This window comes from Balaenoptera borealis (assembly GCF_965194805.1).
Source record: "Balaenoptera borealis genome assembly, chromosome: 8".
Lineage (NCBI taxonomy): Eukaryota > Metazoa > Chordata > Mammalia > Artiodactyla > Balaenopteridae > Balaenoptera > Balaenoptera borealis.
Window position 1 is genome coordinate 53,148,552 of NC_138865.1, and position 1,066,528 is coordinate 54,215,079.

The 1,066,528-nt window shown below is 40.3% G+C and overlaps 3 protein-coding genes, 2 long non-coding RNA genes and 3 pseudogenes across 18 annotated transcripts; 4 read left to right on the plus strand and 4 right to left on the minus strand.

Annotated features, from left to right (window-relative positions):
* Nucleotides 1-20,940: 20,940 nt before the first annotated feature.
* MLLT3 (MLLT3 super elongation complex subunit) lies at nt 20,941-270,322 on the plus strand. Of its 3 annotated transcripts, none has more exons than XM_082401004.1 (12): nt 20,941-21,193; nt 22,565-22,745; nt 161,963-162,045; nt 172,364-172,507; nt 205,936-206,637; nt 251,593-251,662; nt 253,447-253,576; nt 256,220-256,319; nt 257,530-257,604; nt 261,881-261,952; nt 263,116-263,187; nt 270,050-270,322. In XM_082401004.1, the coding sequence occupies exons 1-12, from the start codon at nt 21,182-21,184 to the stop codon at nt 270,179-270,181; spliced, it is 1,773 nt and encodes a 590-aa protein (XP_082257130.1). In that variant the 5' UTR covers nt 20,941-21,181; the 3' UTR covers nt 270,182-270,322. The 3 variants fall into 3 exon arrangements, with proteins under 3 accessions (XP_082257130.1, XP_082257132.1, XP_082257131.1); XM_082401005.1 differs by lacking the exon at nt 20,941-21,193 and adding an exon at nt 21,487-21,640; XM_082401006.1 differs by lacking the exon at nt 257,530-257,604 and having other exon boundaries at nt 20,944-21,193.
* Nucleotides 211,741-219,633, minus strand: LOC309632938. The gene is made up of 2 exons (XR_014247159.1): nt 215,801-219,633; nt 211,741-215,764 (listed from the first exon to the last, which is right to left on the minus strand). It is a non-coding gene; the product is annotated as an uncharacterized lncRNA (long non-coding RNA).
* A 144-nt stretch (nt 270,323-270,466) lies between the features above and the next one.
* On the minus strand, nt 270,467-631,775 carry LOC309632939. The gene is made up of 3 exons (XR_014247160.1): nt 622,646-631,775; nt 621,746-621,787; nt 270,467-275,871 (listed from the first exon to the last, which is right to left on the minus strand). It is a non-coding gene; the product is annotated as an uncharacterized lncRNA (long non-coding RNA).
* LOC309633343 (small ribosomal subunit protein eS7 pseudogene) lies at nt 365,099-365,755 on the minus strand (annotated as a pseudogene). The gene has a single exon. The product of its transcript is annotated as a small ribosomal subunit protein eS7 pseudogene (transcript).
* LOC309632932 (putative monooxygenase p33MONOX pseudogene) lies at nt 579,701-597,294 on the plus strand (annotated as a pseudogene). Its single transcript has one exon. The product of its transcript is annotated as a putative monooxygenase p33MONOX pseudogene (transcript).
* A 68,146-nt stretch (nt 631,776-699,921) lies between the features above and the next one.
* Nucleotides 699,922-944,366, plus strand: SLC24A2 (solute carrier family 24 member 2). Of its 4 annotated transcripts, XM_082401000.1 has the most exons (11): nt 699,922-700,074; nt 701,944-703,030; nt 848,158-848,196; nt 850,377-850,485; nt 875,389-875,439; nt 895,097-895,195; nt 898,054-898,172; nt 918,738-918,878; nt 927,363-927,452; nt 934,423-934,589; nt 938,175-944,366. In XM_082401000.1, exons 2-11 carry the CDS (start codon nt 702,098-702,100, stop codon nt 938,422-938,424), a joined length of 1,998 nt encoding a protein of 665 aa, XP_082257126.1. In that variant the 5' UTR covers nt 699,922-700,074; nt 701,944-702,097; the 3' UTR covers nt 938,425-944,366. The 4 variants fall into 4 exon arrangements, with proteins under 4 accessions (XP_082257126.1, XP_082257128.1, XP_082257127.1 ...); XM_082401002.1 differs by lacking the exons at nt 699,922-700,074; nt 875,389-875,439 and having other exon boundaries at nt 700,425-703,030; XM_082401001.1 differs by lacking the exons at nt 699,922-700,074; nt 848,158-848,196 and having other exon boundaries at nt 700,425-703,030.
* A 3,166-nt stretch (nt 944,367-947,532) lies between these two features.
* On the plus strand, nt 947,533-953,405 carry LOC309632936 (small ribosomal subunit protein eS12 pseudogene; annotated as a pseudogene). The gene has a single exon. The product of its transcript is annotated as a small ribosomal subunit protein eS12 pseudogene (transcript).
* A 31,196-nt stretch (nt 953,406-984,601) lies between these two features.
* ACER2 (alkaline ceramidase 2) lies at nt 984,602-1,041,005 on the minus strand. Of its 6 annotated transcripts, none has more exons than XM_082401010.1 (7): nt 1,040,744-1,041,005; nt 1,033,112-1,033,226; nt 1,032,249-1,032,390; nt 1,025,236-1,025,373; nt 1,016,284-1,016,421; nt 1,001,414-1,001,466; nt 984,602-993,456 (listed from the first exon to the last, which is right to left on the minus strand). In XM_082401010.1, the coding sequence occupies exons 1-7, from the start codon at nt 1,040,849-1,040,851 to the stop codon at nt 993,443-993,445; spliced, it is 708 nt and encodes a 235-aa protein (XP_082257136.1). In that variant the 5' UTR covers nt 1,040,852-1,041,005; the 3' UTR covers nt 984,602-993,442. The 6 variants fall into 6 exon arrangements, with proteins under 6 accessions (XP_082257136.1, XP_082257138.1, XP_082257135.1 ...); XM_082401009.1 differs by lacking the exon at nt 984,602-993,456 and adding an exon at nt 996,172-1,001,256; XM_082401012.1 differs by lacking the exon at nt 1,001,414-1,001,466.
* Nucleotides 1,041,006-1,066,528: the final 25,523 nt, after the last annotated feature.

Sequence of the window (1,066,528 nt, forward strand, 5' to 3'; positions counted from 1 at the left end):
AGAACCTCAAGAGGCTGTCAACATCAAAGTCTTCAGAGAGAAAAGTAATTATAAAGATTGGAAAGTATCCATTGGAATTAGCAACAAGACCATCACAGGCAAATTTGGCAGGACTGATGTCACTGGATGTAGTGTCTGTTGTGTGCCCAGCAAGCCCTCATCTGGCAACAGGTGTGCTTGCCTATCCCCAGGGACAGACACATGGCCTGGACTGTGCCAATCAGAGCATCTCCCCTCCCTGACTGTAAGAGGTAGGCATAGGTTCAATAGTAAGCATCTGACCTACTGTGCCAATCTGAACCTTTGCCTGGGATCTTACTATCTGGAACTAGTGAGGAAAACACCCTTTTTTTCTTTTGGATAATAAAAATATTAGAATGCAGTCAAAATACAGAGATATGTAGAGCCGAGAGATGAGCAACGTGAAAGACTCTGTGAAAGACTCATCTGTGTTTCAGCCAATGGATCCAGTCATCCCTGATGTCAACCCTGTCTCCTTCTCCTGAAACTTAATTCTCTTGTCTTAATTCTATGAGCTTCCTCAATGTCCTTCCAATAATTTCCACCACTTCCCTCTTTTTTTTTTAGTAACAAAAGAATTAAGATTAATAGGTAGAAGTCAGATTGTAATTGGTTTAAAAATGAAAGATATAAAATACCTCAGAATAACCATAATAAGAAATGGACAGGAACGATATAAATAAAACTGCAAAATTTTACTGAAGAACATAAAAGAAGACTTGAATAAATGGGAAGTCCTACCACGTTCCTGGATAACAATGACTATTATAAAGATGTCAGTACTTCTCAAATTAATTTATAGGTTTAATGCAACTCCAATCAAAATCCAAATAGGATATCTTTTGGAGCTTGAAACGGTGATTTTAAAGTTGATTAGCTAGAAAAAATAGAGAAGAGCCAAGAAATTTTGAAAAAAGACAATTGATGAAGGGAACAGTGAACACCTACTGGGTGCCCTCCCTGACTTAAAGAATTCAATAGGGATGCCTCTGTAATTGTCTCTTCTGTTCAAAGTGATCTTTGCCTCTGGGCACAGTTGATTGGTCCGTGGATATTCTCTCTTTTGCTTAAAGCAACTTTAATAAATTTTTGTTACTTGTAGCTAAAAAAAATCTTATTATACGGATTTTCCCCACAATGTATTAAAGTATATTAAAACAGTACATAAAACAGGGTACTACTAGCATAAATGTGCATAGCATACCTTTTGAACAGAATAAATAGCCATAAATAGATACCATTACTTATAAAAATGATGTGAATAACAAAGTTGTTATCACATTGTAATGTGCAAAAGAAAAATTATTCAACAAATTGACAAGCTGTGGTAAGTTAAATACGTCAATTTATTTACAACATATGTTAAAATAAATTCCAGGTGTTACATGTGAAAAGTGTTCAATGTAAGGTAAACAGAGAAATAGTAAAACATGTACCTGAAACATAATCAATGTTTGCCAAAGTCTGATTTAAAAGCTAAAAGAATATTTAGGGAAATATTTAAACTATTTACTTGTTCTTGAGCTGAACAAAGAATTGTCTAAGCATAAAATCAATGGGCTAAATCACAAAGGAATCAAAATTAAAGATTTGACTACATGAAAAATTTAAAAGAAACCATCAAAAATTGAGAAGTAGATTACAAAGTAAAAAATATCTGACAAACAGTGATTAGCAGTTTAAATCAGGAAAACACTGAAACTTCAATGGAAAAAGGTGCAAGAACAATGTATAGACAAATCTCAGATGCAGAAATATAAATGATCGATATATATGTGAAATGATTCACTGTTAGTAGTTACAAAATAAAACATCAATGACATATCACTTTATTCTACCAAAAAAACAAAGACTCTAAAATATATTAAATTTAAGGCTGATGAGGTTGTTTCAGAATAAGCACAATCATACCCTCCTATTGAGAGTCGAAATTGGTTTGGGGTTTGTTTTTTTTTGGGGGGGGAATAATTGGCAACATATATCAAGAACTTTATAAAAGGTCCATAGTCCTTTTCCCAAATTCTCCTTCTAGGAACCTAACCTACTATAATTATTAAAAGCACAAATCGTAGCTCCTGCCCTCAAAAGCATAAATATGTGTGAAAACATAAAGCTGACAGCCAGAGGGAAAGGGGAGGGAGGAAGGTGTGGGTGGCATTAAGCCCCTGGTTCTAGTCCTTGAGGTTCCTATAACACCCCTGGTTCATCAGGACCAGCCTGTGTCCTGATGGAGTGTATTGCAGTAAACTCACTGATCGTTTTTCGGTTTCTCTCTTTGTCTCTGTCTCTGTCTGTCTCTGTTTCTCTCTCTCTCTCTCTCTCTCTCTCTCTCTATATATATATATATACATATATATTTCCCCCCCCCCCTTTGCCTGCTTTTTGCCTAATCCTGCTGCGATTCAGATCTCTGTTTAGACATCACTTTTTAATCAAGAAGCCCTGTTAGTTGCTGGTATGGGGCTTTGGCTAAAAAATTTTGTTATGGTTATCTTAGCTTGGGAAAAAGGAGAAAGAAAATCCATGTTGAACATGTTTTGATTTGGAATATACTGTTTTGGGTAAGTGAATTAGAGATAATATTTTACTGGTCAGCAAGACCTGGTCACAAAATATTTTCATTCCTAACATTAAATATTGTTACCGTAAGTTAGCTATAACAGCAAATCAGTAATATTTAAGCTCTAGCTCCTCTAAGTGGTTCTCAGGATTAAATATAAATAAGCTCATATTTATTTTTAGTTAACTAATTTTTAAATAAATTACATGCAGTAAAGTACACACATCTTAGTGTAGTGTACAGTTTATGAGTTTGACAATTGTATATACCTGGGAAACTAACACCCCAGTTGGGATGTAGAATTTTTCCATTACCCCAGATAGTTCCTTTGTGCCTTTTTAGTCAATCCCTCCATGAGGCAGCTGCTGTTCTGATTTCTATCACAATCCATTAGTTTTACGTGTTCTTGAATGTCAAAGAAGTAGAATCATATAGCACACACTCTTATATGTTTGACTTCTTTTGCTCAACCTGTTTTTGAGATTCATCCATGTTGTTGTATATGTGAGTAGTTCATCCTTTTTTCTTACCAGTTTTCCAGTGTAGCATATATACAACTTGTTTATCCATTTTATCAACTCTTATGTTGGTAGATTTATAGATCTCCTGTTTATGGCCATTATAAACATTCCCTGAGATTTCTTTTTGTAAACGTATGTTTCCATGTTTCAAATTTAATTAAAAACCTAGAAGTTGAATAGCTGGATCATAGAATAGGTGTATTTTTGTCTTTGTTGGAAGCTGCTAAACAGTTTTCCAAAGTATTGGTAAGATTTTACACTCTAACTAGAAATGTATGCAAGTTCTAGTTACTCCACATCCACACCAAAATCTGATGTTCTCGGTCCTTTTAATGTTTGCCATTTTGGAAGTATGAAATGGTATCTCATTGTAGTTTTAATTTGTGTCGTCCTGAAGACTAAGGATGTTGAGCACCTTTTCTAGGTTTCTATTCTGGAGTCCTTAGGGTGTGGTCTTCATTCTCATTCTTACAAAATGGCTGCAGGGGCTCTAACTGTCACTCTGAATTGTAGGCTGAAGAAAGAACAAAGGATCCAGGTCCTGAAGTCATGCATCTGTTGAGTCTTTCCCAGAAGCCCCGTTTACTGGCTTCTGCTTACATCTCATTGGTCAGAATTATGTCACATGGTCACTCCAATCTGCAAGGAAGGCTGGGAAAGCCTTCCGTTTTAAAAGTTATTGTTCTGGGTAGCTACTGCTGTGCAACGAACCAACTCAAAACTTAGTGGCTTAAAACAAAAACATGTGTTTTTCTCCCAAATATGACAATTGGGCAAAGCTCAGCAGAAATGGCCTGTTTCTACTCTCCCTGACATCCGTACAACAGCAGTTGTTGCTGGCTTTCGGCCAAGAAGACTCACACAGTTGGAACTGTGGTTAGAACACCTACACATGACCTTTTCATGTGGCTGCTTGGCTTCCCACACCATAATGGCTGAGCCCCAAGGGTGAGGGTCCCAAGAGAGGCTTAGGTGGAAACCATATTGCCTTTTATGACTTAGGCCTGGAAGTCACACAGCATCACTTGTGCTGTTCTCTATTCATTGTGGCAAACACAAAAGACTGCTCAGGTTAAAGGGGAGGGGAAATAGAGTTTACATCTTAATGTAAGGGTGGCAGGTTCTGGAAGAGAATGTAGGATCAAAATATTGGTGTGGCCATTTGGGGGAAATATAATCTGTTACAGCTGGGTATGTTACTTGGCCCCATCCGAAGTGGGGTTCTCTTAACAGAAAAGATGTGGTAAATAGATATTGGGTAAGCAAAGTGAGTTTCTGTCATGTTCTTTACATATATCACATTATAATTGTTTGCTTTGCCACTAGACTATAATCTTCATGAGGGAGCAGCCGAGTTTGTCTGTCTTGCCAATTATTGGTTCCTTGTGGCCTAAAGGAAAAAAGAGGTATTCAGGAAATATTTGTCAATGAGTGATTATTAAATCAAATAAAAATATAGAGAGATTATCTGTTTTAGAAAATAAACTGTGATGTAAGCACTGGGAAAGAATGAAAAGATTGACATCTTAAAAGTCAATAACCTACAAAAAGTCTAATAAACATATATGCTAAGGATTAAAATAAATTTGCTCATTCCACCTTTTAAAATAGATCACAAAACAAAATATTGCCTTCTCAATTAGAAATCTGTGTGTGAATAAATGGCTGTCTGATTACTATGTGGAAAGAAGTATCTCTTAAAAAAGGATAAAGCATGCTTTGGGGAGAGGATCAAGGACTTCTCGCCAGTCCGCATGATTTTTGTTTATATTTTTTCAAATTGATTTAGAATACCCAACCATTGGCCATGATTTGCTACCGCTGGGGACAGCTTGGGGACTGCAACCTCCCTAACCCTTCCTGGATCGGTACTGAGGTCAAGAACTTGCTGGTTGGGTAAGCTTTCTCTTCTTCATCCTTAAATACATTGTTGGTTCAAGTGGCTTAAAATCTTCTCTGACTTATTTTCTTTGATATGTTTAAATCTTTTTATTGTTTTTATAGTTTTATAATCCCTTTCCAGGAGATCTTCAAAGTTCTTTTTTTATTTTGCTAGTCCATTTAAAAACTAGTTTACCATTAACCATGATTTTGCATGGCACATTCCTTAGGACTCTGTGTGACAAACATCCTCCTGCTGCGATCTTTTTTAACATGCAAATCTAATCATGTTAGTCCTCTGCTTAGATTATTCCAGTGGCTTCCCATCAGCACAGAGAAATGTATACTTCTTAGCATGACATACAAGGCCCTTCAGGAGCTGGCTCCTCATCTCCCACCCCTGTGCTCCCCTCAGACTGCTGGGCACAGCGTGCCCCCTCCTGTCTGTGCCTCCCCACCGCCTCCCTGCCTAGTGTCTTTCCCGGCTGAGGGAAGAATATCTGTTCAGTGTTTCCTCCGGTTTCCCTGCCCCTTGTCCACGGGGAAAAACTCCTACCTTTCAGTCTCATCTGAAGCGTTAACTCCTTGTGGACCCCGTTCCTGAGCTCCCCTCACAGATTGGGTGCATTTTCTTTGTCTTGGTCTCCATATCTAATCTGAATTAAACTGAAAACCAAAAAAAAAAAAAAAATCTTTTCTTCATAGCAAGCAGTTTTACACATAATCTCGGTGGAATAAACCAAGCACCATAGTTTCTTTAAATGGCATTTATTATTCTTTCCTCTTCCCATATCTTTTTTGTAGGAGTAGGGAGGTACCAGGGGGAGAAAGGCATCCTCCTCCTTTGTCGGCTCTTTTTGTACTTAGTATTGGCCAAAGAAGGAGCAGACAGGTGGAGAATGGGGGTGCTCCTCACGGAAAGCCAAAGTGGAAGAGGTCACTCCTTCTTGGAGTGGCTTCTGAAAGATTTATCCACCCAGCTGGGTGCAGGTGTGATTTAGGAGGTGATAGAAGAAGCTTGGACTCAGGCCCGGCTGATACACTTCCTATCTTCTTCCTGGCTTCCCATCTTCTATCTGCCTCCTTCACCAGCTTTTAGGGTATCCTTCCCCACCTGCCCAGGGGACAACCCACCCATCTTCTCTGTCCTCTGGGCCCCCTGCCTTGATAGAGGTTCCTTTTTAGTGTGGTGCTGTCACAACAAAGCTGTTATGATGATTGAAGGGAAAAGGCCAACAGACAGACAACAGAAGGTTTGTTTAACATCCATGGATACAGAAACTTACAGAAACAGTCAGACAAAGCAGGAAACAACATAGGGCGCTTGTAGTTGGATTTACAGACTTTTCAGGTTCCCTTTTGTGCCCATTGTGAAGAGTGAGACATCTCTTCTTCCATTCTCACAGGGAATTTCCAATCTTCCCTCTGCCTGATTTTCTGGAGACGGCAATTGTCATGTCTGCTCTCCAGCTGCAAGCAATTGATGCAAATTAACCTCAGCACATTCTGGAGTGTTTATTGGGAGACCAAGTGAGCTGATTTTCCCAGTAGACAATCTTATAACAGCCCAGATTTCAGGTTTGCTTTTGTTCGGTCCATTTCTATGCGTGGTGTTTCCACACTTACTAGGGTTATCGCTGCATTATTGTGAGGGACATAGCATGTTAGTAGCAAGGAGTCTGGAGTCAGATCGCCAGGGCTTGAATTTTAGGGTGACCATTCATCCTGGTTTTCCCAGGACTGAAGAGTTCCATGGAGATGCAGGACTTGTCAGTGGACACTTCTGGGCAAACCAGACAGTGGGTCATCCTAGGCCTTTGCTACTTACTAGCTGTGTGAACTAACTTCCACAAAGTATTTAACCTCTCAGGGCCTCAGATTGCTCAGGCCTAGAATGGAGGTAATAATAATATCCTAACATCATGGAAGTATTATTCGGGTTAAAAAGTTAATATTTGTAAAGTGCTTATAACAGTTTCTGGCATACATAAGTGTTTGTTAAATTAAAAAATTAAGAAAGACATGATTTTCCCCTGGGCAAAATCTCAGTGTCCATGCATTGCTTGTATTTTCTGCCATTATTTTAGGGACTCACAACAGTGAGTTTCTCATTTCTCTATGCATTTGCATATACACGTAGAAACATTCTGACTAATCAACTTTTTACCGTCAGATTTTCACATGTAACAATACATACTCAAAAACAACATTTTCATAGTAATGTTGAATGACAAAATGGTATTATGTAAAGTGATGTGAATAATAAAGAAGGACCGCTGATTGTGAAGAATGTCCTCCAAACCCCTGACCCTCTTTCCTTTCTACTCTCTTGCTATTTTGAACAAAGCTCCATTATAGTAATTACTGTACTGTATTAGAATTGTATGTCTATTACCACAGGAGAGAGGATGTGTAAGTGGTAGTGCGAGCACAAAGGGAGTGCCTGCACTGCAGCTGACAGAAGGGAAGGAAAAGACAGCGTGGTCAGGGGGCTGTTAACACCGGAAGTGAGAGACCCAGTGATCAGCAGACCCCCACCCGTCAGTATAGCCACACCTCCTCCAATGGAGGGGAGTGGCTAATCTAATCTAGATTCTAGAGAAGGCAATAGGAAGTGTTCTCTCCCAGAGTCCACCAAACTGAAAAAGATGGATGGATTAGGGATTTTCTCCCTGCTCACAGCCTTTTGACTAAGAGACCCTGCCTTTAAAATATTTGTTAACGGACTTCCCTGGTGGCGCAGTGGTTAAGAATCCACCTGCCAGTGTAGGGGACACGGGTTCGAGTACCGGTCCAGGAAAATCCCACATGTCACGGGGCAACTAAGCCCGTGCACCACAACTACTGAGCTTGCGCTCTAGAGCCCACGAGCCACAACTACTAAGCCCGTGTGTTGGAGCCTGTGCTCCGCAACAAGGGAAGCCACCGCAATGAGAAGCCCACGCACCACAAAGAGTAGCCCCTGCTCGCCGCAACTAGAGAAAGCCCGCATGCAGCAACAGACCCGACGCAGACATAAATAAATAAATAAATAAATAAATTTTTAAAATTAAATAAATAAAAAGAAGAGTTTTCATATTTAAAAAAATTTTTTTAAATAAAATAACAAGATCTTTAGGTTTTACTTGAACCCCTTGAAAAGGACCCATAGATACCCAATACTTCTTACAATCTTCCCTTTCTTCTCTGACTATTCTACTCAGCGAGGCAGCCCAGCCCTGATCTCCCTAAACCCTGTACCCAGTTCTTCATTCCACTACTTTCACTCTCAAATCTAGGGGCATTTGTTCCTACTCCACTTTTCCTTATTATACAAACCGACTTAGTTGCTTGGCTAAAGTGTTGCCACCTCCTAAAAATATTCTTATGTTCTATATCCGTGCTGTCCTTCCAATTTGCTAGCACCATTGTGGTTACTGAGCGCTTGAGATGTGGCTAATCCAATTCGAAATATACTGCAAGTACATATACATCGAACTTCAAAGACATAGTATGAAAAAAGGATGTAAAATATCTATTAATAATATTTCTATTGACTGCATATTAAAGTGACAATATTTTGAATATTTTGGGTTAAATAAAATACATTATTACAATTAATTTCATGTTTCTTTTTCCTTTTGAAAATGTATCCACTAAAACATTAAAAATTACATATGTGGCTCACATTACATTTCTATTGGACAGTACAGTTTCAGATCAGGGGTCAGCAAACTTTTTCTGTAAAGGGCTAGGTGGAAAATATTTAAGGCTTTGTGGGCCATATGGTCTCTGTCACAACTACTCCATTCTTCCCTTGTAGCATAAAAGCAGCCATAGATAATACATAAACTAAAGAGCTCCACTGTGTTTCAATAAAACTTTATTTATAGACACTGAAATTTGAATTTCAAACAATTTCACGTCATGAAATATTCTTTAACATTTTTATTTATTTAAATATATAAAAGCTTTTTTTTTTTAAGCTCAAAAGGCTTGAAACCTGATTGGTCTCCTGTTGGCCATAGCTTGCCCACCATAGATTAACTACATCTGTTCTATATCAACAATGGGATCCTAGGGATAAGATCATCTTCGCTACCCCAGAAAAGGCCTCAAGGACTAGGCTGGTTGAATAAATGGGTGAAATTCAGAGGGCAGAACTGTAGGTAACCAGAGGAGGATAACCTAGTCTAATGGGGCAGCCTGGACTCAGTGTCAACTGAGTTGACATTCAGATATGTGAGCCTTGGGTGGCCAGATCTTCTGACTTTTTTTTTCCCAGGAGAAACAGGGGATTCAAATTTTATGTAAAATTTTCCAATTACTAGTTTTTTCCCCCCACTTCTTATATAATTCCCCCATCACGGTTTTATTCTTTGTGAAAACATATTCTTTCCTGAAAAATGGATTTTAAATGACTAGTAGATGAGAAGTGTCATGGCTCAAACAAGGCCCAATTTTTGTTTTAGTTTTACCGTGATTGTTTCACACACGAAGAATGAGTACTTAGAAAATTGTGTGTGTTCGCTGAAAGAAAAAAAAAAATCCCAACATGAAAACTGACTTGGGGGCTTAAAAAATACTGCTTTCACCTTTGGTTTAACAGTTATTTGGGGGCCATCTTTATTTCTAGTTTAAATAAATTTTATACTATTAGCTTAATGAAAAGTTATTCTGAAAAAAATGTTTTTTCTATTCCCACAATAGAATAAGATGTCTCAAATTTGTTATTTTGGGAAAGTCTGCCACTTGGAGACAACTTCTTGATGTCAAAGAACTTCCTTTTTGAGAAATGTGCTTGGCTCAGAATTACTTATGCTCCCCAGTTTTGCCTAGTGGGCTTGCTTATACCCAAGAGTTAAATCATTTTATCTTTTTTTTTTTTAATAAATTTATTTATTTATTTTTGGCTGCGTTGGGTCTTCGTTGCTGCGCACGGGCTTTCTCTAGTTGCGGCGGGGGGCTACTCTTCGTTGCGGTGCACAGGCTTCTCACTGCGGTGACTTCTCTTGTTGCAGAGCATGGGCTCTAGGCACGCGGGCTTCAGTGTTGTGGCTCGCAGGCTCTAGAGAGCAGGCTCAGTAGATGTGGTGCATGGGCTTAGTTGCTCCACAGCACGTGGGATCTTCCTGGACCAGGGCTCGAACCCGTGTCCCCTGCATTGGCAGGCGGATTCTCAAATGCGCCCTCAGGGAAGCCCAAAAATCATTTTATCTTTGACATTAAGGAGTAGTTTAGCCAACTTATATTTAGGTTAAAACTTTTAAAAGGAAAAAAATCTGCTAAGATTGATTTAATTCTGTTTGGAAGCATTTTTCATGCATATTCATATGAGTTCAGTGAACTCTTGACTCCAGACATGTAAAATTAAATAATGAGGCCTCTGCAATTACCTTCAGACCTAATTTTTCAAGGTTTCTACCCATGACACACAAAGTAGCTTTTGAAAATGACCAATTTTATTAAATTTGTGGGTGGGGTGGGGAGAGTGAAGTTAAAAACTGCTGCTATAATAAAACCAGACCAAGACTGTTTTAATTTATCCCAACTGGAAAAATGACGTTGGGTGCACCTCAACCTTGATGGCATTTTTTCATAAAGACAGAATCCTGTGTAGGGATAAATAGCTTGCTTCTCCATTCCCAAGTTGTTTTGAATTCCAACTGTGCCCATAATATCTTATTCATACTGTTTCTTGTTTTTTAACAAGTAGATTTAGTCCAGGAAATATATCATCTTGAAGAACTCAAAAACTAAATACTTGTACATTTTTCAACATTGCCTTTTAGCAGATTTTCTTATTTCTCTACATAGTTCCAAGTATTTCTTTCCTGTGCCTTCTCTTTTTTCTTCTATCTTTCTCTCTCTCTCCTTTAACCAACATTACTCCACCCCAATTACCTTCCCAACATTACTCCACCCAAATTGCCTTCATTACTCCACCCAAATTACCTTCCCAATTGAATTCTATCTAAAACTGCAAAGTTTAATTCTGTGTGTGCTTTACATATAATAGGTGTACAATAAATATCTGTTAAAAAATAAAGCTGTTAGGGAAACTGGTTATTCTTTTCTGTGCCACACTTTTCTAATATATTCCATCAACAGTTTTACAGATTGGTGGATCTAGGAGCAGAAGCAATGTCATCCACTTATATGGTAACTGCCAGTTTTACTTCTAATAAGGATTAGAGGGATCATAATTTCTTCCCATTCTTCCCAAAATAAAACAACAAAAATCAAAGCCTTAAGTGTCTGACAGTGAAAACATTTGTACCAAGTTGGTGAGTCAAGGAAAACAAAGTGATTTGAGATATTTTGTGTTGTGGCCTGGAAACTCTCTTTACATCGTTTACCTGCCAAGTGCAAATGACCTCTGCCTTCATGCTCAACTGAAGTTTTGGCTTGTAGATCAGTGTGTTAGCTCTCTAATCAAAACATCAGGGGTATGGCAGGATCAGTACACAGTTTTAAGTATGGGTTTGTATAAGAGAATTAAAAGTCTTAACTGAAGGAAAATTTAAGAGGTATGACATCTCTGAAGGACACCCTGGTACCTTTTGTTTACAGAGTAAACAGTTTGGGTAAGAACCACAGTATAACAATTAATTAACTGAGAAACTATACGGACTGTGTTATATGCAGTTATAGCTACCACATTGGGGTTACTGAATAAAAATCAAAATCTGTCTTTAAAATCTTTACCCTTAGAATAAAAAGAATTTTTCCACAATAAAGTTATTATATTTATAATTCCCATACATTTTGTTTTGTGGTCTAGTGTGGATTGTTTTTTTCTTAAAATGATTTGGATTTATCTTGTTTATGTGTTCTTTATTTTGGAGGGGTTTTTTTTTTCTCCACTTATTTCTCTCAATGACCTTCTCAGCCCCTGACTGACATTTTAGGGAATGAGTGGTGACTTTGTGCACTCTCTCTCAAGTTTGGAACGGAAACACACAGCTCTCCACCTTGTTCCTATTTTGTCTACTCTTACCCCATTCCTCTCTCTGGTACGTGGTTGGCAAAAAAAATCCCCATAAGGATCCTGGCCCTAAAAATGAGAGCCTGAAGAGTAATTTATTAATCTGTTATTTGTTCAGAACTGCTGGCCAGTCTTTAGACATTGCATTGCCTGTTCTGGATCAAGAAAAGGTCCTATTCCTGATTCTGAGAAGTGCTAACCTGACAGGTGTCAGAGGTAGGTGACCTTTAAAGAAAATATTAACTGGGAACAAAAGCATTAGATGGTTTCTAAATGAGCCAAGGCTACTCATCCAGCTGCCCTTGAGCAATAAAAAAGGAAAGTCAGTGCATTAAACACCGGGTCAGTGATAAAAGCCATGAAAAAAAAAAAATCTTTCTAAGTTAGGCAATGCTGATATTGGCAGTCCTTGAATGCTATTAAACGCACACACACACACACTTCTTTTTGAGAAATGCTTAATGGAGCACAATTAAGCGGTCTGTAGAATTGAATGACCTTTAAATTGCTGTAATCTCATGAGGGAAACCTTTCACATACAGCATCTACTTTTGAAAGAACATTCACATGAAAATATTGTCACTAATTCAGCAGGGCATGCCAGACCCATGTCCTGTGTCTTGCTCCCTTTTGGAGCCCTTCATTGCCGGAAAAGCTGAGATCACTAAAGATGCTGACCTCAAACATATCAGTCAACCAAAAGCCATCACCCTTTTATAATTCAAAAACAAATTTGGTGACGAGCAGACAGGGGAGATTATAAAGCTTCAAAGGGCCAAAAAAAAAATTCTGACCTATCTTTTCTTTCAAACAAAATCCTTTACGTTATAATATTTTCTCTCCTCATTTTCCCTACTTTTGTTCTTGTTAAGCATTTTTTTTTTTTTTTTTTTAGGAAACAAAAAGACATGCTATTGAAAAACCACACACTGAACTGTGAATTCAGAAATTAGTTTTGAATCTTGAGGATCATTTTCCCCCTAAAACTTACATTTTGAAAAAAAAAAAAATCTACAGGAAATGTAGTACAATGATCACCTCAATTCATTTGCATTCTCTCTTGCTCTCAGTTTATAACTATGTATAACTTTATGGACTTATTTATTATTTTGATTGATCTACTTGAGAGTAAGTTATAAGTTACAGACATCACAACACTTTCCTAAACACTTCAGCATGTATTTCCTAAGAACTAGGAGAGTCTTCTATATAACCACAAAGCCATTAGCACATCCACTTAATTTAACCTTGATACCATATATATAGTACATATTCAAATTTCCTCAATTGTTCCAGGAATTTCCTGTCTGTTTTATTGTTTGTGTTAGTTTTTGGATCTAGAATCTAGTTAACTATTAAGTATTATATTTAGTTGTCACGTTTCTTTAGTTGCCTTTAGTCTGGAGTATTTCCTCACTTTTTTTTTTAAGGTGAGAAGTCAGCTATGATACTGATTTTTGAAGAATCCAGGCTAGTTACCTTGTAAAGTGTCTCACATGACCTGAATTTGTCTGATTTCTTCCTCACAGTTAGATGCAAACACTTTTGGCAGGAATACGACACGGGTGATGCTACATGCTTTTCACTGCATCATATCAAGAGGTGTATGATGTCAGCTCATCTCATTATTGGTGATGTTAAGTCTGATCACTTGGTTAAGTGATGTCCACCAGATTTCTCCATTGTAAAGACTCTTTTCTCCCTTTGTAATTAATATGTAATATGTGGAATGATGCAATGAGCCATTGTATCATTGTGAATAATATTGTCTCCAAAAATCTTTCATTCTATACGTTCAATACATATTGGTGAGCCTTGACTAAATCTATTACTGCGTTGGTTGCCGCAAAATAATGATTTTTCAAACTCTATCATTCCTTTTACGTATATTAATTAGCTAGTATTTTTCTATAAGGAGACACTTTTCTTTTTACCTGCTCGCTAATTTTTTTAAAGTACCATTGCAGACGCATAGATTCTTTTTGAAACTCAGACTGTCCGAAGTTGACCAACTGGAGCCCTTAGAAATGAAATTTTGATTTGGAAGTACTCTCAGTACTTGTTTGCAACCTTAGTAAATAATTCCAACCTCTTTCTTTCTTTTTCTTTCTTTCTTTCTTTCTTTCTTTCTTTCTTTCTTTCTTTCTTTCTTTCTTTCTTCCTTCCTTCCTTCCTTCCTTCTTTCCTTCCTTTCTTTCTTTCTTAAGGATTACTGCCAATGTCATGGCTAAATCTTTTTTCTTTCTTAAATAGAGATGTAAGTGAATAACAAGGGTTTATTGTTAAGTGCTTAATAACATCTTTTATTTTTTGTAACAACCTGTCAGCTCTAAGGCAATAATTATGAAATGACTTGAAATAAATAATAGTGTTAAAGGCATCCTATGCTTGTATACTGAGTTTTCAAAGGACCAAGAACAGTGGCTGACCTTCAATGGACAGCCAATAAAAGTTAATTGAATGCACTGAATTAATAATAAAACCAAAATGTCAAAGTCATGAAGCAGAAGCCAAAAGATTGAAATAATATATATTAAGGGTCTAATTGTATAGAAATAAGTAAAGTTCTTTTCTATTCATAAGTGACTTTTATCTCCTTGTTAAAACTTGAAATTTCCCCCAAATTGCTACCAGTACAGTTCAGAAGATAGTCCTTCCCAGAGAAAGACAAATACTGTATGTTATCACTTACATGTGGAATCTAAAGAATAGAACAAATGAATGAATATAACAAAACAGAAACAGACTCACATACAGAAAACAAACTAGGGGTTACCAGTAAGGGGAGGAATGGGGAGGGGCAAGATAGGGGTAGGGGATTAAAATGTACAGACTACTATATAAAAACAAGAATATATTGCATAGTACAGGAAATATAGCCAATATTTTATAATAACTTTAATTGTAGTATAACCTATGTTTCACTATGTCGTACACCTGAAACCAATATAATATTGTAAATCAACTATACTTTAATTAAAAAAATAATCATCCTTCCCTAACTTTCCCTTATTTGATTTCGTGAAGCATACATAATAAAACTATGTAATTAGTAATAGCCTCTAGGAGTTCTTTTAATTCAGCACACTGGTAAATGAATATTCCTTCTTTCTTATCAATTTGTGTTGCTTCCTAGATCAATAGTTTTTTGCCAGATCACTCCATCTCTGGGATAACAAAGTGCTTATAAAAATTAGAAAGTGGGGTCCAAAAGAGGCATGTGGACTAATACACAAGCTTTTCTGTGAGAAAAGCTATGAATGGAAATTGACAAATTAGATGCAGTCATGCACATTTTGTATAGTTAAAAAAAAAACCTGACTCTAACATAAATTTACATTAAAAAAAACCCCACACATAAATTGTGTCATTGTAGATTATCTACAAAGTGGATAATATGCTCATGGATCATTCAGAGCTGACTGTAAATAGTTTAACTCAACCAGGATACTTGATCCTACCAGAAAATAGTAAATCACTCACTTCTTAGAGGCTTAGTATTATTTTCAAACCATTCTCAAACCATTTAATACACGGAAGGGAGTAATTTCTTCTTCCTAAATTTCTCTGGCAGTTTTAATTGAAGTTTGACCTGTCAACATTAGTTCATAGGCCCAATATGTTATTTTTTCATTTTTACCAAATAAGGCAAAATATAATTTATGATTCTAGGATAAAGTGATTATTTTAACTCTCCATTCTTAATATGTGAATGGGAGAGGTGAAATCATATATAAAAACAGAATTTACACTGAAAATCAAGTAGGTCCAATCATTATCTAAAGAAAGACAGGAAATTGTACAATAACCTTTGAAGAGATGCCAGAGATACATAAAGATAGAGCAAAATGGTCTACTTTTTAGATAGATTGTTTTATAGCAAGCAGTTTCAATTTACCATGTATTTTACCTATAAATATTTCACTGGGATTCTTGTATATATTAGGAAGACATTTTCAATCATACTATATCAACTGACCTCCAATATTTATCTTGTTTCATATTGTTGGTCTTATATAACATCCTTGATTAATTTTCAGGCCTTGAGGTGCTATTTATTAAATTAGGGATGCAGCCCACTAAATTAATAAATTATTACTGTGGAGGCATTCTTGTCTTCTTAATGTATAAGTACATTGCTTAAATTACTCTTAGGGAATAATTTACACATGAAGAGGCTCTGGTGGTTAAAAAAGCTTTGTGTATTTCTTATCTCTGGAAATAGTCTTGGAAGAGGTGCTTAAGAGGGTATCAAAGCAATTGTTTTTTCAAAGTGGTAGTGATTTGTACTATTCGGGGGTTCCCAATACACTATCCTAGAACTGTGAATTAAATATAATGTTAAAAAATAACATTTTGAACCAAAAATTTCCATAAGAAACAGAGATTCTGTCTCAAATGAGAAAATATGCTCATGATCTTGAAAAGGCTTAGTAAGCTTTCTTTCATTGTGAGATTTTTTTTTTTTCTTAGAAGAGCTGCAATAAAGTGAACATGGAAAACACTTCAGATCAAGGAAAAAGAAATTAGAACTTGGCTGCTGTTGCAAAAAAGATATTACTCCCCTCCCACCTTATTTTAAGTATTAAAAGGTGGAATTGAGGGCAATGCCCCTGGGCTTCTAATCTTGTGCCACTCTTTTTCTTGTCCTTGGGCTGTTCGTGTCAAATTTGTATGCTGCTTGCTTATGTGTGACACACATCTCTATCCCAAATGTAGGCATTATAAAATTTTTAAAAAGATATGGTTTTGGTAAAACATTTCCCTTGGGTCCTAAACTCTGTGACAGCAGGAACCCTGTCATTCTTATATTCTTAGAGATTAACTCTGTGCCTGGCACATGGAATAGGAGAAATATCATTTTGGTGAATGAATGTATGGGTGAAATACACAGAAAAAGTGCACTATTATGGAAAAAAATCCTTAATTATTCTGAGTCTAATATTTGCAAGATGTTTGGTTATGTCTGTCCCATTATCTGTTTTTTTTCCATGCATATTCTTCCTTTTCCCCCAAAATCCAGACAGCAAAGAATGAGCAATGGTTAATTTTAATTGATTTGATTATTTGAGTTTGTACATCAGTAATCTATCACAAGTAAGTAAAATTCTATTGAGAAACAACCACTGCTCCTTGACACCATAATTACTCTTTAAAGGAGTTATATTGTGCTAGAAACATCCAAACTGGCCTCAACTTCTAACTAAACAAACCAATTGCAAATAAAAGGACTGGAGCCAAAATGATGGTGTAGAGCAGTGGCAATGGTGGTGGCAGTGATTAGGAGTTAATATCCATCCCAGACACCGTCTTCTTTTATTCTTCATCAAGCATTTTATTTGATATGATGGTGTCAATTGCTTTTCTTTTCTGCTCCTCAAAACTAACCCTATGGTGCTTCACACTGTGCTAAGTACTACAGTATGAATTTTGGTAAGATAATTGCTTTTTGTATAAATAAATGGTTTTATCCTCATCACTTCCATTTAATTTTTTTTTTTTTTGGTATTTAGAACTGAAAAAATTTGTCTCAAAATTTATTTGCAAAATCCTTTTTATAACTAAAAAAAATACTTTCTATAATTACATTGTCAAGTACCCAAAAAGTTGTTTCACATTTGTACCTCACTTAAAGTGCAAGGATCTTCAGATGTGCTGGGTACAAAATTAATCTGCTGTTATTTCTGTTTTGAATCCTTTTAATTAATAGACAGCTTGTTAGAATAGGCTATAAATAATACATCGAAAGACTGGCATAAATTCCTTTGCCCAAAAGTTGAATCTACATTATTCTTGGTTGTGTTATCTTTCCTTTTTTCCCCCTCCTTGTCCTTTTGTTGCAAAGAGGTCACGTAAGGACGTCCGTGGAAGGGCTCCGTGCGCCATCTACTGACGAAATCTATATTTCCAGTGTCTGGAGAAGGAGAATTACACCTCCGGTTTTTAAAGCAGTCTCTGAGAAAGGAGGAATAATGGGAAAAGACCTTCTCTGACTCTCTGGCTTATTGGTGACTCCTGTAATAAATCCGAATTCAGCAAATACATAATTCAGAAAGGAGACATCAGTCCCTCAGCGGGTGTACGAGTTAGAGAGAGAATCCCAAGACATCCCAGTTGGCATTGGAAGAAGTTAGCCAAACCCTGAAGTCAACTCAAACGAAAAATGGATTGTTTTTTTTTCACCTGTGTGCTAAGCTAGACTCGCTGCCTAATGGTTGCCACTTTATAAGAAATGGCTTTTTTTTTTTAATTTTTATTGGAGTAGAGTTGATTTACAGTGTTGTGTTAGTTTCCTGTACAGCAAAGTGAATCAGTTATACATATACATATATCTGCTCTTTTTTAGATTCTTTTCCCTTATAGGTCATTACAGAGTACTGAGTAGAGTTCCCTGTGCTATACAGTAGGTCCTTATTAGTTATCTACTTTATATATAGTAGTGTGTATATGTCAATCCCAGTCTCCCAATTTATCCCTCCCCCCTGCTTTCCCTCCTGGTAGTAAGTCAGAGAAAGACAAATATCATATGGTATTGCTTATATGTGGAACCTCATTTGCTTTTCAGCAGTCACTTTCAATGTCTTGCCTGAAAGGAGGGTGTCCCGTAGGAATGGTAAGCCATGTGGCAGGTCTCTTCAGGGAGGGGGCTTTATCTGGCACCCCTAAATCATGGCATATAGGAAGCTCCTACTGTATTCTCCCCTGCAAAAGGCCATGTAAGATGGTAAGAATGCAGTGGAAAAGGGGGAATTTTCCAGGTTTAGTTCAGAAGGAGCAAAGCACAGGTGGCCCCAAAGCAGGGACTCTTCCAGCCCCACCCCATCATGATACACTTCACCAGCTTGGGCAGAAACAGGAAGTAGGTGAGGGCAACACAGAGCCCTGTGAATGTGACCAGGGCACCAAAGAAATGGCTTTATTAATGGCACATCCAGATAACCATCAGTTTCCTATCTTATTATTCCAAAGAACTTCTCTCCAGTTTGATTATGTTATTTAAAAATTAAATAATGCATAGCAAGTAGGTCCACCCTTCATGTAGATCCTAACACATAGCTTGTCAATGTGTATGTAAACTTAGTCCTTATACACACAGACACAACTACACGTACACCTGCAAGATGACACGCATCAATGTACATGTGGGTCAGTTGCGAAATCTAAGCTCTTGGACTTGGATTAAAATGTTTCTATCTTCAACTGTTCTCTCCATTATATACTAAATCCAGTAAAAGGGTGGGAGGAATCGGGGTCCACAGGTAAAAGAAGCTTTCTTGGTTGTAAGTGGGAGAGAGCAGAGTATCAGTTTTAGGGGTTAAAACCACTTGAATCGGAGGCTTGCACTGGAAATTAAAATTGGCCCGAAGCGGTCCGATGTGATGTGGATTATCTTCGCATGAGCAGCTGGGAGAACTGACAAATTAACGTCGAGGATCCCGGATGCCCCAGCTAACCTCCTTCCCCCTACATCGCTCTCTTTAATCCAAGGGCCCAGACAACTTGCTTTCGTGGTTTGAAGAAAGACAAAACGAAAAGAAGAAAGCAAGAAAGTTGAGCCAAAAAATAAAAGAGAGGCAAGTAAAGAGGGAAGGCAGGGAGAAGAGAATGAAGCCAAGAGAAAGATTCAGAAAGAAGTTGGGAGGTAGGAAAAAGGGGAGAAAAGGAAAAAGATAAAGAGAGCAAAAAAGGAATGAGGGCAAAGAAGATGCAAGGATCCTTCTTTAACGAACCGAAGTTACACACATCTTTCACTTTCAAATCAGTTGTCTAGATCTTATCCGTTTCCTTTGTAAAGGTTGTCTGTGTTGCTAAAGGAAGCTAGTCAGTACTCCTACCCCGCCCCACGCGTGGCTGCGCTGTTCTGTCCCCGGCCACCGAGACCAAGTACAACCCGAGTGGAAACCTTTGCAGGAGCGCGACTCTGGGAACACTCCTGCGACTGGTTATCACCCGGGAGCCTAACAGGATTAATACCCAGAGATGGATTACGTTGGCTGTCACCAATACGCCTAAAGATTATAATCCAATTTATGCACATTACAGCCAGTGTTAACTTTATCTGCTATTTTAAGACTCCCAGTTGCCCCGCGCGTCCTTAGAGGACAATTTGCCACGTTCTTATGCAACCCAGCAGGCTGTCTGGAGTGGGAGCCTCCCCCAAAAAACTCCCAGCCTGGTCCCCGAGGGTCTGCACCCAGCACTCCCAGGTATCTCGCCTTCACCTGGGCACCGCTTTGTGGTGCATCCCAGCCGGGATTACCAACGCGGGAGGCGTTCCCTGGGAAGGAACTACCCTTCTAGCTTCTCTCTCTTGTTCATTTCATTTTAAAATTTTCGGTGTTGGTGGCAGTGGCAGAAGGGCGGGGGTGAGTGGATGGGGAAGGGGGCCAGGGAATTGTTGCCGGTTATAACCGTCTCAGCGACTTCTTTTAGATGCTTGTTTGTAAGGGTGGCATTTCTCTCGCTCTGTCTTTAAATAAGTTTGTTTGGGTGTGAGTTCTTGCCTTTTCAGCACAAAACCATAAAAAGACGTGGTGGAAAGTGAAAGAAAGCCCCCTCCCTCCCCCGAGCGTGCTAACTAACGCCAAAGACTTGATTTAACACCCCTTCTCCGGCGGCTGGGGGCTCTAGGCAGTGGCTACATTCCAGCAGTTTTAATCCGTTTTTTATTGTAGGGCGAGAGGAGTTTACACAGGGGCTGGGATGGCTCCCCAGCTGGCCGCTCTCCCTACTCCAGCGCCCCTTCCCCGCCCTTCTCCCTACTTCCCCCCACCCCCCAGCAGGAACCTGTTACTTTAAGCGAGGCGTTCCAGTGTGGCGGTGCGGGCTGCCGGGGTTTCGGGTGGGTGGCCGGTGATTGGCTCTTTCGAGCTCCCCCTGGCTCGCTCGCTCGGCCTCCCCGCCCGCTCCGCCCCGCCCGCGCGCCCTCCCTCCGCCCCGTGAGGCTCGGAGCCCCGGTGTCAGGCGCCACGGCGCATGCTCCGGAATCTCATCCTCTGGCCCTGGAGCTGCTGCTGCTGCTGCTGCTTTTGCTTTTGGGGCTGAGTTTAATAAGCGAGCGAGCGAGCGAGCAAGCGAACGCGGGGGGAAAAAGACAGAGAATGTCCGCCATCTACCCTCCGCTCCTGGGCGCGCTCTCATTCATAGCAGCCTCTTCATGAATTACAGCTGAGGGGGGCGGGGGAGGGGGGGTACCACACAACACCCCAGCAAACCTCCGGGCCCCCAGGCATGGCTAGCTCGGTAAGTACATGCAAAAATAATAATAAAAGACCCCCACCCCCCGCCTTTCCTCCCTCGCCCTGCGCCGCCGCCGCCGCAGCCCAGACAGCGCCAGCGCTCCGCGGTTCCAATTAGAGAAAGGTTGGTACGGCTTGCAGGGAGCTGCTGCCTCTCCCTCAGCCTCCGCTCCCCTCCCTCCCTCCCCCCCCCCCGGCGCGCGCACACACACACACACACACACTCACACACTAACACACACTCGCCCCTCCACCCCCCGCGCCTCCCTCCTCGCCTCTCTTTGCAATCGCAAGAAGCGCACTCTCGCTCACACGCGCGCACTCACACACACACTCACACACGGTGGAAGGAGGCGAATAATAACTCAGCCATATTTCAGCTGCCGCCGCCGCCGGGAGCCGCGGGCACAGTCCGGGGACGCGGCGAGCAGCCTCGCCGGCCGCTACGATGGTGCGTTCTCCGCGGCGCGCGAGTGTGAGCCGGAGTGTGCGGGCTGACAGCGGCGGGGCCGCACGCAACTTTGCCCCCGCGCCGGGTTGTGCGCAGTCGGGGCTCGGCGGCTGTCCGCCCGCCGCCCTGCCTTTCTGAATTTCATTTTTGGGGGGAGGTGGGAGGTACTTTGGGGCCACTTTGGCTCTTGGAAGTGTGTTGCGGGGGCTCTCTTAGGCTGGCCTCGCCGGTCGCGTGGGGCTTTTCGCTGGGGGGGGTGCTGGGTACCTTAAGTTATGGACGCCTCGGCGTGTTTTCCTGCGGGCGTGTGTGTGTGCGTGTGTGTGTGTGTGACGACGTCTCACTTTTGTTGTGCACGAACCCCGTGGTAAGAGCACGGGAGTTTGTGCCCATCGGCGGAGGCTGCCTGTAGTTTCCATTCCGCCTGGCACAGCGCTCCACACGCACGCACACACACACGTACACAAAGACTTCCTCGGCGTGTGCCTGTCGCCGCGGCACTTTCGGGGTGGGGGCTCGCCAGAACCCCCCTCGGGGGTCCCAGTTACTTGCCCTCCCACGCCGGGCAGCCGCCCGGGCATCGCCTTCTAATTGTCTCTAATTTGTTTCCGATGCATTCGTTGTCGTGCTTGTAGTGGATGAGCGTGCTCGCCCCTCTTTACCCCCCAACAACCGGACCCCCCTTCCCGATCGGGGGTAACATTCCGTTACAATCCCGGCGGGTGTGGATGCGGGCCCGGGGGCGTGTATTTGGGGGTGTGGGGTGTGCGCGCCCACGCGCGTGAAACGTGGATGCAGAGGGCACCGCCGTTTCCTTTTATGTGCGTTTCAAGAAGGAGGAAAAAAAATGTCAGGCGTAATGTTCAGTGTCGAACGGTCGCCTTCCTGTTGTTCACGGCTGTCTCTCCTCCCCCCTGCCCGCAGTGTGCCGTGCAGGTGAAGCTGGAGCTGGGGCACCGCGCCCAGGTGAGGAAAAAACCCACCGTGGAAGGCTTCACCCACGACTGGATGGTGTTCGTGCGCGGCCCGGAGCACAGTAACATACAGCACTTTGTGGAGAAAGTCGTCTTCCACTTGCACGAAAGCTTTCCTAGGCCAAAAAGAGGTAGGGCTCGAATACAAAAGGAGCTTGATAAAAAATGTCTTTGCTGGAGGAGGAAACAATCGCTTGGCCCGGGCGGTCCCCCTGCCCCTCTCCCCGCCCCCCGCGTCGCGCTCGCTGGCGTAGCTCGGGACCGGGGTGCGCGGCGCCGCGCTGGCCAGGTCCCCGCTCCCGCCCGCGCGCGCGCCACTTCGGCTCCGTGAAAGTCACCGCAGAGAAAGGACTGTCAGGTGTCGAGTGTTTATTCATCCCAAGCCAGCCCTCACCGGTCCTCTGGGGTTAGCCGCGGGTTCTGCGGGGAAGGTGCAATTAGTTGTTGGGTTTGGAGGCGTGGGGAGCGGGGCTGGAGGGAATAAACAGCTTGCGCCTTTTTTTGTTTTTAAACCTGGAGAAATTGAGATTTACCTGTGTTGTTAGCAGAGGATGCATGGGATGTACTTATTGTTCCGTCTTGAGAAGTCGCCTGTCTTTAAGGTCTTTTCTGCCTTCCTCCCTGTGTATGAGGCTTTAGGTACCAGTTGTCATAGACTTTTCTTTTTGTGGGTTAGCCACCCCGACCTCCCACCGTCAGGATTTATGTTCGGTTTGGGGCGGGGGCACTTACTGGTCCCTAGCTCCCCGATGGCACTTGGTTGCTCATTCGATTTTGAGCAGCGTTCAGAAGTGTCTGCCCCATGTGATCTGCAGGGAAGAGAGTCCCTGCAAAGGTCGAAGCTAAGTTTCAGAGCAACGGTGTTGTCTTGCCTTCTGCTTCATTCCTTCCTCACCTTGGTTTTTAGCCTTGGTGTCTGGTTTGCATAATTCTGCTCAGCCTCTGCGGTCCCAAACATTTTCCATAAAGGACAGTTTTGAAAAAAGAGGAACAGAGTGTTATTTTGCAAGAAATTTAAAGAGGGTTTGAGAAATCCCCATTTCTGTTCCCTTCAGCCTCTGGAAAGCTACTGTCTGGTTGTTTTAGTTGGATTAGTGGAGGTAACAGTACAAATACAATAAGGTGCTTTGTTTGTGAGCAGGTTTATTTATCTAAGTCGACACAATGGTTAGTAGTTATCTTCCATTTGATCCGTAATCTTTATTGGCATCTAGAACTCCTGCAGTTTCTTAGCTTAACATCATAATAAATCCATTCTGCTTAGAGCTACGTGGAAATTATTGAACATTCAGGGGCTTGAATAAAGGAGAAATGCTCTGTGCCTTAGAGGTGGGAGAGGTTTATGTTAATGCTTATTTTTGTTTCCAGAGCTCTTGTAATGGGACTTAGGATTGTATGTTTTGCCTATAGTGGTTTGTTTTATAGCTGCTCTTGAAAACTCAAACAGTTGAATTTGATGTGCTTTGCTGGATGGTTAATAAATGAATCCAGCGTCTAAGAGAGGGGTAGGGATATGCATGGTCTATCGGAAATAACATTTAGATTTTGTTAGCATTTTATATCAGAATATAGCCAGAGATATTATACTTAAATTTTCCTCCAAACTGTAATGAAGATGAGTATTGTCAAGTTTCTGTCATTATGTGAGGTTGGGTCTGATGCTTTTTGCAATCTCGCTTTCCCTTTTCCATGTGTCCATAGAGCCACAGCAGAGGAGTTTAAACAAAAGAAACCACCTTCTAAGATCCTTTGTACACACTGTTACAACTACTTGCTGTTATACATTTCAAGATGAAATACCCTTAACAACAACAACAACAACAAAAGCAATATTTATTATATTAGGAAAACTAAGCCAGCTGGCCGAAGATGTAGCTCTTAAGATAACTTTGTTTAGGCACCTTAATAATCAACAAATTGGCATTATGAAATTAAAGATGATCAACCTCTCCATATTTCACCACTGTTTCTCTGCTTCAGTGGGTGTGTGTGGTTTCCTTTTATTTCCCATACTTAATGATTTTCTGTCCAGCCTGAGGGTATGTGAGAGTGGTGTCTGTACAGCCCACACCTGGGAGTTTTGTTGCTAGGTGTGGTAAGTGGCTTGATAACACTGATGTCTTCTCAGACGCCTCTAGTGAGAGATGTCTGCTTGTTGGTTGGGCTCTTCAATTTTTATTCTCAACTGTGGAGTTTCTTTATGTAGTCTATAAGCCATTGTTTCAAAATGTTTATTTTTGGATTTTTATTTGTATGTGTGCTTCCCATGATGTGACAAGTCCTGGGAAAAATGCCAGCTTACATAGCCCAGGAGAGACCTTGTCATACTGTAATTACACATGATTCAGATTGCAAGAGAAGGTTTCTCTGTTCATTGGGAATAGTTAGTTGTAAATTAAGGTAACACCAAACATGCCACTTAATCCTGGGACTTATTTTTTGTCTTATAAGGTCTTTCAAAATGATAAGAATAAATACAGAATAAGAATGCCAGGCATTTCTGAGTCTACTTCCATACTTTTTTAAGGTGTTATATTTTTGATATTATGGACTATAAATAGGAGGATTGCAAATGGGAGAAACTGCAAAAATGGTTTTGTGAAAAATCTGAGTTACAAGAAATGCACATACTGTAAACTGTAAATGGCTATTAATAATGACAATTTAAATCACTTTCAATATATACGGTAGTTGATAAACAGAAGTGGGCTTAGATCTGAGGATGAACTGCTCAAGCCACAAAAATGGATGAGTTCTTAGTTTCATAAATCTTTGGTTTGGAAAAGCTAATTGATTTTCAGGTTGATTTCCTTTATTTCACAGTAATATTATGAGAACTTGTAGAGGAGGAAATTACAGTAAGTTCAACTTGTTGCCCAGTGAGAATTACGTATACAGTTTCAGAATTGAGCTAATTGGACTTGAATTAATAAGGTTTTACTCTGTCCTAAAGACAGTTTCAATTTAAAACTACTAGCACAAAGTCCTAAAAGAAGATTTTGATGAAATAGTGAAGCCTGGAATAGCCATTAGCCATTACAGAATCGGTAGGTCAAACTATAGTGCATTTTAAAACTATCTACTTGCAAAAAAAGACTATATTTTATTTATTAGTATCAAAGATTTATAATAGTCTGATATGACTGAAATGAATAGTCATATTCAAAACATTTCATTTAAAATATTAATGTTTTCATTTTCAGCATGATGTGAATTTGAGTGAACTTTCTTTCCAATTACTGCCATCCTTACTACTGCAGTCTGTTCCATTGACATTTATGATATGAAATCTGTTGCTTATTATTTTCTGTAAGCTAATTTGGCCACTGGTATGATTTGATAGCTTTTTATTTGTAGCCTTAGTTCTTTGAGTGGGCAGATAAAGCATGATAAATTTACACTTATAACTTTCCTTTGATTTAAGTGTTTGAGCCCAGCTTTACTGTGTAGTTCTGATTTGTGTTAAATAGTTTTCCGAAATAATTTGAATAACTTTTTATCAGGGTATCTAAAATTTGAGGGGTTACTAGTTGAAAATACGATGTGCACCTGAAGTGTTTTCTCTCCTGAGGTATTTAAAAGGTTTATGGAAAAAACAAAGATGGGTACTGACACATTCAGTGAGTGTTAATGAGATTTGTGTAGAGTTCTGTATGGAATTAAGATGACCAATGAGAACAGTTTTACAACTTGACATTTTGAAGCAACATAAAGTATAATTCACCAATTAAAAAGCTGAATTGCTGGAGGAAATCTCATGTGCAGTTAGTGAGAATGTAAATTGGGCACGGACATTTTGGAGGGCATTTGGCAAAATCTATTAAGATTTTAAATGTTTATACACATCGACCCAGCAATTTTACTTCTAGGTATTTTCTAACAGATACGGTGTCACAAATCCACAAAGTTACAGCATATTTTTTGTGACTCTATTTTGATAGCAAACATTTGGAAGCAAGCCATAGAAGGGACCTCAACTGGGTACAATTAGATCATGGTAATCTATTAAAAAAGAGGGTAAATCTATTTGTAGATAAAGAAAGATCTTCAAGAGATGGTAGGTAAAATAAGGCAAGTAGCTAAATCACTGTGATCCCATTTTAAAAATGTGTTTATACAAATAAAAAGTGTATGTGTGTATGTGTGTAAATAAATAAATTCTGCATGAATGGGCACCAAACTCTAATAGTTTTTTCTTAAGTGGGTGCTATGGTATTGGTGGTGATGAGGTTTTTTTTTTTGTAGTGTTTGATTTTTTAAAATAAATGTTAATTCTTTACATTTAAAGCATTCCAATGAGCACTTATTACTTTTTAAGATGAAAAAACAAGAGTAAAGGCCCAATATACACTACTGCCTTTCAGAGAGGGATTACCATGTAGCTCTCTAAAAGTGACCTTGAACTATCTTGGGTAGATATCATTGCACAGTGATAATTAGGGTTAGGAATTTCTATGTAAATTGTATCTATTAATATTGACTATATTCAAAATTAACCAGAAATAGTTTGAACAAATTACTTATTAATTTGTTTAAAGATAACAACCATCAACCTATTAGGTTAGCACATAAATACTATTTTAATGAAAAATTATTTTCTAAAACAAAAAGAAGAGTGAGAAGAGTGGCATCATTTATTTTTGTGTGTGTGAAAATCTCTTTAACATTTTGCTTAATAGAAGACAACTGGGTCTGCTTATGTCTTTTGTATTCAGTCTGTTGTGTTATCACACATCATGTAGCCTCTGGAAAACTCCACTGTACACTCAGGAGAGAATGAGAGTAAAAATGGCAAATAATGTCTTAGAGTTGTTATGAAAATAGCTTTAATTTTTCCAGTTCCTGGAAAAGATTTTGGGCATCCTGGGGTCCCCAGACTTGTACTCGGAGAACCTCTAATATAAAATATTCAACTTACAACCTGGCACAGATAAGCTGCCCTGTTATGTGGAAGCTAATTTTCTTTGTAGCCGTTATTATTGTTGCTAGTAAAAATACCCATTTCCTGGAAAGAGAAAAGATAAATCTTCCAAGGTATTTGCATGGTTAAATTCCAGTGTAACAATTAGCTAGTGATTTTTTTTCCTAAAAGGAAAATCCAAACTTGGTTTTACTGGCCATATTTTACAGTTAACATTACTGTCCATTTTATGGTGCAGAAGCCTTTTACATCTATTATTTTAGGTAACCCTCTGTAGAAGTACCTTTGGGAGGTAGATAGGGCAGGGGGATCCGTTGGTTTCATAATTTTTCTTTAAAGATTTTTTGTTCCTTCTCTTTGTTCTTTGAAGTTTCCTTCTAATGGTCTTCCATGGACCAACCTTAGCCCTTTAGCTCTTTTCCTGGTCATCTCTTACAGATGATCCCCACTACTTAACACAGCTTTTACAGTTCTAAGATGTGGAGCTTTTTTTGTTTTTTATCTCTTAGTGACTTAAGTCTTCAAAAGAGAACTTGGAAAGTTTAGATATTTGGGAATGGGGGGGAATTGTTAAACACAATTATAGCAATTATGTAATTAAGCAAGGACTCGATATGTTACTGAACTTACTGGACTTTAATCTTTATTGTCCAGACTTGAGGATACTTTTGATCTCTAAAACAATGTTTCACACTGTCCTAATGGAAATAATACAGAATTCTGTGGGTTTTTTCCCCTTGGTTTTTATACTTTCTTTTTGTTTTTATGTTTTCACTACTCAGTGAAGCAGCTAACATGTAGAAGGAGAGGTTCTCTTGTCTCAGTGATACAAATTAATATTCTTTTAAAACATTTTATTTTGTGTGTGTGTGGCCAGAGTGTCTTTACTTCTTTCTTTTCCTCATAATGTATACTTTAATGCTTTAATATTCTATTCTCTTGTATTTTGTGGTTCTCCTTATTCTTGTTTGTAGTGCTATATTCACTTTTGGGAATATGATTTGTCTGAAAAGAGTCTTTGCATAAATAATTTCCCACTGATGATATTACAGGTAATTGACAAGTTTTTGTTATGTTATAGATCATAGAAATTGAGAAATTACATTGCACAATTGTACAATTCAGCTTTTATGAAGAATGCAAACATTAATTTTTTTACATGCAAATGAAAATTGTATTTTCTAATTTATACATATGTGTTCACTGTAGAAAAACCAAACCATAGTAATATAAAGAAGGAGTTACCTGAAAATTCTTCATAGATAACCATAATTAATATTTTGGTAGGCATCTTTTTATATTTATGTATACACACAAATATAAATTAACTTTAACATTAATTCATTCAACAAGTGTTTTTTGGAGCTCCTATTATGTGTCTAGAATACTTCTAGGAGTTGGGGATGAAACACAGATGAGCATTCCTACCCTCATGGTATGTGGTGGGATATCTTTTTAAAGCTGAATTTGATGGTATCACATTAAATATAGATTTATTTATTTGAACATTTATATTGTTCTTAGTTTTAATTTGTTATGAATAATGCTATGATGAACATCCTTGATATTCATTTTTATGGTTTTTGCAATAATTTCTTTATGTATATAGATTTTACATTTTGATATTCATTACCAAACTTCCCTTCAAAAAGATTGTACCAGTTTATACTTCCCTAGGAGTTGGGAGACTGCCCATTTCCCCACGTGGTTGCCAATTCTGGGGATTAAAAGATTTTTTTTTTTTTATCTTTGCCAATCTGCTGCATGAAATGATACCTCATTTTTATTTGCATTTATTTGATTAGTAATGCCACATATCTTTATATGTTTATATATTTACCATTTGCTGTTTGTGATATGCTTGTTTTGTGCCCTTTTTGTATTTCTCAAAAAAAAGGGGGGGGTATAGGAAAATACAAAGGGAAGAATGATAGAACAAACATTCAAATCCCCACTGCCAAGAATGAACAGATGTTTGCATTTTATCATGTTTGATTCCTTGTTGATTTTTAGGGAATCAAGTATTATAGATGTGGCTCAAGTGTTTAAATATTTCCCAACCTTTTCTTCCAACTCTTCAGCCTTTTTCCTATCTATTTATGTACATTTGCACATTTATGTTGCTACAGGTAGTAGTATATTGTGTCTTAAAATCTTCATGAAGAGTATCATACTGGGTGAATCATTTTTTTCAACTGAGATATAATTCATATACCATAAAATTCACCCCTTTAAAGTGTAAAATTCAGTGTTTTTTTAGTATGTTCATAAGATTGTGCAGAAATTACTATTTAATTCTAGAACATTTCCTTGAGTCAATAATTTTGCATCTTGCTTTTCCCCCCTACTCAATATGTTTTTGAACCTTTTGCCATTTCATCTTTAGAGAGCCAACTCATTCCCTTTAATTTTTTCTGTTTAGTATTTTGTTGTAGGAATATGTTCTATGCTTACTTTTCTGTTCTTCTGTTAAGGACTATATAGGTCATTTTCTGTTCTGTGCAGTGACTGTCTTTGTACTTGTTACCTTGTACAAATTAAAAAGATTTTGGATATAGGCCTAGAATCCCAGTTGTGTGTGTGTTTCCATTTGCATTAGACATTGTCAGATTGCTCCACAAAGTAGTTGTGACAGTTCATACTCTGTCAGGGAATGAGTATCATTTTCTCTACATCTTTGCCAATGTAGGATATTTTAAGATTTGTTATTTTTGATATTAGTTGAAATACGGTGTCTTTTTGTTTTCATTTGCATTTCTCTGCTTCTTCACGGGGTTAAACATTTTCTATATGTTTACTGACCATTTAGATTTCCTCTTTATTGACTTCTTTTTATATCCTTTGTCTTAAAAAAAAAAAAAAAAGAAGAAGATTGGGATGTTTGTTTTTTCTTGTCTGTGGGATGTTAATCCTTTGTTACTTGTGTGGAAAACGTCCCATTTTTGTTTCTGTTTCTTGTAGCCTAATGTATGGTATCTTTTTGTCATACATAAGTTTTTAATTTTGTCAAATTGATCTGTTTTATTTTGTTTTCCTGTCTGGTTTTGGGGTTTTGTTGAAGAATATAATTTGTGGGCATGGTAATGTGCTTAACCAATAGGCTTCATATGTGTAGGATACAGTGAAAGGACCGGGGGAGGTGTAAATAGCAGAAAGAGGAGGTGTCTGCCTTCAGTGTGCTTGTGTCTTTCAGAGCTGGAAAGGACACTTGAGATTCTTCATCTTTGTTTACCCTCTCATTTTACTTTTAATCGGAAGCCTAGTAATGTGAAGTGATCTTGCATGTAGACACAATGAGTCAGAAGTATGCTGGTGCAAAGATAACTAGTAATAAATGGTGGTAAATGTTTACTTTTGAAACACTGAGTAATTATTCACTTATATTAGCAGACACATGTTCGGCCATAGCTGCTTTTGTAGACATGATCTAGGACTTAATTAAGTGGTGGTAACCATGGTAGGTACTGTTTAAAAGGAAGAGCTTCTCAAGCTACTTTCAGGCAAAATCGAATTCATTTTATGGATTAATTGAAGGTTTTCCTTTGAGATTAAATCATTAGGAAAAATTGTGACGGAATGGTAGGTATTCCCTGATATGTTGTACCCCCTCCATCATAAGATTGCAGTTCCTTGAAGGATCCAGAACATTGTGTTAAGAAATAATGTTGCATGACCTAATCCTTTGAACTTAAGTGTGTTAAGTTTGTAGTGACTGAGGCCTGAAGAAGGCCTCAATTCCGTTTATCATGGAATTTCTAAAAAGATAAGACTAGCATCTGGGTGTGATTTAGTTGGTATGTAGTAGTTAACGATTAACTTTTTGGATAAAATCAAGGCACCATCATTTTTTTATGAAAGAAAATTATGGGTTATCTTGAACTTAATTCTGAGGGCCATTTATTTAAAATAATGTTCATAAGTGATTATAAAGATCAGTTGAATTTAATTAGTTATTACCCATGTTAGAAGATTGATATTCTCAGAGCCAAATAAATTTTAATACATTTAATTTTGCCAAACATGAATTTTTTTCTTTGTTCCTTTCCAGCAGAAATCATTAGTTGGTTATTTTCCCATCAATACCAGGCCAAATGTTATGTGCATGTATTGATTTTTAAAAGCAAAATATACATTAACAATTTCCTAAAATATTAATATAATAACAGTGGCCTAGACAGTAGAGAGATTTACTTTCCTCTTAATGTTTCTGGATATAAATTTAGTCTGCATGATGCCTTTAATTTTTACAGATAGGTTTTATGCTCTCCTTCCCCTTTCCTCTCAGGGTGGTGTTGGGGAAGATTAACGTCACATTATTCCAGGTGTCTATTTATTTTGGTAAGCATTTATAGCATTTTGAGTGTTTAAAAACAAGGTTCATTGTAGACTTCATGTCATCCATACCTTTTACCCGAAATACTCCATTCATACGAGTTGCTGCATAATGAAAGCTTTCTTTGTGTTGAAGAAGTATTCTTCTATTTTACAAAATGTTTTTTTTCGTTTGAGTTCTCTCCTTGTTCCTATAATATAAGCAGCTGTTTTGTACTGACTGTTATTGAAAAACAGAGAGTCAGGCTATTGGGATTTGGTTGCTTTTAGTGGGATAGGTTATGCAAAATGTTGACATAGCGCCAGATTGTCTTGTCAGAGATGCTTGTTTTATGACTTTTCCTACCTGTGTCCACAAGTAGCACAGAGCAGTGGGCAGCTACTTTCCTCATCGTATGGAGCACCAGGCACGCATTACATGTTTCAGCCAATCCAGCGCTCACCTCTCCTTGTGTATGTATCTATTGTTCCTGCTGTGTTGCATTAGAGTTACACATCCAAGGAGATGGGGCATATATTATCACTGTGGATAGTACTCATACCTTTCATCAATGTAGTCTATAGACATTAGACTTTTTGGGCAAAAATATAACATCAAAGAGGATATCACAAGTCAGAAAGAGTTTGAGAATCTTGATTTAAGCATCCCCTTTTCTAAATGATAACTTATTACTCTGTCTTCTGAAACTTATTTCTTCTGTACCTCTAATAACTGGCTTTGTGTAAACAGAACCACCACTTGAATTCAGCAGGAAACATTGTGTCCGCTGAGAATCACATTTTCTAGAACGGGTTTTAGCTTATTAGTTATAGGCAAAAATGAATTTTTCTCCTCTTCTATCTTTTCTCCCTTATACTTTCTTACCTACTCCAAGTGCTTGTTTAAAAGCTGGACACAAATTTGAGCAACTTGGCCAGGTCTATCATTTTTTTACTACTTAATCCATGAAATACAACTAGCCTTTTACCTTTAAAAATAGGAGTCAGATGTATTCCAGTAACGGGTAGGAGCAGTATTTAGCAGGGCAGCAGGAAAGGCCCTGGCCTGGGAGGTAAAAGGGATGTGTTTGGACTGAGTAAGCTCTGTGTTTGGGCTTTTCCAGCTCTGAAATATTATTTTTCCTTAGTTTTTAAAAAAGGATAAATTCTGAGTGTGTCATTGATCTAGTGTTTTTATAACGATGAAATAACTACCACTTATTACATATCAACTGTATATTGGTTATCATGTTAGGCAATAGGCATGTGCTCATGTGTTTAATTGCTCACTTTTCATAAACGTAGTAATTTGGAGAATGATTTTTTGAAAAAAACAAAATGTTGATATGAATTTCAGTATATTGGAATTTTACCATTTAAATGGTGTGTGAACAGTGGAATGGGTAAAAGACTTGTTGAATATCAGAGAAATAGAAGATAGCATGGGTAATTCACCAAGTAGGTGGTTAAGTTTTGGTTATGAAAAGTTACTTTCTGACTATATTTGTGCCGTTTATATCAACTATCAACTACTTCTTGTAGGTTGGGGCAGTCCAAGAACTCATGAGACTCTGTGTTTATTTGAAACTTCTCCTTCAAATGTGGCTCTTGACCAGGTCATTAGATCACTGGGTTTTTTTCTTGAAAGTTAACTGACTTTTTTTTTTTTAATTTCATATAACATAGGCCAGACCTTGAAATTTTGTCACTTGTTTTGCTTTTTTGAAGTATCATGTTTCAGATAACTGTTAGTGTTTCTATTATCAATAGAATAATAACTGGGGACTTGGGCTTACATTATCATGTGAACAGGTTAGAAGAAAGTATGTCAAATCTTTGATCACTCAACATACTTGCAGGGTTTTCTGTTTAATAATTCAGATGCTTAATTGAAGTTGCCTTGAAAAGCAAGTACTCTTTCAGTCTTTACTTGCAGCATGCTGCATAACTTTTAGGTTAAAGAAAAATAATTCTTGTTATCATTACAACTTGTTAAAGGGAATTGTCAAGTGACTGACTAGAGCCAACGATTTAACTTATACAAAAATACACAAATGCAAACATTTTAAAGAGAGCAGCAAATAAATGAGAATATACTTATGTTGTAAAAGCTACACAGTAGTTTGTAGTTAATGCTACTTAATATCTTTCTGTGGAGTCTCTTTTTTTGATTTATCATGATCATTGATTTTAGCAGGATTTAGTCCATTTTCTTTATACCAGAATGTTCAAAGTTGTTCATCTTTACCCACATTTGGAGAATTGTATGACAGATAAAAATACATCAGTGAAAAGATGGGAAGAAAATACTTTGCGCAGTGTTACAGAAGTTATCTCTGGGAGGTGGGATGTCAGGAAATTCTTGTCATCAGTAAAATTTGTTGGATTTTTCAAGCTTTCTTGAATGCTACATATTACTTATGTGAAAGTTAAACTAGATACTTAAATGTACATAAGGATGTGTTTATAATAAGCTTTTTAGTTTTTTAAAAATGTAATCTCATTTGGAACATAAACAGGAATGTCTTCCCCAAGGAACATTTTCACATTTTGTTATTAGAAATTTAACCACCATGTCATTCTTAGTGTTTTCTTTCAATATTACTATGAATATATGCATAAATATTTCATAAGTTGATTGTAAGTAACCTTTAAAGAGAAGGATGTAAATCATGTTACCTTTCTTAACAATTAATGTTGTGTTAAGGTGTAAAATTAATCAGATTAACCTGATTGACACATACATGCCACACAAAAATTTTTCTTTGTAACAGAAAGACAACCGTGTTTAATATTTCAGTACAGCATACATTTTTGGAGTACTTAGGAATGTTTTGAGAAGTTTTGACCTTTCTTACCTGTGGAGTTTTGATAAGTATGACTTTGTTGATTAATATGTTTATCTTGATGTGTAGTGGTAGAAAAATTTCCAGAGCCTACATCTGACTTTAAAAATTGTCTACAAATGAAAGGACTCTCATTATGTTTAGATATATGGTGATAGTGTTAGGAATAAATGGGGTCTATAGTTGGAAATAAAGATCCACTTCTAGCTTGTGAGTCTTTGTATATAATTTGGAAGTTAAACATTAAATTTTGAGAAAAAGTTCAAAAATAACTACCAAAACCAAGGCAAAAATAATGTTTGGGGCAGGGAAATAAGTAGTCCTTTTTGGATGGAGAATTGATGCATAATTGCATAAACACAAATACTATTTAGTATTAAAGAGGTTTCAATACTGTTTTATATATAGGCTACAAAAATAACTGAAAGTTAAAACATGAAATTACATTTTAATTTTCATTTTTTTATATACAATGCAGATAGATTGATATGAATATTCCTTAAACACAATTAAAAGAAATAATTTCTGCAAAATGAGGGAGTTAATTTTAGTTGTCTTAAAAGGTCTCTTTGCAATCTAAAGTTTATCTGATTAAGTCCATTATATTATGATTAATGGGAAAACATCTGTCTTTATTTTAACATTAAGAAATAAGCATTACAAGTGTACTATGCTCAGATGCATAGCAAAACTATATGTCAAATAAAAACAAATCTGTTTTCCCTTTAGCATTAGATGCTTTTACAAAATTCATAAATTATAGTTAGCCAGATTAATTCTGCCTTAGAATATAAAATATAAAAATTGATGTTTGTAATCTGAGCATTTCTTTATTTGCTACTTGAATAAGGTTGCCACTTTAGTTCTTTTGGGTAGCATTTGAAATAACATTATATTTCATGGGCTTTAATTTAGTTCTGCTGATAAATTTTTACTTAACTATTTCTATTCCTTTTGAGAATGGTAAATGGGATTCATAGTCGCCTGGATTTCTTTCTTCAGGATTAAGGTGTATATGAGAATGAGGAAAATATACTCTTCGGCACCTTGATTACAACTCACCATATTTGCTTGCTGTTGTTCTTATTAAATTAACTTATGTAGATGTCTTAACTGCAGATATAGAAAATAAAGTAATTGTTTTAAAACCTGTTTTAAACGAATACTCAGGGGACCAAGCTGAAGACTTGAGAGTTTGAACAATATGAAGACTTGGTTAGAATATTGCAGATTGTTAGAGCTTCCCAATTTGGCACTAAATTAAATAAATATACTCATAGAATTTTATTATAGGACAGACAAAGCTGTGGTCGACCAAGATAATGTGTAACTGGCTCTTATTTGGAGCATATAGAGTGGGAGCATATTTTGCAGTGAAAGGGGAACTAAAGGACAAGGTGTTCTCTACTTGTAAAGACCTCAGAGTTTTCTTTATGTTATTGTAGAAAGACATTATTTTTGCTTTGGCGTGCTTAAAACTAAAGGGCAAATGATCCAAAAGAATAATCTTGAAATTCAATAGCAAGAAAACTACTTGACATTGTGGGCTGGAGGCCAGCAAACGTGTTGCTTTCATTGAATGCGTGGGAAATGGGGCAGGCCTGGAATTTAAAGAGACAGGGTGCAGTACCCTAGAAAAGAAAAGCCCTCCTGTATGATTTGCTTACATGGAGGAAAAAAATAGACTTAAAGTTTTCTCTGAGGGATCTTTATTGGATCAACTATTGAAGGCATTGAAAGACACTGAGTGAATTTTTCCCGACTCCACCTCCCATCTCCTTAGCCATCTTCTCTTGTCTGAAATTGGTGCCGAGTAAAACTGTTTATAGCAGAGGAGAAGCAGCTTTTCAAATAAAAGTACTTTCTAGCCTGTTCAAATGGAGGATAATGTAATTCTCTCTGAGACTGAGCACTTATTACTTTGTTTATGTAGCTCTTTAAAAAGGGGGTGCCTGGCATGAGGAAGGGGGGGTACCGTAGGAACCTCTGCTTTAGAAATTACTGTTTTTTCTGTGTCTGAGTTTTCCTCCCCATCCACTCATGAATCCCCCTTCTCCCCCTCCCCCCACCTCCCACAATCCCTCAATAAAATAGTATTTAAAAGACTTGAATCACCAGTCCTATGTAGCAGCTTCTTGCTGGAGGCAGTAATGTTGTACTGTTTTCAATGGGTGGTCTGGAATCTCCATGGGAGATTTTTACAGGCAGTGGGCTCCAAGACCCACTAAGTGTGTTATATTGAACGTAACCCGTTAAGTTCCCGAGCCATCGAAAATATACAGAGATAGTTTTACATTATTGAAGTCCCATCGTTAATTACTTGCAAACCAATTTATTTGATTTTATTTGAAGAATTTATGGCTTAAATCCCTGAAAGTGACTCATATTAACCCAGTATTTGAGGTTTACTTTTTAAAACAAGTAAGACATTCATATATATGTCAATTCAGGAGTACTCATTTGTGAGTATATTTTATTTTTATTTTATTATTTTTTTTTAAAAGGTGGTATCAGTTTTTAAAAACAATTTATTTAATTTATTTTTGGCTGCATTTGGTCTTCGTTGCTGCGCGCGGGCTTTCTCTAGTTGCGGCGAGCAGGGGCTACTCTTTGCTGCGGTGCACGGGCTTCTCATTGCAGTGGCTTCTCTTGTCGTGGAGCACAGGCTGTAAGTGCGCGGGCTTCAGTAGTTGTGGCACGTGGGCTCAGTAGTTGTGGCTCGCGGGCTGTGGAGCGCAGGTTCAGTAGTTGTGGCGCACGAGCTTAGTTGCTCTGCGGCATGTGGGATCTTCCCGGACCAGGGCTCGAATCCGTGTCCCCTGCATTGGCAGGTGGATTCTTAACCACTGTGCCACCAGGGAAGCCCTGTGTGTATATTTTAGTTCATAGATGTTTTTTGTTTGTTTTAATTCTCCTCCTTTAGGGAACCAACACCTAGTAGTCATTTTCAAATGTTAAATAATTGAAGCCATATTTCTCCTAATTGAGATAGTGTACAATGATAGGATCTGTTATAATCAGAAAGTATATCAGGTATTTTTATAATCATTATCTCTTAGCTGTGGCATGTAGCATAAATATATATAAGCCTAAAATTTAACTAAAATTGCTTTGGGTCAAACCTTTGTAGAAGCACACAGGATTGGAATTATATCTTAAATACTGGATTAAGATTGCTTTTTAGAAAAAAATTGTTTTTTATGCAGACTTAAATAAAACAATACATTTACTTATACACTGTAAATATTGAAATGGGGAAGGCTGCAGTCATGCCTGTTCCTACATAATTTAGTTTAAAATTATTTTGGAGTTTCTCGTGTGACCCTGTGGTTATTAACCAGAGTGATAACATAACTTTGTTGGGTCACTGATTTGATTACTTTGTTTCCCTTATTCACATTCTTCACAAAATTGGTTTATGGAAAATGTTGAATTTCTATTTAAAATAAATATCTGTAAGTCCTGATTAGTTAGAAGTCTGAAATACCTGTTTTCCATAGGCTAAATAGAGAAGAATTTAGGAGTAGGCATCTCGGATATATTGATAATAAATGAATGATGATATATGATGAGAGAGCATTTTTGTTTGTTTTAAACAACGTCAGTAGTTTTAGGTGGAAAATTGTAATCCTTAAGGAATTGAGTTTGTTTCTTTTATAAAAATTAATATAAACTTGTTTTAGGTCATATAAAAATGGTATGAATTCTGCAGTCTTCACTGATAGAATCAAAGCTTTGTGGCTCAACAGTTTATAGCAATGACTAAATGTTTGCCTTTTCTTTTTTAGTTCAGTACTGGTCCTTGAATAGCTAAAAAGTTTTCCAGTAGTTTTTACAAGTGGCTTTAAAGAAGTGATAGCCATCTGAAGTTTATCTTGTGTAGCCAGTATTTAAAAGTTATTAAGGTTGTCTACACACAAAAAAGGAACAGCTCTTACGGCTATACATGTGAATAAAAGTTAAAAGTTGGTAAAATTAGCTTGTCAAGTAAACTTGACTGAGGAATAATTTTGTTTTCATTATCCATTCCTCTGGCTGAAAATGAAATAGAAACGATCTGGTTACTAAAGACCAGCGCTGTATTGGATCACTTCCTTGAGCTTTTGCTATGATCGTTAAAGGCAAAGTTAGACAGCTGCTGTAGATTTTGCCTGTGGCCTCACAAAAGAAATTGTTTAACCCTGTTAGTTTCAGACACTATCATTTCTACTTTGCAGATACACTTACTATGTTAGATATAAGTGATATACTTGCTGTGTTAGATATGGATCTCTATGATTATGATTTGAACTTCTGAATTATAGGAAGGTGGTGTAGCAGAAAATGAGTAATTTTAGCACTCTACTACAAAAACAGTTTCATGTCTTGGAATGTGACATATCTCAACATTTTTGCTTATATTCAGACAGATTTAAAAACTTCAACTTCTACTTTTCAAAGTTAGACTTTGCATTTGTATCTGAAGACCTCTAGGGAATTCTGAAAATTGTGAAAGTTGACTTTGACTTATACTCCATTATAATTGGATATTTAGATGTCCTTTTTGGGGCTTGAAGTTCAGAGGAACTACTAAGTCATTGACTTTAAAATCTCATTTTGGGTAAGTGTAAAATTAGAACAAGGCCATGTACTCCCGAAATTGATGTCATAATGTTAAAAATCCCAACGATGTTGGGTTCCTTTTGTATAATGCATTTGCATTATTACTATAGGTTTAAAGGGCAGGGAAATACTTTATTGTTCAAGCTGAAGAGGGCAAGATTTTGAAACCTACTGCTATGTGATTAAATCAGTGTGTTTGCCCTGAGGCTTCAGCCATTCAATCTGAATTCATAGTCTAAAATTTTGGATTCCTTCTCTGTTTGAAAAATAATACTTCTTGAAAATTTTAGGACTGCCTTTTCCCACTCACATGAAAACTATTGAGGGCAAATTATCAGGGTTAAGATTTTCATGCAATCAAGACTGCAGGTACATTTCAGAATTTTAAAGAGAAAGTTCACAGCCATTTTACATAAAATTTTACTGAGCTTTTCATTAATGTAGAATAACTGGTCTATAAGTACTTTATCAGTGAAAACTGCTCAGCATGTAAAACGAGGAGCAGAAGAGCACAAAGGCTTCCTGCAAATTAAGGGCACAATGAGTACTAACGGACTTTCCAGCCATCTCCAGCTGTGAGATTATTATAGTTTTTGCAAACCCTTTTCTCTCAAAACTAAATCAAGAATGGTAGAGTCCTGATAAAAAGAAGTGTAGAAAAGCCTAACTAATCCTTAGATGAGTTACTTCAAACGTGCCAAAATAGAATAAAATCAGTTAATAGCATGGATTAAAGGTTACTTTTAATGCATTTTTATCACTCACATTGAGAATTTTGTTGTATGTTGATGCATTTGGCCTGGGTTAAAAAAAAATTCAGAGGGAAAAATATAATTAAATGTGAGAGATTACACCATCACGTTGTTATGAGGAAATTTAGTACCAATGTTAGGTGCCAGATTTGACCTACGAGATAAAAGCTGTGTACTTGAGATCAGAGATGTAAGCAGGTGGCTCTAATTTTGAGTGGTAAGTTTTCCGGTTATAGTGAGAAGGCTCATCTATGTACTATTAAGAGTTGATTTATTATGTAGATTTAAAAAAACAACATGGCTCTCTGTCTTTGGAGAAATATGTACAAGTGGTTCCCTGGATATAAGAACGTGGAAGGCTGCTAAAATCAGATCTGGATTAATATTTTAAAAGTGCTTGATTCTTACAAGTGGTAAAGAGAAAAAGAAATAAGAGGCAGGTTTTGGGTACAGAGGTAGTCTTTACTATTTATGCAACATATGAAATGATCTCCTTTCATATACACAGGGAGACTATCATCTATACTTTTAATTCAGAATCACATGTTTGCCAACTGCTTATTCTGTGAAATACTTTTCCCACTTAACTGGCATATTATGATAGAGCTGCTAAAAATATTGGGTTAAGGAAAAACTGATTTGGTATGCTGCCACTGGTAGGAAGAATTTTAAAAAAAGTAATGTCTTCTCTTTTTGGTGCAGATATATAGGTATAGGTATGAGTGTGTGAGTATGTATGTGTGTTTGTATCAATCTTAATACAATTTTATTATATGAACCTGAGTAGTGGGAGATTTTATAATCATGTCACATTTGCCACTCCTCTAAGATGCCCAATTGTAAGTTTCTCTAATGGAACTTAGCATTTATTTCCTTGTAATAGACGTGTGTACTGTTTTTGCTGTGGCTTAATAGGAAATAGGCTGACTGGTCCTCCAAGCACATGTGTGTGCTATGTGTATTAGGTATTTGTATCTGCCATCCCACTTATAATTGTAGTGACTTTTCATAAGCCATGTGATAATAAAGTCCTTTTAATTTGTAGTCAAAACATACAATCTCCCATAAAGTTCCTCTACTTGATATTCTGACCAGATTTAACCTTATACAAAGAGCTTCCAGCTTGACTGCATTTTGCAACATTGAATAAATACTGCGCTGTATAGTTATTTATGTGCTCAAGAAGTTGAACTTTTCGTTCCATCCCAGTGTGTTCCCATGGGATATGTTATTCTAGTAAATCAGAAAATTTCTCTGAAAGCAAAGTAATTCTTAATTTTTGGAGGCTTGAAAGTGGGGAAATGCCCTATGCATGAGGGGGAAGAAATTCTAGTTGACTCTCATCGCTAAAAAATAATTCAGAGGACTTGGCCATCTTACATTCCCTTGGGGGAAAGAAACCCCACCACAGTGCTGCCGAATTGTTTTACTTCTATAGTTATGTCTTTGTGTGTTTATAGGAGTGGGAACATTTTATCTTCTGTGTTTCTGTTGAGGTTGTTTTTCTGCAGTGCCCCAAGAAAAGTCCTGGAAGCTAGCTTTGAAGCCCTGTGGACAAGCTTGATTTCAAAGAGCCAGAGGAATTCGGCAGTAATTGTTTTATGGCTGGCCAGAAATCAGACCTATTTGTATAGGTAGCACACAAAATAGCTGTGATTTGACAATTTGGTGCTATTTATACCTACCATAAAAAGAGAAAAGAAAAAGTTAAAGGGGTATTTTGGAAACAGGAACTAAGCTGTAAATGCAAATTGCTTCACCATTTTCTCAAAGGAACAAAAAAGGAAAGGGTTTAGGAAGTTTTTATTGAAGCTACGTTATTGAGGAACTGTCTGCTTTTAGGACATTTAATATTGTACTCACACTGAAACTACACTTCTTTCTGTTGGCAGTTTTTTTTCCTATTTCCATCTGATTAAAATTATTTTTGTGGAGCAAGAGAAACTCTCTGGAGGAGGGACAGTGAAAATCTCAAAAGTTTTCAACTCTCTCTTAACAGACCTTTAATATTTCATCTTACTGTTGTTATTTCGTTTGGGATAAGAACCATTTGTTGTTGCTAGAGTGAATTTTTTTCTTTCCAAATAAAAGTTATATTTTTGTCAAGCAGTCACAGGTTGTTTACTGTGGTAGTGGGTGAGGATTTGCCAGGTACATTTTCCTGGCTTTTAGGAAACATGCAGGAGAACTTTTTAATGACTATTCTTGATCTGTTAGCTTAGAGAAGTCTTTTTGAATACAAAGTGCCTAATTTGTGACTCTCACCTAGAGTATATTCCAAGCTCAAGGTGGGCGGTGTATCATGATTTGTCTGTACTTCAGTGAGCAGCCCAAAGTGAAGTTTGTTTCCAGAATGTCATTCAGACCTTCTGAGGTTGTCAGATGCTTCATTGTTTTGCCTTGAAACCCCCAGTCCTGAGAGCAGTCTGAGTCTGGGGGCAACGGTGCAGAGAAAAAGCAAGCACTTCTGTGATTGACTACACTTTTTTTTTTTTTTTTTTAAAGAAACCCTAGAAATGCCTTAGGGACTCCTGGGGCTTCGTCACATTTTAAAACCATCTTACCACTGAAGGCATTTCAGTGCTGTCGAATTGGGACTGTATTTATTTGCTTTGGTTTTAATTTTTTTTTTTTCCGTTGGATTCTGATCCTCCAATAATAAGGAGAGTGGTCTTTGTCAAGTGTACCTTAATTTCTCGGGGGAGGCCCTGTAGTTTTGATTGGATGAAAAGAGTTCACTGAGGGTAGGGAAAACGAAGAAGAAACGGGTGGAGATAAATCTGGTATTGGGACAGTCAGTTTTGTCTTTACTTGAATGAAGAGTTAGTTTAGTAATATGTGTGAAGGATCAGGAGCATCTGAATGAAGATTTAAAATGGGAATTTTCTAAAAACCTAAAACCTTAATTGGATTTCAAGATGGATTCCCTCTAGGGAAGTAGGTGTTTCTTCTCTATAGAGAAGAAACATTGTGGATTGCTGGTACTCCTCAGGAGTATGAAAACTCAGATAGGAAAAGGTAAGGACATAGGTAGTTATAGACCGTCTTTGTGGGTTGAGGATGAACTGTGGGTTTAGGGCTGGCTAATGAATCTAAAGTAGTGATCATTTATTCAGCCAACATAGAGTACATACTGTGTGACAGGAACTGCTCCCAACATTGACGATAACAGGAACTGAAGCAGTTCTTGTCTTCTTGGGGCACTTAGTCCGGCATCAGGCCTGACCAGAAAAAAAAAAAAAAAAATCGCAATACAGTGAGATGAGTGCTTTTATGAAGCGATGAAAAGCAAAGCTGTGGAAACAAAGTGCTGAGAGATTAGTTCTGCTCAAGTATCAGAATTTGAATTAAGTTAAAAAAAATTACAAGTGAAAAGTCTAATTAAAAAAAAGAATTATGTGGATTAAAAAATTATCCTGCCTCTCTCACATGGTTGGCATTTCATCTCTTTGATGTTTCCCTTCATAAGGCTGTGTGATGTTTTTAGACTTCCTGAACTCTCGGGGTTAGCACCATAGAATACAGGGTTATACAGCTGAAAGGAGGTAGGAAAGCAATTTATAGTTACTGAAGGTTTAATTCTGTACCCTGTTCTTCACATTTTACAGATGTAGATCCAAGACTCAATATTAAGTAACCTGTCCAAGGTCCATATCGCTTGAGTATAGTGACCGTATGTCCTGTTGGCTGGGGATAGCCCCAGTTTTTGTCTGTTGTTCTGTGTCACTCTCAAAACTGGTGCTTTTTGGATGATAGGCTGTATGATCACTTTGTTTTTGAGTGGCATAACTAAGATTTAAACTCGGGCCTTTTTGACTCCAGGTCTTAAGTTCACCACTGTTTTACCCTGTTTATTCTATGGTTCTGGGTCATGTCTCTATTTCCAGTTTGGTCTGGTAAGAAGGATTCTGAGACGTAGGTCTGGCTCAGTACGGTACTCAGTTCTTGGTTGGTGATGCTTCTCATGGGTGATGGAGAGAAACATGGAACTTTCATGCTACTTTTTTTTTTTTTAACATCCTGTCACTAAAACGTTTTAGAACGTAATTTTTCTTCAGAAATTTCAAAGGCATTTGAGCAACTTAATGTCTTAGGAGCATATTTGTAAATATCAGTCATCATTGCATGGTCCTAATCAAGAAAATTCTGGTGATTTGAGTCCTTCTGGATAAATGGAAATTTGGTGCATCTCTTGATCACTGAACAAGTTGCTTTTCCCTTTATTTTTGTTCCCTTTCCCCACCTAATCAGAAGCCTAGAGCAGCAGAACAAGGTTAGAGGAAAGTAGCTCTAATTTGGAAAAGAAAATTGGAAACTTATGTTCTGATTTGCTCAGATGGGTTAGCTTTTCCACCAGGTTTGCTGGATGAATACTGAGAACATCACTTATATCTGGTCCCGTTTTAAAAGGCTCAACACTTCAGAAGGGTGAAGTTTTAGAGGTATACTGTCTATCAGGTAGGTTAGCTAAAACTTAAATAAAATAGATTTAATTTACTAATGATCAGTTCTGGTAATTAAAGAATTTTATTTTGTTTTGTGTCATTTCTCTTACATGCTGTGCCACTTCTCATCAGAAGATGGGGTGATCTGAGCAGTGCTTCACTGAGGCTGTAGTCTTCTTCACTTAAAGAAGAACTAATGTCAACTCTCTGTTAGCCTTTGAATTACACAGAGGGGTAGAAGCAAAATAAAGCCATTTTCAAGAACTTCTGGGATAGGTTGTGTTTGGGTGGGATGGAAATGCCCCATGTTGCTCACATCCTACTTCTGGCCCAAATTTATAATTCTGTTCAGTTATATGACTTCTCTGCCCTTGAAAAGCTCAGAGACTTACATGGTAGGGGGAAGGGGAGATGGACTTGTAAGCAGATACATTTCAGTATCAGTTAATTATGAATTATAGTTGATGTAAGAATGGAGTTTTGTGGGAGCATAAATGGGCAAGTTGAGACTGAAGATGAACACAGTTGTGTTTCCACTTATGTAGCACATGTTTAAACGTGACTCTCTTTTCATCTTTTGTCCCATTTTTGGTTTATAAAGCATTTTATGTTGTTTTGCCTTTTTTTCCCCAGTGACTGTTTATGACCCAACTTGAACAATACAATGAAATTCTTCTTTGCCTCTAGCTGTTGTGAAGCCAAAAATAGATCTGGGCTGAGATTGGACTTTGTGGCGCAAATTGTGGTTTGCAGGTTATGGCTGTTATTGTTCCAACAAATAACTGTATCTTAAAAAGTTATTTAGAAGTAAAGCAAATGTTGCTGAGACAAAAGGGGACCTGGCTGATTTTTAAATGGTGCTTTAAAACAATAAGCAGATGTCTCAGCTTAAAGGGCCATTTGGAATGAAATTGTTTTAGTTAAAAAATACTAGTAAATTTCTGTGGGATAGTAGGATCGGAGACTGAAGTCCTGCAGGAATCTTACCTGTTATAATCCCCACTGCCCCACCCCTGCCTGCTTCCCTGCCTCCCCATTTCTGTTTCCCTTCTTTGGAAATTCAAAGGCATGAAGTAGACTTCAGAGAAAGAAAAAAAACAATGATAGTAATTACAAGACAATAAAACTCCCCCGTCACAAAACTCTCCCTTGACCACAAGGGCAGTGCGGGAGCATTGCTCTGCAACAATACTGTGTTCAGAAGAAGTATGGAAGAGTCCAGTCATAAGCATTGAAAAGGTAAGAAGGGCTAAACCTCATTTGCATGGTTCAAAGGTAAATGGCTTCCTGAGGTTCTTAATTAAAGAGTGTGTGAAGACCAGTTTGTTGCAAAAGATAGCTTATTTGAACTTTTAATTTGATATCTGTACAAATCACTTGAGGGATGTGTAGGATCTGTTTCTATTCTAAGGCTGCTACTTTGTTATGGATAGGATTTTTTTTTTTTTTCCTCACTGTATTACTCACACTTTTGCCCATCAGAAGTGTTGAATAAACATTTTATAGTAAGATTCTTTTGTAAAGCACTTGATATATAAAATTACTTTAGTAGTAATAGCTGGTATTTAACACCTACTGTGTGCCAGCCTGAGTACTTGAGTACTCTGCAAGAATTACCTAGTTAGTCTAATGGTCACCTTATGAATTAGAGTACTACCAGTACTACCCCCATAATAAATGAGTTCATTAAGGTTATAGGATACAAGATCAGTATACAAAAATCAATAGTATTTCTATATACTTGCAATGAACATTCCAAAAATGAAATGAAGAAAACAATTCCATTTATAATAGCATCAAAAGAATAAAATACTTAGGAATACATTTAACAAAAGAAGTATAAAACTTATGCTCTGAAATTACAAAATATTGTTGAAAGAAATTAAAGAATATATAAATGAAAAATACCCCGTGTTCATCAATTGAGAAACTTTATATTGTTAAGATGGCAATACTTCCCAAATTGATCTACAGGTTCAACACAATCCCTATCGGAATCCTAACTGGTGTCTTTGTAGAAATTGACAAGTTGATTTAAAATTTATGTGGAATTGCCAGGGACCTAGAATAGCCAAAACAGTCTTGAAAAAGAACAAAAAAGTTGCAGGACTCACACTTCCTGATTTCACAACTTACTAGGAAGAAACATTAATCAAGACAGGGTGGGTAGACATACAGATGAATGGAATAGAATTGAGAGTCCAGAACTAAACCCGTGTGCCTCAGGTTAACAAGGGCGCCAAGATCATTCAATAGGGAAAGAATAGTCTTTTCTATAAATGGTGCTGGGCAAACTCGATATCCATATGCAAAATAATGAAGTTGGACCCTTACGTCACACCATACACAAAACTTAGCTCAAAATGGATAAAATAATGTGAGCTATAACTGTAAAACTCTTAGAAGAAAGCATAGGAATTAATCTTCATGGCCTTGAGTTTGGCAGGGAATGGATTCTTAAATATGACACCAAAAGTATTAGCAACAAATGAAAAATAGATAAATTGGATTTTATAAAAATTAAAAACTTCTGTACTTCAAATGACACTCTCAAGAAAGTGAAAAGACAGCCCACAGAATGGGAGAACATATTTTCAAATCGTGTATCTGAAAATGGCTTGTATCTAGAATACACACACAATATGACAACCCAATTAAAAATGGGCAAAGAATCTGAATAGATATTTCTTCAAAGAAGAGAAACAAACGGCCAATAAGCATGTGAAAAGATTCTCAGTATGATTAGTTAACAGGGATATACAAATCAAAAGCACAGTGAGATACCATATTATATTTACTGGGATGGGCATAATAAATCAGCAACAACCATTGGTGAGGGTGTGAAGAGACCAGAACCCTTCACACACTGCTGGAGGGAGGGTGAAATGGTGCATCCACTTTAGAAAACAGTCTGGCAATTCTTCACACAGTTAAACATAGAGTTACTATATGGCCCAGTAGTTCTACTCCTTGGTATCTACTTAAGAGAAATGAAAACATATGTTCACACAAAAACTTGCGCATGAATTTTTATAGCAGCATTACTCATAGCCAAAAGCTAGAAACAACCCACATGTCCATCAAATCATGAATGGATAAACAAAATGTGGTGAATTCATACAATGGAATATTATTTGGCCATATAAAAGAATGAAATATTGATACATGCTACAACATGGATAAACCATGAAAACATTGTGCTAAGTGAAAAAAACCAGTCACAGATCACATATTATATGATTCTGTTTATATTAAAGTCTCAGAATTGGGAAATCTATAAAGACAGAAAATTGGTTAGTGGTTGCTTAGGGCTGGGGAGTTTGGGGTAAAAGAGAAGGTGATAGCTAAAGGGTACAGGGTTGCTTCTTTTTGAGATGAGGAAAATGTGAAATTGTGATGGTTACGCATATCTGAATATACTAAAACCATTGAATTGCGTGTTTTAATACGTGAATATATAGTATGTGAATTATAACCCAATAAAACTGTTATTTTTAAAAAGTATCCCTTTCATTAATAACAATGTTGACACAAACAGTGTCTTCATGTTTATACATTAGGGAAATAAATTAAACCTGGATGGTATGTCTTTTCTCTTATATAAGGCACATGTCAACCAACATTCCAGGGTTATTGGCTGCTGCAATACGATTTATTAAAAGAGCATTATTGGGGCTTCCCTGGTGGCGCAGTGGTTAAGAATCCGCCTGCCAATGCAGGGGACACGGGTTCGAGCCCTGGTCCGGGAATATCCCACATGCCGCAGAGCAACTAAGCCCATGCGCCACAACTACTGAGCCTGCGCTCTAGAGCCCGCGAGCCACAACTCCTGAGCCTGCGTGCCACAACTACTGAAGTCCGTGCGCCTAGAGCCCGTGCTTCACAACAAGAGAAGCCACCGCAGTGAGAAGCCCACGCACCACAGCAAAGAGTAACTCCCGCTCCATGCAACTAGGGAAAGCCCGCGTGCAGCAGTGAGGACCCAGTGCAGCCAAAAAATAAATAAATAAAAATTTTAAAAAAGAACATTGTTTCCTGGATTGAACTAGACCCAGTGCAGCCAAAAAATAAATAAATAAAAATTTTAAAAAAGAACATTGTTTCCTGGATTGAACTAGACCTAATTAAAAATGTATATCTAGCTGCTTTGGTAATTTTACTCTATGTTACTTTGTATGTGTGTTTGCTTTGTTTCCATCCATCAAAAATATAACCTCTTAGTTGGTAGGAAATAGTAACAACTGTTCATTGAATGCTTACCATGTGTAGATACTTTTCTATGATTTTAATGTGTTATTCAGTACATCTCACAATAATTCTATAAAGTAAATATAGTAATCCTGAGTTTAATGATGGGGAAACTGAGGCACAGGGTTCAGGTAACTTGCTCAAAGTCAAATAGTAGGTAAGTGGCAGAACGTGGTACTAGGTAGCAGCAATGTTTTGTATTATTCTGGGCCAGGCATATCTTACCTCATACAATAGATGTTTCTAGCTGTGTGTGTTTAAAATAACTTTTTGTAAGTGAAACCATATTTTTAGTGTGTTAAAGGAGCCTATTATTTTAAATGAAACCTGCAAATAAATCAGTTCCTTTTTATCAGTCTTGACAATTGTGACATCTTAAATCAGGGCACTCCTATACATTTGATTGAATGCAGTAATTTCTGTGGTAATTCTGTTGATTTAGGCTAGGTTTAAAGCTTTATTAGTTTCATTCTGCAAACTTTTAGAGAGGTCCTATTTTTTTGTAGTAAAGAAAAAGTGCTGTAAGAAAGTCCAAAGGAGGCAATTCCTGATCTAGAATTAGCTGGTGATAAAAGCTTATAAAATAGTTTTCCCTGAAACCTGTCCTTAATTTCAGGTTTTTGTATATAATCTACAGCTGCACGGTCTAAAACAATAGCCACGTGTGACTATTTAAATTTAAATGTAAATTAATTAGAATTAAATAAAATTTAAAAAATCTGTTCCTTAGTCATTAGCCACATTTCAAGTGTTTAATAGTTGCCTGTAACTAGTGACTGCCATTTTGGACAGAACTGGACTAGAGAAATGGTAACATCCACAGGACTTCTTTTTACAGGAATTAAGATGGTATATGTGCTTTTGTGGGGAATGAAAAGTAGAGGAAAAGGATCTGATGGGACTTTTTATTTAAAAGTATATGTTACTTTTTTTTTCAATAGGATGAAAGCATACATAAGTTTTATGTGACATGGGAGCCTTCATAAGAAATGAAGAACCAAAGAAACAGAGCTGTGTATTTTTTGCTACTCTTGATAAAGAGTAGGCGGTCATGAAGAAATAGGATAGGTTGGGGCGTATGAGGTAACTGTAGTAAACTGGGAGAAATTTAGCGAGGCCTGTTTGTTGGGATTCTTCTTGGCTGTCCCTTTGTCTTCAGAGATAAGGATGCTCCTTTCCTCTGGGTATGGGGAGGGCACTTTTATGACCTTTCTAAGTTTTTAGCCTCTTATTAGCTACCTTTTTGCCAGTTCAATTTTTTATAGTTTTTCCCCCTTTTTTATTGTCTGTTTTCACAGAGTTGTCAGTCAGTCTATCTAGTCTGCCATGTAGATTACCAGTTTATTGTAAAAGGATATAACTCAGGAACAGTCAGATGGAAGAGATGCATAGGACAAGGTATGGGGAAAAGGCATGGAGATTCCTTCCCCACTCCCTCCAAGCTCTCCACTCTCCCCAAATCTCCATGTGTTCACCAACCCAGAAGCAATATGTGTTACATTTTTTAAAAAACCTTGGAGGATCTTCACAATGTCCCTTCCAAACTAAAAAAATAATGGGTAACTGAAGCGTTGGTAAAGAATACTTTAAAGTATTAATTATGTTCCTTGTTAAATGGAATTACGTGTTATTAGAAAGTCCCCCTGATATGCTCATAGGAATTTAGTAAGCTAATAAATTCATTAAATGTAAAGGGAAGTGTGAAGGCCTTGGTAATATACACTTTCTTAACATTTAATTATGACAAAAAATATATGTTAAGAGAATAATGCAGCAGACATTCATATGCCACCATTCATTAACATGTAACCATATTTGGCTTGTGTGTATCATTTAAAAGTGAGTTGCAGTCACCATACTTGAGCCTTTAATACTTAGGGCATGTGTCCCCTAAGACTCAGGATGTTGTTCTGTGTAACAGTGTTATCATTATCACTCAAGAAAGAAATAATCAATTTGTTCGTAATAATGCCAGGCCTATTTAAACATCCAGCTGTCTCCTAAATATCTCTTTTCCCAAATCAGCATCCCATCAAGTTTTATGCAAGTCTTTAGTCTTGAGCATCCCCAAACCTTTTATTTTTTATTTTCATGAAATGACAGCCTCCTCAACTTTATTTTGAAGAATTTGAAACCTACAGTAAAGTTGAAAAAATAGTACAGGGAATGCCCACGTTCATCAATTGTTAATGCTTTTCTCCATGTACTTTATCTCTGTTTATATTTATACCTCTCAATCGTTTGAAAGTAAGTCGCAGATATCATGGCCTCTTACCAAAGCCCTAAGTACTTAACAGTGTATCTCCTAAGAACAATAATTTTCTCCTGTAAACCACAAAACCATTGATCACATCTAAGATTTAATGTTAGCCTTAAGATGTCATGTCTCCTTGGTATCCTTTAACCTAGGACATTTCCCGTGCCTCAACCTTTTTCCCCCTTCTGATCTTGACATTGATATCTTTTAGGAAGCTAGGCCAGTTGTGTTATAGAACCTCTTACAATCTGGATTTGTCTAATCATTTCCTCATAGTCATTTAACTTGAATTCTATGGAGTTAGATCTATAAGCTTTGTTGCATTTAGGTTAAGTATATTTAGCAAGACACTTCCATAGGTATTTCTTGTTGCACTTCACATCAGGAGGCACTTAGTGTTGATTATCCCAAAATTAATGATATGGAGCTTATCACTTGGTGGAAGTGGCAAAAGCTATTGAAAAGATACACTTTTCCCCTTGCAATTACAAAGTGACTGTGTGACGATACTTTGTATCTTTCACATGTCATGTTCCGCAATGGTCTTTCGTATAATGGTTTTAGCATCTACAGATGATCGATTGTGGATGAACCAGAATTAGCTATTACACTGGAATTGCACACTGGTTATTTTCCTAGTTTTGTAGTACTGTGTTTAAAAGGATAGGTATAGGATTTATTCCATTCCCCATTTTTATCGATTACTGTATGGTTTTTGAAACAGTTTATATCATGGCAAATGCTTTCTGTGTTTGATTTTATGGTTAATTTAGTGAAATCTGTGATAATATAAAATTCTCTATGTAATCTAATTTCTCCAATAATTTTTAAATGTTGAGGTCTGTTGGAGGTGGGTCTAGGGGGAGGGAACTGATTCTAGTCAAATGTTTATGGTCATTTTAATTTACAGTATTGAAACCCTTGTTTCTTGCTTTTGGATATGCTGTGGCTTCTGAAGAGCCATGCTGTTTCAGAAGAAATTTCTGCCTCTGTAGATTTAGCTACAGTTCAGGAAAATTTTGAGACCTTTTATTAAGTTCTGGGCATGGACATGAAGAATGCCATCATACACTTAACAGCTTTGGAAGCAAGTGTTGGAATGTAACTATATAAACTTTTTTTTTTTTTTTTTTTTTTTTTGCTTTTTGCCTTTTGCCTTCTCTTTCATTGCTTCTTTGGTTTTATCACCAGGGATGGGTGTGAAAGCAACTTGTCTGAAATTTTGTTGCCCTTAGGGAGTGACTTAAAATTCCCAGGATAGTTTTAGAGCTGATTCTTGATCTTGGAATGATGGAACAGACCTCCTGGTAATCTTCTCCCTGAAGTGAACGTGGATTCTAGGAGGGGTCTGACGAGTCCTGAGTGTAATGGTGGGGTTTTCTTTTTGTTTGTTTGTTTGTTTGTTTTTGTTATCATTTTCTTTTGCTGATGTACTTTATTAAGGAAATTCTCAAACTTTTAGAGGTAATGTTTACTTCAAATTTAAAAAAATGTGTAGCTAGCTGTAATGTTATCGGCTGAATTGTGTCCCCCCAGCCGTCATATTTTTATGTTGAAGGTACAACCCCCCAGCTAAGAATGTAACTGTACTTGAAGATGGAGTCTGTAAAGGGGCAGTTACGATTAAACGAGGTTATTAGGATGGGCTCTAATCCAGTATGACTGATGTCCTTATAGAAGAGGAGATTCAGAAACAGGCATAAAGAGAAAAGACCCTGTGAAGGCACAGGGAAAAGATGGCCATCCACAAGCCAAGGAGAAGGAGGCCTCAGGAGAAATCATTGTGGCTGATACCTTGATCTTGGACTTTTGGCCTCCTGAAATGTGGGAAAATAAGTCTCTGTTGTTTAAGCCACCTAGTCTATGGTATTTTGGTATGGTGGCCTGAGCAGACTAATACACCATATGATCCAGCCATAGTGCTACATATTTATCCATATATATTACATTTTAGTAAATTTAATATATAACTTAAATTACATTTTAATAAATTTAATATATAATTATTCTGGCTTGTATCTTAAGCTACATATAAGGCAGGGAAGGGGCAATATGGGTTAGAAATAACCAAATGCTAGGGTTAAGTAAGGATGGCTTATGAGCTTAAAAGTCCAATTTCTCTTGAGTCGTTTGTTGAGACGTGGATGGATCTAGAGACTGTCATACAGAGTGAAGTAAGTCAGAAAGAGAAAAACAAATATCGTATGTTAACTCATGTATGTGGAACCTAGAAAAATGGTACAGATGAACCAGGTTGCAGGGCAGAAGTTGAGACACAGATGTAGAGAACAAATGTATGGACACCAAGGGGGGAAAACTGCGGTGGGGTGGGGATGGTGGTGTGCTGAATTGGGCAATTGGGATTGACATGTATACAGTGATGTGTATAAAATTGATGACTGATTTAAAAAATAAATAAATAAATAAATAAAATTAAATAAAACACACACACAAAATCCAATTTCTCATCTTCCATTTTATGTTATTGAGATATGTGATTGGAATAGGTAAACTGTCCACCCGTGAACTTGCCCTGTTTTCTCTCTGATACAGGTCTTCACTTGGGAGTGAAAATATGTTAATAGGATTGGTAGCTCACCAGTTCCTATTCATTCTGTTTCTTTAGCATCTCTTAAAAAGCACTCTTCTTTTCTTTAACATTGGAGAACTCATTTTCCTGCTTTTAGTTTAAAACTGTCCTTCACATTTTTAAAAAAATTTTATTTATTTATTTATTTATTTATTTATTTATTTATTTATTTATTTATGGCTGTGTTGGGTCTTCGTTTCTGTGCGAGGGCTTTCTCCAGTTGCGGCAAGTGGGGGCCACTCTTCATCGCGGTGCGCGGACCTCTCACTATCGCGGCCTCTTTTGTTGCGGCCTCTCTTGTTGCGGAGCACAGGCTCCAGACGCGCAGGCTCAGCAATTGTGGCTCACGGGCCTAGTTGCTCTGCGGCATGTGGGATCTTTCCAGACCAGGGCTCGAACCCATGTGCCCTGCATTGGCAGGCAGATTCTCAACCACTGCGCCACCAGGGAAGCCCCTGTCCTTCACATTTAATACACATCCAGTCATTCACTTCCCTGCTTAAACACCTTTGTCTTAAAAGCCTTTTTCTGTGAAAAATTTTACAAGCAAGATATTCCTCAAAGGCTGAGTCCACTGTTTGGCCATAGTTTAATTTTCAGATGATCCTTTGTTCCCCAGACATTTCATTATTTCCTTCCTTTGTGTAAGTTGTCCCCTTGAGTCTGGAGTGCCCTTGGTGCCACACCTGGAGTCAGTTCCCTTTTTATGGCCTTCAGCACTCGCAGGTTGTTTTAAAATGTCTGTTTATAAGTTTGTCCTGTGGGCCAGGGTGAGTCCTTTTGTGGCAGCATTTGCTGGACACACTTGTCAGATCACTACCTACAATGGAACTATCTTAAAAATGCTGCTTCCTGGACCCTCTCCCAGTTGTATGGACTTAGAACCTTTTAGAGTGCAATCTGGGAAGCTGCATTTTAAGCAAGCTCCCTGGTGATTCTGAATTGGAGCACCTTTGCTCTGGAGTAGGGGGAACAACTTCACTCATCTCTAGAGTCCCTGCCCTTAGTAAGTTAGAAAAAACATCCCGGATAAATTAGGAAGAACAATAAACTAGATTTGAAAAAGCAGTCCAACAAGTTGAAAATGCCACTTAATTTACTAAAGTGCCAACATTATTTGAAAGTAATATGGATTTAAAAACCCTCTGAAACTCAAGTCTTCAAAATGTTGATATTATTTAGTATTACTTTGGAATAGATATATTGGGGGGTGGGTAATGTGATTAAATATCCCTTGTGTTCTTTTTTTTTTTTTAATGTCAGGATAGCAAAAAAGTGTAGAGACTCTCTACTTAGCACTAACGTGAAGGGGATTTGGAATTCCTAGGAGGGCACAACTGCCATTTTCATCTCTCCTGGCTTCTTGGATGTTTAGAAGCTTGAAGGGAGTTGTTTGTTGCCCATTGAAATGGATGTAACAGCTGTGGAGGTTAGAGTGCTTGGTGCAGAGAAAGGTAGACAAAGGTTTTCCAGCTTCTAACGACTGGCATAGATGACTTTGTAAACAGGCTGCTCATTACCTGCAGAATGTCTTGTCCTGGCAGATAACTTGCCATGTAGAGGGCTGTCTAGAAATCTCCAGTTAGCACCATGGTCTGGAATACTAGTGCTATTATAGGGGGAACTCAAGAGATGCAAAGCTATGAACAGAATCTCACATTCTCTTTTTAAAAAAAAAATTTTTTTTTTAAGATTTCCCAGTGTACTCTAAAACTACATTATGGATTTTTTTGTGTCTTATAATTTACGTGTTATTGTGTTATTACAAAGTGGAAAGATTAGGGGACTCCTTTGTCTTGGAGATGGAGTCCTGGATTTGAATTCTGGCTTTGCTGTGTGCTAAAGGCCATGTAGTGAGAAAGTTTCCCTAATCTCCAAGAGACTCTGCTTTCTTTTACGTAAAATGAGGATAGACAGATTAGCTTCTTCCACTTCACTCAGAATAGTGATAATGGGATTGAGTAAAAAAGAGATTATGTATGAGAATGTGTTGTAAATGATAAAATGCTAATAAATCAGTGATGTTAAGAAATTTATTACTATCTGCCATTACCAAAAGAATGTTTTGAGTAAATAGTCTGATTTACAGTTGATTATAGCTTAAAGTTTTAGCCATGAAAGAAAATCATTTTTATCTATTTTGTGTCTTACTGGTTTTCAGAAAAGTTTTCTTTACAGATGTGAACGTATTGGGAAATAATTTTCTCCACTTGCTTATCTCTTGGAAATATGCAGTAATTAAAATATCAACTTTTGTTTAAAATACTTAAGAGAAATTAGCATGTTAACATTATTTTAAACTGCAGAATCATGCCCTTTTTTTTTTAATGCCTTTTATTTTGTACTTGACGCCTTAAAAAAGAATTGGCTGGCTACTACCTAGAAAGTTTGAAGAAAATTAATTAATCAGATTTACTACTCAGGAAAGAATCATGCTTTTGGTTTAAAAACAGATTGGAGGTTTCATTGCAAACTTTAAAAAAATCTAAATAAAGGATGTAGAATATAGATAAGATAAAAGAGTATTATACTAGGAATAGTTCTTTCCTAGTCTCTTATATTTTTGCTTTTTTTTCTTTTTTTTTCTGCTCCCACCCCCACCTGTTAGAGAATGGGCAGCTATTTCTTTTCCTGTCCTCACCAGCAAGGCCCACTGCTTCACTACTTTTTCTCCCTTCCTTCCTCTCCTTCTTAGAAGGAAAGAAGTAAAAAAAATTTCTTTGAGGCTTATTAGGGGCTTTAAAAATGAGTTTGATTTGTGACCTGTCATAGTTTGAATAATTTGCTTCCATGGTATTTTGCTTATCTCAGCTTCCCAGCTGCATGCCCAACTTCTGCCTCTTCTCTTCTTGGCAGGTTAGTTTAGCTTATTTTTAAGGAGTAGAACCAGTTGTCCCCCTTCCTCCCCCCCCCCACCTTACCCCACCCACCCCTCACCCTGCTTCCAGTGATTTTCCAGGGGGATTGGGGTCAAACAACTCAATTCCCATTCCCACCACCCCCCCCCTTTTTTTTTTCATCACTGAGTAGCCTTGACTTCCTGATCATGGCAGAGTACCCATCCATATTATATTTATTCTTTTTGAAAGACTTCGTGATTTAAAAGTCAGCTGCCAGTGAGGAAAAGATAATGGATGCAGGCCTCTAACCAGTCAATCCAGTAAGAGTGAGGCTGACCATTGGTGATAGTCAGCGTCCCCTCTCTTCTCCCCCTGTGTATCTGTCAATTTAATGTTTCTTGGTCCTGAGTGCATTAGAAAAGTCTAATACATTAGTATTGGATGGGGCCCAAGCGTCTACATCTCTAGCAGGCAGCGCAGGTGATCCCACTCTAAGGTGGCCATAGGACCACACTTTGGAAAACATACTTTTAGAATAGCGAAAAGAGGATGTTGCAGACACCTCACCAAAGAAAATATACAGATGGCAAATAAGCGTATGAAAAGATGTTCAACATCATATGTCATTATAGAATTGCAAATTAAAACAACGTGAAATACTACTACCCACCTATTAGAATGGCTAAGATCTAGAACACTGACAACACCAAATGCTAGCAAGGATGTGGAGAAATAGGAATTCTCATTCATTGCTGGTGCAAAATGTTACGGACACTTGGGAAGACAGTTTGGAAATTTCTTACACAGCTAAATGTACTCTTAACATGTGTTATGCACTGAATGTTTGTATCCCCCTCAAATTCGTATATTGAAGTCCCAAACCTCAATGTGACTGTATTTGGAGATGGAGCCCTTATGGAGGTAAGTAAGGTTAAATGAGGTAAAAAGGGTGAGGCCCTGATCTGATAGTATTAATGGCCTTATTAGGAGAGACTTGGAGCAGTAGAGAGACTGCTCTCTCCCCCTCCTTTCCCCCGCTCAGCCATGTGAGGACCTAGTAGCCATCTACCAGCCAGGAGGAGAGCTCTCACTAGAAATTTAATGAGCTGGCACCTTGATCTTGGACTTTTTAGCCTCCAGAACTATGAGAAATAAATCTCTGTTGCTTAAGCCACCCAGTCTATAGTATTTTGTTATGGCAGCCCAAGCAGATTAATACACAGTAGCATTCAACAATCGTGCTCCTAAGTATTTACTCACATGAGTTGAAAACTTATGTCCACACAAAAAAACAATATATGAATGTTTAAAGCAGCCTTTATTCATAATTCCCGAAATTAGAAGTAACCAAGATGTTCTTCAGTAGGTGATGGGTAAACAAACTGTGGTACATACATACAATGGAATATTTTTCAGCAATAAAAGAAATGAACTATCAAACCACAAAAAGATATGGAAGAACCTTGAATGCATATTAGTAAGTGAAAGAAGCCAGTCTGAAAAGCATACATTTTGTATCATCCCAACTCTGTGACATTCTGGAAAAGGCAGAACTTCGGAGGAAGTGAAAAGATCAGTGGTTGCCAGGGGTTTTGTGGGGGGAGGGAAGGAAGGATGAATAGGTGGAGCACGGGGAACTGTTAGGGCAGTGAAACTGTTCTGTATGATACCGTAATGGTGGATACAAGACGTTATGCGTTTGTCAAAACCGGTTGAATTACAGCACAAAGAGTGACCGCTAATGTAAACTATGGACTTTAGTATTGGTGCATCTGTAGTAACAAACGTCTCACACCAATTCAAGATGTTAATAATAGGAATGTAGTGGGGTGAGGTGAGATGGAGTAAGGGAAAATATGGGAACTCTGTATTCTCTGCTCACTTTTCTGTAAACCTAAAACTGCTCTAAAATGTACAGTTTATTAATTTTTAAGGGCATTTTGGGTTCAGTCTTGCTTCATAAGGGAGAGGACTGAAATCAAGATACTTTAAAAATTCAAAAATTTTTTTTCATGGATTGAGCATCAGATACAGACTTTGTTCTGTTGTTTTGAAAATGAGAGAAAAACAAAAGAGAAAAACGGAGACATCTTCAAACTGCAAGGGGTTTACTGTCCTTAAGCAGTGATAGACACCTTCAAATGCCTTTCTGTGGTTGTTTATCATTTATCATAGAGAAAGAACCAAAGGTAATGGTATTTCTCTTACCAAATTAAAGGGTTAGTTCTGTGAAGAAATGTTAGATGTGAAATATTTTCCTGGTACCCGATAAAATTGTGTAGCGTTTCCCGGTCATTGAGTGGGTAGCAGATCAAGTTAAGGCGCTTCAGCGACTGAGGATGGATGGAGTCCTCTTCAGTATCTCCTGTTGACTGCCAGGGGCCTAACAGCTTGAGCCTATTAATTAGCTATCCTTGTTCCTGAACTCTGGTTTGAGACCTGCCTGTTAGAATAGGAGCCAGCCACCCCAAGAGTTAGTGATTTGCTTAGCCTCTTCTCGTTGCAAAAAAAAATTTCTTTTTTTCTCCAAGCAAATTTTTAGTGTGAGTTAGAGAAGACTTCTTCAGGGTGCCCTTTTAATCATTAAAGTGGCCTCTTAGAACTCCCGATTTAATGAAATGATAAAAATATTTTGTAATTAGCAGATCAAAGCACTACTGTGGCTGCTGTTTACATTGTCAGTATGTAAATGGAACTTCTAAAGGGAGTGAAAAGAATTTGTTTAACACCTCTTTAATTTTGTTTATGTAATTCTTTTGCTTAAAAATCTCCCCCACTACCACTTCACATTGATAATGCTAAGGTAAACATTAACTTCCCCCCCTCTCACTTTAGTATCAAAGAACTTGAGAAACAGCAGTGTCTGAATTGTCGAAGTTTACTATATTTAAGTCAGAATTTACTATATTTGAGTTCAGCCATCCTCTAAAATGAAACATGATCTTGAAAGGTTCATCCATCAGCCCTAAGTCATAAATGAATCTATTGATAACTTGAATTTAAAGAAGCACCAAGGACTTCCCTGGTGGCACAGTGGTTAAGAATCCGCCTGCCAGTGCAGGGGACATGGGTTCGAGCCACATGCCATGGAGCAACTAAGCCTGTGAGCCACAACTGCTGAGCCCACGTGCCACAACTGCTGAAGCCCACGCACCACTACTGAAGCCCGCACGCCTCGAGCCCTGCTCCGCAACAAGAGAAGCCACCACAATGAGAAGCCCGCGCACCGCGTTGAAGAGTAGCCCGGCTTGCCACAACTAGAGAAAGCCCGTGCGCAGCCACGAAGACCCAAAGCAGCAAAAAATAAATAAATAAATAAATTTATTTTTTAAAAAAATAAAGAAAGAAGCACCAAAAAGTATTGGGTGTATCCGTGGTAAATCTTGAATTGGAATTTGGCACTGTCCTTCCGTGTGAATAAACAAACTCAACTTAACTTGCATGGCTTGTTCGGAATATACTGTATATTTAAAAATAAAATCTGTTGGCAGAAGCTTTTCTGTTTAGGTGGTTAGGCAGGTTGGCCCTTGTTAATTGCTGTAGATTCAGTGTAATCCCTCACACTGGAGGGTGGGGCACTGTCTCCTTTGGCACTCTAATCTGATATGATTAGAATGTGTCTGATATGGCAACTATTTTAAATAAAAATGAACATTGACCGCTTTACTTCAAGGTGCTACCTGGGCATGTTTGGGGAGAGGGGGCAAAAGGGAAACATTGGTAAGTCTTGCCTGTCTGGAAGGAAAACTGCCGTTGATCTATGAACAATTTTTTTTTTAAGTATTTGTTTATTTATTTATTTATGGCTGTGTTGGGTCTTCGTTTCTGTGCGAGGGCTTTCTCTAGTTGCGGCGAGCGGGGGCCACTCTTCATCGCGGTGCGCGGGCCTCTCACTATCGCGGCCTCCCTTGTTAAGGAGCACAGGCTCCAGACGCGCAGGCTTAGTAATTGTGGCTCTCGGGCCCAGCTACTCCGCGGCATGTGGGATCTTCCCAGACCAGGGCTCGAACCCGTGTCCCCCTGCATTGGCAGGCGGATTCTCAACCACTGCGCCACCAGGGAAGCCCAATCCACGTATATTTTATAGTCCGTTCCTCTGCATGCTCAGATTCAACCAACCACAGATTGAGATACTGAAAAATATCTGGTGTAAATGGACCCTCACAGTTCAAACCACATCATTCAGGGGTCAACTGGTACATTGTATTTCAAGTCATTCCATCCCTGATTGCTTTTTTTTTTTTTTTAATTTTTATTTTTGGCTGCGTCGGGTCTTTGTTGCAGCGCGCGGGCTTTCTCTAGTTGTGGAGAGCGGGGGCTACTCTTGGTTGCGGTGCGCAGGCTTCTCATTGCGGTGGCTTCTCTTGTTGCAGAGCCCAGGTTCTAGGTGCGCGGGCTTCAGTAGTTGCGGCACGCAGGCTCAGTAGTTGTGGCTCACGGGCTCTAGAGCGCAGGCTCAGTAGTTGTGGTGCACGGGCTTAGTTGCTCTGCGGCATGTGGGATCTTCCCAGACCAGGGCTCGAACCCGTGTCCCCTGCATTGGCAGGCGGATTCTTAACCACTGTGCCACCAGGGAAGCCCCCTGATTGCTTTTTGGTTGCAGCCGTGGTCATCTGTAGGACTAGTCATTATATACTGAGTGTTCTGGATAAAACTGCTCCAAGCAAATGGATTAAAGAGCTGTCCTAAGAGAACCCAAGAACTTGTCTTATGAAGGTTCGTAGCTTTACAGTGGTGGGTCCCAATTTGAATTTATTCAGGACTGACAAGAGTGGTAGTATGTCTATGGAAGGGTCTTTGTCAAGAGATTGGTTTTGAGTTCTAAACTGAGCTGGAAAAAAAAAAGTCGTGTTAACTAAAGGCAAGGTGTTAGATGTAACTCTTGTCACTGTCTAGCTAACAGCGATGGATTTGCTTTGGTTAATAACTTCCATAAATGGAGAGAAGAGATTTGACCTTTTTGTTTTAAGGACTTTTTAAATGCTCACAGGGAGGAAAGAGAGCAAAGAAGGAAGTGGGTGGCACTGTCTTTAGGACCATTAGCAAGGCTGGAGTTGTGTGCACGTTAATGACTGAGATGGGTAGTCTCTTTATGTTGTGAGACTGTGGTAGCTAAGCCAGAGCACTTGGGTCTCGCTAAGGTGACAACGAGCAAGGGCTTGCTTTTTTGGGGCCTCATTTGTATAACTGGGATAGGACCGCATTGCTCCCTATTTACCTCACACAAGTCTGGTGAGATTTAATTAGTTGTACTTAGAAAAAGCTACCTGGGGCCTGCATGTAAGGTGGATTTACCCCATACCTGCACCTCCCCTGAAGAAAACAAAACCCCCGGCTCTTCCTTTTCCCTCCCTAGGTGTTCCACTCTGACCTCTGAGGGTCAGCAGGCTGGAGGCCTGCTTCACACCTACGTTGTTACCGTGTCCTGTCTAGTTTCCCTTCCGTGTCCCTAACTTGACTTCAGACTTAGTCGTGGGGAAAAAGAGTAGGGTTAGAAGAAAGCTCTTTCGCTCTAACCACAAGACTACATTTCCTCATACCTTTTCATATTTTGCTATTTCATAGAATATTAACTTTGTGTACCCCCATAATGGCTCTCATCAGCTTCCTGCTAAACGTTTCTTTTAAAAAGATTTATTTATATGTGTTCTTTCACAGGTCAGGATTCTTGCACATAAATTACTAGGGTACTTAAAAGTCTGATTTGGAGAGATGCTTAAGTATCCTCATGGCTCTTTATAGAAGCCTGTTTCCCCTTGTTTCTCCATGATGCTAATCTGATTTATCCTTATTCTTAACCCTGTTTTCAAAAACTGTTAAACGTTTTACATCCCTTAAGGTAGCACTGCCCAATAGAAATAGAAGGCAAGCCATGGTTGTAATTTTAAGTTCTCTAGTAGCTACATTAAAAAAAAAAAAAGTAGAAACAGGTAACGTTAATTTGTTAAAATATAATTTGTTTAACCTAGTATATCCAAAAGATGATCATTCAATTTGTAGTCAATGTAAACAATCACTAAGGTATTTTACATTTTTTCATACTGAGTCTTCGAAATCTGGCGTGTGTTTAGATTTCACAAAATAGCAGTTAAAAAAAGTAGATTAGTATACTCGAATTGTTCCAAATATATTCAAGTTTCTCGGTAATTGATCAGTTACATTTTAAAAATTTAAATTAATTAAAGTAAAATAAAAAATGCAGTTCCTCAGTTGCACTAGTCACATTGCAAGTGCATCATGGCCACATGTGGCTGGTAGCTGCTGTGCTGGACAGCACAGTGTTCTTTATCTGTCATTCTTCCTTTGATAGGTTTCCCATTTTCAGATAGTGAATCTGAGCCCCGGATTATTAATCAATCATTTTTTTTCATTATGCTCTTGTAATATTTAGAACAAACCTTAATTCAGAGTGATTCAGAAATTTTGAGCACACATTTTATGCCTGATATGACCAGGGAAGGGATGATTTACCTAGATTTATTTTTAATTCATCTAGCAGTTCTTAAATTCCTATTTAGTGAAGGTCAGTGGAAGAGTCTAGAGTAGAATCCAGGTCTTTCAGATTGTTGTCTGTCTCTTCTATTGTGCTCGATTCTACTAATTCCCCTTGCCATGGAGTATTTCCTTTCACAAGTGATAAGAATTTAAAAGGAATCCTTTTCTGTTTAGTGGCATTGACCTGTTAAAACCTGTTGAAACCATACCACTCCAGCCAGTTTTAGCAGGGAGGGATTTGGTATAGGAAATTAGGTCCTTCATGCATCTTGGAGGAGCTGGAAGAGCAGGCTCTGGGTTGAATTTCTAAGAATGACTCCCAGAATAACATTGTAGAACTGGCTAGCCAGGGAAACTGCTACCTGTGCTGAATCAAAAAGCTGAGCAGTCAAGCAGCCTCCCATATTATAGTAGCAGAGGTCAGGACCTCATAGCCTAGCTGGCAAAATGGTGTGGGTGTTGGCTGTTGGGTTTGAAGCTGGGGACCGAATACCAGGACTTCAGCCTCAGAAGCACAGCCCTGCCTGGTAGTGCTACCTCTTCCTTTCAGATCTGTCATGGTTGCGTCTGGCAGAAGCTCTGGTAATGTGGTCTTTCTTCTCTTGCTGTCCTTTCTTGTGCAGTAAAGGGGCTAGAATATATGTGAATGAACAAGCGTGCAATAGTTGCCCAAGTGGTTATTAACTTATTATTGGTATAGAAGTCAAAGATGGGCCAGTGGGAATCTTCACTGAACCTGGGGCTGTTTGTCTTGATGAGATAATTTCACTGCGTGAAATTGAAGTGTAGTTAATTTACAATGTTGTGTTAGTTTCAAGTGTACAGCAAAGTGATTCAGTTATACACACACATATATATTCTTTTTCAGATTCTTTTCCATTATAGGTTATTACAAGATATTGAGTATATGTTGTTTTATTTTATTTTATTTTCTCGAGGTCATTTCTCCAGGTCAGTAACTTCTGGAAAGATATGGACAAATTGTAATACTCCTGGACCAAACTTGATTATTCCGTAATTTGAAAACCTGAGAGTTCAATTCTACATGAATATATCAGTGTTGTTTAAATATTTATGTTACTGTGCTATCCTACTTTGTGATGTTTTTGTGTGTCTGAACATTCAAGGTCTTAAAAATGTGGAAGAAGGGAGAAAGTTTGAAATTTTTGCCCTACTATTGTTCTAACCGGGTTATTAAATACATCAAACATGGGGATAAGTCACTATTAGGAGCAGAATGTAATTTTGGAAGAGACAAGTAGAAAGAGTTAACGTTTCTTGGGATTGTTGTGGGTCAAAATAATAGACATTGGGCAATGTTACAGAATTCATCCTGGTATAAAATACAATACTTTACCATAGCGACTTCTCACAGAACTCTTGTTCTTCAAAATGTGTATAAATCAAATAATTTGAAAATTCAGACACTGGACTTAGGTTCAGTTGTACGTAATTTATCATTCTTTTATTGCATCTCTAAATGTTTAGTGCATCTCATTGTGATTAGTAGAAGCAGTGGGTCTCTAAATGGGGTCCCCAGCTGCAGCATCACCTGGGAACTTGTTAGAAATGCAAATTCCTGGGCTTCATCTCAAACCTATTGAATCAGAGACCCTGGGGGTGGTGCTCAGCAACGGGTCATCTGCATTTTAACAAACCCCTCCAGGTGGTTTTGATTTTCAGCTTAAGAGCACTGACATTAAATGAATCAATATTCTTCTTTAAAGGGATTACCAGTCACTAATTCTTCCTATCCCACTCAGTTCTGTCAAAAAAAAAAAAAAAAAAAAAAGGCAAAAATATTTTGTCCTTGGGCAAGTAACTTAACTTCTCTGTATCTCAGTTTCTCTTCTGTGAAATGGGAAAATTTATAGTTTTGGGTTTTGACGAGGATTAAATGAGATAGATGATTGGTGTCATATGCATAGAATAGTTCGATAATTAATTACTATTAACATTATTGTTATTATAGCCCTGTTTTTCAAAAATACTTTTGGATGTAGCAACTTCATTCCAGTTTACCAAGGCGAGACTTAAGATGGACAAACACCTAACCTGTTTGGTTTAGTCCTCTTAAATTATGTCACATCTATAATTTATATTCAGATCGCATTTAGCTAATTATAGCTTTGTTTTTAGCCAGTTTAAAAAATGAAATTTATTTGAATTTCTTCTAACTTCTTTTCTAGGTCCTTTTCTATTTATCTTCATTTTAGTGCTGTTATTTGTATCATGTTTCAGTAGTTTTTAAAAAATCCTTTTTTACTCTGACCTAGTTTTCAAACTTGGTGGGCAACAAGAAAAGATCAACAGGAGAACAAACCAGATGGTTTCTTTAGGTAGTAGCCTGGAGGTACTTCTTTTTGTATGCAAGAGTATGCTTTTTAAAGGAGAGATTGTATCTATTCATGGAGAAAACGCTTTGAGCAAGAAGAGGTTTTCTTATTTTAATTTTCTTTCAGATAATACAAAGGTAGGTCAGATATTTTCTTTGTTCCTGAAGCTAACAAGTGGAATGAGAAATCTCAGAGTTGTAAGCTCACCTGAGTTCATAAGACTTAAATAAAATACTCCTTTACGAAGTTAAATAGCACTATATGAAAATACATCTTTGTTTGCTAAGGGATGATGTGTATGTGTGTATGAGTGGTGGTCCTGGTTTTGTTTGTGTGACTGAGCATGTTTCTGTACTACAAAGGCATGTAGTTCTATTTTCAGTGAGTAGTTTTACTCGTAGCTTCTTTGTATGTCATACAGTCTAGCAATTGTGTAGTTAGTTTACAAAGTCTCTGTATGACTCATCTTCAGGCTATGGCTTTTGCAAGTTACACTTAAAGGTCAGAGTCTATTTAGTCTTTAACCCTGCCTTTTCTAAGTGGGAAGTGAGAGTCAAAAAGAGTAAAAAGTATGGAATTCGTTGGCTCTGGATTGAGACCAGTATGTTTTTTGGGGAGGGGGCTGCTTTTTAATACTGAGAACAATCAGTATTGCTTGGAATTCCTAGAATTGCCAATTAATTTGAGATGTAAACTTTTTTTTTTAAGTGTTGTTCATTAAAGCAGGCCTTGGTATTTAAATTTTTGCTTAAATGTTTAATTTCTGTATCACACTGACAAAAACAACAAACTAAGAAATTCTTAAGGATTCAGAATTCCTTTTTGCCCTCATGTCATAAATATGCATACATCTAAATCTGTTTTGTTGTCATAGACATTCCAAAAATCTTATTTAAACAAAAACAGTTTGAAGTAATTAGCTTGAAATATTGTTAAAACAGTGATGGATGTAGGAGAAATAATTTTTATCTGTTCGTTTGAAAATGTGTTTAGCCTTATTTTACTCTTATTTATGTTAAGCATTTATAGTAAGCATTAGAATAACAAAATACAAAATTGAAAAAGCAAAATATTTTGAGTACTCAGTTGCTTTTTATTACTACCAAGCTAGTAAGGCAGAAAAAGCTAGTAAGGGAGAAAATTAAGATTCTATGACTTGATTCTTTGGAATTCTGACTGTTGTCACTGTATAAACAAATAAAGCAATCTCTGGCTGCTCACAGAGTTTTTGTCCCTTGGACAGATATAATGTCCTGGCATTTTTCATATTCTATTATCAAAGCCAAGGTCTAGAATTTTAAGTGGGAAGTTGGCTCTGAAATAATGAAATGCCAAACAAAGCCCATCTGAAAGTCCAATAAAGTAAAATTATAGTATTGCAAAATAAGAGTTACTGAACTAAATCCCCACAATTTGAGAATCTTTGCTATAAAGATGTTATTGTGTTATGAGAGGGGAGGGGCGGTAGTTTGGGCCAGCTGGGGGCATTACTTTGATCCACAAATGGGGAGCTGAGGATTCATTTTTCCCTTGGGGTTACTGAGGAGGAAGAATGCTGGCTGGTACCGACCACAGCGCATTATGTGGGGATGAAGCCTTTACTGAGCTTCTGCTTCGTGTTGAGAGCCAAGCACTGAGTTAGGCGCTTTACATATAAATAGGTATTGTTAGCGCCACTAATAGGGACCAAAAGTGAGATTGGAAGTGGCTAAATGATGACATGCCTAGGGTCATGGAGCTTGTAAACCGAGAAGCTGGGATTTGAAATTGTCTCTTTACTCCAAATCTCTTTCTGAAACTGGGTGTTCTGAATACTGAGGACGCTGCTGAGTTTCCCATAGCGCTGGTTTGCCGAAGTTTCATTACAGGTTGTTTTCATCAGCTTGTGCATTTTTCATAACATCCAAGTACAGTTTTAAATATGTTGTAGGAAATCCGCTCTGTAATCTTCCTGACATCTCTAGACTTTGAAAAGTCTTAAGATTTCTTGGTAACTGTTTTGTTTGGGTGTTAATTTGGGAGCATAGATGCTTGCTATTCAGGGTGGACTTACGACTTGCATTGAGGGAGTGAGCCCGTTTTACAAGGATCGACACTGTGTCCTGATGCCTGCAGTAGCCAGCCCACGGGAGCTTTTGGGATCTAAAAGACAGTTTTTGCTTATTAGCAGTTACTTTGAGCAAGTTACCTGTCTTCTCTAAGGTTCACTTTTAGTAAAATGGGAATGACAGTGGTTTCTTTAGGGGGGTTGTGAATAACACAGTGCTAGGCACATAAGCACTCTGCTGTGGTTGATGTTTACATATAAATACCATATAAATAGGTATTGTTAGCACCACTAATAGGGACCAAAGTGAGATTAGGAGTGGCTAAATGATGACATGCCTAGGGTCATGGAACTTGTAAACTGAGAAGCTGGGATTTGAAATTCTCTTTACTTCAAAATCTCTTTCTGAAACTGAGTGTTCTGAACACTGAGGGCGCCACTGAGTTTCCCATACCGCTGGTTTACTGAAGTTTTATTATAGGTTGTAATCATGGGCTTGTGTATCGATTTATGGAACTTTTAATTCTTCTTGATGCATTCCTTTTACAATCATTTTTCCCCCCTTGGTCTTGAGGATGGACAGAAGGAATGTAAATGCTACTCTTACATAGGGTCTAGGCTCTGGATCGTTTTACTTTGGGAATTTTTTGAAGTAGATTAATTTCTCTCTTTCCACCTGGGAGTTTCCTCTCCTGTTTTTCTCTCAGACATCCTGAAGACAAAGATGTGATCACATTCTTGGTTGAAATCACTACTCCAACTCCACTCTGTTTAAACTCTCTAAATCTCAGTTTCATTTCTGAAATGGGCTTAATACTTATACTTCCTCTTAGGGTTATTAACGAGGATTAGGTGAGAGTACAGTCAAATTATTTGTACATAGCAAGGGCTCAATCAACTTTAGCTAAAAGGGAAAAATAAACCTTTTTAAACAGATGATATTGCCCTTCAGGAAAAGGAATTAATTTGTTTTACTTTCTGTTGGGCTATTTTTGTCAGATTCTTTTCATTCTGTACTTATTACATCCTTGCTTGAAACTTTGTTTATGTGGATTTCTGGGTGTGTGTGCCTCAGGGCACAATGGTTTTCTCTTAAATTTGGGTCTTGCTACAGCTTGGTTTACTGTGACAGGAGCCGCTTCTAAAGGCATCCAGATAAGAGCATCATTCTTCACCAGAAATGTTTTAGCAATCATCATCAGGCTAATAGAAAATATTTACTTTCTGAACACAAAAGTGATATTATTTTTGTTGAAAAGCTCACCGAAGAAAATAAAATAATCCAGAATCCCTCCAGGAGGGGTCGTTAGTATTAGCATTTTACTGTATATACATACTTTTGTGCCCCTCCCTCGCTTTTTATTATGGAAATTTAAAGATATTCAGAAAAGCAGAGAGAATAGTATAATAATAGTATTCACTACTTAACCTCACCTTCTTGTCATCAGTACTATCACCCAGCTTCCTTTTCCCCCTTTCTCTGAATGGATTTATTTTGAATTCAGTCCTAGCCATCTCATCATTTAACCCATAAATATCTCAGTGGCAGATCTTTTTTTTTTTTAACATCTTTATTGGAGTATAATTGCTTTACAGTGGTGTGTTAGTTTCTGCTGTATAACAAAGTGAATCAGCTATATGCATACATATATCCCCATATCCCCTCCCTCTTGCGCCTCCCTCCCACCCTCCCTATCCCACCCATCTAGGTGGTCACAAAGCCCCGAGCTGATCTCCCTGTGCTATGCTGCTTCCCACTAGCTATCTATTTTACATTTGGTAGTGTATATATGTCCATGCCACTCTCTCACCTCATCCCAGCTTCCCCTTCTCCCTCCCCGTGTCCTCAAGTCCATCCTCTACGTCTGCGTCTTTATTCCTGTCCTGCCCCTAGGTTCTTCAGAACCTTTTTTTTTTTTTTTTTTTTTAGATTCCATACATATGTGTTAGCATGCGGTGTTTGTTTTTCTCTTTCTGACTTGCTTCGCTCTGTATGACAGACTGTAGGTATGCTTTTAAAATGTGATCGATCACAGTTCTACTCCCTACCGCCACCTCCACGTGACCCCACGTGCCTCTGATACTTTAGGGCATATTCAAGTATCTATTTCTGGCCACTGTATTTAATTCTTCTTAGCTTAGGGATTCTGTTAGTTGATTTTTCATTAATTTGGAATTGTTGAGTAGCTATAGAACCAGGATTCCAAGTCAACATCTTATTTGTCCCCAAAGGCAGCTCTAGGTAGGGGATGGAGGTGGGAGATTTTCCTGGATGGAGTTGAGGGGTGTGGGGTTGGGAAGAGTTCTTGAAACGTGGGCCTTTCTTTCTTTCTTTTTTTTTTTTTTTGCTGAACACTGGAGCTTTTAGAGTTAGAAACCAAGTGTTAGTCGATATAGCCGTTCTCGACTGAACTGAAGGCGTGCTTGGTTAGTGTATGAGCCAGTTTGCTCATTTCAAAATATATGTTACTATTGGACATGTACCCAATGTCTTGGTCACTGGGCCCATTTTATAAATCTGGGTAATGATGATAATGTGGTCAGGGCTATTTTATTGACCAAGTTGTGTAATGTTTCTTGTGTCCAGTGAATTCTTAAAGTTATGCTCTCTGGAAACCTGGCAAGGAAAAGGTGAACTGGTAATGATGAATTAATTAATTCTAATTTCAGTGCTCAAATATGAAGATTTGCTAAAACAGAGTTTGACATAGAGTAGTTAACTATGCCATTTTATGTTATTTATTTATTTATTTATTTATTTATTTATGGCTGTGTTGGGTCTTCGTTTCTGTGCGAGGGCTTTCTCTAGTTGTGGCAAGTGGGGGCCACTCTTCATTGCGGTGCACGGGCTTTTCACTGTCGCGGCCTCTCTTGCTGCGGGGCACAGGCTCCAGACATGCAGGCTCAGTAGTTGTGGCTCACGGGCCTAGTTGCTCCGCGGCATGTGGGATCTTCCCAGACCAGGGCTCAAACCCGTGTCCCCTGCATTGGCAGGCAGATTCTCAACCACTGCGCCACCAGGGAAGCCCCCATTTTATGTTTAAGCTCATTATTATTTGGGGTGGCTATCAGTTGGCGACTTTGATAATTTGAGATTGCAGTTAGCAAGGCTATTAACCTTTTTTAAAAAGTTTAGCAAAGTTAAACAATTCCTACTATTAAATTGAATCATATATTAATTGGTTAAATAACTTACGTTAAACAATTTTACTGAGTATAGTACTACTTCCAGCTCTTTTGGTTATGGAAGCCCGTAAGTTTAGATGCTTGGAGAAAAGAGACCCACCCTAATTTTAATGCTTTAACCCTATGTTTTAACATCTTAAATAGCTTTTTCTTGGCCTTTGAATGGTAACATTTTCTTTTGTTCTTGTGGGTGCTTCTGGAACTCCTTTTTTTCCCTAAGAAGTTTACACATTTTCAAACACAGTTCAGACAGTTTGTAACCCAAGAATGTCCTATTCCTAGGAGAGGCTGATGCCTTGGGAACCCTATTGGGACTGGGTGGTGCCTTTAAGGCAGTAGGAGAGCCCTTCAGATCAGGGACAGAGCAGCCTTCCAGAATCCCAAGTTGCTCTGGATACGTTCACAAAAGACATCTGGATGTGCTGCTGTGCCTCAGTGTCCCTGTGTTGGCTAACCATTGCTCATCTGGTGTACCACCTGGAGGCACAGGTCCAGATGCTATCTGTTCCTTTCCCCCTTTCCAAATTGCACGTGGGCACGGACATAGGCACATGTAAGGATGCTGACATCTGTTTCCTCTTGCCTCTGGAGCCCCCATCAGGACTCTTGTAGATTCCTGCTCCTCTATTGCTTTAACTTTAATCATTGGTTGATTAAATATTTAGTGAGCACCTATTTGTACCAGCAGTGTGCCAGGCACTGGATACAGAGGTGAGTAAGGCAGTTCTTGCTCTCATGGAGTGCATAGTTTGTTAGATGTGACAGATCTATAAACTGATAAGCATGTACATGTTTAAGTATAGAACTGGGCTGGAAGGATACATAGCAAATGGTTAGCAGGGGTTGGAGGGAGGAGAGAGTGGACCTGTTTTTAATTGTAGATGTCTAGGTAATATTTGAACCTGTTAGAAGCATATACTATTCAGGCAATTAAAGAGAAGATACGCTGTGTTAGGTACAAGAAACATATAAAAATAACAGTGGGAAAGTGATTAGTTCCATGGAGTGCAGGGGCCAAGGAACATTTTTTGAAACATTTTTTCCCCCTTGAGTAGGAGGAGGAAAGTGCAGGCTTAGGGAGAAGGCTTTTCATGTAGAGTTTCAACAGTGACTAGCTTACACCAGATCTCTGGGCACTACAGCTTTTCCCTCCTGGGGAGTGGAGAGGTAGCATGCAATCGTATTTTCTTTGGGGACTTGGAACGTATGTGCTTGAATATATTTTAAATATATTCAGTACTTTTGGAAAGGTGCCATAATTGGTGATTAGGTTTATTAAAACCCATGATTAGAGGCGAGCAATTAAACTGGACTGTGGTTAACTTTGTTTCAATAGGAATATAACATTAAGTTGAAGCTTACCCTGCAGTGTATATTAGATTGGGAGGGTGGCAGGGGTGGTCTTTATGGCAGTTGTCCTAGAAAGAAAGTGAACAATTAGGTTCTCAGGTCAATTGGGGCACTCTGGAAGCTTTCCCTTTTGGGCAATGAATTGGTAAGTTAATTCTCAGGTCTTGTGCCCCACGGAGGGCACAGTTACAACTCACAGTGATGGTGTTTTTTTAAACTCATCTCTCCCAGCTCCTGAGCCCCACTTTTTCTAAGTGTAGCTGATAACCCAGTGGAACGTAAACTTGATCATTGTGCAGTTTGATCAGCAGCACACTTGCAGAAGATAATCTTGTCAATTGGAAACACATGCTCAAGGGGGGTATCCTTTTATTTTTCCAGTTGATGGGAGAAAACTACATAACCAGAAAAAAATACATGGTCAGTCAATACCCCAGAGACTTTTACCTAATTTATGTGGAATAAAGCACTTAATTCTTTGATTCTCTGTTCATGTCAATACTGTAGTGATATCATTTCTGGAAGTTTGCAGGGTGTTTTCATTCTTTAACCATAGATAAATGGTAGGCATGTGAGCTGAGTTTAGTGTAGAAAGCAGTCATATTAAGTGCCTGCACATACTGTGTGGTATTTCTTCCCCTTCCTACAAAACATTTGCCTTTTGGAAGAATGGATGGCTCAAGGGATTAGTGATGGGGAAGTGGAGGCTTTCACATTGGTTCAGATTTGACCTTGGTCAGTGATGCTTGAAAATCAGCACTATTTAATAGGCATTAAGAGAGCCCACTTTTTGATCCACTTCCAGTGGATAAATATCCATAGTTCTTTAACGCCATAGTTGCGGAACTAATTGGCAGAATTAAATGATTTAAGAACTTTACTCCCCTTTTGCCCTCAGAAAATGGTTGTTGTTTAAATCAGAGTCTTGGAGACGGCATGAGTCATTTCGGAGTCCTGGAGGCTGTAGCTAGCTTTGTAGCTCTTACTGTATTGGGAAGCTTATGTGCTCTGCATTGCTCTTAGTAGGGGGGACTGGGGAGGAGGGCTGTTCTTCCTTGCAGTTTGCAGTTTTCTCAAATTTGGGGCTGCTTATCCCTAGACATGCTTAAAAAAATATTGGAGTCATTCATTGTCTAAGATCCATTTTTCTTTTCTCCATGATCAAATAAAGGGGGTGTCTTCTTATTTTCCCTCCCTTGGAAAATTTCAGCGCATAAAACTTTTCCTAACGCCCTCCTTCTGATTGATACTCTGGACTTTTTGCATTGTGGCTCCAGTGAAGTTAGTAGTATTTTAAGTTTTAAGCTCACTAACTGCCAGTCCTGATTACTCTGTATTTGTAGAGCTTCCAGGGAAGGGTGAGCATTCAGTGATGATAATTACCTGCTAATTTGTTTGCTGAAAGATGGGCCCATATATTTAGAATGACGACAGATCAGAATATTTGGCTAAGTGTATCAGTCGGTGTCTCATTTTTCAAAACAAGAAAACGCCAACGTGAGACTGTAAAAAAAAAAAAAAAAAAAATGTAGTGCTGTGGATGGAGTTTCCTTGCTCAGTGAATTTCTGTCCTGCCTAGATTCTTTCACTTATTTATTTATTTATTTTGAAAAGTCATCTTTTTTTGTTACATCCTAAGTTGGGTAACAAAGAACTTCTGGCTGGTTCTTTTTCTTCTTTTGTAGGTTCTATTTGTCATTCCTGCAACTCACATTCCTTTTTCTTATTCAGTTTTGGACACCAGCATCTTTACCACATAAAGAAGGTCAAGTACAGAAATCTATAGGTCTGACTGCCCTTTGTTCTCTCTGTCTGTAGCCAAGAGGTGTAGACAAGGCCTTCACTAAAGGGGAAAAGGAAATAAAACAATGGGCTTTCTAATCCAGCTGAGAAGCTTTAGGTTGTGGGATGAATTAGAAGTGCCATCAGGAAGGCAGAAAAGCCGTGGTTATTCTTAGTAGGTAGCGATGTTGCATATTCTGGACGTCCCTGTGGACTTTTATTGGGCTGTTTCTCTCCCCGACACTGAAAGAATCCAGAAATGTATTTAGAATGGCTTATCTGAATAAACTGTCAACCAAAAGAAAAAGAAAAGACTGTCTTCAACTATTAGCCGCCAAATATGGGATGCCATCCCCACCTCAGTAGGGATCCGGCTTGGGCACAGCAAGGTTAGATAGTGAATGAATAAAAGGTATTCTCCGTTGTAGTTCACCTCCACATAGAAAGTGATTCTTTTTTAAAAAAATATAAGGGTGTTTAGAAATAAGCAGATTGAATTCCAGGGAAACCCATTAATGTTGTTACCTGGTGACATGTTACTGATTTTCCCAGGACTGTACTTGCAGTCTGTATGTTTTAAAGGTATTCAAATTTGGAGGTGATCAGAGCATAAGAGATAAAGTTTCTCCCTTGAACCCTGCCTAGTCTGGTTCTTGGGAATATTCCCCCGCCTGCCTGATAGCTCTGACAGGCTGTTGTGCCCCTCCACCCCAGGCTGTTGTGTCCTTGGGATCCCAGCTCTCATGCCAGCCGGGCTCTGCTGTGATTTGGTGGCAGTGGGATGGGGTGTTGCTGAAAGGTGTTGGCTTGGGTGCAGTATGAGTAAAATAAAGACAAAATGCCAGGAGTGCTTCGGTGACCCAGGGTTTTGGAGATCCCACAACTCTCATTAGCTATGACCCAAAACCCTTCTGAGGAGAACCTACTGCGTCACCTGTTCCACCACATCAAGTGTTAGGGAAATGCTTTCACAATTCCAATCCCTCCAAGTGGAAAGATAGGCAGGGCTGCGAGGCTGTTATTCTTAAGAATAGTGTCAAAAAAAAAAAAAAAAAGAATAGTGTCTTCTCTTAGGGAATCCTAATTATACCCAATCATTCCCTAAATACACTTCCTATATGAAATCGCATGTGTATCCACGAGAGGTGATCCTGCTGTCTTTAAAAATATTTAGTCCTTTTTTGTTGTTGTCACTTTTCACTTGCATTTTCTTTTACTTCATTTCTGGATCTGTTTAACCAAGTTGTCTCTGAAACTGTCTTTGCTGGTTCTAAGAGTCCCGTTGGTTGGCTGTTTATGTTTATGAAGTAGCTTCTTAAATCCTGTTAGTGTCAGATCAGATTTTAAATCCCCTTGCTCACTATTTTAGAGATGCCTTTTGCTTTTGGAAGTGTGAATTATTTTTAAGCTTTTATTTTGTAAATGGTAGTTGCGGTGGTGGGAGCTAGTGGCAGGAATGGAAGCAGGGATGGCAAATTTTAACCACATTTTAAATTGCTTAATTTCATTTGCCAGGCCATATTTTTTGCTGTTGTTTCTATGTAGTCGCTGAGTGGGGAATTACACTGATTATGAAACTGGTTTTATTCTGGAAATGATAGAATCATTTAGTATAAAGACATAGGCCTTTTTTACCAGCACAGCTCTCAGTACTACATCGTAAATGTTGACATGCGTGGCTTTGTATGTTTCCTCAATAATAAATGTGATTAAATAAAGCACAAAAATATTACCTATAAAATATTCATAGAAAGAGAATATTGAAATTCTTGTGTCTGAGGTTACTCTTAGTATTCTCCCCATCTCCCAGTGGCGATGCATTGTCCTTCTTGACTCTAATCACCCTCCTCCCACAACAGACAAACATGAAACAAAACTCTCAATTCTTCAAAAGGATCAGAGAGAGTTAATTATAGTGATATGCAGCAAGTAGGACGATTGTAGCTGTTGGTCTGTCCCAAAGCCTACAGAAGGTTCTTATTTCATAAGCAGAGATAATTTGTTTTTCTCTGTGTGCCATATGGTTTTGCAACTGCAGAGATCAAACAGATTTGTGGATGTAAACTTCAGTTCTGTACTTAAAAATTTTTTGAGTGGTGTGGAGATTTTCATAATGTGCTTGAATCATTGATGCCAACCAGGTCTGTTGGAGTAAAGGAGTCCTTGTCAGTTCTGTAAGCAACTATGTATCGTGGTTTTTATTTGCCTTGGACTTTAAAGATGGCTTTGGAAAGGAAACTTGGAACACGAATTGTCAACTGGAATGCAGTGATTATTTGTTTTTCATAAAGACGATGATTAAAACCAGGAATCATTAACACAGAAGAATACTAGTTCTGAGGCTGCCCAGGTGGTCTCTGGAAAGGACTGGAGTTTTCTCTTAATCAGAAAACTTTTAATTATACTAATTTATTTTGAGATTAATTGTTTTGGGGATAGTCTTCAGAATTAAGAGTTTGAGTTTCCTGATTGTTATTTTTCAGAGAGCGAAAAGAATATATGCGTGCCAATGATTTCCCCCCTTTTTTTTAGTGACTCTTTATATGTGCTCTGTCCTGGTCACAATGAGTATAATTTTTTTTTTTTTTTAAACACAGACTGGAGGACTTTTATTTATTTATTTATTTATTAAATATTTATTTATTTATTTTTGGCTGTGTTGGGTCTTTGTTGCTGTGCGCGGTCTTTCTCTAGTTGCGGCCAGCGGGGGGCTACTCTCTTCGTTGTGGTGTGCAGGCTTCTCATTGCGGTGGCTTCTCTTGTTGTGGAGCACGGGCTCTAGGTGCGCAGGCTTCAGTAGTTGTGGCACTAGGGCTCAGTAGTTGTGGCTTGTGGGCTCTAGAGCGCAGGCTCAGTAGTTGTGGTGCACGGGCTTAGTTGCTCTGCAGCACGTGAGATCTTCCCGGACCAGGGCTCGAACCTGTGTCCCTTGCATTGGCAGGCGGATTCTTAACCACTGTGCCACCAGGGAAGTCCCACAATGAGTATAATTTTTAAGGTAGTGTTTGGTTTATCTAAAGTAGATGCATATTCCCTGCTCCCTTTGTTTTCCAATTTTTAAGTTCAACAGTGTATCCAAATTGTCTGAACAGCCTCCATTTATAGAACTAATTTTTTTTTTTTTTTTTTAAGTAAAGTAGCTCTCATCGGTAGGGTTAAATCTGGAGGGCAGAGCCGGGATTGGAACTTGGCCTTGTAGAAGTAAAATTTGATTGATTCTAAGGTTATTCTCTGTGTTTGGAATGTTCTTTCCTGTTAGCATGTAGTATCTCCACAATCCCTCACATCTTAGATAAATTATTATTCCCTGGGGAAAGTCTTCAGGACTCTAGACCCAGCTTCTTACACTATTAGATTTTCTGGGCACACCCTTTACATTCTTCTCTGGTGCAGTAGCCAACACATTTGTAATAATTAATTCTTTAATTTTTGTTAACCTGGCTCTCCTGCTGTTATCTGGCTCCAAAAAACAGGAACTGTTTCTGTCTTGTTTTCCACTCTGTTCCCAGCTCTTGGCTCGTAAAGTGTGCTCAGTAAATATTTGTTGAATAAGTGATAGTATAGTTGGTGTAAACATGCTTACTTAGTATGTTTAAATATATCACTTTTTCTCTTTTGCTAATTTTCATATAGAGCATCTTGCAAAAAGCAGTTGTGGCTTTTTATTTTTTTAAATGGCTGCATACCTTCTGCTTGCACATATTCAAAAAGATCTGGTGCCTGGGTATCCAGATGTTATTCTTGTTGTTTTTTTTTTCCCCCCAACTTGTGCATGGCAGCTATTATTTTGCTCTTTCCCAGCCTTATAATTCCAGAACCCACAGCGGGAGCAGGCAGACAGTAATGAATTTGTACCTAAATCTTACAATATGCTTCATCTTTGTTGGTATGGAGAGCAAGACCTGAGACTTCTTGAAAAGTACAGCGTCATAAAGTGAGAGCTCTCAGAAATCATGTCTTCTGACTCGTTGTGTATTTGATGAAACCAAGGGCACAGGGAGTTTACCTGGCTTCACCCAAAGTAAAATGACTAGTTAGCTTGGTTAGTATATGAGTAGGGTTAAGAACCCAGTCACCTGAGTCCAAGTTGGTACTCTTGCTGCTACAAAACCTTTGTATTTGGCAGAAAGTCAGTTTTTCTCTTTTCCACAACTTCTTGAGGAAGTTAGTGTAGTGTCAAACATTCATGAATGACTGCCCCATAAATATGTGTTTTATACTCCTTCAGGCAGTGGTCATAACAGATATCCAAAATTTGATAGCACGAAATACTTTATCCTACATAAATCAGGTGGAGGAGACACTCAAATTGAAGGACGAAATGTGACTCATTTCAAAGGTGCAAAGTGATTTGGCAAAAGGTTCCGTAATAGTCAGGTTTCTTCTGGCCAGGCCTCACCATGCCTCTGTGCCGCCCCTCTAAGAGACTTTGAAACAAATATCCCCCATCAAATAAACCCAGCAATTTATTTGGAGGGGTAAGTCAGATAACTTCAGATGGATTGCCAAAATGAAGAGGGTTTTCACCCTATCAGAGTACGTCTTCCTTCCCCCTGCTCTGATGTAGAAACCCGCCCTGAGGCATTTTTCGATAAAAGCAGCTTGGAAACTGGAATGTTAACTTGAACACCACACACTTGAACCAGTTAACCAGAGCTTGGTTTATTTTATGTTGCTTTTTAGTAACAGAAGTTAAAAGGGTCTCACCTTTTAAAAGTACTCGAACATCCGTCTTTAAGGAGTAGGAGCCAGCATCCTTTACTGCTTGCTTCAGGAACACAGATATTCCAGAATACTTGTATTTATGTCAATATTTTAAAATGGAGTCATATTATAAATAAAGTATAATAACTTTATATTTTTATATAAACTTATTTATAATAGACACAAATTAGGGAAACTGCCTAATCAGGAATGATTCCCTAGGGGCCACATCTGCATGGAGCCCCCTTTTTTCTGCTGCAGGGATCTTGGCCATGCCGTGGACTCAGGACAGCATAAACCAAACTCAGTGCCTCCACCCACTCTCACCCTTCAGCCTTTTAGCAGGAAGACAAGCAGTGTGGTCCCATCATCCAAGCCAGGCCAATTGGGACTCTTCACCAGGATTGTGAAGCTGTGAGAAAGATGCTCTCCCCTTCCTCTCTGTTTGCAAGCTCGGAAAGTTTCCAACCCAAAGCAGTTTGCAGTCCTGGTTCTAGCCTTGGGGAGCCAGAGCTCGCTGATGAAAATGACACCAGCATGTCTGAGTTTCTCAAAGTGGGCAAAGTGAATATGAAGTGCATTTACTGAGTGATATTCCAGGGTTGTCCTTCAGGCAGTGGTTGTTAAACTGTAGTGTATGTACTCAGGAATTCTCTGGAAGTTTGTTTAAAAATGCAGATTCTTGAGCTTCACCACCGACTGAGCCATACTGGCTGGGGGCTCCAGGAATCTGTATTTCAGACAAACAGCCTAGATGATTCTAATACTCCTGGTTGCTGTTGAATTGATAAGAGCCTGTTCTTTCACCTGGCAGCCGACGATGTTGGTTTGCATTAGGTGCAAGTTACGTTTAAGTTTATTGCAATTAATAAGGTAGGTTTATGGCAGTTCGGTTCAGAAAGGTGCTTCCTCAAGGCCAAATACAGGGTCACATTTATTATGGCAAATTATTTGTTTAAAAACGCCTTGGTTTCCTAAAGATGTGATTTGGGGGGGGGGTGTCAGTGGAGGGGGTGTTGCAGTCAGTGAAATCAGCTGTCTGTTGCCATACACCTGCCAGCCCATGTTCTCCAGGGCTGCTCTTGTGGCCCTCTTTTTGGCTTCCTTCCTGCAGTTTCCTTTTCTTTTTACAGCCAGCTCTAGGCCAGAATGATTGGAGGGGAGCAGGCAGTGGTGTTCTGTATCAGTTTGAAGGGTGAGTCCATCCAGTTCTATTTTGGTTTTCCTTGGTCACTGATAGAGATTATCCCTCTACCTCAATTATTTTCCACTTATTGTCTCCTGATGCAAGATAAGGAATGGAAAGAAGCCCTGATCATAGAAAGCGTGACTTTTCCCAGGTGTTTGTTCTCAGGGCTCTTTCTATTTCTTGCTACTCGATTTTTCTGTCCTTGAAATGCAAAGGCTTGAGGCCCTGAGGAAAGGCCAGGGTAGACTTTTTTGTTAACTATGATACCCTTGCTAATAATGTTCCTCTCTCTTAACACGAGTTGATTTGTGCAGAGTTTTTATGGACCCGATTGTGTTTTCACCATCCATCTTTCTTCAGGAAGGATCAAATGTGGTAGATAGATTGTTCTTGTCTGTTCCTTCCAGCTAAAGGGTAGCCTGACATAGGTAATGAATGGGAAGCAGCTATTTATAAAGATGTTGGGCTTGAGCCTGTACAATAAAAATCTGGGCCAGGGTGTGATTATAGTAGTTGTAGTAATAGTTATGGTGGTGCTAATACAGATGATGATGTAGCAAAAACTATGCGTCAAGCAGTGTTTTAAGGGTTTTAAATGCATTAGCTCATTCAGTTTTTACAAAACCCTGAACAGGTAATGTTGATGATAATCCTCATTTGATAGTTGAGGATACTGGACCATAGAGAGGATAAGTAACTGGCTTAAGTTAGTAAGTGGCAGAGCCAGCATTTGAGATGAGGTCACTTGTCACCTGATCCATGCTGTCAATCCCACCACTGTGTTATTCTACCCTCTTACCAAATTAGCAGTTCATAGCACCTGAGCAGATGCTGGTCTTTCAAGGGAGAATGGGAGAATTTGGAGGAGGCCTGGGTCTGTCTTCCTGGTAGTCTGGACAGGGACTAGGAGGTGGGAAAGTGCAGAAGCCAGTGGAGGAAATGATGTCTTCTTAGACACGAAGTGCAGGTACAAGCTAACTGTTAGCTGTTGTTAGTTAAAGGCCAGAAAGGTAGCTGGAGCATTCCTCTGAATGAGAGTCCTTGGATGCCAATAGGTTGCTACCTGTGTAGCTCTGTGGTCTTCAGATTTGTGCTGACGTATAAACTTTCACCATAAGTTTAGCTTGTATCAGAAGATATAATTTCAGGCATATTGTAAAAATTCACATGTAAAAGTGAACCTTTTCCATGATATCCTTAAATATAGCTGATGAAAATCTGAAGATTTTGTACCAGCCACCATTCATTTAAAAAAAAAAAGCAAACAAGCTCTTTAATTGGAAACTTATCTGTCCCCGTTAACCTTGAATTCTTTTTTATCCTACTTCTCCCCCAGTTTTTATTCTAATATAATACATGTTCAGGTTTCAGAGTCTTTTGTTGATTTTCATGTCATACTTATAAAAAATGTATAAAAACTTTAAAATGTCTTGGGCCTGCAACGATTACTCAATCCAGAAGTAGCAGTTTAAACATTTCAATTGTTAGTAGAACAGAGGTGATCAAAATGACATGATTATATTACAAATTATGATAAATGATAAAACTAAAAAGTAAACATGTGTTTCGTCTAAAAATTCTCTCTCACAAGTCTGTGGGTGCTTTTTTTCCCCATGTTCATTTTTTAGTAGCTGATAAAAGATTAGATGTCACTTCTTTTCTTTTCTTTCTTTCTTTTTTTTTTTAACATATGCAGGCACTAAAAAAACTTGTTCCCCAAAATGAAAAAGGGAGTATTATGACAAAGACAGCCAATTCCTTGGACACTTTCTGAAGTTACATGGCAAAACTCACACAATGATCTGTCATCAAAAATTATCTTTAGGGCTTCCCGGGTGGCGCAGTGGTTAAGAGTCTGCCTGCCAATGCAGGGGACACGGGTTTGAGCCCTGGTCTGGGAAGATCCCACATGCCGCGGAGCAGCTAGGCCCGTGAGCCACAATTACTGAGCCTGCGCGTCTGGAGCCTGTGTTCCGCAACAGCAGAGGCCGCGATGGTGAGAGGCCCGCGCGTCGCGATGAGGAGCGGCCCCCACTTGCCGCAGCTGGAGAAAGCCCTCGCACAGAAGCGAAGACCCAACACAGCCAAAACTAAGTAAATAAATAACTCCCAAAAGAACTGAATGTTTAAAAAAAAATTATTGAAAAAAATTTAAAAAAAAATTATCTTTAATGATTGGCTGGTGACTCAAGGATTGGATCCTCTAGTTTTGTTTGAAGCAGTCTGACTTGCAAAAGTATGTGCTTCCCTGCCTGTAGATGCCTCTATTTCTTACACGTTTCTTTGCACTCAGACCAGCTTATATCTAGTGGCTCTCCTCTTTGGTGTCCTGGAAGTTTTATGTCCCTGGTGAGATGTCTGAGAAGAAAGGGCAGTTAGGAAAGAACTGTTGACGTTTCCAGGCATATAATTTTGGGGACAGAGGACACAAGGAAGTTGAAGATGGAGAAATCGGTTTCTTGCCTTTAGAACAGTTTTCATGTACCCTAAAGGGTATACATAGCCCAGTTTGAAGACCATTGTTGTAGGATGTAGTATACCAGAGAGGTTTAAAATTTTTTTATTTCCTCAGCTCTGTGTGTTCAAGAATTCAGTTTTAGCTTCTAAAAGTGTCACTTGGGTGCTTATATACATCTAGATTTACACAGGAGACTGATTTTTAAACCAAAATGCTATTTCCAGTATGAAAGTCACCCTGAGAATCTGGTTCAAGTTTAGATTCAGAGGATGATTTGTGGGGTCACTTGGGTGACCTCCAGGAGGAGCGCTGGCAGAAGAGTGGACTAGCCGCGGGGCGGTGTGGGGGGGGAGTTAATGGGGCTGGCCACCACCATATGCTTTATCATCTTCAGTTCTGTGAAGCCCTGAGTTTGATGTGGCCTAGTTCTAATTAGTTTGTTAATTAGTTAGAAAGAAATAATTAATATATATACATTTATCTTAGGTATTTTAACTGAATACATAAATACACTCCATTCTCCATTCTCCTGAGGAAAGGTCACTTAAAAAAAAAAAATATATATATACATATATATATATATATATATATATATATATATTGGTCCACTGATTGGGGTTCCGAGTGGTTTTTCTTGTATTAACCACATGCTGATACATTATCTATTCTAAAAATGGAGCAAGAATTTGAAGCTCTGTAATCTGAGGTTAGAATCTTTCCAGATTAAAATTATTTTTTCCTTCCAGTCTTAAATTCTCTTTCCTAAGTTGTTGGGGCAGATATTAATTTAGATGCTCCCTTCATGAAGCATTTGCTTTAGTTTCTTAAAAGTAATACTTTTTCACCCTCATTTCATTTTTTAAAAGTAGTACTTTTTCATCCTCAATTCATTAAAAATGTAAATAGTCAAAACTCTTCCCCCCTCCCAAAAAAAAACCCCAACAAAACCAAACCAGATTTGGGAATAAACAAAATGCCTGTACTAAGTACATTATTATGCAAGAGGTATTTAGTAGCTGTGAGCATCTACTGTTTGGAGAGCATCACCTGTGTATTTTACAAAGGGAAAGTAGGTACCCTTATCAGAGGGAGGCAACCAAAGTCAGTTAAGAGTTTAAAATACAAATAATTAGCTTTGTTTTGCTGAAGTGTGTTTTATCAAGAGTTTTGTCCGATAAATAAGAATCTTTCTCTCATTGGTTTTCTTTCCTATTGCATGTAATGTTGCCTATTATAATGTTCCATGAACATATTTTATTCCTGTCACCCATTTTTGGTGTTCAGTAATTTATAAAATGAGTTTTAAGGACAGACAGTTGCTTGAATGTGGAACTGTTTTTATGATTATACTAGAAGCTTTCCTCTGTCAGAAAGTAGTAACAGAACTTGTAACAACTTGTATTGGTTTATATTCAGCCAGGCTATGAATTTTCTTAAATAATAGAGAACAGAGGTCTTTAAAAAATTGTGAACTGAGATTTTTTTCCAAAGGTGAAATGAAAGCAGTACTGTACAGGAAATTAAATTTTGGGGTAAGGAAGTGAAATTGGTCTGATTGAAATCATTAATGTCTCCTTAATGAGGAGTTGTATGAAAAATGTTAGGCAGAGACTGGGATGCCAGTTAAAAATTTATTTAGTTTGAACAAACAGTGTTTGGAATTGAACGGAGAAGAAAAGGAAAATTTTTATATGGAAGGAATTAGTTGTCATTCTCAAGGGTATGGAAAGCTGCTGGACCATTACAATTGATTTGCTTTTTTTTTTTAATAATTAATTTTTTTTTTTTTTGGCCACGTTGGGTCTTCTTTGCTGCGCACGGGCTTTCTCTAGTGGGGGCTACTCTTTGTTGCGGTGCGTGGGCTTCTCACCGCGGTGGCTTCTCGTTGCAGAGCACAGGCTCTAGAGCGCAGCCTCAGTAGTTGTGGCGCACGGGCTTAGTTGCTCCAGGGCATGTGGGATCTTCCTGGACCAGGGCTGGAACCAGTGTCCCCTGCATTGGTAGGCAGATTCTAAACCACTGTGCCACCAGGGAAGTCCCACAGTTGATTTGCTTTTGTCTACAGTGAAATACTTGATTCAGAGATTTGTGATATCAGTTTTTAAAAATTCGCACAAACTAGTATTTAATATTCTAGGGACATTTTCCTTTGCTGGCAGTGTTGTGAATGTCTATATTTGCATATTGTAAATTAAAAAAAAAATACACTGTTTCCTGTCTTCTAGAAGTTAGGAAAGCATCTAATGTAGTTCTAAAAACTTCGTGACACGTTCAAACTCCTGTTTGTTTCCTGTGTTCCAGATCTGTAAGATAAGAGTATTTAAATTTGAAGTAATTTGACCAGCTTCATTGAGAAAGCCCCAGTGAATGCTGGCGTTAATATTTAGAGTTGGATATTCAATCATAGTTGAGGGATAAATCCTACTCTAATAGGGAGGCAAGAAAATGAGCAGGATTCTATACTTATAGGCCAAACGTTCATGTGAAACACAGTGGCTGCCCTAATAGGTGCTCAGTATATGTTGTTGAGTGTTATGGATGAGTTGAGAGCAGCTGGGATTGGTGGGCTTCAGGAGTACAGGGATTCTCTCTGACTCAGTGTGTTCAGGGCACCTGACACCATGCACATGGGGCATATGGGGATCAGCGGTCCTTTGTTGTGAATGAGGTATATTCGGGCACATGGATGGCCACCTCCTTCTGGATATGAGTGTTAGCTCCTCTAAGTATTTTGGAAGAAGAAATAACCAAAATGACAGCTTTCTCTCTCCTTTTCCTCGATGAATCTGTTTTCTTCAGAGTTATACTTAGTGTTGATAATTGAGGACTTTTTTTGTTTTAAGTGACATTTAAAACTTCTCTGAGATTCATGGAGTTAAAGTACAAAAGTGTGACCATAAAACAGGGACTTACTTCTGGATTCTGACCTCTGGTGGTGAAGAATAAACACCCATTACTCATAATAAAGGTCAGATTCTCAGATGTTCTCTGGTACTTTCTGGATGTCCAATACAAAGAAAGTCTTTATTAGAAAAAATGTTTTAGTGTGTGTTTTCAATTTTCTTTTTTAAAAAACTTTATTTTCCAGCATAGGCTTTTTAATAAACCTATATAATAACATTTAGGATATACTTTTATAAGGCTCGTTACTAAAACTGGTTTTGTCTTTGGGACCTTGCCAGGTGAGAAAACAAGATTCTATGTGATTTTTTTACCATGTAATGCAATTTTGAATTTGACTTCTTAAACTTTCTATTAAAATTATTTTTCAAGTAAATCTAAGGTTTATTTGGAAAACAAATTTCATTGTCACCCAATATATACATGGATATATTACTTGTGAAGAGTGCCAAGGTAGACTGTTTTGGGGTCTTAAAAACAACTGTTTATCAGAAACTCAAAGCTTATCCTTAATGTTGTACCAGTTGTTGGCCTCGTAGGTTCTGTTCTCATCCCCTTCATCTCAAAACCTCTATTTTTCCCCTTTTAACCCCCATAAAAACTGGAGTGGGAGATGTCTTAGCAGCTAGAGTCTAGCTGCTAGTGGTGCCAGATTTAATGAAGTGGTTGTAATGATAAAGGTTACTCTGCTTCATGTGAGTGATGTCAGACGTAATTAAATTTTTAAAAAAAAATTTTGGTAGCTTAGGAAATTAAAAGGATAATTTTTTAAAAGGCAGCACTTGCTGCCTGGCATCTGAACACTACCTTGGATCTACTGGGTGGTCTTCTGCAACTTGCTTAACCTTATTTTTTTCTGCGTTAAATAGGATTAAGAATGCTTCCTCTTCTAGAGTGTTATAAGAAGGCTCTGATACGACTGTAAAGTTCTTCTCAAGCAAGACTCCAAGTAATAAAAGAAAAATCTTAAAACGTCTTTGCGTCTGTTGCTTACTAAACTCCCCCTGATAAACTTCTGAGAATTGATCAGAGTGCTGTAAAAGGAAAGTGGTTACAGTGTGTCAGGAAAAAAACATGAGAAATAAGTAATCCATAAACTGTACAGTCATAAGGGGGTTCGGGTGGGTGGATCTGATGACTCGGCAATTGAGAAAGAGAAGCAAGTGTAATCGTTGATTTTATCAGAGCAGCTTTTGTGTGTTTGTATATGCACACAGGGGGATGGGGATCGAATATAGACTTAACGATTAACATTAATTTCAGGAGGTTACAAAAGTCTACTCTACATAAATCCTAGGCAATATTACTGTGTCTATAGGGTGTGATATTAATGCTCAATAAAAAATGATATCAAATTCTGTCAAAATAGAGCTTGTAATAAGTATGTGGTTTGCTTCCTTTCCTAGAATTTGTGTTTTGGGGCCTCCAGGTAAATAGTTTGTATTATCACTGGGAGTTTATGAAAGTTGATTTTAGTATAATTAACTCTGTGTTGAATACTGAAATCAGAAACTGTCATCTTGGTCACTAAGCAAGTTATTTTCTGATTCTGGAATTTCAGCACTTTTAGCTTTGAAGGTTGCTTTGGGTTTGTTTTTGAATTAAAAAATGTCACGGGAAAGGATGGTTGTTAAATTCATGACCAATCAGGAGAATTTATAGGGCTCAGAATGTTTGGTAAATTCCTTTAATTAGAAGATATTTGCTCTGGACTTTTTCCCAAGGAATGCAGTTCCATGTAGTAATTTACCGAAAGGGAATTGAAAAAAGGAAATATCACCTTTGGGGCAGGAGGCTGAGGGGGGTGGTTGATTAGAGTGCTTTAAAAGCAGTCTTTGCTTTGTAGAATACTTTGAAGAGTTGCATGGGTCACAAAAAGAAGCTCATTCAGTTATCAATATGGGAGTACCTTAGAAATTAGACCAGATATGTTATTATTCTTGGGGGGGGGCCTGAAAATAAATTCAGGAATTGGAGGTGTTCCTCTTTATCCTCATGTCTGCTGGCTGCTAAGGCCATTTGGAAATTTTAGCTAAGATGTTGGTTTATGTTTCTTTACTTATTAAATTTTCATAATGAGGATTTTTTTTCCTCAACAGAATGAGTCATTTAGAGAAGGCTAAAATATATTAAACAAGCTTTAACATATTAAAGAAATTACACACACACACAAAGTTAAACCAGAGGCACCAAGGAAGAAATCTAAATGGAGAAAAAGAGACAGTTATGTAATAAGAAGAAGAAGCAGGGTAGAAAGCCGTGGTTAAATATGTATCTCTGATTTACGAAGGGCTGCATATCTAGGTTCTTTTTTTCTCTTTCTTCCACTTGGGTGTCTCATTATTTATAGCCACTTCCCTCATAAAGTGCTTTGAGCTTTTGAGATAAATAAGAGGAATGAAACTTGAAATAGTTGGCAATTCATTCTCAGCCCTATATATATTACAGTATGGGATTGGAACTATTGTCTAAAGTGGAATTGTGAGTTTTCAAATTGTAGGTGAGATTTCAGTGCATGCTTCATGCTCCCATTACTCAAAGTGGTTTGGGGTTTGTGATACTGGGAGCAAAGACCTGGTTAACAGGTCCTGTAGATCACTGGTAAGCCACAGGATTTCTGTTGGGATCAACATTCAGTTTTATGAAAGCACTGGGGGTGGAGAGGGCAGTGGGATAGGAATTCCCTAATTTGGTTGTATTGACAGTGTTCTGGAACCAGATTTCCTACATGTGTATGCTAGGAAAAGGGACAAAGGTCCCAGTGGAAAGATCGTTGGGCATCTTTGGTGGGGAAGGTTGGGAAGAAGTATCATCTATTTATATTTCTGTCAGGCTGGGATTTGAAGGTCTGGGTAGTTAGTGGTCTTAACAGTTCTTCTCAGACCAGCCAAGGTGAATTCTATAGACTTGGTTGTACATTGTAGTGGTTAAAAGCATGTCCTATGGAGTCAGACTCTTTGGGTTCAAATCTCAGGTGGTATTTTGCCAATCACCTGTGTGACCTTTGTTCATTTAACTGTTCTTTCCTTACTTTCCTCATCTTCAAAGTGGGGATCATAAAGTATTTATAGAGTTAGAGTGCAGATTAAACAATATATGTAAAATATGTAATATCTACTTAAACAATTCCTGGCACAGAGTAAGTGACACACGTGTTAGCTATTATTATTATTACTACTAGGGACTATTTAAGAGTTAGTTGTTGCTGTCATAAACCATGTTGAGTTGGTAACAGAGATGGTGTTTCTTTGTAGAGAAAGCAAAGCCTGTGGTCAATTTTATCTTTCAGTCCAGTGTTTGGGTCCACGCATATTATAGTAGTTGCCTTTTCTCTTTTGAGAAGTTTCCAAGGAAACTCCCATAATTTACCGGCGATTTGAGTGGTTTATGCCTTGCCAAATGAAGGCTATATTTGTAACACCGTGTTTAATTTTACTATTTTTGTTAATGTCTTTGAGTAAAATGAGTGTGTTGGTCAGTTTGAGCAGATTGAAGTTCCCAACAATGAATACTGTCCATGAGTAACTTTCAAAGACATTCAGGTGGATAGTTTTCTCCCTTTGCAGCTCTTTGCTGCCCTTTGATCAGCCTGCTGACCAGAGCTCTCAGGAAAGATTACACCTGAGACCAGGCGATGACTTCTCTTTTTAACTGAAGTGTAGTTGATTTACAATGGTGTGTTAGTTTTAAGTGTACGGCACAGTGATTCAGTTATATAAATAAATGTATAAATATATATATATTCTTTTTCAGATTCTTTTCCATTATAGGTTATTACAAGATATTGAATATAGTTCCCTGTGCTATATACAGTAGGTCCTTGTTGTTTATTTTATATATATAGTAATGTGTATCTGTTAATCCTAAACTTCTAATTTATCCCTCCCCCACCTTTCCCCTTTGGTAGCCATAAGTTTGTTTTCTATGTCTGTGACTCTATTTCTGTTTTGTAAATAAATTTATTTGTATCATTTTTTAAAGATTCCACATGTAAGTGATATGATATTTGTCTTTCTCTGTCTGACTTACGTCACTTAGTATGATAATCTCCAGGTTCATCCAGGTTGCTGCAAATGGCATCGTTTCATTCTTTTTTTATGGCTAATATTCCATTGTGTGTATGTGTGTGTGTGTATACATCTTCTTTATCCATTCATCTGTTGATGGACATTTAGGTTGTTTCCATGTCTTGGCTACTGTAAATAGTGCTGCTGTGAACATTGAGGTGCATGTATCTTTTCAAATTAGAATTTCTGTCTTTTCCGGTTGTATGTCCAGGAGTGGGATTGCAGGATCATATGGTAACTCTACTTTTAGTTTTCTAAGGAACCTCCATACTGTTTTCCATAGTGGATGCACCAATTTACATTCCCACCAACAGTGTAGGAGGGTTCCCTTTTCAGGGGATGACTTCTTTTGAATCTTACTCTTGATAGGACCATTCTAAATGGATGTTAGGGCAATATCACATAACTAGGGCAAGCATATTTTACCTCTGGTGTTTCCAGTAATTAATTATTACAATGAAAATCCATTTACTGTAAGCACACCAATGGGATATCATATCTAATCTGCATTTAGCACCCCTCCTGGATGACTTACACTTTTTTCATTTCTTTTTGTATTTTTCAAACTTCAAATGCTGAGTGCTTTCCTGAAAACAGCTTCCTTGGGGAGGAGGAACTGCTTGGCTAATCTGGGACTGTACCAATTAGATGCCATGGGAGCAATCATAAATTAATGTTGTAGGACTAAAGGAAAGTGAAGACTGATGAAATTGATGCCTTTTCATGTTCCTATTAGAAACGCTTGCTGTGTAGTATGGTAGTCACTAATTGAGCACTTGAAATGTAGCTCAGACTGAGGAAATGAATTTTAAATTTTATTTAATTTTAATTAAAATTTAAATCAGATTTGATTCAATTATTGGAAAATTATAAGTATGTTTAGAACAACTTGGGTATGTGAATCTACTTTTTCAGCTATAAGTTTTTTGAAATCTAGATACTTGTCAAGTAGTGCCAGTGAAAATTTAGCATCTAAATTGAGATGTGCTGTAAGTGTAAAATATACACTAGATTCTTTTTTTTTAATAAATTTATTTATTTATTTAAGTTATTATTTTTGTTTATTTATTTATTAGTTTTGGCTGTGTTGGGTCTTTGTTGCTGTGCGCGGGCTTTCTCTAGTTGCTTTCTCTAGTTGCCACGAGCAGGGGCTACTCTTTGTTGCGGTGCGCGGGCATCTCACTGCGGTGGCTTCTCTTGTTGTAGAGCACGGGCTCTAGAGTGCGCAGGCTTCAGTAGATGTGGCGTGTGGGTTCAGTAGTTGTGATGTACGGGCTTAGTTGCTCCGCGGCATGTGGGATCTTCCCGGACCAGGGCTTGAACCTGTGTCCCCTGCATTGGCAGGCGGATTCTTAACCACTGCGCCACCAGGGAAGCCCTACACTAGATTCTAAAGACTTACTGTGAATGAAAGGATGTAAAATGGCTCAATAATTTTTTATATTAATTACATTGGAAACAATATTTTAGATATATTAGACTAAATAAAATATTAATTTCACCAGTGTCTTTACTTTTTAAAAAAATGTGGCTACTAGAAAACTTTAAATTACATGTGTTGTTCATGTTCTTTTTCTATTAAGCAGCACTGTGTTAGGCTGCTTCCCCCTGATCTGTGTATTTGGAAGCTTTTTAATATACTCTTATGTCCCTGTGTTTTGGGAGATCATATTTTGGAAGAGTTCATGAGAAATAAAAATCACCTGGAAATAAAATGATGAGGTTAATGTTTATTGAGTATGAAAACCAGTCTCAACCCTGTCCCTTTTATGATTTCAAATGAGTGTTTTACAAGTAGATTTTCTGCTGCGGTTGATTTAAATCTAATAGGGTTAAAGAGGCATGACTAAAATATGAGGTTGTTAAATAAGACTTTAGGTATAGGTAGTATATTCCTGTTGTATATTCCTGGTTTGGGCCACAAAAATACATATAACAAAATACACCCTGTCAACAATTTCCAAGTGCACAATGAAATATTGTCAACCGCATGTACACTGTGCAGCAGATTTCCAGAACCCCCCAGTCCTGCATGATTGAAGCTCTACACTCAACCTAACAACTCCCTCCATTCCCCCTCCCTCCAGCCCTTGGCAACCACCATTCTACTTTCTGTTTCCATGAGTTTGCCTACTCATATAAATACCTCATATAAGTGTAATCATGGAGTATTTGTCTTCCTATGACTAGCTTATTTCACTTAGCGTAGTATGAGGGACCTTCATCCATGTTGTAGCATATGACAGGGTTTCTTTCTTTTTTTAAGGATGAATAATATTCTAATGTATGAATATACCGTATTTTCTTTATCCATTCATCCATCCATGTACATTCAGATTGCTCCACCACTTGGTTTTTGTGAGTAATGCTGGAGTGTACACAGGTGTGCAAATAAATAGCTCTTCAAGATCTTCTTTTCAGTTCTTTTAGATATATACCCAAAGTAGGATTGCTACCATATGGTAGTTCTATTTTAATTTTTTGAGGAACCTCTATACTGTTTTCCATAGTGGCTGAACCAATTAATATTTCCATCAATAGTGTATACGGGGGTTCCAGTTTCTTCTCATCTTTGTCAACATTTATTATTTTCTTTTTTTCTGATAGTGGCCATTCTGACAGGTATAAAATGACGTCTCATTGTGGTTTTGATTTGTATTTCTCTGATGGTTAGTGATGTTGAGCATCTTTTCATATGCTTCTTGGCCATTTATATATCTTCTCTGAAAAATATCTATTCAAATCCTTTGCCCATTTTTAAATTGGGATTTTTGTTTGTTATTGAGTTGGAGTTCTTTATATATTCTGGATACTAACTCCTTATCAGATGCATAGTTTGCAAATATTTTTTTCCCATTCCATAGGTTGCCTTTTCACTCTCTTTATTGTTTCCTTTGCTGTGCAGAAGTTTTAAATTTGATGTAGTCCCATTTGTCTCTTTTTCTCTTTTGTTGTCTGTGCTTTTGGTATCATATCTAAAAAATCCTTGCCAAATTCACCATTATGAAGCTTTCCCCCTATGTTTTCTTCTAGGAGTTTTATAGTTTCAGGTCTTACGTTTAGGTCTTCAATGCGTTTTGAGTTAATTTTTGTGTAGGATGTAAGATAAGGGTCCAGCTTCTTTCTTTTGCATGTGGATATCTATTTTTCCCAGCACCATTTGTTGAAGAGACTATCCTTTTCTCATTGAGTAGTCTTTGCACCTCATCAAAGCTTATTTGACCATATACCCGCGGGGTTTATTTTTGGGCTCTTTATGCTGTCCCATTGGCCTATATGTCATTATGCCAGTACCTTACTGTTTTGATTACCCTATTAAAGTAATTTAAAAAAAATCATTGGTTTTTTTTTTTTTTCCCCCATGTTTTTAAGGGTCTGATTAGGATTGTTTAGAAATCTCTATTGATAATGCCTTCTCTAATTCTTTATAATTTTTAACTTTTTGCATTTTTGTATCCAGTATCTCTTTCCCAGAAGTATAAGGCAGTTTGTTTTTTCTCTTTTTCCCTTTCACCTCAAGTATGTTTGGAACAACTTCAGTATGTAAATCTACTTATTCAAAAGGGATGGCAGATGGTGTGAATTTAGTTAGGAATGTTTGCCTCCTCAGGTATTCCTGGTCTTCAGATGGAGGTGGGAAGGCAGGGAGGAAGTTTGGGATTGTTTAATATGCTGTACTCTAGAAATGTGGGAAAAAGGTTAAGACTCTGCAGCTAGATTGCCGGGGTTTGAATCTTAGCTGTAAATTTGGGGCAGATAATTATTTTTTGCCTCTTGTTTTAGTTTCCTCATCTATAAAATGAAGTTAATGTTAGAAGCTACCTCACAGGAACATTCAGAGGGCAAAGTGAATTAAATACAGTGCCTGGCACATATTAAATGCTGTGTAAGCGTGTATTTTATTACTTTGAATATTAAAAATAAAAGCTAAAACACTTGCTAAATTCTTGGGTTCTGAGGCGGCCAACCTTTCTAGTTCCACCAGAAATAATGAACAAATGGGGCACACATTACTTCTGTCCTTGAGAACTCTTTTAACACCCAGATGGTGTAATAGGAGATTATACATTCTTAGGTCAGTGGAGGTTTCAAAATCTTTTAATGATTATATGAATGTTACATTTATATTAAGGGATATTATAAATGTTGCCCTGTAGTTTATCATTTGTCTTCTGGTTTGTAATTAGTTTTTTTAATGTATGTATAAAACCTAGGGTATGATGAAGATTAATGTATTTGAACAGCATAAACCATGATGACACTTTGATATTGGAGTGCTTATAATATGCCATGTCTGTCAAATAAATTTTGCAGTTTAGACTTTACTTTCACATGGCAATAAATCATCTGAAGGATCTGAAGTTTTAAATTTAATGGTAGTGCTTTTAAAAATTTCATTTTCTTGGTGTTTTAACTAAGTTTAACTTTTATAGCTTGTGTTGCTTTATATTTGAATTATTCCAATATTTGAAAAATAAACACATGAAAGTCCACATTGGAACCAAGGATTTGTTTGAGATGTATATATATCAAGGGGCAGGACTCTTTTTTTTTTTAAGCTGTAAATGAATAAACAGCCTCAGGTGTTCTTTTATTAGGAAAATCGTGGATGAGAGATTATGATTATGATTATGATTTACTTCCCTCATCTCTAGGGAAGTAAAAGTCCTTTGGATAAGAAAGTGTATCTAAAATGCCTTGTACAAAAGGAATTTTACCCATATTTTCCTCTACATTTTACATTTCTCTAGTGTATTAAAAATCACCCCACCCCCTCCCCCAGACAAATGGAATATTTTCACTTTTGTAGCATACATCTCTGGCATCAAGGGAGACACACCTGTGTATAGCACCAATCCTCTATGGGAGTATACCTTTGTTGAGTCTTAGCAGTTTCTGGCCCAGCTGTAATAACATTGAGTGCTTGTCTGTTTTTTCCAAGCCATTTTGGAATGTGTAATATTTTTAATATCTGCAATTAACTGAAAAGTAACTGTCCATGAATGCGTGTGTTGAACACCTCGTATGTGACCTTAAATAATTGGCTACTGAGTGGCTTCCCATCGATAGCTTGACATGGGCAGTGCAGGCACCTAAGTTTCATGGTCCTAGATGTCTGTGTGGCTGAAACTCTAGTTATAAGTGAAGAACCAGATGGTTGTTCTTCATTTGGGCTGCCGATCTTAGATGTTCTACAAACCTGCTCCTGTCTATAAATGCAGCACTTATATTTTCTGCACAGCATGTGCCTGTTGGCAGTGTTTTTGTTTTTCTAGTTAAACAGCCACTACCTGCAGGAAGAGTCACATACGGGGGGAGCTGAGAAGAAATAGCCTTGGCTGGATAGTTTGCAATAATTTTGTAATTAAAAAAATGCACACAGTAGATTTTATTAAAACAAAACCATTCTGTCTACAAAAGGTTACCCTTCAGGAATACCCATCAGCATTCAAGAGCGAATTTAAATTGGAGGCACTCTGATTAAAATGTTGTGCAACCAGGAAATAGGGTCTCTTTGTCTCGCCTATGGTATTACCTTCTCCTTTACTCAACTTTTTCTTCTAAGCTAATTATGGCTTATTAGACTGGTAACAAAAGAACCATAGGGATATAGCATATTAAATTTACCACCTAGCACAGTGGTTTTTATGAAATTCTCACCGTTAAGGGGGTTGAGGGGACCGGTTGGATAAACGCAGTGTATTCTTTCTGCCTAAATGATAGCCATCAAAATCTAGAGTCAGAAATGACTTTTTCGTGATGACATACTTCTTTTGTCATTGCACGTACTGCTATAACTTGGGACACTTGCTGTTGCCCAAGGGTATGGCATGAACCAGAAGTATGAGCTCTGTCCCAGTTGTAAGATAAATATTACAAAGGCATTTTCCACTTCCTGTCCTGCTGTCCATTTATCCACTGCTGTCCAGTGAAAAAAAAAGAAAAAAGCAAGATGCCAGTAGTATTGCTTTTTGCATGGCTGAATTAATGAGAAAGCATAGATTTCTGTCTCTTTGATTTTTTAATGGATTGATTGGCTTTTTGCCTGCTTGACTACATTAAGAAAAAAAAAAATCCCCTTTTAAAAATTACAGTCAGAAATATACCTGTGATGGACTTTTAAAAGCTGTTTTATATTTAATAAGTGCAGGAGGTCCTTATAAGTTTGAGGCATTCTCCCCTCACTACCACAACCCCCTGTTTAGTAATAGAATCACATAGCCCTGTCTGCCTCTTGACGGATTAAAAGGCAACCTCACTGGGCCTAATTTATGCCTTGCTCGGATATTTCTAGGCTGAGATATGGATGGGTATCCTCCCACTTGTCTGTTTTTCACATTTGCCAGCATCAAACAGTTTTGAGCACGTGGTGGTGTCTTTGGGATGTGGAGCAGGTGGGAGTTGAGATGATCAGCTAATCAGGTCTCTTGGAGTGTACTGAATTGTGGGGAACATCTCCTCCAAGACCCTGCTGCTTCAGCGCCCGTCACATTGTACCTGTTGTAATCCTAAATGTGTTCCTTGCAGTGTCTGTTTCTGCTGAGCAAATGCAGTTTTCTTTCAGTCACTCTTTTGTCTCTCATTATTCAAATATTTTCTGATTGATTTTTTTGGATGTGCATTTCCTTCCTTCCTCTTGGTTTCTATTAAAAGTCCGTTGTGTCTAAAAAAGCGTTGCACGCTCTGGCCTCTTTGGCACCAGAGCTTGCTGGGGTAGACCTGATTGTGCTGCTGTTTACGTGCCTGTGGAAGACTTAGCATTTGTATTTCGGAATGCTCATTCTTGTTTGTGTAGACCTTGGTTAGTGTCAGCTTTAAACAATTTTTTTCTAGTTTTGTGAGTGCTGGTGGGTTTCGTTTGCTTATTGAGAGGGGCTGTGCAGAAAACAGCATATTTTTAATTCAGACTCATTTTCCATTCATCCAGGTAGGACAAGGTTGGGTAAAAATGAAGGGCAGTGCTACCGAAGCTCAGAACTTTTCACATGATTCTGTCAATTCATAACTAATTTTAAACTTTGAATTATTTGAAATTGTTTGGTTGCCTATATATAGGACTGAAGTAGAAACATAGGATCACTATTTCAATTGGACCTTTCCCCAACTTTTTCAGACATGGGAACCTCTAAACATGGATCCGTAATGAAGATTTGTGTCCCCATCATTGCCATTGCTGTTTGCCTTATTTGCTTTTTAAAAGTTGGAACAATTCCTCTACAAAAGCAGCTTTCCAGAAACATGTCTTACAAAAATCTCACAAATACATTTGCTAAATATTCCTCCTTTGAAAATCTGCATTTTGTATAGTAACTGTTAAATTTTCTGGTGGTAGATGTCAGCCACTAAGATGACATTTTCTTAGATACTCTAATGACGGAGGACAGAGTTTATGATATAAGTTGAAAAAGTAGACCCAAATTATATACCATATGACTGCAACTGTGTTAATTTTTCACATTTATGAACACATAACATTTTGATGTCTTCTTCTAGTCTATAAATGTTAACAGTGGTTTGTCCTGGTTGGTAGGTTTATGAGTGATTTTAACTTTTATATATATTTCTACATTTTCTAGTTTTTCCATACTGTATATCTAACAACAATAACAACAACAGAAAACTCTTTAAAGTGTTGCTGGTGAATCTTTTTAAATGGTCAAGCAATATTTTCTCGATTATTGCAAAGACTTTATCATATACTTGAATATCTTAATTTTACAGATTAAACGAAGGCTGTAAGGTTTAATCTTTTGCTTAAAATCATGACATTTAGGGGCCAGTACCAAATCTTTAATTGAATGCAGCTATGAAAGCAACTTTGAGATTAATTTAATTTGGTCATTTTTGTGGGATTTGGAATAATGCTGCCTATCACTGTATTAACAAATAGTGGATGTTTTGTAAATATTTAAGTTATTTAGTATAAACTAAGATTGAGTTTTTTAGCCTTCCTGTAAATCAGTAGTTTACACAGATTGTTAAACAGATATGATTGAGAGATCTTACTGGGACTACGAGAGGAGACATCAAGCCATCCTTCTCCTCAGAGATTTTTAAAATTTGTTTTTAACGACTGTTTTGTATATTTTATATTTTGAAAATGACAGGGAACCAACAGTTTTTTAGTCTAATGTAAAATGCAATTACACATTTAGTGTCATACTTCCTGTCTTAGAAATTGATTGAAATTAATATTGCTAGTGAAAGTGAGAAAAAAGAGAAAAGTTTAGGGGAAGATAAATGAGAAGTGAAACTTGTTTCTCAATGAGGAGTCTATAGAAATTAGAGTGGCCGCCACCAAGGTGAAATCCTAATTAAGTACTTGATAAAGACAAGCAATGCTTTAAAAAAGATAAAAAGAAAACAAATGAATACAGACTTGAAAAGAAAATGTATTTGAAAAAGCAACTGTGCAGTGGATAGAGGGGGGAAAACAAGGAGTACTCTGTCATGATAAAAGCTAAAAGCAAAACTAGGCTATTCTTGGATTTTGCTTTTTGAGGGAGAAAACAAGAGGTATCAAAGAATATAAGTAGATGTATTAAAATAAATTTGGGTAAAAAGAAGTATGTTGTAAATAAAAGATATAATCCATAATTCATCTAAAATGTGTAAGCAATTTACAAAAGACTTTCAGATTGTGGCTGACTGAATCACAATCAGTAATTGTTTCTGTGAAGTTATTTACCAGAGAACAGGACACGTAAAATAGGTGTGAATTTCTGAAGAATATTTTTCAGATTTTGCAAGAAAGTTGTTGGATAAATTCCCCTTTATGTCATCTAGGAACTGACAGCTTAACCTCTATTTCTTGGCCGATTTAAGCTCTGAAAAATTGGATAGGTGAGTTGGGTGGAATATTTCCTAAGGGGCTTTGAAGTGCTTTTTCCCCTGGGCATACATTTTGCCTTTCATTGTATAAAAATGAAATACATATCTCAAATCAAAAGTTTAGTGACTCTTTCTTACAGTTTTCATATTAAAACATGTATGTTCTGGTCTTGGTAATTTTTTATTCGTGTAATGGCAAGTAGGGGTAATAATGGAGAGCCAACCTTTTTACTACTTCCTGATCTGATCCTCCTTTATTTGTGAAATCAGTATATTGAGGTACTGTTTTTTGCTGGCTTTTGTTGATCAGTACTTATCATACTGATCAACAAAATAAAAATATTTCTAAGCAGAGTTAACAAACAGTAATGTTATATGTCCAACCGTTGACATATATAGGTTTCCCTTTTTCTAATAAGAAGCATTTCAAAAAAAAAAAAACATTTAGAAACAGAATGGACTGACTTTTGAGTTTCCCTTGTTTCTCTGTAGTGGAGATGGTGAAAAACCCTTAGGTAGCTGGATAAAAGGAGGAAGCTCCAGAAAGGAGGAAGAGGAACCAGAGATGTGAACACAAAATCTCTGTTTGGATAATTAGCCTGGGTGATAGAAAACTGGATTTATCATCTTTAAGTCTTGACTGTCATTTCCCATGCCTTAATAATGGTCTACTAATAATGGTCATCCATATAAAAATAAAATCGTGAAACAGTAGACATACTTCTAAAATGATCACAATATAACATGAATATTTTCATGAGCTGCTTGTTCTAGGCTAGCACTGCTTGATATAGTTAAAGCAGTGTCAACTAAATAAACAAATTTGATTATAATTAGATTATAATAAAATTTCCTTGTAATAAAACTTTGTACTATTTCTTGGTTGGCCATCCTGTTCACATATCCTGATTTGGCTAAAAGAGTTATAGATGTAAGTTTTTAGAACTTCTGCTGATCTCAACATATTTTCAAATTAAATTAAGAACATGATTATTAAAGATACTCTTTCTCCCTAAGGAGAAAAAGTGGTTCCATTAAATTGGTTATAAAACAAAACAAGTCTTTCCCTGTATAATTAAGTATTCCATCTTATTTTGTTTTTTTTTCTGCTAGAGATGGCGGTTTTTCAACCTTGGTGGCACATTTGAATCACCTGAGTTTAAAAAAACTAGCAAACAAAAATCCCCAAACCTGGGCTGTACACCCAGAGTCTAATTTTAGTGGCCTCAGGTGGGGCCCTAGCATCAGTAGTTGTAAAATGTTCCCAGGTGATTTAATGTTTAGCCAGAGTTGATAACCCTGTGCTAGACACTTATTTCTAATGGACATTTATAGTATGACACTGGCAGTCTGATTTTTCTGGACATTACACTTCGGTGCACCCTGAACTTTCATACAGTACAGGTTGAAGTTCCCTACATTACCTTTCCTACACTTGGGGCTTTGATATACGAACTGATGAGTACTTTGAACAACCCTACAGTAGGCTGCTGTAGTGGACGGAAAGGTGGTCCAGAGATTTGTCCATGTCCTAGTCCCTAGAATCTGTAAATCTTACCTTATTTGGAAAATAAGTATTTTGCAAATTTGATTAAGTAAAGATCTTAAGATGAGGAAAGAAGAGGGAGATTTGATAGACACACAGAGGAGACAATGTGAAGATGGAGGCAAGGATGGGAGTGATGGGGCCACAAGTCAAGGAATGCCTGCAGCCATCAGAAGCTGAAAGAGGCAAGGAACAGATTCTCCTGTAGAGTCTCTGGAGGGAGTGAAGCCCTGCTGACATCTTAATTTCTTCTCAGAGAAACTGATTTCAGAATTCTGGCCTCTAGAACGGTGAGAGAATAAATTTGTGTTGTTTTAAGCCACCAAGTTTGTGATTAGTTGTTACAGCAGTCAGAGGAAACAAACATAGCTGCCTTTCAGCTATCAGTAGGGTTTTGGTGGCCTGCCATCCCTGTCTACACAGAAATATGTATTTGTGTAATCCATTAAATATTTAATTCCATTACCCCATTTTATAAAAATAAGTTGAAATCACAGAAAGGTTTTGTGTATGTATGAGAACACACACGTGTGTGTATTTATATATATACACACACAGTAGTGTAGCCTATAATCTTAATGTGATTGAGATAAAGATGGAAATCATTAGGATGGGTCTTTAACCTCAATTAGATGCTCATTAGATCTAAGCTGTGCTTAATGATGAAGCAAAAGAATACAATTAATGAACATGTACTGAATGCTGGAACTGTTTTGTTGAAGATTGTTTCTAAAAACATGAGAGATAATTAGGGATTTTAATAAACTTCTGTTGCACTGGGAATAGATCATCTCTTAAAACATTTACTCTGCTTCTTTGATTCTAAGCTGTACCACTTTTCTCATTTATGATCTTCAGATATCTTACAATAAATGTGTTCATTTAATGTCTTTTTCCTTCATCCAGAGATGTTGCAAAATTAATGATGTTGTTCTGAAATAAAGATGTTTTAGAATTGTGGCACTTCATTAAGTCTGTTTGACTTTTCAGATTTGACTCTTGGATATTCAGTTTGAGCACATTTTCTACAATGCATTATGTTAGAAGGCAAGCAGTACCTATATGATGTTCTGAATGAAGCTTCTAATGTTCTAATTTAATTACTGTTTTTGGCTTCAATTCCCAAGAGCTACCATAGTAGAAACTATATCTTACAATAACTTTGCTTGTTAAGATGTAGGATCTTTAGTGAAAAAATCATAGGCTTTAGAAGTAATAGGTAGACCTTTTTCATATGTGATACCATGTTTGTACCAAATAGATTAAAAGCTTCTGCCCAAGCACTTGTATCCAGAATATATAAAGGACTCGGCCAAATCAATACAGAAAAGGCAGCCAACCCAAGAGAAAAAGTGGATAGAAGACATTAACAGACACTTCATGAGAGTGTCCAATATGTACAGCAAACATATGAAAGTTGCCTAACCTCATTAGTCTTTAGGGAAATGCAAATTAAACCACAATGTAATTCCTCTACACGCCCACCAGAATGGCTAAAATTAAGAAAGACAATAAAGTGTTGACAGGAATGTAGAACTGCTGGTAGGAATGTAAATTGGTGCAAGCACTTTGGAAAACTGCCAGTGAAGTTAAACATAGACATATTCAATGATCCAGACATTCTACTCCTAGGAATGTGTGTGTGTATGTGTGGGTACATGTATAAGACATGTGCAAGAATATTCATAGCAGAACTACTCATAATAACTTAAAACTGTCCATCAACTCTAGAATGGATAAATACGTTGTAGAATATTCCTACAGTGGAAAAATATAATTCTGTACATTAGTGAGGATGAACCAACTACTGCTATACTCAACAATATGAATGAATCTCACAAACATAACAGTTTAAGACGCCCAACAGAAAAGAATGTGTATTCTATGGTTCTTTTATTCTAAAGCTCAGAAAAAGAATCATGCTACCTTTGGATATGTTGAATTTGGAGGAGCAGGCTTCTGAGAAACTTATAATGTATTTCTTGAACTGGGTGTTGGTGACTCTGGTTTGTTGATTTAGTGAGAAGTTTATCAAGCTGTATACTTATGATTTGTTTCACTTTTCTCTATGCATGTACACTAAACTTTGATAAGTTTACTTTATAAAAAGTTCATCACTGTCAGCAGTGTGCTTGGCAGCTCATGGGCGCCTGATTGCCTAATAAACATTTGTTGGTTTTACTTGATTTTTACATTCCTAGTGCCTTATGAAATTTTTCACATGAACTATTATAGTGCTTTCTAGTCTTAAACATACATATCTTCTCCACAGCAACCCAACCCCCTCCGCCCTGCCCACATTATGGACCTCCAAACCTTTCTTAGCCATGGCCAAAATTACAAAAGATACTGCTTATTAGGTCTCAGTACAAATATCCTTGTCACGATTTTTAATAAATGCCTTCAAAGAATGTCACAACATGTAAATTTAGAGGGTCAGGCTTCAAGCTAAACTACTATGGGTCTTGTGAGACCAGTTATGAGTAATAGTTTGATGAAAGGTATTAAAAGCCTGGACTGACACATTAAAAGAGCTAAAAAAATCTTACAGCAACGAGGTTGTATCCCAAACCTATTAAATGGAGAAGCATGTGTGCCCAGTGACCTTGAGATTGACTAGACCTGCATTTGAGAGTTGACAGGAATGGTTTACAGATGAATGGAATAAGAAGCATGTGTAGTGGGGATACTGTTACATTTGATAGGAGGAATGAAAACAAGAGCTTTAAATTTCATTTAAAACCTTGGTCCTGAAAAAAAAAAAAAAAGAAAAAAACCCCAAGAACTGAATTTGTCTTTCTATTAGTAGAACTTATTTTTCACTGCTCCTTTTTGTCTAGTCTTGCTTCTTTAGTTCTTCAGTTTCTTGTTCATGCCGGCTCCCCTGTCCTCTCTTTCCTCTTCCTCTGCTTCCCTCTCCCCCCTCCCCTTCCTAGTGGGTAGGTTGCTTTCCAGACTGCTGAGGATCCCTTGGCTCCCTCTGCAGCCTGAGGGGGTCTTTTTCCCCTTCTGACTAAAGCAGCTCGCAAGGGTCTATCATTTGTTTTGTTCCTTCTGGAAGGAAGAGTTTTAACTTCTTGTCTCCCTTTGGGATACATCTAAAAAATTAAGCAGGGGTAAAGGGGCTGTGGAGTTGGGGGAACCATCAGTGCCCAGCAGAAGCCTTGTTCAGAGATTGGCTGGATTCCTCTGAATGGAAGGGGAAGCATGAATATGAGTGGTAATCACACCTGAGACCATTGATAAAACTTGTGGTGGGCCATTCATGATAGTTACCTACCCTGCACCCCAGTCATTTTCTTTAATATTTTTATTTAGAAATGTTATTTCTAGTTAGTCACAGTAAATCTGTTCCTCTGCTTTAAAAATTTAGGAAGAGAATTTTTATTTTACATAGTAAATTTCATCTGGCAGAAATACTTCATTATTCTATCGTACTGTGGAACAGTTTTATAGACATTTTCATGGAGATTGTCATATAAGAACCAGGATAAGGATAACATTAATTCTGTGTCGTGATACAAATAGTATTTTAAGAGACAGAACACATGTTTTTATTTATTTTTGTTTTCTTCCTTATTCGTATGCTACACATGCTGGACAGGAGGTTCCCTGGATGTTTGAAACAAGAGGGAATAAATGTTACATGGGACCTCAAAATTGGATATCAGACAAACAGAGCCACCTTTAAGTATTAAAAAAAAAAAAACAAACAAAAACCATTAGTAGCCAGTAATTGTATCTTCTAAGGAGTAATGATGTAGTACTATTGTCCAGAATGGTTCTATCAGTATTTCGGAGAAGAAAAGCTAATTTATAAAATGTGCCATTGCTTTCTTCCAAATAATGTTTAAGCTTTAATATCCAATTTATCTATTCCTAAGTACAATACAGGGTTATTTTAATTTTTTAAATTAATGCTTTCTTTGGTGGCTTTCAAAGCTGAAAGAGTTGACTTTGGTGGTCTTATTTGAAGTGTGAATTATCAAAGAGATTTCTATATAAAACTCGTTCATCTACTTCAGTGATAATTTAAAAAACATGAATAGTTTGGTGGTGATAATAAGGGGGTCTTTATTTCTAACTAAAAAAATTTTTTTTGTTATCAAAATTTGATTCTGGGTTCTGGGAATAAATGTCCTTTACATTTTTACATTTGGTTTAATGAGGAAACTCCTCACAGCATGAGTTCAAGAGTATTAAAAAACTTGGGACAGAATTAAATGATAATTTTCCCTTTTAATATCAAATGGCATCTTTGTTCCTATGCATTTATTCATTCTTTTTTTACATCCCCCCTTTTTTACATTGCTGTTGATCTTGAATACCAAGCTGCATTGGATAAACAGAATGAGAATATTATGCTATTTTTTCAGCAATTAATGAGTTCTCGCTGGTCTTAATTGCTTATGGCATCATGGACAGTAAGGGATTTCTCTTCATTAAATCCAGGATTCAATTCTGATTTAAAGAACAGAAAGCACTGAGTTGTCTTTTTCATACATTACTTGAGGACACATTATCCTCCCATTTTCTTCCTGTCTAGACCATGTGCATTTAAAATTCTTTGCAGTTTAAATCTTCCTTTTATGGTAGGGTTACTGTAATATGGTGTTGAACCAAGAGTCTCTTTAGAGACTTGGATTGGAGTTACAATTAAATATTCCTCTTCTGTCAACTTGGGAGTTTTGAACTTAATTTCATCCATTGTCTCCCATTTACACATATACACGCACACACACATACACACACACACCACTGCTTCTCTAGCTTTTTGTGTAGCTGTTGTGCTGTGGCCACGGGCTAGCATTCTCTCCTAACATCTTGCCGCTTTCCAATGTGTCTTGGATTCTCCTGTCCCTGTGCCTTTGAGACATCATCTCCCCTTCCCCAAATATCCTGTCTTCATTATGGTTGGTGAGTTCCCGGTCTTCATTCCAGACTCAGTTCAACTACCAGCTTCTCTGGGAAACAGTCTGTTCTGTCTACCAAGTAATCAATCATCCCTTCTTTTTGTGTGCCTAACTCTTGTGTGTTTTTACTGTGGTATTCTTCACCTTGATCTCTATTTTCTTGTGTTAGTCTTTACATGGTCCTCTCATTATTTACATGCCTTTCTATTTTACTAGACTAATGTTACATGAAAGAAATTGGAATTCACAGCACTTGGGATGGGACTTGGTTGGTACAAAGTAAACTCAAAATAAGTACTTTTTAATTGATAATTGATAAGATTTGTGAGCCAAATATGTGACTATAGGTCAGCTTATTCCATTTGAGGCTTAATGATATTCTGTGAGTTTAACCATGTGTGTCATGAGATATGTATATATGTACATGTGTGAAAAAAATATATGCCATGTAATCAAGTAAAACAATGTGGCTTAATATAACGACATGCTCCTATGCAGGAATAGGAATAGGAATAGTTTATATAACTGAAAGTGATAAGACATAAATTTAATAAACTTTTTCTTTTGGAATAAATGAAGATTTCCAGAAAAGTTGCAAAGATACTACAGAGAGTTCCTGTACCTATCACCCACTTTCCCCTGTTGTTAAAGTCTTACATTACCATGATATTTTTGTAAAAACTAAGAAACTAATGTTGGCACATCACTATTAGATAAACTCCAGACTTTATTCAGGTTTCTTTAGTTTTTCCACTAATACCCTTTTTGTGTTTCAGATGCAGTCTAGATACCACATTATGTTTAGAGAACTTTTAGAAGTCTGTAATTTAAACGCTAACCTAAATTTCTTCTGTTTAATAAGTATTTCTATGTTTTCCCCTATTTAATTTTTTTTTGTTTTTTGGGGGGGGCTGTTTAACTTTTATTTTATTTCACTTTTTTCATCTTTAATTTTGATTCTTTGTTGCACTTATATATTTCAATTCCCCTATTTAATTTTTTAAAAAGCATTGTTTTTCCTTTTCTCTTTGTCATGAAGGAAGATTGAACTCACTGTTAATTAACTGGACCATTAATTAATTTAAAAAGTATTACAGGGTCAACAAAATCAAAATAGTCCCTCCCCACTTTTAAATTCAAAATAGTAATCCAACTTAATCTTTATTGAGAATTGTTAGCTTTTTTTATCCTGTGAATTTAGTGTATTTTCCCTACTCCTGCCTTCTTTTTTATGTCCTATGAAATTTTATAATGTTCTCTATAATTATTTTGTGGTTTTTGTCAGGTTTATATCTAGTAATTTTTTGCTGCTGGTGCAGTTGGGATCATTTTTTTCTGTTGTGTTTTCACAACTTTTATTTTGAGATAATTTTAGACTTAATGAAGATTTACAAAAATAGGAAAAAGTTTCTGTCCATGCTTCACCCAGCTTCTTTTTATGTTAACATTTAAAATAAACATAGAACAGTTATGGTACAATATAGAAATTACTTGAATTTCATCGGTTCTTCTAGCATCCTTTTTTTCTGTTCCAGAATCCAATCTAGCATCCCACGTTGCACTTAGTCATCACGTTTCTTTAGTCTCCGGTCTGTGACAGTTCTGCAGTCTTTCCTTGTCTCTCATGACCTTGATAATTTTAAAGAGTCCTGGCCAGGTATTTTGTAGAATGTCGCTGAATTTCGAGTTCGTCTGATGTTTTCTCATGATTAGACCGTGGTTATGTGTCATTAGGAAGGATAGCACAGCCTTGATGAGCCCTTCTCAGTGCATTGTCCTTATTTGTTACCTTGTTCACTTGGTTAAGGTGGTGTCTGCTAGGATTCTCCACTGTAAAGTTACTGTTTTTCTCTTCCTGATTATTAAGTATTTGGGGAGAGAAGGAACTTTTCCAGAAGGAAAAGTTGTCCCTTCTCCCTGTTTGTTTGTTTGTTTGTTTGTTTATACCAGTATACCACATGAATATTTATTTCGGTTTTACTATTGTTGTGTATTTTGTTATTTAAGTTGCCCCAACTTTGGCCAGTGGGAATTCAGGTTGCCTCCTGTGCCTTTAGACAAGTTTCTATCTCCACCTCCCCACCACCCTGCACTGTCTCATTTTTAAATTTTCTGACCCCATGAGACTATCCAAGTGCATCTTATATTTTCACTGCCCTAGCCCTGGGTTCAACCAGTTTTCCAAAGAGCCTTGGTTCTTTTTACTGGGGCTAGTATTTAGAAACCAAGATCTGGGCACTCTTTGTGATCTGAAGCAGGGCTAATGTTCATAGCTGTAAAGACCTGGAGCTGGGTCTGGGGTTTATGGCTAACATTTTCTGGATATCTTTCTTAGTGACTTTGCTTCCATTTTGTATTTCTTTGTCATTTTGTATTATGTTCCCATAGTACATAATATAACATAGCCACTGACATTTGCTTGTCCATCATTTTTGTGTGTGAAAACCTTCACAAAATCCATGTTGTTCTGATGCAGAATGTACATCATTTTTCTTCAGATGTAAGCTCTACCACAAAACCTTTATATCAGCGGGTCTGTACATGAACTTAGGGTAAGGGGCACAAGCCTCTTGAAATGGTACAGAAATTTTTATGGATGAGAACATTTTTTTGCACATATATTTTTGGGTGGATGGTCTGAAGTTTCATCAGGGTTTCAGAAATGGTTCAGAACCACTGCGGTCTCAGTGCTCACTGAGACACAACTGTAAGTAGGGCCATCAAACTGAAATCCCTGTGAATGGCATTATGACTCACAGCACCAGATGCAGCAACTTGTTCCCCAGTAAATGAATGCCACACCCTCTCTCAAGTCTTCCTAGTACTTTGCTTGGGGTTTGGGGTTGGGGGGATGACAGTCTTTTCCACTCCTGTGCTCCTACAACTTCTGTTCTCTCTCTGGTGCCCCCTATAGAGGGGAGCACCTCTCTGTAGCTCCTTATGTATTGTACCACTTAGTATGTAAGGATTTATATAGTCTATGAGTCAGACTATGCTAGGCTGCTATAACAAAGAGACCTAAGAATACAGTGGCTTAAATAACAAAGTTGTTTTTCTCATTTATGTAAGTCCTTGTAGTTGTGATCCAGGTTGGGGGACCTGTGTTTATTCAGAGATCCAGACTCAAGTCTGTTTGCCCCCATCCCCTGACACATTGTTGTCATTTGCATGATTGAAGCCCTGTGGCCACCACGTCCAGGTTTCTGGGGGCAGGAGGACAGAAGGAGAAACATATTCGATTGTTTAAAGTCTAAGATGTCTAAAGTCATATATCACTTCTCACATTCTATTAGTAAGAGCTATTCATACAAGCAGTGTACTGCAAAGGAATCTGGGAAATATTGTGTAGCAGGGAAGGGGGAAGAACAGATTTTGGTGGAAATCTGGGAGTCTCTGCCACATGCTGCATGGTATTCTCCAAATAGTTTGTAAATTTGTTGAAGTCGGGGCCTTACATGCTGTTCTTCATATGGTGTCTTATGTATAGTAGATGTTAGATCATCTGTGTTTGTTGAATTGTCCTATACAGTGGAGTATGGATTTATATATTTATTTAAGTAAAGTTATTTTACAGCTGGTGATGCAAAAAAAGGCAAGTACCATAAATAGCAGGAGTTCTAGCCAAAAGGCAGGCTCTTCAAACTACATCATTAGTGTGGGGAGGTATTGGTCGTGTATTTTGCTTTGTCTGTGGCAGTGAGGTTAGAAGCAATTCTGGTGACGGCCATTGCTATTTTAGTAACTTCAGTTACTGACTTCTAGGAACAGAGTTTCTTGAGAAAAAAAATAAATTAGCTACGTTAAAAAAACAACAACAACAAACAACAAATGTACTTTACTTAATGATGTCGTTACATGTTATGCTATTGAAATAACGTTATTATTGTTAAACTTTGCAGGCATGCAGGATAAAAACACCTGCACACATAGATGCTGTTTTCACATGGGTAGTTTGAGGCAGTGGTTCTGAAACTTTAGTGGTTATCAGAATCAGAACAAGCTGGAAAGCTTGTTGAAAAATGCACTGGTTTCCTACCCCAAAGTTTCTGATTCATTCATTTTGGGGTGAGGCCTGATAATTTGCATTTCCAGTAAGTTCCAAGGTGATGTCGATGCTGCTAGTCTTGAGGTCACAATTTGACAACTGCTGGTTTAAGGTAAGGAGGACACAAAACCTCTCAAAATGGGCAAGTGTCTGATATTACCAGTTCATGCTGGTATGCTGTAACCATATAAAATTAAGAAAAATCTATTATGGAATGAAAACATGTATGTTAGTGGAATTTCACATCAGCCGCCAGGTAGGGAGGCATCTATTGTTCCACATCCCTAAAACTACACCATTGCAGCCTTTCTTGGAGGCGGATCAAGAATGAGCATTTTAGTAGCATGTATTGAAGGAATACTTTTGAAAACCTGCTCTTGAACTGCTTAGGCAAGAAAGAGTAGGCAGAGGAGTGCATCTCATCAGTGGTTCAGACTTGGAAACCTTTTTCCTCCAGCAAGGTCAGCTAGGCTCGCTGCCTTCCTGAGCCAGAGAAGGCAGATAGGTTTCTCCTGTTTTATGACTCTGAGTTGGTAGTGGAATTCTGAGGCTGCTCCCACCTCCAAAGAGACAAGCACATGATTGGTTATTAATGTCTGCTGTGGCTACTCTTGCCATCCCATGCCCTCAACCTCAGCAACAGGTGCCTCTCTTCTAACCTTTGCTTTTCTTTCCCCTTCAGTGATAGAGTAGGCTGTGTGTGTGTGTGTGTGTGTGTGTGTGTGTGTGTGTGTGTGTGTGTGTGTAAGCACTTGTGATATCTATGCATCTGTAAGTGATATGTTTAATTATGTTTCATAGCTTAACTTTTTCTACTTTTACTTCTGTTATTTTTACTTCTGGTAGCAGTTTGGGACAAGGAATTGTGAGATAGAATATTGTAAAGCATCCAGCATAGAACTCATTATATTATACTTTAACTTTCTTGGTAGATTTATTTTTTCCTATTTGAAAAAAGATATGACAGGACTGCCTTATTTATTTTTAATTATGTATTTGCATATATTCTTTCTAATATTGGGAATGATCAGTTTCTTTTGGTCTTAATTACTTATTTTTTCTTGAAAAAATTTAAATTATAAAAAGTAATACATTTAATTTTCACAGGTCAGTAACCCCAGAAATTAATAAACATCCCCGCATACACATGTGCAAGTAAACACACACAGTCCTGCTAGTATCATCCTTTCGTGATGCCCAGTTTAACATTATGGTATGTTTCTCCCACATGTTTCTCATATGGCTAATAAAATAGACATGAAAAACTTAAAATTATATATATGTGTATATATATATATATATCTCAAAACTAGATAATACCATTTATATGATTCTCCAACTTGAATTTTTCAAACATACACATATCTTGTACATATTTCAAGATCAATAGATGATGAGACATAGAATTCATTATTTTTAATGGATAAATATTCTATAGACAGAATCAACTGTGATTTATTCAGCTTTTCTGCTATTGATGGGAGCTGCATTTCCAGTTTTTGTTCTTCTAAACAATAATGAAAATATCCCTGAATATATATCTAAATACTGGTGCTTTTAGTTCAATTAAATAAATATGAAAAGTGGGATTCCCTGATTGAGGGATATATGACTTTTAAAATTTAAATAATAACATTTTACCATGTATCTTTCCAGAAGACTGTAGACTTTCATACTACCCATCCTCCTCTCCAAAAAACAGCAGTGTATGAGAATGCCCATTTTTGGCAAAATTGATCTTTTATTTGCATTTCTCTGCCTACCAGTGAGGTTGAGCATCTTTCCACATATTTTTCATTTATTTGCATTTCTTCTATTTCTTGATCTTTTTTTTTCTCTTGGGTTCTTTTGCTTATCAAATTTTTAGAATTCTTTAGAGGTGTTAATCCTTTGTCAGATGTGTTGCAGGTATTTTCTTCTAGTTTATCATTTGTCTTTTGTCTTTTGCCATACAGAAATATTAAATGTTTATGTAACTCAGTCTATCAATTCTTTCCTTTATGGTTTTGTGTAGGGTTTTAGGGTGTATAAAACATTTTCACATTCGATCCTCATAATTTATCTGAGATAAATGGGATGTAATGTTGATATCCTCATCTTTAGATGAGGACTCTGATTTTCAGAGAAGCCAAGTGGCTTGCCCAGGTTTTTAAGTGGTGCATACCAGATTCAAATTAATTTGTTTTTAAAATATTGTACCCTTGGGGCTTCCCTGGTGGCGCAGTGGTTAAGAATCCGCCTGCCAATGCAGGGGACACGGGTTCGAGCCCTGGTCCGGGAAGATCCCACATGCCGTGGAGCAGCTAAGCCCGTGCGCCACAACTACTGAAGCCCGCACGCCTAGAGCCCGTGCTCCGCAACAAGAGAAACCACCGCAATGAGAAGCCCGCGCACTGCAACGAAGAGTAGCCTCCGCTCGACGCAACTAGAGAAAGCCTGCGCGCAGCAATGACGACCCAGCGCAGCCAAAAATAAAATAAATAAAATAAATAAATTTATAATAAATAAATAAACGAAATACTGTACCCTGGCCATTGCCCTGTGCTCTGATTTATAGTTCTTCTTACAATAAAAGTCACTTAAGTCACTTAACAGAATATAAAACAAAAATCTGTGATATTAGTGAAATAATTGTAATCTGTTTTCACAGATATATATGATAGAAGGTACAAGTTATTTTGTTAGTGAAAGATGCATTGATATGTACATAACAGAAATGATTTGAGCTGCGGTATATTACAGTTTTGCAGTGGTGAACTGTTTTAAACTTGGTATCACTCAGTATTTCAATTATTTGTGCTTAAAAACAACCCAAAACCTCAAGTCAGATAGTTAATGCATACTTAGGAGAAAAAGCAAGGTAGGAAAGAAACAACCCTCCAACAAGGATGTTTTAATGACTCAGACCAGGCACTACTAGAGAGTAATAACCACTTTTATCTGGAGATAAAAAAGAATTACAAAGAATGTAGTAAACTCTTCTTCCCACTATGTTCATCTGAAATTTGAACTGAATAAATATACCTTTCAGCACACATTTTAATGAGCATACTGACCATAGTGAACACACTCAAAAAGTAGATCACCAGCTTAGGTAGGCTTCAGTTACTGTGCTACCAGGATGTGAAGGGGGCCCAGTCTGGCCTCTGAATGGAGAGAGTTTGAAGAGCCCAAGCAGATCTGGTGTTCATTTAGATCTTCACAAAATGTTAACTGTGGGTACCGTGCATACTTGGAAAAACACGGCGCCTAATACAATAGGTATCTTTTTTGCATGAAAAGAGCAGAGCCCTAGTTCTTCTAATTCCCACTGGCTTATTTTGGCTTGTAATTCCTTGTCATGCCTTCACCACCCTTCTCCAGACACAAAATCACCTGACTTTTAAAATGGAACGATTTAAAATGAAATCATGTACCATGTTCTTTTGGTTCCTAGTTCCTTGAGGCTATAGAGATGACAGCTGTATGAATTAGTGATACCATAAAATAGAAATGGTTTGAGTATGGTAATATTGGGATTCTTAGCCATACTTTTTTTTCCGCTGGGTTGATGGAGTCTGTATACTTATTTTAGTGAACATGCCAAATACAGTTTGCATCTGGGTTTAAAGCATTTTTTTAAAAAAATGTACTACTTTTTGTTTAGTTCTTTTTAATTCAAGAGGCTAGCCTCTATAAACTTGAATTGTTTGGAGTCTGACTTTGTAAAGCAGTTTGTGCTTATCTGTCTCATCCTTTATTATAGCCTGAATCTTTAACCGTGTTTTGTTTTGTCTTCATTCTTTACCTCCAAGATTTACTTTCAGTTCCTCACTGAAGCTATGACTGGGGTTTTGTGGACTAGAATTTCTTCTCTTTAGGTCTCTAGATCCTGGGAAGATAGTGTTGGCTCAGGGGCGGAGTCCTCCCCTATCTCTTTCTACCATCTGTAAACACTTTCATTCTGCCTTTAGTGGATGGGCCTCCCGAGGATACATGAAGCAGAGTGTTTGTGAAAGGAAACTGATAAGACTGAAGACATTTTCCTTTATAAAAGAGCAAGGGTGGAATGTGGAGGAAAGGAATAGATCTGTTGTCCTTATTATGCATTTCAAGCATTCTGTGGGTTTTTCATTTACCTTGGATTTTCTGGGACCAATACAAATGGATTTTATGACAGGAAAGTTGCAATATATTAAGTTTAGAGCAGTCTCAGAAGCAATGGTACTGTGTGTGATTCTGGTCAATAGTGGACCCTAAAATATTTTATTGTGATGACATTGAAATAGAACCTCCCTTTTTGTATTAAGCAGCAGGCAATGTACCTTTGAATATCTTAATATTTCTAATTAATTTTCAGATTTAGTATGCCTACTTCAACCCCCATGTAAGCCACTTTCTTCTATTATTTTTTATGTGTTATATTCTGACACTTAGCCTAGAGGGAACACTTCATTTGGAGTGATGATATATTCTTATTGTAAGATCACTTTTTCTTTACATTTTATTTTATTATGATTTTAATGTTGAACCTGCTGATTTATCTATTGTCCTGACTTGAGTTGCTGTTGTTTTTTCTATTTTGGGAATAGGCTACATGGTATTATGTGATTGGTTAACTTTCTTCTAATACTACAGCTCTGCCTTTGAAGAAGACAGTGAACCTTGCTATAGTTAGTAAGCAAAATCTTGCATGCATGGGCAGGAGGAAATTGGGTAATCCTGAGAAATCATATGCTAGCTTTGAACATGGGATTAATTTTGGTTTTGATTACTGTGTTATCCCAGAGGTTTGGGAGGGAAGGGGGAAACTAATAATGGTCTGGTTTTTAAGACAAGCTTTAGAAAGGTTATGTAAAATTTGATCTTACTGTAAATATCTTTTGTGGTGATACCATTGTCATCATTAAAAAATGATAGAAGTTTTGAGCATAGGCCCCAGTCACTTGGAGCAGGCAATTTTAGACTTAAGAAATATTCCCTCAGCTTTTCATCAGATGCTGATACTCTTTTGGTAGGAAGCGGATTGCTGTAGATGCTCAGCTAACAGATTATGTGAATTTGTAGGTTGTATATAAGCATGAAAATTTGGAGTTAGATATGGGTGGAAAACTTGATCTGGGTTCAGCTTGTCCTCTTCCCTCTTAAAAGATCAATTAGCTCTTAAAGTGATGTTTTTAAGGAATGGGGTTCTTTGCCAAAAGTAGATATTGTCTTTAAAATTTACTGCTCACTTTAGCATTAAGCCAGGGCCGACCTAATTGAAGATTTTAGTGGTGCCTTAACACTCTTGCTATTGCCAATTGAATAGTAAGTATTGATTTGGAACAAAGAGAATTAATTTTGTGTGTTTGAGGAGGATTCATTTTTAAGTGATATCCCCCCCTTCTCAAATAGCAAGTGATTAACTACTACTTTAATTTTCAATTAATCAAATTAGATTTCTACTGGTAGATTTTGATTACATGCAGTTCTAACAGCTTCCAGATACACTTCTCTTTCCCATATGCTTACCATATGCTGAGTAAAACCAATGTAGAATAAATTAGTGTAAAAGTAAGAACACTTAGTTCTTTTGTAGAGTTCATCTTGAATGACAGAAGACAGCTCAGAATCATTTTAGCTACGAGGCACCTTTTGAAAAGTGATATGGAAAAATAACCCATTTATGTGTGCCAAGGTCTGTTTTCATAAATGTAAATTTGAAAGTTCATTAAAATTTTGGCATGTGATTTGGAATGCATAAAAACTGGATGTGATTCAAAGCCAGAAATCTGTATCCTTATACCAACAACATGTTTCACTGAAGACTGGCTTTGTATGGGTGTTTAATATTTAAAAGGTAAAAAAAAAAAAAAAAAAAAAAGAAATAGTATTTAGTCGATGGATCTGGAAACTGTGTTCAGGATGGGGAGGCTGCCGTAGCAAGGAAGAGCCAGCAGTTTTACCAGTGGCCCCAGAATGCTCACCAGCCTCTCCTCCTGGATAAGCAGGGTAGGTGACTTTGGAACACTGACCCTTGTCAGTGACCACTGTCCCTTATTTTTCAGAGATGACAAAACAGAAATGCATATTTTCCTTGCTGTCGTTGGGAATGTGAAGATGGACCATGAAGGACATTTTGGCTCACATAAAAACAGTTGAAAAATGGCTGAGCTGGGTCAGGCAGAGGTGGTGTCTAATGCTAGTAGCTAATATGAACAGTTAGTGCTTGGAGATATTCTAATGTTACGTGCCAGGCCTACTGCTAACCTGTAATATAAGCCTCCCACGGTGAGGATAGAGAAGCAAAGGGGAAGAGAAAATACCCACTGGCTGATGGTGCAACAACAAGCCCATTTCTTGTCTGTAATAAGAGAAGCGCTTGCTACCATGGTCCTTTCAGACATCGTCAAGTGAGGCATGGGAAGCAGTGCTACAGCCGAGGTAAGAACAAATGAGGAATTACTGCGAGAGGAGCTTTTTTATTTGAGAGCTTACAGGCTGACCTCTTCCAATTCTTATCCTCTGCCAGTTGTTATTTTTACTGTTATATATGTGTACTTTGTACGGATTCCATTTTGATTCTGTTATTCCTCTTTATGACTTTGTTTTTAAAGTTTCTTGTTCCCTGACATCTCAGGCCCTCTGGTTTCTACAGTACCTTCCAATTTTGTCATAGGAGAGAAACATGGTTTATAAGGCGAGTAAGATGATCACCAGGATGAAAAGTTACTCTCCTTGAGTTTGTGATTATGTACTTAGCTCATAGTCTGTCACTTAGGGTGCCGGTTAGTGATGTTGTTCTATAATTAACCAAGCTTCCTGCAGAAAGTAAGTTTAAAATCACTGTCGTCTTGGTTTATTTTCTCTCTTAGCCTTTGATCTATTTGACTTTGACACATGCTTCTCACCAACTTCTGTAGATTCTTATTTTGACAGGATGCTTTTATTCCCCCCTCCCCCATCCCCTCCAGCCCTGGTTCAAGGTATCTGTCACCAGATTGGATGTTCTTGTATTTGTTTTGTTCATTCCATTTCTGGGCCCTTTTTTCCTTTCACCCCGACTTAGTAGTTTTTCCTACTTCCGGACTCTCTTCCCACAAACCGTTTTCCACATTGTGACCAATTATCATTCTGAAAACATGGGTCTCCTTAAGTTTTTCTACCTCTTCAAAGCATTTGGTGGCTGTCTATTGCCTGTAGAATTCAACTCCTTACGATACTGTGTAAGGAACATTACAGACAGGCGCTTGTCTGCCTTTCTAGCCTCATGGTTGGTCACAAACAGCCGGGTACCTGGAGTATATCTATATAAGGAACCTTCAAGTTCACTTGTACTTCCTTATCAAGCCATGCATTCTCTATACTCTGGGCTTCTTGCTTATGTTTTCTCTTTGCCTACCATGAGCACCCTTCATTTTCTTCTTGTCAGATACTTAACTACTTTTGTTTAAGGGAATCTCTTTTTGTGTATGGTTTTAACTGAGTCTCTTAAGCCTTAGTGAAGGCTTGCCTGTGGTGAAGTTGTATGGTGGTTGCTGGTAAATTTGTCTCCCTTGTTGGATGCTTACCTATGTAAGGGGAAAGAGACTGTGCCTTACTTCTCTCTGTGACCCAGAATATGGCAGAAGCTCTGGCATGCAGTCAGTGTTCCATAAGTATTTATTGTATGGAATTTAGCTTATTTTCCATTACGTTTTATAGAGAAGAAGGGAATATTAAAGTAAATGAGGTACCTAAAAATGGTGTATTTGAATGAAGATTTGTGATTTATCATGATTTATGGAAGTAGAAAGGATAATAGGACAATTCCTTGGCACTCAGACTAGTGAATAGATATCATGAACCATAATTGATGAATTATCCAAAACACATTCACATTTGGTTAAGGAAAGTGTTGGTGTGTGTGTCTCACAGTGAGAGATTAACTTCAAACCAATGAAAGAATGATGTGAAACTGTGAATTATAAATGGTTCTTAATAATTTTTGGTAGGGCTAGAGTGGAACCTACGTTTCTGGGCCTTCATCATGAGGAGAAGGTGGGAGTGGAGGGAGTTGCTAATCACAGAGAGTTAAGTGGTTGCCATTAGTTTCTCTGTATGACTTTGAGTAAAGAATTCTTCTGGATCCACTTTTTATAACACAGGACACCTGAGGGACCTAAGTCACTAGTGTATGCTAGACTGTAGGAGTCAAGATGGAAAACAGTACCGGCAGAAACAAGAATGGGGAAAATATTGAGCCTTAGGGATTTGAGTATATACCTTGACCTTGGCCTTTCATTTGAATGGAGCAGTTCACTGTTCTGGTAGCCCCAGGGAGATGTAGGATATGTTCTGGGGCAAATTTTATTTTCCAAAGATTTCCACAACATTATCTCCCATCTGACATGTTCTTCTTACAGTTTGATTTTTGACACTTTTATCAAGAGGTGGGGTTGATGTTTTCCCCTTTGAAGCTAAGTGGGCTTTTCTGACTGTTTCAGCTGACAGAGTATTACAAAAATGACACTATGTGTTTTCTGAAGTTAGATCATAAAAGGCAGTGCAGCTTCGTCTTTTTTTGTTGGAAAGCAAGGCTTGATTGTGAAACTTGCAGCCACTGTGTGAGCAGTCCAGCTGTCCTGAGGCCATCATGTTGTGAGGCGAGACCACAGGGAAGGGCCCTCAGCCTCCCTGACCCCTGCTGCTCCAGCTCCAGCTCCAGCTCCAGCCACCGTCTGACTGCAGCCAAGTGAGAAACTCTGAACCAGGACTGCCCAGCCAAATCTTCCTGAAGTCCTGACTGAAAGATAGTAAAATGGCCATTGTTGTTTAAAACTAAGTTTAGGGTGATTTATTATGGCAACAATTGATAATTAGAACGTGTGTCTTTGGAGAAGCATTTTCTATTTTCTTCTAGGTGGTATTGAAGGAAGACAGGGCTGGAATTGGATTAGTGCAGATTTAGAGCTGTCACTGTACTAACCCTGTTCCCCCCAAATTTCATACCTTAGTTGGGGGAAGATCAAGGGGAAGAGATCATAAAAGAGACAATTATGCAACTTTTTTTCCCCTCTTCATATACCTTTACTTAATAGTTGGTAAAGGGAGACTAGCCAAGGGCAGATGCTTAAACTAAACTGACTCTATTGCAACGAACCCATCTGTTTTGGGGAAATAAGACCATGGGCAAGAAATTCTGCAAATGAGCTTGGGGATATCTCTATGGGAACAGTGAATGAGGCAAAAACAGACCGTTGTCAAGGAGGCTAGCACTTACGTTGAATAATTTATCATTGTGTGCTTTTTTTTAATATTAAAATCTGCGTGCCTGCTGTGCATTGAATTATGTACCCCCTCAAAACATATGATGAAAGTCTAACCCCCCGTACCTGTGAATGTGACCTTATTTGGAAATAGGGTCTTTTGCAGATGTAGTCAAGTTAAGATGAAATCATAATGCATTAGTATGAGCCCTAAATCCAATGACTGGTGTCTTTATAAGGAGGCAGTATGAAGATACTGACACCCAGAGACACACAGCAAAGAATGCTATGAGAAGACAGGCACAGAGATGGAGTTATGCTGCCATAACTAAGGAATTCCAAAGATTGCCAGCAACCACCAGAAGCTAGAAGAGTCAGGAAGGATTCTTCCCTAGAGCTTTCAGAGGGAACATCACCCTGCTGACACCTTGGTCACCTTGATTTCAGACTTCTAGCATAAAAGATTTCGTGGTACTTTTATGACAGCCCTCGTGCCTAAAATAGGGAAAATGAAAAAAAGTTTGCTTTTCAAAAGTTATGAAAATGAAAAGGTAAGCCACAGGCTGGGAGAAAATATTTGCTAAACATATGTCTGACAAAGGACTTGAATCTAGAATATTTAAAGGATTTACGATTCAGTAATAAGGCAACCCAACTAAAAAATTGGCAAAATATTTGAACAGACACTTCAGCAGAGGAGATATACAGATGTCAAGTAAACACATAAAATGATGCTCAGTATCATGTGTCATTAGGAAATATGCAAATTAAACTACCATGAGATATCATTACACCACCACTAGAATGGCTAAAATTAAAAAGACTTGACAATACCAACTGTTGATAAGGATGTGGAGCAACCGGAACTCCCATACATTTCTGATGGATACTTAAAATGGTTTAATCACTTTGGAAAATAGTTTTTCAGTATCTTAAAACATTAATCATACACCTTCCTGGTTCTGATCATAGGTACTTACCCAAGAGACTTGAAAGCATATGTCCATGCAAAGACTTTTACACAGATGTGCATGAGAACTTTATTTGTAATAGCCCCAAAGTGGAAACAACTCAAATGTCCACTGATAAGAGTATGGATAAATAAATTGTGGTAGATCCACATAATGAAACACTACTCAAGAATAAAAAGGAGCTATTTATATAGACAACAACATGAATGAATCTGAAAGAAGCCAGAAACCCCCCCCCAAAAAGGAGTATATATTGTATGGTTCCACGTATATATAATTCTGGAAAATGCAAAGTAATTATAGTGACAGAATATACATCAGTGGTGCCTAGAGATGGGACTTGGGGCAGGGCAGGGAGGGGAAAGGATTTTAAAGAGAGATGAGAAGGCTTTTAGGGTTGATGGATATGTTCATTATCTTGACTGTGGTGATAGTTTCCTAAGTGTATATTCATGTCAAAACATATCAAATTATGCACTTTAAATATGAGATTTCTTATATGTCAATTATGTCTCAATGAAGCCAGAACAAAAAGAAAAAAGTTATATGGGAAAAAGGTAGGGTTTAGTGGTGGGCTTAAATCTCAGGCCCTATCTTAACACTTACCAGCTGAGCATTAGCAGGTGAAGTTTTGTTTTGCCATTTACTGTTGAATATGCCATGTCTTTAATGGCAAGAGACCATTAAATCCAGAGCAAACAAGTAAACCAAGCCTTTAGAATCAGTTGGGATTTAATCATGGAAGAAGACTACAATTGATTATGGAGTAAGAGATTTATTATAGAAATTAAACCTTAAACCTTTATGGTAGGAGCTTGGAAAGTGAAAGTCCAGGAGGCAAGTTGCAGGGTCAGTGGAGTTCCCAGTTAGTCAGGCTGAGAAGCCAAGCGTGAGACAAGGCTCATGGGAGAGGATCTGTGGAAGGCTGTGCCTCCGTGTAGTTACCACTGCTATGGGTCTGTTGGTGGGCCTGGAGTCACTGTTGACCTGCAGGGCCAGCTTGGGAAATTGGACAGGGATCTGAGAAGAGCAAAGATAAGCTTGAACCCACCCACATAGCTATGTCTGGTCACTGTACTAACCATGACAACCTTCAGAGAGTAATGGCTTCCAAATCCATGTAGATCCTTCCTTCCAAGTCTATGCAAATTCTACTTTTGGTCAACTTTAACCTGGAACTATACAGAGAAGAAGATACAAGGAAATGCAATTTCTGCTTAATGAAGTTGACATAGTACAAACCACCACAGCTTGCTCATTAATGAGGTTGGTAATTGTAGTACTGATTATGAACCTAAGCTCCCTTGTTCACATGTGATGAGTCGATTATGCTAAACAAATACAGAATATCTTTGAGAGTGATCTAATTGGGACAGAATGGCGGGAGAGTTAGTCCAGGCGTGAGGAATAAGGGTAGGTCTTTTCAGAATCAGGGCTGATTACAGTGTAAACAATGGGGAGACTCTGTCTGCATCCCCCGCTTACAAGGAAGGTGTTTATAGCAACATAAACACCTTTTCAACACAGTAACATAAACAGTTTCTCAAGGAAACATTCTCTGGCATTCAGGAAATGTTTCTTTCTTTACAAACAAAAAAGTGTGTTTTTCTAAAGGTTTAATTTACTTAGGGGCTCTGTTTAGAACAAGACTGATTGTAGAGGGATAAAGTTATTCCCAGAGCACTTTTGTGGTAGGCTGTAGTTGAAGTTCTTATAGAAGCGTCTTGTTTAAAAATCTGTAGACTAGCAGAGCTCGGGTCAGTACAGGTGTACTATGTTACATATTGGATCCACCTCTGGAAAGTTGTATAAATTACACTTTTTTGAGTCAAATTGTATTATGAATTCCCAGAAGCCTGCTATTTTCTTATGAAAGTTATTCTTGAAAGTGTGAGGACCCTTTGTTACAGGTACCTACTGTGAGACTTACCGTTAGACCAGGGGCTGTGATAGGGGCTACATATTTGTCTCAAACAGGCATAATTAATACATTTGTAGGGTGAATTAAACTGGTTCCTAAAATTGATCAATTAGGATTTTTATATTAAGGTTCCTTAAAACATTTTTAACTTGCAACAATTAAAAATAGATTTCATCCACAAGATCCATTTTAGGTTTGAAAAGGAGAGGAAAATTTTTTTAGCCAGAATGCTTTCTCAATAGAGAATGGAGAACAGATGTACCTATTTTCAGCATGTTATTAAAAAATCTCTAGTTCTGGTAGTGCAGTGAAAATCCTGTTAATAGGCACAAAGCATCAGCCACTTGCATGTTTTTTATCTTTGTGGAAAGACTTGATTTAATTAAAAGATTTATCAACAGTCTCTAGGAATGATTTATTCATTGCTGACTGTAGATTTTCTGCAGCTTTTCACAACAACTTAGAATGCGTAAGCAGGGGATAGTTTTTCACGCTGCCTTCTACCTTAACCTCTGGACTAGTGCTTCTCAAACTTTAAAGTGCAGACAAATGACCTGGCATTTTGGCAAATGCACATTATGATTCAGTAGGTCTGGGGTGGAGTTTGAGATTTTTAGTTCTGACAAGTTCCCAGGTGATGTTGATGTCACTGATTTGTGGACCACACTCTGAGAAGCAAGGGAGTAGGCGTTTCTGAGTGTAATTTTTGGTGTGGTTGAGCATAGTATTCAACATTTTACAGGAAGTGTGGTGGAAACAGAGAGAACTGACTGTTTTCACATATACCCAGCTTTTCCTTGAGGACAAAAAGATAGTGGTGAACTCCCTTTAATTAAGTAGCTTGATTATGGTTTGGCAGGAATGAAATACAAGCATTTCCCATTCAGCTAGCTATAAATTTATTACCTTTTTAAATTTACGAAAGTGGGCCAGTTTGAAAGGCAACCTCTCATGGCGATGCAAATTTCCCTGGGAGGGAAAAAAATAATTTTGTATATATGTGGCATACAACTGTGGGCTTACTTCTTTCCCCTGGAAATATCCCTTTGGTATCTATAAAACTAATAAAATAATTATATCTTTGAAGGTCAATGTATGTAAAATTAAATGAGTTTTTGGTGGGTATTAAACTCAGGGCCAACTTGACTGTTTATGAAGAACAGTTCAATATTGAGGAAATGTTCATGGTGGGGAAACTTGTCTGTTTGAACAATGAAAATGGGAAACTAATTTGAAAATACTTTTTAATTGTCTTTTGTGTTTTACCCTTTAAGATGGGCAGCCAGAAAATGTTGGTAAAATTGCCCCAAGAGCTATTAAAATATATTGGTTTTGAATATTTTCAAAGAGAACTTCAGGCAGCTGGATTCATCTGGGAAATATCATTGAAATGTGAATTTGGGGTTAAGAAAAAAATGTTCAGAGAGAGATAAGATCAACTACTTCAAGTAATTATTTGCTTATTTCTTAAAATAACCTAGTTTTTCTTAAATTTAGGTCAAACGCTTATAGTGTAATAGAAGATTAAAAACAAAGGAGAGTAAATGAACATCTTTAAAACTTTCTGGATTAGTGCATAAATCTGATCATCCCTGAAGAATGGGAAAAGATGTGTCTCTATAGATGATGTGATGGATCATAGAAATCATTCAGCAACAGTGAAAGTTCCTTAGGATCCCAACACGTGTGGGAAAAAGAATTCCCAGGGATCCTGGAAGTCAAATTGTGTTTATCTGCTGTAATGATCATTGACAGCCCAATTATTTTTAACTATGATACTTTAATAGTCATCAGATAATAAATAAACACTTTCCTAAGTATGTCTTCCAAAAGATAGAGGCTGTTAGTTTCTATCTGAAAATTTTTCATCTGTGTTTCAGATTGCTGAATGTGTTGGAAGTATTCATTCTGGAAAAGTAAGCAAGGAGGTATTTCTCCATGGGGGCTAAGTGTTACATGAGAGCTGCATGCTTTAAAATATGAGCAGAAGGAATATAACTGTGGTGTTACAAGTAAAAAAAAATATATATGTACATTGTATACCATTTGGGAAAAAACAATTAAGAAATACCCAGTGTACGTTCTAATACTTTTTCTGTGTAGTTTTCAAAAATTGTAATTGTCTTTTCTTCACACTTCCTGTAACATAAGCTGTTTCCCATGTAATTGCACGTTTTTGGGGATGAACATGAGTTTTTTTTTAATTTTTTAAAAATCTTTATTGGAGTATAATTGCTTTACAATGGTGTGTTAGTTTCTGCTTTATAACAAAGTGAATCAGTTATACATATACATATGTTCCCATATCTCTTCCCTCTTGCATCTCCCTCCCTCCCACCCTCCTTATCCCACCCCTCTAGGTGGTCACAAAGCACCAAGCTGATCTCCCTGTGCTATGTGGTTGCTTCCCACTAGCTATCTGTTTTACATTTGGTAGTGTATATATTGAACATGAGTTTTTATGGCTGCATAATATTCCATTTATAAAAGGAATAACACTTCGGTAGCCGTTCCTTCTTATCAGACATTTAAGTGGATTTTTATGTTTTTCTAAGATGAATAATACTATAATGAACATCTGTGTATGTGTATGATGCTCTTCTTTGATCAGAATTTTCTGCTTAGGTCAGATTGCCAGAACTGAAATTCATATTCTTAATTCTTATAGAAAACCTTTCCTTAAAAGCTGGTCTGTGAAGTTGAGGGACTGTTTACAAAGAAATACTAAGCCTTCCTGGGTGTTAAAAGATAAGGATGTTATGACAAGGTGTTAAAAGCTAAGCTGGATTTGGACAGTTCAGATTAACCTGGTTCTATCTTTGACGCCTATTTTTAACACTTGAAATGGGGAAAAAAATAAGGCTACAAACTTGTCCTTTGATAAGTTTTGATAGGTAGGATGTTTTCTAAAGAAATGAGTTGTTTCTGTGGCAGATGCCTTAAACAATATTCTGCTAATAAATAAGAATAAGGGAACACTTGAAGATAAAGTTTCTGATAATAAGAACAAGTTTGTAATGTTTAACTCCTGACCCTGTGAACTTTAATTTAGGGCAAAAGTATTGAAATAGTGATTCACTAAGCAAATTTTAAAAAAAGAAAAGAAAAGAGACAAGAATAATACCTGTAGTAGAAAAAAACAGAAACCAGCTCACAATTCAGACTGTAGACTGATTTGTAGTACTCATTCTTAGCCAGTTTTTTAGAGGTAAGATAATCAGTTGGTTAGGAAGGTCATGAATCTGTCCTAGTTACTCCATGAAGTTAAAAACAACCCCAAACTTCTGATTAGTTAGCAGTATTTTAGTTGCTCTACAGTCTTCTATAATGGATTTATAGCCAGAACAAAAGGTTTTCAAGACCAGATCTATAAGTTATATTTTCTATATATATTTTACCAAACTTCTCAATTTAGTCTAGAAATTTTAGTTTTCAAGTGGATTTACATTTTTCTGGATTGCAACTATTTTGTGCTCTCCTGTATAGTTAAAATTTTGTAAAAGAATGTTTCTTCTGTTAATTCCAAGGCATTAGTGTCTATATGCATATAGGAAGTAATGAAGTACCATGTTCATAATTTTATTTTTATGTTTGTGACTATATTTTGAAGAAATTGTATCACCTGTTCAGTTAATTTTAAACTAGGTAACACTTAGTACATATAGGAGAATATATGTAATGTGTCAGCTACAAAGCAAGATTATACAGTGAACATCCATGAAGCTACCATCCAACTTAAGAACTAGAACATGACTAAGTTATTTCCAAGTTCCTTTTCTAGCCTGTTCAGCTTTGCAGAGTGTACAGGTTAAAAAGATCTTGCCGCCTACTTTTCTAAATTATAATTAGTATGCTACTAGCCTTAAATAAAAATCTAAACAGATAAGTGCAATTTATGTTAGGAACACCTGCAAATTAATGATGGATGTCAATGCATATATATAATTCATAATAACAAAGACATTTAAAAATAGGACATTAGCATTGAAAATGTTAACTATGGCTAGCTATAAAATTTTTCTTATATATTTCTTAAACTGGACATTTTTCTCTTTTTTCTAAATAGGCTATTTTTAAAATCTTCTATTACTGAACCTAAAAACAACATGAGTACATTATTCATACATAAAAGACCAAATAGGTGTTCATTTAACAACTTAAATTCACGTTACATGTTGGAAATCCAAGGTTGATTTATTTGAGAGGAAATTTTGTATTTTATCAGCCAAGGACCTTCTGTGTTCCAAGAGCTTTGCCCCAACAATCTGGGAATCAAGATTTCAAGGTTAAAAGTCCAACAAGAAAACATCATCACTAGAGGAAAGTGCTATTGATCAATAAAATTCAAGGTCTATATGTGGTTATTTAAAGGTTTTCTCCATGTTTCCCCTCAAAATATTTGTACTTTTGTTAATTATTCTTTTGGAATATAAGAGTTGTTGATAGCTGCATTGATTTTTGACTGAACCTCAAAGAACAGAAACCCAAATTCTTTAAAATTCTTTGTTGTCTTTAGCAGTTAACACTTTGAGAATTAGGAAACAAATTTTATTTCTCTCATATAGACATTGCAGTGACTGATTATCTGTGTCTTTCAATCTTTCTCACAAACTACATAATAGATTTCATTTTTGGCTTGTATTATCCCTCTGATTTTCTTTCTGTATTGTCACTGTCTTTATCTGGAATTTTCTACTTTCTGGAGAAGGAGTGTGAGCATCTGACTAGTATGGTACAAATGAGGTGCTCCTCCTTCTTTTTCTGTTAAAAAAATCTCTCATATGGCTCTTCTAATACTTCAACTTTTTTCTCCTTATATTATCATATTTAAAATAGATGTATGGGGACTTTCCTGGTGGCGCAGTGGTTAGGAATCCGCCTGCCAATGCAGGGGACACAGGTTCGAGCCCTGGTCTGGGAAGATTCCACATGCCGTGGAGTAACTAAGCCCGTGTGCCACAACTACTGAGCCTGCGCTCTAGAGCCCGCACACCACAACTACTGAAGCCCACGTGCCACAACTACTGAAGCCAGCGCCCCAGAGCCCGTGCTCCGCAACAAGAGAAGCCACTGCAATGAGAAGCCCACGCACCACAATGAAGAGTAGCCCCCGCTCACCACAACTAGAGAAAGCTCATGCGCAGCAATGAAGACCCAACGCAGCCAAAAATAATAAATAAATAAATAAATAAATAAATAAATAAATAAAATAGATTTATGGAGTAAGGATAAAAAGAAAATTGAATTTATATTAAAATTTAACCTTTTACTGACTAAATATCTATCTTGATTTTTGAATGTATAAGAGGTAGTATGTAGTTATGTAGGTTTGCATTTCTTTTTAGCAATGTAGTTCTTTCTCTCATGTTGACTGTATACATTCTGGCTTAAGGACATTAAAAAAGTACCCCTTCAATTTAGAGAACTTTTTTATTTTGAACTATTTTATTTAAAGTTTCTTCTTACTTTCTGACCTTTAAAAAAAGTCACTTCCTTGTTGAGTGAAATTTAGTAATCTTTAAGCTGAATTTTTAACTTCATGTTGTTAAGTGTTGCAAGCCAATTAGCTTTCTTAAATACTGTATATGTAAGTCATTTTGGTCATTAGTAATTCCTGTTTGTAAGTTGGTTATTTAACTTTTCCATTCTCAGTTTCATCATCTGTAAAATGGAAGGTGATAACTTTTAAGGGTTGTTGTGAGAATAAAATGAGTTACTGTGTCCAAGCACTTTCATGTAAGTGCTTGCATTGATTTTCTATTGCTGCCAGAACAAATTAACACAAATTTAGCTGCTTAAAACAACAAAAATTAATTATTTCAGGGTTCTATAGGTCAGAAGCTGGGATTGACTCACCTGGTTTCTCTGTTCCGGGTTTCATGAGGCTGAAATCCAGGTGTTGGTCAGCTGGCCTGTTACTGGAAGGTTCAGGGAGGAATCTGCTCCCAACCTCATTCAGGTTGTGGGCAGAATCCCGTTCCTTGTGGTTGTAGGGCTGAGGTCTCTGTTTCTTTGTGAACTGTCAGCTGGGCCAGCCCTTAGCTCCTAGAGGCTTCTCTCCAGTTCTTGCTCGTGGGCCCCTGCATTTCAGAGCCAGCAAGGGCACGGCACAGCCTTCTCACGCTGAGAAATCTCTCTGACTTCTCCTGCTGCATCTCTCTTCTTCCTCTTGAACCACATCCCTCTGATTACAGCTGGAGAAAGTTCCCTGCTTTACGGTCTCATGTGATTAGTTAGGTACCATCCTGATAATACAGGATAATCTCCATAGCCTGTGGTCAGTTGATTAATAACCTTAATTACATCTACAAAATCTCTTCACAGCAGTACATAGATTAGTGTTTGATTGAATAACCGGAGGACAGGAATCTTGAGGGACAGCTTTGGGATTTTGCCTATCACGGTGCTCAAAAATGGTGGTGAGGAGTAGTCTTGGAGGTGACTGACAGTGATGAAAGAAATCATATCTTCACCAGAGGAGCAGCACAGAGTAAATTATAAACTCCTTGTAAGTAGGCACTATATCTTACCTTCTTTTTTTTTTCCCCCCCCAAATTAATTATTTATTTATTTTTGGCTGTGTTGGGTCTTCGTTTCTGTGCTAGGGCTTTCTCTAGTTGCGGCGAGCGGGGGCCACTCTTCATCGCGGTGCGTGGGCCTCTCACTATCGCGGCCTCTCTTGTTGCGGAGCACAGGCTCCAGACGCGCAGGCTCAGTAGTTGTGGCTCTTGGGCCTAGTTGCTCCGCGGCATGTGGAATCTTCCCAGACCAGGGCTCGAACCCGTGTCCCCTGCATTGGCAGGCAGATTCTCAACCACTGCGCCACCAGGGAAGCCCATCTTACCTTCTTATATCCATAGGACCTTAGAGTTTGTCATATAGTTATTTAAATACCTACCTTGGCTGATAGCTTGAATGTAATTTTTCTTTTGATTCTATTCATTTTCTTTCTCTGAATCTGTAAAAGTAGTGTGAAAGTTTTGTTTAATATCTCTGGTGCCTCCTTGGAAAGATTAATCATAACATTTAGTTTCCCCTTACCTTTTTTCCTACTTTTGATTTTCATCAAATCACAGAGATAAAATAGCTAGTCCTTGTACAGGAAGCTGCCACGACTGACCTTTTGTCACTGGAGCACACATTTTGAATTTCTTTGCCTTGTGCTTTTTTAGCATTTGTTGGCTTTTATGTACTCTTAGCTATGCCTTCTGTAACTTGTATTTGCAGATAGGTTGTGAGTACAGCACATTGTTGATAGCTGAGTGTAAAGTTGACCACCTGCCCCAGCAGAAGGGGGCACCCTATTGCCCTCTTCAAGGTGGCATCCTTAACTACCGAATCTATGGCTACGCACATCAGCAAGGTGATAATCAGCCACAATTCCTCTTACCATTTTTGGATGTTTTCTTGATCAACAAATTTAAGTCTTCCTTTAATGATTTTATTAGACGTATTGGAGACCTGCCAAGAAAGAACGGTATAAATCCTTACCGTTAAGATGCCAAGATCTTTGAAAAGGGGTTAAGCCTTCTAATGACATTGTTTATAGGATATTTACATAGGCCTTTCTCTGTAGATATGAAAACCTATTTGTCTCTAGGACACTACTCATTAAAATTTTTAAAAATTATTTTCTTATACTCTTTTCATTAAATTGGCTTGCTCAGCCCTCCACTTCTTACAACCTCTACCCCCATAATCCTGTGTTAGGCCTGGAGAAATGAGGAGTTTGTTTAATATACTTTTGTGGAATAGTATTTACTTCGTTACTTTCGCTTATAAATGACGTCTTCTAATCTTTCTTGCTTTTTCTGACACTTAGCTGTTGTCTATCCTCCCCACTTAAAAAGATGCATAATATGAAATAACTCTTTTGTGCCAGAAAATTTAAGCATCTTTTGCCAAAGTACCTTGTTTACCTTGCTGCCTTTGAATTTCATGACAAGGGCTGGGTGGGCCCTTCATTTGGTTAGTCCTTTCAAGAATGCCTTTCTCTCTAGGATCTAGGATCAACAGTGTCCATTCACTGTTCCTTTGATCTTTCTATGTGTTTTGCAGATTCATCTGGCAGTCGAATTTCTGTCATGGAAAACTGAGCATTTACTTTTTTACTTCAACTACTTTAAACTGAATTTGAGCCTTTTTTTTTTTGTTTTTAAACCGAATTTCCTTTCAGGAGAATAAATCTTTTAGAAGCTGTTTCAAAGAATCACATTCTCTGTATTCTCTGTATTGCTTATTCTTGACGATTTTTGAAAAGCTATCATGTTATCAGAATAGGTTAAAAGTGTATTTGTTTAATTTGTTGAGGAAGTTGTCATTCTTTCTGAGGTCAGTAGTTTATAATCAGGGAATTGATTAGCACTCTGTTTAAAATTTTCTGAAGTATTGACAATTTTTCAGTCTTTTTCTAGTGGTGTACCTCGTTCAACTTGTCTTATGGATCAACTTGTCTGATTATTACTTTTTTAAAATTGTGGCAAAATAGACATAACATAAAATTTACCATTTTCAAGTGTACAGTTCAGTGGCATTAAGCACATTCACATTGTTCAGCTGTTACCCCTCTCCATCTCCAGAACTTTTTCATCATCCCAAACTGAACGTCTGTACCCATTAAACAATAATTCCTCATCCCTCGCTTTCCCCCTTCTCTTGGCAACCACCATTCTACTTTCTGTCTCTATGAATTTGACTTAATTGGTTTGTTTTTGTAATGTTCACCTTAAGATGCATTTATCCTTCAAGGCCTGAGTAGGGGGTTGGGCCTGAGTACAGGGAGGAAGACTTGATTTACAGGTATCTGATTTAATTTACTGCCTAAGGAATTAATAAGTAACTTTTACCTGCCTTGTATATCTTGATTACTTTTCATCTGCAGGATTTGAACGCTAAGAATATATGACTATGACTTGTCTTTAAAATAGAGAGTCTGTGAAGGAGAAAAATAAAGCTTTGAACTTGGAGTTATGGGTTTTACTGATATTCATATCTTTCAAATATATATATTTTTTCAGTTTGGCTTTTCTTCAGGTTATTTGACTTTCCATCTTGAATGTTTAGTCTGTGGCAGCTAGCATTTAATGGGAATAATTCCTTGTTTCTAAGACACATAATGCCTTGAGTTTTGACATAGACGTGTCTCGTATGCCACAGGTTGTTTTGAAATTAGCTTGATAAGAGTGAAATGTTGATAAATTATACCATTTGGATTGTGGATACTTTGCCTGATAGCTAAATTATTGGTAGAGACTCATTGTTCTCCTAGAATGGGGACAAATTGTTGTCTTTCTCATTGTAGGGAAGTAGGAGTTTTCCTGAATAGTACTGATTAGGGAATATAAACCAATTTTCTGTTTTTTGGCATGGGAAAGCAAGGCTTGAATTGAAAATGGGTTAGGCTGTCTTCTGGGGAGTGGCTGTAAGCTTCTCCAAGTGCAGGATTATGGCTGCATTCGTTCATTTTGTAAACAGCTTAGTGATATGTTGAACATAAATAGAATTGCATTCTAGTAGTTAAGGTCCTATGATTTTGCCAGAGAGCAGCAAGATTTTGGCCTTGAATAGTCAGAATTACAGGTAAACAGAGACCATGGTTTCACAAAGAGCCCTTTTACCCTTTTCTCCTTCTTACACCTAATAGACCAGAACACATGAAGATGAGATGAGAAACCTTTTAGTATTAACTAGTTCTGTCTTGCAACTTTTCTGTACCAGCTTCAGAACCTTTTTAGCTGATGTGCTTTGTGTTATAATTTTAGGTGATAAACATAGATGATTATATACATAAATAATTTGTTTTTCAGTCGAAGTAACTCTGTTTTAGAATCTTGACACACAACAATTGATAATCATGAATGCGTTTCTATAACATTCTAAAGTGGTTTTGTTTCTGTTGTTACAAAATGTCATGTGTAGTTAAGTGGGTTTTATTTCCTCTGGGATTCCTCTCTATTGCAATTTTCCATTAGTCAACAAGTGCTGATACACAGATCGTGAAACTTGCCTTTGGGGAATAAACCAGCTGATGGGAGCTTATAGACATTCACTGAAGAGTGAGTGTACAGGGCCACGGGAGCGCTGTTGGGAACACCTTCGCCCAACAGTTTAAACTTTCATAAAGGCGAACCATGAGCTGGCCCTTGAAGAATAAGTAGAAAGATTTATTGCTATGTGTCTGATAACAATTTGCATTGTATAAGTGTGACCTTATCTTATTTTAAGCTCTTTGCCAATCTTTTAGAAAAATTGTCTTTTGCATTTTTTGATCCCAGCGCAGTGGAATATCCTTTCATATATTTTCTAGCTGCTCTTTTCTTTGGAGTGTTGCCAGGGAGTGTGCTTTCCCTATTTCTCTCATTAATCATCAAGACCACTTTGTGTTAATGTTGGCCTATAGGGGACAGGATGTTTGTTGGAATTGTGTTAAAGGTATGGATTGATTTATGGGAAATTAATCTTTTTGTGATATTCCATCTTGCCCATCTAAGAGTATGCTATGTCTTTGCATTTATTCAGGTCTTATTTTATATATGTCTCACTAAAGTTATATAGCTTTATTTATAGGTAATCTGTATTTCTTGAGTTCGCTAAGTTTTTCTTGCTTTTATAAATGGAGTCCTTTGTTCCATTATATTTCGGAAGTAGTTATCCCAGAAAGTAATTATTGCTGCCGTGGAGGAAAGCGATATATTATTGTATATTACTATTTCTGGAAATCCTTTTGATGCTAATACTTTTTCAATGGACTTTCTTTGTTTTTCTGAATAGACAGTAATCTTCTACAAGTAAATATGTATGGCTCTTGGTTGTTTGTTTTTTTAATCTTTATTATATTCACTAGGATTTTCAAAATAATTTTGAATTATGGTAGTATTAGTGGTCATTCTTGTTGAAGACATACAAGAGTTCAGTGATAACATTTTGGCAAACACAAAAAAGCAGAGCTCAGCACTTGGATATAACTGATGACAGACAAAAATACATTTCAGGAAATGTATGACTTGACCATAACTTGGCATGTGAGGGAAGTGTTACTTTATGGCCGAAAATAATATATGTGCATCTGTGAGCAGACATCCATTCTTATAATTTTATCATCATTTTGACAACTGATCAATTAATTATAGTAAAAATTTTAGGCCAAGTGAAATCTGTTTGCTCAGCTTTATTGCAATTAATGTCACTGATTTATTTATCATTTTAAGACTGTGGAGAGCTCCCCTTATTCCCCAATCCCACTCCCAGGGGCATATCACTGTTAAGTTTGTTTTGTAGACTTGGAGTGTTTTCTGTGTGTATTAAATCACTCTACACACACAAATAAATATATGTACATACATATATATATGTGTGTGTTTGTGTTAATATATTCTTTCACAAATATGAGATAATTTAAAGCAGAAAGTACAGTAGTTTTTTAAAAACTTAGCAATTAAATATATCCTATGTCTCTTTCTATGTGATTAGTGTCATTTTAAATCTCTTGGCTTAGTGTTCTGTACTTTATTATTATGGTGGTGACATTTCATAGTTTTCTTGTGTTTAGAGCATATGAGAAATAAACAAGGTATATCACAGTAAATGTCTTATTTGAAAATAAGATAAATTATTTAGGTTTTCATACATATAGAAATCAATTATTCTAGGAGCCAGTTAGCTGAAAACTGCCTTAAAATCATGTGTGGGATTTATACTTCCCTAAGAGAATTTCACCAATTGAAATAAATTTAAATACAACAGGTATTTTATATGTAAAAACAGACCATTAACTGAGGCTTGAATACGCTGTTGCTTTAAAAATCTGATTAAGAAAAATAACTGTAGGACTTCCCTGGTGGCACAGTGGTTAACAATCCGCCTGCCAATGCAGGGGACATGGGTTCGAGCCCTGGTCTGGGAAGATCCTACATGCTGCGGAGCAACTAAGCCCGTGCGCCACAACTACTGAGCCCACGTGCCAGAGCTACTGAAGCCCGTGGACCTAGAGCCTGTGTTCCGCAACAAGAGAAGCCACCGCAATGAGAAGCCGGCGCACTGCAAGGAAGAGCAGCCCTCGCTCGCCGCAACTAGAGAAAGCCCGCGCGCAGCAACAAAGACCCAACACAGCCAAAAATAAACAAAACTAACATGTTATGCGTCAATTATAAAAAAAAAACTGTAGATTTTGCAGCAGGGAATTTGTATAAGTTTGATTCATATTTTCAAAGACGTTTGCCACACTCCTTAACTTCTGAAAATATTTAACTGCGTTCAAGATGTGGGTGCGATTATATAATTATTGTTCTCTGGGTCATAGTGTTCTTATGTTCACAATGTGTTTTTAGTATTTTATCAAATGTTTTGAATACTTTGGGTTAAGTACCACACTAGGCCCTAGTAATGCCAAGCAAAATAACAGGAAAAAAAAAGAATGGTTCTTTTGACAGATTTTATAGGTTACAGAGTAGTAGCAGGCACAGAGAAGCAGATTTCAAGTTGAGTAAAATGAGGATAATTTGGGGGTTGAGTTTTGAAAGATGAATAGGCTTTTTCCAGGTGGGTGGGTAGTAGGGAGAGTCATAGTACTGAGGGCACAAAAGCCAAAAGTTTAGGAACCGTTGTGGTTCTAGAAACTGCAGGCAGTTGAATGTGCTGATTGAGGAAATATTAAGCAATGGAGAAATTTCTCCAGCCCAGCAGCGTAGAGTAATGATAGTGGAATGTGACTATTCTGTGTTAGAAAAGAAGAGCAAAGAGTTAAAGGAATGACCTGGAGAGCATTTATTAGAGTTCTCCTATAATACCATTTTCATCAAAATTTCGAATAGGCCTAAATGGAAAATATAGTGATACCAGAAGAAAAATGAAGTTTATTTGATGATATTTCACCCCCTGATCAACTTTGCTGGATTACCCCTTTGAGCACATTTTCTTTAGCCAAATCTCTTATAATGTGTTCATGTACCCACAAATAGTCAAGTGTAATTATATCACTACTGTATTTCATAGACTTTAAGATCTACATTTTAACATCACTGAAAGTCAGGTATGTCTACTAATCAGTACTAAGTTAGAGTTTTTCTGGCTATATTTTCTTCTTACTGTAGCATAAAGTAATGTTGAATCAGTTTACAGTCAGTGGCCTCTTACACTTGAAATATGGTGTTAATGTTTTGCTCGTTTGCCATTTAAAAAAATGTCCATATATATTTTCTACTTTTAAAAATTGTAATTATTTTCAGTGATGTGTTGAGTATCCACGATGCTATGTCATGGAGCATTTCTGATCAGCTGCCTTGATGAGGGTTATTGGGTATGGCGTTGCCATTTCGCTTAAGGATTTTGAAATGATTCACAGTTGTTGCCTTCCAGTTGTCCTTTTCTTTTTCACAACTTTTTTGCACCTGAAGATGCCAGGGTCACTTGTCATTTGTCAGTTCCAGTTCTTAGCATCTAAATAGTCAGTTACACTTCTAAGATCAGCAAAGACAATTGGAGATAGGGTGAGTCAAGAGGCAGAAGATCTGTTTTTAGGATATAAACAGTCACCTGACAGGCTATGGGATAATGCGTTAAACTCATGATTTGTATAAGAAAAACAACAAGGAGTAAGTAAATGGCAAGGACAGATGTGTGGGTGTCCCCTGTCATGAAAGAGGTTCATTACCTGAGAAATAAATGTACTCATTTGAACTCTTTTTGGATGAAAAATAATAATAAAATGAAACCAGTCCTTTAATGCCTCTTACATAATTATCTTAGTCACTGCATTCTCTTCTTTGGCACTTATTAGAACTTACATTTTTATGATAATCTATTGTTCAACCTCCTGACTGGTAATAGGTAGGGATTCCTAATAGTGTATGTTATCATATATTTATGAAATAACACCATTTAAATATTTAAATTCAGGAGTGACTAAGATAGAAAAATAGATGATGTGATGATGAAGAGTCTGGTTGTTAACAGGCTTTCTTGGATTGAGAGATAATGTCTAAACAAGACTGAGTTTGGAGCACATTTCCTCAACATGTGTAGGTTAAAGGTTTCACTTGTCAGGTAGAGTGTGTATTGAGACTGGGTATTGAGACTTGTGTATGAACAAGAAGGTAGGCACAAAGCCCTCTGGTTATCAGAGGATTTAGCTTCAGGAGAAATGGGGGGTTATCTCCTCTAGATGGCAAAGAGTTGGGAGAGGCTCATGGGCTTGGCATGCTAATAAGGTAGAATTAGAAGATGAACTTTCAAAAGGCATTGTTTACAAAAATCTTTCTCACTGAACTATGCCTTCTCTGGATGTATTAAAAAAGTTGGTTTCTCATTTGCGTAATAAAGTGGAGAGCTAGTAGTGGGAACTTATCTAATTCAAAGTCAGTACTTAAATTTCTAAGAAAAAAATATCTGAAACAGTAACAAGTGGTATATTGCCAAAACTACAGGAAAAAATGAAATATAATGCCTTGATTTGGAGATGAAAAGAGCTTGAAATACATAAAGTACTTTAAAATTGTAGAAAATATAGTTCGAAATGATGAAAATAAGAATATGCTACAGCAGGAGAGACTTAGGTGAGAAGTCAATAAATATTTCCTGAAATACTGAACACAATAAATGGATGCCAGTTAAGTTAGGCATTTAAAATGCCTTCTCTGCATAATTTTAAGAAGCTATTAAGTTTTTATTTATTTGGGGGTGGCTTTAAGGTTTAGTCATCTTGAATTGCAGGTGTTTTGAATGACCTCTCTGTTCCTTCTGGCCCTAGAATTTAATATTCTTTTGAAAGACAATTTGCCAGTTTGGTTCTAGTGGTGAAATCACAGGAAAGTTAACCAGATGAGGCTGTGGTTGAGAAAACATGTACTGAGGATTTGGCCCAGCACAGTTATTTTAACAGACAGCCAACTCTTTCCCCATTCCATTTGCTCTGTAGTATCCATAATCTCTTTTTTTAAATCGTGTCCTCCTGTGGGTAATAGACCCTTTAAATCATTGACTTTTGTGTTTATATGCTCTGACTGAATAGGAAACCACCCACCACCCTTGCAGTGACAGGAAGAAGTTAAGATTTGTTTCTCTGAAGTTGTCATTGCTCAGGTAACCATTAGTGTGATTTTGGCCCAAATCAATGGCAATGCTTATTATTGAGTGCTAAGGAAGGAACTTTTGTTTGACTTTTAGAAAAATACTGTTTTAACTTTTCAGACACAGTCTTGACTTTAATAAGTAGCTTGTAACCACTTCCAAGTATATGTGAAGTAATTGCAGTTTTTTCCAGTGCTCCCTGCCTAAGAAGTAGAAGGGATTTTTAACTGGTGATATATTATTGAAAGAAGGCTCTACATGGCGGAGGTGGGTGGGTATGGAGCAGTTTGATTCCTAACTCTCAGTAGGTACCTCACAGTGACATCAGGGATGACAAAATCAGATAATTGTAGAATTTGAGGCTATCCATTTAGGTGTCTCTTAAATTGTTCTGGGTCTGAGATCCTTCAGATTCCTGAGGAAGATAGGACCTGTGACACCAACTGGGGAATTAAATCAAGAATTGGCCAAATGGGACTTCCCTGGTGGTGCAGTGGTTAAGAATCCGCCTGCCAATGCAGGGGACACAGGTTCGAGCCCTGGTCTGGGAAGATCCCACATGCCGCAGAGCAACTAAGCCCGTGCGCCACAACTACTGAGCCAGTGCTCTAGGGTCTGTAAGCCACAACTGTTGAGCCTGCGTGCCACAACTACTGAAGCCTGCACGCCTAGAGCCTGTGCTCTGCAACAGGAGAAGCCACTGCAATGAGAAGCCCACTCGCCGCAACTAGAGAAAGCCTGCACGCAGCAACGAAGACCCAACACAGCCAAAAATAAATAAATAAATAAATAAACTTATGACTAAAGAAGAGAATTGGCCAAGAATCTTTTTTTAATCTAGTTTTTATTGACGTATATTTGAATTACAATGTTGTGTTAATTACTGCTGTACAGCAAAGTGACTCAGTTATACATATATACATTCTTTTTCATATTCTTTTCCATTATGGTTTATCACAGGGTATTAAATATAGTTCCCTGTGCTATACAGTAGGGTCTTGTTGTTTATCCATTCTATATATAGCAGTTTGTGTCTGCTAATCCCAAACTCCCACTCCTACCCTCTTCCACCCCCCACCCCCTTGGCAACCACCAGTCTATTCTCTATGTCCCTGATTTTGTTTCTGTTTCATAGGTAGGTTCATTTGTGTCGTATTTTAGATTCCACATAGAAGTGATATCATATGGTATTTGTCTTTGTCTTTCTGACTTACTTCACTTAGTATGGTAATCTCTGGTTGCATCCATGTTGCTGCAAATGGCATTGTTTTGTTCCTTTTTATGGCTGAGTAGTATTCCATTGTATATATGTACCACATCTTCTTTATCCATTCCTCTGTCGATGGACATTTAGGTTGTTTCCATGTCTTGGCCATTGTGAATAGTGCTGCTATGAACATAGGGGTGCTTGTATCTTTTTGAATTATAGTTTTGTCTGGATATATGCCCAGGAGTGGGATTGCTGGATCATATGGTAATTCTATTTTTAGTTTTCTGAGGAAGCTCCATACTATTTACCACGGTGGCCGCACCATCTTACATTCCCACCAACGGTGTAGGAGGGTTCCCTTTTCTCCATACCCTTTCTAGCATTTGTTATTTGTAGGTTTTTGAATGATGGCCATTCTGACTGGCATGAGGTGGTGCCTCATTGTAGTTTTGATTTAAGAATTGGCCAAGAACCTTAATGCGAGATTTAATAACTCTTAGCTGTCTGGCTGAAATGTGTAGGTTCATCATTAGGAAAAGTATATTTCTATTCCAGCTCCCCCATACTTAGAGAATTCATCAAGGAAAGCTTGACTTTGGTAGGATGACTGGCAACAGTTTGCTCATTCTCATTTTCTCTACTTACTTTGGGTTCTTGAATCATAAGTAAGTTTTTATTGATAATACTTATTTTTCAAGGCTTAGCTTTAGGAATATCTCTTAAATACCTCCTATGAAACCCATCCTGATCCTTACCTTACCATTACTTCTAATATTGCAGTTCTGACATTATAATAATTTATATTTACAGGTTTGCCTTTTGTTCTCCTTCAAACAGGGTCCTTCTGCTCCAGCGATCTTTGTATTTGTAGCACCTAGTACTTAACAGGTGGTCAGTTGAGAACTAATTGAGTACCTACTGTGTACCCATCTTTACATGAGGCACTCTGAAATTTTAAAATAAATGGGTTCTTAGTGGATGGCCTTTTCTTGTTTCCAAAAGGGTAGGAAGGCTTGTTCAGGAAGTTAGTGCATGAGTGTTTTGTGAATTAACTGGGCTATGGTTTGATTCCACTGGGCTGTTCAGAAGCACACTTGTGTCTTAAAGAGCAAAGTTGCTCTGAAGTGCCCAGCCAGAAGAGCAAGACTGTCTCTCCAACATATGGAGGAAACGGAATCCTGACCTTCTCTGCAGAGAGAGGTGGCTTTGAAATAGGCCAGCAGCGGGCCGGCTCCATCTGAAGCTGTCAGTCTGCCATTGTGGAGTTTCCATGTGGAAATTGGTCATTGCTCAGCTCGGACTAGGGATTATTCAAGGATATCTTTTTGCATGAAGGGAAACTTCCAGAACTAGAAGCCTCCATATGAAAGGCAAGGAGTCGGGTGTGAAAGCAGTGGAAGCCTTGTCCCAGGAGCCAGGGGAGGAACTATTTCACGTGCTTACTGATTTCTAGGCCCTCTTGCTTTGGGGAGGCCATAGGAAGGATTGAAATGCCCCAGGTCTGCCCCAACAGGTTTGTGGCCTGTGGTTTGGCTCTCAAGGAGACGGCATCAGTTCTTTCTGCTAATTTTCTATGTCTTTTAAGTTCCTGTGTTTTACCTCTACATTTTGCTTCCTTTGTTGCCTTAAACCTGCTTTCCAAAGACCAAGTCAGTGGGAGAAAGGATATGGGGTTTGGCAAAGGAAGGGAGCAGATAACATACCTCCTGTATTTGTAGAAAGGACTTGTACCTTGTTATGGGCTGTGATAGTTTCACATTTTACATTGTTGCAGTGGTTCAGAGCATGGGCTTTAGGTAATTTCAACTCATTCTTGCACATAAGTCAGCCTGTTGTGTTATATATACTGCAGCATTGTTATAAGTTATGGAAATTAAAACATTGTGGTGCATGATTTCCCTGAAAAATATTTCACAGTCTTTATTCAAATTTGGCTCTATCCACAAATAAATATTGTTATCTCTGTGACATTTCAAATGTTGATTTTCATACCCTTTCTTTCTAGAATACTTTTATTTTTTAATGAATGTTTTTCACAGCATACCAAGAAAGAAAGCAATGACAGATACTACCACCTGTATCTGATTAAGGAAATTGAGTCACGGGGAAATTTTGACTTATCTAAACTCTCATAGTTGCCTAGTTAGTGGCTACCCAGATCTTTAAACCATAGTACCTGATTTCTCTAGGCCTCATCCTTTTCTCCTGTCTGAATTGCTTGCTGTGAGTCTAATAAGTTAGCTCTTCCCAGGGGAAGGTCTTAGCTTAGAACTGGGCACTAATTTGAAAAAATCCAGGTTTCTTTTTTTAGAATTTTTTTTTGGGTGGAGACAGGGAATCACCTGTGTTCTGTCTTGTAAAAAAAAAAAAATGCTATAAGAAAGAAGACAGATAGTTTGCTCGAGATGTAAAGAGAGGCCAACAGCAGTAACAACATAATAAGCAAATGACTTTGATGAGAAACCTAAGAGCATAAAAAGAGCCAGAAATATCCGCCACCCCCTGCCCCCCCCACCAAAAAAGCATAAATATAAAACCAAACCGGCCGGCAGGATTATGTCATACTAGGACATTAAACTTATAAAGGAAACCATTTTAAGCAGTTCATTCCAAATTATCCCTCCCCCTCAGTAACAAAAGAGATCTGTCATGTTAGGAATAACACGAGGGAACGAGTTCAGGCCCTGCCAGAGGAGGGCAGGCCAGGATCTCTTTAATTGAGAGCCTTCACATTCAAACTGTCATCAGGTCCTGTCACTCTCTTTCTTCATAGTCTCTCAAGTGCATTCCCACAGCTGCTATTCTACTCTGGGCGCTCTGTGGAAAATTCTGTTCTGAGTTCCTAGAGATGGAACTTCCCCTCTGCTGAAGCCAGCCCCCCTCCCTCTCTTCTCTTTTCTCTCTACCCCTCCCTCCAGGTGCTTTCACAGACGTGGCCTCCTTTCCAAGTACAACTACACTGTGAAGTAAGTACTATTGCCTTGTTACATGGGAGGGGAGCTGAGAGGTTAAAATGACTTGCCCCAGGTCATAGCTATTAAGTGGAGGCTTTAGAATTTGAAACAAGGTCATCTTATTCCCAGTCCTGTGCTCTTCTCACCTTGCCATAGCTGTCTCTTCCATCTTAAGTGCAGTGATCGTTTGCAGAGGAAGAGATGTTTGAGGGCATCTTGGAACCTTTATAAGACCATGATCAGTAGTTTTGAGTTGTCCTGTCCAGGGTACAGTATCCCCTTCTGCTGTTCGCCAGCTGTAATTCTGGGTTACATTTCTGGTGAACTTTCAAGAGGCCTGTCAGTCAACTGCTGTAGGGTTATTGAGCACCTGTTCCGTGCGAGGTATTGTGCTAGTCACTGGGGGACAGAACAAGGCGAACAACTCTGTTTTCACAGATCTAACACCCCTTCTCCTCTGGTCACCTCTTCATGGAGAGCCAGCAATGTTTATAGAGCCCTATAAATGTCAGGAAGTATGTCGTGTTAACCTCAGTGCACATATCAGAGAGGCGAGTACAGAGATAGAGGGACAGGACGCTGCGCCCTGGTGCAGCTACTGCCAGTGTAATAGGAATCCGAGATCACAGATGGGTTGCAAAGGACCTCCTCCTCCCTCATCAGGCTGGAACCACTACACTCAGCTCTAGGGCAGGGTTTAGGGGATCTTGTATCTGAAGGAGGCTGTGTTTTTCTTGATCCAGCCCAGATGATGATTGTGCTTCCTACTTTTGCACTTGTAAATAGGGGATGGAGTTGGCAAAGGCTGGAATAGCACTTCCTCTGCAACCCAATTTTTTTTTTTTAATTTATTTATTTAATTTGACTTACCTATTTTTGGCTGCGTTGGGTCTTCGTTGCTGCGTGTGGGCTGTCTCTAGTTGCGGCGAGCGGGGGCTACTCTTCGTTGCAGTGCCCGTGCTTCTCACTGCGGTGGCTTCTCTCGTTGTGGAGCACGGGCTCTAGGCACGTGGGCTTCAGTAGTTGTGTTGCGTGGGCTCAGGAGTTGTGGCGCACGGGCTTAGCCGCTCCGCGGCATGTGAGATCTTCCCGGACCAGGGCTTGAACCCGTGTCCCCTGCATTGGCAAGCAGATTCTCAGCCACTGCGCCACCAGGGAAGTCCCCTGCAACCCAATTTTTTAAAAAGCCCTAAATACTTAAATGTTTTACTGGTTAGTAATCTGAAACATACAGTCATAGGAACTATTTTTTTCTCTTTTGGATATTCTCTGTTGCTTTTATATCCCAGTGATTGGTCATCCCATTTTCAGGTAGAAGTGAGCTTGCAAACACAACTCATACCATTAGGATTAGTTCTTTTCAGTGTCTCCTTGGAATAGAAGGACTATAGAGCCTGAAAGGACACTATCTCCACCATCGCTTTGTAGAAGAAACTGAGCCTCAGGGAGAAGTTGTGTGACTCTTTCTGGGCCTAGACCTAGGGCCTCCTGGACCCCAGAGCAGATAAGAGAGGAGGCAATTACTGAGCTTTTTTTCTGTCCAGTTTTATCATCCTCCTGGTCATATGCTCACATAAAGGTGATAGATTGACCGTCAGCTTCAGTTTTGGGTGGCAGAGTTTGTTTTCATTTTTGGAAGTCTACTTTCAAAGATTTTAAATTAGGGATACGAGTGTGACTGCAACAGGGTTTGCTAGCCAAATGCTGTTATAAACCGGAGCCTCTAACTGTTTCACTCTTCTAAAATACTGCTTCAAAAAAAAGCAAAGGTCATAAGCAACTTGACGAGTTTATTGCCTTAAAAAGAAAAGGAAAAAAAAAAAATTAAAAGCCTTGAAATTTCCTATCATGACTGATGGAACAAACCTTGAAGTCAACGCATTAGACTTTTTCATTTTTGTTCCAGTTTTCTCCTGGCAAGTAGAAGAATTTAATAAGAAAGGAACCCATGGTTCCAAAACAAATAGGGTGTAAGTCCAAGACATCTAAAGCTTGTGTGGAATCCCTCTGGCATTTATCCCACTGGGCCCCAGGGAAGGGAGGAGACAGAAGTCCATATCCCTGTTCTAGTCAGAGTTGGTTCAATTGAAGGTGAAACTGTCTGTCAAACTATTTATAGCATGTTTATAGCATGATGGAAAAAACAAAAGACCATAGGTTTTAAAGCCTGGCTTTTATTCACAGATGATAAAGACTGTTTTGTTTTGCTTTAAAGGAGAGATTCCTTAACATACTCTATGGTAATTGACATGAATTTAAACCACAGCATTTTGGCCAATTGATGATTTTTACCATATTCATTGTTAACAATTAGTGTTTGATGTTGACAAATCAATAAAATATCAGTCTTTAGGATGAAGATGCCACTTATTTTTAGATGGGCGTAGAGGGGCTTCAAGATACTGTCTTAGAATGTAAAATGTTCTTCGTTTCAAATGCTTAGAAGATTGGGTTTCATTGGCGTTTCCAAGGAATTTCAACCAGGTATGATATGATTAATGGAGCTTCCAGTATAACTCTGTAAACTTTTGTTTAATTTATGGTTTATATGTTACCATTTACCCTAACATTATTCCTCCATGACTCTTGAATTAAGGTGCCATTCCTTTTTGTCTTAAGGATATAAATTCTTTGACTTTTTTTTTTGGTACTATTTCACAAGTGACTGCTGCAACTTATATTCGCATAATACCATAAAGAAGGAACGTGTGGTTCAGGCATGCTGAAGTGTATGTGGAACCTTTGCTAGATGACATGTATGACTCTGGGATATATGCATCAAAGTAAAGTTGCTGTCTCAGGGACTCTGTTTCAAAGTGTTTCTCTGATTTGGGTCTTCTCTAGCTTGTTCAGAAAACCAGCCCACAGACTTGCATCTTCAGTACTTGTAGAGAAGACGGCACAAAATCAAGACGGCTTGTACATTGGTTAAACACTAGTTTTCCCCTGCGTTTTGTTAGCTTTATTTATCATAAGACATTTTATCCAAAAATGTCTTCACCAAATGGAAGCATTAATGTTTGGACAGTCATTTCCTAACTGTTTTTGGATCAAATGAATTTGGAACAATTGGGAAAATTTTTAGGTAGCGTTCTCATATTTGATGTTTAGAAAATATGCCTTAGTGAAATGTGTAGTTTGCTCCAGTGTGACAGTTTTGTTGCTAAGTGAAATAACACCCTGACTGATATGCTACCTTCAACACTCAAAATATCTATATTTTGGAGGAGGACTCAACTTTGGTGAGTTAATAGCCCTCATATTTAGAGTATGCCAATTTCCTGGAAAAGGTAGGTAATGTAAATAAAAGCAGTGGAAGTCAAATGCGATTTTTCCTTGAAACCAATGTGAAATTGGGGGCTTCCATTCCTGACCCAGGGACTTTGGGCCAGTCCCAATGAGCCAAGCACCATTTCCAGTCAGCTGTAAATGAGATATTTCTGATGCTGTTGGATTGTCTTTAATATATGCATGATTTATTTCAACACTGTATCAATAATAGCAAATTGTATGAAACTGTTTAATATATGTTAACACATTTTTACATATTTCTTACCTGAAGGTGATTTGTGCCTTATTTTTAATGCAACAGATCAGAATTTGAAAATTATATCATCAAGTGAATAAAGTGCAGGATGGCTTCTAGGAGGGGGAGATTTGATGGTTATCTTTGAGAAGATTTGTTAAGACTTAGGGGTATGTAATGTGCCTTTCTTAGATAAGTTATTGAGGGATATCTGTATAGCCGCCCTCTTTCACATTATAAAAATTTACTGTAGAAAGCATAGCCATTAACAATCAAGTGGTTGGCATTTCTGCTGTGTTTGAATTTCTGCTTTCTAGACTGCCTTTTCATCAGCACAAGTAACTTCACCTTGAGGCTTAAGGTTGTATAAATCATATCGACCTTTAAAATGCAGGAATCAAATCTTAAGGCAAAGGATTTTTCATTCTTTCTTTTTTTCTCTTGCCGTTGCTTCCTAATGTCAAGTGGCCTCCAAACTTTGCCTTGATGAGTGGCTCATAGCCAGTTCATAGAATCAAGCTATTCTCGTTCATCCATGAGCTTTGGATATTGACTTATGACAATAAAGTCCTCCGTCGGTTAGAACACTATTTCTTGCACCTATCAACCATTTAAAGATATTTGACAAGTACTGATGGGATTTGGAATCACAATATTTAGAGCATATTCCTGCAAATGAGTATGTTTATTTAAAGTCCTTTCCATGGATGTTATCTTCAGAGTTACTTTAAAAACTGTGGGAGAAAACTGCTCTCATTAAATTACAGTCATAGGATACTTCTTTGGTCTGCTTTTTTATCCTCTTTCCTCAAACTGCCCTTAGGGCACTGTGTTCTTGAACTAACAGCTAGATCAGAGAGGGAGCTGTATATAGGATGAAATCAAATCAGGATGGGATAGAAGCTAAGATGTGTAAGATGCTCAGGGTCTCTGCTGATTGAGACAGAGGCTTTTGTGTGCAGATTGAGGCTTGCAGTATATGAGTGAGTGGATTCATGTACAGGAGCAGACTGGCAAGGTAGGGTTAGTTCATTTATCAGCAATAACTTGAAAGTAATTGACTGAGTGTAGGGAATATTAATTGTGGGCCAGCTAGTCATTGAATATGAAAGTACTCTCAGCTGCATTTGAACATTTATATATCCGCCCAAACCTAATTTTCAGGGTGTTCTAGTTTTCTAAATTTAGCTTGCGTTTAGATTATAACAGATGCAAACTCTTTACCACTACTCCAAACCTTCTCTTCCAGTTTACACAACTCATTTACTTAAGTAGGTTATTATAAAAGTTTCTGTGTGGTCTTAAGCTGAAGTTACCGAAGAATCTTTGGTTTCAAATCAGTCCAATAATTAGAGTTATGGAAATGATGTCAGGATCCTCAGAATGATATATTGCAAGTTTAGGAGCCAAGAGACAGAAAAAGATACTCCCAGCCGACACTCACAAATCAGAAGCAGCTGCAGCAAGGTCAGGGTCCCTGTGTGTTAAGGGACTGGTTATTTTATCAGTTAAGGGAGTCGACTTTATTCCATGTCTCTAGGCATTTAACACTTCTATTGGGTATCATCTCTAGCCTTCTAGGAACAGACATCAAGCAAGAGTGTGGTACAATAAATTCTATTGGTGCAATGACTAGAAAGTACAGTAATAATTTGCAAGTTGCACAATAATTATTTATGTATTGTGCCTCATTGTTGTACATGGGCCAGGCTTTGAGTCCATTACTGTTAAACAGCCTGCAGCTACTTTGCTCTTTGAGTTTATTAGCACAGTTGGGTTTTTTTCTTGTCTTTTGCTTTTTTTTTTTTTTTTTAATAGGATTATGGTTTTCATAGCAGTGACATTATGGGATTACTTTGTTCTTGACATTTCTTATGGGAAAAGTTTGCTTATTATCTGGTGGATTCAGCTTGAATATTGGACCTAGTCCTATTCCTACCCAACAAATGAAAAGCAACTGTTGTTTAGCCTCTGATGTTTAGAAAGTTCCTTCTATGACCATGTCTGTGTCTTCCTGGCAGGGACTGCTTGAGCCAGTAAACAGACATACCTTTTGTGTTTTTATCACATTAAGAATCATTAAAAAAAAAAAAAAAGAATCATAAGCGTACTCTTGAGCATTTCATTTTGTTGTTGTTCATTCTTTTTCCTTCTCTTTTTTTAAAACAAATTACAATGGAAGAAATTGACTGTTATAACAGTTTTTCTGTTATTAAATAGCGTTAGGAAAGGACATTTAGGGGATGATTGTACACAATCCTTTGGTCCTTTCCAAAAGAGTCATGTGTTAGAAAGTGATGTAGTTTATGAGGAAGGAAGTAACTTCACCCAGTTGGCTGAGGAAAAAACAGCCACGTAACTAAAGCAATGAGAAAAAGTGATTCACAGACAGAGACTTTCTGCTCTGACATGGTTGAGTGTGTGAGAGAATGTCAAGGGGAGTGTTTCTCACACTTGCACAGGCATCAGAATCACCTGAAAGGCTTGGGCAGCAGATTGCCAGAGACATCCCCAGAGTTTCTGGTGCAAGAGGTCTGGGGTAGGGACTGAGAATTGGCATGTTGCATGATTTCCTCGGTGATGCTGATACCGCTGATCTAGAGACCACTGCTGTAGTGTAATTAAGCTAATGGAGTTTTAGCTAAGAAATTTTTTAAAGTATAGTGCTGGTAACACCACAGAAAATAGAAAGAATGGCAGTTGAAGTTTGTTCGGGAGGGTGGCTAACTGACCTTGGTTGACTAGGAGAGGATTGAATTGTAATTAAGCGGCTGAACTAATATGATTAAGGAAATCATATGGTTTGGAACTTAATATATTTCTAAATTTGGTTTACTTGGTATTGTACTTTAGCTTATAACTTATGTACTTAAGAAAAGCTGTTTTTTTGTTTTTTGTTTTTTTGGTTAAGAGCTGTTGCATTAAAACATGCATATGCTTACATATATGGTTAGTTTCAAACCATCCTGAAGTTTGTTCTATCCGGAATGTTCAACTATTGCTACTAGACACTTGGCACTTTCATTCATTTAATACTGCAACCTGGGGATGGGGAGGGGGGAGTTAATTGAAATTCGTAATTTGGATCAAAAGTGCCTGGATAGAAAATGCCTAGCTTATGATTTCTTTAAGGATAAATTATCATTTTTCCATGCTTGCATTTTTAGTCATGGTATGTAATGTGTGCAGTGTTTATGAAAGGAATGAATGAATGGCCTGCAGCACACTTGTCGGAAACAATTAGACCATGGTGGTAATGGGGACCATCCCAGATTAACTCACCCCAGGAAATCTACTGATGATTTGAAAAATTTGCATATTAGCTTATTAATATAGTTTATCTTATCTCAACAAATTTAAGGCAAACTGAAAATCCTAATAGAGTTAAATGATATCTGAGTTTTTAATATCAAAACAAATCTCAAGAAACATTTATTTTGACAACCATACACACTATCTAAATGAAAGTAGGGTTAAAGCCATGGAGAGATAACAAAAGCATTTCATAAGATATGAAGCCCAAGTGAGCTATATTGGTAAAAGAATTCAAAAACTTCCAAATTTATACCCTTCATATCATTAATCATTAATTAAACATAAAATTAATTAAGAAACTTCCAAATTTATATCATTCATTTTAATAGTCTAGCAGAATCATGTTATCCTAATCTGTTTAAAAAAATTTTGTTTTAAGGTCTTTATCTTCCCTCCTACATTGTTGGCAGGGGCATAATATCCACATCCTACTAGAGTCCTACACCCATCCATGAAATGGTGGGAGATATTCGTAAGGGCAGAGGCTGTGTTTTATTATCTCTAACACCGAACTCTTGGTTTGTCAGAAATTTTGTCTAAATTGCACCTTTCCTTTGTCCCTACTTAGTGAAAATATGCTTAAACTGTTGGCAAAATAGTCATGTGTTAAGACTAACGTTCCGTAGGAATTTAGCATTTATAAAATGACTTTCTCATAACTGCTTATATATTACATTGGGTCTACACAGTGATGCCTTTTAAAATTTTATGGACAGAAGAATCTGAGGTAGAAAGAAGTTAAGTAACTTGCCTAAAGTTAATTACTCCAGCTAGGAAATGTCAGAGCCAGGCAGAGAACACAGATTTGCTAGTCTAAATTAGGTTTCTTTATAAAATTCAACTACTAATGTATCATGTTTTTTTCATAGGAAAAGGTGTATGGTGGAAGTACACACAGGTGGGAGACCTTAATCTCACTTTTTCTTACTTTCCTAATGTTTTGAATTCCAGAAACCTTGTTCTTCTCCAAATTCATTCAGCATCACATTGTTTTAAACATTTTTCTTTTATTATACAAGTAAGAATTTTTGTTTCTTTGTAGAAAAATGAGAAGCTACAAATAAGCAAAAAGAAGAAAATACTTTTCATCCAAGCATCCAGCACAGAGTGCTGGGCATAGAAGCCATTAATAAATATCTATTGATTGAATGCCAGGAATTAGCTCCCTGACCTCTGGGTAAATTGCTTAAGTTGTCATATTCCATCTGTAAAAAGGGGTGGCTGGCAGGGCTCTTGCACTACTTATTTCCTTATGTTATGGATTTATTTGACATCAGTGATCTTTCAGGGACTTGGTGAAAGGTGTTAAATAAATCATACCTTTATTATTATCTCTGAGGAGGAAATTATTTGAAATTTGCTGTTTTTAAATATCTTACTGCTCTTTGTCATAAGTAGGAAAGAAAATGACTTATTTACAGTGTATGATATGTTTATTTGGGTGGGAGTATGTAGGAGAACCAATGCATTTATTTATAAATAAATCATCATTATAAAATATTAAAAACTTCTTCCTGTGATATTTCAAGTTCTATTGTTTAGTTTCTACCCTCCCTGAGCCCAAACTGCAGTCAGATGGATTTAGAGTTTATCTACCAGCATTTCTTCATGAAAATAGAATAACAAGGAAAAGAAATTGAGAGAGTAAGGAAAGCTTATTTGATTTCTTGCTATTCTTTCTGGTTGACTGTATTTAGTCCATGGGTATCATAAGGGTATGTGTATATTAATTCATATGAATTAGTTTATTAGGTGATGTCAGTGACATTGTCCAAAAATGTGGCTATTTGGAAGAGAAACTAAGTTAGATAGTGGGTTTTCAAAATAGGATATGACAGTACATGAAGAGAAGGATTTTTGAAAAACACAGATGTACCTGTTGTCCCATGATAAATTTCAATAAGCTAGGCTTTTCTCCAGGTGGGATTACAATGGCTCCAAAATATTCACTAGCATGATAAGCAGATTTTCTTATTCCTATTGCTTTAGCACTGTTTTATACTTCCCAAATTTTCTTATAGCTGAGCTTGTATTTCCATTCTATAGGTGGTGTGTGTACATAGAGAGAAATATGTTCATCCATTTAGTTAAATCTCCTGTTAAAATTGGTTGGGACTAGTGGTGGGACAATAAAGTCAACAAACAAAAAAATACCCTGGAAACATAAATTCCCGGCTTATTCTTTATAAATTTTCTTTTCTTTTTATATAAATGAATTGGGTTATAATAGAGTTCTACAAAAAATTAATTGAAAGACTCTTAGCAAAATTCATATTTCTATTAATATTTGATACTTAATAAATCTAGAATAAATTTTTTAAGTATGATATGACAGTAGGATCTTAAAGTGAATTTTTCACTTAAGGTCCAATAGTTTCATAATAGAAGTGGTTCCCTCTAAAGGTTATTTTGGGACTTAGTTCACCTTCATTCAGTTTCATAACGTATCTTTTGGAATCGACTCAGTGAAAATTATTACGGTCACACTTTAAGAGGAGTAATTTTTCTTCTGATTTACACTGAATGAGCGAACATTAGCTAGCTCTTCAAGTTAGGGTCTTAATTATTCTCTTGTTTGACCTTTGCCTGTAACATTTGGTTTGAGTTGTGTTCTTCTCTTTGACTTTAAGATTCAGCCACTGGCAGGAGCCTTATTTAATCTTTCTATTGAGCTGTTTCATCTCCTTGAAGAGGACATAAACCTATTCATCAACCTATCTTTCATATGGGCATGCTGTTCTGGAATACTGTTAAGATTGAGTGCATTGTGGCAGGGTGCATTCTATTTAAAAAGCAATGTAATATGTTTCAGTGTGATTAAGAACAAGGGTTTTACAAGTGCAGTATATAGTAAAATCATAACACTCAAGGGTTTTTTACATAATGTGCTATGCCTAATGTGCAAGCAGTTGGTTTAACTTTTTACTTTAGCTTTTTAAAAGCATGGTGTTTCTCATAAATGCTGCCAGTATGTTCTGATGTTTCATTCCTTAATACTTGAGCTGATATGGTACTATCACTAAATTATATCAAGTTCCCGAGGAATCAAATTTCTAGTTTGATTTATACAGGTAAAACAGGGTCTCACTCAGTAGATTTAATCTGACTTCATAATCAGAATGGAAACAAGAAAATGAAAATCTAATTTATAGAATTTTGTGTGTGTGTGTGGGCAGCCTCTATTAAAGAAATTCAGTTTTTATTTATTTACTGGTCTAATAAAAATTAAATTCTCTTCTAAAAAGCACTTACCGTGAAACATTTTTAAAAATTCAAGTGTGATTCTGAATCTTTGTTTTGTTTCTGTTCTTTTGTTTTGTCCCAATTTCCTGACTGTGTTATAGCAGATGTGGTATTTTAGCTGATAGTTGTTTTATGCTTAAATGAAGATCCTAAAAAACAAAATGCATTTGCCTTCAAGTTAGAAGTGGCACGTATGACTTGTCTTTGGAATAACAGAATTGTAATCTAGAAGCTGGCTCCTCATACCACAGAGGAGGTCTGGGGTGAGTGGTGAAAGGGACTCTCCAAAGGTCAGATGGCAAATTTGTGGTAGAAATGGAGCCAGGACCACGTCTCTTGATTCCTTGCTAATTTATCTGTTACTACCCCACAGGACTCAAATTCAGATTGCATTTCTATTTTCTGTTGGTTTGTTTTATTGCAGTACTTCAGTTACTGCTTTATAATACATAACCTTGGAAACTTTATTTATAAAAAAACTTTTTCATAATATGCACTAGTTTGGGCTTCATGAGTTTGAAGGTGGTCTGACTTTGTGAACTGCCGGCTAGTACTTTTAGTGGTGGGTTGAGCCAAAAGAATTCCAAAGTGAAGAATATTTTCCTTTTTCAAATCTCCCTGTCAAGAATCCCTAAGGCCAAAAATAAAACAGATAGAAGAATGCTTAATTAAACTGAGGGTAAGTATGTAAATTTAAATCTGTTCTTTGGACAGATTTTGGGGAAAGTTCAAAAGAAGTTCTCTAATGTTTGTGGTTTGTGTTTGACTACTGTTAGATTAGTAGATGATTTCTGGTTTCCAGAAAGTGTTCTCAAGCTTTATAGGGATTATCTCATTTATGCCTTTAGCATGGTGGATGATCTCTTAAAGCTTAATGAATGGTATGATATAGGTAATAGCATTAGCTCCATTTTATAACTGAGAGAATAGAATGTATTATGCCAGTGTCCAAGGTGGGATTTGAACCAAGGGGTTCTCAAAACCCCTGGCTCTCGACCTCTAAGCTCTTCTGCCTCCACATTACACATAATTTCCTGTCAGAAAATGACGCCTACCGCTAAACTGAAGTTTTCAAGGGGCTTTGCTTTAAGTTAGCAAACATTTTTACACTTCCTACAGTAAACCTGAGAATTCCATGTACTTGAGAATTCTCACACTTATATTTGGGATACAGTAGTAATTTCTGGGATCATCTTAACTTGCAGCCTCTTTTTCCTCCTCTTTCTTCATATTCAGTCTTAATTTCTGCACTTCCCCTTTTCCTTGGCTTATTTGGAGCAATAGTCAGTGTGCCTTGGGCATTATTTGGATACCTTCATTTCTATTCTTAAAAGAGTAAGTGATTCTCTGTTATTCCCAAATAAGAGTAAAGCTGCTAGCTAGCCCTTGGCTCCTAAATCCTTTACCAATGTCCTGTTTCTTTACCTTCCTCTTAGAAAACTTATTTCCCTGGTATTGTATCTCGAGATTGAAAAGAACCACGAAGAAATACCTAATTCAGTACCCATCCAGTGGAATGTTTCTCCGATACTCCTGCTTGGACTATAATCTTTTCCTAGAATCATTACTACTCATTAAACATTTCTTCCTCCTTTTGACAATATCATACCTGCTTTCTTTTTTTTTCTATTTTCTTTTGGCTGCACCTCACAGCTCGCAGGATCTTAGTTACCTGACCAGGGATTGAACCTGGGCCACGGCAGTGAAAGAGCTGAGTCCTAACCACTGGACCGCCAGGGAGCTCCCCAGACCTGCTTTCTTTAACCACACAACAATGAAACCCAATGACTGACTCCCTCTTTGCTTCTCCCTGGTTTGTTCCCTAAGCTTTTCAGTTTGTGAGTTCCCACCTGTAATATTGACTATTAATGGTTTTTGTGTTTGTTCTGATTTCTCTTTCTTTTATATTTGTACTATTTCCCCCTCTTAAATAATTCCTGGAATTCAGAGGCCATGAGAGGTACAATGCGATTAGCACTGCATTTGGTAATCAGAAGATATTTTGTAAAATTTGACCCCATAAGAAGAGTAGAAGCTGGTTTTCTCCTCTTGCTACCTGTCTCTGTTTAGCTCAAAGACATACCAGAACTGCAAATCACAGTGAGAAATCAGTGTAGCTCACTTTTATAGTCAGGACAGACAGAAAACAGTAGAGCATTTCTGTGTTCAGTAGGAGCAAGCAGAAAATCATACTCTGTGAAAGTAGATTTACTTTAATGATATAGTTAAATTTTTATAATGTACTTTTGAGCAGTGGTGTCAGACTCTATTTTAGCAGTGGCTTACTTTTTTTTTCACATAATCTGAAGGGACCTTAATCCTGTATCTAAAACTCAGGATTGGTCCTTAGGCTATTTACATTTTCATTGTTTGGGGCAAGCACCCTATTGCTTTTGTAAAAGCAATACACACTGCTGGGGTGTAGGGTTTTCTGGAACACAGTCTGAAAACCCTTGCTTTAGGAAAGTGGAGGGACAGAATTTTCCTTGGTTTATTTGGGAAGATTGAAAGATTGTCAGACTGAACAGGAACCACATTCTTGTACGCACTATGTCTAAACAGTTGCCATCATATCAGTATCACCCTCATTCTGTCTTCATTTGTAATATCTAATGGAGCTTAAATCAATTAGGATACTTAGGATAGGCTATCTCTGTGCCAAAATGCCAAACAGAAAAAACAAAGTAGAGTCCACAAGATGTTGAAAAGGAATCTTGTTTTCAGCTCTTTCTCTAAAGTTAGAACAGTTTTGATCCCTTCCCTGGAAGCATTTGTTGTTTTTTTTTTTTCCCCTACTGAAAAGGGAATAAAGCAAAAATTGAGAAGAGAAAAATTGGATCATTGACCTTTTTTGCATGATTATCTTTTGGTGTTTCTGTGAAGTTAGTTTGAGGTGATCTTTTAGGCTGTTGTATTTTGTGTTTTTTTCCAAATTCAATAGAAAATGAGTCTTTAATTGATTATATTTATTTATTTTATAACACATTGCCACTTCTGTCACCCTAATGCAGTTGATAGCTGTCTTGTGTGTAACACCAATTCGTAATCCTCTGCATTGAATACTTAAAGGGCGAGTATTAAAAATTGCATGCTATGCAAGAAGAGATGGGTGTACCACATTTAAAAGTGGCTCTTACACATTGTGCACTTATTAAAAGAAAAAAATTAAGCTGAAAAATATCCCTTTAATATGAATGTGTTTGAGGAAATAGTAACCTCTGTATTCTAATATTTTGAGTGTCATCACTTTTGTATTCTTCCTTTCTTTCTTGATCCATGTAGTTTTTTCCCTTGCAACACTGTTTCCCTCCCCTTGAGTAGGTAGCTTTACAATTGTGATCTTTCTTTTTCTCAAATTGCACTTAAAATCCACTTCTTTATTGTGGTTGACGTTCCTTAGTCCAGATGCTTCCTTCTACACTGTGTTTAGGAACTCTATTTCAAGGGACGTACTTAAAAAAAAAAATCTCTCACTTAAGATTAGGTTATACAATTCCCAAGAATTATATCTACCTAAAAAACCTTCATGATGAAGAATCATAATGAAGATTTTGTAAGTAGATGCAAAGTGTTTTCTTGGGAGTTCGTAGCATTGGGAGAATTTAAGATTTGAGAAATGAGATTGCGAGGTCATAAGAGCCAAACCTATGTGAGTGTTAAATGGTGAATTCAGGATGGGAGAAAATGTTCAGGAAGGAGGAAGTAGCCTTCACCTCAGTTAGAGAGGAAAATCCGGGTAAGGGGCTAAGCAGCCCTGGAGGCAGGTATAAAGGCAGGCTTTCTTTAGGTTGTTTACACATATGTCTCTGTAAGCAACATAAATAGCGCTTTTTTCCTGCCTGACCAGCACATACCCTGCTCCTTTTTTATTTTGAGGTCTCAGCTTAAATGTCACCTTCTCAGGGAGGGTGTATTAATATAAAATAAAGAGGAACTCTCCCATTTCCCTCATGTCAGCCTGCTGTATTTTCATTGTAGCACTTAATACTTTCTCGATATTTTCTTGTACGTGTATTCTTTCTTCTCTCCTCCTCACCCTCCCTGCCTCCTAACAGTGGACATAAGGTTAATAAGTGCAGGGGCCATGTCAGCTGTGTTTATCGCTCTATCTCATGTCCCTAGAATAGAACCTGCACTTAGAGGACAGTATCTTTGGCTAGACTGTCATCTACTTGAGAGCAAGATTCCACCTTATCTTTGTAGCCCTATGATTATATAGTGCCTGTTGAATTGAATTAATTAGGGTAATATTATTGAGAAGATAGGATAATTTTATAAATGAAGACATTATATTCCCTTTTTTCCTCTAAATAAAAAGCAGTATCAGTCTTAGTGATAGCAGGGCCTAGTGTAAAACCTGGGATAAAACTGGGTAAAAAAAAAAAAAACTGGGTAAAACTTCGATGCCAGAGGACTCTCCCGAGGGTTGTTGACTTCTGCTATTCCGGAAATCATGAGGGGATTATTTTAGGAAGTGAGATTCTTCAATGGCTCTTTATATATTTGATTAAATAATGAAAAGCAGTATTAGTTTCAGATGTACAACATAGTGATTCAGAACTTTTATAGATTATACTCCATTTAAAGTTATTATAAAATATTGGCTGTAATAGCTTCTATGCATACATTTACTTTATACATAGTAGTTTGTACCTCTTAATCCCATACACTTATCAAGCCCCTTCCCCCTTTCCTCTCCCCACTGGTAACCACAAGTTTGTTCTCTGTATCTGTGAGTCTGTTTCTGTTTTGTTATATTCATTCATTTGTTTTCTTTTTTAGATTCCACATATAGGTGATAACATACAGTATTTGTCTTTCTCTGTCTGACTTATTTCAACAAGCATAATACCCTCCAGGTCCATCCATGTTGCTACAAATGGCAAAGTTTCATTCTTTTTTATGGCTGAGTAGTATTCCAGTATATATATATGCCACATATTCTTTATGCATTCATCTGTTGATGGACACTTAGGCTGCTTCCATATCTTGGCTATTGTAAATAATGCTGCTGTGAACATTGGTGTGCATGTATCTTTTCCAATTAGTGGTTTTGTTTTCTTTGGATATATACCTAGGGTTGGAATTGCTGCATCATATGGTAGTTCTATTTTTAGTTTTTTGAGGAACCTCCATACTGTTTTCCACAGTGGCTGCACCAGTTTACATTCCCACCAACAGTTCTGATGACCAATTTTTTTGATGTAGTAGTACACACTGAAATGAAGATGCTCCTGCCAAATATTGGGAGGGTCTTAGTTATTTCCCTAGAAGACCATTTTCATGTAGCTAATGTTGCTTTTCCAGATGGACCTTATGAAATATGGTATTCTGAAAAATATTTTGCCCAAGGTTTAACTTTAAAAGTGATGGTCTCCTTAAGATAGAAATATTAAGATTTTTCAATTTAATAATTCTCAATAAAAGAATTAGGTCTGTCTCTAGGTTGAATTTTCTCTGAAGATACAATTTTACTCTTTCTTATCAGATTAGCCTGGATATGTATTTCCACTAGGCCAATCATTTGAAGCAATGCTATATACTGAGTTATATTGAGGGAACTTGGGACAGGTTGGTGGTAGTGCTATGAATTTTAGTGAAAGATGTAAGCTTGAAGAGTTACATTTAATATTTCCTAACAATTTGTAATGTTATGTAGTTTTGGGCACTCCCTGTATTTTGTTGACTTATTTGTTATGTGTTCCTTGAAGAAATGATTATGAAGGTGGTCTTATTTTAATATCATGGTTATATTTTCTCCAGATGAAATGTATTGACTTAACCTCAGCTGGATGGGCAAGTGACGCAACTCCTCCGAAAGCTGAAAACGTGCATACATGTAAAAAAAAAAAAAAATCCTCTCTTTTTCCCCACTACCTGGAGAGAGAGCCATGGATATTCTGAGTCTATACGTAAAGATTCCAAGTTACTAACCAATGAAGTCATTTTTATGTATCATCATTAAGATTTTTCAACGTAGCCAATTTGGACTCTTGAGCTCTTATTCCAAATCTAGGAGTTTTGTGCAACATTCAAAATTAATGATTCCTCTTTTATATGTTATGCATTTTTACCCTCCCTGAGTTTGGATGTGAATTTCTGAGTGTGTATGGTACGAGTTCTCTATAGAAGTATCAACTTTATCCATATTATCTGTTTTTTTATTCATCATTTTCAGTGTTTCTTCTTATACTGACTGTTCCATTATGCTGTTACTTTCCTAATGCCTTTGCTCATACTTTCTGTTTGCCACCCAGGCGTTTCTTGTCAGCTGCCAGGCTTGCTCCATCTCTTCCTTTGAGGTCATACTAAAGTTATGTTTCATTGATTCTACTCAATTTCATAAAGGGTGGGCTGGGTTCAGAGATGAAAAGAGTCCTGAGATACAACCTTAGCCCTTGGAAAGCACAGAATTAATCTAGGGTGAGGATGGGGCTTGATAGTAGCATATATATTAGGATTTGCTAATAGGATCAGTGAGAAAAAAGGTTGAACCCAGAAGAGGGACGGTGCCATTTTTGTTTTGGAGTATTGGCAGAAGGCTCTCCAGAAGAGGTCTATTTGAGTTGGTCCTTAAATGGTGAATCCTGAGGAGGTTGACATGCGTTTCACATCTGCCTAGTTAGCTAACTACATCTAGTTTGTTTCTCTGTAACTTTATGAAAGCTACTTAGACAGTTATCTTGTGTGGCCACAGTTCTTTATTGCGTAGGAAACAATTAGATTTTCACAATTGCATTTGAAGTTTTTAAAAAGTCAACAAGGTGAAAACAACTCAACAATACAATTCAAAAATTTCCCAATGTTATCTTTAATCCTTTTTCAGGGAAATGAGGAAGTGACACAAAGGGGGAAAGCATTTTTTTGTTATTTGGAAATACCTGTTTTGAAATGGGCTGAATAGAAGCAATGGCAGAATCTGTGTGTGTGCGTGCATGCGTGAGCTTATAAAAACAAAAATAAAATCCAACCGTTGATTTTTGTTCTTTTCAAAATGTCAGGAGTGTAAAGGCTGGGCCATGTTCAGTGGCAGGGTGATGCCCAGACTGCTAGATGTTAGTCTTTGGACTTCCAGACGCACAGAACAGGGGCAGCAAGATGGCCACGTAGTACCCTGCTTCACTTTTCTTAGGGGCTCTGATGTGGTGGAACTGAAGCAGGAAGAGAAGAAGTCCAAAATGCTGAAGCTGGAAGGGACATTGAGCACAAAGCCATGGTAATAACCAGTCTGTATATATAGAGAGTTTGGTGTAGGAGGGCTCTGCACTGTAAATAAAGTAAAAGCAATAATTATGAATGGGCAACTGGGCCATGTCCTTATCAAAAGTATTCAGAGGTGTGTAAAGTCTAGTGTCTAAGCAAATAGACTGGAGAGAGGCTCTGGAGAGGAATCTGCCAGCTATTTTCCTAAGGATTTGGGAAAAAACTGTTGCCTAATGATATTTTCTAAAGCTTATTACATGATGGTCTTGTGGATCTGGAGGGGTTTGTTCTTTTCTTTCTTTTTCTTGTTTTTTGTTTTTGGTGCTAAAAATGAGATATTTTAATAAATTAAGTTTACTTATTGTATATATAGCATTATATAAGCACAAATTCATTTATTCATCTAAGGAGCATTTATTTCTTTGTATCAAGCATAGCTATTTTTCAAGCCTTTTTCTCCTAAAGGATTAATATTAAAAATCTCAGGTAATAAGTAAGGATTTGACTTACTCCAGGCTAACCAAATCATGACTTTTTTTCCTTTTCATGTGTTTTTCTTCTTTTTGTACATTTTCCACTCAACTTAAAAATTAAATAGATTAATGGTCAATGTATATAGTTAACATCATTCTAAATACTATGTATATGGGTCTATATTGTGCCTATTATTTTGAAAAGCTATTTTAGGGGGGAAAAAAAGCCCAATTACTCATTATTTATGAAAACTTTGGTCTGTTCCTCTCAGGCCTAAATTTTGGGTGTTGTGTGTGGGTAGATCTGCATGGAGTTTTGAAAATGTCTTCTAGTTAGAGCCTTGGGGTACATGAGTAGTAATGTGCAGAAGGAGAGGAAAAGGAAAATGTTATTTATGGCTCTGTAGTGTTAGTTTCAAAATGATGTTGGAGATCTGGCCCAATTTGTTAACTCAATTTCTTAAAATTTGGTACTATAGAAGTAGAACCAGTCCCACATTAGATACTCAGCTTTCAAGAGAATACTTCTCTGTGGCAACACTTTCTATCACCTCTACCAATTTTTAAAAGATTATGTTGATTGTAGGGAGTTTGGAGAAGAATTTGGCTAATATCAAATCATTGCTGCTTGTAGAAAGCAACTTCTTTAGCAATGGTAGATCAGTGAAGAGTGGCATGAATCTTTTTTTTTTTTAATTGAAGTATAGTTGATTCACAATGTTGTGTTAATTTCTGTTGTACAGCAAAGTGATTCAGTTACACATATACATATATTGTTTTTTATATTCTTTTCCATTACGGTTTATCACAGGATACTGAATATAGTTCCCTGTGCTATACAGTAGGACCTTGTTGTTTATCCATCCTATATATACTAGTTTGCATCTGCTAACCGCAAACTCAAGAGTGGCATGAATCTTTAAGAAATTCAATTCAACAAATATTTATTGAGCACCTATCATTCGGTGCTCAAATAATAATGGTGGGGTTGCTGACCTCAAGTCACTCAGTCTAGTGAGGAGTCTGAGAGGTGAATGAACGTTATCAGGCTGCCTGATAAGTGCAACAAGAGAAGCTTGGAAGAGGAACAGAGAGATGTTCTGAGAGAGCCAACATCTCAGAATTTTGGCTGGATTTTGACAGGAATAAGAGTTCCCAGTGATTTCTACTGAATTAATGTGCATAGTTTAAAGAATGAATATGAATCCTCCCATTTTATTGTCACCTAAAAAAATGTGATGGCTTTCTAGAGATGGGTATCCCTTCAGTAACTTATGACATTTGGCCTTTTATTACATAGATCTTAATAGATCCTTAAGGTTAGAAACTCATGTTAATGATTCTGATTATAAAACAGTCGAATAAATAAACTACTTCCCCTAATTTGACCTTTTTTCAGATTAGAACTGTAAGTTGTATTTGCATTGCTACTGATTTTCTGTCGTGTTTATTGTGAATAAAAAGTTTCTATTGTTTGCTTCTAATTAAGAACTCAGGGTGCTCAACAGACATTGTTCATTGTTATTTATGAAAATACTGCATTTAAAAATAATTGAGGTGTGAGTTGGTAAACAGTTTCTTATAAAACTGGACTTCTTTGGAATAGTAATACATAACAGATCATTTCCTTTAAAGGGTGGGGAAAAAAATTTAAGACCTTCAACTATAAGATGTGCTCACTAACAGCTGTTTTCTATAATAGGAGCATTTTGCATGCAGAATAGAGAAAATGAAAATGAACTGTACAAAAGGCTGTGTAGAGGAACAGCTATAACTTCTCTGGCATGTACAGCAGCCCACAGAATAAACTTCCTTCGAATGGCATTGGCATGATTAATCCCAAGCAACCTGGACACTGAAACTACTGTTCTGAAAAGGGGCTCTGCAGCCTGGAAATGTCATGGATGTAATGCTGTCTTTCTAGCTGGGGTGGGGTGTTCATGCATTTAGTGGCACCCCGCTCAGTGTTCAGGGTATTTGAATATTCATGATAGGTTGACAGGTGGTCAGTGGATGCCGGGCTGAAGCCACTCTGAGTCCTTTTGCTTTTTCATTTTTTATTAGAGAAGCTTGTAAGGTCAGGTGAGATGCCTCATTCATCATCATTTACTTCTTCTGATGTCAGTTTGGGGACATTTTCCTAAGGTGGGTTACAGGAGACTGCCACGTGTTAAAATCCTGTCTTCAGTATACCTCTTTGTAATCATATTTGTATTCATGGAGTGTCTAACCAATTTTTAAGTACATCATCATCATCCTCTGCATTAAAAATGCCTCAGACTTGTATTTCCCCACATATATAATCTTCTTGAGTCTTGATAGCCATGCTTACATGTGTAGATGGTGTTCTCTCTTTTAAAGGGAATGGGGGCTTCCCTGGTGGCACAGTGGTTAAGAATCCACCTGCCAGTGCAGGGTGCCCTGGTCCGGGAAGATCCCACATGCCGCGGAGCAACTAAGCCCGTGCGCCACAACTACTGAGCCTGTGCTCTGGAGCCTGTGAGTCACAACTGTTGAGCCCGTATGCCACGACTACTGAGGCCCACACACCTAGAGCCCATGCTCCACAACAAGAGAAGCCACCGCAATGAGAAGCCCGCGCACCGCAACGAAGAGTAGCACCCGCTCGCCGCAACTGGAGAAAGCCCGCGTGCAGCAACGAAGACCCAACGCAGCCAAAAATAAAAAGAAATAAAAAAGTAAAGGGAATAGAACTAGAGCTGTCTAGAGAATCCTTAGTCCAGGGCCGTGGAACTGAGTCTTCTAATCCAAATCCAGGGCTCTGTACTTGTTTTCTCCTTTCTGTTTTCATCCGAAAGGTTTACATGACAATTGGGTATATTTACAGGTTAGATTTCCTGCCTTACTTCTGTCACTTCTTGCTGTGTTCCAGGACCTGTCCTGTGTCTTTTACATATATCATCTTGTTTAGTTCTCACACTGTCCAGGCAAGGCACCTGAGGTTCAGAAAATTGGAGTAACTTTCCAGAGGTAGCCTGGCTAGTTCAAGGTGGATCCCAGATTGACACCCAGGCGTGCCCGAGCCCTTGACCCTCCTTATGTTCCTGATTAAATGTTTCTGTCCTTATGAATTGGGAGATTGGGATTGACATATATACACTATTGATACTATGTATAAAATAGATAACTAATGAGAACCTACTCTATATCTATAGCCCAGGGAACTCTGCTCAATGCTCTGTGGTGACCTAAATGGGAAGGAAATCCAAAAAAGAGGGGATATATGTATACGTATAGCTGATTCACTTTGCTGTACAGTAGAAACTAACACAACATTGTAAAGCAATTATACTCCAATAAAAATTAATTAAAAAAAGTTTCTGTCCTTGGGGAGTGAAAGGGAATTAGAGAAGAGGTTCCTGAATATATGCTAATAAGGAAGTCTCTTAAGTGTCAAATCAGTGATTCAGACAGTTCTTTGGGAGGGTAAAAGGAGAAGAGAGGATAGTACTCTGGTCTGGAAAGGCTTTGTGAAGAAATTGGGATTTGAACTAGCAGAGGATACTAAGAGTAGCATCAAAGTGCGATGGAAGGAAAGAGGACAGAGCATAAGTGGGAAATACTGGGCATGTTTTGGGGGAATTGATGCAATTGAATGAAGCATAGGAGGATTGGTGGGTGACAAAAGGAGGAAGGGTTTAAAAGGCAGACTGGAGCCCTGCTGAAGTGGACTTGGGCTACCAGGTTATGTGCTATGTGGTATATGGCCTTGATGTTCAACATGTACATTTTTAATTCTTTGTGATACTTACTACTAGAATGCAGTCTTAACTAGAATAGCTCAGCTGGCTTGCAACTGATTTTGATTTAATGGAAATTTTAGTGGGGTGAAATCATATTTAGCTTCTTAGGGCATCTGTCATTTCCCAAGAGCTTGCCTAAGTAGTCTTGTCTAAATAAGTCTTTCTTCATAAGAATACAAAAGCCTTATTGTTTCTTATGTATTCTTATGATGTGAATAGATTTGAAGTGTTTGTATGTATTGCAGTATTTCAGTAAGTATTCCTTTGGGGGGTAATGGGGGATAATGAGTCTTAATGAACACCAATAACATTGGGAGACACTGGGTTTGGGATTTTTCTAAGGATGGAGTGTGGTCCTGCCACCTTTTGGTACGGAAATTAGGATATCTCAGAGACCTGAGGGGTTTGGGGTAGAGTGATGTCCATCAAAGACTAGACATAGATAATATGTTTGTTAGGTAACTTATAGTTGTTTTCAAGCTTTCAGTCACAAGGTGCTGTCCTCAGTTTCCCTAAAGTGTTAGGGCAGGGAGATAACAACTAAAGTCCAGTCATTCATGACCATGGTTGACTGTGATGCACTATCCCCCATCAAGAGTTGAATAAATAACTTACATATTTGATTTACATAGGAATATTATTATTGTAGATTCTGAACAAGAAGTAAAGATCAAATCAGAGAGTTAGCTGGGGCTTGGCAAAGGGCTGTGAAAATTGAGAATGATGTAGGTGGTAGGATGGGATTTTTTTTTTTTTCTTGTTTTTAAAGGAAAGAAGAATGTCTTTTTGCCTATTAATCTCATCTCACTTTTTTTCTTTTTTTAACGTTGCAGTGTGCAAAGATCCACCTTACAAAGTAGAAGAATCTGGGTATGCTGGTTTCATTTTGCCAATTGAGGTTTATTTTAAAAACAAGGTATGTAATCTTTACTCATTAATCTTTCAATAGAAGATCCTTCATTAACCAAATGATGTTTAAAATAGTTTTGATTCATAAGCACTTCTATCACTAGATGGTTTTAAAATAAAAGTTAAAATTTGTCTTCTAGGAATTTTGGCTATTGTTGTCCTTAATTAAAGAGGAAGTGGCTAGAGAAAGATAATTTCAGTTCTGTTAAGTCAGATTATATGAAATTCATTAAACGTTTCTTTAAAGAGAAGAGTAATTACCTTTTGAAAAAGAAGATTAACATATGTTTGTACAATAGAAAAGAAAGTACGGCTTTTCAGTGAAATGATCCTTTTCTCATTTTCATACTTCTAGAATTTGAGACTTACAAAGAATAATCTCTCCTTTATCTTTATCTGATACATACATGTGACACATATATATATATATACAGTTATATCAGCAAGTAGGTATTATGGATTCTATTGGATTTAAAAAATTTCAGCAGTGCATATATGGCAAAACACACAGACTATATAATATTGGACAAATTGCTCAACCTCTGTGGGGCTCACTATCCTCATTTATAAAATGGGGATAGGATAAGTGTATCTACCTCATAAGGTGGCTAGGAGGATTAGATTAAATAAAGCTATGCAAGATTTTTAGAATAATGCTTCATATGTAAGTAAGCACTTAGTAAATGCTAGCTGTTATTTTTAATCACCCTGTTTCTTCCTTTTATTCCAAGGTAATCATAGTTCCTGAAACCTGCCCCAAAGTGAGATAATTCACATTTTTCTTTTTAAAGGAACTGAGCAATTAGAATGTTGTGTTATCCGAGCCAGTGCTCCGTAAAGTCTGGTCCTTGGACCAGAAGCAATCAGCATCACCCAAGAGCTGGTTGGAAATGAGATTCTCAGGCTCTATCCCAGATCTATTGAATCAGAATCTCTGGGATGGGGCCTAGGAATCTGCATATTTACTGGCCTTCCAGGTGAAGAAACACCACAAAGTATGAGAACCCCTGATAAGCCACTCTTTAGTGATCAGTATCTTCCACTGGAACAGTGTCCCACTGACTTTTTCTTTTTCTTTTTTTCTTTTTAATTGAAGTATAGTTGATTTACAGTATTGTGTTCCACTGGCTTTTTCAATGTATAGAAGACCCAGCCTTCAATTCAGTAAAAATCTCTTTGTGATTAAGAGATAATTAACTTTTAAATAAGCTATAATGAAACTATCCTCAAAAGTTGGAATGTGTAGAAAATAGGGATAAATTTTATTTTTCATATTTCTTGTTTTTTTCAAGCTGGTTTCCTCATGTGCCATGTTCCTGCTCCATGGCCTTCCTACACACATGATAGCCCTGTTAATTCTTTTTTCTTTTTTTTTTTTAACATAGATGTGTTTGCTCTCAAGTAGTATTTATTTATTTATTTATTTATTTATTTTATTTATGGCTGTGTTGGGTCTTTGTTTCTGTGTGAGGGCTTTCTCTAATTGCGGCAAGTGGGCGCCACTCTTCATCGCGGTGCGCGGGCCTCTCACTGTCGCGGCCTCTCTTGTTTCGGAGCACAGGCTCCAGACGCGCAGACTCAGCAGCTGTGGCTCACGGGCCTAGTTGCTCTGCGGCATGTGGGATCTTCCCAGACCAGGGCTCGAACCTGTGTCCCCTGCATTGGCAGGCAGATTCTCAACCACTGCGCCACCAGGGAAGCCCTATTTTTTCTTTATATTTATATTTTGGGTGTGTATTTGGTGGTAACCTATTTCTGTGTAGTTAAATAGCTGAGGGCTTACTTTGTCCGTGGCAGTTTGCTGAGCCCTTTACATATGTTGCTTTGTTTAGTAGGTTTATAAGAACTTTTGAGAGGTTATTATTCCTATTCTACAGGAAAGGAAACTGAGTCATGGAAAGATTACATGGCTTGTCCAAGGCCACACGCAGTTGGAAAGTGTTAAAACCAGATTCTTGATCTAGATCTTTCTCTCCATTGACAATTCTCTTAACTTCTGTGTCTTCGAAGCAGTAACTCTTTGCCAGAATAATGATTACCTTCCTCAGTAGTAATACCACTGAAATGTTCACATGATTTTCATCAAATCAGAATTTGTTGAGATGCGTTTATATCTGTTCATATGATATGCTTTCACATTTGACGTATGGATTTGTTTTTTCTCATTTCAAGATTTCCCTTAAGAAATTAGTTTTTAGCTTTCTTTTTTTTTCATTAAAAAAATTGAGATATAACTTACACACCATAAAATTCATCCTTTAAAAATGTACAGCTCTGTGGGTTTTAGTGTATTGTGCAACCATCACCACTATTTAGTTCTAGGACATTTTCATCACCCCATAAAGAAACCTTGTACCTATCAGCAATCACTCCTCATTCCTTATTCTCCCAGCCCCTGGGGTTAATCTATTCCCTTTCTCTATGTAATATCCTATTCTGGCCAATTCTTATCAATGAAATCATACAATATGTGGCCTTTTATGTCTGACTTCTTTCATTTAGTAGGTTTTCAAGGTTTATCCATGTTATAGGATGTACCAAATACTTATTCCTTTTTATCACTGAATGCTATTCCATTGTATAAATAACGCCACATTTTTGCTTATATTTGTATTCATAATTTGATGGACATTTGACTTGTTTCCATCTTTGCCCTATGAATAATGCTGCTACGAACATTCATATACAAGTTTTTGTGTGGAAATATGTTTTCAAGTCTCCTGGTTATATACCTAGGTGGAGTTGTTGGGTCGTGTGGTAACTCTGTGTTTAATTTAACTTTTTAAAGAACTGCCAAACTGTTTTCCAAAATGACTGTACTATTTTACTTTCCTACCAGCAATGTATGAAGGTACACTGAAGGCCTCAGTTTGGAAATAATGCTGCAATTAAGTATCTTCTCTCCTACTTTGTTTTTAACTTTTCTGGTCACTTTTACAAGCTCTCATTTCTTCAGAGAAATATATTTTCTGAACTACCCAATTCCCTCCTTTACAGAAGTAACTGGAATCTCCTCATCCACCAGATTTTTAAAAAGAAAGTAAATGAAGGATGAAGAGGCTGCAAGTAATGTGTGCACACGTGCGCACACACAAATGCAGTCGTCTTGGTACTTTGGGTAGCAATTCTTATGACTGAAAGACATTATTTATTCACTTTGTGAGGAATTTTTAGTTTCTTAAAATATGAAAGAAGAAAGATGCACTTGAGACGGAAAACAGTTATTTCCTTGGGGCCATTGTAAAATAGACATTCAGCTGACCACTGTGTAGTAGATATTCTGTTTAGTGTCCAGATTAGCTGATTTTTATTTTCTAGTTTTAGATTTTCTTTAAGATTTTATACATAATAATTATTGCTTTTTTCACAGGTGCACAATGAAACATATTTCAGTGTTTGTAATATGAAAAAGTAGTATACACCTAATTGTAGAGATGTGGATCAATTACTGGTGGGTTAATAATACACAAAATGCTATATAGCAAGCAATTAATGTAGCAAGATGGATAAGTCTCAAAAACAAAAATGATGATGTACATATATATATATATATATGGTTATGATATCACTTATGTATGGTTTTATAAACCACTGAAGCCAAGAATAAATGAGGTGATGGAGACACACATATGTAGTACAAGAGCATGAGTTGAAAGGACCGCACAGGAACTAAAGGGCATGGCTTACTGGGGAAAGAGGGATGGAGAAGCTCATATTTACAAAATTTTTATTTCTTTAAAGAAAAACATAAACTAGCATGGTGAAAGTGTTAACATCTCTTTAAACTCAGTGGAAAATATATGGGTGTAGTATTTTAAGTACTTTTCTTTATGTTCTTAATTTTTTAATTAAAATTATTGCTCTGTCATCTCTTTTTAATTTATCTTCTTAGAGTGTCTTAGAAACCAAATTTTTGCTATCTTCCATTCTGGATCTCCATCCTACTGAAATGATCCATGTGTGAAAATTTAATAGGTCTAGGCTGTTGCTCCAGAATGTGCATTTCATTTCTTCTGAGTGTATATCATTTTATTTATCGCTGGAGTTTACTCAACTCTGTCTTGAAGAAAGAACATCCATTATAATAATGGTTTATGAAAAAGTATTATTTCAAGTTGGCATAGGAGATGAGAGAAAGCAGCAAAAAGACCTCCACCTGATGTTGGAAGGGGCCTACCACTGCATATTTAGTGTATAATATCACCCTGCCCTTGGTCCCATCTCCATCCTTGTACTTTTCCTGCTTACAATAAGCTTGTCTTCAGTTTTGCTCACTTATTGGAGAGGTCAGAGTCAAGAGGGGTGGTGGAGTGTCAGTGCTTCTTATGAGTTCGTGTTTGTTTATTCTCTTATTTTGTGTTTGTATTCAACAAAACAAGCCTATCCATGAGAACCATGTGTGTTTCAGAAACTAAACCAACAGGCCCACTGAAACATAATTGACTGTAGCACTTCAGGTTTGAAAGGATCCCATGCTTCTCTCTTTCTTTCTGTCCTCAGAAAAGTACACGAGTGAATGTCAAGGACTGAAGCGGACTGAGAGGGATAATTTGATATTGCCAAAACCAGGTTTCCACCCTCTAGGAAATGTATCAGCTTTATATGGAGAATAAATACATGTTTCCTTGTTTGAACTTTGAAGAAGAATCTTTTCTATGGAGCATAAATTGACATTATATTGATGTCAGCCCTCTAAGAAAGATATTCAGTTGGTCAGACCACAAATTTATGGGTACTTTTTACTTTCTATAAAAAAAAAAAACTTTAAAAGAAAATCACACTCAAGATTCATACAAAGATTGTCACTTTCTGTGGTCCTTAGCCTTAGTTTTACTGAAAAGTAATTTGTTTTTGATTTTAAACTGGTGTGAACTATAAAGTGTTGTTACTACCTCACTCTTTTTCTGCTGGTAATTATTATATTCATCAGTGTATTTTTCTCTTTAAAAAGGTATGCTGCAGTATACTCCTAGTAAAAGTGAATGGAATAAAACTTAGGAGTTACTCCTTTCACTTCATTTAATCATAGTTAACTATTTGGTATAGCCTTTCCAGATTTTCCCCCATGCATTTGCATGGATAAAAAGTATGTCTATATAGAGATTGGCAAGGGCATAATATATCATATTTTAATATTTTTTCTGTGACTTGCCTTTAATTCACTTAGCGATATGCCTTTCCAAGTCAGTTTTTAAAAATATCTGCATAATATTCCATGGTAATGATATACTTACATGCAGATCATCCCTGTTTTTTTGCCATTATAAACAATGCTGCCATGAACATTTTATTTTACATCTATACCTGTCTATATATCTTTACACACATATTTGAATATTTCTGTGGAAGAGATTCTTAGTAGTAGAATTACTGGGTTAAACATTGCATGCATTTAGTGTGTTGGTAGATATTGCCAGTGTGTTTTCCCAAAGGCTTTACCAATTTACACTCCCAATTGTAAGGTAGAAAATGGCCCTTCTTATTTTTTAAATTAATTCTAAGGTTGTATTGACTATTTTACAATTTGGAGGAAAGGCAGGTAAGTAATAAAAATGGTTGTGATCATTACATTAATAAAGGAATGCTGTAACAGGGATGTCTAATTCAGACGGGGTTGGGAGGGTTAGGAAGACTTTTCAGAGGAGTTCATGCTTCAGTTAGGTCTTGAATGATGAGTTTGCACTAACCAGGTAAAGGATGGAAGTATGCAGGGGGGGAAGGCATTTTAGACAATGGGGAATACGATATGTGAAAGGCAAAATGAATGAGATAATATGAAGCACTGGGGAACAGCAAGTGCTTCAACATTGTGGAAGGACAAGGTAGAGTAAGAGAACAAAAGCAATGCAGGAAAGGTATTAAAAGACTATAATGGTTATTACCAGGAGGTGGGATTTCATCCTGTAGAAAATGATGACCGTTAAAGGCTTTTATATCAATGGAAGATGTAACCTGATCTTTCTGTTAGAAAGATCACTCTCTTGTCATTGTGGTAGGTAGAAAGGGGGAGTTCAAAAACAGGGAGGCGACCAGATGAAGAGTGATGAAGGTCTAAGCTAAGGCAGTAGTTATCGTGACTAGAGCAAAGGGCATAGATTTGAGAGTTCCTAAGGGGGAATACTAAACAAAACTCAGAGACCATTTGACTGTGATGAGTAAGGGAGAAGGAAGCGTTAGTGATGACTTTTGTGTATTTTACCCTTGGGAAGCAATTAGGATTTCTGTTTGTCATGATATAGAGTATAGGAGAAAGGACACATGAAGATAACTTCAGTTTAAGATAATGCATGAATTTGCTGTTGCTGCCGGTCACCCCAGTGGAGATGTGGTTAGACTGGAACACAAGCATATGGCAGTCAAGTGGGAGCTGGGCTGGAGGTAGAGAGGGGAGTCACTGTCATGAAGGAGGAACTAACTCCCTGTGAATGGGCGTTGTCTTCCTGGGGAATTTTGCAAAAAGGTAAATGCATTTAAGAGTCAATGAAGAAAGAAGGGAAGCCTGTGAAGAAAACTAAGGAGGAATGCCAGTAAGTGTGAGGAAAACAAGGAGAAAATGGCACCCTGATCAAGGAGAGAAGGAGCAAGTTTCATGCCAGATTAGTAATAGAAGTGAGAGGTAGTGAGTACATGAGTGGAGACTATGATCTGGGGAAGTTTGGATGAAGAGGTGAAAACCATGAATTTGTAGTAGGTAATGCCTGCATTCTGACAGTTTCAGGTGCTAAGACTTTTTTTTTTTTTAACATCTTTATTGGAGTATAATTGCTTTACAATTGTGTGTTAGTTTCTGCTTTATAACAAAGTGAATCAGCTATACGTACACATATATCCCCATATCCCCTCCCTCTTGCGTCTCCCTCCCACTCTCCCTATCCCAACCCTCTAGGTGGTCACAAAGCACCAAGCTGATCTCCCTGTGCTATGTGGTTGCTTCCCACTAGCTATCTATTTTACATTTGGTAATGTATATATGTCCATGCCACTCTCTCACTTCATCCCAGCTTCCCCTTCCCCCTCCCCGTGTCCTCAAGTTCATTCTCTAGTAGGTCTGCGTCTTTATTCCCGTCCTGCCCCTAGGTTCTTCATGACCTTTTCTTTTTTTTTTTTCAGATTCCATATATATGTGTTAGCATACGGTATTTGTTTTTCTCTTTCTGACTTAACTTCACTCTGTGTGACAGACTCTAGGTCCATCCACCTCACTACAGATAACTCAATTTCGTTTCTTCTTATGGCTGAGTAATATTCCATTGTATATGTGTGGCACATCTTCTTTATCCATTCATCTGTCGATGGACACTTAGGTTGCTTCCATGACCTGGCTATTGTAAATAGAGCTGCAGTGAACATTTTGGTACATGACTCTTTTTGAATTATGGTTTTCTCAGGGTATATGCCCAGTAGTGGGATTGCTGGGTCGTATGGTAGTTCTATTTTTAGTTTTTTAAGGAACCTCCATACTGTTCTCCGTAGTGGCTGTATCAATATACATTCCCACCAACAGTGCAAGAGGGTTCCCTTTTCTCCACACGCTCGGTGCTAAGACTTTTTAGTCAAAAGAACTGGGTTCAGATCACTTTGTTTCATCACGTGTTAGTAATATAACAAATTCTTTTTTAAAAAAGGAAAAACATTGTTTTATTTGACTATGTAATTTTAGAAAATATTGTGTTTTAAAAAACCATAAACACCTCATACATTGCAGGTGGGATTTTAAAATGGTGCAGCCACTCTGGAAAACAGTAAGGCATTTCCTAAAAATGTTCAACACAGAGTTACCTTATGACCCAGAAATTCCACTCCTAGGTGTATAGCCAAGAGAAATGGAAATGTAGGTCCATACAAAAACTTGTACACAAATGTTCATAGCAGCATTATGCACAATAGCCCAAAATGGAAATAACCCACATTTCTATTTATTGACAAATGTATAACCAAAACCTGGTATACCCATATAATAGATTATTATTTGTCCATAAAAAAGAACTGACACATGCTACAACATGGATGAACTTCAAAAACATCATGCTGAGTATAAGAAGCCAGTCACAAAAGAGCACATATTGTGTATGTATTTTATGTATGTTCATGTATTTATACGAAATGTCGAGAATAGGCAACTCCATAGAAGCAGAAGTAGATTAGTGATGCCAGGGGGTGTGGGATCTGTTGGACCACTAATGAGTTTGAGATATCTTTCTGGAGTAATGAAAATGTCCTGAAATTAGAATGTGGTGATGGTTTTATAACTCTGTGAATGTACTAAAAACCACTAAATATTATACTCTAAATGGTGAATTTTATGGTATGTAAATTACTTCTCAGTAAAGCTATTATTAAAAAAACATAAATAGCTGTTATCAAAAACACGTAAAATGGCAAAGGTAATGACAAATGAAAAAAGTAACATTTCACAGAGATGGTTAATATCTATAATACACAGGGAGTTTTTATATAAAGTAATAAATTCTGAGTGCTTTAATTTCCTCATCTGCCAAACAGAGCTGACAGCTGACCCAAAGGAGAGCTATGAGAATTAAATGAGATAAATGTTAAATACATAATATTGTTATTATTATCCTCAGTATTCATTTCCCCTTGGATGCCTGAGAATCTGTCTGTAGAGAGGTTTAGGTGTTTAGCCAGCTAAAGTAATGGCTGGAGAGTAGAACTCGAGTATCATGGAATTATAATTACTGCGTTCTCTTGGATATGGTGCTGTTTTGTCCTCCAGGAAAATGCCATATTTTCATTCATTTCACAGACATTTATTGCATTGCTACTATGCATGGGGTACTAAACTAGTTGTTGAGGGTACAGTAAGGACTCAACCATTATTCCTACTTTCAAAGATCTTATGATTTAGCAGGGTAAAGGGAGATAATAAGACAGTTATTCTAAGATGTTTCAAGGATAAGAGAGAGAGGCACACAGAACAGAGGAGAGGCAGTTGGGAGTGGAGTTCAAGGAAGGCTTCCCCCAAATAAAACCTGAATAGAGAGGGATGAGTAGAAGTTATCCAGGTAAAGCAGAAGGTGGAGGAATGGAGGTTGGCAGTGGAGGTAGTAATGTAAAGCAAGGGTGAAACCCAGAGTTAATCTAGAATGAGTAAATTCTGGGAGCAACCAACCACAATGTGTGGCTGGATCACCAGATGGGTAGAAGGGGTGTGGTGAGACATGGAACCAAGAGCTAGATCGTGAAAATCCTATGTGGCATTTAGGTGAGCTCAGATTTTTATTCTTTTTTTTTTTTTTAATTAATTTATTTATTTTTGGCTGTGTTGGGTCTTCGTTTCTGTGCGAGGGCTTTCTCTAGTTGCGGCAAGCAGGGGCCACTCTTCATCGCGGTGCGCGGGCCTCTCACTATCGGGGCCTCTTTTGTTGCAGAGCACAGGGTCCAGACACGCAGGCTCAGTAGTTGTGGCTCACGGGCTTAGTTGCTCCGTGGCATGTGGGATCTTCCCAGACCAGGGCTCGAACCCGTGTCCCCTGCATTAGCAGGCAGATTCTCAACCACTGTGCCACCAGGGAAGCCCAGATTTTTATTCTAATGGCATTGGGAACTTGTGAAATTTTAACCAAGGAGTGAAAATGGCTAGATTTTTGTTTCATATGGACAGTTTTGAGGCCTGAATGAAGAAGAAAGTGATCATCTATCCTGAAGTAGGAAGAACTACTAGAGGAAGGAGTTTATAGTAGTTTGAGCAATGAGTAAGAGCATGGCAGTATGGGTTAGACGGCTTGTTCAAGAAGTATTTAAAAGAGAAAATGTCAGCCGTTGATGATGGGTGTAGGGCCGTAGAGTGGGAAGGGGAAGGAGTGGCTTCAGGGGTGTCTTAGGTTTCCAGTTGGGTGGCGGTGTTGGTGGTGTCATACCACTTGAGAAACTGCAAGAAAGATGATGACTTTATTCTTTTTGGTTTTCCTCTAAGACAAGAAACTAATTTTTCAGATGTTTCCATTTTGCTTTGTAGATAGTTCCATGATGACTTTTTTCCCAGTACTTTGACACTGTAGCTGTTAGATGTCTGGGTCTCTTTTCTTTCTTTTTCTTTTTTTTGAATGAATTTTTCTTGGCGTATAGTTGCTTTACACTGTTGTGTTAGTTTCTACTAACTAGAAAGGGAATCAGCTATATGTATACATATCTCCCCTCTTTTTTTTGGATTTCCTTCCCATTTAGGTCACCACAGAGCGTCGAGTAGAGTTCCCCGTGCTGTAGTCTGAGTCTTTTCTGATCCTTATCAGGAGTAAATCTTTGCTTTCTAAATTTCTATTTATGCCTAAGTCTCTGTTTTCCTTCTTATTTTTTTTAACCTCTAGGAAGAACCTAAGAAGGTTCGTTTTGATTATGACTTATTCCTGCATCTTGAAGGCCATCCACCAGTGAATCACCTCCGCTGTGAAAAGCTTACCTTCAACAACCCCACAGAGGAGTTCAGAAGAAAGTTGCTGAAGGCAGGAGGGGTACGTGACGCTGGGCTTGTGAAAAGCCTTCCCATAGAAAACTAGTTGCTAGTGTGTCAAGAAGTACAATAATGTTTTGAGAGAGGTAAAAGAAGTGAAGCAACTTAATGACCATGCTGTGGACTCATGGTTTGAGAAGAAGAGGTAATTAAACAATATTTTAAGTAGGTATGAGTCTGAGATTACATTGTTGGTTAGAACAGCCTTATAGTCTATGCAGTTCAACTTTATTTCAACATCAATCTGAAACCAAACTATCCTCAATTAAGAAAAGAACAATGCCTTAACTGTGTTATATCAGTGTACAGAAAAATTTTAAAGTTGAAAGTTACATCAAAAATATATGAAAACGAGTGATTATCCAAATTTCCTTGGTCAAAATGAATAGAAAAGGTGTACTCATTCAAATTACTTGTTTGGGTCATTTAAAAACACATTTTTGTTTGTTTGAATTGTGTGTGGGTAATAGATGGATTTTTCTTTTTAAGATAATGATAATATAGTGCCCGGGTGAATTGGCTAGGATGGGGAAAGATTTTTAAGTGGAATTTCTCACAAACATATGGAATGTTTGCTTGCAGTTTGTGCAGACAAACACTGTTGATGGGTCAGAATCTACTTTACATTGGATACTACTAGGATCATCGGCTTCTATTGAATACTTCAGATGAACTTCCTGTGTCATCTTATATGGGCAGTTCAGACCCCATAAAATGTTGCAGTGCATTCTTTTCTGTTTTTTTAGTTATACATTTTTTTTCCTTTTTTTTTTTTTTTTCTTTGCAGTGCATTCTTTACTCTAGGATTTCCTTCATTTAGTTTTACTGGAAGGTTTTTGATAGTTTTTCATCCACGAGCTTATCATTATATGTAAGCATGTGTAGACCATAACTTCTCAAGATGCCTCATTTCACTGATAAACTCTACCTGAGGGCTTTGTAGGGAAGAACTGAATTTTATATAGCACAGAAGCCCTTTCCCTTTATGGGGATATGAATAACCACTTTGAGAACCTCAGGAAAGCTGTGGACCCTCTCATAAGAAAACCACCCATATATATATAATTGTGTAAACATTTTGGGTTATGTGTAACCCCTTGAGTCCATTTTTTTGAGATCTGTTTTCCAAGCTCCTATCCTCTCAGCTGAACTATTGATACTAATATGCATTTGAAGTGTTACAGGTACTTTTACCACATTTCATTCCACATTATACTGTATGTCGGTAGATTATGGGTTAAATAGGTATTGATGAGCCAGCTTTGGAAATGAATGACCATTTGTAGGATTTTGTGGGGAAATGCATCTTCGTGAAGAACTGGGCTTTTGTAATACAACTCATTTTAAAGGTAGGGATTTATTATATGTTTATTAAGGAATTTTTTTAAACAAACCCTATTTGATTCTTCTATAGTTATCTAGAGCACAGTGTGGGTGCTACTTATCTATGGCTATGCCCTTAAAAATGAGCCTGTCCATTTAAAATCCTAATCATTCCCATTACGTTTCTTTTTATGAGGGTGGCATTTTACGCCTCTGATTATTCCTCTTGGGTATGAAGTTAGGTAGGTAATTGGAGCATGTGAATTATGGAGCTTGAGTACATCAGGCTTCTGATAAGGGTCGTCATAAAAAGAAAATATGACACAAGAACTTTTTAAAACATCCACTTAGTCTCAGAGTACTCAAAAGTTGTTTGTGAGCCAGAGAAGAGGTTACAGGTCAGTGATAATGCAGTGCATCACTGCATCCTGATAAGGTCTCTAGTAGATTTCTGTCTTTTTCTCCACTCAGCCTTTATCTCAGAATTATCCTCCTTGACTTCTAACTTTCCTTCTTTGTGTTTCTTTCAGTGCTGTTTGAAGCCTGCATGTTTTTTCCCTGTTAGATTTAGATTGTGTCTTGACAACTCTAAAATAATAAGTTGAAATGTGAAATATTCGAGCACACCAGTTATTTGACATAAGTTCCTTAAGTGACTGATTCTAGTAAATTTTGTAGTAAAATTAAAAAATTCATTCGAAATACTAGTAATTCCATAGATTCTGTCCATTTCACATGGGAGGATTAAAATAGTCTTTTATGGAGATGGGAGAATCTGAACTAATAAACATTTTTTGTCTTACCAAGATTTTTGGATATAGTACCTTGTTTAACATTTTAACATTTATCATTGTTAATGGAACCTACATGGTGTTACTAACTTAGCCATTTTGATTTTATTAGAAATCTTTTTTTTTTCCAGCTTTTATGGAGATACCATTGACATATAACTTAAGGTTACAACATGTTGATTTGATACACTTGTATGTTGCAAAATCATTATCACCATAGCGTTAGCTAACACCTGCATCACATCACGTAATTACCATTTCTCTTTTGTGATGAGAACATTTAAGACTTACTCTTTTAGCCAAATTTCAAGTATATAATTCACTATTATTAACTGTAATCACCATGCTATACATCGGATCCCCAGAACCTATTCATCTTATAACTGGAAGTTTGTGCTCTTTGACCCACACCTCCCCTTCTCTCCCACCCCCCAGCCCTTGGTAACTACCAGCCTAGCCTCTGTTTTTATGAGTTTAACTTTTTCAGATTGCACGTATAAGTGATATCATACAGTTTGTCTGACTCATTTCACTTAGCCTAATGTCCTCAAGTTTCATCCATGTTGTTGTAAATGGCAGGATGTCCTTCCTTCTCATGGCTGAATAATGTTGCATCATACACACACAAACACACACACACACACACACACACACACACACATATCTCCACATCTTCTTTATCCATTCATCTGTTGATGGACACTTATGTTGTTTCCATAGCTTGGCTATTGTGAATAATGCTGCAGTGAACATGAGAGTGCAGATATATCTTCAGTATCCTGTTTTAATGTCCTTTGGGTATATACCCAGAAGTGTGATTGCTGGATCATATGTAGCTCTATTTTTAATTTTTTGAGGAACGTCCATATTGTTTTCCATAGTGGCTGCACTGTAGAATTTACAATCCTGCCAGCAGTGCACAAGGGTTCCCTTTTCTCCACATTCTTGCCAATACTTACCATCTGTTGTCTTCTTGAGGATAGCCATTGTAACAGGTGTGAGGTAATAGCTTAGTTTGATTTTCATTTTTTGATCATTAGTGATGTCAAGTACCTTTTCATATACCTGTTGGCCCTCTGTATATCTTCTTTGGAAAAATACCTATTCAGATTCTCTGCCCATTTTAAAATCATATTGTTTGGGGTTTTTTGGTATGAGTTCTTTATATATTTTGGATATTAATCTCTTACCACATATATGATTTGCAAATATATTCTCCTATTCTGTAGGTTGCCTTTTCATTTTGTTGATTGTTTCCTTTGCTGTGTAGAAGCTTTTTAGTTTGATGTAGTTCCACTTGTTTATTTTTGCTTTTGTCACTTTTGCTTCTGATGTCTATTAGAGATCTTCTGTTCATGACTATGTCTCTCTATATAAACTTTTTTTTTGACTGGGTTTTGGAGTGAAAGGGGGGTGCTTTTGCTCCTTATACTTAAACATCACATATGTGACATAGAGGTATATGTTCTATTTTTAAAGCAAAAATTTGATCCCTTCTTCATAAGTACTGTGTGAAATCATTATGTACAGCTTGAGGCATGAGTAGGGTAAACTTACCATTTTGGCTGTGGTTCCTTCTCTTTCACTTTTTTCTTTGAAACCAAAAGTACATAGCACTATTAAAAGTAGAACTTGGCTTTTCAAGAGATCAGAAAGGTTGTTTTTAGAGCTGGCAGCATCTTAGAAAAATGCTTTTCAGCTCTCAGAAGAAAATGATTCCAAAGAATGTTTTGCCAGAAGAATCCTGAAAAATTGCAGATTTTTTTTCTATTTCATAGCCTATAAGTCTATAGCTATATGACAACTTTTTTTTGGTCAATAACATTCTCTTCTTTTCACTCTTTTTTTTTTTAACGTTGTAACTCTATTCTAAATACTATCAGAGAAATCTTGGTGTGCTTCTGCCTTGGAAGAAATGTACCCTGTGTTCTTCTCTTGATTAGCTCCCTAAAATTAAGGTTATCTTTGCTTGCAAAGAAAAGAGTAAAACTTTCGTGGGAAGGGCATTTTTGGATTTAAGCATATTATTTTCTGAGAATATTGAAATACGGAATGAGTTCGTTTACAAGACCCTGAAGGTAGTTCTCTCTAACTGAGGGATGTCATTGGAACTTGCTAGGGAAACTGTAGATTTGGTTTACAAGCTAGCTCCTCTCAGGCCTATGTAAGACAAAGAAGATAGAGGTCAGAAAATGGGAAATAATAACCTGAGAACTGGGAGGCGATGCCTTCGTTTTGAGGTCTCATTTTCTTCTTTGGTTGGTAGGAGAGGTAGAGGACAGGGAGCAGTAAACTTCTGAGGGCAAGACTTGATGTCATCTATTTATACTTGAGTTTTAAGCAAAAGGACCAAAGGTATCCCATTGAGAAGCACCTCTCACTTTCACTGAGATATTTCTATTTTTTTTTAAGTGAACTGTTGAATCCCTGTAGAAGGATTTTCAAATATGCTCTTTATGATGTCAGGATTTTTTTAAAGGGTTATGATCACAATAGATGATTTTCTGTTTACTTGATCACCTTCTTAATAGCTGGAATTCAGTCATACAGACAAAATGCAGACGGATTTGACATCCATTACTTTTGATTGAAAGAGGATGAGTTTTTCTTTTGGGTGTTGGCAAAGCAACGATACAGTGTTTGTCATATAACTGAAACCTGTCATTTTACTAACTCGTCTCTCCAAATTTTCTTTTGGGAGGGAGTATGATACAATTAGAAATATTTTGAAATCAGGCAGATTTAAATTAAAACCTCATCTCTGTCATCTTCTAGCTGAATTACCCTGGGAAAATTTTTACATTCTTTTGAATCTCAGTTTATCATCCATGAAATGGACAAGACATTGTTTTCTTCATTGGGAATGTGTAGCCACGGTGTGTGGCTCATAGTAGATACCCGGTCCCTTGATTCCTTTTCCTTTGATTGCTGGTTTAGAAAATCAGAGTTCTATCCATTTTTATATCAAGCACTTAAAAGTACAGTGGAAACAGTTTGTTATTTAGTGTAAGCTACTCTAGCTTTATTCACAGGAGTATGTGTTTAGCACCGGTTAGTGTGACCAGCACATTGATGGACACATGTTGGGTTTAAAGGGAATTGGCCCATTGTATCTTTTTTTTTTTTGAATTTTATTTTATTTATTTTTTATACAGCAGGTTTTATTAGTTATCTATTTTATACATATTAGTGTATATAGCCCATTGTATCTTTCTTCAAGGAATTTACATTCTGGCTGTTAGTATTTTGCTTGTATAAACTGAAACACAGGTCTGTTTGGAATATCATTTTTTTAAGATGTCCGTTTTCATTAGAAAAATTAGGTGTTCTTACCGTTGTTCTTACTTCTAAATTTCTAGCAGATTAAAAGCTTCTCAAAGCCCTAAGAAGAATTCCTAAGTAGTATGTTCAGCAAGTATATATGTGCATCCTTGTGCTTCTATGAAGAAAGCACAAAAGGGGCAATCATCTTTGGAGAATTGAGTTTGTTTTACAGCTGCTCCCTTTTTTTAGCCTGGAAATCAAGTGGTCTGCTTTGGTTCTGTTGTTCTTTATAGGATGGTGGTAGGGTGTTGGTGGGCTTTTTTTTTTTTCTTTTTCTTTTTTTCTTTCCTCAATTAAACAGGGCAAAGTCTAAACGTGTTGTTCAGTCTATTTCTGAATCACTGGCCAGCAGTTAATTTTGAGGACTGAAAATTAAAACTAACCACAGCAGTTGTTAGAACTAGGGTTTCTATAGGCAGAAATCCAATTCTGTTCAGACACCACCTGTTTCAATAGGACATTTCAGACGCCCATTTGGCAAGATTTGCTGGAGAAGACATGGGGAACATGCTTTCAGTCTGTGTTAAGTCTGCAGCATAATGCAGTCCTGTTTCTCAAAGTGACAGTTGCATTTATATCTGATATGTTTTTGCAAGGAATAAATTGGAATCTTTCTGAAGCACTACTTATTGTGAAGTAGAAATCAGATCCACCATGGACCCCCCAACAAAGGGTTTTGGTTACTAAAGGGCCAAAGGGATCTTATGATAAGGAGCTTTCACTAATGCAGCCATGTCAAGCCATCTGAACGTAGCATTTTATCGCAGGATTTTGGAATGAATCTTGTGTAGGATGGTTTAGTATTTCCTTTTGTAGGGGAGTTCACAACACTTTGAATTTCTAAACAGTACAGATCACATTCTCTTCCTCTCAAATTTTAATTTTTTTGAATAGGTAAATACACATCCAATACAAAATGACATATAGTGAGCCTTTCTTCAGGCCACTAATGATGCTATAGTGAATAACCTTTTATATAGTTATTTGTGCACATGGATGAGTGTATCTATAGGATAAATTCCTGGGAGTAAAATCGTGGCTCCAAGGCAAAGTGGAATTTAAATTTTGATAGACATTTACAGATTGCCTGCCAAGGATGTTATGCTACTCTATGCTTGCATCAACAATGTGTAAGAGTGCCTATTTCTCCACCACAGTGATTCATTAAACATCTTTCCCCCAATCTGATGAGTGAAAAAATATCTCATTTTTAATTCACATTTCTCTTATGAGTGATGATATCTTTTCATATGTTTAAAGCCATTTTCATTTCCTTTCAAAGACCGCATTTTAATGTATTTTAAATTGGAAATATTCTAAATGTTTCGGCTCAACTTAAATTTATGAATACTCATCCCACATACTTACATTTGGAAAGGTTACAAAAAGATACGGAAGCCTCTTTAACCAAGGTCTGTATTTTCAGGCATTCTCCAGCGTGTAAGAAATTATGTTCTTAGGAACTGATTTATCAAGACTTTGGCTTCTAAAAATATGTGGCTTTTGTGGCAAACTCATCTTTACAGTGCCCAGAGATGGATAGCTGGCTGCTTATTTTAAAAATAACTCAAAATAATACATAGAAAATTATTTTAGTGGCTGTTACTGGACAGCTTCACTGGATTTTTGGATATTTGTTTGGGGACAAGTGTGCCTTTCTGTTATTTTTCGATATATATCATCCTGTAAACGTCTGCCTCAAAAGATAAAAGCATGCTGCTGTTTTCACCAGCACTGATAAAAGGTGATTTATTTAAATAAATGTAAGATCAAGCAGGCAGCCTCATCTGTTCGGTTGTTTCTCAGAGTTGAGGTCAGTTTTATGTCATATTTGGTATTTTCTTCTTTCTATTTCTTTGGCTCCTGCCCCCCTGCCCCCCACCAGAAGTCTGTAAAATTAAATCATGAAAGTAGAACATACATATAAATGATAACTAGAATGTCCAAGTTATGAGATCAATTATAAAGTATGATCATGATAGTATAAGTTATGTCACTCAGCATACTTAGTGGTTAATTTACGGTTTAACATCTTCTGAAAGTCGCATAATTTGTTTGAAGGACAGTTAAAGACTTTTGAAAATATGCACCAAAAAGCATCTCTGGTATAAATCTTCCTGCCTTCATTTGTTCCTTTCTTCCCGATTACCTGTTTACCTTTTCAGTAAGGAGGGGAAAAATAGGAGCACACTTTTCACTCAGTCCAAAGCTCAGATATTTTTACTGCATAAGTTGAGCAAAGGCTAAAATGAAAAAGAAACGAAACAGGTAGCTTATTCCTAGAGTGTGGAATAGGAAAAGCTCTGTCAAGTGTTTAAGCTGTCAGTGTTGGATGGTATGCCATGCTGCTTTCTGCCGACGTCTCAGGAGTAGCAGTTTAGCTGCCCATGCGTAGGAACCTTAGTTTAGTCTTGAAAGGAAATGCTGTAACATCTGAAAGAAAACCATCACATAATCCCGCCCCTAGCTCCTGTTTCTAATGCACAAAAAAGCCAAGAAAATAAGAAATGAACAGAAAGGGGGAAAAAATTGGAGAATTTCAAATTAAAATATGAACAATTCTTTCTCTTTTTAAATACAAAAATACTGTAATTGAAAACTGTTGGTTCACTTTCTCTCTGCCTTCTTGGCTCAGGTAGTTCTTTATGCCCTTGTTTCAAAGCTGCATTGAAAGTTTATCTAATATATCCTAGTCTGTTCCCAGACTTCTAAAATGGTAAAGGAGTTGCTGTGTTGATTGTCCCCACTGGATATTTTTTGGGTTCATATTCTATAATATTAAAGGAAAACAGTTTGGGGCTAGGGAGTAGAAAAGGGGAAGGGAAACTACGATTAACACTTTATTTTCTAAATTTTTTTTGTTCTGTAAGTTATAAGAAAACTTGACAGTGGTCAGGATCTGTAGGTAGCAGTTTAGAAAATAAATGTCTGAAACTCTTAAAATAGATGTTTGTTTCATTTTAGAGGAGTGAGGACAAATGGTAGGTGATTTCATACAATACCCTTTATTCCACAAGGGACACGGCCATGGTGCGATACAAAGAATGTTTGATTTGAAATCTGAAGGCACAAATTCAATTCTTGGATCTGCTGCTAATTTACCTAGGACTTTAGGTTGGTATAAATCTGAATTATCCCCTTCCTTCCACCTGAGATTATTAAATAAAATGTGGTACATAGTTAAGCAGTCAGCAAATAATTGCTTTATTCACTGACACGACCTCTTTTTTCTATAGGTTTTTATTATGCTTTGTTTGTTACCTAGAAAGGTGAAAGTGAAAGATTTCCATTTCAAGACTTTGACATAATAATGGTGTTCTGCTAGAAACAACGTTTTTGCCTCAAGAAGGAATCTGGTTTTTTTTTTTAACAGATTTTAAAATAAATATGTGCTAACTTTAGAACAATGTAGACTTTCTAGAAAAGCAAGAAGAAGAAACTGTTTATAATCCCTCTAGTGATTGTAACTACTATATTTTATATTGTATTTTTCATGTAGATAAGATCCCACAAAATGTTTGTATTTTACACTTAATATGTTAAACATGAATTGCATAAGTTTTAAACTACATGACTTACTTTATTTTTGTTCTTTAAAAACATGTCCTCACACTTCAAAGGATTGATGTAAAAATTATGGTTGGTTGTTGAGAAGTTACCAGTAATGTGTTCTATGTTTTTTGTTTGTTTGTTATTTTTTTCTCCTTAGGCTCTCAGCTTCTCACAAAGTTACTGGCTTAAGGCCTAAATGCTATAAATGAAATTAGGAACAAAAGAAATGTTTTTCACAAATTTGAGGTTGTTTCTTTTTTTTTTTTTTTTTAATATTTATTTATTTATTTTATTTTTGGCTGTGTCGGGTCTTAGTTGCGGTGCGCGGGCTTCTCTCTAGTTGTGGTGTGCGGGCTCAATAGTTGCGGTGCGTGGGCTTAGCTTCCCCACAGCATGTGTGGGATCTTAGTTCCCCAACCAGGGATTGAACCCGTGTCCCCTTAACCACTGGACCACCAGGGAAGTCCCTGAGGTTGTTTCTTAACGGTTCTGACAATACAGAAGTATGATGGTCTAGTTTGTTTTTGTTTGTTTTTTTTTTTTTACAATGGAACGGGCCATATTAGATCTGTTATCTGGAAAAATTTATATTTTAATATAGATTATCATAGGTGTAGATTTGGTAACTTGTCTTTGTAAATGTCATTTTTGCCTTTCTTACCCTTGTAGGGTAGATTGGGGACCTGTGATTAATATGAAATGGTTAAATATAAAAAGGCTTCATTAATGGAAACATTGAGTAAAATAAGGATGCCTTATCCATAAAACAAACTGGTTCATTCAACTACAGTTTGAGTAAAAATAGAATATAATAAAAATCTGGTTAACTTTGCAAATTTGAGTCTTAACATGAACTCTTGGTGACTCAAGAGATGAATTTGAGTGGGTTATAGAGACAGAAGTCTGCCCATACAGTGTCCATGGTCTTTGGGCAAACTAGAAATAAGTGCCTCCACCTCTGTGTGCCCCTTGAAGCCCTAGCCTGGGGAACATGGCATGGCTAGTGTGAGCATAGCTGGATCTCATCTAGTTCTTATCCCCTTGGCCAAGCATCCTTGTGCAGTGCACCATCTGGACAACCATTTACAGTTATGGCACTATTTATAGGTCCAGACAAAAAAGTGATTTTGATGTTAAAACAAAACTATCTTGCCTAAGATATTCTGGACAGGAATGAATTATTATTTCTAGGGAAATAATAAATAAAACTTTCTTGAAAATTTGTTCTCCAGTTTTGAGTAGCCATGTCCTTTCAAGGTTTAGCCTGGCCTCTTGTTCTGTTTTAAACACAGGGAATAAGAGGACTTTGGGATCAGACCACTGTGCTAAACCAGGGGTTTCAAATGTCAGTGACTAAGAGACCAGGCTAACCCTTTGAAAGGGCATGGCTACAAAAACTGGAAGACCAGCTGAATAATGTAGCCCTTGCTATTGTGAATTTCACACAATGGGTGGTGATTTATTATTTTTTTAGAGTAATGATGAAGTAAAGTAGACTTTTCCTTTTTGATAATTTTGAGCTCTGAGTGCTTTGGTAAAGAGAGCATCAATGTGCTCCAGATTAGGATTCCTCTAGATCTTAACAGTGACTGTTAATAAGAATGCCTTCCACTTTGTTCCAGTTTTAAGATACCCTTTTTATCTGATTTGACTCTTGACATAGGGCCCTGGGCTAGGGCTGGAACTAGTTCTTGAGCCTTCTTTCCCTTATGTCCCTTCTGTATTTTTTTCTTCCTAGATTTCTGTTCCTCCTCTTGATGAAGAAGGGCTTCATATGTCCATCATAACCTCTGCCAGGGTCGTTTCTTGGGGCTTCTCTTCTTCTCTATGTATACTGTCCCCTGGGATGATCTTATCTGAATCCTGTTCTTGCGTCTTTTCTATTCTTCTCCTGAAGGGATTTTTGTGGTTTATATACATACTCCCAATTTTGGCTTCAGTTCTTTTCTCTTTTTTAATTGAAAAAACATGTTACAGTTAAATCTTTATTCTGATTTACCTTTCTTAAATGAAAATGCATTGAAGTTAAAGATGTATGTGTCTCTGGGAATTCCCTGGCGGTCCAGTGGTTAGGACTCCATGCTTCCACTGCAGGGGCCATGATCCCTGGTTGGGGAACTAAGATCCAGCAAGCAGCGCGGCACAGTCAAAAAGTGCCTCTGAATTACAGAGCAACACAGGAGGTGAATGTCTCACAGGCACAAAGATAAATGCCGCCCTTGATTAATCAGCCCTGAAGGCAATAATAAAACTGTATGGATTGTTGTGATAGGTGGTAGCTTTCTCACTGGTTTTCTTTTTTTTACTTTTTTCCCACATCTTTATTGGAGTATAAATGCTTTACAATGTTGTGTTAGTTTCTGCTCTACAACAAAGTGAATCAGCTATACGTATACATATATCCCCATATCCCCTCCGTCTTGAGCCTCCCTCCCACCCTCCCTATCCCACCCCTCTAGGTGGTCAGAAAGCGTCAAGTTGATCTCCTTGTGCTATGCAGCTGCTTCCCACTAGACATCCATTTTACATTTGGTAGTGTATATATGTCAGTGCTACTCTGTCACTTCATCCCAGCTTCCCCTTCCCCCTGGTGCCCTGAAGTCCGTTCTCTATGTCTGCGTCTTTATTCCTGCCCTTCCACTAGGTTCATCAGTACCACTTTTTAAAATTCCATATATATGCGTTAGCATACGGTATTTTTCTCTTTCTGACTTACTTCACTCTGTATGACAGATTGTAGGTCCATCCACCTCACTACAAATAACTCAATTTCGTTCCTTTTTATGGCTGAGTAATAGTCCATTGAATATATGTGCTACATCTTCTTTAGCCATTCATCTGTTGATGGACATTTAGGTTGCTTCCATGTCCTGGCTATTGTAAATGGTGCTGCAATGAACATTGTGGTACATGTATCTTTTTGAATTACGGTTTTCTCAGGGTATATGCCCAGTAGTGGGATTGCTGGGTCATATGGTAGCTCTATTTTTAGTTTTGTAAGGAACCTCCATACTGTTCTCCATAGTGGCTGTATCAGTTTACATTCCCACCAACAGTGCAGGAGGGTTCCCTTTTCTCCACACCCTCTCCAGCATTTATTGTTTGTAGATTTTTTGATAATGGCCATTCTGACTGGTGTGAGATGATTTCCTCATTGTGGTTTTGATTTGCATTTCTCTAATGATTAGTGATGTTGAGCATCTTTTCATGTATTTGTTGGCCATCTGTATGTCTTCTTTGGAGAAATGTCTATTTAGGTCTTCTGCCCATTTTTGGAACTGCTTGCTTTTCTGAACACCTTATTCTGATTTATTTTGGTGAAGAGAACATAGCACAGCAGTTGAAAGGGCAGACTTTGTTAGGAAAGAGACTTTTTTTTTTCCAGATGCTGGCACTGGCACTTTGTAACTGTGTAACTTTGGACAAATTACTAATCTCTGTTCTCCTGTTTCCTTATTTGTAAAATGAGGAAAACATGCATATTCTTACAGTTTTATAATTGAAGAGATTCTTTGATATAATAGGTCAAGCTCCCTGTTTTACAGATGAATAAACTAAGGAATCAAGTACTGAAATGATTGGCCAACCAAGGGATAGCAGAGTCAGGGCTGTTTGTCGTGCACTGTTCTTCTATAGTCTTTCTACACAACATAGAGTAATGTTAGTTTTCTTTTGAAAATAGGACTAAAAGAGACAAGGAATTAAAAATAATCAAACCTCCAGGGTGACTTCTCTTAGTTGCCTTCGGGCCACTAAGATAATCTTGCATGAGTCCCCTTCCTGAAGACGAGCTAGATAAGTTGTCAGAGTAGAGCTGTGTGTTTGCTGCTTGTAGCCAACTTTATCCTTTTGTTTCCTGCTTCGTAGACTGAAGTTCTCTGTATTTTTCCTGTTTCTGAAAATCCAGTTTGTGTGAAGAAAATGATAATTAGGAATTTGCTCCTTTTACCACCCAAACTTTCTTAAGCCAGCATAAATTTATCTGTGGGGATTGGTTACATTTTCATTTTCCATAAATTAGAGACAAGCATAATTTTTGGAGTCTTTTTTTTTTTTTTTTTCAGCTGAATAGCAAGGGTATGCATGACTTTAGAAGTGGTTTTTCTTGGCATTAACCAGCATGTGAAAATGGCTCTAATAAAGTCAACAAATAACTTTGTAATCTCCCAGGTTTTTGAAAGTAGAGATGCAAATAAGTCATGGGGTAGGAGTGATTCTTTGAGTGCTTAGATATTAAAAGATTTTCTCCTCAGGGTTGGAAAGTTGGCTGGTAATACATTTTATTAGAATCAGCTTACTGAGGCTGGCTTGCCACTTGTTTGGGGAAGCTGCTTTTGACTTCTTGAGATTCTCTCCCTCCCTCCCTCTCTCTCTCTCTCTCTCTCTCTCTCTCTCTCTCTCTCTCTCTCTCTCTCTCTCTCTCACACACACACACACACACACACACACACACACACACAACACACACACACACACACACACCACAATCAGGATACATAGGATACATGACCTGAAGATGGTTCAGAGTATTTGAATCTAGGACAGGTAGGATAGGCTTAGGAAATCCAAGATGCCTTTCAAGTCCTAGAAGACTTCTGGCAGAAGATTTTTATCCTTTAGTTTCTTGTTTTATAGATTGAAATTCCCTGAACAAAACTGATTTTCCTTTCTTCTGAAAATCGAGTTTGAGAGGACCTTCTTAAGTCTTGCTAAGTCTTGTCCTGTCCTTTGTCTTCAGGTACCAACCTGTATGTGTGTGTGTGTATTTTTTTTAAGCTTAGCACTTGCCTTATCCTGAGAAAGTACAAGTACTTTTTAAAATATTAATGGGCCACACTTAATGCCAGATGCTGGGTATACAGTGAATGAACACTGGATTTTTTTTCTTTCTTTCTTTCTACCAAACTCCACTCTTGGTCAGTTCTCAGGGGATAATACAGTCTCATCTTCTCCGAGGACTAAAATAACCCAGCTCAGTTTCTTAAAAAAAAAGAAAGAAAGAAAAAAAAAACAAAGAGAAATTTCTAGCTGTTAGTCCAGGCTGCCCTGCTGTGCTTTTAGGAGAAAAAGCTGCAGTACTTTGAGGCATTCACTTCTTTTACTGGGGTGCCAGAAACTTTTTTTACTGGACCCCATCCCCATCTTACTCCAAGCAAGCTCTGTGGGCTTCTGAAGACCAACGATGGCAAAAACAACGTTTTCTCATTTGGCCTTTTGTGTACATCTGTTAGATGGTCAAAGTAAATGTATATAAAATTGTTTTGTTTCTACAACAGATTCTACCAGGTGAGCAGATTTTCCCAAATAAGCCATAGATAAGTTGTTTCCAAATACATCTTTGAATTTATATTGCAAATTTATAGTCTTTTTCTTCAACAGAAACAATTGGTTTTAATTGAGAGGAGATGAACCAGGACTTCAGATCACGTGTGTGTTTTGTTTGTTTTCTTTGTTTTTGTGTGTGGTATAAAAATGCAACCTCATTTGGCATTTTTGAAAGCAAACTGCTGCCTCTTCTGATATTAGGAAAGCCTTGATTTAGCTGACAAATCTAACTTGTTATTAGAAAGCCTTAGTTCTTTTTGGAATGGTATTTAGATTCCACTTAGAAGAATATGGTGCAATTTAGCTCTTCTTAGCATGATATGGGTCCTTAGAGAGAGAACCAAGTGGAGCAAATTGAACAGACTGAGGTTACTTCTTGGACACCCTCGGATTTTGATGTCCTTCCCAGGGTCCCTTAGTCTACTGGGCACAGATTGAGACCTGGGGCTCTTCTGAATACTTGTATGTACTTTACAATTTTTTTGTTATTTTGAAATAATCTCAAACGTATAGAAAAGTTACTAGTACAAAGAGATTTTCTTTCCTGAACCACTTGAGAGTAAGTTGCTAACATGATGTTCCATCCTCCCTGAATACTTTAGTGTTTCTTTTCTGCAAACAAAGACATTCTCTTATTTAAGCGTGGTAATACTATCAGGAATTAGCATTGATGCATTACCAACCTCTACTCCTCAGATCCCATTCAAGTTCTGCAGATTGTTGCACTAGTGTCCTTTACTTTTGTACCCAAAGGGTCCTGTCTAAAATCATCTGGAGCATTTGGTTGTCATGTCTCTTAGGTCTCTTTCAACTGAGAATAGTTCCTTGATCTTTTCTTGACTTTCATGAACTTGAAATTCTTCAGGCCAATTATTTAGTAGATGGCCCTCAATTTGGGTTTGTATGACATTTCCTCATGACCAGATTCAGGTTATGCATCTCTGGCAGGAATATTCCAGAAGTGATACTGGGCTCTTCTCATTGCAGCCAGTCACACAATCATGATTTCCACTGTACCCTTCCATTACTACTGCGATATTACTCTGATCACTTGATTCAGATGGTGTCCGCCAGGCTTCTCCACTGCAAATTACTTTTTTTTTCCTCTTTGTAATTAATAAGTGTTTTATTGGGAGATAGAGAAAATGTACATATCCCATTCTTCCTCAAATTTAAGTTTATTCTTATATTTATTATATATCATCATGGACACATGCATATATATGTTTTTTTTTAGTGAGTTATAATCTGTTACATTTGTTTCCATGCTTAAATTGTCCTGATTTGGTCAGTGGAAGGCCCTTAAATCTGGTTTCTGTGTCTTTTTGACCTGCTGTGATCGGTCTTTACATACTTCCTGACTTTTTCGCTACCAGATGTTCCAGGCTCATTTTGTACTTTCCTTGTCCCAGCCCTGGATTTAGCCATTTCTTGAAGGAGTAAGCTCTTTTTTAGTGTCTCCGAGCCACCACATGGATACCCCTCCTCACGTCACTGCCCTCTCCTCCCCTGCTGTTGCCTACTTTGCTTGGTCACCTGTAGCTCTTGGACTGAATTATTCAGAAAGAGGAAGGGCACATTTTGTTTAAATTTAATCATTCATGTTAGCTCTGTGTGGATGGGGACTCTTAACATATTTGATCTCGCATCCCCCAAATGCCTGTTATATAGTAAATGCTCAATAAGTGTATAAATTCATTCCAAGACAAATACTTAACTCTGCATCTATTAGGAGTTGGTCATTATTCCAGGTGCTGGGGGTGGGGGAACACACAGTGAACTAAATTTGAAAAACAAAACGCATACACTTGTGGGAGTCCTGTGAAGGGAAATAGTTCTTTGTGAAGGATGGAAATAATTTGGCGAGGCAGCCGTTTCCCCGATTGTGTTCATCTATATTAATATGTATTCAATGGAAAAAAAGGATTTGACTTTGCACTTTTTAAACTGTAGTTCTTATTAAAATGCATAGACTAAATGTGTCACAGATTTTTTTTTAACCTCGGTAATTTCTTTTCTTGTAATACCGTAGCTCTGCTTTTCCCCACCCTGAAGAGAGCTGGTGCCTTGCATATAGCTAACTCAGCTTTTAAATGCAAAATAGAAATACTAGTAATGTGTTGATAGAAATGTTATATTAGTTAGCTCTACCCTGTAGGTTGTTAGTTTTTTTTTAACCTTTAGCCAGAGATACTTCCAGCGAGGAAAGTGATTTTTCTCATTATATTTTTGGTAATAAGTAATAGAATGTGGAAACAATAAGAATAGATCATAAGCTCCTTTCTATTAATAGAGTTAATCATCTATGTTATTTTGTTTAACTCCTATGGGTAGGACCATAATACATAGCATATAATCAAACTCTTTCTCTTTCTGAATTATAAAATTATTCAAGCATTTATTCACTCAAAAGATATTTGATTGCCTATTCTTTGCCAAGTGCCAACCTCACAGGACTCTTAAAGGATTCAGTGAGACAATGTGTATGCTTTGCTCAAAGCGGCTAATAGATAAGTGTCCATTGAATCTGAATGTGAATTTCCCTTACTAAAATCTAGAGGGTTCTGACATCAGGTATTATGAGTTTTTCTTAAAAATGTTATGCTATAATTGATACATACGAGGATTATATGTATTTTATATGTAAATGATAAAACAAACACCATGAATCCACCATTCAACTTAAGAATGAGAAATAGAACATTAGTGCCATTCAAATTACCTGTGTCCATTGCTTTGTGTTCCCCAGATGTAACTATGCTCCTGAATTTTCCTGAGCTTTTAAGTATAGTTTTACCACAAATGTATGTATTCTTATATTTGTCCAGCTTTGCTTATTTTTGGTCTTTATGAAAATGGTTTAATACTCTATGTAATTTTCTGTGACTTGCTTTATTTACTCAGTACTGTGTAAGATTTGTCCTTGTTATTGCATGTTATTGATTTCACTGTGGTATTAGTCCATATGGTATGATTGGTATATCCATTCTCTTATTATCCAGATATCTAGATTACTACTTTTGATTTTGTTTTATTTTTGCTGCTGTGAATAATGCAGTTATAAACCTTTTTGGGCATGTCTGCAGTACACATATATTAAGAGTTTCTCTAGGGTGGTAGATTTCAAACTTTTATGACTGTGACCCATAGTAAGAAATATGTTTTCCATAATAAGCAAGTACCCACTTACATAAGTATACGTACACTAATGAGACAAAAGTTTTGCAAATCAATGCTTAAGTTTACTACATGGGGTTCAATCTACTTTATTTTATACTGGTTGACTTATAAATAGCAATGCGATCCACTCTTGCTTTCCAGTCTCACTAACAGGTTCTGTTTGAATAACATTGCTCTAAGTGCGTGGTTGAAACTCTAGGGCCCATGAGAATCACCTGGAGAGTTGGTATATGTGAGGATTCCTGAGCCTTGCTGCATAGATTCCTATTCCGTAGGTCTGGGATGGAGCTTAAAAATCTGAATTTCTAATATGCATCCAGGTAATACTAATGTTGCCGGCCCGCTGACCGAATTTGAGAAATACTGCTATAGAGTATATACTCATGAATGAAATTGCTGAGTCATAGTGTTGCAGAAAAAAAGCGGGAGGCAGGAGGATGGTCACGTCCCAGGTCTCAGGCGAGTCCCTGGGATGGGCCGCCAAGTGTGGGTTATTGGCTTCGTGCAGGAAAGAATTCAAGAGCGAGCCGTAGTAAAGGGAAAGAAGGTTTATTCAGGGGGATACATACTCCAGAGTGTGGGCCATCTCAGGAGGCAAGAGGCCACGGAAGAAACACACTCCAAGTATGGGCCATGTTAGAAGGCGAGAGGCTCCAGGGTACGGGGTTGTCAGTGTTTATAGGGGTGGGTAATTTTATAGGCTAATGAGTGGGAGAATTATTCCAACTATTTTGGGGAAGGGGCAGGGATTTCCAAGAATTGGGCCACCACCCACTTTTTAGCCTTTTATGGTTGGCCTTGGAACTGTCATGGCACCTCTGGGTGTGTCATTTAGCTAATGTATTAACAGTGAGTGTATAATGAGGCTCAAGGTCCACTGGAAGTTGACTTGTCCACCATCTTGGACCTAGTTGGTTCTAACCAGTTTATTTTGTGCTCTCAACGACTATGTCGTTCTTTTAAAGGTTGTGCCCTGCCCCCTTCCTGTCTCAATAGGGCATTCACATATTTAGCTTTTTATTATTTTATATAGTTTATTATTTTATATAGCTTTTTATTATTTAGAGTCCTATGTCTGCAACGTATAAAGAGGTACCATTGCTCTCTTTTCTAGTTAGACTTGTTCATTAATGCTCATTTAGTAGGCGTTAAAATGATATCTTACTGTTTTGTTATTTTGTATTTCAGTGATTAGTAATAAGGCTGAGCATACATTTCAGTGGCCATTCATGTTTCTTTCTCCCCGAAATGTTTGTTCATGTCACCTGCTTATTTTTCTATTTATTTGTTGAAGGTCTGTGTATATTCTGGAAATATGAATGCATTGTTGGTTATACTTACTGTAGATATCTTTTCCTAGTTTGCCCATTTAGTGGCTTTTTAACTTTCATTGTGGTATCCTTTGATAGAAATTCTTAATTTTAATGTGGTCAGATTTTTTATGGCTAGTTCTTTTTGTGTCCTGTTAATATGTTCTCTACCCCATGGTCATATAGATGATCTCCTGTATTTTTTTTCCCCAACACGTTTGAAAAGTTTTGCCTAACATTTAAATATTTTCAAACATCTGGAGTTGATTTTATGTATGGTATGAGGTAAGAGTCTAATTTAAATTTTTTCCTGTATAGAAAATCAGTCCCAGCACATTTTATTGAGTTGTCTATGCCTTACTCAGTGATCTACAGTGCCTACCCTGTCAAACTTCAGATTTTCATATATTTGTGAATCTGTTGGAGGGATGTGGTTCAATTCTGTTCCCTCGGTCACTTCATTGATCTCTGCAGCAATACCACAATGTTGTAGTTGCTGTAGTTTTGTAATTGCTGTATGGCATGACAAGTTCTATTACATCTTTCTCTTTTAGGATCAGTTTAAGTTCTTTGAAAAACTGTTAGGATTTGTACTGAAATTACATTGAATCTGTAGGTAATGAGTATTTTTATCCATGAAACTAATCTCTCTATGAGTTTATTTAGGCATTCTTTAGTGTTGTTGAAGTGTTAAGATATTTCTGATAGAAGTGTAGATAGTTCTATGGTTTGTTTATTCCTAGGTACTTTATTTTTTTAAATTGCTATTATAAATAGCATATTAAATGTTCCCTGTTTGTTGCTGATGTATAAATATGCAGTTTACCTTTGCATACTTCTAAACTTATTAATTCCAGTAATTTTTCTGTATAGCTCCTTTTGTTTTTCTATGTGGACAGTCATATCATGCGAATAATGACATATGTGTCTCTTATTTTCTTTTTCTTTTTTTTTTTAAAGAATGTTTTTTTAAAAAAAGTTCTTCATTGAATTTTTAAATAATTAATTAATTAGCTTGCTCTGGGTCTTAGTTGCGGCAGGCTGGCTCCTTAGTTGTGGCATGCTAGCTCTTCATTGCGGCATGCATGTGGGATCTAGTTCCCCGGCCAGGGATTGAACCTGGGCCCCCTGCATTGGGAGCTCGGAGTCTTAACTACTGCGCCACCAGGGAAGTCCCCTCTCTTATTTTCTTTTTTCATAAATTTTATTTATTTATTTTTGGCTGCGTTGGGTCTTCGTTGCTGCACGCGGGCTTTCTCTAGTTGCAGCGAGCGGGGACTTCTTTTCATTATGGTGCGCAGGCTTCTCATTGCGGTGGCTTCTCTTGTTGCGGAGCACGGGCTCTAGGCGCCGCGGGCTCATCAGTTGTGGCTCACGGGCTCTAGAGCGCAGGCTCAGTAGTTGTGGCACGCGGGCTTAGTTACTCCGTGGCATGTGGGATCTTCCCAGACCAGGGCTCGAACCCGTGTCCCCTGCATTGGCAGGTGGATTCTTAACCACTGCGCCACCAGGGAAGCCCCCCCCCCCTCTTATTTTCAATTTTCTTTTTTCCCCTGACTTTTGTGGTCCTGTGTCAGTAGGATTACCAGTAAAATATTAGGTATAAATGTTACTGATTTTAAAGGGAATAATTCTAACAAGTGACCATTTAGAATGTTGTTTGCATGGGAATTCAGTAGCTACCTTTTGTCAAGTTAAGGAATTTATCTTCTAGTACTGGTTGGTTAAGAGTGTTGTTTCCTTGTTAAAAAAAAAATCGTACATGGATGTTGATTTTTATCAGACTTTTTACCATCTCTTGAGATGAACAGATGGTTTTGTTCTCCTTTAATCCGTTAATGTGGTACTTGACAAGCTTTTTTATCATGCTAAACTCCTCTTGAATTCTTGAGATAAAACCAATTTGGTCTTGCCTTGTTAGGGTCGTCACCCCCACCCCTCCACCGCATTGGATTAATTATGCTAATAGTTTATTTAAAATTTTTGCGTTCATATTCTTGAGGTTAAAATTGTATGTTTCTTTCCCTTACTCTTCTTGGCAAGTTTTGTACTCAATAACATTCACTACATAAAGTGAGAAATGTTTTCTCTTTTTCAGCTTTTGGAAGAGTTTCTGTAAGTTTGAAATGATCTCTTCCTAGAACTTGCTTGTAAAACCTTGTGGGCCTGATATCTTCTTTGTAGGAAGATTTTAAACTACTCATTTGACTTTAATGAAGCCTTATTCTTGATTTTTATTTCTTTTTGGGTCAGTTTTAGTAAGTGGACTGGATTTTTATTAGTTCTTCTCAAAGTTCTTTTCATATCTTGTTGAATTTCTTTTTAGGGTTTTTTTTTTTTAATCTTTGTAGTCTTGCTTTTGCTTGAGTTAATTATGCAAAAGTCTCTGTCAGTCGTTTTTTCAAATATAAGCATTCAAGCTAAAATTTTTCCTCTAAGTACTGCTTTAACTACATTCCACACATATTAATGTGTAGTATCTTCTTTGTTTCATATGATGAATTTGAAATTTTCCATTTTAATTTCTTCTTTTACCTGTGAATTATTTAGAAATATGTTTTTACAATTCCAAATATGGGGAAGTTTTTTTAAATTAAAAAAAAATGTTTGATTTTTAGCTTAATTGCATTACCATAATTTCTTCTTGAATTCACTTTCCTTCTTCCTGAAGTAGATCCTGTTGAAGTTGTTTTAGTGAAGGTTTTTTTTTTTTTTTTTTTTTTTTTTTAGTGAACTCTCAATTTTTGTTAATCTATAAAGTTTTGACTATTGCCCCTATTATGAAAAGTGGTTTTGCTGGTTATTCAATTCTATGTTGATGTTTACTTTCAATGCTTTGAAAATACTTCTTTTGTTTTTTTGAGGTCTGATGTCAGTTTAATTCAGGGTTATGCTGCTAGAGGTATAGCAGCTACCTCTCTGGAGGAAAAATTCCTGATTTTTAGTGTTTGCTTATTTCCGTGGTATAAATACTGTCTTACCATGTATGTCAGTTATTATAGAGTTGAGAAGAGATATGCAGTAGCACACAATTGTGAAGTATTTCCACCCTGCTGATACAATAGACATCAATAATAACCTCAAGAGCACAGATAATAATATGTAGTAAAATAATTAGAGAGTGATGAATTTTGATTATCTATCTCTGCTTTTAATATTTTTCATCTTATATTTTTATATAATTTAACACAGTAGTAGCCTTGTTTAAAAACTGCTCACAAAATTCCTGAAAATTTAACAACAGGTTCATGTGAGCCTACATTAGCCAGTTGTAGCATACCACTCTTGTACTTATTCTTTTTTTAATGGGTGCTCTCTGTGAGCCTTGGGTGACTGCTTTTACAGTCTTTTTGTCTTTAGTGTTTTTAACTTTTAGTACAGTGTGTCTAGGAGCAAATTCCTTTTAATTTATGGATATATCATTATTTTTATATTGTACTTTCTTTTTCTATGTGTTCATGAATTTTATTATTTTGGAAAATTATCAGCCATTGTATCACCTGTATTCTTTATTTTTTCTGAGTCTCTAGTGAGATAGTTGTTACTTTTCTTCTGTTCTCCATGCCTCTTAATAGTTTTTGTATTTTTCATTTTCTTGTGTCTTTGTGTGTGTTCTGGCAGTTTGTTTAGATCTATCTTCCAGTTTGTTAATTCTTTTCAGCCATGCTTAATCTGCTTTTCAGTCCATTGAGATATTAATTCCAAGAGTGCTTTTTTTCCCCCTCCATTTCTTAAAGTCTTGTTTCTTTTCAGTCACATGGTCATTTTTACTCATCTCTTATTGCTTGGTCACTTTTGGATTCCAACTGTCTTCATTTCCATACCTTGTATGTCATTATTTTATATTCTGCATCTGATGATTCCAATATCTGAGATCCTAAAGACCCTTTTACACACTCTCAGATCATGGTGGCTTCTTTCTTTGTGTTTAGGGATATTTTAAAATTGTGAGTTCATATTTGATTTAGTTGAACTTTGGGAATCCTGAGGTCTTAATTCAGAGTACTTTTCCCCCAACAGATTTATAAAAGCTTCTCCCGAATTTCTGAGAGACTCTGAAGTTCAGGTCTCCAAATATGCTGTAGGCCCCAGATTTGGTCTTAAAAGAGACCCAGGAGAATGTGGACCTATCAGTGCCCTTTAAGCAGCTGCACCTCTCATGAGACTAACTGAAGCTTACAGTTCACGTTTCAACTCCTCCCTTCTCTTTTCTCTTTCTGTCTGTATCTCTTTTATCTACTCACCACTCTTGGAATTTTCTTTCATTTTTTTAATAAGCTCCACAATGAAGAGTTTTGTATTATCCAATATCTAATTGTATTTGCAAAGAGTCCACTATATTCCCAAATTAAAAGGCTTTTCCCCCCACTGAAACCATGGTATGTCTAGCAGTTTCAGCATTGTTGTTTGCATTGTTGGAGACTCAATGAATATGAATTGAATAACTATTGAGAGAAGGTGACAAGACAGCATAACCCTGATTATATTTTCCCCTTGTATGATTGTGTCTGTCTTTGGGTTTTTTATTTATGCAGTAGATTGAATTTTTATGTGTCAGGCACCGTTTTTCATCTTATACTTCCAGCTACGCTATTGTGATTAGTATTATACATTAAACATTGAAGGTTGACTATTCTTTGTGAGTAACGATTACTTATCAAGGCTCATTGTCAGAATTCCAGCTAGTACTGAAAGAGAAGACCAAAATGATTTGGCCAATATGTTTTAAAGCTTGTTTAAGAAAACGGAAATTATACAAAGCTAAGCATACATAAACCTAGAAAGAGAAGTGATATAATTATTACTTTGAGTTTCTAGTTTCAAGCCACAAAAGTAAACAGAAGTTTGCTTGAAACTGCGAAGTCTTCTAAATATAACTTACTGTTAACAGTACTTAATTATAATTTAGACTTAAAGCCATAGCAAGTCAGGGAATAGTATATACCTACGACCATTTTATTATTTATTTATTCATTTTGAAAGGAGTCCCAGTTTTTTTTTTAATTTATTTTTCTTAATTAATTTATTAATTTATTTATTTTTGGCTGTGTTGGGTCTTTGTTGCTGCACGTGGGCTTTCTCTAGTTGCAGTGAGTGGGGGCTACTCTTCGTTGTGGAGTGTGGGCTTCTCATATTGGTGGCTTCTCTTGTTGCGGAGCATGGGCTCTAGAGCACAGGCTCAGTAGTTGTGGCACATGGGCTTAGTTGCTCCGTGGCACGTGGGATCTTCCCGGACCAGGAATCGAACCCTTATCCCCTGCATTGGCAGGCGGATTCTCAACCACTGCACCACCAGGGAAGTCCTAAATAGGACCATTTTAAATGAGATTGGATTCTGAAGTAAAAGTATTTTTTAGTACATAGAGCATAGCTATAACTAGTCATTTGAGAAAGGAAGACTTTTAAAATTTATCTACTTGGAATATTATTTTGTAAAATATTGAATATTCTTGCCAAATGATACTTTACAGTTAAATTTCATATTTACATGCAGATACAGTACTTGAAGATATTTTTAATATTGAGGAAGACTTTTATTAATTTCACTCAATGCTTTTGAACAGAAGGGTAGGGAAATGAAAATTTAACTGCTTTTAATTCTGTTCACTTTAGAACTGAAAGAAATTTTTTCACTTGTTTCCATTTCTCAATTGTGAATATGATTTATAAATTTTATCTTCTTCATCTTTTAATGATCTTAGTACAATGAATAAAATTCAAAATGCAACCTAAGTATCCTAAGCTAAATTTGTAGCTTAGAGCTTGATTGTAGTTTGCTTAAAAAAAAAAAGAAAGAAGGAAAAGATAACATTGAAACCACATCAGAAGGAAAATGGAATTTTTAAAAAAAATACAGCAAGATAGCAGTCACATAGTTGAATAGCTTCTCTTTTTACTTTTCTAACACAAAATTTATTTCACAAAATCTCTGAAGTGCAAATGGGTACATGAAAGAGGAGAGATGTAAAAGTACTTTTGGGAGGTTGAAGAAATTTATCTTCTGTCAAAATAGTGCATTTACATGGTTTAAAGAATTAACTAGCAAAGGATGGTATTAGAAAAAACCAAAAATCCTATATTGTATTCTTTGCCAATCCTCTTTCCACTTCCTATAAGGAAGCACTTTAACTTTCTCTCTTTCTTTTTTCTTTTTAAGTTCTAGGGTTACTGCCCAAAGCTTCCAAACTATATGCTTATGCTTCTATTTCTGCATGAGAATTTTAACCTATTTGCTCCATCTCCTTTTCCTCCCAATATAATACCATTGTTAATTCTTACCTTGGATAAGACTTTCTAGATGTTGAGCTTAGAACTTTATCTCTTGTTTGACTGACCATGGACAGTGTTTCTTGATTCTAAACTTTGTAGGCTCAGGTTATACTAGAGTTTCTTTCCCTTCTCTGTTCATGTTTCTACCTTCCATGTTTGTCATCCATACATTTACTTTTGCATTGTCACAGTTGATAACATTGTGTTATGTAATACAAGTCTTAAGTTTTCTGTGCTTGTCTGTAGTAGTAGTAATAATAGTGGTAGTAATTGAAAGCACTTACATAGTTCAGGCTTTGTGCCAAGCACATTGCATGTTTTATATATATTATTTTATAATACATACATATATATACACACAGGTACTTTACATATATTAAACTTACTTAATCATCAAGTCGACCTTGATGGTATAGGTAATATTATGGTCTCCAGTTTACTGACAAGGAAATTTAAGTCTCTTAGTAAGTGGTAGAGCTGAGTAGGTTAAAATGTAAAAATTGAAAATCAGTAAATGTTGTTTACAGCTATGACTGTAAAAGTTACCACTGTTAAGATGTATACTGTTATCATATCTTCTTTCTTATATAGCCATTTATTTTGTGGTTTTAAAAATTATTGTTTTTCTTTATCGCTTCCTTGTTTTTGTGCTAAAATTCCAAAATTTCCTCTCTTTCCAAATAACTCCTATGGAGGCCCTTATAGGATCCCTCCAGTTTTCTTATTCAGTGACCTCCCCCAACCCACCCTTTTTGGAGGTGAGCATTTATTTTATGCGAACACTATAAATTTTTGTCATTTCAAATTATATAATGGGGGAGATTTTTACATTGATTTTGAAAACATTGAATTATGAGAGAAATGTGTCTTATAGTTTTGTAATACTCTTTAAGATAATTAAAGATAACGTGTTCTGCAGGAATATTATAGGAAAGGTTGATTTTCTAATATCAAATAAGCCTCTGGACACAACTGTTTTAATGTCTGTCAAGTTTGAAATATTTATTTGGTAACAAAAGAATCAAAGTTTAAGCCACTAGAAAAGTATACAGGAAGAGCCTCTGATTTCAAAATTAGTTATTTGCTACCTGCCCAAAAGTAATATGTTGTACCCCCTCTACTGGAACTAAATAGAACTTCCTTATATAGTTATGCTTAGATGGCAGGCAGGTTCAGTGTTGTTCTTTTAAGGCCACTGAGTTCCTCTCCCTTTCTTCCCATCCTTCTTTCATTTACAGCTCAGGCTGTATTGGCAAGATTAACAGTTGGTTTTGAAACCAACTGCCCTTCTGAGAGTCAATAGAAGCGTAGTGGTTGAGAGTATGGGCATTGAAACCAGACTACTGCAACTTGAATCTCAGCGGGGGTATATTGTAGCGTTCTCTCAACTTCCTGGTGGAGTATCACCTTCAAGAATAGTACAACATTATTAAAAAATCAAAACAAATAAAACATTCCAGAGCATTGAGTCCTATAATGGCAGACTTTTCTTTTTCCTTCTTGTATGTGTAAATATTTCATGTTCTTTTTATGTACAGGCTATTTAGATTGTTATTGAATGAAAGACCCTTGTTACTATTCTCAAATGCCATTTCATTTCCATTTGTGCAGTGTTCTTTCAATCCCCTATCCATTGACTGATAAACGTTAAATTTGGGGCCTTGTTGCCTCTATTTAGCTTTGATGTTTAAGTTTTGATTCTTTTTTAAAATTAGTTCTATTATTTGTTATTGAAATGTTTTCTGCTTCACCATCTTACTGTGTTATAAATTCATTTTTAATAAAACATTTATTGTATGAGTCATATTGTGCTAAAAGCCTATAAAAATCATCAGCAGTCCACTTTGCTCCGCCCCTTCCCTGAACTCTCTCTCTCAACCATTTTGAACTGTTTGGTGGTATCTTCTGGTATTTGCCTACCTATTTTGAAATATTTATAAATTGCTATCCCCTTCTTAATTTTATTCCTTTTATGGTAGATCATGATTTTACGTGTAAGAAATCTTAAATTCAAGAAACTTGACCTCTCTTAGTTGGTTTTAAAAAGTAGATTATAGATCTCCTTTAAACCAGAATTAACTTGTTAAATTTCTCTTTAGAGTTTGATTCCTAAGTATACATTTAAGGCCATTATTTTAGAGCAGAAATGTTGGTGAAATTTGTTTCATTTACTTTCTTCATTATATTTGGTATTATATTTGTGGATCTTTTTCTAGTTTCTCAGAGTGGGTGCAAAGTGTATTTTTATGCCTGGTATTTTTATGCCTCTCCTTTCCTCGTCTCCTTTTAAGAATAATAAATGCAATAAAGACAATATATTTTATTTTGAGCATATGTTTTCTTATGCCCCTAGATTTTTTTATATGAAATGGTCTTATCATTATTTTCTTTTGACTGATTTCTTTTGTCTTTATTTTTCTAATTTTATTAGAGTGTGATCAACCAATACAATCTATTCAGATATTTTTAAAAGATTATTTTAAGTTCATTTTATGATACCTCATGATTGATTTTTGTCAGTGTTCCATGGGTACATATAAAATTGTAAGCTTTATTCAAGAGATTGAAAGTTTTCTATATAATTATTAAATCAAGTGTGTGGATTGTATTAATCAGTTTCACTATATATTCGTTTAACTTTATTAGATCTGTCTATTTCTGACAAAGCTGTACTAATTTCTTATTTCATTGAAATATTTTTCAAGTTTTTCTTGCATATTCAATACTCTTTGCTTTATGTAACTTAGCTTTTACATTGTTTATGCTGTTTGGTCATCTTAACCTTGAATTTCACATTGTGTGATATTAGTATAACACTCATGCTTTCCTTTGGGGGCATTTAGCTGATATTTCTTGGCTCTTCCCTTTATTTTAAACTTTTCTCAGTCATTCAGTTTTAAGCATTTTTTATAAACAGTCTGTATATGACCTTTGTCTTTTTAACTCATCTGGCAGCCTGTCTTTCAGTGGGAGAATTCAGCTTTCTTTTAAATTCTAATGAGTGATGCCTGATTTTGTTACTTTTTATCTTGTTCCTTATTTTTATTTGTGACTTTTTACATTTTTTTAAAAATTTGGCGTGTATTTTCAAGTTGATATTCGTTTTCCAGTTTCCCCTTCTTTATGTTCTGTACTTTTCCATTTCATTATTGGCCACGTTCCTTTTCAATTGCTCATAGATCCAATTTTCCCCCCCTGTTTTAACATGAATAATGATACCAACATTTTCCTTCACCTTCAAACACTAATCCTCTCCTTTAATGTTCCTAAATTTCTTTGGAGATAATTTAATTTTTAGGTCCAGATTTTTGTTAGACGTTTGCATCAAAAATTCATATTGAGCACTTACGTTACATATTCCATACAGTTTATTATCCATTTAGATTTAGTTCTGTGTAGAAGGCAAAGTAATTGCACTCCTGTTTCTTCTTACATGAAAGGTTTCATTTCTGATTCAGTTATTGTTCCATTAGAATCCCTTCTTAAGTCCTTTCCTTAGATGGAGCGGTAGCTAATGTGATCTTTGAATCCTTAAATTTTGGAAAACACTACTTTCCCACTGAAGGATGTTTGGCTTGTACTGCTTTTTGCCTAGCAATCTAGATGTTACTGTTCTTTCTTTTTAATTCCAATGTTACAAATGAGAAGTCCAATGTTAATTTGATTCTTTCTTTGTATTAAGTAATTATTCTTTCTGGTAGCTTGTAAGGTTTTCTTTTTATCCTTAAAGTTTAGGAATTTTAGTGTGATGTTCTTGAACATGTGCCTTTCCCTTCATTAGTCCTGCCTGGATCTTGGAGAGCCCTGTAAGTTTGCAATTCAATCTCTTCTTTAGTTCATGGAAATTTTCTTTCATATTACTTTAATATATTTTCCTTTTCCCCCTTCTGGAGACTCCTTGGGAACTTTTCCTATAGTTGGTATGTTAGTTAGGTTGCCTTAATCTGTTCTTCAAGTCCTTTCTCTTTTTCCTTTATGATTTTCATCTCTTTGTATTTTGTTTATGCTTTGAGATTTCTTCCAGTTGGTCCTTCATTCACTCTAATTCATCAGTTAGACCCCATCTTCTCTTTTAATTTATCTACTGAATTATTCACCTTAAAGAGTTTACTTCTTTAAATTTTCATCTAGTTAATTTTCTGAAATTATGTAGAAATTATTTTTTGCTCTCTACTTGACTCTCCTTATGTAGTCATACTATTTTTGGCCTCAGTATTTTGTCTCTATCCTTCAGGAGATCTGTTAGGTCTGCTCTCTCCCACTGTCTCCTGTCATTAGGTATGTTGTTTATATGTGCATTGGGGTTCAGGTTGAGCTGTTAGGGGACCTTAGTTTGTTTTAATCCTATAAGGGATGGAAGGTCCAGGCATCTCAGCCTGCACTATAGCAGCAGGCATGTTGTATATTTCATGTGTACTTGGCGGACCTTGTCCCTTCCTTCTGGTCTTCTTGCATTCCTAGCTTCAGGTGTAGAGGGGACTCTCTCTCCTCTTGAGTGCCCCCTGAGCACTTTTGGGGCCAGGAAGACTGGCCACACTTGTGCAGTTATGTATGTGTAGAACTCTTCTGGGTCTTGCTTGATATCCAGAGCAGAGCAAGCCCTACACCTGTTTTCTCTCAAGATGCTTATAATCTCAAGGTCACATTCTTCAGGCCCCACTCACTACCTGTTGGCCCCTGGAGCTGACTGGTTCAAGAGAAGTAAATGGGTTAGATTTGGGATTGGAGTGGGAGAAGGTAAGTCAAATTCAAGGTTCTTTTTCTCCCCAGAATCCTGAATTTTTATACTTTAGTCATAGCCCCAGTTGGGATTTCATCCCTCTGTGCCATTTATCATGTGTTTAATGGCATTACAGAAGAAATTTCTATTTGGAAAGCCATATTTGACTGTCATGGTTTTCCCCACCCCTTCCTATGTATAACGTCTTGGACTATACTACAGTTTCTAGGAAGTGTCCTTTAAAGATGTGTTTTGGACAAATAAACTCTTTTTGGAGAGTTTATTGGTTTTAGATACATAAAACTCTTCTGGGAGAGTTTATTTGTCCATTTCAAATTTTATTAAACAACATATGAATGATCTGAATATCTTACACAACACAGAAGTCAGTTAGGGTAGGACAGAGACCAAAAATAAGAGGATAGGAAGATGAAGAAATAGGAGCTGGAGAAAGAATCACCTTTGAGTTATCAGTGGTGCTAAGAAGAAGACATGGTGATAACATGGAAATTGAAAGTCATATATAATCAGAAAACCTTATTCTGGCCAATAGTTGCAACCTGTTCTTTTCTTAAGCCACTTACTGGACTTGCTGACAAGTAGTATTAGAAGAGATTATAAATTAAAGGGACCCATTCTGTTCCAGAAAATTAAAACAAGGAAGCATTCAGTAGAATCTCAATGGATGAAAGAAAATACTGTACCCTATATTCACAGGTTGTAAAGTTAGTACAAATATATGTATATTTATGTTTAAACAGTCATTGGCCTTAAATATTTGAGATTTGAATTATGTACACATGCTCTCCCTATATCGATATTCAGTTTGTCCTAATCAGCCTTAGGCAAAGAGAATTTGAATTATACAACATGTGTAAACTTTATGTTGAATGGTAGTTAGTCTGTGCTGCTTAGTGGCACTTAATATTGAGGTTAATAGTTCAGTAAAAAATTTTAAAAGCCAGTGACTTGATCCTCAGTTTGTATGGGATAGATAGGCTGAGAATCAGTGAAAGCTTTTATTCTGTGTCAGTAACAATTTAATTCCTGACATATCTAAGCCTCTGTTTTACATTTATTACATGTATGACTATGGAGGCAGGTGATGTACATTTGAACTTTGTCATTTATCACAGGCCCAGGCCAAAAAAAATGTAGCCCTCTAGAATAGAAACTGTTCTCTCAGTTTTTGTTATTTTCTAAATTGTTGTCTTGGGTGTTTTTATGGAATATGTTTCCCTTGTTAACTCTGAGTTGCTTTAGCTTAAAGAATGCTTTTTGGTAAAGTGGAAGGGACAAGAATAATTGGGTCACTTGCTTATACCAAGATTTGTTGGGTGGGTGAAAAGGTGACAGTAGGCATTTAATACCTAGACCAACATGGGGAGTAAAGTTATAAAATTTCTTGCATTTTGTACTTAACATCATATGTATGTAATTAAGATGAGAACTTGAACTTTCTATATGACACAAGAATCTGTGTCATATACCACTATGTACTTTGCCTTAAGAATTCAGTTTGTCCTACAGAAGGATTTTAAAAATAAATTATGGAAGGACCCGTATAGAAGTCCTTTTTGGTGTGTGTGCTGAAATGTTATATTTTTAAATGCTTAATGCTAGAAAATATGTTGGTAGCTTAAATTTGTGTATTTATAAAAATGTGTATAATACTCCATGAAGGTTGAATATTAAACAGCAGTATTTGGGTGTTCTAGAGCCATAATTAGAATACCGTTTGCAAATTGGCAAAATTCAGTGGGTCAACAAACCAATTAAAAAAAAACTCAAGTATATTAGATTTTAAACTGTTCTCCCTTAATTTAGTTTGTCCATAATACTTTATTTTAATTATTCGTAGTATTGCTTAACATGCCAGGAAACGTCTTGTAATAGAATTTATAAAATAATGTCCTTTCAGTAATATGAATATGTACTATCTTTAGCATTCTGCTTTAAAATCTCAGATTAAGGTGTTTTGTAAGGAATTATCTAGTTTAATGGACAAAAACATGTCTTAGTAACTTTATCCATTTTAGAATTTTGAAACCAAATGCTCTCTTGGGAAAAATAAATGGAATAATTGGTATATGTCATTTTGTTGTTGAACAAATAAGACAAAAATTTTTGTAATAAGAAAAAATACATATTCCCACTAACATAGAACAATAATTTTTCATTTTGGGTATGGCTTTATGATGTTAATCTATATATATTTGTGTTTGTTTTTTTGCATAGACCCAGTTAGTAGATTGTTCATTTTCATGAAAAGCATGGCCTTTGCCTACTGTCTTTCCTGTGTCCTGCTAGATATTTAAGGAATACAGTATTGGTTTACATATCATTGGACTTAAGTGGGTAAGTTAGAGGTGAAACATAACAGGCCTGAAGATATAAATTCTAGTTGAAAATCTGGACATTTAATTGTCTTTGGTTCCATTAGGAGGTGGAAGTAAACAAGAAAGAGCTCTTCTTTTAGTATTGGTGTGGATTTTTGCATGTCCAGGATCTACTTCCGTTTCTTATTCTTACTATGTGAATGATAGAGGTTCAGAAACATGGTAAGTATGGACTTAGATTGTGTTCCTAGATAGAAAGCTTATTTATAGGCTATATATTCTGAGGCATTTATATGAGTGAAAAAAATCGGAACACATTTAAAATGGAATAGGCAGCGATTAACTCTTTGGTCATGATTACACAACCTGATTGCCAAAGACTTTTCAGTCCATTTGATGACCATTAGGTGAAATCTTTGTTCTTTTAGACTTTTCCTTTCTTTTTTCTTTCCTTTTGTTGTTGTCATTGTTGTTGTTGCTAGTGGATGGGAGATGTATTCCCTAACTGAAGTTTGGTCAGAAAAAAAAAAACTGCTTTTTATCTAAAATTGAGAATTATTTTATTTCTTTTATCGGTCTTGTGATTCTTTATATTAAAAAGTCATTTAAAATTTAATATTATCTGGCCTCACTATGTGACCCTGGCCTGTTTTTCTACCTCCTTCTCAATCTTTGCTGTCGTTGGATGCTGCTCCCTAAATATAAGCTGTGCTTAGATCCCTCATTGTTTTAGTTCATTCTAGTTCCTGGTCTCCATGGGACTAGAATGAGCTAGTACCTTTTCATTCTTGCCTTTCTAGTAATTACCTGCTTCTCCTGAGGACCTCGTTGAGGTGTTAATTCTCCATAAATCTCTGAATTATTCTTCTCTGCCTCCCCCAACAGAATTAATTTCCTCTCTTCCTCTTATTGTGATAGGTGGCTCCTACAATAACCATGAATCATAGATGTGTCATAGTTACTAAGAGTAGGAGCCATGTGTTATCCCGCTTTGTCTCTCCTAGGACAAGTGTGTAGTGAACATTTGTTGACTTGAAAGGGTTAGAACTCCATGCTTGTCCTGATTAAGAAAACAGCTTGCCTCGTTCAGCTCCTCCATCACGGTAGCCCACACTCACTGTTGCTTGCACACCCTGCTCCCACCCGTTCTCTTGAGGTTGTCGGGTTCTGTTCCAATGCATTTGGGAGCGATCAACGAAGGATCCTTTTGAGGAGCTGTAGTGCGAGGAGACTGGCTTTTAGTCTTCATGGACGTCCCGTTTTGAGAGTCTGCTTTTCTCCCCGCCTTTCCGCAGGACCCCAACAGGAGTACCCACCCCAGCAGCAGCAGCAGCAGCAGCAGTTGTAGCAGCAGCAGCAGCAGCAGTAGCAGCAGCAGCAGCAGCAGCAGCAGTAGCAGCAGCAGCAGCAGCAGCAGCAGTAGCAGCAGTAGCAGCAGCAGCAGTTTTTCCAAGCCTCACAAGTTAACGAAGGAGCACAAGGAAAAACCTTCTAAAGACTCCAGAGAACATAAAAGTGCCTTCAAAGAACCTTCCAGGGATCACAACAAATCTTCCAAAGAATCCTCTAAGAAACCCAAAGAAAATAAACCACTGAAAGAAGAAAAAATCGTTCCTAAGATGGCCTTCAAGGAACCGAAACCCATGTCGAAAGAGCCAAAACCAGATAGTAACTTACTCACGATCACCAGTGGACAGCAAGAGAAGAAGCCTCCTAGTAAAAGACCCCCCGTTTCAGATTCCGAAGAACTCTCAGCCAAAAAAAGGAAAAAGAGTAGCTCGGAGGCTTTATTTAAAAGTTTTTCTAACGCGCCACCGCTGATACTCACTTGTTCTGCTGATAAAAAACAGATAAAAGATAAATCTCATGGCAAGATGGGAAAGGTCAAAATTGAAAGTGAGACGTCAGAGAAGAAGAAATCAACTTTACCGCCATTTGATGATATCGTGGATCCCAATGATTCCGACGTGGAGGAGAATATGTCCTCTAAATCTGATGTGAGTAGTCTGACTGGTTTTCCTCCTTTCCTTTATTAGTTTTCCAATTTTATTTCTGATAGCTTCAGCATAAAGACAGAGGAAGGAGAATGACAGTTGCGCCAGAAAATGGTAGCATGGAAGGAGACATGGCCTAGAAATGAATTTCCTTAACTAATGGAAAGAAGGAAATGAAATCATTAAGGAATCTGCAGACTTGTAGGCTATGATTTAAGTTGTTAAAGGAAAGATATGTCCCGGAGTATAATAATGGGTCATTTGAATAGCAGCAGAAAAATCTAGATGCTCATCAGAGCTTAGTTACTATGCTTTCCAGTGACTGCTGGTTTAGGAAAGTGAGAAGAATGCAATGAAAGTAGAATACACCAGAAAATAAATTTTAAAAAGAAACAGAAAATATTAGGGTAGAGCTACAATGTTGATCTTTTTTTTTTTAAAACAATTTTCATGCACTTTATTTTCTATTTTTATTTTTTTAAATTTTATTTATTATTTATTTTGTTTATTTTTGGCTGTGTTGGGTCTTCGTTTCTGTGCGAGGGCTTTCTCTAGTTGCGGCAAGCGGGGGCCACTCTTCATCACGGTGCGCGGACCTCTCACTATCGCGGCCTCTCTTGTCGCGGAGCACAGGCTCCAGACGCGCAGGCTCAGCAATTGTGGCTCACGGGCCCAGTTGCTCCGCGGCATCGGCAAGCAGATTCTCAACCACTGCGCCACCAGGGAAGCCCCAGTGTTGATCTTTTTGATCAGTGTAATGAAGTAATTTGTTTACATAGATTGAAAACTGGTGGTAGTATTTTTTAATACTTTTGTCAAGGCAAAATTGATATAACAATATACTGTGTATTTAAAATGTGTGATTTGATACAGTTTGATGTTTATATGTGTCATGAAACCAGGTAGTGGTATTTTGAAAATGAAATATTTAATTTTTTCCCCTATTGTATAACCACTGATTTGGAAGGGACAGGGTATATATCTTCATTACAAGGTTTGCTAATGGGTAGGATTATCTTTTGTGGGTTCCTAAAAGAACATTTGGCCATCTGATAATCCCTCAAAATATTATTCGATGTTGAGATTTAAACTTTTTTTTGGCCTGCGTTGGGTCTTCGTTGCCGTGCGTGGGCTTTCTATAGTTGCAACGAGCGGGGGCTACTCTTCATTGCAGTGTGCGGGCTTCTCATTGTGGTGGCTTCTCTTGGTGCAGAGCACGGGCTCTAGGCGCATGGGCTTCAGTAGTTGTGGCACACGGGCTCTAGAGCTCAGGCTCGGTAGTTGTGGCGCACGGGTTTAGTTGCTCCGCGACATGTGGGATCTTCCCGGACCGGGGCTCAAACCCATGTCCCCTGCATTGGCAGGTGGATTCTTAACCACTATGCCACTAGGGAAATCCCGAGATTTAAACTTATAATTACTATTTCTCAGAGTTGGAAGGGAATTTCAGGTTACCTATTCTAACCTCCTACCAAAGTAAGAAATCCTACACTTCCAGTGACAGAACTGTTAGTAATTCAAGTATTCCATTCTATTTCTGGAGAATGAACATTATTTACAATGACGTTATCTCCTCCTCACTTCCCTTTTTTCTCTAGCTTTGGCCTTCTACTCTTACTTATCAGTCATGATCGGTCCCAGTAATCTCTTTAATTTCAGTTGTCAGTATTTCTAGACAACAGTCAAGGAAGATGTCTGGCTAAAAATTGCTGGCCATTTTAGAATACTTCTCTTTCTTTCCCATAGGGAGGCTCCACAGAAGTTCCTAATTCAAATGCTGGCAAAGGCTAGGAGGCCTTAACAGATTCTCTCTTCTCCATTTGCCCCATTCTGGGTAGAAAGGCAGCCAGGATTAGGACATGGCATCAGTACCGATCCCTAGTCATCCAGAGACCACCTCCTTTCCCCCCCTCTACTCTCTATAGCTAATCTCAAAATTTTAAATCAGATTAGAGGCAGAGTAGCATATAAAATACTGGAGATGGAGTAATTTGTTCCAGTGTTTGGTATAGGCCTTAGAGTGATAGTTTGTGAAATGGAGACGAAAGCCTAATGGGTTTGTCCTAATATCTCAAGCATTTATTTTTTCTTCTTTGCTTTGTACCCCTCCTCTTAATTCACAACTTGCTCTTAATCTAGATGTTCCTTGGAACTTTTTTCGTATGTTTGACTTTTTATTTCAGATCACTCTGAAATGTTCATTGATGCTATTGGGGTGTGACTAGTCTATCAAGATTGTCAAGTTTAGCAACTTTGTTTCTCCATATTCTGCCGTGTTGCAGTTCTTCTAGAACAGAGGTTTTCAAATTGTGGTTTGTGATTTACTAGTGAGCCATGAAATCAATTTAGCATGTCATCACCAGTGTTAAAAAAGAAAATCAGAATACATTGCAACTAGTATGGGTAAGTAATGGTTTGTGAAAATTTTATTTCAGAAGCTATGTGTATTTCTTACAGTAGGTCATCATCAAAATTTTGAAAGACACCTTTCTTGAATGTTTGCTGATTTGTGAGAAGACCAAATAGCATTCATAAAGCACTATTGAATGCACTTTCTACAGGAAATTATCACAGGTGATCTTCCTCTTTAGCTAATTCTGTGTATTCTTATTTTTGTTTGCCTCTTGCTCCCTCCCTTTTATATATGATTTATAAGGTATGACTTTTCCTAAACATCATGTTCAACTTGATAGGTTTATCCAAAGCAATACCTTGCAAAATCTTCTGGAATGAAGAGTGAGAATTGTAATTCCATACAGTAGGTAGCAAATTTTCAAGATGATTGATGACGTGTCAGAGCCACCTATCCAGTGACCATAACAGGAGTTTTTGTAATGTGGTTTGCATATCATTACTGAGAAAGCCTCTAAAGACTTTTGGGTATTATTTGGGTATAAAACCCAACAACTGTACTTTCCTTATTAGTTTTCTGGGAGTAATGCTTTTATTGTTGCTGCTTTGGTTTAATCTTCTAAATATAGGTGGTAGAATAGAAGAGAATTGACAGAAGTGGTTCCAAGTAATCCAGCGCCCAAAAGACTTTCTGTGAACGAAGGAAGATAGAGGAGGGCTGAAATTCCCTTTCTCCAGTGGTAAAGGTAGCCTGTGTTTGGCCTTTCTCCTACTTGGTGTCCCTACTGTGGTTAAGACCAAAGGAGCAGGAAGCAATTGTAATGGAGAGAACTAAGCACCCCATAGTCTCCCTTGGCAAGGAACTGATTGGATAGCTTGGGACAGGCCCATCTTCAGGGGGCACCATTCACATTGTCCTGGTGGTGAGTGTGTCTGCATCTGAGTAAGTAGGATCAGATGACCTGATCTGTCGAAGGACCTTTACAGCTTCATTATTTGAATATGAGCCAGATTTATGTTCATTCGTGGAGGGCGGGGTAGAGGGTAATTTTAGACCTAGCAGGCAGAGATCATGGACTTTGGAAACAGAAGAAGGACACAAAAAGAAATTGGACGAGTGTGAAGAATTGGGAAGGACCAGGGAAAAAAGGTTATTCACTTGGTATGTCTGTAAAGAAAATATCTTGCCTTGGTACAGGTTAGTTACGATTAAAAGGAAGAACTTTTTAAAGAAACTTTTCCATAATTAAGTTAGATTCAGGTTTTATATAAAAATAAAATTCAGTGCTATTAAGATGGATTGGGAAGCTTAGATTGTTGATTCGTATGGTTCTTCTCAGTTACGATGTTTGTATACTTTGTATGTGAGTAGAGAAAATAGAAGTGGGGTATCCATGGTTTATATACCTGCATGATTTTTGAGGAATCACTTATTTGTTGATGAGTATGTAGGTAGGTAGGTAGTAAAGTAATCAAATAATTAGGAGTATGCACTCTGGTGTCAGACAAGCTGTGTTTTGAATCGCAGCTCCACCATTGATCTTAGTTAAACAATTTGACCTTCTATATTTCTTAGTTTATTTTTTTGTGAAATAGAGATCATAATAGCCTTTACTTTGTAGGATTATTGTGAAAATAGTCAATCCGGGTAAATCACTTAACATACTAATCAAAAAATGTTATGAGGGACTTCCCTGGTGGCGCAGTGGTTAAGAGTCTGCCTGCCAATGCAGGAGACACAGGTTCGAGCCCTGGTCCGGGAAGATCCCACATGCCTCAGAGCAACTAAACCTGTGCACCACAACTACTGAGCCTGTGCTCTAGAGCCCACGAGCCACAACTGCTGAGCCTGTGCGCCACAACTACTGAAGCCCGTGGGGTCTAGGGCCCATGCTCCGCAACAAGAGAAGCCACCGCAATGAGAAGCCCGTGCACCGCAAAGAAGAGTAGCCCCTGCTCACCACACTAGAGAAAGCACGCGGGCAGCAACAAAGACCCAACGCAGACAAAAATAAATTAAAACAAAAAATGTTATGAGCCATTTGTTACATGATTTGGCTTCTGGCGGTCTTTATAACCTATAGCTTTGAAAGAGTTTTTTTTTTAGAGATTTATTATTTTATTTATTTATTTTTATTTTTGGCTGCATCAGCTCTTAGTTGCAGCACACAGGATCTTCGTTGAGGCGTGCAGGATCTTTCCTTATGGCGCTCAGTCTCTTTGTTGCAGCACTCGGGCTTCTCTCTAGTTGTGGTGTGCAGGTTTTCTCTCTCTATTTGTGGCACACAGGCTCCAGGGTGCATGGGCTCTGTAGTTGTGGTGCACAGGGTCCAGAGCGCATGGGCTGTGTAGCTTGCAGCACACACAGGCTCTAGTTGAGGCGTGTGGGCTCAATAGGTGTGGTGCTTGGGCTTAGTTGCCCAGTGGCATGTGGGATCTTAGTTCCCTGACCAGGGATCGAACCCGTGTCCCCTGCATTGTAAGGTGGATTCTTTACCACTGGACCACCAGGGAAGTCCCTGAAAGAAATTTTTTGATATTCAAAAATACAGCAGAATTCTAGTGTCCTTTTTCAAGAGTGGGTTAAATGTTTTAAAAGAGAAAAAGTACTTGGAATATATGTCACATTCCTCTGAATTTTGTCTTGAGGAGGTATATGACCTTGATATTGATGTGCATGTGTAACATGGAAAAATACAGGACAGAGCATCTCAGTTTTATTTATTTATTTATCTATCTATCTATCTATCTATTTTTAACTTTTTAAAAAATAATTTATTTATTTATTTATGGCTGTGTTGGGTCTTCATTGCTATGTGTGGGCTTTTCTCTAGTTGCGGCGAGCGGGGGCTACTCTTCATTGCAGTGCACGGGCTTCTCATTGCGGTGGCTTCTCTTGTTGCGGAGCATGGGCTCTAGGCGCGTGGGCTTCAGTAGTTGTGGCACCCAGGCTCAGTAGTTGTGGCTTACGGGCTCTAGAGCGCAGGCTCAGTAGTTGTGGCGCATGGGCTTAGTTGCTCCGCACCATGTGGGATCTTCCCAGACCAGGGCTCAAACCCGTGTCCCCTGCATTGGCCGGTGGATTCTTAACCATTGCGCCACCAGGGAAGTCCCAGCATCTCAGTTTAAATCAATAGTTAAGCCAAAGTTTCCCAGGATCTTTCAGCTTTTTAATTAAATGAGATAAAGGGCAAGGACTTACCTAGTACTGCATTGGTAGGCACTTGGTAGATTTTTTTTTTATTGCTGTTACTATTAAATCATTTTTTAGGATGTCTTCTTTTATCTTTGGATTAATATTAATATGACTGAAAGAGTAATTTTTAAATAGGATTTGAAATTCCTGAGATGTTTCTCATTTTATAAAGAACTCTAATATTGTCACATGAAAGTCCATCAGTAATTTTCCTTTACAGAAGAATTTGGGAGGAGGCAGCGGGGAGGGCGGCGAGGGAGGCGGAAGGACTGTTTTATGGTGGGTGAGCGTTTAGCAAAGACTGAAAACATGATAAGGGCCCGTTTTTGTTATGTATGTAAATGTTAGCATTAAGAATATTTTGCATTCAAGAACTTAGGTAATTCCATCAGAGTAAAGCTGTTCTTGGTTGAGGAATTCATCTTTTTGTGGCCACAATGGTCACTTACGGCAAGTGACTGTTCTTACTCGTCACTGGCGCTAACTAGCAGCTAGAAAGGGTGAGGCTCTGAGTGTATCTGGGTGAACTAAAAGTTTGTAATTGTGTTTTGCATTAACCTGTTTAAACTTTAATCGAGAATTTAAAAAAACAAACATCCTTTACCCTTCCTGTAATTTCCTAGTTTTTGTTTTTCATGTAACTCTGCTTCTAAAGAGAAGTTTATTGAGTTTATCTGGTTTTGTGATATGAGGAAGTTTAGTATTCATAGCAGAGAAGGGGGAAAAACAGTAAAAGAAAATTGAAATAACCATTTATGATCAGATTTGGTTATGGTAGTAATTTCCTTATCGTTGCCTTCACTTTTTTTTCACCTTGCTTTGTAGAGATTTAATTATAATTTAAAAGTGCAGAAGTTGAAAGTTTTAATTGTCTTTCCTTGTAAATGGTCAGACTACATTTGGTAAAATGTTACCCTCTTCAACCTGAAGTGTGAGAAATGAAATTGTAATCGTGTCTTGATAGTTTGGCTTACCAAAGTGTTTTCCTGGATAAAATCTTGAGAGAGAAAGATGAAATCTCATCAAATGGAGTGGGTTTTCCCAAGGGTGGGTGGTGGTTCAGATACAGGGTAAAGACTGCAAACCACCTTAGCAGAAGTTTCTTTGGAAAAGAAAAAAAGGAAGGAGAAGGAAAAAGGAACTTCCCTCCTTTTGTGGTGCCTCATTTCCTCCAGCCGCACCCTGTGCCTTGCCGTGCTTACCCTGTCTGGAGCTGGCAGTAGATGTCCTGCTGTTGAAGCACTGTCCTCAGGTTTTTATGTGATGGAAGGTTGTCACAGTCAGAGAAGAAGGTCCTTATTGTGCTTTCAAAGTGGTTTTTTAATGACTTGTAATGCCAGCACATGCAAGAGCTGTAAAGTCTGTAAGTATGGTGAGTGAGCAGCTAGAGAGGCCCTTCATTAAAGGGCTGCCCTGACCCTCTGGCGGGGGCGGGGGGTTGGTGGCTCTCGTTATGGACTCCTGTTCTCTGCATTTTATAACTGGAAGTAAACATACCTGAAGGGGTGCAATTCTCCTCTGGTAGATGCAGCCCATTGTGGAACATTCATTAGCATAATTGGCAGAAAGTTACCTTTGTTGGATACATGGAGATATTTCACCTGACCTGTTCCTAATGCTTGGTTGTTTGTTGTCTGTGCTAGATGTGATCAGATGGAGGAGGGTGCAGCCCTAGTCAATCAACTGATCATTTATTCAGCCACATTCCTCACTTGTCCCAAAAAAGATTTGAAGCAATTAAAAGGGAGATTTTTTTTAAAAAACTACATTCGAGGCTCTTTCTTTTCCTTGTTTGGGTGCCATACTAAGCGCAAATGGTTTTTCAGTTTTTAAGTTAAATAATTCCTTAGAAGCCCTTAGGTAGCTGAGGGTCATGAACAGACAGGGGGCCCTATCATTGAAGAGTTGGTTGTCATCAATAATTGCCAACACCTGGCATTTTCACTTGCTTGTATTGAATTTTCTCTCTCTCCCAGTAAATTCCACGAGCCTCCTTCAAGGAAGCTGCATTGCCTATTCAGTGCATTCTTGTTTCTTACTCTAAGGCCCATGATCTTTATGTAATTGTCCTATCTGTCATCTTTAGACACAAAGTCAAAGATGTGACTCAACATGGTCTTTGCATGACTCGCTTTACCATGTCGTTGGGATGCCTGATATTTGTAGCTAAACTTTCCTTTGGTGCTTTCTATGTGCTAGTCACCCTTCTAAATACTTCACTTGTTTTAACTCATTTAACTCTTAAAACAATCTGTGAGATAGACTCTTATTAGCCCCATTTTATAGATGAGGAAACTGAGGCTCAAAGGTTAAGAAACTTGGGGGTGAAGCAAATCTTATTTTCCCAGGAATTCCCAATATTATAATTGCAGAGATGTGCTTCATGAAATTGGCATCACTGCTATGAAAGTCTTATTTGTTTGTTTTTTGGCCACACTGAGCAGCATGTGGGATCTTAGTTCCATGACCAGGGATCGAACCCGTGCCCCCTGCAGTGGAAGCGTGGAGTCTTATTAACCACTGGACTGCCAGGGAAGTCCCTTTTTTGTTTTGTTTTGATGAAAGCTTTTGATATCGTATTTCTTGTTCCATTTTTGAATTCTGTTTCTTTGACATGTCTATTGGTTTGGGCTGTACCAACAGCCTTCAGGAGGTGACAGGTTGTCCTCATAGGTGGATTTGGCATACATATTCAGAACTGAGGGACGTGCTATGAAACATCCAGGAACCTCTCACTTCTTATATATATTTGCTTAAAATAAGACAGACCCTCATAGTTCTGAATTTTAACATTATTATAAGGTATCATCAGCACTATCTCCCTGCTCTCAGAATTTTCCCCACTTGCTTTTGTGTGAGAATTTATGTTTAACAGAGCTGAGCTGTAATATCAAGCTTTCCCAGAAGGTGCCACCAAATAACAAATGCTGTCCTCCAGTTTGAAGATTCCTTCTTATTGAATCTTCTAGTTCCATTTTGTAATTTCATTTTATAATGTCTCTAAGGTATTCAAAATAACGGGTGTGCTTTCTTTGAATTAGGAGATAAGATAATGCAATGGATTAGTAGAGGGTGGTTTTCTTTTGGTGTCTATGTAATTATTTAACCAAGTTTGAGAAATTGTTCTCAGTGGGTAACAATTTATGACTGTAAACTTTCAAGGCAGTGTCAAGGTCCACAAAGAAAAATTACCCCTAAGAGGCTTCTTTAGGTCACGAGAGGTGACTGCACAGTGAGATGTTCCCAGATAAAGTCAAAGATCCTTCCACTAGGCGAAAGAAAATGGAAAAGCATTTACTAAAGTGTGTGGAGATAAGCAGACTTTTGCCTTTGAATTCTGAAGACATAGGGGATGGGGATGTGTGAGGACTGGGATAGGGAGAAATTTTCAGAGTCGGTGACACAGAGAAAAGAAAATTTCCTTGCCTTACTTGGTCATGGGAAGAAAATGTATTTATGGGGTCCTCAGATGTTACTTAAGTAAATAAGGTAATTACTAGAGTGCCCTGGTTTGGGACCTCGGTGTTTAGAATCACAGTACTGTTTTTTTGAAAACTAAATTGTTGACCCTTGCTTTATTTTCTGACCCTTCTATTTTTGCTTTAAATGTGATAAAACTGTCATGTCACTTTGAGTAAGTACAAACATTTCCTTCTAAACATGTTTAATTGTTTTTAATATTTTTTAATTACTTCAGTCTTGTTTAATAACATTTGAAAATGTTTATGTACTCCTATATGTAAACACTGTATTAGGTAGTACAGATGGTACAAAATTAGAATTTAGGCTCAGCTTTGAAGGAAGGGAAGCATGAATTAGTGGAGATGAGAGGTAGGTGGGTAGGAGAAGTCATTCCTGATTGGAGGAAACAACTTGAGAAAAAAAAAATCACAGCTGATGACAAATGTAGACAAGTCTGTGTTGTCCTTACTGAAAATGAAGAGAACTCTTATACACGAATCCCTGCAAGTTAATTTATCAAACTGGATAAATTCCAGTTTGGAATTCCTTGTCAGGAATGAAGGAAACCTTATTGAACTGTACTTCATGTGAGGTGTGTCCTGGACACTTTCACTCTGTAACCTCTTATTTCATCCATACATTGTGTGAGATAGCTTTTTTCCTCATCTTACAGATGTGAAAGCAGCAGAGCTAGAATTTGAATCCAGGTCTGACCCATGCCAAAGCCCATGCTTTTTCGTACAGTACCATGGATTAAACCTTGTTGAGAGAGAAATCGCATCAAATTAAAACCACTGTGGGACTGATTAAACCTCTTCAAGAAAAAAATCGAATTAGCAGCATTAACTCTCCGACCTTCTGCCTACCTCTGATCCTCTGATAACGTTACCATAGTTCAGTGAAAGGGGGAGAATAAGAAATAAGATGTAGTAGCCACAGTACTTGGGTTCTTGGCTATGAATAATGGGTGCAGGGAGACCTGGCTTTGATTTCCACAGTCCTGATCAACTCATGCTTTATATAATTTTCTAAGCAGCAGAATTGCAGAAAGTTTTGAGAGGTGGTGGTACCTTAGAGCCTATCCAGGGGGCACTTATTTACCAGTTTATTGACTTACTACGTTTTTTCATACGCCTTATACCAGAGACTAGGACACGGCCAGTGTGACTGTGAGAGCTCCCATCTACTATATTGCATTATCTTAAGGTTGTACTCATGGAGGATATAAAGAAGGAACATAGGGCTCCCTTGTCCTGGAACATAGCCATCCCTGGCTAATAAATTATCTTCTTTTCCTGGGCCCAGGAGAGGTGGTCCAGGAGGCATGGCCCTAGAGCATACACTTGGAATCAAAAGACAAGACAGAATCAGCTTACTAGTAGTTAACTGTAAAATGTGGATTTTAACGATAATGATGAGATTATTGATGCAAACTGCCACTCAGGTATTAATTCACGCAGAAGTATTAATTATGTCATAGACAAAGACTTAACCTTTTTACTTGGTAATTTATGAATTGTATTCTATGAAGATCCGGTGTTGGCAGGTGTTCTTGTAAAGATTAAGAGGCAAGGCTACAGTCTAGGAATTTAGTGATTTATAATCCACGGCCACAGTGTAGTTTTTACTCCAGCACATGTTTTTAAAATGTCATTTTCCACTCAGCCTAACCTTAGATTGTATTAGGAATCAAAGCAAAGTCTTGCTGGAAGTACACCCTGGTTTAAAATGTTTAGTATCTGACAAATTCTACTCGAGGTGACCTGACACATTTTCAGGATTATAAAGTGTTCACTCTACTTTCAAGTTTCCTCCTCTTTCTCGTTATTTTCCAGGATTGTTTTAATTAAAGGTGAACATCAGACTTGTTGTTGATCTTGTGATGGGTTATTTTAAAGTACTAGGTTATCCAGTAATCTTAGGTGAGAGTCATGCCTTACTCTTGCTTACCAAGCCTGCCTTCATGGTCCAGCCACTTTCAGAGACATGCAACAAGTCCCCTCCCTGCTTTTAAAGATAAGCCATGCACAGTCCTCCTTGGGTTGTGTAATAAAACCAGTGAGTCTCATAGATCCCTCCCCCAAAACTAAGGTTTGAAGGAAAGAGGTGGTGTGTCCCATGTTGCCCATCTTTATTTCCTCATCATATTAATAGGTCTGTTGTCTCTCTTTTCTCTTTAGAAAACCTTCCACAGCTTAATATGTACTCTTCTAAAGATTTAAGACCCAATTTGGAAACCATGAACATCTATTTTTAATACAGCATTTACTTCACAATTTAGAAAATTATAGGATTTTTAAAAGCAGGAAGACTTCAGAAATTTCCTTTAACAACTTGTATTTTGCAGAGCAGAACCTGAGGCCAAGTTTCATAACCTGCCCAAGATCATTGCCCCCAAAAAACCTGCCCCTGCTCTCATTGTTCCCCAAAAAGGCCCTAGGAGGCAGGTCCCTAGTTGATGTGCCATTGTCATTTCCAGTTGGAACAGTTTATAATCCTTCTTACGTCCTGTCCTCCCTTCCCCAAACTCTCCTCCACTTGAACAATGTTGAACTGCTTCCTGATGAGTGGTTTATGCCCATTAGGCATAAGACCTCTTGGCCCTGCATCTCACTCTGTGTCCCCTTGTTGAATGAATGGACCTTACATTTCACATCCTCAGCAGAATCCCCCTGAAAAGCCTCATGCCATGTCTCAGTGAGGGTAGGGTGTTAATCTCAGGGGATATTACAGAGATTAATTGGTGAAAAATTTGATAGACTTGTTCCCTGGTCATCCTTGATTGTCTTTGGGAAAATACCGACCAGAATAATCATGGCTTGGTATATTTCAGGAGAAAAATAAATCACTAGACAAAATAGAAAATGACACATTTACATATCTAGCAAATCAAAGATCTTAATATTGTTTAATAATAAAAACATGGAAAGAGCTTTAAAAACCTCCAGTATGAATGAAGTCTTTACTTGGACAAGCGGATGTTCTTAACAGATGAAACTTGACTCCTGCTCTCTCCTGCGCTCCAGTGTCTTCAGGATCTGCCTCTGTGTGCTGTGTTCCCCTTAGTCTCTCTACGAGGGAGAGGCACCCCTCTGAGGCAAACTGAGGCATCCCGCATACCAAACAGCCAGCCTCTCACCCTGCCTCCAACTCTCCAATTAGCCCTGATGCTCTTTGGGCTATAATCCCTTCACTTCCTTTCCTTCACTGACAGACATCTCAAAAGCTTACTTCTCAACCCATTGTGGTCTGGCTTTTCCTCTTGGAAACTATCCTTAAAACTACCACTGGGAAAAGGTCACCAGTGCTTTCCGGATTCTTATGTAGAAAACATCTTCTAAGCATTGGATTTTTACCTTTCCAGCATCTTTGACTTGCTTTTCTGTTCTATTCCTTGGCCCTGTTATACCTACCCTGATCCCTCTAACCATTCTCTGTGAGTCTCCTTTGTCAGCTGATCTTCCTCTACCAACCTTAAGTTGCCATTGCCAGTTTCTTTCTTTTCTATTATATAATCTTTCCCTGGATAATCGCTGCTTACCTGTCTCCTGTCTCTTGCCTTTCTCAGACCCTTCTCTATTTAACTATCTATAACACAGACAAATTCTGGAAGGAAATATGCAAAAGGATGTAAAACAACTGGTTAAAATGGTATTATGGGTCATTTTCAAAATATCTTTCTTTTTTTAAAAAAGTTTTTAATTAATTAATTATTTATTTTTGGCTGTGTTGGGTCTTCGTTGCTGTACGAGGGCTTCCTCTAGCTGCAGCAAGCAGAGGCCACTCTTCATCGCGGTGCACGGGCCTCTCACTGTCACAGCCTCTCTTGTTGCGGAGCACAGGCTCCAGACGCGCAGGCTCAGTAGTTGTGGCTCACGGGCCTAGTTGCTCTGCGGCATGTGGGATCTTCCCAGACCAGGGCTCGAACCCGTGTCCCCTGCATTGGCAGGCAGATTCTCAACCACTGCGCCACCAAGGAAGCCCCCCCAAAATATCTTTAATACTGCTGTTTTTAAACAACATCTCCTTGTTTCAAAATCTCAGATCCTATGTGGGCTAAACACTAAATTCTCTTTTCTTTTTGTAATCTTTTACTATGGAGAATTTCAAATATACACAAAATATGCAGAATAGTATCATGAGCCTCCCATTCATTCATCACTCAGCTTCAACAATTATTAGCTGATGACCATTCTTGTTTCAACTGTGCCATCTACCCTTCCCCCAGTATAATTTTTAATAAAATCCTAGATGTCATATTAATCCATTCACAGATATTTCAATGTGAATCTCTAAAAAATAAGAACTTTTTAAAAACAGAACTAAAATATCACTATCACATCTGAACAAATTAATAATTCTTTTTTTTTAATTAATCAATTAATTTATTTATTTTTGGCTGCGTTGGGTCTTCGTTGCTGTGCGCGGGGTTTTCTCTAGTTGCGGCGAGCAAGGGCTACTCTTTGTTGTGGTGCGTGGGCTTCTCATTGCGGTGGCTTCTCTTGTTGTGGAGCGCAGCCTCTAGGTGCACGGGCTTCAGTAGCTGTGGCATGCGGGCTCAGTAGTTGTGGCTTGTGGGCTGTAGAGCGCAGGCTCAGTAGTTGTGGCGCACGGGCTTAATTGCTCTGCAGCATGTGGGATCTTCCCGGACCAGGGCTCGAACTCATGTCCCCTGCATTGGCAGGCGGATTCTTAACCACTGCGCCACCAGGGAAGTCCAAATTAATAATTCTTAATATCATCAAATATCTAGTCACTGAGCAAATTTCCAGTAGAAGCAAAACGTCATAAATTTTCTTTTTGTTCTTACGGTTTGTTTGAATGAGGATCCAAAAAAGGTCCACGTCTTGCAATTTGTAAAAATGTCTTTTAAGTCCTTTTTAATCTGTAGGTCCTCTCTTATCTCTTTTTTCATGTAAAAGTTCAAGAAAAAAAAAAAAAACTTGGTTGTTTGCCTTATAGAATTTCTCAGTTTGGACTTTGCTGATAGTATCTTTGTGGTGTATTTTCTGTAAATTAGGGGTGTAGCCAGATTTAGGTTAGGTTTTGTTTTGGGGGCAAGACTATTTCATGGATGGAGTTGTTAGCTTTCATCGGGAGGCCTGTAACGTGAGGTTATCTCTTGTTTTGTGACGTTAGCGCCCATTGATGCTCAGGGCCTAGATGCATTAATTCATTAGGGGTTGTCAGCTGGTGGTATTTTTATTCTACCATTCTTTCTTCATTTATCAGCCAGAACTCACCTATCTAGAGAAACTCTCCCTTTTCTACCCTTTGTTTAACCAACAGTTAGTTTGTCTAGGAAAAGTAAAACCTTTCCCTTTTTTTAAAAAACCAGTTTTCAAAAGAATGGGTTTGGTTCCCTGGCATCCTTTAACAATAGCTAGTTTTTTTCAAGCATTGCTTTTAAGACTTCTTCAATCTGTCCTTTCCGCCCTCATCTTTCTTTGCCCTCCCTTATACTTTAGTGATCCTAAAATATTAGCAATCTTCGGTTCCCTGATCATTCCATGCTATTTTACGTCCTAGTGAAATACCCTTGGTCCTTTATGACCTGGTTAACATTCACCTTTTCTTTGAAGCTTTTCTAAATAATCTGCCGCACTTAAATGAATCCCTCCCTCCTTTGTGCTCCCTCCATTAACAGTTTATATTTTGATTATAGTTGTTATTCTCTCATATTAACGTGTTTTTCTCCTGATCAGTAGGGTATTTTGAGGGCAGATACAGACTCTTAACTATCTGATTTCTCAGCTCTTTGCACTGTGCCTGGTACTTAATTGGTGCTCAACAAATATTGAGTTAAATAGTGTAAAGATTTATTTATACTTATGTATTTATAATTGAGTTCTCTTAACTGACTTATATATTTATAGATATCTTAACTATAAATACATCCAAATGATCTGGAAATGTGATAGTTGGCCCCTCCCCTTCAAGAGGGTAGAGTAGACAGGCCACAAAGAATGGGAGAGCTCCCTGTATAAAGAAGACAAATATTGGCCCTCTTAGAGCACACAGTTCAGGGGATAACCCACCATTATATGAATAAGTTCATACAGTAGAATCCTGGGATAACCTGGAGGCCAAGGTAAGCAAGTTGTATAAATAGGATTGCACTTTACCGGTCTTTGTAGCCCTTGCTTTTGTGTTGGAGGACATAAACTAGCCAAGGAGGGTGGAGCTCTTGAAAACTCCCACGAAACGACCCGAGATTTTTGTGTTAACTGATTCTACCATGAAGAGTATTAAACCACAAAAATAACAAAGGGGAGGCAAGGACCACAGATTAATCTTTTATTGAGACAGCAGAGGGATGTCATAGTCTAAAGTCCTAAAACGTTTGCTTCTGTATTTTAAAAAAGCAAATAGTTTTCAGAGAAATTTCAATAACAGGATGTCTAAGTGAAAGAAATTTCTGCCTCCCTACTTCCTATAGCGACTGTGTGGAGTCATGATAACGTGAGAGCTATACGACCACCTTGTTTTTGCTGTCTTTGTGATCATGAAATATGATTACATTCTCTCTAATGTTTATATGTACTCTTGAAATTATTGGAACTGGTAAAATAACACTTGCATAGTGTATAAAAGGAACTATTTTTCCCCCCTTCTGTTTCCTCAGGTTGCATAATTACCATGACAGATTAGCTTTAAATTAATAATGTTAATTTGGTTGTTAAATAATTATTAAACCATCACATTTGAGTATCAGCAACTGTGCAATTAAATGCTTATTGTATATGTGGAAGAATGAATAAAAAAATACAAAAGATTTAAGTTCCTAACCGCAAGGGGCAAGAATTGTAAAAAAAAAAAAAAAAAAAAAAAAGTTCTACTGAACAGTAACACTTAATGCTGAGAGAAATCAGATGTAGGGGATGCAGTTAGTTTCCCCAAAGAATTAGCATCTTAGTCAGTTTTCAAATATATATTTAATTGCACTCATCAGAGACTTAGCATTTCTAAGGGTGGTTTTAAGAGAGTCATGATTACACTATAAAACTAAAATTATAACCAAGTATAATTTATCACTGTGGGTGGTTGAATCTATTAGAATAAAACATGGACTGAAGACAGCAGCCATCATTTTGAAAAGGAAAATGTTACCACATCCATCTTCTCTTAAGGAAAGACATCTCCCCAGCACATGTACTTTGAAACCTTATTAAGGTATCCTAAAACTTACACAGGCATATCTATTTTTATTGTGCTTTGTTTTATTGTACTTCACAGATATTGTGTGTGTTTTACAAATTGAAGGTTTGTGGAAAGCCTCCTTTGAGCAAGTCTCTCAGCACCATTTTTCTACCAGCATTTGCTCACTTCATGTCTCTGTGTCACATTTAGTAATTCTTGGGATATTTCAAGCCCTTCACCAACCAAAAGATTATGGGTCAGATGATGGTTAACAATTTTGAGCAATAAATTTTTTAAAAATTAAGATATATACATTGTTTTTTTAGGCATATTCCTATTGCACACTTAATAGATATGTGTTGGGAAACCAAAAAGTTTGTGGCACTCGCTTTATTGCAATATTCACTTTGTTACAGTGGTCTGGAACAGAACCTGTAATATCTCCAAGATGTGTTCTCTCCTGTCTTCAGTTCTGGGGATCTCCTAAGTTGGAACTTGCATGCTAATGCATCCTGAACAGCAGCCCCTCTACCAAGCTGTTAAGCGACCCTACAGGGTCTGCAACCAAAAGCTCCACTAATGGGCCTGCGCTGGTAACAGTGCTCACCATTCCTCTATGAAACATCTCACTGTTGCCCATCACTGGTGGGTGCTCTTTTATACTCTGCACTCCGCAGGTTGAGTGGTATACTCACCGAGAAACCAAGTAGTTGTTCCCAAACTTGTATGAGTGTTCCACTTGTAATTACATTAGTTAGTTAAATGTTATATAAACCAATAATATACACAAAAGGTAATTGTTTCTACAAAAACTAAGTTGAAACATCAAGTGAAGTTTTTTACACCAAGGGAAAAAAAAATCTTAAGAATCTAGAAGGACTCTGCATTTCCAATAGCTATGCAAGTCTCTGAATTATTGCTTATAGAGGGTGATCACTGATAATGTATTGAGTGTGGTTATGTAAGACTTTTCAGACTCCACTCAAAGAAAACTCCTTGATCGTACATCAAAAGATTGGTTGGGGACTTCCCTGGTGGCACAGTGGTTAGGAATCTGCCTGCCAGTGCAGGGGACACGGATTTGAGCCCTTGTCCGGGAAGATCCCACGTGCCGCGGAGCAACTAAGTCCGTGCGCCACAACTACTAAGCCTGCGCTCTAGAGCCCGTGAGCCACAACTACTGAAGCTCGCGCTCAGAGCCTGTGCTCCACAACAAGAGAAGCCACCGCAATGAGAAGCCCACGCACCGCAACCAAGAGTAGCCCCCGCTCGCCGCAACTAGAGAAAGCCTGCGCACAGCAACAAAGACCCAAACAACGCAGCCAAACATAAATAAATAAATTTTACAAAAAAAAAAATTTGGTTGATTAATGTGTCTTTATAAACTTTTAGTTAAAATAAAATAAGGGATGTGGGTTATTTTTTAAAACTAGTTCTAGAATCTTCCACCCGACAGATGTTCACTAGCCAAAAATCTTGACTGCTCTTCACCTGTGATCCTGGTACTTTCTTTCTTGATCCTTGAGTTAGGGTGAGAGTCCATCAACAGCAATCTCTTGCCTCTCCTTTTCTGCATTATTCCATTTTATGAATGGTGATCTTATTCGTATCTGACCTCTTACATGGAGTTTATAGGATCAGTCAGTTTGTAGGATCAGTCTCCAGGTGAGTATAATTAAATATATATTTGAAAACTGACTAAGATGCTAATTCTTTAGGGAAACGAAATGCATCCCCTACATCTGATTTCTCTCGGCATAGGTGTTACTGTTCAGATGCGTTTATAGGATCGGTCAGTTGGGCAGCGTCCCTGCCCACCGACGTGTCCTTCAGCATTAGAGTGCTTATGTAATGCACTCTGGACACAGGAATCTGCTGGTAACCATCGTGTGTTAGGCCCCGGAAAGCAGGTTGTCCATGTTTTGGTGAGGAACACAGACCATGTGTTTTTATAAAGCAAGTGAAAAAGGTATCCCAGAAAGAGTCTTGAGAGCTGGGAAAAGGCTCCAGGTCTGACACTTGAACTAGCTTTGTGATCTGGGGCAAAATAACCTCTTTGAGTCTTAATTTCATAATCCCTGAAATGTGAATAATAGCTCCCAAAATTGTTGTGTGAACCAAATGACACATAGTTGCTAGTTTGTAAATGTAGTAGAAACTGAGTGTTTCTAAACTAGTTTCCCCCTTCCTCCTTATTTTTAATAAAATGGGGATTCTTGGATTGTTAGGATTATTTGTGTAAAGGACTTCCCCAATTTTAAAATGCTGCTCAAAAGATTTTAAAGAGATGACTTTATCTAAATACATAACTGCAAACACAGTCTGCACTAAGCATTTTATTCTTCTAGTTGACAGATTTTGTTCTGCTTTGATGTAAAATTGCTGTTACGGATGCTTTGTTCGTATGTGTTAGCTAACTTTTGCCCAGTGTGCTTCCTCTTGTCTCCTGATTAAGCTTGTGAATTATTAAGGTGGGGACTCTGTTTGCTCAGAAAACAAGCCCAGGTCTGTCCTGACTACAGGGTCAGAAGATCCCGAAGTATACTTACCAGTGGTTTTCCTCACCTTGTTTACCTGCTGCTCAGCTGTCACTAATTCTGATGGCTTTTTAGCAGCCTAAAGCCTATAAAAATGCAGACTTGGATAGCATGTCTTAATCCATCTAAGGGCATGTAATGTACCGCGTAGGAAAGATTTATTTTGCTTTCATTGTGTGTGGTTGTGAACCGTGTCAGTAAGTCAAAGGAAAAGCTTTTAATTGTTACAGAAAGGATTGTTAAAAGGTGTTTAACCTAAATTTCTTTCCTGAATGCCAAATATCTTTCCAGGGGAGAAGGATGCCAAGTCTTTTCTGATTAGTTCATTATAGAATAGTGAACACATAGCCAAGATCAAAAGGCGATCAGGTTATGCATTAGATTCATAGCTGCATGTTCTAAAGTAGCTTTGAAAGTTATCCCATCAGTACCTTTTAAAGCTACCCATAAGATGCCACTTTACATCTGGCATCAGATCTATTAATTTGACTATTATGAATATGTAGGAATATTTTGAAAACTCCCATGGTCTTATAAAGCCTCCAGGCCCTTATTAGCAGAAAAATCTTGCCTTCTGCCAGGGCATGGAGCCAAGGTAAGATCCTTAAGTAGATAACATTTAGCATTTGAAATAATAATAAAGGGAAGTCCACATGGAGCTTTCAAGTTGTTACCCGTTTGAAATACCCAGTATGGAGTTGGAGTCCGAGGGAGAAGATTAAGCAGATGTCAGGCTTGTGTTGGCAGGATGCACTGCTGAACCACCTTCCCTCCAGAGTACTCTATGCCCGACACCCTGGGAAGGGCTTGGACTAATTCATTTGAGCCACCTGTTGCCTTGGAGGACACTACGGGTTGGTCCCTCCAACTACAGTATTAGCTTCATAGGTGGTGACTGATGAACTTGGAGAGATTATGGCCTTTCATTACTCCTGTGGGGCCTTTCTTTTACCTGCCCTTCTCTCACATGGGTCACCTTGGACTGAAATTCCTCCCCACCCCCAACAAAATATTAGGACACAGCTTCTTTGATAGATCCATTTAAAAAAAAAAAAAAAAAAGATAAAATAGCCCAGGACTTTCTCTTTTTCTCTGGAAGCTTTCTTTCTCCAAACTCTTGTTTTCTATTACTCTATTCCTTATTTTCCTCTCTTATCTGGGGAAAAAATTAAGAATACTTTCTGTGTTTTTTACAGGTATATCTTACAGCCAAGGTCGAATACTTTGTGAATAAAGATAACCCCTGGCCAAGGTGATCTCTCTTAGTGGTGGAGGAAGGTTGTGACTAGTTCTGTCATCTGAGTAGGGCAGTTCTCTCCTCCAGGTGGTAGAGTTATACACCAAGACATGGAGCTGGCGTCTTCTTTGTGGACCCCAAATTTTCCTATTAGGGGTATTGAGTTAAATTATCACCATTTAATTCTCCTCCTTACACAACTCTTCCCCGCCCCACCCCCAGCACCCCACCCCCGATTAAGGCTTTCTGGTAGACTTGAACTGTTAATTCTCTAATCAGGGCCAGGCTACCAATTGGCTCCTTGTCTAGGTAGAAGGAACCACAGCCGGTTTTCTTAAATCTGCTCACCACCCTCTTGTTTGGCACAGAGGGCGTCTTTTCTGTGTTCAGTTTGGGAAGAACTTCTCTGTCCCCCTGCTTCTACCTGAAAACTTGGTTCTGATTCTGGAAGAGGTTCCCCCCACCCAACCCTCCCCTCTCTTTTCTGGGGAGGCAAATCCCCTTTATTTGGTCTCTCAGTCTGCAGCCAGAAGCCTATGTGGGAATCCAGTCAGCCCCTTGAGGAAGAGTTGGTGAAAATTCTACAAACTGTGTAAGAGTCATTTTCCTCACCTGACTAGGAGCAGGGATGATGGCACTGAAAGATTTGGTTGGATGTTGTAAAGGATCATTAAAATGGCTATAAATCTTTTATAGATGTGAAGCTTTGCAGGAATGATAACTCTTATTAATCAGAGATGAAATGCTTTCAAGTAAAGCATCAAATAATCAGAACCAATGTATTATATACGTTTAAAAATTGATAATGTCAGTTACAAGTATATCTCAAGTTAGAATTATCACTTTTTCTTGTTACTCCAATTTTCTGTGGTCTTAAAGTTAGCTGTTCCTTTTAAGTGATTGGTACTTTAAAAAAAAGCATGAGTAATTATTACATAGGGCCAATAATGACTTTTTTCTCTCTCTCAATTAGTACTACTTTTGTCAGGCAATTAAATGTAGTTATGTCAGGCATAGCTGTTGGGACAAAGAATGGAGCCATTGCACGTATTTATAGCCTTCAGTCATTGGCCTTTTCTTATCAAATAACCTAAAACATTCAGACCTCTATTTAATTACGTCACTGAATAATTTTGAAATTGATGGGAAATCTTATGGACTTGCTTCAAAATTACTTGAAGATAATATAATGTACTTCTGTTAAAGACAGCGTTACAATGAGTAATATGAGTATTTGGCCTTGGAAGTGCGACAGTAAACATACAATGATAAAGTAAGCATGATCTCCTATGAGTAGACCTCACAATTCCTTAGTCCTACATTGTTTCCTAATAAAATTCTAGAATTGAATTTGAACTGTGTAGTCAAGGAGCATTTAAGAAAGTTTGTGACTGTCACTAGGTTCTAATGGCTTGTTATACCCTGGGAATCTAATATTCTTATTATAAGGTTGACTAGAGAATACAGTGACTCATCCATCAGTCTTTTAATGATACATTAGGATAAGGTAGAGGAGATATGAAAGCTGGGTGATTCTTGAGATAGGTGGATTTGTACTGCCTGAACAGACGCATTTAGAGTCTATGTCAGCCTGTCAAGAGACCCCTGTGGAGATCTCTTACAGAGCTTTGCATTTTTGCTGTCCTGTTTGTTATTTTTATGGTGAGTTTCATAAAGATATGGAAGGCATGCTCACCAGTGACCTAAAAATAGGAAGGATCATATATTTCATATTATCCCAGAATTATGATTAAAAAGTCTTATCAAATAGAAATGCTAGGCTAAACCCAAGAAAGGGAAATTTAACCGAGATAATTTTAAGTTCCCTCATTTAAAATCAAGTAGTTGTTTTGATTAGTAAAGGATAGGGAGATGGACCTTAGAGACAGTTTTTACTGGGGGCAGGGGTGGTGGGGAATGATGGTCTTGGTTACAGTGGCTCACCAGTGCTCTGTGAGCTAGTTTAATCTGAGACTGTGTTAATAGAAACATTGTATGTCAATCATGGAAAATTACAGCTCCATTACCTTCTGCCCCCATCAGACTACATCTGGGTCTCGTGTTTGGTGCCACATTTTAAAGATGCTGGCAAAGTAGAAATAGAGCTCTTAAAGCAGTCAGTGGACCCTGATGGGTCTGGGAACCACCAGGCATGGTTTAAGAAAAAAAGATTGAGACAAGACATAATAATTATCTTTATTTTTTGAAACAGTGTTCTTGGAAGTATCTCAGTGCTCTGATCAACAGGATTTGGCTTCTTGACAACTCAGGGAGTTGAGGCAGGATAAAGCAACTTGGGAGAGGCCTAAGGTGAGCAGGTTGCAGGGCATTTATCCTGGGAGGGTCCCTCTTACCTACCAGGTGTGCTGATGTTTGTGGCAAGCCGCCATTGATAGGCCCCTCCTTAGCCCCCCTCCCCCACTGAATTCCATGAAGTTTTGTCTTTTCCTTTAGTTGTTTTCTATCTTTAAGCTTTTGTAGCACCTGGGCTGTAGTGTGTCAAAGTAGTACAATAAAATGGGAGAAATATAAGAGTAGGTATATACTAAAATATTAACTTTCCCAAAGTTGCGTAATTTCTAGCTGTTCATTGGACATCTGTCACCTCCTTGTCTTCCTTCAATTAACTTCAACATTAGAGAATGATGTTTGATAGTGACAAAGAATTTTATATTTTTTTGCCCTACCTTGTTGTAGAAAAAATAGTGTAGCTCATAGAAATAATGCTTAGATGCAACAGCATGTGATTAGATTTAAAAGAGGTAGGTGTGGAAAGTGGGTCAGGAGGCAGATAAATCCAGGGTCTTTTTCACAGGCTGGAATATTTTCTCATGAAAATGTTAGATAAATACATAGATGGATGGGTAGATGGGATGGAACAATTATTCCGTGTGTTTCAGGCTGCTGTTTGTTTCTCCTAGGCTCACTTGATGCTGCCCCTCAAATCTAGCTTTGATGTCTTTGGTTCCATGTCTTATAGTAACAATTCCCTACTACTACCTACCTTCCCTGCAGAATAAATGTCAGGAGAATCAACAGAATTCCTCCCACGTGAAGTCTCTCTTATTTACCACTTACATTTGTCCATTCTGCAGGAGCCTGTTCTGCTTCCTTTTCTTCTTTTTCCCACTATTTTCCCTTTCCTAGAAATGAGCTAGTATTTTCTATGCAGAGACAACCAGTTATCCAGATGTGATTTTATTTCCACAAAATGATTGACTAATATCAGTTGGTTTGCCTTTTACAAAATCTTCTACCCAATGCCCTAGGAGAGTTGCTAGGAACAAGCAAACAATCCAGTATCAACACTTAGCAAACCATTGTCCAGAGTCATCATCCCGGGAACTATTCTGTGTCTTGAACTGGTGGTATTTACGTGGGTGTATACATATGTAAGAATTAATTGAGCTGTACACCTAGATTTGTACATTTTACTGCATGTAAGTTACACTTCAGTTTAACCTATGAAATATATAATTTGTCCTACCATGATAGGAAGGAAATGATTTATCTGACTGCTAATTCATACTTCTAGCTTTGATTTTAAATGTTTGAATAAAAGCAGCCAACTTGTTAGAGTTCTTTATAAATGTGAAATATTGGAGCAAAAGGCAGTTAAATGTTAAATCATAAGCTAGACTGGAAAGCCTCTGGGTCAGGGATCATATCTGGATTGTCCAGCACTGTTTCCCCAGGGTGCTAACACATTTCCAGACACATAGTAGGCATGTAAGAACAAGTCAATAAAAGACAGCTTTTGTTGTACAGAATTTGCGGATACACTTTACACAAAGGAATTAATGTATGATTATTTTGTGATCAATACTTTTATCTGATTTTTGTATACTTAAATCACTATTTTCATTTTACCTTAATGCTACTTTTTCTTTGTCAGTAAGTAGATCTCAGTCTGTGTAACAAGGTTTAAGTTTTATTTTCAAAGCCCTGTCTGTATTTACAACCTTGGAGAAAAATTAATATCCTTTTTAGTTTTCTATTTAAACTTACCACCTTTTACCTCTAAATATCTCAACATGTTTTTCTAATTTATATCCTTCTTAATGTAACACTATCAAATCTACTACTATTTTCTTTGGCTAATATTTTACATTTTATCTGTAGTTCATTGGAAACGTTACTGCCAAATTCGCCATTAAATTCTCTTGGTTGATTCTCATAACATTTCTGTTTTAAAAACTGCCATAATAATCTGATGGGTTAAATATCCCCAAAGTATACATAACTTAATTATGTTTTAGTCTTTAAAAACATAGGGATTGAATCAAATTGCCTTACTGGACAGAATTGAATGAGCAATTGTCAGTATATTTTCAATACAGTTTTCTCAAAACAACTTTATTGAGATACAGTTCATATACCTACAATTCACCCATTTAAAGTGTACAATTCAGTGGTTTTTAGTATATTCAGAGTTGTGCAAACATTACCACAGTTAATTTTAAAACATTTTCATTGCCCCCCAAATAAACCCTGTGCCCTTTAGTTATCACTTCCCAATTCCCTCATCTCCCGCAGCCCTAGCCATCCGCTCATCTACTTCCTATCTTTATAGATTTGCCTATTCTGGACACTTCATGCCAATGGGATCATGTAATACATGGTCTTTTGTGATTGGCTTCTTTCACTTAGCATATTTTCAAGGCTCATCTGTTTTGTAGCATGTAGCAGAACTTCATTCCTTTTTATGGCTGAATAATATTCCATTATATGACTATTCCACATTTTGTTTATCTGTTTATCAGTTGATAGAGATTTCGATTGTTTTCACCTTTTGGCTATTGTGAATAATGCTACTAGTTTTACATAATGAGTAACTGATGAAATATTACCTTCTGATCTGACAGCAGCATTCAGAATCCCTGACATTCTTATTGGTGTAACTTTTCTATTTCTTCTTAACTCTGAGCATCTTGAGAAAGTTTGGAGAATTTTGATAATTGTTGAGGGAGGTGGGTTGTTTTTCTCCCCATGGAATATCCCTCTGGGTCAGTCATTTAGGTATCCTCAGTACAAAAAAACAAGGTAAACTATATGCCCCCATCCACAGCTTTATTACTGGTAGGGATAACTTAGGTAGTTATGTAACTATTTGGAAAAACATGAACATTTTAGAAATGGGCAGTTTGTTTTTGAAAGTTACCTTATTATCATTGCTCTTTAATGGGAAATCCTTTTGGGGGGGAATTTTTTTTTTTTTTTTAAGACAAATTCTACCACCTTCTTCATCAACCTTTGGTTTTTCTTTTTAGTTCATCAGTTTTATTGCTTTTGAGAATAAAATAAGTATTCAAAAGAAGCAATCAAGTACAAGTTTTCTAACTCATCCAGTACTTGATCTGCCTTTTTTTGTTTTGAGGTTTACACAAGAATTAGTTTGGTTAGAGATTCTAGTGTGGGAAGTTTCTTCCAGGTGAGAATCAAAACATTGATCTTCATAAATGTTAATTTGAACTTAAAGCACAAATGTTTATTTTATTTGGTTAGATATTATTTTGGGTGATTGTGACATTACAGACTCCCCCCACCTCCACCATGAGCCTCTCCTATATTTCTGTTTACAGAACTTGAACTTCCAGATATCTAAAACTTACCCACTTTAAATACTTGAACTTTTGAAACAATTAATGAATTGCACTTGGAAAATGAGTGATCTTTGGATAGCTTTCCTGTAGGGGTTTGTAGTGGCTTTTGAATTCTAAGTTTGTACTTTTTTCCAGCTGCTTTTTTCAAGGTGTTACTGTGTCAGAGGAGCTGCTGTTTATCTGGTAAAGAGTAATTTATTTTATTGATGAGACTTTCATTTGTACACATTCAACAGTATAATTGGTTTGAAAAGTCACTTTTCAACATAATGTAAAACAGTTATGTCTCCTACAATAACTCTGAGAAACTTGGACAACACAGTCAGAACATTGCTCTTTTATGGGTTAAAATTTAGTTGCCAAAGGACAGAGTGTCTTAAAGGAGCTAAAAGCCACATAGGCAGTGATTGAGATCATTAAGCTTCTTTTTTCTGCAAAACAAAAACAACGTATGTTGTTATGTATAAACAGAAATGGAGCAGGAGAAATAATATGGTAAATTAAATCAGAGAAATTTGGTTTAACCTACTATAAGTATGAAGTTATGCCAAGTACTTATAGGTTAGGGATCAGCAAACTATATTTCTTGGACTAAATCTGGTGTGCTCCTTGTTTTTGTAAATAAAGTTTTATTGGAACACAGCCATGTTCATTTATTTATATATAGTCTGTGGCTGCTCTCACACTACAAGGTCAAAGTTGAGTAGTCCTGACAAAGAATGTACAGAAGTGAAGTCTAAAATATTTACTACTGGGCTCTTTACAGAAAAAGGTTGTCAGCCCCTTCTATGAAGGGTGCAAAGTAAGTAAGATGTACTTTATATCCTCACCGTCATCCTTATGTAGCAGATTGTGGGGGGAAAGTGGTTAATATAAGTATTCAGATAACTCATACACAAAGCAAAATACAGAATAGTAGAATTATCAGTGATGAGAAGGATGTAAAAGGCATCTTCCCCAGGAAGCAGAATCTGGTTGGCCTGTAATTCATTATCTAGGTTGTATATATATATGTATCTCCAGAAAGTAGCGTGGCTGTCACCATAGGAGCAGATTGGCTAATACTAATAGCCCTAAAAGGCAGTTGGCATTTCTTACTGGGAATCATCTGGGGTCTGGAATATTCAGTGCAGTCGTGTATTCCCTGGGTTGTATCATTCCAGCACATCTTTAGGATAGAAGCTTGGGGCATCCACGGAATGGGGTCTGTCACCTCCAGTGATGTCTGTGGCAGCTGAAAGCTTCTATTAATAGGCTTTGTCCACTCTTGCAAGGTTCATTACTCCAGCGATTGTGCCTCCAAACAAATCTTCATGACAGGAACCAGGCCAATTCTTTCTTGGTGTTTCTTTAGCAAAGCTATAGCCAAGAAGAAGAACACCCCAGATTTCAGAGGCTAACTTGTAGACTTTGGGTTTATTGGCTTCTAAAGGGAGTAGGCTTGGGACTCCTGACCACAGTGGTATTGGAATGATCCTTCTTCCCACTCTTGTGACATACTGTGACTTGGAAACTCTTCTCTAAACATTGTTTTGTGTCACTTCAGGCATGGAACAGGCTTTCTCTAAATGTAAACTGACTCATAATACCACTCTTGTATTCACCAATTTTAACTGTAAGCTCTTTCTCACTTCATATAACATTATGTAGCTCACAAGGTGCTTTCTGGACCCTGTTTACCAAATGGCACACATCTGTACTCGTCCCGCAGTGGCAGTGCCAGCTGGAAACGGGAATTTGGTTTCAATCTAAGGGACTGCAGTGGATCCAACCCAGAACTAAAATGGAGTGATAGGCCAGAATCCTAAAGGGAGAGACTGAATGCAAATATTTCAGAAGGAAGAGATTTTAGTTTTTTCCAAAATGCATCTTTACATAAATACCAGAGAGAGACCATGGGAAAGGATCTTGTCAGATCAAAAGTGTAATTTCATGGAGATCTCAGAATTAGAACGTGATTAAAATGGAATGCTGTGCCAATTAATGGTGCACGATTATATGAAACTCCTATAGTTGACGTGTAAAGAAAATATTAGTCTGGAGTAGTGGTTCTCGACCTGGGGTGACTTTCCCCACCCTGTGATATTTGGCGATGTTTGGAGATTTTTTAAAAAATATATTCACTATAAATTTAAAAAAATTTTTTATTGAAGTATAGTTGATTTACAGTGTTTCAGGTGTACAGGTAAGTGATTCAGTTATACATATACATAGCTATTCTTTTTCAAATTCTTTTCCATTACAGGTTATTACGGGGTATTGAATATAGTTCCCTGTGCTGTACAACAGGTCCTTGTTGTTTGGAGACATTTTTAAGTATCATGACCTGGACGGGGCTTGTGGGGGTAGAAGCCAGAGATGCTTCTGAACCTTCTATAAGGCACAGGGGAGCCCTCGCAACAAAGATTTTCCAGTTCAAAATAATAACGCCAATGCTGAGAAACTCTGGATAGTGGGCAAAAATTCTTAGCTGAGATTTCAGCTTATTAGGGCAAATTATTACACCTTTCCGAAATCCTTTTGGACATGAAAAGGGAGTATTTCTTACTGCTTTAGGGTGGTTTCAGTTGAGCCAAAGAAACACATTTTGGTATTTCTGTTTACCTATTTTAAACATAATTATGTAAAAAATTTTGAAAGGAACAAACTAGTTTTATCAAGAAAAAACAAAACACAACCTGATCCCATCACTCATTTGTGTATTTCCTTCAAGATTGGAAATATTATGGAACAGAATGGTTTATCTATCAGAATATCCTCTTTAGAGAAACCAACCGAAAGACAGTGGCATTTTTCCTGGGCTTTCATCCTTCTTATATCTTTTCCTGGCCCCTTCCCTTTCAAGTAACACCGCCATCACACAAAGTTTAGGGTCAGTTTATGACAAAGTGATTACTTAGACTATAAATACCTTTGTAGAATTCCCAACATTAGGAATTCTTACTGGTATTTGAGTGAGAAAAAAGTTTTGTGAGATATTTTAGTATTTTTGGGGTGTATATGTTCATCATAACTTAGAAATTTTATTTAGTACCTTTATTTATGTTTGGTTTTGTTAATAAGTCAAAGTCAAATCTAGAGGTAACTTTTTACTTGCCGGATGAGTTTTTAGTTGATTGTGAGATGTAAAAAACAAGGGAGAGGAAAAGACCAGATATTCTGGATCACCACACAATAGTATCCCTGAACTTCAAAAGCCCCACCCAGGAGGGTGCAGCTGGGGAGTGGTATATTTTCTGTACTCTTGGTAAGCTAAATTTGGTTTGGCAGAGAATTTTTAGCAGTAGATAAGGCTCTGTGAGTAAAACTTTGCAGTTTTAGCCAAAGAAAACAGGCTGTAGATTTGATGACTCTATTTGATTTATTAGTGCCATATGCAGGGCCTTTTGATCTTCAGGATTCAGTAAACCAAGGAATTGATATTTATCAGAACTCCATCACAGGGGAAGAAATCTTAATTTGCCTGTAGTGTTGATACTAATATAATTATCCAACACCTGCATCCTATTGATGATAATTGTGTTAGGTTACATTTTAATGATAGGTACAGATGAACATTAAAAACAAGTCTTTGGAGAGCATTAACATTGGAAATAATCTTATTTCTCAAATACCTCAAATTTGCTTACTTGAGTATATAACAAAACCTCTTATGAGGAGTGCAGGAAGTTCATGTAGTGATTGTGGTTTTAAAGAAAAAAGGGAAATAACTTGACATTGATGATACCACATGAGCAGATGTCCTATAATAAAGGATACTTGCAATCTTAATTTGTCAGACAACATAAAGGAGATTCAATTAACTTTGAGGTTTCACCCCACTTCTGAATTCCTTTCTAATACTTTTATAAAGTAGCAAAAACCACAGGACAAATATTTCTGCCATTAAACCATCAGAATCCATCTGTTTTTGTCTTTTTACTACTAAGACAAGTTAACATATGACAGAAGTGTATATGTCTAGGAAATTGAGATGAAATATCAAGAACATATCATGGTATTTGTATTTTCTTTAAATGGATCTTTTTATTGAGACTCTTGGAGCCCCACATTTTTGTATAGGAGGAAAAGCTTCTGGGTCTCAATGAGTGGGATGCCCTAAATGAGTTTCACTTTATTTTTTCTGTGAATTCTTAATTATTACTTGACCAGTGAGCTACTTGACCAGTAGTTATTACTTTCCTGTAGATGATTTATGTTTAGATTAACTATCATGTTTTAATTCTCATCTTTCTTAGGCTGTTTGTATAGACGTCCTTTCTAGGATGTCTTATACACCAGGCATTGAATGAGGCATTTTATCAGCTCCCTGCTCCAAGAGAAGTTTGAGGGAAAATAGATTTTGGATCAGTTGAAGGAGGTTGCCTTATTTCTTGAAGTGTCAAATATATTTCAGGGAAGACTATCATAGGGGGAGAAGGTGGGCAAACCAAATGGACTCAGACATGACTTTTCTCATATCAGACTTTCATGGTTCTTCTTGATGATAGTAGTAGCTAAATAATAGTCACCATTTATTCCATGCTCTGTCCTAAACACTTTGCTTGCATTATCTACATTCTCATACTAACTATATGAACTAGTACTGTTATTAATTCCATTTCCCCACTTTAGAGATGGAGAAGCTGAGACCTGGAGAGAGAATATGACTTGGCTTAGGTCACACAGCAAAAAAAGTGGTAGAATCAGAATTCAAACCAGGTCTGACGTTTCCAGAACCGGAGCCCCAAGTCATTTTATTATTCCACTCTTTCACCTACACCCTCATATTAATCTTGAGTTTTCAAAGTATTTGACGTTAGAGCTAAGTGCAAAATCGTTTACCATTTTTTGTAACCTGTCCTTCTATCACAGAGCATTTGGCTATTTGCATCTCATTTGCTAACACATCTTAATATGTATGAATCTCAATATATGTGCATATATACAACACGTATGATATAAACATATATATATATACACAACACTACAGTGTTATAGGTGTAGTTCATAGCTGTCTCCAAATAGTGCCGTGTGTGTGTGTGTGTTATTTACTGGAAAATGTTACTAGTGCCCCAGTAATGAATAGGAGCTTAAAGTTCATGTTTGGTATCTCTACCTTTTAACTCTACCACTCTTTATTTGCACAAGCAAATGTGATCCTCTGTAGTGACTTTGCCCTGTTTACAGACTAGGAGTGTGTGCTATTACTGATAGGATAGTCAGGCCTTACAGTTAAAATACTCCTAAGACAAATAGATCCTGGAACCTTCACATGGCCATTTCTTTATAAAAGAAATATGTACTTCATAAAACTCTGCAGGTTACATAGAGCAGGGAGTTTACTCAACTGACTTAAGTTGATAAGTCAGACTTAACTTTAGAGAAATGTCCTGGAAAACTAAAGCAATGTGATTCAAGATCCGGGTATACTAGGAGAGACAGTTAAGTGTTTGACATCTGATCTCTCTAGCAGAATGTATGCTTACCACACATACGGTCATATCAGATGGAAGAAGCTAGTTTCTAAAACAGTTCGGGGTGGATGTTTGCTTCTGATTAGCCTGTGTGTATGTGTTGGACGAGTGAGCAATTGGGAAGTCATGACCATGTGTTTGCTGTCATTTAAACTGCCAATCTAATCTAAATATACATGTGGGTGCCTAAGGAGACTTCTTTCTTTTCAAGAGGATCATTCTTAACAGCTCTCAACTCCTTGCTGACACACGTGAACTTTGGGGCACTTCTGTTTTCCTGAGGGCTACTCTGTTTCCTTTTAAAAGAGGTGAGGATGATTTCTTTGCGTGCTGTATTTCTGATTTTTAAAGGCCAGCTGTATGTAAAGTTTATTTATTGTGAGCAGTAACTTCATAGGAAAGATAGCTTCTAGGATGTTCTACAAGGTAATGAAAGGGAGGGTGAGGGGATGAGGGTGGTGAGATGAGTAAAAGAACTACAGGGTTTCGATTTATAGAAGAATTCAGTTTTAGATCACAAATTTGCAGGTAGCCTGCTATAATCTAATTAAGAAGAATTAGAGAAAATGTTTATAAAATAGGAGGTATGATTTTATAATACCTCACTTTATAATGGAGCCCTGATGTGATTTAAGGTAGGAAGAAAAAAAAGATACCCTTCTCCTCTGACTTTGAAGCATTTACACATATTTTATCTACCCAGGAATTATTAAAACACATATTAAAGGAATTGAAGTTTTTTCTATTCATGATTATTATATTGTAGACTTTTATTTTCTTAGAGACGCTAAGGATTAGACATAAATATCTTACTAATCTGAAATGAATCTTTTCATTTAGAAAAGAATAATACTATTCTTCCATTTTTTTCATAATTATATAGCTTATCGTATTTTACAAAGCCATACACCCAAAATGTTTTTCTTTCCCCATTCACATATTTTTAGATGTAAAAGCAAACAGTGTACTGTTTTTAACTTATGAAAAAATAACAGGACACCCCTTGTCATCTAACTGCTAGAGTATTTGATACAAATTAGCTATCATTTAATTGCACGTTAAAATGTTGTTTCCTTAATATTGTTTTGATAATCCTAGAGAAACTGACTTTTCTTAAAATTTATGAGTGTATAAATTCTTACACAAGTACATGTATTTAATTTTTAATTTCTTTAACAGTCATACTGTATGACTGTTTGAATGGAATTAGGCTTACAGATTAATATATGTGACAAATATAAACTAAGAGAAGTAGTAACAAAATTTAAAGAACATAGCATTTGTTCAGAGTTAGGCAAATTTTCCTAGAGAAATATGAGAGTTACATACTTTTATATTTGGAATGTCAGAAAGCATGCACATTTATTGGCAGAAATAAATTTTCCTGGAACCATATTCAAGGAGAATTTACCATATGGGTATCTATAAATTAAATGCAGTTACTTGATGTCCAAATAGTTAATGTTATATATAAATGGGCAAAGTAATTTCATGTAAATACTAAATTCAATAAGTTAACATTGTTTTTCTGATGTGGTAGAACACATTGTTTTTATTCAGACATGGAGATACCTAAAGGCTTAAGAAACTTTTTTTTAAAACAACATTTCCTTTTTTAAATGTTTTCATTCCAGCATAATTTCACAGAAAACAGAAGCTGATCATAATAATCCCTTTCATTTCAGGAAGAGTCGTATTTAGTAAATTCTATTGTAGAACAGTAAGTGGAGCTTTAGTGCTCCTGCAAAGCTAGTTTCTCCCCTCTCCCTTCTCCGCTCCCCACCCCACCTCATTGCTTAGCACACACTCAAGGAATTGTGCAATTTGCTCAGTTCATCCAGAAGTTTATGAGAGTAATAATATCAATATTTCTAGTTTTATTTCAGAGTTTTAGTTTATAAGAAAACACTATTTTCCAGAGTAATTTGACTTCCAAGCTTCCAGCAGCCAGCTGGTAAAAAGGACGTGATCTATTACACATTTCACATTGTTCATAAGATAAAAACCCATCTCTTAGGAGATGTTTTAAGTCAAATGCAATTAAGTGGAAAGAAGAGTCTGTGTTTTCTACTTGCTTTTCAGCACTTGGTTCTTTTAAGTAGAGCAGACAAAAAGGTAGTAAGTAGCCTTTACTAGATAGGAAGAAATTTGAATGCCATATTGTGAACTAAATGTGCCGAAGTTTTAAAATATAATATATATCTTTGAAACATTCATGCATGCTTGTGTACACTAAGGTTTGTGGGATTTGTAGCTGTATAAATACTGTATGTATATAAGGTTTGTAGCTTTTCCTGAATAATGATTCTATGAGTAGGAAATGCTCTTGTTTCATGAAGATTAAAAACAAGTTTAGGTCTTTAAATCATCCTTGAGGTATTGAAATTGAATGAGCTTCTGAGGATCAATTCACAAACGGTTCTAAACCATGCTCTAAGAATGCTGTAAATCACTTGTGCTGTTGATCTAATTGAACAGTGTGGATCTGAACCCTCATTAACTTGTCTGTAAGGAAGAGAAAATTGAGGAGAGCAAGGAAGAGGCCGGGAGAAGACCTTTAGCCGGTACTGTCCTGAGCTGCCATTGTCGAAGGACATCCTTTGAGCTAATTTCAGTCCCATAAAAAAAAAAAAATCTATTTAGTGATTAGTAATCAGTGGATGAGAGCAGAAAGCCCAAGTGAATAAAGGCCATAAATACTGAAGTCCTTGGGATAACAGCCTGTAAAACTGTCAGAAAGCATTGCTTAAGTGACAAAAGATAGCCCAAAGTAACAACAAGTGTTAGCTCACTAGGCAATACTCCATATTCATGGACAGAAGACATAATTTAGTTTTCTTCAAAAATGGAGGTTCTCCCTTGAATCCAATACCTGCCTCACTTTATTTACTTGTTTTGGATGGTGTCTATTTGCTTTTAATTTATGGTCGACTGCATTTGCTAGTAGGAATCACGATGCCTGTTTAAAGATAGCTGTGTTTCCAAAAGTAGAACTATGATTGCTGAAACTTCTGTTTAGATCCATCAAGATCTACTTACTTGCTAAGAATGTTTAGCCTAACTAGAGTGAGTGGGTGAGTACATGTGTGTGTATTTTTAAAAGGCAGATGGTTAGGAATTAGATGCTGACAAGTGCCTTTCTCTTGCTTTTAAATTGAAGTCTAAAGTTTACAATTCTTCAATATTTCTCCCTGAGGGAAGAATAAATTAAGTAAATAAAAACAGAAGAATGTAAGGCTATATTATAAACTCTTTTGTTATTACCACACAATATTGAGATGACAAATGGTTAAAGTCTTACTTGCCAGTACTTTAGGTTTGTTTTCAGAGTTAGAGAAAATTCAAGATGATGGAATCAAAGGTCTTTCTTTGAAACTCCTATTGTTCTAACTATGATGATGATTTCATGGCATTTGCATTACAGTGTTAGCAATCAAAATGATATGTTTTACCGTTTTTACAGTATAACCCTCAAATCCCAAATGTGTGTTTAGAGATGTGTATGTCTTCAGTGTATTTCAAGTGTTGTGGTTTTTCAAGTTAGAGAATTTTTATCAATGTACCGGCGTTTGCTTTTCAGCATTCCGGCTGTGAGAACTAGAGGTGTCATTCACTTGAAGGGAGCAGATGTTAAAGGTTCTTGCCCCTGCCTCCCTAATGGCAAACACCCTTGAAGAAGAGAAATGTTCTATTACCCAAATAGGCATCTTTCTGATGGTGAGAAAAGGCGGTAAAAGGCAGTAAATCTGCCTTCTCATTATGAAGTGCAACAATAGATTGATTTATGAAGAAAAGCAACTGTTAGGCTTATATAAGATGTGTGCATGGAAATGTAGGTTCCCTTAGAGCCTTATAAGCAGTAACATTCCTCCTATTCTTGACAAGAATCTAATATTACTAATAGGGAATGTGTTGATTCTAAATACCACGTTTTTTAAGGGGGTACATTGAGAACAAAAAAATCACCTCCTAATGTTTTCACATGAGAACAGTCTCTTAAATGTGCTGTGTTTTTACTATTTTAGTTTATTTTCATTAAGATAGAAGGGAATTTTTAAAAATAGTTTTATTTTTATAAACGTTTTGTTAGTACTTAACATTTTAATAGAAGTGAATGCAAGTATAACATATTTAGATGTTAGACTGTTTATAAACTTTGCAGTTTCACTTAATAAATTGTGTAACTTAAATTGTGTAATTTTCAGCACACACTGTAAAATGAGAGTTTCAAGTAGAGCCGCAGTGAAGATGATTTCAAATTTCAGGGGAGAAGGAGGTTATGTAAAGTATTTTTTGTTGGGCTATTATTTTAAGAAAATGTATGTGCACTTTATCTTTTAAATAAGTTTGTGTTACCTCTTATTTGTTAAGGAACTCAAAGTATTTTCGTTTAACTTAAAAATTAAAATTTTAAGCTCTAAAGTCAATTTTGAGCATAAAGTACAAAAATCTGGACAGTCCCTGAGTAAATTGTAATGATGCTGCCTTAAATGTTTAGTGCACGTCACTCCGGGATTTGAAATCTATGTCATATAATTAAGATTTGAGCAGGTAAATTACAGAATTAAAACTGATAATTATCTATAGACTTTTAACTCATTTGTTTTAGCAAACATGTATCTCCAATATATGTATATTTCCAAATTATACATACAGTAATAGCCATATTAACATGTTATGTACAAGAAAGCATATACAAAAATTTGAAAATTTAAAAGGAAAAGACAGAAAATAAACATGAGTAAAGGTTCTATTTTCTTTTACCACTATGGATTACCTTACACACATCTTTGTGAACATATATGTGCATATCCACACCCAAGGAACTTTGAGGCCTTCTCACCCAGAAGAAAGGGCTCCAGTATGTTACCTGAAAAATGCAGTTATTCTAATTAGGAAGATACAAGGCTTGTAAAGAAACAGTCCTTGCAACTATTAACAATCTTTGTTGTCTAGACTGATCATGAGAAGTGTTGCATTTTTAACCTGATGATGATTGGTTAGTTTTACATTTATTTTTATTTATTTATTTATTTATTTTTGGCTGTGTTGGGCCTTCGTTTCTGTGCGCAGGCTTTCTCTAGTTGTGGCGAGTGGGGGCCACTCTTCATCGCGGTGCGCGGGCTTCTCATTGTCGTGGCTTCTCTTGTTGTGGAGCACAGGCTCTACACGCGCAGGCTCAGTAGTTGTGGCTCACAGGCTCAGTTGCTCCGCGGCATGTGGGATCTTCCCAGACCAGGGCTCGAACCCGTGTCCTCTGCATTGGCAGGCAGATTCTTAACCACTGCGCCACCAGGGAAGCCCAGATTGGTTAGTTTTAAATCAATACTTTTTTCCCAGTGGGTTTTGGTTATTTCGGAAGTCCAAGTACCATGGAAATAAGGGTTTAGCGAATAAAATGAACTCTTGATGCTGCTGCTGTGGTAGTAAATCTAAGCTTCACATTTAATGGGGAAAATTCTCTAAGAGAGTCGAAAGATTAAAATTAATAAAACTTCTTGACATTTGTGTAAGTCTATAAAGATTCTATTGGTGTCAGTCAAATACTCTATGACCATTTTTAAGTAAGCCATTTTTAAAAAGGTCTAAAATTAATAAGGAAATGCAGTTAAATATCTTGTTAAGATCTCTTTACATGTATCTGTGTTTTATTTCATTTCAATTAATTGCCATGTTTATGATACTCTGAATTTATTCTGTTTAATTTACTTTAATATTTAAAATTTTATAATCCCAAACTGAGAGTTATAACCACATATAACGTACTTTTAGGACTTTGTTCAATTCAACACTGCCCTTATATAGAGAGAGAATCCACTAATACTTTTTCATTATTTCAAGTGTCTTGTGAGCTACACAGGTGGGTTATTTCACAAGTAACTGAATAGTAGTTCTGACAACAGTTAAGGGATCTTATTGTTAACTGATGAGCAGTGGTGTTTTGATGTTCATTGGTCAGCTTCAGTAGCAGTTAATTATGGGGCAGTTCTATCAGGAAACTCTTTTTCTTCCTATTTCTCTTTTGTGAGGCATTACAGCTCTAAACCCTCTCACTTGTAACTTTTTTCTTCCTCTGCCCTCAAAACACACAAAAGAGAAAAAGAGACCAGTTAAAAGATAAGTCTCTAACATTACAACCAAGTGGTATATTTAATGGCCAGTTGTGAAACTCAACTTCTGTGTGCACAGTCTTTGCTCAAGAAATAGTAACATGCTTATAGGTGGTACAACTGTAAATGGTCTGTTTCCAGATGATTTCTCATTCCTAAAGCTCTTAACAAGTGAGCGATTTTCAGAACACATCTGGCACATGCACCATCTTGCAGCAACTGGATTTTTTTTGAAAGATCACATGTTCTGGCCACAATAGTCAGTAGCAGCCTTCAAAGTACAACTGGTGATGAGAGATAAAAGACTTGAGGCTCCTCTGTTTAAAAGAGAGGAAGCTAAAAGAAAATTATAGCCATCCCTAAGTGTGGAAAAGGGTCTTATGGAAAGATTTATAGACCCTTGTTCCCCAAGGCCATTTCGTTTCCTAATGGGATTTTGTGTTCTCAGACAGGGAGTACAAAATGATGACAGCATTTAATAATAATAGTGAAGATGACGATAATAACGAAGAAAGCAAATGCAATTGTAAAAACAGAGGCACCTCACTAGAAAGCCAATTATCTTGGCACCCAGGATAATTTTGTCCGTAAATTGAAAATATAACAGAAATAAAGATCTTTCCTCTTTTGCTAACCAGTGGAGAGGGTAAGTCTTAGGATCTTGCTCTGTTACAGGCAAATGATGGGTATAACAATAGCTTTTGATAATACAAGGGCCCAAGAGACTAAATACAATTATAATGTAACATCAGGTTCACTCAAGTTGTCACAATACTTACAAATGGAGAGGATTTGCCAAAGAGAGATGTGGTTTCTTCCCGTGTAGTCATAGACCTGAGTAATTAGCAATAATGGTTCCAGCTTCCTATTCCAGTGTCCTTTCTCCAATTAAACCTTGTTTTCAAAGAAAGAGTTGTTGACAGGTTACTTAAAGCATTAATTCTGTTTTGTTTTTCTGTTTTTTTTGTTTTTACCCCTGGAGTTTATGGGAATTGTATAGAAGGGTTGGGAAAAGAGAGTAGATCACCCTTGAAGGCAAATAAAATAAATGATTGTAGTGTGTTGCCTGATGTGCTTGCTGGTCCTCTTGATCACTGCCAGTGTCCAGAGGATCAGGAAAATTCAGAGGAGAAACTTACTTGCTTTTTTTTAAAAAAACAAAACTTACTGTACTAGAGAGGCGAGTAGCCAAAATACATTGTAGTATTGATTCGACGAATGTTAGAAGCAGTTGATACAGACACATTCAGACCCAGGGATGAAGCGTTTTGTCTTACCACTGGTTTGCTTTGGGTGCTGATCACAAGATGTCCCTTAGACAGAAGAATATTCAGTTTCACAGTGACATAGAAAACTTTGTTCCCTGACACTAATGTTATAAAAGGGTGTTAGTGTGTTCAGGACCCTGCTTTAAATTGATAGCACTTTTTCAAGGTCAATAGGTGTAGTAGAACGAGCACTGGATTAGAAGTCACAAAACTTGGTTGTAATCCACCTATTGGGCTGGCCAAAATGTTCGTTCGGGTTTTTCTGTACCATCTCACTGGTCACTTAATAAATATTACCCACTGGCCACTTAATTTTATTTTGCTTCAGTTTCATCATCAGTAAAATGGAGATTAAAAAATGTGTTGTATTTTAGTCAGCTCTGGCTGCCATAACAAGGTACCATAGACTGGGTAGTTTAAGTAACAGGAATTTATTTATATATGGACGCTGGGAAATCCAAAATCAAGGTGCTGGCTGATTTGGTTTCCCTGTGAGGGTTCTTTTTTTTGGCTTGCAGCTGGCCACCTTCTCACTGTGTCTTCACATGGGAGGGGTGAAGGAGAAAGCAAGTTCTCTGGTGTCTTGTCTAAATAAGCGCTCTAATCCCTTCATGAGAACCCCACCCTCATGACCTCATCTAAACCTGATTACTCCCAAAGACTGCATCTCTAAATACCATCACATGGGGGTTAGGACTTCAATATACGATTTCTTGGGGTGGGGGCACGTGTAGTCCATAGTACTTACTTGCCTTTCTCATGGCAGAACATACGAAATAAAGACTATGATAGAGCTACACAAAGATACATTAAGAGGTTAGAGTTATTGACTGATTTTTCCAATCTTATTCTCATATACCTTTCTATATAATAAGGTTTTGTTCTTTTAGCATGTTTATTTTGAGTTATTAATGTAAAACCAAATGAAAATAAAAGTTCTCTTGTTTCTAGCCTTTTGACAATTCACTCTTGCGTTGACCTTGTTAAATTTAAGTGTTATTTTATAACTTTTAATACTTATTTCCTTGCTTAACTTCGACCTTACCTTTAATTGACATAGCTATCACAATATATTACCTATTAACAGAAATTGGTAAGAGTGTGTTCATAGGATGAAGAACATTTTACACAATTGTATGGACGGATGTTACAGGTCATTTTTCTTTAAAATCAAATGTATATTTGAAAGTTGAGTTGGATTATCTTCAGTTTCTTAGAGTAGAGAAACTAAATGATGTAGTCTCTCTTTTTTTTTTCTTATAAATTCATTTATTTATTTATCCATTCCTGGCTGTGATGGGTCTTCGCTGCTGCACATGGGCCCTCCCCAGCCACGGCGAGCGGGGGCCACTCCTCGCTGCAGCGTGCGGGCCTCCCATTGCGGTGGCCTCTCCCGCTGCAGAGCACGGGCTCCAGGCGTGCGGGCTTCAGGCATGCAGGCAGTTGTGGCACACCGGCTCAGCAGTTGTGGCTCGTGGGCTTAGTTGCTCGAGCAGCATGTGGGATCCTCCCGGACCAGGGATTGAACCCGTGTGCCCTGCATTGGCAGGCAGACTCCCATCCACTGTGCCACCAGGGAAGTCCAAGGTAGTCTCTTTCTTTCAGTTTTGTTGAGATATAATTGACATATAACATTGTATTAATTTAAGGTATATAACATAATGATTGGATACATGTATGTATTGTGAAATGATTGCTACATTAATTTAGTTAATATCCATCATGAATGAGTTAGTCTTTTAAAAGTGTATGACATTTGTATTTTCTTCTATGATTAGTACTCATCCTTGACACAGTCTTTCTGAATATTTGTGCAAAGAAAAGATGATCTTTATCACAGGGTATGTGTTTTCATTTTCTAAACAAAATAGAAATTTGTGAAAAAAGGTAGCAATGTGTCTAAAATAATTTAACTAGTTACACCATATTCTCTTCCTTTCTCCTGAAGAAAGGTATATATAATTCTCCCCCCTTTTCTTTATATTTATTGTTTTAAAGATCAAGTTGAAGTTTTGTTCATAAATATAGTTGCCCATTAGAAAAGATGGAAATTCTGCCTTCTGATTACCTGAGGAAGTCTGCTCCCAGTTTAAGGAACAATGGCAGATTTTATAAGTCCTGTCATGTGACCTGCCTTGACAGGTGTTCTTGTTTGAAGCACTTAACTTCTAGGAGTTGTAAACATGCAGTTTTTCTTATTTGTCTTGGACAAAAATAATCCTCTGTAGAAAATCCATTACAAAATGATTTTGCATAGCCATTTAATGTTGAAGATTGCATTGCAAATCTTGGTAGGCCCATTGTTTTGGTAGTAAAGATATATCTTATTTTAGGCAGTAGAGGAGTTTGTGATCTATTGTAAATAATAGGAGCAACTAAGAATTGATTAGCTGCCATTCTAACAGCAGTGGGCTAGGAGTTTTTACTTTATTATATCAACTTAGCATTATCGCTTCTACGTGAGGTTCAGTGCCCTCACTCTGAGGAAACTAATGCTTAAGCGTTCTTCCCAAAAACATATATTAGTGAGCAATAGATTTGAGGTTCTTAAGCCTATAGTTTTGTCACTGTGGAGCACACCATTTAAAGAAACTTCATGTCTAGTGTGTGATTACTCAGTAAATCAGCTAAACATGTGCTTAGGGCATCAGCAAAAAGAAGCTAAAAATTTTTTTTAGTGAGGAGAATTTTGATATTCAAAAACAAGTCTTAAATTAAGGGAAAATTCAGAACCTCATTGGAATTCCCTGCACTTAGTTTTTGGCATACCTAGGGAGGGAAAAGGAAGATACCATAATCTCTTCAATCCTTAGGGCCTATGCAAATCTTAATCTAGCCCTGTTTATGGTGAATATTTTTTGTAAAGCACACAACCTTACCTAGTTTATATAGTCATCCTTGACTTGTATATTTGGGGGGTAAATCTGATTTTTTTTTTTTTTTTTTTTTTTTTAAATACGAACTTAAAGCGAGCTGCAGCTCTGTTTTGTTGGACTTGATAAAATCTAGGGCTGTGTCAGCCTCATCTAGTAGCAGAGTGGCTTTTTGAGCAGTTAACATCTAGTTGAATTTTGTCCTGGTCAGCTTAGGTTAGTTTAAGGTCCATCCACCAAAACACAATTGTACATGCTTCATCAATGTTTTTATTTACTGGTAACCATGTTCTGTCAGGGTGCTTTCTTGCCAAATACTTGGAAGAGTACGCAGGGATACTACCTCTGGATAGAGCAGTAAGTTTCTATTTTTTCTCATGATGCAAACTCTTACGCTTTCTTAAAATTAAGATTCTTTCAAAAACATGTTTTTTGCCTGTATAAAAAAGAGAAGTGATCAACTTAATATCAGTGGTTTTCATTAATATCATTTGTTGAGCTTTTAAAATATAAACATGCCTGGCATCCCTACCCCACCCCACCAAACATTGAATCAGAATCTCCTCATGTGTCGAATCCACCCAGCTGGTTCTGATGAATATTCACAGCTCTGAATCTCTGAGCCTTTGGTCGGCGGTTCTCAAAAGTCTGGTTGACTCTCAGAACAGCATCAGCATCACCTAGGAACTTGTAAGAAATCCAGATTCTCATCACTATCCCAGGCTTAGAGAATCAGAAACCCTGGGAGGGTCTGCATTTTAACAAGTCTTCCAGTTGATTCTCTAATGCTCAAGAAAGTATGGGAATCACTCCTTTCAGTCATCTCAGAGGTCTCCTCAGCTCTCAAATTCTACAAGTCCTTGTCCTGATTGCAAAAAGCTTCCTGGACATTGGAATGTTCTGCCCATCATTCAACAGTTTATCCTCCTCCATCCACTTCTGTTGCTTTCAACTTTCCATTTTAATATTCTCATTGAATGAATGTGTCTTCTACTGTAAGCCTGCTCGAATGTTTGGTGGAAGAGTCAGGGTGTTAATGATAAACATTGCATAGAAAGCCTTTTTCTCCTGTTGTATTGCATTTTTTTTACTGTTTGCCAGTTTCCTGATGGTTAGCAACTGCGGCATTATTAACCTTGTTTATGGTTAAGAAACTAAAATAAGGCTGCCTCCAGATTTGGTTCGGGCATTGGCATGATGCTTGAGACAGATGGGTCACATTTAGCATGGGGTAGTTGGAGAGATGGCCACCGTCCTCTTGATCCTAATTAATGTCACTCTCAGCAAATAGCTCTGGCAGAACAGCTCCTTTAAGTCCAGTGCAACGCATACTGACCAGGCAGGATGGGGGTTAGAGCTCTCTCCGCTCGCTATAAGGAAACCTCTTTTTTTGGCTCCCAAATGGTTTCCAGAGCTATCAAAATAATACCATTTGCAGACACTTTTCGTGGCTGAAAAGAGCAACTTCGAGAGGAAAAGGGAGTGCTCTGTGGACCACGGGAGAAATGTTTTGCAGCTGGGCATTGTACGTCGCTGCTGACTGCGTGCCCTTTCAGTTGTGTGACTCACCATAGTGACTGGACAGTGGAAAAGCCACTTGACAGAAATGAAGGGTACCTCCCACAGGCCTCTGTCCTTGTCCACCAGCTCTCCTTTGTGGGCCGCAAACAGCAGTGTGTAGGACATTGTACTGCAAATCTCAAGGCAATCTCACAGTGGTGATGGGTTGGGGGGCCGCCTGCTGCTCATTAGAGATCCCGTCTGGCTCTTTTCCTGCAGGGTGAGTGGTAGATTACTGACACCTGTTTTCCCATCCAGCCTGGGGATGTGAAGTGTGCATTAGGAATGCCTGAAAGTGCTTCCTTGTGTCTGAGTCTGTGGAGCTTGGTGTTGCTTGGAGAGGGGGGAGTAGTGGGTTCAGTGCTGAGAGGGGAGATGAAAAAACCAGGGGTGAGAAACTGTAATACGAGCTGAACTGAGATTCTCATCCTCATGGAGTGGCTTCTGATTGTGCTGTTTGTTTGTCCTCCACGTGGCCGTGATAAACGTAGTCACCCACTGAGCAAAGTAGAAAGATGTTTCCTGTCCATGAGAAGACCTCAGATGTTTCTCAGATAACGTGAGTATGGGGACTTTCCTGGTGGCGCAGTGGTTAAGAATCCGCCTGCCAATGCAGGGGACATGGGTTCGAGCCCTGGTCCAGGAAGATCCCACATTCCACGGAGCAACTAAGCCCGTGCATCACAACTACTGAGCCTGCGCTCTAGAGCCCATGAGCCACAACTACTGAGCCCATGTGCCACAACTACTGACCCTGCACTCTAGCCTGCAGGCCACAACTGTTGAGCCCACGTGCCACAGCTACTGAAGCCCATGCACCTAGAGCCCATGCTTCACAACAAGAGAAGCCACCGCAATGAGAAGCCCGCGCACTGCAACAAAGAGTAGCCCCCACTGGCTGCAACTAGAGAAAGCCCGGGCTCAGCAACGAAGACCCAATGCAGCCAGAAATAAATAAATTAATTAATTAAGAAAAACAAAACATGAGTATGTAGTTGAAACTATGAGCACATTAGAAATGGAATAGAAATGGTCCACTCTTTCAACCAAATTTATCAACATTAAGTTATTTTAAACTAAACTGGGCCTTAAATATGTAAGATTCAGGTGTGTGGATGGCATGATCAACTTCTCTGCACAGTTCTGTCCATGTGTTTTCTCTTCCCATCTTTACCTACTATAAAGTCTCATAAAAACTGGCAGATGGTGGACCAGAGGGCCTAATGTGCCTCCAGTCACAGATAAGAGAGCGCCTGCTGTATGCAATGCATGTTGCTGAGTACGAGGGAATAACAAGCAGCACAAGACAAATGCCCCAATCCTTGCTTTTTCAAGTGCTCGCAGGCTACTAGAAAGAAAAGACATACACATCGGAGGTAGAATGATACTGCTGCATATCTTCAAAGCAAACAGATTATCCATATTTTCAGTGGGTTTGGGGAAGGACGAGAACTCTGAGTTGATAGGTCAAGAAGGATGTGGAAGTTTATTCTGGGTACTGAAGGATGAAGGGAATGCATTGAGAGTAAGAGAGTGGGGTGTGTATATGATGCTCTTTCCCTGCATCAGTGTGCTGTGGAATTAAAGGGTTTTTTTTTTTATTTTTGTTTTTTGTTTTTTTAAGTAGTGGGAACATTTTCCCCTGACTCATTTGTGGGACTTGGCCAGGTCTCCTATTTGTGAACTGGATGAATGGGGTTAGAGTTGGGTCATGGCCTTGGACCAGAGTGAAATTAACTGGCTCATAATGTGATTGAACTAATGACCTTGGCCTCATTACCACTATGTTTTAACCAGTTGAGTCAATCAAACATTGCAGAAAGGGTAATCAAGGTATCTTTCAGAAAGAGATCCAGATAGCAGTAAACATAGGCGTGGAATCAAAGCCAGGTTCTTGCCTCCTATAACACCCAGGTGTTTCCCTCTTTATCCCTGAGTTTTTATACTTGTTTCTGCATCTAATAAAAATATGATGGGCAAAATGAAAAGGACACTGACTCTCCTGTGTTAGTGTTTTTGACATAAGGCAATTTATAGCCATTTTTCTTACACAGTGTCAGACTGTTTCTGTGGGGTAAAATATGTTTGAGCAACAATAGTGGTTTTAATTTTAGACGTGTAGTGTCCTGTACATTTATTGATGATAACTTTTTCTTCTTTCAAGTCTGAACAACCCAGTCCTGCCAGCTCCAGCTCCAGCTCCAGCTCCACACCGTCCCAGACCAGGCAACAAGGTATCCACATCTCCTGGGCCAACTAGGAGACATTTTTCTCATATAACATCTTAATGAGTTGATTTATGGCCTATTTTCTACTGTTTTATTATTTGAATGATAACTTGGCTTTTATGCAGTTGTATTTATTTCCCCTAGGAATGCACTTGAGTATTGTTCTGTTGTATGAGGCTGACCTTTAGAAATCGCCCTTTTTCCAGTCCCTGCCATCAGAGTCCCATTTTACAAAGGGATTATAGACACAGCCCATTCCAGGGAGTTCCCAAAGGAAATACAATAGCAAAAGCTGGACTTGAGAGACTTTGACAGAGAGAAATAGGTTTTTAGTCTCCCTCCTGGACATCTTTCATTTTATTATTTTTCTACAGATTAGTAGACCTTTTTCTGTGGTGAGTGTTAATTTGCTGTCTTTAAAATATATTTTCTTCTACTCAACTCAAAATAAAGAAATTTAATAAAAAAATTTAAACTGGAACATTAAATATATGTTCCACTTTTTCATGTGTGGAAACTCTTCAAATGTGGGCCCCTTTTTTCTGTTTGTTTGGTTGGTTTTTTTTAACATGAAAAGTGAGATAGTGTCAAGAAGTAATTTGTTTCTGAGCATCATGTCACACATTGCCTTTTTCATTGACCACGTTGCATTCCTGATGGCCTTGTATGTTTTGAAAAGGATTAAATTGTTGTGTGTGTTCAGGCTAAGGCTAAGCTTCCAGGAAAAAATAAGACACTGTTCATTTTGGGTGTTCAGAGTTTGTGTTCCACTGACTTCCAAAGATAAAGGCCCATTATAAAAGCAGAGAAATTTGGGTTTTGCAGAATGTGAGATTACAGAGAGTCAATACTTATTTTAGAAGTGAGTTAATGATAGCTCAGATAGTCCTATCACAGATTAGACTTTAGGAATTGGCTAATCCAGAATGAAAGTGCCTCTCTCACTTTCTTGATTGCCTTTACAATCTCTTCTGTTAAGATTAGAAATATCTATTTTGTTTTCATCACATTTAGAGTAGTATGGTGAAAATAAGCCACGCTATGCATTTTTTTCTGTTTTTTTTTTTTTTTCAATTCTAGAATAATCTGAATTGATTTTTCTCTCCCATCTAATACTGGACACTCTTTTGAATATTCTGGGCACCTGATTTATTACATGGTCTTATTTATGTAAATACATGCCAGTATTTTGCCAGGAATTTCTTAAAAAGTAAAATAAAATTGGCTACACAAAATTGTTGCAACAAGACCTTGTGTCCAAGATCAATATAAAATCAGAGATAGGACATTACACCATGGAATTGAAATACTTTATAATCTGAACTTGACTGAAATGCTTGCTTGACCTGAAATTGACCTTGAAATAAAAGGAACAGCTAAACCTTAATAGATCAAAAACTACCACACAAAGGCTGCATTGCTAAGAACAAGTTACAACCATGGTGATTTATTAGTCTCAACTTTTCAATACACGGATTAACCTAACAAAACATTCAATTTACTAACAGATCTTTCTTTTTAGGTGTGATTTTTCTTAGGGAAGAAAAATGCATAGAAAAAAATCCCTAGGAAATAGAGATTTTCTAAAGAACATTTTCGGGCATCTGTTATGAAAGCAATAGTGTTTTGGCAGAGGTTGCATTCCAGAAACTACCAAATTTGTCATGTAAATTGTATAAATATATATGATAGTGGTAATTTTTAACCAGTGCTCTGTGCTGGTGAGCATTCCTCTGTGTCTGATGTGGCTAAGTGTGTTTGATTGCCTGTGGTTCGTGGTCATTACTCAGGTCCTTTAAGGTCTATAATGAAAGATCTGCATTCCGATGACAATGAGGAGGAATCAGATGAGGCAGAGGATAATGACAATGACTCCGAAATGGAGAGACCTGTAAATAGAGGAGGCAGCCGAAGTCGCAGGTGAGTGTCTTGGAAGGAATGAGGTTCCCTGTAATGGAATCACACCTTTTCACTCCGCCTAATAGTATAACCACAGCCAAAGTGTGAAACACCAAAAACAATGGCAGTAATGGTCACATGCAAAAGTGTGAAACGCCAAAAACAATAGCAGTAAGTGGTCACATTCGTTTTTTAAGTTGCAGCACCTTGGCATGCTTACGCAACTTCTCCAGGGAACTATTTATTCTTTTTTCTCAGAAAGGAAAGGCTTTTCCTCCATAAATTTTATAGGAAAGAAGTCCTAGTAGAAGTCTTTGCTCTTCAAAGTAAATGCCAAGGTGGCAGGACTGGCTGCTGAAATTAACTCTGCTTTCATTTGAAGAATTTGTGTAGATCCATTGCTGTAGGTAGCTCAGAATCTGAGGAAATGTGTTTGCTGTTTGTAGTTAGAAATGCATAATTGGCTTCAATGAATTATGTGTGTGACCTAATTAAAACCAGGATCACCTGTGTGTTTTCCAGAAAATAAATTCCTTTTAAGTGTGCTGACAGTTAGGTTCCTTAAGTAGCTTTAATGCGGTGAGGCATAATTCTACATTATAAGATGGTAATTCATGTCACTTATAATTAATAGTCAACTTGAAATTGCCTTGATGATTTTATTTCTTTATCATGAGGAAAACAAATGGTCATGCTTACTTTAATGCGTTTTGAGTAGAAAAAGTATGAATCTATTTGAACTTAAAAATTACATTTATAATATATTGCGTTAAATCTTTTCCCATTATCTATTACCCTAAAATTCCTATAAAGAATGCGATCTTAACCCATACTGGACAGACCATATGTTTGCTAATTGGTAATTCCTTCGTGTCCTTTGAGAAGAGGCTCCTTAGAGTATATGCCCTATCCAATCTCTCAGCGATTCTTCCTTATGGCCGTACTCAATATCTCTTTCTCCGCCTTGTCTCCCAAACTCACCCATCTGTATTCCTTTTAAATAGGAGAAAATGAGGAACCTTACGGCTTTGGCCTTATAATGTTTCCCTTTAGAAGTCTTTAATCTGACAAGAAGGAAACTGATAGGGCAAAAAAAACCTAAAAATGGACTGAAACTTGTAGGTGAGGAGCATCTTTATAACAACCAACATCCTGACCACTGGCTGCTCTTACATGTAGCTGGTGAAAAATGCATGATGCTTAGACATTTATTTAGACACTTTCCCAAGTTATTGTTACATAGAAGATCTCGATATTCTGTGATGAGCTGTGGCCTGCCCCCTTCCTGCCCCGTCCCCTGAATCAATATGGGTCAGATGGTACACGTTTGTGAGTTGGCCGATGTGATGCACAGTTGTTGGAAAGGCTTTTCTCCCCTCCTGACATGTGCTGTAGCACAGTCCCCGCCAGCATAACATTTGATCTTCATTGCACTTGTGAAGTCTCAACTGTTTAATCAGTTTAAATACTCAGCCACTTCAGTCAAGAAGCATTTTAAAGCAGTGCTTCAACTGAACACTTCATTAATGCAATTTAGTTAAGAAAAACAAGTTCCATCAGTTTTTGCTAAAAGGATGTCCCAGTGTATCCTTTTCATTTCCTGTCTTGTATCTTGTCTCTCTGAATATATTATGGAGCTGGAATGTGATTGCCTATTTAGGGCAAAAGAAAAACTATCCTGATTTCTAAAGCATCTTCTGTTTCTGAGAAGAATATTATATTAGGTTACTGTATAACCAAGGAGAGGGAGCAATCACTGAAGGACATTTCTAAAAGAGGGCATACGTTCAACAGAGTAGAATAAAGAAATATCTCCTATTCTGGCTAAAAGAAAATTCCATTTTGTTCTGAAAGGGAAAAAATTGGGGAGGAGGTGATATTTTTATTATCTTTCATTGTTGAAAGATATTGTATTTTTCTAAAGCAGTTATCCCAAACACACTGTCTCTTCATGTTGCTGTGGTGTATTTCCAGTGAATTGTTGTATCAGAACTAGGGTCAGCTTTGCATCATTACACTATGGAAATGATTGGTGATGGGTCTATCGTATTGGGCTTCACACATCCCATCTTCAGATGTCACCCTGAGCTGTCAGTCCTGCAGGGCTGTGGTCCGCATTCTTCTTAGCAGTTATTTCCACTCCTGCAGCCTGTATTTTAGCCATATTTGTAAAAATTTCACCTGTAGCAAATAGGCTGGGGGAAAGGAGAAAAAGGTAGTAACCTGTGAACTGTCTAATTTTGCTAACCTGCAAGCTTAGGTGACCTGCTTATGATAGTAGGTGGATGGAGCTGGAACAGGGAGATGAATGAATAAATGAAGCCAGTAAGATATACTGGCTGGGCACCAGCTTCAGGTCCCATTGCTTGGGTTTGAATCCTAGAACCTCCACTCTTACCTCTGTGACGCTAGGTAAGTGACCTAGTGTTTCGAGGTCTCAGTTTCCTCATCTGTGAAATGGGGATTAGTAAATGAGAAGTAGTGGGTAAAACACTTAACCCTATTCCAGATACAAAGTAAAACGCCAATACATGGTAGCGGTTATATGAGTTAAGACAAGTTCACAGTGACTAGTGTTTGGATTCCTTACTCTCTGCCCTTAATTCTTTGGATATTTCAGGAACTGTCTGTAATGACGCATATGACTTCTCTGTTTCTTTTCAGAGTTAGCTTAAGTGATGGCAGTGATAGTGAAAGCAGTTCTGCTTCCTCACCCCTACATCACGAACCGCCACCACCCTTATTAAAAACCAACAACAACCAGGTAAGTTGCTGGGTTTGCACTTCTCAAGATTCTGCAGAACTAGAGGTTGATCATTTTTACTAAGCATGCAAAACTTTTCACCCCTTGAGTTTTAAACAAAGTCTCCCTTGATAGCAAATAAGTGGGAATCTACAGCCTTAGGAATAAACACATAGTTAGGGTAAAAGAACTTCTGTTGTCATGAAAAGTATGTTCCGTTGGATGGGTTAATTAATTAGATGCAGGACTGGATGGTGACAAAAAGTGTTGCCCATTTACTCCTGATTTCTGTATATTTTCCCCCTCAGTTGTAAGTAGGCTGTTAAGTGAATAAGAAAGAATATGACTTTTGGAGCTAATATAAAGCCTGGTTCTTTGTTTTACTAATTTACAGTAATTTATTGGTGGGAAAATAACTTTTAACTTATCCTCAGTTTCCTCATTTGTAAATGGGGATATTAATATCTACCTTGCTGGTTACTGGGAGGATGACAAAAAATATATGTAAAGGGCATGAGGCATTGTTCATACCTTGTTGGCAAACAGTTAATGATAGATGGTTATTATTATAGGTGCCCTGCCTCTGTGTGCTCATCCAGGAAAAAGAATTATCACTTGGGATTGTAAGGAATAGTTTATAAAATACACAGTAAACAGTGGTCATTATCATTGCTGTTATAAATCAAGGTAAAGGAAAGCTGATGAATTTGATGATCAACTCAGAATATAGTTATTTGGATAAGGTCTAGGCAGAACTTCGAAAGCTGTGATAAAGAGCTTTTGTTAAACAAATGATTATTTTAAATACTTGCTAAAATAAACTATTTTCAAGTATTGTAAAACCGTCATTATGCATTGAATTGATATTCTATTACCATGTTATTCTTATTTCTTTGTTTAGACAGATTCCACATGACCTCTACAATAATTGCTTAATTCAAGTTACTGTATGAATGTTAACTTGAAAATAAAGGAAATGTGGTTTTGTAAAATTATTCTGTTTCACAGGTGTCCTACCTGTGATTTTAAATAGACTTGCCCTTGAATTTGTGATCTCTGTTTTATGGGGAAACTGTGATTTTATAGCTGAAGCCTTTTTCATTTTAAATTTTGTGTAAAGCATAAGCAAAAATCTCTCAAAATTTAAAATTCCTCATTTATAAAGTTTTATCTACAACTTAAAGCCTCCATTATTAAGTAGAAATAATATCAGTGTTCTTTACCTCACCAGTTACAGTTCAACTGCAATTTCTCTGTGACTGCAGGCCCAACCTCATCATCCATTACAGACTGGCCATTCAAGGAGGTGTGCATTCTTCTTCCTTATCCTAACTCCCCGAAGCCCATGTGTTTCCCCACCTCCAGTGCCAGCCATGCCCATGGCCCAGCCAGCTTTCACCTCCAGTGTGGCTCCAAGTCAGGCGTTTCGGGGGAAAGTAAGGACAATGGGCATAACCGTTACTACCACTCAGTTGAGAAGAGCCCTGGGCTGGCTAACTAGATTACTTGGGTTTCTTATTTATAAGTGTGTGCTTCAGTACGAGCCGGCAAAAGAATAGCATTCAGACCTCGAATATTATTTTTATATCCAGTTTAAACCTATATAGGCCTAATTTCTGCTTCCAGTGGGTGGTATGTTAAAATTAGGATACTTCCTGGGCAGTGGCAGTGCCAGGAGTGAAGAGCGTTAGGGTGTGCTTTTGTACCCCACAGTAGTCTCCTTCAGCATATTTTCCAGTCAGGGTTAAGACTGTGCTTGCTAAATAAATGCAGCTCCAACAAGCCCCCACCTTGCCCTGAAGACGGAACTGCCCCTAATCCCTTCCTGAAGGGCAGTCTTGAGCTGGCCCTGGTTTCAGGGAAAGGTTTAGAGTCTTTGTCAGACTTTTTTTATTAACCTGTCTAGCAGAATGAAAACAAAAACAAAGGGTATCATCTATCTAGAAAGGGTAAAAATTACTTTATCCAATTAAATAGCATACCACTAGTTCCTTGACATATGTTTATTTGACAGATGTAGCTTCACACATGTGAATCATCAATCTGTCAGGAGTACTCAGTTATATGTCACTTTCTCCATACACCTATAAGCATAATAAGGAGGTCCATATGCTTTCACTTTTAACTAGTTTAGGGTAGGAAATAAATGTACCACAGGGTGCTTTCCTCTTTGGACCTATGTCTTAGGACTGGAGTGTGCTTTTTAGTCGTGTGTGTGTGTGTGTGTGTGTGTGTGTGTGTGTGTGTGTGTGTGAGATAGTGATGATGATGATGATCTGAAATTTCACATAAAATAGATGAAAACATACTGGGAAGGTCAAACTCTGACATGAGAAGACTCTTGAGTTTTCTTCTTCCATATCCCTTGGCTGTTCTCTGTCTGTAGGTTGATAATGGTCTCTCAAGTTTCTGTAAATTATCAGACAAAGCTGTGTTTTCCTTACCTTTTCTCAATCTTCTAGGGACTAGGGAAGAGAGAAAGTGCTAATTGAGTCAAACATTTTCTAACTCTTGGAAAAAAGTGAGCAGAGAGTGAGCCACATGTCAACAAAGCAAGTAATTAACCTGAGTATTGTTAGGAGCTACTAGTGATCATTAACATGAAAGACCCATCAGTAGAGAACCCATCTGCTGAATAATTGAGTTGTCAGTCCTCACAAAGGAATACAGAAAAATAATAATCTTGAAATTTTGATTCTCAAGCCATATCCTCAGATTAAGGAGAGAAGTGCAACTCATCACAGTTCTATTTTCAGAGACTACCACGTGCATAAATGGTGCATCTCAGCAGTCTGGGTGGCTTTTTCTTCCCATACAGCTTAATAGGGAATAATAACGCTGTGCCATTTTAACCAAAGATTTTTTTTTTTTTTTTTTTACTTCAAACCTTGTTATGTGAATTTCAAACAAAATCAAAATTCCAGATCCTTTTTGGCTGAAAGTGTAGAAGGGAGGGAGGTGAGGGGGCCTTAAAGGAAGGAAGCGATCCATGGGACCTGAGTTACTATTCAGAATATCATAAATCACCTATCAGCCTGCAAGGCATGTTGAATGAAATAAAAGAGTCTATCCAGTTAAACTGGTTTGAAATCAGCCCGTGGAAGACAAGGTGCCGTACTTTTCTATTCTGGAGTCGTTTCCTTAAAGATAAGAAATGATCATAAATAAAACAATTGTCTTCAGCATGGCTCGGCTCTCAGAATGAGGTTTTGACAAAGCTGTTTATTTTGGAGCAGGGAGAGATCAAAGCAGGAAGATTAACTGAGCCCTCTCTGGGCAGCCACTCAGTAACTCGAGGCGGATCACTGACACCCGGGGCTTTTGTTCCTGCCACTGCAGCTTCAGAAGAAAGAAACTAGGATTTCAATGTATTTGGGCCTTCTGTGCTGTAGCACTCACGGAATGTGTAGGGTGGGACTTCAGCGCCCTGAATGTTCTGTCTATTTTCTGCTTTGAAGAGAAGGTGGTGGAACTCTCTCAACCTAGTTAACAGCTCTATATGGCAAATAGAGAGTTCTCAGTCACTTGGCCCCCAGAGGGCAATGACTTGGGGCCTGGAATGGAGGGGGGCATTCTGGGGTGGGATATGATGGGAACAAAATTCCGTTTTCTAATGCACAAGGCAGGCAGCCACTGTTTTTCCCTCTTGCCTGAAATCGCAGCAGATCTGCTCTGCTTGGGCCCAGCCCCAGATCTGAGTTGGTGAGGAGTGCCATCTACTGACCTACTTACTCCTAGGTCTCAGCGCCGGTGTTCCCTTGAGGTCTCATTTTCAACAATAGAGAAGGAAATTCTGAATGTAGTGGGGTGTTTGGTTTCCTTTACAGTGAAGCATGTTAAAAACTATTGCTTTGCCTCTGCGATTAAGTAATTTCCTTGTGTTGCCAGAAGTATTGTATTTGAAGTTAGCCTGGTCACATTGGTCTTCTGGTTATCTTAATGTTAAAAATGAGGAAATAAAGGCTATTCTCAGGCAAGATTCTGTTAGGAGCTCACTTCTTACTTACACATTTTCCTAAATTCAAAGGAATATGTACCTTTAGAGAAGTATTTGGTCTTTTCTAGAATGTCATCCTCAATGGGTAAAATGTTTATTAGTAGTAGAAAATTTTATAGCTGAATGGGAACCTGGATGTTATCTTGTTCATCTCTCTCATTTTATCTCATTTTTTGAGGTTCAAAAATGATGGGACTGGTACCTGAACTTGGGTTTCTGAGCCCAATCAATGCTCTTTCTACAAATTAAATTACAAAATAAATGTGGACTCATTTTAAAAATCTTCTTTGTGTTTGGAAGATGGTAGACCTTTGAACAGAACTGGAGAGTGGTGTGTGTGTGTGTGTGTGTGTGTGTGTGTGTGTTGTTAAAGCAGAAATGGATGAAAAGAAGAGCAGTAGGAATGTGAGACTTCTTAAATATCTCCTTTATTTTGCATTTTCTTCCTTAATATTAGCTTCAGGTTATAATAACTCACTTGGTAATGAGGATATAATGAAAAAGACAAATTACTTTGCTTTTTATGTTTATATACATTTGTAAACATTCATCAATAATTTCAGTGGTTCTCAACCATTTTAAGAAAGGGCCATTTAAAAATATTTCCCTCATAATTCTCAATTTTGAAAATTCTAATAAATCAACTGTATTTATTAAGTAATAATTTGTTTCTCCTTTTTATTAATTAGAAACGTAGCTCCCAACAGTCTGAACAGTATGCAAAACTGCTCTTCGTAACCTAAGCTACCATTGGGTCAGATAAAAGGAAAGGCACTTGATATTTATCATGGGTAAACACATCATTTCTTGAAATACAGAAAATAGTCCTAGCTCTTTATTTCTTGAGTGGGAGGATCCCAAGTTGGGAGCAACCAGTGTAACCGATGGCTACCTTCATTTCCAAAGCTGCCTCAGTTTAGTGGATACGAGTGAGTACTTTTTAGAATCTGAAAGTCAGATGCTAAAAAGGGTATTTGAGTGTTTGTCTTATCATCCTTAGTGTACCGAGCGCTGGTAGTCATGCTGAAACAACAGAATGAATAAGGAAAATATTCTTGCCAGAGGGGACTGTAGTCCGCTACAACTCAGCTGCTGTACATATGTTTGAGAGTGTTGTCACAAAAGAGAAGCAGCCTTGGAAGCTTAGATCAATTTCCTTATCTTCACCTTTTTTTTTTTAAGTTCTGTTGCCCTGACTCAGCATTTCAGATATACGTAATTTATTTTCCCAGAGAAAGTTAAGATTAGAGGAGAAGAAAGAAAATGTATGGAGGAGAAATGCTCTTTGGAAAGTGATGTTATTATATGACATTTCATTCTTTTTTTTTTTTAACATCTTTATTGGAGTATAATTGCTTTACAATGGTGTGTTAGTTTCTGCTTTAGAACAAAGTGAATCAGCTATACATATACATATATCCCCATATCCCCTCCCTCTTACGTCTCGCTCCCACCCTCCCTATCCCACCCCTCTAGGTGGTCACAAAGCACTGTGACATTTCATTCTTAAGTCCCTTCATTTAGGTGGCTGGTTAGCTAAGAAGTGCTAGAAATCAAATTTAACTATGTTCTCTTTGATCCCTAGATTCTTGAAGTGAAAAGTCCAATAAAGCAAAGCAAATCAGATAAGCAAATAAAGAATGGTGAATGTGACAAGGTAGGTGTCCAGTCCATTACTGTGAGTGCTCCAGCACTGACCCTCTTCTGTTTCTTTGTGTTTCCCTTGATCATCCTTGCTGGTTCTCCTTTCGTTTTCTTCATCAGAAATGCCTGAAACCTCCAAGTGACAAGCATTTCTTCCCAATGCTTTGTAGTTTATTTTCCAAGTCTTGTTTATATCTCCAGTGTTAAGCTTGGCCTTATGCTATCCATGATTGCCAAGGGATTTCAGGCACATTGAATTGGGAGGTGAGAGAATTGTGGTGCAGGTGGAGGGTTAAGGAATCTCAGACTTAAGTGAGTAGGACATCCGATCCCAGTGCAGTGTGTTTTCCCCAAGTGTGCAGTCACGCATCCAAAATCTGACTTCAAGGGCTCTTGGGGGTTTGTGTCTCGTTGTGGGCAGGGTCCTCATGTGCTTTGCAGGGGCGGGCCTGGCTAATGCTTCACAGACCTTTCTTCTGCCTTCATTGCAAATGGCACTCGGAACATCCAGACATTTATGCTAACAAAGACCATGAGTCTGAGCATGTGGAGGTGCACCTCTGCCTTTTCAGGGGAGCTCTTGACAAAGCAGATGCTAATTTGGATAGTGACCTCTGTTTTTCATAAGACATTCTTCTGTCCTGTTTCTTGCCGTTCACTAGCAATGTTAGATATGACCAGGAGGGACCAGGAGGGCTTTTTTCTTTTCAGTTTGCCCTGACATAATTGGTAATGTGCATCAGTACTTCCATAGTCAAACTTGGGCTTTTTTCTCTTAGTTAAAATGCTTCTAAGATGGAAGAATAGTTAAAAAAAAAAAAAAAGGAGTGTAGACTGTGGTAATACACTTAAACTCACAATTTTTCATTGAGTTCCCCTTCTCTCTGTAGAGACATTGTTGGGAGAGGGTGAACCTGCTCACTTGAACCTTGTTGAGAGCAAATAAGTGCAAGAATTGCCCTTTTTATCAATAAAAAGCTGGCTTGAAAAGTTAATAGTTGGCCAAGAGAGATTTGGTCTGCAAAGGCCTTGGGCAGTGCACCCACACAGCCTGGGGTAGAGGGTAGAATGTGGAACCTCTGACCACTGCTTGTATGTTCTTATTTGTTTATTCTTTTATTTTTGAACTACTTCCTTAAAGTGCTTGTTCTTTGGGGGGATGCCGTTCTCTTTCAGGCATACCTAGATGAACTGGTAGAGCTTCACAGAAGGTTGATGACACTGAGGGAAAGACACATTCTGCAGCAGGTGAGAAATGCTTTTTTTAACACAACCCTTTCCAGAAACGTCAAGGCCTAGTTTGTCCTGGGCTAGTGTGATAGCACCTGGAGGCCACGCCAGGTGGCCTTCTGAAAGCCCCACACTCTCAGAACTGGCCCAGTGCCACCTGCAAAGTAGGTGGGGGGGGGGTTCATTTCCGAGGCTGCCCAGAAGTCTGCTTTGGGGCTTCCACGGTACAACGAAAACTGGGCACATGGGGAGGTGATGATGCTGGAATATACTGATCCCTCAGCCGTCTGATGCTGTCATGTGGGCTGAGGGAGGGGAAGGTAGGAATGCAGAAACCTTTGGGGCCAGGCTTCTGGTTTCATGGGAAAACAGTGATAAGAATTGCAGTCAAGTGCTGTAAACATTTGTGATTCAATTTAGTAACCTTTGCCAATGCTATTCTAAGGAAAATAAATATTTTCCTCATTTGTCTTATCTTGTATAACATACATTCTATTATTATGAACTCAACTGTAGAAGACTTGTAGAGTGGGGAAACTTCTATTAGTACAATTTGATGTTTTGAGAAGATAAGAAGGATGGTTTTTAGTTTTCATACAGTTACAGCACATGCGTCCATTGCATTAACAGTGGCTATTGATAAAATAATTTTTCTTTAACACCCAAAGAGAAGGTTGGGTTCTAAATTCCAGGGTGGGTTTGTAGCTTTTTTTGCTGCTTGAATTTTTTTTTTTTTTTTTTTTTTACTACTTTCAAATGACTTGAAGTTAGTACTTAATCTACCCCAGCTGTGTATGGGTTACTTTTTTTTTTTAATGTTTAATGGCTGATGGTCACATTTATATTTTGTGTACATTTTTGCATATATCTATAAATACACTCTCAAACTTTCCAAGTTCCCTGATTGGTCTGATAAGCTTTTTAACCCTTCTAGAGTTTCAGATTTGAAAAAAAGACTGTAGACCTATAATTCTTAATTGCGGATAAGTTGCATTTGTTGCATTTCTATCTAAGTGTGTAATGGGTCGGGGAGCAGGATTTGAGTGGCTTACCCTAAGACATATTCTAGTATTTTGATAGCATTTTTCTTCAGCTTTCTTCTGTGCAACTGAAAACTGTTCAGCCTGCCACTTACCAATTATTTGGGGCTAATTGCCTGAATGGTGATGGTAAATCTATTAGCTGACTTTCCCATCCTTTCCCGAACACCAGCTCTGAACCACTGTGGAGCAGTTGTCTAATAAAGCTATTAAAGCACAAGTTGGGCCCAAATAGTGCGTCTTGCAGGAGAGCGAGACAGATGTTTGGTCAGGGTTGGGACCCCTTCACCAGGAAAGCCAACCAGTGAGTCGAGGATACTAGGCTTTTGGGCAGGGTCTTACCTTGGGGTGTCATTGGCATTCCTAATTTCACACTGTCCTTTATTTTGACCTTTGAAAGACTTGTGAGGGAAGGTGGCTTACTGGAGAATTCCATCGAAGTGGATAATTTTAGTGTTCTAGAGGGAGAGAGTGATATCTATGAATTTTTAACCTGGCATAAAGGCACTCCAGGGCCCACAGCGTTTCACCCTAATTGCATTCCCAGGCCAGTTGAAAGCTCTCAATCTTTGGCCTTTTGCCTTGTAATGCAGCTGAGGCTTGTGATTATGATACCATGATGCATGTCCTGTCACGGTTTACTGCTTAATTAATTCCTATTGTAAAACATAGAACTATTGAGGACTAATGTTATTCTCCACCTTGAGCACCGCTCATCTTGTGGACTGCATTCCACAGAGCCTGCGTATTATCAGCCACACAGACCCCAGCACCTGAGACAGGATTTCTGGTGAGCTCAGGATCCCATCCCAGGTCTTTTCCTTATTAAATGCATCCTGTCAAAAAATCTGGCCTGACACTTTTCTTTGGCTCACAAAAGGTGGTTAATATCTTTGTTTTATTCTGGGGACATGCAGTGCTGGCACCCAGCATCTAGATTAATGAACAGAAAGCGCTGGATCAAGAGAGGCTGTGTTCTGAAGGCCCTTTTCCATAAGGTAAATGTATAGTACAGTAGGCACAGTCAAAACCAGAGATGTCAGTACCTCGGACTGACTAATAATTTGATTCTTCTTTAAACCACATGTTCCACATTCATTTGGAAAGGGAGATTGAACACTTCTAGACACTTCTAAACTCCCTTGGAGTTCCAGCTCTGAGTCTGGATTTGCATCCTCCTTAGGAGAAAAACAAAAAACCTCTGAGGGAAAACCAGGGCTTCCTTAGAGGATAGTTCAGCAATTTAGGTAACAGATATTGTACATTTAGAATTTTCTTCAGGGAGTTGGGGAATAAATGGTATATCAGAGTGTTCTAACAACCTGGAAAACACTCCCTGAGAAGTGTTTTGCTGAAAGTGATTTTCTCCAGGACGCCTCTTAACCCAGGGTAGGGCACACGTCGTCACACGGTAGACAGGGCTTCCCCATCCATAGCTGGGGCCATTCTCCAGGAAGTCCTAACTTACCCCAGACCCGACTCCCCACCAGACAGAAGCAGTTAAAGCAAAGCTTGTTCATTACTTCCCACTCAGCAAAGAGGCTGCTTCGGGTGGAAAGAATCCTGTTTTGTTTTGTTTTTTTAACATAAAAAATATAAAAAAGCATAATCACACTACAATGCATCTGCCTTTTAATAATTTTTATGACTTTTATAACCAGGATTGGGGGAAGAAGCTACAGACTTAACAAGTGGATCTTACCCTGTTTTAAAAAAAAAAAAAAACAGGCCTGCGTGGTACCCCCTCCAAAGCTGACGTGGCAGGAAATAATCCATCACAGATGTTTTCACAACAACCATCATCTGAAGAATGAGTTAAGCAGTATACATACTCCGCCTTTTCCACTACCTATAATATACCATGTGCCCTTGCCTGCTTTCCTTATCTGCACTCAATCTGTCTTTTATTATTACTATTATTTTGGAGTTGGATTCGTCATTGCAGTACGATGCAGGGTAACGACACCAAGGTAGAGCCACGGTGCATCAGCAGAGCGGGGATTCCTATAGACAGGCAGCGTGGCGTCCTTCAGGGACCAGCAGGGTGGTGCTTTCAGGCTTTGGGGCTGTGTCATTGCAATAAAGCATGTTAACGCAGTGTTTCTGATGTTCTGACTCTTTTCAGGATTCATGGAAAGGCACCCACATTTATTTTTCTTTATGAAGTCTTTACTTAATTTAGGGTGTAGGTTCGTGCTCTAATAATTCAAATCATTAATGCCGTTCCCATTGGCAAATAGTCCTGAACGCCCCATCTGTTGCCACCGCTACTACTTTAAGGCTGTCTCTGCCTCCGCCGTGATGCATTCTTATAAGCTCCCATAAAAATGCAGGGCTCATTTAGTGAGATTGATAAGATCCCCTTCATTTCTTTGCCTGTTGTGGCTGCAGGCGGGGCGTGCTGGTTGTGGAGGAGACGGGAGGGCTGTGATTGAAGCCCCGGAACCTACAAGGTAGTACAGTGCACGTGAGATGACGGGGCCGAATATCCTAGTGGGCAAATGTGTTTATTTGCTTTAAAACCAAGTGGCCTTTTCTAGAGGGTATTTTTATTACTCTGTCTTCTGCCTATTGCTAAGTAATTAGCGAGCAACTATATTGAGTCCACAGAAATTTATTTTCTTAAAGGGGTGAGTTACCTGTCATTTTCAAGGGAAAATGGAGGGCTGTACTTCTTTATCCCCACATTGTGGTTTTAGTTTGTCGTTTCAACTACTTTACTTCAGCTACTATTCTCCCTGCTTTCTTCCCTTCCTCCTGCAGACTTTTATTATAATTTTTTTTTTAATTTCAAGGAGGTCTTTTCTGAGCTTTAGCTTCTGGCATTTTCCCTGCTTCATTTGTTTTAGTGCTAATGAAATGGCTAACAGTCAATGAGGGGCAGAGGGAAAAGCACTGGGTCTGAAAATTCATGTGCTATATAGTTACCTCCCAGATAATTAAGGATAAATTTATGTTTACACGGTAATCATAATCATGTTGCCCTCATCTGTGTAGCAATTTGCAGTTTATAAAGAAGCTTCATGTTCCGTATATTATTTGATCCTCTGAACAACATTGTATGATAGGTAGAACAGGTGGCATTGTCCCCATTTTACAGATGAGGAGACTAAGGCCCAGGGGTTATTGTGTTCTGTCCAATGCCATTCAAATAGTGAGCAGAGTCAGAATATGATATGCCAAATTCAGGATTCTCTGTTCTGAGTGCTTGGTCATTTACCTACTGGCCAGCTAGTTGAGGAGAGGATTCACACTCTGGAATAATTGTCATTTGCTTCCATTGTATAAATTGAAAGGCTATTTGTTTTCATCCCGAAAGAGCTCTCTGAAGAGGCTGTTTGTTTCTATACTGAAGTTTACACATTTTCACTTGGTCTATAGTGTTTCTACACAATGTAGCAAAAAAGATAATTTACTCTGGAAAGTACTTTTAATTCAATCGATGTTAAATATGTATTATAGTATTTGATTGCCTTGAAAGGCTTGTGTTTGTGGACAGAGCTGTGTATGCGTGTTTCTCTATGTATATAGATGTGTGTGGCTGACTTATCTAAAGCTCTGTTTTAACTATTAACTAATAAAGCAAATGAGGGTTCATTTTAGATCTTTTAGTGTTAATAATAAGATCTAGCTTGATAAATTCTTATGTGAATGTCACACTTTAACCATTACTGGGAACACCCCTTCTGATATTCTCTTGATGCGTGTAATAGAACGCTGAGTCCGGTGGTTTAAGCAAGTAAGGCTCCCTCTCCACCCCTGCACCCCCCCCCTTCCCCACCACCCCATATAATAATAGGCCTGGAGGTAAGTGATTCATGGTCAGTGTGGTGGAAAAGGTGCTACTGAGGACATAGACTCCTTGCCTTCCTGCTCTGCCATCTTTCACATCTTGCGTTCATCCACTTGAGGGGAAGACAGCTGCTGCACTTCCAGGATGGCATCTTCATTCCAGACAGGAAGAGCAGAGGGCAAAGCCTCATGCCCATTGTCCATACCCTTTTGAAAATTTTCCTAAAAGGCCAGTGACTTCTGACAAATAAGCCGTAAATAGCAGTGTCTGCCCAGTGCTGCAAGTGGGTCTGGGAGGCAAGTATTTTAGCTGGGCGTATTGCCACTCCCAGAAAATCAAGCTTCTGCTAGTAAAGAAGAAAGGATAAATGGATATTAGGTAGGCAGTTCGCTGTGTCTGTCATGATTTTGCAATGGGAGTAACTGATTTTGTTATTAAACCCATAGTTATATCTGTAAAAAAAAATAGTTCCAGAGGTTGAATAAGGCAATAACAGCTCAGTCTGGAGTTGTGCAGTTAATTGGATTGAGGTTCACTATGTTTTATGTTTCTGTGGCAGATATGTCAGGAATAGGGAGCACATTTTCTATTGAGAGCCACTGACCCATAGGGAATAGTTCACAAATTTACTGTTTTTTTTTAAAGAAAACTAATTGTAAGAAGAAAAGGTCAAAAGTTTCCATTCTGCTGTTTTCAACCGGAAATTAGGTAATCTAAGACTTCATTGAATAAATAATAGGCTGAATAATTAAAATTATTCCTTTCAAGATGATTGTACTAAAGAGAACAGAAGCATGTGATAGAAAAGGAGTAACAGACAACTAAAAATAAGCGAAATGGTTTGCCAGTCGGTTTCTCTGCACAAATACTTTTTCTTTCATCTTGATGCGGATTTTCTTCTCCCCCCGACAAAGCTTACTAAAATCAACCCCCCTCCATCCCAATTTACTCACAACAAACATACCTAGAACCCATACTACCCAGGCATAGCATCTATTTCTGTTAAAATTATTAGTAAAATAGGAATAGAAAGACACGTAACATGATAAAAGATTCTTTCAAACCCATAACCAACATCACTGTTAATGTTGAAACCTTAGAGGCGTCCTTCCGAAAGCCAGGCAAGACCAATAGTGCCTCTGTCACCACTTTTGTTTATCATATTTCTGGAAGTTGGAGCCAATTCAAGAAATGAGGTATAACTATTCCCAAATGGGGAGACAAAGGCATCCTTTCTTTCTGCGGATGATACTTATCACCCCAGATACTCAAGTGCATCAACTGAACATGACTAATGGAATGAATATAGATTTTTATTTTTTGTCAAAGCATAACAAAATGTACAGCTGGATGAATTTTAACAAAGTGAATGCATCTTTTGTAACGAGCACCCAAATCAAGCAACAAAACAGTTCCAGCACCTCAGAAGGCTTCCTTGAGCCCCTTTCTAGTAACTAGCCATGATCTTCAGAAGGTGGAAATGTAGACGGTTTTAATTTTTTCTTTGTGGATTCTTGAGTTTTTTAGACTTTCAACAGTAATGTAATCAGAAAGAAAAATGATCATTACATACAGAAAGAAAAATGACACATTACATGTGTCTGCGTGTATATACTTTTTCTATAAGGAGTTCTGTTATTTCTAGGCTGGAATTTCCTTTCATCTATTAAGTACAGCCACTGTCCATTGAGTCAGTAACTAATTTTTAAAAGGGGTCTTGAAATTGTATCTCCCACTAGTTACCCATTCTCACTCCCGCCCCTATAGTAAAATGGTCTGTTGATGACTTGGAAGTAGGAATCAGTTTAAAGACTATGAATGAGAACAGGTAGTCTGCTCTCATTGAGAAATTCAAAGGGTTAATATTCCTTTGACCTACCAGATTGGCTAAGAAGTAGTTTGGTGCCATTTCCAGTATAGGACCTTCCTGCTATAAATGAGACTATTAATCACTTGGTTCCATATTTGACTCCCTCCATCTCTCTCTCTTTTTGCCTTTTGTGGTCTATTGCTTATTGCCTAAACTTTCTCTTCTTTACTCCTCTAGATTGTGAACCTTATAGAAGAAACTGGACACTTTCATATCACAAACACAACATTTGATTTTGACCTTTGCTCGCTGGACAAAACCACAGTCCGTAAACTACAGAGTTACCTGGAAACATCTGGAACATCCTGAGGCTACAACAACTGGATGCATCAAAAACTCTGGTTTTTTTGGTTTTTTTTTTTGGTTGTGATTTTTTTTCTCGTTTGTTTATATGGAAACACTCAGAATGATGCAACCAAAAGGGAAAAAATAAAAAGCAAACAACCTTCAGCTTTATTTTTCTTTAAAGCCAGTCATCATCTCTTGATAAAGGAGAGGTTAAGCAAACCAGCCTCAGCGGACCACTCTTCTCTCCAAGGAAATCCCCGGGAAGAGTTAGCCTGGATAGCCTTGAAAACAAACAGATCAAATACAACACGAGAAAACTTAAAGAATGTGTATGGTATCATGTATCTCTCTCTGTGGTGGTTCATTCCACAGGACGAATGCATATTCAACACACTGCCTTATTACATAACTGATCTATTTATTATTGCATACAGATATTCTAGAGTCGTTGAGGGAATGACACCACAAGACATTCTAAGTACTCGGTCCCGTGGATGCTCTTTCAATGCAGCGCCCTTGCCATCCCAAGCCCAGTGACCTTACTCGTATACCGTGCCACTCTCCACCAACTTTTTCCAAGTCCCTTAACTCGTTGCAGTCTGTATTTTCCACCTTGTTTTTCCAGTCCCAGGACACAAATGATCAACTGGGGGGACCAAATAGCCACCCTGATTTTCTTCTTTGTGGTCTTTTTCCTGAAAGTTGGGGCCCAGTCCTTGGCTGTATCCATATAATGATCTTGGACCATGGTTAGAAAACGCACCAAATAGGATCATACGAATTGCTGTCTAGCCTTAGTCAATAAACCTGTAGGACTTTTAAACAAACGTGTACCTGTAAACGTCCTGCATCCAGCATTGTTGAGATGTCATCAACATCCTTGTGTCTGTTTTACTGTTACGGTATTAGGTAAATATGGAAGTGAATGCATTCCACAGGATCATAATTTTTAAAAGAGGAATTCTGGTTCTGTTTTCTAAAGAAATGTTGTAGAAATTCTTAATTTGGTTCTATTTATTAGTAAGAGTTTCAGCTTTCTTCGGCTGCCAGTGTGTTACCCATCTTTACCATAAAACCTGGAATAAGAGATTTTTGTTTGTTCACATATGATCCTCTTAGACTCTTTTATATTTGAAAAATTAAAATCTTTCTTTGGGGGAAAATTCTTGGTTATTCTGCCATAACAGATTATGTATTAACTTGTAGATTCAGTGGTTCGATACCTGTTTAGTCACTTGCTTATGTTTCCAGAAGGATTTCTTGTATTGGTGAATATAAAGATGGTTGGGGAGGGGGGATATTTTTGTTCTTGATGTACCCTGTTTTGAAACTAGAAATCTGTCCTGTGGCATGCAAAAGAAAGCAAATTATTTTTAAAAGAAAAAAAAAAAAAAAAAAAAAACAAAACCAAAGTACTTTTGGTGTCATTATTCCATTCTCTCCATAAGTGGAGAATGCAAAATGAGAACAGTTCATCTTCCAAGTTTTTGCTAGGAATTCAACCGAAAAGAAAAGAAACGAAGAAATACTTCTGGATCCAAAGGTTCGTTCACTGGATCAGCCTTAAGAAAGTCTCTATGCGTGCTCGTAGACCAGTATCTCCCTTGTTTAGTCCCGTGCCAGATGCTGTCTTTTCATACAGAGATTAACTGGTGTCTGTACAGAAAATGGTCTTTCCAGACCCATTCTTTTGGGCAGGAATGTAAATGCAGATTGATAATGGAGTTATTTCTGCATTTTAACAAGGGGATTTTTTTTTTTTTTACATTGTTTCTTTCTATCCAGAGACACTATTTTTTCCTTTTAAAAAATTATAATACAGCCATGCTCCTTGTAAATTACTTTTCAGAAGCATCCCATTGAGGACAAGTGTACTTTTTCAATAATGTTATGACTCTTGATGATTGGCATGACCGACCTTGAAGCATTTGTTTTGTAGTCCACTCCTCAATGTTTAATTACAGAGAAACTTTCTGAGTCATTTTGGACATTAGGTGACTGATGAATTGAGTGGTTTTAGTTGTGTTTTGTTTCTTTTTTTAACTTTACAGGTGAAAGGGGTGGGCAATGCTTATATGGAATTTTTTGCAACATTTAAAAATCTTTAAAAATTTCTAAATGCTAATCCACATATTCTAATTAAGCCAGAAATGTATGTGGTTTAACAAAAATATCTATGTAGTTTAACTAGAAATGTATATATGTAGTTTGGGCCATTTTTATTTTTGTATCTAAATTGTGTGGCCAAAACCATGATTTGGCAATGTAAAGATTTTTTTGTTCCCTAGGTTACTAACCAAGAAACTGGTTAACATAAGTAACCAGACAAAAAGGATAGCAAGAAGGGAAGCTATTACAGTGATAAACTTTAGACCTAAAATTTAGGTAATAAAGTAAATGTCTTCAGAATATCATCTGTAAATTAATAAAATTCAGGAAAACTTGCCCTTCTGTTATTCATAGAGACAGCAAAATGAATTTTCCATGAAATTCCAGTAGAATAAGAGTCATGCTGTTGAGTTTTTAGAAGTTGAACTCTTGCTCTCATCTGATTTTTAAATGCAGAAATAATAAATCCCCTTTCAATTAAATTCAAATAGTTAAAGTAACCCACTCAGTTCTGCCACGTTTATGTACACTCACCTTTGAAACCTGTTAAAATATTTTTGGCATGTGTGTATTCTAACAGTGGCTTTGGTTTTTTTAAGCACAGGGTTTAATTTTTTGGTCTAAATAAAATTAATTGGGTGAGTGTGACTATGGTTTAAGCCAGCCAGAGTATGATAAACTTTCTTTAAATTTTTCCCCAGTAATTTGAGGGGAAGGAAACATGTACAGAACTTTTTTCCCCCTTATCAATTACCTTTTGCCCCTGGTTTCGCAGCAGGATATGTATGAGAGGGGGTGCTTCTATCTTAGCATATAGCAGACGTGTTAGCAACAAAAATGCTTGCAGCTATTTTGCTTCTTCACCATAATCCACCTCTCTCTCTATGCAGACAAATAGAGATGTCTATATATGCTTGCATATTGTGTCAAAGTTGGGGAGAACATAAAAACTTAAGATCAGGAAACAAAAACTCTAGAAGAAAAAAGTCCTAGGAGAGTGTCCTAAACATTTTTAAATTGCGAAGCAAATCTCTCTAATCTGAATAATTAGCCACATTTTGTGGAAAGAGCCAATAAAATTGGTTCTCTTCTTCCACCAAAAATGTTTCTCCTGATAACTTTTACAGACCCAACTACTCTTTAAAATGGACAGTTTAGGCCTGCATAACATCCCACATACTGTTTCAAGCCCCACACATGTTAACAAGTTGACATACTGTTTAAGAGAGACTTTATTCTTAAATGTTTTCGCTCTCCCCAGGTGACGGAGTTGGATGTTCAGTGTTGGAAATGGTCAGTGCTGGTGCCGGGCGGTGCGTGTTCATTTTTCTCACTGTGGAGGTGACCAGCTCTGGACTAGTTTGCCGTATGCTCGTTAACTGGCCACCCTTAGCATTTTTGTGTACTGATGCTTTGTACTCCCTATGTACACACATCTTCTCATCTTGCTTTGGACTGTTGCTCTAAAGCTATGAGTATAATGCACAGACTACTACAGCTGCCACGAATGCTGAGGTGTCGATTCCCATGGTTTAGTCTAGTCTTGGGCCGGAAGTCTACATCTTTTGACCTCTTTTGTTTTATATGATGCCTTTGTATCATGTAGGCACTGCCATCCCTGAATATCCCTTGTAAAGAGGCACTGAAGAAGGCAAAGGAAGACAAAGCCACCTCCGTCTGTAAACTGTAAATACGTATTTTGGCACTTGTACTCCAGTATTCTGAAAATAGAGTTATGATGGAAATGCTGACAGATCCTTAACGGTGGCCAGAGCTACCATGCAGTGCAAAAATAAATTAAGTAAATTGTATTCTTGAGATCAACAGTGCAAGGCCGGTACGTTTTATAAATCTGTCAGTATCTTTTTTTTTTTAATGGAGTGTGTATGTGTAGTTATGTTGAAAGATACACTGTGTACGTGTGTGTAGATGCTATTATGTGAACTACAAGGCATTCGTCAGATGTATTTCCCATCCCTAAAACCCATGTTGAAATGTAAGTACAGATGGACAGAAATAGGTGTTTCACTTAAATTCATATCGAATCTGTTGTGGCTCCGTTTTCTTAACAATTCAGTAAGACTGTACGTTGTAAAGAGTCATTCGACCAAAGTTTGGTTTCCCTTTGCATACAGGAAAAATGAGCCCCCAGCCTTTCTCAAGAAGTGATGCTGGTCTTAAGGAAGAAAGAATGGCGAGATCAGAACCAGCTGAGGGCACAGTTCGTGCCCCATTCATCTTTGAGTCCCTAGGGTCTAGCACCACTTTCTGTGTCCTAAAACCAGAACATTTTTTAAGCTCTGCAGAGACTGGACAAGAAATGGTAGGGTACATTCTTGGAATAAACCAGGTTACTTGTGCATGGTGTTTTTTTCTTTTTCCCCCTATTTCTCCCAGAGGTTTTGTTCATAAACTAAACAAAGGCCTTGCATTTACTCTAGTGGCAAGAAATGCTACCTTGATTGGACAGGAAGGAGAAAAACGACTTCAACAAAGAGAATAGAATACTTTCAGTTTGGCAAGGAACCAAGGAATTGGATGTAATGCTCTATGTAACATGCTCTTTAAGAGTAAAGAGACATTAGATTTGAGAAACTCACCTTATCTTCAGGCAACAAGCCATGAGGGGATGATACTGGACTGCCTCGTATCTTATCAACTAGCAACTGATTTTAGGTGTGGAAGCATCAGTCCCAGATGGGCTCGGCTGACAGTTAAGCTTTCGAATGACCAGGCTCGAATTGGACTAATCTCTTCCCTTGTTTCAGCATAGATATTCATTTGTTTGTTTTAAAATAATGGCCTGGCATTTTCTGCCGAATGGAGAAAGTCAGGGTGGGCATCCTGGGCCTGCTGAAGACAACTCAGGATGTCATCTCCAAGTGCCCTCACACGGGAAGAGCACTGAGCCCCAGTTCCCCCCAGTACATTTGTTTCACCGTCTCTCAGAACTATGGTCCCTCTTGGATACTCAAGGGGTCCTGGAGAGAGATGGCAGCTCAACCGAGGCCTGACGCCAAGACCTCTCTGCTTGGGAATTTGGGGATATAGTGTCCAAAACTAATGCGCTGACTAGTGGAGTAGCTACGGGTATTTTATGGGTCTCCTTGCCTGGAATACCACCCAAATAGAGAAGCCTGAGCACATTTCAAGGCTTCTGCTTCCTCTGCCTGCTAATAGTATCCACACCTTCCTGTTTATGTGGCCCCTTCCCTTTAGGGGCATTTCCAGTCTTTTCCAGAGGTTGTTAACTTGCCCTGGGCTGTCGGCTTGGCCTCTTGGTCTTAATTTCCCCTTAATTAGAGAAGGGTGACCAATGTGGTTCCCACGTGCTAGGGAGAGACGTACGTGGCACAAACGGAAAAACACTCCAGTAATTATAACTGGACCCTATAGCTGTCAAATAACAACAAAAATAATCTACCACCTGAATGGGAAGGCTCCTTGAGTCCACGTTGATAATAACGCAGGGCGCTGGGCCGTCTGCACGGAATAGGTGGCCACAGGGGCTGGGGAGATAGTGGCGAGTAAAGGCAAAGCAATTTGCTCCTTTTCCCTCGTAATCATGTCTTCCAGCACATGCGGGCCTCCACTGCAGGGCTCTGAAGTTTCAAAAGGGTAGAAAAGGATAAATCCAGGCCATTAAAAGAAAATAATCAAAGCTATTGAAAAGATAAAACAAGTGAGTCGCACTAAAAGGGCCGTCTGTGCAAGTAATAAGGTTGAAATACTGATACTGATTTCCTAGCCGAACAGCATTCCTCACACATGTGGTTTGTGTATCCGCGTCTGGGTGGGTGGTCTGGTGAGAAGTGCTAAATGCAGCAAGATGGCTTAGTTTTTGAGCAGTGGAGGGAAGCTTTGGGACAGGCTCAGTCTGTGGCATCTATAGCCCCTGCAACATAAAGAGGCTTTCCTTTTGCTTTGTTCCAGGAGGGAAAGTTTTAACTTGGCTTATTCATTTCAGTATGAGTCTCTGTTCTGCACAGAATCAAAGGGTAGGAGGTTTTTGTGTGTGTGCATGTTTTGTTTTGTTTTTGTTTTTGTTTTTAAGCACCTCCTTGTCCCTCGTCCCACCCCTAGGGGGTGGGATTTATGGCATAGAATGTGATAACTTTCCGTGTGTTCTAATTTATTCCCTGGGTGCTAGGTAACTATACACGTCTTTGGAAAGAAAGTGATGCTATTTTAAATAGCACCTCAGTCTAGGTAGGACAGGAAAGAGTATTAAAGGCACATATTATGAATCCAGTCCACAAACAGAAGCCAAAGGCAGATGGACTCCCCCAGAGGCACATATATATTAATGACAAATGAAGTACACTCAGTTCAAAGGGGGAGACTTGTTAAGGGAAACTTCTACTCAGAAAACAAGGTGCCCATCGATTCATGGCTTTTGACAGACATGGATCATGGCCAACTCATGTCTGAAGACAGATTGCTTCATGAATATTCCTCAGAATTGGTGACTGTTGTGGTCTTTATTTTGAATATCCATCACTTGGGGGGATAGATCATTGTTTTCCACATTATAATATGTATTTGTTTACAGGTTTATTGCCTTTCTCCCCCACTAGAATGTAAGCCTGATGAGGACAAGGGCTTTGTCCTGTTATACTGCTGACTCCAGGACCTAGAACAATTCCAGGACAAACTAGGCACCCATATTTGTTGAGTGAAAACGTGGGAGTATTCTGTAAAACATTGACCTCTTTTGACATTTTATGAAAAAAGGTTTTGTGTTTAAGTAAGTTTGGAAAAACTGCCCAGGATTTGACCCTCTTGGAAATTCATGACATGCTACTCTGTTAAATTTCTGGGAAGCCATATATTCTGCCAACAACCACCAAACTTGTTTAACTTGAACACAGTATTTCTCAAATTGTATGTAACACAACAGTAGTTAACACAAGACAATAATAGATGTTTTGCTTTGAAGTTCCTTCATCAACATAATTTTTATATGATATTTCATTCTTCAAGGTTTACAACATAAGTTGGCATGCTACAGGTTCACAGAAGGACAGCACAGCTGTTAATATCCCCAGAAATGGTTTTCTGGGTTAGGTGACCATGGTTCAAACTGGAACATTTTTGAGAAGGAAATTGGACACTGCTAGTAATTATTCCAGGACAACGTGAGTAACTGGGGCTGTCTTTGACAAACTAGGGTATGTGGTAGGTCATCCTATTTCCAAGGAACGCACTCTGGGACATGCAGAACTGGAGATTTACCCTCAGATCTCTGTTTCTATCACTTAGGCATGTACATGATAAAGGGTGGTTGGGCTCTTAATGGTAACAGAAGAGCATCCCCATGGTGGTAGGGGCAGGCCCTTAGGATACAGGGTGTAAAGGGCATTTCCAATGTTGCTGAAGAGCCATGGTGGTTGAAGCCATCCCTCACTCCCCCACCACTTCCCCGGTGTTAGCCTATCATTTGAATAGATGAATAGGCCAGTACACGATCAGTCCTTTCTACAATATGTGCAACATACAACATATTGGGTCCCTGGCCCTGTTCTCAGAGCCTGTTGCATGTTGAGGTTGTGGTGTTTTTCCAAACAGGATATCTGACGCCTTTGCTCAAGATGCTACGTCTTCATTGCCACCTGCTGAGTCACTCTGCCTGCTGCTGCTGCTTCCTGGGAGTCGACAACCTCTCCCCACTCATTGCTGGAGCTGCTCAGTTGGCAGGTTCTCTCACTGTTGGACCACGTTCTGGAATTTTGGTGCTCTCTACTCTGCCTCTAGGTCCTGCTACCCGATATCCTTTGATGTTTTAGTGGTTCCAAGTTGCACGGGTATAATTGCTAGTATAGATAGAACAAATACTCCAAAAGTGTTGAATGAATGAATGGCTGCAACCTCTTGGCTTGCGAGGGGGGTGCTACATTGTCATTCTCTGCTGCCTCTTTCTCCAAACTTCTCTTATTCTGCTACTGTTTTAAAGGTAGTGTATTATGATGACAAAAATCATAGACATTGGAGTCAGAAAGGCTTGGTTTTGAATCCCAGAGCTGCCACTCCTAGCCCTAAAGCCCTAACCTTTCCTGCCCCTTGGTTTTCTCATCTGTGAGATGGGAATAACAATTCATCCTCAAGTGTCTTTACCCTAGTTGTCCACTTGTTGTGATGTGCCCACTACTCAAACAGCCATGGCCATTGGCCATCCTCACATACAGGTTCTTGCAGGATAATTTTCAGCTACATAGCTGTCTGCTGCCTTTGTAGCTGTTTTCAGCCTACGGAAAGGAAAAGGAGGCAGAGGTAATACATCAGGTTTACATCAGGTAATACATCAGGTACAAATTTTCAGGTTTCTTTCTGGCCTCAGAGCTAGGTCACATAAAACTGGATTGAACACATTTCCCTTTGATGAGCTTGGTTGCTATAGAGATAATGTTGTGAAGCTGAGGTCAGAGGTTCAACCCCTTTAGGAGCCCATTGGCTTTGCCCCCTTGTGTGGCTACAAACTTCCCAGTCTTATACAGCCATGCCATGAATGAGTCTCGGGTTTTAGAAGGACAGGGAGACAGCGTGCCCTTTCAAACAGGACTTTATAACATCTTCTGAAGGGGTTTATTGTACAGTTTTATCATCGTTGCCATCTTTAGGCAACTGTGGCTTACCATTTTGGTGAAGGGTGTTTGGGTGGGAGACCATCCTATCAATAATATTGGCTATTTCACCCGGAGTAAGCCCAGGTTGTGAACTTGGTTACACAGACATTCTGCTCAGTTACCATATACACCTTAGAATGATATCACTCCTTTTGTTTTTAAAAGCAGACATGTATACCAGGTAGAAATGGCCACTGGTATCTTATAGTCCTGTGATTTGATTTATAGTGAGCGTCTCCGTAACTCTTATTTCAGCATTGTACTCTTAAAAGCCATACCACAGTTTGTTTTTTTTGTTGTTTTTTTTTAAAGTTTGGGTTTATTTATTTATTTTTATTTATGGCTGTGTTGGGTCTTCGTTTCTGTGCGAGGGCTTTCTCTAGTTGCGGCAAGTGGGGGCCACTCTTCATCGCGGTGCGCGGGCCTCTCATTATCGCGGCCTCTCTTGTTGCGGAGCACAGGCTCCAGACGCGCAGGCTCAGTAATTGTGGCTCACGGGCCCAGTTGCTCCGCGGCATGTGGGATCTTCCCAGACCAGGGCTCGAACCCGTGTCCCCTGCATTGGCAGGCAGATTCTCAACCACTGCGCCACCAGGGAAGCCCCATACCACAGTTTTGATGGGATGTCAGCCACATCTCTTTGTAGAGGACCCCAATATAGCCCTTTGCTATGTTGAAACGCAAAGAAATGCCACCTTAGTCACCATTTTTCCCTGTATTCTTTTTTCCCTTAAACATTATGTGATGTGTGAATTTTCCATTGCTGCTATAACATATTACCACAAATTTAGTGGCTTAAAACAACACAAACTTATTATCTTACAGTTCTGAAGGTCAGAAGTCTGAAATGTGTTTCACTAGGCTAAAATCAGAGTGTCCGCAGGGCTGCATTCCTTCCAGAGGCTCCAGGGGAGAATCAATGTCCTTGCCTTTTCCAGCTTCTAGAGGCTGCCTGCATTTCTTGGCTCAGGGTCCCTTTTTCCATCTTCAACATCAACAGTGTAGCTTTTTAAAATATTTCCCTGACTTCGACCTTCTGCCTCCTTCTTCCATCTTTTATGAACTCTTGTAATTACCTTTGGACCACCCAGAGAATCCAGGATAAATTCCCCATGGCAAGTTTCTTTACTAATCATAATCATACCTGCCTCCTTTACCATTTGAAGTAATATATTCACAGGTTTTAGGAATTAGGATCTTTGGGGGGCCATTACTGCACCCACCACAGTGGGGAGATGCCAGTGTTGAAATCCTGATCCTTCTGGAAGTTTAAGCAGATAAGCTTCTACTTAGATATCTAAGTAGAATTTGTCCACCCCACATTAAAAATTAAAGCAATTTTGCTGCTAGTTCCAGTTGCTCGTGATATCACACTTTGTGACGATGACTGTAGTAGTGATTGTTTTCAGAAATTGGAGAAAAATCTACAGTGAACCATATTGAAAGGTTATTTAAGGTTTTAGCTGTGGTGATGGAAATTCAGTCAGTCATTCAACAGATATTTATTGAGTACTTACCATGTGCCAACCACTCTCCTGAGGAGCTTGTGAAAATGTAGCTGCCGTGGCCACAGAATTTCCTTTCCACTTTGCTGGGACAGAGACTCTTTACTCCTGAGCAATAATGTCATCATGTGGTTAGGACTTGTTGGAAGCAATATGGAAATCCCTAACTGGCAGACAGACTGAACAGCCTTTCTGGGCTCCCAGCCTTCTTATTCCCATTGCTGATGGCAAACTTCTTAATCTGCTCTGAGTTTTCACAAGCCCTGAATAAGTAGTTCAACTTAAAGCAATGCACAGAGAGCAGTCTGGGGCACTGACAGGACAAAGGAAGCAGCCTTGCAGCGTCTGCCACCAAGTCGGTGTGCAGTTGCTCCTTGTTGCTCTGGTTTGTCGAATAAAGATGAAAACCCGATGACGTCGGCATCATCCTACACCATCTACCTCTGTGGTTCCCACAGGCTGAGCTGTGGTCTGGTTTTACCAGCATCACCCAGGGAGCTTTTGCAAGCTATTCCCTTTCCAGAGGCTCTGATTCAGTTTTTTTGCACAAAGCCTTGGGTATCGGTAATTTCAAGTGGTCCCTAGATTATTCTAATGTGCAGCCAGGGTAGGAGTGTAAAAATTGAAGTCCTGGCTCCCACTGCTAGAGATTTTGATTCACGAAGCCTAGAACAGGGGCCACAAACCCTGATCGTTCAAGTTCCTAACATGCAGCCAGGTTTGGGGACTATGATCCTATAGCAACAATCCTCTGGCACCTTCAGCTATCAGGATTCTGTTTCCCAGGGGTCCCTGATGCTAGTCAGGGACTTATTAGGGATACAGATTTCTGGAGTCCATCTCCATCCCAGCCTTCCTGATCCGGACTCTGGGGGCTGTAGGTTTAACAAGTTCTCTAGGCAATTCTTACCAGGGAATTGGAGGAAACACTGTAGAGCTAATTAGGATCCTGAGACAAAGGACTTAAAGTTGTGCCTTTACTTCCAGTGACTTATAATTTAGCCCACAAATCCACTCTCAGTCCCTGCATTTGGCTGATTTGCCCGTGTGGCCAATATTCCCGGGCTGGGGTTGGCGGCGTACCAAGGATGGGACATTGCACAAGTAGCACGGGCTACTGTGCTCGAGTGATTCTCCTCAGAGTTTCTGTGTGTTGATGGCTGCCTGGAAAGTGATGTGTAAGTTCCCTGTTAGGTCATCTGATAGGTTCACAGTAAGAAAGAGGGAGGGATGTTCTAAAGCAGTGGTCCCCAACGTTTTTGGCACCAGGGACCGGTTTCGTGGAAGGCAATTCTTCCACAGACCAGGGGTGGGGTGGTGGTTTCGGGATGATTCAAGCACGTTATATTTATTGTGCACTTTATTTCTATTATTATTACATCAGCTCCACCTCAGATCATCAGGCATCAGATCCCAGAGGTTGGGGACCCCTGTTCTAAAGCACAGTGCGTAGGAAAGAGGCAAATCAGATGCAAATCCATCTGGATAAGAACAAACCAGAAGTACTTAAGAAGGCACCAATCGAATTTTCTCTGATGGAGACAACATGTTGGCACTGAAACCTTGAGTCTGTCCTGATTCCACTAACCTGCACCAAGTATAAATTTTTAGTTTCTTTGACATGATCCAATTTGTTAGCAATTCTAGCATAAGAAGATCACTGTTTATTCTTACTGTTTTAGTTTTGCCTTTCAGTAAATGAGCTATTTCCTCATGTCTTTACTCAGGAACCAAGGTTGAAAAATTGTTTCCCTGAGATTATGTGGCCTTCTCCTTTGTAGCTTTGTTAGCCTCAAGATGATCTCCAGTTTGGATGTGCAGGCCCAAGAATTTTTGTACAGAGTCATGCGAGTCCTCCTCACAGGTGGTTTTCCAGCACATGTACACAGTCGAGTCCCCAACCCACCGATGGTGTCCTCACACCTCACCGACTTATACAAACTCAAAGCCATTTGCCCTGCAGAGTCTCCACAGACTTGACTGTAGCACTGATTTATGACCTAAAGGAACAGAGAGTTCAGCTTAGGTTTTGGATGTTTTCTGTGGACCAGTGACGAGGGTGATTCCCAGTAAGTTGACTGAGTAGGAATAGTATTTATTTTTTCCAAGTCATCCTACTTTCATAGGATTCAAAGCCTTTTCTGCAAGGGTCATGATCGGTCTTGATTGAGCTTGCATTGAAATCCTTCAGGACAATAAGCTTATTTGTATGGAAGCAAATTTTTGACAAACTAAGTCATCAATTTTTCTTTCTTCAAAATGGAAGCTAAGATGCCACTGATTTAAAGGTATTTAAAAGGGTCATCAAATGTCTTTACCTGATGGCTACACCTCATAGGAAATATATTTGCTCTAAGAAAGTGTAATTGCTACCTTCTTCCCTGAACATCCCCTTATGAGGAAGGTGTTGGTTTCATTCCTTGAGTGCTTCCTGTGTTGATTCCTAACTCTGGGTCAGCCTTTCCATTTCAGTTGGTAGCAAATGGGAAGGAAGGCGGATTTCTTGAAGGGCGTTACAATTAGATATTGATTTTTTATCTCCTCCCCTTTCTCTTTGTTGATTTGGTTATTGGTGAATAGAACCGATACATAGGATGGAAACGAATAATTGTGGTAGGTCTTGCAAAAGCCATTCTCTTCTCTTAATGGAGTTCTCAACAGGCACCAAAGCTCAAGGGGTAGGCAAATTAAGAATTCTTGGAAAAGCTTGCTTGTCTCAGGGCAAACTTAGAGTGACATGTCATCCTCCATTGTGACAAATATACCATCAGCTTTGGAGGCTTTACTCTTTTATCCTCCTATGTGGCTTTGATTTTGTGTGCTCCTGACTTTCCTGAATGCAGGTCTTCTTATAAGCTGCCTATTATTTCAATAGTGTGATAGAAATTATAATTAAACCAATAAATAACTGTTCATCTTCCTAGCAGGTCCACCCCATGGTTATTCTTTCATCAGCTGCTGACTGAAGTGATTTTCCAGGCTGTGAGCTAGCTCTGAGGATACCAAGTTGAAGAAGCAGCTCAGTTACAGGTATTAGAGCTAGAGGGGGTGCTAGGCAAGAAGATCAAAGTTTGCAGGCAGGGCAATGTATGGCATGAGGGAGTCACCGCAGGGCCAGGTATAGGGGTTTGCGTGGAGTTCCACAGAGCACCCAGGAGGCACGTAACTGCCTGTACAGGAAAGCATTCTAGGAAGAGGGAAGAGTATGGACAAAGGGGAAAGTACTGGGGGCAACTACATCTAGTTTGATTTGACTCAAAGATAGGCTACAGGTAGGGGGAAAGCAGGAGATAAAACTGGAAAAGTAGGTAGAGGCCAGATGATGGCAGTCCTTGTTGCCAGACTAACAAACTTGGGCTTCATTTACTGGAGACGTGGGCAGCTGTGGTGCGTGGGAGAAGCATGGACAGGTTTGCTTTGTTAGGTGGGGTCCCATACTCCTCCCCTCCACAGGGTGTACGCTGTAAGTGTCCTGCGACCCCAAACTTCTGTGCTCTCATGGCACTTTCACCATGAACCTCTGCTACACGCATCTCACAACATTTTCATTACCCTTGTATTAGTTATCTGTTGCTGTGTAACAAATTACCCCAACATTTAGCAACTTAGAACACCACATATTTTTTATCTCACAGTTTCTGTGGAATCTAGGCCTAACCTAGCTGGGTCCTCTGGCTCAGGGCCTCTCACAGAGCTGCAGACAAGCTGCTGGCTAGGCCACAGTCATCTCAAGGCTCGAGTTTGGTATGATGTGCTTCCAAGTTCATTTAGTGGTTGTTGGCAGGATTCAACTCCTCACAGGCTGTTGGACTGAGGGCCTCAGTTCCTTGCTGGCTGTTGGCTGGAGGACACCCTCACTTTCTTGCCGTGTGAGCTGCTCCAGCTGACAGCTTGCTTTATTAAAGCCAGCAAGCAGAGAGTCTGCTGGCAAGATGGAAGTCATAGTTTTTATAACCTAATCATGGAAGTGACATCCATCACCTTTCTCTATATTCTATTCATTAGAAGCAAGTCACTAGGTCCAACTGACACTTAAGGAGAGGTTACTTCTGTTGCCATGTCAGTAAAAGGAATCTGGACCTGCCAGCTGGGTAATCCCTCATTTGGAGGACGAGCCTCCCTCTCAGCTGGAGCTTGGTAGTGGATAAGGAGCAATGTTGCTTCTTGACCTGAAAGTGCTGTGTACTTGGAGGCACTTCCTGATATCCCAGGCCCTTGGAGAGACTCAAGGAAGCAGGGAAGGAATTTTTGCTCCTTAGCTAGGCTCCATCCTCCTCCCCTGAAGGGAAATGTGGCAGAGCTCTGAAGCCTGCATGAAGAGAGCAGAGGAAGAAAAAAACAAAACAAAACTATATATATATATATATATATATATATATATATATTAGAAGGTGTCAGCTTGGATTTCCATAGACAGCCTGTTTATGCTTCACCAACTCAACTTTCTGGTTTGTAAATCACGGCCATTTGTCTTTCCTTCTGGGATGTTTTTAGTGGTTGGAAAGCAGTCCACCTCCCAGCTTGGCTTTTGGAGCTCCCATCCCATCCCTGTGTATCCCTGTGCAGGACTAATGTGACAGATTCTGCTCCGGGTTTCTCTCTTGTCATTGAGGAGATTCCATTCTACTAGTTATATATTTTGTTTTTCAAACTTTCCATTGGGATTATGACTTTCCTCAAATGTGATTAACTCCTCGGCCCCTAATCAAATTTCTCAGATGGTTACCACCCTTTTCACAGAGGTGGATAGAATTGGCTGGCCCGGACAAGATGACCAGTATCCAATCTGTTCCTAGGAAAAACTGAAATTTCTTCTCCAGTGGCATTCATTTGTTTACTAAACTTCTATTGAATGCCTGTGATGGGTCAATCTCAGTGAGATAATCAGGGAGTAGAAAGCGTAGTATCAGCTCTATAGGAGCTTATAGACTCTAGCATATTGTGAAGTTGCCTCTTTTTTTTTTAAAATTTTATTTATTTATTTATTTTTGGCTCTGTTGGGTCTTCATTGCTGCCTGCGGGCTTTCTCCAGTTGCTGCGAGCGTGCGGGCTTCTCATTGCGGTGGCTTCTCTTGTTGCGGAGCACAGGCTCTAGGTGCACGGGCTTCAGTAGTTGTGGCACACGGTCTCAGTAGTTGTGGCTCGTGGGCTCTAGATTACAGGCTCAGTAGTGGCGCATGGGCTTAATTGCTCCGTGGCATGTGGGATCTTCCCGGACCAGGGCTCGAACCCGTGTCCCCTGCATTGGCAGGCAGACTCTTAACCACTGCGCCACCAGGGAAGTCCCAAGTTGCCTCATTTTATATAAGCTTTCCCTCTCTACAGAAGTGTCACCTGGTAAATAGCTTCAAAATATTTACAAGGAACAACAACAACAAATTGTTCCTCAAATTGTTGAAAAATTTGTGTGATCTCCACTTTAATGCTCTATGGTATATATTTAAGGAAGGATTGAATTTGGTCCATGTCAAGAGTGAGGAGAGGAGAACCCATGAGTTAAGTGAGTTTGGAGGAAATGTGAGGCTGCGTGGCAGGTTCTAGACCTGGCTTCCCACTGATTTATTGGTCGTCATCTTCCATATCTGCTTCCTCTTTTGGTCAAAATCACCCGCAGTTGAATGAGCCTGGCAAAAATATTTCTCACAGAGGCATTTTGTGCTTGGGGAGGGAGATTGATAAGCCCTTAGTACTATTTGTTCAGCTCTGTCATATATCGGCTTTATGACCTTAGACAGGTTAACCCATTACCCTACACCTCTTTCTCAACTGTAAAATGGAGGGTAGAAGAATACCTTCCTTCATTTATTGATTCAGGAATGTTTCATTAAGAACACTTCTAGACTGTGGGGTTCAGAAGGGAACAAAACAAAATCCTCCCCTCCTGCAGCTTCATTCTAGTTGCAGGAGACGGTAAACAAATGTGTAACAGGTTGGGGTAGGGTTGGAATGGAGAAAAGGTCAGCAGAGTGTAGAAGATAGGGCGGAGGTGAGGCTCTGTGTGTACTGGGAGGACAAGGGAAGCTCCCACAGAGAAGGTGACGTTTGTGTAGGGACAAGGGAGAGTTAAAAGGACAAGTGATGTGACTCCCAGGAAGGGGAGCGAGCCTCCCACATGGGAGGAGCTGCAGGAAGAGCAGCGCAGCTGGAGTGGAGAAGCGGAAAGGTAGCTACGTAGGAAACGCGACTGGCCGGAGAGATCACAGGGGTCTCCCCATGGCTTGTAGCAAGGACTTGGCTTTTCTTCTGACTGAGACAGGAGGCCTTTGGAGGGTTCTGTGCAGAGGAGCACCATGGTCCGACTGCTATTTTAAGGATGATTCTGAAGTTTGGGGGTGGATTAAAAGAGATAATGAAAGAAGATCGACACAATGCCTAGAACACAGTAAAAACAGAATAAATGCTAGTTTCAGGGAAGAGGGGTCCTGATCACAAAGATTAAGCCATTGGAAGCATATTTGCAGAGTTCTGTGTCTTCCAGATGTATAGCCATGGATCCTAAAAAGCTAAGTTCACTCCATATCCGTAGGGTTTACCCTCTTACGGAGGTAGGAAGGAACATAAATGGTAAAGGAGGCTTGGCTGTTCAGAGTTTAGTGGCTCATAATGATAGCTATGTTTAAGGATGCCTTTGGAGCACGCTCAGAGAAGGTGGAGGTTGACCTGTGTGCATTTTTGCTAGTGGCTTTGTATGGACTGGATTTATTAACTGCCACCCCATCTGCTAAGCCCCACAGATGCTCGGAAAAGCTAAGGCTGGTTCCGATGGCATAGAAGCGGGAGAAAGCCAAGCTGAGCCTGATGCAGGGAGAGGCAGAAAGGGCAGTGCTGAAGGTTGGGAGCTGCTCTGCCTAATTTCGTGTCAGTAACTGAGCCAGAATGTAAAAATGAGTTTGTACTGAGAAGTGGCAAATTAGAGCTTGCTCAAGAGGCTTGCTGAGAATAAGTGCTTCTTAATGGATTAGGCTGTAACTGGAAATGCAAAATGAATACACGGAAAGAACAGAGCCCAGAGAAGGGCAAGCTGCCTGCTCACCTCTGGCCCGAGGGGCATCCCCGGGGAGCTGGGGAAGAGAGGATTCCGGTTTGCCAGGTGAGTGAATTTTATAAGCAGGGGCTGAAGTGAGTCTTGAAAGCTCAGTCCTGCCATAAGTGAATATCTTGAGGTGCTCGTTAAAGTGGATCTTGAAAAGTGTGGTGTTGATGGAGGAGTTTCTCTGAAATCTAGGAAGGCAGGCAACGGGACTCTTTTTCTCTGTGTGTAAAGTAAAAACGGTCCACGAGGCATCAGAGAGCCGAGTTCTTTCCAGGCCATTTTGCCTTTTATAACGGCATTGACATCAGAGGTGGTTGGGTAGACTTGAGTGTTTCAGCACAAGTGCGGTGCCTTAAGGTCAAATAAAGCAAGTCCGGGCTCTGCCTGTTGCCCTCTGTTCATTTCTGCCTTCCTGTCCTCATTTCTGTACTCCTCTGATTTCTCTCACGTCTCTTCTTGCTGCTCCCTTTTCCCTCTCACTCACTGTTCTCTTTCATGTGCTTTCTTCCCCTGCCATTCTTTTATGCTAGATTTCTCTTCTTTAATCACCTCTCTTACGCGCTGGAAGCAGCGAGGGATGTGTGTATTCCCAGCCATCGTTCCGCACGTTGGTCGTTGCCATAGTGCTACTTCAGCCCGAGGGCAGAGAAGTGCAGGAGGCCTTCGCGTTTCTGTCCTGGGGGAGGAGGGCAGCCTCCTGCAGGGGTCTGAGTGTGGAGCAAGAGGTTGATAGTAATATAGGAAGCAGGAATTTGCCTTCAAAGCTTTGGGAAGGTTCAGAGCAGGCTATTTATAATCCATCAGGGGATTAAAAAGAAAATGGGCAGGTTCTGGGATATTGCTATAGATCACCTAGACCAGATGAAAAGATAGAGCAGCTCAGGAAATGTGTTTACAGATAAGAGGCCAATTTAAAAAGCCGGGCCATGATCATGGGGACTTTGACTGATTGCATCTACTAAATAATGTATAAATGAATGTTATTCAACAACTACTGATATTGACTGGCAAAATAACAGTGGACAAAGTGGAGGCAAAAGCAGAAGGCTTAGCAATAAATCTTGGCAGTCCGGCCTCTGCTAGGGCACTGGCGGCCCTGACCTTTCTCTCTTGTCCTCCAACTAGACTACTTTCAGCCAGCTTTGTGGGGAATTGATTCTTCATTCATTGGGTCATTCTTCATAGCCACACATTTGAGTACTTCCTGTGGCCAACTGGATACATTTAGAAGAAAAGATGCAGCCTCAGCTCTGAAGGACCTCCTGGGAGGGAGACAGGAAACAAACCCAGCTACGATCACGAAATTTGTAGAGATGCAGAAAATATGTAGTGAAAATCCAGGAGGCCCAGCTCAGCCTGGGAAGTATGTCAGAACTAGGACCTGGTGTTTTGACTCTGGGTTGAAAGAGTCTTGAGATATTCCTGCATGGTGGAGAACACATTTTCTGCCTTTCGTAATCAGGATTAAATATAAGTATCAAGAGATGGCGTATATTTGAAGTTCACTGAGAAACTAGAAGGGAGCCTGAAGTGAATCCAAGTCCTCACCATTTCTTCCCCTGACCCACAACATAAACATTTTTTTAAAAACTCCCTGAGATAAAAAGATTCAAGCAGGTCAGACAATTGACAGTTTGTTTCTTCTTTGTTAGATGGAGAGGGTGAGAATGTAGCAAAATTTGGGAGTGGATTTTTCTGCAGTTACAGAAGGCATTGTTGATGAGGAAGAATTTTGGATTAAAGTTGGATTGGACAATTCGTGTTGCTTCGATGTCAGTACTTTTAAGGCCATTAAATACAAAGAGAGTAGGAAGATGGCAGTGAGAACTCTATCCCACAAACACGCCCTCCCGTTTGGGGTCAATAAACTCTAAGCTACCAACCTTCAATGTTGTGGGAAATTCTTAGAAACCTCTCAGAATAATTTCACCAAGAACAGTTAGTATATTTTAGTTTCATTAAAAATGTCAGGCTTCCCTTGGGCAAAGAAGGTCCTGCTAATCTTCAGATTTCCACTTAAGAGAGCTGGAGATGGCTAATTGCTAAACTGTGTCGAGGAGGAAATGTAGGGGCTGCATTTAATCAGGCAGGGAGGTTAGTTATAAGCGCTCGCTCACTAAAAACGATGAGCAGTAATTGGCTGAAATATTAAGAAGCCTAGTAAAGGTTAAAAAAAACCCCAACAAACCCCACCATCACCAGTGCCCCAGCTCAGCACAATTAAATCAGAATCTTGAGTGGCGGAGCACCAGGCACCAGCCCTTTTTCAAGCTTCTCGGGTGATTCTAATATGCAACTAGGACTCAGCATGGCAGCTCTTGGGGGCTGCTGAACTTGGAGAGAGAATAGGGGACCCAGTAACAGAGATGCAACATGATTTATTAAGGGATAGTTTTAAGTGTTGCTCAGTGTAGAAAACGTGGGATTGGTTACTCTAAAATTGTGAGAGCAGTGGATCATCCTTGGGCCAGGAGTGTGGTTGGGTTAAAGCAAACAGGTTGTCATGGCGAGAGTCCCAAGGGAGTGTCAATGATCACAGGACGTGATCACTGGGACACTAGGCCTCTCTTAGTTTCTGCTTTGAAAATCCAAAGTTGTTCTTCTCCCAGAAAGGCCTTTGAAGGGAGTGGTCAGGAGACTTGCATAGGAAGCCCGAGTGAGACGAATACCCAGTCCCACGCATGTGAGAACTTAATACAAGTCAATCTTCAACACATGGCGGAACCAGATCTGGCGGAAGGTTGTGCGTAGCATAAGCACGCCCAGAGCTTCAAGCCCAGAGCTTTGGTTATGCGAGCTACCTCTCTGCAGCATTTTAAGTACAGTGACTGTCATGATTAATTTTATGTGTCAGCTAGACTGGGCTAAGGGACACCCAGATAGCTGCTAAAGCATTATGTCTGAGCATGTTTGTGAGGGGGTTTCCAGAAGAGATTAACGTTTGAATCAGGAGACTGAGTAAAGATATAATTCCTTACCCATGTGCATGGGCATCACCTAATCCACTGAGGGCCCAAATAGAACAGAAAGTTGTAAGAAGGCCAAGTTCTCTCTCTCTCTCTCTCTCTCCCTCTCTCTCTCTCCTTGAACTGAGACATTCCTCTTCTCCTGCTCTGAAACACTGGAGCTCCCGGGTCTCAGGCCTTTAGACCCAGTCTGAATTAGACCACTGGCTTTCCTGCTTCTCCAGCTTGCAGACAGTATATGGTGGCGTATCTCAGCCTGCAATGTCACATTAGCCAGTGCCCGTGATAAATCTCCTCTTATGTCTGTGTATATCCTATTGGTTCTGTTTCTCTGGAGAACCCTATTTCAGTGACTAATTCATGCAGGTTTTCCAGAGCGGCTTAGATTTTGGCTCTGCTGTCACTGTATTACATCAAAGTCCCGTGTTTTGAAATCCCAAGACCTGATGCCCAGCAAGTATACACTCATTTTGTTGACCTGAACTGAAGCCCACCTCCCCTTCCAAGTTACCTCTCATACACAGAACCAAACTATAGCCACAGAAGACCTTAAGCACCCAATGAGCTGAGGGCAGGAACTCCCCAGGGATGAAGGTCTGTCCCTGGGGCCATCCTACTGGGTGGGCAATGTGGAAACTGGCTTCCTTCTGGCTACAAACCATTGCTGCCCTTCCCTGCTGACAGCCCTGCTCATGTCCCCCTTTTCCACTACCTGGGCTTCCTTTTTGGGCTCCTCACCTGTATCTGACGGTAAAGATCTAGCTTTAGCTCTCCCCTTCCGATCAATCTGGGGCACTGACATCTGCTTTGGGATTCACACATCTAGCTCCTGGCAGCACTACCTCCCTACCCCACGGCCATCCTTCTCCAGCTGTCTTGCCACCATCCCTGGGCGTGACAAAAAGCAGCTTGTCAGAGCACTTATTTGCATTATTTGTCTGGGAGACAGGGCGCATTATTGGCCCATATATTTTGGTCAAGAAAGGCAGCTGTTTTCATCTAAATCAGTGGTTCTCAGCCCTGGAGAGAACCTGTGCCTGGGCCCTACACCTAGAGATTTAGCTGGGCTTTAACAAAACCCTTTGTGGTTACCTCAGCTTAAGCTTTTGTCTCTGCCTTGAAATCACATAAGGAGTGTTTGCACATTTCAGGTGGGATCATTAGCTCATACAAAGGTCATGAGGGAGGGAGTCACCCAACTCCTGGAAGGCAAGGGCGGGGAGCTGCTCCCCACGGGGCTGTGGCTGGTGACCCGGTGGACCCCTCGTAGGGAGCCTCAGACACTCAGACCCACAGGGGCCTGGGGTAGGGAGCCCGGGTTCAAAGGTTCTGCTCTGTTTTCACACGAATGTATCCTGGATGCAAGGTTGCTCTGCTGGTAGTTTAGATTCTCTGTTAAGGCAAAGGAATCGGTCCAACCAAGGAGAGCCAATTGCTGGGAGAAGAAGTGATTGTCAACAAGGGGGAACCTGCTGTTGCTCTTTGTGTTTCTAACTGTTGAAAGTGTCGCATAGACAGTTAAAGCCTCCCACCATTTAATTCACTTCTATCCCATTTCATTTCACAAAGGGTTCAAGGTGGCTAAGCTCCCAAGTATATAATTTTATACCTAAATGACCATATTCAAAGTATGACATCACACAGTATTAAAAAAAAAAAAAAGAGTAGCCTCTTTTTTTGTTTTTTTCTCCTAATTGAGATGCAAGCCTGATTCTTTTAGTCTGGGTTACAGCTCTCTGGTATTTTGGCAACTCTTCGCATGGCTCAGACAGTTTGGTTTTCTTCCGTATAGAACATCTTGGCTGGTGAAAGTCTGAGCTGAAAATGCACCAGTATCTGTTAAGACAATCCTGTTAACCTGTCGTTACCTGCCAATTACATCGTTCCTTGTTTTAGAAATTCAGTTGAAAGAGACATGCTAAGAACTCCATTAGGAGTTGGGTTGTTTCAAGTATGGGTATAGGGGATCTGCCTGCAGCAGGTAACACGAGTGCCACATGCCCAGAAAATTCCAACTGGAGTTAGGAGTAAGTGGCACTTGGCAAAGGTGTTCTCTTGTCCTCATTGCCTAGTCTTGATTTAAAAGTATATTGTGTGTATGTCTATTACTCTGGGAGACATTACGGTAAGCCTTTCAAAGATAGTTTCCACTGAGAGATCTCTTCTTCAGTTGGATTTTCTCAGGGCTTGAGGCTACCATTAGATGGTACATCTAGAGGCGGGGCTGCTGGGAGAAGACTTTACCTCTCCAGAGCCGAAAAGTCTTCAAGATGGGGCCACCTGCTGGCCTTTCAGACTCAAATCTCCTGAAGTTTAGCCACAGTGCAGCCAGTGCTCTTTGCCTTTTGGGCTGACCTAGTGTGAGATGAGAAATAGGAAGTGTAAAGCACGTGCAAACTTTTCCCCACTGTGCAGGAAGATAGGAATTTTGTCAGATCAGAAAACTCCGCTCCTATTCCTTTTACTACGCAGTTGGGGTAAAAAAAATAAAAGGAATATTTTTATGACAAATTTCTAATCTTCCAATTGAGAGAAGGAGCGAGCAAGCTATTCTGTAGACTCTAAGCTGGGTGAGGGCAGCTAGCAGGCAAGCCTTGTGTGCACTTGAATCCAAAGCCCTGGTAGTGCCGGGGTACTTTGCTTGTAGTCAGTAGTAGGGGCTCAAAAATATTTGTTGAATTAATAATTGATCTCAGTATGAAATTTCCCCTTTGTGCACAGTTGTCAATGTCATAGGTGTCTTCAGACGTTACAGAGCCCTGCATGAATATCAGTTGCCCTAAAGCAAACAAACAAAAATGGCATTGCTTTGAAAGATCTGTTTAGCACCTTAGTTACCTCAAGTGCTCATTAGGGTGTTCTTTTTTCTTGAAGGTGTGCATCTGGCTGAGAGTGTGTAAGTGGGCTATGAGCCTAGCCAAATGCCTTCTCTCTTCTGTACTTGAAACCCTATTCTCCCAAGCCGAAGAGTGGATGACTACAGGGAAAATGTGACTCACAGCAAGTGCTGTTATTAAATCACCTTGAAGTGTCTCTTGTAAAAGATAACTCCCTGCATTGTAGAAATGTCTCTGACAAGAGAGGATTAGGGTGAAATTGCAATTACCTTGACATAAAGGAATGAATTAACTTTCCAACTTGCATTTTTACAAGGCACAGATTCAAGCATCTTGGAATATAAACAGAGAATGCACTCACAATAGCTTGGGGCACTTGAAAATTCAAAAGATGGGCACGGAGCCCCGAGATGCAAGGCAGCTTCGGAGGTATTGCTCTCCAGGAAGGGATGCCTGCCGGGACAGAAGCTCCTCCGAGCAGTCTTGCAGCGTCTGCTCCCGCAGCAGCAGGGTTTAGAGGACAGTCAGCCCCAAGGCCTCCTGGAGCCGATGCACGCGGGGCATGGCTGCAAGAAATAGAGAAACGCTCTCGCAAGATTTGCCTTCCAAGACTGCCCATTTGCTCCATTCAGCAAATATTGACGGAGCACTTACTCTGCGCTGGGCCGTGAGTTAAGGCAGACTGTCTTGGCTATCAGGGGACTTGGGGAAGTCAGACATGAAACAAATCGAGTGGCCGTGAACCTCAGTCCACGATGCATGTGTGAGAATACACACTTTTGTTTATTTTCTTGAAATCAAAGCTGACTCTAAGCTCTCATCCTGCCAGAGGAGCAGGAAATTCCAGCTCCTAGGTTTGTGCCAGAAACCCAGGGCTTTCGTGAGGATTCTGAAAACACAGATAGGGCCTCTGGGCCCTGCTCCAGGGTAGCTGCTGGTGGCATCTTTATTTTGCCCAAGGCGCTAGATGGGTGAGGAGGCCCGAGATGGCAGGCTGCTCAGAGGTATTCCTCTGCCTCCAGCCACCTGTGGGCACGTGAGTCTTTGCTGGAGCTGGGAAGGCCATGACCAGGCGCTGGCTTCCCTGGGTGCACCGCTCAGCCATCCCTCTGACATCTATTCATCGTGTGGGCACTGCCACATGACAGGCTTCAGCTGAGACACAGACAGATTCTCCCCTGCATGGGGAGGGGGCGGTCTGCAGGATAGAGCCTGGGCCACCCTTGGGTGGTGGGGGGAGTGGGGATCACTGTCCAATTTCTGAGGTGTTTCACGCTCTCCCCTAATACCTTTTTGTCCTATTCTTAACAGCAGCCATATCAATATATGATTTAAAAGCATTAAAAAGGCCTAATTCTTTAGAAAATGTTCTTGGAGGCGAACCATCCTACTACACTTGGCTACACTTGAGTCTGCTTTCCACTGAGCTCAGGATCTGCCGACACCCCTCCACCTTCTCATCCTCCCGGAGGGCGGCTCCTTCCCCGCCGCCTGTCCTGGGAGGCCCAGCGCCCTCCTCTGCCCCCCGCACAGAGCTCGGTGTTTTACACGAAGAGCAGCATGTTCACTCAGCTTCTACTTTCCCCCTGGAAAAATCCCCACAGCAAAGGAATACAAAGCCTGGAACCTGGTAGAAATGGAAAAATAGAGGAACAACAGCCCCAAATGAACAGTTCAGTAGGCCACCGCACCAGGCCCCAAATTAGAAACTCCACGAGGATCATGAAAGAGAAATTATCCCAGCCCAGGCGGCATATGACAGGCTGGTCTGAGGGGTGGGAGAAGGCCTCCTTAAGAAGTCGTGACAGTGCTGAGACCTCAAGCGTGAAAAAGGAGTCAGCTGGGGGAAACAGGGTTCAGGCGTCTAAAGGTCTGGTGCAGAGTGAGTGACAGCGAGTGAGCAGGCCCAGCCAGAGACCCGAGGAAAAGTCCAAAGGGCAGGAGGAGAGAAAGCAAATAGATGTGGTGACCCAGTGGTGGGTGAGTTTGCCCTTTTCCTGACTGACGGGCTTCTCCTCAAGTGGTTGGTTTGCAAAGGGGGTTGTCTACTTGGGGGCAGTACAGATTGAGAAGAGAAGCAATCAATTCGGAACCTGCCATAGTTGAGGGAAGTAACTACAGCCCCTGTAACAACCCCACGTGCAAACCCAGGAGAGAAAGGGTCTTGGTGCCGGTGACCTGGAGCGAGCTACTTAGGTTCTTGGAGTCTCAGCCTCCCCATCAATGAAGTTAGGACGGTAAACCCTACCTCACAGGCTGCTGTGAGGCTTAGGTGAACCGGCTGGTGCACAGTAAGTGGGCCAGTCCTGGGTCAGCTTGCCCTCAGCTCCACTCCTTTCCCTTCCCTGCTCTCTCTGAGTGGCCAGGGGCCATCCCTGCAGGCTCCGGTGTCAGCTGGATCCCCAACCAACGGAGGCCTCGGGAGGAGATGAGAGGATCGGGAGGAGGAGGAAGCCCAGACATTTCTCCCCTCCCCCCTTCTCCCTGGCTCTGGCTTCCTCAGGACAGAACTGTAGTGATTCTCGCGTGCACTTGCTGGGTGATCAGGGCACCCAGACTCCGCTAACACACACCCTCACTTTGTCCCTTCACTTTAGAGGTGGTGATAGCTTTCTGCTTTTGCTAATTTGGGGGTTATTCACTGTCTCCTGTTTAGCATTTCAGCCTCTTTTACCACCTGCGTTACCACGGACTCCCCTCTGTTTTAAACACTCAGAGCGGGTTTTGTGTTCCTGGATGGATACTAACCAATGCAGTGAGGGGCAGCAGTTCTCCTCCCCAGCAGCTGTTACGAATTCAGCTGTGCTCCCAAAAGATATGTTGAAGCCCTAACCCCTCGTACCTGCGATTGTGACCTTGTTTGGAAATAGGATCTTTGCAGGTATAATCAAGTTCAGGTAAGATCATGAAGGTGGGCCCTGATCCAAAGACTGGTTCCTTGTAAGAAGAAGGAAATTTGGACGCAGACACCCATAGGAGAATGCCTCGTGAAGACAGAGACACACAGGGAGGTCACCATGTGATGGCAGAGGCGAAGACTGAAGTCAGGCCGCCGCTCGCTGCAAGCCATGGCTGCTGAGAACTGACGGCCACCACTAGAAGCCAGGAAGAGGCAGGGAAGAATTCTTCCTTACAGGTTTCAAAGAGTATGGCTCTGCTGACACCGATTTCAGACTTCTAGCCTCCATAATTGTCATACATACACGTCTATTGCTCTAAATCACCCAGTTCGTTACGGCAGCCCTAGGAAGCAAATACAACAGCCTCAGCAGACTCTCTGGGGAAGCCCCTATGTCTAGCTCTCCTTCCCCTGCTCTCACAACCACGCTTCTTAGCAGCCCCGACTATCTGCTCATGCCAATAGACACCCTTTCGCCTGCATGTGGCTCATCTTTGGGGAGAGGTGTCAAAGCTGGTGCTCTCCACTGGAGAGCTGTTGTTTTTGTCTCCTCCCTTGATCCTCTGTTACTGTCAACGAGAGGTTGAGATTTACTCTCTTTTCACTGCCTGTATTGGTTCGGATGTTTTAGCTGAAAAAAAAAAAAAAAAAAAAAAAACCCAGAAATCAAGTTAACCTAGCCTAAGGGGAAAAAAAAGGCACAAATTCTAAGAACCCAGAGACACCTGAGAAAAAACAAAGTCACTAATGTAACTGTGCCTCTGGAAGGAATTGGAACCAGAAACTGGAAACCCTCTGTTGTGAAAAGTAAAAGGCCTCCTTTTTTCTTAGGGAGGACAGAATTCTTCTGTTCCTCTAATCCACAGCTCCCACGTGTACAGATCATACGTCTAGCCTCACAGGGAAACTGACATGATTCTCCTTTGGTTCAAGTTCCTGTATTCCCAAGGAAGAAAATCTGATTGGCTCAGCTTGGGTCAGGTGTCCATGACTTATCCAATCGCTGTGTTCAAGGGGTGGGCACACTCAGCTTTAGGTCAGGGGGAGTTTCAAGTGCTGAAGGGATGGACAGGTGTTTACTGCAAGGTCCATTTGCCTAAGAAGAAAGATGTGTTCTGGGTCGATGCTGGGGTATGAAATGTGGCTCCAGGCCAAGCCCCGGCTCTCACCTCACAGTCGGGGCTCTCCGGACTCACAGCTGGCTCTTACCAGACTCCACCATCTGGATGTGCAACACAAAAAGAGTAACTGGAGAATTCGCTCTACCCGAGTTAAACCTGCAAAATCAAACCTCCCACCTCACTAAATGATGTGTGATTCTGTGTAATCTGTGGGTAATAATTGCTAACATTTATTGGACACCTAAAACGGGCCAGGCACTCTAAGTGTTAAGAACATTCTCTCTAATGTTCCTAATTCCACAAGATCGATTTCATTATTCAGTTTCATCTCTGTTCCTCCCAACGCACACTGTAATCTCAAATCGCAAGGTAAAACAACTACTGTCTTCATCTTTCTGCTACTTAATTGGTTTTTAAGAGGTAATGCATGTACATGATTCAAGACTCAGAGCTCCAAGTGTGAAAAGTAAGTCTCCTTCCCATCTCCGTATCCCAGCCATCCTGTTCCTTTCCCTAAAGGCAACCACTGTTACTGGTCTCATATACACACACATAAATGCATGTATCCTTTTTTTGTTTTGTTTTTGCAGAAATGGTAGAGTATTATTCTAAATTTCTAAATTCTAAAATTTTCACATTATTCTAAAACTTGTAAACACTATATCTTGGTAGTAATTCCTTATTTATACAGATAGAGCATATCATCTCTGAATGGCTTCTGTTGAAACATTGTAAGGAAATGCCATAATCTATTAAACCAGTCCTTTATTGATTATCACCTAAGTTATTTCCTTTGCTAATATAAACAATGCTGCAAGAACATCTCTGAGGCTGTATCTTTGTGCACATGTGCCAGTATATCTGTAGGATAAATTCTCAGAAGTGGAATAGCAGGGTTGAAGGATATACATGTTATACTTTTTTATGTAAGTGTTCAACCTACCCTCCCCTGAGGTTGCATCAATATACAGTCCCAGCAATAACACAAGTGATGGCTGTTGTTTCCTCACACTCTCTCCAAGATGGTTGCATTCGGGGGTTTGATAGTTGCCAATCTGAAATGTGAGAAATCTGGTGTATTTGCTTTCTTGTTTATTTGCTTTCTCTTAAATATCTTTTTAAGTGTTCTAGATCTATTTGTTACAGGTGTATGTATGCATGTGTGTGTGTTGTGCGAGCTGTCTGATCAGGTCATTTGTCCATTTTTCGATTGTGTTTGGCCTTTTTCTAAAATTGGTTTACAGTGTTTGTATATATTGATATTTAGAGAATTGGTCCTTTGTTACGTGTGATACAAATGCTTTCCTCAGACTGTTGCCATTGTCTTTCGATTTTTCTTGTGTGTGCCTGTGTTTGCGACACAATTTTAAGATTTTATGCATTTGAGTTTATCAATTTTATTCTTTTTTGTTTCTAGGACTTTCCCCCCATACTCAGGTTTTTCTTTTTCTAAGATTATAAAATAATTCTTCCACTATTTTTTTTTTAGTGATTTCCACCTAACTAGAATTCACTTTGATCTGATGAGTAAATTTAGTAATCCAGCTTAATTTTTTTCTAAATGGCTTCCTAGTTGTCTCAACATCATTTGCTGAATTGTGTGTTTTTCAACCACTGATATGAAATGCCACCTTTGTCATATTATACATTCTCATATGTTTTGGAGTTTATTTCTGGATTTTATTTTCTTAATCAGTCCCATGATGTTTTAATTACTCTAGCTTTATGTAACACCAGCTGGTAGGACCAGTCTGCCTTTTTTACTCTTCTTTTTCAGAATTTTCTAGATATTCTTGTTACTATGTATTTTTCATATACAGTTTAACATTAGTTTGTTTAGTGAGAAAAAGTTCTGTTGGTATTTTCTTTGAAATCAAATTTTGGTTTATTTCTAGTTATTCTAGTTGCTGTAAATAGGATCTTTTCTTCTACTATATTTTCAAGCTGATCATTGTTCCCATATTTAAGTCTACTGATTTGTTAGTACTAATTTTGATTATAGCCACCTCTTTGAATTTTCGTATTCATTTTAATTTTCCTATTAGTTGTTATTTTTTCCCCTTAGGTATACGATCATATCATCTACACATACTGAGAATCTAACCTCCTGGCAAGTTTTGAACTCATTAGCTCCTTGTCTTCTCTAATTGTGTTGGCAGATCAGTGTTACAAGGTAGTAGTGAATATGGAAAACTTTGCCTTGTTGCAGATTTTAATGGGAATGTTTCTCATGTCTTTCCATTAAGCATGGCTCCAGCTTTTGGAATAGGAAATATAGATATATATTTTGTTTGTTTCATGGAACTTCACCAATATGGCCTGCCTCGTGCCTTTGCACATGTTGTTTCCTCTCCTTTACTTGGGAAATCCATACTCAGATTAGCTTTTTTCAAATACCTTCTTCAGCATGGAGTCTTCCTTATGACGTAGGCTACTAGTCATCTTCTTCTCTGCTTTCCCACAATACCCAGCTCATCTTTTCACATCATATAACACATAATACACTGTTTTGTAACCACCTGCCTGCCTTTCCTCACACGCTGAGCTTCCTTAGAGAGCAGGCACTCTGTTCAGAGCTTGGTAATTAGTGAACAAGCCAAATAGCTTCCAGGAGCCCTATGTGAGAAAGGACACTAATGCATCACTGGACTTAACCTCTATCTACACTTTCTTCTTGGCCCCATGGCTTTAAATACTCTCTGCAGCGAATGATCCCAAATTGATATCCCTTGCCCTGACCTGTCCACGAAGCAAGTACAACAACTGCCAACTTGATGTATAGAAATTCAGGCCATACCACTGTATGTATCATGTCTAAAATGGAACTCTTGATTTTTTGTGCAACCCTACCCCCCCAGTTGTCCCCATCTCAGCCAGTGATACTGGAGTTGCCCTTGACTCCTTTCTTTCCCACATCTTAAACACTGTAGCATCAGTAAATCCAGAAGGCTCTACCTCCAAAACATCTCCTGATTTCAACTACTTCTCGCCACATCCACTGGACAACCATAATCATAGTCCAAGCTGCCCTTATTTTTGGCCTAGACTCTTGCAATGTGCCTAAGCGTTCATCCCATTTCTACTCCTTTTCCCACCATAATCCATTCTCCACTCGCTAACCGGCATGATCTCTTAAAAGAGTAAATCAGATCATGTCACTCCCTTTATTAAACCCCTTAATTGTTTCTATCATATTTAGAATAAAATCTAATCTCCTTATCATAGCCTATAAAATTTGGGTCTCTTCCCCCCTTTTATTTCCCTAGCACTTACCCCTGGCCTACTCTGCTGCTGTCCTACTAACCTTTTGTCTGCTTCTCCATGCCAGAAGCTCACGTGGGCCTTTCCATTTGCTGTTGTCTGTGCCTGGACTGCTTTCCTTCAGGGCTTTGCTTGGGCAGCTCCTTCTCACCAATCAGATCTCAGCTCAATTACAAATAAAAATCTAAATCTGCTCCCCATTCCACAGTCACAAGATAGAGTATCTGTTGAGGTCTTAAATACCTGGCACTTTTACTCTTTATCACATCTCCCTATTTTATGTCCCTCATTGAACCTATCGCTACCTGAAATTAATTTGTAGATTTATTTGTTTAATTATTTATTATTTTGCCCAATGCCATTACTGAAATACAAACTCCATATGAACGGCGTCATTGTCTGAGCTGTTCTTTGGAGTAGACTCAGTACTTGGGACAGTCCTGGCACATAATAAATACCTGTTGAATAAATGAAATAAAAGATATGTGTGTAGTGCCAATTAACTCAGGTATATGATATGATTCCTCACATAAATGACAAAATAGAAGTTAATTCCTCTCCTGCTGTAGTAGACAGCATCCTGGAATGGAAACACAGTGTCTCTTTCCAGAGTCCACTGAAGCTTGGCAGTGAATGAGTTATTTTCTTGCCTGAATTCAAAACTCTTCAATATGTCCCTCTGCCTAAGAAGTAGTCGGTTTGAAAACAAATTACAATTTAAAACTGGAGAAAAAACCCCCAAACTCTAGAAAATGGCAAATTTTTAAAAAAACATTTTTTTTAGCCAGTGGAGGTAAAGTAAGTGAATTTACTTCTTCATACAGCGATTATTAAAGCATTTTCTCCCCATCCCCACTAAATAAATGTCTAACAAATACTTAAAGAATATTCATTTAAAGTGGCACCAAATAATTAGGTTGCTTGGGATCCCCCATATACTGGCCTGCCCTGAGTTATCTATCCATCTTTGTTTTTCCCATATCATCACCCAGAGCTCTTGATAAAGGCTGATGCTCAGTAAAGGTTTGTGAAATGAAAGAGACAGGTGAGAGTCTTGAATTTTTCCTTGGCATCCAAAGAGCTGAGATATTTGTGCTTTCAGCACAGAATTCTCTAAAGGGAGCCATCCAATGAAGAAGGCACACTCTGTTCCTTACGGCCCCTTCAAGAGTTTACAGCAGGAAGAATCAGATACACAGAGCCCTGCCTTGTGTTTATATTACCCCAGACCAACAGAACAATGTGGCCAGACTCCATTACAGCCTTTTTTCCAAAGCTTGAAATCTTCAAAACCTCTCTCTGGGTGTATTGGAAATCTTCGTGTAGATGCATTTACCGTAATTAGATTCAGCCAGCCACGGTAACTCTGGAATGTGTGATGTAATTAGCAAAGCAACTAGTTGAATGCATTTGTGCAGCTTCGAAGGCATTCTTCAAAGCAAATGGCCCCATTTGGGAGGAGGCAAGACGCTGCACACTGTAGAGAGACTGTACAGCTATAAACATTGTCTAGGTTGATTGTAAAAGGAAAGCGTGTTCTAATTAAGACTGTGAAATGGCTCCCCTTCCTCCAGCAGAGATGTTCTCAGTGCATTTTCCCCCTGAAACTGAATCTTTCAGGTTTGGGCTTCACTCAAAGTGGAATTTAACTTTCTCTAAGTCTCAACATTTTGGAGGGATGGGGGTGGGACTCTTCTTCCTTCCAATGTAGGAAGGTTTTTTAAAAAAGAATTGAGCCAATTGAGTTTACAAAATTAAAGATTCTTAAGGATTAAGTCACCCCAAACTAGAAACACCTGGCTGAGTGTTTGAAGACGTGAAGGTGATGATGACAGTGGTGACTTATCAAGCGTGGCAGTAAATCTTCCATAGTGTAAAGTCATTGCCAAGACATGTCAGCTCAGGGGGGATACTGCATGTGGTCGGCTGAATAATCACGTCCCCCACCCCCAAAATGCCCTTATTCCCGGAGACTGAGAGTGTATCAGGTTACATGGCAAAGGGAAGTTAAGGTGCTGATTTTAAACTAGGGAGATTACCCTGGATTATGCTTTGGGCAAAATGAAGATAGCAAGGAGAGGATAAACCAAAGTTAGCAATGGCAGTGGTGGGAGGGGCAAGCAGGAGGCTGGAATGACGGAAAAAAAGATGTTCTTGAAGGAAAGTTCGTGAAGGAAACTGGTATGCCGCCAATGGCAATGCCTCATCCACTGAACAGGCCGCTGGTCAGGGGCCAGAAGATCTGCTTTCAAGTCCTGGTTACTACTCCAGACTGTTTCTGAGCATTAGAACTATCGTTTTGGATGTGACTTCCCCTGCCTCCCGGGGTTGTTAGGATCAAGTTAGAAGCGGCACCAGTTATTGGTAAACTGTGATCTTGGATCCATAACACGGTGTCGTAAGTGAGACTTAAGCCTCTGAAGCAAGCTACTTGTATTCCCTTTTGCCCAAAACTTCCTTGAATTCTGGCTGACACAGTTGACCTTGGACTACCAGGTCTGGCTCAGAGCTAACACCCTAGATCTGGTGAAAACTCCAAATCTGATCTTGCTGGCTGCTTTCAGAAGGCTTTTCATGCTACTTGACATCTTTGGCTTATCTGTGAAATCAGCAGAAAATCATCCCACCCTGGGGATGTCGACTCCCTGTAGCCAGAGCTCATGGAGCTCTCTACCTGGGAGGGCTTCACTTTCCCTCCAAAGCACTCGGGGTTGGGTCTGCAGTGCCTCTTTCCTGAGTTAGGAACTCAGGCAGGTACATCCCTGTGAAGCTGGACACTGGGACAAGGAGCCTTCTTGGTCTCCAAGCCACTTGTGGGTGGATATGAATGGCTTTCTGAATAGAGCTGCTGCACAGATGTGGATGATCGCAGAGCTGAAGGATGAGGTCTCAGAGATGGTCATGGTGGTAGAAATGAGGCCACTTATCTCTGCAGCCTCATCTCCTAACACCTACACTCCAGCCAGCCCGACCTTTCTCTTCCTCTTCGGTACCAAGCTTGTCCCAGCTCAGGGCTTTTGCCCCTCTGCCCGGGGTACCCTCTGTTCAGAAGGCTCTGTCTCCACATCACCACGTGGCTGCCCCTTTCCTCCATTTGCATCTTGGCTGGAATGTCATTTCCTCAGACACACCCTGCCTGACCATCCTGCTAACGGTGCCTTGTACCACTCCTGCTACTCTCTCATGGGATTTGTTTTGTTCTGGGTCCTTATCACTACTGAAAATCTTAAGTCTTTGTTTCTTCTGTCTAGCCCCTTGAATGGAAGCCCCAGGAGAGCAGGATCCTGTCTGTCCTGTTCAGTGCTGTAGCCCCAGAGGCTGGAGCAGAGGCTGGACATGCTGAGTGCTCCGTGCCTATTTGCTGAACGAGCACCTTGCCTCGCCATGTGCGGGACCACTTCTCTGGGATGTAGACTTTGTTTTCCTTGTTTTACAGGTGAGCCAACAGAGGCCCAGAAAGGCTGAGTGACTTGTCCAAGATCCCCTCGCCGGTGAGAAGGGGACCCTGGGTGAGAACTGTGCTTGTAAAGGTTGCAACGTTCAGAGCAGTGGCTCCTAGCTCTGGGCTTGAGGGCCCCACAGCTGAAGGATCCGCGGCCTGAATCCAGGGTGACCTCTTGACCACCGTCTTTTAAGTAGTGCTTTGCAAAATGTAATGTGCTTTCGAATCACCCAGCGACTTGGTGAAGCTGGAGACTCTGAGTCCATTGCGCTGTGCAGTGGGGAGGGGTGTGGGGAGGGTGGAGTGACGACTGAGATTCTGCGTTTCTAACAAGCTCCCAGGTGATGCCAGTGGCCACCCTTTAAGAGCCAGGGTTTAGCGGGTCCGCTGATTTGAGAACTGGGGTGGCTATTTGCAAAACAAAGGCAGGAAAGGAAGGACCCGGTAAATCTTGTGGTCAAATTAACTGCCGCAGCTGAGCAAAGAGAGCAGAGACGGGTCCCTGCTTCCCTGGGAGAAGCGGATGCTGTCCTTGTACCCTCCACAGCCTGGTCAGACGCGGTCCCGGAAACTCGGGTCTAGCATGTATGTCTGACCCTAGGTTTGGTTTCCAGTTGTGTAGCACTTGGCTCGAGACCAATGAAGGGGCTGAGCCAACTATAGGAAGTCATCTCTTCAGCAATAAGTGTTTCCTGCCGTCCCCTCCTCCCCCGGTTTGTATTGCATTCCTGGACCCCGAGTGCAGTTGTTCAACTCTCAACTCCAATTAAGAGGCTTGCCTGGGGTTTAGGAGTTTCTAAGAGTGCCTACAATTTGCTGGAATGTTCTCCACTTAGAAAACAAGTGTAAAATATCTGCTCTGCTTATATGAGAGGGTTGTCGTGAGAGTGCTTTGAGAAGTAGAAAGCAGCATTTCCCAGATGTGAGTGGAATTGATTTTAGATAGGACAGAGACCCAGAGAACATTGATCATCGGGTGAGAGAGCTATTCCCATTTTAAGTTTGTTTCAACCTTCCAATTAATTTGGAAGAAAATCTCACTTCAGTATTAGTATGTCTCAAACACTTCTTTTACGTTTCCTCATCTCCTTTCCCCCTGCACCCACCCTTTTTTTTTTCATCTTTATTGGCGCATAATTGCGTTACAATGGTGTGTTAGTTGCTGCTGTATAACAAAGTGAATCAGCTATATGTATACATATATCCCCATATCTCCTCCCTCTCACCCTTTTTTTAAAAAATAGAGGCAGCGAGCAACTCTTTCTAGTTAGAAATTAATAACATTATGCTGTTTTCTTACTTTTTTTTGTGGTTACCTTCTATCTGTGGCAAAACATATAGGTTTTCCACTTAAGACAATTACATAAACCTTCCATTTGAAGAGAAATTTAAATAAAGCATGTAAGATGATTTCAAAAAAAGTAAATAATATTATAGGTTGAATGTAGATATGGTAAAAATTATACAGGTAATAGTCAATTGAGTCCATCTCAGATGGTAACATAAAGGAATGTAAAGGGGCGTGGCTGTATTATTCACGGAGGGAGACAAAGGCACCTGACCCAGCCATCTGGCTGTGCCCTGCTCTACCTGTGGGCGCTCCACATGGCTGGCTCTGGGCTGGTAATTCTGCCTGAGGGTCCTTAGGCCGAATGTGGAGATAAGTCTTGATCCCAGTCAAGAATGTGCAGCTAAATCCCAACCATAGATTAGTAGATGTCTTCAGGTCTTTCTCTTATCTGTGGAGACTTTGGGGGGAAAATGAGCAATCTGGCTATATAAAGGCTCATCGTCTTGCATTTGCCTGCAGTAGAGACAAATCAATTGCTGTGCTTTGGGCCTTGAGTTTTTTTTGTTTGATATGGTTAAAAGAGCTCTAGTGATTATAATTAGATATTGTCAATTTTGTGCTTCCCTAAATCAGTTTGAAACAGGCCAAAGGAGTTAAAAAATCTTGCAGAATTCCAAGGCAACATAGGGCAGCAGAAACGATACCTGCTTCCAGCATGGTACATTTGGATCAGGATCTTGGCTCAGCTACTTGTTATTAGCTGAATTGTGTCCCCTGCACCCCCCAGATTCATGTGTTGAAGTCCTAATGCCTAGTACCTGAGAATGTGACTATATTTGGAGATAGGGTCCTTAAAGGGGTAATTAATTTAAAAGGAGGTCATTAGGGTGGGCTCTAATCCACTATGATTGGTGAGTTTATAAGAATGTGAGTTTATGATTGGTGAGTTTATAAGAAGAGAGATTCGACCACACGGAGGGACAGCCGTGTGAAGACCCAGGGAGAAGATAGCCTTCTACAAGCCAAGGAAAGAGGCCTCAGAAAAAACCAGCCCTGCCAGCACCTTGATCTCAGACTTCCAGCCTCCAGGACTATGAGAAAATAAATGTTCATTGTTTGAGACACCCAGTCCGTGATACTTTGTTAATGGCAGCCCTAGAAAACTAGTCCCAGCACCCATTTACCACTGGGTGGCCTCGGATAGATTGCGCAACCTCCCTGAGTCTCAGTGTCCTCATCTGTATATTGGGATAGTAGTTTCTACTTCACAGAGTTATGTGTTTAAATATGAGGATGCATGTAAAACACTTAGCAAAATGCCTGCTACAGTGTAGATACTGGAAATAATTGAAAACTATTTTATTTTGATTTATCTACTCAGATCAATGTCCCTTTCCCTCCCATTTCAAAAGGGGTTTAAGGCAAAAGATAATAACTATTATTGCCACCTCTTGACCTAAATCTTATTAAGATGTTAGTTGCTATTATCATATAGCCCTTCACAGAGATAGGTAGCCACCTACACAAGCTCTTTTGTAACTATGAAAATGGTATCACCCTGCTTGGTAGAGCCCATTCTCTTTAAAAAGTATGTCTCAATGTGGCATTTTTCGGGAGACACAAGAGGGAGGAGACATGGGGATGTGTGTATGTGTATAGCTGATTCACTTTGTTATAAAGCAGAAATTAACACACCATTGTGAAGCGATTATACTCCAATAAAGATGTTAAAAAATATATGACATTTTCCATATCCAATCAGTTCCCCAGTGAGGGCATATGAAGTGGAGAGACATTAAGGGATTTGAGTAGGGGCGTGGCACGGTGGTAAGACTGTTGTGGGATCTGGCAGCAGGGATGCTGGTCAGTTCCCAAATGACCCAGGTGAGCTGTAAGGAGCTGGGATGTGTGGTCCAGCGACTCTGGGATCACACCTGGACATACATTCTGGCTCTGCTGCTTAGTATCTCTGAGACTTTAGCAAGTTACTTATTTTTTCTCTCTTAGTTTCCTCCTCTATAAAATAGAAGGATGAAAATACTGCAAGGCTGTCTCATTTTATATAAGGATTGTGCTCCTGAAAGCCTAGTATTATTCAAAAGGTATATAATTAAATAAGAATAAATCTATTGTGAGCTTTATATTTATTCTGATGGGTAAAGTGGGCTTTGCATTATTTTCACACTTTTAACTTGTACCTTTCTGAATGATCTAAACTTTCTAAACTTACATATGTATTTTACATAAAATAACCATGAGGATTATTTGGCTGATGAGAGTTTTTTTGGTTTTTTTTTTTTTAGTTCTTCTATCTATTTCTTAAAAACTTAAGTTTTAAATGTGTTCAGTACAATGGACTCGTTCTCAATATCTTCTTTTCCTTTAAAAAAAGGAGAACTCAGGCCAGCTGGTCAGTTTTCCTCTGTGTTTTATAAACCTTTGCAGAATGGACTCCTAGGGCTGTGAGCTGGGGGTCGGGGGATAGGGAATGGAGCTGGTATCCAGCAGTGAAGTAGTTAACCTGCTTGTCACTTAAGTGGAGAGACCCAGCTTGAGGCAATCTGTGTAAGGCAGCAACAAATCCAAGCCAGGCCTTCAGAGTGCAAACTGATGCTAGCCTCTCTAATCAGATACTTCAGTCACTCAGCATAAAACCTGAAACTAACAAGCGCCCACCTCCGTGTCTCTGAGTTAGCTTCAGGTAGGATGCAGAGACCTGGAACACTGTGAGGTTATGCCAGGAGGCTCCCCCTACCCGAGAAAAGCATCACTTGCGTCTCTAAGAAGAAAATGGAATCTTCTGATAGCAAAGCTCAGTTAAATGTCAAGATATGGCTAAAGTCAGGTGGAGGAAACGCTGGTAGGAAGGAATAATTGGGCAGCTAAGTGCTGGAAGATCTCCAAGGCTCTGGTGCGAACGTCCTTTTGCTTGATTGTTTTAACAAACCTCCAGTTATTTGAACCACCCCTGGCTCTATAGAGGCTGGGGGCTATCATCTTTTGTGGCCCCCAAACCATGCTGTCAGAACGTGGGAACTAGATTACTTCATTCTGCTCCTGGGAAAGGGAACAGACTTGTGGGATTTTAAATGAATGCGTTAAATTTGTTGAGTTTCAAAGGGAGAAGTAGAGAAAAATAAACAAACTCTTAAAAGATCTTGGCTGCAGTACAGGGGCCAAAGTTTAAATCCCTGCTCTCAACCATGTTAGAGTTTGCAAAAGACCCTCAGTGGTCCCTCCCAATTCACTCAGGTGCAAGGAGGGGTGCACCCTTCTTTTAGGGGACCCAGAACTCTTTTCTCATGTAAATGGAAGGGCCAGCAGAGAGGGGGGTAACTGTGCTCCTACAATGCATGAAAAGGGGCAGCGGCCTCCTGATGGTTTTCTGCTTTAAAAAATGTAGCTATCTGTATGTCTTAAAAAAAAAAAAAAAAAAGATTTTTTTACTAAGTGTGGTGAGATATATATTCTCCCATGTAGGTAAGAGAATACAGTGTGTACAGTCTTTTGGGAGATCAATTTAGCAAAAGTTATCAATACTTTAAAAATATTCATAGGCTTTGATTCAGCTGTGCCCTTTTGGGGAGTCTGTCTGAAGGAGATGATCCAAAAAGTGGACCGAGACTGATGTATCAAGATGCTATCATTGCATTGATTACAACAGTGAAAAACTCAAAGAACCTCCATGTTTATCACATGGGAAACAACTGGTTATAGTCATGGTGGTCCAGCCTACAGTGGAATCCTCCTCAGTGATGAAAAAGAAATGACATACAGGGAAGCGCTCAGCATGGAGTAGTAAGAGAAAAGAGGCAGGAAATCAAGTGGAATCGTGTGGGGATCGTTGTGTGAAACTGCACACCGAGAAGGAGTGAAATGCGTCCGAGTCACCTCTAGGTGGTAGGATTATGATTAATCTTTATTTTCTGTTTCCTATTTTCCTGTTTGTTCCAAAGTTTGTGAAATCGAGCCAACTCTATTCTTATAACAACGACAACAAGAAAAGTCCTTCTCTAACACCAAAATATACAAACAAGCATTTGCCACTCTTCGGTTGGGGCGACCAAGGTGGGCAGGGGGTGTGCCTGCTTCCTACAAAGTCAGGACCGTTCACCAAGGTTCCTCTGACCTGCCCAAGGCTGAGAAGCCCAGAAGATGCTGGTGGGAGACAGAGCAGAGTGAGTGCCTCTAGGTTTGGCTCTTGTTTGCTTGGGGAGCAGAGTGTGTTTGTGGCCTCTTCAGTGGGGAGGTGAGGTAAATGAAGTGCTCATCCAAGTTTTTAATCCCCTCGGCTAATCACCAGACCTTTCTTGTGGTTTTACTGGGACTCCTTTTACTAAGTGGGTGGATTTACACTGTTTGTGTTTGTATGTTGTACTTGGATTATGCCTTAATGTGTCACTCTGATGACAAAAGGGGTTGCAGCAATGGGCAGGCAAGCTTCCCTGCTCCTAATAGAAAGCACGCTCCAGCACTTTATCTGTAACACATAGAGCTGCTTAGAACAAAGCGTTGCCCCTAAGACATGGTCCCTAAGAGTCTTTAATAAGAACCAGACCGCTGTGAAGGTATTAATTAAATATTTTAAGCAGAATGGCTTTAGCTGGCTGGGGCATTTTTATGAGGAGAGGGAATATATTTAAAACCGGGGCTGTTTCTGTAACAGGAACCTGTTTTGAAGGAAATGTTCTTGGGTGGGACGCTACGGGTACCAGGCTGTCAAACCTCCAGGCCAACTTGATGTCAAAAACAGATGCTCTGAACGTTTTAAACAATGTTTGAGTTGGGTCCTTGCTGTGGAATTTGGACACAATTCTAGGGCAGTTTTAAGACAGAGAAGAATAGTGAGAGTCTGTGAGTGCCCCAGGCTCTGAGACCGTTTTCTCATAAGTCCCGCGAGAGAGGGTTTGACAGAGGTCATTTTTACCTAAAAAGAAACTAATTAATTGTTTTCCAAGGTCACTAAGTTTGATGGAGGAGCTAAGACCAAAGTTCAATTTAAAGTCCGTCTATCCATCCATCGTCTACCTATTATCTATCATCTACCAATCATCTTATCATCTATCAATCATCTACCTATATTTCAAAATATTCTACTCTTTCTCAGAAATTACTAGAAACAAAGATGAGCTTATACTGTGGATCTTGGTCCAGTTGATAGGCATTTTTCTGAATTCAGAGTAATCAGTTATTGAACATAAAGTTTACCATAAAAGCACTGAGTTGGCTGATTTTTCTGGAAGGCAATATGGTGTGATGAGAACTTGGAGTAAGAGGTCTATGGTTTGGATTCTGGCTCTGCCACTTAGTGATTTCTATGACTTTGGGCATGTCCCTCCCTGAGCAAGTTCCCTTGTCTTTAAAATTAGAACTGCATTTAGCATCGGGCCTAGCAGATACTTAGTGAAGGTGAGTTAAATCTAAATTTGGTGCTGGTAGTGGGGTGAGGAAGAGAGAGAGGGTTGTCCTCCAATCCCTTGTGGACCATTCTAGGTCTTCAGGCATCAGCAGTTCAGCGACTTCATAAGGAGCCTCCCCTCCCTGGCCCACGATAGCCAATGTGACCAATAAAGTGGAGAAATGCTCATGTGAGATACTGGCTACCTCTCAAGGAGTGATCGTGTTCCAGTGAGTATGAGGAGGGTGGCTGGACATAGCTGACGGTGGGGTAGCTTCTGCCGTCATTCGTTTGATTCATTTCGGAGCTCATCGATCCATAGCCTGGCATGGGAGGCCCCTCTTGGGACCAGCCCCAGTGTGTACCCACCTGCTCAACTTCCTTCCCCAGGTTCCCATGCTCCTTTCCCGTGTGTCATGCGGCCTTAAACATGAAACCTTCGAGTCTTCCCTAAATAAAATATGTGTTTGAGTCTGTGAAGGTCCTTTGTGACCCAGCATGAAGGGCTGCCCACATGGAAGGGCTAATTTTTATTGTGCCTTTGACGGGCCTGCCCTGCCCGCTCCTGCCCACTCCCATGGGTCTTCAGAAATTTCCAAGCATTCCAATGTAGACATTCTTGCCTCTTTAGCTCAAGACCTCCTCACCCAACCTTTCTTTCTCTGTTTTTCTCAGGGAGCAATTTTATGAGGCCGATATATATATATTCGCATACGTATCTCAGCCTCCAAACCACCTCTCAGACACCCCATGGCCCCACATCCCCTCAGATCCTCCCACCCCCAGCAGTGTCTGTGGAGGACCTATTAAGGACTTGAAGTTATATGGGTCTGAGTCTGCCCAGATTAGCTGAGTGGTCTCTGGCAGGGAGAAGGGCCGAGGAAATGAGGGGCGCAAGGGATGGCTCACCTGCTTCTTTCTCATGCTCTCATGCCTGCTAACCTCTCTGTGCCTGAGAGCCTCATCTCTAAGAAGATCGTGATCCTTATCTTCCTCGGGGGCTCTTTGGAAGGATTAAATGACTTAATGCATACAAAGCACTTAGCACAGTGTGTAGCCCGCAAGCTGCTGCTATTATTATGACTGCCAGTGAAAATTATTTGGAAATATAATGATTTGAGATGGAACGTTGTCTATGAGAAAGAACACATCTAGTTTTGGATCTCCGCTCTCTCACTCACGTTAGCGTTTGTTTGTACAAATCAGCCTCCCTGAGCCCTTTTCCTCATCTCGGTCATGAACGTGATACTTTCTTGCTCACAGGGCTGGGGGAATGCAAAGCCTCTAGGGCTACGCTGGCACAGACTCTGCATCTTGGGTCTCAGTCACCCGGCTTTGCGGCTGCCTTGCCTGCTGTTGCTGAATGTGGCAAAGAGTTGGGAGCTGCTGTTTCTTTGGGGAGTTGCCTCCATCAGCGCTTGGAGAGCGAGGTATGCGGGGCAAGCAGATGAAGGTTCAAGTCAGGGAATACTGTGTACTTGAACTGACAGTGATTCACAACACATCTGCACAGATTGCCAAGAGTCCAGCCATTTGCCAAAGGGAGGGAGCTGGTGGGTGGGGTAGTGGGGTGTGGAGCGTGGGGCTGTGAGCATAGGACGTTCCATCCCCGGGAGTGTAAACACAGCATCGTCTGTGACCTAAAAAGGCTTGGTCGGGAGCACCACTGAAGCCTGCTGTCCGTTGTTTGGACTGCGCTCGGCCTCCCCAAGGAAGCGCCCAGGCAGCTACCTGCGTTGTGTCTGAGAGCTGTCACAGGCCAGAGCCAGCTGTGCTGGGCTCTGCGTGGGACTCCTGGCAGCTGCCTGTGTGAGGCCTGCCACTGCGCTTCCCTGGGAAAGTGGTTCTATTTGCTGCAGAGGGAAACGTGCCAGCTACCTGTAAGGCCCAGGGAGGGAATTTGCTGAATCCCCCGGGTCTCTTCCAGACCTGCACCGTCACCTAGGTAGGCGGGCCCACCCAGTGACTAACTAGAAGAAGCCCTGACACCCTTGCCTCATTCCCAGTCCCCATGCCAAGCCCTCTCCAGGCCCAGCTTCTATCCCCCTCCCCCCAAGGTTTCAGACCCCTTGGCCTTCAAGCTGCAGCCTGGTTTCCTGTTTACAGCTTCACCCTGGCCCCTGGATACAGCTACTTTGGTCTCCACGTGTGGTTTCTCTCCCTGATCAGGATTAATGTGTAAAACTGTGGTGATGCTGATATGGTCTCTGGGAGCCCAGCCTGGACCTTGAGGCTCATTCTAGAACCTTCCCCCAAGGTTGTCTTTGGAATGCGACAGACCTGGGTTTGAATCCTTGCTCTGCCATTTATTGAGCCAACTGCTTGTTAAGCTTCAGCTTCCTCACTGGTAAAGGAGAGAAAATTATGGACCTTCTTCTCAGAGTTGAGGTAAGGATTAAATGAGATAATCCAAATACATGGATTAAATAAAAGAATGATGTGAAACATACATGAAATGCTTGGTACGTGGTGAGCACTCAAACGGTGACTAATTTTTTTCTCATCCTCATTAAAGATAAAATGCCTTTCTTTCCTCAATGTGACTTTTCTGTGCTATTGACATTCTCGGGTGACCTTGACTTAGGTTGGGTACACCACACTTGAATGAGTGTGGCTGTGATAAGGTTGGTATTATTTTCAATGCCCACTTGGCTTTTTTTTTTTTTTAATGCGCGCGCACACACACACACACACACACACACACACACACTATAGTTGTATAGCTCTATGTGTATTATACACACACTTGCACAGATGTATGTGTATTTATTGTATTACTTTCACCTGTTCTAAAATTGGTGTGCTTAATAGCTGACAACCAGAATTTTGCAGTTATCTCAGCAGAGTGGTACAAATGTGATCTGAGGTTTGGGGGAAGGAAGAGCTTGGGTTTGAAGGAACGTGACTTCCTGACATTGTCCCCCAGTGTCCTGTGGCCTTGCGTGTTGTGCTTCTGTCACCACCAAGCACTCCTTGACATCAGGATGCCTTATTTTTCTTACTAGGTTTCAGGCAGGAAGGAGGCATTTGTCCAGCAAATGTTTATTGAATTAAACTGTAGCTCTCAAGTAATGACCAGCTCTTTTTTTTTCAATTCATATTTTTTCTTTAAGAAAATCAATAAGTGATTTCTGATGTCTTTAATAGAACTCAAAAAGGGTTATGCTCACTCGGGTTTTTCTCTTAATCCAGGATTGTTGTTTTCAGCATTTAGCTTATGATAGTATTGGTTCATCAGACCTAAAAAATGGGGGTTTGAGGGAAAAGTTTGAATTGTTTTAGAGACAAGTAAGAGCCCCAGCCCAGGTTTTTCCCAGAATAATGAATAATAGCTCTGCCCAGGCTGGTCAGATGGGTGGAGCAAGCTACAGTGCTTCGCTTCATAGGGTGACGTAAAGCAACAATCAGACCTTTAGAAATAATTCCCTGGGATATGACTGGTGCCCTTTTAAGAAGACAGCCACGTGAAGACAGAGACACATGGGGAAAATGCCATGTGACGTCCAAGGCAGAGATTGACATTACACATCTACAAGTCAAGGAATGCCAGAGCTGGCCAGCAAACCACCAGCAGCTAGGAAGACGCTTCAAATTCTTTGAATCCACTTGACACTGTTTTCTAATTTCTCCTGGCTCTTCTCTTCTGCTCCCCTGTATTTTCCACATTCATATGCTAGCCTTACTCCTATTGGTTGCTTGAGAGCAGGTATTGCTCTCCCTGCTTCTGATGGTGACCTCCTTAGGCTACCTTTGAACTCTTCCTCTGTCCAGAGCTGGTGTGTATGGTTGCACAGGTGGTTCACTGCACAAGGACCCCTGGTCAAGGGGGCAAGTAGGGCTGAAATCCAGCCTATGCTGTGCTTGCCAGGCTGTGTACGCTGGTGGAAGGTCACAGTCCTATAGGGGACTGCATTTAAAATTTTTCATGAAGATGCTGGCCAGCCCAGTTCTTCTCCTGAAATTAGCTGTCCTGTGCCTTTTCTGTGCCCTTGGGCCTCAAGGTCTCCAATGGCCTCTGTGGACTCCACCCCTTGCCCAGCATAGCCCCATCTCTGTCTCTGCCTTTCCCCAGGATCCCCCGCAGTACTCTCACTGGCCTTCAAGAGCTTTCAGAATGTGTTTCTCTGGTAGCTCTTTCTGTGGCGGCTGGTGGGCATCTCAGGGGCAGCTCCCTGTAGCATCCAAAATGATTCGTCCCTGTTCTTTCCGCTCACCCCACAGCATAAGCCGGCAGGAGCCGCAGGTGGTGGCGTCACCACAGCTTAGGATCCAAGAGATTCATTCCAGCCGCTAAAGCGCTAAGCTTTCCCTGTGATCACACATTTTTGCACCAGCCAGAGCTCACACATGCCTCCACAGACCCGCGGCCAGAGGCATGTGGGTATCCGTGACTGCTTAGAGAAGCCGGCCAGGGCTGGCCGACGAGGGAGGGAGGGCCCAGAGCCCGTGCAAGATGAGATGCATTTACAACAACTGACAAGAAACTGTACGTTGTCGGCAATCAGAACAGCTGTGGGCGCCTCGACGCAGCAGATGGGTATGTGGGGAATGCTATGCAGCTTTAATCACATTTAACACGCCTGTCAGAGAATTGGGTCCATCTCAGTATTAATTCAGGTTTTATACATTGTTGGTTTGACAGAGTTCAGGCTTACCCTGCATGCTGCGCTCAGCATGGCGAGCAAGAAAATGATTTCTCTCCCTGGGTTTCAGCAGAGAGCAGCGAGTGCAGTTCTGCTGGGCTGGGAAAGTGGTGGGGTTCATGTCGGGGTTGGGTGCAGGGTGAAGGGGGCACTGTTTGCCCTCCTTCCCGGCAGAGCTCAACTGAGTGCTCAAGAAGTGGGCGTCCCAGCCCTGATTTATGATCACGGTGTGACGGCACCAGTGAGTGTGTGGGGCGGGGGGTGGGGGTGGGGGCTGCTGTGATTAAATTCTGAATTTTTGAGTGCTTCTGTGAATCTACCGTCCTAATATTTCCATTCTGGGGCCAAGCCAGCACACAGTTTCTGGCCAGGAAAGGCAACTGTGCTGGCTCCAAGCCTTAAGAGTGGCAGCATGATGTAACAGGAGGAGGCGTTGGGCGTCAGTAGACCACAGATCAGTGCCTGCTGTGGTCTTCTCCTTTGTTCAGTCATTCACCCCTAATCATCCATGGAGCGCCAACTCTGTCAAAGGCACATTCTCTGCACTTGTTGCATGTGAGGGAAACATCCCTTCATTTGGTGAAGTCATCGTGGCTTGGGTACCAACCACACCTGTTCCTAACCCACACGGAGACATGAACAGCCACCTTGGGTCAGTGTCATAAGGATAAAGGAGGGAGTGCATGAAAAGCACATAGCTCCTGCAGGGGTAAGGGGCTCCATACATGATGGCTGGCAATAATAAAACTGTTTTCTCTCCCTATCCAGGAAGAAGACATTTTTGGTTCGTTCCTTTGAGAAGAGCTTTCTACATGGCATACCATCTCGGAAAGTGGTATGTCATCTTCTGCCCATCCTACTAGCCCTGGCCTACGGTCTGGGTCTTTTGGTCTGCTGGTAATAAAAAAAACCCTTAGGTACTCCTTGTACTATAACATTTTTAAACTGCTAATGAAATTAAATTTTGCTTGTTTGAATTGCAAAGGCATAATTTTAAAAAGCTGGCTTCCAAATAATACCACTGTAGATGTAATGTCCCTAAAACTCTCTGTAAGGCATGTAAAACGGAAACCAAATGTCTGTAAACATACACATGCCATCCTCAGGAAAAACAATCCTTTTGTCTCTATTTGATGAAACCAGAGTCGGTGGAGGGCCATGAGCTCAGAGAGGCTGAGGAGGCCACCCCTCTGTACTTCCCCTCTAGCCCTTGAAGGCCAGCACTGGATAGCATGTTATTTTGCTTGGTTCTCTAGATGTAGCCTTCGTTTCACGGCTTTTACAGATTTTTTTTGAACACTTCAAAAGAAAAATCGTATCCTCTGCTTTTAAGATCTTTTCTTTTGCCATCTAGTTAGTATCCTGCTGGGCACAGAGGCTGAATTCGCAGGGGCCGCCTTCCCTGTGCCACCAAAAAATGTGTTGTAAGCTTATTCACATGGTCAGGTTTGAACAATTACATTCAACTGTTCTCTCTGCAGCTATTAATGTACCTGAAAGTGCATTTGGCATGATATAAATGAGCAAGAGTTTCCTGTGAGGATTACTGCTGGTTTTGACATGTCATGGAATCAAGTGCTGGCTATCTGTTTGCGGCTTCCAGGGGTGCAGAGGTGGGATGGAGGAGGGTGACGCCTACCGAAGTCTAGAAGCATATGAATTGCCAGCAGAGCGCTAACAAAATCAGATTCCCCTCTCAGGCCACCGCCCTGGCGTCTGATTAAGTCTGGGTTGGAACTCAGGAATCAGCCTATACAGTGTGTACCCGGGCATTCTAGTGCAGGTAATCCAGAGACCATCCTTTGAGAAACACTGGCTTCCAAAGGGGGAAATACACATGACCTATAAGTAAATGCTCAACATCACTATTATTTAAAGAAATATATATTTATATAACATGATTTTTAACCTATCCAATTGGTAAGTATTTTTCTAAGTGATAATACCCAGCACAGGCAAAGACACAGCAGTGGCAGTGTCCCAGGCAGAGGGGAGTGGGAACATTGACCCGACTCAGGGGCGTGGGGCACTGGCGGCGGGGGAGGACTTGGCCATGTGTATTAAAGAGCCTTCACAGGTCTCCTCTATCCCTTTAACCCAGGAGAATACGTTGAGGAATTTATCATAAAGGAGAAATCATAAGTGTGTGCAAAGTTGTAATGATACAGATGCCTAAGTAGTTCGTTGCAGTTATCAATTATATGGAAAACAGAAATAATCTAAGTATCCAACATGAAAGATATTCGGTTAAAAAATATGTTGGATTTAACTGATAAAAAACTGTGCAGACATTAGAATGATGTGGTAGAAGGATATGTAAAGTATTGAGGTAGTTACCATGAAGTGATATTAGCTGAAAAATAAACATATATTTATAAAAACCATTTGTCCATACTTATTCATATTTTTCAAAATTTCTATAATGAACATGCCTTTAATTTTAATAGTTGGGAAGATACTAATTTATGTTACTTTTAAAGGAGGGGGAAATTACCTTTGGCATCTGTCAGGCCTGGATTTGCATTTCTATCACTGATGGAGTGTGATTTGGGGCATTAATCTCTCTGCGTTTCAGATTCCTCAACTGTAAAACCGAGTAAATGCTAACAGCATATGGCTTTGTCATGAGAATTAAAAGAGATAATTATGTAAATGCACTTGACACATAATAGAGTATATAAATGTTGGATTTTTGTCTCCCTTTTCAAATTTTTGAAATCAGAAAAAGCACTAAACTCTGGCCAAAGATCAAAAGAATTCATTTATTTTACACAAACCATGGAATTTCAAGTTGTTTCTTTTGGATACTTTTCTGGGAAAGGGTTTCTTAGGGCTTATTAGATACTGTTGGAGGTGAAAACTGGAATTTGTCATTGACACTGTAATGGGCTATTTGCAGCCTCTGGCCGTATTTGTATTCCCTTTTGTCAGCTTTAACAATTTGGAATATTTAAATAATTTTCCTCCTTCTACAATTTTAATAAAAGGAAATCTTATATTCCTTGTCTAGAGAGGCAGTAAAGCTCAGACTATTAAAATTTTCCATCTCCTTAAAAATCCCACAGAGTCAATACCATTTACAGTAGCATCAAAAATGCAAAACACTTAGGCATAAACCTAAGGAAAGTTGTGCCAGACTTCAAAGAAAACTATTGATAGAAAACATTGTTGAGAGATATTTTAAAAACACCTAAATAAAAGGAGGGATGTACCATGTTCATGTTCTGGAAATACTGTAAGGAGGTCAGTTTTCCCAGATTAATCTATATGTATGTTTGCCAAAAGATATAACCTAGAATGTTTACAGCAGCACTATTTGTAATAGCCAAAAATTGGCAACAACCCAAATATTCAACAACTATGGTATATTCCCCAAATGGAATGTTATACAGCAATGATAATGGACAATCTACAATTGCAGGTAATAAAATGGGCGACTCATCAACATGATGTTGTATGATTCCATTTACATAAGGTTCAAAAACAGCCAAAGTTAATCAGCATCATGGTTTACCTTGTGGGGGACTAGTGATTGGGAAGGAGCACAAGGGGAGTTTCTGGGGGGCTGGTAATGTTCAGCTTCTTGATCTGGATGCTGGTTACATGATGGTGTTCAATTTGTGGAAATTCATCAAGCTCTCTACTAATAATATGTATATATTTGAATATATCTGATACTTCGATAAAAAGTGTAAAAAATGTATAGTTTCCTTAAGACAAGAAGTATAAATAAGTCAAAGGCTGTCGTTGAAGTTATGTTTTATTAAAAACTTTCTGTTTGCCATTATTGTGATCTTTGGTGGCAAAGCCCCACCATCCATCTGAGAGAGGAGAGGTGCTGTGCTTATGGTGTCAGGATTGCCACAAAGGAAAGGCAGAGTGAGAGCCTACTTCATAAAGCTTCGTTTAGGGCCACTCTAGGTGGGAGAAGAGAGATAGGCAAGTAAGGTTTATTGAACATCTGTTATGTGTCAAATCTTGACTGTCCATGTGCTTTTCTCCCCCCACCCCCCACCCCGATATCTTAACTCACACAACAAAACTATGAGATTATTTACCCTTTTTTACGTATTAGAAAGCTGAGGCTCTGAGTAGTTAATTAACTGGGAAAATGCCAGGCAGACGAGGAGAGGACTGTATTCGTTTCCTGAGGCTGTCGTAATAAACTACCATAAACTGGGTGGCTTAAGACAACCGCAATTCATTCCTTCGCAGTTCTGGAGGCCAGAAGTCTACAATCAAGGTATTGGTAGGGCTGCACTCCCTCCAAAGGCTCTAGGGAACCAGATTCCATTCCCTGCCTCTTCTAGCTTCTGGTGGCTCTATCTAGGCATTCCTTGGCTGTTGATTGCATAACTCTAATCTCTGTCTTCATCTTCACATGGCTGTCTCTTTTGTGTCTTTGTTTTTTCTTCTGTCTCTTATAAGGACACTTGTCATTGGATTTAGAGCCCGACTCATCTTGAGATCCTTAATTATATTTGCAAAGACTCCCCCCCACCACCTTTTTTTTTTCAAATAAGTTTACATTTACGGCTTCTGAGGTTTAGGACATGGATATGTCTTTTTTTGAGGAAGACCGCAATTCAGCTATAGGGTCCCAGGTTTAAAATGAAAACAAAGACAAAATCAAAACCATAAATCTAAAATCTGTTGTAGCTCTAGTACTGGAGATTTCTTCTCTTTGGTAATAGTGGTCACAGCTGATTAATAGTGGTCACAGCTGATTCTTATGTAATCATTCAGGACAACTTCTCAGGTGCCCAAAAGTGTCTTCTGTCCTGAGAAGAAACAGAATGCCTTGGGAGTTTGCTACCCATCTTTCTTGCTGCTTCTAGTGGATGCTGTGGGACCCAGACCTTCCCCACCAGGCCGACGCACCCTGTTCTCCAGCTCTGTAGTGGCTACTAGCAGCTGACAGCTGCTGCCTTCTTCAGAGAGTGGCCCTTGGTCACATGGGGGCTGTCTCCATCTGGAGGTTATGCACTTCCTGCCTCCCACCAGAGGCTGATGACTGACAAGGGGTACAAGGTGCCCCTTGCCTGAAGATAAGATCAACTCTGTGGTACAATTTATGTCCCAGAACTCACTATGGGACCACGCCGAAGCTATCTAAGCCACATCCTTGGTTAATTTTCTCTCAGCCTTATTCAGATTCTCTTGCTCTTTTTCTCCTGAGCGCACTCCCGCAATAAATCACCTTTTCAAGAATCCCCATCTCAGACTCTGCTTCTTGGAAATCCCAACTAAGACAATACCTCTGCCAGTGGCGGCAGTCTACCTTTCCTGCCAGACCCTACTGCTTCCTTTATTTGGCAGGTGCGCACAGGTGAAGATTTTAAGGATGGGACAGTTCAGTAAGCTGAATCTCAGAATTTTGACCCTGAATGGTTCTACTGGAAAATTTTTATAAATACTCAGCTTGAAAGATCAAAATCATTAATGCCATGAGAGCGAGTCCCTGGGGCCAGGACTTGTGACCAGCCCCACAAGCCATTGGAAGGAAGATTTATTTTTATGGTGGGGATGAAATGATTAGTTCATTAATCCAAGGAAAGATTTTTCTGTCTCCTAAAATGTGATCTTATCTTTCTAATTATACTTTAAACAAGACAGTAAAACTATAGAACTCCTCAGCATTTAATTCTAGTCTGGCAGGAGGGTTGTCCAGACATCTTGGTTAGAAATGGATCAATGAGTTCCTGATGGACCTACACAATCAACATTAGTTTTTTTAAAGGCAGCCTTGGAGGGGGATCAAGGTAGCGAAGTAGGAAGAGCCTGAGCTCACCTCCTCCCACAGACACACCAAAATTACAACTACTGTCCAGCTTCCAGTAAGTGGTGCTGGGAAAACTGGACAGCTACATGCAAAAGAAATCGGACTTTCCCACACCATACACAAAAATAAAACGGATTAAAGACTTTTATGGTTTCAGGTCTTACATTTAACTACTAGAAGAAAACATAGGCAGAACACTCTTTGAAATACATTTTAGCAATATATTTTTTGGTTATGTCTCCTCAGGCAAGTGAAACAAATGCAAAAACAAACAAATGGGACTACATCAAATGAAAAAACTTTTGTACAGTGAAGGAAATTATCAACAAAAAGGCCGCCTACTGAATGGGAGAAGATATCTGCAAATGATATATCTGATAAGGGGTTAATATTAAAAATATACAAAAACTGATATAACTCAACATCAAAAAAAAAAAAAACCAAACCCAATTAAAAAATGGACAGAGGATCTGAATAGACATTTTCCAAAGAAGACATACAGATGGCCAACAGACATGTGATAAGATGCTCAACATTACTAGTCATCAGGGAACTGCAAATCAAAACCACAATGAGATATCACCTCACACCTATCCAAAAGGCTATTACCAAAAAGACAAGAAATAACGAGTGTTGGCAAGGATGTGGAGAAAAGGGAACCCTGGTGCACTGTAGTGGGAATGTAAATTGGTGCAGCCACTATGGAAAACAGTATGGAGGTCCCTCAAAAAATTAAAAGCAGAACTACTATACGATATGGCAACACCACTTCTGGGTATTTTTCCGAAGAAAATGAAAATACTAGTTTGAAAAGATATATGCACCCCTATGTTCATTGTAGCATTATTTACAATAGCCAAGATGTGGAAGCAACCTAAGTGTGTGTCAACAGATAAACAAATAAAACAGACGTAGCATATACTATATACAGTGGAATATTGCTCAGCCATAAAAAAGAACAAAACCTTGCCATTTGGAACAACATGGATGAATCTAGAGGGTATTATACTAAGTGAAATAAGTCAGTCAGAGAAAGAAGAATACTGTATGATCTCACTTAAATGGAGGGGTGGTTTAAGAAGGGGAATGTGTGGTGTTATCTTAGGTGTGTTCTTCTTGCGTGGAAACTGGCTAAGCAGCGGTGGATATTTCTAAGGCCTGAACATTTAGAAGCAGATACCGCTGCACATATACCCATTTTCACACAAAGCAGAACCGCTGGTCTCAGGGCAAGGTGACTCTGGGAATTTGAGTAGAGGCAGTTTGAGATTCTCCTGGTGAGTGCTCTGGCATTAGCGTGACCCAGCCACTCCCTGTGACTCCTATGGCTACCACGATACTCATGGCCTCTGTGCTTTTCTCTGCAGGTCTGCTCCTTCATCACTTGTTTGCCATAAGCCTTAACCCAACTCTATGTCTATATTTACTTTTAACTTCAGATCCCACTGCTGAGAATCTCTTTTTATCGGTATTTCTTAGTGCATATTCTAGAAAGGGAATCTGATTGGCCATTCCTATCTTTTTTGTGCCAGGCTGCCTCATCTCAGCTGCCTGGCCAGCCTTCAGATTCCACACCTTGGATCAAGAGTCCACCCCGAACCTATCATCCAGCGTCTGGCTGGGGTGAAGGTTGAGGAAGAAAGTCACATGTTGCAATACATAGCTGCATAAAGACTGCCTCTTTCACGTGGATAGTGTCTGGGGCAGGAAAAGGTACTGATAATATCTAGTGCTGCCATTCAAGCTTCCATTCTTTTCACAGTGTGCGGGAGAGGCCCGAGAAGGGCAGAGTCTCTTCAACCCCAACATGTAAGCTATGCTCCATCATCCTTAGGCAACCAGGAGGGACCAAGTCTCCTCTATTGTCCTGTGGCTTAGTGAAAATAGCCCAGGGCCAAGTCAAGAGGCCTGGTTCCCCCTCAGCCCTGACAGTAAAATGCAGTGGGCCCTTCACATTCCTAGGCTTCATCACAGTTTAGATTAGACCCTTTCCAGGGTCCCCTTTGCTCGTAAACTCTCCACTCCACAGCCATAGTGTAGCGGTCAGGAGAGGGACCTGAGAGTAACACTGGCCTCCCTCCTTGCACCTCAAAAGTTGATTCTTAACCCAGCAGACGGAGGTATACTGTTAAAACATTAGTTGCATCAAGCCACTCTTCTGATCAAACTCTTGAAGGGCTTCTTAGCTCACTTAGGATTAAAGCCCACGTCCCCAATGCGGCCTAGAGCACCCTGCATCATCTCACCCCCTCACCTCTTCTCTAGTCTCACCATCCACTTGGCTCACCCTCCTCCATTCCAGACACAGGCCCCCTTGCTGGTCCTCAAACACACTTGCTCTCCTTTTTACACTTGCTATCCCTTTGACTGGAAATGCTCTTCCCCCAGATACTCGTGTGAACCCCCTCCATCCAGTCTATATGCACTAGCAGTCCCCAGCACTCCCAACCCCCGTTCCCCTGTTTTTGTTATATCCAGAGTCCTCAACAACTGGTATCTTTATTAATTTGTTCATTATCTACCCCACCACCCACCCATACATTAGAATATAAGCTTCAGGAAAGCAGAAACTTCGGTTTCCTCACTCTCACTGTTCTCCTCGGTGCTCAGAACAGTGTCTGGTACACATCTGTTGATTGAATGAGTGGAGACATAAATCAGTAGATGCTGGGGACAAGTGTCATGTTTCAGCTGTCCACATCCTCTATTGTGTGTGATAGTGGCTAAACACACAGCCTGCCTCCCTCTGTAGAAGTCACTGAGGGTGGATCCTCTTCCTCCTGCCCCCTGGCGGGGTGTGGGCGTGTGACCTAGGCTTGGCCAGTCAGATCCCAGCCTGGGATTTTGGATCAGGATCGAGTGACAAACACTGAGGGCTCTTCATCTTCATCCACAGTAGCTGCACCGTGCCCAGGGCATCACTGCTGGGCTCCATGGCAAGTTTCCTACCGCTGTTTCTGTTGGCTCTGGCTTCCCACGCATTCCATGAGCCTCTGATAATCTTCCAACAAACTTCTTTTCTGCTGAAGGGAGCCAGAAAATTTCTAGAGCTTGCAACCAAGCACCTGACCAGAACAATAGGTGTCATTAATTTGCGGCTTCTCAGAAGTTGCTGCCATAGTTTTTCTTCTTTTCACTGTTTTGAGTTGCCTAATCAATCTATTGATTTATTTCAAAGACTGGTTTATATGTTTATAGAAGAGGTAAATGAGACAGTTTGGGGTTTTATTTGATCAATTTCCTGACTTGCTTTCAAAGGGATTGTTAGCAGATTAGCTTCTGGAGAGAGGGATGGGGTCTTTTTTTTTCCTTTATTTTTTATACAGCAGGTTCTTATTAGTTATCTATTTTATACATATTAGTGTATATATGTCAATCCCAATCTCCCAATTCATCCTACCACTACTACCCCCCCGCCACTTTCCCCCTTTGGTGTCTATACGTTTGTTCTCTACATCTGTGTCTCTATTTCTGCCTTGAAAACTGGTTCATCCGTATCATTTTTCTAGATTCCACATATATGCGTTAATATATGATATTTGTTTTTCTCTTTCTGACTTACTTCACTCTGTATGACAGTCTCTAGATGCACCCACGTCTCTACAAATGACCCAATTTTGTTCCTTTTTATGCCTGAGTAATATTCCATTGTATATATGTACCACAACTTCTTTATCCATTTGTCTGTTGATGGGCATTTAGGTTGCTTCCATGACCTGGCTATTGTAAATAGTGTTGTAATGAACATTGGGGTGCATGTGTCTTTTTGAATTATGGTTTTCTCTGGGTATATGCCCAGTAGTGGGATTGCTGGGTCATATGGTAATTCTATTTTTAGTTTTTTAAGGAACCTCCATACTGTTCTCCATAGTGGCTGTATCAATTTACCTTCCCACCAACAGTGCAAGAGGGTTCCTTTTCTCCACACCCTCTCCAGCATTTGTTGTTTGTAGATTTTCTGATGATGCCCATTCTAACTGGTGTGAGGTGATACCTCACTGTAGTTTTGATTTACATTTCTCTGATAATTAGTGATGTTGAGCAGCTTTTCATGTGCTTCTTGGCCATCTGTATGTCTTCTTTGGAGAAATGTCTATTTAGGTCTTCTTCCCATTTTTGGATTGGGTTGTTTGTTTTTCTAATATTGAGCTTCATGAGCTGTTTATATATTTTGGAGATTAATCCTTTGTCCGTTGATTCTTTGCAAATATTTTCTCCCATTCTGAGGGTTGTCTTTTCGTCTTGTTTGTAGTTTCCTTTGCTGTGCAAAAGCTTTTAAGTCTTATTAGGTCCCATTTCTTTATTTTTGTTTTTATTTCCATTACTCTAGGAGGTGGATCTCCTTATATCTGTTAGAGGGTCTTGATGTTGTCTGCTACACCACTGAGTCCCTTTTAGAAGGTCTCAGAAGGACATTGTTTTCTGGTCTCAATGCCAGTGCTTCTCTTGAATTACTAGTTTGAGTTTTTGACTTTTGGACGTGATGAATCACACAAGTCAGCCATTCTCAAAGGTGTGCAGTTGGCATTTTGGATGGGACAGTTCTGCAGTGTAGGACTGTGTTATGCACTGTAGGATATTTAGCCTTCCTGACCCCACACACTAAAAGTACAAAGCAGCCCCAAGTCATTCTGAAAAAATAAATGTGCACTAATAGGACCTCCTTCCCCGCTCCAGATGGGTGGCATCTGAAGCTATGTTTTTGCTCTTTGCTTTGGGCCATTAGGAAGCTCAGAGCCAAATCTAGTGAGTGCCTTCAAGAATTAGAAAGGCTCTCATAACAGGCAAATTTATACTATTCTTGCAAAAGGATATTTTAATTTTTCTTTCCATATTTTTTCAACTGAATTTCCTTATTGTTTTTTGTTGGTTTTTACATATTATATGCATTCTATAAGCCTCTTCAATTTATTTTAAAAAGATGGAGTCCAAGTAAATAATAAAATAGTGTAAAATCACTTGGGTAGTTCATGTTGTTAGATGCTTTCCTTTCATATGCGACATCTGCACCAGTCTCTTGCAGGAGCTTTTCTTTCGTGGGATGCTTCAGGAATATAAGCCCTCGTAGAAACACATCTAATGTCATGTGTCTGTTGCACCTAGTAGTGCTGTGAGAGAGGCCTTCTGTGTCCAGATAATCTCAGTCAGTTGTAAAGTGACTTTTCAAAGATGATCTGTTGGGTATGGGCTGGCGAAATAAAAAAGGAAATCTCCTAAAAGAAACAGCAGTGTGTATCTGGTGAAACCCACTAGCTCAGGAGGAGAGGAAGAATAAAGATGCACAGTCTAACTCTTAAAACTGCAGGAGAGCATATTCTGGCTAGAATGTAACTCCCCAGACATCTGTTGGTGACATCTACAGTCAGACATGCATCATTGGAGGGATCTGTAAATTATCTGGGGGACAGTTTAATGACCTACAAAGCAGCACATCCCAGCAGCACAGATAACATCTTCAAAATAGGGCAAGAGAATTAATTTAGGTGGGAGAAGAGAGACTGGTGAGGTGGATGAGTGGGCAACAGGGCTCAATGGGAAGGACCCCTTGGAAATAATAATCTTGAAAGCAGGAGTGTGGGAGGCGGGTAGTGCAGTCTTGTGTATTTCAGATAGGGTTAAGCAGGAAATAGGAGGTGGCTAGCACAGCTTAGGAGAACAGAGGAGGAAACGGTCCTTTCAAAGAGGAGGAAAGTAAAAAAGGAAACTGGATTCCAAAAAACAGAAGCCAGTTCCTCCTTCCATCCCCCCCTTCCATTTAAAAGGAATAAATAGGAAGAGTAGCAACACATTATGGTCGACTCTAAATGTTTTCTTAAATATCTTAAGACAACAACTTTCAAGCTTTTACTGTGTTGAAACCTTTTTATTTCCCAAATGAAGTTTTGCAGAGTTCCCTTAGCATGTAAGCTCTGTGAGGTCAGGGGTTTTTGCCTTGTTGCTTACTCTTTTATCCCCAGACTCTGTCACCCAGTAGGCACTCAATAAATATTTGTTAAATAGACTAATGAACAAGTAGGGTGGTAGTTGGGCTGAGAAAAATCACTGCTTTTCTAGCAGATACCAGAGTTCCTTAGGGAAAGAACCTTATTTTAGGGAAATTCCTTAATAAATCACCTGGGGGAAGAAGGCAACCAAGACACAACTAAAGGCTTTGTGTAAATAATAAAACTGAATTTGTTGGTGGCAGGGGTGGGTAGCAAAGAGAGAGAGGAGGAAGAGGGACGGAGACGATGAGTGACAGGGCTGGTTATGAACAGTTGTGACTAATACTCTTCCATTACAGGCTGTGCGGTACTGTGTAGAAACTCCTTATCATCCCCAGTCCTCCAGCAAAAATATAGTCCAGACATCTTCCTTATGTGTGAGATTGGGAAGGATATCAAGAGGTAAGGGGCTGAGTTCTTTGTCTGGGTCAATACGAAGAAGAAGATAAAAAACAAAGCAAAACAATAACAATCTAAATGACCCTGATTGACAAAGTCAGTAAAAACAAAGTATGAGATACAGGTGACTAGGAAAAGGTACACCTCTAAGAAGTTGAAGAAATCTTGAGGGGAGCTTTTATTTCTCCCTGGTTGTAGAATGGGTGTTGGAGCTGATTTTTTCTAGATATTAAAGGATGGCTGATGTCAGGGAGACAAAGAAAGCAGAGGAAGCAGACAAGCAGACGAAAAGAGACACCCAGAACTCTGCTCTTTCCCCTGTCCCCCTTCTCACTGTACCCCATGTCCTTTGGAACTTTTAAGAGCTGAGAACAGATGAATGAGAAGGAAGTTTGGGAGAGTTGGGGGCTGGGGGGAGGGAAAGATGAGCTGAGGAATGGGGCACTGGGGTTTAGATCCAGGACCATGGTATAGTGGGGATATTCCTGAGATGGTTATATCCCAATTCCCCGAATCACGTATGCCTATCATTTCCTTATCTATACAACTGGGGTAACAACAGCTACCCTCCAGGGAGGGTGAAAGGTTCATACACATTTGTATTAAGAGAGCCACAAAACTGCTGAGGTTTAGATGACATCTAGACCCATCCCCGTAAGGACTCCTTCCTCTACGCCAGCCTGGATGTGTGGGCATTGAAATTCACACCTCAGGCAAAATAACCAATGGCTCTGCTCCCCAGTGGTCTATTGAGGTCACTTGCAAATTGTCAAAGCAGCAAATTTTAAATCCTTAGCTGCAAAATTGTGTGTTAAAAAAAAAAAAATCCCCAGCTGTAAGGGGTCCAGAGTGAGTGCCACTCTTGTCGGCTCCTTGTTGGAGATGGTGTCCTGGAACGGCAGGACCTGAGTGTCCCACAACGGCACCCCCCTGAGAGCCCACTTTCCTGTTCCTCTCCACACTCAATACCTGTTTCTGCTAAGAGGCTGCCTACTGTGAGCAACAGGCAGATGGGAAGAGATCTTAACTAGATGTCTTCAGGATGCAGGCATCCTTCCAGGGCCTATCTGTACACGTGAAGAGGTGGGACCAGAAGCCTGACGCGAAGGGAGAAGTGCTTGTGGCGGCTGCCAGTGACTGGGAGGGGGTTCCCTCCCCCGCCGCTCCCCAACCCCCCATCTCCCCCTTCCCCCCTCCCCCCCGACTTCCCTCTCTCCTTTCCCCCTCCCCCTCCACCCTTGCCCTCTCTTCTGCTGCCCCTGGATGTCCAGTTTTCCAGAGCGGCCTCTGGCAATGCGCTGTGAACAATCTCTCCGGTGCCCGAAAGGGAGCTCGTCCCCAAGCCCGGTGAGTCTTCTCAGGCACACGTGGCTAAAGGGGCTGCCTTCTGCCTCAAGGCAGTCCTGCCCCTCCCTTCCTCCAGCACGGGAACTGGGTAGCAGAGAACCTGGCTGAGGAGGAGAAAGTGGAGGAGGAAGAAGAGAAAATGCAGAGAGCGCTGGGTGCCCTCCACTCATTTCTTGGCACCCAGAAGGAAGGCCCAAGAAGCTTAAGGTCGTTCACTCATCACCTCATTCACTCAGTCACCCCCTTGTTGGTTAAGTTCCCGAGCGGGGCCCATTGTGGATATTGGACACACAAAACTAAGAGAAATTGTATTTCCCCTTTTGGGGTTCACAGTCCAGAGGCAAAGATTCTCCCATACACGGAACGGAATGATGTCCTGCAACGTGCGATCGACTCATTCATTCACTGATCTTCCACCACGTGGTGGATGTTGCTCTAGGCTCCGGGATTGTGCCTCCAGAGGGTGTTCGGGGAGCTCCCGGAAGGGTGGGCAGCCAACTCAATCACCTCGGAGTCTCCCCTGCCTGCCTCCCCGACACCCAGTTAAAGGTGGGAACCCTGTAGTCAGAATGCTGTTCTGCCCCTACCACCAATGAGCGACCCTGTCCCCCCGCGGGGCGGCGGCGTGTGGAGGGGGCCTGGCCCTGCAGTGGGCTAAGAGGCCACACTGACTTTGAGGGTGAGTTCCCAGTGGGATACAGACAAGCAGTGGCCATATTCTTATTCCAAAGTTAACACGAGACCTAGACAAGTTTGAGATGGGTGGGAGGGTAGATGATGGTGATGGTGAGAACTATTTGCAACATAGTGAAAATATCTTTATTTGTGGTGCAAGAGGACATTTAATCTCCATTTACAAATGTCATAGGATGGCATTTTCCAAACTGGGTCTGAAGAATACTGGTTTCTCTATAGAAATATTTTTTTAAATGTCTTATGTTTTATGTTAATTTTTCATCTGTCAGTTAAATAAAATCCAAGTAGCTTTCTTTTAATTGCAGAACTGCTCAGTGCCTTGGCTGTCATGAAGCGCAGTGTGAATCTCCAAGGATGCAGAGATTTTCAAACTTGCTTGTGTAGGACCTACTGAATTTGGGGAGTCTCTCGGTGTTCAGGAGAATATAGGTTGTGAAATGTAGCTCTGATGTTTCGGGAAGTTTTGGAATACTGTGGCTTATGATGGTGTGTGTTCCCTGAATTGCCCTAGAAAGAAACGTGTATTAGGTGCTTAACAGATGTGCAAGACAAGAAGATCTGGGCCTTTGCAGAACCTCGAAAAGCAGTTATCTGAAGGCAGAGAGGGAGTGGCTTTTCTTCAGCTCCCTTTTATCAACAGTCGGGGACACTTAATTCTCTGCCTTTGCCCAGAATCCACACAGTGGATGGCAGTGCCTGTCCAATGCTCTGCCAGCAGCCACGCCTGTCCTGTAATCCTCACGTGACTGGGGAGGCCTCAGTGGCACAGATAGTCATTTATGTGGATCCCCTGCTGTGGCCTGCTCTAAGAGCAGGGACATGCCCCAGGACGTTTGCAGCGTGCTGCTTCTCTGACTTTCCTGGAAGTATCCTTCAAAAGATAAAAGCCCCATGCTGATGCACCCAAGGCTGGGGGCTTGGTCTGAGCCCTAGACTCTGCGCTCTCTGTTGGAGTAGAGAGAGTGCACACGTCCTCATCAGGAAGATACTCTGACAATGGTGACTTCATGCGTCATCTGTAGCTCAGAGATTTACATGCGTTAGAGTGGATAGGCTCTCAGAGGCCTTTTATATCGACCTCTCTATTTTCTAAGCATGACCGTTCATAGAGATTAAGTGACGTGCCTAACCTCTCTAAACCTCAGTTTTCTGTAAAACAGAAACTTTAGGGATGAGGAACTAATTATGAACACTCACATTTTGTCACAGAATATCTTCCATGTTATCTCATTTAATCTTTGCAATGGCAATCTGATGCAGATATCATTGATTGCTCCATCTTCCAGAGGAGGAACCCAAAACTGAGATTGCCCCTTGGTCCAAATTCCAGTTAGTGAGTGATGGAACCAGGGTTTTGAATGCTTTAGCTCAAGCTCTTTTCACCCCACCATTCCACGGAGAAAAGATTTGTTTTAGAAATTCTTGACTTGGTGTTTTAAGAAAAATCTTTGAGGAAGGACAAGGTTCAGCTATAGTATGTGAACCAGGGTCAACTGTTCTGACTTTTAGCTTTTTGCTGGTCCTGCCCACAGTAGATGAGATAAACTGAGTTATGTGAGAAAGAACAGCCCACAGTTATTGATCATCAAGGGCTTACTAGGAGCCCAGCTTTGTTCAAAACACTTTAAATGAATAGGAACTCTAATTCTCTCAATGACCCTGTGGAGTAGGTATCATTATCCTAAGTTCATAGGTGTGAAAACTGAGGCTCAGAGTGGTTAATGGAATTTGCCCCAGTCAGTGGCTCAGCTTGCGTCAGAGCTATTTGATTGGGGGCCTTGTCACTTCAGTGTCCCTGCTTTTGATGGCCTTTGTTATACCTCAGCTTCTCCTGGTCTCTGGCATCATTTATTGAGCACTGACAGTTTGCCTGGTGTTGCTGGAGATGGGGGCCCTCAGGGCTGACAGTGATAGAAGTCAGATTGGCAGGAGGAACTGGTATCTGGGTCTCTCTTGTCAAAACTTAGTCATTCCAGACACCTGGCCAGCCCAGAGGTGCAGAGCAAGAATGAGACCAGTAAGAGCCTGGGGCGACAGAGAAGGAGATCTGTATCTTTCAGCTAGGTTTGAGATTTACCCAGAGCATCACTGTGTGGGGTCTGAAGCAGGACACCAGGAGGGGATAAGCGGAGAGGAGAAGCAGGTTTTCTCCCTGTAACAATGGAAGTGTTTCAGGTTGGCTTTGTCCCAGTGGCACCAAGGAGAATTGCAAAATTCTCCCTAAAGGAACATACATTATAGGGTGAAACTAGTGCTGGGCTATGACTGCTCCAGAGGGCATTATTCGTATAAAAAGAGGGCGTGGTGATGCAGGAGCTGTCATTCACTTGGAGTCCAGTGGAAAGGGTGCCCTTGGAATTCTGCAAGCTTCCTAGTTTCTTACCAGAAAGCAGGTGGTGACCTGAACTGTAATGAATCCTCCCCCAAAGACTCCCCCACCCAGGTCCTGGTTAATCTTACTGGTTAACCAAGGTTAACCTCAGAACAACTCAGTAGTGAGGAGAGGAAAAAGTACATATGAATTGCCTATGAGCTGGAGAATGGATTGGGTCTCGGGTTACAGAGAGCATCCAGCATTACCGTAGGTGCAGACACCAGTTGATTGAGGGCAACTCCTGAATCTACACATACCATTTATCCACCCTTTTATTTAACTGATTCATTTACTCACTCAGCAAACATGTATTGACATTTATTAAGTGCTGCTCTGCTAGACACTAGGGATGAAGATAAGGTGACTATGATTCCTGTTCTCAAGATAAAGAAAAAAAATTAAAACCAGCTTTGCAGATTAGAAAGAGACATCAGTAGAAAAATGTACCAACTCCAAAGTGGATGGCAAGGAGGGTGTGATGAGGGGCAGGGAGTGGGAGGAGAATGAGGGAGAACATTCCAGCAGAGGAAGTTCATTAAGGGGAACCAGAGTGAAGCATCCAGATGGCGGATTCTCTAGCTTGATGGGTTCTATTTTATTCAGGCTGATGCCCAAATATGAAATGAGAAAGTACCTGTGATAGGGTGTTGTACTGATAAATCGAAAAGAGCCACTTTTCCAGTTTTAGATATTAGATGATTATTTCTGGGCTGTGCTGAGGTAAAAAGGTCCCTTTCTGGCAGGCGGCCTAGTTACAGGTAGCTCAGGCTCCTGTGGCTGCAAAGCTGTTAGGAGTCCGGAAAGAATCCAGTTCACAAATTCATTAAAAATTACTTTTGGGCCAACATTGACCACTTTCCTTTGCTAAGCACTGTGCTAGAAGCTTTATGTATGTTATCTCCAACCCTCACAAAAGCCCAGGAGGCAGGCCTGATGATTCTCATTTACAGAGGAGGAAACTGAGGCTGCTGGAAGTAACTGATTTGCCAGGGTTGCACAGATAGGGAAAGCCAAAACCCAAGATTCAAATTGTGTATATCTGACCCCAGTGGAACCCTACTCCTTTGGGAGGGTCAGTTTTATTTCCTCAAAAGTAAAATTCTGAGTAATCTGGGAGCGAGCTTGGTCCAAGAATAATGGTACTACAGGGTTATTTCTCCTTTTTCTCTCAGTTCAGGGGAAATATAATGTGAACAATGTTGTCTTTGGTTTATGGGGTGATTTTTAAAAAATGATTTGGTGTTTTCCATATTTTCCAAAGGCCAGGCTTTACCTTACCAATGGAAAATAGCAAACTTTACATGAAAAAGAAAATACAGTTATGGTAGTATTTTAATCCTGACCTATGTCCTGTAGGTTTCTAAAAATGAAATTGGGAATTGGTATCTAATTGTATTTAGCTCCACAGAGGCCAAGATCTCTAGTGGAAAAAAAAGTTGTCTCCCCCTACTTCAAAAGTTATTAATTCCCCCTTACCTCTCTCATGAGAGAGTTTTTTTTTGGCTGACTGGGGACTCTTTTGTTACATAATTACTTGAGATGATTAAATTCTACTAAATGTCTTTGACAGCATCCCAAACAGTAGGTATATGATTCATTCATCTTTTGAGGAGCTTCCAGGGACTTTTCTTCAATACTCACCTACCTTCTGTCTTGGGAGAGGGCATTGTGAACATATTAAAACCATACTTTTAAGTTTGATTAATAAAATTTTAATCCTCCCATGATAGTGGTATTAATAAGAATGTTCTCTGGGGCTGGGGTAGTTATTTTGTCAAAGTATTTGTTGTAAGTATCCACATGTATTAGTTTTCTATGGCTGCTGTAACAAATTTAGTGGCTTAAAAACACTAATTTTACAGTTCTGGAGGTCAAAAATCAAAAATGCGTCTCACTGGGCTAAAATCAAGGTTTTGGCATGGCTGTGATTCTTTCTTGAGGCTCTAGGAGAAAATCCTTGCTTTTTCTAGTTCTTAGAGGTCACCACATTTCTTGGCTCATGGCCCCCTTCCTCCATCTTCAAAGCCAACAGTATTGTATCTCTCTGAGCATTCTTCCAAGGTCACATCTCTCTCTGATTCTCTTCTGTCTCCCTCTTCCACTTTTAAGGGCCTTAATGATTATTTTGGGACCACCCAGATAATCCAGGATAATCTTCCCATCTCAATGTCCTTAACTTAATCACACCTGCAAAGTCCCTTTTGCCATGTAAGTTAACATATTCACAGGTTCTTGGGATTAGGGCATAGGCATCTTTGGGGGGCCATTATTGTGCCTACCACTTTGTGTGAGTGTGTGTGGTGAGGGAGGATACTGGAGAGAAGGAAATAATCATCATGCAAAAGGTTTTTAAGGCAAGGAGACCATTGACTTATTCCCAGCACTCAGCTTGCTCTTCTAAGTTAGGTCTTGAGGATCTTTCTGATGGCCTCCTCCTCCTTAATTACTCACACCCAGACTCCATGAGCTGAGGGCCCATGCCAGGGTCATAGTGAACACTGGTTGTTTCTCTCTGGTGATGTAGATCCAATGGGCTCACTCATTTTTGAAAATGCAGAGGCCCAGGGGAAGGGAACCATCGTTCATTGAGGGTTTGCTATACACCAGGTTATTTCCGTGTATAATTTTATTGTCATAACAAACTGATGGATTGGGTGCTGTTGCCTTCATTTTATAGATGAGGGAAAAAGTCAGAGATGTTAAGTAAACTGGCCAAATTAAAAAAGCCAGTAAGTGGCAGAACTGGGATTCAAACTCCATTCAATCTGGTTTAAAATCGGCTTTCTTTTCACATTTATGAACGTGCTGTTTCCCAGGGGCCAAGGTCACACCACTAGTTTAAGGCCGGGGCTTAATTCCAACACTAGTGCCTTTTTGTCTCTGCTGTATTTGTGCATCTGGTATGATCAGAAGTGTTTGGACCACTGGTGTAGACTAAGTCAGCTACCGAAAAAGAAAGTGCACTGGATTCTTCAATTTGGCTAACAACTATGAAGAAGTAGATTTTAATCTTAGGAGCTTTAAATTTCTAAAGGTTAGGTGAGAGTTTCTTCTATTTTTGGAGTCTGTTTGTAAATCTCTAAGCCTTAATTTTTAAAAATTTTACAATATATTTATCACTAATTGCAATTAGGATCAAATCAGTCTGGTGGTATATATGACAGACCAAGAGACTTGGGAGAATTTCTAGGCCTTGGGGATAAGCTGAAATAATACACCCCAGAAAACCCACAACCAATTTTAAAACCAGGTTGATAGTGCCTCTAATTTACAGCACCTCAAAGTGCTGAATCCTCTGATTATGTGAAATGCTTAAGCTTTCTCTAACCAAAGGCAAATAGAAGAACCTTTTTACCTTGCAAAGAACAATAACACTGGCTGTACACATTCATTCAACTTAGGGAAGGATGTGTGTGGGTACGTTAGGGTTTTATTATTATTTTTTTCTTTTCACTTTCCTTTCTTTCTTCCCATTTTATGCTCAATGGGCATGGCAGGAGCAAATAAAAATAAAAAGAGGCACAAACTTGTTCAGAATTCATTAACTCCAAAGGGTGCTTCTACTACCTGGGTAAGGTAGAAGAATCACACCCAGAGTCATCAGGAAACCCTCCCTGAATGCACAGCTCTAGAAAGTATGAGCCCTGCCCCTCCGCTGCACCGAAGAAGTATACAGCTAGATTTGGAAAATCACAGCATTTATAATGCTTGATGACAGAGCCTGTAAGAGTGGGGAAAGTAAAGAAGAGAAGCTTTGGGACAGTCACCCCAAGAGGTGGGTGTTCGGCAGAAGACAATGTGGAAAGTGGAGGCCTCAGTTGGTAAGAGAGAGAAAACAAAATAATTATGAAGTACAGGCCCAGACACCCCACTTCCTGGAAGGACTGGCAAAGGCTTGGCACTGCTCTGCCTTCACAAAGGACTCTGCCTTTGAAGTTCTTGAGTATATACAGGAGAGCAGAGGCTTAGCAGGAAGGACACATCAGTTGACTGCAAGGATGTCTCACATGTTAAACCATTTTTCCCAAGCCGATAGTCTTGAGCTCCCCCTCCCCACTTTTATTATAAACTCAGCAAACAATTGAAGCTTAGACTCAACTTGCTTCACAAAAATATAAGAACGATTTGGTGGATTAAAGCTGGCCACAACTTCGTTGCTACTTTTTCTACTGCTTTTAACATGAGCAGGCTCTGTGACTGTTTTGACCAACAGGATATGGAAGAAGTGGTGCTGGGTCAGTATCAAGGACCAGGTCATGAGATACCAGCAGCTTCCACTTGCTGTCTCTTGGAACCCAGCCATCATGCTGTGAGGAAACCAAGCCGCCTCTTTCTCTCTCTCTTTTTTTTTAAAGGAACATTTACTTATTTATTTACTTATTTATTTATTGGCTGTGTTGGGTCTTCGTTGCTGCACATGGGCTTTCTCTAGTTGCGGCGAGCAGGGGCTACTCTTTGCTGAGGTGCACGGGCTTCTCATTGCGGTGGCTTCTCTTGTTGCGGAGCACAGGCTCTAGGCGCGCGGGCTTCAGTAGCTGTGGCACGTGGGCTCAGTAGTTGTGGCGCACGGGCTTAGTTGCTCTGAGGCATGTGGGATCTTCCTGGACCAGGGATTGAACCCGTGTCCCCTGCATTGGCAGGCAGATTCTTAACCACTGCGCCACCAGGGAAGTCCCTTTTTTTTTTTTTTTTTTTTTTCAAGCCGCCTCTTAAAGAGGCTCACGTGTAAAGGAATTGAGGCCCCTGACAGACAGCCCCAACTGAGCTCCCAGCCAATAGGCAGGACCAATTTACTAGCCATGTAAGTGATCCATCTTAGAAGTAGAGTTTCTGGCCTCAAATGGCCTGTCCCAGCTGATGCCATGCCAATCAGATATGAGCCTTCTCCTGTGAGCTTTGCCCAAATTGCAGATTCATACGGAAAATAAGCCACTAACTTGAGAGTGGTTTGTTGATCAGCAATAGATAACTAGAACAAAGGAGATTGGGCTAAACGAGGGATGAAAACTGTACTGTTTAATGCCACACCACGGCAGACATTACCTATCAGTCATCAAACTTTTTGCCCCCCTGAGCTCAGAAACCTTATCAGCAGTACTCTGGGCCGTCATTACCAACTGATCAGGGATGACATCAAACAATTTGTCCTCTTTGGGCTAAATGGTAAGTGGCTGAGGTATAGATATTAAATGTGCTGACCCTGAACTTGGGAGTTCTTTTGGTCACATTCCATTCTAGAGAGAGAGAGAATGACATTCTCCATGGAGGAACCTGCTTGGAACCTGATTGCATCATGAAATGGAAAGTTGTCACCTCTGCCTCTCTCATGGCTCACTAGGTGGTGGTAACTCTTGACACTCCTTGGTACCCCTGGAGTCAAGGATGAATGCATTTTCCATTTTCTTCCCTTTACCACCCGAAGCAGCCTAATGGATATCTGATGGGTTACACCCAAGTGACCCGACTACAAGTAATTGCCTGTATTCTTATCAGTCTTCCAGGGATATCTCAACCACCTCACAGGGTACCTGGCATGCTGTTGCTCCTGAACATATTCGTTAAATGGATGTGGCCAAGGGATGGGGTCAGCCCTTTCCATCTACTAATACCCAGCTCTTAGCACACAGCCTGGCACACGATGGGTGCTCAACAGATGCTCATTAAATGGATTTTGACAGCATTATTTCCAAAATAGTTGCTTGATGAACAAGTGGAGTCTCTCCCTCCCTAAAAAATATCAACTCCAAACAGAAGCATAATAGAGCTGGAGCTCAAAGCAAAATTATTCACAAATTCCAAGTGCCTCAATCCATGGGTTTTAATGAAAGTCATTCTGCAGTTGAGAATGTTGTAGTAATTACAGGCAAGCTAATATCTCTGCCATATGGTTTGAAAGCAGGTCTGGATTCTGAAAGCCATTATCAGCAGTTTTATTTTCTGCTGCTGCTTCTCAGCACCCCACCCCCTGCCTGTCTTTGTCTCTTTTTTTCCCACTTTTATCTCTTTCTTTCAACCTCATATTCCCTTTCTCCCACATGATTCTTCCTCCTTGCCCTCCCTCTTTAAGCCCCCATCACATTTTTAAAAGCTTTGATATGAAACCTTCAGTAGTTCTGAGAAGTAATTGCAATGACCAGAGTGGGTCATGACGTAGATTGCCCATGCTGACCCACTTGGCTCGAAAGAAAACCAAGGGTGCTCTGACCCCTTGTGAGTTGACCGTGTCACTCTGTCCCTCAAGTGTGGTTGCACGATTGAAGGAATAAGACTCCAATTAATCTCTCTGCTACTGACTCACCCTGGTGCATTGGTTCTCAACCCCGTGCACAGAGAATCACCTGAGGAGCTATGAAAAGAGTAGTGATGTCTGGGCCCTACCTCCTTAGAGATTAGGTTCTGAATTAGTTGGTTCAGGATACAGTCCAGAGAATATAGGCTATAAGCTTCCCCCAGATGATTCTAATACAGAGCCTGGGTTGAGAAACCTGCCCTAGAAACTTGGCCTTGGATAAATAGCAGTGGAGTCTGGTCTTTCTCCTTTTGTCCACCTGTTACACTCAGAAGTGAGACAGTGCAAGCAACAATTACCAAAGTCAGGCCAAATTACAAGGCATCTAGTCCCCTAAATGCAACTCTTTAATAAAATAGCTACCCATCTGTTTAGCTCAAAACTCATGCACAAATGATTTGATAAAGTCTTACAAAAACTCTGGGAAGTGGGCTGGACTGTAGTTAGTATCTTTATTTTATAAATGGGAACCGAGATACTAAGAACATATAGTAGACATGTCTTCTCTAAGGTCAGGCCTCTTCCTGGGCTGTATCATATTGTTCCCCCTCCCCTCCTCTAGGATAATTTCAGGAGTGGTGTCTACCCACCTAAGGTCTAAGGGTCAAGACTTCCCTCTAGCCTACCCTAAAATTCTCACTATAGAGATAATTGCCCTGGGATAAAACTACAAAGGTGGGTGCCCTGTTTCTAGAATTCCATTGTTATTCTTCCCTAGAAGGCCAAGAGCCTGGAGTCTCTCCTCAGCAAATTAGTTGATAAGATTAACTAAAGATCCCATTGGAAGGTCAGAGAGCCGTGAGGCAACAATGAAAGGGGAGATGGCAGGAGCTCAGAGGGAAGCACCAGCTGCTTAGTCAGGCATACAGAAGGTCGATGGAGCCTGGAGCCAGAAGGGGCTCCAGCGTGTGAAAATTTGGAATGGGTGTCTTTATATTTTTTGGAGACATTCTTGATGATTTAGGACTAGATGTTGAGAGGCAGCTAGGGGTATATAACAAGGAAATAGCTACCACTTGGTAGTAAAAAACAAAACAAAACCAGTTCAATTCACCTGAACCTGAGCTGGTTTTTTTTGTTTGTTTGTCATCAGCCTGCTTGAGCCTCATATTCCTATCTATAAAATGAAGGTAATTCCATTTTCTCTGGATGTCTCATGATAGTGTTCTGGGAATCGAGTGAGATTATGTGTGTGGTTACTTGGGAAAAATCAAGGGGCTCTGCCCAATTAGGCATTTTTATGAAGGGAGTAGTACGGTGTATTAGAAAGCACAGTGAACTAGATGTCAAAGTCCTGGCATCCTGTCCCATCTCTTGCCAGTTTTGACACCAGACACAATGATCAACTGCTTCCGTTTCTATAAAATGCAATAATAGTTGCCATGCTACCCCTAGAGATGTGAAATACCAATGGAGAAGCTTGTGGGAAAGCACAATTCAAACTATTAATTTTCTATATAAATGTAAAGTAATATTAGGATTACAACCCATATGCATTTCCAGACACACCCTTTTCATTGAATATTGCCTTATTTGTGAATTTTGAGCTCTTCAAAATGACCTTTATAATGATCTTATTGTTCACAGCAGTCTACTTTTATTTACAATGTGAACATATTATCTTGTAGCCTTGTGACTGGTTTCCCAGTATCAGTTCTATCCCAAATAATTTGTCTAAGCTATTCATGGCAATTTCATTCTCTTTGCAAGTGACTGGTCTAGAGATGGGCAGGTGATCCAAGTCACGGCCAGTGAAGCATGTGGTCATGTCTTCTCGGTGCTTCTGGGAAGGATGCCCTTGCTCTCAGGAGACAGAAGAAGGATAATCAATTTCTATCTCTGGACATTGTGGGGCATGGCTACGATGCCTGGAACAGCAGCGGCATCTTGAGTCTCTGAGGGGAGCTGCCTTATAGTACAAAGGGAACATTGTGGGTGGCAGAGCGAAGACTTAGGAAGAACCTGAGACCCTTGAGAATCATCTACTAAATCAATCATTCCTGGAGCCATCCTACCTCTAGATCTCTTTTTTCCAAAAATATATTTTTTTGTTTGAGTCAACTTGAGATTTAAAAAAATTCTGCAGACAAAAGTATCTTAACTGATAGGCCTTGTAATTTGACCATTAATGTTACATAATTCTTGATACTTACTTTTCCTAATTAATATTTTCTCTTTGTGAAAAGTATCCTCCCTATTGTAAAAGGGAGGGTTGTTAATGATAGTAGACTTGGTAAATATGGACATATTTAATGAATATAAATCATAATAGCCTCCCAACTTGGAGAAAGCCATGGATAACTTTTTGATCCATTTGTCCTTGGTGTTGGCTTTAATCTGATCTTACCTGTTCGAAAAGTTTGGGGAGAAGAGGAGGAAACTCACAATAGATTTTACTGGACTTATGTTCTCCTTCAACAAGGGATGCCAAAAAAGGGATAAGAATGAGGGCAAATCTGGGAAACTTGTTGGGAGGAAGTACCAAAGACTGTAGGATGTTTGGGAAGAGAGAGAATTGGAAAGGAAATTCTCAGACAAAATGTAACCTTGGAGATTTTCCCAAAGTTTTGTCATGCCCCTCTCTCTGGCTTCCCTTGCCAATGTTAAGGAAGATGGGCCTTTCCTTTTCCACTATCTTCTTGTTCACCGTGAGCTGCACTGGACAGAGACTAGCCCTGACCCTTCTGTCTGGAGGAGGTGAACGCTGGAGCCATCTGGTGCCTTGCATATATGAGCAGCTCGTCCAGATACATCTCAGGGATCTCATTAATCGAGGCGAGAGCTGTGCTTCCAGGAAATCAGGCCATGAAACTTACACAGATGCTCAGAATTCAGAGAAAGGCAAGGATCTCAAGACTTGGTTTATGGCAGAGGCTACAAACCGATGGCCTCTGAGCTGTGTGGGACCCATACATGTATTTTGTTTAGGCTGCATAGTGTTGAAAAATTGGGAGATTTGAGATACATGCTCAGATTTCAGATTTCTCTTTTCTCTCTTTTTGAAAAAAATATGAAGATAAGGCAATGTTGAACATGCGCTTCAACATGGGAAGACATTAGCTGGAGGCGACTTGGCTGTCCTTTCATCCAGGACGATGCCCTTGTGTTCGGCACACTCACATGAGGTGTTCGTAGGTACTGACATCCCACCCAGTTTAGTTATTTCCATGACCAGCCTGGTCTCTGTTGGAGGGATTTGAGTTTTCATTCTTTAAGGTCGAGTGCCTGGGTGACAGAGAAGTTTCACTTCACTTGCCAGATTTGATTGTGTGGTATTGACTCCTGCAGGCTGAGTTAAAAAAAGTTTCTGGGGTTCATTAGAAAAGAGTCACTATTGATTGGTGATGTCTGCCATGGGCATGAGATGGGGGGCTCATTGTCACCTACAGTCTAAAGATCAGCCACTGAGCATTTTGAGGAGAAGCCCTGTAGGACTTCTTAAGTCAGGTAGAGAGTAGCTTCCAGAAGAGCTTGGAAGAAGCAGTGGGCCAGGCTAGCCGAGTTCTAATTCTGATTCTGCCACTGTGTAGCCTGGTTGATTATTCCAGTTCCCAGCTTCCTCACCTGGGAAATGGGGTTAGTGATCCTTTCTGTATCTACATCATAGGGTTACTATGGGGAACTAAGTATGATGCTATGCATAGAAGGGCTGGGATAACCATAATAAGAATTCCTATTGTTCTCTTGTGTTGATTTGGTTTAAAATCCTTTCTGAAGTGTGCTCATTATTTAGCAAAATTTGGAAATGGACCTCTACCTAAGACAGCTGGTAGATGTAACTTTTAGTTTCTGAGTTGCTAAGGGAATTTTGTAACACACATTTTTTCTTTTATTCGAATGTGGAACTGGAAGGGGAATCTAGAGATCAGTCTATGTCTGTGTAAGGCCTATTTCCTGATTCCAAGAGGTCAGTGTTGAGAGGCAGCTCAAGTGCTGTGACCACCACCTCCTCATTTCCTATTAGATATAATAGTCATCATAGTAATAATGATAATAGCAGATATTTTCTCAGTACTTAGTAGTAGTGAAGACACTTGAGATGGATTATCTCATTTAATCCTTATGATAAACCTATAAAGTACTTACTGTCCCCTAGATTACAGAGGAGCAAACTCAAGACATTTAAGTAACCTGTCCATAGTTCATGGCTATAAAATGGCAGAGCTGTGATAAGTATAATCACAGCTAAAGTGTATTGAGCACTCACTGTGTGCCAGTCACTATCCTAAGTGTTGACATGCACTATTTCATTTGATCTTTGAGTCAACCAGGTTAGGTAGATACTTCATTATCCATGTTTTTGTCCCATGAAGAAAACCCAGGATCAGAGAAGTTAATCAACTTGCCCAAGGTCACACAGCTTTTGTAGTTCATAGGCAGGCAGGCTAACTCCAGTGTCCACTATACTTCATTGTTTTTTTCTTGAGCACAGGATTGCCAGATCTGAGCCTGTGCTCTGTCTGCTGTGCTCCCTGGTCTCTGCAGGCTGTGGCTCCATTGAGCAGCTTCCAGAAGGAGAGGGGGAGATAGACCAGGGGCAGGAAGAACAGAACCATGAGCAAATCTCCAGAGGAAACAACTGTTTAGTGGATCCTTTATTGTCCGTAAAGACCCTATAGGAGCTCTACCATGTAGGTGCCTCAGAAAAATAAGTGCCAGCGATATAGTTGTACGTAGTACTGCAGTTGGGTAGTTATTTTGTTCCTGATAAGAGGGGATATGAAGTCTCAGAATTCTACTTGTGAGGCAGAGCCAGAGAAATGCTCTTTCTTTCTGGGGATTTTTCTTTAGCAACTATTAAGTCCCTGAGGCAAGACAAACATTCCTGGGGTGTAAGATCCACATCGTGGACGGGTGGGAGCTCCCACCAGGGTCCATTGCATCCACCACTGGCCCCAGCTGCAGCCACCTCCCCCAAAGCAGCCAGCCGCTGAGAACAATCCATTCCATATCAGGAATCAGAAACTGAGTCTCAGAGATCTTGACTTTGTCAAGAACACACACCGAGTTGGTGAGAGAGCTGAGTCTACAATCCAGATCCTCTGATATCCACTTCTGGGCTCTTTGCTTCATACACACATGGACAGACAGGTGGATCTAATCAAGCACTATTTATGGAGGGCTCACCATGTGCAAGCATTCTCCAAGCACTTCGTATGTAATAACTCTCATGAGCATATTGGGAGGGACTATTATTATTCCCATTTTACAGATGAAGACACTAAGTTTCACAGATGTTGGAAAGCTTGACCAAGCTCACACAGTAAATGAGTTTGACTTCAAGCCCACGTTCTTAACCGTTATGCTCTGTTGCCTCTTGGTTTTTTTGTGAGCCACCTGAAAAGCCTCTGAGTCTGGAAAACCGTTGGAGGTAAGATGTACGGAGGTCAGTGGGAGAGGCCAGACGTACTATATTAGAATTCCTGACGAGGGTCTACTGCTGCCGAAGCGAGAATGGTACCACCATGGGATGTGCTTGAAAAGAAAATGATCTGTTGATTCTCCAGTAGAAGAACAGATCAGTACAAGTTCTCAACTAGGGTATGTCTTTTTTTTTTTTTTAACATCTTTATTAGAGTATAATTGCTTTACAACGGTGTGTCAGTTTCTGCTTTATAACAAAGTGAATCAGTTATACATATACATATGTCCCCATATCTCTTCCCTCTTGCATCTCCCTCCCTCCCACCCTCCCTATTCCACCCCTCTTCAACTAGGGTATGTATTCATGGAAATGCCTTTGCCTTTTATGCCACCACAGAAAAATCTTTCCAATATAAAAATCTGTGAAGATTTAATGAGATAATATTTGAAAGTCAGTTGAGGTACTTGGCAGAATGGGCTAAGTAAGTTCAAGATATAAATTGTCTCACATGTGTATCTGTGAAAGGAATCTCATTTTATAATAATGCAATACACTGTCATCTGGCACCAAGAAACACTACAGGAAAGCAGTGTTCTCTGGAAACAGATAGGGATCCTGGTGCCACTAGCCCCTTTAAAAAGCTGAGCCAGAGCGGGTTTCACTCAGCAGCTGTGCTTGGGGAGCTCTAGCTGGGGTTGGTGGGAATGCAAGGAGCCCTCATGGGCAATTCTGTCAGGCCACAAAGTCTAAGAAGCGTTTGTGAATGGAGTGGTCGGTGGCTGTGCAGATGGTACAGCTGAGGCCAAGAGACTGGGGCAGACCAGAAGTCAGAGGCTGCTCCCTTCCTCCCAGTGACCTTCAACTTCCTGACTGAACATCTTCCCTCTTTTCTGGAGGGAGATCTGCATTCTGCCTACCTGTGAGGAGCCCTTCACTACTGTGGGCTTCCTGTGAAGTTCTATCAACATAACTGATGGAGACATTTATTTTGTTATTTCCTGAGCCCAACACATGTGCTAAGCGGTTCATAAAATTAAAATGAACCCTTTCTTCCTGACTGAATTTTTACACATTTATAGGGTGTTCTGCTTTCATTGAAAGCCAATAGGCATCATAACCAAAATTGCAAAAACAGGTACTGAAGGGGTGAATTATTTATTTCATAGAAGGAGTTATCTTTGAGTTATTTTAAAGAGTATGTGTTCAGCTCTGTGGTGAAAATTATTAGCTTGAATAAAATTTGATATACTCGGCCAAAAAAAAAAAAAAGGCAGGGGGCGGAATTCCCTGGTGGTCTAGTGGATAGGACTCTGTGCTTTCACTGTCAAGGGGGCAGGTTCAATCCGTGCTCGGGGAACTAAGATCCTGCAAGCCACGCAATGCAGCCAAAAAATAAAACAATAAAATTTGATGTACAGGTACTTCGCATTATGGGCGCTAGGTATTTTGATGTCATAACTCCAGCTCTGACACAGAGCTGGGTACATAATAAGCACTCAAATACTTGCTGAATGAATCTTTCTCCAAGTGCCAGGACTATTTTTCCAACTATTTATTGGGCATTTGTCTTGATATGTTGCATCAACCTCAAAATTTACATATATACATGATCTCACTTCTTTCCCTTAAATACCATGTCTCCTTCTCCGTGAGTGTACATGTAGAAAGTGTCTAGGGGACTGGATGGCCTTCATTTAAATTCTGGCTGCCTCATTTAGTAATCTGCAACCTTAGGCTCTTTATTAAAGCTCTCTTTGCCTCATTTCCCTCACCTGTAAAATGGGTATAATAATAGTGCCTGCCCTATAAGGTTGTGGTGAGAATTAAATTAGCATGGATCTGGCACATAGCAACACATGGTAAATGTTGAATGTTAGCATTTCCTATTTTAGCCAACCACTTAGTTAGGAACTGTGTTAGGAACTTTATTGTTAAGCTCACCTTTCCTTTCTTCTCGCTAGATCCAGTCTGACTTCACCTCTCACTGTTTTTGGTCCACCTTAACTCTGCCACAGTACAAGTGCTTCTTATTGCAAAATCCCTTTCCCTTGCAACACAACTTCTGAAGACCAGGGTGTTCTTTCTAAACTGATTATTCCCCTCCCCACTGCTTAGGAGTCACCTTCCTTCGCACAGCAATCCAGACCCTTGATGAACTGCCTTCTGGCTCCAAATCCACGTTCCCAGCCATTTTCAGCCATTCCACACCTCTCTCCATCTCTACAGTCTAGCCACATTGGACTCCTTTCTGCTTCCGGAAGATATCAGACTTCCACTCCTCTTGGCCTTTGTTACTTTTCTCTGGGATTCCCTTACCTTTCTGGTTTCACCAATATCATCTAGGTGTAGTTTCCTTTCATACAGTCTCATCCTACAGAAAGAATCGCTCCTTCGGGTATACCCCACAGAATTTCATCACCTAACTTGGTTGTAACACCTAATCATTTTGCCCCTTTCCACCTACCTTTCTTCCCCTATTGGATACAAGCTCCTTTAGGTAGGAATCACAGTCCATGAGATCTTTAACCATTTTTGTGTTACTAGGGCCTAATACAGGATTGCTGTTCAATAAACTATCTTTTTCTATTTTTCCTATGGTAAAATTAAAATGTTCTCATCGGAAAAGAAAATCTCTATAGGAATAAATGATTTAGGATGTGAAAATTCCCTGTAATCTGCACCCACTGCTAACTCCTGCCAAGGTTCATGGGCATCATTTCTGACATTTGCCTTGCAAACAACACAATATTTTTAAGTGGAATGGGAGTATATAATTATGATGATTCCCCGACAAGAACACAGATTTTTTTTTTTTTTGTATAACTTGTACTATGGTAGACTTTCTGTTGCATTTCTGTTTTAAAGAAAATATAGAAATATTTGCTTTTATAAAGGAGCAATACTGTTATTCTGTCCTACCTTCTATTTTTATAGGATGCCTCTCATAATTTCTCCTCTTCACTTGAGAAAGGAAAACACAGATGCACAGAGAAATGGGAAGGATATTAATTTCTCTTTTGAACCTAAGGGGAAAGCACATGTTTCTACCAAATTTCCATTAGGCTTTGAAGGCAGAACGATTTTTCATTTGGAACCCAAGCAGAATTTCAAAGATGTTCAGTGCTGGTACCCTGTCTCTGCGTCACTGCTGAAGGCAGGCGTAAAGCTGGCAGGATCCGAGGGCTGCATTCATGCGCTTCACAGGAGGGTGGTGTGTGGGGCTGGGCGCTCCTCTGGCTGGCCTGGGGGTGAGGTCCATGCAGTCTCCTTCCTCCCCCACTGGTGGCTTAAGGGCTCCCTTTCTGATACCACTCCCTCCTTCTGCTGTCCCTCATGCTGAAATCATCATCTGGTTCTTCACTTGTTCCCACTTCCTTTAATTGTCTCCTTGAAAGCTTATAAAGACTCATTTTGGTGTCTGGCCCATAGCTATATAAAGGCACATATTTTAACCTGATATATATTTTTTTCCTTTCCTTCCACCCCCCCCCCCCCCGGCGACTTCATTGTTCTTCGAAACCACCTTGGCTGGACTGTTAGAGTCAGGGGTGCACCTCGGAGGTTTGGAGCCTCTCAAAGGAATCAGTTCAGCTGCCCAGACTCACCGGATTAGTTTAAGCCCTCCTGCACAGGCCGCCTGGCCAAGTGAGCACAGCTTCACGGGCTGGGGCAGCAGCAGGACACCCTGCTTGACTTGAGAAACTCCCGCTTGGTCCCCCTCCTTCCCATTCCCGGTTCCTCGCCGTCCTTCCTCCCGTCCACCAATAAAACAAAGAAACCTGAGAAATAATCTCTGAAAGAAGAGACTTCTCGGGCCTTGATTGTCACACTGGCCTCGAGCCAAGCCTGAGCCTGCCTCAAAATGAACCCAGGAGGGGGAGCTACTGGAAGGCAGTCAAAACCCCCGAAGAGTGAGGTTGTGGACAACCCCTACCAGCAACAAACTCACTTGCTCTGCCTTCCTTTTCTTTTACAGGAAAAACGAAAAGTCTAAGACGTTAAACTCCAGAATGCCTTGTTCATATATCTAACAAAATTGAGAGAGAATGTGCATGCACATGTAAATTGTGTGTGTGTGTGTGTGTGTGTGTGTAAGCATGTTTACAACCTGGCTAGAAAAATTATCCTGGGTCAAAGGTCTCCTCAATTGCTGAAGGTGATGTTTATCATTTTCAAGCATATTTGAATATTTTTACTACTCATATACATATGTATCCACAAACAGTATTGTATACTGTTTAGTATGCTATAGTTTTATAAGTAGTATCTCATATTTATGAAATATGGTACATACAATCACAGAAAATGAAGGAGCCAGGATGTCAGTATTCTGCTTATGCGCTTTTTTGATAATGATAGTTTCGTGAAAAGGGTATTTTAATGCATTCACTTGAAATGCAGCAGATGCCAACTATGAGGGAATGAAGGTGCTAATTTATAGTTTTAAAAAAATTGTGCACAGAAACTTGAAAGAATGTAAGTGCAAGCTTAGCAATAGAAGGAGAAGTGAAAAGACGCAAAATGGGGGGTGGAGGGGTGGGAATGGAGTCCTTTCGTCTGTAACCAAGGAGGTCTGTAAGAAACCATGGAAGCTTCTGCTAATTTGAAATTCCACCAGCAGAGAAACAAAACTCTGCTGGGTTATTGAAGAAAGGTCTTGGCACCTTACGCACGGGAAATGAGACTTTTCATTTTGCAGTTGGCTTGTAGATTGGTTACAACCCCTCCCTCGCCTGTTTCAAAGGCTGAGGAGCCCGCTGGAGTTAAAAGATGTGGTTTGCATACATTGCCTAGTTGACAGCAGCAGATCAACAGTGAAAGGCTAATTAACTAAATGAAGGCAGCAAAGAAGTAAGGTTTTGGCAAACGACAAAGCCATTCATTGAGCCACGTTTACTTCTACTTTAGCTAAATTCTGTTTTTAATTAGCCTCAGGATGTTTTTCTTGAAGCCATTTAGAAGGAGGTTCTTTCCCTTGTCAGGTGTTGCATCCCAGAGTCAGACGCGGTGAGGAGAGGAAAACCTCAACACATCCACCACAAAGCAGGAATTACCAGGCATCCCTCGCTGTCCCTTCCCCTCCCTGCACTCACAGCCTTAGAGGCCGGGGCCTTCCTGTGGGAGAGCTGGCTTCTCCTGCTGGACCAGCTACAGTTAGTTGTTGACTTGGAGGATAATTCTGAACACATGCAGATTCATCTTGCTGGAGCCCAAGCTCTGGATTTCCTTACTTCCAGTTGATCCATAAGAAGCATTCAACCTTGGATGTGATCAAACCAGCCCACCAACCCACAAGCGAATTGAGTCAGATGCCGTTCTTCTTTTGCTCCATACTTCTAAGTGTTTTTTTTTTCCCCACCCCATTCCTTGGGACTTTGTAGGCCTTTGTAGCTTTTGTCTAAATGGCCAGAATGCATGTGTCTATTTATAAACAGGAAGACTGAGGCCAAGTTAGTATTTTAGCCAAGCTCATGTGGGGATTGTGGAGAAGGACAAAGATTGTCAAATCTCCTGGTGCTTGGCTGAGAACTGGGCCAGAACTACTGGGTTGGGATATTAATTTAGTCCACAGAATGGGGGATGGTAGATACGATGCTCATGGCAGAAGATGTGTCTGGTGAACGAGGCTGGTAGGTCATTAGAATTTAGAGAAGACTGCAAGGAGGATGAAGGAGTAAGCTTTAGGAGCAATGGCAACTAGATTTCATTTAGAGGGAACTGGGTATTTGTAGAAATGAGACAACAATAAATACAGTGACCATGTTTTCTAGAAGTCATGATGTTATGACTTCTCTCTGCTCTTCCTGTTCTTTCAACCTGTTCAATGCAGGCTAATAAACTTTCAAGGCCTGGCTTGGCCCTCCAAACTCCTCCAACTTCCCTCCACCCACCCCTATGCTGAGTTCAGTGGCTCATGGGCTCCTGTGATGATGAATTTTATGTGTCAGCTTGACTGGGCTAAGGAATGCCTAGATAGCTGGTAAAACATAATTTCTGGGTATGTGTGTAACAGTGTTTTATTTGAATAGGTAGATGGAGTAAAGAGGATTGCCTTCACCAGTGTGGGTGGCATTGTCCAATCCACCTGATAGAATAAAAAGGCAGAGGAAGGGTGAATTTGCTCGCTACTTGAGCTGGGACATCCATTCTCTCCCGCCTTTGGACATTGGTGCTCCTGGTTCTTGAAACTTCGGACTTGGGGGAGCCAATGGTGTAAGATCCAGTCCAAGTTCTTGTGCCCTCAGACTGACCAGGACTTACACCACTGGCTGCCCTGGTTCTCAGGCCTTCAGGTTTGGACTGGAACTATACCACCAGCTTTCCTGGGCCTCCAGTTTGTAGACAGCAGATCATGGGACTTCTCAGCCTCTCTGATAGCATGAGCCTGTCCTCATAAAATATCTCCTTCTAGATGTCTATATATATCCTGTGGCTCTGATTCTTTTTCGTTTCTTTTTTTAAACATCTTTATTGGAGTATAATTGCTTTACAGTAGTGTTAGTTTCTGCTGTATAACAAAGTGAATCAGCTATATGTATACATATATCCCCATATCCCCTCCCTCTCGCATCTCTCTCCTGCCCTCCCTATCCCACCCCTCTAGGTGGTCACAAAGCACTGGGCTGATCTCCCTGTGCTATGTGGCTGCTTCCCACTAGCTATCTATTTTACATTTGGTAGTGTATATATGTCCATGCCATGCTCTCACTTCGTCCCAGCTCAGCCTTCCCCCTCCCCGTGTCCTCAAGTCCATTCTCTACGTCTGCGTCTTTATTCCTGTCCTGCCCCTAGGTTCTTCAGAACCCTTTTTCTTTTTTTTTTTAGATTCCATATATATGTGTTAGCATATGGTATTTGTTTTTCTCTTTCTGACTACCTCACTCTGTATGACAGTCTCTAGGTCCATCCACCTCACTACAAATAACTCAAGTTCGTTTCTTTTTATGGCTGAGTAATATTCCATTGTATGTATGTGCCACATCTTCTTTATCCATTCATCTGTCGATGGACATTTAGGTTGCTTCCATGTCCTGGCTATTGTAAATAGAGCTGCAATGAACATTGTGGTACATGACTCTTTTTGAATTATGGTTTTCTCAGGGTATATGCCCAGTAGTGGGATTGCTGGGTCATATGGTAGTTCTATTTTTAGTTTTTTAAGGAAACTCCATACTGTTTTCCATAGTGGCTATATCAACTTACATTCCCACCAACAGTGCAAGAGGGTTCCCTTTTCTCCACACCCTCTGCAGCATTAATTGTTTGTAGATTTTTTGATGATGGCCATTCTGACTGGTGTGAGGTGATACCTCATTGTAGTTTTGATTTGCATTTCTCTAATGATTAGTGATGTTGAGCATCCTTTCATGTGTTTGTTGGCAATCTGTATATCTTCTTTGGAGAAATGTCTATTTAGGTCTTCTACCCATTTTTGGATTGGGTTGTTTGTTTTTATGATATTGAGCTGCAATGAGCTGCGTGTATATTTTGGAGATTAATCCTTTGTCAGTTGCTTCATTTACAAATATTTTCTCCCATTCTGAGGGTTGTCTTTTCGTCTTGTTTATGGTTTCCTTTGCTTTGCAAAAGCTTTTAAATTTCATTAGCTCCCATGTGTTTATTTTTGTTTTTATTTCCATTTCTCTAGGAGGTGGGTCAAAAAGGATCTTGCTGTGATTTATGTCATAGAGTGTTCTATGTTCTCCTCTAAGAGTTTTATAGTGTCTGGCCTTACATTTAGGTCTCGAATCCATTTTGAGTTTATTTTTGTATATAGTGTTAGGGAGTGTTCTAATTTCATTGTTTTACATGTAGCTGTCCAGTTTTCCAAGCACCACTTACTGAAGAGGCTGTCTTTTCTCCACTGTATATTCTTGCCACCTTTATCAAAGATAAGGTGACCATATGTGCGTGGGTTTATCTCTGGGCTTTCTATCCTGTTCCATTGATCTATATTTCTGTTTTTGTGTGTCACTCTGTTTCTTTGAAGAACCCTTACTAGTACACCCACTGAGCACAGTGGTGTATTTCTTTCCCAGGAGAGATGGCAATTTTCTGCTTTTATTCTTACTTGACGTAGTAAGCTCCTTAAAAGGACAGAGACCATATGATCATCTTTGTATTCCTTGACCAATTCATTGAACAATAGCGCCAGGCACTGTGATGGCTGCTTGTCATATTGCTTCAATGAATCCTCACAACAACCCAGTGAAGTAGTACTCTCATAATTCACATTATAAGGGAGCTGGGCTCGAAGGGATTAAAATAATTTGCTCAAGGTCACACAACTAGTAGGTAGTGGAGTCAGGATGAGCTCTTGATCATTATGCTACTCACTTCCCTAGTGGACCCTCAAGAAACATTTGCTGAATTGAACTGGTAATTTGTATGGTGCTTATTTTATTGCATGTAGTGGGTGCTTAATTACTTGATTTCAAAACCCATTCAAGCTGAAAAGCCATGTAATCATCTAAGGCAGCCATTTCTCATAGATCCTAATATGAATAGGGGCAAAAAAAAAAACAAAAAACCCCTCATTGTTACCACCAGGTAAGCAAAACGGTTACATGCCTCTGCAGGTGGTGGTGGATTCTGAAGACATGTGGTTTTTACTGGCTAAGGTAACTACACTTTATTATTTCATTATCTTCTCTTTATTACTGAAAAAAAGTTGAAGAATCCCTTCTTCTGGGAGGAGGGTGGAACTGAAAGGAGGAGAAGTGGAAGGGAAGAGAAGCTTCTCTTTTTATGAAGTTAAGACTCATGCATCTATCTATCTATAGCAGAGAGGCCATCAGTACAATGGTCTTTCAGGGGAAAAGGCTCTAAACTTGGTTATGAGAGACCCTCAGAGGTGCAGAAGAGGCTGGTGAAAGTGTTATTACCTCAACCAACAGATCTCCATCTTCACTCTGGGTTGCCCCCCACTCCCACCCAAAGAACTCTACTTCACGGGACCCCCGTCTCATCTGCTTGCACCGAAATGCAGAACCACCCTCGTTCTAGGGACAGTCCAAGACCCCTAAACAACCCCCAGGTTGTTTCAGTCCCTAAGTCATTTTAAACCCTCTTGTAATCTGCAAAAGAAAGGAACCTGGATACCTTAACTTAGAGTTCAGAAAAATTCTACTCCCATTGAATCACCTGAGTTAAAAAGGAAGCTGCTTAGTTTGGCTCTGAGCCAGTTTGCCTTCACACCCCTGCCCCCCAACTCCTTACTCTGGACTTTTAAGCAGAAAGACACCCTGAGTCAGATTCCATGGGGTAGTGGTTAGGAATGAGACTGTGAAATTAAGAAAGAAGTCTTAGCTTTCATGACATTCCAAGTTCAATTATATCTCTCTTCAAACACTCAGCACTTTGCCTTAGGGTTAGCTTGCTTGGGCCCCCTTTGTGTGCACCCCTGCAGCCCTGAGTTACGACCATGGGCTTAAATTCTCATCGAAGGCTGGCTGGCTCCTCCCAAGATGGAAGACAAGTCAGTGAAGTGAGTGAATACCTCATAGCACCTCGGGCCAGGGAAGGTATCTGCTCTGCTCCCCGTGCCCCCTCCTTTCCCACCCCCTTGGGAAGGACAGTGCCTCACCTACTCACCAGCCCAGAGACAGGTATGAAGAATAGAGAGGGAGAGAAGAGCAGGGGGAGAGGAATGGATCAAGCCCTCACCTCTCCTGGAATACTTAGCCCCAGTCTCTGTCTTTTTCACTGGCTGCTACATTGAGCAGAGTGATTTTTCCTAACCCAGGTATAAGCAAAGAAAACAGATACCTTTTCCCAGCTCAGCTGAGGTGAATCAACTCAACAAAAAGCAGGAGGCAGAAAAACTCAAAGCATTTTCCTAGTATTGATCTCTCTTTAAGGTGATAATGAAAGCTGCCAGTATTGAGACCTACTATGTGTTGAGCAGGGACTGGGTTTCTGACAGATAGGAATCCACGTAAGCCTCCTTTTTACACAGCTCAGATAATTGAGGCTCAGAAAAATAGTGACTTTGCCCAAGGCTCATAGTGGGGCCCAGGTCTCTGTTTCGTGTGCTTCCTTTCCAAGCCTCCTGCTACCAGTACTGCTCTTAGATCTGGGCAAGAGGGATCCCTGCCCTGGGCCCCAGGCTTTAGAGGGCCCCTCCCAGGAGGTAAGGAGTCTGGGGGAACCGGGAAGCTCTGCCTACCCAGGGCCCACCTTCCCCGCTCCCAGGCCCCCTTACATTTTAGATGTAAGGATACCTCTGGATACCCAGGCCCCTGGAGCTTCCTCACCAAAGAGTCCCAGCTGGAGTTCCAGATGTAGCAAATAAATACAGGCTGACCAGTTAAATTTGAATTTTAGATATAGCAAATTTTTTAGTATAAATATGTCCCATGAAATATTTAGGACATGCTTAGTGCTAAAAAGCTCTTCATTATTTATCTGAAATTCCAATTTAACTGCATCTTGTATGCTTTCTGGCAACCCTAGCCTCAGCCCACTTCCAGGATTTGGCTGTTTGGGTGGCACGTGCACAGAGCTTGGATGTGCACACTTGGGTGTCCAAAGGCAGGCAGGCGAGGCCCCTCATCTCAGAGCTGGAAGGAGCCCAAGGAGGGAGAAAAGGGGGCCGACTGGGACCCTCCACCTGCACCCTTGTTAAGGGTGTGCCTGCTCCCCAGACCCCACGTAAAGCATAGATTGCTTTATCGTCTCTTAATTGCCATTTGCAATTTCCATAGTCATTTGAGTTCCCAGAACATGACCCCTTTTGTTTTCCTCACCTCCAGCTGGATCAGGGGTGAGGGGGTAGAACAAGCTACTCAGAATCCCAGTCTAAGGGATGTTTCCATGTTGACGCAGTTGGCTTAATGGGGCTCTCAGTCTGTGAAATGGAGAAGCTGCTGGACTGAGGGTTAACGTTTTCAGCTTTCCTAAGTAAAAGGTTCCTGACCATGAATGAGATGCTTCACCTCTCTGAGGTCGTTTTTTTTCATTCATAACATGTGAGAAATACCCCAGCCTCCTGGAGTGGGTGTGAGGGTAAAATGAATCAACATGTGGAAGTATCTAAGCATTTGAGGTGTCAAGCCTCGTAAACGCAGTTGGGTCTGAACAGTCAGGAACAGACCCTTCTCTTTTTTTTAAGGCTCAGCTGGACCACCCACACATCTGTTTCCAGCCTGGGGGCCCTTGGATCTTCCGTGAGGCCGAGATGGCTCCTTAGTCATAAGCGATGTCACCTCCATCCAAGCCTCCTGGAGCATTTTGATAAATGAACCCGGGGCAGGGCCTTCCAGAACAGTCTGACTCTAGGTTTGCAACTCAAAATTACACTACACTATGAGACCTATGAGATGACTTCTGTCTAGAGGACAAGGAGGACCCATCCCACCAAGATAGGGCTAAGTCACTCATCAGAACAGAGGTCTGAATTATTCCCCTGAACTTTATGAAGACTGCTAAGATCAAGTCTTACTAAGAATGATTAAATAAACAAACAAAAAACTGACTTCTTTCCAGTGCCAGTTGAATGCTCTTTCTTGAGCACAAGTAGCAAAAAATGAAAAGAGAAAAGCAAATCATTCCCAACACAGGGCACGGAGTTTCCCTGGTCTTCTCTAGTCCATGTTCTCACATCTTCCTAATTCCTCTCTCCCTTTTCCCTCCCTCTCCTTCCTCCCGCTTCTTCTCCTCCTCCCAACAAATTAACTTGTAATCATCAGTTAGCAATCCTCAGGAAAATCTTCAAGAGGAAGGTGGTGTATTGTGAAGCAGGAAACAAGGACTCTGGTATCAGAAAGACTTGGGTCCTAGCTCTGCCATCTCCTGGTTGTGTCATCACAGGTAAGCTACTGAACCTTTCTGAGTCTCAGTTTTCTCTTGTAACGGTGGATAATACTACTTACTTTCACTTAGCACAGTGCCTGGCACCTAGAAGGTGCTTGTTAAATGGTGACCATTGTTACTGAAGATGGTGCTTAATATATATAAGATTATACTTTATGCGCAATAAAGCATAAACACATGAATGAATGAATGAAACACTTCCTGAAAAGTTGCCTTTTCAAATTTTCCAGTGTCACAAAAGCAGAAATCAGCCAAAGGAGTAACTTGGGGGTTCCTTCCAGCCCTGAGTCCCCAGATTGGAGGGCTCCTTTGAGCCTCTGGCTTTCGTGACTCAGTCTCCAGCGTGGCCTGACAGTGTGAGACACACCTTGCTCTGCTGGCTCACTGTGCTTGTCTGTCCCCACCTCCTCCATCCTTCATTGATCTGGCTCACGTTTACCCATAACCATCCTTGATTACCTGCAGGACTAAACAAGTAGGCAGCCATCATTAAGAAATCACAGACGCATACCTTTCAGATAGCATAATCACCCCACCGGCTGGTACCAGTGCCCCAACAAGCTTCCCGCTGTGGCCCACTATGCAAACAGTTCCACCCGCCAGAGGTGAAAACAATTCTACTTTTCAGGGCTGGAGAAGACTGATTTTATGCAGCAAAATCCACTCAGTTATTCAGGATGCTGCTGTCTTTTTTTAGTTCAATTATTCAGGGGCTTCTGAGTACACGATTGTAAATTCAGCATTTGCTGGTCCTAAAGCTTAGACTTGATTGGTTGAAATTCAACTTGCTCAGTGTGTTTCTCAGACATGACAGTGAATCTGGACAAGAGAAACGGACATCGTTTTGGCAGAGAATCAAGTACAGAGAAATTTATCTTTGAAAAATTTTGACTCACAACCTCTAGCTAATACAAACAGAGTACTTACTTTCATCATGATCCTTTCCCTTTCAAACCAACGCTGGCAGAAAGATTTTTGGAAATCAATAAACAGCCATCCCTGTATAATGAGTACATTTATTTCAGATAAATTCCTCTCTTTATCTCCTACTAAAATCGTACCCCCATATCCTCTCTTGAATATTTAAATTGAGGGTAACCTGCTTGTCTACCACGGTGCCACGTTTCCTGGTTTCAGATGAGAAACCTGAGGTTGAGGTAGCAGGGATTCCATGTTACCTTTTGGAGAACAGAGAAGCATGTGGTTTACTCTCAGAAAGCACATCTTGACTGCTGGTGGTAAGTTATTTAACACTCACCACCTGTCTCCGTCCCCTGTGCTGAGTTTTAATGAGAGCTTCTGGAAAGTGATACCTAGTTACTTCTCTTGGCTCATTTATTCACTCAAACATTCATTGAGCATCTCATAGGTGATTTGGGGTTGGACAGCGGGGATACAGCAATATACAGATCCCAATCCCTGCCCTCGGAAGGCCTATAGTCAGTGCAAGAGACAGATATTAAAAAAGAAAAAAAAAAAATCACACAAAAAAATCTAAATTTACTCACTTCGATAAATGCTTTGTTGCCAAAATAACAGTAAAAAAAGCATACGATAAGGAACTTAAGATGGTAAGCTGTTCCAAGAAGATGTTGACAAAGTCATGAATTGAGTAGTGTTATTATTTTTGGTATTTCTAGACCCTTGCCCATGGCCTGGCACATTGTCAGTCTATTGTGTGAATGAAGACTCTTTTATGAGGCCCTTTTTACTCTAGAGTCTCCAATTTTAACAAGTAAAAACTTGTACATATTGTTTGAGTTCCTAACATGCACCAGGCACTGTTCTAGTTCTTTATGTCTATTAGCCTATTCACCCCTCCCTCAAGGTTCTGAGGTGGGTTTTAGCTATGCCTTCATTACATAGATAAGAAAATCAATACACAAAGAGGCTAAGGCATTTCATCGAGGTCTCGCACTTAATACAAGTTACTGCTTGCTAGAGTCTGGATTGGAACCTTGATCAGCAGACCTCAGAATCTCAACCTCTAACCAGTGTGCAGCACTACTTCTTGTAAAGTTACTGAGCTCTGCAATGACTCCAGGAATGTGACGAGCTGCAGTGAAGTAAAAGAAACAAATGTAAATAGCATGTCTTTCCCCAGGAATTAGCACTGAGGGTTACAAGAGAGCAATAGAGAAATAGCGCAGCTTATCACAACTCGCTCCCTATCACCTGTCCCCAGGTTCTTCCTTTGCTAAATCCCTTTCTTTGACCCAAAGCAGGCATCTCCTTCCGTGACTCCACAGAAGTCTGCATTCTCAGGGCCGACTAGCTCTGACTGGTGGCTTTGGGGGCTCCTGGAAGGATCCGCACGCTGCAGCCGCTACAATGCCTCACCTTGCGTGGACGGCCAGCAGATGCCCCTTCTCCAGAGTGAGCTGCCTCAGCATCACCATCACCTCTCCCTCCTCTGCAGGTGGCTCTTCTCTCTTCTACGTGCTTCTAGCTACACATGAAGTTGGGGGGGGGGGGACACAACAGTTTGGGCCCTGGGTGCCAGACTGGATTGAACCCACTTGGAGTCAACACAATCTGCTTGTCTAGACCTCAACCCCTTCCTGGATCATGGAGAATGGGCTTCCCCCTCCTTCGCTCTCAGGGCAATAACAGGGAGCATCTGAGGAAATCGTCACTGTGAGTACCCATCTTCCAGCAAAACAGCCTACCCCGCCCACTTTGAGTTACTGTAACCTCCCCATTCTCCAGACTCATTCGTTTCCCTTTGATTTTTTTTTTTTTTTAATTTGGGTGCCTATCCCCTTACTTGGGAATTCATACTCCATCATCAACTTTCCTGCTCTGGCTGTATATATGTACGTGAACTGGATTTACTCTAGGCGTAGCTGACCAGTCTGTGACCCTCCTACCAGAGCCAGTGTGCTGTACCTGAGAGCAAGAGCTGGAGAAAAGCTAATGTCTTGCAGAGGAGAAAAGGAAATCTGAGGACTTTGATTTCGAGCCCTAAGGTCTGATCATTGGAAAACACAGTTCAACATCTCTCTGAGTTGTGGAGATATTAAGTCAAAGCAGTTGCAAATTCCATTTGTTCAAGTCCTGTGATAAAAAGGCTTTGTTTATAATATCTGAAAATTAGTAAACTTAGAATATGCAAGTGAAGAATTTTGTCATGTCAAAGCTTCTAGCATTTCTTTGTGCTACAAGAGGTGGAGCTATGGGGGAAAATATAACCTTTTTTTATGGAAGCCTGACCTCCTCCTTGGGCCTTTTGATTTTGCTAAGGGAAGTGAAGGTCCTATTCTGGAAGAAAGGGTTTAGACTTAAACTCCAAACAGCTAAAATGGCACAAGTTATTTTCATGGTGGATGGGGTGCAATTTTTGCGACTCTATTTCTTTTGGGAAAAAATATATACTTCATACCGCCCAGTATTCTTCATACCGCCCAGTCCCTGAGCAGTATTGTTAGTTGTTAGGCCATGAGTGTGAGACCTGGTTGAAGCAATTATCCCAATAGAGATGTGGGGAAAAATCAGTTAGTCACGAAGAGATCAAGTCTTCGGGCCTGAGCTCAGGTGGTTATTGAGCATAATTGGCTGCCTAGATTGTTCTGCAACGTCCCAAGGCCACGCTGATAGTTGTGTATGGAAGGGCAGAGGAGACACTACTTTTGTTATAGTGCATTACAGAAACATAGCTGCTTCTGCAGCAGTCATCTTCAATTCATTCTGCTCAGGCTTTTCCTCTGGAATGTGTGAGCTTGCTTAAGATTATACTTTAGTTCTCCGTGAGACTTTCAACTCAAGTGGTTGAGCTGTCATTAAATATTCTTGTGGCTGAATGGTTATTAAAACACCAGAAAGATGATGCAAATAGGTATGGACCACTTTGCCAGGTTAGTACAGCATCACAAGCTTGAAGAAAAGTGAGGTTACACACCATCACATACCAAAGAAACCATAAACAAACCAAAGATTTTCATTGGCAAAGGGTAGTTAAAATGTTTAATTGAACCCAGCAGCAGAGTCAACATACCATATTTATATTTTAAAGCAATTGACTGTGTCATAGCATATATCAAAATCTGACCATTTGCAGAGAGGCAACACTTCAAGCCCATTCAGGACCAACTAGACTTTAGTCTAAAAGGGACTTGCTTTATCAGAATGCTAAGATGAAGTTACTGCAGATGTTGGATTTATAGAATGAACAATGTACGTCATCTATTAGAAAAGATTTGGGAATTTTGCTTTGATACAAGGACAAGGAAGACAGCTATTCAAGTAGGTCCTTACGATTAGGTCCCCCCGACCCCTTCTGTTAAATCAGAACAAATACTCTAGTCTTAAATTATTTCCCTGATGTTAGTCAGAGCCCACCTCCCTGGCTAGATATACCTATTTGTGAATGGTCAGGTTTCCCCATAGGGGCTGTAAGACACATACATGGTTGATAGAGATTATATATTTCATGGACCTATGCAATTTTGGTAAACATGTATCTGTAACGTATTTAAATAAAGACAGATGGAAGAATGTGCCCACAAGATGACGAAACAGGACTATGTATGTGTACTGGTCTGCTCCAGCTCCACGCCAGGTATATGTTATGGCCTAGAGAGTATATGCATGCATACACCCAAGGGAGCCTCAAAGAAAGGAAATTGCAGTAGGCACACAATTCATCTCTAGCTGCCCACCTGCTAAATGTTGGCAGACTACTCTGGGTCACAACCCACATGTTGTGAACCACAGTTTTACCTCCCTGGGTAGCATGTGGTTTTGAAGGCAAAGGCTGTGAGTTTACGTTTCCGGATGCCATATGTATGCAGTTAGCGGACAACTATGGTCTCTTTATATGTACATGGCCACAAATTATTCCAGATTGATGCCTGGATGATGGACTCAATCTCCTGCAAATTTCCCATATGCTTCACCTGACTCCAAAATGAGTTGGAAGAAAAAATGCAATATTGGGAGCTTTTAACAGAAAAATGGGAAGCCTGTGGAACTACGGCATGTGAAGCTACAATTGGCAATGAAGGGAAAGTCAGCTTTTCCTTAATTTCCTTACGCATTCAAAAAGCAAATCGAAGAAAAGGAAACCACCTGCAGTGAAAATATAATTGACCGCAGGGGCTTTCTCCCAAGTGGTTCTGATTCATCCTTAGTAACTGCAAGGGAAGAGCCATCCCCATGTTAAACTATGGCGTTTTCACAGATAAAACTGTGGGATCCCCAGTTTCTCTTTTTCTTCTCTCACTTTCCTTTTGTTCTTTCTTCCTTCCATTTCTCCTTCCCATGTATGTACATATTATTTTTCTCACTTTATGAGGGACTTGGGAGAGTAAACAAGAACTACAATTAAACAATAACCTCAGCACCATGGCAATTGAGAGCACAAGCTGACCGTAAAGACCAAGAGTTTATTACTATTATTACTGAGCCTCCAGATAACCTACTTCTCCTATGAGTGTCCTTAGAATAAAGAACAAGAGAAACCTAACTTACATGATTTGTTATCAAAGGGGGGAAACACATTGCTTCCTCATACATAGGTATCCATGGGGGTGTATCAGGGCAGGTGAGTGGGGTGGGTTTGAGTGAGGTTTTAGGGCCTCTTTTTCATGAAATATTTCAAATAAACGGATAAGTATAGAAAAGATGAGAAACACCCAGTGTACCCCCCCCCATTTCGTATAAAGGCTAAAATTTCCCAAGTTTCCTCAGCCTTTGTAAAGAAAATATTTCAGATGTAAGTGAAAATTCCTGCCTACCACTCTTTTCATTCCCTCCTTCTTTGCCCACGGTGAGTATGAGCGTGGGTTATTCCTATGAACGTTTTATCCGTGTAAAGCGCAGGCTCAGTAGTTGTGGCTCATGAGCTTAGGTGCTCCGCGGCATGTGGGATCTTCCCGGACCAGGGCTCGAACCCGTGTCCCCTGAATTGGCAGGCAGATTCTCAACCACTACGCCACCAGGGAAGCCCAGCCCACAAACTTTTAAAACCCTATTTTATATTATAATCTACCTCACCCTACACACACCCTTCAAAGTATTTACCCCTCCGTCTTAGGGCAGGTTCCCTAACAGCAGAGCTTGAGACAGAATTTCTAGTAGGAGAAAGTGAGGAAAGGAAGAAGCTCAGGAAAGACGTGGCTTCTGCTGAAGATTGGCTTCAGCGTGACCCCGCAAGAAACCCCGATCTGGCAGCGAACAGCACCGCACAGTTGCCTCACTGAGGCAGGGGCGGGTCTGGCCTTTATACCCCTCATTTATCAGCCATTGGCTGCGGGCCACGGTGGTGGTGGGGGGGCGGTGTCAAGGGGATGGGGGTGGGGCGGGGACCGTGCAACCGCCCAGGCATTTCCAGTTAAAGAGGCTCCTCTTCGAGAAAGAGTGCAGCTGTGAGCTGTTAGCAGCTAATAGAGCAGGTGGGGGTGAGTGCGCTCGCCCAGTAAAGGCGATCTGGGCAGGGCACCGCTAGCACTGACTGCACCTTCCAACCTGTGATACGTGCTGATGTTTTTCTCCCTCCCCTCCCCACTCCCCTTCCTTCTGTTCATTGCCCACTATATTGATTTCATTAATTTAGCGAGTTAGTGGGGATAAGATAGATTATTCAATAAATGGTGCTGGAATAATTGGCTATTTATGTAGAAAATAAAGCAAAATTATATCCCTCATCTACACACACACACACACACACACACACACACACACACACAGATTCATGGATGAGTAAAGATCTAAATGTGCTGTCCCTTCCCTCTCATCTCTTCCCCCTCCCCCTTCCTTCTGTTCACTGCGCACTAAAATTGATTTCATTATCTGTTAATGGGTCACAACCTCAAGTTTTAAAAACACTGTCCTGGGATATGCCTAGAAGGGGAATTGTGGGCGTATGAACATCTACGTTAGAAGATACTACCACCTGGCTCTACAAAGCAGTTTAATTGATTTATTTTTCTGCCAGTAGTCTGAGAGTTCTGGTTTTATCACATCTGTGTATGGTGGTACTTGTCATTGTTTTCAGACTTTAATTTTTTTACAAAATTTATGGTTGTGAAATGGATATATCATTATTGTTGTAAATTGAATTTCTCTGATTACTACTCAAATTGAGCAACTCCTTGTGTTTGTGAATCAATAAGTTTTCCCTTTTGTAACTTGACCATTCATATTCATTGCCTTTTGTTTTTGTTGGTGATTTCTAGGAGTGTAACTGAGCAGGGCCCTGTGAGGGCTTCCCGAGACAAACATACCCCCGCCCCCATGTCCTCCCCCTGCCTCTTGTTTGCAGAAAAACATTAGCTTCCTAGGTCCTCCCTGAGTTCCAAAGAACAGATTTAATCAGAGCAGTGAGAAAATACGGAAAACAAAGGAAAACAGTTAAGCAAGACAAAATAATAGTAGTTTAGCATTAAACAAAGTCAAGGACATTTAGTTCCTCCTCAAGGGTTAGAGATAATATTCTGAGCCATATCCTTGAGCTATTTTGCAGATACTGAACCCCCCACCAGGTGGAAGAAGTTAACTGCATGCTGCCCACAACCACGTAGACCCCAGACCAGGTGGAACCAGGTTGATGATGTTGACTCCACCATCCAGCAAGCAGAATAATGTGCACAAGCTGATCACGCACACTGCAACCCTCTCCCCTCACTCTGTCTCTAAAAACCTTTCCCTGAAAGCCATCCGGGAGTTCAGGCCTTTTGAGCATTAGCCATACTCCTTGCTGGCCTTGCAATAAACCTGCACTCTCCTTCACCACAACCTGGTGTCAGTAGATTGGCTTTACTGCGCAGGTGAGTGGATTCTAGTTTGGTTTGGTAATAGGAGTTCTTTATGTATTTTGGGAATATATATATATATATATATAAGTTTTTTGTGTTTTGTTTTTTGTTTGTTTTTGGTTAATGTGTTGCAAATACCTTCTCCCTGTGTTTGACTTGACTTTTTACTTTGTGTCTCTCTTGATGTGCAGAAGTTTTAAGTTTTTATAAAGTCAAATTTATCTGTATTTTCCTTCAGGGTTTATGCTTTTTTGGGGGTACAATTATTATGAAATTTTTCTCTAGCTTGGAGATATAAAGATATTCTACTTTATTTTCTTCTAAATAATTTAAACTTTTATTTTTCACACTTAGATCTTTATTCATCCATGAATTTTTTTTTAGGATGTAGATTAGGGATGTAATTTTGTTTTATTTTCTACATAGATAGCCAATTATTACAACACCATTTATTGAATAATCCATCTTATTCCCACTAATTTGTAATGTGTCCATTTTCCCCATATACATAAGTCTGTTTATAAGTCTTGCTATCTGATCCCATAGATCTATTTTTCACCTGCACCAAGATCATGATCTCTTACTTGCTATAGCATTATGATAACTCATGATACTTGATAGGGCCAAACTACGCATTTTGTTCTTCAAATTTTTCTGGGTGTTTTTTGTCCGTTTTTTCTTCCATATAAATGTTAGGATCAGCTTTTTAAGTTTCATAGAAATTTCTGTTGGATTTTTATTGGAATCGAATTGATATATTAATTTGAGAAGACTTTATGTTATTGAATCTTTCCATCAATGAACATGGTATATCACAACATTTATTCAGATCCTTCAATGCTATTTTTAAGTCTTCCCCATAAAATTCTAGAGTATCTTTTCTTAGATTTATCCCTAGATTAAAAAAACCCACAATTTATCGATATTTTGAGGGGTATATTTTTTTCTATTACATTTTCTATGTTGTTATTGCTAGCCCATAGGGACATAACTGATGTTTGTATAAACTCTTCCTGAGCTCTCTTATTGATTCTAACTTTGTATAGACTCTTATTTTCTTTAGGCAATCACATCATCTACAAATAAGAAGAGGTTTCAGGTTCCTTCCCAAGTTTTATGCTTCTCATTTCCTTTCTTTTCTTATTTGATCAGTTAGGACTTTTATCACAATATTGAAGTGAAGCAGTCATAGTAGGCGAAATGTTTTATTAAGATAGTGCTTGCTATAGGTATATGGTGTTAAGGAAGTTCCCTTATAATCCTGGTTTCCAGAGATTTTTAAAAATCTTGATGAATATTACATTTTATAAAATGACTTTTCTGCATCTATTAAGATAAGTATATACTTATCTCCTTTAATCTGTATTTAAAGTGTATGACATAGATTTTCTTATAAACTCTTCGGGTTTTATACACTGACAAATGATTTGCTGATGTTTTATTTAGGACTTTGTATCTCTTTGCAAATATATTCTTTTCTTTTACAATCCTTGTCTGGCTTTAATATTAGTGTTAGACTAACCTTACAAAATGAGTTGGAAATATTACTTCTTTTATTCTCTGAAGTAGAGATTACCAGATGTGCTATAAAAACACAATCTACTTTTAAATTGCCTGCAAAAGACTCACAAAGCCAAGCTTAATTTTTTATTAGGCAAGGTCAAATACTTACATTGATTGAGTTTTCTGACATATTTGGGTTTACTTCTACCTTTTTATTTTAGGTTTTCTTATTGCCTTTTTTTATTCTTGCTTATTTTCTTTTACTTCCTTTCATCTAGTGGACTAATAAGATAACTACATTTTTTCCTCCCTCATGCTGTTTTATAAACTAGATTGTTTTCCTACCAGTTTAGTTATTACTCTTAAATGTTTACCAAAATATTTAACCATACATTTTTCTGCCAACATTTAGCTATGTAATATTTCTATCTTTCTGGCAAACATTACTTTCCGCTTTTACTACCAAGGAACAACGCCCCCACTCCATCTTTTTTTTGTGTGTGTGTGAATAATATTTTATTTAGTCATTTTTGTTTACAGCTGAAACTCTGGGAACTCAAAATTAACATCCTTGCCCGTGAGCTTGTTATAGACACCAGAAAACGTTTCAACCTTGTGTTCCACATTGTTCTGCTGTGCTTTATCCAAACGAACCTTTATGAGTCGGCTGCCATCCAGCTTCACGCGGATTCTCTTGCCCACGATCTCACTTGGGAAAACCAAGTCTTCCAGGATGGCGTCATGCATGGCTGTCAGAGTGCGGCTCCTGGGACGTTTTGGCTTATTTTTTGTACGGCTTTTTCGAGTTGGCTCAGGCACAATTCTCTGAACGATAAAGACAACGTGCTTCTCGCTGAACTTCTCCAACTCACGCACTAGCCAGACCTGGATTTTCTGGAAGGATTTCAGATGAGGAACGGGAACAAAGATTATGATAGCTTTCGGACAACCACCAACTTCAGTTTCCTTGGAGGCCGTGATGTTCAGCTCCCGCAGCTGGGCCTTGAGGTCCGAGTTCATCTCCAGCTCCGGGAGGGCCTGGGAGATGCCAGACTCGAACTCGTCCGGCTCCTCGCCATTGGGCTTCACGATCTTCACGCTGGAACTGAACACGGCCGGGACCTTGACGACGCGGCCCCCCACTCCATCTTTTTACTGTGTTTAGAGCTTTTATTGTACTTTTAAAAATTCAAAATAGTTATTTTTATTTGTGTGTGTGTGTGCTGTTTCATTTCTTCCTTCCAGGTTCATTTTTTCTTCTTGAGATAAATCATTTAATAGTTCCCTTTGTGAGGATCAGTAGTTGGTAAATACTCCAAGTTTTTGTGTGGTGAAATGACTTTTTTGTCTCTACAGTTGAAAGGTTGTTCGGGCATAAGAGTGTAGATTGACAGTTATTTCCTGTCAGCCCTGAAGATATTATTGTTATTTTTTGGCATTGATTGCAGCTGAGGAAAAGTCTGCTATCTGAGAGCTTTAAAAGTCTTATTTTCTTTGATGTTCTGCAGGTTCATTTTAATGTTGACATTCGGATTTATTTTTGTATATTCAGTTCAAGACTTTGCACTTCCAGTCTGAGGACTTATGTCTTTTTTCAATTTTAGAAAACTACTATTTATTATGGTTTTAGATCTTTCTTTCTCCTTCATTCTGTTTCTTCCTAAATTACTATTTCATAACTTCTCCTCTTTCTTCAAACCTTTAACACCTCCACTACCCTCATCATCCAAAACGAAACCTTCACCTTCTTCCCCAAGTTAGCTTCTCTTGTGTTAACTTTCTTTTCTTTCTCTTAAATTCAATCTATTAACAATCCTATTGGCTCTAATTTAAAAATAAACCCAGAAAGTGACCAGTTCTCACCTCTCTCACTATCACTACCCTATGCTAAGCCACCATTATCTTTCTGCTTCACCCTTGTTCCCCATAGTCTATTCTTAGCACTTAAAATTTTAAATTGCATCTCCACCCCTACCGTCCTCCTTGTCTTCTCCATTTTTCATTTTTCTCCATGGAACTTACACAATTTAAAAAAAAAATATATATATATATACACACACACACACATACATGGTCCCTTCTTCTTTTTTTCTTCTTCTTCTCCTCCTCCCTTCTCATTCTTAACCTTATTCTTTTCACTGTTTCTCTTTCTCACTAATATATAAGTTCTGGTGAGATAAGAATAAGGATGCTTAGAAGGATAAGGATTTTGATTTGTTTTGTTAACCCTGTGTACTCAGCACCTAGAACAGTGTCACACAGAGTAAGATTTCATTACATATTTGTTTAATAAATACATATATTTTTAAAAAATTTATTATTATTATTTATTTTTGGCTGCGTTGGGTCTTTGTTGCTGCACACAGGCTTTCTCTAGTTGTGGCAAGCGGGGGCTACTCTTCGTTGCGGTGCATGGGCTTCTCATTGCGGTGGCTTCTCTTGTTGCAGAGCATGGGCTCTAGGAACAAGGACTTCAGTTGTTGCAGCATGCAGGCTCAGTAGTTGCAGCACGTAGGCTCAGTAGTTGTGGCACACAGGCTTAGTTGCTCCACGGCATGTGGGATCCTCCCGGACCAGGGATTGAACCCGTGTCCCCTGCATTGGCAGGCGGATTCTTAACCACTGTGCCACAAGGGAAGTCCCCAATAAATACATAGGTGTTTTCCACTTAGGTAAATGAGAGCCAAGAAATTCAAATAAATGATGAGAAATATATCTCAAATAATTAAGAACATGACATTATTTCAGAGAATCAGCAGTCTATCCTGGATCTTAGCATTCATGTACTTTTTAAAGGAAAGGCATCGTGACTGCATTCTAAGTTAGGAGATGATGCAGCAGGCAGAAGAAAAAGAAATAGGAAACTTTGTAACCAACTGCCCAAGCGAAAGCTAAATAAACAAACAAATTAACCAACTGTCTTTCTGGGCTTATGATAGAGGTGCTGGAAATCACAGGAGACTTGCCTGGGACATGTGTTGTGTAACAAATCCTGACAAATACATGGATCATCAAAGAGATTTCTATTTTATATACTGAGAAGCTTTATGATCCAGGAAGTGGTCAGGCCATCTGGGATCTCCTGCTTACCCATCTGGAGCTCTGATTGAATATGTGAGAATAAAAGGAAAGCTCAATTTTAGTGAACATGAGCTGTTTGGAGTCAGCATGGGGGTGCATCAAAGGTGGTGGTGAAACAAAGGGATTACTTTTCCACCAAGCCCTTGTAAGGGAGGGCAGAGGGTGGTCAGTGTTGGAATAAGAAGAAGGAATGACAAAGAAGGAAGCAATGACCTTCATTTCTCCCAGTGATGATGTTATAGGATGTTGTCACTGACCTAAAGAGCCAGGCATTTTCTTGGGATGGGGAATTACTGAGAAATACATGGAAGCATCATGTTGTCAGGAAAATAAATTATTTTAAACTATAGGAACCAGCAGGTTTTCTTCAGTAAATGCAATAATAAATTGTGTTTATGTAGCACGTTACACTTTTTCAAAGCATATACACCACCCCATTTAGTATTTTCAACCCTGTAAGGTAGGGAATACAGATTATTTGAAGCCAGGAAGTGAGCCATAATTCTTTAAGCATGCTTTCCTACCCTCCCGGCCCCACCAGGATCTAGTATAGTGCTGGATGTATAAATCGCTTTTAATCACTGTTATATTAACTCCCATTTTACAGTTGGGATTGAGGAAATTATGAAGTTGTTAGTTGCCAAACATCACATAGCTAGTCGTGGCATAGCTGGATCCAGGAGCAAGTCTACTAACTTTTAAATCTTGTACACTCAATATTCCATCACATGCCCTGCCAAGTGTGCCAACATCCAAAGACCACACAGATGCAGGAACAAGAAATACAAGTGTTCTTGGCAATTATCCTGTGCCAAGGGTCACTGATCTTCTTGATGAAGAGCTACTGTTGATTTACCTAATGTTTAGTAATCTACCAATGAAGGCACTATTAAGAATTGCTTAACATAAGCACTACTTGCCACTTAGGGGAAGCTTGGCACAGACAATGTGTTGGCTAGAATGCCCAAGTCCATCCAATTCAGGAAAATTTATTAAAATCTCCAAGACTGGCCTAGCTTCAAGGAAGCATGCCAAAGAGGCTCTAGGAAAACAAAACAATGTTTCTTCCAGCCCTAGGTGACTTATTCAAAAAGCCTCACTTTTTTTCTCTTAACTTCAGTGTCCTGCCCCAACACTGGCAGAGGTAATAGACCTCCTCGCTTCAGGCTCCCAGTGTGCTTCCCACATCTACATGGAAACCCACTCCACACCGGGCATCCACCTGCTCATAGGAGGCTGTCCCTCGGTTCCCTTCACCAGCAAGTATACGCAGTCTTCTCTTCCCATACAAGTGAACGATGTCTCTGTGAAATTATCCACTAATGGGAATGTCCCAGGGCCTACTCAACCCCATTGAGTAACTCAAAAATAGAGATCTCTATCTCCCTCACCCACACATATACAATAACAGAGGTAATATCTTTCACTAACACTTTTCCTTTCTCAGTTCCCTAACTTGCTCATTTTGTTAATGTGAATCAAGCCATCAACACTTCATCACTGGGATCCCCTCATACACAAAATCATTTTCTTTGAGTTCCAAATGATTCTGGGTCACCTTGGCTCCATTAAAACTGTAAATGGTTAAGGGTTGTTGTCACTCATTCACCCTACATTTGCCTAACAAGATGTAGGGTCCTCTGTATCTCTCCACCCTTTCCTTTTGCTATCCTGTTCTGGAGGGACCCATTTCTCACCATGTGCCATTTAGGGGCTACGAGCAGCTAAAGGGCTTGGTGATGACTCTATCTCCCCATGAGGAGTAAAGAAGGGACTGACTTGGGGCTAATTCTCAAAAAAGTGAGAATTCTAGATTGACAAGTTGAGTCCCTTGCTTTATTTCAATGTCTTATTAATATTGAAATATCTTTTAATTGAGAAGGCAATGATTGATAGGAGAGATATATTTAGAAATCTACAAAATATTTTTCTAGGTTTTTACCTTGCATCATACTGAAGTTCTAGAATTAAAATATTGGGTTTTATTTTTTGAAACTTTATATATTTTGCAAAAGGAATGTAAAGTTGCCTGTAACAAAAGATGTAGCAACTGCTTAATGAAGTAAATATAAAAAATAGATCCCAGGGCTTCCCCAGTGGCGCAGTGGTTAAGAATCCGCCTGCCAATGCAGGGGACATGGGTTCGATCCCTGGTCCGGAAAGATCCCACATGCCGCGGAGCAACTGGGCCTGTGTGCCACAACTACTGAGCCTGCGCTCTAGAGCCCGTGAGCCACAACTACTGAGCACGCGTGCCACAGCTACTGAAGCCCACGCGCCTAGAGCCCGTACTGCACAACAAGAGAAGCCACCACAGTGAGAAGCCCATGCACTGCAACGAAGAGTAGTCCCCGCTTGCCACAACTAGAGAAAGCCCGCGCACAGCAACGAAGACCCAATGCAGCCAAAAATAAATAAATAAATAAATAAATAAATTAAAAAAAAAAAAAAGATCCTAGCACTGCTTTTCAAACCAGGGTAAACCAGTCAGAAGACATAGCATATCCATAGTGGCAGGAAGTCAAAGTGATAGAAGCATGGCTGAGGTTTCTAGGGCATCAAGGAGGGACTGTTAACTGAACATTAACCAATAACTCAAAGATTAGATGTTGAAAAAGCCAACAGCAGACCATGGCCTGGAGGATGCCAGAGGTCTATTTTTTGATAATGCCAGTTTCTTTGTAAAGAGGTTCCCTGGAATGTGAAAGGAGATGTGTAGGTCAAACCAACACTGCTGCTGTGATTGAGCTACAGATTTGGCTCAGAGTTTCCTAGTTTTCAGGCAAAAGGGGCCATATGGTCAGTAATCTAGCTTTTCAATGCAGAATGGAGGAAGCCTAATAGGTCCTTAGGATGATACATTTTTATTTTGGCAAAGAAAATATCTCTCTTTACAGTTGTAAGATTAACAAGTTCTGGGACCTATTGTACAGTATGATGATTACAGCTAATAATACTATATTATATAGTTGAAAGTTGTTAAGAGAGTATATCTTAAGTGTTCTCACCACAAAAAAGAGATGATAATTATGTGATGAGATAGAGGTGTTAGCTAATGCGATGGTGGTAATCATCTTGCAATATAGAAGTATATTGAATCAACATGTTGTACACCTTAAATTTATACAATATTATATGCCAATATATTAATAAAATAAAATACAACTGGGGGAAAAAAGAAAAGTATCTCCATTGTTGGCTTTTAAGAAGTAAGTTACCATATTATAATAGGGCCCATAAAAGAGTCACATGACAAGGAACTCTGAGCAGCTTCTCAGAGTTGAGAACAACCCTTACCCAACAGCCAGCAAGATAGGGACCTCGGCCCTACAACTGCAAATAGATCAATTCTGCCAACAACCTGAGAGCTTAGAAGCAGCTCTTTCCCCAGTTGAGCCTCTGATTAGACCCTAGCTCTGGCTGACACCTGGATTACAGCCTGATGAGACCCTGAGGTGGAGAACACAGTTAAGCTGTGCCTGGATTTCTCACCTACAGAAACTGTGAAATAATACATGTGTGTGTTGATTTAAACTGATAAATTTATGGTAATTTGTTATAAAGCATAGAAAACGAATACAACTGAACATTAAAAGACATGGCCCCCTTTCCTTGAGCCAATCCTCTATGAACTTGACTCAGTTATTTTACCGTATCCAACATGAGAACTAGAGCTTTATAGGATGTCAGAACTCCAGGGAATAATCTAGTGACAACTACCCCTGTTAACATTGCTTTTCTACTGATCCATAAAATCTAAGTCTAAAAATCCCTGGTTTGAGGACATTCTTCTGGAGTGGTTTTCAATGCTCCCAGCACAAGCTTGAGTGTGTGTGAGTGTGCGTGTGTGTGTGTGTGTGTGTGTGTGTGTGTGTGCGCGTGTGTGTGTGTTGTGGTGGTAAAGCAACTTCTTTAATGGGGTCAGAACAGCTGGATGGGGAATTAGAAATCCAGGGGGGTGTAGAGCAGAATATCGAAGTCTAATTTTAGATCAGTGACATGGGAAGGGTTCCATTACCAGGAGTCAAGTGGGAGATACCAATGACTGAGTGGACAAATGTGAGAGGCAGAATTCATGGAGCTTTTGATGTGACAACCAACAGAAGCATCTGAGTGGACGGATTTGGAGATTTAGGTTCTAATGATGGGAGCCTGCAGTGACTTCCTTGTTTAAAATTGATTTTCCCCTGAATATCTTTTGAAAGCTCAAGGCTCACCATTATGGGAATCTCCTTCCCACAGATACTTCTCTGATAGAGAGCCAAGAAAATGGTTTCCTCAATCCATAGATCATACCCAGAGAAGGCAAATTGCTTGCTTAAAGCCACATAGCATCATCTTAGGAAATAAATCTGGGGCTTCTGATTGCAAGCTAACTGTTTTCTTTGAGATCGTTGAAAAATGGATATAATTGATTTAACAAAATGCATAAAGGATGCAAAATGGGAGGTGTTGAAAGTTCCAGTGAAGATAGAAAAGCAATACAAAAGCAGACTGAGATCAGGAATACAGGCAGGAAATAGCCAGATATGATTCAGATTGGAGAAAGAGAACCCAAAACATCTGGGGAACAATAATTTGAAACAGATACTCTCCTGGAGAAAGAAATCTGGAAAGCAGTAGCAGGGTGAGAGACCTGGGTAGCACTGTTAAGACAAATGGGGTCTCTAACGCTTGTGCAATGGTCAAACCTGGCTAATTGAATTTGGAAGCCACGGCTAGAGAGGTCAATGGGTACAAAGGGAGGATGCAATTCTTAGGGTCTACGTGTCTGACACCGCGCTCTTCCAGTCCTTCCTGGCTGTGCACTCAGATCCCTCTGGCTAGAAGGGAAAGTCATAGATTCCCTGCTAATGAAGACAAGGGAAGGTTCTGAAAAATTGATCCTCTCAGTCTCCAGGGCAGCTGGAGCCCCTGGGCCAGTTCTTCAGTTTTTAACCAATCTCTCTTTTTACTCCAATCTGCATTCAAATATTATCATGGTCTCTGTGTGCCATAAATTAAAAAAGGTTAGGACCCATAGGCCTAGAAGACACTCCCACCCTCTGCTTGTTCTTCTTTCTAAATATTATCAATTAAAAATTTTATATCAAATATTGCACACATACAGAGAGGAGCACAAATCATAGATTTACAGCTTGATGAATTATATAAACTGAACACACCTGTTTAACCAGCACCTAGATTAATTAAGCTGTTGAACATCACCAGAACTCTAGAAGTGCCTTCTCCCCACCTGCTACGATAACCTTCTTCTGATCACTACTCACCCACTAAGAGCATAGATCAGTTTTGCCTGATCTTGAACTTTATATATAGTTGGTAATTTTTACATCTGGCTTCTTTTGCTCAACATTATGTTTGTGAGTTGCAGGTATGTTGTTGCATGGTAATACATTTTCCTCTTCTCATTGTTGTATAGTATTCCATTGTATGAATATATTTATTCATTCTGTTGTTGATGAACATTGGGTTGTTTCAGTTTGGTTCTATCATGAAAATTTTTGTTCTTCTGGTAAGCATACGTACAGATTTCTTTTAGTTTTAGCCAGCTTTTAAGAGTCTTTCAAGATAACCTGCTCTGAATTCCTTCATGTGCCTGAGGCCTAATGGGCTCAAAACACATTTAATTATTTCGCCTCCCTCTCTTCCTTGAAAACAGCCAATCATGACTATTAACAATTATTCTGGGCTTCCCTGGTGGCGCAGTGGTTGAGAATCTGCCTGCCAATGCAGGGAACACGGGTTCGAGCCCTGGTCTGGGAAGATCCCACATACCGCAGAGCAACTAGGCCCGTGTGCCACAACTACTGAGCCTGCGCGTCTGGAGCCTGTGCTCCGCAACAAGAGAGGCCACGATAGTGAGAGGCCCGCGCACCGCGATGAAGAGTGGCCCCCGCTTGCCGCAACTAGAGGAAGCCCTCGCACAGAAACTAAGACCCAACACAGCCAAAAATAAAAATAAATTAAAAAAAAAAAAAGTTGTAGAACCATTAAAATACCTTATAAAAAAAAAAGAAAAACAATTATTCTCAGTTGAGGCCAAGATCTTTATATACTTGCTCAGAAGCATTATTACAAATGGAATATGTAATATTTACAAGCATCCAGTGAGAAGCCTTTGTTCAAGAATTGAGCCAGCTTTCTGTTTGATGGTGTTGCTGCAGAAGAAAGGGTACCTGTTCATTGAACCTACTACAGATGAGGCATAGATGGAATCACTGCCCCAGGGGAGACAATGAAAGAGGGTCAGAACCAAGGGTTGTTACCTGGATTGTCTTTTGGGAACCCCAAAACCAACCTCAAAGAGGGTGACCAACCTCTTTGTTTACCCCAATATGCAATTCAAATATTATCATGGTCTGTGTATGCCATAATATCAAAAAGAAATGTTTCTTTTTTAACACTTTAACAGAAACACTTGGTAATTCTCCTTTCTCTGATAAACACAGTAGAGCTTTATTACCTGTAGAGGCCAAGATTTGTATAACTCAAATGTCTTAAATATGCTTATTCCTAGACACCAGGCCCCTACCGCTTGCCTTAGAAGAAATTCGTTTTCCAAGGAAGACTAAGGCTGTTCTATTTCCTTGTTGGGAGAGGAGACAGAACGAAAACAAAATCAAGCTTAATCCTGTTCTTCTATTGCCTGTGTTTCTGTCACAGCACACACTCTCCTGAGGCAAACCGGATACAGTATGATGCATCATTTAGGAAAGACATTTTGCATTAGACTAACTGCCCAAGGCACCATTGATATCAGGTACTAACACTGCAATGGTAAATGGAAAAAAACAAAAACAAAAACTCTTGTTTTGTTTGAATGGTTTTAGGATTTATCATCAAAAAATGGGTCTATCAATTAAGGTTTTTTCTCCCTTATAAGTAAAAGAAATGGACTCAGGCTAACTTGAACTACTACCAACACAACAAAAGGATTTATTGGGAGGATATTGGGAACATCACAGACTTGAAGTAACGGCTGAACAGTAAGACTTTAGGGCCAGGAATAAGTGTGAGGAAATGGCATGCTTTCTCTCTAGGGTTAAAGGCCCACCTATTTCAGATTAGTGTTCGTTTCTTGGGTCGTTCACTGTGGCTGAGGCAGCCTCAGGGGACTAGCATGGGTCACGGACCCTCTACCTCAGGGACAGAAAATGGTCACAGACAAAAGCAGTAGCCTAGCACTGCAAGGGTGATAGCTGAAGTCATCAGCCTACTGATGGAAATAGTACAAGAAAAAAGGAAAAGTGGTTTGATAAAAGTGATAACATGGGTAAACACTATAAGAAGACCTGGGCTAATGACAGTACTGGAAGATATATGAAAAGGCTTGATTTATGCACATACCATAATCAAAGGGTAGATTTGCTCAGTGTAGGTTTGCTATAGCTACACATTTTTTTCTATTAAAAATTATTCCACTTCCTGCAGGAAAGTAACTTTGTTATTGTGTCTTCTCCTTCATCTCATTGAAAGAATTTTTTAACATAGTTCTCAATAATATGAGGTTTCTTAGGAATGTAACTATTACATTATAGTTAAACACATACACACATATGGGTAGGACTTTCATATCCATATACATAAGTGAGGCTGTACTGTAATTTTTCCATACTATACTATATACTATGCTAACTATACTATATTATGGGAGTTCCCAGTGTTCTCATTCTCTAGATAGTTTGTTGAGTTACCCTTATGTGACAGGCTTTATGTGAATGTAGGTGCTGGGAATACAGTAGGTGCTCATGGTGGACACTGAGCCTGGTGGAGTTTAGAGCTTAGTAGGGAAGACAGATGACAACAACAGAATGTAATGATTTTTTTGATAAGAGAAATACAGGGTGATATGGAAACAGAGCAATGTATATAATAATACCTACTTTATAGGGTTGTTATATCGGGGTAATGAATAAAGTACCTGATCCAAGGCAGAGCACACAGTAGGCACTCAAAAATATTATTAATAATGTTTCGCAACTTTTTCTAATTTTTTAGTTGGATTATTAGTTTATACAAGTTTTTAAGTTCCTGAGCCAGTTTTGGTAATATCTATTTCTTGCAAATATTGTCCACTTCATCATTATATTAGAATAAAATTATGTTGAGTATGATCTAATAATTTAAAAATCTTCATGTCTATGGTTACCCACACCTTTTTCTTCCTATTTTTTCTCTTCTTTAGATTTAAGGAGAGGTGGTTGGTAAATTATGTTAACTTTTAAAAGTCTTTTTAATGCTTGAATGTATTTATTGATTTTTTTGACTTTTAAGTCAATTATTTATGTTATCCTCCTCAATACCTTCTACCAATTTTTCTTACAAATTTTTTGTTTTCTATCTTAAATTTAATGCTTAGCTTATTACATTTTGTCCTTCTTAATACTTAAAACATTTAAGACTGAATTTTTATCTGATATAAACTTGGCTTCATCCTAAAGGTTATGATAGTTATTTAATTACTTTATAAATCATTTGTAACTCCAGTTTTTATTTTTTCTTTTAATAAAGAGTTACTTAAAGGAGCATCTTAAAACTTTCAAATGGCTGGCATTTATTTTGACTTTTAAAATGAAGGTTTTTTTTTTTTTTTTTTAACAGTATGGTCAATTTAATAAGAGATTCATAAAATTTCTGTTTTTCTTAAAAGCATTTATATCTTCTCTATAAATTTTTATCTTTTATATAAACATTTATTTGTAAATATTTATAATATATGTATTTATGTACATTTTATACACGTACACAACACACTTTGGTTTTTGTTAATATTTCATGGGCGCCAAAAAACGTGTTGTCTGTAGGCTGCAGTGTTTGAGATGGATATCTGTAGATACATATTTAGTAAATCACTCACATCAATTGTTATTTTTCAGCTCCTCCATGTCCCATGTATATTTGGCATTACAGAGCTATCTAAAACTGAGAGGGTTCTTTTCATTGATCAGTTCTATTTTATTGCTGTCACTTTCTCCTACTGCAAACATTTTCCTTTTGTACATTTGGATGCAATGAGTTTTGGCACATAAAATTTGTTGACTCATATCTTCATTATGAATTGAACCACTTATCAACATGATAAGTTGATATATATCACAAGTTATATTTGTGTCTCATGATTATTGTGGTGAATTTTCCTTTTTGTTGTACTAGTATTGTGACACCTATTTTTGGTGGGGAAAGGGGAAAGGGAATACATTTAATATCTTTTTATCTTTTTGACTTTATGTTTTACTAAACTTTAATAAACTTTTCACTTTTAATAAACTATCATTGAGTTTTAAAAATTTACTTTGAAATTCTTTGTATTTTAATAGGGAGTTCAACCCATTTATTGATGTAACTATTGTGATTTTACTTCTAATATCATATTTTAATCATTCTCTCTAGGCCTGTTTATTGTTTTCCCCCACGTAGACTATAATTTCCTTACTTGTATTTTCTACAGTGCTTGGAAGGTTCATTATCCAGTTTAATTCTATTTCTTTTCAAGTTAAAAAATTGTCCATTGACCAACATCTCTTTAATTTTTAAAGTCAACAATAAACATGAATCTTTAAAACCCTGTATTTTAGACAAAGAATTTAATATTCTTATATTTTTTCATGTTTTCTTCCAGCTTCTTATTTCCCAATTTTTGAAAATATAATTTGGGGGTTAGCACTAAATTATTTTTATTCAATTATTGCTATAATTATTATTTTTTACATTTTATATCTAATCTTTTAAGAGCAATCTATGGACACATTTGCTTTTGCAACCATACTTAGTACAACTGTTTAGATTGACATCCATGTGTAACTGGCTTCAATATTCACTACGAGTTTCTTAGCTGTGCAATTAGCATGTATTATTTTACAATCATAAAAATAAGAGGGCTTTTTTTAAAGATTGAAAAGTTAAGTGTCCATACCAATCAGGATAGCAAATGCTTGTTAAAACTTTGTACATTTTCCTACCTTGAGCACCAGCAGCTGTTTTTGAGGGAGGTCCTAGAATCAGATGTATGTCTAGTGGCCATAATACAAAGATTTTTTTCTTCTTCTTAAAGCCAAAGTCAAGTTTCTCGTCATAAAACCTAGAGTTTTGCCTGTTCCAGGACACATTCTAGAACTGAAGGATTTACATTGACTGTTTGGACTGAGGTAGAACAGAAGAGTCTGGCAATGGCAGCCTGACTGCAATGACAATCTTATTTCAGATTTCTCTTCCCCTCTCATTACTTATAAGCCCTATCACTTGACACTCTTCACATGCACGAGAACATTCTACATGATGATCCTGTCCATTTTTTCTTCTTTGAATGCTGTTTAGCCAAATGTTTGTCTCTTGTCACTGCTATCACCCTACAGATTTTTTTTTTAAAGAGCCATTTGTTTACTGTCATAAATTACTTTTCCAGTTGCCAGCACTTGCTTTAAACTGTGTATGTGATGTTAGTGTGGCCCTAACTATGGGAGGCCATCTGCCTCTCTGCCATCTTGCCAGGCACTGGGTCTGGGCGTGTGTGTACGGGTGTTAAACCTGTCCCTCAAAGAAAATCACATCAGGTATTTCATCCTTTTTAATGCTGTGGTGGGCTTGTTCATCCTGTGTGAATGGAAACTTGCGAGCACTTGGTTCTTGGAATTCAGGAAGAAATAACACTTGCTAGAAACTCCTGACAATGAACTGTTCACAAGACCCCTCACATTAAGCTGTCTGCAGGTTTTAAAAAGTGTTTCAAGGTTCTAAGTACTTTCTTTCATTTGAGGTCCTGAGATATTCCTCTGAAAGGCCCTATGCAAAGGTCAAAGGAGGGGTGTTATTCTAGTTATTTCATATTTCAGGCATGCTTAAGCCAAATGTACACTTTTGAAAGTCTTGCTAACTACTTACCAAGCACAATCTTGATGTGGTTTCTCTTGATCCTTGTTCCACTGTGGGTTAGGTAAGAGAGAGTCACTTTTCCCTCACAGATGCATTGGACCTTGAGGGGGCTTGTGGTTGGAAAAATATCAAAGTCTGTGATTACTTCATGCTTTGCCCAGTCTTGGGGGAGTGTGGCAGGCTCAGGGTGTCGGTGGCTGTAAAATGAGGGCTTGTGAAAGTGCTCCGCTCAGAGTGGGGATTCGGGTGCCCCCCCACCGGGGGGGTGGGTGAGTGACAGGAGAGGGGGCTGCTCTTCTCAAAGCTGCAGTGTCTGTTCAGAGCCATAAAGGAAGCAGTTGGCAAATTCTGTGAAGAGAGGGCTCTTTTAGAACCATGTTTCATATTTTAATAGAGAGGGCTTTCTTAGAATATTTTTACAGGGTATCGAGGTTACAGCAGTAAGGAAGGCGGAAAATCTTGTATGGCTGCTTGGCTAGGATTTCATGAAATGAATGTTATCTGCATGAAGACTAAAAACAGGCTGATTCATTACAATAACTGTGTCCTTCAGATGCCAAATGAGTGGTTACTCATGGGGGTAAAACAGGCAGTTAAGCTGGTCTTGAGGCCCAGCACGCTGAGACTTGACATGTAGTGAATGCTTTGCTAAGCACTGACTTACATTATCTCATTTAATGCCCGTAACACGTATTAGTTCATTTTACAGAGGAGGATATGAGTGACGGGTAGATTAAATAACCAAGGTCACAGAGCTAGTTCATGGTTAAGCTGGGGTTTGCCCTTAGTCAGGACACCTTAATTACTCAACAGGACCTAGGTTGTTGATTGGCCAGCCCCATTTTCTCACTCCCCATTTCTAGCAAACCAGCTGAAGTAATCCGTGGAGCTTTGCTAGTATTCCTCCCATTTGAGGGGCCAACCCTTAAGTAAGAGTTGGTCCCAGGCCCAGGATGGGTGTTCCCATAACATTGCCATGAATCTCTTGAGTTATGTTTCAGCTTCTGGGCAGTAGCCTGAGTAGGGGTCTATCTACTCGTTCTGGAAACAACCATAGCTGGGCTATTTTTTCCTTTATTTATGGTATGTGATCACTGCCAGCAAATTTCTCTGAGGAGTGCATTTAAGTATGCCACATTTGTATTACTGTATATGTATTCTGGGTGAAACATTTATGATAAATCAAGTTTTTAGGTGCCCTATGGGGAAAGTGCTGATGGAAACATACATCTGAAGAAAACTTTTCTCTTAGCAGTAGTCACTTGAGGAAACAGGCTCCATTTATCTTGTGAGGGCTTCTGTGAGATGAATACAGACCCCCCAGAACCACAGCTCTGCGTATCACAAGAGGAAAGTGAAGTATCCAGACTTAGCTCTGGGCCTCCTCAAGCGTCTGTGCTGTGCCGTGTTAGTCCTTCTCCCCTTCCTCCAGCCCTCACTCTACCTTTCCAGCCTGGGAAGCCTGGCAACTTTCATGGCAAGCCTTCCACCCCTGACAAATGACCCCCTCTTCCCACTGCTCGGAATGCTTTCCTCAGTATTCTGCTTCTCCGGTGGTTAACACCTACACTCCTGCATATTCATGGCACATTCTCAGAAACACCTATTCTGATCCCTTTTCCCTCCCCAGTCTAAATTAGACCCTTGATAAGAGTATCTTCTTATGATTTTTCTTTCCCGGTCCTGCTCACCGTTTGTAATTACATACCTCATTTGTATGACATTTGTTTAATGCCTGTCTCCATCACTGAGGGAAGACTTTAAGTTCACTGAGGGCGCATGCTTCCATGAGTGTCTTGCACAAGTGTCTTGCCACATGGAAGGCGTTCTAAATATCTGTTGGAGAAATATGCTTCTCCTGGGCTCTATAGAAACACATGTATATAGCATGCTTATTATATTCTGCCATTTAAAGACTCTCTCTCTTCCATTGGACTGTAAGCTCTCTGATATAAATATTTGCAATCCCCAATGCCTACCATAGTGGCTGACACATGTAAGTGCTCAATAAAAGTAAGTGAAGTTGACTGGGGCTTGCATGACTTATACCTAAGCTTTAACATCATGGAAAGGAAGTATTTCAGTTCAGTGTGATTCTTATTAAGCACCCATTAAGTGTCAGACTCTATGTATGGTATTGAGGATATAAGAATGTGTGTAAAAGCTTTTGCACAGCAAAGGAAACCACAAAGAAGATGAAAAGACAACCCTCAGAATGGGAGAAAATATTTGCAAATGAAGCAACTGACAAAGGATTAATCTCCAAAATATACAAACACCTCATGCAGCTCAATATCAAAGAAACAAACGACCCAATCAAAAAATGGGCAGAAGACCTAAATAGACATTTCTCCAAAGAAGACATACAGATGGCCAAGAGGCAAATGAAAAGATGTTTAACATCACTAATTATTAGAGAAATGCAAATCAAAACTACAATGAGATATCACCTCACACCAGCCAAAATGGCTGTCATCAAAAAAAATCCACAAATAATAAATGCTGGAGAGGGTGTGGAGAGAAGGGAACTCTCCTACACTGTTGGTGGGAATGTAAATTGGTACAGCCACTATGGAGAACAGTATGGAGGTTCCTTAAAAAACTAAAAATAGAGCTACCATGTGACCCTGCAATCCCACTCCTGGGCATATAACTGGAGAAAAACATGGTCTGAAAAGATACATGCACCCCAACGTTCATTGCAGCACTGTTCACAATAGGCAATCCTTGGAAGCAACCTAAGTGTCTATCAACAGATGAATGGATAAAGAAGATGTGGTACATATACACAATGGAATATTACTCGGCCATAAAAAAGAATGAAATAATGCCATTTGCAGCAACATGGACGGACCTAGAGATTGTCAAAGTGAGTGAAGTAAGTCAGAGAAAGAGGCATATCATATGATATCCTTTATACGCGGAATCTAAAAAGAAATGATACAAATGAATTCATTTACAAAACAGAAACAGACCACAGACTTAGCGAATGAACTTATGGTTACCAGGGGGGAAGGGATAGTTAGGGAGTTTGGGATTGACATGTACACACTGCTATATTTAAGATGGATAACCAACAAGGACCTACTGTATATAGCACAGGGAACTCTGCTCAATGTTATGTGGCAACCTGGATGGGAGGGGTGTTTGGGGGAGAATGGATACATGTATATGTATGGCTGAGTCACTTTTCTGTGCACCTGAAACTATCACAACACTGTTAATCGGCTATACCTCAATATATATATATTTAAAAAGAGAGAGAGAGAGAGAGATGAACGACAACAGCAAAAAAGAGTATGATTAGTAGCAGTTTGATTGCTGAAACATGAAGCATCAGGCAGGGAGTGGTGGAAGTGAGGTTAGAGGGGAAGTCATGGAGGATCTTAGAGGGCATATGAAAGAATGTGTGATCTTTCCTTTACGTTTTGCTCCACAACCTGGGCATTGTGACTGCTGGACTTTTACTTGGTCAGTGAGACCAAGGACAGCATTACAGAATGCAGGAAAATTTCAGACACTGAGGTTGAATAATTTATTCATTCATTCCTGTAGTGAATATTTACTTAGTATCTACTAAGTACCAGGCACTAAGGATAGTTACAGACTCAAACAGGATATAGTGTTCAGCCTTCAGGAGTTCAGTATAGTGAGGGAGACAGAGTAAAATACAATGAAATAAGTCCACAGTTTTCAAATATTTTGGCTTTAGGACTCCTTCATTCTCCTGAATATTATTGAATATCCCCCAAAACTTCTGTTCATGAAGGCTATATATATTATTATTAGAAATTAAAACAAATTTGTAAAAGATAAATTAAATGAATCTCTTAAAGAAAGTATATGTTAACATAAATATTTTCATGAAAGTAACTTTATCTTATCGCTATTTTTCTTTCACAAAAAATTTAGTGAAAAGAGTGCCATCGTTTTATACTTTTGCAAGTCTCTGTGCTGGCTTAACAGATTTTCGATTCTCTTACCTGTTTTCTGCATTCAGTTAGTTGCAATAATGTTGTTTGGTTGAAGTACATGAAGAAAACCCAGCCTCACACAGTTGTGTAGGTGGAAAAGGGGGGAGTATTTCAATAGCCTTTTCAGATAATTGTGGAAATTCTTCGACACTACACCAAAACTTGACAAGTGGTAGTTTCCTAAAAGTTAGATGAAATGTGGACTCTGAAACTAATCCATAACATTTTTTTTATTCTGTCACATAAAAGTTTATTGGCCCACTTTGGACTTTGGACGGATCTTTCAGCCAGGCATGATTTTGTAACATCGGGTGTTAGTTATTTGGAAAATGTTGGTTTACTGAGTGAACCACAGATGTGTTTCCTTGTAAAACATCAAATCATAATATAAACAAAAAATATATAATAACATAATAAAACATCACAAACCTAAGAAATTACAAAATTCATAAATATCACTGTTGACTTCATCAGAAGAATATATAAGCACCGGGAAGCTATAAAGCTCATAGTGACAAGTTTACCAAAATTCGACGTTTTGTTTGAAAGTTCAGCTTTCATCACTGGCAACGAATAATATCAGCTGTTTTCTTTAAAGTTATAGGTTTACTTAATTCATTTTCTAGAAAACATCGGCCAAATACCCAACGAGAAACAGCCATAGTTTTTATATCATTCTTTCAAGTAAAAATGGCTTTCCATGAAAAAAGTAATTCAGCTCGCAACTCAAGCACATAAGTGCTTTTCTTCAATACATTTGTAGAAGTAAATCATCATATCTCAATATGCAGCAGTGCTTTGTCTGTGCTTCCCATTTTGTCACAGAATTTTAAAATGTGTATTGAAGGGTCAAGTTTAATAGGAGTAATACTTTTTATTGCTTCATCAGGCATAGTCTTAGGTGAAACAAACATTTGTTTTCACTTTAAGTGTGTGGTGGTAAAGAATACAGCAATTACTGGTACAGTTTGGTGCCACTGCCATGATTTGTGCCAAGATGCCAGCAGTTTTATCCACCATTATTTTTGCAACATCAACATGAGGTCAACGTGGTTGTTCCAGAATTAATCAACAGATTTTTAAAAAGGTGTGGAACACTATTTCAACACCACTCATGCTTGTTATCAGACATTCAAATAAAAGACAATCTTCTTTAATAATTAGACAAATACAAGCAAAATCTCTCTGTTTGTAGATTATTCCATTTATGAGGTGAAAGTACAATTCTGCAGAAGAGAGGGCAACCCAGTCTTCATGTTTCCAGTGAAATCTTTAAATCAACAAGTTACTGTATTGTTGGGACATGATAGTGCTTGGATTCTTTTTACTGACTTTTCATACAGCAGGTATTCTGCAATTCAACTGTAGAAGGCTTTATTGTCTCAGCTACTCTATATGCTTCTACAGCCAATGCAGTTCAATGATTTACCCTGTAAGATGCCTCTGGGGCATCTTCATTTCTAGTTCAAAGAATGTAAGCAATAATTTTTGGCTTTTAAGACCTCACTACATCTGTACTTAAAATATATTTAAGTCCTTTGTCTTAAAACTCTGGATCTGCTTCCTAATATATTTCTGTTGAATTTTTTTTTTTGTACATTGAGTTTAATTCAGCCAAAGAAAGTAAATTAGTAATGTGAATCTGTTTATGAACACACTTTTTTGTTACTAGGAAAAGAGTTTCTGTCCATAAATACGTGTTGAAAAAATATTCAAATAATGTTGATTTGAAAGGGCTCCACATTAGGGGTCTGCTAATGTGTACATACTACAGGTCATCCCAAAAAACATGAACAATGAAGTGTCACTGCCCCGGAGTTTGGGTTGAGATGTATTTTTTTCCAGTTAGTGATAATGTGTTTGCCCATTTTACCCTGCTACTCACTGGGCCCCAAGGTCCAGGATTGCCAGTGTCCATTCAGAGTGTGAGGGGCCGCTTCTGGCTCCAGAACAGAGTGAAGTTGGCTGTCCCATATGCTGATGATCTCTCCCTACTTGAGTGACCCTGTCAGTGACCTACAATACGGCATACACTTAACGCCCAGTATGATGCTGTCAGCCTAAAGATGAGGTTTTAATTGTAGCAGGAGGGACGGTTCTCACTGGAGAGGATTCAGAAGCCATCTAGACCACAGATACATGGAATTGTAGAGATCTTAAGTGACTTGCCTGAGTTCACCTGCTAATCAACAGTAGGGCTGAGCCAACAAGCTAATGCTTCGATAGACAGCTGAATTAGAAGCAAATTTACATGCAACTTTAGGGACAACTCCCTGCCATGAGAAGGAACTACATTATCTAGCTTAATTGTCACAACAACAAAAGAATCACAACATGCATTAAGGTAATGGGGGCTCCACACTGAAAGGGGTAGGAATAAATCCTATCGCCAAGCCCTAGAGAGATCTCCACTCTTGCCCCCGTCACAGCTGGACTTGATGGTGCTGTGAAAGGAAAACTGACAGGCTAACCCAGTCTTTTTGTTTCTTTGTTTCTCCCTTTAGGTCAGTGGTTCTCCAGCCTTAGTGTGGATAAGAATTATTATTCAGGGATATGTGTAATTAATGGGAGACTTAAGGATATTCAAGCCAATTTTGCTAATAAGCAATATCTGCCAATCTTGAAACCTAACTCTGGGTAAATGGAAATCCACTTCACTCTAGTGCATTAGAGATTCAGTATTTAACACATTTGAGTTGTTTTCCAAATTAAAATTTTGAGGATAAATTTCAAAAAGTGAAATTGGAAGAAGTGTTTTGGGGAAACCCTGAAAACGACTGCTTTCTATGTTAGTACCTGGTCTCAATGCCAGTTACCAAGGGATTCTATTATATTACATGCATTTCTACCCTTCCCTCCCCTTTCTTTTTCTGTAATGCAGCAATACATCCCACTTGCCTTTCCCCCCTCTTTTTCTCTGCCCCAGCACACTCTTTTTTGGAACATTCAAGTCCCAGAGGAGAACTGTGAACTCTGACCCCCCCCAAATCCAAGCCAACTTTTACAGGGTCTTATTCTGCGTTTTTATACCTAGACAACTCCTCCCCATCCCTCCTCTGCCCCCAACTCACAACTGTCCCCTCTGGCCCCATTATCACTACGTTTTCCCACCTGGCAAACAGCCTCACTGAATTCTGGGTGGTAGGTATTGACCAGACTTCAATACAAATGCTCCTGTCGAAAATGGCACCAACTTAGGTGAAGAACAAAGACGCTCCGGCTTCAAAGCGGAAACTCCAGTTTCTGCACAGAAGGGGTTTCACACAACCCCGGTTAACAATAACAACCACCTCAGGGGAAGAAAAGACCCGGACTACAAAGAAATGCCAAGCAAGCAGCCATCAGCCCTCCCTTTCTTCTTCTGGCATGTTTAGCACAAAACCTGATCAGGAGAGCAGTTCTTTGATAATCGGGTGGACCATGACTGCTGCTAGTAGCACTTCTTCTGCCTCATGTATCCCAGCAATTCATGAAGAGCTGAGTGTTCCGTGCTCACCCAGGCTTAGAGACATGCAATGCGCACGCGCACACACACACACACATACACACACCCACGCACATACATACACACGCGCACACACACATACACATACACACACACACACATACACATACACACACATACACACACACCCACACACATACACATACACACACACACACCCACACCCACACACATACACACACATATACATACACACATACACACACACCCATGCACACACACACACACACCCACACACATACACACACATACACATACACATACACACCCACCCACCCACACACATACACACACACATACACACACATACACATAAACACACACATACACACACATACACCCACACATACACACCCACCCACGCATACACACACACACACACCCACCCATACACACACACACACACACACACACACACACACATATACCCGTGCACATACACACCATGGAATGGAATTGGTTTGCTAGCAAAGGATTCTGGCAACTTCCCAAAAGATGACAGGTCAAGTCATGTTTTTCCTTTCCTTTCCTTTTCTTTTTTTTTGTGATTCTCTCTTTTTCTCCTCATTCTAGTTAACCACTGAAGTGTGGTCCTACAACACTGGCAAACGCATATTTGCTGTAATTGCCCTGTTTTTGAGGAAAAGAAATTGAGAATAGTGGGAAAGTAGAGGCTGATGACATAGGGAGAGAGAAAAAATGAAGTTTTAAAATAACAAACAATTTTTAACTGTTACATTTCCCCCTCCCTATAAACCCAAAGAAGAGAATGAAAAAGACAGTTTTCAGCTTGGTCGGGTCCTAACTCAAAAGAAAAGGGGGGAATCAGTCCTTTGTGGAACATGGCAGGCAATAAATAAGTAAATAAATCAGACAAAATATTCTCAAGTTTCCATTCTTTTTCTGTTATGACACTTCTCCCAGCTTCTAACATTATCACTCTCTTTGCACCCCTCAATCCCTCACTTTCCTTTTCCCTCCTCCACCCTAAACTGTCAGGCCGTTTCTGTCCCCTCCATCCGCCCGCGTGGTCTCTGTTATCAGCGAGGTAGACATGAGCCAGGCTTAGCCGTGGTTCTTTGCCATGTCACTAGCTATAGCAGTTGTTGTTGAAAATCTGGCACTGAGAGATGAGGCCATCTGTGGTGAAGTTTAAACCTATTTACCTCTCCGGCAAGCTGGTTGAAGCCTCTCTTTCTCTGTATTCAGTGAGGCTGAAGATGACAAATGCAGTGGGATTAAAGCCATGGGATGAAGTTTGGGCAAAACAAAACCCTTCCCCAAAGACAGCTCCTGAGAGCTCTTAGCTGTAAGGATAAGCAAATCCTCTGTGTCTGGCGTGTGTGGCCAAGGGGCACCCCAGCCCTGGGTTCCATTCTCTGTGCACTTGAAGGAACAAGACAACTGGCTGAGTTACAGGCTGGACTTTGGGTCTTGGGAGATGCGAGTTCTTTGTTGAATGATCTTGGAATGATCCCGGGCTGTATTTTGTGGTTTGCAGGGCCAACACCCTGCTTCAGAGAACTGTTCTCATATAGTTAATGAGCTACACATGAAAACCTTCTGCCTTTAAAACGGGACTCCACAGCCTGACCAATTACCTGAACCCCATGACACTCGAGTCCAAAAGACTTTGGTTGTTTCCCAAAGTCCAATCAACCCATAAAGCTACCAGCGAAACAATTCAGACAATCATGAAGTAAGCTCTGAAGTCAATGCCAAAAGCTGTGGACAATGGCAGGATCCCTGGGCAGAGGCCAATTTACCATGAAGCTAATAAAGCTTAAGCTTCTGTGCCCCTTTTGAGGCCCTGAGAGGGATCCTAGCAATGTATTCACATGTTTGTTGCAAAAATAAGGTATTTTAAGCTCAATGAGTTGACTGCTGTCTCCGTTTCAACTTTTATATTTCCCCTGTTGCATGGAGTTGGAGTGATCCAAAGCAGTTGAGTTGGAGATTCATTTAGTTTGGGCTTAATGAGATAGATTTATGCAGATCAAAGTCACTTCCATGTATGGTTACTTTATTGCAGTCCATCTTGGTATAGGAATGGCTTCCAGGAACATGCCTTCAGCCCGCCTGGTAATGTGACACAAAGAGGCAGGGCCAGAAGGTAACTCTCCATATGAAAATGTCCCATGGTGCTTGGCACTGAAAATACGTGGTTAATGGAGGAGGAGAAACTAGGTTTGAAATGTGTGGAATTAGAGGCTAGTCTGTAAAATGGGGCTAAAATATATTGTCAGCTTATTATGAAGATTGAACAGAATTAGGTGTGTGGAAGTGTTAACCGGAGTCTAGTATAAATGGCAGGTAAATAAAGGTACTTTTCTTTCTTACTTGAAGCATCTCAGTATCATCCCTATGAAAACTATATATCAGAATGCTTGGGAGATTGTGATAGCCCTTGAAACATATTATTATTTTTTAAATGTTTGATGTTACTTTTCGCCCCTTTTTTTGCCCGTTTATTCTCAAAGTGAATTGGTGGAGAAAATATTGAGGATACTGGTTATTTAGATTCCAGATAATTAGAAGTGCTCTCACACTAAATGACTGAAAATTTAAAACACCCTCAAGATGCTTCATAGTGGCAATAATAATAAGAATCAAGACCTCCCAAATGCCACTGGGAAGAAGCAAAGTCCATCTGATATTACCAAGCAGCTCTCCGCTTTATTGACTGCTAGATTCTCTGAGGACAGGAGGAACATTTTGGGGCTTAATAACATGGCGGCTGTCCCATGACATAGGTGCTCCACAGTGACTATTACGTCTCTCTGTTCTTTCTATTGGTTCATGGTACATGGCCTCTATCCAGCCTGAGTTTTAAAGATGAAGTTGTAATGGACCACTTACTCTCCATTTGGTATCATTTCTAAAGTAATGGCTGAAATCATCTCTAACTGGAGAGAGAGAAAATAAAATGACACCTGAAACATTCCTGTCAGTTAATAAGCAATTGGCTGGCTAGAAATGAGCTTTTCTCTGCAGAAAAAAAGGCCATGCGTCCCTGTCCCCTGCCTAGGCTACCTTCTGTCTCACTCCTTTCTGCTTTCTTTCCCCTGCACCATCCAAAAGAAAAGAGGTGCTTCATTGAACTGCAAGCAAGTTTCCCCACATTGGAGAACCGGCTCCCCATCCCTTTTAGCCCCGGCATCACCTTGGTGAAACTTCAAGAATGTGCCCATACACAAAAGAGAATTTGCTCCTCCTTCTGGGAAACGGCTCCCTCAGGGCCCCATCAGGTTTGTCAGAGCCAGCTGAAAGTTCAGCAATCTTAACTGTGCTTCAGGAGGTCAAATCCAGCTAAGGTCTCGGCTGCTAGGTGTTAGCACCTCGGGGTGGAGTGCGAGAGAGAGAGGGAGATACAAGGGTACCCCAACGTGTTCCCCAAAGTGCCTCTCTCCCGCACCCAGCCATGAGTGTATGAAATAATTCCTCCTTTGTCCGCCAGCTGGCTTGCAAAGCTATCAGGATGAGTCTGCTGGACCTGTCTGGGAAGCTTGTTAAACTGCACAGAGTAAGTCAGCGAGAGGGAGGGGTGGGGAAAAGATTAAAGGGCGAATACAATCTGTGTGAGGCAGTGGCCCTGACTCTAAAGAAGCAGATGATCTAAGGAAAGGAAGAGCTTCCCTTTAAAACCAGAGACTGCATGCAATGCAAATGACCCCGCGTGCAGCTGCCTCTGGCAGGCAGCCCCACGTCTCCCAGAGAATAAAGTCAGAGCAACAATTCCCTCCTGAACCCTGAAGCTTAGTGACTTCAAACAAGAAAAAAGAAAAGTGACATTTTTTTTTCCCCTTTCCCCAGTGAACTCATCCATTCCCCGAATTGTGCTGATGACCTCATCATCTGCAGCTGTGTGCTCCAAGCTCTTCCCCCACCTCAGCTCCCAGGGATCACATCTGGTGCAGAGCCTTGGTACCTGGGACTGACACATCTGGAGGGAACTGTCTTTGAAAGTGGAGCATTTTGGAACCCCTTTCACTCTTGTTGATGCAGCCAAGTGGCAGGAAAGTCCTCAGCAAACTTGTGCCTTGGGAGATGCCCCTCTGGTCTTCATATAGTGAAAATTTATAGGGAAGGACAGGGAGGTCACGGTTACTGTTTCTGGTACCTTTTCATTTTTCACCTTTTACGTTCATGGGCAAGTGCAGACCTGACCTTAGAAATGACATTGAATCATCTGAATCAATTCTGCCTGTGTTCGTTCTAGAGTCTGGCAAGACCCTGATTGACAAAGTTTATTTAGGTGTTAACTGACATGGATAATGATCCCAATCAATGGAATTAAACTGACTTTAGAAGAGTTCACAGTATATATGGCCCCAAGGTATCTGTATCTTGGGGAAAACATATAAACTTAAGAAGGGGCCCTTTCCCTACTGTGAGAGTATAAATTGATCCAACTAACCCTTAGGAAAGCAATTTGGCACTCCTCTCTATATCAAGGACCTTAAAAAATGCTCATACGCTTTGATCCAGAAGTTCCACTTCTGGGAATCTCTCATACAGATATTACAAAAAAGCACTGAACCATAGTAAAAGATCTTCACTCCAGCATTATATATTACAGTAAAAACAAAAACAAAAGACCCCCCCCCCCAAACACAAAGAATCTAATTGAATGTCCAATTTTAGAAGAATGGCTATGGTACATCCATACCACGGAATAATATGCAGTTATCAAAAATGATGGAATACTGTTCATGTTGCAATGTCTGACATGCAAGGCTGGAAAATAGCAGAATACAAAACATGATTTCAACTTTATACAAGAAATATATGTATGGATGAAAGACTTAAAAGAATCTATACATAAATTCCACCAGAGTTATTTTTAGGAGGGATCATATTACTGACATTTATTTTTTAGGCATTTCTGTGCTTTTAACTTTTCTACAGCAAGTATGCCTTACTTTCATAATTAGGAAAAAGAAGTTATTTAAGAGGGGGAGAATCGAATCTTGGGCAGCTCAATGCCCTTGGCAAGATGTAATGAATTATTAGCCTAAGTGTTGTAAGCTAAAATGGCACAGGTATTAGGTAGGTAAAATACATGAGTGGACCAGGACTAGTACAAGAAAATGGCAAACTCTAGAGGAGACTGTCTTCAGTTTCAGCTAATTGTTATCATGTGGAGATACAGGTAGCTCAGAGTTGCTGAATCTGATTTTCCTAAAGAAGTTCTAAAGCAATACTTAAAGCGAAATCTATTAATTTTTAAATGAAGGCAATAAACTCACATAAAAAAAAAAAACTACATGTGTTGTGCTAACAAAACCCCAGCTACTGGACATCATTTTGAAACCTACTCATAGACAATGCAAGCGTAGTCCTGTGGAACCATCCACCAGCCTGGGGGGCTTCCAGGCATGTCACTTCTCTTCATTACTATTAATAATGCTGCAATGAAGAGTCTTCTGTGTCTGTCTTTTCATATCTAGGCAATTATCTCCTTAAGGTGAACTTTAAGAAGGTGGGTTTTAGATTCAAAGGGTATGGACATAGTTTTATCTTTTGATGCATGATGTCAAATAGTTTTCCAGCAAGTTCAAACAAATTATATTCACATTAACTGTTCATAAGAGTCTCCTTTTCTCACACTCTCACCAGCACACAGTTTGGTCAAGCTTTTTCATATCATTGATCTTAGAGATGAATGTTTATATCAAATTATATTCACTTGCATTTATTTAATTAATGGTATTAAACAGGCATCACATGTTTATTGACCTTTGGTGTTTTTTATTTTATAAATAGCCTGTTTATATTTTTTGCCCATTGAAAAATTGTCTTAACTTTTTCTTATGGTCTTATGACTTTTTTGTATACTAGGGATATTAACCATCTCTCACATGAATTACATTTTAAAAAACTGGTCATTTGCCTCTTAACCTTGTATAATAGGATAAAATTTTTATCAGTTTAACACCTGCCATGACAGTATTTTAAGGAATTAATTTTGCTTAAGAGAATACCTTAAGAAATCATTTAGATTATAAATGTGATTGTGCAGTTATATGAAAACAATGAAAAACAGAGACAGCCAAACACAGTGAAGAGCAGGCAAATGTTTAAAAACAGACAATAAAAAGAAAGAAAAGAGGGAGGTTTTTGTAACCCAATATATATATATATTCCTAGAAAATTGCATGCTTTTTTATATCTATATCTATATCTGTATCTATATCTATACACACACACAATAATGCTCATTGAAGCCTTGTTTATAATTTCCTCAAACTGGAAAGAACTCAAATAGCATTAACATAGAATAGATAAATAAATTGTGGTATGGAAAACTATACAGCTGTGAACACAGATGCATTAAAGCTACATGCTCCAGCATGGATAAATCTTACCAACATGTGTTGGGTAAGAAAAGCGAGACACAAAGAACATAGCCAGGGTTATTCCTTGTATACAAAGATCAAAAGAGATTAAATTATATGGTTTAGGAATGTATGCTCATGTAGTAAATCTATAAAGAAAAACAAGCACATGATTACTAACTATTTAAAAAATTAAGGACATGATTAATAATTAGAATACTGGTTGTTTCTAGGAGATGGAGTGGTGGTTGTGCCGTGTGTGTGTGTGTGTGTGTGTGTGTGTGTGTGTGTGTGTGTGGTTCTCTTTTGACAAGGGTCCTAGGGTGTCAATGATGATGTCTTTTTTTTTTTGAATTTTTGAATTTTATTTTATTTATTTTTTTATACAGCAGGTTATTAGTCATCCATTTTATACACATCAGTGTATACATGTCAATCCCAATCACCCAATTCATCACACCCCCACCCCCACCCCCCCACGGCTTTCCTACCTTGGTGTCAATACGTTTGTTCTCTACATCTGTGTCTCAACTTCTGCCCTGCAAACCGGTTCATCTGTACCATTTTTCTATGTTCCACATATATGCATTAATATACAATATTTGTTTATCTCTTTCTGACTTACTTCACTCTGTATGACAGTCTCTAGATCCATCCACGTCTCAACAAATGACCCAATTTCGTTCCTTTTTATGGCTGAGTAATATTCCATTATATATATATGTACCACATCTTCTTTATCCATTCATCTGTTGATGGGCATTTAGGTTGCTTCCATGACCTGGCTATTGTAAATAGTGCTGCAATGAACATTGGGGTGCATGTGTCTTTTTGAATTATGGTTTTCTCTGGGTATATGACCAGTAGTGGGATTGCTGGATCATATGGTAATTTTATTTTTAGTTTTTTAAGGAACCTCCATACTGTTCTCCATAGTGGCTGTATCAATTTACCTTCCCACCAACAGTGCAAGAGGGTTCCCTTTTCTCCACACCCTCTCCAGCATTTGTTGTTTGTAGATTTTCTGATGACGCCCATTCTAACTGGTGTGAGGTGGTACCTCACTGTAGTTTTGATTTGCATTTCTCTAATAATTAGTGATGTTGAGCAGCTTTTCATGTGCTTCTTGGCCATCTGTATGTCTTCTTTGGAGAAATGTCTATTTAGGTCTTCTGCCCATTTTTGGATTGGGTTGTTTGTTTTTTTAATATTGAGCTGCATGACCTAGGTGTTTGCTATTTAACTATTAAGCATTTTTCTAATACATTTTACATTTAACAATAAAATGGAAATTTCAGAAGTTAGAAAAAGCAGAGAAGTGAGGATACAGGAGAGGAAAAGAAATACTGTGAGAGAAGGGGCTAGATGACATAGCAGGTGGACTGAAGCCTGCAGAAAAATATTATTAATTATTTATTCCAAGCAGTGGAGTGTACGAAGGAGATTTTAGGACAAAACTATCCAATATTCAATTTGCTATTGTTAGTATATCTTTCCTCACTCTAGACATTCATTACATTTTGTTAAATATGTAAATATTTTGTCTGAAATTTCGAGGAAATCAAAGAAAAGTAACCAAGTTGGCATGAAAAAGACAGGGAGACATATGTAGATTTAGATCAAGGATTCTTCAAGAAAGGTGAGTAGTGGCCATGAGAATGGGAGCCCAGGGCATGTACAGAAGTCTTGGGGAGGAAGTGGAGGGTCTCATAGAATCAGGTGCAGGGGTTTAAGCCAAACAGATTTAAGTCTCCAGAGAGTGCTGCCTTATCTGAAGCCCATAGATATTGGTTTATAACAGGATTTTCTCTTCTTCCTCCTTCTTTATTCCACACAGAAACGTAAGACTTACAGATAATCAAGTTTATTAGTCTTTACTTTTTAAAAAAATTTATTTATTTATCTATTTTTGGCTGTGTTGGGTCTTCGTTGCTGTGCACAGGCCTTCTGTAGTCGCAGAGAGTGGGGGCCACTCTTGGCTGCAGTACATGGGCTTCCCATTGCGGTGGCCTCTCTTGCTGTGGAGTGCAGGCTCTAGTCGTGCGGGCTTCAGTAGTTGTGGCACGAGGGCTCAGTAGTTGTGGCTCGCAGGCTCAGTAGTTGTGGCGCACGGGCTTAGTTGCTCCAGGGCATGTGGGATCTTCCCGGACCAGGGCTTGAACCCATGTCCCCTGCATTGGCAGGCAGATTCTTAACCACTGTGCCACCAGAAGCCCCTATTAGTCTTTACTTTTTGACTTTTGGATTTCCTAATATGCTTGAAAGATATTTTCTCATTTTTAAACATTTAAACTCTTTGATTTGCCTAGAATTCTATGAATACTTAGGGTAAAAATGGAGGGAGAGCTCAAGTTTGTTTTCCCAGAGAGCGAGCTCCATCTTTTTCTCTGATAATTTAAAATGCCTCATTTAATCACATATTAAATTTCATATTTACATACTCTCCATTCTTTTGGTTCTCTTCCTGTGTTACTCCTATTTTTTGATTACTGTAGTTTTAGGATAAATTTTAAATCTTATAGGGAAAGTTTTCTTGTCAGTATTTTCTTGGCACTTCCTCTTTGATGATTCTGTCAAATACATCTTAAAATCATTATGCCAGGTTCTAAAGCAAAATAAAACAAAAACAAAACAAAACCCCACTGGGACTTTGATAGAGAAGTCATTGAATTCACAGATTACTTTCAGTAGCAATACAGCATATTCTTATTCAAGAACCTTCTGTTTCCAATTATTCAATTATTTTTGTATGTTTCTCCATTGTGTTTTCTATTTTTCTTTATTAACATCCTAAATATTTCTCATCTCTAAACAAACTCTCTTGTTTATCAGTTTCAGCATCCAGTATTAATTTTAGAACCTCATTTGATAGATATTTATTTTTACATTAAAGGAATAGCTCTATTTCATTAGGGATATCAGTAGGGTTTTTAAAAATACATTATATTTCCTTCTATTTAATGGGAGATCTTCCCAGATTCTGGCACTGAGTTGACAGTCTTTGTTTTGGGTAGTTTGAGTTTTCAAGTTTCCTTGTTTTTCTGTCTCCATAGATATTTTAATGGGAAACTGGGGAGGATACAGCAGGAAACTCCAGCCAGGCACAATTTTAAACCAGAAGTCTGTTCACTGACTAATAAATAATAGAATCCCAAGGCATAATTTATGTGTCTTAGTGCTGCTCAAGGTTGCAAATCTAGTCTGTTGCTTTCTTTATTTCAAACCCATTCCTGTCACCTTAATTGATATATGTGTATCATATCTGTATATGTCTGAGTTTTAAATGTATATGATTTCAAGGTCTACTTAATATACAAAGTATGTGGCGTGTTCTACCACCTGGCATTGTTGCTTTTCATCAGACCAAACCAGAGCAGGGATCTTGCTACTTTTATTTAATTCCAACTTTAGTCTTTTTATGATAATCAAATGTCAGTTGCCCAGAGCCAGGGATGGAAAAGCACTATACTGTGTGCCTGGGGGTTCTTGAAATAAAAGGTTGGGTAATTTATATTTTTAATATAAGTGATTTAGAGCCTGAGGCTTTGATCCAATTAAGAAGAGAATCAAATTAGCTGGAGATTAAATGAAGATGGAATAAGGGGAAGTCTCGCTGGCTCCTGAGTTTTCTAAAGAAGGCTTGCTGGAGTGCAGTGGTTCTAAGCCTGGGCTGCACATTAGAATTGCTTATGGAGCTTTAAAATATACTGATGCCCAGACCCCACCTGAGAGGTTTCAGTTTAATTGGTCTGATGAGCTGCCTGGGTATGAAGAATTTAAAAATCTCCCCAACTGATTCTCGTATGCTGCCATGGTTGAAAATGACATAGTTCTTAATCCCCAATAAGCTAAGAGTCACCTGGGAGCTAGTTTAAAAATATATAGCTTCCAGGGCTCTACCTAGACACCTGCTGGTACAGTGACCTGAAACAGGGTCTAGGAATCTGCATTTAAAACAAATGTCCACGTGACTGTGATATAAATGATTCCCGCTCTACCCACTGTAGTCTGTACTCTGCTCATCTACCTTTAACTTGGCTTTCAGAATATCTTTCTTAAATACATATGTCTTCCCAAATTTAAAACATTCCCTGCTTGCCCAATGTATTCAAAATGCAGTCTCTAGTGTGGCTTTGACAGCCCTCCCCTGCAGTTTTCATCCATCTCCGTGACCTTCTCAGCATCTCCACTCCAACTCCTCTCTGATGTGCACATTGGATCCTTTTCTGAATTGACTTCTTCTTTCAGAGCCTTTGCTTCTGCCTCTGCCTTCAACAGCCTTTTCCCCCTTGGCCCATGTAAATCCTGCTCTTGAACAGCTAGAATGCCATGGCTTCCATGAAGCTTTATTTCACCTTTTCAAATTAGGATAATTAATGCTTTTCTCTACGTGCCTAGTGCAATTGACCTGCAACTCTCTTGTATTTTGTTTGCTTTGGTTGGACTCGAGATGTGGAAAGCTGAGTTCATCCTGTCCCTCTGGCACAGCACATTATCTTCATCGGTCAATGCAAGGCCCCTACTGTTTGGACAGTATCCATAAGTATGTGCATACCCTCCAAAAATAAGTCATGTTGTCTTGTGAATAGATGCTTTTAATTTACCTAAATGGTTTTGTGCTAGAGACCTCACTCTCTTTTTCCACCCCAGATTTTTCTTATGATCTATTCCACATTCGAAATTAAGTCGAATTCATTACCTCTACCGGCCACATAGTAATCCTTAGGGGACATTCACCACAACATTTTAGCTGTCAATGTAACTCTTATTTTCTCAAGGAGGCCACAGTGAACATTCTCGTAGGTGGCCTTGGATGAGTCTCTGTGAGAATTTCTCTGAAATACCGACTGAAGAATGGGATTACCTAGTCACATGTGCTCTCTTGGTTTCACCAGATACTTGTAGAACACCCGCCGGCAGGCTGTGCAGTTGCTTCTCTTCTGGTCTCAGGCACTCACCTCCTCATAAGTGCATTTTTTCTTGCTGAGGATTTAGTCCCTGTCAACCACCCTGGCAAAGGAAGTCACCACTTATGAACTCAAGACCTTTCAGGAAAAAGTGAGCCAGGATCTTAAAGTTGTGATTCTACAAAAATCCTTTGAGATATTTTTATGTCAGTTAAAACAATGATTATAAAAAACTTGACAACTGCTAAGGAGATCATCAATGATACTTTACAAACTAAAAGCAATAATGGATATTTTCATGAGTGGAAGTGAGAGATCTAAGTCTGTCCCAAGAAAAAATGATCAATGAAACTTAAAAGCTTTTGCACAGCAAAGGAAACCATAAACAAGACGAAAAGACAACCCTCAGAATGGGAGAAAATATTTGCAAACGAAGCAACTGACAAAGGATTAATCTCCAAAATATACAAGCAGCTCATGCAGCTCAATATCAAAAAACCAAACAACGCAATCCAAAAATGGGCAGAAGACCTAAATAAACATTTCTCCAAGGAAGATATACAGATTGCCAACAAACACATGAATGGATGCTGAACATCACTAATAATTAGAGAAATGCAAATCAAAACTACAATGAGGTATCACCTCACACCGGTCAGAATGGCCATCATCAAAAAATCTACAAACAATAAATGTTGGAGAGGGTGTGGAGAAAAGGGAACCCTCTTGCACTGTTGGTGGGAATGTAAATTGATACAGCCACTATGGAAAACAGTATGGAGGTTCCTTAAAAAACTAAAAATAGAACTACCATATGACCCAGCAATCCCACTACTGGGCATATACCCTGAGAAAACCATAATTCAAAAAGAGTCATGTACCATAATGTTCATTGCAGCACTGTTTACAATAGCCAGGACATGGAAGCAACCTAAGTGTCCATCGACAGATGAATGGATAAAAAAGATGTGGCACATGTGTAAAATGGAATATTACTCAGCCATAAAAAGAAATGAATTGAGTTGTTTGTAGTGAAGTGGATGGGCCTAGAGTCTGTCATACAGAGTGAAGTAAGCCAGAAAGAGAAAAACAAGTACTGTATGCTAACACATATATATGGTATCTAAAAAAAAAAAAAAAAAAAGGTTCTGAAGAACCTAGGGGCAAGACAGGAATAGAGAATAGACTTGAGGACATGGGGTGGGGGAAGGGTAAGCTGGGATGAAGTGAGAGAGTGGCATGGACATATATACACTACCAAATGTAAAACAGATAGCTAGTGGGAAGCAGCCGCATAGCACAGGGAGATCAGGGTGGGAGGGAGACGCAAGAGGGAGGGGATATGGGGATATATGTATGCATATAGCTGATTCACTTTGTTATACAGCAGAAACTAACACACTATGTAAAGCAATTATACTCCAATAAAGATGTTAAAAAAAAAAAAAAGAAGTACAACTCCCAGCATATGTGTTTCAAAAAAAAAAAAAAATCCGCTTTTCTAGAGCAGGGGTTGGCAAACTTGTATAAAGGGCCAGGGAGTAAATATTTTAGATTTGCCTTGTGATCTCTGTTGTATCTACTCAGCTCAGTCATTGAAGCCAAAAAGCAGCCACAGTAAAATGTAAATAAAGGAGTATAACTGTGTTTCAATAAAACATTATTTATAGACAAGGAAAAAAAGAATTAAAGAATTAAAAATCTTCTTGCTATTAAAAAAAAAAAAGAAATGAAAAAGTGATCTAGAAAACATGGTGACTACAGCTTGATTAGGCCAATTTTATGACCTTGAGTGACTCACGATCACTCAGTCTGAGATTTTTCTTATTGGAGAGAAAATCTTCAAAAGCCAATTCACAAATATTAATTTTAGAAGAGGGGAAGTATATTGGTGAAGGAATTACCGTGAGAAGATAAGTCTCTTGAGAATAGCATTAAAAAAATAATCATGTATCATTAATACTTTTTGAGAAATTATTATGTACCAAGTACTGTACTAAACAACACATAAACATTATCTTATTTAATTCTCATTAATCCTACAAAATAGATTTTATTTTTATCATCCCTTTTTAAAGATGAAAACACTAAGGCTTAAAGAGTTTAATTGGGCCAAAGTCATATAATTATTAAATAGCAAAGCCAAGATTTGAACCTAGATTTTTTTTGTTTTGTTTTTCATTCCAGATTTGTAGCTCATAATTAGTACAGAAAAAGCCCAGGCTTGGAGTCAGGCAGAGTAGGTTCAAATTCTTGCTTTGTCCATAACTCACTAGTTATATGATGCTGGGTAAATTATTTAACTTTTCTGAGCCTCACTTTTCTCATCTAAAAATGGGGCCAGGAGTCCACTTCATGGAGTTGTGAGTATAAATAAGCACACTGTGTGGCACATAGTAGATGCTCATCAAATGTTATTTCCCTTATTCTGTTCTTTCCAGTTTCTGGCACAGAGTAGATATTTATATGTTTATTACATAAATATAACAGGCAATTAAAATTTTTCATATATTACCTGTCTCATCTGGATTAATTTGGTAGGGCATAGATCTGAGAGGGGTAGGAAGATGTCTATAAGAGGAAGGGGCCCTAAAAGGGTTACTTTAAGAAGCCAGAGACAAACCTAGTCTATTTTCCGTGAAGACAGCGCTGCCTGCTATGCCTTCTACTGAGAGCCAACGAGTTACCTGACTCACCTCAGGAGATGGAGAAACAAAGATACCAGTGAGCAACAAGCTCATTTTGCCTCTTTCACTAGGTCTCCTGCAGGGAGTGTTGTGGGTTCATACAGCTAGGAACTAATGCAAACTCTCCCAGGGAACCGCTGGAGAGGAAATTAATTAACCCCCGCCTCAGCTTCCCGGTGGGGGACTGGGAATTAAGCTGTCATTCGTGGCTCGGGCCCCTCTCTGTGGCTGTCTGAGACCCTGAAAGACAACCCATCTCCCCTCTCCGTCCTGCTGCCCTTGAACGCCGCTCTGAGCAGGTGAGATGGGCATTCCCCTTCGGAAGCAAAATCGTGCAGTCACCGCCACTTGTATGTAGGGTTGGAAACGCCGGAGACACCGCCTCTAAGGGGGCTCAGAATCAGTTACCCGTAGCTAAAGTAATGCGATTTGCAGAGATCTTGAGAAAGTAGCTTTAGCTGTGGGCACCAAGGAAACTGTTCAGCGTTTGGGATTCTCCGGCATCTAGACCATTGTTAGCTCTCCAAAGGGAGGCTCCTGCCCTGTGAAATTCAAAGCTGCTGAGAGCTCCACTCTTAATGAGATCTTTCAAATAGGAGAGCTCAAATGGTCCATAAGAATCATAATGTCAGGTGGATTTCATGGTCTAGACAGATTTGAAATTGCCCCCCCTTCTTTTTTTCTTTAAGGTTTCCCCATAAACCAACAGTAATAAAAAAATTTAAAGTTCTTCTGGGAAGGGATTGATTTATTAATAGAAACTACTGGTTTTCTGCATTGATGGTCTCAGGGATTTTCATTCCATGGTTATGATGACTGGCTTTCCCCAACAAGCCTCCAGAGTTCCTAGTGGTCGATTTATCAATGCAGGATGACAAGTTCATTGTTGTTCTCTGGAAGTTTTGGCTCTCAAGAACTACTTGGGGTTTTAGGCTAGGAAGATGCCTTTGGGAGAGCATTCTTGTATGGAGTGGTAAATCTGCTTGAAAAATGCTGGATCTTTTGAAATTGAGATAGAACCACCCCCTTGCTCCTCCTCCACCCCCACCCACCCAAGGGAGTAGATTTCTTTCTAGAGCTTTCCAAGAGCCGATCAGCTGGAAATATAACCAGTTTCTGGAAGTCCAGGACTGTAGGAGTTAACTCGAGTATCCCAGATGTTACCACACCCCAGCTTGTGTGAACAGAGAAATTGACATCAATATGAATAACTCAGCCTTCCTACTTGTACCAGTTTTCCAGGGCTACTGTAACAAATTCCCACAAATCTGGAGGCTTAAAACAATATACATTATCCTTACAGTTCCATAGGATAGAAGTCTGAAACAGGTCTCACTGGGCTAAAATCAAGGTGCCAGCAGGGCTGGTTTCTACAGGAGGCTCTACAGAAGAACCTGTTTCCTTGCGTTCCCCAGTTTCTAGAGGCTGTCCTCATCCCTTGGCTCGTGGCCTTTCTTACATCATTCCAACCTCTGCTTCTGCGGTCGTTTCTCTCACTCCAACTCTGATTCCTCTTGCATCCCTCTTATAAGGACCACTGTGATCCCGTCAAGCCCACCTGGATAATGCAGGATAATCTCCCCACCTCAAGATCTTTAACTTAAATAACACTCACCAGTCCCTTTTGCCATATAATATTCACAGATTCTGGAGATTAGGATGTGGACGTATCTGGGGGCCCATTTTCCCGCCGACCACGCTATCTTGCTCCCATTTGCTTATTCAGGACCTTCAACCCCTGCAGTTATTCCTAAAGGGTTATTTGGAGTTCCTAAGGAGTGCCTTCTTCCCGCTCCAGGTGCTCACAACAGGTTCCCCCTGTTAAACTCGGCCTCTCCTCAGAAAGCTTCACCTGAGGAAACTTCACCGTGGCACCCAAGATGAGAACTCTAAGGCCTGGACCTGGAATGTGACCTCCAAGGCTCCCAGGGGCTCCTCTCTCCAACAGTGCTGGATCCCATGGGAGAGATGTGGAGAGTGTTCTTCTCTCTGATTTGGGGCTCTACATAGTCACGTGGGCCCCATAAATCATTCTTTGTGGCAGGAGTCCTACAAAGGCCCCTCTTGTAAACAGATTTTTGCTCAAATCCTCTCTCAATAGGGATGCAAAACCAAATCAGGAGGCCAGGTGGGGTTCAGGTACAGGCATGGTGCCAAACAGCCCCTCTGATGTGCAGATAACATGGTAGGTACTGGGGATTCAGAGATGAAGGACAATTTCTCCTCCTGAGGCTCCTCACAAGTCTACCTTAAATTAGGGAAGCCTTCTCACAATGAGCCCAGGAATCACCTGGCTATCTTGTTAAAATGAAAATTCTGATTCAGTGGTTCTGAGATGGACCTAGAAATTCTGCATTTCTAACTCTTTGAGTAGCAAAGGTCTAGGGGAGACTGACCATCAGCCGATGTTTCATTATGATACAGCCTGATAAGTGCTTTGCCACCAAATCCACAAATGTTTTGAGCACAAAGGTGTACCTAGTCACGCTCGGGGAAGGGGAGGGGATGATTCCTAGAGGAAATGACAGGTTTGAATGGAAGTTTTCCAGGCAAAGAATTGAGGGAAAGGATGGAGTCAAAGGGAACAGCATATACAAACAGAGGGAAACAAGAGAGTTCTAGAACTGCAAGCATTGCACAATGATGGCAGCAAAGAGCTTAAGGATGGAGGGGTGGCATGAGATGAGGCTACTGAGGTGAGCAAGATGCATCTGATCACGTATGACCTTGTGCCCCAGGCTAAGAAGTATGAACTTCATCGAGTAAGCAATGGAGAGGAGATACTTAGACTAAGAGAAAGGAGAAAATGAAGGCAGAGAATGATCGCTGTTACTATCCATTCTTGGAAATGTCAGCCTTGTTTTGACTGGCAAATTATAGGGCAATTAAATGAATGACAGGAAACTTTGCCTTCAGAAAACAGACCTTATTTAGAACCCATGGGCCTATCAGGATAATGCCATATTTTCGGTCAGCCAAGCTCTGTTTCACAGCAGAGTGGTGGCAGGGGTCGAACTGGTTCTGAAACCATTGGAAACAAGCCTGGGTGAATGGATGGGGTGTAGATGGGGGAGAATAAGACCTGCTCTGCTGGTACATGAGGGACATTGTCTTGAAGTTTTACTTGCATACTGCTTCCCCTCATGTCTTTTCATCTTAGACTTGACAGTGATCTAGTTGCATATCACCTTTTAAAAGTTGTACAGGTGCCACTTTCGCAGACTGTACATGGGGCCAGGACTCAGAACTTGGTCCCCATCCCTGCTCAAAGATCAAAATGGAAGTTGTGGAAACAGGTATGGATATAAGTGCTAAAAGAAAATTACAGTCTGGAAGGCAAAGATGCCCAAGATGAATAAAAATGCCTCTCACTGTTTTGTTTTTTTATAAATGTATTTATTTACTTATTTATTTATTTTTGGCTGTGTTGGGTTTTCGTTGTTGTGCACGGGCTTTCTCTAGCTGCAGCGAGTGTGGGCTACTCTTCCATTGCGGTGTGCGGGCTTCTCATTGCGGTGGCTTCTCTTGTTGCAGAGCTCAGGCTCTAGGCGTGTGGGCTTCAGTAGTTGTGGCACGCGGGCTCAGTAGTTGTGGCTCGCAGGCTGTAGAGCGCAGGCTCAGTAGTTGTGGCGCACGGGCTTAGTTGCTCCGCGGCATGTGGGATCTTCCCGGACCAGGGCTTGAACCCGTGTCCCCTGCATTGGCAGGTGGATTCTTAACCACTGCGCCACCAGGGAAGTTCCCAAAATGCCTCTCATTGATTGAACACATGTTATGTGCCAGGCTTTGCACTAGGAGCTTAAAATACACCATCACATTTAATTCTTTGTGATCTGGAATGGCATTATTATTACCGTTTTAGATGAGAAAACTAAGGTTCAGAGAAATAATTCTATTTCCTAAGGTTATGTGGCTGACAATGAAGGAATTAAGATTTGAACTGAGGACTGCCTGACCCCAAAGCCAACTCTACAAAACCACCTGGATCAACAGCAAAAGTTGATTGTAGTTCAGGTAGGTAGTCGGCAAAGGAAGGGTTCAACGTGAAGGAGTAGTGAGGTGGTCCAGGCATAGCGACTGGGAATCTGCGAGTGGACACACACATGGCTCCAGGCAGGGAGATGTCGAGGAGGTAGTCTGTACCACAGAGGTCAGCTGGTCAGCTAGCAGGACCTCAGTTAGAACGCTCCAGTTAGAGTGGTAAGAATGCAGCGGCAGTGAAGAGATGATGCAGGTGGCCAGGAATGAGTGGGTAAACAGAAGAGAGGCACAAAGAGATGGACTGGGGCAGAAATTTACTTACCTGAATAGGGCAGTAGGTGGAGATGGGTCTCGGGAATAAGGCAGAAGCCAAATTTTCGAAACTGGTCAAGTGGTCAGAGGCAGATAAACAGTAAGTGTGTCATAATGGACCACTGGATGTAATCCCCATGACTGGTGTTTTCCAATCACAAGCACAAGGTATAGCCAGCACCTTGGATGGGTCTCGGCATACAGCAAGTGCTCACTCAGTACACGTCAGATGAATGAAAGCATGAGTGTGCGGGTGTCAGCTTTTTCAATTAAACTTTATTTTCCTGTCAAATCTTTTTTTTCCCTTCCCTAGCCTGGCTTCCAGTCTCTACAAACTTTAGAGTACTTGAGAATCACGTGGGCCACTATTTTAAAATGCAAACTTCCAGGACCCACCTTTGGTAGAATTGAGGTTGGGGCTGAAGACTTTACAACAAGCACCCCAGAAAATTCAGGTGTTGGTGGTCCTAGGTGCACTTTGTTTTTTTTTTAACATCTTTATTGGAGTATAATTGCTTTACAATGGTGTGTTAGTTTCTGCTGTATAACACAGTGAATCAGCTATATGCATACATATATCCCCATATCCCCTCCCTCTTGCGTCTCCCTCCCACCCTCCCTATCCCACCCCTCTAGGTGGTCACAGAGCCCTGAGCTGATCTCCCTGTGTTATGCGGCTCACATTTTGAAGACCACTGTCTGCATCCTGACCCTTACACCAGGACCACGTGACTCCCCCCTCCCTCCAGGCCCACCTCCAGCTCTCAGGATCAATCTGGATCCTAGCCATGATGTCTTGAGTCTGTGCTTTCACTCCCAGAGGATTCTTTCCATCCTCATCCGCTGCTCATCAAAAAAGTTATCCATTCTTCAATGCCCAGAATGAGTACATATCCTGCATAAATCTGTTTCTGATAACATTAGCTCTGAGGTGAGGCAACTCTGCAAGATGCTAAAGCTATTCCCTGAGAAAAGAGCTTCTATTGTCAAATACATTTGGGAAATGATAGTGATTAATAGTTATTCAAAGTTAAACAGCTCCCTTTACTGCAGACTTCTCAGAACCTTAAATATGCTAACAATATGACTGTCTTAGAGGAGGATCCTTTGTGTGTCTGTAGAGGACACTTGGAGACATTTTGCTCCCATTCATGCTCATCTTCCTATTCTCTGAACTTCTTTTTTATATTTAGGATTCATAATATGAAATAGGACACTTATTTATATTACAGTTAATCTTTTTTCAGCTGTGCCAAATGCTCCTTGAAATCAGGAATCAGGTATTATACTCAGCCTCTCCGCCCCCCAGCTATCTGAGGGCTGAGCACGTAATAACTCAATACATGCTCAAATGAAAATAACATTTCTTTTCCCAAAACCAGTTATGAGTCACTAAATTGGATCTCGATTTTAGATTCAATCCAACATTGTCTTCTCCCCAGGAGGTGTTTCTTCAAAGTAACTTTTAAAAACAGGGCAGTTTAAAAAAGACAAAAAACAAACTCCTGTCTTATCACCATCCTAGGGAGCACTGAACTATTAAACTGTTTGTATAAAACAATCTTAAAAGTAATTCTTGCCTCTTAAAGAAATCTTAGAACATTCAGACAAATAGAAAGAAGAACAGAAGATTGTGTCTCAAATATATCAATTGTTAAGATTTTTGTTATATACTTTAAATTGTTTCCCCACCTTGATACTTATGTACTGACATGAATTTGTTCCTTTTCTCCTGAGTTTCTTTATGTGTCCCCTGGGGCAAGGTGACTTGGTGATGCTGGAAGCATGTTGGGCTGTACTGGCCTTGCCAATGGGCACCAGTGGGGCTTTACGCCTGGCCTTCCAGACCGTCAGTATCCCTCATGATTCCAGGCTCTGGTTGGGTACCTGGAGTTGTCTCAAATGCCAAGAACTTTCCTGCACAGGCTCTCTCTCTGAAGACAATTTCTATTTGACATGAACACGTGCTGAAGGTGGCAGGAAGGGCTCATGACCAAAGAGCATAATTCCCAAGAAGACTGTCAGTGTGAGGAAGACTAGCGCCCAGGGTGAGCTGAGGTTACTTTGGGGCAAGGAAGAGAAATGCAAAGGAAAGAGCTCCTGTTGGCAACACATCATGCCACGTTACAAGAGAATGAAGAGAAAGCAGAGCTTCTAAGTTCTCATTTGTCTCCTCTCTATTAAGGAAGATTATTGTAGGGAAAGAAAAACAGGTTAGTTGAGGAGCAAAAAGGATGGGGATAATTATGCCCAAGTCTTTAAGGCTCTGATTATTAATGTCTCAGGAAACTTAAAAGAACCGTGAATGGGATCATTGAACTATGCCAATAATCTCCATGGAATCAAGGAGAGCCAGAGAGATGCCAAGAGTCCTTGTTTCCAAAAAGTAGACATACTCAGTCTCCTAAGTATGAGAGGACAAAGGATTTCTGAAACTATCCTTGGCAAAATGTTTGAATTTTTGGAATTTTAAAAATGGATGGCTTATAAGCACTTGCAAAGTTAGAGATCACTGGGAGCCAACATGATTTATTACAAAGATGTATCTAAATCAACCATTTCTTTTTACAATAATGAGATTTAAATAAAACTCACCCATATAACAAGAGATAATAACCAACATCTATGCGGTGATTAATATTTACTATATATGTGACTTAAATTGATCCTCAGATCTTCATAACAAGTCTTTGAGTCAGATACTATTACTGAATTTGACACTCATTTTACAGATAATAAAACTTAAAAAAATGGAATCTTAAGAGAAGTTAAGTAATTTATAGAATCTTCCTCAGCTAGTAAATTATGGAATTAAAGAGATTTTCTGACTCCAAGGCCAACACTTACTTCTTTTGTTACACTTTCTGTAAACATTGTGTATCTTGATTTCAGCCAGGCAAGGGCCAGATTTTATTGATATCCTCATGGAAATTATGAGGGATAATGGAAGGCTGCAAGTACATTGCATTGTGATCCGTTGAACCAATGTAATCAATGGATATTGATTTATAGATTGATGTCATCTTAGAAGGAATTCTTCAGTCATGCATGTGCCAAGCTCTCTCCTTTTTCCAGTTCTGTTCAGTAATTTTAAGCGATAGACAGAACATGAACAGCGTTTGTATCAGGTAATACTAGCGCACTCTGCAACTCAGGTGTACTAAAATGTAATTTCCTTCTTTTTTGTATATTTGAATTCAACTTTGCTCATGACTCCTAGAGTACACAATCTATTCTATTCCATTTTGTGATGCTGATTTTTTCTAGTCAAGTTACATGTTATTATCTTAGTCTTAATCCATTCACTTTGGCATAAAGTACAGATTTTCAGGACTTCTTTCCCCTTCCCTCTCCTTTCTTCTTTCTTCCAGAAGACATCTGTGCACAGAGGGAAGCTTTCAGAAATAACAAAATGGCCACAGGAGGAGGCCTTTCTGGTCTCTGTGTCCTTGTCCAGTCTCTGTTGGTGATGAAATGGGTCCCACCTGGCCTCTGGACCTGGACCAGCATCTGCTGATGTTTGAAAATCCTACCTTGGCTCTCAGCTGTGATGACGTCGTAGTCTGGGTCTCCTGTAGGTACCCCAGGCCCCTTCATTCCCTTTGTCCTCTCACTAGGGCACGTGGGGACTTCTCAATCTCTCGTGCACTCTGACCAAGCTATAGGGAATGGGGTGCACTACCTCAGAACCATTGTCCTGACAACATTCCAGCTTCTCTGTACCCCAGGGCAATCTGTGAGTGATTGCTTCCAGGCAAGCAAGGCATAAACCTCGTGTGCCCCAAAAGTCTTGCCCCACCTGCTCAGGATGTCTATAGCCTCCTCTTTCTTCCAGCTGCCCTCAAACTTTGAGCTTCTAAATTGTGATATTAGGAAACCTGGTAGCACATGAGGAAACGGAGGTGGTCACGATAATTCTCTTCACCTAGATGAAGGTCAGCCGCATGGAAAGGAACTTTTCAAACTGAAGGAAACTCCCCAAGTGATAGAAATATGATTTTGGACACAAGTCTATCCAACCTCAAAGCTGGTGCTTCAGCATGTCATAGGAGTGTGTTAATAGTTCAACCTCGAGGATAACTACGAAAATATACACAAAGTGCCTGACATATAACTGATCCTCAATAAACGGTCATTATTCTGAGCATCCTCCTAGGTACTTGGGTTGACTCGCTCAGGTTTCCTTAAGAAGCCATGAATCTATCAACTTGCTGAAGAACCTGAGCCACACCCAATACCCAACACATCTCCTAGCATTTCTACTACATAAGAGTCCTGCAAGCGTCAGCTGTTTCTCCCTCACGAGTCACTGGATGTGGAGTGTCAGGCGTGGGCCTGGTTGCCGGTGCTGAAAAGGTAAAGGCAGGGGTCAGTGTCAGACAGGGTGGGAAAGCTCTGCTAAGTTTACCCTCTGGACATAAGTCTATTCCTCCTTATCAGTAGTTTGTCACGGTGAGTTTGCCATTTTGCCAAAGACAGCAGCAGAAAGTGAGTTCCTGAGGGGTGAGGTAGGGGAAGAGGGAGAAAGGAAACCCACAGCCAGCATTTGTCTCATTAAAATCTGTCAAAGTCAGAAGAACAGAAGGCAGCAGAGAGCTAAAATCAGTTGTCACTAGCTTTCAGAATATGTTGACATGTGGAGGAGAAAACTGTAGTGACAATGTACCCTTCAGCTGCCGTGGCTCTCAGCCGGCAATAATAAAGCCCTTTGCAGGCTTCAATGGGGGGGCAGGCAGCAGTATGCACCCGAAAACAGTCACAGCTGATGGGCTACGGGACCCTTGCAATGACTTATGCCTTTTAAGAAACATTTCGCCTTGCCAGAATTGGCTTAGGAAAAGCAGTGTGATTTTGTTTGTGGATAGGGACTTATCATGAACAGTTCAGATCATCACCTTTTTTCCTGTATCTGTAAGGCTGAAAATATTTAAGCTTACATTAAAGGAATAAATAGAAACTTATCGATCCAAATTCTTGAATTCTTCAATATTGGATGCTATAAATGGTAATTACTTAGAATGGATGAAGTAGAATAACGGCTTACATAAAAGTAATGTGATGCAGTGGGAAAAGCAGGGACCCTGGAGGCAGACAGATAGGGGTTCACATCCTGGCTCTCCACTTACTGTTTCCCTGGACGACTTATGTAATTTCCTTGCAACTCAGCTTCCCTCATCTTCAAAAAAGGGATGCTTATTTCTTGCTTTCGGAGTTATTGTGAATATTTATTGAAATAATATATAGTATATTGTATATGGCATAATAGGCACTCGATAAATACTAGTTTTCTTGTCTTGCATATTTTATTTATATTTTAGAATATGTTTTAATTAATTTATTATTCACTTGAACCTTAAAGGATCAACTTAGGACTTGGAGCCACTGCAGGTTAGAATTTGATTCCCCAGCTTTACGCCTTACTCTGTACGTTCCAAGCACACCACACACTTCCTCTCAAGACTTGATCAGATCACATAACCAGTGTTGACACCTCTTCCTGAACTCCTGCTCCTCAGGAAAAAGGGTCATTTGTACCTCTTGAGCTGCTCTGAGTCTTTAGAGTAGGTATTGTTCTATTGCTGCAGAGAAGACAAAGTAGCTCCTTGGGGGGAAATAATTTATAGAAAGGAAATAAATATTTCCTTCTAAAGATGGTGAGCAGGGACTTCCCTGGTGGCGCAGTGGTTAAGAATCCGCCTGCCATTGCAGGGGACACAGATTCGATCCCTGGCCCAGGAAGATCCCACATGCCGCAGAGCAACTCAGCCCTTGCACCACAACTACCGAGCCTGCACTCTAGAGCCCACGACCCACAACTACTGAGCCCATGTGCCACAACTATTGAAGCCCGTGCACCTAGAGCCCGTGCTCCGCAACGAGAAGCCACCACAATGAGAAGCCCGTGCACCTCAGCGAAGAGTAGCCCCCGCTCGGCACAACTAGAGAAAGCCCACGTGCAGCAAGGAAGACCCAACGCAACCAAAAATAAATTAAAAAAAAAAAAGATGGTGAGCAGAGAAATAGGTGAAGTAAATGTAGTACTAGCATAGCTTTTGGTGACCATTTCAGAAGCCAGGATATATAGTTTGATAAGGTATTTTTTTATTGTTAAAGTTTATATAAAAAGTCTTATGAAAATATAAAACTTAAATTCACATATATATGTTTAACAAATGGTCCATATTATGAAGAATAAGAATATACAAAAAGAGTAAAGCACTTCACAGAAATGAGTAAAACTAAATACCACTTAATCTAATATTTGCTGTGGAGACATATAGTCAAAATAACCATGCTAATGGTTCAAAATATAAATTTTTGTGAATCAATGACTTTTTTTTTAGTAGTAGATTTCTTTAAGTGAATATACATTTTTCTTTGTTCTCTGAGGCTACTGCATGAAATTCTTTCAGCATCAAAAGTTGAAATTCTGGGCCCTTAAAGCAAAAATATCAAAATGGTTCTCTGTTCCCCTTGATTAATATTAATAACATTAATATTGTTGCCACATGCAATAACCAGATCAAACTAGTAGAGGTAAAAACATTTAAAACCCAGGTCAAAATTGCATAAGCAAAAAAGGGATTGTAAGAATGATGGAGGGTCTCGGGAGTGACAGAGGTGTGGAACAGGCAAGCTGTGGGAGGGCAGGCCTGCCCCTTGGCCTTGGGGACCACTGTAGCTCAGGATGCAGGCGATCTCTGTCCAAGTTCTCCCTCTCCGATGCTTCTCTCTTTACCTGCTGCCTTGTTTCTCACTTACTACGTGTCCTCCACGGGGTGGGAAACATGGCTGCTCTGACCTTCGGAGCCTCACTGCCTGTGGCTCCCACCATCTGAAGGGGGTCTCTATGCCCCTCCAGGTCTAGTTGAAGAAATCCAGGAGGACAATTCTGATTGGACAGCTTGGGTCAGGTGCCACCACTCTCCCCATACCCACTCAGCCCTACCCACTCTGCCCCTAGGCTCTGCCAATCGTGATGAGGTCAAGAAATTCAACAGCAGCTCCTATATGAATGATAATGGTTCTGGGCAGGAGGACTAAAAAATGTATGGTCCAGACAGCAATAGTTCTTTCAAGTAATTGTCTTGCTCCTTTCATAAGTTGTGATTTTGCTTCTTCTCTGAGTACCAGATTGTTGGGTGTCTGAAGGTACAGTTCAGGGAAGCCAGTCTACCTGGGTTTGAATCTTGGCTCCTTGACTTACTAGTGGTGTGACCTTGGGCAAGTTGCTAACCTTTGGTCCTCAGTTTCCCTGTTTACAAAATGGTGATAATGATAGTTCCTACTTCATGAGGCTTAGGTGAATATTACATGAGTGAATGCATCTAATGTACACTTAGAAGAGTGCCTAGTACATACCAGGTGTTAATAAATAATTGCTACTATTAAAACACATGAGGAAAAAAACACACGAGGAACAATAAATAGTAAGGAAGTTCTCTAATTCTCCCTGCTTCTCCATCCTCCCCACCCACCTCCCACTTTAAGTAACTATTAAAAGTTTAGCATATATTTCTCCAGAATTTTAAGGCTTATATTAGTAAGTGTGTATTTACAGATTTTGCAACCTGCTTTTTTTCATTTAGCGTCTTTCAGTTTCAATATATTATAGATCAAGATAGCTATTTTCGGGCTTCCCTGGTGGCGCAGTGGTTGAGAGTCTGCCTGCTAGTGCGGGGGACATGGGTTCGAGCCCTGGTCTGGGAAGATCCCACATGCCGCGGAGCAGCTGGGCCCGTGAGCCACAACTACTGAGCCTGTGCGTCTGGAGCCTGTGCTCCGCAACAAGAGAGGCCACGATAGTGAGAGGCCCGCGCACCGCGATGAAGAGGGGCCCCCACTTGCCACAACTAGAGAAAGCCCTCACACAGAAACGAAGACCCAACACAGCCAAAAAAAAAAAAAAAAAAAAAAAAGCTATTTTCTCAAACTAGTGAGAGAAGAATAGACGTGGAGGTGGATATTTATATTCAAAGTAGACCTAAGAGCCATAGTCATCAATGTCAACTAACTCCCTCATTTATATCCCTGGCTGAATTCCTGGAAATAAAATTTATGCATGTCCAACAGCGTCTATGGCTGGCATTTCTCATTTGCAAGATAGTACACTGTGTTCCCAAGACGTTGCTGTTTCCAGACCCTTCCAGAGTTTATTTCTAGTGGGGGAGATTACAGGAAGTTATTTTAATGACTACGTTCCTGAAAGAGGTTTCTTACTACTCTCCCAAACCTTTGTTGACCTCTCTTTTTATAGTTGAAATTTGAGTTAGAATGGTCTCTGATTGATCCTCAGGCTGTTCATTCTTTCTCTGTGTTTTGATTTACCATCTGATTCATCTAACTAAAATCGCAGCTACAACTTTATAAATCATAAATCACTCACCTTAACTTAAAATTAAGTAAATCAGAAGATATCATTTTACTCAGAAATATGGCTTATTTGGGGAAGAATGGAAGAAAAGGCTCATTATTCCGTTTTTAAGCTTCTTATTTGATCATGTGACAAATCTGAGCTTCATTGAGGCTTTACTCTAGAAGCAAAAGATTTTACTGAAGTGCCTCTAAGATAAGAACAGAAATGTCCTGGTGCCACGGTACGTCATGGAAGCATGCAACTGGTCAAGGCTTCTCTGCTTCTCGTGCTCAGTGGGTCCTCAATTTATCTTTCTGCCCTTCCAAATCCTCCATGGCCTCCTAGCTCAGATCAACCCCCCTTCATGATCTCTTTTCTAACTCTCTCACACTTTTGTTTCTCTCTGCTCATAATAGCTCCTTAAACCCCTAGTCCAATGAATTCATCCCTCTGTCATTCAGTTATTTATCCAATAACTGGTCTTAGAATACAAAGGTAAGTAATGATTTTCAACCTAAAGGAACTTAAAGCTTCATTAAATTACCATTAAAAAGTAATATAGTAATAGCCTATGATAAGTGCTATAATCATTTCACAACTCATAGAGTCTTCTTTCTCCCAAAATAGATTTAAAAGTTTTTGGGGTTTTGTTTGTTTCTTTTAAAGGAAATGTGTGCCAGTTTCTTTGTACAGTATTCAAAATACAGAGAGCACTTTGAGGGTTTCTAGGCATCTGGCATTGTATTTGAAGTTACATGATCATTTTCCTACATATACTCTTGTTATGATTTTTAATATTGTGGTAAAATATACATAATTTTGTCATTTTAACCATTTGTAAGTGTACAATTCCATGGCTTTAAATACATTTATAATGTTGTGTAGCCATCACTACTATCTATACCCAAAACTTTTTCATCATCTCAACATAAGCACTGTACCCATTAAACACTAACTCCCCAATCCCCTGCCCCCTAGCGACTTGTAATCTTTATTCTACTTTCTGTCTCTATGAAATTGTCTATTCTAGGTATCTTATATCAGTGCAATCATACAATAGTTGTCCTGTGTCTGGCTTATTTCATTTAGCTTAATGTTTTCAAGGGTCATCCATGTTGTAGCATGTACCAGTACTTCATTCCACTTTACAGCTGAATAATATTCCATCATATGAGTATATAAGCATTCCTCATTTTATTGCACTTCACATAATTGCACTTTGCAGATATTGCATTTTTTCAAAATGAAGGTTTGTGGCAATCTTGTGTTGAGCAAATCCATTGGCACCATTCTTCCAACAGCATTTGTTTACTTCATGTCTCTGTGCCACATTTTGGTAATTCTCACAATATTTTTAAACTTTTTCATTATTATTATATATGTTATGGCAATCTGTGATCAGTGATCTTTGAAGTTACTATTGCCAAAAGATTACGACTTGATAAAGGCTCAGATGGTGGTTAGAATTTTTTTTAGCAATGAAGACTTTTTAAATTAAGCTATTTTTTTTTACACATAATGCTATTGCACACTTAATAGACTACAGTAGAGTATAAACATAACTTGTATATGCAGTAGGAAATAAAAAAATTCATGTAAGTTGCTTTATTGCAATATTTGCTTTACTGTGGTGGTCTGGAACAAAACCCTTAATATCTCTGAGGTATGCCTGTACCATATTTTTTAATTCATTCATCTATTAATGGACACTTGTGTTGTTTCCACTTTTGGCTATCGTGAATAATGCTTCTATGAACACTGGTGTACAAATATCTAAGTCCCTGCTTTCAGTTCTCTTGGATATATACCTGGGAGTGGAATTGCTGGGTCATACAGTAGTTCAATAGCTTTTTGTGGGACCATCAAACTGTCTTCCACAGCAGCTGCATCATTTTACATTCCCACCAGTAATTCATGAGGGTTTCATTTGCCAACATGTTATTTTTCATTAAAAAAAATTATAGCCATGTGAGTTTTAATTTCCCTAATGACTAATAAAGTTGAACATCTCTTCATGTGCTTATTGGGCATTTGTATCTTTGGAAAATGTCTGTTTAAGTCCTTTGCCCATTTTTGAATTAGACTGATTGTTTTCTTGTTGTTGTTGAGCTATAGGATGTCTTTATATTATCTGGATATTAATCCCTTATTACATATAGGATTTGCAAATATTTTCTCCCATTCTGTAGGTTGTCTTTTAACCTTCTTGAGTGTGTCCTTTGATGCACAAAAGTTCTTAATTTTGATGAACCCCAATTTATCTAGTTTTTCTTTTGTTGTCTGTGCTTTTGTTGTCATATCCCATAAATTCCCTGTTAAACCTTTTATTTTGAAATAATTTTAAGCTTCTAGAAAAGCAGAAAGAATAATATAGAGAACTCCCATATACTCTTTATCAGACTGACCATTTTTTAGCATTTTGCCATATTTGCATTTTGCTCTCATATGTGTGTGTGTGTATATACACACACACACACACACACACACACACACATACATATATATGAATACATCTTTTCTGTACAATTTGAGAGTAGGTTGTATGCATAATGTCACTTTATACCTTAATATTTTATTGTGTATTTCCTGAGAACAAGGATATTCTCTTATATAACCAAAATAGAGTTCTCAAATTCAGGAGGGTTAACACTGATACAGTGCTTTAATCTATAGAACATATGCCAATTTTGTTAATTGTCCTAATACTATCCTTCATAGTGTTTTTTTATCCTTCAGTCTGGAATCTCATATGTGATTATTTTTATATATATATCGCTCTTTTATTATCTGGTTTGCCTGTATTAAATAGATGTTATCTATTGACATCCACCTTTTACCTATACAGTGGTGAATGATTTTATTTGAATTTACCCTTTCTCTTTCCTTTTTCATTTTCTCTTTTTTTGGGTGGGGGTTAATATTCTTTATACTTTATCATAACATAAGATGTTTACATCCTACTTTTCATCCATGTCCCCACCATTGCTTTAGTTCTAACTCTACAATGATGTGTATTATATGCTTCGTCAGTACTTTCCCAAAATTTTTCACTTATCTCCTGGTTAAAAAGCGTTTGTTCTCCAGTACATCCAAGAGGGTGAAAATTGGTTCTTGGGGCTGGAGTGAAAATTTCTTAGATATTATAATGGTATGTAACCTTCCAAGAAACAACGGTACGTAAACAGATATACAGTGTATGTGAGGTGTTAAAATTTCATGATGGTGGGGTATGTGTGCAGGAATAACTAAAAAGACTCCTTAGAGGGGCAATGATGAGAAAAAAAAGGTTGAGGAACATTGTTCTAGTGGATTCTTCTGAAATGGCTCATGTGTATAATATTTGCTGAGTTACTGATGTTCAGAACTATTTTTGTATAACTTTTATGCTTGAAGCAAAGCTTGGCTAGGCATAAAATTCTTGACTTACACTTCCTTTCTTGGAATTTTTTGAAAATTCAACTTTACTCTGGCCATATTTTGTACATTGCTCTTGAGAACTCTGGTGTCAGATTAATTTTTTTGGTCCTTATAGGTAATTTGATCATTTGCCTGAAGTCCTTGGTGATTTTGTTTTCTTTGTCTTTTAAAGATAATAGTTTAATAGGTTAGGTCTAGTGGTTGATCAGAATAGTTCTATCTCGATTTTTCCAGAAGTATGGTGGGCCTTTTCAACAGAGTCAAATGTTTTTTTATTTCTGGAACATTTTACTTGGTTATAGTTTAAGTATTCAATTCCGTGCTATAGCATTTTTTCCAATATTTTTTTCTTGAAGTATACTTGATGTATATTATATGTTACAGGTGTACAATACACTGATTTACAATTTTTAAAGGTTATATTCCATTTATAGTTATTATAAAATATTGGCTATATTTCCTGTGTTTTACAATATAGCTTAATCCCCTACCCCTATATTGCCCCTCCTCTCTCCCATCTCCTCTCTCCCCACTGGTAACCACTAGTTTGTTTTCCATATCTGTGAGTCTGCTTCTGTTTTTTTTATAGTCACCAGTTTTTTTTTTTATTTTTTAGATTCCACATATAGGTGATATCATACAGTATTTGTTTTTCTCTGTCTGACTTATTTCACTTGGAGGGCATAATGCCCTCCAAATCCATCCATGTTGCTGCAAATGGCAAAACTTCATTCTTTTTTATGGCTGAGTAGTATTCCATTGTGTGTGTGTGTGTGTGTGTGTGTGTGTGTGTGTGTAAAGAAAATATATCACATCTTCTTTATCCATTCATCTGTTGATTGACACTTAGGTTGCTTTCATATCTTGGCAATTGTAAATAATGCTGCTAAGAACATTGGGGTTCATGTATCTTTTCAAATTACTGTTTTTGTTTTTTTCAAATATATACACAGGAGTGGAAATTCTGGGTCATATGGTAGTTTTATTTTTAGCTTTTTGAGACGCCTCCATGGTATTTTTCCACAGTGGCTGCACCAATTTACATTCCCACCAACAGTGTATGACGGTGCCATGGTTTTGTTTTCCTGCCTCAGAGTCTCCAATTACATACATGTTGGACCTTCTTTACTCTCTTGTTCTTTCTTTTCTCATTTTCATTCTCTCACTTGTTTCCCTAACTTTTCTCAATATCTCTTATTAAATTTTCATTTTAATCTATTCTCCCTTGTGCAACTGGTAATTTATTCAGCATTTTCTAATTTTGTTTTTTTCTTCAATTCTTTCCTAAGTTCTGGCAATTCTCATTGCATTTCTCCTAGTTTTTTCCACGACTGTTTTTAGTTTTTAAATTTCTTATTCTAGGCATTAAAAAATCTCTCTAAATGATTGCTCAAGGATTTTTAATTTACTTTGAAAGTTATTGTTTTTTCTGCCTATGTTTCTTTGGGAAGAATTTTCAACTGAAACTTGTTTTTTAAATATCTAGTGCCCCTCCCTTCTGGCTTGCAGAGTTTCTGCTGAGAAATCAGCTGTTAACCTTATGGGAGTTCCCTTGTTGCTTTAAATTTTTTTTCTTTGTCTTTAATTTTTGTCAGTTTGATTACTATGTGTGTTGGTGTGTTCCTCCTTGGATTTATCCTGCCTGGGACTCTCTGCACTTCCTGGACTTGGTTGACTGTTTCCTTTCCCATGTTAGGGAATTTTTCAGCTATTATCTCTTCAAATATTTTCTTGGGCCCTTTCTCTCTCTCTTCTTCTTCTGGGACCCCTATAACGTGAATGTTGGTGCATTTAATGTTGTCCCAGAGGTCTCTTAGGCTGTCTTCATTTCTTTTAATTCTTTTTTCTTTACCCTGTTCTGTGGCAGTGATTTCCAACATTCTGTCTTCCAGGTCACTTATCCGTTCTTCTGCCTCAGTTATTCTGCTACTGATTCCTTCTAGTGTATTTTTCATTTCAGTTACTGAATTATTCATCTATGTTTGTTTGTTCTTTAGTTCTTCGTTAAACATTTCTTGCATCTTCTCAATCTTTGCCTCCATTCTTTTTCCGAGATCCTGGATCATCCTCACTATCATTATTCTGAATTCTTTTTTCTGGAAGGTTGCCTATCTCCACTTCATTTAATTGTTTTTCTGGGGTTTTATCTTGTTCCTTCATCTGGGACATAATCCTCTGCCTTTTCATTTTGTCTAAATTTCTGTGATTGTGGTTTTCGTTCTGCAGGCTGCAGGACTGTAGTTCTTCTTGCTTCTGCTGTCTGACCTCTGGTGGATGAGGCTATCTAAGAGGCTTGTTTAAGCTTCCTGATGACATGGGCTGGTGGTGGGTAGAACTGGGTCTTCCTCTGGTAGGCAGAGCTGTGCTAGGTAAAACTTTAATCCACTTGTCTGCTGATGGGTGGGGCTGTGTTCAGTCCCTGTTAGTTGTTTGGCCTGAGGTGACCCAGCACTGGAGCCTACAGGCTCTTTGGTGGGGATAATGGCAGCCTCTGGGAGGGCTCATGCTGATAAGTACTTCCCAGAACTTCTGCTACCAGTGCCCTTGTCCCTGTGGTGTGCCACAGCTGCCCCCCACCTCTGCAGGAGACCCTCCGGCACTAGGAGGTATGTATGGTTCAGTCTCCTATGGGGTAACTGCTCCTTTTCTTTGGGTCCTGGTGTGCACAAGACTTTGTGTGTGCTCTCCACGAGCTGAGTCTCTGTTTTCCTCAGTCCTGTGGAAGTCCTGCAATCAAATCCTGCTGGCCTTCAAAGTCAGCTTCTCTGGGGATTCCTACTCCTGTTGCCAGACCCCCAGGCTGGGAAACCTGACGTGGGGGTCAGAACCTTCACTCCAGTGGGAGAACTTCTGTGGTATAATTGTTCTCCAGTTTGTGGGTCACCCACCTGGCAGTTATGGGATTTGATTTTATTGTGATTGTGCCCCTCCTACTATCTCATTGCAGCTGCTCCTTTGTCTTTGGATGTAGGGTATCTTTTTTGGTGGGTTCCAGCGTCTTCCTGTCAATGGTTGTTCAGCAGTTAGTTGTGATTTCGGTACTCTCACAAGAAGAGGTGAGTGCACATCCTTCTAATTCACCATCTTGAACCAATCCTAAAACTTGGTTTTTGTTTGCTTATTTTCTTCTTGGAGGATCTTTGCATAAAGCTGGATTGTTCTTAGATCTTATTCCTAGGTATTTTGTGGTCATGTTTTCTAGTTTCAAGAGTGCCCTCCTTAGTATCATGTAGTACAATTTCTCTAATGTATGATGCTCATGGCGGTAGGGGTAGGGAGAATGGTTAGTGTATCTTATTTCTCTAATTTCTATAGGATATTAATTTTTTATTTCTCCTTTTAATTTCTTTCTCTTCACTGCTACATCTCCAAGGGTTACCTTATTTTCTGTATTTGTCTGATTCCCCCTCATAAGCAATGCTTCTCTGAAGTTGCCATTCCCAACATCTTTCACTTTCAAGTCCCTTTCCTATAGGCATAGTTGTCAAATATCAAGACTCATGTCTTTTAGCAATTAATGTTAGATTTTATCTTTTTGAGAATGATGTTTTCCTGTGTTTCATCCCAGGTACTCTACTCTCTTCACCCCTTTTCATGGAGTCTCTCAAGCTACCTCATTCTATTCTCTGCATTCATAAATATGTAGTAAACATGGAGCTCTGAGAGAATTTGAAAATTGGTATGATTTATTATGGGTAATTTGAAGTGTGTAGCATTTTCAGGTAATGATAAATGTGTAGGTAATGCATAGTTTTATTTATTCCCTCTTATTGATCTTATAGTTTTATATGGAGATTTGATTCCAGTGGTGATAATTATCCTAAATAGAAAACACTTTTTCAGTTTAACAAAGTTATTGTGTTTTCTATTTTTCCTATGTCTTACCTAGTTATTTATCAAAGTAATGAGTACTTAGTAGATGCTCAAATGAATTGATATAAGAAAATTATAATGAATTAAAAAAATCATTTTTATTGTCTTATTGCTTTGGATACAAGTGGTAGTGGCTTTAGTAGACATCCTAGTCTCAGAACCAATCGCTTATCATGACAGCCACTCTTAATTGGAAAAGCAATTGCAATTTTGATTCTGGTGAACAGAAACATTTCTTTTCCTTGTCTTGGATCTTTGTGTTATTGACTTGGGAAAGTGTTAATTGATATGTTGCAATGCTGCGGCAATAGTTACAGTTAAAAAGAAATAGCTTTCTTACACTTAGTAGTAAGAGAACAGTACAAGGGTGCAAGACTTTAATACACAGGTAAACTCTAAGCATTGGTGGAGCATTCAGTAGGTGGAAGGGCATATGCAGGATTTAATACGAAACAGGAAAGGAGAAGAAAACCGTATGATGTCACTGTCTTACAAAAGGAAGTTTCCCTTCTTCTGAATTACTGGAGATAATTCAGCAACATATGTGCCTCGGGTGGAGAACTGATGAATGAAAGATCTCATATGGTCTATGGCTTCCAAGAAGACAAGTAATAAAGACATCATAAAGAGAAGCCAGCAGGGAAGTGGAATTGGCTCTAGTGGATTAGAGAGATGAGGGCTTCACTGAAAAGGAGCTGAAGAGAATTCTCCTGGGTCATTTCATAGATTCACTGTGTGATGGAGTCTTGGGAATCTGTGGTTAAACACAGAATCAAATGCTTACCAAGGCCTTGAATGTCTTCTCTGGAGAAGGATTATGGTGTCAAGGTTTGTGAGGTAAATTTGGTTTGCCTAATTTGGTGATCTAGGAATACTTAGGGTCTCTATGCATTTTGCCCAAGTAATGTTTGACATGAATATCATACAATATTTTCTGCTAATTACATTTCACAACATAACATTGTGGTAATAGTGTTTATATTTTATGAAATCTCAGGAGTAATGAAGAGGGAGGATGTGCTATCCAGCAATATTTCATGAAGCTAATTACCTGAGGGAATTTAGGAATATTTGTGCAGATGAATGCACTATACAGGTAATAAGCTCTTATAAAAGATGAAGTGTTCTAATTACAAAGCAATTATTATAATGCATGACAATTTTAAATTGCTCTTATTTTGTGTTGCATTTAGTTTTTATTGGAAAGCAAAACAAAACATAAAAAATTTGTCACCTATTTTTAGTTTCACTGTTTAATTATTCTTAACTCATTCAGGACACGCAGCTTTTAATTTCAAATACTATTCAGAAATAAGTTTTATTTGTTTAAAAATTAAACTATTGTGAATGTATATTCACCTTTGGTTTTTGCAATTACATTGATGGCATCTGAATGAGTTAACAGAAGCTACTTTAATTATGCACTATGTTTTTGTCTAACTTCTATTTTTGCTTAATTTTCTCTCAGTGCTTAGGGACAAACAATGTTCATCATTTATTGTATGATTTCAAAAGTGTTTATGAAATGTTTCTTTCAAACTTTACAGAAAAAAGGTAAACATTCACAGAAACCACATATTCTTGGCTTCTGATTTTTTAAAATTAATTTATTTATTTATTTATTTATTTTTGGCTGTGTTGGGTCTTCGTTGCTGTGCGTGGGCTTTCTCTAGTTGTGGCGAACTGGGGCTACTGTTCGTTGTGGTGTGCGGGTTTCTCACTGCAGTGGCTTCTCTTTGTTGTGGAGCATGGCCTCTAGGCACGTGGGCTTCAGCAGTTGCGGCACGTGGGCTTCAGTAGTTGTGGCACGTGGCCTCAGTAGTTGTGGCTTGCGGGCTTTAGAGCACAGGCTCAGTAGTTGTGGAGCACGGGCTTAGTTGCTCTGCGGCATGTGGGATATTCCCAGACCAGGGCTCAAATCCGTGTCCCCTGCATTGGCAGGTGGATTCCTAACCACTGCGCCACCAGGGAAGCCCCTCTGGGTTTTGTTGTTGTTGTTGTTGTTATCACAATTCCTTTAGTTACATCTGAAACCAAAAAGGAAAGTCCACAAAAATCCAAAAAACAAGAAATAAATACTATCTTTTGTAATTGTAAGATTATCCTGTTCTGTAATTTCAGCCAAGGAACAAATATTTTGGGAAGAACAAAGAGAAAAAAAATCAGAGGCGAGTATTAGGAGTGCTTGCTCTGTGTGTATATGTGGTGGGGGGAGCGTGGTATGAGGAGTCCAAGTACTTTTATTTTAAGCAATATCTGCTAAAGTAGCCCAGTTGAATCATTTGGTGAAACAGCAAATTTTCTGTAGGAATAGAGAACTTGGGAGTAAATTAACAGAAGGAAGGTATTTTAATTTATTTTAAAAATAGTAGTTGTAATGCCTACTGTTGATTCTCTACACAACAGCTAAATGCTACCTTGTTTTTTCCATGCAGGTAGAGACCACAGCCCACATCAGACACCGAAAATGCAGACTCTTGCTTTCCTACCTTCCTTGTTGGAGGTGGCCATTTTACCCAGTGGTGACCATTGAACATAAAGGGAAGTTTATTGGGGGAGCTTCTGTGAAATACCTCTCTCTCTGATAAAGAGAGAGAGACATATGGGGAGAAATCCTTTTCCACTCTGGCTTTCCTTGCCCATCTCCACCACAACTCTTTCCTACTATCTAGAAGGTTGTAGAGGGATATGATGCTTGGAATGGTTATAGCCATCTTGCAGCTATGCAAGGAGCCATGACACACAGAGGATGGCAGAAAGAAACCTATCTGGAACAGTCTGGATCCTTGACGCTATTGAGTCACTGAACCAACCTTGAGACCACCTTACCTCTGGAATTCTATTATTCAAGTCACTTTTAGTGACATTCTATTACATAGAGCCAAACACATTTTGATTAAGTAGGGTATCCAATTTTTCACATTAAACAACACTGACTTGGTGAAAAAGCTAACATGATTATAGCTGCATCATAGGTAATTTTGTTATGTAACAGAACTGTAGAGTCACAACTCTTTTTTTGCACCCAAGGCCTGTGAATTTCTCTACAATCACTATAATTCCAGAATCCCGTTCCCAATACCCCCTCTCTACTGCGTTTCTTTCATCCCTAGTGTAAAGCTTTTAATAATTTTAAATTTGCTTTTTAACCTTCCCCAGATTCTCTCCTCCTTTGCCATCCCTTCCACCAACATGAAGTACTCCACTGGAACCAGAGTTCTCTGCCTAAAAACACACTGTGCTGTCTGTATTTAGTGTAACTTCCTCACTTACCACTTTCCAATGTGTTTGCTTTCTGCTTAGGCATCACATCGTTTGATTTTATTATTATTTTAATATGCACACAGGACTTTTTTAGGCTCTAAATTCCCAGATAGGTGGGATTGCGTATGTTTTCCCCAATGTGATATAGCCTTTGGTATATAGAGTAACCACATACACCAGAGCAAATCAAACACATGGAATGGAATATCCTCACTTAGAACTCTCCTATGAAACCTGGAGTGTATGTTTGCATGGTTTATGTCTAACAACCTGCAAAGGGCTGCTTAATAACTAGTCTAGTGATCACTCTGTATTTGTTGACCATTCATTCTTTTCTTTCTAGCCAAAAATATTTATTAAAATGTTAAAAAGTAATATGTGCTTATACAGGAAATATGGAAACTGCAGACAAAGAGAAACAAACAAAAATCATCCAAGTCTCTACACTCCAAAACAATGTTAACCTTTTGGTGTTTTGCTTTCCAATAATTTTTTTCTTTGTGTAGATTTCAGTGGGATTTTGCTTGTTGTTTGCTTGCAGCCATTGACCAGGCAAAATGGAGAAGGTAGGAGAAACTGAAGGAATATATGTTATCAGGAAAGACTCCCTGAAAGCTCCTCCTGAGCCCCTATTCATCACGGAAGAATAATTACAATTTTGATTGCTTATTATATCCATGATATCCTTTAGTTCTCAAAATAACAAAATTATGAAGCAGTGTTATAATTCATATTTTAAAGATAAGGTGCCTAGGTCAGGGAAATTAAGGCATTTGCCCGAGGTAAAACAGCTGCTAAGTTCTAGAGCTGGAAATGAAGCCCACGTCGGACTTGACTTCCAAGCAAGTGTTCTTTTTTACCCCACTACCAAACATCAGAAATAGCAGGCAGTTGTTGGTCATTTGGTTCCAGTTCTTTTATTGTATAAAGGAGGAGACTACTAAGTAGAATGCTTTGGAAACAAGTACTCTTGCTTGCTCTTTCTGGGTTCTTGTTAAGCTCTTTTGGCCAGTCCTCGTTCTCTTTGGGCCCTTTTCCTCCATATCATCTGTGTGTGTATATTGAGCCCTTATTTAAATGAGCAGGGCCAAGTACCTGGCACCATACCAATCACTCCAAATGGTGAACACCAACAATTGCTGAGATTCTAAATTCTAAGAGTTTTTGAGGCACTCCTTGGTGAAAGATAGTCTCTGATTTAAGTTTCCCTACCTCGGGTGCCATCTGGAAAAGCAAGGCCATGCTCTGTGCCCCATCCACCTTTTAAAGAGGGTGAACCTTTCAGGGCAGGGCAAAGAGGGGAGATTCTAGAGCCTAAAGCTGACAGAGGACAGCCAAGATCAGTTTCATTTGGTGGGTGTTTGTTTTCTTAAGCCCGAACCGTAGTCAAAACTGGACACAGCTGTCCTTTCTCAAGGAGATTTCACTCTCAGACTGAGTGTTTGGATTTCAGCACATTGTTTAATAGTTCTAGAATTCAAATGGTCACCTTGAGGCAGGAAGGTTAGCACTCCATTAAGATGGATGGGGAAAGTTCACACCTCTCACTTTTATTTTATTTCTTTGCTTTTCTTTCCATTTGCCTGCAAACTCAGCAAAGCTGAAGTAAAAACTACACAGGCTGTTTTTATACCCACTGGGCTGAAAAGATGATTTACTGAAGAACTTGGATTTTCCAGGAAGAGGAAAAATCTACAGAGAGTTTTAAAATCTGCAAAATACAACAGGATTATCAGAAGAATAAGACATTTTTAAAGCCCATACACTTTTTGGATGCTTCTTCTGGGCCTCTGCATAAATGTTCTTCATATAATATCTGCTAAGAGGGAGAGCTAAAACCTGCAGCATTTATGTGAAACACTAGGCCAATGCATTTTTGTTCGGTTAGCTTTCACAAATGTTGATTGAAAGGCAAAGGAAGGGAGTTAACATTTGCTGAGTGCCTACTGTGTGAAAGCACCTTGCAGGCCCCATGGCACATTGTGAAGGATGACACCTTCTCTCTGATGAAGGAAAAATATACAAGTCAGACTCTGAGAAGGGTGATAGCAGAGATTCATGCAACAGGATCATAGGGAAAGGAACAAGTTCATTCTCATTGAGGCAATTTAGAAAAGCGACTTGGAGGTCAGATTCAAAACCAATCTGGAATCTGGCAGGACAAGCCTGGCTGAATGGAGGAGTTCATTTAGTGAAGAGACAGAGGTAAACCAGAGTACGTAGTATCGAGAACTGAGAGCAGACAGGTTCTCACAGTTGCCTGCAGTGAATACGGCAGAGACAGCCTAGATGTTTCCCAACCCCATCCCCTCTTCCCGAACGTACAGAAAGACTACATTCACAGCCTCTCCTGTGGTTACATGGGGTTACATGACTGTCCTCTGACAAATGGAATGAAGGTAGAGTGACTGTGTGCCATTTCCTCCTAACTTTCTCTTTTTGCTTGTTTGGCCAGCTGAATGCAGAGGATCCAGCAAGAACCCCTGAGGAAGCCCCGGCAGATGGTGGTCCCATGAAATGGCAGAACCTGGATGCTGCCATTATCAGACAGAGGCTGCCCACGAAATACTTGATCAGACTGTAAAGTGAGCAAGAAATACTATGTTAAGCCACTGAACTTTGCTGTTGTTACAGCAGCTAGCATTAGAGTGGGGATGGTAAGGTTGAAAAGGTAGGTCTAAAAGGCCTATGAAATCCTCTTGAATCAAGTCATTTCTAAGAATTAAGAAAATAAATTAATTTAAATAGTAATAAGTTTTGAATTAATATGCCAGCATCAGAAAGAAAGATCAGCATCATAGCTCATTCTTTCCAATGTGGACCTCTACAAGTCATGATTTTTTTGGCTGGCTTGATGCTGACAACTTAATTTGGGGTCCTAAGTGAAAATTTTAGGAAGGGGAGTTTCATCAATAAAGAGAGCTTATGGAAAGAAGGAAAGGACTTGGCGTGCTCTGAGGGGGAGCCTAAAGCTGGCTGGCTTGGGACTACTTTAAAAATACATTTTATTGCTTTTTTGATTATAAGAGTAATACACATTTCTTGTAGAAAAATTGGAAAATATAAAAATGTCAATGGAATAAAATAATAACCATTTGTAATCCTACCACGTTTTGGTGTTTTTCATGCCAGTCCTCTTTTTCACTCTCTGTTTCTTTCTCTGTCTCTCTACATATATCATATGTAATCTACATAGAAGCCACTGAATTATTCGAATTGTACCAAATATAATCTGTTTCTGTCATTAAAATTCTTTACAAACTAAATTTTAAATAGTTGTGTAATTTTTTAATTATATGAATATACCATAATTTTTGGCCTTTCCTGTAAAATTGGGCACAATTATTTCCAAGGTTTTTGTTGTTGTTATTTTAAAAAGAATGGATATCATTATTCATAAACATTTGCCTGGATTCTTGATTATTTTTTTAGGATAGAGTCCTAGTAGTAGAATTCATAATCAAAAAGTTTGAAAAATTGTAAAAGATCTTGATATATAGGAAAATAGCTTTCTAGAAAGGTTCCAGAAGTTTATTTTCCTACCAGCAGAATACGAAATTACCTATCTTATAACACTTTCATCTGCATTGAATAGTATCATTTAAAAATTATCTACTACTTTTTATGGTTTTCTCTACAGTCAAAAGAGTCAAGGATAATAAATTGATGATATATTTGGTAACTGATTTTTCAGTTGGCAAAGTGACTGTCTCCTGCTGAAATGGGCTTAAATGTTTCATTTTAAGAAACCATAGGTGTCCTCTGATCGCACTATATAATAAGCTGATTGCATTTAGTACAGGCTGGGCTAAACTGTGATAACAAATCACCTCAAAATCTCAGTGGCTTAATACAACAGAACTTTACTTCTTGTACGGAAGGTCAGTAGTTGGTACTTTGCCCATTCATACTTGCTCCAACCTTGAGAAGGGAATATGGTAAATCATGTATTTGCTCTTTCATTTTTCACCTGGAAGAGACACATGTCACTTCCTCTCATATTTCCTTGGCTGGAGTAAGACGTGTGACCACACTGACTACAAGGGTGTGGGAAAGGACAATTGCTATCCTGTGCCCAGGTACAAACCAGGGAACAGTCAGTGGACAACACTAATGACTATCATACTTAGTTGACCTTAAGCTTTGAGGAAGGGGCTGTATCCTGTAATGACTCCTGGAAGTGTCCTTTGGCACTCTCTTCCCTTCTGAGGTTCTCAGACAGGGGTCAGCAAACTTTGGCCCATGGGCCAAATGTGTCCTGCTGTCTGTTTTTGTATGGTCTGCTAGTTAAAAATGGTTGTTACATTTTTACATGGTTGGAAAAAATCCAAAGAAAAATAATACTGCATAACACATGAAAATTATATGAAATTCAAATATATGTCTAAATAAAGTTTTACTGAAACACAGCCTTACTTGTTTATGTACTGTGTATGACTGCTTTTGTGTTACAGTGGCAAAATTGAGGAGTTGCAACAGAAAATTTTACTATCTGGCCTTTTATAGAAAAAGTTGCCAGTCTCTGATCTTTGACATGGCACTAAGGAAAACCATGGTCATTTCAAGATGGCTGCCTGAAAAATCACCTCTTTGGAAGTGATTATTTGCTAAATGTTTCAAATTCAGCTCATTAGATTAAAAACAAACAAACAAAAATATTAAATCTCCTCATGGTTGATATGCATAATTACTATGGTTGTGGCTGAGCCATGAGTAGAAACATGATGAAAACTGAGACCCGACAGCCAAGCTGGACTGGAATTAGAGAGGAAAGCTATTGGAATTACCAGGAGGTCATCTGAATTAGATATTGTGGTTATAAGCTAGACCAGATGAGTTTCTCATCAGGACCTTTCACCTCCTTGAGGATTTGTTATATAAATCCACTCAATGTTTTAGAATCAACCTGGATACAAACATAAGCCCTCATTGCCTCCTGTTAAAATAAATAAATAAAAAATAAAGGAGGAGAAGATTGGCTCCCTCAGTGGAGGAAAAAACCCAAGTTTTGCCGTTCACTTTCCCAGCTTGTTGCTGCTGGAAGACTGTATTTCACTTTCAATTGTGATTTTTAAAAAAATTTTTGGATTTTCCCTCAGAGGTTTCATAAGCATTTATATAGAGTTGGCTTTCTGGGTGATTTACCAGCTGCTCTGTGTGAGGTTTTCAGAGAGTGCATGTTCCATCCATTGTCAACATATTCCTTGTGTTAAAACTGGGATTTCTAAAATAACATGTTGATCCAGTGACAGAATGCCATTTCTCTTCATTTAGTGTCCAAGTAATAATGCACCACTTAGTGATGTTAGGAATGAGATGGGAGACACATCACATACATATTCCGACTGAGGTCAAGATCTATTCTTTTAAAATGTCAAAAATGACACTCCTAATACCCATGTATATAGATTCCATTTATTTGTGCACTTAAATTAACTCCTTTCTAAATCCAGCTTCCACAGCTGCCAAAGACTTCCTCTGAAAGGCATTTTCTTCTAAACTAGTCATAATTCACATTTGGCTCTCATTGGAGAAATGTCTCTCATGGCTTTGTGCCATCATCAAAGGTACAGGCAGATAGTTTTATCTAACTTCAAAGGGTAAGTTGTACCTGATTTGGAAACAGACACCTCTGATAGCTCTTTGTTCCTTTCCTCTCCTGAGATAGTTCTATATTGCCTTCTCTTTCTTTTTGCACTTGGCCAGTTTTCTTATAAAACCTTTCCAACTATTGAGCATTCTGTCTTTTAGAAAGAGATTATTATTAAAATATTGTTTGTGTGCAGACTTCTAATTATGTGTTGTATATTTATACATCTCATTAAAAATTAAGTGCCTGTGATTTCCAGTCTAAGTAAGGACAATGATTTGAGGGGTATACTCATGAGGAAAGCAGGGTAGAAATGTAGAAATCTGGGTCCTCCAGGAAAATGTAGGACATAACAATTATTCTGCCCATATAGTACTGTATAGTGACTATATATACTATATATATGACTACATAGAACATAGGAGATGATTTGGGGCTGAAATAGAAAATGATATTGTGATCACAACAATAATGTATTGTAGGTGTAAAGCATTTTCACATAGATTACCTCATTTAATCCTCTCAATCCTCCTCTGAGATAGGGAAGGCAAATGTTATTATCTACATTTTATAGTAAGAAAAATGAAACTCAAAAACACTAAGTGATGTGCCTAAGGAAGTCACCACTGGGTAGAGATAAGATCTGGTTCTCTTCGTTCCTGGTTTACTTCGCTCTTTTGTGATGCCATCTGCTCAGGATTGGTAAAATAGGTACTGAACACAGGCTGTCCTATGAAACTGGTAGGTGGGTTTTTCTATTAGAAAGAAATCCTTAGCTCTGATTAAGGGCTTGAATCTTTGAGTTGGGTTCTCTTTGATCGTTTACTGCATATCTATATTGGACACTTGCCAAACTCAGGACTAGCTCCTTTCTCTTGCTTTGGCCCAATTTTTATTTCTTCTAAAATAAGATATAAGGCAGAGATCTCTAGACATCGAGATGTAGAAACCAGTCAAGTTGTTACTATGTTGCCCACTTATTTTTGTCTCAGAACTTTATTACACAAGATACATTGCCACATAGTTTTCAATGCTCTGTGAAATTTTTACCTTTTTCTTATGTCTAGCAGATCTGCATATCCCAGCTTTGGAGGGGGGTGTTCTCAGAGAACTGGACATCTGATTCAAAGGAGAGAGGTGTCCTGGATCTTTTTATAACTTTCTTGGGGGCAGAACTGATTGGCAGCAAAGATATCCAAGCATAAGTCTGTACTTCATTTGAGATGGGTTCATGGTTGGGTCTCTCTCTGTTCTTTACAGCAAGGTAAACAGCAAGTCAGGGCAACTTTTAGACAAAGATTTATCCTTGGAACTTGGAAAGCATTACATGTTTCACATAATATAATAAAGTAAAATAAGAATCCTTCTGAGAAAGGTGCTCAGGATCTTGAATTGCCTTATACTAGAATAATTCAACAACTTGTTAAAAACCTCTATGTTTTTCTCAAGGAAAAAAAAACTTAAATTTATAATGAGTATTAACATGGAGAATTTGACCAATTTGACCAAGTTTTTTTCTACAACTTCATAAATGATTGCTTGGTGGCGGTGTCTGTTAACCAAGTTCAAAAAGAAAATAAATGTCATATTGGTCGATTTTAGAAAGTTTTTTTTCCTCCTCAGCGAATAATTCACTTATTATTCAGTTCTAAGGGACAGTATCATGTTAATCCAACAAATGCAGATGTAATTTTTGAGTTTCATAGCTTTTCTATCTTGGTCACAAGAAAAGTTGAGATAAAATGCCAATTTTACCTTTATAAAAAATAATATAGGTATACAACAATGACTATTTATGAAAATATTTTTTAAAGACCTTATACTTTTGAAAGACCTTAACCTTATGGTTAAGCACCATACTCAAAAGAAAAGCCAGGGACATGAGGGAGGGGAGATAGATCTCTGTGACTGGTTAGTCCCAAACTCTTCCCCATCCCTGCCCAAGTCTCCAGTCTTGTCAACCTTTGCTTTACTACAGAAGTTCCTGCCCTTCAGAGAAACATCTCTACCTTCTATCTTACAAATATATTTTATATTTCTCAAGGACAGGGGAGTGGGAATAGAAGGGTCTTTCAAGTGGAGAGAACAATACAAGCAGAGACCTGGAAATGGGAATAAAAAGGTATAGTGAGAAATTGGACCACTAAGTTTATGATGGACTCAGACCTTAAATGCCAGCTCTTAGGGGATTATACTTTATTTTATACATAAGAGGATGCTATTTTAGCATGCTTTTGAGGAGAATGAGACTGGAGACAGTGGAGTCAGCTGCAGGCAGTACTGCTGTCATGGATGAGATCCTGAACAAGGAGGATCTCAATGTGGAGGATGTTGAGAAATTGACTTGGCAACCAATGCTCCCTCTGCCATTGTTCTCTAGCTATAGGGCTGACAAACTCAAAACAAGGTGGCTCTTGCCTTCTAGATGCTTGGCATCTATCCAAGTATGTAATTGAAGATACATCATGGGGGCAAGTTGTTGCCATATTAATGACAGGCTGTCTTTCAAATGGCCCCACAGGATGGTAATTCTGTACATTCAAGAATTGTATGGGCATGCTGGGAGGATCCGTGTCTCCGGGGTGGATTTACCCAAACCCAAATCACAGACTTGGCGGAGAGTTTATTATCTACCTTTTTTCTATACTCAACTTTCTCTCAGGTAGTATCTTTGGAGAAATCATATTGTATTCAGAATGTTGCTTAGCATAGAATCTGAATTAGTTATAGGAATAAGTTGCTATTAAATTTATCTAATTATCAATAGAATTAAAATGATCACCTAAGAGAACTAGAGGCACTACTCCCCTAGAGAGATCCCTTCCCAATGAGACCAGATACCTGAAGTCAGAGACTCCTTTTCTCTCAATAGCGTTTGGATGGGCCCTGCTAACATTCGTCTTCCAGACCCTCTGTGCTTCTGTTGCTGATGAGCCCTTCCCCCTCGATCTCAAATTCTTTCCATTGAGACACGAATAACTAAAGGCAAGTCCCAGGTGTCAGCATCACTATTTCTAGGAATCTATCTTTCAGGAAAAAATAACTAAAATCAGTGAAAATATATATACAAGGGCTTTTTTTTTTATGGGACTATAATTGCTTTACAGTGTTGTGTTAGTTTCTGACGCACAGCGAAGTGAATCAGCCATATGCATATACACATCCCCTCCCTCTTGGACCTCCCTCCTCCCCCCCATCCCACCCAACTAGGCCATCACAGAGCACCCAGCTGAGCTCCCTATGTTATACAGCAGGTTCCCACTAGCTATCTATTTTACATATGGTAGTGTATTCATGTCAAACCTAATCTCCCAATTCATCCCGCCCCCACCCCCCCTTTCCCCACTGTGTCCACATGTCTGTTCTCTAGGTCTGCGTCTCTATTCCTGCCCTGCAAATAGGTTCATCTGTACCATTTTTCTAGATTCCACATATATGCATTAATATATGATATTTGTTTTTCTCTTTCTGACTTACTTCACTCTGTATGACAGACTCTAGGTCCATCCACATCTCTACAAATGACCCAATTTCGTTCCTTTTTATGGCTGAGTAATATTCCATTGAATATATGTACCACATCTTCTTTATCCATTCATCTGTCAATGGACATTTAGGTTGCTTCCATGACCTGGCTATTGTAAATAGAGCTGCAATGAACATTGGTGTACATGTGTCTTTTTGAATTATGTTTTTTTCAGGGTATACGCCCAGTAGTGAGATTGCTGGGTCATATGGAGGTTCTATTTTTAGTTTTTTAAGGACCCTCCATACTGTTCTCCATAGTGCCTTTACCAATTTACATTCCCACCAACAGTGCAAGAGGGTTCCCTTTTCTCCATACCCTCTCCAGCATTTATTGTTTGTAGATTTTCTGATGATGGCCACTCTGACTGGTGTGAGGTGATACTTCACTGTAGTTTTGATTTACATTTCTCTAATAATTAGTGCTGTTGAGCATCTTTTCATGTGCTTCTTGGCCATCTGTATGTCTTCTTTACTGGAATGTTTTCTTAGGTCTTCTGCCCATTTTTTGATTGGGTTGTTTGTTTTTTGATATTGAGCTTCATTAGCTGTTTGTGTATTTTGGAGATTAATCCTTTGTCTGTTGATTCATTTGCAAATATTTTCTCCCATTCTGTGGGTTATCTTTTCATCTTGTTTATGGTTTCCTTTGCTGTGCAAAAGCTTTTAAGCTTAATTAGGTCCCATTCGATTATTTTTGTTTTTATTTTCATTATGCTAGGAGGTGGGTCATAAAAGATCTTGCTGTGATTTATGTCAAAGAGTGTTTTTCCTATGTTTTCCTCTAAAAGTTTTATAGTGTCCGGTCTTACATTTAGGTCTTTAATCTATTTTGAGTTTATTTTTGTGTATGGTGTTAGGTAGTGTTCTAAAATTTCATTCTTTTACATGTAGTTGTCCAGTTTTCCCAGCACCATTTATTGAAGAGGCTGTCTTGTCTCCATTGTATATTCTTGCCTCCTTTGTCATAGGTTAGGTGATCTATGACACATATAGGCATGGGTTTATCTCTGGGCTTTTCTGTTTTTGTGCCAGTACTACACTGTCTTGATTACTGTAGCTTTGTAGTCTAGTCTGAAGCAGAAATAAATGAAATAGAAATGAAGAAAACAATAGCAAAGATCAATAAAACTAAAGGTTGGTTCTTTGAGAAGATAAACAAAATTAATAAACCTTTTGACAGACTCATCAAGAAAAAAAGGTAGAGGACTCAAATCAATAAAATTAGAAATGAAGGGGCTTCCCTGGTGGCGCAGTGATTGAGAATCTGCCTGCCAATGCAGGGGACACGGGTTCGAGCCCTAGTCTGGGAAGATCCCACATGCCGCGGAGCAACTGGGCCCGTGAGCCACAATTACTGAGCCTGCACGTCTGGAGCCTGTGCTCCGCAACAGGCCGGAGAGGCCGCGATAGTGAGAGGCCCACACACCGCGATGAAGAGTGGCCCCCGCTTGCCACAACTAGAAGAAAGCCCTCGCACAGAAACGAAGACCCAACACAGCCATAAATAAATAAATAAATAAAATTTTTTAAAAAAAATTAGAAATGAAAAAGGAGAGATTACAACTGACGCCACAGAAATACAAAGGATCATAAGAGACCACTACAAGCAACTATATGCCAATAAAATGGACAACCTGGAAGAAATGGACAAATTCTTGGAAAGGTACAACTTTCCAGGTCTGAACAAAGAAGGATTAGAAAATATGAACAGACCAATCACAGGTAATGAAATTGAAATTGTAATTAAAAATCGTCCAACAAACAAAAGTCCAGGACCAGATGGCTTCACAGGTGAATTCTATCAAACATTTAGAGAAGAGTTAACACCTATCCTCAAACTCTTCCAAAAAATTGCAGAGGGAGGAACACTCCCAAACTCGTTCTATGAGGCCACCAGACCCTGATACCAAAGCCAGACAAAGATATCACACAAAAAAATTACAGACCAGTATCACTGATGAACATAGATGCAGAGATCCTCAACAGAATACTAGCAAGCAGTATACAAGGATGTTAATTGCAGCCTTGTTTGTCATACCAAAAGTTGGCAATGAGCTTCACGTTCATCAATTGGGGGATTAGTTAAATAAAAGATGGTATAGTTATTTAAAGGTATACTATGCAATCATTAGAAAGAATGCATAGAACAATATGTACTGACTTTACCAGATATACATATAATAAAATGGTAGTATAAAAACAAGTTGTATATCAATACGTATAGTAGATTCCATCTTTGTGAAAAAAAGTATATATGTGGCTGTTTGTGTAATATATGTGTAAATGTCCACCTATAGATCAGATATAAGCACCAGAAAAAAATCTAGGAAAATAATGCCTTTAAATGCTAATAGTGGTTAGTCCTGAGGGAGGGGTGGGATTGTATGTTAGAGATGATCTGAGACTGTCACGTCTTCCTTTATATGCACATATATGCAGGCGTGCACACATACGTGTGCACACACACATGCAATGGGATTATGGGTGCAATTTACTTTTTTTTTTAAGAACCTCTTTCTTTCCTTCTCTTGCCCCCCAGCCCCTGACAACCTTACAATTTTAAAGAAGTCACTATGTTCTGGAATAAATTACTATTCACTGTAGAAGCTGATGAACACTATAAAAGAAGTATAAATTGAGTCTTTGGGCTCCTAGGAAACTGAGAGATTGCTTCCAACTACACAAGGGTGGGAGACAAGAGACAGTGCAGAGATGAAGAAATTTTATATTTCCCATAACTGCAGAGACCATAAGCCATGCTTTTGCAGAGCAAGCAGCCCAGTTTTAAATAGTCTTTAACCTTGCTCCCTGAAGTCATCAAAATGCCTGTATATTCCAGTACCTGAGGCACCCACACTTCATCTCCCCAACTGCCTCTTGAGTTGGAACCTGCCACAATTATTTCGTGTGAGACTCTGAATTCCAAGTTTTGGTTCACAAAATATGTTCACTTTACCCATAGATCAGGTCCAGCACTTTGAGGGTAACAGTTCCTTGCTAAATAGTGCTGCTTCATGGATTATCAGTCACATTGAAGAAAAATAACACTCCCTGATGGTGATCTTTGAATTCAAAAGTCTGTTATCTTTCCTCTTTAGAGGGACAAGATGATTGCTTGCAGCCTCCTGGAGCCCTCTAATCAAGAATAGGAAGCTACCAGAATGAAATGAATTGCCACTGAAGATTCTTTTTCTTACTCACATTACCAAAGAGCATGGACAGAATATTTCATGAGCGAATGCAGAATATAACACGGAATGAAGCAAAACCCTACCTGAGGATGGTCATAGAGTTAAGCCCAAGCATGCACGATGGAATGACCCCAGTTGGCAACCCCTGCACCCCGTTACAAACAAATGGGATCAGGAATGCAGTCCTCTCACACTTGCCAGGAGGTGCTTGCACCCACCATCCATCTCCTCCTTCCCTGATTTGTGTGTTTTTGTTAAACAGTGGATCTTGCTATGCTTTTCAGAAAACTGACAAGAAGCAAGCTGAAAATTAAAAATGGGTGCCGAGAGGCTTTACAGGAGTCTAAATAAACAGCCCGACAGGAAAGACGTGTGGCAGGCTAAGGTTTCAGGCTAGTGGTCGGAGTGAGTTAACAGACATCCGTATAACAGAAGGCTGTGTTTGTTTTCCCTGTCCCTGCTCTAACAAATTTATTGGGTTATCTGTCTTATTTTGACACTTGGGTGTTTAAGGTTTCTGTTCTAGGTGTCTAAAGACATAAAAAAATTATTGTACAGTTTACATTCCTGGCAGAGGCTTTGACATGTGTTAGCTGAAAAGTTCCTATCTGCCAGTAATTTCGCAGAAAAAGCCTCGTAGAACTGGGTTTTCATAGAAGGTCCAAGAATCCTCTGTGAAAAGCACCAAGAACAAAAGGTTTCTTATTTTATTTCTGACCATGTCATTCTAACATCTAGTGAAATGCTGCCACCAAGCCACTTTTTTTCACTGTACTGTTCTGACTTACCAGGTCACATATAAGGAACATTATCAGTGTCTTGTAGGCGGACAGGTTTTTCCATCAGTAGGGCTTGCACTCAATGTAGACCCACAGGATAAAGTTTGATTTGTTTCTGAGGTAGGAATGCACGGAAGTGTTGAGTGAACACTAGGTGTTGTGATAATGCACCATAGAAATATTAGTCATATGTGTAGAAATATTGACATGTTGATGACTGAGGTACTCAGGCACCCACAAGCAATGTGATATATTTCTTCTTTTCAGAATACAAATTTTGAAAGAATTTTACTTGTAAATGCCTTGTTCCTCATAGATATTGAGGCTGCTGTAACTAATTAAGGGGTTGGTAGGGAATTTAAGTAGTTCTCTTATATAAACCTATTTTCATTCATTCAAGTAGCATTCAATGAATACTCATGCATTTAATTGTTAGAAAGTGGGAAACACATGGTGGAAAAGAATAAAACACAGTCAGTGGCTCTAATGGAATCTAATAGTTTCTTCTTTCATCATCTTCTGCAACAGACAACCTGCTTGCCATAGCTGAGTCAAATTTTCGTGATACCAGGTAATCAGCATGAAGTCAAGGAGAGAAAAACAGTTTACAGTTTATTTTTTTTCCTAGAGCAAATAGCTTTGCAGGAGCTGAGGCAATTTGATCACGTTATTGATTTTTTTTTTTTTTTCTTTGTTCAATCTTCCTTCATTTTGGTTCTTCATGGCTTAAGACTGGGACTTGGCAGCTGGTACCTACAGTTCCTGCTCCTCACACTACTCTTGGCAAATACGATCACCCAGGCCACTGGACGAATGGTGTTCTTTTCTTGGGTGACCTCCCTTTTCATCAAACAGCATTTGCGTGTTACTTCTATGTGCCTCACTATTTGTAAAGGCTTCAGTTTTGTGCAAAGAGCAGAGATTTTTAGAATCAGCCTTCCTGAATTTGAATACAGACAATGCCACTTAATTGGTGGGAGACTCTGACCCTCAGTTTATCATTGGTAAATATGTGTATAAATCGTGTCTGTTCCATAGGCTAGTGAAGTGTACATAGGATCGTGTACTTGAACAGAGCCAGCCTGGCTTCTGGCTCGAACAGATGATTTTAAAAGTCTGTTCTTCCTTCCTTCAAGTCATATAGGATATGGGGAAATGAGGCATTTGGGAGAGTCAAAGAAAATATTTGTGTCATAGAGACTTTATAGTTCATTGCCTTCCTATTCGTTTCAGACAAATGTGGTGTAAATTAATTTTTTTAAAGCAAGAAAAAGTCATGCTTATACTAGTGACAGAAAGCAACCTGGAAATCCAGTTGATATTGGTCACACACTATGTCTAAGTCCTAGAACAGGCTCGGGGAGGGATGCAAACAAATATAGACCACAAAACCTTTATTTTAGTAGCTTAAAAACAACTTGAAACAAGATTTGTACAGTAAAAAAGTCAAATAGTCATAAAAATATGTTGTGGATATTATTGAGCAATAGGCGATTACTTATTAAGTTTTCTTTCCTGCAGAGCTCCTCATAGAGCCTTTAATATCACAATACACATTAAGAATCTCTAAGAAGGGAACAGTAAGCAAAGTTTTCTGTACTTTATTTGATCACGGAACTCTTTATTTTAATTTTGTCTTTATGGCAATATGAGGTAGAAAGATAAATTGGGGTCATGGAAAGCAAATGCTAAAGTGAAGACTCAGAATTTTACCCGAAAGCACTGACATTTCTAGAAAGGGAAGTGTCATGATTCAAGGATTAAGTAATGTTTTTGGAAGGGTGGGTCACTGGGGATATATCGAGACTAGGTCATTGATGAGAATCAAGAGAAAGGGCATTTTCAAGTAGAATGGTCAGGATATAACCTAGTTTACAGTTAATTAAGGAGATTGTAGGCTGTGACATAGAGTCAGCAGGTAGCTGAACACTCTTAACAATCATTTTGGAAGTGAAAGTATGAGACCAAGCCAAGACAGTTGTAGCCTGAGAAGATTTTGTTCAGGATAGGGAAGACAAGGGCAGGTTAGATGATTAAGGGGTAAACCACAACAAAGAGGACCATGAATGGTCCTGGAGGGAGGAAGGATAATTGTGGTATCAAGTCCCTAGAAAGCGTGGAAGGGAATAAAGTAGAGAGCATAGGTATGGGAAGCAGCAAAGACATGCAGCAGATAGAGGAAAGGCAGGAGTATAACTCTGATTTCATAATGCGGTCTACTGGGTGTACCAAGCCAGATTCATCAGGTGGTGTATTAATTCTTAATTATAACAATAGTTAAGTGTCATAGAAATAAGGATCCTCAATTTGTAGACATGGAAACTTGCTCAAGGTCACATAGCTACTAGATAGCAGATCAGGCATTTGCAAAGCATAAAATCACTAATAATAATCTGGTTCAGACACTGACTTCCTGAATGTGGACAATCCAGGAGACAATAAAGGCTTTGACAGGGGCCAGAGATGGGGCAGAAGGCAGCCACCAGCTGACCATGGGGATAGGAAAACTAGGTCCAAAGATCACTCCCAGCCCAGCATAGGGCCACCATGGGTGATCACTTCAGCCTACAGCTTTATATTGTCATGCTAGAGCTTGCTGGGTCCCTCAAGTAGGAATGGAGGAAATTGATTTATTTTTTTTTCCACAACTGTATATATACAGTTGACTCTTGAACAATATGGGTTTGAACTGCATCAGTCCACTCATATTAGGATTTTCTTTTCAATAAATATGTACTATAGAACTACACCATCCACGGGGCTGATTGTGAAGTTATCAGTGGATTTTCAAACAGTCAAGGGTTGGTACCTCTAACCCACGTTGTTCAAGTGTCAACTGTATATACTAATGAATATACTCATTCAGGCTCTCTCTCTACCCAATTTTCTGAGGCCACCACTTCTACACCACTCGTAGGTGACTCTATGTTGGATTCATGTCTTCTTATGAAGACTGTAGTATCTGGCATAACCATAGTAAACTAGAATTTCTGCTTCTCTACCTTCCTCTCTAATTTATCCAAGGTTTCAAATTTCTCACTGAACCCCACCCAAACGAGCTGAATCCTGGGCGAGTCGGTATCTTCCCATTTCTGATCTCCTTCCTCTTCTTCTCTTTGAAGTCTCCTTTCCTTGCTGAAGGACTGCTATTCCTCTTTCTTGTTGGGTGGGGTTTTCCTCAATTTTAGCTTCTCTCTTACTTATTCAACCTTCACGACTTAGCCATAATGGCAAAGAAATATGTAGAAATACTTGTTGCAAATATCATGTATAAAAAGCATTGGTTTATGAATGTCTAATGTGTGGAGGTTGAAAATTACCAGTATTGTCAAGTGATAATTTGGTTGCTCAGTCCAAATTAATTAAATGAAACACATGTACAATGGTAAAAGCAAAAGAGTAGGCTTGAGATGAATAAAACATAATGCCTGCATTCAGAGAGTCATAATCTTGCAGGAAAGATAAGACTATTTAGACAATGGATACACTGAAAGGTGTAAGGATGTAAAAGGCTGATGAGAAAAAGAGCTGTGGGAATTCACAGGTAGGAGAAGTCAAATCTGGCTGAGACTCTCAAGAAGGACATCTAGAAGGAAATGGCGTTGGAGGAGAGCCTGGAAGGATGACCTATATGGGCACGCTATAATTGCAATAGTTAATTCAAGACTTCTCTCCAAGTCCCGTGGAACAAACTCAGAAATGGAACATATTCTACAGATGGTTAGAGTCGTGGGGCATGGGCATTACCATTTGGGTATGAAAGCATTTGAAAGGGAAGAATGAGTAAAGGTCACCTGAATGTGGCTGACCTCAGAGCCCAAGGCAGATCAGGAGGACAAGTGCAGCCAGAAGCAGGCTCAGACTAAGCCTGGTATAGTGAGCAGCTAATATGGATGCAAGGAGGCACAGAGCAGGAAGGTGAGAAGTTCTGAGGTCAGGGTTTCAGGTGGCTAGTTAACCGAGGGCTGGAAATAAGGGGCTCATATTTTCTCTTTTTTTCGCCTGCTGTTGGAAATGCATCCAACAGCTATAAATACACTGGGCTGTATTTTTCACTGGGCCTTGGTCTTTATAAGGGCATAGAAAGGTCACCACTGGAAGAGGCCAAACCTAACCCACATCCAGCTGTGCCCAGCTGTGAATTCAGCAGTTGCTGCAGGCACCAAAATCTACCGTGTCACTTGACTGGCATGTTTCCCCCTTGACATGAGTGCTTTTCAACACGGGCAGAAGCAAGGTTTGAAAGAAATGTACTCCACTCTCTTTGCCTACAAATCTGGGGGATGGGGGTGAGGGGCGGGGGTGGGAGGAAGACAAAACCTCGGGAACACCTGAGTCAGCTTCAGTAGCTAGAAATGCAGCAGTCCAACACCAAATAAAGGCCCGTCCAATGGCTGGTGATTCAAATTAAATTCTGAACAAACAACTCTCCAGCCACATCTCAGTCAGTTTTAGAATCAATGCAGGTGATTTATGGTTCCTTAGGGTTGTATTCTCTCCTCAATGTGCTGGGATTTCCACACGTAGCTACCATTTACAGCTAATGAGTAGCGTGCATGGGTCCCTGGGCACCTGGGAGGGAACGCATCACTTAGTCTCATTCAGTGGTATGGGCTCTTTCCATGCAAAAGGGGCTTCTTAGCTGGGTCAGGAGCCTGGGTCTACCAGGTGGACGCTGTTAATGCAAAGTGCTGATATGTTCCAGCCCTTTTCTCTCAGAAGCATCCATGCTTTTTCATTTAATGAGTTTCTGGTGTAGGAGAAGCCTTTGGGAGAAATTGGGTCCTCCCAGCCTCAGCACTCTGATTCAGACAGAAGCTGGGGAAGGACAGAGGAGAGCATTTGGTTTTCTTTGTTACCATTTGATGAAAGTGAGTCTTGAGTCTGTATTTTTAGGAACAAAATAATACATCCACACTTATCACAGAGTCTGCCACATACCTAGAGCTCCACAGATATTTGTGGAATAAATGGCAGGTAGAAGCACACATGGAGTGTACGTCTCTTGAAACAAATCTTTGAGAATTCTCTGAAGGGTACTGCTAGCTAAGGGGCAAGCTAGTCAGAAGGGAGAGAGATCCTGGTAAGGCTAGTGCTTTTTGAATGCCTGACTTTATGCCTGTTTAATTTCATTCATTGCTCATAATAATCTTTTTTGGGTCGGTACTGTATCCATCTCCATTTGACATATGAGGAAACTGAGGCACAGAGGGATTAAAGTGACTTGCCTGAGGTCTCACAACTAGTAAGTGGTGGAGCTGGGATTTTAACACAGGCAGTCAGCCTCGGAGGCCCAACATTTAATCACGATGTAAGACGGAATTCTCCCAGGCCTCTTCCATTTGGGTAGTAGAGTATTTTTCCCCCCAAGGCAGTTAAAAGACTAGCTCTGCTTTAAAATGTCAAGAAAAACAAAGCCGCATTTGCAGCCTCTGAGTTCTCAGTTTCCACAGCAATTAGCAATGTAGAAGTGAATTCATTTACACAGTTGGTTTCAGACCAAAGAAAGTGGAGGGTGACCGCGAGGCAGGGAGAAATGGGGGTGAGAACAGATTTCTGTGCTGTTCTTGAAACAGATTTTATCTTTTAGAAGATAAAAGTTGGAAAAAGGAGGAAATAAGGCAGAGCTTCTGAATTGGCATCGTGAAGGAGGCCTTCGCCTGGGAGCAAAACAACTTCTCTGAGGTTAGAACTTGAGCCACATCCATTGGGGGAGGATTATTCTTGCTGAAACAGACATGTCACTTCATGTCTGCATGATGTGAGTTAACCTTCCAGGGCAGTAGCATAATGAGAACCCTGAAAAAGTAATTTTCTAAATGAAACTTTAGTTCCCTGGGAAAATACAGCCTGCACATACAGAAGGAAATTTAGGATCTTTCCATTAGCTCCTGGGATTCTTGCTCCTAAAAAAAGTTGTGATATGAGATCTGACTAATATTGCTTGCATTCTTTAGTTGTCCTTCCTCCCCTAAAAAAGATTTTAAGCTCCATACAAAGCGAGATAACTTACCCACTAAAATGGGTCTCAGAACAAGTGGTCTACAAACAAAAGGCACAACATTTGGAATCACTTTCAAACCCAACCTAAAATTTCAGGATCCAGATTTCATAAGAAAAAGAGAGCCTCCTGTTTTGAAATCTGATTTAAAATCAGTTTCTAGAAAAGTGTTAAGTAAGCCCCAGGATCTCCTGGGAAAACAAGTGGCTCAAGAAATCTTAAACTGCATTGTAGAGATTTTTATGAATGAGCAACATATGGATTAAATTACCCATATTTGAAAAACAAAATCAAATGACAAAGCACACTTGGCAGTTTTCTTGGGCCTGAATTATTTGGAAAACAGTCCAGGATACCTTAGAAATGCCAAATGGAACCCAGTTTACCAACCATCTTTGAAAAATGAAATATAGCCATTCATATAAAAAAAAAGACCATCTCTGTTACAGTGTGTAGAGGTTAAGATTAAAGTTAGCTGGTTTTCCTAAGTTCTGAGGGATCCACGTATGAGTGGACCTGAGACAGTGATGATCATACACAGAACTTCCTAGAACTCTCAGGGTGCAGCCAGGGTGGCAATGTTGATTCTCATTTCCTCCATCTGTCTCCACCTCCCTCTTTTTTTCCTCCCTCTTAGTACCAGTTTGGCAGATAGGCTAAACCTTGGTTGTTTGCTCTGTTCCCTAATTTTGGAACTCAGTCATTGTCAAGGCTGAATGAGACTCGCTTTCTGAAAAATAACTTGTGGTCAGCTTATCATATACGTTATGAGTCCTGTGGCTGTCTTTCATTCCATATACGAAGCTGTGGGGAAACCTCTTTAACTCTGTTTAAAAATTGCGTTATAGTTAAAAAATAGTCAGCTCTAAAAATAGTCTAAAAATTTATTGAGCAGTGAATAAGAGAATGAGTGAAGGTACCCAAGGGAATTTTAAAAATCCTTGATTAGTTTTTATTACTAAGCACAGAAAGGGATAGAAGTCATGGGTTCCTGGCTGAGCAGCCCAGGGCTTTTGTATACCCACGTCTGGTGCATGGTGCCAACACATCAAATGTCAAATAGAGACATGAACTTTTTCTTTCTTGAACAAACACTACAAAGGCTTTGACACCAAAGGATTTATAAACCATTAGGCCTTTGTTGGTCAATAAGTGACTGAGGCAGGACTTGATCCCAGGTCTTCTGATTCCAAGTCCAGTGCTCTCTCTGCTGGAATAAATTCCTTAGGCCTGTAAAAATCCTAGGTTCCTGGATTGACATTAAGCATTGAATAGGGATTTACAGAGACCCATCATAAGTTTAAATTTTTAAATTCAACTCTCCAAGTGCTCTTCTAAATAATTTGCATGAAAATGCCTTAAATTTTATTTTGCATATAGGCCATTTATTATAGACTTTTATTACTGTATGCATTATACATTTATACACACACAATACTGAAGAACAGTGTTGTCAACATGAAACATGCACGTTATTTTTTGTGGGTGGCTTACGAGATGTTCAAGAAAGGACTTTTGACCACACTCATTGTGTGTCTTATGTCTAAACGTTAGAACGAGACCCTGTGTGAGATGTGACTCCATTCAGTATATTATCATAAAAAATATGCCCTTTTAGCCAGGTGTTCTCAATTTGCCCCTCCCCACTTCTTACCTTTATGCAATTGAAAAGTTCATGATTGGAGGTGAAAGGCACTAAATGAAAACTGTGCAGATGCGTTTTGGGTAAAGGTTCAGGGGTCTTGGTTCCTCCAGTGGAGTCCATCTTCTGCCAGACTAACATGGCCAAGAAAACCAATGTACTAGGTGATGCTCTCCTCCCTGCTCTTCTGGGTCATTGTTATTGTTCTGTATTTCTTGGAGAGAGGCCACCATCAAGGAGCAAAGTGGTGAATATTTGGGGGTAATGTCAGAGTTAAATCTTCCTTTCTTCTCTGGTGAGAAAAATTGATGATTGAGAAAATTGGTTTAAATTCATCTGACGAACAATTCCAGAGAACATAATGTAAATGTGAAGTGCAGAATGATTGTTTTTGGCTGTCCATGATCCTTCATGCTGTTTCTTTGCCTTTGCATATACTTTTCTTTTTTCTTGGCATGACTGCTCTGCTTTTTTATCTAGCTACTCCTCATCATCCTTCAGAACTAGGTTTAAAGCATGACCTCAGGAAGCCCTCTCTAACCAACCAGTCTGGTTTAGGTGCCTCTCCTCCAGGCTCCCATAGTAGACATAATTCTGTGGTAGGATTTATTTGTTCTGTAATAATAGATTTATTTGTCTGTAAATACCAGAAATAGACCCCTTGAGGGCAAGAATCACATCATTTCATTCTGTATGTGCAGTCACTGGCCCAGTGTCTGGCCCATCATAGATCTTCAATAAATGTTTATTGAGTGGCTAATAATTGCATGGCTAATGTAGTGAGGCTGAACATCCAACCGCAAGAATGCACTGAAACCAAGAAGTGTTGCTCTTTCCTTATTATGTTTCAAAATGTGTCTTGCCTTTGGAAAAAGAAAAACAATCACACTCCCCAACACAATGAAATATATTAATATAATTCAGAATCTGGAGCTCAAAGTTTCATCTACAGAACAACACTGTAGGAAATTAAAATTAAAAAAAAAACAAAACAATCCAAAGGGCACATGTTTTTTCAGCCTTGTTCGCATGTTTATAAACTTCTATGTAGTTGTAACCCTTCTGTGGTTCAGGGGAGACCATCTTCATGATTGTTTATTAAGCATCTTCACATTCCAGGCACAGTGATAAACTCTACATGTCTCAGTTAATTACAATGACTTACAATGACTTCATGCGCTAGAATCCTTATTTTTATATTACTAATAGCACAACTCCAGGGAAGCTAAGTCATAGTCTAGTTAAAGTGGCAGGAACAGGATTTGAACTGACATCTGGCTGACTAAAGCTATTAAACATTAAATTTTTCAATTAAATTGAAATTAATTAAAAATTAAATTAAAAAAAGATTTTTAATGATTTCATTTGGTCAAATTTCTGAGAATGGATTTACTGGGTTGGGTGAAATTTGTATGCTTTTTAATAGTTGTTGCTAAATTAATTTCCAAAAAGATTGGAAGAATCAGATCACAATCTTGCCCACCAGGCTGCAAATTTCTCAAAGAAAGAGTCTGTGTCTTATCTCCCTAATCTCAGAACCTAGCACAGTGCTGAACATGTGATAGCTTCTTCACAGATGTCTGCTGAATGAATTATTAAATAAATGGACACTACCACCAGTATTATAAATTTTCTTTGAAACCTACATAATGCGGTACCTGAGAAGTATACCTACAAAAGGCAGATAGGTTTCTTGTCCCCGAGTAAAAGGAAAGAGATGACACCTTGTAAAGCAGATTGGCTTTGTTGGAAAAGCAACTGATAAATCTGTACTTTTTTCAAGCAACAGAAAGCATTCTTCTCCATTTCTGCATCTAAGAATTTAGCGAATCACTTTCCAAAATATGTGATCTGAATAAATACCAGGCTGCCTAGTGGCCCAGACTCAGACTGTTGGTGTAGTTAGACGCACAGTCCAGCCAGTGCAAGTTTCTAAAATGCAGTTCCGGGCTTTATTTGAATTTTCAAAGGAAATTAAAGGGGATCTAATAACACTTTGGAAAATTCTTTTTTCTCTTCTCCAATGTTCTTACATCTTCGGCTACTCTCATCCCTACCAGTCTCTAAATCCACATTCTCAAAACTTTATGCAAAATTCAGTTTAGATTCTTTAACCCAAGGCCTTTTTTTGTTTCCTTTCTTGTGGTCCCAGGGGCCTCACCTCCCCTGGAAGTTCTCCTGGCCTCTGAGACCCCAGACTTCTCTTCCTCAGCCTTAGAAGTTTTTTACTTCTTCTGGTGGTTTTTCTTTTCCTTTCTTCCCTTTTCCCTTCCTCTCCTTTCCTCCCTTCTCTCCCTCCCTCCCTCCCTTTTCTTCCCTCCTTCCCTTCCTCCCCTCTCTTCCCTTCTCCCTTAGAAATTTTTCTGGAGACATTTTGCTTAAAAAACAAACAAAACAAAACAAAACTTTAACTACATCCTACACAGTTTTCGTAAAGTTGATATATAGGTAGTATTTACAATCAGTTCATTGACCTGAAGCATTGTTTCTCAAATTATACTAGAATTTTCCTGTGTCCTCACCAAGTTTTGCCAATTTTTCTACAGGAAGCTTTCTTAAATGTCCCCCTTGCCCTCCATTTGCACAGCATCAGCTCTGTCTATGTCGTAGTTTTCATGAAGGTTATGACAAGTATTTGTCCTTCTTTGGTTCAGTTCCCTAAACTCTGGCCTCTCTTTTCTGTCCCTGTTTCCTTTCATTGACATCCTCTTCTCTCCACTTCAGACACCTTTAACTTTTTGGCAGTTTTTCCTCTGTCAAAACGGGAAAGGTTCAAATAGAATTTACCTTATTAGGTCAAACTGAAATTCATGTTCAGATACTTCTCATAAGTATTTTTCTTTAAAACTCTCTGACACATTTGTGAAATGAGATCTCTTGAATGTATTTTAGGCCGGCTGAGGTTACTGTTCAGTTGTTTGTACCATTTGCCTGAGTTATAAATTCTCTTACCCTGATTCAAATTCAAATTTACTTTTATGACCTTTAAAAAGTTGGGTAAGTGATGTTATAACTTTGGCAACTTACACAAATAAATACAGATATAATGAAGTAAATTAAACCTATAGTTATTATATTTTGGGTTTTTAGGAAAAAATTTTAAATTATCATAATCTATTTTTTTAACTTTTTATTTTATATTGGAGTATAGTTGATTAACAATGTTGTGAAAGTTTCATAATCTATTGTATCAGTTATTTTAGGCATCTGAAATATTAAGAAAATTCAACACTTAGAGGAACTGGCATCTTTGCTTTGTGATTTTAATTTGCAATGCTCAATTATTAGATTTGTGATTTTTTTTAATTTGAAAAAAGAACATGATTAGTTTTGTAAACAGTTTTGCAAGCTTAAGAAAACCTTTTTTTTTTTTTTTTCTTCTATTAGATTAATAGAACTTTTGCTTACAGGGATTGTAAGTCTGCCCTGTCAGGTATTTGAAGTTTTTGAGAGAATCGGCTTCACAAATTTGAAATGTGTTATCAGTCTCTGAGAAGCAGATCCAGGAGGAGGTATGATGTGTGTGTGTGGTTTATCACAGGGAAATTGGCCTGTGTGATTGTGGACGATGGCTAAGCAAGTCTGGGGTCTGTTAGGAAGGTCATTAGGGGAGAAGATCATGCGTAGGCTGGAACTCCATAAACATGGGCCAAAGCTTTGTCCACAGGAGGAGTTCCTTTTTTTTGTTTTCCTCCTGTGAAAGCCTCAGCCCTGCCTTTAAGGCCTTTAAACTAAGTCAGGCTCACCCAGAATAATCTCCCTTGCTTAAAGTGAACTGAATAAGGGTGCTAATTACATCTGCAAAATCCCTTCACAGCAGCACCTAGATTAATGTTTGGTTAATTAACTGGAAGATTGTAGCCTAGCCAAGCTGACAGATCAAAACTCCATCATAAAATGTTTAAGATGTTTTAATTAATTCGTAAATGGGTTGGACCATTTAGTGACATCTAATCTGTTAAATTTATAATTAAACATAATACAAAGTAAAAAGACAAGTTATATTTTTCTTTTGAGATAGAATTGCTAGTTTTCTAAATAAAATTACACCATTTATAAATTGAACCTAAAGAAATGAGAAAACCTAGGTTTTAGGCTTTATGATTTTAGCAGTTATAATCAACCAAATAGATGTAAATATTCTTTTCTGTGCACAAAGCTTTCCACATACAGAAAAGAAAATCCTCATTTGAGAGAGACTGGCAGAGTAGAACTGGATAGAGCACAACGGTCCTCAGCCCTGGCATATAGTGTGGGAATGACAGAAAATGGAATTCAAATGATTATGGAGTAAGATCTGAGGCCTTTAACAGATATATATCAGTATAATGTCGTGATCCATGTGGTCCAGTTTCAAAGCTGTATCACGGTAAAAAAAAAAATATCCAGCAGTCAAAAGAAGTTTCAAAATAACTTGAAGGTTTTACTTGTATTTCTTGATGCAATAGTGGATCACTCAAAGAATCGCTCTTTTGTCTATCACCCAACTCCCTTACATAGCACTTCTGCAATTTCCTCTGCAAACTTTTCACTGATTTTTCAGTATTGGTTTTTCTTTTCCTCTTTCTCCTTCTGCACAGAAAGCCCCAATAACTGTTCTAACCAAGAAAGAACCTCTTTGGGTGACAAGGGATATCTAAAGTCTTAGGAGTAGGCAGAAGAGAGAGACTGAACATTCATACATTAATTGGTTTGGGTCTTCCTTAGGATGGTGATAATTGTGTTAATATCAGGGAAAATCAGCCACACTAATAGCAGTATGGATACTGGAAAACTTAAAGTGAGAAAAGAAAAGCTAAAATGTGTTCAGTTATGTAAAAGTAAAACCAATTACACTTAATTATGTAAGCAGTTTACCATTTATGACTAATTACCCCAAAGCACAGTCATGATTATGCACTCCATTAGCTATGTATGTCACATGAACCTGCCAGTAAATTCTATGCTATTACAATACTAAACCTGCATGTTCAATCCACTTAGATTACTGCTTCTTTTACTGAGTAGCCTGCACATGCTCTCTGGTTATCTGCTTATAAATTTAAAAAATTTAGGGTGACCTTTGTTCAGGCTCTCACTGCCATATCTTCAAACTTCTGCAAGAGACTACGGGAGCTTTCAGCCTCTCTTCCTTTCCAATTTCTTATACCCACTGAAATAAGAATAATTGGAAGCCTCCTGTAGCTCTCAGCTCTCATCACACAAAAGCTCCTGAATCTTACTTTTTAGGCCTTTGACTTCTTGTTACACCAAAGTAATATTTTTCTTTAAACATGGAATCTATGCGAGGCATCTTCCTTTAAGACCTCGGGCCTTCCCTAAGGAAGTTGAAGTGTGAAGGGGTTTTGTTTTCTAAGGCATATCTTGATGGGTGTCATTTTCCCTCCATTCAAATCCTTTGTCTAATTTGGGTTCCTTGTCCACTTTATCTGCCTCTGGTTCAATTTGAGAATGAGCAGAAGGAAAAATAGAGGGGACCCAGAAGCTGGGCACCCAGTCTGGGGCTCACCATTGATAATGGGATAAATAAACTGCTTTCCAAGTAGGATGAAGTTGTGGCCTGTGGGGATCGCCTGCATGGAATCACAACAGAGCCCGAGCCTCCTTTGAAAGCAAGCCCTGCTCTGAACTGCAGGACCTCGTTTCATAAACAGGAAGCGTCTGGACCAGTGTATTTGTAACAGAGCCCACATTCTGGAAAATAGAAGAAGTCTTGGCTACTGTCCTTCCTTGTATTTCTTGTTTTTGTTGCTGTTATGGATGTGCTTAGACCTCTGCCTCTCTCCGCTCGCAAACAGACCAGGACAGGGTAGGTCCTGCTAAAGTACTGGCAGGAAAGTCATGATAGGGCAGGGTCCTGAGGCTGGGTTTGGAGAACAGGATATCATACATTATGTCCAAAAGGCAGGCGTGGCCAAAAAATGGGAAGCAGGGGACAGGGCAAGGAGTCTTGGGTGATTTTTCCACCTCTAAAACTCCCACACAGCTCTGGCCACCACTGTCTCTCATGTGGAATCTAACACAACTCTTTCTCCTACCTGGTCTCCCCACTTCCACTCTGAATCCTACAAAACCTCCACACAGCAGCCAGAGTGGTGGTCTTTTTAAAGCACCAATCGGATCATGGTTTCTCTTGCCTAAAACCCTCCAACAGCTTCCCAATAAACTTATAGCCCTTACAGGATCTGATTCCTACACTTCCCACCTACTATGCTTCAGCCACTCTAGCCTTTTCTGAACAAGCCAAAGCCTTTCCGGCCTTGGACTCTTGCACATGAGTTCCCTTTGCTTGGAAGGCTCTTCTAACCAGCTCCTTCCTGAATTTAGAATCTCAGCTCAACAAGATTCCCCCTCTCCCTATCATTCTCCATCACGTCACTGTTTTATTATCCTCATAACACTGGGCACTTATGAAATTATCTATTTCATTTATCTATTTCCTGTCTGCCTCTTTCCTATGATTTAAATTCTTTGAGAGTCGATTCCTCATTTGTCTTGTTCACTGTGCTATCTCAATGTCTTATATAGAGGGTATCACATAGCAGGAGTTTTGTAAGTAATCAAGAAATAAGTAAAATATTCCTGGCACACAATTATTAGCTATTTTTAGAATTATTCATGGGAGGATTGGGTTAAGGTGACAAAGGTGTGTGGCTGAGGACTGTTTTAGAGTCAAAGAGAATCTCTTCACAGCAGCTTCAGGTTGAAGAGACTGGGAGTGGCAGGCCAAAAAAACATTTTTAGGAAATACTAACTTTTTGTATTGTGGTAAAATACACATAACATAAAATTTGCCATTAGTAATGTTTAGTACATTCACAATGCTGTGCAATCATCACCTCTATCCAGGACATTTTCAGAACCTCCAAGGAAACCCCGTACCCATGAAGAAGTCACTCCATTCCCCTCTCTACCTCAAAACCCTAGGAATCACTAATCTACTTTCTGTCTCTGGGTTTGCCTATTCTGAATATTTCATGTAAGTTGAATCATACAACATGTGGTATTTTGTGCCTGGCTTCTTTCACTTAGCATAATGCTTTCAAAGTTCATTCATGTTGTAGTATGTGTCAATACTCCATTCATCTTTATGACTGAATAATATACAATTGTATGGATATACCACATTTTGTTTATCCACTTATCAGCTGGTAGACATTTGAATTGTTTCTGCCTTTTGGCTCTGTGAATAGCGCTGTATGAATATTCTTGTACAAGTTTTTGTTTGAGCACCTGTTTTTAATTCTTCAGGATAAGTACCAGGAGTGGAATTGTTGAGTCATATGGTAATTCTATGTTTAACTTATTGTGATGGTTAACTTTATGTGTCAACTTGACCAGATCATGGAGTAACCAGATATTTGTCTAAATATTATTTCTGAGTGCATCTGGGAGGGTATTTCTGGATTAAATTAGCATTCAAATCAGTGGACTCAGTAAAGTGGTTGCACTCCCCAATGTAGGTGGTCATCATCCAATCTGTTGAGGACCTGAAAAGAACAGAAAGGTGGAGGAAGGAAGAATTTTGCTCTTCCTGTCTAATTGCTGAGCTGGCACATTGATCTGCTCTTGCTTTCTGTGCTCCATGTTCTCAGGCCTTCAGACCTTGACAGGAATCTACATCGTCACCTCCCTTGGTTCTCAGGCCTTTGGATTCAGACTAAATTACACCAATTAAAAGTCCTTTTCCCATTTAAAAGTTGGTTTTTTGGCCTTTTTTATTGTTGAATTGTAAGAGTTCTTTATATTTCTAGATATTAGATCCTTATCAGATCAATGATTTGCAAGTATTTTCTTCATTTTGTGGAATGTCTTCACTTTCTTAATAGTATCCTTTTATGCACAAAAAGTTTTAATTTTGATGAAATCCATTTAATCTATTTTTAATTTTGTTGTTCATGCTCTTGATATCATAAGCAAGAATCTTTGCAAATCCAAGGTCATAAAGATTTATCCCTATGTTTTTTTCAGAGTTTTATGTCTTTGATACATCATAATTTCTATATATGGTGTGAGGTAAAGGTAAGGCTTCATTTTTTTGCATGTGGATATCCAGTTGTGTCAATATGATTTGTTGAAGAGATTATTCTTTTCCCATTGAGAAGTCTTAGCACCCTTGTTGAAAATCAATTGACTATAAATGTATAGATTTATTTCTGGACTCTCAATTCTACAGGAAATCTTACTTTTTAAAAATGGAGACACTACTAATACATTTTGAGATCCTGGGGAAAGGAGCCTTTGAAAATTCCAGGCTCTCTTTTGAATGTTGTTCTGATTAACCTGGTTTTAACACATTATAGGAACTTAGCTTAATAGTCCAGTAAATTATAATTACTTTAGTTTGGGATTATTATCTCTTGCTGAGATGATATTAACACTATTATTAGTAATAACAGTAATAGGAATTCTAGACAGTCCCTATTTACATGAATCTTAGCAGTCTTTTAAGGCATATGATCCAATAATAAATATTAGGTTAATGTTACTCTCAGAGCCTGAGTCTCTTATCTGGCCATATTTGAAGATGACATTTCCCCCCCCACCAGTCCCTCCACAATTCTAAGAACTGAAAAATGGATAGAGGAGAGAAGAAAAATTGTGTGGAATATAATATGTACTCATTTCTAAGTCACGTGAGTCATCTGCCTTTCCAACTCTTTCTTTCACCATGAAGACTTAAACGGCTGACCTGGACCTGATAATATGGGTCCTGCTGAAATCAATCTGTGATCACACTGTTCCATTTTACATGGTTTATACTCTTGTTCCTAGAGCAGACATTATTTATGGGTTTTCAGGCCCTGGGGTGGATTGTGGGATTGCAAGAATCTGAGAGATATTCATGTTTTTGAGGCATTTACTATTTGATGAGAGACACAGATACATAAGCATAGAGCTATGGTATAATGTGATAAAGGCCTCAATGAAAGTTAGGTACAAAGTATTTGGATAGCATAGAGAAGACAATGATTAATCCTGCCCAGGGCTTCACAGCTCTTCCATTAGACAAAGCTCCTTGAGGGTAAGAACTCTCTCTCTTCATCTTTCTACCCTATTGCTGAGAAAAATTTTTGAGCATTTATGTGCTCTACAAATGTTTGTTGAATAAACGGACAAGGTAAGACCTGAATGATGAATAGGAATTTTCCACATGGAAAAGGAGAATTCCAGGCTGAGGGAACAGCACATTATCAATACAAGGGCAGAGTAATGAGTATGATTCATTCATTGAATGACAATTGGTGGGAAGAGTCTGAGGGTGCATGGGTAGCAGGAGGTGAGAATGAAAGCAGCCAAAAGTTAATCTGTAGCGAGCCTCAAATGTAACACTAACAAATTTGGAGATTATCCTGCAGGTTTTGGGGAACCATGGATCATATATAAGTCCAGGTTGGTGGCAGAAGTGGGAGACACAAATGGTTACATGAAAATTGATTTGTGTTTTAGAAAGAATACTCAGGGAGCACTGTAGAAAGTGGATTTGGGGAGGGGGAGATAGGCAGGAAGACCATTTAAAAGACTATACAGTCCAAGGGAAAGTTGAGGAAAGTCTGAATTAGGGCAATGTCTGTGTGAATACAGAGAAAATGATGGGTCCCTAAAATATTGTGAAGGTAGAATTGGTTGTTAGAGATGGAGGCTGTTGTTGTTGAGGAGTGAGGCCAAGTTTCTAGTTTGAGCAACCATGTGGATTACGATACCAACAGTGGAAACAGAGAATAAGAAGCGAAACAGGACGGGGCCATATGCATGGGGAGAATGGGAAGGAAGATGATGGATCCATGAAGACATCGATAACCTAATTGAAAAATCCAATCCCCAGGTCACTTTTCATCCTTTTTAATGGCAGAATCAAGAAAGGGAACCATTCAGATAATCTGGCAAAAAGAAGGCTTTGTGTAATCTATAGATGTGATTTCCTTGTCCCGGGTTTTCCAATAGTAGTGAAGTCACCTGAGGCTTGAAAAAGATCATGTCCATTTGACAAATGATGTAAAATTATTATATTTGAGTTTACATTTTTATTCCCATTTCACAGTATTCTAATCTTTGCTTCCAGTTCTGTTAGTTATTAAGTATTTAATATTAATAATAGCTAGCATTAATATGTTCCTGGCACTATGTTATATACTTTTTGTGTATCATTTCACGGTCACTTTAAGTAGAAGAAAGGGTTTGTTATGATTCCTATTTGACACAATCTGAGTTTCAGAGAGGTAAAATGACTTGTTTAAGCCCACACATCTGAGTGACAGAGTCAGGTCTTGAATCTGGTTCCTCCAAGTCCATAGTCCACATTCCACTAATAGGCTGATGTTTTTCAAACTGTTTGAAACTCATCAGTGGATTGTGAAATCATTTTAGTATCAATCAGCACTAAAAAAATAGAACTTTACAATATCAACATGCATCACACATATTAAGGCTAAGTATTGTTTTGTAAGGTTTTTGTTTCATACACACACACACACACACACACGCAAATAGCTAGGATGGCAACGTGTGTGTTCAGTATTGGTGTGAGTGTGGGCTGGAGGTGCCCTGAGAGAGGAAAGCCCTTCAGTCTGGGATGGTAGAGGCAAGTTTCATGGAGGAGGTGATTTTTTATTGAACCTTAAAGGGTGTTAAGATTTGAGCGGACAGAAGAACTGGGTCATTATGGGTGGTTGACTGTGTTGTATTTCACACGAAGTAGGTATGTCTCTTGAATCTCTTCCTAGGAATTGTATTGATATTTTGGGGAATTTAAGTATAAAGTCAAGATTCAGGGAATGAAATCAGCTCCAAGAACGTATGTAGTCGGCACTGGTTGATTTTTGGCCGTCAAGCATCCTCATCCCCTTCCAAAAAGAGTCCCCATTTTCTTTGGGAAATTAGCTATATGGTTGGGGAAAAGATTTGGGTGTTGATAGGAGAACCATTTCTCCTTCAGTTAAGGAGCTGCCATGGGACTCGGATGGTCTTAGCTGATTCATTGCCATGCCTGCTGCCTGGGGTTACTGTAGTTGCTGCTGCTTCATCCTCCAGAGCAGCCTGGTTAGTGCTCCTGGTGACGCATATTTCCTAATCTTCCATCCACCTCTTAGCCCCCGTCATCCTTCTAATTTCCTTCACTTTCAGTTACAACTCTAACTAGAACAACGAGAAAGCATTTGTTTTTTATCTATCTTATTGAAAATCTCCACGACATAGCTATGCATTAAATATTTTATACAGAAGGAAACTGAGGCTCAGAGGGAGGCCCTGCCCCTGGGAAGAGAGCAAACTGGGTTTTGAACCCAGGTCTTAATAAGGATAATGTTCTTTATTTTTTCCATCATTGCAGGCTGTCTCTCCAGAGCTGGATAAGCTTTTGTGCTTAGAAGTTTTTATGATTTTAAGGAGTTCTCAGTTGTTGTTAAAATGACCCAAAAATGTAAATGATTGCCTTAATATAAAAAGGATGTTTTCTTAAAAGAAGATGTTAGACTTAAACAGAAGTTTCCTGGTCTCAAAAAAAAAAAAAAAAAAAAAAAATCAAAACCACTCAATCAACAAGCCTGAGCCCTCTCCCTCTTTCCAAACGTTTATTAGAGATTCTAGGCAGAGGCTCTTAGATAATTGAGAGGATTACAATGAAGGAATGAAGGAGAGAAGAAAACCTTCCCTTAGGCAGAATGGAAACCAGAGCAATTGGAAAATGTTTTCTTGAGAAAGCAGAAAACGTATGCAAAGCAATATTATTTTTAAAGACATTAAGAGGAGAAGGGTTTGGGGTGGGGTAGAGAGAATGGGGAGAAGGCAAGGAAAATCAATGGAAGAAAAAAAAAACAAGATTTGGAATGAAGTTTGGTCTGGTTTTAATTTATGTCAGTTGGCAAATAAATCCATGAAAGCTGTTCTAGGCATGGATATCCCCTCTGTAACGTAAGTAACTGAAACCAGTTCAGAATGCATTTTTTTCCTCCTTTTCCTAAAAATATGATACACCCTATAGACAGAGGCAACATCAATAAAGTTCCCTGCCTCTGGCTCCACATTCTCCCTGCCCTTCCCCGACACCTTCTGTTTCTGCTACAATTCAGAGCTGGTATAATTAGGGGAATTAAGGATACTCATGGACATAAAATATATGTATGTTTAATTGTGCTCTCAAACCAAAAAGATAAAGATGAGCAGTGAATGAGCAAAATTCCTCAACTAAGATTCTGTTGAAAACTTTTGACCCTTTAAAGACTCACCCATTTCCGGCACTTTCCCTAACTTTGGGATGAGGATGAAAGAAAAAGTATATTCAGTTGTATCAATTGTGTTCAAGCGTATTTTTAAAATTTTACTTGCTGAATTCTGAAAAGAATTCTGAGACAATTAGGTAGGCATGTATCATGAAAGTTTCTACAGAAAGTTAACCTTGTTGATTGGCTGCCAGGGATAAATTAGTGGAAGTGGGGAGATTAAAGGCAATTAACTGACAGAATTTCATATCTAGACAAGAACTTTTACAAGTTTATAAGATGAACAACCTAATATAAAAAAGGTTAAAGTTATGATGAGGCTTCACAGAAGCAGAAATACACGTTTTCATAAGAGATGCTAAACCTAATCAACATATTGTAATTTGAAACCACAGAAAGATATGTTTTCATACCTACATGCCTGTCAAAATTAAAAACTCGGGTAATGCTAAGAGTTGGTAAGAACGTAGAACAACAGGAACCTCATACAGTATCCAGAGAAGTATAACAGGGTTGAATCACTTTAGGGAGGAGTCCGGTATCTGCCTTGCTAGTAGTGCTGTCTACTTTATCCATTAGAGCCCTTAACAGAGTAATCATCATCGTTTCACATTCCTGGTCTGATAATCCCAATATCCCTGCCATATCTGAGTCTAGTTCTGATGTTTGCTCTATCTTTTCAAATTTTGTTTTCTCCCTTTTAGTATGCCTTGTAATTTTTTCTTCATAGCTGGACATGATGTACTGGGTAAAAGGAACTGCTGTAAATAGGCCCTTAGTAATGTGGTGATGAGGTGTGTGGGGAGGGCCAGCTTTCTATAGTTCTATGATTAGGTCTTAGTCTTTTAGTGAGTCTGTGCCTCTGGACTGTGAAATTCACAAGTGCTTCTCAGTTCTCTCTAAGGTGGGACAGGATGGCTAGAATGGGTTAGAGTTGGATATTCCCCTTCCTCCATATGAAGAGTGGCATGGACATATATACACTACCAAACGTAAAATAGATAGCTAGTGGGAAGCAGCCGCATAGCACAGGGAGATCAGCTCGGTGCTTTGTGACCACCTAGAGGGGTGGGATGGGGAGGGTGGGAGGGAGGGAGATGCAAGAGGGAAGAGAAATGGGAACATATTGTTTATGTATAACTGATTCACTTTGTTATAAAGCAGAAACTAACACACCATTATAAAGCAATTATACTCCAATAAAGGTGTTTAAAAAAAAAAAAAGAATACATAAGAATGTGGATTAAAAAAAAAAAAAGTCTAAAGCCAACTGGCCTTGGGTCTTTCCCTTCCCCCAGGTCAGTTAGGCTCTGATAAAACCCCTATAGGTAAAGCTCTGGGTAAAGTTTCTCCTGAGAGCAACCTTTTTAAGAAGAACCTCACACCGGTCAGAATGGCCATCATCAAAAAATCTACAAACAATAAATGCTGGAGAGGGTGTGGAGAAAAGGGAACCTTCTTGCACTGTTGGTGGGAATGTAAATTGATACAGTCACTATGGAGAACAGTAGTGAGGTTCCTTAAAAAACTAAAAATAGAACTACCATATGACCCAACAATCCCACTACTGGGCATATACCCTGAGAAAACCGTAAGTCAAAAAGACACATGTACCCCCATGTTCACTGCAGCACTATTTACAATAGCCAGGACATGGAAACAACCTAAATGTCCATCGACAGATGAACGGATAAAGATGTAGTACATATATACAATGGAGTATTACTCAGCCATAAAAAGGAATGAAATTGGATCATCTGTAGAGATGTGGTTGGACCTAGAGTCTGTCATACAGAGTGAAGTAAGTCAGAAAGAGAAAAACAAATACCGTATATTAACGCATATATGTGGAGTCTAGAAAAATGGTACAGATGAACCTATTCGTAGGGCAGGAATACGTTGTAGAGAACGGACATGTGGACATAGCAGTGGAAGGGGAGGGTGGGACGAATTGGGAGATTAGGTTTGACATATATACACTACCATGTGTAAAATAGATAGCTAGTGGGAACCTGCTGTATAGCACAGGGAGCTCAGCTCAGTGCTCTGTGATGACCTAGATGGGTGGGATGGTGGCAGGGAGTGGGAAGGAGGTCCAAGACGGAGGGGATATATGTATACATATAGCTGATTCACTTCGTTTTACAGCAGAAACTAACACAACATTGTAAAGCAACTATACTCTGATTAAAAAACCAAACAAACAAAACCTGAAAAAAAAAAAAAAAGAAGAAGAACACAGTGCTCTGCATATTTCAAAGTAGTTACTTTCCTTTCCTCCTGCAGGAAGCAAGAGAGTTGAGCTTCTAGAGGTAAAACTCAGGTAGCCCCACAGCAGATGGCTGGGTACCCCTACAGAGTTTTTGACTCTCAGACTTGTCCACACTTAGCCTTCAGCAATCATCAATTACAGTTCAGGTTTTTCTACCCTGGCACTTGTTCCCAAAGAGGTTCCTGCTCTGGTGAGCTGTGATTCTCCGTGTCTGCCTGTCTGTCTCTCCCATTTGGGGGGCATTGGTTTGCCCTGTGACCCAACTTCTGTTAGAATTGCTGATTTTTCAATTTGTTCAGTTTTTTCTTGTTATTAGGATAGAGTTGCAATTTTCAAGCTCCTTTCTTGCCAAACCAGAAACTGGAAGTCCCATAACCTTTTTTAAAAAAGAAAGTTTTAAGCCAATGAAACATGGACATCCTTCATGATCAAAGTGAGTCTGGTCAGAGTTTTCATGCCGTTACCAGAAAAGCTTTCTGTTGCGAATAATAATGCTGCTACCTGGTGTGTGTGACAACCTTACCTGGGTGAGACCCAGAGGGTCTATATAGAGACCTAGAGGCCCTGATGACTCAGCCTGCTGCCTGCCACATGGTAATGGTAGAAACACTGTTCTAGTGGAAATTCCCTGGTCCTAGAAGTCTTTGGCCCTCTTTCTTAGGGTGCAGTGTTATTGAGGAAGCATGTGGGCTGTATGGAAGGATTAAGGTCCCGCCTATGTGATGGTGTGATTCCCTTCCTGTTTGGGCCTTGATGAAACTCAGAGTATTGATTGAGAGAGTCACAGCCTTTTCCATTTTTGAGGCTCTCAGAATAAAAATAACAAAGTGACAGAATACAGTTACAAAAATGTATGTTTTAAATATTTAAATTGAAACAATGTTAATTTGTATAATGCAATGCAATATAATTATGATATTGATATGATGATATAATATTTATGAAAAATGCCAGCACAGACTGTGTAAGCCATCTTGCAAACCAGTAGTGGGACTAGTTTTAAATCATGTGATTGAAGCTGTCACAGTGTATCTCTGTGACTGTATGTATAGTCTCATCTGAAAAGGGGGTCAAAAATCTAAATTTGAGGCCCTAGATCTACTGCCCCAACTCCCAACCCCTTTCTGTGATGGGTCATGGTCTAACTTATAGACAAAATTTCAAAACGGGACCTACAGTTTTGTTTGAGTAAGATGATGTTTTCTGGCATCCAGGGTTAGTCTTATAAATAGCTTTAAAAGCAAGTGCCTGTGTTGTATTAGTCAGTATGCATTGGTGCAGACTAGGGTTCAAATTCTGGCTATGTAATTTCCTACTTGTGTAACCTTGGTCAAGTCATTTCTCTTCCTCTAAGCCTCCGTTTCCTCATCTATAAAATGGGTTTATGGACCTGGGTCTTAATAAGAGTTTAAAAATTCAGTATTACTGTTATTTTTATGTGTGTCTTATTTATTCTCTTAGATATTAAGCTCCATGAGGACATGAATCATGTCTGATCCATTTAAAGAAAATTCACAACACTTTTTACTAATTTAATCTTTTAAAGGAACTCTTGTAGACCAGGCATTTTACACCTGTCATTTTTAAAAGCTCCATGGCAAGCTTATGATGTTGGCCATACCACTTCACTGAGGCTCAGAGGGGTTAAGTTAGTTGCCTGTTAGTGAGCAGTTGGATTTGAACGTAGATCTGTTTGTCCACGTTCTTTTTACTATACCATGATGTTGCCTCCAGTTGTACTGAGCATACATTTGTTTAATGCATTTGATGGTCTTATCTCCACTAAATGGATCTCTCATTGGGCTACCTGAAATTCTTATCCCCTGATTTCTCTTCTGAAAATAGTGAGGCCCCTGTGGAGTACAGTTACCAACCAAAAGCAGGTGCATTACCGGGTTAGCTTGGGCAGAGGGCTGAAGAACTAGGAAAGGGAGCCCAGGGCTTGCAAACCTTTTACAGAGTGAGAGGATTATGAGAAGTCTGGTGGATGGGGCTCCTTTGGGAAGTCAGGTTTCAATGCTTGGCCGTAGCACTCTAGGAGTGTGTAGATGGGGGCAACAGTGAAAGATGGCATGAAGGCACTAGGTGTGTAACAAAGGAAGGAGGAAGGAAGGGACAGAAGGAAACAGGCAGAGACTTGGTAACAAAACCCCTGAAGGAAAAGCATCAGAATATGATTGGCTTTGAGGGTAGAAACTTGGCTGATTTTTTTTCTTTAAAATTTCTCTACTTTTCTGTATTATCCAAATTTTTTACGATAAGAAGTTTTTTTTTATAATTAAAAAAAACCCAGTAAGCTTAAATTTTTAAAATGATGTATTTGCCCTTTCTCTCCACAGGTTTTCAGTAAAAAATCACAGATATTTTTGAGCTGGGAGAACCTGGAAAATACTCTGGTCCAATTCTCCTCTCCCTTGCCCTTTCTAATCAAAAACCGTATTACAATAGGCAGTGACATAGGCCAAGTGTCCACCATTGTGTCTGGGATGGATAGAAAGTATTGGAAAAGCTGTCAACTCATTTAAGTGCATCTATAAGACAACTCTTCATACTCTTCTATGAGTTAAAGATTCTTCTGGTGTTTTAAGCCTAATAATAAGGAATAGGGAAGAATGTCAAGGCCTCGAACACTTAGGTGTGGTATTTTCAAAATGCTAGTCAGCACTGTATTTTGTGAGTATCTTCTCCAATATTTACATGTAACAGTTTCTTGTCCTGGCCTCAAGCTCACCTTTAAGGTAATTGATGCTTATTGCTTTTTCTTTAATCCAGGGATTATCTAAAACAAGAGCGTGGAAATTTACCAATGCTCTCTTCAGAGAAGCAGGAAAAATTGGAGCACTGCTACTTACTAGATGTGACTTTAATAATAAGCACCACTGTTTATTGAGTGTTTACCTTGTACTAAGCACTTTGCTTATATTATCTCAGTCCACATGACAATTCTATGAGGTTTATATTACTCTTTCCATCATATAATTACAGAAAATCTAATTCATAAGAGTTTAGTAATTTTTCCCAAGTCTCATGCACATAACTGCAAACATGAGATTTGAGTCCATGATCTTAATTACTTCTCTGTACCCTCTTGGACAAGTTATTTAACCTCTCTGAGACTTAGGTTTGTCCTTTGAAAAGTAGAGAAAATATTTCCTCCTTTATAGTTTTACTGTGAGGGGAAAAAAATCGATATAAATTAGAGGGTGCTCAGTAGATATTGCTTCTCTTTAAGAGCTGAGAGCTGCAGGAATGGCATTTAGTGACTGGCTCTCAGATAAAAATGGAGTTGAACTCAGATCTGAGTCCTCAACTCAGATTTTTAAGTTTTATGGAAATCGGTCAATAAAGAAAAGAAAACTTGCAACATTAAAAATACGTATGCTATCCAAAACAAGAACAGGAAGATAGGATAGTTCTGTCTCAAATGAGTTTTCCAGGAACCAAATGAGGGAATAAATCAAAAATTAAGAACTAAAGAGGTTTTTATTCCTTTTTTTTTTTTTTTTTTTAACACGGCCATTGGGATGGAAACGCAATCAACTGCTTTACTTTGCCTTCCTGATTACCAGCAAGTGTGCAGAACTGCTGAGTGTAAACTGAGTGCTCTGGTCCTTGGAACCAGGGCTGGCTTCCTGGACAAGTAAGTTGTGCGGTTGCACCGGGCCCAGTGCTTAGAAGAGCTCCACGCTTGGGTAAATGCTCTCCTATCACTGTCTCGAAATTCTTAATAATTTTTGAACACGGCACCTACATTGTCATTTTGCACTTGGCTGGGCAAATTACGTAGCCAGGCTTGTTTGGAACGTTTGGTGTCCCCTAGCTCACCTCACTGAAATGTCCTCAGTCCAATGAACACATTCCCAGGGGATGGCTTGGAAAGCTGCTTTAGCAGATTTCCCTTTTCCTTTTGTTTTTGTTAGCAAGCGATCACCCATCCATTCTTTGAGGTTATGTATAATGCATGCTATGTATAAAGCTCTAGGTGTGTAAGAAGGAAAGTAATACAGTAAAAAGGGGCCTGGGTGGGTTTTTTTAAGAAGGAAGAATAACAGCACTGTGGCCAAAATGAACGTATCAAGGACAATAATACTTTGGAATGACTTCTCTAGAGAGAAGTTTTGAATTTCTGCTTACAAGTAGCTTTGGGTGGGTTCTGGGTATCTGTGTTTTCTTAAAACACCCCAGGTCCTTCTAATGTGTAACCATGATTGGGAACCACTGAGTTAAAAACTCACTGGAAGAAGTCAACGGCTCTGATAAGCACTGATATAATGTCTCCAGAAAATCCCCTAGAAATTGTATGTGATCAACTTTGTATTCTTGGGGTAACTAGAGTTTTGCAAATAGTAGGTACTCGACCAACTTTTACTGACAGATGTGAGATCAAATATGACTTTAATTCATTTGTTAAAGGATATTGTAAACACAATCTGCATCTAAGCTTTTTGGCCTTAAATTTTTTTTTTTTTTTTTTTTTTTGCTTGCCCCTGGACAAACAGTTGTGAAATTACACTTAAAATCTTCCATTTATAATAGCATCAAATAAATCTAACAAAAAGTTACAAAATGTCTACACTGAAAACTATGTATTATTTCCCCCCCAAAATTAAGGTCTAAATAAATTAGAGCTATACAGTGTTTATGGATTAGAAGACTACATATTATTAACATGTCAATTACTCCAAATTGACCTATAAACTCAATGCAATTCCAGTTGAAATCCCAACAGACTTTTTTTGTGTGTGTAGAAATGATCAAGGTGATGCTAAAATGTATAAGGAAATGCAAAGCATCTGGAACATCCAAGACAATTTTGAGAAAGAACAACATAGTTGGAGGAGCCACACTACCTAATTTCGAGACTTACTATAAAACTTCAGTAATTGAGACACTGTGATATTGGTTAAAGGATAGACAAATAGATGAGGAATAGAATAGAGTCTGCAAACAGACCAACACATATACCATCAATTGATTTACAAGACAGATACCAAGGTAATTCCATGGAAAAAGGATAATTTTTTCCACAAATGATCTGGATCAATTGGATAACCAACTTGACCCCTTTCATACACTATACAAAAATTTTAATTTGAAATGAATCCAAAAATGATCTTAGACCTAAACATAAAAGCTAAAACTATAAACTTTCTAGAAGCTATGCAACTTAGGGTTAGCCAAAGATTCTTAATAGGGCATAGAAAAGAGCAAACCATAAAAGAAAAACATGTTAAATTGACCTAACCAAAATTTAAAATTTCTAGTCTTCAAAAGACACCACTAAGAAAACTGAAAGGTAAAACACCCACTGAGAAAAAATATTTGTATGTGAAGAATGGTCAGAGGATGCAATGTTACTGTCTTTGAAGATGGAGGAAGGGGATGACAAGCCAAGGAATGTGGGTGGTATCTAGAAGGTAGAGGGTCAAGGAAGCAGATTCTCCCCTAGAGCCTCCAAAAAGAAACACAGCCTTGCCAACACTCATGATTTTAGTCCTGTGAGACTCATATCAGACATCTAACCTATAGAACTGTAAGGATAATAAATTTGTGTTGTTTAAGGCCACTAAGTTTGTGGTAATTGTTACAGCAGCAATAGGAAACTAATTCCTTATAATTTTCTATGTAAGCAATCATGTTGTCTCTGCATAAAGACAATTTCACTTCTTTCTAATCTTTAGGACTTTTATTCTTTTGTTTTTCTTTATTGCATTGGACAGAAACTCCAGTACATTGCTGAACAGAAAAGGTCAGAGTAGACATCCTTGTCTTGTTCTAAATCTTTGGGGAAAGCATTCAGTTTTACACCATTTAATATGATGTTAGCTGTAGGCTTGCCCTTTATCAAACTGAAGAAGTTTTCTTTTTTTCCCTAGTTCACTTAAGAACGTTTGTTGTGGAGGAGTTTAATTTTGTCAAGTGCTCTTTGTGTACCTATTGAGATGACTATATGACTCTACCTCCTTTGCCAATGTGACAATTTTTTTTATTGATTTTCGAATGTTGAACCAACTTTGCAATTTTGAAACGCACTGATGAGTTTAATTTGCTATTTCGTTGACAATTTTTGCATGTGTATTATTTATTGCTGCATAACAAGTTACCAAAAGTTTAAAACAACACATATTATCTCACAGTTTCTGTGGGTCAGCTGGGTGCAGTTTAACTGGGTCCTCAGCCTAAGGTCTCACAGGCTGCAATCAAGGTGTTAGCCATGCTCTAGTCTCATCTGAAGGCTCAACTAGGGAAGGATCTGCTGCCAAGCTCTTTCAGGTTGTTGGCAGAATTCATTTCCTCGCAGTTGTACAGTTGAGGGCCCCAGTTGCTCGCTGGCTATTATCTGAAGGCTGCTTTCAATTTTTTGAGAGAACCCTCACTTCGCTGCCATGTGGGCCACCCAACTAGCAAGACATATTATATAAATGCCATGCAATCATGGCAGTGACATCCCATTGCTTCTGCCATAGTCTGTTGGTTAGAAGAAAGTCACAGTTCCCACCTGCACTCAAACTGGACGGGATTATAGAAGGGCATGAAAGCTAGGAGGCAGAGCTCCCCGAGATCTGTTTATCACAACATCTATGTTCATGAGAGATATTGGTCTACCATTTTCTTGTCTTATAATGCCTTTTTCAGGTTTTGTTATTAGAGTTATGCAGATCAGTTTTGAAAATGCTTTTTATTTTCATGTATTTCTTTCCCTCTTTCTCATTTTCAACTGATTTTTGAAGCAAATACCAGGTGGAATTGTTGATAGGAACACCTAAGCTTCTGTTCGTAGAATATATGATTTAAAATAAAAGCAAAAACAAAACTCTGTGTTTGAGAACAGCATCAATAGTTTTATTTTCGATATAAGGGGTAAGTCCACAATGGCCACCTAAAAAGTACTGATCACCATTCAAGCCTCAGTCAAGGGCCTATGGAGGCTTATTCATGTCTACGTTTTGTCAGCCATCCTTCATAATATCCCTAGCTTCTTCATAGGATGTTAGCAGAATTAAACTTAGTTCAAATGTGTATAATGAATTTCTTGCAACTTCCATACAATGACTCATTGATCTGGGTCTGTACATTATCAGCAAGTAAGAGGAAGGTACACACTGGCAGTGGCAGGTAGGCAAATGAGTCTTACTGCAGTTCTTTTGCATTAAATAACTCAGGAAATAATTTTTTTTTCCTTTTAATTCTCACCAGCTCTACACTGGTGTCAAACTGGCCCCATGTGAGTCACCAAATGGTGATTAGACCCTTGAATTCAGAAGGATGATTTACTCTATAGCCTAAGGCAAAGACTGGATACTGTACATTCCTTTTCTAACTAATAATTTAATCTAAACATGTGCTCATAGTCAAGTAGAGGGTGGGACCTGTAGCTCAAGTCAGTCAGATGACAGTTTAAACTGCGACACTTTAAACTGCCTCTTACTAGTTTTGTGACTTGAGGAAAGTTATTTAATTATACTCTAGGTCCCCTTTCCTCATCTGTAAAATCAGTGGTATAGTGTAGCTCCTATTTCAAAGGGTCGTTTTGAGAATTAAACGAGATAATTCACACATAATGCTCAATACAGATTTTGACATGTAATAAGCATTTAATAGATGTTACCTATTACTATTACTGTTACTATCACTATTCCTGTTATCGTAAAGTGGAAAGAGTACAGGCTTTGGAGTCAAACAGACCTGGGTACCACTAAGTACTTGCCATGTGACCTTGTGAAATTAGTTGACCTCTGTGAACTTCTGTGTCCTCATTTCTAAAAGGAGGGCTATGATAAGTATTCTCTAGGATTGTCATCCAACACCTTTTCTCCATTACCCTCTTAGAGCTGTTATCTCATAGAGGTAGGAGCTGGCTTTTTGTTGCCTAAAGAACAAGTAGTAGTTAAGATATAGGCTAGACCATGATTACAAAAACCCTGAAATCATAAAAGAACAAAATTATCTCCTTTCATGGAAGGGGCTGGTATGTAGCCTAATACCAGGGATGCAGTCTCCTTCCATACTGCTGCTCTGCCCTCCTCTATGTTACAGGCTCTGAGAAATGGATAGAAAGGAGGGGAGAACATGCTTCCTTCTTTTGTGGAAATTTTCCAGAAGCTGTACGCCTCACTTCCGCTCATACCTCATTGGCCGGAACCTGAGTTATTTGACCACACCTAGGTGGTAGGAAAGGAGGTGTTACCTTTGGCTGGGCATGATAATGGGTGTAGGTGGAGCTATCAGTCTCTGCCAAAATACATTTCTAGCCTAATCCTACCAGATGAAATGAGAGTGACAGGCTGGATTTCCCTCTAAAGTGGGGGAGGTGAGTTTCCTCGGGGATGAGAGCAGAAAAAAAGATGGTATTCAATTGTACAAAAGATGGAGACTGGTTTTGCATAACTGATCTTATATGTTTTGGATGTTAACAGGGCTTAACATGACTGTGGTTGCTTTTGTTTCTCATTTCTTTCCTTTATTACAACTCATGCTTGCTAAGGATGATCTGAGTTACCTATTATCCTCAACTTTCATTAAGCACAGAGAAAAACAATTCTTCTTCTGCTCTCTTGTACTAGAATCAATGAATTGATCAACAAGGAGTAATTGAGCTTCTAGAATTCATTCATTTATGCATCCATTTATTTATTCTCTCACTTATACTCTTTCTGTAAGTATCCATTGAGCTTTTATTTTGTACTATGTTCTGGGAATGTTAATACATCCTAGCCATGATCTCAGGCCTCAAGGAATTGTTGTTCAGTGGTTGAGAGAGACAAGCATTGAAAAGACCATAACACAGTGTAGTGGGTATGAGAAGGAAGAAGGCCCAGGGTGCTGTGAGAGCCCCCTGGGGAACGGCCACTCAGAGAGGAGGTAGCCCCTGAGCTGGATCCATGTTGTGATGGATGATGTTGGCACTCTCCATCACGACAGTCTGAAAACAATGAATGCTCTTTTGGTAACCACATCTCACTAAACACTTAATGGTCCTAAGGTCTGCAGGCATTTAGAGAGGTGGATACATGAGGGCTGGAGCAGACAGATAAAAGCTTTTGGATAAGGTAAGTTGCAACAAGTTTTGGATCAATTTAGAGGTGTGAGAATGGCATTCCGGTGTGGGAGCAGTTTGAACAAAAGCCTGGCCTGTGCTGAGTTCCTGAGGTGGGAGAATGAACTAGACATTATCACTAAGTTTCCTTCAAATGGTACAAGTATCTCATTCTTTGGTCTCGAGAAAACTGCAGAATAAATCCTAGTAACTTCAGGGCTTCCCTGGTGGTGCAGTGGTTAAGAATCCGCCTGCCAATGCAGGGGACACGGGTTCGAGCCCTGGTCCGGGAAGATCCCACATGCCGCGGAGCAACTAAGCCCATGCACCGCAACTACTGAGCCTGCGCTCTAGAGCCTACGAGCCACAACTACTGAGCCCATGCGCCACAACTACTGAGCCCACGTGCCACAACTACTGAAGCCCGCGTGCCTAGAGCCCATGCTCCACAACAAGAGAAGCCACCGCAGTGAGAAGCCAGTGCACCGCAACGAAGAGTAGCCCCCGCTCGCCGCAACTAGAGAAAGCCCATACGGAGCAACAAAGACCCAATGCAGCCAAAAATAAATAAATAAATAGATAAATAAATTTAAAAAAAAATCCTAGTAACTTCTGCCTTGTCCTGTGTGGCTCTTCACCAAGTACAGGTATAGAAATGGACAACGGCAGAGTTGTGTTTAATGCTGCTAAGCTTTCCATTCTGAATTGGCAGCTTCAGTATATAATTTTCTCAGATAGAAAATCTCCTGGCTTGGGATTTTGCCAGAAATTACTTTCCCCCAGTTAGACTCTAGTTTGATGCAATCATTGCTTGAAAATTGTCTCAAATTGAAACCATCTAAATAGACAATTTTGGAATGAAGAAGATGGGAGAAATTCAACACACCACAGAAAGTCCATTCATTGAGTGTGTGATCCAAGAACAGGAGAAAAGCAGAACTCTCCTGCCTCGGACACAGAGCGTCAGCAAATTTCATAACAGGGTGGTCTCAACCAGCAGATCCTTTTGTTGTTTTACCACAAATCAAATCAAACTTTCAGAGGAAGCACAGTTTGATCTTATCTTAGGAAACCAGGTTTGATGTGTCCATTGGATGTTTTTCTCTCCCTTCATCATACAGGCATATACCAGAGAGGCTGGCCAGAGGGTACAAAGCAATTGGCCATGTCCTGGTTCCCCAAATAGTGGCTGAGCACCAGCTCTGTAAATGGAGTGACTCTACAGTTCGGTGCTAAAATGTATGAAGGCTCATGGCACATGACAGGTGCTCATCATACACTTGAATGAGTGAACGAATGAACGAATGAACGAACACTGCTGGACCGGGATATTCTCTCTCCTCCACGGCAGTGCAGGCTTGTCTTCCTCCAAACATTTCTCCCTAGGTGTCGAGTGGCACCTTTGTGATAACGTGCTACATTCCTCTGGGACTTTTTTCCTGATTTCACTTATGAGAAAATACTAGCATGTGATGCAGTTAAGTTCCTTGGAAAGTTTGTCCTTTCTGGTCTTTGCTTTTAGGCTTTATTAAGTGGAACCAGAGCAGGCTTTAGTCTACAGCTAATTGTGCCACACAACTAAGGTGATTTCCTTCTAGGTACTCTTCCTGATAGCCTAGGTATTATGAGGTTTTTCCATAGGGTTGGTGGGAACGTGGATTTTCCTGGCCCTGTGTGAGCTGCATGGGTTAGTCCAACTGCTCCTCTGAGGTGGTCCTTTCCTTGGCCTCAGAGAGTATTCTCACACACATGTGCTGGGTGGAGGTGGGATTCCTGTGTGGATAGCTGCAACACTCTTTCTAATAGCCAGTCTAATGGCCAGCTAGTAGATGCAGCTCTCTCCTCTTTGACATTCCACCACCTAGACTTCTTGAACTCCCAACCCCATCTCTACTACCCAGGATAATCGCTGACCTTTGATTAATAAACTGGGGCAATTGAAGGACTTGTCTCATGTGTTTCTCCTCTCCCAGGAATCACTGTCCTAAGTTGCCTGTTGTTCAATGTCTGAAACATTGTTTCATAGTTTTTCATATTGTTTTGGTCTTTTGATGCGGGAGTATAAATCTGAGCTCTGTTACTCCACCTTGGCTGAAAGCAGAACTCAGTGCCTAAAAATTTATGTAGAAGAACATTCAACAAAGCATCACTATTTATGAAGAGTAATTAGAAATAGACAAAAAGCAGGATAAAAACAGAAACCAGGGGATGGTATAATTGTGATATCCACATAATGTATATTGTGGTATCAGTATAATGTGATGCTGTATAGCCATTAAAAACCACATTTTCAAAGAATATTTGCTGACATGGGGATATATTTGTGATATTATGTTTATTTTAAAAGGGTATATGTAAATTTATTTTTATGATTTCAATTTGAATCAAAATCATGTTCAGAGAAGATTTGAAATCAAATATACTAAAATGTTAACAGTGCTGTATTTTCCAAATTTGTACAAAAATTTTTATTGTAAAATTTTTACAATTTTACAATATAAAATTTTTACAATTTTACCTAGTAAAAATATTAATAAAGATTTTCAAAAGTGAGGATTTCCGTAAAGAAATAACCAGCAAAGCTAAATTTTACCATAAGTCAAGATGTTTACTGGGGAATCTATTTTTAATGAACTTAATAATCATAAACATTATAAAAGCCCTCTTTTATTTAACAAGCACTATTCTAAGTGCTTTTTATATATTAATCATTGAATCCTCACAACAAGCCCTTAAAATAGTAATAATTATGTCTTCATAGGGGAAACTGAGGCACAGAGCATGTAAGTCACTTTCCCCAGTTACTAAATGGCAAAGCCAGGATTTGACTCCAGGCAGGCTGGGCCCAGAGTGTGTTCTTTGTCACCATGCTATGCTGCTTTGCTACCTAGAACTACGGGGTAGAAAGGACTAAGGAAGCTTTCTTGACCAAGCCTGGGGAAAGAGCCCTTCCAGGTGATTCCTGGAAGATCAAGGCATCAGCAGTAAGATGGGAAGATACTCAACTGCAAGAGAAGGCTCTGTGTTAGAAAAACTCTGGGAATCAAGCAGATGACAGGGTTGTTACTGAACATGGCTTGGGTCAAACAGCAAATGTAATGGAGCCATGATATGAACCCAGAGCTACCTGCTTCACCTGTACTTTTTCAGCTCTAACCAGGTGCCTCTCACCACATGACTGTTGGCCTGACATCTAGGGATTGAAGGCCTAACCTTGTTTTCTTGCATCCTACCACCTGGACAGAAGATACAGGGGGTGGAGTTGGGCATTGTTGCAGGGAGGGGGGTGCAGGGGGGGCAGGGGAAGGGTTGTTCCAGATGGACACACGAAAAATGAGGTGGTTCACCGTCAGCCAAGCCCCTTCCCGGAGCCCCAGAGACCACACTTCCCAGCAGTTCCGAGCAGGGAGGAAAAGGGCTGACACAGACCCTGTGGAACGTCCATCCAGGCAGGGCTTTCCGTTCACTGACACCCTGGGGTTATTATTGCTTCGGGTACATGAAATCACTCAGAATCGAATGCCTCATTACAGGTTTAAACCCAACTTATAAATCAAACACTTCTTCTTAATATAAGGAAGTTTCAGACTATTTTCAAAAACACCTGGTGCAAAGTGAGGTAATCTTATATGGTAAGGAGGATGAATAACTTCAACTGCATTCCCATAAATTCCTTTAACCTAGAAGGATGCCTTAAAAGCTATCTGCATACATGGCATGTCTGATTTTTCCTTGAATAATGTGTGAAGCATTTTAAACAGAACAACAAATTTGCAGGTTCTAAAACCTCCTGCGGATTCTGCCTTGCTTTCTACATCCAGACAAGCGTCAAAAATTATTGAGGATTGCTTTCTTAATTTGACTAAATGTTCTTTTTTTCATCCAGAGATCTTGTTGACAATTATTTCTTCTGCATCCCAAACTTCCAGTTTGCAGTAGAAAAATCAATATGAATGGCTTAGTGCTGACAAATGAGGCTCCAATTCCCAAAACTTATATGCAATATGGCAAACGTTTTCATCCAGTTAACTCTACTCTTTTCTTATTTTAATGGTGTTTGGCATACATGGACCTAGTTGTTGTTCATTACCGTATCTGTAAGTACTGTTTCCCTCTCCTTTTCCTTCCAAAAGCTCTACTGAATTTAAAATGAAATTATTTTGAGATGAGAATCAACAACTTTTTACATAAGCTCCTTTAGGTTTGCCAAATAAGGACATTTTCATTTTAGACTTTGTATTTTCTTTTTGGTTCAAATAATGGAGGAAGAGTTGGGGAAGCATCCCTCAACAGACAGTAAGGACCAGATAATCGTCTCTTAATAAGCCATTAACATTCTGATGTTAGATTTGATTCTATCTACTGATATGTTAAATGAGTGATTTTCAAACTTTAATGTACACATGAGTCATCTGAGGATCCTGTTAAAATGAAGATTCTGTTTCAGTAGGTCTGGGAGGGGTCCAAGTGTCTACAGTTCCAGAAAAGCTCTCAGCTGATGAAGATGCTCCTAGTCCCTGAGAAGCAAGGGCTAAAGACTGTGTGTATCAGTTAGGGTCCTGGCAGAAACAGATGGCATACTCAGATTGGAAATTTGAGGAGAGGTTAATAAAGGACTTATTTATAAATGTGTGGGCATCATTTAGAGAAGCAACAAGAAATGGTGCAGTGCCCAGGGCTAGTAACACCTGGATGGTGACACTAACCCTAGATCTCAAGGATCAAGGACGAAGAACAACTTGGAGAGGGATGGATGGACTGACGGCAGCCTTGGCCTTCAATGGAGGGACCCAGCCTACCCACAGTGACCTTGCAGGGGGAAGAATGGGAATATATATCCCACTTCACTCTCCTCCTGCCCTCCAGCTTGCCTGCCAGCGCCTCTCACTAACCAAATCCACCCAAAAGCCGTAGGGCAAGGGAGCCTGGTTGATGCCATGTACACAATTCAGCTTCCCAGGGCCCCAAGCAAGGTGGAGAAGGGGAAAGTAGAACTGGAAGGACAGCAGGAAGATATCCAACAACATATTTTACTTGAATTCGTAGGTACTTTAAACATGACTACTGTATTTCATCTTAAAACCAATAGCATTGTTTATGAGACATTCTTTTATGTACCAGTAAAGACAAAAATGCTGCCAGTTAAACCTCCGATATGCCATTGATTGTAAACTGAATCCTGATTTGAGAAATTAAAATTTGAAAAAATGTGTCTTAGAATTGGTGAAACACAGAATTATGTTTTTCTTAAATCCTGCCCCAAACCAAGGAAAGACCAGTGTGAAACTTTACAGTTGTTTGAGCAATTGGATACAAAATGAATTTTCACAGGGCCAACATTTTCTCTCTTCCCTCAAAATAATTTAAAATTTAATTCATGCACCAATGAGTCATGATAATCCACCAAAGGGAAGATGTAAGAAGAATAGCCCCACATGTTACTGTTTGGGTTGCAGGCAGTTCTCTTGTAGTTCTCTTGCAGTTTGGAGACCAAGAAGAGGAAAAGATTGGTAGGACTGTAATAGGATAAAAGCACACAAAACCAGACTTTGCACAACTGTTTATGTTAACGTAAGAGGAAAAACAGCAATGTATGTAGTGGAAGAAGTTGGACTACTTTGGGTGAGATTTTATTTTGGAGTTGATTTGCTTAAGTATTTATAAAACTTTTCAATAGTTTTCATTAGGCTGATGGTACCACATATCAGCAGATTTCCTTAAACTCCTAACATAATTGGGTCGATTTCAAAGCAAGAGTGAAATTTCCTGCTATAAATACATTGATACATTGTATGTATTATTTTTCTACTTTTAATATCACAAATTTAAGTACTATATATGTGATTTCGTATGTAGGGTTTAAACGGTTTACAAAAGCCACATGTCCTGAGTCCTCACTTCTAAAGCTAGTTGAAGCCCACCTTGTATTTCTTCTGCTGTGGCTTCAGTTTCTTCTTGAAATGAGTAGATAGGACTATATTTCTTCTAAAATCCCATCCAGTTCAGATGGCTTGACATTAAAGTAGAAAGCTTTTTTAAAAAAAATTAATGTAACCCTGTTAATGTGCAAGAAAAATGAATCAAAATTCTGTATAAAAAAGGATACCGTAATAAATATATAAATATCAGAAAATGTTTTAAAATGTTAATGGAAATATCTGGCTAAAATTTGCTGGTCGCATTGAAAAAGTGGCATCCCATGGGGTTGATATTCCTTGTGTGTTTTACTTGTGTGTTGGGGGCTCCCAAGATAACACCCTATGTTTGATAATTCCCTAGGAGGACTCAGCATATAGTCATACTCATGGCTATGATTTATTACAGCCAAGGGATACAAAGCCCAACCAACAAAGGGAAAAGGTGCATGGGGCAAAGTTGGAGGAAACCAGGCACAAGCTTCCACTCTCACAGTGGAGTCACACACCTAATTCCTCCAGAAACGAGTGGTGACAATACATGTGACATCTGCCAGGGAAGCTCATTAGAGACTCAGGGCCCAAGGTTTTCACTGGGACTGATCACACACAGACACCCTCTGCTTTGCATGTACTGAAATGCAAGACTCCCAGAAGGAAAGCAGATGTTCAGTATAAACCATATTGTTTGTACAAACAGTTTAGGCACAGTGAGACCCTCTTATCAGTTAGGGTCATGGGAACATTCCTGAAATCCAGATCACCAGATGCCAGCCAAAGGCCAATCTTGCAAACAGCCCTTTCTAAGGGTAACAGTCTCAAACCTACTATGTTAATTCCCTTTGTTCAACTTGCTTTACCAGTCTGGGGAAGACTAGAGGTTATGTGTATTTCTTAAATTATTTTTATTCATATTAATTTTTCAATCCTCTCTCTGCCCAAATAAGCAGAAAATCTAATATCTTCCTCGGAATCTTTTTTGCCCCAGTTATCTAAGTACACTATGGGCTTACTCATTCCAAAAGGCATAGGCTAAATTTCAACTCTTTATGGAGAAAGAAAGAACTAGGGAATCTAGACCAGTGGTGAGAACCCAGATTTTGTCCTGTAGCTTCTGTGGCTACCACTTGGTGTCATATTGTAAAATGGAAGAGCTGGCACCATATGATATTGTCCCTGTTCATTTGTATAAAGGAGGCTTTAAGGATTATTGAGGGAGAAAAAGGAGGTCTTTCTCCTGAGAGTTAATCTCAGATGTATTAATCCCACGTCACCAGAGGCCTAGACTCCAGGGTTCTCTGATCTTCAACCAGGCTTTCAACAGTGAGGCCATGGTTTCCACCATTATCTCCTTTCCATACTTGTACTCCATCTCCCCTCATGGTCAGTTCATTTTGGCAGTTCTTAGCATCTTTCACTTTACTTTTTCCCTTAAAAAAAATTATTTTCCAGACTGAGCTGATACCATTTCAAGTTATTACAGGTTATATAGCATCATCAATCTTCAAAAGGGAAAAGGTCAAATCTCCATTCCTTTCCTTCTAGGAAATTCCTTGGCCTGCTTATAAATTTGCCCAACCAGAGACCTCTGAGTTCAATCTCCCGATGGATATTGGGTGGGACAGCCTTTATGAAGCCAAAAATTCCTCAAGAGTAATATCTTCTTGTCTATTTTCCTAACTAAGGGGGCTGTTCAAAAGTCCTCTGAGAACAAAGATCTGCTCCAAGGTAAGCAGTCTCCATGAATACAGGCTATATAGAAAGCACCAGCACCCTGTACATGGCAGCTTCTCTTATGTTACTAAAGTATAAAAATGTGTTGAACAAGGCCTTTGAGGGTCACAGATGAGGAGTCAGGCCAGCCCTCAGTAAAGTGGTGATGCAGGAAGACTTCTCCTCCAGCTCCTCCCCTTGGCTCCACCTGTCCCAGGGTCCCACCACCATCCTTCCAACATTCTCAGAAAAGATGATGAGAAGTCATTGAGGCCTTCAATGAGACTTGAATTCAAGTAAAATTTCTCTTAAAATGACTTACATTTAAAGCCATATCTCCAATTGTGAAATTCAACAACCCACGTGCTATTGGAATTATGAGCACCCCAAAGAAGCTGGGTGTGAGCAGGATTTCCCCAAAATTCCAGAAATGAGACCATGGTTCTAAGGAAGACTGGCCTTGCCCACCTGCATGAATTACCTTTATGGATTTATTCCTGTTGGGTAAATTAGATTCTAGAAAGACCACAATGTCTCTAGGAAGAAGGTATCTGTAAGAATTTTACTTCTTTCTAAGCTAAAAGAGACAGGAGGATGGGGTAGTGGTGGGGGAGAATGAAAAAGAAAAACAAAAAGCAAAAACAAAACCAGAAACCATCCCTAACAAGAGGAAATAATAAGGGTGGAAGGAATTTTAAATGAATATTAATTGTGAAATGAAATACTAAGACTAAAAACTCCAGTATGTGGTAGTAAAAGGAAGTATTATTGACCTTCTTGAGTGTTAATGGTGGCATAGGTATATTCAAAACTTACTACTGAATGAAGTATTTAAAACCTTTGTTGAATACTTACTAAGTGTCGGGCACCGTGTTAGATATTGGGAATAGAGTACTGAACTTGGACAAGATTCCCACCTTCATGAACTTTGAATCTAATGAGGTACAGATCTTGTATGAATATCTGCACTTACAATGAGAGCTGTGCAAGAGAAATGCAGCTGGGCATGGAGTGTGCAGTAAGGGTACTTAATCTAATCTGGAACATCAGGGAAATCTTCCGTAAGAAAGGGACATTTAAGCTGAGAACTGAAAGATGAGTAGGAGAGGAAGAAATAGAAATGAACTTCATGATAAGAGATAAAAATGCAACTTGTCAGCACAAAACAGAAAGTCTTCATAACATGCTCAGGAGTGGGTAGTTATTGGAGGAGACATGAAATTGTCAGGAAAGGTAGAATTGGGGCCTATTTGGGTAGGAGAGGACTGGAGGAAAAAAATCCTATTAACATTCCATCATTATCAAGGCATTATGTACCAAAGCTATTTTCTATGAAACCAAATAGCACAAATCATAGAACTGAGGTATCTAGAAAGTACAGCTGGGTTTTGTCAGACTACTCTGGAGGCAGAAAAAAACTACAGGTCCAATCTTGATTGTTTTATGTAGATTTGGTGTTTGGTCTGGCCCTAGAAGGAGCCTGGAAAGTAGCTTTGGAAAGCTTTTGGGGCTTGACTTTTAACGCAAACACAGAACAATCTGTCTTTATTTCATCCTGCTGCAACCTATTTTTTCCTTGATTTTTTTGCTTGTTTGTTTGAGGGGAAGAGTTCTGGGATTTCATTACAATTATAAGGCTTTATGGGATATATATACTTTCATCAGCCTGGTAAATGAACAGCAAAATCAGTACAAAAAAAGGAAACTGTGAGCAGAGTTCAACTTAGAAAGGGTAATGATTTCATTGCTTAAGGGAGAAGAAAATAAAGGCAAATGTCCTTTTCCATGTGAATGAATTATTACAGTTATATGATTTATAATCATTGTTGGCAAGGGATGGGCAGAGGATGATTATCAAGTACTTTCCCCTATGTCCAGATAGAACTCTATTCACATATTACAAGAAATATCATTGTCAACCATTTCTTTCAAAAACCTACTAAGAAAGGTATACAATCTCCCTTGGGAAACGTATGCCATGTTATTTTCATCTTTTGATTGGTAATGTCTCATTTTCTCTGGTGTCTAACCTAAATTTGTTGGCTGCTACATATACCGTTATCTTTTTGTTCTGTTGACAGCAGAAGAAGTAAATGCATTACCATCTGCATAATGATGTGCTTTAAAGCATTTATTTCTCTTTGGTTTTCTTTTCATTAAGTTGTATGTATCCTAAATCAATGTTTGAAAAGGAGAGCTGCAACCAAAATTAATGGCAGAGGAGCTAAGAGAATAAGCTAGGAGCACCTCTGAAAATACCATGCCAGAGCTACTGCTTGTGTAAGTATAGAGATTTTCCAAGGGAGCTTGACTTGGATTTAACTGTATCTTCCCCATCATTCTGCCTTTTACTAAGAGACAGTCACAAGTGGGACATGGATTTTTCAGAAATCACTTGCAGACAGATTATAACCTGGTATGTTTATTCAAGGGATAGGATAGGTCAGAATGTTTCTTCCCACTTTAGGGATAAAGAGAAAATAGCCAAGCAGTATCTTTGGGGGGCTGACCAGAAGCCTTTTGGTAGAACCTAATGCTGAGTTCCTTATATTTGGAACATAGGGTCAGTTCTTCTTTGAACAAACTGGGTTTGTTCTGAATCCAGTTAGTACTGATAGGAGATCAAATAAAGATACATAGGGTGTGTATGATGCCATGGAAATGACTCTCAGTATTTATCTTGATCTTCAATCTTTAAAATCAGGACACCCAGCACCTGAGAAGAAAACACTTTGGGCATCATAGCCTTATTTCCAACATAAGTTCTAGACCTGCCCCACTCAGCTTATTCCTTCTTCCTGTTTGATTTCTCCATTTCCTTGGCTTAAGCATTAATAATATAGTTTGTAGCCAATGGTTATTTATGAAACAATATTGTTGAATGAATGACCTTGAGTTTCATTAGCTATATCTGGCCTTTTGCTCCTTTCTAAGAACTAATAACTAAGTAGTCTCCTCTGCTTTGACCCTTGAATCTTTTCCCCAACTTTTATATTTACACCCTGGTGCCATCTGCTGTAGACTGTTCAAGATCCTGAAACCCTGGACCCAACCTTGACATTAGTCTACTTGGGTGTCATCCACATCTGGACTGCCCCAGCCACCTTAAGGGGGAATTGGATACCCTGTTCCTCCTACAAGAAGTTTGATCTGTAGTCTCAGTAGAAGAAATCGTATGGCTATTTCATAGGGTTCACAGAGTTATAGTAGGTTAGAGATTGGTTTAATATTGCCAACAATCTCAAAGTAGCATCTGTCTATTAGTCTCCACTATGTTGTCTCCCAATATCTACTAGAGTATTTATAAAGGTACAGAAAAAAGAGGAAAACTCATATCAACACTGAAAACTAAATTCGTTAGATAACCCATTGCCAATATCTGGAAGTGAATCTTTGCAACTATAAATATAGGTGGGTTGAATTATATTGAAAACAAATTACTCAGAATTCATCTCAAGGTGTGATGAATTATGGGGCAACCTGAGTACTCTGCTCATCATCCTTGCTCTCAACCATTAGATTATATCCATCAGAGATACAGGTTAACATTAAGGATCTATACAAGAGGCAGATGAGGGGTAATGGTGATGGCACAGTTAATTCTCATAGTAGTTGTAGTTCCTAAGTAAAAGGTTGTAGGTAGGGTGGAAGTGGAATATATTTATTATAAGTATAAGCCACAAATTATAGTTTCTCATGCATTACACTTGTTGACAGTGACCAAGAATCAGGTTGTGAGAAGAGAGAAGATAGGACACTGGTAAAGTAGCTTTGAACTAGGTGAAAGCCCACAGGAAGTTGGAAATTGAATTAAGACTCAGTGCGTGTCACTGTACTTTTCAGATGTAGATTTGGGAAGAGGAGGGATTGCCACAGAAGAGGCAGTGAGCAGGGCCAATGTCACCTCAGCCAAAAACTGTGTTTTTTGAAAACAAAAACAAATTTGAAAAGAATTTCTTAATTAAAAAATTAGCAAAGAGAAACATTAAAAAGGAAGAAGAAGAAGAAAAGAAAATCCAGCCTGAACCCAAGAAATAATACTATATAATAATTTTTTAAAAAGACTTAGAGGAAAGGTAAATTTCCAAAATAATATTCTCTTGTAAAGTCCAGAAAAAACTCTCAGGAAACTATGTGCAATAGAGAAACAGAAATAGAAAGCCAGGAAGAGATAAAATGCCAGGATAAAAAGGCAATATAAGTTTCAATGAGAGATGTATAAAATACAGAATGATTATCATAACAGACTTGAAATCCACAGAATAAAGTAAAAAGAAAAAAACTGTTGAGGGAGAGGATGAGGAGAATGGAGAATGAGGAGTCAACATGTGGATAATTGGTGTCCCTAAAGGAGAGTAAACAAATAACAAGAAATAATCAATGACATACACAAGAAGATATGCCTGAGTGGTTAAGAATCCACCTGCCAATGCAGGGGACACGGGTTCGAGCCCTGGTCTGGGAAGATCCCACATGTCACGGAACAACTAAGCCCGTGTGCCACAACTACTGAAGCCTGCGCACCTAGAGCCCGTGCACCGCAACAAGAGAAGCCACCGCAATGAGAAGCCTGCGCACCACAATGAAGAGTAGTCCCCGCTCGCCACAACTAGAGAAAGCCCGTGCGCAGCAACGAAGACCCAACGCAGCCAAAGATAAATAAATAAAAATAAATAAATAAATAAATAAAAGATATGCCTCAGAGAAAGAATGATTTATAGATTAAGGTGGCTCACCCAGGCAAAGTCCATAAAAAGACTCACTTTCGGTCACACCCTGGCAATACTTTTAATATAAGGTTTCATACTCTATAACAATGTTTTCAAACTTCTTGGTCTCACAATGACGTTACACTCTTAAAATTTACTCAGGATCCCGAAGGACTTTGTTTATGCAGGTTATATCTATCAATGTTTACCGTACTAGAAATTAAAATAGAGTTTAAAGAAAATCTTTACGTATTTATTTTTTTAAACCCCATTACGTGTTAACATAAGTAGCATATTTTTGCGTAAAAAGCCCTCTGTTTTCCAAAACAAAAAAATTATGGGAAGAGTGACATTGTTTTATATACATTGTTGCAAATCTCTTCAATGTCTGACTTAGTAGAAGACAGGAGAAGTCACATTTATTTCTGCATTCAATTAGTTTTAATATGTTACTTTGGTTGGAGTGTGTGAAAAATATCTAGCATCACTCAGACATGTAGTTGCAAAAGAGAGTAAACAGCCATTTCAGACAATTGTAGATATTTAAAAAATACTGCACCAAGACTTGAAATGTGGTAGTTTTTAAAGGTTAATTGTAATATGGAAATTGAAATCATTTAAAATAACTTTTCATACTCAGTTATAACCAAATCCATTAGTCTATCTTGCACTTTGAATGGATCTTCACCTATATAACATGGTTCATTAATCATTTGAAAACATATTGTTTCCCTGAGTTATGCAGATCTTCCAAATGTGGACACATTTCATTATACAATTTTTAAAGTTCACATTTGTTAATATTCCCACTGATAATCATCAGAAAAGTAAGTATTGGACTTTGCTAAGTATTGCTAACAAGGTCACAGTGGTCATTGAAAAGTTTTCCAAAGTTCTAATTTTCACTTGGAAGCTTGAATGTTGTCATTGAACAACAAATACAGTCAGTTCTTTTCCTCAAAAATGACAGTTTTGTTTAGTCCATTTGAAAGACAATGGCTGACAAATACTCAAGTTTGATTTACCATAGTTTGTCTGTTAGTTGTTCTTTCAAGCAAAAAGGTGGCTAGTTCAGTTTGTTGCTCAAACAATTGCCCCAGTGGTTTTCCTCAAGACAGTCATCATACTCAGGTGTGCTGTAGAAGTGCCTTGCGTGTTCCTCCCCTTACTATCAAATAGAATATACAATGACTAATAGCGCAATTTGGTGCCACTGCCTGGATTCTTGCTAAGGCATCATTGTTTTTGCGCTTTTAGTGCAAATGTCAACACCATAAAAGAAAAAAATATCTTAGTAATATTATGAAAATTGTTTTGACCTCATGGACTTCCTGAAGGGTCTCAGGGACCCCCATGGGTCTACTGACCACACTTTTAGAACCACTGATCTGTAAGCATCATGACAGACAAAAATAGGTTTTCTATAAAGGCATTTAAATGGAGCAAGAGAAATTTCGAGAGACAAAGTTTGTAACCCAAGATGTCTTACATGTTTTCGGTATATGTATTACCTTCCCTCTTAAAAGAAAAACATTTCATCGAAAACAAAATTCATTTATCTGCTACTTTAAAGAGACATCTAAAAAATATGACTCAAAAATGACATGCATAAGTGTATTTAAAAAACTGAAAATATAAAGGAAGCAAGAATCAAAATATTATCAAAGTATAATTCACATCAGAAATCGTTAAACAGAACCAAGACAGCTATTTTTCTTGGCCATGGTTTCATTCTACAGAGAAGGAATTGCTGCCCTAAACCTTTATGAACCAAATATATTATGTATTAAAGCAAACAAAATAAAAACAGGCATACAAATACAAGTAGAAGTTGAAAGAAACATACTGGAAATGGTAGATCAACAAATCTTTTTTTTTTTTAATCTTTCTTAGATCAAAGTAGGAAAAAAAGAAAGGCAGGCTACAGCACATCCAATAATACACGATGATTTTATATTAACTTTGCCTCCTGCAGAACAAGACAGGCTTTAAGCTGTAGGGAGAGGAAATATTATCTTTCTTTGAGACTTGAGCAGTGGGGTCTATGCTTTGAAGGTGGTAGATTTATGTAAATGGTTTCCTGAGTGGTGGGTCTAAAATTGAGGCTGAGATTTCACATGTGGTCTGATATATGATCTACACAGAAATCAAGTGTATCTTGTAAACCAGATAACTTCAATTTCTTGGGTTCTCTGTATTTATGTCCCTGTTAGTAACATCTATTCTTATATAAACATTCCATTCTTGTTTCAGTTGTACTATAGGGAAGCTGAGGAGGATCGAGAATCTTCCCTGATATCTCTAGCAATTAGAACAATATCTGGTGTAGAGTAGGTGCTCAATAAATATTTATTGAATGAACAAATGTCTGTGTTTGAAGCCAGAATGAACCAGGGTCTTTCTCTAACTTCCAATCCTTAGACTAGCATGATGGGGAGGAGGAGAGGCAGTGAAAATCGGCACAAAATTCAGACAAGAACCAGATAGATACGGTCCAGCTACCACTTCCCCTGTGGCGAATTTAATCTTCATGGCCACCCTTGGAGGCTCTGAGCTGTATTTTATTCACAAAGGTAGCCATTCCCTTGCAGCATCATTCTAGGGAAGAGCTTATACTGGAAGTATGGGGGCGGGGAGGGTACCTATAAGTCAAATACTCAAATAACCTCCTGCAAGTGTGGCTCAAGACCAGACTCATGCATAATAACCACAACCCCTGTGTGTGTCTTCCCAGCTGTTCCACAACGCTCTGGAATCATGCGCTTCTGGGCATGTGCAAAAAGATTAATGTAATACTTTTCTCAAACAGGTTAAGGCTATTCAGGCTTTAGGACCTGTGTGGCACAAGGAAGCTGAGAGGTACCCAGAAAAGAAAGGGGCAGTAGAGGAGCAAAGGCTAGAGGCCCAGAAATAGATGCTTGCTGCTGAGACAGACGAGACTGTGACAGTGGAAACAATACCTGTATGGGGAGGTCTCCCAGCCGCAGAGGAGTCTTTAGCAAGGAACTTGGGCACACCCACTTCTCCTGACAGGGAAACTGCCCAGAGGCTGTGCCTAAACAAGTGAAGGTAGCAAGAACCACTATAATAAGATCAGAAAAGATGCTCAACATCACTAATCATTAGAGAAATGCAAATCAAAACTACAATGAGGTATCACCTCACACCAGTCGGAATGGCCATCATCACAAAATCTACACACAATAAATGTGGGAGAGGGTATGGAGAAAAGGGAACCCTCTTGTACTGTTGGTGGGAATGTAAATGGATACAGCCACTGTGGAGAACAGTATGGAGGTTCCTTAAAAAACTAAAAATAGAACTACCATATGATCCTGCAATCCCACTACTGGGCATATACCCTGAGAAAACCATAATTCAAAAAGAGACATGTACCACAATGTTCATTGCAGCTCTATTTACAATAGCCAGGACACGGAAGCAACCTAAGTGTCCATCGACAGAGGAATGGATAAAGAAGATGTGGCACATATATACAATGGAATATTACTCAGCCATAAAAAGAAACGAAATTGGGTCATTTGTAGAGATGTGGATGGACCTAGAGACTGTCATACAGAGTGAAGTTAAGTCAGAAAGAGAAAAACAATTACCGTATATTAATGCATATATGTGGAATCTAGAAAAATGGTACAGATGAACCAGTTTGCAGGGCAGAAATAGAGACACAGACATAGAGAAAAAGTGTATGGATACCAAAGAGGAAAGGATCGGGGGGTGGGAGGAATTGGGAAATTGGGTTTGACACATATACACTATTGATACTATGTATAAAATAGATAACTAATGAGAACATGCTGTATAGCACAGGGAACTCTACTTAATGTTCTGTGGTGACCTAAATGGGAAGGAAATCCAAAAAAGAGGGGATATGTGTATATGTATAGCTAATTAATTTTGCCATACAGTAGAAACTAACACAACATTGTAAAGCAACTATACTCCAATAAAAATTAATTTAAAAAAAAAGAAAAAAAGAAAAAAAGAATTCCACCCTTTCCTCTTCAGCCAGAAGTCAGAAACAGGCAAACACAAAGCAGTAGCTGGGATTTGAGGCCAGCCGGGGGAGAGAGGGTGGGGTGTCAACGTGAATTGTGTGATGAATCTCAAGCTTCAGGGCCCTGGGAGACAGAAGCGGGAGACCCTGAAGCAGACGCCCTGGCAATACAGGCCATGTAGCCCAATAAATGAAACAGTGGGAGGGAGGAGGGATGGGTATTTGAGGACACTACCCAGGAAATAAAGGCCATTAATATTGCTGGAGAGGAGACATCGGAAGGCTGCCATTATGAACATTTTGTGAGAATTTTGGTAGATTTGACTCTACCAAAGAGTCCTTTGCTCTGAGAAGGAGAAGCAGTGGTGGTGTTTGGTTTTATGAGTCCAGTGAGCTATGATGTAGGAGGACATGGGAGGTGGGCAGGGTGCACTCTTCTGGGATCCCGTATTTTTTCAGGGCAAAAAAAAATCCTGCCAAGAGAAGCTAAGTCAGTTCTGGACTCTTCACTTCCCATGCATTTCCACTACTGTATTCAGGTTACGTTGAAAAAAAATTCCAAAGGGAAAGTAGCAAAACCATGGGTTTTTGTAATTAATGCAGCAAAGTAGCCAGGTTTTTAATATTAATGAGCATTGTTTGATGTCTGTATGTCTGAGTAAAAGCACACTTGGAAAAAAAAATTGAAACTATTGTGGGCTTATAATGAATATTTAATCATCAAATGCAATAGTATATTTAGCATTCAAATATTCTATTTTTAATTGGAAAGGTACACAATAAAATCTTGCCATTAACTAACTATGAATAGTGGGATCGGGAGCTGCATGGATGGGGAGAGAATTTTGCTATTCATTTTGTACTCTTCATACTTTTGTACTCTCCTACTTAAGTATTTTTGAACAATGTGCTTGTGCAATTAAAATAGTAGATAGATAATACTATTATAGTCTAGGCTAGTTCTAGAAATTATGATGAGAAAATAAAGTGAGAAAATTTTGATTTTGGAGCTCCATTGTCACGAACACCTTTTCCTCCATGTCTTTCATCCCCCATCAAAATCTTTCTCCTGCACATTAGAATAATGGTAAGAGTTTAAATAATAAAATTTTGATTCAATAATAATTAAAACCTTACGCTAAAGGAATTTAAAACAGATGTTGGGACTTGTCCTGCTTTCCGTGTTTTAGGAAAACAATAGATGTAATAACAGAAGCGATCCTTTCCTGGCCGCCTCTAGCTGTCAAAACCCTAGACTGTGCACCCGACCTCTCAATGTCTTTCATAATTAAATTATTGAAAAGAAGAATTTTTTCCCTTTTAAAACCAAGTACAATTAGGCTCATGGTACTTTCATTGCAGCAATCTCTTGGTTATGATCCAGAGGAATATGTAAGAAGCTAGAGGTGTAGGTATTGGACTGAATAAGTTGCACAGAAATAATGAGCTGGAAACAGTTGGTGCTGCTACCCAGGGAACAGAACAGGCCAGCCCACTTTCACAGTGAGCCTCCAGCAATGAACGAGTCTTGGTTTTTACCCAGCTGTATCTGGGGAACTGTTTCACTCTGGAGAGTCCATTGAGGTGTTTGGGTGTGGCAAATGTTTAATAATCAGCTCTGTGAAAAGCAGAAAAGACAGAAAGGAAGGGATGGAGGAAGGAAATTCTGATTTGTAGCATTTCCCCATTTTCCTGGCCAATTACAGGCTACCCTCAGGTCACCGAACCTGGAGTTGGGAAGAGACATTCAACATGGCCTCTCCCAAGGCACGCCGAATCAACTCTAGCACACCACTAACCTGTTTCAACTTTCAGGTGCCTGCTGAAAGGCTCAAGATTCACTTTGCAACATTATCTCCCTCCAGTGACTTATGGGCTTCTGTGGGCCATGAAGAGTGGTGCTTTTTTTTTTTTTTTTTTTTTTATAAAATCTCCCCATTCCATAGTAAAAAGCCGAGATCTACTTCCTAATGAGGTATTATTTTTGGAATCAAGCAAGAGAGCTCCGACCATTGGCTTATTATTTGCAATATTGCTCTGGAAACCCATTATCAAAGGAGCAATAGGCATATGGAAAGGAAAAGAAATTACTTTGGCTCAGAGCAAACAATATAACAGTGACACCAAACTGAAGGAAATAGGGTAGAGGATTCTGTGCGTCAGTTGGTAGGTAATGAGAGCCTGAACTCCTAAAGGAGAAACCCACAGCAGAGCCCTGCATTAGCATATGCCAATTTATCTCAGGTTCTAATGTAGGCAGAGAGGCTTCTAAATGAATAATTGCTGAAGGGGCAACTGTGGGAGCCATCTCTCGAAGAGATCAATTTTATTATTTTTTTTCCCAGGCCACTGCAAATATGAGCTTAATAATCCTTTCAATGGGTACTGCGTTATCATAAAATAATCTAAATGCTACTAAGTGGTATTTAAAATGACTTCCAGACACCAGTAGGCTCAAGGAAATGGCGATTCGGCTGTGAATGCATCACTAATACAGTATGAAAGAAGGTACAGCAATCAGGTCACATTGCTGGGGTCAAAATCCTTCTCCATGATTCTTTTTGCTTCCATCTTTGACCCCCATCCAGTTTTTGGAACTCTGCCTCACTTCTTACTTATTTCATCTTTTTTCAGATTCCTGCCCATACCCTGCCCAGACCTGCACTGTGATATGAAAAAGATGTTGTCTGCCACTTATTCTCAGTTGCGAGGTGCTGCAGAGCTGCTGAGAAGGGGAAATCAGAGATGGAAGGCAGCCTTCCCTGAAACCCCAAAGAGGAAGCAGCTAGGCTGAGAAGAATGAAAGGTCTGGGCAATGCATTTTGTTCATCATGCCTCCCACCTGACTTTGTGTGATCTGATAGTACGTAGTATTATGGAAGGGGAGGTTAGAGGGAATCCAGAGGTGAAAATATCCATGGCTCTACTGTAATTGGGAGACAAAAGTTTCAGAAGTTCAAATGCATGATCTAATCATGTGCTGTCCAAGTGAAATCTACAAGAGGATATGCTTAATATCCCCAGTACCAGCACTATAGTACAGGGGTTCCCCAACCCCCAGGCCACGGAGGGGTACTGGTCCGTGGCCTGTTAGGAGCTGGGCCTTACAGCAGGAGGTGAGTGGCAGGTGAGCGAGCAAAGCTTCATCTGTATTTACAGTCACTCCCCATCACTCGCATTACGGCCTGAGCTCCGCGGCCTGTCAGATCAGCACCGGCATTAGATTCTCATAGGAGCGCGACCCCTACTGTGAACTGCACATGCAAGGGATCTAGGTTGCACGCTCCGTATGAGAATCTAACGCCTCATGATCTGATGTGGAGCTGAGGCGGTGATGCTAGCACTGGGGAGCGGCTGCAAATACAGATGATCATTAGCAGAGAGGTGTGACTGCACAGAGACCATAATAAATCAATTGCTTGCAGACTCTTATCAAAACCCTATCAGTGAGGGGCAAGTGAAAATTAAGCTGCATCTGGTGGCAGGCTTTATAGTGGCAAGTGAGTTGATGTACTTCAGTTGTACAGCTGCATCTTGTGGCAGGCTTTAAGTCAGAATCTGACACTTATTTTAGTCTGCATGTGGCCCTCCCATTATTTTATTTACCACTTCCGTCCACACCTCTTTCCCACGCTGTGCGCTTGTCTCAGTTTTCATAAGCTCACAAGCTAACCCTCGCCAAAATGAGTAAAAAACAAATGTTGCTGGAGAGCTTCTTTGAAAAGGGTGAAAGACCCAACGATGAGACGGCAGAAGGCTCTAAGACTGCCAAAAAAAAGAAAGCTGCATTTAAAAGAAAATACCAAGAGTCTTAATTAAATTACAGGTTCATTGCAACAGTTGATTCACATTCTCCAAGCCTGCTTTGTATAATATGTGGCAACCGCCTATCCAACCAAGCCATGAAAACTTCAAACCTGCTTCACCACATGGAGACTAAGCACCCTGCATTAAAAGACAAGCCTTTGGAGTTTTTCAAAAGAAAAAAACGTGAACAAGAAGAACAGAAGCAATTACTGAAGGCCACCACTTCATCAAATGTGTCTGCACTGAGAGCATCATTCTTAGTGGCTAACTGCATTGCTAAAGCTAAGAAGCCCTTTACTGTTGGTGAAGAGTTGATCCTGCCTGCTGCTAAAGACATTTGTCATGAACTTTTAGGAGAGGCTGCAGTTCAAAAGGTGGCACGTGCTCCTCTTTTGGCTAGCACCATAACTAGATGAATTGATGAAACAGCAGAGGATATTGAGGCGCAATTGTTAGAGAGGATTAATGAGTCACTGTGGTATGCAATCTAGGTTGACGAGTCTACCGATGTTGACAACAAGGCAACAATGCTTGTTTTTGTGCGATATATTTTTCAAGAGGATGTGCATTAGGTATGTTATGTACACTTTTGTTGCCAACCAACACCACAGCTGCAGACCTATTCAAGTCTTTGAGTGATTACGTATCAGGAAAACTGAACTGGTCATTTTGTGTCGGTATATGCATGGACAGAGCGGCTGCCATGACTGGATGGCTTTCTGGTTTCACTACTCGGGTCAAAGAGGTCGCTTCTGAATGTGAGTCTACGCACTGCGTCATCCATAGAGAAATGCTGGCTAGCCGAAAAATGTCACCTGAACTTAGCAGTGTTTTTCAGGATGTGATTAAAATTATCAACCACATTAAAGTACATGCCCTTAACTCACGTCTGTTCGTGCAGCTCTGTGAGGAGATGGACATAGAGCACACACGTCTTCTCTTATACACAGAAGTGAGATGGCTTTCTAAAGGTAGATCACTGGCCAGAGTTTTTGAGTTATGAGAGCTGCTCCAGAGATTTTTTTTAGAAAAACAGTCACCCCTGGCAGCACATTTCATTGACACAGAATGGGTCGCAAAACTTCCTTACTTGTGTGACATATTCAACCTGCTCAGTGAACTCAATCTGTCGTTTCAGGGGAGAATGACGACTGTGTTCAAGTTGGCAGATAAAGTGGCTGCATTCAAAGCCAAACTGGAATTCTGGGGGCGATGAGTGAACATTGGGATTTCTGACATGTTTCAAACATTAGCAGAGATTTAGAAAGAGATTGAGCCAGGGCCTTCTTTCTCCCAGCTGGTGCACGATCACCTATCTCAGCTTTCAAAAGAGTTTGAGCATTACTTCCCAACCACAAAAAAACCCCCGAGCTGGGAAGGAATGGATCTGCGACCCATTTGTGAACAAGCCAGGTGAATCAACTTTGTCCGTGCTAGAAGAGGATCATCTGCTTGAGATCGCAAATGATGGTGGCCATAAAAGTATGTTTGAGACAACTTCAGATTTCCATACGTTCTGGATTAAAGTCAAGGCAGAATATCCTGAGATTGCCACAAAAGCGCTGAAAAGCCTGCTTCCATTTCCAACATCCTATCTTTGTGAAGCAGTGTTTTTTGCAGTGACAGCAAACACTCCAAAACGAGATTATGAAGACAAACACACAAACAAACAAAACGAGATTGCGGAGTAGACTGGACTTAAGCAACACACTTCAGGTGTCACTGTCTCCCATCACCCCCAGATGGGACCATCTAGTTGCAGGAAAAGAAGCTCAGAGCTCCCACTGATTCTGCATTATGGTGAGTTGTATAATTATTTCATTATATATTACAATGTAATAATAATAGAAATAAAGCGCACAATAAATGTAAGGCACTTGAATCATCCAAAAACCATCCCCCACCCCCGGTCCGTGGAAAAATTGTCTTCCACGAAACCGGTCCCTGGTGCCAAAAAGGTTGGGGTCCGCTGCTCTAGTACATCATTAACCTAGCTAACCAGCACCCTGGAAATCAAGAAAGTCATACCAAGGAGAGGCCCGATTGCCCTCATGTTTTTCTATTAAGACACATAATAATGCAGAGGGGAGAGACACCTTTAGGATGAAATACCTTATTTCGGTGGCTTTTTTTGGAAGGAAAATAATGGGACACTCTCAGCTCTTAATTTGTCTTTCTGTTTGTTTGGGGTTATTTTTTTTTTTACTGGTAAAATATACATAACAAGAAATTCTTAATTGGTTTTTACAGAGCAGTTAAAATCCATTCTAAGAAATAGCCAGCAGCGCACTCCCACCCCCACCATGGGGAACAGAGGTGGGAAATTCAGAGCATCTTCTATCTCCATCTCCAGATTACAGCAACGTGTCAAGAAATAGTAAAGGAGGGCTAGAAGCACAGGGACATTTACATCTCACAATGCTGACAGGCAGCCAGCTGGTGATGGTACCCTGCAGCAGCCATGCAGAGAGGAAACCACTGCAGAGCACGGGAGCTGCTGGGATCACAGGCTGCAGCACTCCTGGCAAGGATGCGAGGAGAATGGTGGCTTTGCAGAACCGCAGATCTGCTGCTTTGGGTGTCAGTCACAGAGCTCTGCAAATAGTAGTGAATAAACTGGGATAAGAAGGAGGTTGGGTGAGTCCCTCCAACATACTCTTTTCATGTGACTTGACTGGAAATGAGGAATTAGCCAAAAAAGGAGGTTTCAGGACCTGGACCTGCCATGCAGCTGAGAAGCCTTATGTGCACAAACACAAAATCAGGGTTAATAGGAGGCAAGTTATCCCAAAGAAATACAGCAGCCTGTGTTTCTCCAGCAAGCACTCTGGTTGAGGATATCAAGTTTGCATCTTTATTTCCTGGAATGTTGTCAGTCAACATCAAACAATCACCAAATAAAATCCGAGTCAAGTGGAACAGAGACCTCAGGTACAATGTGCTACAGACAAATTTGTCTGGCAGAAGATGAACGGAGCAGCATAAAATTCATTCAAGTCATCACACCAGGATTTGAAAAGTCAAAATATTTTTCAGGTCACGGTGAGAATCCCCTGAAAGGTGATGAGGAATGGCTGGGATTAACCCAACACTACATGTCAGGGTTGAAGGAACAAAGCTACAATATAATCTGGGGACGATATTTTCCCTTAGGTGTGAGAAATAACATTAATTAGAATTTTTATTTGAGTTTTAGGTCATAATTCCAGGCATGGAAGATTTTTCTCCCCATCCCCACCCAGTAACATCTGAGGAATGTGAAAAACACAGGTCAGTAGCAATTAAACTTGTTGATCACACCTGGTGTGGTCAATGACCTGGGGAAATGGGTCCTCTCAAACCCTGTGAGAGTAAAACTGGGTGCAGTCCTTCTGGAAGGTAATTGGGTAACATGCCCTTTGACCTACACATTCCATTTCTAAAACTTTTTGCCAAATACACAAAGACATATGTACACTGCTGTCATTGTACCATTGTTTAAAAGAGCAAAACACCAGAAATAAGCTAAATGTCCCCCCATAGAGAATGGTTAAATAAATTGTGGTAGAGCCATACAATAAGAATATTGTAGCCATCAAAAGATGAGCAAATCTTTTTCTGGCCCATGTGTAATGTGTCCATGATATACTAAGTGGAAAAGACAAGAGGCAGAACAGAATAGTATAATCCCAGTTGTGTTAAACAAAAGAATAAGCACATGTAAGTTGATATTTGCACAGAAAATAGCAGGAAGGCTTATGCAAAAACCTGCTGAGCATGCTTATGTTTAGGAAGGTAGCTGCATCTGGTGGCTCCAGGTGGCCCTTGGCTTGTGACTATAAAACTCCAGTCTCTGCCTCTGTCTTCACATGGGCTTGTCCTCCTTTGTGTTTGTGTCTTCTCTTCTGACTCTTATAAGGACACCTGTCATTGGATTTAGGGACCACCTGGATAAATCCAGGATGATCTCATTTTGAGATCCTTAACTTAAGTAACTCTTCTGTAAAGATCATTTTTTCTAAATAGAGTCATATTCACAGGCTCCAGTGGTCAGGGCATGGGTATATTTCGGGAGGGGGCACCATTTAATTTACTACATCAAGTTACTAGTATTTTAAGACATAAATACTCCAGGAAGTATAGCCATGTTAAGCTCACTAGAAAGTATCTACCATTCTTTATTTCAATTTATCTCACAGTTGTTTTCTTCCTAAGTACAGACTGAGGGCTGCGGTGGGGAATGATTATTGATGAGGATTTAGGGACAGGGAGGGATTCTTTTGGAGGAAAAAAAAAAAAAAAGTCCTAAGGTCAGAGCAACCTGGGTAGGTGGCTCTGAAAGGTCAGAGCCTAACTAGAAAGCAGAGGGGGAGGGGAAGGCAGCTTAGCACAGAAGGAGCAGTAGAAAGGGGGCTGGAGGCGAATGGAATGGTTCTGGAAGCAGCCAACTCACCGTCATGGCCTGCCTGGGTGGGATTTTAGTGGCTTTCACGCAGCTAGAGTTACTGAAGCCTATTTTTGGATTGGAAGGGAAGAAGGGAGAGAAGATGAACATCGCCATCTTGTTCTGCTGGTTTCAGGTCACTTCACCTGTGGGAGATGGGCTGGAAGCCCCAGAACCCACAACATCCATAGCAACAGGCTCTCTGCAGAGGGTGGAACAGTCACAGCCGGGAGCTGCTCGGATGCTGCCGTTCTGGTTGATTTCTCCTGCACCCACTCTGGAGGGGAGGGGCTGGAAGTAATGGGGAGTCTTTTAATAACCCCAGAAATATTCTCTAGGGAGGACAGAAGGATTATAACTCCCATCGGGAGACTCTGCACAGGCTCTCTCCTACTTCTTACAGCACCTGTGGAGCACACAGGCTTGGCCAAGCCAGTCCAGGACCGAGGCCAATGGGAATTCCCTCCGTCAGCGTTCTCACAAGGAGCAGGGGCGCTTATAGGCTGAGAAAGCCTTTTTTTCCCAGACCCTGTGCCATCCAGTGCCAAAGAACATACCCCACACCTTCTCCCAGAGCTGTGCCCCCCTGCACCCCCTTCACCAGCATTTACTCACTCCCATCATATTCTCTTTGAGGGAGCCCAGACTCCAGTTCTGATACAGTTCTTGCATCTATGTTATTTTGTTTCCCTGGCACTAGGGAAGGGATGTTTCAGAGTGAATGGGCAGAGAGTGAGCTAGTTGGGAAGAAACAAAAAAAAAAAACATCAGAAAGGATTCACTAAAGCTGACTTGGGAATCATAGAAATCAAGTTTGCAGCCATTGGAGGCTCTTGGGAGCTTTCCCAGGTAATAGAGGTCTCTTCTTCCCCAAAGTTCTTAAGCTGCAAAAGATGGCTAACTCCTTGGTGTCAGAGCATCAGTACATCTGGAAAGGCTAAGAATGAGACCCTAGAGATGCCTTTGAGCTTCTCCCCACATAACAGTTCCCCCAGAAAGTTGGAGGCAACTAGGAGGCAAGAGACACTCAGCTGAAGGTTGGTCTTCCCTTAGGACTAAAAGAAGAGGACACCATACATTCCTGAGTCACTTGTGAAGTAGAACACAATTGTCTTTGGAACTCAATTTTCTTTGTACTTATCTCTCCCTGCCGCTTGGTAGCTCCCCATTCCCCACTCTGGGCACCTACTGTTCCCTTTAGTTCTCTGTATTAGTTTACTAGGGTTGCCAGAACAGAGTACTAAAAACTGGGTGGCTTAAAACAATAGAAACTTATTTTCTTATAGTTCTGAAGATGTCCAAAATCAAGATGTCAGAAGACCATGCTCCCTTTGAAACCTGTAGAGGAGATTCCTTCCTACTTCTGGTGGTTTACTGGCACTCTTTGGCATTCCTTGACTTGCAGTTACGATGTCTGCCTCCTTCAATCTCTGCCTTGGTCCTTCCATGGCATTCTCCTCTCATGAATCTTGTGATCTTTCTTTAATCAGAACTCCCCAGTAGTAGAAAAAGCACCAAAGCAAGAGAGTCAGGGAACTAAGTGTCAGTTCTACTCCTACCACACTGAGTAGCTGAGTGACTTGTACACACTCACCGACTCATTTTTTATCATCTAGGAAATAAAAAGGATTTTTCATGTTCATCCAACAATCACATTCTAGAGGACTCTAACTTTTTACTTTTACCCTTTTGAGCAGTCTTAAATTTTTATGTCGTATTAATTTTACAATGATTTCTTTTAAAGTGGGTCAATTTCTGCCAGCAGTTGCATATTAGTAAAGGTAAGTATTCTGGAATGCAGTAGTGCAAGTGGTCTTCCAGATTTTTCCAGAGGAAGATCTACCTTTGAACTCCCCTGATTCTTAAAGCCATGGGGATGCTGACAAGGGAAGCAGAGACCCTGTGAGGTAGAGTTTTTGAAAGCAGGAAGAAGTGAGCCCACACTTGCAAGCCAGTCTCCCACCAGTGTGCTCTAAAGGGTGTGGGAAGGCAAGTGTGAACAACAGTTTATGTTGCCTGCTTGGGTAACCTCACAGTTTAACAATGTTGGGTTTGATTGGCCACCATGCAAGTGAAGGGGCAGGTGGTAATGGAAGAGCTTAAACCTCAAAAGCACAGTCTTCGGAGTCTGGTGGTATAGATTCAAATTTGAGCTCTGCTACTGACTAGCTTAGCAATGCAACCTTGGGGAGGTCACCTAACCATCCTAAGCTGCCTCCGGTTCCCCATTTATAAAGTAGAGGTAATAATCCTATCAGAGTATTGTCCTGAGGATTAAATAAAATGTTTAAAGCACTTAGCATGGCACCAGGCACATACTAAGTGCTCATTAGATGGCAGTTTTATCATTATTTCTGCTCCCAATTTCATTTCTACTTGGCTGTCATAGTTAATATGAGTTGTTTCCAAGCTATTAAAAAGCAATAAAAAAAACTTTTTTTTTAAAGCAATAAAAGTAGTAATACCAAAGTCATGACACAAAATAATGTTTCACTAAATAGATACTGAATTTCACTTGGATTTAGTTCAACAGAGAATCATATAATTTTTAGACCTAGATGGAGTTTTAAAATCTTCTGTTATTTCTTAGATGCAAAACCAAGGCCCCAAATAACTTGCCAAGATCACATAACTTGTTAGAGGCAGAGTTGAAGTTAGAGGCAGAGTTGAAGCTAGAAGCCATAGCCCCTAGCTTCTTTCCTGGAGTTTTGTCTGGTGCAGTATGAATTCTGATTTCCAGGAGAAGACAAATGAGAAGAGGAAAATAGAAGCATTATTTGCAATACTGGATGTTAGAGAAAATTCTAATCCACTAAATCCCTACTGTGACTAGAGGGTTAGCATATTATCTATACTGACCCATTGGCTTCTACCAGAAAAAAGGTATGAAAAAAGGGAAACAAAATAAAGATACGAGTCCTCTCTCTCTCTCTGCCTCTCTCTCCCTCTCTGTCTCTCTCTCTCCCGCCCCTCTTTCTTTCTTTTATCTTCCCGATTAGTTTCATGAGGCTACTGGCCATGACTTAATCAGGACTGCCAAATTATAGCTGCAAAATGATTTGTCAACAAAACCATTAATTGTCCTAAATGTAATGAATAATAAATTATTGGACTCCATGATGAAATGGTAAGGACATGAACCTCATAAATAGTGTGTGTGCATTGAGCAGTGAGGCCATGTCAACTTCTTAAACATACAAAAAGGTAGTAAAAATACAATATTAGTGCTTAATTGATAATGTTAGAAGATTAAAGCTTCCCTAGGGGTGTGAAGGGAAAACGCCAGCATTTGTGAGGACTTGTATTATAGTCTCCTGCTGGAAATTACTGACATCAATACCATATAAATCTGAATTCCAATACTGAGCTCATAATGTGTTTTCTGGTAACCAAATACTGATTATATTATGGTATAGTGGGTAAAACTTCAAACAAGAATTGTTGAGACCTGAATTTTGATCCCAGGCCTTCAGTGACTTGCTTGTTTCATAATTATAGGTAATTTGATTTTTTCGACAAAGATTCCTAATCAGTAAAACAGAATAATTCCCTGCAAAAGGATATATAGATAGATGTAAAACTTTATAAGGATTCTGTATATATATATATATGCACTGAACATATATACATATCTAGAAAAATAATGTCCTCAATTGCTAGGATTAGATTTTCTGTAAATCTTAGAAATATGGGAATTTTAGTTTAGGCCCTAAGATCTTATGTGTCTAAAATGTCTAAAAAATGACATTTTATGTGTCTGTGGTAGGCAGAATTTTAAGAAAGTCCCAATATTCTCACTGCCTGATGTACACACCCTGTATGATCTCCTCCACTTGAGTGTGGACAGGATCTGGAAATAGAATGAGATATCCATCCCATAATTAGGTTATGTTACATGGCAAAGGTGAAAAGATTCTGAAGATTAATTAAAATCCTAAGTCAGTTGACTTTTAATTAATCAAAAGAAAGCTTATCCTGAGTGGGCCCGACTTAATCAGATGAGCCATTTAAAAGAGGGTCTAGAGGTCAGATGGAAGAAACAGTGACTCTTTCCAAGACACCATGAGTTCTACAGCTGCAAGAAAATGAATTCTGCCAACAATCAGAGCTGGAAGAGGATTCAAGCCACAGATGAGACCCCCAGCCCCAGCCAACACGTAGATTGCAGCTTTGTGAGATCTTTGAATAGAGGACCCAGCTAAGACATGCCTGACCTCCTGATCTATGAAAACAGATAATAAAGGTTTGTTGTTTTAAGCCTTCACATTTGTGACAATTTGTTATGAAACAGTCAAAAATGGACATCGTGTCTTAATTTAGTTAGTGGGACTGTGTATAATGTCTCTGTATTAGTTTCCTATGGCTGCTATAACAAACTGCCACAAATTTAGTGGTTTAAACCACAACAAATTTATCTCTTAAGAGTTCTGGAGGTCAGAAGTCCAAAATCAGTTTCCCTGGGCTAAGATTAAGTGTCAACAGGACTGTTTTTTTCTGAATTTTCTGAGGGGAGAATTCATTTTCTTGCTTTCTTCAGCTTCTTGCATTCCTTTGCTATGACCCCCTTCTTCTATCTTCAGAGGGCATCCTTCCAATCTCTGCTTCCATCATCACATCACCTTCTCTGACTCTGATGCATCCTGTGTCCCTCATAAGGATTACGCTGATTACATCAGGCCAACTAGATAATCTAGGATAATCTTCCCATCTCAATCCTAACAATCATATCTTCAACGTCCCTTTTGCCCCATAAAGTAACAGTCACAGGTTCTGAGAATTAGGATGTAGACAAATTTGGGGGGGGCATTATTCATCTAACCACAGTCCACCTTCTGGTCCCCAATGGTTCATGTCCATCTCACATGCAAAATACATCTACTCCATCCTAGCCCAAGTCTTACCCGTTGCACTGTTGTTTTATTCTAAGATGACGGTGAGGCATTGTTGATGGTAGTGATGACAATGGTTAGAAACTCTGGACCCTCTTCTAATGAATGTAACTCCAATTTCTCAAGGTCAGTGTGCTTGAGGCATTAGTAAGCTTGTTGGCCATGAAACATATTTGTCCAGACACCCTGAGAGTACTCTCTCCATCTTTTCGTAAAAAGCATAAAGTGTGGACTAAGCAGTCTTGTTCTGAAGATTTATTTGTAACTCCTTAGTTGCCACAAATCATTAGTATCTTGTTCTGTGGATCTATCCGTAGACTTTCCTAATGCTCTTGCATAAAGTAGAAACTTTAAGTATCAGGCCTTTCTAATTTGATCTCCATGAGAAGCTTTGCCTCTCTGTTATTCTTTGCAAAGTAGTGGATGCTTTGGCAGTTCACAGGAATGCTGCACTGTGCCAAAACACACTTACTCTCTAAGCTGAATATGCTGCCTGAGGTTTCCTTGGTTCATTTACAAACTCAATCAAATGTACGATGATGGCTCCCTGAAAATATCATCAAAACAACCTGTTAATAGACAAAGCTGAGTTTATTCTTACCATGCTAAAAGTAACATTTATAGTACAAATACTTGTGTAAGTGCCACCCACTGTCTTGACAGAATTCTAGTGCCTCTCAGAGGGCAGAGGGCAAAATTAGGATATTTATGGAGTTTTAGAGTCTGGTTTAAGGCAAGTTTTTCAATGTGGTAGCTTGATTAGGATTGGGTAAGAATCGTGATTCAAAAGTTTAGCATTGGTGGACACAACAAGGCAAAGGTAGAGAGACAAGGGCTCAAAGAATCTTGAAGCAGTTGTTTCAGCTGTTTGATGCTATCTACTGAAAATTGGTGAATTTTAATGTTTATTTAAATGGTTTTCAAAGGAAGTTTCTGAAATGAAAAATAAAGTTATTTGTAACTTTTATCTTCCTAGGCAAGATTTTCCTGGAATAATGAAGTAATATTGAGTAAGACAGTGGCATAATAACGTTATGTTAATGTGGACAGTAAGCTGTGTGGGTATAGATGGCTTTGGTTTTCACAACATATATTTTTTGAGCACATACTATGAAACAGTGGAAATATAATGGTGAACAGAAGGGGCTAAAAGTCTACTAAAGGGGGTAGAGAAGTAAAGAGTCAATTATGAAAAACTTCTATTATTTACAACATGGATGAATTGTACAATTATAATGTTGACTGAAAAAAAAAGAACAAAATAATGCATACAGCATAATTCCATTTTCATAAATGTAAAAAAATAAGGTAACTGAACTGTATTCTTTAGGTATGCATATGTAGGTGGTAAAACTATAAAGGAAAGAAAAGAAATTATTACTATAGAAATCAGAATAATTATTACTTCAGAAGGGAGAGAGAGGCTTGTGATCTGGAAGGAATGCATGGGTAGTTTTGGGGTGCCAGTGATATCTTTGCTTTTGGCGTCAAATCCAAAAAATCAATGCAAAGGCTGACATGAAGAAGTTTACCCACTATATTTTCTCCTGGGAGTTTTATGGTTTCAGGTCTTATGTTCAAGTCTTTTATTTTGAGTTGATTTTTGTGTATGATATGAAATAGTGGTCCACTTTCATTCTTTTACATGTGGCTGTCCAATTTTCCCAACACCATTTATTAAAGAGACTATCCTTCCCCTACTGTATATTCTTGGCTCCTTAGTCATCAATTGATAAAAATGTGTGGGTTTTTTTCTGAGCTCTCTATTCTCTTCCACTGATATCTGTGTCTATTTTATGCCAAACCATATTGCTTTAATTCCTATAGCTTTGTAATATAGCTTGAAATCAGAAGGTGTAATGCCTCCAGCTATATTCTTCTTTCTCAAAATTGCTTTGGCTATTTGGGGTCTTTTGTGATTCCATGTAAGTTTTAGGATTGTGTTTTCTATTTCTGTGAAAAATGCCATTGGGATTTTCATAGGATTACATTGAATCTGTAGATTGCTTTTCTGTAGATCACTTCGGGCATATGGAAATTTTAACAACAATAAGTCTTCCAATCCATGAGCACAGAGTATCTTCCGATTTATTTGTGCCTTCCTCAATTTCTTTCCACAAATTTTGATAAGTTATATTTTCATTTAGTTCAAAATGTTTTAATTTCAGCAACTGACAAAGGATTAATCTCCAAAATTTCCAAGCAGCTCATGCAGCTCAATATCAAAAAAACAAACAACCCAATCCAAAAATGGGCTGAAGACCTAAACAGACATTTCTCCAAAGAAGATATACAGGTCACCAACAAACACATGAAAGGATGCTCAACATCACTAATCATTAGAGAAATGCAAATCAAAACTACAATCAGGTATCACCTGACACCAGTTAGAATGGCCATCATCCAAAAATCTACACACAATAAATGCTGGAGAGGGTGTGGAGAAAAGGGAACCCTCTTGCACTGTTGGTAGGAATGTAAACTGATATAGCCACTATGGAAAACAGTATGGAGGTTCCTTAAAAAACTAAAAATAGAACTACCGTATGACGCAGCAATCCCACTACTGGGCATATACCCTGAGAAAACCATTATTCAAAAAGAGTCATGTACCACAATGTTCACTGCAGCTCTATTCACAATAGCCAGGACATGGAAGCATCCTAAGTGTCCATCAACCGATGAATGGATAAAGAAGATGTGGCACATACATACAATGGAATATTACTCAGCCATAAAGAGAAACGGAATTGAGTTATTTGTAGTGAGGTGGATGGACCTAGAGTCTGTCATACAGAGTGAGGAAAGTCATAAAGAGAAAAACAAATACTGTATGCTAACACATATATATGGAATCTAAAAAAAAAAAAAAAAGTTCTGAAGAACCTAGGGGCAGGACAGGGATAAAGACCCAGACATAGAGAATAGACTAGAGGACACGGGGAGGGGGAAGGGTAAGCTGGGATGAAGCGAGAGAGTGGCATGGACATATATACACTACCAAATGTAAAAGCGATAGCTAGTGTGAAGCAGCCATATAGCACAGGGAGATCAGCTTGGTCCTTTGTGACCACCTAGACGGGTGGGATAGGGAGGGTGGAGGGAGATGCAAGAGGGAGGAGATATGGGGATATATGTATATGTATGGCTGATTCACTTTGTCATAAAGCAGAAACACACCATTGTAGAGCAATTATACTCCAATAAAGATATTAAAAAATAATGTTTTAATTTCTCTTGAGATTTCTTCTTTGCCCTATGTGTTATTTAAAATGTGTTGTTTAATATCCATGTATTTTGGGATTTTCCAGTTATCTTTCTGTTATTGATTTCTAATTTAATTCCATTGTGATCTGAGAGCAGACATTGTATGATTTCTATTCTTTAAATTTGTTAAAGTGTGTTTTATGGCCCAGAACTGTTTTGGTGAATGTTCCATGTGAGCTCAAGAAGAATGTGTATTCTGCCTTTGTGAGTGAGGTAGTCTATAGATGTTAATTATATACAGTTGATTGATGGGGTATTGAGTTCAACCTGTCATTACTGATTTTCTGCCTGGTGGACCTGTCCAGTTCTGATAGAGGGGTGCTGATGTCTCTAACTATGATAGTAGATTAATCTATTTCTCCTTACAATTCTGTTAGGTGTTGCCTCACGTAGTTTGATGTTCCATTGTTAGGTACATACACATTAAAGACTGTTATGTCTTCTTGGAGAATTGACTCTTTGTTATCATTATGTAATTCCCTTCTTTATCTCTGATAATGTTCCTTGCTCTGAAGTCTGCTCTGCCTGTAATTAATACAGCTATTCCTGTTTTCTTTTGATTAGTGTCAGCATGGTGTATTTTTCTCCATCCATTTACTTTTAATCTGTTTGTGTCTTTATATTTAAAGTGATTTTTCTTGTAGACAACATATAGTCGAATCCTGCTTTTTGATCCATTCTCACAATCCTTACCTTTTAATTGGTGTATTTAGACTATTGACATTCAAAGTGATTGCTTATATAGTTGGATTATTGTCTACCATGTCTGTTACTGTTTTCTATTTGTTGTTCTTGTTGTCTTTTCCTATTTTTGTTTTCCATTCTTTTTCTGCCTTTCATGATTTTAATTAAGAATTTTATTTGATTCATTCTCTTTTTTTAGCATATCAATTATATTTCTATTTTTTACTTTTTTTAAGTGGTTGCCCTAGAATTTGCAATATACAAGTACAACTAATTCAAGTCCACTTTCAAATAACACTGTATCACTTCACAGGAAGTGTTAGTACCTTATAAAAATAAAATAATATTAATTCCTTCCTCTGTCTCTTGCATCATTGCTGTTATTCATTTCATACACACACACTATATATATATATGTAATCAAATATGTTGTTGCTATTATTTTCAGCAAACTATTATTTGCTAGATCAATTAAGAAAAATAAAAGTTTTTATTTTACTTACATTATTCCTTCTTCAAGATCTGAGTTTATGATGTATATGAATTTCCTTCTCTATAAAGAATATTTTAAAACATTTCTTGTAAGGTAGGTCTATTGGTAACAAATTCCCTCAATTTTGTCTGAGCAAGTCTTTATTTCTCCTTCACTTCTGAAAGGTAATTGTGCAGGGTACAGAATTCTGTGGTTTCACTCTCAACACTAAATATTTCATTCTATCTCTTCTTGCTTGCCTGGTTTCTGAGTTGAAGGCAGATGTAATTTTTTGTTTCTTTATAGGTAAGGTTTTTTTCCCCCCTTCTTGCTTCTTTCAGGATTTTTTTCTTTGATTTTCTGTGGTTGAAAATGAGATGCCTAGGTGTACGTGTTTTGGCATCTATCCTGCTTGGTATTCTCTGAGCTTCCTGGATCTGTGGATTGTTGTGTTACATTAATTTGGGGAAATTCTTGGTCAATATTGTTTCACATATTTCTTCTGTTCCTTTCTCTCTTTTCCTTCTGGTATTCCCATTACACAGATGGTACATCTTCTGTAGTTGTCCCACAGTCCTTGGATATTCTGTCCTGTTTTCTTCAGTCTTTATTCTCTTCACTTCGTAGTTTTAAAGGTTTCTATTGATCTCTCCTCCAGCTCAGGGACATTTTCTTCACCCATGTCCACTCTAGAATAAGCCAGTCAAAGGAATTCTTTATTTTGGTTACAATATTTTGAATCTCTAGAAATTATTTTTGCTTTTTCTTAGGATTTCCATCTCTTAGCTTACATTGTCCATCTGTTCTTGCATGGTATCTACTTTATCCATTACAGCCCTTAGCATATTAATCATAATTGTTTTAAGTTTCTGATCTGATAGGTCCAATATCCCTGACATGTCTGGTTCCTAATTCTTGCTCTTTCTCTTCACATTGTGTTTTTTGCTTTTTAATATGCCTTGTAATTTTTTTCCTGATAGTTGGACATGACATACTGGTAAAAGGAACTCCTGTAAATAGGCCTTTAGTAAAGTGGTGGTATGGTGTGGGGAGAGAGGAAGAATTTTATAATCCTATGATTAGGTCTTAGTCTTTTAGTGAGCCTATGCCTCTGGACTGTGAACTTCACAAGTGTTTCTCAGTTTTTTCTCCCCTCTTAGGTGACACAGGATGGCTAGAATGTGCCAGAGATGAATATTTTCTTTCTCCCATGTAGAAGGCTAACATTGACTGGAGTTGGGCATTTCCCTTCCCCAGGTCAGTTAGGCTCTGATAATACCTCAGTATGTTAGGCTCTAGCCAACTAGTTTCTCCTGAGAGCAAGCCAACTAGCTTCTCCTGAGAGCAGGTCTTAAGAAATATGCTCTGACATATATCAAAATGGTTACTTTTCCCCTCTCCCTGTCGGAAGCCAGAGATTTTTCTCAATATCTGTTATGAGAACCTGGTTTGAGTTCCTGGTGGTAAATCTTACAAAAGCATAGGGGGCCCCCATTTATTAGATCACTCTGAACGTTTTAACTCTCAGCATTGTGCACACTAAGCTTCCAGTGAGTTGTCAATTACATTTTAGTTTTTTCTGCCCTGGGAGTTGTTCCTGAGCAGTTTCCACTTAAGTAGTTTCCAATCAGGTGGTTTCCATGCATGAGTCTCTACTCCAATAAGTTGTGACTCCCTGTATTCACCTGTCTGTCTCTCCAATCTTGGGCACAGGGGTCTGTTTTTGTCTCCCCTCTCTTATGGATCCAAGAAGAGTTGTTGATTTTTCAGTCTGTTTATCTTTTTACTTGTTGTTAGAATGGAGTGGTGACTGTTGAGCATTGAATTAAGATGAAGTTACTTAATAAACATGTCAGAAACATTAGTTCTATGTCTATTTTTTTAATGCTTAACATTTCTTTTTGATAGTACAGTTACAAATAGTATTATTACAATTATTATAATATCGTGAAATGTCAAATGACATTTCATTTTGATAGCATGATTACCTACAGTATTTTTTCCATTTTTTTAAGAGAGGCCTTAAGTTATTACTAAGATAACTGTTATTTACCTTACTTTCAGGATAACTTTTTATTTTGTTATAACTTTAAATATACAGAAAAGTTTCAAGACTAGCATAAAGAACTCTTGTACACCCTTTATCAAGATTTGCCAATTGTTTAAATATTTCCGCATTTGTTTTATCATTCTCTCCTTTTGCATGTGTATATCGAGAATGAGTAGGATGCATCATGCCCTTTACCCCTAAACAATGAAATGTAGATTTCTTAGATAAGGCCATTCTCTTAAATAATCATCGTTCAGTTATCAAAATCAGAAAATTTAACTTGATACGATATTAATCTACTGTCTATATTCAAATTTCATCAATCGTCCCAATAAAATCCTTTATATCTAATTTTTTTTGAAAATCAGGTCGAGGGTACAATCCAAGATTACACAGTGCATTTATTATAATGCCTCTTAAGTCTTCAGCCTGGAAGAGTTCCTAAGATTGTCTTTCTTGATCTTGACACTTTTGAAGAGTATAAGCCAACTATTCTGCATAATGTCCCTTATTTGGGGTTTGTCTATTTCATTATGATTAGGTTTGGCGTCTGTTGAATACATTTTGGCAGTAATACCACAGAAGTGATAGCCTCATCTATTTTTTGTGTGTTGAAGTAGAGAATTATTCTGATTTATCTTGTCGACTCTAATGCTGAAACATCTTACTTATCCACATCTCAGTTATTAAGTCAACTAATTTGCCTGGAATATATTCAATAATCAAAAAGAAAGTTTTGGTTATTGGGCATATGTGCCATCAATGTTGCATCATCCATATTTTTCAGGTTTTTAGTGACTCTGATTGGACTCCCTTCTCCTCTGAAGGGAGGAGAGGAGGAATATTGATGTTATTACATTGGAAGTACTGTGACAACCAAGTTTGCGCCAGTAGAAGAATCTCCTAGCCAAAGGGCTTAGACTATTAACTTCTGTATCTTGGCAGTGTCTTGGGTGAAGCAAGCTGTCCCAGGTAAAAATGTGAGTTCCAATGGTCATTTTGCAGAGTAGGTTCCAGGAGGTTAAATGCCCCAGAAAAATCAACATTTGAAGATGTGTTTATTGTAGTCTCTTTAAACAATTACATTAGCAGAAACTAAGAATAGTCTTCAAATACTTTCAAGTTCTAAGAATGCCCAAGCACAGACAACATAGGCATAAGAATATCAGCAAAATCTAGAAAGAAAAAGAAAAATCCTGTCTAGTTCAGAGGCTCTTCCTTTAGCCATGCAGGATAAGTGCTACATCCCCCAAAAAGCTGAGGATAAATACCCAAACTCTGGTGAGTGATCTTTATAGATTACTGATATATTTTTGTACATGTTATATTTAAAAAATATGGTTCATTTTAGATAACGTAATTTTAGTTATTTCTCAATGAACATTTTTGTTGTCATAATATCTAGAATTAAAGGGTCAATTGGGGTCAATTCTACTTAAGCCATCTAGTTGGGGTCAATTCTACTTAACCATTGTAATCAAAGCCTGGATGGCTAGAGTAGACTGAAGCAGGTAAGCAGCACCTGTTTAGAGTTGACAGATTTAACAAATAAGAATACAGGTAATGTCCAGTTAGATTTGAATTCAGATAAACAGCAAATAATTTTTGAGTATAAGTATGTCGCAAATATTGCACCATGAATATCATCTGTCAGCACTACTGTTAGAAAAAACGTATTCCAACCTGTTTTTTTCTGGTTGTTGGGCTACACATTAGAAGAGCAGATCCTCTTTTGAGCCCTTACTTAGCACCTTTTTTGTTCTAATGGATCATTTGGTTTCGGAGCTTCTGGAGTATTAGAAATAACACTTTCTGAGAGAGGGAGGGTACTGTCAGAGGGAGCCCTGTAACATGGACAAAAAAGTGATTGCTTGATAGCAAGGGAAGAGACAGAGCAACTTCAAAAAACAGGCATAAGAATTAAAACAATACAGGGGGATATGGCCACCACAGAGTAAAGGACCAAGTATGCTTATCTTCCCAAGGGCATTGCCTTATTATAGCCTCATGCTGTTGCTGGTGTTTGATATGAGGATCCTGGGACATCAAAAACAGTTCTAATTATGTTTAGACTATAGTTTAATAGTTCTCTGAGATCCTTTTTGAAAGTATTAATAGAATAAATTATAACTAAACACTGTTTAAGAAGGCAAAGCAATGTATGATATATTTGACAAAGATCTTAAAACCAGTTAAAACTTAAAATAATATTTGGGTGTTTAATAAAAGGAAAACCTCCACTGTATGGAAAATACAGCTTTCTAGAACAAATTATTTCCTGAGACTCCAAACTGTAGACATTTTCCTGTTATTACTTTTATTACTGGTATGCTTCAGGTGAGAATGTTAACTTGATTGGAATTATATGAATAATTTCCTTAATGTCTTATTTTCCTTGGCATTTGGGACGCAGTTCTCTCCAAATGATTAGCCTATGAGGTTGTAATTTCAAGTGAGTCAAGTCATACCTGTTGCCTCAAGTAAGAGTTTTAAAAACATTTTTAGAAACTTTGGAACTTAAAAATACTAAATCATTTTTTTGCCGGGGGTGGGGCAGGGGAAGGAGTGAGTGAGTGTGCGCTGCTATTTTAATTTCCAAAAGAGTCTTTCTTTTACAAAAAGATTCACCCTTGGGAGTCCTTTTAAAGCTGAGCAACTTTCCTCAACTAAAATACCATTTAATTAATATCCATGTCCTATAAATTTTTTTATACCTCCATTTTGCAAAGCAAGATAAATATGTCACAAAACTGGGCTGTGCAGATGGACAGAATTCTCTTTAAGTAGGTCCTTAAAAAGTGAAATATGGATATAGACACAGTGAGACAGTCAAGTGTCAAAAGAAATCTGTCGGCTTTTTAGCAGTTGAATAATTCAGAAGATGTGCATTAAGCCAACTTCTTAATTTCCCGTTTCCCCCTTTCTAATTCTTTCCTTTTCATCCTGTGATCTTTCTTCTCTCTCCCTCAAAGCTATTTGTTGCAGAGATGCCCTGGAAAGCAGGTGGTCTTCCTTATACGACAGCATCTGTTGCTCAGAATGAGAGGCTAAAGATCTAAAAGCAAAGGAAATGAAACCCACAGTCCTATAAATGCCTTTTTAAAAATAGCCTTGTTTTTGGTTATTTTTTGTTGAATCAACTGGAACACTTTTATTGTTCACGATAAAACAAGTTGTCTGAAGGCAGTGATCCTCCTCCTTTTATTTTTCTGATACTGGGGTTTGCTTCTTTCCAACCATTTTCTGGATCAGGTTTCCTCCCTAAGATTTTACAAATGGTGGAGGGGCTACAAACGCTCTGAAGCTTTTTCTTAAGCCATTTGTTAACAATATCCTCTCGGCACTGACTCCAGCCTTTATAGTTGTGATTGTTAGCAAAGCTTCAAGGGCATGGTGGTGTTTTTCTATTCTTCTAGCCCTAGGGGAGAAAAGAATTCCTAGGAGGACTTCTGGCTGGCTTATTATCATCCAGAAACAAGAAATCAGAGAGCCGAAGCTGAAAGGCTGAACATTTTTTTAAACTATCCAAACCTGAATGGGCAGTGTGGTATAAAAGAAAGAACAGGGGCTCAGGGCTCACATGGACCTAAATTTAAACCCCAGCTCTGCCACTTACTAAGTACGTAACACTGGCCACTCAAGATTTGGAGCCTTAAGTTCTTACTTGTATATAATGTGTATCATGGGTAATGTAAGCTATTTTATAGGTAGGAAAGGTTTTTGAGCTTCAGTTTCTTATATGTCAGGTAAGTATAATAAGACCCATCTCACAAAGTCGCTGGAAGGACTAAATGAAGGGAAAGTGCCTACCAGTACTCATCACGCGGGCCCTCAAGAAACATGCGTTTCCTCTGAGCATCACCCCCATTTGTCTCTTCTTCCTCTGCCCCGCCCAAGTAAACATCCACGTGCACAGACATGGGACTAGCAGTCTCACCGTATCCTCCGCCTTTTACGGGGGAAAATATGAATGAGATGAGAAACTGCCCCAGCCTCCCTCGCTGTTAAAGTCAACTTTGATTCACGAATAAGACCCTTTGTCTCACCCACTCTCCCCTGGTCCATGCTTAGACAGAAAGCTCAGGTGACCTGGTTTGGCAGAAGGCATTTCCTCTTTGAATCTCTGCCCAATGTTTCCTTTTCCAATTTTCCCCACAGCTATGAAATGTGATCGTAAGGCTCTAGGATTTACGGTTTTAGGGACCTGAACCAAATGTTTTCAGTCTGTCTGATGATACAAGTGGCCCTTACATGTCTCTAGCGGCTCATCAGTTAGATACCGTTTTTGCAGTAACAGAAATTGCCGGTAACAGGGTGATTTGCCAACACTTTGTTCTCTCTCCTCACTTCCTCTTGTCCCCTCTCCTCCTTTTCTCCTCTAGGCTGGGATCCCTTCCCTGCCTCGGGCTGACTGCCAGGTACACTGATAGTCTTCAAGGCGGGATTCTCGCGCTGAGCTCTTGGGGTGCACTGAACAGTTCCACAAAGCACGTCTTCTTGGAAATTGCATATCATGTGCCTTTGTTCTCTGTAGTCTCCTAGCCTTTTCTGATTTCTGATTCTGGTTTCAGGGCCAGGTGCTTGAGATGTCAGTTGGTCAAGAGAGGTTACACTCCATCTAAAGATGTAACACAGAATAATGTCCTGAGCAGGAAAGAATAGTTACCAGATTCATCAGTTATGCTCTGTTTACCTTTCCAATGGGGAATGTCAGTCAGAGAATAAGGCAGCTGATTTGAAAATAGTATAATTAAGTGCTAGAATATAAGTAACCACAGAAGGCTATGTGATTAAAGAACAGATTAATCTTCTTTTTTTTTTTTTGTCTTGGCTAACTTGTTTTCCTCTAACAACTAAGAACACTTTATTGGAATATAGTTTATAGACTCTAAGTACACAATTCAGTGGCATTTAGTAAATTTACAAAGTTGTGCAACCATCAGCTCAACCTGATCTTAGAACCCTTCCATCACCTTCAAAATTTTCCACAAGCCTATTTGCAGCCAATCCTCACTCATACATCTCCAGCCTCAGCAGCCACCTACTTTCTGTCTCTATAAATGTGCCTTTTCATCCATTTCATATAAATGGAATCACACAGTGTATTTCCTTGTGGATCTGGCCTCTTTCATTTACTATAGCATTTTTGAGGCTCATCTGTGTTTTAGCATGTATCATTGTTTAATTCCTTTTTGACTGTTGAATAATAGTCCATTGTATGGATATACCACATTTTATTTATCTACTCTCAGGTTGATAGACACTTAGATTTTTTCCTGTTTTGGGCTATGGCACTGCTTCTATGAAGATTTATGTTCAAGTCTTTGTGCATGTTTTCATTCCTTGGGTAGATTCTTAAGAATGGAATTGCTGAGTCCTTTGGTAAGTTTATATAACCTTTAAAAAAACTGCCAAACTGTTTTTGCACAGTGGATGTGCATTTCCACCAGCATTTTATGAGGACTCAGTTTCCAGTTTCTTCACATCTTTACCAACACTTGATGTCTGTCTTTTGAAGTAGAGCCATTCTAGTGGGTGTACAATGGTAACTCATTGTGGTTTTAATTTCTCTAATAACTAATGATGTTGAACACTGTTTAATATACTTGTTAGCCAGGTATATGCCATTTTGCTCATTTTGTAGTTGGATTGTCTTTTTATTGAGTGTTGAGTTCTTTATATATTCTGGATACAAGGCGTTTATCAGACATATGATTTGCAAATATTTTCACCTACTCAGTGGCTTGTCCTTTCATTTTCATAATGGTGTCTTCTGAAGCATAAAAGCTCTAATTTGATAAAGTCCAATTTATCAGTTTTTTCTCTTACAGCTTGGGTTTCTGGTATCATATCTAAGATATCTTTGCCTAACCAAAAGTCATGAAGATTTTCTCCTGTGTTTTCTTCAAGATGTTTTATAGTTTTAGCTCTTACATTGATATCTATGATCTATTTAGAGTTTGTGTGTGTGTGTGTGTGTGTGTGTGTGTGTGTGTGTGTGTGTGTGTGTATGGTGCTGGTACAAACATTTATTGAAAAACAACTATCTTTTCCTCACTGAGTTGTCTTGGTGCCTTTGTTAAAAATCAATTGACCATAAATGTCAGGGTTTATTTCTGGACTCAATTCTGTTCCATTGATACATAGGGCTATTTTTATGCAAATACTGCACTGTCTTGATACTGTAACCTTATAGTAAGTAAACTTTGTTCTCTTTAAAAATTGTTTGGACTATTCTAGATCCTTTCATTTTTATATAAATTTTAGTCTTATCTTGTCACTTCTACAAAAGATTCTTGAATCTTCTAATCAATAAAAATGGAATGTCTTTCCATTTATTGATATATTCTTTAATTCCTTTCATCAGTGCTTTGTACTTTTCATTGTACAAACCCTGAACTTCTTTTGTTGAACTAAGTATCTTATTCTGTTTCGTTCTTTCTGAATGGAATTATTTTCTTAAATTTACTTTTGGATTCTTTGTTGCTAATTTGTAGAAATACAATTGAGTGGTTTATATTGTTCTTGCATCCTGCAACCTTGCTTTAAGTTGTTTTAGTAGTTTTGACTTGTGTGCCTGCATGTGTGTGTGTATTCCTTAAGAATTTCTACATATAGGATGATGTCACCTGCAAATGAAGAGTTTACTTCTTCCTTTCCAATCTGGTTGCCTTTAATTTCTTCAGTACACAAGTTTTAGTCTTTATCCATTAAGTTTGATATTAGCTGAAGATTTTTCATAGGCACTTATCACACTGAGGAAGTTCCCTTCTATTCCTGGTTTGCTGAGAGATTTTAATCATTAATGGGTGTTGGATTTTGTCAAATGATTTTTCTGTATCTATTAGATGGCCACATGGGTTCTGTCCTTTATTATGCTACGATAATGTATTATATTCATTGATTTTCATATATTAAGCCAACCTTGTATTCTTGGGATAAATCTCATTTGGTTTTTGACTTTTTATATGTTGCTGAATTTGGTTTCCTGATATTTTAAGGAATTTTTGAATTTATGGTTATGAGAAATATTGCTTTATAGTTTTCTTTTCTTATGATATCTTTGGCCTTAGTAACAGGGTAATGCTGGCTTCATAGAATGAGTTAAGAAGTGTTCCCTCTTCTTCTATTTTTGGGGTAGATTTTGAGAAGGATTGATGTAAAATTTTAAAATGTTTGGTAGAATTCACCATTAAAGCCACCTGGTCATGGACTCTTCTTTGTTGGATGTTTTTGATTACTGATTTAATCTCTCTACTTATTATAAACCTGTCCAGATTTTCTAGTTCTTCACAAGTCAATTTTGGTAATTTGTATGATTTTAGAAATTAGTCCATTTCATCTATGATATCCAGTTTGTTGGCTTCCCCCTCCCCCCCGGCTGCATTGGGTCTTCATTGCTGTGTGTGGGCTTTCTCTAGTTGTGGCGAGCAGGGGCTACTCTTCATTGTGGTGCATGGGCTTCTCACTGCAGTGGCTTCTCTTGTTGTGGAGCACAGGCTCTAGGTGTGCGGGCTTCAGTAGTTGTGGCACACGGGCTCAGTAGTTGTGGCTTGCAGGCTCCAGAGCACAGACTCAGTAGTTGTGGCACATGGGCTTAGCTGCTCTGCGGCATGTGGGATCTTCCCGGACCAGGGTTTGAACCTGTGTCCACTGCATTGGCAGGCGGATTCTTCCACTGAGCCACCAGGAAAGCCCCAGTTTGTTGGCTTTTAATTCTTGATAGTATTCTTTTAATCCTTTTTATTTCTGTGAGGTTGATAATAATGTCCCCACTTTTATTTCTGATTTTAGTTATTTGCATCTTCTCTCTTTTTTTTTCCAGTGTAGCTAAAAATTTGTCAAATTTGTTGATCTATTCAAAGAACCAAATTTTTATTTTATTGATTCTATTTGTTTCTATTCTCTATTCCATCTATCTCTGCTCTAATCTTTATTATTTTCTTCCTTCTGCTAGTTTTAGGTTTAGTTTGCTCTTCTTTTTCTCTTTCTTTGAGGTATAAAGTTAGGTCATTGACGTGAGAGAGATATTTCTTTTTTACTATAGGCATTTACAACTATAAATTTCCCTCTGAGCACTGCTTTTGCTGCATTCCATAAGTTTTGGCATGTCGTGTTTTCATTTTCATTCATCTCAAAGTATTTCCTAATTTTCCTTCTGATATTTTGATCAATTGGTTGTTTAATAGAGTATTTTTTAATTTTCACATATTTGTAAATTTTCTAGTTTCTCGCACATTATTGATTTCTAGTTTCATTCCACTGTGGTTTCAAAAGATACTTGGTATGATTTCAACTTTTTAAATTTATGGAGCCTTGTTTTGTGGCTTTATGGTATATCCTGGAGAATAAACATTCTATGAGCACATGAGAAGAATGTGTACTTTGTTGTCATTGGATGAAGTGTTTTATATATGTCTGTTAGGTCTAGTTGGTTTATAGTATTGTTTAAGTTCTCTATATCCTTGTTGATCTTTTCTCTAGATGTTTTCCTGCCTTCACTTATAAGGACCCTTGTAAATACGTTGGGACCACTCAAATAATCCAGGATATCTCACCATCTCAGCATTAACTTAATAACATCTGCAACCTTCCTTTTTCCTTTTAAGGGAATATATTTAGCAGTTCCAGGGATAAGGAACTGAACATATTTGGGAGACCATTATTCAGCCTACCATAGTAACTATACAGTCTTAGCTTAAACACTTAATCTACAGTAAGCACTCTTACGACCACCAAGGTAGGACAGCACTGACTCAGAAATTGGGAAAAGAGTATGCAACTACAATAACATGAGGCAAAATATAACATCAAAGTATCATTTTGAAAAGTTCTAAAAATATCAGAATGATGTATTATTCTATCATAATAGAAAGGGGCTTCTACTCCTAGGACAATGGAAATTAGGCTGCAAAAATGTATTTAATGTATTTACTGAATTGAATGTATTTAATGTGATTTGGTAAGAGGTTTTACATGGGGGAGTCATTTTTCTTCTGCATTTTCACTTACAAATATTTCTGGGTTTTGTTTTTTGTTTTTTGTTTTTGAAGGACATGGGTTTGTATCAGAAGTGTACTTTGGGCCTCTATATATGAGTTTTATGGTACAGTTTTAATTTCCAGTATGGGCCTATTCCTGTGTTATGTCACACAATATATGCTTCATGGTGGGGAGATTTTATAAGTCAGGAGTTATGTTTTCCACTGGGGTTTTTGTTACTGAAATTTTTAAAAAATATTGATTCATCTGTATTTGTGTCACATTATGTCCAGCTTGAAAAGACCTTGATCTGACTTCTGTTCAATTAAGTTTTACTGGTTTGTACTCTAAAGCCAAACCATAACTATAAACCTAGAAGAAAAGTTATGGCTGAAAGAGAGAACATCACAACATGTTAACTGCCCTCTTTCCATCATTTAGAAGTCTCTAGTTGTGAGCCAGGAAGCTTCTGACCAGTAAATTTAATGTTAAATGTTGAGCCCCCTTGTTAGACTTTACTTTAAAGTTTTTGTTTACCAGAATGAGAACTTTTGAAGGGTAACGACAAAGTGCAATGGAAAATAACATGGGAATAATTTTGATAACCTACTAGAGTACAGTCAGATGATGTGGTTTCGTATCCTGGTTCTGATACTTTCAACCTATACAACCTTGGGGAAGTCAAATAATCTCTTTAAGTCTCAGTTTTCTCATCTGTAAAATGAGGATAATAATATCCACCTCAGACAGTTTTGAGAGTTATGAGAAACATGCTCTGAATACTGTCATATACCAAACAAATGAAACAGATTATAATTCCTCTCAAATGAAAAAAAAACAAAAACACTTCATCTTGAATCGTAATAATGGAATTACATATATGTGAATTGTCATCATCAAGAATGAATGTATTCTTTTTGTTGCATTGGTAAATGGGAGTGTTTTCTTAATTTCACTTTCAGATTTTTCATCATTAGTGTATAGGAATGCAAGAGATTTCTGTGCATTAATTTTGTATCCTGCTACTTTACCAGATTCATAGATTAGCTCTAGTAGTTTTCTGGTAGCATCTTTAGGGTTCTCTATGTATAGTATCATGTCATCTGCAAATAGTGACAGCTTTACTTCTTCTTTTCCGATTTGGATTTCTTTTATTTCTTCTTCTTCTCTGATTGCTGTGGCTAAAACTTCCAAAACTATGTTGAATAATAGTGGTGAGAGTGGGCAACCTTGTCTTGTTCCTGATCTTAGTGGAAATGGTTTCAGTTTTTCACCATTGAGGACGATGTTGGCTGTGGGTTTGTCATATATGGCCTTTATTATGTTGAGGAAAGTTCCCTCTATGCCTACTTTCTGCAGGGCTTTTATCATAAATGGGTGTTGAATTTTGTCGAAAGCTTTCTCTGCATCTATTGAGATGATCGTATGGTTTTTCTCCTTCAATTTGTTAATATGGTGTATCACAAAGTGAGAGAGTGGCATGGACATATATACACTACCAAACGTAAAATAGATAGCTAGTGGGAAGCAGCCGCATAGCACAGGGAGATCAGCTCGGTGCTTTGTGACCACCTAGAGGGGTGGGATAGGAAGGGTGGGAGGGAGGGAGATGCAAGAGGGAAGAGATATGGGAACATATGTATATGTATAACTGATTCACTTTGTTATAAAGCAGAAACTAACACACCATTGTAAAGCAATTATACTCCAATAAAGATGTTAAAAAAAAAGCTTAATATAAATCATCATATTAACAGACTAAAGAAGAAAAATTACACAATCATCTTGATTTATACAGAACATCATTTGATAAAATTTAGCATCCATTTATGGCAAAAATTCTTAGTAAAGTAGCAATAGAAGGATGTTTATTAATCTGATTTAAGGCATCTACAAAAAACCTACAGCAAAATGTATCCTTAACGGTGAGAAATATGAAGCTTTACCTCTGAAATCAGGAATGAGACAAGAATACATCTTGTCACTAATTTTATTTAACATTGTATTAGATGTCTTGGCTAGCACATTAAGGCAAGTAAAAAAAAATATGTGAAGATAGAGAGGAAGCAATATTATTCATTGGTAATGTGACTTTTTATTGTTGAATAAACAACAAAATCTACAGAAAAAAAAAGAATGAATGTATTTTGTGGGAATAGGTACTCCATCCAAGGATATGTTGGGTTTCAGATGTCTAGATTATGGGGCTGATGGGACAAATGCAAACATTTTACTTCCATGCATCTGCATGTGAGCAAGTGAGATTTCTCTCCACTTTTTAACCACACCCCCAACTATGATCAGTCATCTCACAAGTCACTGGTATCTGGTTAGGGAAGACTGGATAGACAAATCTACCCCTACTACAGAAGACAGGAGCTAAAGACACAAGCTGCCTTATTGATATAGGTCATATGTGCAAAGTTCATGCCCGTAAAACAAAGTACTTTGTCAGGTACACCAAAAGGGCAGAGATTAGACCAATAATATTGATAACATTATTTAATACTTTATAAATGGTGGAGACTGTCACATTCTCAAATTCAGTCTTTTATAAATGACAGCATTAAAAATAGCATGAGTGATTTAGAGGGACATTATTGAGAATTTGAACCTTCTGGCTTGACATATTCATAACTGATAGAATTAACTTGTCTTTTAGCAGAATGCTTCAAATGTGGTAAAGGTGAACAGAAATGACACAATCACTGTTGTAGTTAACAAAAAACTTCGTAGAGGAATACTTCTATTTTTTTTTTTTTATGATTGGGTGCATTGTGACTAAGTTAATGCAATTATTGGTGGGGAGAGGGGCAATATTAATCAGAGGAGCTGACTGTCCTATGTACTGTATCTATTATGGGTATCTATTTACTCATGTAACTCAACACTTCATTCTATTTCCTCACTGTGATAGAATTTCATCAGTCTTGGCTATTCATGGCACATATTCTGTATTGTGCAACTGGAAATCTCAATGCAGTCACTCATCTTATGCCCCACAGGAGCTGGCTCTGCTCTCTGGACCTACACCAAACTGAGGCAGCGTAAGAGCAGTAAAAGGCTCCAACTGTGAGGATTCCATTCAGGACAATAAGAGTCTAGGAGAGGAAAGTACCAAACTCCTTATGCATATGCAGCACCAGATGGAGATAAAGAATTTTTGCAACTGCAACGGGGAATTGGAAAGAGCCAATGTGGCTATAGAAAACTCAGGTGGGAGGAAAAAAGATCAGAAATGGAAACCAGAGCAAGGAAATAAAGTAAAATAGCACCTTTTTGAAGAGAGTGAAAAGTAAAGCAAATGAAAGGTAGGAAAATACAAGATGCCCCTAAAGTTGCTCTCTCCTCAAAATTCTTTTTATGCTCCTCTATTGCGGTGCTTTCACAATGTGTTGGAATTCCTTGGTTATATATCCTTCTGTCACCTCTCTAGGATGTGAGTACGGATAGGGCAAGGCAGTGGCCAACAGGTAGCTATTTCTAGGACAGAAGGATGAAAGGTAAGAGGTTGGTTAATAGGAACCTACAGTAAGGAAGGAAAATCTAAAGGCAAGAAGAGGACAGTGAAGTTTAGCAGAAATTAACAACCCCTAATCATTAACTAGGATGATATGAGAGACAAGATGGCTATCAGGAATGGGAAAGCCTCTCTCACTCTGATTTGCCATAACTCTTTCAAACATTTTATATCCAGCAAAACACAAATGCTGTGTTCCTTTTTTTTAAAAAAGTAGAGGTAGTTAGGGAAGATGAAATCCATATGTTTCTGATTCATTTACACAAATCTCATTGAAATTCAGCTCAGTGTAGGGTGATTGAATGTCATATATGCCAATGCACAGCATAGTAATCATTTTAAGCCATTTTTGACGCTCCAGGAAGTCTCCAAGAATAAACAATATGAAGCCCCAAAGGCCTACCAGCACAGTCTGAAAGGGAAAGCCAGAAATATCTGAAAGGGAGTCTACATTTCCAAATTCAACAGTCTTCCGTGAAGAATCCAAGGATTTTTTTATGATGCCCAGGAGCCCTGGAAATGGCAGCCAGAACATGATAATTGGGAACTAAGTAGAGTTCTCCCCAGCAAATATTACAAGGGAGAAAGAATAAAAGAAGATTAAACAAAATCTAAATGGAGGAGAGAATGTGGCTCTATCTGAAAGTAATTGGAAGTGGATTGACAAACAAACAAACAAAAAATGGAGAAGAGGAAGATAAGGAGTTCGAAACAAATCCAGTCTTTAAAGAATGAAGTTTCACAAGTGCAGTGTTGTAAAGTGCAATTGCTCCTTATTTCAGTGCCTTATTCTAGTTTATACACTGGTTCAGACACAGCTAATGCAGAGACACACTTTCCATTACCCCCCAAAAAGAAGACAGAGAATGTCTTTGCCATCTAATAGCTTCCATTTTGATTGGGGGGAAAAGGCCATAAACTAATAAAAGGGAAGATTTAAGGATGAGTTGGGATTCTCATTTGAGCAATTGGTTGGTGGTTGTTATAGACTTAAAGTTTATTTCCCCCATAATTCTTATGTGGAAGCCCTAACCCCAATGCCGTGGTATTTAGAGGTAGGGCCTTTGGGAGGCCATGATAAGATTAGTGTCCTAATAAGTAGAGGAAGAGAATAGAACTGATTCTCTCTACACTGCATGAGGACACAGTGAGAAGGCAACCATCTGCAAGCCAGGAAAATGATCCTCACCAGAACCCAACCATGCTGGCACCCTGATCTTAAACTTTCAGCCTCCAGAACTGTGGGAGATAAACTTGGTTGTTTACACCAACCCAGTCTATGGTATGTTGTTATGGCACCTTGAGCTTACTAAGACAGTGATGACTTACTGAGTGATTATTTTCTGAGTGAAGGGAGAGTAGACATATTTGAGATGGCTGAGATAGATCCACATGGAGATGTTACAGAAGTGATTGCTTATATACATTTGGGTACCACCAACATATTGAATCAATGATACTGAAGCCATGAGAGTAGTTGAAAACTTCAAATACTACTACTAATATATAGTGAATACTTCAATGTGCCAGGAACTATTTTAAGCATATCAGGTGCTTTATCTCATTAATCCTTACAATATAGCCCTGTGAACTAGGGGCAACTGTTACCCTGAATTTACCTATGAGAAAACAGGGGATTAAAGGAGTCTTCTCAGTGAAGCTGAATCATTGAAATGACCACATACAGTGACACTAGGGGTTCCCTAGTGAATGATGAAAGCCCTGCCTCCCATACTCAGAGCTTAAAACCAGCTGTCTAGTGTTTCACTCCTAAGTATTAGCAGATAGCTAAAGATCACCATAAATTTCAGAAATTCTCCAAAATGAAATACAAAGACCAAGGCAAGCAAAGGGGGGTAGGGAATTAAAAAAAGAAAAAGAAAGAAATCCACAGTGTCAGAGAGTGGCTTTGTCTTAATTTATGGCTCAGTATATGGTAACTTTTAGAAGTTCAACGTGTGCTTCACTAGGATGATTCTGTTCTGTATGTGTGCATTATATCAAGTTTTTTAATCATGTTGTTCAGTTTGTTAATGTTGTCACATTTTCTCCAACCATACTGATTTGCTGTCTGTTCTACCACTTACTCAGATGTGTAAATGTCCTAGTATTGTGGTAACTGTCTGTTTCTTCTTGTACTTCTGTCAATTTTCTTAAAGATTTATTATTTATTTATGTATTTATTTTATTTATTTTTGGCTGCGTTGGGTCTTAGTTGAGGCACAAGGGATCTTCATTGAGGCATGAGGGATCTTTCGTCGCGGCATACGGGTTTTCTCTTCTCTAGTTGTGGCGTGCAGGCTCCAGGGCGTGTGGGCTCTGTAGTTTGTGGCATGCAGCCTCTCTAGTTGAGGCGCGTGAGCTCAGTAGTTGTGGCCCGTGGGCTTAGTTGCCCCACAGCATGTGGGATCTTAGTTCCCTGACCAGGGATCGAACATCCCCTGCATTGTAAGGCAGATTCTTTGCCACTGGACCACCAGAGAAGTCCCTAGACTGATCTTTAACACCGATTAAAACTATCATTACAGAATGTTCCTCCTTATTTTTTTATTTTTTAAATTTTATTTATTTATTTTTAGCTGTGTTGGGTCTTCGTTTCTGTGCGAGGGCTTTCTCTAGTTGCGGCAAGTGGGGGCCACTCTTCATCACGGTGCGCAGGCCTCTCACTATCGCGGCCTCTCTTGTTGCGGAGCACAGGCTCCAGACGCGCAGGCTCAGTAGTTGTGGCTCACGGGCTTAGTTGCTCCGCGGCATGTGGGATCTTCCCACACCAGGGCTCGAACCCGTGTCCCCTGCATTGTCAGGCAGATTCTCAACCACTGTGCCACCAGGGAAGCCCACCTCCTTATTTTTAATAAGACTTTTTGCTTGGTATTATTATTGTTGTTATTTTAGTTAGTATTTGCTAACCAAATAACTTTTTTCCATCTTTTTATGTTTATCTTTTTTCTATCCTTTTACTTTTAAATTATTTCTGTTCTGTTTTCTATGTGTCATTTGTAAATAGCATATTGTTGAGTTTTATGTTTTTAGCCAGTTTGATAATCTTTTAGCTGGTACATTTAGTCCATTTACATTTAATAGAATTAGGGATACATTCGGGCTTAAATCTACTATCTCACTATGTGCTTTCTAATATTTCTTCTTTTGCAAATTCAATTTTTCCTTTTCTTCCTTTATTTTGATTATTTTTTTTCCATTTTTCCTCTGTTAATTTGAACTACTATTCTGTAGTTCAAGTTGTTATTCTCCTCTTTTCAATAACTATACCACTACAGTAAATAGCAGAATACAAAGCAAATGAATAGGTTACACCTTTTATCAGTTGTAACCCAGGCTGTACATTGTCAGTAAAAATTTTAAGTCAGACCCACTTATATGGGCCCCAAAACTTATCCTGGACAATGTATTCATTTCCTTGAGTTTCTTCACTTGTGCAATGAGACTGCTATACCATTATAAACTTAAATTGTGATCAACTTATGGGGTTGAAGATAAAATGATATAATGTTGAAAAGCATTAAATACTGATCCTAATACATGGTAGCATTAGGTTTCTATTATCCCTTTCTTTTTCTAGGCTGTGCCTTGACCAGATTAAAAGGCAACACTCTGGAACTTAGAGTCAAGTAGACTTGGAAAGTCAAATTATTTTGTAAATGGCTGGACTTATTTATTTTATATTGATTCAAGTAGCTTCAGATTCAGAGAGGGACAGTGCTGATTTTGGAACCAAGTTGTGTGTGTGCATATGTGGGTATATGCTTATGTCAGTTTGTGGCCTGTTGACACCACGTATGTCCCCTCTCCCCTCCCTGCTCTGCTCAGTTTGGCAGGGTGACTGATACCTGAAAGCTGTCAGCTGGTTTCTTGCTAGGTTTGGCCAATGGGACACACCAGTGAGATTGTAGGCAGAAGGAAGGAAGAAGTCAGGGCGTTTTCCCCTTCTCTCTGTGTATCTGGGACCATCTTTCCAAGTGGCTGTTTTTATTCTATTGCTCCAATTTCCTCTGAACAGATGCAGTGCATTTCTAGCTCCCACTCAGTGATTTCTGGTTCTGGGTTCTGGTTGAGTTTTTAGAATCCCTCTAGTTTAGGATGGCAGTTCTTCCTGAGGTTGCTAATCTCCGGGTTGCTTCCATGCCTGTCATGCAACTTCTCAAGTATTCCATCATCTTTGTAACCAGTCACCTGGATTAAATGCCTTCTTGTATAAATACTTAGTGTGGCTTCAGTTGCCCTGGTTGGACCATGATTGAAACCATGTGAGTTGTTTTGTGTGTGTGTGTGTGTGTGTGTGTGTGTATGAGGGGGGAGAGAGAAAAGGAAAGAGGGAGGGAGGGAGGGAGAGACAGAGAGAGAGATTATATTTAGGGGTGAATTAAAGTAGAGTCACCCACTTTAGTGACTGTGGCTTCCTATGCACTGCCAAAAAAAATTGTAACGGCTTATCTATGAGCTAGCAAGATCTTCAAGGGAAAAAAATTCACTGGAGTCACTGAATGACTTAATATACCTACTCAGTGAGGTGTGGCACTATGAATTATATGGACATTTTCATAGGTGTTCAAACATATAGTAGTTGACTGATTGAGGTGATGGTTCTGGAACAACAGCCATTATAAAATTACAAAATAGAAAATAGTCTCTTTCCTGCATAGACTATATCCTCATTTTTCTGAAAGAAAATAGAGTTTGCTGCCTATCTCAATAACTCTTCTATTGCTAGATAAATCCCAGGGAAATCCTTGCCACATATAGTTACTCTTCAATGATACCTGTCCTCTAAATGGGATAGAAGATCCCAACAGTCACCCAACACCCAGGATTGTTGATAAAATACCCTCAAATAGTTGAAAATAGGACTGGGGGGAAACATCCTGGGCCTAAATTATTCTGGGAGAATTTTTAAACCTTGATTTTGCTACTTCTAAAATTCTTTCATATCAGAAATATTGAGATCCTTGTTTAAAGAAAAAGTACTAAGAGGAATTATGTTAGAAAGTTCAATTTTTTCCTTTTAGGGCTCGTTCTATTAATTGGATTTCCAACTGAAGCCGTACTCTTGTTTTGTCTCAGTGCCTGTTTCAGATTTTCATTTCCTTGTTTTGAATGTTGACTCCCTTAATTACTTTGTTATTCATTTGCCAAGAAGAATGAATATTTTTTAGTCGGTAAAACTTGAAGCAATCTCTCTTAATAACATCCCCCTTGACACATCATTAGCTTGTGCTGCTTTCTTTCAATCTAGGCCAATGTAGAAAAGCCTTCTCACCAATGAAGAAAGATCTTAGTAACAGATTTGATAACATCAAATCTGATAACATCTGCATGTTCTCCTATACTTCAGATGCTTAAAAGCCAAATGTCTATAATATTGCTTCCACATTTGAATTACCAAGCAAATTATGTGCATTCAAAAGGGATAAACTAAGAATGTTGCAAAATGTTTCAAAGTCAACGAATATTTACTGAGCATCTACTATGTGCCAAGCACTGTGCTAGGCATTCCAAGGTTATAACAACTAAACTCACAGTTCCATGGGGATTATATTTAAACAACTTATTTAAAGCATTTTGCATTGTTCCTGGCATGTAGTAGTGTTCAATAAATGGTAGTTATTGCTAATAATCTGGGGATTTATATCCAGATCCTGGGTTTTCCCTGCTCTAAGGAATCCAGCGGGATAAGCATATAAGCCACCTGATCCTTCCCCTGCCTATGTTCTTTTCCCATATTATCCTCTTTAACATTACTCCTACCTACCAGCCTATCTACTTATTTATATACTCGTACTAACTATTATCTATCAACTAACTAACTAACTATCTACTTTAACCTTGGTTCCAATTACTGCTTTTGGTCCCCTTATCTTAATAATGATAATGGCTAACATCTAACCTGACTTTTCACTCTTGCTAGGTGCTATGCTAAGTACTTCATGAGGATTATCTCATTGAATCCTATGCAATAGGATAATCCCATAATCCTAAACTGGGCACATGTTGTTCTGGACTTCAGTCTTCCTTGATAGACTCTTGCAGAACATGACGCCCTCCCAAGCTCTAGCGCTATGAACTAAATTACATAATAAAGAAGAGGAACAGCAATCCCGTAAGAGACAAAGGCTCCCTAAGTGATCTTCCTGGTTGTTCCCTGTGGAGACTGGAATGAGAAATTAAAAAACAAAAACAGTCCTGGGTTTTATGAGAAAGTAGATAGACAGAATAATAGCCTGGAAATTTGCTGTGAAGAAACACTTTTAAGGAGAGAGAAAACTGCTTGAAAAAATTGAAAGGCAGTAAGTGAGATCAAATAGCAAATGAGATTCTCTGAGGATGGGTGGAGATGAGTAGCTCGTGAATTCTTTTTTTGTTTCAAAAGATTGTCGAGGCTTGGCTGTAACTCTTGGGGGTTCTCTTTCTCCTTTTACCACCCCGCCTTGATTACCATACAGTTCTCGCTTAAGCTGTAAACCAAGTAAACCCTGAACAGCATTCTCAGCAGGGAAAATGTTTCTATCCCAGAGGACATACGGCTTCAAGACAAAGATGGGCTCAATTTGCATTTCTGTTGACGACCAATTTTAAGTGCCCATGAAAAAGCTCTTGGTGCTGCCATTCTGGCAGAAGGTATGGTTTTGTCTGCTTAAGTACTTCCTTGCTCTGTGACTTACAGTCTCCAGATGCAACAGAGAAAACTGCTGGGTCAGCCCTTTCCTTTCTTCTCTTTTTCCAGAAGCAATTAGCAGATGCCAACAAGCCTCCTTGATGAGACACTTCCCGGCCACCCCACACAGTGGGCACTTGTCTTTCCTCCTTCGTTTGGGTCCACTCACCCTCAGGCCTTGGCTCTAAAAAACGGCTGTGAGTTAATACCCTGAAAGGTGCCTTACAGATAAAAGAAGAGGGAGGACATTGCCCTTGCTAGAATTCTTCTCAGGAAAGAAGAGTTGTCAGTATTGGGAAAGACTTGATAAGATAGCAGCTGGAAGCCTGTCTAGCCTGGGGTTAAGAAGATCTGTTGTTTGCTGCTTGCTAAACCGCAGGCCCTTTGCACAAGCTGTTCTGTATGTGGGGAGCATGACTCCAGGGCCAGGCTACCAGGTTCAAACCCTGTTAACTCACTGTCTGTGACCTCAGGCAAGTTTTTAACCTCTTACACCTTGATGTCGTCACCTGTATAATTAGGCATAATGATGGTAGCTCCATCTCAGGGTTGTTGGGGGAATAAAATAAGCATGTATGTAAAGTTAGCAGAACAGTGTATGGCACATAGTAATAGCATGTAAGTGTTCCCTTTTTATGTCTTACTTAACCCTATTTATCCTCATTCTTCCTTCCTTCGAATCTCAGCTTGTGTCACTTTTTAAGCGAAACCTCTCCACCTCGCTTTGCTTCATGTTCTAGAGAAATCTGTTCTTCTTTTGCAATCATAGGTTTATAAATGTAACCGTTTGGTGTATGTCTGTCTTCTCCACTGGGCTGTGAGCTCCCTTTGATCATTGTATACCTAGTGCCTGGCACAGAATCTAGCACATAGTAGATTCTCAATAAATTTTTGCCAAATGCGTGAGTGAGTGACCCACACAGAAACATTTAGAGCAACTAAATCAGTAAGTTTTTATCTAATTCAACAAAAATACACTGAGCACTTACTCTGTACCAGACATTGTGCTATTAGCCGATCAGGCAGAGATAAAAAGATGGTTCCTGATCTCAAGAAGCCCCAGTCAGAGGTCAACAGCCATGCATCAGATAAATCACAGCACAGCAAGATGAAGTCTATGCCAGCTGTGTGCTAGTTTAACAATGACCATTTATGAATTGGTGCGGGTAATTTTTGGTTCACCAGAGATTACAGAAGCCTAATGAGTTGGTAATAGTTGTATGCATGGTGCCATCAGGGCCTAGAGACAAACAGACAAGTAAATAAAATAGGATAATCAGAAGAGTTCTAATTGGGTAGTAGAAAATAATCATTTATATTTCTTTGGCACTTTAAAGCTTTGTAGCTCCACATCAGCTTTCTTTTATATCTTCTGGGTCATTGCATAATTTTCATCTCCAACTTACTAGGTGAGAGAAAATGTACAACTTTCCCAAGAACCCAGTAAGAATCTAAGCTCAGAATCTTCCTCCTGGACCCTGTGGCTTCCTCTCCTGTGGCCCAGCAAAGGGAATCTGGGTGGAGAGGGGAGATGCCTTCGCAGCCCTGAGCACACACTGCCTAGAAGAGTGCCCACCAGGGACAGTGTACCCCTCAGTGCCACACTCCCCAGGCCAGGAAGCACCAAACAAATGCCCCTCCAGGAGACGACAGGCTCCCCGCTCTAAGTGCCAGACTCCCCTCCTTTGTCTCATCGCAGTTCTTGGAGCTGCCGTGGCCAAAGTGCAGAGTCTGGCACCTGAGGGGGAAGGGGAGGGGGGCGGGTCTCGGCAGCCAGCCTACCTGTCAAGGGCTTCTGGGATTAGAAGTGCCCATTGCCAACACACCCTCTGGAAGAACTTGATGGGTGGGCATCCTGCCAAGAGGCAGAGCTCAAAGGCCTTCTGTGCATGTGCTTCTCAGACCCCCAACTGGCTACTTAGCCATTTGGCCTGATACCAACTTTTCCAGCAGTGCTTTTGAGCCCCACCCAATCTTTGGCTTGGCTGGGTTGAGCACCTCCACTATCAAATACTATCAATTTTCTTTCATATGTATGAGGTTACCCAAAGCAATGTGTTGGGTTGGGTCCATGTCTTTCCTCTACCCTCACTGGCCCCTCTCTCTCCCCAATGATTTTGATGATACAAGTCTGGTTTTGTTCTTTTGAAACAAAGCCTCTGTTCTGGGTGGATGTTCCAAGTCAGAAAGCCGGGTTGTGTTTATCCCAGGCCATTGGCTGGGCATTCACATGCTTTTTGTATTTGGTAAGTGACAGTATTTGCAAAAGCTGATTGCCACAGCAGGCAGAACAGAGACAAGACTAGCGAAAACATGTGTCGGTAACATATGCTGTAGCCTTTTCTTCTTTGCTTGGAGGACTGACACTTCCTACAGGAAGAAGTAATTATTTTGCATGTGCATAGATTACACTGGAATGAAAAAGAATGGGGAGGGGCTGCTGCTCTATGCATGCAAGAAGCAATACCTCTCTCTCTCTCTCCCACACACATACACCCCTCGTGTTCACGTGCATATATACAGGTTAACCTGCCTTACTTTTAGACTTTGCGTCTTTTAAAAAACTAAATGGTCTAAAAATTCAGAGCCTATTATTAGCAGAGATGCCTCTTGTAGATTAATGACAGCACCACCTTGGGAGTTAAACAAGCCTATGCTCAAGTCTCCCAATTCTATAGGCTGTGTGACCCACAGAAAATAAGTAAACCTCTAAACTTCATCTGACACCAGTGGACAAAAGGCTTAACTCTCAGGTTTGTCATGAGGATTCAGCCACAAAGGGCACATGGAAAGCACCTCAAGTAGGCTCTGAGTAATGCTCCTTCCCTGGGTTAGCTTCCCAGGTGGGACACCAGCTATCAATAGCCCTGATGTTTGACTTTACTCGCCTCTTCATGGTCAAGTGGAAGCCATGGGGAATTCTGGGCAATTCCAGAGAGTTCTGGACCTACCTAGAACCTCAGAACTTACTTCATATATTTTCCTGCAGGCAAAAAGGACAAGTCTGAAAGTGGAACTTGGGCAAGCAGACCCAAATGGAACTCAGATTCCCGTACTTGAAGCAATGTTTGTCTTGGTCATTTGGTGGAAGTTCAAAAGAACTGAGTAACGCACATTGGGATGGAGCTGGCAAGGCCCTCTTGTGTCTTGCTATAAGTTCAGAAGTCCTGGCAACAGCAGGGCCAGCATTTGATTCATTATTCTGTCTTAACCAACTCTCTTTCCCACCCTAAACCTGGAATCATTCTACACTGTATGTATTAGCATGAGTTTCTCTGCTGCTTTTCACATTCCTCAGAGCAAAAATATCCCTCAAACTTCTCACATATACTTTCTTTTGTTGTATTTAGCACCAAGATTTCTCTAACAACAAAAAAAATGTTCCATCATTCTTGACTTCACAACACCTTATGAGGTAGATATTCTCAACCTTGTTTTACAATCGAACATTAGAAATGTTCAATCACTCACCCAATGTCACAAAGCTGGGAAGTGAAGCCCGTGAGACACGACTGCGAGTCAGCACATCTTCAGAGCCCCACATGTAATTTTGACCCCAGGCTGAGTGGAATGGATGACTATTAGAGCTTGAGAGAACTTTCTCAATGTCCCCTTAACTGGCACCCTTGCTCCTTGCTATTTCTTCCCTATATTCCAGCCCTGCCCCCTCCCAATACAGGAGAGACTTTTATTCTCCTTTCTGTGAGTTGGTGGCCACCGTCGTATTCTCTAATTCTTAATAGCTGCATTGCCATTTTCATCTCCCGTGCCCAGTTCCTCTGTGTCTCTGGCACTGAGCTCCAAGCTGTCCCGCCAGTGAGCCACTAGGGAGTAGAAACGTGCCCCCAAACCAAAGCCCAGGAACTGGGGCCTTACTGCCAATTTCCACAATGCCAATCTCCTACCTGCCTGTTTCACCTGCTCTAGTTGGGTCACTGTAGGGACACCTTTGCTATAGCTCCTTCTGCCCCCTAGTGCCCATCATTGTTTTTGTAGCCTCCAGACCCTGGGTTCTGCCCTAGACTGGACTTCCTTTCCACCCCTTCACCCAACCCCTCCCCTAGCTGCCCCACTTCCGCAGGCATGCCCAATTCCAGATTCCAGCTCCTCCTGATCGGCCCCAGACTCCTGCAATTAACCAGGGCAAGCCCAGCACGCTCTAGACACAGCAGACCCGATCTAGCCCACCCTTCATGTGGATCGAGGCCCAAGGGAAGTTTAGGGATTTTTGTCAGGGTCACAGAGTGAGACACACCAGAGCTAGGACTCAGGGGTCCAGACTCTGTTTCAGCATCTTTCTGCCATACTATGCCACCTCCTTTTCCCCTCTCTGTCTATATTTTCCTCTTGCTTTCTTTTTCTCCCTCACCCACACCTTTTTAATTTAAGTTTTAACATCTGTTCCCTTTTAGTCTATTATTCCTGTGACATTTTATATTATGTTGAATTTCCATTTCCATCTAAGACCCATCCATTTTTCTTACTTAAAAAACACATTTTGAGTCTGCTTTCTTAAAAATTTATATAACTTGTTTTAAAAATTCAGTTTGATTCTTTCATTCTAGCACCTTTCTTGGCTTATCTTCCCTGCCTCTTTAGCAGCAGAAATTATTCTCTGCTTCCACGTAGCTTTGCTCTTCCCATTATCCGTGCCACTATGATATCAAGCCTGTGATCTAACAATTCATTTTTGCTTCTTTTTGTGAAACTAGTATTTTTTAAATGCAAATGAGGAGGCTGGTGGTTTTAGTTTAATTCCTGATTTTATATTTGGGGGGAAAGCCTCTTTTTTCTGGTACTTTTACGGATTTCTGCTGAAGAAAGATCACGGAAGGGAAGAGGGCAGGAGAACGAAAAGCACCACGTGTCAAACTGCCTCACACTCAGTGTTTCTGAAATATGGACTGAATTTTTATTCATACGGTCAAGTGCAAAGAGCACTGCCTTGAGAGTCAGGCTTCCCGTCCTGAACTTTTCACCTGTGACACTGCATAGTTCTACCCTTAGAAGTAACCAAGGAACAGCAAGTCCTTACTGGGGTATTGGGCTCTGAGACCCAGGCAGCCTGAGAGTAAACAGTACAACAATGAGGAGGGTGATAACTAATATTTAAGGAGCACTTCTACTGCACTAGATTTGGGGCCAAGTACTTTACACTGATTAGCTCATTTATCTCCCCCAACTTCCTGAGGGTGGTCTTCTCATGATCTCCATTTAAAGGATAAAGAAGTTGAAGCTTGGAGGTTAAGAAACTTGTCCAGGCTTGAACAGCTAGTATGGCAGAGCTGGAATTCAAGTCCAGGAAACCTAGATCCACAGCCAGTGCCCCTAATTATACAGGAATATTTTGAGGAGACTCAATTTTAAAAGAGTTTATCATGCTTTGGAATTAAGATGAGCTCAAAGGGCTAAAGCTCTGGAGGATCCAACCTTTACTTTATCAGACAATGGAGACTTATCACATTTTCTCTGAACTCTGCCAATTCTGATATTAGCAGACCTAGCCTTTTAAAGTGATAATATTGCCATCATAATCCTAAAAATAATTTTGTGAGATCACCTTCGGTCAGGGTTTCTAACCTTGGCACTACTGACATTTTGGGCTGGATAATTTTGCTGTGAAGGCTGTTCATTGTAGGATGTCTAGCAGGATCCTTGGCTTCTACCCACTAGAGGCTGTAAGCATACCTCATCCCCTGCCCTTCATTTCCTTCTTCCCAGAGTCATGACAATCAAAAACGTCTCCAGACATTGCCAAATATTTCCTGCGGGGTAAAATCACCCCCAGGTGAGAACCACTGTGTTAGATATTGCTCAAATCCTAAGCACCTCACTTATAAATAGTCTGTATGGGACTGGTGTTTTATTCATTCTTGTCCCAGAGCTTAACCAAAATGTCCACTTGGAAGATGGTGTGCAGAGCTGTTTGAATCTACTTCTCTTGCTTTCCACAACTTCTCTTCAGAGAAAATCACTCAGTTTTTAGCAACCTCATACTCTCCCCCGCCATCCTTTCTCTTTTTGTTTTCTAATTCTTTTCCAGTTACCTTCGTGAATCATTTTACTTCTCCTTGTCCTTTTTCTTCTCCCTCTTTACTCCTACGTGAGCTAAAATATAATCCTAGCCATCTCAGATAAGGATGAATTGTTCTGCTATTGATAATTCCCTTTCTAGGAAAAGGAAAGGCAGATGTGTTAAGAAATTTGGGTGAGATGAAAACTTAGCATCATCAACCTTTAAAGCTTTCAAAAGTGGACAGATGCCCCTTTCAAAATCTTGATAGAGATTTTCTTCTGCAGCTTCATTTTTCATTGCAAGTCTCTGCTTTTCCAGGAACTAGCATATTCTTAGCAAACCTATATATCATAATTACATTTTCAACAACTTGAATAATATTCATAATACTCGTTAGTATTTACTGAACACTTACTTTATGATGGGCACTCTAAGTGCTTTACAAGTACTGTCTTATTTAATCACCACAATTTAATTTAACAAAGTTATTTAGAATTTACATCATTCCAGACAAGTTAAGGGTATGCATATCTAAGCACTGTAGACATTCTGAGAGTTTAAATGGTTTTCCCAAAGTCAGGAAAAGTCAGAACCAGGACTCAAGACTTGGTCAAGAGTATTCCACTAAATTCATTGTTTCTATTTTTCCCCTCAACTTCTAAAACTAGCATATTATTTTTTCTACTATCTTTTCTATTTAGTTACATAGCATATTTTAACTACATTCTAGAAAAATGGATTATTTGAGAAAACCTGGGAAATGTCACGATTTATGTATTCCCATAGAGGAAATATAGGATGAATTTCAATTACCCAGGTTCACCAATATAATTTTGTAATATAAGCTCCCTTAAAATTGAGATTCTTTTTTTTCCTATTGAGCATTCTCAGACAAATGCAGGATCAATACTAGTTCTATTTTACAGTATCTACTGGTTCTTGAATCTTAAAGGGGCCAGAGTGCTTAGGAATAAGCACATCTCCCCCTGCAGCTTAGTCGATTTGTAAAATATCTTGAAGAACGGGGTGAAGGCAAATGTAATGCAGTGCCTTAAAGAAAGCTGCCGAAAAATCAATACAGGCATCTTTTGTTTCATTTGAGATGTAGTTCACAAATGGAGTTTGTGTAGAACAAATCTTATGCTTTTACATCGACTTTTGTTACAAAACCTGACGAATATTCCTATGGTAAAGAAAAAATTTTAGGCAGATTGAAACCATTTTCTAGGAAGGGGTATGTCGATAACCAAGCATGGAGGACTTCCAGTATGGAGCTGAAAGTGTTTTTGAGGTATGTTCAATTCTTTTTCAGATCTTTGATAAAACTACTCCCATGCCTGTAACTTTCTGTCTTTGGCCAATTTCATCCTCACTACTCCAGTCTAGTTTAGAAAAATATTTATAGTGCTAAGGTGGTCCCTAAAATTTCCATTCTAATGTCCTTCCTCCCTGGCCTTGATATTTATAATTTATCATATCAAAGCTAGAATGACATACTTTGCCAGCAGATGCTGCCAATACATACTAAAAGTCATGCACTTCTTCAGCAACTATTCAGCTCTTCATAGGCACTGAAATGAGAATTCTTTCCATTGTTACAAACTGTTTCTATCAAGAGTCTACCTTACCTACTAAAGATTAAAAGGGAGGTCACGAACATTTCTGACAGCCAGCATTTTCCAGTTGGTTTTCTCATTTATTTCTCTCTTAGCTGCCATGCAAGTTAGGTATCACAGCCACTTCACAGATGAAGGAACTGAGCCTAAAAACCATTAAATGACATGCCCAGCAATTAAGGGGAGAAATTTGACTTTGGATCCAAGTCTGAGTCGGATGCTCTGATTCTTTTCACTATGTTCATGTTGCTCAAGGTCTTTTTGAAAACACTAAGAGGGGTTTTTAACCTGCAGAAACGTGGGGTCTCATTTCTCGGACACATCAAAATTCCCTTAAGTGTTTGTTTAAGATGCAGATTTCCAAACCCAGGAAATCCAAATCTGTGGGTGTGGGGCTCGGGAATTTGCATTTAACAAGACTTCCCAAATAATCCTCATTCATGCTCAAATTTGAGAGTCATTAGATGAGTTCATGAGGGGACTTCAGGGGCCTATGAACTCTGAAATTGCGTTCAACCTTTTGTGCAAGTGCTGTGGGTACATTATTCAGAGAAGATCTTTTAGATTCTCAAAGGGGTGTTTGACAAAAAGGCAAAGAACACCAGATGAAAAAGAAAGAAATTGGAATTGTGCCTTGTTACTTTCTCGTTTTGATCAGCTGCTGGGAATGAGGAATGGTTAAGTCAGCTTGAAATAGAAGCAGTCTTCACACTGTGTGTGTTTCCTCACCCACATGCCCATCCTCACCTCACCCTACCACTCCTCCTTGGCTTGGGTCCTTCCTGGTCCCTACTAGAACCAGCTCCTACCACCACCTCATTCACAGCAGGAAACTCTCCCTTTTGACAGAATTCCTTCTACTGCAAATAACGCAGAATTGTCTGTCCCTTTGTCTACATTAACTGCAGTGAGTTAGTTGACTCAGTGACCCAAGTTGTCTAACATTTTACTGTAAACAGGATACCATTTATGTGAAAGAACCCAGTTACTGTATTTCTCTGTCATCTGCAGTCTGTAGAGGACAAAAAACAATGGTAACCTGACCCTTGGGCAAAATGCTAATGGTTACATAATCGACTTAGCAGATAATTATAAAACACAGTTCCATATTAAAACACAAAAGATGTAATTATTGCACTTTACAAACGAATGAATGCTCACTCAATTCAATAATTAATAATTCATTATTTAACCTCTAATTAAATGATCATCCTTCCTTTCCCTGCAAACTTTGCTGGTGGCTTAATTGCTCTGGGCCAAATATACATGAGAGCAAACCTTCTCAGTTAATTAAACAGTGAAGAGATTTGAAGTCATTGTAACAGAGAGAATTAGGGAATTTAAATTGGGTTATCTCCCATTTGAAAGAGACAAGAGCAGCTCCAACCTCAACTCCCACCCAAAGCATTAATCAATTAAAATGATCCAGGGTAACTCCCACCAAAGCTCCAGACAAGATGGTTCGTTAATAGCTGGGTGTCCAAGGTATAGGTCAGGCCTTAGGAGCAAGGCAGGAGCCCACCAGCCTGGACACATAGAGTCCCCCAAGAAAGTTGTGTGCTGGAAACACAGATGGTGGCTCACAAGAGCCAGCTATGCAAATCTTCCCAACTCTACATCCTCTGACATCACATTAGCAGCCTGAAATCAATCATCATGGGAGTATTTACACTACAGAAATTGGGGCACACTCAAATGAAGAGCTGTTCCTTTTCTTTTTTTCCCCAGTGCTAATTATTAAACATTTACCAGCATACTACTGTCCCTAGAGCAGCAGAGGTGACTTGTGGCTGAGTCCTGGGTTGTCTGCCCACAAGGGCTAAAGTCCTGGTCAGCTTTGGGGCTGGCCTGCAGACTGGAGTTCTGTCCCTGGGAACCTGTTCCCTGGACCTGACATTTCCTGAGTCTGCGCTCCACGCCCAGTCTCATGGGGGCTCTCTGCATTGAATCCCATCTCACTGAATCCTCAAACAACTCTGTCATAGACATTGTTATTGTTCCCAGCAATCTTTTGATTAAAAAAACAAAAAGTACATACTTTCCTCACAATTACTCTCTCCAATTACTCTCTCACAATTTCCTCTCCATTACTTTAAAACTTATTTATAATCCATTTGTTAGTGGCTTACTCTTTAATTTTTTTAATTTAACAAATTCTTAGCATTTCAATAAATGTTTTTCTGCTTATAAAGTGTGTGTATATATACATTCAGAATAAAATTTATGTCTTTGGTTCTTTTATGTTTTATCAAAGGCAGGGTGGCATTGTCACAGCATACATGACGTTTCTGTTGGGGGCCAAGAAATAACAGAGCGGTCTAACAAATATTTTCCTCACAGAGAGGGATTCCCCTGGCGGGAAGTGCTGGTGAGGGTGTGAGATGAGAGTGGCTGGGAGCCATGACTGGGGAAATTCACCACTTAGCTACACTGCATCACGTTCTAAGAGACAACACAACGGCTGCTGTCCTTTCTCTTCTCTACTGGTGATTCCTTTAAAAGGGTTCATTTCACTAAATAGTTACTAATGGTTTCCTTGTCTGTAAAAGTGTGATTATGGTAATATCTACCTCCTACCCACCTTCTGAGAATTAAATAAGTTAATATTTACAGAGCTCTTACAACAGTGCCTGGCGCATACTGAGAGCTGTAGAAGTCATACTGTCAAGGGCAGACAACGAATTCCGAATAAGCAAAGACAGGGAGCTGGAAAGGGTGAGGTTTGTGCAGGAAGCTATGTAGAGTCCCCAGAGCCCACAGGAGCAGAGGAAACATGATGAGTGACCAGATGACTGGCTCACCCTATCGGTGCAGCTAGTTGGTCCCTTCCCTTCTCATTGTATGGCATTCGGAGTCTTCTAAGGGAAGCAACTGCATCAGCACATGACATATCTACATGATTGTATGAGAAGAGCTCAGGTTCTCCTCCCTAAGTAACTGCTAAGCTCAGTTACTGTGGCAGCCTCTTCCTTGCTGCCCCCTCCCCAGACCTTACATATGACTTCCTCTTTGGTCCTCCCTTAGATTATGATTTATCAAAAAACACACATATGACCCCCCTACTCCTTTTCTCAAAACCCTTCAAACCTCCCCATAACTTTCAGAATGAATTTCAAATGTGATAGAATAACTTAAAAGGCCTTCCACGGCTGGCCTCTGTTTTACTCTTAAAGCCACTTCATGCCACGCCCCTTCCCTCCAGCCACACCCCATCTGTCCCAAACCCTGCCCCTGGTGCTTCATGCCTCTGCACATGCTGTTCCCTATGTCCGCAAGGTGCGCTCCAGAGAGACCACGTTAAACATTCTAATGTGGTGACACCTACTCCTTCAAAGTTCACCTCCAACATCACCTACTCTGTGATGCCAATCCAAAAACCTTGAGTTTAATGTGGGTGCTATAAGTTGAATGTTTGTGTCTTTCCAAAATTTGTATGTTGAAATCTAACCCCCAATGTGATGGTATTTGGAGGTGGAGCCTTTGGGAGGTGATTAGATAATAAGGATGGAGCCCTCATGACTTGGATTAGTGTCTTATAAAAGAGAGCTCCCTCCCCCTTCTGCCATGTGAGGACACAGCAGAAAATAGCCATCTATGAATCAGGAAGTGGGCTCTCACAAGACACCGAATCTGTGCATCTTGATTTGGACTTCCCAGCCTCCAGAACTGTGAGAAATAAATTTCTGTTGTTTGTAAGCCACCCAATCTGTGGTATTTTGTTAAGGTAGCATGAATGGACTAAAAGAATAGGCCCATTTTCTTTGCATCCAGAGCACCCTTTGTGTAATTCTAACATGGGGCTCGTCACACTGTAATATTTGTTACACTGCTTGTTTCATTCCACCCTCCCACCATACACAGACACAGACACAGACACACACACACACACACACACACACACACACACACATATACACACACGTCCCAGTAATTTTAGCTTGTATCAGAATTAAAGGTCGTATTGCCTGGCTTCACATTCTGGTTCTGCAGTGGAACGGGAATTTGTAAGATGGAGCTCAAAAGAGTAACCACTCCTAGAGTTACTGTGAGCATTAAATGCAATAATCCATATAGTTTCTCTAAACTGCCTGGCATTTCATAAGTGCTCAGTAAATTTTACTATCATTATTTTTCCTCACAATCAGGAACGCTTCAACACTGGAGGATCAGCACCGCGGGTCAAGCATAGGACAGCTCAACAAAGACTGGGTTTAAGAGCGTGGACTCTGGGCTTCCCTGGTGGTGCAGTGGTTGAGAATCCGCCTGCCAATGCAGGGGGACACGGGTTCGAGACCTGGTCTGGGAAGATCCCACATGCTGCGGAGCAACTAGGCCCGTGAGCCACAACTACTGAGCCTGTGTGTCTGGAGCCTGTGCTCCACAACAAGAGAGGCCGCAATAGTGAGAGGCCCGCGCACCGTGACGAAGAGTGGCCCCTGCTTGCCGCAACTAGAGAAAGCCCTTGCACAGAAACGAAGACCCAACACAGCCAAAAATAAAATAAAATAAATAAATAAAAAATGATAATAAAATAAAGGAATTCCTTTAAAAAAAAAAAAAGAGCATGGACTCTGCCGTCAGACACGCTCAGGTTGCCATGCTGAGCTGTGGCATCTCTAAAAATTGTATGATAAGAGTTCTTATCTCACATGCCTGTTGTGAATAGTCAATGAAATAAAGCTATTCACCTTGCCCGTATAAATACTTTAAAAAGGTAAGGTGGGCTTCCCTGGTGGCGCAGTGGTTGGGAATCTGCCTGCCAATGCAGGGGAAACGGGTTCGAGCCCTGGTCTGGGAGGATCCCACATGCCGCGGAGCGGCTAGGCCCATGAGCCACAATTGCTGAGCCTGCGCGTCTGGAGCCTGTGCTCCGCAACGGGAGAGGCTGCGATAGTGAGAGGCCCGCGCACCACGACGAAGAGTGGCCCCCACTTGCCGCAACTAGAGAAAGCCCTCGCGCAGAAACGAAGACCCAACACAGCCAAAAATAAATAAATTAATTAAAAAAAAAAAAAAAAAAGGTAAGGTATCATTATAAAAGTTGGAAATGGATGATGAGCATGCCAAGGTAGACACACAGCTCCCACTGCCAGTTTCTGCCAGGGATGTGGAAGGAGGCTGCCCTGAACAGGCGGTGATGCATGGGCTCCACTGTGCCCACAATGCTCCGCCGTGCTGGCGTGGCCCCTCTGCCTCCTGAAAAGCTTCAGTGACAAAGATCTGGCTCCTGCTACAGCTGCACCTCAAGCCTCCACACTAAATCACAGCAAGTGATAAACTGCTGGGGAGTGGGTGGAAGAGTGATGGAGGAGGTGCGTAGTCTGCCTGAGAGGCTCACCCAAACTTTCAAGTAGCCTCCACAATAAATCCAGGACTGTCGCTTGGTGATTAGTTAGAGGAAACAGAAACTGCAGGACAAAGCCAGGAAATGACCTTAGAGACTAAACACGGTGTATTTTATTTTAGGGCTTTTTCTCACTTAGAAGTGCTGCCAGGTTGTTTAAAGAGACCGAGTGTTATCAGGGAAGGATTTGGGGATCTGCCAGGCTTTTGACAACATCTGGTAAAAGATTTACAAAGCCCGGAATCAAAGGAGGAGGACAGACAGGAGGATGTGTACTCTAGAGATGCTGCAGGTGGGCGTGAGATTGACATAAACTTTTTATTGCCCTTTGGGGAGCTTTCTAGTAAGCCTGATGGACTCTGTGAGGCAGGGCGGAAGCCCAAGCAGAATGGCACGTTTCTGTGAATGACGACAGAGTGAGGGAAGGGTGGGAAGCCATTTGGGTCATTTGGGACCCATGGGAGTTAATCAGGGAAGGGAGTGGAGGGGTAAGGAGCCTGCAGGCCAAATGAGACTTTGGGCAGCGTCCTGCCCCCATTTTCACACAGATGGAAACTAAGATGATGTTTAAGGAAAAAATAAGCCTCAACAATTCAAAACAATTCACAGGAAATGGGGAGGAAGGAAGGTTAAAAGTATTGAGCCCCTCTTATGCTACTGGATCATTAATGCTAACGCATTACCATCCTTGACACAACAGAGGACGCTCCTGTAGGGCGGACTGGTTAAACCCACCTTGTATGTTGCAAGTGGGGGGAATGAGGTTTGTACCCACGTCTGCCTGACTCTAAAACCTTCTGGTATCACTTTGCCTTGGAAGGGAGGGCTGGAGTTTAATACCAGCTGGCCGGAATGCATTCTTCTCTGCTTCCTTAAGGGACTGTCTTGATGCTCACTGTTACAATAGTATAGGAGTCCTCAAAACGTGGGCCCAGGGGTCTCCTTTATGAGTCCCTGCCCCTCGGGGGTGGTTCTAGCTTACTAACTGTGAGCTTATGTACATTCTCTCATCTGCACACAATCGACTACAGGCTCCTCTACTTATTTTATCCCTGGAGTGGCCTAAGGCCCGTTTATTTTTAATGATGCCATTAACTGAGGCACGCACAGGAGTAATTCTGAGGCCACTTATTTTCTCTCTTAAAGAGAATCTGCAAATGGTTCCAGAGATTTTTTTAAATGTGATGAAATAATAGCTAATAATAGTTTCAATTTATGGAGTGCTTACTATGTGCTAGGCTCTGTGAGAAGTGTTTTATGATTATTGTCTTACTTAATTGCAAACTGGTGGCATGCAAGCCAATCTGGCCTATAGATTGAAACTCTGTTTTCTGAATGTAAATTTGGATGTCTTTATATGGGGCCTGCGTTCTTCAGTTTTCTATATTTCACAGCACTCCCTACTTTTGACCCCCTTCCCTACAGGCCCCTGGAGGCAGTTGTATATGTGACCTCTGCTTTAAAACAGCCTGATGAAATAGATCATACATGGTCCCCATTTTATTCCCGAGGCAAAGAAAAAATATACAACTTAACCAACACCACACAGTTGGTAAGCGGGTTAGGATTTGAAAACAAATTCTTCTGACCAGAGAACAAGCTCTTAACCAATACATTATATTCCCTGCTATCATGGCAAGGTTTCCACAGGACTGTTTACTATTTCTCTTTAAGGACAAAAAAAGTTGTCCTGAACAGTTCATTAATAGCAGTAACGCATCGCTGTCTTCTTTCCTACCTCCTCGCTTCTCTGCTCACCGAGCAGCTGTCTGTAAAAGCTGTTAGCACGGGGGTGTTGACCCTCCCACCTTTTCCTCTCTCATAGACATCACTGCCCTTTTTCTATACTAGCCAACAGCTGTAAACTCACCTGTGATTAGGATTTCAGGACCTCTGGTTTCTGGATTGGGAGATGCATGAGAAGAATGCCATAGAAGAAGCTTTTTAAGAGTGGAAACTAGTGGCATCCATCTTTATAGCTCTATCTGGTGGCACAGAAACTAGTACATGGTCGCTGATCAACAAGTGTGGGCTAGTATTATTGCTACTGTCATAGTTAATATTATTACTAATACCACTACTACTAGTACAATGAAGATGACAATGGCAACAATGGCGGAGCTGACCAACAGGTAATAATGTTCACCCAAATATCCAAAATCACCCACCACCTGAGGGTGATGCTTATCTTTTATTTTATGCTTGTATCTTTTGTGATTAATTTGTAAATTAAATAGATTTCCAGGTTGGCCAACATTCCTGCTTTATATACTGAATTAGAATATTAGGTTCAACTTATTCATTTATTTATTCACCACTCATTTATTTAACAAATGCTTACCAAGTGACGAAGTGTTAGGAGTTGGGATGCAGAGCGATTATAATTTCTGCACTTAAGGTTAATACATTCTAGCGCAGGGTTTTCAAACAGCAGGACACAATTCATTAGTGAGACATAAAATTAAGTTAGTGGGTCATGACAAGCACTAAAGAAAATAAAACAGCATAGAATAGAATAGAAAATACCAAAATGAACTTCGGGTATTATTTTACGAACATTTATTTCCACAGTATCTATGAATGCGTTGTGAATATCCTGAGTGGCATTGTAAAAAGCATTTCTTACAATAGACTGAGATCAAAAAGAATTGAAAGCTACTGGTCTGGTGGTCTAGGGAAGAGGGTACAGAAGGACAGATGCTTGAACAAGAAGATGACCAGATGGCTGAATTACAAGGCTTTACTTTGCCCCTCAGGTGTTTTTCAGTAAGTCAACAGATGTCCACAGATTGAAAAACATTTGAAAATACTAGCCCAAAACTCTTCAGATGCTTCAGGCGTCGGGACTAGACCTCTTTTTTGGCCTTAAAACCTTCTCTCTTCTCTTTTTATAGTGACTGAAATTAGCTAGATATATCAATACAAACAGACACACATACCACATACATGCATATATTTTTAGTCTTTTTACATTTGTAAACTCCAAGGCTTTTCTTACCAGAGAATCCACTAATTTTAATGACATACGATCACATAATCACATTCCAATGCCACCGCCCGCTTAAATATTTACAGGGTTGAATGGGAACCAATAAATGTGAAAAGGCTGTCAAGCTCGGCAGTGGTGTTAGTAATTCAGTAGTAACCTACTTGCTGAAGGCCAAAGCCGGAAAAGCCAATTCCTGTGCCAAATGTGAGTTCCAGCAAAGTTCACATTTCTATTCCAGTCCCAAGGCTTGCGTGTGGGGATGTGTTTGTGGGTGGGAGTTCGTCAATTGTTTATTTTTTTTAAGCCCTTTGTGAGGTCTCTTGCCAGTTGCTTTCCAGGTCTGTGCTTGGAATTTTCTGCCACACATTCTCAAGATTTTTAACCAAATCCAGACAGCACAGTCCCGTTTTGTTTGGATTTGTTTTCCTTTAAGTAGTTCTCCAACCAGGCTTTGAAGTAAGCACCCAGGATGATAAATGGGAGAAACTCACACCTCTTGGAAGGGCTGTGATTCCACTCTGTCTGCCTGGAGTCTAAGCAAAGCAGCTCTAAATTGATTTACAGAGACAACTGGGGAAATGGGAAAGCATTTCCGTGGAGATGCGGCAAATTAAAGGCTAGAGTAACCAGCTCAGTCTTCTTTGGCTCTTTCTTCTGCCTAAGTACAATATTCTTTTACGGAACAGAAGCTCCTAGCTCTAGGGTGTCCATGGGCCTTAGCTCATTGGAAAATATATTCTCAATTCGAACGGTGTTTACTCCTTAAAGATGTCCCTTTTTGGACATGTTGGCCACCATTTGCCTTCCCCGATTGAGGGGCAGGATGGCCTATTGTTTTCCTTCCCAGTTTGTTTTTGAGGAACAGCTGCTTCTCTGGGCATTTGGCTAACTCTTCTCTAATTCTGAACAAAATCACCAGGAGCCAAGAGCTGGGTACATTAAAAAAGTAGGTACCTTAAGGCCAAACAGATTGTGCCTCTTCTCCCACAGATGAGTGCTTTCTAAGCAAGATCAGAGAAAAGGTACTTGAACATATCTTGGTTTGGTGGTGGTAGGTGGGGGAGTTTCTGAATGCCAGTGAAATGAAACCCACTGGTTTCCAATCCAAGTGAACTCTGAGGTCACAAATGAATGAGAGCTACAAAGATTGTTTAATTTCCAAAAGCAATCATTGTTACCCAGGTAATTATTAACAATAACCAAGGCCGGTAATTCTGTCCCTTTTCTCTATTACCTCCTGCTTACCTCACTAAGGAGTTCCCTTTGTGTTTCCATGGAAATGCAGAGTGGTTAACATTAACTATTCTTTAAAAGCAAGCATGAGAAACTCATCCTTTGTGTATTGATCTTATTAACTATATTCTGTTGCACTACTTTGATGTCAGGTCAGATGGATCATTTCAAACCTTTGGACCAAGCATTTTATTTCCATGTTCTCGCTCAAATCTATCGTGAAAACATATAGTGGGTATGATTTAAGAGCCAGTCTGGGGCTTCCCTGGTGGCGCAGTGGTTGAGAATCTGCCTGCCAGTGCAGGGGACACGGGTTTGAGCCCTGGTCTGGGAAGATCCCACATGCCACGGAGCAACGGGGCCCGTGAGCCACAATTACTGAGCCTGCGCGTCTGGAGCCTGTGCTCCGCAGCAGGAGAGGCTGTGATAGTGAGAGGCCCGCGCACCGCGATGAGGAGTGGCCCCCGCTTGTTGCAACTAGAGAAAGCCCTCACACAGAAACAAAGACCCAACACAGCCATAAATAAATAAATCTTAAAAAAAAAAAAAAAAAAAAAGAGTCAGTTTGTTGTAGCTTTTATAATTGAGTAGGCTGCTTTTTCAGACTGCTCAGTATCTGAATGGCAGTAGATCCCCAGTGTCATTTCATTTCCTCTTATGTTAGTAACTGAAGCATTTATCCCCATTTAAATTTAATATTCTATTCTGTATTATTCCTGGTGTTGACTTCAGATAGCCTCCTGCTCCAAGGTCATACCTGTCCCTTATCATCTTCTTAAACAAGTTAATTCAGGAGAACATACCTAGACTAATGTCTGGTACATAGTAGGTATTTCAGTACATGTTTTTACCCCTTTCAGATCTGTAATATGTTCGTTCTTATTAGCAAATAAATGGCTGTTCAAGGGAATATCCAAGGCTAGATAATAGCAACAAACCAGGTTTGTTTGTTTGGCTTGTTTTTAGTAACAGCTACCTAACTTTCCTTACCATCAAGTTCTTGGACTAAGGTCCCAGCAAGGAACTGGTAAGAGAGAAGCAGCAGAAACCTCTTCTTTAGGACCAGAACTTAGCTGTCATGACTCCTTTACGTGTGAGAGTGAACACATGGGTTAGTGACCACACGGCCGGGGACTTCAGTAACAGGGATTGTGAGAGGGAGAAGTTGCAGTCATTGAGCGCCTGGCCTCTGACCCAACACTGACTTGGCTTAAATCCCACCTCTGGCATTTGCAAGCTGTGAGGCCTTGTCTAATGGTTCTGTGCCTCTGTTCCCTCATCTATAAGTGATGGCTAATAATGTACTGACCCCAAGAATTTTTACACAGATTGAATAAATTTATATATAAATTGTGATTAAAATGTCTGTTGTATGGTAAGGATTGTGTATATTTTTTCTATTATTATCATTCAAAGTTACCTTCATCTTTGCAGTAAATAGTCGAAGGAGATTTGATAGGTGATACAGAGAAGGAAAGAGTGAGGAAATACAAATGTGCTTTCTTTTAGAGAGAGAAAGGAAAGACATTTTTAAAAGACATAAATAATAGTTGGAGAGAGTGTTGGGTGGCATTGACCAGAAAAATACCTTAAATTAGTAATAGTGAAGAAGGGAAAGAGGTATCAGGTTTAGGTGGTAGATACAGAATAAATTAATCAGGGATTTTAGGGGAGACATTGGGAGGAACAGGCAGGACTTGAGTGTAGGCTGTGCTTATGCTGGGGATCACTAGAGGGAGCTGAGTTTGAGTCATGGCTGGAGTTCTACCATGGAGGCAGAGGCTGCTGAGACTGGGGAGAAGGACACGGACTGTTCTATCCCAGCTCCTGATGGGCAGGTTGGGAGGTGATGCTAGTGCAGAGGGGACCAGTGGCTTCTCAGGCTAATAATAATGTAATGAGAAATACCAGACAGAAAATAAGTAAATGGCTTTAAGGGGTAGCCCAACACATGGGGGCTGCAATCTGAGCTGGAGTTTGGGAGGAAGTTGGAAAGCAGACAGAGGAAGACAGCACAAAGGGAATGGACAGAGTTTTCCATACAGGAGACTACACTGAACCCACCCATGTGCTTGGAAACTTCCTTGCTACTGCAGTCTGATTCTGTGTGAACCTGTGTTGCCTCATTGCTTCATTTCTTACTTGATGACCTCTTCACCATGGAGAACACTCCAGGGCATGAAAAACCAGAGCTCCTCTTGGTACTGCAGCTTTTGTCAATCTACCTGGATTACTAGCAATTGGGATAGCTGCCTTAGATTTTATATTGGGGGTGTGTGTGTGTATGTGTCTGTAATATAATTATAAACACACACATATATATCCTTCCCACAATTCCTCATAAAGAAGGAAACAGGGCTTCCCTGGTGGCGCAGTGGTTGAGAATCTGCCTGCTAATCTGCCTGCAGGGGACACGGGTTCGAGCCGTGGTCTGGGAAGATCCCACATGCCGCGGAGCAACTAGCCCTGTGAGCCACAACTACTGAGCCTGCACGTCTGGAGCCTGTGCTCTGCAACAAGAGAGGCCGCGATAGTGAGAGGCCCGTGCACCGCGATGAAGAGTGGCCCCCGCTTGCTGCAACTAGAGAAAGCCCTCGCACAGAAACGAAGACCCAACACAGCCAAAAATAAATTAATTAATTTAAAAAAAAAAGGAAATAAATCAGCACAATTCACTAAATGCTTTTGTTCAAAAATAAATGGACTGTACACAAACACATCTATCTACACTTCCCTCCCAATCTATGTAACTCCTTAAAAAAAGAAAAATATTTTATTATTTGTATAAAAATGGTTACTTATTTTAATGTGAAGATATTCATTTTTCAGTCCACTACTCCTGTATTTGGATATGTATATACAGATAATATATAAATACACATATTCATATATTATGTCTATACACACAGTATGTGGTCTCAAAAGTATATGAGTGTACATGATGGGTCAACTTCTGATCTCCAAGGGGACAAATAAAAAATAAAGACTAGTGGGAAAGAGCCATGTGGGAAGTACTCTTTCCATATATTCTTATTTAAATGATGTTGAATGTAATGGAGTCTATGATTTAACAATTTTTACCGGGATTTCCTAAATTTTAAAATAAAGATACAGGCAGCATAAGAGGAGAAAGACCACAGTCTCCACCTAGAGATGATCACTTTAATGCTTTAGTGTATACATTAGCCCTGTGCGAATTCCTTTATACACGCGTGCAAAAACACAAGCAGACACACACGCGATAGATGATAGATACACAGAGAGATTAGATAATAGTTTTATAAAATTGCAATCACCCACAGCAAGCTTTTTAACATTTTTAAATTAATGATGATATAAAGATCTTTTCATGCCAAAAAAATAGAAAAGATTATAATCACTAATATTCATACAGTATTATGAATGTTTAGATTGATTTTATTTTGATCCAGATCTATGCCTTTTAAATTAAAATCTGTTATCTTTTCATTAGAACAGTGTTTGTTTCCTTAAGTATACAAGTAGTATATAAAACACACATTTATTGTGAAAATTACAAGTGGAAGCCCTCTTTTATCTCCCCGATACCGAATTATCCCCCTTCTCCCTCCCTCTGCAGTCTCACTGTCCTTTTCAAAGAGATCTGCCGCTCACATGTGGGAGTGTATCCTCCCATGCCTTTTTCTAAACATTTATGTGTGCATGTGTGTGTGGATAGTTGGTGGTTTTTGTTATATTTATTCACTTTCAACAAATCAGTCACAGAATTTAAATACATCCTCCAAATTTAGAAACAGTACTTAGAGAAAATATTTCTACAGCTTTAGTTGAGAAGTAAAATAAATCATACACAGTTCATAGTTTATTTATCTTGAATTATGCATAGGATTAGGTTAAATCTAGAAAATCAGTCACCTCAGATCCTTTTTGGTACTGGATGGATAAGGGTGAATGTAGCAAAAATTACAAGCAAAACATATTCAGGAAATCATTTAGGAGTCAATGTAGAACACCGTTCATTTAACCTCATGAGCTATCTCTTAAGTTTCTCTATTATACATCTACATTTATATCCTGAGTAAATATCTTTCTAATCCAAGTCCTAGAATTAGATATTGTATGTATCAATCAATGCCGTATCTATTACATTCTCATGTTTTTCCTAAAAACTATATCCTAGTGAAAGGATTCTGAGTTATTTGATAATACAATAGAATCAAGATAAAAATAACATTTTGATCTACAGAAATCTGATATTTCTAAGAAAGGGGATGGATTATATAGTTAAGATAAACAAGGATCTACTTAATATCATTTTGTACATTCCTTTCATAGTTTAGCACTGGCTAAAATCACAGCACTGGCTTAGATTTTCCAGCCTGTGGTACAGATCTACATTAGTAAAACTGTCATGTATACTTTAGAATTCGCTCATTACACTTGTGAACATTTTCAGGTGATCATAGAAATGTCTAAATAGCTAAAGCTGTACTAGCACAGTCTAGTACTGATCCCTTCCCACTCAGAAGATTCATTTAAAATAGAATCTTATGTAATGGGATTGTAAACTAGAATCTTAAGTACTATAATAAAATACAATCTTATGTAAATACAATCTTATATAGTGGGACTTTTCCTACTGCCTTGGAAATGGTGACTGGGGTCTGAAGCTGTAAATAAGAAGAATCAGGAACCCCACATTCCAAAACCTGGGGCTAGGTTCTCAACCAGAACTATTAAGAGATTAGCTCTGCTGTCACTATCCACTACCCAATTTTGATACCCATTTGCATCTATATGAGAAGACAGAAAGACAGGGTGGGGGGGTGAAAGAAACACTGGAGTTAGAAGTCTTAGGCCTTGGAGTATTTTGTACTGGGTCAACCTAGCTAAGCTTGAGCTATGTTTCCCAGAATCCCCTTCTCGGTATGGTCTGGTTTGGGGTTGGCCACAAGAGAAATTCTTATGGGAATGGGAAGACAGAAGTGAAGCAGCAGCTATCTTTACTTTCAGAAGATGAGACCCTGTTACAGCTCAAGCATACTGTTGGAACCTGCTCACTGATTTTCCAGGCATAAGGCAGAAGAGCCCAGCCCACAGCTCTTCTAGTTCTCATGAGATTTCCTCCTTCAGCTGAACTCTGGGGTCAGATGTGTGTTCTGCTCCATGACAAAGGGCGTCAGCTTCTACAGGATTCCCCATCTTTGAAGCTGGAGACTTGGAGGCAGTGAGAGACTGACCCAGATTCCAGTTCATCCCTGTGGGTTGCAGCTCATCCTTGCTCTCCCCTACTCTACTTCCTTCTTTCCCTTCTGACTGCCTGACCTGCTGATATTAGGCTCAGCACCAGATTCAGAAGGTACGGCTGTATATAAACCATGTAAACATAAAGAAGGAGCACTCAAGAGAATGATTTAGAGATGGAAGTTTCCCCAGTGAAGGGAAGACCAGCATCTCTCCACCCCAGTGCATGCTCGTTTGACTGGGACCCTGAAGAGCCTCTTTGGTCCTGCCAGTGGGGTGGAGCAGAGGGTGGAGAGGGAGTAAGTGGGAGAGCTCAATGCATCCTCTGGAGTTCGGGGCCTGAGTGAATATGGAGTCTGGAGTCTGCCTCTTTCTAGAAGTTTCTGATGACAGCAGGATGGCCCACAGCAGTTGAATGTGCGTGAGAAGAAATCAGGCACAAACTCCCACCCGCCTTACCTTTGAGGGTATATAAGAGGATTCCCCAGGGCTCCATGGCAGGAGGCAGAACCCATGGGGCTACCAAGGTGGCTGCCAAGTAAAGGCTGCCCCATCTGGAGAGGGGATTGGAGGTATGGAACTGTGTCTACAAAAGTAGACATGACTATCCTTCAGCAATGGAGGGATGAAGTGAAGGTGACCATCACCTCCTAAAACCATGTAGAGACTATCCATGTGCACAGGCCACCAGTGGCAGGCAAAACCAGGCCAAGCCAGAGTGAGACCACAGATGCCTCCCGCTATAGACAGGCAGCCAGGAACCCCTGCCCTCTCCTCTGTTTCCCTTCCCAGAGGATTGAGAGACCCAGAAATGGGTGGGGCTGGGGGAGAGACGGTGTCCCAGAGTCTGACCCAGGAGACTCTGGAAAAGGAATTAAAGGAGAAGCCCACTTGCCCTCGCTTCTGCAAGTCTCTTGAAATACAGATCAAGCCTGTGCTGCAGAGAAAAGGAGAGGAGATTTATAATACTTTTGGGATTAGACTTTCAAACTGGGCTGAACTAATTCCTTTTTAAATAACTACATTTTGGGATATGCCCAAAGGGACTTCTAACACAACAGTTGAGAACAATGATTAGTGAAAATAAAACCATGTCATGTTAGAATCCCCACTGCATTCAGACTTCAATAAGGTGGATACTTTATAGACACATAAATGGATTTATATACACATACAGATGTTTACGGATTTATATACACATATATTCACACATGTATATATCCCTCCTTTATATGAAGATAACTGAGTTGGAAAGCTTAAGAACCTAGATTAGTTTTAGCAAATATGTGGCACATGTGCCACCCACCTCACCCCAAGCCCATCCCTTGCCCAAGGCAGACATTACTAATTGATCACTGCCCTCTTTCACTCTGAACCAGGGCTGAAGTGCAGAGTCATTTTCAAACCAACATTCCAGGCAGCCACTTCCAAGAGATGAGAGTTGGCATACAAGATGAAAACTGTTTATCATTCCTGTTCAAGATTCTAGAACACAGATCAGGCGCAGGGAGTCTGGTTTTAAGCAGCATGAAAACTATGCCTTTTATTTTCTCAGATCCTATTTATTCTTACTGTGGTCTTAATTCTAGCAAGCCTTATCAGCTGTCATCTGGTTTGTCAGTCCACAACATGAAAGAGTAAGCTAATTAACAGTTGGGATTTTACTGGAGTAAACAGCACTGACAGTAGGAAGCCAGGATACTGACAAAAAAAGAAGGTGACATAATAAGAATAATTTCCATTTACTTTATATTTTTAACTTTGTTCCAAGTGTCTCTCTCTCCTATATATATATAAAATATGCATGCTCTAAGGAAAGTATTACAATTTATTCCCCTTTTATAGATGAGAAAAATTTAGGCTCACAGAAACTAAGTGACTTACACAAAAACACACAGCTGGGAGTCAATCTAGGTCTTTAAATCTCCAAAGCACATACTATTTTCTTGACACCGCATAGACCCCCTCCAAATTGCAGCTTACATATTTCCAAGAGAATAGTAGGAGCAGGGAGTCCCCTAGACCTCAATGAGACCTAAAGGCATAAATTTTAGAATAGAATAATACATAATGTTTCTGATGACTACACCGTCATTAAGAAAACATTAAATTAATATGCTCTGTAAATGAGGAAGGTAGGTAAATGCAGAATTTTTAATTTTTGAAATTAAAATACTATAAGATATTAAAGAAAAGGGTCAATTATGTGTATATATTGTATTACACTATGTACAGTATACCATGTAGTCCACTGTTAAGCCAAATAAATTGAGTGACTACTCTTCCTTGTAAGTGCATGTACGTGGTATGGCAGAATATAAGTATGAATTTCCCAAGAGATGCTATTAAAATGCTAGTTACCAGCTGACCCTATGCCTTCTACCCCCAACATTCAGGTCACTTTCTTATGATCAATAGCCTTAAGGTTTTCTGGTTGTTTTTTTTTTTTTGAAGCAGGGAATGAGATCCTGGAGTTCCTGATCATTTTGGACTGTTCATCTTTTTCCCATCTCTACTCCACCTTTAGCACCTGGTTCAATCGCTGGTCCTTGGTTTTATAGAATAATTTCACATTCTGCCAACAATGTAAAATTATCTTCTTCCACCCCACCCAATAGAACTTTTTTCTGGGAGAAGTCTCCTTTGATATACTCAAGAAATGCCCCCCTTCCCAATCCTTTAGGACCTTCCCTTTGGCTAGGCAACATGCTGGATGAGTTAATAAAAGAGGTTCTGGAATCCCAGAGACCTGAGTTCAAGTCTTTGATCAACAAGTTCATACATTTGTGACCTTAGGCAAGATGCTTGACCTCATTTCCTCATCTGTAAAATGGGTACAGCATTAGTGTCTACATCTTGGGCTACTGAGAAGATTAAATGAGCTAACATATGTAAAATCCTTAACATAGTATAAGGCACAGAGCAAGCCCTCAAAACATGTTTGATTATTATCACTATTCCCTAAGCCCTTCTATTTTTAGGATTGCCAGGTGAATGATTGTCTTTGTCTCAGTTCTTGCCATGGATAATTTACAGGGCCAACAATTTGTGCAAAGGGAAGAGGGCCTTCCAATTTGACTTTGCCATCAATTGTGGGCGAAGGGAATAATGATTTCTCTTTGAGGTGCTTATCGAATGCATGCAGCTTAAAATTAAAGAGACTGTTCCAGGCACTCTTCTCTCCATGAATTTTATTGTGACGTTTTAATGTTTGACTTTGGATATAGCCCAACTATTTCCATGACAATCAGTATCAAGACGTGTAGTTTGGGAAACTATCAATATTTCATTGTGCTAACTAACAGACTGGAGCACTAGAGAGGAAAATCTCTTATTTAGTATCAGATCCTTGAAGGAAAGAGAAAAAAGTGGGTTTTTTTCCCCAAAAAAGTGATATCATTTTCAAGTTTGCCTCTTTCAGAAATCTTCTCTTTATAACAACTCAGGTTCAATTACGTAATCCCAAAGGAAGAAAAGAAAACTCACCGTCTTCACAGCACATTGTTGGGCCTGCTTAATAAAAGCAGGGCCTGCTTTGTTTTGTTATAATCCCTCATTCTTTGGGATTTAATGAGACAAGATACTGTATTTTGAAATGAACACATATACAAAGTCAAGTTGATTTCCTTTGGGGATAAATCCCTTATTAAACTCCAGCTCAACAAATTTAAATATAATAATGGCTTTGGCTAAATCTGTGTACAGTGAAATCCACTAATGGGGACCACCCCATAGTTCAATAAAACAAAACAAAACAAGAGAGTCTTTTAGGCAGGTGGTCTCATAACGCAAATTTATGATAGCTTGTGTTCGGTTATTAACTGGAAGGATTCATGGTAAGATAGAATTAGCACTGTTTTCTTTCTTTTGTAAAGAACGTCACTTCTCTTTCCTCCCTCTCCCCATCGCAGACTCTCTGCTGCCCAGTGGTGCACCCAGCTTCCCTGGAAAAGGCCAACCACCACAGTGGCCACGGGCCCAGCTGAGCCTGGGTCCGCAAAAGTGATTTTAGGCTAGCTGGAGGGAAATCTCCAAAGATAGGGGATTAAAGATTTGGGGAGCAAAGGCTGTTATGTATGAGCACAGTCAATACTTTCTCACCATCCTTTGACTGCTTGGTAGAAAGACCTGGTTTTAAGGGATCTGTATTTATTTTGTACATATTCAGCATTAAATACATGAGAGAATATCAAGGCTTGGAAAATCTCCCTCAGAGCAAAGAAAAGAAAATCATCTCATAATCCTAGCTCTCCAGCCCAGCTACTACTTGCATATACGTATGCTTTCTTTCCCAATTTTTAAAATATAAATAGACAAATACATATACACAGTCATAATCACTGAGAATATACTGTTTTTTATCCTGCTCCTTTCATTAACTATCTCATGTTAATACAGTCTTCATAATCATCATTTCAGTGATGGTGCCATGGGTTGGCAAACTGCTTCTCACCAGTCCAATCTGGCCCATTGCTTGTTTTTGTAAATAAAGTCTTATTGGAACACAGCCATGTCTATCTATGTTTGTATTGCCTATGCCTATTACAAATGGCAAAATTGAGTAGTTGTGACAGAAACCCCATGGCCTGCAAATCCTAAAATATTTACCCTCTAGCCCTTTACATAAGAAGTTCACCAACCCCTGGCATACTTTCCATCAAGTTGAGATCTATAATTTACTTAACCATCCCTGTGTTTCTGAATATTTAGTCTGATTTCTCTTTTCTTGTTGCTGCTACCTCACTGAATATCAGGGTTCTTACATTTTTTTTTCTTCCTCAAAAAAGGATTTCCTTAGCCTAAATTCCCTAAAGTAGGATTACTGCATCAAAAGGTATGAATATTTTGATAGCTCATAATCTCTAGTTCAATCCTCATGAAACAAAGCAATTTGTCTTATAACAGTGCATTTCTCTGACAGTAGGATGTTCACCACATGAACAGGTATGGATTTGGATTGACCTGTGGCTACATAGCTAATTGCTGGAATAGAGTCTTAGGGACATCATTCTGCCTGTCGTCACAGACATAGTTTTCTAATGTGAGTATGTATTATGTGTTCAATTGTTTGGCTAGTTGCCATGTATCATCTGCATTGACCATTCTCCATACATTTTGGAGGGAATCCTCACTTAGAGATTTGCCACGCATAATCATCTGACCACAATCTTACCACTTTGACAAGCATAAAGTGAACACCAAAGAAGCAGGTGGGATGACTTCATAATCTGTAAGGCCTAGAGCAAAAGGAATGTGGCAGGCCCCTTCTTCAAAAGTTACTGAGAATTTCAAGATGGCAACAGGCTAGCAATGAACCAAACACAGCCCCCTTCTAAGTACACGGCCCTGTGTGAATGCACACACCTGAAGCCAGCCCTAGAGCTGGGTAGAGGGTGTGTATGGAGACCACAGCTAATAAGAACCCTGCTAAGTAGAGGACAGTCAGCCCTTATGGTCAAGCCCTCCTGGAACCATCAGACATGGGTAGTGGGTAGGGATGGCAGAAAAATCTGGAAGAAGGATTTGGCCACTCTACATCTAGAAGACGGAAGGCCAGGCACTTGTGTGGCTTCCTCAGTGGCAATCACTCTGAATGCACCCACCTGGAGCCCCCATCACCTATCTGTCCCTTCTATGGTGAAGAGCATGAGCTCTCAGAGTCTGACTGCCTGAGTTCAAGTTCTAACTGACTGCCTGTGAGATCCTGGAGAAGGTACCTTCAGTTTCCTCACCTGAAAAATGGGTTTAATAAGGGTACCTGGTTGTAGGGTTTGCTTTAATGGTAAGTGCAGGAAAGGTCCCTCTATTTTCATGTCTGATCATGCCCCTGGGTCATTTGTGGATTTTCCTGGTGTTATACTATTATCTTTTCAAGGGGATACTAAACTGATCATTTTTACTAGCGGGGAGAAAAAGTCGACAGACTGTGTAAGCCTTTTTGTAGAAGAAAATGCTAATTTTTTCCCTAACAAACACAGAAGCAACATGTGTTGCACAGAGACGTGGTCCAACTGCCGGTGAGGCAGTGCTGACTTGTCAGTCTGTGTACACACAGAGTTGGGGGAGATACAGGATGATAGTGTTATTGGTCTAAATATTACTCCTCTGGTGTCAAAGTCTTGTGGTACAAAGCAGAACGCCTGCCTGTGCACTGGAGAGCATGCTACAGAGCAATCCTTCCAGACTGTGTCAGCATTCACAAGTGTGTTCCACTAAACCAGGACTGAGGGTTGCCTCTACATGTTGAGAAGCAGAAGAATTCAACGAACGTTTTGGAAATGCTGGGTTAAACTCCTATAAATACTATTCTCACCTTTAATATGTTAAGGTGTAAAGAGGCTGTATTATATGCCTTCCATGAAGTACATTTTTCTGGGAACATATCATGGGACCAGTGTTCCAAACTTTTGGGAGATTTTAGTGCTGGATCAAAGTAGGTGTCGCTTTATGAAGCTTCATTTCTTTGGACAAGTGACTATTAGCCAGAGACCTCATGAACAGGACATGTAATATAGAACGGCCAAATCCACGTAACAACAGTCTTAAAGACTCAGTAGGAAAATACTTAGCAATCCCTTTTGTGAGGTAGGCAGATCTCAAAGTTGGCAGGTGACATGGAGGGGAGGTGACTGTCCACCAAAACCAACCATTCCCTTCTGAGGTGCCTTTATTCAGAGTTACCCAGTGGGCCTATTTCTGATTTCTATGTGATTTACTGAAAAGAAGGCAGGGCCTTGACAGGCTGGGGACAGCTATCCTTATTCTTGGCAGAGCAGATTGGGGGAGAATGATTTAACCAACACAGGAAAATTAACTGGCTGCATTGGCTCCTTCCCCTTCCTGCCTGCCCACTCCCATTGAGGGTTTCATCTACAGGGCAGTTCCCCTCTCCCCACGCAGGGCTGGGCTCGGGCTGCAGCTCCTGTGTGGCTGAGGCTTGACACGGGGCCACCAAGCACAGCCAGCAGAGGGGGAACAGGATTTGGGGAGGGTCAGCCAGTGCTCTCCCCACATGAATATGCAGCATCTCAGGGAGGGGGGGTGCACAATCCCTGCCCAACCTCACCCCATTCACTGAAGGGATCTAAGAAGACAGGATGTCTTGTTTACCAGGAACAAGGTGGACTTCACCATCGGAAACAAAGGGATGACACCCTAGCCTTTGGCTTGTTCTTCTGTAATCTAGGGGATGCAACTACTACCCTTCCATTTGGTTATTTATTTTATTTTATGTTTATTTTAAAATTTTATTTATTTATTTATTTTTGGCTGCTTTGGGTCTTCGTTGCTGCACGCGGGCTTTCTCTAGTTGCGGCGAGCGGGGGCTACTCTTCACTGTGGTGCGCGGGCTTCTCATTGTAGTGGCTTCTCTTGTTGTGGAGCACGGGCTCTAGGCACGTGGGCTTCAGTAGTTGTGGCTCATGGGCTCTAGAGCGCAGGCTCAGTAGTTGCGGCACACAGGCTTAGTTGCTCCGCGGCATGTGGGATCTTCCCAGACCAGGGATCGAACCCGTGTCCCCTGCATTGGCAGGCGGATTCTTAACCACTGCACCACCAGGGAAGTCCCTGGTTATTTATTTTAAAAGTGAGGGTGGGACCATTAGAGCAATGGATGGTCATCTCTGCTCTTGGATACCAAGATAATATTCATCTTACCATCTACTGGAGTTAGGTAATCCTTCTGAACTTAAAAAATCAATTCCAACTTATGCTCTCCACCTTCGTCCCCCACATCCTTTTACACATAACTTTCCTGTGATTCTGTTTTTCCCATGAAACATTTCTGTGTACAGAGGAGAAAGAGTCTCACATTTTACTATTAATTCTCTCTCTGGCATATATATTTCCTTTTTTTTGCTTAAGCCCAAAGCAGGCTTCATCCTCTAGTTCAAAATCAGAGCCTTCAAACTGTAAAACACTGACATTGAAGAAACCCAAATGCAAAAGGTGACAGAGATGGAAGCCATGGGAGAAGGAATCCATGTCTTCTGTCAGGTTCACGATCTTCCTCTGAGCTCCTGTGGCAGTTCCTGTGGGTTTCTACATCACGTTGTTTGACTTCTGAGATTTCTATCTTGCTCTTTGGGGAGATGGAGAAGACTCATTGAGGAGGGAGATGGTACCTGCTGTATACTGAGAAGCAGCCCAGAAAGTGCTCTATAAGCTCCAGCCCAAGGTAAGTTTCCTCCCTATGACAACTACAGGACAGGTCTGGATGCAACCCGCCTGGGCCAAAGCCTGTCTCTCCTACTTACTAGCTCCATCCTAGCTATGCACAGGCAAGTCATTTAATCCCTCCATTCTTTCAGTTTCCTCATCTATAAAATAGGGAGTTGTGAGTGTAGCACGGCTCTTGGCATATAGGAGCATTGTGTGGATATTAACTATCATTGATATAAGGTGGAATAACATTCACCGAGTGCCAGCCATGTTCATGCACACTTGTTTACAAAAATCTTTTTAAGTAGTAATTATCACCCCCATTTTTTAGCTAGAAAAATAGCCAATCAGGGAAATGTAGTTTTCTTGTCCCAGGTCACACAGTCAGTGATTAGCAGAGTTGGGATTCCAGCCCCCAAGACTACAGTCTCTGCTCCTCTCCATGCTGCCCACAGCTAGCACTCAGGCCATGAGGATCCTGAATTGGAGGAGTTCCAGTCTGGCTCTTCTGCCCCCAGCCAAAATCGCCACAAGTAACCATAATGAGGAGGGAGGAAACTGGCTCTTCCTAGATGTCACATTCCTAGCTGCGGGCACTGACTGCTCTTTGTGCCTCCTGGGTCTCGCTGATGAACATCCTCTGTGACTCTCGCTCAGGGAACTTTGGGGCAGTGGACAGGAGGTCAGCTCTGTAATTCCATAACTGCTTGCTCACTGACTGCTTTGGGAGAAGCCACAGTGACAGCTGGGATCCTTTCCATGATGAGTAATTGCCCGTCAAACAAATCTATTTAGACCACATCCTCCTGGTGCACAACCACTAGTTGATTTAAGATGCAAACCTTTGTATAGCTTATTGCCAGAAGGATGAAATATAGAACTTACCCAGACTTTTCTTTGCTGAAGCATTTATTGTAAATCATTAGTTTCTGCGACTTGCTACCCATTTATCAAGCAATTCGTACCCAGCTCCAGGTGCTGAAAGAATTCTCTGTGCTTTTCTAAAAAATGTACCATTTGTCCAAGAATGTAATTACTGTATACTTTAAAAAAAATCCCAAGCTCATATATTCATATGGAGAAGCTCAGGCCCAAGGATACCCAATTAGCTGGGAACAGTAATGTGGTTTTCAATGCAGGAACCACAAGTCTTTGGGGATGTTTAGGAACATGGATAACAAATGCCTCACCTACCATTAAGGCTTGCAGCCAGAGAGGGGAGGGGAAGATGCTAACATTCAGAGAGCATCCCTCTGCTCCAAGCTTTATGCTAAACACTTTATATAACTCCTTTAATTCTTCCAGAAGCCCCAGTGGGTAGGTATTATCATCTTCATTTTATAGACAAGTAAACTGGGGATCATCATCTCATGCCACGAAGCAGTGGAACCACAATCTGTACCCCAAATAATGAACTTGCGCAAGTCTCTCTGCTGGATCACCACACACAGAGAGACTCCCAGCCCCAGCTAGCTGATTCCTGGCTTCTGCTGGTCTGAGTCTTCCGTGGGTGGCTCTCTAACAAATAGGATGGCTGAGGTTCCCCGTCAGCAGGGCTGCCATTGAATGTCAGGGAGGAAAGCTGCTGTGTATAGCAAGCATTTTCATCTCGCCACCAACGAAGATCAAGCACACGAAATCTGAATCCCCCCAGGGGTGGGGGAAGGAGTGAGGTTCCATTTCCCCCTGACCATTCTATCCGGAGCATGCAGCAATATGGGCAGACAATTAGTATGAACGGATTTGAGCAAAACACCAAATCTGATTGATGCTGAAAGCACACCAAGTGGGAGCACACAAAGGGATGGCGAAGAAGAGGGGTGGTCATATGTAGCAGGGCCTGCTTAAAAATTCTAATCCTCATAAGCTTCTGAGGAAGCTGCTCTTTTCACTGGGCAGGTTTTTAATATTTATTGCTGAGGGCAGTTTTAATCCTAATGAAAATAGCATGTCCTCAGGAAAAGAAGTGCTGTAGCTCTAACGAACAAATGTGGCTCTGACTTTAAATGTCTCACAAGGCTCACAGAGGGTAGAGTTTACCTGCAATTGAATCACTGAAAGGCTTCAGGAAGTACTACCGACAGGAAAAAGTTGAGCTCAAAATGGGTATGTGTTGTCCAGCTCTGGCTGCGTTACCCCCAGAATGGAGGACCCAAGCTCCTTGTCAGAGGAACAGTCCATGGAGCTCACAGGTGAAGACAGACAGACTCAGAATTCTGCCAGGGTTTGAATCTCAGCTCTGCCAACTCTAAGCCTCAGTCTCAGATGATGATGATTAGAGATCTTATTGATTTCTTGTGGAGATCAATTGACACAATGAATGTAAATCACTGAGCACAGACTCTGGTGTAGAGTAAGTGCTAAACAGATGAGAGCTACGTTATCACTTTAATTTTTATTATCATTATAGCTTATCCCCACTGTTACTGGCTTTTTTGCCCAGAAAATGAGGATGCCAGATTATGAAAAGCTAGCAACTAGGAGGTCCTGTTGGAAAGAGTCAGAGAAAATTAATGATCTTCTATTGATTAAATCAGGATTCCAATATGGCTTAAGTTGGGAAGAAAAATAAGAGCTTCACCTTTGCAGTGAGGAACAGTGGTAAATTAACTATTTATACAAATAGCATTTCCATTGGCAGATAAAATGTATTGCTTGAATCCAACCATGTCATCATGTGGGATCTAAGAGCTGAACCTGTTTGGAATTGTGACACCTAGAAGTTTGTCTGCCAGGCTTCCATGTGCTGTTGTATGCCAGTTTTCTTCAGCAATGGAACCATTTCTAACCACTCAGTAAATTCTCTGACTTTCTCCACCAGTAATAGCGTATCACGATTGAGAAAACCCTTCTGTCTTTGGATGAGTGTGCACGACTCTTACTCCGTCCTCTGGTCTGCTCAGGTTCTCAAGTGGGGGAACTCAGCTTCCTCCCTCTAAGGACTAGCTTAAGAGCTTTAGGAGCATCATGCCCTGGAAGATTATAGTGCCCACACTCCCACAAGAAAGTAAGAATGAAAACGGTACTGAATTGTTAAATAAATCCATCTTTCAAAATGACATAAACCTTAAATGTAGGATGCCATTATGGTGTATTCTATCTAATTTCTCTATCCTTCTCTCTCTCTCTGTGCCCCTGCTTTGCTGATGTCCTAAACTCATGCATAGTCTGACTATTGAGAATCCAACACCAAAATTAGATTATAAAAATTTTAAAAAGAACTAGTAAAGATCCTCTTCTAGACTGAATTCTAGACATTTCTTTCAGGCTTAAGAAAAATACCTCTTTTGTGTTCTTATTCTCAAGAAACACACCCAGCTAAAGTGCTCAGAATATTGTTTTCTTTCTGGATTTTTACACCACCTTTTGCCTGTAATATTGGCCTTGTTTCCTAACCAGTTGTCTCCCTTTCTTTTGCCTTCCTCCTCTCCACTCCTTTCCCCATGCTGTTGCCACAGAGTACTTTCTAAAATTCAAATGCAGGGACTTCCCTGGCGGTCCAGTGGTTAAGACTTTGCCTTCCAATGCAGGGGGTGCAGGTTCAATCCCTGATCGGGGAGCTAAGATCCCACATGCCTCGTGGTCAAAAAACCAAAACATAAAACAGAAGCAATATTGTACAAATTCAATAAAGACTTTTAAAAAAATGGTCCACATCAAAAAATCTTTAAAAAAAAATTCAAATCCAATGATGTCACTTCCTAGTTTAATACCTTTCAATGGCTCCTCTTGTCTAGACCTGTGATTCTCAAACCAGGGAAGGGGTCCTTCTCAAGGTAAGGAGCCTCATGGTGAAAGCAAGAGCATATGATAAACATATTGGATCTTCTGTAATGCCATTGGTGATAAATATAAAACATTTCTATATTAAGAAACACGCATATATTATGGAGTAGAACACAATTTTTCTGGCTATTATAGATGAAACATGGGATTCCAGAGGAATTTCACACTTGGAGTTGTTGGCTCCTGACCCAGGACTTATGGAGATATGCAATCACTCTCAGGAATTTAAAGTGGAAAAATTGGTGAAGCACTGACCCACAGGATAAAATCAAACTCCTCGGTGCAAAGCCCTCTGAGATTTGGAGCCTGCTTTTCCTTCCCAGCTTCATAATTTTTTTTTAAACATCTTTATTGGAGTATAATTGCTTTACAATGTTGTGTTAGTTTCTGCTTTATAACAAAGTGAATCAGCTATAGATATACATACATCCCCATATCTCTACCCTCTTGCGTCTCCCTCCCACCCTCCCTATCTCACCCCTCTAGGTGGGCACAAAGCACCGAGCTGATTTCCCTGTGCTATGAGGCTGCTTCCCACTATCTATTTTACATTAGCTAGTGTATGTATGTCCATGCTACCCTCTCACTTTGTCCCAGCTTACCCTTCCCCCTCCCCGTCTCCTCAAGTCCATTCTCTACGTCTGTATCTTTATTCCTGTCCTGCCCCTAGGTTCTTCAGAACCATTTTTTTTTCTTTAGACTCCATATATATGTGTTAGCATACAGTATTTGTTTTTCTCTTTCTGACTTACCTCACTCTGTATGACAGTCTCTAGGTCCATTCACCTCACTACAAATAACTCAATTTTGTTTCTTTTTATGGTTGAGTAATATTCCATTGTATATATGTGCCACATCTTCTTTATCCATTCATCTGTTGATGAACATTTAGGTTGCTTCCATGTCCTGGCTATTGTAAATAGTGCTGCAATGAATATTGTGGTACATGACTCTTTATGAATTATGATTTTTTCAGGGTATATGCCCAGTAGTGGGATTGCTGGGTCGTATGGTAGTTCTATTTTTAGCTTTTTAAGTAACCTCCATACTGTTCTCCATAGTGGCTGTATCAATTTACATTCCCACCAACAGTGCAAGAGGGTTCCCTTTTCTCCACACCCTCTCCAGCATTTATTATTTGTAGATTTTTTGAGGATGGCCATTCTGACCGGTGTGAGGTGATAATACCTCATTGTAGTTTTGATTTGCATTTCTCTAATGATTAATGATGTTGAGCATTCTTTCATGTGTCTGTAGGCCATCTGTATATCTTCTTTGGAGAAATGTCTATTTAGGTCTTCTGCCCATTTTTGGATTGGGTTGTTTGTTATTTTGATATTGAGCTGCATGAGCTGCTTGTAAATTTTGGAGATTAATCCTTTGTCAGTTGCTTCGTTTGCAAATATTTTCTCCCATTCTGAGGGCTGTCTTTTTGTCTTGTTTATGGTTTCCTTTGCTGTGCAAAAGCTTTTAAGTTTCATTAGGTCCCGTTCGTTTATTTTTGTTTTTATTTCCATTTCTCTAGGAGGGGAATCCAAATCGGAAAAGAAGAAGTAAAACTGTCACTGTTTGCAGATGACATGATACTATACATAGAGAATCCTAAAGATGGTACCAGAAAACTACTAGCGCTAATCAATGAATTTGGTAATGTAGCAGGATACAAAATTAATGCACAGAAATCCCTTGCATTCCTATACACTAATGATGAAAAATCTGAAAGAGAAATTAAGGAAACACTCCCATTTACCATTGCAACAAAAGAATAAAATACCTAGGAATAAAGCTACCTAAGGTGACAAAAGACCTGTATGCAGAAAACTATGAGACACTGCTGAAAGAAATTAAAGATGATACAAACAGACGGAGAGATATACCATGTTCTTGGATTGGAAGAATCAACACTGTGAAAATGACTCTACTACCCAAAGCAATCTACAGATTCAATGCAATCCCTATCAAACTACCAATGGCATTTTTCACAGAAATAGAACAAAAACTTTCACAATTTGTATGGAAACACAAAAGACCCCCAATAGCCGAAGCAATCTTGAGAAAGAAAAACGGAGCTGGAGGAATCAGGCTCCCTGACTTCAGACTATACTACAAAGCTACAGTAATCAAGACACTATGGTACTGGCACAAAAACAGAAATATAGATCAATGGAAAAGGATAGAAAGCCCAGAGATAAACCCACGCACATATGGGCACCTTATCTTTGATAAAGGAGGCAAGAATATACAATGGAGAAAAGACAGCCTCGTCAATAAGTGGTGTTGGGAAAACTGGACAGCTACATGTAAAAGAATGAAATTAGAACACTCCCTAACACCATACACAAAAATAAGCTCAAAATGGATTAAAGACCTAAATGTAAGGCCAGACACTATAAAACTCTTAGAGGAAAACATAGGCAGAACACTCCGTGACATAAATCACAGCAAGATCCTTTTTGACCCAGCTTCATATTTATTTCCCATCCTCACTCTTTCTAACACTCCTCACTTCTTGCAGTTCATGCATAATGTCAGTTACAAGTGTCTCTGTTAATTCCACTCCTTTAACCCCATTCTCTGAAACAGCTGTCTTTAGGCACTCATCTTCTTAAAAAGTTGGACAGTGATATTCTCATCCAACCTTCCCTTCCGCTCACCCAAAAAACCCAGTCCAGCTGCCTCTTCAGACTGGGGTTCAAGAGGTTAGCTCAGCAGTGAGCATGTGTCTATTCATCTCCAAAGTGGGGAGAGGCATAGGCCAGACTGCCTTGACTACACACATAGTGCCCCATCTCTTGAACGTTAGGAAACAGTGAGCAATTGAGGGCTTGACGCTGTAGCTATTCTGCCTAGGTTGCATGTGGGCTCCCCCACTTCTCAACTGGATTGTCTCTGACTAGTTAAACACTCTGTGCTTCCAATTTCTCATCTGTGCAATGGAGATTATAGCAAGATAATAATTTTGTAAAGAAGGGCCAAGAGTTCAACTGTGTTAAATGCTTCAAAGACAGACATCTAACCGGACATTAGCTATTATTATCATTAAGCACTCCTTCCACTGGGAGAAAGTTTGCTCAAAATACCCAGTGTCCTGATGGAAAAGATCTTGGTCCCCAGGCATTCTCACATGGTGCCCTCACAGCCTGTATCCTATGGTTCATAGGACAAGCATATTCTGGGGGATAAATTCAGCTCTTTTGTTTTTTCCTTCCAGAGGACCAGGGGCTTTCTGATGTTCATATACACAACCTCCACCCTCCCTTTTCCTTGGGGCATGTGTGTTGAAAACATGACTGAAACAGGAACATATTTCTAAGGAAGAGGTATAAGGGAAGAGTTTAATGTTGACTAAGATTACAATTTTTCAACTGAGATACAATTCACTACCCAGCTTCTTTCTAAGTCCAGAAGATATTCATGGAAGAAGAAAGAAAAAGAAGGGAGCTGATATTTGCTGCAAATTCATGTGCAGGTCTTCAATCCTGGCTCCCACAATAATCCTGCATGAAGGGACTAGTTATCCTTATGTGGAGAAAAAACCCTAAATCCCTGAGATATGAGCTCACACAGGGATTAAATCCTCTCACCATCCTCCAAATTAAAAAATAACGGCATTTGTTCCTACTGAAATTCAATATCCTTGACTTTTTAAGACAGAAGGTGTTATTTTAGTTACTTTTAATTAACACAATCTGCATTCTCTGGGAACAGACCCCTCAAGACTCACCCCTCTCCCTGCATATTTGAAGAGACCTCTAGAGTGAAGCGTGTCTCCCTCTGCACAGTGAACCCGTGTAGGTTGGCTGCAGGGCAGGCTAAAGGAAGAAGCTGGAAAGCTGCTGAACCTTGGCACACAGAGCCACACCGTCTGCAGGTCAGAAAATGGCAGCCAGGACCCTGTCCTCACACCTGCTGAGGTCCTCAGAGCTGCCAAGAAGCTGCTCTGCTCCTCACCTGGGCATTCCCTTACAGCTTGCCAACTCCTGCCTGGCTCTCCATCCAAGAGTGTTAAGTGAGGCTTTGAACAGAGTAAAACTCCTGGTCATCCCTTCCTCCCAGGCATGACTGGTTAATCCCCTGTGGATGAGCCAAGATTAAAACAACAACAACAACAACACACCTTGCAGCTGCTGGACCAACAGGTGCCCAACCCATTCAGGCATAAACCATTGGCCATGCTCTAGCCTGGAATTCGTATGACTCAGAGTGGAGAATGAGAGCCCGGCCAAGACTCTGGCCCACAGAATTGTGTTGGTGGTTAATTACCCTGGTCATCTATGCTAAGGTTCTCTTTCCATAGCCTTTGCCAATGGTCACAGTTTGTCATTGCCTTTTAATTTAGCTCTTGGTAGAAGAGGACTCTTGTTTTGAGATCATGAGAAATTGCAGGGTCTTTCCCTGATGGAGAAGGTTGTCTTCACTCCTCCTCTTAAAGTGTCTTTTTCTGCTGGAAGCAGAGTGCAGAAGGCTGCTGCAGTAGAAAAGCAGCTCACCTGGAATCAGCCAGATATCAAATCTTGGTTTTGCTCCCAGCTCTGCCACCTGCCAGCTGTGTGAACTTCTGCAATCTACTTGGCCTCTCTTCACCTCAGTTTCCTACCACACAGCTGCTGTGGAGATTAATTCCAAATGAACAAGATAATGACGGAAAGGTGCCTGGCAAATGGTGGTGGCTCAGTTACTGTGTCTTTCTTCTCTTCTTGTGTTTAGATCTGATGACTTTCACCATGGGCATTAACGATTGTGCTTTATCGATCACTAAGCGCAAATTCAAGACTCTTTTATTTGTGGTTATGGGGGATATGGTGGTAATATTCTGGAGAGGCTTAACGTCTTACTGGGGAGAGAAGACATAATTAGAGAGCAGTACAGTCTCCCATAAAATGCTTAATTAGCGAGTGCACACTCTGGATTCAGGGCACGAGGAAATCTGTGTGGGCTCTGGTTATCAGGCTCGGCTTCACAGAGGAGGTGTTATGGAATGAGGAATTAACTGGCACATTGCCCTAAACATAGAAGCACACTGACCTATAACGATGAACTGTGTGGAATGATTGTATGTGTTTAGTGTTTGGAACGAATAACTTCTAGTTTACAACCTAAGCAGTTCAGAGGAAGAGTGAATGCCCATGGATGGTAGAGAACAAATTTTAGGAAGGACAAGGACAAAATTCTTAAGAGTTATGGACTTATTTTCATGTGGATTAGAAAAAAATTAACACGTGAATTGTGTGAATTTGTATATTCTATATCCTGACAGAAAGCTAAAGTTTTTTAAATGAATTGATTTTTTAAAATCCATTAAATAATATTAAAGGTAGTCTGTGGATATGTCAACAATGTGAATGACTGAAGTTTGGGAAACTCTGCTGGAAGTAATAGGATTCGTCTCTGGATACCCTGTGGATGAAAAGATATGAACCAGAATCTTCACCTCTCTGCTGCATAAAGCTGCAATCTTAAGCAATTGCTTTCACCTCTTTGTGCCTCATTTTCCTCATTTATTAAATAGGAATAATTATGATGCTACCATATGGAGTTGAAGGTTAATATCTATAAAGCATTTGTAACACTGCCTGGCACATGTTAAGAGTTCAATTAGAATAAGAAAAAAAAACCAAAGCCCATGGGGGTCATATTTGTCTGGGGGCTGCCACTGACTAAGTGAACCATCTAGTAGGTCTTTAAGTGTTAATCTGCCCCACACTGATGCAAAATGATAGGTCAACAGATTGCACTGTGGTTGCCAGGAAGGGATACCCAGCTCTGTCATTCAAAGCCTTGTGGGTTATTTAAGGTCACAAGTCCTTTACTGTATGGCCAGAGAAACCACAGACTTGGGCAGCTGGGAGCATATTTCTGCCAATGTACAAATGCTGATGTGATTCTACAAACAAAGGCATGGGTGGTTTTTCCTGTGGGTAAATAAGACCCCAGTCAACTGAGTTGAATTTACTCTGAACCCTCGAGTTGGCTCCAGTGAAGTATTGGGCTCCTCTGATTCATTCCAGAGGCATATGAAAGAACTAACTGAATCTTGTCTCTGTTTTTTTTATTCAGTTGATAAACATTTTATTCTGACAATTCCAAAAGCTTACCAATTTAACTTGGATGGTACACAGTTTGTATAAAAAGGTATTTGGTTCCACCCAGAGGTAGATATATTTTAGCATTCACCTACGTTGCATTTCCAACTCATGATACATAGCCACTGGTTTCAGAATTTTAAAAATATATTTAGCAACACACATTAAGTGAGCAAGCACTGTGACTGACACAGAAATGCTGTCAAAGATCTGCTGAAGAAAAAATAATGCTCAAAGTTCTACCTCCAGGCCGGCCCTCTTGAGTACCAGACCCATACTGCCAGGACATGCCCCCAGTGCCTAAGGAGCTGTTCTCTTGGCGATTCCCAATGCACAGTAGTGTTTACACATGTTGAGAAGTCCTGTGTCAAACAATCCTATTTAACCCAAGCATGTTTGCTACTGGGTTCCTTTTGAGTGATAACATTAATATTTCTCTTCCCTAGAGGACAGAGTAAAAAATGCTGCCCCAGCATAGATGTAGCCAGCCATCCAGTCATTCATCAAGCTAAAAACCTGGGTGAATTACTCTACTTCTCCTTTTCCCTCATCCAGCTAGTCCCCAAGTCCTACTGCTTCTACCTTGGGAATGTTTCTAGAGTCCCTCCCCACATTCATTCCTGCTACCAAAGCCTTAGCTTAAGTCTTGCTCAGGTCTATTTTGAATGTCCAGACAAATTTTGAATGTCTTTAGTTCTCCCTGCCTTCAGCCTCTCTCCTCTATAATCCATCATTTGGAGTTATTTTCCTAAAAATAAATCTCATCTTATTACTTTCCCACTTCAAACCTCTCCTGGCTCCCCATTGCCCACATAAGGAAGCCAAAGTGATTATCATAGACATTAGGGCAGAATATAGCATGGTAGTTACAAGCATAGAATCTGAAATCAAATAGCCCTGGATAAGGCTTGGGCAATTTACTTAGTTCTCCCAAGCCTCAGTTTTGTCATCTATAGGACGAGTATAATTATAGATTTAACAGGATTGTGGTAAAGATTAAATCAGATAATAGATGTATAATATTCAACACAGCACCTAAAATATTGAAAATGCTTACAATTATACCATTCTTATTAACATTATACAATACTCTGAGTAACTGAGTCCTAGCTCTCCAAACTCATCAATGTACAGCCTTTCCTCACAGTGACCTATGTTCCAGTCACCCCAAACATCTAACCCTTCTCCAACACACCCTTGCCCATCTCCATGATTTTGTACTCCGTTCCCTCTCTGCACGGTACTGTTCTCCCCTCCTCCAGTGGATATGTCCTCACGCCAAGACACCTCTCAGCAGGTTGAAAAAAATAAATGTCAGAAAGCCCATGTACTTCTCTCTATGGGAAGATTTTGACGCTTTAGTCTGCTTGTTTACCATTGGGTGGCAATTTAAACCCACTGATTTAAACACACAAGATTATCCAGTTTCCTTGAAATGAAAGGCAGCATTCTTCTTAGTTTACAGGGAGATCAGATTAAAAGCAGCAAAGGGAAGGACTCTAAAAGATAACAGGCTAAGACACAAAAGCTAAGAAACAGGAAGGATCAGGAACAGTGACAGATCACTTAGCATAAAGCACAGCCTAGAAGGACTTTACAGTATTAACATCCACTTTAACGAACACATATAAAAGGACTGAGTGGGCTAAGTGTAATAATTGACATACTTTATGATGACTCCCAAATCATCAGAAATTAGTAATGACAATAACATTTATATCTTCTATTAAGTGCTTACGATATGCTAGCATTAAGTGCTTACGATATGCACCTCATTGTAGGTGGTATGATCAAGCTCCAAGCTCCATTTGCAAAGGAAAAATAAGGCTTAGAGAAATTAAGAGACTCTTCCTAGGTGCTCAGTTAGTGAGTGGCAGAGTTCTATCGATTCTAGAGCTAGTGATCCCAACCTTTTATAAAACAGTCTTTTTACAAGGTTATTATGTTTGGTAAACTCTGTTTAAACAGACATGGAATAATATCAATGCATAATATTTACTATGCTGAGTGTGTATGACTTAAATGTATTTTATTAAAATTTTTATCTAGCATTGTTTATATTTGTAAATGCTCGTGTTAGCTGCAGAATTTATAAATAGGACATCTCATATTTCTCTGCTGCTGAATAAATGCTTCAAAAAGACCAAGAAAGCCAGCTTCCACAAGAAAATGTGATGGCTGTGAGCATCTTTGTGTTGCAAATACCTATCGTGAAAATTAAAGTTTTAAGCAAAATTTTGTTTTATTTCCTCATAGGTTTTTCCTACAACCTGGAGTCAAAAGGGCATGTGCGAATTGGAAGGAGTGGATTCGGTGTTCTTCTGATCTTGGTTTTGTTTCAGAGAGAGGTAAGTGTAAACTTGTTTCTCTCCTTGGTTCTTCTGCAAAAGCAGAACCACCCCTGTGGGGGACATTGCCTATTCCCTGTCCCTTCAAGCTTGTCCTTAGGGTGTCACCTTTTAAAGCCAGCTCTTGTCTCTCCTCCTATTCAAGCCAGATCCTCCCTCCCTTGTCTAATTCTTAGCCAAGCATAGCAAGGCCAGCTGGTGAGAGCCTTGTAAAAAACAATGGCACCAGACCCCGCTTAATGGAACGCTGCTCGCGCCAGTCAAAGCTTCCTGGATGGGAACAGTTGATTTTGAGTTGTGGCCCATTCTCTGACCCATACTGGAGCACTGTATTCAATGGGGATTAAAAACCTTGTGAACTGGAGTAAGAAGAGATAGAAAAAAGAGGTCATTGTGGGTCTAGAGGGAATCAATATTGTCTCTTTGAAAAAGCCTATATCTGTTCCCAGACTGACCATCTGGGGCTGTGTGGCTCAAAATCAGCTGCAAAGGAAGGAAAGAATTAAATTGGGGCAGGGAGAACTTTGTGAGGGCAGGTTTCCAGTGTGGCTTGTCTGGGAAGACTAAGGAGGATCCAAGGAGGTTGTAGAGAGAAATAGTTCAAGAAAAGGAGAAAAACCTTAAATTCCTATACGTACCTGTAGTTCATCTGTCCCTCCTTGTACCTCTACCAAATGTTTCCAGTTGTGAATAAAGGACTATTTCTACAGGGCTCACAATTTCTTCCTCAATTCTTGAATGATACTTTGTAAAATTATGCTAAAGTGTTTTTTCGTTTTCAGTGAAATTAACATTTCCAATAGATTCCAAACTTGAGGCTTATGGGCATGAACACGGGGTGGGGAGTGGTAAAAACTTAGATGGTGTTGCTGCCTTAGTGCCCTTACAGCAAAGAAAGTGTTTCCTCTACCTGGGAATTCATGGCTTCACTTTTCTTTGGGAGACAGTGGTAAGTGGGTGAAGACAGAGCAACAAATGTGGCCCAAAGAAATTGAGAATACAGATGTATGATGCTGAAGGATTCTTGGGCTAAAACTGAGTTTGCTCAAAGCAATGACCTTGCTCTTGGTTTCAAGATACCAATAAAAACTGCTCCAGCTAACTTTCTGGATTTGGAGAGACTTTTACAAAAATAGATACATTTCCCCAGGAGGCAAACCATCCTGGGAAATGATGCAACTCTTGGTTCTTGAATCTGGGATTCAGCAGTAAAATGGTGCCTGGTAAGTGTGGTGTTTAAGCAAGAGTGCTAAGAGCTTGAGTGTTGAAAAATTCTGGTTCTGGGATGGATATGCTTTGTGTCCCTGGATGAACCCTTAATATTATATAATCCTCAGTCTTCACTAATCTATTAAAATGGCAAAACTGAATCTACTAAAAGGATCTTGTAGTAGTAAAGTAGGAAGTTAGTGATTTCTTGTACATGGATCAATATTTTGATTGAGACGGGAGTTTCATCCATAAGGCTTGTCCACCAGGGTGTCCTAGAGCTCTTCTCCCCCATTATATTCCAGGAGCCAGTGGTCCAGCTAACTGTGAGAGAGAGCTCCACCTGCACTTCCCAGGCACACCCATCCTCATGACCCAACTAAACTCACTGTCTTCACACTTCAAACCTGATCTTCCTCCCTATTCCCATCTACAGCAACATAGCATCAGCTCTTCCAGGTGAGAGGCTTCAGTATCACCCTTCACTTCTCCCTCTCTCCTGCTCTCCTCCGTCCAGTACCACTCTCATGGTCCGCATTGTTTCCTCCTTTGTCACTGTCCGCTTGAATTCAAGCTCATTATCTTTCATCAGGGCCAACGGCAGCTTTTTAAAAAATTGAGTTGAAAATCACGCAACAGAATATGAACCATTTTATTTATTTATTTTGTATTCAGTTGTCTGTTCTGTAATTTTTTTTTCAGCTTTACTGAGGTATAACTGATCAAATTGTATAAATTTAAGGTGTACGACATGATTAACCCTTTTAAAGTGAACTTAGTACAATTACAATATTGTGCAACCACCACCATTAACCCTGTTCCAAAGAATTTGCATCATCCCAGAAGGAAAACTGTACCCATTAAGCAGTTACTTTCCATTCCTTCCCACTCCCAGCACCTCCCAACAACCAGTCTGCTTTCTGTCTCTATGGATTTACCCATTCTGGCTATTTTGTATAAATGGAATCACACAGTATATAATCTTTTATGTCTGGCTTCTTTCACTTGGTATAATGTTTTCTAGGTTCCTCCACATTGTAGCATGTATCAGTACCTCATTCCTTTCTGTGGCTGAATGATATTACTGTATGTATATATTATTCTATTTTGTATGCATATGCCACAATTTGTCTATCCATTCATCTGTTGATGGTTATTTGGGTTATTTCTATCTTTTGACTGGTGTGAATAGTGCTGCTATGAACATGAATGTACATGTATTTGCTTTGCAATTTGGGGGGTCTATACCTAGGAGTGGAATTGCTTGGTCAAATGCTAATTCTATGCTTAACTTTTTAAGAAACTGCCAAACTGCCTTCTACAGCAGCTGAACCATTTTATATGCTCACTAGCAATTACAGAGGTTCCAGTGTCTCCATATTTTCACCAATATTGTTACTTTCTGTTTTTTAATTATTGCCATGCTAGTGAGTGTGAAGTGGTATTGATTTGCATTTTTCTAATGGCTAATGATATTGAGCAACTTATTTTAATGTGACTTTTAACCATTTGTGTGTCTTTTATGAAGGAATGTCTGTGCAAGTTCTTTGCCCAATTTTTAATTGGATTGTCGGTCTTTTTGTTACTGAGTTGTAATGGTTCTTTATATATTCTGGATATTAGACTGATCAGATATATTATTTGCTAATATTTTTCATTCTGTATGTTGTCTTTTCATTTTCTTAATTATGTCCTTTGATACACTAAAATTTTTAATTATGATAGAGTCCAATTTACCAATTTTTTTCTTTTGTTGCTAATGTTTCTGATGTCATGTCTAAGAATCCATTCTGAAATACAAGATGATGAAGATTTACTCCTGTTTCCTTCTAAGAGTTTTATAGTTTTAGTTCTTGTATTTAAGTCATTGATCTAATTAGGTTCATTTTTCAATGCTTTTAAAAATCATCCTATTAAAGTACAATTTACAAATGAAAACATTCACCAATTTTTAGTACAGATCTTGGTGAATTTTGACAAATGTATACAGTTATGTAACCACCACCAAAGCCAAAACATTTCCATTACCCCTCAAAAGTTCCTTTGCTTCCTTTCATAGTTAATACTTTCTCTGACCCTGGCCCCTGGCAAGAATTAATTTGCTTTATGTCAATACAGTTTTGCCTTTTCTAGAATTTCATATTAATGAAATCATATAGTACGTAGTATGTAGTATTTGTGTCTGGATATTTCAAATAATAATACTTTTGAGATTCACCCAAGTTGTGTGTAATTCACTCCTTTTTATTTCTGAGAAGTATTCCTGTTGTATGTTTATACTATAATTTGCATATTCAATCACCAGTTGATGGACTTTTATTTCCAGTGTTTGGCTATTATGAATGATTCTGTTATGAACATTTCATAGCAACTCTTTTTATGAATACAAGTTTTTATTTTTCTTGGATAAATTCCCAGGAGTGGGATTGCTGAGCCAAATGGTTAGCAATGTATGTTTAACTTTATAAAATAACTGCCAAATGATTTTCCAAAGTAGGTATATGATTTTCAATTTCCATCAGAAATGTATGAGTTTCAGATGTTCCACATCCTCAACAACACTTGTTATTGTCAATCTTTTTTCATTTTAGCTATTCTAGTAATGTGTATTGCTGTCTCATATGGAGGACTTTTTTCCTAATTAGAATTTTTTTAGAGCAGTTTTAGGTTTAGAGGAAAACTGCACAGAAAGTAAAGAGAGTTCCCATGTGTTCCTCTCCCAACACTTAAATTTTGCATATGGTGTGAGGTAGGGGTTCAGCTTCATTTTTTTGCATGTGGATATACAGTTGTCCTAAAACCATTTGTTGAAAAGAATATTATTTTCTCATTGAATAGCTTTGGCATCCCTGTGAAAAATCAATTGGCCATAGATGCATGGATTTATTCCAAACTTTTAATTGTATTCTACTTGTCCATATATCTATCCTTATGTCAGTATCATGCTACTTTGATTACTGTAGCTTTTTAATAAGTTTTAAAATCAGGAAGTATTAGTCTTTCTACTCTGTTCTGTTTCATTATTGTTTGGCTATTCAGGGCCCCTTGCAATTCCACATGAATTATGATCAGCTTTTCCATTTCTGCAAAAAGAGCCATTGGAATGTTTACAGGAATCGCATTGAATTTGAGGATTGCTTTGGGTAGTATTAACATCTTAACATTATTAAGTCTTTCAATCCATGAATATGGGATGTCTCATCATTTATGTAGTTCTTCTTTATTTTCTTTCAGCAGTGTTTTGTTGTTTTCAATGTATAAATCTTTTATCTGCTTGGTCAGGTTGATTCCTAGGTATTATATTCTTTTGCATGCAATTATAAATGGAATTGTTTTCTTAATTTCCTTTTTAGATTGTTTATTGCTGGTATACAAAAATACAACTTATTTTTGTGTATTGATTTTCTATCCTGCAACTTTGCTGAAGTGCTCATTAAGTACCAGGAAGAATCACTTATGTCTTTTCATAATTCTCCCTTGATCTAATTCTACCCTCTTTCCAGCATCATCTCCCATAGCTTTTCCCCTACAGTTGATGGTCCAATCATTCCAAGCTGCTTATTGCTTTTCAAATCCACCATAGTGCTTTCAGTGTCACCTTTGTGCTGGTATTTCCTTAACCTGAAATGTCCTACTCCCTTGCTTCTCCAGGTATGTGACCAACATTACTCAAAACTTGTTAGAAAATGCAGAATCACATGCTCTGCTTCAGTTACTATCAGGTCTTTCAATTCCAGTGATTTGGATGCAGATTTAATTTGAGAAGCATGGCTTTGTTTTCTCCTTTTCTACCAGATCTCTCTTTCTATCCTTCAAAGCCCAACTCCTCTATCAGTTCCTCTAGGACTGGGAAGACTTTATCCCCAAACCCCCACCCAGTAAAACTAATCATTTCCTCCCTCTGCTATTTCCTTTACATACTTCTACTGTGTCTGTTTTCTCTACTGGACTATGAGTTCCTTGAGTCAAGAAATTGAATCAACTTCATTTCTGTGTCTTTTGCAGGCTATCAACCTACCATAGATATTTGATGAATTAGGTGAATAGTCATCTACATGAGGGAGATTTTATTGTCACCATATTGCAAATGCAAAAACTGGAGCTCAAGGAGGTTAAAGTGTTGTAGTAGGTGACAGAGTTGAGATTTGAGCCCAGGCCTCCTCATTTCAACACCCATGTTCTCACCTCTATGTCATACAGCCATTTTAAGAATTTCAGACAGTAAAGAGAAATATCTTCTTAGGTACTGCGTGTAGGCAAATACCCATCCTAAAGTCAGCTAGTAACTAAGAGTAAGGAAAACTAGGCCATTCAAAGAGATTGGTGCTGGAGAATGATGGCATGCCTTGGGAAAGCAAAGAATTATTTTGTGATTTTTAAGGTACATTTGCAAAGATCATTCCTAAAATGTGTTCTCTATGAGTATGTCTATATGTCTAAAGTGCCTGCCCTTTAAAAATGCACTCAAAATTATTTATTACCTAAATGAATGAGTAAATGTCTTTTTCTCTACCTGTATGTGTGTCCAAGTTCACACATGTATATGCTTATTGCACATCTTTGAATATCTCTGTATTTGTGACTGTGTGTTCTAGGCTTTTGCTCATGAAAGTTTGGTCTGAGGATCAGCAGCATTGTTATCACCTGAGAAGTGGTAGAAAATGCAGATACTCAGGCCCTACCTCAGACATACTGAACCAGAATCTGCATTTTTAATCAGGTCCCCTGGTGCTTCATATGTCCATGAAAGTTTGAGAAGCACTAATGTAAATCATGCCAGGTATGCCAGGATAGACCTGAACATGACATGATAGCCTAAGCTCAAGATACTGAAAAGCTGCCAGAAAGAGAGATGTTTCAGCTACTTGCAGTACACTGGGATCATTATCTCAGGCCTCTGCTGTTCACACACCTGTAGGTGAAGATCTAATTTACCACTTAGAAAGGAGAGCACACACGTGCCACCACAAGCATATTTAAACCAATGTTGATACTTTATGATCCAGATTGGCCTCAAAGTCTTCCTCTGCCAGGATGTAGTCATCTTTCTTCAGCATGCAGAGAAACTTGCCCCTTTCACTCAGTAGAGCTACTCATCTGCCCCTTTCTTCTTCTTTCTACCTGTTTTTCTTCTTTCCTTCCTCTTCAGCCACTCATTTAGCAAAATTACTTTTCTCTTCACTCACCTCAATTCTGGCAATTCATAGATTATTTTCTCCACTGCCCCATGCCTAAGAATTAGATGTGGAGCTTGTTTTGTTTTGTTTAGAGGGAGTTAAGGAATTGATATTTCTAAAATTGTTAAATATTTTAAAGAAAAAATGTTCTCTTCTTTCCTTAAATTGTCTTGGGAATCATAACATTGGTTGCTTGCACTGACACTACTTCCTTTCTTCATCTACTGCCACCCACCTGTCCTAAGCCTTTTTAAGACTGTAGAAGTTATACTAGGGTCACATTTTCTCCCTCTATTGGAGTGACACAGCCTTCAGCTTAAAAAAAATTGGCACTTAGAGCAAGCTAAAGATAACAACTAGTGGTTATTTCTGAACAACAGTACACTGAAACTCATCATTTCTCTCTAAAGCTCTCTTCTTAAGGAACTGATAAAGTTCTTTCTATATTCTTTAGCTGGAGATGGCAAACGATCATGTGATGCAGGTGGCGACATAAAATTATACAGGGTATAACGCAGATATAAAGTTGGAAAGCCAGCTTAGTAAATGACTATTTGATAAATAGAAGCACATATTTGATGCAAGTTGGAAATCTATTTCACAAATTCAAGAGTTCAGAAATGTCCATTCTCTTATTCTCTGCAATTAAATTAGATCTACATCTAGCACCCATCTATCTGTCCTTGCAGGAAATTTACGTTATTAATAAGACTTTCCCAAGGATCGCACAAAGACCTTGGGGTCTTACACAGCAGCACATCATCAGGGAGATCCTTCTGGCCATCATTTATCTACCCACTCTGTATATGTTTTCTTTCTTTAATAGATCTTTATTGGAGTATAATTGCTTCACAATACTGTGTTAGTTTCTGTTGTACAACAAAGTGAATCAGCCATATGGATACATATGTCCCCATATCCCCTCCCTCTTGAGCCTCCCTCCCATCCTCCCTATCCCACCACTCTAGGTCATTGCAAAGCACCGAGCTGATCTCCCTGTGCTACGCTGCTGCTTCCCACTAGTTTATTTTACATTCGGTAGTGTATATATGTTGATGCTACTCTCACTTCGCCCCAGCTTCCCCTCCCACCCAATGTCCTCAAGTCCATTCTCTATGTCTACATCTTTATTCCTGCCTTGCAACTAGGTTCATCAGTGCCATTTTTTTTTTTTTTTTTGGTAGCTTCCATATGTATGTGTTAGCATACAGTATTTGTTTTTCTCTTCTGACTTACTTCACTCTGTATGACAGACTCTAGGTCCATCCACCTCACTACAAATAACTCAATTTCGTTTCTTTTTATGGCTGAGTAATATTTCATTGTATATATGTACCACATCTTCTTTATCCATTCATCTGTCGATGGACATTTAGGTTGCTTCCATGTCCTGGCTATTGTAAATAGTGCTGCAATGAACATTGTGGTACATGTGTCTTTTTGAATTATGGTTTTCTCAGGGTATGTGCCCAGTAGTGGAATTGCTGGGTCATATGGTACTTCTATTTTTAGTTTTCTAAGGAACCTCCATACTGTTTTCCATAGAGGTTGTATCAATTTACACTCCCACCAACAGTGCAGGAGGATTCCCTTTTCACCACACCCTTTCCAGCATTTATTGTTTCTAGATTTTTTGATAATGGCCATTCTGACTGGTGTGAGGCGACACCTCATTGTAGTTTTGATTTGCATTTCTCTAATAATTAGTGATGTTGAGTATCTTTTCATGTGCCTCTTGGCCATCTGTATGTCTTCCTTCGTGAAATGTCTGTTTAGGTCTTCCTCCCGTTTTTTAACTGGATTGTTTGTTTTTTTGATATTGAGCTCCGTGAGCTGTTTGTATGTTTTGGAGATTAATCCTTTGTCTGTTGTTTCATTTGCAAATATTTTCTCCCATTCTGAGGGTTGTCTTTTTGTCTTGTTTGTGGTTTCCTTTGCTGTGCAAAAGCTTTTACGTTTAATTAAGTCCCATTTGTTTTTTTTTTGTTTGTTTTTATTTCCGTTACTCTAGGAGGTGGGTCAAAAAAGATCCTGCTGTGGTTTATGTCAAAGAGTGTTTTTGCTATGCTTTCCTCTAAGAGTTCTATAGTGTCTGGTCTTACATTTAAGTCTTTAATCCATTTGGAGTTTATTTTTGTGTATGGTGTTAGGTAGTGTTCTAATTTCATTCTTTTACATGTAGCTGTCCAGTTTTCCCAACACCACTTATTGAAGATTTTTTATCAATAGACAAAAAGCAGAATATTAGAAGCAATGAGCATGTCTTGAAGGAGAACAGTGTTAAAGCCAGAATAAGCCATCAAAAACCAGGTCTCCAACACAAGTGAGCAAGGTGAAGAGTCAGAACCCATCTTGGATATAGAGCAATCACAGGAACTGATGTGTGGCTTGACAATGAAAATAACAAAGAAACGGGTCACCTCTTTTGGTTCCCTACCATATGCCAGGTATTTTCCATCCTATGAGGAGGTATTTTTATCATTCCTTTACAGATGAGGAAATGAAGTTCCAAAAATGTTCTATGACTTAGCTAAGATGTGATGGAGCCATACTCAGGTCCATCTGATTCCAAGCTCACTATTCCCCTCCAATTCCACATTACCATGGATGGACAAGAGGTACAGAGAAGGAGACAAACATGGAAGAATGCATGTAGTATAGTTCAGGCACACTTGGAGGATTTTTTTTGCCATACTTCCTTCATGGAAATGCTAAGTACACTTTAAGAAGGAATATCAGAATGTACAGTCAAGATGTCCAAGAAGTGGTTAGATGAGAGAAGTATCTGTATGAAAGCTGACTAGGAGCCAAGAAGTAAGGGAGCCCAGAAGAGCTATGCTAGGATCTTGGGACTAGAGGCTGGATATCAAAGACCTTTAAATCAGACCCTTTGTGTCCTTTTGGCCTAAATCAATCTTGGTAATCCTGTTTCCCCTTGCCTGGGATGGATAATTCTATTATCCTCCCTTAGGGATGAATGTGTGACCTAGTTTTGGCCAATGAAAACTTAAGAGCAGTCTGCTGGAGTGGGGGCTTCTGGGAAAGATTTTCCTGCTTGATAAAACTTTGAGAAAACCTTCCTGCTTGGAACACTGTCATATAAGTATGTGACATTTGGCTATGGCAGCCATCTTGTGACCATGAAGGAACCACAGAGAAGCAAAAACATTCTATGAAATAACAATATCTGACCTTTGTATAGCCTTTGTATATTGTTGATAATTTGGAAAGTACTCTTATATACCTCATCTCATTTAATGCTTAAATAACCCTATGAGCTGGTTATTTTGTGTGCTCTGGAAGGATCTAAAAGCTGTGGATTCAACCAAAGTGACAGCCAGGTGATAGAAATAAAGTTATCCAGTATTTCCAGGTGGTTTTCTAACTAATCCTATAAGGTTTAGTTTCGGAAATAGTTTCCAATGTTGCCTAAAATGAGCTCCTGAAAGAGGCTTTTGACTTCAGACCCATGGGATGTTGCAAGGAAAATCAATTAACAGTTTAAAGCACAGGTTTGTGTCTTGCTCAGAAATGGATATTGGAATGGTTAAAGGCAAAAACAGTTAGGTAAAACTCTAAAAAGTACACAAGCACTTGTTGACACAATTTAGGGGCAAATTACTGAGGAAATGCCAAAGGCTCAATGCTGCTTCATAAACTAGTTGGAGTGCAGACCTTGGGAATCATTTATCATAGAGATTTTATTATCATTCATTTGGAGAAATTTCACCATAGCGTTTCGAGGCAAATTCATAATGGCTTTAAATCACAGGTGCCCATATCTCTACCTTCTAAGTACAAATAATTTCATCCTGTTAAGTCTTAAATTAAAAGAAAAGTACTATTTGATTATATATAATCAAACGCTATAGATTGGCATTGACCTAAAAAAACAGTAGCACTTATAAATAAAGCAGAATACGGGGGAAATATATTTATTCAGTGCTTATCATGTACCATGTATATATTACATAATCTAATTGACTCTCCTAACATCCTTATGAGATAAGATTAACAGTAATCTATGAAAGTGAGTACATCACAGACTCAATGAAATCACTTTTCAATGTGCAATAGACCAGAATATAATCCTGAATTATTAGACTCTGTGTATGGAAACAAAACATGCAAATCATTCAGTTAATTCAATTTTTACAATTGAGTCAAATGACCTTGTTTCATTCCTTGCCCAAAAAACCCTACTTGCTGAGTAACTAATTAAAAAAAAAAAGAAAAAAAAACTTTTAATTTTTAAGAGGTTGTACAGCCACAGCATTTGAAAGGATCTCAAACAAGCTGGTTAAATGGATTTGGTTTGGGGGCATCTGATGTAATTATCCTCCTACTTCAGACTTGATGAGAGCAGTTTACATGAGTTACCTTATTAAATTATCCCAAAATCCTATGAGGTATGAATTATTCATATTTTACAAATGAGAAAATAAGTTCAGAAATGTTAGCATGATGCCAAGATTGCACAGTAAGACAATGGCAAAGGCAGGACCCAAGTCTAATGTGTCTTGCTCCAAAGCCCATGTCTATCTACTACTTTTCGTGGTAATCACTACACGATTGTATTTTTAACAGATGATAGGAAGAAATTCCTTTGAATTTTAAAGCACAAAATGAACTGCTTCACTAAATGTAGGGTCTGTTAGACAATTTTTCTTAAATGAGAATTTTATGTATTTCCTCTTTTTCTCCTTTAGGGAGTCACAGAAGGAGCAAAGGAGAAAGCTTTGCTGTTATTTCCAAGAGATTCTACATGAATCATGCCATGGCTATGTGTCTACTACATGAACACATGGGTAGCATCATTTTGATAAAGTCCAGCTCTCAAGTCCAATTTCTGTGCTCTGGAATGACTCGACTGACCAGCAATAGAAAGGCCCAGTGCCTACCACTCTCCTCTCAGCCCTGCAAAATCAAGCTTAGTGTCATTGTTTAAATAGGCAGGTATGGGCAGGCACAGTTCTTAGTCAAGTTGGATGTTAATTTTAATAAAAATAAAATGAGTTGATGGGCACTGGATTAGGACTTGAGTCTGAGTCTCGCCCTGCCTCTCAATGACTAAAACTGTGGCAAGTTACTCCATTTCTCTGAGCCTCAGTTCTATTATCTAGACATGTTTCTTAAACCATATTTCTTAAATTTACAATCCATTTGAGGAAAAATACTGCTGTAAAATTCATTGAAATTAATTACCAGGAAAATAAAAAGCATAGACATAAAATATACACTCTTTTTAGATGATTAGATTTAACAGTCAAAAAATTACTCTAATTGTTAAAAGTCTCTAGACATCTGCTGTCAGTGTCTCATCTCACTGTGGACTGGAAAGAAAGAGCTCACTGCCTGCCACCCTGTCCAGGAACTGCATTTTGAATAGCACGGATCTTCGAAACTAAGGCTAAAAATATCTTTAATCATTGGAGGGTGGTTGTTAAAATTCAATGCATAATGTATGTGAAATGCTTAGAAAAGTGCCTGGCACGTACATAACATAAGGAAATTCCACTTTCTTCAATAAAATTAAACCCAGAACCTCTAAGGGAACAGCACCAGGTAGAGAATCTCCCAGGGAAAGTGAGTGAGGTAAGCCCCTGACTGAGGGCACTTGACCTTGTCCCCCAACTTCACCTTCCCATCGAGGTTTTCTTCTTGTTCTTTCTCTTGTTCTCACTCCCAACTCGAGCTCTGTCTATTCCCTTCCTGTTGCCACCATGATATTGGCCTCATGTGGGATGAAATTTGTTCCCATGCAGAGTCAGAAACTACATACAAGGAATATAAACAGCCCAGTTTACAAAGTATAAAGTTCTGGTCCCAACTCAACTTGTCTATTTGGTTCCATAAGCCCTTTGGCATAGAGGTTCTTGAGCCAGATTCGTGACCACCCAGCTCTATTCCTTCATTCTTATTTGTCTCTGGCAAGTCACTTAAGACCTCTGGGCTTCAGTTTCCTCCTGTATAAAATGGGGGAAAAGTAATACCTATCTGATAGCATTGTTATGAAGATTAAATGAGCTAATATATATCAAGGGCTGAGTATAGCACCCGGGACATAATAAGCAACCTGCTCAGTAAGAGTCAGCTGTCATCATCATCATGGTCACATGGAAACACCTGGGCCCATCAATTCTCACCTCCTGGTCAATACCTGCACAGCTAAAGTCATTCTGAATGGACCCTAGAGAAACACCCTCCTAGACAAAAGCTCCTGCCTAAGAGAGATCCTATCATAACACCCACCTGACTATGATCCTTAATCTTAATTTCTACCTGGAGAGAGACTCCTTTTCCCTGAGCAAATGGTGCAAAAATGATCTCATCTTTTAAGTGAGACCCCTTCCCCTACTTACCTGGATGTGGTTCATTCACACAGGGCTACAGTCAACCTTAACACAAGTCCCTACTGTCACTTGCACATAACATGCAGCACAATTACAATGTGTTTTCATATCCAGAAACCATTTCCTCACTGCAGGTTTCCTATCGATTATCTAGTGCCACAGTAATACTACATAACAAACCACCGCAAACCACACAATAAACATTTATTACTCATGCATCTGAGAGGTGTGCTCAGAAGCTTTGCTGATCTTGGCTCAGCTAAGCAGTTCTTTTGGTCTTGGTTGGACTTGCTTATATGTTCACGGATTGCCTGGGTGTTGACTAATCTAGATCGTCTCAGCTGGGGTGACTGGCATGACTTAACTCTGTTCTGTGTGACTCTCATCCTCCATCAGGCTAACACAGACATGTTCTCATGGCGATGGCAGGGTACAAGAACAAGTGGAAACTCAAGCACCTTTCGGGTTTCTGCTTGCATCACATTTGTTAACATTCCATGGGCCAAAGCAGATCACAAGGCTGAGCCCAGAATAGGAGTGGGAGAGCAAGCGCTGTAAAGTTACATGGCAACAGGCATGGGTAGTGTGCTCATTAAATGTTAATTCTGACTTCTATTTCCTTATATTCCTATCCAATTAGATCAGGAAACCCACTTGCCGATTCATATTACCAAATCAGGACCTTATGTCAAGCCAAGATTTTATTGAATATACACTCTAGGATTTGGTTTATTTGTTTGTTTTAATGGAATCTATACGGTACTTTTCCTTTTCTTTCTTTTCCCCACTAGGAAGAAAAGTAGCAAAAGAAAACAGATTCATTTTTAATAATGGATATCTGAACATTTCATGTCATAATCCCTAGGATGACTTATAACTCCTATTGGGACCAGTCTCCATCCCGTGGTATTATGTTAGTCTCAACAAATGAATTTAACACACAAGGAATAATACTCAAATAGCTTACTTATTAGAGCTGAATGCTTTTCTCATAAAACTTGCAAAATACAAAATGAGCTTTCCTACTGAAGGTAGACTCTAGGGAGATTTCCTGTGTTAGGAATTTGATATTTTCCTCTCAAATAAAAAAAATACTGCATTTTTCCTTTCTGAGAGTGTTTCCTAACTAAGTGGAGAAATTACTATTCCATTTCTTGAGGGGGAAAATGATTTTCATATGCACGAAACTTCCCAGGTAACATCTTGGTCAAAGGGAAATATGAAGTCACTCCTCCAGTCAATGACTTTGTGGGAGGGTTCCTGGAATGCATCAGTGATTTCAGAGAGGGTCCCCTTCCACTTTAAGATCAAAATCAGAACTTCCTCTGCCCCCCTGCACAAGGAGCTACTTGAACATATACATGATTGTGCACGGAGGGAGGGTGAGGCAATGAGAGAGGGTAAGGTCCTTGTCCAAACTCTAGCTTGCAGGTGCTTTTGGTCCCTTTGTTATATACAAGGTCAGTTGGATAATTCATCATAAAGACGTGTGAAGGAAGTCACCAGCAGTGTGTAATGGTGGGGTCACGGTGTGGCGTAGAGCCCCTCCCAGTCCTCCCCATATTTATGCCACTGACCTCATATTTCTGTACAAAACCTGGACTCTGGGGTCAGACAGCAAGGGGTTAGTATTTTAACTAGGCCCTTTACAAGCTCTTTGACATTGAAAATTTGAAATGATTTCCATGAGTTTGAGGCTACTCAAATGTAAAATAAAAATTTTTTCTTATACCTACAGTGATACCTGACATACAGAAAGTCACTAAATACCAATTTCCTATATCCCCACTTCATCTCCCACCATCCCCCCGCCCTGCCACCGGCACTCCATCTTCTAACTTTCTCCCCTGCCCCTTCTTGGTCCTTTATTCTCACCTCAGCCTCAAGCCTCACAGCCACTGCTTACCCCAGAGAGAGAGAGAGCCAGAGACAGACTAAAAGTAGCTAAATCTTGTTTGTAGAAATGTTTAGCTTCAAATTCGTCTCTGCAGAAAAGCAGTAATGTACTTGAAGTGAAGAGATGCCAGAAGAAAAAAGAGGGAGCGTGGTGTTTGGTCCTGAGGAGAAGGGGAAATGTGGAATGTTTATAGTGTTTCACTGGCGTGAGACCCAGGCTTTCAGGGAGAGAGGGAGACTGAAATTACTTTGATTTTCATGGAAATCATCATTTGACTTTGATCTTGACAGAATGTCACTGAGTCAAATTCTGAAATTTAGGTTTGGAGGGAGAGATTTGGGGGAGGGAGTGCAGGCTGCGAGAAAGAATAGATGAAAAAAAGTAGATTTCATTCTGGGAAAAGTAGTTGTGTGTGTGTGTGCACGCGCGTGTGTGTTGAGAGCAATGGGGGTGGTGGATGCAGAAACAGGGAATTCCCTTTTCTCCCCTGCCTTAAGGAATTCAGGTTTAAAACAGAAGTCTTAGAGAAGCTGAAAGAAGACTGTTCTTAATTCTCTCAGTTCCATGCTAGTTATAAACATTGGAGAGAAAATGCGATTGAAGACTGCCTGGTAACACAGGCACTGTAAACCTTTTATTATCATATTTGTGGCTTCTGGGGTATGATTTTAACACCATCTTTTAAGATGTTGCTCACTTAAAGCAATTGTGTTTAATTTTAAATTAAGTAAAAAACCTAACCGAAGTATTCTTCTCCCTTCAATTAATTTTCCATTTCAGCATATGAGTTCCTTGCTGAAGAAACTCATGCCCTGAAAGTAATGCATAGATTAAGTATATTCACACTTAAAGAGATCTATTAATTATGTAAAATAATATTAAAATAAAAAGCAGTGCGTTGTAGAGACAGGTATTCCTGCAAATATTCTGGTCCTGGCTGGTCACAACTGGTTGTGTGATCTTGGCTGAAGTTGTTAATTTCTGAGCCTTAACTCCTTCATGTGGATTACATAAGTGTAAAGGTCCTTTTAGCTCTAAAAACTTTTATCATAGTTAGTCTTAAGATGAATACAACACCTTAAGGTTAATATGAAATAAGTCCATCCACTTCTTAGATTCTGCAGATCTTAATTCTATAAGCAAATTAACTTCTCCAAACTCCAATTTCCTCATCTATAAAATGGAAATTATAATAGTGTCTATCCTATTAGGCTTGTTGTGAGGTTTGCATGAGAAAATGTTTGCAAAGAGCTTAGCATAATGACTGGCACTTAGGAAGTGCTCCAAGAATGTAGGTTTAAAAAGAAAAGGACAAGAGAAGCCGCTGTGCTTCAGAGTCAAATCATTCTCTGTGATTCTATTTTGGGCACTGTGGGCTCCCCAGTGTTTAGATGAACAATGTTAAAGAAGAGTTAGCAAAAGGTTATGGTGATGATGATGATTGCAACTAACAAGGCTCTATGCAAAATGCTTTATCTGTGTTAACACATTTAATCCTCATACCAACCCTATGAGACAGATAAAAATTACTATTTTATAGATGAGGAATATGAGACACAGAGAGGTTAAGTGACTTGCCCAATGCCACACTAGTAAAGATCACCCTCTACTTTCTTTAGTGAGGCTGGAAACTGACACTGACCCTGAAGTATCCGCAAAAACAACAACAAAAATAAAAAACAGAAAATTACTTCTTTGTTAGCCTCTTTGGTTTATTAAGGATGCTCATAAAGTTAGATAATTAAATGATGCATAATCCTGAATCATCCCCAAAAGTTCCCCGCCTGTATCTAGCAGTTTCTTCCCACCTGGTGCTAATGAACATGCAAAAGAAGATCAACATTTGTCTAATGACGTTAACTAATGCTGCCCCCTGCATGGTGATTATGAGTGGAGCTGTGCTGTGGCTTCAGCAAGCAGGTGGTGGGAGTTCTTAATGAAGACTGCATACAGATTATAGCATTTTGGTATATTTTAGGATGAAATTCACCAAGGGTTCAAAACCTTTTCCAATTTGCTCACTTATCTCACCGCTAATAGGAGGGCTTGATGTAAAGAACTAGAAGCATGGGAAGAACTAAATATAAATCACATTAGAGCTACCCCCACGGTAGAGAAACCACTCAGAATGCTAATGAATAAAGCTTCTGTGATGTTCTTCATGAAAGGAACTGACAGGAAGCAAAATATGGACTCAGAAGACCAATTCTGACTAAAGAGCACTGGCATAGATGAGACTTTCTTTCTATTGGGGAATGAGAAGTTTGCTAAGAATTAAGACCTATATACACCTATGTGTAAGAGAACAAGTGAACTTGAAGGATTGGATGTGGTTAAGAGAGAGAAAGGAAATGGTGAACTGCTTTCTATACTGAGAGGAGAAATTTATTCATGCTAATGCTGGGAGGTGAACTATTGAAAAACGGTTCAATAAGAGTGAACAACTTATGATTTATTCCTGGGAAACAGAATGGAGAGAAAAAAATTCTTATTCTCCTTTGTACACTTCATAAGGTCATGCTAAATGAACGTGTTCATTTTTTTCACCTATAGCTGCAGTAAGTATATTCAAATATAATTAAATGTATATTTGCTAAACATGAAAACAAGACAAGTAGAAAAGCTCAAAAACCTACCTCATCATTTTCTGAACAATTTTCCAGGGTTAAGAAGGAAAATTTGCTTTGTAGTAATTGTAAAAGCCTTAAGACTTTTGTTTGTAGTCATTTCTATTCATTTTTAATTTCTTCTACTAATTCAATTGCTTGAGAGGAAAGAATTTGTATTCAAAATCCCAAATTCTCAGCAATCGCATTCAGACACTACCATTTTGTTAGTTAGCATATTCACTTTTTTGTTTGGATTTCAAAGTTTGTTTTAAACCATAGACCAATATTTTCCTGTGTTTATTTTTCCCTATAAACGTTCAACTTATATTTCTCATTTCCCAAAAGGACAATGAGTTCAATGGTGACATGTTTATTAGTGAGGATGGGCTTCAACTGTGTGCAAATTAAGCCCAACTGCCTTAGAAGAATATTGAAAGTATCTCAGTGTTGACTGTATTATTTTTTCTGTTTATGATTTGAATTTCTTTTAATGACAAATACTAATTTCTGGTAGCTTGATCTTATCTACGAGACATCAGTGGCTCTAAGTATGCTGAAGTGCTCTTTGTATTCACACTTACTCATCATTGAACAAGTCTGCCTTTTCATTGGAAGCAAAAAGATTTAATTTATACACCATTATTATATGCTCACATATATTATTATGGGCATGCACACACAGGGGTCCAAATCTATTCTTAATTATTCATGCTAGTGGAAGGGACGCAGAGACAATACAGAGCTATACACAATCCAAAACCCTGAAATATTTTAGTTTAGAATGTCCTGTTTGACTTTCATTTGGAGATGGAAAATTTACCAAAGTGATATATGAAATAAGTATTGATATTAGGCACCTGCTGTACAGAGAATTCTAAGTACCAGGGGACATTACAGGGTATAAAAGGAATACCTGATAAGTGATTTGCTGAGAGATCAATCAAAAGGAGGGATAAACTACACAGTTGTGGGGCTCTCTAGAGGGAGCAGGGCAATAATGGATCAACTCATACGAAGTAATTGCCAGACTAAAATTCTGGTGATGAGGCAGTGAAATACAGAGCAAGCTTCTTGGGTTAAATTCATCTTTACTCCAAAGTTGAAGGGCATAATGGCTATAGTTTTCAAGAGTGGTAAAGCATTTCAGATCCCCAGAAAATTAGAGAAGAAAGGCCAAGTAAAGTCACTGCTTTCTGGCTCCAGGATAGGTTGCATTAAGTGACTTGTCCGGCGTACAGTGTGTCAACGGCAGAAGAGAGCCTAAAATTCCTGTTCTCTGAAGCCTCACTCAGTGAAGGGGTAGGGTCCTGGTCTTCTGTAATTGGATTAAATTCAATTTCTCCACAGAACAGTTTTAATAGCTACTATGACTATGGCCACATAACATACAGCAGGTTAAATCAGTTTCATCAATTCCATTGACTTGAGTAACTGGGGTTTAAAACTACAGCCACACACCAAGCCAGCCAATGTTCCAGTCACATTAAAAACTCATTCCTCATCACATATGCCCCACATGTTTTTTCAGAGCTGTCATACAGCTAGAATGCACTAGTATAATAGTACCAGTTGTTAAAATATTAAAACATTTCTGTTCCAATTGGTAAATAGCCACATCTGATAGATCCTCCAAATGCCTTAACCACCACAAGAGCCACCCAGACTTCTCAGATAGTCTCCATAATCCAGTAATTGAAGGGGACACAATCAGGGCCCTTGAGGACCCTGCTTCATTCTGATTGGTCAGTGCTGGAGCCAGAGTTTGTTCTGATTGGTCAGTAGCAATGGCATGCCAGGGGTTAAGTATTACTCCTACTGTTCCCTTCCATGTTTTTGTTCATGCTATTCCCTCTGCCTCGAATGCTTTTTTTCATTTCACCTGTTCATATTTTCTCTCATGTCTGTCACAGGGAACTGGACTATACAATTGTGGGAGGTGGTAGAACAGTATCTGTAAGGCTCTGGTCTCCATATCTGAGGCTGGAGCTCCAGGCAGTCAGGAAGGCTGGCATCCCAGAAACAAAGAAGGGCTGAAACCTTGTCTGGTCTTGCCTTTCACTTTGGTGATGAAAGTATCCTTCAGAAGCAAAAGCCCTTTATCACAGAGCTTAACATACACACCGAACCCAGAAGTCAGAAAAGCTGAAGGAAGGCGCAAGGGAAGGTGGAGAAATTGCAGGCCTGGCTGCTGCTTCACACTAACAAGGTGAGTTAGCAGATTAGCATCAATATGTGTGCACCACAGATTCTCTGCTGCTTCCCTTCTGCCTGCAGCAAGAATCTCCTTTGTGGCCCACCCTAAACAGAAATGTAGAAGAAAAGGAATTCTGGGGAATGTAGTCAGCCTAGACAAGGTGACTCATTACAAAGGCATCACACCTTAGTATGAAGGCTTAAGTGCCATCCCCTCCCTGTTTCATCCCTCTCTCATCTGGCCAGGCTGGAAGTTTTCATTTCCTCCTCTGAGTTCCCAAAGCCCTGAAAACAAAACCACATGGTGGCATTTAGCATGCAGCTCGCCTTTTAATTTTTAGTCTGCTTATTGTATTTCCACCACTGGACTGTATAATCTCCTTCAAGTTAGGATCTGAAGGTCATTACACTGCCTGACACATGGTGAACAATTCATAAAAGTTCATGGAATGAATGAGGGAATTGTTGAATGAATAATGAACTGACTGATGGAACACAGAGATGCTGTGAAGTGGGATTCAAGGGTAGTGTAGTCACTATTACTATACAACAAATCATCTCCAAAGCTTAGCAACTTGAAAAAACAGTTATTATTTCACAGGTTCTGAGAGTCCTGAATCTGGGAGCACCTGCGTGAGTCGTTCTGGCTCAGGGTCTCTGGTGAAGTCACAGACTATTGGCTGGGGCTGTAGTCTTTGAAGGGGCTGCAGGATCAGCTTCCAATCTCACTTACGTGAGTATTGGTGGGAGGCTTCACCTCTTCATCACATGCACCTTTCCATGGGGCACAACATGGCAGCTGGCTTCTCCCAGAGCAAGGGATCCAGAAGAGAGGGAGGCAATACCACACTGCTTCCTATGACCTAATCTCTGAGTCGTACACTGTGTTTTCCACCTTATCCTCTTAGTTAGAAGTGAGTCACTAGGTCCAGCCCAACAGGAGGAGGGGATTACACAGAGCATGAATCCCATGAGGCTGCCTCACAGGTGGGAAGGAGTAAGGCTTTGGGCAGGGGCCATGCCACAGAGTTCCTTAACTGACCTCAGAAGAATTCAACTCACTTCCCACTACTTAGTGTGTAGAGTCATGTTCTTTTCTCTTTTTTTCTTTAATTCTTTTTTTTTTTTTTTGGTGTGTGAAGTCTACTCACTGAAAATAAGCCTTTAATGTCAAGCCAAAGATTGGATTTTGTAGAAATACTTAAGAAGAACAGGGAGAGGGAATCCAATTTGGAACTAACCTTTCTTTACTAAAATGATTTCCTCTGCTGCAGCCAAGTTTGTTTTGGCCTCTAGAAAATACTGGTGAACAAAGTTAACAGCAATTCCAATTTCACACATACACATACACACGTGCACATGCACACACACAATCCTGAGTTTGTATCATCAGAATAGATATTGTAACCTAGTCTGGGGAGTTCAGGCTAGCCTTAAGTGGTTGGACAGTAATAATAGATATATTTGTTCAACAGCTAATATAGCCAATAATAGTTTATTGAGCACATACTAAGCACCAGGCGCTGTGCTAAGGGTTTTCCATGTGTTATCACATTTAATTCTTAAACAATCCTATGGGGTAGGTACTACTCTTTCTCCCATTTTTTACAGATGAGTAAACTGAAGCTTAGAGGAATTACATGACTTAGAGAGAAGCTTAAAGAAATTACTTACATAAACACACAGCTAGCTGGTGCCAGGACCAGCACTCTACATTCTTAAATGCATCAGTACATGGCTGTCACTGTCCTTCTGGGAGACAGGCTACATGCTAGGGTGGGTGCCTATATTCATTGCTCATTCTTCTCTATAACCCTTTGAAGTAGGTATCATTATCCCCCTTTTATGGATGAGAAACAAAAGCTCAAAAGAAGATGTTGCTTGCTTTAGCCTGCACAGTTAATATAACAGCAGCCCAGGATTCAATCCCCACAACTGTCTGAATCAAAGGTCCATGCTCCTTCTACCACCTTTATTGTTTTCTAGCTCAGGGGGGTTTTCAAACTGCAGATCATAACCTATTAGTGTATAGTGAAGTCAAGTAAGTGTGTCCCAACCAGCATGTAAAACACTGGAGTAGAATAGAATGTAAGAGAAGGGAAGGAAAGAGAAGAAAAGTGAACAGAAAAAATTAGTATGCATCGCACATAGTGACGGTAAGCACTGCTTGAAGTTTTACTTCAGTTATGTATATGGGTATGTGTGATTGTGTGTGTGTGCACGCACACACGTGTGTATATGAGTTAGAATTTAAAATGCATTTCTTACTTTGGTTGCCATCAGAAGCATTTGAAAGCCTCTGCCCTAGCCATTCCATCTGTTCTTAAGGTCACTGCCAACAGTGCTCAGGTATTAATGATACCTTACCTTCACTGTACACACTTTCTTCTGGCTTTAACCACTTAGTCAAGTGTGGTTATAAAGATCCAATTCCTAGTGCCCTCTCTACTAACATAATTACAGAAAACCATATGCAACTTACTAGCTGTGTGACTTTTGCCAAGTTACTTACCCTGTCTAAAGGCAGCCTCCCTGAATTTTACTTTCTCCATGTTTAAAGTACCATAATTATGTGCTCACTTATGTTGCAAGGATTGACTGAGATCATGTGAACGTCTCAAGCACACATGTGCCCGACACAACCATTAAATAAGTACCAGCTATGATTAAATTATCTACAGACGGTCCCTGACAACTTACAATGGTTCAACTTTATGATGGTGGGAAAGCAATATGCATTCAGTAGAAACTATACTTGGAACTTTCAAGTTTAATCTTTTCCCCGGGGTAGCGATATGCAGTACAATACTCTTGTGATGCTGGGCAGAGGCAGTGCCACAGCTCCCAGTCACCCACGCCATGTTGGGATGAACAACCCAAACACAACCATTCTGTACCCATACAACCATTCTGTTTTTCACTTTCAGTACAGTATCCAGTAAATCACATGAGACATTCAACACTTTATTAATAGGCTTTTTGAGAGATGATTTTGCCCAACTGTAGGCTAATGTAAGTGTTCTGAGCAGGTTTAAGGTAGGCTAGGCTAAGCTCTGATGTTCGGTAGGTTAGGTGTATTAAGTGAATTTTCGGGGACTTCACGGTATTTTCAACTTACGATGAGTTTCTTGGGATGTAATCCCATTGTAAGTGGAGAAAGACCTGTATGTAGACTGGAGGAGTCTTAATTGAGAGTCTCACGTTCAAGGAAATAAAAGAATGAGGAGGGAAATGTACTCTTTTCTAGCTTTGAACCCTCCAACCCCATGAAAACATAAATTAACCTAAGTAGGTCTGCAATATTTTGGTTTATTTATCAAACACTTATTGAATGCCTACTATGTGCCAGAGACTGGACTAATCTACAATGACATAGTGAGAGTTTTTAGGGTGAGGCCCAAGTTTATAGATGCTTCCTAAAGTTGGGGATTATTAGAAGAGCAAAGTGACAAATCACCCTGGCACCTTATTTTATGATTTTGGACAAGAGTGATCATTGCTTAACTCTTACACATAAGCTCTGTCAAATGAACTTCAGTGATAATAGCCTCATTTTTTTTCAAGCCGTGTCCACCTGGCATCCAACTGATTGAATCTGAGGTCCTCACTTTCCATTTTTATAGCTTGGTTCCTTCTCTCCACATGCCACAATTGGGAGGATTGATTTTCTTTGTACATTGTCTTTTCTTCTCTCCAATTCCCAGGTCCCTCTTTTTCTTTTCCACCCCTGCCATCCATCACTGACTCTCCTGTGTTCTGCCTATTACCTCTAGCCCTGAGCTAAGGGACCCACCTCTCTTTTCCTACACACATTTCTAATGAGAGGTGGATTAGCAAGGATCAAAGTGTGGTTCTTAGGGGGAAAAGCCACAGTATCCCAGGACAATGGTTTCTAATTCTTTGCCACACATCTTTGCTTTGGGGGGCCGGGAGCTTGCCAAAGGAAAATTGCCTTTCCACACCTAAGGTGTGTGTGTACAACTTAACACTCCTTCCCAAAGGGTCAGGTCCAAAAGCAGGACCTCAGAAATGTTGGTTGACTTTAATTGAACATAAAAATGATGACACTTTAGCCTGGATTTACTATTAAAATCATAAGCAGTTATTTTTACATTTGTGTGCCCCTTAAAACTTACAAAAATATTTTCACATGCATTCTTTTATTTCACACACTTCCACTTCCACTGCCTCATAAAACCAATGAGAACAAGGATTGTCTGATGTTATAAAAACCCTGTGAAGTAGACAGAGCAGGTATTTTATTCTCATTTTCTAAGACAAGGAAACTGAGGTTCAGAGATACTGTGTTTTACCCAATGTCACTTAGCTCTTCAAGAGCAAAGTTAATGGCAGAGTCTGAGCCTCGTGGCAGCCAGCACTTGTCGATCAGTGCCCGAGGCCTGAACACGTTTCGTGGCCAGCACACCATGGCTTGGTTCCAACTGCACCACGTCCAACAGACATGGGTCTTTGAAGCCTTCTAGTGCTGGAGCTCAGGCCATAGGCAGCCCCATAGTGGCAGAGAAACAGAACCTCTGGATAAACTCTTCCAGGGAAGCTTTGCTAATTTGGGAGGCTGGACAATGTCCCTCATGAATATTTGTCGGCATGATTGTCACATCATTTCACTGTGGTCGTAGGGACTCAGCTCCAGAATTCTACACAGTTAAAGCACCTGGATCCCAGTCTTTCAATGGCTTTGAGAGAACTCCAAAGGCCTGCTCTTGAGCCTAGTGGGCCTCTAGGCAAGATGTCCCGCCCCACCAGGATGTACTGTCAGTCACTCAGCCATGACAATGCCCTTAAGAGCCCTACACCATGTTACCTCTTCCTTCAGTTATGGGCAGCATCCCCTGGAAGCCAGGGATTCCAGACACAGGTATCAGAACCTTGCCAAGGTAGACTAAGGAGACGCCAGTATGCACACCCCCGGCCATGACCCTATAGCACTGACAATGTGGACAAGTGGTAAAGGCTAGAACTACCCATGTTATCATGAATTCTCTGATCACAAAGCAGACCCAGGAGAGCATTCAGTGTTTTGAACAACATGCAGGGCTGAGAGGTGCTGGCTGCACACCCCCCAAGGGCTTTCCCACCGAGGGAGATCAAGTACCTTCAAGTGGTAAAAGCATGCCACAAACTAAAGCTACACAGTGGAGAGACAACAAAAGAAGAGAGGCAGCCTGCATCGGCCCAGACCACCCTAGCAGCACGGCTCACTCTTTCTCTAAGCAGAAACCCAGAGGCTGTTACACTACTGTTCTTCCACAGCTTCACCTGGTCCAAGCCCAGTGCCGTGGATTCTGTAAGTGGGTATAAGGACAGAAACTCAGATAAATGGAGCTTCTTTGAGCCAAGACCACTCCAGAAGTCTGACTCAAGTTTTGCCACCAGGCCTACAAAGAAGCCCAGAAGCCCCTCTCCAACGGAGCTGATCCAGATCGAGGCCACCTGAATGGCTGAGGATCCAGCAACATTCAAGCCACCCAAGATGGACATCCCAGTGATAGAAGGGAAGAAACAATGACTGCAGATCCATAATCTCAAACTTGAATGTGCTCATGCCTACTGAGTTCTAGAGCTCTTTCTATTCCAGGGACTCTTGGGTAGAGGGTGTCTTGTTCCCTTTTACCTTACCATAGGAAAGGTTTTGTATTTTGGGGTTTAAGTTGTTAAACTGAAGGTAGAGCTGGAGATATCATTGGCTTTTGAGAAACACTAGTGCAAAGCTTGTCTTTATTGTATGGAAGAAGCCATTCTGTACTGCTTTAATTTACAGTCAGACTAAATCATTAACCAGTGATGTATGAGAGACCTCATTACCTATTTTTATATCATTCACCCTAAACAAACACTTTGATTATTGCTTATTAGGTAAATATTTGTGTTGTTTCCAAAACCCAGGCTCCTCAGTTCCATTACCACTGGCAATGCCCCTAAAAAGCATTGGCAAATAGTGGAGTAGAGATGTTGACTGACTAGTTTAGACAACTTTGGCCCTCTTGACCCTGTGCTGGTACTGTGTGCTCTGGTCTTGTCAGTTAGGGGCACCTAAGATCTGATTGAGATCTGGGTACAATTAAAAATCAGACTTGGCAGGCATTTCTTTGCTGAAACTGGACTCTTTCTGCCCTTTTAGTCGACCTAATGGATCCCTTTTCCGGCAGTTTTATTGTAGTACCTCTTGGGCCAGTGCTGTTAGAAGGATGCTTTTTTGTGTGTGTCACACAGAGCAAGCACTTGTCTTACATATCCTTTTTTGCACTTTAAAATGAGATTAATTTAATTCCAATTTGGTTAAAAACCTTGTAAGGGAGAAGATTCAGTGTACTGGTTTGGAATGGATAAAAGGATGCTAAACTTTTTAAAAGTAAAGAAGATGGTAACTACAGTCAGATTATAGTTTCGAGGTTCATGTGAAATTAGTGTCACCCTATTTTGGTTTCCTTGTTTGGCCTAGGGGGTTGAAACTCTTTTTTTTCTGGATGATGGAGGAAATTAAGATTTTTCTATATGAAGGCATTTTTTCCCCAAAATGAGCCTCATACATTTTATACATATATATACACCTTACTAAGGAAAGGAAATAAGAAAACTGCTTTCTATTTCTCACTGTATCTCATTGTTAAGACTATGTCCTTGTTAAGACTCACTGTCTTAAACATTGTCTTAAATGCCTATAGTTTGTTGAATAGCATCTTGCCCTCATAAGCAACTGACCTTTTAATAGAGAGACCCTAGAGCCTAAAATTCAGAAAAATTAATTTATGTATTTTGTTATGCTTGTACCTCTTACTTGTTCTGATAATAAAATCCTTACTATTTTCTCAAAAAAGGGAAGAGAAACTGAGACTTTCTACTCATATTTCAGCTTTTTATTTATTCATTCTACCACGTTTTCTACAAGCAAACAATATTTATTGTTGAAACTTCACATCACTCCAACACGATTATCATCTTCGTATAACAGATGAACTTTTTATCTTTAAATCTAAGACACCATTAACTATAAAGACATATATCACTCCACAGAAAACAATGCAGTCAATTAAACTATGCTTAATCGTGGGACAAACCCTGATTTCAGAGATAACAAAATGCGGAGCTGTATGTGTCTTAGAATTGGTGAAAGGGAATAACTGAGTTACTCACACTTCAGTTTGCTAATTTATAATATGTGATAGTTAACTTATGGAATTGTTCTGTTACTAGTTCCAAGTTTTGCTTCTTATAGACGTGGCTAAAGAACTTCTCTGACACAAAGGCAGCAGCTCAGCATCTCATATGAAGAGGTAGAAGAGGTTTCCTCACTGAATGAGGATTCCCAGAGATGGACATTATGTCCAAAATAGGACTCTGTTGTATTGCTTCCTCCAGAGGAGGGGTTGGAAAGCCCAGGGAAATATTTCAATATTCTTAGAACCAGAAACAGACATAATAAGAGAGTGAGGAAATCTGGTAGAAAATGCTGTTTATTGGCTAATGCACGCACAGTCCTGCTGAAGTTGCAAAATCAATGATTTCCAATCCTTCCTGGGGGGACATACGCCTCCCTTTGTCTTGCACAGCCCATGTTTATGCCTGTTTTCCCAACATTACTAAAATTTTTATCAAATGGAAAAGGACTTAGAGTAGTCAAGACAATTTTGTGAAAGAACAAGGTTGGAGGATATACACAGCTTAACTTCCAGATTTATCATAAAGCTACAAAATACTGTGACATTGGTTTAAGAATATATATATCTGTAATCCAAAAATAAACTTTATTTACAGTCAATTGATTGTTGATCAGGAAGTCAATGTGATTCAATAGAAAAGGATACTTTTTACAAATTGTGCTGGACACTGAGTATCTGTAAGGGAAAAATGTGAACCTTGTTCCTTACCTCACATGTTATACAAAAATTAACTCAAACTGTGTCACAGACCTAAATACAAGAACTAAAACTATAAAGATTCTAGAGGAAAAGTTAGGGGGAAAATCTTTATGACATTCGGCTAAGCAAAGAATTCTCATATAGGACACACAAAAAACCCAAGCCATAAGAAAAAAAATTGGTAAGTTGGACTTGATAAAATTCAAAAATATTTCCCCATCAAAAGACACAATCAAGATAATGAAAAGTCACAAATTTGAAAAAAATCCAGAATATATAAAGAACAATGACACCTTAAGAAAAACCACACAATTTTAAAGGAATGAGTGGAAGATTTAAACACTTCCCCAAAAGTTATATGAATGAGTTCCCATTATGGTCAAGCATCTCCATGAGGAAGTGATACTTCCTGGTGATAGTTATCAAATGCCTCATGGAGGGGGCCTTTGCCTGCTCTTCAGCAATGGCTGAGCCTGGTCAGGAACTTAGCTGGAGACCTACCAGCCCAGCTCCACACTTAGTAGAGTCTTCTGACTTTGCTGTAGAATACAGATTTCCTGTGGTCACAAAGTCTCTCCACTACGCAAAAACCTTGTTGGCCCTACATGGATAGTGTAATAACCACAACTTCATAGGCCCCAGGAGGTTTCAGTATTTTTCACTTCCTCTTTTCACAGTGTTTAAATTTTCCAAGCTAGTGATCAAAAAACACAACCTGAACCACAACCTGATAATGAGACCCAAACTTGATAGATAATTCCCATCTCCATGCCCTCCCATCTGTTCCACTAAAATATAGTCTTCATGAAGGTGGAATTTTTGCCAGGTTTCTTCACTGAAGCATGCCTAGCACCTAGAAAAATGACTGACACATAGGAGGTGCTCAGTAAATATTTGTTGAATGTAAATAAATTTTCTTGTAAGATCATCTTGAAAGAGCCAAGATATGTGGTTGTTTCAATTATAAGAATTGACACAATTTCTACCCTTCTCCAAATCTTCACACAGATCCATTATTTTAATAGTAGATGAATTTAAGATGTTGTTTTGACATCTTTATCAGGGACCAGATGTTTAAACAAGATAGAAGTTAACTTTCTGTAATAATAGTAAGTCTTTATATAGCTTTACACCAACCTATTTACATTATTAACTGATATTATCTTTACAATAACCTTATGAGGAAGGTATTAATACCCCCAATTTATAGATGAGAAATGTGAGTCACAGAAAGTTTTAGTAATTTTCCCCAAGTGACACAGCTAATTAAGTCACAGATTTGGATTTGAACTCAGGAACTGCCTCCAGAATCTATGCTTTTAACCACTCTACCCATGCTTCTCAACTTTTAATGTGTATACAAATTTCGGGAGTTTTTTTTTAAAGTGATTATAATTCAGCAGGCCTGAGGTGGAGCCCAAGCTTCTGCATTTCTAATAAGCTCCTAGGTGCTACTGACGATCTGAGGACCACACTTTGATTAGCAAGGCACTACACTGAACCACTTCTCTCGAGAACATCCAAGGAAGCAGGCAGTCTAGAGATATGGGCTGGTTCTGTACCATGAGGTGGTCTAAGGATGCAGGTACCTTCTTTTTATTCACCATCCACTAGGGATTGCCCTCATCTACATGGTCAAAAATGAACCCTTACCACCATAGCCACATTCCAGTCTTTGGAAAGAGAGAAAGAGAAAGCGGAGAGCAAGCAGCTTCCTTTTAAGGGCATGACCAGAAGTTAACATAGCACTTCTACACACTGTTCATTAGCCAGACTTGGTCATGAGGTCACACCAAAGCTGCAAGGAAGGTGGGGAAATGTAGTCTCCAACTGGACCAATGCACAGCTAAAACTCAGGAGGTTCTATTATTGAAATAAAGTTTTGTAATGGATTAATGTTGATTGGTGAGACAACTTACAGTCTCTGCCACAGTAGATTTAAAAGCCTGTGATTTTCATCACATCTTGTTATCTCTTTCTTCTTAGTGTGAGCCAATACAGTATATCTCCTTTCCCCCCCATCTTCTGCTGACCTGCACAGGAGTTCCTTTGGGTCTAGAAAAACCCATTTTACGACTAAGTAATCTTCCTTAATTTGATTCCTCCAAAGCTCTGATTAAATGGAAAGAGGGAGTCCATTCTTGCACACCCTAAAAATAGTACCTTACAATGAATAAATAATAAGCATTTTAAACATCTGAGTCCCCCCTCCCCATCTTTCTTTAGCCACATTTCATTAGTGGCCCATCGCCTCTCAACCTCTACCTGATCCTCAGGAAACGCAATGAAGCTGGAAATATTGTCCTTGAACTGATTTTGATTAATTTTTCCTCTTTCTCTAACTAGAAATCTTGATAAGCAGCTTTTTGGTTTCTTATCTCTATTATAGCCAGAGTGGTCCCTGAAGAAAATATAGTGAAAGTAATTCATTCTAAGTCAATGTGATTTGAATCAAGTTTAGGCAAAGACTGGGAGGCTGCCCTCATTTTTATTGGAACGTCTTAGCCTAAACCTAGCAACTCAGAGACATTTGGATTAGGCAACTCACACAATGCACTCATCCTGCCAGCAGTCACAGATGAGTTGGCTGGAAGTAAAGAATGCAGTGAGGATCTGTGGTAGCTTAATACATCCAGTCACTTGTGCAGGTTATAAGAAAGGGCTTACGAGTCCTGCATATCACTCTGGAACCTGGATCTTTTTTAAGGAATTTTATCTTCATGGTTGGGAAATATATTTGAGACTACTGTTCTTTTTACAAGCTTTTGAATTAAGCACAAAAAGCTGAAGATACCCAAAGAAGAAAAAGAGAAGCAAGTTGGGGTGAGGCAGAAATTATTGTTGTGGCCTGGCACCACGGTCTATAAACTCTGGGTTTCTGAACAGGTCATTCTGCAAAATCTACCAAACAGAACATTTTGAAACAAATTGAACTAATCCCTTTTGTGGCAGTCAAAATGTGGCCTCGCTTTTAGTTGGACCTGAGAGTTATTACTAATAACTGGTTTTCAAAAGATGGCACCTGTCTGTATATTGACAGAGGTTTTAGCTACTGAATGGGCTTCAGCGGACAGCATGGCCAATCCATTTGTTTTAGCTTTTTCAATAATCAGTGAGTATCACTGCAGGCTCAGTTGGTCTGGCTGATTGATTGTAAAGACAGCCAAAATGAACAGCTCGACCATCTCACAATCTGATTTCCCCGCCATGTATTGACCCAATCCAAGTTACATATGTTACAGTATTTGCAAAGCTGTCACTGTTACAAAACACTTACTCGGTGCTCACAATTGACAGGGGCTTTACGAGAACCCATTAAAATTGGAATCCAACTCACCCTGGCCTGTTTGAGCTTTGAAAATTCTTCTATATGGGAGCACGGAAGTGGTTTATTAGATATGTACACATTCACACAAATATAGCAGTAACAACAATGACAAAACAGATAGCTCTTTCGGAGAATTCCCTTGGATGTGATTAACTGAGCAGTAACTGGGAATGAAAGCAGATAGAGAATAACCTTTGGGTGTATGTGTGTGTGTTGTTTGTTTTTGTTGCTTTTAATCTGCCTTTATTTTACAAATCTCAGAATGTGTGGAGTGGAGACCAAACTCCTGGGCCCTTTCTTATCCAAGAAGAGGAGGTGCTGGCATCTGCTGGTAGAGGTGGGGACTGTTCCTTAGCAGGAGTTGTCTCATTAACTCAGGAGATGTGCTGGTCTGTCTGGAAACTGTCTGCATTTCAGACCCCCTGGCTGATTTACGGTTAAAAGCAAAATGGGTTGTTTGAAATTGTGGAGCCAGCGGTTTGCTTTCATTCATCTTTAAAGCCTTCGGTTGAATTCAGGATAGATCAGAGAGATCTCTCATTGCACTAAATAAACTTCTAACGATACTGATTGAGCTCCTCGGATGGGACACTATGGGAATGCAGGAAACTCGAGGCCCATTAAATCACTGAGCGCACTTAGTTGAAATTATGATACTCTGGTCATCCGTGGCTAAATGAAGAGCAGAGGTTTAATGAGTTTACCAGGTTAAAAATGAGCCTGTGTCAAGCAGGAATCAGACTCATTAATTAGGACTCCACTTAAACTATTGAGTAGTTTTACTTAGCACAGTACTCAAGAAGGGGGAGGCAGGAGAGGCCTGGTGATGGGGATGGCCACCTTTGCTCGTGACCAATTATGAACCACTAAATGAGGGTTAAGAGGGTGCAAGGGGTAGAGAGAAGAGCATTTTAACCAGTTTTATCCACTGATCACAATAAACCTGAAAATTCAAAATCCTTGCAGTTTTACTTTTGAAACTGATTGTCACTCAGAGTGACAATTTTCTCCACTCTACGTGGAGAGGATGGGAGGTTCTCAGACCTCGAACAATCCCTGAACTCCCAGGCTACTTCTAAAGCTACAACCAGTGTGAAATGGGAACTTGGCAGGCTCCTTTGGAAAAAGACTGACTTTCTTACTGTCCAAGTCCTCAAGGGACATATGGACAAAACCCGTCTGTTCCTACAGTAATGGGAAGACACCTCCATTTCAATTAGCAGCAATTAGTTGAGCACTGGGAACTCAAGGTGAGGGCTTTGTAGAAATATTGGCTGCCTCTTTCTGCGCGATCTTTGATCCTCCATCTTATCCTCTTTGAGCCTCCATTTCTCCATCTGCACAATAAGGGTAATAACAACATGTAACTCAAAAGGGTCTTGTGGGGATCCCTAACAATCATCTGTGCCGCTTCCTTAGTTAGTGTCTGGCATTTACTAAACATCCTACAAACCAAGGTGACTCCTGTGGTCCACCGTCTACAACAAGGCAAAAATTGCTCCTTTTCACTTCTTGTTTCAACTGTGTGAAGCAATGAACATGGAAAAGAAAAAAAGGAAACATAGATGTAAAATGCTTGGGGGAGTTTAGTCTGGTGAACAGCTGAAGGCACTGAGTGATTGTTCTTACATGAAGGGAGTCCATTTCTACAGACTTGCTGCGCGCGCTCTCTCTCTCTCTCTCCCTCCACACCTCCCATCCTCCCGTATCCCTCCACCCTTTTTGTTAGTACTGGAAGAGCCTGGTCCTGCCAGCATTTTCTTATAAAGCAAAGGCATTTTGTCCTTGATTCAAAGAAATTGCAAATGAAATTGTCATAGCCGAGTCTGCAATTTAATGTCTTTTATGCTTGTCTGTGACAACTCAGTGCTGTGTTCAACATGCTAATCTTCTGATTTGGGTGTCCTGATTTTTTAATTCAAAGAAAAGCAGCTGAGTTAGATGTGTATGCTTTGACTGATCAGGACTCTCTGCGTGCACGAAAAGAACGTGTGTGAAGAAAGCCCAGTGCATCCATACTGAGGGGATATGCTAGGGTGGATCAAACAGAAACTGGACAACCTTTTTCTCCAAATGGAAATCTGACCAAGTCCAGCAACTTGGAATGGTCTTTTTTTCCTCCTTCTGTAACTATCAAATATACAATCATATATATCAAATATGCATATACAGTTATATCACACACACACCTATGAGCAGATGAGGACAACTATAAGTGAAAAAAGGTTTCTAGCTTCCAACTCACCTCCTTCCTCTTGACACCTACAAGTGTATTATACTGCAGTGAACATTATGCCTCATGGTCTAATAGAAACAAAGGGACACTGAAACAAAAGGGACATTTCAGAAAGGCACTGGCCCATATAGGATGTTGCAGAAGCCTAATACTGGTAGAAAATTGCATTTTTATCTTGAAATACAATCTTGTTAATGAGAAGAGAATCATATTATGAACTAAACGTTCTTTCAGATATTTATTAAGCCTTATTTTTAAGTTGTGTGTTCTGATAGCTCCAATTCATTCCTTCTCCTTTTTCCCCCCCTTCCTTTAAATTGTCTAACGTTTAAGTTCCTAAGAAAATGTGGTGTGAAAATTAAGCTCCCTGAAACGGAGTTTTTAAAAGATCATTTTTGTATTCCCAATTTCTAGCTCAGTGTCTTACACCAAGTAGAACCTCATAGTTTTGATGAATGAATGAAGGTTTAAGTTGCAGTAGCTTTCAAATATCAGTGAATAAAATAGGCTAAATAACTTAAAAAGAATTTTTTTTTAGTAAAAGGGAGCAGTATCTTTCTTGAGAAACTGAGAAAACTGAAACATTGGAAATAATACCATTCTGTATCTTAGGTCAGACCAAAAAAAGTATATAATATAAATATACACATATATATACATCCAAGAGAATTATCTGCAAAATGTCCTTCTACTTAACAATTTCAGAGCAGAGGCACAAATGAACTCTCGAGGCTTCTTTCAGTAAGATGCTTGCTAGCAGCTAATAGTGTGTTTTGAGCAGTTGCAGGGCTCAAAAGCACAAAAGCACTGTATAAACTCTAAAATAAATAGCTTGAATTGTAGTTTTAAAAAAAAGAACTAATGAAAAGGGACGTAAGAGATATAATGAAAATAAATACTTCTTCGTCTTCCAACTTCCCTCCAGGGAGCAGGTTATGAAAGATAGCTGGAATAGTAACTGTGGAATAAAATTCTTCCAGGGTAGAAAGTAATTAGGGGTGAGTACATGAAAGCCCAGGTTTAATTGTTCTTTTTAATACGGTGAAAGAGGGCATTCATCATACAACTCTGAGTGTCCCATTAATGGAGCCTACCCCCAATAGAATATTATAAATTAATATTTTTATATGTCCTGTAATTATTTTGTGAGTAGCACATTTGTAGTGTATTGTACTGGGAGTATGTTAGAAGCATTAATCAGGTAAATGTCATCATTGAGAATACACAACTGTATTTAAGCAATTTTAAGCAATTTTTTTTATACTTCAATATTCCAAGACCCTCATGAAGATGACCAATAATTTCTTAAGCTTCTGAAAGAACCTATTTCTAGTTCTAATTCACTCTCTGATATTGATTTCTAAGATTTCTCTAGAAAGCTTATTTAGGGCCATTTTTGGATCCAACCAGTGGACAAGATAGTGAATTTTATTTACAACTTCACATTTCTGTTGGCTCATCAGTGCCTGGAGGTACACTGTAAACACCCAGGACATGGCTGCCCGATTATGGCTTCACTTTCTCTTGTCTAAATTCTTCTCTGGAGCAAGTAGGGATTTTGTGACACAGATGCGTCTTCCTGGGCACAGTGCCATATGGACATAAATGGTGGCCTTAGGGCACTTTAGGCAATCTGGTTATAAATATCTTCTTGGGGCTTCCCTCGTGGCGCAGTGGTTGAGAGTCTGCCTGCCAATGCAGGGGACACGGGTTCGAGCCCTGGTCTGGGAGGATCCCACGTGCCATGGAGCAAATGGGCCCGTGAGCCACAATTGCTGAGACTGCGCGTCTGGAGCCTGTGCTCCGGAACGGGAGAGGCCGCGATGGTGAGAGGCCCGCGCACCGTGATGAGGAGTGGCCCCCGCTTGCCGCAACTGGAGAAAGCCCTCGCACAGAAACGAAGACCCAACACAGCCATAAATAAATAAATCAATAAATAAATAAAATTAAAAAAAAAAATTATAAATATCTTCTTATTCCTAAATACTCGACTGACAAGGTGATTGTGTCAGCTAGGTTAAATTAAAAACGAAATATGCTGTTGAACCATGTTAAGCTGTCCTTTTCTTTCCCCTAAGAAATTCCCATATGCTTTTGCAGTTGATACAAACGTGCCCACAGCCTGGATTGTGACTCAAAATGCAGTTTCCTTTCAAATTCATCCTAGTGGCTTGGAAATCGCCTGGCTATAATCCTGAATCAGCCACTGACTCTTCATGTGACCCTGGGCAAATCATGTTAACCTCTCTGCACCCTCACTTTGCTCATCTATAAAATGGCAGTGGTAATAGTATCTGTATCTTTGAGACTTGCTGGAAGGATCATGAGTTAATACTTGTGATGTATTCAGAACTTGGCCACACATAAAGGCAACATCAAGCTTATTACTATTTCCCCCCCAACTCTGCTACTGAAAGTTATCAAACAAGATATTTACTCCTAGTGAATTTTAGTTTCTCAGAGAGTTGACAGAATGAGATAAAATATGTATAAGGCTTGGAAAACTATTCAGGGCTATGTGAGGGCTTGCAAAATGCCAAAGTGAAGAATTAAACTAGTAAATAAAACAAAATAAGATTTTTTTTAAGCTGCTAAAGTAATTATTCTTTGTTTTTAAATCTTACATTTTCATATTTATCTTTCAAGAGAAATCCTTATTGTATACTTGAACATGCATATGTGCGCTTATACATACACACAGCCTCCAACAAAGGGTCCCTCATGGAATTAAACTTCTAGTAATGACTCCTTGTCAGTACTTCCTTGTGTTGATCATGTGTTTTATGGAACAGAGACAGAATTTTGCAGCAGGTATATTCATCCAGTATCTTGTTATATACAATAATAACCTTAGTAACTTTTATTAAAACAAAATTATTTATCATATGCTTATAGTAAGTGTGGAATTATAAATGCCATGTGATGGGCAATTTAGCCCAGATGTGTTTCGAATAGGTGAAGCCATCCCTCCTTTCCACAACACCACTCTTTCTTTTATACACACATATACAGACATACACTCCCAATCTCTCTACAAAATCTGGTAAATAAACCTGGCAGCTTTCTAAAGCAGGTGTTGTTGTGGGTTTTTTTTTGGTTGGTGGGGGGGACTGGGTAGCTTGAATATATGATGTTTCCATCCTAAAGTAGGCCTTGAGAAGGATGGTGAAACAAGTTAAGACCAGACAAAACGGAGGCTTTACGGGGCTGTGCCATCAAGCTTGGAGTCAGCTCATCAACACTAAAGATGCTGATGAATCAGAAAATCAGAGAAGAAGGCTTCAAGTTTCAGTCTCCAGAGACAGGTTGGCCTCAGAGATTTATTTTCAGATCTCCTTTTATTTGTCTTCACTGCATGGTAAAACTTGGGTGGGCAAAATTCTCCCCATTCCAGGGACTCTGTATAGACTGCTGTAGGATTTTATGGGACTGATACTCTGTTCTTTTTTAGAGGGCCATTTATGCCCAGTGCCTTTCCTCCTCTTAGCCAGTGTACATCAGACTCTAAATCTTCCTCCCCCACCTTTGAAAATTTATGGCAGCTTTCAGCCAGGCCTGGCTTAAAGCCATTGACCTCTGTGGCCTGCGTTATTGACCAGAACACAGCATCTTCTGCCCACATAATATATGTCTCTTTATCTCCCTGAAAGGAAAGGAAATGACTCTTGGAATAGCCAGGAACACAATAAAAATGAAAGAGGCTTTCCCATTTTTTTGTCCGTGGCTTTTGGCTTTTCAAAAAGCCACACTGGGATCCATATATGTGCCAGGCAGTGCTTTGAACACAGCATTGACAGGGCGCCCTTGGGAGCAGGTTTTGTAGGAAAGAAGGCCTGTCCCAAGTAAAATCACTATTTTTTAAGTTCTCACACCTTGAGCATGAGTGGAATGAACAGCCTTAAGGCAGCAATGCCTCAGAACTGAATACATAGACACACTTACACAGGAAACCCATGGAGACACTCATGAAAAACACAGCAGGATTCACAGCTCCCACCATGCCCTGTGGGGCGGAGGGTCACCGTGGCTGGGAGCGCCATGAGCACTCATCTAGCCCAAGCTCCTAAATTCCCAAGTGAGAAAATCAAGGACCAGCAAGAAGATACAACTTATCCAAGGTCACAGAGCAAAGAGGTGTTAGCAACGGACTCCACCACTAATGTATGAAGCACTGTATGACCTTGTCCTTAAAAGTACCCTTCCCCCACCCCAAGTATTCATTCTCCACAAAATACAGATGCAGAATGCCGTGTAGTAGCAAGGCTTGTACATAACAGTCAGCAAAAGCCTCTTGCCTTCCCCTTTGAGGTATTATTTCCCAAATCCAAATCCCGTACTCAAGAATCCTCAGCTGCCCACAACAGGATACCAGATGCTTCTCACTGTCACCTTCAGACAGGAGTTGAGAGCAGCCAGAGAAAAACCCTAAAGGAAAACAATGCAGAAAGGGGCACTTACAGCTTTGCAGCCTTGGACAAGTTTCTTACCCTCTAACCCTTCACTTCTGTGGGTACAATAGGAATGGGAGCGCCACCCCTCCCAGGGTTGTTGTGAGAAGTCATAGCTGGCAGAAGTGCTCAGTCTATTTAAGTGCTATTGTTACAGCCTGGGCTTGAGAAAAACTGTGTCGGAGGCATATGCTGCTGCAAAACACTCAACATGAGCTGGAGCATTTTATCTGAGTGAGCCAGGACTTTCTGGAGAAGGGCTTTGGCAGAAGTCATGACTTTTAGCATAGCTGTAATTCACTAAGAGCTGGCCGCTTACGTTCTACCTACAGCATTAGTCCTCAGGTTTAAAGGGCAGAAAACCTAGGTGGTGCCATACGCCTTGCAAAATACCAGGAATATGTTGATATAGTCAGTTCTGTTACATAAACTAGAATCCAGAAACAAGATTACTAGCAGAAGACATTTACTTTCTACCTATTTATCTCTATGATCTACCATAAGCAGTCATGTCCATCTAAAAAAAAGTTAACGGGATTAGACACAGAAGGCTCCTTATGAGTTTTTCCATTTTCCATCACCATTTGATCTCTGCTTGCTCCTAAGCTTTGTAAGCAGTTTCAAGGAGAAAAAACTTTAGCAGCGGCTACAGCTTAAGTGAAATCTGGGGAGGGAAAACTTTGAGATGAGAAAATTCTACGTGGTACCTTTTTTTTTTTTTTTTTTTTTTTTCACTTCTCCTGGAAATTTAGAGAAAACATGAATTATTAAATTTTAGCTGTAAGACATCTCAGCCCAGCTCATATAAACACCAAGGATCCATGGAGCCATTTAAGAACCAGTGCACTAGAGGGTTAAACCAGGAGAAGTCATATTTCCTGGTCATTTAAGTGTCAAAATAAGGAAAAGAAAACTGGAGACTTGTAGGCAGGTGAGGTTTTAGTGTCTTGCCTAACCAGTAATACTGAAAAATATGAAACTATTTTGGGGTCTGTAGTTAACTCCTTAGACATTTTAATGAGCCATACTCCTATTTATGACCATAAAATTTCCCTCAAAAATGAAAGAAAGTGTCAAACTACTGGGATGTTAATAGCACCCTTAAAACTATGTCCATATAAGTCAAATGGGACCTTAAAATATTTCTGTCCTCTTTAAAAATCTCAGGTTTCTCAGATTTTTCTTTTGGGAAATAGCGTAATTAAGGGGCCTAATAATTCAACCCTAAAAATTGAGTTTCCACATCATGTTTTTAAAAATCAATGTCCAACAGTCGGGAATTGGATGAATAACCCAAATATGTACCAAAATGATGGGTTATGCAGACTTTAAAGTTTTTCAAGAATGTCTAATGACATGAAAAGATAGACACTGTATTAAGAGAACTCAGAGTTTACTTACATTTTTAATCTATATATACACATAGAAAAAACTCAAATGGCTAAGTGTTAATGCTACTAACAGCTGTTTTAAGTTTTTTCATATATTTGCATTTTTAATAAGCATATTGCTTTTATAATAACCAAACCACAATTGTTACTGGAAAGTTAGTTTCTGTGCAGTGTTATTTAATTGCGGAAGTACTAGAAATATAACTATTTCACCTAGAAGGCTGTCCCACCTGAAGACACCATTAGAACACAGCTTGCATGCCCAGAGAGAGGCACAGGACATGTGTATACATATATTGTGTTTCTAACAGTACTTTGTTTGCATAGACAAATGTCATATACAAAATATCTCAACTTGATTGGCCGTCAGGGTACATGGATGAATTTCAACAGACAACACTGATTAGTTGTAATCCAAGTGCTTATTAGAAAGTATAGTTTCAAGCTCAATGTCACCTAATAATTTTCAGTAGCTCAGTGGTGAGAAATTCGATTTTAATTTTTAAAAATTAAAGGGACTTCCTTGGCAGTCCAGTGGTTAAGACTCCACGCTTCCAACACAGGGATGCAGGGGACGCAGTTTCGATCCCTGGTCAGGGAACTAAGATCCCACATGCTGTGAGGCGCAGCAAAAAAAATAAATTTAAAAAATAAAATAAAATAAAAATATGAAAAATTAAAAATAACAGATCTGTTATTTCAAAACTACATCTCCTCCAAATATTCTATAAAGTCTATCCCTAGATCAAGCAGGGAGCTGAGTTCCCATGGAATTATTTATCTGACTTACACCTGGGTGTGACACCCAACTGTTTCCATTGAGAATCACACTAAGAGAGGAAAATGTGATACATGTCAGTGAGGTTGCTGAGAGTGTTAACAATATCACCATGTTTTCTTTAGAAAGACCTCGGGAAGAAATTTCATTTTGACCTTTTAGTAGCAAAGAGCAGGCAAGATTCTCTCGAAGAATTAGTTTGTTTTCATCTTGTGGGTATTATGAATCCACTGACCCAGGTCCCTTTTCCAATGGCTGCCACACAGCTCGGAGCCAAATGTGCGGCCCAGCTGCAGCAAATGTGCGAATCAATGTGGTGTGTTTTTAAACCTAATTCTTGACTCAATTTTATGTTCCCACCATGTTTTCCTCTTTTTGTTTCTTGCTTTTTAGAGAAAAAAAAAAATTTCTGCTGAAGTCATACACATGCGTGGGAACAAAAGGACAGAACTTAGGGTGAAAAGCAGCAGCCTCTTGCCCCGCTGCTCTGCCTCCAGCCCCATTCCACTCCCTAGATTCAACCTCTTTTAACTGTTTGTTTTTAGTTCCTTTAACAGTTACCTCCATAAATCTAGATAAGAGGCTTAACCTCTTTTTCTCCATTTATCAACTTGAGATAATATCTCTAGACACCTTAATATGAAAAGGGAGGATTTAGCTCATTTACTCTAAACCTCCTCCTCTTCCAAATGTTTTATATTATTATTTTCAGTTCTTCTACCATTCTTACCTTTGCAATTTTAAATACATAAACCTTCCAATCAGAAGCCCCCACTTCCAATTTTTTTACTCATTTGTAGGACTGTGAGCTACCTAATTTTTAAAAGCGAAGACAACTAACAACACAGATGCCAAAACAATAAGGCCAAAAAGTCTTCATGATGAATCCAAAGCTAAATAGTTAAGGAGCCCTAGAAAATGTGAAGGATGGTAACACAGGCTAGGTGGTTCTCAGACACCAGGGTAAGCTCAGCTTTATCATGGTGTCGGCCTCATTTATGGTTAAACTTAACATTAGGGCTTAAACTGAAGTTTGAACGATGAGTTGCAGACATCTACCCTGATACTCAGGTGAATTCCTTTCAAAATTTGTTGTGGTTACTTGAAGTCTTAGGTTTCAAAGTTTGTCTTTCCCTAAAAATTTTAAGGCACTTGTTAAATACTCCTTTTTTTCCAGCAGAGAAGTTTTTTTCTCCTCCTAGTCTCCTATTGCCTCCCATCCAGAAGTTGCTTCAAGGGCTCAGCGTGAGGGATTGTGTTGACTTCCCGTGGGGTGGGGGGCACAGGTCTAACTCCATAACATCCTCGCTATGGTTTAACTCGGTGACACCCTTCCCGTGGGCTCCTCACCCTGACACACAGACAAAAGGGGGACCTCCCAGAAGAGCAGTTAGGGTGGCTCTGGCAAAGAAAACAAGGGCAGCGAGCTGGACTTAGCCTCCCACCGTTCAGCACCAGCCTCGCCCTGAAAAGACGATAAGGCGGGTCCTGACTGCAAGTACGGCGGCTGCTAACCAGACAATAATTAACCCTGCACCCTTGTCTCTTCCATGAGCAGGTGTGGTGGGCAGTTGAGAGGACACAGGGAAGCAGCAAGGTGATGTGGGAGAGGAATCAGGGAAACAGTTGAGGCTGTTAGAACTATCCAGGTGTTAGAGTTGGGATCTAACGTAGATGGGTGGGAGGCATGGCCAAAGAAGTATGACAGGATGGCAGGAATTCTGACGTGAGGGTATGCATGCATTTGCAAAATTATGTTTAACATTATAACATTGTATGTTTGAGAAACATCTTAAAAAGGAGTACATGAATACCTTGCTCAGAAATTTCTTGAGTGAAAAATCGGAAGTTACAAAAGGTTGAGAAGCACTGCTTTAGAGAGAACCTGTGTACTTAATTAAAAACACCTAAAACCCTTTGATTCAAATGTGCCATAATTGATTACATTTGCCTGCTCTTAATTCTCTAGTATAATAGAAAAATTTATAACACATCATTTTAAATACCACAACATTGCTTTAAAAAAAAAAAAAGTTAAACACCCCGCCCCCAGGTCTGAGCGTTGGGGGCAAGTGAATAAATGAAGTGGCAATTAAAGGGGAATCCGGTGGCAGCTTTGTTTTCTAATTTCTTTTAACAGAATGGGCCATTAGTTTGTATTTCTACCCAGTCCCTCTCAACCCTGCTGCTCTTAAGTGCTATTTATTTTTTTTGCTTTTAGTTCCTTCGGACCCTCTTGAGTGAGCCTCAGCCCATCCACGACTGAAATCTTCAGCAGCAAGGACTTGGTGCCCACCAGAGGCTCTTCAGCTTTAGTTTGCTCAATAATCATCCAGCAAGGTTGTTAAAGATGGGCGTTTTTCACCCCACCCTGTCCCCATCCCCACCACCAGGGCTAAAGGAGGAACTAATAGCCTTTACCACCAGAAAAACAAAATTCCAGGGCCACCAGGATGACCAAATCCCACATCTCTGAGATCCCTGGCAGCCCTCCCTCGTCCATCCCAAAGTCCACATTTAAAATCTTCTCTTCCACCACCTCCTCCTCCTCTTCTCCCCAGAGGAAAACAAACAAAAGACAGACAAGGACGCGCCACTGAGTCCTTCCCAGCGGACACTCCCAGGAGAGGGCTCTTGGTTAATTAAACCACCGCTCTCAGAGGTTCTCATCAAGCAAAAGAGAAAGTTCTCTGTCTTTAAAACTCTCCGGGAAGTCCAGGGTAACATTTCCTCTCGGAAAGCTCTCCGCCACGATTTTCCCAGGGCTGCACTTGAGTGAAACCCCCAAAGGAAATTACCACTTAAACGAGGCAGGATGTGCCGGCTGCTTGTTCGGCCTCTGCCGCGCACGCCGCCCGGCAGGCAGCGCAAGCGGCTAACGAGCCAGGCGAGGGGCGCCCAGGCTGCGCGGGGCGGGGTCGGCGCCGGCGTGCGGGGTTTCAGGGGCCAGGTGCGCGCACACCGGGGTGAGCCCGGTGAGCACGCGGGGGAAGACAGGCCTCCGGAGGCCACTGGGGAAACTGACGCTGCGAAGCAAAGCCATCTGCTCTTTTCCTGCCAGGTCCTTCGCTGCCCTACCCCACCTCTGTCAGGTTGGGGGTCGGGGGGCGACAGAAAATGATGGGCCTGCTTTGGGGCCCTGTCAGCCCATCTTGGAACCTCCCAAGCTAAGTGCAGAGGCCTCCATAGAGCCAGAGTGTAGGCTCCGTGAAAGCAAGAACAAGATCTATTTTGCTTTGCTTTTTTTCTCCTTTTTTTAAAGATATAATTCAAATACCATAAAATTCACCCTTTTAAAGTATAGCATTCAATGATTTTTAGTGTGTTCAGGAGGATGAGTAACCATCTAATTCCAGAGTATTTTCATCACCCCAGAAAGAAACCCTTCTTCCCATTAGTAGTCACTCCCCAATCTCTCCTCCCCAGACAACTAGTCTACTTTCTCTCTCCATGGAATTGCCTATTCTGGGGGTTTCATATAAATGGAATCATGCTCTATGTGGCTTTTGCATCCGGCTTCTTTCACTCAGTATACTATTTTCAAGATTCATCCACGTTGTAGCATGTGTTAGTACTTCATTCCTTTTTATTGTGGAATAATATCACTGGGTGGATTTACCACATTTTGTTTATTCATTAGTTGAGGAACATTTGGGTTGTTTCTACTTCTTGACTATTAAGAATGTACCTGAATCTTCATATACAAGTGTTTAAAGGAACTATGTTTTTGTTTCTTTTGAGTATACTTAGGAGTGGACTTGCTGGGTCCTATAGCAGCTCTATGCTGAACTTTTTGAAAGGATCTGTTTTTATCCACTGCTGCAGTTCCCAGTTGATAGCCTAGCTCCTGGCACATTTCTTTGACAAGTGGATGAATAGAGTTAAATAAAGAAATTAGGACTCAAGTGCGATTATGAGTTTTTGAACGTGAAAGCATTTTATACCCTATTAAGGGCAACACAAATGGGATTTACTGTTATTCTTAAGTAATGAAGAATAAAGAAGTTCCTAATCTGGGACCTATGGAAGAGCTACAAGAGGGTAGGGAATCCTCAAAAATTGTCTATAGAATTGTTTGAGTACATACAGATGTAGTGTTGCCTTCAGATCAAACAAGAGGAGTGTCTAGGTGTGCCCTGCTCTGGCTTTGCCCCTCTCAACAGGACATGGTGCTGGGAAACCAAGGGAACGTGCCCACTATAAGCCGGCCCCCTCCTTTTGTGATGCAAGTTTCTGCTCTTAAACCCTGGACTTCCCAGCCTAAAGAGCCCAAGCTTCTTCCCCAGGTCCATCCTCCTGAGGATAACCCATGCCACTCTGCTTAAAGGACGGCTGTAGACAGAGGTGGAACCTGCAGGGTAGGATTTTATAGCACAGGTGCCCAAGTGGCCCTCTCACAGGGTGGGATAGCACCAGTGATGGAAAGAAGCGGGGAGGGCAAGCTGTGGGCTGAAGTTTAGCAGCTGAGGGATGATGCCCAGCTCCACTCCCAGCCACTACTTTCCAGTGAGAAATGACAAGAAGTCTAAGAATTCTAAATATGAACCTGGCCTTCCAATTTGGATTCCTTTGAAGAGCTCCAAAAGGGTGATAGCATCTTTGACATTATGGGCAGAGTAGGACTGAGTGGGATGAGGAAAACCCTGTGGCATATGGTACATGGGCCTGCATTTCCCTTTGTGCTCTGTCCCAGGTCTTTCTTGTGAGTGTTGCAGGGGACCAGTGCACCTGGATATTTTTTCAAGACGGTATATAGCTGTCAGATTCTCAAAAGGCCTCAGGAAGTCTGAACCACAATGAAAAGAATTGAAAACTAAAGGGAACACCAGAAAAGAAGTCAGAAGTTCTGAGTTTCAGCCCTTATTTCTCCACATGCAAGCTAGATTGAGAACTCCTGAGCCAGATGGTCTTTGAAAAGACTCTGGGGGCAAAGTGTATGATATGTGAGTTTTCGAAAATCATTTGTCTTTAGCCTTTTTCAAACCAATTTGGCAGAATGTATCAAAACTTCCAAAATGAGGTATGCTATTGGCTTGCTCAGAGGCAGTGGGCATCCTGGTCTCCCTGCTGCAGAAGCCCAGCAATGGAAAGAATCCCAAATCAGGGCAGCAAAAAGGTCTCTTTGGTGTCAGGCTAAGGGACTTGGAGTTAACCTTGCTGATGGGGAGACCTGTTGAGTTTTGAGAAGAGAAGTGGTTCAATGAAAGCATTACTTGGGGGAAGGATCAAAATAGAATCAATGAGGTAAGATGATATAGAAAGAGGCTGAGGCTGTTGGGGTACCAAAGGAACCCTATTACAGAACAGCATTTTCTCAACTGTGTTCCTTGTTTTTCTAATGATCTGAGACATGTTAATAGGCGTTTCCTATTGTTGTCCAATAATCTAAGGACATGCTGAGTTAGAAAGTGAGGTTTTTCATTACGTGATTCCCAGGACCTCTAATAGAGTTCTACTCAGCACAGTATTTTCCCTTTATTAATTGCCCATGACACTCCCCATCAATGCCTCTCACTCCCTCATAGTTCACTACTAATGGTGAAGAGCATGGGCTGGGATGTGCAGTGGATACAAACGCTGCTGCTGCCACTAAAGATGACTTCGTAAATCACATATGTTAGGTTAGAATACCTTCATCTCTTTAGGACTTGGAACTGCCACCCACGGACAGCTCTGTTATAAAGTTCTTGACCTAGAGCAAAAATCTACATTTTTATCTTTTCTATACCTTTAAATTTAAAAAAATTTTCACTCAAACTAAGTCTTGGGGATACAAAAGTAAGACATCAACTGCTGCTACCTAGTTGGGGGGACAGATAACTGGTCAGACACTGACCACCCTTAAGAGAGGCAGACCCAGAAGCTTCACCAAGATCACCCAGAAAAGACATTTACCCTTACTTTGGGGACTTAGGGATTACCCTCGAGATGAGGGGAACCTAAGTCACACCTTGAAGGATTAGCCAGAGACTCCCCAGAATGAAAAAGAGAAGAAGAAAGTCTGTGCAGAGCCTTGAGGTATGAGAACTGGGGAAGGGTGAGCAGTTCTTTGCTGTCAGAGAATGGACTAGAGGTCAGGAAGTTAGAAAGATGGCACTGGTCAAGTACCAAGTCCCGAAGCATTACAACATGAAGCGCTGTGTGTGGCTAGGTTAAAGAATTTAAGAAACCTATGGTAGAGTTTTTAAACTAAGAACTAACATACTAGACTTATATTTTAGAAAGGTCATTCTAAGTCTTTAAGTCTCTATTTCCTACCTATTAAGTGAGAATCACACTGCTTCCAAGGGCTAGCTGCCCAATACGCATAGATGCCAACACTCTGGCACAAGCTTTTCGAGAAAAGAAAGAGATTTATCGAGAGGTCGACCGGCAAAGAGACAGACGACAAGACTCTCAACCTGTCTCCCCACCCAGCGCTCCGGGCGGAATTTAAGGGGTTGGGGCAGAAGCTGATTGGCTAGTCTCAAATCAGTAATCAAGCTACTCATGCTGCTGGAAGACAGATTTTCCTTATTGAAGGACTTAATGCTTTGTAAGCGGCTCAGGTGACGACATTTCTATCCTTTGAGTTCTGTAGGCTGAAGATTCTTGGTTGGGGGTCGGGGGCGCCGCTGTCTTGCAAATGCTTAGTGCTGTCTGTAAAATAACTCCAAATTTCACTAATCAACAAGTTATTTAAAGAGCCAAACCACTTTAAGCTGGCCAATGTTTTACATGCTGTTTCAAGACCTACCTTATAGAAGTGTTCTGAAGATTAAATGAAATTACTCCAATGCATTGAGCACTCGGTGCACTTAGTTTTGATGAGTAAAATTATTATAAACCCTAGTTCTCATTGCAGTCTTCTGATTGGAACATAAGTACAAAACACATTGGGGTAGGGAGGGGGTCAGATGAAGAGTGGATTCAGTGACTCTCTCAAGGTCACTCAGCTATCAAAGGTGTGAGCCAGGACTGTCTGGCTTTAAAGCTCATGCTTTTTGCTTCCTACCCTGACCAGAAACTTCTCCTTCCATCTTTTAAAACTTTAGTTCTGCGTTAAGAACATCATTTCAGAATCCCCTAGAAACCACGCTGGCTTTTCAGAGAGACACTAACAATTACCTTTTAAGAGAAAAGCTTCTAGATCTCCATGCCTTAGCCCAAACTCTCAGTGTGCCACGGCTTTTCAACTTAGAAGGTATCAGTGGTTTGGAAAGAGCTAGAACCCGCTTCCCTGGGGGAGAAAAGCCTGGCCATGCCTCTGCGAGTCTCTCATCACAGCCTCACTTTTTCAGTGTAACCAGCTCCTCGGAGTCCCCAAGACAGCTTCTGAGGGCGCTGGCACGGGCCAGCTCCAGAGAGAGCAGGGATTCTCTGCTCCCAGCCCGGGCAGCAGCCCCTTCCTCGTGGAGCTCAGAAGTGGCCCGTTCTTTGTGAGCTCCAGCAGCACTGAGCAAGGTGGAGGGTTTGGCTTGGTTTGATTCCTTACTGAGCTCAGCACCATTGGACTTTTCAGAAGATATTCTTGAGTTTCAGTTCACACCCCATTGGATTTCACTTCAACCTGAAAACTCACAGGGAAGGTCAGCTGAAACAACTGAGTTTGGGCGGCTCTCCCCTCAGAGCCATAAATCACACTGCTGCCACTGAGAAAAGGAAGAGGGGAACTGAGAAACTTGGCCTATCCTGATCTCATTTGCCCCAAGTGTATGTGAGGGTTGTGAGGGGGAAGTTGGAAAGGGCAGGCATTTTCATTCCACACCTGCTTAGGTTTTCATTATGAAATGTTTCCATCACGGCGCTGAGGTGTGTTTCCTTAAAACTAGATTCTGCCTGATGTGAATAGGCTGCCAATACAGGCCTAAATGAATAATAATAAATGATAACCACTTAGATGCACTTTATATGGGCCAAAATACTGCACCAAGCCCTTGACTTTCATTATTCCATGTGATCCTCAAAATAAAACCCCATGAGGTAGGTACCATTGTTATCACCATTTTATAGAGGAGGAAACTAGACTTAGCTAGAAACTTGGCAGAGCTGGGATGTAAACCCAGGCAAGAGACCATCACCACTCAGACTGCACAGGGAATTTTCTGGCCAGAGGCCCAGGGAACCCCCTCTTTAAGCAGATTGGAAGCAGGGGACGGGGTGGCCATGGGGCAGGATTCCCTCACCAGGGTGGAGCTGGAGGTGCTGATGAAGGCCACCTGCTAAGGTCCTTTCTGACTCGATGCCTCCCTGGTGCTCTGGCAGGTCCAACTGGAAGAGAGGAAGGACTCTGTCCCTCTTCTGCAGCATGGAAGCCCACCCGACTGGGGACTCGTCCCGGAGTCTCCCCCACTCTTGCTCTCTGTGAGCAGAAATCTCATTAACATTAATGGGAGTCGCCCCTCTGCCTCAAGGGGGACATAGACTTCTAATTGCTGCAAAAGGAGGCCTGGGAGACCTCACCCCCACTACCACCCCCCTCCCAGTCCTATGAGTCCTTTCCCACCACCCTCCACTGGGGCAGCAAAGGCCTGGCAGCTGCTCTCCCCAGCTTTTGAAGGCCCGCAATTCAGCATTTGATTTGGTTCCTCAGATTATTAAGTCATTTACCAAATAAAACTCATGTGCTCTTTAGAATGTCCTTTTTCAAAAATCTATCACAGCAGCTTGTTTCCTCCAGCCCCCTCTGAATTCCTTTCTGGGTGCCTATGGTGAAAGGCCAATTCCAGTGCAGTACGGAGACACGGCGGGTCTGGGGTCGGTTTGGTCTGCATTCCCTCAACAGAATCTTTTTTTTTTTTTTTTTTTCAATCCCCATCACAAGATTATAATATTCTGATTCACACGGTCTGAAGCTGTTTTCTTTTTTTTTTTTTTTTTTGTAATACCTGCATGAAGAGCGCTACTCCCGCTCTTCCCTCCCCCTCCCCCAAGTTATGCAGAGCAGAGCATAGGCCCATTCTGAGACAGGGACACCTGGCCGGGGATTGGGTGACAACTGAAAGGAACTGTGCGAAGGATCTGGAGCGAATGCTTGCGTTGGGCGCGGGACAGCCAGGGTCATCGCAAGAGCCCTGTGTGCGCCCAGCCCACGCGGCCCGAAACGGGGCCAGGCCGGCTCTCCTAGAACGGAGGTGCTGAAAAGCCAACCACGACGTAACTACAGCGGAGGGAAAGCAAGAGAGAAAATGGTGAAGTCAAACAAAGAGGCAGGAAGAAAAAGCAGAGAAACAAAAGTGTTTCTCCCCCTACAGGGTGAAAGGAGCCGCCGCCGGAGCCCCAACTCAGTCCCCTCTTGCCATCTAGTGGCCATGATGCGTGACTGCAGCGCAGGCTGCTGCGGGCGATCTTGATGCCGGGTGGTGCCGGGAGACGGCTGTCTCCTGGTCCCCAGAGAAGACGTACCCAGCAGGGAAAAGGCTAACTTAAGCCAAATTCAAGGCCAGGAGAGCAGACCCTTCTTCGTGGAAGGGCTTGTTTGTTTAGATTCGAAGTACTGTGCAGTTAAAGAACAGATGTGTGTCTCGCTCAATCTGCAGGTTAAGGGAGGTTGGGATTGGAAATTTCCCAGCCCTGAGCAATTTCTTTAAAAGGATTCACATGTGCAGCACACATTTAAATCTCCCTCAGGGAAAGCCGGTTCTCTAGTAATAAAGACTATTCTTCCATTTTCCGACGCTATCCAGAAGCCAAATATTCTTAAGTTTTGAAGCGGATGGAGCAAGGATGACGTTACATGGCTTCGTCGGCCGGAATCCACTCCCTAATGGGGGAACCCCAAGTTTTACCCTCATCTAATAATTAGCTTTCCTTTGAAAAATACATAATGCAGGACCTGGCCATTTTTTTCTCCTCAAGATTTTACCCATTTCCAAACACAAAATATTTGAGGTTTCCGATGATAAAAATCTTGGTACTAGCGTTCACTGATGAAGTAATATTATAAAATGTAGAGCTTCTCAGCAGTGAGAACTAAGATATTATGAATTAAATACATATGCACATAGTTAAACTTTTATATGTATACCCATATGTGTACCCTGAATGATTGTTTGCTACAGACTTTGATATCTGTCCATGCCAAAAATTCTTACGTGTGTTAGATTCTAAGACAGTACAACAAAAAGTATATACAGCCTCTCAAAATTCCGCTTCTCTGTGCCTATGTATACACAGGATGAACAATTGTAGACCTAAGCAGCCGTCTGCTTTCTCTAGGCTCTTCTGTGTTCTTTCCTGATCACTATAAATGTATACACTTTTTGACACTGACAGATAAAAGGTGCAGCCTAGATCTCTCTCCATACGGAGAAGGTCCATGGTGTTTGTTCCACAGCACATCCCAGTGCAGATCTGGGAGGTCCTTGACCATTCTGGGGGTGATAATGTATGCTCCTTTATGTGAGGCAAGCTATACTTTACTTAGGTACTGAAGACCGAGGGTCTAAGGGTCCTAGAGAAACTTCCAGTTAGAGATGCATTGGCTTGCTCGGGGGCCAAAGGCCCTGTGGTAATTGACTCCACTTGAAGCCTGACCTCCAGAGCACTTAGCATGGCATAGTCAGACAAGCTGGCTTGGTTCTGTCTGTACTGAATTCAAAGGGCTGATTCTTCGCTTTAAGAGCCAAATGAGCTCAAGGATGGCAATTACAGGGAAGACAATAGACCCTCATGGAGATAGGAGAGAAGGAAGATGTTAAGGAGTTTGGCAGTCGCTTTGGTTAAGAAGTTATTTCACTTTGTTTTGTGTTTTACCCTCAGAGATTTCATCTTCTTTTCTCCTCATGTATTCACCCAGGGCCTAACCTTAGGAAACTAACTTCTGCAGGTAATGAAAAGTATTTCTCTTGAGGCAAATGGCATGTGATCTCTGTGGGCTCTTAGGTAGGAATCAGTTGGGAAAAGAACAATTTTCTGAAGCAGCAATGCCTGTGATAGATGATTAGATTCACAATAGCATTTAATATGGGCTCTTATAAATCCATCTTCCAAAATTTCAGCCCCAAACTGGATGCTAATAGAATCTGCTACAGCATGACCCTTGAACTCAGCAAAGACAGGTGAGTCACTCCCTCTCCCACTCTCCTCCCAGGTGCCCCAGATCACTGATAAAATCCGAGTTAACAAGGAAGGTGCCCTGAGCAGCTTCTGCTGGGAAGATGTCTGGAAGCACTTAGCTTCCTACCACCAATGTACACAGCTAACTAAAGCAGTGATGGAGACTTGATCAAGACAATATTCTAGAAGCCATAAGGGGGCATAAGCCATGGAGACAGGAGGAGCAGGGAGCAAGGCAACTGGTAATGGCAAGAGAACTGAGTGGCAGAGTCCCGGGAAAGAGGCCATAATGGCAGAGCTCTTGAGAAGGCAGCAACTGACTTGTGAGGGTGTCAGATGACACAAAAACACAGCCACTCTAAATGACCTTTCACATCTCAGTTCAGCTGGCTGAGAGGATGCACTGGCCACTCTTTGCCATTTGTTTCCTCACCCCTCGGCAAATAGCTCAACAATAACCCCCACCACCTGAGCGTACTGGGTGTGTCGCCCATTCCGTAAAGAAACAGGGATGATTGTGGCACAACAAAATGAGCAAAATGTCACTTCTTTTTGTTCATGACCCTTGCCACCCACTTCCCTTTAGAAATGATCCCGACTCTCTATTAATTTGTCTCTGGGGAGGGGGGGATGTTTAGCAGATTGAATTCTCCAAAGGTGCCCACAACAATATTTCTCATCCCACTTGTCCTTCTACAATATGACCTTGTCATTCTGCCATGGATGTGTTTGGGCTTGTGACTGCTTCAAACAAGAGGACAGGAGAATTGATCCTTGTGTGGCTTCCAACGCTGAGTAATAAATGACAAAGGACACACCTCTTGATGTGTGGCCAGGTGATAGGGACGGTAAAGAGCCACGTCAAGGACAGTTCCAAGAGGGATGCCCATTTTTCCTCATCGTGGCTAGGGTACCATATCTCCTCCAGTCTAAGATGTTACATATGTAAGAAGGATCATCAATTCAATGAAGGCATTTAGGAAACAGAAGAACCACCACTACCATGTTAAATGTGCCATCTATTATATGATGCATAAGAAACATTAAAATAGGAGACAAATGCACAAAATGCAAAGAAATATAGTAAGTCCTTCAGCATGTCTGGACGCTTTTCAGTACGGTCTGAAAGTACAGGGAAGGAAGGTTTCTGGATTTTATAAACCCCTGATTTCACTTGTATGTGCAAGCAGGACAGATTTATCTCCTAGGCACAGTGCCTATGGCCCACGATACATCTAGGACTCTACAAAAATATTCCGATTTCTTTTTAAGTCAAAGGAAAAAAAATTAACTTTTAGGCTGAATAAAATGTTTTAATATAAAATAGGAATATATTCATTTTTATACCAGCACACTCATAAAATATAATTTTTAATATGTAATCTATTCAATTTAAATACTTATAGTAAATATTTAAAATTTAATATTTAACGTGTTTTATCTAGGAAAGTCACTGAGCAGCTGCGTTGTCTTGATCACCTGCTAAAGAGCGTCCGACATGTACAAGCTTCACTTTTCACCCTCTCAATACCCAGATCGCAGAAGGGTTTTTTTTCCGCTCAGTACTTCCCTGTTTGGAGTCTAGATGGCCCCACTGCTCTAAAGTTAGCTGCGTGAAGTTCTATGATTGACAAGGACTGTCCTAGGCCTCCTGTGGAGCAGGCGGAAGTTACTTTTTGGTGGCGATAGGATTCTGCGTGCCCCGCTGGAGGCAGGCCTGGGATTTTTCATGGCTGTCAGCCTTTTAAACCCTCAGTCCCCAAAGATAATCCATGGAGAGTAAAACCTGGCCATTTTAAGCTATACTTGAATTACTGAGCATGCCAAGCCTGCATGAAAATTTTAAATGTCTAGGAAAATAAATAGGGTGCATAAAAAGATTTTATTGAAGTTCTCCCAATCGGAAAAAAACAGTAAATGGCTGCATTTTTTTTTTTTAAGCATCAGAGGAAGTCCCTGCAATTCATTAAGAGATCTCTTGGCTCCCCTGAAAATAATGGACTCAAATAGTTAGGGACAAACTGGCAGGAAAAAATACAACTCCCTGAAGCTATTTCATGCTTAGGGAGATAGCTTATAAAATTTTTTAGTGAAACACTAAATTTTCCACTTTCAGAATTCTTGGCCTAGTCTTTTAGACTAGATGATTGCTCATGAAACCACGGAAATGGTCTGAATCATTCAACTCTATTTTCTCTAGCTGCTTGGGATGGACATACATGCAAATGTGTGTGAAGAGAAGCAGACGAAGCAAGGTGTGTTCTAAGAGCTTAAACCCCTACTCAGAGCATTCTTGGGACAGGAGGATCATTTCTTATATATCTGCTTTTAATTTGTGTCTTAACATCCACAGAGGCTTCTTAACCGTTGTCTTCCATCTTGGCCACTATGATTTACTCCAATAATATAAACTTCAAATTCCATATAAATAATAGACGTGTTTTCTGTAATGTGAGTTACCAGCAAGATTCGGGACCTCTTGCCTGAGAAGTAGCACAGATGGAGGCTAAAGGGACAAGGCAGGAGTAGGAAGCAGCCTTGTACCATAGAGTTCCCTGTTGAGATGTGTGCCCAAGCACTGTGTTATCTTTGGGAAAAAATAAGAATCAACTAAACTTTCTCAAAATGTGCTCAGGTGAGAGGTCTAAATACTCACAAACTGATGATTACATACTTATGTGTGTGATGGAAAATGAACTTTATTTTCCAATTGAGGTGAGATTACTCAGTATTGCACATGGCATGGTAAGTTCTAAGTCCTTAGTAAAGATATTAAAACTATGAAAAGGTGTTTAAGTCAGTAAATGAAAGTGAGGGGAACACAGGTGAATGGTCTTTGTTTACCACAGGTGCACTGCTGGGAGTGGGTTGACAATTTACTTTGAAGCCCTAAATAGTAAATATGAATAAACAGCACATATATTGTGTCAACCCTATTGTAAGTTTGTTACCTGCATTGATTGACCCACTTAATCCTCACAACAACCCTATGAGGTTAGCTTCTACTATTATGCCCTTTTTACAGATGAGGAAACCGAGGCACAGAAAGGTTCAATAACTTGCCCAAATCCCATGTGCGCCATTTTCACTGCTCTCTTTAAGCACGTTCCTGTCCTTCCATTCTATTTTCAAATAGAGACTACATCAATAAAAGGCAAATGACAATGTCTAAGTTTTAGATTAAGCGATGTATTACCATCACCTTCCAAAGCACAATAAAGTAGAACACTCTAAAAGTAATTATATAAAGAGGGCCGGGAATCCCACTCTGATTGTTCTCTAAGTGCCTCTCATTGGGCCTGTTTGCCAAATGAGCTGAACTCCACTGGAAGCAAACAGAAGCCAATACTAGTCTTTCGAATAACTACCCCCACTCACTCTGCTCTGTGAAATTGTTCCACTTGATACATGCTTGGATAGGTTCCACAGCTTTCTAGGCACTTTCTGGTGAGAAAAGTTCTCCGGCAAGTGTTAAATAATTAAATCCCAATCAGTGTAATATCAAAACTGCAACCTTCCTTTAATTCCATCTCCCCACCTCCACCCTTCCTCTCCCCACCACAGCCCCCAACACTGGCCTATCTCAGGCAAAGAGAGGCATGGGTGACTTTTCATCCTGTTCAAGGTTCAGGTCCTAGGTAAGGGAAGACTTCAATGATCTTACTTGCTTGGGACATTGTACTCTGACAGCAGGACCTCCTGTGTGGTGCTTGTACCATAGTTGGCCTCTTTTTCACTGGGCTTTGGTGGTCTCCTTGGCCTTCTCTCTGCTGGGAAGGGCAGTTTCCCTGAGACAGACAATTCCGTCTATGGCTGGCAGGTTGACTGCTCCCAGTCTTTGGGCTTCTGTTGTACCACCTGTGGCTGGGTCTCTTTGCCCCTTGTTTCATATGGTGCCCTTGGTGAATGCCTTTAAGATGGCTCACAATGGGGCCTGTTTAAGGCATCCACAACTAAACTCTGGGGAAACACACCCATTGGCAGCAGGTAGGCAGGCAGCATCAACCTGCATCTCACCCTTGCATTCCCCACAGTCCAAACAGTGACATGGGTGAGTAGGAGGTGAAAAACCCAAGGTGTGGGAATGGAGAGGGGCAAGTGTCACAGAGGAGCAAGAGAGAGGAAATCACACCGAATGAATCTAAAACCCACAAACTATTCCAGAGCACAAAAAAGGACAGAATGCTTCCCTTTGTTTTATAAAGCCAGAATAAACAGAATATCTAAACATAACACAAATAACACCAAACAACAAGAAACACTCCAGGTCAATCTTACTTATGAATATAGACACAAAAAATCCTAAACACTAACAAATACAATTCAGCAGTATATTAAATAAATGATATACCAGAATCAAATAAAATATTTCCCAGGAATGTAAAGATGGCTTAGTATTAGGAAATCAGTCTATGTATGTGTTTATATATATAGTTGTTGGAACAGATGTACAGTTATTTCAAAGGATAATGACAAGATAGTAATAAAGTTCAATCCTGATTCCTTATTTTAAAATATATATATATTTTAGCAAACCAGGAATGTAAGGATCTTTCCTTAACATGAGGAAGAATATTTAACTTAAACCAACAGCCAGTCATTTTAACAGCAAAGCAAGAACTAGAGGCATTCCCATTAGCAACAGGAATAAGATGAAGATTCCTTCTGTTCCCATTATTATGTACAGGCATACCTTGTTTTATTGCACTTATTGTGCTTCACGGATACTATGTTTCTTACAAAATTAAGGTTTATGGTAACCCTGCACCAAGCAAGTCTAACAGCACCATCTTCCAATAGCATTTGCTCACTTTGCATCTGTGTCACATTTTGCTAATTCTCTCAATATTCCACTTTTTCATTGTTATTTTGTTTGTTATGGTGATCTGTGATCAGTGATCTTCGATACTACTGCTACAACTTACTAAAGGCTCAGATGATGGTTAGCATTTTTTAGCAATAAAGTATTTTTTAATTAAGGTACGTGCTTTTTTTATACATAATGCTATTGCACACTTAACAGACTACACTATAGTTATTTTATACAAAATAACTTTTATATATACTGGGAAACCAAAATGTTTGTGTGACTCACTTTATTGCCATATTTGCTTTATTGTGGTGGTCTGGAACCAAACCTGCAATATCTCCAAGGTATGCCTGTAATAATGTCTTTAAACAGTGCATTAATATTTGAAAAAGAAAAGAGATATAATTATTTTAAGTGAAGAGATGACATAATGACTACACGCAAATAAGTATCACATCCTATAACCTTAAAACTCCAAAGCATCTACTGAAAAACCGTCAAGATTTGATACAAATTTGATACTTGAGACAGGAACATAAATTAAAATATTGATTATCAGTGAGAATATATTTTAAATAGAAAAACAGCAAAAAGTCCTACTCACTATTTTAACAACAAGGCACACAAAAACCCTAGGGATAAGCTTATGTGCATGAGCTATATGAAAAAAATCACAAAACCTGCTCATGGGACATAAAAGTAGAGAGATATATGATGTTACTGGATGGGAAAATGAATGTTGTAAAAATGTCAAATTAATTTATATGTCTAAATGCAATCCAAATCCAAATCTCAATGAGATTTTAATAATATTCGACAGTGTAATGATAAAAGTCACCTATAGGCAAAATGCACATGAAATGCCAAAAAGACCACGAAAAGAAAGAATAATCAATGAACATCAGCCCTACCAGAAATAAAATTTAAGGCCATAATAAATAAAATAGCATGGCTGAAATTTTAGGAAAAAATTAAATTAGATCTTTCCTAAGGGTAACACTAAAGTAAACTCCAGGTGGCTAAGTGAGCGCAAAACCCAAAAGTAGACAGAGAAACCAGTACCTTTGTCGTTCCTTTGCGAATAGGACATTCCAAAACCAAAAGCTGTTGAAGGAAATACAAAAAGGAAAACTTAGAAGATTTAATGGAAAGGAAAATGTGAAATTTCTGTAAGTCAAAGAATATAATTATCAGAACTAAATGAAGACCTCTCCCCTCCCCCTCAACAAAACTGAGAAGAAAATTTGCTACAAGTAAGACAGACAAGGTATTTGTATCTATCCATAATGAACTCAGAATTCATACACTTCATTAGAAAACATACTAAAATCTTCACAGAATAGTGGATATAAGATATAAACAGTCCGAGGAACTCCAATAAAACAGAGAGAATACTCAACTTAAGTATTAATTTTTAAAAGGCTGAAAAAACATACTATCATCCCACCAAACTAGCTAATGCTAAAAACTGATACCATTCAGTGTTGGCTGACTGTGGGGTATGGCATTTTCATACCTCAATAGGATTTGCAAATTGTTGCAATCTTCATAGAGAAATGTAACCATAAAAATCAAGAGCCTTAAAATAGGATTTGATCCAGTAATTCCACTTCTAGGCATCTATCCTAAAAATATATATTAAGAATGTAGGGCTTCCCTGGTGGCGCAGTGGTTGAGAATCTGCCTGCTAATGCAGGGGACATGGGTTCGAGCCGTGGTCTGGGAAGATCCCACATGCCGCAGAGCGACTAGGCCCGTGAGCCACAATTGCTGAGCCTGCGCGTCTGGAGCCTGTGCTCCGCAACAAGAGAGGCCGCGATAGTGAGAGGCCCGCGCACCGCAATGAAGAGTGGCCCCCACTTGCCCCAACTAGAGAAAGCCCTCGCACAGAAACGAAGACCCAACACAGCCATAAATTAATTAATTAATTAATTTAAAAAAAATGTATGCAAAGATTTTTACAGGTAAGTTTATCACGTCATTATTTTCCGCGGCGTTCGGCCTCCGCTGGGTTCCGCCTCCGCTGGGTTTCCCCCTCCGCTGGGTTCCCCCTCCACTGGGTTCCGCCTCCGTAGGGTTCCTCCTCCGCTGGGTTTCCCCCTCCGCTGGGTTTCCCCCTCCGCTGGGTTCCCCCTCCGCTGGGTTCCGCCTCCGCTGGGTTCCCCCTCCGCTGGGTTCCGCCTCCGCTGGGTTCCCCCTCCGCTGGGTTCCGCCTCCGCTGGGTTCCCCCTCCGCTGGGTTCCGCCTCCGCTGGGTTCCAACTCCGCTGGGTTCCGCCTTCGCTGGGTTTTCCCCTTCGCTGGGTTTCCCCCTCCGCTGGGTTCGGCCTCCGTAGGGTTCCGCCTCCGCAGGGTTCCACCGCCCCGCAGGTTCTGCTCCACCCACCCACCCCCAGCGCGGGTTCCGCCTCCAAGGGTTCAACCAATCCCGGATCAAAAATTTTTTTTAAAATCCAGAAAGTTCCAAAAAACAAAACTTAATTTGCCTCATATGGAGCACTGCGCGGAAAACATGAAAGTGACGTGCTATGTAGGCACACCCCGCTGTAGCCTCCTTCCGGTTCACAGGTCGTCGTCAGTTTCTGCTGAACGGGCGTGAGCATTGAGCGCCTCACGTCTCATTCGTTGCCTATTTGTATTGTGTGCAACCTTTGTTTCTATGAAACAATGTCTCCTAAAAAGCAATTAAGTGGTCAAAGCAATCCCTCAAAGGCAAAGAGGGAGCGTGAAGCGTCATCTCTCAACGAGAAAATGGAAATCTTAGCTCTTTTGAAAAGCGGCATTTCGTCTGTGGGAGTCGGCCTTGAGGTCAGTAGGAACGAATCAAGCATTCGCACAGTAAAGCAGAAAGAAGCTGGAATTTGTGGAAGTGTTAGTGCTGCCGCTACAAGGGGAAAAATTGTCTCCCTGGTTCCTGATAAAGAGCTTGCAAAGACTGAGAAAGCGTTAAATGTGTGGCTAGAGGACAAGTCACAGAAGCATATCCCTGTTGATGGCAAAATGATGTGTGAAAAAGCACTTAGCCTCTGTGAGCCCTGCTGTGAGGGGCTGAGGAGAGCGAGCCTAAGGGGCAGAAGGCTAGTAAGGGATGGCTGGCTAGCCATGCAAAGCGCTGCAGCCTCAAGAACTTAAAGATCCCAGGAGAATCGCCATCGACTGATACCAAGGCAGCATCAGCGTTCCCAGAAGAGCTCAAGAAACTCGTAGAAGAGAAAGGCTACTTTCTGGAGCAAGTCTTCAATTGTGATGAAACAGGCTTGTTCTGGAAGTAGATGCCCAATCATACCTACATCCACAGGAAAGCCAAGCAGGCCCCGGGGTTCAAGGCCTGGAAAGATCGCCTTACTCTGGGGCTGGGTGGCAACGCAGTAGGCCACATGATCAAACCAGGGCCTCGTTTGCAGGGCACACAATCTGCAGGCCCTTAAGCACAAAAACAAAAATTGCCTGCCAGTGTTCTGGTAACACAAGAAGGCTTGGGTAACTCCATCTTGTTCTTGGAATGGTTCCACCAGTGCTTTATTTCTGACATGAAGAATTACCTCAAAAAGAAAGTGCTGCAATTCAAAGCCCTGCTCATAATTGACAATGCTCCCAGTCATCCCCAACCCCCCTGCTTCACTGATGAGAATGTGGAAGTGATGTTCCTGCCTCCTAACACTATGTCACTGCTGCAGCCTCCTCCAAAGCATCAGTGTCTGCAATAGGAAGCCAGTTTTCCGGGCATAGATGATCCTTCTGACATCCTGTAAGGAGGTGTGAGTTGGCCTGTTGTCTCACCGCTTGCCTGCAGTACCGCACATCTCATCGACTCATAGCATCAGCACTGTAGGCCCCATGCAACAGTCATCACCACTGTCCTCGTCATCATCATCACAGCAGGGTTATCAAGAGAGGAGAACCAGGGTTTCGGTGAGTGTTAACACCGTGTGTGTGTGTGTGTGTGTGTGTGTGTGTGTGTGTGTGTGTGTAAGAGAAAGAGAGAATGAATTTATATTTCTCTATTTATAATTATATTTTCTATATGTACTTGTATTTTAAATATTCTGTGTTTTATTTTATGTATTTCCCATTCAGGTCATTAAACAAAAGCAATTTATGTGTTGAAAGAAAGAAAATGTTATGTTGTTGCTGACATGTACTATGTAGTTAGGCCTACCATGGTTGCATCTGTACTGAACATGTAGACTTCTTTCCTTGACATTATTCCCGGGACAATACAGTATAACGACTACTTGCATAGCATTTACATTGTATTAGGTATTATAAGTTATCTAGAGGTGAGTGTACAACAGGAGGTGCATAGGTTATATGCAAATACTATACCATTGTACATAAGGGACTTGAGTATCCACAGATTTTGGTGTCTGTTGAGGGGTCTTGGAACTAACCTCCCGAGGATACTGAGGGATGACTGTGTGTAATATTGCTCATATAGCTTTTTTCCATGGCAGTTCCTCAAAAGTTAAAGTTTTACCACTTGACCCAGCGATTCCACTCCTAGAAGTATACCCAAAAGAATTGAAAATATATATTCACATAAAAACTAGCACATGAATGCTCATAGAAGTATCATTCATAATAGCCAAAAAGTGGAAATAACCAAACGTGTATCAACTGATGAATGGGTAAACAAAATGTAGTATATCCATACAATGGAATATTATTTAGCCATAAAAATGAGTGAAGTCCTGATACCTGCTACAACATCGATGAACCTTGAAAACATGCTAATTGAAAGAAGCCAGACACAAAAGGCCATATGTTGTGTGATCCTATTCATTTGAAATGTCGAGAATAGGCAAATCCATAGAGACAATAGATTAGTGGTGGCCAGGGGACAGAAGGAGGGCAGAATTGGAAGACACGTGTTTCTTTCGGGATTGATGAGAATATTCTGGAATTAGGTAGTGGTGATGGTTGTGCAACATTGTGAATATACTAAAAATCATTGGACTGCACACTTTAAAATGATTAAAATGGTCAATTTTATGTTATGTGAATTTTATCTCATTTTATCTCAATCAGTTTTTTTAATTATTAAAATATGTGTTTTAAAATGAAATTAAAATCATATGTTGCAGAACTATTGAAATACCTGGAGTCAGGTCTTTTATGTGACAGGATTTTGCAAAGACCTGTCTCTAGAATCTGGGTCCTAACTGACTGATCACATGACATTAGACAGGACATTTGTTGCTTTAAGCCCATTTTCTCATCTATGAAGTGGGGTGCATTCCTCCCTTATCTGCCTCTCTGGGTTGTTATATGGTTCAAGTGGTATAACCTTGACATACTTATCCCAAATGGGATAACCACAAGGCACAAGGGAGACTTACTGTTATCTCTTTTCACCCTTGTCTGGATTCCAGACTCTCTGAAGGTGAACAGAATGCCTTAAGAGAACATGTCTTCTGCCTAGGTCAGAAAAGATGATTTTTGAGCTTGTTTTAAAAGTTGAGTTTACCAGGCAGAGATGTGGGAAAAGCCTTTTTAGACAGAGAGAAATGTGTATTAGAAAAACACAAACTCAGAAAATGCTAGATGTTTCATGTAGTTGGAAATCACTGGAATACAACTTGCTGGAGAGAATGATAGAGAGGAATCTGGGACCAGGTCATGTAGGCCCTTTGTAAAAGGGGTCTGTACTTTGTCTTTGGGGCAGTGGGGAGCCAATGGACATGTTTAGGAGGTGGATGTCAAGATCAACAGGTAGGTCTGATAAGAGGTGGTGGAAACATTGCAGGTGAGAGGTGTCAAGGATCTAATCTGAGGCAGGATAAAAGTAAGGATAAAAAGGAATGTCTGAAGGGAAGGATATTTTGAGGTAGAATCCAAAATATTTGACTAGGGACTGGATATGTAGTGAAGCAGAGGAAGAATGAATGGCAACTATAAGGTTTTTGCTTTTGAAAACTGGGTGTGCCACTCACCATACTCACTGACCAAGATTGGGTTTGGGGAGAAGGAGCTGGCGTAGTGAGGAAGACAAGTTTGATTTGAGATATATTAAGAATTAACTTATATACTAATCATGGATCTTTGGATTGCAAGAAACAAGCCCACTCAAACATGTGCAAGTAAAAAGGAGTTTACTGTGAGAAGGCATTCAAATATAAGATTTGTGAGGTCAGAGATCATATTTTTCTTATTCAACAAAGTATCTCTTGTACCTAGCAAAGTTCCTGACATAAAGTAGCTTGTCAAATGATATTTGAAAAGTGAATGATTGAATTTCATGAATTACAATGAGGGCAGTAGAGCAGAGTCTCATTAGCCCTGGAAGATCCTCAGGCAACCACCCACTCCATCTCTCTCTGAAATCATATTGTACCTTGCTTTGCTTCTCTATCCCTGCCTGCCCCAGATTCTCTCTGTACTGGCTTACTCTGCTCATTTATCTTCAGGACAAGGTCCCAAGCCCTATATCACCTTACTGTTGCAGGGCCCACTGGCAGAGGATTCCCAGGTAAGGGAATCTGATTGGACTGGCTTGCATCAGTTAGCCAGTCTGATCAAATCAGCTGTGGCCTGAGAGATGAGGCCAGATAATGATTTACATGACTACTCTTTATGGACTGTGGGAAGACACATTCTCTAAGAAAGGAGTGTTGGCGGACAAAAAGTGACTGCATTTCTGATATAAGGCTGCACCCAAACATCTACGTGTAGCTGGGACTATGGGACCTATGTTTGGACAGGATAGCTGTAGATCTTGGAGTCATCAGTTTAGAGGAGACAGCTTGAAGAGAATATGTAGAATGATGTATGCAGAAGTGATGGAAACAGAGGGAAAGAGCCAGTGAATGAGAGAAGTAATTGTCAGAGAGACATGAAGAAAACCAGGAGAGAATATTAAGAAACAGAAAAGTTTCATCTTAATTTTTTAAGGATCTGTTGATTGTTTCACAAGGCTGTGAGTTGAGGGGAAAATTAGACACAGTGTTTTGAGTGTCAGCCAGGCATTTGACATCTTTAATGACATGATTTGGGGACAAGGTAGAGAAATATAAACTGGATGAAGTTCAGGTGGGAGGATGATCAATCAGGCAAATGAAGAATCCCAAAGGGATGTGGGTTAGGGGATGATGTCCACATATGAAACTCTAATATGAGCTAAAAGGCCCTGGCATAGTCTCGTCTTTGTGAACACTTTATAAACCGTGTGGATGTAAACAAGGATGGTTTACTTATCCAATTTGTGAATAGCATGAAGCTGAAAGCAATAGCAAGAAATTTGTATGACAGAGTGAGGGTCCCACGTGAATTCAGTGAAAAAGAGGGGGGGATTATATTTCATTAGATAAATGGAGTGAGGCCATATGTTGTAGTGTAGAGAGCAGAGAACTGATACTTTAATCCTGACTGTGACAGGATAACTTGGCAACTCACCGAAACCAATAATTTCCAACCCACACCTGAGTCAAATCCCTGCTGGTGGGATGGGAACAGGGAATTCACATTTGTAACCTTTTTTTCCAGGACAATTAAATGCATGCCAGCACTGTCCATAGGTAACATCTGAGAACACAAACTTAAGCCTTTAATAGGCTCAGTTTCTGGATCTATAAAATGAAAGTTCACCAACATGATCCCTAAGGTCCTTTCCGGCGCTAGCATTTGTATGTGTGTGTATGTAAGGGGAATGTGTGTCTCCACAGAGGGTTTACCTGTCATCTAACTGCTGGTCTCAGTCCTCACACTGGGGGCTTGAATACCTTCATGACACGCCATAGTCAAGAATCCTCATTCTGTGATCATAGTGAAGCTACAGTGACTTTAAAAGAATGCTTAACATGTAAATACACATTTATACACATTGGGTGATGAACAAAACCTTAGGTCTCAGACACCGAAAGCCTCAATGACATGTTACACAGTTTCTTTCTCAAGTTTATCAGTATCTGTTTGCTCAGCCCCCAAGTTCACCCTTAAACATCTGATTTTCTTCTCCATAAAAAGAGAAGCCAATGTGCAGGGATAAGAGCTAGGCAGGAATTAAAAACAAGTGATCATGACTGTGCATCATGGGTGTTTCCACAGATCAAGGTGATTTCCTGCCACAGAAAAGGCTTAATGGAGCAGTAGTGAAAGGCTAAGGTAGAGCCATTGGCATCTCATCTCTCGGAGGAGATGCTGGCTTTCCAATGACACTGCAGAATCAAACCACCATTAGAACTGGGTTCCATGTCTGTAGTCCTGGGAATCTCATCCAGTCATGGAAAAGCCCAAATCAAGGTCTATTTGGGCCTCATTCCACAAATAGTTATTGACTGCCTACCAAGCATCAAACACGTTTCTAAAGGAGCTCACAGCTTGGTGAGGAAGACAGAATGGAGAGTTAGAATATAAGAGCATAGTGATGGGTAGACACACACAGCCACTGTGGAAGCCAGAGGAAGGACACCCATCCTTCCCTCCAGGAAGGGGGACTATCTGGTAAGGCTTCTTAGAGAAGGTAATAAAAAGCTGAGGCTTGAAGAATAAAGCTAGGAAAGTCTGCAGGTAAATGTAGCTAAGTGTCACTGTGCAAGAAGAGCCCAGGAAAGAGTGTTCCCAGTTGTTGTGAGCTTAAGCATATACACCTACCGAGCATGCCATATGTGGAGACTTACAAGGACAGAGTGCAAGTCAGGGAGTTATGAGAGGTAAGGTCAGAGATGAAGGCTGTGACAAAAATCTGAGGCCCCACTGAGGAACTCAGATTTTATCCTGTAGGAAATGGAGAGTCATTGAGGGGTTAAAAGCATTAGAGTGACCTCTATAGCTCCCATCTGGAGGACAGATTTAATGGAACTGAAACTAGAGGCAGGGAGACGCATCATAATGACCACGGATGAGCAAGGGATGATCAAGGCCAGTCTAGAAACGTGGTGGTCGGAATGGAGAGGAGGGGAATCATCTTTTGAATATTTAGGTAACGTCACCTGGACTTAGTGATGTGTGGGGTGAGGAGCAGGAGGAAACTGAAATAAGTTCATAGGTTTCTGGTTTGGGTGATAGATAGCTTGGCACCAATTTAAGGAGAGATTATACAAGAAAGTTCAGGCAGAGTAGAGTACTCTGAGATCTGGATGAGAAGGAAATGAGATTGGATAGTAATTAGAGGAGGTAGAGACAAAAGACTATACATTTCAGGAGGATAGGGCCTATGTCTGCATTATTCACCCACAGTATCCTCAGCACCTAGGTCAATGCTTACTCTTGGTAAGTCCTCAACAAATATCATTCTGAATGAATGTGGAAAGGCCAGTGGAAGGATCACTAAGATGAGAAGGATTTGAGCATGTTTGCAAGAAGAGAGGAAGAAGCAACTAGGGACAGAAATGAAGCTCTAACAGAGGGAGGGTATGCTTGATATAATGGGGGGATCAGAATATGCCACCCCAAAGTATGCCACCGTGGATTATTTTGAGCTGAAGGCAACTGAGAATCAACAGATGCAGGAAAAGTTCTCTGCCCTCCTCTCATCTGCCTAGTAGGGCATAAATTTCCCTTTGTGAAGGTACCCCCACCACCACCTGGAAGAGCAATTCTTATCACCAGAGATAGAGTCAACATCAAGACGAGTCTGAATAAACAGACATTACTAAAATAACCCTTATCTTCCCATATGTTTCCTAGTTGCTTCATGTTTTATCATCCCTTAAAGCACAAACACTCTTTCCTTCATTAAAATGGTATGTAAGCCCCCAAGTCTAATAGCTTCCTTTAGTTTTACTTCTTTTCTGTCAACTTTTGTACATGTAAATTTTTTTTTTAATAATTTCCAGCTTTTTTAAAAAAAATTAATTAATTTATTTATTTTTGGCTGTGTTGGGCCTTCGTTTCTGTGCGAGGGCTTTCTCTAGTTGCGGCGAGCAGGGGCCACTCTTCATCGCGGTGCACGGGCCTCTCACCGTCGCGGCCTCTGTGGTTGTGGAGCACAGGCTCCAGACGCGCAGGCTCAGTAGTTGTGGCTCACGGGCCCAGTTGCTCTGCGGCATGTGGGATCTTCCCAGACCAGGGCTCGAACCCGTGTCCCCTGCATTGGCAGGCAGATTCTCAACCACTGCGCCACCAGGGAAGCCCCCTGTACATGTAAATATTAATAAAAATTTTGTGGGACTTCCCTGGTGGTCCAGTGGTAAAGAATCCACCTTCCAATGCAGGGGACGCGGGTTCGATCCCTGATCAGGGAACTAAGATCCCACATGCTGCAGGGCAGCTAAGCCCGTGCACGCCACAACTACTGAGCTTGCGCACCTCAACTAGAGAGCCTGCATGCCGCAAACTACAGAGCCCATGCACTCTGGAGCCCACATGCCACAACTACAGAGCCCACATGCCCTGGAGCCCACACGCCACACTAGAGAGAGAAAACCTGCAGGCCTCAACTAGAGAGAAGCCCGTGCACCACCACGAAAGATCCCACATGTCTCAACAAAGATCCCGTGTGCCGCAACTAAGACCCAACGCAGCCAAAAATAAAAAATAAATATTTTTTTAAAGTGCTAAAAAAAAGAGGTAATGACAAAATAATTTTTTAAAATTTTGTGCTTTTTCTCCTATTAATCTGTCTTTGTTCATTTATTTTGCAAGCCCCCGGACACTGAACCTGAGAGGGTAGAAGCAAGTTTTTCTCCTGGACAATAGTGAGGTCCCAAAAGAAGTGGAAGGGGATTGGGCACAGGTATTTTGCAAAAAGTGTAACATCACATCCTCTGAGACAACAGTTGTTGAGGATGAATATAAATATGGGTGCTTATAGGGAAAATACTGGGGAGTTGAAGGACCTTATGCCTGATGTCCTCTCATTTCCTTAATGAAGTAAGAGACAGTCTGAATGAAACACCTCCCCTCTGACCCTGCGTTACTGTCCTTGAACCAACTGGACCAGAAGGGCTGGGCTTTTCATTGCCTCTCTGTCACATCCTGAGTTATGCCTCCTTAAGCATAATCAGGTCCCACAAGGCCTGGCACTTTATCTGTTGAATGGGAGTTAAAGATGTTTAGAAACTTTTACCAAAAAAAGCCTAATTTAAGATTTGCTGTATATTTTGAGACTCAACAATCATTTTTCCTTTATTTCTACTCTTTTCCCTCAAGATGGATTCTTTATCATCACGATCTTTAGTCCCACAAGTAGATAGCCCTGCCAGGCTTCCTTACCAGCTGTGCAGACATGTCCAGACTTAACTAAATCCTAGGACAAAAAACAAATCTGGCTTTAAGCTGTATTCCCTGCTATGCAAATTTATAAAAATATTTCATGTCATAGGCCCATGGATTCACTCATTAAAAGGTGAGTCCAACAAGTTAAATATACAAAAGACTCTAAAAAGAGGTGAGTTAATAAGAAACAGTAAATGAGAAACCACGCAATTCAGTATTCATCTTGTCTGAGTGAGAATCCTGACTAATAAAAAACAAACATGGAGATAGTCTTTATTCACTCTGCCACTCAGATACATTGATAATATTATGGCAGTCCTTATAATTTAACCCTGCTACTTTCAAATGCGCAAAGAAAATGTAGTTTCATCATTTTCCACCACTGATTTAATCTTGGTGGGGGGGGCCAGTTTGGGTCCAACCCAGTAAACTTGGTCCAAATCAAAAATTCAGACAGTCTCTGTAGATAACGGAGTCTCTTTTGGGTAATGCTCAGTCTTTCACAATTTCTCCCCATCCTTTTACTTCTCTCTAAAAGAGCACATGGCTATAGAGGGTGATTGTGGCATGCAACTCATGGTGGGCTATAGGGGAGAGGCAGAGACTTTGACCCACCCAATATCTTCTGGATCAGGGCTTCTGAAACTTAAATGTGACACCAATTATCTGTGTATCTTGTTAGAGTACAGACTCTGGTTCAGCAGGTCTGGGATGATAACCCAAGATTCTGCATATCTAAGAAGAGCCCAGGTGATACTGATGCAGCTGGTGTTAGGATACACCTTAAGTAGTGAGGCTCTTGACCTTTGCAGGTCTCTGCTGCAACATGTCTGGTCTGCTCAGCTGCTAGGCGGGTGACCACTGAGGTAAGACTTGTCCCATTAGACCTTTGGCGGTGACACACTGGCTCTCACTACTGACATCCATGGTCTCAGCCACCTTCCTTCAGTTACAGTCTATGCACATAGGGGCTTCTTTGACTCTACACAGCTCTGGCCCCCTCTCTGAGCATGTGTACCTACTTACCAGGACACAGGGTAACATCTGGGTCCCCTGAACGCCATACAAGGCATGGAAACAGAGTGCATCCTCACACTCACCTCTCAAGCTCGCTTCCACCACTTTTGTGCTGTCTCCTGTGCCGTGTTGGAAGAGGTGCCATATGTGAGACTTCCTGAGGCTCATAGTTCTCCTCTAGCTCCATGCAGGAGCTACTGTAGGGGAGGAAAAATTCCTTTTCCTACTACCCTCCTGGGTTCCCCAGTTGGTGCCTTATAAATTGGACTGTCAAAAGACAGAATAACAAAAGAAAAGCATACACATTTATTTAATGTAAGTTTTACATGACAATGGAGCCCTCATAAGGAAATGAAGACCTGAAGAAATGGTTAAACCTGAGCTTTTTTTTAATACTAGGTTTGATGAAGAGTGGGAAGTCCTGGTAAAACATGAAAGGACCAAAGGGAATGAGCTAAACGTAGTAAACACGGGGAAACTTAGCAAGGCCTGTTCATTCAGTTTCCTCTTGCCCTCCCTTCAGCAATAAGGTTGCTCCTTTCCTCCTGGTATAGGGAGGGCACCTCTCACATGAGGGTCTTGTGACCTACTTCAGCAGAGAAGGTGGAGGTCCTAGAGTCCTTCCTGCTCCTCTGTTTCTCAAATTCCTTCAGCTTAAAATATTCACTATGCCACGGCATCATATTTTGCAGTAGTGTGTTCTAAATCCTGTCTCCCATAATTTTCTCATATCTAGCTGGATATTTCTGAAGTCTCATATCAGAGTGCAGCTTCAGGAAGGGGAAAACAGAATCATAAAATGCCTCCCCCTGGCTCTATCTTTCTTTTCTTGCTGCAACCCACCTGAATGAGAAAAGCTGGATATTTCATTTCCTTTCTGTCATATCCTGAGTTATGCCTCCTTACTATGTTGAAGTCTTTAATTCCTATTTTGAATCTGTAATCAACAATGTGATGGTATTTTGGGGGCCTTTGGTGATTAATTAGGTTGAGACGCGGTCAGATGGGATAGTTCTCTTATACAGAGATGAAGGGACCAGAGCTCGCTCTTTCTTCACCATGTGAGGACGCAGCAAGAAGACAAACCACCTGTGAACCAGAGGAAGGCCCTCACCACGAACCCAACCGGGCTGGCATCCTCATCTCAAATTGCAAGCCTCCAGAACTGTGAGGAATAAATATCTGTCGCCTAAGCCACCCAGTCTATGGTATTGTGCTGTAACAGCCCAAACTGACTAATACACTCCCTAAGCATGATCAAGTCCCAGGAGATCTGACACTTGATCTGTTGAATGGAAGTTAAAGAAATTTAGAAACTCCTGCATTTAAAAAAGACTGATTTGCAAGACTTGCTATAGACTTTGAGACCCAGTGGCTCTTTTTCCTAGGCAGGATCTGTTCTCTCTTTCCCTGGAATAACAAGCCTCGCCGTGGAGGTAGAAGGCAACAAGGCAACATGATTTAGGGAGGAAATAAAGCTATATTGGTTAATTACGTCAAATATATTCAGTCTATAACCATACTCACACATCTCATAAACGTACCCATTTCTGTTCACATAGCCCATTTCTGTGCCTCCTTCCCTTCTAACTTAATTGCAGTAGAGTGATGACCTTACCTCACACTCCTGTCCTCCTGTTTTAGAAATCTAGTCCTTTCTGGAGACCCAGCTTTTCAATATAATGTTCATTATATGTTATGATACAGTAGGAGTGTGACAGTTCCAGAGACTTAGGCAAGTGGCCCAGTCAATATCCTCTTCCAGAGAGAACCTTGGTTGAATAGAGAGAGCACCCATTCTGCCCAGGTCAGACCCTGTGAGGCAACACTTAACAGCTCTGTTGGTACTTTGGTGGTTGTTGATGCAGCTGCTGGTGATGATAAGGAGCTTTTTGTTGTTAAAGGGTTTATGCATTTTTTAAAAATCTGGTTATTGATTATCTAACCCTCTGATTTCTGTAAGGTCAGGATTGATCTGTTTTAAGGGGAAAGGCTTTTCTCCTTGTCTGGAATGTCCTTTCCCCACTGCCTGTCTTGAAAATGCCTATTCAGTCTTTAAACCCAGCTGCAATGTTGCCCACTCTGTGTAGCATTCTCTGAGTCCTCCCCTCCACCCAGGAAGACTGAAGTTGTCTTTGTTCTGCGCCATTGCTGTATCTTGTAATCACCCCTATCATCACATCGTTCACAGTGTATCAGGAGGATTCCCCACCCTGTCTGTCTTCCTTACAGAATTCTCTGTGCTGTTCACACCAGTCCACCGTAGATGATCCATAAACATTTGTTGACTCAGTGAATAAATAGCACCAGGGCCAAAGGTCCCCCAAGTAGTGAAAAGGAATGCTGGAATTCAACATTGGACTGTTACCCCAAGGCCCACGTTTGCCCTGCACCAAAATGCTTTGCACTTTGGGAATTTCACATTGAGGAGGCTTGCTGTCTACCCATGATACATAGGCATGAGCTGCCATGAGCCCTGCATGTTTTTCCAGTCCTTTCTCTCCTCCTCACCCTTCCTTTGATGAAGAGCAGATTTCCCAGAATTGCCTCTGGGACTGGGTTTTAGGGTGAGTGTTGGTAAGAAAACAGAGTGGACTCTCACCAGACTGAGCCCTAAAGAATCAAGAGCAGGTTAGAACTCCTTCCCTTGAAGTCTTCCTGTAAGAATCACTTGCATTTCTTGTATGTTTACTGTGTGCTTGACATGTTAGTAAGTCTTTGCACACTTTATTTATTTTTGCATACTTTATTTCATCATAATAACAACACTTTGACATAGCAAAGTCAGTTATGTTATATCATAACTAAAGATAGTAATCATAACAATTACTAGTATGCCTTATGTCACAAACAGGGAACTGAGACTCATAAGAGAGATTGCTAATTGCCCAAGGCCACACAGTTTTAGCAGTAGTAGAACTGGGACCCAAGCCTGCCCAGGCATGCCTAATGCCAAAATCTACTCTCTTCAGGTAACGGAGTCCACCAGGAATAGACCAGTAGGCAAGAGTGCAGGGAAATTATTTATGAATTAATACTTATTGGGGGTAATAGATATCTGTTAAGCTTTGTGACCACCTAGCATCTTTGAACATCTTTCCTATATTTGAGTAATTTTCCACATTTATTATTTTTAATTGAAGTATAGTTGATTTACAATGTTGTGTTAATTTCTGGTGTATAGCAAAGTGATTCAGTTTTATATTCAGTATAGCAAAGTGATTCAGAATATATATATATATTTTTCATATTCTTTTCCATATTGGTTTATTACAGAATACTGAATATAGTTCCCTGTGCTATAGTGTAGGACCTTTTTGTTTATCTATTTTATATACAGTAGTTTATATCTGCTAACCCCAAACTCCTAATTTATCCCTCCCCTACCCCCTTTCCCCTTTGGTAACCATAAATTTTTCTATGACTGTGAATCTGTTTCTGTTTTGTAAATAAGTTCATTTGTATCATATTTTAGATTCCACATATAAATGATATCGTATGGTGTTTGTCTTTCTCTGTCTGACTTACTTCACTTAATATGATCATCTCTAGGTCCATTCATGTTGCTGCAAATGGCATTATTTTCCATCTTTTTTATGGCTGAGTAGTATTCCATTGTGTGTGTGTGTGTGTGTGTGTGTATACCACATCTTCTTTATCCATTCATCTGTCAATGGGCACTTAGGTTGTTTCCATGTCTTGGGTATTGTAAATAGTGCTGCTATGAACATTGGGGTGCATGTATCTTTTCGAATTACAGTTTTTTTCTGGATTTATGCGCAGGAGTGGGATTGCTGGATCATATGGTAACTCTATTTTTACTTTTGTAAGAAACCTCCATACTGTTTTCCATAGTGGCTGCACCAATTTACTTTTCCACCAACAGTGTAGGAGGGTTCCTTTTTCTCCACACCCTCTCCAGCATTTATTATTTGTAGACTTTAAAAAAAATTCTTATTGGAGTATAGTTGCTTTACAATATTGTGTTAGTTTATACTGTACAGCAAAGTGAATCAGCTATATGTATACATATATCCCCTCTTTTTTGGATTTCCTTCTCATTTAGGTCACCACAGAGCACTGACTACAGTTCCCTGTGCTATACAGTAGGTTCTCATTAGTTATCTATTTTATACATAGTATCAATAGTGTATATATGTCAATCCCAGTCTCCCAATTCATCCTACCATTCCCCTTTCCCCCTTGGTACCCATATGTTTGTTCTCTACATCTGTGTCTCTATTTCTGCTTTATGAATAAGATCGTCTATACCAATTTTTTCAGATTCCACATATATGCGTTAATATACGATATTTGCTTTTCTCTTTCTGACTTATTTCACTCTGTATGACACTCTCTCGGTCCATTCATGTCTCTACAAATGACCCGATTTCGTTCCTTTCTGTGGCTGAGTAATATTCCATTGTATACATGTACCACATCTTCTTTATCCATTCTTCTGTTGATGGACATTTAGGTTGCTTCCATGTCCTGGCTATTGTAAATAGTGCTGCAATGAACATTGGGGGTGCATGTGTCTTTTGAATTATGGTTTTCTCTGGATATATGCCCAGTAGTGGGATTGCTGGGTCATATGGTAGTTCTATTTTTAGTTTTTTAAGAAATCTCCATACTGTTTCCCATAGTGGCTGTATCAATTTACATTCCCACCAATGATGCATGAGGGTTCCCTTTTCTCCACACCCTCTCTAGCATTTATTGTTTGTAGATTTTTTGGTGATGGCCATTCTGACTAGTGTGAGGTGATACCTCATTGTAGTTTTGATTTGCATTTCTCTGATAATTAGTGATGTTGAGCATCTCTTCATGTGCCTATTGGCCATCTATATGTCTTCTTTGGAGAAATATCTATTTAGGTCTTCTGCCCATTTTTTGATTGGGTTGTTCTTTTTTTGATATTGAGTTGTATGAGCTGTTTGTGTATTTTGGATATAAAGCTCTTGTCGGTCACATTGTTCACAAATATTTTCTCCCAATCTGTAGGTTGTCTTTTTGTTTTGTTTGTGGTTTCCTTTCCTGTGCAAAGCTTATAAGTTTGATTAGGTTCATTGTTTACTTTTGCTTTTATTTCTATTGCCTTGGGAGACTGACTTAAGAAAAATGTGAGAATGTTTTGCCTATGTTCTCTTCTAGGAGTTTTATGGTGTCATGTCTTATATTTAAGTCTTTAAGCCATTTCAAGTTTATTTTTCTGTATGGTGTGAGGGTGTATTCTAACTTCATTGATTTACATGCAGCTGTCCAACTTTTCCAACATACTGAAGAGACTGTCTTTTTCCCATTGTATGTACTTGCATCCTTTATCAAAGATTAATTGACCATAGGTATGTGGGTTTATTTCTGGGCCCTCTGTTCCATTCCATTGATCCATATATCTGTTTTTGTACCAATACCATGCTGTTTTGATTACTGTAGCTTTTGTAGTATTGTCTGAAGTCTGGGAGGGTTATGCCTCCTGCTTTGTTCTTTTTCTTCAGGATTGCTTTGGCAATTCTGGATCTTTTATGGTTCCATATAAATTTTAGGGTTATTTATTCTAGTTATGTGAAAAATGTCATGGGTAATTTGATAGAGATCACATTAAATCTGTAGATTGCTTTGGGTAGTATTGCCATTTTAAAAATATTAATCCTTCCAAGTGCATGGGATAGCTTTCCATTTCTTTGAATTATCTTCAATTTCCTTTATCAGTGTTTTATATTTCTCAGCATATAAGTCTTTCACCCCTTTGGTCAGGTTTATTCCTAAGTATTTTATTTTTTTGATGCGATTTTTAAAGTGATTTTTTTTTTTTTTACTTTCCCTTTCTGATATTTTCATTGTTAGTGTAAAGAAATGCAACCGATTTCTGTATGTTAATCTTGTATCCTCCTACTTTGCTGAATTTGTTTTTCAGTTCTAGTAGTTTTTGTGTGGAGTCTTTAGGGTTTTCTACATATAGTATCATGCCATTGGCATATAATGACAATTTTACCTCTTCCCTTCCAATTTGGATACCTTTTATTTCTCTTTCTTGTCCAATTGCTGTGGCTAGGACTTTCAATACTATGTTGACTAGAAGTGGTGAGAATGGGCATCCTTGTCTTGTTCCTGATTTTAGAGGAAGGCTTTTCACTGTTGAGTATTATGTTGGCTGTGGGTTTGCCATAAATAGCTTTTGTTATATTGAGATATGTTCCTTCTGTACCAGCTTTGGTAAGAGTTTTCATCATGAATGCATGCTGAATTTTATCAAATGCTTTTTCGGCATCTGTTGAGATGATCATGTGGTTTTTGTCTTTTCTTTTGTTGGTGTGGTGTATCACATTGATTGATTTGCATGTGTTGAACCATCTTTGTGACTCTGGAATGAATCCAACTTGATGGTGGCTTGGTAATTTTCCATATTAAGAGTCCTGCCTCCCAAAGGTAGAAACCAGGCATTTGCTCTTGTGCAAAAAGGGAAAATGCCACTCAACACACACACCAGGACTAAATGAATGGAGCTTACAAAGATAGAAGCAGTAGCAGATAGGCAGACCCCTCTAATCCATTGTATTCTAAGGGGGTGCACAGAGATCTAGCAAGGCAGGCAGCAGACTCATAGAGACTCCAATCTTGGGCCATGGGGTTTATAAGCTACATGGTTAGGAAGGCACCAGCCCCTCCCTTCAGGTGATCAGGGTTCAGGGTACCATAGTAATATGGCATGGTAGAACACTGGCTCCAGCCCTACCCTTGTCTTTCATGACTTCAGGGAATACCAGGCCTTTCTCTGGTATTTGCATAATATAGTTAGCTATCGGCTTGAACCCCAGCAACCAAGCAGCATTCAAGACCAAAGAAATACCACGCCTTCCTCTGGTATGATCAGAGTGCTAGGCTTTAAGTCTCATAGTTAACCAGAATTGACTGTTTTAAGCACCAAGCTATCACCAGTTTCCATCATATTTGCAGGGGAGCAACTCATTTTATAGAAGGCAGCCTGCAGAGAATTTATATTAGACAAATTTCGCCTCTCTCTCCCTTGCTTCCCCAACCTCTCTTGCAGAAAGGGCACAGGTATGTGATTTAGGCTCTGCCAGTCATATGTACACATGTGAAGTTTTGGCTTAGAAAAGAGTAGGAGAATACAGGAACATTAAATCCATTTCCTGGAGTGATTGATAACAGAGGCCTTTGGTTTCTGACAACAGTTGTGGTGACTCTGGAATCCAGGGCCCAGTATCAGCAGTGCCTGATGTCAGTGTCTGGAGGAGGCTGCAACAGGGCTGCTTCTGGGATTGACTCATGGTGTAGTTTGACATCTTTTCTGTCTGTGTGCCTTCCAAGTTGATCTGGTCCCTCATGGAAATTCTCTGCGCTACCTAATAACCTGGAATAAACGTATACTCTGCTTTAACCAGCTGAAGTCATTTCTGTTGTTTGCAGCTTACATCTATTTTGTGCCAGGCATTATCCTAAGCATTGTTCCATTCTTTATTTCATTGGATTCTCACACAAAACCTACCGGACAAGTACAGTTCACACTGCAGAAGAAAGATGGAGTAAGGCAGTGGCATAGGATGAGGCTGATGAGATTGACAGAAGAGAGATATTGAAGGCTCTAGTTGTCAACTGATGAGTTTTGGGCTTTCTTGCATAAGTGTGCTATACATGCTCCAGAGTGTATGTGAGACTGAACACCACATATCTGCTGCAGACCTGGGGAGCAGCAGCTTCCCCGACGTGCAGACTTCCACAGACCCTTCCACGAGCTTCTCCACATTGGCAGCTGGACGTGTACAGCATCTCAGATTCTCCCACAAGCTCTGACTTACCCCGTGTACCGGTGCTTCAGAGGAAGTGGCTAGAGATGGTTCTCTGGCTCTGTGATTTCTTCTCCTACCTTCAAATTGTAACTCTCCACGGCGGTGCAAGATCTAATTCTTACACCAAAATACATAGTTCTCTTTTCTTGACTGAACTGTGACTGATCCAGTCAGTGAAATGAAAAATGGGGTGGGTAATAACATGTGTGGTAAAAATAAATCTGAAGTGCACAATTCTGTTCAAAGCAGCCTAGAATAATGGAAAACACTTGGGCTTCAGGAATCATAAAGGCTTGGGTTCTAGTCTTAGCTTTGTCCCTTATAGCTGTGTGATGCTCTGTAAATTAATTATGTACTCAACATCTCTGAGCATCAGTTGTCTCATTTTAAAATGGGCATCATAATACTTACCTAATGAGCTTGGTGATGATTAAATATTTTGAAGTGTTGAGAACATAGTAGACTGAGCTCTCAGGCCCTTTCCATTTTATGTCCAATGTTTAGAAATCAAATATAATGAAGACGTGTTTGTTGCCCATTTGAACTATGAATTCTTGTTTTTAATACTTATTTAAAAGGACTTTCTAGTAAAAATAAATACCTTTATAAAATACATTTTAAATAATAAGAATATGAATAAAATTGTGATTGCTCTGGGTTTGCCCTCTCAAATTGGTTTTTAAAAGTACTCTGTGCTATGCTTCTTTTAATATACTTCAAAAAGAAGTGCAAGTTTTCATAAGCTATGGATATTTAAGTTTTTAGAAAATAAAAATTTCACTTTTCATTTTTATAAATATAAAAAATATTGAGCATAACATATATTTGATTGATAACTAATTGTTTACATAATGGCACATTCAAGCAATGAAATAAAAGCAGAATAACAGATAAGAGTTCACTGTACTCCCATGGAGAGGCTCATCAGTAGCTTTGAAAGCAGTTCTACCAAGTGTATACTTCTCTCAGTCTCAGTTGGGGTTTCAGTTTCCTCATAAATTACTACAAAGAAGGCTTAATGTGAAGTCTTCCAAGTTCTATCAGTCCAGGACCCTGAATATGAGCTCTGTTGGCAATAAGTGACATTTACTCAGTCTAACTGCTACTCACCAAATGAGAAAAGGGGGCAATAACTAGATTCTTCCCAACCCTTGAATGTGATAATTTGAAAAAATGATTAATTGCATGGTATGTATAATAAAGCATTTTACTGAATGTTTTATAACCAGTATATAATTCAATCTCATAATCCCAATGATACAAAATTATTCTTGTTTCCCTTTTACCAACAAAGAAATTGAGGCAGCAAAAAGCTAAGTAACTCTCACAGTGGCAGCCAGTTGAGAAGAGCAAAGGCAAAGGGAGTACCGAAGTGTGGGAAAGGATGTTGGCTCTGGGAGTCAGTCAGGCCTGACCTGGGTTCAAATCCTGACTCTGTCATTTAGAACCTTTGTGATTTGGGGCCAAATTACTTAATCTCTCCAACCACACATTTTTGTTATCTGTTAAAATATACCAGTCATACGTCCTTCCAAGGATTGCTGTGAAGATTAAATGAAATAATTTCAGTGTTCAATAAGTGGTAACTCTGCTGGAGATATTAACGATTTATATTACCTCCCAAAGTGTTTCCTTTTAACAACATCCGGTGTCCTACGCATACTGGTGCTTTAAAACCCAAGTACCTTGCACCAATGTTGTTAGACAAATGTTAACCTTTTCACCAATTAGGAAGACTAATGCCACATAACTGACTAAGTTGTTTCACGTTTTATATGTATTCAGAGGCAAAGTTCAGAAAATTGGCTCTTTCCGACAGATTGCTGTGTATCATATTTCCCACCACTCATGGAAAGGCACTTGGCAATCCAGAAGGAATTTTCAACATGCTAGTTAATGCAAATAATGCATGTTCCCTGCATTCGAAAAGGTCAGAGAAATGTATTAGGTCTCCCTTTCATTGATTAGAAAACACTCACATCCTCTTCTGACCTTTTCCCTATTTTACACAGTAGAACTGACGATGCCCGTCAGGCATTATTGGATAATCCTCTACCCCACTGCCTAATGGCGAGAAACATCTTGACGCCTTCAGGCTCAGCTGTGCTCATTAGGTACAGAGAAATGCCATGAGAAGATAGCAAATGTATTCAGATTTTAGTTTGTCTGCAGTTTGATATAATAATGTTTTATTTTTGGCCCCCAATTGCTCAGCAAAAGCAAAAACAAAAACCCTTGGTTAAACTGCTGACTTCCTCTAAATTGCTGAGCACAGGGATTGTAGCTTGATAAAGTCATTTAGCTGCTGGATGTTTATAGTCAGTCAAACCATGTCAGGGGCTTTTGCTGGAGTTCTTCATGGGGGATGTGATGATGTTTACTTCTTTATGAAGTTGAAATAACTGTGAATTCACTTATACTACCTTGCAAAGGATTTTTAAAAATTTATTTCACCTTTAGGGCTTTGAAATGTGAAATTCTATTTAGGTTTTCAGTGAAGAAGGCATCACAAAGAGAAAAGTATGTAAACTTTGGCTGAATAAAATTTCTTACAACTTCCCTAAATACTCCTAAATTCTGAAACATTAATACATTGGTCATCAGTCTTGAATGTGTTATACTCAGGACATTTCCTAATAAGTATTATGGAGGTCCATTTAGATAGAAAAGTTCATGATTGTGGCATCAATACTAAAGAGAGAGAAAGAAGTAGGGGGTGGAAGAACTTGTGTAAATATATCTCATCTTCTGTATCCTTTTTCCTTTCTTTTCTCCCAATCCTGAAGGCAAAGGCTGTGTTTATCCAAAATCAGACAAAAATGTTGAATTAGGAAAGCTGTTGACTTTCCAGCCAGCCAGCCAGCCATCCATCTATTCAATAAACATGTATTTGTTGAACATCTGTGAAATGCCAGACAATGTGCTGGAGTTACATAAACAATATCGGGTTGTTCATTAATTCAGTCATTCATGTAATAAACTTACCAATTAGCCACTGTTTGATTCATAAAAACTGAAAACAAATAATCACAACATATGGGATAAGTTTATAAAAGTATTCAAAATGCTGAGGAGTAAAAAACTGAGGAAATAACTGACCTCGCCTGTAGCATATGTGTCAGAGGCTGAGTTTCAGAGGCACACAAGCTGCCCCAGGACACATGGCAAAGCTGTCTTTGGAACCCTTAGCTGCTAAGGTGCTCAGGAGGCGGGGATAGGAAGACAGAAAGGTTGTGATCTCCAGAACCACACAACCCTGTGTTTATGTCCCTATTGTAGGAGACCGCTAATTGTCCTCTAAAACCCATTTCCTCTTCTTCCTCAGGATAATATAAATTCTGAATTTAGGTGGGCACATGGTCACTGAGATTAGACTATGTTTCCCAATCTCCCTTGCAGCTGGGCAAGGCTTTGAGATTAAGTTCTGGTCAAAGGTTGCAAGTAGAAATAGCGCTATAGATTGAATGTTTGTGTCCCCCCAGAACTCATGTTAAAGTCCTAATCTCCAATTTTATTAGGAAGAAGACTTTGGGAGGTGATTATATCATAAAGGTGGAGGCTCCATGAATGGGATTAGTGCCCTTATTAAAAAAAGACCCCAGAGAGCTTCCTTGCCTCTTCCACCATGTGAGGACAAGAATATGGCTATCAAAAAAAAAAAAAAAAAAAAAAAAGAATATGGCTATCTGTGAACCAGGAAGAGGGCTCTCAACAGATGCAGACTCTCCTGGCACCTTGATCTTGGACTTCCCATTCTCCAGACAATCTTCTGCTGTTTGTAAACCACCCAGTTTAGGGTAATTTTCTATAGCCACCTGAACAGATGAAGAGAAGTAGTAACTTTGTAACTTCCAAGAAGTGTCCTTAAGAGAAGTGGGATTTCCCTCCGCCCCCTTTTTGCTCTTCCTGCTGGCAAGTAGGTGGCCATGAAAGCTGATGCTAGAGCAACCATCTTGGACCATCAGATAGCCTTGTATGGAGGATGGAGAGCAACATGCGTCAGAGTCTGATGGTTGTGAAGCCACCATACCAGCCCATGTGGCCTGTGAGAGGAAAATCAAGCTTGCATTTTGTTTTAGCCAGTATTGGGTTCCTGTCATTTACAGTTGAACCTAAGCCTAACTGATACCCACAATGAGATCTTAAGCAAATACAACATTAAACCCTCTGAGACTCAGTTTCTTCATCTACAAAATGAGGATAATGATATCTATGTTTTACAGTTGTTTGAAGGACTGAATTAAAGTGATGAATAAATTTAATTCACCTAGAATAATGCCAGGTATCCAGTGGTGCTATTATAAACAGTAGCTATTATTATAGTAATGTTCTTTGTCTATCCAAAGCTCGAGCTCCACAAGTATATAAAATTGAATAGAATAAAAACTCCTGTTCCCTGAGAGTTGTACCAGCTGTCCTCAAGGCCAAGCACCAACTGAAATCAAGGGTGCTTTACTTGAGCAGAGGGGATAGTGGGGTAGGAGATGATGGAGGAGGAGGGTAGAGATGGAAGAAATCAATAGTTCTTCTTTTAAATATGAAAGGTTTGATATATGTGTCAGACCTCCAAGTGGGAATAAATGTTAAGTAAGCAGTTGGGCGTATGATTCTGGAGCTTGTAAGAAAGATACTGGAGGAGCCACAGATTTGAGACTTGTCAGCACATAGATGCTATTAAAAGCTATGGAATAGAATGAGATCAGCTAAGAATGTAGATATAAAGATGAGAAGGCCAAAGACAGAGCTTTCAAGCGTGCCAGTATTTAGAGGTCAGTAGAGGAGAAGGGGTCATTAATAAGAAAAACTTAACCAGTGTGCTGTCTTAGAAACCTAGAGACTCAGTGTTTTAAGGAAGAAATAATCAATTGTATCAAATCCCACTGAGAGGTCAAGTGAGCTGAGGGCAGAAAATTGCCCATTGGCATTGCTGAGATATGGGTCACTGGCAACTTAGATGTAGTAGGCAGCCTCTAAAATGTTCAGTAGCTTCCAATGATCCTTGCCTGCTGGTATTCATGCCATTGCACAGTCTCTCCCCTTGACCATAGACTGGACTTACTGACTTTCTTCTAATAGAATACAGCAGAAGTGATGCAATGTCACTTCTGAGATTAGGTTACAAAAGACTGGGCTTCCATTTTGCTCTCTCGCTTTCCAGTGTTTGGCTTGGGTGCTGACATAGAGGAAACAGATAGTTAGGTTTAAATTGCATTGGGATTTTTTAAGGCAACTATGATAGAGGAAGAGAAGGGTGTAGGACTTAAAAGAGTTTGTAATAGAGTAGTTCTATTAGTGGTCTCTAGGCTCTAAGCTAGGTAAGAAGAGAAGTGACGACGAAGTGTGTAAGGGAAAGAGAAGTAGTGGGACAAAGGATTAAAAACTCAGTGGGAGATGAGGACTTGGTGGAATACCAGAATAACCGAGGAGGAAGAATAAGAGGTAATGGGTAGAGAGAAGAGTGCTTCAAAGGGAGATTTCAAAACTTGTACTGGTGAATGTAATGTGTACAGTATAACCTTAAGAGTAAGTGGCTCAGACAGACTGAAGGAAACTATAGAAAGAAACTAAAGGTGCAGAACAAATCATTGATGTAGGTGTGGAAGTCATCCAGGATTTTGACAGACATATGGTAAGGATGACAGTAAGACAGATGCCAGCACCACCAGACACAGGGGTAGCAGGTTCTGTACTCAGAATACATTTCTTAGTCCAGATCACTCTGGCTGAGTCTGCTTCCCTGATCCCTCTAGTATCACATATTAGAAAGTGGTAGCCCAAATTAGAACCATAATTTATCCAAATACAAACCCTTCTCATTTCTACTCCTCCAGGATACCTCTTACGCCTACAAATAAATGGTATATTTAATGAAACAGCGCAGAATCCAAGTTAAAAGGTAACAGATAATACTGGTGCCCAAGATTTAATCCCTCTAAACAGGGACAGTCACATTACACACCAGAGGTTGGAGGTATTGAACGATCTGAAGAAGAAATCAGGCTGGTTGATGCATGCTTCTCCGCCACTTTAGGTTTGGTCAGAGAACAAGAAAGATCAGGAAATTAAGGGGAATATAGAAGGAAAAATAACAAATTTTGGCAAAGGAACTAAAAGGAAGGCTATGGGTAAATCTTTCAAATTATTTGCACATGCTCAGGGATGAACTTAACAGAAACACTGGTATATAAACATTTTTCAGAAATATTAAAACATATGGAGCCACATCAGTTTACAGGGTGACAATGTGAAAAGCCACTTAAAGTTTGGAAGGATACTTTTAAATTATCCTAAATTTTAATTAAGTGTTTAATTACCACTACTATAGCATGTGCTAGCTGCAGAACTCTGAACCTGTTTCCTCACCTATAAAATGGGGATAACAACCAAATTTCATAGGGTTTCTGGGGAGACCAACAGACATGGTGTATGTGAAAGTGTTTCTTAACGTTGTAAAGTCCTCCATACATAAAGACATCTTCATCATCATCCACATGAATCAACCATGATTCTCATTGTTTTTGTCTACCCAGACCCCTGCCCTCCTTCTTCCAGTAGTGATATAGCTCCTGTTCCCTTGAAGAACTGTTCTTCCCTACTGTTGGAATAAGAAATTCAGCATACCCCATGCACCTCACCACAGTGAAGGGCCAGAAATTGGCATGTCATTTAAGCCAGTTCAATCAGAGTTGTTCTTGGGGGCCTTTTTTTCTTTTCTTGCCAGGAGCTACAAGGATATGTCCTCAGAGATGCTGGTGGCCATATCCCCTGCCACATAGGATAAAGGATATGCAGAAGGATAAAGGAACTGACATGCAGAAAGAATGAGAACTGAAAAACAGAACCCTGAAAGAATTTCCATCATCCTTTATGGCCAGCCCAACCTCATTCATCCATTCCATAATTTTCTTTTATGAATATATATATATATATATATATATATATATATATATATATATATATATATATATAGCATTTGGATTGCATTTTAGTCACTTCCAACCAAGAGTCTGGCTAATACAGATTCTACAATGAAAATATTTCAAATTTTAAAATGTGAAGAGAGGAAACCTTACACATTGTCTCCTTTTTAAACTATAGAATAGTGTTCAAAATAGTGAAAACACAGGACCCAAATAATAACCTTAGGGTGGTGCACACAGAATGAGAAGCTATCCATCCTCCAATAATCATCAAGTAGCAATAATATTAATTAGCAGGCATTTTGTAGAATTTGGTAGAGGAAACAAACCTCTTTAGGAATATGGTTCATAAATATTGAGTTAAAAAAATTTCTGGGTTTTGGTCCAACTATTCTACACTAATACATGTTGTTGTTGCCATAAAGTCCTAAGGAAAAAAAAAAATTATAGATAAGTTTCTAGACTGGGTGCATTGACCCTCCCTGACTTTTTCCAGAATAATAGTGCCCTTTATAGAGTAGAGCTTTAACAGGACAATTTTTGTCTATATGTACCACATATTATGAAACTCTAGAGTAGAAGTAGCCTTCGAGATACAGATAAAGTGAAGTAAAGATACATCGTTTTACAGATAAGGAGCTGAGCCCCCCAAATGTGAAGCAACTTGGGCAAGTTCACACAGTTTGCAGAGAAACTAGGTGAAGAGTCTTTGCTTATAAAATAATTCTTTGCTTTACAAAATGCTACACTATATTTTTCAAAATTTTAATTGATGCTAACAGTATAAATTTCCTAACCTGTGACCATATTAAAAAAATTAAATTTGTAAAACTTTGATTTGTATACATTTCAGGAAAAAGTTTATTACACCTGTAAGTAATTCCAGTCTGGACACACTACATACGATATCAGAAGCTTAGAGTTTTTGCAATGAGTCGGTGTTGGGGTAGATAAAATGGTTTCAATTGCCAAATCCCAGTATCTTGAAGAAGTAGAGACATTTGCCTGCTGCAAACATGAAATTCCTATTAAATGTTCTAGTAGTTCTTAGAGTAGTAAATGAAATCCTCATTGCTATAATTTTTTGATTAGGTAATTTTTAATCATTTCATGTTCTAAGTCACAAATGTTTAACAGTTTCTCTTAGAGTGCAATTATTTTCATCAGTCTTTCTGCATATCTAATGCAACTGAGAGATCTCCAACAGCAATCATATGTCAGCTGCGTGCATGAACTAGCCTTTTGACTCAGCAGAGCACAGCTCAGAATAGGAGAGTTTAAATGGCAGCATTTTTCAGATGTTATTCGACATTGCTTGCTGTTTGTCTTTATTCAAACTACTGAGCTCAGTTCTACAACTTATGGGTCAGTTTTTGTATGTCTTTAGAAAGTGTTTGCCTAGTAGAGGACTGGGTGGAAACTGATTCTTCATTTTTTTTTTTGCCACCTCTTATGCCCATCCCTGTAAATTCTCAGAAAGCCACTGCAGAGGGACCAAATTCCCAGTGGGTTAAACAGACAGTGGACAATACTGAGTCTTGTCTTAGACTCAGAACTGTGATTTCTGTATACTTTCTGTGCCCACTTTTTCCTCCATTGCTTTTTAGGAGACTAAAGAAAATATGAGGGTTAAGATTGGTGCTAGCCTTAAAGCTACAATCACAAGGAAGAGACGCCATACTTATACCAAGATACATACAACCATAGAAACCAAAAAAGAACAGGTGCAAAAGAACAGGAACATAAATGTCTCAGAAGAAAACACGCAGTGCTTTCTTGCCATATAGCTCTCCTTTTTCCTGTACTTGCTCTAGTGGCAGGCTCCAGCTTACCTTCCACAAAGGAATTTTTTGACTCTCATTTCCCTATTGGAAGTCTAGGACCCCACCTTTCACTGGGATCTAATGAGAGGGGAAGAAAATTACTTTTTCCTCACCCTCAGTGTCAGGCCCATGTTTTAGGCAATAGCATAATAGTCCACACAGATGTGAGTACCCTAAAAATGGGCAAAGTTTCACATTAGTACTAAGAGAAATTTAGCTCCCATATTATACATAGTTCTCCATTCTGAAATAAGATTTTTGGCTTTACCTTTGCAAAAGATAAATGAAAATATTTTTCTTAACATATAAAATAGTCCTTCTCAAAAATGAATCAGAAAACAGCTGGCAGCTTTAAAACAGCAGCTTGAACTAACTTTGAGCCATTAAGATTTCAAAAATAATGACTCTGTATTTGGTGGGCCACAAATATGGTTCTAAATCTTCTCAAAAACACTGTGAAGGGAAATATGATTCACTTTGTGTTTCAAGGTGTCCATAAGATAAAAATAAACTTTTACTGTGGCTGTCAGAGACAGAGAGAAAACTGTGTAATGTGACGAAAACATCTTTCATAATATCTATATAGTTAACATAGCAACAAGCTTTATGAGGCTGTTTCTTACAGTGACCCTCACTCTAAATTGGAGGCATCATCATTCAGTAGAAGCAGTTCTATGGAGAGCCATTTGAAAGTGGGTTCAGAGCATATCTTCTGTTGATCTGACTTAATCCAGAGGTGGATTTTAAAGAATTCAGCCAGAGGTTCTTGACCTGAAGTACACAGCCCCTTATAGATGGCTTCCAAGAGTTCTATGAATTGGCATACATGCATCCACCAATCAAATTGTTTACTTTAATTTATTTCTAAATGGTCTTTGTTAAAAACATAGACTTTAATGTCAGTTTGTAAGTCGAGATATTGTTTCATTCTAAATAAATGTGAGATGGCACTGGATACTATTGTATATGCTCAGGATCTTAAAGTGTGTAATGATGTCTCATGATTTCTTATTGCACATGCTCTGACATTTATGTTAGTAAACATCTTTCTATGTTTATGTGAGCTCTGCCTTCAATTGGAAAATATTCAGGAAAAGGAGGTATAGTAACACCAATGTGTCCTTTGATTTGGCTTTCATAACCAAAATTGCTAGGTAACAATGCTGGGGGAAAACCTTCATTAACCAGATTTTTTTTTAAGAAAAAGGTTTGGGATCCTACTAAATCTTAAAATTTTCCCAAACATAAAATCTTGTTTTGAAGCATTGAATAAGGTTGCTTATCACATTACCAAGCACAACTGGAGAAGTTTTAGTTAATCCATGTGCCTTGGAAACAGCTGAGCAAGTATGTGACTTGAAACAGAGGAAGAAATCTGAAGCAGTGTCTTTATTCAAGTAACATCACCTACCCCCAAATTCTTCTCATAGTTTTAAGCACATCATAGAAGAATTGGTGGCAACTCACCCTTTCCTTTCAACATGCATCTGGATGAAACCACTACATTCCAAAACTGAATTTTAGCTGCTGGGTGCGGCCTATACTTAAAAGTAGAATTCTTCTTTCCTGAACCCTATTTTGAAACTTCAAAGGCCCTTACTGTCTCCAAAATGGTGACAAGTTTCTTTGCCAAGAAAACCTCCCCATGAGGATTATCTCGATATCCTGGGCACAGATGGAGCCCTTGCAGGACTTGGTAACACATCTGGTTTGCTGTTTTGATGAACAAAGAGGCTCTGTATGTCATTCATGACTCATCACTGTCCTCAACGGCATGCATTTCACTCAGAGACTCTGCAAAAGGACTTGAAAGAAGTTTTGCCACCATCTACTCAGAGTAAGTCCTCAATTTCACCAGAGCCAGGGCCTTCGTTCACCTTGTTTTCAAATGATTTTGTTAAGAAATAAGAGCAAAGTACAAATGTTTTCTACTAAACCGAAGTTCACTGGTTTTCTTGAGGACAAGTCTTTAAAGAGTAGATGGAAGCATCAGGGAGAAATTTCAGTTTCATGAGAGAGAAAAGGAAAGCCTGCTCGGTGAAATCTGACAGGAAGGTATTCATTCATGGTTTGATTTTCTCAGCAATACTTTTGGCCATGGGAGTGAGTAAAATCTTCCTATACAGTCACTGTTAGGGATGCTAGTAAAAATAACAAAACAAAAACTATTTTGGCCAAGATTTTTTTTTTTTTTTTGCTATTCTGGAAGATAAAATTGGACATAGAAAACTAAGCTAACTAGGCTAATGTTCTAAAGCTAGAGAAAGGGCTTCTATAAATGGAGGAAAGAAGATAAAGCCTTAGAGAGTTTGGTATAGGCAGAAATCTGAAGACACAATCAAACATCGCAGAAAAATACTTCTGCTCAGATTATTTGCTTAAAATTTCGAAAAGCAGATTCAGAAGACATCCTTTCCTTGATGATATAAGCAGCATCAATAACGCAGCCACAGAGAAAGCTGACGGGGACACAGGACGAAGAAAATGATGCATTGCGAATTCAACTGGAAGAATCTTGAGGGAATTCAGGTGCCAAGAAATAAGCTTGTCCTTGTCTGGCAAAGGGAGCTATGGGTACCATATACATTTCTAAAATTTTTCAGCTGTTAAAATGAAAAGTTGGAAAGCATTTGGGTCAAAGTCATACATATTCAAGACACCATTTCCAACTTCTTGTACAGGCCAAAAACAACCTCCTTGATACTGAAATAAACTTTCAGAATTAGTTTCTACTTTTAATTTTGTTTGCAGTTTTGGACCTTTTTTTTTTTTTAGCAAGTATTCAATTATGTTTATATGAAAAACGAGAATGAGAGATATAATTCTTTCTGGGCAACATTTTCCTATTCTATCTATGAAGGAAATCAATTTCCAGTGCAATAAAGGATATTGGTTGAAAAATATTATATGTATCAGTTTACAGAATTTTTGCCTGAAGTTGGAATCTGTAGCTTTTGGCAAATGTTCAAAGCAGTCCATGACTCCAAAAAGTTTTGGAACTGCTGATCTAGAGAAACAATTGCACTAGTTATCCTTAAAGCAGGCAGTAAATACTATCTGTGAACTGGGCCTTTGATGGATATTGGGAGGTGGTGATTTGGGCTACTGGGCAAGTACACAGAGTCCAGTCAGATTATTTTGCAGTTTGAGTGCTGCATCATATGCTTTATCCCTCAGCATTACTAGGGAAGAATTAAAATCCTCATAATAGAACTGAGTTGTCTACCTAATAGAAGCCCATCTCTCCTCCTAGCAGGTGAAAATTCTCTTCTGAATGCAATTTGGATTAGCTTTACTGCCAAGACAAATGGATACTTGAAGCACCAAAGTTCCACATCACAGAATACAATAATTTCAACTGGGAAAAAAATGTATGATTTCCATTAAAAAATAGAGTAAATCTTCTCTCTCATATCACAGAGACTGAAACAAAGAGTCGAAGAACTTTTGTGAAATTAGAAAAAAAGTCAGCTCTCTGTGGCTTATTGAATTTGTATGCATTGAAAATTAACCTTTGGAAGCTTTAAACACTAGAATGTAAAACTGTGGTTAAATTCAAAGAGGGGAAAGTGAAATTCAGGGACGGATTGAGTTTTCTATTGTAAATGCAGGTTCACTTTGCAGAACATCCAGGTGCTAGATGAGGCTGCTGGTGGAAGTGGGAAAATAAAGAGAAGGTTTAGATCAGAACTGGGCCACACAGCAGGAGGTGAGCGATGGTGGGCGGCGGTGAGAGAGCGAAGCTTCATCTGCTGCTCTCCATCACTCCGCATCGCTCACATTACCACCTGAACCCTCCCCCCAGCCCCACCCCACCCCCGTCCGTGGAAAAATTGTCTTCCACGAAACCCGTCCCTGGTGCCAAAAAGGTTGGGGACCACTGGTTTAGATGCCTTACTTGGTAGTATTGACAGCTATATGTATATTATTTCATCAATGCACGGTTCTTAATAAATAAACCCACAGCTATCGGATTTCACTACCCATGCTTTTCCCACTAAGACCATGCTACCTCTTGAGACTTTCTGAGACTCTTTCCAGACCTCTGAGTTTCTCCTCAGAGGGGTCTTCTCCCTGGACAGCAGTCTATGGAGTAAGATCTCAGGTGTCTACAAACTGAGTAACCTACCTGGATCTCCAAATACTTTCTGTTTCTATATCCCCCGGGGGGTATGATTTGCCTTCCTGTTACTACATATTAAGCCTCTCTAGTGTCCTTTGTGACCTACTGTCCCAGCCAACAGGTTGTACAACTAGGCTTGACCCCCAGGGAACCACATCTGCCACCCCTTAAAATTAGCTCAGTAAGACTGATTTTGGACTTCTTACCTTTAGAACTGTAAGATATTAAATTTGTGTTGTTTTAAGCCAATGAGCTTGTGGTCATTTGTTACAAAGGCAATGGGAAAATAATATAGTTGTTAAGATGGCAATCTTGCCAAATTGGTTTCTAGATTCAACAAAATTCCAATGTGATTTGTTTTTTAGAAACTGACAAGTTGATCCTAAAATTTACATGAAAATGCAAAGGACCTAGGATATGCTGAAAATGGCTCAAGGGAATTTGGGGGGAATGAGGGAATATGTTCTAAAATTGGATTTTGGTGATGGCTGCACGACTTTATAAATGGCTAAAAAATCATTGACTTGTATTCTTAAAATAGTTGAATTTTATGATATGTAAATTATACCTTAATAAAGGTGTAAATAAAAGACAAACATACTCATAAGGAGGTATAATGGCTTGTACATAATGCTTTTCACATTAAAAAAATTTGTTGAATCTAGGTAATGAGTGAATCTAGAACAATTAAGATGTTCTACTTTCTCATATTTTTCTCTGTGTTTGAAAAATGTTCTTAATACAAGTTGGAGAAAAGAATTATTTGAGTTTCTCATTTGTTGCAGTGTAACCTAGAAATTATAGAGAAAGAAGATGAGATCATTGAATAATACCTTATGCTACTGTATCATTAAATATAATTTTAAGTCATTAACTGCTTTGATGACTGCCTAATTGATTTTCAATTATTTTAAAATCTTCATAGTGTACAGGCATTTGTATAATCTCAGGGGACCATTCTGATAAAGAATTAAAAACCAAGCCCTTACTCAGTAACATAGCCCTGTATTATAACATTGATTGTATAAGAAAAGCAGGTTTTATTCTTATGATTTAGACTTTGGGCCTCCTCTCTGAGAAAATGACCTGCTAGGAATGTGTTAACTAACTGTCTTATGAACTAACTGTTTTATGAACTTGTTCACATATATCAGCCCTTTTTTTTCCCCACAACAACCCTCTAAGAACTTTCTATATCTAAATCCATTATAGAAGCGTTCGCTTTAAATATTCTTGATTGTTGATGAAATATCATCTCAGTGTTTTGGTCTTCACAGTTTAGATTGGTGCCTGCTATATTTATGTCTTCCTAGAGTCATAACATTCCAGACATAGAAAGATAAAGACATTTTCTTGGTTACTTGACAGAAAGTCTATAGCATGAAAATAGACACATTTCTATGCTATAGCCTTTACACTGGTAAGTAAAATTTTATTGTCACTCATACTCACAGCTATGTTATGATAATGCATTCCATTTTAAGGATGGACATAAATCTTTTTTTCCCCAGTGTTGCTTTTATTTCTCTGTTGAAACATTTGCAAACTAGGGTCATAAATGTAATAACAGTACAATGCCTTTCATTGGCCCATGAGCAGAATCTCATCACATGCACATCTAAGTTAATTGAATTGAATGTTATAACTTCAGCAAGATAACAATAATAATGATTTTTAAACTAAAATACCATAAAATATTGCTTGTGTACTCACTATTATATACTTTCCATTACCAGAGATAGTTCACACATGTACGATGCGTATCTGTGCAGGATTTATTCTATATATACTTAATGAGAAATTAAGAGGTTTTTCAAGGGTGATTTGGCCCTATTTGTACTTGATTTTTTCTTGTCTTACTGGCTGATGTTAGTACCTAAACCCCAAACACAGAGCAGAGGGAAGGTAAAGATTCATTGTCCCACGACCAGGAAAGCCTCCTGTGACACCCACCCTTCCCCAGGGGTCTCAGTGCCCACTTGGTATCCCCCAGCCCTGCACATTTCTCACACATGCTACTTCCCTGGGAGTACAGCTGTCTCTTTACCTGTCTGCCTCCCCCACTAGGGTGTGCTCCCCTTGCATGCAGAATCCATGTTTTATTTATCTCTGTATCACAAGTCCCTGGGGCATCCTTGGCACTCAATAAATATAGCCTTTGAATAGCTACTCAGAATTCAGATTACTCCAGGTCAATGTTTATTGAACATCTGCTGTTCAATAAGTGCTCTGGTCAAGCAGAGCACACAAGAATAAGTGGATCCAATTCTATTGACTGCAAGGAACTTGAAGTGTGTCACAGTTTAATAGTAAAGAATAGTCTTCTGTGGTGAGAAGATTTTTACATTTTTTTATCTCACCTACTGCTCTTTAAGTGAAATTGTATATAACATAACAAGAAATTAAATGTTTAAAATATCTGTTTGTAATGCTTATTATTTATGATTATATTTCTATAGTTCTAAAATAGTAATAGCTAACTCTTGCCTGGGACCATGATAAGTGCTTTACATACAATACTGTATATCATTTACACACAATACTTCAATGCATATGCTGTGATACATACACTATGCATACATTATATATATATATATATAAATAAATAAATTTATATAATACTTTACCTATGCTACCATATATCATTTGTCCTCCACCCAATTACTACCATTTTGCCCATTTTATAGATGAAGAAACAGAAGCACGGGGAAGTTAAATAACCTGCACAAATCACTTTACAGAGTTAGAACACGGCAGAGCCAAAATTTAAATCTGTTTATTTTCTCCCCCCGAGTTTTAGCACAAAATTTTCAAATTTGAAAATCTACAGTTTAAACCACCTCCTTTGTACACAAAAAGTTTAGTGTTATCAAGTTAACTTGCTTCTAAATTCAGAAAAATCCATCTGTTCTGAATAATTTAAATCACAATGCCAGGGATTATAACACAATCTGATGCCACACCAAAACTGTGGTCACGAGGGAGTCGCTGATGGTTGTCCAATGTGCACTGCAGCTTCCTCTTAAAAAAAGAGAAGCCCTTTGATGGTCAAATTCAAAGCTGGGCTCAAGCTCTAAGCCAACCTAAGCTGGAAGCTTCTTCCATCTAAACAGAAAATGGCCAAATAAATAGGGCAGGCCGTGTGAACTTGCCATCGTTTTGTTCCGAGCAAATTAAGCCACTTGTTTACTGGTGTGGAGAAAGAAAAGGAATTACTCAAAATAAATTCGCGAGGATTAGGACGGCATGAAAGTGCTGACGTGGGAGTAGCAAAATATGTGTAGTGCTTGCCTTCTGTGTAAGAGCCCAGTTTTCTCACCAACACGGAGAATTCTGTTTATTGATGATGCGTTTATTATTTTACCTTTCCTGCTCTCCACAAAGTAATTGAGATAAGTACCCAAAGAACATATATACGTAAGGACAGTTTTAAAAAATCTGAAAAAGAGACTAAGAACCAGGAGGGAGAGATTACATCAGCAGCCACTGAGAAGATAGGTTAATGCAACTGAGAGTGAGATTTAGCACTGAACTTCTTGGCAGCCAAGGCTAAAAGAGGAACGTTATAAATTATGTAGTTCACGTTATCTGATAAAAGAATGCAGTTTGTTCTTTGGGACACACACAAGATTTTTTCCTAACATTAAATTCTAAGAGGAACTTCTCCCAGGGATATATAAGGAATGAACAATGTTAAATTAACAGATTGATGGCAGTTTTGTAAAAGATGCAGAAATTTATACTGTGTCTTACCTTGTGAATCATTCTCTTTTCTCACATATTTTCTTGCATTTGTGTTGTATTAGCCGGCCCCCCACTCCAAATAATCCAATATAACAATTGCATAATGCCAAATAATTAGGAAAGATATCTTTCCTCCCCCTGAATTATCTCAAAATCGTATGAACGGAACGTAAGCCAGATCTGCATTTCTCTTACAACATTTAATACAAGTGGAAATTTCTGAACAAAGAGAATTTAAGAGAATTATCAGCTCTTCAAGAACAAGGACTCACTGATGAGTGAAGTCCCAAGTGAGTAAACACATATTAAACCACAATCCCAAAAGGTATTGCACTAACGGTTATGTGCACTATTTTTCAGACTTTGGAGTTTTATCATCCCTCACATTTGGGTCTACAGATATAGAGCTTCTGATTTTTCAATTTCATCAAAGAAAGATTTCAGAAAACCCTATCATCTATTATTACTATAATTTCAAAAAAGAAGGAACATATTGACATAAGGAAAGTATAAAGGACATATATAAAGGATAGTCCTCTAAGTTGAATATATTAGCTTTTTAAAATCCTGAATACATAATCCTTATTTTTTCCCCTTTGCTACAGACTGGTGACAGCATCGCTCATGGGCCGGCACCAACTATTATGGGGTGTATACAGAAGTATAAAGACACAACTCTTGCTTCAAACAAAGCTACAATCAGCTGGGGGGAATAAAATATAAGCACTGGAAAACTAATAATAATTACAAGTGATAATACAACATTGTCAGCGAGATCATAAAGTGTAAAAGTATTTATTACGTAAGGGGGAGATCTCTGGGAGCGGGGGAGCTATTGCAAGGCTTAGTGAAAGCACAGTGATCTGAGTGGAGTTTTGAGGAATGAAGAGAGATTGGAAATTTTAGAGAGGGAATATCAGGTAGAATTATTGTGTGGAATAGACAGAAACACAAATGCAATAGAGCTATTGGTTCAGTGGTATAAGGAGTTCAAAATTTCTGTGTGGTGGTGTCATAAATTTCAGTTCGGGAGAACCATTGCTGTGTCTGTTGGTGGAAGCATTCTCCCTTGAAGACTAAGAAGTCTACACCAGCATAGCTCAATGTTGGCAGGACAAAAAGCAAAATTTCTGTGAGTGAGTTATTAGGTGTAATAGTGAGAGGAACCCGTACTGCTTCCATCCCTTGATTCCTGGACACACGAATTCTGGCTCTGGGAACAGCAGCATATAGTGGTCTCTGATTCAAATAGTATACTGTGTCCTGTATTACAGAACCCCTTCTTTTCAGATGTTGTCTCTCAACTGGCATCATAACCGCGTCTTCAGTAAGTCATTGTACCTTTCAATTAGGCTAGCTGCTTCCAGATAATGAGGTCTGTGGTAAGGTCAGTTAATGCAATGGATATGAGCCCAATGCTGCACTTCTTTTGCAGTAAATGAGTTCCTTGATCACACTCAACACTGTGCAGAGTGCCGTGATGGTGGATAAGACAACCTGAGTGTCCTTGGCTAGAGATGCTGGCAGAAACATTACGGACAGTGAAGGCAAATCCATATCCAGAATATGTGTGATTCCTGTGAAGATACATCTCTGCTGCCTCTGTGGTAAAAGAGGTCTAATGTAATCAACCTGCCACCAGGTGGCCAGCCAGTTCCCACAGGGAGTGGTGTTATGTCTAAGACTCAATCATGGTATTGCTTTTTGCAGATTAGGTACTCAACAGTAACATTAGATCATTCTTGATATGGGAAAGTTCTTGTTGTTGAGCCCATGCATAGCCTCCATCCCTATCATCATAACCACCTTATTCATGGGCTCATTGAGCACTGGTGGCTGGCATCCAAAGAGTGAGTAATTTTGTCCACCTGACTATTAAAAATCTCCATTGCAGGGCTTCCCTGGTGGCGCAGTGGTTAAGAATCTGCCTGCCAATGCAGGGCACACGGGTTCAAGCCCTGGTCCGGGAAGATCCCACATGCCACGGAGCAACTAAGCCCGTGAGCCACAACTACCTAGCCTGTGCTCTAGAACCCGCGATTCACAACTACTGAACCCGTGTGCCACAACTACTGAAGCCCGCACACCTAGAGCCTATGCTCTGCAACAAGAGAAGCCACTGCAATGAGAAGCCTGTGCACTGCAACGAAGAGTAGCCCCCGCTCGCCGCAACTAGAGAAAGCCCGCGTGCAGCAACGAAGACCCAACGCAGCCAAAAATAAATAAATTAAATAAACAAATTTTTTAAAAATTAAAAAAAATCAACTCCATTGCAGTGAATCCCTGTTGGTAGGCATTCAGATGGGACACAAATATCTTCACAGCCTGTGCCCATTCACAGAAATCCAACTACATATCTTTTCCCCAGATTTTGTTGTCACCAGTATTCCAATCCTCTTCAGTGCCCTGTATTGACAAAGCTTCAGTGTGAGCTGACAGGGGAAAAATATTTAAAGGGCTCATATCCAATTTCACAAAGCATGCAAAAAGGGTGAATTCAGAGCTGAGAGGCAATATATTGCTAACTGACTTATTATCATACCTTATAAGCCCTCCCCACTACTTATTATCTCTCACTGATCCCTGCAGCGCTCACCTCACCTACGCACATTTAGTACACCAGATACACTCCTGCCTCAAGGGCTTTGCACTTCCCTTTTTTACCTGAAATGCTCTTCCCCCAGATATTCAGATGACTTGCCCTTCACCTCCTTCAAGTCTTTGCTTAAATGCCGTCCTCTTAGTGATGGCATCCCTGACCACCCCAATACCACTATCCCCCTCCTTTGCTTTACTTTACTCCGTAACACTTATTGACATATGCTACAATATATATTTTTTACTTATTTACCTTGCTTATTTTTAGTCTCCTCTCCAGAAAATGACCACCACAAGAACAGATTCTTTTTTGTTCACTGCATCCTCAGCACTTAGAACAGTGCCCATCTCAGAGTAGGCACTTGATAAATATTTGTTTAATAAGTGGTCTTTAAAAAACTTAAATGTTTGTGTACATTTAGGTTAAGGGTGATGAAAAAGTATATGGTTCCAAAAAATTAAAACATATGTCCATGAAATGACTTGTACAAGAACGATTATTGCTTTATTCATAATGGCCCCAAACTGTAAACAATCCACCTGTCAACAAGAGAATTGATGTATATTCTTACAATGGAATATTACTCATCAGTAAAAATGAATTAACTACTAATACACACAGCAACATGGAGTCTCATTCTCAAAAATATGCTGAACAAAAGAAGCCAGTTATAAAATGTACATTCTATATGATTCCATTTATATGTTCTGTAACTTGTGAAATGAATCTACAATAATAGAAATCGGAACAGTATTTGCCTAGGGAGAGGGGAGGGGAGTTCAAGGGTACTTTCCAGGGTGATAGAAATGTTCTATATCTCAATTGGGGTGGAAGTTACACAGGAGTATACACTTACCAAAACTCATTGAACGACACACTTAAAAATGAGTACATTTCATCCTATGTAAGTTTTATTTTAATGAAAAATTCAGTAGTAATTTGGATACATAATAAAGTCACAAAAACAATCAGTAATCCCAATTGATGATAATTTATTCATTAAACCAGGAAAAGACTCATGACTCTCACATTCATCAAAAAGACTAAAGCAGAAACACAAGTTTTGATCATATGGAAAGCAAGGTTTGAGTTCATTCCCCAGAAGTCAAGTCACAAAAGAGAAAGTGGCAGAGAGTTCAGGTATAGTTTGTTTGTGGCTGAACAGGGACATAGGAAGTATAATTAAGTCCCCTCAACTCATTAAAAATTAAGAGACCTATAGTTCTTTCCTTTTCCAGTATGACTCTTCCAGTCCTGTTATTTCTGATGATGGCTACTGCTGTTCAAGGCTGGACACTGGTTTGATTGTAGAAAGAATTACAGTTACAAGGATTGTAAAATATTGAAAGAGGCTACCTGGGAAAATGATAGTTTCCCTCCTTTACTTTTAATGGCTGAGTACTGTCACAAGCTGAGTTTGGATGACAACAGTTAGTCTTTCTGTGCAGGGTCGTACAAGCACAAATTCAATTGTCCTTCAAGTTCCTATGATTTTACCACTTATGTTGTTTTCAATTCTGTTTTGCCTTTTTTTAAAAAATTTTTATTTTTGGCTGTGTTGGGTCTTCGTTTCTGTGCGAGGGCTTTCTCTAGTTGTGGCAAGCGGGGGCCACTCCTCATCGCGGTGCGCGGGCCTCTCACTATCACGGCCTCTCTTGTTGTGGAGCACAGGCTCCAGACGCGCAGGCTCAGTAACTGTGGCTCACAGGCCTAGTTGCTCCGCGGCATGTGGGATCTTCCCAGACCAGGGCTCGAACCCGTGTCCCCTGCATTGGCAGGCAGATTCTCAACCACTGCGCCACCAGGGAAGCCCCTGTTTTGCCATTTTTAAAGTTACATACTATACTTTCTTGGAATTGTTGCTAGAGTTAACCTGTGTTTTCGAGCCTGATAGGAAAACATTCACCAACTGTAGTTAAGTTCCTAAGTTGCATGGACTTTCTCCATCAGTTTCCACCAGTCCAGACTTTGACCCATTCTTCAAATAATTATGACTCATTGTTCTTCTCTCTTGAATTATGTGATCAATCTCCTACACAAAAGAATATGTCAGGAAGTTCCGTAAAGAAATAAAAAAAAGAGAGAGAGAGAGAAAAGAGAATTCAGACTAAACTGGCCTATTGGCATTGTTTAGGCATCTTACTCTACTCTGGGCAGAGTAAGAATGAAGAAAGCACTTTGCCATTATACCTAATAGAAGTCATCCCTGTCTCTGAGCATGTTGCTAAAACAGAAATAGCAACAAGTAATTGGAAAATTAAGATGGCCCTCAGGTAACTGATGGTAAAGCAAACAGATCAAGTTCTTTGAAATCAGTAAGAAATCTGTATTTGTTTACACCACCTTTTTGGCATAAGACAAAGATGGCTTCTGAATAGAGGCTGTCATAAACCTGTCTTTTCAAACATTAAAAAAAAGAAAAGATTAATTAGATACAGGCTTGGTCATCACTTAGTCTATCTGTAATAGCGTAGACGTTCTACACTAAAAACCCTGTTTACTTGCACTTAACACTGTATTTCTCAAGCTCAGAGGGCCATGGATTACGTTTTTTAAAGTATCATCTTTTAGCGTCCTAATGAATTGGTGTTGCACTGAATTCTCTTCAGAAATTTCTCGTCTACACATAAGACTTGGTCGATCATTTTGATGGAATCAGTTACTAAGCACTTCTATAACTCAGAGCTAGCATATAATAAGGTTTGTGTATTGAATGATAACTTTTCTCTGATATAAATTGGAGTAGATAGTAGTTTAACGTCAGCCAAATGATTCTGGAGACATAGGTTGTGGACTTCCTTTTTAGCTTCTAAATGGTGCAGATGTTTGGGGTTATAGCTGGAATATTCACTTATGAGACCAAAATCTGGGAAATCCTCTTTTTCTGTGCCAGTTGGATTCTGCCTGCTCTGAAACAAGCATCCCTGACCCAGTTTTGGCATTTCATCAAAGAACTGTGGGAATGATTGGGTAAGAGTGCAGACAGGCACAGGTGTGATACAAATCTATCCCACCACTAAAAAGTTCATTTCAAACTAACAAGCAAAAACGAAATATTCAACTGATACTGAATCAGCAATGCTGTCTTTTCCATTATGCAAGAATATTTTTAATGTGGTGTGTATCATGGGCAAAATGTTTGCTTCTAGAATTGCTAACATTTCTAATGCATACATTCTTCCATTCTAAGTTTAGCATGAAAAAGCAATTATAATTTGAATGGCATATTTGGCCCTAAATGGATTCCTTATTTGGAAATCAATAACTTTGTTTCAGAAGGAAAATAAACATTTGGCATGTTGATGATTTGAGATTTTTTTCTCACCACCAGAAGTCTTTGTCCCTTTCTTTTCTTTGTCTTATGAACCACTGAATAAATTTTAAGACAATATTATGTCTTCCTAATTAAAAATCACTTTTAGAATTCAGTTGGGGAAAATAAAAGGCCTGTGAATCAAATGTAATTGAGAATCCAGTGACATTTGTAGCACAACTATTGTTCAAGCTGATTTGATTTCAGATTTATTTGGGGACATGCTTTAAAAATGCATGCTTTTTTTTTCCCTTCAAGTTTCAGCACAGTTTATAAGCAGCTCTGTTTTATGGTCTAGCAGAGAGAAGGTATTTCAGATGGAAGGGACAGTGAAAGAGTAAGAGCAGCAGAGGAATTTAAAAAGAAGCATAAAAACAATGGACTTGCTTTTTCACCCAGACTTCTAGGCGAGAGATATATCAAGGAGACCTTGAATTGTCTTCTCCCCAGGCAGTCAGACTGAAATACATACAGGTACTTGATATAGCTGGTGACCAGAATTCATACAGTTAGGCATATGCCAGCCATGCAGTGTCCTCTGCTTGGTTCTTTGTCTCATGGGTCAATGCCAAAGTCTCCAGAGTCCTGTCCAGCTAGGAAAGGGCAGGAATCTGGAGTCCCCTGGGTCTGGATGATCTGCCACCCAGAGAAACTGGGAGACTTGGTCTGTTTCATTCCATCTTGAGAGATCCTAATGTAGTTGGGGGTTTTGGTTTCAAATAGATGATTCCAGGCCTAACTCTTAGCTGTTTGGTTTGGGGCAAGTTATTTAACCTTTTCTAAGAGTCAGTTTCCTGATTTATAAAATGTAGCTACTAATAATACTTATCTCACAGCATTATGGTAAGAATCTAATAAACTGATGCATGTCAAAATCTAGCAGTGTCTCATGACAAGTAAACACACAGAAAGTATATCGTAAAAAATATCTTAGTTAATTTAAAAGACCTCAGATTCCTGAGGGGCTCCCAAAAAGAATTTACTTTTTCTGGAACAAAGATGTCCTATCATACCTGAAGCAAAACACAGTCGCTGGCAGATTTTTTTTAGCCATGAAACCCAGTATCTAAGATAGACATGTTAGTGGGCTGTGCTTACAGCAGCCTCAAGGCCTCCATGGCAATCCTGGAGAGGTGCCTTGGCACTTTTGGAAAACTACTGGAAAGACTCATCCATCTCCATCATAGACCTGCTCCCTTATCACCCATCTGCCCCTTCCCCTTGGGAATAAGTCTGGGTCCAAGGGAGCCAATTAGGCCAATATTATCCCAGTTTGTGTTTATTTACTCTCCTTTCCTCAAATTTTTTAAAAAGATTAAGTCTGTAGAAAATCCAAATTTTAAGTAATAAAAAGAAAAGGAAAAGAATAATTATACTGGAATTAAAGTAAGAAAAATGTTATAATTTTATAAAAGGGAGAAGAAAGAAAAAAAGGAAGGAAGGGAGGGGGGAGAAAAGGGAATGAAGGGAGGGAAAGAAGGGAGGCCCTGACCTTCCCGACAGCCAAGGCAAAGTGGGAAAACTAACAGTTTCTTAAGTTCCATTCTGTGCTTAAAAGACATTGACCAAATCATCAGAGGAGGCAAGCATTTTCTTGGCCTCATACTCTGAGATTCATATATCAGGTAGATATCTAAATAAGAAATATTGAGCAACATGTATATAGGCCTTCAATATCATTTGGAGTTATTTTTTCAATGAAATATTATTCTATATTGCACATATAGCTCTTTTTGCCCCGACTCAGTCCTCATTAAAAGCAAAAGACCACATCATAAGTGGTAGTTCTATAAATCCAGTGTTGTGGAGAGGTGGTTCATGTACAGAGGGAGATAATCAGTGAAAGAGCTGGAGTAAAGTTCTTGCAGGGGATGAAGATGTTCAAGATGAAGGTAATTAAAATAGAGGCTGGTAAAGAATGGTGAAACCAAGGAACTGGAAGGGCCATCAGTTTGGATGTTGAAATACCTTACTAATTTGTGAGCCAGATGATAAACTCATCTAGTTCTCAGAAATTAAAAGATTTTCTAGGAATTGTGCAGATGGCAGAATCAAGAATGAGGAACGGAGGGTAGGAGAGAAAGTGAACTGAAGAAATAGCTGAGTGCTTGCAACCTGCTAAGCCCTCTGCCAGATGCTCCTGAGCGGTGAATTATTTAACCCTCACCACCACTCAGCATAGTCTTAGAGTCTCTGAGCGGTGGAGGTCAGTGTCAAACTGTGCTCTGCACCCCTTCACACAAGCCATGGAAGTGACCCCTATGGGCTTCCCAGGAGGAGAGTTTCAAGAGAAAGGGTAGAGTAGAAAGAAAATGGCACAGAGGAACAGAACTGAGCAAACCCTCATATCCTATGAGTTTCAGGTACACGAAGAAAGTGTGGTGTCCTCAGAGTTTTACAGGGAAAGTCAGATTTCAGTTCTTGTGTAGAGACAAAAAGAATGAGAAAAGAGTTGGAGATGAAAAGGAAGGGTAAGTTCAAGAGTGTGGGGAGAGAAGGGCAGGCAGCGTGGGGAATAGAATAGCTGGCAGTGGAGGAAAGAGCTGCTGGAGGTCCATTAGAGATCTGGAAGAAGAAGTGTTAAATTTGTTAAAAGAGTCCCACCCAGACTGCAGATAGAATGTTGGTGTGGTGCCAGAGGTACTGTGGTCCTGAGCGGCAGACCCTCTCCTCGTTTTAAACCTCCCCTACTGCACCCCCCTGCAGCTAAGCAGCTAGTTCTGGGTTACCCGCCAAGATGTCTTTTATGACACCTTGTTTATTTTTAGAAATCCTTTGCATCTGTCCAGTCTGTATACTCCAACCAGATTTTATCCAGTTTTTAAATCTTGGGGGGAAAATTTGAAAGCAGGGAGAGGATATGACTTGCCCATCCCTCACGTGAATCTAGTTATGAGTCCCTCTCATTCATGAATTTATATTCAGAGTTCTAGGAAAACAACCTCATTTCCTATTTTTGAAAATATTTAATTTATATTCTGCTTTCTGGGGAGATATACAAAGCTATCTACCAAACAAAGTTCCTCTACTTCTACTTGTAATTGAATCATCATAGAATCATTTCTACATAAATAAATAATAATAATAACCATCACAAAAAGCAGGCTAGGATTGCTAAAAATTAATCCCTTGCTGCTTTCTGTCATGATGGCAACATGAGACAGTTGGACGTCAGAAAGACATGTGCGTGTGGGAATTGTTCAGATGAGACTCGGTTTATAGGGGCAAGGGTGTTGGCTGATGGAAATAGTCTAGACGTGTCTTATACATGAGTGACTCCAGAGTTCATGGAATCCTCTAGGGAAGGATGCTTAACCATCAATAGGAAATTTTTAGTAGATGACTTCTCCTCACCCAGCCAATTAGCAGAAGGGGTATCTCTAGGGGATAGGAGTGACGAACAAGAAAATATCATCCTATTCCCTTGATTGTAAGACAGCGATTTAATAATACCTTTTGGTTTGTTGGTTTGAGTTGGGGAGGAGGGAAGAGGAAACTGGGGGCGGGGGGAGAAAACAAGGAGATATCACATTAAACATGCATGTTGAAGGTAAGCCATGCTCCCATTTCAGAAACATCAAAACATGTGAAAATGTGCATCTTAGAATCAAGGCGATATGATAGTAAAGCTAGTCATACCTTTTAAAAAATAGTACTAGTAGGCATTTGCTCTTTCCTCATGGTCATTTGCATGCCCTTAACAAGAAAAAAAAATATTAGGGTAACTTCCTTAGGTTGGCATCCTCAGGAAGAAAGCACTCTTGTAAACTCAGAGAGTTTCTAACATGTGCATCCAAGTTATCTTGGACCTAGAACAGTGGCATATTGGGAAGTGGAGGCAACCAGCTAATTTGACTAAAATATTGAACCTGGTTAGAGCCTCATATGCCAGCCTTGCCAAGATGCATTGTCGGGAGTAGGCAGAGGGCCATTCCTCAGATGACCCACAGGACTCATTTACTATGCTGGCACATCAGCATCCCTCACCTTGGTGGTTTTGTGACAGCCTAGAAATATGAATGTTTGTCCCTGGACTTTAACAACGTGGAGTAGGGCTGAGTGTGTGGAGAGTGAGAATGGAAGGAGGTCTCTGTCCAACCCGGCAAAGGACTCTGTTTGAGAGTAGGTCTCTTGACGCCAAGAGAAAAGAGCAGAAAAAGGAGAATGTGCAAGTAAGAGGGAAGGCCGAGGGAGGGAGGAGGGGAAACAAACTGCTCCCAGGATTCATACGCAGAACTAGGATAAAATTTGCTGGAGACCACGCTCTAATGTGCTCCACAATCTGCCCCAGTCCTCTCTCCACCCTGCTTCTCACTATTCTTCCACAAATGCTTTGTGTCCCAGAAGAATGGGGCTCCCCACCCTTGGTGCTTTTGAGTATCCCATTCACTATAGTGCTTTCCTATCTCTATACGTTAACTATGCTGATACGCCCCGTGGAATGTAAGTTCCCAACTTACATTGCCCAGAAAACTTTCCCTCTTTTAATGGCCATCTTAAATGCCACCTTTTCCATGAGATCTTTCCTTGAGCCTACCTCTTTGCAATCCTTTTTCCTTCTTAAACCCCTTCTCTCATATTTTTTTTAAAGATCATTTGTGTCCTCGTCTTATTTTCCCTGGTATAAGTTCATTCAGGGCAGGGGTTTTGTCTTAATAATTTTCCATCCCCTGAGCATGCAAAACAGTCATTCAAAGTCACATCATGTGAGTATTTAACAGAAACTAGTTTAATAAAGAGAATGAGAGAGAAATAATGTAAACAATGGAGGTAATTCAGACCTCCGTGGGCACATGCCTAGAGAGAGCCTGAGTCAGCAGGGCCACCAGAACCACCTTCAGAGGGTTCCAGCTTCCCACCTGCCACTCGTGGGTGAGCCTCTTACCAAGATAAGTTTAATTCTGGTATTTAAAAATAGTATTTTTTTTTTCTAGACAACATGGTCCCTATAAGCAAAATAACTACTTCATCAGCTGCTTAACCAAGAAATGATCTGTTTCAATGTAGAAGACAAAATCAAGCTGCTCTGGATTTATTGTAGGGCAGGATGTGAGACTGCAACTGGGCAATTTTCACCTTCCATACTCCGCATGTTAGATGAGTCCCCACTGAATCTCCCCACATACCACACTACAAGCCGAACTCATTCTCTAGTTACTGGTGCATCTACTTCCTGGAGTAGATGTGAGCTGCTTAAACATGAGGACCCCTTCTTCCCCACCTGAGTCTTATCAGTTCCTGCCTGGCACTTAGTAGGCACTTATTAGTTATTCATAGAATTACATTTCAGGCAAAGTAAAAAAGAAGACTCTAAAGCCTGATCTGTGATTTTTAGTGCTATAAAAGATATTATTGAGACAATGGGCAAGATCTATTAGATAATAGAATTGAATCAATGTTAATTTCCTGATTGAAAATTGTACTCTGTGTAAGAAAATTCTTTATTTTCAGGAAAAACACAATGAAATATTTCAAGGGAAAAAGACATCATACTTGCTACTTTCTCTTAAAGGATTCAGAAAAAAATCACACACACACACACACACATAAATGTTAACATTAGGGGAATCTGGGTAAAGGTATTCAGAAATCCTTTGTACTATTCTTGCAACTGTCATGTAGGTCTGAGGTTATGTTTTTTAAAAAGCATGAGGGGAGAAGACTCTTTTGGACTGGCCAAGAAGTCCCTGAGGCCCCCAGCCCATCCTTGCTTAAGCCTCAGTAGGTCAGAGAGATTTTCATTGGCTTTTGCCTAAGTACAAAGGGCACAAAAACCCAATAGCAAGGAAAACCCTACCACAGGCAGCTACAAAAGACTTGGATTGTGATCAGCCTAGGATTCTGTGATTTCTTCCCCAACCATATTTGGGAATCCAGGGCTCTTCCAGGTAAAGGTAACTTTCAACTTTCTCAATTTTCTCCTAAGCAGAGAATTCCAGCAGCACTGAAGGATAGTAAGGATAATAGTGACAGTTATTATCCACTGATAACTTGCCATGTGCCAGGCACTGTGCTTAGAATTTTTCGTCCATTGTCAAAATTCCTTCTCATAGAACTCCTAGGACTTAAATAATATTATTTTACCCACATTACTGCTGAGATAGCCCATGCTTATCAGGATTCATCTAAGCTAATAAGTGGTGTGGTAGTTCAGATCCTCCAAAAAACAGATGCCAAGCAGAGGTTAGATGGAGAGATTTTATTGGAGGAAACCTCCACGAAAGATAAAGGGAAAAGAAGCAGGAGTGGGCAGGATGAGCATTCAGACAGCGACACAGGTCTGACTCCTGTGAAGGAGAGGGAGGAAAGGAGGCCTCCCCCACCTAAGGCTCCCTTGGCCCCTCTTCACCCCCCCATTAGGGTTCTGAGGTTTTTGCATGAATCAAAGTATGTTTACCATTTTTATGTGTTAAAGAGCTAGGGTGTGATGGTACCTTTCCTCTGACAGGTGAGTACTCCCTTCCATCCTGCAATGTAGTCCTTATAAATTGCAGTCTTATTTTTAAATTCTGAGTTAGTGCTCCTGTTTTCCATAGCATATGCAATTACATTTTTTTTTCAGAGATACTGCAAAATGAGCTATAGTTTAGCAGGTTACCTAATTAATGAATCAGGCCTGATATTTTTCCTAGCCAATTCCTTGTGCTATAAAACATCAAACTTTAATCACAATTTCATGGAGAAGTGTATCATTTCAGCCATGATAAGGCTTTAGATCCACTCAGGATTATCAGAGGTCACATCTGGCATCAAGAAAAGATCAGACAGGGCATTCCCTGGTGGTCTAGTGGTTAGGATTTGGCGCTTTCACTGTGGTGGCCCAGGTTCAATCCCTGGTTGGGGAACTGAGATCCCACAAGCCTTGCAGTGTGGTACAGCCAAAAAGAAAAAAAAGAAAAAAGATCAGGCATTTTATGGGGGGAAATAAGAACAGCATCAAGCCTGGGCCTGGAAAGAAGTAAGTTTTACTTAAAGCTCTCAGGCCTTTGTCAAAAATGAATTTTCATAACTTAAAAAGATGTCCAATATACACTACCAAATGTAAAATAGCTAGCTAGTGGGAAGCAGCGGCATAGCACAGGGAGATCAGCTCCGTGCTTTGTGACCACCTAGAGAGGTGGGATAGGGAGGGTGGGAGGGAGATGCAAGAGGGAGGAGATATGGGGATATATGTATATGTATAGCTGATTCACTTTGTTATAAAGCAGAAACTAACACACCATTGTAAAGCAATTATACTCCAATAAAGATGTTTTAAAAAAAAAGATGTCCATCATCAATTATATATATATTTTTATATTAACCAGTACTTTCCTGTCTCTGGGTGACAAGCCCTTGAAGGGGCTACAAGCTTATATGAAGGCCAAGCATCAATGTCATAGATAACATGCCCCTTCTAAATAGCTCTTATACTTTTACAAAAACGTGCTGATGCTATGATTAATGACATGAGAATATATCTTAAAGCATTGCTATGCTCAAGAATAGATAATATCATTAGGTTATTTCTCAATCCATAGATATTAAAAGTACAACTTCCAGCTTTGTGATGTTTTTCTGAGTTTCAAAAGTAGCCTATATTCAAAAAGATTGGGAACCTCTGCTGTTGAAATGATTCCGTGTACCATCAAAGACATTGGACACTGTGTAAAGTCCCCCCATGTCCTTGGGCTAGGTTTTCCTTAAAAGTGATATCACATTCTCAATAGATTCTTTGGGGGTACTTCCAAACCCACCTTAACAAGGCGAAAAGTAAATCTATTTGCTGTAAGACGAATAGCAAAGTGGAATATCATCACCAGTATGTTAATTAATGAAACAAAATTAAGTAACTGTGTATTTATTTGTGTATTCTAGAAGCAGAATCTAGATTACAAATTCTATGTGAGCAGATTTAATTTGGGGGATCAAGTTTCATTTAGTACCAATCTATTTCATCTGTTTATGAATCCTTACAATACAGTACAAATTGGCACCACTCTAAAGGACACAGAAATATGGACAGTTAAATTGGTCTTTTTCACACGTAGATGTAAACTCTTCTATGTAGCAATCATTCAGAAACTACCAGTACCAACAAAAAAAATTTGTTTCAAAAATAAGCCACAGCCATTCAGAGAGCACTTAAGATTTTGAAATAACTAGAAGTGCTTTTCCAAAAATGTAGCATCTTAGAAAAATATTTGATTATTCAGTAGAGACTTCTTTACACAAACATAAGATGGGGGTCTAATGTGTCCACCTCCTTGAGGTTGCAGAAAATACAAATGCTACACCTGAGCTCTTTTATGCAAGCAAAAGTAGCCTATTCTAGTATGATTTAAATGGTCCAGCCCTCCTCCTTTTGTATCATATAAATCTTTCTCAGCTATGTAACTCCCTACACACACACACACACACACACACACACACACACACACACACAAAGACACACACGCAGAATCCTGGGCTACCTTTTTCATTAATCCATTACCTCCTGTCGTATCTCCCTGGTGATCTTTTAGTGAACGTTTTTCTATTACGAAATCACTTGTGTTAAGTCCCTAGATCTTTATTTTTGATTTAGTTTATCAGATCACATAGCAGGTTTGTCCCCTTGAAGCTGAAGTCCTTTCCGGACTACAGATCCTCTGATTCTCTGGTTCTCCTATCAGTCAGAATAATTAGGACAGGTAAGAACACTGAGCACCTTGTAGGAGGTGGGAGTCAGAGACTCAGTGAGAAACGGAGCTGGATGAATCGGGGAAATGTTACAAAAATGGGGAAACCAGGAAGGCCTGTACTGAGACTCTACTACAGGCGAGATGTTACACTAAAGATTAAAGGTAAATAAATCTTATAGTCCCTGCTAATCTTGTAAACTTTGTATTAAAGCTGTATACTTAGAGATATACTATAAGGCTCAAATTTAGAATTTGGTGGAAACATAATTTCATTTGTTACATCATCAAGTTCTTGTATTTGAAAATCAGCTCTTAATTATAATGTGGAATGAGCAAAGGTGTTATTTTAAACATGCAAACAACATAATTACAATTCCCTGATGTGTTCTATATACACCTAGTTTCATATATATAATCCTTCAAATGGCCATTATAAAAGTTAATATATATGAATATATATACTCACCCAATGGGAACAGGTCAGTTTGCACAAAGATTTTTACTTAAGGATTAGTTAGCCTAAATTCAACCTACTTTTGATTGGTTATTTATCTGCTCTTAGGTTATACTCTCTTCTTCCTCTTTTGGACAATTAACTCATGATGCAGTTTGAAATGGCCAGGATAAAATCCATTCTAATGGGCTTCTCAGACATAATTCACCACAGTTGCTTCTTCTGTTTCTGTTGATGCATTGTGCCATGATACTAGCCCGCAGACTGAAACCAAGATGTAAGAGTGATGTTGCCCAGCGTGGTGCATTCTGACATACTAAACCTGAGAAAGCAGTCTCTCCTGGATTATTATTTTGAAACTATGTAAATTAGGCATCTACACCATAATGGAACTGCTGCTCCTCCAAACTCTGTACACCAGATGTGAAATTGCTGTATTACTGCTCATCATAAACTACCTCAAACAATTGCATTCATTCTGCAGGTATTTATTTAGTACCTACTGTCGGTTTGCCATTATGCTAGATGCCAGTGGTACACTATGGTGTGGCAGAGATAGGCAAATGCCACTAAAAACTCATGTTCCCTCTTCCAGTGTTGGGGAGTCCCTAGGAAGTGGCTGCCTAGCTAGGAGTTATACTTCCCAAACCCCCTTGCACCTTAGGTGGGGCCATATGAGTAGTTCTTATGATCAGAATATGTTTGCAAGTGATCTATGTCACTTTCAGGTCAAGGTGATTACAAGTGGGTGCCTTCTCCGTCCTCTCTCTCCACTACTGGAAGCAGAGGACTATGAGCTCCTGAAGACAGTGGAGCCACAAGATGGAAAAAGCCTGGGTCCCTGAATAACCGTGTGGAGGGAAGCTGCTCATCAACCAGATAAGAATAAGGAGGATTTTACTATGCAAAGAGAGAAAGAAAGGCAGAGAGAAAAGCATGTAGAGGGTGCTCCTAGTAGGAAAGTACATATGTGAGGGACTTAAAGCAACTAGAATGTATCTGTCAATTTCAGCAGCTGGTTGCCACAAACTATATACGCCTGGGAAAGTCATCAGGGCCATCAAAAAACAACAAATTCTGATTAAGGTAAAAAATAGAGCAAAAGATAAATGGATAATAACACCTGTCCCAATATGGAAGTCTTTGGTGTTACTTGTACTCCATTGCCCAGCATGTTGGCTACCCCTGTATATAGTTCTTTATGTTTTATAATCCAATATGATGTTATGAACTGATGTTGAAAAGTAAAATGTTCAACAGTAGGGATACAAAAGAGCCTAATTGTTTACAAAATGTTCCAAGTCTAATAAATATATATTAGCAAGAATTTAAATGCATTATATCTCCTTTAGTATAAAAGATATAAAATTAGTCCTTGGATGGGCTCCAAGGAGTCTACGAATTTCTTGTAGGTGCAGGCAAAAATCTCTGGGTTTGTGCATAGATGCCTTTTTCTAGAGATAGATTCTGCAGCATACATCTGATTCTACAAGCTTAATGGATTAGTGTGTAGAAGTATTTAAAAGTGAGGATGGATGGAGGAAAATATTTCCAATACTTCAAAAAAAATAAATAAAGTGCTGAATTTTAAGTGAGCTAGTAATTAGGCAAGAACAGGGTTTAGGGAAATTGGCCCAGAGCCCATCCAATAAACTCAGCATCATTTAGGTTATTATTTCATTAGTATAAGCAATATATCCTCAGAGGTCATATTTTATTTTCTATAACAGACTGGAAAAGGAAGAAATCAGAGTTAGGAAAATTAAATGCCTTTTTCAGACTTTGTAGGAGAATCCCAAGGACCTCTCTAGTTACAATTTTTTTCTCTTAATCATCTGATTATTCCCATAAAATTGAAATGGGTGCCAAGAGAGCTCTTACCCTCAGAATTTAGATCTCTTCTGTGTGTTAGGGCCCAGTGTTTGCAGTGATTAACTTAATAGGGAAGTTCTCTCACATTAGCCAAAATCTGTATTCTGCTCTACCTTGAAAAAGAACAAAAATTTTTTATAACCCCCAAATTGCAGACCAGTCAGCCTGAGAGATAAATCTTTTAGAATTCTCTGTGAGTTTTCTTTTCACCAAATTTCAGGACCACATTTTCCAACGGCATATCTGACATAATAAGAAACTAGTTTCTGACATGATCTTTCCAGTGTTCATCACTGTTATAAGATGTTTCATCTATTTATTGGAAACTTATGTATCATGTGCAAGATCTTTCTAAACAGAGGATTCATTTTTTTTATTCCACAGACAGGAATTGCTGATAAATTTAGAAAGAGATGCCTAATATCTAAGTGTTGACAGTACTTTCATAAGAATGTCATAGAAACAATCAACTTCTGGTAGGTTAAGACACTATATTTTGTCATTTTATCCAGGGCAAAGTGAGCTCAAGAAGTCTGGTTCATCATGCAAGTCGTGACACTATTTCTTATTATTTACCTTGAGAAATATAACTGCCAAACTGACTGGCAGATGCATACCTGCTGATTAGCACATTCTCTCCAAATCTTTAGGGAAAGTCAAATGACTACCTCAAGGTTGTTTGGTGAGCATGGATCTGAACACAGAGAGCTGAATGATTTTGATAGCTGGGGTTAATCAAGTCATGGTTGTTTTATGAGCTCACTTAAGTCACAGGTGTGTTCTGGCAACTCATAGCCCCACTGTATGAGAAGACCACTCCTATCCCACCCTGAAACTATAACTGGCTTCCACTACCCACTTTGGAACAGCGTGCTAGTTGCTAACCCTAACACCCATTCTTCCCATCTTTCCTAGGAACGGAATCCTGATTTTTAGTTCTGCATATTGTCACTCAGAATTTTTGAAATTATCTTTCACAGTGTGGAATGTAACCATATGACTAAGTCTGGACAATGAGATATTGTTGGGTATGACGAATGGCTTACAGCAAACTAGCACTCCCACTGAGAACAATTAGCAAAGCCAAATAAAAATATGAAATATGCAAACAACAAATATGCTTACAGCCATGAAAGGGCTGCTAAAGCAACCAGAATTAGAAGAACCGAGGATTTGGAGCGGGGGAAACAGTGGAGAGGTGAGTTGACCATTTGCAACTGCTATTTCTCTGAGAGTATTTGTCCATTCTGAACTAAAGCAAGAGGTTGAGAATCCAGGCTTTGCACCCATAGTGAGCTATGAGGGCTGACAGAGAAACCAGTAGAGATTTTGATGCTTTCATGGGGCCAGAGAGTTAAAATTGGAGACATCATGGGCCAAGACAGAGGTTGGGGATAGGGGCAGACAGAAAACTAAGCCTGACATGTGTCTGGCTTATTCCTTTAACCATTCACCAAATTATGAAACTACACAGTGCAGGAGGCTAAGAGGCTAAGAAGAAAGCCTCCGGAAAACAGAACAGAGTTTCAGCTAAAAAGCAATGATTAGAGTTCAGGACCTTCCAGGCAGACAGGTCCAGAGAACACATCAGGTTCTTAGTTGGAAGCCCTGGAGGGCTATAGCTTAGGAGCAGAGGAGAACAGAGGTAGGTAGAGACTTACTAAAACTGCATAGCTCAGCACCTAAATAAAATGAGATAATCAGACCCAATTCTTTTTGCCTAGGAAAGAAAATGGTGAATACTTCCTGGAGGGAAATAAAATCATCTGGAAGCCATACAGTAATAAATAGTATTTGGCAGTCAATCAAAATTATTACGCATGTCAAGAGGCAGTGCAATCTGACTTAAAATGGAGAGAAAAATTAGACAATAGATGTAGAACTACAGGTGATTCTTATATTGGAGTTACCAAAGATTTTTTTTTTTAACCTTTATTGGAGTATAATTGCTTTAACCAAGGATTTTAAAACAGCAATGATTAATATGTTAGAGAAAACAGATGAAAGGATGAAGAATTTCATCATAGAATTATAATCTATAAAAAGAATCAAATAGAAATTCTAGGGCTAAAAGCCCAATACCCGAAATTCAAAATTTAATAGATGGGTTTAACAGCAGATTAGAGATAGCAATAGAGAGGATCTGTGAGGTGGAAGAGAGGTTGTTAGAAATAACTAGAGTGAAGCACTAAGAGAAAAAAGGATCAAAATTTTAGAAGAGTATAAGACACACATAATAAAAAACCTAATGTAAATATAATTGGACTCCCAGAAGGAGAGAAGAAAGAATATAAGAAAGAAAAAAAAGTCAAGAGATCATGGCCAAGAATTTCCAAAACTGATTTTTAAAAAATCAGAGCAGCTGAGGAAAAAAAAAAAGTATATTTCTTACCTTTAAAAAAAACACAATAATGCTGACAGCAATTTCTCAACAGAACTGGAAGTCAGAAGATAATGAGATGACATCTTGAAAGCAATGAAAGAAAATAAATCTAAAATTCTATATTCAGTAAAATTATCCTTCAAAAATGAAGGCAAAATAAAGAAGTTTTTAAACAAACAGAACAGAATTTTTACCAGAAAATTTGCACTAAGAGAAATACAAATGGATGTTATTAAAACAAAGAAAATTATCCCAGTTTAAAACACAGAAATGCAGGAAGTAAAGAAGAGCAATGGAAAGGATAAATAAAAATGAACTATAATAACAATAATAACAATGTCTTACAGGCTTTAAAAGATGTATAGAAATAAAATGCAGAAGTTAATAGGGGCATAATTGAGTTAATCTAAAGTTTTAATATTATCAGGAAAATAAAAGATAATCCATATTAGACTGCAAATCAAGACTGCATGCTGAAATCTCTGATAACCTCTGAAAAAACAGTGAAAGAATGTAAAAATAAAAGTTAATGGGGGAAATGGAATGATAAAAGTTATTTGATTAATCCAAAAGAAGTCAAGAGAGAAGAAGATAAATAGGTAAGTCAAAAAGAAGTCTGAAACATATTAAAACCACATATAACAGTCATCAGCACATGTAAATGAACCCATTGCAAATTTAAGTTCAGTAATGTAAATGAACTCAATACAGCAAATATTTGGAAAGATACACAGCAACCTGCTAACTCCAACGCCTCTGGAGAGTGAAAAGTGTCTGAGGGAGAATAAGGGGAAGGATTTTATTTTCCAAAATTTTGGTTTTTAGAAATGCTCCCAATAAGCATATTTTACTTTTGAATTTTAAAAAAGAAAACTGTGATGCAATATTTTATATACCTATTTATCTAGCCAAGTATTCTACAAGTTTTGTCCATTTCTTCCTATGGACCTCACACATTTCTTGATAAGATTATCCTTAATATTGGTTATTCTATGGTTTAAAAAATTATCATTGTCAGATATAGTAAACAAACTAGTGGTTACCAGTGGGGAGACGGAAGAGGGGAGCGGCAGTGATAGGGGTAGGGGATTAAGAGGTACAAACTATTACGAATAAAATAAGCTACAGGGATATGTTGTACAGCACAGAGAATATAGCCAATATTTTATAATAACCATAAATGGAGTATAACCTTTAAAATTTGTGACTCACTATATTGCATACCTGTAACATATAATATTGTACATCAACTATATGTCAATGAAAAAATAATAAATAATAAGAAATTATTATTGTGATAAGATCTTATTGTTCATTTTGTTTTCTAAAAAGTTACTGGTTGTATACAACAGAGCTATGAATTTTGTCATGGTTTTTTGTGTAACCAGCTACTTTACTGACTCATTAACTGAATTAGCATCCCTCTTTCAGACATTTGGATACTTTATCATCTTAGGACACATAGGTGCGCCCTCTTTCTACTTGGTCATGAGTACGCACAATGCTGATGAGCTGTTGGAACCCATTTCCACCTGTGACCATTAGAGCTGATCAGTTCCTCACGTTCTTCATGTTCTTCAGTTCTTCATGTTCAATACAGTTCCTGTTTTTTCTGGGATTAGTCATAGTTCCCTATGCTCTTTCCTATCTACACAGTTTTTTAAAAAAATCTAGCTCTACAAACAAACACATTATTAAGAGATTAAATTAAATGCCCACATATATGAATTTCATCTGCATGAGGTGCTTATTCTCATGCACTGGGGTCCCTCTGCTCTGGTTATCCAACCTCCCTGCAGTTGACACCAGCTCTCCTGAGACTGTGCTTGCCTGGCCACACGGACTTCTGAAGGAGGTGGGACAACGCTGGGTCAGAGTGTCCAAGCCAGCCTCACCCAGTACCCAGAATAACCTGTCGCCCCATCCAGGCCTTCATTAGGACACATTACTCACTCAGGGCTAAACTTCTCCTTGTTGTTTCCTAAGGTTCCAGCCAGCAGACTGATTTCTACGCCCCAGGGGCTGGGTCAGAGTTTCCCAAACTGTGAAATATTCTGGAGGCTGTTGATTGATGTGCTAAGGAAATAATCTTCTGTCAGGTACATAGTTTTCAATATCTTTAAAATTTTTAAGTTTTTCTTTCTTTTCATTCTGTTATATCTCAGAGCATTTAATCTGTTCCTACATGATAGGAAAATCCAGTAGGGTTTGGTGTTTTGTTTTGCTTTTTTAATATATTGTTGATAGATTTTTTTTTAAACATAGGTATAAAGAAGGGAACCAAAAACTAGCCTATCCTTCTATTCCCCGGATAACTACTGTGGACATTTAAAAAAATTAAACTAATACGTGCACATAATTAGAAAGTAAATAACAGGAGAACAAAACAAAAGGTGAAAGGTATGTTCATTAACTCATTTATTTGTAAATGTGTAACTATTGGTCATGACAGGACCAAAAGTAAACTTCAGATGCTGCAATCTTTGGAGGTCAGGGGCCCCTCCTCAATAAGTCTTCATCATGGTCTGGATAGAAAAGCCTTCTTAAATAATCTTGAAATGTTCATTTCCCACATTGTATCAGAAAACTCTTTCTCTTAGGGTTGTTAATCATTGTTCTGAAAACAGAGTTCTGTGGCCAAATACTCTTTATGTAAATGTCATCCATTTCTTTCATTACTCACATGCTTTTAAAAAACAGACTGCATATATGTCCTTTAAACTTATCAGAGGTGAGCGAGAATACTGTAGCCAGTTCAGGAACATCTCTGTAATCTGGTATTGCTGACACTGTTATAGTGGTTTTATTTCAGGCACCTGCCAGTACAATCTATATTTAAGGACAAGGAATGATGGCTATTTCTTTTGTGAACCTGAAACAAGATCTGGAAAGAACCCAGAAAGATCACTCAGTATCACTCCTCATCTATAGGGAGTCTATGGGGAGCAGAACCCAAATTTATCTACCTGAGTTTCCCCATAGTACCCTGCATTTAGAATTAGCTCTATGAATGTTCTCTGAATTGACTGAAAGTCATAACCATTCAGAAGGGATGGCTTACACTTTAAAGATTTTTGGGTGGATCGTCATGCTCTTCATCACAAAAAAAAGTATCCTGAGGCTCTGACTGAACAAATGAAGATTTGGAGTCACAATGTCGGAACTGGTGTAAAGTAGCCCTTACACAAGGGAACTCAAAAGTATTTGGAAAGTCACAGGTCAATAGTTTTGTTTAAAGCAGACTTCACCCAGAAGCCATAAAGTACAAAAGGAGGTGGGGAAACTGTCTGCAGTTTGAAACAGCAGACCTCCTCGAATTGCAATTAGCATTTAAAAGGCTTTCACATTCAGTTTTATTCAAATATGCCACCTTTGTAGTCATAGTAACCCTTTTATATTTACATATGGTTGCAGCTACAAGTCTACTTGAGCCATTCATTTTATCCTCTCTCCTAAATGTACCAGGTTTCTCTCCCTTTTGTTCTTTCAAATAGAATCCACTGTTGCACTTTTTTCTTCTAACATGTTGGTTCTCCCTGAAGGATGTGAGAAAAGGAAACTAAAATATCAATCATATTGAATAACAAAATTAGGAAGCAGTTTCCTGGACTAACAGGAAAGGCTAGACAATGTTGCTGTGCTCAGATATATGACAGGAGCCAAGTTTCAAACCCATTGCCTTGCTCTTGTTGCTTGTCACCATAAAGACGTACCACTTGACTGACTTAAATTCCCAGGGTTATAAATGGTCCCATCTAGGTTGTAAAACTCAAGGGTTAGGCCAGCAAGGTTGTTTCCAAAAGAGGACAGAATCCAGATGCTGGAGATGAAACCCAGCAGGACCTGGGTTCCTGCTCAAGAGATAATATATATAACAAACTTTTTGAGTTCTTCTGCAGCAACTAAGGCTTCCACCCAAGTGGAGGGTGGTATCTTCAGGCTGAGCACAAGATTCCTGGAGCACGGCCCTGTTACCTCACCAGTAACCAATCATAAGAAAGTCACACGCACCACGGCCCTCATCCCAAATTTTGCCTATTAAAAACTTCTCCCCCAAAACAATCGGGGAGTTTGGGGTTTTTGAGCACAAGTCACCTGTTCTCCTTGCTTGGCCCTGCAGTAAACCTTTCTCAGCTCCAGACTCTGAAATTTCAGTTTGTTTGGCCTCACTGTGTGTCGAGCACATGAACTTGTATTCGGTAACAGATACACTTTAAGTCCCTTTTCTGCTTCTTTTTATTTATAAAGGAAAATTTCAAATGAAATATAAGATGTCATGTAAAATTAACATTTTCCCTTGTATTTTCTTTTTTAGGATCTGTTTTGACATCTGATTTTACAATTACAGAAATGAATTTTCAAATCCTTTCTATGTAGAAACAGGCATCAAAATTCAGAGCAGAAGAAATCTCAGAGTCTGCCTAGTCCAGAGCTTTTATTTACAGGTGAGAAAACTGAGGGTACTGATCTCGGGTGGCCTTGGCCTGCAGCGGCTTTAAGTAGGATCTCGTTTCCCTGGCCAGAGATCGAAGTCGGGCCACGGCAGTGAGAGAGCTGAATGCTAGCCACTAGACCACAAGGGCCAGTGACAAGGCCTTGGCCCGTCGGGTTTGTAGAAATGAATTTCCACAAAGAGACGGAAAATAGTGAAACAAGTAAAGTGTTTATTAGGAGGACAAAGAGTACATGTGAATAGACTCACACGGGCTGGCTCAGAGAGAGAGTCCTGCCCTCGTGGTAGTCTGAATCACTTACATGGGGCACTTCTTCCAGGTTGCCTCTGGCCAATCATCTTGTTTGCCTGGCTCTAAGTCCGTATTTGGTTTAGCTCAGGGTCCTCCCATGTGTGCGCGCACATCTCTTAGCCAAGATGGACTCTAGCGAAGAGGCCGATGGGTAGGTTGACTCACCTACTATGGGGTGGCACCCCCTCCCTTTTTGACCCCTGAGGAGCCTTTCTGCGCATGTGTAGTCAGGAAGGTCTCCTTGACCTTGAGAATGAGAAATATGTGGTCTCTGTATCTCTTATCTGGGCAGGGCTCAGCTCCTCTCTGCCCTTGCCATTACCATTATCTTAAAGTGTCCACCGAAGGCGAAGTCCAGCTATTTACCCTGTTCCTTGTTACTTCTATCTGGAATTGTAAACAGGAGGCTCGCTGTAAATGTCTAACCTGGAACCCATCTATCTCCTGCCTCAGCACAAAGAAATGAGGGACCTAGTCAAGGTCCCTCATCTAGTTAATGGCAAGTCAAGCCCCCTGTTCCTGATCCGTGTGCTCTTTCCACAGTATGCCCAGTCTTCACACCATGCTGATTCCACTATGTTACTGAACTCATTTTTGGCTGCTCGCTGCTGTAAAGCCAATAATTGAGAGACAAGTGTTGGTTGGAAAGGAAAGGTTGCATTATTCAGGAGGCCAGCAACATGGAGAGAAGGCAGACTCGTATCCATGAACCAACTCCAAAGACTCTGCTCGACCATGACAGTATTTAAAGGGAGAAAGGGAAAGTTATTGGCATTTAATCATTTGGGGAGAGGGTCAGAGTCTTACTTATCTTCCACTGTGTGCGGACTTTCTTCTGATTGACTGGTGGTGAGGTAACAGGGCCGTGTTCCAGGACTCTTGTGCTTAGCCTGAAGTTACCATCCTCCAGCTGGGTAGGGGCCTTAGTTCCTGCAGAAGAACTCAAAGATTAGATAGATAGATATCTGATATTTATCTGTCTGTCTATATATATTTTTTTGGCTGCACCGCTCAGTTTGTGGGATCTTAGTTCCCCAACCAGAGATTGAACCCGGGTCCTCTATAGTGACAGTGCAGAGTCTGAACCACTGGACTGCCAGGGAATTCCCTCAAAGATATATTATTATGTATATTCTTTGAGGAGGAACCAGGACTCTGTCCCATCACTACACCATTATTTCTTGATTACTCCTCCTTTGTTTCTGCATTCCCTCACTTTTCTGATTAGCAACTGTTTGAATCTGCCCTTTGGTACTCAGGGAGGTTCTAGGAGGCCAAAGCCTCTTTCCTACAAACAAGAAATGGGGGACACAGAAAGGATTTGTACCCAGGGTGGTGGTGGGGACCCACAGGGTCCTGCTTGGTTTCAGCTATATTCCTTGAAACTTTAAATTTCAGTATTTTTTTTTTTTGCTATGATTTTCCCAGATAATTAAATCTTAAAAATAAAATTAGTAATACTCTTTCATCTGAATTATCCTAATATTTGATAAATAGCATGCCCTTTCTAATTTCATCTGGTTTAACATCCAAAGGCAAACTGAAATGAGGCAATGAAACGTTTTGATTTAATTTTTAGGAGGAAAAAGAAAGAATTTCATTCATCCATTCATTCATTATACAAGCATCAATCCATAGTGACATTTTAGATAAGGCAATTTACTGAGAAGCTAATAAAGCTTAAGCCTCAGGGACCCACACTTGTTCAGACCCCTTCTAAGGCCCTATAACTAAGTTGGCTTGTTTTTTTTTCTTAGGCTCATGAAAATGTGTGAGCTAAAGACCATATAAGACCTGGACCTAACAATGAAAATAAATTGTCAAGCTCATAATTTAGATGCATTTGAACACATGGGTTCACCAAGAACTAATCATGGTAACCTAATTTGTTTTTCTTTTTTGATTGCTTTCTAGGTTAGTACACCAATGAATTTAATTCATTCACTCATGAAGCAAATGTTTATTAAGAGCCTTCTATGTGTCAGGCACTGTTCAAGGGTTTGTAGATGTTGAAATGAAACAAAGAGACTGCCAGATATTTCTCTAGCAAAAACGGGTTTATTTGGAATCAGCAGAGAATCGTAATCCGGGGTCTGTAACAGTGGCGAGCCACATGCAAGTCCCTGCAGGGCAAGGGAAGGAGAATCCTTTAATAGAGAGGGGAAGGAGAATCCTTTAATAGAGAGGAGAAGGATTCAGGAGGGCTGTAGTAAACAAAGGGTCGATGGCTTTTCATTGGCTGAGTCCTTGCCAGGAAAGGAGAGGGGTCTATCTTCTTCCTCTTGGGCTCTGCTATTGTTGCAGGGCGTGATAGCGCCCCCTCTGGTCTCCCAACTCTATGTAAGTGAAGTTTCTATTTAATATTTTTCTTTACTGGGAGTACAATAACAAAGTACCTGTCCTCAAAGAGCACAGTACAATGGAATTAACCATATATATCTTTAGTTTGAGTAAGTCTCTTAAGATGTATTTTTGAATAAGATGAAGTAATATTCTCTGCATGACAGCATTGTTGGGTGGATTACTTACTAGAAGAATGGCCAAACATTCAAGTATTGATTAATGGATTCATGTAAACTTAAACAGTAGTCTCTAGAAGAATATCACAGGGAATGTCAGTCCATGGCATCGTCTTATTCAATTATTTTACTAACAACCTGAATGTAAAACATAAGCATCCTTATTAAATGTATAGCTGAAGAGGGTAATTCAATATGATAAATGACAAAGTCAAGACTTGTCAATATTTTCCATGAAATGTAGGTGGGCTTTCATACAAGGCTATTCCGTTATTGACAGCATTATACACCTTTATCACATTGTGCTGACAGGTGTCAAGAATAACATGTTAGTATGTGTTCAGTCACTGTGGTAGTTTGTCAAATTAATATGTCGGCTTTAGTAATTGAAACATTTCTTTCTTGTAAAGTTAAAGTAAGTATCTGTTAGAATATCATTTATTAAAACCAAACCTCCAAATATCTGAAAATCATTAATATAATACACCATATCAATAGAATAAAGGACAAAAACTACATGAACATCTTAATAGATGCAGAAAAAGCATTTGATGAAAGCCAACTACACTTCATGATTTTAAAAAACTCAATAAACTAGAAGTAGAAGGGAACCTTCTCAATCTGATAAAGCCATCTAAGAAAACCCCACAGCTAGCATTATACTTAATGGTGAAAGATTGAACACTTTCCCCCTGAGATTAGGAACAAGACAGCTCTTGCCACTTCTATTCAACATACTACTGGAGATTCTAACAAGGGCAATTAGGAAAGAAAATGAAATAAAAGGCATCCTGATTGGAAAGGAGGAAGTAAAACTCTCTGCAAATGACATGATATTGTATATAGGATATCCTAAAGAATCCACTAAAACTGTTAAAACTAATAAATGAGTTCAGCAGGGTTGCAGGATATAAGATAATATACAAAAATTAATTGTATTTCTGTACACTAGTAATTGACAATCCCAAAATGTAATTAAGAAACAATTCCATTTATAATAGCTTTAAAAACAATAAAACACTTGGGATTAAATTTAACAAAATATGTATGAAACATGTACTTGAAAAGGTACAAAACAATGTTGAAAGAAATGAAAGACCTAAGTAAATGGAAAGAATTCACATGTTCATGGATCAAAAGATATAATATTGTTGAGATAGCAACACTCTCCAAATTGGTCTACAGATTAAACACAATCCCTCCCAAAATCCCAGGAGGCTTCCTTGCAGAAATTGAGTTGGAGCTGGTCTTACAATTAATATGGAAATGCAAGGGGCCCAGAATAGCCAAAACAACATTGAAAAAGAACAAAGTTGCAGGATTCGCTCTTCCCTATTTGTCTACAACATCAGATGTTTCAGACCACAGTCTACTGTCAATATCATTTCTTCTTCACTAAATATCACTTTTCCTTCACTAAAAACAATTGAATTGTACATTTTTAAAAGATGAATTTAATGGTATGTGCATTATATCTCAGTAAAGATGTTTTTAAAAACCGCAATTCTGTAATGTATTTCAAAAATTATTTTTTTTCATTTCTCAAATACTCAGCTACCTCATTTCACAGTTTGTAACAATGGCATGATTTCCAAACTGCTTTTCAGCTCTAGCACTATAAGCTGCCAACTGAGATGCAAATATTTCCCTAATTTCATTATTTCATTTTCCATCCCTTCCAGAACACTGGGTGAGTCTCTCTGATGTTTATTTGATGAATAGTAGTAAATATATAATTATCAAGAAAACATTTATTTTATGGCTTTAGTTGCATCACCCAGAAATGATTGAATAGGGGGGCTTAGTGCCAAATTAAAATATCCAGAACTTTTTAAAATTATGGTTAAAAATCTAACATTACACTGGTACATCTGTATAAATTCAGTAAGGTTTTTATGTCAGTATACTTCACAGAAATATTTTTTCTCTGACATCAATCACAAAAACTTTTATAGCATTTCAGATCTTATTCACATCAGCTCCCCAATATTAAAAAAACTTCCAACTCTCTTCAGAGTATTGAATTTTTCATTTAAAGGAAATTATTCCAGTATGTTTACATAGAACAATCGAAGCTTCATCAATAATGTGAAATTTTATTGTCTTGATTTATGTTTTCCAAAAAGAAGTGTTTTCATTTCAGGGGATATGTTTTTAACAAGCCAGGACTACAAATATAGATTATAATTATGTATCTATATTGATAGTATTCTTTTTTTGAAGTTCTATTAAATATTCATGCCTAAAACCGTCCATTATTTTTAAGGATTTTTACTTTTTTAAGAATTGGATTTTTCAAACTTTTGAGATTTTTTTATTTCACCCATTTTTTAATTTAAAAAATTTTTTCTTAATGATGATTATAAAGTTCCTTTGTTTAAATCATGAGATTTAACAGAACATGTTTCCTAATTTAATAAAGATTTAAGTATTCAACATTTTTACCTTTTAATAATATAATTTTGATATCATTTCTTTTTTATACTCCAACAGATCCAAATTGTTCCTGTTACTATATATAACAAAAATGTTGAGAAACATATCCAAACTTTTTTGTTACTTCATTCTAGGTGTTTGTATTCAACCTTTTGTTATAAATTCTTAAATCTCAAAACATTAAAATATGCACTTACTCAAGAATTACAACACAGTAACTATAAAAGATAAATTAAAAAGCACAATATTTAGATGAAATAGCAGCTATAATTCCATGATGAACATAAACTGGTGATTCTCCCAAAGCACAGAGAGTTTTGTAAAGGACACACAATCTATCAGCACTGCTTACTAGACATTGGCCAACTGGTGGTAGAGCTACAACTATTTCTCAGATGTTGTTATGACAGGTGGCCATTTGTCAAGGGTTGTTGTAGTAGGACTAATGAATTTATATTAGAGTTATAAATTAACTTTACTGCTTATCACTGTTACTATCAATATAATAAAATTTACCAGGTGGTATAGAGTACTTCAATACTTTAACAACCAGTCAGGCCATCAACTATCAGTCCCCTCAAATTCTGCATGAACCTCTCCTTGTAAGCGACAAGAGATACTCTTAATAAAGGACTATCTCCATTATAGTCTGATGTGTGCCTGGCATGGAAAACTAATAGGACTGGAAGTATTTGAGGGAAAACAGTGACTCTTTTCTAATACTTTTTTTAACTGAAGTATAGTTGATTTACAATATTGTGTTAGTTTCAGGTGTACAACACAGTGATTCAGTTTTGTATATATATATACAAAACTGAATAGATATATTCCTTTATATATATATATTATATATAATAAATGTATTCTTTTTCAGATTCTTTTCCCTAATAGGTTATTACAAAATATTGAGTTTAGTTCCCTGTGCTATATAGATCTTTGTTGGTTACCTATTTTATATATAGTAGTGTGTAGATGTTAATTCCAACCTTCTAATTTATCCCTCCCTCCCCCCTTCCTCTTTGGTAACCATAAGTTTGTTTTCTATGTCTGTGAATAAGTTCATTTGTATCTTTTTTTTTTTTTTTAGATTCTGCATGTAAGCGATATCATATGATATTTGTCTTTCTCTGTCTGACTTCACTTAGTATGATAAGCTCTAGGTCCATTCATGTTGCTGCAAATGGCATCATTTCATTCTTTTTTTAATGGCTGAGTAGTATTCCATTGTGTGTGTGTGTGTGTGTGTGTGTGTGTGTGTGTGTACATATACACACCACATCTTTTATTAAAATTAATTAATTACTTATTTTTAGCTGTGTTGGGTCTTCGTTGCTGCGTGCGGACTTTCTCTAGTTGCCGCGAGCAGGGGCTACTCTTCGTTGCGGTGCATGGGCTTCTCATTGCGGTGGCTTCTCTTGTTGCAGAGCATGGGCTCTAGGTGCGAGGGCTTCAGTAGTTTTGGCACATGGGCTCAGTAGTTGTGGCTTGTGGGCTCTAGAGCGCAGTCTTAGAAGTTGTGGTGCATGGGCTTAGTTGCTCCGCGGCATGTGGGATCTTCCTGGACCAGGGTTCGAACCCGTGTCCCTTGCATTGGCAGGCGGATTCCCAACCACTGTGCCACCAGGGAAGCCCTACACCACATCTTCTTTATCCATTCATCTGTTGATGGATCTTTCGGCTGCTTCCATGTCTTGGCTATTGTAAATAGTGCTGCTATGAAGATTGGTGTGCACATATCTTTCCGAAATATGGTTTTCTCCAGATATATGCCCGAGTGGGATTGCAGGATCATATGGTAGCTCTATTTTTAGTTTTTTAAGGAACCTCCATACAGTTCTCCATAGTGGCTGTACCAATTTACATTCCCACCAACAGTGTAGGAGGGTTCCTTTTTCTCCACACCCTCTCCAGCATTTATTATTTGTAGACTTTTTGACGATGGCCATTCTGACCAGTGTGAGGTGATACCTCACTGTAGTTTTGATTTCCATTTCTCTAATTATTAGCGATGTTGACATCTTTTTATGTGCCTGTCTGCCATCTGTATGTCTTCTTTGGAGAAATATCTGTTTAGATCTTCTGCCCATTTTTTGATTGGGTTGTTTGGCTTTTTTGATATTGAGTTGTATGAGCTGTTTGTATATTTTGGAAATTAATCCCGTGTTGGTTGCATCATTTGCAAATATTTTCTCCCATTTTTTAGGCTGTCTTTTTATTTTGTTTATGATTTCCTTTGCTGTGCAAAAGCTTTTAACTTTAATTAGGTCCCATATGTTTATTTTTGTTTTTATTTCCATTACTCTAGGAGACAGATCCAAAAAGATATTGCTGTGATTTATGTCAAAGAGTGTTTTGCCTATGTTTTCCTCTAGGAGTTTTATAGTGTCCAGTCTTACGTTTAGGTCTTTAATCCATTTTGAGTGTATTTTTTTGTATATGGTGCTAGAGAATGTTTTAATTTCATTCTTTTACATGTAGCTGTCCAGTTTTCCCAGCACCACTTATTGAAGAGACTATTTTTTCTCTGCTATATATTCTTGCCTCCTTTGTCATAGATTAATTGACCATAGGTGTGTGGATTTAGAAATCTAATACTTTTGTTTAGGACTTTGGCCAAGACAGGACTGGTAGCCCATTGGCTCTCCCAGTGAATTAATTACAAGGTAGACTATCCACTGGTTATTGGGAGAAGTGGAGACCTCCATGGAAGAGCATCAGCAGAGAAGACTCATCCTCCCCAATCCACTCACGAGAGAAAGACACACATGAATTCCCAGAGTTCCCAGTAGCAAGAAACATACTTCAAGGTAAACGAGAGTGTGCACACTAAGTTACAAGTATAATAATGTCCATTGCAGTGTTATTTATAATTGAAAAACAACAGTAGGGTAATAGGGAAATTGTTCAATAAATTATCCACCCATAAGATATAATGTAGCCCTTTGGGAAAAAAAAGTAGTCTTTCTATAAAGGTAGTACTGTAAATGTATGTTTTCTTCACTTGTCCCACTAAAATGCCTCCAAATAAACAATAAAATAAAATCATACAGTGAAGGGAATTCCATCTACCATGAACACAGTATATGGCTCTATCCCAAACTACCAATGATAAAGAATTTCTGTAAAACATAGTGATATTGGGCAAATTAAGGGAGAATTCCAAAAAAGTAATAGATCATGTTCCCGAGCTCAATGATATTCCCTCAAAATAAATGACAAGGCATGAGAAATCTAATCTCTTGCTTGGAACAACAAAAATTAAAGATACAGGTTGAGGAGGAGAAAATACACCTTGGTGCCACAATTTCGTGTAGAATTGGCAAGGCTGGAGTGGTCAGAATGTGGGCCAACCTTATTATTTTCTCAGACCTGGAGGCTAACTTCACATGTAGTAGGTTGGATAAAGCCCCCCGAAACTCATGTCCACCTGACACCTCAGAATGTGATCTTCTTTGGAAATTTGGTCTTTGCAAATGATATTAGCTAAAGAACTCAAGATGAAATCATCCTGGATTTAGAGTGGGTTCTAAATCCAATGACTGGTGTTTTTACAAGAAGTGGAGACGATACAGAGAGACACACAGGGAAGAAGGCCATGTGAAAACAGAGGCAGAGAATGAAGTGATGCTGCTACAAACCGAGGAATGCCAAGGGCTGCCAGGACCCACCAGAGAAGCTAAGAGGTAAGAAAGGATCCTACCCTGGAGGCTTCAGAGGGATCATGGCCCTGCCAATACCTTACTTCAGGCTTCTAGCCTCCAGAACTGTGAGAGAATACATTTTGTGTTGTTTTAAGCCACAAAGTTTGTGGTAATTTTTTTGGCAGCTCAGGGAAACTAATGCACCACATAAATAAACTGGAGTGTGAAGAAGAGAGAGGGGAGTATTAAGCAGATTTGCAGTGCCGATCAAAGTGGACTGAATAAAACCAAATGATTAAACACAAAACATCTGTGATCTACTAGCCTTCACTATGAACCGCAAAGAGAGATTGAACACTGACCCCAGCTGACAGCCAGCAAGGAAAGAGAGACTTCAGTCCTACAACTGCATGGAATTAAATCCCCCCAACACCTGAATGAGCAAGAAACATACTCTCCCCTAGAGCCTCCAAGAAAGGGGCTTTGCTGACACCTTGATTTTAGCCCATTGAGACTATACTGGACTTCTGACCTATAGAACTGTAAAGTAATAAAAGTATGTTGTTTTAAGACACTAAGTTTATGCTAATTTGTTACAGCAGCAACAGAAAACCAACTGAGCAGGGATACAGGATGGGGCTGAAAATAGGAAGCTTGGTTGAAAGTCTTAAAGAAGCAATGAGACCTTTAAAGACCTTCCCCCATCCTGTGTAGCCAGGAGACAACTTCTCCCACCTGGCAGAAGACTGAGGTTGACCCTTTGAAGAAACTCAACCAGAGTTGGCTGGGACATCTGGCAAAGCTGTGGTCAAGTGTGAGCTACCTTAAAGTCTATAAATTGAATAGAGATCCTGTTGCTTGTGCTTCCTGCAATGGAATGGCTGAGTCCCTACTTGATTACCATAGAGTAAAACCCTCTTCTTGAGGGTCCCATTTTAGCAGGAGCTTTGAATTAGCATTTTAGTGTCTCACCCAGCTATTTACAGTTACCAAAGTGGACCAGACATTTTAGAAAGGCCTGTGACATGATAACTAAGCCAGAACAAACAGCAAAAAAGGAACTTGCAGGAAAATGAAACTTCAGGGAGAAGAAGGAAATTTGCAATAAGCATAATAAATATTCTCATTCATTCAGAGATATTTATCAAATGCTTATTATACTGGGCACTCATTTCTTCTAGGAGTTGAACCATAAAGTAGTGAACAAAGCAGAAAAAGCCCATGGCTTCATGAAGCTAACAGTGTCTCAGAGAGAAGAGATGCTAACAGACCTAAGAAATAAAAACAGGAAACAATACATAAAAGAAATGTGCAAAGAACAAGATAGAGCTTTTAAAAATTAAAAATAGAATAAGCTGGGGGACTTCCCTGGTTGTCCAGTGGATAAGACTCCATGCTCCCAAGGCAGGGGGCCCGGGTTCGATCCCTGGTCAGGGAACTAGATCCCCCATGCATGCCGCAACTAAAAGTCCGCATGCCACAACTAAATATCCCACATGCTGCAACTAAGACCCGGAGCAGCCTAAATAAATAAATAAATATTTTAAAAAATAAAATAAGCTGAAATTTTTTAACACTAGAAGGGTTAAATGATAACGTTGAGAATCTCTCAAGAGATGGAAAATGGAGGAAAAAATATCTTAATTAGAGGATCAGGTAAGGAAGTTCAAAATCAAAGTAACAGAGATACCTAAAAAGGTAGAGATAATGGAGAGAAGAAAATTATTTTTTAAATATATACAAAAGTAATTTTCTCAGATGTATATGAGTTTCTAGAGCAGAAAAAAAATGAATGAGAAAAGATCCACTTCAGGGAACATTATCGTGAAGTTTTAATGAAAACTAAGGGATGGTTCTAAAATCTTCTCAAAAGAAAAACTAGATCCCATCAGAAAGGACTGGGAATCTAAATGGCATCAGGCTTTTCTACAGCAACAATGAAACATCAAAGACAGGAAGGAAATCAATGCTTAAAAATTCCAAGGGACGATCATTTCTAACCTAAGAATTTACACAAAGCCAGACTTTGAACAGAGTATGGGAGGAGGATAAAGGCATTACAGACACACAAGCATTCAAAATTTCTCCCATGTCCCCTTCTGAGGAAGATACTGGAGGTTGTGCTCCAGTAAGCAGGAAAGTAAACAAGAAAAGAGGATTTAGGAAACAGGGCTCTCAGCACAAACAAAGAGAATTCCCAGGATGCCAGCCATGCAGCAGGCCCTGACAGCTGTTGGTCCACGTGGCAGCAGGAGGGCACGGGGCTCCAGGACTGACGTTCCCTGAGGGGGAAAACATGAAACTGGTAGATCAGCTGATATTCCCTCCATCTGAAAATTCTGAAGGGAAAATGTACAGTTCTAACAGAGTTTGAGGTGAACTAGTATACTCTGCAGCTCAACTAACTGATGATTATGTTTGCATAATTTCAAGATGTGTTCATTAAAGGATGTGAATATTCATTTATTCAAAATGGCAACACAACCTTATTGAAAGGTTGGGGAGAGGGTTATGTGGAGATGAGGGCTTCAGGGAGTCGGGGGGGGGGGTGGTTGGCGAATATTGTAGGAGGAAGAACTCTTTTTCTTCCCTAATAGGAATTTAACAGCTAACATTCAAATCAGAAAAATCAAGAGATAGTAAAACGAGCCCACTACTCCGCAAAATTGTGATAAGCACCAGGGGAAAAGATATAAGACACCTGAAACGTTTGAAAATGGTTATTTCCACGGACCAGGAAGCAGGACTTATAAGCCTTGTAGAAATATCTGGAGTATTTGAGGTGCTCATTATATATCACCCGTCTTCCATCTTGATTTTGAACAAATTGAGAAATAAGCCAAAAGGAGCGGTAGGTGGAAGAGGAATGATCACTATTATCACCAATAGCGGCCGATCTGGGGAGATGGGGGGCGTGAGCATCAAGCAGGCTTACTGACTGAATCCCGGTGTTGGGCCGGGGGGGGGGCCCCTCCCGGGGGCCCCTCCCCCCGCAACACGTGCATACATTTTTGGGGGGGGGGTCAGGTGTTGCTGAGCGGAATAGTGTGAGACCCCTGAGCTGGGAAAATGACTAGTGACTCATTCATTTTACTTGTATGAAGTGAATAAAACAAGTATTTTATTTCAGTATTCAAAACCAAGGATACAGTAGCATATTCTTACCGGCTCAAGGCACACCTCTCTTCTATCCCAATATTTTAACTTTATATTGAAATTCTGAATCGGAGATAGGTAAAGAGAGAATGTAGTTTAAGGAGGAAAGCAGCAGGAGCACAGTGTTTTGAGCTTTTAGAAAGAAGTGCTCCTTGCTTGCCCTCTGAATGGGCTGTCCTGAATTCCTCTTCAGGAATTGCCTCTTCCCCAGCGTATCTCCTTTTTACCAGTATTATTTAATCCTTATTTCCTTGCTGACATGGCTCTGAGAGACTGAGGGACACCCTGGAGGTCACTTGGGATGTCTCTGCTGGAATCAGGAAGACAGCCAGAGTTCTAGACTGACTCTAGCCAGAGTTCTAGACAGACTCTAGCCAGAGTTCTAAAGGCAGGTTTCTTGATGAAATCGATGGCCTGTGCTCCTGCACTCCTCTGAACCCTGCCTCAGCACTGCACCTGCCTCGGTGCCCAGGAGCCCGGAGCTGAGCTGGTGCCGCAAAGAGAAACTCAGTTTTTGTGCTTCCTGATTAAGCCGAGTAAAAAATTCCTGTCTCTAATGTAAAAATAACAGGCATTCATCATTTCTCATCTCCTAAATAGATTAAAAAAAAAAAAGAAAAAGAAAAAGAAAGAGCAATGATTTGGGTGTGTTGCTTTAAGTGCCATTGCAGAAACCACTGTCAAAAGCAAAGAAGCCTGTACTGCGTTCCTTAACCCCACAGATATTTGTTTCTGCTTTTATGGTTCTCATTGACCTGGAAGGCGAGAGCCACTGGCCAAAAAATGAGCCAAATGCAAAGGAAAACAAAGTCAGCTCAGGGTTGGGAACCTGAGGAGAACATTTTTTAGAGCACACTGGGATTCTATTTTGATATTTACACCTGTGATTTTTAAATAAGCAAAACGGATCCTCTTAGGAAGTAGATAGTTATGCTAGATTGTAGACCAGCTGGTGGTAGAAAAAATCCACCGGAATCACCTAAGGATGTAATCCCATCAGGAAAAATACAACTTACTCTTACTTAGGCAGGGACCAAAAACCTCAGTCATATACAGTGAGGATTAGCAGAAAGAATGGGCTTTGGAGCCAATATTGGGTACAAATGAGAGCTGCTTAGTACTGGGCAAGCTACTTAGCCTCACTGAGCCTCAGTTAATTCATCTGTAAAATGGGAATAGTAATAGTGCTAAAACTCATGAGATTGAAAAGAGATAGGTAAAAACTTCTAGTTCATGGTAAGTACATAATATATGTTAGTTCCATTTTTTTGCTCCTATTGTCCATCATGATAGGCATTAGTGCTGGTCACCAAATCTTTCCATTCTTCTCCCAATCACGTAGCACAACTGCACTTTCTTGCTCCTTTGAAGATAGATATGGCCATGCTTTTTGCTTTAGCCAGTGAAATGTGACTAGCCGTAAATGTATCACTCCCAAGCTGAAGCAAGTACAAGATTTGCCATGTGTCTTTTCTTTATGACAGCAACTGGCAATGTTCTAGATAGTGACCAACTTGGAGACAGGAGTGAGGATGACACAGCAAAATTCACAGAGGACAGGTAATGTGAGTGAGAAACAGAAACCTTTGTTGTTTTATGTCACTGTGATTTTCTGAGCTCTTTGTTACTGCAGCATAACCTGCACCCTCCTGACTGACCCACTCTCCTTTAATGAACTGCATTTGCCACAACTCAGTTCACTCCACAGCCGTGTGCTGAATAGATGTCAAGCCATGTGCCTGATGCTGGAAAATACATGATACTGATTCTTGTTCTCAAGGAGCTCATAATAAGAGGGAAAGAAGAAGGTCATTTTGAGAGTCTTTTAAAACTATCCCCCATTGATTCTAATGTTTAACAAGAGTCAAGGTTGGGAACTACTGCTTTTGTGCACATTGAATCTTTCACATATATTCTGATTGCCTGCAGATGTTGATAACAGAGAAGCTAGAGATTATACTAGAAAGGAGAAAAAAAAGCACATCAGAAGAGATTGAAAAAAGTGGTTAAACTGACAAAGTAAAACCTAAATACGTCATCTTTACCTTTGTTGCCCACAACTTCCTGGCTCACTCAGCTTTCTTTCTTCTGCTTTCCTCTTATGAAAAGTTGCTAGAATTTTGTTTTCCTTTAGACTAAATGTCAAGTCAAAAGCAATGTAAAGTTGTTTATTATCACAATAACTCTAGAGCCACTTACTTTTGTAAAAAAATCCCAAAGATGTAAAATAAAAAGCCAAAATAACACATTTCTAATGGTGGAATTGTAGGCACAGTGCCCACTGAGGATATCATTTTGGATGGGGGAAAGGGAACCTTCCCAACCCTACCTTAAATCACACCATCCTGTGTTTCTATTGAAAATGATATGGGTGCTTAGTAAGTTTTACTAGTATCCCTTTAGCAGTTTTCATTAAGGTTTTTGTTTGTTTGTTTGTTTTGGGTTTTTTTTTTTTTTTTAGTTTTTTTTTGGTTTTTTTTGGCCATGCCACACGGCTTGTGGGATCTTAGTTCCCCGACCAGGGATTGAACCTGGGCCCTCAGCAGTGAGAGCGTGGAGTCCTAACCATTGGACCGCCAGGGAATCCCCTACCTTGTTCATTCACTTGGAAAATATTCCTCTGTTTCTTCATTTTGCTTGACTCTCTGTGTGGTTTCTATGCATTAGATAAAACAGCCACCTCTCCCAGTCTTGGAGTGGCCCCATGTAGAAGATGAACCTCATCATTCAACCCTACCCTAGCTCTTGGTTGCCTGTCAAAGTTTTGTGATTGTCCATCCAAGCAGCTTATTTTACTTTTAGTGGCTCTCAGTAGTTGAGGGTGTGCCAAGATCTGTCAGTGTCCCAAAGTGGGGAATCTCAGTCAGCACTTAGATTTAGGCTGATTGAAGCCAAATGCTCAAGTAGCAGCTTTTAAAGTATACGAATATATACAGTCCTATGGGACAACAAGTGTAAGCCCTCTTGGCTACCAGAGCCAGGTGATCCAGGGTTATCCCCTGGGTGACAGACTGGGCACCAGAAGTAAAAACCGGGACACCAGACATGTGTAAAAGATCCCTTCCAAGAGATACTGGTGCTCTGGAGCGAGGCAGAGGGAGAGCACAGAGATGGTGCCCATTGGGAAAGAAAGAGAGAAAGAGAGAAAGAGAGAGAAAAGAGAGGAAAGAAAGAAAGGAAGGAAGGAAGAAAGAGAGGAAAGAAAAAGCAAGCAAGCAAGCAAGCAAGTGGGAGGAAGAAAGCCTAGAGTTTTAAAAAAAGAAAAAGATGGTGCCCCCAAGGCAGAGGGAGAGCAGAAAAAATGGTTCCCATCAGTCTCTGTCCCCAGAGAGCATCCCAGCAGGCCCCCAAATGTGTGTCAAATCAGATGTCTGTCTCTCAGGCCAACACTCCAAGACAAGAAAATAGGCCTCTCTCAACTCTGCATTGAGTTCCCTCCTGACTCTGGGTCACCACACTGAGGGTGGGGCTTACAGTAAAATTGTGTCCCAGCCTTTCCTACCCATTGGGTAAGAGTCACTCAGCCAGTTTTTGTTGTTGCTGTTTGTTTTTTCAGAGGACATTGTTCTGTGTGTAGACTTGGAGTGTTCGTCGGAGGAGGTGAGTGCAGGATCTTCTTATGTCACCATCTTGAACCAGAACCTTTGGCAGTTTTATATTAAAAAGTCCTTATTAGCTTAAGTCTGACCCCATACCTTTAAACAGTCATTACTGAATTTTGAAAGGCTCCTCTCCAGAATTACAACAGGAGCCCATCCCATCATTCTTAACTGGTAATTACCAATGACCTCCATAAATTCTATGTTCAAATAAATCATACAGTTAATAGAAGGATAAATATGATGCCAACTAATGTGTATACTTATGCAGATATCTAAAAATAAAGAGTTGGCTCTTTAATAATAATTCATACCCATTGATTACTCTACTTAAATCTCTTAGCAAAGAGCTTGATCAAGGCTACTCTGTAATAACTCATCATGTGGTGATAGTAAATTTTCTCATGAGGCTCCCTTTTTCTTCATGACCAGGCAGTAAGGTGTGTGGACCTGGGAGACCTACAGGTGTTGTTCAGTTTTACTGCTTTCATATCATGTGACCTAGACAAACGATAGGCCAGCTTTTCTCCATTACTACAATGACAGCAGTTTTAGCCTTCTCAGCTGTCATGGCAGTTGACTGCCAAGTTCAGCTGCTAAATCTTCAGTCCAATGTGGATCTCATTGAGCTACTATAGAACTGTGTGTCAAATACTGCTAGTCGCACACCCAACATTTGTTTCCCCCTTCTGTATTACTAGGAGATCCCTGATTTTCTAAATGCTGACTAATAGCCCAGTTATTAGTCTAACTCCTTTGCAGCTAGACAGCTCCATGTGACCAGGTTGTGACCAATGAAATGTAAGAGAAGTTTTGACAGTGTGTCCTTTCCTAAATAAAAAGGCAAAGCCTAGCAAGGAGGCCTTCTGTCTTTCACTCTTCATTTTTTCCCTTCTTCCTGCCTGGAGCACAGATGTGATGTCTGAAAGAGGTAAGCATTTTGTGGCTATGAGGATAAAAGTCATACATTAAGGAAGATAGGTAAAAGATCTGGGTTCCTTGATGGCATTGTGGAGCTCCTCTGCAAACCCTGGACAGTCTGCTTTCAGACTTCTTTTTATTTTTATTTACTTATTTATTTCTTTACAGCTTTTTTTCTTTATTTTGAAATGTGCTTGACAAAAGTTTGAAACAGCAAACTTAGAATAACAAATCATTAAGTTTTAAAATCCTGATAATCATTGCCTAAGCGATGATGTAATCCCAACAATAAAGTTGAATTAGTTCATTATTGAAGAGCCACGGAAAAATACTAATTTGATTACTTACATTAAAATGTTTTTTGACGGTATATTAGAAATCAAGATTTAAATCAGACTTCTTTTTACATGCAAAAAATAAACTCTTATTTGGTTAAATCACTAAGGATGAGTTTCTGTTATATGCAGCCAAGTACAAACCCCAGCCAATACAACCTGCATCTGGGCCTCATTCCCCTTCCCACCAAGTGGAGATTCAGGGTCATCTGTGGGCTCTGGGGGGAGTCAGCTGGATAACATTTATAAAGATCCTAGTGGGAAGGGTGTGATTTTTAAAAATATACATAATTGTTTTCTTTTAAGCAGAACTTTGTATACAAGATCTTCTTAGCCAGATGCATCACTGTATCAGGGAAGATTAGGATTGTTAGACTAGGAAAGCAAAGACAAGGGCAGGGGAGAAGTAAAGGCTAATTGGTTACCCTGAAGTCCAGTTTGTATGGAAAAGGCAGATTAAATGCATGATTGTTTTCTTTTTTCTAAAACAATCTCAAAATAATGAGTTCATTCCTTCTTACCCATCAACAGCGACCAATCAAGTTACTTTAGAATCATTATGAACTTATAGATATAATCATATTTGATACGTTTGAAACAATTGCAATTGTTATCAATTTTTGGTGCTCAGATTGGTCCATCCTTGTCTAGTGGGAGCCTACTTGAATTGATTCCTTAGTCTTCCTGACACAAGAAGTGGTTGATAGCTTCCTTGATTTCTGTAAATACTTATAAATAAAATGATACAATGTCTGGGATTTGCTTTAAAATGATGGCACGGGAAAGGGGATTTGGATGAAATATGATTGACCGTGAGTTCAAGCTGTTCATGATAGTTGTTCAAGCTGGGTGATGGCCCCATTGGAGGTTTATTATACTATTATATTTATAAATGTCTGGAATCTTCCAAAATAAAAAATATTTTAAAAGTTCACACTATGACTTCCAGAATAGGACCTTAAATCCTTAGCAAGACAATAGTCTTAAGTGCCTGGCTTTGGTGGGAGTAAAAGAGATTTCTAATTTCTCCAGGCTGCTCTTGACTTATCAAGAGGAAGTGTAGAGGTCTGAGTATAGAGTTTTACCCAAAGTCAAAGGTAGTGAGTTTTCCAGATATGATCAACATTCCTCCTAGATCCAGGAAAGCATGAAGAAACCCTCTCTAAGTGGAAAACGAGGAGAGTGGAGGGTAAAGAGAGTGGAAAACGTTTGATGAAAGGTTTCTCCTGGTGGGTACCTCTTGGCAGTTTTGGTGGTGATCGCAGGGCCGGGTAAAAGTAGCTTCCCCCAGTAACCCGTCTGCCTTACCTTCGCCCACTCTTTGGCCCAGATTCTTGCCTCCAGTCCCCAACAAGCCTGGCTCAACTTCTTGTGGTGGGGGGATCTTGCTTTCCTGACAGGGCAGGAAAAAGCACTGGGCTTGGAGTCCAGAGGCCAGCATGTGAACGCTGTCTATGACTCAAAATGACACTGTCTTGGGTCTCAGTTTCATCACCCACGAAATTAAAGGTCCGACTGCAAGACTAAAGGTCCTTCATTGTCTCAGCCAGCCAAACCAGAGACCTCAGAAACCCTGGGCCTGAACATACAACCCTGCAGGCCTTCTTGCCTTTTCACTGATAGTCTTTGCTGCCATTACACATTACATGGCCTCCTAAATGTGTGACTGCTGTCACTTTTTGCAGATAATTGGAGAGGAGGGGCCCAGCAGAGATGACCCTAAAGTTGGCAACACTTTCAGGCTTTGGTAATCAGGCGCGTCACCGACCTGTACGATTTCTCCTCTCCGTCCTTGCTCGCCTGCAAATCCTGACCCCCGTCCCCACTGCAGAGAAATCTGCGAATGGACGGCTGCCGGCGTCGCTTCTGCGCCCAGGAGGCGTGGAGCAGAGAGCGCGGGAGCAGAGCGCCCTGCGGCCACGCTCCCCGCGCGGAGGCGAGAGGGAGGGGCCGGAGGGGGCCCGGCAGCACCAGAGGCGGCGCGCGGGGCTCGCGGCGGCTCAGTCTCCTCCCCAGCCCAGCCCCGGACGGCGAGAGCGGCGGCGAGTGCGAGCCGCAGCCCGGGCCTCGGAGCGAGGAGGCGGAGGGCCGGAGAAAGCGGAGGACCGGAGCGGCGGGCCGCGCTCGGGCCCCCGCCGTGTGCGCGTCCTCCTGGCGGATCCCGGTAAGTGCGGGCGGTCGAGCCCCGGCCAGCCGCCAGGCTTGGTGGCCGCAGTGGTCGTTGTCTCCGGATCCCGGTTGCGCGCATCCCGCTGCAGGCTCACAGGTAGCTCCGCGGTGGACGTGGTGCCCCAGGCCCCGAAAGGAGTTAGCCAACTCTCTCCGCTCCCGGGCGGGGTTTCCGAGCCCCGACTTCTCCCACCCCAACCGCCCCTGCTTCCGGCTCGGGGTAGGGGGCGCGGGGCAGGGCCTGCAGTCGGGGAAGGCGCAAAGAGGGTCGCTCCCCTTCCCCACCTACTCACCAACGATTCGGGAAGATGCCGGCCAAGCCCCTCCTCAAACTGCATCCCAGCCTCTGGCTCGCTAGTGGGGCGTCTGTCCTTCAGTTTTATTTTCCTATGAGCCCACCAGGGAAAGTTTGGGACCACACACGGCAAAGTTGGGGCGCGGCTGGGGGTGCACTTCGCCGGCGGAGCGGTGGGTTTTGCAGGTCGAGCCCGGCTCAGGCTGGAGCCGATAGCGCACCCTGGGAGTTGAGTCCGTCCCTGCCGTTTGCCCCGGCCCAGCATTGTGACAATCCCCTGAGCTCAGTGAGTCGCTTAATCGTTCACGCTAGGCATAGACATCTGCCAGGCCAGCCGGGAATCTCTGTGCTGGGTTAGGTTTATCTCAGGAGTAACAACATCTCAGCCTGGTTTGACTTGGGCTCCCTCTGCAAACCTGAGTTCCAGCTAATCTCAGTGTGTCACTGGCATGTGTTTAATTAGCTTATTTTACACCTGAGATGATCTCAGCGAATGCCTCTAAAATGAAATCGTTGATACAAGAAAAAACCAAAACCCCAAAACAAAACTGTTTTTAAAGAAAATTAAAAAGGGGAACCTTCAGAATATCCGCTGTCATGTGTGGATATTTTACCCTTCTCTGTGGAGACAGAGAATGAAAACTGCTTGGGTATCTTAACCTACTAGAGAGTCAGTGTCAGGGCTATTTTTGGCAGATTTTGTGGACAGAGGTATCACTGCAACTTGCATATTGTTTATGAAATACACATTTGATGTCTTGAAATAGCCTACTTGATAGAAGTTGTTTGGTTTACTAAGTTGTCTATTTTAAATACGACTAAAGGTTGTTTTTTAAAATAAGCTTTAGCTGAATACAATATCTAGATATTTAGGGAAGACAGTTTGTTCATGTCATCAGAACATTCTTTTGTAAACTTAAATTTTTAAAGGGCTACTTTTCTGCATTTGCTATAGGAGGGGCTTTCCATGAAAAATAGGATCCTGAGATCTTTATGTGTGCAGGAAAAGAGTGCTGTCTCCTCCAACACTCAGCCCTTTCCAAGTGATAGATTAATCAGAAAAGTGTGCCTGCAACTGGAATTATGTAATTGGACCAAAAGAAAAGACAGTGGTTTTGGTTGTCAAATACGTAGATAATTCTAAAGGAAGTGATACCTTTTTTAGCCCTGGGAGGTTATTTGTTACATGAGTTAAGGTGGGATAAACATAGATTTTCATCTACATCTATAAATTTTTGTATTTAACAGACACAAATACATAGTCTACGTCTAACATTGGATTTACCAAAATGTTTGCCTTTGTACATACACTATCATAAGTGCCTAATATGTGTCACGTCCCACTGTTAATGCTTCATGTATTTTAACTCATCCTCAAAGCAGCACTTGGTGGTAGGTGCTATAATTGTCCTAATTTTTGAAATGGCGAAACTGAGGCACAGAAGAATTAAGGAACTTAACCCAAGGTCACATGGCTATTGGATAGGATTTTTTCATATCTGCCAAGTTGTTTTGTAAAAAAGACATGATTTTATGATTCACATGTCCTTGTTTTTATTTTTATTTAAGCATAAATGTTGAAAATATTTCGTGTGAAGCCTAAGAATCCCTGATTGTGGAAGCACCCACAAGCACTGTTAACTGTAAAGTGAGGAAAAGTATGAAAGAACCATCTGGCTGAGTATACAATTTGAAGACCACCACATCCACCAGAAGACCCAGGATGGATCTGCACCAAAGCACCACCACCATCTCTTTCCTTGAGAAATGGTGTTCAGATAACTCACCGTCTGGCTGCAGGAGACATTATAATGTCAGAAAAAAACTGAAGTTGATTCGAATCTTAGGCCTTTTCATGGGCCTGGTAGCCATTAGCACTGTTCCGTTTTCAATCAGTGCCTTTTCTGAGACAGAGACACAGAGCACAGGGGAGGCCAGTGGTGCAAGTGGCCCCAGGGTAGCACACGATTACCGTCAAAGAACTCTCTTAGATTTAAATGACAAGATTCGAGATTATACTCCACAGCCACCTGTTTCTCAGGAAGGCAAATCTGAGAATAGTACAGATCATGCCCAAGGAGACTACCCAAGAGACATCTTTTCCCTCAAGCAGCGAAGAAAAGGTGCCATCATTCTCCATGTCATTGGAATGATCTACATGTTCATAGCCTTAGCCATTGTCTGCGATGAGTTCTTTGTTCCCTCTTTGACTGTCATCACTGAAAAACTGGGCATCTCTGATGATGTGGCTGGAGCCACCTTTATGGCTGCTGGGGGCTCAGCCCCAGAACTTTTCACGTCTCTCATAGGGGTATTTATTGCTCACAGCAATGTTGGCATTGGCACAATCGTGGGCTCAGCGGTGTTCAATATCCTCTTTGTCATTGGCATGTGTGCTCTGTTTTCCAGAGAAATCTTAAACCTGACATGGTGGCCACTCTTTCGGGATGTGTCCTTCTACATCATTGACTTGATCATGCTGATCATATTTTTCCTGGATAACTTTATCATGTGGTGGGAAAGCTTGCTTCTCTTAACAGCTTACTTTGGCTATGTGGTTTTCATGAAATTCAACGTCCAAGTAGAAAGATGGGTGAAGCAAATGATACACCGCAACAAAGTCGTCAAGGTGACAGCACCAGAGGCCCAGGCAAAGGTTGGTGGTAGTGGTTGTTTATTTAATGTTTTCTTGACCATAGCTCTGAACTCTTATGTTTTTGAGATCTGCCACTTTTTAAATGGGATGGTGTTTGGGGCTGTAATGGATAGCAGTGTGCTTTATGCATTTCTTTGACAGCCAGACCAACATGACAGTCGGAAAAATAATTTGGGGGGTATTCTGGGGAATGTCTACTAAGTTCTCAAGCTACTTGCCTCAGAGTAAAACATTTGTAAATATAGGTTACATAAGCTTCTCAGAGCAGACTCAGCAGTTATTTGTCTCTTATTTTCTTATTTTTGTGAGCCGTTTAATTTTCATGGGAAAGTGTGTGTGTGTGCCTTGCAAGTTGTAGGACTTTTTCTATTTAAATGAACATGTGACAGTTATCAAGAACCATCTCTTTAAAAGTGCTTAGCGAAGAAAGTTTGTTTGTGTCAGCAGAGCTGGACCTTTAAGTCAGCAGCCTAGGGCCTAGCAGGACTGGTCGTTAGAATGGGTCATGGCCATTCTTCTTGACCCACACAATAGTGCTTCAGACCCCTCTACCAGGCACCGATCGGGATCTGTGAAAGAGTCAGTGGCAAGCCATGCTGCCTGCCTCTGTAGCTCGAGGGCCCATTTTGCACGCCGTGATAAACATGACCCAAAATATTTTTTATGGTAGGATTTGAGGGAGTTTTAATGACATTTCAGTGGCCATCCTACCACTTAGGTAGCAAGCAAGTTGGTAAAGAGTTTAGAAGAAATCGATCTGCAAAAATATAGATTAATTATTAAAAGTAATCCATGGGCCACATCAATAAAATTTTCTGTTAAGTAGAGTAATGCAGGTCTGATCTATATCCTAACATTGGAATGTCATCTCAGAATGTGATTTTAAACAGTAAAACAAAATACATATGCAGACTTTTCATACTTGCATCTGGGGAAATTCTCATGTATGCAAAAAACAGATGTTGAGTGGAGGGTGAGATGTTTTGTCCAGAATGAAGAAAAAAATATTAATTTAGCATAATTCCTTTATGTTCAAGTTTGATGACCATCCATCATTTTTGTAGCAGCCGTGACACAGAAGCAAAGCACAGACAAAAAAACCACTAGTAATATTTCTATTTATTCCATGCAAAAAAGAAATGTTTTATACTGTGTTTTTTCTAACGTATCACTCAGTGTATGGTTGTTTGTTAGAAACTGTAGTAAAAAAAAAAAATCATGGCAAATAAGCATTCAGATGTGACACTGAGTCTGTATCCTTGAGGGCATAAGACAGGGTCATCACTGGAGCCCCGTCCCTGATCTAATTTTGTAGCCCAAAGGATGATCCCTCAAGCCATCTCCTCAAGACTGACTACAAGTTTGAGTGGTTTGCATTAGTCATCTATGTGTGTATTCCAATTAGAAGGCTGAACAGTTGCCAAGGGAAAGGCCTGTTTTTTAGAGGCAAGGGAATGATTTGGTGTCTTATAAATATCCTGGGCCCATCAAAGATAAAAAGTCTTTTTGAGAACTCAGTACTTTTTCGTTTTGTTATGCCTCAGTGGAACTTCATTAACTTAGGCACAGACTCGGCTAAAGGTTATGTTGGCAACGTGTATGAAAAAGGAATTTGCAGAGCAGTCCAGTGGTGTATTGAAGATTGCAGGGGGATTTTGTCTTCTAATAGGGAGGGAGAAGCTGGTTTTGTGCATTTAGTAATAACTTTTAAAATATGGTTTACAGATGGCTTTTAATAAATTATAAGTCACTCATTAAATCAGCTCTTGCAGGATTTTTACCTACTATATTAGGTGACTGTCATGTCATTTTAATGGTAATTTAAAAGTCAATAACTTAGGCTGGCATTCCTTAAAGTTGTTACTCATATCCATAATTTTTGCTATGCTTAATATTGTGCATTTTTCAAATTTTGGAATTCTGGATTTACCTAATTAAAAAAGAAAGCAAATTATATTCATGACTATATCTCCTGTTTCTGATTTACTGCCAAAATATGTTCATTGTATTATTTTCCTTTGAGCACCGAATAGCTTTAGTTTATTCCACTTAATCATTATTATTTATTTTGTCATTCAGTAACTAGGTTGAACTATAAATTATCATGGGACCAGAATTTTTTAACATAGCTAAGTCTTGTTCGGTATGCTGGAACACAGATATTTTTAGGTGGAACAGTACATGATGATGTGTGATTTCCTTTAGGAAATTTTACCTTGCCAATTTCACTTTTGAATAATTGTTGGAAAAAAATTTTTTCAGCAGTTGGTCTTTATCAGATGTCTGACTTCAGAATCTTATGGAGATTTTGCTCTCTAAGCGCTGAACATAAGGTGTCTCAAGGAGGGATGAGTCTTTGAGCTTGGCTGTCTTGTTCTCTCATCTGCAAAGTCGATTTCTGGCTGTGTACTCCACATTTCCTACCTAAGTCAGTGCTTCTAACGTCATCAGAACACTCAGAAAAAGACCCCAAGCCAAAGGCAACCCTCAGTGGAGTCTTCATAGAGAGGAATGTGCTGTACAAGAGTTTAGGAAGCAAAATACTAAGCATATTTTTAGGCAAAGCTACCTCATTGTCTTACTTGCACAATTATGGAACAGGGGAGTATGGGAAAGTGGAGGAAACATATTTTAGATATTTTTATACAAGTCATCAATGGTTCTTACTAAAAACTCATCAATTCTGCTGGGCTGCAGACAGTGAAATATCTTTGAAACTGCTTGCTTCATGGACCAGTTGAAAATCTTAATTTGGTTTCATTATTGATGATGGGGCAACTGTGGAGCATGAAAAAACAGAAAATACAAACATTTTTCTCATATTTAAAGTAATAGTTTCCCATTTTATTTAACTGTTCCACCTGGTGTTTGGTTTTTTAATTTGATATTTTTATTGCATCTTTTAGTGATAATATTATCGTTTAAAAAAATGTCGTGTAGTGTCATGACATGGTAAGGAGATCCTGGGCTTTGATTCAGGGAAAAAAGGTGTTAGCCCAGGTGTATAATAAGACTTGTGACCTCAGAGAAGTCACAGAAACTCACTGAGCCTCATTTTCCTAATTAGGAAAATGAAAATAATAATACCTACTTCATAAAGTTGGGAAAATTATTAAATGAAGAAATGAATGTTAAACAGCTAACATAGTCCTTGGCAAATGTGGGTTGTTCAGTAAGTGTTAGTTCCTTTCCTTTCATCTTTTGTTCTTAAATGAAAAGTTAATCGGGATAAATTATTTCAAATTTGAGAATTTCAAAACATTCCTTGAAGATTGTAGTTCATGCCAGTGAATCACTGAGTTAAGCAGGCTGTTGTCTCCCTTAGGGGCATGTGATATTTGTCATATTATAATATTTATAAGCCTAATTTCATATACAGTGAACATATGCAGGGAAATATTATTATAAACTCCAAGGAAACCTTCAAATGCCTTTGTTGTCCTGAAAGTTTATTTTGTAGACTGTGGTTTAGAAATATCTATGCTAAGCAGAGATTTTTGTTTTAAGGGTATTTTTATTTATAAATGATTGGGACTATCTTCCAAAAACCTCTCCACAGCTGGTTAGGAATTAATTTGAATCCTGCAGGATGTGAAGCAGTGGAGTTTCAGGGCATCTGGCATGTTTTGCTGTGTGCCTGGCCTGCCTGCTGAGGTCCCCTGATCTGCTATGGTGCTAGGCTGTCATTGGCCTAGAAAGCAGCTGTCCATGGTATTTAACCTCTTCTTAGACTTGGCACTATAATCTGACAGCAAGTCAGCCTAGTTCAAATGAAGGGAATGGTCTAAATAAAGATGCTTAAAGCTTGATAGTTGAAGGCAGGCTACTTAGTAATTTAGGTGTGCCTTGCTTTATTCATTTTGTGTGTTCCTGAAAAGTTGCTTGCCAACAGAGTGTTTGCAATGCAAATTGTTATTAATGATCATGGGAAAATCAAAATTGAAACAATATTATAAATATTCTTCATAAAGTGAAGTATTTCTGGTAAGATGCTAAACCATAAATAATTATATAAATACAAATGTATAGTCCCAAGCCTTCTTAAGGCAAAGAATATGTTATAAATTCAACCTTTGTTTCCCCTCCATACTAGTACGTAAATTAGTAAAATTAATGTACAGATTTCAAGGAAGTTAAGGTGAGATCGTCCTTATAGTGAGTAAGTATTACTTAATAGACTTGGAAACTCTCTGTCCTCAAAAGAAAGAAAATATAGGCACTAAAATTCTTAACTGACTAGATGCCTGTGATTGTAGCATTCTTTTGAGTTCCTGGCCCCAATTCAAACGTGTAGGGGTCGGGTAGGGGGTGCTTTCCTCAAAACACCAAGAAATTTTCGGACACCAGCAGGGTGTCGAAGAATTTAACTCAATTCTGACACTGTCCACCCAGAAAGAACATCAGTTTTCCACAAGTTAAGGGTTCAGTCCTACAAGACTGCCCCCACTCCCCATGCAGGTCACAAGTCCAGGTTGTTACCTGTAGTTCTGACCGACTGGCTGTAAGTCAGAGGTTCCAGTGACCCCTCCTCGGGTTCAATGAATTTGCCAGAGGATCTCTCAAAACTAAGAGAAACATTTCACCCACTAGGTCGCTGGTTTATTATAAAAGGATATAACTCAGGCGCAGCTGGCTGGAAGAGATGCCTAGGGTGAGGCACGGGGAAAGGCATGGAGCTTCCGTGCCCTCTCCAGGCACCACTCTCCCAGCACCTCCTGGTGTTCTCCAACTCTGAACTCTGCCATTTTGGGGGGTTTTATGGAGGCTTCATTACGTGGGCATAGTTGATTAAGTCATTGGCCACTGGCAATTGATTTGACCTCCAGCCCCTCTCTCCTCAGTCCCACCCTTTAATCACACAGTTGGCTCCATTGGCAACCAGCCCCCATCCTTAGGTGCTTTCCTAAAGTTGCCTCATTAAGATAACAAATGACACCTTTATCACTCTCCACACTTAGGAAATTCCAGGGGTTTTGAGAGCCACGAGCCCGAAACTGTGAACCAAGACCACATATATATGAGAAATATATTTTGGTCATCTGAATGACCAAATATATATATTTCTCATAAATCACAGTATCACAAGTCTGTTTGTTGATCTAGGGATACAGCATGGTGCTATTTTCCTTGTATTGTTTCCCTCTACTTATGTTAAAAGCAAACCCTTCAGTTACTGCGTATGATTCAAAGAGTGAAGGAGGCAGTTTGAGAGACTCAGAAAGCCCAGTGGATTTTAATACACAGAGGACAGATTGCCCATGGCTGTTCCCCTTGCTACTCTGGTTCCTCCAGCAAGAGATGACCTAAACTTTGTGAATCCTGGCAATGTTGAGAGCGAGGAGTTATCACCACTTCCCTTCCTGTCTCCTTTCTTCCTCTCTCCTTTTCGCCTCCCTTCTCCCCCTTTTTTCCCCTTTTTTTCCTTTTTTTTCCTTAGAACCAGATAATTTGTATTTTAACTTTAACAAGGAATGAGATTGTTAAGTTGCTCCAAGATGAGTCAAGAACATCTGTGTGGATTTGACTGGTTTAGTTTCTTCATTCTTTCATTTTCAGCCTCCCTTTGTTTTAGGTAAGTCTCTAGTAAACAGAATATAGGAGCATTTTGTTTAATTCAGTTTGACAATCATTATCTTTTAGCTGGAAAGTTTAGTTTATTTACATTTATTGTGATTACTATTACATTTGGATTCTTTTCTATCATGCTATTTTATACTTTCTATTTTTTATAACTTTTTCTTGCTTTTTTTTTGGATTGATTTTTTTCTAAATCTCCTTTTCCCATTAGTAGTTTGGAATTTATACATCCTATTTCTAGTCTTTTAGTGTTTACCCTAAAAATTTTAATGCATATATTTAACTCAACAGAGTGTAAAGCTAATATCTTTACACTCCTGCTAAACATCTTAAGGGCCTTAGAACGTTTTAACTCAGTCTCCTGTCCCCCAATGTAAATGATTTGAAGTCTACAATTTAAGTTCTACCTTGATGTTTTATAACAGCTTTATTGAGGTATAATCTTCACTTTTTAAATCCTACAAATTAGACATTATGCCATCAATGTTTTTAGATATATCCACATTTTTACCAGTTTTTCTCCTCATTTCTTTTCTCATATCAGACCTTTTCTCTATGACTTTTTCTTGTACTGACTTACATTCTTTATAAGTTCCTTTAGCAAGAATCTGTTAATAGTATCTGTTCCTGATTTTTATTTGCTTACAGATCTATTTTACTTTTGTTCTTGAAGGATAGCTTTGGTGGGTAGAAAGTTATTTTCTCATTCCACTTTGAAATAATAATTCCACTGTCTCTGACTTCCACTTTTGCCATTGAAAAGACTGCTGCTGGTGTGAATGTTGCTCCTTTGTAAGAAGTTTGTCTCTTCTCTTTGACTACTTTATAAGGTTTTCTCTTTGTTTTTGGTGTTCAGCATTTTCCTGATTCCATGACAGGTGTGATTTTCTCACTTAATTATCCCCTATTTGTGATTCATTAGACTTCCTGAATTTGAGGTTTAGTGCCTTCCACCAATTTGACCTCTACCTCATTCTTCCCATAATCTTCTAGAATTCTGATTGGATATATGTTATACCATCTCAAACTGTTCTTCATGTCTTTTAACTACTCATCTTTTTCTGTGTTCTTGCTGATCATTTCTTTATATCTGCTTTCTACTTTCTAATTTTCTCTTCAATTTTGTCTAACCTGCTCTGGTGCTCATCTGTTTAGTTTCTAATTGTAATTATTATATTTTTCATTTCTAGGTTTTGTGGCTCCTTTTCACCACTGTCAGGTTGATTTTCACTGTTTCTTCTTCTCTTATTTAATGCCTTTTATTTTTCTAAACATGTTAAGTATATTTATATTTATAATTCATAATTGGTATTTCTAGTGTTAGTATCCTTGCAGGTCTAGTTGTGTTGTTTTATGTTTCATGTGGGGTTGCTTTCTTATGTATTTAGTGATTTCTTTTAAAACTTTGAACTCATATTTCTTGGAACTTGACCTGTAGGGAGTCACTGAGGCCTGGGTTCTAAGTGTATCCCAACAGAGAGGACTTGTTTGCTCTTCTGTCAAGTTCCTGGGAGCCCAACCAACCTGGAACCATTCTAACCTAAATGTCTGACTTTTTTCTACCCATGTAGTGTGAATTCAGACTCCAAAGCCAGGAGTGAGGCTGTGCTTAGAAATTCTTAAGGGAGACTCTTTTTTCTTGCTCTTTTTTTCAGTACCACTCAAAGCTAAGGCCAAAATAGGCACATTCTACTATTTCCCTTTGGTAGGCAGATTTTTTTTTCCTTATTCACCCACTAAGAGTGTCCACCCTTCAGGGTTTCTAGCTTCTTGGGAGTGGAGGCCCCTGAAGTACCCCCTCCCTATCAGGCCTCATGTTTGTAGCTTCTGCAATCCTAGTTTCTGACCACTGGGGAATGGCAAATACCTCAGAGGCAAAGCAACACAGACCCCTCTGGATTTGTGCTTAGTTGGTGTTCTAGGTTCTAAGAAATCCCTGCTTCCTCACTAATATAGTTGGGTAATTTTAAAATATATCAAAGAATATAATATCCAATAATTTGAGGTGTATATACTGAAAATGGTTTCTCTGAATGTTTAATCATCATATTGCCAAAAATTATGTTTTAGACTTTGGATTTGTCAAATGATAATGCATATAGCAAGGGATGCTAATATGTATTTTAATTGTATAATTTCAGAATGTTTAATATAGCCTGATGTTGTTATAAAGCTCCTTATCAACAGATCCTACCAATGGCAAATTTTGAGTCAAATCAAATGTAAAAGACAATTCTAACAGAAAGTTTAAATTGTAGATTTGCCTTTTAAATAATATTTTTACCAGACACTTAAAGTAATATATTCATTGTACAAGATTATAAAAACACATCAAAATACAAAAAAAAATTTAAATAGCCTATAATCTCTCCATTGCACCATCCAGAAATAACTATGAACATTTTTGCATTTATTCTTCCAGACTTTCACTCACACACACACACACACACACACACACATGCACATATGTACCTATATATCTAAATAAGTTTGAATGATATTGGATATGCACAACTTTAAACTTATATTGAATATATACCATTTTAACTTTTTAACTTGGTTTATTATGAGAATTTCCTCAGATCATTAACTGTTTTTCAAAACTGTTATTCACTGTTTAGTATTATCATAAAATAGAAAGTTATTTTCATATTATATTTCACTACTATAAAAAATGCTACAGCCAGCAGCCTTACACATGAATTTTTGATTTTGGAGAAGCAGCAATTCTGGAACAAAGTTTATGAGCTTTTTAAAGTTTCTGCTAAGGTTGCTACATCCTTGGTAGTGTTGACTATTATCATTTTTAATGTTTTCCAATTTCATAGGTGAAACAACATTACATTGTTTTAATTTGCATTTCTTTGATTAATTGGGAGGTTGAAAATATGTTTTTTGAGAATTCAGATTTTCATTTATAGATTGCCAATTTCCTATGTGTCTTTTGCGTCATTTTTAAAGTTTGCTGTGATGACTCAAAAATCTCTTAAAAACATATGCTGAGAAACCCTAACTTTAGCTCTCATACTTCCCCACATTTCCACACCTAAATCAAGGCAGGAAGTTGTTGCAATTTTTGTTTTAAAGGATGAATTATTCTAAAGAAGGAGGCCTTGTGACCCAGGAGTTAAGAAATGATGTTCCCAAGGGACGGGGTGTGCCCCCAGCCACGTGACTTTGGTGGATCCTGTACGTCCTAGGACCCTATCTCCAAATCTGGAAAATGGGAGATTTGACCCACATGACCTAAAAGATTACTTTAGCTTGTCATTTCTGTCCTCAGAGGCTCTCATCCTTACTATGTGGAATACTCTAACCATGCCAAACTAAAATCTAACACATTTCCCTGAAACAGAAGACCAGATTCTCACCATACCCACAGCACCAAACTCTTTTCCTGACCCGGCTTACCTGTAGTATTTTCACTCAAATGATTTAATTGACTTGGCTAAACAGTAATTTTTGTTTAAGCATGCTTTGGGAGGAGGTTCTTCCATACAGACAGGAGAACAACTTGCACAGGAGAAAATCATTTAAAGTTTACTGAAGGACTCTACACCTCCTCAGCTTTGTGGCTTCTGGCAGTGGAAACCCTCAGTGGCAGCTGCACGTGTGTCCCTGGATCACTGGTCTCTGCTGGTCTCTCCAAAGTCAAGAGAAGATAGAGATCTGAAAACTGGACGCGTGCTTAATACCACATCTTTACCACATCAACGTTTTGAAACAGATACTGTCTCCACTGGCAGATCAGGAACCTGAGGACCAGAAAACATAAATGATTGCCCAAGGTCCAAACTTAGTGGTAAACTGCATTTGAACTTGGGTCTGTCTGACTCCTAAATGCATGCTAGTTTTCTTGTTGCTTCCTACTGGACAGTTGGGAATAAAGACAAAGCAAACCTCCAAATTAGATGCACATTTCATATTAGGCTGTGTTAAGTCAGTGACTTTTAAATATTTTTTACCATGACCCCCACTAAAAAATATATTTTACATCTCAATTCAGTATATACACATACCCATGCACATACACATACATATGTATATGTTTACATATACATATAAAAATAAAATCTAAGTGTGAGGCATATATATATATATATATATATATATAGTGTATTTTCTACTCTGTTAGAAATGCTAGTTTCAACCCTAAAATAATTTCATGACCCACCAATGGATTGTGACCTAAGTTTTAAAAAATAGTATTTTTAGAAATTCCTTTTTCCTCCTTCTTCTTCTTAGTGGGGCTGCCCTTCAAGGCTATGCTAATTTACTGCACAAGGGCATCTGTCTGACCAAGGGGGCAAATAGGGACAGAAATCCAGACATCACTCTACTGGACAAGCTGTGTGCTTTGGTGTGGGACTGTGGCTGCCCAGGGGAAAGGGTGCCTTTTCTTAATTCCACAAAGGTGCCCTTTAAGCTGGTGGTGGCTTTGCTTCTTACCCCCTCTGGCTCTGACAGAGACTGATTGCAGGGTAAGGAAGGTGCAGGTCAAAGCATGATGTGCTCCCTGAGCCTCGACTCATCCTTGGTTCCCAGTGAGCTTGTCATCGGGTGGGAAAGAAATGTGGATGAAACAGGGAGATATGAAGTCAGAGAGAAGCAGAACCTTGACAAGAAGCCCGACGCTGCATTTCAATTAGGTTGGTTACCTTTTTATGAAGGACTGGATTTGTAAACCAAATGATGCAGTCGGTTCTTGTCCTGGTAAAAGCTGATGGGTTTGGAAAGGGTCTGGGCACCAGACTATATTAATGCCATGTTTACAGCTCTAAAGGATGCACTCAGAAACCTGCACTGGCAGGAACCAAGCCTGGAGAGATGGAGTTCCTTTCATCCCACACACTGGCCGTCTAACCCTAGTCCAGGTACTTTGCCCCAAGTGTCTCCTCTGAAAATGAAGGGGCTAGTTTATCTCCAGGGTCCCCACCAGCTCTGATAATTCTGTGCCTCTCTGTTAATGGGAAAGAAACAAATATATGTCCCTAATTATGGACTGACCAACAGAAGAGGTGGTCAGGTAATGAAGCCCTGAACTTACCGCCTTCAGAGTGCTTTTCCAGTTAAGAAGACCAATTAAAGGAGATTAGTTCCTTTGAAGGGGTAATGCAGGCTTCTTCACCTGTCCATAGGACATTCTTAGAAAGGGTCAAAGTTGCTGGTACTCTGTACTTTCTCTTTTACTGCTTGATGAACATTGAGCTGGGCAAGCAGGTTGCAAGTAGAAATACAGGTTTCCCCTTCAGCAGCCCCATTCCTCCCACTTAAACTGTCATCTGTTGCCCTAACCACTTGTAGGCTAAGTCAGTTTTATTTTTCCCTGTCACCTGATAGCAATGAAAAAGATGTTGAGCCACTTCTATTATTTTAGGCATGCGGTAGGCACTGAGTATTGGTGCATGTGTTCTAGGAACCTGTGACTTTGTTTCCTGAGAGGGAGGATGACGTTTAAGGGTTAACACAATAGAATTATTATTTAAGACTGAGATAGAGTGTGACCCTCCTTGCTGTGTGATCTTGGGCAAGTTACTGAACCTCTCTGGGCTTATGTTTGTTTATCCATAAATTAAGAAAAAATAATAGCCTTTCCCTCAGAGAAAGGCTGTGAATTTTGATGCAATCACACAGGAAAAGTGATTAGCAGAATACGGTCCCACTCACCCACGTATATTCTACTCCTGGTCTCTTTTCCTCTGAGTCCCTCCCATGTGCTGTTAGCCTGCCCTCCTGTCATTTCAGGACCTTGCCTCACTCCCTAGGTCCTCTTCTCTCTGCCTCCCAAGCAGCCAGATGAAGGAGCAATTCCCCAACTAATCCCTAACTAATAGTCAAATCCTCAGTGTTTGGACTTGAACCTGCTTTCCCTCTGTTCTTGCAGAGGATTAGGAGAGAAGTAGTTTCCCTGTTGTGAAACTGAACCTTGCTCAACCACGAAGTCCTCTCGAGGTCCCCTGTCACTGCCCTGTAAATGTATTTACTCTTTTCTTGTATACATCATCAATGTTTAATCTTAGCTTGTCATATCTCCATCCAGTCGTGGCTGGGCCTTATGTTGGTTTGCCAGCATCTGTGTTTTCTACCTTGGATCAAATCACTCCCTTTGACTCAGGAACTAACCAATCCCACCTGCAGTATTTGGTGTCTCGCTTGGTATCTAGGGTAGAAGGGAAAAGGGCACTGAATACCCTTCGGGAATTGATAATGGTGGTGATGAGTGTTCACGATAAAAAGTCTGGGCCTGAATCATTCATAAAACATAGTTGCTTATGTATTAAAGTCAAGGAGCAAACAACAAATATCTGACTTGAGAAACAGAATTCATTAGACATTCTCCAGTCTCCTCAGGTTGGAAGTGTGGCTGTCAGGGCAGGTAAGGGCCGTCAGTTCTAAAGGCCAGATCACTCCAGCTGTGGCCTCGAAGTAGCTCTCCTTACCGTGTAGCATTATGTAGTGTTTCTCTCTATTGACTTTTTTTTTTAAGTTTTCTTTTATTTATTTATTTATTTATTTAATTTATTTTTGGCTGTGTTGGGTCTTCGTTGCTGCGCGTGGGCTTTCTCTAGTTGCGGCGAGCGGGGGCTACTCTTCGTTGCGGTGCGTGGGCTTCTCATTGCAGTGGCTTCTCTTGTTGCAGAGCACGGGCTCTAGGCACGTGGGCTCAGTAGTTGTGGCGCACGGGCTTAGTTACTCCATGGTATGTGGGATCTTCCCGGACCAGGGCTCGAACCTATGCCCCCTGCATTGGCAGGCGGATTCTTAACCACTGCGCTATCAGGGAAGTCCTCTATTGACTTTTTTATAACAGTTTTTTTGAGATATAATTCACTTATCATAGAATTCACTGGTTTTGCGTATATTCAGAGTTGTAAAATCATCACCACTATTTTTAGAACATGTTCATCACCACCAAAAAGAAACCTGTATCTATTAATAATCACTCCTCATCCCTCTTTCCGTCCCCATCCCTGGTAGCCACCAATCTTCTTTCTGTTGCTATAGATTTGCCTATTGTGGACATTTCAGATCAATGGGAATCATACAGTATGTGGCCTTTTGTGTCTGGCTTCTTTCAGTTAACATAATGTTTTCAAAGTTCATCCATGTTGTTGCCTTTTTATGGCCAAATATTCCATTGTATGGATATACTATATTTTGTTTATCCATTCATCAGCTGATGGACATTTGGGTTACTTCCACTTTTTGGCCATTATAAGTAATGCTGCTATGAACATTTGCTTACAAGTTTTTGTGTGGATATATGTTTTCAATTCTCTTTGGTATACACTTAGGAGTAGAATTGCTGGGTCATATGCTCACCATATGTTTAACATTTTAAGGAACTGCCAAGCTGTTCTCCAAAGTGTCTGTACTATTTTGCATTCCTACCAGCAAGGTATGAAGGTTCCAATTTCTCTACATCTTTGCCAACATTTGCTATTATATGTCTTTTTGATTATAGCCACCCTAGTGGATGTGGCATAGTATCTCATTGTGATTTTGATTTGCATTTTCTTGAAGGATGATGATGTTGAACATCTTTTCATGAGCTTATTGGCTACTTGTATATCTTCTTTGAAGATATGTCTGTTCAAATCCTTTGCCCACTTAAAAATTGGGTTATTTGCCTTACTGTTGAATTTAAGAGTTCTTTATATATTCTGGGGGCAAGAACATATATATGATTTGCAAATATCTTCTGTTCTGTGGAATAAGGAATATGCTCCATAGATGGGGCAGCTCCTCGACTGGGACTGGGTCTCCAAGCTGTTCCCTATTGTTCTCTAGGTATCTACTTATACCTAGAGTTATTTGGAACCTTTGGATCAACCCTGAAGCTGCCTGTTTCCTTGAGTTGGTCTTGGAAAGCTTGATCCCCTTGAAGCTAAGGACTGGAGGAAGATTTAGGGGTTGTTTGAGGTTCAGGACTTATTGATTATAGAGAACCTGGGAACGTGAATCTACTTGAACATTGGACCCAGGATGTTTGTTGTCTGGTTGCTACATCACCCTTTTTAACCTACTCCTGATTCTTCTCTGTATTACCTAAGAGAGTGTCTTGTCATCAAATCCCTTTCCCTACGTATTATCCAGAAGCGTTGTCAAGAAAGCAGTTGGATCACAGTCCTTCTTTCCCAGATGTGAACTTCGCCCATGTTGCTGTTTGAACCTTGGCACTTAGCTTTATACATCTTGGCTGTGGGCCAATCCTGTCCATCTACCCACTCTGTCCCAAAACATATAACCTCTCCCACTCCAGGTCCTAGGAACATTTGCATCCATTTTGAACAAAGATTTGTAAGTATATGGAGCTACATACAGTAAATAATAACAATACTAGTAATGATCTACTCTGTCATTGCCTGGCATGAACAGTAATTGCACAAACCTAATTAATGAGCACACTCCGAGGGTAAAGAGAACTTAGCCATGCGATCCTGCTGTGTACAAAAATGCACAATTGGTTCAAAGCTCCAGTGGTTTCCAAGGGGTTCAGGAAACATCCTCTCTCTTGCTGCTAGCTTGCTACAGCTGCACAGGGACCAGTGGTGGGGTGGACGGAGTTTGGGGGCCCTGAACAAGAGGCTGATTTATTTAAATAGGTTCAGATGTGCCAGGCTGCTCGTTTGGTGCTTACTTTGAAGGGCCATTACAAATCTGCTGTTTCCTGCTGCCTTTTGTTTTAAGTCCAACTAAGTGGATAGCCACAAACAGCTCTGACCTTGAAAGTCTAAGTGAAGGTGAGAAGTGAGAACAGGCTTTGGAAACATGTTTTGGCGTCTTAATGCTCTGCAAGTCACAGACACTTAAGAAAAATAAATAGAATCGGATAAGATAGTGTTACGCTTTAGGAGGAAGAATTTAAATGCCCTGGGAAGTATCACCACATGCTTCACTGGTGCATAATCATCAAGCACGCTAAAAATTAATCCAACTGTCTCATTTCACCGCGTGGCTCTGGGAGACCAGCCCCAAATGAGTGGTATTGCCAGTGACATTCAGCATATAATCACCTTGGATCGCAGCCTCCGCCAAGCACCTCTCCTGAGCGCTGCTTCCTGTCTCTCAGCAGCCCCAATACATGCTTTTGGTTATTTGTTTTTAGTAAAACTGCTTAGAGTCTTATGCGACTATTTCCGTTCAGGTTCTTGCAAATGTGGATCACATTTGTGCAAATGTGGTACCTGTAGTTGAATAGCTTGTATTGGATATGATCATCGTGGGGCTTCTTATTAAAATTCTTAAAGTCCTAGAGTTGGGCTATAGAGGTTTAAAGAGGTTTTTTAAAGCCACCTGAAAAAAATAATATTAAGTATTTTGTGATGTGCTGTGAACTCCCCTTCTCTCTTTTTTAACCTTAACCTAACCAGTCCAGGAATAACAAAAATGCTTGTCCGAGACTCTTTCTGACTCACTCTTTAACTCATTGTTAAATTTTAGTTTCTGTACACCAATTTAAATATTTTTATGTTCCTACTCCCTTATTAAATGCTGACATTTTATGAGTTATATGTGTTTATCTGTCCCCAACTTTCTACATCAAGAAATGGGAGCAGGTGGCTTTCTTCCCTTGTCTCATAGGATAGTGTGGTAACTAATGAGGGGATATCTGAGCTCTCATTCAAATGAAACCACAGACACGAAGAGACAGCGGCAAGTGCTGAGTGAGAATATTAGAAAATAGGATTAGAGTGGTTTCAAGCACATTTGTAGTGTGGGGTTCAAGTAAATTGTCTTTATATAAAGGATTGCTCGAATGTGGATATCCTGAAAAAATGTTCATGTAGTCAGCTTGAGAGATTAATAAAGCACTTTCTGGCAATCTGTATTTGCATATAATTGCAATCCCATAAACTTCCATTTATCTGGAAGTCCAATATCCAGATGTCCAGAACAGAACCAAGATCCAAAGTCCAGACGACTTTTGAACAGCCAAATAGATGCTAGAAGATCAGTGTTCAAAGTTCAGGCACTTAATCATACAATTTCTTAGACTCTTTATAAGAGTCTGTTTACTTTGATCATATACAAAATTCAAATAAATTAGGTTACCTGGTTTTCCAGCCCATAAAGAATTTAGAAGCAACAAATGTGATCTGTTTGGAGCAGGGGTTGGGCAGAGTTCTGAGTTGGGGTAGACTCCTGTGTGCACAGTGATGGCCAGGTCTGCTACTGGCCTATTCAGTGTCTCTAAGCAGTTTACAAAAGGCTCCCTGCTCTGAGCAGACCAGTTAGAAAAGGCACACACACCCCTCAAGCGTGGACAGCTCTATAGGTACAGGACGTGATGAGCAGAAGACACGTTGGTGCAAAGAGAAAGGCGCCATCTCCTCTGGGTAGGCAGATACAGTGCCCACCAGAACTCCTGGCATGGTGGGGTGCACAGGGTCCACTTACCCCGCAGCCATGTGGCTGTGGGCAGTACACATATACAAGGCGTGTGCTGCCCCGTAGATCCCATCAGTATGACAGCCAGTGGCAACAAGAATCAGAAGAACTCTAAAACCATACGACAGTATATCTGTCTGGGGTAACTGCAGGTTCAAAACAGAGTGCTTCACCTTCTCCTGGTGCCCATGGACGTGAAAGTGATATGACAATTAATGTTGATAATACCCACAGAAATATTGAGAGAGTCTAAATCCTGTTCAGTGTGCCTTGTGCTAGAGGCAGTGGCACTTTCGAGACAGGCTGTAGGTGGGAGAAGAGTGACCTACATATTTGCATAGCTGGTGGCATGACCCAGGCTGGTGATGATGGTGGCCTGACCAGTGTGGTCACAACAGAGGCAGGGAGAAGTGGTCAGATTCTGGACCTCTCTTGAGGGTAGAGCTAACAGCATTTGCTGATGGATTAGATGCAGGGTGTGATAAAAAGAGAGAGATCAAAGGTGACACCAAAATTTTTGGCCTAAGTAACTGGACAAGTGGAACTGCCATTCACTGAGATGGGAAGACTTCACGGGAGCAGGTTTCAAGTGGAAGATAGAGTTAAATTTTGGATTTAAGTTTGTGATCTAAATGGTTAAGGTAAACATCTAAATGGGGATGTTGAGTAGGCAGTTGGAGATGAGTCCAGAATTCAGACTAGAAATACAAGTTCAGAAATCATAAGACTCTAGATAGTATGTGAAGCCATGAACTGAATAAAGTCACCTGGGAGTGAGTGTAGATAGAAGAGGTTGAAGGTTGAGTCCTGAGGTTTATAGCATTGAGACGGGAGAAAAATGAGGAAGAGCCAGCAAAGGAGCCTGAGAAGTGGTAGCTACTGAGGAAATAAGAAAACCTGGAGAATGAGGAAGCTAGGTGAAGAAAGCATTTCAAATAAAAGAGAGTGATTGCATCAGTTGGTGACCAAGTAGGGAGAAGACAGAGAATTGAACATCAGATTTAGCCACGAGGAAGGTCATTGGTCATTTGACAAGACCAATTTTGGTGGAGTGAGTAGGGTGAAAACCAGGGTAAAGTGGGTTCAAGGAATGGGAAAGTGGGAATTAGAGATACCTGTAAAGGGAAACAAACAAATGGGTGCAAGCCAAGAGAAAATGTAGGGTCGAGAGTTTTTTTAAGTGGAAGAAAGAATAGCACATTTGTGTGGTAATGGGAATGACACAGCAAAAGAGGGAGAGTTGATGATGCAAAGAGGGGAGAATTGCTGTGGTAATGTCCCTGAGTAAGTGGGGAAGGGGTGGGAGATTCTGGGTACAGATGGAAGGGTTGGCTTTGATGGGCACCACCTAGTAAGGGGTGAAGACAGGTAACGGCATGGCTGCAGGTAATGGGTGAGTGTGTTGGAGGGATTTGTGAAAGCTCTCTTTTTGTTTCTGTTTTCTCAGTAAAATCGGAAGCAACAGGGTTCCAAAATTCGATTGAAAAATGCTCTGATGAGTAATAAAAATCATCTGTCGATCACACCGACATTCAGCAAAATGAAGTTGTGTGTCTCAGAATGAAGTACAAAAATCTGTCCTGCTTGGGAAGCCAAGAAGCAGAGTGATAAATATTAACCCATCGTATTTTAAAAGACCATGTTATTTTTTTAACAACAGGATATAGCAGGGCATTTATCTGCAGTTCAGTAACCTAAAGGGTGACTTTCTCACTCCCTCAGGAGCCCGAGCTATGCCAGTACATGGTTTATGGTAGAAACATAGAAGTCAATGAAATATAAGCTTCGTCAGGACAGGAATTTTTGTTCACACATGAATCCCTACTACCTAGAAGAGTACCTTCTAGGTAATTGTATATGTTTATTGAGCACCAAATATAGGTGCTCAGTAAACAATTACTGAATGAATGATTGATGCCAAACCAAGGGCAACCAAAGTATTTTTCACTTAAAAGGATAGTTACCAATTACTTTAAGTGATCAGTTTCCACATTTTCAGTTTTTCATCTTTCAAGTGAGAGTGTCCATATGGCTGCATTGCTGCCTTTTTCTCCAAACTCTTTATTCTTGAGAACTGACTGCAGAATATCGCTTATAGCTCTGTTTTTATGGATAATTTCAGAGGCTTTTACTCCATAAATTCACTTTGCTGTTGAAAAGCCGGCAGAATCTCTGTGCAGAATGAAAATCTGCTCTCTGATCTTATCTGGTCCAATCTCATTATTAAATGGTTATGGAGATCATAGAGTTTAATGGGTAAAATGCCGGGCACCATCTGTTGGCAAGTTGGACACCTACACTGAGAAACCAGATATGGTCATGGAATTTCAAAACAAGGTCCTCTGATATTTAAGTTATGCCAACTTGCTACCACATGGCAGGCATAGTAAGACTCAGAAGCTAAGTAAAACTGTTACACTTTGTATTCCAGGTCTAGGTGCCTGTTTGTAGTTGTGTTTTTTTTGACTTTCTTTTTTTTTTTTTAATTTATTTATTGATTTATTTATTTTTGGGTGTGTTGGGTCTTCGTTTCTGCACGAGGGCTCTCTCTAGTTGCGGCGAGCGGGGGCCACTCCTCATCGCGGTGCGCGGGCCTCTCACTATCACGGCCTCTCTTGTTGCGGAGCACAGGCTCCAGAAGCGCAGGCTCAGTAGTTGTGGCTCACGGGCCCAGTTGCTCCGCGGCATGTGGGATCTTCCCAGACCAGGGCTCGAACCCGTGTCCCCTGCATTGGCAGGCAGATTCTCAACCACTGCGCCACCAGGGAAGCCCTGACTTTCTCTATAAACAGTAGGACCTCAAAGTAGGCTCGTTGTTCTTGATTTCCTTGTGCTCAGCAAGATGAGCATCTTCACATAAATCAATAGGCTGCATACTGATTGCTGTGTAATCTTGACACAAAATCGCTGTGCAAGCACTTTTTGCACTCTATCCCAGGAGCCTCAGAGGAAAGGTGCATTGCAGCATGGGGTAAGCTACTGAGGGAAGGCAAAGAGATGATTTTACCTTAGTAGAACAAGAGGATGTATCTTAGTTGCAACTTGCCTGATTAGCAGGAATTATCGGTGGACCCCAGCAACTGGTAAGGGATAAAATAACTTTGAGGTATTAGACTGTAGTGCTCTTTAAGAGGAATCACCTTCCTTACTACAAACAAACCAAACCTGACAAGGGTCTCCCGTCCCCTTGGACCCTCACGTTCACAACCCAACCCCACTGAACAACCTTCAAGGTACACACTACTCCCATTGGATGTTCTGGTCCCAAAGGCCGACAGAAGGAAACCATGCTTTCTTGTTCCTTTTTAGCAAGGAGGATTTATTTTCCAAATAATGTATATTCTAACTCTTAGGTTTGTTTTGTTTTTTCATTGAAGACTAATGGAAACAAACTAGGGAAGATAAGAATTTCATATGAAATAGTCCCAACTGCAAAGTCCAGAACAACTTTCTGACTGCCAACAGGTTACTTATGGTTGTTCTTTCCCTCCCTCTTCCAGAGGAGGGATTGGGTCATGTTCATGGGGACAAGCAAAGTGTGATGGGATCTGGGCAAGTTGATGGGCCCTCCCTGTGTCTGTCTTCTTCACCAACTTAGTTCAGGCAAAAGGCTGGACTTCATGTCCATGGCTGGGTCGTAGGTTATTTTCTTTCATGCTCTGTAAAACTAGTTCTTCCTTTTTGATATTGAAATTACCCTAATATAGACTCAGTGGTGAAATCTCTTCTCTATTGGTATGTCAAGATCTTTACTGGGTTGTATGTGATTTTAAAAGACTAGGAAATCCCATTGGCTTATTGGGGTATTTGGGGTGTTTATTTCAATTCTGAGCTTCACCTTTTCTTCAAGCTATTTTTTAACTGTCAAGGGGATATTTCTGTTTTGTGTCCATTTTCTGGTAAAGAAAAATAACCTTGTAGAATTTAAGTGATCATTATTTAAAGCAAGAAGAAGAAGGAAGAGGAGGAGGAGAAGCAGAAGAAACCAAATAAAAGAAATTACTTTAGAATTTTTTTCCTTTCTTCTTTGCAACTAAATTTATGAATCAGTGAAATTTTCTAATAAGTACTGATAATTTTTTAAATGCAGCCATATATTTTGCTGGCATGCTTAGTTTCATCCAAAACTCTTGAATCTATCAACATACAGTGTACTGAATGCAGGACAGATCCCGTGCTTGGCTCTTGGGGTACAGAGATAAATGAGACACAACCCTTGCCTTCAAGGGATTTACAGTTTACCATCATTTGGCCAGTCAGTTGTTTTAGTTGTCTGTTGGCAAATTGAATACGTTGGCTCCAGAATTTTGAGGTAAACATTTCAGTTTTTTAAAGGCTGCAGTGGAAGCCTGGGGCATGGATTCCAAGCTCTAGTTTTATACATTTGTGATACCATTGCCCTCTCGCCCCACAGTCTCCCCTGAACTTCAGCATTTTCTAGGAGGAGTTTAGAAAGGTGGTCTTTCTCTGCATGAAATGAACAGACTTAGGTCAATACCTCTTGCAAAGAGCCTAGTCTGAAATAAAACCAGATAAAATCTGGTTTTCTAGTTCCGGAATAATCTGGAACTCTAGTATAATCTTTAGTGCTTGCCAGAGGTGAATTAGTTGTCACCTAATAAAGTGCTTGCCCAAACTAAGAACGTAGCTGATCCGTGCTGTGCCTAGACTCCTGACCTGTGGAAACTAGGAGATAATAAATGGATGTTGTCGTGAGCCTCGACGTTTGTGACAGTTTGTTTTACTGCAGTAGAAAACTAATCCACTCATGATAGCAACAGGATATAAATAGCTATCCAAAAATGTGGGAATATCAATAGCTAGGCTTTGAGTATTTTCAAAAATCACCATAGAATATTTAAGCCCATGATTTTCCTCTTCTTGGAATCCCTTTGGAATTTTCTTTTTCTCTTTGTTTCTATAGTTTTTTAAAAAAACTCCTCTGCAGAAGGACACATCCATTTGTTTATGGATTTGTGCATCAAATGTTTATTACGTATCAGCTATGTATGTGCCTGGCACTCAGTGGGGCATTTGGAGGTACAATCTGACTGAAGCATGGTCATTGCACACCAGGAGCTCACACAGACATGAAAGCAGATCATCGCATACAGTTTGGATGCTCAAGTTTGAAGGTTATATCTGATGACACGGTGCAGAGAAAGCAGGTAGCATTTACCTCAGTGAATTTGCTGTGGGCAGGAGCCTGGCTCTCAGCCCATTGGACTCATAACCCTGATTGTAATGGCCCATTGCAAAGGGATTGTCTCTCAGAGGTGGACTTGTATTGCCCAAGCTCATTAGGACTGCTGTCTATTAATACAAATCCAATTAGAGCCCATTAAAATACAATGAGAACTACATCTCTAAAATCGAAAGGAAAGCCCAAATCAACAAATCAGTGCCTTATTATCCCCCAGTAGACAAGTACTTGGAAAACCAAGTATCATAATCAGGGTGACAATCTGTTAATTTAAAATGAGGAATTAAACTGTCAAGTTGACTGATCTGACCATAGGCTCTGTATAGATAACAAAACGGGAGGCCAGATGATAGCATCATCATGGACTCAAGAAGTGTTGTTTTGCTAAAATGCTTGACAGACTCTCACCACAGCAGGGATGACCTTACTGAGGAAAGAGGAACACCTGCTCAGCCAAGATTTCCTCTACCCTTGACAGCCCTTCGACAGGCCTGGCCAACTCTGTCTAACTGTGATACTTCCCTCTCTGTGCAATACCTGACCACCTGTTCACACTGTATCTCCATAACAGGGTGCAATAATATAGATTGGTACGTCTCCACCTGGTCAGTTACAATCACTTGTCAGTTCTCCTTCTTTAAGGTTGCTCCCAAGTCACTTTGTTCTGAGTTTGGGATATTCCTATACTTTTTACTCCCACATTATAGACAGTCCTCTGGGTTTGTGTTCACAGAGGGCTAATCAATACAAGTTCTGGAATAGAGGTGTACAGAGGGCTCTACAGGAGCTTGGGGCAAAAAGACACTGACACTTATTGAATTCCTACTAAGGACCAAGTACTGTGGCAAGCATTCTACAAGCATTGCTTATTGATCGGTGAGAACCCCATTGCGTAGGAATTGGAGATTGAGAGACTTGCTCGTAGTTATAGAGCAAGCAAACAAGAAGCAGCGGGGTTTAAGCTCAGGCCGTCTGAGCCCAGAGCTTATGCTCTTAACTGCCTCCTTTTAGTCTTTTAGTCCTCACACCCACTCTGAAGGAGGGAGAGATGTGTCAGTCTGAGTTCAGCTGCAGAAAATACAGAAGCCACCAGTGCCCTGCCTCTCAGTACTTATGAGCCTGGTCACTAAACATCACAGGTTAATAAAAAAAAAAAATTCTCTCCATGATTTCCAGGAGAAAGAGCAAAGGAGCAGTGTAGCCTCTCACTGTCACCTTCTGAATGTAGTTTGAGAGTCTCTGCTTGGCTAAACCTAAATAGCACCCTGCACCCTAGCTGCAAGGGAGGCTGGAAATGTCATTGTTTCTGGCCTCTGCAGTTCAGGAAGGCATACTGGAAGGAAGGTGGGACAGATGCTGAGTGCCAGTCCCTGTGTCACTGAGGAGTCCCAAGCTCAGAGGGGGATATGCCCAAGGTCACATGATGAGAGAGACGGTTGGCCAGGCTCTCACTGAATTTGTCACACTCCAAGCTCTGTGTTCACCGTCCTCCCCACTGCCTGACTCAGCCTAGTTGGGGAATGAGTGTTTACTGGGGCATCTTCATGGAGAACCTCGATCTGGAAGGAGGGATGGACTGTGGTTCTGGGAAGGCAGGCAGTGGGGCAGGGTCTTTGGAGGCAGGTGAATCCTTCCTCTTACTCTGCCAACGAGGGTGTGACCCCTTTTTCACAATCTCTGAGGACTCAGTGCAGTGGCTTACCGTGGTGAAAGCTAAGTAGTGAGCTTTCTCGCCTCTGTAATGTAGCTTAAATTGTTAGTATTGTGGAAAGTGTTGGGGGCTCCAGTTTTTGCCTTATTTTTTTAAAGCATATCTTTCTTGCGTGCATGTTCAAATATACGATTTAATCAATCACTTACATACCTTTGCTGCTAGAAAGACCACTTGGTTCTCTCAAAGGTTCTCTCAAAGAAGCTGCGTGGTTGATGTAAGTGAGAGATGCTGGCAGCTGCCAGTTGTGAGAATCAGAAGGGACTCATGAGGAGCACCTCCTGCTCCTTTAGTGACAAGGAAACTAGGAAGAGGGTCACTCTTCGCATCAAATCTACATTCAGATGCCACAGGGTGCCTATCTGGTCCTCAGCTTGGTTTTCTCACTAGTACATACCTTTGGTGGGATAGTAGTTTTGAAGGAATAACTTATTCTAAAGAGATGGCTGAGTAGGTAAACACTCTGTGCTTGGTGGAAAAAAGGAGAAAATGGAAAAAACTAAAGCCAGGAAGTACTAAAAGACACTTGAAACTTGGAGGTTCAAATTCCACTATTTACAGTAATGTAATTTCATTCATTCCTTAAAAATAGAGGTGAATACGTGATAGGAAGGTGGTAGTTTAAAAATAAAGATTGGTTTTGTGCCAGCCTAAGTGAAAAGCACCCCATTGTATAGGAAATGGACAAACTATTTGGGGATGTTAATAGTTTAGGGTCATTACTTTTTTTCCCCATGTTCTTAGCTCTGCTTACCAGCACTTAGAACTCTCCAGAATAAAGCTATCTCTATTCTTAAAAGCTTTATTGATTGTCAACAGAGATAATATCCAGGGTTTTAAAAATGCTGGGGCTTGAGAATCTGAGAAATTAGGTGAGCTGCCCTTGGTGGGCATCAGTTGAGTTGAGAGACGTGATTGGATGAGACTGATTCAGCTGTGTATTCCTGTCCTCGGTGCCTGATGAGCCAGGGGAGTCACTGGTGGTCTGAGGACAACAAAAGGTGCCTTTTGTGCACCTCTTGCACTTAATCAATCATTTACATACCTTTGCTGCTAGAAAGACCGCTTGGTTCTCTCAAAGAAGCTGCGTAGTTGATGTAAGTGAGAGATGCTGGCAGCTGCCAGTTGTGAGAATCAGAAGGGACTCATGAGGAGCACCTCCTGCTCCTTTAGTGACAAGGAAACTAGGAAGAGGGTCACTCTTCGCATCAAATCTATATTCAGATGCCACAGGGTGCCTATCTGGTCCTTTGTGCACTTTTACGGGGCGGGGCTCTTTTCCATCCAGCCAGAGGGTGCGAAGAAAAGGAGAGGGTGTGATAGAAAGTGAATCTAGGTCTAAATGCCACTCCTGGCGCCTGAGGGATTAGGGGACTCCTCCTTTGAAAGCCGTAATTTAGGGATTCTGGCATTTCCATTTTTCTTGTGTTTGACATTTTTCCTCATTTATTCTGTTAATACCTGCAGAGAATTTTGAGCATAGCATAGCAGTTAAGAGCCTAGATGCTGACACCAGATTGCCTTGGTTCAAAATCTGGCTTAGCCACTTATTATCTACATGAACTTGGGGAAGTCACTTAATTTCTCTGTTCCTCAGTTTTCTCATCTGTGAAATGATAATAGTACCTACTTCCAAGGGTTGTTGTGAAGATTAAGTGAATAGATTTCTTATACACACACACACCACCCCCTTCTAGAAGTATTAGCTATTACTGTTGATGTGGATTCTTCATTTCTTCCTTCCCCAAATTGTATGAGGTAGGTCTTTATTATTAAGAGTATTTTGCCTATGAGGAAATAGGCTCTCTGGGTTTAAGGAGTTTGCCCGAAGTGACAGAGCTTATAAGGGGCTGAGCCCAGATCCAACTGCCTGGGATTGCATGGTTGCCCAGCCTGTGCTAAACAGCATCTTCACTCACCATGATGATCATTCTGACAGATACAACCCTTGAAGATACCACCGTGTTCTTATTTCAGCCATAGGGAATCCTCGGCTTTTCTCACTGGGATCCAGCTGTAACCCCTCAGTTCCTGGGTCAGAATTGATCTCTCCTGCACTGTATGAGCCCCACCGTGGCTCCACATTTGATTCCTCCTAATACATCTACAGTAACTCACCTTTCCTAGGTCTTTTATATCTGCCAAAAAAAAAAAAAAAAAAAAAAATCCCCTGCCTTCTTATCCTTATTCTGGATCAAGTCCTCATGCTTTCTGCACCAAGTTTCTCTCGTTTCTGTTCTTATTTCTTCCCTGGCAAGCAGCTGGCAGTGACGTCACATAACCAAATACCTTTCAGGCACTCATCAAATGAACATTCTTATGGTCAAATCCTGCCTTTCGACAACTTTTTGACTCCGTGGAACGTGGTTACTGCATTACACATTCTAATTTTGGCAAGGGAGTGATTTCAGAGAAGCAGCTGGTGCACCGAGAGAAACAGGACCAGTTCTGTCCTTGGAGAAGATTAGGTGGAATCGTAGTGCATGTGCTCAGAAATGTCTAATTCCGCCAGAGCCTTCCTCTGTTGCCTGGTGAAGTGCACACCCAGGTTGGAAAGGAGCCGTCTCCACCTCCCTTCCCACTGCTGATCTCAAGCCAGCCATGTGCTAAGGACAGACCGTGGTCCTCTCTGCAATACTCAGGAAGGATGCAGAGCAGCATGTCAGGTGGGCCTGGCACTGCGCTCCTCTACAGGAGTCTAATGCTTGATGGGGGACTTAGGGGCGTGGCTGCAGAGCTTTGGAGCCCCCGGCTGTCAGAGTCCTGGTCCCTTTTTCCCTCCAGAATTCTCTGGCTCCTCTCCTGTCCCCCCAACATTGGTTCAGGTTTCTTAGGATGAAGCAAGTAGGTCAGTGATCCTCAAAGCTGGTACCTTAGAATCACCTGGGAGGTTTTAATAAACCCCTCCAGGTCCCAGCCCACCACAGATTCTGAGGCATTGGTTCTTGGTGGCTCTGAGCATCAGTATTTTTAGAAAGTTTCTCAGGTGCTTCTACTTTGCAGCTGAGTTGAAACCACTAGCCACAGTGCTTTGGCCAGCCCTTCACGTCTTGGCCTCAGTTTCTTCTATCAAATGGAGATAATGATGGTACTGGGCTCATAGGGTTGTTGTCAGGATTAAAGAGTTAAAAATAGATAAAGGGTCTAGAAAATTGCCCAGCACATAAGCACTCAGCCAGTATTAGCCACAATAATCATTACTGCTATAATCATTATAGTCAGTGCTTGTGCAAAGTCCCAGGGATTCAGAGACGTGGTGAGCAAGTCCCTGCCCCCAAAGCTCATCATCCTTTGGGGAAGACAGACCTGCCGCTGCCACACTCAGTGCAAACTGGTGAGTCCTAGAATGAAGGCAGGTCCACGTGCTATGGGGGTACAGACCAGGGAGCAGCTAACTCTGCAACACAGAAGGAAACAGCTTACCAGGAGCAGGCCTACCACTTGAGCAGGGTCTGGAAGAACAGATTTGCCAGACAAAAGCAGGGTAGATGAAGGACATTCCAGGTAAAGGAACAGTCTGTGCAAAGCCCTCCTGACCTGAACGAGCATCAGATGGCAGACAACTGGCCGGTAGTTGGGCCCCATCTGTTGAGGGGGGAGAGTGCTGGTTGAGAGGCTGGAAATGAAGATCACTGCCAAACCTTGAAGGACCCGTGTGCCTGCCCCAAGGCGATTTGGAGTTTATTCCCCAGGCATGAAAAGCCGCTTAGGTTTTTAAGAAACGGAGAAACCTCCTCAAAATTGCGTTTTTTGAGAAGAGGAGATAAAAAGAGGAAATGGCTGGCTGGGGAGGGGGCTCATTAAGACCTTTCTGCTGATGTGGAGGTGAGGAATGATGACAGCTTGAATTAAGGGACAGACGGGAGGTGGGACTGGAGAAACATCTCAGAGGCAGCCTCACGAGGCGTTGGCATTTCACTGACCGAGGCGGGAGGGAGGCTGGCAGCCTTGGGCTGTTGGTGCCTTTGTGTGCTGGCTGTACATGAGGCAGGAATTATCAGAGGACAAATGGGTCTGGAGAAGAAGAGAGTGAAGGAAGTGTTGGGCATGCCGCGTGTGAGAGCCTCCTGGGACACCCAGGTGGAGGAGGTCTAGGTAGGTGTTCACTGGGCAGCTGGGAAGGAAGAGAGGGATTGTTGTGCCCACTCAGCCTTTCCAGTCTTCCCGGTAGATCTTCCCGTCTTCTGGATATCTGTGAAAACCTTGTCCTCCAACGAGCTTCACAAGCTAGAAATCAGTCATCGTCAAAGACGCCCTCCTTGAACCGCCTTCCGACCCCAGTCTACACCGGCAGCATCCAACAACAGATCCTCCTTTTCCAGGAGGCACTGGTAACTGCGATCCCTCTTGTATTGGCTTGAGTTCCTGGAGAATCTGTGTGCATTGCTCCCCAAATTAGTATTCTATTCCACTGGGCTTAATGGACAAAGGGTGATCCCAGATGGAAGAATTTGGTTTCTGGTCCCTGTGGCAGAATGAACTGCAGTGCAACCCTGACTTGACATTGTGAAAGAGGAATGTTACCAAGTCCCACGTGTGGGCACGTGACCTAACTGCTGCTGCCTGACTCTGAACCCGAAAGAGCCTCACCTAATCAGGACTGCTAGATAAAAAACTGGACGACGCATTGTTTGAATTTTAGGTAAACAACCATTTCTTAGTATAAGTATGTCCCAAATACGGAATAAGCTGATATTAAAAATGATTCTTCGTTTATCTGCAATACAAATTTAATTGAGCATCTTGGATTTTTATTTGCTGAATCTGACTACCCTAAACCCAGTCTACCTCAGATATTTCTTGTAATGCGTAGAATCTCTCCTAATAAGAAATAAATGGCTCCTTTTGCTTTTAGCACAGGGAGACCAGCTGAACTCAGTTCTTGAGTAACGTAGCTCTGGTTCTCTCTTACTGCACAAGCAGTAAACTCACCTTCGTGGTTTTTTTTTTTTGAATCGCTGGTGGTATTTGTTTTTTCCTTTGAACACCTTCTAAAAAAAGGACACCCAACCAAATATAAAAATACAGCCAAAAAAAGATCCTGGTTGGTATAGTAGAATTCAGACAGTGACACAGACCAAAAGAAAATATGTGCTATTTCCCTGTCTCCTTTATTTATTTATTTAAAAATTTTATTTTATTTATTTATTTTTGGCTGTGTTGGGTCTTCATTGCTGCGGGGAGCTTCTTGTTGTGGAGCACAGGCTCTAGGCACACCACTTCAGTAGTTGTGGCACATGGGCTCAGTAGTTGTGGCTCGCGGCCTCTAGAGCACAGGCTCAGTAGTTGTGGCGCACGAGCTTAGTTGCTCCGCAGCATGTGGGATCTTCCCAGACCAGGGATCGAACCCGTGTCCCCTGTATTGGCAGGCGGATTCTTAACCACTGCACCACCAGGGAAGTCCTCCCTGCCTCCTTTAAACAGAACGAATGAATACCTGTGTTTTGCTCAAGGGGATTCTAGGTATCTGGATTGTGCTGCTTGTTTATTTTTGTTGTTGTTTATTTAACTTTTTTCACCTAAGCAACCTGAGCCGAGGGCAAGGAAGAGAGGTGAGCTGCCTCGTGTCTGGAAGGCACACACTGGTCCTGCTGATTCATGAGAATCTTAAAGGTTTATTGATGGCATCTGGAAATAACTCTGGAAGCTGGCTGTGCCGATCAGATGTGTCTCATCCTGTACCACAAGGTCTTGGGAGAGGGAGGTTGCACAATCTGGTGCAGCAACCTGTTCCAGAGAGGAGCAGGTCTTTTTTTTTAGGAGCAGGTTCTTGTTGTTTTAGTTCAGCACAAACGCACTTCCTCTTGCACTCTCTCCCTTTGAAATGAAGAAGGACTACCATCATCCTCCACTGTGGCTGAACTGTGTCTTGTGATTCTTCCTTCATTTTCCACCTAGAAATGCTTTATCCCTTATGGCTAGACCAGCGCCATCGGGAAACTGGGAAGATGTTTTGAGCTGTGTTGGTAAAAAACAAAAAGGAACAACAAAAAATAATTGGGCCTAGACTACCTGAAGAGGCTGACCAGTATTGCTGAACAATTAGGTGAAATTACAAAGGTCATAATTTTCACACCAACTAGCCATATCCGTCATCCGTCCTGCAAAATCCTTACTGCTCAGCTGGAACTATGTGGAGGTTTAAACACGCTCACAAAGGTGCCCTCAACAGTTTTTTCTACCATCTACCCCACTGCATCAACGAAAGGCCAATCTTACAAATTCCTATGTCATTCCTTCGTGTCGTTTCAGAGGGAAGGGAATGATGGTTTGTTGTTTGGCTGAGCATACAGAAACCAGTGTCTCATGATAAGGAGGGAAATCTGCTTGCTTGTTTGTGAGGACTGCTGGGAGCCAGGGAGCCGAAACCTCGGATCTGCTCTCCTGCACAACATATTTATATCTGCTTCGACTGAGCTGAGTGTGAGCTGCTGTCCAATGCTGATGACTCTGGGTATTTGTCTTTAGTAAATAATTCAGTAAATACCCTGGGAAGCACATATGACGTTTGCTGTTGCATGTCTCTTTTGTGAACGTGCAGCTTTTGAAAAACCAGAAAATAGAGAAACCTATGCAGGCTTAGAGGTGGAGAAGCAGCCGAGTATCAGCCCTGAGCACAGGCTCAGGAACAGGACTTCCTGAAGTTAGCATCCCGCTGTGGCAGCACTGACTAGATCTGTGGTCTCCAGCATTTATGAACCTCTTTGTGCTTCAGTTTCCTCACCTGTGAAATGCATAGAGTTGTGTGGGTGAGATGGATAAATACAGAGCAGCTCCAGTCGGTTCCTGGCACACAGATAACCTTTGTGCGTGTGGCGTGTGCGTGTGTGTCTGTGCCGTTGTGTGTCCGATCAGCCTATGGTGCTGCTCTGTCCTGGGGTCATGTGAAGTAGGTAGAAATCCGTGAGTTTATGGAAGGCATTCCTAGGAGAGCTTAATTGCCAGATAAGGCAAGGAGAATTTGCTTTGGCTAATCTCATGAAAGGCAGCATGGTGTGTCGGGTAATAGTAAAATGTTTGTAATTAACTGCTATCAAATGCCTATCACATACTGGACATCGTGCTAGCACTTCACCAGAATCATTTAGTCCTCTTGCAGGCAGGACTCTTTCTGACAGGTGAGGAAACTGAGACTTAAAGAGGTTATGTATAAAGGATCAACTTGCATAATATAACATAGGGCAAAAAAAGCAAGTTGCATATGTATATTATGAAACCATTTATAGAAATGTTTTAGACATACATATATATATATATATATATATATATATATATATATATACACACATAATGGGAGAGAGAGAAAGGAAAGGTTTAAAAAAAGTGCATGGGAATGATAAATAGCAAAGGGGTTGAGGAAAAGAAGAGGGGAATGGGGTGGGAGAGTATGAGGGGCTTCAACTTTAATATTTTCTTTCTTTCAAATCAGTGTCAAGATGACAAAATGTTAAAATATGAATAAGTCAGGCAGTGGATTCACTGGTGATCATTGTATTTGCTATACCTCTTTGAGTGTTTAAAATATTTCATAATTTGAGAAAGAGGTTACAGCAGCAATCTGGAGAGTGCCAGCGCAGTACCGGCACACGGCAGGCACTCCACAAATGGGATTGTTCTTGTTAGGAGGCTTTTTTCCCTACAAACACTGCTCTGAAATAAAACTGTTGATTTCATTGCTGGGATTAGATTCTGAAGTGAAGATCCAGCAGGTTAGGAACTCTTACAAGAATCCCCCAAAGGAACTCAGAACACCTTTGCAAACGTTCTTGCTAACCAATGAGATAACCAAGTGTGGCTAAAAATAAATATCTACAAGTGCACTAAAAAAAGGCTCTTTGTCTGAAATAGCACTTCGGTTGGCCTCCCCGTGAATCTTCTTCAGGCTTTTGGGCCTTTGCTTTTTAATTTTGTTTGTGAGTTAAGGAAGTGAGGAAGGTAATACTGGATTTTAGAGGAATGCCAGAATCAGGGAAAGCTAATTCTCTGGGTCCATAAAAAATTAAAAGTTTCCCACTGCATGCCCTTGGGTATATTTTCTAATTTTTGGCTTATGGCAGGAACAGTCTCAATTTTATTGACATACTAGGCTGTTATGGTAATGAAGAGTGTTTTTATTATTGGATTCTATTACGGTTAGTCACAGTGAGTCCACACACACACTCTCTGCAGTTGGCGTTGCCTCAGGCACCCCTAATAGCATAGAGATATTGAATATTTTCATATCAGGATTAGCAATTTCCCCTGTCTGTCATGACCGCTAGAAAAATCAGCAAAGCTGATTTCCTTTCATTTAGGTTTTGCATCTCCTTTCAGAGTTACTTATAACTTTGATGAACAATAAATAGAGAAAATAATTCTTGAAGTTTTTCATTTATGATCTCCCCAGAAAGTTAGCATAGGCTCTGAGGACAAGGGAGCTGCTTATCTCCTGACAATATCGTGCGATAGAAAAGAGGGCTGCACCTGTACAGGTGTGGGCTCATGCACTTAAAGAAAAAAAAGAGGTAAAGAAAATGCACAGTAACAGATGATGGAATTCTGGGTGACTTTTTGGTTTCTTCTGTTGTAGTTTCTGTGCTTACCAGCTTTTCTGCAGCTAACGTAGTTGACTCTTACAAGAAGGAAAAAATGCTATTTTTGACACAGAAAAAAAGAAAAGGCTGTGATTTATGTCAGGAAACCAGATTAATGGTCTTAACTCTGACATTGTACTAACTGCGATTTTAAGAAAATCACTTAATCACCTCTTATTGCTAGTTTTCACATTTATAAGATGGCCAGATGGGGATAATAAGCTTGTTTGGCTTGCTCTGCCTAACATGTAGGATTCTTACGCAGAAAGTAGATGATAAAATGTGAAAATCCTTTAACAAAGAGTGCTCCATCAATGCAGAGACGTTCCCTGACATGTAGAAGAGGGATTGCAGTTGTAGGGCAAGATACGGAAAGAGAGATTAATTCCCCACACGTAGAATTCTTCCTCCTCCATGGATTCACAAGCAGGTATATTTTAGGGCAGTGGTTCTCAAACCTGCAGGCATCAGAATCCCCTGGAGGGCTTATTAACACATAGATTGCTGGATTCACCCCCAGAGTTTCTGACTTTGTAGGTCTTGGGAGGGGCATGAGATTCTGCATTTCTAGAAGGTTCCCAGGTGATGCTGATATTGCTTTGCTTCTCCTGGGATCCCTTTGAGAACCACTGTTTTAAGGATGTGCAAAAGTATATATATCACGCAGGCGTTCTGGAGTATTTGGTGACTAGAAGCTTCCTGGTGACCTTCAGGAGTACACTTTCAGCAGAGTGGAAAACATACGGAAGTTGGCTGGGGAGAGAGTCATGGGTGTGGAAAGGAATAACAGTTACAGACTAGATGTTTAGGAAGTTCTGAGAGTGAAATAACATTCAAATAGGAAGCAGAGTCAAATGAATGTTTAAACGAGAGGTTGTGATTGGGGCCCACGAGGTATTTGGTTGACCCACTCAACCGATCTTTTGAGTTGTTCAGTCTTTTAAAGTAGTGTCCACCATTTAAAAGTTATCAGATTTCATATGGAAATCTAGATTCCTCTCTGCTTTTCAGAAATCAGATGTGGTCTGTATTCCCCCATGACAACAGTTGGCTGAACCAAGTGATAGCTGCTCCCTTTTTCTGAGGCATAAGCTTTGGGGTTAATCAGCCCCATCTAACCCTTCCATCCTTTAGATGACCCACCAGATCTCTATGAACAGATGAGTTTGCAACCGCAAAATGCAACAAGAGGAACCTGCACACTTCTAGTCTAAGGACAGAGAAGAACAGGAGATGCTGGCGAGTTGTGATCATGACATGAACAAGGTCCAACAAGAGGAAAGAGGAGATGGAATCAAGGACACAATTGGGAAGGTTGATTTGGGGAAGGAATGGGAACGTCTGTCCCCCAGTATGGTAAGGAAGAAAGGAAATAAGATGGAAGTAAAGAAAGCGGTATTTTGAATTGAAGATGGTGGTCTTGATCTTCTCAGGAGTAGAGTAGATCTTCTTAGTAACATAGACAAGACCCTCTTCTTGAGGGAGGAGGGCTTTGTCCTTGGGAAAAGAAGAGAAGGTTTGGCTGGACTGCTGTGCAATGTTCTGGGCAATTGACATGAAGCAGGAAAACATGGCAGAGCAGCTCTCTGAGCCCATTTGAAATGAAATACACTGTGGCTTTCCCCTCCAGCAACACTGTGCTGCACGGGTGTTGAGGTAGTGATCCAGCACTGGAAATTAGGACTGAAGGGGGTGAAGCCATCCTCATTTTAAACCACTGAATAATCAAATAAACACAACCCTACAGTTTAGGGATGGGTTAATAAAGCTAGGGAGTATCCTCCTTACCTTCAAGCCACCAAAGCAAGGCATCAATCCATTCATGCTGTTGTCCCATGTGCCCTGTAGAGCATTTTTAGAGCACTAAGAACTGTGCCTAAATTTCTATGCTTTTTGAATTAGGAGAGACAGTAGAATGCCTTAGGACAAACAGAATCCTAGAATCTGAGCATAATATTCCTGGTAGCTATTTTAGACCAGGGCAGCAGTTAAATAATTTACCTAGCAAGTAATTTAGAACATTTTTATATTAAGCAAACAAGAACAGATTATGGAATGCAAAAATCCCTCTCTTTGTTGCATATAACACAAATTCAAAGAAATTTTGCTTCATAGTAACTGTTTTGGGCTACGTGCCTCCACCCAGCCCTAGCCCACACCCACCCTGTCCTTGGCTTGGGGACAATGGCGAAGTCTGAGAAATGCCACTGAAGGAAAACACTTCATTCTTCCAAGTTATACTTACAGCACAGTAAATGATCGTTTAAAAAATGTAGAAAATCGGTGTCACCTGTATTTCAAATACTGTTTCCCTAAAAAGCAGCTGATTAAAATTCTGTATAATTTGTAAGGTGAATTACAAATCAGTGCATGATCAACTTCCCATGAACAGAAGTGGTAAACTGATTGACCCTATGACATAACCTCAGCAGTAATTATCCAGCTCAGCTTTCACTGCTCTCTTAGCCCAATACTGATTTTGACTTTTTCATATTTGCATGCTGTTGCTTTGAAAGAGAGATGTTAAGCACAGAATTCCTCTATTTTTCAAAATAACAGGTTTTTCTCAGACTTACGAAAAAAAATCTGAGACACTTAAAATGTTTTAAGGTTTTCATTGAAACAAAAGCGTTCTCTGGTTTTAATTGGAAATCCCCATGTCCTGTTGAGAATTCCATCTGTTGATAAATGGTCTCAGTTGTTTCCCTCTGAATGCAACAGGATGGTTCCGTGAAGCTGTCATCCATTCCTAAGGTAGTGCTGCTGTCTCACTATTAGAGGTACATTTGTGGCCCATAGAAACCAACTGATTCAATGTCCTATGAGGAGACATTCCCGAGGGCAGGTTTGTGTGCTGAGCGGGGTAGGGGATAAGTTCATTGATTCCTTTCATAGGTTACTTCTTAGTTTGCCTTGCTTCTGAAAGGAGACATGTTGTAATGCTAGCTAGGGCACCTGTATGAAAGGAGAACCAGGCTGTGAATCAGAAAACCAGGGTCAAGTTCCTTTGGCCACTTTTATACACTTGAACTAAGAAAAGGTTCCAACCTCCCTGGACTTAAAAAAATCTAGACAGCGGGTATAGAGGAGGGAGCACAGAGAAGGGTAGTAATAATACAGCTCTATTCCATATGGCTGATGTGAGAATTCGGGGGACGGTCACGCTAATGAACATGCTTTGGGGAGTGATCTTCTTATGTACAAATATCACGTATTATTAAATATAATAACTGAGATGGCTGTGATTAGGGTATGTCTCAAATTTATTCAGAGATTTATTTACAGAAAAACATTGATTTTTTTTTTTTCCTTAGGATAATACCTGTCAATCTTTCCACAGCACATTTTGACTAAATTCCCAATAAGGTGCTCTCTGTTTTGGGCAACACTCATTCATATAATACGCAACTTTCCTCTCATCTGCTTTTAAATTAAGCACCTACAGTATAGCTTCCATATACTTATGACATCAACACTTTGATGACAATTGCCTTTGGGATGGAATTTGGCTTTTCTGCTTCAATTTCAATATTACCATATCAATTTCATTCACAATGGGAAGATTTAAGAGGAATAATGTAAACATGTGAGAGACATGTGACTTAAAGCTCAGATATACTGTCAAAAATTATACACTGTGTGAATGACTGAATTGTTAAGGCAAAACTCAATTATTTAATTTTCAATAGTCATTTAAAAAAAAAAAAGAATTGAGATAGCCGAATACTTGAATAGTTGAAATTGTTTTTCTGCTTATCTGAGGTGAACGTAGGAAGGAGAAGAGTTTATTGATTTTTTTGTTAAAGACAAATGTATGTTCAGTGAGAGAAAATAATCAATATTTTTATGTCAAGCATAGCGGCAGCAAGGACAGAGTATAACTCTGGAAGGTTGTATCAGTCAGGATCCAGTAGTTGGCAGAAATCTCACCTGATACTTGAACAGAGTGAGCTTGACATAAAGGATGGTTAACCAGGCAGAAAGTTGTTAATTATCTAAAGTGTAAGAGAACTTTAAGGTACCAGGGAGGTAGAATTTCAGGAAACAGCTGCCACTCCTAAGACTGGGGAAACAAAGGGAAAAGGCTAGAATTATTAAAACTTAGAAACTTGGAGGAGGGCGCTGCTGCCCTGATCTCCCATCTTTGAGCCGAGGCCAGTGAGGCTGGTTCTGTGAGAAAGGGCGTGCTGGATTCAGCTGCTGGGAAGGGAAGGGACTGCCACCCCTGGGGTGAAACTCAAAGGATCAAGAAACTGACAGGAAGTGCCCAGGAAATAGAAAGGAAAGAGCAAGTTCTTCCTTCTGCCTCTTACAGACTTCCCATCTCCCTCTCATGCCCCTTTTTGGCAGAATCAGAAGGCCTGTTGGCAAACCAGAAGCATAGTTTGCAGGGAGTTCCCTGGCGGTTCAGTGGTTAGGACTCTGCACTTTCACTGCCCTGGCCCTGGGTTCAATCCCTGGTTGGGGAACTAAGATCCTGCAAGCCGTGCAGCGTGCCCCCCCCCCACCCCGCCTCAAAAAAACCCATAGTTTGCAGAGCCCCATCCCCAGCTTCAGAAAGTTGGAATATATATAGAACGGCAGGTTTGAGCTGAGAGGTAAATAGCTTAATCACTGGCACAAAAGTTTTCAGGCAAAAAGGTTAGCTGGCAGCAGCAGAAACCAAACCTGTGAGCTCTTAGAAAGGGAGAGGCAGCACTCTGGATGCCAGGAAAGGCATACAAAATGTAGCATCATTTCATTGTCCTCAAATGACATTTAGCTTTATCTGTGTTTATTTACCTTCAGGTAGAGCCAGTGAAACTGTGACTCAGAGAGGGCAGTAAACCATCAGGAGGCTGTCATAGGTCTCTATGGATAGTTCTTTAATTTTCTGGCCCTTTTTATAATGGAAAATTTTAAATGTAACTAAAATACAAAGAATAGCACAATGAACTCCCTACGCAACACTCAACTATAACAATCATAATTGTTTGGCTACTTATGTTTTATTTAGCATGCTGTACCCCCTCTCCATGCCTCCATCTTCCTATTGAACTATATAATTTCATTCATAATAATTCATTATGTTTACTTACAGCTTGATGAATTTCCAAAATCGAACACGCTCATGTAAACCCCACCTAGATCAGAAAAAAGACTACTACAAGCATTTGTGCCCTTTTATAGTACTCTCCCAGGTCCTCTCACCACCCTTTCCCAAAGGAGTGACCACTATCACCTGTTTTGAACTTTGTATATATGGACTCATAGAGTATGCACTTTTTTGAGTTTGGCTTCTTTTTCTCCACATTGTTGGTGAGATTTATCCATGTTGCATGTAGCCATAGTTCATTTATTTTCATTACTCTGTAGTAATTTATTGTATGAATATGCCACAATTTATTCATTTATTCTGCCATTCATATACAGCTGAGTTGTTTCCAGCTTTTGGCTATTACAAATAATGTTGCTATGAATATATTTGTACATGACTTTTGGTACACATTTGTACACATTTCTCTTGGGTATATATCAAGAAACGAATTTTTGGGTCTTATAATATGCATAGGTCCAACTTTAATAAATACCACCTAACAGTTTTTCAAAGTGATGAGGCCAGTTTTCCTCCTACTAGTTCCAGTTGTTTTGTATTCTTGTCAACACTTGGCATTGTCTGAATTCTCCATTTTAAACATTCTGATAAGTGTGTCATGGAGTTTCATTATCACTTTAAGTTCTGTTTCCTTGATGATCACATTTTCTGATGCTTAATTGGCTATTTGGGTATATTTTGTAAAGAGTCTGTTCAAGTCTTTTGCAGGCTTTTATTGGGTTGTCTACCTTTTTTCTTACTGATCTGTAGGAGTTCTTCACATATGTTCCGGATATGAGTCAGACATAAACATTGCTGATGTCTTCTCCCCTTGTAGATTGCCATTTCATTCTCTTAATATTGTCTTTGATAATAAAAGTTCTTAGTTTTTAATGTAGTCCAATTTATCAGACTTTATAAGTTAGTGCTCATTGTGTCTTGTTTAGGAAACTTTTACCTATCCCAGTGTGATAAAGATATTCTCCTACGTTATATTCTGGAAATTTGTGGGTTTTTTTTAACTTTTCACATTTATGTCAACAATCCACCTGCAATTGAACTTTGTTTGTGATGTGAGATAAGGGTCAAGATTCTATTTCCCTATATGGATATACAATTGACCTGGCACCATTTATTCAAAGGATTATTATTCCTTCACTGCACTATAGTTTCATCTTTGTCATAAATCAAGTGATTGTATGAGTATGAATTTGTTTATAGTTTTTCTATTTGTATATCCTTGTGTGAATACGATATTATTTTGATTGTAGTAAGGACTAGACATCTAATGGTGTACATTCCTTTTTTTTTTTTATAAATTTATTTATTTATTTATGTATTTTTGGCTGTGTTGGGTCTTCGTTTCTGTGCGAGGGCTTTCTCTAGTTGCGGCGAGCGGGGGCCACCCTTCATCGCAGTGCGTGGGCCTCTCACTATCGCGGCCTCTCTTGTTGCGGAGCACAGGCTCCAGACGCACAGGGTTAGTAGTTGTGGCTCACGGGCCCAGCTGCTCCGCGGCATGTGGGATCTTCCCAGACCAGGGCTCAAACCCGGGTCCCCTGCATTGGCAGGCAGATTCTCAACCACTGCACCACCAGGGAAGCCCTGGTGTACATTCTTGAACTTTGTTCTTCAGAACTTTCTTGGTTATTCTTGGCCTTTTTAACTTGCATATAAATTTTAAATTAGCTTATTAATTTCCAAACTGCCTGGTAGGATTTTGATTAGGATTGCATTCAGTCTGTAATTTGAGTAGAAATTACTTCTTTGCAATATCGAATCTTCTATCCATAGCATTTTGTATCTTTACATTGATTTAGACTTTTCATTTTCTCTAAATAATTTCATTTTCCTCGTAGAGGCTTTGCATATCTTTTTTTTTATTTTTTTTTAATTTTTTTTTTATTTTTATTTTTTTTTCTTTGCATATCTTTTACTGGATTTATCTCTAGATGAATGATTTTTATAGATTCATGCTATTTTGACTGCAATAATTTTTAAATTTTTTATTTTCTTTTTTTGAATATATGGAAATGTAATTGATTTGCTAAATTCAGTTATTAATTCAACTAGTTTCTTTGAAGATAATTTTTCTTCTACATTTGCAGTCATGTTGTCTGCAAATAATGACAGCTTTGTTTCTTCCCTTTTAATCTTTATACCATTCATTTGTTTTTCTTGCTTTATTGCACTGGTTGAGACCAATACCTCTTTTAGACCAGCATATCATAAACATATACTGAACATAATAAATTTATTTTAAAATGCATGGGCTTCTCTCTTACTTGAGATATGTTACTCTAAATATTCACTTTTACCCTAACATCATCCACCCTCCAGGAAAATGGTTCTCCACGTCTTGTGCATTGTCTTTGAAACAAAGGTGATAGCATCCAGATTCCATGACAATTTGTGAGTTGTGTTCATGTTGATAATGGGAACTAACACTGCTTTGTAGTGAGAGGAGGTTGGAGTGGCAAAAGCACTTAGGTAAAAGGCAAATTAATTAAGTTGACAAATCTTTCTTCCTAGATAGCATGAATGCATAGCTTCCTTGTATAACAAAGTATTGTTTCCCAGTAGTTTGGGCTTCTGTTTTCTTACTTCTCTTGTACTCTTATTTGTATTTCTGGGAAATAGCAAGTTATGCGTAAATTAGCAACATTTTTGCATCAATTGCATATCCCAGCTAAGGAACATTTTACAGTAGGAAACAACTTATATTACTCTTAAATTTGCATACATATAAGTCTAGACCTAACATATGTGATGCCTCTTACTGATTCATTTCATTGGCATTTGGAAGGACACTGAATGATAGAGTTGAAAATATTTTACATGCATAACAATATTTAATAAAATTTATTAAATTTTCAAAAGTTAAATATAAAATATCAGGTTTCTTAAGTAATTTTTATTTAAAATTTTGAGATTCACTAATTTACTTGTATCTTGCCTTCAGTTTTAATGTATAATTTTGAATATTTTAGAAGAAAAGTAGTATTTTTGAAAACAAAAGTTTTGATATTTTACATTTTCTTTATTTTTTATAAAAATATATTAATTTATATACCTTGAATGCAATTGCATTTTATTTTTTAATCCTCTAAATCATTACTGTTGATAGTACCAATTATATGAAAATCTTGACTATAACAACGTGAGAAATTTGTTAAAATAAAGGTAGTATAAAAATAATTTTATGGAATAAATATGTGAAAATTGATGCATTTTTCATGACTTCATTTTTTGACTTATTCAAATATGGCCAGCCCATCAACAGAACACCTGACATGTACTATAATAATTAAATTTAATCATCTTTAATATTTTGCCAGTTTTAAGTCATATATAAATATTAGCTTTGTACTTTCTTGTCATTATGAAGGTTTATTTGTCAAGGCAGGAGGACAGAACATATTTTGACAGTTTCATAACTTGATTTGTAATTTTTGCATGTTTATGTGTGGGGAATGTAGGCTCCATCTGTCTTCTTACCCCTGTTCCTGCAAATGAGCCTGGGTGAGCCTGGCTCAGACCTCGGGTGCAATGCAGTATAGAGGAAAAAACAGCGGGCATCCTTGTTTATCACATTCTTCAAATGTTCAGTTATTTCAATACTGATTTTTTTTTTAATCTTCTCTTTCTATCAATTGCAGGGAGAAGTATATCAAAATCTCCCACTATGGTTGTAGTTTTTCTGTTTCTCTGTTTACTTCTGTTAATTTTTGCTTTGTATATTTTGAAGTTATGTTATTAAACACACAAATTGAGCATTATTATATCATTATGCTGAGATAACTCTTTCATTTTTGTGAAATGGCCCTCTTGATTTCTAGTGATTCTTCTGACTTTAAAGTCTACTTTATCTAATTTTAATATACCTATACCAGCCTTCTTTTGGTTAACTTTTGTCTGCAGTTTTCTACCCTTGCTTTCCATCTTTTCATTCCCTTATATGCAAAGTGTTTCCCTTGTAAACTGTGTATGATTGGGTTTTATTTGCAGTCATTTGTTTACAATCTTTGTCTCTTAATTAGAGTATTTAGTCAATGTATACTTGATGTAATTATGGATATATTTGGGTTTAAATCATCATGCTGTTTTCTGTCTTTCCAATTAAATGTTCTTTCTTTCTCTTTTTTGCTACTTTTTTGATGAGTTATTATTATTGCATTCTTTCTCCTTCCTCTATTTTATTATTCTTTTGTTAAAACTGTAGAGAATACATTATGTATACTTTACTTACTAAAGTCCAATATAAATGAGTACTTTTACCACTTTCTGGACATTGTGAATATTAAGAGCCTTAGAATATTTTAATCAATTTAATATCTCCGATGTTTTGTGTTTCCATTGTCATGTATTTTAATTCTAAAGACATTTTTTTGCATGGCTGAAACTGACTGGCAGACTGTTCTATACAATCTCTGCTCAAATGTCACTTCCTCAGAGAGCCTTGCCTGTGTCATCCTAATTCAAATAACCTCACCCCACCGCTTTCTTCTCCATTACCTTACTTTCTTTTGTTTTTCTTCATGGACTTATCACCTGAAAGGGGAAAAAATTGTTTGTTTTTTTTCTGTCTCTCTCATTAAAATGTAATCTTCATAAAGGCAGGGACCCATATGGCTTTGGAGAACTGCTGCAAACCACAAGTCAGAGGATTTTTATATCAAGAAAACTGGGGAAGGATACTAGAGTCACTTCAGAAATAACTAGGGGGAAGATTTCCTCTGTGCATGCTTTTTGTTCATCAACACTTCCTGAACACCTGTTCAAATCTGGGTGCCAAGCTGTGTGCTGAGGACTGTGCTAGACTCCATACCCTGTGCAGCAAGCAGCGTTCTCTATAAAATTCTTTTGTAGATCATCACTAGAAATAAGACCTGGCCAAAAGGTGCGAGGGAGTGATGGGCTGGATGACTGAAGAGAGTGTTGAAACAAAAGGGAATGGAAATGGTTCTGCTGGTGAAGCATTTTTGGGCTGAAGGACATCAAGAGCATTGGTTCTGATACCCTTAGGTCAGCAGTGTTGAGACACGATGCAAAAGGGCATTCACATAACAGGTACTGAGAACTGGCCGAGAGAATTCTAAATCCAGAGGCCCTGGATTGATAGTGCTCTGTTTTCTTCATTGCTGAGACTCAAGAACCAAAGGCCACCAGGCCTGGAAGCTTGGACCAGAGTACCACCCAGAGAGCAGCTCAGATGCGCAGTGTTTGCTTGGAACCATATTAGCCCTTTTTATTTTTTAAACACCAGTCACATCTTAAGACTTCCAAAATATTCCATCCTTATGTGACTTTAGAGTCACTGTTGTCTTCCTCTGTAGCAGTCGGGCCTTGGGTGGTGTAAGGGATACTTCCCTGTGGCTTTTGAGCATTTCTGAAATTAAAAAAAGCAAAGAGGTCACAGATTAATTCCTAGGTTTTACTCACAGAATGACAACTGAGAAAAAATCAAGATTTCCTAACAGTTGGGGCTGTATTATTTTCCCATTTTCAGCTCTCGGCCTTTTCTCCAGCCTGACAGGCAGATGGGAGGGCAGCTGGGCCTGCAATAAAAAGTGACCCTGGCAGTCAGTCTCTCTGTTTCATGGTCAGAACCATGGTTTTGCGTGTGAAGTGCAGTTAGCATTTGCAGGCAGAGTAACTGCAGAGGCGGATCCAGCATGGCTTTGGGAAAGAAGTGGATCTCAGGTTATGACATTGGGATTATATCCTAACACACACCCGGCACTGCTGAAGCCTCCTTATGAGGCTGCCAGCCCTGAAGGAGTTGCACGGATGGATGTGCTCACACCAGTATTTCTAGTATTCCTGCAAGTGTTGGTCTCAAGGTGCCCTGTCAGTCCAAGCCACTAATCAGAGATCTTTCTAGAAGCTAATTGGACTGTTTGGAGATTAATCCCACAACCTGTACCTCTTCAGTGCCAGCCAGTGGAGCTAAGCTACTGGAATGTTTGTTTGGACAGCAGACATAACTGGGTGCCCTCCGGGGGTCAAGCCCTGGACTGAGTGTAACTAGACAGGTATCTGCATCTGCCCTTTTATGGATATATCCAAATGTTCACTGGGAAGAGATTTTTTTTTTTTTTACCCGGTAGCAACTCTAAGGTTTTATATTGGACATCCATAATAAATATAGCAATAAGAATCATTTTTTGAGCACTTGCAATGTACCAACATGACCTCAATGCTTTTCCTCCATGTTCTCACAACCTGCAGGGTAGATATTTTTATACCCATTTCACAGACCAGGGAGATAATGCTCAAGTGGTTAAAGAAACTGACTCCCAATGAGTGGGTTGCAAAGCTAGGCTTCATATCCAGCTCAGTTTGACAACGCTGTTTCTGGTGAGAGCTTTTTCCTGCTTGCACACTATAGCCTTCTCACTGTATCCTCACATGGCAGCAAAAGGGAGAAAAGTGTTTTTTCTGTTATGTACTTTCATAAGAAATCCAACCCTATCGAATCAAGGCCCCACTGTTATGACCTCGTTTAATTATGACCTTAATTACTTCATTATAAGCCCTATCTCCAAATGCAGTCCCACTGGGGATTAGGTCTTCAACAAATAGATTGGGGGGGAACAGAGACATTCTGTCTATAACAGTGTGGGTAATCCTCACAAGAAACACGTTTTACAGATGGAGAGACTAAGGCTCAGAGAAAGTAAGTCACACTCAGGGCAGAGACAGGATTCAAACTAAGACCTGATTTTAAAATCCATACCTTTTCCAACAGCTAGACTACTTCCTAAACTTTATTCAATGGCTCAATGTTGAGACAATATATACATGAGACGAGTAGCTAAACTTGATTTATCAGTTGCTTTATGTACTATGTTAGTTTGTTTTGTGCTGGCTTGTTTTAAAATATGTACCTCGAGATAAATCAATATCCCTCAGCATTTGAACAAATAGATTATAAAGCAAAATAGACTGAAAAGCCTGGGAGTTTCAAGTATGGCCGAGTGCTTGAAAGATGAGTATCTTTTTTTTTTTTTTTACATTGTCAGAAACTTTTATTACCAAGGTATAAAATAACCTAAGAACTGTAGGACTTAAGTGTAAGAAGGAGTAGGAGTTATGATTTAAAACACTGTTAACTGTGAATTTAAAAGCAGTCATATATGCTTAGAAAAGTATGCATTAGATAATATCTTTTTTTTTTTTAGATAATATCTTAAATGTGTTTAAAACTTTTAATGCAAAGGTAATATATCCATATTTTAAGCAATTCAAGCAGTAGGAAATATACATATAACTATACAGATATGTGTTTTTTAAACAAAAATGACTCTTATGCAACTTGCTTTTTTCATTTAATAGATAAGTTGGATTCATTTTCATGTTGTTGCATGTAGATTGGCCTTCCTCTGTGACACAATAGCCTAGCATTCCGTAGTGGGGTTGTAACATCACTGGTTTAACTATTCCCCTACTGGTGGATATTTAGGTTCTTTTCTACAATCACAAAATCGTAACATTGAACATCTTTGCACATCTTTATACATGTGGGCAGATAAATTACATGTTTTGTCTGTAGGATAAAAGCATGCACATTCAAGATGTTGACAGACATTGCTAAATTACCTTCAAGTTAAGTTTTCACATTTAACCTTTCCAAAGACACGTTCTACATCGGCTGTGATGAAGCGTTGTCAGAGTTCTCACTATGTTGCATATCTCCTCTTTGGTGACACTTGATCAGAAGCTTGAAGGAAGTGGGGGAGATTGCCATGCTGCTACAGAAAGTGTTCCCCAAAACAATAGTCCAGTAAGTGTACCTGTGGACTTGCGTGAGGTGAACTGACGTTCTTTCATTGAAATGGTAGTTCCCATCTCCTTCTCATCCTTGCAGCTCATTCCACAAACATTAACTCAGTGTCTGCTATGTGGATTGCAAGGTGATAGACACTAAGGCTGTTGGAGAGATAAGTAAGACAGGTGACCTACCCCAGACTTGTGTGCTTTACTTTTCTTTTTTTTGGTAGGCTTTTTTTTTTTTTTCCTGGAGAATCCTGACTAATACACCCTCAGTATGTGAGAGTGCACATTTTCTTCTATCCTTAAAAACTGGATATCACTCTTTGTATTTTTAAACTAGATTTTAATGTACTGGGAAGGAAATTTTTCTACTGCTTTGCAGTCTTCCAAACTCCACAGTGGGGCTACTTTTTCCTCATGTCTTTTCTCTGGGTTCTATGCTCCTGTCCTAGTCTGAAGCAATCTAAGGAACCCTAGGTCCGTAGCCGAAGGATTTAGCACCAAATCATATTACGCTGCTGATGGGTAGGCAGTTATTTAAATTTATTTTTAAATTTACATGCAATAAAATTCACTCCTTTCGGTGTACTGCTTTGCTTTTTTAATCCAAGCCTCAACTCAAGTAAAAACAAATTGTTGCTATTGAATATGCCCTTGGCTATGGTTTGAATGTTTGTGTCCCCCCTAAGTCCATATGTTGAAATCCTAATGCCCAAGGTGATGGTATTAGGAGGTGGGACCTTTGGGAGGTACTTAAATCATGATGGTGGAGCCCTTATAAACGGCATTATTACTCTTATGAAAGAGACCCCACCAAGCTCCCTAGCTCCTTCCACGACACGAGGATACTAGGAGAAATCTGCGACCCGGAAGGGGGCCCTCCCCGACCATGCTGGAGTCCTGATCTCAGACTTTCAGCCTCTGGAACTGTGAGAAATAAATTTTTGTTGTTTATATGCCACCCAGTCTATGGTATTTTGTTATAGCAACTGAATAAACTAAGACAACCTTTATTCCATCAGTGAATAAAATCAGCTAGCCTAGAATTCTTTGGGCCTCTGACTGTACAAAAATTAAGGAGCCTTTCGATATTCAGAGTTTCCTAAATCAACAGTCTGTACAATTAAACTTATTTTTTTATGTAAATCGTTGGTTACAGCTGTTTTTGTTTTGTACTGAGGTAAGCAGTATGTGGCCTTTGAAAATTGTGCCTGCCTTTTCTGAGCCTTTCTCTCCCCAGAGTTGAAAACCTTCTATAATCATTACACGTGACAACTTAAGACTTTTTTTATTATAACAAAGCAGAATGAATAAAAGAGTTTTAATGAAAGGCGTTAGCCTTCGGAGCTGAAACTACATTAACAGCCTGAAGCCCTGGAAAATGCTAATACTCAGTATATTAAAAGGACAGCTAGCTTAACCTCCTTAATGACCATTTGCCTGAATTTATGAGATATCATTCTTTTCAGTTTGGTATTTTTGAAATTATCCAGCTGGGAGTGAGTCAAATTTATTTTCTGTCACTAATTCAATAAAAATGCCAGTCATACAAAGCAACTCAAGTGAGACCATCTGCCTTTCAGAATACCCAAAGGACAAGAAGGGACTATACTCTTTGGACCTGAGCTGGGACTGATATGCTTAGAAAGGAGGGCACGGCTTCCAAGCCCAGCTCACATGACCCCACTCCACTCCCTACTTCCTTACCTGGTGAGAATTTGAACCATTTAGGGCTTCAGTTATTTCACTGGAAAAGGGTTAATGATGTTGATCTCTCAGGGCTGTTTATTTTGTTTTTTCACATCTTTATTGGAGTATAAATGCTTTACAATGTTGTGTTAGTTTCTGCTGTACAGCAAAGTGAATCAGCTATATGTATACATATATCCCCATATCCCCTCCCTCTTGCGCCTCCTTCCCACCCTCCCTATCGCATCCCTCTAGGTGGTCACAAAGCACTGAGCTGATCTCCCTGTGCTATGCAGCTGCTTCCCACTAGCTATCTATTTTACATTTGGTAGTGTATATATGTCAATGCTACTCTCTCACTTCATCCCAGGTTCCCCTTCCCCTCCCCCCGTGCCCTCAAGTCTGTTCTCTATGTCTGCGTCTTTATCCCTGCCCTGACACTAGGTTCATCAGTACCGCTTTTTAAAATTCCATATATATGCTTTAGCATACGGTATTTGTTTTTCTCTTTCTGACTTACTTCACTCTGTATAACAGATTCTAGGTCCATCCACCTCACTACAAATAACTCAATTTCGTTCCTTTTTATGGCTGAGTAATATTCCATTGTATATATGGGCCACATTTTCTTTATCCAGTCATCTGTTGATGGACATTTAGGTTGCTTCCATGTCCTGGCTATTGTAAATAGTGCTGCAATGAACACTGTGGTACATGTGTCTTTTTGAATTATGGTTTTCTCAGGGTATATGCCCAGTAGTGGGATTGCTGGGTCATATGGTAGTTCTATTTTTAGGTTTTTAAGGAACCTCCACACTGTTCTCCATAGTGGCAGTATCAATATACATTCCCACCAACAGTGCAGGAGGGTTCCCTTTTCTCCACACCCTCTCCACTATTTATTGTTTGTAGATATTTTGGTGGTGGCCTTTCTGACTGGTGTGAGGTGATACCTCATTGTGGTTTTGATTTGCATTTCTCTAATGATTAGTGATGTTGAGCATCTTTTCAGGCATTTGTTGGCCATCTGTATGTCTTCTTTGGAGAAATGTCTATTTAAGTCTTCTGCCCATTTTTGAACTGGGTTGTTTGTTTTTGAGATATTGAGCTGCATGAGCTGCTTGTGTATTTTGGAGATTAATCCTTTGTCAGTTGCTTCATTTGCAAATATTTTCTCCCATTCTGAGGGTTGTCTTTTTGTCTTTTTTATGGGTTCCTTTGTTTCATTAGGTCCCATTTGTTTATTTTTGTTTTTATTTCCCGTACTCTAGGAGGTAGGTCAAAAAGGATCTTGCTGTGATTTATATCTTAGAGTGTGCTGCCTATGTTTTCCTCTAAGAGTTTTATAGTGTGTGGCCTTACATTTAGGTCTTTAATCCATTTTGAGTTTATTTTTGTGTATGGTGTTAGGGAGTGTTCTAATTTCATTCTTTTACATGTAGCTGTCCATTTTTCCCAGCAGCACTTATTGAAGAGGCTGTCTTTTCTCCATTGTATATTCTTGCCTCCTTTGTCAAAGATAAGGTGACCATATGTGCGTAGGTTTATCTCTGGGCTTTCTATCTATATTTCTATTGATCATGTTCCATTGATCTGTATTTCTGTTTTTGTGCCAGTACCATACTGTCTTGATTACTGTAGCTTTGTAGTATGGTCTGAAGTCAGGGAGCTTGATTCCTCCAGCTCTGTTTTTCTTTCTCAAGATTGCTTTGGCTATTCCAGATCTTTTGTATTTCCATACAAATTGTGAAATTTCTTGTTCTAGTTCTGTGAAAAATGCCATTGGTAATTTGATAGGGATTGCATTGAACCTGTAGATTGCTTTGGGTAGTATAGTCATTTTCACAATATTGATTCTTCCAATCCAGGAGCATGGTATATCTCTCCATCTGTGTATGTTATCTTTGATTTCTTTCATCAGTGTTTTATAGTTTTCTGAGTACAGGTCTTTTGCCTCCTTAGGTAGGTTTATTCCTAGGTATTTTGTTCTTTTTGTTGCGACAGTAAATGGGATTGTTTCCTTAATTTCTCTTTCTGATCTTTCGTTGTTAGTGTGTAGGAATGCAAGAGATTTCTGTGCATTAATTTTGTATCCTGCAACCTTACCAAATTCATTGATTAGTTCTAGCAGTTTTCTGGTGGCATCTTTAGGATTTTCTACATATAGTATCATGTCATCTGCAAACAGTGAAGTTTTACTTCTTCTTTTCCAATTTGTATTCCTTTTATTTCTTTTTCTTCTCTGATTGCTGTGGCTAGGACTTCCGATACTATGCTGAATAATAGTGGCGAGAGTGGACATCCTTGTCTTGTTCCTGATCTTAGAGGAAGTGCTTTCAGTTTTTCACCATTGAAAATGATGCTTGCTGTGGGTTTGTCGTATATGGCTTTTATTATATTGAGGTAGGTTCCCTCTATGCCCACTTTCTGGAGAGTTTTTATCATAAATGGCTGTTGAACTTTGTCATAAGCTTTTTCTGCATCTACTGAGATGATCATATGGTTTTTATTCTTTAATTTGTTAACATGGTGTATCACATTGATTGTTTTGCATATATTGAAGAATCCTTGCATCCCTGGGATAAATCCCACTTGATCATGGTGTGTGATCCTTTTAATGTGCTGCTGGATTCTGTTTGCTAGTATTTTGTTGACGATTTTTGCATCTATGTTCATCAGTGATATTGGTCTATAATTTTCTTTTTTTCTGATATCTTTGTCTGGTTTTGGTATCAGGGTGATGGTGGCCTTGTAGAACAAGTTTGGGAATGTTCCTCCCTCTGCAAGTTTTTGGAAGAGTTTGAGAAGGATAGGTGTTAACTCTTCTCTAAATGTTTGGTAGAATTTGCCTGTGAAGCCATCTGGTCTTGGACTTTTGTTTGTTGGAAGAGTTTTAAACACAGTTTCAATTTCATTACCTGTGACTGGTCTGTTTATATTTTCTAATTCTTCCTGGTTCAGTCTTGGAAGGTTGTAGTTTTCCAAGAATTTGTCCATTTCTTTTAGGCTGTCCATTTTATTGGCATATAGTTGCTTGTAGTAGTCTCTTATGATCTTTTGTATTTCTGCAGTGTCAGTTGTAATCTCTCCTTTTTCATTTCTAATTTTATTGATTTGAGTCCTCTCCCTTTTTTTCTTGATGAGTCTGTCTAAAGGTTTATCAATTTTGTTTATCTTCTCAAAGAACCAGCTTTTAGTTTTATTGATCTTTGCTATTGTTTTCTTTGTTTCTATTTCATTTATTTCTGCTCTGATCTTTATGATTTCTTTCCTTCTACTAATTTTGGGTTTTCTTTGTTCTTCTTTTTCTAGTTGCTTTATGTGTAAGGTTAGCTTGTTTATTTGAGATTTTTCTTGTTTCTTGAGGTGAGCTTGAATTGCTATGAACTTCCCTCTTAGAACTGTTTTTGCTGCGTCCCATAGGTTTTGGATCATCGTGTTTTCACTGTCATTTGTTTCTAGGTATTTTTTGATTTCCTCTTTGATTTCTTCAGAGATCTCTTGGTTATTTAGCAGCGCACTGTTTAGCCTCCATGTATTTGTGTTTTTTACAGTTTTTTCCTGTAATTGATTTCTAATCTCATAGCATTGTGGTCGGAAAAGATGCTTGATATGATTTCAATATTCCAAGGTTTGATTTGTGACCCAAAATGTGATCTATTATGGAGCATGTTCCGTGTACACTAGAGAAGAAAGTGTATTCTTCTGCTTTTGGGTGGAATGTCCTAAAAATATCAATTAAGTCTATCTGGTCTGTTGTGTCATTTAAAGCTTGTGTTTCCTTATTTATTTCTGTCTGGATGATCTGTCTATTCATGTAAGTGGGGTGTTAAAGTCCCCCACTATTATTGTGTTACTGTTGATTTCTCCTTTTATGGCTGTTAGCATTTGCCTAATGTATTGAGGTGCTCCTATGTTGGGTGCATAAATATTTACAGTTGTTTTATCTTCTTCTTGGATTGATCCCTTGATCATTATGTAGTGTCCTTATCTCTTGTAACAGTCTCTAGTTTAAAGTTTATTTTTTCTGATACGAGTATTGCTACTCCAGCTTTCTTGTGATTTCCATTTGCATGGAATATCTTTTTCCATCCCGTCACTTTCAGTCTGTATGTGTCCCTAAGTCTGAAGTGGGTTTCTTGTAGATAGCATATACAAGGCTCTTGTTTTTGTATCCATTCAGCCAGTCTGTGTCTTTTGGTTGGAGCATTTAATCCATTTACATTTAAGGTGATTATCGATACGTATGTTCCTATTACCATTTTCTTAATTGATTTGGGTTTGTTTCATGTGGGTCGTTTTCTTCTCTTGTGTTTCCCACTTAGAGAAGTTCCTTTAGCATTTGTTGTAAAGCTGGTTTGGTGGTGCTGAATTCTCTTAGCTTTTGCTTGTCTGCAAAGCTTTTGATTTCTCCATCGACTCTGAATGAGATCCTTGCTTTGTAATCTCTTGGTTGTAGGTTTTTCCCTTTCATCACTTTAAATATGTCCTGCCACTCCCTTCTGGTTTGCAGAGTTTCTGCTGAAAGATCAGCTGTTAACCTTATGGGGATTCCCTTGTATGTTATTTGTTGTTTTCCCCTTGCTGCTTTTAATATTTTTTCTTTGTATTTAATTTTTGATAGTTTGATTATTATGTGTCTCAGTGTGTTTCTCTTTGGGTTTATCCTGTATGGGACTCTCTGTGCTTCCTGGACTTGAATGACTATTTCTTTTCCCATGTTAGGGAAGTTTTTGACTATAATCTCTTCAAATATTTTCTCAGACCCTTTCTTTTTCTCTTCTTCTTCTGGGACCCCTATAATTCGAACGTTGGTGAGTTTAATGCTCTCCCAGAGGTCTCTGAAACTGTCTTCAATTCTTTTCATTCTTTTTTCTTTATTCTGCTCCCTGGAAGTTTTTTCTACCATTTTATCTTCCAGCTCACTTATCTGTCCTTCTGCCTCAGTTGTCCTGCTATTGATTCCTTCTAGAGTATTTTTAATTTCAGTTATTGTGTTGTTCATCAGTGTTTGTTTCCTCTTTAGTTCTCCTAGATCCTTGTTAAATGTTTCTTGTATTTTCTCCATTCTGTTTCCGAGATTTCAGATCATCTTTACTGTCGTTACTCTGAATTCTTTTTCAGGTAGGTTGCCTATTTCATCTTCATTTATTTGGTCTCGTAGGTTTTTACCTTGCTTCTTCGTCTGTAACATATTTTTTTGTTGTTTCATTTTTTTTTTTTGATGGGTGGGGCTGTATTCCTGTCTTGCTGGTTGTTTGGCCTGAGGCGTCCAGCACTGGAGTTTGCAAGCAGTTGGATAGAGCTGGGTCTTGGTGCTGAGATGAAGACTTCCAAGAGGCCTCACTCCGATTAATATTCCCTGGGGTCTGAGGTTCTCTGTTCATCCCGTGGTTTGGACTTGGAGCTCCCACCACAGGAGCTCAGGCCCGGCATCCGGCCTGGGAACCAAGATCCCGCAAGCCGTGTGGCATAGCAAAAAAAGAAAGAAAAAAGGAGCAATATAATAACAAAGAATAAAAAAGAAAATAAAATTAGAAAGATAAAAAAATATATTAGGAAAAATAAAAATATAATTGAAACAACTGCAACAAGGTAAAATAAAACCACAACAGAAAAAAGAAAAAAAGAAAAAAGGGGTAACAAGCCAAAGGAGCAGAACAATGACAAAGTATAAAGAATAAAATAAAATTAGAAAAATAAAAGATTTATTAGAAAAGATAAAAATATAAATGAATCAACAACAGTGAATCAACAAGGTAAAACAGAACCCCAATCTCAAAGAGGAAAAAAGAAGAAGAAAAAAAAAGACCTTGGCTGTGGGGGGCGGAGTTTAGGTGTGGTGGAACTTAGGGGCAGGGTTTAGGGTGGGGCGGGGCCTCTGCTTAGGACCTGCTCGGACAGGGAGAGGCAGCACACGGAAAGGAGGGCCTCTGGAGTGTGGAGTTCCAGCGTTTGGAGGTAAGGCCCTGGTCAGCGTGTGTGGGTGGGGTTTAGGCCCAGCGTGTTGGAGGGGGTCTTCAAGTGTAGAGGTGGGGCCCTGGGTGGGGCTTGGGCTCTGAGCAGCAGGAGGCAGGCTCCAAGGACAGAGGATTAGGCCCAGGAGCCCAATAGGCTCCCCAGTGCCTAAGTGGACAGGAAAAGCGCCTGCAGCATTCCCTTCTGTTTCTCTGCTCCCCTCCCCCACTCTCTCCCCCAGGGTCTCCCCTGTCGCCCCTGGACCCCAAACCGTGGGTGGGTCCCTCTGGCTGTAGGAACTCCTCCCCTCCCCCCAGCCGCCCCTCAGGGGTGCCGGTCCTGTAGGTCCGGCCTTTACTTTTGCTCCCCCTTCCCTCCCTCCCACTCCCTCAGGACCTGTGTAGGCTGGAGGGGCCCTCAGTGGGCAGAGGATCAGGCCCTGGATCTCAGCAGGCTCCCGGGGGCCCAAGTGGGCAGGGGAAACCTGGCCATGCTCCCTTTTGACCCTCTGCCCTCCCAATGGTCCCCCAATTTCCCCCTTTGGGTATGGGATCCCTTCCCCTCCCCCAGCTGCCCCTCAGCAGGGGCACCACTCCCGTCCCACCTCCACTTCTCCTCCCCACCTCACTCCCCCCCCATGCCCCATGTCCTACCTGGTTTCTGGGGGTTCCTCCGATCCCCTGGGTGTCCATGGTCCCCCACTGGTGCCTGGTAGGTGCCCTAGTTGTGCGGAGATGCAAATTCCACGTCCTCCTACTCTGCCATCTTGACTCCGCCCCCCAGGGCTGTTCAGACCCTTAGAGTTAACCTGCTTTCTTTTATGAACTTCTGGAGGTGTGCCATGAATACTGGAAACAACCCCTTTATCCCCTGAGAAAGAATTAGGAGGGATCTTGGTTTATGATTTCTGGTATCAATAGTAAATGACCATGTTTTCAAATAAATGTAAAACTGATCTGATCTTTGCTTAGAGGCATATAAGGTAAATATTAGAGGGTAGTTTTTCAAATAGAGTCTTCTTTTCAATACTTAGCATAAATGAATCTTTAAAAACTTTTTCTTCTAAAAATAAAGTGACAAAATCTTTGCTTCTTTAATGGTGAAAAAGTTTTACCCTAAATTATTTCGGTGCCTAAATGAAATGGGTACAAGTCGTAAATCTGGGACTGACGTCACAGAGGAAACCAGCAGGATGATGACCTGCTGTGTACCACCGAGCAATAAATAAAATACGATCTTTCTGACATGAAGAAGAAACCCAAAATGTACCCAGGGCATTCATTATAATTTTAAGGTTAATTGGAAAACTTTCCTTGGTTTGAAAGAAAAGAAACGCTCTATAGATCAGGTTGAATTTGCCTTGAGGTAAACAGATCAATTCTACAGGATGCAAAAATATTCTATAGAACAGCTGGTGAACGGCAGATGAAGTGAACTGAGTTAACCATATGTGCTATCCTGTAATGATTTTAAGTGAGTCATCTGCATGACAACTAGAGAATATTTAATGCCAAATGGTCTTATTAGCCAACAGGAATTCGGTAATCATTCTAAAGAGAGCAAAATCACATTTCATACTCTGTTCAGTTTGGAGAAGGTCACCAAAGTCTTGGAGCTCCAACACTGCCTTCTCTTTCACCTCTCCTCCTGTTTTAGGGAGAGTGCTGTGCCTTCTGACTGCTGGTTGGAAACAAACACTGCAATTGTATTTGCCCTCATATTAAAACAAAACAAAATGAATAAGCAAAAACAGTATACTCGAGAGCAATATGGACTCACGCTAATACACAAAGGAAGATTGTACTATTGTTTATGGAACCAGGTTTAACCTTCTTCTTTTTACCTTTTTAGTTGGATATAAGATATTCTTGAGGTTATAGTCTCTTCCAAGCAATTAGAATATTGTTATTGCAGCAAGGAGACTTCCTCTTGAGAGGAAGTGTAATCCTATGCCATGTTTAATGTGAAATGCTTGTCCGCATAATGAAAGGTCTTGCCAAGAGGTGACTCCAGGGAGATTGGTTTTTGAGGTGCTGTAAAGCTGAAGAAATCTTGATTAGGACACAAAGGCCTTGACTCTGCTTCCTTTCCTTGATGAGGATGTGGCCTCCCTAGAGCTGAGTTTGCTTCAAGAATCAAGGGATCACAATGTTTGCAAATAATCCTTGTTAAGTAGAAGCCCAAAGACTGGGAGAATAAGGGTTTTTTTTCCCCCAATACCATGCAGGTCTGAATATAAAAGGGCCAGGGCATAGCAAGAATTGGACTTTTCTTTCAAACCTGGCATACCTCTACCCCAGAGGGGAATATAAGTAGCTGCTCTGTATCCTGGGAGTAAGGGGAAAACTTCCCTAAGACATGCTACATCTAACGCTGATCTGTGGACCCACATCCATTCAGTTCTGCATCTTTAGGAACATGGAGAAGGAGTACATGTTAGCCATCCCCCCAAACTCTCACCCCTCCAAGACCACAGTAAAGTGGCCTTTGTATGTGTTTTTAATGCTGCAATCTTTAGTCATAAAACCATCTCATCATATTCTTGTGTATATTTCTTTTTAAATGGCAAAAATAAATGTGCATATAAAATGATGTGGTGTGTGTAAATGAAGCCCTGGAAAGATAGTTTATTTTGTAGACAGATTACCTCCAAATCTGGGAGCTTTTATCAAAAACATTTCAACAGTTTGTATGCTTTTCATCCTAAGCCAAAATAGAGTAAAAATAAAACATTGAGCCAGATTCTCTTACCTCAACTGTTTGCTTATTCTGAAGGAGGTATGTTTGGATTGACATTACCTCATTTAGTTACTAAAGAAACAACTGATTGAGTTGTGTGTAATTACAGCGTGCAATGTGAAATTAACCATTTATCAGATATGCAATGTGCACAGTCTCTCATTCCCGGCACTGCTGACATTTTGGGCTGGATGCTTCTTTGTTGTGGGGTACTATGCTGGGCACTCTGGGATGTTTAGCAGCATCCCTGGCCTCTGCCCACTAGATGCCAATAGACCCTCCCTAACCCCTAGTTGGGACAACCAAATATGTCTCTAGACATTGCAAAATGCCCTCCGTGGGACGAAATCACCCCACTGGCATATACTGCAGTGGATAAATATAACTACAGTATAAGGCAGAGGTTTTTAATGATGCAGACCAGGGCTGCAGGAGTTGTGACAGAGGCTAAGGAGCAAGCTCTTCTAATGGGGAAGATTAGGGAGGCTACAAGGAAGAGGTGAGATTTAGTAGGCTCCTGAAGTTTGTATAGGATTTTGGATTTAATCTGTGGCTTGCTTATTGGTTTACCTTTAATGGTATCTTTTGCAGTTTGATGTTTGTATTTGAAATATGCCCTATTGGTTTCAAAGATGTTTAAGTTGGTAAATATGCCAAAATTATAATGTGTGCATTAATTAAAAATTGGGGAAATTTAAGTAATTTTTATTTCTTTCTTTAAACTAAGACTGAATTCTTTTTGAACTTAATAATGTGGCTCTTCTGGAATTAGAGCAGCTGGAGGTAATTGGATTGGGCATAAACTCACTGTTTTCCCTTTACAAATGCCACAAAACAAAGCCACTTGGCATTGTTTTACTGAAAGGGAAGCACTATAACAGACTTTGTATTAGTAATGTTATTTTTTGGCAGGACCTCAAAGCATGTCAGGTCATTTAGACATTTTATCCTGTCCGCAACTCATCTTTTACAGATCAGAATTGTGCACACTTATCTTTCAAATATTTGTGGAATCTTCAATGTAGTTTTAACTTTGAAGACATCACCTTTCTCAAAGGAAATTATTTGCTCAAATTGTGTCGCGTTTGAAAAACAGATGTTATCACATGCTGCCCTGTTGGAATGTCATTCTCTTTGTCATAGCATCCCTCGTTAAATCTGACTGAGCAACAGTCAGCTATGCATTTAACCAAGTGTCCGAGATTAATCATGGTTCTGTGTTCGCCAAACTTCGTGGCTCTAAGTTTCCACAAGAGAAGTCTTCTAGGAAGACGTGCTCTTAAATTCTTCTTCAAAGGAATTACCATTCTCTACCAGGTATTATAATTGTGTTGTATCAATATCACTGCATAGTAAATTAAATTATAAGACTTACAGCAGAAGTTGTATTTGGATATTAACCTTACTATGGATATACTACAAATCATATTGTACCATGAGTTAGATTACTTCATAAATCAGACATCTAAATAGTTCAATGCATTCAACCCATGTAAATTTATGAGTTGCAAATACTCAATATGGCAAAATGCTCACATTATTAAAGACATACCTTGTACAGGACCCAGTACTTAATAAGTTCTTCAGAAACATTTGTTGAATTAAACTCTATACATTAATTTCAGTCCTGAAGTATGGTGTATAGAAGGCTTCTTGAACTGTGAATTTCCTTCAATGGTTTGTTCTCACTTAGACTCTGGCCCTGGACTTCTATTATTAATTATTAACAGAAATTCTCTTGAAATTATTTTTCAAGGAGAATTACATGAATAGGAAAGTAAATGATCTGTCTCTGTCTGATTCAGCTATACTGGAAGGCAAGGTAATAGCCCTAATATTTATTAGGGTCCCTTCTAGTGCTTTACTTGATCCTAAAGTCATGTGGCAAAATTTGCTTACTTCATAGTCTATGTTAAGTCACTATGATAAGATGAAAGATTCAGTTTATGGCTTTAGATAGAGTTTAAGGGGGGAAAACTTTGACTGTAAATTAAATATAAGGTGCTAGAATATTTGGAATGGAAACACCCGTATTAAATATCATTTTTTAAATGGGGGAGGAGTACCAGATGCTCTGTGGGCTCATTCTTTTCTCGGTGCATCATATTTCTCTTTGTTGTTAGCAAAAATATGAAATAAATTAAAACTCCTTCACATCGATGCAACAAAAATAGAAAAAGAGAGCAAATGACATGACTGCTATATAAAGCAGCACTTAAAATAATTGCCATAAGTTATTTGGAGATTTATGGTGAATTAGATTGCAGGAATATGCATGATAAAAGTGGCATATGTCATTTAAAAACAATATAATTCATTTAAAAATGGATCCAAGTATACTGCTTAGATTGACAGGTTTTTAAATTTTGATGATAATTTTATCGCTGCCACCCCCAAGCCCCAGTATTTTATGTGCCATTTGCTTTGGGATTTTCCTTGAATTAAAAATTGAGCAATCTTATTGCAGTGCAGAGAGAATTTCATTACTTTCAGAGGTGACCTTCCAGATTCTATTAGGACAAGAAAATAACCTTTAACAACGTCACTCAAAACCTGTCTTCCCATACTGGCTTCACCTCCTTCTAGCACCTCCAAATACTGTAGAAACTCTTTCTTTGACATTTCTCCCTCCCTCTGCCCTTCCCTTGCAAAGTCGGTAATACATGTTAGGGTTGTTTGGAAGTCTTCTTTATCATTTTGTTTGTATGCTGCCACTTGCATTTTGTTGCCTCAGCTCTTCAGGTTGAGAGTTAGGACCTTGAAGATACGGATTGAATATGCTATTCCCGTGTAATTTCCCAGAGAGCTTAATTCAGATCCCTGTACCTAATGGGCATCTGGTAATATTAACTGGTTCTTTCTGATGAAACATCCCATGATTCCTTTAAAGACTGTCTTGACTTACCACGTGTGTTTTAGCTGTTCATAAGAACTACAAACCGAATATTAATTAACTATTCATGGCTTTCCTGTTGAAGATGTAATAGTGCCAAAGGAGGCATGACTTGTATTCACGTTATTATATAACAAGTCATAATATTTTTTTATTTCAAAGTGATACAAAAATGTGCCCAGCCCAGCATTTTCAGCTCAGCCCAACTAACTCCTGTGAAGACTCATACTTTCTATTGTTTCAATAGAATTCCTAATCTCATAAGCTTTCCTAGGGAACATTCTGGAAAGTGGTATCTGATTTCATCTGCTCTAAGATTTCTTAAGCCAGTTTTTTCTTTTAGCCTAAATAAATCTATGTACACCCACCTCCTGCTATACGTGAAACTACTTAAATGCTGTTTACTGTACTTTCCATTTAAATTTAAGCAAGTCATATAAATAGCACATACAAAAAATAAAATAGCAGTTGACAGATAGTGTCTGAAATGCTTTCTCCTCTCAGGGAGGATTGTATAACCAGTGGGATGTGGGGAATGTGAAAAAGTATCATGGAAAATAAGCTTATATTAGAAAATGGGGAGTAAAGAGTACACAAAATAAGGTTGAAGAAATGAGGTCTATTTACCTGAAAAAGAACAACAAGCCGCACTAATTTAGTGACTGTTTACATTTATATGAGGAATAATGACCAATATTTTCCCCATGGATATGCAGACAGAGAGACTTTTAGAAAAGGAAATAAGCTTTAGGTGGCAAACATTAAGGTTAGATGGGATGAAATAATATTTCATCATTGGCTGAAAATGAAGGCTGTTTTGTGTTAGGATGATTTATTTAGAAGGACTGTGGAGTTGTTTCATTAGGAAGACACAAGAATGAGGAAGACACATAAGTGTCTGAAATGACAGGGACTAAATGACATTTTAAAGAGCCTCCTATTTTAATGGTTTTAAGATTCTTTCCATTTATTATTTAAATTCTTTATTAACTTCCCTGATTCCATCATATTTATCATCTCATGATTAAAGCTTTTTCTTTAACATCTTTATTGGAGTATAATGGCTTTACAATGTTGTGTTAGTTTCTGCTGTATAACAAAGTGAATCAGCTATACGTGTACATATATCCCCATATCCCCTCCCTCTTGCGTCTCCCTCCCACCCTCCCTATCCCACCCCTCTAGGTGGTCACAAAGCACCCAGCTGACCTCCCTGTGCTATGTGGCTGCTTCCCACTAGCTATCTATTTTACATTTGGTAGTGTGTATATGTCCATACCACTCTTTCATTTCGTCCCAGCTTACCCTTCCCTCTCCCCATGTCCTCAAGTCCATTCTCTACATCTGCGTCTTTATTCCTCTCCTGCCTCTAGGTTCTTCAGAACCTTTTTTTTTTTTTTTAGATTCCATATATATGTGTTAGCATACGGTATTTGTTTTTCTCTTTTTTTAAACATCTTTATTGGAGTATAATTGCTTTACAATGGTGTGTTAGTTTCTGCTTTATAACAAAGTGAATCAGCTATACGTATACATATATCCCCATATCTCTTCCCTCTTGCATCTCCCTCCCTCCCACGCTCCCTATCCCACCCCTCTAGGTGGTCACAAAACACTGAGCTGATCTCCCTGTGCTATGCGGCTGCTTCCCACTAGCTATCGATTTTACATTTGGTAGTGTATATACGTCCATGCCACTCTCTCACTTTGTCCCAACTTACCCTTCCCCCTCCCCGTGTCCTCAAGTCCATTCTGTACATCTGCATCTTTATTCCTGTCCTGCCCCTAGGTTCTTCATAACCATTTTTTTTTTTTTTAGATTCCATATATATGTGTTAGTATGTGGTATTTGTTTTTCTCTTTCTGACTTACTTCACTCTGTATGACAGACTCTAAGTCCATCCAACTCACTACAAATAACTCAATTTCGTTTCTTTTTATGGCGAGTAATATTCCATTGTATATATGTGCCACATTTTCTTTATCCATTCCTCTGTCGTTGGACACTTAGGTTGCTGCCATGTCCTGGCTATTGTAAATAGAGCTGCAATGAACATTGTGGTACATGACTCTTTTTGAATTGTGGTTTTCTCAGGGTATATGCCCAGTAGTGGGATTGCTGGGTCATATGGTAGTTCTATTTTAGTTTTTTAAAGAACCTCCATACTGTTCTCCATAGCAGCTGTATCAATTTACATTCCCACCAGCAGTGGAAAATGGTTCCCTTTTCTCCACACCCTCTCCAGCATTTATTGTTTGTAGATTTTTTGATGATGGCCATTCTGACTGGTGTGAGATGATAACTCATTGTAGTTTTGATTTGCATTTCTCTAATGATTAGTGATGTTGAGCATCCTTTCATGTGTTTGTTGGCAATCTGTATATCTTCTTTGGAGAAATGTCTGTTTAGGTCTTCTGCCCATTTTTGGATTGGGTTGTTTGTTTTTTTGATATTGAGCTGCATGAGCTGCTTGTAAATTTTGGAGATTAATCCTTTGTCAGTTGCTTCATTTGCAAATATTTTCTCCCTTTCTGTGGGTTGTCTTTTCATCATGTTTATGGTTTCCTTTGCTGTGCAAAAGCTTTTAAGTTTCATTAGGTCCCATTTGTTTATTTTTGTTTTTATTGCCATTTCTCTAGGAGGTGGGTCAAAAAGGATCTTGCTGTGATTTATGTCATAGAGTGTTCTGCCTATGTTTTCCTCTAAGAGTTTTATAGCATCTGGCCTTACATTTAGGTCTTTAATCCATTTTGAGTTTATTTTTGTGTATGGTGTTAGGGAGTGTTCTAATTTCATTCTTTTACATGTAGCTGTCCATTTTTCCCAGCACCACTTATTGAAGAGGCTGTCTTTTCTCCATTATATATTCTTGCCTCCTTTATCAAAAATAAGGTGACCATAGGTGCATGGGTTTATCTCTGGGCTTTATATCCTGTTCCATTGATCTATATTTCTGGTTTTCTGCCAGTACCATATTGTCTTGATTACTGTAGCTTTGTAGTATAGTCTGAAGTCTGGGAGTCTGATTCCTCCAGCTCCGTTTTTCTTTCTCAAGATTGCTTTGGCTATTCGGGGTCTTTTGTGTTTCCCTACAAATTGTGAAATTTTTTGTTCTATTTCTGTGAAAAATGCCATTGGTAGTTTGATAGGGATTGCATTGAATCTGTAGATTGCTTTGGGTAGTATAGTCATTTTCACAATGTTGATTCTTCCAATCCAAGAACATGGTATATCTTTCCACCTGTTTGTATCATCTTTAATTTCTTTCATCAGTATCTTACAGCTTTCTGCATACAGGTCTTTTGTCTCCTTAGGTAGGTTTATTCCTGGGTATTTTATTCTTTTTGTTGCAATGGTAAATGGGAGTGTTTCCTTAATTTCTCTTTCAGATTTTTCATCATTAGTGTATAGGAATGCAAGAGATTTCTGTGCATTAATTTTGTATCCTGCTACTTTAACAAATTCATTGATTAGCTCCAGTAGTTTTCTGGTAGCTTCTTTAGGATCCTCTATGTATAGTGTCATGTCATCTGCAAACAGTGACAGTTTTACTTCTTCTTTTCTGATTTGGATTCCTTTTATTTCTTTTTTCTTCTCTGATTGCTGTGGCTAAAACTTCCAAAACCATGTTGAATAATAGTGGTGAGAGTAGACAACGTTGTCTTGTTCCTCGTGATTAAAGCTTTTTAAACCTTCATTGTGAAAGAAGGGAGAAGACTTAAATGTTTGGTTATTTTATTGGACCCATATTTTTGTCTCCATGTTTTTCTTCTTTTACTGTTGTTACTCCAATCCAGGCAAATTACTAGCTCTAAAATTAAAAAAAAAAAAAATTCCAGATTTGCACAAAAACTCCTCTAGCCAGTATCAACGTAGGATCAACATTTCACAACGTTTATAATGGAAAAGGGTGACAGTAACTGAAATCCAGCCAATATCATTTTGCTCTGGGTTTTGTGAACATACAGAATTGATGTTTTGATTTCAAAATAAACCGGGTGAATAATATTTTTAAAGTGGTATTTTCAGAGTGGAAAATTTTCTGGATTAGATGCTGTTTTCAACCTTTTTTGTTTGTTTTCTTTGTTTTTTTTAGTGTGTTATAAAGAATTTTAAATTCCCGTCACTTTGAGACAATAGTAATTTTTCTTAAATTTATAAAAGGCAGTAGTTACCAAGGAGTGAAACTTGTAGGGAGAAGTATCAGAAATCGGCATTCCTATAACACAGAACTGCACACTCCAGAGCAGAATTACTGGTACCTGAACAGTTATTTGTATCAAGCACTGCACTTTGGAAACTTAGAGAATCAAGTCAGGATATTATTAACATCAGGGGACTATATGATGCTGGTAGAAGCTTTCAAAGGTGTAACACACACACACACACACACACACACACACACACACCCCAACCACCCTACACACACAAATTGTTTCAGAACTACAGAAAGGAAATCGAGGACATGAGTTTCTGTTTAAATATTTGCTATGAGTTGAGTCAAGAATACATCAGATCCTGTTGGGCTACACCGAGATGATTTTTTTTTTTAACACACAATATGTTCAGTGTAAAGTATTCCCATACCACAGACTCTGAGAAGAGGCTCCAGCTTTATGGAGAATTCTTAAGCACCATGGACAGCTGCAGGTTTCTTCTTGCAGTTCTGTAGTTTAATACTCAGGGAGCAGTTAACAAGTTCTCTCGTAATCCACGTGTTCACAATGAAATTTCACCCGTGCACTTTCGGACAAGGCTGTCTCAGGTGGGCACTTTCATCTTCAAAAGAGTCTTTCTGACTCCATTGTTGAACAGTTTATGTACCATCTTCTGCAGGTTCTTTCACAGTAACTGGTAAATTATTATAGATTCTCAGAGTCAAACTGATATCCCAAAATCCCAAAATCAGCCTCATTTGGTTTTGTTTGGCACACACAGAGGTTTTTAAGATACATATAGCAAGGCAAGAATTGCTTGTATTGATTAGACATGACACTAGTAGCATAGTGTCTACAGGTTTGTCTCTAGCCTGCTTCATCCATTTATGTTACCTCCTTGACCCATATAGAAATTTGACTGTGTGAACCATATCATAGAGCTACAGTAGAATTTGGAGGGAATTTAGAGTTGTCTCAAAGACTAAGACCCTGAAAGGTGATGTGACTTGCTTGAAGTCACATAATGTTGTATTTATTTTATGTATGTATTGCTAAACATGGTTTCTAGGTGTAATCGACTCTATTATATGCAATAATGGAAACCCAAAGGGAGGATAATCCAGAAAGGTGGATAATAACATGAGACAAAATATTCTGAGTCATTGAGGTGGTTATATGAAGTTTGTTGAGGTCTGAGGTCCATTTTATTTAGTGAGCTTGTTGGTATTCTTCTAAGTACTGAATATTTGACCTTAGTTGAAAATGAAACTTTCCATAAACCCCTAAATTCAGCCCAGGTTGGTTCCTATCTTTCTCTGCCCTGCCTCTCACCTTCTGGACCCTTTCTCTTCTGCCATTAGTGGAGATTTTAGATGCAACTCCTCAAGTATTCTGATTCTTCTCATTTCTCAGCCTAAGCTCTTACGTTGCACAATAAAGGTGTAGGAACTAAGATGTAAAGGCATCTTGAGAGCATTGAGCATCATCTGAGAGCTTTGTGAAGAGCTCAGATAAAACAAAAAAAATGATGTGGAATAGTCTAGGTCAGATGTGAAACAATAATAGTGCTAAAGAAATTAGTACTGGGTTGCAAATAATATACAAGGTTTTAAGATGTTAGCCACACTTCCTCTCCCACTAATTTGGTGACAAGAGTGTTACAGTAGGTCCCCCGAGGAATAGTATGACTCTCCTGACCCAAAATTTGATGCTGGTAACCAAGGAAGAGAATGTCTTGTGACTGTGAGTACCAGGATAGCACATTATGCCTCTGAAAACTCCTTCAAACAATGAAGTCTTAGCAGTACATGCCCAGAAGAAATATTCATCAGGAACCTTGGCATTTTGGGTATTATATGAAGTGGAGGTGGAAGAGAGCGGGTGAGACTTTGCAGAGGACTTGCTTGCTTTCTGCCAATATTCCATTTGACAGTTTATTGCAGCTAAGTTTCTCTTTCTCATACAGCTTGAAATATGTCAAGGGAAGTGTGTCCCACTTTCCTCAGACCAGCTCTACAATTTCAAAAAGGAAGACACTGGTATAAATTCAGAGAGAGTCATGAGGGAAATAAGTTGATACCACACTTTAAAGTTCCAGAAGTTGAAGAGGACTTGAAAATGGGTCATCTTTTAATGAGCTAATATAAAGCCATTTCCACAGTGGGAACTATTGATCCAAGTATTTGAACATGCATAAGATTTATATCCGGTCCTAGGCATTCAGTGACTCTGATACAATTAATATAAGCCTGGCTGGCAGTAAGGGCCACAGTGCCAGTCTGGGTAACACAGTTATGCTGGACCAGTGTGAAGTCATCGTGTTGTCATCATTGTCTTCATCTATCCCAATCGGATTAGATCTTAATACATGCATGCGCTGTTTTTTTGTGACTAAAATTTTCAGTGGAATTTTTATGTAGTTGAGTCACTGAAAAATGAATTGTTTGACCGTTTTATGGGATCGCCTACTCCAGTATAATTACTGCAAGAGGCTTCAGATGATTTTAGACAGAGAAAAAGAGGAGAAGCTGTACAGAGCATCTAAGAAAACAATTTAAGAGCCAGGTAAAAAATTCAGAATCTCAAGCAATACATTGAGCCCAGATTAGGTGAGCTGGTATTATATAACCTTATTGTTCATCAGTTTAACTTTCAAATTTAGATGACTTTGTATAGAATTCCACTTTTTCTAGAGTTCTTTAAAAAAATCAAGTAGGCTTTTTTTGGCAGCATCTTTTTATTGATAAACTCATTTCATCCTATTCTTTGAAAACTAGAAGTCCATGTATGGTGCATATGGCAATTCTTGGTTAGTCAAAGAATTAAATTGACCTAACCATTTCGATCTGCCACCATTTCCAAATAAACTGGAGTGTCCTGGGCTTCTTATAGGGTACCTCCCTTCCATGGAACCTTAGTGTAGGTCTCTTTCTGATCTAACATTCCCATTCCTTTTCTGAAAACTTGAGAATCAGTGAGTCAGCACAGTCTGTCCAAGGTTGCAGAGAAATATGCTGCAATGCTTATAGCTCTTTGGCCTGTTTTCTAAGGTGCTATTCATTAGCTCTTACCTTCTGATTCAGCCTCTACATTTTGTCAAATGATGTGAGTGTGCCCAGTGTCTCAGGAAAAGCTCTCACTGTCTCTGGCTAGGTCAGCTACTGTAGTTCATCCATTATCCAGAACTCAGATGTCAGATTGCAAACAACTTTGAGCCTCTGGAATAGCACCAAACCAGGTTTGATGGGGGAGAGGGGAACAGTGTTGGGAACAGATAAATGTGTGATTTAAGGAATTCTTTATCCAGACTTTGAGCAGATAAAAGTAAGAGTAGTAACTAGGAAGACCTGGAAACCTAGATATTATAGTAGTACCATTGACTGTCTGACCAGACTGAGACAGTGAACACAGAAGCATTGAAGACATGACTGAGGCAAAAGAAAAAAGATAATCGAAGTAGAGAATATTTGACAGACAAGAGGATAGGGAAAGAAAAGAGGCTGTGTGGACGAGAGAGGGCATGGTAGCTGTAAGATATAAACACTAGGAGCCTGAGAGAAAGAAAGGATCAAATAGAGGAGGCCAGCAAAGGGATTTATCAAAAAATTATTATAGATCTCAGCCATCTCTCAAGATATGGTTGGTCTAAAGGTAGATATCAGGCATCAGCCCTGGAATAACACTGCTGTGATGTGGAGGGTTACATTTAATATAAGGATAAATCACATCACCCCAGGGATCACACAGGGGTGTCACTGCATAAAAAATTTACTGAAGGCCTTCAGACATACAGTGCCATGGTGCCCAGTGACCATGAGGTCAGGGGCCCACACATTGCCTGTCATATAGTAGGTCCACGATATGTATGCTGAATGCAGTAATGAGTGAGCTGTCATCACTGTCATCTGGTAGAGTCTTTGGCTGTAGAAAATTGTAACTATGTGCAGTTGGATTAGGAGTGAGTGCGTTATAGGTGGTGTCCTGCAGTGTGGACTGGGAAAGGCAAGGGGGCATGGAAACTGGAAGTGACTTGAAATGAACAAGCCTAGGAAACCTGGCTGGATACATATGTTATTTAAGTGTTGTGTAACTTGTTTAAAAAGGGATGCTCTTCACAAGCCTTCTGCTTTTGTAAGTGTGTTTTCCATTCTGTTGATGTATTGTACAAGCCGCTATGCTCGGCTGAATGGGGGTATTTATTTCAGTATTTCTCAACAAAAAGAGAGAGTACCTTTCCCTCCTCCCCGCCCCCTCAATGACCTGCAACTCAAAACAATGCGAAAAGACAAATTTTAAAGAGCAAAGTAGAAAAAGAATAGATTCTTATAGTTGACTAAGGCATGGATACTTTGACTGGTTTTAACTTTTATAAACAGCCAGCATATAATGCAGCTATGTAAAAATTGCCCATTGTTCATTCTTTACAGAGAACACCTTTGTAAATAGACTACCACCCTCTGAGTAGTATTGAATAGTGCGCCTTGGTCATATTTGCCAGGTTACCAGTGGACTGTGCCTCGTTTCACACACAATGAGGGCAGGTTGACTGTGCCTGCAGGAGCTAGTCTTGGAGCCTCTGGACAATAAAACCTTTAACTTTTAGAAAAAAAAATCCTTAGCACAGAGATTTCAGAGCCGTCTCGGTGTTGATTCCAGAGGACAAACTAATGCACAGATAGATGAAGAATACTTCCCAAGAGGTTCCATCATTTTTTAGTGGACTGTCAGGGAAAGATTATTTCAAATCTGAGCCTTACTTGAGGACACTCAGCTACTCTCAGCTCGGCAATTATGGCTCTAACCTTGAAGAAGCAGCATTGCGATCTTCAGTCATCTTTCTGCCTGCCCATGTATCAAGTGGGATATTATTCAGAAAGGAAAATGTTATTATTGAAAGAAAATACAAGAAGAATTTGATATGTCCTACAAATACTATAGAAAACATCCAAACATTGTTCATTAAAATGCATTTTGTGGATGTGTAGAATTTTGTTCAAAGTCAAACAGTGAGTAATGCTTTCAGAAAATTGTAGTCTGGTATTAAGTCTCTGAAAGTGGTCATGTTCTGATGGTGGTGGTGGTGGTGATGGTGATGATGGGGATGGGGATGGTGGAGTTGGGAGAGGACAAGGCACCTTAGGTGTAGGTTTTCCCTACCTCTTCTCACATCAATTCTTGGACTAATAATGAGGACTCCTCCTCCTCCATACAACTAGTGAAATGGAAATAGATAAGTGATGTGAGTTGCCAAGAGGGCTGACTAGACATCACAAACAAGGTTTGGAAGGTTACCAGAAGTTGATAAGACTCTAGAAAAAGAGTAAAGAAGATGATGATTTTTTTAAAATCATGAAATCCCCAGGATGGAAAGGCTACTTTTAGTCTTTGATTTAGCCATTAATTTTGTAAAAGGCAGGCTTGTGACAGTGCATCATGGTTCTGCACGTGCTGCACTCCACCTGTGAGAGGAAGTAAGTTCCAGGCTACTCTTGGGAGCCTCATCCTGAAAACGTGAGACCTGCGCTGCGCTCGCCCTTGCTTGTGCTGTGCACAGCTCAGAAAAGGACTTCTGTTCATAAGGATGACCTTAGGTCACTACAATACACACACACAAAGTTACAGATAGTCTATTAGGAGAGGAAGTATTATGCATTTTAGACTTTAATCAGTGAAAACTTGGAAAAGGTTAAAGTAGAATTAATTTTTAAAAGTTGTATTTAATGTATTCAGAAGGTAGTCCCTGGAGATTCTTGGCAGCTGAGGTGTTGTGGAACTTCACTTAATGGCTGGCTGGATTCAGGTTTTATGGAAGTATTCTGACCATTCACAAGGACCTACCACCAGTCAGGAGATATGTTTACCTCCTTCTCCAAAATATGCAATTTTCTTGGCACTTGTAATTTCTCTTGAATACTTAAAGTTCTTTCCAGAAGAAAGTCAACCTCTTAGAAATCAGCCTAATATGTCTTCAGGAATTCAGAAAGAATATAGCAGATTTTCAGGAAAAAAAAAAAAAACAGTCAATCTTACAATTAAGTAAGAACTTCACCACATAAATAAACTTAGTGCTGGGAATAACACCCTCTGAATTGATAGGCCTACACGGTAATGCTAATCAAAACCTCTTAGAAACACATTTTCAACTAATAAATGTGAAGGACAAATGCAGGTCTTTCTTTAATCAGACACTTTTCTAACTGTGACAATGTTTTTTGCTCAATGGCAAGCAGGTATCAATGTTTATAATGGGTGAGATAGTTTCTTGCTGATATGAAATGACTGTAATTTTAGGTCTCAAAAGTACATACCATTCGTAAATGTGGCTGAAAAATTTTAAATGTTTTATTTCTGCATTCAAAGCATCCTTATAGAGAACGTGAGTAAAAGTGTGCCCATTATTAGGAAATTCCCTAAAGCCTCATCATTGCTGTATGTAACAGGCAAGACAGATTTTAATAGCTAAATAAAGCTGAAGCCTTTCTGTTGGTGCTGTGTTTCCCTTCCCCCAGGAGGAGAACTTCCTGTCTCTCTTCCAGCTTTCCACAGGGTAATTTCTTCCTTCCGTTCTTCGTAAAGCATCTACCAGCTGCTCAGGTTCCAGGTGCTAGGATTATAGCGGCGAACAAAACAGTGAAGACAGACAATAAACACAGAACTAACTGATATAATGTTAGCTGGTGATAAACACTGTGAGGAAAAATAAAACCGGGAAAGGGGACAGAGGAAGATGGGCTTTCTGTTTTAGCCTGGATTTTGAAAAAGTTTCCCTAGAGGTGGCATTTGAGTACAGACCTAAATTAAGTGAGGGAGTGAATCATGCCGACATCTAGGGCAGTGATTCCTACTTGGAGTGATTTTGCCTCTCAAGGGACATTTGGCATCTGGAGATGCTTTCGGTTGTCACAACCTGGTCTGGAGGTGGGAAGTGCTACTGGCGTCTAGAAGGTAGAGGCCAGAGATGCTGCTAAAGATCCTATGATGCACAGAACAGCCCCCTGTGACAAAGAATTATTCAGCCCAAAATGATAATAGCACTGGAGTTAAGAAACCCCCATCTAGGGAAAGAGTATTTCAGGCTAAGAAGGAAGTTAATAACAGCAGGCTGAGAGATGGGAACTTGTGTGGCACGTTTGAGGAAAAGCTAGGAGCCTTGTGTGGCTGGGGCACAGTGACAAGGGGTATTTACCAGGAAAAGAATTTGAAAGGTAGCTCACAGCCAGGTCACATGGGGTAACAGTCAAGACCTCTGCTTCTCTGTTCTCTGCCTCTGCCTCCCACTTTACTAAGCTCCTATTCCGTCACTCTCCCAGGAGAACTAGTCAGCTTTGCTAGCCGATGTCCTAGGAAACTAATTCTGGGGTTTTGTGGGAGAAAAGGGTTTCACCTACTTGTTTACCTAAACAATGAGTTCTCCCCAGCCGTCTTGCCCAGGGATGGAAGATCTTAGTGTTGACTATCCAAAGATCGGGAAGATCAGTTCATTGACATTCTGAAATAGAGGTCTCTGATATGGTAGTTACTAGTCTTATGTGACTGTTTGAATTTAAATTGATAGAAATTAAATAAAATTAAAAATTCAGTTCTTCAGATGTACTAGCCCGCATTACAAGTGCTCAATAGCCACATGCAGCTATGGCTGCCATATTGGACAGCTCAGATGGGGAGCAGTTTCGTCGTTGTTCTTTTGGGCAATACTGTTTTCAGATAATTAAATGTTAATAATATAGGGAACCTTTGAGTTGAACAGTGATTCCTTTTGTGAGAGAGAAGGAAACTAGAACCAAGGAAGGTTAACTGACATGCCTAAGGTAATTCTATCAGTTAATTTTTGCCCCATAAAAAAACCACCTGAAAACTTAGTAGCAGCTTAAAATAGATCATTAGTTTAGCTTACAGTTCTTTGGGTCAGCAGTTTGGTCTGGGCTCAGCATGGCAGTTCTTCTGGTTTGGTTTGGCTTCATTTATGTGACTGCTGGGTCAACCGCTGACTTAGCTGTGGGTGTGTGTTCTTGTATAGCCTCAGCCGTGATGCTCATCATCTGCTCTATGTGTCTGGCATTTCTAGCTGACAACTTCAGGCTTGTTCACACGGTGGCAGCGGCAGGGGTCACAAGAACAAGAGCCAAAGCCCAGGTTTGGAACTCCCACAGCGTCACTTCTTCATTGTAATGGCCAAAGTAAATCATAACAACAGTCCAGATTCAAAGGGTAGAGAAATTGACTTATGATGGAAGGAGCTACAAGGAATTGTGGCCATTTAAAAAAATGTACTACCATCCTATAGCTAATAAGTTGAAATTTGGAGCTCAAACCCAAGTCTGGTATGTCTAGTGGTGTTACTCTAAATTTCTTCAGGGTTTTTCCTGTGCAGTTTCTCTGACACCTTATGAGTCCTGTTGCATTAAAACTATGTCTTTGATTTCCCAGCCATTTAGAAATTTTTACAAAGTAAAACAAAAACCCTGAATTCTAGTAAATGGTATACTCAATTAGCACTCAGCACATTCTCTCTATTACCCTATCCAGGAAAATGACAGATAATTTTAAGTAAATAGCTAAAGAATAGTTTATTTTATAAAATACATGGGAAGAATTTTGAGGAGATGTTTCAAACCATTGATACAGAATAGGAGCCAAGAAAATGGTCATCTAGAGCAGAAGCCTAATTTTGGAAATGGAGATACATTGAGGAGAGTCAGGCTAAGAAGCTGGAGCACCTGAACACAGGAGGGTCTCAGAGTAGGGACAGAATAAGGATTTCGGGTCAGTGCTGCTATGGTAGGTAGACAAACATTGTAGAAGATTGCAATCCCAAGTATACAATCAGGTGTCAGGCAGACTCTTTCAGCATGGCTACAATCAGTGTTTTCTTGTGCTAGTAATCGATTTAAAATTATATTCACAGTTCTGCTATGAAAATTTAAAAACCTTTCTTGAAAGTAGGTTCCAGAATGTATTAAGGGACTTAAAAATGTTGCTGCAGTCAAACAATCTAATTGACAATATAAATGACAATAAAGCAATTAGTAAATCAATTATGATAACCACTAAAAAGAAAGTTTTTTACATAGTTTTTTCATTAAACAGCAAAATAGTTACATAGCAAGGTTAAGTGGGATAAAATGGTCAAATCTGTGTATATAGCTTTATTCTAACTTTTTTTTTTATTCTAACTTTTAAATAACTATTTTTAGTTTCTACAATGAAACATGTTTTTAGAATCAGAAAAAAAAGTTTTAAATTTTTATTTCATATAATGTAAAATATTTGAAAACTGTTCACCTCTGAGCAGGGTTAGAGTAGATGCTATTGCTTTTAGACAAAAGGTCAAAAATTTACAGAGGAATAAATAGATTCAAAGTAATTCGTGAATTTATCTAAATCCTTCCTGAAGCACCTCTTAAGGATAGTAAGTTGAAAAGATGTTTTATTTACTAAATAGAGTTCTATTTAATTTTTTTAAAAACAAAAGAAATCTTGAACCTTTTTCAGAAACTTCAGTTTTATAATCCAAGACTAGAAGAAATCCACCCCTTTGGGGGTTTCGCATACTTCAGTCATGAGCACTTCTTAGTCTTCTTAGATTTACCCACTAATGAATCCCATTTTTTTACATTCAGATTTTTTATTTTCATTGTAACTTTTTAATTACGTAAACTCTACCTGATTAAAGATTTAAACAGTACAAAAATGGGCACAATGAAAACTAAGACTCCCAACCCAGAACCTGAGTCCCCCATTATCCCTTCCCACAAGGACACTGTTATTTTCACTTCTGATGTATTCTTCCATCAATAGTCTATGATTTACAAGCATTTTTATATTTTTATATGCATAGACTCCCGTCCCCCGACCTTTTTTTTTTTTTTTTTTTTTTTGACAAATGAGACCATATTATACACTCTGTTCTCCTGTTGGCTTTTTTCCCCTACTTTATAGGAGATGATTTCATATTAACACTTAAAGATCTCTCAATCTTCCTGAAAACCATATGGAATCCTGGTCTCAAGTCTTGAGCTTTAACTACTGTCAGTCTCGTGGACCATTTTTCTATGTTGCTCTTATCCTGACCTTCCCCAGGCTCTTCATGCTGAGACATTAGGTGACCTCTTGGAAGGGCAGCCTCCCCAGTATTCTTCAGGGGCACAATAAAGTTCCCTTCATGTCTCCAGACCTTTTGGGTGGCAAGAAGGGGACTGCTGGGTTGATGCTTGATTAGCTGGCCCAGTTCCCTCAGTTTTTAAAGGCATGGTCCATAGAGGATCCTAAAGTCCTCTCGGGGGTGGAAACTTGAGTTTGGAGCCCCTGGTTCAGAGTCTACTTTGCATCATTTCTCCTCACTGTTATTCTCCCCTTGCCCACACTGCAGCTTCTATTTTGCTTTTCTGCCCACACAGCAGAGATCTTGTTCTAAGCTATGAGTATTACTCAGTGACTTTGTTTTCTAACTTTAAAAACAAGTTTAAAGAACAAAGTATCTTCAGCATCGCAGATACAGATTTCATATTTCTACTTAGTACACTGTGTGTTATGTACTTTGATTTCCTTAGTTAGATGCCATCTTTAAAGTCCAGGCATTATCCCTACGTTATACAGGCAGTAGCTCTGATTTGAAAGGACGCCAAAACTCAGATTAGAACTAGGCTCTTCAGTAAGTAGAGTTTACCCTTATTTATAAATTTGCTGAGCTCTTGGTAGTAGTTGCCTCTAAAATGTTCTTTAAATGTTTATGACAGTGGCTCTCAAATTTTGTGGTCTCAGGCCCCCTTTACACTCTTACAAATTACTGAGGGCCCCAAGAGCTTTTGTTTATGTGGGTTATAGCTTTCTATATTTACCATATTCTAAATTAAAACTGGTAAAAATTTAAAGCCCAAGAACATATAATATTACATCAGAGCCGTTGCATCATTCCAGACACTTAGCCTCTGGAAAACTCCACAGTATGCTTTGCTAGAATGAGAGCAAAAAAGGCAAATACTGTCTTATTATTATTGTGAAAATAATTTTGACCTCACAGACCCCCTAAATGGAAATGCAGGGACGCTTAAGGATCCCTAAACTTCACTCTGAGAACTGCTAGCCTGCTGAATAAATTTGAAACAATTACTTTTTAAGGAGAGCCAGGTATTGTGTGTCCAGAAAATATTTTTTTTCCACTGCTGTTTAATCTTCCCTTGGCCTGAAGGGGCCGATAGATCTCCATGGAGAGGACAGGAAGGAAATAAGCATTTATTAAGTACATTCTCACTGCCTTTTGCATCATCCCCGCTTCCGGTTAATCACCAGTCTCGCGCCATTTACGGTCATCCCTTTCCACTGACATTGGCCTAGTTCAGACTAGGATCATCTCTCACCTGCATTAATGCATCAGCCTTGCAGCTGATCTCCAATTCTACTCTTTTCCTCCACACTGTGGCCAGAGCATTCTTCCTAAAACCCCAGGCAGATCACGATAATGTTCATGACCCTTCGGAGGAAGTTAAACTTCCTTTGCATGGCTTACAAGGCCCATTCATGAGTGGACTCTGCTGACCCCTACAGTATTACTTACCTTCTTTCCACTGCCCCCATCCTCTATCCCAAATTCATATCTTAATCATTTTAGTTTGCTGAGCACCTGAATATGCATGCTCTTTCTCACCTTTGAGCCTTTAATTGTGATACCCCCGCTGTCTGGAACTTCCCAGCCTTTCCCAGCTAAGACCCACTAGTCTGTCAGCCCTCAGTTCAATGTCACTTCCTCCAGGAAGACTTCACCACCACCACCCCTGTGGTTGGGTAAGGTCCTCCTCTTATTTGTTCCCACGATAGCGGGCCCTCTTCCTATCGTAGCACTTCTGACGCTCTACAGTAATGGTGTTGCCTTGGTTGTATCCCTTGAGCCTAAGAGCATTCTGAGGTAAGGGAACATGTCTGGGATCATTTATATTCTCTGCCCTCAGCAGTTTCCAGCATATAATGGACACATGGTACACAGTTGTTGAATGAGGAAGGAATCAACCAATCAATCAACTTTTTAATAACTTCCTAGTACTCCCTAATAAATGCTTTATTTTATTTAATCCTCTTAACTAAAGGAGATACCATTCCCCCCAATTTTGTGTTAAAGGAATTTGTACCTTTACTTCTGTTGCCTAATCCTCCCTGTAGCTAGGACATAGTGAACCTGGGATTTGAATCATTTTCCTACCACAGTATGCTGAAATAAAGGGATCACCAAAATGGGGGACAACTGACAGAAATGAGTAAAGTTTCAGGTAAATTTTCCGAGAGAGAATTCAGGCAAAGAATCATTCTGACAAAGCAGCTGGATCCTCTTTCAACTTCCAACTAGCATGGTTGGAATCTTCCCAACCAGAACTCAGAATAAAACCACTGAAAATACTTGTTAAGGGAAATTGATGTTTCATCTTAAAAGCACTTTCCCAGTTGGCAGTCTTGAAAATGTCTATGTTCCTGTAGCTTTATAGCCTTGTTTTTTTTTAAAAAAAAATTATTTTATGTATCCCAAGAGCTCCAGGGACTACAACGTGAAGGTTACACAGACTTATTTCACACCTAGTGGAAAATTCTTATAAGTCTTTCTCTCCTCTGACAGCACCTTGTTACACTGATTAAATCCCTGTGGGTAGTTGTCTTCCAGTTCAGCCTGTTGGTTCATGTTTATTTTTCCAGAAAGAACTCAATGAAGTTCTGAGAACAGAAAAGGAATTAAAAATATAGTTTTATTGCTTTTATATTTTAAAGAGGCATGTTCATAGTAGAAAATACAGATAAACAAACACAGAAGAATATTTAAATCTCCTTTAATTCCACTGCTGCTGGGATTTTGGTAAATACTCTTCTTATCTGTCTTGCTGTCTTGTACTGGCTCTCTTGCTCTCTCTGTCTCTTTCCCTGTATGTCTGTCTTGTTCACTCATATGTATGAATTTATACGTATTTTTAAATTTTACCAGTGTAGTACCATAAAGAACTAATTCTTATGAAATCAGCCTGTTTAATTGCCACTTAATTGCAGTATCTTTCCATGCCTCTAATCATCTACCTCAGTGCTTCTCAAACTTTAACGCATTGTGAATCACTGGCAAACTGTTAGAAATGCAGAATCTCAGACCTGGCTCCAGACCTACTGAATCGGAAACTGCATTTTAACAAGTTCCAGGTAAAAGTGATAGGGTTGGTCCAAGGACCACATTTCAGTAGCAAAGGTTGACATCCTTTCTGAAGTCTGCTGTGTCCCCAGTGTCAGTGTGTCAAAGTTTATGTAACTAAGTCCCATGTTGTCAAACATCAGAGTTATTTCCAATTTCCCTGTAAGGATGAGGCACATCTCTGTATTAGCCCACATCCGACATTATTTCCTTAGGAAAAAAAATCTGTAAGCAGTTTTCTGAATCATACATATTTTTAAGGGGGAAATAATTTATTTTTAAAGAGTCCAAGACAGTAATTAATTCCACCTCATAGCACATGAGACTAAAATGTAGCTGTGGCACTTCCTGTCACATCTGCATTCTCCCCTATCTGCAGGGAACCATAACAGAGCTTTCTTTGATATTTTTGGTGATTGTGATCACAATGTTGTTATTATTTGAAATGCCTTCCCTCTGTCTTCTCTTCAATTCATCTAATTTTATCCACCCTTTAATCTCACTTTCTCCAGAAAGCCTTCCCTAATAGTCCAACTTATCATGAACTCACTTGCTAAATATTTTCACCGTTATTCTCTGGGCTGGTTATCTCAAAGCACACTTATTTACTTTCCCTTGATGCCATTTAAATACATCACTTGGCATCTCTCATCTCCATGACTAGATTGTGAACTGCTTGAGGGAATGCGTGCTCCACCCAAGTCCTCTGCGACTATCCTCACAGGGATTTACTGCAGAAGGGATTTTGGTGCAGTAGAAAGAGCCACAGTTTGGAATGAGGAAGTCTGTGTTTGAGGCCCAGCTCTGTCATTTACCAGCTTATATGATCGAGGAGCAAAGTCCTATAACCTCTGTGAGCCCTAGTTTTGTCACCTGTAAATAGGGGATAATATTTGTGCTGCTTACTTAACAAATTACTTAACCAGGTTGTTGTGCAAATTAAGATTACAATCCATTATATTGTTATCCAAAATTTAAATAATTCACTAAAAAAAATCTCAACTTAGAGCTTAGTTTTCTTGAAACTTTATTTCATACATGCAAATCTCTTTCTTTCATTTTCCCTACCCCTCACAAAAAAGAGCATATCTCAGGCTTAGAGACCTTTACCCAACAGCAGTATGCAGCAGGAATTAAACAGTGTTGTCTTGTTTTCATTGCATTTATTTACTTTCTATTTATGGCAAGCAGTATTGGTTTTCTAGTTATAAGAGTGATATGAAGTTCACTTTTTTTTTTTTTTTGAAGTTCACTTTTTAAATAAACTTCTTTAAGTTAAAAAAAAAAAGGCAAGTCAATATAAAGTAAAATGGTTGGTAAATAGTAGAGCTTAAGTTATGAAAATATGGTAAAATATCATGCTGATGTTATAAAAATGATGGAAGTTTGAGAAACCCCTAACCATAGGAAGCCACGTTCCAACTGTAAAGCAATATATGGATGTCAGTTGTTATTTTAGCTATTATTATGTAACCTCTTGGAAGACCAGTTCTGTGGGTTGTTCTCCAACAGAGCCCTAGACATAACAGAGTCTCAATAAAAATTGCACAAGTGTGATTAAAAATAGACCCAAAAGTCAAGTGTTCTGTTATTTGACATATGACTATTCATTATTTCAGCTTGCAGAAAAACCCAATGAACATAGAGAAGAGAGTTTGTTTCTGATCAAGAAGTGAGACATAAATGTGATGAGGGGGTTGATTAAAGTGACTAGGATGGTGCAATGTATACCAGTTACAATTCAGAGAAAGTAGAGAGTGTGTTACTTGACAATGAGTCATTTCTCTTCTTATCAAAAACAATAAGTATTTGAGGAGCACCAATTGTACAGAGGATACTTTGCTTGGAAAGATTTGACTAAAGCCTGCATTCATGGAAAAAAACAAAAGATTTACTATGCCCTGAATTAACATAATTACTGCTGTTGTATTAGAACTCAAAACAAGTTCACATAGAATTTTTCAGTTAACACTGTGACATCTCTCAAAGAGGGGCAGGTCTGTTAATTCTAACTCTACATAAAGAAATGAAATTAGTCAGACAGAGACTAAGTGATTACACTAAGGTCATAAAGTTATTTATAGCCAGAATGAAAAATAAAAGATTCTGACTCTGTGGATCTTGTCATTTCATCATTTATTTCCATCCAGGGTGAGCTTCTAGGATGCTTCCTACATCTTCCTGCTGGTCTAGGGGATTAAATGATTTGACTCAATGGTTCTAGACTTGGATTGTACAATAGTGGGATTCAGTTAGATGGGATTAAATTAAATCATGGGATTAATGGTGTATTGGTTTGAAGACAGCAGAGAGAAATGTACCTTCAATTTGAAGGATGATGCAGGTAGAACAAGTTGTGGGTGGCTTGTCTGCATGAGACCTGAAGGAGCCTTCCTGAATTCTTCTTCTTTAAAAAAAAAAAAGGCAGGAAAATGCAGTGATTAAAATCTGAGGCTCTGGAGTTGAATAAACTCAGTTTCAAATTCTGCCTCTACCATTGTCCATAGGATCTTGGACAAGTTACTGAATGGCTCTGATCTTTAGTCTGAATATAAATTGGGAAGAATAATGGTAATTACCTCATATGCTTATAACAAGGATTTAATGTGGTAAAACAAAGAACATGTTTTGAACCATGCCTGCCTGGGGTATAGAAAACACTCACTAAGAAGATGAAAAAGATCTCTGAAAGGAAGGTATGAGCTCATGTTTTAGACATCTCAGGCTCCTCTGGGGTTCACAGTACTGCCTCTGGAATCAAATGATGGCAGTGCCCTTTATATCTCTTGTTTATTTCACTAACAAATTGTTATTGTCCCAAAAGTTCTAAGTACAATATTTTCCATCATGTCTCAAAGCCTTCACCTCATAGGAGACACCCTACCCCTTTAACTGACATTTCCACTTTGTTGTCCTAATGTCACCTCGACTAAAATAGAACTTACTCTCTTTCTCTCAAATTCAGATCCCCTTCTGACCCCCCATTGTTACCATTCTCCCTTAATGACCCAGTCTATCCTTCTTGACTCTTCCCTCCACCTCCACTACTGTAGGCTTCTCCCCTCATAATATTTAAGTTTGGGTTGCCCTAGAAGCAGACCCCAAGACACGACTTTGAGGACATGTAGTTTACTTGGGAGGTTCAGAAAACACTGATAGGACATCAGAGGAGTATGCAAGGACGGGGAAGCAGGCATGTAAGAGTGAGTTATAAAGCCACCACCACTGGGGATGATTAGAGCTTATTCCTTGAGGGGAAACTCCAGGAGATGGTGTAAAACATGCATGTGGTAGCCCAAACAATGTCCCCCCCCAAAGATGCCCATGCCCTAATCTCCAGAACCTGTGCATATGTTACCTTCTATGGTAAAAGAGACTTTGCAGATATGACTAAATTAAGGATCTTGAGATGAGAAGATTGTCCTGGATTATCCGAGTGGGCCCAAAATAATCTAAATGGTCCTTATGTGAGGGAGACAACAGGGTCAGAGTCAGAAGGAGATTTGAAGTTGTTAAATTGCTGGCTTTGAAGATGGAGGAAAGGGCCCAGAGTCAAGGAATGTGGGCAGCATCTAGAAGCTGGAAAGGCAAGGAAATACTTCTCCCCTAGAGCCTCCAGAAATAACCCAGCTCCGCTGACACCTTGATTTTAGCCCATTTTGGACTAAGACCCATTTTGGAGTTCTGACCTCCAGAACTGTTAGATAATAAATTTGTGTTGCTTTAAGCCTCTAAGTTTTGGTAATTTTTTATAGCAGCAATAGGAAACAAATACAACACACTTTAGGGTTCTTCCACCCAAAAGGCACGGTGTTTATGTATTGACTCCTGTCACTCATTGGCTGAGGGCTGCTGGGCGTGAGGGTGTTAATTCCTCAGCTCTCAAGTAAAGGGAGGTAGACACAGGCAGTTCCAAATCAGCCAGAGCACAACGATGGGCTAAGACTCCAGGGAAACGGACGGGGCACCAACAGTGTCTGCCGTAACGTGCCCTTCACCTGCTCTTCCTGTCTAATCTGCCTCCATCATCATCTCCCCTGCAGATCAGTCCTTCCAGGCAGTCTCCCAGCATTTTACAGATTAATCTTCCTAGAATAAGGAGGGCCTTGAGTGGGTTGCTCCCTTTCTCAAACATCTGCAATGCTTTCATAATGAAAGATCCGCACAAAAGGAAGCCCAGAGGTCAGAAAATAAAACAGGGCTGAATCCCCTGATACCCTGAACTTTGAAATTTGGGTGTGCAGAAGAGACAGCAGATGTGCTTGGATATCTATTTGTGGACAGAGTTCCAGGCTTGGCATATGGACCTCTGAAACCTTGAAATGTGGATACCATAGGTCTGCGTTCCTTAGAATAGCAGTAACACCATGAGGAAGTGAGAAAATTGATTTGAAAATGGAGAAGGTTAACTAAAGGAAACATTTAAGACATGCGGTTGTCAATTGACACTAGAGACACTGAGCCTGAGAAATTCTGAGTTCTGCACATTTAGAGAATGTCACACATATATTTAGATAAACCCAGAATCCAAGGAGACATAATATGCTGAAATCACTTCAGCGCACAAAAGCAAGGACATTCACCCCTCCTACTCCGCCTGCCCTGATGGGAAGTGCTTAAAGTTTGTATGGCAGACGTCAGGCTCAGATGACTACCTTAAAATTTGTCCACAGTCCTCACATTGATTTGCCCAGGCTGTGCTGACTTTGTACTTCTTATCGGTCCAAACCATTAAAGGGTAGAGAAACGAGAGAGTCTATACATTTTTAACATATCAAAAATAAGTATGCTTTAAAATTAGGACACATACTGCTGATGCCGGAGAGTTGGTTTGTTTTTGTTTTTGTTTTAATCCTTGTTTCGGAGTAAGGGTGGGGTGGTGAATGGTAGAGCCTAAGAAAGGAAGGAAACTAACTTTTACTAGCATTGCACAAGGTGTTTAGTTCACAGTGACCCTCTGAAGAAGGCATTAATAGCTCCACTTTACAAATGATGAGGCTAAGATTCTAAAAGCTTATGTAATTTGACTGATGTCATAAAACTAAGAAGTTGGTCACTTGGGATTTGAGCCTCAATCTGGTTCAGCATCTGTCCTCTATCCTATTTCTCATGTAAGACAGAAATTGCATTTATATAGTGCTTTTCAACGCATTTTTCTTATGCTCTCTTTAAAGTTCACCTGTGGGGCAAATATCAGTTGCCACATTTTACAGGTAAAATTACAAAGGTTCAGAACTGTTTTTCCCCAAAGATTCAGCCAGTAAGCAGGGAAACAGGTCTGGGTCACGGGGCTTTTCAAGTCCATTGTGGTGTCCAGACCAGAAGGGGCTGAGTCGTTGTGGCCTAAAACCAGTTGGTAGCAGGCAGTTCGTTTCAGAGAATCAATCTGGTCAGAAAAAAATTAACTAACACTTAATACTCTTTTTTCCTAATTATTAAATAAGTCTGCTTATCAAAAATTTGGACAATACAGAAAAAAAAAATGCAAATCACCCAAGTATTATTTTGATACATTACATCCAGTGCCTGTAATGCACCTATGTATGTACACTGTATTTTTTAGAAAAGTAGGATTATGCCGTATATAGTTTAATATCCTGGTTTTCTAATTAACATTAGATGATGAGTATTTCCCCAGATGCTTAAATAATCTTAAGAAACTGCCTGATATACCATAATATTGCATGAATGTAAACTTAATTTATTTAAACATTCACTTACTGTTGAACATAGAAATCATTCCTGGTTGTAAACTATTACACATGCTGCAGCGATTTTGGCATGTAAACATGAAATTTACTTTTCCAATATCAGTGGGTAAGACGGCCAATTTCTACATCTTGAGTGTTGTTATTTTTAAATTTTTGCAAGATTGGTAGGTGAAAAAAATTCTTCTAATTTGCATTTTACAGATGGCAGCCAAGCTGAACTTGCTTCCGCATGTGGACTGTATCAGGTGTTCTAATCCACATAGTACCAGGTGTGTTTCCATGCTGCCGCAATCCTCAAAGACCCAGCAGTAGATACCAAGACAATCCAACATTAAAATGATTCCCGAAACTCCCACGTCAAGCCAGTGCCAGCCTGAGAGTGTTAAACACCTCTGGGCAAGAACTGGTTCTTAATCATCTTTCTTGTCCCCAGTTCCGGGCTCTGAGCCAGACACCTGGCAGGTTCTGAACGCATTTTTTGAGAGCATTACAGCAGAACATATGTTCTAATTTTGGCCTTCTAACTTGCTCTGTGACTTTCAACAAGTTAGGTCTCCTCTCTGTGTCTCTGTGTGTTCAACTCTAAATGGATGGAAATGTGATGTGCTATGTGAACTAAGTGTTAGAGAAATGCTGGATCTTGTGTGCCCGTCACCTGGGCAAGCTTCTCTTTCATCTCGCACAGAATGTGGAGAATTCCATGCAGATTACAGACTCCCCGTGTTTATAGTTCCCTCCCACCGCTCATACTGATGCACTGTGGCTGGAGCCCATTTCATTTTCTTTCTCTTTCTACTTTCAAAGTCTAGCCCAGTGCATGGCACATAGGAAGTATCTGGAAGGGAGGAAGGAAGAAAGGAAGGCAAGGATGAATGGATGAAATATTAGAGCTGGAGGAGATCTTACAGGTCTCACTTTCGAGACCATCTTCTCGGTTACAATTTTATTTTTGCAAACACAGCTACATTAGCATCCTTACCTTATAGACACTTGCTAGGATAAATTTAAATAACTAGCCAGGGAATTTTAATTTGATAAAAGTTTTTCATATTAAACCATTTTTGTTTCTTTGTGTTTTGCTTTGTTTTGTTACTGGCCATGGTCTTAATATGAATTTACTAATCGAAATGTATAGAGTTTTCCCTTTTAGTGGAAGCACACCATGTATGAAACAATGATTAGATTACAAATTTATTTTTTATATGAATTTTTCAACCATATCAAAGAAGGGTAAAGTTATCACTTCAGTTTCCAAAGCTAATTTAATGAGTACTTATGAAGCCATTGAAACTGGAAAGTATAAATTATGTCTTTGAGGATCTTTTTTTCCTGAATAATGAACATGTTTATTTTATACTTGCTAAATGTGTATATGTTTTAATGTTTTACTACTTGGCATGTAAAATTTCTAAAATAACAAAATACTCTTAGCAAAGCCAGTGTAAGGAAATTAAAACTAATCCACTCAGTTTTTCTTGTATCACTTATTTATACGATTAAAAATGACAGGCTTTTTGTGCTTTTCTCAAATCCCAAATGATTTCTCTAGTTAGAACAAATTAGTGCCAAAGAAAAAGGCATTTGTTACATAATTGCAGAAGTTATTATTACAATTTTAAAAGCCTTTGATGCAGCCACTTATCTGAGGGACTTAATTCACTGATGAGATCTTAAAACATTGACAAACATGTTGGCTTTTAGTTTCTTAGAGTTTTTATTGTGGACTTAAACTGCTAAATGCCTAAAATATAATCAGCTTTTTCTTCTTTAGCAATTAGCAATTTCCCCCGATACTTCACATAGACAACATTTAAAAGAAAATAGCTGGGCATGGCATATGACCTTTGAAACCTATCTATAAAACTTTCCAAATGGGTGCATGATTCAGTTTTCTTATATGCTCTGTTATTAGAAAAGAAAAAATCAGTTCATTTCAGAGTGATGCTGTTGAGGTTAAATTTAAATTATGTATTTGGAATTAAATTGCAGACTTTTTTAAAAGCCCATACATTTTAATTTTATATTTAAAAGCATGTAATAACTTGACTTCACATTACATTTTCTTAGAACAACTGTATTTTCAGAATTCCTACATCATGAATGAGACTCATTACATTTTACTGGATATAATATTTTATTTTATCTTGCTGAAGATATTAAAATAGTTTTTATGTAATTTGAAACATACCAAAGACATAAAAATGGAATACAATAAGCAACTGTAAACCCCAAATGCAGCTTAAGAAATAAAACATTTCAAAGTAGAAATTCCCTTGTGTATCCCTCCCAGTCATATTTTCTTCCCATCCACCTTCTAGAAGGAACCTCCATCTTGAATCTGGTAGATACTAAAATGCATTACTTTACAGATTTAGTAGACAGGTAACAAATCCTTAAAGGATGTATAGTAAGGTTTTACACGTTCTTAAACTTTATGTAAACAGTATCTTAATGAATACTGCAATGTGGTTTTTTTTGGTCAACATTGTATTTGTGAAATGTATCTATATTGAAATACATAGTTCCATATCACTCATTTTAAGCAATTTATGGCTTTCAATTATATGAATAGACCACTGTCAATCCATCCATTCTCTTTTTGGTGAATGGATAGGCTTTTTGCTATTAATAATCAATAAACAATGCTGCTGTGAATAATCTGTGCATCTCTCCTCATGACACGTGCAAGAGTTTCTCTAAGATAGATCCCTACAAGTGGCATTGCTGGGTCACAGTTTGTTCAGCTTTGTGTTCGCTGGATATCGCCAAATTGCATTTCAGGGTTGGTTGTACCAGTTACAGGGTTGTTGTTTTTATTTAAGTTTTTTGCATAGTCTCTGTTTCCACCAATCATTTTTATTATTAGGTGGTTTTTCTTATTAGGTGGGTGTTTGTTTGTTTTTGTCTCTGACTTTCATTGTGGGGCTTTTCTCAAATGTGTGGTGAAAGGCCAGCCATTCGTATTTGAGGAGGAAGTCCGAAAGTTCATCCTTTGAAGCCCCTTGAAGTCCTGTGTGAGTGATGTAGACAGGGACAGGCATTAACTGTGGGCTTCACTCAAGGTTCAGCAGCAGGGTTATTGGCATCTGGGGCTGGATAAGTCATTGTTGTGGGCTGTTATGTGCCTTGTAGTAATTTCCCTGGCCTCTGCCCACGAGGTGCCAGTAGCTCCACTCGCCTCTGGTCATGGCAATCAAAAATGTCTCCACATGTCCCCTGGGGACACTTCCCTGCCCCCAGCCCCCCAAGTTGAGAACCACTGCTCTAGAATAAATAAGGGGCTGGCTGGGCTTTTTATTTGCTTCTAGTTCAGGTCTCTAAAAAGCCTTTTCTTCTGGGGTCATTCCCTATCTCCAGAAGGACTCCTCCAGTCTCCTGTCCTTGATGGAGGAGGATCAGAGAAGAAGGGCCTGGTACAGCCACTTACTCAGTCCTCCATTTTCACTCTGTGTCCCATGTCCGCCCTTGGCTGTGTTTGGTATCCCTGAGTCCAAAGCCTCCGGGTTAAATTTCCTCTGACACTCAGCCTCCTGTCTCTATAGGGTAGTCTCACCTACCTGAAAGGTGTGAGAAACAAGGATTTGCAATTTTTTACCTCCAGAACCAACATTGGCATCATTATCCCTGTATAGTGTCCTTGTATCTTTGTGCATATCTGAATTTTTTATTATTAATTCCAATAAGTGGTATTGAAAATTATATGCAATTTAAAATACATTTCTCAGTATTTGCATTCTCAACCCTTGATACAGACAATGCATATTCATCTAATCACAGTTCTTTTCTTTCCTTTGGTCAGCATTCACCTGTTACTTTCCCCGTAGCTTTTTCTTTATCAGAGAATAAAAGTAAAATAAATTGTAAAGCTATTGAGATAGAGCTATTGAGATAGAACATCGTATTGTAAAAATGTTTTGCTTCCCCTCACCCCGGATAACAAATCAGTTCTTAAAAAAGATATTGAAGTGGAGGGAAAATTCTTCACTGGGGGGGAGAACAAATACTTATGTAAATGTATCCAGTAGCCTGTAAACATCTTGATGTGGCTCTGCCCTCATATAAAATGCCTCTTATTCAGACACTTAAACTGAGTGGGAAGCCATCGAGCCAATGGCTGAGATAATACTCTGTAGGAATACCTTTAACTTATTGGTTGAGATTTTATCATTTATTATTTTCCTGTACAAATAGGCCATTATTTTCCTAATGTTTTTAAAAGATGTTTATTTAGAATAAAACTTGTAATGATTCAGAAATTTTTTAGAGCATCTTGGTTAACCATGTTTTAATGGGCAACTCCTATAATTCAACCAGTTCATTTTGCCTTAGTGGTACCTTAGTGGTGAAATTCTAATTTGAAAATTACTTAATGTACATTAATTTTCTAAGAAAACATCTATTGACCATTTTTTCCCTCCCTCTGACCTACTTATTTTTTTAGATATTTATCTTATATGAAGAAGACAGCCAAAATTTTAAAATTCTTGTTAATGAGTAAAGACACTTGAGAGAGAGAGAGAAGTGAAGGCAGGAAGAGAGGGTGGGAGGGAAGAGAAAGAAAGAAGGAGAGAGAGAGAGAGAGAAAGAGAGAGAGAGAAAGGAAGGAAGGGAGGGAGGAAGGAAGGGAAGGAGGGAGGGAGGGAGGGAGGGAGGGAAGAAGGAAGGATTGCCTAAGAAATCACCATTTTAAAACTCAAATTCCTCCTTTCCCTAACACTGTTTTCTATATGTGAGAAGCATCCTGAAACCAAACTGACCTTTTAGGAGGGACAGAAAAAACAACTTTAGTGCTTATCAGTCTTGTCAATGTCCTGTTCTGTTTTTGTCCTCTAAATGTACTTGATTAAGGAGAGGAGCTTTGAAGCCTCTTCATATTGTAGATACATAAGGGTAAGAGTTAAAGTATATATAGAGGCAATGCTTTCATCTGTTGATTTCTTGGTTTTAGACAGGGACACCAACAACTGGAAAAGAAATAATTATATTCTGTGGCCAAATTAATGAATAAAATGATTAAACTAATAAACATATTTATGGTGCACCTACTATGAGCCAGATCCTGGGCCAAAGGGTTTCATTCATACATAGATAGAGACATAGATAGATATGCAGATGCTTACATAGAGGGGCCAACACTTTCATGGATATTCCTTCATTTTATTCTCGCAATTGCTCTGTGATTTGATGGCACCTCCATTTTATAGACAGAGACATAAACGGTGAGCGGTTGTGTGGTTGACTTGACAAAGGTCAAATGGCTAACAAGTGTGTGTTTTTCAGATCTGATAATTGATGGGTAGAGCTTGAAAAATGAGAGGATTTGCTAACTGTAAACATTTGATTATTAATCAACATTCATTCGTTCAACAAATTTTTACTGAGCACCTACTGTGTGCTGGGCATTTTGCTAGGTCTGGGGAGACTCCATGAAGAATACAAAGTCCCTGCCCTCATAGAGCTTACAGTCTAGAGGAGGAAAGAGACACTAAACCAGGGGTCCCCAACCCCCGGGCCATGGACCAGTACCAGTCTGTGGCATGTTAGGACCTGGGCCACACAGCAGGACGTGAGTGGCAGGCAAGTGAGCGAAGCTTCATCTGCCGCTCCCCATCGCTCCCCATCACTCACATTACCGCCTGAACCATCCCCCCCTCCACGGAAAAATTGTCTTCCAGAAAACTGGTCCCTGGTGCCAAAAAGTTTGGGGACCACTGCACTAAACACATCAAATTAGATAGTGACACATAGTGACAAGTGCTAGGAAGAAAAATAAAGCAGATTGAGCAGATATGGCAAAACCATGACAGCGGCACATGGAGGACTGAGTCAGCGTGAACACAACCTTCACTGGGGTCTTCGGCCACCTCGAGCCCTGTGAAGGTTGGCTCCCTGTAGTTCTTTTCTTAGTTTTCTGATAACCTTCTCTGCTCCCCTCTCTTTGTACCCATAGAATGTTCTTCTCTTCCTTTCACAGCTGGGGCTGCCCTGTGGTCACCCCACCAATGTGAGTCGCAGGGGTCGGCAGGAAGCCACGCTGAGCATTATTCCATCCTGAGACCTCTGGCTCTTGATAAAAGACCCTTCCAGAATCTCTCTTACATGCATGTGCATCCTATGTTTGTTTGGGGTTCCTCTCATTCTTTCTTGGTTACATCTTCAAAGGCAGAGAGTGTTCCAGTGTTGCCAGTGGGCTAAACTTGAATAAAGCATCTTCTCTAGCTAGATGTCTGGTGTTAGTCTTCTGAAATTATTTGGGGCAGTTTCAAAGGTGTTTATTATGTAGAGATTTGTCTCATGGTCCTGTTGCTTGAATGTGATGCTGTTTTCTCTATTGCCGGTGCATACACATACACACACACATACACACGAAGAAAGGAAATAGTCCTCCTTTGGTGGTGAATGTACTTCAGCTGATCCACCATTTCAACCCTCCCAAGATCCACTATGCACTGTACACATCCGTAATTTAGCACCAGGTATTATCCAGTGAATCACAGAGGAAAAGGATTTGAACTGAATTCCAAGTCCACCACTTACCAGAGTTTGAAAGTGGCCTTGTTCAAGTGATTTGTCTTTGCTGAGCTTTAGTTTTCTTTAAAATGGGGGAAATTATACTTACCTTATAGGATAAGTATAAGGATTAGGTGAGAATGTATAAAAGCCTAGTATATTAATCAGAATTATCTGTACTTGTTTAAATGACAATAAATAAAAATAAAAATAAAATGCAGTAGCTTAGGAAATGAGTTGTCCAGCAGCTTCAGGCATGGCTGGATCTAAGGAGGCAGTACATTTGGGCTTTGCTTCTCTCTGTGTGTCTCTTGCCTTCAACATGGCTTTTCTCTCCATTGTCTTCTGTCTTCTGTCTCGAACTCTTTGTACAGCTTTGTACAACTATTATTCAATAGTAAATGCTACGGCATCTACACAATCCAAGGTTGGTTGGAACCACAGGTATGGAGGAGCTGTGGATACAGAGGAGCCACATGTATGGAACCACACGTACGGAGGGCCAACTGTAAGTTATACACAGATTTTCAACTGTGTGGAGGGTCAGCATCCCTAAATTGTATGTAGTTCAAGGGTCAACTGTAATTTATATTATGCACTCAGAGGTAGCACTAACGATTGCAGCTTAACCTTATGAGACATTGTAGTTATTCAAAATAACAGACTAAGAGAATTTAAATTCTGGGAACTTTGAGCATGGTATCAGGACGTACAAAACAAGAAACATTCCTCTGGCTTAGAGAAAGCCATGTATGCTGGGGACAGATAAGAAACCCAGTATCAGTGAAATGATTTTAAAAATTTCTACAAATGCACTCCTAGTATATTTCCTTAGTGAAAGTTATTCACCAGGAACACATTCTGATTTATATCTTTAAAGCGAAGGTAAAAACAAAACTCATTCTAATGAAATTTGCTTTCTAGTCAACTGAAGTACAACTCTTTTTTAAAACAAGAAAAATCCCCAGCAATTTCTCATAGACCTCAACCACTATTTGCAGTCACTTTTAGGTTAAGTTTTCAAATTCAGATTCAACAAAAATGTAATCAGCCTATCAAAGGGTACCCAGCATCTTATTAGCAACAATTAAATGTGTTCTTTTATTTTGGCTTTGCCATCATACAATGAGGGAGATGTTATTCCCTCATTTTGCATTCAAAAAAACTGAGGTTCTGGAGAACTTATATGATTTGACTAAAGCCACACAGGCAGGAACCCAGAAAGCCCAGGTTATCAAGCCCAGGTTTGCCCTATTCTAAGTCCAGGGATCTCTTCACAGAATATTACTAGCATACTCTACACTAAAATGGACTTTTTGGTTTTTCACATTTAATAGCACCTTTCTTTTTTCTTTTTTTTTTTATTAATTACTGTCTTATTTTTATTTTATTATTTTTTAACATCTTTATTGGAGTATAATTGCTTTACAATGGTGTGTTAGTTTCTGCTTTATAACAAAGTGAATCAGCTATACGTATACATATATCCCCATATCTCTTCCCTCTTGCGTCTCCCTCCCTCCCACCCTACCTATCCCACCTCTCTAGGTGGTCACAAAGCACCAAGCTGATCTCCCTGTGTTATGTGGCTGCTTCCCACTAGCTATCGATTTTACATTTGGTAGTGTATATATGTCCATGCCACTCTCTCACTTTGTCCCAGCTTACCCTTCCCCCTCCCCGTGTCCTCAAGTCCATTCTCTAGTAGGTCTGTGTCTTTATTCAAGTCCTGCCCCTAGGTTCTTCATGACCATTTTGGTTTTTTTAGATTCCATATATATGTGTTAGCATACGGTATTTGTTTTTCTCTTTCTGACTTACTTCACTCTGTATGACAGACTCTAGGTCCATCCACCTCACTACAAATAACTCAATTTCATTTCTTTTTATGGCTGAGTAATAATAGTACCTTTCTTCATCAAGATTTCTACAAGCTGAACAATTGATTTGCAAGTTATTTATAGAAATCATTTCACCCATCACTGAAAGCAGCCTTCACAGAGCTTTTCAAAAGCCTACAGAAATATTGCCTTGCAGGTTAATGAAATGGAAAAAGGCGAGAGAAATGATTGGAAACTACTGAGTGTTTATGCATAAACACTGGAAGACACACGTATGGGGCAGAGGGATGACTCCCCACTGAATTGCCAAGGCTGAGTAACATTTAATTAACACGGGTCAGGGCATTTAATTTTTTAGCCATTGCCCTGGTCCTTTCAAGGGGTCAGGGCACCTGACTGGAGAATTTGTCCTTCAAATTACTGGGTCCAAAACCAATCCTCTAACTTGGGGAACTTATCAAGACAGCCGAAAGTAGTAACTGGTGGGAAACTGAGTTAGACTCAAGGCAAGAAGCAAAGGTCAAAGCCAGAGAGCAAGTACTAGAGTCACGTGAGTGGGGAACTGAGAACCCCAAACAGGAAGTGAGCCATGAAATGAAAAACTCGGAAGCTCCAAAACAAGTTGAGGACCATGGTGTGGGGCACATTGGGACAGTCGTTTCAGAATGAAGAATGTGGCCAGCATGAGGCAGTCAGAAGCCCTTTTCTGTCATATCCCCTGCCCAATGTGTGGGATGACCCACATGGGTGAAATGAATTTACTTTTCTGTTTGCTCCCAGGTAGATGCCTCCTTCAAGTCTTCCACATGAATTCCCACAGAGCTTCATAAAGGCTTGTAAAATTTAATTAACTTAGGTCTATGCACACAGGAGTAATGTCCCATTTTACACATTCCATACCCAAAGCGCAATGACTTGGTTAACCCATGCAGGCTACTATGACAGAGCCAATGTGGAACTGGATTAGAACTCAGCTCTGCAATGCTGCCATCTTGTCATCTTTGGGGATGGATTTTTCCACTTTCTTATATACCTTTGGCTCACATCAGTGGGAAGAACCATATTCTAGATATCAACAAGTCTAGAAGAAACTCACCATCCTGGAACCTCCAAAATGGAACCCCGTAATGTTTGCCTGTCAGGTACACTCAGGGTTTCACCTTCCTTCATTTTTACTGGTGTCGTCGTGCTCAGTTACAGTGTGGGTCTATAAAGTGCAGCCCTCCCCAGCCACATGTACTCACTGCTTGAGGACATGTGCACTGTCTCTCCTTGACCATCACGGAAACTGGTTTTGACCATCATCATCAGTACTTCCTGAGTGGAGCTTCCATCTAAGGATGTCACCCTGGTTCTAGAGGGAGACCCCTGAGGGGAGGGTCTCCTCTTCCCTTAGCTGCAGCATCGTGATGTCCACTGCGGGAAGGGATCTGTTCTTCTAGCACCAACCACGCAGCTAAAGGAAGTCTCCCTGTCTCTCCCCTGGGCCTTAGACATTTGAGTGAAATAATACAAAAACAGAAAAAATTTTTAAAAACTTGGGGCCGATTGACCCCATAGGGAGATACCCCATCAGTTCCTGCTGCCCAGAACCCCAGAGAACGCTATGCCTATTGTTTCTAAACTTGATTCTTGATTTTCTTTCAATCCAGTGAACTTCTCTCCAATAAATTCCCTTTTCCATGTTAACAGAAAGTTTCCTTTTTGCTTGTAACCATAGAATCCTAAGGGCTACCCACCGCTCCCACCCCACCCACCAAGAGGGAGATGGCGAGGAGCCATAGACCCAGGGAGGAACTGCCAGGAAGTATGAGAAAACAAAGAGGTGTGTGGAGCCCATGTGCCCACGGCTGGTAGCTCCCCACCTGGAGTCCTGGGCGTCAGGTCACCAATGGCGTTCTTAAATGTTTCCCCCCAAAATGTTTCTTAATTCCCCCATTTAACCACAGGAAAGCTGCCCTGTCTATATTTCAGTTGTTTGTGCTTAGCTAGATTTTCATCACCCAGTGCAGTGATCCTTGCTACTTCAGAAGGTCCAACTGGAAGCCTCCAATTAATAGAAGTGGGGAAATGAACTAAGCGTTGTTTAATTAATGAAGCTTGGTTGGCCACATCTTCATGAAAAAATATAAAGACGTTTCGAGGAGATTTTTTAATAGTTCAGAGCACAATTTCCAAGCAGGATGCTGGCTGCTGAGTGTGTAAGGCAGGTCACTTGATCAGAATGGCTGTGTGTGACCAGACCGGCTGGCCATCACCTTCTCCAGACCCTTTCATTTCTAGAAGGACAGTGAGCTCCCCTGCATCCTTGAAAATACAATTCAACATCCATGTCATCTCCCTGGAACCTTCTCAATTCCCTCTGCTGAGGCAGTCACTCCTTGCCTTTCTCCAGTGCACCAGAAACCTGTATTTCCCACTTTGCAGTTCTGTAATTGTTTCTGTCCGTCCATCTCTCCCACTAAACTGTGAACTCCTTGCCCGTGGGAGCTTTGCTTTCAGTGTTTTCACCACAGCACTTATTACAGTGTCTGACTATAATAATATGTAACCACTCAGCTAATGTTCTTTAAAGTGATTTGCTCTCCTCTCCTTGATGAATTCCCTGCACTAGACTTTTACATCAGCATTATGCTAGGAAGAGGCTTGTGAAGCTGAATATTCATTGTGGATTCATGACTTTACTGCAACCTTAGTTAGTCTGCATTTTTTACCTTAAGTCTTTTTTTGAAACCACTGCTCTCAGTTTTGTTTTGTTTTTTAATCCATCTCGCTCCAAGGCAGTACAGCCAATCGATACATAAAGTAAAAAGCGTTGGAAATGGATGAAAGCCATTACTTTTTCTGGAGTTTCCCTTTGGGCCCTACCTTCAAAAATCTTCCACATCTTCCATCACTTGCTTAGAATCAGTACAAATTAGTTGCAGCAATTACATAGTTTAAGATCAACTATAAGTATCTCTTTGATCCCAAGTTAAAGATGCGAGGCTCCTGTCTAGGTCCCAGTTCCAATTAACCTGTGGCAGAGAGATCTGCATAAGAAATGTCAACAGGAAAATGAAGCTGGTGGATTTGGGCAGAAGAAATGATGATAAATCACCCTGGCAGAACCCATTCATCAGTGCCTGTTTCTGTTGTGTGAAGGAATTGTTTTTGCAAACGAGTGTTTGTCACTTCCCGCTCAAATATTCTGCAAACATAATATACTGTTTCCCGAAGGTTGACTGAATGAGTCACTAGTGAGTAAAAGTAAGTGATCTCCCCACTCATTAATCTACAGATCCTAAATATGTGTTTGTAATGCTCATGCTAACTGAGAACAAAGATAATAGCCAAACTTGCTGTTGTTATATTAGCAGGCTCTATTGTTGCCCATCACTTTATAGTCTATGGTTGTGCTACGTAGAGGGTGTCTTGACTCAAAAACTCTTTTTTTAGCTGAGCAATATGAACTAGGGACAAAGGGAATGGAGACACCAAAATCCCAGTGAGACCCCATTTCTCCACTGGATTATAGATGGTTCGCTTTCTGCACTGTGCCCCAGACCTCACCTGGGTTAACCTGAGGGTTATAGCAGTGAACAAGAGAGCCAATAGTTCCTGCCCTCTTGGAGATTAAATTCTAGAGGAGGAAGCCAGAAAATAAATAATTTAGTAGGTGAATTTGCAGCAACATGGATGGACCTAGAGGTTATCATACTAAGTGAAGTAAGTCAGAAAAAGAAAGACAAATACCATATGATATCACTTTAAGTGGAATCTAACATATGACACAAATGAACTTCTCTACGAAACAGAAACAGACTCACAGACATAGAGAACAGACTTGTGGTTGCCATGGGGGAAGGGGTGTGGGGGAGGGATGGATTGGGAGTTTGGGATTAGAAGATGCAAACTATTATATATAGAATGGATAAACAACAAGGTCCTACTGTATAGCACAGGGAACTATAGTCAATATCCTGTAATAAACCATAATGGAAAAGAATATGAAAAGGAATGTATATATGTATAACTGAATCATTTTGATGTACAGCAGAAATTAACACAACATTGTAATAAATCAACTATACTTCAATACAATAAATTTTAAAAATAAAAATAATAAATTAGCAGGTGAGAAGGGTAATGGAGACACACGAAGCAGAGAAGAGGGGCAGGGAGCCTCGATTTGAAATGAGGTGGGAAGGCCTCCTTGGAAAAAGTGGTATTTGAGCAAAGATTTTTTTTTTTTAATTTATTTTATTTATTTATTTTTAGCTGTGTTGGGTCTTTGTTGCTGTGTGCAGGCTTTCTCTAGGTGCGGCGAGCGAAGGCTACTCTTTGTTATGGTGCACGGGCTTCTCATTACGGTGGCTTCTCTTGTTGCAGGGCATGGGCTCTAGGCGCACAGGCTTCAGTAGTTGTGGCACGCAGGCTCAGTAGTTGTGGCTCGCAAGCTCTAGAGAGCAGGCTCAGTAGTTGTGGCACATGGGCTTAGTTGCTCCGCGGCATGTGGGATCTTCCCGGACAAGGGCTCGAACCCATGTCCTCTGCATTGATAGGCGGATTCTTAACCACTGCGCCACCAGGGAAGCCCTGAGCAAAGATCTGAAGGAAGGGAAGGAGAGTTCTGAAAGCTTTTGGATATCTGGGGTGAAAGGCATTCCAGGAGGAAGAGCAAGGTCAAGATTCTGAAGTGTAGCTGGAGAAGATGAGCAAGGACAGATGGGGTCAGAGACGTGGGGTTGGGGGCCCTTGTATACCTGGAGGGTCTCTGTAAGGGCTTCAGCTTATGCTCTGAGATAGGAAGCCATCTGGAAGGTTTTCAGCAGAGGAGAGGCGTGTTCTGACAACATTTTGTACAGACCCGCTCTGCCTGCTCTGCTGAGAACAGGCTACATGGGGCAGGAGGAGACCAATAAAGAATTCAGAGATTATTGCACTTAGGCAGAAAAGTGATGGGCCAGATAGTAGCGGTAGGGCCTCAAGAAGAAGTCGGATTCTGGATGCACGGTGAAACACACACACACACACACACACACAACCCCTGCTGTGTATTTGGAGTGTTTCAAGTCAGCAAAACTGCCAGAGCATTTATTATGCCAGCTCTTGACGGGAAAGAAATTTGTTAGTAGTATTTATGAGCTTCGCAACATTTTGAAATTGAGGAGTTTTCAAATGCTTTGAAGCCATGACTCTTTGCCTTAAAATAAGTAAATTTGAGTCATGTGAAAGATTGTAGGGATAAGGGATCCCCAAAGCGAAATTTATATTCTCATAATTTTCGCTGTGAAAATTATATATGGAGAACTGTCTTCATTTCCCATAATGTTCAAGAAAGTGCAGTTAAAGAGTTATTGCCAACTCAGTCATTTTAATGAACAAAAGTTGTGCAGAGAAACTAGGATTTTCAGCAGAAACTCATCAACCATGGGTAAGTCGCTGCTGCAGCATCGCACCTTCTGTGTGGTCTGCTTCCTTCTGGCCTCAGCCTTTGGGCAATGGATTTGCCTGGTTTGGGCCATCTGAGCCACACTCTGCTCTCAGTGTGCCCTGACACTTTCTGCACCCATGCCTTTGCTTATCTGTGGCTTCATCTGGAGCGTCCAGTTCTCTACGACGGTCAGCCTTCGAAACTCAGCCCAGTGACCCCTCCTTCTGGCAGGGTTCGGTGCTTCTCCTGTTGCTTCCATTGCTGCCCGCCCCCTCACCTCCCTCATTGAGTACTTCTCAGTGTTAATGGATTTCTGTGTCTGTCTTTCCCTCTAGACTGTGAACTCCCTGAGGGCAGGAACTGTGGCAGATCCTTTGTTTGTAGTCCCATTGCTAAAATAACATTGCCCAGCACACAGTACTTAGTGTGTGTTGAATTGATGTTTGGTTGAAAGAGCCCTACCTATCGTTTTATGTTAGATAGCTGCATTTGCAGGAACCAATTAAGGTTCCTTCCTGTGGACAACCATTTATTATGAGTATGCAGTGTCCCCGGTACTGAGCTAGGCATGTTACAAACATGATCTCATTTAGGCCTGCAGTGACCCTATGAGGAAGGTATTTTTATCCCTATTTTCTGGATAGGGCAACAAAGGTCCAGAAGGGCAAGGCAGTAAAATATATATCTTTATGCAGTCTTAGAAATGACAAAATAGGCAATTTAGAGAACCTCAGGACGCTATTTACCTTTAATATGTGTAGATAAGTGTGCTGTCAATCTACAGTTTGTTGGGTGAAAACCCACCATAATCTGGCCTATAACACAAAGTCAGGTGACAGGGTGGGTGATTGCTTCCCACCCTCTTTTGGTCCCTGTTCTCAGTTTGGGAGCTACACTCTTGTCTTGAGGGCATCAGGGTGGAATTAGAGCATGATTGCTTGGAAATTCCTTCAACTCAGTGTACTGCCATTTGTACAAGTTTTACTACCTTCTGTGGAGTTTGTAACAGCACAGACTAACTAAATATATTATTTTTCATTAACCTTCTAATTCACAACTCCATATTTTACACAATTGATTTTCTTATCCCACTTATCATATTATGATGGGTGTTTCTGTATTCAGTTACTTGGAAGAACTGTGAATTTGTAGTATCACTTAATAGTCGATTCATATCAATTCTATAAAGAGTGAGAAGGTATTTAGAAGAAAACCATTCTTTAAAAAAAACAAAACCATTGTAGTTCTCTCACATAGGCAGTCTCCTAATTCTAGACATTTTTGTAAATTTTATTTTAGTGCAGGCAATATGAGCTATTTAGCAGGAATTACTTGAAAGGACAAAGTATCTGTATTTGTTCATTATGAGGAGATCTTTAGATTTCCTCTTGACGTGCTATGGTAATACCTTCGATTTCTTTTGGGTAAAAAGTAAAATTCAAGTAAGGAGGACCAGAAAAAGACCCTTCAATGTTTATTAAATAGAAATAAAGTATCACACCAGACAGCCAAGTTAGAGAGAAATCAAAAGGCAAGGGCTTTACTCGGTTTCCTTAATCACTTCATAGGTTTACCTGCTCAGGCTGCTTAGGAGGTATTGAAGTCTACAGATGCATGCAAGCTGGATGCACATTCCGATTTGGAAATCCTCCTGCTGAGTAGGCAGCCGAAGAGTGGGGTGCAAAGCTCCTTACCAGAAATAGATGTGGGAGAGGGTACTGAGAACCATATAGACTAGCGCCTTATGGTGTTGTGGTGCAAAGAGCACAGAATTTAGAGTCAGAATAGCAAACGGAAGCAGAAACCAGAATAATTTCCCATCACTGAGCACTGACTCTGTGCTGGGTCCGCTACTTCCATCACCTCTTTTCATCTTCATAACAACCCTGGGAGTCGGTATTATGAGCCCATTATTAATCATGAAGAATGAGACTCAAAGAGGTTGAGTCATTTGCCTAAGGTTACAAAGCTAGTGTGACAGAGAGCGAGCTTGAGACCAGGACTGTCGGGTTGAAGCCCCATTTATTTCTTTCAGTGGCACTCTGCTGCCTGGGGCCTGGCTCTGTCATCACTGTTCATTGGTTTTTTCTATGTGCTTGTGTGTGTGTTTATATTTTATTTTTATATTTTTACATATTTATTTACACACATTTGTATGCTATATATATGCATTTGTTTATATAAATGTTATATATAAACATACAATATGTGTATGTTTATATATAACTATATTTATTGTATCTATATATAAATGTATAATACAATGTATTCCATATAGTCTAGAATGTGTATTATATTAATATATACCACATATAACTGAATACAGTATTTATATACACATAAATATATTTACATAGGTAATTGCCAAAATACATGAAACTTGAAGGTTTTATTCACTTTAATTTGGATTTTTCTTAAAAAAACACTTTTTTATTGTTGTAATGTTTATAAAGAAATCCCTTGGGTTAAGAAATTAATATTAAATAATAAAATCATTTCTCTCCAAAGCCAAATCTGTCCTTCCTAATACGTCCCTCAATAGAGGACAAAGTTTTATCTGTTTTATTTGACATTTTAATTGGAATGGGGTTGCTGATAGTAAAAATTTCCAGTAATCAAGAGTTCATCTTGCTTTATTTGCTTTCTTTAGTCTTTATCTTACTCACCTAATTTCTAATGAAAAATTCTTTTCAAAAACTTTTCCCGCTGTGTTAGATATACGTGTGGAAAAAGTACCTTCATTGTGGGAAAAAACAGAAAATACAGATAAACAAACAAAAATTACCTGTAATTTTACCACCCAGAGATGATCATTGCTAATGTAAGAGGTGTATAAAGTCCAGGTTATTTAAAGCATCTAATTTTTAAATGCTGTTTTCACTTATTCATACATTCAACAAATAATTATTGAGCACAATAATTAGTAAATGCCATTGTTTAGGAAAACTCCTTGAAACAAAGATCTAAGTTTCTTTTTATTATCAAAACTCCCAGGAAACAGTAAACAACTTTTAATGATTGCAGACTTAACCCCAGTCTACTCTGACTGCTTTAGGCTAATTAGCTTGAGTTCTCAACGATGATGGGTGGATTAACAGTTTTTATCAGGGATATCAGAAATGTTCCTTAGAAAGCCATAAAGTTTGTCCAGTGCAGATCAAGCAGGCTTTGCTCTACCACCTGGTGACCTGGGCAGTGAAGGATGACTTACGGAGCACACAGAACAATTATCCTCATCCCAAGACATGCAAGAGTCTGGGCAATATCTGCCTCTTCTCCCCCCCAACCCATTTTTATGGGCCTAGACATGCTCTAGAGGCTGGCAGATCACAGCACATTCTGGCTGTGCTTATTAGCTATGTGCTCTTGGACAGATAATATAATCTCTCTATGCCTCAATTTTCTCATCTATAAAACGGGAAAAAACTGCACAGGATTGTCATAAGGAACAAATAAAATATGGTGCATAAAGCATCTGGCACTTTGTCATGGTAGCTGTAATAACTATGATTATTATTTTAGGAACAAAATCATGCATGGGATATCATGAGTTCTTTTCACTTCCCAGATTCATAGAATATATGACTGTTGTAGGGAGTTGGTTTTTTTAAGATTACCTTAGTCATAAATAGCTGTAAATATGTTGTTGTGTGGTCACGCTTGGAAGCGCCTATCAGTATCAGCATTAGGAACTAGGATGCCAGAAAACCTAATAAAGTTCAGGGCTAACCAGGGCTGGATGAGATAATATGCCTCCCTATGACCTTAATTCTCACCTGTGCCTAACACCTGTAGCTATAAACGAGGAGGGAATCTCAGGACTGGGATATAATATTCCTGAGGCTTCCCACGGGTACCACGAGGAATGGGAAGGAATGTTGAGGTGGCGGGCTTCTGAGCATGGAGTGATACTTACACCGGGTGCTGAGAATTTCACTGGGGATTTTAAATTTTGGATCTCTCTGGGTTCAGACCATTTCCTGAGTGCCTGTCTTGAGGGTGACCCATCTAACACAGAAGATAATCACCAATGATCAATAAGTGTGGGGTTTCCTCCAGTGTTTCTCAGTGGGGGGGGTCTCTGTGATGGCAGAATAATGGCCACCAAAGATGTCCACTTCCTAATCCCTAGAACCTGTGAATATGTTATGTTGCATGGCAAAGGGAGTTGCAGTTGCAGACGAAATTAAGGTTGCTAATCAGCTGACCTTGAGTTGGGGAAACTACCCTGGATTCTCCAGATGGTAGTAATATAATCACAAGCATCCTTAAAAGTGGAAATGGGAGAGACAGAAAAAGAGATTGGAATAATGCAGTAGGAGAAGGACTCAACCCGCTATTGCTGGTTTTATAGAAAGAGGAAGGAGGCCAGAAGCCAAGGGATGTGGGTGACCTATAGAAAGTGGGAAAGGCAAGGAAATAGATTCTTCCCTAGAGCCTCCGGACAGGTATCAGCCCTTCTGATACTTTGATTTTAGCCAAGTGAGACCCATGTGAGACTCCTGACCTACAGGATTGTAATGTGATAAATTTGTGTTAAGCCTCTAAGCTTTTGGTAGTTTGTTACAGCAGCAATAAAAAACTAATACAGGCATATAAGCATTTTGAGCAGCATAATTCTCTGTTACGTCAGACTGCCCAAAGCATTCTAGTGCCTATAGCATCTCAGGCTCTGGCCATTAATGCTAGTACTGCTCCCAGTCATTGCATCATCCAGCCACACACACACACACACACACACACACACACACACACACACACACCCACAGGCACCATAGGAGAGTATACCACCCCTGGTTGAGAACAGTCTCCTGAGCAAGAATTCATTGTCTCTCTCTCTTTCTTTCTTCTTCTGGTTTTGGAGCTCAGGGACTGAGACCTGAAGTCCCAAATTACATCTGCCTTCCCCCTTCCTATTCTCTTTCCTTTTCTCAAACTATGAGGAACAATTATACTGTATAAGGTGTAATAGTACAATTGAGCCAAATAAGGTAAGATATTTATTTTCAGGTTACCAGGGTAAGGATATTTAGAAAGCCCAGCATTCTCCGAGATAGACCAATGAAGTATGACACTTCTATGTGCCCAGCATTGTATTGGGGCTGGGGCCATACAAAGATGGAAAAGGCCTGGTCCCTGTACTAAAGGCACTCCAGCTTAATGAAGGAAGAAGTTTTGCAGAAATAACCATTATAGGAATTAGCAAATAACTGAGGCCATGGAAGAGAAGGTGTAGATCTGGGCATGTGAATGAGTACGTGTGTGTGTGTGTGTGTGTGTGTGTGTGTGTGTGTGTGTGTGTGTGTGTGTGAAGATGCTGTGGGTTACACAGGAAGGGGACCATTATTTCTAATTGGCAAGAACAGAAAATATTTCATAAAGTCAGTGGCATTTGAACTAGACCTTAAAGGGGGAGTAGGACTTTCACAGGTGGAGGAGAGAAGCACAGACATGGAGATATGAAATGTTTTATGTTTTAAAGAAATTGCTCTCTATCTACTGCTTATATCCTAGGAAAGCAGCAGAGCATAGTGCTAGAGCATCTGGGCTATATGATCTCACACAGCTCTGGGATCAAATCCTGATTCTTACTTACTAGCAGTATGATATTAGGAATGACTTACATGCTCTGAGCCTCACCTTCCTCATCTATAAAATGAAGATAAGAGTCTGGTGCGATTGAAAAATAAAATAGGCTGGGAGGATATGGAGTGGTAGGAGATGATATTGAAAAGCAATCATGTTAGGATGTTGGCAGTGAAAAACTGGGATCATAAATCACTTCAATAGTTGATGGCTATCTATCATGTCCAGGCACTACGTGGCAGGCTGGGGAGGCAAAGATGAATCAGTGGCTGTCTCCACATCCAAGGAGCTGCCATTGTGGCCAGGAAGACAGACATGTAAATTAAAACATTATAAATGGAGTGGGAAATGGAGAAGAATAGAATTAGGGTCAAAGCACCTCCAGGCTACTGTGGTGGCAGTGGGTGAGAAGGAAAGGTCCCGGAAGGCTTCCTGGGGGAGGCACTGTCAGAAGTAGGAGTGGGTTTAAGGATGGTTGTCTAGGGTCACAAGGTGGAGAAAAGCATTTCCAGATGGAGGGAGCAGCATGATGTGGCTGGTAGACCACAGGCAGCACGGAACAGCTGGGATGTCAAGTGCTGGCTGCGCCGGGAGAAGCCCAGTAGGAGGCTCCACAGGAGGAAGAGGTCCTTCTGGCAGGCTTTCCAGGCCATTCCAAGGAGCTGACACTCCGGTCTATAGGTCTCAGGACCAGTGAAAGGCTTCACCGAGGAAGAGAGAGAAGGCAATTTAGAAAGCTCCTTGGACCATAGTGGAGGATGAATGAAGAGCTCCAAGATGAGAAGCAAGAACACCCTTGAAGGGGCTTCCCCGGTGGTCCAGTGGTTAAGAATCCGCCTTCCAATGCAGGGGACGTGGGTTCGATCCCTGGTCGAGCAACTAAGATCCCACATGCCGCGGGACAACTAAGCCCACACACCACCACTAGAGAGCCTGTGTGCCACAACTACTGAGCCCACGCGACACAACTAGAGAGAAGCCCATGCACCGCAACAAAGAGCCCACACGCCGCAACTAAGACCCAATGCAGCCAAATAAATAAATAAATATTAAAAAAAAAATAGAATACCCTTGAAGAGGCTATTAGAGAAGCTCAAGAACACCTGGTCCAGGGGGAAAACTTGGGGATGGAGAGAAGGAAGGAGGTGAACCAGTGATCAGGAGGTGGCATCTCCAGGATGTGGTGACCAGTCAGACCTGGGCAGTGAGCACAAAGGCCTAGGACAGCTCCAGGCCTCTGGCTAGATGCTGGAATCATTAACCAAGAAAGGGAATGTGGGAGAAAGAATGGACCTGGGTGGGGGAGTAGAAACGGTAACTCACAGCACGTTCACTTTTGAACATTTTTATTTTGAGACACCTGAGGGAAATACAGAGGGAAATAACCAGGTTGGAGAACGAATGGCTTTGGCAAGATTTCTGTCCTTATTATTTTAGCAACTTCATCCTTTCATTATGATTCTTGAGATTTTATTTCGTCTTTTTATATGATAAGTCATTTAGGTTATGTGTTTAAATCGCAGGGAAATCGAGTTACGTCTCACTAGTAGAGGCTTCTGGATTTATCAGTGTCTCAGCTGAAAGAACAGAGCCCAGCTATACAAACGTAAAAGTGCCTGATCTTTATTAATTTGTACTGAGTGTTTTACTTCAGATACTTTAAGAAAAGAGTGAATTGTTTGTGTAGCTCTGTGAGCGTGCACATAAAAAGCACCTGTCGTGGCCACACTGTGCTTTATAATAGATAAAATGTTCTGGACAAAGAACAGAGCCCCACTTAAGGAGCAGTTTACTGTCTGAAACCATGAAAGGCACCAAGTAATATAGCCTCAGGGAAAAGGACAAGATGTCCTGCATTGAACAAAACTTAATGGTTATAGTAGCCCTTTAGAGTGGAAAAAAATCTGTTAAGGAAGAGAAAGTGCTATTTTATTACTGGTACATGCTGTTCCCATGAATCGTTAGAAATAAATATATGCTCTCTACACTACTTGGCTTTAATTCACTTACATTCCCTTTTTAATCAAAGATGTTTCAATCTCTGCACTAAAAATGATGGATACTTTATAGTTTCATGGACAGAGCTAGAAATAATTTTTATTTTCTTATGACATTAGAGAGAGCTTGCACTGGTCCTTAACCACTCTATACCACCCAAATTAACTCACATTTTTCTCATGTTTAATTGAGGAAATGAAAACAAAGTCCCTGTACCTCATTTGGAAATAATGAGAATGAATAAGATGTGTCACTGAAGCATTCAAAGAAGAAGGCATTCTATTAATTATAAAATATTTTATCAAAGCTAACCATTCATCATGTGCTTTCCATTGCTTTTTACATGTATTAACTCATATCATTATCCTTACCTTTTACAGATGAGGAAACAATAACCTAGGGAGGTTAAATGATTTGCCCAATGTATCGTAGCTCGTGTGTTGCCATTCCGGGGTTCGTACTTACTTTTGCCTGATGCCCTTAGAGAATTCTACAACCAATCTATTTCAATTTGTGTCTATCAAGTCTAGATCACTCACAGTGAACTGTTCCCTTCTTCTCACTATGGAACCACCACCCACCCAGTTACCCAGGTCAGAAGCCTGGGCTTCCCAGCTGACACCCTGTCATACTTACCCCAAATCCAGTGTGTTGGCAGTTCCACAAGTCTGCCTGCCCAGCACTTCTCAAAGTCATCAATCTCTTCTCATTCCCACTGTCAAGCCACCTACATTTCCTCCTAGACAATAGCAGCCCTTCTGGATACTCTCCATCTGTCCTTGCACCACTTCAACCCCCATTCCCCGGGGCCATGTTTGGGAAACTCACCTCTGATAGATTGTGTCATTCCCCTGTCTAATCCCTCTCACTGGTTTTCCTGGAGAGCAAGCGATCAGATGTAGATAAGAGTGAGGACCTGTGATGTCACTAACCACAGCCAGGCAGCCTTGATGTTCTGGGAGGGGACGGCGTATCTGCACAATCAGAGAACCTGGGGTTTCAATCCCAGCTGTGCTAGTTTCTTAGGGCTGTCATAACAAAGTACCACAAACCAGGTGGCTTGAAACAACAGAAATGTATTCTCTCACAGTTCTAGAGGCCAGAAGTCTGAAATCAAGGTGTTGGCAGGACCACACTCCCTCTGAAGACTCTAGGGAAGTGTCCTTGCCTCTTCCTAACCTCTGGTGGTTGTTGGCAATTCGTAGCGTCCCTTACCTGGCAGCTGCCTCACTTCAGTCTCTGCCTTGTCATCATATGGCCACCTTCTTTGTTTGTGTGTGTGTGTGTGTGTGTGTCTGTGTCTGTGTCTGTGTCTGTCCTCTGAGTCCAAATCTCTCTCCTTATGAAAACATGAGCCTTTGAATTCAGGGCCCACCTTAATCCAGTATGACCTCACCTTAACCTGAGTACATCTGCAAAGACCCCATCCCAAATAAGGCCACATTCAAAGGTACCAGGGATTAGGACTTCAGCATGTCTTTGTCGGGGGGACACAATTCAACCCACTACACCAGGTTTGCCCCCTGGCTTTGAACATCTTTAAACTTTGGATTTCTCATTTATAAGACAGGAATGCCAATATCTAATTTCCAGGGTAACTGTGAACAGTAATTGAGATAATGCACATAAAAATGTTTATTACAGTCCGTCTCATAGAGACTACTCAGTAAATGGCTGCTATGATTTATTGCCAGACTTTTTCCTTTAAAAAATTATCTGTAAATTAAGCCCTGTTCTAAGTGCACCAAGGAAACTTGAAATTTAAAGAAATCCTGCATCAAATACCCTGTGAAACAAAGCAAATAATTGTCTCTACTTTGTGTTTTTATTCTGATTTCTGTATTTTGAGTCTCCTGATGGTAGGATAGATACATGGACTGTCATAAAACAAACCAAAATTTAAACTCAAACGTTTATGCAAGGGTGCTAATCTATGTGTGATGTGAATTCAGACTAAGTCTGCAGAGAAGCTGGTTGAGGAAATCCATCCATGCCCCTATGGGGTCACAACCCTTCAGTGCTCAGGACAGCAGAAGCTTCTAAGTGCAGCCCTGCCAATCTCTTTTGCTTCCAGCGGTCCAGCTGCTTATTAGAAAGAGATGGGAGATTGGAGGGGAAATCATCCCTGCTTGCAAATTCAGATCCGCACCCCGATGCGCTGCTCGCTGCCAGGTTTGTTGCTAGAAGCTTCAGTGCCTTGCAGGAGATCTCAGCGGCCCTGGGATTGCCTGTGACAGCACCAACCACAGTGCCAGGCATTTGTGCACACAGTTTAATCAGTGCAATTGGGTGAGGTTTCGGCAGACTCCAGTACAGAGGGTGGCAGAAATGCTTAATGAGAGAGAAAATGAGAGCCTCGCTGGAAAGCGGGATGGGCACAGCAAAGCTATTTCTCACACTCAGAAGCTGGAGTTGACCCCTGCCCTCCAACAGCTTGTGGAATGTAGACCCAGGGCTTTTCCTACTGTTCCGATCCACCCCCGTGTCCCCAAGAGTCTATTCTTCTGCCAAGTCAGGAAGCATCTTCTGTCACTAACCTTTATGGTTGACAGGGCAGGGAGGCGAGCAGCTTATCCTGGTGGGGGGAATAGAGATGGAAGAGATGCCTGCCTGTGCATTGTGCTCTCCTCCATTATCTGTGAAAAGAGGCCACCTGAACTCGGGTTTGTTTGAAGCCATCAGAAGGCTGCTGCTCTAGAACTTTGTTGTAACTGGGACAGCAGCACAAAGATCAGCTTCAGAGACTCACTTTCCTCTTTGGGCACTCAGTAGCTACGTGGCCTTGGACAAGTCTCTTGACCTCTCTGAGCCTCTGTTTCCTCACCTGTGAAATCAGGGTAATGATACTTCCCTTGCAGGGTTGTTATGAGGGTTAAATGAGATGGCGTAAATAAGTAAACAGTGCTCGGTGAATGTTGGATTCCACCTTTCCCTTTCCCTTTCCAGGGAATGGGTCAATGTATTGAATACTTAACCATTTACCTGCTTTGCATGTGATAAATGCAGACTATATCTTAAGTTAGAAACCTGTCTCCTCTCAAAATTATGAAGATAAATTAATATTTTGTTTAGCATATACTATGTACTATTCCCGCATTAATTTTATAGGTATGGTATTTGATATTAGTGATCTAAAACCAGTAGGACCTGGAATACACACACACACACACACACACACACACACACAACACGACACAACACAACTCATAGGGCAGTAGATGAGACCAGTGAGCAAGTTAACTGTGAGAGTACAACATAAATGCTGATAAAAGATGTTCAGAAAATAAGCATTAAATCAAACTGAGAAATGGCCGGGGACAGAGTGCTTTTTGAGAATAGGTGTTACATTTTAAAGGAGAAGTGGAAGGAACATTCTGGGCAGGAGTGACAGCCTGTATGTACCAAGACGAGACAATGAGGATTGGGTCTCCAGGTTCAGGGACCACAGGTGGCTCGGCATGCTTTTTGGGAGAATCAAAGTGTCAGCCTTGGTCTCTGCCCAAGGGCTGGTAGATGAGTTGAGGGAAGTGCACATGCCTTGGAGGGCACCATGATCACTGCAAACTGAGCAGAACAGACAGAAGTGTAACTCAAGGAGAGAGAACTTTAAACAAGCAGCATGACTCCTTCTGTGTACCAGGCACCATGCTTGTGCCCTCAAGAATCGTACAGTCTCGTGCTGTGCTGTCCAGTACATGTCTCTACTGAGCCCTTGAAATGTGGCGAGTCCAACTGAGATGTGCTGGAAGTATAAAATATACTCTAGCTCTCAAAGACTTGGGACAAAAAATGTCAATATCTCCTATCTCATTAGTAATTTTTATATTGATTACATGTTGAGATTATACTAATGTGGGTATACTGGGTTAAGTAAAATAAATGATAATAACTAATTTTACCTCTTATTAATTTATTTTTGAATTATCTTTTTAAATTTACATATGTTTTGATTAAAGTCATATATATTCAATATGTACAAGATGATGTGTTTGATATAATATATATCTATATCTATATCTATCTATATATATATATATATACACACATAGTGAAATGATCACTACAGTCAAGCTAATTAATGTATCATCTCCTCACATGGTTCCCATTTTTTATGTGATCAGTGTACCTGAAATCTATTCTCAGGATATTTCCAGGGTTTGATACAGTATTATTAGGTATAGTCATCGTGCCTGTTCTTGTTATTTTTTAAGTGTGGCTACTAGAAGATTCACAGTTACAAGTGTGGCTCACATTATATTTCTATGGGACAGCGCTGGTCTTGAGATTGAAAGGTCTTGGCCTGGGGTAGCCGAGAAGGACATGGAGCTTGAACACTACTGTGGAAAATGAGTAGGGCTCAGGTGCACAAAAAGAAAGAGAAAGGATTTTCCAGAATAAGGAGAATGATATGTGTGTAAACACCAGGAGGAATGTGCAGGGTGTATCTAGGGAATCATGAGTAGGCTGTCTGGATGGAACAGGTGAAAAGCTCTCCATGGTGTTTTGATAAAATGACATATGTTGGTCATGCACACTCAGATATGTTGTTAGGCTTCATATGAATGATAAATAGGAAGAAGTGTCCATCACTGGCAATAACAATGGAAATTTACAAGGAGATTCCCTGGTTTTTCGCTTTGGATGGTTTTGTAGCCAAGGGTTGTCCTAGAGAACATTAAAATGCTATTTCATGATTAAAGTTTTGGAAAAAATGAGAGGGTTGATGACTTTTGTCGTGCCCCTTATGTGAACTTCCTCAGCCCAGTGACTTCTTGGAGTTATAAATATAAATGTGCTCAAGGAATATATGGATGAAAGCACAAGAGACAGACCCCTACATGAGGCTCTTAACAGGAGAATTAAGAAATGTCTCTATTCTCTCATGATGACATCCTGTGAGACAATACTAGAAATGCCCCACATGGAGCAACAAGAGATATTGAGCTGACCTGATCCAACATGGTATTTTTTTATTCTTGTGTTTAAAGTACTTAGAAGAAAGATCCCCGCACATAATGATTTTATAATAATTGCTCGCTTTTCCTTAACCATCAAAAGGATGATAAAAAGCAAGATCCTGCCTTGGTATTGTGCGGGGTACTTTATCTAGTCGTTTATACAGAAATATCTGTGATATTTGAGGGTTCCTACTCTACCATGGGCGATGTGATAAGGACTTGTCAGTTACATAATTAATGTCAGTTAAATAATAAATACACAAAAGACTGGGATATGAAAATACATACATATGGGTAAATTACATTGTTGTATTGGATGAGGAGGAATTATAAGAAAGGTTATTTAAACCAAAGTGCTCATAATGGCAAGATTTTTACCCTGTTTCTCTTAGCTAGCAAACCCACAGAATCACACAGGTAGACTCTCTCATGATGGAGGAGGTCAGTTCATCCCCAAGTGGGAAGTTCTGCCAAAATGTTCAAAAACTTATCTTTTGAGCAGGATCCCTAGCTGGTAGACTCTGGTGTGCTAGCAACACCCCAGTGAGCCAGAATTACCACATGTCTGAGCTCAGCCAGACCTGAGTTCCAAGTCTGGCTTTGCCATTTACTAGTATGTTACCTTGAGAAAATTACAAAACCTTTCTAAGCCTTTCTGAGCCTCAGCTTCCTTATCTGTAAAATGGGATAGTAACACTACCTGTCTTATAAGCGTCCTGAGGACTACATGAGATTAGGTGTGTAAAGCGCCCGATGCCGAAGGTTTGCAAGTTTGGTGGTGGTTGTGCTGGGGGTTCTAATATAAGCTTTCCTTTTGCAAGAGGAATCAGGAAACTGCCATTCCAGAATGAATTGCTTTTGCCCCAGGGCTTCTAAATCTTCCAGTTCCTGACACAGTACTTTCCCGGCTGCTCCCATAATAAAGAGTGAGGCACTCTGAAGTAACATTGTTTCGATCTTTCTTTCCACTTCCTGGCTACTCCCTCACCTGTCCCTCTTCTCAGGAAGACTTGCAGCCATCTCCTGTTTCTTCCCCTCACTCCTAAGGTTTAGAGATTTTTAAGAACTTTCCCATTTCTTAGATATCTGCGTGGAGAACACTTTAAATTATTAACCTGAGGGGGGATAGGTTTTCTTCTTGGTGCCCTGAATCAAAACTGGCCAGTGGTGATCATCAAGAGAAGGGATAAGGTGTGAGGATAAACATAAATACACTGAGACATTAAGGGTTAAGTCATCCCTAAGAACTCCCCCCCACCCCCCGCCCCGACGCCCCACCCCCGCCGGTGCACCTACTTATATGAATGAGTCACTTCTACTAAAAATAGTGACATCCTTAAGAAGAAATGGTAAAACAATAATTACTTAGACAGCAGCTTCCTCCACCTGCTTCCCTGGGCAGGATGTAAAGATAGAGGCTCTGAGATGGTCCAGAAGGTAGAACAATCAGGGGATTCTCTGTGACAAAGGAAGACTTTCAGGTCTATACCTTTCATCTGTTTGCTTTTTAGTTCTTTTTCATCTGGAAGAATTGCAGCTCGCCAAGTAGCCAGCCTATTTGCATTTAAAAGGCACTTGGTCGCCTCACAATTCCCTGCCTGTTCACCTTAAAAATGAAGCTAAGGTCCTGTAGTTTTAGGCTTTGATGGTAATGGAGGCCGGGACTTGAGCTCCTGCTTGGCTGTCCTCCTGATGGTATTCATGAGAAGTTCGTGAGCATATTTGAAAATCCTGACCCCCGCGGACCCTGGCTTCCACTTGTCCCATTCTGAGTGTATTTGTGCCTCTTCAGAGAATCAGTTTTCTCAAGAGCTTACTCTTATCACAGCTCTGCCATTTAACACAGACCCAGCTGGTCGTACATAGCAAAAAATCAGGCATGTCAATCAACACTGAAAGTACAATCTGCAGCTCTGCCCTCAGGCCAAGCGGCATTAAGGGAGTTAATAAAAGCACCGTATAAGTTTAACCTGTGATGTTATCAGTATCACGACAGAGGATGAGCACTTGCGCTTTGCCACCCTGGATCCAGTTCCTAGCTTTTTCACCTTAGGAAAGTCAGGGACCCAGCAGTAAACATGTAGCACACTCAAAACAAACAAGTGAAGAGAATTTAATGAAAGGACTGTTTCCAAAGTGTAGGGAGTTGGATTATTAGTTTCTTAGGGCTGCCATAACAAAGTACCACAAACTGAGTGGCTTCAAATAACAGAAATCTATCATCCCACAGTTCTGGAGGCTAGAAATCTGAAATCAAGGTGTTGGCTTTGGCTTGCAGCTGCCTACCTCTGATCTCTGCCTTCATTCTCCCTGTGTCTGTCTTCATATGACTGTCTTCTTACAAGGACACCAGTCCTATTAGATTAGAATTCCCTTACTCCTTAACTCATTGCATCTGCAAATAAGGTCACGTTCTGAGGTACTGGGAGTTAGAAAGTCAACAGGGGATACAAATCAACTCATAACAGTGGGGTTCAGGAAAGCCAACAAAGGTCCCTCTAGCAGCTGGGTCCATCTGGAGCCCTGGGTTACTGGAGCCCTCTGATACCTGTGCTGCAAGAAAGGACGCCTGGGAGAGCTGTGCCCTGGGGAGAGATTGCAGCCACGCAATGAACAGTCAGGCAGGGAGGGAGCTAGAGGAATAAACGTTCTGACCGCTCTCTCTTCCCAACCTCTGATCTCCTGGATCTCCTGCTGGCACCTCCCAGTGATTGTGTCCAACAGGAAGCCCAAGGGCAGGAACCCGTTCATGCAGTCCCTAAAGGTTGGCCTCCCTGTGCGTGGAGCAGGGTGAAAGGGTGAAGACTGGATATGGAGGGGCAAGCAGAAAATATTTAGCATAGCCTGTTAACTTCTCCAAGCCTCAGTTTACCTGTCTGTAAGTTAGGGATAATAATAGTGCCACCTCATAGGGTTGTTAGCTTGGTGCTCAGCAGATGATAATCACAAATATTAGCGATTGCTTTATGATGAGTTCTGGTCATCTTCCAATCACCCAGCTTCCAGGCCACTACCTTATGCATCTGGTGAATGTGAGAGGACTAGGTGTCACGTTTGTGAATGAACACAAATGTGCACACAGGCCTTTTTCCCAGCAATGTTCTCTGATTTTCAAAGTCATAAACCCAAGTGAATGTTCTTCAACACCCGGGACCCATACTGGCCAGACGGCAGCTTGGGCAAAGGCTGGGGTAATTTCCACAGTGGAGGTAGGACCAGTCCAATGCCTGAAGCACATTGTTTGGGAGATGCTATGGCTGATGCCCTCAAGAGCAGGACACAGATAACTCTCACGACAAGTAGAAATCCTGAGGGGTTCAGACTGAGAAGACGACCAATTGTTATGCAGTGGGACATCGAGGAGGATTTTTTTTTCATCTGAGAGGATTTTGTGGAAAGGATAGTATTAGGGCTGAACCTGGAAAAAGTGGGACTTGGGCAAGTGGAGACTGGGAGGCGGGGGAAGCAACAGCCTAAGCAAAGTCAAAGTGGACCACACAATGTCCACATGGGCCAGGAACAGATGTGGTGGCATCAATGAGGGTGAAAGGTAAGATACAAGACAACAAATAGGATTATGGGGGAAATGGGACTAAAAACAGTAGTAATGGGGAAGGATCTAGAATGCCTGGTTGTCTGCACCAAAAGCATGGCACTCTGTACGTGATGTATCCTTGGACTGTCTAGGTCATAGCAGTTTGTCTTTCATGTTCCGAATGTAAACTGGCTCTTCTTCCCTCCTTAGAAGAAGATTGGAGATTGTCTGGAGAGCTGAGCTGAGAACAATTTTGAGTTCCTATCTGGCTGGGATCCCTGGGAGAGACTGCTGAGATTGACTAGTGATGTCTTCTGTGGGCATGGGAGGAGGGCACAGCGGCTTAAAAACTGAATGTTTAACTTTCCAATCCGAAGGTGCCATCGTTGATTGTGAAAAAGGATCATGGGAGGCCACAAGTTCTAACTGCCCCTGCAGAGCCAAAGTCACTTTCTCCCGGCTGGATTTCTGAAACTTGGCCTGCAACTATGACAAGTGGGCCCTCCCTCCTATATATATGCAGTTGTTTCAAGGTCCTTCTGTGATTAAGTTGAGACTCTAGTCTGGAGTTGAAAGAGGCAACTTCTGGAAGCCAGAGGTGGGTAGTTATTCTGCCACTACAAAGGTAGGAAACGCAGAGCCACCAGTCATTAAAGTGTCACCACACAGAACGCAGCTCTCTGGGATTTTCAGGAGGGCCAGAGGGAGAGTCACCCTGGTGGAAGGAAGCCTGGGAAACAGAGAGGCCCCCTCAGATTGGTGGAGGTGAGAGGAGGTGGGAGTGGTGTGTGGTGGAATCAGGGAAGGGAATTCAGCTTTGCCTGGTGGGTGAGAGATCCCACTGGACTAGACCCAAAAGAAGTTCGGGGGAGGGAGCAGGTGACAAAAGAGAAATTGAGGCATTTCAACTACCACAGTTGCAAAGAAGTAGGAGGAGAAACGGGTGGGAGGTGTGGAGAGACCCCAGGTGCACATCATATTTCAAAAGAGGCAAAGGAACTGGAAAGGAGATGCAGAGAGATAAGAACAAGGAACACAGGAGCAGGGAGAGGCTGGTCTGTGGGCTCTGAAGGGGGGAATAAAAAATGGGAATCTTCCAAACAGGAAAAGTGAGAATCTGTGAAAGAGACTAAAGGCGGATCAATCCATGAGGATTTTAGAGAGTGTGTTTGGAATCCAGTAGTAATGAGAGAGGGGAATGAAAAAGGAGAGACCTGAGATGGAAAGTGAAACACAAAGATTTTTAGATTGGCCAAAAACAAGGGAAGATCATTCTAGAGTTCTGAAGGCCAAAATAACGTAGGTCGTGATAGCCACAAACAGGGAATAAAATCAAATCGATATAAATTCAACAGAACTAACCACACAGAACAATCCCGATTTCCCAGCTATAAGTTTGTAGTATTTCTACTTCCATTTTTTTTTTTAATATTGGTTGTAGTCTTGGCAACCACAGAAACTTTGTATTCTGTTCATTGTGGTATCTTACATAGCAATTTGACATAAATGGAAGTTCTCTCTATGGAAATGATCCATTCTCTGGTTTCGGAGAGAAACACAGTCTGGTTCACAGCATTGAAGCTGACAGTCTGAGGTCCGCACAAACAATTCCAAAAGGGCCCACTTGTCGTAATTGCAGACCAAGTTTCAGAAATCCAGCCAGGAGAAAGTGACTCAGGCTCTGCAGGGACAATTAGAACTTGTGGCCTCCCGTGACCCTTTTTCACAATCAACGATGGCACCTTTGGATTGGAAAGTTAAACATTCGGTTTTCAAGCCTCTGTGCCCTCCTCCCATGCCCACAGAAGACATCACTAGTCAATCTCAGCAGACTCTCCCAGGGATCCCAGCCGGATGGGAACTCAAAATTGTCCTCAGCTCAGCTCTCCAGACCACCTTCCACCCACCAACTGTAATTGCCAGGGGACTTGAGACTCATCTGCCACCAGCCACTCTTCTTATGCATATTCATTGCTTGTGGTCTCTAACTTAGTTGTAACCTGTGATTCATATTAGCTTGTTTTAGATAAAACAAGTAATGTAGGCAAAACAAAAGAAAATAATTTTCAGGTAATGCCAAAGTAGTCCATTCACCTTGAAATTAAAATCCCAGAGCCTCACACATCTGTAACGCAGCGTAAAATTCAGAAGTATATAAAAAAGATATCCATCACCGCAGAGAGGTAAAATTCCTCACAAAGTCCATCTACCTCACTGTGGTGATGTGTGGAAAATGGGTTAATGATTTAACATTCTTAATTACCCAGGGTCTTTGATAACCTCACATACTGTCTATGTAGACTGAGGCAGAAAATTAGAAGACAGTGAGACCACCAGAAGCTGACCAGTGGCGTTCTAAAGGTGTAGAAGCTGATAGGAAGAGAGGAAGGTGTCTTCTGAGCCATCTCTAGAAGTACACAAAATATTCTTAAATATGTTCAAAAAATGAAAGGCTAAATTAAGAAAAAGTTAAATTGTGTCTAATATACTCTGTTTGCCAAGCAAGGAAGGATGTAACGAGTGTTCCTTAGAAAGATTTCCATCAGAAATGACACTTGAAGTGAGCAGGGTTCAGTTATCTGGAAGATGCATTTTTCATAATTCCTGTTTGATGATGTGGCTATATAAATAAGGTATCGCTGCATTAATTAGTGAAGGATTTTCTTCACTACAGATTTACAAAGGTCCCCAGTTATCCGAATTCCAGTCACATAAACATCTTCTAAGAAAGCACAAGAAAGACTCTCCCATAATGAGTGCAAGGATGAGCATGAGTCTGCAGCAGTCGTTAAGATGGCCAAAGGGAACATGTCTGGGCTGAGCAAAGCAGCTGACAGCAGTGAAATCATGGAACTGGGGTGATAAGCTGGGTTGAGGACGGTGGGGGCAGGTACAGAAGGATATTTATAGCTGAAGGAGAAAGGATCTCTGCCCTCGAGTTGTTCTTAAATAATTACAGCTGGTGCGAAGTCCTCAGACCTACCAGACAGATTATTTTCAGGACAATATTAAACACCATATTTTGCAATGCCCCCTTTCTTTACCTGGAATGCAATTCACAGGCAATGTACCTAAGGGAGAGGGAAGGTGGAAGATAAGCTTCAGGTTCCTCACCAGGACAGTGAGTAGTCAGAGAAAGGGGGACCATTAACCAAGTGAGGAGAAGGGCAGGTTCTCCAGGTGGTTGGAAATGGTAGTGTGTCACCCAGGAGAAATGCACGCGATTTAGGAACCCTCAGCTCTCTGGGAGCACGCAGGTGCTGCAGGGCAAGGCAACCAGGCCAAATGTCAGGACTGCACCGAAGCCAAAGGCCCAGGCAAGACAGAAGATGAACTCATGCATATGCATATGGCAGGATGGATGAATCTCAGAAACACGTGAAAGAGCCAGATATAAAAGACTACATTCTGTGTGATTTCATTTATATGAAAGTCTAGAAAAGGCAAAACTATAATAACTGAAAGCAGATCAGTGGTTGCTTGGGACCAAACATAACATTGCACGTCTTCTACGTGCCAGGCACTGTGCTAGGCCCCAGGTATATAATGACGATAGAGGAATCACAAAGTTAAAGTCAGGACTTGGGATAAAACTCTAAACTCGACTCCAGGTTCAACATTCTATTGTATTTGGACTGTTTTATAGCACGTTTATCAGCATGGCTACTTGGGTAACTTCAGGAGATTAACTTTTCAACTGGGAATGATGCTTTCATAATGAAGAATATTAATCAGCATTGATAAGTTATGAAGATGCTACTCCACTCTGGCAGGGATATTTATCCATGATGAGTGCTAGCTTGTACTTTTCTTCATTCAGCACATTTCTTTTTTTTTATATATATACATTTATTTATTTATTTATTTATTTATTTTTGGCTGCATTGGGTCTTCATTGCTGCACGCGGGCTTTCTCTAGTTGCGGTGAGCGGGGGCTGCTCTTCATTGCGTTGCGCGGGCTTCTCATTGTGGTGGCTTCTCTTGTAGCGGAGCACGGGCTCTAGGCACGCGGGCTTCAGTAGTTGTGGCACACGGGCTCAGTAATTGTGTCTCGCAGGCTCTAGAGCACAGGCTCAGTAGTTGTGGCACACGGGCTTAGTTGCTTCGTGGCATGTGGGATCTTCCCAGACCAGGGCTCGAACCCGTGTCCCCTGCATTGGCAGACGGATTCTTAACCACTGTGCCACCAGGGAAGTCCCATTCAGCACATTTCTTGAGCACCTACCATGTGTCAGGCACTGAAAATGACATGCATATGAATGAATCCCTATTCTTAAGAGGATTATAAACTAGAAGAAGAGAGAAGACAATCCTCCTACTCTGATCATAATCAAGATGGCATGTAATCAAGTATCCTAAGAGAACATCAATGCACTACAGTGCTCAGGAGAGCTTACACTCACTTCTTCAGGCTGTTGAGGGGCATTTCAAAGACAAATCTTGTTTGCTCTTGACCCATTGTTACCTGCGGCTGTGCCCTGAGAGTGAAAGGCCTCTGTCCTCAGGGAAGCAGGTTCACAGCTTAGCTGTATGTGTCCATGATTGGGAGGTGGACAGGAGGCAGCCTGAGGTGGGCTAAGTTTATCACTAGTCAGTTTCGAGGTCCCCAACTGGAACAGTGAATGTGAAGCAAAGCCAGGTGAGTTGGCTCGTAGTACAACTAGTTGAATTTTCCCCAGCAGATAATGGGACAGGGCATAAAAGGTGGAAGGAGTGGCTAGAGCAGAAGCAGAAAGGGCAGGTCATGTCACACCATATTGTGAAAGCAAGTGAGGTCATCAGGGTTTCAGATCTGTGCTGCCTACAACTGTTAGGTCCACATCTGAGCTTGTTTCTGAAGAGGTGCTTCTTTTTCAGTTTTCAGATTTTAGAAGGTAACACATTATTTATCTTTGAGGCAGGTTGATTTCCTATCAATGCAAGTTGACCACTTAGCTATGAGGTCTCTTCAAATGGAGGTTATAGCATATAGTACTCCCCTTCAGAAGTCTTTCAACCCTGCCAACAGAACTGACTTCGTAGAAGGCTATTGATGTTGGCATCAGAAAAACATAGAAGCTGATGTGTAAAAATATCTGTGAATTAATTTCTATTTTAGTTGTAAATCCTGTTTGTTGTTTGCTTTTCTGTCTTTATTTGTGTATGTGTGTGTGTTTGCATACATGTGTGTGTATGCCATATTTTGTTTTCTTTGCAGGTGGCTTGGCTGTCTGTGAAAAACTGGTCTACTCAAGGACATTGCTGACTCTTTATAATGAGGCCAAGATCATGGTTTCAGTTCCCATTTGGCCAGTTAGCTTTGCTCTCTGCTTCCTTTTGTAGCCAGAGGCTGGTCCCTAATCATCACATCCAAGCTGTCTCCCATGGGATGGGAGGATGGGGGGGAAAGGCAGATTATCAGGGCTGGTCCACGACCACATTCAAGCTTATGGTCAGCCAGAGGCCTCCGGAAATGTTAGCTATGATCTCTCATCAGGTTGTGCTTTGTCTTCACGTGAACCACTTCTTAATTTTCTCTGGGTTGGGTCCCTGCAGAAATCTGTTTTAGGCTCCATTCTCTTAACCAGTAGACTAGATTATTTCAGCATCCATCTTCTTCACCCCAGAGCAGACTCCTGGGACCCAATTAGTACCATTAGTTTTGGTCTTTGGAAGGTGTTGCATCTCTGGTTTCTTACATTTTCAGCTCTTGAGTCTGTTGCCAAAGAATCTGCTAATAAGAGCTAACACTTCTTGAGTACTTACCTTGTGCCAAGGCCTTCTACGTGAATTATCACCTTTAATCCTCAAAATAACCTATGAGATAGAACATACTGTTCCTTTTTTCCAACAAGGACCAAGGTGTAGAGCCGTTACATTGCCAGGTGTTCAGAAAGTTGGGATTCAAACTCCTGCAGTCTGCTTCCAGATCCTGTGCTCTTTAGACACCATTATGATACTTCCCTGCAAACATGACACTGTGGGCAGAAGAACTAGCAACTGAGTGATTACTGCAGATCCACACTGCTCTGCATCGGTACGTGGTTTGGAGCCGGGGTGCCCTTTATTGTATCACCCTTATTGGAGCTAGATCCAAGACGGCCACCTGGCAAACCGTGCTGACTGGACACGCTCTTTCTGTGCCAGCAGTTAAATCTTATTCCTGTGCACTGTCCATACTTCTTAGTTGAATCACATGCCACTGGGGTAGGTGGACTATTATCTGTACCTCAGAAATATTTTATCGGACAGAGATGCTTGAACACCCTAATACTTGTGACCAAATGAAGCCTGTATTTGAGGAATCCCTTGATCTACAGATGTACTCTCTCCAAATGTCAATTTTGGGAACTGATTTTCACATGCTGCAAGAAACTCCATGTTAAAGTCCAAACATAGTGTTCTGCCTAACCGCCCACGCCCACAACCTTTATCAGGAAGATAGGTTCTAGTGGCTTCGGAAACTGAATGGTATAACATCAGTGGTTTTTTTAGTGCGCTGGTATTTCATATCTCCCTGTTGATTCTGAAGTACCCAAAACATTTTGTGCAGGACAACTCAAGCTGTAGATCAACAAATATTATTTTGAAAAAAAAAAAAGCTTAATACTTCTCAATTCATTTAATAAAAGTGAATACAAAACGCCTGCTGCCCCATCTCAAGAAACAAAGTTTTGTATACCTTGATTCTCGAAGCTATTTAGCTATTACTTCAAACCTCTGGATGCTTACATTGCTTACAGGTTGGCTAATATTTGGCACTGATTCCTTTCTAGTATTTAAATGTCTCTGACTGATCCCTGATCTTGAACTTTTCTCAATGATTTATACATTTCCCATCATCCACATCTTCCGAAGAATTGCTGGGGCGCGAGGGGGAAGTGGGTATAGTTTGTTTTTAATCAACATTGGTAAAATTCACTAAGTCCTCTTATTTTGGAATGAATATCTTTAGGCCCAGACAGTTTCAGTAAAGCGAGTTTTATTAAGTAACTTTGAGTCATTTCCTTCCCTATTTTAGCTTTCTCAGCCTGCCAGCACACGTGGGTGGTACAGAGTCTGTGAAACTGAATACAGACTGACCCTTTTCAGAGATTGTTTTATAAACATAAAACCCAATAACTAACCCTAACCCCTTAATCTTCAAAGTGTCCTCTTGTATTTAATGTCCCTCCTTGTCACTGAATCAGTATCTACCCAGTTCCCCTCTGCCCAAGAGAATTAAATATTGCTTTCCAAATAATACCCTTACAGATTGTCTCCTAGTTTGGGCTTTCTTTCTACAGGTGAATTTTATTTCCTTCGCTGCTCCTTAAATGATCTGGTTTAACTTCCTTGTTTTGTAGCATTCTCTTATGTTGTGCAGGTTCTAGCTTTAGCCAGTTTGATTCCTTTTCTTACCTTAACTTTTTCTCTTGTGTTCTGAAATTCTTTCCATAAGTGGCATCCAACTCTTTTGAGGGCTTGGGTTTTTTAGTTTTTGTTTTCTAATTTGCCCATCTAATCGGAATCTAATGTTTTTGAAATGTATTATCCTTATTTGGCAGATTTTTCTTCTTTATTAGAATTAGGCATCGTACTACTACTTATTAATTAGATGCCTTATGACTTGTTTAACTCTGCTGTCCATCTGGAGAATGAAGGTAATAGTAGTGCCTACGTTATGGGATTGTCGGATGGGTTTTATGAACTAATGACTCCCCACTGCCTCAGACAGCTTATGGCACTTCAGTTAATGTTAGCACCATTTTTATTTATGAAACCTAGTTCATAGGGCTGTCCTGGCTCGTTGGCTTTTCACCTTTTATTCTCCTTTCTTGCCTTTCACAACAGCCCCCCATCACTGTCACCAATAGGAGGAGGAAGGGATTTCAAACTCAGAGTTCACAATCCTTATTTGAATATCCACTGTAAAATGGACGTTGGCCAGCTCAAGTGAGACACCTGTAATCTTGTTTATCACAGGCCTTCTCTTTGTGCTGCTTGTGAAATCAAGCATTTCCCCATCTATTGATAGGAGCTAATGATTTTTATAAAGGTAAGAACCTAAATTCCCCTAAAGGATTGGGGTTAACAGTAGAGATATAACTGGTACTCAGTTGATTCATTTGGCAAGCATTCTTTCCTGCTGATAATGAATCTTGTATATTTTCCTTTTTCATCTCAATCCAGAAATGTTTTTCTTGTGTATATGTTCATGTTAAATTACCTTTTAGTACTCCATTTCCTGTCCCTTCCATGGTGCTCCTTGATCAAGAGTGCTGTTCTGAGCAGCGCTTGCTGCCCCCCTCATCTCAGGGACATCTGTCATGTGAAAATACAGCCATGAAAGGCCACCTCTTTCCCATCCTTCCCGCTGCTCCTTATTTCTCTAATTTTAGAGACCTCTTTGTGGTCTTGTCCTCTTTGATCAAAATTTCCAGTGAAGGAGATTTAGGAAATCCCGACAGACCATCTGTAAGTTCCTGGAGATAAAAAGATAACTTTGAACCAGAGTTTTGACAGCTAAATGTTCCTATAAATACTGTCACTAAAGTCTTAGTTTCTATGGGAGAGGCATAGATACTGCAACTTACTTACTCCTTGTCAAGGAAGAGTTCAAACATAGGAGGGAAACAGAAATAAAAATAACCTGCTAAATCAAGGCAGACTGTGGGTACTACTGCAGTAGAGGAATCCTCATGATAAGAAGGAAAAGGAAATTAATTTTATCTGGGAAAATCTTGGAAGGCTTCATGGAAGAGCTGAGAGTCAAAGGATAGAAATTCAACAGACTTCTACAGGAGAATGAATCAAAGATAGTATTCCAGACAAGGGCTACAGCTAAACAACTGGCAACTCCTTTCCCTCAGAGTGTGTGTGTGTGTGTGTGTGTGTGTGTGTACAAAAACATATTTGAAAATGAAGGAAAGAATTGTAGTGGCAAATACATGCTTGGGAAGATCGGTTGCTGCCATAGTTTTAAGGCTGTAAAAGCTGCAAAAACTTACTTTCACTCTAAACATGCTCAAAGAGATAATATCAGAGAGGGAGAGAACTGGGGGACAGTGTGTTTAAATCTAATTCCTGTCTGATTTTTCCCTTGAAAGGGGAAAGCTTTTTATTATCTATCAGAATCTTTCTGGTAGAACTGTGTCTGTCACTCTTATCCCACCCAATTTGATGCCCTGGACACAGGTCCATTCCTCACAGCAGTGACCTTTCTTTAAAAGGCAAACCTGGCCTGACATCACTGATATTTTGAATTCAGCATTCAGAGCTTTAGAGGGATTTCTTTCTGAAAGAAAGAAAGTGTGTCAGCCCTAAAGTGACAGCCCCCTGCTTGCTGCCAAGAAGAATACCGGTTTTTGTCATAATCAGCGGCAAGGGCAATTTCAGAGAAGAGAAATGATCTGCTGGTGAAGTCTGAGAACAAGCAAGAAACTCAAATAGTTTACATTTTACTTTGTGAGGAAGAAAGACCTATAAGATTTATATGCACCAAAATAGAGCTGTTTGACTCTTAGTTGTACAAAAGGGCTAGAATTCCTTGCATTCTGGCTAAAGCTCAGATCCTGCTCAACTGTGCACCTAAAATGAGTTACTTGATGGCAACAATTGCATTGCTTTGCATAATTTTCTAAGTGATTTCATATACATTGTCGCATTTACTCTTCCTAGCATTCCTAGGAAGGGTTATCATAATGTTACAGTTGGGGATGCTGCAGCCAGAGAGGCTGATAGCTTTCCCAAGATCACACAGGTGGGGAGATGCAGGAACAACCCCAGATCCAGTGCCCTTTGCATTTCAAACAGAGCTGCTTCTCTAGGGATGGGCTTCTTCCTCTGTACAAAGAGAGGACCCAGCAAGAACAATTCTCTCAGAGGTTCCTTACAGACCTGAAAAGTTTATGTTTGTGATTCATAGTGAAAAATTAGTGCAAAGTCTTCTTTCTTGCAGAACCAATGTAGGGAACCCAAAATTGAGGTATGGGGTGGGCCGGAGCCCCTGGGTACTTGGGCTACTGGAGATGCCCCCCCCCACTATCACCCAACCCCGTGCTGCTCTTGACCTCAGACCCGCTGTCATTGGGACCCGCCTAGCAAATGCTCATCCTTTCACATTCTGTCCTGAGCTCCACTTTTTCCACACCCTTCTTTGCCATCAGGTGTTAAAAACACACATTTATTTTTTGCCACCATGTTTAAAAAACATACCATGTTTATTTTGTTATATGTGGAAATTTTACTCTGAAGTACAAAATATGTCCTTATTTTTCTCTTACAGTCACAAGCTCACAAACTAAAATATGCTAAATCAGAGTCCTGAATAATTAATTGTAACAATGCAGCACACTCTGTGAGGAGCGAAGAAATTTTTTAAGTTAAAAAAAAAGTGTCAAGTTTACAGTCAACCACAATATAAGATATTCCTAAAATGGTGGCAATTCCAGATATCATGATCTTTACAAATGAATATGAATAGAAATTACATTAATACAATAGCTAATGTAATCTCTGGGAGTTGGATATATTATAACATCCAGGCATTTTTTATGTCCTTGGTTATGTGCCCCTTCTCTCTGTATCTTTACCGTGTATAGCTTGAATACTAAAATTATTCTTTTCATCAATGGGAGTGAGGAACATCTAAAGAAACTGTACCAAATAGAATGTAATAGAATAGGACGTCTTTTCTCACTTTTAAGTACTGTATATTTCTTATTCTCCTTGTGTAGTTTCATGCCTGGTCAAAGTTTGTTCTGGAAGTTCCAATCCAAGGTTAGTTCAGGAAAAAGGCCCTATTTAAATAAATGTACTTTTAGACTTAGAGATCACAGAATGAGAATACTAATATAATCATTTACCTACAAAATTTTCAATGTAAATAAGCAGCATTAATGATGACAGATATTCCTAATGAAGAATCCTATTTTCAGGTATGTGCAAGTATCCATTAAGCAAAACATGAAAGTGGCATGGTTTTTTTAATAAACATGAACTTTTTATATCAAGCATATTACTTGTGTAAAAATAGAGAGAAAATGTACATAAGCGAAGGTCAAATGAGAAAAACAGGACTGTAATTTAACATTAAACCAGCTAAAATTGGAGATAGAGAGTAGCATGATGATTAAGGACACAGACCTTGGGTAGACTGCCTGGCTTCAGACTCAGCTCTATCATTTACTACAGTAAGCTTTACGCAAGTAATTTAATCTTCCCCTTCCTCAGTTTCCTCAGTTTTGCCATTCTGTAACATGGGGATGAACATAGAACTTATCTCATAGGCTGTTATGAGGATTCAATGAGTGAATCTATGTGAAATACATAGACCCTTCCTGGCAGAGTAAGCAAACAGTGTCACCTTAAAAAATTACAAACATGTCAGTTTAGGCTGAATGTCCTTATTCGTCAGAAACCAGTCTTCCACCTACAATCATTTGAATCTGACTGTCTTAATATTCTTATCTATTTCCAGAAGAGAACAGAAATCAACAATTCTAAGCACCATCTCTCCCCACCATCAATAATACCAGTGCTTCCATCATCCGTATCTCCAACACTGCACCTTACTCTCACTTTACATAAATTTTTGACCTTTAGATGAAACATGCTATTTCTCACTAAGCTCCAAGTTCACAGTGTGGAGAGGGACTAGTGTGTTTCCAGGTGTGAGGCGTGTAATAGGTAGTTTATATTCACAATGACTTAAGTACCCAGGTTCATAAATTTACTTGCACCAATTAAAGTAGTTTCAAGGTTATCTCAGTAACCTTAGCCTCACTCAACTGAGTTGCAACAAGCTTCCACAAGGAGGAAGGAGGCAAAGATGTAAAGTTCTGGGAAATCCTACACTCTGTGGATTAAGCATATCATTGGCCCTTTGCTGTGCGAGTGTCACATACATCAGTATCATCCTCAAGTGTTACAGGAAAAGTTAATGTTGAGAACTGCTGTCCTAAGCAGCATGTTAATAGTGACGTACTGCAAGTGCTTTGCAAACTGGAAAGGCATACACAGATGTTCATCGTTATTTTCGGTAAATATATGTTATAGAAAGAAGGCTCAGACATGACACGTCTGCTCCTTCCAAAGGATGCAAAAGTGTTTGGGGCAGTTGTCCTGGGACATGGTGTCTATGGCAACAAGCCCCTCCTACCCATCCTCTGGAGCATGTCTGGATTAGACTCGCTTGCTGGCCCATCAATAGCAAACACTCCACATACAGAGAAATATACCCCAATGGTTCCATGCTCAATTTGCTACCATTTTAGGGACATTTCCACCAGTTATTCAAATTTAATGGTGGTGGCAAGTGTGGAGTAGCAGGAACATGTCAAAAAATAAGCTAGAGATACTTCAAACAAATAAGATCAATGAAAAACATAACTGACCTGAATAATGGATCCTTTGATCTCTGCAACAGACTATTTAGTAGAAAAGAGCTATTAAATCTAACATTTTTATAGTATAGTATACACTGAATTTAGTAAAATGCAGGTATAAGTAAAGCACATATTTATCATTTTTCAGTATTTAACATTAAGATAAAAATTCTTCATCTCAATAGGGTCACGACAGCTTACATTTGATATGCAAAGAGCATTCAAAATCAGTAGTTACTAAATCAAATCCACTGATTTTTGTAAGTGGGAAGAAGATTAATGATTTCATTCAGATCTGTATTTTTAAAAATTAATACCATCTCTGGAAGCTGGCTCTTGCAATCATGAAACATGAAAAGTCATAGCATCACAGCCCCATATAAGGCACCTTCAAAGCCAAATCAAACAATAAATCAGGCAAACAAACTTCATTTGGTCTATGTGAGCAGGACCCATGGGCATACTGCTGGTTAAATGGCCTCTGCATTAGTGAACTCAGCTCCCAGAGGAGTTAGCTTAGCACACTGACCCTGTGGTTTTGGTACACTGCCACCTGGTGTCAACCCTACGCCAGGCCATGGATTCTGAGCCATACAAGCTGAGCTCTGGCTGCGTATTGTCACCAACCTCTCTGCTTGGGCAGCCTCCCAGATAATAACTAGACACATCTTCACTGAGATCACACTGCTCCCTCCAAGATCGACCAGATGCACCTCCCAGAGCCTGCTGGAGTATTTCTCCTCTGGTCCCAGATCCAGATGTGTGGACCCAGCACAGGACGTGAGGGAGTGTGTGCAGTGGGCCTAAAGCTAGGACGCCTTGTAGCCTCTGTGCCACCTGGGGAGGCCCAGGCACATGAGGAACCAGTCCTCTCCAGCCTGCATCTTCCCCCTCCCAAAAGCCAAGTCAGTCTCCCTCCCTACAACCCGTGCTGGAAATTTAACACTCCTGTTCCCACATTCTTCCCCACCCCCAACCCCTTGCACCCCAGCTTCTTCCATCCAGGCAGACCCTACCCTAGGTATGTGGGAGCTAGGTCCCCAGCCTACTGAGGTTGGTGCTGATGTTATTAAAAGAAAAATGGAGACACATTTTGGCAATAGAATTGATGGAATTTGCTGGTCGATTGATGTAGGAGAAAAGAGAAAAAGAAAAATTCAGCAGGACTCCTAATTTTTTGGCTTGAACAGTTGGGTAGATGACAATGCCATCCTCTACTCAAAGGGAGGGGGAAGAGTAACAGGTTTGGGGAGCAGGAAAAAAAACTTCCAGTGAACATGTGTTGCTTTTATAGTCCAAACACATACATGTTATTTTAAGTGTTAAAAAAATGTTTAAACAACCTAAAATAAACCAAAGAAATATGAAGGTGTTTTGTAACATCTAAGCTTGTAATTGGACTGATCCCAACAGTACAGATAGAAAGGCACCTTCCTTAATATCTATGGCCGTGAACTTTGGCCTGTGAGGTCTGCCCACTAGAAATGGAATGGAAGTGGCGGGTGGGCAGTTGGATGTGCATGTTTGGAGAGGACAGAGTCAGGACTAGAGATGTCTGTTGATGGTACTTAAGGCCAAGGGATTGTTTGAGAACAGAAGGGAGCAGAGTCCTCAAGACTGGGAAGGAGGGGTCAGTGAGGTAGAAGGAGAGCCAGGAGACAATGACAGGAAGAAGACAGATGCTGAGATGTCCAGTGAGACGTGAGCACAGGGGTGTGGCCACTGCCTTTACACCAGAGTGGTCTTTGATGACTTAGATAAGAGCGGAATCACTAGACTAGAGCATCAGCCTCCTAACTAGTCTCCTAGTTTCCGCATTTGACCTCCTTCCAATCTATACAGCAGCCAAAGCCATCTTTTTAAAACTTCAATCCCATCAAGCCCTTGCTTGAAAAACTTCATTTGCCTATCATTTCAACTTAAAATAAAATCTGAACTCCCAGGGCTGGAACTGGGGTGAGGTGAGGCACAAAATTTAAGCAGGCATCCAAAATCTCAGTTCAAGATAAATCATATTTTAATGCAGTAGTTTTTAAAAATCGCATTGACAAACAATAGCCCATGGGCCAGCCGATTTTTTGGGGGTTTTTTTTTGTTTATTTATTTATTTGTTTGTTTATTTTTGGCTGTGTTGGGTCTTAGTTGCTGCACGCGGGCTTTCTCTAGTTGTGGCGAGCGGAGGCTACTCTTCGTTGCGGTGCGCGGGCTTCTCATTGTGGTGGCTTCTCTTGTTGGGGAGCACAGGCTCTAGGCACGCGGCTTCAGTAGTTGTGGCACGTGGGCTCAGTAGTTGTGGCTCGCAGGTTCTAGAGTGCAGGCTCAGTAGTTGTGGCACACAGGCTTAGTTGCTCTGCAGCATGTGGGATCTTCCCGGACCAGGGCTCGAACCCGTGTCCCCTGCATTGGCAGACGGATTCTTAACCACTGTGCCACCAGGGAAGTCCAGCCAATTGTTTTTATAAATAAAAGTTTATTGGGACCAGGGCCAGGATTAGGATAAGGTACATGACAAAGGGTCATGCAAGTACAGGGTCGGAGCCTATCTTTATTTAAAATTTTGATCTTTTGTTCAACATGGAATTTGTGCATTAATTTTGATTTTTGAAAGATTGCATTTGTATCATTTATATTACCAAGTTTTTTGATGCCCCCTTAAATTTTGTGCATGACGCCAATGAGACATTTGCCTCACCTTTGTCCTGACTCTGCAAACCCCATATCAAGACCTATACTTCCCGGTGAACATGTATTGTTTTTATGGTCAAAAACATAAATATTAGTTTTTTTAAATGTTGAAGCAACCTAAAATAAACCCAAGACATGTGAAGATGTTTTGCCCAGCAGTACAGAGAGAAAGGCACCGAACACTAACATCTAAAAAGGTGAAGATTCAACTTCTTATTTTCCAAATGGATCTGATCTCACTTATGCAGTGAGTGCTCAGCGAAGCACATGGATTAATAACAGCAGTGGAGCCGTTTTTAGGTAAAACTGACGGCGCTTTCATGGAAAGGTTCCAGGCGGATTAAAGTTGTATAAGACATAATGCTTTTTGACTGCTTAAATATGTTATGATCATAATTTTATTTTGTGACCTCTTCAGCAGAGAGAAGAGGTTTTTCTTATTTACCAGGTTATCAATGAAAATAACCAGGAAGCTTTAATTTCTTCTTTCCTTTAATAAATTCAAGTTATTATACTGAAGCATGAATGATCTCAGAAATCTATTAATGAACATATTTTTAAGAGTGCATATGGTTTGAGGTTTGATTAATAGGGTAAATATTTGTAGGTTTTCCAAGTTAACAAGAAATATTTTCTTTCTCTTGACCTCTCCCTGCCCCCTTCCCTCATCACTGTGCCTTATGTTTTAAAAGTTGGTTTGCTTCCTCTGAATAACTGTGGGTAAATGGATTCGGAAACGCCTAAAAGCTATTGACTCTCATCTTAGTCAAGCTCTTATATTAAAGGAGGTGTGTCTATCTCAGTTTCCATATTGGAGATTTGAGAATCTGCTAATGCAAAATATTGTCATCATTACACTAAAAATTCATTATCCAGATATTGCTAATATGACCCCATGTCCAAATAAGATCCTTGGTGAGAAAGACACGTAGGTATGTACTGCGCACATACACATCCCCAAAGTATTTGCCTCACTGCTCAGTGGTAATTCTATCATCTGGCTGGATGATGGCTGGCCTGACAGGGGACCGCTAGCAGGCTAACCTGGGCTGGTTCACATGGTGGCTGGGCAGAATTCTAAGGGAACGTCTACATGCGTGCAAGGGCCCTTGAGACCTAGTCTGGCATGCTGTCCCTTCCACCACATTCTCTTGACCAAAGCAAGTCATAAGACCAGCCCAGATCAAAGGGAAGGGAAATAAACTTCATCCCCTGATGTGGGGGAACTACAGTCACTGTTGCAAAGATACATGGATACAGGGAGGAGAATAATTGCAGCTGTTTTGCAAACAAACCACCACATGAAAGTGGAAAACCCACACAATTACCTAGAATATAGTGGCTTCACCTAGTGACTTTTTAACAAGTTTATGAGAGAGGGATGAAGAGCTGTGAGAAAGAATCTTTGCTTTGGGAAAACCACTTGCAAATGCAAAATGACCATTATTTGATGAGAAAATGGAAAAATTGAAGCAGATTCCATTCTCATCTGTCTAGGGTGAGCATGACTGACTTGCCCACTTCTCTGCAGTTCCATGAAGTTGAAATCCTTGGCCAAAGCTTCTGAGAGATTCAAGATTTGTTCAGGGGTAGGAATTTAAACCTGGCTCTCTGCCATCTCTGAGTTTAGATATTTAATTCTTCCAGTTGTAGCTTCTTGTAATTTCATATTCTCATGTATGTTTATTAAGTGCTATGTTAGAAATACAGATGTGACAATCTAACTCATTGGGAAATAATCATTCCATTACAAAAAAACAAAACAGAGATTCCTTTAGCTATTCCAAGATGTTTAAATGCTTGTGAATCTCCAATTCAACAGAAGGAACGAGTAAAAGGAAAGTATTAGAATCATCTGCCTAATGAATATTCATTGACAATAATGACAAATTCAATTTACTAAAACTTGATTTCCTACAGAACTTCTTAAGAATGTGTGTATTGGATAAAAGGGGGGGCTCATTTGGAGAAAATAACCTTTCCTCATTCAACTAAGTGCTCTCTAGTGGCCTGAAAGTCTGTGCCCTCCAGATGTTAACATAGTCCCTGATCCCATAGCCTCCAGCCTGCAGAGAAGACCTGCTTCCAGGCCAGACGGTGCTGGGCATGAACCCCAACTTTATCTACATCTGTAACCTTGGGCTATTTACTCAGCCTTACTGAGCCTCACTTTTTTCCAGCAGTAAAATGGGATTGATAAAGCTATGCAGCTATAAATATTAAATGGGGTAAAGAGTTACAACTGTAGAAAACAAACTTATGGTACCAGAGGCTAAGGAGGGGAGGGAAAAATTGGAAGATTGGGATTGACATATACACACTACTATATATAAAATAGATAACTGGAGAAGTAACAACTGACACTGCAGAAATACAAAGGATCATGAGTGATTACTACAAGCAACCATATGCCAATAAAATGGACAACCTGGAAGAAACGGAAAAATTCTTAGAAAAGCACAACCTTCTGAGACTGAACCAGGAAGAAATAGAAAATATAAACAGACCAATCACAAGCACTGAAATTGAAACTGTGATTAAAAATCTTCCAACAAACAAAAGCCCAGGACCAGATGGCTTCACACGTGAATTCTATCAAACATTTAGAGAAGAACTAATACCTATCCTTCTCAAACACTTCCAAAATATAGCAGAGGGAGGAACACTCCCAAACTCATTCTACGAAGCCACCATCACCCTGATAGCAAAACCAGACAAGGTGTCACAGAAAAAGAAAACTATAGGCCAATATCACTGATGAACACAGATGCAAAAATCCTCAACAAAATACTAACAAACAGAATCCAACAGCACATTAAAAGGATCATATACCATGATGAAGTGGGGTTTATCCCAGGAATTCAAGGATTCTTCAATATATGCAAATCAATCAATGTGATAAACCATATTAACAAATTGAAGGAGAAAAACCATATGATCATCTCAATAGATGCAGAAAAAGCTTTCGACAAAATTCAACACCCATTTATGATAAAAAAAAAAAAAATCAGAAAGTAGGCATAGAGGGAACTTACCTCAACATAATAAAGGCCATATATGACAAACCCACAGCCAGCATTGTTCTCAATGGTGAAAAACTGAAACCCTTTCCACTAAGATCAGGAACAAGACAAGGTTGCCCACTCTCACCACTGTTATTTAACATAGTTTTGGAAGTTTTAGCCACAGCAATCAGAGAAGAAAAAGAAATAAAAGGAATCCAAATCAGAAAAGAAGAAGTAAAACTGTCACTGTTTGCAGATGACATGATACTATACATAGAAGATCCTAAAGAAGCTACCAGAAAACTGCTAGAGCTAATCAATGAATTTGATAAAGTAGCAGGATACAAAATTAATGCACAGAAGTCTCTTGCATTCCTATACACTAATGATGAAACATCTGAAAGAGAAATTAAGGAAACACTCCCATTTACCATTGCAACAGAAAGAATAAAATACCTAGGAATAAACCTACCTAGGGAGACAAAAGACCTGTATGCAGAAAACTGTAAGACACTGATGAAAGAAATTAAAGATGATACAAACAGATGGAGAGATATACCATGTTCTTGGATTGGAAGAATCAACATTGTGAAAATGACTATACTACCCAAAGCAATCTACAGATTCAGTGCAATCCCTATCAAACTACCAATGGCATTTTTCACAGAACTAGAACAAAAAATTTCACAATTTGTAGGGAAACACAAAAGACCCCGAATAGCCAAAGCAATCTTGAGAAAGAAAAACGGAGCTGGAGAAAATCAGGCTCCCTGACTTCAGACTATACTACAAAGCTACAGCAATCAAGACAGTATGGTACTGGCACGAAAACAGAAATATAGATCAATGGAACAGGATAGAAAGCCCAGAGATAAGCCCACACACGTATGGTCACCTTATCTTTGATAAAGGAGGCAAGACTATACAATGGAGAAAAGACAGCCTCTTTGATAAGTGGTGCTGGGAAAACTGGACAGCTACATGTAAAAGAATGAAATTAGAACACTCCCTAACACCATACACAAAAATAAACTCAAAATGGATTAAAGACCTAAATGTAAGGCCAGACACTGTAAAATTCTTAGAGGAAAACATAGAACACTCTATGACATAAATCACAGCAAGATCCTTTTTGACCCACCTCCTAGAGAAATGGAAATAAAAACAAAAATAAACAAATGGGACCTAATGAAACAAAAGCTTTTGCACAGAAAAGGAAACCATAAACAAGACGAAAAGAGAACCCTCAGAAAGGGAGAAAATATTTGCAAACGAAGCAACTGAGAAAGGATTAATCTCCAAAATATGCATGCAGCTCATGCAGCTCAATATCAAAAAGACAAACAACCGAATCCAAAAATGGGCAGAAGACCTAAATAGACATTTCTCCAAAGAAGATATACAGATTGCCAACAAACACATGAAAGGATGCTCAACATCACTAATCATCAGAGAAATGCAAATCAAAACCACAATGAGGTATCACCTCACACCAGTCAGAATGGCCATCATCAAAAAATCCACAAACAATAAATTCTGGAGAGGGTGTGGAGAAAAGGGAACCCTCTTGCACCATTGGTGGGAATGTGAATTGATACAGCCACTATGGAGAACAGTATGGAGGTTCTTTAAAAAACTAAAAATAGAGCTACCATACGACCCAGCAATCCCACTACTGGGCATATACCCTGAGAAAACCATAATTCAAAAAGAGTCATGTACCACAATGTTCATTGCAGCACTATTTACAATAGCCAGGACATGGAAGCAACCTAAGTGTCCATTGACAGATGAATGGATAAAGAAGATGTGGCACATATATACAATGGAATATTACTCGCCATAAAAAGAAATGAAATTGAATTATTTGTAGTGAGGTGGATGGACCTAGAGTCTGTCATACAGAGTGAAGCCAGAAAGAGAAAAACAAATACCGTATGCTAACACATATATATGGAATCTAAAAAAAAAATGGTTATGAATATCCTAAGGGCAGGACAGGAATAAAGACGCAGGACAGGAATAAAGGGGCAGGACAGGAATGAGGACACGGGGAGGGAGAAGGGTAAGCTGGGACGAAGTGAGAGAGTGGCATGGACTTATATATACTACCAAATGTAAAATAGATAGGTAGTGGGAAGCAGCTGCATAGCACAGGGAGATCAGCTCGGTTCTTTGTGACCACCTAGAGGGGTGGGATAGGGAGGGTGGGAGGGAGACACAAGAAGGAGGGAATATGGGGATATATGTATATGTATAGCTGATTCACTTTGTTATACAGCAGAAACTAACACACCATCGTAAAGCAATTATACTCCAATAAAGATGTTAAAAAAAAAGAAAACAAAGAAATTTTTAAAAAGTAAATAAATAAATTTTAAAAAATTAAATAAAATAGATAACTAATAAGGACTTACTGTATAGCACAGGGAACTCTGCTCAATACTCTGTAATGACCTATATGGGAAAAGAATCTAAAAAGAGTGGATATATGTATATGTATAACTGATTCACTTTGCTGTACAGCAGAAACTAACACAACATTGTAAATCAACTATACTCCAATAAAAATTTTTTTTTAAATATTAAGTGGGATAATGCATGTAAATCAATTCGTTCAAAAGCTAAGTGCTATTGATTTGTCTCTCACCTGCATTTTTCAATAGACGCTAACACAAAACAAAGCACAGTAAACGAACAACCCCACAGAACCAGGGGATTTCACTTGTTTATTTTTCTCTATCATTTGTGTGTTCCACATCTATCCTCCCACACTAAATATTTGTGATGGGAAATGGCATTCAAAGACACGGGTTCTAACGCCGGCCTCTGCTCACTGGGTAACTAGTTGTCCTTACGCCATCCAGTTGCTTCATTCATTTGAGCTGCACTTCCTTCCAGCTACCAAATGGTTTAAAGGAGATACTCATAGTTCTGCTAATGCCATGAGATAGCCATGTGAGAACACCTAGCACAGTACCGGTGCTTCTTTATGCCCCTGTTTTATTCCCCTTGGCATTTATTCTCATTTCCAAAATGGCCTGGCAGGTAACAGAGGAGACTCTTTTCCTTTCTCTCACTTGTTTACTTTGGGCTTTTCGGCATCCTTCTGTGTTTCTTCGAGGTGAGCATAATCAGTAGTAAGCCACCCTAAAGGCTGCCAAGCCTGCAGACGGGGGACATCTGGAACAAACACATTTGCGTGAGATGAGTGCCTGGTCCGTGGAGCTGTCCTTTGGCACTCCGCCCAGTCTCTGCCCACTGAATAGAACTGGATTATCTGCAGTGACATTCAGATCTTTTTCCTGAAGAGTCTGAACTAATTGTGAACTTGTCACTGTGTGTAACATGCTTTGTGCTGCCTTCTGCTCTAGCTCCCCTCTGCCAGCACACACTTCAGTGGCATCGAGCTGTCATTGGATAGACTAGGTGGGTCCTTTTGGAATTCCTTCTTTCTGTCATTTAGCAATTGATCATTTGTGCCCTTTGTAATAATGTCATCCAGCTTCCAAAGGGTCTTTCGAAAGCGTTAGATCAGCGATTCTTAACCTTTTTAGGGTCCTGGACACTTATGAAAATCTGATAGAAGCTATCGATACTCTTCCTCCTGCCCCTGAAAGTTCATATGCACACCAAATGTTACACGTCATTTCAGAGATTTCACAACTCCCCTCTTAAATCCAGACTATGGACCCCAAATTCCAGCACTAAGTAGTATTTGTATTTATAAATATTTGTATGGACAATATTGTCCACCAATAAGCTAATACCAAACAGTCAGGAAATGAATATTTGTGTCTAGAGCAATTTTTTCAATGAACCAAATGATTTTTCTTGATCTGCTCTCATGGGTTGGTGGGAAAAGTAAGGAAAGGAGGAGGTCTTCACAAGTAAAACAGATACATTGTTTTACATACAGTTAATAACTAGCCTTGAGGACAAAATTATCAATATAAAAATAATTGACCATGTTTAAAAAAAAAAACACCATTAGGAGGTGTTAGCCAGTTAAGGCAACATGCCACCTATTACATACAGACAAAATGCACACGCACTCAGTATAATGATTATGCAGGAGATTGACCATGTCCTTAGAAGATAACATGTGAAATGTTCAGCATGACATCTGCCACTTACTTTAAAATGATTCAGAAAAAAATTATAAATATATACATATATTGATAAAGCAAATATAGAAAATGCTAACAATTACTGAACCTAAGTGGTAGGAGTATGGTGATTCATTGTACTACTCTTCAGGCTTTTCCTGTGTTTGAAATTTTTCATTATAGAACTTTAGAGGATAAACACACATTATTTTAAGAGAAATGTCAACACAAGCACAATCTTTCACTTTTGGACAGGATTTTCTTCAATCAGTGAGCATCATTTTCCCACAGGAACATAATTTCACTATATTAGAATCCTGTCCTCAGATGTCCAGCATTCCTATAGCTGAGTAAATAATAAACTTTCAGTGATGATATTATACAACATTATATGATTATTATCGGCATTTAAGATGCTCTCTGGGCAGTAAGCTTGTGCCCTGGGACCTGCTGCAAGATGAAGTCTCTAGAACTATCTAGAAGTTCTCAATGTCTAAAGCCAAGGCTTCAGAGTCAACAGCGATTAGAAAGAAAGCTTTTTCTATAGGATATTCCCCATGTCATTTTCCCCTAATTCTGCAACAGATTTTTAACTCCAACACTGAAAATAGTGCTGAGTATTTGGCCAAGAAGATGGTACTGACTGTAATATCGGCACTTCCTGGCTCCATTTGACAGTAATGCAGTTAGGATTCCCAGAGTGTATCTTATTCCATTTCTGTTATTGCGAGGCTACATCTGTTCCCAATGATACACAACTTCCGTTGTGCTATTGACAGGTAGCAGATAAGATATGCCCTCAGAGACCACAGCCACTATGTGGAACCAGAAATTTTATTTTAAGGCCTGAACCTCCAACATCGTCAGTCCTTTAATACTTCATCAGCAAAAATAGAGCACTGTCCTTACTTAATGGCAGACCTCAATTTCATCTCTGTTTTTCTGGTTTGCACTTTTTCTTTATGCTATTGAAAGGATGCATGACATTGGAAATAATGGTTTATTTTTTAAATCATGTACTTTTTGTTCAAAGCAAGGCTAATGAATAAAACTCTAGATTTTCTTAAATAGCTCTAGGGAGGTTAGATGGCTTCCATTTTCTGAATAAATTTCTTTCTGCAGGAAGGTGAATTCAGAGTGTGTTTCATGTTTACTTGGGGAATGCAGAGAGAGTGATGCCTTGGGCCCAGGGAAGTATAGCCATTAAGAGCACATAGTTTCAAGTTAGACTTCCTGCATTTCAACCCCAGTGCCTTCACTTACTGCCTGTATGACTGTGAGCAAATCAGTTAACTTCACTAGACCTTCCACTCCTGATCTTTAAAATGGGTATAATAGCAATTGGACATCCATAGGCAAAAAATGAATCACAACCAAAGCTCATATTTTATGCAAAAATTAACTCAAAGACCACTACTCAATACTCTGCAATGGCCTATATGGGAAAAGAAGCTAAAAAAGAGTGGATATATGTATATGTATAACTGATTCACTTTGCCATACACCTAAAACTAACACAGCATTGTAAACCAAGTATACTCCAATAAAAAAAAATGGATCGGGGCTTAAATGTGAAACATAAAATTAAAACTTCTAGAAAAAAAATAGAAATAAAATCTTCTGGACCAAGGACTAGGCAAAGAATTTTTAGATGTGCTACCAATCCCAGTGTGTCAAAAGAAAAATTGATAAATTGGACCTCATCAAAATTAAAAACTTTTGCTCTGTGAAAGACAACGTTAAGAAGATGAAAGGACTAATTACAGGTGGGGAGATAATATTTGCAAACCACATATCTGGCAAAGGACTTGTATCTAGAATATATAAAGAACTCTTGAAACATAATATTTAAAAAAAGTCCAATTAGAGGGACTTCCCTGATGGCACAGTGGTTAGGAATCTGCCTGCTGGTACAAGGGACACAGGTTCGAGCCCTGGTCTGGGAAGATCCCACATGCTTCAGAGCAGCTAAGCCCATGCACCACAACTACTGAGCCTGCACTCTAGAGCCCGTGAGCCACAACTCACTGAAGTCTGCGTGCATAGAGCCCGTGCTCCATAACAAGAGAAGCCACTGCAATGAGAAGCCTGCACACCACAACGAAGAGTAACCCCCGCTCGCCGCAACTAGAGAAAGCCTGCGTGCAGCAACAAAGACCCAATGCAACCAAAAATAAAATATAAATAAATTTATTTTAAAAATCCTATTAGAAAATGGGCAAAAGATAGGCACAAACATTTCACTGATGAGGATATACAAACAGCAAATAAGTGCATGAAAAAATGTTCAACATCATAGGCATTAGAGAAATGCACATTAAAACCACAATGAGATATAACTATACCTATTAGGATGGCTAAAATAAAAAATAGCGGCAATACCAAATGCTGGCAAGAATGCAGAAAAAACTGGATCACTCATACATTGCTGGTGGGAATATAAAATAGCACAGCCACTCTGGAAAATAGTTTCGTTGTTCCTTTTAAAACTGTAAATGGTTTTATAACCCAGAAATTGTATTCTTATGCATATATCCTACAGAAATGAAACTTATCTTTACGCAGAAACTTGTACATGAATGCTCGAAGCATCTTTATTCACCATAGCCCCAAACTGGAAACTATCCAGATGTCCCGCAATGGATGTATGTGGTTGGTCCATATCGTAGAATACTACTCAACAATAAAGGGAACAAACTGTTGATATCTGCTACAACTTGGATGACCCTCTAGGAAATTATACTGAGTAGAAAAATCCAGTCTCAAAAGGATACATACTGCATGATTCCACTTACATAACAATCATGAAATTATTATAGAGATAGATAACAGATTAGTGAGTACCAGGTGATAGGGATGAGGAGAGGGGTGGATGTAGATATAAAGGGGTAGCAGAAAGGAATCTTATGGTAATGGTACAGTAAAGTATCTCAATTGCAGTGATGGTTACCTGAAGCTATACATGTGATTAAATTGTGTAGAGCAACACAAATGCCATACACACCATACACAATCACAAGTAAGTGCACATAAAAGTGGCACAGTTCGAGTGAACTCAATAGGTTGTACATGCCAACTTCCTGGTTTTGATATTGTACTATAGTTGTGCAAAATGCTGTCTTTAGGGGAGGATGGGTAAAGTGTACACAGCACCTCCCTGTACATTTTTTTACAACTACCTGTGACTCTATAATTATTTCAAAATAAAAAGGTTTTTTTTCAATGCTTCCTAATAGAACCTTCCACCTAGAATTATGACGAGGATTCAGTGAGCATTTAGCACTGTCTCTAGTGTAGTTAGTACTCAGTAAAAGTCAGCAGGGATTTGATATATTAATGGCCACCTTTGCTACTTAATTGGAAGACTATGTCTTAGAAGAGAGATTTAAACTAGAATATAAGTTCCACGAGAGCAAGGATTTGGGCTGTTTTGTTCACTAGACTATCCCCATACCTAGAACAGTGTGATGCATATAAGGTGCTCATTAAATATGTGTTGAAGAATGAATGAAAGAGTGGTTTTGAAGATACCATGAAGGAAGATACTTGGCAAGTAGAGCACAAGGGAATAACTTGGTAATATCCAAGGTAGGTATCCACAGACAAAATAGTTAAAATGGCAATTTGCCTGGACTGCCTATGAGAGCAAAGGGTAGGAAAGATAAGTGATCTGTGTAGATAAATTTGAACCTTCATGTGATTCTCATTACTGTAGATTGCATCAGCCTTAGGGGGAAAGTGGAATGGTAACTGTCTTCGTGTCAGGCCCTGGTGGTGGGATTCGTAGTCTTTATTGTGTACCGTACTTTTCTAGGGTGCCCAGGTATGTAATGGTCAGTGTCTGATGGAACTGTTCCTTACTCCCATGCTCTCCACTTCACTACGTGGTGGTCCTGTTCCATTCAGTGCTTCCACCACACTCGCCTCTGCCACTACTATTGCAGGTCCCATTCAACCACCAAAAAGAAGACTGGCTCTCTTAGTTTAAAGGACCCATGCGATAGTGTTTGGGCACAGGGTCTAGGGATTAAGCCAGAGAATCAGTACCACTCTGTATTAGTCCAAAGAGTTTCTGCTGACCGTGACCTAAACCCAACACTGGGTCCAGGTCCCTCAACTCTTTTCTGTCTCAGAGTGAGTTTCATGCCTATCCCAGCGTCCTCCTTCCTTGCAAAGCTCTAATCCCACAACTTTCTAGCTGTCAGTCAAGAGATCAGTGTTTGCTGAGCATCTGCAGGATGCTGGCACACGGGTAGGCAAAATATAAAATACAAAGATGTGTAATGTGTAAGACACCCATGTTCAAGAAGGTTACAGATCCAACCAAGCAAGCAAAATGGCAAACACAAGCAATCGGGAATAACTGTGAAATGATGATTGTAACTACAATCAGAGTTCAAAGAAGGGAGGTTTTATATTATGACATTTCTACAAGTATGAGGAAGGAGTAGCCTGGTCAGCACACACATCTCAGATACATGGGAGGAGAATGATTCAAGAAGCAGTGGGTCATTAGCAGTGTCAGATGCTTAGAGGAAAGTGACACGGTTTGGTGTTGGACTAGAAAGAAGCCATGTGCCTGCAACCTCATTATATATGAGCATGTGGGCTTGATTTCACTTATTTATTATTAAACATGTATTTGTTGAGCATCTAGCACTACTGTGCTGTGGAATAATATAAAATGAAAAAAGCACTGTCTCTGCCCTCAGAAGGGTGCTCAGTAGTGGGAAAGAGAGAGATGAAACAAATAATACAAAAGAATGAACTAGGGAGAAAATGGAGGACCACACAGAGCATGAGTAGAATATGAAAGTAGACAAGCTGTGTTCGAAGTGAACCCACGACATGGGTGATCTTAGTTTCCTCCTGGCCTCTCTTAGGAACAGGAGAGCAGATCAAGGAATGGGACCAATTCTCAATATTACTGCATTTTCAGTGGAAAATGTTATATACTTGTTATTTGCGCCCTCTGTTGTTTTCCCAAAGTTTAATTACACTTTTATTTTTTTCTACTGAAGTATAGTTGATTTACAATATTGTGTTAATTTCTGCTGTACAGCAAAATGATTCAGTTATACACATGTATACATTCTTTTTCATATTCTTTTCTCACCTACTGCTGAGCTATAAACTCCTTAATACAGGTCAATTTGATGTATGGATAAACTAGTTTGCAGTGTTACTTGAACCTACACCATTGTGAAGGTCGTAAAAGTGCCTCTGTGACCTTCAAGACATTCAGAAGAAAATTTATGACAATTGTAGACAAGTCTAAATAATAATGCTGGAAGAGACAAAAAATCAGAAAATAACCTCTATACTTTCTCTATTCCCAGGCACCAACTTTGCACCAAATGAACACAAAATCTGTCCTTCTGTATTAACAGCAATCACCTGGCAACGATTTTCTGGCTTCCATTGGAAGTCAGAGCTCATAAATAGTTCTTAATATAAAATAGTAAACTATTTTTGCTGTATTTGCAGTTCTAGTGACTCCTTCCCACAGGCCACTGCAAGGAAAATTCCAGTTTCTTGTTTCCCCGGTACTTAGAGAGGCTCTGGAGCCCAGCTGTCTGAGCTCACATCCCAGCTCTGCCTCTTACTGGCTACATGGACATGGACAAATTGTCCAACATCCATCAGCCTCGGGATCCTCATGTATTAGAGGGGGCAGGACTGGTTATAATACCTGTTATTGTGAGGATACAATGAGATATTATACATGAAGCTCTTGCCACGTACTGAGCTTTCAATAAATATTATCCATTATTACTGGAATCTGCTTTATTTGTGGCAAATTATTCTGTGGTATGTCCAGCACCAGCATTTGTTGGACTTTTAAGTTCACATCAACTTAGACACTCTTCCTTGGAAGTCAGGTAATCCAGACTTAACATGTGAGCACACTGGGGTACTTTACCAGTCAAAGGAAATTTGTGTGACTAATGCCAGAACACCACTAACAGATTGTGTTTGATTGGCATATCAAAATGGCTCATTAGCCATTGTGAGAATTGCTCAAACGATACAACAAAGTATATTGGCAACATCTGGATTTTTAAGGGGGAGGTGAGAGATGGCAGTAGTGGTCGGGTTGTTAATTCCTAAATTAAGTGAATTAACAAAGGTGCTCAGTATCCTGAGTACAGAAACAGCCGGAGGCACTTCCTGCTTCTCTCTTGCCATTTACAGAATGGGGATTAATGTCTTTTATGTACCTACTTAATAAGAAGGATTCAATAGGGGCTCTTAGGGGTAGATTTAAATAACCATCATTACTATTAATTTAGCCTCTGGAGCAAGCATCAGAGGAGCTTTGGTTCCTGACACAGGACCGCACAATCCCCTTTCTGCCTGAGTGGCCTCACTCTCTCCTGCCACCTGGTTGCATTTTTAGTAGCCACGTCAGGGACCATAGGAGGCACAAGGTGAATCCTGCTCTCAGGGATCTTACAGCTTCCACTATTTAGGAGGCTGGCTAGGGCAGTTGTGGTACACACCCAATACAGCTTACCAATTTAGTGAGAAGCATTTAAACTCCTTTTTTGTTTTTCTTTTACTCTTTCCAGCTTTATTGAGATGTCATTGACATATAATATATATAACATCCGTTAAGTGTAGGGGTCCTACCTTCCCTGAATCTTCCAGCCTCCAGAGCTTCCTGATCAAAACCAGGCCCACTAAAGTATATGAGATGCGAAACGCTGGCCTCGCCTTGCCAATCCTGTATCCTTCAGACAATGCTGACTCATGGGACAGGGACGGAGTCAGAAGCCAAGCCAAGGAAATATAATCTGTTGTGACATCTCCTCTTCCCGGGGCTGCCAACCTTGGACATGCTCAATTAACCGTACTCGAGTGTCCTACACAAGTCATCTCTCACCATCCTAATCAATGGAATTTTCCTACTTCCCTTAGAAACCACCTTGTTCTCTAAGCCGGTTCACAACCCTGAACCTACTTTTGTCATATAGTTTGTCTTTATTCTTCCTTGTGGCTCTTATTATTAATAGTACTGATAGTAGAGCTAATACATAGCATTTACCATGCACCAAACATCGTCTAAGCACTTTACGTGTATAAACTCATGTAATCCTCCCAACAACCCTCTGAAGTAGTTACTGTTATTATCCCCATTTGACAGATGAGGAAACTAAAGCATAAAGAGATTAAGTAACTTGTCCAAAGTCACACAGCTCATAAGTGACAAAAATAAGGAAATGAACTTGCACAGTCTGGGCCTGAATTCCATATTCTTAATAACTGTATGACACCACTTCTCATCCTACATTATTTCTTCCCTCATACAACTATTTAAAAGACAAAATGTTGTTCCTAGCTGTCTCTAAGCAATTTCACTTCCATTTCATTTTTTTTTTTTAAAGAAATTCACGTTCTTTTATTTATTTTTTTATGACTGTGTTGAGTCTTCGTTTCTGTGTGAGGGCTTTCTCTAGTTGCGGCAAGTGGGGACCACTCTTCATCGCGGTGCGCGGGCCTCTCACCATTGCGGCCTCTCTTGTTGCGGAGCACAGGCTCCAGACGCACAGGCTCAGTAATTGTGGCTCACGGGCCCAGTTGCTCCGTGGCATGTGGGATCTTCCCAGACCAGGGCTCGAACCCGTGTCCCCTGCATTGGCAGGCAGATTCTCAACCACTGCGCCACCAGGGAAGCCCCATTTCATTTTTTTGAAGGGTATCTATTCTTCTGAAGTTTCTTTCTACTATCCCAAATATTTTAAGATCATGGGAATTATTCAGATAAATCATCAAAACGCTTTGCTTCCAAAGTTTCTATTATCGTGCTTTTTACTTAATTTCTATCCTTTCTCTCCATCCCAATGTGTTTCTTTAAACCAAAGTTGCAAGTGGGTATTCTTGCAGCCTGGGCTGCCACTTCAGCACTTCATTAATCTTTGAGATTCTTACTTTCCTAAAGGACAGTGACAGTGGCGTAATTACCTGGCAACCAGTAGTAAAAGTAATTTGAATTTAAATCTCTTAGTATTTCTTTCTTTAGGAATTTATTTAATCCTGTTCCCCTTACTATTTTAGGGAGTATGTTAGGGGCACAATAAAGGGAGGCAAAGGGACATGATTTTGCGTCTGATTAAGAAGTGGTTGGATTTCTTTCCTTTTAGATTTCAGATTTCAAGTTTTTGCACCTTTTATCCAGTCTTCCCCTAGGCTTTGAGGTTTATTCATCTTTAACCAGAAGGGAGATTTTAAATGTTTTTGCTTATTGAGTGTAAATGTATTGAAAGCACAAGGAGACATCATTTAATACTTCCTTGTTAATTTTTTAAATGAAAATCAGTCGTTCAAATCATCCTTCACCCAACCTTTCTAAATTCTAAGACATTAAAGTTAATATCAATTAAATAATGGATTAATATTTCTAATTGCCAGCATATATGTTTTGAATCACATTTATGACAAAACAATTATACTTTTAAGTCTGTTCTTGTAGACTTTATAGTGCTTCTGAGTCCTTTGCACACTGAATTTAGGTGCATTTCACAGGACTTAGTGAAAGGTTATGGTGGTGGAAGTTTATGGTTGTTACTTGACTGTTGTGAAAAATTGCTTGTCTTTCTATATCTGTTGCCAAAGCCACTGGCCAGAAAATCCACCCTTTATTTTACACACTTGTCTTTTGGCACAAGAAATCTTCCCAGTAACCCACTTGATAATGTAATTTTCAGGTAGGTGATTACCAACCAGAGTAAACCAGGGGCTGTGTGCTCATGATGTAGCTATAAACTGTGCAGTATTTGCCTCATGTTTATGTGTGTGAGGTAGCCCTGGGGGCCTGTATGTAGGGTAAGCTCTGTACAAAGTCACATCAAAACTATACTTAGGGGCTTCCCTGGTGGCGCAGTGGTTGAGAATCTGCCTGCCAATGCAGGGGACACGGGTTCGAGCCCTGGTCTGGGAAGATCCCACATGCCGCGGAGCAACTAGGCCCGTGAGCCACAACTACTGAGCCTGCGCGTCTGGAGCCTGTGCTCCCCAACAAGAGAGGCCACGATGGTGAGAGGCCCGCGCACCACGATGAAGAGTGGCCCCCACTTGCCGCAACTAGGGAGAGCCCTCGCACAGAAACGAAGACCCAACACAGCCAAAAGTAAAAATAAATTAATTAAAAAAAAAAAAAAAACTATACTTAGTAGTCAGGGGAATCATTTCTAACCAGTGGCTTTTAAGGCCCAAAGGAAGAGAGTGGTTTAAGGATTTGTGAATGATTGATAGCATTAAAAATACTTTGTAAATGAGCTGTGTGTTTTATTATCCGGGGTGCAGGAATGTGGCACTTTCAAAACACCTACCGAACGGGTAGCAAAATTCCCACATAGAATTGGGTTTCCACCAGGAAGGACAACAGATATTAATGACATCATCTCAGTTGCTCAGTTACTCAATTACTTGCAGTAATTAGGGAGAGAGTCAGTTTAAATTAAAGTATTGAATTACAGAATACTTAAAGTAAAAGAGGTATTCTTCAAGAATTGCTGTGGAATACTATGGATTTGGCTTAAAAGATCTTTCCTATAACTGGCACAGCCTTTGTGAACAGACCACCAGGAACTGGGCTTTGAAATTGGTACAGCCCAAATGTATGATATTTTGGTGTGTTTAAAATTAAGGAAATTTAAAAAGCAGGATGCGTAATAAATATGCCAGGATTAATCCTTAAAGTCACATCAGTCCTCTTTTGAAGTTGTCTTTTCTGTGACATCCAGTGGGTTAGCATAAACTTGCCAGATGTTCAATGGCCCTGAAAAGAAAATCACAACACAGAGGCCAATCCAAAACCCAGATACTTAGTTAAATAATTCAGTTCTTAGAAACACTACGAGCTGTGCATATCTGGATCATTTCTCTGGTCCTTCACTAGTTACTTCCAGTGTAATTAAAGTCCCTTTAAAATTGAATTCCTGACATAATCAGAGGCACATTTCCAGGACTGTGAGGCTGCTTCATGATGCGATTAGAGGGGAGCTAAGTCAGGTGAGCATCGGGAATCATCAGTAGAGGTGGGCAAAGCCCTGAAAATGAGCAATTATCATCATATGTCACATTTCTCATCTCTTTTGCAACAAGGCTACATAAAAGGAAAGTGCAGGGGTGTTTTAATGGCCTCAGCTGCCATTTGTGTGTGTGCCTAAATTTACATGTTGTAACCTGATGTATATTCATGTCTGCAAACTACACTTGAAAGTAAACTAATGATGCCAACCTCTGCTGACGTTAAGCGGTGGGAAATTTTGTAAAGGATTTAGACCTTTCTCTGCACTGAGTTTTATCTTTGTAGAATCTATGTACAACGCATTTTCTTTACGTTTATTGTGTCTTAAGAGCCTCCTTGCTTGTGAGAGAAAAAGCAAGTCAATGGAATAGATATTTCTTTCTTCCTTTCAGACCAAAGGACAGGTTGGGATTTTTTTTTCTTCCTCAAATATTTTTTAAATCTACCTTTTAAATCCAAACTCTCTGCTGGTGATATTTTTGTTCTTATAAAGACCACACTTTTCTTTCCTCAGTTTCATCCCGTTCCTTCATGTTCTGTGATATTGCTGTGGTATCAATCCCAGCTCATAATTATTTGTCTCCCGTTTAGCCACAAGGTGTAAATTTGCGACCTGAAAAGGCATGCTCTGACAGTTAATCTCCATGTGTGTCCAAAGGCTGATCTGGCTGCACTGGATAATTTCCCTGGGGGATTGTTCTGTAGAATGGGGGGCCATTTGTTGAGCTGTCTAATGTGGGAGACGAGAAAATGAAAGGACTGACAGAGAGAAACGGGATCATACGGTGGCTTTCAGAGCAAAAAGGGAAATCAAAGGACAATTTCAGCTCCAGTCTAGTTCCCCAAGCATGTTTCTAGAACTAGGGAAGCAGGGATATTTTCTTGTTAGTGTTTTTAGAGAAGTCACCGAGAGAGAGTCCCAAATTAGGAGGTTCTGGCAAATTTAGTCAGGCCTGTGGGCTGTACTCAGAAATTATCTCCAGCCTAAACTCTTCCATTTGTGCCTGAGCCTTACTAGTTCTTCAAGGGTCTGCAAAAGTGTTCAGGACCAGAAGAAAAAATATATGTTGACATTGACTCTAAGATCCAAAAATTATCTACAAGATTATGAAATGTTTAATTGAATGTCAACAAAATATGTACTATCAACTTCATTAAGTATTAAATTTAGCCTTCTTAAAAATTACATGAAACCAAATCACGGATTCAGTTTTCTCACTTTCCAAGATTTCCAGCATGCCAATCATGAATTAAGTGAATTGCACATAGCCAATAATTTGAAATGCAAAATTATAAGAATCCTTTCCATTTTTTTTTTTTACACCAAAATGTATATCTTAGGTGGGATGTCAGGGCATCTTCACGTTCTTTCTGTGACATGTGTGGTAGGACTAAAAAAAGAGAGCCCAGGGCCCATGAAGATTTTAAAACAGCTCTGCCCTCGTCTTCTCTTCTCCGAGTGTGTGATTAGTCCTGAAGACACAGGTTAGCAAAGACGCTAATTGGAGAACCAGTTTCTTCTTGCTGTATGCACCCGTAGTTGAGGTGAAGTGACAGAGGCGGTGGTCTGATCACGAGGAAGTTCCCAAGGCACCTGCATACCCTTGGAAAGATCACAGGACAGTGCCTGGTTCTGTTGAAGAGGGGGTGTTCATATTAAGCAGGGGAAGCAAAGCCGTCCAGTTGGGACGTGTTAGAAGAGCACCAGTGTCCCTTGTCTGAGTTGTGTTCTCTCCCAACAGATGACCGGCCCTCACGTGCCCTTGTGTTTTAGTCAACTGTTCTCAGTGTGACAGATATTTCCGTTTTTAGAATGGAAAATTTGAAGTGGTGGGGCAGGAAAGAAGGTGGATTATCTGGATTCCGTGTGTGATGATCTTAGTCTTTACTTCAAAGACTTAACGTCTTCAGGCTTTTATTTTATTCATCACACTTGGGACGGTGAATGTCAGTTCCCTCCGAAAGACATGGAATATGACAGGTCCTTGTAATCCCAGCCCCAAATAATGACCACTAATAAGAATAACCACTATTGATTCTTGCAGAACCTTTTTCTTTACATATACTGCAGTATTATTAATTTATTTTCTTTTATAAAATGAGGTAATAAATAAGGCTTTTAAATTTTTTTCACTTAACGATATATCTTAGATATTCTTCCTTGTCAACACATGTGTACTTAGCTCATTCATTGTAGTGCCCACATGACATTCCACTGGATGGCTGGACCACAATTGATTTAACTGCCCTCTGTTACTGGACATTTAAGTTGGCCATTCAGCTTTGATCTTTCAAGCGAAAGTACCATATGCCTAAATAAACCATGATATATTAGCTAGAAATATACACTCTTGACCCCCTGCGTTGGCATAGTCCTTCCCAGGAGCAGAAAGAACCAAATCTTTCCCTATACTGATGCTTGTGATTAAATGTAAAACCTGTATGTGTTTAGTTATTTCTGTGTCTTCTGTTTCTGCCTTTTCCTCTTACGCAGTCATCTGCAGCCAGCGACAAGGATGAACAGGCTCTACCGGTAGGAAGCAGTGGCCTTGCCTGTACCTGTTCATGTGCCTGTGGAGAGTGTGAGGGCAGGGGTGGGCGGAAGGGGCTCTTGTGCTCAACATCCTCTCCCTTGGAATACTTAAAGGGTTTAATCTGCTGGTGTGTGTACGCTCTGTCCTATAATTAGTGTCAACTGAATTCTTACATTCGATGACAAATTATTTCTGGGACTGGCTTTCAAAAAGTTTGAGTTCTCTCTTTCACTTGGCATGGAAAAGTTGAAAGAGTGAGATATTTCCAAATTACATTCCAAGGGATGTTGAGCAGTTATTTGGGGACAGCGAGGGATCTAATGCTTGGTATCTATTTGTGTATCTGCATGCACCTATTTTTTTGGTTGGAAGTTTCTTTTGGTTCCATCAAAAGAAATGCTGCATGAGATCTATATATTCAATATATACATAATGCCCCGAAGACTGTTTTAAGTTCTGTAGACATAATCCTAGGCTAATGAAGATTTCCACAAGAGAGTTCTTTCGGTTTCCCAAAATAAGGACCATAGTAACAGTGATTATGACAAATTATTAACAACAAAGATCCAAAAATTATCTACAAGATATTTTCCAGTTCCTGTCCAATTAACATGTCACATTTTGTATTGTGCAGCATGGCAAGGAAATGGCCATCAGTTTTTGTGTTCAGCCATCAAACAGTGATTACATTTCAACTCTATTCAAATCTTTTAACCTTGCCCCTAAAATTTTTTGAGCCTTAATCTTCTGAATCAAATAACACAATGCATTAAAAAATGTTCCAGATTTTTGAGGCTGAAAAGACTAGTAATGAAGATACATATGACCCCATTCTTCCTCCTGTGATGCTCAAAGCAGAGACTTCCGACATGCATTGAGAGCCCATAGGATGTGCCTGATCCAGTACTGGACTAGGGGTGCAGACCCGGTCTCTTCCTTTGTGAATCATGATCTGGTTCACCAAGGAGACACCAGTAATCTCCTCTGATTCTTCTCCAAACCCTGTAGGGTTGGAAATATTATTTCTAATAGAATATCAATTATAATAAAATCACTCTAAAAAATTCAGATTTCTCCATGTATCTCACACTGACATTTTACCCATACTTCAAGCTTACTCTGGGTTTCCTGTTTGTCTCCAAACATGTGGCTCAGTTTCAATAAGTATTCTATAAAACAAGGGACGAATGGGCAATAGTTCGGAAACACTGTCCAAGTTAATCAAGTTAACCAGATTTCTTTAGTGTTAGACTTAGTGGTCTAATGTGTATCTTAAAACTCTAAAGGTGAGTTGGTCTAGGATGTAGCAATGTCCAAATATATCTGGTCATGGAGTCTCTTGTGGGACTTTTCTTGGGAAACCCCCTTGTGGATCTGGAGTGTAATGGAATATTTTGCAAAACCCTGTAATGTAAAGGACTCTTTGGAGCCAGGAAGGTTCTCTGTGGATTCATAATAGGAGATTCTCTCTCTTCAAATCTCACTTAACATAGACCTTAAGGCTTCATGGATGAGAGCTGTGGTTCCCATCGTGGAGATGAGGTACCCCGGAATGTGTGCAGGATGTTCCTTTGCGGAGCAAGGGGGAAATATTAGCACCTCTATTGTTTGCTTTCTTTGTTACTCTTCATTATTTCTACTTTTGCAAATGTTTTATGATATATATGCCCATATTTTAGTATGTGTCTGGATAGAGATAGAGATATAGATAGATGCATATATACACACTCAAAAATATTACTGATAGGATGCACAATCCAAACATCTTAGAGACCACCCACTGGTTCAGAGAACAGATTTTGAGTGAAGCAGACCTGCAGCCCATTCCTCTATCCTCCATTTTTTATCTGTGTGACGCGATCACCTCATTTCGCTTCTCTGAGACTAAATTTCCTCATCTGTCTAAAGGGAACAATAATGGTATCTAGTTCATAGGGTTCAGTTAGAGAATGGAGGTGAAGGCTATGGCACGTTGACTAGCATATAATAAGTTCTCAAAAGATGATAGCAATTAATCCCTTTGGTAGGAAAGGCTGTGAGAATGCCATTCCTTCAGGAGACTTCGAAGGAACGTACGCTGAAAATCTTTGGTTCAGTTGTGTGCGGGCCTCTGACAGACCAGGTGAGGACTTGCCTTGCATTTCTGAGCACTAACGGCCTCTTTGGTCTCTCTGCTCAGGCAAAGCCGCGTCTGCAGCGGGGTGGAAGTTCCGCCTCCCTCCACAACAGTCTCATGAGGAACAGCATCTTCCAGCTCATGATACACACCCTCGACCCGCTCGCTGAAGGTAAACATCAGGCTTTCGCTTGGGGGGTGGGGAGAGGATGTGAAAAGTCCTCTCTTCATAAAATATGTTTACGCTTCCGTCACAAACTGGCTGATGTCCGCGTGTTAACCTCTGCCAGAGGCAGCCCTGGCCCTTCTGCGTGCTTATCTGCAACCGCCCAGCTCATGATCAGAGATTTTTCACCAGGAGCAGGAGCGGAAGTCCGTTTGCTGATTCTGTCTTTTGATGCCTCCACATAAATACAGTTTGTCACGAGGTGGAGAAGACAAGAGAGGTTTCTCTCCCTTCCAGCTAGAGTAACAGTTCTCTTTCATCATCCTCCTAAGTTTCGAAATGAAGTTATATGTGAAGAAAAATTGAAAAATTGTACATCTTTAAAAAAGAAAAAGAGGAGACAAGAACTCCATGACTTAGGAGGGCTGTGATTAGTTTGGGGAATGATGTTCACTGCAGAGCACTGATGTTGTACCTATTCTTTGGCAATTGGAAGATGGGAGGTGAGCTTCTAAGCACCCAAAGAGCACTCTCTAAGATAACTGCTTAGGATCAGACTGAAGAGGCCTGGTTCACCTCCTAGGGACATTATATAAACCATCACGAAGAATTCAGTATTGTGTTCTTCCAGTTTTACTCATTCACAAGGAAGCCAGGTACATCTTGTTTCTTGAATTGCATAAGTTTCCTAAAAAATTAATTTTTCAAGGAAGCAGATATCTGATGTGTCAAATAAATATCAGAGTTAAGCTACTAGCAAAGGGTTCAAATATAACCAAGTCTTCTGTTCTCCCTTCATCCCTGGACCTTACAGTAAGGCCTGATGTTACACGGAGACGAATAGCCTGGGAAACAGGTCTCTGCCACTGGCAAATTATCCCCACATAAATCAGAGCTCTTAACCAATATAAAGCTTGGCTAAATAATTTCAAGGGTTCAGGCCATCAGGAGATTCAGAGGCAGTCAAGAAAACTCTGGGACCTCAAGAGCAGCTCCCCAGGTCCTGTCTCCCCTCATTGGACACGCACCTTCACCCAGAATAATAAGTGAGGATCACGGGCTCACCTCTCACTGTGGAGCATTTCAGTTATAAAACATTTCCGCCTTATACCCCAGAGAGTTACGTAGCTGATGTGATATTTTCCAAAGAGCCTTCTTTCATAGATCCTGGGTTCTGTTTACTCAGGTAATCCTTCGCCGGGAACATCCTAAATATCATTACTCTCTTTACCAGAGGTCCACATGACAAGGAAATTAGCCCTGGCCACTAGCCTTCTTTTCCTCCCCACCAGAGTCACCCCCAGAAAAATGATCTCAGGGAGTGAGGGGATCGCAGGCCAACCTCCGCCCAGCCACGAAGCATTTGTGTGACTTTGGGCAACTTAGAGCCTCTCTAGTACTTGGTTCTTTCACCTACAGTAATAGTTACCTTTGTCTAGTACTTTATAATTGACAAAGTATTTTCACACCTGTGAATCTTTGCTTTATAATAACACTTCATAGCTAACATTATTATTCTAATTTCATAAAATAGGGTACCACCGAAATAGATCTCAAATGTATCTCCTTCTCTCTCTGCCAGCTCTTTATTCCAAGCCATCTTCATCACTTCTTAGCTGGTCTTCCACTTCTTCCGTTGCCTCTTTCTTTACATATTTTCCACACAGCAGCCCAACTAATCTTCTTAAAAAGTAAATCAAATTATGTCGCTCCTATTACCCTACGGTGGCTTCTCGTGGCTCTTAGGAAAATTGTGAAATACTTGCCATGGTCTGCGTGATCTGTCTCTTTCTCCAAACTCACATTGACTCACTTTGCTTTAGTCAGACAGAGGCCTTCTGTCGTAAAACAGATACTTCTTTCCTGCCTCAGGGTCTTTGCATAGGCTATTCCCCCCGCCCAGAATACTTTTCTTTCTCCCATTTTCTTCCACTTTTCCAAGCTTTATTCCTGCCCATTCTTCAGTCCTCTGTGTAAATGACACCTCCTGACCATCCAGTATAAATCAGGGCCCCAATCAATCATCCTCTCTCAATGCACCCTTTAATTTTTCCTTTTTGCCCACATTACAATTTGTGTGGTTATTTGTTCACTGCCTGTCTCCCCCAGGACATGGTAAATTTCTAGAGAGCAGGGATTCTGTTTATTTACTAGTTGTCCCCAAGGCCTAGCAGTCTACCTGGCACATGGTAGCTGTTAAGCCTTAGAAGAATTAAGCAACTTGGCCAAAGTCATGCTTTTGCTCTGATAGTCACACAATTTCAAAGCCCTCTAAAGCCCCATGGGTTTAAGATTGTATCTTGGTTATTTTGAGCCACCATCTTCTCTACCCATCACCCAAAAGAGTCAAGTGAGAGAAGAAATGAACTATCTTATCTGCCCCAACTTGATTATGAGCAGGCAGGCAACTGGGTATATTTATTTCTGGCAAGGCACGTTATGTAGTAATTGAGGACAGACTCCAGAGCCAGACTCTCTGGATTCAAATTCCAGCTCTGCATTTATTAGCTGTGTGACCTTCGATAAGTTACTTAACCTCTCTGTACCTCAGTTTCCTCATCTGTAAAAATCAGGATGATATATAATGATGTCTACATCATAAGGTTGTTATAAGGACTAAAGGAGTGAATATACATTAAGCATTGAACACATTGCCTAGCAGATCGTAGGCACCATATACAGGTTTGGAATTACTCTGTTCCATTATTTTGAAAAATAATGCAGCATATGAATGTTTTAATTTAAAACATTCAAAAGGTTATGCGGAAAAAATAAGTCTTCCTCCTCCAACAACCTCCCAATTTTCTCCAGTCCCCCAATTCTCCCAGAGGAAACCACAGCTACCAATTTCTTGGGGCTCATTCCAGAGATGATCTATGCATATACAACTCTGTGTGTGTGTGTGTGTGTGTGTGTGTGTGTGTGTGTGTGTGTGTGTGTGTCATTGCCCACAGGTCTCAACAATCTAAATTTCTGTGGTTTTTGTTTGAGGGAGTTCAGTTTCTGGTAGGGCTTGTTTTTGTTTTTCTGTTTGGTGGGGAGGTTATACTTTGTGAGATAAGAGAGAGTGAATCTGAGTTGTCTCGGAGTTGGGCCATCAGTGATTTTCCGAAACACCTGGCCCTTGTAGGGCTGTGCTGCTGTTAAAATGTTTGTTCCTGCTGTACCAAGATGTGCCTTCCGAATCTGGACGTCTGCTTTCAAGGTGAAACCTCTCCCCGAAAGACGTGGAGTGCTCCAGTGGTGTGAATCTGGGAGAATGCTGAGAGCCATAATCAGTTCTGGACTTGAGTGATTAGAAACTATGGAAAGTACTTCAATGCTTTAAAATTGCTCCATAGCACGCGGCCAAGAAAGCAGATTGCTCTGGTATTTTTCCCCCAAAAAAATTCACAATCATTTTCCATTCCAAGAACATTCCAAGCTCTCAGAAATAGTCATCTCTCTTTCAGTTTGCATCTAATCACTTGAGTTCACACATCCGCATGCCAAACTGTCACCTTTTAGCAATATAGAGCATGCTGGTTACATCACCAAGCTGACCGCATGAACACTGCAGTGGCTTCGCTGTTATACTAATGGTGGTTCCTGGCGTCTGCCTTGCTGAGTCGTGCACTGGCACCACATGGCAGACAGTGTTCATAAAGGGAAGTTTTCAACATCACCTAGGACAGATGACCTATGGAAAGACAGTCAATCCCCTTCCCCAGGGCACTGATTCCTACACTACACTGATTGCCACCTTATTATGGGGGCCTAATTGTTTGCTTGTATTGGCCTTGGGCACTCTTGGCCCTATTGTTTCCCTGTTGCTGGAGGAGGAGGGTGCTGAAATATTTGTTACAGCAGAAAATTAAACTGAACTACTAAAAAAATAAAATTAAATTAAAAAATGCCCTTTTTCTCATCTGTGCCATTCTGGTGTCAATCCAGTGATGGAGCCCTTACTAAAAGCTTTAATTGGTAGTCAGTCAGTTGGGCCTCTGAGCCCGAGCCACGAGATCCGGCAGTGTTTGTGTTTGTTATCTATTGATATGTAACAAAGCACCCAAGACTTAGTGGCTTAAAACCACCCCCATATTATTCCTGCTCATGATTTCATGGATCAGGAATTTGGGTGATTCAGGGATCAGCGGGGTGATTCTTCTGTTCCATGTGGTATCAACAGAGGTCATTTGATGTTATTCAGCTAGGAGACCTGCAGGTTAGAAGATCCAAAAGGGCCTCGCTTACACATCTGGCACCTTTGAAGTCACAGCTGGAAGGCCAGGCTCGGCTGGGCCCCCTGACTCTCCAGGTTGTCTCAGGGCCTTTCCACATGCTTGGCATTCTTTTTTTTTTTTTTTTTTTTAATTAATTAATTTATTTACTTATGGCTGTGTTGGGTCTTCGTTTCTGTGCGAGGGCTTTCTCTAGTTGTGGCAAGCGGGGGCCACTCTTCATCGCGGTGCGCGGGCCTCTCACTATCGCGGCCTCTCTTGTTGCGGAACGCAGGCTCAGTAGTTGTGGCTCACGGGCCCAGTTGCTCCGCGGCACGTGGGATCTTCCCAGACCAGGGCCCGAACCCGTGTCCCCTGCGTTGGCAGGCAGATTCTCAACCACTGCGCCACCAGGGAAGCCCCCATGCTTGGCATTCTTACACAGTGGCTGAGGACTCCAAGAGCAAACCTTCCAGGAGGCCCAGGCTGTGGCAGCAAAGCTTCCCATGACCTAGCCTGGGAAGTCCCAGGAAGTCACTTCTACTGTATTCTACTAATCAAGCCATCACAAAGGCCAGCCCAGACTCAAGACGGGGAGGAGGAGACTCCGCCTCTCCATGGGAAGATAGCAGAGAACGTGAAACCACCTTTCATCTAACCTAATCTGTTTCAGGGACACACGTCACTGAGAGGTTCGTCTGTCCGTGGTGCATTGGTGGGCTCTGGGTACACTGCACTGTGTGGAAGGGACAAAGCCATCGTCAGCTTGCCTTGGGTGAAGATTTAGTCCAAACAAGACCGAGCTGTGCCTTTCCATGGCCACAGAATTCTGAACAGGACATTGTTGATGAAAACAAGGAATCTGCTTAAGGCTCATATAAATGGTTGGAATAAAGATTTTGTTTCTTTTATAAGAAAGCCCTGGAGAAGTAGCACTATTGATCTTTGAGATCACAGTATGACTGTCTGAATTGATCTTTCTAAAAAATCCGGTGTCCCATGTTGGTTTTAACATTTCTCTAAACAAGCCATTATATTTACCCAAGTGTACATCTTTATGAACCTAAAACAAGGATGCTGGGTGTAGCGCTTTTGGAGTGAGAAGTAGCTGTTATTAATTTGCCTAATAATAATAATAATGATGATAGTATTTGCAGAGTGCTTACTATAAGACAGACACTATGCTGAGTGCTCTACATAAACCATCTCATTTAATCCTTACACTAGCCCTACTCGGTCAGTCAAAGAAGGACACTGAAATGTAAAGAGGCTGTGTCTTGCCTCACCAGGTGACACAGGAAGTAAATGGCAGAGCCAGAATTTGAACCTGTGGCTGCCTGACTCAGTCCATTCTTGTAGTTCTTGTGCTGCTCTGTCTCCTTGTGTAACCTCGTGTCCGGCTCAGTGTCCCTTTTTCTTCTAATGTAGACGCCAGCCTAAATACCAGGAGCTCTGACCTATCCCTGGATCAATTATACATTCACGTTGTAAGACGTGGATTTCCCCTACAGAGGCCTCTGCGGCAAGGCCCGGCCTGGCCTTAGCTTCCCCCCTCCCTTCCCCCACACCTCGAGTTGCAGCCACACTCGTGAATCCACAAGCGCACCTTGCTCTCATTCGCTTTTGCTTAAGCGCATGGAATTACCACTGATCTCACCATCCAGGATGACATGGGTACTGTCCTACACAGCAGAAGGAAGCCCATAACCAACTCTGTAATTCCGGTAGAACTCAGTGACTGGGTGATGAAATGGAGAGGTTGCTGTGAGGACAAGGCTTAGGGTTTGGCCGTGGCGCATATGTGGTCCAAGAGTCAGACTCTCAGCGTTCGGATCCTGGCTCAGCCTCTAGCTCTGAGACCTCGAACAAGCTTCTCAACCTCATCGGGCCTCAGTGTTTCCACTTTTAAAATGGAATAATGATAGCAGCACGAGCGTAAGTTTATGAGTAGTATTTCCAACCTGAAAGGGCCTTGGTTTCTTCATTTGTAAAAAGGAATAATAATAGTTCCACCATCAGAAGTTTATGGTGAGTATTCAGTACAACAGTACCCTAAAAGCATATAATTAGCGCTCCGTGACTGTTGGCAATGACTTTTCAGTTAAAATTGTGTTCAGTGTCATGTAATAAAATCCAACTACAGTGGCTTAATTTAATAGTTTTTTTTTAAGACTTTATTTTTCTAAAGCAGTTTTAGGTTTACAATAAAACTGAGAAGAAGATACAGAGATTTCCCATATACCTCCTGCCCCACACATGCATATCCTCCTCCATTTTTGCTGAGCATGAACCCACACTGACACATCATAATCACCCAAAGTCCATAGATTACCTTAGGGTTCACTCTTGGCGTTGTACATTCTGTGGGTTTAGGCAAATGTATGATGACATTTATGCATCATTGTAGTATCAAACAGAGTATTTTCACTGCCCTAAAACACCTCTGTCCTCTGCCTATTCATCCTTCTCTCCCTCTCTCTCACACACACCCCTGCAAACCACTGATCCTTTTATTGTCTCCATAGTTTTGCCTTTTCCAGAACATCATATAGTTGGAATCACAGTATATAGCCTCTTTAGGTTGGCCTTAATCGTTTTGCAGGATTTTATTTCTCTTATTTAACTAGAAGCCCATTAAAAGCAGTTCAAGGCTAATAATATAGCTCCTCCTTGCCATGAGAGACCTGGTCTCCTGTTTTTCCATTCTTTCATCTGGAGCCTGTTTCTCTCATCCTCATCCCCAGAGGATGGAAGCTACTCTCCTCCCCCACCATCATCATATCTGTATTCTGGGAAGGAGAAGACACCAGCTGTCTTTTTTTTTAATCAGAAAAACCTTCCTTGATCAGGGAACTAAGATCCCGCATGCCGCATGGTGCAGCAAAAACAAAAACAAACAAACAAAGAAAAACCCTTAGTGTTCCCAGAAGCAGACTTCCACTTACGTCACATGGGTCAGAACAGGGCTATGTGACCACCCCAACCTACAAAGGAACCAGGAGTTGGCACTCTGCCTCCCCAAACAGGGAACTCCATGGTAGATGCCAGTGAAGGTCAAACGTCCCTTCTTATTCCTGTCCTTAATAACCTTCATCCTGTCTTCTCAAGTTCCTGATTTACAGAGAAGAGATGTGGCGTTCCCCTTCTTCCTTCCTTTTAAAGCATTCTCTGGTGGCCCATGAGTCCAACTTTTATACGGTGGCCCTGAGTCCTTCCCCAGAAAAACCATGCCCCAAAACTTGCCATCTAAGGACCCTGGTTCCCCTAAGACACAGGTGAAATCATGCCCTACCTCTGCTCAGAACCATCTCACCAGCAGTAAAAGCCCGAGATTTTGTGGTGACCCTAAGGCCCACTGTGACCTTCCTTCCTCCCTTCTTCTCCGTCCTGTTCTTCCCTCCTCCACTCCTCTCCTCCTCTTTCTCAGCCCTTCTCTCCTTCCTCTCATGTGTCACTCCCTGTGCTCCACTCCTCTGGCTACCTGGCAGCTCCTCCTCGCAAACTCCCAGCAGCCTCCTGCCTCAGAGCCTTTGCACATGTTCCCTCCTCTCCCAGACATCCAAGTGGCTTCTGCTGTTCCTTCCTTCAAGTCAGCCTTCGCATGTCACCTGATGAGAAAGATCTTACTCAATCGGCCTTTGAAAAATAGCAGAATCAAAACTGATAATAAAGCAGAGTTCTGGACCTTTCTTGCCCTGCAATATATTTCTCCGTAACTGCCATGAATATATTTATTTGTCGTTTGCTGCCTGTCTCTACCCTTACATCTCTGACAGGGCAGGACATAGGGAAGGCACTCCTCTATCTCCAGGGCCCAGTTTACATGGATCCCAATCCATATTTGTTGAGTAGATTGAATGAGTGCCTGCTTTTATAATGTTTCTGCTGGAGAACATATGTCTCTAGCCACATAGATTGTCTTAATCCATGCCCTGTCAAAAGGCCCTTTGGTTGTGACCAGCAAAGTCCTGTTCAGTTGATGGTTGTCTCTGCAGTAGTGAGAAGCAATCATGTCTGCTGTGGCCAGCACTGTATCTCCAGCCTCTAGGATGGCACTGACTTGGTCAATATTTGTTGGATGATTGAATGAGTGAATCTCCTTGTAGTTCTAGAGTTATTGCTGCAGTGGGAAAGGTTTGCTCTCTGCCACTCACCTTCTTGATGAGTTCTCCTGTCCACTTCTTTCTCTTTTCTTTCCAAACCCTTTGTTCTTCTTTTATTTCCTTTTCTTTTCTTCCCTTTGATAAACTGTTTATCCCTTCATTTGTTGCATTTCATGGGCCTAACTTTACATGTTCAAAGAATTACCATCGTGCTTCCTTGGTGGCGCAGTGGCTAAGAATCTGCCTGCCAATTCAGGGGACACAGGTTCAAACCTTGGTCCTGGAAGATCCCACATGCTGTGGAGCAACTAAACCCGTGTGCCACAACTACTGAGCCTGCTCTCTAGAACCCGCAAGCCACAACTACTGAGCCTATGTGCCACAACCACTGAAGCCTGTGCGCCTAGAGCCCGTGCTCTGCGACAAGAGAAGCCACTGCAGTGAGAAGCCCGCTCACTGCAACGAAGAGTAGCCCCCGCTCGCCGCAACTAGAGAAAAGCCCACGCACAGCAACGAAGACCCAACGCAGCCAAAAATAAAAAATAAATAAAATAAAATAAATTTAAAAAAAAATTTTTAAAAAAAGAATTACCATCACTGCAAGATTTTAAGGAGTTTATTGTTTTAACCATTCATTTTACAAATTCAAACACCTCTAAAGTAGCATCTACCACGAAATTGGGTATTAAGTTGTGTCTGAGAAGAAAACTACAAAAGAAGAAGCTCCTTATTCAATTTTTATGGATTCTTGGATTCCCTTCCACAATTCTAGTAATTTCTCCTTCCTTGTGGAATTTCAAACTTTGATTTACATTTTTTCATCATAACAACAATTTTATTATCAATAGCAAAACTTAACAAATAAGCACACTTGATACCTTAGAAACACAAAAGTAGGGATAGCACTTGCCTAGGGGGCCTGTAATTGAAGTGAAGGATTATTTAACTACAGGGCATGAGACAGTTTAGAACAGCAGGTCTCCAGGCCTCATATGTGTTTCTCTCGAGGCTGTTTTCATGACAAAATCTTCAGAATCCTGTAATAAGATGTCTGAAAATGATACCGTACTCATAGTATGATACCTGCCTTCTTTGCTGTTAGAATGACGGGCAACTTTCCCCCATGGTAAATTCACTTCACGTTATCACAGCCAGTCTCTGCTGTTGTCACTTTCCATTCAACACATTTATGTTACTTTCATTCAGATTGACTGGAGGAGTGTCCTGGGAGCATTTCCCCTGCCTTTCTGAAAGGGACAGTTCGGGTCCCTCATTTTCCTCCCACTAGCTCCTGTGACATCCTGATGCCATCTCTCCTGTTGCTTTATCAGTCTGGCTCAGGCAATGTGAGGTGACATGAATTCCAGGACATCTTGATTGTAAAAGCCTCACAAATGAATAGCAACTCTCTATTTTTTCACCGTCTTCCCTGTACCCTAGATTATGTGTTTTCAAACATGTTTTTTAGTAGCAGCAGAACCTTTTGTTCAAAGGAATTCCCACAGGGAAGAATAAACACTTTTTTTAATAGGTAAAACTGTTAAGAGTTCACTCATGTCAAATCCTGTATCACTATGCCCAATTCAGTTGCCTTCCTCTAGACCAGCAATATCAAACATAAAAGAAATGAAGGGCCACTCACAAGGGCAACAAAAGCAAAAAGTACCAAGGATTAACCCAAAGAAAACGTTTAAGAACTTTATAGCAAAAACAGTAGTCATTTCTGAAGAACATGGAAGAAGATCTAAACAAATGTTGGTGTATTATAAAGATATCAGTTCTCCCCAAGTTAAACTCTAAGTGCAACTCAATCCTAAGTAAAATCCCAAAAAGATATCTATGGGACTTCATAACTGGACTTCTAAATTTATATAGAATAAGCAGGAAGAGCAAAGGCACTTTTCAGACAAAAGAACAAAAAGGGAAAATATGCCCAGCAGAGATCAAGGTGCACCACAAAGCAGCAGCTTTTAGGTGCTCTTGTGGAAGGATTTGGGAGGAAGGGGAGAGGGCTGGACCAGAAGCCGCCAGGGTTTCCCCAGAGGCGGCCCCCGACGAGCAGGAAGAAGCTGTGAGCACCGCTGTCCTGGGGGGTCTGTTACCGGCTCTGGGTGAAGCACTTTGGGGACGGGAGAGGGGCTTCCTCGAGCACTAGAATCAGCCGTGTGAAGGAGCGAGGCACTCATTCCCGAGGTGGTGAAAGCGCACGTTCACGGAATCGACATCACATCATGACAAGTGCAGGTTAGTAAACCCAATGGAGAATTCTGGCTGGTGCGCAGACGGCGCTGAGTGGCCGCAGAGGAAACTCTCAGTGCAGGTGAACTGTGCTGGCCAGATCTTCAGGAACTTCATCTCCGTGTGAACCTGAGGGCAGGGCCATCGGGAGAGGGTGCCTTCAGAGGAAGTGAGCTTCGAGAGTGGTTCTCAAAGGAGGTGAGGAGTGTGGGAGGGCAGGAAAGGTGGTGAAAAATTCAGGGCAATGGAACTGGCTGGAGAGACTTGAAACTACGTATGGTTGGCCCAGCCGAGATGGGGCTCCTTTGAAAGATGAGTGGGCATGTGGCCGTTTGCCCGCTGAACTAATGCTCTGGCGGCTTCTCCTGTCCAGGGGCCCTTGGGCTGTGTCTGTGTGTGTATCTTTTTGTGTCTGCGTGTGTCTGTGTGTACGTCTACCATACCTGTGCGTGTGTGACTTAAGTGTAGGAAGCTAAAGGCCTAAGAGATGCTGAAGAGGGAAAACAAGAAAGTGGAACTTTCGAAGTGCTTGCTCTGTGCAACACAACTACCAGTCACCTCCTGGAGTTCTTCCAGCAGTGACTCTGGGAATTATTGTGTGTTTTACCTCTGAGGAAAGTAAGGTTCAGCGAGGTGACACTATTTGCTCTTGGTCACCCAGCTCCTAAGTTTGCCTTCGGAGCCTGAACGCTTTGCACTCACACAGGACTTTCGTCTGTAGCCACAAGTGTCCGTCTCCCGTACGCACAGCCATGAAGCTCCCTATTTTGTAAGATCACTTCAGTTCTTTAACATAGACATTGTGTGTTAATTTGGGGCTGACACTAAGATTAAACTTTCACTGGCTTGCTGGGTTTTCTTTTTTTCACACCAAACAGCAGAACCTATTTCCCCAGCTTCTATTTTTAAAAACAGCTTCAATATGAGCGTTCAAAAATTGTCATTTGAAACCAGAAGAAAGTCATTTTCATGCCTATTTGATTCAAAATGGGGAGAAGTTATCCCTGAAAGGCAATATTGTAACCTTTCTTTCTGTCCCCAGTCGTAGATCAGTTTAAATTAGCAAGAAAGATGTTTGCGCGCCGCCTCAGCTGGTGCGTGAACAGGCAACAGGAGTGAAAATCTTCACTGGAGAAGAATAAAATGCAATCTACTGGCCTTGTTTTTAATAAGATGACAGCAGTTTAAATGCCTGGAGAGAGGAAGGCAGGCTATTAATGCCTCTCATAGAGCAAATTCAGGAACAAGTTAAATAGCTCCTCTCTTTGGGGAGTAGTAAAGCATTACTCTCAGATTTGAACATCAAAGATGGTCGAAATTGAATCTCTCTTTGTGTTGTACACATTACAAATACATTTCATTTGGGGCATGAAGGGAATGTGAATGGTCTTACCGAAATAAATGCTTTGAGGATGGGAATAGGTTCTCTCTCTCTCTTTCTCTCTCTTTGTCTCTCTCTGTCTCTCTCAAGTTTGCTTTGAAGTCAAGTCCACAAAGGTATATGGCCAGAAACTTGACTTGATGCCATTTGAATGTAAACATTGCACGCAGAAAGAAAAAGATGTTGAGGCATCTATAAAGTTACAACTTCATCTTTGTTCTCTTGAACTTATCACATGCTCAAGAGATGCAGTTAGAACTCCTTCAGAGGAGAGGACTCAGAAATCCCAGAGACAGAAAGCAGCCGTCACAGCGATGACTATGTGGAGGACCGAAGGATGGGGCCAATCAGTGAAGGTGAAAAAAAGCACTTCAGTTTTGTCAGTGACGGCCCATTCCAAAAGCATGTTGATACAGAAACATCGTCTGTGAGATAAGTGCATTCGAAAGTGTTTTCTCTCAAATGAAACACTAAAGACACCTCTGCTTTGTTTAATCAATAGCCAGGCCTCACATAGTGGAATGCAGGTTGGACGACTTGCATTCGGTTATGAGACACTTTCCTCTGACAGTAGCCAGATCTCTTCCTAGTTTGTCTCTTGGTCTGGGATTTGCACTGTGCTGTGCACTCACCTCTGGATGTTGGTTATACTATAAAAACAAATCCTTGAGCTGCTGTGAGGGTCCATTTCTCTTCTGATCTCACGATATCAGAGCCACCCAATCTGGCCTCTTTGCCTCAGCCGTTAAAAAGAATTCCCTGACCCGCATCAAACTGTCCCTTACCGGTTGCCTTGGGGCTCAGATGAGACTATATGATACACATGTGTGCAAGTGCACGTGCACACACACACACACACACACACACGCACTCAAAGAGTGCAGCAGCATTGTGATTTATATAAAGCTTATGGATCTACATCAGATTGGTTTCTTATTTGTGTATGGGGTCATGTATTCATTCATTCATTCATTCATTCATTCACAAAATGCATTCCTATTGCAAGCTGAGTAAGTAGTCACGCCATTTGAGAATGTTTCTCTTTACAAGCCCCCACTGTAGGTAAGTCTCTGGGGGAACAGAAGCCGGTGCTTGCCCCAGACTAGATAGCTTCCTGAAAACCGGCTTAAATGCTGTTGTCAAAGCTGAGCTTTAGCAGTGCAGTTGCAGTAACCTCTGTGGCTACTTCTGCGGTGGTGATTTCTCTCTTTGACTTCCCAGGCTGGCGGCACTTAATCCCAAATAACCATGAGCGAAGGTAGCTTTGCTTCAACTCTGAGGCCTTTAGGCCAGAACCACCATCATTGGCAGGAATTAAAAATCATGGTGAGAAAAAAAAAAAAAAAAAAAATCATGGTGAGGGGCTTCCCTGGTGGCGCAGCGGTTGAGAATCTGCCTGCCAATGCAGGGGACACGGGTTCGAGCCCTGGTCTGGGAAGATCCCACATGCCGCGGAGCAACTGGGCCCGTGAGCCACAGCTACTGAGCCTGCGCGTCTGGAGCCTGTGCTCCGCAGTGAGAGAGGCCGCGATAGTGAGGGGCCCGCGCACCGCGATGAAGAGTGACCCCCGCTTGCCGCAACTAGAGAAAGCCCACGCACAGAAACGAAGACCCAACACAGCCAAAAATAAATAAATTAAAAAAAAAAAAAAAATCATGGTGAGTCCATCTCATTCCAGAAAACTCTTCGTAATGAAAAGTCTCCTCTTCCATTTCTGAAAAAAAACTTTACCCAGTTGTTATCTCCCTTTCCATGCATCCTATTCCCATCCATGGCACAACAGGTCACGCAGAGTTTCCTATCTGGAAAAAGTTACAAGTTCTTTTCTTGACCTCAGGACTGTTCCCCATCTTCTTTGTGCAAGTCAGGATTAGAAGGTGAGGCGCTGACCCTTGGAGCTTAACGGTAGCATCTTGCAATATGTCCGTTTAGACAGGACTCTGTCCTACGCTAGGTGTGTTCGTGGTGGCATCTTCCCACTGGGCTCATGGGAGGAGGGAATAGTGTAGTTGCTCAGCAGACACATTGTGGAGCCAGCCGCCTGGTTTTGAACCCCGGCTCTGCCACTTACTAGTTGTGTGACCTTGGGTGAGTTATTTAACTTCTCTATAACTCAGTTTCCTCTTCTGTAAAATAGGGAAGACAAGAGCATCTATCTCTTGAGGCTCTTGAGTGTATTCAATAAAGTGCTGTTCACAGAGCATGTAGAACGGTGCTTGGTACCTCATTAGTTCTAGGTAGGTATTTGCCAAATTGCTTTCAGTTCTTTTTTTTTTCTTCTTGCAGCTGTCATATTTTTAGGCAGTTTTCAGTGGTTCAATGGTAATTCATTGAATTATGTATCTTATCTCTATTTTCCCTTAAAAAGCAGCCTCTTCACCATGTACCAGTTTTTGAGATCCTGCCACACCTGTCTGTAAGATAAGATGGGAACTGGTCTTTTTGGCAGTCTGGCTTTTAGTTGAGCAAAAGTTATCCTGAAATTGAATAATTATACTTTCTGTAGTTCCACATTCTCCTGTCCTTTGCACAATGAGAAGTACATCAATGTGACATGGTACTTAACTCATTTCCTTCCAAAAAGTCCCAGTTTCCTCTGGGGTCCATAGCTTTAGGATATTTGGCAGACTAAAAAAAAAAAATTCCTCTTTCCAACATATTGATAAAAATCTGCAAAAGCAATTACTGTACTAGTATTTTAACCCTGCTGAAACATCCTTAGGGCACTGTTTGTGCAGTTAGGGGTTATAAGATCCTGCAGTGCCCTGCTTCCTCCTATGTCATCAGAGCTCTGGTTCACTGGCAGGCATTTGCTGTTTAATATAAGGCACATAGTGGACTATTTAGGAAAGGTATCTTAATCTTTTACCCTATCTTTGCATCCTGGATTTTAAACTCACTCATATGGTCCCATTTTATATAATATGGTATTTAAGTAGGAGTAATGGTAAATGGATTTACACTTCAGTGAAATTTAGAGGATTGCATGAACATTCTTTCTACTTTAAATTTGATCCTTTAAGTTTTTCATAATTTGGGGTGATTGTTTCTATTGTGGTGGGGAGCCAGGTATTCAATGCAGTGACATCCTGAACAGCACTGAAGTGTAGAATACAAAATTATAAGGGTAGTTTTGACTTTGAATTACTTCCACATCAGTGGCATTCATTTCCTTTGTCTTCCAGTCTTTTTTTCCCTCAATTTCATTCTGTTCTTAAATTCTCTTGCCTTCTCATTCTTCTCTCTTATCTCTTGCCCTTTTTTCCCCCTTGGATGGCTGAAGTTTGTTTGTTTGTTTGTCTATTTTATTGTTTTTCCTCTCCTCTTCTAAGATACTTTTCTGATATTTTTTGATGCTCAGTGCATCAGAGGGTAGAAACTCAGCTGTGCTGACCCAATGGCTGGATATAATTTAGCACTGATTCTCTCTGCCTGGCAGACTCTTCTGAATCCAGCCAGGCTGCAGGATGGGATCCAGGAGAACATCCAAATTGTTCTCTAGCCAGCATGCGCCATCCATTCCGCACACCAGTGGGGTTTTTTTTTTGTTTGTTTTTTTATCTCCATTTCCAAGCCATTGCCACCATTTTGTCTTCTATGTGCTGAGGACTCTCCTGATGGCACTTTTGCATGATGTAAATCCTCCTACTTTACAGAAGAAATGAAGAGGCTTCCAACAGTTGAGGCTGCATGCATTTTCCCTTCACAGACTTCCTCCCTGCAGAGATAGTGAAGACAGAATAGTTGAAACTGTGGAGTTAAAACACTAAAATGGAAGGAATCATAGACGTCCATACCAAAGGCAGCTAGGCTAAGGAAGATTAACAGAGCACTATTAAATAGAGATTTAATTCAGTTCAGCAGCATTTGAACACCTACAGAGTGCCAGGAACTATGCTGGGTGTTCAAATTAACAAAATGAGTGTGTGGATTCCTTGCCCTAAAGGACAGAAAGCAAGTAGGTTAAGGTGCCTTTGATGAGCACGCACAGAAGGGCATACTTGGAACAGACACGCAGGAGAAAGTGACTTACACTAGGGATGAGGGGCATTCAGGAATGCTGCCTGCAGGAGGGAACCTCAAACCTGGGTTCCAAGTGATTCAGTAAGTTGGGAGACCTAATAAATTTCCAACACAAAAAGACGGTATGCGTGGGATTTAGAGGTGTATGTTCAGTTGGTGTTTTGAAAGCCTTACCCTGGTAACAATGTGAAACATAGGTGAAAGGTCACGGTAGGTGGTAAGAAAGGTTAGGAAACGAGAGTTCCAATAGGACTATTGCAGTGACCTCAGCAAGGCCTCCTACTAAGGCAGGGACAGTGGGAATGGAACAGAAAAGACAGAATTGAGGATATTTAGGGGTAGAATTGATAGGGCTTCATGACTGGTTGGGTTGTGGGTATGGCTTATAGAAGTATCAGCATCACCTAAAGCCCCGCCCTGTGGATCTTAGTCACATGTGATATAACCGAGCTCACATCTCTATGAAAGAAAACAGTGGGCTTATCTGTATGTGCCACCTCGAAAAATCCTTTAAAACACGGATAGGGGAAGAGAATGGAATACTTTGCCACTTTTAAGACTGAGCAATAAATGTGTTTGTATCCTCCACCCCAAATTTGATAAGACTTAATCAGAAAGTACCTTTTGCCTGATTTGGTAAACATAATCTTTCCATTTACAGAGATGCAAAAAAGTACCCAAGATGTTAGATGTCATTAGTGAATATGTTAGCTTCTTAACCCACTACCTACCCCAAAAACTTATGAGTAACATGTTTCAGTTGTCAAGTCAAAGCCTGTGGGGCTCCACAGTACAAATGATGGGGCCATCATGCTATATTGTCACGTGCTTTTCTCTGTCCCTTTGGGAAAAAGGAAAAACATTCTGCCAAAGTCTCAGTGTTTAAAGTTACCTTAAGATTGTTATTGAGATTTTTAATTACACAATTAAAAGGACACTCATAAAAGCCCAGGAAATCTTTTTTTTAACCACACTGGGGTTGATTCTCTTGCCTGGTGGCTCATTGTTTTTCTTTAGAAATTCTTTCCAGAAATCTGCTTGCTCTCTCCTGTTCTCTCCCCCTCCCCAATCTACCTCAGAAGGAAAGCAGCACAACAGCGCTTCTGAGTCCCATTTTTCTTGCTTGATCATCCAGAGCATGTAAATTAGAGTGAAATACGGCCTGAGTCAGCTCCTCACAGGACAGAAATCAGTAACCATTGATATTGCTAAGCAACACCGCAGAGGAGCACGGCTGCAAATTAGGTGACAAATTTATAAGAAGTTGGAGTATCTGGGGACTCGCTTGGGCGTTTCATCATGAACCATCTGGATGATCCACAGTAATGACCACACGTTATTGTTCACTGTTCGAGGATGATAATTCCCATATAATTATATGGCACCTCCCTCTGTGATCCTCACCTACCTTTCAGAACCTTTCATTGTGTTTTTCACATTGCAGATATTTCTCTGCAAAATAATTGGGAACAGTTATACCTAACGGGCAGTGTTCATTCCTCTCCAAAATAAGATTTTTTTTAAAAAATTTACTCTGTTGGCTCATGTGATGGCAGAGCTGGATGGGCAAGGACATGCAAAAAAAGAAGGTATTAGCCATGGCATCATAGCAGCTCCATTGGCCTGACATGGACTCAGCCTTGGTGTCCCAGAGGAGCCTGAGGTGATAGGTAAGCCTTGAGGGAGACAAGGAAGAGAACCAGAGTCCTTGACCTTCTGGAGAAGGGTGGCCTAACAAGGACCCCTCCCAGTTCCAATAGCCTAAATGGTCTCATTTCTTCATTCATTCATTCAACTAATATTTATAAGAAAATTGGACTAAGCATCCTGATTTTAAACCAAAGATTACAAATTGCTGGGCCAAATAATGACCCAGAGTGTTTTTCTTTTTTTTAATTTGGAATTAGTTGCCAACATTTAAAATCAGGAATTTTCACATAAAAATCCGGGTATCTGGCTTCCCTTGAATAATCAGATCTGTCAGCACTGTGCCCGCCTTCCCGCATGGAGTGGGAGCTGACTGGCTGCTGCCCCTCTTTAGGCATGCACTGGCCAGTTTTCCATAATCCCCACCACTCCCTATTGTGGTCCCCAGTCTACTTTCTCACCTACACACCTGGGCCCGGTGGTTCATTGGTGCTTTATCAGAATGCTGCTGTACTCCAGGCACTGGGCCAGCTGCTGGGGATCTTTCTGACCCCTGATTTGGCCACCAATGTAGTATCAGTATTTCCTAGTGACTGGGGCCTCAGAATGATATCAGCAGATGGACATCAACAAGGAAATACATGTAGAAAGTGAGAGAGATAAGAACAACAGCAGTAACAAACCAGTGTGTCTGGGTTTGCAGGAAGCTTGAAAAGGAAGAGTGAGTATTTCATGAAGGGGCTGGATTCAGAGGGCGTGAAAATCAGGTGATAAATGTCTAAGAGGTGGTGTGTGTGTATGTACATAAATCCTACTTGACACTCAGTAGCTGATGGAGGGTTACCCACAAGTTCAGCCCTTTATTTTCATTTGGAAAATTCTTGCCTTGCTTCCAAAAGCCTAAGTGAGAGGTTTTAATCTCATAGAAGAAAAAGAAGCACTCGTTAGCATAGATTTGGAAGAGCTGAATATGAAAAGAACTCCATAGGGCAAAATCACCTCCGTTTATACCTTGTGTATGACATAGATGTGTTACCACATGTTGGGTACAGCTGTCCCCAGGTAACCGTGTATTCAGGAGCCTCTTAGGGAAGTTTAACACACAAATATCATTCCCCCACAGACTGTTAAGCAGAGCTTCTGCAATGAGTCAGTACTTTAAAAGCTTTTTTTGAGTGAGAATTTGAATCTGAAGGTTAAAATATTCCTTTTCTTCTGACTTGAGTCTGAAGTGAGAATATGGTTGTTTCCTCACTTAACCTCAATCTCTTAAAGTTTTATTTTTTTAGTTAAAAACAAATTACTTGCCTTGACATGAACATTTGATATAAAAGAATAATGACCAAAGAAAGCCTTTTAATGGAAAGCAATTAATTTCGGTGGTCCTTGCAGCCCTTTTTTAGGTAAAATCAAACAAAAAGCTTTAAATTGGGCTATATTAGAAATACCTTTTAACTCAGAATACTTTTTTTTTTGTTGTTTTTTTTTTTTTTTGGCTGTGCTAGGTCTTCGTTGCTGCGTGCGGGCTTTCTCTCGTTGCGGCGAGCGGGGGCTACTCTTTGTTGCGGTGCGTGGGCTTCTCGTTGCGGTGGCTTCTCTTGTTGCGGAGCACGGGCTCTAGGCGCGAGGGCTTCAGTAGTTGTGGCACGCTGGCTCAGTAGTTGTGGCTTGCAGGCTCTAGAGCGCAGGCTCAGTAGTTGTGGCACACAGGCTTAGTTGCTCCGCGGCATGTGGGATCTTCCCGGACCAGGGCTCGATCCCGTGTCCCCTGCATTGGCAGGCGGATTCTTAACCACTCTGCCACCAGGGAAGCCCAAAGATGGGTTTTTTTTCATGAAAAATTTTCACACAGGAATAGAAGAGAAGCAAGATCAACCCACATACCCTGCAAGAAACTTAAAAATTATATAGATCTACAAATATAAATGTTATGTTTGTAGGGAGTGAACGGAAAATGACAAATACACAACTCTCGTACTATTCATTCACAAAACTTCAATAATGAAAATAAATTCACAAATTAAAAAAAAAAAAACCACCTCAGGCTAAAATGTTAATACTGCCAAACATGGTTCTGGAAGTTAGCCAGGGCAGCCTTTCATTAAACTGAAAGTTTTCCTTTTGACAGTCTTCCTTGTGTTTAAGATGTCTAGCGGGGGTTGTTGACTTGCACACATTGAGTATTGACATTGACATTGGTGCCCACCCGCAGAGATAATTAGAGATTGATAGAATTTAACAACCTCATGCTGGGCTGAAATAGATATTCCTTTTGGATCTTTGGGAGACAATGAAGAGAGGTACCAGTTATTAAGGATGCCTCTGCCACCCAGCACAAAGTGCTATAGAGACATGTTCTTATCTGATCCTCCAAAAACCCTCCTGAGAACAGGTGTTTATTGCTCTTGTCCCCATTTCACTGAAGAAGAGACTAAGGTGCAGAGAGGATCACCCAGCTCATAAGTAGTAGAACCAAGCTTTGAATTAGCTGTCTTATCTGTCTCACTCAGAAGTACTCTTTTTTTTTTTTTTTAGTTTACTTTATTGAGGTATAGTTGATTTACAATGTTGTGTTAATTTCTACTCTACAGCAAAGTGATTCAGTTATACATATATATAAATTCTTTTTCATATTCTTTTCCATTATGGTTTATCACAGGATATTGAATATAGTTCCCTGTGCTGTATATTAGGACCTTGTTGTTTATCCATTCTATATATAAGAGTTTGCATCTGCTAATCCCAAACTCCCAAGCCATCCCTCCGCCACCCCACCCCCTGAACTTTGATAGTGATATTATGGTATCAGCAGTCCAGAAGCCTTAGACATCAGAGCCTGCCTTCCTGACTTCAGCAAGTCCAGGGAAGTTCAACAAACCAAAGCATCCTAAACCTCACTGTTATTTGGGAGCTGTGCATTTATATGCTTTGTTTAAGAAATGTGAGGAGAGCATGTGGTACAAGAAAAGCACTGTTCTAGTTGGGAGAGATCCAAAGAGGAATCCAAAGAGGGTCTCAGCCTCCAACATGTGGAGAGACAGTCTTGTGTGCAAATATTAGAAGGAAAGGTGCATAAGTCCAAAGCTGGAACATGGTGGTCAGGTGAATGAAGGGTCTGCTTTTTACATCCTGTTCCAATGATTATGGTCCATGTTTTGACATTCCCCATAGATCTGACAGTAGAAGGGCAGGACTGATGAAGAAATTTCTTTCTAATTCTAGCCCCAGCAAGGCAGAATATCTTTTATTGTTGGGCAACAAATAGCTATTTTAAACTTCTATAAGTACTGTTGAATTAGTTTTAACAAACTAAACCCGTGTAAAATACCAAGTTCTCTAAGTGTTCTGCTCCATGTCCCATAGGTTCTCTTCTACTCTTCTTGGTGATGCTTGCAATAATGAAGCTGCCCATTACCGATCGCTTAGTGGGTACTATTATCTCATCTACTCTTCACCACAACTTTGCGGGATAGATACAGTCATATCACTTTACAGCTGAGGACACTGGGGCTCAGAGAGGTAAATTTGCTCAAAGTCACACAGCTAATAAGTGGCAGATCTTGGGTTCAAACCTATACCCTGGCTTCAAAGCCTATGTTCTTAACTTCTATTTGCTACTGAAAATAATCCTTTCATGGATGTGATGTAATCTGGTATCTGTACACACCTCCTTGCTAGGTATTAGACAACTTTACCAAGAAACTACTCTCTGTTGTTTAGAAACCTTAATTTTTAGATCTTCAAACTCAGTTCAAACCGGTATCAAAAATATAGCAGCTCTTTGATTTAAGAAAACAAACAAGTTAATCATTTTTTTCCATCAACCAACACTTAATAAATACTTGCTCTCACTGATTTCTCTACCTCTATTCTTCATTCTAACAAAATGAATTCAGCATAGATGCTTCTGTTGACTTTCTGTTGTATACGTCAGGATTTTGAGGCCTGAAAGGTGAGAAGTCACTTTTCTGTTGCTCCTATCTGGGGAGATTTGCTGAGAAAAGGGTTGAGAATGCCAGAGGCTTCAAAAGTAGAGCTGAGAAGGTCAACGTTGGAAGGAGAAATCTGTGTCCATGCCCTTTTTAAGAAAGAAAGAAATTAGGAGCCCAAAACACTAGTTCTTATTCAGATTCTTTGAGACTCAAGACAAGATCCTTCCCTTGACTTGTCAACCAAGAAATATGGACAAGAATTCAGTGGTACCTTAAAGCCAGGTGATGATGTTGCTGACAAGACCTGAAGGGAAGTGGACAGAGGAATGACAAAAGGTTCAAGCCCTCCTAGAGACCTGGGAGCTTGGGTGCCTGTGGACCCAGCTGTCCAACTAGCATGAGCGAGTGTGGGCACCATGTTAGACAGCATTCCCAGTGGGCTCATAGCCTCATCTCAAACACCAACCACTGGGTTCTGGAATTTTTCTGAGGCTGTTTGTCTTCTTAGAGAAATGTTAGATAGAAGAGGCACCAGCTGGTACCCAGGATGATATTCACGGCTGATTCATCCCTCTTCCAGTCCTGGCTGCCTCTTGCTCAGTTGACGTAATGGAAGTTGCTCAGTGGTATTAAACAGCAGCCTCTTGAATCCCCCCCACTTCTCCCTCCCGTGTCAAAGAAACTCAGCTTGGATTGGGCGCAGTTTGAATCTTAATCCAACGGTGCTAAAGGTGCCCTGGCTACTGTCCATGGGGAGTGCGCTGACTGGAGGCCATTGCCCCTTACAGGTGAGTTTTCGTTCATGCCTCTCAGGCCACTTTCCATGAGGTGTCCATGGTATGTGGGACACCAGCCAGGTGCGTGATGTGCTCTGGCTTACGGATGCAAGTCGTGTTTGCCCTAGTCGCATGTCACACTCCTCTTCCTACATCCCCTGAGCCCCTGGTTCAAGGAAGGGAGGCACCAGCTCTCGGAGATGCTGTCCCACCAGCCCCAGGATGCCTCCCTGACCATTTGAAAGCGTTGAGGTGCTGAGTTCACCGTCTCACCGTGCCGTTGCTGTCAATGTTAAAAACTTTATTCCAGTAGGCTGGTTTCCTTCACATTCTTGCGTGCCTTTTCTTTAGTAAACAACAAACATGGTTCCCTTCACTTGGGCAAATATTGTTCCCTTGCCCTCCTCACTCACTGTGCTTTAAGTTGCTACATCACCTGTTGTTATTCAGCCTTTCACTGCTCTTATTCCTTCTCTTCCACCACCTTTAGCCTCCTTTTTTATATGTTTTGTCCAGTTCTTTTCCCCCTGCCCCAGTCCTCATCCAAGGCAGCAGCTAAGAAACAATCTAGGCATTGCCACAGCAGCAAGAATGTGTGAGCTTTGTCAGTCACCCACAGATCCAGTTTTGACTATGTAAAAATAACTTAATTAAAGAATATGATTGTATTTATTTATAACTGGCTCCACGAGAGAGGAGGTAAAAAAATAATCACATCTGCCACAAGCAGATGTTTGAAAGTTTCGGGTTGATACATGAAGACCAGTGTGTGCATACAGAGAGGTTGCATCTCAAAACACAAAAATGCAGTAATGTATCTTCATTGCGTAGAATATGGTTTACACCCAACTTTGCAAACACAGAGCTGCCCACGTTCTGTTTCCTCGGCAAGTAAAGAGAATGCCAGCTGCTTATTCTACTGCTTTACCTCAGGGAAAGAGTAGAGGTTACAAAAAAATTAGTCGGCTGACATAATTCATCAATTTACTGCAAGATTATATACACACACACAAATACAAATACATAGATTATGTGTAAAGCCACCATGAACATGTGTTTTAATATTTATGAAGGTATTTGGATCATTTTAAAATCCCAAACTTGTGCAATGTCATATATAATAGACTACTGTTCTTAAAATACCAGAAAAAAAAAATTTTCTACAGAAGGCAATCCCCAGAAGTCTTTTTTTTTTTAAACTTTCTTGTTTTTTACACAAAATTCAATTTCTTATTGAAGCACTTGCATCCTTTGTCGTGTATCTAACAAAATCCAGAATAGGCAGGCTTTTGCAGAAACGTAAAGATGAGGTGATTTTTCTCCCCAAGACATAATTTTGTATTGGTGTGTTAAAATAGCTTTAGGTAAAATTTTAGGCACATGGAAAAAGAATATATATAGAATGTGTATAATATAAGCAGAAGAATATTTATTATTGTGTTTTAAGCTAAAGCTTTTTGTACACAAAACCCATCAGTTATTAGTTCATTCACATGTGAATTTTTAGCAGTCGACCAAGTTAATGAGCCATGGAAGCATTCTACAGAATCACAGGAAGATCTCTTGAGTGTCATTAATTTCTTGAATTTTATTGGGAGAGTGTTGTTATGACCAGGGAAAATATTTCTAACCTGCTCACAGTGATGCTTCAAAAAATCTGGAATTTTCAGATGAACAAGAATGAAAGTTTCTATTTTAGAACTGAAGTAAGAAAACAGAAATGGTGCGTCCCCACCTCCTCCGTCCCTCCACCCAAGCTGCCACTTCCACCAGCTGACTCAGAAGAGCTTGCTTTCCGCCCGTGGTTTCCATTACAGCCTTGTCCTTTGGTGGGCTGCACCCAGGAGATTGCCTCCTGGCCCCTGCGGTCTACACAGCAGCAGGCAATGCCCTGAGCTGGGAGCTGTGGCTGCTCTGTCACCTGTCTGGGCCACGTGCCCTTCCCTGGGAATACACCTCCCCCTTCCTCCCAAAGCTTTCCACGCCTTTCCCATCCCCCGCCCCTCCCCCCCCAACACACACCAAAGCATGCTGCACCCATGGTATTCAGTGCTTTCTGTCTAAAATACAAGATTAGAAATGAAAGGGAAGTTTAGAACCTGGTTTTTTCTTTGGGATTTTCCCAGGTAGCCTTCCTTACTAATCTCTAGGAAGTAGTTCTATTGGAGAAAAGCTGTGAAATGAACTCCTGGGACTGCGGTTCCATGGCAAGGAATCCTGGCGTCTACAAGCCTCAGTGGGTCTGGGCATTGTCCTTGCCCAGCCCTTTCTCTTGGAATGTCACCTCTAAAAATTATAGGCCTAGGCTGGACCTGGTGTGAAGATATCTTTGCCAAGCATTTGTTTTATCAGACGTTAAAATAACTGTGTCCTATTCTGGAATGCAGGGCAAGTCCTACCCCCGGTGGAATAATATATTTTAAGTGATTTCTGAAAGTGGGTCGTGAAAGCCATCCGCCACATGGCCCATGTTTGCACATCTCTATATAGTTACAATTGCGGAATTTGACAGTGTAACTCTGAATCTGATTAATTGAGAATGTGTAAAAACAAAGTTCTTGCATTACAGCTCGTTCCTTATCTTTGTGTCTTTTACTGTGATGTTGTAGAACTTGGATCATATGGAAAACTAAAATATTATGACACAATGACTGAAGAAGGTAAGAATGATTTTAGAATTGTATGCATTGGCTTTTTTTTTTTCATTTATGGTGTCTGTGGCTTGCCCATTTTTTTTTAATCATTTTTTTTCCCCCTCTTTGCATGACTTCAGTGACATTGTGTGATTTATTATTCTTTCCACATTTTCGTCTAGTTTTTGCCATCGTGTTGGTTTGGAATTGGAGACGTGCAATACCATGAGCAATCATGTTATTCCATTCAAACGATCCAAACCATCTCAGTTGTGTAACACAGTCAGAGAAATGGTGTCAGCAACATAAACACAAGCCCACACCCACTGAGTCATCATTATTTCCTCCACGTGCTCACAACATATAGAAACACATCCAACCAACACTCTTCTTTTAATATGCCCCAATTTCAGAGGTGGGGAGGTTCTGGTAATATTCTGATTTATGCCAAGGAATGAGCGATCTAAAGGAACCACTAGGCCCCAAACCAGTTGGAGACCTGTTTCTGATGCAGAGGGCCGCGTAGGCTCATGTCCTTAGCTGTCGCGGTCCCTGTTAGCTCACCCGAGAGAGGCCAGGGCCACCATTTCCAGCCAGTGGGATTGTATATATTGGGATTCACACTCCGTGAGATTGGACGTATCATTTTAACCATTTCCCCTGAATAAGTGAATTCTGGCAGAAACTTCTTTTTCAATGTATCTACTGATGAATTCCAGGCTCTGTCCCAGAGCATGGCCTTGCCCCAGTCAGAATGACTTTTCTGAAATAAGTGTACCACGGAACAGCAATTTGAGAATTTCTGCATTCTTGTAAAGGGAGTTGTTCTCTTGCCCTATCTCCCACACATACCTCCGCCTTTTGACTAATAAATAATATTTGTAAGTTACGAAAACATTTGGAGTTTTCCCGTGATTTTTACACTGATATTGACAAGAAATCAAAAGGTACCCTAGAAGGGGAATCAGTTAATTTTATCCTTCAACATGAGAGAAACTCCCAAAAGTGTTGTATATCTTATTTTCAGCTTCTAGTATTTCTGAGTTGCCTTAGCTTGCCAAAGATTTCCTAGTTGCTTTGCAGGAAGCAGGACATCCGACAGCCCTCGGTAAGAGCAAGCCCTTTCCAGCCCCTCCCCACTCTGGCTTCTGCACCGCACCTGGGCCCTTCTCTGCTGCTATCTCTGTGCTTTCAGTTAACCACTGTAATTTTTTCTAAAGCAGCAGGCCACAGTTAGAATCTCAGACTGGGCTCTGTTGTAGCCCAGGGCCCTCCCCACAACCTGGGGAAATGCAGACCCTTGGGCAGTGAGAGCGCCAAAGGCAGAAAGCTACTTATGAGGATCAGTATCCCACCACCGCAGGGATAGAAAGAGCAATCCGTACCTTAAAGGAAGGCTCCTGTCCCGGCTGTTATTTTTAGTTCATGTCTTCAAACCACTTTGATTTTTCTTGGTGATTGGCTTGGGAAGCCAAAGGTTTGGGCCTCACTGACTTTATAATTCGATTCAGGCGTCTCACAGCCCTCAGCCTCGGCCTCATGGCTTGGGCAGCTGGTGGGTTTGTTACCTTCTACCTGAGCAGTGACGACCCCTCACGTTTCTCTCCTTCCTCCATCCTGTCCTCTGCCTTCCGCCCTTAGCTTCCTGTGGCCAGAGCAGCTTCTGGCTCTCTGTTGCCTCAGTTGCCCCTTTTCTCCCTTACTGTTCCCTTCCTTCCTCTTTCCACATCTATTTGAGCAAATGTGGCCATCCGAGTGCTCCCTTCCTCTTCCTCCCCATGCCAGACAAACCAAGATTATGTGAGGATGCAAAAATGCTACTTCCAAGCTGATGCTACCACTTGATATCGAACAGCTGGGCTTTCTAGGCAGGGAAACAAAGCCAAAATAATATCTGGAATGAGAAGGCTGACCAGCTTAGCAAGATTGTGAAATTGTTTTGGGGGCCCTCATGGTCACCTTTAACGTTCCTTATCCTTCTCTTGACTGCCCCATTCCTTCGTGCACATCCCTTTGTGCCCCATGCTTAGCTGAAAATTCATTCCTGTTACAGTGATAGCTAATAATAGCTAAGGGAGCACTTGAAAAGCATGTTCTATGAAATACTACTTCCAGATCATGTCATTAGGAATTTTGCAACAATTGGGGGAAAAAAAGAAAGCAAGCTTGATTTCGTTGTTAAATAAGCAGGAGAGCTTCTGAGTTAAGTTAAATAGATTTCTTTACCATGTGACTTGTCAGAGCCTTCCATATGTACCCGTGCACTGCAGCATATAATAGTAAATCGTATAGAGGGATGGAGTTTGCAGTATTTCCCAGGCTTTTTTGGTCAGAGGACCCATTCTTCCATGGAGCCTCTTGTGGAACTCTTTTAGAAATGCTGGTTAAGGCATTATCCTTCACCTAGAATAGGAACCTCTGAAAGATTCAAAAGTTTTCTAAACACATAGCAATCCCTCTCAGGCACTCATGGAAAGGATACTTTGGAACAGGAGGTCTCCCTACAGCCCCCTCAGATTATACCCTTTGGCAGCTGCCTCTATGACAAGCCAGGCCTGGCTTAAACCTAATTCTGGGATTCAATTTAAAAGACGCACAGCCAGCTCAGTAACCTCAGACCTGGCAACCACCATGCATGACTTCTTCAAATTCTTAAGGGCCTCTCCCCTCTCATTGAAAATAATAGCAGTAACTGTGATATATATCATTTCCATGTTGTACAGTTTAGGGAGGTATAATAAAGGTGAAGATGTTATGGGCAATAGGAAATATCCCCCTCCATTTGAGCATTTCTTTTCACAATCTTAGAAATGTGACTAGCCCTTGACAGGGCTTTATTGTAATTGCCCATGTGACTAGTCATTATTTGTAACTGTTTCCAGAAAGTGCTCTGGATGTTGTGTGACATCAGCTACTTGCAACAAGGCCTGTTTTACTTTTTTCCCTAAGGTGGATTAAATGGAAAGATGAATTATATATGCCACCCCCTATCCTAAGAGAAATTGTGTGACGATTTCCTCAATATAGAGAATTGTCCAGCACAGATTCAGTTTATTATTTTAAGCACCTACTATATGCAAGTTATTCTGCTAGGTGCTTTGTTGAAACACAAGATTAAAAGGTGGGCAGTTTGCCCCATGGAACTTAGAGACGGGGGAGGAATAAAGCACAGCAATCACTGAGCCACCAGGAAGAGAGTGGTAAGTACCATAGGTGCTCAGAAAAAGATGACAGGCTATGGGAGAAGGAAAGACTGCTTTCAGCGGGGGGCGGGGTGGGGAGGGATTTCATGGAGAAGGTGATCTTTGACCTGCACCCTAAAAGATCAGTAAATACGGTAAATTGGGAAAGGAGGAGTGGTAAGTTCCGCGCCACCAGGCTGAGAGAAGGATGAAAAGAGGGGCCACACCAACCCTTACTGGGTGCCTCCCACCTGCCAGGTGCAGCGCTGTGGGCTTTTTATATATTCTGTGTCATTTAATCCTTGTGATGATCACATAGGTAGATTTTACCGAAAATGAGAAAACCAAAGCCCAAAGAAGTGTTGTATTAGATGAGGAAATGAAGACACAGAGAAGAAAAGTAATTGGCTCTGGGACTCGTAGGTAGTAAGTTGAGATGAGGGACCTGAACTCAGGACTGTGGCATGCCACACCCTGTCCTCTCGGCTCCACTGTGGTTGCTCCACAAGGTGGAATGAGGAACTGGACAGTTCAGATTGGCTACAGTGTAGGAGTGGGAAGAAAGGCTTGATGGAGACCAGACCATGGGAAAGGTTGAACCACAGACTAAGAATGACAGTGAGCTATTGACTGAAACATGGCCCCCCTACTGGAACACTTTACCATTAAAATGTTATTTTAATAAAACAATCTACTTACTTTCAGACACTGGACAAAATCATAACATTTTTTGTAAAATTTGCCCCTCCCCTCGGAGCCCTTTCCCTCCCTCCCTTGTCTTCAGGTGCCCAGAACATAAATGGGAACAGCTCCCTGGGCCACACCCAACTTCCTCTCCCACCCCGAGCCAATCAGAATTTTATCCACTCACTCATTCATTCCCTAACGTATTCATTCAGCAACACTCAGTATGGACCAGGCACTAGACTGGGTGCAGGGCCTGTGGAGATGAAAGACAGTGCTTCTCCTGAAGAATTCACGCTCTAGTGGGAGACACAGGCAGAGAGATGAGTAGCGTGATGGGCAGACCCGAGGTGCCAGGGGAGCCCAATGGAAAAGAGGGCAGGCTTCTCAGAAGGGGCCATGTCTCCACTGCCTCATTCCTGCTTGCCAAGGTGATGACTCTCCCACCAGCCACCTGATTCTAGTGTGTTCACTTGATAATAGCTGAGCACCTGCCTCTGTATGAGTCATGTTCCTAGACTTGATAGATTCGTGAGCTTCACTCCTCCCAAAGACTCTATTTCCCTCTGTAACAAGCTGTTTCCAAGGATACAAACAAATGACTCTAGGGATAGTCTTTTGGTGACCTCAGATCCCCCTACATGGGCATCCATCCCTTTATCTCCTCATGGGGTGATACCGAATATTCTTGGAAGAGCAATCTCCGATTTTTACTTAATGTCAATAACCCATAGTTTAACACTACTATCTATAAAATAGATAAACAACAAGGACCTACTGTATAGCACAGGGAACTGTATTCAATACCTTGTAATAACCTATAATGGAAAAGAATCTGAAAAGGAATATATATACACGTACATATTCACATGTACATGTATAACTGAATCACTTTGCTGTACACCTGAAACTAACACAACATTGTAAATCAACTATACTTCAGTTAAAAAATAAATAAATAACCCATAGTTTATTTCTCATCTGCAGACACCCAAATTTCTTACCATTATCACTCCGGAACATCCTCAATAAATTGAACTTGGCTTCCTTACTAAAGTTACTTTAAATGAAAATGTAGAAAGTTAGTTCAAAAGAAAACAAACTCATGTGATGGAACAGAGACATTCAAAGGAGAGATGCCTTTCCACCAGTGGCAGTATACACAACTAATCATTTCTGCTCTTTGGAGATAAACATTCACAGAGACATGAAGGTAGGTAGGTAAACAGAAATCCTGACTAAGGATACTTTGCAAAGATGCAATGTATTGTCCTAAACTCGTTGCCATTTAACAGAAGCCATTTCTAGAAAAATAATTTCTCCACTATTTAAAAAGTCAATCTTTGTTCATTTGTATAAGGAAAAAAGAAGATAGAAAAGTTTGTTGTAATATCAAAGGCAAAAATAATAATGATCTTTTCTTTAATGAAATTAAGGCTAGTTTCATGGCAACCTATTGGCAACCTCTTTACCAAGCTGAGAAACTAATAATGTCTTATGTGAATCATGGTTTCCTCAATTAGTCATGTGGCTGAGTTTTGAAAACCCACATTATTTCAAAGAAACAGAAGCACCCTAAGGTTACATAGTCTAGCCAGTCATTTGATGTTCTTAATTGCAGTGAAATATTCCGTTCTTTCTCAAAGAGAAATTGAATTTTGGAATACTATTCAACAGTAGTTTCCATTGCCCAAGAGGTATCCTCTGAAAATGTAATCCTAAAACAGGTCCTTAGTGCTATCTGTGGCCTTCACATTATATTTTAATCCTGGCTTTGAATGGATGAGACTGTGTTGTATACCCTGATATATCAAGCAGGATAGTTTCAGCTCTATATAGAAGAAAATCCAGATTAACGGTGGTTTAAATCAGATAGAAGTATATTTCTCTCTCAAGTAAAAGAGGTCCAGAGGCAGGCTGTACATGGCTGATATGGAAGCTTCACAGTAATCCTAGACCCCAACTCCTTCCATCCTTCTTCTTCACCATCCTAATATATGACTTTCAACCTCAAGGGCACCTCATGGTCCAAAATGGCTGCCACTACAGCTCCAGCCATCGCATCTGTATTCCAGGAAGGAGGAAGGGCCAAAATTATTTTCCCCAGCTGTTTTGTCTTCTTTTTAAGGAGGCTTCCTTTTAGACCCTCCCAGTAAAATCTGTCCAAAACTCAGTTACATGCCTACACATAGTTCAAGGAAGCTTGGAAATGTAGTATGTTAAGCTGGGTGATTTGCTAGCCCCAGTAATTCAGATATTATGTCATTAGGAAATGAAAAAGGGATAGATATTGATAGGCAACTTGCAATCTCTCCACAACAGAGAAATATCACTTTCACATAACTGTATGTTGATGGGGAGGACTGAGACCAGAGCAAGCTCTGGGAGGAAGATTGAGAGCTCATGCTAAGTTTGAGATGCCTATGGAACATCCAAATGGAGATGTGGAGAAAGTGGAATTGGAGTCTGGAGCTTGGGAGAGAAGTCAGGGCTATAGATGTAGATTTGAAAGTCGTAAAATATAGGTATCATTTAAAGCTACAGAACTGGATAAGAATACCTAGCCAATCGATAGGAAAGAGGAGGCCAAGGACTGAACCCTGGGGACTGTAAAGTGTAGGGTCTGGGAAGAAGGGAGACGGCCCAGCAAAGGAGACTGGGGTGGGCAGAGGACCAGGAGAGAATGGCATCCCAGAAGCCAAGGGAAGAACTTGTTCTAAAGGAGGGGCATAAAAAGGTGATGGCATCAATGAATTGACCAATGAGAGCAAAGACTTTTTGTAATAGAAAGATAAAAGAGTTACAGACAGAACGTGAGATGTTTCCAATCAGGAGTTTGGATGTGGTGCAGTTATTGCTAGTGACAAAGTCTAAGGTCTAACTGCAGGAGTGGATGGATGAGGTGAGCTGGAGGAAAGGGCAGCTGGAAGCGAGTAGGTTAGGGCGGTGAGGAGCCAAGTGTTGCAGGGCTCACCCACGTAAAGTTACCATGGATGGTAACACGAGTAATGGTGGAGAGAAAAAGAGTGAACTGGGTTCTGATATATTCAGGAAAGAGGGAAGGATGACTTGGAAGTCGTTTGGGGTATAGGTGGTAGAGTTTATTGCCCTGGGCTTCAAAGAAGGACAGAGAAATGATCTATAAGTGGTAAGGTAGGAGGAATGGAATGTGGGCACTTGGAGAGACAAGTAGTGTCACTTTCAAAGGCCATAGGAGGAAAGGGGCCATCAGGAAACAGCTATGTTTCAGTTGGAACAAAAAGAAAATGTTCATAGAAGAGGTTAAGACATAAGAGATTTACCGATGGCGGGGATGGGAGGTTGAGTCAGTCCAGGGATTTTCAGAGCCACTTGGTGATAAGCATCTCGATGGTGATGGATGGTGCTGAAGTGAACAAGGATGTAGCATGGGATGGGAACAACCTAACAATGTTTTCGAAGTTCTTCCTAGAGCCTCCTTCTTGTGATTGGTTGCATGGGCAGTTTGCAGTGATAAAGTGGGGTCTATCTTTCCAGGAGAGAGGAGCTCTGGGGAATCCCCCTGAGTCCAGCTTGGAGTGGGGAAGGTTGAGGAAGGAGATCAGCCTTCCTTAATTCAGGGAGAGAGAGTTCAGTCCAGCACAGGAGGACCTTTCTTACAGACATGGCCAGAGATGGGATGGCCTGTCTCAGACAGGAGTGAGTCTCCCATCTCTGGAGAAGCCAAAGAAGCCTCCATCAGAAGGATGTTCAGATAATGGACACCTTGATGCCCCTTCCAGTCCCATGTCCAAGATTCTGTCCTGGTGCCTTTATTAAGTGTGACAGCAGACATTTTTGGTTTGCAGTCTACCTTTAAGATTAACTTGATCTTGCATTTTGGTTAAGCTGCCACCAAGATTGTGGTAGGTATGTTCCTGGGTCATAGCATCTGGAATAAAAGGCTTGTGTATTAGTTGATCCATTTCACAGCCCAACTCTTTATTAATGTGGTTAAATACAGCAAATAGTCCGTTAGATAGTTCCTGTGGAATAGACCCTTAAAAGAACAACAACCCACCCCCCGAAAAAATCCTATATTCTTAGTTACAAATCTAAACTTTTACCACAGTAGAAATTTTAAATTGCAAATTAATTTTAACTATTCTTTTTTGTTATAAAAACATTACATGCGCACAGAGGTAAAAAGCAAACATTACATAAGGAAAGACAATAAAAGTGAGTCCCCCTTTTACCCCAGATTCCATTCATTCCTTGGAGTTAACCACTTTTATCAGTTTTTTAACATATTCTCTTTTCTTCTATGTACTGTTCTATACCTGGCTTTCGTTTATTAATATGTCTTGAGGATATTTCCATATTAGCACTTTTTTACTTTCCTCATTCCTTTTTAGCAGGTGCATAGTATTCCACTGCCTGGCTCTTCCCTGGTGGGTTTGATCAGTCCCCTGTTGATAAAGATTTAGGATATTTCCATTTTTGTTCATTTAGTTATTACAATGCTACATGAGCATCTTCTTTGCCCATATAATAAACTCGACTGAATAAAAGATATAAATAAAGATATAAAATAAATGTCTGGAAATAGAAATGACAGATCAGAAGACATACACATTTTAGACTTCGAATGATAGTGCCAAATTGCCCTCCAAAGGCATTGCACCAATTTACACTCCTAGTAACAGTGAAAGAGCAAGCCTTAAACAACAAATTTAAATAAGTTCTTTGACCAGAGATTCAAACTGACTTCATTCCAAAGCGGTTAAGCCTTCATAATGTAACTACCTTCTAATTTACTCATTGCTAAACCTGACTTTTTACCAAAGTTGATTGAAAGCCAGGGTGCAGTTCTGATGGAAGTCCTTGTCCTTTCTAAATGCAATGACAAGGCAATTCCTCCCACACAGAATATCCAATTTCCACCACAGCATGTGCCTTCTTGCCTCAAGACCATTGATATCCCTATAGAAACTCCGAGAAGTACACTGCAGGTTAACTTTCTCCCTTCCGGTTACCAATGAGGGCACCCTCTGTTATGCACAGACACCATTTCCAGCACCATGTTATGTTTCATTCATTCCAGGTTTATGGTTTAACTCATTCTGTCCAACTTTCCATAACCACACAATTTTTCTGGGCACCTGAACAGATGCTCTCTGTTAAGGCTGAGCCTTCTCCAAAAAAAACAGATTTAACTCATCAGTTATTAACCACATTACTTTTTTAGAGATGTATTCTTACAGGTCTCTCCCTGGGGCTGGATCTTAGGAAGACAGCAGCCTCGTGTGTGTGCATAACCAAACTAATCAGCTAGTAACCTGTATCAGATCTGTCAGAAAGACCAAACCAGCTGTGTGGGTAAATCCACGGTCTTCCTGAAAACCAGGACCAAGGAAGTCTTCTCATTAGAATACATCCAGCACTTCAAACTTCATTGCATCTTATTTTCATGATCTAAACTGTCAGCAGTAAAAGCAGAAAGATTGGACTTGGCAAGTAAAGGCAGACTTTGCCACATTGCATATGTAGAAGGTGTTAAGTGGCAGCAGGAGGCAAACCATGGATGCTTTTTTTTGGTCTATTTCTGACATCTTCAGAACTGAAAATGTTAAGTTCGCCTTCATCAATCAAACTTGAATATTGTTATTATAAATTAATAATATAATTTCCCGCCCCCATGAAACTTTCTCTTTAAAAAAAAAAAGTGGGAATCTGTTATACCAGGAGGTTGGCATGTTCAATTAAGCATGGTAAGTTTCTCTTTTGATTAAATCTGAAATGAACTGAAGTATCTCATTTTATGGGCCACTAAGCCTTCAGTCCCATTTAGTTAAGAACCCACGGCAGGTGCCGGCATTTCTGTTGCAAACCCACATTTCAAATGAGATTTACAGGCACCAGTTTACAATGTAAAGTTGAGGATTCAAAAAAAAATAGAACATAAGAATCCAAGTTAACTGACAATTTGCAGACACATGAAATCCAAGTGACAGGAGAGAATGGGTGTACATGAAACAGTGGCTGCTACAGAATAAAATCTTTCCCTTTATGTCAAGATAAATAACTGGGTAATATATAGTGTCATCATAAGGAAGAACTGTTTTGTTACGTTCTGTTTTTTATATACAAGTCAGAGTAACCATTCAACACATATTTATTGAGCACCTACTATTTGCCAAGTGCTGTGAACAAATCAAAACTCTGCCCAAATGAATACACCAATGTCACAGCCCATTTGCAGAGAGACATACCCAAGATACAGGCTTTGACAAACTGACTCCGAGAAGCTCTCTTCCACCCCTTAGGTGGCATTGGGGCTGGATGCTGGCAAATCTTGGATCTGAAGCATGCCTGGGTAAAGTGATTCTTTATTCATTTATCTCTTAGATATCCACAGGGTACAAGGGATGGGAGCAGGGGGAAGACATTCAAGCCTTCCGGCAGCCCCTCCCTGGCTCAGAACTCCGAAGCTGAGATCAGACAAACCCCTTTGAGGATGTTTGGGTGTGAGCCATTGGTATCTGTGTATATGAGATAGAAATGTCCAGAAAATTAAGTTCCTAAAATAATAAAACAGGCGACCCAAAATGATGAAGAACAGTAGCTCTCAAGCCGTGTGAGCCTTGGCTAAGGTCAGTAAATTGGCTCCTTGCCTGAAACATCGTAGTTTGCTATCTGATACCTGCTGCGAGTTTTTTGGTTTGTAAAATTCCGATTTTGCCTGAACTTGATTAGGTTATCTTTTTTTTTTTTTAAAGAGAGTCTCAAAATAGACAAACATTAATTGTAAACACTATTAGACTTTGGAGATTTAATCACAACATTAACTGGGAAGAGAGTCTGGTGAGTTTCCTGCGATGTGTTTCTGGATCTTCCTTCTTTCTCTCCCCTGGAAAAGAATGTAAATTTCAAATAGATTTGCATACAGCAAGAACTCCAAGCATCTCTCTCTCTCTCTCTCTCAAACACACACACACACACACACACACACACACACACACACTAAGGTTCCCTTTGTTGTTTGTGTTAATGTTGTTATATTCATAAACACTTACTGAGGACCAGCCTAAGAAGTAAGGACTGGGGGGACAGATGAAAAGCAGCATCCCTGCCTTGAGGGGCCCACAGGCCAGTTGGAGAGAGGGTCAGTAAAACACCTCTGAGGCTCTATGATAACTGCCATGACAGGATCAGTATCAGTGCTGTGATAGAGAAAAGTACCAAGGTGCCTTGCCAGCCCAGGAAAGGGACTCGGGAAAAGCTTCCTGAAAGATGAGATGCCTAAAGCAGAGTCTTAAAAAGGAGTAAGACAAGAAAATAACTGTGGAGCACTCCAAGCCATATGAAGGGTAAATTAGAAGGAGGCAAGTCGGCAATGTGATTAAAAGCTGGGAGACCAATTAAGAAGCTGTAACCAACATCCAGGCTGGAAAGGTTGGATCTGAAGTGTTCAAAGGTAGACTCAAAAGGACTTGGCAGCTAATTGGATATGGGGGAGAGGGAGACCTCTAAGGTGACTAGAAAATACTGGGAGTGAGGAAATCACCAACAGATACAAGCAGAAGAGCAGATTCCTAGGAAAGAAAATGATGTATGGAAGTTTGGGGCATGTTGAGTTTAACCAGCAGAGGGACTTCCCAGTGAAGGTGTTCAGAAGTCCATTGGATGAGAGGATCTGGGCCAGAGATCTGAAAGTGGGAATCATCGCTATCCAGGCAGTGGTCCACTGGGGCCCTTGGGAGAATGTGAGGTGTGAGGAAGAGGGAGCAAGGAGGGGCCCCTGAGGAGTGGTGACACTTAAGGAGCACTCTCGGGCGTCCTTGAAAATCAGAGAGGATTTTGAGGAGGGGAGTGAGGAATATCAGATGCCACTGAGAGATCCAGGCAAGTGGAGGTGAAAAGTGGCCACGGGTAGGTTCAGTGGAGCAATGCTGACAAATGGCAGATGCAGAGTTAAGAAGTGACCGAAGGACCCCTAAGGACACAGAGGCACCAGCACAGACTGATCTTTCCAGAGGCTTGTCCGTGAAGAGAAGGCAAGAGAGAGCAGTGCCCGCAGGAAACCTGAAGTCAAGAGAAAAGTTGCCACATTGAAAGACTTAAGCATGATTATATACTGAGGGGAAAGGGAAGGATTGAGGATAAGATGACTGATGAGGCAGAGTCCCTGAAAAGGCAGGAAATTGGGATAAAGGACAAAATTTCAACCTTTAAGATACCAACTTTTGAAACACATTGGAAATCTTCCAAAATATTTAGGAAGACACTCTCATATTTCCAATGATAAGGTGACCCCATTAGGAGAGATGATATAGAATCAATTCACATGTAGACAGAACTGTGCTTTACTTGTGACTCCAAAGGTCATTATTACAGAAAATTATTTTTAAAAGCCTTAATAAGGAAATCAGCCTGCTTCATTTCATTATATGATGGGTTTGGCCACTGCTTGAGATACAATTATGTAAATATTCTCATTAATTACAAAAACCAGTCCTATGATTATATCTTAACTATAACTACAATTAAATTATGTTCATCATCTTTATTATATGGTCCATTCACAAAATATTTACAAAGACACTTTACAAACTACTTTATTACGATACTAGCTTAATTTCCATTAATGTCAATGTAATTTTACAATAAGTGGTTTTACATGATGTTTCACAAAAATTAGAGGAAATAATTTAGAGGTTGTACCGCAAAAGTAGATTTAAGAATAAGTAAGTAAACTCTATGTTCTTGGTGTTTTTGTGCAGGACGAGAATATCATTTTTAATATTTTGCTTTTGAGAAAAAAAATCAGGTCAGATCCTATTAGGTGAATAAGCTGCCCCATGAGGACAGCTTGTGGAATGCAAGAGGAGTTTATTCCTTCAAGCTGCTAGGTAGTGTCTTGTATCTTAGAACTTTCACTATTCTCTGAGTTTCCATGCCCTCCTGAGAAGGCCCGCACCATCAGAGCATGAATCTTAAGTCCTTGTTTCTCGTCTCTCTCGCTCCAGGCTGTGAACGCTACAAGGGCACCCACCAGCTGGATCTTATTACCAAATGTTGCCTGATTCATAGCACAGGCTTGGTTAATATTTGCAGAGCAGAAGATTGTGACCTGTACTGACTTGGGAAAAAAGCAGACTTCCCAGGGGAGCTAATATACCGAGAGCCTCACTGTAACTCAGTGAGTGCATGTGACGTGCCAAGCACGATTCTAAGACGCTTGTTGAGGGACACAAAGATACGCAGATGGTGGAGAGGTCTCTGCCCCTGAGAAGCCTGCCCTCTGGTGGGGAAAGCAGACAGGTGGGCAGCAAACTGAAATAAGGGCTGTGACAGGGGTACAAAGTGCCATGAGAACGGCGGGCGGATTTCCACTTGGGAAGATGGGTGTGTGTATCAGTAGAGAAAAAGCTTCGGGTCTGGCCTTCAGTTAGGCCTTGACAAATGAGGGGTATCTTCCTACAGAAGGAGGAGCCAAAGCCCAGCTTTCCCCGCTCTGCTCTCTGCCGTGCCCACCGGGCCTCCTCTTCCATCTTCCTCCTCTTCCTTCCAGGGCTCACCTGGGCAGCCTGGTGAGGGAGGTGCAGGAGCGAGATGACTGGTGTGCCCCTCTGTCTTCCATCTCCGGTGCATAAACACCTGGTCCAGCCCATTTCTCCTCTTTACCTTCGGACAGTTCCTGGGGCTCTACGTATGGACCCTCAGCCCTACTGGGGCCTTGGGCTTGGGTGGACTTGAAAGGATTTACTTTGGGTCATTAGCCAACAAGAAGCATGTAAGAAACTCATCAACTTGCCAGGAAACCACAAACACAAGGATTGATTGAGCCCCGCTGGGCGCTGGGGATACGGCAGCGAGCAAAACCGATGAAAATCCCTACCCTCGTGGAGCTTGGCTGCTAATGGGAAGCAGCAGATAATCAATAGCAGTAATGATACAGTAAATTAGATGGTGAAAAACACTTGAGAGAAAATAAGCTGGGGATGAGAAACACTGGAAAGAAAAGCTGCAAATTTAATTAGGCTGCTCAGAGCAGCCTTGATGAGAAGGTGACATTTGAACGAGTACTTGAAGGAGTTGAGAGAGTGAAGCCCGTGGATCCCTGGGAGAAGAACATTCCAGGTAGAGGGACCAGCAAAGGCCATGGCGCTGAGGTGGGAGAGTGCACAGTGTTTTCCAGAACAGCGGGGAGGCCAGAGTGCTTGAGCAGAGTAAGCTTGGAGAGGGGGAGGGGCCGAGGGAGGGGGGTCGAGGTGAGCTTCACTGGACAGAATTTTCCAGGTCATTGGGAAGACTTTGGCTTTCACTTTGACCTCAGGAGCCACTGCAGGATTTTGCACAGAGGAGTGAGTGGCGCGATCTGATCACTGAGACCAGCCTGGGGGGGATAGAGAGGTAAAGGTGGAAGGGAGACTGGCCAGGAGGCCAGCAGGATTGTTGCTCGACCCAGGGGGTGGGGAGGGAGAAGTGGTCAGATTCGGAAATATTCTGAAAGTCGAGACCCCAGATTTGCTGGTGGATAACATGTGGGATGTGAGAGAAAGAGAGGAACCCACGATGACCCCAAGGTCAGCGTTTGCTCTTTGCCACGTCAGTTCCATTGCATGCCTTCTCAGAGCGACGATGGCCTGCCTGCCTGACCTGAGTCTCTGCTTCCAGACAAAAAGACGGGATAAACAGGAAGAAAGTTCAGTGCCCTTTTACTTTTTAAGCTACCAGCCAAGCCATAAACTTCAAAGACGGAGACAGGAAAGGCAGAACTGAAAACACAAAAATAGTTTCTAAAACACTATCTAAGTTTTCCCTCCTGTTTCATTTTCCCTTTTCTTCTCCCAAACCAACATCTGTTCACCGAGGTGTGTGTGGCCACTCCCTTTACATCTATAAATCTCTTTGGTCCTATCTCTTCTGTGTTTCTGGTGCTCAGATTGTTCTATGGCAGCCGGGAGGGAATCTCACCTCCAGCCCAAAGGGTTCCTGTCCAGAGCTGCTGATTACTTGGTGGGAAAGATGTGAAGGAATTTCCAGGGGCTGTTTTCATTAATTAACATCAGAAACAGAAGCAAAACGCTTTTTCTTTGAGTAAACAGAACCTCCAAAGGTTATTTTGCGAAGCGGCTTAGAGCTTCTGTTTTATGGCAGAGAGATTGGTTGAAGATTTTGATTCCTCAAATTTTGTTCTTCCAAAATTTGTTCTTATTCATAATAGGCCTTTCTGCTCTGATCTTCTCCCACACTTCCCTACCGCACCCCCTCAACACACACTCCCCTGAGGACACTCAGCTGGTATTCTTCTGCAAATTTCAGAGCAAGCTAAACTATATTAAAATTGTGTACTAGGTTTTGACGTACTAGGTGCCTCATGATTTGAGCGGAATTTGCTATTCCTACGATTTTAAGTATACAAATAATCTGTCGCTGTATAAACATACAACACTTTAAGGGTTCACACTGCAGCAGAGTATATTTTTTAAAGTTGCCTTAAAAAATGTTAAAAATCACTCCCTCTCTCACCTTGAAAAGTGCTCAAAAATGTCTTCTTTGTCACCAGGCACAGAGCTACAGTTTTTTCTTAGATCTGTCCATGTCAACCCTTATGCCAACGTGGAATCCATGCCTAAAATAGTCTATGGAAGCAGTGCCTTTACTGCCAAGGTCTCTTGCACCGGAGGCTGCTAAGCTTCCATTCTATTTTTAAATATCAAGCTTTTTATTTTCAGTAATTTATGGGGTGAAGGTCCTGCATTCACTTCCATAATAATAACAACCCTTTCTGAGTAATTTACTGTATGTCAGGGCCATCTAAACACCTGCTGTGTATCAAACCATTAAGTCTTCCAGCAACTGTATGAGCTGGGTGTTCTATTTATTATCCCCATTTTAAAATTCTGAGCCTGAGACACAGAGGAGGTAAAGCCCCTGTGCATCAGGAAGCTGTTTTGAGCCACCCCGAATCCACTGTGCAACACCAATAGTCCTTCCCTGTACTCTGTCCTCACAGGTAATGGGAGTAAGCTGATCACTATCTTTTCATTTTAAGATCACAAAGGTATCTAAAACACAGAGGGCCAGCTCCCTCACCTTGACCTTCTTAATTTCGGGAAAGTATAAAGTGATCCTTCTCCTAATTGGTTTTGGAACTGACTTTGGAGGACTCACTGAAAACTAAACACCAATCCGACAAGGCCCCCGATGCTTACACTGTCAGGTCAGATGCAGCTAATGCTCCAGTCCCGCCTGTGTGGATTGAGAGAAGAGACGATGCCAACGATTCCTCTAAAGCAGGGGTCCCCCACCCCCGGGCCGCACAGCAGGAGGTGAGCAGAGCTTCCTCTGCCTCTCCCCATCACTCTCATTACCGCCTGAGCCATCCCACCGCCGCCCGCCCCTGTCCGTGGAAAAATTGTCTTCCACGAAACCGGTCCCTGGTGCCAGAAGGGTTGGGGACAGCTGCTCTAAAGCAATTCAGGGCCATGTCACCCTTGCCCCTGGGCTGTCTGTTGGTTGGTTTTTCTTTTTCCTCTTATTTACAGAGTTCTGCTAATGCCAGGTGCTGTGCTCAGTCCTTTACACATATTTTCTCACTTAAGCCTTGCATTTAGCTCAGGAGTCGGTCGTTAACATCCCTATTCAACAGGTGGGAAAACTGAAGCTCAGAAATATTCATGTATTTACCAGTTCTCAGCCAGCAGAGCCAGTGAGAGAGGCGGGGCTTAAACCCAGGCCTAGCTGCCTCGAAATCACATCCTTTTGACCACAATACTGTGCTGTCCCCAACACACACGCATCCTGCGAGGTGTTCTCCCAGCTTGTGGCTTCAGGCTGAGCAGGTCCGGAAGGTGCCAGGTCTTCCTACCCCCAAACACAGAGGGTCCCTTTGAGAGTCACATGTTCTGTGCCCACTCTTGTCCTGTCGGCACGATCCTCACAGCTTTTTCTCAAAAGGTGCCCTGTGGTGATCCCAGGGGTGTCCACTGAACTGGGATGAGGATCCCTTGCTGGCGAGGCTCTGCCCCACCACCGCAAGGAATTCCCCTGTGTGCCAAATTCTAAAGGTGGGCCTTCCCCTTTCCTTCACCTTTTCTGTGTGCTGCTTTTCTAGAAACTCATCTCTGAAAATCCTTTTAGGCCTTGGAGCAGCCATTGTCAGCACTCACAAGGCAGAAAGCCTGCCAAGTCCTGCAAATTGGGGCAGAAGTTGTATTAAAGAAGTTGAAGGGGTGGGTGGACAAAAGCTGCTCTCCAGGCGGCCTCTGCAGCTTGGCCTTGCTGCCCAAGGGCTGAACCCCAAGAGAAAACAAGTAAGGTCTATCCCTCCCATTTTTCCATAGCACAGAAAATCTGAGGTGCTCCTGTAGTGGGAAAACGGGTGACACACACAGTCTAGAAAACCCTTGCTGGTCTGTGAAAATGTTTGAGAACCTATGAAATCCCAATTCTAGAATCATTTCCCTGCCCTGTCCTCCCACTCTTCCTTTAGAGAATTTGGGGAAACGAGCCCACGAGTGACAGTGGCCAACACTGTTATGAAAGATGTTTCCTGGCAGAGGGAGTGGCCAATCCCTTCCATGCTTTGGGGCCCCTTTTGTTACCATTTCTCTCTGGCGTTCATCTGAGCTCTGAAAAGATCCTTGGAATCACACACAACATGTGATTAACTGGTTTCTATCAAATATTTTTCTCTGCCGTGTTTCATGACTTTCGGGCATTACTTGGATTGGATTACTTCAGGTTTTATTTCCCCAGGCTTATTTGTTTCCTCTTCTGATTGCTCTCTTGCTTTATTATTATTTTACATATAATTTTTAAATAGCGATTGTTGATCACAGAGCTGCAGAATGTTCTAAGTTCAAAGACAGACCCCAAATCCACAGGGTGGCATTATTACTAGAATCATCACCTTCCATAAAGTTTTAGAACCTCCCTTTTCCTCTTCTTGCCTTTTCAGCAGATGATTTGAGGTCTTCTTAGGGTCGTCTTCCACAAGAAGTACCCCTCTTTAGGCTTCAGGCTGCCAAATGCTGAGAATCACTCTGCATCATCCATCTATCTACTCCCCAAATAAGACTAGATTTGGCAGCCAGGGACGTGTCTTGCATCCATGCTGCCTGGCAACCTCCAGACAATCCCAGCTCCCTGCCTCTTTCCTCCTTCTTGAATTCCTTCTTTTTCTCTCCTTTTTCTTTTTTTTTCTTATTCCCTTTTACCTCCTCCTTCTCCTAGTCCCCAGACTTCTTTCCTTTCCTCTTTTCTTCCCCGAGTTTTCCTTGGAGATTAAATAGAAACAGCCAAATTCAAATTACCTTCCAGCGTGGGGGACCTAATGCTGACCTTCGACATCCCCCAAGGATGGACATCATGCCCATCTCCTAGTCCTTCTTTCTCACTCCTTATGAAGCCCAAGCCACATACCGACCCACTTTTCTCTGCGTAATGTTCCTCTTCCTGCTTCCTTGGAGGGTGTGCCCGGCAGGGCACATTCATTACCTACACCAAGGTACTTACCTGCTAGAGGCTACCTTTATGGTAGCAGGCCTCTAGATTTAAGGCTAATGGAGCTTGTGAGCAGAAGGGGCTCTGTCCCCCATCATTTTCACCATTGAAGTCAACTGGTCCCACTCTAGTTTACAGCTTCTGTCGTCCCCAGCCAGGCACACAAGTCACCTCTATGACCACTCCCCAGGATTTCCATTCACAAGGAGGGGTGGGGTGCAGATGTCAACCTGCCATGCCCCATCCTAGGAGGACAGGCTCTCCAAGAGAAACATTTTGGGGTTTGATTTGGTTTGGTTTTGGTCTAACTAGAAAAGTAGAATGAGCTCCTCTGCTAATATGCTGCTAGAGAACCCAGCCAACCCCCAGTGCCTAGTGGGAAAATTGTAGGAGTTGTGATATTTTCAGGGACTCATCATATCTGAATCTAGGCAATAATCAGTCAGTTTAAAATGAACGTTCCCTTTGTACCTTGAACGTTCCCAGGGGGAAAAAAATCAAGGATTAAAAGAGAAAGAAAAATGTGCTATGTTTCACATAAAGTAACCTCTACACTTTTGCATGCTTTTTTTCTGTGCTTGTTGCATGCATTTACCCATTAATTATGTCAGTAATGGAGAAGAAATGAAGCATTACTTTTGTGGTACAGCTGTTTAAAATGATTACTTTGAAAATGGTATTTTTTCCAGCACCTTTCCCTAAGCGTCTCTTCACCAACAGACATTACTTGCTGTGCTTAGTTGCTCATCCTTTACCCTAAATCCCTAACTGGAATCAGTTGCCTCCCTGATGCTTTAATTGCAGCTGACTCAGCTAATTCGAAAAGCTGTGATGCATCCCAACTCCTGTAGAAATTGCAGTGTTAATTAAGATAAATGTTTGAAAACCAAAGTCAAATCAAAGGACCCCTGGGCTTGGCTTTCCATGGTCAAAAGCCAATTCTGGGATGAGCATATAATTCCAGAGACACGGCTATGCCTCCAGAGCAGTTCTGTTTCTCCAGACCTGTTTCGGACCTCAGCAGTAGAGGGAGTTTTGGTGATGATTGGTGCTTTCGTTTTTTGTAAGCAAGTGGGAGGGAGGGAAGAGATCACCTTTCATCTGTGATCTGGCAGCTTGAGATTCTCAGAGAGAGAATTGGGCTGAAGAATCACAAGGTAAGAAAGTACCCTTCTTGCAGGTCATAGGGCCTTTGGGCTGGGCAGAAAGGAGGGGTTGCTGCTGACCGGCCCCATAGCTGAGGAAACCACGTGCCTGCTTCACCAGCGCTTTGCCATTTGCCACGAGCCTCTCTCTTTATCTTCCTTCTCACCCTGTCTCCTTTCCATTACTTTCTCTTGCTTCAGGGAGGTTCAGAGAAAAGGCTTCAATTCTCCACAAGATCGCCAAGAAAAAATGTCAGGTGGATGAGAACGAGAGGCAGAATGGGGCTGCTAATCATGTGGGTGAGTCCGGGGAGGCTTCCATCCCGTGCCTTTCCTGAAGTACGTGGAGGGGGGCAGAGAGACAGGACCCAGTGTGGACACCCCAACTCAGTGCAGACGCAGAACCCTGCAACTCAGCCCTCTCCTGGGTGTCAGGAAGAGTCCCACTTCCCCCTCGTGGGTACAGGGCATGAATAGACACAATATATCACCTACCCCCAGGGGAACTTTAAAAAGAGTGAAATGATTCTCTGAGGAACCATATAAAATAAATAAATAAAAATGTTAAATAAATAAAAATTTAAAAATAAGCAAAGTTACACCAGCTCCTAGCCAGGCATCTCCACTGAAGAGTAGAAAGTCACTTCATTTCAGGGATTGCACATAAAGAGGTCACATAGACCTGTCATTTAATGCTTAACAAAAGGTGAGAGTACCCCTTCTGAAATTCTTGCCTGGTAGCCAGATTTTATACCTGTGACAATGCCTGCAGCACCCCCAGTAAATTACCCGATTGTTCACTTGGTCACTCCTGAACTGAGTGGCAGGGTTCCTACAAGATGACCCTGCCTTTCCTAAGAATTCAACAGTACTCACCCGGGTCTCTTGTGGTTGACCTTTTCTGAGTTCCTGTGTGACCAGATCGTGACATTCAGGCATCTCATTTTAACTTGGAATGTAATGTTCCTCATCTCCAGTCTGTGACTCTCCCGTAGCTCTTTAATTCTAAATTCAGACTAAATTTACCCTAATCTGGAACTATGTGATACACAATACTATTGCCCAAGAAACTAAAATTATCTGCAGACAAAATTCAACAGTGTTGCACTCGAAATACATGACATTCCTTAGAAGAGTTTCTGCCTCTCCTGTTATCCTGACTTCTAGCTCAGGGAAACTATTTGGCCAAGAAACAGTCAAGATTCTGCTGGGTATGGAAAGAAAAACTTAAAGGAAATAAGCTAAAATGCTAACTATCACGCCTGGGAGGTTGCTTCTTCTCATCTGTTCATGTCTGTTCTTGGATATCTTCACTCCACTTTGGGACCCAGCCTCCTGTGTTGTCTGGCCATTGAAGGCCGATCCTAAAGTTGTATCACTTCAGCCAACAGGCACCCTAAACACAATTTTAATATTTCCCAAGGTACTTAGTACTTTTTAGTTTAAATAACTAAACCAAGTATACCAGGAAAAACAGACACAGTCACACACAGCAGAACATCATTAAGATAACGTCATCATGACTGAAAACATGGAAAGATAAAATAAGTTTGAGTTTCAGTGGCTTTCTATGTTTAAATATATCTGTGCCTCTGTATTCCACAACTAAATACATAAACATAAATATTTCCCTGTGACTTCCAAAATTTGGCTCCTTCAAACCCAACAATTTTTATGTAACTCTCAAATTATTTTCCAGTGAGAGTTTACCAGTGATAAAAATGTTTAGTTTTTCTGAAGTTGCTAGAAATACTCTGATACTCTATGAGCAGCCTGAGACTGCCCATATCTGATACTGATTAGCATTCTGGTATTCCTGGCAACCCTGACACTGAACCACACAGCTTCATTGTCTCCTGAAATCCAAGACTTGACCCAGCACAGCCAGAGGGCCTAGGAACCCATTTTATTTCCCTGTCACTGAAAGCAGGGCAAAAAAACCTCAGTGGTGCCTATCACTGATCACCTGCCGGTGTTCCTCTGAGCCCTGAAAAAAAATCTTCTAGTGCAAGGCAGGTGCTATAATGAGGATCCCAATAGTTTCTATTTCTTGTTTGCTCGCTCTGTACCAGGCACTGTGCTGAGAGCTTTGGATGCGTTTTCTTATGTAATCTTTATCAGCGTACCCTTTGATCGTATTGTTGTTGTTAGTCGTAGCAGCAGTGGTGGTTCTATTATCATCATCACCCCGATTTTCCAGATGAGGAAGCTGAATCTCAGAGGAGTTAAGTCACTTGCTAAAGGCCCCCCAGCACAAGTAGCAGAATCAGAGTGTGAACCCAGGCCTGTCTGAGATGCCCGGTGTCCACGAGTCCCAGCGTTCAACCATCGCCCGGGAGTCACTCTAGCCAAATGTCACCTCTCATTCAGGAACGATTACTTGTTCAGCCCCCCGCTCTTGCCTGGCCTGCAATAGGATGCCCAGGTGTGGAATGTTCTAAGTAGCATTTCTCCAGGCATTTCGAGAAGGCCGGGTTCCCAGGTTTGCCCTACGCATGGCACCTACACGCTGGCAGAGTTGTCTAGTCACTGAGCCTGAGGGAATTAGAGATGGAAGCAATGGGCCTTGGAGGTCACCCAGTTGATTCCCCTAATCTCATAGATAAGGTTCCTAAAGCCCAGAGGAAGAAGAGGACTTGCCCGAGGTGACAGCCCGATGGGGGCAGAGCAGAGCCTAGGACCCAAGTCTTCTGAGGCCATAGCTAATAAATATCCTTTCTGGAATGTGATACAAAAGAAAAGATCCTGCTATAAAAAATATCTGAGAGATGTGGCCCTGGGTATAAACAGTTAGTGTGTAGATTGGCTTTTGGTATAAAAATGTCCATGCTCATGTTCTTGAATGGCAAGTTGGTCAGTTTGCCTAGTCTAGAGAATGCATACCCTGGGAGTTGATAGGGCACTCAAGGTCAGACATCAGGCCAGAGGGGATGCCAGAGAGCTATTAAAGAGAGGAGGAGGGCTGAGTACACTAAAAGGCATGGGGGAGAAGGGTAGAAATCCTTTGCCATCTGACACAACCTCGGCCCTGGGCCTTATCACCCCTCAGAGACCACTACCTTCTCCCTTGGCCCAATATAGGGTGTTCTTCTCTATATGGCTCTTACACCTACTTGACTCCATTTGCTTTCTTTGTATGTGTCTAATTTATGTCACAGAAAAAATCGAGCTCCCAAACAGCACCAGCACAGAAGTGGAGATGACACCATCCAGTGATGCATCGGAACCTGTACAAAATGGAAATCTCTCCCACAGCATTGAAGCTGCGGAAGCCCAGGTATGCCTCTTTTCCATTGCTCTTCCGGGCCGCCGTTCGTGTCGATATTCTAGCACAGCAGCACGGACTTACGTTCTCCTTGGAGACCCCAGCTCCCAGCTGGGTGGACACCAGGTGGAGTCATCCGTCCTTGTGTATATTTCCCAGTACCAGCCAGGGCACCACATGCGTCAGGCTCTTCCTTTATCCAATAAGTACACATATTCTCTAAGCCACTGTTTCTCAGGGTGAGATTGGAGGACTCATGCATCAAATCTCCTGGGGATAAAAATGCAGATCCCTAGGCCGTATCCCAGACCCGATGAAACAGAATCTCTGAGAAGCAGCACCCAGGAATCAGCATTTTTAACTCCCTTCCCTGGTGATTCTTAGTAGATGATAAAGTTTGATCACTGCTGCAGTCTAATCCTTTCTCTGTCTTTAGGGCCAAGATTAAGTAACAAAGAAACCACAGCCATCACACCTTGGTTAGCCCCCTTTGGCCTTCCCTGTCCCTGCAGTTGAAATTAATCAGTACTCTGGCCCAGTCTACCATTCAGTGTTGCAACCATTAGATAGCTGTTTGATCTAATGGCTATAATATTTAACATTTATACGTACTGTGTGCCACAACTTTGGTGCTAGGTGCTTTAAACCATCCAGCTGAAGGTATAGACATTTAATATCTCCATTTTATAGCTGAGGAAGCTAAAGCTTAACAGGATGAAGTAGTTATTCAGGATTACTTAGTTTGTAGCTATTAGAAATGAGATTTGATCTCAAGACTGTCTAAATATAGTGTCTGTACTATTTCCACCAAGCAGCACTGCCTGTAGACCACAGTTGCTCAAAAAAGTAGGCAGAAGCAAAAAGTAGGTGGTGCCTGTTAGATTTCTGGATCTCACCCTCCTCAAGTGAATCAGAATTTCTAAGGCATAGCGCCCCAAACTCACATTTTAATCAGTCACCCTGGGTCAGTGTTTCTCAAACTTTAATGTGCTTAGGAATTTCCTGGGGGATCGTGTTACAATTCAGGGTCTGATTTGTCAGGTCTGGAGTAGGGCCCAGAGTCTGCGATTCTCCTGAGCTCCAAGGTGATTCTGATGCTGCTGGTACGAGAACCACACTTTGAGTAGCATTCCCCTCAAGTTTGTGACCCACTTCTCTAGGCAGAATTTTCCTGATGAGCTGATAATGAAGCCAGACTACAGCAAATCCATTCCAGCACTCTCTTCTCCTTTACACCGGGATACACTCTGCAACAGAGGAAGTCTGTACGTCTTAGACAAACACTTGCTCATTGTTGCCTGTTGCCTTTATTCCCTGAAGAAAGGTGCAAGGAAAGTTTCTTTGTTTAAAGGAAAGGATAAAGATGTCAAGCACCTTTTCATATACCTGTTGGCCATTTGTACATCTTGTTTGGAAAAATATCTATTCAGGTCCTTTGCCCTTTTTTTTTTAATATTTATTTATTTGTTTATGTATTTATTTGGCTGCATCAGGTCTTAGTAATGGCACGAGAGATCTTCGTTGTGGCACGTGGGCTCTCTAGTTGTGGCACGTGGGCTCTCTAGTTGTGGCGCATGGGCTCAATAGTTGCGGCGCACGGGCTTAGTTGCCCCACGGCATGTGGGATCTCAGTTCCCTGACCAGGGATCCAACCCGTGTCCCCTGCATTGGAAGGCAGATTCTTAACCACTGGACCACCAGGGAAGTCCCTTTGCCCATTTTTTCATCAGGTTATTCATTGTTTGCTATTGAGTTGTTTGAGTTCCTTATATATTTTGGATATTAACTCCTTATCAGGTATATGATTTGCAAATATTTCCTCCCATTCCATAGGTTGCCTTTTCATTTGTTGTTTCCTTTGCTGTGCTTTTCACAAGGTGTACGTATATCAAATCATCATGTTGTATACCTTAAATAGATAAAATTTTTATTTGTCGATTATACCTCAGTAAAGCTGGGGTGGAGGGGGGGAAATGGCTAAAGGAAAAGATAGAGAAATGGCAGCTCCTTCTGCCCTTGTCTCCTCTGCCTTCTAGGCTCCCACCCTCCTGCCCAGAGCCCTGTGGTCCCTTCGTATTAGCTCAAGGGTGAGCTGGAGGAGCAGCTTATGTCCACATGGATAAGCAGCATGTGGCAGCAGGAAGCAGGCCCCAAGGATACCTGGCTGCCCTTGGGGATGGCACAGTCACAGGTGTGCAGAGGGCAGCCTCATCATCGTGCCTCTCCATCTGGCTGGCAGAGGGACATCTGTGCCCCCCACACACGGGGCACCTTGCTGCAGGGGAGTGACAGAGTCCCAGCTGACCCCTCTCTGAGCAGAGCTGTGTCCCCAGGTCTCACGCAGGGTGAGAGGGCAGATTTGGGCCCTGATACACTGAGAGCTCAAGGGCACACAGACCTTCAACGAGCCAGGCCACCAGCTGCCTGCAGGACAGCCTGACAGTGAATTCCAGATCCACCAGGAGCGAGTTACCCAACCTCGCTTTAGTTTCCTTATCTGCAAAGTACAGATAACCATAGTACCTGCCTCATTAGGGATATTAGGAGAGTTAAGTGAGATAATATACATAAAGCACATATCACGGAGCTAAATGATGCTATTTATATTATTATGTGTTCATACCTACTATATAAACAGCATCCAAAGTGTCCTTTCCCTATAGGTAAAATGCTTATTGTAGACAAAATGAAAATGAAACATATATTATATATATATATATCTATATATAAATATATAAATATATATATATATATATATAAATTTGAGAGTATTCAGGGTATGATAAGTAAATTAAAAAACATCTGTGGTAGGGAAATCATTATGGCCCAGTGTGATCAGGGAGGTCTATACAAAGTGCTCTGGGAGCCTGCCAGAGGAAGAAATTGACCCTGGCAAGGGAAAGTGTAAAAACTTCAGAGAAGAGGTAACATTTGAGCTGGGTATTGATGGGTAAGTAGGAGTTTGTCGCTCAAAGAAGGAGGAGATGACCGAGATGACAACATGTTCACTTGGAGGGAGATTCCTGTGTAGTGATTGGTTGAGAAAGCCAGGGGAACTGAAGACTGAAATATAAGGTGAGGAGTGAGGAGAAATCCACTAGGAAAAGTAAATTGGGCTGAAATTCTTCCATTGTTGAATCAGAAAATTTTCAGTGTTCATCTAATGTGTGTCAGGCAATGTGCTGTGTACCAGAGGTGCCCACCATCCTAGCAGAGCAGAGAGCCTGCAAATGTAAACCAAGGTATAATTATAGACAGCCATAGGACCATGAAGAAAATAAAGCCTGGTGACTCAGTGGAGGGCAAGAGTGGAGGGGCCCCTTTAGGTTGGAAGGTGAGGGAAAGCTTGACTAAGGAAGTGGCATTTGAACAGAGGCTGAACTTTAAGAACAGGTCAGTCAAGGGAACAGCACCCACAGAGGCAGAGATGAGCTCGGCTTGTTTGAGGAACAGAAAAGTCACTGTGGCTGGAGAGTGGGGAGTGGAGGGAGGGATGATGGTGGCAGTGAGGTCTGACAGGAGGGCCGAGTGGAGCTGGCCTGCCTTGTAGACCATGATACAGGAGTTGACTTCATTCTAGGGCAGCAACAAGCTGTCAGAGGTTCCCAGATGTGCTTTGCACTTGTAAACGATCCAAGAGACTGCGCTGGGGTGTAGAGAGTGGATTTGTGGCAAGAGATCGTGTAGTAGTAGTGGAGCAAAGAGGTCGCTGCAGGAGGTGAGGCAGAGCTGATAGTGGCCTGGACCAGAGCAGTAGACAGGCAGGGGAGGAGAGGCACAGGGATAAGGAAGGGCGTTGTAGGCACTGTTCAGCAGTCTGGACCTCCCCATCCTGGGAGTGGGGAGGCGTAGAGGGTTTAAAGGGAGCAGTGGCAGCTTTGGATTTATGTGATAAGAAGAGAGCTCTTTCTGAATGGTCAAGCAGGGGCCAGAGTGAGGGAGGACAGAATGCAGGGCAGCGAGGTAAGAGCCTGTTTGGTTCAAAGATCAGCAAACTATGATCTGTGGCCAAATCCGGCCTGCAGCCTGTTTCTGTGCAACCTATCAGATAAGGATGTTTTTATATTCTTGAACATTTAAAAAAAAAAAAAAAAGGCAGCAGTAGCATATGTGACAGAGACCATAAAGCCCGTAAAGCCTAAAATATTTACTATCTGGCCCTTTACAGGAAAAGTTTGCCCACCCCTCATTTCAACCATCTGCAGTCTTTCCAAAAAAAAAGAAAAAAGAAAAAAATAATGAGGAAGCTCTTCATGCACTTATATGGAATGATCTTCAATATATGTTGTTAAGTGGGAAAGGCACCATGCCAAATTACATCCAATATACTCTGTGTAAGAGGAAAAAAAGGAGGGAAATAACATAGTAACATATAAACATTTGCTTTGGATGCTATTGAAGAAACTGGTCATGCTGATTGCCTGCAGGACAGGGGCCTGTGGTAGGGAACCAGGGTGGGAGGTAGCCTTCTGCACACGTCTTTCAGTATGTAGCCTCCTGTAGCTTTTGAATTTTGAATGAGTTAACTGTTTTACCTATTCCAAAAAAATGCAACAACTAAAAATAATAATGGGTTAAATTAAAACAGAAACAATATGCGTTAGTCCTTTAAGAGTAGAGTCTCTGTAGACAGACCACAAATTGAAGACAGAGTTCAAATCCCAGATCTGCCACTTACCAGCTGTGTGACTTTGGACAAGTTACTTAACCTCTCTGTTCTCATCTTCCTTCTCTCTGAAACAGGAATAGTAACCTATTTCATAGCATTATTGTGAGACTCGAAAGCTCGTAGAACAGTTCTTGGCACACGGTAAGCACTGCATAGGTGTTTGCTATTAGCAGTACTTAGTAAAACTGTTTAAAAATGGCTGTTAGGTAGCCCAGATGACAAGGCCTCAGACCAAGTATTGGCTGTGGCAGGGGTGACAGTGGCTGGATTGTGAGAGCTGTTTCTGAGGCAGAATTGAGACCCTTTGGTAATAAATTGGTCACAGAGCGTGAACAAGAAAAAGCAGCTGTGGGTGGTGCTTGAGTTTCAAGGCTGGAAAAACTGGGTAACACGGTAAATTAAGGCTGTGATTCCAGAGTCAGAAAAAAAGGTGTGAAATCAGGACACTCAGGCCACCCAAAGCACAACTTCACAGAAAGGATTCAATGCCTTTTTATTGTGTTGGTTTTCTTTCTTTCCCAGTTGTATTTTTATCAGGCTCCAGGAGGAATGAGGTGTGCACCTCGACTTTATTAATGGAAGTGATGAGCCCCACACACCACACACTGACTGCTGATACTCTCCTGAGAGTTTAACCTGTCTCGTGTAATTAACCTGCTGTTTTCAAAACCCTGTTTACCAATGAGCTAATTTTACACCGACACCTCAGCTCTGAGACCTTCCTTCTGTCCAGGCTTTACACTGGCAATGAAGAGCACTTTAAAATATTCTCTCTTACCAAGGAAGCCCCTTTGCAGGAGGTTTTCTGCTTCATTTGTATATTTTGTGGAACCAAGAAATAATTTGACTTTTCGAACAGCTTAGTGCTAATTATCTTCTCCCAGTACCTGCTAACAAAATGCTGTCAATTCTAACAGAACTGATTTGAGCTGTCACTGAGAATTTACCAACCTTCTAAATTTTCAGTGTTGGAAATTTATCCAGGTTTGAAAAACAATTCTAAGTTATATTCTCTCCCACTCAGAACCCAGCATTTTCTTACATTTTAATTTGGCCAGTCTAGACAACAGCCAGGTGATTGCATGTGGCCGGCTTGCTCAGGGAAGCTGCCTGCCTTGCTGCATCACAATCCTCCAGACACGGCACATCCAAACTCTTTACATACACACGCACAGTGAAAGGGTAGGAGGGGAAATGCCTTGCAAATTTCTTAGATTCTGAAATCTGAAAATCTAACTTTTTTTTCTTGTATTATGCTTTTTATATGTTGCAGCTTTTATTTCATTTCACCTCTGAGACTTCTCTCTGTCCTTAGGGAAATCCAGATTGTCTTTGCTTTGGTTAAGAGTTGCCCAGATGCACCAGTGGGCAAACAGACTTATTTAAGATAATCACATTCCTAGGAAAAATGAATATGTATGTGTGTGTGTGTGTGTGTGTGTGTACACACACACACACATATACTCACACACACATACGTGTACTGATAGATAGATGATAGATAGAAAATGTATAAAGCGCAGACTTTTTTCTCACTTTACAACTTAAATATCATCTTGCTATATTAAGTCCTTCCTTTCTCCCTTTGGGATTTCAACCCTGCCTTATTTCTCCCCAGTCTAGCATTCGTCCTCACCTAAACTCAGTATGGTTTTTAAGATCTGCTCTCAGTGCTGATAAAAATATTTGGGTATTATGTGACTAAGTAAAGGATGAGTAGGGAAAAGATGATGGATGTGATTGTGAGCTTAGATTTCTCTTAAGAAAAATAAAATAAAATGCACAAAGATATTTCTCTACTATTAAATGTGCATCTCTGAGGGTGGTAAAAAAGCGTTGTTGTCAAAGACAGCAGTTTGTTTTGGATTACTGTTGTCGTTTAAAGTTATAGCTATGATTTTAAAGCTCCATAGAAAGACTTCATAATAAACATTGGTCCAAAACATTAGCTCTGATAATATTTCCAACATTATCCAAGCAGATGGGACCTAGAATCCATATGATGTCTTTCTTCCTAAAATATTACCTTTAGTTAGTAAACATTTACTTTCTTAGCAGTAATAAGTTTTAACAGAGGCCTTTCGAACCTCAAATCCTCCTGTTATTCAAAGAGCAAGTATCTCTTCTAAATGATTAAGGTGGAATAGCCAGATCCACCATTTTGAAAGTTTCAAAACAGCTAAGGACCGAATTTCCCAATATTGATGAGATTATTCAATCTCTTGGAACATTGGTGAAGCATAATAAGAGGATTCTGGCACTCAAGAAATGGAGGAAAGTAGAAAATAGTGGAAATTGGGGCTGGATCTCTGTGTCTGACACAGCCAGAGCACAAGGGCAGTATTGGGGAGAGAGGGCAAGGCCTTTCTCTTGTGAAAGAAAAAGAATATCCAAAGATTCTTCATCAGACTGGAGTTTGCAAGGTCCAAGCCAAGAAACTTATTAGTATCTGAGAAGAGCTAATACAAACTATAGAAAAAAGCAAAAATTACAGTATTTTACCTACCAAGCCTTAGTACATGGGTTCCGTTTCTGGAGGAGATAACATTTTTTCCTTTCAATCTATACACATATTTTTTAACGAAAAGTTGAGATCTAGTTCCTATATCTGATGACCTGTACAATATTTACCAACTGCTTAAGATGCACTCAGAGGCCTTTTGACCACACTTGAAAATGAAATAGATAGATCTGGCTCTTGGGTTTCTGCCTAAATTTGAATATTGACAGAGAATTATAACTTCACTTAGAATCTTACTGTTAATAACACCATTTGTCATTGTGCTTTCTGAAGTAGTTTGAAGAAAGTCTATTAATTATTCACATAAGATACATTAAGAGCTGACTATTAATAAAAAGGAAAAAACTCCATTGACACCCTGAAAAAAATACCAACATTAATATTACTGTTCCTATGAGTAATTGTAATCCAGTTGATGATTAAACGATGAGAATGACTTTTGAATTGTTTCTTAGATTCTTCAGTAGCTTTTATGTTGACAGATCTTTTATGATTTGTATCAGCAGGATTTACGAAGCCCATGAAAACTATACAAAAACCAGTTTAAAATAGCAATACAGAAAGAAATCCATCTTGTCCATAGGTTGCACCTCAGAATTATTTGGGCAAAAAGCAAAGTGAAGGAAAGTAATTGCATTTCACCAGACTCTCCAAAAGCCATTTTACATTAATATAAAATGGTTTCTTGGCTTCTTGGAAAACTTAGGTCCAGACAGCTTCATCACTCACAGCAAAATATTTTGAAATCTTGGTTTCAATTCAAAGTCATGGAGAAGCAGATGAAGTTTTTTCAGGTTGCCACTGCTGAGTGAAACCTTATCATTTTGTATTTAATATGCTAAGTTCTTGATGCTAGATTTCTTTCCATCTATATGTAAAACAAACCATAAGATGGTATTTTAAGGGGGGGGGGAATTATTTCCTACTGCTAGACAGGCAGAGATTAATCACTTCTTAAAAAATCTGTATGCTACATAAATGTTAGCTCTGTTGGTTCAGGATGTCCACACAGAAGGCAATACAGATGTCTCAGATGGTGCTGCCTTCCAAAAAGAGATGCTTTTTGACTGACCTCTTCTTGACTTATCTCTTGGAAAGAGATAAGTGATAGAAACACAGAGATAAAAACGGAGTCGAGAGATGAAGGATATTGGTAAATAATGCAAGGGCAAAGACATTGAGAAACTCAAGAGAACAAAAATAAAGAGATTTCTCAAAGACTCGGTAAAGAATGAGTGAAAGGGTGATTTAAAAATAAATTATAGCAAGTGAACACTTTATTTTCAAAGCCAAAAAAACAAAAGGATTCAAATATAAGATATTTTTAAAAAGATAAATATCCATATGGACAGTGTGTATAAGTCCACTCGGGGTGCCATAACAAAAAAATCACAGACCGGGTAGTTTAAACAACAGAAATTTATTTTCTTACGGTCCTGGAAGCTGGAAGTCTAAGATCAAGGTTTCGGCCAATTCAGTTTCAGGCAAGGGCTCTCCTTCTGGCTTGCCGTTGGTTGTCTTCTCTCTCTGTCCTCACAGAGCCTTTCCTACACAAAAGGTGTGGGTGGAGAGAGAAAGGAGCAGGGGAGAGCTCTCTGATGTCTGTTCTCACAAGGACACTAATCCTATCAGACCAGGGGCTTACTCTTATGATGTCATTTAACCTTAATTACTTCCTTAGAAGCCCCATCTCCAAATATACCCACACTGAGGGTTAGGGCTTCAGCATATGAATTTTGGAGGGACACAAACACTCTATCCATAATAGTCAGTAAGGATTCATCTTAGAGTTGAGTAACTGAATTTTTCCAAACACGACTCTGGTCTTCCATCATTGTGTCTAACAGTTTTTCTTCCTGGCTCTCCTGTTTTTATTCCCTTTTCAAAGAGGAAAGGCAAATGGCAAATGAAGTTGTCCCTAGAGCCCTTAGCTGACCCATCCCAGAACTCTGAGCTTGCACTCAAAATGACTCACACACACCTTCTTTGGCAAGTCCTGAACGATAGCTCTGGGGTCCCAAAAATTCATTTTCACTTGTGTCCCTCAGACGTTTTGAGTATAGGTCTTTGGGTCTGTAAGACAAAATGATCCACAACCTAGTAATGAGATTTTTATGGATCGATATTTTGAATTTCAAGCACAATGTTTTGGCTCTGTAACAGACGAAATGAAGGCTACTGGTATGTTGACCCCACTAATTGGCCAACCACTTTAGGAAAAAAAATGGAGATGACATGAAAACCACTTACTGTCCCTGAGCCAGCTGATATTTATGGTGTGAGTTTATAATATATGTCTACTGCTCAAGCCACCCAGTCTATGGTGTTTTGTTATGGCAGCCCAAGCAGACTAATACGCTGACCATATGGATATTTATCTTTTTAAAAAATCTCCTTTTTGAATAGATTTCCTTTGTAGTAAAGCACTCCATGGAATGTTTCTTGGAAGGCACCTTCTACTTGCCAAACAGATGTTGATTTCAGAGCCTTTCACTGTATTAAAGTGTGACTGTGCATTTTTGAGAGCTCCAACTCTAGTGTTGTTTTTAGCTCTGCTCAAAAGACAGAATCAAGGTGTCACAATATTATGAGTCTGCTTGGAAGCTTTGTTTCAGATAGAAAGTCTACTTACAGCCCATCTACTGAAATAAAAGAGCATTTTCTCCTTAGGGCTATGGAATTTTCCCTTTCATCTTATTTACAAAGGCCTTGTGTTTATTCCTCTTACCAAAGAGGAAAGTAAATTAGATTGTTGACATCACGGTAGTCAATGAATGCTCAGTAAATGTTGGATGAATGGATAGATGAGGAACACAATTATTGCAGTTTCCACTTTCACATGAAAAAAAATAAATTATAGAATTTTCCCTTTCATCTTATTTACAAAGGCCTTGTGTTTATTCCTCTTACCAAAGAGGAAAGTAAATTAGATTGTTGACATCACGGTAGTCAATGAATGCTCAGTAAATGTTGGATGAATGGATAGATGAGGAACACAATTATTGCAGTTTCCACTTTCACATGAAAAAAATTAAATTATAGAATTTTATTGCTTGGAAGTATCATAAGTCACCTAGTCAAACTTCTCTCTCCTGGATGTCTTTGAAGAAATTCTTCTCCTAACCATTTGTTAAAAATAATAATAATAACTAATGTTTATTGACTGTTTACTCTGTGCCAAGCGCAGTTCTAGGTGCTTTTCCTGGACTATCTCAGTTAATTCTGTCACAGCAGTCACATTGTAAAAGAACATTCTGGAGCAGAAGTAGGTCTTCTTCGTCTTTTAGTCCCTTCTCCAGCAATCCCTTCATTAGGTGAGGCACTTTCAAGATTTCTTCTCTCTCTAGGAGCCTCCCACGTACGCTTTGTACGGGTGCACACACCTTCTCGTCAGTTCCCAAGGAAACCTAAATGGAAAAGTAAAACATGCCACCTTTGTCAAAGAGTATTTTTAATGCTTCAATAATGAAAGAGGACAAAGGCAGGAGGAGAAGCAGATGGTCCCTGTTCCAAGACGATGCTGTTCTTTTGCGCATATTCTTCCCCTGAGGTTCCACTGGCCTGTGAACACGGAATGCTGGAGTCTGGAAATAACCCACCTCCTATTTCATTTCTTGCTAGAGTTAGCCTCGGGAAAGTTTATGATTGTAAAGGGCTTAATCCATCTCCGCCAATGTTCCCTAGATACTCATTTTAGAAGTAGCCAGTACAGGATTATCCACAGTTATGGGAATCAGGGGTGACATCAAGCAATGAAATGCACATAAAATCTCGAGCCCTCATTATGGTGTACTTGATTGTCACCTCCTCCTACTTCAGACCTGGGCTAAATTTCTGCACTTTTTTCTTGGCTAGAGATGCTAAAGAACAAGTCTTTCTTTTTCACCTGTATTTGAAGTCCTGACATTCTTTGCTATCTTATCAGTACCCACATTTCATTTTTAAATTTGTACCTGGCTCCTTGGAGATATCACCCAAGGAGATAGAGGAGGGAAGAGAGAATCACAATGGCTCCTCCTCCCCACCCACGCCCAGATCTGTCCTTCATTTCCCCTTCAAAGCTGCCCTGGATGGTATAACAAAAATACCATAGACGACGTGGCTTATTAACAGAAACTTATTTCTCATAATTTTGGAGGCTGGGAAGTCCAAGATCAATTGTCTGGTGACAGCCTTTTTCCTGGTTCACAGACGGACATTTAGTCACTGTGTCCTCATGTGGCAGAAGGGGCAAGCTAGCTTCCCAGTTATATATAAGGACACTAATCCCAATCATGAGAACTCTGCCACCCTGACCTAATCACCTCCCAAAGACCCCACCTCTTAATACCATCACCTTGGGGGTTAGGATTTCATCATATGAATTTTGGAGAGACACAGATATGCCATCCATAGCAGACTCAAGAAAAGGAAAAGAGTGCGTCCAAGAATCAAATGTTTCTGATCAGCTTTTGCAAGAACATGGGGCAGCCAAACCACCAGAAATTAGTTCTAGACTCAAGAAAATCAACCAAAATTATGTCAGTTACATTCTTAGTGCTTGCCATAGCTAGCATTTTTTGTTTTAGTAGATTTGATTTATTACAAAAAGCTGGGAAACCTAGTGTAATTGGACATACAGAACATTCATACCTACTTTTTAGGAGTGAGGAGGGGAGGCCATGTGGTATTTTGGAAGAGCCTTGGGTTGGGAGTGAGATGAGCCTGGCACTGTGACCTTCCTTCAGCATATCACTTCATCTTAGGGTCCTCAATTGGGGGGGGGGGCGCTCAATGACCCAGGCCCCTCCAGCTCTGAAATTCTGCGGCCCTGAAGTTCCTACACTAGATGATTGCAGAGGTCTATATGATTGCAGCTTGTCTTTCATGATCATTCAGTGTCCAAATGATAAAATGAATGACAAGTTCTTGGACAGGAAGGTGGTCCCACATTAAAACATTGCAGGGGACAAAGAAGCTCTGCTTCACAATGACAAGGTTTTTAAGGACTTTGGGGGCCTAAAAGGGGGTGAGGTGCACCCCAGGTCCAGATGCCTTACAGGTGACACGTATGTGTTCTTTTGCTATTCCAGCATTTCCGTTGATTTGCCTGGGGTCACATAGCTAGTTAGTGGCAGAGATGAGATTAATGGCAGAAAGGAAGAGGATAACATGTGCTGATCCCCTGGTCTCTCCCAGGTACCGTGCATCCTGCGACTGCCTGAGAGTTACTATCCGCAGTCTACAGATGAACACCTCCCACGTAGCCTACATATTTCACGTGTTTTATTAGTGGCTTTTGTTGAGGGTGACAGTTTCAATACTCTTGGTGCACCCACCCAGCCTCATATCTCAGGCTCGGCGAATGTTTTTATGGATGTCTCTTCCCACTCCCAGCCCCTCGGGGTCTTGTTGGGGATTCGTAGCCCACACCGCACTCCATGAGCTTTGCCCCATTTGATCATTCGTGTGGGCATCTGTGTGACTGAACAATGTGGAGGTAAAACGGATTCTTTTTTTCTACAGATATAAATCGTAGAAACAGCAACAACAACAAATATACTAGGAACCATTCTTTTTAAGTAGAAGTCCAAATCACTTGAAATCTTCACCTTCCCCCAGTTTGACCCTGGCCCAGTATTTTAGCGTAAGTGAATTATATTTTTACAGAGATACCTAAGTACTGGCATTGCATTTTATCCAGCATCATGCCACACTGAAGGGACTCTCCAGTGGGAAGAGGTGGCATTCCTGAGTGCTGAACTGAGTGGTCCTTTTGAGGGGGTTAAAGAAGAATCAAACCCCACCGAGTTGAGAGCTAGGCAGGTGCAAGCGATCCTCTGAGCTTGCTCCTTGTGAACTGGAGATGAGATGTGATTACCAATCAGCAAAACTGAACTCAAAGTTGGCCTATTTTCAGATGCCTCCTGGGTGTTCATTTTAATTCTCTGACAGCAGAGTTTGCATTAAAGTGGGCTCACCTTCACGCAGGAATCTTGCACAGTGCCCTTCACAGACAAGAATAAGAAATTGAGTTGCCTCCAAGAAATATTTTTCTGGCTGAAGAGGCAACTTCTGGACTGATAAATCCAACTCAAGCCCCTCCACTGGAAACCTGACACTTATTCTGGGGCAAACCATCCAGACGAGGCACAAGTGGAAATAGTATAAGACGCACGTGCAAAGAAGCTGAACCAGTTCTCGTGATGCTAGGCCACAAATGGGCAGGCTGCCGCCACTCCTCCCATTCACTAGATAAAGGAAAATAAACATGAGTTGATTGCTCCAGAGACCTCCCAATAGGTGCTAACTGCCCCCTGGAACTGTTCTCTTCTATCTGTAGGTGTTCTGATAGCCAGACCTCCAGATTCCAACCTTCAGTATTGATAATGAATCCAAGAAGGTAGTTGTCCATTTGTCATGCGTTGTCACGTACAGTAACATCTTACCTCTCTCTCTCTCTCTCTCTCTCTCTCCCCCTCTCCCTCTCCCCCTCCCTCCCTCCCTCTCCCTCTCCCCCTCCCCCTCTCCCCCTCCCTCTCCCTCTCCCCCTCTCCCCCCCTCCCCCTCCCTCCCTCCCTCCCCCTCTCCCTCTCCCCCTCCCTCCCTCCCCCTCTCCCTCTCCCTCTCCCCCTCCCCTCCCTCTCCCCCTCCCCCTCCCCCTCTCCCTCTCCCTCTCCCCCTCCCCTCCCCCTTTCCCTCTCCCCCTCCCCTCCCCTCCCCCTCTCCCTCCCTCCCTCCCTCCCTCTCTCTCTCTCTCTCTCTCTCTCTCTCTCTCTCTCTCACTCTCTCATAAAGTTATCCCCAAAATTCTGTTGGACCACTGCAGACTTTTATTTTTAGGTCTGCCCCACCTTCACAAAGATTCGAGGCTGCTTGCAAAAATACATCTGATGTAAAAGGATAAAATGACTAGTTTGAGAAAATTCAGCAAAGGATGGAAAGGAAAGGAAGAGAGTAAGACTAGAGTAAGGTGAGTGCAGATTCCAGTGCTGTGATTGCTGCACAGGGTTACAAATTTGGCTCTGAACTCCCCAGTGCCAAGAAATAAAGAATATCATTCCCCTGATGCACGGATTTCTCAGTTTCTCAGAGGAAGCATGACTTTTCCCAGTGCTGAGATGTGAAAGATTTTTCTCCCTTGATTCCTCATAAAGAGGACACTGGATCAGCCAGGATAAGGTTCTACTGTGAGCAACCAAAACCCCAAAATCACAGCAGCTTAAGTAAGATAGAATTTTATGTCTCTCCCAAGTCTTTTTTTTTTTAACATCTTTATTGGAGTATAATTGCTTTATAATATTGTGGTAGTTTCTGCTTTATAACAAAGTGAATCAGTTATACATATACTTATGTTCCCATATCTCTTCCCTCTTGCATCTCCCTCCCTCCCACCCTCCCTATCCCACCTCTCTAGGTGGTCACAAAGCACTGAGCTGATCTCCCTGTGCTATGCGGTTGCTTCCCACTAGCTATCTATTTTACGTTTGGTAGTGTATATATGTCCATGCCACTCTCTCACTTTGTCACAGCTTACCCTTCCCCCTCCCCATATTCTCAAGTCCATTCTCTAGTAGGTCTGTGTCTTTATTCCCATCTTGCCACTAGGTTCTTCATGACTTTTTTTTTTCCTTAGATTCCATATATATGCGTTAGCATACTGTATTTGTTTTTCTCTTTCTGACTTACTTCACTCTGTATGACAGACTCTAACTCCATCCACCTCACTACAAATAACTCAATTTCGTTCCTTTTTATGGCTGAGTAATATTCCATTGTATATATGTGCCACATCTTCTTTCTCCATTCATCCGATGATTCTCCCAAGTCTTTATAGGCAGCCCGGAGCTAGAATGGCTCTTGATGGGTGTCAGAGGTCAGATCCTTTTATACTATTTCTCCACCTCATGGTCTAAGATGGCTCTTCAAGCTCTGGCCAAAATGTCCCCATTCCTGGCAGCCAGAAGGAGGAAGGAGTGAGGAAGGATACACCTCCACCCTTTAAAGATACATCCCAGAAGTTGCAGAGAATACTTCCCATTCCATCTCATTGGCCAGAACTTCATCCCATGACCACACCTTGTTACAAGGAAGGCTAGAAATAGTCTTTATTCCAGACCCAGGTAAAAGTAGGCCTTCTATCACTAAAGCACAAGGGCAGTATATTAGGTTGCTAGGGCTGCTATAACAAAATACCATAGGCTGGGTGGCTTAAACCACAGAAATTTATTTCCTCACAGTTCCGGAGGCTGGATATCCAAGATCCAGGTGTCTACAGGTTGTTTTCCTCTGAGGCCCCTCTCCTTGCAGATGGCTGCCTTCTTGCTGTGTCCTCCCACAGCCTTTCCTCCATGCGTGCACATGCACAGGACTCTCCATGAGTCCTAATATCCTATTCTTATGAGGACACCAGTCGTATTGGGTTAAGACCCACCCAAATGGCCTCATTTTAACTTAATCACCTCTTTAAGGACCCTATCTCCAGTCACAGCTAAGGTCCTGGGGGTTGGGTCTTCAAAATATGAGTTTGGGGAGACACAATTCAATCCATAACAGGCAGAATAGATACTAGAGAACAAGCAGAAGCTGTTGCCAGCATCCCCGTAACTAGATAAAGAATAAATTCTTTGGAGCCATTTGTTCTGTCTCCCCTTTGAAATTCAAGTCTCCTTCAAATCAAGAGTCCCAGAACTTAGTGCAATGCTTTCTACCTAAAAAGCACTCAGTGAATACTTGCAGGTGGTCATGGTCACCACCCAAGGAATCCCAGCTCGAGCAGAGAAGGGCAGCCAGGGTTGCTGATTCTCCACCACCTGCTCTTCCCACCAGGCTGCACTGACTCCTTCAAGATCAGACAACCAGAATGTGGAAACTTAGAGTCGTCTGTCTTAGGCTCACATTTTCCATGTCAGAGATTACAAGGCCCTAAAGCAGTCATCGGTGCCCTGGTTTTACACAATTCTAGGGATTCTACGGAGACCCCAGTAGATCTCAATCTACCTTAAACTATCACGAGACATTTGAATTTTTTCAGGATCGTTTTGCCTTGTTTTCTTTCTATAGACATGCTGCAGAAGCTTTAGGAGGTTAAGGATGGATTGTTGCAAGGTCAAAGCCAGGATGCCACAACTCCAGGAAAAGCTGGAAAATCAGTGCCAAGCCTCTCCCGGGGCTGAGACAAATGAGCATGCCAACAGCCCCAGCTTAGACAAAGGCAAATCGAGCCCCCAGACTTGGAACAGAATTTTTTTCCTCTAAGTAGCTTGCAAGCTGTTGCCCACTGAACCAGAGTGAGATTGCACTTGGCAAAAAGACAAAGAGAATTTCCCCTAAAATATGCTGACAACCTTGCTCCCCAGGCACCTCTAGAATCCTCCACAGGGTTCTGGGCTCCTGTACTTCTCTGTAGCAAGATTCGTCCCCAAGAGGCCATGAAGTCCCCACGGAGAGCACTGTTTGTACAGCCTGAGACCCAGTCTCTTCTCCTCGTCCATTTCTGCCCTAGCAACAGCAACCTCAAATGCAGCTTTTGGAAGCCGTACAATATAGCTAATTGTTTGCGTTGGACCAGTAGTATGTTTAGAGCTTATGCATCTAAACAGACAATTACTTTCTGCTATTTTCTAGGGGCACTGCCTGCCTGGTGACTTGGGCAGATGGAGAAAGGAGCTAATCCGTAGGTTATAAGCAGAAGGGTTACTGATGAAATGTCACCATCTGTTGGTGTCATTAAAATGGTATGAGTCATAAAGAGTTGCTTTTGTTTTTTCTCTGAAAAAGGTTAGCTTAGAGTTTAGAGAGAAGTTGCTCGATTGCAGATGGCAGTGGGGGACCTGACTGGGGGGAGTGTCAACTCTGGAAGGGGGAGGAGCCTTGATGAACTCATCAGATCAGCTTGATGGGTCTTCAAGAAAGTGCTGGCATCCTCTCTCTGAAAAAAACCACCTACCTTGCATGAGACAGGGTACTTATTAGTCATAATGCAAATTCCCAACTCTCCCATGGTCCTCCCTATTCCTGAGGCATCTACCAGGTGGGGAGGGGAAAGTCATTCATTTGGATTAAACAAGAAAGATCATATCTGGGAGGGAACAGTTAAAATGCACCTGTCTCCTAATCTTCACTGGTCTCATGACACAGAGATTATTCATGTAGTCAACTGACAGCTTGGGAGGCTGGTGAGCCCAACAGGGAGTGATACTCTCTACATCCGCTACATCTTCTGGGAGGAGGTTGAGGTAGCTCAGAAGAGGAACCAGGGACAGCACGCCCAAGCTTCTGTCAGGGACGGGAGCCCTCGGGATAAGTAAAGGAAGCAGTGGATGAACCCTCATGAACTATGTACGAAAGGAGACAGCTTTTGGTTTTGTTGACTTTCTCTGTTGACATCCTGTTTTCACTTTCATTGATTTATTTTTTTTTCCTCACAAACATATTTTTTTTATTTTTTTTATACAGCAGGTTCTTATTAGTTATCTATTTGATACATAGTAGTGTATATATGTCAATCCCAATCTCCCAGTTCATCCCACCACAGCCCCACCCCCACTTTCCTCCCTTGGTGTCCATACATTTGTCCTCTACATCTGTGTCTCTATTTCTGCCCTGCAAACCAGTTCATCTGTACCATTTTTCTAGATTCCACATATATGCGTTAATATACGATATTTGTTTTTCTCTTTCTGACTTGCTTCATTCTGTATGACAGTCTCTAGGTCCATCCACATCTCTACAAATGACCCCATTTCATTCCCTTTTATGGCTGAGTAATATTCCATTGTATATATGTACCACATCTTCTTTATCCATTCGTCTGTCGATGGGCATTTAGGTTGCTTCCATGAGCTGGCTATTGTAAATAGTGCTGCAGTGAACATTGGGGTGCATGTGTCTTTTTGAATTATGGTTTTCTCTGGGTATATGCCCAGTAGTTAGGATTGCTGGGTCATATGGTAATTCAGTTTTTAGTTTTTTAAAGAACCTCCATAATGTTCTCCGTAGTGGCTGTATCAATTTACATTCCCACCAACAGTGCAAGAGGGTTCCCTTGTCTCCACACCCTCTGCAGCATTTGTTGTTTGTAGATTTTCTGATGATGCCCATTCTAACCGGTGTGAGGTTATACCTCATTGTAGTTTTGATTTGCATTTCTCTAATAACTAGTGATGTTGAACACTTTTCATGCGCCTCTTGGCCATCTGTATTCTTCTTTGGTGAAATGTCTATTTAGGTCTTCTGCCCATTTTTTGATTGGGTTGTTTGTTTTTCTAATATTGAGCTGCATGAGCTGTTTATATATTTTGGAGATTAATCCTTTGTCTGTTGATTCATTTGCAAATATTTTCTCCCATTCTGAGGGTTGTCTTTTCGTATTGTTTATAGTTTCCTTTGCTGTGCAAAAAATTGTAAGTTTCATTAGGTCCCATTTGTTTATTTTTGTTTTTATTTCCATTACTCTAGGAGTTGGGTCAAAAAAGATCTTGCTGTGATTTATGTCAAAGAGTGTTCTTCCTCTGTTTTCCTCTGAGAGTTTTATAGTGCCTGGTGTTACATTTAGGTCTTTAATCCATTCTGAGTTTATTTTTGTGTATGGTGTTAGGGAATGTTCTAATTTCATTCTTTTACATGTAGCTGACCAGTTTTCCCAGCACCCCGTATTGAAGAGACTGTCTTTTCTCCATTGTATATCCTTGCCTCCTTTGTCATAGATTAGTTGAACTTTCATTGATTTCTACCCTAATTTTTATTATTTCTTTTCTTCTGCTTACTTTGGATTTAATTTGCTCTTCTTTTTCTAGTTTCCTAAGGTGGAAATGTAGATTACTGATTTTAGATCTTCCTTCTTTTCCAGCATATTGCATAGCAAAGAGATGGGGAGCATAAGAAGTATATTTAATGAGGGTCCAGACAACCCAAATAAACCGCGCTGACTTCCTAATTCTGCCTTATTACCTAATCCTCTTATTTCCCTCATATTTGGTGTTTAAAATTCGTTCACCCACTGCCAAGGACATACACGTAAAGAGAAAGAACCTTTTTCAGCATGGCTTAAGACTAGCTTTTTTTAATTATTATTTTTTTTATTTTAACTTCTGGAGAGAAAGTGGGGGTGATTGTGTAAACCACTACAAATCCTTTTGGCAGTACTAGGGTGTAAACTATAAATAATAAACATAACACTGCAGCAAGTCGGGCCTCACACCCAGCCCTGCCTCTAGTCTTGTCCTTTTCCTCTAAGACAACTTGCCCGAGCCTGGCCCACTTACCACCTCCCTAGGGAGAGAAGTGCTGGGGGGATTCAGCGCTGCCTGAAATAGTACAGGATGCTGGAAGCAAGAGCCATGGGTGGGGGGCAGGGGGGAGGGCAGGAGCTGTATGAAGCCTGTGTGGGTTATTTATATGGTCTCAAAAGGAAGCATCCGTGGAAATGTTCCTATTGATATTTTTAGATCTGACGCTTGGTCCTGCTGCTGCACTTTCATTTTTAAACAAGCAGAGAAGGGAGTGATTGATGCGGTCTGCAGTGCTGTTTCGGAGGCTTGGAGGGCCCGTCTGACAGGCTAATGGTCATCCTGCCAGGCCCTGATCCACCTTCTGTCCCTTCTAGCTCTGGGACCTCAGAAGCTGCTGACCTCAGCGGGCAGCGAATAATACGCTGGCCGCTTGCTGCCAAGTCAGAAACTCTGAAGTTTACCCCCTGGCTCTGCAGCCCTGTGTGCTTGACACCCACAGGTTTAGCGTCCTCTACTTCCATACTCTGTTTCTCTGTGAATGCATATATATGTTTGCATAATAAGCCTTTGGCCGGAAATAAAATGGTTTAGAATTTAATGAGGTGATTAGGCAGGTTAGAAACTCACAACCACACAATAATCCATGAACTTAACTATTCCAGGGCCACTGAAGGGAGTTGAGCATTGTTACTGACTGATTTCTGTGGTTACTTTCATTTGCCCACTCCAAATCTGTGTTCTAAAAAAACGATTTTTGATTATTTTAATTTTAAAAAATTTACTCCCAAGGATTCTGAATCCTGTGGCTTTCTCCTCAAGAAGAGAGGAGAAGAAGGTTGGCATTGGGGTCTTTTGCTCTGCAGATGTGGTTTCTCCTAAGTTCAGAGTCCACTCCAGTTGAACGATCAATTCAGGAAAGAGAGAGGCTGGAGAGCGTTCAGGGAAAGGAAAGAAAGTTCTTAAATTCTCATGGCTGAGCAATGTATTGTTTGTTCCTGGGATTCAGACTATGACAGGTGGGGTTCTCTTACAAACCTAAAAGTTACATGGATGAAGCAGCCGAGATGACCCAAGAAAACTCCTAATGAGATCCGGAACTTCTCTCCTTGCTCTGTGGCCTGCGGATGTTATTGTCTTTTTTGTTCATTTTCTCTCTCTCTCTCTTTCTACAACAGACCACAGAGACGGGTGAAGATGAGGAGGACCAGCCTCTCAGCCTGGCCTGGCCTTCCGATACCCGCAAACAAGTCACATTCCTAATTGTTTTCCCCATAGTGTTTCCTCTCTGGATTACCTTACCTGATGTTCGCAAACCTGTGAGTAAAGCTTTTTTTTTTTTTTTGAAATGAATTCCTTGTAAAAAGCACAGCATATAGCAGTATGCATAGCCTGCTTCTACTTGTCTTAAAAGGAAAAGGGGGTGACGTATACACATGTATATGCATATATATATGTGTGCCTGAAATTTCTCTGGTCAAATACGCAATAATAGTGATTGTTCTGGCTATTGAATCTACGTAATGAACTCCCCCAAAACTTAGTGGTATGAAATGACAACCATTTTATTCTGTTTGTGGGTCCTGTGGATCAGTAAGTCAAATGGACACATTGGGGATGGCTGGTCTCTGCTCCACAATGTCTGGGGCCTCAGCTGGGAAGACTCAAGTGGCTGGGGGCTGGAAGCATCTGGAGATTTCCTGGCTCATGTTTCTGGCACCTGGGCAGAGATGATTCAAAGTCTGGGCCCAGCTGGGATTGTCTACTGGAGAGCCTAACGTGGCCTCTCTATGTGACTAGGGTTTTCTCACAGTATGGTGGCATCAGGACAGTCAGATGTCTTACATAAGAGATCAGGACTCCAAGAGTGAGTGTTCTAGCAACACAAGGAGAAGCTACATTGTCTCTGATGGCCTAGTCTCAGCAGTCACAGAGTCACCTCCACTGAACCCTACTACTCAAAGCAGTCATAAGTCTGTCTTGATTAAAGGGGAAGAGATAAGAAGTCTCCCTAGAATATATCAGTGTCCTATAGCATATGACACCCTTGATGGCAGCAGTTTCAGAGCACTTGTGACCATGTTTTAAAACCACTACAGTGATTGTCTCTGCAAAGGGGAACTGAAGGTCTGAGGCAGAAGGGTGACTCACATTTTGTTGAATATTTGTGTACACGAATTATTCACTTGATTCAAAAAATAATTTACAGAAATGCATTCGTCTGGTGTAAATGCCTATATGTCTGATCTGCTCCCACCAGTATTATTATCATTATCATAATCAATATTATTATCTGCCGCTATTATGTACTGTATGCTGTGAACACAATACCATCTTATAATCAGCAAAGTACAATCTGAATGTAGATCAAATCAAAAGAACATCCTTTCCCAGTAGTGTCAAACTGGGTTCCTGGGCCACTGCCCCAAAGGGTGAAAGAACTAATGAGAGATAAGGAGAAACAGCTCTACTTTTTATTATGGCCCTACACACACGTACTCATTCAACAAAAGTGTGTACCTACTATGCATCATGCTCTATCCTTGGTATACTTCATAAATTCTATTGTAAATCTCAGAAAACATCTAGTATGGGCATATACATATATATATGCCTGCACTATATATATAAAATTGTATATATATATATATATATACACATATAATTGGCATAAGTAGAAAGAAGCTTAGGCAAAAAGAGTTAACTAGCTCAAGCCTGGTCACTTCCTAGGGCATAGAGCTGAGATTCAGACCCAGGCCCGTGTGATCACACAGCTTAGGCTCTTCCTCATATTTCTTGACGCCAGAAGGTAGAAATCTGAAAACATCATTTCTAAAAGCATTTGGAATAGAATACTGTGGTAACATCCAGCATAATTTAGCAGCCCTCTTCAAGAGCCCTGTGATGATCCCACCTTCCTCCCTTGAAAAAGACTGGAGAAAAATCCTGTCTCGTTACCCTGACCTAGAAATAATCCAACCTGATAGAGAGCCTTGTCTTGTCAAGTACAGGCCAGGAATGACCCCTCATTTAAGGACTCCTGACATTAGACGATTCCTAGGAAAGGGTGAATGTAGCAGGTGTGGCTCACTTAAAGTGCTATCTAGGTTTCTTTGTTCAAGATGCTGTTACAGAGCATCTGCTGTATGCAAAGGCCTGGCTTCCTGGAAACCTGCAGCCAAATAGCTGGAATGGGTTCAGTTTCTTCTTGGCTCCCATCACGTTGACAATTCTGAGATGTGTGTGCTCACGTGCGCTCACTCACTTATTCTCTCTGTCTCTCTCTCTTTCTGTCACCATTGCTCTGCTGTTTAGCCCGATGCTTTTGCTTAGCTCAAAGAGGAAAATGAGGGAGACAGACAGGGTTTTCTAAATCCCCACAGCAGGCCTAGAGTGATCATGGCCCAGAGTAGAGGGGCCTGGTTCACTGATAAGACTGACTGATGTTATAAAATAGATAACTAACAAGGACCTGCTGTATAGCACAGGGAACTATACTCAATATCTTGTAATAACCCATAAGGGAAGAGAATCTGAAGAAGAATATATATATAATATATATTGGGTTGGCCAAAAAGTTCGTTCGGTTAGTGAATACATTGTTCAATAAAATTCTTGGTGAAAATGAAAAATGTGTCTTTTATTTTCACTTAAAGCTGAACGAACTTTTTGGCTAACCCAATATATAACTGAATTGCTGTACTGTACACCTGAAACTAACACAATATTATAAATCAACTACACCTCAATTTTAAAATTTTAATAATAATTTTAAAAATAAATTTTTCACAAATGAGTGATTGATGTCAGCACACAACTGCTGAAGCCATCAGGAAGATGTGCAGGAATGGCCTATGACTCAAGGCCCTAGAATCTCAGGGTTGCGTGGGACTCTTAGAGCAAAGGCTGGCAAAGTGCTCGTCCCCTCCGTGATCTGAGCTGATAGGTCAAGGGAACTGTTAGGGAAGATCAGAGTTCTCAACCTGTAACTCCTGGCCAGCAAACAGGATCCCACCATGGCTGTAGTTACCTGGATCGAAACAGAGGCTGATGCTCTTATCCTGAGGGGTGCAAAGCAAGCAAATACAGCTGAACATGATGTTCCCCCTGTAGTACTGCTGACTGGTCATTCGCTGATAGCACCCCGTGGGAGCCAGCCCCTGCAGCGTGCGCTGGGGTAGCCAATGGGGCTTTTGCTCACTGCACCCCCAAGGGCCATCCCTGGATGGACTGGATTTTTTTCTGTTTTTTCCTGAGTATACCATGTGCTGTTCCAAGCAGAAATGAGACTCCTAGGTAAAACACTGGGTGTTTCTAGATTTCCTCAGCAAATATTTATTGAGCACCTATTATATGCCAGGCATCAGGCTTACACCCTAAAAGAGATATAGAGACACATCAGTCACAATTCCCATTCTTAAGGTGCTCTAAACTCAGTAGAGGAAACAAATCATGACCACATAGAACTACAGGGCAAGATTGCACAGCTGTACTAGTAAGAGCAGCTAGACTCGAACCCAAGTCTCCTGACTCTGGAGCATTCTCATGCTACCATTTACTATCATGGCTTTTCCCACACGACTCATGAGCTGTGCAATCATGGGAAAGTCACTTCTCAACTCTGGACCCTGTATTTCCTCCTCTGTGAAATACAGGAGTGGAGGAAGCTCTCTAGATTCCCTGCCAGCGGTGACATTCTGTGATTCAGGAAAGCATAAAGAGATAACTATCAGTACAATATTGCTAATTTAAGGTGACCATATATCCCCGTTTGCCTGAGATAGTCCCAGTTTACTCTCAAAGCATGCTGGTTTGAGTTATATGGTCATTCTTTGCATACATGAAATGCCGAACGAAAGCATGCCGATTGATACAAAGGCCAGTAAGTGGCTTCTTACTCATGCTCAGCTCAGGAGAGTTTCATTAGGTTTGATCTTGTGTCAGTTAGCTTTTGCTGTGTAACACACCACCCCAAAACTTAGTGGCTTAAAACAACAAGCATTATTTTTAGCCCATAATTCTGTGAGTTGGCGATTTAGGTGGGGCTCAGCCTGACAGTTCTGCTACTTAGTTATACAGCTGAGGGCTGGTTGGTGTAGGCATATGTCAGCTGGAACACCTTGTCTCTGTTCCACTGGTCTTGTATCCTTAAGCAGGCTAGCCTGGGCTTATTCACATGACAGCCAATTTCCAAGAGTAGTGAGAATGAAAGCCGCAAAGCCACAAAGATCTAGTTCAGAATCTGCACACTGTCATTTCCACCACATTCTATTAGTCAGTGCAAGGCATAAGGCCAGCCCAGATGCAGAGGCTTGGGAAATAGACCTCACCTCTTCACGGGAGGAATTGCAAAGTGATGCGGTCATTTTTGTAGTCTGCCATGGTCCTCATGTCCTGCCACAAGGGCCTCTTGAAAAATTATCCAGGGAGAGGAGAGACAGAAGAGAAAACTATCAATTAATAGACACTTGCTACTCCTCAGAGCCTGGCAGCTCTGCCTCCTGAGTAGTTTGGTTTTTTCTGGGTTTTTTTTTTCTGAGTAGTTTTTGAATTACCCATGGAGATGAACATCCCAAACCTTGACAATAATTACAATGAAAATACGATTTTTTTTACCCATGGAGATGAACATCCCAAACCTTGACAATAATTACAATGAAAACACGATTTTTTTTTTAGTGTATACATCTAGTTTCAGAGTAAATAGTACTCCCACTTGCTTTTATTTACACTTCATTTATAAGCAAATTATATGACAGTGTTTGTTGAATTATGCGTACTTCCAGCTCAGATAATTAACGGTGGGCTTCACTTTTATAGTTTTCTTAAATTAATGGCTTTGTTTTAGAAGTACAAGAACTGAAATGCAAACCTTAATGAGGAATATGTCTTTGATGAAAATTGAAAATAATAAAGGAAACAAAGACCCCAAAAGTTTTATTTTCTCATGGCCTAGGATGGATGTTCTTACAAAACAAGAATGCATCTCATGAGATATCAAAATATGACCCATCAGAGCTAGGAAGGTACTGCAGAACCCAGCTAGGTTTTTGCAATTTCTGTCATGCATTGGTTCATTCACCAAGTATTTATTGTGTCTACTATGTACCAAGCACGGTTCTAGCAAGGATGGAGTGATTGAGGCCCTGAGATTGAGTGACTTGTCCAAGCAAAACCAGCTAATAAGAAGCAAAGCCAAGACTCTAGGCCATATCTCTGCAATCACTTTCACCTCCCTGAGTTTCAGTTTTCTCATCTCTTAAAAATCAAAATGAGCTTAATATTGTCTAATAACATCTGCCATTACTATCCAAGCACTTGTTCTGTGCCAGGCAGTTTGCTAGACACTTCATGTGCGTGAAATCCTCAGAACTACTAGACATTGTTATTCCTCCCATTTTACAGAGAAAGAAACTGAGATTTAGAGCGATTAAATAATTTCTCTCAGGGCACATAGCTGGTAATTGATGAGCAAGGATTTCAATACTGGTCATAGTAATCCAGAGACCATACTTTTAATCTTTAACAGGATTGCTTTGGAGAACTCTGTTAAATATGTATGCCCCAGAACCTTGCACAGAGGAGATGCTCAGTGAATGTTTGTTGAATTTAAATAAGTTAGGAGATGGCCAATTTGTGCGACCAGCTAATGTCCAGTAATGTTTTTTAAGCCAAGAAAATATCACTCTGATGTACTAAAAACTTCTAATGAGAACATTAGCTGTCAATTATACAAGTAAACCATTACACTGGAACAAAATAGACACATGTGCCGGCCAACACATGGATACAATTTGCTTTTTCCTAATTGGTATGAGGTCCATCCCAGCAGATGTCAGGATGAACCGCCATTACTAACCATAAATTGACATATCAGACCTTGGCTTCAGGAGCTCTTTTCTTCCTTCCAATGAGACTGGTAACTAAATAAGAGTACAGGTATGATAACTGGAATGAGACCACAGAGTCCAAAGAAGGGAAATAGTCCAGAAAAAAATGAAGGAAGGAATGACCTGGGCTGTGAGATTGGAAATGGTAAGGTACTTTGACAGTCGGGGAAACACTTAACCAAACTGTTGATGCATGAAAGGTTGATGCTTCCAAAGCAGGAACAATATGGGAGGCTGGGTGAGGCAGACGGTTGTACAGCTGGAATGCTAGTCTGTATTTCCCTGATGCTCTTTATTTGCTGACATTCAGAGCATAGGCTAGTATTATGATGAGGATGATCATTATGTGTCCAAAGCCGGGTATATTTTGAGCATCATTGGCCCTGTCTTTCTTTAGGAATGAGTATAACCTAGATTCCTCACATCTAGGAATGCGTGCTATATAGTCAGAGAGACCTAGATTTGAATTTCATGTCTAGTTCAAGATCTGGGTACAGAGTAAGTGCCCCTGGTTACCTACCCCTGGTTAATGATGAAGACCTGAAACTTTACAAAGAAAAAATATTTTTAACCTTTTTTTTTTCAATGAGTTCCTAATCCAATACTAGGTACATTTAGATATCCACTAATGACTAATTGGCTTCTTGATTAAGACTCATAAGCATCAAATTTTGAAATACAGAGGTTTTCAATAATATGTTGGTGTAAACTTAGCACCTTTAAATCCTTAGTCCGATGCCTTACTTTCTGCCTTTTGACTGGGAATGGTCTATGGTTCAGGGATGATATTTTTCAGATGAGAAATATGTTCAAATAATTTGATTCTGACTTGGGACGCTGTATCGATGAACAGACATGCAAAGGTACAAAAAAGTTAAATAATAATAAAATAATAGTTACATGCTTAGTAAGTGAGCTAACCTGGAAAGGGGGCGTACCTATGAAATGAGGACTCTCCCAGGATATCCAGTCCATGTGCCATGTCATGAAGTGTGGAGATGGTACTCCGTTCCCTCCCAGGATGCGCAGAATCAAGCTAAGGATTGGCTGCTGCTCAAACCACATGGGTGGTCCCACATCACAAGGGGGGGCCCTTCTCTTCCCTGTGACAGAGCATGGCCTGGGAGATGAAGCCCTCATCACACCTAGGATCCTGAAACAGTGACTTGTGGCCAGAGGAAAAGAACAGGAACTCTAATCAGCGAAATGCCTTGCCTGGGAAAAATTGATTTCTTGGCACTGGCAATTCCAAGGCTCAGGGAATCTGGTCTCCAGAATCCAGCTGAACCCCTCGCTTTAAAGGAATTTGCTTTCAAAGTGAGTGTCTCAAGCTCCACTTTGAAAAATTGATGACTTTTTTCCCATAACCCATTAAATAGTGCTTAGGTCCCCAGAAGGAGTCTGAGTCTTTGGCTGAAATATTTTCCTTCTAAGAAAGGGAAGGAGTAGGGGGAAGCATTTAAGAATAAGGTTGTGGCTACTCACCGTGGTTAATGCTTTCCCCAGTTTAATCAAGCCCACTGGTCTTCCAGACATCCCAGCTAACAAAAGGGCCAAGAAAAACCACAACCATTGAAAGAAAGAAATGGTTATTGTGAAATTTAATAGAACCATGTGAATGATAATGAAAACATATATTAAAAACTTGAAATTAATAGAGAGAACATAAGCCTGTTTGGAGCAATAGACTGTGTTCATCATTAAAGATATTCAAAAGATTACCATATACAGGTTTATCTTTTCCTTTTAATGAAGCTCTCAAAAGCCATGGCAGAAGTGTTCTATGTGACTGCCCAAGGTCACCTCTTCAGACGAGTGAGATAGCTTTCATCCAGGTCAACTCCGGGATTCATTTCTCTGGACAAAATTGGATGGCGTTATCAAAGCAAAAAGTGAGATTGTTTCTCAAAGTGGAAAGCTTTGAAATAAAAAGTGTTTTGCAATAATAAATGAGAGACTCTCTGAGAGCATTCTGTTATCTGAGCATGTTTTAAAGGATCCCAATTTTGCAAAAAGGGCATCAACAGGACACCACTACCATCCAGTGCAAGCGTGGATTTCCCTATAGTGGGATGGATAAGAAACACTGCATTTTGAGTGTCTGATTTTGGCTGATGTTTGAAAGAACTTTAAAAGTGCTCATACTATAAGCCTGAGATTGCACAAAGCCCAGGGCTAGAAGCATAATTGGATATAACATAGTTAGGGGTGGAGAACAGGAGAAAAAGCATTCCCAAGAATGTCTACTGTGCCACCCCCATGGAGAGCAGCACAAGTGAGCATCTGCTGTTGATACTTGTGTGGCTCCAACGTCCTGGAGACTGGCCATCCTCAGGAATCTGTATTAATTGTGGTGATGGCTTCTTCTGTGTGGCTTTTCCTCATAATTCATGGGACCGTAAAATGAGCCAATGTATTTTGGAAACTATTGATCCTTCTTGTGAAATGTAATTAATCCCGTAGGCTTTCTGGCATATGGATTATTAGGATACATGGGTTGAAGCAATAGAAACTGATTCTCATGAAATTGAAGAGAAGGTAGAAAAGGGAGCAGGAGAGGGAGAGAGAATGTGGGGTATTGAGGGATTGAAGGCAAGGCTGAGAAACCAAGCCTTGGAAAGGGCAGGAGCAGAGAGCATCTGAGAAACCAGCAGCAGGAACAGACATTCTCTTCAAAAGGCTTCCATCTCAGAAACTAGATTTGGGATGGTTTGGCTTCCACCAATTTGACATTCTCAAGAGAGAATCTTAATGTCCCAGCTTGACCAACGCTTGGTCATTTATTTTGATTGCTAATTCTACCAGGACTGCAGGCAGTGAGGGAGAAGTAGCTGAATTGGTGGTCTTAGCTTTGAGCTATCAGATCACCTCAGTTAGCACTCACATTCTCTCCCCTTTCTGGTTCTCTTTCAGTCTTCAAGGAAGTTTTTTCCCATCACGTTCTTTGGCTCCATCGCCTGGATCGCAGTATTCTCTTACTTGATGGTCTGGTGGGCACATCAGGTAAGACCTTGAGAGTGACACACATCTGCCTGGCTTTTCTCTTGGTTGCTAAGTGGCTAACCAGTGTGTTTGCTTTCTGAAACTGTCACAACAGTATTGCATCTAACAAGTTACATATTCCAGGACTAAAGGAATTTATTCCACTTAACTTTCCCTCGTCTCCTGGCCTTTCCCTATAGTGTGGACTCAAATCGGCATAGCCCCAGACAGCCATGTGGAGGAAAGGCAAGTCTCACTGCTTCTTGCCCTCTGAAGCCTGAAGCCAGGCCAACCCAGGCCTGGAGGAATGTCAGAGTTTTTCCTGGCTCAGCAGCACTTATACTTTCTCTTGGGCAGCCACTCACCTCACGTTCTCATCCAACTGGCTCTTAGGGAAAGAACTGGACACAAAATGGTCTCTTCCTTGAGCCTCCATTTACAAAAATGATGATGTATTTCCCTTTTACTACTTTTAATTCAGTACCAGTCATAGTGCCCATCACCAGAATAAACTCTCAGGAATTGTTTGTTGCAACACATGAATGGAAAAATGAGATGCAAAGGTCTTACATTCTCAAAGATAGTAATGGTTACCATTATTGATTGAATGTGTACTACATGCCAGATAATTTACATCCCTTTGTCCTTGTACATGGGTATAATTTCTATGAGGGAGATACTATTATTATCCACAGTTTACAGATAAAGAGTTAAGCTTAGAGCTAATAAAAAAAAAAATGCCCAGGATCATTTAGGTAGTAAAATGCAGGACTGAGATTCTAACCCAGCACTCTGCAGCTCCAAAACTCATGCTTTTAATCTCTATTATAAACTACATCAATTCCAACTGCCCACTTGTATTCTTTGTCTAATATACCCTTAAAATTATTATACTTCTTAACAGAAATAAAATATAGCAATTTGAAATAAGGAAATATACACCAAGGACATATGTGGATAGAGTTCTTAACAAATGCTGCTGGAATAATTGGATTTCTATATGCCAAAATAAATGAACTTAGACATTTACCACCTGCGATACTCAAAAATTAACTCAAAATGCACGATAGTTCTAAACGTAAGAGCTAAAAACATCTAGAAGAAAACAGAAAATCCACATAACCATGGGATAGGCAAAGAGTTCTATGATATAACACCAAACCATGATCCATAAAAAAAATAATTGATTAACTAAATGTCATCAAAAGTAAAACTTCTGCTCTTCAAAAAACCTCATTTAAAAAATGAAAAGACAGGGAATTCCCTGCCTGTCCAGTGGTTAGAACTCTGCGCTCTCACTGCCGAGGGCCCAGGTTCAGTCCCTGGTTGGGGAACTGAGATCCCATAAGCCGCGTGGCACAGCCAAAAAAAACCCCAAAAATTGGAAAGACAAACCACAGACTGAGAGAAAATATTTGCAAATCATATCTCTCTGATAAAGCACTTGTATCCAGGATATATAAAAAGCTCTTAAAGCTCAATAATAGAAAGGCAAGCGTCTACAGGCATCTTAAGGTTTAAGAAGGACAAAAGATTTGAGTAGCTATTTCACCAAGAAAGGTATGCAAATGGCTAATAAGCACAAGAAAAGATATTCAACATCATTATTCATTAGAGAATGCAAATTAAAACCACAGTGAGATACCACTTCACACTCACTTGGATGGATATAATCAAAAAGACAGAAAATAACAAGTGTTAGAGAGGGTGTATAGAAATTGGAACCCTGATATATTTCTGGTAAGAATGTAAAACAGTGCAGCCACTTTGTAGACTTGGCAGTTCCACAAAATGTTAAGCATAAAGTTACCATATGATCCAGTGATTCCACTGTCTATATACCCAAGAGAAATGAAAACATCTGCACAATTTATAAACAAATGTTCACAGCAGCATCATTCATAATGGCCAAAAAGTAGAAACAATCCAGGTGTCCATCAACTTGTATGGGTAAATAAAATGTGGTGTATCCACACAATGGAATATTATTCTACAATAAAAATGAATGAAATACTGATACATGCTACAGTGTGAATGAACCTCTAAAATATTATGCTAAGTGAAAACAGCCAGTCACAAGAGAGCACATGTTGTATGGTTCCATTTATATGAAATGTGAATAACAGGCAAATCTATAGAGGCAGAAAGTAGGTAACAGTTACCTAGGGTTGGGGAGGTTGGAGGGCAATGGGAAGTGACTGCTAATGGGTATGGAGTTTCTTCTTGGAATGACAAAAAATTGAACTTAAATTCTGGTGATAGTTGCACAACTCTATAAATATACTAAAAAACCACTGAATCATATACTTTAAATGGGTGACTTTTAGGGTATGTGAATTATATCTCAATAAAGTTGTTTAAAAATAAACATAAGATACCACTTCACAACCATTAGGATGACTACAACCAAAAAGACAGACAATACCGTTTGTTGATGAGGATGTGGAGAAACAGGACTGCATATATTTGTCAAAGCTCACAGAACAGTATGCTTTTTTTAAAGGGTGAATTTGACTGTATGGAAATTACACCTTAATTTTTTCAGAAAGAAGATATGGCATCATTAACAAAATCCACTGGAAATATTGGCTGATAAACCAAGCATTATTCCTACAAGATATTTTATATTATTCCTATCACAGTTATTTTACTGACGTTTGACCTCAGGTTACTCTTCCTTAATATTTCCAAAAATCCTCGGCCCCCTGAAGAAGTTCTGTTTGCCCCAAAGTCATTATTTTCTACATTGGTTGAAAGACGTTTGCTACCGATACCCAGCAGAAATCATTGCAGAAGGTAATCTACTTCTCAGCCTCCAGATTTCCAGGCTAAAAGGAGTGTTTGCCATTTATAGATATATAATGGCCTTTCCTAATAATCATTTTTATTCTTCCATGTACTGATAAAGGAAAAAAAGTTATTTTTTTCACTTATTGGAATATATTGTTTTCTAGATATTTCTCTTTAGTCATCCTAGGAAACATCATCCTACAGGCTTCCATATCTTTCTTTACTTTTTAATGATTATCTGAATTCCACAATCCTGTTTCCTTTTCATTCTCTTGTAGAAAAGTACAAACACAATGCCTGGAACAATAATAATTACTAAAAAAAAAAGCCCAGAAATACAAAGTGCATAAAGTGCATAAATATAAAGTGCATATTCGCCTTACTAGCGAATAATGAATGAGAAGTTTCTCTTTCTTTTCTCCAAAGAAATGCTTTTCTCTTTCAAAATATCCAGACAGCTGATCAAAATAGCAGATTCTGTTCTAAGTCTGTAGCTCTAATTCTATCATTTGTACTTTTAAACTGTAAAAGCTATAAAGATAACAAGCGCACCATTTAGTGCTCAACTATTTTGTTATCCACAGTTTTACCAATAATAAATGCTATTTAATACAATTATTTGGCTACTGTTTGGCCAAAAGTAAATGCCCTTCACATAAAACAGTTTGTGCATACTTTCCTTTAGTTTGGGGAGTTTTTTGTTTTTGATTTTACATCTTGAATCTTCATCTTAGTAAATTTCATGGGTGATGAAAACCTGTGATTAAAATCTATCCCACATCTAGTTAATTAGATGTTAATTCTCGGTTAATGCTGAGAGTCAGATACAACCTCATGTCTCATTTAGCCAATATGACATTTTGCAGATCCTCACTAAACCACAGCAAGGAACTGGATCATGGCATATTGGAGCAGCAATGGATACGAATTCTGAGCGGCCTCGTTATTTATTTCTATTAGAAAACAAAGGAATTCCCCCAAGAGACTACTGAGGTCCTTTCTAGCTGTAAACTCCTTTGATGCTACCCGATTTGATCTGAGTGCTGTCCCATCCATGCACCCATCACCTTGCCTCTGACTTGCCAAAAGCCCACTTCAGTGAAATAGACTCAAAATGAGCTTCTGAAGACTAGTTCTCCTTCAGTGAAGGTGTTTCTAGAGCCACCCAGAGTCATCAGGGTTTTGATGTACAGTGAAAATTCGTCATGATTCATGTGATTTCCCACACTGTAAACTGACCCTGCTAAACCAGCTTCTGTCCTTGCTGCCGGAACCCTGAGGGTTGCATGCTGATATGTTGGAGAGGGAGAGGAGTAGTGTCTGAGTTATCACAGCTGATATTTATTGAACGTTTTCTTTATGCCTGACACTAGTTGCTATTTGCTTTATATGCATCATCACATGTAATCATCCCAACAACTCTGAGGGTAGATATTATTATCCCCATTTTACACATGAGAAAAACTGAGACTCAGGGAAGTTGGCCACTGTGCCCAAGGAGTGGCAGGCTAGGATTTGCACCCAGGGCTTTTTGTACCCCATGCCAGCACTCTTAACCACACTACCATTAACACCTCTCTTCAATTTCTGCATTTTTCTGTCAATAGTGGCATTCAAACTCCAGATACAAATTTTTTTTAAATAGTCACTGCTTTAAACCTCCCTCTAAGATTTTAAATTACTAAGAACGTATTAGATAGTTTGGAACTTATTGAGGGCGACAATCATTTAGTCAGCATCTTCACAGTCTTTGAAAATGTTTCACTCCATGGACTTCCCTGGTGGCACAGTGGTTAAGAATCCTCCTGCCAATGCAGGGGACACGGGATCGAGCACTGTTCCAGGAAGATCCCACATGCCGTGGAGCAACTAAGCCCGTGAGCCACAACTACTGAGCCCGCAAGCTACAACTCCTGAAACCCGTGCTCCTAGAGCCCATGCTCTGCAACAAAGAGAAGCCACCGCAACGAGAAGCCCGCACACTGCAACGAAGGGTAGCCCCCGCTCGCCACAACTAGAGAAAGCCCATGCGCAGCACCAAAGACCCAATGCAGCCATAAATAAATTTGTAAAACGAAAATGTTTCACTCCAAATCTAACAAAAAACGTCATCAGGGAGAATATTGTGCTCAAATAGGGCACTTTTGTACAAAACTCTTGTTTAACACTAGGAGAGCCAGTGAAAATCATGCTAGTAAAATCATCTAAGTATGCAGATTGATTTGTTTATTCAGCAAATAGGTATTGAGAGCCTACTATGTACCAGGCTATGTTCTGCTTATTAGGGAGACCATAGTGATTAAGGCCATGACCCTGCTCACGTAGATGTCACTTTCTAATGGGGAGCAGTGAATCTGTGCACCACGAGGATAGGTAAACTAGTTCAGCTCACCAGGCTCTAGAGCAGGCAAGACCATCAAAATAAATATAGCTCCCTACTATGTTTTTAAGCTAGGGGGAACCAGGCTATTCCTATAAATCAAAACAGAGATTTAGAAATAGGTTTATTCTAGAAATAGACCCAGAGACATAGAAAACAAACTTATGGTTACCAAAGGGGAAATGGGGGGAGGGATAAATTAGGAGTTTGGAATTAACATAAACACACTACTATATATAAAATAGATAACCAACAAAGACCTACTGTATAGCACAGGGAACTATACTCAATATTTTGTAGTAACCTATAAGGGAAAAGAATCTGAAATACATATATATATATAAAACTGTACACTTGAAACTAACTTTGCTGTACACCTGAAACTAACACAGCATTGTAAATCAACTATATTTCAATTTTTAAAAAAAGAAATAAGTTTATTCTATTCCCCCAAAACCTTTATTCTTACATGCTACTTTGGACCTTTACATTTTCTCAAAAAATGCTGGACGTCATCAGGTAGGAAACCAAACTGAAAGAATTGTCGTAAAGGTTTTCAGAACTGCAGTTCACCAACTCCAGAAAATACATAAAGTTTTTAGAAGAAAGACAACAAGAAGACAAACACGTTGCTCAGGAGACTGGAGGAGCATACATTGAAGGCTAGACCAACTGTCCAGAAGAGAAGTCATCAGTCTTAAAAGGCAAAGGCCAAAAGAATATAATAAATGTCCCCCGTCACTTTTCAATGATGACATACATCATTGTCAAACCCATTTACAAAGGGTTTTTCCATAAATTATAATTTAGTCCTCACAACCACCTTATAAGGTAAGTATTGTCGTACCCACTTTATGGATCAGAAAACAAGGATAAAAATATAAGTAACACAGCTGTGTGTTATATATGAAAGTCGTTAAGGGACTCAGTCCTAAGAGTTCTCATCACAAGGAAAAAGAATTTTTTTCTGTTTCTTTAATTGTATATCTATCTGAGATGATGGATGTTCATTAAACTTGTATGATAATCATTTCATGATGTATGTGAGTCAAATCATTATGCTCTATACCTTAAACTTATGCAGTGCTGTATGTCAATTATATCTCAATAAAACTGGAAGGAAAAAAAAAAGAAAGAAAGTGAGGATCAAAGATATTGCCCAATTGGTCCAGTTAGCAATAGGTCAAGTACTTAATAAATGCCAGAGCCAGACCTTAGCCCAAGGTCCTCTGATTCCCTAACTGTTGCTTTCTCCATGGCTGCCTTGCTGATTTACAGTCCTGTATTACAAAACCCAAAAACACCCAAAATCAAGTTTTCTGTGAAAATGGTAGAGTCTAAAAGTGTTTAAGAGTGGGTTATAGACACTAGGAAATGTTAAGGAAAAATGGGGACACTGGGTGTCAATTCTTAATCTTCAATGATAAATCCAGGGGCAAATCTGCTACAGGATTTGGTGCCATTGTCAGGCACTGGCCCCTGTAGCCAATGACCAATTGGCATTCATAACTCTGATCTTCTGCTTCCCCTGCCTGGTCTTAATAAAAACCATATAGAGGCTGCACTCTAGTCTTCTATAGCTCTTTTTTGAGATTATCTGTTTAATCCTCATGTGAACCTTCCTGATCCCTTGGGTCTGAATATCATTAAAATATAAAATCCTTTCTGTCAATGATGGTGCCTTCTTCCTTGTTATCATCTTGATACTCAGCACAGCACAGAGTAAGAACTCATTAAAAGGGAGTTGCATTCAAATGTTAGTGGGTTTGATGGTTTTGTGACTTCAAACACTCATATGTTTGTCCCTGTCGTTGCTTTTAGGTTGGAGAGACAATTGGCATTAGTGAAGAGATTATGGGTCTGACCATCTTGGCTGCTGGGACCTCCATCCCTGATCTGATCACCAGTGTCATAGTGGCCCGGAAGGGGCTCGGGGACATGGCTGTGTCCAGCTCTGTTGGAAGCAACATCTTTGACATCACTGTAGGGTGAGTAGAGCTAGTTATATAAAGGTGCACATCATCTCCACCACTGTCTTTGTCTTCTTAGAAGCTGTAAAGACGTGACCAGGATCTCAGAGCCCAAAACCAACCGATACCAATAGAAAGTAAAGACTGGTAGTACCATTCAATTTCACCAACTCCAATTTTCATTTTCAGAGAACTTCATGAAGAATAAGTTATCCGTAGACAGGCAGAAACACATAACTTGCTTACAGAGTGGGTGTTGTAGGAAATACTTTAAGAGAATTTCACCTATAAAATGGCACTGGCTATATGTCATGAATATTCAACATTTATATGTGACTGAGATGCTCTGGTGGTTTCACTGTATTTTTTTCCATGTTCTAATTCTAATTAAAGTCCCCACCAGCCTCAGATGAGATTTGGATTGGAAAGCAGACTGAAACAAACATAGGCCCAGAAAAAATATCCCATCTCCTTCCTTGGAAAATGCTGGCAGGTTTGGCATTATCATTTCTTTATCTGTGCTGGTGAAGATAGTCTAGGTTTTTTGAAAGTCAGAAGATGAGATCTGTTCTTACAGTTAAGCAAAATGAAGTTCTCAATATGAATAATCTCAAGTGGATCTGATTGGGGAGGGATGCTGTCATCTCTGTCATTTCATTTAATGTGTCCAAGTAAAAGTAGTCTGATAAATAACTTGAAGGACAGCCCCTTGAGAAAGTAAGACATGGGATATTATCCTTATGTTCCCGGAAGAACTGAGCTCTTGCATTTGAGTTTGGAAGACCACTAAAACAGATCTACTTTCTCATTGAACATCTTGAATATTGTTCTCTTTTATCCTTTCCACTACCTAATATATATAATAATTTTTTCATTCAGTATCTACCACATGCACTGTACATACATTTTTATCTATTTAAGCCACACGATGATCCTATGATGTATGTATTTTCATCCCCATTTTTCAGATAAGGAAACCGAAGGGCACAGAATTCACACAACTAGTAATGAGATAGCTGGGATTTGAACAGAGTCTGTGCTCTCAACTCCAGCACTACCTGTGCATAAAACCCTGCTCTGAGCTTCCACTGTCTGAACCACCTTTGAGTTCCAAAGATGCCCTCTCCTACCATTCTTTCTTCCTTTGCTGGCACCTCTCCCTCAGGAGCCCTCCCTGCTTGTCTGTCTGGAAAACTCCAATTTACCCTTCCAGTGTCAACTCAAATCCTGGTTTTTCTGATTCCCTTAAGTCTTGCCTGGGGGCTTGTGCTCCTGTATACTTTCTGTATATCTGTATCTCACACTCTTGTCATGGTCCTGTCTATCAGTCTGCCTGCTAGACTGTGAACTCCCCAAGAACAAGAACTCCCCAAAGCCTAATACAATGCTTAATGCATGGCAGTGGTTTGGCAGATGTTTGTAGAATGAATGGATGAATGGATGGGTGGATGGATGAATGAATGAACAAGTGAATGAGTGAGTGAATGCCTGAAAAGGTGTACTTTAAAGGAAGGACATCCCTAGTATAAACAGTGTTTCTCAGTTCCACTGCCCACACATTTAGAGTAGTTTTCTTGGTCAATATCTTGTATAAACAGAAAGAAAATATTCTGTAGCACAAAAAGAGAAAATCCTACATATTGGGAAAAATGACAAGTGTTCTATGAGACAAATTTGTCGTGTTTTTGAAAAATATTATAGTGAATTGCAAGATGCTTTTTGTTCATTGTTCTTAAATTTTATATATCTTGTAACTTAAATGAAACTTAAATGAAAGTTTAAAGAAAATCACCCCTAATCCTACTACCCCAAAACATTTAACTTTTGTGTGTTTTTCTCCTAATATTTCAGAAAGTTTTCTTAGTGAATAATCAGTTTTGCCCTGTTGGAGGGCTTTTATTTTTCCATTTTAAAGCCATTTATGCACAGCAAAGAGTAGGCATCTATTAGTAAATGAGTAAATCAACCATTTTTCTAAGTTTCTTCATAGCTCTCATAATTAACATTCTATGGCTTCAAAATATTCCATCCTGTTGCTTTCGGTTTTAGCCTTTACCCTTTAGTAGGACCTTTGTATTTTTTTCAATTTTCTGATATCATCATGGGTGTTTTATGAACACCTTTATGCAGAAACATCTCCTCTTTTAATTATTTTATTTGGATAAATTTCTTCAAGAAATATTGATGGATTGAAGATTATAAACATTTCAGTGGCTATTGATGTAGTATATTTTTCCAAAAAGTCTTTCCCAAGAGTTTATACCAAGTTACAAAGTCATTAGCAATATATTGAGTGTAACAGTTTCTTCATAGTCTTGCTAGCATTTTCTTCTTGTTTATAGGATTCATACATACCCAAGGTAAAGGATTTTAAAAATACATATAAAGCATAAATATATATAAAGCATAATACAGACCAACACCAATCTTTTTTAATTTATTATTGAAGTTAGATTGCTATGTTTATGTTTATCCTTCTTTTTAAATATAGAATCATATCATGAACATTTACCTGTATCATTATAAGTTTATGATTTTTAATAGCTACATAAAATTACATTGACTTATAGTTTGCTATTTAACTAGCTGCCTATTATTAGAGATTAAGTTGTCCCTGGTTTTTCACTACTCAAAATAACACTGAAATGATCACCTTTCTGAATAAAATTGCATCTGCATTTCAAATTATTCCTTGTGCTTAATCCCTGACAATAGAATTGATTGGTCAAAAGTATTAAAAATGTCATATTTCCCCCAAAGGTTTTTTATCTATTTGTAGTGCTGTCAACCACAACTTTACCAGAATTGGATGTGTGTGTGTGTGTGTGTGTGTGTGTGTGTGTGTGATTGCTATTCTCTGTCTCCATTAAAAAAAAATAATTTGATCATTTTCACCACAGATTTCTATACCTTTTCTCCATTTATCGTCTCCTGTCATCCTGTACAGATCCTCCAATTCACCTCTTTAGGGCTAAGACTAACACTTTAATCTCAACTAGGAAGGAAACCAAAAAAATTATTTCAAATCAAATTCAGAAATCACCTGCAGCAGCCATGTCTTTGATCTTATTCAGCCGTAGAATAAATTCTCTCTGTTCTCCCTAATTCGACTGGGAAATAGACCAAGGTTTTTTGTTTGTTTGTTTGTTTTACATTTATTTATTTATTTATGGCTGTGTTGGGTCTTCGTTTCTGTGCGAGGGCTTTCTCTAGTTGTGGCAAGCGGGGGCCACCCTTCATCGCGGTGCGCGGGCCTCTCACTGTCGTGGCCTCTCTTGTTGCGGAGCACAGGCTCCAGACGCGCAGGCTCAGTAGTTGTGGCACACGGGCCCAGTTGCTCCGCGGCATGTGGGATCTTCCCAGACCAGGGCTCGAACCCGTGTCCCCTGCATTGGCAGGCAGACTCTCAACCACCAGGGAAGCCCTAGACCAGGGTTTTTAAAGTTCACCTGACTTCCTTGTAAATATGATTTCCTGCATCAGCCAGGCCTGAGTCCTGGTGAACCTAACAGGACACTGGTCTCCAATCACAGATTCCGAGAAGCTAATGCTCCGTCGCGTGCCTGACTGCGCCCCCTTCTTCCCTGCCTCTCTCCCCCACAGGCTCCCGCTGCCCTGGCTCCTGTACACCGTCGCTCACAGGTTCCAACCCGTGGCCGTCAGCAGCAACGGCCTCTTCTGCGCCATCGTCCTCCTCTTCATCATGCTGCTCTTCGTCATCCTCTCCATCGCCCTCTGCAAATGGAGGATGAACAAAGTGCTGGGCTTCACCATGTTCGGCCTCTACTTTGGGTTCCTCGTGGTCAGCGTCCTCCTGGAAGACAGAATCCTCATGTGCCCCGTCTCCATCTAGCAGGAAAAGCCATATCTTAGGCCAACAGCATGGACTGTCCCCCCCACCCCCACTCAGGGTTGTAGGCTCCTTGACCTCCGCTGGCACACAGCCCTGGGCATTTCAAGTGTTCCTCTTTGGTGGCTTTGACAGGGGATGGCTTCGCGCTGGGCCCACTCACTTCTTGGGCTGCTCCCACCCTTGCCTCCTGCACTGGCTCCATGCAAGAGACAAAGAGATCCCAGCATTTGGGGCTTCTCTGCCTGCACCGCTGACAGGTACTCCTCGCTGGCCGTTGTCATGATGCAAAGAATGACAGAGGTGATATATATACATATAAAATATATATATTATGTATAGATGCACACGCACACACCCCTGCCTGGTCCTGTATTATACCTCTCCTTCCACACCTATAGAGTAGTACATACCTGTATACAAATACAAAGAAAGAAAAATTATAAATATATATATATAATCGTATATATATATATATATATAAATACAACTGCATCTTTTCAGGGATAGCTCTAGTATATTTCTAGTACCTATTTGAAGAGGGGCATCAACCTTCAGTCTGAGCTTTACCTCTTAAGTGCAAGAGGTGAGCTAAGAGAATCATTGCTGTGACCTTCAGCCTACCTTGGACATACTGGGATTCTGCCCGGTACGGTGGATATTTTAGGAAAGTAGGTTGCACGAGGGAGGGCTGGGCGGAGAGGGCCTGTAGGGGCCCTGAAATGAGCCCTCCAAACTATTCCCACAAGCCAAACCGGGAAGACCGTCTCTCCATCCCAACTGGGGTACACTCTCTGAAACCCACAGGGTTATTGGGACATTCAGAGGTAAAACCCAGGCTGGGTGGATACTGGTTTGGGGCAAGGGGGAGGTGACCAGGGTTGGGTGGGGGGCGGGGGGCTTATATATTGCCCCAGCATGCAAGTAGAAAATATGATTGCAAAGCAAATTAGTGCTCTTCTAGGACAGCTAGATTATATAAACTGAACCTATACTGTTCCAATGCATGTCCCATTATCATCAAAAGAAGGGGGACAAGTTTAGTTGTGATTGTCATTCAGACATTATTTTGATGCTAAGCGCATCAAAATGCCTGCCAAGAGAGCCTGGATATGTACTAAGAAATACCATCCAGTAGAGGCGCTCAGTGGGACTTGCCCCCTAAGGACGTGGTTCTTTAATGCATCTTCCAGTGTGGTCATAAAGGCCTTCAGTGGCTGAAGAAAGAAATCATTGTTCCTCCAACCAATAGAACTAGATTGACTCTGATCAATACTGCTTGGATTAAGGCAGCTTCAAGATGTTTGGAAAGGCGTTTGTTAACTAGGAAGTTTTCTGAGACCTGTGTCTAGTGGTGCCAGGACCAGGATTTGGTTAAAACCCATGCACCATGGGTGTCTCTCCTGCCATCAGGACCCCATTTGGGACTCTTTCTAGCTCACAGAGTACACTGCAGACTACACTCAACAGCTTCTTTACACTGGCTTCAAGCCAGTCACGTCAAGGATCTGATTTTCAGAGCATTCAAGGGACATCTTCATTTCATTCATTCAGTGCCCCCAAGTTCTATTTGACATTTTGTGTATGTCAAAAGAAAATAAAACCAACAGAGAAAAAAGATTAGGTGGACTAACTTACTGAAAAACATGCAGAGTTTTTCATTTCCCCAAATCATGCTTCCTTATAATCAGTTGAAAGAGTAAATAGAGGATGGCGCATTATTCTGTAGCCATCCTGCATCTAAGTTGGCACACACCATGGCTTCTCTCCAGTCTGTTGTGTCACTGATGCTGCTATGATTTTGCGGTGAGCACGTCCCTCCTAACACAGGGAGACAGGATGCAGAACTCACAACTGAATAAAGATAAAGGTCAAGCTCAGCATTCCTTCCACAAAACCTCAGCCCCCTCCACAGAGCATGGCAGTCACAGGCAGTGCCCATCATTGCTCTTCTGAGCGGAGGCCCAGTGGGAAAGCAAGAAGCCAAGATGGCTGCCACCCAGGAGGCCAGCTTCCCAGTCTCTCCAACTTTGCAAAGTCGGGTGTTCAGTTGTGTGAGAGAGACCCACGTCTCCTTCCTCAAGGGCAGGATTTTGTGTTGAAGCAAGAATTCGTGTTAGTTCCTCTGAGTGAAAGAGAAGGAGTAAGTGAACATTGAGTTAAAAACCCTGATGGTTTTCCCTGTGCATTACTTGAAGGGGAGCAGAGTTGTTTATTGCATGAATGTGTATGATGGACTGGTTTGTTGTGTGAAAGAGGGTTTGAGTAGGTGACTCTGACTCAGTTGCAGATTGACTATATAAAACCAGAAAGGAGGAGGGAGGTCCAGTGCAACCCTGTTCTTATTCCAGCCCTTCCCCACACTCGCCCTGCCTCCTCACTCTTTCCCGTTCATTCCCAGCTCACGGTGAAGACTCATCGAAGCAGCCACAGAGCGTTTGACTTGCCTGGGAGCTCCCTTCCTAGGGAGTGTTGTCAGTCATGAAAAGTTGCATTTGAGAAGATGCTATTTCTGAGCCCAGTTCCCACCTCAAGGGAGTGCAGTGTTGGCTCACTGGCCAGTATGCAGGCACCTCCCTGCCCCTGCTTGCCCTGCTTGCCCCTGCTTGCCCCCTATAAGTTGTCTGTGAGGTTATGTGTTGGGCTTGGGTAAACCCAGAGAGAAGTGTATAGGATGCAACAGTGGATCTTTAAAAGCGTTCAAATCATTAACATAATTATAAGAAAGAACTTTCCACAACATGGTTTTCTGAGTAGTTCATCTCTAGTGCCTGTGTAAATACATACATAAATATATATCTTCATACCAAATCTATATATACACACACAATACCACTTACATCATCACCCTCTGACCCAATTACATCCAGGATTCAAAAGCAGGGAGCACCAAAGTTTGCCTTAGTGAAGGGAAAGGAAAAACATGCACACCAACAACCAAAGGGAACATTTCCTCCTGATCTCATAAGGTTTGTTTTGTGCACAAGTACATACAAACATACACACATGAACCCTTCCTGTATATTTAAATGACCAGCCATATCCCTAATGGTGATGTAGAGGCAAAGAATGCACAATAGAAAAGTATAGGGGAAAAAAATTTAGACTACAGATACTCTCTTTGTTTCTCTGGAACAGGGTAAAAATATCAAAAATTCAAGAGCCAACCTCTTACTGTTCAATCTAAAATAAATGAGCTGTACGCAAATGGTTCCCTTTACCTGCAGCAAACCAAGCAGGTCTTAACTTGCTGTCACCTCCCCTGTCACCCTAGGCAGCCTCAGGACAGGAGAACGACTTGGTTCATGCCGAGAATACCCAAATAGACCCTTCTCAATTGCCTCTGGGAATGCCCACGCTGAGTTCAGCTGCCCTCTGAACCTGCCTAGACCCTCAAGAACTGAAGCTGGAGACGAGAAGGTTTGCATGCAGTTTCCCGGGCCTAAGCTGAGCCAGGCGGCAGCAGGTCAGGAAAACACAGTAACGTACACGGACTAAGGGGGAGGGTTGCTTATCAGTTTGGCTGATGCAGCAGAACTTCCTAAAGCCTTGCCCAGAAGATTATAAAAAGAGGCAGGGACTGTTTCATATTTGGGAAAAATGCTTTGTAAGGCTTCTCACAGGTGTCAGCTGACAGGGGCCATTATAATTTATTTTCTAGGGAAGACGTGAATCAGGTGTTTGGAGGCCTTTCAGCAAAACACAGCTGCTTTGCTGATGAGACACTTGATGATATTAATGTACATCAGTGCTGGGCAGGGAGAGAGTTGGCAAACTCCCCACCATTGCTCATAGCTCTTAAACTCCTCTGTGACAAGGCTGAGCTATCAAGGGAAGCCCTCCACCCAAGACCACCTTAACAGAAAGCCGACCAGGGAAGTGACAGCAGATAGATAGAGCTGCTGGCCAGATAGACAGCTGGAAAAGATGGGACTAACGTTAACTGCTCTGCTGAAATTGCTGGGTTGGAATATCTGACGTGGGTCTGAATCCAAGCATGTCAGAAAACTGCAATATGCTTTCTTCCCTACATCTACCAACACACGCACACGCACACGCACGCGCACACGCGCACACACACACACACACACAAGATTATGAGCATGCCATGATTCCTTGCACCTGGACAGATTGCTACTCCAATAATTAAGTGGCTAGTAGTAATTAATTGGATTGTTACAGCCCTGTTCCAGAAGAAATAAAGGGAAACTGTTCTCAGGGTGATTTCTGGAAAGATCAACTGTCTCCTGAAAGCTTGTTATAGAAGCTGATGCTCATTCTTGCTAAGCCAGATCTCACATAACCACCTGGCTTAATATTTTTAAAGACGCATGCTCAACTCCTGTGCCTCCCTCAGCAAGACTGTCTTCAATTAGTAGGTGAGGGCTTGTCGTGAAGAGAAAGTTAGTGAAAAAATAAAAAATAAGGAAAAGGAAGAAAGGGGAAATTAACTTACTTTTACCAGGATTCCCAAGAAAGCAAATATCACATTGATATATATCCCTATGTCGTTTTAAATAATTACAAATTGCAGGCTTTTTTACCCAATTACAAAAGCCTATATAGAATCCCAGATAAAAATATGTTCCCCTCTCAAGAAGACATTGGGAAGAAAGGTAAGGGCCTCCACTCCACTATCTATTTAAGGTTAGCTCCTTGCCTCTCTAGCTTTGTGTTTCGTTTTTTAATCTCACAGCTTCCTATTCATTGAAATGTCTAGCAAACAAGAAAAGCAAGAAAGGCACACTCAGAGCCAGCTGAACTCCAGTACTTTTCGTGAGATTATGCTCTTTTTTTTCACTTTACTGGGAGCTTTGAAAAGGCACAGGCAGGACTTCCCTGGTGGTGCCGTGATTAAGACTCTGCACTCCCAATGCAGGGGACCTGGGTTCGATCCCTCGTCAGGGAACTAGATCCCACATGCACGCTGCAACTAAAAGTTCACAGGCCACAACTAAGGACCCTGCCTGCCACAACCGAGACCTGGTACAACCAGATAAATATCTTTTTTAAAAAAAGGCACGGGCTGCAGCACAGAAATCACCAAGAGCCTTTAGGTGTCTGTAGAAAACACGGGTGCACTCATGTTTGTTATGGAAGTCACACATGCTTTCCACCTAGATGCCCCCCAGTGTGCTCACTGCCTTTCCCCACCTTCCTCAACGCACAGGGCATCGGCCTTGCTCAGCACCACCTGATTTCCATCATGGTCTTTAGTGGCAGTTTTTTTTAAACGAAGTGAGAGAAAGCTACAAAGGGCCCAGGAATCCAGAAGTCAGCCAGTTTTTTAGAGAGAAAAAGGAGCCTCTAATTACGACTGGATAGACAACTCTGTTCAAATTAGCAAACAAATAGTGGGGACACTATGGAACACCAAATTATCTAAGCCAAAGCCCTTCCACTAAATGATTGGTTGGCAGACTGGAAAACCTTAAAGAATTTTTTTAAAAAACTGATAAAGACCTAAGTGTGAAAGAGTGCCATGGAATTGGCATTGAGTTTGCCAAAGGTTTAGTTCTGTTAAGAGCGCTTGTTCAACCCATCACCCTGATCCAAAAGACAGTCCCTTTGTAGGAAAGAAATCCTAGCATAGATGTTTCTGGTGTAACCCAGGTCCGTCACCTATTAACGTTAACCATCCGTGTCAGAAAAGTCTTCCTCCAGATTCACCCCAGCCCCTCAAGGTGATGAATTCACCTTTTTTTTTTTTTCTGTTTGGCAGAAAAGAGTTGCATCTGGGCACTCTTCACTATTTACCCCTGACAGAGCTGGGAGTCACCACTATGTGACCCTTTATCTATTTGCATCAAATGTTATCTTCAGATTTTTATTTCTGAGTCTTTCTCTCTAACCCTCAATAATTTTTAAGTTTTTCTTTACTAAGTCTTTTAAAATGCTTTATGTTGCTCTGAAATCATGGAACCTTTTGACTAGTCATGGCACAAGTATAAGGTCTGAATAGGGTGGAATGACAGCCTCAGACCCAGTGTTTACCCCCTGCTTCTGCACTCCTCTGTGCCCCTTACCTTTTAGAAAGTCACACTTCATTGCTAATTCACATTAATCTTGTGTTCCCTGTGACTTCCGTATCTTTCTCCAAGACATTCAGGTGAAGCGAGTGCATTTCTCAGCTTGCCTGGTGCGTTTGGATGGATGTTCTCACCTACCACCATGAGCCCCTCTCCCTTGGGCCTTACTGAGTCTCAGTTTGTTTCTTTCTAACCCCACTTCCAGTTTTCAAGTCTAGGTTGGGCCCAGTGCTTACTCCCCTTCCAGGTTCTCACCACCAGCCTCTCCCCTTTACTTGTACTTGGCAAGTCTAATGAGCCTTTTCTCCATCTCCGCATTAAGGTGAAGATAGAAAAATGCTAGCCCCGTGCCCCTAACAACTTACGTTTTGTGTAATTGACTACTTCTTGGGGGGTGGGGGGAGGGACTTCCTCCTAACTGATACTAAAATGCGAATAGAATTCACAACTACAAGAGAGTAGAGTCACAGAAATGCCTTAAAAGCACCAGCAGGCCTCGACTCAACACGTACTAACAGGCATTTATCCTCTGGTGAAAAGTCTGAACACTGATGCGGCATTGTCTTGAGGCCCTGGTGAGGTGAAGCTCACGGACTTCGTCTTTATGGTCATAATCCCACACCCAACAAGTACTCAGAATGGGGGAGACACCGCTGGAGATCATTCAGGAACTCTGGACCTGCACTTACCTGCACTGATTTACCAAAAAGAATCTATATTTTGGCTCTAAATAGGACATGGGGGAGATGGTTGGACCACCTCTCATCACCCAGTATTGCAGCGCATTTACTTCCTTGTGTGGTGGGTTGGCTGGGAATTGTAAGATTGTTGATTGGTGTCGTGGCCCAGGAAAATGGGGTACAGTTCACCAAAAGGCTGGAAATTTGCTCCTACATTCTCACTTATTGGGTTGCATATTCCTTTACAATGGATCTGGAAGTAACTAAGGCCTTGGGACTGACAGTTCTCGAAAAGCACTCAACTAACCAAAAGAGAATACTAATTTTTTAAATCGTGTCATCAAAAAAAGAGAAAAAAAAAAAAAAAAGGAACGAATGAATGAAGTCTGAATCCCCAAATAAAATAATTTTAAGGATGAAATTACATGCAGGAATTAAGGGTAGAAAATCCTTTGCCATTTAATTAAACAAATCTCCGATTCTTCTCATCAGGCTAAAACTGAAGGACAATGGATGCCTTTTGGGTTTTTTAATTTTTTAATATTGCACTTTATAGTATCAATACTTCATAAGAGACAATTGTCTTAATTAAAGCCATAAAATACCAATAATACATATATTCAGGGCTTCTGAATATAGTCAATCGATAAGCAGTCCATGAGTCACTCCTGTTTTGTATCGTTTGTTGTAAATTAGAGTTTATCTGTTCTGTTTTTTAAGGCATACAATTATTGTTCTAGACAATCCTAATCTGATAAATTTTAGATGTGTACTTTAATAAAACTGAAAATCAAAGAAATTGTTCATTTCACAAAAGCATTCTTCACTTTCAAAATAGCTTGTTAAATAGCAAGTTCCTTTAAATAGCAAGTTCTGATACTAAGTGAAAGTACTTCCTTTTTTAAGTTATAGATATACTGTTTTTCAGGAATCCATTTGTTATGTAAAGCAATATAGAGAGTGAAATGGATAATTAGCAAATATGTACTTGGAAAATTTAAGGTTTATTTGAGTTTTTATGTAAATATAGGATGGGTCTAAGAAGTTCCCTTATAAAAATGGCAAATAGAGATATACAGTTTATCAATAATTTATTATGCCTAAATTATAAACCTTCCTTGGGAGGAAAGCATATAAAACAGGAGACTTCATAATGCATTGGATTTTTTTTTTCCTTTTCTGCTAAACTACATAATTTCTGGCCCAGTATCATAGACTGCTTACACGCATGTACATGTAATGTACATGCATGTTGATGTCCCCACAACTAAAAACTTTGTTTCACTTCATCACAATTTTTTTATATGATTTGAGTAAAAGCTAAAAGAATGACTAAAAGGCACTTAATAGCCTAGAAATATCTACCACCTGGATACCTAAATTATCTCTATAGAGTAAACATGTGTGTTAAATTGACCAACCCCATCAATTTTATGTTTAATTGGCCATTTGCCCTAAAGAAAGATTGTCTGGATCCAGAGCCAGTGATGTTTCTGTTGGGGGCTGTTTTGTGGTCTGAAGCATCTCTCCACAGGGCAGAGACTCTCCATCTGGATGAGGGAACCTCGGTTGGGATATAATCCTGTTGAACCCCGCACACAAAGTTCATATTTTTGCCCTGCGTCTAGCCTGGATGTTTTTCTTCTGCTCCAGTTTGAAAAAACTCCAGAAGCAACAGCTTCCATCTCCAAGTAATCTGCAGTCTCAAAAGTGCCATCAAAGAGCAGCAAAAACTACCTTCCTGGTTTAATGAAGTGGCTGCTAGCGCTAAAGGAAAGATAAATTACACTTTTGTTCTTTGCATAGTGTTAAAACAGAGACCATGCTGTGAACACTGACCCCAACATAGGCATTGCCCTAGAACTCGTAAACTGTCTTTGGGACAGGTTACCTTACAAATATCAACGCCATTTTTGTAAAGGATCTTTTTAAGGATGGACGTGATCTCATGCTTCCTCTGTTTGCCTCCATTTATAAAGAAGCATTTTAACCTCTGTACCCCTACAAGAGTCCAGGTGATGCACTTCCAAGTTACTTTTGTCATTTCCCGTGTGTTTTGTTTACTGTGAGCAATTTTCGCTGGATGAGGAGATGTATGGAGATTTTGCGTCAGTTTATTCTCTGTGAATATGTCTGTACATAGATGGAAAGCTATATTTATTTGTACATAGTCTGTTTGGAGTAATGTGTTTCTGTCACACGGACTTCACTCTGATAAAGGGCGTTTCTTCACTGTGTTCATGTTACACTTTCCACACCTTTGTGGTTCTACTACTGGTAATCAACTCATAGAATATCTCACTTTATGTAACTAAGTCTCCTCGGTGTGAAAAGTAATAGTAATAAAACTATTGACTCAAAAGAAGTGTTGTTTTGCTCTTTCCTTGCCACCTCGGAGTCCCTGCCGCCATGGCCGAGGAAGGCATTGCTGCTGGAGGTGTAATGGACGTTAATCCTGCTCTGCAAGAGGTGCTGAAGACCGCCCTCATCCACGATGGCCTAGCACGTGGAATTCGGGAAACTGCCACACCCCAGCTTTGTGTGCTTGCATCCAACTGTGATTTGCCTATATATATGTCAAGTTGGTGGAAACACTTTGTGCTGAGCACCAGATCAACCTGATTAAGGTTGATGACAACAAGAAACTGGGGGAGTGGGTAGGCCTCTGTAAAAACTGATGGAGAGGGAAAACCCCCTAAAGTGGCTGGTTGCAGTGTGGTGGTTAAGGACTATGGCAAAGAGTCTCAGGCCAAGGATGTCATGGAGGAGTACTTCAAATGCAAGAAATGATCAAATTAAAACACTGGGCTCTTGTTCTTAAAAAAAAAAAAAAAGTGTTTTGGTTTTGGAATAATCCTTGCCTTCAGCTAATCGGGACCCTCAGGATCTCAAGAAATTGACAGACAGTTGTGGAAGTTTCACTGCAAGGACTCAAAGGAACAGAGGGCAAGCAGTAGTTACTGTTAATTATAACCATTTACGGGGTGCTTACTAATGTCATTTGAGCTTTCCAATGTCTGAGGGAACCTTGCGCGCTGAAAGGACTACTCTAACAATTGGCTTTTAATTAATTAAATATATTGAAAATTGTAAATTCAAAAGCCTAGTGTTCTCTAAGCCTTTAAATTCAATTTCGAAGTCTTGTATAAACCTATTACTTTCCGATAAAAATGAGAATTCAGACTCAGTTTTTTCTTTGATTACACTCAATTGACTGATAACTTTAAAAGACTAAATTCTAATGAACCCAATTTACGAATTGAATTCCCTCAGGAACTTTTTAAATTTTACACCTTTAACATACCCGATTCTCTCAAACACTCCAAAACCCTGACAGACTTACAAACCTAAAAAAACAAAATCTTCCTATGCACTTAAGCAATTCCTATTAATCTAATATATCAAACTTAAATAAAATATAATATACCAGGCTATCCGAAACATTTAAATGCCATTTACAATCTTAATAAAAGTCTACTACACCTTTAAAATCAATACCATGAGTCTAGTATAATTACACATTTCAAATTATATAATCAGATTATCTAGTATGCCAGATTTATTTCAAACACCTTGAAATACAAATACACACAAAATATCCCAAGGATTATAAAACTTATTCCTAAATCATACCAAAGTATTAACACTATGAATTTGATTTACTTTATTATCTGTATTTCTATAACGTCTTCCCAGGCTTTGAAAAGTCACCTCACTATGGAGCCTCTCTGGTAGGATAAGATGATGTAGGCTGAGTCACAATACCATTATTTATCATTTCGAGAATTAACCCAGAACATGACACATGGTTCCTACATACTACCAAGATGATTCTACTGGAGCCAAAAGGAATCATAACACTCAGGCTTTGAGTCAAATTCTGTCTTCTGTCATGGAGGGTCCCTTTCAGCTGGAATTTCATTTTGCAGTCCAATGGGCATCATTACCGTTACTTTATTTTTTCAATCTCTTTCAAAGTTTTGCCTCCTGCTTTGAGTAGGTGGATCCTGCAGCCCCACTGGGTCTCAGCCAGTTTTTCTGTACCACTGGGTTGTATTCTACTAATCTCTTTATCCCTTGATTGGATTCTTCATTCTGTTCATAATTTTTCTTGTCTGTTGTGACCACAATTTCCAACATTTTATTAACAGCTATGTGTCTACACTAATGCTAAATGCTTTGCATGCATCATTCCATTGAATCCTCACAACAACCCACTGAGTTGGTTACCATTATTATTCCCATTTTACAGACAGAAATATAAGACCTCAAGTGGTTAAGTAACATTCCAAGGTCACACATTAAATGTCAGAATTTTAAATTGAACTCTGTTATCCAAATTTCAACTCTTAGTCGTTACTTTTTACCTCCCCTGCCATTAGCTACATAATTACCCCAAGTTCCGGGATTACAGTTATGGAGCACACAGACCATTAGACAAGATGAGGACCCCAAAGTCAACCAAGTGCTTGGATTCTTTTCTTGGTTTTCCTAACCATACGCTTCTCAAGAAAAGGTATGTGCACACTAGCTGCATTTGATTGAGTGACCTTGGTGCCTCCATCACAGGATTTCTCAACCTTGGCACCATGGACATTTTGGGTTGGAAAATTATTTGTGATTATTAACCAAGATGGCGGAGTAGAAGGACGTGCTCTCACTCCCTCTTGCGAGAGCACCAGAATCACAACTGGCTGCTGGACAATCATTGACAGGAAGACCCTGGACTTCACCAAGGAGGGTACCCCATGTCCAAGGACAGAGGAGAAGCCACAGTGAGACAGTAGGAGGGGCGCAATCAGAGTAAAATCAAATCCCATAACTGCTGGGTGGGTGACTCACAGACTGGCGAACACTTATACCACAGAAGTCCACCCACTGGAGTGAAGGTTCTGAGCCCCACGTCAGGCTTCCCAACCTGGGGGTCCGGCAACGGGAGGAGGAATTCCTAGAGAATCAGACTTTGAAGCCTAGTGGGAATTGATTGCAGGACTTTGACAGGACTGGGGGAAACAGAGACCCCACTCTTGGAGGGCACACACAAAGTAGTGTGTGCATCGGGACCCAGGGGAAGGAGCAGTGACCCTGGGGGAGACTGAACCAGACCTACCTGCTGGTGGTGGGGGGTCTCCTGCAGAGGTGGGGGGTGGCTCTGTTTCACCGTGGGGACAAGGACACTGGCAGCGGAGGTTCTGGGAAGTGCTCCTTGGTGTGAGCCCTCCCAGAGTTTGCCATTAACCCCACCAAAGAGCCCAGGTAGGCTCCAGTGTTGGGTTGCCTCAGGCAAAACAACCAACAGGGAGGGAACCCAGCCCCACCCATCAACAGTCAAGTGGATTAAAGTTTTACTGAGCTCTGACCGCCACAGCAACAGTCAGCTCTACCCACCACCAGAGCCTCCCATCAAGCCTCTTAGATAGCCTCAACCACCAGAGGGCAGACAGCAGAAGCAAAAAAAACTACAATCCTGCAGCCTGTGGACCAAAAACCACAGTTACAGAAAGATAGACAAGATGAAAAGGCAGAGGGCTATGTACCAGATGAAGGAACAAGATAAAACCCCAGAAAAACAACTAAATGAAGTGGAGATAGGCAACCTTCCAGAAAAAGAATTCAGAATAATGATAGTGAAGATGATCCAGGACCTCGGAATAAGAATGGAGGCAAAGATTGAGAAGATGCAAGAAATGATTAACAAAGACCTAGAAGAATTAAAGAACAAACAAACAGAGATGAACAATACAATAACTGAAATGAAAACTACACTAGAAGGAATCAATAGCAGAATAACTGAGGCAGAAGAACGGATAAGTGACCTGGAAGACAGAATGGTGGAATTCACTGCTGCGGAACAGACTAAAGAAAAAAGAATGAAAAGAAATGAAGACAGCCTAAGAGACCTCTGGGACAACATTAAACGCAACAACATTCGCATTATAGGGGTCCCAGAAGGAGAAGAGAGAGACAAAAGACCAGAGAAAATATTTGAAGAGATTATAGTCGAAAACTTCCCTAACATGGGAAAGGAAAGAGCCACCCAAGTCCAGGAAGCGCAGAGAGTCCCATACAGGATAAACCCAAGGAGAAACACGCCGAGACACATAGTAATCAAAGTGGCAAAAATTAAAGACAAAGAAAAATTATTGAAAGCAGCAAGGGAAAAATGATAAATAACATACAAGGGAACTCCCATAAGGTTAACAGCTGATTTCTCAGCAGAAACTCTACAAGCCAGAAGGGAGTGGCATGATATACTTAAAGTGATGAAAGGGAAGAACCTACAACCAAGATTACTCTACCTGGAAAGGATCTCATTCAGATTTGATGGAGAAATCAAAAGCTTTACAGACAAGCAAAAGCTAAGAGAATTCAGCACCACCAAACCAGCTCTACAACAAATGCTAAAGGAACTTCTCTAAGTGGGAAACACAAGAGAAGAAAAGGACCTACAAAAACAAACCCAAAACAATTAAGAAAATGGTCATAGGAACATACATATCGATAATTACCTTAAACGTGAATGGATTAAATGCCCCAACCAAAAGACATAGACTGGCTGAATGGATACAAAAACAAGACCCACTTTAGACCTAGGGACACATACAGACTGAAAGTGAGGGGATGGAAAAAGATATTCCATGCAAATGGAAATCAAAAGAAAGCTGGAGTAGCTATACTCATATCAGATAAAATAGACTTTAAACTAAAGAATGTTACAAGAGACAAGGAAGGACACTACATAATGATCAAGGGATCACTCCAAGAAGAAGATATTACAATTATAAATATATATGCACCCAACATAGGAGCATCTCAATACATAAGGCAACTGCTAACAGCTATAAAAGAGGAAATTGACAGTAACACAATAATAGTGGGGGACTTTAACACCTCACTTACACCAATGGACAGATCATTCAAAATGAAAATAAATAAGGAAACAGAAGCTTTAAATGACGCAATAGACCAGATAGATTTAATTGATATATATAGGACATTCCATCCAAAAACAGCAGATTACACGTTCTTCTCAAGTGCGCACGGAACATTCTCCAGGATAGATCACATCTTGGGTCACAAATCAAGCCTCAGTAAATTTAAGAAAATTGAAATCATATCAAGCATCTTTTCTGACCACAACGCAATGAGATTAGAAATGAATTACAGGGAAAAAAACGTAAAAAAGACAAACACATGGAGGCTAAACAATACGTTATTAAATAACCAAGAGATCACTAAAGAAATCAAAGAGGAAATCAAAAAATACCTAGCGACAAATGACAATGAAAACACGACGACCCAAAACCTATGGGATGCAGCAAAAGCAGTTCTAAGAGGGAAGTTTATAGCTATACAAGCCTACCTAAAGAAACAAGAAAAATCTCAAGTAAACAATCTAACCTTACACCTAAAGAAACTAGAGAAAGAAGAACAAACAAAACCCAAAGTTAGCAGAAGGAAAGAAATCATAAAGATCAGAGCAGAAATAAATGAAATAGAAACAAAGAAAACAATAGCAAAGATCAATAAAACTAAAAGTTGGTTCTTTGAGAAGATAAACAAAATTGATAAGCCATTAGCCAGACTCATCAAGAAAAAGAGGGAGAGGACTCAAATCAATAAAATCAGAAATGAAAAAAGAGAAGTTACAACAGACACCGCAGAAATACAAAGCATCCTAAGAGACTACTACAAGCAACTTTATGCCAATAAAATGGACAACCTGGAAGAAATGGACAAATTTGTAGAAAGGTATAACCTTCCAAGACTGAACCCGGAAGAAACAGAAAATATGAACAGACCAATCACAAGTAATGAAATTGAAACTGTGATTAAAAACCTTCCAACAAACAAAAGCCCAGGACCAGATGGCTTCACAGGCAAATTCTATCAAACATTTAGAGAAGAGCTAACACCTATCCTTCTCAAACTCTTCCAAAATATTGCAGAGGGAGGAACACTCCCAAACTCATTCTACGAGGCCACCATCACCCTGATACCAAAACCAGACAAAGATGTCACAAAGAAAGAAAACTAGAGGCCAATATCACTGATGAACATAGATGCAAAAATCCTCAACAAAATACTAGCAAACAGAATCCAACAGCACATTAAAAGGATCATACACCATGATCAAGTGGGGTTTATCCCAGGAATGCAAGGATTCTTCAATATACACAAATCAATCAATGTGATACACCATATTAACAAATTGAAGGAGAAAAACCATATGATCATCTCAATAGATGCAGACAAAGCTTTCGACAAAATTCAACACCCATTTATGATAAAAGCCCTGCAGAGAGTAGGCATAGAGGGAAATTTCCTCAACATAATAAAGGCCATATATGACAAACCCACAGCCAACATTGTCCTCAATGGTGAAAAACTGAAACCATTTCCACTAAGATCAGGAACAAGACAAGGTTGCCCACTCTCACCACCATTATTCAACATAGTTTTGGAAGTGTTAGCCACAGCAATCAGAGAAGACAAAGAAATAAAAGGAATCCAAATTGGAAAAGAAGAAGTAAAGCTGTCACTATTTGCAGATGACATGATACTATACATAGAGAATCCTAAAGATGCTACCAGAAAACTACTAGAGCTAATCAATGAATTTGGTAAAGTAGCAGGATACAAAATTAATGCACAGAAATCTCTTGCATTTCTATACACTAATGACGAAAAATCTGAAAGTGAAATTAAGAAAACACTCCCATTTACCATTGCAACAAAAAGAATAAAATATCTAGGAATAAACCTACCTAAGGAGACAAAAGACCTGTATGCAGAAAATTATAAGACACTGATGAAAGAAATTAAAGATGATACAAATAGATGGAGAGATATACCATGTTCCTGGATTGGAAGAATCAACATTGTGAAAATGACTCTACTACCCAAAGCAATCTACAGATTCAATGCAATCCCTATCAAACTACCACTGGCATTTTTCACAGAACTAGAACAAAAAATTTCACAATCTGTATGGAGACACAAAAGACCCCGAATAGCCAAAGCAATCTTGAGAACGAAAAATGGAGCTGGGGGCATCAGGCTCCCTGACTTCAGACTATATTACAAAGCTTCAGTAATCAAGACAGTTTGGTACTGGCACAAAAACAGAAATATAGATCAATGGAACAGGATAGAAAGCCCAGAGATAAACCCACACATATATGGTCACCTTATCTTTGATAAAGGAGGCAAGCATATACAGTGGAGAAAAGACAGCCTCTTCAATAAGTGGTGCTGGGAAAACTGGACAGGTACATGTAAAAGTATGAAATTAGAACACTCCCTGACACCATGCACAAAAATAAACTCAAAATGGATTAAAGACCTAAGTGTAAGGGCAGACACTATCAAACTCTTAGAGGAAAACATAGGCAGAACACTCTATGACATAAATCACAGCAAGATCCTTTTTGACCCACCTCCTAGAGAAATGGAAATAAAAACACAAATAAACAAATGGGACCTAATGAAACTTAAAAGCTTTTGCACAGCAAAGGAAACCATAAACAAGACCAAAAGACAACCCTCAGAATGGGAGAAAATATTTGCAAATGAAGCAACTGACAAAGGATTAATCTCTAAGATTTACAAGCACCTCATGCAGCTCAATAACAAAAAAACGAACAACCCAATCCAAAAATGGGCAGAAGACCTAAATAGACATTTCACCAAAGAAGATATACAGATGGCCTACAGACACATGAAAGAATGCTCAACATTGTTAATCATTAGAGAAATGCAAATCAAAACTACAATGAGATATCATCTCACACCGGTCAGAATGGCCATCATCAAAAAATCTACAAACAATAAATGCTGGAGAGGGTGTGGAGGAAAGGGAACACTCTTGCACTGTTGGTGGGAATGTAAATTGATACAGCCACTATGGAGAACAGTATGGAGGTTCCTTAAAAAACTAAAAATAGAACTACCATACGACCCAGCAATCCCACTACTGGGCATATACCCTGAGAAAACCATAGGTCAAAAAGAGTCATGTACCAAAATGTTCATTGCAGCTCTATTTACAATAGCCAGGACATGGAAGCAACCTAAATGTCCATCGACAGATGAATGGATAAAGAAGATGTGGCACATATATACAATGGAATATTACTCAGCCGTAAAAAGAAATGAAATGGAGGTATTTGTAATGAGGTGGATGGAGTTAGAGTCTGTCATACAGAGTGAAGTAAGTCAGAAAGAGAAAAACAAATACAGTATGCTAACACATATATACGGAATCTAAGGGGAAAAAAAAAAGGCCATGAAGAACCTAGTGGCAAGACGAGAATAAAGACACAGACCTACTAGAGAATGGACTTGAGGATATGGGGAGGGGGTGGGGTGAGATGTGACAGGGTAAGAGAGTGTCATGGACATATATACACTACCAAATGTAAAATAGATAGCTAGTGGGAAGCAGCCGCATAGCACAGGGAGATCAGCTCGGTGCTTTGTGACCACCTAGAGGAGTGGGATGGGGAGGGTGGGAGGGAGGGAGATGCAAGAGGGAAGAGAAATGGGAACATATTGTATATGTATAACTGATTCACTTTGTTATAAAGCAGAAGCTAACACACCATTGTAAGGCAATTATACTTCAATAAAGATGTTTAAAAAATAAAAATAAAAAAAAAATAAAATAAAATCTATATCATTTAGATTAAAAAAAAAAAAAAAAATCTTCCAACAAACAAAAGTCCAGGACCAGGTGGCTTCACAGGTGAATTCTTTCAAACATTTAGAGAAGAGCTAACATCCATCCTTCTCAAACTCTTCCAAAAAATTGCAGAGGAAGGAACACTCCCAAACTCATTCTATGAGGCCACCATCACCCTGATACCAAAACCAGACAAAGACACTACAAAAAAAGAAAATTACAGACCAATATCACTGATGAATATAGATGCAAAAATCCTCAACAAAATACTAGCAAACAGAATCCAACAACACATTAAAAGGATCATACACCACGATCAAGTGGGATTTATCCCAGGGATGCAAGGACTCTTCAATATACGCAAATCAATCAATGTGATACACCATATTAACAAATTGAAGAATAAAAACCATATGATCATCTCAATAGATGCAGAAAAAGCTTTTGACAAAATTCAACACCCATTTATGATAAAAACTCTCCAGAAAGTGGGCATAGAGGGAACCTACCTCAACATAATAAAGGCCATATATGACAAACCCACAGCAAACATCATTCTCAATGGTGAAAAACTGAAAGCATTTCCTCTAAGATCAGGAACAAGACAAGGATGTCCACTCTCACCACTATTATTCAACATAGTTCTGGAAGTCCTAGCCACGGCAATCAGAGAAGAAAAAGAAATAAAAGGAATACAAATTGGAAAAGAAGAAGTAAAACTGTCACTGTTTGCGGATGACATGATACTATACATAGAGAATCCTAAAACTGCCACCAGAAAACTGCTAGAGCTAATTAATGAATTTGGTAAAGTTGCAGGATACAAAATTAATGCACAGAAATCTCTTGCATTCCTATACACTAATGATGAAAAATCTGAAAGGGAAATTATGGAAACACTCCCATTTACCATTGCAACAGAAAGAATAAAATACCTAGGAATAAACCTACCTAGGGAGACAAAAGACCTGTATGCAGAAAACTATAAGACACTGATGAAAGAAATTAAACATGATACCAACAGATGGAGAGATATACCATGTTCTTGGATTGGAAGAATCAACATTGTGAAAATGACTATACTACCCAAAGCAATCTACAGATTCAATGCAATCCCTATCAAATTACCAATGGCATTTTTTACGGAGCTAGAACAAATCATCTTAAAATTTGTATGGAGACACAAAAGACCCCGAATAGCCAAAGCAGTCTTGAGGGAAAAAAATGGAGCTGGAGGAATCAGACTCCCTGACTTCAGACTATACTACAAAGCTACAGTAATCAAGACAATATGGTACTGGCACAAAAACAGAAACATAGATCAAAGGAACAAGATAGAAAGCCCAGAGATTAACCCACGCACCTATGGTCAACTAATCTATGACAAAGGAGGCAAAGATATACAATGGAGAAAAGACAGTCTCTTCAATAAGTGGTGCTGGGAAAACTGGACAGCTATAGGTAAAAGAATGAAATTAGAACACTCCCTAACACCATACACAAAAATAAACTCAAAATGGATTAGAGACCTAAATATAAGACTGGACACTATAAAACTCTTAGAGGAAAACATAGGAAGAACACTCTTTGACATAAATCACAGCAAGATCTTTTTTGATCCACCTCCTAGAATAATGGAAATAAAAACAAAAATAAACAAGTGGGACCTAATGAAACTTCAAAGCTTTTGCACAGCAAAGGAAACCATAAACAAGACGAAAAGACAACCCTCAGAATGGGAGAAAATATTTGCAAACGAATCAACGGACAAAGGATTAATCTCCAAAATATATAAACAGCTCATTCAGCTCAATATTAAAGAAACAAACACCCCAATCCAAAAATGGGCAGAAGACCTAAATAGACATTTCTCCAAAGAAGACATACAGATGGCCACGAAGCACATGAAAAGATGCTCAACATCACTAATTATTGGAGAAATGCAAATCAAAACTACAATGAGGTATCACCTCACTCCTGTTAGAATGGGCATCATCAGAAAATCTACAAACAACAAATGCTGGAGAGGGTGTGGAGAAAAGGGAACCCTCTTGCACTGTTGGTGGGAATGTAAATTGATACAGACACTATGGAGAACAATATGGAGGTTCCTTAAAAAACTAAAAATAGAATTACCATATGACCCAGCAATCCCACTACTGGGCATATACCCAGAGAAAATCGTAATTCAAAAAGACACATGCACCTGAATGTTCATTGCAGCACTATTTACAATAGCCAGGACATGGAAGCAACCTAAATGCCCATCAACAGACGAATGGATAAAGAAGTTGTGGTACATATATACAATGGAATATTACTCAGCCATAAAAAGGAACGAAACTGAGTCATTTGTTGAGAAGTGGATGGATCTAGAGACTGTCATACAGAGTGAAGTAAGTCAGAAAGAGAAAAACAAATATCGTATATTAATGCATGTATGTGGAACCTAGAAAAATGGTACAGATGAGCTGGTTTGCAGGGCAGAAGTTGAGACACAGATGTAGAGAATGGACATATGGACACCAAAGGGGGAAAACTGTGGTGGGGTGGGGATGGTGGTGTGCTGAATTGGGCGATTGGGATTGCCATGTATACACTGATGTGTATAAAATTGATGCCTAATAAGAACCTGCAGTATAAAAAAACAAACAAACAAAACAACTAATACTAAACTTTCATTGGGTTATTTGTATGGAAATATGTTAATATAAATGTTTCAGACATTACATGAAATTTCTAAAAATCTTATATTTGTATTTGTATGGAAATATGTTAATATAAATGTTTCAGACATTACATGAAATTTCTAAAAATCTTATATGTTCTGGTATAATGTTATAAGTCATAATCCTAGTTATTACTTTAAAATGTATATCTCAGAAATAACTAATTTTCTTGTCAACTGCATTATTATGAACTTTCATCAAATCTTTAACTGTGGTCATTTTTAAGTCTTTTGTTATTTACAGACAGTTCTGGGTGTACTCTGATGCTTTTGCAAATATGTTCCTATAAAAGGGTTTCATCTTCAAGAAATTCATGGAAAAGACTCTGACAAGTACAGGTTTCTGGTAACTGACTGTACTGCTGAACTGAATGAATAAGCATTTTCAGAACTCTAATGAAAAACTGATGAACTCATAGCAGTGCTAAAAAAAGATCAAGATGAAAAAAAAATTAATTACATGGGACTGAGTGAACTGATGAGGATGAGTATAATTTTTGTGACTTTCTGTCTGAATTAAAAAAAAAAAAATCCCACAAGGTCTCAGAGGCAAAGAATATACAAATCAATTTTCACTGCAAAGTAAAGGAGCTGTTACAGTGGAGGATTACTGGACTGAATGTCAATATTATGACATAGTATGAGTGTGTTTCATGTTTGGTAATTGTAATCATTGTTGCTTTTGTTGTGGTCATCCATGTACAATGCTTGGTGTCAGTCTATTTATCTCTTGTAAAAATAAAATACAGTGTGTGTGTGTGAAAAAAAAAAAAAAAAAGAAAATTATTTGTTGGTGGGTGCTGTCCTGTGCATTGCAGAATGTTTAGTAGTATCACTGGCTTTTACCCGTTAGGCACAAATTTCAACAAACAAAAAAATGTCTCCAGACATGGACAAATTACCCTGGGGGTAGGCTGGGGTGGGGCAAAATTGCCCCAGGTTGCGAATGACTACTGTTCTATCAAATAGAATTTAATCCACTGCCTCAAGATGGCTGGAATTCAGCCAATGGCTGCCCTTTCGGTCTTCTCTCTTTCCCTTTCTCTCTCTGACACACACACACACACACACACACACACACACACACACACACACACCCCACCTCCCATGCTTCACCCCCACCTAAATGCAATAGTGCAGAGGTAAAACTTCAAGCAGGAATAACCTGTTTGGCATTATTCCTCAAATGGTCTCTGTGTGAACAGCAGACTACTGAAGCTTAGGCTATGGGACTCTTTCGGCCCATTCCACACAAATGGGCAGTTTACCAAATACAGTTTGGGTTTTAGAGGTCCTCCTCTCTTGAGTCTCTGGGTCTCTCCCTAAGCAAAGCTTTGCCGACCTCTTAAGGAATTTCTGCAATCCACAACCATGGAAACAGCACATCCCCAAAGCCATGCTCCAAAGTGACCTCTTCAATGAACGTTCATTGGTATTGTCCTGATAGCTGGATTTCTCCCGGAGGAAGATTTAAGGTCTTTTCTCTGTCAGCACAGCTGATGGGCTGAGGGCACATGGCCAAGTTTAAGAAAAACTTGAAATCCACACACCTCTCATTTCCCTTCCTTCCAAAATGAATCTCACTTCTCAGAGATGAGGATTTAGCAACTGCTTTATGTTTAGGGAAAAGGTACAAGGCATTTTGACACTGTGTTCAACCCAGTGATATTTAAAAACTCGGGGGTGTGCCCTTGATGGTATTTTTGATCTATGTTTGAAAATGTAAATATTTTTATCAGAATTATATGAATGCTGATTTCATTAATGCTGATTTCAGGCAATATTCATTAGGTTGATTAAAACCCTTGATCAGTTATCTATAGAGAACAATTTCTTTTATTTTATTTAATTTTTTATTTTATTTAATTTATTTTTTTATACAGTAGGTTCTTATTAGCTATCAATTTTATACACGTCAGTGTATACATGTCAATCCCAATCGCCCAATTCATCACACCACCACCACCCCCCCGGTGGCTTTCCCCCCTTGGTGTCCATACGTTTGTATAGAGAACAATTTCTAACTTATCCTTTCTATTTTATTGAAAATTTCCAGGAGGCATTGCTTTCTGTATAAATTTTAAGATAGGAACTTAGTTCATCAATTAAATTTAGTTTTTATATCCATATTAAATTTTTTACCAACCGTAGGTGCTATTGGGAATCTTCTCCATTATTTCTACTGAACCCAGTTTTTACTGGTACAGTTTTACCGATCAAAAAGATTTGAGTTTTCCATCCATTTTTCATCCACAACTCTATAACAGATTGCACTCTTTGGAGGTTATGTTGCTAAAGAAAAAGCCATAACATGCACTGGAATTGCTGTATTTTTCCAGAATGTCTTTCTCTTTTTCAGAGGACTGTTTTTGGGGGGGTTTTTTTGGAGGGGGAGGTTAGGCAGGGTTGTTTTTGGGTTTGGGGGGGTTTGGGGGTGTTTTTTTGCTGCGCCGTGGGGCTTGAAGAATCTTAGCTACCCAACCAGGGATTGAACCACCCACGCCCTCGGCAGTGAAAGTGCAGAGTCCTAAGCACTGGACTGCCAGGGAATTCCCCAGAGGACTGGTTTTTTTGTTTGTTTGTTTTTTGTTTTTTAAGTTTGGCCACAGTGAAGATTTTCGGCAGTGAAAACACCTGATTTCCTACAGCACAGCAGCCCTGCTTGGGTTTGGTCTTGGTTTGGAGTGTTTTTACTACTCACTCTCAATCTTTTGTAATACCATTTTCTAAACTTATTTTTGAGTGTAGCCTCAGCTTAAAGTTTTGTAATACTAAAATCATTTGCGTTCCCTTATTTAAACAACAATCTATTGTAGTATGCATTTGTTTAACTTATAAAATGTTAAAGGAAAATATTTCAAATAAGCAATTTTTATTGTTTTATCACGGTATAATTTGTAAAAATAAAAATAAATTACAAAAGAAAAAAAAATTCCCCTCACAACCATTTATGTTAGCAATTGGCTTACAAACATCTGTATAATTAATGTTTCCAAAAGAAAAATTTAAAAAAACTACTCCCTAGTTTTCACAGATTCCAAGATACTGGGGTCCAAATGCATTGACAATTACACACAGAAGTCCTGACAGAAAGTGTGCTATGATCAGAATCCAGAACTGTTGGAAAGACTGACCTTGGTCCACCTCTTCCGGTGCAGCTGTGTGCAAGTTACTCAATGACTCTGCACACCAGTTCCTTGTCTATGAAATGCTACAACTGCATTACTCTCCAGCATGCCCCACTCCCGCCATAAGTTATTGGAAAGAGTGAGTCATTATGCCATAACGTGCCTGGCTTATAGTGGGCTTTTAGTATACGTTAGCTCCCTTCTGCCCACCTCCTGTGATCTTGAACAAGTTATATAACCTCCCTAAGATTCAGAAAATCTTTTAAATCGGTCCCTTATTGAGATGTCAGTATATTTCCTAAGCTTAAAGATTATAGGAATCCTAACTGTTTGTCTCAGTACGCTAACACTACACACATCCCACCTCTTCCTGGGAAGCCAGTCCCCCACCTACCCTCATCCAGCAATGCGCCAGGTGACCCTGGGATCTAAAAGCCTAGCCTGGTTAGAAACAGCATACAAAGGCAGATTCCATTTCAATCTAGGTGTCAGGCTCATCCAGGACATGAAAACTTTTGAGGTGCACCCAGGATTCCCACAACTTTTGGAGGCTTTGGTGATATACCTACAAATAACACAATGAAATACTAAACTTCTCCTGGTCAATCTTGCCTCTAGGGCCAGCTCATACATTAAATACATTCTGTATATTTCTGCAGGGATAGACCTAAGACATTGCCAAACCAGTACTGGCAACACTTGGTAAATTATGCCACTCATGCTGCCTCCCCCACAGCAGACATCAATAATCAGTCACAGAAACATTCCCCACTCTACTTTCTCAGCTGAGCATTATAGGCGGCCACTACCAATCAGTCCCAGTGACGAGCGAGAGAAAATCGAATGGCCATGTTTTAGCCTAATCTATAAATGAGGAAATGAAGACGAAATCAGCAGTGTTACTTTCCTGAGGTCACACTACTAAGCTGTAGAACTGGATATTAGGGTCTGGTTTTTGTTTTGTGTATAGTCTTTGCTGCAATAGCCAAAAAGCATCTGAGGTGTTTCGCGTGTTGCCACGGGTGTTTTATATACTCAGCCATGACGTACAGTGTTGCAGGGTGGAGGGTTTGCTGCTCACAAGGCAGAGTAGCTGGAGAACTATGATAAGAAGACATCTAGTTTAAAAGGCTTAAGTTAGGTCATTAGTTAGGTTATAGCCAGACAGTGAGTAATAGCAACTTCTAACTAATGAGAATTGCGTAGGAAGAAAAGAAAGGCTTTTGCCTCTGGGATTTAATAATGGAATTTCCAGTAAATAATAACAATCACCTCAGGGACAAAAAGTAAAGTTATGCCCAAATTCGATCACAAAACTGTTGGAAAGTATGCATACAGCTCTGACTGCTGCCAGCAGCTAACGACCCATGTCCTTGAAATGGAATCAGGTCAGGGAAGGTTGTAAACATTCTAGCTTTCCTGTCTCCTCTCAGGAGCTCACTCAAATGCACAATCCATCCCCATAGCAGTTCCACTGAACTTCAGGGATAACGGAAACGTGTTTTCCACAAGGAGAGTAATGCTATTCATTCCCATTGGCCTGATTCAGGGATGGCCGTTAGGAGAGTCTGGGAAGTAAGGGGAAGACCCTGTCCCCAACATCCTCAAATTCTCCCTCCATCCCCGGACTATTGCCTAGAATTTCATCTTAGTGCCTTGTCTCTCCAGCTCAGGGATTCTCAACAAAGAGGTGGCACCCAAAGGGCATATCAGAAATACTCAGGGGCTTTTTAGAACCCAACCCCACCTCCGGCTGCCCTCTCCAACCTGGCCAACGTGTATGCTCCCAGGTGAGAGCCATAGTGAGCTCTACATAAGCTGCAGCAGTGCTGTGTGGAAAAAAGATTGAGAATCCTGCTTCGCTTAAGGCCCTGATCCCTGTAGAAATTGTAACTGGCTCTAGGAAGAGTCCATGCCTGGAAGTTTCTACAAACGACCTTATATTTATTCATGCGTTCAATCATGGGTTGTCAGGACCTGCAATGTGCCAGATACAGGCGTTAGCACTGGGGGCCTGGAGGAGACTAAGTTCCAGCCCCTCTTCTTAAAGACTTTGTAGTCTGCAGAGGAAGATAAACACATGACAAATCAGGACTTGTACTAGAATAAGCAGCCTAGAGGGTGGTTAAGAAGCCAGACTGGGGGGGAAAGGGCAAGATGGCGGAAGAGTAAGATGCGGAGATCACCTTCCTTCCCACAGATACAGTAGAAATACATCTACACGTGGAACTGCTCCTACAGAACACCCACTGAACGCTAGCAGAAGACGTCAGACCTCCCAAAAGGCAAGAAAATCCCCATGTACTTGGGTAGGGCAAAAGAAAAAAGAAAAAACAGAGACAAAGAATAGGGACGGTACCTGCACCAGTGGGAGGGAGCCATGAAGGAGGAAAGGTTTCCACACACTAGAAAGCCCCTTCGCAGGCGGAGACTGCGGGTGGCAGAGGGGGGAAGCTTCGGAGCCACGGAGGAGAGCGCAGCCACAGGGGTGCGGAGGGCAAAGCGGAGAGATTCCCGCACGGAGGCTTGGCGCCGAGCAGCACTCACCTGCCCGAGAGGCTTGTCTGCTCACCCGCCGGGGCGGGCGGGGGCTGGGAGCTGAGGCTCGGGCTTCGGTGCTAGCCGGGAGGGAGTCCGGGAAAAAGTCTGCAGCTGCCGAAGAGGCAAGAGACTTTTTCTTGCCGCTTTGTTTCGCGGCGCGCAAGGAGAGGGGATTCAGAGCGCCACCTAAACGAGCTCCAGAAACGGGCGCGAGCCGCGGCTATCAAGCACGGACCCCAGAGGCGGGCGCGAGCCGGGGTTATCAGCGCAGACCACAGAGACGGGCGGGAAACGCTAAGGCTGCTGCTGCCGCCACCAAGAAGCCTGTGTGCGAGCGTAGGTCACTCTCCACACCGCCCCTCCCGGGAGCCTGTGCAGCCCACCACTGCCACTGTTGATCCGGGGACAACTTCTCCGGGAAAACTCACGGTGCGCCTCAGGCTGCTGCAACGTCACGACGCCTCTGCCGCTGCAGGCTCGCCCCGCCTCCTCCGTACCACTCCCTCCCCCCGGCCTGAGTGAGCCAGAGCCCCCGAAGCAGCTGCTCCTTTAACCCCGTTCTGTCTGGGCGGGGAACAGATGTCCTCAGGCGACCTACATGCAGAGGCGGGGCCAAATCCAAAGCTGAACCCCGGGAGCTGTACAAACAAAGAAGAGAAAGGGAAATCTCTCCCAGCAGCCTCAGAAGCAGCGGATTAAGGCTCCACAAACAACTTGATGTGCCTGCATCTGTTGAATACCTGAAAAGACAACGAATCATCCCAAATTCAAGAGGTGGACTTTGGGAGCAGGATATATTAATTTTTCCCCTTTTCCTTTTTTTGTGAGTGTATAGGTGTATGCTTCTGGGTGAGATTTTGTCTGTATAGCTTTGCTTTCACCATTAGTCCTAGGGTTAGGTCCGTCCGTGTTTTTTTTTTTTTTTTTTTTAACTTAAAAAATTTTTTTTCCTAATAAATGTTTTCTTAATAATTTTTTCCTTATTTTCTATTTTTAGAAATTAAAAAAAATTTTTAATAAGTTTTTTCATATTTTTTATTTTAAAAAATTAAAAAAATTTTTTTCTTAATAAATTTTTTCTTAATAATTTTTTTCTTATTTTTTACTATAAAAAATTAATAAATCTATTTTTAAAAATTAAAAAAATTTTTTTTTCTGAATACATTTATTCTTAATAATTTTTTTTCTTATTTTTTATTATAATAGCTTTATTTTATTTTATTTTATCCTCTTTCTTTCTTTCTTTCTATTTTTTTCTCCATTTTATTCTGAGCCGTGTGGATGAAAGGCTCTTGGTGCTCCAGCCAGGCATCAGGGCTGTGCCTCTGAGGTGGGAGAGCCAACTTCAGGACACTGGTCCACAAGAGACCTCCCCGCTCCACGTAACACCAAACGGCAAAAATCTCTCAGAGATCTCCATCTCAACATCAAGACCCAGCTTCACTCAACGACCAGCAAGCTACAGTGCTGGACACCCTATGCCAAACAACTAGCAAGACAGGAACACAGCCCCATCCATTAGCAGAGAGGCTGCCTAAAATCATAATAAGGCCACAGACACCCCAAAACACACCACCAGACGTGGACGTGCCCACCAGAAAGACAAGATCCAACCTCATCCACCAGAACACAGGCACTAGTCCCCTCCACCAGGAAGCCTACACAACCCACTGAACCAACCTTAGCCACTGGGGACAGATACCAAAAACAACGGGAACTACGAACCTGCAGCCTGTGAAAAGGAGACCCCAAACACAGTAAGATAAGCAAAATGAGAAGACAAAAAACCACACAGCAGGTGAAGGAGCAGGGTCAAAACACACCAGACCTAACAAATGAAGAGGAAATAGGCAGTCTACCTGAAAAAGAATTCAGAATAATGATAGTAAAGATGATCCAAAATCTTGGAAATAGAATAGACAAAATGCAAGAAACATTGAACAAGGATGTAGAAGAACTAAAGAGGAACCAAGCAACGATGAAAAACACAATACATGAAATTAAAAATACTCTAGAAGGGATCAATAGCAGAATAACTGAGGCAGAAGAACGGATAAGTGACCTGGAAGATAAAATAGTGGAAATAACTACTGCAGAGCAGAAGAAAGAAAAAAGAATGAAAAGAACTGAGGACAGTCTCAGAGACCTCTGGGACAACATTAAACGCACCAACATTCGAATTATAGGGGTCCCAGAAGAAGAAGAGAAAAAGAAAGGGACTGAGAAAATATTTGAAGAGATTATAGTTGAAAACTTCCCTTATATGGGAAAGGAAATAGTTAATCAAGTCCTGGAAGCACAGAGAGTCCCATACAGGAAAAATCCAAGGAGAAACATGCCAAGACACATATTAATCAAACTACCAAAATTAAATGTAAAGAAAACATATTAAAAGCAGCAAGGGAAAAACAACAAATAACACACAAGGGAATCCCCATAAGGTTAACAGCTGATCTTTCAGCAGAAACTCTGCCAGCCAGAAGGGGGTGGCAGGATATACTTAAAGTGATGAAGGAGAAAAACCTACAACCAAGGTTACTCTACCCAGCAAGGATCTCATTCAGATTTGATGGAGAAATTAAAACCTTTACAGACAAGCAAAAGCTGAGAGAGTTCAGCACCACCAAACCAGCTTTACAACAAATGCTAAAGGAACTTCTCTAGGCAAGAAACACAAGAGAAGGAAAACACCTACAATAACAAACCCAAAATATCTAAGAAAATGGGAATAGGAACATACATATCGATAATTACCTTAAATGTAAAAGGATTAAATGCTCCCACCAAAAGACACAGACTGGCTGAATGGATACAAAAGCAAGATCCATATATATGCTGTCTACAAGAGACCCACTTCAGACCTAGAGACACATACAGACTGAAAGTGAGGGGATGGAAAAAGATATTCCATGCAAATGGAAATCAAAAGAAAGCTGGAGTAGCAATTCTCATATCAGACAAAATAGACTTTAAAATAAAGACTATTACAAGAGACAAAGAAGGACACTATATAATGATCAAGGGATCGATCCAAGAGGAAGGTATAACAATTGTAAATACTTATGCACCCAACATAGGAGCACCTCAATACATAAGGCAAATACTAACAGCCATAAAAGGGGAAATAGACAGTAACACAATCATAGTAGGGGACTTTAACACCCCACTTTCACCAATGGACAGATCATCCAAAATGAAAATAAATAAGGAAACACAAGCTTTAAATGATACATTAAACAAGATGGACTTAATTGATATTTATAGGACATTCCACCCAAAAACAACAGAATACACATTTTTCTCAAGTGCTCATGGAACATTCTCCAGGATAGATCATATCTTGGGTCACAAATCAAGCCTTGGTAAATTTAAGAAAATTGAAATCGTATCAAGTATCTTTTCCAACCACAACTCTATGAGACTAGATATCAATTACAGGAAAAGATCTGTAAAAAATACAAACACATGGAGGCTACACAATACACTACTTAATAACGAAGTGATCACTGAAGAAATCAAAGGGGAAATCAAAAAATACCTAGAAACAAATGACAATGGAGACACGACGACCCAAAACCTATGGGATGCAGCAAAAGCAGTGCTAAGAGGGAAGTTTATAGCAATACAAGCCTACATCAAGAAACAGGAAACATCTCGAATAAACAACCTAACCTTGCACCTAAAGCAATTAGAGAAAGAAGAACAAAAAAACCCCAAAGCTAGCAGAAGGAAAGAAATCATAAAGATCAAATCAGAAATAAATGAAAAAGAAATGAAGGAAACAATAGCAAAAATCAATGAAACTAAAAGCTGGTTCTTCGAGAAGATAAACAAAATTGATAAACCATTAGCCAGACTCATCAAGAGAAAAAGGGAGAAGACTCAAATCAATAGAATTAGAAATGAAAAAGGAGAAGTAACCACTGACACTGCAGAAATACAAACGATCATGAGAGATTACTACAAGCAACTCTATGCCAATAAAATGGACAACCTGGAAGAAATGGACAGATTCTTAGAAATGCACAACGTACCGAGACTGAACCAGGAAGAAATAGAAAATATGAACAGACCAATCACAAACACTGAAATTGAAACTGTGATTAAAAATCTTCCAACAAACAAAAGCCCAGGACCAGATGGCTTCACAGGCGAATTCTATCAAACATTTAGAGAAGAGCTAACACCTATCCTTCTCAAACTCTTCCAAAATATTGCAGAGGGAGGAACACTCCCCAACTCATTCTACGAGGCCACCATCACCCTGATACCAAAACCAGACAAAGATGTCACAAAGAAAGAAAACTACAGGCCAATATCACTGATGAACATAGATGCAAAAATCCTCAACAAAATACTAGCAAACAGAATCCAACAGCACATTAAAAGGATTATACACCATGATCAAGTGGGGTTTATTCCAGGAATGCAAGCATTCTTCAATATACGCAAATCAATCAACGTGATACATCATATTAACAAATTGAAGGAGAAAAACCATATGATCATCTCAATAGCTGCAGAGAAAGCTTTCGACAAAATTCAACACCCATTTATGATAAAAGCCCTGCAGAAAGTAGGCATAGAGGGAACTTTCCTCAACATAATAAAGGCCATATATGACAAACCCACAGCCAACATTGTCCTCAATGGTGAAAAACTGAAACCATTTCCACTAAGATCAGGAACAAGACAAGGTTGCCCACTCTCACCACTACTGTTCAACATAGTTTTGGAAGTGTTAGCCACAGCAATCAGAGAAGAAAAAGAAATAAAAGGAATCCAAATCGGAAAAGAAGAAGTAAAGCTGTCACTGTTTGCAGATGACATGATACTATACATACAGAATCCTAAAACTGCCACCAGAAAACTACTAGAGCTAATCAGTGAATTTGGTAAAGTAGCAGGATACAAAATTAATGCACAGAAATCTCTTGCATTCCTATATACTAATGATGAAACATCTGAAAGTGAAATTAAGAAAACACTCCCGTTTACCATTGCAACAAAAAGAATAAAATATCTAGGAATAAACCTACCTAAGGAGACAAAAGACCTGTATGCAGAAAATTATAGGACACTGATGAAAGAAATTAAAGATGATACAAATAGATGGAGAGATATACCATGTTCTTGGATTGGAAGAATCAACATTGTGAAAATGACTCTACTACCCAAAGCAATCTACAGATTCAATGCAATCCCTATCAAACTACCACTGGCATATTTCACAGAACTAGAACCAAAAATTTCACAATTTGTATGGAGACACAAAAGACCCCGAATAGCCAAAGCTATCTTGAGAACGAAAAATGGAGCTGGAGGAATCAGGCTCCCTGACTTCAGACTATATTACAAAGCTTCAGTAATCAAGACAGTTTGGTACTGGCACAAAAACAGAAACATAGATCAATGGAATAGGATAGAAAGCCCAGAGATAAACCCACGCACATATGGTCACCTTATCTTCGATAAAGGAGGCAAGCATATACAGTGGAGAAAAGACAGCCTCTTCAATAAGTGGTGCTGGGAAAATTGGACAGGTACATGTAAAAGTATGAAATTAGAACACTCCCTGACACCATGCACAAAAATAAACTCAAAATGGATTAAAGACCTAAGTGTAAGGGCAGACACTATCAAACTCTTAGAGGAAAACATAGGCAGAACACTCTATGACATAAATCACAGCAAGATCCTTTTTGACCCACCTCCTAGAGAAATGGAAATAAAAACACAAATAAACAAATGGGACCTAATGAAACTTAAAAGCTTTTGCACAGCAAAGGAAACCATAAACAAGACCAAAAGACAACCCTCAGAATGGGAGAAAATATTTGCAAATGAAGCAACTGACAAAGGATTAATCTCCAAGATTTACAAGCAGCTCATGCAGCTCAATAACAAAAAAACAAACAACCCAATCCAAAAATGGGCAGAAGACCTAAATAGACATTTCTCCAAAGAAGATATACAGATGGCCAACAGACACATGAAAGAATGCTCAACATCATTAATCATTAGAGAAATGCAAATCAAAACTACAATGAGGTATCATCTCACACTGGTCAGAATGGCCATCATCAAAAAATCTACAAACAATAAATGCTGGAGAGGGTGTGGAGAAAAGGGAACCCTCTTGCACTGTTGGTGGGAATGTAAATTGATACAGCCACTATGGAGAACAGTATGGAGGTTCCTTAAAAAACTAAAAATAGAACTACCATACGACCCAGCAATCCCACTACTGGGCATATACCCTGAGAAAACCATAATTCATAAAGAGTCATGTACCAAAATGTTCATTGCAGCTCTATTTACAATAGCCAGGACATGGAAGCAACCTAAGTGTCCATCATCGGATGAATGGATAAAGAAGATGTGGCACATATATACAATGGAATATTACTCAGCCATAAAAAGAAATGAAATGGAGGTATTTGTAATGAGGTGGATGGAGTTAGAGTCTGTCCTACAGAGTGAAGTAAGTCAGAAAGAGAAAAACAAATACAGTATGCTAACACATATATATGGAATCTAAGGGGGAAAAAAAGGTCATGAAGAACCTAGTGGCAAGATGGGAATAAAGACACAGACCTACTAAAGAATGGACTTGAGGATATGGGGAGGGGGAGGGGTGAGATGTGACAGGGTGAGAGAGTGTCATGGACATATATACCCTACCAAATGTAAAATAGATAGCTAGTGGGAAGCAGCCGCATAGCACAGGGAGATCAGCTCAGTGCTTTGTGACCCCCTGGGGGGGGTGGGATGGGGAGGGTGGGAGGGAGGGAGATGCAGGAGGGAGGAGATATGGGAACGTGTGTATATGTGTAGCTGATTCACTTTGTTATAAAGCAGAAACTAACACACCATTGTGAAGTAATTATACTTCAATAAAGATGTTAAAAAAAAAAAAAAAAAAAGAAGCCAGACTGCCTGGGTTTGGATCTCAGCTCTGCCAGTTACCAGCTCAGTGACCTAAACCTCTGTGTGCCTCCCTTGTTCCATCTATGACCTCATGAGAATTGTTTTATGTGGGTTAAATCAGTTAATTTTTTTTGGAACACCCCTAGAACAGTGCCTATCTTATAGTAAGCAATATGCCCCACTTGATAAATCAGTGCTCTAAATAAGTGTCTTGATGTCAGCTGAGCCCACAGGACAGTGTTTTAAGCCCATCTGAGGGTTCAGGGAAATCTTCGGAGAAAACATGACTCCTGACTGCAGGTGGGGGATGAGAAGTCTGATGAGGAAACCCTTATACCAAGTGACAGATGAAAACACATGACGTTTGGGGGAACAGTGTTCAGCACGGCTGGAAGGGTAGGGTCTGCTGGAGAGTGGAGAGACAGAAGCTGAAAAGGTGGGCGGTAGCAGATTGCAGGGGAGGCTTGTCCAACCCACCAAGCAGCCTGGACCTCATGCCACCAGAGCTTCTTCAACCAGCACATGACATGGTTGATTGGGCTTAAGAAAGCCCTCTGCACATACTGAAAAGAAATGGTGCCTTGGCTTTGCTTCACACTGAAGCTGGGAGTGAGGAGTTCGGGGCTATAAAAGAACCCAGACTGGCAATGCGTTGATAGTTGCTGAGGCTGGATGATGGCTATGTGGGGGTTCACGATACTATTCTGTTTCTATATCTTTGCAGTCTTCCATTATAAACAATTATCTTGAAAGGGCGGCCAGGAGAAAGCTCTTAGGCACCACCACTCTCTGCTCTTATCAGTCACTTGCGCCTCAGTGTGAAAGGAGGAAAGTTTTGATGCACATGAAGTGGAAGCAGGGGGGTGCCTGAGGTAGGAAGGGTCAAGAAAAGCAAAACTGAGCAGGGAAAATACTGTCTCCAGGGAGGCTGGACTGCCCGTCAGCCGGCCTCCTTCCCCTCCTGCATGCTTCCCGTACCCCTACCTGGATATCATGCCTGACACAGATTTTAGCGATCAGCTCTCTGCACTCTCAAGGCCAGGCCACTTCTGCTCTGGCCCCCTGGCTTTGATGCTAATATGTTTCCCTGGGGCCACTGCAGACTGACTTTCCCCCAACGAAGGAAGTCCAGGTGCCCCCAGGACTGCCCAGAGCCCACTTTAGCATCCCGGATGATGAGTGTTTTCTGAAATGTGCTGTTCTGTCCCAGGTCTTGGATCTAAGATGTATCACATCTTTTGTCCTTTCCTCAAGGACAGAGAGTTCACTGGAGGACTTTTGGTCACAGGCAGGAGTGGGTTACAGCATGAGAGTCCTTAACTGCATGGACCCCTGCCAGCGACGCAGGGTGACCCCCCAGGAGGGTCAGAGAGAAGTTCAGCCTCTGTGAGCCCTAGGAGAGAGGGTTATCAGGAGTCACTGATGATAGGACAGGTGCTGCTTGTTTCACAGAAAGAAGATAAATTGAAGCCCACGCATGTGAGTCATGGTACAGGAAAGAGCGAGTATGCTTGAGAGCGGGCGAGAAAGAGAGCGTTAGAGAAAACTGGGGGGAAATGGGGACTTCTAGAAAGAGGCAGGCCTAAGCCAAAGGGTATTTCTCGAGAGAAGGGAAAATATTCTTGTTCTAAAGCAACTCTAAATCTAAAGATTCTGACCTATGCTAACAGGTAGTTAAGTGGGACTCTTGCTTGCATCCTCTTCCTATTTCTACCGGAGACCGGGGAAGGGCTCTTGAGCTGCCGAAAGAGCCCCTTCTCCACTCCAGTTCTTTATTCTCCTTTTCTGTTGGAGTGGGAGCAAGGGGGTCACGATCTCCCCGTCAACTGCTTTGACGTCTGGCAGGAACTAATCTAATGACAAGAGACTGACTCAGATTCTTTCTGGGAATGAAGCATGGTGGGAGCGGCGTGGGGGGAGACAAGAAAGCAAGAGAGAATTTCAGATCAAAGTCGGTGAGGAGGGCAGCGGCCTCCTGCCCTGGCTGAGCCCCGCCAGGCGCCGGGCCGTGGGGAGAGGACCGCCGCCTCCAAGGGTCAGAAAGAGCTCGTGGGGTCCAGCTAACACCACTGCGGCTGCCAGGCCTCCTTCCTGGCCACCGGTTGCCAGGGCCATGGGGGAAACATTGAGAAGACCTTCTCTAGATGAGACCCCCAAAAAGAAGGGCAAGGTGGGAAGAGGGATGGAGGGAACACAGGTGCCAGGCACCTTCCATAATAGTAATAAGCAAAGTAAGCGGGAAGTTCTGGGTGCTGCTGCCCTCTACAGGCCAAACGGTAGACTGAAGGTGACCCCACCGAAGTGTCCTGAAGATGGGCCGTACACTGTATAGTATACAGTATCTCAGTTTCCAACCAAGAAGCCTGGGAGTGACAAAAGAGAAGCAGAGGCCGGGGAGGCCCCGGGGCCCAGCTGTAGCCATAGTATCTCCAGAAAGAGCAGAGGCCCAGCTGCCTTAGGGCAAACCTGATGGTCTATGGGTTTGCTCACCCAGAGGCAGGCTGTACTGTTGCCCCGCAGAGGGATTTTTAAACGTGTACAAATGGTTGGGGTTGTTCTGTGACTCTGGAGCAACCCCTGGTATTTAATGGGCAAGGCCCAGCAATGCTAAATGTCCTTCAAGGTGAGGGGAAGTCCTAAACAGAAAATCTTTCCAATCAAAATGCCACATGCTCTCCCCCTGAAAAAATGCTGATAAGACCTTGCCCTTGCTGGGTCCACCCCTCCCCTACCTCCATTCCCCAGGTCACTGTTTCTCAAACACAGGGAATCTGGGACTCCTACATATGTTCAGTGACCTCTACAGAACCCAGTTTAAGAAATACTACATCAAAATTAAATGTTACCTGTTCCGGAGATCGTTTGGTGATCATGTGATCGTAAATACACATGCAAACGCAGGCACTAAAATCGCATGCTGCTGTTGGTTTTCAGATGGTCATCAGTGATCCTGAATAGGTGTTTATTAATCTTTTGAGAGTGAAATCACAATTGTTACAAGGTTATAAAGAACGCTCACACCCTCAAGAATGTGCCTGTGGACCTCCTTGGTATAAACCAAGGATAACCATGGTTTAATCTTTGTCGATCAAGGTGTTCTGGCTTCCACAATTCAAGGGCAGCTGCATAAGGCAGCAGGGGCAGCACCTGGAAACTTAAAATCACGTTCTCAGAACTGGTGTTGAGACCCAGCAAGCTGTTTTCTAGCAAGTTCTCCAGGTGATCCTGATGCTTACTGAAATTTGAGAACCACCGAGCTATAAAGCATAGTCAATCAGTTGAAATGTAGGTGTCTTATTTACCTGTGACTTCCCACAGAGAAGTGAGATATAATGTGTGTGCAGAAGAAACCAGGCCCATAAGACTCAGAAACCCGTGTTCTTCTAAATTCTACTGAGTCATTGTCAGAAAGTCTAAAAAACTTTCTGTGATGATGAAAATGTCCTTTATCAGTAGCCACTAGCCACATGTGGCTAGTGAGCATTTGAAATGTAGATGGTGCAGCTGAGAAGTAAATCTTTTATTTCTTCCATTTAAATGTCAATAGCCACGTATGGTTAGTGGCTAATCTGTTGCACAGGGGACAATCGATCATACAGTTTTGTATAAAAATGCCATAGTGGAAAGCTTCACCCAAAATAATTCTCAGGGGAAAAAAAACACAAGAGCATTGGTACAACTAGCAATTAATCATAGTTCTCATTAATCTTTTCTCAATGGAAATGGTGACAGATTCTTCTTAACAGTGTCTGAGTTAAGGAAATACAATTAATCCACAGACTCAGTTACTCAGATTTAAAGATGCCTGCCTTCCCTAAATGTTGGCAGCCAGGAGAAGCCAGGCATGGCAGCTGTTAGTCTGCCAGCTAATGGCCTGAATGAGGACAGTGAAGGCAAATGGGGCCATTTCAACAGTTAATCTTTTCTTCTCTTGACAGACTTTAGAGACTCCCTGTCTTGTTTCTTCTAATCACTGCTCTTCTAAATGTTGAGAGGACATAGTCAAGTGGTTACACCCTAGAGTCTGGCCCATTGCAGTGAATTTAGCATGAATAACAGGGATCCAGCCAATACTCAATGCTGGGCAAAGCAGTCCTCCAAGGTGGCAGGCTGGAGTAACAATCCCTATGCAGAGAAAAGATTATAGGGCATGTCACTTTGTTAACATCATTGGCTTCTGTCACTTGGCCATTCAGTGCCCACCGAGATGGGAATCCCAGCCCATGGGGCTGTTCAATAGATTTCAGAACAGGTGAAAGACCCCCAATTAAGGGACCAATTGAACAAGACTGTGCCTCTTCTTGCCAGCAAACAGGATCCACTGTGCACTTCTACTCCAAACCTCATTATTTGCCTTTTGAATTGCTTAAGCCTGGGCCCTTTTGAATGCAGTAAACAAATCAACCACAGCTGAAGGCAAGCCATATGAGTATTTTCTGCAAAACTAGGGCCTCATTCAAAACCCTGAGCCTGCAGGGAGATTGTGGAGAAGCAGACAATGAGAACAGAGAGTGGAGGGCCTGAGACCAAGAGGACTTTTGATATCCAACAAAAGTTGGATATCGGGGCCTGTGCAGGGTGAAGTAACATGAAAGGATGAAAGAATGAACAGAAGATGGGGGAAGAAGTAAAAAGGCTGCACAAAACAAGAACAGGGTTTTCTTTCTAGAACAACATGGGTCACAAATCCAGTCCATGTTCTGCCCGATGCCTTTGCACGTGCTGAGCTACCTCTGAAGACAGGGCCTGTCTTGATGACATCTGCCAAGGAGTCCAGCACACTTCAAATACTAATCAGTTTGAAGTCATAGTGACTTTCTAAGCCAATGCCTCTCAAACTCTCAAGCATATACGTCACCTGTATGATTTGTTAAAATATGTTAAGGTTTGAATTGTTATTTCAGTAGGTCTGGGAATGAGGCCTGAGATTCGACTTTTTTTTTTAAACATCTTTATTGGAGTATAATTGCTTTACAATGTTGTGTTTCTGCTGTATAACAAAGTGACTCAGCTATACGTATACATATATCCCCATATCCCCTCCCTCTTGCGTCTCCCTCCCACCCTCCCTATCCCACCCCTCTAGGTGGTCACAAAGAACCGAGCTGATCTCCCTGTGCTATGCAGCTGCTTCCCACTAGCTATTTTACATTTGGTAGTGTATATATGTCAGTGCTACTCTCTCACTTTGTCCCAGCTTACCCTTCCCCCTCCCCGTGTCCTCAAGTCCATTCTCTACATCTGAGTCTTTATTCCTGTACTGTCCCTAGATTCGTCAGAACCATTTTTTTTCCCTTAGATTCCATATTTATGTGTTAGCATACGGTATTTGTTTTTCTCTTTCTGACTTACTTCACTCTGTATGACAGACTCTAACTCCATCCACCTCACTACAAATACCTCCATTTCATTTCGTTTTATGGCTGAGTAATATTCCATTGTATATATGTGCCACATCTTCTTTATCCATTCATCTGTCGATGGACATTTAGGTTGCTTCCATGTCCTGGCTATTGTAAATAGAGCTGCAATGAACATTGTGGTACATGACTCTTTTTGAATTATGGTTTTCTCAGGGTATATGCCCAGTAGTGGGATTGCTGGGTTGTATGGTAGTTCTATTTTTAGTTTTTTAAGGAACCTCCACACTGTTCTCCATAGTGGCTGTATCAAGTTACATGCCCACCAAAAAGTGCAAGAGGGTTCCCTTTTCTCCACACCGTCTCTGGCATTTATTGTTTGTAGACTTTTTGATGATGGCTATTCTGACTGGTATGAGGTGATACCTCATTGTAGTTTTGATTTGCATTTCTCTAATGATTAGTGATGTTGAGCATCCTTTCATGTGTTTGTTGGCAATCTGTATATCTTCTTTGGAGAAATGTCTATTTAGGTCTTCTGCCCATTTTTGGTTTGGGTTTTTGTTTTTTTGATATTGAGCTGCATGAGCTGCTTGTATATTTTGGAGATTAATCCTTTGTCAGTTGCTTCATTTGCAAATATTTTCTCCCATTCTGAGGGTTGTCTTTTCATCTTGTTTATGGTTTCCTTTGCTGTGCAAAAGCTTTTAAGTTTCATTAGGTCTCATTTGTTTATTTTTGGTTTTATTTCCATTTCTCTAGGAGGTGGGTTTAACAAGTTCCCAGGGAGGCCAACATGTTGGTCCTTGGACTACACTTTGAGTCACAAGACTTTATACTCTCTGTTGGTCACAAGGTAGCTTGTTCGGTTAAGAATCACACCAGGAAAGTCAAGGACATCAGTTTGAGCCCCATCAGTGGGATCACTGTGTTCTATGGCTGCAAACTGAACCCGCAGCTCCAGCTGGTTATCTTGGGTCTTTGTTACACACACACACTGGACCAGAGGAGATTCAGTGGGAAGGGATGCCCATGTGGAGGTCGGCATGTAACACCTGGGCTGCTGGGGGGGAACCCAGCCCTGAACCACAGCCACAGTGTTCCATAGCTCTGACTCTGCCCTCACCCCCTCCCCAAGGTCCTGTAAGCCCTATTCCCTGGATGTCGATTCTAGAATTACTTCTAGACCAAATCACTCAGAAGCAGGATTGCAAACTAGTCTCCTCTCTCCCGCTGACTGGATGATCTGAAGTGGCTGCCCACGGAGCTAATTTGAGGAAGATGCTGAAACCAGGTTTTGGCTCTGCTGGAAGAACTGTCATACTGGATTAGTGATGTCTGCCGCGGGGGAAAAATGGGGAAAGCGGCAGCGTAGTCAGCATGGGGCAGACTCTAAGCAGGTGTGAAACTCTCGCAGGGAGACCTGTCTTGCCTCCTCTCAGAACCCAGAACAGAGGGAGTCTGGGGGCCGTGGCAGGCAACACGCCACAGCACCTCGGTGCACACTCAGCGTGAAGTTCCCCCCTCCACACACACTCCACGCTGCTGCATCCCACACACGGACTGGGGCTGGAGAATCACAAGGCCCCAGGTCACCTGACTCCAGTTCTGTCGGAAAGGGGCACTAAGAACACTCTTGGGGTGTCCTTTCTCCCCGACTCTGCTGGCTGCCTCACAAGAGAACATGCACCCAAAGGACTCTCAGACGGAGCACTGCAGACTCCACATTTTTAAAGAAAACTAACTTTAGAGAATGGGAAGACCTGGGTTTTAGCCCCATCTCTGCTACTTTTAGAGAAGACACTTGACTTCAGTTTCTTTACCCATAAAATGGAGTTTAACTAAGTGGCCCCAAATTCCCTTTGTACCCGTAGACTGTATAGATCTACAGTTTTAGAGGAAATTCAAACAATAGCCCTAGGTGCCCATCCACAAGTCACAGCTGCATTCGCTCCCCTTTGCGGCAAATTGGATTTTTTGAAAGGCATTTTGGTCTCTGGTTAGTGAGTTAGTGCTGTTCATATCTCAAATTCTCCAGGAAGTTTAGTCCACGTGAGAAAACTAGATTGGCAGAGACTTGGTACTTTCTGCCTGACATAGAGAGATGAAGTGTGAGGTCCTAATTCATTTTTTTAAAGTTCCTGGAAGGAAAACTGCTCTAAGATAAAGGCAGTGATTCTGACCACCTGTGTGCAGATTTCCTGGGAGAAATTACCAAGACTGAGGGGAAAGGGTAGAGTAAAAGAACATCATTTTTAACAAGAATTATGCCCCACACCACCCTTATCCAGGTGATTCTCATGCACACAAGTTTGAGACCCACTCACCCGGGGCTTTCTCTGCCCCCTCAGTGATTTCACGTGGTGGGAAGGAGCGGGGGAAACGTGCTTTACACACAGCTGTTATCGGACAGCAAGAGCTGGAAATTGATTTAATTAGATGCATCTGGTGTTGGCGTTGAGGTCGCATATTTTGACAGGTGTTTACTCGCTGATGGAATTTAAAAAAAGGTCCTCGGTTAAAAGATCCATTTTATGGCTATGGATTTGGCTATGGCTTTATTTTCATTGGTTTCACACCATGCATTTTAACAAGATGATTTTCTGCCTCTAGTTGAAGAAATATGTGTGTGTGCAGCGATACAGTGTGTTTCAACAAAACCCAGGCACAGTGTGTATGTTGATAATATATTTAAAAGGCAGACATGCTATCATAGAATCGAGTGTGTGATATGACCAACAGCTTGGTGGTCATGAGGTTCATGGATCACTCCAACTGCCTTGTAACATTTCTGCTTTTTAATGTATAATAGCAGCACTGCGCCAGACCTTTGACTCGTTGAAGTGTTTTAACTGGAGAGACTAGATTTCCCTGATGTACAATGTAAAAATGTTACTTAAGAGATGGAGGGAAAGAGAGGAGGAGAAAGAAACAATTTCTTAGTAGCACGTATCACAATTTCCTGTCCCTCTGACCACAGACTATGAGCTATAAAGGGCAGTGAGATAGACTCTGCAAAAATTAGCCATCATTATTCCCCCTTCTGTTGCCAAGTCTCTTGGCCGTGACTATCAAGAGGTATTCACCTTTCCCTGGCCTTGTAAGTCGATTTGTTCTGATTTGACCAACAGAATTACTAAAAGGACATTATGTCTGTTCAAAGCTTAATCCTCAAGAGACCCGGCAGGCTTCCCCTCATTCTCTTGTTATCTGCCTAGACCCTATGTGAATAAGTCCAGGCCAGACTGCGGGAGAATGAGGCATGTGGAGAAGAGACGAGCCATCCTAGCTGAGAACCCCCAGACCAGCCAGCCCTGACTGACCCCGCAGCTGGCCACAGACCCTGAGTAAATTCAGCAAAGACCAGAAGAACTGGCCAGCTGAACCCGGCCCAAATGCTTGACCCCAGAGCCTTGTAAACTAAATACATAGTTTTTGTTTTAAGCCACTGTTTTGGTGTGTTTGTTACAGTGCCAGAGCTAACTGATACATGGGGAGGTGTATGTGTGTTTTATTTATCTTGATATCTCCACCCAGCATGGTGCCTGGCACAGTGTGGCACTCAATAAATAAATGATGAATAAGTGAATGAAGAAATGCACAGATTATTGTGGCTGGGCAGTGATTAGCCTTTAAATGCTTCCCTGTTCAGTGTACCGTGGAATAAAACATCATTCTTCCTTGGGCTATATTAATAGGAACATTTCAGAACGCTGCCTTTTTGACAGCAGCAATGTCTCTGTTATTAAGTAACAGACAGGAAACTGGGTACCTCCTGCTCTGAAGTCTGAGGCACATGCCTATAATTCTCTAAAGAACTCAAACCATTAAGTAATTACTTTTTGAAACTGCATTCTCTGGAAATCCACTTCTTTAACCTATCTGCAGAGCAGCCCTGAAAGGCAGACTCTCCCCCACATCACAGAAATGAGCCCCCTGTGGTTTGTTCCCTTCTACAGAATTACTGCCTACTTCTACTCAGGGACATAATCAGAGGCTGTGAGAAATGGAGTGAGGTATCTGAGCGTGCTTGCATGCCACCTCCAGATTCTGACAGTCACCAACCCACTGTTCATAAAAGAGCCAAGTCCATACAGACCTGGTAAGAATTCAGGGCTCCAACTAACATCCAGGCAGGTGGCTGGCTTGTGGGCATCAGGATCTATGAGGAAACCCAAAAACAATATTAAAGAATGAAAAAATAGGATCTTAAGAAATATCTTCACTGCATATTTGCTACTATACTTAATGTTCATGAACTGTTAAAGTTGCCAAGAACAAAGACAGAATTCATGTAATATAACTGCTCAGTGTGACAACAGGGCTTTGCTATTATTGCTGTGTGATGATTTGATTTAATTCTTTTACCACCTGTCTGTATTTGTAATATTTGTGAAATCTTCATTTATACCTTAGGCCTTCACTTGGATGGAACCTACTATTTGTATGTTAACATTTAAGGGAAAAAAAAATTTGTTACTAGGATTTGTTACTAGTAACATTTGTTACTAGGATTCTTTTATCATTGGCCTGTAAAAAAGTAGTACATGTCTCCTGAAAAACATCAGGAAGGAAGACACAGAAAAAGGCAGAAGGAGTGTGGGAAGAGCATCCTAAGCAAAAGGAAGAGTATGGAGAAGGGCCCAGAGACAAAGGGCCTGGAACGCTATGAATAGTTGGGAGTGGCTGGAGCTCACGAGCATGTGGGCCATGGCCCTGGCAGGTAATAACGCACAGAAGGGGGGTTGGGGGCATGGGAAGACTGTCCTAAAGAACTTGAATTTCATTTTGAAGGCGATAACTATCTTTTTACTTTCAAGTGGAGAGGAGTAATTTAGCACAGAGCCTAGCAGGTAGTAAACGCTCAGTTATTGTTAGATGGATGAATTAAAGAAGAAATGAAGGGCTTCCCTGGTGGTACAGTGTTAGTTAAGAATCCGCCTGCCAGTGCAGGGGACACGGGTTCGAGCCCTGGTCCAGGAAGATCCCACATGCCGTGGAGCAACTAAGCCCGTGCACCACAACTACTGAGCCTGCGCTCTAGAGCCCGCGAGCCACAGCTACTGAGCCCGCGTGCCACAACTACTGAAGCCCGCGTGCCTAGAGCCCGTGCTCTGCAACAAGAGAAGCCACCACAATGAGAAGCCTGCACACCACAGCAAAGAGGAGCCCCTGCTCACCACAACTAGAGAAAGTCTGCGCGCATCAATGAAGACCCAATGCAGCCAAAAATAAATTAATAAATGTATTTTAAAAAAATGAATCTGGGTCCTACTAAGCCCTCAAGCAGTCTGTTAAACTGGGGTAATTCTCCATTTTTAATTATAATAATAAAAACAGCTACCACTTACTGAATACTTATAAACAAGTACTATCTCGCTGACTCCAAAATGTAGCTGCACGTTGGAATTAGCTAGGGAGATTTTTTTTTAAAATATTGACGGATGGCTCTCACAACCAGAAATTTTGACTGAACATATCTAGGTGCTGCTCAGCAATGGGATTTTTGAAACTCTTCCAGTGATTCTAATGTGTGGCCAAGTTTGAAACCCATGGCCCTATCTCATTTAATTATCACAACACCCTCATGAGGTAGACTCTGTCATTATCCCCATCGTGCAAAACTGTTGTGCAAATATCCCTGTTAGAACATTGCATGATCTGAGCATTTGTGAAAGAAAGGGAGATTGTGTTCATAAGTCAGGGTAGAGTTTATCAGCTGTTAGGTTTGCTCAAAGTCTTGGAGGTGAGACTCATGCAGGTTTAACACAGACGATGCAGGACAGGCAGGGTGAAGGCCCCTACATTCCTGGACCGGGAAGAGTACGATCCAAAAGGGATAAAGAGGAAGACCATGGCGATTCAACTGAGGAAGGAGAGAAGAGTGAATGCTGACAAACGCTTCACATTGTCCTGTCATTACAAGCAGCTGCCTGCCCTTTTAATAATTCTTTTGTCTTCTCCAGAAGGACAAAACACATTCTACATAGAGAAGCCTCTGTTAGCAGCTGCAGTAGTTGGTTTCAAAGGCAAGAGGGGAAAAGTATGAAAGACAAATTTTAGTGATTTTTTTTTCCCTTAAATTTGTTGAGCTAATGTGATAAGGAAAGAATATGTATTACTAATGTATTATTAAATCAAGTAGCAGCTGGTTCTCTAAGAGGGGACAGCATTAAACAGCACGCCAGTCACCACAGCAGATGTGGCCTCTAGGGTGCTGAGGGTAGGGAAGCTTCTTCAGTTCCAGAGTTGCCCAAGATCTAGGTCTCTCCAGTAATTTTTCTTAGATTCCTCCTGCATTCATTAGGCCTCCCTCGGTTTCAAGTAACAGAGCCAAGCTTGATGTCGAGTCAGCAAAAATTTATTAAAATGTCACAGGAGTATCTCACCTCACAGGACCCAGAAGGGAATAATGGAGGTGGCAGTTTGCCAGTGTGAGTTGCCAACTCCTGCTCCAGAATCACCTCGAGAACTTGAAAACTGTCAATTGCCCTGACCAATTAAGCCAGAATCTCCAGGGGCAGGGACAAAACATCACTATTTGCTTTTAAAAGCCTCCTTAGATGTTTCTAATATGCAGCTGGGTTGAGAACTATTGGGCTAGAGTAAGATAAAAGCTGAAATTTGAGAACGTGCTGTGCTAAAGCCTAATTATAGTAGCAACTCATTTAAATTTCACAACTTGGTCAGGTGGTTCAATTTTCTCCATTTCACAGATATGAAAGCTGAAGTACCTGGAGGCTTAAATAGTCCAAGAAGGCTTCATGAGACCTGATGCAGTCTTGAAGGCGGTGGGTCCTGGAGAACAGCTGGGAAAGCACTGAGGGGCAGTAGGAACAGGGTAGCAGGACAAGACGGAGCAGGGTCCAGTGCGCCAGTGGGAGATAATATTTGGTAGCATAAGACTAGGTGATAAACAGACCCTGGGGACACTCAAGTCATCTATAGGGATGACTTCCTCACTGTGGAGGGGACACAGCCTCCACATGAGTCTCTGTGTGGCAACCAGGTGGCAACTGAGAGCAGGGACCAAGGAAGCAGTGCTATTTTTAACCAAAGCTGCAATGGAAGAATTTAGGTCAGTAGAACACCATCACTAAGACCAGAGTTGGGCTCATACGGCAAAGCTGATACCGCCTCCTGTAGAGAATGATTCTGGGAAACTTGAGGTCAACAAGGGCTTAAAAACTTTGTTTATTATGGACCATATTCAGAGAGCAATTCTCAGTCCTTCTCATGACTTTCAAATGTACACTAGCTCTGTCCACTGAAAAGGCTTAGAAACAATGACCAAGCCGCTAGCAGGGATCATTCCTAGAACCTGGATTAGGCTTCTAAGTACGTCTCACTAAAATAAAGATAAGTGAACAAACAGTGCTTCTTCGAGTAATGGCTGAGTCTGGGTCTGGGTAGGAAATGTAAGAGAGGACAACATACTGTCCTACTGCATAACAAGGAAACAAACAATAGCTAGGGTCATGTTAGAAAAATTCAAGAACCAACTTAAAGAGACTCTCACTGGCCAAAGATGGAACAAATTGAGTATAAGTGATAATAATTGCGATGGCTTTGAAATCCATCAAATGTTTAAATCCATGAATTCATAATTATGTACATCTAGTCCTTTCTGGAGGATAAGGAACCAATTTTTTAACCTTGAAAAGCAGTAGGTAAAGGGGAAGAATCAAAGATTTATCCTGCCTTCCCTATATGATCTTTATCACTGGGTAACCAATAGTAGATGAGGGGGATTTTCTCTTTATTAAAGTACTCCAACTATTAAATGAAAAAGAAGGGCTTCCCTGGTGGCGCAGTGGTTGAGAATCCGCCTGCCAATGCAGGGGATGCGGGTTCGAGCCCTGGTCTGGGAGGATCCCACGTGCCGCGGAGCGACTGGGCCCGTGAGCCACAAGTACTGAGCCTGCGCGTCTGGAGCCTGTGCTCCGCAACAAGAGAGGCCGCGATAGTGGGGGGCCCGCGCACCGCAATGAAGAGTGGCCCCCGCTTGCCGCAACTGGAGAGAGCCCTCGCACAGAAACGAAGACCCAACACAGCCATAAATAAATAAATAAATGATTAAAAAAAAAAAAAAAAAAATGAAAAAGAAGTGATAGGATATCACCATTTTGCAAACCTCAATGAATTACTAGGTATAGGCATTAACTATTGATGGCTGCTTACATCATAAAAAGAAAGATGACCAGACGTTATCTGCCTCCTGTAGTTTTGCCAAGGGAATAGAACCTGAGTCTAAACCAGTCTGTAGATCCAGCTACCAATATGAAAGAACTTGGTGATACATTCATGAATATGCAATCAGCAAATCCCGACTGTGGGAACCTGTACAGGTCAAATGGACCAGGTTCTTCCACAGATAGATTTAAAGGAAAATAGAGATGGCAGGGAAGCTTCCAGATTATAAGATACAAGATTGGAAGAGCCTTAAAAGGCATAACAAAGCTTTTTTAATGTCCCAAACTAAACCGTAGTGTCTATGGAGGCACATTTGAGTGAAAAAAATCTTTATAAACGCGGGATATTGATGACCTGCCAGGGTAGAAAGGACAGGAACTGTGGCTGGAATGGGGGACCTAGGTGGGCTTCTGGGGTGGCAGCAGTGGTCTATTTCTTAACCTAAAGGTGATTGCCTTGGAACAATTCTTTAATTTACACATTTGTATTGCTGTCTGTATGTGTTTTACTTAAAATATAATTTTTTTTCAAAGGAAAAAAGTGATGGTGGAAGGTAGAGCACCTCCACCCTCAGTGAGGACAACACTGGTATTTTGGGGATATGGGAGTAGTGACCCATGAGTTGGTGGATGACCAGTGCTTTGAAACCCAGTGCTGAGGTTCTTAGGCAACCATAAAAAGTGTTAAAGAAATAAAGTATCTCCAGGGAACTCCCTGGCGGTCCAGTTGGTTAGGACCCTGTGCTTCCATTGCAGGGGACACGGGTTCGATCCCTGGTTGACGAACTAAGATCCCACAAGCCACTTGGCATGGCCAAAAAAAAAGTATCTCCATTTCAGTGTCTCAGTGGTGTCACCACTGCCACCTCCACCTCTACCTCCCATTCATTAATTATTCCTATAAATACTTATTGCAAACTTACTATATGAATAACATGATGCTGAGCACTGAAGATTCAATGGAGAAGACAGACAGACTGACTCCCTGCCCCTTTGAAGCTTATGTCCTAGTGAAAGAGACCCCAAAAAGGTAGACCGATAAATCCAGTGGTGACAAATGTTGATGGGTCTCAACAAGGAAAGAAGCAATGTGTTCAAGCAGAGAGTAATGGGGACAGTGGAGTGCTGCTACGGCTAGCAGGTGAAAGAAGACTGTAAAAGAAACAATGTGAAATCTGGGACCTGAGAAATGAGGAGGAGTCAGTTATGGGTAGAGCAGGTGGAAGAACTTTCCAGAAGGTGGACGTTAAAATGCCCTGAGGTGGGCTTCCCTGGTGGCGCAGTGGTTAAGAATCTGCCTGCCAACGCAGGGGACACGGGTTCAAGCCCTGGACCGGGAAGATCCCACATGCCATGGAGCAACTAAGCCCATGCGCCACAACTACTGAGCCTGTGCTCTAGAGCCCGTGAGCCACAACTCCTGAAGCCCACACGCCACAATTACTGAAGCCCGTGGGCCTAGAGCCCATGCTCCGCAACAAGAGAAGCCACCTCAATGAGAGAAGCCCATGCACCTCAACGAAGAGTAGCCCCCGCTCACCCCAGCTAGAGAAAGCTCATGCACAGCAACGAAACCCAATGCAGCCAAAAATAAATAAATAAAAATAAATCTTAAAAAAAAAGAATTCTCCTACCTTTAAAAAAATAAAAAATAAATAAATAAATAATAATAATAAAATAAAATGCCCTGAGGTGAGAAAGGGGTTGACAGATTTGAAGAGCTGAAAGAAAATGACTGTGACTACAGTTAGTGAGTGCGAGGCAAGTGGCACAAGATGAGAATGGAGAGGTGATGGGACCTGATTCTGTAGGGTCCTGGAGGCCACAGCAAGGAATTTGGATTTTTTTTTTCTAGGAACAGTGAGCAACGACATTAGATTTAAAGCAGGGGAGTGGCATGATGTAAAGTGAGTTTTAAGATCACAGATTGTTGCAATGTAGAGAGTAGATTAGATAAGGGGGCAAGACAGGAGGTGCATTAAGAGGACATTGTGGTGGTCCAGGCAAGAGAGTGCTGGCTTGGGTGACAGTGGTGGCAATGCCAGTGGAGATCTAAAATGGGTTCAAGAGCTGTTATGATAGTAGAATCAACCAGACCTGCTGATGGCTTGATGGGTGGCAGGGGGCTGCAGGATGGAAAAGATTGGGTATCCAAGAAGAGAAGGATTGGATATATGAGTCTGTAGCTCAGTACAGCCATCAATATACAGAAGACAATTAACTTATGGGACCAGATGGGGTCACCAAGAAAGAGTATAAAAGAAAAAAGAAAAACAAAAACGGAGGGTCTAGGAACATGCCTTAAACACCACCATTTAGAACTGGGGTTGGCAAACTTTTCTATAAAGGGCCACATGGTAATATTTTAGGCTTTCTGGGCCATGCCATTTCTGTCACAACTTTGCCACCGTAGCATGAAAGCCACCATGCACCATATGTAAACAAGTGAGCATGGCTGTCTTCCAATGACACTTGAAATTTGAATTTTGGATGATTTTCAAATGTCATATTATTCTTTTTGTTTTTTTCTTTTTAATCCAATTAAAAGTGTAAAATTTATACCTTACTCATAGAGCACTACAATAACAGGCGGTGGACCAACTGGGTCCATAGGCCATAGGTTGCCAACCCCTGATTTAGATCAGAGAGGGGAGAAAGGGCCAACAGGTGAAATCAGATGAATGGTCTTTGTGGTAGCATGAAGAGACCCATCCCAATCCGCTCCAAAAGGGGAAACACAACAGTGATTCAAGCTTACCAGTTGGTAAGACAAAAAACGCCTAGAGCAGCTGCAGAAAACTTTAGCGGTGGCCTGAGAAAGGTTAGTCTCCCTGGATCCTTCCAGGACTAAGGGGGATTGGAAACCTCAAGCCCCCTTGTTCTGATTCTACTGGAATTTTGAATTTTGAGCCAAATGTGATTTCCATGACCAGGGCAATCACCCCCACATCCTTGATTCTTCTTATCCCAGTTGATGGAAAAAAGGACAAAGGAACTGGAATATATAAAATATTGTAAATCTGGGTCATTTTTCAGGAGAATCATAAAAGGAACAACTGAATATCGATGTTAAGGATGATAATGTTATTTAGGCTGTAGTAGGCAGAGTTCTAAGATAGCACCTGCTATGAGTTGAATTGTGTCCTCCCCACCCCCACCAAATTCATATGGTGACATCCTAACCCCCAGTCAGAATGTGACCTTATTTAGAAATAAGGTCATTGCAGATGTTAAGATGAGGTCATGATGGAGTAGTGTGGGCCCTGCACCCAATATGACTGGTGTCCTTATAAGAGGGGCGAATTTGGACACAGACACACAGAAGGACCAACCATGTGAAGAAGAAGGCACAGAGTGGAGGACATTTCTACATGCCAAGGAATGCCAAAGATGACCAGCAAACCACCAGGAGCTAGGGGAGAGGCATGGAAAAGATCCTTCCTCACAGTCCTCAAAAGGAACAAACCCTGCTGACACCTTGATCTTGGACTTCTAACCTTCAGAGCTGCAAGACAATAGATTCTGTTGTTTAAGCCACCCAGTTTGTGGTACTTGTTAGGGCAGTCCTGGAAAACTAACACAGTGCCCAAGATTCCTGCCCCCAGGTATCCACGCTCTGCATAATCCCCTCTCCTTGAGTGTGAGTGGGACTTGTGAAGGTGAAGGATATCACTCTTGTCATTGTTATATGATAGAAGGGATTTTGCAGATGTACTTAAGGTCCTTAATCAGATGACTTTGAGTTCATCAAAAGGGAGATTATCCTGAGCCCTTAAAAGGAATTGAGCCCTTTTCTGAGATGTTCAAAGCCTGAGAGTGTGAGTTCCTATGGGAAAGGGCAGAGTGTCAAGGGGCTGAGGGTAGCCTCTAGGAACTAAGAGTGCCCTCAGCCAACAGCCAGCAAGGAGACAGGATCCTCAGTCCTTCAGCTACAAGGAACTACATTCTACCAACAACCCAAATAAGCATAAAAGGGAACACAGAGCTCCAGATGAAAAAGAAGCCTGGCTGACACCTGATTTCAGTCTTAGGAGACCCTGAACAGGGAAGCCAGCTACACCATGCCTGGACCTCTGACCTACACAGCTGGGAGATAATAAATAGATGGGGTTGGAGACTGCTAATCTTACAGTACTTTGTTATGCTGCATTAGAAAAGTAACACATGTGCCAAACTATGAGAATAATAAAGTATTTTGAAAGAACCTAAATGCAATAGTGTAAGTGGGTTTTTAAAATTATAATGTTAATCATATATAGGAAAAATAAGAGTAGCAAAGCACTTTAGATTTCCAGAGTGCAATAGGGAAAAGCAAGTTTTCAAATATGCTAAAAATAATTCTAATTGCCATCAATTGGTAAGGAGCACTCAGATGAAAAGAGGCCTTATGAATCTAAGGAAGCATAATGAACCCACCTCCACACTTTTCAGGCTCCAAATACACGTGTGGCTTCATAAAGACTGTTGAGGAGCAGAAGAAGAAAGGAATCTTCTTCTTCCCATTGTTACTCACCCAGAAGCGATTAGTGCCAGGGAACAAAGAAAGTCATGTGCCTTCTTATTCTAAGGCTTGGGAGACTGGAGCCAGGTGGGGGAGGGAGGGGCCCTGGGAGAGTCCGCCTCTTGGGAGTAATTTGACAGAAACCAGGTCTTCCATTGACAGTGGGCAACATAAACAGACTCAGCTGTGGATTCCTAGGCCCAGCTTCGAAGTAGTCTTCCTGTCCTTCCGTGTCTATTTAATGCTTGACCGAGAGAATTGGGAGGGTTAGAAAACAAAGTAGCATTTATTGAACACCTACAATGCATGGAGTACTGTACTAGATACTTTCACACTGTAATTTCAGTTAACCCTCATGGCCATCTGTAATAATCAGGGTTCTCCAGAGAAACAGAACCAATAGGGTGTGTGTGTGTGTGTGTGTGTGTGTGTGTATTTTATAAGGCATTTGCTCATGCAGCTATGGAAGCTGACAATTCCAAAATCTGCAGGGTAGACTGGCAGCCTGGAGACCCAGGAGACCTGAAGTTCCAGCTCAACTCCAAAGGCCGTCTGCTTTAGAACCAGGAAAAGCCAAGGTTGTGATGAAGTTCAAAGGCAGTCTGCTGGAGAATTCTCTCTTGCTCAAGAGAGGCCAGTCTTTTTGTCCGGTTCAGACCTCCAACTGATGGATGAGGCCTACCCACATTGTGGAGGGCAATCTGCTCTACTCCAGGTTTACCGATTTAAATGTTAACCTCATCCAAAGTACCCTCACAGAAACAGCCAGAGTAATGTCTGACCAAATATATACCTGGGCACCCCTTGTCCCAGCGAAGCTGGCATATGACCATCACACCATCTGAAAGGTAGATACTGCCCTCAATTCCGCTAAGCCTCAGTTTCCTCATATGCAAAATAAGTGACATACCCAGTGAAGTAGCTGGTTGGAGGTCAGCCTCTCTGACTTCAGTGTTGGGGCTGGGGTTAAGTGTCATTAAATCTCACCAGGAGAAAAAGTTCAGTTCTCCCCCGCCTACATTAATAACCCTCAAACTAGTAGTCAGTCAACTAGCAAGAGTTGAGCCCCGTAAGTAAGCTGGGCAATGAGTTGTCAGGAAACTAAAATCTCATCTTGGAGAGAAAATCAAAAGCAGCAAAATTGTGTGGCAGGTCTTATTTTCTCTCCTGTACAGGTGTTCAGGGAGTCGAATTGCTCCCATGAATCACACCGGAAGTGGGAGGTGGCACACGGACCAGGACCCATGTCTGTCCACCTCTCCTGCTGCCAGAAATCTCTCTCTTCTACATTGACCACAGAGAAGATGAAGCGCTCAGACAGCGAGATGAGCACATACATCAGATGACTTTGTTTTATGAGGGGGATTGCCTACTGAAGTCCACCTAGGCAAGAGAGTACATACTCCAAAAGCCTCTTCTTTCAGCAGGATGTAGGTAGGAAGGATTCCCTTAGGACAACCAGACAAGGAATACAGCTTCCTGCTTCCTGTGTACATTTCCCTGACATCAACACGTGATCTGGTGCCTCTACTGTGTTCCTGAGCCTGAGTTCCACCCCCTCCAGAAGCTGACTTCTTCTCCACCTCCAGCCCCCTATTTGTCCCCAGACCCCCAACCTGGTGCCTGCCTTCTGCTTGAAGGTGGGCTGTGTGGCCACTAGTGACACCTAGTGGCCAAGGTGGTGGCAGCAGCCAAAGAACCAGAATTCCTGGTTTTCCCTCCTGGAGGTAAGAGTAATCACGACTGACCCTTGGGCAAAAGAAGCCCTCAAGGAGACTATGAGATTTCCCAGGAGGGAGGACCCCCTGTGCAAGAGACGAAAGAGAGGTGGGATAAGGGCTCAAAGTCATGTGGTTTGAATATTAAAAGGAACGTGACTTCATTTGCTGCTCTAAGCTGATCACAATGCACCCATGTTAAAAAGCACAGAAAGACTTTTCTGGTCAAGACTTCCAGGGTCTGACCCCTGTTTGAGCCTCTCTTCCTGTCCCTCCTCTGTCTATCTGCATTGTCCACTGTCCACCGTGCATGGTAGCCACCGGTCGTGTGTGGCTCTTTAAATCAAATTAATCAAAATAAAAAACTCAGTTCTTCATTTGCACCAGCTGCATTTCAAATGCTCAATAGCCACGTGGGCCTGGTGGCTAACGTACCAGACAGTGCAGGCTATAGGACATTTCCATCATCATAGAGACTTATAATGGAGAAATGCTGCTTTATGAGCTAGGAAGTTTTTTGCCCAGGTGTCTTTAAATTTCTTTTCAGTTTTCTTTGGAAAGAAGAAAAAGCAGGAAACTGGATGGGACTATTTGTTATATACTTCATTGACAGAGAAGGAACTGTCACAAATTTGTCTTGACCTGGGTTTTTTCCAGATGCCACATTACTGTGTGTCTCTCCCAAGAACATGAGCCATGTAGGCATGTGTGTTTTAGGCTCTGTCTGTCACTGGAGGGTAAGACAAGGCATTCTCTCCCTTCTTGCTTTCTCTTCAAGAAAAATAACTTTTTCTGACAAAGGGTGCTTGGTGGAAATGTTTGGGGCCCTCTGGGTTGGGATGAGGTAAGGCTCTTTTGGAACACAGACTAGCCAGGTTCTAAGGCAGAAAAGAAGTCCTGGGGAATTCCCTAGTGGTCCAGTGGTTAGGACTTTGCACTTCCACTGCAGGGGGTATGGGTTCGATCCCTGGTTGAGGAACTAAGATCCCACATGCCGCGGGCCACGGCCAAAAAAAATAGTCCTGAATCAGTGGCCATTAGACTGGCCACCAATATCTAACCACCCCGTGGGGTCTCCGGGTGACTCTCTCATTCATTCATTCAACCAACATTTACCGAGCACCTAATATGTGCCAGGAACTATTCTAAGCTATGGGAATACAGCCATGAGCTGGACATAAACCTTCCCTGATGGGGCTTACATGGAAGAGGGTGACCCACAATATAAATAATGGTGCCACATCTGTATGACAGGTGCAGGTCAGCCATGTAAGATGATAACTCCAGCTGTCTCGTTTTGAATTCCATAACCCCACCCCTGTTCCACACCAAGTACTGAGCTCTCTGCTTGCCACAGACTAATGAATCCTCACGGCAGCCACGTTGGGTCTCAGGATCGTTATTCTCACCTTCCATACGTGCAAACACATTCAGAGGTAAAGCAAGTTGCTCAAAGTCACCCCACTGGTTCAGGGATATGCCAGCATTCAAACCCTGGCCTCCTTGACTCCACTTGGCAGGAAAAAAGGATATGTGTTCAGAAGACGTGAGTTCCAGGCTCAATTCTGTTACCAAGTAAATGGGTGGCCTTTGGGCTCGTCACTAGATCTTTCTGGACTCATTTCTTCTTCTGTAAAATGAAGGTGTGATACTATTGAATATTTAAGATCCCTTCCAGTTTGAATATTCAGTGACTCTAGAATGTTAGGAAGGACCAGTGGCTCTGCAGGTAGAAGAAAATGAACAAGACATAGACTCTCCCCCAGTGGTAAAGACAGTTGGACACAGTGCGATATACCCCATGCTAGGAAAATAGAAGTGCTACAGAAACACAGAGGAAGGGCACAAAAGCCAACCTTGGGGGCGGGAGGGGTAGTTGTCAGGGAAAGCTTCCTAGAGGTGAGCAGAGTCCTGGAGGACAAGTAGAAGTAAGGGTGAAAGTGTGGAGAAGGGAGAAAGAGATGCTGGGCAAAGGGAACAGAAGTGTCAGAGCACAGAGCGAGGGTATTCAGTGCGGGTGGTATGTGTTTTAGAAGAAGGAGAGAAGGGGGCCTAGAAAGGGGCCCAGTGAGGGAGTTCATAAACGTGCTCAGACATGTTCAGTTGACTCGGAAGGATCTGCACAGTCACTAAATGGTGCTGCAAATGAGAGCGTGGCTCAAAATGCCCCTCAGCATCTACACCAGCAAGGTCACTTGTCACCAGCTTGAGATGTCATCCACTTGTTGTTGAACTCGAGTTGTGTGCCCAACACAGAGAGGACAAACAAATGGAAATGTCAGAGTTTGGAGCAGAGAAAGGTTTATTGCAGGGGCCAAGCAAGGAGGACAGGCAGCTCATGCTCAAAAGACCCAAACTCCCTGATGATTTTCTGGGAGGAGTTCTTAAAGGCAGCATTTGGGGTGATGGCTGTGGGGTGATGGCTGCAGGGTGTGTGACTTCCTTCTGATTGGTTGATGGTGAGGTGACCGGGTGGTGGTCCAGGAATCTCAGTCATCAACCTTTTGGTTGCAACCGATCTAGGTCTCAGTCACCATCCTCCACCTGGGTGGGGAAATGTATCAGATTGTTATGTATATCTCGAGGAGGAGCTAGGACTTCCTTTTACCTCTACACTATTGTTTCTTAACTGCTTTCCCTTTGTTTCTGCATCCCTCAGTTCCCTAACTAGTAGCTGTATGAATCTGCCCTTTGGAACTCCGGGAAGGTCTGGGAGGCAGAATCCTTTTCCCTACAACCCAGAAACAGGGGACACAGAAAGGCTTTTGTACATGGGAAAGCCCTGTAGGGCGCTGCTCAGTTGCACATTGAAGCGCACCATGAATATTCAGCCTGTGCTCTTATACACAGCTCTTTGTCGTTTACAAAGCTCTTTGTTAGTTAGTTCCAAACTAACAAAGCTAAGTGGCTGGGCCAGAACTCTACAAGTTCAAGTTGGAGCTCCAGCCTCTATTCCACAGCCAGCTTGCCAAATCCAGTGGTTGTGTTACCAGATTCAGGCTCAGCTGCTCACCGTTGGAAAACAATACTCAGAAGACAAGTGTCGGTTGGAAAGGAAAGGTTGCTCTATCCAGGAGGCCAGCAACCCGGGGAGAAGGCGGACTCCTTTCCAAGAACCAACTCCAAAGATTCTGCTCAACCATGAACATTTTTTAAAGGGAGAAAGTGGAAGTTCATCGCAGTTAATCATTTGGGGAGGGGGTCAGAGGCTTCGTTATCTTCCGCGGTGTGCGGACTTTCTTCCGATGGGTTGGTGGTGAAGTAAAAGGGCCGTGTTCCAGGGCGCTTGTACTCAGCCTGAAGTTACCATCCTCCAGCTGGGTGGGAGCCTTAGTTCCTGCAGAACTCAAAGATTTTGTTATGTATATCCCTTGAGGAGGAAACAGGACCCTGCTTTATTTCTGCACTATTATTGACTGCTCCTCCTTTCTTTCTGCATTCCCTCCCTTCCCTTAATCTAAGAACCAACATGCTGAGCCAAGCAGAACAAAGGCCTTGGTAAATATTGCAGAAGCCTAAGGAATTGAGCTAGTGTAAAGGTTAAAGTATAAAGAGGCTCTTGGGCCAAGGGGCTGCTTACAGCTGCTTGGCCCATAATCCTGGGGAAAACTGAAAGCAAGAGCATTTCTACTGGGGATGGTTTTGAAAGGAATTGGGAGGTGCTATCCTGGACTCTAGGCTCAGGCACTGGAAGTGTGGAATTAAAAAAGCGCTCTAATGAACATTTCTTCTCCACTGTTCTTCCAGTGGAGAACATAGGTAGGTTTCAGAACCTATCTGGTTCTCAGGATAGCACATCCTGTTGGGCTTCTGGGAATTTCCTGCAAGGCTTTTTCACACTTTCCATAGCCCGACACTGAGATTCTGCGCCCCTCACCTCGCCCCAAGGTCTTTCCCCACCACATGCTCACATACTTCCATCCTTAAAGGAAACTGTTACCGGAAAGACTGAGTTCGCTTCTTGGTAGGCGTCCAGCCAAAAGACACAACCAAGCAGAAGAGTCAGAGAAGGAAGGATTTATTACTTGCAGCAAGTAAGGAGAATACCTGGGATCTTTCTCAAAGCAGTATCTCCCCAAACAGCAAAATTGGGGAAGTTTTAGGCTAAGGGTACATGCATATTCATGAAGGCACTTGGGCGATGGAGGCCAAGCTTTAATTGCTTGAAATCACGAGGGTTCCAAAAGGTCAGCAGCATCATCCTTTAGGTTCCAGTTTGTCTGGTGGTTGAGCGCCTGAGGGGGGTTTAGATTCTGCAAAACAGCTCAAGACAGTGCTTCAGGCTAGTCCTTACCATTGATACGGAACTGGGAGTCTTTACAACTGATGTGTTATCTTTGCTAATGTTACTTTTCTTGCCTGATAACAGTTTGTTCTTTTGTTCCCTTAAGACCATTATTGCTGAGACCTGTTCAGGGCAAGCGCTGTGGCCAGGCTTAAATCACAAAATAGCTTAGGCCCAAAGTGGCTTCTTATGTCAAGAAAGTCACGCCTGGTTTTCTTTCTCTGGGGAAACCCCTACCTTATCTGCTGACAAAACTAGCCTCTGTGGGTCTCTGGAAGCTGTAGGCACAAGGCATCCCGTGGGCGGGCTAGGTGGGAATTAGGCTGAGAACCACTGCCTTGATTGTCAAATGGGCACTATAGTAGTACCCACCTCACGTTGCTGTGAGAGTTCAATAAACTAATGCCTGAAACGGACTTAAAAAGACAGCTGTGCCTGGATGCCTGACACACAGGGATGTTTGCAATTTTTATGGAAAAGGTGAACAAATATGACCACTTAAAACTTTCAAACATTTGCATGTTAAATGATAATAGCAGTAAACACCAAATTCAGAGGGCTCACTTCCTTACTAAAAGCTTTCTCAACTCAATAAGAAAAACACAAAAGCCCCGCAGTTGATCATTAAAGAAGATAACAGTGGATGACCTATTCACTGAATGTTTGTGGGTCACAAAAATGTCTGTCCTCACACAACCCAATCAAGTACACTGTTATTGACCCCAGCAATGAACAGGGACCATGACAGCTCAAGATGTTCGTATTTCACAGCAACGTTTTTACTTTACAGCACAGTCTGTAACACACAACTTTGAATAAAAGATTTATGTCTTTGTCCTCATTTCATTGATCCATGGCCTAATTCCCTCATCCATGGCTTAGGTGGCTAGAGGGAACTGACATTTCCAATCCTGCAGCACCAGCAAAATAAAACTGCACATGTTCCTGTTGCTTTTGATGATGTCTACCTGAAACAGGAGGGAAGGGGACAGGGCACAACCTTTAAAGGAATGGCATAGCCATTGAGGCTACAACGAAACCTGGTCAGAAACAATTAGGCCCAAGATGGCAGCAGATTTGCCTTCTAGTGGACCTTGAGCCTCATTATACGCTCCTTGTAACACATCAGCATGTAAGTGACACACCCACAGGCGCCAAGACAGTTCTGAGGCAGACGATAAAAGGCCAAAAAGTGGGCGGTGGCCCAAATTGTGGAAATCCCCACCCCTTCTCCAAAATAGTTGTAATAATCCACCCACTCATTAGCCTACGAAATTACCTACCCCTGTAAAAACTAACCACCCCATATTTCAGGGCCTCTCGCCCTCTGAGATGGCCCACACTTTGTCTGTGGGGTGCGTTTCTCCCTCGTCGCTGTCACTTTCTGAGACAACCCCATGCCCTGGGGCCACACTCACCTTCTGAAACGGATTGCATTCTGCCTATGGAATGTGTATCTCTCTAAGTAAATCCACTTCTTACCTATCACTTTGTCTCTCACTGAATTCTTTCTGCGACAAGACATAAAGAACCTGAGCTTCACTAAGTTCTGAGACCAGGTGTGTGATTTCAATTAAAAGACAGTGGGTTCAAGTCCCAATCTGAGTTGTGCGGTTTTATACTGACTTCTGGTGATTGCAATGTGATACACGGCCTAGAACTGCAAAGGGAAAGACTCTTGAGGTCAGCTAATGATGAATTCATGCGTTTCCCTCACTGTAAGATAAAGCTACAGGCTCCGTCCTCAGCAAACTTAGAGTCGGAGGCCCCGGGAAACCCAAGACAACGAAGGTTTGACACCCCCCTTACCCCAGATTACTGCTCATTCTAGAGAGCATGAACAAGTGTCCCAGCTCAGCATCTTAGAGTCACACACTGTTGCTCTAGGACACAACCTGGGGAGGCACTCAGTTCTCTGTGGTTCAAATTACACTCCTTGGAAGCCTCAGGAGCCACCCCAAGGCAGTTTGGGGATGGACCCAAAAGGATTGCATGGATCAAAGTACCACTTACATCTGTTTTGTATATTCGTGTCCATGTGAAAGACAATTTTTGCTGCTGAAAAAAAAAGCTTGAAAACATTGGAGCTAGTCCAGTCTCGCAGAAAATAAAATGAAGGCTGAGAGAAGAGCTGAAATTATGACCCAGGTCTCCCAGCCCCAGTGCTATTTCCCCACCATCCTGGCTGTTCCCTTAACTCCCCACATCCAAGCTATGAGGTTTGGTTGGCTGTTCCAACCCCAGATTTGAATATTCAAAACACTTACCAGTGTGCTGAGCACCTCCTGACTACCAGGCATTTACTAAGGGTGTAGTCAGGTGTTCAGCTTAGCTGCATGAGCTAGAAAACCCAAAAAATCCAAGTAACAGTTGCTTAAACACAGGGTAAAAGTGCATTTCTGTATGATGTAGGCAGTCCAGCGTTGGTATGGCAGCTCCACAAAACTTTTAGGAACCCAGACTCCTTCCAATTCACCACTCTGTCATCCCAAGGGTTTAATGCTTAGCCTCATGTTCCAAGATGGCAACCAGAGCTCCAGCCACCACATCCACATTCCAGGAAGCCAAATAGAGGAAGGGCAACAATGAAAGAAACAAATGGAGATATCACTTGCTTTTAAAAGAAGTGTACTAATCAGGTTCTCCAGAAAATTAGAACAATAGGATAGAGAGAGAAAGAGAGATTTATTATGAGGGATTGGCTCACACAATTATAAAGGCTGAGCAGTCCCATGATCTGCCATCTGCAAGCTGGAGGCCAAGGAAAGCTGGTCATGTAGTTCCAGTCTAAGTCTGAAGACCAGAGAGCCAGGAGAGGCAATGGTATAAGCTGGTTCCAGTTCAAAAGCCAGAGAACCAGGAGCACCAACGTCTGAGCACAAGAGAAGATGGATGTCCCAGCTCAAGCAGAGGGGACAAATTTGTCCTTCCTCTGCCTATTTGCTCTATTCAGGTCCTCCAGGGATTGGTTGAAGCCTGCCCACATTAGTGAGGGCAAACTTCTTTACTCTGTCTACCACTTCAGATGCTAATTTCTTCCAGAAACACCCTCACAGACACACCCAGAAATAATATTTTACCAGCTATCAGGGCATCCCTTAGCCCAGTCAGGGTGACATCACGGGAAGTTTCCTGAAAGCTGCCACATACCAGTTCTACTTCTGTCTCTTCAAACAGAACTGACTGGGGAAAAAAAGGAAAATGTAGACTTTTATTCCATACAGCCATCCATCTTCACAGCTAAACACTGGAGCTTCTATCACAAAGAAAGAAGAGGGAACTGTCCCTGAGGTAGGCAATTGGCAGTCTCTGCCATGTGAGGATTATTTTGTTAATCCTCATAACAGCCTTATGAGTAACTTCTATTATTATCTCCATTTTACAGATGAGAAAACTGAGGCTTAGAGATTCCTAACAAAATCTCATACTCAAAATCCTGAGCTATCATCTCACTGAAATTCATGACAGCCCCTAAATCAGAACTGCTAAGCCAAGCCCCTGCTCAGTGTCTGACCCACAGAAACTGAGCGATAGTAAATGTTTGTTTTTGTTATAACTTAATGTTGGGATAATTGGTTATGCAATCACTCATGTAGTTCATGGTATGTGTCTCCAAAAAAAATAACAGTTTTATTGGAGCATAGTTGACTTACAGTGTTGTATTAGTTTCAGGTGTACAGCAAAGTGAATCAGTTATACATATACATATATCCACTCTTTTTTAGATTCTTTTCCCATTATAGAGTATTGAGTAGAGTTCCCTGTGCTATACAGTAGGTCCTTAATCAGTTGACAATTTTAAAAAGGAACAAGGGCTCAAGGTGGACTCCTTACTTGCAGGAAGCATCACCAGCTTTGTGCTAAACCCGTTCTCTGGAACCTGGGTTTGAGGGCCCCCCACAGAGCGCAGATCTTACTTCACCCTGGGGCCCAGCGTCTCTGCAGCCCAGCGTCAGCCCTGGTAGCTTGACTGAAATATCCCAACAGCCGAGAGCAGCACGCCCAGGAGAACCCTCTCCTGCCTGCACGGGAGGCTGGCTTCACAGCCTCCTGGGCCCTTCGCTGTGCGCGCGGCTGCACTGCCCCCTGGTGGGCACCACGGGCAGCGCTTGCACTTCTCCTGCACGCACAGGCCAAGGCCGATTGCTCATCCGGCTCCCACCCCCATCTCCCCATCTCCCCTGGTGCGTCCCTGCCCTTGGTCCCAGCTGGCGAGGGCATCTCTCCAACGTGGCCAAGCAGCACAATCACCATGGTCTCTCTCTCTCTCTCTGCCACACACACACACACACACTCCCCCTCTCCCTCTCTCTCTCTCTCTCTCTTTCTCCCCTTCATACTCCCAACAGACCCATCCAGGTGCTGTTAACAAAAATGCCATCCTCTGGCTGAGCACTGACCCGACCCCCTCAACCCTTCATGTCTTAATTTGGACGTTGCTTTCCAATCAAAGAGGACTTCCCGGCCCCGGCAAGGTGTTCCCACCACACCCTGAACTTCTCTAGCTGTATGAATTGACTTATGCATTGATTAATAGATGTTTGAATTCAACCTCCCAAACACTGGTTGCCTGGTCAGCCCTGGGCTTGCTTCGGGCAGTACAAAGATGAGGAGGCCACGGGGTGGGTGGAGGTGAGAGGTGGCTGGCTTCCACCTGCCAGACACCCTAAATGTCTGAGACAGAAGGGGGGGTTCTACCGAGCGAAACCACAACCAAGCTCCCTAAGACCCCTTCTTTCCTCTCCTACCAGCACTCACTCTTTCTCAAAGTACTTTTCCACAGCTGCTGGTAGGGTGGGGCACATACTCCCCAGCTGAGATGCGGAGTGAGAAAGGTATTACGGGAACCCCAGCAGGGGCCGTGGAAGAGAAAGAGGAAGGCCGCGGTAGGTGTGTGTCTGTGCACATGTGTGTACACTGAGGACTCCAGCCACTCTTCTGGTGCCTTTGGCTGAACACGTGGGGAGGGGAGCCCACATTCTGGGCGGACGCAGGAAGCAGCCTGTGGGACAGTGTAGTAGGTTGACTACTGTCCCTCCAGAATTGACATACACCAGGGACCCCAGCATGTGACCTTATTTGGAAATAGGGTCTTTGCAGCTGTAATTAGTTAAGACAAGACTGGACTGGACAACAGTGGGCCCTAAATCCAGTGACTGGTGTCTTTATAAGGGAAAGGAAAGGGAGATTCTGACACAAAGAGAGAGGGAGAAGCCACATGACAGCAGAGGGAGAGATAGACTGATGGGTCTACAGGCCGGGGAACCAGGATTGCTGGCAGCCACTAGAAACTAGGAGAGAAGCAGGGAACAGATTCTCCCTCGGAGGCTCCAGAAGGAGCCAATCCTGCTGACATCTTGATTTCAGACTCTGGTCTCCTGAACTGTGAGACAATACATTTCTTCTTTTTATTTATTATTTATTTATTTATTTATTTATTTATTTATTTTATGTTTGGTTGCATTGGGTCTTCGTTGTTGCACATGGGCTTTCTCTAGTTGCAGCGAGCGGGGGGCTACTCTTCGTTGCTGTGTGTGGGCTTCTCATTGCAGTGGCTTCTCTTGTTGTGGAGCATGGGCTCCAGGTGCGTGGGCTTCAGTAGTTGTGGCACGTAGGCTTCAGTAGTTGTGGCATGCAGGCTCAGGAGTTGTGGCTTCCGGGCTCTAGGGCACAGGCTCAGTAGTTGTGGCACACGGGCTTAGCTGCTCCGCGGCATGTGGGATCTTCCCAGACCAGGGCTCGAACCCGTGTCCCCTGCACTGGCAGGAGGATTCTTAACCGCTGCGCCACCAGGGAAGCCCTACAATGCATTTCTGTTTTAAGCCACCTAGTTTATGGTAATCTGCTACCACAGCCACAGGAAACTCCAGCCCAATCTGAAAGGGCTGAGCAAACCCGAGAACACACACAGTGACCCTGGGAGCAGAAGCTGTGATGCCTCCATCGTTTACCAACTTCACGTCCTCAGGCAAGTGACTTGGCCTCTGAGCCCCAGTCTTTCCGGGTCACATACCAGTTTCCAGTGCCTTGGGATCAGTCACCCGGACTCGTATCAGGACCTGGCGCACACAGAAGGTGCTCAGAACATATTCGTCCTGTCCCTCCCACCCTTAGCTCTCCCCACTCAGCACAGTGGACACAGTCCCACCTTCTCTGCTGCAGAATGAGGAAGGGAAGGAGCCAGGTCTGGGGGTGAGGGAGAGTTGAGCCACTTACCAGCTCTGTGGTGTCGGACTAGATATGCACATCCCCTGGGCCTCAGGACGTCACTGGGAAAATGAAGATAAGAAAAACCTCCTGCATACAGTCTGCTATGGTCTGAAAATTTGTGTCCCCCCAAATCCATAATCTGAAGCCCTAACCCCTCCCCCCCCATCCCCTGCAATGTGATGGTATTTGGAAGTGGAACCTTTGGGAAGTGATCAGCTTAAGATGAGGTCACAAGGGTGGGGCACCCATGATGGGATCAGTGTCCTTATAAGATGAAGAAGAGAGGCTGGAGCTCTCTCCCTGACCACGTAAGGAGGTGGCCTCCTGAAAGCCAGGAAGCTGGTCCTCACCAGGAACCAAATCTGCTGGTACCTTGGTCTTGGATTTTCCAGTCTCCAAGAGTGTGAGAAATAAATGTCTGTTGTTTAGGCCAGTGCCTCTGTGGTATTTCGTATGGTGATGTAAGCTAAGACATGGTTAACCATCCATTCACTCAACAAATATTTACTGAGTTCCTATTGTGCAATGGGTGCTATTCTCATGCTCAGGAGACGGCTGTGAACAAAACAGAGTCCCTGCCCTCATGGAGCTACCACTGGTGGGGAGGGTCACTATCATGTCCATTGCCAATGTATCCAAAGTTGTCATGGGATTAAATTAACTAGTATATACAAAGTGTTTGACACAGAGCGAGCATTCACTAAATGTTAGCTACTATCTCATAATTCCCTCTTCTTAAATTAAAAAAAAAATTTTTTTGGCCACACCGTGCAGCCTGCAGGATCTTACTTCTCCGACCAGGGAACGAACCCGCGCCCCGCTGCAGTAGAAGGGTGGAGTCTTAACCACTGGACCGCCAGGGATGTCCCTCCTAATTCCCTCTTCTGACATCTCTGCTTTCGTTCATGGCACCATTCTTCACTACACAAACCTGATACTTGGGGATTGTGGTAGACAAGCTCATGGCCCCCCAAAGATGTTGACATCCTAATCCCCAGAACTAGTGAATGTGTTAGGTTACATGGCAAAAGGGAATTAAGGTTGCTCATGGAATTAAGATTTCTAATCAGCTAATCCTGAGGTGGGAGATAATGCTGGATGATCTGGGTGGACCCAATGTAATCACAAGGGTCCTTTATAAGTGGGGGATGGAGACAGTAAAGAACCAGAAAGATGGCAGCACGAGAAGGACTTAGCCCAAGATTGCTGGTGTTGAAGATGGAAGACGGCCATGAAGCAAAGAGTGCAGGCAGTCTCTAGAAGCTGCAAATGGGAAGGAAACAAATTCCCTAGAACCTCCAGAATGAATGCAGCACTGATGACACCTCGATTTAGCCTAGTGAAACCCATTTTGGACTCCTGAACTCCAGAAATGTAAGATAAGAAATGTGTATTGTTTTTAAGTCCCTGAGTTTGTAGCAACATATTATAGCAGCTGTAGGGAACAGGGACCATTTTGGCTGTCCTCTCCCTTGCAGCCACTTCCACTGATTAGAAAAGTTGTGGCTTCTACCTTCGTCAGGGAGTCTGCAATTACTCCTCTCCACTCACAACCATTACCCCACTTTAAACCCTCGTTCCCTGAATTAAATTCCACAAGTTTTTACTTTGTGCCAGATTTTGAAGGAAATAGTTATCTTTAAAAACAGTCTCTGCCCCTAGAAGTTATTACAACACAGTATGAAAAACACTACAATAAAAATGGAGGGAGGTAGAAGGAGGCAAAGGTAATAGGTAAAGTTTCCCAAAAGGTGAGGGGGGTGTGATGTGGCGCATTCTAGGAAGACAGAATAGTCTGTGCAAAGGTCCTGTATTCACCAGCCTCCAAGATGGTCCCTGACCACCCCTGCCTCATGCTCTTCGCCTCTTTGTGTTGTCCCTTCCCACACTGAACAGGACTGACTTACGTAACAAGTAGAATATTATAGAGGTGACTGAGTGTGACTTCTAGGGCTAGGCCATAAAATACACTGCAGCTGCCCATCTGTTCTCTTGGGTCACTCCATCTGGGAGAAACCAGCTGCCCTATTGTGAGGAAGGAGCCCTATGGAGAGGTCTACACGGCAAGAGCTGAGACCTCCGACCGACAGCCCTGTGGGTGAGCTATCTGAGAAGTGAATCCTACAGCTCCGGTCAGGCCCCCAGATGACTGTAGCCCCAGCTGACACCTTCACTACAAACTCATGAAGGACCCTGAGCCAGAATCACCCAGCTAAGCTGCTCCCAAATTTATGACCCACAGAAACTGTAAGATAGTAAGTCTTTGTTGTTGTAAGCCACTAAGTTTTAGGGTGATTTGTGACACAGCAATGATAACTAATACAGGCCATGAAAGACCATGCAGAACTACACAAAGTTCTGAAAGACTCAAGTCAAGGGGACAAGGGGAGAGAAACGCAAAACAAGACAGGAAAAGAAGGCCAGGACCAGACTGTGAAGGAGATTCTGAATCACACTAAGCCTCTCAGATAAGATTTGCTTTGTTCTAAGAGCAATGGGGAAGAATAGGTGGGTTTTGAGCTGGGAAGTGACCTGGTCAGATTTCACTTGAGACAGAGGACTCCAAGCGTGGAGGATGGATTGGCAAGAGATGGTGGCGCCCTGTCTAGGAAGGAGATAAATGGATGGATTTGAGACAGTGGGGAAGTGGGATGAAGAGGATTTACTTACTCTTAGATTACATATTGAGGGAAGTGGGGACTACTTCTGGCAACTGAATGGAGGGGCCTGATTTACTGAAAAGGTACACAAGGTGCAAGTGTAAGAGTAGTGTAAGGTAAGGCAAATGTGAGGTGTCTATTTGGCGTCCAAGTAGAGATGGCCGGGAAGGAACTGGATTTGCAGATCTGCCACTGAAGAGTGAGAGATGGCTTGGACTACGGAGACAGATGATGGAGGAGTTCACATGTATGCACACCCCTCACTCCCAGGAAGGTGTGAGGATGGGGTGTGATTCCTGACTATGGCCACAAGATGGCACTGTCACCCAGGACTGCTTGATGGTGGGTTAACTTCTTAGTTGCCATTTATTGAGCACCTACTATATGCCAACTGCTACTCTACATTTTGTCTAATCATTTGTTTTAATAACACACTTTTGAATCCGATAATCCCAAATTTGTGCCTACCTATATAAAAACCTTTTACCTTCTTTGTCATTTTGAAAATAAGATTAAATCCTTTGTGGAAAGAGAAATAAACTTAAGAGTTGAAAGTCTTGGGTTCAAAACCTGACTCTGCCACTTAACAGCTGTGGTCAAAATACATTGCTAAGCCTCAGATTTATTGTCTTCAAAACAGGAATAATAATAGCCTCACAAAATAATCGTGAGGAGTAAGTCAGACAATTTATGTGAAAGATAATTTATGTGATAGGCTCTCAAATAAGACTGGCTTTAAGAAGATAATAATACTCCTAGGTAGTATTACTCCCTAAGTATACTTTAATCAGGCTGAGATTATATATTATTAAACGTGGCTCATGGGCCATCAGTTAAAGCTTAGAATTCTCAAACCCCAACTCCTCCCAGGTTGAACCCTATTGCTCTCTCCTGCCTGCCTCTTAGCACTGTTGATTCCTCTCTTATGCAGGGATTTCAGCAGAGTTAGTGGTCCCCTTCTCCTCCCGCCTTTCCACACACACCCAGCTCAAGGCTATGTGCTCATCACATAGCCCTCTGTATTAGCACAGCGGGTATTGCAAAGTGTTGGTTCAAACTGGATTCCGTCTTAAAATTTGGGGGATTGTAATGACATTTGACTCATGTAAATGAAACTATTAATGCCAAAAGCTAAATTTAACTCCAGGGGATTAAAAAACTTCCTCCAGGGACTTACTTCCCTGTCGGTCCAGTGGTTAAGACTCCACACTTCCACTGCAGGGGGTATGGGTTTAATCCCTGGTCAGGGAACTAAGATCCTGCATGCCACATGGTGTGGCCAAAAAAAATATAAAATAAAAATAAGAAGAATAAAAAGTTAATAAATACAAAACTTCCTCCAGATCACATCTACTCTAAGTTGGTTTTATGGACAGGAAAATATTTGGTTTAAGGTATTTGGCAGATTTTTTCGAGTAAGATCAAACACCTAGTGGTTAAAGAATGAATAGCTGCGGGAATAGAGGAAAGGAAAATGAAGGCAGAGATACGTTTGAAAGAATCCAGGGAAACATACTTGGGCCCAAAAAGAGGCTTCATAGGGACTTCCCTGGTGGCGCAGTGGTTAAGAATCTGCTTGCCAATGCAGGGAACACGGGTTCGATCCCTGGTCCAGGTAGATCCCACATGCCGCGGAGCAACTAAGCCCCTGCGCCACATTTGCTGAGCCTGTACTCTAGGGCCCGCGTGCTGCAACTACTGAAGCCCGCGTGCCTAGAGCCCCTGCTCTGCAACAAGAGGAGCCTCCACAATGAGAAACCTATGCACTGCAACAAAGAGTAGCCCCCGCTCACCGCAACCAGAGAAAGCCCACGTGCAGCAATGAAGACCCAACGCAGCCAAAAAATAAATAAAATAAAATAATTTTAAAAATAAAAAGAGTCTGCATAACTTGTGGGAGTTTTAAGACAATTAATAGTGAGTCCTGGGATGATCATCAATTGGGAAGGACTTCACTTGTGCCCTGGTAGCAATAACCTGAAAGGCCACTAGATGGCAGTATTATCCCAGGAGTCTCTCCAGGTCCCTCCCACCCTGGTGGCTAAGGTTTTCTTTGTTCACAGGCATCCATCTCTAGCCAGTGTCACCAATAATGCCATTATGCATTTTCTGTCACCCCATGCCCCTAGCCTCACAGTTAGCCACTTTCTCACCACCGGCCTTAATACAAAAATAAACTCTACTGACTTTATTGCCATTTGTTACAATAACGTCTGGTCTCTCTGCTCGTAAAAGCAGCTGAATCCAATGCTTTGTTTTAACGAGAAACATAAAATAAGCCAACAAAAACCCAGGTGAGGTTGATCTTTCCCTTTCGTGAGTTAATACTCAGAGGGTCACCAGGCCTGGAGTTGATCAGAGACAGAAGTGCCCACGTGAGATATAGAGAACTCTTCAAACTGGGGAAAGGGGCTACCAGCCCCTATAAGGTGGGGCAAGAGGAGGAGGCTGAACCCCACCCGAGAGAGCAGAGGAGGAAAACCCAAATACCCTATTTAAAACATTTTTTTTTATTTATGGAAAAATTCAACAGTGCAAAAGGAGACAGAATAGTATGACAGGCCCAGATAGCATCTTAAGGAGTGGCTGAAACTATAAACCAGGAAAGAGGCTTGAGGAAGAGGTGAATTCCAAATTTGTTCAACTCCTAAGGTGTAAGTTTCTAGCCCCGTGGGTCTGCTCCCTTCCGGCCCCTCATAATGGAAAGTCCTCACACGAGAAGGGCCCTGGGGTTGGTCTCGGAGGGCAGTCGGGAAAGTGGAGCTGTGGAGATGCCAATTTCATCACCAGAAAGGATGTGAGTCCTGGCTTTGTGTCCTGTCACACAGTTCTTCATCTGGGTGGCTTCTAGGGACATCTGAATACCCAGATAATTCTATGTATGGGCATTTTCCAAGACCCACTGCTTACAGCAGATTATCAAAGGCCTCTGTGTCTACCCCTCATCCCCTCACCCTGGCCAGAAAAGAAGTCTAAAAACACCACTGCAGTGATACTAATACTGCTGACCCAGTCTTTCTCCTCTGATAGTCCTCTATTATTCTTATAAATATGATTGCCTATGAATCCCTTAATTTTAAAAACACAGTCACAGGAGGGACTTCCCTGGTGGTCCAGGGGTTAAGACCCCATGCTCCCAATGCAGGGGGGCCCAGGTTCAATCCCTGGTCAGGGAACTAGATCCCTCACGCATGCCGCAACTTAGAAGTCTGCATGCCGCAGTGAAGATCCCGCATGCCACAACTAAGACCCGGCACAGCCTAAATAAATAAATAAATATTTTTTTAAAAAAATGGTCACAGGAAATTAAGAAAAACAGGTAGATACAGAATTTTCCTGCTAAACTCATTTACTATATTATATTGTTCTATGATCTTCCTTCCAGTGACTGGATGAACTACAGCTTAGGTGAGTTGTTTTCTATATTTGAGATTTTATGTCCACATGACATAATTAGAGAACTTTCAATAAAAATAAACTGCCTCTAGCTACTTCTATACTGGAAATATGTAGGTGTATTAATTTCACAGCTCTGAGAAGAAACCAACAATTAAACTACACTAATTTTAAGTATGTTTAATAACAATGATACCCAAATTCATTAAATACATGAATTTGAACAAATGCACTTTACAATCCATTAAATGTATTCCTCACTGCAGCCGTTGCAGAAATCATTTTGGAAATAAACACAAACATATACGTATTCACAGAAAACACCACTTATAGCTTTAATATCAAACATAGCTCTCACAGTCAGTTCACAAAAAGAGCATAAAGTGCAAAAGCTCCATTTCAAAGGGCCTTGAATTACTCCCAAAATAATGGAGATTAAATGCTACCACAGCCAGTGGGCCTACCACCCATAGACAGCACACCCTACATGAAGTACAGAACAAGGTATATATCTGAAAATACTCTATTTGCTCTGATTACATACTGTGGTTACAAAATCGTCTTAAATCTGGTTTAACACATAGGGAAAGATACAATTCAAACAATTAGTCCCTTAGAGTAGGGGTCATTAAAAAAAAAAAAAGAAAGAAAAAACCATCTGTAGGAGAACGATGTCTATAAAATCCATTGAGAATCCCAACCTGGCCTGAGACCCCTCTTTGACCAGCTGAATCAGCAGCACCCGGACAAAGAGCTGGCTGTTAAAGGTTCCAAGTTCATTTGGGAAAAAGGAGCTATGAGAGGGGCTCTGGCCAGGCAAGCTTCGGCCCTCACCTGTCCCCCAGAGATGGTTCCATGTCAGCCCCGAGGGATAAAGAGCCAGGGAAGGATCACGTCCCAGTTTTGGAGCCTTCGGTATGGCACCAGCTCATGTAAGCATAATGAACTAGTAAGAAGTTTTTACACACCTGAGAGATCCAATAAATAGAATACGTGATGGTATTTTTACAAAGCCTGTGCTTGATGACCATCAAGGTTAGTCCCCTAACCGAACAACTTTGATCCACAATTCATGTTTTATAGGCACTCTTCAGAAGGACAGGCACAGAGTTCCCCCAAAAGGTAGCCTATTACCAAAGAGATGTAGATATCTCATCCCCAAACACCGCAATATATTCACTGAAGTGCTTGTTTTACATTATAATAACAAAGGGGAGAAAATATTTTCTAAAAATCATCAAACACTATAAAACAAGAATCATTAACTTAAATGATCACTTGGTAAATTAATGTTTTTTAATATTCTAAATCCAGTTCCTGCTGGGTATCTATCTTAGGTAAATTCTAACCAGAACAAATATCTAATAGCCATGCTGAGTAACTGCCGTGACCTAACTCCTAAATGTCAAATCTCCACTTCCCTGAATTATCAGGGGGGAAAAAAAGGATTCTTGATTGCACATCAATTAATGAAATAAGCTATGCACTTTTTTAAAATCTGAAAACATCAAAACCTGTAGAACCATATATTTAAGAGCTATTTTCTATGACTTGTCCATCTAAATGCAGAAGCATATCAAAAAGCAGAATTCAGTTCATTATTTCTTAGGGCCCATTCATGTGAGGCTCGATTAAAAAGGAAGGCTCAGTAGTAAGTCTTAGAATCCAGTGATGAACACTCAAGAGTATAGCTAACTCTCGTATATCCCCAAACCTGCTCTTCAGGAAAAATATACAACTAGCATTTATATTCCATTCAAGGTACAAGATCAACTGTCAGCTCTAAAAGACATCAATTGACAACTATATTAGGAAAAAAAAAGACGAGAAGGAAATATATCAAAATATATTAACAATAGTTGTCCTTGAGCTATAGAAATACACATTACTTTTTTTCTTCTCCATCAACTTTTCTTAATATCACCATTTTCTTTAAAATGCATGTAGTGCTATGAGCATTATGAATACAAATGTAAATATAAATATGCATGATGCCACAAACCTAACTTAAAGTAAGACTGGTATATTCCTACTCTTTTTTTAATTTTATTTATTTTTGGCTGCGTTGGGTCTTCATTGCTGCACGCGGGCTTCCTCTAGTTGCAGCGAGCCGGGGCTACTCTTCGTTGCGGTGCGCGGGCTTCTCATTGCGGTGGCTTCTCTTGTTGTGGAGCACGGGCTCTAGGCGCGTGGGCTTCAGTAGTTGTGGCACACAGTCTCAGTAGTTGTGGCACACAGGCTCAGTAGTTGTGGTGCACGGGCTTAGTTGCTCCGCAGCATGTGGGATCTTCCTGGACCAGGGCTCGAACCCGAGTCCCCTACATTGGCAGGCGGATTCTTAACCACTGTGCCACCAGGGAAGCCCTATTCCTACTCTCTTGATTTACCATCCCACAATGGCAAGCGTAGTGATTTCTGTTCAAAAGCAAAGTCTTGTCTTCCTCAAATATACCCCATTCCACACTTTCTTCTCAGCCCTCATCTCATTAAAACCAATCTCTAGGAGGACATTCTGTTTTTCATAACAAAAGCATTCTCTCCTAAACTTAACTTAGTCATTTGTCTTGTAGGAGAAGCAGAGAAATAGTCCTGTGAGTTAGTGTACTTACTTCCTTACTTCCAGCAGAGTCACATTGTATCCCTATTTCCAAAGGTCACTCAGAACCTTCCAGAAGGGCAATGTCAAAGCCTTGGGGGCTGGAGATGGTGTTTCCCACGGAACACACCCTTCATTTCATAGGGAGAAACGGTCCCTCCTTAATTGTTGGGACAATGCTCCCATCACTGAGGAGCTTTCAAGACAAAAATTAAACCTCACACACACACAAAACATTTCCTACACTCTCTGCTTCTCCTTATTTACTTTTTCCCACTAAAAGAGCTGGGCTTAAAGTACAACAAACTCCCTAGTTGGAGCATTTTTATATTGCAGGATGGATGAGACGAGAATCTGTGCCTGGTGGGTCAATCTGGATGGTCTGACATTTCCCTTTAAAGAAAATTCTAGACTTGAAACCCAAAGGACTTAAGAGCAGTTTTTCCAATTCTGTTCCACAAGCCACCTAGGTCTCATATGGGTACATTAAAGATTCCACGAGTATTTAATTCAAATATCGTTTTTTAAACTATAATAAAGCAACATGTACACTCATTCAATACCAAATTTTTGTACCTTGGAAACCACCAATTTGTTAATTTCCATTTTCACTGCCTTTTACATTATTCACGAAGTGCTATAAGTTTAACCTCAAAATAAATTTAAGCTAATAAAATACAAATTATTTCACACATTAAGTCTCCATAAAGATTTCTTACTGCAAACAGGGTTCTGCTGCTAAAATAATTTGAAAACCACAGAAGTAGAATAAAGTCACTCATTTTTAAAGTCTAAATTCAGTTGCTTCTTGGACTTTTCACCTGCAATTCTGTGCAAATTTTAACCAGAGTAAGAGTTCCCGGACAAGCCAAAATCTGTTACTGCCCAACTCTTAAATACGTAGGACAGTGACGTGATTCCCATCCACACAAGAAGGACAGGTCTGTTCTGCCCTCTCCTGTGATGGAATGTTGCAAAGCAAGAGATGCCTGAGTTAAAATGAGTATCCCTGAGGTCATGAATTCCCACCTCGCACCTTGAAGACATATGCAGAGTCTCCCATTCAGCCCAGTGAAGAGGACAGGAGTTGCAGCCAGTGTCACTTTAGGTGAGAACTCAGAAGGCAAGAGATTTGCCCTGCTGCACCCAAAGCAGCCAGTGTGTAGTTAAGGCCAACACTTAAGAAAAGCACGTGGTCAAACGCCAGCGCGGAGAAACCACAGGAAGCACCTCATACTGTGAGGATATGGAGTGTAATTCCCACAGTAAATATCAAAGAAAGAAGCGGCAAGATTCTTGAGGATAATTTCCAGAGTAGGACAGCATATGGGAGGCTTCCAATGAGAACAACTTCTAAAACTTCATGTTTGCTCCAAAGTTTGAACCAGGACCCCTACCACGATTGTCACAGGCCGTTGGCAATGTCACAGAGGTCAAGCAGTAAAGGGGTGGGTCTCTGTATGGAAAGCTCACACCACTCACACCGTAGCTAGTCTTCTCTTTGCGTGTTTGAGGGTACTGGGCTGGGAGGCGGGGACCATGTCAGCATTTAAAACTTGTGCTTATCTTCAAGAATGGCTTAACGTGGAGTGTCGGTTTTGGCATAGAGGGTTTTGCTTGTTAGCTTCACCCTGATCTAAAGCCAAGTCCCCATCTCTCAGAAGAGGTAGCAGGAAAAGGATGCACACATGTACGTAAACCCTGGGTTATGGAGAGCTGCAAGGGGGGAAACCAGCCTCCTTAGCCACAAGCCCTGTGTGCGTTCCATTTGTTTGCTTTCGTTTCAGGACAGTTTCCCCAAATGAAAACCTCTGGCCTCTTCCATCATACAGTCAGAGGGTCTTGTCTGGCGCAGGATTTGTCTGTCAAAGGAGGGTCCGCTCCGAGAGCACATGGGAACGGTGGGATCTGGAGCAAACTCTCTCCAGGAAGCGAGGCGTGTGCAGCGCTGGGTCCCCCACGGGACGGCTCTGCCATCACCATAAAGGACGCAGCCCAACGAGCACTGTAGCTGGAGGTGACACTGAGGAGACACACCTAGTGCCCCTCGGTCCTCTACTTCCCACCTTTGGGAAAGACACCCGCTGCTCCCCAGGCACCGTGGAGTCCTGGCGGTCCACAGACACACTAGTTAGAACCCAAGGGCACTGAATTTTTTAAAAGACAGACTCCACCCCCGACTCTGCGAACCCCCCTGGCTGTCTCTGCTGGCAGATGAAGTTTAGGTGCGCGAGGGAAAATAAGCAGAGAGGCCAGCCACTGCCTAGCCATCACGTGATCTTGACCGGTGATTTCTTGCTGGCGCACAGAAGGGACACGTAGGGGACGCCGATGAAGGCCCATCTCTCGCTGGGCCAAAACTTGATGACGGGGCCTTGCTCGGGTATCTCGGAAGCAGCATCAAAGTAGGCGAAGCACACGCAGCCCAGGTAGGCGGCCAGGCAGATGAGGATGTGCCTGCAATGGAGACGTGGCGGCGTGAGAACCGAGAGGACCTGACGCAGGTCAGACTGTGCTCGGGTTTAGCCCGCCCCTCCCTCCCGCTAACCTGCCTCTCCTGGACGCAGAGACAGGCAGGGGCCTCCCTTAATTAGGAAGGGGTGAGGGTGCCCAACAATCCTTGGAATAGCAGAAGAATGGTAACTCCTGAGCCAACAAAGCCTCTCTTGGAATGTTCTAAAACATTCCAGCTTGATAACAGGAAAAACCTGCAAATGCCTTTGGGGCTCCACAGAGAAGACTGAGGCCCGAGGATTTAAAACAGAGGCACTAATATGATATCGCTTATATGCAGAATCTTAAACAAACAAACAAAAAGAACTTATTCACAAAACAGAAACAGACTCACAGACTTAGAGAACGGAACTTTTGGTTCCCAGGGAGGAAGAGGGGGGGAAAGGGTAGATTGGGAGTTGGGATTGACACGTAAATAAATTGATTAATGAATTAATGAATTAAACTAAAAAAAAACAAAATAAATAAAACAGAGGCACTAAGGAAATAACCGATGAGCACGTGGAACTAGTCCCCCCCCCTTCTAGCTTTAATAATCGGCTGTACATATCTGATGCCCTTCATTAGGAATAATTTTATACTGATTCATCTGCTTTTGCACTTTAGTAAGGGAACTCTTTTTTATTACTATTATTAAATTCACTGTGCCTGTAAAAAGTTTTCATATTGATCTTTATCATGCAAGGGACCATTTAAAGGCATGTAATCCTACTTTTGTACCTTATACTGAAACTTAACTCCAGATGAATTAAAGATTTAAAATACATTTAAAGACATATTTAAAGAAAATATTTTTTAGAAACTTTGGTGGGGGAGGCCTTTCTTAGAATGACACAAAGTTCAGAAACCCTAAAGGGAATGGCTGTGAGAGCCACATGTAATGCACGTCTCTACATTTAAAAACACATGGAATAAAGATGGCTGTAAGAGTACTACCAGTTTGCTTAGTTGAGAACAGTGTCATTTAAGGGATGTCACAGCCACACTGTAATGCATATAGAAGGGAGAGAAAAAAAAAAAACTGAAGGAAAAGACTGACAGATGTGAGAACACGAAAATTTTAAACCAGCATGGCACAAAATATCATTAACATACTGAAAGATAAATGGGAAACTGGGGGAAAATATTTGCACCATATGACAAAGAATTAAAATCCCTATCTTACAAAGAACCCTAAAGACTAACCATCTCATAGGGTGTCTGGGATTTGCTTTACAATAATCCAGGTGTGGGTGGGTAGTGGGTGAAGGTGGCATGAATGAGACTGGCCTCATGTAGATACTACTGAAGCTAAGTGTTGCCTACCTGGGGGCTCCATGTATTATTCTCTGTACTTCTGAAAATGTTGCAAGTGTGCCCAGTAAACAGCATGTAGGTAGTAAACAGCAATGACTGTCTCCTATGTGTCAGGCACTAGGTGCTGGATATAAACTTTTGAAAATGGAAACACTCCACAGGGATGATAAAGAAACTTAAAAGGCACATTTCAAAAGAGGAAAGATACAGTAAATTTACATTTGAAAAGATGCCCAACAAAATACTAATTTTTTTAAAAGACATGAAAATAAAAATAAAATCTTTTCAGGTTAACAAAGATTTTTTTTAAAGTTACTAACATCCAGTATATGTGAAAGTGTATCTTACAGATACACTTTTACTATCTTACAGATTTTAGTAAAAAGTGTTAGTTGATATAATACCTCTGGATTTGGCAACATATTATAATTTAACCTAAGGACACAATTCAGGCATATGAACAAATACAGATGTTCATTACCAATTATTTGTAAAAGTGGCAAGTTAGAAATAACCTAAATATCCATTAATAGAGAGGTTGGTTAAATGAATTATAAAGCATCCATATTATGCGGTATTAACTGGACACAAAAACTGTTGAAGATAATATAAACGCACTGGTAAGGAAAGCTGTCTATGATCTAGTATTTAGTTTAAACAACAAAAGAAGGACCAATATGCATCATGTATAGAATGATGTTATTTTTGTTTTTAAAAGTAGAATTAGAGAACTATGTATATAAAGCACCTGGAAGGATACACTTCAGGCTGTTAACAATTGTTCTCTCTCTTTGGTGGACAGAATTACGAAAGTCTCTCTTTCTATACTGACCTATTGTTTACATTTGTTATAATAAATAAATACGTCACTTTACAACTGGGATGAAAAAATAGTTCAACTTTTTTTTTGTTTTTATTTTGAGGCCACACCACACAGCATGTGCGATCTTAGTTCCCCGACCAGGGATCAAACCCGCGCCCCCTGCAGTGGACGCACAGAGTCTTAACCACTGGACCACAGGGGAAGTCTCAGAAAATGGTTCAACTTTAGGGGAAAAAAAAACAACCTCAGAAAGTACACCAAATTTAGAAACAAATTAAGTTGGAATCCAAGTTATTACAGTCTACTTTTTGAATTTTACTTAAATCACTGTGTGATAAGGGAACTTGGATCGATTAAAAACGTACTATATCTTCAGTGAGATACACAGGTGGATACATTTATCAAAATTTACCAGACTACACAGTTAAAATCTGTGCATTTGATTATCTGTAGATTATAACTCAAATGTACAAGGTGTGTATAAATTCACTAATGTGAGTCGAGGTTGAACCTAAGAAATATCAGGCAATGGATCCTAAGACTGGGAATCCCCAGTGGGAGCTGCTTCCACTTTGTATCTTCTGCGAACAAATCTGGAAGTCCCCGAGTCTTAAACTGAGAGCAGCTTAGGTCTCATGGTAGATAATACACAAGTTCAAACATCCAGGGGAATTCAAGCGAATCCTTTCAAACCGAATAGTCTCAGGCGTCTCCTGATAGAGGTCAAGCTTCTTCTGAATCTGGATCTAACAAATTTTAACAACTCCTTACCACTAGAATTCCTCCCTGGGTGCTCTCAGCTTACAAGGAACATTCTAAAGCAGATTTCCCTTGTTCCTTGATATCTTTTGCAATCAGAAGTCCTGGAGGACAGAGAGGGAAAGATGACGCTGGGTTTGGAGCTGAAGCCATTCCCAGGAAGAAAACCACTGGATTTCCTCCTCAGCTTTCTGAGTACAGGATTTTGCATGCTGTTTTGTAGCTTTCTTTTTCTTAACAGTGTATCCTGAGCCTTCTAAACTGTAGATGCTCCAGTTCCCTATTACTGAGTTTCTAGACTGGTTTGATGTCACCAGGTGGGTGATCCTGAACAATTCACTTTACTTCTCTGGGCTTCTGTCTCCACCTGTCAAATGAATGGGTGAGACTGTCCCTAGGTGATCTGTGAGGCCCAGGCTGGTCACTCAGGCTCAAAAGGTGTGCTTGGTTCCTATTCAGGACTGTCCTATCCCCACATAACATCTGCCCCAAGCCTTCGCCACCTTCCCCCACCCTGGAGATCTAGCTAGAGCTCAGGTTACAGATTCAAGTTCCAAGCTCCTTTCTGCTTTAATAATGGAGCTAGAGGTGAGAGACCGCAGACATGAAGCACAGACAATTAGGTCTGTTTGTTCCGGCTAAGCCTGCTCCCTGGAGCTGTTTCTGCTTTTTCTATCGCTTCTGAAACGTCTGAGGGTCTACCTGAGGAGAGGAGGCACCCAGGCTCTGGTCTGTCCCCCATGTACACTTGTGCCCCCTGCAGGGAGAACGGAGTGACAGCGAGTGTAGACCCTGCCTGGTGACCACCCACCCCACCACGAGCGGGGCTCACCACACGCAGTGCAGGTAGGGAAAGTGGAAGGATGACAGCAGCTCACAGAAGGCCCGGTCACTGATCCAGCAGAAGAGGGCGAGGGTCCACCAGAGGCCCGAGAAGAGGCCCAGCTTAAAAACACGCACGTTGTCACACCTGCCCGGGGATGTAGAGAACAGCTCGTGTCAGTCCTGGCTCCTCTTACCTTGCTGGCCACTTCTTCTCTGCTTCCTCTTGCCTCCCTGGCCCCCCTTGGCGCCGGGGTTCCCACCCAACGCCCCATCACACATGCTCATGGATGGAAACACCGTATGTACCCTGATGGCTCATAAGGCCACACTCCTGACCCAGGCCTCTCCTTGACTCCAGACTTACAAACCACATGTCACATCTTGACATGTCCACCCGATGTCCAGTGTTGATCTAAATTTTACATGTCCGCAGCGTACTCCTAAATCCTTCCTTCTGCCCAATGCCCGTTCTTCTCCCAGCCCTCTCGGGAAGAGGTCACTCTGTGCTTTCAGGACCTCAGGCCAAGAATTTTGGAGTCCTTGTTCTCTTTCTCACACACCCCACATCCAATCCATCAGCCCCTCAATATATATCCAAAGTCTGACCTCTTTCCATCACGTCCACCTGGGTCCAAGCCACCATCATCTCCTGCCTGAGTTACAGCAACTGCCTCCATCCGCCCTTGCTCCTACAGTCACCTCTCAACACCCTGCCCAAAAGCCCCCGACTGCTTCCCTTCTCCCAGAGGGAAAGCCAAAGTGCTCACGGAGGCCACGAGGCCCCAGTGTGCTGGCTTCTCCTCTGTGCTCCACCTCCTCCTCCATACTCTGCCCCTCACTGCCTCTGCTCATCAAACCCCCCAGGGATCTTTGCCATTCCTCCAAAATCCTGGGCACATTCCCCCAGGCCTTAGCACTTGCCGTGCCTGCCACCTGGAATGCCGTTCCCAGATACCCACGCGGCTCGCCACCTCCAAGTCTTTGCTCAGATGTCACTCAGGGAGTCCTCTGCTGAGCACTGTTCCTAACCATCGCACCACCTGTTTCTACCCCTAAGCGACCCTCCCTATCACCTCCTTCCCTCCTCTAGTTCTCTCTGTAGCGATTACAGCCCCTCTGACATCCTCCGTGTTTTACTTATATATTTAAGACCTAACTCCCACCAGCAGGTAAGCCGCTCACTGCTGCATCTCCAGCCCCTGGGACAGAGCCAGGCACATAGGAGACTCACACTATTCCTGAATGTACACTGGAACAAAAGAGTTTCTGAAACAGATCCCAGCAGCTCAAAGGACATTTCAGCTGCCGTTTTCTTTCCTTGTCACCAAATGGCTCGCAAAGTGGGTGACTTCTATTCCTAGGGAGAAATGCCCAGAGGCAGTTGGTGCCTGAGGGTCCTTCGAACCCTCCCTCAGGGTCTCTTTCCCTTAGAGGACTGCTCCCTGGTCAGTCAAGCTCGCTCACTCTCAGGAGTCAGCATCTAACGTAATATCTGCACCCAAGAAGGGGTCATATTTATTTGTTCATATTTACTGAACGAGTAGACGGTGTCAAAAGCCTGACTTGCTGGTACCTTTCCCAGCTGCCTGATAGAAACATGAGTAAAAGCATCAGTGAAAATGGGATGGACAGTGGGCTCAGAGACCCGCTCAAAAAACAAACTGAAAAACCCTGTCGGTAGGAGGGCTAAAGGCACCACTTGAAAAGATTTTTGAAAGAATTAATAGAGCCCCATGACATAAGTAGTGACTACTTTCCAGGTTAGTGACGCAAACAGAGATGAACAATTTCCATTTTCCCTCTTCTCTTCAGCACTCTCCTCTGAACGGCTCACCCTTGGACCTGCCGCCCCTCTCCCAGAGCCCTGTCCCCTCACTCCGCCCATTTTTCTCCACCCCTGCAGGTCTCAGCTTCAAGGGCACTTTCTCAAACAGACTTTCTCTGACAGCCCAAGCACCATCGAACTCCCCCATCACATCCTCTCCTGGGGCCCTGCCATCTTCCCTCATAACATGCATCACAAGCTGAGATTGTGTATTTGTTTAAGTGTTTGTTAATACCTAGTATCCGCCTAGACTGTAAGACCAATGAGAGCAGGAACTAGGCCTAGTCTTCTACCAATGTATATCCAGCATCTAGCAACAGTGCCTGGTCCAGAATAGGCACGTAAAAATAAGGCTTGCTCCATGAACAGATAAAACTGTCCTTCACTTCTTTATTTTAACTGCCTCCTAGTGATCTGATCAGAACATTTTTTTAGATTAAAAAAAAAAACAAAAACAGTAACAATATTGATTGGGTACCAAATTCTCAGAATCCACACCAGGCACTGTACAAGGCAAAATAAGCAGGCCTGGGCTTCCCTGGTGGCACAGTGGTTAAGAATCTGCCTGCCAATGCAGCAGATATGGGTTCGAGCCCTGTTCCGGGAAGATCCCACATGCCGCGGAGCAACTAAGCCCGTGCGCCACAACTACTGAGCCTGCACTCGAGGGCCCATGAGCCACAACTACTGAAGCCCGCACGCCTAGAGCCCATGCTCTGTAGCAAGAGAAGCCACCACAATGAGAAGCCTGCGCACCACAATGAAGAGTAGCCCCCATTCGCGGCAACCAGAGAAAAGCCCGCATGCGGCAACGAGGACCCAACGCAGCCAAAAATAAAATAAATTTATTTTAAAAATAAATAAACAGGGCTCTTGCCATGTTAAAAGGTAGAATGAAAACTAACAAAAACAAGCATCAACAAATACGTAGACAGTTAGCCTGGTATAAGGGGAGCTATGTAAGCTCAATTTAACTAAACCTAGGAAATCTGGCTTAAGGGCCACACCAGCACAGAGAGCTGCAGATGCAGTGTACGTGGCAAGAGAGGCTGAAAGGCAGGTGGTCACAGAAGAGGCGGGGTGGGGCTGACACTTGTGAAGCACGGAGGGAAAGCAAAGCCCTGCAGAGTCAGGGACTCAGGGCACCTGGTACTGACCCTTTCTCTGCTTCTAGAGACACAGTCCTGCTGTACACCACTAACAAGGGCTATGTGAACTTGAGGTTTGTCCAAACCTGCACTTCATCAGGTTTTATCCCACTTTTCAGGGCTTATATCACAATGTCAATGTGAGGTTAAACGGGAAAAGCAGGACACAAGTCATATATATACACACATATATATCAGGACCCTATTTTAGAATAGAAAAACTGAGAGGATGGCTGTCGTTTCTTCTCTTCTTGACCCTTTGTTGTGTTCTCAAAGTTTTCCTTAACAATAAATTCACTCTTATAATCAGAAAAAATCTATTTCAAAATATTCTCAACACAGCTGAGTCACTTGGTGATGTGACAACACAAATGTCAGTCAATGTCAGGTCATGACCCCCAGTCATAAGAAAATTTTGTTTCCTCCTGGTCTGAGAGAAGGTTTAATAAGGACAATGAACGTATGAAGACTAGAAACAAGCTCTAGGAATGAGGTTCATGAGAAATGGAAAGCTAAAAAACAGCCCCTCCCCTATCTGTTCTGAGCAGAGGGAGGTGGGATGAGGAACATTTAGCTGAGACATGACAGATCATTGCTGATGACAAGCAGGGAACATTCTGGAAGGACACGACAAGAGTGACAGGGCATCTTCTTGCTGGGGATGTTATCAAAGCAGGCCAACAAGCATCTTCTCTTTCCCCTCTGGGACTTGAGTGGGAAGTGTGACACAGCAGTGTACGGGGTCCTCGTCCCTGCCCACGTGGAGTTACGTCAAGCAGAGGAGACAGACATTGAGCAAAACAACAGCACAAATACTTTTTAAATTATAACCAAGATGGGGGCCATAAAGGAGAAATTTGGGGTGCTGTGAGAGCATATAAATGGTTGAGCCAAAACCTGAAGGATGAGCAGAAGTGAACCAAGCAAGAGGGTCAGAAAGAAGGGACAGCATGAACCCAGACCTGGAGCCGGGAGGAGCCAGGCCCCCTTGGGGACACGGAAGGTCAGAATGGCTGGAGGACAGAATGTAAGGGGAGCTTCGTGGGGGAGAGATCCACAGGCAGGGGCCATGTGGAGGATTTTGAACTTTAACCTAATTGTGATGCCAACCAATAGAAAAATAATGGTGATCAGATGAGCTGATCGGGGAAGGAAGAGGAAGCCAGACTTCCGGCTTGAGCAAATGGGTAAATGGTGCTCTAATTTACTGAGGTTGGAAATATTAAGAGAGTCAGAACTGGAAAGGGAGATCAGGAATCTGGGTTTGGATGAGTTGGATTTGAGATGCCTGCGACATGTGGAGTTGGAGAGGTCAGGCAGGCAGCTAGATACACAGTGGTGGAGTAGAAGGAAGGACTGGGTTAGAGCCATTTGCATACGTACAGGAATTAAAGCCATGGAGTAGATGAGAGGTTGTAGGGGGAAGTATAGTGGGAGAAAAGCAGAGAGGTGAGGGTGTACCTTATGGGGTCCCTACATGGACAGGTGCATAGAAAAGAAGGAGCTTACATGAGGGGCTTGAGAGGACCTCCCGCAGAGTTGGTAGAAACTCAAGAGGGCGTGGTCTCATAGGAATCACGGGAAAGAATGTTCCAAGGATGAGGGGGTGAATTGTGCAGAGAGCTGAGATTCAGGAGGACAGAAAAATGACCATTGGATGTACAACCAAGAGGGTTTGGGTACCGAAGTGGGGACAGAAGCCAGATTGGAGTGGCTTGAAGACTAAATGAGAGGTGATGGATGGAGACAACTTTTATTTATTTATTTGTGTGTGTGTGTGTGTGTGTGTGTGTGTGTGTGTGTGTATGTGTGTGTGGCCACGCCACACGGCTTACAGGATCTTAGTCCCTCGACCAGGGATTGAACCCGGGCCACAGCCGTGAAAGCTCCACGTCCTAACCACTGGACCAGCCAGAGAATTCCCTGGAGACAACTTTTAAATAAGTGTGGCTGCAACAGACAAGAGAGAGAAAGGGTGATGGCTGGAGACAGATGTGACTGAGTCCAGGTTTGGGTGTTAGAGAAGATGGGGGAGACTCAAACACGGCTGCAGGCTAACAGGATGGATCCTTTGGAGAGGGAGGAATGACACAGTAGACAACTTACAGGGGTAAACTAAGCATAGGAGAAGGAGGAGTAATCAAGGGGTAGAAAGGCTGACCTTAGATGGAAGGGGGGATACTTCCCATGATGCGGCAATTTGCTAATGTCGTGATGAAGACCAATTAGCAGTAGTGATGACTAGCTTTTTAGGGGCCAAGATTTTAAGTATGGAACAGAAATTATTTCCTCTGTAGTTACTTTCAAAGATTGGAGTATTAAAGAAAGATATGTTTCCCTGCTTAAAGATCACAGTTGTGAAGCAGAATTTAAACCGTAAAATCATCTGCCCTAACCACTTGTCTTTTTTTTTTTTAAACATCTTTATTGAAGTATAATTGCTTTACAATGGTGTCTTATTTTCTGCTTTATAACAAAGTGGATCAGTTATACATATACATATGTTCCCATATCTCTTCCCTCTTACTTGTCTTTCATTTGCTCTTGTTTAGGTAATATGAATTTAAAAGTTTCCCTTTCCTTAGTTATTTTTTAACAAAATTATAGGCTAAAACAGATGATTAGACTCAGGAGTTAAAATGACAACTAGATTGCAATGAATACTCAAGAAACATAGCTAAGTGCAGAACATTCTATTGACTTCAGGCCTCATAGCAGGCAGAATCACTGGGCTGACTGTTACAAATCCATTCAGATGTCTTTATTGGCAATTTATTGGGTGGGCCAAAAAGTGCCTTCAGTTTTTAAGTAAAAATAAAAGACACATTTTTCATTTTCACCAAGAACTTTACTGAACGTATTCACCCTTTTGTTCCACTACCTTCTGTCATTTTTCAGGCAACTTCATAATTCCACTTTCGCAAAATGTTTTATCTTTTTGAGCACCTGTTCCAGGTGCCTTTTACAGTCTTCCAGGGAATTGAAATTTTTTCCAGTAAGAGAATTTTGTAAAGACCAAAATAAATGGAAATCTAAATAGACATTTCTCCAAAGAAAACATACAGATGGCCGAAAAGCACATGAAAAGATGCTCAACGTCACTAATTAACAAAAAAAATGCAAATCAGAACTACAATGAGGTATCACCTGACACCAGTCAGAATGGCCATGATCAAAAAGTCTACAAACAATAAATGCTGGAGAGGGTGTGGAGAAAAGGGAACCCTCTTGCACTCTTGGTGGGAATGTAAATTGATAGAGCCACTATGGAGAACAGTATGGAGGTTCCTTAAAAAACTAAAAATAGAACTATCATGTGACCCAGCAATCCCACTACTGGGCATATACCCAGAGAAAACCATAATTCAAAAAGAGTCATGTACCACAATGTTCATTGCAGCTCTATTTACAATAGCCAGGACATGGAAGCAACCTAAGTGTCCATCGACAGAAGAATGGATAAAGAAGATGTGGCACATATATACAATGGAATATTACTCAGCCAAAATTTTTTATCTTTTTGAGCAAAGAACTGATCCAGATGCCTTTTACAGTCTTCCAGGGAATTGAAATTTCTTCTGTTAGGAGAATTTTGTGAAGACCGAAATAAATGGAAATCTGAAGGTGCAATGTCTGGTGAATACGACGGATGAATCAGAACTTCCCAGCCACACTGTAACAGTTTTTGACTGGTCATCAAAGAAACATGCAGTCTTGCGTTATCCTGATGGAAGATTATGCGTTTTCTGTTGACTAATTCCAGATGCTTTTCGCCGAGTGCTGCTTTCAGTTGGTCTAACTGGGAGCAGTACCTGTTGGAATTAATCGTTTGGTTTTCCAGAAGGAGCTCATAATACGGGACTCCCTTCCAATCCCACCATATACACAACATCACCTTCTTTGCATGAAGGTGTGGTTGGTGGTGGTTCATTTCGCTTGCCCCACGATCTCTTCCGTTCCACATTATTGTACAGCATGCACTTGTCATTGCCCGTCACAATTTGTTTTAAAAATAGAAGGTTTTCATTACGTTTAAGCAGAGAATCGCATGCAGAAATACGGTCAAGAAGGTTTTTCTCGCTTAACTTATGTGGAACCCAAACATCAAAGCCATGAACATAACCAAGCTGGTGTAAATGATTTTCAACGCTTGATTAGGATATTTTGAGTATGTCGGCTGTCTCCCGCATGGTATAACGTTGACTATTCTCAATTAACGTCTCGATTTGATCACTATCAGCTTCAACTGGTCTACCCGACCGGGGAGCATCATCCAGCGAGAAATCTCCAGAACGAAACTTCACAAACCCTTTTGACATGTTCGATCAGTCACAGCACCTTCTCCATACACTGCACAAATCTTTTTTTGCATTTTGGTTGCATTTTTACCTTTCTTGAAATAATAAAGCAGAGTAAGCCAAAAATGTTGCTTTTTTTCTTCCATCTTCAACATTAAAATGGCTACAAAAATTCACCAATTTTAATAAATCTTTTTTTAAATTTAATTTTGGCTGCGTTGGGTCTTGGCTGCTGTGCACGGGCTTTCTCTAGTTGCGGCGAGCGGGGGCTACTCTTCATTGCGGTGCGTGGGCTTCTCATTGCAGTGGCTTCTCTTGTTGCAGAGCACGGGCTCTAGGCGCGCGGGCTTCAGTAGTTGTGGCTCGTGGGCTCTAGAGCGCAGGCTCAGTAGTTGTGGCGCACGGGCTTAGTTGCTCCACGGCATGTGGGATCTTCCTGGACCGGGGCTCAAACCCGCGTCCCCTGCATTGGCAGGCAGATTCTTAACCACTGCGCCACCAAAGAAGTCCCGATAAGTGGTTTTTTTAAATGCACGCTAATATGACAGCTGTCACATACAATCTAACAAAATTGTTTTGAATGAAGTTAAAGACAACTAAGTACTATTAGAGCCACCTTATGGAAAAAACCGAACGAAACTTTTGGCCAACCCAATAATTGTTTTCCAAAGAGCTTTAAGATCTCTTAGTGTTCTGAAATGGGTCTCTTACTTCCCAGGTCCGTGAAGGCTACTCAAAGCCGACAAGACAAGACAAGACAAGACAAGACAGGACAGAGTCCTTCCACTGCCAGCCAGCAAGTTTAAATACCTCTTCAACCACCTTTGACCCTGCCTGGTATTGCTGATAATCAAAACAACACCCAGAGGCAAAGCAATGGAAGGAAATATATACATGTCTCCACTCAAAACAAAGACTGACAGAAAGCTGATAACACATTACACAGAGAAACTCTCACTAAGGTGGATAAATATAAGACTTCAATTAAGAGCATCTATGTCCATGACCATGAGTCATGAATTAAAATGGACGTCTACAAGTGAGTGCAGAGGAAAAGAAGCATTTTCAAAGAGTATTACAATAAGGGCAGTGGTTGAGTTGTGTTTTAATTGGGGCTGAGTAAGACAGTCATAAACACACAAGAGCTAAACTAAAATGTTTCTGGATATCAACCTGAACTCTGCACATACAACTTCCCACAAGAAAATGCTTATGCAAACAGCCAAGGCTTTACCTGATAGACTGTAAGAAACTAAGCCTCAGAGAAAGTAGCAGTGCTGCTTTGTATATAGACATTCATTTCTTTTTCCTTCTGTGTGTAAATGCAATAGCCTCTCTAGGACTTTGCTTTTCTCCTTATTCTTGTCACATGAGCACATCTATTCTCCTTTCTACAGAATTAACTCTAGGCAGCTTGGTCTAGGCACTCACCAGGTCCTTGAGATGTTCCTCCTAAGCTAGTTTCAAATCATTGGGATGCATTGCACACACTGCTCCCCTCTTTCTGGAAATGAGATCATTAAGATTTTGAACCAAACCAGGCAACTTGATGCTAATCCAAAAGTCAGGAACTACTCTTTGTGAGGAGTAACTCCTCTTCCACATTCAAGGGCAGTAAAAGAACCAGGAGCTGGTTTGCTCCTACCCCAGGGACAGCCTCAGGGCCAGGCAGGAAGACCTGCACCCACCTCCTTAGCTCAGCAATGAGCAGCGCCGTGCAAGGAACCCCCAGGGTCATCAGAGAGATGTTGTTGATGGCAGGCTTGACAAACGCCAGGCACGTTGTAACTGCAGACAGGACGCAGACCACCGCCTTGAACCTGCCCCTACATGGGTGAAAGCAAACCAAATCCATTAGCAAAGGAGGTCGTGTTGGTTTGTTGAATGCTGGCAAAGTACGGGCACTGCTGATGGGAGTGCAAGCTCAAAAGACATTCCGCGCTAAGTACCAGGAACCTAAAAACTATTCTCGCGCACTGGCTCGGTTATTCTAGGAATTTATCCTTAGGAAACAGTAAGAAATTTTCAAAATATTTAGCCATGAAAATGGTAAAATTAAAATCAACCTAAATCCCTAAGGGTGAGATATGAATACTTGATTTTTTTTTAGTGGCATTTCTCTGTATTTTTTTTTTCAGATGTTTTACAGCATGATTGGGCAAACTCTCTCTGTAGAGGGTCAGATAGCAAATATTTTAGGTTTTGCAGGTCACAGGGTCTCTGCCTCAGCTACTCAACTCTGCCACTGTGGACAGCAAGTAAGCAAATGGGCATGGCTATGCACCAATAAAACTTGATTTGCAAAAACAGGCAAGGGGCCCATCTGGCCGAAGAACATAGTCTGCCAACCCCTGTTCTACAAGGTGAACATGTATGACTTTTATAAGAAAAACAGAGACCATTTACAAATCATAAAACTTCCTAGATTAAAAGAAAAAAATGCCCTATGTGTCTAGCACACGAAAGTCTAAAATTCTAGTGTCTATATTTACTGACAATCCAGTCTAGTATGCATTGGAATTTTGTGTTAGGTTTTCGACGTGACAAATCTTAGAAAAATAATCAGTACCATCCTTACACCCTTCAGTGAAGGTGCTTTCGGTAGCAAGAGCTAGAAGTGGTGACGTGACCCTGGACATGCTCCTTCTTTTCTCCCTGGGACTCCGTTTCCTTATCTATAAATTTCCTGTCTAGTCTGGACTAGATGATCGCAAAGGCCATATCCATGACTGAAATTTAGGGGCACATGATTTTCCTGAAGTTTCTGTCATTCCTCATTAGCACAATTTACTTTGGCCAAGAGCCCTGGAAAGGGTCACAGTTAGGAAGCTAATCTGAATGAAATTCCATTATAAAGAAATCAAAGTGCATTGAAACCTTCAAAATACAAATGGATCTCTTCAAGAGGAACACCACTTGTCATCAAGGCACAGGAAATCATTGATCAAGCTGCCAACTTTCGGACTGGAATGAACATGAATTGTAGCCCTGAACTTCAACCAGAGGGAAAATATATGTATATGGGAAGGGATCCAGGCAGCAAATCCTCAGGAGAACGATGTTCTTTTCCTGGCCTTGGCCAGCATCCTTCAGCTACCGGATAAAAGTCTGCGGCTCAGCCTGAGGACGGCAGCGTGACACGGCCCCAGCCCCAAGCATGCGCATGGCCCTTGGGGACCCACAGTAACTCTGTTACTGGGTTTGAGGTTCTGTGACACGTCAAGGCTTTTTTGCCTTTTAGACTGCATGCACACATAATCAGATACTTCCAAATTGCATCATCTCTCTGTATCCAATGGTTTAGGATTCAGGCACAGGACATGGAGAGCAACATGAGACCCACTATGTTCACATTCTGCCTCCATCACTTAGCAGCGCTGGGGTCTTTGGCAAGTCACTAAAACTCCCCAGGCTTCAGGTGTTCCGTGTGGAAATCAAGACACCTGCCCCATGGTGTTCTTACAAGCATTAAGGCACTCAACACAGAGCCTGGTACATGGTGTGTGCTAAGAAAATCCATTATTTCTGTTACCATGACCATCGTTTGAGAAGAAATGTTATTTTAAATAACATCATTGTTGATAATATCACATGCAGGGAAAAGCTGACTGAGCTGGTGCTGCAATCAGCAAAGGCTCTATATAGTTCTGCAGAAGAGATCAAAGGCAACAAGCTTGACGAAACATGCTTTCTCTAAGGGTAATGTGGGCAGACACCTCCCTACCACTCCCCAGAGGGTGTGCAGGAATGCACTTCTGGAAGGCAGCTTAACCAGTGAGGACATCGTGTGAACGCACGATTCTGCAACCAGCAGAAGTCAACAGAGGTCACCAGCCGACCCCACAGTCACCAGAGGCCCTGGGGACAGAGAGAGCTAGAAATATCCGGGAAGCAAGGGGCCCCCATCAGGTGTTTTCTAAACAACCCCTACTGTGGCCTCTGTTCCTGTTTTCAACTTTCCAGCCCATTATGGGCTCAAGCTGAACACAAGGTCAGGGAACCCTTAGCACCCCTTCTTCCTGTATTCCCCAAACTAAAATCTAGCAACCCAATACCATCATCATAATATTATTATAATAATGCTGTTACTGTTCTTATCATTAGCTACCCTTTAAAGCAATGGTTTTCAGCCCTATCAGGCCCTGAGCTCCTTTTTTATATCAAATGTTTGGTAATGCCCCCTTTACTCTTCTGAAGTGAAATGGAATTTATGGATGATCAAACCTCCCATCACTGGGGCCACCAAAAACAAGTCCTTAAACTTCCCAGATGGCCTGCATGGGATAGAAATGTCCCTGGCTAAGATCCACTGCTTTAAGCTCCCCTTTAAGGCTAAAATATAACCTATTTAGAACAAGCCCCTGATACTCACAGGACTCCAGCATTTGGTCCTGGAAGGTCCACCCCTGTCATCTCCTAAGGAACTGATACAGCCCAGAGAGTCTGAGATGGAGGCCCCAGGTTATTCAGGCAGAGAGCGAGCAGGACAGGCAAACCTCAGCCTGCAACCTTGCTACTCAGGATTCAAAAAATGAACTGGATCATAAAGTGAGGGCTGTCCCTACATTTTGTAGACACAACATCATAAAAACCAAGATAAATTCTTTAGAAAATGGATACAATTAGCCTACAAAAGTTCTTTTTCTCAAAACAAAAATGTCAAATTATTAATAACCATCAACAGCTGAGTGTATATCCTGACAATTCTTCAGACATTCCAGGCAAGATGAAAGACAGCCCTTTTTTAAAAAATCCCACTAATTACTTCTATTTACATATGAACTTTGATAATTTCCCTGCTGTTCTAGATATCTTTATCTTCAAAACTCTTATCTGTATTAGCCATTCATAAAAACTTCTAGCATTTAGTGAGTCTTTACTGTGTAAGAGACACTATATTATACACTTGATATGATTTTCCCGTATATTTCTAACCCCTAAGGTAGATACTTTTACTATCTCCACTTTACAGATGAGCAAAATGAGGCATCAGAGCTTAAAAAAAAAAAAAAGCTGGATTGTTATTGAAATCCGTATTTGTCTGATCCAAAGTCACTTAGCCAACACATTCTCCCCTCTCTTCTCTAGAAATCTCACACTGGAACCACTCCTAATAGGTTTTTAGAAATATTCCAGCAAAGTCTAGATCACTGAAAAAACAAAGGTGGGGCTGAGAGGAGACAAATGTTAACTATCGTGTAAGTTCAGGCAGTTAAAATACACACTCCCCAGTCTCCAGAATTCCTGGTTTTGACCCGAAATCTTTGGTCTGGCCTGCCATTCCACTGCAGAGCTGTCACCTGTCCCCGCATCATGGGTGGTGAAGCCCACACAGAGGGGTTTGGCCTTCTGGCCTGCTTGCTCTCCCCACCACTGGCAAATTGAAGGCCAACAAATAGAGCTGAAATCCTTATTTACAGTGAGCTACCTTTCCTATAACATGCACCTTTTCTTTCTTTGCTCGTTAAAATTAGCAATGTTCATTCTCTCCTTCCATTGGTATGCACATCTCAGAAACGCTGGGCAGAAATTTCCACGTGCCACTGGTAATAACGAAAGCTGACTTTAAGCACTGACCATGTTCTTAGTACTCTACAGAGTGCTCTGCAGGATCATCTCACAAGAACCCTGAGGTGAACACCATGAGTCACCTAATTCTACAGATGAGGAAACAGAAAGTTGAAGAGTCAAGACAAGTTATACAGTTTGTAAGCAGGGAAGCTAGGAATCAATCCCAGGTGGGTCTCCAAAGCCACGGCTATAGACATATAGGACGCTCAGCGCCTCCAAAGGACTCTCCCTAAACTGAAGGCAGAGAGTTCACATCTTCACCAGAGAAAGGCTGCAGAGTGCTGGCGATGGAAGAGTCCCGGGAGGTCACAGACCTCCCTGCCTCAAAATGTGTTTCATTATCAAAGTCGGTAAGTTTTCATGACTACAGCATTGCCCCATTTTCTTCTCTCCTGCACCCACCAAGAGACAAGAAAAGAAAAAGATTCTCCTTTATGAACACATTAAAAACTGTCCAGTGGAATTTCAAATCCAGGCCTCCAGAGCACCACAGACAAACAAAACCCTTATTCCCATTTCGTCAGCTTCTCACTCAGATCCCAGGACTTGAACAATCAGATCTAAGAGCAAAGTGGTTGCTCAGTTCTCAACCTGATGCACGTGTGCTCAGGGAAAGCATGGAGGTGACTGGTGGGCACCTTCTGAGACCATAAAAAAGGCCAAAAGGTAAGGGGTGTGCTTCTCAGGCAGAGGCAAAAAGTCCCCACTGGCCAAGCCACTTCGTGTCTCTGCCCGAGTGGCATCTACCTCCACCCCTGCCCTCACCCCTGCCCTCACCCCTGCCCTACCTCCCAAGGCTTTCTGATTACCCCCCAGTCATTCTCCTGAAGCTGAACAAGGAAACAAGACACACAACTGAAACACAGCAGGTTGGCTTAGGCTATTTCCGGTTTCTATTCTGGAGAAGGTCTCAGCACGATGGAGAACGTATTTCATCTAAGACCAGGAACACCCTCCTTTTCGTTTCTACTTGTAAACAGCTGCTCTCTCTCTCTCTCTCTCTCTCATTTTTGGATAAGTAACCTCTTGAGGATACTTCTATCTGCTCAATGGTTATTTAGAGATAATACTATTTAATTCAAATCCTGCTGCCCAGGATGAAGACTGTACAGCTAATTCATTTAAAGTATGTTTTCTTGGGATTCCCTGGTGGTCCAGTGGTTAGGACTCAGTGCTTTCACTGCCGGGGCCCAGGTTCAATCCCTGGTCGGGTAACTAAGATCCTGCAAGCCATGTGGTGTGGCCAATAAATAAGTAAATAATGTTTTCTCCCTACCTCATTTAATAATGCATTTTTTAGGATTAAAAATTAACATGTGCTCTTTTTAAAAAGAAAAATTGTAAAACAGTACAGATTAAAGGTAAATGTGAAAGTTCTCTCTCCACCCCAATTCCTAAGAATAGCCAATGGTAGCAGTTGCCGTCCTCATCCTCCCAGGCACGTTTGTGCATATACAAAGACATATACTCAAAAAGAGGCTTCATTCATTCTAAAATTAGGGTGTTACACACACAGTTCTACAATGCGCTTTTTGCAGCCAGCACGTTTCATTGACGCTCCTCCACCTCCATCCATAGAGAACTGCCTGCGTCTCTAATAGCTGCATTGCTCCTATTCCCACTCAGGGTACCAGGAACACTGTAATGAACTCTTTTATTTTCCTGGTATAGCTCTTCCCTGGGCACACACAGCTTGCTTGATTGAATCCATATTTTTGGATTGTTTATCTATCTATCTATCTATATATCTATCTATCTATATATCTTAAAACAGTGTGCACAGAGAAACGTATGAGTAATGAGTTCTGGGAGAATTTCTCATCTTTATGATGCGGACTCTCTTCTGTTACTTCAGATATTAACAAGAGTGCCTCAGAAAGACCTTCTCTGACCAAACTCTAAATCAGCACCCCAAGTCACCACTACCCCCTTACCAGCTTCATTTTTCATCATAGCACTACCACACCCTAACATAATATTATTTCTGTGTTTGTTTGTTGATTCATAATCTCCCCAACTTCAGTGTAAGCTCATCAAGGGCAGAGACGTTGCTGTTTTGTTTGCTGTTATATCCTAGTGCCTAGAAAACTTGATAGTAAATAGTTCATAGTAAATAGTAAGTCCAAAAAATATTTACTGGATAAATAACCATATAAGAATAACACAATGGATATTAAAATGCATCCCTTCCTGAAATACTGGATTTCCAGCTTGAAGGGGTGTGTTTGTGTGTGTGTGTGTGTTGGTGTGTAGCTCTCATCAGAAGCAATACTGACACAATTTGAATATTATCTATAGCTCCAAGAACCAGTTCCTCAGTGTGGATTCTACTGTAAACATTTAAAACTAGTGGAGTTGGGTGGGACTCAGGAAATATTATAGCAGGAAATCAAAGGTCTTTGAACTACCATTCAGTCTTTTCTCCTCCACTGAAAATCCTTCTAGTTTTGCTAGTACCAATAAGGGGGATATTTGACTTTTTGTCCCTAATATCAGATAACATCTTCCCCAAGCATATTAAAATTACCTTTTTTATCTGGCAGTTTGTTTTTGGTCTGACAGTACAATCAGTGGATATTAAATAAGTATATGATAAGCTCATCACTAGGTTAGACTCAATAGGGTGTGATTTTTCTTTTTTTTTCTAATTTATTTTATTTTTGGCTGCGTTGGGTCTTAGTTGCTGTGTGCAGGCTTTTAGTTGCGGTGAGTGGGGGCTACTCTTCGTTGCGGTGCACGGCCTTCTCATTGCGGTGGCTTCTCTTGTTGCAGAGCACGGGCTCTGGGCGCGCGGGCTTCAGTAGTTGTGGCTCGCGGGCTCTAGAGTGCAGGCTCAGTAGTTGTGGCGCACGGGCTTAGTTGCTCCATGGTATGTGGGATCTTCCCGGACCAGGGCTCAAGCCTGTGTCCCCTGCATTGGCAGGTGGATTCTTAACCACTGCACCACCAGGGAAGACCTTTTTTTTTTTTCTTTTGTGATTTTTCTTGATATATATTGGGTTGGCCAAAAAGCTCATTCGGGTTTTTCCGTAAGATGGAAAAACCCAAACGAACTTTTTGGCCAATCCAATACATAGTTATATTGGGTACTGCACCTAGTAGTAAATGCAAAAATTTAGTACAAGCTTACCTGTCATTCCGAAAGATCTTTGGCAGATACCTTCTGGGGAACCACATGGCCAGAGCACACATCAGAACCCAAAGGATTGCAAGTTCATCAAGCATCTGACCCAGGAAACTAAGGGTTGCATGGAAGTAGACGGATCCAATTCCTAGAATCAATTACAACCAATAAAAAAGGTCACATAGAAGAACAGACTCACAAATTCAATACACTGCTTAAGGATAGCCCTTTCACAAACAGCAATGACCAGGTCGCTCTATCTCTCTGAGAAAAGAAACTGAAGGAAGAAACACCACCTAGGCATGCAGACTTCAAGTCTAGAAAGAGGATTTGAAGAAGGGCCCAAACACCAGCACATCAGAGCTTTAATAACTGCACAAAAACACTCTGTCTTCATCCACCAAGCCCTCATGGGAACAGGCAGTAAATAAAAGTCAACATTCTCTCACTGTTAAGAATTCCCAATCTGCCTGTGGAAGGAAATGAAAATTATACAAGTATTTCCCAGAATAATGAAGGATCAAACATCTAGAATTTGTTTTCTTTTATTTTAGTCCATTAGAAACCACAGTTTCATCAGACTTCAATTGTTCCACATGACTTTCTTCAGAAGTTCACAGAAAACTGCACTGGCACGACACCAATAGCTATTACATAAATGAATTCTCAAGCGCAATTGTGATAACTACAGTCAACCTTGTTATCAAGCCCAAAAGAGTCCTCCTTTTGGCATCTAGCAAACAACATAAAAGTTTGCTAAGACGTCAGAATGACTTTGGTTTACAAAACATAATGTTCAAAGGGGTCAGGGAGTGTGCAGAATTCCATTTCCTCCCTTTCAGCCCATGCTCGCAAACGAATCCACTTACCCACTACAACTAACAGAGTCCATATTAAGTAGATGCCACTGTTGAAGCATGTTGCATATTGACGAAACAAGCACATGCAGATGGGCGGTAAAATGAAAAACAAGACGTTGCTGATCTGGGGGGAGAAAATGTAAAACGAAAAGATGAATATTAAGTAAAAGGGCAAAAAGTAAAGCAGCTTGTTCCCAGTATGTCCTTTGCAAATGGAGATGAATGCGGCCATACATCTTTTTTTAACCAAAAAAAAAAAAAAAAAAAAAGCACAACCAGAAAAACTCACAACTTCTTTAATAACCCTTTAGGGGGCTCCTTCCTGCCTCTTTTTTTTTTTGGCTGTGTTGGGTCTTCGCTGCTGTGCACAGGCTTTCTCTAGTTGCCGCGAGTAGGGGCTACTCTTCTTTGCGGTGCGCGGGTTTCTCATTGTGGTGGCTTCTGCTGTTGCAGAGCACGGGCTCTAGGCACCCAGGCTCAGTAGTTGTGGCGCACGGGCTTAGTTGCTCCACGGCATGTGGGATCTTCCCGGACCAGGGCTCGAACCCGTGTCCAGACCAAGGAAATCACAACTAAACAAAATGCATCGCAAACTCCAGAACTTGAGGTGTAGTACAGGTAGGAATTTGGCAACGACAGTAGCTAACGCACGCCTCTGTCACCATCTGGGAACAAGAGGGGATGGGAATGACACAGTCTTTACAAAGGGGAGAAGGACAGAGTGGGAGAGAAATAAAGAGAGGACAAGACCTTTGGTCAGGGGTGCGATAGGAGCAAGGCTGCTGCCTTTGGTTCAAGTTCAAGACTGAAATCCCTCGTGGGGCTGCGTCCTTCTGGAGAAGGGGGTACCTTGTTCTAGTCGGCCCATTCTGATGGGGACCTTTTCCTCTTTCCCCCCTAGGAGCCCTCTGAGCTACTGGTGACCCCGGGCGAGAGTTTGGATAAATGGCCTCAGCTGTCCCAGGTGGTATGCAGTCTCCAGACTTGGAAATATAGCCGACTCTCATTTATTTACTAAGAAGCAGAGAAGGAAGAATCAGGACAAGGGTCTACGTATTATCACAGCCTTTAACTTTCCTTGGAATCATTTAAAGAATCAGAGATCTTAAAAAAAAAAAAAAAAGTCAGAGATCTTTAAGAGTTTAAAATGAGAGATCTTAAAGATCATTTGCTTTACAAGGGGATATAATTAAGGGCCCAGAAAGGCTCCCAGGCTGGCCAGAGTCAGAGAGGCAGTGACCCACAGAGCTGGGGCCAGCATCCAGCCACTCCTTCCACTGCCCCAAGCTGATGTTTTTTCACCTCCAACCCACCCAACCACATTCTGACCTCCTTGGCTTCATGCCTCAATGGGCATCTAAAAATTCTGAATTGCATCACACACTGTGCACCTACGACCTTTATGTGATTTAAACACGGCTCTCCTTTTTGTTAAACATAGAAGTAGGAGGAATAAAAGGAGGTGACAGGGGAGAAGAGGGAGGGAAATGGAATTGTTATACTATAAGTAACTTTCTCCTTTCACGTAACATGAATGTGTTCTCCGTGTAAGAAAAAGAATACATTACAAAACTAAAGTCTTCCTTTCTATACTCCTCCCTGGAGATATCCCCTCTTCTCAGATTCATAATCTTCAATTTCTTTGCATTTATGTGAATACATATATATCATATATTACAATATTATCATTCTGCAACTTCCTTTTCTCATTCGACAATATGCCTTGCAAACTTTTCCATCCTAGCTCATAGAGCTTTATCACACTTGCTGTAAGTGCTGCAGACAGCAGCAGTTTATTGAGCCATTCCCCAGTGGGAGGCGCACCAATTTGCAGCCCCACCTCCAATGCCAGGGAATAAATATAACACAGCTTTTTACCCCAGTACAGTCGTCCCTCAGTATCCATGGGGGATTGGTTCCAGGACCCCCTCAGATACCAAACTCACCTGGATGCTCAGGTCTCTTTATATAAAATGGCATAATATTTGCATATAACATACACACATCCTCCTGTATACTTTAAATCATCTCTAGATTATGTATAATACCTAATACAGTGTAAATGCTATGTAAATAGTTGTAAATACAGGGATTTCCCTGGTGGTGCAGTGGTTAAGACTCCACGCTCTCAGTGCAAGGGGCCCGGGTTTGATCCCTGGTCAGGGAACTAGATCCCACATGCATGCCACAACTAAGGAGCTGGCGAGCCACAACTAAGGAGCCTGCCTGCTGCAACTCAGACCTGGCGCAACCAAATAAAAATAAATAAAAATAATTTTTTTTTTTAAAGTTGTAAACACAATGTAAATGCTATGTAAATAGTTGCCAGTGTACAGCAATTCAACTTTTGCTTTCTGGAACTTTCTGGAATTTTTTTTTCAAATATTTTCAATCCACAATTGATTGAATCCACAGATACAGAACCATGGATACAGAGGGCCAACTGTATATGTTTATTGCCTCAAGTTCTCTCAATCTCCTTTGCTTCAGCCAGGTGCAACTATCTATGGCCAAGCTGCTCCTTAAAAGACTTTTTCAATCTATGTTACCACTAGCAATGTATACAGTAATAACCTTTAAATGTATTTACACACTAGTCACAAAAACATGAGGTCGTTTATTACACCTGCAGTAAAATTATGATACCTCAAATATTTTTAATGCCCATATTAGGGAGTTCAATTTAGAAGCACCATTTTAACAGTCCCAAATAACACTGAAATCACATTATTGCTTCTGCACAGCCCATCTACCAGTGCCTGCTGGTCTCCACCACGCTTTTTAAAGACATCAATCTATGGGGACTTCCCTGGCGGTCCAGTGGTTAAGACTTCGTTCGCCCTTCCAGTGCAGAGGGGGCGAGTTTGATCCCTGGTCAGGGAACTAAGATCCTGCATGCTGCATGGTACGGCCAAAATTTTTTTTTTCAATTAAAAAAAAAAAAAAAGACATCAATCTATGAAAAGGAAAAGACCAAATTAGAGGGAGACGCTCCCCAAGACAAAAAGAGGAAGGAACTCCTAAAGAAATACGGAAAAGCAAGCAAGTCGTTGGTAAAAGATTCATTTGTTGAAAGACAGATTCAATGGCTCCATGTCTACTGAGAAATGAAACTTCCCCTCAAAGTTTGTGGCTCACTAAAGTTGAATAGTTCAGCCAAGGGGTATTTTTTAAAGCCTATTGTTGGATTATCCTTTGGAGAATTGGTTTGTTCAATGCCTGCAGAACAGATTTTTTTTTTTTAATTAAAAGGAAACCACAATTTTAAAATTTATTATTTCCTTAGAAAGTTCCTCATTCTATGAATTCCTACCAGCCACTTGTACCAAAATAATCTCAGGAACACACTGCAATCTCATCCTGACGCATGTGATTGTGCACTTTCCCAGACAGAGCGTAAATACTGACAAAGCAACAGGCTGTAAGTTTTTCTGAACAGCAAGTTCATAAACAGCTAGGGGCATTACCCTGGCTGAGTAGGCTGTCTATGTATCTTAATCGTAAGCAGATTCCTAACTATCCATTCCATTGCTCCATTTCTGTCTCTGGAATGACCAACTGTCCTGGTATGACTAGCACTGAGGAGGGTTTCCAGGACGTGGGACTTTCAGTTTTAAAAATGGGCAAGTCCCAGGCAAACCAGGACAAGTTGGTCACCTGACTCAGAAGCCTTCCTGCGCAATCCCCCACCCCACCTCCACAGTACACCAACCCCCAGCAGAGTACTAATAACACCTCAGTGACTTGTACATACCTCTCCTATGGTCCTCACCACCCAGATGACTGTTTGCAGGTCTGGTCTCTGTGATAGGCACACAGTTGCCCAGCAAATGGGTGGGTGGATGGATGGATGGATGGATGGAGAGACTGATAGACTGACTGATGGATAACTCTGCCCTACAGATAGTGGGATGTGGGCTTTGGCATATAAAGAGAACTCTACTTAACTTGATGATTGGGGGCAGAGCTGATTAGGAGAGGTGACAGATCATGGACTGATTTTAGGCATATATTTTGCTTCAAGACTTTTTTTCAGCACCAGTTGATTTCCTTCTGTCCCCTTGAGTCCCCAACAGAATTCCCAAAGGCCAAGCTCGGTGATTAAAAGGCATACCCCCCTTTTCTCCAAAGCTACTAGGTCTGGAGTCTTTCTCTTTAGTGTGACTGGGCCTTAAAACTTAAAACATAAAAAGGAACTCAATTCAATAAAACTTGTATTTAGAAGAAACAGTACAAAATGTGCAAAAGTAAAAGACTGTGTAAGGGCATGATGTGTTCTTGGAAGAGATATTTGGGCTTGGCTGATGCAAAGAACAATGACAAAATTTGAGGCAATGGAGATTTGCGGGGACCAAAAGCAAAATGCTCTGTGGGAGCATCACCAGTGGGAACACAGATCAGAGTACTCTCTCTGGTGGACCATTAAGCAACAATTATTAGCCTTTGAAGTAAATACTCCCCTCCACACAGCAATTTCCCATCTAGAATTAGTACTTGGAAAAGTACATCCAGATGCCTATTTGAGGATATTCATTGCATCACTGTTCAGAAACCAAAATGAAAACAATAAACAGAAACTGCCTTAAATGTCCACCTAATGAATTGACTGGTTTAATAAATTATGGTCAATCCATTAAATGGAATACTGTATAGACATTGTGAAGAGGAAGATAATTCTATATGATCCAATATGGGATTATCTCCAAGACAAATTGAGGGGAAAAAACCAAGGTGCAGAAGAGTTTCTGTAGTATGATCTCAATTGGGTTGTGGTGTGTATATACACGTTGCACACATATCTTTTATGTTTACACAAATACACGTGTTTTTTGCATGCTTATAAAATGTCTGAAAAGATACAGAAGGGTATTTTTTGCTTTATAACTTGCATACTCTGATTTTTTTTTTACCATGATCATGTTGTTACTTTTATAATAAACAACAATAACAAAAAACTACTTTAAGGGACTTCCCTGGTGGTCCAGTGGTTAAGACTGTACTTCCATTGCAGGGGGCCCAGGTTCAATCCCTGGTTGGGGAACCAAGATCCCGCATGCCACACGGCACGGACAAAAAAAAAAAAAAAAAAAAACTACTTTAAACAAAACTTTTTTCCCCATATCAAACACCATGATTAGCCTAGAGATCAAATGGTCCCAATGCAGGAGTTTTAAGTTAAAGAACGACTGAACAATAAATACCTGTACCATGCTAAATAAATAAATCTAAAGTAGCTACAACGGCATTTGCATCTGCAAGAGCAGTATTTTAGTAGGATCAAATGGACCGTCCAAGTTCTAACTCTAGTTCTGCCATTTTCTTGACCTTAGCAAGTTGCAAAATCTATCTAGACCCCAGTTTCCCCCTTCATGAAGCGGATGTAATAAATAGCACCCACTGCTGAGGGTGACTGTAGAGTACCCAGCAGAGCTTCAACACATAGCGAACAACTAGTGGTAGCCAGGAGTAACTGAAGTTGCAGTAGTGATGTGCTATTGCCAAGCTCCATTAAGACGGTTCTAGATCCCCCTCCCAGTCTTCTCCTTATTTTACATCTTTATTCCTTTAATTTTTTTCTCAAAATGAGTAATGATTATTATTTTCTTGTAAAGTGGATAATTAGGCTTGCTGCCTTGCTATGAGGATTTAATGAGATGTTTGTCACCAAGTAACAGCTCGATGTCTTCCTTAATACAGGCGTAAGATAAGCATGGGTTTGTCCTATGATGAGGATCAGAGGATAACTAGGACGTGAGAAGAAGAGGAGGAAACGTTTTTTTGGTAAACTCTTTGGATTGACACTCTACGAAGTTTGATGGCCAACTACTTCTCTGAGACCCTCAATCTCTCCACTTTGCTAAAGCAAATTCTGCGGTTTACAAGTATTCCAAAGAATTAGGTTTGCCAGGCAGACCAGCAGAGCTAATCAGCCACAGACACTGCAGCTGAAGATCAACAGCTCATTTCTAAAAAAGACTTTGGCACTCACTACGAAACAGCTCCAATGGGACTAGATTAAAAGTTAAGACAAAATAAGCTCTCCCCCTCATCCAGCACTCTGGGGCTTTTAAAGGCAGACTCAGAGCAGCTATACACTAACATTTTTCGCCAAATAACCAGGCCTGACTCTGCTGGCCTCAGACTCCACAGATAATTACCTTGCTGGGTGTGTGAGAACCTGTCCCCAAGCTGTCATTTCTTCTTTAACTCTGGTGAAATCCTTAGTAGTACTCTTCACTTACAAGTGGAGAAACTGAGTTACTGCCGTTGAAAGCACCCAGCCCTGCTCCAGTTCATCCCCTGAAGGCACCTGCCCACACCTGATAGCATGCTCTGAAACAGGTTGTACAATAGGTGAAGGGTGGCCACCTCCACTGACTGCATCCGTCACAGCGTCTAGGGGCAGCAGAGGGCCAGGTTTCCTTGAGGAATTAATCCGGTCATAAAAAAAAGGAGGAACGTTTGCTGGGAGGGCAGCAATGGATTTCAGCCCTAAGGGGAGGGAGAGTGCAGGCTCTGGATTGTGGCCCCAGCCATGCCAGAAATGTGCGCAGAGCAGCTCCCCTGGGGAGAGCTCAGTTTCCTCATCAATGAATAGGACAGGGACTAGCTCATGGGAGATCCTTCCAGGCAAGAAGTATTTGACTCAAGTCAAGAACATTCTCTCCAGCAAATCTAAGGGGGAAATCCTAAAGAACAGCCTCAAATTCACAGCGACTCTTAAACCGGGAGTTCCTGTTTTCCATGTTAGGGCAGTGAAATGAAAAGCCACAGAAATGACCATGCAAAGTCTCACATTTTGGTACCAGAATCCTGAGGCATGGGCATAGCAAAAAGAAGAGGCATTTCCTTCCCAACTGCAGGCTTTCCCTCCCACAAAGACTAAAAGCACACAGGATTCTGCAGTGGGGAAGTTTCGTCTTGCCCACATCTAGAGACCTAGGCAAGTCCAGAAAACACGCACACGATCCCTCCCAAATTTCCCTTTCACTTCCCAGGCTTAATAACTGAAGAATGCACAGGCCTGGGGGAGCTGAACTTGGGGCTGGTGTGAAACTCTGTACTAAAGGCAAGGAAATAAGAACTCGTAGCAGTTAACCTGATTCTGGCCCAAAGGAACTCGACCTATTATTGGTGTACGCTTGGGGCGGGGCCAACCTTCGGAGTGGGCCCCGCCCCAGAGACCTGCCGGGAGGTCTCCCCGTTTCCCCGGACTCCTAGAGCAGGTGCTCAGGGCAAAAACGCACAATGCGACCCAAGTGCGTCACGCCACAGAGATCCTAAGGGACTAAGGGAGTAGTCCTGGTGGGTTCACCGCCCCCAATGACCCAAACTGGAAGAATGGGCTGACACGGAGCACTGGCTCCGGGACAGGTGAGGACAAAACAAGACAATAGCGCCATCAGAAAGAAATGACTAGAGGAGGAGGATGAGCCCAGATGTCGGCGATAGGGACAGGAGAGGAGGACAGATGGAGAACTGGAAGGCGCGCAGGGGAGGGGGCGTGGGTCGACTCTGGCCCGGGAGCGAAAATGCCCCAGATGCACGCACAGACCCAGGTCCAGGCTCCAGGCGCGGCGGCGCTTGGGGACAGCCCCCTCCCACGAGCCCGGCTGCCATCCCCACTCCCGCACTCCGCACCGTGTTGTAGAACTCGGCGATGGCAGGCACGATGGTGTAGTTGTCCTCGCACCAGTCCACTTCCGAGCTGCCAGCCCGCAGCTGGTCCCACCAGTGCGGGGAGCTCATGGCCGCTCTGGGGCATTGGAGCAGCTGCTCCCGCAGCCGAGAGGAGGCCAGAGCTGCTGCTGGAAACCAACGGCGGTGGTGGCAGCAGCGGCGGCGGCTTTATGCACCACGGGACAGCCGCCGGATGTGGCGCCTCCCGGGCCGGCCTCTCAGGGCTCCGCTCTGCCGCGTAGGACGTGACTGGCTCGCAGACCCCTCCCTCGGCTCCGCCCCCTGGGGGAGCCCGCGGGACCTTGAGCCCCCGGCCACGCCCACCCCGGAGGCGGGGTGCGCGGGGCAGGGGAGACTGGCGGGAGGGGACCTGTCTCCTCCTACCCCCACCTCTGGACGCGTCTGTTGCCAGCAGGTGGCAAAGGCCTTGACGGGCCTGCCCACGCCCACCTTGCGGCTCAGACTTGCAGGCGCCCCCTACCCCAGTTGCGCAAAGAGCGCCAGAGCCCGCCCTGGCAAAAATTTGAAAACCCAGAAATTAAGAAACCCAGGAGGACCCGGCCCCTACGAAATCGTGGCAGCCTTTGCTCGGACTTGCCTGCATGTCGGAGGAACATGTCTGAGCGCATGTGGCACGCCTGCACTCATGGCCGAGAAAAGCCCTCAGTCCCTCCGGCTTGCTTGGTGCGTTGGGCTAAGGCAGGAAGACCTTGGGGTCTGGAGTGGAGCCGAGGACTCTCCCACACAGCCTCTGCCACCCACACCTGGGTAGAGCGCTTCTGCAGTTTTGAATACTTTCCTGCCCTCGGTCCCGTGGACTCCAGTGTTAGAATGTAGTCCTCATTTACACATAGGGTCAAACTTCAGCTATCCCAGTCCCCAAAAGATGCAGTGTGGCTGGTATGACACCTCCAGAACATTCCAGGTACAAGAGATGATGACAGGTATATTGCACTTACTATGTGCCAGGCGCTGTTTGAAGAGCTTCCGAGTGTGTCACTCACTTAGTGCTCCCAGAGGGGATCCTGCGAAGTGGGTTCTATCAGCAATGCCATTCCAGCTAGTAAGTGTCAGGGCTAGAAATCAAATTCAGCATGATCTCAGATCTGCTCATCACTGCTTTGCTTTTGCTGCTGTAACTATTCTGTAGTTTCTAAACCAAAGCTAATCTGGTTCCAGCGATTCCTGAAGAAAGAGAAAGCCTGTCATTTTAGTTTTGGTCATAGCTCTGGTCCTTCTTCCTTGGGCAGTTCTAGGATTCCAGGTCAAGATGGCAGTGGCAGAATAGGCCCTGGTCAGGTGACTGTCACTAGGATCTCTTTGCTCCAGCCGTCATGGTACCCGGAAGGCCAGAACCTGCCCAGAGGCTGACCTCCCTCTGGCTTGACAGTCCCCTTGGACCCTGGCTGGTGTTCCAATGCCTTATGCCCCCAGTGTCCTTCTTCCACAGGTACCTGCACAGACAATCACTTGTCTTTCCAGCTCTCCATCACCGGCAGAAACTGCAAGGCCCACTCCTCTCCTAGTCTCCAGGAAATCCAGCTTTCTCCCCCCAGAGCCAGACCACACTCCTCCTTTCAACTTTGTCCCAACTCCTATTCTGTCCTCTTCCTAAACAGCCAGTTCCACTGTGTCCTGAAATTCAGGACCCAATGACCTTCTCTTAAGGTCAGAATTACCCAGACCTGTAGGATACCCAGTGTGAGCTGGCCGCTGAAGTGGGAGGAAGAAAACGTTTCCCACAGACACAAAAGAAAAGTACATCAGTTAATTTCTCAGTGTCTCACAGTGCTACACCAACTGCCCAACAATAGTTCTCCATGTTAAGGTTTTACTCCTTCTAATATTTTAGGTGGAAATGTGTTCATATTCATTAATTCTGCTGGTGTAAAACACACCATCATTTCATATGCCAGTGGCTCTCAGAGTGTGAGATCACTTTCAGGTCAAAGCTCACTTCCTCTTAACACTATGACATTATCTGCCCTTTTTGCTCTCATTCTCTCACCAGTGTACACTGAAGTTTTTCAGAGGCTATGTGTTGTGTGATGGCATTATCTCTCTGATAGCTAATGGAACATGTACTTGTGTATTCTTCAGTATTAAAAGTCTCTGTGTAGGGTGTGGAGAAAAAGGAATGTAAGTTGGTGCAGCCACTATGGAGAACGGTATGGATGTTCCTTAAAAGACTAAAAATAGAACTACCATATGACCCAGCAGTCCCACTCCTGGGCATATACCTAGAGAAAACTATAAAAGACACATGCACCCCAATGTTCATTGCAGCACTATCTACAATAGCCAGGACATGGAAGCAACCTAAATGTCCATCGACAGATGAATGGATAAAGAAGATGTGATGTATAGACACGATGGAATATTACTCAGCCATAAAAAAGAATGACATAATGCCATTTGCAGCAACATGGATACACCTAGAGATTATCATGCTAAGTGAAGCCAGATAGAGAAAAGCAAATATCATATGACATCACTTATATGTGGAATCTAAAAAAAAAAAGATACAAATAAACTTATTTACAAAACAGAAATAGACTTACAGACATAGAAAACAAAATTATGGTTACCAAAGGGGAAAGGGGGGAGAGGGATTATTAGAGGGAAATTAGGAGTTTGAGATTAACATATACTCACTACTAAATATAAAATAGATAACCAACAAGGACCTACTGTATAGCACAGGAAACTATACTCAATATATTGTAATAATCTATAAGGGAAAAAAATCGGAAAAAGAATATATATATCCGAATCACTTTGCTGTATACCTGAAACCCACACAACATTGTAAATCAACTATACTTCAATAAAAAATAAGTCTGTGTAAATTTCTAATATGGTAAATATTGATAGATATTACTACATAAACAAAAGTTCTTTATATTCCTTAATTTTTGAGTATTAGAGTCCTCAGATCAAAAATGTTAAGAGCTGCTATTAAAAAGAAAGATACTCCCAATTAAATCATTTGTAAAAGATTTTTTTATCATTTAGAATTTTAAAATATTTATTGAGTGAGAGCTTTTAGACGTAGACATACATCGTTATACCTCATTCTTGTGCCCACACAAAAAGGAAAATATAAGCAAAATAAATTCATTAAGGAACTCCTATAGTCTCTTCACACACAGAATCTCTATTCTTCTGAATCATTTTTTGACTCAAAATTGTTGATGTCCGTAATTACCAGGTGCTGGTGATGCAGCATTTTAAAGAGTACTTCACTATTGTTTGCCTTCAAACCACTAACATCTCATGTACACCTTTTAATGCTGGCACATTCTTGATCTTACCTGAAGGTGTCAACAGAAGGTTTTCAGACAACAGGCAGCATGTTTCTTTTCCAGATGGTCCTTATACAACTTGTTGACGGAAACATGGAGATTACTCTTGCCAAGTCATCCCACCAGGAATAACCACTGAGTTTGTGTGTGTTCAGGCAGTGACAAAACATCTCAGCTGTCACCTGACCAACCATGATTATAAAATGCCTTTCATTGTAAGATGAACCTGAAATTCAGAGATGTTACAATGCAAGACAGTGTGAGTTTTAACATCAGTGAAATTTGGAATTTGCTGGATATTATTCATTCTTCTCTCCAAGCCCTGCTAAGAGAATGATAGGGAGTTTTCCTCCTATACGGGAACTCTTATTGTCGGTGACAGTTCTGTTTCAAAATCAAAGCTGACCCCTTGGGTTCTGTCTAATTAAAACTGAACAGAGAGACAGTGCTCAAGCCAAAAGCCATTGGTGAGCAGAGTGAAGGATGCAAGTTACATTACTCCAAATATGCCTGTGTTGGTCTTCTTGGAAGCGTTTTAACAGTTTTCTGATGTTTTCATCCACTCTCTCCATTGCTAACATTTTTTCAATGAATATAACCTTAGTCAATTACCTAATGATAGGTCATGATGTTGATTTTTTTATATAAATTTATTTATTTAATTTTTTTTTTTTGGCTGCGTTGGGTCTTCATTGCTGCACGTGAGCTTTCTCTAGTTGCGGCGAGCAGGGGATACTCTTCGTTGCGGTGCGCAGGCTTCTCATTGCAGTGGCTTCTCTTGTCGTGGAGCACGGGCTCTAGGCGCGCGGGCTTCAGTAGTTGTGGCACACAGGCTCAGTAGTTGTGGTTCGTGGGCTCTAGAGCGCAGGCTCAGTAGTTGTGGCACACGGGCTTAGTTGCTCCGCGGCATGTGGGATCCTCCCGGACTAGGGCTCGAACCCATGTCTCCTACACTGGCAGGCGGATTCTTAGCCCCTGCGTCACCAGGGAAGCCCCATGATGTTAATTTTGAAATGGACTTATATTAAGAGTATGTTGCGTTAGCAACTACCATTAATGGTTTAATACAAAATCTGATACCTGGAGTAAAAAGAGCTTGGGGAGAGTTGGGGTAAGGATGGGGGGGTGACAGCAGAGAACAAGGCGCTGCTGAGTTCTGACGATGACTTTGCTTCTGGTGCTTTTGGTCTAAAGATGAGTCAGTGATAGAGATCTAGGAGAGAGCAGTTTTGGAGAACTACCCTTGCAGGGAAGCCGGGATGCCAGCATCTTCTATTTTTACAGAATTTATAACTTTTTTTTTAAAATTTTTTATTGGAGTATAATTGCTTTACAATGGTGTGTTAGTTTTTGCTTCATAACAAAGTGAATCAGCCATACATACACATACGTTCCCATATCTCTTCCCTCCTGCATCTCCCTCCCTCCCACCCTCCCTATCCCACCCCTCTAGGTGGTCACAAAGCACCGAGCTGATCTCCCTGTGCTATGCGGCTGCTTCCCACTAGCTATCTATTTTACATTTGGTAGTGTATATATGTCCATGACACTCTCTCACCCTGTCACATCTCACCCCTTCCCCTCCCCAGATCCTCAAGTCCATTCTCTAGTAGGTCTGTGTCTTTATTCCCGTCTTGCCACTAGGTTCTTCATGACCTTTTTTTTTTTTTTCTTAGATTCCATATATATGTGTTAGCATACTGTATTTGTTTTTCTCTTTCTGACTTACTTCACTCTGTATGACAGACTCTAACTCCATCCACCTCATTACAAATACCTCCATTTCATTTCTTTTTACGGCTGAGTAATATTCCATTTTATATATGTGCCACATCTTCTTTATCCATTCATCAGATGATGGACACTTAGGTTGCTTCCATGTCCTGGCTATTGTAAATAGAGCTGCAATGAACATTGTGGTACATGACTCTTTTTGAACTATGGTTTTCTCAGGGTATATGCCCAGTATTGGGATTGCTGGGTCGTATGGTAGTTCTATTTTTAGTTTTTTAAGGAACCTCCATACTGTTCTCCATAGTGGCTGTATCAATTTACATTCCCACCAACAGTGCAAGAGGGTTCCCTTTCCTCCACACCCTCTCCAGCATTTATTGTTTCTAGATTTTTTGATGATGGCCATTCTGACCGGTATGAGATGATATCTCATTGTAGTTTTGATTTGCATTTCTCTCATGATTAAGGATGTTGAGCATACTTTCATGTGTCTGTTGGCAATCTGTATATCTTCTTTGGAGAAATGTCTATTTAGGTCTTCTGCCCATTTTTGGATTGGGTTGTTTGTTTTTTTGTTATTGAGCTGCATGAGCTGCTTGTAAATCTTGGAGATTAATCCTTTGTCAGTTGCTTCATTTGCAAATATTTTCTCCCATTCTGAGGGTTGTCTTTTGGTCTTGTTTATGGTTTCCTTTGCTGTGCAAAAGCTTTTAAGTTTCATTAGGTCCCATTTGTTTATTTGTGTTTTTATTTCCATTTCTCTAGGGGCTGGGTCAAAAAGAATCTTGCTGTGATGTATGTCATAGAGTGTTCTGCCTATGTTTTCCTCTAAGAGTTTGATAGTGTCTGGACTTACACTTAGCTCTTTAATCCATTTTGAGTTTATTTTTGTGTATGGTGTCAGGGAGTGTTCTAATTTCATACTTTTACATGTACCTGTCCAATTTTCCCAGCACCACTTATTGAAGAGGCTGTCTTTTCTCCACTGTATATGTTTGCCTCCTTTATCGAAGATAAGGTGACCATATGTGCGTGGGTTTATCTCTGGGCTTTCTATCCTATTCCATTGATCTATGTTTCTGTTTTTGTGCCAGTACCAAACTGTCTTGATTACTGTAGCTTTGTAATATAGTCTGAAGTCAGGGAGCCTGACTCCTCCAGCTCCATTTTTCGTTCTCAAGATTGCTTTGGCTATTTGGGGTCTTTTGTGTCTCCATACAAATTGTGAAATTTTTTGTTCTAGTTCTGTGAAAAATGCCAGTGGTAGTTTGATAGGGATTGCATTGAATCTGTAGATTGCTTTGGGTAGTAGAGTCATTTTCACAATGTTGATTCTTCCAATCCAAGAACATGGTATATCTCTCCATCTATTTGTATCATCTTTAATTTCTTTCATCAGTGTCCTATAATTTTCTGCATACAGGTCTTTTGTCTCCTTAGGTAGGTTTATTCCTAGATATTTTATTCTTTTTGTTGCAATGGTAAATGGGAGTGTTTTCTTAATTTCACTTTCAGATTTTTCATCATTAGTATATAGGAATGCAAGAGATTTCTGTGCATTAATTTTGTATCCTGCTACTTTACCAAATTCATTGATTAGCTCTAGTAGTTTTCTGGTAGCCTCTTTAGGATTCTCTATGTATAGTATCATGTCATCTGCAAACAGTGACAGCTTTACTTCTTCTTTTCCGATTTGGATTCCTTTTATTTCTTTTTCTTCTCTGATTGCTGTGGCTAACACTTCCAAAACTATGTTGAATAATAGTGGTGAGAGTGGGCAACCTTGTCTTGTTCCTGATCTTAGTGGAAATGGTTCCAGTTTTTCACCATTGAGGACAATGTTGGCTGTGGGTTTGTCATATATGGCCTTTATTATGTTGAGGAAAGTTCCCTCTATGCCTACTTTCTGCAGGGCTTTTATCATAAATGGGTGTTGAATTTTGTCGAAAGCTTTCTCTGCATCTATTGAGATGATCATATGGTTTTTCTCCTTCAATTTGTTAATATGATGTATCACGTTGATTGATTTGCGTATATTGAAGAATCCTTGCATTCCTGGAATAAACCCCACTTGATCATGGTGTATAATCCTTTTAATGTGCTGTTGGATTCTGTTTGCTAGTATTTTGTTGAGGATTTTTGCATCTATGTTCATCAGTGATATTGGCCTGTAGTTTTCTTTCTTTGTGACATCTTTGTCTGGTTTTGGTATCAGGGTGATGGTGGCCTCGTAGAATGAGTTGGGGAGTGTTCCTCCCTCTGCAATATTTTGGAAGAGTTTGAGAAGGATAGGTGTTAGCTCTTCTCTAAATGTTTGATAGAATTCACCTGTGAAGCCATCTGGTCCTGGGCTTTTGTTTGTTGGAAGATTTTTAATCACAGTTTCAATTTCAGTGCTTGTGATTGGTCGTTCATATTTTCTATTTCTTCCTGGTTCAGTCTCGGCAGTTTGTGCATTTCTAAGAATTTGTCCATTTCTTCCAGGTTGTCCATTTTATTGGCATAGAGTTGCTTGTAGTAATCTCTCATGATCGTTTGTATTTCTGCAGTGTCAGTGGTTACTTCTCCTTTTTCATTTCTAATTCTATTGATTTGAGTCGTCTCCCTTTTTCTCTTGATGAGTCTGGCTAATGGTTTATCAATTTTGTTTATCTTCTCGAAGAACCAGCTTTTAGTTTCATTGATTTTTGCTATTGTTTCCTTCATTTCTTTTTCATTTATTTCTGATCTGATCTTTATGATTTCTTTCCTTCTGCTAGCTTTGGGGTTTTTTTGCTCTTCTTTCTCTAATTGCTTTAGGTGCAAGGTTATGTTGTTTATTCGAGATGTTTCCTGTTTCTTGATGTAGGCTTGTATTGCTAAAAGTTCCCTCTTAGAACTGCTTTTGCTGCATCCCATAGGTTTTGGGTCGTCGTGTCTCCATTGTCATTTGTTTCTAGGTATTTTTTGATTTCCCCTTTGATTTCTTCAGTGATCACTTCGTTATTAAGTAGTGTATTGTGTAGCCTCCATGTGTTTGTATTTTTTACAGATCTTTTCCTGTAATTGATATCTAGTCTCATAGCTTTGTGGTCGGAAAAGATACTTGATACGATTTCAATTTTCTTAAAATTACCAAGGCTTGATTTGTGACCCAAGAAATGATCTATCCTGGAGAATGTTCCATGAGCGCTTGAGAAAAATGTGTATTCTGTTGTTTTTGGGTGGAATGTCCTATAAATATCAATTAAGTCCATCTTGTTTAATGTATCATTTAAAGCTTGTGTTTCCTTATTTATTTTCATTTTGGATGATCTGTCCACTGGTGAAAGTGGGGTGTTAAAGTCCCCCACTATGATTGTGTTGCTGTCGATTTCCCCTTTTATGGCTGTTAGTATTTGCCTTATGTATTGAGGTGCTCCTATGTTGGGTGCATAAATATTTACAATTGTTATACCTTCCTCTTGGATCGATCCCTTGATCATTATATAGTGTCCTTCTTTGTCTCTTGTAATAGTCTTTATTTTAAAGTCTATTTTGTCTGATATGAGAATTGCTACTCCAGCTTTCTTTTGATTTCCATTTGCATGGAATATCTTTTTCCATCCCCTCACTTTCAGTCTGTATGTGTCTCTAGGTCTGAAGTGGGTCTCTTGTAGACAGCATATATATGGGTCTTGTTTTTGTATCCATTCAGCCAGTCTGTGTCTTTTGGTGGGAGCATTTAATCCATTTACATTTAAGGTAATTATCGATATGTATGTTCCTATTCCCATTTTCTTAAATGTTTTGGGTTTGTTATTGTAGGTGTTTTCCTTCTCTTGTGTTTCTTGCCTAGAGAAGTTCCTTTAGCATTTGTTGTAAAGCTGGTTTAGTGGTGCTGAACTCTCTCAGCTTTTGCTTGTCTGTAAAGGTTTTAATTTCTCCATCAAATCTGAATGAGATCCTTGCTGGGTAGAGTAACCTTGGTTGTAGGTTTTTCTCCTTCATCACTTTAAGTATATCCTGCCACTCCCTTCTGGCTTGCAGAGTTTCTGCTGAAAGATCAGCTGTTAACCTTATGGGGATTCCCTTGTGTGTTATTTGTTGTTTTTCCCTTGCTGCTTTTAATATGTTTTCTTTACATTTAATTTTTGATAGTTTGATTAATATGTGTCTTGGCATGTTTCTCCTTGGATTTTTCCTGTATGGGACTCTCTGTGTTTCCAGGACTTGATTAACTATTTCCTTTCCCATATAAGGGAAGTTTTCAACTATAATCTCTTCAAATATTTTCTCAGTCCCTTTCTTTTTCTCTTCTTCTTCTGGGACCCCTATAATTCGAATGTTGGTGCGTTTAATGTTGTCCCAGAGGTCTCTGAGACTGTCCTCAGTTCTTTTCATTCTTTTTTCTTTATTCTGCTCTGCAGTAGTTATTTCCAGTATTTTATCTTCCAGGTCACTTATCCGTTCTTCTGCCTCAGTTATTCTGCTATTGATCCCTTCTAGAGTATTTTTAATTTCATTTATTGTGTTTTTCATTGTTGCTTGGTTCCTCTTTAGTTCTTCTACGTCCTTGTTCAATGTTTCTTGCATTTTGTCTATTCTATTTCCAAGATTTTGGATCACCTTTACTATCATTATTCTGAATTCTTTTTCAGGTAGACTGCCTATTTCCTCTTCATTTGTTAGGTCTGGTGTGTTTTGACCCTGCTCCTTCACCTGCTGTGTGGTTTTTTGTCTTCTCATTTTGCTTATCTTCCTGTGTTTGGGGTCTCCTTTTCACAGGCTGCAGGTTCGTAGTTCCCGTTGTTTTTGGTATCTGTCCCCAGTGGCTAAGGTTCGTTCAGTGGGTTGTGTAGGCTTCCTGGTGGAGGGGACTAGTGCCTGTGTTCTGGTGAATGAGGTTTGATCTTGTCTTTCTGGTGGGCACGTCCATGTCTGGTGGTGTGTTTTGGGGTGTCTGTGGCCTTATTATGATTTTAGGCAGTCTCTCTGCTAATGGATGGGGCTTTGTTCCTCTCTTGTTAGTTGTTTGGCATAGGGTGTCCAGCACTGTAGCTTGCTGGTCGTTGAGTGAAGCTGGGTCTTCATGTTGAGATGGATATCTCTGAGAGATTTTCGCCGTTTGGTATTATGTGGAGCTGGGAGGTCTCTTGTGGACCAGTGTTCTGAAGTTGGCTCTCCCACCTCAGAGGCACAGCCCTGATGCCTGGCTGGAGCACCAAGAGCCTTTCATCCACACGGCTCAGAATAAAAGGGAGAAAAAAATAGAAAGAAAGAAAGAAAGAGGATAAAATAAAATAAAACTATTATAATAAAAAATAAGAAAAAAAATTAAGAATAAATTTATTAAGAAAAAAATTTTTTTAATTAAAAAAATAGATTTATTAATTTTTTATAATAAAAAATAAGAAAAAAATTAAGAAAAAATTTATTAAGAAAAAAATTTTTTAATTTTTAAAAATAAAAAATATGAAAAAACTTATTAAATAATTTTTAATTTCTAAAAATAGTAAATAAGGAAAAAATTATTAAGAAAACATTTAATAGGAAAAAAAATTTTTTTAAGTAAAAAAAGAGAAAAAAACAAAAACCAAAAAAACGGACAGACCTAACCCTAGGACTAATGGTGAAAGCAAAGCTATACAGACAAAATCTCACCCAGAAGCTTACACATATACACTCACAAAAAAAGGAAAAGGGTAAAATTAATATATCCTGCTCCCAAAGTCCACCCCCTGAATTTGGGATGATTCGTTGTCTATTCAGGTATTCAACAGATGCAGGCACATCAAGTTTTTTGTGGAGCCTTAATCCGCTGCTTCTGAGATTTCCCTTTCTCTTCTTTGTTCATACAGCTCCCAGGGTTCAGGTTTGGATTTGGACCCGCCTCTGCGTGTAGGTCACCTGAGGGCGTCTGTTCCCCGCCCAGACAGAACAGGGTTAAAGGAGCCGCTGCTTCCGGGGCTCTGGCTCACTCAGGCGGGGGGAGGGAGCGGTACGGAGGAGGCGGGGCGAGCCTGCGGCGTCAGAGGCGTCGTGACGTTGCAGCAGCCTGAGGCGCGACGTGCGTTCTCCCGGGTAAGTTGTCCCCGGATCACGGGAGACTGGCGGTGGCGGGCTGCACAGGCTCCCAGGAGAGGCGGTGTGGAGAGTGACCTGTGCTCGCACAGAGGCTTCTTGGTGGCGGCAGCAGCAGCCTTAGCGTCTCCTGCCCGTCTCTAGGGTCCGTCCTGATAGCCCGCGGCTCGCGTCTGTCTCTGGAGTTCGTTTAGGCGGCGCTCTGAATCCCCTCTCCTTGCGCGCCGTGAAACAAAGAGGCAAGAAAAAGTCTCTTGCCTCTTCGGCAGCTGCAGACTTTTTCCCGGACTCCCTCCTGGCCAGCACCGAAGCTCAAGCCTCAGCTCCCAGCCCCCGCCCACCCCAGCGGCTGAGCAGACAAGCCTCTCGCGCTGGTGAGTGCTGGTCGGCGCCGAGCCTCTGTGAGGGAATCTCTCCACTTTGCCCTCCGCACCCTTGTGGCTGCGCTCTCCTCCGTGGCTCCGAAGCTTCCCCCCTCTGCTACCCGCAGTCTCCGCCCGCGAAGGGGCTTCCTAGTGTGTGGAAACCTTTCCTCCTTCACGGCTCACTCCCACTGGTGCAGGTCCCGTCCCTATTCTTTTGTCTCTGTTATTTCTTTTTTCTTTTGCCCTACCCAAGTACGTGGGGAGTTTCTTGCCTTTTGGGAGGTCTGACGTTTTCTGCCAGCGTTCAGTGGGTGTTCTGTAGGAGCAGTTCCACGTGTAGATGTATTTCTACTGTATCTGTGGGAAGGAAGGTGATCTCCGCGTCTTACTCTTCCGCCATCTTGCCGATTCTCTCGATCAAGTAGTTTTTTAAAAATTTTTTTAAGAGATTTCCAATGTCATCAGCTTGAGTGAGAAAAACATTGCTAGACTGGCAAAATGATCTTTGGGCACTAGGCCTTCTGAGGCAGGAAGCAGGCTGAGAAATTTGCTTATTCCCCCCAAAGGAAAGTCTGTTTCCCAAAGTCCATATCAGCTGTGGCCAAGAAAGAAAATGCAAAAGGAGTCCTTTTTAGAGTGGATCCAAGATGTACAGACAAAAATGAACTAGGAAGTTATTCTTGGAGAGAAGAATCTGGCTTAATCAAAGAACATCTGCCATCATCAGCGTATAAAGTCCTTACATTATTTATCCAGTGGAGCTCTCATTCTTTGTGTTGTTGGTTCAAAACCTCGAGAGTTCCAGGGGTAAAATCCGAAACTGTCTCCCCTACACAGAGGGCAAGGAGAGACCTAAGGTAGAGGCCGGTCACTCCAGATTGGTAGGCGACAGTTTTAACAAGCAAACTTGCCTACGAGGTTTGTCTTGGGTGCCGCAAAACAGTAGATCTCCACATCTTCCCGCCAGAACCTAAGGAGTTTATAAAAAAGTCTTAACGGCTGGGGTTCGGTTACATGTAGCACAGTCCAGGTAGTCTCTGTAACACATTACTCTCTCAAGGCTGTGGTCTCAGAGTGGCTCCCGCTGTGGAAATGGTGGTCAGAAATCTATTTTTTTTTTGATCTAAGTAAATATCTGATAATAAATATCCAGTTCAACTGGTCCCACAAGTAGAAACCATCAAGTCACAAAGTCTGCCTTGGGGGGGGAAAGAAAAGCAAACACTTGTGTAAATGAAGCAAGAAGTGCATGATCAAAGATGAAATTTTCTGCATTTTTCTGTTTGGCCAGAGTTTTTCATCACTGGTCATGCTTGAGGCTTATCGTTTAGGCCAGTGACTCTCAAGGTATGGTCCCCAGACTGGCAGCATCAACACCACCTAGGAACTTGTTAGAAATGCAAAATTCTAGGTCCATACCCCAGACCTATTGAATCAGAAACTCTGGGGATGGAATCCAACAAGCTCTGGCTTAACAAGTCCTCCAGGTGATTCTGACCCACTCTCATGTGTGAGAATCACCATTTTAGCCAATGTGTGGTGGAGCAAAAATTCACTCTGGACTATACACTTTGCTTTCCTGGAAAACCAAATCCAAGCCAAGACTGCTCCTGCTACCAAGAAAAAGAGGAAGAAAAGAGGAGCCCAATGAAGGAAGTCATCCTTTCATCAGGCTCGTCACCAGGAAACTGGGGCTCAGAGTCTGGCCCCCTTCTCCAGCTAGGAGGGAAACAAAAAAAGTCACCAAGGATTTTTTTTTTTTTTTAATCTAAGAAGTCTCCAGGCTCAGAATTATGGGGGAGGGCTGCAGGAAGCAGGACTTTGCCAGGGAAACACTAGTGCACCCACTCCAAGAAAGCAGCCACCTTTGCTGCCGTAGGAGCTCTCTGGTTGTTTACTGACAGCCGTCGGAGGCCACTTTCTGCAGTTGTCACTAGGCCTCTCTTTAGAAGTGCCTCTCTCCTTTCTCTAATCTGTGCTGGAAAACCACAAACAGTGTTAGGACTGGGTGTATGTTGATTCTGACTGGAAGTCTGAGGCTTTGCCCATGCCTGAAGCGCATGGAAGTTGTTAACGTGTGTTTTGACCTCTGCTTTTGGATAGAGAAGCTGTTCCTTTGTTAAATAACTGTAGCTTGCAACAGTGTAGCAGCAATTTTGAGCACCTGCTTTGTGCCAGCCTCTATATTAAGTGCTGGGTAATAGAAGACAAAAATATTGTTCTTGCCCTGGTCGAGCTTAGTCTAGTAGAAGCACACAAACCATTAGAATACAACATGACAATTGCTGAAACGGAGGTGCAGACACAAAATGGGGAAGCAGAGCGGTAGGGGGCCCAAGTCTGCACTGAGAGCCAAGGGGGGCTCATCAGGGGAGGTAGCCTCCAGACTGAGATGTACAAGGTCAATAGGATTTTACCAGGCAGAGCACCGAGGGGGGCAGGGGTGAATTCTTTAGAACCAATAGTATGTGCAGAAGGATGGAGGTCTGAGAAAGCGTAATAATTCAGGAAACTTCAATACTATGTTTCAGCTGGAAAAGTGGCAGAAGAAGAAGCTGAATGAAACGACTAATAGATGATGTGAAAAGAGTAGGTCTTTAGGAAGGAAACCTTGATGGCTGAAGAATAAAATAGACGTCAAAAACAACTGATAACGTTTCTCAGTAATCCAGGTGCAGGATGATATGGGCATGACTAAGACATGCATTCATTCTTTTGCATCTTTTACATAATTACTGAATATGCAGTGGGCCCTAGACAGTTTTCTAGGTGCCAAGGATAACATCGTAAGCAAAGCAGATGCTGTCTCTGCCCTCACACAACTTGCAGTCTAGGGGGAAAGTCAGAGATTAGATATTGCATAAATAATTCATTACAGTTGTGCCGCATGCTATGAAAAAGTACAAGTCCCATGACAACAGAGAGCAGTGGATGTGATCTTGTCTGAGGGTGTCGGGGAAAAGGCTTCCCCGAGGAAGTGAATTCTAAGCTGAGAGAAGTGAAGGTTGAGGCAGGGGTAAAGGAATTGAATAAGGAATGCGACGGAGATATAAAATAGGAGTTGTGATAGATTGCGCTATGGATTTGAGATACTTGATGCGCTTTCCCAACCCACAGATATGGGACTTGACTTTGTCATTGGCTATGGAAAATGAAATGTGCATGGAACTGATTTGTCCACGACTGAGCAGAGGCTTTGAAACTGATTCATAGTCCTGCCATTCCTCATTTCCCTTTGCCATACCCCATATTGGGACTGCCTCTTCAGCCTGGATCCCAGAAAGAAGACACCTAGAGCAGAACAGAGCTGGAGTCAACTCACGGCCAACTCATAACTTGAGCAAAAAATATAACTTGTGCTGTCAACCACTGAAATCGAGGGGAATTGTTTCTTACCCCAGAATAACCTAATGAAGCCTGACAAATACAGAAGGAGAATTAATAAAACTTAACTACCGATTAGAGGCAGGACATGAAAGAGTGGGGGGAAAACAGAAGAGAACTTCAAACAGTGTAGCCTGAGTGATCAGAAGATGGCTAGGTTACTTACCCAAAAGGGAAGATAAGAGGGAAAATAATGATTTAGGCTTTGATGTGTTGAATTAAAGGGCAGGCTGAACATCTAGGAAGATATATTCTTTCAGCAACTGGAAAGGCAAATCAGGAGACCAAGGATAGGTCAGGATTAGAGAGAAAGACTTGTGCATCATGACTATAAAAGTGATACCTGAGAGCTCTGGGGTAAGTGAGCTCACCGGGGCTCAGGAGGGAAAGAGCGTGGAGGCTGGCAGAGGGCAGATCCTTGGTCGTGCCTGCATTTTCAGAGGCCTGAGTGACAAGGAGGCACAAGTCCTGGCAGACGAGGAGCAGGCATGCTGGGTTGAGAAGTAAACAAGGATGCAACACCACCTACAAAGCAGCCTTGCCCCCCAAAATAGTGAACCTAAACCAGATCAAAACTCTAGCTCTCACTACCAATTCACAGGAGGTGAATCACCTGGAGATCTTGTTTAAAATGTTAAAAATGCAGATTCTGATTCAGTAGGTCTTGAGTGGGGTCCAAGATTCTGCATTTCTAACAAACTCCCAGGTGATGCAGATGCCGCTGGTCCATGGGCCGTATTTTAGAAACAAGTCTTTGGGAACGGAAGAAATGACAACACGCAGATGCAGTCAATAAAATGCAGATTGAGGGAAACCCTTCACAACAACCTCATTTCTTAAAACAAAAAATGGGGAGGAAACCTATAGATTTTCTATAGAGACATAACAACCAATTGCAATCCTTTGTTTAGATCCTAAATCAGAGTATAAACAAATGTTTTTTAGGGCAATTGTGGAAATGTGAACACCTGATATTTGATATTGGGGAAATTATTGCTGACCGAGGAGGTGTGGTAATGGTATGATTATGTTTTAAAAGGTGCTTCTTCAAAAGGCTACATACTTTATGATTCCATTTTTATGACATTCTGGAAAAGGTAAAACTAAGGAATAAAAATCGATCTGTGGTTGCTTGAGGATGGGAGAGGGAGTTCACTGCAAAGGGACATGTATCCTGATTGTGGTGGTTACCTGACTGAATGAGTTTCTAAAACCTCAGAACTGTACCTTAAAAAGGAAAATTTTACTTCGTGTAAATTATACCTTAATAAACAGGACCAAAACCAAAAACCAGAAAACAAAACAAAACAAAACAAAAACAAAAAAGGGACATTATTATTTAGAGATACATACTGAAATATTTACAGACAAAATATATCTGAGATTTGCTTTGAGATTATGGGGAAGGGTGTTGGTTTGGTGGTACAGATGGAACAACGCTGGCTTTAAATGGATTATTATTGAACCTGAGTGGTTGAACCTGGATGGTAGACACGTAAAACTAGTCTCTTTACTTTGTATGTGCTTAAAATTTACCGTAATAAAAAGTTTGAAAACAATTAAACCAGCAAAGGGCTTCATTAAATGGGGTGTCCCCATAAGCGCCCATGTAGCCGAGAGCACCAGAAAGGCAGCTTGGGGAGCAAGTGCTGGGGGGTTCGGCCTTTACCAGTGGGTACCCTTAAAGCAGCAGTTCCGGTCAAACCTGTGATCGTTCCCTGTCCCCTTCATTCCCAAGGGCACAGACCTAGCAGAGAGGCTACCCTCGCCTGAGGAAGCGAATGGCAAGTGGCCTGAAGGGTACCCTCTCAGGCCTCTGCGTGAGAAGGCCCTTTCACCAAGGGAGGCTTTGGTAAACAAGCTGTCAGCAGCCTGGGTGGGCTCCAGGTGGTGCTGTGGCCACAGACTCTCTGGAACTAGGAAGCTCGAAAGGTCAGGGACTGGTCAGTGTCACACCTCACCGTCCAGGGTGCCCCTTGGGGCTGGGCTCTGTGGCTGCTGAGATGTGCCCGGAGGGGGCCTCTGGCACGTCAGAGACATCACGCCTACTCACAGTGGCCTGTACACTTCATGATTCCTTCTCTCTGCCTTGTCTTCAGCCCTTCCAACACCAAGAAACACCTTGGGGAAATGGAAGCAGCAGGAGTCAAGGGGGAGGAGGCCAGGTTGGGGTAAAATGTGAGTAAAGGGTAGATGAAATTTACTTGGTAGAGAGAAATGGTACCCAACTGGGCAGGAGCTTGAAGAAGGGTTATGGGATGGTCCTCTATTACAGGAGGGCCTTGAGCAAAATTTAACGCCCAGGTAGAGAAACAGATTGAAAATGTAAAAGAAAAAAAAAGGGTGATTAATGAGACCAGATCCTGAAGGAGCTGCAAAGAGGTGGAATGCAATTTGCCTAGAGAGAAGGGACAGCATGGAGTAGACACGTATTGTTTTGTCCCAGAATCCCCTCCTTTTCTGGGACCTTCTGCCTCTTCAGTGAGGTCTGCCCACCTCCCACATTCCGCTGCCCTCACCTCCATTCAGATGGCTACCATAGGAACAGCCATGGCAATACGCTGTGACCCGACTCCGTGGCTAGAGTTCATTGGTCCAAGAGTGGGTCTTGGCTCAAGCTGGCTAATCAGAATGCACCCATGGGAATTTGGAATCAGAATGAAGCTCTTCCAGCTCCATCTGGCTGCCTGATGGAATAGAGATTTGAACTGAGGCACTATTGCTAACTTGTTCCAATGGATGGAGACGTAGGCAGAACTGGTACACAGCAGAAGAGAATGATGAAGCAGTTCTAAAGAGAACTGTATAGATAAGAGACAGTCCAGATGGAAAAGAAGTCCCTGGCTCCAGCTCTGCCCAGGGATCTAGCTACATCCAAATGTTCCCAAGATACCCTGGAACCTTTATAGTAAAGTTGCATTTTTGCTTAAGCTAATTTGGATAGGATTTCTGTGACCTAAAACTAAGTGTCCTAACAGAACTCTATGCTGAGAAAGAAGGGAATATGGAGTATATATACGAATGTCTGGACACATTTTGAGGGTGAGAGAAAATTGAAGCAGTTCATACTTCTGAGAAAAAAGTGGCAGGATACATTGTCTACTGAAAGAAGGAGGTCCAGGTAAGAGGTCAAGGGCTTTAAAGAAAGCGGAGAAGACTGGAGCCAATGAGAAGATCATCCTTTTTTTTTACTAAATTCTCTGATCATTTTAGTAGTTGGAGGCAAGAATCTAAAATGTAGTATGTTCTGTAGATGGAGACAGTCATTGCCCAGAAGCTTGCAGACTAGACACCAAGAAGAGCCACAGATCTTTAATCTTTCTCATTAGCAATGCAGCCTGGGGAACAAATGATGAGAAGTTAAGGGATGCTTGACCCTCCTAGAAATATCTGATGATTCCCCAAATGAGTGAACCCACCACAAGGGCTGGGATTTCTCTTCACATGAAAAAGTTTCTAGTGTATTTTAGGATGAGCATTTTGAAGAAACCTTTGCCAGGATTTGCAGCGACAATTTTAGAGAATAATTTTGGGCACCTCCTTGCAGATATCAACTAACTACAAACAACTCATGGATTTTCATCCTGGTGACCTTTCCAGCCAGTCAATTAGGAACAAGAAGTGGATGGGGCCCAGGCTGTCTCTGAGCCACGGCTCTCCCTGCCCTCTCTCTGCTGCTTCTGGGGTCTGTGTGGTTTCCTACTGGATGATGTCCTCGACTAGATTAAATCCCACTCTCAACTTCCACCCATGGAAGAAACTGCTGGAACCCCAGTGCCAGTTTTTGCTAGAATTGCCATCTGAAGTTCTTGAGCCCAGAAGGTATGTTCTTGGTACGCCTCCCCAAGGCTGTCCATCATCTGAATCAATCCACAGCATCTCAGCACCAAGCTCAGCCTTCGATCTCCTCCTTGTAGCAAGGTCAGTCTGGGTTGGAACCCTCACGGAAAGCCTATCCAAAGCAGCACAACTTGGGAGAGGGGAAAGGAAGGCATTGCTGTGAGTGAGAGTGACACGAGTAAAGTTAGAGGGACATGGGTAATGACAGGTGATGATGTGTCAGGGATGATGAAGATAACTAACACTCATTAAGAGTCTACTGTGCACCCAGAAAGGTTTAACTTTTTTCATGTATCAGTTCATTTATCCCCGACAGGAACTCTGTGAGGAAGGTATTACCACCATTTTACAGATGGGCAAACTAGGGAACCGAGAGAGTGAATAAGTTGTCCAAAGTCACATAGCTATTAAAGAATGAAAATACATGGGACAGGGACTTCCCTGGTGGTCCAGTGGGTAAGACTCCGTGCTCCCAACGCAGGGGGCCTGGGTTCTATCCCTGGTCGGGGCACTAGATCCCACGTGCATGCCACAACTAAGAGTCCGCATGCCGCAACTAATAGATCCTCCATGCCAAAACGAAAATCCCACACAGCCAAAATAAGTAAAATAAATATTTTAAAAAAAGAATGAAAATACATGGGACAAAAAGAAGATTGCCCCATAGAGTGAATTGATCTGATAAAAAAACAAGATTTATTCTTGCATTTTTCCTGTCATCCCCTTTCCTTCCTGCCCACCACCAAATATTTAATAAACATATGCCAGAGCTTGTTTTCCACAACACTGCAAAAACAGCCCTTAGTCCCTGACCCAAGGGGTGAGAAATCCATTGTAATTCTTGCTCCTGGATATAGTTACTGAAATATTGGCAAGGAGTTTTCCTAGCTTCATTTCTTTGATTTAACTTCCTTTCCCAAACACAGCATGGCATGTTTTAAAATTAGTCTCTTCCTATGAGTAGAAATTGCCCTTGAAATTTAGTTTTTTCTGTCTAAATGATCTTTTTTTCCTGTTTTCTTGACTGGAGCCAAATATGAGACAGCTTCCTGAAAGGCACAAGCTCATTTCCTCCCTTTACTACTTCTCTTCCTTCCTGTGTTTCCCTTTGGAAAGTATCTCCTTCCCCAAACACACTTGAAAAACTCACTTGCTCAGTGAGTTAGGGGAAATTTTACCTTTACTGATTGCTTTCAGGATTACTTTAACTCGGTGTTACTGAATACAAATTCTATCCTGTTTAGTCAGGCTTCTCATGGTTGAGAGACTCTACCTTTGGGCCCTGTTAGGAGTTGGATTGTGTCCCTCACAAAGTCTTATGTAGAAGTCCTAACCCCCAGTATTTCAGAATATAACTGTATTTTGAAGATTGGGCCTTTAAAGAGGTAATTCAGTTAAAATGAGGTTATTAGGAAGGGCCCTAATTCAATATGACTGGCGTCCTTAGGAGAAGAGGAGATTAGGACCCAGACACACACAGAGGAAAGGCCATGTGAAGACACAGAGAGAAGATGACCATCTAAAAGCCAAGGAGAGGCCTCAGAAGAAACCAATCCTGCTGACACCTTGGTCTCAGTCTTCTAGCTCCATCCAGAATTGTGAGAAAATAAATTTCTGCTGTTTAGCCACCGAGTTTGTGGTATTTTGTTATGGCAGCCCTAGCAAATGAATATGGGCCCCCTCTCAAACTCACCTTTTTCACTGAGTCAAACACTCAGCCTCCAAACCTGTATACCTAACAGCCTGTTGGCTATCTCTACTTATATATCCCATAGACGATTAACACTCAAGTGTTAACACATTTTCTCCCACCCCTCAGCCCCTGACAATCACCATTCTTATCCTATTTCTGTGAGTTCAGCTCTCTCTCTCTCTCCTTTTTTTTTTTTTTTTTTTTTTTTAGATTTCACATATAAGTGAGGTCATATAGTATTTGTCTTTCTCTGTCTGATTTATTTCACTTAGCATAATGCCTTCAGGATCCATCCCTGTTGTTACAAATGGCAGAAATTCCTTCTTTTTATGGATGAATAATATGCCATTATAGGTAGATACATTTCCTTGCCTTTTTTTTTTTCCCTTCGGCCACGCCGCACGGCTTGCAGGATCTTAATTCCCTGACCGAGAATTGAACCCATGCTCTCAGCAGTGAAAGCGCCAAGTCCTAACTACTGGACAGGCAGGGAATTCCCAATAGATAACATTTTCTTTATCCACTCATCTGTCAATGGACACTTAGGCTGTTTCCCTGTCTTGCCTATTGTAAATAATGCTGCAGTGAACGTGTGGGTGCAGATATCTCTTCAAGGTCCTGTCAGTTCCCAGGGATGATGAGATTACTTTCAGAATTGCAGTCTTGCTGGGTTAGAGCCAGTTATGTGATGTTGCTGGGTCTCCAGGGGGGTCCGTGGCTGGCGGGCGTGTTATTAGGGGCTGGGGCAGGCGTGGATCCTGTCTGGTCACCGGGTAAGGGACTGCCTCCAGTACCTTGTTCAATATGGTGGTGCTGGGAGAAGGGTCTGCTTCACATTCCGCAGCTGGGTCCTCAGGCAGCAGCCTATCACCAGGTGCTTGGAGGTAGTTCCCACCTGGTAATTGGATGAAACCCTGGGTGGACCTGCTAATTTGATGAATCCCTGGGTGGGCAGCACTGGTTCTGGATTGTGAGAGGGGCTGAAACCGAGGCCCAGGGCTATTTCAGGTTTCACTGAGGTCTGCAGACCTGGCTCCGGAGGCATGGATTGGCAGGTCTCCCGCCAGGGCCCCCGGTGCGCTGGACGGCTCCACGGCCGTGGCTACAGGGGCTGGAACCAAGTATAGGGCCATTTCATGATCTCTGGGGCATAGAGCGTCTGCTGCTCGGTCCTTCTGTCAGCAGGACTGTTCACTGACTGTGGCTAAGACGGACTGGAGGCCAGTTCAAAGTTATTTCAAAATCTCCATTTTGACCGAGTTTGACAGGCTTACTTGCAAGGGCTCTCGGATCACAGCCGAGAGTGGCTAGAGCCAGTTCACGGGCCACTTCAGGATCCATAACCAAGACTGAGGTCTGTATGCCTACTGTCCAATGCATGGGTGGGCGTGACTCCTTCTGGGTCCCATAGCATATGGTGCTGGCGACAGAACCAAAGCCAAACGGGATGGTAGCTGAGTCCTCAGATATGGAGCTGTTTTGGGTCTGTGACGGGTGAAGTCAGCACCCTGGGTTCAGGCCTTCCTTCTCAAAATATCTCTCCTGGTCTTGGACTGCACCAAGATTTCGCAGTCTACCTGGGTCCCAAAGCTGCCACAAAGGCACTTTTTTTCCTGATGGATGCTGAATTATTGTTGTTGGTAGGAGGGGTATGAGCAAGAAAGTATTATTCAGCCATCTTGCGGATGTTAATTCTTTGAATATTCCTTTTATAAACTTTTGATGTCTATGAGAATGTTGTTAATTTTTTATTGATGTGTAATTTTCTTAAAATATTATATTAGTTTCAGGTGTACTACATAATAATTCGATATTTTTATACATTACAAAATAATCACCATAATAAGTCTAGTTACCAGCTGTCACCATACCAAGTTATTACAATATTATTGACTATATTCCATTTCCTATACATTACATGCCTGTGACTTATTTATTTTATAATTGGAAGTTTATACCTCAATCTCCCTCACCTATTTCATTCATGCCTCTTACCCACCTCCCCTCTGGCAACCACTAGTTTATTCTCTGTATCTATGAGTCTGTTTCTGTTTTGTTGCATTTGTTTGTTTTGCTTTTTAGATTCCACATAAGAATGAAATCATATGGTATTTCTCTTTCTCTGTCTGACTCATTTCACTTAGCATAGTACCTTCTAAGTCAATCCAAGTTGTCGCAAATGGCAAGGTTTCATTCTTTTTGTGGCTAATATTACGTTGTATATATACCACATCTTCTTTATCCATTCATGTATTGATGGACACTTGGGTTGCTTCCATTTCCTGGCTATTGTAAATAATGAACATAGGGGTGCATATATCTTTTCAAATTAGTGTTTTTGTTTTCTTTAGAAAAATACCCAGAAGAGGAATTGCTGGATCATATGGTAGTTTATTTTTAATTTTTTGAGGAACCTCCATACTGTTTTCCATAGGGGCTGCACCAATTTACATGCCCACCAACAGTGCATGAGAGTTCCCTTTCCCTCCACATGTTCACTAACACTTGCTATGTGTTGTCTTCTTGATAATAGCCATCTGAAAGGTGTGAGATGATATCTCGTCATGGTTGGGATTTGCATTTCCTTGGTGATTAGTGATGTTGAGCAGCTTTTCATACGCCTGTTGGCCATCAATATGTCTTCTTTGGAAAAATGTCTATTCATGTCCTCTGCCCATTTTCAATTTTTTTTTTTTTGATGTTGAGTTAAATGAGCTCTTTGTATATTTTGGATATTAACCAATTATGGGATATATCGTTTGTAAATATCTTCTCTCATTCAGTAGGCAGACTTTTCATTTTGTTGATAGTTTCTTTCACTGTGCAAAAGCTTTTTAGTTTGGTGCAGTATTTATTTTTACTTTTATTTCCCTTGTCTGAGGAGACACATCCAAAAAAAATAAGCATTGCTAAGATCGATATCAAAGAGTAAACTGCCTATGTTTTTTTCCTAAGAGTCTTATGAAATGTATGGTTTTAGGTCTTCCATTTAAGTCTTTAATTCATTTTAAGTTTGTTTTTTTATATGGTGTGAGAAAGTAGTCCAGTTTCTTTTGCATGTAGCTGTCCCATTTTCCCAACACCACTTATGAAGAGGCTGTCTTTTTCTCATTTTATATTCTTGCCTCTTTTGTCATAGATTAACTGACTATGTACGTTTGAGTTTATTTCTGGGCTCTCTATTCTGTTCCATTGATCTATATGCCTGTTTTTGTGCCAGTACCATACAGTTTTGATTACTGTAGCTTTGTTATATTTTGAAATCAGGGAGCATGATGCCTCCAGCTTTGTTCTTCTTTCTCATGATTGTTTTGACTATTCAGAGTCTTTTATGTTTCCACACAAATTTTAGAATTATTTGTTTTAGTTCTGTGAAAAATGACTTTGGTGTGTTTTTTTTTGGTTTTTTGTTTTTAATTTGGCTGCACTGTGCAGCTTGCAAGATCTTAGTTCCCCAACCAGGGATTGAACCCGGGCCCTGGCAGTGAAAGTGCCGAGTCCTAACCACTGGACTGCCAGGGAATTCCCTGACTTTGCTATTTTGATAGGGATTGCATTGAATCTGTAGATTGCCTTGGGTAGTATGAATTGATTGATTGATTCTTTCTAATGTATTTTTTATTTCCATTATTGTATTCTTCAGCTCTGCTTGGTTCTTCTTTATATATTTTTACTCTGTTAAACTTCTCACTGTGTTCATCCAGTCTTCTCCCAAGCTCACTGAGCATCTTTATGGTCATTACCTTGAACTGTTTATCAAGTAGATTGCTTACCTTTACTTTGTTTAGTTCTTCTTCTGGAGTTTTGTCTTGTTCCTTTGTTTGGGCACGCTGGTAGGTGGGGCTGGCCAACAGCCTGATTGGCTACTAGACCCTACCTCATGCAGTGGCTGCTGGTCCACTGGTGGGTCACAATGTGGCTAGTTACATGGCCCAGGAGGTCCAGGGGCTGGTACGCATCTGCTGGTGGGTGGGGCCAGGCCCTGGCACTAATAGGCTTGAGGGAAAACTAAAGGAGAGATTTGTGACAATTGGTAAAATTTTATGGGCTGTGTAGTAGAATGTATTGCCTAAATAATAAGTTCTACATGTGATAATGGTATTGAGGCTATGTGGCAGAATATCCTTATTCTTAGGAGATACATCCTTAAGTATTCAGAAGAGAAATACCATGGTGTTTGTAATTTAATTTCAAATGGCTCAGAAAAAAATAGTATATGTGTGCATATACATATAATAAATAAATGTGTGTATATTTATATATATATGTATTATATATTATCCAAAACAACAAAATACTTAGGAATAAAATTAATCAAGGAGGTAATAGACTTGCATACTGAAAACTGCAAAACAGTGCTGAAATAAATTAAAGAAAACCTAAGTAAATGGAAAGACATATCATGTTCATGAGTTGAAAGAGTTTAATGAATTTAATTTTGTAAAACTGGCAATACTCCCCAAATTGATCTATGGATTAAATGCAATCCCTATCAAAATTCCAAGAGCATATTTTACATAAACGAGCATAAGATTCATATGGAATTACAAGGGATTCCCAAAGAACTAAAACAATCTTGAAAAAGTCAAGGACCCCACCTCCTGATTTTGAAACTTACTACAAATCTACAAATCAAAACAGTGTGGTATTGGCATAAGGATAGATATATAAATCAATGGAATAGATTTGAGAGGCCAGAAGTAAGCTCATACATCTATTGCCAGTTGATTTTCAACAAGGGTGCCAAGATCATTAAATGAGGGAAAGGATAGCCTCTTCAACAAATGGTGGTGGGACAACTGGATGTCTACATGCAAAAGAATGGAGTTGTACTCCCATATTAACAAAATAACTCAAAATGGATCAATGACCTAAATACAAGAACTCAAACCATAAAATTATTGGACAAAAATATAGGGATTTTGGATTTGGCAATGGATTTGTCTCAGATATGACAATGAAAGCATGATCAACAAAAGAAAAATTAGATAAATTGGACTTCATCAAAGTTCAAAACTATTATACATCAGTGGACATTCTCAAGAAAGTGGAAAGATATGTACATAATGGGAGAAACTATTTGGACATTATATATCAAATAAGGGTATAGCATTCAGAATATATAAAGAACTCTTACAATTCAATAACAAAACAAGCCAATTCAAATACAGGAGAAGAGCCCTTGTGCACTGTTGGTGGGATTATGAAATGGTGCAACTTCTATGGAAAACAGTATGAAGGTTCCTTAAAAAATTAAAGCTAGAACTACCATATGATCCAGCAATCTCACTTCTGGGTATATATCCAAAAGAACTGAAAGCAGGGTCTTGAAGAGATATATGCATGCCTATGTTAATACCAGCAGTATTCATAATAGCTAAGA

Coding starts and splice junctions, on each gene's coding strand:
- ACER2 (XM_082401007.1), bottom strand. CDS start 1,040,851: ATGAGCTCCCCGCACTGGTGGGACCAGCTGCGGGCTGGCAGCTCGGAA. Junction 1,033,227..1,040,743: donor TCGCCGAGTTCTACAACACG/GTGCGGAGTGCG, acceptor TTCTCCCCCCAG/ATCAGCAACGTCTTGTTTTT. Junction 1,023,062..1,025,235: donor CTCATTGCTGAGCTAAGGAG/GTGGGTGCAGGT, acceptor TAATTCCAACAG/GTACTGCTCCCAGTTAGACC.
- MLLT3 (XM_082401004.1), top strand. Junction 206,638..251,592: donor ATATGTCCTCTAAATCTGAT/GTGAGTAGTCTG, acceptor TCTTCTTTCAAG/TCTGAACAACCCAGTCCTGC. Junction 251,663..253,446: donor GTCCCAGACCAGGCAACAAG/GTATCCACATCT, acceptor GTCATTACTCAG/GTCCTTTAAGGTCTATAATG.
- SLC24A2 (XM_082401000.1), top strand. CDS start 702,098: ATGGATCTGCACCAAAGCACCACCACCATCTCTTTCCTTGAGAAATGG. Junction 850,486..875,388: donor CCTCGACCCGCTCGCTGAAG/GTAAACATCAGG, acceptor GTGATGTTGTAG/AACTTGGATCATATGGAAAA. Junction 918,879..927,362: donor TACCTGATGTTCGCAAACCT/GTGAGTAAAGCT, acceptor GTTCTCTTTCAG/TCTTCAAGGAAGTTTTTTCC.